Source organism: Hemicordylus capensis, chromosome 3, assembly GCF_027244095.1.
Source record: "Hemicordylus capensis ecotype Gifberg chromosome 3, rHemCap1.1.pri, whole genome shotgun sequence".
Lineage (NCBI taxonomy): Eukaryota > Metazoa > Chordata > Lepidosauria > Squamata > Cordylidae > Hemicordylus > Hemicordylus capensis.
Genome location: NC_069659.1, coordinates 129,364,225 through 130,362,566, shown reverse-complemented (window position 1 = coordinate 130,362,566; position 998,342 = coordinate 129,364,225). Strand labels below are relative to the sequence as shown.

Sequence of the window (998,342 nt, the reverse complement as noted above, 5' to 3'; positions counted from 1 at the left end):
ATAATAATAATAATAATAATAATAATAATAATAATAATAATAATAATACTTTATTTGCTAGCCACCCCATAACAAATTGTTCTCTGGGTAGCTCACAACAGAGGATTAATACATACAATAAAAACACATAACATATGAAATCAGAATAGACAAAAAAGGTGAAAATAAAATACAAAATACAATTTGTTTGTTTGTTTGTTTGTTTGTTTAACATATTTGTATACTGGCCAAAACGTAAATCTCAGTACAAAGCAGCATTAAAAACTCAATTTAGAATTAGTTAAAAATCAGATAAAATCTGAAAAGACGAATTCAAAAACCAAAATTTAAAAGGCTTGGGTGAACAAAAAGTACTTTATTTGGTGTCTAAAATAAAAAAAGTGATGAAGCCAGGCAAACCTCATGGGGGAGGGTATTCTATAAAAGGGGTGCAACCACCAAAAAGGCCCTCTCCCTGGTAGCCACCCACCTCACCTTGTTTGGTAGGAGCACCCGGAGGAAGGCCTCCAAAGAAGATCTTAAGGTATGGAGAGGGACACATGAGGCAAGGCACTCAGCTGCTACATAAGAACAGCCCTGCTGGATCAGGCTGAAGCCCATCCAGTCCAGCATTCTGTCTCACACAATGTCCCACCAGATGCCCCTGAGAAGCGCACAGGCAAGAGGTAAGGGCAAGCCCTCTCTCCTGCGGTTGCTCCCCTGCAACTGGTATTCAGAGGCATCTTGCCTTTGAGGCTGGAGGTGGCCTATAGCCACCAGACTAGTAGCCATTGATAGACTTGTCCTCCATGAATTTATCTAAACCCATCATAAAGCCATCCATGCAGCTGGCCATCACCGCATCTCATGGCAGAAAATTCTATAGATTAATTATATGCTGTGTGAAAAAGTACTTCCTTTTGTTGGTCCTAAATTTCCCAACCTTCAGTTTCATGAGATGACCCCTGGTTCTATTGTCATGAAAGAGGGAGAACCACCACCCCGCTCTGGCCACTCTCTCCCCTCCATACAAATTTCTACACTTCAAAACTGCCTCAGCTGCATAAAGGAATAATCTTGATAATGTCCATCAAAGTATTAGAGAGATATGGTCACGACATCTCTATTTCAGTAGACTTCAGCACAAGCAGGATTTAGGCTTGTGATAAAACCCAGAGTTGTATAGTTGTCACTGTCTTGTGGCTGCTCCATACAATTCCTGGTAAGGTCCATGTGATGTAGGTTCACATGGTTTCACATTATATATAGGATACTAGCAATATACCCTGTAATGATGTGGATACCACCCACATTTTATGGAACCAAGCAATCCTTCCTAACCATATAGGCAGATCTTACAAGGCCATGATGAATAAAGATCTGTTCCATGGTTCTGGCATTTCAGTTAAGACACATAATTGCCTATGATTCCAGCTGTCTGGATTTTTGTGTGCTTCCCAGCAAGTCTTTAGTGAATACTACCTTTTAAACTTGGAGTCAGCAGCTGGAAGTTCCTGGGCCAAATCTAGAACCCTTAGATCCTGAGAGCTGGCCTTGAGTCGTCAATCTATATGCTAAAATAATGTAGAGAAAGTAGCATCTGTTCTAACAGAATTGCTGGCAAGTCACTTTAGAAGCTGGCAGTTGAGGTGCTGGTCCACTATCTCTAATGCTATATCCAAGTGGTTCTCCAGGAAAGACCAGGCTTTGCTTAATTATCAGATACATTTTTAGGCCTTTTCATTTTCACCTGTTTCTGATATATTGTGGTAATTTGATCCTTGTTGATAAACACTGAGGTGAGTCTCACGATTGGTGAGACTCGTCAAAATGAGGTTTGCAGGGAGAGCGGGCTCAGCTCTCCCCAGCGCTGCAATACACAACCACAAAACCTGGGATAGCAGAGCATTGAATGCCAGCATTCGCTCTGCTAACCTGGGCTAAGGGGAGGGGTAGGTAAATGAGTAACCCAGTTTGGAGAAACCGGGCTCTCCTGTGAGCCCGGTGGTTCCCATGATCCGTGGACAGTGGGCTAAGCTCCCTGAACTCGCTTTCCACTGATCGTGAGAATCACCTCACTGCATTGCTTTTTGAGTCTCAGAAATAAATCAGTAGCATAGTCATATACTGTGACCATAAATGTGAAATTTTCCACTGCAGACTTATCTTCTAGATCATATGGTAAGACAGGTGTCTGTGTCCTAACTATTACATAGAGTATTAATTTGAAGGTAAAGCTGAACTATGCTTATGCATGCTCTTTATGGACAAATAAAGAACATGCCTAATCAGAACATACCTGAAACTTTTGTAACCCCTTTGTGCTTTTTAAAAATATCTTAGGACATTGTCACTGATAAGGCAATATGTTATAGACATCATCTTGATATTGTGCCAAATGACAATCAGTCACAGAGACAAATTCTCAGGACAAGAACTGAGAATGGGAGCCTCCTAGTAGTGGGTGATTTGGTCATTAGGGGTATAGAAAGATGGATCTGTGATCTGTGTGTAGACTGCATGGTGACTTGCCTGCCTGTTGTGAAGGTTGAGGATGTCACATGACATCTAGATAGACTGTTAGGAAGTGCTGGGGAGGAATCAGCTGTCATGATGCATGTCGACACCAATGATGTTGGGAAATGCAGTCGGGAGGTTGTTAATGCAAGCATTTCCTAGTTCGGGCAAATGTGGGGAATTTAGCTCAAAAGGGAAGGCAGTTCCAATCAGGCTTAATTTGTGCAAGCATATGAACTCAAGAACATCTGCTTGAGAGAGAGGTTTTAATTAAATCAAAAAGGAGTTTATTTAAAGCAAAAACAATAAGACTAAATAAAGTAGAAGCAATGCAGATATGTTTAAAAATAGACTATTGTAAAGCACATTTAGTTTAAAGTTCCAAATTATGTGTAAATTCCCAGGTGGGCTAGAGAGGTACTTTAAGACAGAGGGGTCAGAAATAAGATAAAGGGATAGTTTCAGCCCTGGAGAAGCAGGGCAAGAGGCTATATAACCTGTCCTGGAGAGGAACACCACGGTGGTCTGCTGGAGTCTCTTGTTGCAGTCTGCTGGGTTCCAGAGTGAGAGGCACAAGAGAACACTGAGGTGTTTCAGAGTGGGAGTCCCACTAATACACAAGGAAGCACACTGGGTCATGGAGTTAGGGGTACTTATAACCCCCAAACATGCCTTGAGGACACATGTCTTTTGTCCTGCTCTGCTGAATAGGAGAGCCCAGACAACCTTTTTTGGGGAATGCATTGTGTCTTAATCCTTCCTGGGTAGGAATGTGTGTGAGTTGCCTATGGAATTCAAGGCTGAAGACAATTGAGTTTTGCAGGTGCATTTAAAGAATATCCTGTGCTGGGAAGGGCTTCCCAGTAATTCTATCCAGAGTTTCGATGAACACCTCTTCAAAGTTACATCACTGACTCTTCCCAATTGTAATGGAGTCTGTTGTCTTATCTTCCTGGTCTGAGTGCTTCATTAACAACAGGTGTTCTCTCTCTTGCAAGAGGAAGAGGGGAGTTTAGATTTCATTCCAAGGCTGAAATGATCTTGAATGCCAGACACTTGCAGTAGCTAGTCCTGGAGTCTGCTTAGTCAGGCTCCCTCACAGAAAGAGGGAATGTGGATCCAATCCCCTTTCCAATTTTGAGGGCCTGTAGCCAAATCTAGGGGCAACCAGTCCATGCCAACAAAGTGACTTGTCCCCATGTATAACATAAACTGGGAGCTCACATTGTGGTGCAGCTCCTGAGCATAGCAAAAGTGCAATCTCCAAGCCTGGAGATGCAGTTGCAACCAGGGAGGCTTCTGGAAGTGGGCAGAATAAGCTCAGCTGGTAAATAGGTCCTAGAAGCTAAATTTAGGTTGTTAGGTAGCATATTGAAGTCCAGGGCCCCCAAGATAACATTCTCAGAAATGCTACCTCTTCCAAGCTCAGGACCTGCAAGACAAGTGGAACTGAGGGGTCTCAATGCATGGATGAGATGGTGCTGCTGGGAGGAGGGGTTTAGATTTATTAGGCACTGGGATACAGTTTGGGAGAAGATGAACTTGTACAATAGAAACAGGCTCCCTTGAACCAAGATGGAACCAGACTGCTATTTCTTAAAATAAAAAAGGTCACAGAGCAGCATTTAAAATGATGCCTGGGGGATAGCCGACAGGAGCTGGGCAGTATCTGGTTTAGCAAATGCCATCCCTTAAGATGTGAGGGTGTAAATGATTCAGATAAAACCGAAGGCAGCTGAGTAGAACCACATAAAGAGCAAACAAAGTTGCGCTAGCTGGTCAAAGAAATCAAATGGCCAAAAGAAAGATAGCGCACACCGAGGCTATTCACACGATGAGAGAAAATCGGGCTAGCAGAGGCTAGCCTGATTTTCTCCCATCCTGAGAACCACCGGGCTTGGCTGGAAGCCTGGTGGTTCCTAAGCGGGTCACCGGCTTGAGTAGCCCGGTACTAAAACCAGGTTTGCGGAGCAAGCGCTCCGCAAACCCGGTTTTTCTGATCATGAGTTGCCACGGTGTGGCTCTGTGCCGTGGCAACTCACAAGGAGGCCCCCGGAGGGGAGGCGAAAAGCTACCTCCCGGCTCGGGGGTCTCTCCAGCATGCCCTGCATGCACACAGGGCATGCTGGAGCTTCTGGGTGCTGATCAGCCCCTGCTCCCCCCAGCACCCGCCAGCTCCGTAACAGAGCCGACAATGATGTGGGTGGCCGGTTTGGCAGCCTGGAGCAGACTGCTCGGCCATCTGCAGGGAGAGTGGGCTAAGCCCACTCCAGGCAGCTCCCACAGATCATGGGAACCTCCTCACCAGGTAAAAGATACAGAAGCTATTCTGACAATCACCAGAAAGCGAGCTAAGGGAGCCTAGCCTGCTTTCTGGTGATCGTCGGAACCACCAGGCTAGCCAAGTGGTTCCAAGGTAGCTAGCCCGCCTAATTCCTCCTCCCTTTAAACAAGGTTAACAGAGTGAGTGTTATTTAGGGTAGTGAAATCTAAAACAGATTGTGAGGAGTGACATTTTGAGTGACGTATTGCGGCCCACTTCCCCAGCAAAATGGGCCTCAAAATGGGGTTTGAATCAATTCAGGTTCAAGTGGGGGTGATTCTCCTCAACCCTGAATTGGGCCTTCTATTTTGAGGGTGATTTGATTGGAGGTCAAATTTGAAAATTGCCCCCAATTTGACCCGCATCTATTCTAGGGTGAATTGAATTGCACTCCTCTACTTTCCAGTACACATACTTTGAGAAAAGAGGGAAGGGATTCTGATCTCAAGAGAGGAAATGGAGAGGATTTGCTTTGCTCTTGTCTCCACTTTTGACCTCACCAGTGAGGCTGATGAAAGTGATGGCCAATCCTCTGTACCAGGGGGGAAAAAATCACTAACAGCTCCTGTTCCAGAGGAGCCAAGAATTAGGAGAAGTGTGCATATCAGGAGACTACCTAAAAGACTTCAAGACTTTGTCACTGAATTTTAAATTAATTCAATTCTTGCTGTTATTAAGGGGAGGGATTCTGAGGATCTCCAAAAGGATCTCTCCAAACTGGAGGAGTGGGCAACAAAACAGCAAATGCAGTTCAATCTTAGCAAGTGTAAACTGATGCATATTGGGGCAAAAAACACCCCCCCCAAACTTCAGATATATGCTGAGGAGATCTGAGCTGACAGTAACTGACCAGGAGAGAGATCTTGGGGTTGTGGTGGACAGCTCATTGAAAGTGTCGACTCAGTGTTCTGATGCTGTGGAATAGGCCAATTTCATGCTTGAAGTAATTAGGAAGGGGTTTGAAAATAAAACTGCTAATATTATAATGCCCTTTTAACAAAACTATGGTGCAGCCACATTTGGATTGCCACATACAGTTCTGGTCACCATATCCTAAGAAGGACATTGTGGAACTGGAAAAGGTGCAGAAGAGGGCAACCAAGATGATCAGACTAGTAGCCATTGACAGACTTGTCTTGGTTGCCCTAAAGCACCTTCTTCATGAGGCAAGGTTGCAACACCTGGGGCTTTTTAGTTTAGAAAAAAGACTATTGAGAAGAGACATGATAGAGATCTATAAAATCATACATGGTGTGGAGAAAGTTGACAGAGAGAACCTTTTCTCCCTCTCACATAACACTAGAAACAGGGGTCATCCCATGAAACTGATTGCCAAGAAATTTAGGGCCGACAAGTGCTTTTTCATACAATGCATAATTAATCTATGGAGTTCTGTGCCACAAGATGGGTGACAGTAAACAGCCTGGATGGCTTTAAGAGGAGTTTAGATAAATTCATGGAAGACAAGCCTATCAATAGCTACTAGTCTAAGGGCTATAGGCCACCTCCAGCCTCAGAGGCAAGATTTATTTATTTATTTATTCGATTTCGATACCTCCCTTCCAAAAATGGCTCAGGGCGGTTTACACAGAGAAATAATACATAAATAAGATGGACCTCTAAATAAATAAATAAATAAATAAATGAGATGCCTCTAAATACCAGTTGCAGGGGAGTAACAGCAGGAGAGAGGACATGTCCTCACCTCTTGCCTGTGGGCTTCTTGGAGGCATCTGGTGAGCCACTATGTGAAATAAGATGCTGGACTGGATGGACTTTCGGCCGGATCCAGCAGGACTGTTCATACATTCTTATGACAGTTTCAGTTTCTCTGAATAGTCATGTGCTTTGATTTAAAAAACAAACAAAAACCATGCATCGTGTTCATGTTCCGTGGGCCAAACTAAATACAATATGCAGTTGAATGTATTTCTCCCAATGTTAATTTTTTTTAAAGCTGAAAGCAGGCTTGAAGTCTGAGCAGAGGAGCAGCTACGGGGGACCCGAGGAGGAAATGGGCTACATAATTCTTTCCCATCTGCAAGTTTTCTGCTCAGAATTACAACTCTCAAGCACCTTTTCCACCCAGTTCTTTACCCCTGAGAGGAGAATAGCAGCTTGGAAGGAAATACATTGAGCAGAATACAGCTGGAGGAAAAGGGGTTAAGCAGCTCCTCCTCCCACTCAGACATGCAGTAGTCTAAGTGGAGTAGTTTCTCCGCTTAGACATGCCAGTAGTAGTCTTCCAATGTTGCTTTTAGTTAAAAAAAAAAAAATTAAAATGGTGGGAGTAAATACATGCCAGTGGGTGTTCCATGTACTTTGTCCCTTTGACTTTCTGTTTTTCTTATGCAAGCATGAAAAACATAAGTGGGAAACACTATATGCCTTTTGTAAAATTCGAGACACAAGTATCCGAAAGTATCTGGAATTATAAATATGACTGAAGGATGAAATGGATTCCTCTCCAGTTACTGAAGAATTTCAAACTCTACATCAAGGATCTTTGCACATTTTATTGCCCTATTAAAATACACCTTAGAGGATTTAGGTTGCTATTATTTCGCTTATTATTTCATATTCACTTAAGCACCTATCCATCCCAGTTAGGAATTTAACCTCTTTATTCTTGTCAGAATATCAGCACAAAAGAGAAGCACAATAATACAGAGTCACTAATGCTTAAGCTCATAACACTGACGAGCTTAAGTGCATTTAATTCTGTGAAAGATGGTGGTCATAGTCTGATGTGTAGCCAAACTATCAGTTCCTTCCTTTTCTTACTCATAGCAAGCATGTCTAGTGGTAGATAGAAGTATAAGTAACATGTGTGTTGTTTAATATTTGCTGTTGTATATGTGAAATAGTATATGTGGAGTAGTATATGTTTAGGCATGTTTATCATATTCTAAAAGCCTTTAACAAAGTCTAAGGATGAGCACTGCAACTGGTAAACAATTTTATTAGACTCACCTTGTATCGTAAATTGCATACAGTTTTTTGTTCTCTTCAACAGCATTCCTAAAAATGAGAGAGAAAGCGTTTATATTTTTAGCCCATGTTATTTATTTTATCATTTTATTATTTATTTATTTATTTAACACATTTGTATACTGCCCAAAACAAAGTCTCTGGGCGGTTTACAACAAAACAATAAAAACAACAAGTAAAAAGGTTAAAACATTACAACAATTTAAATCTTAAAACATTAAAACTATTAAAAACACAATTAAAACGATATCTAATTAAAAGCCTGGGTGAACAAATGTGTCTTGACTGCCTTTTAAAAAGTTGTAAGTGATGGGGAGGCTCTTATTTCAGCAGGAAGTGTGTTCCAAAGCCTTGGGACAGCAATGGAGAAGACCCATCCCTGAGTAGCCACCAGATGAGCTGGTGACAACTGCTTACCAACCTCTCCAGATGATCTCAATGGGCGGTGTAGTTCATAGCAATGAAGGCATTTTCTTAAATACCCAGGGCCCAAGCTGTTTAGGGCTTTATAGGTTATAACCAAAACCTTGTATTTTGCCCAGAAACTTATTGGTAATCAGTGTTATCGGCAACCATTATGTTAGTCATGTATTTTTTTAAAAATCTGATTATTTCATGGACTGTTCTTTTATTATGAACTCTAAGGTAGTATGAACAATGTAGATTTATCTTGCAAGTACACATATAGTTCCCTGACCTTCCCACTTGGGTCACCTTTCCCCCCCCCCCCCATTTTCTGACTTGCATCCTACACAGATCTCCTTTTTGAAGACTTGGATTTGCTGACCAAAAGACATTCATACTGCCATTCATCCAAAAACCTCATCTGGCAACATCAACAAAAACGTTTGGAAAGAAGTTAATCTACCCAAGAGTATTTGATTAACTAGCTTGAATTTCTAGATTTTATATCATTGAATTCCTTGTGTATTCAAATTATAAAGAGCCAGCGTCTCCGTTTTTATTTTTTTTAATCAGATTTGTCTTTATATTTCTTATCTCAATGTTTTAATGTGTCCTTTTTATAATCTTGTTTTAAAATTTTATTGTGAGCCACCTTTGGATTTTCTTAATGAAAGGCAGGGTAGAAATTTAACAATAAATAAATAATTTTTGTTCCATTATGTACACATTTATTATTGCTGTTATTAATATTATTAAGTGGCAGCAGTGAGTGAGCTGTACTGAAGATGAACACAAAAATGATTATATCTTTGCCCCAGAGGCTTAAAATGTATATCTTCTATATGAACCTGCCACAATATTTATCTATGTTTAATATTCTAAACTTTTTAATAGTGGTACCCAAAGAAGTGTACAGACACCTAGATAAAAATACATTTTAAGACACTGAAAACGATGCATAGGTTGTCACTTCAATCAACACTCCAAGCTAGCCTAAACTCCTTCCCAATTGTGTTGACAGCACAATATACAGCAGCAGAAACAGTTACTTCTACCTATGCTACTGAAGTTAGTCCCCTGCTTTTGAAGATACTCTACATCTCCTTCACTACCACATATAAATGGTGATATAGATTTGCAGTCAGGGGAAATGTCCCACACTGAGGGGCTGAACCTTGGTAGAGTGATTCATAGGGCTGGGTCATAAGGTTGCACTATATGATTTTTTATCTTTTTGCTGTTGACTAAAATCACTGGCTGATGTCCAGACTAAATTGCTCCTGAGTAGTCCTATTGAAATTAAGTAGTCCTTTAGAATATCTCCTGAGTAGTAATATTGAGTAACTTAGTCTGGATGCAAGCCACTGTTCTGAAATTTGAATCTACATTGAGAGTTTTAAGGTACTAGTAAAAGTATCTGTTAATATCTTTAAAAGAAATACAGTAAACGGTAACTGATGAAGTAAGTTATGACATTCAACATAGTCATCTTGGACACATTACAACATAACTGAAATGGACAGATTAGAGTTGGGTTTTTAAAAGGATGCAACATCAAAGGTAAACTAGGAAAGCAGTATAACAAAGGTGACCACTGTGATATCCACACAAAAATCAAATAAGGAAAACTGTAAGGGTTTACATTCTATTTTTAAATTTTCCCCCTTGCTAAGGAATTGAAGACTCTCCTTGAAGTCAAAACTACAGTATTCTGTCCCACACACTGGACAATCCTTGTGGCTTTTTTCAAAGAAAAAGCAGCACAGCCATGAAGCAGAGAATGTATAAACCATGATAATCTTGATTCCTATTAAAAATTCTTCACATCCACATCCACTAGCTAATAACAGACACACACTTATTATGAGACAATATTATTAAGCAGAGAACTACTGTGGGCAGCCAGGCAGTTGCTGCTGATGGTAAATCAAATGGAGAACATATGGTTTTGCTGTTGCTACCATCAGTGGTGCTGTGTTGCTGAGAAAGCTAATGTGTTATGTTTGGGCTTATGACTCAGCTACAGATTCCACTTTACAGAGCAAAATGAAACACCACTAACATGATACAAAGAACTGCACTATGTTTATACTATACTGTGTTTAACCTGTATTGAGCACCCAGAAGGATGGGAACAGTATCAAACTAGGCTTTTAGGATGCTGTCCAAGAAATACATGATGTACTTTGGCTATATTAGCTCTGATCCTCAGATGAACTAATAATGCCAATGCAGCTCTCTCAGCTTTGGAAACAACCGTTAATAGGGCAGGATCCAAGAATATGGATGATCCCCTGATAACTTGGCAAAGAGGCACCTTTTAATGGGGTGATTCTCTTTATTTAGCAGAGGGAGAGTAACTGGTCCTATCAGGGGCGTAGCTAGGAGAGAGGGGGCCCATGTTCATCGCTCTCTGTGGCGGCCCCCCAAAGTGAGGGAGATAATGAAAAAAATAGGGAGGGGTGGACCTGGAGGGCCCTCAGGAGCTGGGGGCCCGTGTTCTTTGAACCCTTTCGCTCAATTATAGCTACGCCCCTGGGTCCTATCCATTCCCAGCACAGTACCTCCAGTGACTGTTGCTGGTGTCTATCTTGTGTTTCTTTTTAGATTGTGAGCCCTTTGGGGACAGGGATCCATCTTATTTGTTTGTTATTTCTCTGTGTAAACCACCCTGAGCCATTTTTGGAAGGGCGGTATAGAAATTGAATGAATGAATACATAAATAAATGAATATCTTATGCTAGTTCAGTACAACCTCCTATTGTGGAGAGACAATCTCCCCCTTGATCATCTTATTTTGCTGGAAAAGGACATAGGTAGCTCTCTCTGAACTTTGTAATCACTTGGGGGCCTTGGACCCAAGAGGGAGAATCTAAAAGGGGTTGTCTATGAGCCAAAGTGTACCTGTAGTTTAGTTTGTCAACCAAGTGTTCTGTCATCATCTGCTGGTGGGTCTAGATTGTACAGGGAGGGGCCAATGCTGGGTAGGACACTCTGAGTGGCTTCAAATGTCATGGAAAATGATGAAGTGCTGATTCCCAGACCATGCCAGTGAGCTTGGCATCTTGTGTTGGGATGACTATGTCAACATTGCGCACGTCATCCAAATCCATCAATGTCTGGCATATTCCCTTCTACTCGCACTTCCAAACCCAACATCTATAACCAAGATTTGAAGACGTTGAGTTCATAACTGCAAGTAGGGCAGCAGGCATGGAGGGAGGCCAGCAGCGGCCTGGGTTCAGCCCGCTGCCACAGCCCCCCTAGCCCCGCCCCCTGCATCAGACATCAGATGCAGGAAGCGAAAGTTAGCCACCCCCCCCTGCATCTGACGTCAGATGCAGGGGGAGCAGTTTAGCTCGCAAACGGGGCCATGTGGCCCCATTTGGAAGCAAAATCGGCCAGGTCCACATTTGCAGTATGGCTCTTTAAAAGGCAGGGAGAGCCACTTCTGGCCACGCTGCTAAACTACGCCCCTGCATCTGATGTCAGATGCAGGGGCGTGGCAAGGGCATGAGGCACGGCCCCTGAAAGGTGGCAGTCCGGGTTCTTTGAACCCGTTCGTGCAATGGTGGTTCTGCCCCTGTAGGGCAGAATGTTTTGACATTGTTGTGTTTGGATGACATACCCAATATTGGCACAGCTGACCTGACAACAGAAGTCAGGTTCGCAGGCATGCTTTGGGAATCAGCAGTTCACAGTTCCCATTTTGTGTGAAACTCTTCTTATACCTTCCAACTGTGCTGGTCAAATGGGACCAAAGAATGCCATTTTGTGGGACAGCAACTATTGCTGATAGATTTCACTGTTGCCATGATTTCCATCTACAACCTATCTTTTCCCACTTCATCATAGTGTCCCACTATTTGCTGAGACTGACTGATGCCACATTTGTGGCAAATATGGTAGCGGAACTACTTAATTGTTTGGGTCTCTTGTTTTGTTTTGTTCTATGTGGATTTAAATTTCTCTTATTGATGAACTGAATACAGATCAAAATGCATTTAACTTCTTAAGATTACCTCTTTTAAGAAAACTGTCTTTCTACATAGGGTCCCCCCCCCCTTCATAATGGTTGGGTGCAACCCTCCCTTAAAACTAGAATAACAATGTCAGATGATTTCTTTGGGTCAGCAAGGGTTATTTGGATCAGCATATTAAATGAAAGGGTTAATTCCTCTTCTCTCCTTATTTTTGGCATTCCACTCAGTTTTCAGTGATTAATCACATGGCTATCACAGCTGGCTGTGTGCATGTATTTCAACTGCATTTGAAGTGCATGGATTAAGAGGAGGAAATGAAAACATTGTATTTCTGGGTGGTTTCTGGAAATTCACAATTAGCTACTAATCATCAAGCAAGAAGAAGTACAGCCATGGGTTCTCTGGATATGCACCAAGACAATGCAGCAAGCAGAGGACTCAAAGAAAACTACAACACGCGCCCCCAAAGGAAATCTGGCTGATGTATAATATATTGAGGAATGGGTGAAGTCGATACAAAGGAGAGAAATAAATGCAGTAGAAGAAAATCTGATATATTTTTATGTGGTGCAATCTTGTGAAATAGGCAAACATGAAAAATGTTGTTGCTAAAATGCTTAATACAATTCTTTCTCAATCTAGTGTCTTTGGTATTTGATTCGTAGATTGCATGCAGTTGCATGAATATTGCCCATGGGTACTATAGGGGTAAAAGGGAAATATGGCAACTATTACTCAAAAGTCTGTGTTTTACTTTTTTTTAAAAGTATGTAAGAAAATAGGCAGAAGATGCAACTGTAACTAAAAAAGCAGTTGTACCCAAATCTTCAATCCATGTTTGGTCAACCTGCTTCTGGGAGATTTGCCAAAGACATGCCTGTTATTATATATTGACCTCTTTGTCACATATTGCTTAGGCATAGCCAAGATTTATTGATTTACTACTACTACTACTACTAATAATAATAATAATAATAATAATACAGCAAACACTCAGCAACTCAGGATAATAGTGTCTATTGGTTGTGGTAGAGTTCACCCTATCAATTTCATAACCACAACAGGCTGCTTAAAACTCTCTGTTTTGGGGGTCCTTATCTGTGAAGAACTGTGAAAAGTTTTAGTATAGTTTTAACTTAACTTTTCAAGAATTCTGATGCCCATAGGCTTCTTTCATATGAACAAGATGGCCCGCTTTCCCCTGAAACAGGAACATGTTAATAAGACACATGTTGTGGGGAGCAATGCCCAATTCCTATTTTGACCATTTTATAAAGCACAAAACAAAATTTACTCCAGTTAATCCTCTCTGGTACTGTCATCACTTAAGTGAATTAGTAAATACAACAGGCTAAAACCATTTTGCCTCAGCCCGTGACTCAATAATGCCAAAGAGTATCCTAAATGTGGCCACAATCCAAAAGAGATTAAAATGTACTTAATCGTACTAAAATCAATTCCACCTCACTTACGTTCAGAATGGAAGATGCTTGACACTTGTACAAAATCATCATCATTGTGTATTCATTCAACGCTGTTAGCATCTAACAGGATCAACTCAGGCTAAATGATTACAGTTTTTCACACAAATACTTCAGTTCTTTTATAACTGATAGAAGCTGATTAGTTGTGTAGCCTAGAGACCTATCAAGGAGAATCAACCCTTGCAATAACCAAAGCAAAATATTCAAGCTATGTGTAAGACTTTCAGTATATTAAAATATACTGGCTCTGGCTGAATTATTACTGAAAGTTGCTGAAATCACAGTAAGGAGCGGGTGGTGGAAGTTTTGCTTTAAATACAAATTCACAACACACTCTCTCTCTCGCTCTCTCTCTCCCATGCATAAAGTACATGAGTGTCTATCAGGTTTTTTCAAATGTTTATGTAGAAGGGCTTATAGTTTTGGTGGTTCTGTCTGCAGAACGTTTTATGTAGTACACCGCTCCGGGCTCTTTGGAAGAAGAGCGGGATATCAAATGTAAAAAAAATTAAAATAAAAATATGATGCTATATAAGCATCCAGTGTGCTTTTAAGCCATTCTGATGCCTATGTTAACATGTGATTATAATAATATTAAAATGTTCATGGATGTTTTATTGCTTCCCTGACTCTCCCTCCCTATATTTCTAGTCTCATAAGGGCTGCAGTAAACATAGCCTGACACACTATCACAAGTATGACATATTTGGGAGAAAACTTTCAAAATTAAAAAGAAGTTCCTTGAAAAAGGATAGTCGGCATTTCTCACTGCAGGAATGAAACTGCAAAGGATTATATTATAACTGCCCAACATCTTTATTTGGATTATGAATGCTGATTCATGCAACAAGAAACAGATTGGTAAATCTAGATCAGTTCAGTCTGTGTTTTTTGTTTGTTTTTGTTTGATTAATTTGTTTTATGCAAGTGCATAGAACAATGATATGATGTGGCAATAGGCGGGCCAAATGTCTTAAATATATTGGACTTTAAGAAGAAAGAATGACTTATTCTAGCCCAATAGTAGGCTATATAGACCATTTCAGTAGCAGCCCGGGGGGGTGACAGAAGAGGGGGGCAACGAGAGGCACCTTTAAGCATAAATTAGAAGGTGCTAACCTCTGCTCCGGAAGCACCTGCAAGCTCCTCTGAGCTACAGCATGCTTCTCAGCACTCCCTGCAGTGGGGAATCGACTCCACCACTCACCTGGATGCTGGTGGGGGACCAGCTCTATGGAAGCCAGCTGAGTGGTAGAGCTGATTCCCACCACAGGGAGTGCTGGGCAGCACGCTGCAGATCAGAGCGGCTTGCAGTTACTGCCATAGTGGAGGTAAGCACCTTCTAATTTAGAGGTAAATTAGTGGAGGTAAGCACCTGAGACCATGGGTTGGGGCAGTATAAAAATGCGTTAAATAAATAAATAAATAAATAAATAAATATTTTGTGCATAACGGTGCCTCTCACCGCCCCCCACCCTGAGGCACCCGCACCGGCCACTACTGGACCATTTTCATCTTCAAATATTTATTTGACTCTGTTAAACTAGTTACATGAGTTTGTTAGACCAGTTTTAAGAGAGCCACGAGCAGATGATGACACCACATTTGGCTGTCAAACTCCACCCTTCTGAAACACAAGGTTAAAAGCCCATAACTTCACTTTTGGTGTTTGAACAATGTGCAATACAAAAGAAACCCAATGGGAAAGAAAGCCCTGATTCTTCTAATTCCACAATATCACTTAGCAGCAAATGCCCTTCTGGTTTGGGGAACGCACACACTGTCTCAAATGGCAGTCATGAAATTGCCTCATGCAGGTTCTTATTTCTCAGTCCAAGTTTAAACCTGTTCTCACTATCTGATACTGTAATTGCCCTGGTAACATTGGAACATGGTTTGTAAGTGTGGTTCTCGTTGGCTGGCATAATATGGGTGAGCTGCTGTATTCTACCTAGTAATATTTTATTTTATCCAGTTCATGGCTGCAGTTTTTGTGAAAAAAGGTCTTCCTAAAGAGCTAGTGAATGACTATGAAACACAGCTTACTTCCTTTGAAATGGAGCAATACCTGCATAATCATGTGATAAAACACAAGACTCTTTCCTTGTACCATGCTCGAGGGAATGGCTTAGTGCAGTGATTCTCAAACTTGGGTCCTCAGGTGTTATTGGACTTCAACTCCCATAATCCCCAACCAAAGGCCACTGAGGCTGGGGATTATGGGAGTTGAAGTCCAATAACACCTGAGGACCCAAGTTTGAGAATCCCTGGCTTAGTGGAAAGAATGAACAGATTCATGAAAGAAAGTTTAGAACTGGCTACTATGCAACAACAACCCTGAAAAGAGACAATCTGTGAAACTCTATTTGCTTATCAGACTACTCATTCTGCTACAGGAAAATCACCTTTTGAACTGCTGACTCAAAGCTGCCACCACACTTACCCTATGGCAGCAACTGACAGGGCTTTCCATGCCATCTCACCCTGAGGATGCAGATATGTGTGATCAGGTAAGAGAGAAGCAACAAAAATATGAATTGTATATGGATCAGAAATGGGGTGTGAAACAGCAAACATTTTGGGTGCGGGACTTTGTTCAAGAATGTCTGCGTTATAAAGTGAGAAAGGGATGTTTTCAATATTCCAGACCAAAACAAATTATACAAATCCAAGGAGATTCTGTCATATTGGATGATGGGGGGAAATGGAACAATTTCAGACTTTCCAGTAGGGGTGTGCACAAATCAATTTTTGCGATTTGATATGAGCTTGAATCAAATAATTAAAAACTTGAATTGATTCATCGAGAACAGCTGACTTGGCCCTCTACCTCAACAAATCAACCTTGAATCACTTGAATTGATTCGAGTGATTCAACTGTCAGAAAAACAGAAGACCTGGACTCCCAATTGTGGTCAGTGGCTAGACCAGCCCTCTGCGCCAGACTTCGCACATCTGCCTACCTTGGAGGACTGGTCTAAGTCCAGAGCAGAAGGCTGGTCTACCCACCGATCCCAATTGGTAGTCCAGCTCTCCCTGGAAAAAAGTGACATTTTGAGGCCCGATTTTTCAGCAAAATGGGCTTCAAAATGGTGTTTGAATCAATTCAGGTTGGATTGGGAGTGATTCTTCTCAACCTTGAATCAAGCCCTCTATTTTGAGGGTGATTTGATTGGAGGTCAAATTTGAAATTTGACTCCTCTACTTTCCAGCATGCATACTCTGAGAAAAGAGGGAAGGGAGTCTGATCTCAAGAGAGGAACTGGACAGGATTTGATCTTGCCTCTGGTTTTGACCTCACAGATGAGGCTGATGAAAGTGATGGATAATCCTCTGTACCAGGAAAACAAAAAACAAAAAAACACCACCACAGCTCCTGTTTCAGAGGAGCCAAGAATTAGGAGAAGTGTGCATATCAGGAGACCACCTAAAAGACTTCAAGACTTTGTCACTGATTTTTAAATTAATTCAATTCTTGCTGTTATAAAGGGGAGGGAGGTATTCTAACTAGTATTAATTTATGTTTTGTTGTTTACAAGTCTGTCCCAGTGGGATTATGTAGATGGGGTGGGGTGGAATCAGAAAGGAAAAGGGAGGGAAAGGAGAAGGAGAAAATGGAGTTGTTTCTGAATAAACCTTTACTTACTGTACATCTATATAAGATGGTGTTTATGAGGGAAGCAGCTATAAAATATTAGCTTCTCCCTCTATTGCTTCCACCCTCATCTTCCTTCTTCACCAACTGTTCACTTCCCTCCTGAGAGACCATTATTTTACTCTCTCTGGGAAACCTTGTCAGGGGACAGTAAGCATTAGCAGAAGCCCAGCTGCATCCAAAGCAGCTGGCACAGTTGAAAGGTTCAGACCGACCATCTGGTTCCTCAGAGTTCAACCTGATACATGAAAAGTCCATTCACCATATTCAACTTAAGCATGAGGATTCATTTGGGCATACTTTATGTTGCGGTATTTGCATTAATTTAGAGAAGCTTCCGAATGTGCTAGTAAAGGTAGTTTGTTCATAAGCATCACAAATAGCTCAGTATATTTATTAATACATCCTTTGCAGAGGAGGGAGGGAGGGAGGGAGGGGGAGAAGAAGAAGAAGAAGAAGAAGAAGAAGACATTACCATAGCCTTATATTGCTTTTGAAGGCCAGATTTTTCATGGGTTTAGTAGGAACAACAGGTTCACATAGCTGACTTATAGAACAAACTATGGATCATTTCCAGCTTGTATGAAATTTTAACTTCTATCGACTCCACTTGTTGCTTGCCTAGCTTGCAAGCCTAGCTTGCTTCTAGCTTGCCTACAAGTCAGTGCTGCACTTCACATTCAGACTCATGCAATCTCTGCTAAGCCAACTTCCTCCACCTTCCCTGGTCTATCACTGACATAAATCACAGCTTACTCATATGAAGACAGATTTATAGTTTTGTATTTTGTACATTTTCCACATTTGCCTGCTCACCAGAGTTGAAACTAGTGATTTTTGTATTATGGTGCATGGATTTTATCTTCGTTGGAGGCCTTCAGGAGAGCCTTAAAAACTCATCTTTTTAGCCAAGCTTTTAACAATAATTCAGCATCTTGACTCAGCAAAACTGTCAGCAATTAGCCAATCCTTTTACAGTACCAATGTCAACCAATCCTGTTACAAAACCCCCCAGTGTCTCATGATAAGGGGAGGGAGAGTGAAAATACACTTCCTCACTCAATAGCCAATGAATTTCATCGCTTCCCTAATTTCTTCTTTTATGTTTATAGTAGGACACAGCTGATCTATGTACATACCTTCCCATAGCTTCCGTTTTATTACATCTGCCTCCACAGCCAAAATGAATATCTTAGGAATTCACTGCTTTACCTTGATGTCAGTTGTGGCCTAGGTCACTTATATTGGACCAGAACTCATAGCCCAGTGGGCCAGGCTGAGGCCTGTGTCTCTGCCAGGTTCTCCATTGAGAGATTCCCTGTTGTGGGGAATCACTGAACTCTGAGTGAAATGATTAACTCATAAAATTGTCTGGACTTTGCTCCTAGGTAATGGCTTTGGAAAAGCTGGAGGCTAATCCGATTCTTCCTCTGACAGAACGTTAACCATGTTGATGTCACCTTATTGTTTCAAATGCATTGCTTAACTAGTCTCCAACACTAGGTAGATGTACAGAAGAAGTGGTTTGATTGGGATTATGTTGCGGCTAGCATGGTCAAAGTTAGTGGACTGGACCCAGAATTTGGTTCAGAACTCAGGCCTATTTCCAATAGCAATGTTCAGCTCAGAGAGGCACTGATGCAAAGTCTCACTCAACTCTGAATGAACTGATCAGTACATGGCATCCTGGCCTCATGACTTGCTTTCGTGACAACTAGTGATTGCTTTGTGAAGGTAGAGGTAATCCAGCATTTTCTATGGAAAGATGTTTCACAATATTTGTGCAGCCTGCAATCAAGAAATACAGTGGCCAGTCTTGTTTTCCTGTCTCACATATATTCAATTGCTGTCACTGTGGAATGCCTTTACAGATGCATGTTAGGTAGGTTTACACAAACAAGTATCTGTAATTTAATTTCTATCTCACATAGATAGAGTTTAAATCTTTTCCTCCTCATACCTTTCTGACTTCTAACACTCTTTGGAGCAAGAGGTTTCAGGGGTCTGCCTCTTAAGCAAAGACAAACCAACAGCTTGTGTTTGGAGAACACAAGAATACAATGTTTTCTTGTAGTAGCCAAAAGCAAATGGAACCCAGATCCTGTTTACCCTGGACTGAACTAATATCCTGAACTGATTGATAATTGTCAGGAAACAGGATCTTGAGGATAACAGCAGTTTATACTTTTGAAATTCATGCCAGATCAAAAAGATGAGCTTGTATAAAGGGGGCCACCTCTTACGTGGCAAATCAGCAAGCTTTGCCTATCCAGCAGACCTTTGCTCAAGAGCAATCCTCAGAGTGAGCGGCTCAAGCCATGGGGCTAAAGCAGGAATTCTATCCACGGATAGGGGCTGTCTGTGACTTCTGCTGTGTAGAAGTCACCTCTTTATACCGTGGTGATTCTCTTTATTTAGCAGGGGGAGAGTAACTGGCCCTATCCACCCCCAGCACAGTACCTCCAGTGACTGTTGCTGGTGTGTGTCCCATGTTGCTTTCTAGAATGTGAGCCCTTTGGGGACAGGGAGCCATCTTATTTGTTTGTTATCTCTCTTTGTAAACTGCCCTGAGCCATTTTTGGAAGGGCGGTATAGAAATCAAAATAATAATAATAATAATAATAATAATAATAATAATAATAATAGTGTAAAATCAAGACTACCTAACCATGGTGCGCTCTCTCTGTGTGCCTTGCTCTAAGTATCTACCATTAGCTTGCTTGACTGCCTGAAGCCTCATCGTCCTCCCCAAGCCTTGTGCCCAAGCTGCGCACACTTGCTGTTCCATGCCAGATCCTAGTAAATATGCTGCTTCTACAGCCTTGGTCTCCACTTCCCTTCCTCTTTCTCCTCCCTCTACTAACTCCTGATTCCCAGCCATCCCATTTCTGAGTTACCACCACCACCCCTGCCTCTTTCCATCTATCTCTGATGTGTTTTAGGTTTTAGGAAGATTTGATACTGACTTTACATGCATCCACACACATGTGATAGTTAGGAACACTGCATTGATGTTATTACTAGGTATAATTGAGATATTACTAGTAGCTATGATTGATTGTTCTGTTTTCTACTCAGTTAGATAATTGCTGTTGCTCTGATAATCTTTTATATTCAATAAAGCCCATTGAATTATTTGAGAGTGTTTTGGTCTTCTTTCTACCTTCGTGCCCAGACCGTATAAAGAATTGGTCGCTTTGTGACACTGGTGAAACAAGCCTAATTTCATATGCTAGCACCAGAGCATATCTAGTATACAAATCAGGCTTGGCTCACAACATAGCAAGGCACCTTTAAGCATAAATTAGAAGGTGCTTACCCCCACTCTGGTGGCACCTGAAAGCTGCTCTGAGCTGAAGCATGCCACCCAGCACTCCCTGTGGTGGGGGATCAGCTCTGCCACTCACCTGAGCCGATCACCCACTGGTGGCCTGGTAAGCAGCAGAGCCAATCCCCCACCGCAGGGAGTGCTGGGTAGTGCGCTGCAGCTTGGAGCAGCTTGCAGGTGCTGCCGAAGCGGAGGTAAGCACCTTCTAGTTTATGCTTAAAGGTGCCTCTTATTGTGCTTCTCTCCCCCCCCCCCGCCCCCAGTGGCACTGCTTCAGCATCTTCCTATATCGCTGCTGCCTGATATAGTGCCAGTGGGGATTTGAACTAGCAACCTTCTGCTTGTTAGTCAAGCATTTCCCACTGCGTCACTTAAGGTGGCTAGTACCCTTCTCTAAATTTAATAATACTATACTCCTTTATTGGAAATTCATAACCATTCATTTTCACTATTTCCTCTGGCTCTGTTTCCTCCTGGATGATTCTACATTCCACCTTTATGATATCCCCATAGCTCTCTGATTCATACTTTTCACTGTCTCTACTTTAATCCCCTGGAGGTGGCTGACCTACTGTTCATTATTATTATGATGTGTATGTGTGTTTTAAAATTTTAATGTAAACCATCCTGAGTCACTTTAGGAAGAGTGGTATATAAACTGATGGATGGATGGATGGATGGATGAAATGAATGAATGAACAGATTTCAGAAGTCTTGGGTCTAAATTACTGGCTCTATAAATCCATTAGGCTACAGTAAGACGGCAGCAGGAGAGGGGAGCAGTGTTCCCTCTAACAGGGATTCCCAGATGTTGTTGACTTGGAATGTTCTTGGAAGGAATGTTCTGGGTGTCTGGTGGGCATGTCTGCCTGGTTGGTGATAATGCTTTGTGCACAGAATGAACAGGAGACGTGTCTCTATATCTTCTTGCTCATTTTGTATACTGTTTGCTGTGGATTTTGCTTTTTTTGTTTTTGTTCATGCTTTCCATTATGCTGTATTTTATTTTTATTGCTCTAATGGAATTATTGTTAGCTGCTTTGAGCACTCTATAATTGAGATGGGTATAACTTTTTGTAACATAAATGGAGTGAATAAAAATTGCCCCTGTTAACAATTGCCCCAAGTTGCAAACTATGCCATTTCTACATCAAGCTGAGCATTCAACACCTTAAATGCTTTTGAGAATTTAAAGCAGAAGGAAATCAGAACTATATATGTAACTGTCAGTCCCTGCTCTCTGGCCATGCAGAAGCAGTCATTAGAGAATATGGTGATAGGGAGACAGAAAGGAAGATACTAATAAGCTGCCAGAGCACCCTGCCTTGTTCCCCTAGCTGCTCCTTGGGATTAAGCCACTTGGGGACTCATCTTAATGCTGCTTCCTGTCACAGGCACCCCCTGCTAAGCTTCTGCTAGTGACTCACCCTGCTGGTGAGTCTCAGGCCTCAGGCCTCACCTACACTCCCTTTCATAGTGTAGCAGAAGTTGACAGCACCCAAATGGAAGGGGGCTTTAAATCTGTGCAAGTCTTCTGCATGTATATATGGTGGAGACAGCACATTGACCAGCATGGAATACTCAGTACTAGCTGGGCTGGGCGCAGAGCAGCTGCGCCTCTAGTTCACCCACTGGACTTTCTCCCCTCCCCTCCCCTGCTGCTGCCTTTTTGACCACCTGCTGTCCATCTTCTCCTCTCTGCGCCCTGAAGGGGCGACACCAAAGGGGGTTGCCCCTTTGGGGGAGCAACTTTGGGGGACAGTGAGGGTGAGGGCCAGGTCTCTTGGCCTATGTATTTGTATATGGGGGGCATTTAATAGTGGAGCTTGTGTTTTAATTTGCCCTGGGTGAGACAATCTTAGAATGTGTCTGGGCTTAACTGGAGATAGGGAGACAGGGGGCGTGTCCACTGTCTTGGGGCGGCCATCCTGGTTGTGGTGGGGAACAGAAGAAGTAACGTTGGCAGGTCAGTGGGCCATTACAGGTGAAGGCGACTTGGAAATCTAATAGCTGTTTCCCCTTCTGGCTGTCCTGCCAGCTCTTTGACCTTGGGGAGCAGTGCCGATCATCCTTGGAACCTCACCTTGCTCCTCTGTAATGCCAGGTTGGTCCAGAACAAATCAGAAATCATCCATGATTTGATTCTGGATGAAGGTGCCGTCCTGGTATGTATTACAGAGACCTGGCTGGGGGAGGATGGGGGCTCAGTGTGGTCCCAGCTCCTTCCTCCAGGCTACTCTGTTGAGGAGTGGGTGAGGGACCGTGGGCGGGGAGGTGGAGTGGCTGTGGTCTATAAGAATAACCTTTCCCTTACCAGGATCCCTGTTAGATTGTGTATACTTAAGTCTGGGGACCAGGGATAGACTGGGACTTCTGTTGGTGTACCGATCGCCCCGCTGCTCAACGGAGTGCCTAACCGAGCTGACGGACTTGGTCTCGGATTTGGTGTTGGAGTCCCCCAGCCTTGTGGTGCTGGGGGACTTCAATGTTCACTTTGGGACCAATTTGTCTGGGGCGGCTCAGGAGTTCATAGTGGCCGTGATGACTATGGGCCTATCCCAAGTGGTCTTGTGGCTGACGCACATTGCTGGTCACACACTTGATTTTGTCTTTCACTCTGATCAGGGTGGTGTTCCGTGGGTGGGGAATCCTGTCTTTTCCCCATTGTCATGGACGGACCACCATCTGGTTAGGGTTGGACTCACAATCACTTCCCACCTTCACAGGGGCAAGGGTCCTATTAGGATGATCTGCCCAAGAAGGTTATTGGATCCAATAGGATTTCAAGAAGCCCTGGAGGGATTTAGTGTTGGCTCTGCTGGTGATCCTGTTGATGCCCTGGTGAAGAATTGGAACAGCAAACTCACTGGGGCAGTAGATGTGATTGCTCCTAAGCGTCCTCTCCGACCTGCTTCAAAACTGGCCCCTTGGTATATGGAAGAACTACAGGGGCTGAATCGGCGAGGTAGATGACTGGAGCGCAGGTGGAGAAAGACTCAGCTTGAATCCGACAGATTGCAACAAAGAGCTCATTTGAAGACCTATGCTCAGGCCATACGTGCGGAAAAGAAGCAATTCTTTTCTGCCCGTATTGCATCCTCAAGTTCATGTCTGGAGGAGTTGTTCAGGCTTGTGAGAGGGCTACTGAGTGCCCCTCCTCCCTTGAATCAGAATCTGGAACCATCGATTACCCGCTGTGATGTGTTTAATGAATTCTTTGTGGGGGAAATCTCTCTTATTCGGGCCGACTTAGACTCAGTCTCCACAATTACCTCAGTGTCTGATGTGGAGGTGTCCAGCGACTCCTCTTGTGTGATTCGATTGGATCAGTTCCAGTCTGTGACTCCTGAGGATGTGGACAAGCTGATTGAAATGGTGCGGCCTACCACCTGTTCTCTTGACCCTTGTCCGACATGGCTTATATTATCTGGCAGGGGGGTTGTTATAGAAGGCCTGGTAGAGATTATAAATGCGTCTCTGAGGGAAGGTAGGATGCCTCCTTGTCTTAAGGAGGCAATTATTAGACCTCTTCTGAAGAAGCCTACCCTGGCTCCCTCGAACTTGAACAGCTACAGGCCTGTCTCCAACCTTCAGTGGCTGGGCAAGGTAATTGAGAGGGTGGTGGCCTCCCAGCTTCAGACAGTCTTGGATGAAACTGATTATCTTGACCCATTTCAAACTGGCTTTAGGGCTGGCTATGGGGTGGAGACTGCTTTGGTCGGACTGATGGATGATCTCCAATTGGCAATTGACAGAGGAAGTGTGACTCTGTTGGTCCTTCTGGACCTCTCCGAGGCTTTCAATACTATCGACCATAGTATCCTTCTGGAGCGTCTGAAGGGGTTGGAAGTTAGAGGCACTGCCTTGCAGTGGTTCTGCTCCTACCTCTCAGGCAGGTTCCAGATGGTGTCCCTTGGAAACTGCTGTTCTTCAAAATCTGAACTTTTGTATGGTGTTCCCCAGGGCTTCATATTGTCTCCAGTGTTGTTTAATATCTACATGAAACCGCTGGGAGAGATCATCAGGAGATTTGGTGCAGGGTGCTATCAGTATGCTGATGACACCCAAATCTATTTCTCCATGTCAGCATCATTGGGAGAGGGCATAACCTCCCTAAATACCTGCCTGGAGTTGGTGATGGGCTGGATGAGGGATAACAAACTGAGACTGAATCCAGATAAGACAGAGGTACTCATTGTGTGGGGTTGGAACTCAAGAGATGATATTGATCTGCCTGTTCTGGATGGGGTCACACTTCCCCAGAAGGAACAGGTACACAGTCTAGGGGTGCTTCTGGATCTGAGCCTCTCCCTGGTGTCCCAGGTTGAGGCGGTGGCCAGAAGTGCCTTCTATCAGCTTCGGCTGATACACTAGCTGCGTCCGTTTCTTGAGGTGAATGACCTCAAAACAGTGGTACATCTGCTGGTAACCTCCAGACTGGATTACTGTAATGCACTTTATGTGGGGCTGCCCTTGTATGTAGTCCGGAAACTGCAGCTGGTCCAGAATGCGGCAGCCAGGCTGGTCTCTGGGTCATCTCAGAGAGACCATATAACTCCTGTATTGAAGGAGCTACACTGGCTGCCAATATGTTTCCGGGCAAAATACAAGGTGCTGGTTATAACCTATAAAGCCCTAAACAGTTTGGGCCCTGGGTACTTAAGGGAACGCCTTCTTTGTTATGAACCCCTCCGCTCACTGAGATCTGCTGGAGAGGTCCGTCTGCAGCTGCCACCGGCTCGTTTGGTGGCCACTCAGGGATGGGCCTTCTCCGCTGCTGCCCCGAGGCTTTGGAATGCGCTCTCTAGTGAAATAAGAGCCTCCCCATCTCTGACAGCTTTTTAAAAGTCTTTAAAAACACATCTCTTCACCCAGGCTTTTAATTAATGTTTTAATGGTTTAATGCTGTTGTAAAATATTATTTTAAAATTGTAAAATTGTAATGTGTGTGTGTCCCCCGCCCCATTTTTGTCTTAACGAATGTTTTACTTTGTTTTTATTCTGTTGTAAACCGCCCAGAGATGTAAGTTTTGGGTGGTATAAACATGTTTTAATAAAATAAATAAAAAATAAATAAGGTATTCCAGAAAGGGACAGGTATGCTTTCCCCTGCCTTGGATATTTCCCACACCTACAGTTTAGCAGAAGTGCTGAACTGAGTGCCTGAGAACCTGCCCCGTAGATGGGCCCTGCTATTCACTTGCATTATTAGGAGGACTGGCTGTGTATTCAAAGAGCATATGAATGAATGAATGAATTTATTATTACAGTCAGTGACCAGCAATCAGATGATTCAAATAATAGTTGCCATATGCTCTTCTTCATCATGCAGTTCAGCTGTTCAGAATTTGTTTCCTTTAGGAACTCAAAGAGTTTCAGATCATAGCTGCAGGGTACATGCTTTTGTATCTGTAACACTTATTTAAACATCAGAAAGTTTTGATCTAGAGAGTCTCCAGCTCAGCACTGTGTCAATAACATTATTTATCTTCTCATTCCCTCTACTTAACATCAAGGATTGAAGTGGTAAGAAATTGTAGAGCAAAGCTAAGTGCTTCTGGCACTGTGTGGACAAGTGAGGAAACACTTTGTTGGAAGAGTGACTCAGAAGAACTAACATCATTTATATTTTACAGGTTTTTTAAAATATAAAACATGTATATGAATCCATTATTGAGTGAGGAACATTTAAATAGGCTTGAATATAATGCAGCATCTTTGATTCAATGGGCAAATGTGAACCCCCCTGCCCCCCTTTATTTATCCATTTACTGAATGCTGAAGATCTTCGGTTCAGTCAAGTGGACAACTTTTCTTCTCTTTTGGCCTGAACCATTATTTAAAAACTGAAGAAGAATATACCAGTTTGGATGAGCATACTCTTAAAGAAACAATGTTGCCTCTTTCCCTCTCCCTGAGCAATATGAAATTCCTACAACTGTGATTTTAGGAGACTTATGGTACCTTTGTGGAAGTCTGTAGATTTACAGTATGTTTCTTTACAGGCTCACAAGGAGTGAAAGGAAAAGAGCAGCCAATACACATAGTGCTGGTTCCAAGGCTGAGCTGTCTGCTGGTCTGTGAAGAAGACACATCCTTAGCTTCTAGTATCTTAGAATTGATCTACATGTTCAGAATAATTGCATGGCACAGCTGCGTTAGGACTGTGTCTCATCAAACTGCTGCTGGGATATCCTAGATTTCATTTTCTAACATGTAAGATTTTAATGTGCATTTAACCATGCAGTTCCCCTCATGTCAACTCTAAAGTGATACTGTCCTAGCCCAGGCTGTGCCACATGAGTATTCCAAAAGGTAGCTTGGTTCTAACACATTTGACAAAGAGCTTCCCCCCCACCCCCAACCTAATTCTTATCTGCATCTCTGACTATGCATATGATCTCAGTTGTTGGCTAGCCAAAAAGAGTGGCATATCCCTAATGACAGCTTAACAGCAACTTGTGACCCTGATGCTCCCATGAACTCATTGGCCTAATAATTCCCATAAAGAGCTCCAAGTAGAAGATTGTGTTCCTCCACTATGGATGACAGAACAAATCTAGCCAGCCCATTGCATGCTAATTTAATTATCAGCAAGATCCTTGGGATTCTACATCTCAAGGCCTATTTATAGAAATCAGCAAATATCATTAGTTTAAGAAAGTGTACATCATTAGTTGCAAAAAGTCAAATTGCAAAAAAGCTAATGAGCTGAATATAGCATGATTTCAGCAAACAAAAGCTTACTTCATCAGATGCATGGAAGAGACAAAAAATTTAGTTGCTATACATATATCTGCCTGGTACAGATAGAAACAGTCATTACTCATCACTGTATGTCAGTACTAGCTATCTCTGTAACTGTATCCTTTATTAAAGTAGTAACATAATGAAATAAACATTGATATAAACATTTTCAATAATGATTTTTGTAGAACATCTGCAACCGCTAATGTTGCAGTACTTTTCCAGTATTGTATTGATATGTACCTTTACTGTACAAACAGCTTTGCGCAAAAAATAGATTTCTTAATGCATTACAGGAATAGAATAGTATCCATTAGGAGAACTGTATTTATAAGAACCTGATCCACATTCCGTTTAGCCTGAACAGAACTTCGAAATTTTCTATTACAAATGTATTCACAATGTGTTCCTTTTGGATGTGAACCCTTCTTTCATAAATGACTAGCTACCAATCCACTGTAATTAATCTTGCATACAAAGAATAAACAAGAGTTGACAGTGTACATATTTTGCTTGAAAGATACTGGGGTCTTTTCAAGTTCTTCCTTTGAAAGTTTGTCTCACTGGCTTTTGCTGCATATAACCTTTCATGTTTCAATTTTTAAAGGTTGGTTTTCTTATGATTGTTTTATTGAATTGTTGTATATTGTCTTGATCTTTTGGGGAAACTGTCTAATAAATCTTGCACATATATAACACTATTTCAAACTACATATTTATGTCTCCCTTTATGCGCTTCCAACAACCCCTGTGTGTATAATTCATTTATTAATATAAATCATTTATACTGCACTTCTAATACTTAAAGCATTTTTATAGTCACTGGGTTTGGCACAGAAATGTCCACATCCAAAAGGGTGCCACATCGTCAGTGTAAATGGATGGGGATGCCTATCTGCATCTGGACCCAAGAGGTGTGAAGCTCCTCATGCCTGACACAAACCAAATCAGCTGTTACCTACACAGGGGTGTAGTGACATTAAAGTGGGCCCTGGGACAAAAAGTGAAGATAGGCCCCTGCTCCTCCACCTCATGGACCCAATGTTTTCCACACAGGAAGAGACAGGAGTGGGGTAGCAAAGAAAAAGCTGGTGGAGGCCCTCTCCCTTCGGGGCCAGAATCATTTGTCCTTCCTTGTTCAATTATAGCTTTGCCCTGTACCTACACCAACAGTCCACACCAAAGCTTCACAAGAGGCATGGGACAAGAAACACACAAAAAGACAGCAACTCATGAAAATGACTGCAATTAACCTAATCCACCCCCTTCCACGTAATATAGCTGCAAAAATCTAATTCTCAGTGAAGGGGACAGGCTCCCCTCACCCTCAGGGTTGTCGCCCCTCATGCTACAAATCAGCAGACTTTGCCCCAGCTCAAATTTTGTTTGTCCCCTCTGACTCCTCAGCTTCTTCAATATACTATCAAATATTCCCTCCCCACCCGATTCATAATTCCACTAACTTGAAGAGCCATAATTATGTTTCCAAGGCCCATCTTTTTAAAGAGATGCAAAGAAGATCTGAACTATGTTCTGGTAAATGTACATGTCGCTCCTCTCCTTTCCCAAATTCAGGGGGGGAAAGGCTATTTTAAAAAGTGGTGCAAACTATGAACATGCAAGGGGGGAAACCAACAACCCAATGAGTATCCACAGTAGTGCTGAGCCAAAAATTCTTGTTGAATAATTTTCAGCCTGAATCTGGGGTGGTGACCAAAATTTGGTGAGGCTGAAATTGGTGCAATTTTGAAAGAGGTTCAGAGAAATTGTTAGAAACTTTGTGGCAGCTTGGTTGCTGGCAGATAATTCTCCCCACACCCACCACTGTATGTTTGGTGGCGGCGGTGGTAACAGCCATGGTGTGGAATGATTCTTGGCAGCTGGCTCTCACTAGATGCTATGAATGTCCTCTCAGAATGCCCTGTGATCAACATTGTTATGAAGTAATGTTCTTCTGAGGAGACTTCTGGGGGAAAGATGGAAGCTGCCAGTGGGCTGAAAGATTTCACAGAATTTCCTAACCTTTCCTCCAAAAAATGTCAAAATTGCTCTTCCCCATATTTACTGGCTGAGAATGTGGCTGATAAATGGGGAGGCGTTTTGGATCAGCCATAGTCTATGGAACTGCATGTGAAATTTTAAAATGTAATTAAACCCATTCCAGCCTACGTTTATGTCAGATTCTAGTGTGCTAGAAACAGAAAGCAAGAAGTACCAGTGTACACCAATGTCAAAGGTGCATGAAGAACAGGAAAATTATTAGCATATACTTAGATGACATCCAGGAAGCAAACTTATCTTTCAATGGAAGGAAAAAATGTTACTACTATGAAGTAGTGTGGTAGAAGGATGAGGAAAGTCCTTGAGATTCACTTTAAACTCTGAAATCGGCAAAAAGAGTAACAGTGATTAGTACTGACATCCACATTACTATGGAGCTGTTTTTGGAATTGATGGTAATTTAATATGTTGAAAGCCAAAAGGCAGCCTGGCTAAAAGTGAAAAGTGTTCTTAAGTTAGTCTGATTACTTATTCTAAAAGCCCTTAAGAAGGCTCTGTGAATTTGGTCATGTACCATTTTAACTGAAGGCATCTTAGGCCATGCAATTTCTTTTTAAAAAGGTATACTATATGTTCCTCTTATAAATAATTTTTTGGCAAATCAAAAAAGAGGGTTGATTTCCTTCTTCCTGACCCCAAGTGACTTCTAGGCTGCAATCACTGACAGGGTTGGATCTAGCACCTTCTTTATTACCTCAGTAGCTCAGTGAGAATGAGCCAGATATGAATCTGTCTTATTGCAAGGAGTCTATGGAAAGCAAGGGTAGAAATAGGAGTGACTCTGGTTTGTGCCCTATAGAAGATCTGCAACATTGTGAGATGTTCTTGTATAACACAAGTGGCAGTAACTATATTAATTAATATTGGAGTGAAACGGCAAACCACACCCTTTGATGCAAAATAGAGGTGATGGTGTCAGTTCCATGTGTTTAAACATAGATGTGACCCAACCATGAAGAAAGAAGGAATGGGGACCTGTTTTTAAAAGCAAAAGATGGGCATAGGTCCTTCCCCTTCCATGGCTAGCCTCCCCACAGCCCCTCTCCCAAGTGCCTTTCTTTTAGCCAGGGTCACCTTTGGAATCAGAATCCTTTCTGGGAGAGGGAACATACTTGTAGAGTATGCAGGGTAAAAATGCAGGGTAAACTATGAGCAGGGGAAAGAGTTTGCTCTCTTAACCCATGGATCCCTTTTGCTTTTAAAATTTGATACCCAGTCCCCTCCATGAATGGGGAAATTTCATGATTAAGTTGCTTTCAACACATCTCATTTAGCCCATAAACCACAGAATTTGGGTGATCCAGTTCAGAAACTTGGACTTGAGACCTGGAATGCAATTCATTCCTATCACATCTATTGATTTGCACATCACCATGGATGAGTCAGTGGCTAACATTCTGACTAAGGAAACACTAGCATTTACAGTGAAGTGTTGGTGCTGCATGGATGCTTCTTCTGTATTCTGCACTAATGATGCAGACGGTGTCCCTGATTTTCACCTATCTCTCTTGCCCTGGAAGCACTCTGTGTGATGGTTGACCTACCCTGTTGAAAAGGGTTGAACCAACAGGTTTTTCACTCTCAGGCCTAGTCCTGGAGGTCATAATATAAAAACAAACAAACCAGAAGTTGGCTAAATAGGCTACCACTTTAATATGATTGCTGTTATCACTTTGCCATATATATAAGCTCCAGGTACATGAAGATACCTGGTTAACACAGAAAGGCTGGAATATCTAGAACTGGCATACAGTTATTGATCCATTTCTTTATTTGGTACAAAGCTTTCTAACTCCACACACAAACTTCCTAAAAATCATTATCTAGGTAACAGAGACACCTAGAGGCAATGTGAGCAGAGGCTAGAGCTTTTGTCTGATTAAAGGCAAAACTCAATATTATTAAACAAAGAGAAGTTTATTTAGAGAAAATAATAAAGGCTGTGAAATATAGCACCTCAAGTGGAAAGACTTGGGGCCTTTACCAATCAGCTTATTCATATTCTTGAGTTGCTGATGAAATTTTCCCATGACAGACTCAGAGAAGAACTGTGGGGCTTCATAAAAATGCACCTCAAATAAACTGTGAGCTTTTAAAGCCTCCAAATTCTCCAGCTCATCTCAAAATCTAAGCTGAAGGGAAATTCCCAGCCTTCCCTCCATTCCGTCCCATTAGCCTCTGCTATGTCCAAAACCTCTCCCTGACCCTCAAACACCCAGCCCTCTTTTCCTTTACTTACCTGTCATGAAGTGGGAAGCAGAAGTTGCAGTAGCCCATGGAGTAACTACTTTTCCTATGGTTCCTGCAGCTTTGTGCAATGGTACTCTACTACCCAGCACATCAGGCCAGTGACGTCTGGTAAAATAAACCCTTCCCCCTCTTCTCTCCTTGCATTTCACTGTGCTGCTCCTGCTGCCACCATTTGACAGGTAATAAAGGTTGGAAGGCGGAGGGCATTTTGGTGCTTGTGGGGTGGCAAGAAGGGCTGGCAGGGATAAGGGAAGATTATTTTTTCATGTCTTTAATTAGTTCCAAAAAAATCATCTGAGTTATTTCAGTTTTATTTTTATTTTTTACGAACCTTGATCAATTCCAGGTTAATCTGAGATGAGCTTAGGAAAGCTTGCCATCTCTAAAATTGTTAAATTATATCCACAACAGATAGAAAATTTAAATGCAGTGTGCATATACAGTATACCAAGACATTTTGATTACTAGAAAAGTCTGAACATGGGGCTTGTCTCTCTTTTGTTACTTGGGATATGAATATGGCAAATATTTATATACCACTTTTCAACAAGAGTTCCCAAAGCAGTTTACATAGATAGAAACATAAGATAGATACCAGTACTGGGGGTGGATAGAGCCAGTTGCTCTCCCCCAATAAATAAAGAGAAGCACCACTTTTAAAAGGTGCCTCTTTGCTCGTGTAGCAGGGGTTCTCTTTCTCATAACAGAGAGCAGCACTCCAGCAGAGAACAAACCAAGCCATACTGTAACAGAATGGAGGGAATTTGGGAGCTCCCGCCATATATATGTGAACCTGCCACAGATTGGAGGATTTGCAGTGGAGTCTGGGACAAATCAATTCTTATGGAAGGCAATGGGTATGTATTAGTAATAAAATAATTGCAAACCATAATGCTAGCTAATGACTATCCCATCTTAAGTTATAAGGGATATAGAATGGAAGACAAAGCTTATAGTTACTGAGAGCATTTTGTCCATTTCAGGCAGGTAAGTAATCTCTGTGTTAGATAGAAAATAGGTCTCTGTGTCACAGCACGAATCCTTGAATGGAAGACTGCAACCAACAAGAGCCAGTGACACAACTTTTAATGTGAAAACTACTCCATATGAATTTGGGCTTCCTGCCATCATGAACCCATTTGTTCAGAGTCAATAAACAAGTGTTACATTTCAAAGATTATACAAAAGGTTCAGGTTTGAATCATGTACACAGCAGGAGGGGAAGTTAATCCACAGGGTTATTTGTACTTGTTTGGATGTCTCAACAGGGGTGGTGGGGATAATATTTGAAAACTTGTCTGACAGGATAGAACAGAAAGGTTGCAAGACTTGTTAAGTGGTTTATATATACATATCAAACTGATATAATCTTCTGGGCCTAAAGAAATGTAGCAGGAAGTTAAACTCAAATCCAAAATGAAAGCAGTCAAGTCAATAAAATGCAAATCACATTTCTATATCAAATATAACATTTATATGTATCTATATCATGATTTGCATTCCTGATTCTGCTACAAGAAAATTCAAATTCAAGAACCAGACTACACCATATAAAGGAAATGTATGCAAAATGTGCTTATTTTTCAAAATGCTAGACAAATACATTTCATTGCCTGGTGGAATTGATTGAATGCTGAAGTGCTGTTGCTTAGTGTATGGAAACCAGTCAGATAGGATCTGGTAGACTGGGTAGCTGCCCACACTTAGCCACCCCAGCGTGATTGTTTAGTGCACATACACCATCAACATGGGATTGCACTATAAGAATGTGCTGCTCTTTTGCCGAGAGAGGGAGGGAGGGAGAGTAAGAAAAGGACTTTATTGTGGGATGGATTTATGGCTGGAGATGGTTGATGAAGAGACACAAGATAACAGTTCCCCCACCCCTGCACCCAGAGCATGACATTCTGATCCTACAAGCCTTTCCTTCTCAGGAATTCTGATGCCATTGATTGATGGATTGTTGAATTGATATACTGCCTTCCATTTTAAAAAAAAATCTCAAGGCAGATTACATTAAAATATGTAATGTAATATGTAAAAATATGACAAAAATATGTAAAATATGACAAAATCTATAACAATAAAACCACAATAGAACCATAAAATACAGATCACAAAAGCAGCACCAGTAGCAGAAACAGCACCTTTTAAAGTACATAGGCTTGATTAAATAGCTGTTTACCTGCCTTTCAAAAGTAGCACAGGAAATTGAGGAACAGATGTTCATTGGGAGACATTCCAAAGCCTGGGTGCAATGACTAAGAAGGCCCTGTTCTGCATACATGACAAATAAGCCTCTCTCATTATTGACAGAATGTGGCCATTGTCATATTCTGCAAAAATAAATGAAATTCACTGATTCAATTTGCAGCAATGTTGGGTCCTGAACACAACCAGAGTATTGCCTACTTCATTTATTTCCCCCTACATCAAGTATGATCAAGCAGCTATATTTAGGAGGAAGCTGCTGGATCTTCCATTGAAATTAACGACTCCAGCAACTGCAAATTTTTGCGCATTATTATTGCCTCTAAAATGGTGCTCCTTTGTCCTTTCTGTATGAAATTGGATGAGTCTTATCCTTTAAAGGTATAGTAGAAGATCTAAAAATGTCATTCCAATAAGATATAAAACTGAAGAAAAGAGCTGTAGGGTACCCCACTGAAAGCAATGGGAAGCTTATAGTATGTGCACCATGTATTTATTTAACAATTTTCTATACTGCCCAAAACTCAAGATTCTGGGCTGTTTACATCTGAGCTGGGCCAGTCTCTCTGAAATCAAAATAGTAGTAGAATGCGGTTTCAATGGAAAAGACCAAAAGTATAGGCATCAGAAGACTTGCTGACGAAACTGAATGAGCTGAGCAACAAAATGAAACACTTTCAAACAAGTAATGAAGCAAATGTCTAAATGAAAATAAAATAAATATTTTTCCTTGTTCATCCCTACCCACTATGAGTCCTGATTTAAACACTTTCATGAGGTTAAGACATAACACAGAACTGTGCGTCCAATGGACCCACAGTTCTGCATCTCCTCTCTCCCCACTTTCCTGCCCGCTTTCAGACACTGGGGAGAGCTGCCTCTCTGCAGTCAGCAGGACTGGCTTTTGGGGCTTCCTTCTTGGCTTCTGCACCACCAATCAGGCTGGAGTGAGAGAGGAGCTTCCTCCCTCAACTCCAGCTCTATGAGGCCCAAACTGGAGTGCCAGCATTCATCATTCAGATGTACCACTGACAGCACAGAAATTGAGTTTGCAGCAGCAAACTGAAGGTTCAGAGTGGAGTTTGCCTGCAGGTCGTTTCTCCCCGTAAACTCAATTTTCCCGAATTTGGACATTCAGGTTGGGAAACCGGAGGTGAAGTGACCTCCAGTTTCCTGTTATGTCTGAACTGGGCCATAGCTACTGGCTCTGCTGATCATTTAGAGCAACCTTTGATAATCCAGATGTTGCTGAGCTACAATTCCCATCAACCCCAGGCACAATACATTGTAGCTGGGCATGATGGGAGCTGTAGTTCAGCAACATATGGGCTACTATTTATTATTATTTATTTTATTTTTATTTTATTTATTCAATTTTTTATACCGCCCTTCCAAAATAGCTCAGGGTGGTTTACAATTAAAACAAATCCATTAACTTCCATTAACAATTAAAGCAGAAATTATAAAACAGCATAATAAAACAACAACAATTAGCAGTTAAAACATTATAAAACAGCAATTAAACAATCATAACAATTTAAAAACCCTAAAAACCAGGTTACAACATTAAAACCAATTACAACTATTTAAGGTTGGGAATCTCTGATCTAGAGGCTCACATGCTCTTTGATGTGCATATGGAACACCTGCCTGTGGAATATTCCAGATCATCCAGAGAGGTCCATCTGCAGCTGCCACCAGTTCATCTGCTGGCTATGCGGGGGTTGGCCTTCTCTGTTGTTGCCCTGAGGTTCTGGAATGCACTCCCTTTCAAGATGAGTTCCTCCCCATCTCTGACAACCTTTTAAAAATCATTAAAGATCTACCTTATCACCCAAGCTTTTAAATATAATTGTGGTTTTAAATTGCTGTAAGATTTTTATTTCTGTGTTATATTTTTTTAATGTTGTGAGCTGCCCAGAGACAGAAGTTTGGTGTGGCATACAAATTTGATAGATAGATAGATAGATATTTAAAAAATAATTTCCAGGGCAGATTCTCTCTTCTAATGACATAATAAGAAGAGACTTGCATGCATGAAATTTGCATGTGCACACCAAGACTCCTGTGTGTGCAAGAAGCTGTTGGATTCCATTGATTTCTAAGGGAACATATAGAACTCGGCATAGGTTGTTATTATTATGCCTTATTGTACTGTTTCAGCACTCCCATAATTTTACTGATACTCTGAACTTGATAAATAAGGGTGACATATTTTTTAGGTACTCACTAATGTTTTATCAGTGCTCTATACTTATCAGTCCTTGTCTGTTTTCAACTCTGTGTTTCAGTGAAGTACATAGTACCTTCTCCATTTGGATTAGAATGCAGTGCAGAAGACAAGAAATATTACTATTATTTGTTTTTCAATAATGAGGTCAAAAAAAATTGTGTTTGAGGAAACTGGGTGGAATGGGGTAACAGGGGAAACAACCCCAAATGTTAATTTGGGAAAAACAACCGCAAATGTTAATGCAAAGTATAAGTTACTTCACTCATGAAGGTGAAACCAATAATATAGTTCTTGATTTGTATAGATTTAACTCTGTATAGATTTACAGAAGTACCACAATCCTATGGTGCATAGTGTACTACAATGTACCATAGGAATAGCTGACTACTTCCTAACACAAATTAGATAACAGTTCTCTTTTAATTAATCCCTCTAGCAAGCTTGGGTGGTTAAATCTCTATCAGTTTGAAAAAGAAACTGGGCCACTCAAAATGAAAGCAGTAGCTTTTTGTATTCAGGTGTTGCGGAGAAATTACTTATCTTTTATAAATAATTGTACAGGAAGCCAACTTTCACTGAGAAACAAGAATTTGATATTTATTACTAACAAAAAACATAAGCTAAGAAAACAAACCGGCTAACAGTCTCTTATGCAGAGAGAGGGAAGACCTCTCAGTTTTAAATTCAAGACAGGGAGTGAACAGAGCAAACACTCTGTGACTCCACCCCCAAGCCAATTAGGGATGGGCACGGAACTGCCTAGGTGGGGGCAGTTTGATGGCACTGCTGGTGTAAGAGTGGGGGAGGGTGCACTGACTCCTCCCTCCACTCTTCCCCCACCGGCACTCCTTTATTCCGGAGTTAATTGGGGCGGCAGAGCACCTCCCTGCCTCCCCATTGCCCCCGTTGTCCAGATACAACCAGAAGTATCTCCTGCGCCTGCGCACACTGGCACGGGCGCGCACCCATGCTGGCGTGTGCAGACTCAGCAGATATTTCTGGTTATATCCGGACAACGGGGGCAATGGGGCGGCAGGGAGGTACTCTGCCACTCTGATTAACTTCAGAATAAAGGAGCACCAGTGGGGGAAGAGCAGAGGGAGGGGAAGTGCACCCTCCCCTGCTCTTAAAGCAGCACCCCTGGCGCCATTGAACCAGAGGAACCAGCCACCTTTCGAACCAGTTTGGAGGCCCATAAAAGGCCTCTGAACCGGTTCCGTGCACATCCCTAAAGCCAATACATCGCTACATTCAAATATAGACAAGCATGCCCTATATAAAGAACTGTTTGTGGAAAAATCCCCACACAGGGCACACCGTAGGTATGCAGAAGCATGTGCATTTATAAATTAAAAGAAATTTAAATTTTATTTTTATTTATTTTTAAACAGCCCTGTAAACTTCCAGGGCCTCAACAGAATGTTGAGGGCATAAAGGAAAGGAAACAGAGTATCTCGTCTCATTATCTGGAGATGGAACTTTCAGCTTCTGTTTTTGCTGCTACCTATTGTTGGTGCTGCTACCCAAACTAAAATCCAGACTTGCCCCATTCTTTTCTGTGGATAGCATTAACTCTTACCCAGGGAAAGAAAAGAGGGGCCTAAAGGAACTCAGTGAGGCAGAAAGTGTGAGTAGTCATTAGAGCTCGTCTCATGATCCGTGAGAAGAGCTTGTGTGCAGTCTGCAGGGGAGGACGGTTATATGTACCTTCCCCGCAGACGATCTCCTGTAAGTCCCTGGGTGGGTGGATTGCGCACCCAGACGAGCAGCAGCTCCTGCTGCAGCTACCAGGGTCAGGGTGCCAGGACATGCCACCATGCATCGCCCTGCCACCCAGAGCCCCAATAATGCACTTGCATGGTGCATGACTGGGATCCCCCCTCCCCGCCCTGAGTTTGCCAGCTGTGGTGGCAACAAGCACACTGCTGACACACGATTTTAAAAAAATGAGGGTAAGGGACCACTCCCTCCCTTAACCTTATTTAACCGGGTGGCTAATTAGGTAGGTTTGCTGCTGTGTAGCCACTGGGATTGAGCCAGATCCTGGTGGTTCACACTAGCGTGAAAAACTGGGATGGGCTCCTTTAGCCCAGTTTTGCACGCTCGTGTGCATAGCCTCAGTAAGTCTTCGTCAGTCACAGAAGGTCTCAGTTGATAAGGAGGGGGAGGGGGGGGAATGAAAGGAGAGAGAAGGAATTTGCTTGCTTGAATCCCTAACAGTTAATAGTACCACGGAGGTAAGCATTAGTGTCAAGGGGATGTTAGGACCCTGTTCCAGGGTAGCTAGAGAGCCCTGAGCTCCTCTTAGGGGCTGAGGATCCATTGCAACATTTTGTTGCACAGATTTAACTCTCAAATCTGGGATTCCACCTTCACCATGATCACAGCAGCAGAATTATCTGGAAGCTTTCACAGCTGAATGGAGCAGTACATGCAAAAATGAAGCTAATACAACTAATCTAGTTCAGCAGCTACTTGTCACTAGAAGACTTAAAACAATGCCGCATGTTTTAATTTTAAATCCTCTTAGAGTCATGTTAGATTAAATGAAAATGGCTGCAATGACGCAGTGGCTGTTTAGTGCCATGAACCTGCTAGTTTGGCTTTTAGTTCCACTTTCACATAAGGCCTTAATGATGCAGCATTCTTATAGAATCAGTCCACCCTATTGCTCAAGCAATGGTGCCTGTCATAAATAAATGGTCATTATTTCCATTTTTCTTCTCAAACGCCCACCCATGTGTCAGGCTTAAGGGTTTTTACTACTCACTGAGGTGGTAGATCCATCTAGGCTGTACACTTCAGACTGCAGATGGGGGAATCACATGACTGAATGTTTCTCTATACAGTTAAATTCCCTGCACACAGAGAAGACTAGCAAGTGGTGGAGAAGGTTAGGACAAGCCCCTTTCCCCTTCCACCTAGTACTTTGTATAGAAATTGTTTTTAATGCAGTCTGAAATGTACAGCCCAGCCAACAGATTTACCACCTCAGTGTGTACTTGGTCAGAATATCTTGATTTGTGGTGTGTTCTAATGAAATATCCTGTAATATGATGCTTTCACCTAGTAACTGACAATATATATTTTCATCAGGTAACTATTAGCTTTGTAGGAAAACTGCTTTGAGTTTGTCCACATCATCAGACCATGAGGCTCTTCACACGATTAGTGTGAAGAGCCTCTAGGGGGTTTGTGGAGAGAGACGGCCGGGGCTAGGGAGTCTCAAGAGATACCTGAAAACCCATTGCTTTAGGGAGGGGCTTTAGCTTTTCTTTTTCTTTTTTAAAATCTAGTGGGTTTTTCCTTTTGTAAATCTGATTTTAGCTGGGTCCTGTTTGTAACTGAATTTTGTAAGTAGAATTTTCAGTAATTTGTTTTATTGTTTTACTACTCTGTGAGCTGCTCCAAGTAGTATGGTGGAGGGATGCAATATAAATACTTTAAATAAATAAGATAAATACAATCCAAACCAGCGCAGAATTTATCCAATAAGGATGGAAACAAAAAGAAGCAAGCAAGGGGAACAATACAAAATATTATGCATTTGGGACAAGTCTCTACACATGTCAATGAAGAAGCCGAGCATTCAGACCTGTCTACAGTTCTAGTTCAATAGTATCCCAATAGGGCTGGGATACAGTTGGAGGCCTCAGTTTCTTCTCACTCCTGGTGCTGACACTGCTGCTGGATGCGTCCTGTGTGAGGGGAAAAGACTGATGCTGTCTCCTCCATTGCTGCCTTGTGATGGTCAGTCTCCACCTCTTCAGTCTCTTTCCCTTCTCAACATCTCCATTTCTCTCCAGGATCTCTCTCACAAAATTGCTTCAGAATCTCCGCTAAGGCAGCTCCCCTGAACCAAAATGTATTGCAGCTGAAGTATCCAACAGGGGACAAGATTCCATAGAGGTAGATACTGTAAGCACTTTAAATATAAGAATACTTGAACAATGTTGTGGTCCAGTGAACGAATGTTGTCCATAGGTCTGGGAGACCTGAATTCCTAGAATCATAGAATTTCAGAGTTGAAAGGGACCTTGGAGGTTTTCTCATCCAACCCCCTGGTCGGTGCATGAATTTGCTCCAGCAACCCTGACAGAGGGCATCCAGCTTCTACTTGACAACTTCCAGTGAAGGAAAGCCCAGCCCTTCATGAGGCAGACTGTTCCACTGTTGAACAGCTCTTACGTTTAAGATGTTTTCCCTAATGCCTAGCCTTCTGGCTGCCCTGTCAGCTCTCCGGCTGCCCTGTCAGCTCTCATTTTGCACTCCCCACTGAACCTAACCATGTTCCTTTATAATGCCAGGGTGGTTCAAAATAAGCTCAAAATCATACATGAATTGATCTTGGATGAAGTCGGTGACCTGGCTTGTATAACCGGTAGGGAAGGCTAGTGGTCCTGTGTGGGCCCAACCTCTTCCCCCAGGGTATTCTGGTGATAAGCAGGTTAGGAGAAGTGGAGGGCGGGGGGTGGAGTGGCTGTGGTCCATAAGAATAACATCTCCCATACCAGGATCCCTGTGAGAGAATTGACTTATAGTGAGTGTTTGTATTTTAGGCTGGGGACTCAGGATAGATTGGGGATTCTATTAGTATACTGCCCACCCCACTCCCTAACAAACTCCCTAATTGAGCTGATGGAGCTGGTAGCTGACTTGGTCTTGGAATGGTCCAGGCATTTGGTGTTGGGTGATTTCAATGTCCACTTTGGGACTGGCTTGTCTGGTGCTGCTCAGGAGTTCATAGCGGCCATGATAACTATGGGCCTATCCAAACCAGTCCTGGGACCTACCCATATTTCTGGTCACACGCTGGATCTGGTCTTTTCCTCTGATCAGGGGGGTGTTCCATAGGTGGGGTTTCTTGTAGTTTCCCCATTGTCATGGATGGCTCACTCCCTGGTTAAGTTGGTTTCACGGTCACGTCTGACCCTGGCAGGGGTGGTGGATCTATTAGAATGGTCCACCTGAGAAGGCTGTTGGATCCAGTAGGATTCCAAAAGGCCTTGGAGGGTTAGAGTTCTGCCGGTTATTATGTTGATGCCCTGGTGGATACTTGGAACAGGGAACTTTTCAGGGCAGTAAATACGATTGTCCCTAAGCATCCTCTCTGACCCGCTTCAAAATTAGCTCCATAATATATAGAAGAGCTACGAGAGCTGAAGTGGCAAGGTAGTCAACTAGAGCACAAATGGAGAAGGACACATCTTGAATTTGATAAGACACAGCATAGAACCCATCTAAAGGCATACACTGTGGCAATACATGCAGCAAGGAAGCGATTTTATTCTGTGCATATTGTGTCTGCAAGTTTTCGTCCAGTAGAGCTTTTCTGGATTGTTAGGGGTTTAACTCCAACTCCTTCTGTTTCAAATTTGCTTCTGGAAACAATACCTCATTGTGACATATTTTGAAGATGCTCTTCAAAACAGGAGCTATACTATGGAGTTTTCCAAGACTCCATTTTGTCACCAGTGTTTTTTAACATCTACATGAAACCACTGGGTGAGGTCATCAGGGGATTTAGTGCTGGGTGTTATCAATATAATGATGACACCAAAATCTATTTCTCCTTGTTGTCATCATCAGGAAATGATGTTAGCCCCTTGAATTTTGTCTACAGGCAGGATGGGAGAGGATGAGAGATAATAAACTGAAGCTAAATCCAAGCAAGATGGAGGTGCTTATTGTTGGGGGTCATGATTTGCAAGGCAGGATAGAACTTCCTGTTCTGGGCGAGGAAGAAGATAAATCCTGAAGAATGACAACTCTAGAAACTCACTCTAACAAAATCTTAACAAGTCATTCCCAGCAAGCAAAAATAGGGAGAAAATAGAAAAAGTGATTTAGCAAGGAGAGGTAACAACAAAAAAGGACCCATCCCTGGTAAACAAGGACAGTTGGAGCAGATATGGTGAGGTTACATAATCTCCCCCAAACTAGCAGTGAAATTAATGCAAAAGTTAATGATTTTTTTTTAAAGGAAAAACTATGAAATGGCAACAAACTAGATGGAAAGAGAAAATTGATATTGTCTAGTTAGAGCATCCTGTGAAAGATATGAACACACGAGGAGGGACTTATGAAAAATTGTATTGCGCCCTACTTTTTGTTTCTTATATTTCACTTATTATTATTACAGACATTTTATTTTTACTATAAACACATTCATGTCATTCCATTTTCCTCATTCAAGTGCCTACATTTTATTTTCTGACTGTTGTTAGTTCCTAGAATCTTACTTTTGACACCTTAGCTATGGGTTTGTGACTGCCAATGGATTATTTTCTTCCTTTCCCTCCTGCTTAGATGTTTCCATCTGCATTTTTGTTCCGTTTCCCCCCTCCATCTCTTAAATCTCTCTTTGATTTTTTTTTTTTTTGTTCTTCCTTGTTGACTTTTGTCTATCTCATATAGCTGTGGTAGATTTTCATCTTTTTCTCTTCTCAGTCTCAGAAATTGGTCTCTTATTCTGTCTGCCTTTTCTGCCACACAATCTACAGTAGCTATGAGTGGCTACCTGCAGTTCTTCAAATATATATACCTGTCAAATGAACAGTCATTAGCCCAATGTTCTAATCTTTCCCAACTGCCTTGCTATCATTTTCCTATGCGCACATGCCTGTTCAAAGTTCTCACTGCTGTAAACTTCATTTATCCTTTTGCACATTTTCAGAAATGTGGACATGCAGACTTCCAATTTTCTCTGTTTTCTTTTTTCTCTATTTATTTCAACCAGCAATGTCTAAACCATTGAAACCCCGATTTGCATGGCTTGCATTTTGGGGGTTGGCTTAGAGCAAAGCTTGCTGTGCTTGCTTTCTCTTTAGCCTACCTGCTTCTACCACCTGCTCTTGAGGGGAAAACTCGCTGTGCTGGCTTTCCATTCAGCCAAACCCATTTCACCATCTGCTTTGTTCCTTTTCCTTGTGTCTGTGAACTGCCCTCAACTGTCATCCCTCATCCCTCAGAATCCTCAAATTACTCATGTGTAGCTAAGGATTTTCTGGTTTGGGTTTTCTTGTGCATGTGAGGGAGATGTGGGACTTTAAAAAACAAACAGTATTTTCCTGAAACTGAAAGGGTTCCCCCATTGCTTAGCCATTATAGTAATATATGGAACGACATCTTCCTTTTGAGACCTTGCAGTCATGTTTGTGAGAAGTATGTGGGCAGTACCTGGGATAAGGTACCATATATCTGCTTTAGAAGTCTGACATTCTGGATGTTGTTCTTGTCTAACAAAAATGTTCAAGGGAAAATAAGGGACAACAAAGTGTGTGGTGTGTTCATCAGAGAAAATCCATTATTTCTATCACAGTTTTAAAATAGTTTCATAATTTTGTTTTTAAAAAATCTCTGTTGTCCATGCTACAAGCCTTTGAAACGCCATCACCCTCATTTTTACAAAAGGAGAACTAAGGCACAAAGCCAGAGACAGCCTCAAATCTCTGAAGAAGTTCATTGCTAAGCTGTTCAGACCTTACTTGGAATACTTGCTGATGTCCTGACTAAATTACTTAATGGAAGTCCCACTGAAATTAACTTGGCCCTCCAGCTGTGGTTGAACTACAACTCCCCTCAATCCCAGCCACAATGAATGGGTCTAGATCCTTGAACTTTTGCTGCCCTTCACTGGGGAAGCCTACTACTGCCTATGCTTAATAGGGATGTGCACAGAACCGGTTCAGAGGCCCTATGGGCCTCCAGACCAGTTTGAAAGACTGGCAGTTCAGCTGGTTCGAAGGTGGGGGGGGGATAACTTTAAGTACTGGGAGGGTGTCTTTCCCCTCCATTCTGCCACATTTCCTCCACTGGCTCTTTTCTCAAAAATGGTCCTGCTGGGGCAGCAGCGTACCTCCTTGCCACCCTGGTACATTGCAGACTGGAAGCAGCTGTAAGTGGCTGTTGCGTGTGCGCACATCACAACATGTGCATGTGTAGCAGCCACTTCCAGCCACTTCCGGCCACTTCCAGTCCACGACGTACCGGAGTAGCAAGGAGGTCAGACTTGATATATGGCAGCATCCTATGTTCCTATAAATGGAAAAACTACAAGGATCTCAGACTTGGTGATGAGTTTCCTGAACAAAAATAACATACAATCTCATGGTAGGAAACAATAATGTTAGAGCTATCTAATTAGAGCATCAATGCAATATTTTATTAATTTATTTGTTTTACCAGTATTTTAATCCCATCTTTCTTTTCCAACAGAAAAACCTGAGGCAGCTAAATAAAGAAATACACATAGGTTAAAATAGGCCAATAGATGGTTCTTCATCCAGTGTGGCTGGCTGCTGCTAGAGTCCGAGAGGGGTGGGGCTAGAACACCATTGGGTCAAGTAGGCCGATGGAATTTTATTCTCTTCCCCCTTTCTCTGTTTTGGTGTGATCTTCTTCACCTCCCCTGTTGTTCTTAGTAACACAGCTTGCTAAAGTTAGCTGCAAAATGCAATGTGGCTTTGAAGCAAGAATTAACGTTACAGCTAGCTAATACGTTTCAAAAATAATACATGAGAAGGTAGAAGAATAATGTTTATGCACACTGATAAGGCTAGTGTTGATGGGTGCATATAGGTCAGCAGCCCTGGGTATAATCTGAGTCCCCACCAGAGTGCAAAATGAGGACAGGAAATAATAGTGTTAGCACAAACAAAAATAGCAGATTTTCATTTTTTTTATTTATTTGAAGCAAATAATATATGACACATACACATGCTCAAAAGTGTCATTCTGGGAAAGCTGAGGATGTGAAGACTGAAATTGTGAAGCCATATTTTGTAAAAAGAGCAGCAGTCTTTAAGATCTTTCTTATATCACATGATAAATAAGACGTATAAGATTCCTTGACACCAGTAAGCATTCATCTCTATAATCTGCTGGTCATGCTCAAGATGTATGTTTTATTAATACTTAGGAATGCCTGTATTTTATGTAAGAAATGCCTGCCATCCTGCCTATCACCAATGAGCATCTCCTCTCCACAGCTGTTGCCTGTCCTCCTGTGATATGGAATCTTCACAAATATTCTATAGATACTGGGGCTATTCTTACGAACACAAAAATTGGGCTAGGAAAATCCGAGCCTGATTTTTGTGATCGTAAGAACCACCAGGCTTGCAGCCGAGCCCGGTGGTTCTGGAGCGGCTAACCCGCTCCTGTAGCCCACCACTTAGCCCGGGTTTGCGGAGCTAGCACTCCGCAAACCCAGGCTATCTGCTCGTGAGTAGCCGCGCCGTGGCTCCGCGCCGTGGCTCTGCTCCGTGGCTCTGTGCCGTGGCTATTTGTGAGTAGACCCCCAGCCGGGAGGCTTAAAAGCAGCCTTCCAGCTTGGGGGTCTCCCCAGTATGCCCTGCGTGCTTGCGCAGGGCATACTGCGGCTTCCGGGGGCCGCATGGCCCCCAAGCTCCCCCGCCCCCGCCGGCTCCATATCGGAGCTGGCCATCATGTGGGTGGCCGATCCAGCTGCCCAGGGCTCCCTGCCCGCTCGTGAGCGGGGAGAGAGGGCTTAGCCCACTCTTCCTACTCAGCGCCCTAAACCGGGTCTCACTGATCATAAGACCCAGTCCACTATTGAATAAGGTGGGTGGGACAAAGGTCCTTGGCCCTTGAGGGAGGGGACTTGCTGGCTGGACAACAGTTCACTCTTTGCTCTGATGTGTGGGAAATGTGAGGTATTTGTTTAGGAGCAAGAGAAAAAGTCTGCAGCGAATTATTCATTTTTCACCAGTTCTTCTGCAGCAAAGACATGGGGAGAGGAGGAGAAGGCAGAAGGCTTGGGAGGGGGACAGGGGGCCATCTTGTCCCAGAGCCCACTCCAACCTTGTCGTGCCCCTGATCTTTGGGGGATCCCTGGAGGTATGATGTGGGGAAATGTGTCAGTCATGGAACATTTGGCAATAAGCACAGCTGCTATCAGAGAAGCAGAAAGTTAGACTGGAGACAGGATTTTGCATGGGGAGTTAGAACAGAAAAGAACAGCCTTGCTGGTTCAGGCCCATCCAGTCTAGCATCCTGTTTCACACAGTGACCCACCAGATGCCTCTAAGAGGTAAGAGGTGAGGGCCTGCCCCCTCTCCTGCTGTTGCTCCCCTGCAACTGGTATTTAGAGGCTTCTTGCCTCTGCTGGAAGTGGTCTATAGCCGTTAGACTAGTAGCCATTGATAGACCTGTCCTCCATGAATTTGTCTAAGCCCCTTTTAAAGCCATCCAAGTTAGTAGCAGAGAATTCCATAGATTAATTATACGCGGTGTGAAAAAGTGCTTCCTTTCATTGGTCCTGAATTTCCCGGCCTTCAGTTTCATGATGTTGTAGAAAAGTGGTTCTAAAATATGCTATTGCCCATCTGTATTTAACTACCCTCAGCAACATTATCACAATTGCATATAAAATATACAATAATATTATTAGCCATAATATCTGATACCAAAATTAGTAGTAATGAAGATAATGGGCCATAATAGTTCTATAGGTAGGATGAGACTATATACCACTTGACTATTTTGCTACAGAAATAAACAAAAATACCCTCCTGTCCAACACAGTCATTGGATTAAATCATGCCAATCTATTTTGTATATTGCAGATTAATATATTTATCTGCATTTATATCTCACTTTTCCTCCAAGGAGCCCGGATCTGTGTACATGGTTATATTTATCCTCACAACAACCCTGTGAGGTGGGTTAGGCTGAGAGAGAAGTGACTGGCTTAGAGTAACTCAGTGAGTTTCATGGTGGGATACATATTTGAACTTGAGTCTCTCGATCCTAGTCCAACACTCTAACCATTTCAGAAGCTGATCGACACGATAGCTCTATATAACTTTCTGCCAGGGCATGAGATGAAACCCTGAGAATGTCATTTTTTTATTAAAAGAAACTGCTGGGATACCAATTTTCTATGTCCTGGAAGACAGGCATTGCAATTTGACAAGTATCTCCATGACCTATTTCCTCTTGTTATCACTGGTGGAAAGAGATCTGTCATCTCTTATCAGAGCTGCCAACTTTAAATTTAGTAGGGCTTCTCCTATGAATTTAGGGCAGTGTTTCCCAAACTTCTGATTGTTATTTTAAAATGTTACTTTTTCTGAATTAAAATAAGAGGACTTGCCACAGATGAAAATTGATCACTTTGGAGGTGGGAGCTGGGCCTTCCACCCTAACTTTTATCTTAAAGTGGCCTTCCAGGGAATATAGTTATTGATTAAGGATTTAAGCACATAGGATTTGAATCCCTGAATGTTTCGTTAAAATTAATATCACAGTTTATGATGTTGGGTAATAGAGTTTTTCTTCACGTTAAGAAGTAATAGCTAAATGTGTCATTATTATTCATTTCAATAATATACACTCATATCCACATGTGATTTTCATCCACAACAAAGGCTTCTGTCAAATAAACAACTAGTCCAAAATGTTGCACTGCTTTAAGCTATAGCTAGTAAAGTCTGAAGGGGGGAAATCCAATTTCAATACACATAATTATAGATTGATCAGTTTGAAAACTCTTTCCCCTTAAAACTACATTAATTATAGCAGTCAGATTTGTACAGCCTCAGTGGAATTTGGAACTGCAGAGTGCATTTATTTCAGTGTAACATATGCCAATAAATGCAGAAGGAAAGCACTATATTGGAGACTTCAAAATAAATGTCTCTGCAGCTTTTCAAAGGTTCTTTGTTATATTTTTCCAGTGCAGCTGCAGGCAGGATGACAGGTCAACATGAAAGCTAATACAGAATATTCTATTTGTAGAAATAATTTTGGTCACCAATCATTATTAGCTTGCAGTGCTGATCAGCAGCAGAAGTAAGAAGCCCTTACCTTGTATTCAGCCTACAGTTTAGCTAGCAACATAGGGCAATAGAATAAACATCAAAAACAAAATGAGAAGATTCATTGAGGCCTCTTGGCTGACAAAATATTGAAGCAACAGAACTAGTCAAACTAAAGGCTTCAGGAATCACAGAGTAGATAGTGGACTTAACTATTAGAGATGTGGACAAAAACTTCTCTTGAGCATTGGGCTAATTTTAATCTTATCTACACTATTTTCAACTTCCTGCAGAATCCCTTCAGGTTTTGTTTTTGTGGGGTTGAACAAGACCTCCTCAGATTCACCACAGATATTGCTTTAGGCAAAATTTGGTCACTCTTATTCCTGCAGTTGCAATCTCCAACTTCTGAATCTCCATTTCTTGGATACATGTAGGGCAGTACAATCCCAAACTTATATAATCAAAAATAAGCCCCATTGTGTACAATAGGGCTTACTGCCAGGAAAGTGTGAACAGCATTGCAACATAATATAAGCAGAAACCATTTTGTAGTACACCAGGGGCATAGCTAGGGAAGAGGGGGCCTGTGTTTGCTCCTCTCCCCGGCAGCCCCTTGGAGTGAGGGAGATAATGAAGAAAATGGGGAGGGGTGGAGCTGGGGGGCCTCAGGAGCTGGGAGCCCCAGGTTCTTTGAACCCATCCACTCAATTATAGCTACACCCCTGTAGTAAACATTCCAGGCATCTCTCTTGAGAAGGACCTCAAGGAGCTGTGCTGGGAGTGCCTTTGCCAGAGTAGACAATACTTGGGTACAAGGACTTGGCTCTGGATTTTTGCGTGCAAACATTGCTCACTATCATTCCCAGCCACCCTATAGTGGAGTGAAATTATATTGCCTGTGTTCTGGAGGGAGAGATGAAAAATGTTCCCTTTAGCCTAAGAGTTCAAGAACTGGTATATATGTGACAGAATTTCATCATCTACTGATTTCTGCCCCATTCCTTAGAACCTGATCCTCCCTAAAGACTTGGCTGTAAGAAACTGACTGATCTCCACCATTGTAACTGGGAAGGCTCAGTCAGTAAACCAATACAACTAGCTACTACCAACTTACTAGAATGTCCTTTCCATGCTAGACAGAATATATTGTTTCTGTCCAAACTAGAATGCAGTAATAAAAGAAGGAATAATAAAGGAAGGATTTCATTACTCAACTTAGCTAGCAGTTTCCTCCATTTCTAACAGGAAGATTCTGTTCAGATCCTTACTAAGGATGGGAGCACCCAAGCAGAGAGATTAGAAAAAAGGTGATGGCACAAGACTCTTAAGTGCAGATATTAGTAATAAAAGGATAGATGTTCCAGTTTAGAAAAGACTTTCACAGGTTTGAAGGCAAGATTCTTGAAGACAATGAGTTGTTTGGGTTGGGTTGTCCCCCTGATTCATTTATCAGTTACACAACAAACAGAAATTCAACTGGTGTAGAATGCAGAATAAATAATGGCAAATGTTTCACTTACTGAAATTTGTTCCTGCCATACAGCTGTTAACAGCACAGAGTCTCTGCCAGGAATAAAGATAGCAAGATGTCTGTCTTATAGTGAACAGGTTGATAGAAGCAGACTAGATCCTGAACAAATTTACTTTTCAATAAATCTAATCTATTGCATCTAAATATCCATAGTGCAACCTCTTATTATTTGGATTTTTTCTAGCTCTGGATGGTTAGGTTTACATAGGTTGGCTGGTGGTGACTTTTCTCATCACAGTGCTGTAATGATGGGTACACTGGTATACAGAAAATTAGCAAAAACATAACCAAACCTTCTATTTCTGTGATCTGGGGTTATCACCTTTACCGCCTGCTTCTGCTCCTGAGCCTTTAACCACAACTGCTGCAAAATTTCCCAGCATAATGATAGGAAAAGTGTCACCTGCTAAGGCACAATAGCAGAGCCATAACCCGCCCCCCCCCAATCTGATATTTTTGTTGTCTGAGATATTTGGAAATGCCCCAGTAACTCAGAAATATAAGGCTCTATTGTATTTCACCAGTACATGCAGAATAGTACCATACCATCTGGGAGGAACTATATTTGAAACTCATAAATCAAACTGCTGAAAAGTCAAATGAATCATTTTGCTTGGTTTCTAAGAAGGTTGCATAGCAAGGCTGGTCTAGTATCACAACGATCACAATAAAGTTCACAGTTCTGGGTTAAAAAGTGGTGAGGGTAGAATGACTGGATGTGAAGGAGGACAGGGCTTCTGTAGCTTTCATAGTTGTGCAAAAGAGGGAACTTCAGAAGGGGCAGCTTTTCTCACTTTTGCAGCAGGGGTGGCGAAAGCTGCAGTCTGAAGCGAACTCCTGTCGGTCTTCAAAGGAGGACCTTCCTTTGCCTGGAGTGAATTTATTTTGAATAAAATGTTTGTAACACAATTATATCATTCCAAAATAGCTGTCAGAAGCTACTTTATAATGTAAGTACTGAAAACATAATGGAAATATAAAACATACTGCTTAGAACCAATAGGCCAACCCATCCAGGCATGGTAATCTCTCATTTGAGCGCATGTGCTTAATGTATAAGCCCCCGCCCCCATCTCAGCCATACATTTCCCCCTGAGCAATCAATAACAAGCCATAAATGCCTAAATAAAAACCAGAATATTTATTTTATCTCTGGTATTGGAGCAATAATTGGATGACATCCAATGAAATGTATGTAGTATTTTGTCATTGATAAATTGCCTTTTGTGTCTTGCTTGTTTATTGTCACAATTACAATAGTGTGATACAATATTGAGATACGCATGTATGCCCAGATCCGAAATGTCCCCAGAACAGATTGCCAACACTAGAGGCAGGGTAAGTGCTCCACTCTCAGGTCAAATGGCCTCATTTCACATAGAGGTTCCTGGCTTCAGTGGCAGGCCTGCCAGGGAGAAAGCTCTGTGTTCTGTCTAACACTGGGTTCTATGGAACTATGGTACCCTCTAATGGTCCAGTTACCAACTGCATATATTTATGTGTCACGCTTCCTCCTAAATAACAGGAGGAAAATGCTGACAGAACAGATGGGGTTTAGCAATGTGTGCCTGTAAGCTGATATTTCTCATGGCAAGCACAATCTCCTAAAATTAAATTGATATTTATCAAATGTTCCCTTTTGCAGTGGAATGCACTTTTCACTTTTCTTCAGGAAGCTAACAGTATACATGTGCCTTGGCATTAGGCCGTTATCCAGTTTCCAGAATCATTCTTGGTAACTATTTCTCTCTCGATTTTGTTGAATGAATATTCATCTAAATTATATGCTCTGAGGAAAAGATCTGACACATTAAGAGAAATGGAAGTTGGACTAGATTAATGCTGAAACTGGAGCAGGAAACAAGACAATGGGGCTCTCTTCTGATTTAAAAACAAAAATTTTAGGCCAGCATCCTTATTTGCAAGTTTTATTTAATTAAGGAACATTTTTGCTATCTCATCTTGATGCCTAGTTAACCTACATTAGAAATCTAGGGTAAAATAAAAGCTCTGATTTAAGTCTATAAAAAGAAGGAAATTCTCATTAAAGTATGAAACGATATTCTCATCTCAGCTTAATTTGGTCAGGTGCTTCAGAACATAGGAAGCTTGCTGTAATTAATAAATACCACAATGATTTCCTTGTTGGTGTCAAAGAAGGAAATACATGATCTAGCATGGTTCAGATGGCTCCTTTGTTTTATTCCTATCTCTTTCCTGAAGAAGGGTTCTGTAAAACTTAAAGTTCTGACACCTTACCAATGTAATTGGCTAAACAGAAGTATCAAAGAACCAGCTTTGATCCTATGCAAATTACATGCACCCACAACCAGTGTTCTCTCTAATTTTTTGCATCTGTGTGTGGAATGAATTTTGTTCTGAGCGGCAGTATCAAGGTAGTATGTGTGCACGTGCATTCAGAATGGGCCTTCCTGATTCAACCTGAGCAGGATCTAAAATTAACTGAGCGGACATAAAAAAAACTTGTGAGCATGCACACATGCGCATGCCTTAGAGGGAGCACTGCCCACAACTTCTGATCAATGGGAATGTCTATGACAGCAGTTTCTAAAAGTTGGTAAATAATACAGGCCACACCAACTGTGCATTCACAGATAGGCTACAATCCAGCATAGAGTTAGTTGACTTTTTCTGTTGATATTTCTGGGTTTGTGCCTACCTGCATTGAGTTGTGGTGATTACGTTTTTCACTTGGTAATTATAACAGCCATCACTTCATTACACGGATGTGTGAAACTGCTATCACAGATCAGTTTTATCATGGATCATTCTCTGTTATCACTTCAGGCAATTATGTAACTGGGAGCAACCTGGAAGAGTTACAAGTGGTGAAACTGTGCTACTTATGAACTAGTTGTATTAAATCATCATTTTAACTACCGCTCTGACCTTTTCTACAGTGTGAGATTTTCGTGAGTAAAGAACTGGGATGCAGTGATGTCGCTGCAAATTCAGAAGGGCAGGCGCTCTCCATGACAGCCCCTATGGCCATGCCTATCCCAACAGCCAGAGAAGCCGAGAAGTACCAGCGCATCCCCCCACCACTACATGACTCCTGGGATGTAAATTGTGATTGCTAGGTGGCTTTTCATTCAGGCTATATTGGCCCTAGTTGGGTGCAGATTCTCCCTAAGTAGTTTAAGAGTCCCCCTCCCCTCTTATTTTGTTGAATTTCCCCCCAAACCTAATGACTTATATCTGCCTCCAAAAGTGTGTTTCCTCCTGGGCAAAATAAAAACAAAAACTAAGTGAGGAGTTGCTCCTCAAGCTGTCTCTCTGCCTGCCCTCCTGGGCTAGTTTCCATCTTCAATTACAGCTCTGAAATTACCATTGACATTATCAGAGGTCCATCTTATGTGTCTCTTTATTAACATCCTTCTTTTTCTTTACAAATACATTATTGCTCCATTGTCCAAAACTATTTTCAACTGGTCAGTTTTCTTACTATATCCTTACACTTTGGGATTTGAGTTCAACATGGTATCTTTAAAGTAATATCAGTATATAAATCTGCCTCTTTTTAAATTTGTATATTTTTTAGCTCATATGAAGGACATGGACAATGTGTAATAATCAGGCTCCCCTCCCCTTTTAATAATAACATAGATTCACAACAGTCTTGTAGAATATCTATAGGGTGGCTTCTGAATAGGGATGTGAGAGCCAGCTTGCTTTGAGCTGGGCCCGACATCAAGCTGGCCAGATTTGAACCAGACCAAGCCCTGGTTCTAAGAACCAGTTCACAGACTGACTTAGGTATACTTGTAAAGGGCAACCCTTGAGGATTTCCCTTTACAAGTAAAGGGGGCATCCTTAATCCTAATGGCAAAGGTGGTGGGTCAGGGAGGGTAGTGAAAGAAAGTGGCCTCCATATCATTAGGGGAGGAGGCAGGAGCTCCTCCAAACCCCCTGCTGGCCTCCCAAATGAAAGCCTGGGCTAGCTGTGGCCTGGTTCAGGCCTCTGTGCATGCACAGAGGTCATTTGTGTCACCATGCCATTACCACAAGCTGTCAGGGCTCCCTATCAGGGAGCCCCCATCTCCATCACCACCTGCAACTTCCGCTCCCTCCTCTCGCTACCCACCCGCCGCCACCAGCTGCCTTCACCATTAGGATTAGGTATGCCCCCTTTACTTCTAAAAGGGAATCTTCTAGGATTCCCTTTTAGGGATGTGCACGGAACCGGCTGGCCCAGTTCGGTTCGAGCCAGGACTGGACTCGAACCTGACCGGGCCAGTTCAGTCCGGCATCCCTCTCAACCCCCCGCCCCCTGTTCAGTTCAGTCCAGGGGCGGGGGGGTCATGGACCTTGAAAAATAATTATGTCACTTACCCTTTCCGGGGGAGTTGTTGGAGGCGAGGGGGGGGTCCCATGAGGGTTGCCCCTTCTCCACTGGCCTCAATGCAGCCCGAACTGGCTCGTTCAGGCCTTCCCCCTCGGTGAGGCGGTTATTTTGGAAGCTGTCATGCCTGCCCAATTGGCCTCTGAGAGGCCTGGCATGACCCAGGCCTCTCAGAGGCCAATTGCACAGGCGTGGAGGCCTCCAAAATGGCTGCTGCGCAGAGGGGGAAGGTCCAAACAGGCCGAAGAGCTGTCCGAACGTGCCAGTTCAGACTGCATTGAGGTGGGGGGGGGACCTCAGCGGACCCCTCCCCCCGCTGCCTCCAACAACTCTCCCAGAGGGGGTAAGTAACATTAAAAAAATTTCCCCAGAAAAATAAAATGAAATAAAAATAATAAAAAAGGTCCGCAAACCCCAGAACAGTCAGGGGGTGTTTGGTCTGGGGTCAGAGTGAACAGGGGCTGTTTCGGTTCAACCCCTGTCTGTTGAACTGAACCGGCTTGACGTCGAACCTGTTCGACATCAAGGCAGTTTGCACATCCCTATTCCCTTTAACAAGTATACCTGATGACCCAAACGAGCCTGGTTCAGCCAAGCCCGAAGCTGAGCTGGGCCAGCTTCCTCCCAGCCCATCGCCAGCCTCCAAAAGGACAGCCCGGGCCTGCTGCAACCTGGTTTGGACTTCTGTGCACATGAAGAAGCCATTTTCATGACCTCTGCACATGTGCAGAGGCCCAAACTAGGGGAGGGGCTTGGAGGATTCCCCATTGCTACCTCTTCTAATAGCACAGAAGCTACTTTCCTTTGCTACCCACCCCCAACCTGCCACCTTTACCATTAGGATTAGGGACGCCCCATTTACTTGTAAAGAGGAATCCTTGAGGATTTCAAACCAGGCCTGGTTCAAGCTGGACCAGGTCAGTTTGAATCTGGTCCGGATTTGAACCAGCTGGCCCACACACCCCTACTTCTCAATATATCACAAACAAGATATTTGAAACTGCTGTATATTTACTTTTATGAGCTTTACATGTATTTTCTTGTATGAACTTTTAAAAGAATTTTTTCACCCATAGACTGTGGTACAGTTATCCACAGTATTTTATTTTAAATAATGTAATTGAAATCTTAGCAGGTTGTAGGTACTAATGATAGCTGATGGAACGAATAGCAGAATGTATTAGTGTTGCTTTTTCATCTGTTAGCAGGGGGGGGGAACAGTAAATGAGAGCTGCAAGATAAGAAGGCACCAAAGTCAAGCCCATTTACTCCCACGAGGAAACTTGCATTGCCTGAATCTTGTAGCTAGTGCAGAAGGGATAATATTTACCCATCAACTTTCTTGGAGCGTATGGACAAACTGTCATAGAGAGATGACCTTGGCTGTCTTATATCGTTATGAAGAAGTGGTCATGGTGTGTGTATTCTAGAAAGAAAACAGTTTTTTAATTTAAAAAATCATTTCATCTTCGTTTACTATGAACAAAGTGTTCACACCTATTAAGCCACCATTACTCAAGTGACGTGTAGTGGGAAAAAGGAGGCTCCTGTGTGTTTAATAGCTGTATAGGTTTTAGCAGGTATAATTTGTCATATAAGGGGTGAGAAAAATTTGCACTTGCTGGACTTCCCTCCTGTTTATATGGTCTAAGAGGCCTGATCTCTTTGCCTCTGAGCATCTTTCTATAACATACACTTAAACATTCACACACCACTGCCCCCTTAGAAAGCTGAGTACCTTTATTCTCCCAAGGACTGGTATTTTAGCCACTGGTTTCAGCAGAAGGAGGGTTGTTTTCTTTTCACCTGAACCATAACTAGTATTTGAAGCTTGCTAAGAGTTGACCTCTTGTCAGTACTTACACCCTCAAATGAAAGGCTAGTTTTGGCATAAACCATGATTTCCTGTGAGTGGAACTCCCCACCCCACAAACAAGAAGCCTTTCATGAGGGGTACCATCTCATCTTGCAAACGTTTGGCCTACCTTATACATTCTTGGGCAGCTCTTCACATGGATTGGGCCTAGTAATATGTGGGAAATCTCCATGCTGGCATGGCCTCCTTAGCTACTAACACTGGCATGGAGATCTTCTACACAATGGAGGCCCATCCAGAGATGAATTGCTTAGATATGCTACAGGGGTTGTATGGAGACCATGTAACACAAAAACAGTTTAAAGCATGACCCGGCCATACAGGGTCTGACTGCGCAGGTGGGGCAATCTCTAAAATGGTCACCGCGCCGGGGAATAGGCCTAGGAAAGGGCCGAAGAAGCCCAAAATGAGTGATTTTATTAAAAAACAGAAGGCTGGTGTGGGGGGAGAGGGAACCTCCATGGACCCCCCACCACCTTGGAGAAGCCCCTGGAGTGGATACATTTTTTAAAAAGACAAAATTTAGTATTTTTACAAAAAGGCTCAATGAACTGCCCCCCCCCCCCCCAAACTGAGCCAAACCAGGGGCATGGTTTGAAGGTGGCAAAAACAAACTGGCCCAGTCTGGTTTGAATTTGAATCAAACTGGGCCAGGTGGTTTTTTATTTGATGCTAGGGCCTTCTGCATAGAAAACATGTTCTCTAGCATGGCGGTATCATCCTTGCCTCCAGGATTATGGAGGTCATTGGTTAATAAGAATTCTGCAACATCAGGCTAATTCCTACCTAGAGAATTCATCTTCTAATTCCAGATCTATGCTGGTCTATGACCATAATAAAGATTGACTGATTTTTATTATTTATTTATTTTACATTTTTATATCCCACTCTTCCTCCAAGGAGCCCAGAGCGGTGTACTACATACTTAGGTTTCTCCTCACAACAACCCTGTGAAGTAGTTTAGGCTGAGCGAGAAGTGACTGGCCCAGAGTCACCCAGCTAGTCTCATGGCTGAATGGGGATTTGAACTTGGGTCTCCCCGCTCCTAGTCCAGCACTCTAACCACTACACGAGGGCAGGCTATGGCTGAAGAAAGGTAATGCACTCTATACACACATAGAAGCACTCCTTATTTTTATTTTAAATGTTTCAAGGCTTCAGATTTGAAGGCAGTCATTTCCCTTGCACCTCCACCAATGCTGAAAACAATCTCCATAGCACAAAACTGGAGAAGCCTAGATGAAGTTAAGTCCTGGTGTGGTGGAGGAAAAGGCAGCAGTAGAAAAGATGATGATCATGGCTTTGGATACAGTGCAATCCTGCAATTGCCAATTGTCTTACATTTAATATCAGACACAACTTCTAGCATTCTCAGAATTGTGCCTTTCTTTTTTTAAAAAACAAATGCCCTTACCTGCAAAAGCAATCTGGGGAAAAGGAGGGCAATGCTAAGTGATAAATGAAAAGCAGGGGATAGTGGCAAGGCTGAGCAACATTTCCAGTGCTCTGGAGGTGGGGCTCACTCACTGTCTGAATAGTGTTGCATCATAAGAAGGCATGTGCACATTTGCTTAAACTCAATTCTGCACGATTCCAGATATGAGTGGTGCAGAATTCTGATTCCTTTTTAAAAATTCAGATGTGATTGGCAGCCTAATCCTCTTTTTAAAAAAATGTTACTCAGAAATAAACCCACTAAGTTCTAGGAGATGACTTCCTAGTAAGCATGTTTGGGGTTTCAGCTTCAGGATTAGGAACTCCCCCCCCCCACCTCATCCTTTTCTAATTTGCCATTAGGATAGTTCCCCCCCAGTCTTGGATTCCTTTCTGTTCCTGCAGTAGCCATTGTGTTGCTGTGGTATTCCTGCACCTCTCTCCCTTCCTGAAATGATAAGCCTTTATTATACTGCTTTTGCCCACAGAGGAGGAGTTATGTAAGCAAACTATAGGAAGTACCATGGCAATAGAATATACGGATAAAGAAGCACCTGAGAAGGAGAGTTTGAGGGTACTACCACCTGGTTGGAGAAATCATCTGGCAGACCTACAACACAATCTGTTGAAGATAATGGGAAAACTCTCATTTATTTCAAGAGATCTGGGTGGTATGTTTGGTTACTAGTGCCACTTAAATCTCCTATATTATCCTGTGATTTAAACCTCAAGGCCGCTACATACACTGCTTTGTGTTTTATGTACACATGTGATATAGGTAGTGTACTGTATGCATGTGGCAAGGATGCATTTGCAGTATGCATTATATGGGTGCCCATGTCAAGAGAGGGGGGATTGAACACAGTCCCGACTGCATGTGCAGTCACAAACATGATTACTCAGAAGCATAGTCCCGCTGCATTCAATGGGAATGGATCTATTGCAGCCTAAGTGAGAGCAAAGGAGTACATCTAGGTATATATAGGTTTGTAGCCCCAGTGGTAAGATGTATTTGCCACGGTATGATTTTTGAAAACAATCTGACTCCCACCACCGTAAAGCATTTTGCACACTGAGAACTGCTGCTAAAAATAAATTCAAATCACAGGTGTATCTACATCCACACTGTGCAGTCAAGTTTAGCCAAATTTCTGAACATCTTACATCCAAATACGTGGGAAGGTCCTCCCCATTCGAAAGACAATAACACAAGCCATCCACTGCCTTCGGAATCCCCCTTCCTAGAAATAATACACAATTTAGGAAGCGCTTGCCTTAGCAGTCTAGCGCTCTCCTGTGTAAAGAAAGGGACGCAGTGATTAATATGGGCTGTTTCTGCCATGCGTGCAGCGGCCTCTACTGGCCGACATCTGCTTGGCAGCCATTCTGCTACAAGCCTAGAAGAAGCCATGTGGAGGATACAGGGGGAAGACTAGGGGTGACGGGAAAGACCAGGGGTGATTTGGGGAAAAAGAAGGAGAAGGAGAAAGAGAAGGAGCGAAAGGAGCGAGAAAACGCCGTGCAGCCTTGGAAAGAGGGTTGCTGCTTGGATCGTAGCAATTAACGTCCTCCGGTCAGGCTTTTTTGGCGTCGGGGTCGAAGATGTGTTAATAACAGGCGCCTGGATTTCATCGGCAAAGCCCAGGGAAAAAAGAAAAGCGGGGAGAGAGAGAGAGGAAATTCACACGGAGGTGCTCCATCCCTGGACCCCAGCAGTTGGTAAGCCGTGAGGTTTTATGAGTTCTGTTTCAACTCGCAGTAGGATTTGCGCAATTCCACCAGGGGATGGCTACCAAATGGAGAGCCAAGAGCGGCAAGAGAGTGACCCGCGCAAGAACAGGAGAAGGGAACCTAGCGATCTTGGAGGCAAGTCACACGGTGATCTTTCCCCGACCGGCGGCGAAAACCAGGCCAGCAGGTCGTCAGAAGCAAACTTCCTTGGCCGACCTGCGCACATTCGCGCAGGGCTTTGCGCTCCCTGGTGATCCGAGATGAGTATGAGGTGCGGGGGGGCGGGCGGAGGTGGCAGTGAGGCCGGCTTGTTCCCTTCCCTTTCGCTAGCGCGATCCGATGCACGTTTCCTCGGAAGTAAATGGCACTGAGTTCAATGGGACTGATTCCCAGGCAAGTGTGCGTGTGCTTTGGATTGCAGCCTCAGCTCAAGGGGAGGCCGGGCAGCTTGGCTAGCCAGGGCGGCGGAGAGCAGGGGACACTTCGGATCTTCTGCAGGAGTTTGCAGGAGTTGTGTGCATGCATGGCAGGGCCAGAGAGCGTCGGGAGAGAGCGAGGCGCTCGACCGGCTTCATTGCAGCGCGCGGCGCTCAGTGCAGTAGCAGCAGCAGCAGTGACAGAAGCAGCAGCAATTGCAAGACACCTCGAAGGCGCCGGCTGGGGCTGCATGCGAGGATCTTGCTGCGGGTATAGCGATCTCTTTGGGACCGGCGGGGCGGGGGGGTGGGGGTGGCAGGGGCATGCATGCACCCTCGGCGGGGAGCTGTGGAGTGGGGTACGGCGGGGAGGATCTGTGTTCGGAGTGGTTGCGTGTTAATTCCAGGGTAAGAGAGCGATGGAAGCAGCTGCTGGAGGAAGGCTGGAGGTAATAGAATGCTGCGGCTCTGCAGTGCCCTCTTTCTCTGGCCAAGGGAGGGAGGTGAAGGGGCCGGGGGAAGATCCGACAGTGGTGGGCTGGGACGGACCTCCTTACACCAATCCCCCTTCTATCCAAGGCGGGAGCAGCTTTTCCAGCTCTGAGAGGCAGGAGGGGGCCGAAGACCAGCTAAAAAGGAGGGGAGGCAAGGGAGCCCCCGCAACCAGTAGGGTTTTCTTCCATCTGTACTTCCGTTCCAACTGAATTTAAAACAAAGCTTCATCCATTGATCCTGCATTTTGTAGTCACCTGAATATATCCAGGGATAGATGGCCACCACACCACTTTGAAAAGAAGAAGAACTGCACAGCCCCGCTCTTGTTGTGTGGCGAGAGTGCATTGCATTCTTAGATTTAGTTGCACCGAATGCGAAGTCCCAGGTAGAAGAAAACCGGCTAAGAGTTAGCTGCCTTGAAAGGTGTCCTTCCTTCATTACAATTTAATAATGATGATGATCACCATCAGGGACAAAACTAAGGAAAGGTGAGATCGTTCTCTCAAATATAGTCACCCATGATCTGCTGTTTGAATCACGCAGGCAGGCAGGCATCCAAGGAGTGCCACTCAGTCTTGCAAGCAGGTATTGTTGCCATGCCTCCCCTCACCCCCAGTGTGTCGTTAAGGTGCTTTGCAGGAAATAAGGCCTTTGTTTTATTGATAAGCATTCTTTGTATTGGCACCCTGAATTTCAAAATGTATTATCAGCTAGCTTTTAAGGAAATAGTCACAACACAGTAATTCCATAGATCTCAATCCCTATCTATCTATCTATCTATCGTGTTCATCCTTACACAATATTAAAGGTTGTTTTTAAGAAAGGAAACATTGCGTACATTTTCCGCCCTTTTTACGTGTTGGTTTTGCAATGGATGTTCCTTCCCATCTGAATGCTGTGAATGTCTTACTTTCTATCTTGACTGCTCGGTGAATCCGAGATCAGATATACCATTTATATCAATGCATCTCTGGAAATTCATTTGATGATAGGTAATTAGTTGCAACAGCAACAAAGATCCCCAATACAGTGCACTAGAGTCTTCATTATCCAAGCAGCTGAGGATATCTTAGTTTGTGTCCTTCAGGTAGAGAAATGCTCACAACAACCTTATGTAAATTCAGCTTCCCATCAATCTGAAGTTTAGGTTATCTGAATGTTTCACTATCCCCTTAGTGAGTTGGACAAATGATATCTTGCATGATAGCTGGCCTGTCTGATATCTTAATACTTAGTGCATTTCTACCTCTCTTGCCCAATGCAGCTTCAGAACAAAGGTGGCAAAAGTACACCCCTGCAAAGTCAGCTGCTCCTAATAATAACTTCACTGGGGATGGACAATGGGATGTTCTCTGGTTTTATCATGATCAAAAACTGCTTCCTGTTCGGCATTTCCATGAGTTTAGCCAGTCATTTTGGGTAAGTTGCCACTTGGTGGTTTTGTTTAAAGAAAAACACCTTTACATGTTTTCTTAAGTTACATGTTTAGTTAAGTTTTTTTTTTAAAAAAAATAATGATAATCAGAAAGTGTTCAGAAAGGAGTCAAGAGGAAACATCCTAATGCACATTTGATACAAAGGAAATCAGTGGTAGAATACTGGTTTTTGAAAAATCAGGATTGAACCCTTACCCTGAGCAAACTTTCAGTCTCATTTTTCCCTTCTGTGAGATAGAAGCAACATGAGCCTAGCATATGGAGAGCTTCTGAGCACAAGTAAGACACAAATTCTAGAGCACATGGCACATTGATAAACAGTGGTGTTGTTGTTATTCCTTCCCCACCTGTCCAGCTGTAAAACAGAAAAGGATGTGAGAGCCATAAAGGATTCTGGCCCTTGGGATACAGTGTGGCTTTGAATAGTATAATTAAGCAATAGTAGATGGTGAGTGATTTGCTCATCTGTCACTCCTGTACCATCTAGAAGGGAAGCTCACGTATTAGCAAGATCCATGTGTTCTTTGTGCATCAGACTGCATGGCTGCAAGGCAGATGCGCCTCCTTCACACATTGTCTGGAAGAGGAAGTCACCAGCCCAGAGCAAATGTCCAAGGCGCATGTGCTTTGATGTTATATATTACTGGTTCTTCTTGAAATGATTGTAACATTAAACTCAGGCATTGTTTCATTCTTGAGAAATTGCTCTTTTAAAACGTGTGTCAGTGACTGAGTTTATTACTAAAATAACATTAAAAAGAGTCAGGTTTGTGTTCTGCTAGTATTTTCCTGGGCTGGGGTCGTAATGATTGTCATCACTATATAGAATGCACCTGAGAGTGAGAGTGCTGATGGATTTTGAGTCCTAGGTTAGCTTAAAAAAAATGGAGATGCTGTTATGACAGTGGGTAATAAAAGTAACAGATTTTTAAAATGGTTTCTCTTCTCCCTAGCAAGTGTTTACAAATTCAGAAAAAGATAGGATTTGTTTATCTGCTACATTTTTATCTGGCTTACATGAAGGAGCTCTAGATGGCTACAGGGTCCATTTTATCCTTACAACAGCCCTGTGAGGTAGGTTAGACTGGGAGATAGTGAGTGGCCCAGGGTCACCATGTGATGCAGGAGATGGCAGAGGGAGGGGGAAATCCTCTAACAGATGGTGCTTCTGACCTATTTCAGTTGATTCTCCCTGTAGACTCTCAATCCCACCACTTCCTTCTGATTGGTACCCCGACCTTCGGATAAGCTTTTTGGAGGCACAGAGGACTGGTGTCATGATGGGAGGGGGAAGTTCCCCTGTCTGAAATTCCTTCCGCTTGCATAAGATTTGGATGCAAACCATAATCTTTTGTTTTGATGATAAAACCTTCCATTTAACTCTTCTGTTCAACTTCCACCACAACCATGTTCTCATAAGGTGGGATTTGCTGCCTTGTCCACCTTGGTCCGTTATCTAAAATATAGGGAATACTTGTCCACATTATAGGGCTGTGTGAGGGTTACTGAGAAAATGTATACAAAACCTTGAGGCACTCTAGTGTTATAAACTGTAGTGGTCATAGTAGTATGATATTTGTCTGAATCCTGCAATTCTATTTGGGAAATAGGCAATTTCCCCCCAGCTCTCCTCTAGTTTTGACACTTTTTTTTACTAGGGATATCTTACTTGTGTGATATAAAGAAAAGCATATTTTAAAGCTACTTTCTTAGTGTGGGGCAGGGGTTCGGAGCTCTGGCAGTGTTGCAATTAATGATGCAGCCCCAGATGACTTTAGTGGGAATTTTAATTTAAAGAAGACATCTATTTTACTTTCTGAATGCACCATCGCAATTTTCTCAGAGCTTGGTAAACTTCTTATTTTTACTAATACAGTGTTACAACATTTAGAGGCTGTTTAGGGAGATGCCCCAGGCAAGATTAGGCTGTTCGTAAGAAAGAGCGGGATCCTTGCGGATCCCTCCATTCCCTGCCTGCCTGACTCTCTTAATGAACCTAGCTTTTGGCCGAGGTCTCACACCTTTAAACTGGCTACTGGGTATTGTGTGACTCCTTGGGCTGCATGCCTGATGGGTGCATAGAGCACTCGTGGGTGGAGGGTGGGTGGGAATCCCCAATGCAACGCACGTGCCACGTGTTACAATGAGGGATGCCTGGAGGCAGGTCAACAAGTTCCTGCCCTGCTCCATGCTTCACGGAGCTGCATGGAGCAGGGCTGCCCATGTGGGCATGTGGAAGGCGTGCCAAAGTGGACCTGCTTGGTCATCTAGGGGGAAGGTCAGGTGAAAGCAGCCTTCCCCCCACACCATCTCTACCTGGGGAAATCGGGTGAATCACCCCCCTGATAGGGATGTGCACGGAACCATTTGGCACTCCCTTCCTGGAGCACCAAACCAGTTCCGTCCACCGGCGTTTAAACTGGTTCGGAGGGCAGGGGGTTTGCTTTAAATGACAGGGAAGGCACTGCCTACCTGTCAGCCCCAGCCCCGCCACTTCCCTCCTGTTGCACTCTCCAAAAAATCAGGCGTGCTGGGCTGCAGCGTTCCTGCTTGCAGCCCCAGAAGCGTTGCCACACTCATGGCACATTGCCTGCATGCCGGCCATGAGCGTGGCAACGCTGCTGGGGCTGCAAGCAGGAGCACTCCAGTGCGCCTGCTTTTCTGGAAAGCGCCGGCAGGGGGAAAGCAGTGGGGTGGGGGCTGACAGGTAGGCAGCACCTTCCCTGTCATTAAAAGCAACCCACCCACCCCCACACACCCTCCTAGGAGTGCACAGACCGGTTCTACACCCCTACCCCCACCCCTGGTCAAACTCTGCATTCCCAGTAACAACCAAGCCAGATATTACAGACATTTGGAACACTGGTGGACCTCAGTGTCTCAGCTGTCAAAAAGACTTTTGTATTGTATCTGACAATACAGGTAGCCCTTGTTATCTGCGGTCTCAGCACTTAACGGTTTCGTATATCTGTGGTTCATGGGGCGAAAATAGGATTATTTTTGCTCATCTGTGTTTCTTGAGTGGCAGGAAATGATTTCTGACATCATTTCCTGCTGCCATGTTGTAGTGCTGAATCATTTTGTGGCTCTTTTATGCAAAACAAACAAACAAATAAAAAACAACCCAAAAAAACCCAAATCCCCAAACCACCAAAGATTTAAAAAAAAAGAAGGATTTGGAAGTTTGGGGGCATTGCTGAAGAGTTGGAGAGCAAGATACTGTGCTTATTTCTGCTCTCTCCCCACCACCACCCTGGGCTTTTTCTTGTGATTTTCAGTTCACTTCAGTGTGCTTAGGAACCTAACCCCCCATTCCCCATAGGTTAAATTCTCTTTATTCGCGGTTTCATTATCCATGGAAATAGGTGGGAATGGAACCTTGTGAATAAAGAGGGCCTCCTGTATTGTATCTGACACATCCACCCCAGTTCTTCAGCTGATGAAATCCCAAAACAAACTGAAATAGAAGCCAAATGCCTGGAGGCTTTATTGCAAAACTCCCAGGAGACCTTAACAGAAAGAGAATATCCGTGGTAGCTGGCTTTGTGGGTTTTCATAAAACCGTGCCGTCCACTCCGTGCTCCCCAAAAGACCGACCTTGTCATAGTAGTCTGGGACAGTACACCAGTTACAGGATGTGCAGTGTTGGGAGAGCAAGTGGCCCAGAGGAGAGGAAGACACACAAGGATTCCCAGCCACATTCTCATGTGGCTGGGAGAAGCTAGGATGAGTCGGGCTGGGGCAGAAGAGGAAGGGCAAGTGCTGGGTTGGCCAGGCAACCAGGATGTGCTTCAGTACAATCATTGGTTCTCTCTGGAAGGGACATGTTGATCTGACTGGCAGAGTGACGCTTGATGGTGTTCTTGCGAGACCAGAAGTATCAATGGCAGTTCACAGTCTTGGGAGGGGACAGGTGTGGTATGAGCAGGGTGCTCTGGCTCTGGGAAGCACAGTCGCTCAGAGGGAAGAATAGGAGAAGGAATGAGGAGAAGGCCAACCTTGACCCCGTAGCTAGGGGGCCAGAGTGGGCTCATCTCCCCTAAACGTTTCTCTGCTTGTTTGTGTGTTTTGTTTTTACACATTTTATATCCCGCTCTTCCTCCAAGGAGCCCAGAGCAGTGTACTACATACTTAGGTTTCTCCCCACAACAACCCTGTGAAGCAGGTTAGGCTGAGAGAGAAGCGACTGGTCCAGAGCCACCCAGCAAGTATCATGGCTGAATGGGGATTTGAACTCGGATCTCCCCGCTCCTAGTCCAGCACTCTAACCACTATACTATGCTGCACTCCCCATTTCCCCCCAAACAAATTTAAAATAACTGAAAGTTGCTTGAATTTGTTTTTAAAAGCCAGATAAGCTGCCTTCCTACTTCTTTTTTGTCCCCCCGCCCCATCACAGTCTTTAGATTAGCTATGAGCCCTGGCCAACAACCTTCCCTTTTGGCTGAAGCATTGTCAGGGAGTACAGATGGGCTTGGCCCTGACAAGGAGATAAATAGTAGTCCACTATTTACTGTTATGTGTTCCTGGGCAAATTTGAACCACAGATATAAACTGGTTTAATAGTTATATTATCTCCTCAGGAAACCTTGGGAGTTGTAGTTCTGTGTACTAGACTTGGCTCTTTAGGGGGGATTTTTCAGCAACATCACCACACTACAATTCCCAGGATTCTTTGGAGATAAGTGGCTAAACTGGTATTAAATTGATCTAAGTTGTAGTATGGTCTCTACACCAGTTCAGTGATCTTATGCAAAACAGTAGTCACAAAGCACCATATACTCTACATGGATGGTGCTATATAAACCAGAATTATTATGTTCTGCTGCTTCCTCTGCTCCACAATCTAACTCCCAGTCCAAATATTGCTTTGTGTGTACATTATTATATTGAAGAGGATATTAAGCAAATCCTAATGGGCATGTTTACTCTAGATGAATGAAATTAAAGGAGATGAGCTTTCCAAATTTTAAGAAGTATCTCAGAAAGAAGAGGAACAATAAATGTGTACCCCAGATTTGGGGCATTTAGTCAAGAAAATGGAAGCTGTTGGTTTAAAGCTGCAGGGAAGTGGATGTAATTAAATGTATGGAAGAACTTCCTAGCCTTAAGAGTAGCTTGGGGTATGACAATAATGCTGGGGTGGTGGGTAGGTGTCAGATGTCAGGCACTCTGAGCCAAGGACAGGCAAGAAATTGGGTGTGTGGGCCTCAAGTGACATGTTTCCATGACTGAGGGAATGCAGCTGAGCTGGGAGCTTTATAGAAGGCATTGGTATGGGATTGGTGCTCTGGGATCAGCTGATTTCCAGGACCAGTAGGATTCTGGGCTGTGGTTCTTGGGCACCGGCTTAAACTGCCTGTAGTTCTAGCTCTTGCCAGCAGCTCCATTGGTGAAGGCATTGGGGAAACAAGACCTGATCTGCAGAACTCTAGTCTGAGCCCAGTAGCACTATCCTATTTTAAAGCAAGAAAGAGACTGAATGATCCACATGACTTCTTTCCACTGTTATGATTCTTAGTGCAAGCCGTCATTTCCTTGATGATATTACACTTCGGTGTGTGTGTGTAATGCAGCACTGTGAAAATGAAGTGGGAATTTGTGGCTGTTCACAACGGATGATGCAGTAGAACCATTCCAGTCCTCTGCTTCTATTGAATTCCTAAACGCAGTGGCCAGACCTAGGGACATTAGCCCTTTTGTATGATTTATACTAGCTCAACAGAGCTTGGCAATCATTCTGCATTGTGCCATTTGTCCGAAAGGTTTTAGCAAAACATGTTAAATCTGATAAAACTTGCTGAACAAATCCCTTGTAATCAACTGCAGGGTAAAGTTCTCAGTTCACTGCAATGTTGGCTGTAGACTGTTCTGATGCTCAACTCTCGGCAATGCAGGGATGTGTTAAAAGTGTGAATAATATCAGCGGCGGGGGGGGGGAGCTGTCTTTATAGCTGTGGTTTAGTAACTAGCTTGTGAAATGTTTGGGGATTCCTCAGCCATGTCGTATAGAGTAAATCTTTGCAAGGTATAGGCACTCAGTATAGCCACTTGACACATATACTTGCCATTTGTCACTACCAGGCACTTCTGTAATATTTTTTTGTTTTGTTTTATGGTGTATTTTGTAAAAGTATAAACAGAGATTAAAATATACCATAAGAGACCGAAACATAATTTTCTGGGTCATTGTAGAATCTGGAGAGACCCTTTTATTTTAAAATAATACTGCACAGCTGAATTTTTTGCAAACAACTAGGATGGCCTTATTGGCCGAGGAGCAAAATAACACCCAGGAAATAAATAAATAAATAAATAATGTGCTTAGAGAGAGCTCATTGTCAATTTGGCAATGTTTCAAATTACTAATTTTGGAATGTAGATTTCAAAATAAATTGACAATGTTCCTGCCAGATTAATTTCCCCTTTAGATTTAATATTGTAGTGTTCTCACAGCAAAATTGCTAATGTATCTCTATTTCCTTATCAGAAATCAAGTCTCAAAGTAATATGCATATATTATTCTTGGGAAGACTTGATTCTGAAGAGCAGGAGAACTTGCTATGGGCCTGTGTTTGAAATTCACAGCTAATTACCTAGATTTGAGCATGCATTCTCCCCACATTCATCTATACACTAAAAGCAAAGTCCACCTAGAATCTATACTGGGGGTTTTGTTTTTTAAAAGAGGTGGATATCCACATGCAAGTGCAATTTGGATGAGAACTTTGACAATTTAAGAGAGAAGAAAACTCCTCACAAAATGAATTTCTTCTCTGCTCAAAAGGTTTGGGTGAATCAGAGACCCAAGTCAGGTGTGTGTGTGTGTGTGTGTGTGTGTGTGTGTGTGTGTGTGTGTGTGCTCCAGTGAGATCCTGTGCTCAGGTTACCCCATTAACTTTTTTTGCAGAAAATGGACTTGCCCATGCATAGTATTGTACACTTAGACATTCTTTCTTCATTGAAATGAAAGGGGGCACATTTTGTAAGTGGGGAAGCTTCATGTCTGTGTTGAAATTGCTGCATCCATAAGCAGCAAACAATATTGTGGAACCATAAAGTCTAACAGATTTATTGCAGAAGACACTTGTTAGTCTTTGACATGCCATAAGACTCTTTGTTGCTTTTGTGGCAACAGACTAGCATGGTTGCTTCTCTGAAATTTACATCCATAAGGAATCAGTGGATCAGGATGAAAATGTACCAGCTTTTGGGAAGCATAATTAGGTGACCCAATCCAGCAATCCTCTTATACATGCTACTGGGACATTGCATACATAAGCCAGATGTTCTGTGGGTGTAATCCTCATGAAATCTTGCTGCACACAGAAAATGAGCAGATCCATGATTTTGTCTTCAGAAGCCCATGCGGCTGCTGTGCACGGGAAAGAATGGAATCCTATGACTCTGGGATCTGTTTCTGTATCCACGAGGTATTGGCATACAAAAAAGATTGCAATGATGATGCAGTGCAAATATTCTTTCCTCCTAAACAGACTTCCCACATTTTTCATGCAGATGCAAATGCATAGCAGAATCAATATTTCACATGCCTTTTGTTGTTTTTATGTGCTAAATGCTCTACATCAGGGTTTCTTAACCTTGGGCCTCCAGATATTGTTGGACTACAACTCCCATCATCCCCAGACATGGCCTTTGTGGCTGAGGATGATGGGAGTTGTAGACCAACAACATCTGGGGGCTCAAGGTTAAGAAACCCTTCTCTACATCATGGCCAGGAAAACACCATAAGAAATTGGAAAACAAAATTAAAATTCAGAAACGCAAATCAAAGGCGAAGAGTGTAGGCTAACTTAGCAGAGATCCAGGGGTGTAGCAAAGCTGTATTGGGCCCTGGGACAAAAAAGTGAAGATGGGCCTCCTCGGTCCCCTGCCTTCTTCTCCTGCTCCCCTATTTCTTTACTATGAAGAGTGAGCTATCATCTAGCTAGAGGCCTCCTTTCCCTCAGGGGCCCAGGGACATTTCCTCCCCCTTCTCAATTATAGCTTCACTCCTGCAGAGACCTACATAAATCTTTCCATAGGCATCAAAGTTTACTTTGTCATTCCATATTTATCAAGTAGGCTTGAGTTTGGATTCAGGAGGACTTCTTCTCGCAATATATTTGTTGTACTTGTGTTTGGATTCTAGAGTATGAGATATATAACTTGCCCGTTAAATATGATGACTGGGTGCATGTGTAGCAGGGCTGGGGAAGACCTCTGTCTGAGAGCCTGGAGATCTGCTGACAATCAAAGAAGGCAAAACTGGGTGTAAGGGGCCAATGGTGGCAGTTTGGATATAATATTTAATTTGCACGACCCAAGCCAGGTATAAAACCTAAACTAGTAGTCAAATACCAGCACTGGACATAAACATGGAGTAGTAGCTGGCAAAGTGCAGGCCAGAAGGCAGTTTTTAACCTTGCCAAGTCAAATAGCATGAATAAGCCTGGATACAGAAACACACTTGACACACGACAACTCCTACAGCAGTTAACTAGCCACTGTTGTGTTGTTCTGGACACATCGGGAGACTTTTGCTCTTTGGTCAAAAGCTGAGCTCTGAGGCCAAAGGCCATTCAGAAAACATCTAGTAGAACTCTTGTTGCCATAGCAGTACTGAGATTATCCCTTAATGGGCCAGTTCAGACAATACATTTGCTGGCCCCCTCAGAATCCTATGGGGGAGAAGCATGTATGCACTAATCTCCCCCTTCTTGGTGTGCTGCTGTTCCACTGTAATAACACATGAGGGGTAATTCATTCGAATCATCCTCATTGCATGATTTGAACTCTACTTTAAAGTAGTACATATCCCATGTGTGCTTGCTCCATTGCATAATCATGTGGGAGCAATTAATCGTGCACTGAGAGACAATTAGGAGCAATGCCCTCCCCTATGATTAGGCAAATATCTCAACAATACTGAGTGAGATCTTTTTACACATTCTCACATAATTCTGAGGGGTTCAGCAGATGTATCAGCCGAATAGGCCCATTGACACGGCTGCTGTATACACAGATTTCTCAGTTTCAGATTTACTTTTACACTCAGATTTAAGGAGAAAAAGTTCAGTTTCACAGCAGTAGGACCCGCAGTTTTATGTATCTCATCTCAGCCACTGAATCTTATATATGCCCTAGGCTAGGTGGCCAGATTTCATGAAAGATAGGGCTCCTGTGCCTTTAACAACTGCGTAGAAGAGAGAATTTTAGCAGGTGTTTTTAATTTCTTTCTTTCAATCTGCACTGCTAAAATTTGCTTCACTATATGAGTATTTAAAGTACAGGACCCTTGTCCATCATTATATCTGTTCACCCTAGACTCTCTCTCTCTGTGTATGTGCATCTGTCTGTCTATCTGTGTTGTGAAATGAGCTAGTTTCTCTTCTTATTTGGAGGCTTCTGTGTGGTTCTGATGTCTCAACACAAAGAAATGAATTAAATGCTTGGGAGCCTATTTCATTCTAAGTCATGCAAAACTATATCCAAAATGTTTCACATATATTATCTCATTGTCCATCCCTACCTCACTTACACTTTTGCTCCATTGTCGTTCATTCGCTGGAGCTGGACTCTAGTTCCATAAGGGCTGCTGTTTATAGTATGTATACATATATCCCACTTTTGCTTCTGGTGAGCAAGTTTGACAGGTTTTAGTATTGTTCAAAACCTGTTTGACCAGGGGCAATCATGGGACAAAGTGTATACCATATGTGTACACCATAGGAAGCAATGTTTCTCTGGAACTGTTTTCAACTTCCTTTAAAAAATGCTTGTTTGTCTCATGCCATTTCCTTCCTTTTAAGAAGACATTTTCAAATATTATCTCTCTCTCTCCCTTTTTTAGCTTTGCTTTAGTTCAGTGAGTAAGAAGCAGATTTTCTCTGTGGATGAATAATAAATAATTTCCAGAGTTTTGATAATATCTCTCTGTTAGTGAGACACACTCTCCATCATTGTAGACTTCTGCACTATATGAGATCCTTCTTTGCAGAAATACAATATATCCATCTCAAAACAATCAGCAATAAGGAGAAACAAGAATGGACCCACAACAAAATGTTGCAATATGTCCCCAGTGTGCAAGTGTTAATATGTGGTTGAGCATGGTGAAGAAGAAAAAAGACAGCAACAAAGACAGGAGTGCATGCTCTGACTTGGGTCTTACTTCATATGCAACTTTTATTCTTTCTGTTTTCTGGGTGTTTTTGTGGCAATGAGATGGGACTTGTGAGCAGTCCCAGCTCCTTTTCAAAGTTCTTCCCCCTCAGAAACACAAAGCACAAATGGCTGAGAGTTTTACACATCTTTCCCGCTCAGAAGCAGAAGTGCTTGTCTTGAGGGAATGTTCTTTAAGCTAATAAATTTCCCAGCATTTTTGTTCAAGCCATTCTCCCATCTCCTGCCACAGATTTCCATTGCTTCTACCCACCTGCTTGTCCATTAATGGTATGAGCTCATTAACATTCCATCCCATTGGCTAAAATGGGACAGTTTTTTGCAGGGGTTGGCCCCCTTAGTTTCCCCCCCTCCAAATTTTTGAACATCAGCATGCCTGCAACCAACCCTGAGTCTGCCAGTACTTTTTTACTTGCCCACAGGCACTCTGGGTCTCCATCTATAAGAGTCCCAACTTTCAGCTCTTTCTGAAAAAGTACATAGAAGATCTATATTTGAATTGATGTCAACATCAGTCAATCAGTTTTAAACACAGAAATAGAAAAGGCCCATTAAGTGAATCCCTCGCTGACATAAGATTCTTCTCTCTAGAACATTTACTAGCATTTTAAAATGTTTCAAATCAAAGGTTTCACACTCCATAACCTAGTTGCTCCAAAGGTCCTGAGACTTTTGTTCTGTCCTGAGCAGACTGCCTTTTCCCTGTTCACAAAGCTCAAGCCCTTCAGTAACTGTACAATTCTCTCCTACATCAATGTTGCTAAATTCATGGAAGAATTAAAGGAGTTCAGGAATTAGAACAATTTGGTTCAATTGGTAGATAGTTGATTCAGTCTCTAGCTAACCATGGAGCTCGCAGGATAATCTTGGCAAGTCACTGGGGCTATTCTTATGATCACAAAAATCAGGCTAGGAAAATCCTAGCCCGATTTTTGTGATTGTTAGAACCACTGGGCTCGCAGCCGAGCCCGGTGGTTCCGGAGCGGCTAACCCGCTCCTGTAGCCCACCTCTTAGCCCGGGTTTGCGGCGCGAGTGCTCCGCAAACCCGGGCTAACTGTTTGTGAGTAGGCGTGGCACGGCTCCACACCGCGGCTACTCGCGAGTAGACTCCCAGTGGGGAGGCTTAAAAGCAGCCTCCCAGCTCGGGGGTCTCCCCAGTATGCCCTACGCGCTCGTGCAGGGCATACTGGGGCTTCCGGGGGCTACGCAGCCCCCGAGCTCCCCCGCCAGCTCGTGTTTGACACCATGGTTTCATGCTGAATTTATGTTTAGAGAGTCTGTAGCAGGGAAGCCATCACTTAGGGTCAGATTGATGGCTGTTGCTTTGCCTTGAAATACACGTTTCTTTTCATGTGATAAGTGCATAATTTGAACAGCATGCAAATTACCTGGGCCATGATCATGAAGTTCTCTTATACAGTTTTCTGCAGTTCTGTCTTAGACTGACAAAACTATTATTAAATATACTTATGTGCTGCTTTTCAGGAAAAAAAGAGTTTTCAATGAAGTTTACATAGCAAAAGGAAGCAGAGTATGGTTCCCCCACAATCTAAAAATAAATAAAAAGTTCCAGCAACAGCCATGGGGAGGGATGAATAAAGTCAGGGTTCCGTTCCAGCAGAACCTCATCACTGGCAAATTTGCGGTTGATGAGGCATTAAAGTCTATGGGAAACGGGGTTAGGGAAACCAGGGCTGCAAAAAGACCTAAAAATAAAGGGAAAAATAGGGGGAAATGCTAAAAATCACCAAAAGTCCTGTAATATTGTCAAGAGTCACCAAGAAGAAGGAGCAGATCAGACCTCTGGAAATTTTTTGAAACCCGCCCCCCCCCCCCGCCAAATCACTCAAAGGCAATTTAAATTGGCAAGGGACAGCAAGGTCAGCAAGGGTCACCAAGAGGAATGAGCAGATCGAACCGCTGAACCCCCCCCCAAATCACGGAACCCCCCCGATAACTAACAAGTCATTCTAGTAGGAACTAATCAGCCTACTTTCCTTTCAGTGTCTCTACATCTGGACTAAATTTGATGAATTGATGTCCACAAGCTAGATCTCTTGCAACTCAAATGTTCATGTGTCCACCATCTTGGATCGGGGTGGATGTCATCATTACAAACTGCACCATTGAGGTGTCCCTGTGTGTCACTCTCTACAGCTGTTTCAAATGTGGTTCAAATTGGTTAGACAGTCCTCAAGTTAGTGCATTTTCACCTCAAATGTTTATGCATCGGGCATCTTGGATCGGAGTGGGTGACATCATCACAAACTACACCATTGGGGCATCCCTATGTGTCCATTCAGCTGCAGCAAATTTGGTTCAAATTGGTTAGACTGTCCACAAGTTAGTGTATTTGCACCTCAAAAGCTTACGTGTCCACCATCTTGAATTGGGGTGGATGACATTGTCACAGTCTTCACTGTTGAGGTGTCCCTATGTGTCCCTATGTGTCCCCACAGCTGTAGCAAATTTGGTTCAAATTGGTTAGGTGGTTCACAAGTTAGCCCACTTGTGCCTCAAAAGTGTGTGCATCCACCAACTTGAATCGGTGTGGATGACATCACAAACTATGCCATTGAGGTTTCCTTGTGTGTCACTCACTACAACTGTACCTAATTTTGTTGAAATGGGTTAGGCAGTCCAGAAATTAGCCCGTTTGCACCTCAGATGTTCACATGGCTACCATCTTGAACTGGAGTCAATGACATCATCATACACCAAGCCATTTGGGCATCTCTATGTGTCCCTACAGCTGTAGCAAATTTGGTTCAAATCAGTTAGGCGGTTCACAAGTTAGCCCACTTGTGCCTCAAAAGTTTGTGCATCTACCATCTTGGACTGGCATGTATGACATCATCAGAAACTATGCTGTTGAGGTCTCCCTATGTGTCCTTACAACTGTACTTGCTTTGGTTCATATTGGTCCAGGTGTTGTGAAGTTGAGGAGCAGGGGGGACACCTGGATGGACACACAGACACACACACAGAATGCCGTGTGTTCTCATAAGCTGACTGGAAAGTAGGCTAAAAAAACCTTACCCACCGCTGATACTTGGGTCACGGTTGGCAAACCTGTTACAATTTCCCATTCACATATACTCAAAACCATGATTTTAGAACTGCAGCTGGCAAGGAATGACTGTATACCCTTTGGCGTGAATAGGCCATTGCACCCACACCCCAAGGAGACATGAGACACAAGCTTATGGTGAAAAGGTCCACAATTTTATTTAAACACAATTAACTGAAACTTTAATGGACTGAACTGGGATTTGTGTTCCATCCCCACAGTGCAGTTCTAAAAGGCCGGCCTGCATTGGGCCACCTTAGCCTAGATGACACGGGCGATAAGACCTTGGCTCCGAGCAGCCCCATGGCTCTAGAACAGAGGCTGCCCATCTCTGCTGACCTAAGACCAGGTTTCTGTTGTTGGCAACACCCCTCTCCCTCGAGGCCGCCTAGCCTTTCAGAAGGATGTCACCTGACAGAGTTGAGCGGCTAAGTCAGCATCCTTGATCCACCAAGCCTCAAGGGATCTGACCACCCTCCTTGTAGCCCAGCGCTTAGCTAAGGTGCTCACCAAGGCTTCATTGTTATTTCCCAACGCACTGCACCTGCCAAAATTGTGACCAGGAGTTAAAACTTAACTATCTAACTGCAGGTATAGTACGAAGGAGGCGAAAAAGGAAGCATACCCCTAGGCCAATCAGGTATGCACCCCAAAAATTCCTGCCCAGCCCCGACTGGCAACCAGGAAGCCTATATATCCTTCCCTATATTCAAGAGAAGGGAGGAAGGGTGCCTGTGAGAAGCGGGCTGATGAGGAGAACGCCGACGCAGCCGTTGCCACTCAAGCCCCACCCCCACCTCACAAAGGAGCCAATCAGAGGAGCTCCCAGCCTCGTGATCCTTGATGGAAAAGGGGGGCTGGGGCAAACAAGCCGTGCCACCCGTTCAGGCGGTGAGCAGCTAGATTTTCAATCCCTGCTCAATATATTAGAACGACCACTTAAAAGGTGCCTCTTGACCACTGCAAGGGATTTTGAAGACAGCCAGCGTGGTGTAGTGGTTAGAGTGCTAGACTAGGACCGGGGAGACCCGAGTTCAAATCGCCATTCAGCCATAAGACTTGCTGGGTGACTCTGGGCCAGTCACTTCTCTCTCAGCCTAACCTACTTCACAGGGTTGTTGTGAGGAGAAACTCAAGTATGTAGTACACCGCTCTGGGCTCCTTGGAGGAAGAGCGGGATATAAATGTAAAAATAAATAAATAAATAAAAGAGGTCTTGTGTGGGTGGGGTAGCTTGCAAGCTACACATAGATCATCTGGGGTGCTAATTGCATGCATCTGTGTTAGCCTGTGTGTAACTGGTCATAATGTTCTAGTATGTGTACACCACATATATACACAGTGGGAAACGGGGTATACATGTGCACAAGTGCTATTATTGTGCATATACACATGACTGTATATTTAAACTACACATGTGTAGTTTAAAGATGTATACTGGTCCCTTTGATCAAATTCTTACAAGCTCTCTCCTTACAAGAACTTAAAAGTACAAGTACTACTTAGTGGCTTTTGTACTTCTGCACAGTTACAAAGCCCCCCTCTCTTCTGCAGTCTCAGGGCAAATGTCAGCTGGAGCATGCTCTTTCTGACAGTGACCACAGGGACGTACACCCAATCACTCTGTTATTGAGCTTAGAACCAGATTCTAAATATGCTGACTTCAGATGCTGAGCATTTTTTCTGACATTGTGGACTCTCAAAGAATTAAAAAAGCAAACTGTACAGATCTCACACACACCAACATATGCTGAATCAAGCAAATGCACCTCTTGCCAAAACAATTTAAAAGGGCAATCAGTTCTGCTTCACTGAGACCATAAAGCAAAAAACAAACAACAAACAAAAACAACAGCTGAAATGCCCAGCAAAATAAAATCTGTTGTCAAGGTGGGAAGGGCAGGGGGAGGGTGCGGTCATTCGCATGGGAACCATTCACCTTCTTAAGCATCGTTGTCTCTATTACAATTCAGTTCAGAGCCTCACAGGTTATACTCTCAACAGGGTTTTTGTTGGTGGTGAAGTGACAAGACAATGATATACTGCGAGTTATTTGATGGCAAGCCTGGCACACAAAGCTAAACTAGGCACTGGAAATTACTGGAAATTATTTCAGTCCTCCTTCCATTTTTTTCTAGTGTTTTTTTTTTTAAACAAGCAGCTTTAAATAGAATTGAAACTGCACCAAAACTCTGAAAACATGAATAGTTTGTGTAGCAGAGGAGAATTCACTGGCATACTTCCACAAAGTGTCAGCTGGCCAGGTACCAAACAATGTATTTCTAAATAGCTCCTTGGACTCCTTATTTTTGATGGTTTTATAACATAGCAGTCCATAACATAACATACTATATTATGTTACGTAACACAGGATGTAATATATCTTCCATAGAATGTGGCAAGTGGGGAGGATATTGGGAAAGACTAGAATCCATGAACCTTTACTGGTCTTCATGTTCCCCTAAAGAAAAGGACAATTTCATTTTTCCATTCATTGAGGACATATGCTGTTCTTTTACTGAAGAAAAATGGAGTAAAGGTTTTCAGACACTTCTCATATTTCAGCATGCCTAATGAAATAGTAAGTACATTAGTTGCTTTTCTCACTTGTCTGCATTCACTGGTGTGCTGTTGTTTCTAACTTTCTGAATAAGATTTTAGAAACTCATATATATATATATATATATATATATATATATATATATATATATATATACACACATACACACACACACACACACACACACACACATTTCCACAATATATTTTCCAGACTCTTTTCATTATATTAGAACCCACGATCACTATATGACCCTTTCTTCTGGGTAAGAGCCAAGATTATGAATTTTAATTTCCAGGCATGCTTTTAACAATGATGGTTAAGTTTCCTTTAGGGGCGAGTGATTAGAGAAAAACTAACCAAGTGGAGAAATATGCTCACATCATATTTGGCTCCAGACAGGTCTTTTTCACCTTAAAAATGGAATTGCATACTGGCAATTCCAGCAGGTTCATCTCTTTAATTTTATTAAACTCATATTTGTAGCCATTTTAGCTGCCCTTCTCTAGTGTATGCAGATTTGTAGCACCTTCCCAGCTGAGAACTGGGCAGCAGTATCAGAAGCAATATCTATAGCTACAAGCATGGAGGCAGGAAAAGCCGCAGCTATTGGAATTGCTAATAGAACTGTAATCTATAAGCTTTAAACTGTAAGGTTTAAGGGGTTTTGTGGCAGTGCTGAAACCTCGGGCAGTGATTTGTTGAGCTGCCCTGTTGTCACAGAGAGGTGGGGTAGCAGAAGGGTCATTCTGGCTATCATTGGTTAAGCTGCTCTGACCCTAAATGGTCTCTAGCTTCCATTGGTTGTTCAGCTAAGAAACAGAGGATGGCAAGACAGACATAAGTTCCTAGGAAAAGAGCAGTAGAAGGCCTGGGAATGGAGGTGGCAGGGGCCTCAGAAGGCAACCGGTCAAGGGAAGTGAGATTTGATCTGAGGAAAGAGGGCTAGAAAAGGCCTGAAGGAAAGGTCTGGAACTGGAAGGAAGTGCAGACAAGAGAGGTACATGGTCAGAAGCTATGAAAGTAAGGAAGGCTCAAGTTCACATATTTGAAAATAAAAACGGGGAGTACCTTGAGTTACTACAAGGATGCCATATTAAGTGTACCATGTAGTGTGACTGGAAATTGAGGTTCCGGTCTGAATTTGTAATTAAGAGTATAATAATGATGGTGGTGATGTACTTGGTGAAGCCCCCGCCCTTTTTTTTTGGCAAGTCTTAATTCTTTTATACCCTCAATGCAACGTTTGTCATATATACTATGGCTATGGAACTGGGCATCAGGAGACCTAGTTTGTGTTGTAGTGTTACAAGCATTATGCATCATTATTATTGCCATCCTTGCCAGTAATAACAGTACTGTAGGATTAAAATTTTGCTGAAGACTTTGTGTGTAGCAGATGGCAAAATGTGATCCTCCAGGTGCAACTTAATTAAATTGGTTTGGTGGTGGTGATGATTATGATTACAGTAAAATTGAGACAGAACCTCTTTGATCCACTGGCTATAATCTGCAATTTTGTGCAACAATGCTTACTGTTTATATGCCTCAAATTCTGGTGATTGTCCAGCTGGGAGCATATCAGTACAGGAAGGCATGGAGTATAGAAAACTGTGATGCAACTTGGTTGGAGATATACTGTTAAACCGGAACAGAAATTGTTTTTAATCATCATGAAAAACAGACTTCGACACTTGCAGAGACTAAAAAGAGACAGTGTCTGCCAGCAGGGTTAGAATCCAAGGCTTAAGTCTTGCAAATAGCTGATGAGGTAAATCTGTCTCTGGACTGTCCTAATTAAAACTACATGTAAGGGAGGGTCATGTGACTGAATGCTTCTCCATTTTTTAAAAATCCCCTGTACATAGACAATCAGTATGAAAAAGAGAAGAATTCTGGCTTAGTTTTATTCCTTGCATGCTAGTTTTCTATGTGTTGGGGTTTTTTAAAAGAAGAAGAAGAAGAAGAAGAAGAAGAAGAAGAAGAAGAAGAAGAAGAAGAAGAAGAAGAAGAAGAAGAAGAAGAAGAAGAATTCAACATGTGAGCTTCTTCCCTTGGTCCAAAATGATACAGTCCACAAACAGGAACACCATGTTATCTGGCCCTTATGAGAATTTGGTTTAAGGGGATAGGAAATGGAAGGGGTCACATAAGCAAATCCTATGGGAAAATTCTGAACATAGTGGGGCTATTCCCACGATCAGGCAAAATCAGGCTAGGGGAGCCTAGCCCGATTTTGCCTGATTGTGGGAGTCGCAGGCGAGCCCTGTGGCTCCTAGGCAGTTAACCCACCTAAGTACCCCTCCCCTAAAACCGGGTACCCGTTTTTTTTTAATCGTGAGTAGGCACGGCTCCATGCCACAGCTACTCACGAGTAGACCCCCAGAGGGGAGGCGAAAAGCCGCCTCCCGGCTCCGGGGGTCTCGCCAGTATGCCCTGCGTCTCGCTTCCAGGGGCCAATTGGCCCCTGCTCCCCCCAGCCCCTGCCGGCTCCGTCACAGAGCCGGCAATCATGTGGGTGGCCGATCCGGCCGCCTAGGGCTCCTGCCCTGCTCGTGTGTGGAGAGAGCAGGCTTAGCCCGCTCTCCCCACTTACTCTCCAAAACCGGGTCTCACTGATTGTGAGACCCGGCTCAGTGAATCTTTAAAGGATTCTTGAGTGATGGTAGCTGGAGTGATATAGGTGCCAGTGGTGGCAGGATGGGGAAAATGTTCCAGCTAAAAATGTGCAGCTAAGAAAAAATATACACAGATAGGCAGGATATCGTGTATGTACACCTTAAATGTTGTTTCTTCTGTAGTCTTTCCTCAGAAGCTTTTAATTATTTAATTCTAGATGCTTTTGACATCAAGACCACTTTTAATCCGATCTCTGTCTCCCCCTCCATTTTTATTTATATTATATTCCCCTCCTCTATATTTTAACAGCTTCTCACAAATGCCAACAGCTTCAGGGAAAGATGATAACATCACCATATTCACCAGGATTCTGGATGGCCTCCTGGATGGATATGATAACAGGCTTCGTCCAGGCCTGGGAGGTATGGTAAATGTTCCTGCAAATGAGTACTGTAGTCATTTTAGTGATGAATGTTGGAAACAGCCTGCCATTGTTGTCTTCCAGAAAGAAAATTAGTGTGGTGATTCCCAAAGGGTGTGCAAAGAACAGTAGAAGGATGCCCCCAAATACCTCCCAGTCCTTTCATTTCCTTTCTTTTTGTATTTTAAGCATTATCGTATTTCAAGTCAGATTTAAGAATATTCCCTGTATGCAACACTCGCCATTATCACACTGTGCTCAGAACAGCCCTTGGACATGATTTACATGCCTGTCTCTGTGCGTCCATTGGCAAGGCCAATAGACAGGGAAGTGCAATAGATAGCTATGGGAAGCTGTGGCCTCCTTGTGGTGAGAGACTGTCTGAAAACCAACTGCAGTCATCACAGCCAAAGTTGTGATATTATCCATTTATATTGTACTTTTCAGTACACTTTCAAGACAGTCTTACAATATATATGAAGAAACAATGCATCATAGAAACAATCATAATACAGTAGAGAACAGTTATATACACTGGTTTGCTAATTAAAGGCCATTTGGATACCCTGGGGGAAAAATGTTTTCAACTGGAGCTTAATGGTCGTTTAAGTAGGTCCTAGTTGAATAGGCACAGGAGGGAAATTTCACAGACTTCTGAAATGCTTTGGGTAATCCTATGAGAATAAATTAACAGAGGTCTCTCAGCTCAGGCACCCTGCGGAAGTGCTTCCTGTCCTCTTTTTGGTTTGGTTGGGTGCCTTCCTCCCTTTGTCCCTCATGATCAGCCAGCTCATCTCCAACAGTAGGGCCTGGAGAGAATTGAGATTTTAACAGGCGGGTTTGTATAGGAGGAGACAACCCTGTACACACTCTGGTCCTACACTTAATTGAAATATTAAATATATTGCACACTTTTTTCAGTGTCAGGGTGATTTGTGCTTCTAATTTTAATCCAGAAAGCATGGTTTAGGAAATGTATCCACGTACTAATCTGTGCAATAGTTCATCCTTTTAGTACTAGGATGGAGGCAACCTAGAAAGTCTATCAACCATGTTTTTAATTAATGAATTAATTAATCTGCAGCTATCTTTTGAATACTACTTTCCCAAATTGTATAGACGGCAATTCAAATGTTTAAGCAATTATTGTATTACACAGTGACATAAAAAGCTGAGAATTGTAATTACCTCCTTTCAAATGAAGAATACAGCCAGGATGTTTCAAAACTACGGGCTGTGTCATACATTCCACTTTTATTTATGTATTACATTTCCATGCCTGCACACACAACTGTCCCATGGCAGTTTACAAAAAATAAAACAATAAAACAACAGTTAACAACCAAGCATTAAAACTGGAGCTGAGGGTAAAAAATTTTTAGGTAATGTGTAAAATATAATGTGTGAATACAATAAATAGGTCATATATAAATGCATGTAGCATACAGATACATTGGACATATGAACCTGCCTTGCACTAAGTCAGAACATTGTTCAATTTGGGTCAGTATGTTCTATTCTGGTTGCCAGGGGCTCTTTCCCAGGGGTCTTTCCCAGCCCTACCTGTAGATGCCAGAGATTGAACCTTGGACCTTCTGCATGCAAAGCAGATGCTCTACTACTAAGCTATGACCTCTTCCCATGCAGGCATCAGGGAGGTGGGACTAAGGGTACACTCAGTAATAAGAACAAGAGGAAGAGCGGGATACAAAATGAAATAAAATGAAATAAATAAATAAATAAATAAATAAATAAATAAATAAATAAATAAATAAGAAGCCCAGATTTGCCACTCTGAAATAGCCCTGAGAAAGAAGTTTGAGACTCCTCTTCCAAGGGGAAATACACAAGAATATCGTAGCACAGCCACTAAAGCTCCTCAAGCTTGTCAAAGAGAATACATTGGACAGGAATTAACTGAATTCTTTATACTAGAAATACAGCACCAAGTTATAATGCACATTGTTTCATACTCTTATTGGCTGTATAGGTTTGTGACATACTAATCCCTGAAATGGCCTCCACAGATATGTGGAGGCCAACTGAGCAGCTTGGACAGGGCATAGGACCATAGGAAGCTGCCATATACTGAGTCAGACCATTGGTCTATCTAGCTCAGTATTGTCTTCACAGACTGGCAGCGGCTTCTCCAAGGTTCTCCAAGGTCCTCAGCCCTATCTTGGAAATGGCAAGGAGGGAACTTGGAAGTTTCTGATGCTCTTCCCAAAGCGGCTCCATCCCCTCAGGGGAACATCTTACAGTACTCACACTCCCTGTGGCCCATGGCCACTGCTGCGTAGAGCATACTAGGTAGTGGTGGTACAAATATGAAGGTCGGTGGTAGCTAAGGTCATAACTATTTAAAGTTGTATTCCCCCGCCTTCACTGCCTCCCCTTGAGCGGTGCTCACCAGACGCTACTGCTTATTTTTACAGGTGATATAATGTCATATTTGTGGAGAATCTCTGCTGCTCACTGCCTTGTATTATACTAAGCCAGTACACTGAAACATCAGACATGCTGAGTGATCCTCAGGCAACCATACAGTATGTGGAGGTTCACCACATGTTCATTGGTACTAGCAGCAACTTTGATTTGAATAGATGAAACAGGATGCTGGGCTAGATAGGACTTGGGCCTGATCCAGCAGGGCTGTTCTTATGTTATTATTACCTCAGCTCCAGTCTCAGACAAGAAATTCAACTATCCATTTATTTAATTTTGTTCTGTTTATATCCTGGCTGCTTTCAGATGCTTCGGGTGGCTTACATAGGGCTCCCAGTGATCTTGTATCCAATAAGCATGTGCACCAAAAAGAGTTTGATTTTGTTTCAAGCACAAAACAAATAGCAAGATCCTCAGATAGATTTGTCAAAACTGTGGCCAAGGCCGGCTGTTTCAGTGAATCAACCCTAAAACACTCAAAATGTTTCAAGTGTTTCAAGCATTTTGAGGCCTGTTTTTCTGGTGATAGCTGGTCTACCAATTGGGGTCAGCAGGTAGACCAGTCCTTCAAGGCGGGTTGATGTGTCAGGTCCGGGGTGGAGGCCTGGTCTACCCACCTCACGCAGTGGGTAGACTCACCTCTTAGCACGTTGGCCCACCTTGGAGGACTGGTCTACTAGGTAGACTAGTCTTCTGAGTCAGGCCGACACGCTAAGTCAAGAGCGCAGGGTTACTCTACTCGCTGACCCCAGTTGGTAGACCAGCTCTCCCTGGAAAAACAGGACTGTTTTTCCAGGGAGCGCTGGTCTACCATTTGGGGTCCATGGGTAGACCAGCCCACCACTCTAGATTTAGTGTGTCAGCCCGCCTCAGAGGACTGGTCTCCCTGTTACCCCCACTTGGTAGACAAGCTCTCCCCAGAAAAACAGGCCTCAAAATGGCGTTCAAAACACTAGAAAAGTCTTGGGTCAAAACAGGGCTGTTTTGTTTTGAGCTTGAAACAATCTCTTTATTTTAAGGGTGTTTTGTTTTGAGCTTGAAACACTTGAAACAGCCCATTTCTAGCTTGAATTGATTTTCAAATCTCTAGTATCCAGGCACAGACCATACCAAAATCTTCTCAGTTTCACTGTTTCTATGGGATTAGGTGCTTCCAGATCAGTCATGATAGTTGCCTGTTGATGTAGTAGCCAGATGTACTGTTGATGTGTATCTATCTATCTATCTATCTATCTATCTATCTATCTATCTATCTATCTATCTATCTATCTATCTGTTGTTGTTTTAGAGAGAATAACTGAAGTGAAAACGGACATCTATGTCACCAGTTTTGGTCCTGTGTCAGACACCGAAATGGTAGGTTGTAATATACAGATCCTATATAAAATCTCCTGTTTTCATTGCTAGAATAACTTGGAAGATTGTTCAGTTCTTGTGAGCTACACTGCTTACATGATTGTCTCCATTTTCTGCCAGGAATATACTATTGATGTGTTTTTCCGACAAAGCTGGAAAGATGAAAGGCTTCGGTTTAAGGGCCCAATGCAGCGCCTCCCACTGAACAATCTCCTTGCCAGTAAGATCTGGACACCAGACACTTTTTTCCACAATGGCAAAAAATCCATTGCCCACAACATGACCACCCCCAACAAGCTTCTGCGCCTTGAAGATGATGGGACTCTTTTATATACAATGAGGTGAGGATGTTGCTTGCAGATTTCTTTTGATTTTAATTCTGAAATAGGTCCCTGTTTGTAGTGGTGCTGTTCTTCATAGCATAGTCAAGGAAGATGCCTCTTACTCATATTTATGAGAATATCAAAAGAAAGTGGAGAGCATAATTACACTTTACAACTAGCAATTAATGTACAGCTTCTGAACAATGCCGATTTTTTTAATGTTCTCTGAAGAACAGATGATTCAGAGGTGTTTTTCTCCTGAAACAGATTGGTACTTTCCATTCTAAGTATTTGTAGCTGATCTGCTGATTTGATCTAAGCCAGAAAGTTGAATTTGTCACTAGTTTGGTGCATCCTGAATGATCAAAACCTAGGGTTCTTTGCAATCCTAATTTAATGAAAGGGTGCATGTGGTTAAAACTGTATCTGGTGTAAGAGGCATTATTTTAACAGGTGTCCTTTTCAAATCAAGATAGTGCTTTATTTCAGTCTTTGTGAATTAGATCAGTATCAGAACCTTTCAAAGCTTTGGTTCTTTTCTGAACTAATGGAATTAGAAAGACTTACGGTTGCATTGCAGATATTTTGTACTGCTGGTAGCAGAGTATAAACTCCTTCACGGTAGGATTGTTGCTGTTGTTGTTATTGCAAACAAATATTTTGCAATAAGGTGGAATAAAAACCTCATTGAGAATGTGATCATGAGCACAAATTTTAAAAGATAGTTGAAAAAGAAGTGATTTTTAAATGAACTTGCAAGTTCACTTCTCCTCCTGAACTCTTTACAAGCTACAAATTTCAGATCTGGCTCATAATGAACCCACCAGCTTAATCAGATCCCTACTAAAGTAGCTGGTCTTTACACTTTCCCAGAAACGTTTACCTGGTGGGCAGCTGCAGAACTCTCTCTCTCTCTCTCTCTTTATTCTAATTTTAACTGGGCTTTTTGGAATTGGGCATGTTGAAAAAAAAGTACAATTTTTATCTTTTTAAAATCAGTTATGTTTTTTAAAAGTTATTTTTATTTCCCCCTTTAAAAAAATCCCATAGGAGCACAGAAACTGGTAGGTTTGGGTTTTTTGTTTGTTTTGTTTTTGGCTTCTATAATTATTATTACAAGGATATATGTACATAATCTGCAAACAGGTTTCTGTTCTGCCAGAATGCAAGCAGAACAGAACCGACAGCATATTGGAATAACAAAGCAGAATGGAGGGAATCTGCTTATCCCTGCTTAGCACTTTGGTGAGACTTTGGAAGTTTTTAGGGAGACTTGAGGCTGGGAGGAACTGCAGCTGAGGATTCTTGCAAAAATGGATATAAATAGGAAAGATTTTGACAATACAGAACAAGAGGCAAAAAGGTGACTCAGTTATGAATGTATGTACTTTTGTAGTACTTTTTGCAGTACTTTTGGTTTTGTTGGTTGATCTACATCCACTGAGCAAGGAGCATTTAGTTTGCCAGCTGACATAGAGGGGGAAAAGATTTATTCCATGTCCATGCTCTGTGATAAAAAAGTTATATTGAGAGATAAGAAGAAAGTGGGATGTTTTGATAGTACTTGTATATTTAAAAGAATCTTTGATAGAATACAAATACGATGGATATTTATATACAGCTTTTCAACAGAAGTTCCCAAAGCAGTTTACATACAGACAAACAAACAAACAAACAAATAAAAATGGCACCCTGTCCCCAAAGAGTTTGCAATCTAAAAAGAAACGCAAGGCAGATACCAGCAACAGCCACTGGAGGGATGCTGTGCTGGGGGTAGATAGGGTCAGTTGCTCTCCCCCTGCTAAATAAAGAGAATCACCACTTTGCCTCTTTGCTCAGTTAGCAGGGTACAGAAGAAGGGTTTAGACCAGTTATATCTGGCAGACACTGGGCATGCTCAGAAACGTTTAACTGGGCATTTGGACAGAATGCCTGTGGTCAATAGGAGGGGCATGGAACCAACAGTTAGGATGTGGGAAGAGGACACATTAGGGGTAGAACATCCTGTCATGAGACAGGGAGTTTGATTAAATTAGCCATTGAGCTCCTCCAGTGCTGTGAATCTCTGTTAAATGCACGTAGAGAATTAAAGTTGTCTTTCCTGGACTAAATTTAATGTTAGTCCATTAATGTCTAGACTAACATTAATTTCTGGACTAACATTAATGCAGAAATCAATTAAACCAACCAGTCAGCAAACCGAAAGCAAACAAGCTTTAAAACCAACTGAGTGGAAAAGGTAACAGCTGAGATAAGAGTTGGGAAGTGGTGAGGCTTTTTGAAGACCTAAACCTTTGACCAAAGTTTGTCAAAAATAGCTGGGGATTCCTCCCTTTAATGGCAGCTTTTGTTTTGTTTTGTTTGCAACACAACGGTAAGAATGTGATTCTGTGGTGAAGAAAAATGCAGCACGTTGTGGAGCTTCAGTGTTCACAGGGATTTTACAAGGGTGGAGACTGTCCTGTTCACTTCAAAATTTATTTCTTGCATCTGTATACAGATCTTCCTCCAAAGAACTCGGGGCAATGTAGATGGGGTTGCCCCCAACCCGTTCTCACAATGCATCTTGTGAGGCAGGGTAGCCAGAGACATTTGGAATGTGGCAAACAGCCATTACAGATGGTGAAATTAATGGGGCAAACCCTTTCATATGTATCAGTCAAAGCTACCACACACAAAAAAGGGCTAGATGAAAATCTAAGAGTTGTCTGTTATCCTCTCTGATACCAGGCTGGGAAATCCTTTAGTAATGCGTAATCATATCAAAATGCCTCGGCGGAGCTGTGCCACATTCAGAAGAGCATTTCTTTCATCATGGGTGCTCCTGTGATATTTATCACTGACAAAAAATAATAAAAACTAGTTTGCCCGCTGAGAGCTGTAAAATGTCAGCTTCTTATGTGTGAAAGGGAGAATGTGGGTCAGCAAATACCTTTTCCTCACATTCATAAACCATTGTACAAATTGACAAAGACCTTGTTCTGCTAGAGAATAAATACGCCTCACATCAAAAGGCATGAAAAATGTTTCCCTAATTCAAAAGCCAGCTAAAGCTGCCATTACAAATTTAGGCTGAATTTGTTCAGTGATGGAGCTCAGTGCAAAGCCCTGTCTTAGGCTACACCATGCTCCATAATTAGCCACGGAGTAGACCTGAAGGTATTCTGTGAACTGGGCTATGCACACATGTTGTGATGGAATCTGAGTGTGGCACACCTCTGCTAGCCATGTGGAAGGCTGGTCTAGGAGTGCTCTGAATATAGACAGGCGGACAAAAGGGCTGGAAAGACTACCATGTATGCTTGCTCTCCAAGCCCCAATTACAGTGTGAATGGTGATTCTAGGGAACTCTGGAAAAGCTGTTTTTAGAGCTTATTGGTTTAGGTTTGCTATCTGGAATGAGTTTTGTATACATAAACAAGTAATTCATGCATATGTTCACCACACACTCATCTTGCTCTTTATCTTGGGTCATTCTTGAGTCGCTGGCTGACATCCTGACTCATGAAGCATGCACACTTCAAGGGACCAAAGGGATGTGAGGAGAGCCCTTGCATAACTTCTCCTTTCTCTCTGCATGCACACTGTTGTGCGAGAGCCATTGGATTTCCAAGCACCGTTCCCCCTCTTGAAGCACATTGCTGAGGGCCAGTGGTGTGTTTCCAATCATGCCGAGCCCTTCCAGAGTGTGAGCAGTGCTCAGAAGTCTAACTCTTACACAACAGTGCAGGCGGGCAGAAAGAGGGAGTTGCACAAGGGCTCCCCTCCTGCCCCACAGTCCTTTGCAGTGAGCATGTTTTATTAGACAGGAAGTCAGCCACTGTTTTACAGTGAATTTTATTTATTTTTCTCACATGTATATCCTGCTCTTCTTCCAAGGAGCTCAGCATTGTACATGGTTATTTTCATCCTCACAACAACCCTGCGAGGTAGGTTAGGCTGAGAGAGACGTGACTAGCCCAGAGTCACCCATTGAGTTTCATGGTTGAATGGGGATTCAAACTTGGGTCTTCCTGGTCCTAGTCCAACACTCTAATCACTACACTGTGCTGGCTTTTATTCCTGCCCCACCTCTGCATGTCAGTGACCATGCTGTTATTTACTCCCAGTTAGCCCAAATGCAATTCAGCATAAACTGAGATCCCCTGATTATTCAGGAAAACTATGCTGTCTTTTATCCTGCCCCCTTCAGTTATTTTCAGCTATATATATTAGGGCCTGGATGTCAGCGTCTGAAACCGGCTTTATCAGTTGTTAATAACTGACTCATAGTAAACCATACAATCCTTGGGCAGCATCGGGACTGTTAGTCATGACTAAGTCCCACTGAAATCCATGGCTGACATGCTGCACGAAGAATGTAATGTGATCAGTTCTGAACTGCCCATGTGGTTGCAGTACAGGGCTCATCTGCTACTACTTAAAATTGCACTATCACACTTCTGCAGCCGTTGGCAATAACCGTGGAGGTGTGATTCTAGATTTAAGTTTAAGTAAGCCCTTTCCTGCAATACATGTGTTGGAGATGGAATTCCAGTTCATCGACCTTTTGCACCAACTATCCTAATGACTACTAGGGGCATTGGGAGTAGAGGTAATTAGTGAGGGTCTCCTTTCCTGTCCCTTCTTACCTCTAGTCTATGTCCCCTGCTTTGACTCCTCAGGTACTTCCTGTGGTGAGTCAGTCCTTTTCCTTTCCTTCTAGAGAGAAGATGGAAACATTCTCTCTCTCTCTCCCTCCTTATCATTATTTAGCTGACGGATAGGATTAAGTCTTTCCTATCCTAATGTATTTCACCAATAAATTAGTTGTGTAACTTAGACTCTACACAGTGATCTCCATGCATGAATGAGTCATGACTAACGTAAGACTACATCAATCATCTACATGAAACCGCTGGGAAAGACCATCAGGAGATTTGGTGCAGGGTGCTATCAGTATGCTGATGACACCCAAATCTATTTCTCCATGTCAGCATCATTGGGAGAGGGCATAACCTCCCTAAATGCCTGCCTGGAGTCAGTGATGGGCTGGATGAGGGATAACAAACTGAGACTGAATCCAGCTAAGATGGAGGTACTCGTTGTGTGGGGTCGGAACTCGAGAGATGATATTGATCTGCCTGTTCTGGATGGGGTCACACTTCCCCAGAAGGAACAGGTACACAGTCTAGGGGTGCTTCTGGATCCGAGCCTCTCTCTGGTGTCCCAGGTTGAGGTGGTGGCCAGAAGTGCCTTCTATCAGCTTCGGCTGATACGCCAGCTGCGTCCGTTTCTTGAGGTGAATGACCTCAAAACAGTGGTACATCTGCTGGTAACCTCCAGACTGGATTACTGTAATGAGTACTAATGAGGCTGCCCTTGTATGTAGTCCGGAAACTACAGCTGGTCCAGAATGCGGCAGCCAGGCTGGTCTCTGGGTCATCTCGGAGAGACCATATAACTCCTGTATTGCAGGAGCTACACTGGCTGCCGATATGTTTCCGGGCAAAATACAAGGTACTGGTTATAACCTATAAAGCCCTAAACAGTTTGGGCCCTGGGCATTTAAGGGAACGCCTTCTTCTGCATGAACCCCACCGCCCACTGAGATCTGCTGGAGAGGTCCGTCTGCAGCTGCCACCGGCTCGTCTGGTGGCCACTCAGGGATGGGCCTTCTCCGCTGCTGCCCCGGGGCTTTGGAATGCGCTCCCTAGTGAAATAAGAGCCTCCCCATCTCTGACAGCTTTTTAAAAGTCTTTAAAAACACATCTCTTCACCCAGGCTTTTAATTAATGTTTTAATGGTTTTAATGCTGTTTTAAAATATTATTTAAAAAAATTTAAATTGTTGTAATGTCTGTGTTTCCCCTTTTTTGTCTTAAGGAATGTTTTACTTTGTTTTTATTCTGTTGTAAACCGCCCAGAGACGTAAGTTTTGGGTGGTATAAAAATGTTTAAATAAATAAATAAATTGAATGAGTGAATGACCCTCTGGCTGAGATGCTCTGCAATGCAACACAGTCATTTCTGAACTGTCTATGCCCCTGTGGGCATCTAAAGCAACATCCACATTGTTGGGGTTTGTGATTATTTAGCAAAGTGCCACTTTGACTCATTCATTTCAGTGGTGCTTAGTTGTGACAAACTAAACTGGATGCTGCCCCATGTCTTTTAATTTTCAGTTTACAGTATTGATCTCAGGAGGGAAACATTGTGTGAGTAGTTATTGATTCAGAGTTGTCCCATGGTAAGTTTGACCCAATAAGAGAAGTTGACTACCCAGTGATAGCTTTCAGAAAGCTAACCAGAACAATTATGAGGATAGTAAAAGTATAGGTGACAGGAAGAAAAGACGGGGCATTTTCAAATGCTGTTCATTATGTAAGAAGTAATATTGCATGCAACAATAATTTGAAGAACTGCTGCTGAGTGAAAACAGTACACATCCCTACAAACGGAGCATTTATTTATTTACACAGTTATTCCACACTTTGTCCTAGGACTCCAGGACAGTGTAAAAGTGTTTTGTTTTTTTTTAAAGTGACATACTACACATCATCATCATCATCATCATTATTATTATTTTATTATTTTTACATTTATATCCTGCTCTTCCTCCAAGAAGCCCAGAGCGGTGTACTACATACTTGAGTTTCTCCTCACAACAACCCTGTGAAGTAGGTTAGGCTGAGAGAGAAGTGACTGGCCCAGAGTCACCCAGCTAGTTTCACAGCTGAATGGGGATTTGAACTCTGGTCTCCCTGGTCCTAGTCCAGCACTCTAGCCACTACACCACTCTGTGGTAGCAAGCATGACTTGTCCCCTTAGCTAAGCAGGGTCTGCCCTGGTTGCATTTGAATGGGAGACTTGATGTGTGAGCACTGTAAGATATTCCCCTCAGGGGATGAAGCTGCTCTGGGAAGAGCAGAAGGTTTCAAGTTCCCTCCCTGGCTTCTCCAAGATACGGCTGAGAGAGATTCCTGCCTGCACCTGGAGAAGTCGCTGCCAGTCTGTGAAGACAATACTGAGCTAGATAGACCAATGGTCTGACTCAGTATATGGCAGTTTCCTATGTTCCTAAGATGCACCTTGATGTAATGTATTATGGTTTAATATACCAGTCTGATGAAGATAATGAAATTACATGTTACTAATTAGATGTCCATCAAATGCTAGAAATGTATATAGCAATAGCAATAGCAATAGCACTTACATTTATATACCGCTCTATAGCTGGAAGCTCTCTAAGCGGTTTACAATGATTTAGCATATTGCCCCCAACATTCTGGGTACTCATTTTACCGACCTCGGAAGGATGGAAGGCTGAGTCAACCTTGAGCCCCTGGTCAGGATCGAACTTGTAACCTTCTGGTTACAGGGCGGCAGTTTTACCACTGCGCCACCAGGGGCTCATATGGAAGTGAGTCCATAAGGATAGACTGTAGCTGAGTTGGCCGGCAAGTGCTAGCCTGCTGTCCCTTCCCAGGATGGCTTTTCCTTCCTGAGACTCTCACCTCTTCCTGCTGCTTCAACTGCAACATTGGCTGTCATCCAGACTAATTTGTACACAGGGAGTAGTCTTAAGCACTACTTAATTTCAACTGGAGTACTCAGGAGTAACTTAGGCTGGATCTCGGCCATTATCTCAAATCCCTGCCCCCTTCAGTTACATTAGCTACAGCCCCTCCATGTTAATTAGGGGTTTACAAATAGTTGGGAATATGTATAGAATTGGGGCCAAGGGATGCATGAATCCTTACACGATGGAGCAATTTGTATCATACTATCTACTCGGCTCAAATCAACAAGCCCCCATTACCGCAACAGAACCAATAATTTTATTGTTGTTTTTGTTTGTCCCAAACCTTTGAGAACCTGTTCTTGATTTCTAAAACCTGCACTAGCATTCAGTTATTTTCTCCATAGAGTTGCTGTACTGTATGTTGCTCACCTCTGTATATTCAAAGTCACTTGTCCACCTTGGCTTCCAGGCCTGTTATGCACTGCACATCCAGGCCTGGATTTTCCTTATTGCAAAGTTGGTTGCAAGTAGGCCTGTTGGAGCCTGATAATTCGTATCATCTTCTGCGAACCGTGTGGAGGTGACAAGTCACAGAGTACCCGTCTCTGTGCAGTCCTGCACGCTTCTGGTGCAGGGGCCCTCCTTTACAGGAATCAGAGCCCCACACTACCCCAGCCATGGGACATAGCAGGAGGTTGTGTGGGAAATACTGGTTCTTTCAAATGGATTCCCTGCGTTTCCCATGGACACACCTCCTGTCATGCCATCATTGAGGGAGTACAGGGCTCTGATTCCCGTAAAGGAGCCCCGCCCCACTGGATGCACAAAGAGAGGAGAGCTGGTCTTGTGGTAGCAAGCATGACTTGTCCCCATAGCTAAGCTGGGTCTGCCCTGGTTGCATATGAATGGGAGACTTGATGTGTGAGCACTACAAGACATTCCCCTCAGGGGATGAAGCCGCTCTGGGAAGAGCAGAAGGTTTCAAGTTCCCTCCCTGGCTTCTCCAAGATAGGGCTGAGAGAGATTCCTGCCTGCAACCTTGGAGAAGCCACTGCCAGTCTGTGAAGACAATATTGAGCTAGATAGACCAATGGTCTGACTCAGTATATGGCAGTTTCCTATATTCCTATGTTCCTAAAGCAGAGACTGTCATGCTATGAGTGCCTCCACTCACTGCATTCCCAGGAGACTTTGCAGATTTCTTTGAGTTTGTGCTGAAGCATAGCACATGCCTAGTTGCTAGGTGTGCAAATAGGTCTGAGGTGAGAGTGGGGACCAGAGCAATAGTTGCTGATATCATGAAGTTGTTATTATTTTCCTAGACCAAGGGAAGCAGTGCTTTTCCTTAATGTATTTCCTAAGGGGGTGGGTCATATGGAGGCTTTTCCCCAGGTGAAAGATTCCTGTTCGCCTAACATAAGTTACTGCTTTCCCCTCCCTCTCAGCTTTCAGGCAGTGCCTCTCCTGCCTGTGCTGGCAAAAGCAATTTGGAGAAGGCCCAACTGACAGACTGACAGGTACAGATTCACACTGTGGGATCTTATTATAGAAGATTATGGTAAATATACATAGTGCTGCTCCTTGGCACTTGTGACAGATTGCATCTGGTCAGACTCATGACAGATATCCCTTAGCATGAGTTCCGGAAGGAGGTTTCAAATATAACTCCATTGAAAAGCACTGTGTTTTGAGGTGGCGAGAGAGTTTGGCTAATAATGATTGAGTTATGATGCCTCATTCACACATGAATGTTTGATGTGTGATGGATGTTTATCACTTGATGACTGTGTCCATGTCTGAATGAACCCATAGTGGAGAGCTGGTTTAGCACAGCGGCTAAGAGACTGAGCTATGAATTGGGAAGACTCTGGTTCAGATCTTCCCTCAGGTTTGAACTCACTGGGTCTGTATTATGGGAAGAATAATGCTCACTTTCCTTATGGGGTTGGTGTAAGGATTACAAGGTAATACAGATGAAGCACTTGGAACACTCAATAGTACTATGTAAATTCTAATTATTATTATTAGGTCTATTTAATAAGAATAAGACCAAGTAAACCATTAAGTATGACATTATTTAAGTAATCCTAAATACTTACTAGGAGGAAGTAAATAACAAGTTTGGGATCATACTGTTGGATAATTGACCTAGTATTTTATGGAGAGTAAAAATTATAAGCTAATGATTAGGAGTATGACAGTCTTATTCTGTAGCTTGATTGCCAACGAGGACAATACAAAAGGTGCAGCTATGGCATGAATTTAAGGTTGTAAGTTTCTTCTCTTCCCCTAGAGGGGAGCATTGTCTGTATCTAAATGTAGAATTAGCTGCTTCAGAAATAACAAAATCTCCAATGTTTACAAAACAAAAGGGACATCTCCAGTATTTGCAGTCTATAAAGTTGTCCTGTAAGTTTGCATATGAAAAAATAATAATGATGAGATTTGTTAACATTTCTGTCTAATATAGTAGAATGGAATACTGTACAACAAATGCAATTGAGAAACTGGGGGCTAAGAAAAGATCTTTACCAATTTGTTACATAAGGCTAAGAGGACACTGATTAAGCTGGTCTCTTTTCTTGCAAAGGAAATTACTATCATTCACTGAATTATAAACTGAGGCAGTAAAGTAATGCTTTGTTGAGTTTAAAAGTTCCCTGTATGGGCATTTGTTTGCTATTGAATAAGATCTAAATAAAGCTATATTTTAAATAATGACCTTAGCATTAACTAAGTATTCCATGCCATTGCAAAGAAGAGTATCTTACTTGCCTTAATTACCTTTTTGTGAATACTCTGCCAAATTCTATTTTTAAAAATGCAGGAAAGTAAGTGTAATATAATACTACCCACTTGATGGCAGCACAGCCTCATCTTTGATCACGCAGACAGAGCCCAACAGCTGTGCTTATTAATAGAGAAGAAACACTTCATATTCCATTAGGCTTTGCTCAGTTTGTGTCATTTATGTATATACGTATAATGTCCAGAATCAGGTGCACTTCCGTTTAAATTCCTATAAAGCATTTTATCAGAAAATGAATTAGTGTGGAATTAAGGGGCTATTTTTAGAGCCGCTGTAGTACAGTCAGGATTTTTCTCCCCTTTTGAAAACTTCTCTTAATTTTAAATCTGGTTGGTTCTCTGGAGAGACAAACTAGCATGCCAGATGTTTTCCCTGCACAGCTGTGTAATCCCTTGTAGGATACAAGGGTGACTAGCCCAGCTGCACTTCAATAAGCACAGCCATTGTTCCCCTCAATAGCTGCTCCAAGGAAGCCCTTTATATTTAATCAGCCCTCCCCCCACCTGCACACACACCCTGCCCTGCGTTTGCTTCAACTTGTTATTAGTCTTTGGATAACACCTGATGTAATTGTGGAAAATGAGGAGGCTGAACTAAAATGAAAGATGTTGACATGAATATGTTGTGCTCTAAAGTGGCTCTCAGTGACCATGTTTGGGGCTTGAGAAGAGAACAAAGCTAGCCTGATCCTAGCAGAAATTAGGCAATGGGGTGGAAGGAAGTTGTTAGTCACCTGTGCTCAAAAATGTGATTTTCATATCATGGTGGTTCACACTGAACATCCACAGCAGCGGAAGATCAAGAGGTTCTGTGAAAATACCCCAGAGTGTGGCTTTCTCTCTCTTTCTCAACCATGCTGTAAACAGAGTGGTAAAAAAAGCCAAACAGGCTTAGAATGTAATGGCCCTTTGCTAACACATCTACATGTTGGCTGGTCTACTGTGTTCAATGTGTCTGCTGAGGATTTTACTGGAAGGCCTGGTCTCTTTGCAGCTGCCTGTGCTTTAGTTTGTCACTGGAGTGTACCATCAGAAGTAGCTGGGAGGATAGGTACCTTTTCTTCTGGGGTGATCCTGTGCGCAGGTGAATAACCAGCTATAAATCCCTCACCCTACACTTGAAATTGGACTCGTATGCAATAAGACTGGAAGCCTTCTTCCTATATGTGGATCCCATAGGAGCTTGGAGGCATTCTATGATGACAAGTTAAGGAAAAGGAGGAGGTAAGAATAACCCCATCACAATTTCAGTGGCTAAATTTGCGTTTATTTTATATGTCACAGGGCTAGTGGTGAGCATCTTTTGCCCATTATAAAAAGAGGATTTGTGCAGGAAAGCTTTAGTTGTTAACATCTAGGTACTAGTTACTGTTTATGGGATATCTGCACTGCTGCTATCCTGTATAAGGAGAGTATAGGGTGAGCAGTTTGTTTTTACAGTCATTTATAGCTGTGTAGCAATAATCAATTCACAGGTTTGACCTGGTTTAGGGCTGTTCCTAGCACCTAAGGACTTCTCAATAGTTATTGAGATTGGTGGGATTTTGTCATGACAAAAAAAATCCAAACATCACACCAAGTGAGTTCAGATCCAGATCCAAGAATTCAGAAGGGAAATTTCACATATCTGGGCACATTAAATTTTATTTATTTATTTTTATTTTTACATTTATATTTCACCCTTCCTCCAAGGAGCTCAGAGCGATGTACATAGTTAGGTTTCTTCTCACAACACCCCTGTGAGGTAAGTTAGGCTGAAAGAGAATTGACTGGCCCAGAGTCATCCAGCAAGTATCATGGCTGAATGGGGATTTAAACTCAGGTCTCCCTGGTCCTAGTCTAGCACTCTAACCACTACACCATGACATAACCCCTGCTAACTTGGCAAAGAGGCACCTTTAAACATGGTGATTCTCTTTATTTAGCGGGGGAGAGTAACTGGCCCTGTCCACCCCCAGCACACTACCTCCAGTGACTGTTGCTGGTGTGTATCTTGTGGTTTTTTTTTAGAATGTGAGCCCTTTGGGGGCAGGGATCCATCTTATATATTTATTATTTATCTGTGTAAACTGCCATGAGCCATTTTTGGAAAGGTGCTATAGAAATTGAATGACTGAATAAATAATAAATAATAATTTGGCAATGAGGATCAGCCGGGAGGAGGTTTGTGGGGAGAGTGGGCTTAGCCTGCTCTCCCTGCAGAAGATCAAGCCATCAGCCCTAGGTGGCCAGATCAGCCATCCACACGACTGCCGGCTCTGCCACGGAACCGCAGGGGGCTGTGGGGATCAGGGGCCACATGGCCCCTGGAAGTTCTAGGATGCCGAGCGTGAGCACGTGGGGCATTCTGGAGAGACCCCCAAGCCTGGGAGGCTGCTTGCAGCCTCCCAGTCAAAGGTCTACTCATGTGTTGCCATGTGCAGTGGCAGCACATGAGCAAAAAGAGGAGGTTAATGGAGTGCTTGCTCCGTTAACCTCCTCTTAGGGGAGGGGTATTTAGGGCGGTTAGCTGCTGGGAGCTGCGTGGCTCCCGTTGCAGCACACGATTGCCCCAAAGCAGGCTAGGCTCCCTTAGCCCCCTTTTGGGTGAACGTGAGAATCGCCTCATTGTCTGTTTGATTTAGGAGGACCAAAGGAGGCTAGGGCTCATGTGCCTTTCATAGTGCCATACTGGAGGGATTTAATCAGATGCAGCGTGCTACGCAAGCATTTCCTGACCCCTGTCAGCGGCACCCCTTGATGTGGAGAAGGAGGTGGGAAAACACACTGTGCGATGACATCAGGTCATGGGGTCAGTTCTGCACCAGTGGGCGGGGATACTTCATTATGGAGCTGCCATTCCTGTGCAGCCTGACCCTGTATGGGTTCCCTTCTTTCTTCTGATATGGGGTCTTAAGCCAGTGGTAGTGGGGTTTGTGTCTATGGGGCTTGGTAGGGCTCGTGTTCCCTTTTCTGCCTTGATAAGATAAAGGATTTGGCTCAGTAGTGCAAGGTCCTCTGTAATAACAATGCTAAATCACCCACTGTGCTGAAGGAGGCACCTGCTAACAATAATGAGAACAATACTTTGCACTTGTGCAGCTCCTGCCATTAAAGATTTTGAAAGCTCTTCAGAAAAACATACAAATAGTAATTAAGCCTCATCACAGCTCTGCAGTAGCAAAGTAGTAATGATCACGTTTTTTCTAAGGATCACGTTTTTTCACACACTTTGTGGCTGCAAGCAGGAAATTAACAGAAGATCCCGATTCTGAATTCGGGGATTGCATTGCATTGCTGAATTCAGATTGCTGAATTCGGGGACTGCATATTGTACATATGCCCAATAACCGGAGGGTGCAGCACATCAAGGAATTGCCGAGTACAGGCTGCTGAGCGCTAGAAGAGAGACAGAGTAAACACCGTCCAATGGATGAAATTCACCATCCTACAGAAGTGGTGACCCTTTGGGAGTTGTTTTCCAGCCTACTAGACGGCCATAACAGGGCTTGCACTGCTTAAAAGGGACTTAACCCTGCCAAAAGGAAAGCAGGGAAGATTTGATCAAATTAAAGAAAAGTGGATCACTTCAGGTATGCATATTCCAAACAGTAGACAGAATATAAAAACAATTTTTTTGGGCTAAATTCTATCACCTCATCTTTTGTGTTGCTTTCATAACTATTTGCTCTACAAGCACGAAAATAATATACGGATGATTCATATAAGAAATATGGATATTCATATAAGGAATCTTATAAAAGTAGGTAGTGATGAATTCTTGTAATTCCTATGTGAAAATGTGTGTGAAATGTTTTGTAAGCATCCTAGTAGACACGTATGGTGTGGATACGTGGTTCAGACTTGATGTGTGATCCAGCCACAACGAAGCAGTTGTGAATCCTACTTATTTCCGCTGGAGAAAGTTAAACTGGATACACATTTAATATTCTGTTCGCTAACATAAGTTTTTGTTTGATGAAACTTTTATATAATTTTTAAAGAATGCTCTCTGCTATTATATTTAGGTAGCCAGATGTCTTTGTTAAAATATAGGCTCAGGCCTCACAGGAACATGGAGGTGGGCTCCATTGTCCATAACCTGTTTGCCAAATGCTGACTTTTGGATTGTTTTCTCTTTGATATAGCTGTTGTTACCTCATGTCCTATCCACACCATACACATGCAAGGTGTAGATGATAAGCTTTGACCTTGAGAAAGAGCATTAAGTAGTTTTCAAGAATTATGCACCATTGAGTGTAGTAGTGTCTTTCATTTCTTTTATAGATGCAATTTTTCTGGGTTGTACCCAGATCAATAGGACTTCACTGTGCCTAACCTACTTTGCATCCTTAATTATTTGAATACCATTTTACTTGGCTATATGAGTTTCCTAAGGGCCAGACACCCTTCATTCTTCCATTTACTATTTAGAATTAATTAGTTACTGAAAGGCTGCAATTCATATTTTACTGAAACCATTTCCCTGTGATTGATTCTGATGAGGTACCGGTCATGTTTGGATGAAGGAGTCATGTGAGATAGCAGGACCACATGGGAAATACTTGTGCTATCACTGCATCTCCCTGGAGACCAGCAGCCATCCAGAAAATTTAGCCCCATCGTGTTCAGGAAGAGAGTCCCCCCCCCCGCCCCACACCTTTGACTCTTTCCTTGTGGAACTCCCTCCTCTAAAGGAGCTCACCCGGACGTTTTTCACACGGGGCTTTTAGGAACATAGGAAGCTGCCTTATAATGAGTCAGACCATTCAGGGCTGTCCTTAGAGAGCCCTGGCAGGGTGCGGGGCCCGGGGGAAATCAGCCAGTGCAGGGCCCTCTTCCAGTTAATTCTAATGGAGGTTAAAAGAGCAGGGCCCAGGGCGGTCGCCCTGCTTGCCATGCCCTAAGGACAGCCCTGAGACCATTGGTCCATCTAGCTCAGTATCGTCTACACAGATTGGCAGCAGCTTCTCCAAGGTTGCAGGCAGGTGTCTCTCTCAGCCCTATCTTGAAGATACCAGGGAGGGAGCTTGGAACCTGTATGCATGCGGATGCTCTTCCCAGAGTGGCCCCATCTCCTAAGAGGAATATCTGACAGTGCTCATACATGTAGTCACCCATTCAAATGCACACCAGGGTGAACCCTGCTTAGCAAAGGGGACAATTCATGCTTGCTAGCACAAGACCAGTTCTCCTCTTTTAAAGCCCTTTAACTTGCATCACCTCTGGAATAGAGGGGGTGCATTCACATATTGGCCAGATTTACCCCGAAGTCCCTGCGAGTTATTGGGGAGTAGTTCACACACCATTCGGGTTTGTCACTGCACGTTAGTGTGTAGCCCGATTTATATCTGGAGTTTAAAAAAAAATCCATGATTTGCGTCGGTTTTGGGGGACAACTTAGAGTTCACAGTAAAGCCTCCTATTAAACTCATGGTAAAGCCTACTGTGTGTAAAAGTCCCTGGTGCCTTTGTTGCTTTCTTTCAGGCACCTCGGCCTTTCCCAGATGGCAACTTAACTTGTTTCCACCACAGGGAGGGTGGGTGTGTATTCACATATCGGCCAGATTTACATTGAAGTTTGTTTGAGATATTGGAGAGCACTCCATACACTATTCGAGTTTTTCCCTGCACACTGGAGCTCAGCCTACATTATGTCTGTGGTAACAAAAATCCACTATTTAAATCATTTTTTCAGGCTAATTTGAAATATCTGATATATCCTGAGATTTCTTCCAAGATGTATGGAGGGGCCATACTGATAAACCACCTTTTCTTAAAGCCTCTCTTTAAAAACATTTTTAAATAAAACATTTGCTCGGTGACCTTGTGGAATTTCAACTGCCAGAAGAGGGAGCAATTCAACAGCTCATCTTGTCGAGTTTCCACAAGACTCACTGCCTGAAGGGCAGAGAGAGAGAGAGAGAGAGAGAGAGAGAGATTTCTTTGGGGGTGGGTCTTGCAGAAGTTGCAATTTTTAAAAAAAAAATTAGCAGTCCTTCACACAGAAGGAAGGGGAAGCAGCCGGGCTGCAGCTGGGAGTTTTGGTGATAGCAACCACTACCTGGGCTACCCAACTGGTAAGTGTCAGTGAGAAGCAAAGCCCAATGCCAGGAGCACGTGCCTGTCCCGTCTCCTGATAAGGATGCAGCACCCACAGCAGACCCTGCAGGGAAAGGAGGTAGAAAGATGGGTGGGCACTCAGCAGGAATGTTGGGAGAATCCCTCCTGGAGTGGTGGCAGGAGGAAGATGGGTTGCCCCAGTGGCCAAGATGGGAAAGCTTTCCCTCCAATCTGTGCATGTTGACTTGAGAGCAAGCAGTATGAATGGTGCCCAGAAAAAATTCAGAAGGAACTGAGAGGAAGAGCATCAAAGCAGCCCTGTGCAAATGGCTCCAAGGTTTCTTCAAATTAATTTTATTGTGATTATATGCGGTTAATAGATAACCTCATAACTCACTCTAGAATACCCGTCTGAATCCCACAGTTAAGTTTGCTGTCTGGGAAAGGCCCAAGCCAAGTCTGTCATCTTCTCTGAGGCCTCTTCGTGTCCTTAAGGCTTTTATCTGCTAATTGGTGTTAGCTCTGTGAATGGTTTAGATCTTTTCAATGTGCTGTTTTAATTGCTGCTGCTGTGTTGTTGTGGTTTTACTACTGCTTTTATAATGCTGGCATCCTTGGATGAAGAGCAGTGCAGAAATTTGTGAAATAAAATAATGTAAAATATTCAAGACAATGAAATCCCAGAACCCAAACACACACAAAAATTCACCAACCACCACCACCACAACCATGCACTTAAGAAACCATTTTAATGGGCTGTTGGCTGCCACTTAATATTGAGTCACAATAGTGAATGAGAATAGCAGGAAACCAAATGTACACTGGGAATATGGTTCAGTAGTTTAGGAACCTGAATGAGGTTTAAAAAAAAAAAATTGCACTGCTCAACATCCTGAGTAAAACTGAGTTTGCGCAACTAAACAAAGTTGTGATAGTTCAAGAAGATTGCACAGGTGTGCTAAAATCACGGGGATTTTCAGAATTGTGCTATTGTGCAAAAGTTCCCTGAAAAACATATTAGGCACAGTGTTCCCTCTAAGGTATGCACATGTTAGCGCGCTCACAAGTTTTTTGATGTCTGCTCAGTAAATATTTGATCCCGCTCAAGTTGAATCAGGAAGGCCCCACTCTGAATGCATGTGCGCGCACACTGCCTTGATACTGCCGCCCAGAACAAAACTTATTCCACACACAGATGAAAGAAATTAGCGAGAACACTGATTAGGCATGCCACAGGTTGTGCACCATGTTGTGGAAGTGTAAACATGTTTGCACTAGTGCAACACTAGTCTGGAATGATGCAAGCTGGAGGTTGTACTCCCCTTGAAAGAGCAAGTGTACAGCTTGGGGGTGCTACTGGACCCAGCTTTGCTTTTTTTTGGAAGCTCAGGTGGAGGTGGTAGCCAGGGGTGCCTTTGCAAGCTTCCGCTAGTACTCCAGCGGTGTCCCTTTCTCGAAGATCTGGCCACAGTTAACAATGCCTTAGTCATGTTGCAGCTGGATTACTGCATTGTGCTCTATGAGGGGTTTCCCTTGAAGATTATTCGGAAACTTCTGTTGGTGCAGAATGCGGCTGCCAGGGTTCTCTCTTGAACTGCTCATTTGGAGCATATTACACCTATTCTGAAAGAGCTGCACTGGTTGCCAATTTGTTTTTGGATCCAATTCAAGGTGCTGGTTCTTACCTTTAAAGCCCTTAATGGTTTGGGCCCTGGATGCATGAGGGACCGCCTGTTTCCAAGAATTTCTGCCTGCCCAGCAAGAGTGTCAGAGGGGCCTTTGCTCTGTGTGCTGACATTGAGAGAGGCTAAGTTGCCGTGTACACAGGACAGGGCCTTCTCTGTTGTTGCCCCTAGGCTCTGGAATGCTCTCCCAGTGAATGTTTGCTTTCTGATGTCTGTCGTTGCTTTTAAAAAAACAACTCAAGACTCTTTTATTTACTCAGGCTTTTACCTCTTAGAAGCTGCCAGGTTTTCTCAGCTTTCATGCTTTTGTTTGTTTTTAAATTGTTTTTTGGGTGTGTTCATGGTTTCTAATGTTGAATTTAAGATTTTAAATGTAACCTTTATGGAATTTTATTGTATTTTATATTTTGTAAACTGCCTTGCAATACATTATGAAAACTGAAAAACAAAAAAACAAAAAAAATCCTCCAGATTTAGTGCAACAGCCTTGCGCTAGGACAGGATTAATCCAGATGTTGGCTGTTGTTTTTACCCTTTTGGATTATTTTTGATAATTTTATACTCATCTATCATTATTAGCCTTAACCCACAGCATTATTCGATTTTTTAAAAAAGAGAAACAAGAATAGATTTGACCAAGAAATACAGCATTCTTCTCTGGGATTTCTCTCTTTTTAAAGTTTCAGTAATGCCACATATCTTTGTGCATGAAGCTCAGGGGAAGACTGTTCCTTTCTGCAGAGTAATGCTGCTTCCCAAGGCTGTGTGTTTTTATTACCTTCTGGAATAAATATTACATGGTTCTTAGTGTTGTACTGAGCAGTTCAAGGGTACGGTTACCAATTCACTTTGGATAAATGGATCGGGGAAGCAGAGATGGGGAAGATATATAGACGGATGGCTCAGTGAATGAGGGGGAAAGTGGGGTAGAACCAAGGACTAAAGCAGGGGTACACCGTTTAAATGCCCTGGTGGGCTGAAACCAACTGTGACTTGGTGTGGCGGTGCTGAGGTCAACTTTAAAGTTAAAGACTAATTAAAATTAGTAAGGTAATTAATTAAAATAGTTAATTCTATCTAATTTTTAATAGCTAGGGGAGGGTGGACCTGACTTTACAGCCCCAACTGCCTTACCATGGGCAGCTCTTGTAAGCCACCACCCAGGCAGTTTCCATGAATGGTGGGATTACCACAGGGCTCTATAGACTCTCCAGTAGGGATGTGTGGACTGGTCCGGCGGTTTGGTCCGGGGCTTCGGGATCAAACATCCCTAGTCAATACATATGACTAAATATCATGAGGAAATAACAAAAACGATTAAGTTGGATGTATTGGAGGTGGAGCGTTGCTTAATACAAAGAAAGATTAGAGAGAAAATTAGATTAGAGAAATGTTTGTTTTAAAAATGCTTTTAACAACACTTTTAACAACGTTTTACAAGGTATTATCTGTTTTTACATAATAAATTTGAAGGTCTTAAAGGAGTACTTATGACAGCACTGTTAACATGATACAGAGGCAATTCTGTGTAAATCAAAAGAAAGACTTGAGTTGTTTCTCTTTTTTTGTTCTGGCAGATTGACCATCTCTGCTGAATGCCCCATGCAGCTTGAAGACTTTCCCATGGATGCCCATGCTTGTCCATTAAAATTTGGAAGCTGTAAGTATTCCCTTAATACATTTCTTGGGCTTACAGATTCAGTCAAGGCAGTTTAACTAAAAATGAAGAATTTGATGCTGTCCTTTATTTCCTGCTCTTGGTCGTAATATCCCATCTTGGGGATATTAGGAGAAGTGAGGACCTTCTCTGGCATACTCCTTAGAGTGCTAGAATGATGTTAACTTGTTTTTATATAATCCCAAGTTTTAATTACTTGGTTTTATATAATATATTATATAGTTTTATATAATTTTATATAATTACTTGTTTTTATATAATCCCAAGTTTAATTACGGAGCCAGCGTGGCGTAGTGGTTAGAGTGCTGGACTAGGACTGGGGAGACCCGAGTTCAAATCCCCATTCAGCCATGATACTAGCTGGGTGACTCTGGGCCAGTTACTTCTCTCTCAGTCTAACCTACTTCACAGGGTTGTTGTGAGGAGAAACTCAAGTATGTAGTACACTGCTCTGGGATCCTTGGAGGAAGAGCGGGATATAAATGTAAAAATAAATAAATAAATAATCCATCCATCCAGTGGCAAGTTATGCTAACTTTGTATAATGGAATGACTTTGTGGCAGCTAGGGGAATGAATCTGTCATCTCATGAAGAGTGTAATGAGCTGTAGTTGAGTTGTGAACTACATATGGAGATATCTGAGAGTCATGTTGCCCGTGGTTTGGAATGTGTTGTGGGGGTCACCGAGAGGGGGTTAATAGACTGCCTTTGGCACATACACTGTACATTGCCATGATTTCTTCACTTCTTCTTCCATCTCCATGCACATGATCAATGTGAGAAGGTGTATTGAGATACGTTTCATTTCCTAATTACAGCTATGTGGCACACTTATTCATCAGGCACTACAAAAAGAGCAGCCAGCTGATGTGTTGATGGTGCCTGGAGGTTTTGTATTTATGTGAGAATTGTGAAAAAAGTAATTCCATTAAGTCTCAAAGAGTACTGGTACAGTATTTATATGTGTGCTTTTATGTAATGCTATGCAACATGCAGAACTTTTCAGTAGAGACATAGACACTCATAGAGTTACTTCTCTAAAGAACTGTAACATGCACCTTTCTCAGGAAATTTTTATAGTGTCCATATTCATATGCATAGGGCCAGATTTATAGGTTAGATTATAGGGATTGGAATGAAGAGACTGAGAGGGGGCTATGCTGCACTATATTTCAAGGCCTCACATTTTGGACACATAAATTAATCTCTCTCATTTGCCAGTATTTCACAAAGATGAACACAGACAAATTTAAAAGCCAGAGTGTGAGAGAGAATAACTTCACGGTTAAAAAAAAGATGATACAGCCAAAGGTTCTTCTACTCTGCTCTGTCGCTGCTCACTTCCCAACCACGGTGTGGCAAAACAAGAATTCTGCTTGCTGCAACAGACAGGAAGATTGGTATCGTGAAGGGACTAAGGAGGGATTTGGGTAGGAAAAACCACAGCTGCATTGACTTTCAGTGCTGCAAAGTAAGCCCTGCTAACTCGGCAAAGAAACACCTTTCAAAGTGGTTCTCTTGCATTTATCAGGAGGAGAGCAACTTGCCCTGTTCAGCCCCAGCACAGCATCCCTCCAGTTGTTGCTGGTGTCTGCCTTGTGTCTCTTTTTAGATTGTGACCCCGTTCTGGACAAAGAGTCATTTCTTTGTTTAACTGCTTGTGCTATATACTACTACCACTACTACTACTATTATGAATATTCATATATCACTCTTCAACTAAAGATCTCAAGCTGCTTACATAGAAAAATGAATAATACATATATAAGGCAGACACTAGCGACAGCCACTGGAGGGATGCTGTGCTGGGGCTGAATAGGGCAAGTTGCTCTCCTCCTGATAAATGCAAGAGAACCACTTTGAAAGGTGCCTCTTTGCCGAGTTAGCAGGGCTTACTTTGCAGCACTGAAAGTCAATGCAGCTGTGGTTTTTCCTACCCAAATCCCTCCTTAGTCCCTTCACGATACCAATCTTCCTGTCTGTTGCAGCAAGCAGAATTCTTGTTTTGCCACACCGTGGTTGGAGCAGAGCAGGTTGGAGTGAGCAGCGACAGAGCAGAGTAGAAGAACATTTTGGCTGTATCATCACTAAATATACAAGAAGCGCCACTTTAAAATGTGTATCTTTGCTCAGTTATCAGAGATGCTTCAAATAACTTGATTTGGACTGCTTTAATAACTTGATAGTATGTTGTATTTAATATATAGTATTATTATTAATCGGGGTGGGTGGGTGTGCACTTGAAGAATGGGATAGATCTGCCTGTTCTGAATTGGGATATTCCCATCTCACCCAAGGAAGAACAGGTATGCAGTTTGGGAGTGCTCTTGGACCCTGGTCTCTCTCTGCTGTCTCAGGTTGATGCTATGTCAGACAGTCAGTCTTTGTCCAATTTCAAAACATCTAAAATAAATGTAAAATCTAAGCATGGCCCTATTGATAACATATCTGTACACTGGATCTAACCATTAGTGAGCAGAGCGCATCGAACTTGTATTGCCGAACAACAGAATTGCGCAACTGTGTGTGTGATAGACAGAGTCGCATCTGTTAAATATTTGACATAGAATTTGTCCGATCATCCTGGCATGTTATGGAAAACAGGGTCAAATAACCTTCGCCTAAGACCTATATAAAAGACACATTACAGGAGCACATGTGCAACTGTGCTCCATCTCCTCAGAGTTACAGGGGCAGTATCTCTGCTCAGTTGGAATTATGCGATATCTGCCAGTCAGTAGTTCTGAGGGGAGGGCATTCATACGGGCCCTTGAGAAGGGCCATCTATGTTTAGGGACAGGTTGAGGCTATGGCCAAGAGTGCTTTTCATCAGCTTTAGCAGATATGACAACTGTTCTCTGGAACGTTCTCAGTTGTTCTCTGACAACTGTTCTCTGTATAGTAGCCCTACAAAAAGAGTTTCCCACCAGCAAACCCACCCAATCCCATACTTGCACTTTCCTTGACATCTTCTGCAGTCCAGAGCACAGTTGTGCTTTTCAGTGCACCAGGCAATAGGGCACATGTTTTCCCCTGACATCATTAAATAACAGCCACTGTGTTTTGATTTGTACAAAGGAGTCCTTGATTAGGACAGGCACTTTGGAGAACTGCAGAAAACCCACACCACAGATAGGGCCTAGTTTGACCGGGGTCTTATTTCTAGAAGACTTGGCATGACGGTTAATCCAGCATTGTAGGCAACACACTTACGCACGCATGCATATACACACTCGTTTGTCTCCTTATTTGTATGCTGAAGTGATTTCTTTTTCTTGTTGTGAAATAACAGCCACCATGTTTTGACTTCTCAGTAATCCACCCTAATACCACTTTGCCATCAGTTTCCTTTAAAAATAACCTGGGAGGGGGATTGTAGAACTATATTTAAATACAAAGCCCTTAATTAAAGTACAGACTAGGCTACTGGAATAGTCTTCTTTTATTTCAGCAATGAAAGTCTCAGAAGGCTTTGGAAGCCACCAGTCAGCATGGTTAGTGACTTCAGAAAGCAAGTGAATGGTTGCATTGCTCTGACTCTTTTATCCCACCCCCTCACCCCCCAGGGTACCAATTTAGATGTAGTAATCACACCAAGATAAAACTTGGTTTTTGGCTACTCTCTGCTAGTTTGATATATATCATGCACAATTCTATGATCACATTGATAGATGTGTACATGTTTTTTTTAATGTTTGCTTAGTTAATTTTAGGTTCCACTCAGGTTGAATCAGGAAGGCCCCGTTCTGAATGCAGGTGTGCACACACTCCCTTGATACTGCCGCCCAGAACAAAACTCATTCTGCACATGGTGGGGTTGCAGTTCAGTGGTAGAAAATATTTTATGCATGCAAAAGACCCCAATTTCAATCTCTGGGATTATGCCTCTATTTCCAAAGTTACTGATTATAAGAACAGTGTCTCTACAGATTCATTCATACTTGTTTGGGAACCTTTAATATTCGACAAGGTCAGCATTTGTTCCTGAGCTCTGGATTTGATATGTAGTGCTTTTGTAACCACGCCTGCATCTAGGCCAGCAAATGTTGTAAACTTCTTTTTTTTCTTGATCTCCGACTTGCTTTGTAGCTCCCACTTTCTTTTGTGTTTCAAGAGTTGTAACTGTGTTCTGTTCTCTCACTATTTTAATTAATAAAAATCTCTTTTAAAAAAATCTCTGGCATCTTTAGGTAAGACTGGAAAATATCTTCGTCTGAAAGCCTAGTGTGGCCGGTCAGTGTAGATTCTACTGACTTTGAGTATACCACCATCATCAGTCTGTCTAGTAAAGCCTCATAAACCAGTAATAATATAACCTGATGAACTGTCTGTGAGATTTGCATCTCAAAAAGCACATTTTGAGGACTTTGTGTTGTCAATAGTGGTTTTGTGAGAGCAAAAGATTAAAGGAAATAGAGTTATAAGTTGAAATTTAATTTACCCACGGCAGAGAAAGAAGCAAAGGCCAAATGAGAAGAGTTCAGTTGTCTTTTGCCCCACTTGATATAAATATATTCAAAGAAGATCTATTTCCTGCAACTATTCATTCATTTGTATAGGTTTGGAAATGTGGCTTGCAATGTAATATCTAAAATATGTATCCTACTTCCATCAGAACTAAGGGCAGCATACATGGACATGCCCCAAAAGGTCTGCATCACCAGTTTCTCATTGCAGTTTGGTCATCTGCCTCTATAAGTGCAGGGTTAGCATGCTGGTGACGTGTGCACCCAGCTCGCCTATGTGTAGGAGCCGATGACCTGATTTGAATAAGACACAGCTGCATAGAACCCTGAAAGGATAAGAGGTCTGGTTTGGTTTTGTCCAAGTTCTCTCACATCCTTGGTCACTGGATGTGGATGGCAGAAGGATGTTCGGTGGGCATTTTTGTAGCAACCAAGGAGCCATGCTTTTAAAAACAGAGGATCCTTGTCCAGATTGCAGCGTAGCAGCCCTGCTTCATAAAATGGATTATGAAGCACTAAAGTTATTCAGGAAACCAGTATAGATTCCAAACACCAGTTCTTAAAACTGATTTCGAGTCAGAGCTATGTTGTGAAAGCACCAAGTAATGTAGGTTAGACTTATAAGAAGCTTTCCATTTGTAAAAACAAACAAACAAACAAACAAACAAAAACAAAGATGGTGTTAAAATTACTCATGTGCTCAATGGTCTTTAAGATCTAAGTAACCAATGCATCCCTTATACCCAATAATTTGTTTTCCTTTCAGCCACCACTAGTTATCTTGCACATACTCCAAAGTATCGAGACTCTGAGCCACTTTGCATGTAGGGTTGTTTGGTAATCCTGAGCTCTAGAAGATCAAGTTAAAAAAACACCCTTCCTTTTGCTTTATGAATTCCTTTGCTGTTGATAAAATATCAAATACATCAGCATAAATGTGATCCCTGCATGCTAAAGAAAGTGACAGCCAACTGCTTGGCTTTTGCTTTATTAATCAAAGTAGCCTTGTTCAAAAAACCCAAATGTTTTTCCCCAACCATAACATATTGGATTTGTATTAAATAAGTCCCTTTACATGGGTCATACTCCAATGGAAAAGTCTATATGGCTTTTCTGCTGAGTTTGCTACAGACTGCTTCTGCCTCCCCTGCTCCACTTTCCCCCCTTTAAATAATTTTTCCTAGTGAAATTCTTCTTTTCTCCCCCCACCCCTTTTTCTTTTTGAAAAATGTGGGATGACATGGGGATTTTGTGGAAGTCACTCTTAAAATCAAACTGTAGAGTCGTTTGTAAAGAGGCAGAGAAGAAGCCATCCGTGGATAAGCAAGCAGCAGGATGGCCCAAGTTAAAAGAGTACAGAAGGAAAACTCAATGGAAATGGAAGGATGGTGTACCAGACTGGACCAGTCTGGACCAGTAACCAGAAGCAAAAGTACACTACACTCTTTGAAAAGTGTAACAAAAATAACCATCACCATTCCCTTTCATATTAGAATGTCCTGCTTAGTGATAGCAATAATTTCTTTGCAGTGAGTATGTGTCCCTTTGAAGTTATGTAACCTCCTGGGCAGAGATTGAGAAGATAAGCAGTTGTATTGGTGTCAGGGAACAGACATTGCAAAAGAAAAAAGGGAGACTTTTATTGCTTTAACTTCTGTTTGTGCAACAGTTATAATCTTTGCCCTCTGGCTACCAAAGATGTAACTGTCTTTCCGTCCCTTCTGATGAAAGGTCTCTCTATACAGTAATAAAAGTGCAGAACACTCAAAGATTTTGTGCAAGTTCAAAAGGGCCCTTTTACTCCCCATAGACACTCTTCTGCAGGCTTCCATGCAACTTCTGAGTGTGATCTCTCTTGTTTACACACACTGAGCAGGGAACCTCCATGATTTCTAGAGTGCCACCTGCTGGCCAGCTCTTGCATTCTGAGAAGAGCTTGCTCTTTTTCTTTGCCACGTCTGTAGCAACTGGGGAAAATGATGGGTTATTCTCAGAATGCAAGAACTGGCCAGCAGGTGGAGCTGCAAAAATCATACATAGACCCGGCTCAGCATGTGTACAGAGGGAAAGATCACACTAGGAAGTAGCATGGAAACCTGTGACAGCATGTGCACAGAGGAACAAGAGAGTGCTTGGAATTTGTGCAAAGGCTTTGAATATCCTGCACTTTATTTCCATAAGGAAGTGGCCTAAGAATTCTGTATTCTGTGTAACTTGAAAGTTTGCATACACCTTCATCAGCATAAATTGGGGCTAGTAAAATGTAATTGTCTTATCTCTTTTGGTGTTAAGAGATAATTTTAAGTTATGCAGTATACATACAATATTTGGTCGTGTTTGGTTCTTTTTGGTCCAGTCTGATGAATTCCAACAAAATACCTTTTCTTCTGCCTCATCAGAGTCTTTGGCTCCCTCACTGGTCTGATAGGTACTCTGCAGCTTTTGTGTTAGACTTCCCAGCAGTCCAACTCAAGCAGCTAAATATGACTGTGATTTTGTATAAACAATCTGGAGCAGAAGGAGGTTAATTGACTTTTCTTCAAGGTTATACCAACAGAGCAATGTCAGAATGAGGATTTCACCCCACTTCTTTGGTCTACTGAGCAAATGTCTAATCCAGACGAAAGAGCCCCTGCTGCCCAGACAACCGACTTAGCTCCTAAATCTGATTTTGCACATGGTGTTAATGATATTGTGTTCATCCCACTCAAAGATGAATTTGCTAATGCTTGCCATTGTTTTGACCATGTGATATCAAGTGTACAGAAGTCCTGTTATGGATGAAGCTTTACAGTCTTCTGTACTACTGACTGAAGACCGTCATAAATACCCAGCAAGACAAGCGTATTGTAATGTTCTTTAAAATGGCACAATGTAGACACATTTTCTGGACCAACAAAAGGTCTAGGAATGTGGATAGCAGTCGCTGTGTTTTCCTCATAATAATACGTAATACAATATGTAATATCAGGCCTGCTCAGCTTAGGCCCCCCAGATGTTTTTGGACTACAACTCCCATAATCCCCAGCCACAGTAGCCAATAGCCAAGGATTATGGGAGTTGTAGGCCAACATCTGCAGGAGGGCCGAAGTTGAGCAGGCCTGTGTAATATCCTCATAATAATACGGAATACGGACTACAAAAATTAGGGCCAAAATAAAATATAAACCAGCCACAGTTTGTAGTTCAACAAGAGGTGGAGGGCCAAGTTTGCCCACCCCTGCTGTAAGAGGTACTCGGAGCCCTCCCAATTCACTGATCAGTTATTAGGATGCACCTCCATGACTTCATGATCAGATAACTTGCCTCGCTCCAAGTCAACTCCAGAAGGGGAGAGGGGAGGATTGTTAAGCAGTATCCCTTCCTCCTTGTCTGCTTGCTGTTGAAATTAGTGGGGAAAGCATACTTGTCCTATTAATTTAAATGGGAGTATTCATGAGACTGAGCCACCTAATAGCACAGCAGGGAAGTAACTTGCCTAGGGAGCAAGAGATTGCTGGTTCGAATCCCCACTGGTATGTTTCCCAGACTATATTGGGCAGCAGCTATATAGGAAGATGATGAAAGGCATCATCTCATACTGCGCAGGAGATGGCAATGGGAGACCCCCCTGTATTCTACCAAAGACAACGACGGGGCTCTGTGGTCACCAGGAGTCGACACCAACTTGACAGCACAACTTTACCTTACTCATGAGACTGCTGATATGTTTCTGGGCAAAATGCAAGGTGCTGGTTATAACCTATAAATCCCTAAATGGTTTAGGCCCTGGGTCTTCCTTGCCGTGACCTCCACTGCCCTATGAGGTCATCTGGAGAGGTTCTTTTACACTTGCCACTGGCTCATCTGGTGGCTACTCAGGGAGGGGCCTTCTCTGTCATTTCCCCGAGGCTTTGAAATGCACTCCCTGTGGAAATAAGAGCCTCCCTATCTCTGACAGGTTGTTTTTTTTTAAGGGAGTTAAAATAGATTTGTTCACTCGGGCTTTTAATTAGATTTTCAGTTTTTAAGAGTTTTTAACAGGTTTAACATTGTGATAAATTGTAAATTGTTTTAATTCTGTTTTAATTTGTACTGTTTTTATTTGTTTTGAGATAGAAAGGGTGCACATGTTTAAAAATGGTTGGAAACACCTAGGTTCGGTGATTACTTGACACTAATTTTTCAGCACTGTATGATGCTACTCCATTTTGGATCAGCTCTAAAAATGATAGAGTGTTATCTTTTATTGACCCAACTTATGTTGATGTAGGATGACATAAATTTTGACGACTTCTGAATACACCTGAGATTTTTGGTAAGGCTCAGAAACTTTCATCCTCCTTCATGCTGCCAATTCTGCCATCTGGCATTACTTAAAACATCATTTTGGTCTAACTTCAATATTTTGTAGATCAATCAATCCTCTTGGTTGCAGAGCTACAGTAAGCAGTCTTAAGTGTGGTGATAGTAGGTGATTAACCTACCTTTCCTGTTCTGATATTGATCCCTGTACAGGCAGGCAGCTTAGGACATGAAGCTGGAGAAGCAAATCAGAGAGGTGTCAAAGAGAAACAGAACTGTAATAAGAGGTGGCTTCAATTACTTTCATATAGCCTGGGCAAATTCACGTGTGGGTATTGACAGAGAGGCCAGATTTCTAGACATTCTAAATGACTGTGCCTTAGAACAGTTGATTGCGGAATTAAACAGAGAAAAGGCAATCTTGGACTTAATCCTGAGTGGTGCCCAGGAGCTGGTGCAAGATGTTAAGGGTGTAGAACCATTGGGGAGTAGTGATCATAGAGTGTGATCCAATTCAGCTTATATGCAAGTGGAACATTGCCAAGGAAGTCCAACGAAGATACATTGGACTTATGAAGAGGAAACTGGAAAGGGAAAGTCAGGAGGGTCAAATCACTCCAGAAAGCATGGGATTTATTTAAAACCACAATAATAGAAACTCTATTAGATACTTGGATAATAGAATAATAATAGAAACTCTAATAGATACTTGGAATGTATACCAAGAAAGAGGAAAGGTACCACCGAGTTCTGGAAGATGCCAGCGTGGCTAACAAGTAGAGTCACGGAAGCTATAAAAAGGAAGACTTCCTTCAGAAAATGGAAGTCCTGCCCAAATGAAGAGAACAGAAGGGAACAAAAACTCTGGCAAAAGAAATGCAAGGAAACAATAAGGGATGCAAAAAGAGCGTTTGAGGGGCATATAGCTAGAAGTATCAAGAGGGGGAATAACAAAAACTTCTTGAAATATATCAGAAGCAGAAAACCTTCCAGGGAGGCAGTTGGACCCTTAGATGATGAGGGTGTAAAAGGGATTATTAAGAAGATTGCAGAGAAGCTGAATGAGTTCCCTGCATATGCCTTCATGGCAGAGGATACTAACCATATACCCAGCTCTGAAACTGAGTTTCTCAGGCTTGGAGGCTGAAGAACTGAGCCAATTTGAGGTGACAAGAGAGGATGTTCTAAACTGTCTTGAGAAACTAAAAATTAACAAATTGCCAGGGCCAGATGGCATCCACTCAAGAGTTCCAAAGGAACTCAAATGTGCAATTGCTGATCTCTTAGCAAAAATATGTAACTTTTCCCTACAATCAGATGCTGTACTGGAGGACTGGAAAGTAGCTAATGTAACCCTGATTTTCAAAAAGGGATCAAGGGGGGATTCGGAGAACTACAGGCCAGTTAACTTAACTTGGGAGCTGGGTATATTGATGGAAAGCATACTTAAGGTCAAAATTGTTTCAAAAACATGGAGAAGAACTGAAGGAGAACCAGCATGGCTTCTGCAAGGGCAAGTCTTGCCTCACTAACCTTTTGAGAGTGTCAACAGGCATGTGGATAAAGGTGATCTGGTTGACATAGTATACTTGGACTTCCAAAAAACTATTGGCAAAGTTCCCCAGGAAAGGCTCTTGAGTAAACTTAGCAGTCATGGGATAAGGCGACAGGTTCATGTGTGGATCAGTAACAGGTTGAAAGACAAGAAACAGAGAGTAAGAATAAATGGACAGTTTTCACAATGGAGGTAGGTAGGAAGTGAGGTCCCCCAGGGATTGGTACTGGGACTAGTGCTCTTTAACTTGTTAATATTCTAGAAGCTGGGGTACCCAGAGAAGTGGCCAGATTTGTAGATGACACTAAACTATTTAGCGTAGTGAAATCTAAAATGGATTATGAGTAGTTCCAAAAGGATCTCTCCAAACTGGGTGAGTGGGTGACAAAATGGCAAAATCAGTTCAGTGTAAGCAATTGTAAAGTAATGCATATTGAGGTCAAAAAACCCAACTTCACACATATACACTGATGGGGTCTGAGCTGTCAGTGACTGACCAGGAGAGAGATCTTGGGGTTGTGGTGGGCAGTTCATTGAAAGTGGCAACTCAGAGTTTGCAGCAGGCCAATTCCATGCTAGGAATCATTAGGAATGGGGTTGAAAATAAAAATGCCAATATTATAATGCCATTATTATTATTATTATTATTATTATTATTATTATTATTATTATATTCAATTTCTATACCGCCCTTCCAAAAATGGCTCAGAGAAATAATAAATAAATAAATAAGATGGCTCCCTGTCCCCAAAGGGCTCACAATCTAAAAACAAAAAACAAGATAGACACCAGCAACAGTCACTGGAGGTACTGTGCTGGGGGTGGATAGGGCCAGTTATTCTCCCCCTGCTAAATAAAGAGAATCACCATGGTAAAAGGTGCCTCTTTGCCCAGTTAGCAGGGGCAAATTATACAAATATACAAATCTGTGGTGCAGCCACATTTGGAGTACTTCATTGTAATGGCTTACTTGCCTTGCAGTTTAAATATTCCCTTCAAAGAGGCCCTCTTTATACTAATGTTGGGTCAGTAGTAGTTGCCTAATTACAAAATGGGAGATTCGGACCCATGCACCCTAGTACAGAAATAACAAGCTTTTTACTATCAGAGCCACAGCTCCTTTAAATAAGCTTAGGCCATGCTGATCTGTCTCTGCTCCATTCCTCCAAAGTTATATTCCAACAGCAACAAATGGGTGTGTGAATGAGATGATTTTTTTCTAGGCCTGAAAGGCTTTCCACGAGGACATTCCCAGAGCAAAGATTTTTGGGAAACTTTCCAGAAATCCTAGCAAACGACAACTCCAAGAGGTCTTTGCACTGGAAATTTCCTCTTGGTAAGGTTTCCAAGCCCAGTAAAGCCCATAAAAGCAGGGCTCCCTTTTGTGCCTTCTAACGCGATGCTAGAAGGTCTTCTGGGGAAAGGGGGGAGAGCAGTAGTCTTACAAGTCTTGTAGGAGTGGCAGGAGGAAAACTAGCTGCAGGGAAAGCTGAGGCCATGGGGGATAGGCAGGGAAGTATTTAATGGACTGTTTTTCTTCGGATTTTTTAAAGCTTTTCCTGAGAAATCAAATAGAAGGATGGGTTGAGTTCAACCATCTCTAGTCAGAAGTAGACAAAACTATTATTTCCCATAGTTCCATACAAAGCACACACACATTTCATCCTATTGTTACCAAGTCATGGAAGAGACAAAGTGCTGCTATAAAGAAAAGGGTGGTGGTGGGGTTAGGGTAAATCGTATGTATATATTAGGGATGTGCAAAAATTTCGGGCACAGAACGATCTGTGCCCGAAACGAACAATTTTGGGTGAATCGGGGCTGAACCAAATCACCCCCGATGTCCCCCGATATTTTTCGGGCACGAGCCGAATCACCCGAATTTCGGGCACGAAAAATTCGGGTGATTGGGTTCACGGTTGATTTTTGGCGATTTTTTAAAGTGTTAGTGACTTTGGGGCAGTTTGGGGGCATAGCATGGGATCTGGGCAAAAGTAGTGGGGTGGGGTGGTAGTGCCTAATGGGTGCAGGCTACCACCCCAATTTCAGGGGGATTGGGCAAAGGGCTGATTTTTGGTAAATTTCTGAAAATTTCATGTCTTTGGGGCAGATTGGGGCATATTGGGGCAGAAAGTGGGGCCTGGGGCAGAATAGTGGGGTGGGGTGGTAGTGCCTAATGGGTGGAGGCTACCACCCCAATTTCAGGGGGATTGGGCAGAGGGCTGATTTTTTGAGAATTTTTGAAGTTTGGGTGTCTTTGGGGCAGATTGGGGGCAGAAAGTGGATCTGCCCCAAAGGAGTGGGCTGGGCTGGTAGATAGTGCCTAATGGGTGGAGGCTACCACCCATCCCCAATTTAAGAGTGATTGGGCAGAGGGGTGAATTATGGTGAATTTATTTGTATGAGGTTTGTCTTCATAAGGTGAAGTGTGCTAAATTGATTACTTCCTCATATTATTCATAGTAAAGGAAAGTGTGAAAAAGTGAATGTGGGGTCATGAGAGTTGTTTAATTGGAAAAAAAATCTCATTTGCTATGATAGAATGAGAATTCACACCTCAGAAAAAACTTCTGAGGTGTGAATTCTCATTCTATTATAGCAAATGAGATTTTTTTCAATTAAACAACTCTCATGACCCCACTTTCACTTTTTCACACTTTCCTTTACTATGAATAATATGAGGAAGTAATCAATTTAGCACACTTCACCTTATGAAGACAAACCTCATAAAAATAAATTCACCAAAATTCACCCCTCTGCCCAATCACTCTTAAATTGGGGATGGGTGGTAGCCTCCACCCATTAGGCACTATCTACCAGCCCACCCCACTCCTTTGGGGCAGATCCACTTTCTGCCCCCAATCTGCCCCAAAGACACCCAAACTTCAAAAATTCTCAAAAAATCAGCCCTCTCCCCAATCCCCCTGAAATTGGGGTGGTAGCCTCCACCCATTAGGCACTACCACCCCACCCCACTATTTTGGGGCAGATCCACTTTCTGCCCCCAAACTGCCCCAAAGTCACTAAAACTTCAAAAATTCTCAAAAAATCACCCCTTTGTCCAAACCCCCTGAAATTGGGGTGGTAGCCTCCACCCATCAGGCACTACCACCCCACCCCACTATTCTGCCCCAGGCCCCACTTTCTGCCCCAATATGCCCCAATCTGCCCCAAAGACATGAAATTTTCAGAAATTTACCAAAAATCAGCCCTTTGCCCAATCCCCCTGAAATTGGGGTGGTAGCCTGCACCCATTAGGCACTACCACCCCACCCCACTACTTTTGCCCAGATCCCATGCTATGCCCCCGAACTGCCCCAAAGTCACTAAAACTTTAAAAATTCACCAAAAATCAGGATTTTGCCCAATCCCCCTGAAATTGGGGTGGTAGACTCTACCCATTGAGCACTACCACCCCACCCCAAAATTTTGCCCCTGGGCCCCCTTTTACCCCCCCGAATCGATTCGGATTCGGATTAAATCCGAATCCGAACCGAATCAAGGGTGATTCGGGTGACCCAGATTCGGGCACAAAACAGAACAGGGGTGATTCGGTTCGGGTCCGAGCCGAATCACCCGAAATCCTGAATTGCACACCCCTAGTATGTATGTATGTATGTATTTATTTATTTCATTTAAAAACTGCCCCATCCAGAGGTTCTGGGTGGTGTACAACAACTTTTTGAAAAGACATAAAATCCACAATTCAAACACAATGCTAAAAACAATATAAAAACTATTCAAAATGATTAAAACCATTTAAAACCAATTAAAATATTTTAAAAAACAACAACACTTTACAATCCTTGGAAGGCCAGGCCAAACAAATAGGTTTTTAGTGCTCTCTTAAAGGGCAACAGTGAGCCTAAACTGCGGATATCTGCCAGAGTGCATTCCAAAGGCCAGGAGCAGCAACAGAAAAGGCCTGGTTCCGAGTCGCCACCAGACATACCGGTGGTAACTGGAGATGGACCTCTCCAGATGACCTCAATGAGTGATGGAGATCATACTGAAGAAGGTGCTCTCTAAGGTAACTTGGACCCAAGCCATTCAGAGCTTTAAAGGTAATAACCAGCACTTTGTATTTTGCCCGGAAACATGTCAGCAGCCAGTGCAGCTGTTTTAGGACAGGCATAATATGGTCTCTTCGAGTTGCCCCAGAGACCAATCTGGCTGCCACATTTTGAACTAACTGAAGTTTCCGAACTATGTACAAAGGCATCCCCAGGTAGAGCGCATTGCAGTAGTCGAGCCTGGAGGTTGCCAGCTGATGCACCACTGTTTTGAGATCATTCTCTTCAAGGAATGGACACAGCTGTTGAATCAGCCGAAGCCAGAAAGCGCTCCTGGCCATAGCCTCCACCTGAGATGCCGTGGTGAGGCCTGGATCCAAGAGCACTCTCAAGCTGCGTACCTGATCCTTCTGGGGGATGTAATCCCATCCAGCACAGGAAGATCTAACTCATCCCTTAAATTCCGATCTCCCACAATGAGCACCTCCATCTTACTTGGATTCAGCTTCAATTTGTTATTCCTCATCCAGCCCATTACTGCGTGTAGGCAGGCATTTAGGGAGTGAGCGCCATTTCCTGATGATGATGATGATGATGATAACATGAAGAAATAGATTTGGGTGTCATCAGCATACTGATAACACCCTGCACCAAATCTCCTGATGACCTCACCCAGTGGTTTCATGTAAATATTAAAAAGCATTGGTGACAGAATGGAGCCCTGAGGGACTCCATATAATAGCTCTCATTTTAAAGAGGAACTGTCATCAAGCTCCACCATCTGGAATCTGCCTGAGAGATAGGAGGAGCAGAACCACTGCAAAGCAGTGCCTCCTATCCCCAATTCCCCCAGGTGATCCAGATGAATACCATGTCGATGGTATCAAATGCTGCCAAGAGATTCAAAATAACCAACAGATTTACATTCCCTCTGTCGATTCTCCAGTAAAGGTCATCCATCTGGCCAACTAAGGCAGACTCAACCCCATATCCCGCTCTAAAGTCAGTTTGAAATTGGTCTAGATAATCGGTTTCTTCCAAAACTGCCTGGAGCTGGTTAGCCACCACTTCCTCAATCACCTTGCCCAACCATTGGAGATTGGAGACCGGCCTATAATTGTCCATCACTGAGGGACCTAGAGAAAGCTTCTTAAGAAGTGGTCTAATCATTGCCTCCTTCAAACAAGGAGGCATCCTACCCTCCCTCAGCGATAAGTTAATGATATTAACTAAGCCATCCCCATCAATCTTCCTGCTAGATAAAAGCAGCCAAGTTGGGCAAGGATCCAGAGAGCAAGTGGTAGGCTGCACCGCTCCAAGCAGCTTGTCCACACCATCAGGCATCACAGATTGAAACTGATCCAATCTAATACTGCAAGAGGGATTTCTAGACACCACCTTAATAGACTCTGCAGAAACAGAGGAGTCCAAGTTGGCCTGAATACAGGAGATTTTGTCCGCAAAGAACCCATTAAAAGCATCACAGCAGAACAAAGTCCCCGGGGATTGGTTTGAATTGGAAGGCGCCTGACTCAAACTCCTCACAACCTGGGATAGCTCTGCTGTCTCATACACTTTGCTCCACATTTCCAGGAGATGAGAGACTATGCTAGATATATTATTTCAGAGTTCCACTCCTCTGATTAAAAAATGCCTTCTGAGATATACTCTGAATGTATTAATATCCACTTGTTTTTGTACCTGTGTTCTCCCTTAAACCAAATAACTTCCATGATGAGCTTCTGGACACAATAGTGCCACCTCTTACTCTCCTTTTTGTTTGACTAAACAGCCTCATTTTAACAAAATAATCTTTAATCTCATACCCTTTAAAATTTTGGCTGTTGAAATTCACGCTCCTTAAAAGTGGACTTGTCGATTAATCAAACATCCAGAATCAGAGTTGAGAGATATCTATAGCCCGAATCACTACCATTGGCATTATATTTTGCTACTGAGAGCAACAGATCTATGCTACTGCTTTATCAAGACACACAGTATTATTAAATGTTTTGATAATATAAGCTTGAAACAGCATTTGTAGAAGATAGGCAGCAACATAGATCACAGTAAGCTCTAAACTGCAGTAAGACTCTGGAAAACAAATATTGGTACTCTTTTAAAGCTCCAGTCTAAAAGTGTTATTCAAAGCCAGGCCTACATGACATAATGTAGCATTGCAATGGTTCCACTCCTCTCTCTCAGGTAGATTCCAGATGGTGGAGCTTAGTGATGGTTGCTCTTCAAAATGGGAGCTATTGAGCCCTTCTCACAAGCAGTGAGAAGGGCTTGAGGGAAGCTGTGGGGAAGGCAGGTTAAACCTACATTCCTGCAGATTATTGCTCTGCCATTGTTGGGTACATTCAACACGTGCCCCCATGATTCCCCACTGGCCGAGGCAGCGGGGAGGGTCAGGGGCTGGAATGTGTCATCCAGCCCCCAGAAATCCCATAATGCACTGCACGAGCAGCCCCCTCCAAGCTCTCCACAAGCAGCCGCAGTTGACAGACGATTGGAAAAATGAGGTTAGGAGAGTGCTCACTCTCCTAACCTCGTTTTAGAGGGAGGCTCGATAAGTGGGTTTGCTGCTGTGGTGATGCCAGAAGCGCTTTCCACCAGCTACGGCTGATTCAACAGCTGTGTTCATTCCTTGAAGAGAATGATCTCAAAACAGTGGCGCATCACTGTTTAACTACTTGAATACACTCTATGTGGGGCTGTCTTTGTACATAGTTCAGAAACTTCAGTTAGTTAAAAATGTGGCAGCCAGATTAGTTTCTGGGGTAACCCAGAGAGACCATATTATTCCTGTCCTTAAACAGTTGCACTGGCTGCCGATATGTTTCTGGGCAAAATACAAAGTGCTGGTTATTACCTTTAAAGCCCTGAATGGCTTAGGTCTGCATTACTTTAGAGAGTGCCTTCTTCTGTATGATCCCAACCGCACTTGAGGCCATCTGGAGAGATCCTTCTCTGGTTACCACTGGTACATTTGGTGGCGACTCAGAACTGGGCCTTCTCTGTTGCTACTCCTGGGCTGTGGAATGCATTCCTGGCAGAAATTTATAGTTTAGGCTCATTATCAGCCATCAATAGAGCCCTAAAAACTTATTTATTTGGTCTGGACTTGCAAGGTTTTTAAGTTGTTCTTAAGTGTTTTAAACTGGTTTTGAATTGTTTTAATTGCCCTTATGTTAGCTCTATATGTGCATAACTGAATAGGGCTCCTATTACAGCAGCTCTCTTCTTCTGAAACATAAAGTACTGATTTATGAACACATGTGATGGATTTTGAAGGATAGATCTTTGAACAGAGTGCCCAGTAATCTAGTATCTTGTTCTTGAACCTTCCTTGCAAAATCTATGGATGTTTCATTCCAATGCAAGCATTCTCACTTGAATGGAAGAAAAGATTGCATTGAAATCAATATGTCCCTTCATTGGTGTTTCCAGAAATAAAACCGTTTGTCCTTAGGTTTGGGAGGACAGTAGGACAAGTTTTAGGAACCTGAGATATCAATATCATCCTCATCCTTATCTCATCTTCTAATTTATTTATTTTTAAGTTGTATTCATTGACGGCTCCAAAATAAATGAGCCAGAATCCAATCCTTTCCAGTGAATGAAAGGAAAATACTTCTGCATGGATGTGCATTGTAGAAAGTGGGGGAAATATCTCCTTCTGGTAGCAGTCCCTCACACTTCATGGGATGCTGTTCCCAAGGGCCCCTCCAGTGCAAGAGTTGCCAATGGAAGGAGGAGCTGAGAAGTGCCCGTGTGCAAGCATAGATCAGTTCAAACTCATCAGTGTTTACACACTTGTTTAAGTCAAGCTTAAGGAAAGCATTAAGTGTGTGTGTGTGTTTAATTGATGATCAAAACTTGAATGAAGCTAAATGTTTTGAGTAGGTATATACATTGCTTTCAGTTTAACTATGTGTTTTTATACCACTTCACATTCCTCACTCTCCTTTTTCAACAGCATCGTTACATCACAAATATTATATTTGCATTATTAACCACAAAGAGTTGAAATGTGTGAACTCAAAACATTGCATTAGAAGGGTGTTCATGAAAAAACCATAGCCCTCTGGTTCAAAAGAGCAATTATATAATACTACAATAAATCTATGTAATCCATACTGTGATAAAAGTAATCCCTGTGTGTTGCATTCAGACCCTTGAAATAATTTCCTCCCCGTATGTATGGAAAAGCTGCTGAGTTACTGGTTACTAGTACCCCCTCGCTAAAGAGCAGTTTTCACTTCCATTCAGATAGACATTCAGGCTATTTAATACCTCTTCTTTGCCTCAGTGCCTTTTTGTTATTAAGCAGAACAATAGTCAAATGAGGGGGAAGCCACTGACCCTCAGCTTTAGGGCAAAAATAAAGCTTTTAAATCAGATCAAGTGGGCTCCCAAGATGACATTGCACAGCATCTGCCAATTCCAAAGCCCACAAATTTGGACCTCCTGCTGTAGCAGGAGAAGCATCTGAGGAGTGGAAGCAGAAGTCCAATCTTGTTGCAAGGGCAACAGGGAAACCTCAACTACTAGCAAGTCCTGCCTGACCAGGGACAGCTTATGCTGAAACTGGCCAATACAATTAGGGGTGTGCCAAATTTTTGCCCACAAATATTTTGAGGTGAAGTGGGGGCTCGGGGAGGTGCAAAATATTCTACTCTAAATCCCTTAATTTACTGTTGTTGTTTTTAGAGATTTACCCCTCCTCTTTTGCCTTAAAGACACCTTTTTCTTTTTGTTCTTAGTGCTCACAGCCAATCAGGGCTCATGTAGGGAATGTGATGACAACATGGCAACACAAGAACATAAAAAGAGGCCTGCTGCTGGATCAGACCAAAGCTCCATCATTCCCAACATCCTGTTTCCCACAGTGACCAACCAACCAATCAGATAACATAATGCTTTCGCCAAGAACAAATTAAATCGATGCTTTGCCCTCAATACCAACTGGTGTGGGATGGGAGAGGGGGAAGTAGGTTGCCAAAGTAGCCATGGTATACTAGCAAGACAGCATGAGCCCAGTTTGCTCAGCAGTGGAGTGCCCTCGAAACATTTTCACATGCTTTTGAGCTATAGAATCTCAATTAGGCTCATTTCTCTGCACAAGTACTAGTGTTACACTAGTACTTCCCACAGCAAATATGTAAAGTATGGATGACATAGCTGCATGTTTAAACACATATGTTCTGAGGAGTCTGAGTCAAGCAAAGATTCTCAGGCACTTGTACAGGGATGTTTAAAGATACAGAAATGTAGTCCACATGTGATTCATTTGCTGTGAGAAGTACTGGCATACGAGCAGTATAATTGCATTATGTCTGCAGCATAACATGTGGATTCGCACTTGCAAGAACTAGGATGCATGCTTTTGAATAAAATGTTTACTCCAGGAGTAGAGCCACCATTGCACGAACTTGTTTAGAGAACCTGGGCTGCATGCTCAAGGGCCATGGCTCGCGCCCCGGCCATGCCCCCTGTGTCTAACATCAGATGCAGGGGGCGTGGTTGGGGGGTGGGCTCTGGCAGTGAGCTGAATTGGGGCTGCCACCGGCTTCCCTACGCTCCTGGTTTACTCTATACTTCCAGTCATATTTCCTTTAGAAAACTATGATGCTACTCTCATGTCTGTTTGGGCAGGCAGGGGAAAAGGCAGGGTCTAACCCACCCCCCACGATGATCTAGGGAATGCTGCTGGGAGTGCAGCTCATGCTCCCAGATGATCCACACTGCTCCAAGCAGAACAGATCTCTGGAGGCCAGAATGATGCGTCCTGGCCTCCAGATATCCCACAATGCACTGTGTGATGAGCACCGTGCATTGGAGAATGCCCCCATGAGACGGGTGCTCAAGGCGCCAATCTCTGTGTATGCTTTAGCTGCATGCAGGCAGAGCATACTCACAACCCCAGCATGGGTTAAGGGTGCACCCGTGCCCTTAGCCCTGGCTAAAGAACGGGGTTGAAAATAGGGCTACCTATGAGGGCAGCGTTGGGATTGCCGTTGATTCCGGCGGTGTACATGGGCAGCCTAACCCAGGCTGGGCTGCCCTAGTCTGGGTTAGGCTGCTCATATGCATAGCCCTAATATTTTCCTTTAGAAAATAATTCTATCAGTTATTCCCATATAGTTAACTCTAATTCTATAAAAGTGTGATGCTTGCTTTTAGATTTTTCAACAACTCTCTACCTATTAGGCAGGGGCAGAGCCACCATTGGGCCAAAGGGTTCAAAGAACTTGGGCCGCACCCAATCAGGGGCTGCGCGTTGCGGCCCTGACACACACACCCCCAGTCTGACATCTGACAAGGGGGTGCTGGTTTAGCTCCCGAACGGGGGCTGCTGCGTTTGTGGTGCGGCCACGAGCGGCTCTTCCCTGCAGGCTGCGCAACGAATGCAGCACCAGCAGAAGTTTAACTCCCGAAGGGGCCATGCGACCCCTTTGGGAGTTAAATGGCTGGCGCTGCATTTGCGGCCCAGAGCGGCTCTTCCCTGCAGGGAAGAGCCACTCTGGGCCATGCTGCGAATGTAGCGCCAGCCCGAGTCTAGCTCCCGAAGGGGCCGTGCGGCTAGGGGTGTGCACGGAACCGCGGAGCTGCGGTCCGGCACTGGGGTGGGGGGTTCCATTAAGGGCGGGGGGGGCTTTACTTACCCCTCCCGCGCTTTCCACACACTGCCGCCGTAATTATTGAAAAAATTGCTCCTCCGATGGCTGTTCCGATTTTAAAAAATGGCTGCCCCCTTGAAGCCCTGGCCCCCTGCTGCTGCCTTGAAGCCCCCTCCCACCCCCTTAAATCTCGCCCCAGGCCCTTAAATCATGCCCGATAACATTAAGACGCGGGCGCGCAAAAGCCTTCCTAAAGTCTTTTGCAGCCTAGCAGGGAAGGGGGCGGGAGGACATCTCCCCGCCGCCCGCCCGCCCGCGTCTTAATGTTATCGGGCATGATTTAAGGGCCTGGGGCGAGATTTAAGGGGGTGGGAGGGGGCTTCAAGGCAGCAGCAGGGGGCCAGGGCTTCAAGGGGGCAGCCATTTTTTAAAATCGGAACAGCCATCGGAGGAGCAATTTTTTCAATAATTACGGCGGCAGTGTGTGGAAAGCACGGGAGGGGTAAGTAAAGCCCCCCCCCCCGCCCTTAATGGAAGCCCCCAAACTCCCCACCCGAACCAAAACCACCCCGTGACCGGACCGGTCTGGAGGCCTTTAGAATGGCCTCCGAACCGGTCTGTGCACATTCCTACGTGCGGCCCCTTTGGTAGGTAAACAGCCAGCCCTGCACCGGTCTGACTCACTCATGCCCGAATGGAGCTGCAGGGCTCTGTTAGGGAGCCAGGCCACACACCCCACATCGACGTCAGATGCGGGGGTGTGGCTAGCCCCCGCATCTGACGTCAGACGCAGGGGGTGGGGTGAGCGGGGCCGCTGCTGTGGCCACACACAGGGCACTGGTGGTCAGGCTCCGCCACTGACATTAGGTATACACACACATATTGTAACAGCTGCTGGGTGGACATCAGTTTTTCCTCTAAGATGTTAGCGTGTGCATGCACTCACACGGTTTTTGATATATGCTCTGTTAGTTTTAGATCCCACTGATCTAATTGATCTAACTGAGGTTGAATCGGGAAGGCCTCTCTCTGGATGCACGTGCACACACACTGCCTTGATAATGCCACCCAGAACAAAACTCATTTCGCACCCAGATGGAAAAAAATTAGAGGGAAAACTGTTGGCCATCCTTATTTAGATATTTGATTGCTATGTGGATGGTCTGGGAGTCTAGAACTGCACAGCCCTGTGAAGGGACAACTGCCCATAAAATCTCCTGGACAGCCACCTGGGGATGGTTTTTAACTCTGGAGTTCCTACACTGAGCAAGAGTTTGAGCTAGATGGCCTGTAAGGGTCCCTCTGATTCTGTTCGTCTACCTGATACTTCAGCTTTGCTAAAGCTAAACAGGTATGGGTCTGATTAGTTTCTTGGATGGAAGATCTCTGGGAGCCCCATTTGAACGTGGGATATAAATAAATACTGTATTAATAGCTGATGAGGCAGTTCACATGATCTCCAATAGGACAGGACAGATTTCCTGCCCCAGTTTGAGAGCTGGGCATGCTCCCAATGTTTGATCAGCTGTGAAAGAAATACAAGGTAGGAAGAGGAGGAGGTGACTGTACACTGGGAATGAGGGCTTTCCCTCCTACCTCATTCAGCAAGTGAGTTCAGCTGCTGGGTAGGAGGAGCCTTTGTACCCAGAGTGAGCCGCGCATACAATCACTTCCATCCCCTCCTACTTTCCCTTCCCTTTGCAGATGACCTAAGATTGGGAGCACACACAGTTCCTAAACTTGGGTAGACACTTGCCGTACCTTATTGAGGATCATCTGATTTTTTTTGCTAATGGTTGGTCAGGGATGGTGGGCTGATATTTCCTCACTGGGTGCAAGTGACTGGGATAGTTTCCTTAATGTCAGATTACTTTCAAGGTGGAGACTGAGATCATTATTCAGCAAGCAGGGTGGAGGTAAGAAGAAAAGGAGGCAATTTGAATTTGGATGCAGACAGAGAATTGTTTGTTTTTAAAACCAGAGTTAGCTCAAATCTGGAGCACAGCCTGTGAGCTCCTATACTCTTCGGGAATTTGTTGCATGATTAGCAGTTGTGCGCAGCTTTGGCACTGCCTGCTTCCACAATGCTCTGCTTATATATTTGTAAACAATCAGCTATTATAGAGGCACCAGAAGTCTCCAGTGTGCTCTCATTCAAAGGAAACAAACACTTGTAGTGCTTCCCTTGAACTTCTTGCAGCTCAGGGAAGTGGGGAGGATGCATCTCTCGATAATGGTATTGAGGCAGAGAGATATACAGATATATAATCTGTATATAATCTCCTGGAACGTTGAGTTGTTTTTATGAGATTTTGTGGCATCAGGGTCTGAGGATAGAAGAGAGCAAAGAACTGGAAGCTTGCCCCAGGCATACAACTTAGTTGCAGCACTGAAAACAATTGTACAGGAAGCAAGAGGGTAATCAGTGTCTTCATTCTGCACACATTAAATGGATGCCCTAAGCATCAGAGGGCATCTTGGTGAACAGCACTGAAATGGTTATCTTCTGCGAATGTGTCTCTTCCTCCTCCTCTGAATCCAAGTATAGCACCACCCCGAACTATTTCCCGGAGAATTGAGTTCCATGGGTCATTATTAGTGCACAGTTGCAAACAAGTGCTTATGGGTGGGTGCTGGTGTCATTTAGCACCCGCCTGTCCTTCCGTGCTATACTTGGGTACTGTAAAAAGGACTCATCAAAATGTATGCTTCTAGAAGTGACTTCTATCATTCCCCTTGCTAGGTCACCAAGGTGACTGATTACCTGCTACTGGTGGTGAACTCCCTCCATTAATTGGGGGAATGAATCTTTTTCCCCTTCAGGAGCTGCACCTGCCCGGAAGCACTCTCCAGCATTTTGATAAACAAGGGCACAGGAGCAGGGTTATGCACATTTCCAAGCAGCAGTAGGGACATGTGCATAACCTTCAGTGCTTGCCTGATAAGTTGCGTGAGCTGTTGTCTCTAAGCAGAGTCTTTCTGTGTTTGATCTCACCTTTTAGCTTGCATCTAAGGCAGGAAGGAGTGAAGCCACAACAAGCAGAATAACAATTGACTATTTGTTAATCAATGAGGCTATTCTCATGGTCATACAAAATCAGGCTAAGGGAGCCTAGCCAGATTTCGTATGCTCCCGAGGACCACCGGGCTTGCAGCTGAGCCTGGTCTCACAAAAGCGGGTCACCTGCTAAAACAACCCTCCCCTAAGCCCAGGTTAGCGGAGCGAGTGCTCCGCTAACCCGGGCTTTTTGATTGTGAGTTGCCATGGCGCAGCTCCGCGGTGCAGCAACTCACGAGTAGACCCCTGACCAGGAGGCTGAAAAACAGCCTCGAGGGGGGGTCTCTCCAGCATGCCCTGCCCACTTGCAGGTGGAGCTTGCAGAAGGTGGAGCTTCAAGGGGCCGCACGGCCTCTGATTCTCCCAGCCCCCGCCGGCTCTGTAACGGAGCCGGCAGTCATGTGGGCGGCTGGTTTGGCCGCCCGGAGCAGACTGACTACTCGTCTGTGGGAAGAGCGGGCTTAGCCCGCTCTCCCCGCAAACCCCATCCAGGCTCTTCTCACCGATCGTGAGAAGAGCCTCACAGTTTCATTTTTTTTTACATAGAGGATTAGCTCAGAAGGTGGAGTAGAAATCTGTTTGAAATAGGAAATAGCAATTTATTTAAACATGCTTCCGTTCTCAAAGTAGCCAGATCTCTGGAAGGAAGCAGGGAATGAGAGAAATCACATCAAGCATGACTATTTCTTCCCCTTCTTGTTAGCCGAGAATGAGGTCATTCACACAGTCAACAAGTGTGTTCTACCAATGTTTGGGAGCTGTGTGTGCTCCCAATTTTCAGTTGTTTGGAAGCAAGGTAAAAGGAAAACTTGGGTAGCAGGGGCGTAACAAGGCTGGAGTGGGCCCAGAGACAAAATTTTAAAATGGGCCCCTCGCTGATACACACACACACACACACACACACACACACACACACACATCACAATATATAGTCATGTGACTTGCCTCTGGGGGGCCCCTCGAGGCGTGGGGGCCCCCAAGCAGCCGCCTCCCCTTGCCTAATAGTAGTTACGGCCCTGCTGGGTAGAAGTTATTGAGGCTCTACACATGATGAGTGTGTAGAGCTGGGAGGGGTTTGGTGGGAAGAGCGGGTCAAGCCCGCTCTCCACACACATGAGCACTCGTTGAGCCCTGGGTGGCCGGATTGGCCACCCACACGATTACTGGCTCCGTCATGGAGCCGGTAGGAGTGGTAGGGATTGGGACGCCTGGCCAGCAGAAGTCCCAGAACAACCCATGCAAGTGCGCGGGGCATTCTGGGGAGACCCACAAGGCCGGGAGGCTTGTTGTAGCCTTTCGGTTGGGGGTCTCCTCATGAGTCACTGTGGCATGGAGCTGCGCTGCAGCGACTCACAATCATGGCAATGGGGTTAGTGGAGTGCTTGCTCCGCTAACCTCATTTAAGGGGAGGGCTCCTTTGGTGGGCTAGCCACTGTTGAACCACTAGGCTTGCCCTCGAGCCCAGTGGTTCTCACAATGGAGGGAAACTGGGCTTTATAATCGTGAGCCGTGCTGCAACTCATGAGTAGACCCCCAACTGGGAGGCTCAAATGCAGCCTCCTGGCTCGGGGGTATCTCCAGCATGCCCTGATCGCTCGCTCAGGGCATGCTGGAGCTTCCGGGGGCCACGCAGCCCCCAAACTCCCCAGCACCCACCAGCTCCGTGATGGAGCCTGCAGTCATGTGGGTGGCCGCTGCGGCCACCCAGAGCAGACTGCTGCTTGTCTGTGGGGAGAACAGGCTAAGCCCGCTCTCCCCGCAAACATCCTACACTTCAACAGTTCACCAAAAATCAGCCCTTTCCCCAGTCCCTCTGCAATTTGGGTGGTAGCCTCCACCCATTAGGCACTACCACCCCACCCCACTATTTTGGCCCTGGGACCTGTTTTCTTGATCTGAATCGATTTGGATTTGGTTTAATTCGGATCTGAATCGAATCTGGCTTGATTCGGATGGGTCAGATTCGGACCCAAAAACAAACTGGGGGTGTTCCAATTTGGATATGAATTGAAACACCATAATTCCGAATTGCACACCCCTAACAAATACGTGGGGTAGCCCCAAGCGAGTGGTGGTGTAGTGCACATAGGGTGCCAACCACCCCCATGGGTTTCTAGGGTTCTGTTGTTTCCTAGGTGTTCTGAGTGTGGATTCTCTGATAGCAGATGAGAATGGATTCATGGTTTGTATTGAAAATCTCATTTGCTATCAGAGAATCTACACTCAGAACACCTCAGAAACAACAGAACCCTGTGGCACCCTATGTGCACTACATCACCACTCGCTCTGGGCCACCCCAGCACCCCCCAAGTACAGTTATGGGGCTGCTGAAACCTCCATTATATCTTATGAGGGAAAACCTTAAAGATGCGTAAACTTCAACAAATCACCAAAAATCAGCCTTCTGCCCAAATCCTTCGGAAAAAATTCTGGTAGCTTCCTTGCCCTCCCTTGGGTACTACCACCAACCCCACACTGCTCTAGGCCACCCCTCCCCCCCAAAGTGAAGTGATACACCTCCATTATACCTTATGGGGAAAAACCTTAAAGTCAAGTAAACTTCAACAATTCACCAAAAATCAACCCTTTGCCCAATCCCTCTGAAATTTGGGTGATAGCCTCCACCCATTAGGAACTACTACCCCACCCTACTCTTCCACCCCAGATCCCACTTTATGCCCCAAAGACACTAAAACTTCATCAATTCACCAAAAATCAGCCCTTTGCCCAATCCTTTTGAAATCTGGGTGGTAGCCTCCACCCATTAGGCACTACCATTACGCCATTAATGGTAGTGCCTAATTAGTAGTGCTCCACCCATTAGGCACTCTGACCCGCTTCAAAAATGGCTCCTTGGTATACGGAAGATCTACGGGAGGTGAAGTGGCAAGGTAGACGACTGGAGTGCAAGTGGAGGAAGACTCGACTCGAATCTGACAGATTGCGACATAGAGCACATTTAAAGATCTATGCTCTGGCTATACATGCAGCAAAGAAGTGTTTCTTTTCTGCCTATATTGCTTCTGCAGGCTCCCGTCCAGTGGAGCTATTCAGGGTTGGGAGGGGGCTAGTAGGGCCCCCTGCTCCCCTGAATCCGAATTTGGAAACATCAGTTGCCTGCTGTGACGCTTTTAATTAGTTTTTTGTGGACAAAGTCTCTCGTATTCGAGTCGATCTAGATTTAGACTCCACAGTTATTATCGCAGTGTCAGAGGCAGAGGTATCCAGCAACTCCTCTTGTGTGGTTAAACTGGATCAATTTCAGTTTGTGACTCCTGTGGATGTGGACAAGCTGCTCGGAACGGTGCGTCCTACCACCTGTCTGCTTGATCCTTGCCCAACGTGGCTTATACTATCTGGCAAGGGGGTTGTTGTGGAGAGCCTGGTGGCAATTATAAATACCTCTCTGAGGGAGGGCAGGATGCCTCCTTGTTTAAAGGAGGCAATTATTAGACCTATTCTTAAGAAGCCTGCCTTGGACCCCTCGGAGTTCAATAGCTAAAGGCCTGTCTGCACCCTCCCATGGTTGGGCAAGGGGATTGAGAGGGTGGTGGCCTCCCAGCTCCAGGCGGTCTTGGAGGAAACTATCTAGACCCATTTCAAACTGGTTTTCGGGAAGGCTATGGGGTGGAGACTGCCTTGGTCGGCCTGATGGATGATCTCCAATTGGGAATGGACAGAGGAAGTGTGACTCTGTTGGTCCTTTTGGATCTCTCAGCGGCTTTCGATACTATCGACCATAGTATCCTTCTGGAATGTCCAAGAGTGTTGGGGGTGGGAGGCACTGCTTTGCAGTGGTTCCACTCCTACCTTTCTGGCAGATTCCAGATGGTGTCACTTGGAGACTGTTGCGCTTCAAAATCTGAGGTTTTATATGGGGTCCCTCAGGGCTCCATACTGTCTCCGATGCTTTTTAATATCTACATGATACCGTTAGGAGAGATCATCCGGAAATTTGGTGCTGGTTGTTATCAGTATGCTGATGACACCCAAATCTATTTCTCCATGTCAACATAATCAGGAGAAGGCATATCCTCCCTGAATGCCTGCTTGCAAGCAGTAATTGGCTGGATGAGGGATAACAAACTGAGACTGAATCCAGACATGATGGAGGTACTTATCGTGCATGGTTGTCATTTGGGAAGTGATATTGATCTACCTGTTCTAGATGGGGTCACACTTCCTCAGAAGGAACAGGTACATAGTCTGGGAGTGCTTCTGGATCCACACCTTTCCCTGGTTCCCCAGGTTGAGGCAGTGGCCAGAAGCGCTTTCTATCAGCTTCGGCTGATATGCCAGCTTTGTCCGTTTCTTGAGGTTCATGATCTCAGAACAGTAGTACACTTGCTGGTAACCTCCAGACTTGAATACTGCAATGCTCTCTATGTGGGGCTGCCTTTGTACGTAGTCCAGAAGCTACAATTAGTACAAAATGTGGCAGCCAGGTTGACCAACCTGGAAGAGACCATATTGCTCCTATATTATAGGAGTTGCACTGGCTGCCGATAAGTTTCCGGGCAAAATACAAAGTGCTGGTTATAACCTTCTCTGTTGTCGCCTTGAGACTTTGGAACACGCTTCCCGTGGGAATAAGAGTTTCACCATCTCTAGCGGCTTTAAAAAAGTGTCTAAAGACTTATCTTTTTACCCAGGCCTTTTAGCTTTTTAACTTTTTAGCTTTAACTTTTAAACTTTTGATTGTTTATTATTTGTTTTAAATTGTTTTTAGTATTTGTTTGTTCTGAAATGCCCTGAGACCTTGGGTTAGGGTGGTATAAAAATGTGCCAAATAAATAAATAAATAAATAAATAAATAAATAAAACCACACCACACCACCTTTTTGGCCCTGGGACCCGAAATTCAAGTAGACAATTCCGGGTCTCAGGGCCAAAAAGGTGGGGTGGGGTGGTATTATTTATTTATTATTATTTATTATTATGCAAAAAGGCAGGAAATTCAAAGAGACGTCATTGCTCAAAATGGAGGGGGAAGAAGAAGCACTTTATTGGCCACAAAATGGAGGGCCAAAACAACAGGTAATTCGGAGCTGAAACAAGGGTGATTTGTTTCGGCTCCAAAACATTTCGAATGGCTAGGAGGGTGATTCATTTCAGGAATGAATCACCCGAAATCGGCTGTTTCGGGTACAGATCATTCTGTACCCAAAACATTTCGCACATCCCTACTCATTGTGTGGAAACGAGGTAGGAGGAAAAGCTACTCAGGTTTTCCTACCTTGCCTCCACACAATCGCTTCTACCCAGGTTTCCCTCCTACCTTGTTTCCACACAACCAAAAATTGTGTGCACAGACAGCTCCCAAACCCGTGTAGAACACAGTTTTTGATTGTGTGAATGATCTCAATATCTGTTGTGGAAAGACACTGAGGCCAAGAGAAGAGGGCAGGTTCTGACGGCAGCTCCTCTCTTTCTATGGCACAGGGTTTCAAAAAACGCTTTTTAAAAAAAGTTGCTCAGAACAGAGGTTTGGAGAAGATTGGATGGAGGTGCAGAAAGGCTGCTGCTTTCTCAGACTCTTACAGTGAAAACCTATCTGTCTTTTCTCAGAAGTATGTTCCACTGTGCTCTGGTTGGGATACTTCCTAGCAAGCATGCTTAGAATTTCAGTCTTTCTTCGGCTAAGAAACCATGCACTTTATATGAAGCAAGCATAAATTTCAATATTTTAAACATTTGCTTGAGGAAGTAAAAGATTGGTTTACTCTCCAGACAAAAGGGAAACTATCTATCCAGCCACTAGGGTTTCTTTTTTAAGCAGTAGTATTTATTTTTTAAGCACTAGATACAACTAGTAAGTTGGGCTGTGATCCTAAGCAACCTTACTTAGGAGTTTGGCCCACTGAAATTCTGATATGACCAGAGCTGGCTACTAAAAGTCTCAGCATGGCATACTTTGTAGAAATTATAGGCAAACCCTGGCTCTTTTGCTTGTTTAACCTTATACTTTACTGGCATTTGCATTTAACACCACAACAATATAAAATGATCTTGCATTCTTGGCTCCATCAAATTGAGCTGCCACCCTTTTGCCAGGCTTTTAAAGCCAGCATTCTGTTGTCTTTCCTACAAGGGCCTCAGTCTCTCCTGACACCCCGCCCTAGATAGTTGCAATTTCTAGAGCTGTTTCCTCAAAATAGTCCTGTTGCAACTCTCAACACTGGTCTTTTTCAAAACAAGATTTATAGTGATAATAAGTCAACAAGGGTAGCAAGAAAAACAATGGCAGCTGAAATAACTGATTCCAGCTGCTTCCCTTGGAGAGATAATTATGCAGTCGCCATCAAAGCACAGTGCAAAATCAATTTTCAGATTCATTTCAGATCAAACATTGCATCCAAAAATATTCTGTTATAAATAATGACATCAGTGAGCAGTAGGAAGAAAGGAGGAGCCTACTGCAGATCAATAAGAGCTCAGAACCAGGACAGTTCTCTTGCAGGCCAGTCCTGTGTTTATAAAACGTTGTATTGGAAGGGTTAATAATAAGTAGCATTGCAATGGTCATGGAATCTAGAACAAAATATTTGGTTCTATCAGATTGGAATATTGTTCTGAAATAGTAGGCAATGTTGCCAATTTCTGAGATGTTTCTGCTTCACTTCATGTTCATCCAGTAAATCATGGGTGTAGCGTCTATTGGACAATGGGGGACAAATTTGCCCAGGCCTGGAGGGTCAGGGGGCCACAAGGCTTGGGCACCTTGTGTGCACCCTGCTGCCACCCTTTCTGTGCTGGGCACTGGTGCCCTGCATGATGGGAAGAAGTGCGCTAGGGCTTCCTCCCTCCATCACCTGTGCTTCCTCCTCCCAGGAGACCACGCCTTGCTGCTGATCCACCCCCTGGCCACCATTCAGGAGCCACTAGAGGAGGGGCTGTCTGGTCCCAATCCGCCATCACTCCAGTGGAGGATGGTGGCCTCCAGTGGCCCTGCACCCAGACTGGCTCCATGGCGTTGAGTCGGTGCTGCTGCTGGCCACAGTGGCGGCCACCCTCCCACTCCTCACCAGCTCACGGAATGGTGAGTTCAAGAAATGGGAAGGGGAAGGCTTGGGTGGGTTAGGTTGCCCTTCCCCCCTTGTGTCTGATGTCAGATGCAGGGGGTGTGGCTTGGGGCACTGGGGTGATAGAGGTCCCCGGCTGAACGTTCTCCCCTTGCCGCCGGGAACCTCGCTATTCCCCTGCAGTAAATGCTTAATGAGATCACTGCCACAGCAGTACAAACGGGGTAGTCGTGCAATATCTGTTTTCCTATGATGGTTTTAACCTTTCATTCCCCTCACCTTCACCAGTTTTCTCCACATATCCTCATTCAAATAAAAATTGGTGGACAAATTGGCAGATTTTTTATTTAGTATTAAACCATCAAGTATAATCTCTTGTTGACTAGAAGAGAACACAGCAGTTTGACTGCCCCGTGGTACAGTATAATCGTGAGCAGAAGCTGCACAAAGGAGAATCTCTAATAGAGCAATCCTATGCATGTCACTTGAAAGTCTGTCCCACTGTAGTCAATGGAGCTTACTTCTAGGTAAGTGATCAGAAGATTGCAGCCTTAATCTTTGTTAAGGTTGGAACTAGGGGTGTGCACGGAACTGGCTGTCCCGGTTCGGGTCTGGGACAGGCAGGCCAGTTTGGTCCGGCCAGTTCGGTCCGGGGAGGTTCACGGGGTTTCTTTTGGCTGCCACACCGGAGGGGGAAGGCCCGAATGGCCAAAGAGCCAGCCAAACGGCAAGGAGGAAGCCAATGAGGGGAGGGGGAACCTGCGCAGATCCCCCAGCCACCTAGAGCAAGTCCCCCAGAGGGGGTAAATTCTAAAAAAAAAAATTAAATTAAATTAAAAAAAAAAAACCACAAACTCCCTGAATGGCCAGAGGGGTGGGATTAAGTCCGGGATCATACTAAACAGGGTGGTTTGGTTCGACCCCAAACAGTTGAACTGAAACGGTTCAACATCAACCGGTTTGATGTTGAACCTGTTTGCACGTCACTAGTTAGAACTATATGTCCATGATCCAGGACATCTGTGCATTTATAACTTTTAGTGTGTGCCCTTAATGTGAGAATAACACACAATTTTGGGCCTCACGCTATCCATGAAAACCTTCTCAATTGCCACAACAAAAGCAATATCTTTCCCCCACCATTATGGTAAATGTGATTATTTGACTCAAAGGCATCACATACTCTGAAATTGTTCAGTTCCCTATTACACTTAATCACCTTTTACACTTAAAACAAATGTCTCTATTTATATTCACTTCCCATGATCTGAGATACAATTATTGTCATAACTAACAAGTGAATTCAGTATGCATGGACAAAGGAAATCCAGTGTTCAGATTCTTGGTGGATCTCACAGTTTAGGAAGAAGAAGATAGGAAGATAGGCAGCTGCCATATACCGAGTCAGACCATTGATCTGTCTAGCTTAGAATTGTCTTCACGGACTGGCAGCGGCTTCTCCAAGGTTGCAGTCAGGAATCTCTCTCAGCCCTATCTTGGAGTTGCCAGGGAGGGAACTTGAAACCTTTTGCTCTTCCCAGAGTGGCTCCATCCCCTGAGGGGAATACCTTCCAGTGCTCACACTTTTAGTCTCCCTTTCATATGCAACCAGGGTGGACCCTGCTTAGTTAAAGGGACTAGTCATGCTTGCTACTACAAGACCAGCTCTCCTCTCCTGTTAGTTTGGATATGCATATATTGAGGGGGCAGCAAAGAAGGATGTGAGTCCAACCCTGCTCTGATCTCACTTTGTGAAGAGGGGAAGCAATGATCTTCCTAATGGTCTGCTGTGAAAATCTGCAAAGTGTGTGTTGAGTTTAGAAAAGCATTTATCTACCTGCTGAATAATTGTTCCCATCCCACTTCTCTGAAGTGTGTCCATTGCTTGCTAATTTTCAGTTCACTAATTCTGTGCTATACATTTGTGTTTTCTTCTAGTTCTCTGCTTTTTGGCAATTTATGGAGAGGACAAGTTTTCCCCCCAGTTTTTACCCATTTCCTGCTTAGCAGTTATTTCTGGGAAAGTACGTTTCATTCTGACTGCAGATCATCATTAGATGACCTCATGTAAATGGAAAGTTCCATGTTCAGAGCTGTGCTAAGGACCATTTCAGACATTAAGTAGAAGCAAACCCATGTTTGCCATCAGGTGTAGACTCAACAGGGATGAATAATAATATTGCCCTACTTTTAAGGTTTATTGTAAGGATTACTGAGATAATGCTTGAGAAGTGCTTTAAACACTTGATATGGACTATATAAATGCTAAGCTTTGTTGTTTCTATCTATCTGTCTATCTATCTATCTATCTATTTATTTGCTAGTGTGCTTAGAAAGTAACCCTTTTGGCATTAGTGGTGAAATTATCAGGTTACCTTAAAGAGCACCTTCTTCTGTATGATCCCCACTGCAATTTTAGGACATTTGAGGAGGTCCGTCTCCAGTTACCACCGGTACGCCTGGTGGCAAATCAGAGGCGGGCCTTCTCTGTAGCCACTCCTGGACTGTGGAATGCACTCCTAGCAGAAATAGTTTGAGTTCATTGTTGGCTTTCAGGAGAGCCTTTAAATCCTATCTGTTTGACCTGGCCTTCCAGGGTTTTTAAATTGTTGTCAAGGGTTTTAATGTAGCTGGTTTTTCAGGGTTTTAAAACTTTTTTTATTGTTTAACTGTTGTTTTATGTTATTTTAACATCTCTGTTTTAATTGTTGATTTATTTTAAATGTTTTTGTTTTCTCTGTAAACTGCCCTGAGCCATTTTGGAAGGGCAGTATAGAAACTGAATAAATAAATAAATACTGGCACTTGCAAGTATGTGTGTTTAGAACTGTGATGCAAGCTGCTGATAAATTATATATTTGAATAAAAGATTTTTCCGCAAGAGAATAACCTCAAGAACAGAAGCATGATGGAAAGGAACTAAATAGTTCCAGTGCTCTTAAGGCATTAACTGAAGAGCATGTAAGTTCAGGCTAGCTAGATAAATCTTATCCTACACAGATGTCCACCAAAGAAACATACTGCTGACATTTTCATTTCCTCATGAACAGCATTTCCCTAGGTTTGCAGCAGTTTGTACCTCCCTTTTTCAGTGGACAAGAGCAGAGACAGGAAGATTTATTTAAACAAACTAATAATTTCTGTTCTTTTTTTCCTTTCTGGATTGAAACTTTCTGACAACTGAGTGTGATCTGAGATCTTTGGTTTGGGGGAAAAAACCTCTTCTGAATCAAATGCCCCTAAAGGATTATATTTGCTACTCTGCTGTTCCAGCCTTTTACAAACCATCCCACACATCTGTTACATCAGAAGGCTTCAGCCTAATACTTTTTTAAAAAGCTAGACATATGGGAACATTGTTATATCATCCTTGTTTTGCTTCATAGTCCAATAGTTAGGAAGTTGGAAGAGGCATGGGTTCATATCTTTTGGATTGCTTCATGCATTACCAAATGCTGTTGGAATGAACAGGCAATGAAGCAAAAGAGTAAAGGAAAGAAGAAAAATGTAGTTCATTCACTTTAAGGTATGTTGTATGTATTTATCATTGGGGGGAAATAGCATCAATGCAGAAACAAGAATAGTCTTTATTTGCTTTGACTACAACACTGCTTTATTTTCTGTATCGTTGAAAATAAAGGACTGGTGGTGGAAGTCAGCCCAGCTCTTCAGCAGGTTTTATGGGTAGAGGGGAGGCCACTGCAAGTCTCTTGCCTGAGGCCCACAAAAATCTGGACTTATCCCTGGTCAGAAGTTGTGCAGGCCTCAGACATTTCTCTTTGCTTCCTTCAACGCTATATAGGTACCGTATTTTACGGACTATAAGACGCTACGGACTATAAGACGCACCTTAATTTTAATCCAGTTTTTCAGAGTTTTAACATATTAAACTGTTAAAACATATAAGACGCTCCTGAATTTTGGTGGATATTTTTCAAGGAAAAAAGTGAGTCTTATAGTCCATAAAATACAGTACTAATATGTTTACTGAGTCTCCATAGTGATTGTAGTGTTGCTTTTACTCTGAAAAAACACAATAAATGGGTTCCCCCCCCAATGACTATGGATCATCATGTGTGATGCACACTTGTATGGCTCCATGTAGAGCCAGGGTGCACACACTGGGAAATCACAGGTGTGTACATGGAGAGGAAAACACACATGCCATTCCACACATCAGTTGCACAGTAATCCTTAAATGGAAGTGCTTTCTGTGTAGGAATTTGATAATGTTTAGAGTATTGTATTTTATTTATACCATATAGAAAGGAGGACAGGCCTCCTTTACCTTTAATAGATGCACAAAAGAGTCAATTTCAGCAGGTTTTCTTCCCTCTGCATGACAAACTGAAATTGCTGAAATTGCCTCTATTAAACGATATCTATAACAACAGCAACAACATTGACAATAAAATTCTGGCATCCCAGGTCCTTGGGAAGGACTCGATGTCTGGATAAAACAAACCAGTCAAAAACACCTGTCTGACTGTGTAAAAATAAATAAATAAATAAATAAATACAACAACAACAACAACAACAATAAATGAGAAGAAGAAGAATTGAAAGGTTATGGCAGAAGAAGACCAGAATAATCCCAGTAGTAATCGGCGCACTAGCTGCAATTCCAAAACACCTTGAAGAGCAGCTCAACACCATAGGGGCAACAGAAATCCCCACCAGCCAATTACAAAAAGCAAATTTACTGGGAACAGCCTATATTCTGCGACAATATCTATAATAATAACAGCAACAACATTAATAAAATTAAGCCATCCCAGGTCCTTGGGAAAGACTCAATGTCTGGATAAAACAAACTGACTGTGTAAACAATAACAATAATAATAAAAAAATAAAACCTCAAGGCAGCTCAGAAGAATAAAGTCACAATCATAATCAATTACAATAAAGTCCTGTAATATAGTAAAATAAAGTAAAAACAAAATGAATGTATAAAGGCAGTAGATAAACGAAAAGAAGTAGTTGAGAACCAGCAATGAAATGATGGACTCAAAAATCACTGATCAAAGACCTGCTTCAATAGCCGGGTCTGGAGTAGATAATGAAAGGCTGGCAGACTGGGAGCTCTTAGCCATCAGCTGACTGAATTGATTAAGTGTTGTCAAGTCGGTGTTGACTCTTAGTGACCACATCGCTGACTGAATAACTCTGTGGAATTCACTATTTCTCAGCCTCGGTTTCCTATCTATAAAATAGCATGGTTGCCTACCTCACAGGTGAAAGAAAAAATGGAATTTGGAAAACACACATTTTAGTTGAGATGTATGAACTACATTCTATCATTGTAAGTGCTGAATATTCTATTGGTCATAACATCCAAACCATCTGTTCAATTTGCCTGAAATTTGACACAGAGCAACTAGGTGACAAGTGCTATCACTGGTACAAAGTTCATGCACATCTAGTGAGAAAAGACTGAGCTCATGTTAAGAGAACACAGTCCTGTGCACGGTTAACAAGAAAATATAGGCGAAGTGGCTTAAACATCCAGATGTGTTCTAAAATTATAGAGCAAAACAATTCTTTCTCACACACTTTCTCTTACTCTCAGAGAGGGAGGGAGAGAAAGAGATCTAACATAATTTAGTGGTGTTCCTTCACAAAACCCAAGGAAGTTAAAATATTAAAATCCATCAGTTTAAGATGAGTATTAGGGTGCTTACCTTTTTCATTCATGCACCAAAAAGCGTGGAAATTGCAAGAAGATGCTCACCTTAACTTACATGCCATGATTGTTTTAATGTTTTATGTAGCTTTTATTGTGTATTGCTTAGGGTATTCTTTATTTAAAAATGGGTTTAAACATTAAATATAAGCAGTAAAGACTTAATACAGTCTTGTATGTTCTGGCTTTACACACTAAACTCCATGCACCCACACTTTGCCTTGATCTTTCAGCTCAACATTGGGCTGGGGAGGGATGTGGCTAGGCAGACATTCAACAGGGACAGCTTCCTCAGTCACTTGCTAGAGATACATCTGGATAATTTCAGCCTAGTGATTATGACATTAAACACAGTGAGACTCTTCTCACAATCACTGAGAAGAGCCTCTAGGGGGTTTGCGGGGAGAGCAGGCTTAGCTCGCTCGCCCCGCAGACGAGAAGCAGTCTGCTCTGGGCAGCTGCAGTGGCCACCCACACAACTGCTGGTTCTGTCATGGAGCCGGTTGGGGCTGGGGAGTTTGGGGGCTGCACGGCCCACGGAAGCTCTAGCATGCCCTGTGTGAGTGCGTAGGGCATGCTGGAGATACCCCCGACTTTTCAGCCTCTCATTCAGGGGTCTACTCGTGAGTAGCTGTGCCACAGAGCCACACCATGGCAACTCACAAGCAAAAAAAACAGGGGTGTGGAGCGCTCGCTCCGCAAACCTGGTTTAAGGGGAGGGTTACTTTGGCGGGTTAACTGCCTGGAGGTTCACATGGTCAGGCGAAATCAGGCTAGGCTCTCCTAGCCCGATTTCGCCTGATCTTCGGAATAGCCTCAGTATCTCACAAATGGCTCTTGAGGGAATGTGAATGTGACCTCAGCACTGTTCTGAGGATGTATTTTCTCACAGTGCCTGGTTATGGTCCTCAGGGAAGCTACATTGGATTCTGGAGATAGTTTTAGCCCTGGAATGTTGTAGAGGTTGACCCCAATTGCTTGAACCTCATCCAAAAGTGGTATCAGCAGCTGGAGGTATTTCAGAAAGCTGGATGAAGTCCTAGATTCCTCCCAAGCATGTAATTGTGCATTTTTAGCATGTCTGCAAATGGGGTTTTAAGTGGTAAATTGATATTCTGATTATGGATTCTGATGGCCCAACATGTATTAATAAAAAATGTATTAAACATGCATATATATATCTGTCCTGTGCTAATCAGTGTTCAATTTCTAAAGGGAAGAGGGTCTGGATTCAATCCTAAAGGCTTTTCTCCTTATTCTCAGGAACATAGGTGCTTCTTTTGGTCACTCAGTATTAAAGGGAATTCATTCTGCACATCCTCATTCTCACATGCCTCAGGGCTATATCTTGATATTGTTAAGAGATTCTGAACCTTGGCACAAATTAAGCTCTGATGATGATGTAAAATTCCAATATATGAATATTAATCTTTAGACTTCATTTGTCACATTCTCTCTTTCTATCAGATGCTTATCCCAATTCTGAAGTTATTTATGTATGGACTCACAGCCCGGCTTCATCTGTGGTAGTCGCAGAAGATGGTTCAAGGCTTAACCAGTATCACTTGATGGGACAAAGTGTAGATTCTGAAAACATCAGCACCAGTACAGGTGAGGAGAGATACTGTCTTTCACATTCAAACAACCCACAAGAAAAGTTTAAGCTTCATTGCTAGGAATTTCAGATGTATTCAGCACATTTTCATGACTTTCCCCCCCTGCTTTATTATACTTTAGAACAGTTCTCCCTTTTTTTTAACTCAAAGTAAGGGTACTATCAATCAATCAATTCCTTTATTATGGTCACAGACCAGCACAGTTTACAAACAGAAGCCCAACCAAAAAAACCCTACATAACCTACAGGTTTATGATGTAGTAGTTAAGCATATAGCTAACGATACAGATCAATTAACAATGATTCTTAATGAACTCCTGGTGAATTTTACTGGCTGTTAAACAGAACTTAGCCACGTTATAAGATCTCAAGTCATTCTGATCAGTTAAAAGATAATCAAGATAAAAAGAATCAGTACAACCTGGATGGCAGCTAATAAAAAGGGTTATATATTTACACTGTGTATTTCGGTAAAATTGACAATAAAGGAGCACACGAGTCGTCGTTTCAATATCTCCCAATTTGCAGAGACAAGTACATTCTTTGTAGGGGATTTTTTGATATCTCCCTACCAAGACTGCTGTTTGCAAGGCATTGCATCATGCCTCTGTCAGAGCTCTGCTGTATTTTGGCATGGTTATCTGGTTCAGGTATCTGGCAGGGTTGAAACTCAGAACTTGGTTGCCCAAATGGACACCGACAGAAATAGTGCCATGGTAAATGTGATGCTCCATGTCATATATTCTTTGTCTGAGTTTGACCCTGGTATTTTCATACCCTAGCATTATCAGTGCAAAAGGGGAGAAGCCATAATGATGCAGCCTTTCCTTGAGCTCTCTTTTCCACCTGGAGTGATAGATATCTTTTAGCTCAAGTGGAGCTAGAACTGCAGGGTGAAAAATCAGCTTCAGCCAGAAACTGAAGATATGAATCCATGCTCTGGGCTCTACTTTAAGCAATCCTGCTTTCAGACAAAGGATATGACTGGGCACACTGGGAAATGAGGGTGCTATAGCCTTATTAAAGAGTGTGTGTGTGTGTGTGTGTGTGTGTGTGTGTGTGTGTGTGTATAGCCAAGAGTAAGAATATATATTTCTCTATACTATTCATAGATGTGTGGGTGTGTTAGGAGATTCTAATAGTACTACTTAGTATGTTTTAATTTATATTCATAAAAATACTCATACTCCACTCAAATAAGACCCTCAGAGCAGTTGCAAAAACATCATAGAAGCAAGAAAATAAAAAACAGAACAATAAAATAGCAACAATCCAACAGCAGTAACACACAAACAAATCAGAAGCTGAAATCATCATCGAGCCATGCCATGAAAAGCACACAGAATTGTTTTTACTTGTTGGTTTTTATCTGTATATGCTTAGAGAGATGGATAGTTGGTTCCACCTAGGCAATGAATTCCACAGTCTGGGCACTGCTGTTGAAAATGACGACACATCCCAGCCGTCAACACCTCACCAGGCAGAGGGATGCACCTAATCCCAAGCCATTAGGGCCTTAACAGTGCCTTGTATAGGACTGGAAATAAATTTAATGGAAGCCAGTGCAGCTGATATAACACTAGGTGATACGATCAGATACTCTAACTCCTGTCAACACCCTCATTGAGGCATTATTCATGTGTATCACTTGATTACTCAACATTTGATGAGCTGCAGCTGGCTGTGTGACTCCATTGGAAAGTACGGTGATATGGAAAGGTGATATGGAAAGGTGATATGGAAGTTATTTCAAGTTATCTGAGCTCTGCGGGCATCACTGGATCACTGGATGCTGCAGTGCTCAAATGAGGAACATGCATGTCTCCATTATACCCTGCGTTTTGCTTCTGAATGTGGAAACAAATAGTGGTAGGCCTCCTGGTTCATGCACATGTAGGGATGCTGAAGCAATATGTGTGGTGGAAGTGTGCATGCATGTTCTTTCTCTCTACCATATAACTAAAAGAACATGAGATACCTGAAGGCTCATATGCAGAATGGCCCGATTTGTGAGATTTTCCCTGCTCAATGAATAAAACAAGGAAAGAGGAGATGAATTGGGCCATCACACCTATAGGTTTCTGCATGGAGTTCCCACATCCCAGCTTCCTTTGGTATGTGTTGGAAGCATACATACCCAGTGTTCCACTTGAGTAGGGCCATAGTGGTTCCAGTTTAATAGCGCACACTGAAGTGGTATGAGTTTGGGTATGTATCCATAGCAACCACCTAATGGCACAGAGGGGAAATGATTTGACTAGCAAGCCAGAGGTTGCCGGTTCGGATCCCCGCTGGTATGTTTCCCAGACTATGGGAAACATCTATATCGGGCAGCAGCAATATAGGAAGATGCTGAAAGGCATCATCTCATTCTGTGTGGTAGATCGCAATAGTAAACCCCTCCTGTATTCTACCAAAAACAACCACAGGGCTCTGTGGTCACCAGGAGTTGACACTGACTCAATGGCAAACTTTACGTACTGATAGGCAGCAATAGCTATTATGATGATCTGAAATAAAGGCCATCTGTTATGCTGAGCCTAGGAATGAGGAAAACTCCCTAAAAGCAACCCTTAGCAACTTTTTCCCAGGTACTGAAGAAGTTAAATGCAGTCTAGAGCAGTGTAAGAGGACAATCCTCAAATACTCTTTAAACTTGCCACCTTTTTCCCCTGACAGACTTTTTTGTTGTTGTTTTTAACTGCTGGATGAGTAGCAGAAATTCAACAGGTGCTATGTTCTTTTTGCAAAGAAAATCTCTATGCCAGGGGAACTGCACCAGTTGAACCTACGCCTGTTTACAGCTGTCCAAGGTGCTGACCTATTGCCAGACCTTTTTTTTTTTTTAAGGGCAGTACTTTTGCTATGTCTGCTGGAGAGAGGCACTGGGAAAAGAACAGCCACTTGCCCAGGCTCTTGAGAGGAACTGGGGATAACTCCTGCTGACTTATTTCCCTGCAGGAGGCAAACAACCGCCTACACATTTGATCTAGCCGTCCCTGAGCTTTAAAATGATTTGTTTGAGAAGAGCGCTGGGGACTGGGGGGGGGGGATGGGAGGAGAGAAGGTGGCAGCTGTTGCCTGGCTTTGCAGTGTGCATGAGACCCACGTGGCTGGAAAGGAGGTGCTAACCCTAAGGATTCCCATTTCCTCCGTAACTGGAAGTGGAGGCGCCAGATGTGGCAGCATTAGGGAACCAAAGAAGCTTTAATCCCAGCCCAGCCACCCACGTGAGCCCCCCTTCTCGTTCAGGCTTCTGTGTCAGGGACACTTGGTGCTGCAATTGGTGAGGGGGCAGTGGGAGAGGAGGGGGTGGAGGGAAGTGGGACTGGACCAGGCCTGAGAGTCACGTGGGGCTGCAGACAGAGGCTTCAACAGGTTACATAATACACTTGCCCTGCTTCTGGTAATGAAGTAAGAGTGGAGGTCTGCAGTAATTAAAAACTAAAGCATCTCGCCTGGGAACAAAAGGTAGCTTCCCGCTGTGCCTTTCTCTGTAGCAGCATCTGAGCACTGATGTGAAGAAAGCAGCCCCAAAAATCACGGCTGATTTGCAGTTGGTGGCACAGACGCCCAGCTAAAAGCAGCAGGGTCCCAGGCTAATTTGAGGCTATGTAGGGGGAAAGGTGTAAGTTGCCTGTCATTCTATTGAGATCAGGGCTCTTTCAGTGATTTTAATAGACATAGATGTGCACACACACACACAAGCACAAACACAGTTTGAAAAGAGTGAGGCGTGACAGTGCTTAAAGTCATCTCTGTTTAATCAATAAAGGAACAAACAACACTTCTAAAGGCATGACCCACTGAGAGCTCAGCTGCCTCTTTTTTAAAGTACAAACCATCTCAAAAGTGCAAAAATGGGGAGGGGGGGAAGGCAACTCTTCAGTACACAGTACAAACCACACAATTGTCTTAGAGCACGAGAGCTAAGATCACGCCCCCCCCACCTTCCCTCCATGTACCTGTTCAGTGATTTCCAACAAAATGATCCCACTCAAATTCAGAAGTCAAAAGCTATAGTTGGGGCTGGGCGGGGGGAAGGTGGGGGAGTTGGGTGCTGCAACAGCAGAGCCAGAATAAGAAAAGAACTTTGGTCAGAAAAGAAAGAGAGAATAGAGTTCCTTACCAGTTCACCATCATAGCCGCATTGTTTTCTGCAATGAACGGCAACTCCCCCTTCACCTTCAAGACCACCAAGAGAAAGATCCAGACCCTGTGCTGAGACATCTCCTCGAATGGTGCCCCTCTCCTCCGAGCAAGGCAACAGTGCAAAGCAAGCACAGGGGTACTGCTCCAGGGTGCCAGCCTTTAGGCACACATCCGGTTCTCCACAATGCCTGCAAAAGCTGCTTGCTCGCTCAGCCCCTGGGAGCAGGAGGTTCGTAGAAGGAATTCAAAGTTTGTGTCCAGGAACCACCTCCCCTACAATTTCCTAAGATCTATGCTAATAAATGACTGGTTTTCAGCGTCAAAAAGGGGTGTCCCCCGCTACTTTTTCTTCTTCCTCTTCTTCTTTTTGCTAATGTCCCAGGTTACATCTGGGCAGGCTGGATTCTGATTGCAGGGTGGATCACAAAGAGCAGGACACAGATTGTAACCAGGGATTAGCAAAATACAAAAATCCGATTTTACACAGGGAAAGCATCAGTCAGCTATGGATTTCCTGGACTTCATCAAGCTTGCAGGAGGCCTGTAATCAGGGTTACTTGTGAATGGATTTCTAATATGTTCTTTACTTCTAGAGAGCTGTGGAATATGAAAATAACAAATGTAGACCCATGAAAGAAAATCCACAGTATGTGTAGTTTGCTCCTACAGTTGTTGTTGTTTTTTGGTTACCTCCTCTCTCTTTTTAAAACTATACATTTAACACAACATTATTTCGATTTTAACCTGTGGGGGGAAATTGTGGAGAGGAAAAAAGAGGGACAGGGCTAAGAGGAAGAGATTTGTTTGATTTCTTTCTCCAGCCCACTCCTCCAAGCCTCCTAGCCTTGATCCAGCTAAGAAGATCTGTGTCCAGAAGCAACCTTACGCATGTATTTAATCTGCTGCATCAGGAGTCTGGGTGTGGGAATTACTCATCCAAATGTTCATCCAACTGCATTGCTCTCAGTGTGCATCTGCAGAAAGGCTGCTTCCATGTACAGCCACTGCAGTCCAAGTTGCAAAGCACCGGCTCAAGTGGAAGGAGTACAATGGGTCTCCTATGGAGGGATTGGGCTGATGGGGTGGGGAATACGTAACCTTTGGCCCCTACCAATTCTGAAGAGTTTGGAAGGAAGCTGTCTCTCTCTCTCTCTCTCTCTCTCTCTCTCTCTCTCTCTCTCTCTCTCTCTCTGTGTGTGTGTGTGTATTCACTTCAGTAAGCAGGAACCTGCTTATCTCCCAGCTCTATTGTGGCACCCTGCTCATCCATACATGAGGCACCCATTTACTAAACAAATAAACTGGGCTACAGCATTGAGCCAGCTTATTGGGCTTTTCACATTCCCCCCTGTACAATAAATGTGCAGTTTGTATTTGCATAGAATCGAGACATCTTGCCTCAAGGTAGTGCTCCTGTTACAGAGTTATTGCATTTTCTGAGCCATTATTTAAAAGGTAGGATTCTCTCCACATGATGAATCCATTGCAATTGCTGTGTGGAATGTGCTTGTCTCAGTCTTACAGGCCTGCTGATCATATAATTTTTAGAGTTGGAAAGGACCTTGGAGGTCTTCTAGAACAACCCCCTGTCCAGTGTAGGAATTATGTCCTGTTACACTAATGGTAGTGAGCAACAGTTCCTGTCACCTCTCCATGTCTGTGCCATCTTACGAATTTTTTTGCACGTTTAACTTATGCATTGTAGCACTGTCAACGTTGAGTTATTTATGTTTGTACCACTCTAGCCCAGGAGTATGCTTCTTGGATTAAAAGCCCCCGCCCAGTGGTGAACACCACTAAAAATATTGCTTCCATTTGCTATGTACTTTTTTGTGCTTCACCTTCTCTCTCTCTCTCTCTCTCTCTCTCTCTCTCTCTCTCTCTCTCTCTCTCTCTCTCAATGAACTCCAGGTAGCATAAATGAAATTATTCCTACTTTATCCTCACAACTATCCTATGAAGTAGGCCTCAACAATCCAAGTCCAACATAATTTCTACACTCCACTCCACTGGCTATCAGTGTACTATTCTATTATCCATTTTTAAACATTATTTAATTCCCGAAATTTAAGAAAAGGTTCTGCTATGCTTGGTCTTTTCTATCTTCTGTACTAAAAGTGTCTTGCATGATCCATACCATACATTTGTAACCAGACTTTCTGGAACTCCTTGGTGTGTGGTGGAAATTGCCTTTGATTTGTCTTGAAACAATATTTGTATAATTGTATGCAAAAGACAGTGGTATTCTGTCCAGTATATAAATCATACCATCTCCTTGCTGATGATGCATTTAGAAAAATATTATGGATTAATGAAATGATGGATATTTATATACCGCTTTTCAACAAGAGTTTCCAAAGCAGTTTATGTAGATATAAATAAATAAAATGGCTCCCTGTCCCAGTGGGCTCACAATCTAAAAACTAAACATAGGACAGACACCAGCAACAGCCACTGGAGGGATGCTGTGCTGAAGATGCATGGGGCCAGTTGTCCTCCCACTGCTAAATAAAGAGAATCACTGCTTTAAAAAGGTGCCTCTTTGCTCAGTTAGCAGAGGATTAGTAAGATCAAATGAAAAATCTCAAGTGAATGAATTTGATCATTACCGGTCTTTCAAGCCTCATATAAGCCTGGTTCAACCCAACACAGGTATATCTGGGACAAACTTGATGTGTATCATAATTTAATTTACAGTGCAACCCAGTGGGGCTCTGCACAGGATTGGTATGTAGAGCCAGGAGGGGTTTGGTGGGGACAGCGGGTCAAGCCCACTCTCCCCAGAGATGATCAGTCGTCAAGCCCTCGGTGACTGAACAGGCCACCCACATGACTACCGGCTCCGTCAAAAAGCCGGTAAGGGCGGCGGGGATCGGGGCTGCCTGGCCCCCAGAAGTCATGTAGGGCATTCTGGGGAGGCCTCTGTGGCTGGGAGGCTTGTTGTAGCCTCCCGGTCGGGGGTCTCCTTGTGAGTCGCCGTGGCACAGAGCCACAGCAACTCATGATAAAAAAGGTGGTTAGCAGAGCAAAGTAGTCCTCCCACTAACCTCGTTTAAGGGGAGGGCTACTTTGGCGGGCTAGCCACCGTTGAAACACCAGGCTTGCCCGTGAGCCCGGTAGTTCTCACGATGGAGGAAAACCAGGCTGGGCTCCCTTAACCCGCTCTTCCTCCATCGTTCGTGTGAATAGCTTGTGTGTGTCTTTACTCAGAAGTAAGGCCCTCTGCATTCAGTGGCACTTATTCCCTAGTAAGTAAGCAAAGTATTGCTGCCTTGCTCACTAGAGACCCAATGTGGTAATGATGATATGCCTACAACTCCACACTGGTTACGGTGCTATAAGGGTGGGGGGATATCCTTGGAAATGATAGGAACTTCCCCCCTTGAGACATCATGGCCCTCAAATGTAGAACCATGGCAGTGACTCTACAGGGAACCATAATATACTGTGCCGCTTATCGCATAGGTCCTTGGCATCGTATGGAAAAATTCCAGGCCACTGTGAGCTGCTTCTAAGAATGTGCAACATGGCATGGAGACTCTCCATGCAATCTACAGTTTTCCATGGTAAATACTCCAGCTCCCGTGTACAGGAGATCTTATGTGAAAGCATTTTTCTGCAGCTTCCATATGGGGGCTATATCCTGTGGATGGGCTGTGGCCCTGGGAGATGGCTGTGAATTCAACACAACAAATGTCACACACACACCTCAGCAACTGTGCAGCCAGTCAGGCAGGGTGCCAGTACAGACTGAAACTTCTGGTATTTATGGTCTCTGAGGCTTAAATACAAGACCAGCAAGCATCTGAGCCCCGGGAATAGGTTTCAAGCGGATGGATGGGCCCTGGGTTTCAATAGGTGAAAGTGGCTGTGGGTTATTATATGTCGTCATCTTCACTCACTAGCTGGTCACTAGTGCACTACTTGTTCACAAACAGATATGTCATCAGCCCAGTTCTTTGTTGGACCAGTCCAGGATTGCTTAAGTGCTGTGTGAAAGAACACAGAACGCTGCTAGACTGGTAGAGTTCTGACTTGTATTCATTTAATGTATCTATCTTCTCCCGCCCCAGGTGAATACACCGTAATGAAAGCACACTTTCACCTGAAAAGAAAGATTGGTTATTTCGTCATCCAGACTTACCTCCCATGCATTATGACAGTGATCTTATCCCAGGTATCATTTTGGTTAAACAGAGAATCCGTCCCTGCTAGAACAGTCTTTGGTGAGTATTTTGTTCTCTTTTCAAAAAGGTATGTTTTACTCTACAAGTCTACCAAATTTCATCTTACTCTAATGATGCTAAGGAGGGAGTGGCTGAAACTTGCAGGGGAGAATCATGGGTGGGAGAGGATGTAGAACTCTTCCCCTCCCAAGGCAGTTTCTTGATCCCTCCCCATCCCCAGCCAGGACTGAAACCAGAAATGTGCCTGGCTGTGGGGAAATTAACCTGGGGAGATTGCATTTGCAGGAAATAATCAGCAGGAACTAGAAGGGATAGGTAGCTCACCTGCTCCTGTAAGCATCCCTTGTGTGCTCACATTCCTGTTATCTTGGGACCAAATGACACATTACATTAAGCCTTACATTATTACGGCTGATGCACTTACATGTTTCCCATGTATAAATAGCACACATGGTGGGGTGGGAGTCCCCAATCAGGACTACAATGTGGGATTGTTAAACCTTTGCTCCACCCAGTTGCAATCTGGATTGGGCCCCCTGTGGATGCTATTTATCCTTGAAAGAAAACTCCCATTTGTGCCAACGGGAGCTTTCCTTCTAGGACAAATAGTGGCTGGGAGGTGGCAGAATGGGGAGTTGATCCAGATAAAGCCCGCCACTCCACATGCCATTAGTAAGAGAGGAGAGCTGGTCTTGTGGTAGCAAGCATGACTTGTCCCCATAGCTAAGCAGGGTCTGCCCTGGTTGCATATGAATGGGAGACTTGATGTGTGAGCACTGCAAGATATTCCCCTCAGGTGATGAAGCCGCTCTGGGAAGAGCGGAAGGTTCAAAGTTGCCTCCCTGGCTTCTCCAAGATAGGGCTGAGAGAGAGTCCTGCCTGCAACCTTGGAGAAGCCGCTGCCAGTCTGTGAAGACAATACTGAGCTAGATTGACCAATGGTCTGACTCAGTATATGGCAGTTTCCTATGTTCCTAAGTAAAAAAACCCAGCTAATTTAATGTATCATTTGGTCCTCAGCAAGTGTTGATTGGGGACAATGATTTATAAAGATAATGAGGCCAGCCACAGATCTCAGAATCATAGATTCCTGGGCAGAAAGGGGTTAATCCAGGAATCCATGACTATCTGGTGAGCTGGGAGGCCTCCCGACCCAGCAGCTCCAAACCTGGGCAGCCCAGATCTGCTACCCAGGTTGGAGGAAAATGTAGCCCCTCATACCTTCTTTTAGGTAAAATGCGGTGCCACACAGTTTTAAACTGCTCCTGGGAAGCCAGTGGCCATGTTTACTAAGGATGTGCATGAACCGGTTCGGCGCTCCTTTTATGAGGTGCTGAACTGGTTCAAAAGTCTGGCATTCAAGCCGGTTTGAAGGCTGGGTGGGTTCCTTTAAGGGGCAGGGAAGGTGCTCTTTCCTGGCCTGCCACTTTCCCCCCACCAGCGCTCTCCCCAAAAACTGCAGTGTACCTCCTTGCTGCACCAGGGCTGCAGTGTTCCTCCTTGCAGCCCCGGTCAGCATCGTACGGAAATGGCCGATGCGAGTGCAACTGCCCCTTAAAGGAAACCGACCCCCACCTCCTGGGACTGCAAAAAACAGTTCGTGCACATCCCTAATGTGCACCATACAGTCCTGTGGTTTGCGGGGCTAGTGAGAGGAGATCTGCTGCAGTACCAAGGGCTGCCACTCTGCTGCTCCCACAATGCATTGTGCTATATGTGGAGGCCCCAGCTCCTGTTTCTAGCAATGGAGAAAGCTGCTGCTGCGTTCATGTGGGTGTGCGAGCTGCAGAGTCCAAAGGAGGCTCTGGTTGTCTGGAAAGCACAAAGTAGGAGTGTGCCTTCCCTCCAGCCCACCCCCATATGGTTGTGAGAATGAGCCCATTGTCTAGTTCAGTCCTTAGTGCTCTTGATTAAAAAGTGGTCATTATCCATGGATATCTTCCTTGACGGATACAAGATTTTTTGGACAACAAATGGCCGTATATTTAAAAACAGTTTTCTGTTGCTGGTTTCACTAGGGCTAGGGAAATATCTTTGTAGATCATGTGTTTTATACATTTCTTTCTGATAGTAAGTGTCCTGTAACTGTGGGCTAGTTAAAATGTTTATTTTTTAGTGACATTTTCAAAAGGATATGGGAAACATGCAAAGATCTTGTGATGTCCTACTGATCAGGTAGATATAAGACACATATCCTGTATAGCTTTCTGGGCCCCCTATACCCTCATATATTTTCTGAACAATTCCCATATTATAAATAAACAGTAGCTGAACCCACACAGAGCATCTGTGTGGCAGTACACTCCTTCCACCTTCTGCCCACCTCCCCTGCCCCCTTCTGCCCCAGTCTCCTCTCCCCCCACCTCCTTCTGCCCCAGTCTCCTCTCCCCCTTCTGCCCCATTGTCCTCTCCCCCCGCCCCCTTCTGCCCCAGTCTCCTCTCCCCTCTGCTCCTTCTGACCCAGTCTCCGCCCCACCCCTCGCCCTGCCCAGAGCATCCTGCACAGAGCAAACAGGCCAGTTTGAAGGCAGAAAGCAGCAAACTTCGCGGTGGAGCCGCTTGTCGTTTCGCGGTCCCTCAGTCATTGTTACCGGCCTCAGCCATCCCCACGCAAGTGCTTGACCAACTGCCAAATTTCCTCCCTCTCCTTGAGGGTTCTCCTTGGATTCGTTACCTCACAGGGATCCTGTGTCCTTATTTTGTCCCAGCCGCCCCCTCCCTGTTGTCTTCCACTGCTGCTTTTCCGCCTGCTCCTTGACAGCAGGTGTCCGTTTTCTCACCACCCTCTCTGTGGCCCAGTTTCCTCCTTTCTCCTGCCTGCCTCCCTTGCGGCCATTCCCTCCCAAGACAATGGTTGGAACTCTCTCAGGACCTCGCGAGTGTTCCACCAGGCATCCAGACGCATCCCCCACATCCCCACACAGTTTCCTACGCAGTCGGCGGTAAGAGAATTAAATATATAGATGCGCACCTGAGGCCATTTTCTGGCCACTAGCCCTTTTGACCACAGAAGCAGGGAAACATAGAAGCTATTCACATGCGCACCAAAAACCAGGCTAACAAAGCCTAGCCTGATTTTCAGTACACATATGTACTGCCAGGAACCATGTGGCTCCCAGTGCTAGAGTAGCGACAAGCCTGCTTAGCAAGCCCACTGCTTAGCCTGGATTTGGGGCACGAGGGCACCCCAAAAGCGGGCTAAATGCTTGTGTGTCTGTGCTGCGTGTCTTCACATGGCGCCTACACACAGCCTCCTGATGAGTATCAGGAGGCTCCCCATAATGCACCACACACTCGCATGGCCCTAACCCTAACCCTGTTCTGGCCCCCTAACCCCCATGCTCCCTTCCTGTTACCAGCAGAAACCAGCAATTGTCTGGGCAGCCAATCTGGCCACCCATGGACGGAATTGCTGGGGAGGGAAGCTTTTCTCAGCTTCCTCCCCTCGCCTCATCTGAGCCCATTCTCCAATCATGAGAATGGACTCATAAGATCAGAGCAGTTTCATCTGATACAGGATACTGCATGCTAAATTGCTAGCAGATTTGAGTCACCTTTGGCCTGATTCATGGCAAGGTGGGTTTTGCTGAAAAGTCAAACCCCATGTGTACTGGACATCAAGTACGCTGCATGATTGAAGCAGTAACATTTACTGCATATGAATGTCAACTACCAGGGCCCACCACCTGGAAAATTCCCAGCTGAAAAATTGTCTATAACTATGTTCCACATCCTAGCTTTCACTTTAATTAATACTGCACATTTTAAACTTTGAAATCTTATTTGGGAAGCTCCTAGTATGTTGGGCTTAATTATTCCAAAGAGGCTGTTCAGCGTGTAATAGTAAGAGTTTGTTTTAAAAATCGCCAGTTGCAAACCACATATATTTTATAGATAAATGCTAAATGCTGCTTACTTTTCTTCTCTTGTTAAAGGCGTCACTACGGTCCTTACAATGACTACTCTAAGTATCAGCGCCCGCAACTCGCTACCAAAAGTGGCATATGCAACTGCAATGGACTGGTTCATCGCTGTGTGCTATGCCTTTGTATTTTCTGCACTGATTGAATTTGCCACAGTCAACTATTTTACAAAGAGAAGCTGGGCCTGGGATGGCAAGAAAGCTTTAGAGGCTGCAAAAAAGAAGGTGACTATTCTACTAATATCTTTGAAAAACTGGAATACTTGGCCAGAGTCCAGACGGGGTGGGAAAGGATAGGACTGTGTTAGTTCTGATCTACTGGCATGTTCTCCAGTGCAAGGATGCTTGAAATGCAATTACTGTGATTTCCCACTGGATTCCACATTGCCCCCATAGTGTTGAATAATCATATATAGTTAGTTTGATTTATTTATATACTGCTTTCCCACATATATGTTGCTTTTCCACATGCTCATAGAGAACATCCCTTTGGACATCACATCAAACGCTTTCCCCACAGCAGACCATGCTCCCAGTGAATATCAAAACAGTATAAATCTTGGCATATAGCTTTGCATATAGAAGCATTTCTAAATTTCCAAAATGTAAGTTTTGGGTGGTAAAAAAATATGTTAAATAAATAAATAAATTTCAGCTCATAACACAGTTTGCCAACATGTCCCAATAAAAAGGAATCAACAATTCATAACAATTCAGCTCTCAGCTCACTCACAGCAGTCAAGGGGGAAATGCTATGGGATGTGAACAGGGGTGTGAGCCTTTCCTCTGGCCTCCCAGGTGTTCTCACTGCTAGGACTGTTCTTCCTTCTCTCCAGGGGGTCACCACAGCCCATTTATTTATTTGCTTATGTATTTATTATATATCCCGCCTGATGTATGCATCTCTATTTTTAAAATCATATTTCTATACTGCCTGATATAGACATATCTAGTCACCTTAAGTGGCACAGCAGAGAAATGCTTGACTAACAAACAGAAGGTTGCTGGTGCAAATCCCTGCTGGTATTATATTGGGCAGCAGCAATATAGGAAGATGCTGAAAGGCATCCTCTCATACTGTGTGGGAGGAGGCAATGGTAAACCCCTCCTGTATTCTACCAAAGGGAACCACAGGGCTCTGTGGGTGCCAGGAGTCAAAATCAACTTGACGGCACACTTTACTTTACCTAGGCAGTATACAAATTATCTTTAGGCAGTGTACACAATGTAAAATACAACAAATATAAAACAAAGTAAAAACCATTTAAACAATTTCACATTTCACAGCATTAAAACAATTTAAAATTAATTTCAATTAAAACTTGAGAAAACAGGTGTGCCTTAAGGGTTTTTTTTTTTTTTTAAAGCAATCAGATATGGAGATGCTCTTATTTTGACAGGAACCATATTCCAAAGTCCTGGGGCAGCTACAGAGAAGGCTCAGTCCTGAGTCACCACCAGACGAGCCGGTGACAACTGTAACTGGACTTCCCCGTATGATCTTAATAGGTGGCAGGGTTCATGACAAAGCTGGCACTCTCTTAAGTACCCTGGACCCAAGCCATTGAGGGCTTTATAGATAATAACCAGTACTCTGTATTTTGCTCAGAAACATATTGACAGCCAGTGCAGTTTTTTTGAAATTGGTGTTATGTGGTCCCTTCGGGTTGTCCCCGAGATCAGTCTAGCTGCCACATTCTGTTCCAATTGTAGTTTTTGGACTACATACAAAGGCAGCACCTTGTAGACTGTATTACAGCAGTCAAGCCTGGAGGTTACCAGCATATGTACCACTGTTTTAAGGTCATTTACCTCCAGAAATGGGCATAGCTGACGTATCAGCTGAAGATGATTAAAAGTATTCTTGGCCATTTCCTCAGCCTGAAAAACCAGAGAGAGTTTGAATCCAGGAGTACTCCCAAGCTCTTTTGGGGGGAGTGTAATGCCATCCAAAACAGGCAGATCTAATCCATCTCTTGGGTCCTCACCCCGCCACCCTGGCACATCAGTATTGATTGATTGATTGATTTGATTTGATTTATTTCTAGACTACCCTTACAGAATAGCTCAGGGCGGTTTCATCTTATTTGGATTCAGCTTAAATTTGTTAGCTCTCATCCAGTCCATTACCACCTCCAGGCAGGCATTTAAGTAAATTATGCCATTTCCTGATGAGGGCAATATGGAAAAATAGATGTAGGTGTCATCAGCAAATTGATAAGAACCTGCACCAAACCTCCTGATGATCTCTGCCAGTGATCATGTAGATGTTGAAAGAGCATTCGAGACAGTATGGAGCCTTGTGAAATTCCATACATTAGTTCTTGCTTTGCAGAGCAACAGTCTCCAAGCGACACCATGTGGAATCTACCCAACAGGTAGGAATGGAACCACTGTAAAACAGTGCCACCAAATCCCACCTCCTTCAGGTGACCCCGAAGGGTACTAGGGTTGATGGTATCAAAAGCTTCCAAGACATCCAAAAGGACCAACCGAGTCACACTTCCTCTGTCAATGCCTAGTTGGAGATCATCCCTCAGGCTGACCAAGGCAGTCTCAACCCCATAACACACTCAAAATCCAGTTTGAAATGGGTTTAGATAATTGGTATCATCCAAAACTGCCTGGAGTGAGAGGCCACTACCCTTTCAAGCACCTTTCCCAACCATGGGAGACTGGAAAAAGGTCAGTAATTAGCTAACTTTGAGGGATCCAATGCAGGTGTTTTCAGGTAAGGCCTAATAATAGCCTCCTTAAGACAAGTAGACATTTTGCCCTCAAATACGATTTGAAACCTTGGGCTCAGGTTCTTCTCACCAGGCAGAATGGATTCACAAGTGGCTCCCTCAGCATTCCTCCTAGGAGGCATTCCTCCTAGGAGCCAAAGGGGAATTGCTGAGGAGGAAAGGAGTGGCAATGGTGGCGTTAAACCTTTCTCCCCAGGCTATCAAGAGTTCTGGCTACTCATGCTATTACATAATCCAGTAATCCAAAAACCTTCAGTTTAAAATGAGAGTTAAGCTGCTTTACATTTTCACTCGTGCTTTAAAAAGAATAGAAATTGCATGTTAAGGTGTCCATCTTAACTTCCATGCCATATAAGCTATAAAGACTTTGTACAGTCTGATATTTGATGGTGGCTTTAGAAATGAGGATCCATGCACCCACCCTTTGTTTTTATCAGAGATGCATCAGGCAGAAATTCATCAGGGGCAGATTTAGGAATTGATTGCACCTGTTAAATGTCTGCCTGGATGCATCCCTCCCCAGCCCAATGTCCAACTGAAAAACCCTTTTAGAGCATGAGTGAAAATGTAAAGCAGCTTAACTCTCATTTTAAACTGAAGGTCTTTGGATTACTGAATTTCCAGGCATTTTAAAAAGGAAAATGGGGACAATATGAGGAAAAGCTTACCCAAACCGCAAGGTAGAACTTCCTGATGTTGAACACCAAAACTTTGCAAAAAAAAATTTTTTTTAATGAAGTCACATTATCCCCCACATGAAAAAACACAAGTAAATGAAAGTGGATTCAGTAAAAGTGGAAGTGTGATCCCACCTCGTGATTATTCAGCAGTGCATAAGGATACAAGAAGATAGAAGTAATTTGTGTTAACTTTAAATCTGTACTTCATTTTTTCCTTTTTCTTAAACACACACCCCAATGATAATTAAAAATAAGTTCTTTAACAACTGTGTCCAAAACTACAGATTATCTTTCCAGAAATTTCCCATAAACCTCACAGTACTCCTGCTTGATTTAATTTCCCTCAGGATGGTGTTATCAGCAAAACAGTGTAAAAGTTGTACACAAGTGATGTAGACATTTGCACACACAGATATACAGGCACAGACACAGGCACACACAGGCAGGCATATGCGCGCGTGCACACACACACAACCTTACCTGCTCTGGCGTGCTCCTCACCCTGGCTACCAGCCCCAACAAGCCGGAGTTCCCTGCCAGCTGTCCCACCCACGGGGCTCAGATGGCCTCTGCACACATGCGCAGAGTCCGCACATGCATGGAAGCCATCTGAACCCTGGGGGGACGTTGGGGCAGCTGGCAGGGAATGCCAGCTTGCCGAGGGCTGGGGCAGGACATGCACTGGAGCAGGTGAGAGGTGTGCACCAGAAGGGAGTGGTTGGCAGAAGTGGCAGCCGCCAGAGAGCCAACTGCTGTTTGCATATGGGGTGCCATCTGAGCACCAGGAGCTGGAGGGGCAGAGCGAAGGAGGCCACAACTACACTGGGCCAGCAATGGAGCATGGCGCTGAAGCCCTGAAGGACTGAGTGGCCATTGGGCCAGAGGAGCAGGGTTGAGGCATCTGGAGGGGCAGAGTGGTGAGTCAGCAGCCGCCATGTTTATTGTGGGCAGCACTCTGGGCACTATAATCTCAAGCTTGCTACTACACAGACTCTGTAAACACTAAAAATGTATTTTTAAATGCATCGTTATTTTAAAATAACTATCAGATTGGGTCCTGGGGGATACCAAAAGGCACTTTTCTGTCTAAAGGCTGAAACTATGGAAATGGACTACAAAATCACCTACATAGCACTACCTCAGTCCGAAAAAATGTCATCAACCCTTTAAACCCCTGTTCAAAAGATAAAAATCTTCAAACTGCTCTGTTTAAGCCATTTCCCAACAGATCTTCATCAAATTTGCAGGGAAGGTGTCTCTTGTTACCAAGTGAATGTGTGTCGATGGCCAGACAGATTGGACACATGGCGGCGGGTCTCACCCGCTTTGTAAGGGTGAGCGGGGAGTCTGCTCTGGGCGGCCGACTGCTGCCCATGACTGCCACCACACGACTGCCGGCTTCATAACGGTGCTGGGGGAGTGGGGGCCGATTGGCCTCCAGAAGCTCCAGCATGCCCTGCACGAGTGCACAGGGCATGCTGGAGAGACCCCTAGAGCCAGGAGGTGGCTTTTCACCATCTCTGTAGACTCTGGGGGTTTACTCGTGAGTAGCCGTGGCATGGAGCTGTGCCGCAGCAACTCACGATCGGGAAGCCCGGGTTAGCGGAGCGCTCGATCCGCTAACCCGGGCTTAGGGGAGGGCTACATAAGCGGATGACCTACTTTGACTCAACCGGGCTCGACTGCGAGCCCGGTGAGTAGGGGGGTGCAATTTGGATTTTCGGTGATTCAGTTCGGGACCCGAACCGAATCACCCCTGTTCTGTTTTGTGCCCGAATATGGGCCACCCGAATCACCCTTGATTCGGTTCGGATTCGGATTTAATCCGAATCCGAATCGATTCTGGGGGAAAGGGGCCCAGGGGCAAAATATTGGGGTGGGGTGGTAGTGCCCAATGGGTGGAAGCTACCACCCCAATTTCAGGGGGATTGGGCAAAGAGCTGATTTTTGGGGAATTTTTGAAGTTTTAGTTACTTTGGGGCAGTTCGGGGGCATAGCATGGGATCTGGGCAAAAAGAGTAGGGTGGGGTGGTAGTGCCTAATGGGTGCAGGCTACCACCCCAATTTCAGGGGGATTGGGCAAAGGGCTGATTTTTGGGGAATTTCTGAAGTTTCCGTGTCTTTGGGGCAGTTTGGGGGCAGAAAGTGGATCTGCCCCAAAAGAGTGGGTTGGGGTGGTAGTGCCTATTGGGTGGAGGCTACCACCCCAATTTCAGGGGGATTGGGCAGAGGGCTGATTTTTTGGGAATTTTTGAAGTTTTGGTGTCTTTGGGGCAGATTGGGGGCAGAAAGTGGATCTGCCCCAAAAGAGTGGGGTGGGCTGGTAGATAGTGCCTAATGGGTGGAGGCTACCACCCGTCCCCAATTTCACCCGTCCCCTCAGAAGTTTTTCTGAAGGGATGTTATTCCCTTATTTTCTGAGGTGTGAATTCTCATTCTATGATAACAAATGAGATTTTTTTCAATTAAACAACTCTCATGACCCCACTTTCACTTTTTCACACTCTCATTTACTAAGAATATGATGAATGGATCAATCTAGCACACTGCACCTTATGAAGAAAAACCTCAGAAATTCCCCAAAAATCAGCCCTTTGTCCAATCCCCCTGAAATTGGGGTGGTAGCCTCCACCCATTAGGCACTACCACCCCACCCCACCCTTCTGCCCCGGTCCCCACTTTCTGCCCCAATCTGCCCCAAAGACACGAAAACTTCAGAAATTCTGCAAAAATCAGCCCTTTGCCCAATCCCCCTGAAATTGGGGTGGTAGCCTGAACCCATTAGGCACTACCACCCCACCCACTCTTTTTGCCCAGAGCCCATGCTATGCCCCCGAACTGCCCCAAAGTCACTAAAACTTCAAAAATTCCCCAAAAATCGGTCATGAGCCGAATCACCCGAATTTTTATCAGGGGGCATCGGGGGTGATTCGGTTCGGCCCCGAATCACCCGAAATTGCTCATTTCAGGCACAGATTGATCTGTGCCCGAAATGTTTTGCACATCCCTACTGGTGAGTCTCACAATTGGTGGAAAGCGGGCTAAGCACCCTTAGCCCGCTTTCCATTGATCGTCAGAATAGCTCCATGGTTCTGGTTTTATAAGCAATAGCATGTTCAGGGCTTATAATGGTGGGACATTGAAAACCGCTCCAGCTTAACTATACCGGCACAATAGTGCGGCTATAATATGCCTTTTCATTGAATGAACAATCCTGAGGCAATATGTCCCTAGTTATTTACGTAACTTGAGGTAAAGACTTTTGGTTCATGTCACTCTTTTGCTGTAAACTGATCTGGCCCAAAAGAGCTGTGGCGGTGGGGGGGAGAGCTCTTTTACAGGAAGCTAATCAACAATTATACCCTGTGAAAACGGAATAGAAAGTGAAAAGAACAAAATGGGACCCTTATGACAATGTTTCCTTTTGCCCATAATGGAATGTTACTGATTTGGCCGGTTTCCCAGAACATGGAACATTCCAAGTTGCTAAGCTTTCTTTAGGAGGATTTTTAAAGCCCTCCCTACACGTTCGAGGTGAGGACTAGATTGATCAAGGCTTGCAGTAATTTGCATGCTAATCTGGGTCCCAGTCCTGTAGTCCTTAGTTACTGATGTCAATAGATGGTCCCCCCTCCACAATTTTCAGTAACAGATAATAAATATTGCAAACTCTTCTGAGAGCTGAATTAAGAAGCATTCTGATGATGATGATAGATCATTATTATCAGAGACATATGCAGTACCATCAGAATACACAGAATGAGTTTCCTATCTAAATGTCAACTTTTGGGGCAGGGGAAAGGAAGATAATAGAGCAACGTGAGGGAGAGGTAAAGGTAGCAAGACTGTACAGGTGCTGAATTACCAGCCTGATAATAATCCCAATCCTGGTCATTCTTGCATCATATTGACAATGCAGCGGGGGTGGCCAGGATCACATCGAGCTGATAATTGGTATTGGCTTGATGCATCAGCTTACCTATTAACTAAGAGCCAGCTTCTATGAAGTAATTGGCTTCCTTGCGGTTAGCTGCAGCAGTAGCTTTTGAAATCGCTGCCTTTCCCTTCCTGGTCTCACCTTAAAATGCAAGAGGGAAGGAAGCAACATCATGAAGTTGAACCCTTTTCCTGGAGCATTACTGGGGGGGGTGGGAATGGCTGCGCCTTGTAACTATAATATTTGATACAATACTATACAATTCAGTATTGTATCAAATTGTTCACCAGGATTGGAGATATTTTTAATCAGAAATAGGGCTTGCATCACCTCGGACATGATTATGAGTTCATATGAAAATCATGTTCATATGATAAACAGTTCATATGATGTGCAGCCCTAGTAATAGAGGATTCCCACCCCACTCCACCCACGGTTCTCTCTGCTTTGGAAGGAACATGTTAGTTTTTATTAAGCATTGAGCACTGGATTGATTAACTTCCACATTTTAGATTTCCAACACATAGGGGTATAGCCATTGTTTACTTCTGTGTCACACCAGCCATTGGCATGTATTGAAACCATCTCATACTTTTCAAAAACTGATCCAAGTCTGCACAAAGCCTTCTAAACTCTCATCTTTAAATCCTACAAACTGCAGATTGTTGGGGCATCTTCAGTGCCTAGACTGATGAAGAGTTTTGTAGAACTTGAAAGCTCATTGTTTAATGCTTTGTGGCTCTTGGGCCTAATGAAAGTATTATCCGGCTATTGATTGTGGATTCAAAAAGTAAACAAAATACTAGACATAGTAACACCACCCAGCATGGACAAAAGAGTAGCTGTAGGGAATCAGCAGCTGTAAGAGAGGTGATGTGAGAGGAGGAAGAAACAATGGACCATTGGGAAAGAGATCAAATCATAAAATTCCATCATCATATAGGAGGCAGATGGTGCCATCAGAACTGCCATAGTCTGATGGTTACATAATAGAAGCAGCAGCCAGTCATTTACGATACCTTTAATGTAGTGTGTGGTTTGTCCCTCAGTGAGGACACCCCACAATAAGAATGAAAAATCTAAATCCATTTAAGTACATGGATACATTAGCATCTTTAATCATGCTACATGGGACAAAGCACAGTGTAAGTCATCTGAGATGTTTAATGTCCCAAGCAATTTTTTTTCACTACTGTTTTGGTTTTCTATTGTTTTCCAGAAAAAAGAGCGTGAAATGTTGGCAAACAAAGCCGTTAATGCTTATGCCGCTGGAAGGATGACCCCCACATTAAACATCCCAAAGGACTCCTCCCCTTCAGTTATCTCCAACTCTGCTTCTCTTCCAGTAAAACCTGTTGAGAAACCTACTGAAAACAAAAAAACCTATAACAGCATCAGTAAGATTGACAAGATGTCCCGAATAGTTTTCCCGGTCTTGTTTGGAACTTTTAACTTAGTCTATTGGGCCACGTATTTGAACAGGGAACCTGTGATTAAAGGTGCTGCTTCTCCAAAATAAACGGAAGGACTTTCAAATCAAGTGTTAGCCATACTTGCAAAAACAAATGCTACCAAGGAGAATCTGAAGTTCCAAATGACTTTCTACCTTTGGGCAATATTCTTCAGGAAGTTTTTGCATGTTTAACAATATGTACAAATATTATTGCCTTGATTGTTTCTACATGTAACCTCAGATGTTTCTGACAATTACATTAACAGCAGCACACACGACTCTTTATAGGACAACAGAAGACATGGAACATGGCTTCTATGCTGCTGAGTATCTTGCATTGATAGTTTACAAATGAAATAGGATCTATTTTTTAACTGTTTGGGCATATTGCATATCTGTGGTTTTTTATACTTTGAATGTACAGTCAAGGTGGAGACTGTGGACTCTGCAGTAGCAGACGTGTTCACGCAAGTTATTCCTGAGTGTATCAGTGCTGGGATATTCTGGCTAGCATCCAAAACTGCAGGCCCAGCACCTGGTGGTGTGCATGCAAGTGGATGTGCAACAACTCCCAAACATGCAGGCCCAGTAGGATTCGATCTTCATGGCAGTCCCCACATGTACACTGATTCCGTGAGAAGTTGGCTGTGTGAAACAGGTGTCACAGATCAAACACTACCAGGACAGTTTTCATTTTGCCTCCGATCATTTCATAATACAGTATTTTCCAATGAAGTCAGTTCACACATGCAGCTGTTAATCTCTGAGAGCTTTACAGGTTCCAGATGCCAAGGGGGCTGACATCCCTGGGGCAGGTTTTCCACTCTTGAGTCGTAATATTTAGCACTACGCACTCTGTAAAACTGACTATGTGATTAAACCGCAGTTCACAAAGTGAAGCTATTCTCACCACCACTGAAAAGCAGGCTAAGGGAACTTAGCCCGCTTTCCAGGGATCATGGGAACCACCGGGCTTGCAGGCAAGCCCAGTGTTCCCAAGGCAGCTAGCCCGCCTAATTACCCCTCCCCTTAGACGAGGTTAACGGAGCGAGCACTCGTGTGTTGCTGCAGAGTGTGGCAACACACAAGAAGAACCCCAACTGGGAGGCTGCAAGCAGCCTCCCGGGCTTAGGGGCCTCTCCAGGATGCCCCGCACACTCGCACTGTGCGAGCCCCGGAGCCCCCACTGGCACTGTGACGGAGCCGGCAGTCGTGTGGGCGGCTGCCTCTTGATCATCTGCTGCAGAACCCCCTCCAGCGCTTCACACCAGTCGTATGAAGCAACTCAGTGAGTACGAAATATTATGGGTGTTGATGGAAAACATACCACAGAAATCCCAATCCCTCGGATTGCTATAATGTGTCGTCCACTCTGATGTCAACTGGTCATAAGATACTGAGCAATGTATATGCATGTTTGAACTGGCACTTGTTCCCCTCACATAGTGCATTTGTGTAGGTTTTAGAAATCCAGATGTGGTTGCCTGTTTCCATACATTGACCATATTCTCTTGATTGTACCATATCATGTCTTTACATTTGTACTGTTTTGGAGAATCAGGCCATACTCCATACCCAGGGTCTGCCTCCTTTGCTGCCTCTCAGCCTCTGAAGGCTCAGGCAGCTTCAGTGGGGGTAGCCCTAATACATCATTGCACCTGAAGATAAGAATAGAAATGATGACCACATGCCATTCTCCACTTAAGGCAGTAAACTGGTGCCCTCACATGGAATGCACAATTCAAAGCAGGCTGCTTCACATCATTTCCATAGTAAGGTCAGCCCTGCTAGTAAGTTCTTAACTTCCCCAAAGTGTCTGATGTCTCCTTCAGTTTGTAGAGTTTTAAGGTTCCCCTTTTCTTTGCTCCCACAGGGTCTTTATAAATGTGCTACAGCTTCCCTTTCAAGACCTTCCCTTTCAAGACCCTTGACAGTATTTTCTGTTTTATTTTTAGGGATGTGCCAAACATTTTGATGTTGAAACGTTTCAGCTCAAAATGGGATGTTTCAAACTTGGAACAAAACAACTCCGTTTTAATTGAAACTATTGATTGATTGATTGATTGATTGATTGATTGCCATTTCAAGCACCAGTTTGGAGGCCTGTTTTTCCTTTACTGATTGGTTTTCTGGCTTCCGATTGCTTGAGATCTCCTTGCTTCTTGGTTGGCTTATTATCATACAATCAAGTGTTGTCATGGCTTGGTTGGCTTGACCCCTATTGGCTGCAGGAGAGAGAAGGGAACACAAAAGGAGGGAGTTTCAAAATGTATTCAATGGGACTGGGAGGCAGGGAGAGCCCTTATAGTGTGCCTCTCTTGAAGAGGATGCATCAGGAGGAGGGGAGGAAGGAGTCAAGGAAGATTTGATGTTGTGGTTTTCTCAGCACCAAAAATAGCAATGCTGAATCTCAGATGGACAAAGGCAGAACTTGGGTGCCTGCCTTCCTTGAGTTATGGTTTGTTTTGTTTGTGAGATAGTAGCGACATAGGAAGCTGCCATATACTGAATCAGACTATTGGTCCATCTAGCTCAGTATTGTCTACACAGACTGGCAGCAGCTTCTCCAAGTCTGCATGCAGGAATCTCTCTCAGCCCTATATTGGAGATGCCAGGGAGGGAACTTGGAACCTAGATGCTCTTCCCAGAGTGGCAGCTCCATCCCCTAAGGGAAATATCTTACAGTGCTCACACTTCTAGTCTTTCTTTCATATGCAACCAGGGTGGACCCTGTTAGCTAAGGGGACAAATTATGCTTGCTACTACAAGACCAGCTCTCTTCCCTATTTCTCACCAGTATTGCGGTGAGAAATGAACAATGGTAGCTCTGTGTGTGTGTGTGTGTGTGTGTGTGTGTGTGTGTGTAATATTTTTTTGTGATTGCTGTGATGAACTCCATGTCTGTCCTTGAGACTAACTTGTGCATCACTCACTGCTCTTATCTGCTCTGCAATCTGCATTGCAAGGTGTACATTGCAAAATGTGGTTGGTTGCTCAAGTTGAGCTTATGGCTATGCTTGCTGTTAAGGGTGCTGCTATGGTAGCTGTTGCAATGCTAGGAAGTAAGGATTCATAATTGTGTGAGAGAGCAACTTGTGCCAATGTGTTATTGCAGTGCAGGCCCTGTGGCTGGCAGTGGATTCTGGGTCAGTGATTCTTTTTTGGCCATTTTCAGACTCTGTTTGAAATGTGTACTCTTTGTTGAGAGGGACAGAGATTCCCTTTTCCTGTGAACTTCTGCAGTGTTTTTCAAGGCAGGGTTGCAAAATGCACTACAAATTGCAATGCAAAACTTGTGTGCACACTCCGGGAGTGCAGCTTGTTCCAGCCACAGGGAGCAATGGGGAAACTCGAAACACCCCATTATTCCCCATGGGTAGCTCCTAGGGACACCAAAGTGCGTTGGGTGTAGGGCATGATGGGAGCTACATACCACCCAACCCACAAAAGAAATGGGCAAGTGGGTGATTTAAAGCAAAATTTTAACCTTTACCCCAATCCTGCATAGGATCCTACAAGGGTTTGGGGGAAAGGTTAAAAAATTGTTTGGAATACCCTGCATGCCCATTTCTTTTGTTGGTTGAGTGGTAGGTAGCACCCATCATGCCCTACCACCCAACCCACTTTGCTGTCCCTAGGAGCTACCCATGGGGGAAAATGGTTGTTTCAAGTTTCCCCATTGCTCCCTATGGCTGGAACCCTCAAAACATTTTGAGTTTGTTTTGTCAAAATGTTTTGGCCATCTGCGTTTTGTTTCAATCTCAAAACAAAAATGCAAAATCCATTTTGTGCACATCCCTAGGAATTTTCTGTCAAGGAAGTCCCAATTCTACTGCAAGGTCAAGCAGTTTCCATAACGAGAGATGCGCCTAGACCAGTTCAGTTCAAAGGGTGGTTTGAGCACGTTTTCCTCATGCCGCTCCTAAAACATGCTCGAACCTCAGTTTGGGCATATCCCTATCCATAACCAGGAAGTCAAGCACAACTAATGTATCCAGTTAGCTAGTTTGTATTTTCGTTTGACTTTTGCTCCCAGCACTGCCAGGCAAGTCACAATATATTTATTTTCAGTGGCTGGCATCCTGATAATGTTTCCATGCTTCAAGCATCTGCAGAGATGCACTGAGAGCCCATGTGCTGCTCTGTTGCCTTCTGAATTATGAGTGCAATTACACAAGAGTACTAATATTTCAGAGCCTTCAGAGTTCAGTAGCACTCTGTAGTAGAAGCAACACATTTTAAGGGATGTGTTTCCACTTCTCCAAAGCATTTCCGGCGCGCAGAAGAGTACTCAGTGTGGTATAGTGGTTAGAGTGCTGGACTAGGACCGGGGAGACCCGAGTTCAAATCCCCCTTCAGCCATGATACTAGCTGGGTGACTCTGGGCCAGTCACTTCTCTCTCAGCCTAACCTACTTCACAGGGTTGTTGTGAAAGAGAAACTTAAGTATGTAGTACACTGCTCTGGGCTCCTTGGAGGAAGAGCGGGATATAAATGTAGTAATAATAATAAAAATAATAATAATAAAGCGTTAAGTTTCTTGCACAATTGTGCTCATAATTAAGAATGCAGTGGAGCAGTGCGCAGACTCTCACGGCATCCCTGCAGCTGTTTGAAGTGTGGGTGCTTCATTAGTCAGGATGTCAGCCACTACCCCACCACAAAATGAAATCAAATGGAGATGCTCCCAAAACAAACACTGTAATCAATATATAAAATTTAAATTTAAAAATTGGTATAAAACTGCCAACCAATTCAATAGCAATAAAACACTACTATCATCACTGAATGATAATAACAGCACATCAGCATAAATATAAAAGATCACTAACTAGAACCAGCAACCCAACGACCTCCCAAGGCTTGGCAGAAAATGTCAGGTTTTTCAAGTTTCTAAAAGCAATTTGCCTTACACACAATCTCACAAAATCGCAAACACAATACAAACTTGACACTCTTCCCCCATCCACAACATCCTCAGTTTCCAAGACCTTTGTTTTCCTAATTGAAGAGTCAGGATTCACTTGCACAAGCTAAACCTTCAAATAAACCACTGCAGAACTGACACATCCCTGCACGTAGGCAGGTCTACATGCTCTGCGAAAAATGTTCCATCCTTGCCTCCTGATGGTTTATTATAAACAAATCATGTACAGAGTTAGATCCCAACACTTTTGTTTGCACTAGACACTAGTCACCAGGAACATCTTGACACAAATCCCATATCAAACAATGGGAGGTGTGCAAAAGCTGATCACTTGTTTTGTTTCCTGTCCCATTTCAACAGAGTTTATATCAAAAAACGTTCCTGCAGGAAAGTCTCTTATGGCATAAATTATGCCATTGGCCCAGATTCTCAATCATTGTGAATAGGCATTGTGATAGTCATGGAGCTGTTTTAATATGCACTTGCTGAGAACCCGCTTCACCGATTACTTGAATAACAAAGACCACTACCTACATACTCCATTAGGAATGACAGGAATTTTGCCTTTCAGGGAAATAAATAGTTTTGGTCCAATTCAAGCTGCATTCCCCCCCCCCCCATTTAATCGTCATTCTTAAAATATTGAGACATGTATTGCATGAGATTACTTTTTAAAGTAGAATAGAGCCAAATATGCCAGAGAAAACAGTGGCTGTTCATTTTCATTAGGGTAACATGAGCAGATTTAGAATAGAGAGGAAAAAGTTGCCTCTTAAAAAATAATTTCACATTCCCAGTACATAAGATGACATAACTAAAACGGAAAGAGAAGTTCTGCTTTATCAAAGCCAACTGTTTCCAGAGATTATATCAATGTTTCATTTGGTACCATACCTTTTGGAAACTTGTATCGCTTCCAATGTGCTTTGCTTCACTGATGAATGACTAAGGCTGAATTCGTAAACACACTTGCTAGGGAGTAAGCCCCATTTGGAAAAAAATGGAACTTATTCCAAGTATACATGCATAGGATTGAGCAGTGTGGCTGCAGTCCTGTGCACACCTCCTTGGGAGTGAGCCTCATTGAATTCAGTAGGATTTACTTTTGAGTAACCATGCCTAGGATCAGACTGCACATGTAATTTGAGTTATTTTAAGTGGTTTTTCTCCCCTGCATAGATTCATTGCTTCAGTAGCTTTTGTAATTTTATCTTAATGTTTAAAGAATACATTTGATAGTCAGTTGCAAACTATTGTCTTTTTCAAGCTTATTCTTTTTCAAAGAGAATGAATTTTCTTTTAAACAAACCAACCAAATGCTTGAATTATCATTCCTGCCAGTGGGAATAGATACATGCACGAAGACAGAAATATATTTTAAGGAACTTAATTTACTAATGAGATTGGGTTCTGTTCCTTATTGGTGAGCACTTGGGATTCAGCCCAGTTGGTCACTTACAGGACATGGGTCATTAGGCATGCCCAGCTGTCCTGTGAGGTCTCTGCTCAGGAAGAGGAAGGAGCTACTTGCCCATGTGGAGCGACACATGCAGCTGGGAGTGGAGAGGATGCAAAGGGCGACTCTGCAGTGTCTTTGCCATACACTTAATGACAGCAGATTATGACCTTCTAAGAGAGAAATGAGGGGAAAACCAACACACGGTTGTAGCTGTCTTAATTATTCCATCTCACCCTAAGAGCATACTAAGGGTGTCTTATGGCTGCTGCTTGATGGCTCAGGGTCAGAAACATTCACCTTTCTAGGTTTTAGACCATGTTTGCATCAGGAAGGCTGAGTGGAAGGTCCCAAGAAGCTCTCCATATGACAGCACCTTCCCCTTGTAGCTCAAGTCCTCATTCTCGCTTTCAATGTAGTTATAGGCTTCCCTCTGTAAAGAGCAAATTGTGCAGCTTCTGAAAAGCTTTTCAGGGTCCTCTGCTTTACATTCCTCTAATCTCTTCCATTATATTATATAAAAAATTCACCTCCCATGTTCTGGAACTCTAGTTCTGGGAAGTCTTGAGCCATTATTAGTGACACCTTTACAAAGGCTAGAATGAAAAGCCAGTGGTTACTACAGATGGAATCCTAGTATGGTGCAATGGATAGTGTGTTGCATTGGACTAGGGAGCTGGGATTCAGATTCCCCACTCATCCTGATACAAGTGGGGTCAATGGCTGAGCCAGGGTTCCAGGAGGGACATAGACATTGGACGGCTCCAAGGGAAGCACAGCAGGTAAAGGGGCAAAACCTTAGATGGCTTTGAGCAAGACAGCTGGGCACAACAAGGTAAGGTGGATGTTGCTCCAGTGGGTGGTTGCAGATGGCTGCTGGTTCATATGGCTGCTGCCCAGGTAGAATGATTGTCCCTACTCCTTTCCTGGAGGGGGCTCTGTGGTTTATAGGGGCCTTACCTGGTTTTGCAAGCACTGGCTCTGGCAATGCTGGGGACATGTGCTTGGACTGGCAGTCCCCAAGGGATTCTTCCAAGTCAGAGGATGAAGGAAAGGCTATGTCCTTGGGTTATGGTGGGGGTGCTGGCTCCAGTTCCCCTGGTTCCCCTAGTATGGGGGAACTCAGAAGCACATGGTCATCTGGGTCATAGGATATTCCAACCCTGCCTTATCTGCTGAACTGTCCACCTCTTCCCCCCACCCTATTGAGTGGGGTGCAGGTCCTGCATCCAATGTTATGACAACCGGCTATGCCCTTCAATGCAGAAGGAAAAGCTGGAGTGTTTGGGCTGGAAAAAGAGCAGCCACAGATTAGTGACATAGATGAGGGAAAATACTTCTAGACTTTGTTGCCCTATATGTACTCCATAAAGGCTTGAGCAGGCCAGCTACAGCTGATGTACTTCAGAGGTAGACCTCAGTAGTGGGAGTAAGCCAGAGGTCTGTGAGCTATGGGGCAAAAGAGACTGGGAGATATATCCATCTTGATCTGAGATACTCCCTGGTAAAGACTTGTGACAGCATCCAGATCAACACAAGCAATTCAAGCCACCAGCTGGATTGCCCTGGGAACCAGTTCCAGAGCAGTGAGAGAAGTAAACAAGGTCTCTTTCCACCATTTGAGAGACAGTGGCTGGAACTTCTATTTGTTCTTCATGGAGCCTTGAATTTTTTTTGCCCAGTGGCTGGGATCACTACAGATCTGCAATTTCACTCAACCCCAGGATGAAAGCCCTCTTCAGATGCTGGGGGGAAAGGAACACTTGTACTGGTTTGCAGTGCTGCTCACATCTGCAGACTATGCCCCTAATTCCCACCCCCAGCACTGACACACTGAGAAGGCTCATCCGTCCCATGCTCTTCTTGCTTATGGCATTTATCTAAATAGGCTAATGCCATAAGTATGATGGTAGGTGCTTTTGTGGGTAACCCAGGCTGCCAGTCATGGAAATGCCCATCATCATGCTTACAGCTTTTGCAGTTTACTTCTTTAGACAAGTGCCATTAAGTGGGAAGAGCATGGAAAGGATGAACTTTCTCAGCATATCAGTGCTGGATGTGGGACTTCTGGGGGTGCTCTGGAATGCTGCACATGAGTACAGTGTTTCTTCCTCCGACCCCAGCCACGCCTCAACATCTGAAGAGGTTGCACGTCACTGAAGAAAATGCATGTTTGGGGGCTGGGGAGATGCTTTGAAACCTTGATTTCAATTAATTGTTTTGATAACTTCTCTATGGTACAGGGTTCAATGCTTAGGATCACTGGGAAAATATGGTGTTAAAAATGGGATTGTAGTTCTACGCATATTTGGGATGGCAAGAAAAACTGGTTGGCTGATTTCTGTGTGTTTGGGTCAAAAGGTAGGGGAACCATTTAGCCTCAACTATATCAGTATAACTGTTAGAAACCTGGTGGACTGGGACAGATGACAAAGGATGAGGACATTCTAACTTCTGTCTTCTGAGCACTAGGAAGAAGCTAAGAAATCTGAGGGCTTCTGGTGCATATATGAATCGGGCCTTTTGTGTTGCTAAAATTTTATAGTCTGAAGATAAAATGAGGGGCAGGGGAACAGTTTAACAGTGTGTACTGCATACTATTAATGGGTAGTGGGGAATGATTTTGTCACCAACGTTTAGCTAACACTGCACACTTCTAATTTTTAATTGTTTTTTTTTTTTGTTAACGTGTTCATTCATTTTCTCTTACAAGAGTAGCTGTTAGTCCTTTTAAAAATGGTCTAGAGGCAGACACCTTCCTTCTGAGAAGCGGGTGCTGCAAGGTGCTTGTTGTTCTGAATGGGCCTGGCACTAGGATTCTGCTCCAACAAAAGAGCTAATTTTTTAATTCAGGATGCTTCCTTAAGACTTTCCTGGAAAGTGGAGGTCATAAAAGATGATTCATACTTCTCCATTCCCCCAGCCAAGTCTACATGACTGTGTGTTTTAAGGAAGAGAGCCTCCAGTGAGCTCTCCTCCAAAGGAGGCCAGAAACCATGTGGTACAGCTCTGGGAACCACTAATAATATACATGCAAAAATATTGTATACAGGAAAATGATGAAAATGCCCTCAACTTCTGCTGCTCTGCTTCACAGCCCCATGTTCCATCCAGTGTCTCTGACTCGGCCATTATATTTTTATGTTCCAACTTTCATCTAAGACTTTAAAGTTCTACTTTAGTATTCCACCATTGGTTTCATGTCACTAAAAATCAAACAGGAGGAATGAATTCACCAGACAGTTCACAAAGCAGCACTATGACTCTAATGTGAATCCTCTGTGCATATTCAGAGCCTTCAGGATTGCTCCTTTGTGTCCTGATGAGGGTGATTGTACAGAAGCAGGCAACAGGAACATGCTAAAGTCCCTTTAAAATTGAACTCTCTGGGTATCAGAATCCATCTGTGATCAGGACCTGAAGCTAGTGACTCCCAGGCAGAAGAGGCTAGTAGAGGATGAAGACCCAAATGGGGAACCTCTAATACTCAACCCACAAATTTCAGAACAAGGAGCTCCTACAGAGCCTCTGCTCTTGAAATGCCCAAGGGAACCCACTTCACCCATGGACCCTGGGTTCCTTGGAGGTCCTGCACCTGCACTGGACCAATGTATCTCACCAGAAATCTCAGACCTACCAGAGCCCTCCACCTTCATGATCCCAGGAGTAACCCTTGGTGATGAGACCCCTATTGTGACACCCCAGGAGGCTACCCATCCAAAGTGGCAACATAACAATCAACAGAAGGATTCCTCATGAGCAAGCCATTCCTAACCCAGGTAGGGAAGGGCATGGCTCCTATCAAACATAAAAGCTGCTTCTGGAGTTTTTTTTAGCCTTGCTGGTAACAATAGTTCACCTTGAGTGTTCTGAGTATCTCTAGAGTGTTCTCCAGCCCCTCCCAAGTACCTTGCTCTGATCTCCTTAGTTTTTGCATCAGTGGCATCTGAGAATCTGTTCCTGCCATCCCTGAAGACTGCTGTAACGCCTCCTGAACAAATTCTCCAGCTCTTTCCAATGTGTTGCCCCAGTGTCCAGCACCTCTTTGCCGTGCTGTCTGTCCTGGTGGTAAGTGCCTGCATGGATTCCAAAGCTCCATGAGCAAGCCATTCCTAACCCAAGCAGGAAAGGGCATGGCTCTTGACTGATTGATTGATTGATTAAGTGTCATCAAGTCGGTGTCGACTCTTAGCAACCACGGAGATAGATTCTCTCCAAGATTATCTGTCTTCAACTTGGCCTTTAAGGTCTCTCAGTGGTGCATTCATTGCTGTCATAATAGAGTCCATCCACCTTGCTGCTGGTCGTCCTCTTCTTTCCTTTCCTTCAACTTCCCCCAGCATTATAGACTTCCCAAGGGAGCTGGGTCTTTGCATAATCTGTCTGAAGTATGATAGTTTGAGCTTGGTCATTTGTGCCTAGAGTGAAAATTCTGGACTGATTTGTTCTATGATCCATTTGTTTGTTTTCCTGGCTGTCCATGATATCCTCAAAAGTCTTCTCCAGCACCAAAGTTCAAAAGCTTCAATGCTTTTTCTAGCTTGCTTCTTCAAAGTCCAGTTTTTGTATCCATAGAGTGTCACAGGGAAAACAATTTATTTTATTTTACATTTTATATCCCGCTCTTCCTCCAAGGAGCCCAGAGCGGTGTACTACATACTTAAGTTCCTCCTCACAACAACCCTGTGAATTAGGTTAGGCCGAGAGAGAAGTGACTGGCCCAGAGTCACCCAGCAAGTCTCATGGCTGAATGGGGATTTGAACTGGTCTCCCCGGTCCTAGTCCAGCACTCTAACCACTATACCACACTGACTTTTCTGAACAATTCTAATCTTTGTAGGTATAGACACATCACGGCATCTAAATATCCTTTCCAAGGCCTTCATTGCAACCCTACCAAGTGCTACTCTGCGGTGTATTTCTTGACTACTGGATCCTTTATTGTTGACGGTGGATCCTAAAAGGCGGAAGCTATCCACTACTTCATTGTCTTCATTATCAATTCTGAGGCTGGTTGCTGTACCCATTGTCATTAGTTTAGTCTTCTTGACATTTAATTGTAGTCCCATTTTCACTGTGCTCCTTGACTTTCATTATTAGAGCTTGCAGATCATCCTCATTCTCAGCTATCAGAGTGGTGTCATCAGCATAGCACAGGTTATTGATGTTTCTTCCTCCAAATTTAAAACCACGCTCATCTTCCAATCCAGCTTCTCTCAGTATATGTTCAGCATATAAATTGGATAAATAAGGAAAAAGTATACAGCCTTGTCTTACTCCTTTGCCAATCTGGAACCAGTCTGTTTCACCATGTTTTGTCTGGACTGTGGCTTCCTGTCCTGTGTATAGGTTTCTCATGAGAACAATGAGATGTTCTGGGATGCCCATATTCCTAACAATATTCCACAACTTGATATGGTCAACACAATTAAAGGCTTTTCTGTAGTCAATAAAGCACATATTGAGGCTATTCTCATGGTCGTGCAAAATCCGGCTAAGGGAGCCTAGCACGATTTTGCATGTGTCTGAGAACCACCAGGCTCACAGCCAAGCCTGGTCTCACAAAAGTGGGTCACCTGCTTAAACAACCCTCCCTTAAGCCCAGGTTAGCGGAGCGAGTGCTCTGCTAACCCGGGCTTTCTGATCATGAGTTGCTGCGCTGCAGAAACTCATGAGTAGACCCCCGACTGGGAAGCTGAAAAGCAGCCTCCTGGCTCGGGGGTCTCTCCAGCACGTGCTGCGCGCTCACGCGACCCCCGATCCTCCCAGCCCCCGCTGGCTCCGTAACAGAGCTGGCAGTTGTGTGGGCAGCTGGTTTGGCTGCACGGAGCAGACTGCCTGCTCATGTGCGGGGAGAGTGGGCTAAGCCCACTCTCCAGGCTCCTCTCACTGATTGTGAGAAGAGCCTCGTTGACTTCTTTCTGGTATTATTTGGCTTTCTCAATTATCCCACGTGCATCAGCAATGATGTCTCTTGTTTCTCCGCCTTTTCTGAAACCAGCTTGAACATCTGGCATTTCCCTTTCCACGTAGGACTCTAATCTGTTTTGGATGATCCTGAGCATTATTTTGCTAGAATGTGAAATTAAGAATATTGTGCGATGGTTTGCGCAATTTGTTAAGTCTCCTTTCTTTGTTATGGGTATGTAGACTGACTTCTTCCACTCTGTTGGCCACTGTGGTGTTCTCCAAATTTGCTGGCATGGTTTGGTTAGAAGCTTGACTGATTCTTCTTCTGTTGCCTGCCATATTTCTGTAGCTATCCCATCTATTCCTGTAGCCTTCTGACTTGGTAACAACCAGAGTGCTGATCTAACTTCTAGAGGTTCTTGCAAGTAGGGAATATCTTGTAGAGTATGTTGGATGTTGACGTCCCTGATGTACAGATTTTCAGTATACTCCTTCCATCTCTGAATCAGTTACTATGTGTCCTTTGGCATCTCTTAACATACCAATTTGAGGTTGGAACCTCCCTCTGAATTCAGAGATCTTTTGGAAAACTTGCCTTGTTTTTCCATGTCTATTTCCATTGTCAAGTTCTTTACAGATGTCATTGTAGTATTGCTCCTTGTCTCTTTGAACAACTTTCTGAAATTCCCTATTAAGTTCCTTCCTGAGGTCTTTATCTTTCTTAACTTTGGCTTCTCTCCTCTTCTGGGCAATTTCCTCCTGACACCCATTTTGCTTTCTTCTGTTTCTTGGTCTTTGGCAGTCTCTTTTCACATTCATCCTTAACAACTGCTTTGATTTCATTCCACAGTTCCTCTGGTTCCCTATCAATGAGGTTCAGAATTTCAAAGTGGTTCCTGATGTTCTCCTTGAAAATGGTGGGAACATTCTCAAGATCATATAGTGGAAGCTGGATAGCTTGGTTTTTCCACTTTAGCTGGACATGGAATTTGCACATGAGCAGTTCGTGTTCCACAGTTGGCCCCCGACCATGTCTTTGCTGTTATAACTGAGCTCTTCCACCTCATTGCACCAATAATGTAATCAATTTGATTTCTGTGAACTCCATCTGGTGATGTCCATGTGTATAGGTGCTGCTTTGGTTGTTTGAAGAATGTGTTAACAATGAAGAGATCATTGGCTTGGCAGAAACTAAGAAGTCATTCTCCTGCTTCATTTCTGTTTTCTAGGCCATAGAGGCTGACTGTGTTTTCCTCCTTACCTTTTCCAACTTTGGCATTCCAGTCTCCAATCATCAGGATCACATCTTGCTTGCACGTTCTGTCAATTTCAGACTCCATTTAAGCATAAAACTTATCGACTTCCTCTTCTTCTGCATCAGTCGTTGGGGCATAGACTTGAAGAACTGTCATGTTAAAGGGTTTTCCATGAAATCTAATTGATATTAGTCGGTCACTGACTGCATTGTACCCAAGTACTGTCACTGCTATATCCTTCCTGACTATGAAAGCAACACCGTTCCTCCTTTAGTTTTCGTTTCCTGAGTACTAATCGGTATGATTTCCTGACTGAAAGTGTCCCATTCCAGTCCATTTTAATTCACTGATGCCCAAGATGTCAAACTGTAGTCGATTCATTTCATCTTTCACTGTGTGGAGCATTCCCATATTCATGCTTCTTACGTTCCACATTCCCATTGTAATTCTGTCTTTGCAGCTTTGGATTTTCTTTTCCCACATGACAACATCAGCTGCTAGACATCCAAAAGGCTTTACTCTAACTGCATCATAAACACCATTGGTACTCTGAGAGATCCTCAGCTCTTCCTCAGTAGCATGTTGAGTGCCATCCAGCCTGAGGGGCCCATCATCTAGCACTACATCAACAATCATTCCATTTTGTCTATCCATGTGATTTTCTTGGGAAAATACAGGAGTAGTTTACCATTGCCTTCTCCTGCACAATATGAAATGATGCCTTTGTCATTGTCACCGATGTGATTGTCCACCTCCAGCACCTTCTTATATCACTGCTGCCCAATATAGGTGCCTGCTTGCTTTAGCTGGCCAGCTGAGATGACCTTCACACTTTGGGTGACCCTATTGGGAATATACCTCCCAGCGTACTTCACTCATACCTCCCAGGAACACCCCACCACCACCATGATGAGGCAGCATAGCAGGACTTGGGGGGGTGGCATGGCTCTTACCAAACATAAAAGTTGCTTCCTGAGCTTTGGGCCTTACTGGTAACAATATGTGGGCATGATCCACCCAGCTCTGCTCCTGTTGAGTTGGGGTATGGGGTAGTGTTGTTCACTGAGTTCCAATGATTTATTGAAAGGCCCTGAACTATTGCTATGAATATCTATATACTACTTTTCAACAGAAGTTTCAAAGTAGTTTACTTAGAAATAGAATAATAAGGTCCAAAAGGGCTCACACATTTGACATCAGCAACAACCACTGGAGAGATGCTGAGCCGGGGCTGAATAAGAATAGTTGCTCTCCCCTTCCTAAATATAAGGCAGCCACCATATTAAAGCAAAGGTGGCTGGCCAATAAGGGCAGGGATGGCTGTTCCCCCTTCCCTCCCCCAAACAAACACAAACACAGGATCCAGCAGAATATCAGATTTACCAGCAGCCAGAGAACTCTCTTACGCAAGGAGATTTTTCCAGCCCCAGCTCCCCATGCCTATAACTTCCGGACTGGAGAGCTGTTAATCAAGCTGCAGCAGCTTCTGATTCCTAGTGGTGGCTCCTGGCATCGCCCACTCAAGGAAGTAGAAAATCAGGTTGAAAAAACAGCCCCTGAAGCCAAAAGGAACTGTGTTTTCCCCATCAATTTTTACTGCCTTTGGGGGAAGGCCAGACTGGAGCCCCCTAGCAATCAGACTGGCTGGAGCAGTTTGATGAGCAAGCTGTTCCAGCTTGTAAGAGCAAAATAGGAAGTTGGGGGAGGAGGAGTTTGAGGAAGTTTGCTGCTCAGGATAATTCACTGGCTGTTGTAAGTCTGATCTTCCTGTGTTGGTTTTTGTTTGGTGGGGAGGGAGGGGGTGAGAGAGAAAGAGAAAGAAAAGGTGGGGTTGGGTGGCAAGGCTTGGAGCGAGCGAGAGAGAGAAAGGCTTGGTGGGGTGCTTGGTGAGAGAGAGAGAAAAGAGAGGCTTGGTAAGAGGGAGAGAACTTGGTGAAAGAGAAAAGAGGCTTGGTGAGGGAAGCTTGATGAGAGAGAGAAATGAGGTGTGGCAAGAGTCTGTGAGGGGGGGCTGGGTGAGAAAGGGGAGTTTGGTATGTCTGTGTGGCTGGCAGGCTTGGCGAGAGAGGGGGGGACCACAATTGGCTCCTAGGGATGTGCATGGAAACAGTTCAGAGGCCCTTTATGGGCCTCCATACCGGGTCGAACGACCAGCGGTTCTGCTGGTTCGAAGGGGGTGGATTGACTTTAAGGGTGGGGGAAGGTGCACTTACCCCTCCCTCCGCTTTTCCTCCATTGGCGCTCCATTTGCAAAGGGACCATCAGGGCGGCAGCGTACCTCGCTGCTGCCCTGTTGCCTCCTTGGTCCCTACGTCACCGGAAGTACCCAACACACCTCTACGCATCGACACATGCATGCACACATCACACACGCATCCCAGTGGGTGCGCTTGTGAGCGCAGTGTGTATGCACACATGCTGATGCTCTCAGGCATGCCAGGTGGTTCCAGTGACCAGGGACTAAGGAGGCAACGGGGTGGCAGGGAGGTATGCTGCTTCCCCAACAGTCCCTTTGCAAACAGAGCAAAGGCAGGGGGAAGTGGAGGGAGGGGTAATTGCACCCTCCCCCACCCTTAATGTCAACCCCTCCACCTTCAAACTTCCCCCGCCCGGCTCCATGCACATCCCTATTGGCTCCACTTTACACTATCCCTGCCCCTCCTCCCCATCTCAGAAGCCACCAGCTGCCATTGTACTAAAGGTACCTCAAAAGTAAAGAACACCTTGCTGAAGTGAAGTGTGGGACAGAATGGAGTATGCAATATTTTTCTATGCTCTTCTCAGACTTTTTGCTAGAAGGAACACTCACGGAAATGGGACTTACGCAGGGGAAAGCAGGATTGTGGCCTTTGTGGATGTGCTTTTCTGATCTGTATTCTTCTCAGGTTTATCAGTGGTGCTTGAAATATTATCCACCTTTGGTTCTCAAGCCCTAGTTCAAGGTAGACTCGTGAATAATTTGCAGTGACTTCCATGAGAATTCTAAGTGTGCATAGGATCAGCATGTCTGATGATTTAACAGCCTTTGTAGTATTTTACATGAGATTTCAAAAATTAAACATGAACTGATATGAGGAATTAAATACTTTGGCCACGACAGAGACATCTTAAATATTTAAGTAGCCCTTAAATTAACTGGAGTGGTGTTTTTGTGATTAGGTTTTATATTATTACAAAGGGCCAATTTGTTTGAATTATCCTCTAGAAACTCTTAACCCAGTTCTTTAAGATTTTTTTTTAAATTTTTTTATTTTGAGAGGATACTTGATCTTAATTAACACTGGAAAATATAGCTGAAATGTTGGAAAACCAACAAATTGTTTCATATTTTAAACTAAAACTTTATTGTGAAAATAATGAAGCCCTTAACTCTTGCCTGTGGACTTCTTAGAGGCATGTGGTGGGCCACTGTGTGAAACAGGATGCTGGACTAGATAGGCCTTGGGCCTGATCCACCAGGGCTGTTCTTATGTTAGAATAATCTATTAACAGACAGATTATGAATCTCTCAGTCAAGTGATACTGGAAATGCTGCTCCTTCCCTGATGCTGAGCATGGTGTTGGTCTGGGTTGCATCTTGGCTCTGTTAGAACATAAGAACAGCCCTGCTGGATCAGGCCCAAGGCCCATCTAGTCCAGCATCCTGTTTTACACAGTGGCCCACCAGATGGTTCTGGGAATCCCACAGGCAGGAGTTGAGGCATGCCCTCTTGTGTTGAAATGGGACAGATCCTCTCCATCATCACAGCAATCGGGTCTTGGCAGTGGCTTTATAAATCAGCCTTGCACCCTTCTTGGGCCTCTTTATCATTTAGCTTGTCACCCCCCTGATTCTCAGTGTGGGATTAACTGGTTGCCTATCTGGGGCCAAGTAGGACTTTTCTTTATCTTCACGATGATGTTTCTAAGAAATCCATTCCTAGATCAAGGCCAGCTTTTGAATGGTGCTTTAGGTCAGTTACAACTTAGTCCAGTCCTAGACTGGGGGTGGAACATAGGAAACTGCCATATACTGAGTCAGACCACTGGTCTATCTAGCTCAGTATTGTCTTCACAGACTGGCAGCGGCTTCTCCAAGGTTGCAGGCAGGAATCTCTCTCAGCCCTATCTTGGAGAAGCCAGGGAGGGAACTTGGAACCTTCTGCTCTTCCCAGAGCGGCTTCATTCCCTGAGGGGAATATCTTGCAGTGCTCATTCATCAAGTCTCCCATTCATATGCAGCCAGGGTAGACCCTGCTTAGCTATGGAGACAAGTCATGCTTGCTACCACAAGACCAGCTCTCCTCTCCTGGAGCAGACAGAGAACAATCAGGACAGGAAAGAAAGCTGGACTGTGCTGTGCAAAACAACTAAAAGGCATTCTTTATTAAATTCTTAGTGGTGTTGATCATTTTACTCCTCTGCCTTGTCCTTGTATATTACAACAGGTCTTTCTCTGGACTCACTATGACTGGCCTTCTGAGTGCGATTCCACACAAACCTCGCCCCCACTTTGGACTGATTCCTCTTTGGGGCACTCTTTATCCTTCAAGGTGGAAGCCTTTAACTAGTGTAGTCCCTGGTCACACTGGCAAATGACTGTGAGTGTGGGGCAGGGACAGCTTTTCTCCTTTCTTGGTGTTCAACCAGAGAACTATTAGAGTGAAGGGGGGTTTCCGTGGAACAGCTGCTTTGGGTCTGCAGCTGTCTTGGGAACTGAACCCAGTGGTGGCAGCTGGTCACTGGAGGAGGGGGCAGAGGGCAAGAGAGAAGAGATACTCATCACAATCTTTATTATACAATAGTTGCTGGATCTCTTTTATGCTATTCTTGCTTTTTATTGTTTTGTGTACCTTACTTTGCTATTATCATTTCTTATTGTTATGAAAGAATATACTAAAAATTAACACATTTCTTTCTATTGGGGGCCAGGCATGCCACATGGTATTCATGGTTCCCAGTACTTTGAGTGAACCTTGAGTGAGCATCCACTGTTTTCAGTGGGCATTCTTGTAATTAATTTTAGTACATCCCAGTTACAAATCCCCCCCCCGACACTTTCAGGGATCATAAAGCATCCCATTCAGCACCAGGGCAATACTTTGCCACAGCAGGCTGACCTGTGCAACAAACTCCCTGGAGCTGGGCAAGGTGGCTAAAGAGTCTGAGTGTTTTCTTACAGCAAGCACATAGTAACATCTCCACACAGAAATACTACCAGCTGGGCAAAAGAAGGGAAAGGGGTGGGTGGGTGGCACGGGGGGGAGAAAGAAGGGGGGGAGAAAACCCCACTGAGCAAGAGAAGAGAAAAGGGGTATTGGGGCATACAAGAGAAAAGAAAATCTCACTAGGCAACAGAAGGGGAAAGGGGTAGCTGGAGTGGGAGCGGGGTGCAAAGAAAAAGAAAGCCCACTGGCCAGGGTCAGTCAGTCAGTCAAAGCAAGAGAAGAGCAACCAAGCAAACAAATACACTTACTAAGAAGGAGAACCTGCAGCTTAATCAGAAGAACCACAAGCAGGCATTTTATCTGAGAGGAAGAGACCCTCCTTCTTCCTGTCTTCCATGATAGGCCAGAAAAGTTGCCCGTCACGTTATCCTTTCTTCTGATTGTTTGGGGGCTACCCTAAGCATTAGGGGTGTGCATGAAATGGGTTTTCTGTTTTGTTCTGATTGGGGTCAGCAGGTAGACCTGTCCTCCAAGGCAGGCTGACACACTAAATCTGGAGCAGAGCTCTGGTCTACCTGCCATGTGAGGTGGATAGACCAGGTCCTAGCGTGTCAACTCGCCTTGGAGGACTGGTCTACCCACCAACCCCAATCAGCAGACCAGCTCTCCCCAGACGAACAGCACTCCAAAAGGGTGCTTGAAACACCTGAAACGTTTTGAGTTTGTTTCGTCGAAGCAGCCAGCTTGGCTGCTCTCTTGACTAAGTGTTTCAAGCATTTTGTGTTTTGTTTCAAGCTTGAAGCAAAACGCAAAATCAATTTCGTGCACACCCTTATTGCCAGCACCCCTTCCTTCTCTCAAGTAATTGCTGCAACAGTTTTTGCTGCAATTATTATAGGCTTGAAACATATGAAGCTATAATATATACAGTATAATATATACTATATAATATATATACAGACATATACTGAGTAATATACTGAGTCTGTTGGTAATTTAGATCAGGATTGTCTATACAGACTGACAGTGGCTCTCCAAGAGTTGAGAGAAGGTCTTTCTTGGCCCTATCTGGAGATGTGAAAAGGACTGAACCACTGAGATATGGCCCCTCCAGTAGTCAACTCCCTTGACTAGGGTTGCTTAGCTCTTCAGTTAAGAAGAGCTAGTGCAGCACTATTTATCAGCCAACATGACTAAGACCATCACTCAGATTAACTTGGGCCCTTTGGACTAGAAGAAACTGTGTAAATACCTAGAAAGCAGAATATCTGTGTGACTTAGATGATGTATATGCATATTTGTATATCATGAGAGGATCTCAAGTAGCAGAAGAACAGTGATCCCTACTTGAATAAACAGAATGGGAATTTACTATCCTCAGGTCAGTAAAATTTAAACCTCAGAGCCTTATTTGATTCGCATATTTTATTTAAATATTATCAACAGTATCTGAATGAACATTTCATGCACTGGGACAAATGCAATTGGATGAGAGATTTCTGTAGGATTTATGGTATTTCCTGAATATAAAAGAGAATTTGTAACCTTAACATATGGACTAAGGAGGAAACTCCATTGAGCACAGTGGGACTTACTTCTGAGTAAACATGTTTAAGATCATGCTTTGGAGATTAGTCATCTGTTAAGATCTATTCATACCCTTCAGGTATTGCCAATAAAAATGCTTCACATTTTAAAAGGTAAAAATGTTACCTAAAAGATAAGCTTAGGGAGTGGGGACATGGCAAAGCAGATATCTTGTGTACAAAAGGTTCCAGATTTGGTTCCCAGGTCTTCTTATTCCTGCAGAGACCCGGTTCCCAAGTCTTCTTGTTCCTCAGTCAAAGCCACCAACAGTGGGCTAGGTGAACCATTGGTTTCACTCAGTTCAAGGTAGCTGCTTCTGTTCATTTCTAGGAACAAGTCTCAAGTAAACTGACAGTTTGATCTTATGCCTGGCCCACTGAGTTCAAAGGGGCTTACCTCAAATAAGCTGTGTGCAGGATTGCAGGCTTAATTACTTTTTCTCATGCTATTCCCAAAGCTTTTGCTGCAAGCCTGACATGCTGTAGAGAAATAATGTTGAAGGAAACAGGATTCCTCAGAAGCAACCTGTTTCTTGATAGTGGCTTCTGTGCAGTGTGCTGCTATTGTTATTTCCTTTCAACTGTATTCCCTCAGGATTATTTTTCTTTCTTTCTTTGCCCTTTTTGCCAAGAGCTTGCAGTCACTTAAAGTCATTGAAAGGCAAGTGGAAAGCATCTCAAAGTTTCAGTGGGGTGATCCAGCAATTTTTGCATGCCATTATTTTAAAAAGGTCACTAGATATCTTATGAAATCACAAGTCAATTACATCAAGCTGTGACATTTTGCTCCCCAAAGTGTTGGTTTTGTTAAAACACCACAGGAGAAGTGTTTAAATGTTAGGTGAACACTTTTTGTAGCTCCATGTTGCATGCTTAATCAAACTTCCTACTTCAGGTTTAAGACTAATTATTGCTTGCTGTAAAAAAATGCTTGCCTTCATAACTTCTATATTAAGGTTATTTGATTATTTGGTCAGTTGATTTATTGCAAATATCCCATAGCATGAGCTCTAAAGAGGTCCAAAGTGTTTCCAGCCTGAGCTCTTTTTCAGGGGAAGAAAATGGAGGAGTAAACAAAAGTGCACTCACTCTGAGGGGGTTAGATCACTTCCCAACCTTTGTAGTAAATAATCTTTGTGGCTCTTCAAGCTTTTGTATTTCTAGAGTGATAGATGATGTTTTTCTTCTGTAAGATTTAAGGCTGGGAGACGGAAAGAAAGATTCTTTAACACAATGCCTTCCTTCATCTATGCTAGGCTTAAAAAAAAAAGCAGCACCAAAAACTGTGAGCTCTGTAAAACTAAACACAGCAGCCCTTTCATATGGCTGTTTGCTTCCCTAAATGCAATTAACTTTGGCCCTGAGATGAACATATCTTGGTTTGAAAATGTTGAGTGCTCCAAGAAACCGAGATCTTCTCTGATCTATTTTGCATGTGGTATTGCTTCCAGAACTTCTCTAGAAACATGTTTGATTATGTCCTAGATAACTTTGAATTCTGCAAGCACACTTATGCAAGTTTATCTTTCAAACAAATGAGTTAATTATTACAGGGCCTTTTATTTTGTTTGTTTAGGTTACAATGCTATGCATACTTACATTAGAGGTTTTCATAGCACATCTGGTTTATAATTTGGGTTGGGATTGCTTGTTAGCCAACCCCGATACAGACAATGGGAAATATAGGCTCTATTCTATCAGTTTTTGTGTCTGAGTGAAGCATGGCTTCAAGATCATTTGGCACAAAGGAATTTATACCACTAAAGTAAGTGAAGTTCACAATCTCTTTTTCTTTTTTTAATTGCCTTTAACAGCTCTCTGGAGAACAATCTGTATCCAAATATACCAAATGGAAAAGAGCTTCTAGATAAGCTTATCCAAAAGAGCTTCTAGATAAGCTTAGGGTTTTTCAAGGCTGCTCTCAGATAAAACTTTAAATTGATATGATTCCTGCCTCCTTCTGGTCCTGGCATTCAACACATTCAACTGATTAGTGCATGCTAATAGCCAACCTTCATGTTTGAACCTCCATTGCTTTGTAAACTCTTGCATCAATAACCTGCTGTGCAGTTCTGAAGCTACAACTTCAGCTACTCTGTTGCATTTCTATTGGTAAACAACCTACAGCTAGCACAGCCAGGTCCAACTCAAAGTGCTGTTTTAAAAAAACAAAACCCTGTCCCTATATGGCTTTAGTCCTACCTGATCTCCTCATAGACATCTGTACCAAGGGTTCTGCTTAGGGTCTTTAGATTAGATCAGTGGGGACCCAGGGCTGAAGTTTTGTGGTTGTGACCCCAGTATTCTAGAATGCATTACCTAAGAAAACCTACCTCAGCCCATCCCTGCAAAACTTTATAAAGAGATACAACAATTTGCATTGACTTTAAATAAGGAATGTAATTATAACATCTTTGGATCCCCAACATCTTTGGTTTCCCATTAATATTATTTCTTTAGGGCAATAGTGAATTTTTTTATTATTGAAATATGTAAATTGTAACAGACAATGGATAAGTTCTCCCATCAAATTAAATTTACATGTGTAAAACAGCAATCACAGATCCCATATCTCAGGCAGCTTTTATGTCATTGGGTGTCACTTCAAACACAACAATTTTCAATGGAGCTTGGCCCGTGTTCAGCTGCCAGTGGTGGGGGTGCTGAATAATCAAATTATGAGACCCTGTGTAAGTATATGTCAGCATCAATTTAACTGCGTGTTTGTATGACTTAGTAGCATAGGTTTCAAACTTCTCTTCACAGCATCAAATAACACAAAAGGATCGTTTTTAAACTTACCTGATGGGCATTTAAGAATTTCTGTTAAAGCACAATGATCCAAAGAGCAGCTTGAAGCAATAGCTGTTGCCTTAAGATTGATGGCAAGTCTCCCATAAGCAGTGTTTCCTGTGGCTTGCTCCTAGCTGAATCTAGTGGGAGGGGAGAAATGGGCTCAGCTGGAGACAAGGCCGTGATAAAGACTTTCTGGGAAATATTTATTGGATTAGCCACAAAAGGATCCTGCAGCCAAAGGAAGAATTGTGGAGGCAGTAGCTCCTTGTTGGCATCAGAAGACTGAAACACAGTATCCTGTCTGCTTTAAGAGTAGGAAGACTATTCCTTGATAGTGTGAAAAGTTAGCAGCTTCTGGGAAGACTCTTACCCCCACCCCTAAATAGTACTATTTGGAGAAGTAGGCAAGTTACAAATCTTCCTTGCCCTCCCCAACTTTGTGCTCATGGAGGGAATAAATTATATAATACATTGCAAATTTTCTGAAAGAGATCAATCACACAACTGCTATATAAGCTATCAGACATGGTATTGGCTCTTTGGAGCTGTCCAGCCTTCAGGTGCTGAAAGATGGATGGTTGCTAGAGTTTGACAAATAGCCCCCACCCTTTTTTTCATTTGTGGAGTATCAGCCTATCAGCATTTTACAAAAGCTTTCCCTATTAATAGTAATAGTGTGTTATACAAAGATCCCGGACTCTAAAAATCAACTGAAATTACTTCTTATGAGTTGAAGAGGCTTACTGCTCCTTGCTGAACTATCATTTTAAGCTTGAGAGAAGTGGTGACTTCAGCTTTTAGCACCTCCATAATAACTTTGGCTCAAAATAATCAGTTACTTCAAGATAAGAGCTGGGATGTACACTTGAAAAAGGAAAACAGATCAGAGAACCTAATCTCCAATCCAATCATAAACCGGCATGATAGGGGAAAATCACTTTGCAAATTGAAGATGTTATCTGAGTTTTCTTTGGGAGAAAACTTGGAGATGAACTTTAAAAATAAATAAAAATACATAGTAAATATGTTCCAGAGAAGCACCCATTACAATCTCTTGGAGGATTTCTATTAAATGTGTGAAGTAAGTGTTTTTATTATCTATGGGCTGAAAAGAAATTGAATTGAAAAAATGTGAAGTGTAATGATGGAAACTTGCAGGAGTGCGCACGCACACATGCACACACACACATTCCACTATTTCTAACAGTATCTTACTTACAAGTTGGGGGTACTTCCCGAAGGAGAATTTTTCAGATGCATGATGAGGTTACTTGACTGCCCCCATGCATGATTCTCCATGCTGATGACTTCTAGACTAATTGGCAGGATAATTGCAGAACAGCTGTCCTTCACCAACGTTAGTGTATGCGACTGAAGCACCTTCCCCTCCATTTCCAGTGCTAAAGGTGCTTCCAGGTGGAAGAAGTCCGAATCTCGGGCACACTGAATCACTATATTAGAGTCCAGCAAGTCAGTGCTATTCCTCATGCTTATTGGGGCTAGTTACTGGAGCTGGGATTGGCACAAGTGATAATCCAACATGGACTGTGCACAGAACTCTCACTCCAGCTGGTTCTTTTTCTTTGGGGTGTCTTTCCATTCACTTCTGGTTGAGCACCCCCACACTAACTCAGACAAGGAGGAATTTCCCATTTGGATGCTAAGCTTTTGAATGCTTTCCTTCTACAGTAGATTTGTGAATCATCCAGTTTACTCGGCCTCTCACACCTGACATATATTCATTAATACAAAACACGGCAACTGTGTCCAGCCTGCTTATCTAGCCCATGCAGAAGTCCATGCTTCATTTAAATAAACAAAGTAGCAAATTAGCATGAAACGTATTGATCAGATCACTTGAAATAAGCAAGAATATGAATCTTCAAACTGTAGGGACTTTGGAGTTTGATCTGGATTCCCCTTCTGGCAATCGGAGTCAAATGCAGCTTTTACAACAGGTAATTATTAATTTGTATGAACTGTAGTGCGGTAATGTAACCATGGGGATAGCGTTCTACATGGAAGCAAAGGTTTTAAGGACTCTACTGCAACATAAGCTAGAGGCAATGGCACTGTTTTTCCAAAGCTGAGTTATTCCTTTTAAATATGAGGGAAATATGACTGAAATATGACTGAAGAGCATTATATCAGGATGAGAAATAATGCCCATAAGATTGACTTTCACAAGAAGTTCAAGTTAAAGGACTGTTCATTTTAAACTCATTTTCACAGAGATGCATGTGAGATGCATGTTTCCCCTTTACCTAAACAGATTGGGACTAATTCTCTGGCTGTAGAATCCACCTAGTTCAGTAGTAGACCATCTGCTTTGCATGCAGAAGGTCCCAGGTTCCATTCCTGGCATCTCTAGGTAGAGCTTGGAAAGACTTCTGGCTGAAATCTTGGAAAAGCCAATGCTAGTCAGTGTAGACAATTCTGAGCTAGATTAACCCATTCTCGATTCAATGTTAAACAGATGCATGGTCTGATTCAGTATAAAACAGTCACCTATATTCTAATAAAGGCATGATCCAGCAAACTTGAGTACATTTATGTTCCATTGATCTAATGTGTTTCTTCTCCTGAAATGAATGGAGCTTAGGATGTATCATATGGATACTAACTTGGAAGTGGTCCCATTGAACTTGGTGGGTCTTACTTCTGCATAAGCATTCAGAGGTTGATTTGCAAAACGTATTTACCTAAATTGTGCCCTAAACATTTATTCTTACATTATAGTGGTCTATGCCAAAGTCCCATTCAGTGCTACTAATATTTTGCAGTTTTGTTTAAGAACTACTTCCTTGGGGGGGGGGGATGCAAGCAGCTGCACTGGTTCTTGGAGTGGGGTGGGATCTGATCAGGAAAAACACCCTACCATTATAAGGATCAGTGAGCTAGCTATTGAACTGCACAAAACACTCCCTCAAGTCCAGTCTTAAACAACAACAAAAATGTGAATGGAAGATAAAACGTGGTTCTAGAGGGCGTGGTAGAAGTCATATCTGCATGATTATGATATTACAATCTTATTATTCAGGGTCCTCTTTGCAGATCAATTAGGCTAGTATGTGCCCAGTGCAAAAGGCTGAACCCAAGCACAGATCTAATAAGCAAACATTTTGGTGTAATTTTCTTCTCTCACCCCCACCCCCATGACATTTTGCCTATGCATTATGGAACCTGAGGACGAATTCTATGCAACTCTAAACCAGCTTACTGATCTATGATTTTTAAGTTGGTCCCAACAAAGCTTTCTTCTTGCTTGTTCTTTCCACATGGCTTTATTTCCCACCTAACCAAGACTTATTCTGACATACGCCCCAATTTTATTTTAAAGTGTACCATTTTTCTTTCCACCTATCTGTGGTAGTTTACGTGAAGAGTAAGTAAGCAAAAACATGAAACAGTTATACAGATTGCTCTGTTACTTGTGCCATTCAAAGTGCTAAAACTGTTGTAGTCCTGCCTTGCTTCAATGCCATCCAAGGCACGACTAACTTAAGCCTCTTTGGTTGCAAGGGACCTAACCATGATTGTCTTTAGTGGTATTGGGGCCCTTGTGTCATTGACAGCACAATTCTCTGCATGCTTACTTAAAATTAAATCTCACTGTGTTCAAGGGGCCTTATTCTGAAGCAAGTGTGCACAGGTTTGCGACCATGCTCTGAACATAAGCTTACCACAGATCAGAAGGAGAACTGTTTAGGGCAAAGGGGTGTACGTGTAGGCACGCCAGAGGGAATTTTGGTGTAGTTGACACTGATTCGGAGTCAATTGGCTGTGGGTGGGTAACTGAAGCTGAGGTCTCATGATTTGCCCAAAGCGACACCAGGCTGCTTAGGGCTGGACTGGTTCTCACAACGCACCAACTTCTAAGCAGAAATAAACGCCTAAGCGACTGCACTGCATTCTTCTTCGCGTATATTGTAAGTCTGGGGGCGAAACTCAGTTGTCTGGGGAAGGACAGAAGATCAGCATTGCAGAGCAACCGTCACTTCCCTAGTGCGTCTAGATGTGTTACGTTTTGTTTCAGCAGGCGCAAGAGGACCCACTCTCTTTAGAAGAATCCACTTTCATAGGGACTAGAATCCCGAACCTGGCCGAGTCCCTAAAGACAGCTGCACAGTCACAGGAGGATTGAGTATCCTCATTAGACTCGTAAGCCCATTTTCATGAAGTACTGGGGGAGAACCAAGGCATTCATGTTTACTCTCTCAAAAACAGCATTTCTTTTTTGCCTAGAGCCTCATTCAGGTCCTCCTCCTCCTCCACCCCACACTGCCAAATCTTTCCCAAGGCTGCCGTGTAGGGGATCTGGCCGCCTTTCCATCGCCGCTCGCCTTGCCGTTTTCGCCGTCGGCAGGGACTTCCCTGTGCATGCAGGCAAGGACATGCAAGGCAATGTTGATAAGGCGGAGGTTGGCTCGCTCCTCAATAACTGTCAGCGCGGGTCGCCTCGCGAGCAGTCAGCCAAACGAAGCAGGCTCCCTGCGAGGCGCAGGCGGCGCTGACTTCGGGAGCTGCTGCTGTTGCTACCGCCGCCGCCAAGAAGCCAAGTGAAGCCGGGCAGAGATTCGCCCTCATGCCCTTCCTCCTCCAGTTGCACTGAGGCTTCACCCGCCCCCCGCCCCTTCTGGAGTGCCTTGCTCCTCAGGGGGGAGGCGGCTGGGGGGGACGCGATCTTGGCTACTCGGTCCAGCGCCTTGAGAACCAGCCGGGGACCTGTTGGCCAGCCACAAGGCGCCTCTCCGATGGTGACAGACCCTACGCAGCCCTCCTCCTCCCTGGGAGACCCAGTGCCTGGCGAGCGGCGCGAGGTGGTCCGGGGACGGTGTCCCTCCCGGGCGCGTGGGGCTCTCCTGCTGCCCAGCGCCTGATGTGCCTTCTGCAGGTGCCGCCTCCTCCTCGGACGTCCCCACCACTCCGGGTGCCGGGCACGGGAAGCTGCTGGATGGTCGCAGACGATTGATTGTCCCTGGAAGAGAGAGGGGGGAGGGAGTGGTGGAGGGCTGCCTGCCTGGAGCCTCTTGGGCCACCTGTCAGACCCGCGGAGCCTGGTTGCCACTTGGATCTGGAAGGAGCGCCCGGGGGTCCTTTTGGAGACGGATCAGAAAGGGGAGACTTGCCGCGTATGCAACTGGGAGTACGACCACTACACACAGAGGGAAAGAGGACAGAAGGCTTGGGGCACCCCCCCCTCCCCGTTCATCCCCCCCTCCCTTGCGTGAATTCCCCACCACCTTTCTCCAGGGTCTGCTGCTGCACTTTCTTCCCTGCTTCTATCTGCTGCTCAGATCATGTCAGCTAAGCTTCTGGTGGGTTTCTTCCTTCTGTCCGTCTTCCAAGCCTGGTAAGTCCACCTGGTGCGTCTCTCTCACCTCCTTTCTCCCCTGCCTATTGGAACTGTATGACAAAGAGACGCTTCGGGCTGCCAAAGGCACCGAGCGCTTCATCATAACGTGTTTGTTTTGTCTCCACTGCCTTATTATTTTGTCTCCTGCGTGTAAGTAGTCCAGTGAAATTGACTAGCTGCTAACACTGCTAGCAACCGCACCATCGCTCTATAGTTAACCGTCGACTCAGTCTGCCCCCTTCCCCCACTGCCTGCCACTTCCAGTTTCCCAGTTTAAGGGTCGAGACGTGATCGGTGGTCTTTCGATCTGCTCTGGCGTTGCTTTCCAAGCCCTTCTCTGCCCAGCCCTCTGGATCGTCCTGCGGCTTTGCAGAAAGTTTGTTCCTGAGTTCTCTTGCTGGGGAATCCAGCCAGCTGGCTTCTCTCACCCGCCTCGCCTGTTAAAAGCGGGTAGCGGGGCGAGAGTTACCCAACGGTTGGTGTCTCTACAGCAGTACCCATCTGCTCTTCGGAGTGCCACTGCGCTGGAGCCCAGAGTGACGTTAACTCGACGATCGTCGGGGTTTGGGGCAGGCGAGTAGGGAAAAGCAGGGCGCGTTGGTCTGTAGACTTGCAAGTTGCAAATAAGGGTCTCGTTTAGCCGCACAGACGGAAACTGGTCAAGCCGAGAAGCCGCTCTCAGAGCAGACGCCACGAAGGCACTCGGTTCCCTTAACCCGCGAGGGTACCTCTGCAGACGGCTTGGAATGTCTTGAGACGCTCGTTTCATTCGGAGGATCAAAGCGATTGTATGGTCGCCTAAATACCTTGCAGCCAGGAGATGCTCCACCGCGAAGGTTGCCTTTGAAAATCAGATTACAGGGTTACGATAATGCCTTAATAATTATGTCACACAATCCGTTTTGGAAACGTTACCATGTAAATGCCATCCTGGGTAATTCAGATGCTAATCTCTTTGCGACTCTGCTGTTACTCCGCTTTCTTAGGCCTCCGTTCCCAACACGTCCCCACCCTACTACTCACAAAAATAATTTCATAACTCACTAGTAAATGCAATTAACAAATCTGGAGCGGATCAAAGTTAGTACCTCATTTTTGAGATCACCTCTTTTTTCAGTAACTTTACCATGAAGAACTACTTCATTTTTATAGCAGTCACATATAAAACGAAACTACTATGATTTTGCTACTCCCGTGTTCCTCCTGAATTGAATCCAGTTCACAGCTGATTATAGGATGTTGTTCATATTCCCATTTCTAACGCATCTCACCACTTGGACTTCCCATGATCACCACTTTGGTATTTAATGGTGGTGTTGCCCATACCCCTCATTAGCTGTTGGAGAGGGGGAAGGAAGGATCTGGTGTGTTTGAAAAGGACATTCTCATTCAACAGTCAGTGTTCAAGGGAACGGAAGTCTCTTTATTCAGTCCTTTTCATGTGGTTTCTCCAGAGATAGTCAGAAGGATGGTGAGATCTCAAGGCTGGCAACATTCAAATTAACCAGCAACTGGTGAATTACAAACCCTATGGTGGCAACTGCATTTCCAGTGGATGTCCCGCCAATGATGGAGTAGTGGTGTGAATCAGAGTAAGTCAGTGCTACTGTGTGGTGGCACTGAGTTGCTTATGTGACACAGGTCCCCACAGTGATCACAACTTTCAGCCGCCTGTGGTGACAGAGTAATTTGTACAAAGGCATTTGTATAGTCTTTTCAAAGCACTTCATGTGCTTTGAGGGTAGTTGGTCCTGTGGTGGCAGGCATAAATTGTCCCCTTTCCTAAGCAGAGTCTGCCCTGGTTTGCATTTGAATGGGAGACATGTAAGATATTCCCCTTAGGGGATGGGGCCGCTCTGGGAAGAGCATCTGTATTCTTACAACAACCACTGTGGAAAGTAAATATGTATTATTTTCTGCATAGTGTAATACTTGGTGGATGTTGCCTAATCCGGAACAAATGGCTCATCATACAGTTGCTAAAGGGGATAATTGTGTATAGTGCCATTCATGCACATATAAAACATCCTTATCCTGAGTGAGACTATTAGCCTCTTGAGCCCAGTTTGGTCTGCTCTGACCGGCGGCAGTTTTCCGGACTCAGGTAGTGGCTTTCCTGGCCTTGCCAAGATCTTTTGAACTGGAAATGCCAGGGAGCTCACTGAGGACCACATATCTACAAAGCATGTGGTCCCCACTCAATTGAAAAATGTTATACACAAAATGTAAATTCCTACCAGAATGAGATTATAAATACAAATTAAGCTGAGCAAGATTTTTGTAACGGTAACTTTTGTCTGATCAGTGTTTCTCCAGTATATTTTTTCCACTGTTATGCACTATTAAACATGGAACTCAGCTAGATCTGACATGGGAGATCTGTGATTAGGATCTCCTGCTTTTCTGTTTGTCCCTTCAAAGCAGCTGTGTCTGTGTAGGGCTGTTCATATAACTGGGGTAATGGTGCTGGGGGAAGGGGTGTTTCACTGTTCCTAGAAAAACAGATAGGGGGCAAGTTTGCATCATAACTTTATCCCACATGAACTAACCAAACCATTCTGTGGTATTCATCTGTGTCTGTGGACAAATGTAATGTGTGAACCAGGCAATCATAGATCTAATCAGCAGCATTTCTCATGAACATAGCAGTCTTTTTCTTTCTAGCAGAAATTCCTCTTCCCCTCCTTAGTAGTGATGTGTGCCTTCACACACACATGATCTCAGTCAGTCTTACAAAATGCTAGGCAGGCAGGCATCGTTATCCTCTTAATGCTGATGTAGGGACTAGATTTCAAGATCTGGGGCCAGTTTCCGCACTTGCCCTAACTGGCACTCCATATGTGTCACGCAAGAGTGCTCACATACCTGTGCCTTGCCCAATGTAACATGTGGTATGGGCTGTACAAGTACATGATTCACGCAGTCCTTCCCCCTCAGAAAGGGGGAGAATGTGTTCAAATGTCTGCATGTATATCCAGCATCATACTGTGTTGTGTGCATGACAAGTCGTATGCAACTTTTGCATACAAAGGGAAAGGCCAATATTTGTGGTTGGAGATGCAGCTCTAGCAACCCTATTGACCACTGGGGGCACTAAGGGTAAGAACATAAGAACAGCCCTGCTGGATCAGGCCCAAAGCCTATCTGGTCCAGCATCCTGTTTCAGACAGTGGCCCACCAGATGCCTCTGGGAAGCCCTCAAGCAAGAAGGTAAGGGCATGTCCTCTCTCCTGCTGTTGCTCTCCTGCAACTGGTATTTAGAGGCATCTTGTCTCTGAGACTGGAGGTGGCCTATAACCACCAGTAGAGGTGTGCATGGAACCGGCTGGTCTGGTTCCTTCTGGAGGTGTCCTTCAAGGCGGCAGCGAGATCCACAGAGGTTCCCCCTCCCTCTGCTGGCCTGTTCAAAACTGACCCGTTTGGCCATTCTTCAGCCAGTTCGAGCCTTTCCTCCTGGCACGGTGGCCATATTTGAGGCCGCCGCACCTGTGCAATGGGCCTCTGCATGGCCTGGCATGATCCAGGTTTTGAATAGAAGGGAGGTCAGTGAGGGGAAGGGGGAACCTCCACAGATCCCCCTCTCCCTTCTGCCTTGGAGAATACCCCCAGAGGGGATAAGTTTAATTAAAAAACAAACAAACTTGCCGAGTAGCCCGGGGTGTGTGTATTCAGTCCAGGTTTGGACCAAACAGGTAGTGGTTCAGTTCAATCTCGAACCGTCGAACCAAACTGGTTCAACGTCAAACATGTTCGATGTCAAACCTGTTTGCACATCCCTAGCCACCAGGCTAGTAGCCATTGATAGACCTGTCCTCCATGAATTTGTCTAAGCCCTTTCTAAAGCCATTGAAACTAGTGGCTATCACGACATCCCATGGTAGAGAATTCCACAGATTAATTATGCACTGTGTGAAAAAACTACTTCCTTTTGTCAGTCTTAAATTTCCTGACCTTCAATTTCATGGGTTGACCCCTGGTTCTAATGTGGTGGGAGAGGAAAAAAATTCTCTCTGTCCACTCTGTCTACTCCATGCATGATTTTATACACCTCTATCATGTCTCCCCATAGTCACCTTTTTTCCAAACTAAAGAGCTCCAGATGCTGTAGCCTTGCCTCATAAGGAAGGTGTTCCAGCCCCCTGATCTTCTTGGTTGCCCTCTTCTGCACTTTTTCCAGTTCTACAGGAGATAGTGAGCAAGGGAATTCCCTCTCTGACTACACTTTCTCTGCTCTACTTCCCTTTTTGTTAGATTGATAGACTCAGGTTTCATTCTCTCACCTTGAGAGAGAGACTTCCTTCTTCTCCCTTCTGACTTCCTGTATGTAGCTAGCAACAAGGCATGTAGGCCTTATCTATCTCCCTGATGAATTTCCTAAACAAACTACTTCATTTAGAACTTTAATTCAATGTCTCCAGACAATATTAATTAGCAGTGCTCTCCTTACCTTTGCACTTCTGCTGCAATTGCAGTAGATAATGAAATCTCCCCTCCAAACTCTCTAACAGGGTTATGGGCCTAGTGAACTCAGAGGACCCAGAGAAATCACCCAAAGGCAAACAAAGCCCAGGGGAAGCAGACAAAAAGGCACAGTAAGTAAGTTGAAACCTGCTTGATTGGGGGAAAAAAGGCAGAGAGCTTTTTCACCATGGAGACTACAGCACAGGGCCAGCACAGCAATCCTGAGACTGGGTGGAATTAATTTTGAAATGTGGTCATTCAGGATGGAGTCCTTTCTAATGGATCAGAGACTGAAAAGTGTTTTGTAAGAGGACATACCTGAAGCAGTTAGAGAGCAAGCCATGTGGGATGCTAAAAATAGAAAAGTCTATGGACTCATCTACTTGCACCTGAGTGACCCAATCATTGTGCATTTGAGAGAGACCAGGATATCTCAGGAAGCTTGGGACACCTGTATGCTAGACAGACAACTAGTATTAGCGTTGATCTGATTGTCAAACCGTGTAATATTAAACTCTGAGGACAGAGTTTAACTGAACGTGTTAATCAAATCCTGGACATTTCAAGAAGGTGTGAAAGGGGAAATATAAGACTCCCAGAGAAAGCAATTGTTGGGTTTATTTTGAATAGTCTGCTGAGAGATTTCAAGTAATACATTTTGTTTTGGAATCAAAAGAGGAAATTGATTTGGAATTTGTGATTTCTAGACTTCAGGATTTTGATACGAGATCAGATGCAATCCCTAGTGAGCTCTCTGACCAAACGAGTCAGGTTACAGCATTTCAAACCAAACAAAAGAGCAAAGTCTGGCTGTGTAGGAAGCCAGGTCATTTGCAAGTGACTTGTCCTCAAAACAATGGCCCTGGCCAGAGTCTCCCTGCCAAAAGAAATCCCAAGAGTGATTACTTATCACCCAGAATCTCTCCAGACCAAAAAAAACAGGGCTAATGGGGATTCAAAGAAAATAGAAGAAAAGGGGTATGGAATAAACTCAGAAATTTTTTAAATACTTGAACCTTCTGAAAGTGATGTTGAAAGTAATTGCAAAACTGACTGTGGGAATCTAGTTGTTGATAGTGGCACAACTGCAAATCTGATTAAAGACAAGGTACCATTTAATGAGTGGGACTTGAATGATGAAACCCCAGTAAGCATGGCAGTTGGCAAAAAGATAATTGCAGAGGGCAGAGGGAAAGCAAAAATCAGACTCAAGCTGCCAAAAGGAAGAAGCATAACCTTGAGAACTGAGGAGGTTCTTTATGTTCCTGCATGTGAAAGCAGTTTAATTTCAGTTAAATATGTCACACGCAAAGGCTATGAAGTAAAATTCAAGGATGATCACTGCTACATCAGAGGCAAACAGGAGTAGTTAATGAGAGGTTCTTTAAGAGAAAGTGGCTTGTCTGAGATTGATTTCATTAATGAGAAAGCCAATGTTGCAAAATAACATTTGCATAAATAATGTTAAAAATTGTGGCACCCAAGATTTGCACATAGAGAATTTACAGTAATTTCTCAATTTGAGAAGGGAGTTTTAGCAAGAGGCTTTTCAGCCCTGAAAAAGCAATGATTCACCATGAAGCCTTTCTCATGATCAATGAGAAGAGCTTTTGGCAGATCTGAGATCTTGCCTGCCACCCACACAACTACCGGCTCCATCACGGAGCTGGTGGGGGCTGCAGGGATTGGAGACCACATGGCCCCCAGAAGTTCCAGGATGCCCCACACAAGCACATGGGGCATTCTGGAGAGACTACCAAGTTTGGGAGGCAAGCTGCAGCCTCCCAGTCATGAGCAAAAACATGAGGTTAACGGAGCACTCGCTTCATTAACTTCATTTAAGGGGAGGAGGAATTAGGCGAGCTAGGTGCCTTGGAACCACCGGGCTCGTCTGCAAGCCCAGTGGTTCTTACAATCAGTAGAAAGCAGACTAGGCTCCCTTAGCCCACTTTCTACTGATTGTGAGAATAGATTCCATGTGTTTGCTGTTTGACAAGCAAAGGGATCAGTAAAAGCTTTCATCAGAAAACAGAGAGAGTCACAGCACCCCTAGAGTTGATTCACAGTGATGTCTGTAGACCAATGAAAGTTGAATAATCAGGAGGATGATTCATCACTCATTGATATCTACTCCAGATATACTTTTACTTATATGCTAAAAGAGAAATGCCAAGTTCATCAAGGAGGAAATGCCAAGGAGTATGTTGCAATAGTGAACAACAAGTTTGGCAGAAAACCCCAGATACTAAGAACTGATAATGGGGGTGAGTTTATATCAAAGGAAATGGCCAATCATCTAAAGGAACAAGGCACTGGACATGAATGAACAGTGACTTACACCCCACAACAGAATGGCATAGCAGAAAGAAAGAAAAATGTTCCCTATTGGAGATTACAAAATGCATGTTTCAGGATGCAGGATTGGCAAGCAAATTTTTGGGGAGAAGCAGTCATGACTGCCCATTACCTTCAGAACAGACTGCCAAACAAAGCAACAGATTTTGAATTATGGCATGGGAACAAACACAACTTTTGGACATATGAGACTGTTTGGATCAAAGGTAGAGACATATTCCTAAAGAGAAAAGAAATAAACTGAACCTCAGATGTGAAAAAGGAATACTCTTGATATATTCTATTAAGAAGAGGATAAAGAAACCTTGATGTGGCTACTGAACTATGAGAATATGCAATGTAGTATACTTTGATGAAAGACAAAAAACAATTGCATGTGAAGTGCCAGAAATTAGACCAGAGACCTAGATGGAAAAAGAAGGTAGAGAAGAAAAAATTCCCATAAGCCTGGAGCTAACCAGTAAGCCAGAACCAGACAGGGAAACAGGCTGAGCCAGAAGTAAGACACAAAGACCCAACATCGGGTCCCACCCAGGAGACTCTCCTACATAGCCAGAAAGGAAGAGACCCAGGAACCCTGTACATGGGAAGACATTGAAAGACTGACAACATGTAAAGCTGAAGGTTGGAGAAAAGTTGCAAAAGAAGAGATAGAATCTCTACACAAAAATAAAACTTGGACACCTGTGGAACTACCTGCTGGAAGAAAGTCTGCAAAATGCAAATGGGTCTTCAAAACCAAATACAAAGCAAAAGGAGACATCGAGCACTACAAAGCCAGATTGCTAGCGAAGTGATACTCTCAAAAGTATGGTGAAGACTATGATGAGACATTTGCACTTGTCGTGAAGCATACTTCAGTGAGAGCAATTCTCAGCATAGCAGCAGCAAGAAAGATGCAAGTTGACCACAAAGATGTGAAAACTACATTTTTGCATGGAGAAACAGAGGAAGACATCTATATGGAACAACCACTAGGATTTTAAAAACCTTGAAAAAAGACGCTTGCATGCAAGCTCCAGCAAAGTATCTATGGCTTGAAGCAAGCTGCTAGAACAAGGGATGAGAAGCTGAACTAGATGTTACTCAATGAGGTTCATGCATGGAAAGGCTGGCCCCTGCCTATGTTCAAGATTCAAAAATGACAGATGGACTTACATATTTACTTATTTTGAGGACTTGATTATTTACTATGAAAAGAAGCAAGACAATCATGAGATTGTGAAGCACCTGAACAAAGAATGAGGCGATGCATGAAATGGTGAGAATGGGTACTGGAGATGCAGCTCCTGATGGCATCGACTCTTAGCATCAGCAACCCCATTGAATGATTCCTGTGTGCAGCCTTGGAGAAGCCACTGCCAGTCTGTGTAGGCAATATTGAGCTGGATGGAAGGGATGTGCACAAACCGGGGTTTGATCACAGTTTGGAAGGCACGGGCACTAATGCGCAGGCACCATTTGCATAGTCAGCATGGTGTTGCTGACCACGCAAATAGTGCCTGCCATGCACAGATGCCATGTACGTGCTGGCACCACACAGGGATTCTTGGGACACAGGCTGTCCCAGCAGGAAGCTGCATGGGGCAGCGGAGAGCAGGTAAGGACCTGCTCTCCTTTTTCTTAAAGCTCCCAGTCCCTGCTTCCGAACTGTGCTCGAACCACGGTTTGTGTACCTCCCTACTAGGTGGGCAGCTTCCTTTGCTCCTAAACAAACCACTTTATTTATAACTTTAGTTCCCTGTCTTTAGCTCTATATACTTCTCCAATAGACACTGCTGTATTAGGAGACGTGCCTGGCCATTAACCCTCATACATCTTTCCTTCCTTCCTTCCTTCCTTCCTTCCTTCCTTCCTTCCTTCCTTCCTTCCTTCCACCCAAAACTTGTGTCTCTGGGTGGTTTATACCATGCTCTCCCTTGACAGAATTTAATTTGAGCCCGTGCAAATTCTCATGGTTCTCCTCCATAAGAGGGGAATGGCTGTGAGCTTTGTGGAATGTCATTTCTTCATCTGTCATGTTCTGCCTGATCTGAGGCTCTGCCCATTGTGGCCACTTGCTACATTGCAGCAGCAAGCCTCGCCCTGTGGGATTCCCCTTTAGCTCCCTTTGTGGCAGATGAGATGTTTCCTGTCCCAGGCAAGTCTTACCTTAGTACAGGGCTGCACAACTTAGGCTCTCCACCTGTTGTTAGACTGCAACTCCCATCATCCCAAGCTGTCATGGCCAGTAGTCAGGGATCATGGGAGTTTTAGTCCAACAACAGTGGGCAGGCTGAAATTATGCAGCCCTGCCTTAGTATCAAGGTCTCCTTGTTTCCTCGAACTGGCTGCTTGGCTTGACTGCTAGCTTGTTCCTGATGTTTGGCTACTGGGGGGTGGACTGGGGGCCTCCATGGATCAGGACTTTAGCAGGAGAAAGGGCAGATGAGATGCCTGACTCCTCACACCCCAGTCTCCCTGGGCCCCACCAGGGCTAATATTTGGCTAATATAAACATTTTGGCTAATATGAACATGGCTAAGGAAACACATTTCCATTGGTGTCAGTAGAGAGTCCCCGCTACCTTGACAAATGGTGTGGAGGAGATAAATCCAGATAGAAACTATGGGGAGTAGGGCTCCCACAACAGCCTTGATCTGTAGGGCAATCCAGCTGCTAGTTTGCATTAAAAAACAACAACAGCACACACCAAGTAACATGCAGTTTGACTCTCAGAGGAACCATGTGAGTCCTTTCATTCTCTGAAAATAGTAGCACCATGTAAAAATGTTGGGAGGGGAGAAGATAGAAACTAGAAACCCTCCTCTCATTGCAAGGCCAGCATGCAGTCTGCATCAATCCTTCTGATTTAAAACCAAGCACTAGTCCTTTAATTTGCCTCTTTGTAATTTCCTTAAAGCCCATGAATTATTATGTGTAGATGAAATCCACAGAAGGTTCTCCTTTTTGTGTATGTGTGTGCGTGCGCACACACACACACACACACACACACACACACACACTGAAGGTTTTGGTGTGCATGTTTTTAAAAAGAAAAGTTTAAAAAAGAAAAGAAAAGTCAATAACCTATATTCATTTAGAGTTCATTTTTTTCATCTCATCCACCCACATGTAACCTGGTGATGGTTCTTAGACATTTTTCAAAAAACTTGAAATGTTTATGCTTCATTTTCTTTCCCCTTCTAAGCCTTGTTTGGTTGCAATTATTTGCATTACCAGTTTCTGATTAGTTTCTTAGAACTCATCCTCTTTATCTATGTGTTCCCCTACACAATGCACAATACCATGGTGTGTGATTATTTTAGAATCTTGCTCAAATTGTAGAAACACTGAAAAGGTCCTCCCATAACAGTATCTCCTATACGCTCTCTCTCTCTCTCTTTCTTTCTCTCTCTGATTATTGCTTTTTAAAAAAAGTTAATTTACCTGTTTATTTCATCAGAAAATGAAAAAGCCAATTTTACACAGAAGAATCTCATAGGAATCCCATTCATTTCTGAGTGTGCAAGATAGGAGAGCATATTGGGAAGCTGATTGCCAGACAACTGCCAAGTGCCTTGTCTCTTCTTTCTGGATGAAAACAGCTGGGAGGCTTAAAACCCAATGAATTCCAGAGCTGTGGCTGGGACAGCTTGGGACTCAGAGTTTTTTATGTGGGCTCACGGTAGTTCCTGTGGAGAAATCTGCTACCAACTGGGCAGGAGGGAGTCTGTTGAGTGTGCTGATCTAACAGGGGCTGCTCTACAGGCAAGCCTACTTATTTCAGTGGAGTTGCACTGACTGCATTTAAACACTGATGGACTGTGCCTTGTGCCTTTTAATTACTCATCCCCAAAACAAAATAGTGTTGATGTAACTTGACAAATCATGGGTGACAGCATTTTAAAAAAAGGACAAAAGGAAAAGCAAGTTAAATAGCATTCTACCGCATTCTGCTTCAGGTGCAGACCAGACTCAAGCAAGATCTCAATATTCCCAGAAAAATAAGTGCCATGAGCAGCAAAACAGAGCTTCCACATAAAAACAAACAAAAAGTTGAGATATCCCAGATGTACAAAAATTGAATTTATAATGTAGGCAGCACTCACACCAATTGTTAGTTGGTACAATATAAATGAAATGGTACTGCAGCAAACTCCCAAACTCCCATAATGAGCAAATGAAGAAATATGGAAATCTAGCATGTCACAACTACCCAGGAAAAAATGACTGCTCATAGATGGGAAAACTAGCTGAGAAAAAATACACAGGAAAAAGTAAGCTCAAGAAGATTCTGTGGCACTGTACACACAGATAATTTGTCTCTGTTGTGGCAGCTGATAGGAACATGGGGAGTTCCCCGGTATACCGAGTCAGACCCTTGGTCCATCTAGTTCAGTATTGTCTACACAGACAGGAAGTGGCTTCTCCAAGATTGCAGGCAGGAGTCTCTCCCAGCCCTATCTTGGCGATGCCAGGGAGAGAAGTTGGAACTATTAATGAAACTGCCCCCAGGTGATTGGTGAACACGCCTAAATTTGCGTTTGGGCTTACATGGGGAAATGAGCTCAAAAAAGACAGTTTCACATCAGAATTAAATTTGCACAAAGTTGTGGAGCCAGGAAATGACTGGACTGAGGCAAGATTTAAGTTTCATTGATGATGAATAAAATTGATGAAGATTTAAGTTTCAAAATCAAAAGGCAGTATTTATTGTAGGGAGGGGTACAGCAGAAAGAAATGTGTGGTTAAAGCAATATTACTACTAAAAAATATGTTTAACTGCAATTAGGCATTTTAGCTTAAAGTCCTAATTATATACATTCCCAGGCGGACAGGAGAATGAGGCTTTTAGAGAAGGAGGCGGTTGGATTTAGGAAAGGCTAATAGAGATAGAATTGGGCCCAGCAAGGAGCAAACGTTCATATCACCTGATCTGGACAAACAGACCTCTGGGCTCCTGGAATAAACAAAGGACCTCATTCCTCAGGGACAGCTTGGTCCCCGGAAGGGGCAAGAAAGTCTGAGGGGTTAGTTGATAGAGGTGAATCCACAAGGGTGCTTCCTCCGTGGAACAAGCTTCTTATGTTTGTGAGGAAGACTGGGCAGATCAGGCTAGGCAAGAAAGCCGATCTGGAGAGTGGTGCGAAGAACTAAATGTAGCCTTGCGTGGTGGCCTGTGGACAGTATATCGCCCCAAAAGCTGCTGGTAACTCCAAGGGAGCTGGTACACAAAGATCACACTGGATCATGGAATTGGGGCTTGTAATACCCCAAAACATGCCCTGGGGGAGCATTCCAATTGACCTTTTTTGTTGAATAGGTGTGTTGGGTGAAACCAGCAAGCATTCCATTGTTGTTAATCGTTCTTCCTGAGTGTAACAATGTCAGAATTAGATGGTATTAGAATGTCAGAATTAGACAGAATTAGACAATGTCAGAATTGCCGAGGCATGCCAAGGCTTTTTGTCATGAAAAGAGAGTGCATAGACGTGAGAAGTGGAAATCTGCATGAACAGAGAGTCCAATAGTCCAATCAGTACTTTTAATGGGTGCATCTTGAGGTCCTTGTCACTGACTCAACCTCTTTTGTGAAGGGGGAGAAAGCATCTCCGCAAGCCTTATCTGCGTTCTTCCTACTGAGTTAATTTAATTTAATTTAATTTAATTTAATTTAATTTATTTATTTATTTATTTATTTATTTGATTGATTGATTGATTGATTGATTTATATACCGCCCTTCCAAAATGGCTCAGGTCAGTTTAAAGTTAAAACAAACCACTAAAACAGTAAAGGGCTAAAACAAATTAAAAACAATATAACAACTAACAATTTAAAAACATTTTAAAACAACAATCAAACCATTACAGTAATTAAAACCCCCAAATCAGATTTTAAATTTTAAAATAAACCAGATTTAAAAACCCTCCAAATTTAGGATGCTGAGTAAGCTTGGGTGAAGAGATGGGTTTTCAGGTGTTTTTTTGAAAATTGCCAGAGATGGGGAGGATCATATCTCAGCAGGGAGCACATTCCACAATCTTGGGGCAGTGACTGAGAAGGCCCGTCTCTGTGTAGCCACCAAATGGGTCGGCGGTAACTGGAGACAGATCTCCTCAGATGACCTCAATGGGCGGTGGGGCTTGTAATGAAGAAGACGCTCTCTTAGATACCCAGGGCCTAAGCCATTTAGGGCTTTGTAAGTTATAACTAGCACTTTGTATTTTGTCCGGAAACCTATTGACAGCCAGTGCAACTCCCTCAGTAAAGGAGTAACATGGTCTCTACGAGATGACCCAGAGACCAGCCTGGCTGCCGCATTCTGAACCAACTGAAGTTTCTGGACTACATACAAAGGCAGCCTCACGTAGACCGCATTACAAAAGTCCAGTCTGGAGGTTTCCAACAGATGTACCACAGTTTTGAGGTCATTGATCTTGAGAAACGGGCGCAGCTGGCATATCAGCCGGAGCTGATAGAAAGCACCCCTGGCCACCGCCTCAACCTAAGAAACCAGGGAGAGGTGTGAATCCAGAAGTACTCCCAGACTGCAAACCTGTTCCTTTTGGGGAAGTGTGACCCCATCCAGAACAGGTAGATCAAAATAGTCTCTGGAGTTCTGACCCCACACAATAAGTATCTCCGTCTTATCTGGATTCAGCTTCAGTTTATTTTTCCTCATCCAGCCCATTACTGCTTCCAGGCAGGCATTTAGAGAGGATATGCCAGCTCCTGAAGAAGTTGACATGGAGAAGTAGATCTGGGTGTCATCAGCGTACTGGTAACACCCAGCTCCAAATCCCCCGATGAGCTCTCCCAGCGGTTTCATGTAGATGTTAAAAAGCATTGCAGAAAGTACGGAGCCTTGATGGATGCCATACTTAAGCTCAGATCTCCAAGAGCAACAGTCTCCAAACGACACCATCTGGAATTTATCCGAGTGGTAGGAGTGGAACCACTGTAAAACAGTGCCTCCCACCCCCAACACTCTCAGACATTCCAGAAGGATACTATGGTCAATAGTATCGAAAGCTACCGAGAGATCCAAAAGGACCAACAGATTCACACTTCCTCTGTCAATTCCCAATTGGAGATCATCCAAAACGCCGACCAAGGCAGTCTCCACCCCGTAGCCCGCCCGAAAACCAGTTTGAAATGGGTCTAGATAATCAATTTCCTCCAAGACCGCTTGGAGCTGAGAGGCCACCACCCTCTCAATTACCTTGCCCAGCCATGGGAGGTTGGAAACAGGCTTATAATTGCTCAACTCTGAGGGATCTAATGCAGGCTTCTTTAGAAGAGGTCTAATAATTACCTCCTTAAGACAAGGAGGCATCCTGCCCTCCCTCAGAGAAGCATTTATGATTTCTACCAGGCTGTCTACAACAGCCTCCCTGCTAGATCGAACAAGCCATGTTGGACAAGGGTCAAGAGAACAAGTGGTAGGCCTCACCGCCCCAAGCAGCTTGTCCACATCCTCAGGAGTCACAAACTGAAACCGATCCAGTCGAATTGCATAAGAGGAGTTGCTGGACACCTCCAGTTCAGGCATCAAATTCACTGTGGAGTCTCCATCTAGATTGGCCCGAATCCGAGAGATTTTATCTGCAAAAAACTCTTTAAACACATCACAGGGGGTAACTGATGACTCCAAATTCTGGTTCAAGGGAGGGCACATTAGCTTGCTCTTATCCTTTGAGAAAGGAGGGGATGGTGAGGTGGTTCACTCTGAGTGCAGAGTGACTTGAGTTAACCTGCTTTTAGTTGACTTCTGGGGTCTACTTAGGGTATCCCAGCATAGGGAGGATGTGCATCTGCTCCCCTTTCCAATTTGCTTGTTAGGAGCCAAATCTAGGAGCAACTGGCCCACTGCCAACTAAGTGACCTGTCCCCATGTGCCATATATTGAGAGCTCACGATGCTGTGAGGATCCTGAGCATGTCAAGAGTGAGATCTCCAAGCATGGAGACTCAAACACAGATGGGGTGGGGGGCTCCTGCTAGCTGGCAGAAAAGCATTGCTAGTAACAGAACCTTCTGCATGCAAGCATGCCGGTGCTCTTCCAAGAGTGTCCCCATCCCCTAAGGGGAATATCTTACAGTGTTCATATGTAGTCTCCCATTCAGATACAAGCCTGGGTGGACCCTGCTTAGCAAAGGGGACAATTCATGCTTGCTACCACAAGACCAGCTCTCATACCATGATGCTGCTGCATAGTGCAAACTCATTTATATACAAAGCCTATATACGAAGCTTTTCTGCCCTGAGGATACATCTGCACTACTCATATAAGCCAGTTTGATAACATTTTAAATTTATTTCTCTTAAATACGTTGTCTGTGTTTAGGGAGGAGGAATGCTCCAATTAACCTTCCTACCCTCCCACATTAAATTACAGGCACGGGCATTACCTCAGAGTTGGGGGAGGAGGGAGATATATTCACTCCACTCCTTCACCTATCAGCAGGGACAAAGGTCTGAGCTCCCCTCCGGGAGTCTACTGGACCAACAAACCCCATCCCTGCTGATCATCACATCTTCAGCAGCCCCTGCCTTAAATAAAGCCCTACATTTAGGACACTCCTCCCCACTTTCAGCTTGCTCCTTCTTCCCTGGCCAGGAAATTGGATGGGCCACCCAATCCCTGGCTTCCCAAGGGGCCTTGTTCTTCAACTCCACCTCCTTCACTAGCATTTCCACACAAGGCTGCAGCTGTGGAGCTGATACCTTCATATTCCATCTCCACCATTCTACTGTTTCTTGGGCTGGACCCGCCCATCCCCCAGCAGCTGTCGCCCGCCTCTCTGAGCCCTTCCTGGCTTCTGTAAGGGAATTGCTGGGGTTGTCCTGGCAACCGGAGCCCTCTGCCTCTCTCAATATACCACCATTTGACTGGGTAAACAACCCTCTCTCACGGAGGAGGGTAGGGAAGCCCGACACATGTATAATCTGCCTACTGCTCAAATAGAAATCAGATTAGCTGTCATGATTTCCCCAAGGCTGATTCCTTAAGTGATGAAGCACAAGTGCTACTTGTAGAGCAGCAGTACTGCTGATGGGTTTGACCAATGCACCACCACCAGTGTGTGTGCATAAAAGGGGGTGAATTTTGATGAACTCCCTTTCCCTGGTGGTGCCCTGACCCATGCAAAAGATTGTCCCTGAAAGTCACATAGCCTTTGGAGACATATTTTTGGATGGCACAAAGGGCTGCCAAGGGAAGGGGAGGTCATCAAAATCCACCTCCCCACAGTTTCCAGTGCTGCATTAATCTAGTACTCAGAAGCAACAACAATGCTTCTCCTGTAGCGCTCACACTTGATTAATCGGGATGTCAGCCCATGTCATTTTATACGAGTTCTGAGAACTCATTTTTAGAGCTTGGCCTTCACATGGTCAAAGATTCGTTAGAAGGGGGATACCATTTTTTGATGCTCCCCTACAGAAAAGCAGCTCTGCAAGTCGAAAATGAGCACAGCAAGGAGACAACATTTAGCCCAGCCCCTCCACCCCCGCTCTGCTGGTTCTCTATTTGTAGGGAGGCTTCTTCATCTTCAACATGGTAATTACACACCTCTAGTCTAAGCAGTGTTTTCCATTCTACCACCTCTTCCTTCTGCATGTGTATTTACAGCCTTAGTTAGGAATCATGGCAGTTTGAAACTGGTCTACATTTGAAGAAAAGAAATCATGAATAATCTAGCTGCTCTTAGATTACAAATGGCTGCAGCCAATGTAATTCTGAATGCTAACAAGGTTTGCATGGTGGATCCTTGTACCTTAGGTAGCCAGCTAAGTTTATGAAAGTGAGGTTTAGAGGAAGTAGTGACTTACAAATTAAATGGTGGGTCTGTGTCCAAACATGTTATTGAAAGGATCGGATTTGGGTTCTCAAACTGATCTCTCTGTGTGAGTGCAGTGCTTCATTTTTTAATTCAAGAAGCAGGTTCTGAATCCTTATTTTCTTATTCCTGTACTACATTCTGAAGTACTACATATTCCGAAGCACTGAGAATATAATATTTTTTTTATGGAGTGAAATGATCAGGACATATTAAAAAATCTGAATTTTTAATCTTCTTGCTGAGCAAGAGGTGAATCAGTATGTGTTAGATCAGCTGCATTTGGAGTTCTACAGAGTGTTCTTTTCACCATGGGCTGCTGTTACTGAAGAGAGAAACTACATAAAATAAGGCATCAAGTTGATATAGAAGAAAAGTGGCATTTATCCCCAGATTCATGATCTAGTGAGAAGTAATGATGTGAGACTATGCAATTATTTTCCATTAGAGTGCCCTACTTAGACTTTCATCTGTGTCAGTAAGTGTAGCCTTTGAGAAAATATTTTTTAAATGGGAAAAGCAGAGAACTCTGAAGCTTCCTGATGTACCTACTGAATTCCAGAGAAACTGAAGGTATACTTGGCTTATTCTTCAATGTAACACTGCTATATGATTTTTTTCTTTTTACTGTAGTTCAAGAAAGGTTGACGAGGATGATTTTGAAGATTCTACGACAAATCAAAAATGGGTAATGTCTCCAAAAGCACACGACACTGATGTGACACTGTTGTTAAACAAGTTGCTGAGCGAATATGATAAAAAGCTGCGGCCAGACATTGGAAGTGAGTTCTTTCTCTTTTGGTTTTATATTTTGGAGACAAAAAATACATATATATCTTAGTTATTCTGATGTTTCTTTTAGCGACCAATGCACATGATCTGAGGTTTACACCTACTCCGAGGTTTGGTTTAGGCTGACTACCATTTAAACTATGCATCAGACAGCAACTATTACCAAAAAAAGGATCCTAATTATATAAGGCAGCATCCAAATTTTCACATAAGCAGAATCTTCGACTCATTAATGGGGAGAGGGATGATGTTTCTCAATCTCCTGTTCTGTGTGTAGCCTGCTCTGCTTAAAATATGTCCTTGAGAATTTCCCAGCCTCAATTTTCCTGAACTCTTAGGGACCTATTTTTGGCAGGCACAAGGGGCTGTAGGGGGAAGGGGTGGGGATCAGTGGAAATCACCCTCTCCTTGTGCAAGAGGAGAAGCATTTTGCTCATACAAGTCCTGGTTTAAATACTACTCAAAATGTTATTGTGATACTTACTGTTTTATGAATTCAAATGTATGGAATGACCACACTGAGTGTGCAGCAGGCAAGAACACTGGGCAGATCTCAGGCTGGTGAGATCCACTTTGCTTTTTACCGACTGGAGCAAAAGTCAAAATGGTCACTCAAGGGTGGGGGGAGCTAGAGCCTATGACACCCCATGACCATATACTGGGATGACGTGCACATATAAGTTAAATCTGCGCCTGAATGACTACAGATCGCAGCAGGGATTCTAATAGCCTAATTTGGGGCAGGAGTGGGGAAGACTTCTTGTTGTTGCTTTTAAACAATTGCGAACCCTTGCCACTCTATTGCAAGTCAACTGCTGTGATCTATTAGCAGATCCTAGCCTTTTCTTCTGCTCACTCCTGGGGTGCAGTTCTAATCACCTTGTTTCATTAAAGATGTTGTAAAGCTGAAGATATAGAAAAGGGCAATTCACGTGATCAAGGAGCGAGAGCATCTTTCCTAAAATGTAACCTAAATTTGGTAGTTTAGGAAAGAAAACTATACTAAAGACACACAGTTACAAACGTTGAGGGGGGAACTTTTATTTATTCCTTTTTCATAATCCTAGAACTTGGGTCATCTAATGAATTTAAGTGGTGGTAGTTTTAGGACAGGACAAAAGGAACAATTAGTACAACCATGTGTAATTAATTAATGTATGAAATTCACAGAAGCGAAGATGGGCACCAACTGAGAAGGTTTTAAAAAAACACCTGCTCTCTACTTTTGGATACTGTGTTCTCGACTGAATGAGCTAGTGGTAGTTTTCCTCCCTCTCAGAGAAACAAAATTGAGGTTGATTATTTTTTTATTACTGTAGGAGTTTTAACTTGCAGTTCCATACCAAAAAGCATGGTCAAGGCATCTTACCTAATTAATCAATAATTAGAGCACTCATTTTAAAAAAAGGGAAAACAAAGTAAAAACCACTCAGAAATAACAGAGAGTCACTGAGGCTTGTTTTGTTGACTTAACCCTGGCTGAAATAGCAAAGTTTTCAATGAGTGGTGGAAAGTAGTCGGGGGGGGGGGAGATTAATCTCTTGGACCAGAGGGTTTTACATTTGGGGTGCCACTGCAGAGATGGCCCTCTCATGCATCCCTAGCGGAACATAGGAAGCTGCCTGTCAGACCATTGGTCCATCTTGCTCAGTATTGTCTACACAGACAGGCAGCGGCTTCTCCAAGGTAACAGTCACAGACCTGCCTTGGAAATGCCAGGGAGGGAACTTGGAATCATTTTCATGAAAGCATGAAGATGCTCTTCCTAGAGCAGCCCCATCCCCTAAGGGGAATATCTTACAGTGCTCATATGTAGTCTCCCATTCAAATGTAAACCATGCACACCCTGCTTAGCAAAGGTATCAATTCATGCTTGCTACCGCAAGACCCCTCTAACTTGGCAGAGAGGCACTTTTTAACGTGGTGATTCTCTTTATTTAGCAGGGGGAGAGTAACTGGCCCTATCCACCCCAGCACAGTACCTCCAGTGACTGTTGCTGGTGTCTATCTTATGTTTCTTTTTAGGTTGTGAGCCCTTTGGGGACAGGGTTCCATCTTAATTATTTGTTATTTCTCTGTGTAAACCACCCTGAGCCATTTTGGAAGGGTGGTATAGAAATCAAATAAATAAATAAATAAATACCAGCTCTATTTCCATCAGTTGCACCTCTGAGGGTGGCAGGATACATATAAGATCCTCTCCAGCCAATTTTATAGGGCGGACTGATATCAGGGAAGGCAATCCTGGCAGGACTTGACTACTGCAATGCACTCTATGTGGGGCTGCCTTTGTACATAGTCCAGAACTTGCAGTTGGTACAGAATGCGGCAGCCAGGTTGGTCTCTGGGTCATCTCGAAGAGACGATATTACTCCTATATTAAAAGAACTGCACTGTCAAATAAGTTTCTGGGTGAAATACAAGGTGCTGGTTATAATCTATAAAGCCTTAAACAGCTTAGGTCCAGGGTATTTACAGTAAGAGAACGTCTGCTTCGCTATGAGCCCCATTGCCCACTGAGATCATCCAGAGATGTTCATCTGCAGTTGCCACCAGCTCATCTGGTGGCTACACAGGGACGGGACTTCTCTGTTGCCGCCTAGAGACTCTGGAATGTGCTCCCTGCTGAAATAAGAGCCTCCCCATCTCTGACAACTTTTAAAAAGTCTTTAGAGATACATTTATTCACTCAAAATTTTAACTAGACTTGTGTTTTTAAAAATTGTTTCAAGGTTTTAATTCCTGTTTTAATTTGTTTTGTTGATGTAAGCCACCCAGAATTGGAAGTCTGGGGCAGCGTACAAATAAAATCAATTAAATAAATATAGGTAATCTGAGCGCAAGACATTTAGGGCTTTACAAGTAATACCAGCACTTTGAAATGGGTTAGGAAATGGCCCCAAAGCCAGTGTAAATGATCTAATAATGGGGTAACACAATTCAAGGGATTAGCTCTGGTCAAAATTTTATCAGTAGTAGTATCCCCCCCCCAATCTTGCCCCAGGGCTGCCTCCAACCGTTCTATGCCCCCACTCCTCCATACTGGAAGCCAGCAGAAGGCTTTCAGTACTTTTAGGGCAGGGAGAATATCTTAATGCCAGAAAACATGCTTTGCCTGCATAAAGTCCCAGGTACAGATTACAATCTTTGGCATTGCCTTGTGACAGCAAGACTGGGATGGTCAATGGCCGGACACCGTAGAGACCCAATGCTGCTCAGAGTGCACAGAACAGGGCTTCATATGCAGTTGCCTTAAGGAGAAATGGAGCTCGATGGTGATTATTCCCAACACCTGGTAGTCAAAGTTTCATTATCTGGAAACTGAAATTGCACTTTTGGTTATTCTAAGCAGTAGCCATTGCTGCACAGGTTCAATTGTTTGTCCAATCACTTTGCCAAGCCATTGATGCCGTCACAACTTCCTGCAGCAATTAGTTTCAGAGGTTAACCATGTTCATTGTATGAAGACATGTGACCTTTCTTCAAACATAAATGAGAGAAGGAAGGGGTAGTAGCATAGCTGAAGTAGGAGGCAGAACAGCAATCAGTGTATTTCCCTTTTCTGCTGCCTTCTCCACAAATCTGTTCCGAGGCCTAAACAATCAACGGTTTATAAACTATTAGCAGCTACCACCTTGTCCCATATGCCCTGATAGTTTGTGCTTAGCTTCATATCAAGAGCCACAGGCTGTTTTCATGACCTCTTCCTACTGGGTTGTTACACAGACACACTTCTGTTAGACAGACAGAAATCAACAGACAAAAGTCCAGCTCATGGTGACAGTAAATTCTAGAATTCTAGCAAGAGCCACATGGCAGTCTAGCCAGATGCAATTTCCCAATCCAATGGGGAAAGGCATCTGTATAACTTTAGCATACAGATGTTCACAACATAGTGAAGTCTTTCTTAGCTGGTTGGATCACTTTAAGCAGAGGCGTATCTAGGGAAAATAGCGCCTAGGGCAAGCACTAAAATTGCGCCCCCTGTCCAAACTTCTGACACCCATCTTTCAGATAACTTTACCATAATATCAGCTGAAAAATACAAGTCAAGCTCGTTAATCTTTTAATATTTCAAAAACTATTTAGCAGTGGACATAGCTAGACTAAAAAATGCTGGAAAACTACAAATTTCAGTATGCTGGGGCTCATGAAATACCCAAATACTATGTGGAGGTGTACTTGGAAAACTAATGTCTAATTCTCTACTATGCATTGTAGCATCACTATTACATAAGTTTTAAAAATAAATGGAGAATTTGGCTTTTCCCAGATACTCTGAAAATAATTAAAGGATATGTAGAGTAAACTGTGTCACTGCTTGGAATATATTCTAGTATTTCAGAAAGACAGTTAAAATGAAAGAAAGAGAGCAAGAAACTCCAAGTAGGCCTTAATACTAAGGATTTCACACTGATTCAAAGACAAACTCACCATTAATAGCCATATTATTAAGACATCACATCTAACTCACTTATCACAAGAAGCAAAGTAAGAGCAAATGAATACAATCCTAGCTCATAAGCTTCAGCTCAGTATTCAAAACCCTGATTCTCTGTACATAGTGCCAAACTGAATATGTGTACAGTGACTTATATTAAATTTTTAAAAATACCTGTAGCTTCGGGGGCTTCCTAAAGGCTGTGGAGTGGGTCTGCAAAGGTTCCCCCTCCCCTCGCTGGCCTCTAGGGCTTTGCAGGGACCATCTGAACATGTGCGGTGGCTATTTTATATATATATATATATATATATATATATATATATATATAAAAATGGCCACTGAAAACAAAATTGCTTCTGTGCATGCTCAAACGGCCTCTGTGAGGCCTGGCATGGCCTAAGGCCTCAGAGAGGCCATTTGAGCATGCAGAGTGGCCATTTTGTTTTCAGTGGTCATTTAAAAATTTTTTTAAATTTTTTAAAATGGCGCCCCCTTCAAGTGGCACCCGGGGCACATGCCTTGCCTGCCCTACCCTAGATACACCCCTGACTATAAGGCTTGACAGTGTGGCTTGAGCTGTGGAACTCAGGACTTGTTGGGAGACATGGCTAGACAAAACTGGAACAAATCAAATGAGGTGGAAAGGACTAAAAGATCATCAGGTGCAGACGGAGGGAAAGCTTGGAGGGAAACTCGAAACCTTTTTTTTTGGTGGGGTGAAGAGGAAAAACACCAGGGGGTTTGGGGGGTTTTTTTGGGGGGGGGGAGTTAAGTAAAATGAGGGAGGAGTCTCCTCAAATGCTTAGTGGTGAGAGCAGAGGATATATACCCCTGACTTCAACCTCTTGTCTGAAAAGCAGGATCAATCCAAGCCTCAAAATAAATCTAGGCTTACAAGGTTTTTGACTTAGCAAACTATGGGCATCTTTAAGTTCACAGACCTCTGGTTTAAGTATTAGAGCTGGCATTCTATTTCAACTGTTTTATGTGAGGCATATGAAAGTGGGGTGAGATGTATTTTATTTTCCAACTGTTTTTATTACATGTTTGAGTTGTTTGATAATGAGGTGCTCAGTAAGTAGGATTAATTTGCATGGAATCAGCACACACCGATTAGATGCAGTTTAGGCTCAGACCATGATTTCTGTCTGAGCACATGTTTAGGCACACAGAGGTTAGGAACCTGCATGCTTTAATTCTCAGATGGTAGAAATATCAGATAATAAATTGGAGGGAACATCACTAGTAGCCTGGATGGTGGAGCAAGAGGCACCTCCATTGAGAAGCAGCAAGTCCAAGGCAGAAATTCCCAACCTTGGGTCCCCAGATGTTGTTGGACTACAACTCCCATTATCCTCAGCCACAATGCCCCAAAATTATTGGGGGGCCATGGGGATGATGGGAGTTGTAGTGCAACAACTTTGGGGGACCCAGAATTGGGAACCCTGGTCTAACATCAGTGACTAAATACCACTTGCTTTGGGTTGGGATTTTATTTTCCTGGTTGTATAATCTAGCCCCATCGCTGAAGAGATTATAATTAGTAATTCAATCCATTTTAGCTAAAAGCAAAAATTGCTTCATTTGATAAATATCTGTATTCTTAAAGCGGAACATCAGTGTCTATTGATATGCAATGCCAGATTTCTAAAGCTCTTTAACACCTAATGGACTGTTGCTCTTCAGGTCTTGACAATAACATGGTTCACAAGCAGGAGCAACATGTGCTACAAAATTCAGGAATGATATTTTATTTTTATCTTGTACACCCTGTCCTCAGATCGCTAACTTTGGAAATAAATCATCTCTCCCACACAGATCCTAAATAAGCTGGTTAAATTATGTTATCATTCCACAGAAAACAACCTAATCATAGAGACGAGTGAGTTTCCATAAGATTAACTCTAGTCGCACTTTCTCCCCACAATACCGAAAGACACCTGTTGGCAAAATAACAGTATGTATTCATAAATCTTGCCTTAGATCAAGGAGTCAAATTATTTGACACCTCATATATTCTACCAGATAGGAAAAAATGACCTTATGATTCTGGACTGCATTGAGGTCCTTTAATAACTCTAATAAACTGAAAACTGCAGTTGAGTTCTTGTGCGGTACATATCCTTGCACTGTGTGTGATTCCTCCTGAACACTATTTTTCACTGATCAAAGCCTGTTCTGCTCCCTGGTGTACCAGGAAAATAGAGCAATAAAGCAGCAGGCTGATAGCTGGATCACAGAAGGAAAACTCAGGAGGCATCTGACCAGACATGAGCTAGAGATCACTAATCAGGGGCGTAGCAATGGGAGAGGGAGCTTGTGTTCACCCCACTCCATGGCAGCCCCTTGGAGTGAGGGAGATAATGAAGAAAATGAAGGGGTGGAGCTGGGGGGCTCTCAGGAGCTGGGGGCCCATGTTCTTTGAACTCATCTGCTCAATTATAGCTACACCCCTGTCACTAATCTTTCTGCTATCATTCATGCTTTGGTAACTTCCAGGTTAGGTTACTATAATGTAACATAAAATGGAACACTACATATGTAATCTAACCTAACCTGGTTACACTACATGGAACTGTCATTCAAAAATGTTCAGAAGCAACACTTGCTTCAGAATGCAGTGGCCACCAGCTTATTAACTGGGAATTGCCAATCTGACTGACCACACTACTCCAGTGCTTAAAGGTCTTCATTGGCTTCCAGTCTGTTCCAAGTGGTAATGTTGACTCATAAAGCCTTTAATGAGATGGGACCAGGGTATTCAATGGACTGCCTTCTTCCATATCAATATAATATTTATCTGAATCCAAGACAAGGTTTCCCCCCAGTTTTTTAGATATTAGAAATCAGGAGGTCATCTTAAATTCAGAGTCCTATTCTTTTTGAGTAAATGCAGGTGTAACCTGTATAAAACTATTTTTTAAGGGGGCCATCTTAAATTCAGAGTCATCTTCAATTTGGGTAAATAATAGTATCCATATGCTATGACCATCAGTGGAGGCATTGCACCAGGTAGGCATGCCATCTGAAACTGGGCAGTAGTGACACCAAGGCTTTGGAACTCCATCTTTAGAGTGATTTGTATAGCATCGTTTTTTAAAAAAACTCTTTCTTGTGCCAAGAAAAAAAGGTACTATATTTTTTAGAGGGAGGGGGGATAATGAAGGCCCCCCTTTTGCTGCTGCAGTTTAAATGGCATTGCTGTTTTGAAATTTTAGTTTGCTATAACATATTTTATTATTTTAATTTATTGCATTAGCGACTTCAAATACTTGGGTAGAAAGGTGGAATAGAAATATTTTAAATGCATACATTTTGTATTAGCTGAGAAAGCAAGATGCTCGCAAAGGTGGAGACTATGGGGCAGTTGTTAAACCCAGGATCACCCAGCTGTCTGCCAACTTACCAAAGTCATAGCCATTAACAGATATCTTACACTTCTTTTCTAGAAGAGCACCCTATTCTTCTAGTTATTTTTTTTTAAAAACTTGATTTCGTTGGCTTCTAAATTAAACCAGCACATAGTAATTACAAAATATATGAACTGTGGTATTAAAAAATAAGGATGAGTAGAACATGATGCTTTGAATGTAGAAGGTCTCAGGTTCACTCCCTGGCATCTCCAAGTAGGAATGAGAGAGACGCCTGCCTGAAACCTTGGAGAGCTGCTGCCAGTTAGTGTACTGTAAACAATACTGAGCTAGATGAACCAATTGTCTGACTTAGTATAAGGCAGCTTCCTGTGTTTCCTATGTGTGTCTTTCTGTAGCTGTTTACTTGGGTTGAGATTTATAATGGCACCCTTCCTGGATTTGAATACATGAATTTCTTTTCATTGTTCTTTTTGGCCTGAAGCTAAAAGATGATTCAGGTTCAATGCAACCCACTGGATGCATGTGATCACACAGGAGTTAGCTTTTTGGGATCCCATCCTCGCTGTGCTATAGTAAAGTTTAGTTGCAGTGCTTGGTTGCACAGCTAATAGTACCACAATCTCTGCTGAGGAAAGGAACACCTTTTACAGTGAGGGCTCTGTTAGCAGGAGGATTGCAACTGTCACTGTCCAACCTAGCATAGTGTCCTTTGCAGTGACTGTTGATGGTGTCTCCTTTTCTGTTTCATTTTAGATTGTGAATCCTTTTAGGACAGAAAAGGTTGTGTAGTAAGAATATAACAATAGCAACAGCAGCAGCAGGCCACAAAGTACAAAGAGCTTGAAAAAGGTTGGCTTTTCATTCATTTTCTGTGGTACTAGGGATGCAGTCCTATGCACATTTATTGGGGAGTAAGCCCCACTGAACACAGTGGGTGGCACCTATCGTTTTGCTTATTCCATTTCTTGCAGTGAGGGAAGACTTTGAGGGAAGACTAAGAGTGTCCTGAGGAAACAGCTGGCTAAAAAGCTGGTGGGGAAATGGGAGGCCAAGATTCCTGTCTGTAAGTAATGAGATAGGGGCCACCTCAGTTAGACGTTTGAGGGAAGTTATATTCCTTTATTGTATTGCTTGAATCTGAGTGGCCAGGTTAATGAAAACTCTCTCTCTCTCTCTCTCTCTCACTCACACACACACACACACACACACACACACACACACACACAATCTGCTTTATGAAAACACAATTGTTCTTATTGCATACCCTTTTCTTTTAATCAAATAATTAACCCTTGTTGCTGAAGTGTGCTACTCTTCATTTGAGAACAATTCGGGTCTGCCTTAGTCACATGCCTGTGGAGGTCTAGGACAGCTCAGCCCTTCTAGGAAGGGTTTTGCCACTTTGACACCCTGCCCCCCCCCCCAGAATCTTATGTGGAAAGAGTGGCTTGTCTCACATTATAACAAAGTAGATGGTGGTAGCCTACTTGGAATCCCTTATAGTCAAGGATTCACCCCAGTGAACTTCCCCCTCCTCCTCTGGTTGGAGTAATGGCACTCATTCTAGTGTAAGAGAAACTATGGATGCCATCCAGTGAGACTTACTTCTCAGTAAACAATGCATAATATTCTTCTGTAAAGAAATCTCTATACTACTGTGTGACAAAACTATACAAGTTTAGTATAAACAAGCAGTGGTGGGACAATGCAGATGAATTGCTCTTTTAATTGTAAAAGGAAGATTCCCAAGTGTGGTGGTAGTAATTTTCAATCACCTGGGTTGTGGGAGTTTATTACAAAGTAGAACACAGGTGGAAGAAATTTTCAGTACTGAGTGAGAAGATTAAAATCTACCTATGGTAATAACTATTCCCTAAGTGTTTATGATTTGTTCTACATTTTTTGTTGTTGCCATTTTATGGTAACGAGCCATGCATTTCAAATAGGGGTTCAGATTTTCCTAAAAGAGTGCAAAAGAGGTGTGTGATTTTAATCTCATTTTGCTCTTAGTTGTGTCTCTTGAATACAACACTGTTGAACCGTACTTTATTTTTCCTAAATATATCCATTATATCTCAGCAGTGTCCTCAGTGCAGCTTGCAGTTGCTTTTCAGAATGGTCTAGAACAATTGAAAACAAGCATAAGAAAAAATTAAAACTATTTAAAACCTGGCCAGTCTGAGAGGTCCCAAATGCTTTTTTGTGGGGAGTGGGTGGGTGCAAGTTACTACAAATGGAAGCAGGGGCATAGCAAGGTTGGAGTGGGCCTGGGGACGAGATTTTAAAATGGGCCCCTCGCTGCGGGCTCGCTGCGCCCCTGCCTGCCACACTCTCACCCAGTGCTCACATGTAGTCTCCCATTCAAATGCAAACCAGGGAGGATCCTGCTTAGGAAAGGGGGCAATCCAGCTGTCCTCCCCTTCCATAGGTTCCAAAGGAAGGTTCCAAAGGAAGCTTCTGTTTCAAGCTTAACAATTTTTGTCAGGGCTGTAGCCAGTGTTCCCTCCAATTTCTTTTTTATCAGTGAGAGGAATGAGTTTTGTTCTGGGTGGCAGTATCAAGGCAGTGTGTGCACATGTGCATTATTATGTGCCACTATAGATATCTCTCTCTCTCTCTCTCTCTCTCTCTCTCTCACACACACACACCCCTTAAATATGGAAGGAAAGGAGTGTACTTTACAATTCTATTCATCTGTCTTATTTTAATAGCAATTGTATTTGCTGTTGGTGGTTAAAAGTGGCCTATAAAATAATTTTAAAAACTTATCTAAGTTTTGTTTATTTAAATATGAGTTCATCTTTGCTTTCTTGCTCTTAGCTGTAAAATGTTGATTGCCTGAGTATTAGTTGCCCCTACCATTGGATAGTTAGTCACAGTAGGCTTCCCATTTCCTTCCAAATATCCTGGAGATGGTGGCTAACACATGCCTTAGATTAACCAAACTACCTGCTTGCCAAAGTCAAAGTGTTAAATAAGGGCCTTAACTGTAGATTTATTAATTTGTACATTTTTGTTCCATCTTTTGGGGCTGATTCAATCCTAAAAGCAGGTAATAATATCAGAAATTTATAGATAAATAAACATAGAAACATAGGAAGCTGCTATATATTGAGTCAGATCAATGGTCCATTTAGCTCAGTATTGAGCCAGGTCTCACGATCAGTGAGACTCAGTTTGTACAGCAGAGTGGAGAGAGCGGGCTAAGCCCGCTCTCCCCATAGCCAATCAGGGAGGGAGCCTTGGGCATCCAGATCAGCCACCCACACAATTGCCGGCTCTGTGAATGGAACCGGTGGGGGCTGGGGGGAGCGGGGGCCAATCGACCCCCGGAAGCTCCAGCATGCCATTCTGGTGAGACCCCTGGAGCCGGGAGGCAGCTTTTCACCTCTCCTCCGGGGGTCTACTCATGAGTAGCCGTGGCGCAGAGCCACACCACAGCTACTCACTATTTTTAAAATCAGGTTTGTCAAGTGCTCCCTCCGCAAATCTGGTTTAAAGACAGGGGCAGTTAGGTGGGTTACTCACCTAGGAACCACCGGGCTCGTAGCTGAGCCCGGTGGTTCACACGATGGGATGAAATCGAGCTAGCCTCCACTAGCCCAATTTCGTCCCATCGTGTGAATAGCCTCATTATCTACACAGACTGTCAGCAGCTTCTCCAAGGTTGTAGGCAGGAACCTCTCTCAGCCCTATTTTGGAGATACCAAGGAGGGAAATTAGAACCTTCAGTGAGCAAGCATGCAGGATGGAATCCAGGGCTTTGGCCCACAGGGCCTGAGGTCCACAGCCTCCCCACATTTTCATAATTAAACCCTTTCATGCTCTCTAAAAAGTATCCAACACTCTCCTCCCTACAAGTTTGCTTCACAAGGCAGCAGAATGTCATATATGGAGTTACCCCAATTTTTTAGGATTTAAAAACAAGCAAGCATTTCAAGGGCTTTTAAAAGGAGTTTCCTGTGATGGAGCAAGTGTATACAAATAGACTTTTGGTGGGGGAGGGGAAAATGTTTAATGTTCATTTTAGTAATTTGTGAAGCCACTTTCAAGAGGTTGGGGGTATTTCAGTCAATTACAAGCTTATTAAAAAGACTGTGTAAGTTATTTATATAGTAACTTCTTTTACAAGCACAAAGCAAAATAAAATATTTATTATGAGGAGAAACATATTGCAAAAGAATCATTTCCTCAGATATTTTGCTATTTAAGCAATTTTGAGAACTTTGTTGCTAAAACGTAGCCAAGACACAAGGGGGAAACCCTACATATTTGAGCTATAAGCAGTTTGGTGTCTTCAGACTTTACTAAACAGCCAGCACATGGTAAAAATCTCTCTCTCTCTCTCTCTCTCTCTCTCTCACACACACACACGAATTCCAAACCAAGGAGGGAAGTGGGGGTGGGTGAAAAAACGCAAGGAGAGAGAGAGAGAGAGACCCTTTCCTTCCCACCTCCACACCTCCCTCTACAGTCTACACACACATATCTACAGTCTCTACACACACACGCCGTGTTTTGTCCCCTCTCCTCCTCAGAACTCCAGTGACCTCCACTTCTGGCTCCTCTAAAGTTTCATACTGGCGGCTTAAACAAGGCCGTGTACATGCTCTCTCTGGTTCTCTCTCCCAGTGCTGCTGCACTGGAGCTCCTGGCAGAGGTCCCTCCCCCAGATTTCCCATTGGACAAGGAAGCCTGGAGGGAGCTAGAAGGGGGTGAGAGGAGGGAGGTGGAAGGGAAGCTGCTTGCTCCCAGCTCACTACATCCATGGAACATGCATGGAAGCAGCTGCCTGGCAGTAGGAAGTGCTGCAGCAGGCTGCTTAGCTCTCTCAGCCAGTGAGCAGGAGGGCAAGCAGGAGAGAGGGTGAGCAGGGCAAGGGGGACTGGCCAAGGGGCCTTGGGGTCCCTAGACCCTGTGGGGCTGGGGCCAATTGTTCCTCCTTGTCCAGTGGCAGCTACGTCCCTGATTGGAAGGGGAATCTGAAAAGCCTTCATGAGCAAACAGAACTCCTCCCGTAGCTCTCTGGGTCCCAAACTTGTGAACATAATGTTTCAGGCATCCTAAGCACTCCATGAGTAACATAACTGTTTGTAGAAATGACATTAAATGAGACAATATGAAAGGGGAGGAAGTGACATGAAGTGTCATTTATCTGCTTAAATTCAAGTTAAATTCAAGTTATTGTGGAACGAGTATAGCTGTAACAATAGCACATTTAGAGACATACTTTTAAAAGAACAAGTATGTTCAAAAGATATAAGGAAATAATTTTTTAAAAGGAAATGTAAAAGACAAAGTCTAATTCATCAAATAATTTGTGAGATAAGACAATTAAAATGTAGGAAAAAATCTTTCTGCAAGTATAGTTCTGAATTGTGTATGATAGGGCGGGATAGAAATAATGTTTTCATCCTCTTAAAATAAAATAGTGTGGTCAACATCCTGAATAATGTTGCACTTGTGTAAGATTGTTGTGTGTTGCATGACATGTGCAAGTGCACCCAATACTTCTGGCCACTTTTGGCCAAGGAGGGGGAAGGGGCAGCAGGGAGCTATGCTGCCGCCCCGAAGGTTTTTACTGGCAAAGAGCGCCAGCGGGGGGAAAGTGGCTGGAGGGGTAGAGTGCACCCTCCCCCACCCTTAAAGCGGCACTCCCAGCTTCATTGAACTTCAAACTGGCCCCATGTTTGAACCTGTTCGGAGGCCTGTAAAAGGGCCTCCGAACAGGTTCATGCACATCCCTAGTTGCTGAGACCTCACTCAGAGACCTCCAGGGAACAAATGAACTCTAACACATCCTCCCCTACTTCTCTATAGACTGTTGTCCAGTAAATCCTGCCTCTCACTCTGTATTGGGCTATTGGGCTTTGATTCTCATGGGCTTTCTTCCTTATTTGGAGAGGCCCACCCACCAAACAGTTACTCTAATTGAGGCCTAGTCCTCGCTCAAGCCTAACTATAACGGCATGGGCTAATTTGGCATACAACCAAATATATGTTCAATATCAGTTCTCAACCTAATTCTTAAATTATTGCTTTTGCATATTCTAGTTAAGATAACTTTGTGATTGTAAGTAGTATCTAAATTAATAAGACTTTAAGATTGTTTCCCACTATTTTTATTCTTGGTATAGCCCCCCAAATTCAGCATTAAAGCTGTTTTATCACTGGCAGCCAGTCAAGGCTGTCCCTGGTGGGGTGCGGAGCTAGGGATGAATTGGCATGTGCGGGGCCTCTTTAATATTTCAATATAACATACATTATATGGATTGGATATGGAGTTCCAATGCATCGACCTTTTGCACCAACTATCCTAATGACCACTAGGGGCATTGGGAGTAGAGGCAGTTAGTGAGGGTCTCTGTAGCTGTCTCTGCTTGCCTCTATATGACCCCTGCCTTGACTCCTCAGGTACTTCCTGTGGTGAGTCAGTTCTCTTCCTTTTCTCTTAGAGAGAAGATGGAAACATCTCTCTCTCCCTACCTATTCATTATGTAGCTGATAGGATAGATCTTTCCTATCCCAAATGCATTTCCCAAATGCATTATAGAAATCAAATTATTATTATTATTATTATTATTATTATTTCACTAATAAAACTATTCAGTTTAGACTCTACAGTGATCTCCTTGTGTGTTACTTAAATAGCTGCAATGACTAAACTCTGCACTCTTTAACTGGAGTGGGAGTTTCCTTGGTGCTTTGCTGAATAATCACAAACCCCAAAAGGGATGCAGGCACAGCAGCCCAAAAGTCTGCAGCCGGTTTTTTTCCTTTTAAAGTGCAGCTGAGTGAGTTAGAAAGACAGCATGGATCCAGAGGTGAGCAATAATGCCTTCACCAAACTAAATGGAAGGAATTATGAACAATGGGTTATGAAAATGGAAGCTCTCCTGATGGCAAAAAGAATTAATGGAATACTCACAGAACCACGACTAAGAGATGGGGCAGCTGCCCAAAAAGAGTGGGATTCAAAGAACAACAGAGCATATGGCTTGATTCTTCTAAATGTGAGTGATGATTTACTAATGCATGTCAAACAGAATAACATTGCTTCAGGGGTGCTGAAAAATCTCAAAAAGCTGTATGGTAGAGTCTCCCCCAACGCTGCTGTCCTTTTAATTCAAAGGATTTGCAAAATGCAGCTGGAAGAAGAAGATTTTTCAACTCATATAAGTGGATGCAGGAGACTCACAGATTGCTTAAACAACTTGAATCTGCTTTGGATGATCAAGTTTTAATTGGTTTGATACTGAGATCTTTGCCAGAAAGTTATAATCATGTAAAAATGACACTGGAGGTTTCAAATAGTAAGCTGGAATTGGAAAATGTAATTGTATACTTGCAAGATTTCAACCTTAAACAGGAATCAACAGATTTTGAAAAGCATGGGTACAGTACTACAGCCTTTTTCGGGAAACAAAGGCTTTGCTTCAACTGCAATAAAGCTGGGCATTTTTATGCTAATTGCCCAGAACCTAAAGGCAGCAAATGCAGAAAGAATCATAGAGGAGGAAAACCTGGTTACCATAGCTACAGAGATGACTCACAGTCTGTTGACACAATTGAAAGGAAGATAAGTGTTTCTCACAGACAGAGAAGCCCAATTTAAAGAACAGGAGATAGAGACCACCAAAGAGCCAAATCTTTCAATGTAACAAGCCGGAATACAAGAAATGATTTTATTATTGAATCAGGTGCTACCGAAAATATTTTGAATTCCCCTGAATTTACACAAAAGCTACAAAGTCCCTATTCTTATTGCTGATGGAACCACACTTTTTTTTTATGGGGAGAGGATCAGCAACTGTATTGTAGGCTTTGATGGAAAAATTGAAAAGATTTTGATTCCAGATGCCCTCTTAGTCTCTGATATGGAGTGTAACTTGATCTCTGTGGGACATGGAGTCAATAAAGGTTGCAAAGTGACTTTTGAAGACAAAGTTTGCTACATCACCAAAGATAATGATTTAATTATGACAGCCTATATGTGTATAGATGGTCTTTTTCAATTGGACTGTGTAAGTGAACAGGCAAGGCTTGCAACTTCATGAAAACACAAGAATTGTTCTAACATATGGCATAAAAGACTAGTGAATAGGCAAATAAATGTGATTAATGAGATGGAGGAAATGGACTAATTAAGGACTTTAAAGTGGAATCATGCAAAGAAGTTGCCACTAAATGCCAATGTTGCTTACTTAATAAAGGGGTAAGACCCAGCTTTTCTGGTCAGACACAGAGTCACAGTGTCCTTTGGAGCTAATACGTTCTGATGTCTCTGGTACACTTGAAAATAGTATGGATAGTAATCACTACATACTCACATTATTGATGATTTTCCAAGATTTACTTATGTATATTCTTTGAGAGAAAAGTTAAGTGTTTGAAAGATTTAAAGAATATATTGCACTGGTCAATAATGAATTTGGAAGAAAGCCTCAGAGACTAAAGTCAGACAATGGAGGTGAATACATGTCAAATGACATGAAAAGATTCCTAAAAGAACATGGGATTTCACATGAAAATATTCTCACATACACACTTGAACTCAATGGTGTAGCAGAGAGGAAAAATTGCTCTCCTAGAAATGACCAAATACATGTTACATGATGCTGGCTTGGCAAATAAATTCTGGGTAGAAGCAGTGATGACTGCAAATTACTTGCAAAACAGATTGCCAACCAAAACAACAGACAATTCACTATTTGAACTGTGGCATGGGTGCAAACCCTTTCTAAACCATATCAGGGTGTTTGGATCAAAGGCTTATGCAAATGTCCCAAAGTCCAAGAGAACCAAATTCAACTGCCAAACTGGGAGTATTGGTTGGATATGCACCTGCCCAAAAGGAATACAGAATCCTTGATCCTGCAAGTGGAGAGGTCAGAATTCACAATGTAGTGTATTTTGATGAGATACAAGGGCCAACTAGAGAGAATGTACCACAATTTGAGAAACCATGTGAGTGGACCTATATGAAGCTAGAGCCAGACAGTGAACCCAACAAATCTGTGCCAGAACCAGAAGCAGGTTCAGAAGGGGCCACAGATTCAGAAGGGGCTGTACAGACTGATCTGGAACTAAGGAGCTCACAAAGGCCCAACAAAGGGTTTCCACCCAAAAGACTCTCACTCATGACGAAAGGAGGAGATATTCAAAAACCCACCACATGGCAAGATATGGAAAGGATGCCCATAGCTGAAGCATGCAAGGAAGTTGAGTGGATACACCAGCTACTATCAGACTTCAGGATTGAGGAACCAAAGCCCACAGCAAAGTTTGAGGATAATCAAAGTTGTATCTTGACCTCTCAAATGGAGAAGATGAAATCTCGTACTAAGCACATTCCCTTAAAGTATCACTATGTTTGAGACATGCAAGAAAACGGGGTAGTCCAGTTGAAGTACTGCCCAACAGAAGAGATAGTGACAGTTGGATTGACTAAGGCACTGCCCAGAGACAGATTCCAGATGCTTTGTGAGAAGAAAAGCATGTCAGGCAAGGGTCAAGAGAAAAGGTGGTAGGTCGCAGCATTCCAATTGGTTCGTCCACATCCTCACAAGTCACAAACTGGAACTGATCCAACTTAACCACACAAGAGGAGTCTCTGGACACCTCCACATCAGACACTGAAGTAATTGTGGAGATGAAGTCTAAGTCGGCCTGAATATAAGAGATTTTTTCCACAAAGAACTTATAAACACGTCACAGCAGGTAATCAGTGGTTCCAGATTCTGATTCAAGGGAGGAAGGGGACATACTAGCCCTCTCGCAACCCTGAATAACTCCACCAGATGTAAATTTGCAGATGCAATACCCCACATGGTAGCTCTGGCCGCTCAGTTCCCTCCTGCTGCTGCTGTGGAGCCTTCCTCACTCACTCTCATTCTCCCTTGTCACCTCGTGTGTCCCACGTGGCTTGATGCTGATGTTGCTGTCATGTGTGCATGTGCACACACAGTGTAGCGCTGCCAGTTGAGGAAAGAGAGCAGGGCAGGCTACTCAGCCAGTGTGAGGGGTGCAGGGCCTGCTTGAGCGTGAAGCTGGGGGCAATCGCCCTGGTCTCGCTGCCCTAAGGTCAACCAGGGTGACCAGTGCCCCTGGGCTGGGAGTTCGGAGATCAGAGCAGGGGGCTACAGCTGTTTCTCTCTCTCTCTCTCTCTCTCTCTCTCTCTCTCTCTCTCTCTCTCTCTCTCTCTCTCTCTCTCTCCTTGCCCCCTTGCCCTACCTGGCTTTAACTTGAACTGTGTGGGCTGGTCATTTGGCAGGTTGGAATTCCCTGTGAATGAACAGCCTGTAGTGTACAGTTTAAGTAATGTTGGGGTGGGGTGAGAAGAGACAGAGGCAGAAGCAGCTGGGGTGGGAAGAGAGAAAGAGAGATGTGGCTGCAGCCTGCCCTGCCCTCCCACGCCCGCCACACCAGCCCCAGTGGCACCAGCCAGCACTGATCACCAACAGCAATTATGTGCTAAGGTGTGTGTGTGTGTGTGTGTGTGTGTGTGTGTGTGTGTGTGTGTGTGAATGAGGCATTGACTATCACTTACATTATAGCTAAGAGATTTTCTTTAGCTGTACCAAAACATGTTACCAATTTTATTTGTTGGCATCTTTTTTTTTCAGAGTATAGTAATTCAAATGTTGATCCTGCTTAATTCTGATGAAAGAAAGAAATAACCTTCCATAAGGCCAAAATTGGCTCCATGTGAGAACACAATTTGTGTATCTTCTCTCAACATGTTTCAAATATTAATACATTAATAATACATTAATGAGCAGAAAGATAACAGATGAATTCAATGTAGGAAAGAATCCCAGAGAGGAAAAGTCTGGATGTGAGTATCAAATGATATAAAAGAATAAGAACAGAACCCTTGGTTTTTCCCCCAAGAGAGGATCATTAGCACTTGTAGGGTCCAGGAAAATACTAAAGCTAGAATGAAGATGGCCAAGAATGAGCAAGTGGTAAGAAAACTGAAGCAGATGGAATGCTGCTGCTGCTGCTGCTGCTACTACTACTACTACTAAACCCTAGTGAAGATGCCAGAAGTAAGTGACATGAGCAACTGAGTGGTAATTAACTGGAAATTATGCATCAAGATAACTGATGCATAATTACCATTGATAACTGAGCAAAGAGGCATCTTTTAAAATGGTGACTCTCTTATATTTAGCAGGAGGAGAGCAACTGTCCTGATCGAACCACTGCATAGTATCTCCCAGTAGTTACTGCTGGTGTCTACCTTGTGTTTATTTTTAGGTAGTGAGTGCTTTTGAGAAAGGGAACTGTCTTTATCTTTCTATGTAAACAGCTTTGGGAATTTCTTCACTGAAAAGCAGTATATAAATATTTGTATTATTAATAATTGAGGTCTCCTCCAGAAATAAGAGAAACTAGCTTAACATGTGCAGAGCATCTGTGTGCTAGTCCTTGATTGCTCCCTTCACCCCCTGCCACAGCCCCTTCACCTCAGAGTTCTCTCCACCCTCACCTGAGCTTTGCTCCTGCTCCTCCTTCTCCATCCCTCTCATCCCGTCACCCCTCTTAGTTGCTCCTCCATCCTATTGCTCCATCACCTTCACCCCTCTTGGTCACGGCTGCTGTGTTGCCGGTGCTGATTGGCCTAGCCACAGCCCCTTAACCCCAGAGATCTCTGCACCTGAGCCCTGCTCCTGCTCCTCCCTGCAAGAGTAGCAGCAGCAGTTGTCTGAGACCTTCCTCACTGCCGCCACCATGGCTGCTCATTCCCATCAGGATGCTAACAGGCTTGGCCCCGCCCCTCGCCTGCATGTCTTCCTCTGCCAATGGCCTCTGTAGCTCTGAGCAGCAGCGATGGTTGACTGGGCCCTGCCTCGCTACCGCCATGGCCACTCATTCCCCTTAGGCTACTGACAGGCCCAGGCCTGTCCCTCACCCTTCCTTTCTTTCTCCCTGCTTCTTTTTCTTTCTCCTTCACTTGCTCTTCCCCTCTGTCTTTCTTCCCCTTCCTCTCTCCCTTCCTGAGTTAAAAGATCTTGTTCATCTTGTTTCATCATCTAATTTACACAGTGGCAGCCTCCTTCTCCTGAAGGAGCTCTTTCCTCCCTCACAACCCCTCTCTTCGCATACCCCTGCCCACTGTCCTTTTATATATCCTTCTCTCCTCTACAATCTTCCCACCAGTAACAGCTTCATTCCAACTGACCTTAACCATCACAGGCTCCTCTTCCCTATCTGCATATGGAATTCCCACTGCCCAATCACCATGGGGCTCCTGCTCTATTATCTCGGATAGGTAAAGCACTGTGTGGGTGGGACTTGCCTTGTACCATTTGCCACAGACCACCTAAGCCTTTTATATATATAGATAGCATTTTAAAAGATGAAAGGAAAGTAAACATGGAGACCAACATGATGCACAATGCAATGCCAGAATTGCTCATCAGCCAATGCTGCAGTGCACACAACCGGCAATCCAGATGGCATTGCTCAAGTGGGCAGTTGCACAGCTACTTAAAACTACACGCCTGCAGTTGTGCAGCACTACTCCTACTGTTTCCAGTGGAAGTAGTGCTGAACAATTGTGGGTGCACATTTTTAAGCAGTTGTGCAACTACCCACTTTTGTAACAGCATAGGGGCTGCCTGTCACATGTGCATCAACGCTGGCTAATTGGTAATGCTTGTGTTGCGTTGCACATCCTGTTAGCTAGCAAGTTTAATTGACTGAGCAAAGTGAGTTATTTGGTTTAACATAGCTTCATGATGGGGAAAAAAGTTCACACCCTTTTTACAATTTTAGATGAAATCCCTAATTCAAAACCAAAAATAAATTCATGAGGCATCTTTCTTCCATCCCTTCTGGGCTTTCAATTAAACAGAACAGATATATCAGTTATAAGTCATCCTTATGTAATCTATTACATGCTGTATTAAAAACAATGTACATTGGAAAGTGTAATGCTGTCAAACCCTAGGAGGCTACTGCAGAGTTTTACTGGCATAAATGGAAGCAGAATGTATCCCCAAGATGTACTGCCACAGGATTTGGACTTAGAAATGTGAAGATGTATTTTGCCAGCATTCCAAATAACCGGTGTAACCTTTGTTCATGTTTTCATTACTGTCGTCAATACTGTCGCCTCTTTAATTAGCACCAAGATGTTTGTATATTACAATGTATGTGACAAACAACTAGATAGCTCTAAATATTTGTCATTTGGTGCTATCAGATGTCAGCCTGGCAGTGTAGAAATTTGGACACATTTGCCTTCCCCTCCTTTTATTTTATGGAAAATAACCACTCTGTGTTAAGAACAGTTTCAGAGAAGATGATTTGAAAAGGTTGATACATCCGTTGACAACCTTTAATCATGCTTCCACCTATGATATACATATAATTCTATGGTTGCTGACAGTACTTTCAAACTATTTTTGTCTGATTCCTCTGTCAAAGCAGAGCTGGAGAGCTGGGGATCCATTTGCAATCTGACTGTCAGATTTGAGTAAGCTCCTATGAACATTCTCCTTCCTGCCCAGGCAATATGACTGTGAGGAATGACTTTTGGTATGTGTCAGGAGGCTCCATCTGTTCCAGGCAAGGCTAAAAATGTGACTTGTTGAATGCTTGGTTGTGCTTCCCAACTGGAACACACTGGTTGAAATAATTGCCATGGATTTGTTTTCCTCTTTTCACTTCAGTTTTCAAGATTAGCATAAAGGGAGTTTTTAGGTTCACTATGTATAGCCAACTTGCCATCTTTTTAGCATTATATTCTGTGTTCAGCATAGGTTAAGTGATAGATGTACAAGCTCCTTTCATTAGAAATGGAGACCAGGTATCCAAAATCAACCTCTTTTTAGGATAACATCTCTGGAACTCTGCAGGGTTTTTTTTCCAATCTGCAAACAGCTACTTCTGTGGCAATATAGACAAGTCAAGGGTAGTTGGGTCTTTTTAATAACTTAACAACAAATGGAAATGTAGTAATCATTGTCCAAACAAGGTGTGATGCCTAACACTGTTAACTGAGAAAACAAATCTTATTGTTTTATCACCCCTTTATCTTAAGGGGACTGTGCTAACTGAGCAAAGAGGTACCTTTTTAAAGTGATGATTCTCTTATATTTAGCAAGAGGAGAGCAATTGGTCCTATCCAACTTCAGCACAGCATCTCTCCAACTGCATCTCTGCAGTGGCTAAGAACATAAGAAAAGCCCTACTGGATCAACCAGAAGCTTATCTAGTCCAGCATCCTGTTTCATACAGTGGCCCACCAGATGCTTCTGAGAACCCCACAGGCAAGAGATGAAGGCATGCCCTCTCTCCTACTGCTGCTCCCCTGCAACTGGTATTTAGAGGCATCTTGCTTCTGAGGCTGGAGGTGGCCTATCGCCTCAAGACTAGTAGCCATTGATAGACCAGTCCTCCATGAATTTGTCTAAGCCCCTGTTAAGGCCATCCAAGCTGGTGGCCATCACCACATCCTGTGGCAGAGAATTCCATAGATTAACTAAGCACTGTGTGAAAAAGTACTTCCTTTTGTCTGTCCTAAATTTCCCAACCTACAGTTTCATGGGATGACCCCTGGTTCTAGTGTGGAGAGAGAGGGAGGGGGAAAACACATCTCTGTCCACTCTCTCTACTCCATGCATAATTTTGTACACCTCTATCATGTCTCCCCTTAGTTGCCTCTTTTCCAAACTATAGAGCTGTAGATGCTGTAGTCTTGCCTCATAAGAAAGGTGTTCCACGTCCCTGATCATCTTGGTTGCCCTCTTCTTCACCTTTTCCAATTCTACAGTGTCCTTCTTAAGATATGGTGACCAAAACTGCACACAATACTCCAAATGTGGCCACACCATAGATTTGTATAAGGGCATTATAATATGAGCATTTTCAATCCCCTTCCTAATGATCCCTAGCATGGAATTTGCCTTTTTCACAGCTGCCACTGTTGCTAGTGTCTACCTTATGTTTCTTATAGACTGCAAGCCCTTTGGGGACACTGAACCATCTTGTTTATTTTTTATTAATATGTCTGTGTAAACTGCTTTGAGAACCTTGGCTGAAAAGTGGTATATACATATTTGTAACAGTAGTAGTAGTAAAGGGGTCTCTCTCTCATCTTTTCTGTACCATAGTAGATGATATACATTTTTGGCTGAGTACTTTCCACTGGCATAACATGATTTTTTGATTGTTATAACTAACCTTTAGTTGTGAATCAGGAGGCCTTCTCCTCAGTTCCATGTTGGAGTTAGTTTAGTTTAGTTATTAAATTTCTATACCGCCTGATATAGAAATCTCAAGGTAGTATACAAGTTAACACATAATATAAAAACAATATAAAACAGATAAAAGTCTCAATAAATAAAAACACATTAAAATTTCAATTTCAATTGAAAGCCTGGGAAAACAGGTATGTCTTTAGGGTCCTCCTAAAAACAAACAGAGAAAGAGATGCTCTTATTTCAGCAAGGAAGGCATTCCAAAGCCCTGGGGCAGCCACAGAGAAGGCCTGGTCCCGAGTCACCACCAAACAAGTTGGCGGCAACTGTAACTGGACCTCTCCAGATGATCTTAATAGGCGACAGCGTTCGTGACAGAGAAGGGGCTCTCTTAAGTACCCTGGACCCAAGCCATTGAGGGCTTGATAGGTAATAATCAGACTTTGTTTTTTGTTTGGAAACATATTATCAAGCAGTGCAGTTCTTTTCGAATTGGGTTTAGATAATCTGTGTCATCGAAAACTGCCTGGAGCTGAGAAGTCAAAAAACCGTGTAGAAAATTACATATATTATATACACATATATGCAATAGAGAACAGTGACAATGAAAAATTGACCACAAAGCTCAGAATAGAACAATGAATGACAAAGTCAGTCCACAATAAAGAATGATTATATCAGCTGTAAAACCATGACTTCGAGTGGAACATATTGGATACCTAACAATCCAGTCCTGGGGATGTCCCGAAAGATAGAAATGCAGAAATGAATGACTGAAGTCATAGCATGAATTCGCCCATGTGGGTCTCTCTCTCTCACTCAACAGGTGTCCTAGGCTGTGGACCTGTTTCCTCCTGGCATAGCAGGACTTCGTCAGGAGAAAAGGAACTGGACATCAAATAGAGCATATGTTAAATGCAATTCACAGAGTATATTACAGCAAATAAAGCATATAAACCATTACTTACATTTTCCAATATTGCAAAGTGACCCTCACAAAGCCAGTGGTCTGTAAATACAGAAATCCTACCGGAAGCCAATTGGTAAAGATAGTGTGGTACTGACCGTTACTTATATATCATGCAGCCCAACCAGGTGTTGTAACTGATTAGAGCACAGAGGAATGGTGCTGCATTACCTAATGAGTATCTAAATTGGCCAATTATAACGTGTAGCAACCTTAAAGAACATTTATCAAAATGATCCATTATGCAATGGTAACTGCACAAGATAAGACCAAACTACACAGCGATTCAGTGATACAAAAATAGACCAACTCAAAGTGCAACAACATGGTAATGTATAATACCAAAAAGTCAAAAAATGAACAAGGACAGACTGCTATGTATTTATAAATAACAAGAAAGGTCATTAGTCTGATTGAGACCCAAAGGTTCCAAGGTACACAGATGATGTATATAAAATGCTTCTTTTTGAGAAAGAACATTTTTAATATTATCATAAGAAAATTCTTTTTTAAAAAATTTATAAATCACAAAAAATTTAAAGTCACTGGGTGAGTGGCCCGCCTGCAGAAAGTGTTCTACCAAGGGACAATCAAGATTCCGATTTCTAATACGAGAGCGATGTTCTAAAATTCTTGCTCGAACAGTACGTGTGGACATGCCAACATAGCGTTTAGAACAAGGACATTGTATGATGTACACAATGTTCTTAGAAGAGCAATTGGCAAAAAAATTTAGTTGATACTTTTTGCCCTTAGAATCACTGTATTCAGAAGTTGGTAATGCCATGGGGCACGCGACACAATGTCCACACATGAAAAACCCTTTCGGTTCCATAGTCTCTCTGAACTATGAACTCCTGAGCAGCACCAGACAGGATGTTGAAATCACCCAGCACCAAAAGCCTGGGCGACTCCAACACCAGTTCAGTGACCAGCTCTATCAGCTCAGTTAGGGAGTCTGTTAGGCAGCGGGGTAGACGGTACACCAACAGAATCCCCAATCTATCCCAACCTAAGATACACTACACACTACACATGCTCAATATAAGTCAATTCTCTCACAGGGATCCTGGTAAAGGAGACGTTATTCTTAGGGACCACAGCCACTCCACCCACCCACCCACCGCGACTCCCTTCCCCTAACCTGCTAAGCAACAGAATAGGTTGGGCCCACACAAGACCACTAGCCTTCCCTACCGGTTATACAAGCCAGGTCAGCGCCTTCATCCAAGATCAATTCATGTATGATTTTGATCTTATTTTGAACCACCCTGGCATTACAAAGGAGCATGGTTAGCTTCAGTGGGGAGTAGGAATTACTCCCCAAAGCCTGAGACCTGACAGGGCAGCCAGAAGGGGAAACAGTAATTAAGTCACTGGACTCCCTGTGTAAATGGCATGCAGCCCTGCCAACACCCAACCCTATATTCCTCACCACTACTAAAATAGCCACCCCATTCTCATCAAACATGCCCTCTCCTCCATTCTTAACAAGAGAGCCTTTGGATGAGTGTTTTCCCACACTTTGCATGAGTGTTCCCTCATTTAGAAATAGGCAATATTTCCGGTCCTGTAGACCATATAGAAAACATGCTGCAAACTGGAGGCTGTTTGCATAATCTGGCCACACTGGGTTAGCGCAAATGATGTCAAGACTGTGCATCCCATTCTTCCCATAGGAATTAAGGAACAACGGGTTTTCCACATTGTCCTTTAGCAGAAGTACCATTTTTATTTTTTTATTTTTAAAAACCATTTTCTTCTTCCCAGCTATGGTGATCAATTCAGCAGGAAGCTCTTGATTTTCAAAGGAAGGGCTTTCCTTCTGCACAATCAAAGGAGAAGAGGTATAGTGTCTATCTGCAAGACTGAGTGAAGAATCCCATTGGCAAGTTCCCCCCACCCCACCCCTGGTGAAACTCCCGGGAGTTTGTCAGATTAGGATCTTAGTCGGTGGTCTGTGGTCCAGCCTGGGGTCTTGTTTTTCCTTTTTAATATCGGAAGATCCCAGAAACAAGTCTCAATACAGCAGGGGTAGTCAGCTTTGGCTCTCCAGTGCTTGCTGAACTGCAACTCCCAACATCCCCAGCAATAAATTGTGTCATTTAATGGTACTAGCGAAAGACATGCTGTTCTGGTAGCTCCAGGTCTTAACACTCACATCAGTTTTGGAGGATGAATACAACTGAAGGAAACCTGGGCAGGTGCACGGCTGGGGGAGTCAGTCATGTGAATTGACTCTGGGGGCCCCCCCAAGGCAGTGGGCCCCCAGACAACTGTCTCCCCTTGCCCTATTATAGTTACGCCCCTGTGATATACTTTATTTGGTATCTAATTTATTTTCAAAAACTCATATCCTACTTTTCTCCTGATGAAAGCAAAATAAATAAATAAATAAATAAAACACCAACACACTAAAATTAGGCAACCTTGGCCCTCCAGCCAAGGATTAACTGTATTAATTTAATAAAGTAATTAGACCTTCACATCCTGTTGTAAATTCTGCAGTGGTGTAGCAAGGTTGGAGCAAACCCTGGGATGAAAAGTGAAATTGGGCCCATCCACCCCCCACTTTTTAACTTTCTGTGCATTCCTAATAAATTCAAGCAAACAAAAGAATTTCCATCCATAGTGATGGGTGCGAAAGTTCACATTGTCCCTGCTCAAAAATAGACTTGAAGATGCATGTGCTCATAAATTGTGATGCGCTTGTGAAACAGTGTTTTGTGCTGCCCTGTACTTTTTTGGTCCATGTAATGTTTCTAAAAATTATACCCATTATAGATCTCTAGAGTTCCTTCAATTATTTCATTTTGCAACTTCTTTTCCTGAGAACAGCAGCAGCACGATTGCCATTTTGTGTGCAGTGGAGTACAATCAGGGTTACATTAATCAGCTGTATTTGTTCATCTGAGTTCAGATTCCTTTTTGATTGCTGAAGCCAGAGCTTCAATTCATTCAAGTCTATTCTTTAGGTTCCATTTGAATTTCTGATTTTAATTAACTCTCAAATTGTCACAGAGCAACTGTTCTTTAACTCTGTAGAACCATCTTCTAAATAGAGAACATAGAAATTCTGAATACTGGATTTTTCTTAATCTTTAGTTAGTTTTACTCATTATTTTGTATAATTTGACACAAATATCAAGCTTTAGAAATGCAATTACTGAAATTCCTTCATGTCTACTCTTTTATATTTAAATTGAATTTGATTTTTTTTAACCTCAGTTAACTGGCCAAAATGATTGAAAAGAAAGATTATGACATTCTGAGTATTTTAGTGTCTTAACTCTTTTTGCTTGGTTGTTATTTTTTGATCTGACCAGCAATATCAAGTTTTAGAAATGCATGTAAACTAATGCCACATAAGTCTGTGGACCACTGGCAGTGAATTAAGCACACATCTACAGTTGTGGTCCATTTATATTTCCCTTTCTGCTATGGCTTAGGGTGACATACAGAAGTTATCCATTTCTATGCTCAAAGCTACCCTCTTGGTAGGTTGAGAGATATCAACCTGCCGAACGCCGCCCATGGATCTTCGTGAATCAGCAGGGATTTGAACCCAGGTTTTCATGATCCAAGTTCAGAAGCTACAAGGGCATGAGAAGGGAGAAGGTGGCATGCAAGACAGCAGATCCCCCTTTTCATGCTGCTGAAGCTTCTGGTGTGCAGGAATGGCTGCGGTTATAACAGAAGGTGCAGTTAGCATGGGGAGTGGCAAGCAAGTGAGTCAATGAGTCCTTTCTTATGGTCAGTGAGAAGGGCTTGGCGGTGGGTGGCGGGGAAGGCTGCTCAAACCTACCTTCCCTGCAGATGATTCCCCCCTCCCTTCCTGGGCGTGCAGAACATGCACCCAGATGACTGCTGGCTGCCCCTGGCAGCATGGAGGCTTGGTGGTGGGGATGCATTGTCCCAAACCCCAGATCTCCCACAATGCACCACACAAATGCTTGGTGCATTGTGGGGATACCCGCTGAGATGGGCGGGTGCCCGTCCATTCATGCTGCAGCACTGGCTAAAAGCCGCTGGTGCTGCACATGGTCAGGGAAACGAGGCTAAGGGAGGGTTCGCTCCCCTAACCTCCTTTAAGAGGCTGGTTCCGCAGGTGGGTTTGTCACTGAAGCGCCACCAGGATTGCGCGCAATTCTGGTGGTTCTTACGAGCAGTCAAGACTGGGCTTGGCTTCCTTAGACTGGTCTTGGCGGCTCGTAAGAACAGCCTCAATGCCCACAGGTGGTGGGGCCGGGGCAGGCTGCCTGTACTTGCCATCCCATGGTATAGGCACCACCTGAGGCATTAACCACCCCTCACATCATTAGAGAGCTGCCCCTGAGAACAATATCCCAGGTTAAGCAAAATCTGTTCATGTGGATCAAGGTATTTCTTGGCACTCTCACCAGCAGCAGTAGATTGATAGACTATGAGATCATTCACACAATCAAAAACTGTGTTTTTCCCGGGTTTAGGAGCTTGTGTGTGCTCCTGATTCTTGGCTGTGTGGAAGCAAGGTAGGAGGAAAACCTGGGCAGAAGGAATTGTGTGGAAGCAAGGTAGGGGGGAAAGCTACCCAAGTTTTCTTCCTATCTTGCTTCCACACAAGTGGAAATTGGGGCGGGGGGGGCACACAGCTCCCAAACCTGGGTGGAACACAGTTTTTGATTGTGTGAAAGACCTCTATAATTGGCAGCATTGACTATATACAGGACTAACATTCTGGGCAAAAAAATCTTCTCCAGTTTGGATTTTAATCCAAGCTGGAAAACACCTTAAGTGTCCCAGATCTGTGCCATTCACATGCCTCCCTCCCAGCCCCTTCACTTACAGAATTTATCCAATTTTTTTTACTGCTTTTCATAAGGCAGCCCAAGGCGGTTTAGGAAAGTTCAGATACAACTTGCCTACCTTCCTTCCTGTTTCAGTGGGGATTCTGGGGAACCATTTCCTGGTGTTTCTGGCATCCATTATACTGCTATGGCAGAGTGGCAAAAGCCAGAGAGGTAAGGAGGGAGAGACATTCCTTCTTCTCTTCTCCTGCTGCTGAAGAAGGTTACAAAGGAGGGAGGGAGTTTGTAGGCTCATGGGGGTGCAGTTATGGGATGGATAAGACCCTGTGGCATACCCAATAACACTGGGGGCATGATGGGGTCCAAATTGAGGTTGGAAATGAAGTCAGGATAAAATGAGATGTTTTCCAGTCTGGGAAAATATTTTGGGTTTTTTAAAAGCCTGATTAGGGAGGTTCTCCCCATCGCGGGCTGTTTCCCATCTGTGTGGCAGTACATTATATTATAATACCATTTAAATAGTGATCTTTAAGTTTCCGTCCTCTATATTTTGTGGTTACCAGCTGTTGTTTGTAGAGCCAGGCAGTCAGCAATGACAGGAGGTTTATTGAGCTGCCTGTCATGGGGTGAAGAGCGAGAGAGCGCTTGAAGAGCAAATTTAGAGAGGAGAGATGCTTTTATGGAGAAGAAAATATGTTTTGGAGGAATGTAATAAAATGAGGGGGGAACTCCTCAAATGCTTGGGGGAGGATCTGCACCCCTGCTTTGTCAGGCTGCCATACTTGGTGCCATAGAGGGCTAGAGAACTGTGTTTGGCTTGGTGAGCCCAAACCTTTGCATCAGGTTGGTAGCTTCAGCATTATGCATGTGTTTGACCAACACATTTACCAGTGGTCATTTTTCACAGATGTTTCCCATGATCAACCAAGCCCAGGGGCAAGAAGAAATACAGACTCAAATGAGGCAGTGTATACATGGCACAAACTATTTCGGGAACTTAAAAGAATGAGGGTTTTTAAAGGGTTTTTAGTGGGGGCAAGTGGGGATTTATGCTGTGCTGTTGTTTCAAAGAGATTTAAGACTGGAATGTTGCAATTACAAAAATGTTTAACATGATGCCCTGTGTGATCTCCAGGGCAATATTAAATACTGCCTCTTGTTCTTCTTTCACAGTGAAGCCAACTGTCATTGACGTTGACATTTATGTTAATAGCATTGGCCCCGTGTCATCGATAAATATGGTAAGTGTCTTACAGTCAATGATTTTATTGGCGTGGGTGCTCTTAGCATCAGTACCTGATCTCTTAAACATGAGAAGAGGGGTAGTTGCTGAATGCTGTTCTATTTTCTGAAATTGTTCTTATTTCCTGACAATTATTTGTTCCTTACCTGGGGGGGGGGGAATAATGTTTAGCAGTATCATGCTGTGATGTGCCTGTCATACATTTCTTGCAAAATATGAATATTCAGTTTATGTTTAGAAGTACAGAACTGAAGCAATGCCATAGTGAAACAATACCAACTGCAGAAAAATATGGTAAAATACACTAAATTGTAAATGCTTCCACGTGTTTTATCATTGAAAAGCTGTATTTATTCAGTACATCTGCATTCATAAATATAGCTGTGACCACTAGGCAGTGTCCAGGTTTGGGGATCCTGGCTATTTATTAAAACACTTGCTTTCCTCCTACAGAAACCTTCCTAAATGCTTCGGTATTGATGAAGTCCTGTTTAGAGTACCAGAGTATACTGAAGCCTGGCTGAGGTTATAATGCCCGAATGGCCTTTTGTGGTGGCATCTTTGCTACAGATTCCCTTTGAGTGTTTTCAAGCTTGAATCCCTCTTGGTCTTCGGAGTTTGGTCAAGATCTTCTCATTCTGCTGAGCCTTGGAGGAGGCTAGCTAAGCAATCTCTTTAATTCTGAAACTTTGCAAGGCATTTAGTTAGGGTTTTAATGCTGTTTCATCATTTTGATTTTCACTGTGTTGCAGATTTGTTTTAATTTTAAAATGCAATACACTGATATGAGTCTCTGAGCTCATGCAGATGTTAAACCTAGCTCACAGCGTTTGGTCTTTTCAAGAAATGGTTGTGTTTGTTTATAAGTGATGATACCATGTGCAGGAGGTATGTTGAGTCTTCTGCTTTCCACCACAGGTGTCCATATCACAAAATTCGTCTTGATCTGGAGTTCTAGGGTTCTCTTGTGGTGGTGTGATCATTTGCATCATCATGTGAAATGCTGCTTTATTTAGCTACCAGAGTGGCTGATTTTGTGGAGGCTGTCTAGGATTTAAGCACTCTGTAGTCTCAAAGTACCAGTGTCTCATATCTGAGCAGTGTGTACAACAATGCCATTTTGGGGGAAAAGCAGAGACTAAGGAAGAGAACTTCCCCTAAGCAGCACACCGTGCATCACAGGATATCTTCAAAGCAGAGGCGGTGGGGGTGGGGGGACGACGACACTCGTAGAACCTCAGTTATGATGTATCTTTAAGGATGAAGAACACACATGGCAACAACCCACTTCAGTTACCACGTCTGCTCATATATCTGTGATAAATATAATGTTTGCATTACCTCTCCTTGAGGGCCTCTTTGCGAAAAGAAAACTGGCACCGATATTCACAAATAAATCAAGTACATAAATTTTAACTTCATAGCTCTTGTCAAGAAGGTAAAATACACTCATGCTTGTAAGATCATTTGTTTACACGAGTGAGCCTGGCAGTGTCCCAGTAGCTTGCCAAAGTTTTACTACAGAACAATGAAAATCTATCTGAATTATCTGTGGATCTTACAGGTACAATTAAACATGTTTAATTGTTTGGGGTGTGTACATGGGGACTTTAGTTGTAGAAGAATGCACAGTAAATTAATGTGAATGAATCTGCTTGAGAGAGCTAATTTAATTCAACTTCTAGCTAGGTTACTGTGATTCTTACCATAAAAGATTTTTGCAACTAAGTTTTTCAGATGCTACTTTTTGTTCTCTTATTTTGCTAATATTGAGATGTAATGATGGTACAATGAAATAATTAAGGTTTAACTGTATCTCAGGGGTAGGGTTGCTAACTAGGGACTTTTATAGAGGACATGCAACTATTTTGGGGTCCAAAAAACTTTTTTTTGCATGTGTTGTGTTGTCTGAAGTTCTGGGGAGCAGCTGGAACATTTTGTTCTTTCAGAACACTTTTCTCTCATGAGCAACTTTTCTTCCCCTGTCTCCTTCCCTTTCCTACTGACCATCCATCCAATGGGGAAGCTAGAGTGGAGGTTCTGCTTCAGTGGCAGGTTGCAGAATCATGTGATGCAGGAGCATGGATAGGTGGGCCCAGCAGGTACACCTTACTTTCTTCATGTGGTATGGTGGCGGCGGCAGTGAGAAGTTAGGAGTTAGCTGTCTTCACTCCATTAGCAGCTACCCCTGCTAACTGAGTAAAAATGCATCTTGTAAAGTGGCGAATCTCTTCTATTTATCATGGGGAGAGCAACTGGCCCTATCCAACCCCAGCACAGCATTCCTTCAGTGGCTGATGCTGGTGTTACCTTGAGTTTCTTTTTAGATTGTGAGCCCTTTGGGGACAGGGATGCATCTTATTATGTATTTTTCTTTGAAAACCACTGTGAAACCTTATGTTGAAAAGCGGTCTATAAATGTTTTTAGTTGCAGAGAACAGCAAGTGAGTGGGAGACCATGCATGCACTCTTTACAAGCATGCAAAGAGGCTGGCTCGGTAGCTAGCGGGCTGCCCTGGCTTGAGCTGAGAGGTGAAGTTCCTGGCCTGCCTGGGGAGAGCAGGCTGGGTGACCGAGTGGGGAGGAGGACAGAGGACTGTGTGGGTATTAAACCTAACCAGGAAGTGAATTTTTGGTTAAGAAACTGGGGCCTTGAGAACTCTTCAGCTAGACAGCAGACATACAGCTCACCTGGTCATCAGCTTCACAGTGGTGAGCTGTATTTATTCTCATATTATCCAGTTTTTATCAAAATATGAATATATAATACCAAAAAAAATAAGCAAATGTTATGAAAAGTGGAGACTTTTTGGTGAAAAGCATCCTCTGTTTCCACTTTTTTTGGTGATGAATATTGAATTTTTTTCACCATCTGGACCTGGCAACCCTATTGGCTTGGCTTTTGAACTATTTTAATCTTTATTGGAGATTGTACCAATTTCTTTTCTATCCCTCTCCTCCTCCACCACCACCTGGTATTTGGAGCTGTTTCTGTTCAAATAAAGGTCCACAACTTAGACCTCTTGCACCTCAAATGTTCATGTATCCGCCATCTTGGATCAGGGTGGATGACATCATTACAAACTACACCATTGAGGTTCCTTGTGTGTCACTCACTACAATTGTGCCAAATTTGGTTCAAATAAGTTAGACAGTCCTCAAGTTAGTGCACTTGTACCTCAAAAGTTCACACATCCACCATCTTGGATTGGTGTGGATGACATCATCACAAACTACACCATTGGGGCATTCCTATGTGTCCCTACAGCTGTAGCAAATTTGGTTCAAATTGCTTAAGTGATTCACAAGTTAGCCCACTTGTGCCTCAAAGGTTTACGCACCTGCCATCTTGGATCGGGGTAGATGACAACATCACAAACTATGCCATTGAGTGCCCCTATGTGTCCCTACAACTGTACTTGGTTTGGTTCATATTGGTTCAGGCGTTGCGAAGTTGATAGTGGGGGCACATGGACAGACACACACACACACAGAATGCCGGGTGATCTCATAAGCCTACTGGAAAGTAGGCTAAAAAGGCGGAGTCAAGGTGGTGTGGTAGTACTCTTCTGAACAAACTAAGGATGTCCAACAGGCCAAAACTAACAATAACAAAACTCTATAGAACCATGCCCCTAGAGGTCAGTCACATTGTGACACCTTTCAAGTTCTCTGTGTAGCTAAGCAGGGAATGCAGAGTATGTCATTCTACTACTCCTACTGTTTATATACTGCTTTTCAACAGAGGATCTCAAAGTGGTTTAAATAGAAAAATAAAGTAAATAAGATGGTCCCTGTCACGAGCTTGTTTGTCCACTGGCTGATCCAAGGTCTCTCTATCGGAGATGCCAGTAGCTCCACGTCTGCAAAGAAGCACAAGATAACTAATCACTGCTGAGTACCCAGCCCACACCGTCCCCCCAAGACCCAGGCCGCTCGCCAGATTCCAAACGTTCTGAGCCCAGAGTCCAAGGTGACACAGAAGGAGATGTAAAGGCTGTTGATGAGTCTCCAGGAAATCGGAATCTGATCATGAAGCTGGGGGGTTCCACGTAACCAAAGACTGGAGATTCAGCAAGCACAAACGACGCGTTGCTTCCAGTAACTTGTTCCTTGCCTGCCAGCTGATTTATAGTCCTTGACTAATTGTTCTCCTCCTCCGGACAGCTGTTAGAGATTCAGTGTTTATCTTGCCTGTTAAGGAGGCGCTGACTCCTTCTGAGTGTCTGCACCTGCTGTCGGCATTTTGTACGTCTCGCTTTTGTAGGGTTAATGGTTGATCGTCCTCTGGCTCAGAGTTTGGCTCCCCCCCCCCATCTCCCCTGCTCCCGACTGGCCTTCTTGTCCTGAACCTTCACTGTGGCCCGTCTCAGCTACATCCTGCGGCCCAACACCTGAGCTCTCCTGCTCAGCTTCTCCCGCTGCTGGAGGGTTGCCAGCCTCCAACTCCTCTTCGCTATCCATGAGTGAGGGAATGACAGTCTGTCCCCAAATGGCTCACATTCTAAAAAGAAACATAAGGTAGACACCAGCAACAGCCACTGGAAGGATGCTCTGCTTTGGTTGGATAGGATTAATGTCTTTCTGGAAGATCAAGGGTGGGGATACAATTGGGTGGATGTGTCCAAAGAACATGCACCGTCCTGCCTCCAGAGCCACCTCATTTATCTCAGGGGCTGCCTCACTGGCTTCTCACCTTCCCTCCTCCACTGGCCATCTTGCCAGCCACTCCTGCTGCTGCACTCCTCCCTGTGATGCAGTGCTCATCCCCAGTGGCCCATGGTGCTCCTCCAGCCCGCTGCTGCTTCCCAGCCACTTGGGGTTCTGGCCCTGAGGTGGGTGGGAATGAGGGTGTGCATGCACTCTTCATTCCCTGCTGCCTCAGAGTCAGAGCCAGCTGGAGTATGCGCAATATGAGCATGCCTCTACACCTCCTCCAACATTGCTGCTGGGGTAGGGACTGTGCCACCACTATGGGAGGTCTGCCTGTGAGAACATGGGCCACCCATGTGCTCCCTATGCCACTGTGGAAGAGGTTTGCTTCATGAAGTCTACCTGGGTTATTAACATTTTATCTATCCAACATTGGTTATAATGCCTGCTGTACTGAAATATTACAGATTGTGTGGCAATGGACTGGTTTGACTGATGTATCTCTTGGCCTGTCCTAAATGTGTGAGGGGAGAGTGTGGGCCCATCTTTCCTGCATTCTACCCAACAGTACAGGAGATAGTTCAACTGAGCTACCCTGAAACGCTTGCATTACATTCTCCATTAATGCAGTGTTTAATCTGCACATGTAGGGGTGCACTGGGTGAGGGAATCCAGTGCACTCAGTAAGGGGGCAGAGTTGGTCATGCCAGTGCTCCTCCTTCATGTGTTTAAGGCTGGCAGACATATCATCTGAACTGGCCCACAGAGCATTCAGGCTAGAAGACCTGGATTCAAAATTCCATACAATTATGAATTAACTGAATGATCTTGGACACGTCACTGTCTCTTAACCACCACATGCCTTACAGAAAAACTCAGAGGATAACATGTAATAAACATCATGTGTGCTCCCTGAGCTCCTTTCTGAAAGGGTGAGAGACAAATCAATTAACTAAATTTTACATAAGCTAAATACTAGTGTCTTGTACTGTATATTGATATGAGAATGGCATACCTGTCATTTCAAAATGAAAAATAGGAACGATAGAGTACAATTTTTTATCCCTCCCCCCATCCACCAGGCAGGTATTCTGTGCAAAGCTAGTAGATGGCAACAAGCCAAATCAACCATCTGATCTAAGAAGCTAAGGAGGGTCAGGCCTGACTATTACTTGGATGGGAAACCATCTGAGAATACCAGATGCTGTAGGCTTTTAGATTCCTTTACTGGCTAGGGGATTGAACTTGATGATCTTTGTGCTCCCTTCCAAACCATGAAATCCTATTCTAGCTTTAAAGGAGTAGTCTTCATACAGGTCCAACAAAACAAGACATCTAAAGAATGGGACTGAAGCAGTGTTTGTAACTGTACTAATAGTCATCTTATAAGTCCAAAAAAAAAAAAATCCAAATAATGAGTGACCGCTAATTGGGACTTAAGCAGAGCTTGTCACTGACCAGTCCAACTTAAGAAAGAGCTTCTTTCCTTGCCTGCAAGTTTTTATGTCTAGCAGATTTTGCTTTCTGGATTAGGTAAGTGGTTGGCAACCATTCAGTACAGTTGCAGTTCTTGAAAATATGATTTTGTCCGTTTGTTTGTTTGTTTGTTTATTTATTTATATCAGATTTGTACACCGCCCCAAACTTTCATCTCTGGGTAGTTAACAATAGCATAAAACAAGTTAAAAACATTAGGGATGTGCACGGACCGGTTCAGAGGCCATTCTAAAGGCCTCCAGACCGGTCCGGACACGGGTGGTTTGGGTTCGGGTGGGGGGTTCTAAAGGAGTACGGGGGGGTGTTACTCACCCCCTTAAGAATGGTGCCGTATTTTATAGAGTAAGCGGGCGGCATACCTCCCTGCCGCCCGCTTCATTCCCCCTCCTCTCGGCGCAGCTGCAGTCAGTCATTGCAAATAATCTTCCTCCTCCGTTTTGAACACGCAATCAGGCGGCAGGGTATCACCCAGTCCCTGTCGCCCGGCTCTTCAATTCTCCCGGCTCGGCTGGTGGCCGCCCCCCGCAGCCCGAAGACCCCTGCCGCCCCTTCCCTTCACATACTCAACGGGTCGGCAGGAGAACTCCCCTGCCGACCCGTCCCCTTCGCCTGCTGAGCTGCAAATGGCTTCTAGGAAGCCTTTTGCGCAGGCGCGCAAAAGGCTTCCTAGAAGCCATTTGCAGCTCAGCGGGCAAAGCGAGTGGACGGCAGGGAGTTCTCCTGCCGCCCGCTCTCCACTTTAGAGCAGAGAGTGGAGAGCGGGCGGCAGGAGAACTCCCTGCCATCCGCTCGCTTCGCCCGCTGAGCTGCAAATGGCTTCTAGGAAGCCTTTAAGGCTTCCTAGAAGCCATTTGCAGCTCAGCGGGCGAAGGGGACGGGTCGGCAGGGGAGTTCTCCTGCCGACCCGTTGAGTATGGGAAGGGAAGGGGCGGCAGGGGTCTTCGGGCTGCGGGGGGCGGCCGCCAGCCGAGCCGGGAGAATTGAAGAGCCAGGCGGCAGGGACTGGGTGATACCCTGCTGCTCGATTGCGTGTTCAAAACGGAGGAGGAAGATTATTTGCAATGACTGACTGCAGCCGCGCCGAGAGGAGGGGGAATGAAGCGGGCGGCAGGGAGGTATGCCGCCCGCTTACTCTATAAAATACGGTGCCATTCTTGAGGGGGTGAGTAACACTCCCCCATTCCCTATTGGAACCCCCCACCCAAGTGCCGGACCGCAGCTCCGCGGTTCCGTGCACACCCCTAAAAAACATATACAAAAACTTAAAACAATTTAACAATTTAAAAATAAAGCAGAGATTAAAACCTTAAAAAATTAGGAAGCTGAGAAAGCTTGGGTGAAAAGATGTGTTTTTTGAAAATTGCCAGAGATGGGGAGGATCGTATCTCAGCAGGGAGCGCATTCCACAATCTCAGGGCAGCGACCAAGAAGGCCCGTCTCTGTGTAGCCACCAAACGAGTTGGTGGTAACTGAAGATGGACCTCCTCAGATGACCTCAATGGGCGGTGGGGCTTGTAGTGAAGAAGACACTCTCTTAAGTACCCAGATGTCATCACTGCACAGAGACCGTTTCTGATACTGGTGTATTCTGCATACGCTGCGGTTGAAGCATGCCCTCCTGCTGGCTTTCTTAAGGCACTTCAAACCTCAGTTGTATTCTTCTTAAGCATGCTAAAAATGCCTTCACAGAAAGAAAAGCTGGTCTTGTAGTAGCAAGCATGAATTGTCCCCTGTGCTAAGCATGGTCCACCCTGGATTGCATTTGAATGGGAGACTACGTGTGAGTACTGTAAGATATTCACCTCAGGAGATGGGGCCAGTCTGGGAAGAGCACCAGCATGCTTGCATGAAGAAGGTTCCAAGTTCCCTCATTGGCATCTCCAAGATAGGGCTGAGAGAAACTCTTGCCTGTAACCTTGGAGAAGCCGCTGCCAGGCTGTGTGGACAATACTGAACTAGAGGGGCCAATGGTCGGACTCGGTATATGCTAGCTTTCTGTGTTCCTAGATTATTGTGTGGAATGAGTAACAGATACTGGGCAAATTGAAAGAGGACTTGAAACCATGGTTGAACAGTAGCTGGATCTTGTACTTTAGATAAATGATGGCAAAACTGATCCATTCTGACTTCCTCTGGAGCCATGGCAGGTATCTTTGTGAAACACTGGTACTGCATGAACTCCATACAAACAGCATTTTGTCTGCTCTGTGGCAATACATTAGGGAATTCTTCAGGAAGAATCTCTGTCAGTGAGGAGCTCAGATTTTCTCTCCCTATAGGATCAAACACAATTGCTGCCTGCAGTACTGGGTCATTGAATGGGAATGTTATACAGCAGCATGTTCTGCTAAAATCTCGTAGCCTTAGCACAGAACCTGGCAGTTTCAGGTGATCCATCACGATCCTTCTTTTTGATCAGCTATGATGCAGCAAAACCTATAAACTGACCTCTGAAAGTCTTTTGTGGTGATATCAAGAAACAATACATAATCTTTGTGCTCAGTTATGACCACTGGTTTATTGAAATATCCTAAAAGGCCTACATATAGTTTCATCATGGCAGGATATGTGTGGCTCATTGGTTCCTTACATTGAAGCAATGCACTGAAGTTCTCAAAGTGAGGTGTAATGGCATGCAGAAACAGAATGTACAGTTTGCAGATTGGACTCTTGAATATATTTGCTAGGGATGTGCACAAATCAATTTTTTCATTTCAATTAGCACCCAAATCAAAACATGCCTGATTTGTTTTGGGTTCAAATCTGACCCCCCCCCATCACCTCGATTCGATTTGTACCCGAATTTTCCAAATCCAAATAGATTCAGATTAAAAAGGGTCCCAGGGCCAAAAGAGTGGGGTTGGTGGTAGTGCCCAATGGGTGGGAGCTACCACTTAAGTTTCAAAGAAATTGGGCAAAGGGGTGATTTTAAAAGAATTTTTGAAGTTTACGCATCTTTAAGATTTTTCCCATAAGGAATAATGGGGATCCCAGCAACCTTATAGTTGCATGTGGGGGGAACCAGAGTGGCACAGAGTGGGGTGTGGTGGGTGGTAATGCCCAATGGGTGCAAGGAAGCTACCACCCACATTTCAAAGGAATTGGGCAAAGGGATGATTTTTAAATGATTTTTTAAGTTTATGTGTCTTTAAGCTTTTCCCCATAGAGAATAATGGGGATTTCAGCAGCCTTCATTATAACTCCCTGGCGGGGTGGTACCAGGGTTGCCCAGGGTGGGTTGTGGTGGGTGGTAGTGCCCAATGGGTGCAAGGAAGCTACCACCAAGATCTCAAAGAAATTTTGCAAAGGGCTGGTTTTTAAAGAATTTATGAATTTGGCATGTCTTTGGGGCAGATTCAGGGCAGAAAGGGGGTTTGGGGGGCAGAAGAGTCGGCCAGGCAGTAGTGCCCCAATGGATACCTGCTGCCATCCAGATTTCAAAGGAATTGGGCAAAGGGATGATTTTTTAAAGAATTTGTGAAGTTTGTGTGTCTAAGCTTTCCCCCCATAGGGAATAATGGGGATTTCAGAAGCCCCATAACTCCACTTGGGGGGCACTGGGGTGACCCAGAGCAAGTGGTGATATAGTGCACATAGGGTGCAAACCACCCCCATACCCACAAGCCCATGGAGTACTGGGTTTTGTTGTTTCTGAGGTATTCTGAGTGTAGATTCTCTGGTAGCAAATGAGAGTGGATTCATTTTCAATGACAAACCATGAATCCACTCTCACTTGCTACCAGAGAATCTACTCAGAACACCTCAAAAACAACAAAACCAAGTACCCCACGGGCTTGTGGGTGTCCCCTTTCCTATATTGCTTTTTGAATTCCCTGCCATCTGAAGAATATGATGAATTGAATATGGTTCCACAATGTTTTTGCTTTGATTTCTCTTTAGGCATACTGGTGTTTGGAGGGTCATCAAAATAAACTGAAAGAGTGTTTTTCCAAGCAATGTGGATAAAGCTCCTCAATAAAATACCTCCCCTATTGCAGGGATGTGGTAAAATTTAAACTGAAGGAGTTATGAACAAACTGGTGGATATTGCTCTTGAACATAGTATCTTTCTTTCTGCATGGATATTAGAAAACTAAACTGAAGGACTTGTGAACAAGCAAGGTAGATATGGCTCCTAAATGGAATATCTTCCTTTCTGCAGGGATATACAATATAAACGGAAGAATTTATTCTGAAAAGCAAAGTCAGTGTTCTCTCAAATGAATCTGCCCTTTTCTGCAGGGATATATAATTAATGGTCTGCATGGACCATGTGCAGCTCCAAATGCATGTACCAGTCCAAATTCAGACTGGTCAGTGGCACAGCAGTTTGAGGCAGTGCCCAAGGAGGGGGGCTGTGGCAATGAGTGGCACCTTTAATAGTAAATATAGAGGGCCTTACCGTCTGGACTGCAGCTCCAAGCAGCTTTGTGCTGCAGCAGTGCTCCCCCAGACAGACAGCGTGGCTCTGTCACTCACCTGGCCTCCATGCATTTGCATGGTCAGCATGGTGTTGCTGACAATGCAAATTACCACTGTGCATGTGCGGAGGCCAGGTGAGAGATGGAGACGCACTGGTGCCAAGTGCGGGCTGTCGCGGGGAGCAGCAAGAAGCTGCTTGGAGTGATGGTCCGGCTGGTAAGCCCCTCCATGTTTACTGTTAAAGGCCCCTCCATGTTTACTGTTAAACCCCCCTGGCACTGCCTTGAACCACTGGATAGGTTCGAAGTTTGGCTGAACTGGGCCAATTGGACTGGTCCAAATTCAGACTGGTACACAAACTACAGTCCATGCACACCCCTATATATATAATATAAACGGAAGAAATTATTCTGAAAAGCAAAGTCAGTGCTCTCTCAAATGAATCTGACCCTTTTCTGCAGGGATATGTAATATAAACAATTCTGAAGCAAGTGCGGGCTTTCTCTCCCTCTCTGAAGGAGAGACAGGGGAATAGACGCTTTCAGGCAGCAAATGCTGCCTGAAAAAGATTGGCAAGCGCTCGGGACTCCCGTTAGCCCAGGCAGGGGTGGGGGGCGTTCATTCAGGGCTCTTCCAGAGCCCAAACCACACATCCCCGGGGGCTTTTTAGCAGCTCCTACCATTGGCGGCCTGGGTTCTTTGAACTCTTTCGCAAAATGGTGGCTACACCCCTGGTTGCAGTAGTCAAGGTAAAAGATTACCAGGTTGTGAATTAGCGTTTTGGCTGAGGGGGCAGTGAGGAAGGACCATATTCTGGCAAGGAAAAAGGGAGAAGCAACATGATTTGGTGACAGACTCAATTCCAGTAATAAAGAAGATAGTGGAGTCAAACATAATGCCTCATCTTCACACCTGACCTTGTTTTTTGTGATCTTTGCACCTGGCATCCAATTTGAGATTCAGTTTCTCTAAATCTTATGCCAGCATTGCCAGAATAAAATTGCATTCCACCTACTACATCCACAGCTGCAGTTGCATGCTTTCGCTGCATCCTGATCCCTCCCCGGTACTGGTTGCACAAAGGATATACTGTATAGAGAGAGATGCAGTTCTTAATTTCTGCATGATCAACACACATCAGTTTTCTGCCTCTTTCAAAAAGGATAAATGCTTAATACACACATAAAGCAATATGAATCAGAAGGGTCCATGCTACATACACAGCTTGCCCAAGCCACCCCCGTTGATTTGTAGTTATGGGAGAAGATGATAATTAGCTATTTGTCAGTTCTAAGTCTGAAACAGATGGTTCTGTTGTTCAGCATTCTTTGTTTTACCTGAAGAAAAATGAATCAAATATTTCACTTTGACAAAACATGTTGCTGTCAGTTGCTCCAGTACTTTCTGCACATTCTTCTTCTGCTGCTTTTTTGTATTGGTTGTTTATTAAGATTTTTCATCATCTAGAATGACACATTCTGTCTTTGTCTGCCAAGATTTCTGTTCTCATTGACAGCTCAAATGTTTGGATAGGGATGTGTGAGCTGGATGTTAGCATGGTTCGGCTCAAATCTGGACTGGATTCGACCCACCTTGTCTGGCTTGGGCTCGATCGAGCTTGGTCAGTTCTGGTACGGCTCATGAGCTGGCCATGCTGGCTCATGGTCTGGCTTGTGGGCGGGGGGGGGCGTTACTTGTAAAAGGGACTCTAGCTAGAAATCTCCTAGCCTAAAAAGGCTTTCCTTCTAAAACTTTAAAGCGGGGGGGGGAGGTGAAATGCTCCCCCCCCTACACCTTTTAAATGAAGTTCTGCCGGGGGTGGGGGCAGTAGAGGTGGCCGCTGCAGCAGTGGATACTTGGCAGGCGGTGGCCAGGAACTTTTCCAACCACCCTCCTGGCAACCAAAATGGATAATTTTCATCCCTAAAGTCAAAAGTGTGTGCAGAGGCTCAAACTGGAGTTTCCAGCTGTCCTGCACTGTGTGGTATGTCCCTACATCCTGTGGGGAAATGCCTGTCCCATATGGGACACAATTTCTCCTGCTTTTTGACCTTTAAGAAAACCACTTCCTTTAAAAACTTTTAAAGCTGTCGCTGATTGGCGGTGGAGCGGGACGGCAGAGAGAACTCTTCTGCCACCCAAACTGAGAATGGGCCGTGGCTGCTCTGGGGCAGGGGCTCACTGGGGTGGATGCACTGGCAAGAGGAGCACTGCAGCTGAACTATAAGCACTCAAGCACTCACTGCCACTGACTCACTGCAGGAGGAAGGGACAGAGTGGGAGAAAAGGTGGCAAAAGCGTCCCTTCCCTACCCCACCTTCCTCCCAAATGAGGCAGCTGGCCTGCCAACCCACAAAGCCTCTCCAGCCCACAGAACCTCTCCAGAAGAATACTATAATTGATGGTACCAAGTCACTGAGAGGTCCAGAAGGATTAGGAGTCTTCCCTTGTCAGGGAAAGCAAGGCAGATTCTGTGCCAGAACCAGGTCTGAAAATGGATTGATCCAGATAATTAGTCATCTTTAAAACAGCATGCAGCTGGGCAAGCTTTGAGTACTTTTAATGGAACTGCTCCAGGGTGATTGGTGAACAGCCCTAAATGAGTTTGGGCTTTGCGTGGGGAATTAGCGAGCTGGGATGGAGCAGTCTCTCATCAGAATTATTTTTGTGCAAAGTTCTGGTCCTTAGGAGTGAACTGACAGAGAGGCTGAAGTTCAAAATAAAGTAAGGTTTTATTTAGGGTTCAGGGGTACAGCAGAATAAGAGAGTTGATTAAAGCAATATTACTACTAAAAATACATTAAAAAGATTAACCAGATACTTTAAGGAGGCAATTTAGCCTAGGATCCAAATTAAATGACTTCCAGGCTGGCTAGAGAAAAGAAGGCTTAGAGAAAAAGGTTTTTGAATCCATGAAAAGACTAGGGATAGGGAGAGCCCAGAGAGGTGCAATGATTATCATACAACCTCACCCTTCCTTTAGTGGTGATTCGACCCTCATGGGGTCAGCGTCGCAGGCGCGCCTCGCACTTGGGAAGCGACGCCTGGCCAGACGGCAGGCCTCAGCGTCGCTCTGCTCTCTGGCTATCCGCCGCCCCCCGCCACCGCGGCTGAATAGGATAGGGGGGCTACGGCCTTCATGCTCACCCCTGCGGCCCCAAGCCATCCTAGGGCACACGACTCCGTCCGGGTCCAGTCAGGTAGCATTGTCCAATGCATGTACAACTGCAGAACTGTATTCACACATTATGTTCAATATATGCACAGTAATGCACTTCCTATCTGTACTCTACATATGAGGGGGGTTGTACTCAGGTTCACTTTTAAAATGAATGTGTGTACAGACATGCACAGCGGGGGCATCATTAGGGGGCTTGGGTCCTCAGTATATGACTCAGCGCCCTGAATCTCATAAGCCAATTCCTTCTTGAATGGGAGTGGGCAGTGGTCACCTCTGCTGTAGCTGCTCCAACAGGAATGATTGCTTCTCATCTCTGTCTGCTCCCTAAAAGGTGCTCTCCTGGTGAAACAACATGCTTTTGTCCCCAATACACCACTTCTCTCCTCCAGTTTTCCTTTGGGGAGGAGTCATATTATTCTGGGGGATATGATTGAGTTTATCAAGAGGTAGCTGTGGGCCTACACCCCAGATCTTTTGAGTACCTAGCAATGCCCCTGATTCACACAAAAATATGTGCATTCTCAGACATTGTAATGTCTGAATAGGTCTCATAACTATTTCATATCCAAGAATGTGGTTTTTATAAGCATTATGAGCCGTCTGCTTTACCTTCTATAAACCCCTCAGGAACTTCTGATTAGGACTGTGCATATACAACATATCAGAATAGGGCTTTCGCCTGCTGAAGGAATCCACTACCCTTTTGTTTATTGGGCTACCAGGGAAGTTTCAGAATTGGACTATTGAAGATTTATTGGCCAGGAAGTAGAACACATGGCTCCTTGCATAGGGTCATGTTCTATACTGGATATGTGATTTGCTTAAGGAAGAATACCACATTGTCCCATGAAGGAGACTAAAGAGATGTTACCATGGAGATGATGACTCCTGCTGACTCAGCAAGGCCCCTTGTGTATGTGTAAAGGGGAGTCACAATAGGAAAAAGTGTGCTAAGCTCACTTAACCTGTAAAGAGGGCTCTCCAAGGAAAAGAGTTCCAGAAAGGTACCCATGCCCTTTCCATTTCTAAAAGAAGCAGAGGACCCTCTCCTGGAACTGATGGGCCAGGAACTATATTTGAGAATTATGTTTCATGACATCCAAATGAAGTTTGGGCTACTTTGTTTATCATTGGAAATATTTATACTTCACTTTCCCTCTTGCTCAAGGTAGTCCAGAATCCCATGCTTTAAAATTCCTTGCATTTTAACACTCTGTAGGACTGACAAGACCACTGAACCCATAACTGATTAGCTGCTTTTATTTTCAGTCCAGAATGTATTTTGCTAAAGATGAATGGATTTTGTGTGGACTGCAGCAGACTACAGTAGGGGAGAAGCTCACAGTTTCACATGAGCAATGAATAGCATGTGAAGACAAAGTGAATTGAGGCTGGAGGCTGAGCTGGATGGTGGTTTGGTTCCTTCCAACTCTACTCTGTAATTTGGGGTTAGGATTTCACTTGGCTTGTGATAAAGAGGTCATACACTGGTTCCTCTGTGGACCAGGTCTAGGCTTGAGGAGGCCATCTCTGGGGATCTGCATGAACTGAGGTTTGTGCACTGGTTTGGTGGCGAACTGGTTTGGACAATGTCCAAACAGGTTTGGTGCCCGGGGAGGGGAGTGGTGAATGGGATCTTTAAAAAAGAGGAGAGCAGGTCCTTACCTACTCTCCGCCACCACATGCAGCTTCCTGCTGCGATGGTGCTGGCCCCAAGAACCCATCCACAATGCTGGCATGCACATGCTGATCACACTGTGGTCAACACCATGCTGGCCACACAAATGGATACCATGTGCATGCCGGTGCCACACGTGGGTTCTTTGTACCAGTGCTGTTGCAGGTAGGGACCTGCTCTCCTCTTTTTAAAAGACCCAGCTTACTGCTCCCGTCCCCTCACCGCAGCGCCAAACCAGTGCATGAACATCATTTCATGCAGATCCCTAGTCATATCACATGCCCTGCCCACTAGGAGCAAGTGAACCAGACTTTGGTATTAGCGGAGAGTGCAAGGGATTAGGTAAAATTAGTAATGCTAAGCAATTGTCTCATATATCAACTGACAGAGTTGAAAGATTTTCCAGAAATGTTAAAAAGGTAGTGTGCTACAAAGTGAAAAGTGACCCTTTGAAAGCAGGAGCTGTTTGAAATGTAGATTTTCTAAACATTCTGACATCTGCGATGAAAAAACAAATTGCATTTGTGTCAAAAGAAATGTTAGCTGTCTGAGTTCTGCTGCATGTCATTTACTGTAGAGAGCCAAATTTGAACTTTCCATTTCTACATAATGTCCTTTTTAGCTTTGTTCTTTGTAAGAAGGGGAAAATAGAACACTACTACTTGCCATTTCTTGACAAAATACCATTAGGGACTCTTTTTTATTTTGAATTGTTGAATTGTGATTCATTCCTATCATGGGAATTTATTCAACCTTTTCCATTACTGAAAGCATTTTTTCTTTTTTGTCTTCACCAATAATGGAAATAGGGTTTCTCTGCTAGCAGGGGTCCTCCTAATCTCATTTTGCCTCCTTAAAATATCATTTCAGTTTTGTTCTAAAAGCTCCCCGCCATCATTTGATTTTTCAGAACCTCTTTTCAAAACCCGACATCACACATCCATTTAATCAGTGGCTGTATCTTATTTTTCAGGTAGCCATTGCAAACTAATACATAGGAGATAAACACATTTCAAGCCACTTAAACAAGAAGATCTGGAAGCATGAGATTCTGGGCAGCTTTCTAGATATTAATGGAGACATATGAATCCTTTCACAGTGTTCAAAAGAATCTGCAAGAGAGAAAGTGTAAACAACCCATGCTTCTTTTCCCCACATTTCCAGGTCCCCTCTGAACAGGAGAAATGCATGTTCTTCTGTATTAATACAGAACATATCTTTTGGCACATCACCTTTAAATTAGAGTTTAGAAAGAAAATGTTTTAATAACATATTTAATAACTAGTGATGCTGCCAGAACACATTGTTGGCTAACTCCTAACATGAATCTGTGGTGTTCATATTTCCTGTATCTGTAATGAGCTTTGATTCCAATGCACAGGAATTCTTCCTGTGTCTCTTGTTAAAATTAAATTAATTGCACCTCCCTGGTCTGTGGGGCTGAAATAAGCTGCAATAAACTCTGGCAGTCCTGCTCTATCAGCACATATTCAGATGTTGCTTATGTTAACCCCTTGGTTACACTATGAAATGGAAATGAACTTCTGGCATGCCAAGACTTAACAGTGAGTGCAATCCTGTGCATGTTCAATCTGAAGTAAATCCAAATGTGTTCAATGGAGCTTGCTCCCAAGTAAGTGTGTATAGCACTGCAGTCTTAATTATTTTAACATCCAAAAAATAAAGCAGTCTCCTCATGAGGAAGAAAACATTATTTTCTTTCTGTTGCCTCTTGCTTGCCCATGCTATTGTTTGGACATGCTTATGTTTATCACCCTTCTTTCAGAGTTCAGGGTGACATATGTGGTTCTCTCACTGCCTCCCCATTATTCCTTCACAACAATCCTGTGAAGTGGTTGCAGGCTCAGTGATGATGACTGGCCGAAAGTCATCCAGTAAGCTTCATGACTGAGGAGGGATTTGAACTCAGGTATCCCCAGCCTTAGATGTCATTCACACAACCAAAAACTGTATTATACCCGGGTTTGGGGGCTGTGTGTGCTCCCAATTTTCAGTTGTGTGGAAGCAAGGTAGGAGGAAAACCTGGGTAGAAGTGATTGTGTAGAAGGAAGGTAAGGGGGAAAAACTTCCCAGGTTTTCCTCCTACTTTGCTGCCACAAAACCGAAAATTGGGAGCACACACAGCTCCCAAACCCATGTAGAACACAATTTTTGAGGCTATTCACACGCACATGCAAAACCTGGCCAAAGAAGCCCAGCCCAGTTTTGCAGGCACATGTGAACCACTAGAATCAGGCCGATCCTGGTGGCAACATAGCAGCAAATCCGCCTGAATAGCCACCCTTGAAAGTGCTCCCTTAACCTCATTTTTCTGATTGTTTGGCAGCTGCGGCTGCTTGCAGCCGTGATTGCTAGACTGCAGGGTGCCTAGGAAGGGGAGGGGGGTACCCATAATGCACCACACACTTGTGCAGTGCATCACGGTACTTCTGCAGGCTGGGATGGCATATTCCAGCCCCTGACCCTCCCTGCTGCCTCAGCATGGGGGGAATTGTCTGGGTGTGTGGGGAGCGCACCCAGCAACGGTGCCTTGATCAGCTGAGTGAAAGGTAGGTTTAACCCACTTTCCCTGCAGTCCACTCTGGAGCCCTTCTCACGAATCGTGAGAAGAGGCTCTTAGATTGTGTGAATGACCTCTTAGTCTGGTACTCTAACAATCACACCATATTCACTTTCATTGTGTTCTCTGAGTCCTGGTGGCGGTAGGGGTTGGTGGCACCAGTTTGTTGATTTGCCTTGCTTATCTGCTTGCCCATGTGTGCATGAGTGTGTGTATATGTGTGTCCCCAATCTTGAGTCCCCAGATATTCTTGCACTGCAGCTTTCATCATTGCTAGCCTTGATAGCCAACTATTGTGACTGGGGGTGATGGGAGTTGTAGTAATCAATATCTGGTGAATTGAGATTGGAAACCTCTGCCTTAGGCAGCAGCTTCTCTACTGAGAAAGCTTGAGGCTGTTGGGAGCATACTGGCTAGCCCTGCACTGACGCCCTTTATGGGCCATGCCCCTGCATGTTTAGTGCTTGTCTGCAGAAGCAAACATGAATGTTGTCAAGGAGTATGTCAGCATGGGGGCAAAAACAACGACAACACACCATCCTATTATGGTTTGCACTGAACAGATACTTTCAAAGATATAGTATGAGGAAAAATAAAGGTTCATTCTGCTTCTTGATTTTGGATGAGAGTGAAGTTGACTGCCTTGGCAGGGGTGTAACTATAATAGGGCAAGGGGAGACAGCTGTCTGGGGCCCACTGCCTTGGGGGGGGGGGCAGAGGCAAGTCACATGACTGACTCCCCCAGCCGTGCACCCGCCCGGGCTTCCTTCAGTTGTAATCATCCTCCAAAATTGATGTGAGTGTTAAGACCTGGAGCTACCAGAACAGCATGTCTTTCTCTAGTACCATTAAATGACTTGCATCGTCCACAATTTACAAAACCTTTTAAAAAAATAATTTAGGATGATGTTCTATTGTGGCACATAGGGGTATGTGTGTGTTGTCTCTGGGCCCACTCCAAGCTTACTATGTCCCTGTGCCTTGGTGCATGTCCTCAGTCTCGGTTACCATCTCTGCAATCCCAGCACTGTTGGCATGGGGTCTCAAAACAACATCATGCCTGTAGTTTCTCCAGGAATGTCTTCCTGTGCTTATGATATGCAGGGCCTGCTTTATCAATAGGCAAACTACCCATTGGATGGGTGACTATCTAGAAACCTCTAGCATGGTGCTTTAAGTTTCATGATAGATGAATGAAATAAATACATAAAATAGGAGGGCATAGCCCACAACCAAGATGCAACCCCCTCCCCATGCATATTCATTCTACATGCATCTAACATCTAACAAAGGCTTATATGAAACCTAAAGAGCCTTATTGCTATATACAATCATTTATGGCTCGTCTGGTGGGTAACTGCTGATTCACTCATTCTTATGCAATGATTAAATATTATTCATGTGTCTTCTCTTTTGTGCTCCTTTATTGCCTTCTTCTTTTCTACCAATTTTTGATTTGACTCCCACATATATTTTAATGCATGCTCTATTTCCACCAGGCTCTTTTGTTCACAGCTCAGTGTTGCAGAATGAAGCCAGTCCTTTACACTTAGCAATATTCTGATCAGCTTCTTTCAACTTCAATTTCAGTGTCCACGCATACTCATTTTTCGTCTCTGCCAGACACACTAGGTACTTTGTGAAATCGGTGTCTGAAAATGAATGCTTTCCTCTTATAGATTATCCTGCTGTTGTAAAGAAATAGAATCTGCATTCTCTTTCTTTCTCCCTTTCTTTTTTGACTTATTTACATAACACCAAAATATATCACAGAAGCATCTGCAGCTGCAGAAACATCATCAGAGTAACGCTCTTGGACAAAACTAGTTTCTTATGAAATTGCTACTCTTCTTTGTTTCCCAATTATTGTTTGTACTATATATAACAACCTGTTTATATAAAGGCTTTTCTTACTGTGGAGAAACTGGCAATCTAGTTCTGGAATGGATGTGCAGAATGGTGGTCAATTTTGACTCTAAATTAGATCAGAGTAATTTGTGACCCACCAGCCAGCATGGCAGCCCATTTGAGCTTGATTAAGCCCCCACCCCACCCCTTTTTTGTTAATTCCCCCTGGGATTGCCAGAGTAGTGCCAGTTTGCAAGCAAATAGCTAGCCACAATATATGCCTGGTAGGTTGCACCAGAAGCCCACTCAAAAACCATGGAGTACCACCTCTGGCATTTCTCCCTCTTACTTTTGTCATGGTCTTTCAAGGAAAGCAAACTACAGTATATCCTTAATGGAATCATTGTAAGAAAGATGCTAGTAGTGATTTTTATTTCTGCAGGAAAAACAATACCCAAATGGCTGGGCTAGTATCAGGGCTTGACACCCTTGTTGCGGGACTCAGGGCTATCAGAGGGCCCATTACCGATTCCTGAGGTAACCACAAGCCACTGCTCTGTTGCTGTCTTTTCCCATCTTCTCCATTTATGAATGAGAAGGGTGCCTAGAGGAGAGAGTGTGGCAACTGATGAGGCACAACTCTTTTGTGCTCTGCTGTTGGAGGGTACATAGGAAGCTGCCTTGAAACTAGTCCAACTGTTGGTCCATCAATACAGTGTAGTATTGTCTCTACACTGAACAACTCTCCAAGGTTTCAGGCAGGAGTCTTTCCCTGCCCAACTGGATGTTTTTCACACAGCAGGCTTGACTGTAAGGCTTTACTGCAAGTTCAAAGTCCCCCCACCCCCACCCAGCAAAAAAAAAACAATGCAAGAAGTGGATTTTTTTTTTAACCCTGGGTATAAATTGGGCTATCCTCTAACATGCAATGAAAAACCTGAATCATGTGTGAAGTGCTCCCCAATAGTTTGCAGGGACTTTGGGGTAAATCTAGCCGATATGTGAACGCACACACAAACACACCCCATTCTGGAGGAGATGCGACTTAAAAGCCTTGTGTGAAAAATGCTCTGGAGTTGTCTGGAATTAAACCTGGGACCTTCTGCATGCAAAGCAGATGCTCTTCCTGAGTATCTACACAGCACGATCTCCATAGGGTGGGAGAGGAGAGAGAGGAACGGAAGGAGGGCATGACTCAGTAACTTTACTATTACTATGGCTGCCACCTATTGCAGTGGTAAATCTAACAACTTTAATACCAAGATAAGTAAGGGCTCATCTACTTAGGAGGGGCCCTCTTTGCTGAGGGTCCCCTCAGAGCTTGCTGGCCTTTGCCAAATGGTATGCCCTTTGTGGGGGGGGCAGAAGTGGGTCATAAGAAAGGGTGCATAGGTCATCAAGCTGTTTACAATCTCGGTTGGCTTTCAAATATTTCCCCTGATTTTGTAAACCTTAATCATCTCTGTATTCTAGCTTGATGAATGTCCCAGAAGCACCTATTGATAGTGACTAAATTATAACACTAGACATGAAATAGCTATGATAGCTATATTGCTGGGATCTAATGTAGTTTTTATTAATGATCACATACCCCCAAAGAGCCAGTGATATCACTATAGACCTCTGTCTTAATTCTCAGTGATTGTCTTTTCATAACCATAAAATGCTCATGCCATTTTAAAATCAGTTTTAAATTGAGTGGACAATGAACATACAGTGGCAAGCATATCGCTGATGAGACATATGTGATATAATCATGCTGCTGCTTACAAAAATACCAGTGCTAAACAAAAACATATGAGCATTGGCCAACTGTTATTAGCATTAAATCTGCAGGGGGAAAACTTTTGGGAGAGTCATACCTGTGAAATTTTAATGCATTTTTAAAAAAATCTATAGCAGAGTAGCAAATGGTTTAATACCCTGAAGTGAATTATGATGATTGATAAGGTAGTAAAGCCAGATTAACTGGTGGCTCCTGCCAGTTCATTGGCCAACAGGTATTCTTCCTAGCAGAAACCCTCTGGAATGAATGAGGCTCGCTGGTGCTTGACATGCCGTGTCCTAATAAGTGGTTGAGTGTATATCCGTGACGAGATGCAGGTACTTGAACTTGTGGCTCTTTGTCAGTATGTATTAATCTGCTCCATACTATGTCCATATATACTGAATCACAGAGTTAGATTGTTTGTTTGTTTATTTAACATATTGATATCCCATTCTCCCAGTGCAATGCTGCTCAGGGCAGCTCATAACAATACAACAGATAAAACAATCAAAACAGCATAAAGTTAAAAACAAAACAGATAAAACACTTACACTAGACAGTATAAAATGAGTAAATTGACGAAAACAGAGCCAATTAAAAGCCCATCGGCCTGCAATAAAAGACATTTAAAAGGCTCTCTGAATAAATGAGTTTTAAGTTCTTTTTTTTTAACCACCTCTAAGGGAGGTAGCGTGGCGAAGCTCTTCTGGGAGGGCAAATTGCAGAGTCTCATGTATAGAACAAGAGCTTTAAAAGTGCATTGCTAATAGCCAAGATTAAGGCTCCAACCCTCATTTCATCTGTTAGAGTAAATTTTCAGTTAGAGTAAATGCACTCCAACACATTTGGCCATAGATTTCTCAACGTGCCAGCTTGATTGGTTGTCCAGACCCTGGGAGGGTTACTGTCATTTAAAGAGCTAAAGAGGAGGTGCCAGCAACTCCTGACTGAATTTTCTTTCCTAGACCCTGGAGTTCAAGTTTAGGTGGCCCCTCTTCCCTCTTCCCTCCACTGCCACCCCAGAGCTACTGCGACCATCTTGTTCTGAGGGCAGGAGAGACAAATGCAGCCTATTAGATGGCCTGATTTAAGAGAACCGCATGGAAAGAGCTTCTTATTGTTTGTTGTATGGATTCTTATTGATGCTTATTGTTTTAATGTTGTTATGTCAGCTGCTTTGGGAGATTCACCTGAAAAGTGAACAAATGCCGAAGCCAGAAGAAACAACTAACAGCACAAGAACTTCCTCAATGGGGCTGTTCCCATGTGCAGGCAAAACCGGGTGAAAGAAGCCCAGCCCAGTTTTCCCAGCATGTATGAACCACTGGGAGCCATCCAACTCCCAGTGGCGTGACGGCAAACCTGCTTAGGAAGCCTGCCGCTTAGCCTGGGTTTGGGACATGGGGGTGCATTTAAACTGGGTTTAGTGTCTGTGTGTCGGTGCTGCATGGCTCCGTGCAGCACCTACACATGAGTAGCCTCCTGGCCAGTTCTGGGAGGATCCCTATCATGCACTGTGCTCTTGTGCAATGAATTATAGGAGTTCCAGGGGCTGGGAAGATGCATCCCAGCCCCCGAGCCTCCACGTGGCCAGCAGTAGCCAGCAATTGTCTGGGCGGGCGATCCGCCCACTGAGGAAGGAGTCCTAAATTGTCTGCCAGGGAGGTAAGCATTTTAAGGCTTCCTTCCCTGCAGACTGGAGCCCTTTCTCACTGACTGTGAGGAAGGGCTCGTTGTCTGGAGCCAGCAATCCTATATGTGAAACCTGTGTTCTTGGTAGTTGGGGTCATTGCTTCTGTTTCAGTAATGACAGCAGCAGAAAACAGGACTTGGCCCCGAGGAGAAGAAGAAGTTACTTTTCTTGTGGTCCTTTTAAAAGTTCATCATTTGTTTTACTTCGTAAAGTAAGTTAAAGTTTGGCCACAGGATGAACTGTTATGGTCTTGCAGTGTATCTGATGTGTGAATGTAGCCTATACTAGAAAGGTGTGATGTTAGGGTTGGTTTATGCTGGGTTTGAACAGGAGACAGGCTTATTCTTCACTTCTGCAAGAGGCATTTAAATTGTGCAAAACTGGCTGATCAAGTGGAGTGGGAGATATTCTTTCTGGATTAATCAAGAGTCCAGCCAAGGTTCTGAGAGTCAGTTGATAAGAGTTGGATGGGCTACAACTCTCTTAACTGCCAGAGGAGGAAGGTTATCTTCAGACGACTGATATGAAGAGGCCAGATAGAAGCAGAAAGAGCTAAACTACTAGACAGGAAACAAAAGAGGAAGCTACAGTGTTCCTCAAAGGGGTTTCCTGGGAGTTCAGTGCTGCCTGTCAGAAGCAGCAGGGACTTGTGGCTAGGGAGCTGGCAAGAAAATAAGGATAAGGACCAGAAAGCAAGACAGAAGCTCTTCAGGAGTTGTCAAGGGACAGTCTGTCCTAAAAGCTGTCAGCTTTGATAGTTTGCTAATAGATGCTAGAGTCTGCCTAGCAACAGCAGAACTGAAGATTCCAAAGCCATAGCTAGGGCAGGAACCTTTGTAGTGTCATCTGAGGCTTGAGTCCTTACAGTCACAGAACATTTATTGGCCTACCAGTTGTGAAGCAAGATTAGCAGGGTGACTGGCATATGCACTCGTTAGGGGGCTAACTAAGACTTAATAACTAAGTCTTATTTTACCACCATGGCCCTTAAAAATATACAGATATTGAGTATTAATGATGATAACATCTGAATAAAAAAGAAACTGTTATGTTTTTAATTACTAAATAATTTGTGTCAAACTGTTGTGGGCCAAGTGACCTTGTACTCTGTGTATGCCTTGGAGCTATGCCAGAATTAAGGGAATTGAGCACACTGACACTGCCCTCTACGGGCTCTCAAGTTCCTATGCAAGATACAGCAAGTTCTGGCAGAGAACACAAAAAGCAGACACAGATTGTATATTCAAAATGTTTACTTAAGCCAATAAACACACAATGAAAACTTGAGCTGGCCAGGGTGTGCATGCTGTGGCTAAGTAGCTACCAATATCTAACATTGGGAAGAAGAGAGGAGGGTGAGAGAGGAGGAGGAGAGGGAAGCAGGATCAGATGAGGATGAAAAGGCGGGGAGGAAATAGAGCAATCAGTCTGGAAGGAGGAGGTGCTTATATTACCAAGAAGATCTTCTCTCGATTGCATAAGAAGGCTACCCTCTTTTGCAGCGAGGAAGCCTGAAAGTACTTACCTCCCCACAGACGTTCACAACTAGGGATGTGCATGGTCCGGAGCAGTCCGGACCAGCACCGAAGGGGGGCCTTTCTTTTAGGGCGGGGAGGGCTTGCTTACCCCTCCCGCCTCTTTGCCCCCTCCAGTGCCCGTATTCTATTGTGTAATTGGGGCACTGGAAACCAGCCACCCCAGCCGCCCCCCCGCGAGCGGATTAGGGGCAAAAGAAAACTACTGCCGCCCTCCCGCCCCCCTCCCTCCCACCTGCTGCCCCCCCCGAGTGCTCACCACATTGTTTGCAAAAAAAAGAGAGGAGCTCGCGAACAGAGCTCCTCTCGCGCCAAAGTCTCAGGCCCAACTGGGGCCTTGGGCGCACGCGCACGCGCGATAGGACACCTGATCTAATGGAACTTCCGCCGGAGGCCCGGTCTACCCGCCGGGAAGAGGGAGGGCGGCAGTAGCTTTCTTTTGCCCCTAATCCGCTCGCGGGGGGGCGGCAGGGGCGGCTGGTTTCCAGCGCCCCAATTACACAATAGAATACGGGTGCTGGAGGGGGCAAAGAGGCGGGAGGGGTAAGCAAGCCCTCCCGCCCTCAAAGGAAGACCCCCCACCCGGACCCGGACCAGCCAAGTCCGAACCGGTCTGGACAGTTCGGAGGCCTTTAGAATGGCCTCCAGACCGGTTCGGACACACCCCTAATCACAGCCTGGGCTCTGGGCGGGTGGATTGGCAGCGCAGATGAGTGGCAGCTCTCCTGCTGTTTGCCCGCGCCTCACCCAGCAGCTCCAGGGGTTGGGTGAAGGGAAGTGCTGCCACGTGGCACCTCACCCCCCCAAACACCGGTAATGCACCTCTCCCCCTTCCCGTGTGTGTCTGCCATGACTGCCAGCAGCCACTGCAGACACACAATCTGTTAACCCATTTTGGGGGCGTGCTCGTGCCCCAAACCCAGGTTAAGCCATAGGCTCCATAAGCTGGCTTGCCACCAAGCTCCTGCCGGGAGTCATGTGGCTCCTGTTGGTGCCCATGAGCAGCAGAAACCAAGCTGGGCTCCCTTAGCCTTGATGTATAGTAAATTAGAAATGCATAGAATTGCACAGCCTGCATTAGTTTGAAATAATGGTTCTCTGCAAGAGATGTTTCTTTGCTTGTCAGTGCAAAGCACTGTCACAACTATGTTTCTCTAGTAATGTTCCATCCCCCATAGGTTACTGCGACCGGCTATGGAATGTAGTGAAGCCGATATGTGAAGGGGTTGATATGACTAGGAAGATGTTGGCAGTCTGCCTGCGTACGTGTTTAGAGTGTGTTTTCTGGCCTTGGTTAGGCACCTTGGCATCAATAGGCTGTCTCCTTGTGAGGATGACTTTTGCATTTGTCTTGTATAAAGGTATGGATGTTTGAGTATTCCTTTGTCTTGCTTTGAGCAAATAGCCAAAGTAACACCTCTGTTCTTAAGGCAGAATAAAACCTTTGATCTTAAAGTCCTCTCATTTGGGCTGATTATTGGGCTCCATCTGCCCAGGAACGAACCTCCTTATTGGGGACAAGGTTACCCTGATACATCAGCCTGGTTTCTGCTGCTCGTGAGAATAGCTTCCAGATCTGTCATGTGGCTTAATGAAGGCTGGCAGTAGCTTGTGCTCATAGCTGGAGTACAATGGAAGTGTAGAGCCGCAGGTTCAGATGGATCTCTAAGGCGTCAAAAAGGCAAGTTAGTCTTTACCTTGATTCCTCCCTGCAGTGGCAACCACCAGCAAAGGCCACAAGGCCCTCCACACGAGCAGTGTGGAAAGCCTAAGAAGGATCTGTGGGGAGAGCAGGCATGACTTAAGGAGGGCAATTAAGTGGGCTTGCCACTGGGAGCCATGTGGCTCCCGGCAGTTCACACGTGCAGTGGCTGGGTTCCTTTAGCCTAGTTTCCACCACACGTGAGAATAGCCTCTCTGTCTTGTTCTGGGATAATGTCAGCTGGGTAGCAGTCGGGGTGTGTGTGTGTGTGTGTGTGTGTCTGTGTCCCAGAACAAGCTCTAAAGCAAGCTAGTGAACTGCTCATGGCTGGTCTTCTGATACAGTTAAAATTATTTTATTTATAGCATATGTTCCTCATCAATGTCCTGAGCATTGCAAATGTGTCAATGCATCTGACCACAGAGTCATCAATCCCATATCAAACGTTTTCACATTCAGAGATGGCACATCCGAATGCTTTGTTAGTCAATTCTTATCAGCAGGAATGTTCCTGTTTGTTTTCACAAGTGTCTCTTTTGTTAAAAAGCAAATGTCCTTCAGATGAAAAAACACACCAGCTCAAACAGCTGTCTCTGTTCTTCTTCTACTCCAATGATAGTTGCCTCAGTAATTCAGGAGGGGGGAGGGAGAGGTGTGAAGGTAAAAGAAGAAGAGGATCAGCAACTATAGGTAATACAGTCAATCCACATACCTTACCAGCGCAAGACACTTGTTTACAGGATAAGCATAGGAAAGGCATACATTCTCAAAGAGATACAAGAAATAAAGCACTGTTGCAGAAGAACTACAAACAAATCTCATTCAGAGGTGCACCTAGGTATTTTGGAGCCTGGTCGGGAATGATCGGGAATGGAGTTTTCTCTCCCCACCAGATGTATGATAAGCCTGCAGGCCTCAGTTAAAGCTGGGGTGGGGCCAGAAGGCAGCCAAAGAGGGGCTGCTGGTACTAGAGTAGCTGTGCCTCATTTTCTGCTCCTCCACTTGTTAATATGGGCCTCTACTGCATCCAACTGAAATTATTTGATTCTATGGATAATTTCAGAGTGGTCTCTAAGGGAAAATCATCAAAGTCCCATAACAAAATAAACTTTTGTCTGTTTGACTCAATAATTTTGTTTTATTTTGCAGTGTTAGTCACAACTGTATTATAAAGGAACAAACATAGCTGTCTATTAAGTTCCTCTAAAACTGGAATGACCCAGAGGAATCTCTGATAAAATAATTATTTTGTCTGATCATGTGACTTCACTTTGAACCCTTTGGATTCCTCTCAGATATCACATTGGTTTAAGCTTTCTTTTGCATTGTCCTTCATAGAAGTCATTCTGATAATCAAAAAGTGTGTTCTACCCAAGTTTGAGAGCTGTGTATGCTCTCAGTTTTCAGTTGTGTGGAAGCAAGTTAGGAGGAAATCCTGGTTAGAAATAATTGTGTGGAACCAAGATAGGAGGAAAAATTATACAGGTTTTCCTCCTACCTTGCTTCCACACAACCAAAAATTGGGAGCACAAAGCTCCCAAACCAGGCAGAACACAGTTTTTGATTGTGTGAATGACCTCATTGTTTATCATCTCTTAGCAAGCTTGCTTTCCTTTGAGCTCCACCAGTACTCACAACCTCATTTCTCTACCTGTTAGATCTCCTCCTTGTAGCCTCCTATGAATACTTTGACCTTCAGGAACTCATCCTCAATGTCACTCACTCCTTAGCCTACAAAATCCACTGCCAGGGCTGCATAAATCATAACCTACTTTGACTTGTATTCACTAGAACTAAGATGCATCCCCTTCAGAAACCTACAAATACCATGTTGAATGTATGTTCTACCTTTCTAACAATATCATCTAACTTCGGATCTAACAAAAGTGAAAAGATGTTCCCTCCCACGCTTGCATATCAGAGTTTCTGACCTTTATATTGTACTTGTGAGTCAAGAAGCAATTGGAATAGTTTTGAAATTGTGACAACTGATGTCATTGCTCCCACTGCAAACAGAAAAAAAGATTTCTTTGCAGTAAGGGCTCGAGTCAAGTCCCATTTTTGTTTTGGGAAACAAAAATTTTTGTTGGAACAGGGTAGATGAAATCTGACCTCAGAAGAATATAAATGATCAGTTAAATGCAGGGGTTCCCAAGCTGTGTACTCCAGGTGTTGCTGTACAGCTCCCATCATCCCCAGCCACAATATCTTGTGACTGTGGGTGATGGGAGTTGTAGTTCAGCAATATCTGGAGTACCACAGCTTGGGAACCCCTGAGTTAAATGTATTTGTAATTTGGATAAGAAAAGAAAAGAACAGCCCTGCTAGATCAAACCCAAGGCCCATTCAGTCCAGCATCCTGTTTCACACTGTGGCCCACCAGATGCCTCTGAGAAGCTCAGAGGCAAAAGATAAGGGCATACCCTCTCACCTGCTGTTGCTCCCCTGCAACTGGTATTTAGAGGCATCTTGCCTCTGTGCCTGGAGGTGGCCTGTAGCCAAAAGACTAAGAGCTATTATCCTCCATGCAGGTGCTGCTCGTGAACGCGCCTCGGGTGGGGTGGGGGGGCTTCTTTAAGGTAAACGGAGCCAGTGCTCCGTGCCGCCTAGCAGCCCCCGTGGCGGGGAATCACCTCCACCACTCACCTGGCTCCCGTGGAAGCGAGCCCCCACCAGCAGCCAGGTGAGTGACGGAGGCGATTCACAAGCCGCACCTGCCTCAATGAGTTTGTCTAAGCCCTTTTTAAAGCCATCCAAGCTACTGGCCATCACCACATCCCATGGCAGAGAATTCCATAGATTAATTTTGCACTGCTTTTGGTGGCGATAAATTTCCTGGCCATCAGTTTCATGACCCCTGGTTCTGGTGTTGTGAGAGAGGGAGAAAGTTTACTCTACTTGATTTCATAAATTACTAAATAATTGGCACCAACCAACCAATTATTTTGATGAACAGAGACCTAAATGACAGTATTTGGAAAGATTTTGATGTAAAATGTTTACTTTATTTCTCATACTAATGCATTTTGTCAACATTTAACTAAGATCTATGTATGTATGTATATGTATGTATGTAATTAACATTTTAAAATATCACCCACAACTCACGTCTCTGGGTGGTTTACAACAAAGCAAACAAACAAAAACAAAAAGTTAAAGCATTAGTTAAAACAAATGACAACAGAAAAATTAAAACAATAGTTAAAACAAAATAAATGATACAGAAGAGGTTAAAACATTACAGCAATTTAAATTTTAAAACAACATTTCAAAACAATGTTAAAACTTGTAAAACTACATTTGATTAAAAGCCTGGGTGAATAGATGCACCTTTAAAGACTTTTAAAAAGTTGTCAGAGATGGGGAGGCTCTTATTTCAGCAGGAAGCATGTTCCAAAGCTTTGGGACAGCAGTGAAGGCCTGTCCCCGAGTAGCCACCAGATGACCCGGTGGCAACTTCTGATGGACCTCTCCAGATGATCTCAGTGGGTGGTGGGGTTCATGACGAAGAATACGTTCTCTTAAAAACCCAGGGCCCAAGCTGTTTAGGGCTTTATAGGTTATAAACAGCACCTTGTATTTTTCCTGGAAACTTATCGGCAGCCAGTGTAGATGTACAACATCTAAGCAAACAAAAATAAAAATATTTTTGCTTTTCTTAGTTGCATTAAACTAAGCAAACTCCAGAGGAATCCCCTTATGTTGTTTATATAAAAATGCCAACAATTGTACTAGAGCAGGTTTTTAAACAATGTCTCAAAATATATTGTGGGTTGTGAGACTTGGTATAGATTTCAAATTGTTAAGCAAAACCAGCATCCTTTACATCATGAATGGTCGGATTCAGTGTTGCTGTGGTAAGAAATGTGTGTATTTTCTATTTACTATTGTTATGCTAAGGAGTTTAATATACACTTTTTGTCCTGTATTGTTAAATAATCTGTATAATAACTTAACTTACAATGAAAACTGCATTGATACTACTCTTGATATATTTTTCAAATCATCACATTTTTATGCTGAAAATTTTACAGTAGATTTTGCCTCCACCGTATTATACTCGCGGTGCTAATAATAATCTGGAGGGTCTTACTCTTTTTGTTGTCCTGCAGGACTCCGATGTCTTTGTCCCAGTTCATGCATGTGTAGATCCTACACTGTTGTTCAAGTGAGGATACCACTGGGTTCATGGCTGGGATTTGTTTATGTGGAGAAACTGTTTGTAATCATCATTATCATCATCATCATCATCTTAATAATAATAATAATAATAATAATAATAATATAATGTGGGGCTTGCATGCTCTGGTAATTATTATTACATAATAATAATATGTGGGGCTTGCATGCTCTGAGGAAGGTGAGAGCTATGCCAGAGGTCCAACCATACTAGACAGGTCTCAACAGAGGAGCCAGACAAAGAGTGCCTCTCCCATCAACAATATGGTGAGATGTAACTTTAATAAATCTATACCCGGGTCAACAAGGACCGCGCCAGGTGCTGGAGTCCCTGGACATCTGGTGGCAAGTGGGCAACAGGACTCAGGATCTTCAGTTGAGCAACCAGGGCTGAAGACAGCAAAGTTACTGGAAGAAATGTCGCTTGACCGAAAACAATATACAAAAAATGCCAACAAGGAAATAATGATCTGCTATTACAAGTCTAGTCCAACTAGAAGAGGTTATTTAAAAAGAATGTACCAAATTTGGAAAGAGAAGCATCCAGATACAGAAATAACAGAACAAAGGCTAGCAGACCAGAGAAGATTCATAATAAGAAATAAAGTATTCACAGGAGTTGTGCTGGAAGAACTGGAAGAACTGCAAAGAGCAACACAGGCTCAAGATATGGAAGAAGAATTATCACCAACTGAAGCAGTTGCTCAGGCGCAGCTGGAGGAGGTGTTGGAAATAGAGGATGCCATTGTTGCTGAACTGTTTCAAAATAAAAACCAGGCAACCTCCCCTTTGCCTTTACAACAAAAACCCGAATGCCATTTAACAGAAAAGCAACAAGAACTAAAGCAAAAAATAACTGAGCACATGAACCAAACAACCACCAGGGTTCGACTTCCAGCTCTGAAAACAGTTGCCAAAAAACAACTTGCTCAGGTATTAAAAGATGTCAATGCTGCACTTGCAGAAATAACAACCACTAATTTGCAAGAAACAAACCAACTAATGTACAGTGCAGCAACAATAACAACAAAAGAACTCGGATATAAGATCAATGGACCTGTAAAAATAGAAAGCAGTACATCAGCTAAATGGAAGATTAGATTAGAAAATAAAATCTCCAGGCTTAGATCAGATGCTAGTAAATTGAAAGATATGAAAGACAAGAAGCTGAAGAATGAAAACACCAAACAGTATCTGATCCAAAAATACTACCTAGATTCAAGGAAAATTAGAGAAGTTCTGGAAGTAATAAAGCAGCAAATAATAATTAGAGAAGTTCTGGAAGTAATAAAACAGCAGTGTCAAAGAAGATTAGCAGATACGAATCCAGAACTACACAACACAGGCAGAATCTCCAATTCCAGTCGAATCAGAGACGTTTATACCAAAGCATAGAAGGAGAAACTGCAAGAAACCTAGAAACACCAAATAAAGAAGAAACAGTGCAATTCTGGGGGAAATTATGGGACAATCCAATAGATTATAATAAAAAAGCAGGCTGGATGAAAGAGGTCAAAAAATGTAACCAACAAATGCAAGATCTAATAATAACACCAGAATTAATAAGTGAAAGAGCAAAGAAAATTAAAAATTGGACTGCTCCAGGCGATGATGAACTGCATGGCTTTTGGCTTAAACACCTAACAAGCCTTCATAAACAACTATCAAAACAGCTCAATCACATTTTGCAAGGAGGTGATATTGAACAATGGCTAACAACTGGGAAAACTCATCTCATCTTGAAAGACCCAGCAAAAGGTGCAGTTCCAAGTAATTATAGATGGATAACCTGCCTGCCAACCATGTTCAAATTATTAACTGGAATAATAGCAGATGAAGTGATGCAATACTTATTAACTAACAAACAGCTTCCAGTTGAACAGAAAGGAAATTGCCCCAACACCAGAGGCACAAAAGACCAGCTGCTGATTGACAAAATGATTTTAGAAAATTGCAAGAGAAGAAAAACCAATCTAAGTGTTGCATGGATTGACTACAAGAAAGCCTTCGACTCATTGCCTCACACATGGATACTAAAATGTTTAGAAACAACTGGTGTCAGCAAAAACATTCAGATATTTATTAAAAAAGCAATGAGCATGTAGAGTACACAGTTAACAATCAATGGCGAGACACTTGGACAGGTTAGCATTAGAAGAGGCATTTTCCAAGGGGACTCACTATCCCCTCTGTTGTTTGTAATCGCCATGACCCGACTTTCACAAATACTCAACAAAACAGGCCTCGGATACCAAACATCTAAAACATCAAGTCAAATCAGCCATCTGCTGTACATGGACGATCTGAAGTTGTATGGAAAGTCCCAGTCAGAAATCGAATCACTGCTAAACACTGTCCGTATATTCAGTAGCGATATAGCAATGGAGTTTGGACTAGACAAGTGTGCTGCATTAATAATGAACAAAGGGAAAATAACAAAAACAGAAGGAATAGAACTGCCCAATGGAAGCAAGATCAAGAACTTGGAAGAGAAAGAACATTACAAATACATGGGCATTCTCCAGGCTGATAACATTGCACACACTGAAGTTAAAAGAAAAAATGGAAGTGAATACATCAGGAGAGTTAGAAAAATCCTCAAGTCCAAACTCAATGGCGGGAACACCATACAAGCCATAAACACCTGGGCTATACCTGTTATCAGATAGACTGCAGGAATAATAGACTGGACCCAGGCTGAGCTAGAGACGCTAGATCGTAAGACCAGGAAAATCATGACCATCAATCATGCTCTGCACCCCCGCAGTGATGTACATAGGCTATACCTCCCTCGCAGCTCAGGTGGAAGAGGAATGCTGCAAGTCCATCAAACAGTAGAGGAGGAGAAAAGAGGCCTTGAAGAATATATCAAGGACAGTGAAGAAGATGCACTTCAAATGGTCATTGACGAGAAACTATTCAACACCAATGAAACAAAGCAGGCCTACAAGAAAGAACAAGTCAAGAAGCAAGCAGAAAAATGGAAAAATAAGCCACTGCATGGTCAATATTTGCACAATATAAGTGGAAAATCAGACATCACCAAGACCTGGCAATGGCTTAAGAATGGCAACTTGAAGAAAGAAACTGAGGGTTTAATACTGGCTGCACAAGAACAGGCACTAAGAACAAATGCAATAAGAGCAAAAGTCGAAAAATCCACCACAAACAGCAAGTGCCGCCTTTGTAAAGAAGAAGATGAAACCGTGGACGACCTAATCAGCTGTTGTAAAAAGATCGCACAGACTGACTACAAACAAAGGCATGACAAAGTAGCAGGGATGATACACTGGAACATCTGCAAAAAATACAAGCTACCTGTAGCCAAAAATTGGTGGGACCATAAAATTGAAAAAGTTGAAGAAAATGATGATGTAAAAATATTATGGGACTTCTGACTACAAACAGACAAACATCTGCCACACAATACACCAGATATAACTGTAGTCGAGAAGAAAGAAAAACAAGTCAAAATAATCGACATAGCAATACCAGGGGATAGCAGAATAGAAGAAAAAGAAATAAAAAAAATCACCAACTACAAAGATCTACAAATTGAAATTGAAAGGCTGTGGCAGAAAAAGACCAAAATAATCCCAGTGGTAATTGACGCCCTGGGTGCAGTCCCAAAAGACCTTGAAGAGCACCTCAGCACCATAGGGGCCACAGAAATCACCATCAGCCAATTACAAAAAGCAGCTTTACTGGGAACAGCCTATATTCTGCGACGATATCTATAACAACAGCAACAACATTGACAATAAAATTCTGGCATCCCAGGTCCTTGGGAAGGACTCGATGTCTGGATAAAAGAAACCAGTCAATAACACCTGTCTGACTGTGTAAAATAATAATAATAATAATACAACTTTTTTTTTTTTTTGCTGTCCCATAAATTGTTCTCTGGGCCGCTCACAACACAACATTAAAACATCCAATTAAAACACATAAAACACACCAATCGCAACACACACACACACATCAAACCAAGACAATTTTAAAAAACTTTTAAAAAAAGAAATCGATTTTAAAACACCTGAGCAAACAGAAAGGTCTTCACCTTGCATTTAAAGAACAAAGTGATGGTGCCAGGTGAACCTCACTAAGGAGGCTATTACATAAACAGGTGCAACCACCAAAAAGGCCCTCTCCCTAGTAGTCACCCACTTTGGAGCAGGGCCCCCAAAGAAGATCTTAAGGTATGAGTCAGGACATAAGGGACAAGGAGCTCTTTCAGGTGACCCAGTCCAAAGCCATTTACGGCTTTAAAGATTAAAATCGGCACTTTGAATTGGGCCTGGAAATGGACTGGAAGCCGGTGCAGCTGACGAAGCACTGGCGAAATATTATCAAAGTGTCCAATCCCAGTTAATAATCGTGCAGCCCTATTTTGTACCAACTGCAGTTTCTGGACCATTTGCAAAGGCAGCACCACTAGGGACTTTTATAGAGGACATGTAACTTTTTGGGGGACAAAATAACTTTTTTTTTTTTTTTTTTTGCATTTGATGTGGTGTCTGAAGTTCTGGGGAGCACTCAGAATACTTTGCTCCCATGAGCAGCCTCTCTCATCCTTTGTCTCCTTCTCTACCAGCACCCTACCGACCATCCATCCAATGAGGCAGGTTGCAGTGGCAGGTTGCTGAGCCATGTGATGCAGGAGCTGAGGTGCAGCTTGTCTCCTTCATAGGAACACAGGAAGCTGCCATATACTGAGTCAGACGATTGGTCCATCTAGCTCAGTATTGTCTACTGGAGGCAGCTTCTCCGAAGTTGCAGGCAGGATTCTTTCTCAACCCTATCTTTGGTGACGACTCCACCAGTGAGCTTGCTGCCAGGGCAGCATGCTCTTTTATGCTGACAGCCCAGGAAATGATGCAAGGCCCAGCAGAAACTGCTGAGTCAGCACTCTGGGCCCTCCTGGAAGTTGAAGCTCTTCCACCAACAGAGGTCTGCAGCAATGTTGCTCCCAGAGAGAGAGAGCCTCAGAAAGACAGAGAGCAGCTGCTTATACTCATCACAAGCAATACTCACCATCTTCCAGGGCAGGGTGACACACAGTCCCGTATTATAGGGGAAGTTCCATATCTGAGGCAAACATCCCTTGACAGGAACAGCATTCTGTTTTTCATGTATTAATGGCAGAGCCTGTGGCTCTCTCTCATCCCTCAATGCATTTGCATTGAGCCCTTTGAAGTCTGGATGAAATCCATATTATAATGTAAAAGAAACAACAAAATTCACAAATGAAGCCCCAGTTGCTCTTCAGACTTGCACGAGCAATTGCCAGGTTTTATTTACATCTTGCAAGTTGCTAATTGTTTACTTATCAAATGTAAATAGACCTACAGACTCCTGCTAACCGGCTCACCACTTCTGGCAGATTAAAAAAAAGCCTTTCAGTGAGGCTTTCAGTGGGGAAGGGGTGTGTGTGTGTGTGTGTGTGTGTGTGTGTGTGTGTGTGTGTGTGTGTGTAAACCTGGGGGATTCTCTTAATTTTTCACCTGACACTTGCTCTATGTCTACGTGGGATGGTCTATGTAAACAAGAAGCTTTGTTTAATCATGGGGCTTGTTTTGTTGTTGTTGTTGTTACAAATGCATTGCTACTCAGGTTTCTAGGATGACCCCACCCACAGATGACCCCCCCACACACACACACACTTGTGTTCCATATTCAGGCAATGGAATGTTGGCAACCCTAGCTGACAACACAGGGTAGATAATAAGTTCCCTTCCTCCCTCTTCTTCCCTCTGCTAAAGCTGCTAAAGCTTTCATAACATTTGTATGAAATAGCAACTCTCAGGGGGATATCCACAGGACATCTGTGATGTTTACGATCTTGTCAATTCTCTTTTAAGCCACGTCCACTGCACTAATTGCATTGGCTTCATGGATAGCCACCATACTAAGCTTCCACTTCATAAAAATGGTAAAGTGGCTGCATAGTTTCCAGTTGCACTGTGATCCCAGATCTCTGTGATCTGGTAATTCTGTGTAGATCCAGCTAACTCATACTAGAGCTTGAGTGCACTACTGGTTTGCTCCTTCCTGTTCTTTATAATTATGCGTTTGTCTCGATAAACTCAGGCTCTCAATGCTTGTGTTCTGTCCTTGATATTCCTGAGCACCAGAAATACATACAACATGACTGCAGTGCTGCAAAACAGAGTGCGTAGATCCCATTAATGCCAAAGTGGGCTCAGAATTGCAAAAAATAAAGCTTTAAATCACTGTTGAGATAGATAACTTTAAACAGAGATCTGATATATTCATCATGGAAACACCAATTAGTCATGGTAATTCAATGGAAGAACCATAATGTTCTCAATCAATATGCCTCTGAATACCAGTATCTAATGGCAGATTGGGGAGACTTATCTCCTTCATGCTCTTGTAAGCTTTCCAGAAGTATTGGGCCATTGCTGGAAATAGGATGCTGGACTAGAACGTCCTTCATATAGGAATGTGTGAACCACCTTGATCTTGAGCCTGAACTGGCTTGATCTCAAGCCTGGACTAGCCCAGTTTGGTTTGAAGTTGAGCCAACACCCGCCCGTCCCCCGTCCCCCAGACAGTTTGGGTCCAGTTCAGGAGTGTCGGGTACCAATACATTTGGTTTTTAAAGAGATTGACTTACTACCACTGAGGGATTCTGTAGCCTCGGGGGGTGCTACTGAAGCCACAGGGGGTTTCTGGAGGCTCCCCCTCCCCCTTCCCCCATCTCCCCACGGGGTTTTTCAGCCAATTTGGGGGCCATTTTGACCCCGTTTGTGAGCACAGTGGCTTTTTTTTTTTTTTTGCCACTGCGCATACGTGCAGGCCAAAAATGGCTACATCATGTTCAAACAGGCCTGTAATAGCCCCAAAACAGGCTGAACCTGCCTGTGGGAAGATGAAGGGAGGCGAGCAGGGGGGAGCTTCTGGTGAACCCTCACGAGTGAACCCCCAGCAGCACTCCCTGAGGCAGCAGAAGCCCTCAGTGGCAGTAAGTCAACCTTCTTTAAAATACATTCATTGGCACCTAGCACCTCCGAACTGGGCCCAAACCAGTTCCGATTCAAACTGAACTGGTGGCTGGTTAGGATTTGAACCGAACAACGCAAATTAGTCTTGTGCACATTTGGAACTATGATCAAATCTCTTAATTTAGAAATCACTTTTGAAATTCAAGATGGAAAATGTGCCTATTATCAATTATAACATGTTCTCTCTTTCCTATTATTACAATATAATACAATATGTATTTCCTCAATAACCCTTTTGTTTTGGGTGTAGCCAACTGATTGTTTCTTCTGTGGTCTCTGTTCATTCAAGTCAACCTTGTGCAGGAGTAGAAAAGCATGGTCTAGATTCTTTTGTAATTATGGAATTAAAAGTGCCCAGCTCATGTCAGTTGATAAGAAAGGCTTCTCCATGTCTTTGCTGTTTCTCTCTAAATCTCTTCCTGCCTCTGAATTGAATTCCCACTTGACCACATGCTCACAAAACATCTCTCCATCTTAAAGGCAAAACAGCGTCAAGTGATCCAAATTGAGCTCAATGCATTATGCAAAGATTAGTTCATTAGAGGTTGAGATGAGCTATCAAGCTGTATTGTTGGCTAGAATGCTGTGAGCTTCTCCTCCTCTCCCCCCACTCCCCCCCCCCAGTGGTGACAGAATCTTCCTCTCTCCCCCCTCCAGCCCACTTTCCCAGTGATGACAAAATCAGAAGGGAGATTTATTCATTTACTTCCTCCCCTCTTGTGGTACAATGGGAGCATCACAATGAACTATTAAGTAGAATTTGTGGGGTGGAATGTATCTGTAGGTGATAGTTCAACACCATTTCCTGAGACAGCATTCTTCATAACCAGTCCTCTCCTCCTACTCCCTTGATGTGCCAAGAAATGCATGTAATAAAATTACACTCACGATACCAGGTCTTTGCAAATTTCATATAAATGCGATCACATCTTTACGCATTCTGTACTGATAATTCGCAAAGAATCATGTGCTGGAAGAATGGGAAAACCCATCATTTGATCACATTTTGATAATGGGAATGACAGAGTAGTTAAAGCATGTTAACCAACTTGTTTAATTTCAGCTTTAAGCATATGAACCAAAATGACACCCTAACCATAAAAAGGATCAGAGGTGCACCTAGGTAATTTTTGAGCCTGGACCTAAGGGCCTTTGGACAGGCCCACCCTTGCTGGAGCCCCCTCTCCCACCCGCACTGTTAAGCATCATCCCCCTACACACACACACACACACACACACACACACACACACAGTAACACACGTAGGACCGGGTCTCACGATCAGGGAGACCCGGTTTTTACGGGTGAGTGGGAAGAGCAGGCTAAGCCCGCTCTCCCTGCTCACAAGCGAGCAGGGAGCCCTGGGTGGCCTGATCAGCCGTCCACATGGTGGCTGGCTCCGAGACGGAGCCTGTGGGGCTTGGGGAGCTCGGGGACCGCGCAGCCCCCGGAAGCCCCAGTATGCCCTGCGTGAGTGCGCAGGGCATACTGGGGAGACCCCCGAGCCGGGAGGCTGTGCCGCGGCTATTCACAAGCAGATAGCCTGGGTTTGCAGAGCGTTCGCTCCGCAAACCCGGGCTAAGGGGCGGGCTACAGCAGCGGGTTAGCCGCTCCAGAACCACCGGACTCATCTGCGAGCCCGGTGGTTCTGACGATCACAAAAACCGGGCTAGGATTTTCCTAGCCCGATTTTTGTGATCGTAAGAATAGCCCCGTAGTATTTTTAACACATGGGTTCTTGAGGGCACAAACAGCAACTGAACTTACAAGTATGTAAGAATATAAAACAGGTATATTTATGCAAACATGCAGTAACAGAAACATTTCAACACACAACTTAACATATTCCCATCCCACATGTTTCTTTCCCCACTCCCCTCTCTATCTCTAAAACACCCGGCATAGGTCACAATCACACTCGGCTGCCCAGCGCAGTGTGGGCCAGCAGCAACCACACCACACAAGACAGACTAGAGAGGATTTGGGGGGCCCCAGGGGGTGTGGAGGCCCTGGATTTTGGCCTCAAAGTCCAGGGGTAAGAGCACCACTGATGAGGATGCATTAGGGTCAGCTTCACTGTGGACAAAACTACATGTTACATTAAATGCTTCATTTAGCAGGTCCTGTCCTGGGACAAATACTGTCAAGGAGAGACTTTTGTCAGGATTGCAATGCGGCCGGGGGCGGGGGGGGGGATAAAAATCCTGCCCTATTCCATGGTCCCGATCCTGATCTCCTTGACAGTTTTTTTTAAAAAAAGTTTAATGGGACACGTAGCCCTGTGTGACTGGTCACTACAGAGAATTGGACACCCACACACACACCCCACTACTTGGAGCTGCCACAGAACAGAGTGTGTTTATCAACAATTGCCACAGACCTCTGTGTCGTCTGAAAGCAGCCTTTGTTGTGTCCCTAGTCAGAAAGATCCTGAAAATGCGTGTCTCCCATTTTACATCATGATGAGATTCTTTGCTTCTATGACTGTTCTGAAGAGACTGCTATCTGGTGTCTGCTGGTGTGTTATAAAGGTGGGTGTATATAAAATTACTTTAATAAAATAGCTTTAATATTTCAGGATGGAATCAACCTGTGGTGATATTAATGGAGTTATAGAAGGGATAACTGTAAGAAAAGTTGAAATAATTGATGCTTACTAGGGAGAAGGACAACCATTATATATGTTAAAGTGCAGAGATAGAGACTGGTCAGAATTCTGTAGCTTCTTTTAAATACTATTTTATGCAAAACACTATTGCCAATAATTCCCAGAAGCTCCCTCTGTTAAACAATGCTTATTCCGTTTATTTATTTATATTTATTTAACATATTTTTATACCACCCAAAACTTACGTCTCTGCAATTAGTTTGCCTGCAAGCAACTAATTTTCTCTCCACTTCTTTCTCTCCAGTAACTTCCCCAGTCTTCTTTTTTCCATGAGGCTTCTGGCTTAGTCCTGTCATTTCCACTGAAAGACTCTAAAACCACGTATTAAATTTGCACTCATCCATATGTCATTTGGATGTCCATGTAGACAAGTCTTCTATGGTTTAATCGGAAAATGGACCTTCTGCATGGATCTCGGAATTATAATTCTTAGGGCTCTAAAGACCTCCTTAGCACTGAGCTGCCTAGTAAATGTAGGCTGCCCACGCAGGCTGTGAAAGCTAAGCCAATGAACTACCTGTAGGAACTTTGGCCTCTCTGTTTGCCTGCACAGTCCCAGCATGACATCCAAACAGACTAGCCAGACACCTACTGCCAGATGATAAGTCACAGACATTGATGTTGCGAACACGCTAGTGAAAAAATAAGCGATCTGAAAAAATATACTAACTTTTCAACAAGTAGCATGCAAAGAGCAGGGGCGTAGCAAGGTTGGAGTGGGCCCAGAGACAAGATTTTAAAATGGGCCCCCCCTCACTGAAGCTCAGCTAATGAAGTAAAGAAATCTTAAATTATTTTTTAAAAAGGTTTTGTAAATTGTGGATGATGCAAGTGATTTAATGGTGCTAGAGAAAGACATGCTGTTCTGGTAGCTCCAGGTCTTAACACTCCCATCAGTTTTGGAGGATGAATACAACTGAAGGAAGCCCAGGCAGGTGCATGGCTGGGGGAGTCAGTCATGTGACTTGCCTCTGGGGGCCCCCAAGGCAGTGGGCCCCCAGACAACTGTCTCCCCTTGCCCTATTATAGTTACGCCCCTGGCAAAGAGCATCATTATTTAAGGAAATATGCTCTCTCTCTCTCTCTCTCTCTCTCTCGTTTCTATTTGGCTCTCTGGCAATATTTTAATGTTATTAAATCCCCCCAAAACTACCCAGTATAAACATACAAATAATTTGAGCACTTCTGTGTAACCCAAAAGAGAGAATGGTCAAGGAGGAGGCAGGAAATCCTTTTGGTGGTTATATACTTGAGATCTGGGGCTTCCCCCAGATTTCCCTTGTTACTGTAGGTAGACGTGCAATTTAGTTTTTTACTTTTAGCTGCCATTAAATAGCATCTCACATTGTGTGTGTTTAAAAAATGGAATAGAATCCAGAGATTTGCCATTGGCTCTAGGCATATTTGTGTACCTCTGTAATGGGATACAGAAATGCCTGCGGCCTTCGTAATACTTGCCATCGCCTACAACTGAAAAGATTAACCACTGTGAAGCTCAATTTAGATAAGGATTAGAACCCAGCCTGTGCTGAAATGAAATGATATTTCCCCCATAACACAATCATTCATCAGCAGGCAAGCCAAAACTTGCTGCCTTATGAGAACATGTTTATAGGGAAATGTGCCCTTTAGGTGCACACTGATACTGTTACGCAGCCCCACTTTGCCGAGTGGTGAGAATTTGAAGTCCCAAGGGCAGTGTTACCTGGGTTTGTCTTCTTTTGCATGAGAGAGAGCACTGGAGGCTCATGGGGCTTCTTAATTTTAGTTTTTAATATGTGGTTCATTTATAAATACAAATACAAATAGAGGTCATTCACACAATCGAAAACTGTGTTCTACCTGGGTTTGGGAACTGTGTGTACACCCAATTTTTGATTGTGTGGAAGCAAGATTATAGGAAAACCTGGGTAGAAGTGATTGCGTGGAAGCAAGGTAAGAGGAAAACCTGGGTAGCTTTTTCTCCTACCTTGCTTCCACACAATCACTTCTACCCAGGTTTCCCTCTAACCTTGCTTCCACACAATCAAAAATTGGGAGTACACACAGTTCCCAATCCCAGGTAGAACACAGTTTTCGATTGTGTGAATGACCTCATAGAGTGCAGGTGGAGGCAAACAGTGCCTAGACTCCTACAAGGCTCTCTCCCTTCCCAGACTCTGATGGCTTCCCTCATTGCAAAGAGGTCTCTGTATCTAGTGAAAAGCCTAACAATTCACTTTCATGAAGAAACACCTACTGGCTTTTAAGCAACATTAACATACTTTAAGGAAGAACAATTGACTAGGCAATCTTCATAACTGTCAGACAGCAACATTTTGAACACCACCAGGAATTAATGAAATTAGCATTGCACGTGAAACTAATTGCTCTATTCCAGAGTTCTAGATGCCATCTAGAATCCATATGGAGCGTTCTTATCTTCAGTTCTGTTCACTTCAATCTTGTGGGGGGGGGTGTGGGGGAGAAGAGCAGCTCCTGGTATGAAAGCAGATGTGTGTTTCAGAGCTCCAGTGCTGCAGGAAATTGATTGATTTGGGTGACTGATATTGTGCTCTGTACTAATGGCCCATTTACTGTGGATGACAAAATTGAGCAAAGTTGGAGAGAAATAACAAAGCAAGGAAGCTGATCCCATGATCACCGGAAAGCAGACTAAGGGAGCCTAGCCCACTCTCTAGTGATCGTGGGAACCACCGGGCTTGTGGTGGTGACACATGAGTAGACCCCCGACCAGGAGGCTGCAGCCAGCCTCCCGGCCTTGGGTGTCTCTCCAGAATGCACTGCAGAGCATCCTGGGACAGATGGCACCCTATCCCTGCAGCCCCCACTGGCTCCGTGACGGAGCTGGTAGTTGTGTGCAGGGCTGCAGGCTTGATCGTCTTCAGAGAGATCTCGGTAAGGCACTTCACACTAATCGTGTGAAGAACCTCATAGAATATCTTATGTCTATAAATGTAATGATTGGAATTTGACAAAGAATTTGCTTCTCTGAGCATTGCATTTCAGCTTTAATTCTTTGAGAGTGAGACTCTGCTGTCCAGAAAACTCCAAGGTGGCTATCTTCATCCAGCCCCACTTCTTTATGTTCCCCATCCATTCTTTCTCTAGGCTAACTCCAGGCTTTGCCGTATTTCTCTTAATTCACAAAACTAAAGAAGTTAGTTAGAAATATCAATATTTGTGATTTTTTTATTTATAGAGTACTTTTAATCTGTAAAGAGGTCTATAATCCTTTGTACATGGGAGAGGGGAGGTCAGCCTTCCAACAGACAGACCATGACAAAGAGAAGAAATGAGCACAAGGCTCACAGATCTAACTTGAAGGTAGCTTAGATGTGATAGATCTGGATTCACATCCCATCTGTGATATTACTTTATTCTGGGTAATTTGTGCAAATACTAATAAATGAAACTTATCTGGCTGCCTCTGGAAATCCCTCCAAGTTTGATTCAGGTACACGAAGAGGGAGCAGAACTCCTTCAGTTCAATAGTCCATCCCATGTCTGATTTTGCTAGTTGTTATACACATCTTCTTTGTTATGAGGTAGATAGTTGTGTCCTGAGTTCTATCTGTGAGATGCAAAGTGCTGTCTTTTCCTCAGAAAAGAAAATCAGCATGTCTTGAGTCCTGTGTACTTGGGAGACGGAAAACTATCTTGCTGCAAGTACATTACTATGCAAAAATGCAGTATTTGTGGAACTCTCAGGATCATATGAAACTGCCTTATATAGAGTCCATCTAGATCAATACTGTCTGTTAGCCCTTGGGTCCATCTAGCAAGCTCAGTATTGTCTACATTGACTGGCAGTAACTCTTCAAGATTTCAGGCTGGAGTCTTCTTTCCAAGCTTGGAAGTGTTAGAGATTGAACCTGACACCTTTTGCATATAAAGCCCTAACACTGACCTATGGCCCCATCCACTTATTGTCATTTTTTTAGAGTGTGATGAACAATTGTCCAATTTGCAGACATTTCTACTGATCTAGGTGCCTTGGAATAGACGTACACCTAATTTCAGCTGTGGAAGAACCCTTATTTTATGGATAGTTCTTTGAGCCAGTGAGTGTCTCTCTCACACAGACACACTCACACACTCACTCACAAGTTACAAAGGTCATGATTATAAAAAATCCAAAGGATTGTCTATTTATTGCACTGATTGGATAAGGGCTGCCTCATATGTCTTCCATGTGATGGCTATGCCATGCTTTCACTAAGTGAGCCATCTGTTGCACTTCTGTTTGTATCACATGATTTATCTGCATGCCAGCACCAGGCACCTGTGACATCACAGAGATGGGGGAGGAATCACACAGAATGTTTTACATAGTAAAAGGTAAAGTTGTGCCCACGTGATAAAAGTAATATGTAAATTGTGCCTGAATATTACAAATTGTGGTGTGTGTTTTTCAGTACAGCATAATATTTGCCTTTATTGGGGTCCTCCAAAATTAGGCCCATAGAGCAAATTATTTGAGTGTTTTCTTTTTTCGATTTTCAGTCTCTTTCAATCTTTCCACAGGAGATTTGCAAGATTATCTTTTGAAAGCCTGTAGAAGAATTAAGGAAGTTCTTCTTCTTCTTCTTCTTCTTCTTCTTCTTCTTCTTCTTCTTCTTCTCCTTCTTCTTCTTCTTCTTCTTCTTCTTCTTCTTCTTGTGTTCTTATGATTTTCTTAAAGGAAAGAAATTGCCAGGCAGTCCTATTGATTGCAAGATGTTTTGTGAAGACACTGTCCTCTGCTTTAGACTATTGGGGCATTTCAGTTGACAGTAGAAGTCTCATTATGTGGCTTGTCAAATCTTTTTTTAACTGGCATCCAATATCCTTTTAGGCTGGTTTTATGGTAGCTGCATTTTTTTCATAGTTAAATTATTTAGTCCTCTTACAGCATATATAACAGTTTCTAAAATATAATTGAGTGCAACCTATATTCAAGTGAAGGAGACATTTATAAATAATGCATGTGAATCAGTAAACAGAATGAAACAGTCATCCTGGCCCCCTCCTAGGTGGGGGAAGACCTCTTTTTAAAAAATGTCATATCCATCTCCAGAATGATGGGTTTTGGACCCTAAGGTTCTTGCTCAAAGGATGGAAGCACAATCCCTTAGGCCGTTTTTGTCCTCTGGCCAGTGATGGGGACCAGGACAACTACAAGTACACTGACAACTGGAGTTAGTTCTGGGAGAGAAAGGCAGATAGCTGGGGCTATGCTGGTACCTTCCCTTTCCTGATGGAGTTGCTGATGACGGGCGAGTGGGTGGCATAAGCTCCAAGCAGCTGTTGGGTCCTCTGGTGACTAGTGACTCAGGCCAAGCTCTCCTCCTCTTCATTTCCGTAGCCAGAGACGGTTGTGATGGAGTTCTCTCTGGAAGGGAAAGTCCTTTGAGATTACCAGTTTGATAATCTGAAGCCAGTTCTACAAGTTTCATTGCTAAGTGTCCTGTGATGATTGCAGTAGGCTGCAACCGCCCACTTACTTCAGTAGTCACAAGGTACAAATAACACACAGCAAGAGATATGATAGCTTTATTAGCTCAACTACTGTTAAAAATCACAAAAGCAAGCTTCTGAGTTACACAGTATCCCCCCTCCCCCCGCTACCAGAAACAGATGTCCAAAGCAAATATGACAGAGGCACTGTATGTCAAGGCTGAATCCAGCAAAATCTAATGTCCTTTTAGGACAGCAAGTGCGAAATGTTTGAGCAAAGGTCAATTGGATTGTACTTAGTCTGCTCTTGCTAAAGGGATCAGGTCATATGAAGCCCCAGAAACAAGGTAGCAAAAAAGATTCAGCAATGAATCTTTTAAAGATTCATTAAAGATATTAAAATATATTAAATCTTTTAATATCTTTTAAAGATATTAGATGGGAAGACATATTTCCATCACTAGGATTTGTTGGGCCTCACAGCAAGGTAGCCAAGAAACAGTATAAAATTATATTATCTCACATTATCAATTACAATTCTTGAGAGGGTATTGGAAGATCATATTTCAGTCAATTCTGGTCAAATTTTAAAGGGCGCATCTGAGGGTTTGGTTAGATCTTTGAGAACAAAGTCTGGTACCTTAAAGTTGTATGGGTTCTGACAATCAGATACTTTCTTAGTCTGCCAAAGAACATAACAGCCCTCCTGGATGTCTGAATGTGGTGTCTTTTTCCAGAATAGTTTGCAGTCTTTGCTCATGTCTACACCATAGACACTGGTTTAACAGTTATTCCCTCTATTCAGGGAACTCTGGGAATTGTAGTTTTGTAAAAAGGGCTAGAGGGAGTTCTCTGCTACTTGATCAAATTATAATTTTCTAGATTTGGGTGTGGGAAACCTGATAGTTAATCTGGAACCAAACCAATACAGGTTTGTAGTGTAGTCAAACTCTTAAAAGGGATATAGATCACACAGAACAAGATAACAAGTGACACATCACACAAAAAGGAACTGCTGTTAAATGAAATATTATTGCCTCTGTTCATAAAGATGACAAAGTAGGCACAAAGTGTAAGTACTAAGTACTAAATGGAATCTCACATGTACATTACTTTAACTAACACATATTGTCTGGCCGTTTATTTTAAACTTACATGGAGAAGGAGATATTGTATATTTTCCCTTTACCTGTAGAACACAGCTGGTGATTCAGCAGTGTGAACATAAGAACAGCCCTCCTGGATCAGGCCCGAGGCCTATCTAGTCCAGCATCCTGTTTCACACAGTGGCCCACCAGATGCCTCTGGGAAGTCAACATGTAAGAGCTGAGGGCATGATCTCTCTCCCACTGTTGTTTCTTGCAACTGGTATTGAGAGGCATCATGCCTCTGAGGCTGGAGGTGGCCCACAGCCACCAGACGAGTAGCCATTGATAGACCTGTCCTCCATGAATTTGTCCAAGCCCCTTTTAAAGCCATCCAAGCTGGTGGCCATCATCGCATCCCATGCCAAAGAATTCCATAGATTAATTATATGCTGTATGGAAAAAGTACATCCTCTTGTTGGTCCTAAATTTCCCATTTTTCGGTTTCATGGGGTGACCCCTGGTTCTAGTGTTGTGAGAGAGGGAGAGAAAAAATGCTCTCTGTCCACTCTCTCCACTTTTATGCATAATTTTATAAACCTTGATCATGTCTCCCCTTAGTTGCCTCTCTTCCACGGTAAAGAGCCCCAGATGCTGTAGCCCAGCCTCATAAGGAAGGTGCTCCAAGCCCCTGATCATCTTGGTTGCCCTCTTCTTCACCTTTTCCAGTTCTACAATATCCTTCTTAAGATATGGTGACCAAAGCTGTACACAGTACTCCAGATGTGGCCACACCATGGATATGCATAAGGGCATTATAATATTAGCATTTTTATTTTCAACCCCTTCCTAATGATTCCTAGCACGGAATTAGCCTTTTTCACAGCTGCCATGCACTGAGTTGACCCTTCCAGTGAGCTGTCCACCACGACCCCAAGATCTCTCTCCTGGTCAGTCACCGACAGCTCAGATCCCATCAGTGTATATGTGAATTGGGGTTTTTTGCCCCAGTATGCATAACTTTACACTAGCTTGTATTGAACCACATTTGCCATTTTGTCACCCACTCGCCCAGTTTGGAGAAAGATTTTTGCAGCTCCTCACAATCTTTTGTGGATTTCAATACTCTATATAGTTTAGTATCATCTGCAAATTTGGCCACTTTGTTGCTTACCCCAACTTCTAGATAATTTATGAACATGTTAAGGAGCATTGGTCCCAGTAACTATCCCTGTGGGACTCCATTTCTTACTTCCCTCTATTTTGAAAACTCTCCATTTATACCTACCCTCTGTTTCCTGTCCTTCAACCAGTTACCGATCCACACAAGAACCTGTCCCCTTATCCTATGACTGCTAAGTTTACTCAAGAGCCTTTGGTGGGGAACTTTGTCAAAAGTTTTTTGGAAGTCCAAGTATACTATGTCAACCGGATCACTTTTATCCACATACTTGTTGACAGTCTCAAAGAACTCCAAAAGGTTAGTGAGGCAACACTTTCCCTTGCAGCAGCCATGCTGCTTCTCCTGCAGCAAGGCCTATTTTTATATATGTTCAACAATTTTGTCCTTAAGTATGCTTTCCATCAATTTACCTGGCACGGAAGTTAAACTGACTGGCCTGTAATTTCCCAGATCCCCCCGGATCCCTTTTTGAAAACTGGAGTTACATTAGCTACTTTCCAGTCCTCTGGTACAGAGTCTGATGGTAGAGACAAGTTATATATATTTGCTAGGAGATCAGCAATTTCATATTTTAATCTTTCAGAACTCTTGCGTGGATAACATCTGGCCCTGGCAATTTGTTAATTTTTAGTTTTTCGAGACAGTTTCGCACATCTTCTCTTGTCCCCCTCAAACTGGTTCAGTTCTTCAGCTGCTAAACCTGAGAAACTCAGTTCTGGAACTGGGTATATGGTCAGTATCCTCCACCGTGAAGACAGATGCAAAGAACTCATTCAGCTTCTCTGCAATTTCCTTATCCTCCTTGATAATCCCATTCACACCCTCATCATCTAAGGGGCCAACCACCTCCCAGGCAGGTTTTCTACTTCTGATATATTTAAAGACATTTTTTGTTATTCCCCTTGACACTCCTGGCTATATGCTCCTCAAACTCTCTTTTTACATTCCTTATTGTCTCTTTGCATTTCTTTTGCCAGAGTTCCTTTCCTTTGTTCCTTTCTGTTCTCTTCATTTGGGCAGGACTTCCATTTTCCGAAGGAAGTTTTCTTCCCTTTTATAGCTTCCCTGACTCTACTTATTAACAATTCTGGTGTCCTCCTGAGCCTTTCCTTCTTCTTGGTATGCATTCCAACTGTGCTTGTAGTACTGTGATTTTAAATAAGTTCCATGCTTTCTGAGGCACCTAGTAAACGAATCAGTGTTTTAATGCAGGGATCCTCAATGTTGGGCCCCCAGATGTTGTTTGACTTCAACTCCCATAATCCCTAGCCCCAGTGGCCTTTCGTTGGGGATTATGGGAGTTGGTCCAATAACATCTGGCGGCCCAATGTTGAGGATCCCTGTTTTAATGGGTACATTTCTGAGTTTCTATTGTCCAGTTCAGCCTTCTTTTGATAAGGAGGGAATTTGCACTGCGGAGCATTATCTGACTACCATACTGTATTTTAGCTCCTGTGAGGCATCTATGGAGGTAAACCAAAGGAGGATCAATTGTGCAGAGAGACCTTGAAAGGAGAGTTAACTTTTGTGAGTTAACTTTGGGAGTCTACTTAGGTATCCCAGCATGGGGAAGGCACAAGGCTAGTTCCCTTTCCATATGCTTTGGCAGCTGCTAAATCAGTCCCACCGACTGCTAAGTGACTGATCCCCAATATGCCAACAAAAAGAGGGCTCAGGATGCAGTGAGGCTCCTGAGCACATCAAAAGTAAGACCCATGTACCTGCAGTCTCAAATATAAGCAGAGAGGCTTCTGGGAGCCTGCAGAAAAGCAGTGCTAGCAACAAATGCAAGGGTCAAACTAATCAGACAGGAGCAATCCTGAGACAACTGTGCCCAAAGGCAAAGGTAGCTTCAGACAGGAAGCCTCTTATACTTTTTCCTTTCTGGAAGGGAACATAAGAACATAAGAACATAAGAACTGCCCTGCTGGATCAGGCCCAAGGCCCATCTAGTCCAGAAACCTGTTTTGTACAGTGGCCCACCAGATGCCGCCGGAAGCCAGAAGCAGGAGTTGGGAGCATGCCCTCTCTCCTGCTGTTACTCCCCTGCAACTGGTACTCAGAGGCATCCTGCATTTGAGGCTGGAGGTGGCCCACAGCCCTCCGACTAGTAGCCGTTGATAGACTTCTCCTCCATGAAGTTATCCAAACCCTTCCTAAAGCCATCCAGGTTGCTGGCTGTCACCACATCTTGTGGCAGAGAATTATGCATTGTGTGAAAAAGTACTTCTGTTTGTTGGTCCTAGATTTCCTGGCAATCAGTTTCATGGGATGACCCCTGGTTCTAGTGTTATGGGAGAGGGAGAAGAATTTCTTTCTCTCCACTTTGTCCACACCGTGCATGATTTTATAGAGCTCTTTCATGTCTCCCCACAGTCACATTTTTGCTAAACTAAATAGCCCCAGGTGTTGTAGTCTTGCCTCATAAGAAAGGTGCTCTAGGCCCCTGATCATCTTGGTTGCCCTCCTCTGCACCTTTTCATAGTTCTACAATGTCCTTTTTTAGATGTGGTGACCAGAATTGTACACAGTACTCCAGGTGTGGCCGCACCATCATTTTGTATAAAGGCATTATAATATTAGCCGTTTTATTTTCAATCCCCTTCCTAATGATCCCTAGCATGGAATTGGCCTTTTTCACAGGAACCAATAACAGGTCTCTTAGGGTGGGGCCAGCAGAAAGATTGAAGCTCAAAAGCTTTTGCAGTGCAGCAAGTTACCATAAGGGGTAGTATGGAGCAGAATTCTGACAACCAGCAAATAGCTAATCATAATGCTAAACATTTTTAGCACTCACTTAGGGCCTCCAAATTCTGTGTCCCAAAACCTACCCATCAATGTAGCTCTCTTAGGGAAACCAGGTATTTGCATTCTTTTTCTGACTGCCTCCTCCCCCAACTCATAGCTGACCAGAAAAACTCATGTGCCCAGATGGCTTAAAAATCCCTCTCCTCTTGCAATGGGTTTTACAAAGCCCACCCTCAGTTGTCCTAAAATTAACTGCAGAGAACATTTCTTTAATTACATGTAATTGCCTGCAGTTAGAATGTTTGTAAACATTCCATGACATCATTGCAGTTCAATGACACGAGGAACTCACAAGTAAAATATTTCATCCAGTATTCAGCCTATTTATTTATACATTTATCTCTCTGAGATGTTAATGTGCTGACAGCATGAGCAAGAAGGTTATTTCCCCCTTTCTGTTTACAGATACAGTTCTAAAGAAAATAAAACAGTTAATTAATTCTGACTCATCCCTCATATAAAACTAGCCTTATCTTGGCTGCAGTCTCTTTTGGGGAGCAATCTTCCTGCAAGCCAGGGACAACTGAAGAATTAGGATTGGTCAGGTAATAGGTACATTTTTAAAAACAGCACAATATCTATTCAGCAAGGAGGGTGGTGGCTGTCACCATCAAACTGGTTTTGTCTTCCCTCCAGCAGCCAAGGACTCCATCATCCTCTTTCAAAGTAATGAGTGCACAAGCAATTTAAATTCATTCCTCGGTTACAAAATCACTTGTGTTCATGATAATATTCTTTACTAATCTATGCAGCAGAACTGTAAATGAAGTATAAAAGGAACTGAACTCATACCTTGGAAGCAGATGAACCTTTAAAAAAATCCATTACACAGAAGAGCTTTACATTTAATTGCAGCTGTCAAGTTCACATGTTGTAGCCATTATTAGAAAAACAGAAAATTGCCTCGGGCAATTGTCAGGAATATATGCCAGTATATGGTGTTTCAGCTACGGGGGGTCCTGAATGGTACATGTTTTCTAGACCCTTTTCAAATCTGGCTTCTGCCCTGGATTTGGTACTAAAACTGCTATGCTTGCCCTAGTGGATGTGTTACACTGGGAACCAGACACAGAGAGTGCATCTCTGTTATTTCTGGTGAACCTCTCAGTGGCATTCAGTACCATCAGCAGTGGTATTCTCCTGGACTGCATTTCAGAGATGGTGATCAGAGGATAGGTCCTGGACTGGTTCCAGTCTTATCCTGAGTGGAGGTTTCAAAAGGTGGTGCTGGGTGACTACTGCTTGGCCCCTTGGCCAATTGCTTATGGTTCTGCAGAGTGCAATTTGTCTCCCACACAATTCAACATCTACATGAAACCACTGGGAGTGTCCAGAGATTTGGACTGAAGTGCCACCATCAGTATACTGATGACATGCTGATCTATTTCCCTTTGTCATCTGATCTCAGGGAATTGATGGAGGTTCTGAACTGAGGTATGGAGGCCGTTATGGAGGCTGGATGTGAACTAACAAGCTAAGAATGAATCCATACCATACAGTATGATAGTAGAAAAGCTGATCTGGGATTGGGTTATCAACCTGTTTTGGATGGAAATGCACTCCCTTCAAAAGAACAGGGTCACTGTTTGAGGTTCTCCTGGACCCAGTGTTGCTCCTGGATGCTCAGGATGCAGCTGCAGCTGGGAGTGCCTTTGCATAGCTTCAGCTGATGCCCATTACTGGAGAGGGCAGATCTGGCTACAGTTATGCATGCCTTAGTCACATCGTATTTGGACTGCTACAGTGCACTCTACATGGGTCTGCCCTTGAAGAGTATCCAGAAACTTCGACTAGAACAAAAAGCAGCTGCTAAAATTCTCACTAGGACTATGGAAGGGAGCATATTACTTCCATCTGGCTGCACTGGCTGTCTGTGTGTTTCTGGGCACAGTTTAAGGTACTGCTGATTACCTTTCAGACCGTTAACAGCTTAGGCCCCAAGTATTTGAAAGGCCAACGTCTTCCTCAAGTGATTACCCATTATACAAGATCCATGGAGGGGGCTCTGCTCAGCATGACAGCTCCAAGTGGAGCTTTGTTGACATGGATGTGGGACAGGTTCTTCTCTGTCATTGTCCACAGATTACTGAATGCTCTTCCTGTGGTTGTTCGCTCCGTCCAAACTTTATCTGCCTTTCAAAAGCAGAGAAGGGCAATATTGCTCTTTTGCACCTTGTTAAGAGTATAGCCTGTTTGGAGACTTTTCATTATCAACCTTTGGTCTCCGAGTGCTATGCTGGTTTGATTTCGGGGTTGTTATTATTTACTACTACTATTTATTTATTTATTTACACAGTCAGACAGGTGCTATTGACTGGTTTGTTTTATCCAGACATCGGGTCCTTCCCAAGGACCTGGGATGGCTGAATTTTATAATCAGTGTTGTTGCTGTTATTATTATAGATATCGTCGCAGAATATAGGCTGTTCCCAGTAAAGCTGCTTTTTGTAATTGGCTGATGGTGATTTCTGTGGCCCCGGTGGTGTTGAGGTGCTCTTCAAGGTCTTTTGGAACTGCACCCAGGGCGCCATGGCTTATTATTATTATTTCTTGTTTACACAGTCAGACAGGTGTTATTGACTGGTTTGTTTTATCCAGACATCGAGTCCTTCCCAAGGACCTGGGATGGCAGAATTTTATTGTCAATATTGTTGCTGCTCTAATAGATATCGTTGCAGAATATAGGCTGTTCCCAGTAAAGTTGCCTTTTGTAATTGGCTGATGGTGATTTCTGTGACCCCTATGGTGTTGAGGTGCTCTTCAAGCTGTTTTGGAATTGCACTTAGGGCGCCAATTACCACTGGGATTATTTTGGTCTTCTTTTGCCACAGCCTTTCAATTTCAATTTGTAGATCTTTGTAGTTGGTGATTTTTTTTATTTCTTTTTCTTCTATTCTGCTATCCCCTGGTATTGCTATGTCGATTATTTTGACTTGTTTTTCTTCCTTCTCGACTACAGTTATATCTGGTGTATTGTGTGGCAGATGTTTGTCTGTTTGTAGTCGGAAGTCCCATAATATTTTTACATCTTCATTTTCTACCACTTTTTCAATTTTCTGGTCCCACCAATGTTTGGCTACAGGTAGCTTGTATTTTTTGCAGATGTTCCAGTGTATCATCCCTGCTACTTTGTCATGCCTTTGTTTGTAGTCAGTCTGTGCAATCTTTTTACAACAGCTGATGAGGTCCACGGTTTCATCTTCTTCTTTACAAAGGTGGCACTTGCTGTTTGTGTTGGATTTTTCGACTTTTGCTCTTATTGCATTTGTTCTTAGTGCCTGTTCTTGTGCAGCCAGTATTAAACCCTCAGTTTCTTTCTTCAAGTTGCCATTCTTAAGCCATTGCCAGGTCTTGGTGATATCTGATTTTCCACTTATATTGTGCAAATATTGACCATGCAGTGGCTTATTTTTCCATTTTTCTGCTCGGTTCTTGACTTGTTCTTTCTTGTAGGCCTGCTTGATTTCATTGGTGTTGAATAGTTTCTCGTCAATGACCATTTGAAGTGCATCTTCTTCACTGTCCTTGATATATTCTTCAAGGCCTCTTTTCTCCTCCTCTACTGTTTGATGGACTTGCAGCATTCCTCTTCCACCTGAGCTGCGAGGGAGGTATAGCCTATCTACATCACTGCGGGGGTGTAGAGCATGATTGATGGTCATGATTTTCCTGGTCTTACGATCCAGCGTCTCTAGCTCAGCCTGGGTCCAGTCTATTATTCCTGCAGTGTATCTGATAACAGGTATAGCCCAGGTGTTTATGGCTTGTATGGTGTTCCCGCCATTGAGTTTGGACTTGAGGATTTTTCTAACTCTCCTGATGTATTCACTTCCAATTTTTCTTTTAACTTCAGTGTGTGCGATGTTATCAGCCTGGAGAATGCCCATGTATTTCTAAGGTTCTTTCTCTTCCAGGTTCTTGATCTTGCTTCCATTGGGCAGTTCTATTCCTTCTGTTTTTGTTATTTTCCCTCTGTTCATTATTAATGCAGCATACTTGTCTAGTCCAAACTCCATTGCTGCTATTTATTATTATTATTATTATTATTATTAATTCAATATCTATACCGCCCTTCTAAAAATGGCTCAGGGCGGTTTGCGCAGAGAAATAACAAACAAATAAGATGGAACCCTGTCCCCAAAGGGCTCACATTCTAAAAAGAAACATAAGATAGACACGACCAGCAACAGTCACTGGAGGTACTGTGCTGGGGGTGGATAGGGCCAGTTACTCTCCCCCTGCTAAATAAAGAGAATGATCCCTCTCTTACCATATAAAAGGTCTAGACCTCAGTCATGTAGGTCTTCCTGTTGTTGTGAGAGCTTCCCCATATCTAACAGGTTTGAAAGGAGCACACAAGATGCATTTGTTCCACAAAGCCTTTGATTAGCTGTAAGTTGGTTTTTATTCTGCTGTTTTAAATTTTTAAAACATTTTTATAACTCTTTTGACTTGGTTTTAATTTTGGTTTTATCATTTGCTTTGTAAACCATCACGAGATGTTGGTAGGTGGTGTTTGAGAAATGTAATAAATAAATACATGTGTATGGAAGGTTCTGGAGAGCATATTTGCTGATATTGTCGTGAGAGTTGGATGGCCCAAGCTGCCTGCTATTGCCTCAGAAGCCTACTCATCTGAGTACCTACTGTTTGTTCAAACTTTCCCCCTTCTACAGTGAATCACTGGGCTGCTGTGCACCAGGTTGGCACACTGGACTGTGGCTCCTGCTGTGGGGCAGGCATGGGGTGGCAGTAGGAGCGCCCCCCAATACAGGAGGGCCTTGTGGTGGGGAGAGCCTCATGGTGGGGGACCTCGTAGCAAGGCCAGTCCAGGTACCAGTTTTGCCTAGGTGCGCCCCTGCATAGATCTTCCCTGAAGCCAGGTAGGTCTGTCTTTGAAGCCAGTATCCTTGGGTCCCTCTCTGAATGAGCTTGCGATGGGACGATCCCTGTGCCATCTCTTGGCTCCCAAGCAAACTCTAGAGAAACACTGAGGCTGGATCATTCCCTAGGTGGGCTTGCCACGGACTAACCCCTGCACATGTGCTCCCCTTTCTTAACTGTGGACACACATAGTACCACAGACCTCACTGCCCCTCTTTGCCCTCAGTTTGGCAAAATCTTTTAGAGAGACCCCAAATCTTCTGTTAGGAAGTCCTCCTCTTTTGCCATTATGCACAAAAAAGCAGCTCCAGACAGGTAATAAGCTGCTCTTTATCCTCCATTGCTACCTCCCCCTCCATTCCTCCATCTGTCCATGTTCCAGTGCCCGCCCTCCACTAAGCTATTACAGCCTACACTTATTCACACACACACCCCACTCTTTTTCCAGCCCCTTGGAGCTGTCTTCACTCCCTGAGCAACTGCAACTGTATCAAGGTTGCCAAAAGCTACCGCTTGTATTATGTTTCCCCTTTATCAATACACTTTATTTTTTGAAAAACAGCCAAAAAAAACCCCTTGCCTCTGAATCTGTTGCTCCAAATGTATCCTAACATTGGCATTTGCATGTGTCCAGACTGAGATCCATTTGCTATGCACACTTACAAATGTGATTTTGAGTTAAATTTCCTCAAATCCATCTAAGAGCCATGGGTGGAGGGAGACTAGCGATGGCCCAGGTTCAGCCTGCCACCATGGCCCCCTAGCCCCATCCCGGCATCCGACTCAAGCTTCTGACATCAGACACAGGGCATGTCATTAAGCCACTCCCCCTGCATCTCAGAAACAGGGGGCATAGCTTAGCTCGCAAATGGGGCCGCATGACCCCATTTGCAAGCTAAGTCTGGCCAGAGCCGCATTCACAGCATGGCCAGAGCAGCTCTCCCTGCCTTTTAAAGGCGGGGAGAGTCACTCCCGGCCATGCTGCAAATGTGGCACTGGCTTCACTCACAAACAGGACTGCGTGGCCCTGTTTACGAGCAAATTCCAGCCTGTGCCACATTTGAAGCGTAGCTGGGAGAGACTCTCCCTGCATTAAAAGGCAGAGAGAGCTGCTCCAGCCGTGCTGCAAATGTGGTATGGGCAGGGTTTTGCTCATAAATGGGGCCATGCAGCCGCTTTTGTGAGCAAAATAATGCCCCTGTGTCTGACGTCAGACACAGGGGTGTGGCTAAGATGCGAGGTGTGGCCCCTGAACCGCAGTGGCCTGGGTTCTTCAAACCTGTTCACACAATGGTGGCTCCACCCATGATGCATACACATGTGTGAGCTAATGTGGTAACAATGCTGCATTGCTGAAAGCTGGTTTGTTGGTTTTTAAAAAGCTTTAATTTATATCGGATTCCTAGCGGCATTTTATTCAGGCTTTAGCAAAAGTGAGCTATTTTTGTTAGGAAAGGTGAATGTAGTGTTCGGTTCTTTATCGTCAAGATAAAATGTAAATTCAAACATGGAGGTAATGGTACAGTTTGCCACCAACTCGAGTTTTTAAAAAAGTCCTTTCAAGTTCTCCTGTTGTTGACTTACCATCAATTAGGTAAATTGGAAGATGTTGCTTCTCTAGCTCTGTGTACAGCATCCATTCTATTTTTAAACACTTGGGTCATTCCGTGTCCTTGGCAACCAACAGAAGCTAAGAATAATTCCAACTGTTTCAAAACTGGTCCTGCGGATGTGGGAGACATTTGAGGAAGGGCCGTACCTTAGTGGCAGGGCACATGTCTTGCATGCAGAAGGTCTCAGGTTCAATCTTTGGCAAATCCAGTTAAAAGGAATTCAGATAGTAGGATGGGAGGGACCTCTCCCTGAGACCCTGGAGAGCTTCTGTAAGCAGTTCTGGGCTCAGCTTGTCCAATAATTTGACTTGGTACAAGGCGGCTTCATCTGGATTCTGAAACCAAGAGCAGTACAATCCCTCTGTGCAGTCTGTAGAAGTGTGGATACCAGCAGTTCTTCTGTGTGAGACTAAAGGTGCCAACAGCTGCTGTGGGTTCTAAGTGCTGTGGAGTTCTATTAACAGGAGCTCTTTTTTTTTAATTGTTTCTCCCATTTCTTCTGAAAAACACTTTCATTTCTGAGACTCGTCTTATTTCTTTAGGCTGTATTAATTATACAGTCATCCGAGCTTTCACAACAACAACCTCTTTGTTGTCATTATATTTGAGCAAACCGATAATGTGTATGCATGTGTTTTTCCTAATTAGGCAATTCAGTTTTTTCATGCCTAATGCTAACTGCAGTTTATGAAAATCAAGTGAGTTGTCAGCACAGGATCCCAGAGACTGATTTGGTATCAATAAAATAAGGTCAATGTATGCTTGGAACTTCATGGCAATTTCATATTTTAAAAGGACACTGCTGTCACCTGCTGAAGAAGCATGTGATTATTTACCTATGATGAAGTGTGATATTATTCTGCTTACTTAATTGATATACCCCAGCCAAAGAGAGGCCAGGTTCAGATGATTATCTAACTATAGGCCAAAGATGGAGACAGAAGGGTTCAGGGAGCAGGTTTTGCAGATTATTATTGCAGGTGCTATAAAGGGTAGCTTGCTTCTTCCACAAGAACCTGTTTGTCTGTCATTCTCATTATCAGAGGCCCTTCTCTGGGTGTTTCTAGCTTTGGAAGTTAGGTGGATCGCAACTGGGGGAAAGGATTGCTCTATGCTGGTACCTGTAGGGGCCTTCTCCCCCAGGGGCATAGTTCCATGTCAAAGGATCCTGGCGCATAGCCAGGTATAATTAGGCAACAAAAGAGACAGCAGACTGGCAACACCAGGTCTATTGACTCTCAACTGGGGTCTGTTGACTCACCACAATCAGTGGTGGTTAATAGCACCACTTTTGTACAGTTGTCCCTTTTGTCAGGTTCCCTTCTTGTCTTCTGTCAGGATTTAGGGGCCACATTACTTCACAACTCCCCTATCTCCAGTCTAACCTGATGTCTTTCAGTAGTTACAGTGATATCTTACGGTGGTTACTTCTGCCACCTCCTTCCTCTGGCCACAATGACCTTATGCCTCCTTGCAGTCGCTGAGCAGTTTCCACCTGTAGCCCATTCCCATGGTCTTTCTGCTCAATTCTGTCTCTGTCCTTCTCTGGGCTTCTGCTTTCCTTAATTGCTGCAGGGGAAAAGGCAGGTCTTGGTGCTCCGGAATTTGCAAGCTGTGGCCGATTCAAGGCGAATTGACCCCGCTAACTACATTCAGCCGCCCTTGCTGCCCATTCATTAGAGTTCAGCCCCGGGGTGCACAGATGTTGGGCTAACAGGTCCCCATAGGATTCCTCTCCCGCTTTGGAGCTGAGCCCAGCTCAAGACCCCAAAGTATGGTCACACACCCCAGCACTGGAATTCATTCCCCAGTGGTGCTTTCTATAAGTGTTAAGTGCCTCTTTAACGTCTTTGTATTTGCCAAGGTAGTATAATGATTAATAATTGTGATATTCTGTTCACAGAAGATGTATCCACCTGATTTTGGTGGATCCCATCTCATGCTTTTATTGGAGGACCCCAGAGTCTTTTATTGGAGGACCCCATAGAAAATTTTGTATTAAAAGGAAGGAGATATATATATACATATACATACATACATACATATACATATACATATACACATATACATATATATATATATATATATATATATATATATATATATATATATATATATAAATTGAGGAATAAATAGCACAATAGAGCCATCATTGCCAATGGTATGCATGCATGTCCTATTATAATCTCTGTTCATCAGTTTTGAGGGTGAGTTTTTGGTTTTTTTTAGTGCTTCCATGGCTACAACCCTGCATTCATTTCCTTGAAGGAACAGAGAGATGCAAATGTAACAAATATCTGTAAGCCTCATGGAAGTCATTGTAATTGGGACTTTTCCAGGCATAAATGGTTGAGAGGACTGTACCCTTTGTGGTTTGAGGGTTTTGAATTTTCTGGCACAGCGGGGAAATGACTTGATTAGCAAGCCAGGGGTTGTCAGTTCGAATCCCCACTGGTATGTTTCCCAGACTATGGGAAATACCTATATCGGGCAGCAGCGATATAGGAAGATGCTGAAAAGCATCATCTCAGTCTGCGTGGGAGATGGCAATGATACCCCCGCCCCCCCCCCCCCCCGTATTCTACCAAAGACAACCACAGGGCTCTGTGGTTGCCAGAAGTTGACGGCACACTTTACCTTTACAGGTTTTTTACTTGTATGCATTCATATTGTAATTAACACATAATGAAAGATTACCTCCCAGCAGGATCTTTCTCCTTAACTTAGAAGTTTCTGTGCAAAGTAATTTAGTAGTGGGGCATTGTGTTGAAATTTTAAAAACCCATACATATACCTTTTAAAACAAATAAGTTTATTGTGGTTTTTAAGAGTGCTGGGCCAGATGCTTTGGTCTTATATGCCTGTGTGGAGATAGGCTTGCACTCAGTAAGTATTTGAGGCCCTTTAGTTAAAGGCTAACAGGTAGGTACAGACCTATAACCACCAAATGGCAGAGATTATCCGGTGATGTCTATTACTTCAGTTTTTATAATGGGGTTTACAGTTTTGTAAAATAAGCTAACCTTTTGTTTATAGGGGACACATGATCTATTCACCACAAGCTCAGTGCGCCTGAAAAATGCCGGCTACTGCACAACACCTGGTAGCCTTTATTTAATTTTTGTCTTGTTTTTAAAAAGTAAATAAAACCAATAAAAATAAATAAGATCAAGTCTTGATGCAAATTGGGTAGAGCCTTTCAGAAAGCATAATGAAGGTTGCAGTCTGTGTTAGGGATTTACTGAGAACTTCAAAAAGTAAATGAAACAAAACAAAATTGACAGAAATGTAAAATTTAGGTGCTCCAATCCAACAATTGCTTATGGACTGTGAAGTACATTCTCCCACAAGAGATGACCTATTCATCTGAATGGAAGGAGCCAAGTTGCACACAAGCTACAAAAGAAGGCATGGCTCCCTCCATTCAAGTGAACAGGCAGTCCATACTAGGGGAATCCATGAAACTGGTATGCCTGGTTTGGTTCAAATACAAACTGGATTCGAATGGAACCGGGCATGTTTGGTTCCCCCCCCCCAACATACCCCCAGTTCAGCTTGAATTCAAGCCAGTCTGGGTGTTGTAACAACAAAATTTTTTTTAACAACTCACCGCCTCCAGGGGGTGCTGCTGTGGCCACAAGCGGGGCTGGTGTGTGTCCTCTGGTGATTTCCCACTCGCCGCCCCACCAGCCTCCCCCTGGTCTCGAATCATCCCGGGTTTGGCTGTTTTAGTCCTTTTCTGGCCTGTTCTGGGCTCCTTTGTGCTGGCAGTGGCAATTTTGGAGGATGCCATGCATATGCCGGGTCAGGCCACGCAAATGGCCAGTGCACATGCGCAGCATCCTCCAAAATGGCTGCTGCCAGCACAAAGAGGCCCAGAATGGGCCACAGAGGCAGAGGCGTATCTAGGGAAAATAGCGCCTAGGGCAAGCACTGAAATTGCGCCCCCTGTCCAAACATCTGACACCCATCTTTCAGATAACTTTACCATAATATCAGCTCAAAAATACAAGTCAAGCTCGTTAATCTTTTAATATTCCAAAAACTATTTAGCAGTGGACGTAGCCGGACCAAAAAATGCTGGAAAACTGCAAATTTCAGTATGCTAGGGCTCATGAAATACCCAAATACTATGTGGAAGTGTACTTGGAAAACTAAACAGAAGTGCCTGTCTAATTCTCTACTATGCATTGTAGTGTAACTATTACATAAGTTTTAAAAATCAATGGAGAATTTGACTTTTCCCAGATACTCTGTAAATAATTAAAGGATATGCAGAGTAAACTGTGTCACTGATTGGAATATATTCTAGTATTTCAGAAAGACAGTTAAAATGAGAGAAAGAGAGCAAGAAACTCCCAGTGGGCCTTAATACTAAGGATTTCACTGTGATTAAAAGACAAAGTCACCATTAATAGCCATATTATTAAGACATCACATTTAACTCACTTATCACAAGAAGCAAAGTAAGAGCAAATGAATACAACCCTAGCTCATAAGCTTCAGCTCAGTATTCAAAACCCTGATTCTCTATACATAGTGCCAATCTGAATATGTGTACAGTGACATATTGATTTTTTTAAAAATTACCCATAGCCCCTTTGGGGGACTTCCTAAAGGTGGGGGGGTCTGCAAAGGTTCCCCCTCCCCCCGCTGGCCTCTAGGGCCTCGCAGGGACCATTTCAGCATGTGTGGTGGCCATTTTAAAAAATATTTTTTTAAAAAAATGGCCGCTGAAAACAAAATGGCCTCCACGCATGCTCAGATGGCCTCTGCGAGGCCAGGCATGGCCTAAGGCCTCACAGAGGCAATTTGAGCATGCACGGTGGCCATTTTGTTTTCGGCGGCCATTAAAAAAAATAATTTTAAAAAATGGAGCCCCCCTTCAAGTGGTGCCCGGGGTACATACCCTACCTGCCCCACCCTAGATACGCCCCTGCACAGAGGGACTAAAATGGCCTGAACCAGGTGAATTGGAGACTGAGGGGAGGCTAGCAGGAGGAGGGGGGATCACCAGATACCCCTTCCCCATTGTTGCGGCAGCGTCCCCTGGAGGTGGTGAGTTCTTAAAAAAAATTGTTAGAACCCTGGACTGACCAGTGGTGGGGCGGGGTTCAGCTTGAGTTCGAGCTGAACTGGGTCTGGTTTGCCTAACTCAGTCGATGTTGAACTGGCTTGAACTTGAGCTGGTTTGCACATCCCCACTCTTCCCAGGAGTTTAGAGTGTACCTAAAGCACATCTGGACTGTGGCTCAGAATGCTTTATAAAGTTCTCATTTTAGAGATTGTTAGGGTCTCCAGAACAAAATGTTCATTGCGGTGGGCTTGAAACGAGCAATATTCTAGAAAATAGTCCTTGCTCATGGTTAAATTTTAGGACTACCACCTGCTCTCAAAGTCACCATTTCAGTGTTTCCTTATATCACATCGCCATGGCTTCACATCCATAATGCTGTCATGGTGATCTGCTGAATTCCTATTTAGAAAGTTAATGGCCAGCATGATGCACAGCAGTAAGCTACCAATATGTTTAAACTTAGGCCCAGGATATTTAAGAGAATACCTTCTCTGTTATGAGTCCCACTGACTATTGAGATCATCTGGGGAGGTCCGTCTGCAATTACCACAAGCTCGTCTGGTGCCTTCTTAGGGATGGTCCTTCTCCATTGCTGCTCCAAGGCTTTGGAATGTGCTCCCTGCCAAAATAAGAGCCTCCCCATTTCCTTTAAAAGGACTGTTATGCATCCATCCATCCAGGCTTTTAATTAGACTTATAGAATGCATCGTGGTTTTAAATTGTTTTAATGTTTTAATTTTTGTTTTGACCTGTGTTGTTTTATTGTAAGCAGCCCAGAGATATGAGTTTTGGGCAGTATATAAATATGCTAAATAAATAAACACATAAATTAAGCTGACATAAGAAGGGATGCAGGTCCACAGGGAGCCTCCAGCATCTCTGCAGTGATGGAGTGTTGTGTAGCTGAGAAGTCATGGAGGGTGATGGGGCAGCAATTTTTGGTTCTCTCCCCTCCCTCCAAAAGCTGTTTCCATTTACAGGAATATGTTACGCAGGGATGCATGGTCCTCAGGAACATATTCCTGCAAGTGGAAATGGCTTTTGGAGGCAGGGGAGGGTGGAATAGTAAAAAAATGTTCTCTTCTCCCCCTCCACACCTGCTCAGCTGCACACCACGCTGTCACTGCAGGGATGCTGGGGGCTTCATGCAGATCCACAGCCCTTTTTACACTGACTTCCTGCGGTGCATCATGTCGGCCAATGTATTTAGTCTGTTAAAAACACATTGTTGTACAATAGTTCTCTGAATAGCAATTTTTATTTCTACTAAAAACCTCTGTGGAAAGCAGTTAGAAATAACCCCTACCAGCCTATTAGCATTCACTGATTTTCTTGATTGCTGTTCTCCAGTAAACTGGGCTCCCTGCTGTCAAGTAACCAGTGCATACTTGTAGTATCACAGTCTTGGAAAGGTCATGACAGGTGTGAACAAATTAAGAGCTAGTCCATGGTGCTTAATTGCTCCATGCTGCTGCTTTTTCATCACTTACTTTAATTCCATTAGGAAAGCACTTTTTTTCAACACAGCCATGGGATCTTCTCCTGACTCTGCAGTATTATGCCCTTATTTAAAAAAAAAAAGAAATTGTGACTACCTGGCTGTTTAACTCACTGTGTTATACTCGATGGTGCATAAAACGGGTGAGAGTCACAGAATGGTGGCACTCGTGTGTCTTTTGTAACATCTAGTTTCACCTTAAAAGTAAAGGGGTCCTTGAGGATATCTCCAAGTTCCTTCACCAGTGGAAGGTGACAGTAGGGCTGTTCACGTGATCCTAAACAGGGCCAGAGGAATACCCAGCCAGTGTAGGACATCCTTGCACACTCCTCACTGGCAGTCGTGTGTTTGAAGGGAGAGTGATTGTGTGGGAGCCAGGAGCTGGGTAGGATGTGTGTGGCCAACCCACATTCTATCCCCAGATTTTATTGAGAGTGGCAAAAAGCCGGTGGACCCAGCCCATCTTACCCCGATGGGAAGGTCGATGCACACAAAATCCTGAGCATTCAGCTGAAGATTTGCTCACAGGCTCAACTGCCTAATTATGCATGCTGGACTCAAACACTCTTGAGGATTCTCCCACAGAGAACCGCAGTGAATATTATGCAGCAGATTCAAGAAATCCCCAAAATTGTTCAGTTGTGGCTTCAGCTAAAGGCAGAAGAGCAGGAGATGCCTTACTCATAAGTGTTGTCAGGAAAACATACTATCTGCGTGCAAAATTCAAAGCTAAATTCACAACCATCATTTCTTGACTCAAGAATGGTTGTGAATTTAGCTTGAATTTTGCACACAGATAGTCATGGTATGATTTGCTGTTGTCACCAGCTCCGAGCAGTGCAAGAGGCCCCAAGTAGCAGAAGCAAGGGCTTAATCAGAAGGCAGGAACTAGTAGGGAAGCAAAATGGATTCACCAAGCTGGTTGAGAAACTCCCTCACTGATCAGTTGCACCAGCACTACGAGCAACCAGAGACTGACAGTTTTATAGTGGGCCTGATAGTCTACACCTTCCTGGATCCTCTCAGGTTCCCAGTCCAAAGCACACATGGGGATTGCCAGCTTCCTCATTTTGAGTTTGCCTTGGGTTGTCAAATGGACATTGTGTCACCAAAAGTGATCTTCAGCATGTCATTGCCACTGCTCCTGAGTTCTCATAGATTGGGGGTGGGGTGGATTCCAGCTAGAGCTGTAGTCCTGTCAAGAGGCATAAAGTTCCCCACATGAAGCCCCCTCAGGCAGGGTGTCACCCTCCCCATAATCTCTCCTCAAAAAAAAAAAAAAAAAAAAAAAGTCTCACCATCATTTGCCCTGTTTTTTCAGGGATAGTTCCATTACCTCCCTTCTTATTAATGGTAGAACTCATTCCAGAGTAAACTTGCAAAATACTGTAATGTTGGGCTCAGCAAACCAGCAGCCTCTGCTCTGAATGACTAGCATGTTAAATCTTGGCTTTTTATCCAGGCTTTTATATGATTGTCTCTGCTGCTGCTCTTTGTACTTTGTATTGTTTTTATACTTGTGTTTTAAATTTTTTAATCAGATTTGTCTTATATTTTTAGCTTTATATTTTAACTGTGTCATTTTTATAATCTTGTTTTTAAATTTTGCTGTCATCCACCTTGGGATTGTTTTAATGAAAGGCAGTATATAAATTTAACAACAAAATAAAAATAAATGACTATCCATATAGCTAAGCTTGTTATAGGGGCTCAACTGGTCTACTTTGCTCAGTATAAGAGAGATGGCAGCCATCTTTACTGAGGGAAAACGTTCCTGCAGGGAAAAAATCAGTCAGGCCATTTGACATGTGTTTGGATGTGGCCAAGACTTAATAACCCTGCTATAATGTGAACTTCAGAGGCTAATAATTCAAGAAACACTCAACAGATTCCCCCCCCCGCCCCCCCCAAAAAACAGACTCCTCTATGGACCTGAAATTTTGGATACATTTAAAAGGAAGAAAATGTTTTTTAAAGTGGGATGGATGGAAACGCATGTTACTCTTGGCTGAATATAGGTCACTTGCATTTTACAACAACTTCTTAGTGGTTTCAAAGTGCTGAATCTTGGTCATTTCTCAGTGGATCTGAACCAGATATGGAAGCCTTCAATGATGCTTTGGCTGGGCAAAGGAGATAATTTGTGTGGAGAAATAGCCTGTTCTATATGATGAATACTGTTCATTAATTTATTTGGGTTTCCTTTCAAGGCTCAGGTCAAGAAACAACATATTTAAAAGAAATATAAAATATATAAAAAGGAATATAAAATCAAATGTACAGATCAAAATCCCAATTTACTCTTTCACTTCACCCCCTGGAATGGTAGCAGAATACTGACCCTCTGAGATGTGGAGACAGATTGGTGAGCATATATCAGAGTATTTTACAAATCTAATTAAGATAACTTGCTTCACCACAGCGATTCCTCATATAACCTTTTCCTTTTCCAGGAAAGGAAAAGGAGGAAAGGCACACTTGTTCCATCATATCATTAAAAATAACAAAGCTGGTGGTCTTGATGGATCTTGTAATGGCAGGAGAGGCTAATGAGCTTTTTCTTATTAAAAGAAGTAATTCACAGGAGCATGATCAACCTGCATTTGTAGAAATGCCTGCATTAAATACTTGGCTCAAATTGATACTTAGCTAACATAATGTATACTTATAAGGAATACTTATAATGATGGGTTGTTTTTGTAATCTAAGGGGGAGGGGGTGGTACAGCTTAAGACCAGCACAATCAAACAAGCTGCACTTACTTTCTCTACATTTGTGGTTCATATACTTGCATGTGGACCAGCTGCTTACAAATGAAATTAGAGCCTGCAGTCAGTTAATTACATTTTTAAAAGATTTGTGTATTAGCAAAATTTTGTCTACTCACTTGCCACCATTATTTGAAGCCTCTCAGAGAAACTAGGAGGTTTAGAAAATGTAAGCTTAGCTCACAGGCCTCGCCTCCCCATTCAAAAGCAATTCAAGCTTGTGACTCTCCCAGAGGTGTAACTAGGGGAAATGCCGCCTAGGGCAAGCACTGAAATTGCGCCCCCCGCCCCCGCTCTCCCTGTCCAGACATCTGACACGCATCTTTCAGAAAACTTGCCTTTTACCATAATATTAGCTCAAAAATGCAAAATACAAAATTACAAAAATACAAAGCTGCTATTTAGTAAACAAAAGCTAAGGGCATCAGAATCAAGGATGCACTTAACATAATGTGTAGTTACTTGGGGACCTCAAGAAGCACAGATGAAGTGCAACAATTCTGGTAATGAAAGAAATCACTTGGACTACAAGCTGTAATATTTCCCAGCAGGGAAGAAAATCATATAAAACAAACAAATCAAATCGAACAAATAAATAATAAATAAATATAGAGAAAAGAAGTTCATTGTGCCTTGCTGTGTCTCGTTTTAAAGTTCATGCTGAGCTAGTTAGAGCCAGCATGGTGTAGTGGTTAGAGTGCTGGACTAGGACTGGGGAGACCCGAGTTCAAATCCCCATTCAGCCATGATACTAGCTGGGTGACTCTGGGCCAGTCATTTCTCTCTCAGCCTAACCTACTTCACAGGGTTGTTGTGAAAGAGAAACTCAAGTATGTAGTACACCGCTCTGGGCTCCTTGGAGGAAGAGCGGGATAGAAACGTTAAATAAATAGATAGATAGATAGATAGACTCACTGGCCTGCTGAATATGCATTTATACAGTAGGGCAACAACAATTTCCCTTCATGTGTGTAACCTGCTCTTCCTGGCTCAACAACCCGCTCCTTATCCAAACCTCTAACTCTGTGACGACTTGAGGCTTATAGACCAATGGTCTGACTCAGTATATGGCAGCTTCCTATGTTCCTAACTATAATGTAGTCAGGAATCAGTAAGTATATTTTTAGGTGCAATACTAAACACCTATAGACAAGATCACCTGATTATGTTGGACTACAACTCCCATCATCCCCAACCAGTGGCATTTGGCCATTTCTGGGGATGATGGGAGTTGTAGTCCAATGTCATCTGAGGACCCAAGTTTGTTACATATAATATAGATGGAATCCATATAAAACACCAGTTGAAGACTATGCAGTTATTAGGAGAAACACTGTTTCAATAAACTTTGAAGACTAAACAAAATATCATTTTTTAATTTCCCTCACTATTGCACTTCCTTGCGCTTAGGATTCTTACCCTTTCTTCACTTTTCATATACCTTTTAAGAACTGCGTGGCAGGTAAAAAACTAATTGATGCATGAGTATGCAGTGATAGGGAAATCCAACTTGAACTACCTATTGGGAAGTCACAGGAAGAGCCTACCCATCCCAAGGCAAAACAGTATGAAAATAACTCCAAATGCTTTCAAGATCTGTGGACTGCATACGAGAAGTCCAACCTAATACCCCAAAGAGGACTGAGCCGTGATTTGTTTATTTTCCCCCAGCAGGTATTTATTAAACCTAAATGATTTATTTTGAAGGAAGTGATTGGACTGAACACAACTAATACACACGTTTTAAGAAGAACTCACTTCCCAGGAGGAAACAGCCTCTCCCTCTCTCAGCGAAGCTCCCAAGATAACAAGGCTGCACGTCGTCAGGAGGAGACCAAAAGCGGTCACTCCCCACTCTTAGCCACATGCCCCTCCCTTTTCGAATGCTCGAGGAATCAGCCTCCCGTTCCTTAGCCACAGAAACAAATGCATTGGTTGGAGCAACGCTGCCTGGAGGGGAAAAAAAATCCCCCTCTCCGCCCACCCCTCTTTGGCGTTCTCCTTTTTATTTTATTTCCTCAGGATATAGCCTGAGAGAGACCACAGTCAGTGAAATCAGGCAGTTCAACACACGGGGTGGGGGGGGGAGAGGAGAAACTGCGAGGGGGGAGTTTTAAAAGAAACTTTTCCCTTCCCTCCCTTTGCTAATGAAATTGCTGCCGGGATAAGCAGCAACTCAGCGCGTGTGCTGCCTGATGGTGCCTGCTCTGCTCGTCAGAAGGGGAAGGCTCCTTGTGAGTGCCCGATTCTCGGTGTCTCTCTCACTCTCTGTGACTGCCTTGCCTTGCCCACTCAAGGTGGGGTGTTTTTTTTTTAATGGTGGGTTTACAAATAGGCACAGAGAGAGGGAGAGCAGCAAGGCAATGTTGGGCTCATCAGCAGGGTGCGGCAGCAGATCCAAGCGCCGGTCGATGCCCCAAGGATAGGAAAGGGGAAAGACTCTCCAGTCTCTCTGCCGCCCACTTGCTTTTTTGTTCTTTGATTACTACAAGCTTAGCCCAGCCCGCATTACCTTTAAGGAATCCACATTAAGGGCCTTCTGAGTCTGCACAGAGTAAGCCCCGTGAACACAGGGACTTTACTTCTAAGTAAACTTGCATACGACTGAGCTATAAGAGAGGACCTCCCCCCACTGACTTCAAAAGAAAACCCGCTTCAGAGTAGATGCTGCCTCTTTCCTTTCCTCCTCATTCACTTGTTTTCTAATCCATTCTAATTCACTGGAGAGCAGTTTACTTACTTTTTGTTGGTTCTTGGGGGAAGTAAGATTCAAGAGAATGCTGGGCAGGCAATAAAATTATTGCCCTTTTGGCTCAAGGGCAAAAACAGAAACAGTCGGGAACAACAATGAAAACAGCAGCACACGTGCCCCAGCAGTTGCTGCTAGTCGCTCACTCTCTCTCCGTCCCCTGCCTCAAACCACATGGTCAGGTTGTGGGCATGCTCGCCGGCCCTCCGCCCCACCCAGACTCGGAGTTCTCGCGTGTGCGCTGCTGCTGCGCCTGTGCGAGTGGAGGGGGTGCCGCTGGAGCCGGAGAGGAGATGCCATGCCAGCCACGGGTGGCAGCGGTGAGCAGCGGGCTGCCCGGCGGTGCCCGAGGGGAATATTTTTTTTTAAAAATTGGGGGGTCGTGTGGGGCATGGAATTGAGCCCCCCTTCAAGTGGCGCCCAGGGCACGTGCCCTGCCTGCCCCCCCCCATGGCTACGCCTTTGGACTCTCCTTAATAGGCCTTGCTTTACTTGGCTATCAATGTATTCAGATTTCCATACACAAGAGATAGCAATCCTAAGTAATCCTAAATACTTACTAAGGAGTAAGCCTCATTGAACACAGTGAGAATTCTGAGAAAACATGCCTAGGATTACACTGCCAAATGTAGCACCGAAAAGACAGTAGCTCACATGTTCCACCATCAGGGGTGTAGCCAGCCCGCCGGCGGCCTGTGTGCGGCCGCAGCAGGTGCCTCGATAGCCCCGCCCCCTGCGTCTGACATCAGACGCAGGGGATAGCCACGCCGCCGTGTCTGACATCAGATGCGGGGGGGGCGTGGTCTGGCTCCCGAACTGAGCCTTGAGGCTCCGTTTGGGAGTTCAGAAGCAGCTTAACTGCTGAAGGGGCCGCGCAGCCCCTTTGGCAGTTAGATGAACGCTGGTGCTGCATTCGCAGCACAGCCCAGGAGCGGCTCTTCCCTGCAGGGAAGAGCCGCTCCTGGGCTGCATTGCGAACACAGCGCCAGTCTTAGCTCCTGAAGGGGCCACGTGGCCCCTTCAGGAGCTAGTTAGGAGCTTTGCAGGGAAGAGCCGCTCCTGGCTGGTGCTGTGAATGCAGCGCCAGACTTTGTTTCACTCCCAAAGGGGGCCACGTGGCCCCCACTCAGGAGCTAAACTACCACTCCCGCGCCTGACATCAGATGTGGGGGGCGTGTCGGGGCCACTCTCGCGGCCCCTGATTGGCCACCGGCCTGGGTTCTTTGAACCTATTGACCCAATGGTGGCTCCGCCCCATCCACCATGTTCGACGGGCAGAATAGTAGCTGTGTGTTCACTGTAGTTGTAGGAGTCTGATGGCAAGAGCTGCCTGCTACTGCTGTAGAGCCTGCCCAGTGGAGTACCCACTGGGTACCTTTCCCATTAAGCTGAATCATTGGGATGCTAAACTCTAAGCTGGAACACTGAATCACTGAGCGGAGTTATCCTTGAGTGTTCTTAGTGTGGTCCTGTTTCGGGGAGACTGCTGGGTTGCTCTGGACACTCTTGGAACCCAGAATCTCTTGGAGTCCCTCTCTGTGTGCCTGCCATCCCTGTGCCTGAATGCCTGAGTTCTAGACTTCTGAGTGAAATCCTAGAGCCTGCTTCACCTTGCCCTCGACTTTGGCAGAACCTTTGAGGCTGGAACTCCCCTAGAGGAAGTAATCCCTTTTGGTGCCATGTACAAATAAGCACATATGGAAAGACATTAAATTGCTCATAATTCTCTCTCTTTTCTCTGTCCCTTTAATAATAATAAAAAATAATAAACTTTATTTGTTAGCCACCCCATAACAACTTGTTCTCTGAGTAGCTTACAACACAACATTAAAACATAAGAAAAACAAACACAGCACATTAAATCATAACAGACCAAAAAAGGTGGGGGTTGGAAATACAAAATACAATACAGAACAATTTAAAAAGACATTGTTAAAATCAATTAAAATAAGATCAAAACAATTTAAAATGTAAAAGGCCTGAGTGAACAAAAAGATCTTCAAAAAGGCCTTTTAGTGCCTTTCTCTGTCACATGCCTATCGCCCTTCTGCTGTGCTGTCCACATTTCAGCCACTAGGCTGTTAGAGGTTCCATTCCCTTATTCTCCATCCTTCTGTATCTAGCCCTTGAGAGCTGCCTCCACTCCCTGAGCAACTGGAACGGTATCAAGTTTGCCGCATGCTGCTGCTTACATTGTCCCTCTCTTTTATAAATATACTTTATTTTTTGCTTCAGAAGCTTTGGCTCTGAGTCTGTTGCTCCTGTGGGGTTCCCTAACATTGGTGTCTGCTCAGACTGTGGTCTGTTTGTTATTCACACTTGCAAATTCAGTTTTGAGCTCAAATTCCCCAAGTCATTCCAAAGGTATAAATACGTATGTGTGAGCAAATGTGTTAATATTACATACATTGTAGTTTATTACTATCCACAGGGTATTCTGATACTAATGTATACTGTTCTGTATAATGTTCTATAACTACTGTATAACCAATAGTAGGATTGTGCATTGAACTAGGAAATTCCTGGGGTGTCTTAACAATTCTGTGGAAATGCTTTCTATTTCCAACAGCTCTGGAAAAATGTAACTGGTTTCTCCATTCTCTGTTCAGTTGAGTATTGTTTCTTCTAGGCACAGAAAATCTAATTGGTTCCAACGTTTTTTCCCTTGCAAAATACCCAGAGGAGAACTGCTCACACTAAGAGCTAATTGCTACTCACTGTGGTCTTGTAAAATAGCATTTCCCCCTCCAGTGTCACAAATATCAAAACTACTTAATACACTTGCTTGTAGCACAAGTAAGGCAGTTTTCCAAGCCATACTTTTTTTGCATTGCTTCTGAACTGGCAGCCCACAATCTGTGTTAGCATATAATTAAGCTTGACTGCTAAAAGATACATAGATATTAAAATATGTATCTGGTGGGTGTAGGTTTATTTCAGAAGCAGGAAGAATCCTTTTTCACACCCTTTAGTGTCTTGTCTATAGATTAGCTAGTTAATTATATTGTTTCATCACAGGCCATAATGAAACTAAAAGAACAGATAAATAAAATATAATGCAAATACTTAAGATCCTATCAGAGCTAAGTCACCATATAACAAAACTCAGCTTAAAACCAGCAATTAACTTTTAAACCATCAATCACATGCTTTTCTATGTAAAATTGTCTCAGTTTTTCTACAATGAATGCAAGAGGCCGTTTTGTTTTGTTTTTTAGTAACTGATCTGTCTTTATTCACAAGCAGAAAACATTTTTCTGGAGCATGCCAGAATGAAACCAAAACTGATTGCTGGGGGGTGGGGGGAGGGACTTATCTTGTTTGCTTCTCTTCATTTGACTGAAAGTGCTCCATCAGGCAACTGGGGCCCAAGTTGTATAAGGCTTGGTAGGTTAGTACCAGCACGTGAAATTGTGCCTGGAAATAGGATGGCAACTGGTGGTGTTGCCTTTGGAGTCTCAACACAATGTTCAATTTTAGGCTCAACAGACTCCAGATTGGAAGCATGTGTGTCTCCAGATTTCACCCCATATAACAACTGAGAACAAAATAGCAAGTCCATGTTTTCCTCACTTACTTGTTCGTAGATGGATACAGGAGGCTTGCAGAGTTGGATGGTTGTTTTCTTTTCTAGACGATTAGCTGCTCAGTGCTAAAGGGTTCCATACAGGGAGCAATACATAAGATATTTTCACCTGTCTGGAACTATTGTTTAAATGATAAATGACCAGCTATAAATGATTTCTGACATCTCATGTGTAGTGTTCATTTGTAAGAAACGCTATGTGTTCTGCTTACTGTCCCTATTCCTGCTAACTGAGCAAAGATACATCTTTAAAAAGTGGTGATTATCTTATATTTAGCATGGGAAGAGCAACTGGCCCTATCCAACACCAGCACAATATTCCTCCGGTGGCTGCTGCTGGTGGCTGCCTTATGTTTCTTTTTCTATTGTGAGCCCTTTGGGGACAGGGCACCATCTTATTTATGTATTATTTATTTTTCTATGTAAACCGCTTTGAGAATTTTGTTAAAGAGCGGTATATAAATATTCAAAGTAGTAGTAGTAGTAAAACAAAGTTTAACCCTAACATTTCTTGAGGCACACTCTCTAATCACAATAATGCATAGTGACACTGTGGACACACTGCATTGACATGGGTGATCCATCTATATGATGAGACTGGATTTTTAGGTCACTGAAAAACAACTTTATTGCGGGGGAGGGAGATTCACATTTGTGGGACTACCACTCAGACTGCATACCTAAATATTCTTGATATTCTGTCTTGGCACAGATCTGTAAAAATTTATAGGAAATGGTATAGCAGTTTCTCAATAATGAATGAGAAAAATTAGGTGGGCTCTCCAGTCTGTTTACTTTTAATGTCTCTTTGGTTTATTTGGGTTGGATCCAAAAAAACTGTGGATCCAAAAAACAGCCACTAGTGCTGTTTCACAAATGTTTGGTAGGTAGCATATTCTATAGCAATTCTCATAAACATATATAGCTAGTATAATAGCCTGGTTCACACAATCATCAAAATTAGAGTAGAAACTGGGCTACCAAGATTTGAATGATCATGTAGAAACTGGGCTACCAAGATTTGAATGATCAGGTGAACCCACAAAACCCCCTCCAGCTCAGGTTTCTCAAAGCAGGGAAACCCAGCTTTTCTACCCTGCTCTTAATTGAGGTAGGAGGAGAGGAGAGCTCTCCTACCTTGATTCTCTGGTCATATGAACCCACTCGCCTCTTCTACCCAGCCACTGGGATCCAGCAGGCCCTTCCTCACATGGAAACAATGGAGAGTTGTGGCTACAAGGGAGGCCATCCATGGATAGTCACTCTGCAAAGTATACTCTATGGTCCTGAAACTGGAGCTGCTTCAGCAGGTAGGGGCAGATCCAGGGTGTGTGTGCAAGAGTGTTCCTGCACTCCCTGTGAATAGTAGCATCATGTGTTTGTTCCCCCCAGCAGCAGCACCCATCAAAATGGGGGCATGCCTCTATTTGCTGGTGCCACCATTAGCAGTAGCAGAGTCAAAAAAGAGTAAAATTCCCTTCCTGCTGCTCGTACTGCCTTCCCCCAGCAGGAGCAGCAGCTGCCTGATTGGTTTGCCTGCAGTCTTGTGCTCCTCCCACACTCAACATTTGAATGTAATTGCAGAGCGAGGAAGCCACGAGAAGGAGCTGAATGGGAGGTGGAAGCTGGCTGTTGGGCTTGTCTCCCTCAAGGAAAGGAAAACATAAAATACCCAAGCCTTACCTGTTTGTTTTGTTTGCGTGTGATTTGTTCGCCTTGCTTAAGCCATCATGTTTATCTTTCCTCTGCTGTATGAACCGTGTGCATGTGCACATGTGAGAGAAGTCCCACCCCACTTGGAAACCTATATTTGTGTAGTTGTGAACCTCGTTAATCATGGATCCTCATTATTTATTTATTTGTTTAGTTTGTTTATTTGATTTATAATTTATTTATTTTGATTCATTAAACATGGCATCTGCGGTGTCGCATGTTGGCAGTCAGGTAATTGCAACCTAATCTCAGTATAGGTGACAAAATTAGGCATTTAAGGGGTTAAGACTTAGATAGCCGTGGGTCGGGGATAGGCAGAAATAATCTCCAAGGTCATTTCCGCCCACCATTTTGAGGACAGGAGCCATTTTGTGGCTCCTTTTGGTTAAAAAAATTTTTTTTTTTTTAAGGAGAAAGAAAGCAATTGTTTGCAAAAACAAAACAAAACAAAATATGACTTTTTAAACATTTGTGGGCATTGCTGGTCATCTGGGAACACACACAGCATGGTAGGGCACTCCCCGCCCCCTCTCCCCCATTTTCAGTCTGTTTTTCATCCTGTTTTCACCAGTCCCTTTGCACCGTTTCACCAGCTCTTTTGAATAAGGATACGATAAAACCAAAGTTCCCAAAGTGGTTTACATTGATAGAAATGAAATGAAATGGCTCCCTGTCCCCAAAGGGCTCACAATCTAAAAAAGAAACATAAGGCAGATACCAGCAACAGCCACTGGAGGGATGCTGTGCTGGGGATGGATAGGGCCCATTGCTTTCCCCTTGCTAAATAAAGAGAATCACCACTTTTTAAAGGTGCCTCTCTGCTCAATGAGCAGGGGACTGTTTTCACCAGCACCATTGCACCATTTTTGCCCTTTTGTCCTGCTGCCTCAGGAACCTAACCCCCCAATTCTCATTGTCCTAATGCCCCATGAGCCACAGTTTCACTATCCACATACATACCCCGGTGTGGAACTGAAGCCCCGTGGATATCAGGGTTCTCCTGTATGTGTTTCTTCCCTCCCAACTTGAAAATTTGTATGTACCTGTGTGTATCTGGTAACCAGTTTGCTTGTGTTTATTCCTCATCTCCTTCCCTCCCCAGTTTGGAATTGAGCGTGTGTGATAGAGGGAGAGATCCCTGCCACACATACATACTCAAAACCTCTGTTTGTGTGCATACGTGTGTGTGTGTGTGTGTGTGTGTGAGAGAGAGAGAGAGAGAGAGAGAGTTAAAATTTATTTGAAAATCATTCTCAAAGTAATACAGCAAGGAGCCCAGTATAAGTCGAAACTGTTCTAGTACAGACTTGTAAGAAAAACCATTCCCATCCCAGCAATATACCTTCTTGTGAGGAAATTGGTTAGGACAAAAGTATTACAATCTTTAAAAAGAATGAAAGATGAAAAAAATGCTCTAACAAAATTGATCTGTTTTTGTTCCTGTCTTTTGGTTTACCATGTGCTGGCTGCTGGATCTGAAGATACTAAATTGCTTATTGCTCTAATCTGGTGTGTGTGTGTGTGTGTTTTGTTGTTGTTTTCCTTATTAAAAGTATTTATATACTGCTTTTTAAAGCAACAAAGTTGTCAAAATGGCTTAAATAGCCATTTATAAATATTTTTATATATGAAAAAAAAATCTTTTATGAGGGAAAAATTCCTGTGGCACTCCCTGTAATATCCTACTGGATGCACACCTGACAACAGGGCTGAGTCCACCTCCTGCTTCTTTGTGGCCAATCAGAGGGCAGTGGCTGATGTGAAGCTTTCTAGTCTTCTGGCAGTGTAAAGTATGCTGGGAAGACATGCAAGGCCTTGGAGGACCTTCCATGTTTGCAGCTCCTGGTTTCAACCCTGGTTTAATTGTGTGATTCCTGGCCCAAACAGAAGTTCTGGTTGTGTGCTGCATAGCATAGGAGCCCTCCAACCCACCCTCAAATGGCTCTGAGTCTGTTAACCACCTTATTGAGTCACATCAGTGGTCTATCTAGCTCAATATTGTCTATGCTGATGGGCGGCAGCCTTCCAGTATTTCAGACAGAGGTCTTTGCCAACCCTACCTGGATACCAGTAATTGAATCTGGGACCTCTGCATGCAAAGCATGTGCTCTACCACTGAGCTATGGCCCTCCCCCAACCCTTCCAATAAGTTGCACAGGCAGGAGAACATCTTTGAATTTAGCTTTATTTGGGGGGGGGGGGCAGCACTCTTAGTGTGAAATATAAAATGGAATAAGAAACCTTCTGCTTGTGGAAGGGCATCTTTGGAGCCAACCCACTGGATCCAACAGTCTTTCTGTGACTGAGCGATCTCACACTCGTATGCCATTGTCTGTACATATGATGTAAGTTCATTGAAGTGAGTCAAATTTACTTTCGTGTAAATATGCATAGGATTGTGCTGCAGTGATGTTCATCCATGTGTGAACCAGATCTTAGTTTCTAGCTTTGTTAAATTGGGCTTATTAATCTTGTTTCCATCTCCATATTCAATGCATCCCCAATTTGTTAGAATATATCCCCATAAAACAGTGAAGCCATCTTAAATAGTGAGCCATACTTCATACAATTAAAGTAGCTGAAATGGAACACCATTATGATATTTGAAAAGAATACGCTGCCTTCAAATCATGCTTTATTGGTGTGGCAGCTTGAGAAAAGCTGCACCAGAACCCAATCTGATACGGCTGCTTATGAAGCAAGCTGAGTTGCATGGCTGAAACATTTCAAACTGATATTTTTGATTAGAACAACAGTCTAGGGATCTCGCTTCCTAATGAAACATACCAACAAAGTAATAAGTTTAGTTCCGTTCCCTGTATCACTATCTTGAATGTGAGCTATTTTTTGTGAGTGTATATTTTAATGACCCATCTGAGTGAAGAACATATTTTTATTGAAGATATATTTCATAGCACACTGAAAGGAATGATCACTTTTGTGGGGGAAAGACAGAGAGAAGAAATTAAAATTAGTGAATTGTAGCACTTTCAGGAATAAGTGATAAGAATTTCCAACTTCACAAGATTCATCAGAATCAATTGTAGTTACTTTCCACAGTCTTGATCCTTGCTTCTGGCATTTTCATCTTCCTTACAATAATTATTAAAGCATCAAAATTAGATTTCTTGTTTAGTTCTTAATTGAAGCAAACTTGTTAACAGCATTAGAGCTGTAGTGTTCATATTGCTGGAAGTCACACTGGGATTATTAAACTACCCAACAGGTCTCTCCAGGGATGAAGTTAGTGCTGTTAGCAGTTGAGTGCAAATGACAGAACACTTTTCAGTAGTATTATGTGGATGCATCTGAGGCTTAATTGGGTAGAACTGTGACTGTCATTTCATCTAAATTTGGAGGATCTTCCCTGGAAAAACATCTCAGACATTTTGAACAAAGTCAACAAGAATTTTGAGAAGACTAGCAAATTTATCTGAGACATTTTGCACATTTCTAAGTGAGGTGTGGCTTAGAACTGGAACTACTTTGCAATTTGAGATTCTCATTCATTACATAAAGGAATACCTTGAGCCTCTTCTGCTGCTACCAGTTCAGAAAAGATTTTCCTCCTCTAATACTTAGCACGCACTTATTATTTGTGAACTGTCAGTTTCTTATATTATGCCCACCAGTGCATTATGCCAACTAAACTCTTGCCGCATTCTGATGCAGATGCATTTTATTTACCAATCAGGCTGGCATCAGAGGTCAGCTTCCTCAGGGTCTCAAGCCATCAGGAGCAGCAAGCCATCATCCCAACCTCCAAATATCCTGCAATGCACCACACAAAGAGCACAATGCATCGAGGGATGCCCCTGTGGGTTGGATGGTCTAGGTATCCAGGTCTGTGTATGCTTGGGCTGTGTGCAGCCTGAGCCTTCACATAACTCTGTACCTGGGTAAAAGGGTGTGCTGATGCCCTTTAACCCAGGTAAAAGCCCAGGGTAAATTACCGGGCTACCTGGAGAGGCAGCGCCAGGATCAGTCTCAATCCTGATGCTTCACACGAGCAGCCCTACCTGGGTAGGGCTGCCCAAGCCTGGGTCAGGCTGCTCATGTGAACAGCCTCTCCAAGCAGTGGCTCTTGCCTGTCTTGTATTTGGGGATCTCTCTCAGCCAAGAATTAAACAGCTCACACTCTATAAGAATATTAGGCTAACAGCTGTTAACAGACATTTGGCTTATGGATTAATGAAATGGGGAAAATTCCAAGATTAACTTAATAACATAAATGAGACCAGCTAATTCCAAGATGAAGGTAGAATCATTAGGAGCACTGTCATCAAAATTAGTTAACTAAAATTGTGCATGCCAACTTGGGTAAAGCCTAAATCTGGCCAGTTTCAGGTCTTGGATCCAAACACACTTCGAAGCGTTTTCAGAGCTGCTCTCTGCAAGTTTCTCTATCCAGCCCCCGCACAGCATCCCACCAGTGACTATTGCATACTAACCGTATGTTTCTTCTTCAATAGTGAGACCTTTGGGGATGGAGAACTATCTTATTTATTTAATATTTTTCTATGTAAACTGTGTTGAGAACTTTTGTTGAAAAGTGGAATATAAATATCTGTAGTAATTGTATATCTCTGAATGCCAATTGTTGCTGACAGCAGGAAAGGACTATTGTCTTTAGGGCTTCTTGTGGATCCATCAGAAACATTTGACAGGCCAGTGTGGGACAAATAATGCTAGAGTAGATGGACTTTAGGTTTATGTTCTTATTTATTCCAGGCACTGTGATGGGATATATATATAGGAACTGGTGAATGAGTGTGTGAGTGAGTGTGGGTTACCCTAGTAACCAGGTACTGAAAGTTCAGAGGGGGCAGGATTTAAAATAAAGGCAGTGGAGACAGACAGGGAGAGAAGAATGTTGGAGTTACCCTGTTTCCCCAAAAGTAAGACCTACCCCGAAAGTAAGACCTAGCAGTAATTTCTGATGTACCGCTAATTGCCCTAGTGCATTTTTGGGGGCTAAAATTAATATAAGACACTGTCTTATTTTCGGGGAAACACGGTAGTTGCAGGGGAGTAGGAGGTGTGTTGGGCTGAGGGTTGAGAGATTGGTTGGTGTGTTCTGAACAGGAAAGATTGTTCGGGGGGTGGGGTGTTGTGTAGAACTTGAAGGGTGAATGTGTGGAGGCTGGAGGACCAGCAGTGTACTGGGCAGTTCCTAGTAACAGACAAGAAGGTCTGGAAGAATTCACTAAGTTTACAAACCCAGTTTTAATTACCTCTGTCCCAGTTATCGCACCCCCCGCCCCAATATGTTACATTCTATCCAAAGGAAAAGAAACACTCAGAAAGTTGAACAGCAGATGTACCTAGTAACTTGGAAGAGAAGCTTGTGTGCCCTGCTTTGCAGAGATCTTTATTCTAATCAGTAAATAATAAACTTATTCTTGTTTTCATTTTATACCTCACGTTTTGTTTCATTTATTTCCTGAACATACACCTATCCTGCGTTCATGAGGTTATGTAGACAAAAGTGGTTGAGTATTGAGAGCAGGGTAACAAGAATTTATATGGTGGCAGTGAGCGGAAGTAGACAAAAAACAAAAACAAATCACCTCCCTGGAAAGGAGGCGGGCATCAGGGAGGGACCCTGACAGGCACATTAAAAACAGTGCCTGGTAACTGACACTTGAACTCCAGAGTAAAAGGCCATGGTTTCCAGACAGTAATTTAGTCTGCTTAGAAATCAAAGTTTGAACTTAGGGCCAAATTGTGCATTTTATGGAGGCCCATGTTAACCTGAAGAATGATATATAATTGTTGAAAATAAGTATACTTCATTTTGCTTTATTTTTTAAATAAAATACAGCTCCAGGAGCTGCAGTCAAGAATGGGCGAAAGATATGCTCATCTTCATATTTCCTCTCTCAAAATCTCACAGGTAGCCTTTTTTTCTCCCGCAGGGGTAAAGAGATAAGTTCCTGTATTTTTGGCAGGGCAAGGGGTAAATGCTCCCTTCCCTCCTGCCCTTTCCTTGCTCTTCATAGCAAATGACACCGATTTTCATTTTTAAAAATCAGAGAAAACATTTGTCCTTTAGAAATTCATGTAGATTTTTTTCAATAATACGATCAATACTGAAAATGCTTTCAGTATTTGGACAGAATACTAGAGCAAACATTACTTTTAGTCCCACAATATTTCCTTAAGTATTTATGTAAGTGCTGCAGGTGTGGGGCTTAAATTTGCTTTAAATCCATCATATCAGCTTAAATGGGTCACAGCCAAATTATATAGTGCTTCATTTTTAATATGGTTGCATGCCACAAAAACTGGAGAAACACATACCATTTTTCGTTCACACCTTCATGCCACTAGTTCAACAGAAACAGGTACTAGGCATTTTCCATCGAGAGTAAAAAAACCTAAATATATTCGGCAACCAGAAAAGATTGCTCAAGTGTGGCAACAAGAACACCTGGATGCAATTTCCCATGAACCTTTGAGATGCTGGAAGAAGACAGTGAGTATGGATAGCATTGATTCCCCCCCCTTCTCCCACTCTCCCTCCCACTCTCCCTCCCCCTTTCCAATATAAAAGTCAATTTTCACACTGTGCGTGAATTTCTCTGATTTCATTTCAAGGTTATCTTCAAGCACAACCATCTGTGTAATGAAAGACTCCTGTTTGAACACTACATTTCCATATAAACTTTCTTTAGCCAAGACAGAATGTTCAAAAGCTGAAAATTCTACGGTTAGGTGAAAATAAGGCCACCCTCCCCAATGGAACAATGTGTTCATGTACGCATTCAGAGTACATTTTGTTTGTGTATTATTAAAGTTCAGGAACAGTAATTTGGGATTACTGTGCAAATCTTAGAAATACATATCGTTATTGTATGCAATGTAAGCTATTTCAAATCAAGTTCTTCCTACCATTGTCAGATTTAATCCTTAGATATAATTTCAAAATATTCCCACACTAGGAAGGCAAAGGAAATGACATCATTACAAAACAAGTTTGGAAAATTGAATGGGAATTACCTGGAAGGTAATTTAGACCAACTATGATATTTTCTAAAGCAATCAACATGGCAAAAGGTCCAAAAGTATCAAACACCTTCATTCCAACAGTGCTTGATAAAGTTTCACTTTGCATCAACATCCTTACATTCATGGTATTGCAGTCTGTAGGACAATGGAAGCAGTGAAAGGGGACTGGCAAGCTATTTCAGTATTCATGCATGGGTGCTTAGTAGGAAAGAAACCTATGAGAAATCTTTAGAAGAAAATCTGCTGACACAATGTGACAAAATAGGAATTTTTTTTACATCAGTTTCATGTCTCCCAGACTGTTGGTGGTGGGGGACTTCAGTGTTTACTATGGGGCCTGGGTTGTCAGGAGTGGCTCAGGAGTTCATAGAAAACATGACAACTATGGGCCTCGCCTATCCCAAGTGTTCTCTGGACTGATACATTTTCTGGTCACACACTCAATTTGGTCTTTATTCTGATCGAGGTGGTGTTCCTTGGGTGGGGACTCCTGTTATTTCCCTGTTGTCATGGATGGACCAAACTGGATTCTACAATTAGGGCAGAATCTGTTATGGAGGTATCTAGCTACTCTCCTTATGTGGTCAGACTGGATCACTTTCAGTTTGTGACTACTGAGGGTGCAGACAAGCTGTTTCAGACTGTGCATCCTACCACCAGCTCTCTTGATCCTTGCCCAACTTGGCTTATTTTATCTAAGTCAGAGTATCAGAGAGGGTCTGGTAAACATCATAAATGCTTCTCTGAGGGAGGGTAGGTAGGTCTTGAGGGAGCTATCATTAGATCATACTTGAAAAAACCTACATTGGACTCCTCAGCGTTAGGCAACTATAAATCTGTCTCTAATCTCCCATGGTTGGGCAAGTTAATTGAGAGGGTGGTGGCCACTCAGCTCCAGATAGTCTTGGAGGAAACTGATTATCTAGACCCATTTCAGACTGGCTTTCAAACAGGTTATGGTGCTGAGCCTGCCTTGGTTGGCCTGATGGAATATCTCCAATTAGGTATTGACAGAGGGAGTGTGACTCTGCTGATCCTTTTGGATCTCTTGGCAGCTTTCGATACCATTGACCATGGTATCCTTCTGGGTCACCTGAGGGAGGTGGGAATGGGTGGCACTGTTTTACAGTGGTTCTGTACCTGCCTCTCTGGTAGATTCCAGATGGTGTCAATTGGAGACTGCTGTTCTGTAAGACAAGAACTAAAGTATGGAGTTTCACAAGGCTCCATACTGTCTTCAGTGCTCTTTAACATCTTTATGAAACTGCTGGGAGAGATCATCAGGAGGTTTGGTTCAGGGTGTTATCAATATGCTGATGACACCCAAATCTATTTCTCCATATCAACTTCATCAGGAAATGGCATAACTTTTCTAAATGTCTACCTGGAGGTCAAAATGGGCTGGATGAGGGATAACAAACTGAAGTTGAATCCAAATAAGATGGAAGAACTGACTGGGGGGGTGGGACCCAAGAGATGGTTTAGATCTGCCTGTTCTGTATGCAATTTCACTCCCTCTGAAAGTTCAGGTATGTAGCTTGGGAGTGCTCCTGGATCCAAAACTCTCACTGGTTTCTCAAAGTTTGTTATCCTTCATCCAGCCCATTACCACCCCAGACAGGCATTTAGGGAAGTTATGCCATTTCCTGATGATGTTGACATGGAGAAATAGATTAGGGTATCATCAGCATATTGATAACACCTTGTACCAAACCTCTTGATGATCTCTCCGAGCGGTTTCATGTAGATGTTAAAGAGCACAGGAGACAGTATGGAGCCTTGTGAAACTCCATTCTTTAGTTCTCAGATTGAAGAAACATCAGGTTTCTTAGGCTGAGGCAGTGGCCAGGAGCGCTTTTTATCAGCTTCAGTCAATACATCAGCTACGCCCATTTAGAGGGAAATGGAGGTAAATGACCTTAAAACAGTGGTGCAAATGCTGGTAACCTCCAGGCTTGACTACTGTAATGCTATCTACTTGGGGCTACCTTTGTACATAGTCCATAAACTGCAATTGGTACAGAATGTGGCAGCCAGACTGGTCTCTGGAACAGCCTAAAGGGACCACATAACATCGATTTTTAGAAGAACTGCACTGGCTGCCGATACATTTCCAAGCGAAATACAAAGTGCTGGTTATTACCTATAAAGCCCTCAACAGATTGGATCCAGGGTACTTAAGAGAGTGCCTTCTTTGTCATTAACAAAGCCACCTATTGAGATCGTCTGGGGAGGTCTGGTTACTGTTGACATTGGCTTGTTTGGTGGCAACTTGGGAGTGGGCTTTTTTTGTGGCTGCCCCAGGGTTTTGGAATATGCTCCCTGTCAAAATAAGAGCATCTCCATCTCTGATTGCTTTTAGGAAAACTCTCAAGACACACATGTTTTTGCAGGCTTTTAAATGGAATTAATTTGAGACAGTAATTGTTTTTATCCCGTGAAATTGTTTTAACTTTTTTTATTCTGTGAAATTGTTTTAATTGCTTGTACTCTGTTCTATACTGGTTGTTTTTTAGATTGTATACATCGCCTAGAGATACACATATCAGACAGTGCATGCGTGTGTGTGATTTAAATGAATGAATGAATGAATGAATGAATGAATAAATAAATAAATAAATAAAGTAAGTCACATTTTCTTGGCAACCTCTTCCTTTACTGCACAAAATGTTCAAAATGCTCCTAGTGGATGAGTGCCTATCCCTGTCAGCTACTCAGAGTGCAGCTACATTGGTTATAATTGCTATTTATCTCAGTAATGAATACCTGTACATCTTCAACTGCTGCATTTGAAAAATGAGATTAATTACAGAGTGTCTTAAGAAAAACCCATCACATGTAGATTCAAAGGTCTATTTCCACAATCGAGAGGTATAAATTCAGCTGAACTAACCAGTGCTGAAACTTAACACTAAATGGAAAGCCCAGTAGCATTTAGCATTTCCCTGTATTTCCCAGCATCACTCCAGTCAGCTGTGTTGATTCACTTCAAAACTGGTTCAAGGAATGAGCAAAGCAAGTCAGTTTTACCTATATTTACACTAGAGCCAGACTGTCCTTTAGGCAGACATATGCAGTTGACTAGGACACCAATTCTTAGTGCTGGGGTGACCTTTCAAATGGCTGGGCAGTGGTGTGGGGCAGCAGTTGTAAGAATTTTAAAAGGTATGATCTCCTTCTTCACTGCCCTCCTGCCTCAGCCAGCAGCAGCTGCCAAGTATGACTTTGGCACCCCCAACATTCAGTAAAAATTATATTATTTACATTACAGAATGTAATTTAAACTAAGGTGGGGTGGGGGGCAAATTCATGCTTCACTTAAGGTGCCAAAAACCCTAGGGCCAGCCGTGATTTGACTGTATAAGGTGTGGAGGTGCCCTAATGAAGAACATTATGAAAGCTTGATTCTGCTAGAGTTGCCTCAAATTTAGGTCTAAGATAAACCAAACTTGAGTAGAAGTTTTTATCAGAATAGTTACATTTCTCAGGGGTGCTTCATGCATCCTTAGCTTCTGCTTTGATTTATTAGTTAGTGTTTTCCATCCAACTCACAGCTGAGGTGAAATTCCTGGATTTAATCCCCCTTGAATACTTTAACTTCAGTGAAAAGGCCTATCTTCAGTGCTTCTCGTCTAGACTAACTCCTGTGGATCTTGCAGACTTTCATCCTAGTCATGTGAGTTATTGTGCTGAGAAATAAGATATAGGTTTATTGAATAGGACTCTTGGCACAAACACACAGGCTCTGCTAGTATTCTTCTGCCAGCTTTGGGGTCCAACATCAACTGTATAGTGGGCACAGAAGCATTTAGTCATTCTCCTCCAAGTGCTTGCCTTGGCCTTGCTACATTATAGAGCTGGTAAAGATGTTCAGTTTTAAAATATTGTCCTTTTTTCGTATTTCAAACAACATAAAAAGTAGGGATTAAAAAAATAGCCAAGTGAAGTTCTATCCTCTGTGTGTTTCCACTTCAGAGAGTACACTGCTCACACAAATTGACTACTCACACTTCTAATCGGCAATGCAAATTGAACTTGCAAAGAGATCTAGGAAGCAGTCTTTTGAGACCAAAAAAAAAAAAAAAAAATGAGATAGCTTTGGGAGCTCAGTGCAGTTGCAGTGCACACTGAATTGCCAAGGGACATGGCAGACAGTCTTTTGGGGACTTAAAAAACAAACAAACCTCAGCATCTTCTAAGGAGTACAGCACTATAGGCTTGGACTGCCTATGGAGCTTTAAATCCAATTCTTGCTTTAAAAAATACAGCTAATATCCTCACTAATGAAACATTAGAGCAACAGGAGAGGTACTGGTGCCTCTGAAAAGTTCAACTAACGCAGCTCCACGGCTGGATCAGCAGTCAGGCCAAATGTCTACAAGTCCCCTTCCTAGAAAACATGGTACCACCCCAAAATATGTCCATGAGGGTCATACAACCCTCATAGACATATTTTCAGATAACAGAGAGAGCTTCTGCAAGAAGAGAAGATCATTAAAATCCTGTCTCCCACTGGCACCAGAGAAGCGTTCGTCTGGCACAGTTCAGAAGCACTGATGCAACACTGATGTCAGCCACTGAGTTGTCTTGAGTTACAATTTTTCTCCCCAAATTCTCAGATTACACACCGTTCTTTCTAAAGTTTTGCTAAGGTTAAGGAAGCACCTCTGATTTTATACAGATGTTCCTAAAACCTTAAAAATCTGTTTGTTTTTCACATTTTTGAAGCCTACAAATTTGTTGGAGGTGAGTTTTGGGTTTTTTGTGTGAGATTGAAGTAGAATTGAATGTATAGTTTCAGGCTGGAAAGGGCGAAAGTTAATTTAGAATTTTTCAATTGATTTGTTAAAGGTCCAATCTTTCCCTGATGATTTGGGGGAAGAGATCAGATCATTTCTCAGCCAATTCAAGGTTGACTAAACAAAGGCAGTAAGTAACTTAAGTACAGCAGCATTGACTGATAGTTGTGTCACACAAGTCCATTGCACTACTTGGGGAATGTTGACTTCTTACACAGCATTCTGTCAACTTTCTAGTTTGTTAAAGCCATAGAGTCTAGTGTGAAAGAGTTAAGATGGAAGGTAAGAGGGTTGTGAAAAGCTGAGTGAGCTCTGCAGCACCGGCCAAAATTAGGTTTGGATTTGGAATTCAAGTGTAATGTGCACACAAAATATAGAACTGCATGCTATGATTATTCCACTGTTAAATGGACAAAAGAATAACCTTCACAAATACTTTAGCACAATGATCTGTGGGAGAAGGAATGAAGAGTAACCCAGAATATGTCATTTTTACAATATTACAGGTTTTTAATTTTTTAAAAGTGGAGCATTGTTTTTAAAGCTTCTGACTGAAAATATGGTAGTAAGAATCATGTAAATTGTTCTGAGATGTCATCCACACTAGACAATATTAATTGTATTCCTGCATCTGGCATAGGATGCGTATATACTCTGCTTCTGTTACTTCTCAGTGAAATGGCATGCTGATTTATTGTATTGCTGTTTCTTATGGGGGAAAGGCAGGAGAAATTTCACAAAGCTTCAATGTACTATAATCCAAAAATATGTTAATGCATGCTAACATTTGCTTGTCCTGTCTGCTTTGTATCAGGAACTGCATTTGTTTCTCTGTGGTTGTACAGTTTTCATTTTGTTTGCCTTCACTCATCAGCTGCTTGACCTTGGCCAAGTCATTCATAATAGATTTCAAAATAATTGGACTAATAATCTGTAATAATTAGGGAGCCATGAGGTCTAACTCATTATTTTTACATTGTTTTAGACTTTGCATAAGAAGTTTACTCATCAGCTGTAAGAATTGTGCTATGTTAATGTATTTACATGCTGAGAGAGAGACTAGCTGACATACAGACTAAGGAAACACCAGTGATATGGGAGAAGTACTGGTATAGCATGAGTGCTTCTGAAGAGTTCCAGACTAAAACTGCTTTGGTGCTTGCATGGGAAGGTGCAAATTTCAGTGATGTCCCCTTCCCTGAGAAATGCTCTATGCCACCCAAAACCATTTCCCTGGGGGTTTTGCAACATATTTGTGAGTGACAAAGGGGGAAGGAGAGGTCATTGAAATTTGCCCCCTCTCTGCTGTGGAGCTCATAAAGAGGCATCTTTCAGAAGCACCAGTGCTTTCCCCGTAGCACCAATGCTTTGTTAATCTGTATATAAGTCACCAAACAGCCACTGGAATGCATCCATTCCTTCAGGATGCCACAGGGTTCTTCTGAGTCTTCTGAAGGAACATAGAAATGCAGTGTCCACCAAGATGTGTACGAGTAAGGTTGATTCTTCAATATACTAAATATATGTATTTAGGGAGTGTCCCCAAATAGCAACGGTTGTCACCCATTCTGTTGCCATATTAACACACTGTCTTTCCAAACAGCTATAGATGTGTGTTTTCGACACCAGAATCTCAAAAATAATTGGTAAAACATTGCAGAATCCTTCCCATGGCTATAGGGACATGTGACTTCTCTAAGTGACCAATGATGCCAAGTGCTTAGTTGGTGGTTAACATGAGCAACCAGGAGACTGCTTTTCTGCTGAGATGAAAAGTATCTTCCTTTTCTCCAGGGTGTCTTTTACACTAGGCTTTTAGCTTGCATCTCCTCCAGAAGGGAGGGGGTGTGTTCACATATCGGCCAGATTTACCCTGAAGTCCCCACGAGCTATCGGGGAGCACTTCACAAACAATTTGGGATTTTCATTGTGCATTAGAGTGTAGCCTGCTTTATATCTAGGGTTAAAAAAAAATAGACTTTTTGCATCAGTATTTTTGGACAACTTCGAACTTGCAGTAAAACCTCGCAGTAAACTTGCGATAAAGCCTGCTGTGTGAAAAACACCTAGGATACTTCTTGTGTTCTTCTAGAGTTCTCTTCCAAAACTGTGGGAAGGTATTGTCTGGTCACGTCCTCGTTTGGGGAGCCACTATGGTTTCCACAAGCAGTAAAGATTAGGGATTATAAACAGCATAGTAAATCCAATCTAGAAATAATAAGTTCAGACTGGAAATACACCTAACAATCAGGTACACTTGAGAGCCATGCTGGCATTTTCATTTGAAGTGAAAAATCAAAATGATACCCCTTCTCTGCTCATCTTTAAAAAATCAAATAAGATTTGATAGGACAATTGTGCCTCATTTGGAACTTTCCACCCAAAACTACTGCTTCACTTGCTTCCTACTAAGGCCAATCCTGCTTGAGAGGTTTATCATCATGCTACAATTCTGCTTTTCCTAGGTCTTGTGAAATTGCTATATTAGCTCAGAAAGGAATATTCCATAGATTAATTTAATTAATTAATTAATTTGTTTGTTTGTTTGTTTGAATATACACCCATTCAAACCAGAAATGCATTCATTTCACACTAGAAATACCTAAGAGATGGGTAGTCATTCAGTACTTGAATGGCTCACTCTCTGATAATACTCGATTATACATGTGATAATACACACACATTGTATGTGATCATACAGATCACATGTATGATCTGACATGGCTCCTACCATGAGTAGCGGCTGAGTGTGACTCTAGGAAGGCAGGAACAGCAATGAATCCAATTCTGAGCCCTGACACTGCCAGAGCCCCCAGAGTTGAAGCCCCCTGAAACTACACCCTCAGAGCCTGAACCTCTCAAAGTAGCACTCTTGGAATCCAAGCTCCCCAAGGAGCTGGCCCCTCCCATGCCATTGCTCTCCCTGATATCGGCATGCCAAAACTGGCAACAGGCTAGGCAGCATCAGGCAGTGAGAAGGAGGCAGAATGCCAGAGCTCTGGGCTATAAGGCTGCTTCTCTAAAGCTTCCTCTGGCCAGGCAGGGAGGCAGAGCTCAGGAGCGAGAGCCTGAATTCAGAGCTACTTAAGAGCTCAGTCTGCCTCTGACTACTGTCAAAGCAACTTTTTGCCATGGAGCTTTCCATAGTTCTGCAATCTGCCTCGCCTCACCTTGCCTTGCCTTAGCTGGCTACGTTCCAGACCTCACGGGCTCTTGGACACGACAGGACAGGACATAACCTAGGCCAGGAGTTCCCAACCTTTAAAAATAAGTGTACCACTTCTGTCACAAAACTTTAGCTCGGGTACCTCATAGAGATTGAAGCTATTCTTACAGAAGCGAAGGAAGCCCAGCCTGGCTTTGCACATGTGTGTGTACCGCGGGGATGGGGCTCGATTCCTACCTCTCACTCTCCAAACCTTGTTTTGCAGAATGCCTGCGAGCCGTGGCTGATGGCAGCCATGACCGGTAGACTGAGACTGAGAGGAGGGGGGGTTCCCACAATGCACTGTGCATTCATGTGAAGCATTATTGGTGTTCCAGGGAGGGTGTGGTGATGTAGGGATGCATCCCGGCAACCCGGCCCTCAGAACTACCGGAAGTAGCCAGTAGTCTCTGTACGGGTGATCCACCCACCAAAGAGAAGCCTAATGCTTGTCTGTGGGGAGGTAAGCTCCTTAGGGCTTCGTCCCCGCTAACCCTCTTGCCCTTTCTCAGCGCTTGTGAGAAAAGGATCGTTGTGTGTGTGTGTGTGTGTGTGTGTGTGTGTGCATCCACACAAACAATTTTAAATGTTACAATTATGACAGGCTTCTCCAGTCAGTGGTGTACATCCAAACTAAGTTACTCATGAGTACACCCACTGAAATTAACTTTTTGAAGTTTCTGCCATTTGAAGTAAACCTATCCTTTTAATTTTAAAAAGTCTGCTTATGAGCAGTGCAGGGAGGCAGAAGGGCTCTGAATATTTCCCGGGAGCCCTTCAAGTTCACTATGGGTACTAATTCCTCCTGTTGGGAACCCTTGTCTTAGACAAAGAAGAAAAACTATGTCTTTGACTTGGGGAATATGTTCAAAGAACATCGGGTAGCAAAACTAAAGTCGCATCAAATAATTCATGAACCTGTGGTTTGGAAATAAATCTGCATCAAATGTTCATTGAGCATTTGCAAATACATTTGTAACCACCATCTATAAAGACACACTTCATTATCCGCAGATTCAATATCCGCAGATTCGCTTATACATGGGTAAAAGACACCTGTGGGGTGGGGGGACATGTTGACCTCGCATATCTGCAGGTTGGAAGTGGTCGGACGTGGCCAGAAGTGACCATGGAGGTCATTTCTGGATGCCATTTTGGTTTTTGGAGCCACAAAATGGCTCCGGTTTTTAAAATTAAAACAAAAAAATGGCGATTTTTGGCTGATTTGGGGGCATTTTGGAGTCACAACCACGGAATGGAACCCCCGCAAATATCAAGGTCCTCCTGTACACTGAATATTCATGAGTGAATAACTTATCTGTTTATTTGTGGTGTGCTTTTTTAAAAAATGTGAATAGTTTGCCATCTTTAATTTTGTTCTAACATTTTGGAGAAGACAAAGAAAGGGGCATTATGGGCAATTTGCTGAAATAAATAATAGGAATATTGATAACAGTATTAAGGAAGCCAATCCATTCAAACTCAAGTTGAGCTACAGCAGCTGGTGCAGTAATGTAATTTGCATAAGCCAAGAAATATAATTTTTAATTTGCTTGTCCAGTCAACTGAGACAATGATCACCCCATTTTTATTACAGTCCGAATTAGAAAATAACTGTAATCAATCTTGCAGTATTCTTGTCTGCCACATGTTTAAAAATCAACTGGATGTTTTACTTTTCTCATTAATTGTGAATGCTTAATGGGAGATAAGAAGCCAATCCAGGTAGCATGGAGGTTCTGTCTCCATTTTCTGTACTGGCAAACACATTAGAACATATGGAGATGCACAAGATGCACAATGCTTTATATCTGCAGAGATGCAACCTGCATTACTTTTGCTGTTGCAGCAGCAGCAGCAGCCTCCCACATCTCAACTTGTATCATTCAGCCCTGCCAAATTTGCCCAGCACGCTCCTTTACAAGGAAAAGGCATGTAATGTTCTCTTCAGTGGGCCTGAAAGCCCATTAGGATGTTGTGCAGAAGAGCCTGATGTAGCATGTACTCTTTCTGTGCCTGGGCACTGTTTTGGAACTTAGAGTCACACTAGTCTGGAACATCTAAATACAGCAAAATGTTTCTGTTTATAAAACACAGAGTGACAGGCAAGCAAGAAAGGGAATAGACAATCCATGAAGATAAGTGAATACTTCTGACTTCCTATAAGCTTGAGTGGTGGCAATGTGCTCAGCTACCATAGTTCTAACATTTCAAAGTTATTAAATGTGAACTCAGATACTTGCATCTTCAGATGGATAGCAGTTTTCCTGGAATGAGTGGGAACTAACAGTTTTCAAAGGGATTCTAAATAAGGAGGGGAATAAATTTTGGGGTGTTGGCCCAATCAGTTTATATAGACTGGACTAATAATAATAATAATAATAATAATAATAATAATAAACACTGTCCGTATTTTCCAAGGGGACTCACTATAACCTCTGTTGTTTGTAATCGCCATGACTCCACTTTCACAAATACTAAACAAAACAGGCCTCGGATACCAAACATCTAAAACATCCAGTAAAATAAACCATCTGCTGTCCATGGATGATCTGAAGTTGTATGGAAAGTCCCAGTCAGAAATTGAATTACTGATAAAAAATTTCTGTACATTCAGTGGTGATATAGCAACGGAGTTTGGACTAGACAGGTGTGCTGCATTAATAATGCACAGAGGAAAAATAACAAAAACAGAAGGAATAGAACTGCCCAATGGAAGCAACATCAAGAACCTGGAAGAGAAAGAACATTACAAATACTTGGGCATTCTCCAGGCTGATAACGTTGCACACACTGCAGTTAAAAGAAAAAATGGAAGGGAATACAGGAGAGTTAGAAAAATCCTCAGGTCCAAACTCAATGGCGGGAACACCATACAAGCCATAAACACCTGGGCTATACCTGTTATCAGATACACTGCAGGAATACTAGACTGGAACCAGGCAGAGCAAGAGATGCTAGATCGTAAGACCAGGAAAATAATGACTATCAATCATGCTCTGCACCCCCGCAGTGATGTAGATAGGCTATTCCTCCCTCGCAGCTCAGGTGGAAGAGAAATGCTGCAAGTCCATCAAACAGTAGAGGAGGAGAAAAGAGGCCTTGAGGAATATATCAAGGACAGTGAAGAAGATGCACTTCAAATGGTCATTGATGAGAAACTATTCAACACCAATGAAACAAAGCAGGCCTACAAGAAAGAACAAGTCAAGAACCGAGCAGAAAAATGGAAAAATAAGCCACTGCATTGTCAATATTTGCACAATATAACTGGAAAATCAGACATCACCGAGACCTGGCAATGGCTTAAGAATGGCAACTTGATGAAAAAAACTGAGGGTTTAATACTGGCTGCACAAGAACAGGCACTAAGAACAAATGCAATAAGAGCAAAAGTCAAAAAATCAACAACAAACAGCAAGTGCCGCCTTTGTAAAGAAGCAGATGAAACCGTGGACCACCTAATCAGCTGTTGCAAAAAGATCGCACAGAGTGACTACAAACAAAGGCATGACAAGGTAGCTGGGATGATACACTGGAACATCTGCAAAAAATATAAGCTACCTATAGCCAAAGATTGGTGGAACCATAAAATGGAAAAAGTTGTAGAAAATGAAGATGCAAAAATATGGGACTTCCGACTACAGACAGACAAACATCTGCCACACAATACACCCAGATATAAGTGTAGTCGAGAAGAAAGAAAAACAAGTCAAAATAATCGACATAGCAATACCAGGGGATAGCAGAATAGAAGACAAAGAAATAGAAAAAATAACAAAATACAAAGATCTACAAACTGAAATTGAAAGGCTGTGGCAGAAGAAGACCAAAATAATCCCAGTGGTAATTGGCACCATAGGTGCAATTCCAAAACAACTTGAAGAGCACCTCAACACCATAGGGGCCACAGAAATCACCACCAGCCAATTACAAAAAGCAACATTACTGGGAACAGCTTATATTCTGTGACAATATCTATAATAACAACAAGAACAATATTGATAACAATATTCTGACATCCCAGGTCCTTAGAAAGGACTCGATGTCTGGATAAAACATACCAGTCAATAACACCTGCCTGACTGTGTAAACAGGAAATAATAAAAAATTATGTAAATATATTAATGACTGTTATGGCCTGCTGGATTGGCAATACTTCTGAAGCTAGGGCCTTAATAAGAGAAAAGGATTCTACAACTGTGATTCCTTATAATATCAAAGGGTCTATATAACCTCAAAAATCATATGTGGCCATATTGGTGCAAGGGCAGAGGGCGGGAATCAAAGCTAATAACTTGGGTGGGGGGCAACTATAATATCACAAACTAGGCAGAAAACATTCAAGTTTCTCTAGGTCAATTTTGTAGGCTGGATATTAAAACAAAAAGAGACAAAATTGGGCATAATGGAAGATCCCCAACATCTGTGTTTTGTAACAGTCTAAAAACAGAGTGCAGAATGTTTTGTTCAGATGTAATCGGCAAGACAGATTTCAGTTTGCAGTGAGGGTTGCTAGGGATGAAGAAACTATAAATCTGTATCACACACCAACAAAGAGATGACTGGCTCCCTCAGATGTGATGGCTCTGCTGATCATTTATTACGAGGCCGAAGAACATTGCAACTGATTTGAGGCACATCATTTTTGCATTTCCCCAACAGAGAACGAAAATGGTTTGGTGTGAAAATATATGGTTAGATTAACATCCTGTTAAAACCAGTGAGGACTTATACACATATAACTGGGCAGCTATGACCACACTTTTTTTTCAATAGTGATTTTTTAAAAAGGTGAACAGCTTGTTCCTTTAGAAGTTATTTTTAGCTCTTAAGTTTTTTGAGGGGTGGGTTGGTTCACTCTGGTTGGTTTGGAAGGGATTAATCCACTCAATGCAAGTCTAATGGGGAAAACTAATAAGCAATCAAGGTATAATTCTTTTAAAAAGTAAAGGATCAGAAACCATTAGGATGGGCTCAGTAACTTTCTAGACCCACCCTGAATATGTGAAGAGAGATGGGGATGAGGAGAAAGATATCTACTGAAAAAGCAGCTGACGCTGAGAAAGGTGTTTTATTCATAGATAGGAAATTAAGTGTTCTTGTAATCCAGTTCTTTTCAGTGATTGACACTGCAGCCTTTAGCAGATCGCTCAGTCTCTCTGATCTTTTAAGTGGAACTAAAACTGAAGGTTTGAATCCCCGCAGATGGGTTTTCTAGAATATAGGATAGAGTATGGGATATGGTATAGGAAACACCTATATTGGGCAGCAGCAATAGAGGAAGATCCTGAAAGGCATCATTTCATACTGCGCAAGAGATGGCAATGGTAAACCCCTCCTGTATTCTACCAAAGAAAACCACATGGCGCCAGGAGTCAACACGGACTTGACAGCACAACTTTACCTTTACCTTACTGACTGTGGGGGGTCGGGACCCAAGAGATGGTTTAGATCTGCCTGTTCTGGATGAGGTTACACTCCCCCTGAAAGATCAGGTACATAGCTTGGGAGTGCTCCTAGACCCAAAGCTCTCCCTGGCTTCTCAGGTAGAGGCAGTGGCCGGGAGTGCTTTTTATCAGCTTCGGCTGATACGTCAGCTACGTCCATTTCTAGAGGTGAATGACCTTAAAACAGTGGTGCATATGATGGTAACCTCCAGGCTTGACTACTGTAATGCATTCTACGTGGGCTGCCTTTGTACATAGTCTGGAAACTACAATTGGTACAGAAAGTGGCAGAAAGATTGGTCTCGGGGACAACATGAAGGGACCACATAACATTGGTCTTAAAAGAATTGCACTAGCTGCCGATATGCTTCCAGGTGAAATACAAAGTGCTGGTTATTACCTATAAAGCCCTTAATGGCATGGGTCCAGGCTATTCAAGAGAGCACCTCCTTTGTCATAAATCCTGCTGCCTGTTACGATATTCTGGAGAGGTCCAGTTACAGTTGCCACCAGCTCGTTTGGTGGTGACCCAGGACCAGGCTTTCTCTGTGGCTGCTCCAGGGCTTTGGAATATGCTCCCTGCTGAAATAAGAGCTTCTTCTACTTCGCTTGTTTTCAGAAAGACCCTCAAGACTTTCCTGTTCTCACAAACCATTAATTAGAATTAATTTTAATAATTGTAATTCTTTCAATAACTGTTCCATACTATTGTTTTTATTGTGTCTCATGTATTTTAATCTGTGTTGACTTTTAAATATTATTTATATTTTGTACACCATCTAAATAAATAAATATTTAAAAACAGACCTTGAGGCTATTTACACGATGGGAGAAAATCGGGCTAGCAGAGGCTAGCCCAATTTTCTCCTATCATGAGAACCACCAGGCTCGGCTGCGGGCCTGGTGGTTCTTCAGCGGGTAACCCGCTAAACTTTTTTTAATTGTGTGTTGCCGCAGCATGACTCTGTGCTGTGGCAACTCATGAGTAGACCCCCAACTGGGAGGCTTAAAAGCAGCCTCCCAGCTCGGGGGTCTCTCCAGCATGCCCTGTGCACTCACTTTCAGGGCCGCACGGCCCCCGATCCTCCCAGCCCCCTCCTGCTCTGTAACTGAGCCGGCAGTTATGTGGGCAGCTGCTTCGGCTGCCTGGAGCAGACTGCCTGCTCGTGTGCGGAGAGAGCGGGCTAAGCCCACTCTCCCCGCTAACCCTCCCCAGGCGGCTCCCACTGATAGGGGGAACTGCCTCAATATGTAAGTGATTTATGTATGAGCTCTTATAATAAGCATTATTGTCTTGTAAACCACCCAGAGAACTTGCATTTTGAGTGGTATAAAAATGTGTTAGTTTAAATAAATAAAATAAAATAAAATAAAATAAGCACAAAATTAAAAAGCCACTAACTCTTGTGAGGAGAGCCGTATTGGTGTAGAGAAAGATTTTCTCATATTTTTTGCTATATAAACTACTTTGGGACTTTTTTGTTTAAAATTGGTGTGTGTGTGTGTGTGTGTACATATATAGACTAATAGTCCAATCAGGCCAGTTTAAAACCAGCAAACATAGTTAAAAACTAGCAAACAATTAATCCGGGATGTTCCACTCCTCCCCCTTCCCTTGCACACATCTATGATCCATTCTGGGTGCAGGGAACCATTTTCTTCAATGTTTTGCTACATATACAATATAATACAATTTTGAAAACTTTAGGGGGCTTCTTATAATAACGGGGGGGGGGAACCCACCACAGCCCAGATTAAAATCAGCAAACAATTGAACTGGCATTTGAGCAACTCACAAACCCTCACACCACATGGTGAACCAAAAGGCAAAAACAAAAGGGGATAATCTCCCCAACTCATGAGGAGCCCAGCTCCTGCCTTCCATCTTGCTTTCTCCAACTCCATTCAAGTTCTGAGTGGAAGGATCACATGGCCTCAAACAGAGGAGGAAAGCCAATCGCCTTGTTAACTCTTTCTCTTCCTTGGGACAAACAGATGGGAGAAGGAAAGGGAGAGGATGAGAGGATATGGAAGCAATCTCACAGGAAGTTTACAGTAAATAAAGGAAGGAGGAGGAACAGAAAAGGTGGGTGAAGACTTTACCCCCACTTCTCCTTTCTTCATATCTTCGAAGCTAACTTTATTTGAACCATGCCTCCTTTCCCTCTTTTGATCACTCCTCTCTCCTATTGGTTGAGCAGCTGCTCTATGCATCCTGGCTGAATCCTGGGGCGGGGGCGGGGCACTGTCCCAGCCCAACCTGGCAGTCCTAAATACCTAGGTGTTGTCACTTCTTAAACCAGGAGTGCACACTACAGTTTTCCTGGATAAGCATTTCTCCTTGGTGATTGGCCCAGACTATGAAAAGGCTGAGGTGATCATAGCTGCTCTGCCATGATCACCTGAGACTAGGAAGCCTTCAAATGCTCCAAAGGTTCTCTTTCTTAAAAGAATGTAGCCCCTTATAGATTACAATTGGGACATCACACTTGCTTTTGGTGCAGGGGTCTAATATTTAACTTTTTCCATGGTTTGGCTTCTTCTCAGGTAGTTAATTATTATGAATGGTTTTCTTGTCTGGCATTTCATACCTGCCAACATGTCCCTATTTCCCCATTCACTTGAATGGGAAAATAGAGAAATGTTCACAGGTATGGCATTTTAGCAGTGGGAGAGTTGGGTCTTCCTTCCTTCTTTGTGCCCCTTTGACTGGTCTATTCAACCTGCTTTGCCCACAGAGCCATTTACTCTGTTGAAAGAAGCTCTGGCAGAAAAACAGAGCACTCAAATCCCCTAATCTTTGCAGGGCTAAAGATTCTCCATTCAGCTGTAAGTAATGCCACTGTGTATGCAGATCCCACCTGCTACTATTAATTTGTAACCTATGTCTTGGCATCACTTGGCGTTAACTTCTGGCATCACGCCATTGCCTTATCTAAGAGCAAATGGTCACAACAGGGATATAATAATAACTACTAGCTTAATCTGCACAGAGCATCTGTGCGCTAGTACTTGATTGCTTCCCTCACCCCCTTCCACAGCCCTGCTCACCTCAGGGATCTCTCGACCCTCACTTGAGCTGCACTCCTGCTCCTCCTCCTCCTCCATCCCTCTCACCCCTCTTGGTCACAGCTGCAGCGTTGCTGGCACCTATTGGCCAAGCTTCAGCCCCCTATCCCCAGAGACCTCACCACCCTCACCTGAGCCCCGCTTCTGCTCCTTCCCACAGGAGCAGCAGCAGTTGACCAGGCCCTTCCTCGCTGCCGCCACCTCCGTGGCTGCTTGTTCCCCTCAGGCCGCTGACAGGCCCGGGCCTGTCCCTTGTCTGCCTGCCTCCCTCTGCTAATGGCCTCGGTAGCCCCAAACAGCTGCAGTGGTTGACTGGGCCCTTCCTTGCTGCCAATAGGCACCGCCAAGGCCACTCGTTCACCTCAGGCTTGGGCCCATCCCTCACCCTATACTTTTATGTATATAGATTAGTCCTCTACAATCAAGAACATCTTCCAACCACACTAGTTACATTCCAACTGACCTTAACCATCACAGGCTCTCTTCCCTGTCTGCATATGGAATACTCACTGCCCAATCACCATGGTGCTTCTGCTCTCACAGGCTCCTCCTCGCTATCTGCATATGGAATCTCCACTGCCCAGTCACCACAGGGCTTCTGCTCGTGAACTCTCGTGAGATCTGCCACACACGGGATTAGCCACGGGTATGCCTTAGAGAATTTTATATATATATATATATGTATATATATATATATCCAACACTGAGCTCTGTTTGCATTTTAGCAATGGAATCAGCTAGGGTAGGAGAAACAAAAGGGAAGGTTGAGGAGTGCAAATCTCCTGGTTGTTTTGTTAAACAGTTTGACATACCTTGCTGTGAAAATGTTACAAAAGACAAATAATACTGAGGTAAATGTGGGTGGCACATAATTGTAAATCAACCAGAAAATATTTCCACAATCCACCCTCCAGAACGATAACCATTGCCCACCAGAGTATGATTCTATTAACAGTGGCTGACATCCAGAGCAGCCTACTAGCAGCATGCCATGAGGCTGTATTCATGCAATGGAGAGTTCCCCACCACCACAGTATCAGGAGCACAGCCAGGGGAAAGCAAATTCTGAAAGCTTGCTCTAGCTTTCTAAGTGCCCTGGGTCACCCTGAGGTTCCCCCCTGCTGCTTGTGCGCCCCCAGGGCAACTAGGAAAGCTCTTTGCTGCGCCCCCAGGGCAACTAGGAAAGCTCTTTGCTGTGTGGGCGTGTCTTCCTGTCACATGATCAGTAGGCTGTGCTCTGGATGTCAGTCAGTGTTTGTAAGGCCTGAATAGACAGTTGTGAGAGTCACACCACAGTAACTGCTTCCAGGAGTATTATGGGGATGTGTGGGAAAGCAAGCAATCATGTAGGTAGAGCCAGTAAAATTTATTTATTTTATTTATTTATTTAACTTGTATACCGCCCACTCTTTCGTCTCTGGGCGGTTAACAACAATTAAAAACAATTAAAACAAATATAAAAGGTTAAAACCTTTTCCATACTTTTTCCTTTCCATACTTGTTGGTCTAGTATGTGACTGCTTCCCTTCCATTGTTATCATATAAAGGCATACACCCTGCTGCAGATCCATATTCAGACTTGGAAAAGAATATTTGCCAAATTCTGGGTAGAATAATTCTCTAAAATATTATCTTCAATAATAATTAATGCATTGGTGAATATTCTTTTCCAGATGAGGCTCCCTAGACAAATATCACCTCACATAGTAAAACAGTTCCTGAACTGCAAGACAGGGATTATGTGACTGAATATTCCTCATTTAAAAATTTTCTGAGTATAGAAAACTAGATGCAAGGTTTAAGCATTTTTGTCTTTTCCAGGCATGCTTGTTCCCAATATATGTGTATGCATTATTTGTTTTCCTGAAGGAGCAATCAATTGTGCAATCCCCTACATTCAATATGAAGTGGTATAGTCCAGGAACTGTTTTATCTCATAAGCAGTCATTCATCTTAACAGTTTTGATGGAAGGTGGTATTCTCTGGGCTTAGCCTATGTTAACTACTGCACAGCTAAACTGGCAACAGGATGCATTCCTAATTCAGTACAACCTTTCAGGACAGGTGGTTCAGCTTTAAAGGTAAAGTTGTGTCCTCACAACATAGCCCCAAATTCTTGAAAGTGATTTCACTCTTTGCAAAGGGGTAGACAGTGCAAAAATGAAAATTAAAAATTTCTGCCACATGCACATCAGAAATACATAACTTTGTAGTAGTCAGTCCTCTCTCTCTCTCTCTCTCCTTGCATCAAAATAAGAATTGGCTTCCCTAAGCTGTGCTTAAAATGACAGCACAAGGGAACTGAGGGCCTGGCCAAAGGGGAGGGTGCAGCACTTTCCCATCTGCCTACAGCAGAGCACTTGATCTAAAGGCCATGCACTTGGGTGCGCACAGACATGCAACTGCCATATTCCTTGGATACAGTCTTCATATGCTCAGTGTGAATAGACAGAATTATCCCTTTCTGCAACTTGGCTGTGAGTTCTCTGCTGTGAGATGTGGCAATGTGGCTGCTTGCTTAAACGGTTATTTTAAAGGATTGTGGAAATTCATGGAGGAAGGGGAGGCTGTCATGGCTATTAGTCACAATCACTGATAGCAAAATGGAACCCACATATCCAGAGGCAGTCTAGCACTGAGTTCCAGTTACTGGGAGGGGGAGAGACACATAACAAGGAGGGGCTGCTGCCTTCACACTTTGCTTGTGGATTCCCACTGAGGCACCTCTGTCCATGGATGGGAGGTGGGCGGAGATGTTGGAGTAGACTGACAGTTTTGCTCTGATCCACCAAGGCTGTTCTTATGTTCTTTTCCCCCCCGCTTTTAAATTTTTTATTAGTTTTTACAATATCTTAACAATCTCATTACATCCAATTAAACAAATGTTGACTTCCCGCTCACCAATCTGTGCGAATCACTAATTATACAATTCAACCATTGCTATAGTAATTCAAAACATATATCCTATACCTTACAAACTCGATTTTACTCTACTCAACCTGCTATTATTACTAAATTTCAAACCCTGCTGAATAATCGATATTAGAAAAATAGTTCTTTAAGTATAGTAAGAATGGTTTCCAATCTTCTTTAAAACATTCCAGGTTTTCATCCCTTATCAGTACTGTAAGTTTTGCCATCTCAGCATATTCTGAAGTTTTTATCAGCCAATCTTCTTTTGAGGGCATTTCATTGTTCTTCCATTTCTGCGCATATACTATTCTAGCCGCCATGGTTGCATACATAAAGATTGTTAAATTCCTTCTGGAAAACTCTCCTTGCATTATTCCCAGCAGGAAGGATTCTGGTTTCTTAGGAAATGTCATTTTAAAAATTTAAGGCTGTTCTTATGTTCTGTTGTACCTGAGACGGATAATTGAGCAGCTGAGGTGCAGAAGGGGTGGGGGCTCTCTGCCACAGCTTCTGTTTCTGTTTACACTGTGAGGGTAGTTACTGGGGTTCAAGATCACCTTGGCCTATGCCTTGGCTCTCATGAGGCACCATCAAAACTCCAGACCTTACTACATTTCAGAGGTTTTGAAACAGAGGCTGGTCAGTCATCTGTCAGAGATGCTGTAGCAGTTTCTTGCACTGGGCAGGGGTTGGACTAGAAGGCCTCCAAGGTGGCTTCCAACTCTAAAACTATGTGATTCTGAGTGGGTTTCATTGGTCTGAGTGGAGAATGTGCAAGTTACTCTTAGAGGCTATTCCCACGAGCACCCAAAAGCGGGCTAAGGGAGCCCAGCCTGCTTTTGGGTGATCATGTGCTGCAATGGGAGACACGTGGCTCCTGGCAGCTAACCCCCATAAACCACCCTCCCCTTAAATGAGGTTAATGGAGCTATCACTCCGTTAAACTTGTTTTTGTGCTTGTGTGTCGCCGTGGCATGCAGCGACACACAAGTAGACCCCAGGGGTCTACTCCTGGGTTTGCGGGTCTCTCCAGGATGCCCCACACACTTGTGAGGCAACCTGGACCTTCCACGGGGTGTCCTGGAACTTCTGGGGGCCACGTGGCCCCCGATCCCCACAGCTCCCACCGGCTCCATGATGGAGCTGGCAACCATGTGGGCAGCCGATCTGGCTGCCCAGCTACAAGCAGCTGTTTCTCTGCAGGGAGAGCAGGCTAAGCCCACTCTCCCCGCAGAACCCCATCAGGCACTTCACACGGGTCGTGTGAAGCACCTCTTAGACTGAGAGCTAGTATAGTGATTAAATGTTCAAGGTGGATAGTCCAGATTCAGCTCTCAGTTCAGCCATGGGTAGCCATAGAAAAGCCATATCTCTAAGCACAAATTCTGACTTTGCTTTTGTCACTATGTTTATGGTGAATGCTACACATACATGGCCAAGTAGCCACTTCTCCTTTTTGAGAAGGTAAGTAACCACACGAATCCTTTCTGTAGGATGAGAAAACTATCCTTGACTCCTTGTAACAGAAACTGCCAAATTACTGCATCTGCCTTAAGGTGGGGGCGTGACCATGGAGGCATAGCTGAGAGATGGCCGTGGCAATGGGACATGGCTGCCGGGGTGGGCGTGGCTATGTTGGCTGTCATGGAGAGTGTCTGCACTTCTAAATTTGCAACTACACCATTAGCAACACCACACTGATATATTTATTTAGAGGCACACCCACATGTTTTGGATAGAAGCTATGCACAGTGATGACATTAACTGACAATTGAAATTAGATTCTCACTGCGTCTAAACTTGAGCCAGACAAGCGATTTAAAATGCATACAGGATGACAACCACTCCTGTTGCTTTCTCCAACAGCTCAGATGGAAGGAAGGATCACAAACAAAGATAAATAGAGTGGGTAGGAGGCCAACTAACCTAACACAAAATTAATGGAGTGTTGGCTTTCATGGGAGAATTGTGTGAAATGTTGCTACCATACTTTCAATTTCCATATCAGAAGTGCTACTTTATTAATCTTCCTGTAATTGTTTTTTTCTAGAGATATTTCAGCCTGGGGGAGGGGGAAGAATAAGAGACTTGTAATATTATGGGCATAATTGATTTGTGGTCTAAAGAGCTCAGACAGACTCAGTTTGTCTATTCTAATCTCTTTGTGAGGCAAGTGAATCCCAAATACATAAATAGCAGCTTGCAATGCAGTTGCAATATGCCATCCTAAACACTAGCTTGTGGCTTTGAAGGAGATCTGCCATGGAAGAATTTGGCCCAAGTTGGTAGGCCTATGAATGCCAATAGTGAGAGATGATCTTTAAGTTCAGGTAGGAGGTTCAAGCCAGATCAATGGGTCTTTGAGGGATGTGAACAGGAAGAGTGTGAAGAACTCTTAGCAGAAAGATATACAGCTGTGATGTGTAGAAAATAGGATTGCCAGTCTACAGCAGAACAGATGAAGCTCACACAGGGGACACTACGACCTCAAAAGCCTGGCTGAAGGGAGTTGTTAACTTTCCCCAGCTGGAGGAGGGAGTGGAATCGCAGCACCAGCAGGAGCGGGGAGTGAGCAGGAGAGGACGGACAAGGCTGACAGCTTGAACCAGCATTTGATTCACTGGTATGCTTATCTATCAGATCAGTGGCAAAGCTGGGAAGAAGATACAATTAGTGCCCTTTTCATTTTAAGTCAGTCTTTTATTAACCTCAGCTGAATGGACTTTCACAAGTAAAGTTTCCGTTTGTAAAATGTTGCTTCATTCTATAGGTCCTTGATTTGAACAATCAAAGGATCATACAATGGTTTTCTACCAGAAGTTGCCACTGCTGCATTTTATTTGTGTCAAAAGTGCTGACAGAGTGGAGTTTAACTCCTGAAAGCTAGCAGAAATAATTTGGCCTTTCAACACAGGCATCACTTTTAAATATCCTTCCCTTTCTGTAGTTGACGTCTTCTTTTTTCTTAAATTCTTCCTTTTTTATTTTATTGGTATTTCAGTTCTATGAGAAACTTCATAAGCCCTTAAACATCCAACACAGCCACGTCAGCTACATAAAAAAAGATGCTTCCTGCTTGCCCTTTATTGAAAGGGAAAGTAGAAAATAGATATTTTAAGTTCAAATGTGTTGAGGGGGAGGGGGTTTGATGTGGGTAAGAGATTTTGACATCAATCTAATCTTTTAATTTGATAAGTGTATGGAAGGTCAAATGCTTGTGCACACAGATGTGTGCACACAGATGTGCGTGCACACACACACACACACACTTAGGCTGTTCTCACGACTAGCCTAAACCAGCCTGGGGCAGCCCAGCCCAGAATCCTATTGTGTTGGATTCTTTTCAGTTGGTGCAGCCTGAGGATATGGACAAGATCCTAGGAAGTGTGTGGGCGACATTGTGCGCTCTTGACCCTTGCCCTTCATGGCTAATAAAAGCTGCCAGGGAGGGTACAGGCAAGATGGTTGGATGTGATTATTAATGCTTCATTAAGGGAGGGCAGGATGTCATCATGCCTCAAGGGGGCAATGGTAAGACCATTATTTAAAAAGCCCTCCCTTGATCCCTCAAACCCGGACAACTATAGACCTGTCTTTAACTATCCCTTTTTGGGCAAGGTGATAGAGCATGTGGAGGTGTTCTGGCTGCAGAGGGTCTTGGATGATTTGGCTTCTGGATATGGGACTGAGACTGCCTTGGTCGCTCTAGTGGATGACCTATGCTGGGAACTAGACAGGGGGAGTGTGTCCCTGTTGGTTCTGCTGGACCTCTCAGTGGCATTCAATACCATCAACCATGGTATCCTTCTGGACTGCCTCTGAAGTATGAGAATCAGAGGTACTGCTTTGGAGTGGCTTCGGTCCTTTCTTGAGAAGAGGGTCCAGAAGGTGGTACTGGGGAATTATTGCTCGGCTTCATGGCCATTGGCCTATGGGGTCCTGCAGAGTTCAGTTTTGTCCCCCATGCTGTTTAACATCTACATGAAACTGCTGGGAGAGGTCATCCGGGGACTTGGACTGAGTTGTCAGCAATATACAGATGATACTCATCTCTCTCACTCCTTGTCACCTGATCCTAGGGAGGCGGTGGATGTCCTGAATCGGGGGCTGGAGGCTGTGATGGATTGGATGTGGGATAATAAACTGAAATTGTATCCGGACAAGACAGAGGTACTGTTGGTTAGTAGGAGAGCCAATCAGGATGAGGAGATTCTACCAGTTCTGGATGGGGTTGCATTCCCTTTGAAGGAGCAAGTACGCAGCTTGCTGGACCTGGCTCTGCTTTTGGAAGCTCAGGTGGAGGCGGTGGCCAGGAGTGCCTTTGCACAGCTCTGCAAACAGCCTCTGTGATTCCTATCTTGGTATGGGTTCACACAATCATGCTAATATTGATGTGGTGAGCTGCTTCCCCTGAGCCCCATGGTGCCTGGAGTTTGCTGCTCATCCAATTATCCTTACCTCTGATCTAAACCCCACCAACCTGTTCTCCCCTCCCAACTATTGTTACTATAATAATCATAATAATATTTTTGAAAAGACAGGGGGCAGGGAATGAAACAGAAGGAAATGTTGGATGACCTCACATTTTCACTTCATTCCCCACCCGCTGCCTTGTAGGGAGTGGATGAGTGGGAGGAGGTAGAGTGATGTGGTGGTGGATAGGGGATGCTACCTGTGGCACTAGTGGATTGGTTGATGAGGCAGGCAGCAAGAAGTGATGGTCTGGCAAAGGCAGGGGAAAAAGCCACCTGAGGTGGCCAGGCCACTTCACCATACCTCATTAGCAGACCAGTCATGGTTTCAAGGGAACCATGCATTGTGATAAAGTTCCCAGGTGTTCACATGCTGCTACTCAGACTGATGGAGCTGGCTGCAGAGGGCCGGATTAAGCTAGTGCAGGGCCTGTAGCATATGTTATAAAGGGGCCCTAAATTTTAAAAATGCACATATATATTAAAACATAGTAAAGTAATTCACTGAGTTGTGAATCCCCAGAGTAAATCTTGCTCTGATATTAACAGCAGATAGTTTTTCCTTGGATTGGCTTTTTAAAAAGCTACTATTTTAATATGCAAACAGTGGATAAGGCTATTAGCACCTTTCAGGGTACCGGGTGAGGGGGCAGTGGGACATGGGCATCACCATCTCATCCAGCATCGTAAGGAAAGCGAGCGTGACAAGAAATTTCCAAGAGCTGGGGCGGATCCAGCAGGAAATTACAGGGGGTGCAACAATAATTCCCCCCCATAAAAGATCACCCCCCCATATAAAAATATTGGGGCTTGGATTTTATCTCTCTCTTGCAAATGCACTATGCCAGGGGGTGTGGGCCAGATTAGATTCTGATGCACCTCTGGGGAGCCACACATAGCCTTGCATCCACCTCACGCCACCATCTGTCTTCCTTCTCCTCTCTGCTCTTTCTCTCACTCCTTTTCTTCCACACACACACTCACACCCCTAGCCCTGCCACTTAAATTAGCTGAATTCACTACTTTTTACACTAAAATACACTCAGGGAAAGATTGGTTTATTGGGGGGGGGCATTTTTAGAAGAAATTCTGAACATACCTGCCAATACCTGATTTTGCATGGACAATCCTGCCACCCTTCCCTCTTCTCTCCCTTACAGAGGTGTTGCGAGGTACTTAAAAGATCCAGGGCTTGGGTCCACAGCCTCCCCACATTTTGATAATTAAACCCTTCCATGCTCCCTTAAAGATATCCAACACTCTCCTCCCCACTAGTTTGCTTCACCCTAAAAATTAATCTCCTTTTTCTCCTGCCATCAGATTTTTCCTGTAATCAATATGCACATGGTTGAGAGTGTTAAGACTACGAGTGGGGGACTTGGGTTCCCCATTTGGTCATGAAACTCACTGTGAGACTTTAGCTAAGACTCTCTCTCTCTTGCCTCCAAACCTGCCTCACAGGATTGTTGTGAGGATAAAAATGGGGAAGAAGATCATGTACACTACCTCTTTGGAGGAAGAACAGGATGTGTGTCGATACATAGATAGATTTTTAGCCGTATGCACTCCAATCCTAAGCATGTAACTTAGAAGCAAATTCAAATAGCTTTTTTTACACCTATCACAGCAGCAAGCAATCCAGTTTTATCTCTTCTATTGACTACATTTCATTTAAGCAAAAGTCATATGCAGCTATAGTGTTTGTCTATATACTACAGAATATATACAGTGTATAATGTGTATCTATACAGTACAGAAAGAAAAGCCACCAATTTGATTTCAAATAGGAAAGCAGAATGTCACATATGGAGTTACCCCAATTTCTTAGACTTTAAGGACAACCAATCATTTTCATGGGCAAGGGAGTTTTTAAAATGAGTTTCTTGTGATCTGATTTGCAAAGTCTTTTTTTTTTTTTTTTGAAGCAAGTATACAAAAATAGACTTTTGGTGGGGGAGCATGTTACAAACACACACCAAAACAAAACAGCAATGATTCAAAGGGGAAACATGTTGAGAGAGAACCATTTTCTCATATATTTCTATTTAAGCCATTTTGAGAACTCTGTTGCTAAAAAAGCAGCATATAAATATTTTTAATAAGGTGGGGTAGGGGGGAAAAAGAAACACACAGAGACCAGATTAGAGCTATAAACAGCCATTTTGTCAGAGCATCTCTCCCCCCCCCCCCGTGATTATTTTTAAAGCTTTTAATACTTTTGTACTGACTAATTTCCTCACAAGAAGGTATACTGTTGGGATGGAGAGGGTTTTTCTTACAAATTTGTACTAGAACAGTTTTGGCACACTTTGAAAATGATTTAGAAGAAGAAGAAGAAGAAGAAGCTTAAAACGTACTTTCTCTCACACACACGGGGGGGACTTCTCACATGTGTATACACAGATGATGGGGGGGGAGAGAAACACTTGACCAAGGGGAACAAATCACACACAAACAGAACAAAAAAGGGTTGATTTAAACAAAATGTTTTACTTTCCTTCTTCGAGCAAGACCAGCAGTGTCCTGGGCTCTGCAGTTACATACCAATTCCAAGCGGGGAGGAGCACAAGACTCCAGCAGAACTGATAAGTCTGGGAGAGGGCAGGACAGAATGAATGAAGCTACAAGGGCTGGGTAACTGGTGAGCACTAAGACCACAATGGCTCTTTTCCCACCTAGGGTGGATTGCTGAAGCAGAGAGGAGGGGAGATCTCCAGAATCCAGACATGAGAGGAGATTATAGGAATAGGAGAAAAGCTTGCAATGCCAACATTTAGTGTTGGGCCCTTGAAAGTGCGGGGCCCATAGCAAATGCTACCTTTGCTAATAGGTTAATCTGGCATAGCTGCTGCAACAAGAGGATGGCTAACTTCCACAGGTGAGTTCCCTTGCACAGCTGCCTTGGGTTTCAGCCAGTGAAATAGCTGGGGAATGTTTGTAGACAGCAGCCTTCTTCATACGATAGTCTGAATCTAAGTTTAATGTGGGTTACCAACATTGAAGTGATTGTGGGAACCCATGCCAAAGTAGGAATCTTAGGCCATAAACCACTTTGGCATGGGTTCAAATATTCACTTCAATGTTGGTAACGCACATTAAACTTAGATTCAAACATTGTGTGAACAAGCCTAACATCTCACTCTCCCCCCGTTTCTTTAATCAAGTATAAAAACTGCTTCATTTTCACAGCTTTCACTTTACCTGCCATTGAAATGTCTACATACAAACTGAACTCCTCTTCCAGTATCCTATTCTTAGGCTAAGTTCTGGACTTGCAGATTTAATGTCCCTAGTGGCTTCAGGGCCTCCATAGATCATCCTCCTTTGTTTTGCTGCATTGCTTCCCTGCCCTGCTAGTTGTCTGCTATCTCACAGTTTGTTCTCGTGCTGCTGTTTAGAATTCAGTTACCGTTACCACCATGTTTCAAGTTGGTTATCTTGCTCAAACTATGAAACAGACTCTCTGCTTTTTTAACAAACTGTATAATTTGTTTAATGTAATTGGTTTACAGACCTTTCTCAGTCTGCAGCCTTCCTCCTCTCAAGCCAAGAAAGAAGTGAAAGTTGCCCTTAGCTTGTTTCAGCTGTATTTAGTGGTTCTTTTTATATTGCTATAGAGAACTGCAGTAAACCTTACTTTGTTAGAAGGTCTCCATGCACTAAGGCAGTGGTGGCAGCAGCACCAATGTCGCCACTTGTACAGAGGGGGATGCCTAGAGCAGCCCAAGGGATATTCCTGGATCATGGTAAAGCTTGCCATGACTGCTCTGAGTCTTCCAGCATTCCAAGAGAGCTTCAATATTTGTGCTCATCAGCATGCAGGAGACCTCCAGATATGGAAGATGGGCATAGTGTGGCCAGGCCATGCTTCATCCACCTTTCCTGTAATTCTGGAATGGGCTTGGAACAATTTCCCCTGCCTTTTATTTATTTATTTGGTTGATTTCTATACCGCCCTTCCAAAAACGGCACAGGAAAGTTTACACAGAGAAAAAGCAAACAAATATGATGGCTCCCTGTCCCCAAAGGGCTCACACTCTAGAAAGAAACATAAGATAGACACCAGCAACAGTCACTGGAGGTACTGTGCTGGGGGTGGATAGGGCCAGTTACTCTCCCCCTGCTCAATAAAGAGAATCACCATGTTAAGAGGTGCCTCTTTGCCAAGTTAGCAGGGGTTGCAGGGTTTTAAAATTTCTTCCTAGTGTGTTTGGTTTTGCGGGCTGTGTGGTAGATCTAGGGATACCCTTTATTTTCTTTTTTAGCTCTGTTTTTGCTCTCATGGCAGTTTTTGATGGTGGTTGGATTTGATATAATACTGCCCTGGTTTGGCTTTTAAAATTCTGGATGAAACATTCTTGCTCTTATTGTGAAAGCTGCCTTGAGCTTTCCTCGGAAGTGGAAAGGTGGGATATAAATATTCATAAATAAATCATTAATAACCTGCTGGAAAAGGCAGGCCCTGTGCCTATTGTGGAAATACCAATTTCCCAAGCCAAAGTTGCGGTTCCAGCCTGGGTTTTGTTTGAGATAGAAATCCAATCCATCTCTTGACTTGAGCACATGAGAATGGCTTAAAATATCAGCTAGTGCTCAAGAGATGTGAAGTATCTTGACTTGGAATCTGTGGGAGCTTATTAGAGCTGCTCTGGAGGGGGGGCACAAATAATGATATAGAGAATTAGCAACATTATTTTTCAACCCCCAAAAAAGGTTCTCAAAGCTGTTTACATAGCAAATAAAATCAAAAGAGAGTTCTCTGTCCCAAAGGAGTCCCAGTCTAAAAAGAGACTAAAAAGAGAAGGGAGTCACTAGCAAACAGCTACTGGCGACACACTGTGCCGGATTCAATAGGGACAGTTGCTTTCTCCCTGCACAGTATAAGAGAACCATCACTTTGACAGGTGCCTCTTTGCCCAGACAGCAGGGTACAAAAAGGTCTGCATAACAACCAATCCTTGGAACTATTGCAATGATCCAGGTCCTTGCATATCTCATATGATCTGCAGATGCAAAACTTTTTAAAAACTTCAACAGTATTTCCATATTTCAGCCTTTTGGTTGTATTACATATGCGCATACATCTAGCAGTGCAAATGTAGTAGCATGTCAAGTTGGCATGTCTGAGTAAAAATAAAAATGTAGATTGAGGGCATACCAATTGCAAGTTAGGAGACCGTGTTTGTAAAGTGAAATCTATTTATGCAGTAGTGTGTAACAAATTTTCAACTGGGAAGGCCAAATCAGTATTTTTCAATCCAACTATGCGTTCTATGTCCCAAACCGCCCAGAAACGAAAGTTTGGGGCAGTGTACAAATTTGATAAATAAATAAATAAGTGGATGGATGGATGGATAGATAGATAGATAGATAGATAGATAGATAAAAAAATGGAGAAGGGGTTGGGGGTGGGGCAAATGTGCTGTCTCCTAGACAAGAGAAAACCTTGGATGTTCATTTCAAGCTGAACAGCGATTTGTGTGCATTTTCTAGAGTGTTAAGAGGCAAGTGCAGTATGAAAATGCTTAAAACTATTAGAGACAATAAAAAAGCCACTGATGTGGAAAGCGGCAGCAGCAGAAAATTGAATATGTCATGGATTGTAATGAAATGAAGTTCAAACAGTCACTTTGGGTAATAGAATGCCAGAAATATATGTAAGACCCAGAAAACATACTGCCAGAAAACATAACATACTGATTATGTATGGGTATACGAGGGCGGCAGTGGGGTAAGGTTTGAAGGGGGGGGGAGTGACCAAAAGATTGATTTCAGGTCGATACTTTCCAAACTAGAGAGTTTTATATGATTAATTCAAGGATTATCATCTGGAATTCAGAAATGTTTTAGTATAGAATGCCACAAATAAAATATTGTACAATTGTAATGCCGAATACTCTTGCATAGAAATAAATCTTCACTGAAATCAGTGAGGCTTGCTTCAAAGCAAACAGATGCAGAATTGGGACATAAGAAGAAGCACTTTAATTCCCTGGTCTGTTGTTCTTCTCGCTTTCTTTTACTTTTCCGATTGCTTACAAGTCACCAGTTAGGATGACTGTCACCCTACCATTTTGTAGACTGGTGAGCAATGCTCCAAAAACACAACAATGAGGGAAGTGGATAGGTTGGAAGGTGAGTGAGAGGAAGGGAGGGAGGAAAGAGAGAATTTTTCTCTGGTTCTGATTTTTATATCTCCCTTTCTCCTACCAGCATAACCACTTAGCTGGCTGTTGCTCTGCCTGCAGCAACGACAGTGAAAAGAAGGAGAAGAATATTTATGCCACTTTTTGCATACACTACTAAAGAGTTTTTAAAGCAGTTATTGTGAAAGCTGAAACAGGAGAAGGAATGAGAAGATAACAACAACAAATATTTATATTTATCTTATTATATAAGATGGTTTCCCCCCTGTGCTGGAGCTCATCAGTAGTGGGATTAGGCACTGAGCATGCTTGAGACAGGCTGGAAATTAATGAGGCTAGTTCCTGCCACCGGAAGGCGCCAATCCCCATTTCCGGTCCTGTCTGCTCGAGGCTTGCAGGGCTGTGAAAGAGCTCTCCTCAGAGATTGATTATTTCCAGGGTAGTTTCTTCTTTCTGTTTGCTTTGTCTCACTTGCCTACCCGACCGACCTTAGATTGTGCAAGGGTGGGAAGGGATCTGCCTTAGCCTTATGATTTTGGTTTTTTAAAAGAATTCTAAACTACTTTTTTTTGTTATCAATTCAACTGATTGGCTCTTGATTTCCTTTTTATTCTTTGGTTGATTTACTGCATCCTTACAGCTCCTAATGGACCATGCCCACATGGAAGAGCTTTTATGGGGATCCCTCTCAGAGGGTCCCCAGCAGCCGCAAACTATGGAGCAGGCTCAGAGTGCCCCTCCATGGGCCAGATTAGAGTCTCCCGTGCAGTTCATTGCCTTTCCCGCTCCAGCAGTGGCAACCTTGGCAGAGGCTGCCTTGCTCCCTCAAAAAGCTTCTAAGAAAATGAGGCACTGTAATGAGCAGCCCGACCTAAAGCCGAAGAAGCGGAAAAAGTCTTCAGCTTCAGTGCACCTCAGTGAGCACCTATTGATTAAGGCAGTCTGTAAAAAGACCAAGCCATGGGAGAAGGATGTGGTGAAGGAGTGGAGGTGTTGGCTGCATGCATGGGCACTTGGGCTCTGGAAGTAAAGACTCTGAGGAGGAAGAATGGTTAGCCCATTTTCTATATCTAGTCTTGAGTCTCCTGGGCACAAAATGTCCTCTCTCATGTAGAGGAATTGCATGTCTCCCTGGACTAGAGATACATCAGAAATTCTACAGGGGTGCCGGTCACTATCAATGGAGACAACACTATAGTCTCCTCTAGATCGCAAGGCTCCAGAGCATTTAACTCCACTATCAAGCAAAATAAAAGACAATTGCTCCATTCTCATAAGGGGCAGGCTCCTTGAGTTCTCTCTCACCTGGATATCCACCACCCAGGATTGGTGGCTTCCAGGTGGTTAAAATGAGGAGTTAGATCTTGGGGCTATGCTCAGGTAAAGAATCTTCCCCTTTAAGTAGCATGACTTCAGGAGTTTGTTAGGCAATGTAGTACAGATGTGATGTTATCCAAGGGTATACATTTGCAGGAAGATAGAGAAATGTGACAGGCTCATATTAGTAAGATAACAGCAAGTGCTCTGTTGACTTTGGTAGTCCAAGATGTAAGTAGTGGCATGTTTTTCAATATTATTTTTGGCCAAGTACTGTGTTTGTAAAACTGAGCTTCTACTTTAAATTTTATAGATTGTTTCCTGTTTTTGAAGAAAGGTTTTTTTAACAGGATTACATTGGATAAGATATAAGTGGACAAGGATTACAGTTTTCACAACAGGTTGTTTTAATATTATTGTGCTTTAAGACTTGTATGTTATGATGGTATATTTTAACACTTCTCATGTTATGTGTCCTAGTTTGCCCTTGAAGAAGTCTTTGGCCAAAATGCATTGGGCTCAAATAAGTAGTTTACATCACGGTGGGACTTTTGTCTCTTCATTTGCAACTGTATTTGGTGCTTCTCATTTTTCTTCACCTGTTTATATACCAATACCAGAAGCCTCCAAGCCAAGATGGAATGCTTGGTTGCTAGTGAAAACATAGATATAGTGGGCATAACAGAAACCTGGGGGAATGGTGTGAACCAGTGGGACACTATTATTCCTGGATACAAACTCTACAGAAAGGGCAGGGAGGGGCAGATTGGGGGTGGAGTAGCACTGTATATTAAAGAAGGGGTCGAATCTAACAAGCTAGAAAACCTAGGAGGACAAGAGTCAGAGAGAGCGGGAGAGAGAGAGAGAGAGAGAGAGAGAGAGAGAGAGAGAGAGAGAGAGAGAGAGAGTCGTCAAGTCAGTGTCAACTCTTAGTGATCACATATATAGAGTCTCTTCAGAATGATCTGTCTTCAACTTGGCCTTTAAGGTCTCTCAGGGGTGCATTCATTGTTGTCGTAATTGAGTCTATCCACCTTGCTGCTGGTCATCCTGTTCTCTTTCCTTCAACTTTTCCAAGCATTATGGACTTCTCAAGGGAGGTGGATCTTTGCATAATATGTCCAAAGTATGTTAGTTTGAGCCTATGTCTTGAGTGAAAGTTCTGGATTGATTTGTTCTATGAACCATTTGTTTGTTTTCCTGGCTGTCCACGGTATCCTCAAAAGTCTTCCTCAGCACCAAAGTTCAAAAGTGTCAATGCTTTTTCTGTCTTGCTTCTTCAAAGTCCAGCTTTCACATCCATAGAGTGTCATTGGAAAAACCATTTTCCAAATGAATCTTATCTTTGTATGTATAAACACGTCACAGCATCTAAATATCCTTTCCAAGGCCATTGCAACCCTACCAAGCGCTAGTCTGCAGCATATTTCTTGACTGCTGGATCCTTTACTGTTGGCGGTTGATCCTAAAAGGCAAAAGCTATCCACCACTTCAGTGTCTTCATTATCGATTCTGAGGCTGGTTTGTCATTGTCATTAGTTTAGTCTTCTTGACATTTAGTTGTAGTCCAATTTTTTTCACTGTGCTCCTTGACTTTCATTACTAGAGCTTGCAGATCATCCGCATTCCCAGCTATCAGAGTGGTGTCATCAGCGTAGCGCAAGTTATTGATGTTTCTTCCTCCAACTTTAAAACCATGCTCATCTTCTTTCAATCCAGCTTCTCTCAGTATATGTTTGCAATATAAATTGAATAAAGAAGGAGAAAGTATACAGCCTTGTCTTACTCCTTTGCCAATATGGAACCAGTCTGTTTCGCCATGTTCCGTCTGGACTGTGGCTTCTTGTCCTGTGTATAGGTTTCTCATGAGAAAAATGAGATGTTCTGGGATGCCCATTTTCCTAAGGATATTTCACAAATTGACATGGTCAATGCAATCAAAGTCTTTTCTGTAGTAAATAAGCACATATTGACCTCTTTTTGGTATTCTTTGGATTTCTCAATTAACCAGAGTGAATCAGCAATTGTGTATCTTGCTCCTTAGAGGTGTGCATGGAACCAGATGGTTCAGTTCGAGTGCAAACTGCACTCAAACCTGATTGGACCAGTTCTGTTCAGCCCCACTTTGAACCACCACCACCCCCAGTCTGGTTCAGTCCGAGATGGGGGTTGTGAATATATATATGTGTGTACATATATATATATGTGTGTGTGTGTGTGTGTGTGTGTATATATATATATATATATATATATATATATATATATATATATATATATACATATACATATACACACACACCAAAACAATTTATTTACCTCTAGCCCCTTTGGGAGGCTTTCTAAAGGCTGGGGGGTGGGTTGTCTGTGAAGATTCCCCCTCCCCCCACCAGCCTTGGTAATCACCGCCGTGGCCCGTTCTACCATACTTGCTGGCCAGTTTGGGTCTCCATAAGTAGGCGTGGTGGCCATTTTGCCTGCCACTGCACATGTGCAAATGGCCTCTGTGAGGCCTGGCATGGCCCAGGGCCGCACAGAGGCCATCTGCACATGCACAGTGGCCACTTTTTTAAAATTTAAAAATGGCTTCCGTGCATGCGCAAATAGCCTCTGCAAGGCCCTGGGCCATGCCAGGCCTCACAGAGGCCATTTGCAGATGAGCGGCAGCAGGCAAAATGCCCAGCATGCCTACTTATGGAAGCCTGAATGGGCCAGAAAGTACGGTAAAATGGGCCGCGGCAGTGATTACTGAGGCCAGTGGGGGAAGGGAGAACCTTCATGGACACCCCACCCCATGGCCTTTAGGAAGCCCCTCAAAGGGGCTAGAGGTAAATAATTTTTTTTAATTTTTTTTTTTAATCTGCGCTTGCGGGGGGGGGGGGGTCGGTTTGACCCTGAACCATCAAACCCCCAAACCAAACCCCTAAACCAGTCTGCACATCCTATTGTTCCTCGGTCTTTTCTGAAACCACCTTGAACATCCAGCATTTCCCTTTCCACATAGGGCTCTAATCTGCACTGGATGATCCTGAGCATTATTTTGCTAGCATGTGAAATTAAGGATATTGTGAAATGGTTTGTGCAATCTGTTAAGTCTCCTTTCTTTGGTATGGGTATGTAGACTGACCTCTTCCCATCTGTTGGCCACTGTGTTGTTCTCTAAATTTGCTGGCATAGTTTGGTTAGAGCCTTGACTGATTCTTCTTCTTTTGCTTGCCATATTTCTGTAGCTATGCCATCAATTCCTGTAGCCTTCTGACTTGGTAATGACCAGAATGCTGATCTAACTTCATCTTCCTGTACTAGAGGTTCTTGCAAGTAGGGAATATCTTCTAGAGTATCTTGGATGTTGACATCCCTGCTGTACAGATTTTCAGTATACTCCTTCCATTTCTGTTTGATCTTCTCTGAATCAGTTACTATGTGTCCTTTGGCATCCCTTAACATACCAGTTAGAGGTTGGCACCTCCATCAGTGTTCAGAGATTTTTTTGAAAACTTGCCTTGTTTTTCCGTGTCTATTTCCATCTTCAAGGTCTTTACAGATGTCACTGTAGTACTGCTCCTTGTCTCTTCTAACAGCTTTCTGAAATTCCCTATTAAATTCCTTCCTGAGGTCTTTATCTTTCTTGACTTTGGTCTCTCTCCTCTTCTGGGGAATTTCCAAAGTCTGTTCTGACATCCATTTTGCTTTCTTCTGCTTTGGCAGTCTGTCTGTTTGCTTTTCTTCTGTCTTTGGCAGTCTCTTTTCACATTCGTCTTTAACAACTGCTTTGGTTTCATTCCACAGTTCTTCTGGTTTCCTATCAATGAGGTTCAGAACTTCAAAGCAGTTCCTGATGTTCTCCTTGGAAATCAAGATCATATTGTGGAAGCTGGATAGCTTTATTTTTCCGCTCTAACTTGACTTGGAACTTGCATATGAGCAGTTCATGATTTGTTCCACAATTGGCCCCCAGCTGCTTCACCTGCCACCCACCCTCCTTCTCAGGGAAGCAATGGTTGCCGGTGCTCTCGGGATGCGTGGCTGGAACTCTTGCATGTGTTTTCCCCTCTGTCAGCCTATTGCCTCCTTTCTGCCACATCCCCCCACATTATCCATCCTCCTTCTCAGGCTGGTGGGGCTTCACCCACCAGCCCTCCTCCTCCCGCCACCCATCCTCCTCGTCAGGGCAGTGGAGCTTTGCCTGCGGCCCGTCATCCTTCTCAGGGCGGTGGGGCTTCACCTGCTGGTCATCCTCCTCCCACTGCCCATCCTCCTTCTCAGGCCAGCAGGTCTTTGCCTGCTGGCTGTCCTCCTCCCACCGCCCGTCTTCCTCCTCAGGGCGGTGGGGCTTCCCCTGCCGCCCACCCTCCTTCTCAGGGCAGCAATGGCCAGTGCTCTCGGGATGCATGGCTGGAACTCTTGCATGTGTTTCCCCCTCTGTCAGCCTATTGCCTCCTTTCTGCCACATCCCCACACATCACGTCTATGAGAATTAATTATATAGATATTAGTCAGTCACTGACCACATTGTACCCAAGTACTGTCATTGCTATATCCTTCCTGACTATGAAAGCAGCACGGTTCCTTCTTTGTTTCTTGTGTCCTGAGTAGGAAAACAATATGATTTAGAGTTATTATGGGTGACAATATGAGGACTGAAAGGAAATATGTTACTAGTGACATGCTACGCCCTCTGGATCAAAATGCTGAGAATGACCTGGAGTTAAAATAAAATAAAAGAGAGACAGAGCCGTAATAATGGGTGACTTCAATTACATTGACGGGTCAAATTCATGTGCAGATATTGATAGAGAGGCCACATTTCTAGACATGCTAGTTGGTTGCAGAACCAACTAGAGATAAGATGACCTTGGACTTAATTCTGAGTAGTGTCCAGGACCTGGTGTGAGATGTCAGAGTTGTAGAACCATTGGGGAACAGCAACCATATAGTGTGATCCAATTCAGCTTATATATGAGTGGAACATTGCCAAGGAAGTCCAACAGTGTTGGACTTCAGAAGAGGAAACTACTAAAAAACGAGAAGAAAAAAGGAAGCTGAAAGGGAAAGTCATGAAGGTCAAAACTCTCCAGAAAGCATGGAACCTGTTTAAAATCACAATAATAGAGGCTCAGTTGGCATGTATAGCAAGAAGGAGAAAAGGTACTACCAAGTTCAGGAGCATGGCTAACAAATTGTCAAGAAAGCTAAAATAAGGGAAGACTATTTCCTTCAGAAAATGGAAATTCTGCCCAAATGAAGAGAACATAAAGGAACAAAAACTCTGGCAAAAGAAATGCAAGGACACAATAAGAGATGAAAAAAGAGAGTTTGAGGAGCATATCGCTAGAAGTGTCAAAGGGATTAACAAAAACTTATTTAAATATATCAGAAGCAGAAAACCTGCCAATGAACAGTTGAACCCTTAGTTGATGAGGGTGTGAAAGGGATTATTAAGAAAGATAAGAAGATTGCAGAAAAGCTGAATTAGTTCTTTGCATCTGTCTTCACGTTCACAGCTGAGGATACTGACCATATACCCAGTTCCGGAACTGAGTTTCTCAGGCTTGGAGGCTGAAGAACTGGGCCAGTTTGAGGTGACGAGAGGATTTTTAGTTTTTCAACTGTCTTGAAATACTAAAAATTAACAAATCACCAGGGCCAGATGGCATCCACCCAAGAGTTCTGAAGGAACTCAAATGTGAAATTGTTGATCTCCTAGCAAAAATATGTAACTTGTCTCTACATTTAGATTCTTTATGAGAGTACTGGAAAGTAGCTAATGTAATCCCGATTTTCAAAAAGGGATCAAGTGGGAATTCGGGAAACTACAGGCCGGTCAGTTTAACTTCTGTGCCGGGTAAATTGATGGAAAGCATACTTAAGGACAACATTGTTAAACAAAACAGGCCTTGTTGAAGGAGAACCAGCATGGCTTCTGCAAGGGGAAGTCTTGCCTCACTAACCTTTTGCAGTTCTTTGAGAATATCAACAAGCATGTGGATAAAGGGGATCCGGTTGACATAGTATGCTTGGACTTCCAAAAAGGCTTCTGACAAAGTTCCCCACCAAAGGCTCTTGAGTAAACTTAGTCATGAGATAAGGGGGGAGGCTCAATTGTGGATTGCTAACTGGCTGAAAGACAGGAAACTTAGGGTAGGAATAAATGGACAGTTTTCACAATGCAGGTGTCCTGCTTTGCCTACCAATGCCCTCATGAGAGTGCTGCAAAGCCTGCTGAATGATTCCCTTCTGGGACTGGCTGTGCCTCAGAAGTGGTGGGAAGGGGATTAACTTTCACCCTTGTTGTCCTCCTCCACCTGTCAATGGGAAAGGCAGTCTTGCTCCTCCCTGGGAGCCTTTTAGACCTGACAGCCTCTGTCCTAATTGACCTCTTCCTCCTGGGCTGCCTGACCCTTAAATAAAGCCCTGCAATCAGGGCAGTCATGTTTTCTTCCCCCTGGCTCCTCCCTCTTTGGCCAGGCTGTCATCCTGGGTACCCTATCCCTGGTCTCTGGGAGGGCCTTCCTCTTAAACCCCTCTCCATTGCTGACATTATTACAGGGGGCCATGGCAAGGGGGCTGGGACTCCTCTTTCTTTGTCACCACCAGGCAACAGCCTGCTGGGCACCTTCTGCTTTTCTTTGCTCTCCCTGCGGCTGGGGAAAGATCCAAACTGGCTGCTGTCAAGGCTGGAGATTGCTAGGCACCCTCTTTCCTGTGGTCAGCTCACTCCGCTGGGCAACAGCAGGGGAACCCGACAGTAGGGAAATAAGAAGTTGGGTCCCCTATGGATCTGTACTAGGGCCTGTGCTCTTTAACATGTTCATAAATGATCTAGAAGTTGGGGTAACCAGCCAATTGGCCAGAATTGCAGATGACACTAAACTATTTGGGGTAGTAAAATTAACAACAGATTGTGAGGAGCTCCAAAAGGATCTCTCCAAACTGGGTTAGTGGGCTACAAAATGGCAAGTGCAGTTCAATGTAAGCAAGTGTAAAGTGAAGCATATCGGGGAGGGCGGACTCCAGTTTCACCCATATACACTGATGGGGTCTGAGCTGTCCATGACTGACCAGAAGAGAGATGTTTGGATCATGGTGGAGAGCATATTGAACATGTCAACTCAGTGCGCAGCAGCTGTGAAAAAAGCAAATTCCATGCTAGGGATTATTAGGAAGGGAATTGAAAATAAAAATGCTAATATTATAATGACCTTATACAAATCAGTGGTGTGGCCACATTTGGAGTACTGCGTTCAGTTCTGGTCACCATATTTTAAGAAGGACATTGTAGAACTGGAAAAGGTGCAGAAGAGGGCAACCAAGATGATCAGGGGCCTGGAACACCTTCCATATGAGGCAAGGCTACAGTATCTGGGGCTTTTTACTTGGGAAAAGAGACATGATAGAGCTTTATAAAACTATGCATGGAGTAGACACTAGAACCAGGGGTATCTCTCACAACACTAGAACCAGGGGTCATTCCATGAAACTGATGGCCAGGAAAGTTAAAACTGACAAAAGGAAGTACTTTTCACACCATGCATAATTAATCTATGGAATTCTCTGCCACAGGATGTGGTGATGGCCACTAGCTTGGATGGCTTTAAAGAGGGTTTAGACAAATTCATGGAGAACAGGTCTATCTATGGTTACTAGTCTGGTGGCTATAGGCCATCTCCAGCTTCAGAGGCAAGATGCCTCTAAATGCCAGTTGCAGGGGAGCAACTGCAAGAGAGAGGGCATGCCCCCAGCTCTTGCCTGTGGGCTTCCCTGAGGCATCTGGTGGGCCACGGTGTGAAACAGGATGCTGGACTAGATAGGCCTTGTGCCTGGTCCAACAGGGCTATTCTTACACTTGCTGCAGGCCTCATAAATTCTCTGGATTTTACTTGAAAACCTATTGGCAGCAAGTGTAGTTCTTTTAACACAGGAGTAATATGGTCTCTTCTACTTACCCTAGAGACCAACCTGGCAGCTGCATTTTGCACCAATTGTAGCTTCGGACTATGTACAAAGGGAGCTCAATATATAGCACATAGCAGTTGTCAACCCTAGATGTATTCCTTTTGCAGGGGGAGGGAGAGGAGAGAGAAAATAAAAAACGTGGGGCTGTGATAGTTGTCTTATTTTCATTGTATTATGACTTGCTAAGATTTGTACTTCAAGCTATGGCATTGCAACATTCAACAACATCTCTAAAGAAGCAGTTCTGAGCTATTTAAGACAAGGCTTGAAACTGTAGGCAGGCTATCCATTTGGTTTGTGGCATACCAAGTGCTGACCACTGCACCACAGCCTCTTCAAAATTACTTTTTTGAATTTTACAGTGGGGAAAAATATATTTAAAAACAATAAGCAACTCTGCAGTCAATGCTCAATTTCTGGATTTATTTTTCAAGTGATGGCTATTAAATTAGCAGTTTGGTCCTTAAGGTAATACACACTTTTACCTTAAAACTTAATTTGGTTCCTTACTACAATGAAATCAATTTTTGCAAGGCACATCTCAATGCCGAGATTAATTTGATTCCTGGTCTAATTGTGCCTAAGGGAAAAGCAATATATTGCTGTGCTGATTGTAACCATTGCAGAGACAGAATGATATATCATCTTCATAAACATTGTGCACCAAGTTAGTTCTGTTTCACCAACTGATTCCATTGAAAATTTCCCAAAAAATAACTGAACTAATGCACTTCAGCTGTATCTATCTAGATAAACCTGAATTTTACCAGTTATTGATGGAGTACTAGTAAAGATTAGTAATCAACATGTGAGCTTTTTAAAACATTAGTTCATTAATACATTAAAAAATACTTGTACATAACTCAATTTTCTCTTACTTTTTCGCATCTTAAGTCAATTCTCACTGGGTATAATATAGCCAGAATTAACCACATTTAAGTGCTTCTTATTTCAGTGGGGGAAAGTTAAGCATGTTGTAATAGTGGTGAAAAGTGCTCAACTTGGGTGGGATTTCCCCCAGTTTTCCATAAGTTAACATCAGCACAAATCAAGTGTTTCAGAGTTATTACCAAGTTGTTGATAGAGTTGTGCAGAACCCCCCTGAGAAACTTCACTTGTCTTCTAGAAACTCACTTGGCTTTTCCTGAAAATCCTTAGATATTTTGCTGTGAGAAAGAACCCTGAACTTTTGCTTAGAAACTGCATGTTTTAAAAGGTTGATGCCAACCCCAGTTCTTGACCCAGTCTGATGCATTATTCAAAACCTATCCAGCTCTAGGCCCGCCACTTTCCTATTAAATCCACTTTTAAATTCTTTTTCAAAAATTAGCAAATAGAATTTCAGAAATCTATTGCAGCACTCACAAGATAAACACACTGGCTGAAATCCTAACAAAGTGCTTGCAGAAGCCAGTTCTTCTACGTTGGGTGCTTCCAGTCCAGTCCAGCATAATGCTTCCACAACTGCCCTAGCTGAAGCTTGGTGCCAGTACAACCAAGACACATAACCCATGCTGTAGCTGAAGTGCACAAGCTGTGCTTGCACCATTTTATTTGTACAGCTACATGGCCTCCTTGCAGTTGTTGGACATTATTAGTTATGCAAGTGCTTCGTTAGGTTGTCTGCCACTGTGACTAAATTCACTGAACGTATACACTGGATTTGACAAGTTTTAAGCATGGATGTGAATGATCCCTACAATGAATGGGGATTTTGCATTGTCAAAACAAATGTTTCAAGTTGGTGGAAGACAAACATTTTCTGTGCATAAAACACCAGGTGCATTGAACTCAGTGATAGTTTCCTTGACTTAAGAGGGAGCTAATATGGTTTAGTGGATGGATTTGCAGTGGGGGAGACTTGGATTCTCCTTAGCACTGATACTCATTGGTTGTCCTGCTTGGGTATGTTGCTATCTCTCAGTCTAACTTACTTCAAACGAGGTGAGGTGGGTGGCTACTAGGGAGAGGGCCTTTTTGATGGTTGCACCGTGTATATGGAATCACCACCCCCGTGAGGTTTGGCTGGCTTCATCACTTTGTTCTTTTAGATGACATGTAAATACCTTTCTGTTCACTCAGGACTTTTCAATTTTAAATTTTGATCTGTTTTGTTTTAAAAAAAGTCTTTTAAATATTGTTTTGTATTGCATTTTGTATTCTCGCCTCCCTCCCTTTTGGTCTGTTATGATTTAATGTGTTGTGTGTTTTTATCTCATGTTCTAATGTGTGCTGTAAGCCGCCCAGAGAACAATTTGTTATGGGGCAGCTAACAAATAAAGAGTATTATTATTATTTTATTTATTATTCCCAGGATGTTGTGAGGATAGAAAGAGATAATGCTAGTAATGTCTACCTGAGCTTTTCAGATGAAGCATGGATAGGAAAGTGATAGATAAATAGGATTCTCTGTTCTGCAGCACAGGTTGGGGTGTAGAAAAAAGGTTCAGCTGCAAGAAGCAATGGGCAATGCAGCGGCTTTCCCCATTCTCCTTCTGTGGCAGGAGCAGTTGTTTACTGTGTTATGCCCTTTTGGAACTAAAATCTTTCCTGATCTTCTCAGCTCTTTGTACCCTCAAGGTCTGATACAAATTTACTCATTTTTGAATTGTATTTAGTTCTAATGGACTACACTCTTCCTGATTCAGGAAGCGAATCTGCAAGTTTAAAGTGCAGTCATAAGGGCTTGTGGTAGACATTTTTTACTTTTAAAAAAAGATCTCCAGCACAAAACAGCTTATCCAGCCAGATCAGCTAGTTCATTCACTACAAGTAATGAAGTATCAACACAGAGAATCCAGAAATGGTTCATAATAACTGAGTGAAGGGATTCTTCTTCAGAGAGCCTTGATCTTTTCCCTCCTCTCAAGCACCTTGCCTTCCTCATCTTTCCTGGTCTCTTCTTCCACTGTGTCTCAGTCTGGAGGGGAGGGACATTAATCACCCTTGGGCTCCTCTTCTGAACAAGCTGCCCCAAGAACATTGCTCCCAAGAGTACTCATTGTAGGCACTCCCTGCCCTTCCCGTAAACAATTCTATGTACCATATGCACTCTCTCAGGCCCCTTCTAGTCTCTTGCAAGACTGCCCTTTGGTCCCACACGAATTGTTGTTCCCTCTGCCTTTCCCCATCCGCCCCATGCTCTCTGCTCTGCTGCCCAAGTGGACTGTCACTGGGAAGTGGCGGAAGTTCCACTTCCTCTCTTTTACCTTGCCATACATTTGCCATCGGCAACTTGCCAGTGGTGAGTGGCTTGGACGCACAGTAATATAAAGAGGTGCTAGTGTAGTGCATGAAGTAGCACAGAACAAAAGCTCTAATTTTTAATTAATCCATTTAAATTGGGAAGCCTGTCAGTCTCCATAAAGGCTATAATATAGTTTAAATAGGGTTTTAAAGATATCATATGCAGATTAGATTAAGCATGTACAGCTCTTGAATTGCCCTAGGAAATGTTAGAGTGTCCCCAAAGATGAATGAGGTTTAAACTCTTACAGTGTAATAATGTGTATGTATGTATGTATTTATATATCGCTTTTCAACCAAAAAAGTTCTCCAAGCGGTTTAAATGGAAAAAGAATAAGAATAATAAGGAGAAGTTGGTTTCCTGCCCCCAAAGGGCTCACAGTCTAAAAAGAAATACATGGTAGACACCAGCAACAGCGACTAGAGGGATACTGTGCTGGGGTTGGACAAGGCAAGTTGCTGTCCTCTTGCTAAATATAGAGAATCATTACTTTGAGAAGTGTCTTGCCAGTTAACTGGGTGGTGGTGGGAACAGGGTATTTGTCAAGTTTATCTCTGCAAGTAAATAATAAAATGAGGATTCAAAGGTGCTCAGTGGCTTTGGGATTTACTCGCAGCCTTCTAAATGTTAAGAATTGGTGGGAGATGCCTGTTGGGAATTCTCTCTCTGGTAAGAGAAACCCTTTTTCATTATAGCAGAGTGCACAGAGGCACAACACAGCGGAATTTGGTTTGGTTAGTCATGCGTGTATGCTGAGAGTAAAATAACCTGGAGCCAGTTCATAAGTTTCAAATCAATATAAGGAGTATTTATTATAGAAATCCATTCTAGATAGTAAAGTGAAGAGACAGAATCTCTAATCTATCTAGCTAGCTGGATGCAGATGGATTCTGCATCTCTGCACACATGATGCAGGGGAGTGGAGTTTGCATGTTGCAAGGTAGAAGGAAGGGAAGGAGAAGGAAAAATGAAGTAGGAAGTGGCTGGAAGGAAGGAAGGAAGTCCCTGAGATTAGCAATCTACATATCAAAGGGATAGTGTCAGAGCAGTAGAGAAGAGATGACCAGTGTCTTGACCTCTCTAGCCCTCTGACTCACTAGTCTGTCCTCTGTCACTGAGACATGAGACAGCGCAAAGTCCTTCACTTCCAACAATGCCAACATTCACATTCACTGACTGATGCCCAGACTAGTGTTTTACTAGCACAAGAGAAGCTGCACACTCTTAAGAAGTTTGCAGAGCTGTGCAAAGTTGTGGTGCTCCATGATGTGCAGCTGCTAGTGAAGATCTTCTCTGGAACATAACAAGGAGGCTATTCACACAGCTTTAGCTGCCTGGGGTCAGCTAGTTAGGCACCTAGTGTCATCTGGACTGCTGGGAGCCCTTGACTCCCAGCTGCTCCAGAACATTTTAGCCCCACTTCTTAACCTGGCATTTAGCTGAGGATAAATGAACCGGTGGTTCATTTAACCTCAGCAGGTGATTGTGTGGACAATCAGTGCCAGATTAAAAGGCTTCCCCCTGGCCCGCCACCACTTCTGGAACAGAGCCAGAGTGAAGGAGTGCCCATGCTGAGCACGGCTGCTACTCTAATGAGAGCAGCTGCCACACTTGTGCCACGTGGCAATCTAGGATACGAGAGGAGGAAGTCCTCCTGATCCTGCTGTCGCTTCACCACTACTCCTGTGGAGGGGAGGCTGGCTGCTGTGGAGGGGAGGCTGGCTGCTGCTCAACCACTGGGGAAGGCAGCTGAGCTCCTGACTTCCCCACAGCCCATAGCAGTAGCCACCGGAAATCATATGCACAACCTCAAGGTTGTGCAACACATTGTGAAACCTGTTTTACACCTTCTTGTCAACCTTTTCTGCTAATGGAAGGATCGTCTGAAACATATCTTCCTTTACACCCAGGAGGAGTCATTTTGCGGCTCATTTATTTAAAAAAAATTAAAAGGAGTTTTTCCTTGTGACTCCCCCCCCCCGTGATTTTTCTCAATTTTTTGGTGGGGGCATTTTGTCCTTTTAGGGGCATTACTGGTCACGGGGTGTGTGTGTGTGGATTCTTGGACATATGGAGATACCACGGAGAATGCCAAAGTAATGTTTTTCTCCATTGTTTAGCCATTTCCCGCCATTTCCCCTCTAGCCTGGAACCTAACCTCCCTTTCCCCATAGGAATAATGCCTCATTACTCGCTGCTCCATTACTTGCGGTAGTAGGTGAGGAACAGAACCCCTGCGAGTAATGATGTTTTCCTGTGTGTGTGTGTGTGTGTGTGTGTGTGTGTGTGTGTGTGTGTACTCTCTGTATAATGCAGAAAACAAGGAAAAGAGAGAAGTGCAGTTGACAACCATTGAAGTAACACTGGCTAAAATTAATGACATTTAGAAGAACTGCAAGATGTGCTCCTTCCTTAAACATTTTTAGGACATCTGGCTCTGTGTGAAAGGAGAAATCCAGCATGCATGTTCTTGTATTTATAACTGAAGGTTATAGTGGCAGTCAGTGTGAATAAGAAGTGTATTATACAAAAATCAAGGAAACCCATTATTATTTGAATATTTTGATCTGGAAAACTATTAAAGTTGGAAAGGGGGAGGAAATCTACTTATCCTTGAAAATTGCACTGTACTAGAATGAAACATTAACTGTAGATGAGCAGCATTTTCACTTAAAGGTCTTCATAAAAAGATCAAAGATATGGGAGGAAGCAACAGGAAATGTTGATGATAGCACGTGATAAGGAGCAATGTGATTTACCATTTATCACAGTATTGAAATGTCAGGTAAATGGCATTTGTGACAAGTCTGTGCTTCACATACTCTATCACCTATCTTTCTTAAATAATCACCATACAACCAAAGTATTGTGCAGGCAATTATTTATTTTATCCTAGATAAATATTCCTGGGGGATAAGGGTGGAGATAAATGCCTTACTAAAGATAATCACTGTAGACTAGGACCTTGCATAGCTTGTGATTTACCAAGGCAAACACAGCCCGGAATCCATGTGCCATGGCCTGCCATATGCTTGACAATCCATCTGTTTTTGCAGTACAAAAACGTATCCAGTGCATGGTGGCTGCCATATATGACAGCTGGGGTTGTGTTCAGCTTGTGGGGTTGCAAATTGTGCAGGCTTGTCATATTTATTTTATTTACTGTTCATTTGTTATATCACCTTTCATAAGGCAGGCATCCCAAGGAGGTTTACAAAAACTAAAGTACAATAAAATTCCATTAAAATATCATTTAAAACCGTATCAGTTAAACAATAAAAACCACAAAACACTTTTTAAAAAAACCCTTTAAAAAGGCAAACAGAAGCAGGAAAGCTGAGAGACCTGGCAGCCCCTAAGGGGTAAAAGCCTGAACAAATAAAAAGGTATTCTGTTGGTTTTTTAAAGCCAGTCACAGATGTCAAACAGCAGACATGAACTAGGAGAGTCTTCCAGAGCCTGAGCATCCAAAAGCAGACTTGGGCCCAGCAACATCCCCAAGCTGTGCACTTGTTCTTTCAAGGGGAATACAAACCCCATCCAGAACTGGTTGAATCACCCTATCCTGACTGGCTTTCCTACTGACTAGCAGGACCTCCGTCTTTTCTGGATTTAACCTCAGTTTGCTAGCTGATATCCAGCCCATCACCGCCTCCAGCCCCCGGTTCAGTACATCCACTGCTTCCCTAGGATTTGATGTCAAATAAAAGTAGACCTGAGTGTCATCTGCATATTGATGACACTTCAGTCCAAATCTCCTGATGACCTCTCCTAGTGGGCCAAGGAGTTGAGCTCCACCTTCTGGAAGCTCCTCGCAAGAAAGGACCAGAACCTATTCAATGCACCACCCCCAATCCCTATATCTGAGAGGTGGTCCAGAAGGATACCATTGTCAATGGTACTGAACACCGCTGGGAGGTCCAGCAGAACTCCCTCTGTCCAGTAGACTTTGCATTATGATTCATTGGAAAACATATCATATGCTGATGCTGAGAAAGAGTTTTAGATAGTGAACGCCTGTCTGTCTGACATACCTAACACCTTTGTTCCTATTTGTCAGATTTGGACCTTTCTAAGGGGGGGGGGGGACATCTGCCAAGAATAAAAGAACTGCAGTGCTAGGTCTGTCCAAGGATCAGTTTAGTTCAGCAGAGATGGTGGTCAGCCAGAATACTTTGGGAAGCTCACAAGCAGATAAGATGGTGAGAAAAGAAGCTCAGGAAGAGGAAGCATTCCCATGTAATGTTCTTGGTGCATGAACGCTTATTAATTTCTTAATCTTGCAAACAATAATGTAAGTGAGTAGAGGATATGGACTATGTTTATCTCTATTCAGCTTGATTTCAAAGAATGCAAAGTATGGTGTTAAGAGTTAGTTTGTTTGGATTTTTTTATTGTTGAAAAACATTATGTACTGATTGACAAGAAAATTAACAAAATCCAATGGTATGATGATAGAAATTGTTGTTCTGCAGCAATTAAGATACTTTTTGAAAAAGGAAGGTATTCTAAGTAAACAGATATTCTAGGTAAAGTGTGAAATAAATAATTCCGTATAGATGCTCCTTTTTTCACTTTATGCTGTAAATCCCCAAGAGACATAACAAGTTCCACTGTGCTAAAGCTGCTGAAATTGGATTCTGAAGTGGGCTGCAATTTAAAGAGAAAAGGGATGCCAAATCTGCTGTCTATTTACTACTTTGAAACATTTACCACTTTAAATTTAAAGACCTCTTTTAAAGATTTGTGTAATACTTTTCAGGGAGGAAGATAAACACAAGATGCTTGCTAATCTATGAAATACAGTGAGACCTTTCATTTATACACTCATTCCCTCAGGTGACAGCATCTTGAACCTTTTCCCCCAAGAATAATGTGTTAGCGTGTATTAAGTGTGGTTTGGTGCTATTGATGACACCTGGATTGCTTTCAAGTGATCTACATATTATACAGAATGAGATAGTAGATGAAAGTTGTAGTATTCTGGGCTGTATCACTTCACTGTAGGTAAGGCTATAGTTCTGAATGCTTCCCCATTAAAACAACAAGAATAACAAACAAAAAATCCTTTTGTCCTGCAGTAAACTTGCATACCACAGGAGACAAACCTTCTGCTAGGGTTATGGGTGAGCTTCTCCAAGCTTGGACTTGAAGAACTTTGGTGGGAGGCTTATAAATTCATCACACTGGCTCTTCCTGATTTTCAGGAGAAAGAAATTGCACCATTTCCATGTTATTCAAAGGTGAGTAGGGGAAAGCTCACTAATCACTATTTTCTACAAGCAGGAAAGGTCTCTTTCATATATTTCTTGTTTTACATGCAGGAGCATTCAAGAATTGATCTTCTCTTTGCCATCTGAAACAAGCGCTCCGCAAACCTGGTTTTAAAGATCGTGGGTAGCCATGGCGCAGCTCTGCGCTGTGGTTACTCATGAGTAGACCCCCGGACGGGAGGTGAAAAGCCGCCTCCCGGCTCTGGGGGTCTCCCCAGTGTGCCCTGCGCACTTGCGCAGGGCATACTGTAACTTCCTGGAACCGCGCCACCCCCAAGCTCCCCAGCCTCCGCCGGCTCCTTCATGGAGCCAGCAATCATGTGGGTGGCTGATCCGGCCGCCCAGGGCTCCCTCCCTGCTTGTGTGCAGGGAGAGCGGGCTTAGCCCACTTTCCCCACACACCCTCCAAAACCAGGTCTCACTGATCGTGAGACCCGGCTCAGAAAATTTGAAGTTCAAAAATAGAATTAGGTTTATTTAAGGGTTTTGGAAATCTTGAATAGCAAGCAACACAATATTAACTAACAAAATCAAGGCTAATAAATCAATAGGACTAAATTGAAGCTCTCGGAGAGGCATTTTGGCTTGAGATCCAAATTAAATCCACTCAAAGCTGACCAGAGAAATGGTCTTAGAGAACAGTTTTGGATTCAAGGAGAGCAAAAGAAGAGGGGAGCCAGAGGCTTGAGAGCAGAGGTTAGTATACCTAAGTCTGTTTGGTGTGGTGTGTGGACTTTTGTAGCTCAATTGATGTTGAGGAACCTCTTTCCTCCAGGACAGGCAGCAGGAAGGCAGGAGGCAGGAGCAGGAACCCAAGTGCCACATGAGGGTCCAAGAACCAGGCAAAATCCAAAGAAGGTCTTATCTCAGGGGACCAGTGTCTGGAGGCAGCCACACACGCTGTACAGATTGGGCTTGGAAGCAGGGCTGATCTGGAAGTGACAAGTGGGATGGGCATGAGAGTCCAGGCAAAGCAAGTTGGTGTAACTAATGCCCAAATGGACACACAAGTGGTGAATCCAAGAAAGCAGGGCCACCCTTAGAGAACCCTGGCAGTGGCCTGAGACAAATCAGTCAGTGTGGGGGCTCCCTCCAGTTAATTCTAATGGGGGTTAAAAGAGTGGGGCCTGGGGTGGTCGCCCTGCTTACCATGCCCTAAGGACAGCGCTGCAAGGATGAGACACATGGTTTAGTGTCCCCAGGGCTTGAATGGGCAGCATCTTGCTCTGAGGCAGAATGCTGACCACACCTTTCTGTTGGAAAGGGTGACAGTGGTGATGAACAAAAGCAAAGATTGTGTCCAATTCAAACTTTGCTGGGTGTCCTTCTACCAACAAAATGAGGTGAATAGGTTAAGGGACCTGTTTAGTGTGGAATGAAATAGGCGCATCAAAGCATATTTTGAAGTCAGAAAGGACCTTGGGTGTGTATAGGAATGTTTTAATAAGTTTTCTTCATGCACCCATAGCCAGCCATTAACACTTGTGTTAGAGAAGGAGATGTGCCTGTTACTACTTATCTTATTCCTTTCCGTGAAGGTGATAAGCTTGAACTGATACGATGTGCTAACATTTGGCTAGTTTTTAAAAACTTAATTGACTTATGTCTATTCTCTCTCCCTCACCTGAATTGGAATCAGGGAGGCAAGCAGAAGGAGAGTCCTCCTGCAGTTGTGGGTTAAACTTGACTTATAGCCACCTTTCCCAAACTATGTGCCAAGTGACATATCCCATGAGTTAACTAATGTGAACTGAATGGTGAACTCACAATCCCATGGGCTCAGATAGACAAAAAATGGTAGCTTGTAGCTCCAAATCAGGTGTAGGGAGCCCCCAAACAGGTTAGCTAGGTAACAATACATAGCTTGGTGATCTCATAAGCTTACATTCCTTTAGGAAAGTAGTCTAAAGGGGGGAAGACCTGTCCTCCACAAGACTTCATTTATAGCGCTCTCTCTCTTTTTTTATAGACAACTTTTACGATGAGTTTGAACTTTTGTGATCCCCTTGACCTACCAAAAACTGGATTCTGCCCTCACCCAGTGTCGGCCATAGAGCTCACATTAGGTTCCATCCCCCTGACTTGTCAAAACCTGGCGGGTTCCTCTTCCCCTTTCAAGTGGGTTCTGCTCCCCAAGATGTTCCCTCCCTCAGTTCCACTGCCCTCCCAATTCTGCCCCAAACCCTGGGTTCCAAAACCACACACACACCCTGCCAAGGATGCTGGGTTCTGCCCCCCGACTCTGTCCCTGCTCTGTGATCCCCTCCCCCCCACCCCCCACAACTCTTCCCCTAGGCCATGTTCAGCTACCAGAATGTTTGGTTTAAAGATCTGATAACCACCTTGGGATGTCCTGTGAAAGGCGGTATACAAATTGAACAAATACATAAATAACCCTACTAAACAGTATACGTCCATATGAGTCCTACTGATCATGCAATGGAATGTGTAACACACAGTGTACACATGTACAACAGTACATGGTTTAGATTTCAATCCTTCTACCTTTTTTTTAGGTGGAAGAATTGTGGGAATTAGTATACCTTACATCCCACAGCAAAAGTTATAACATGGACATGTGTGATGCCCATCATACATACAGAATTGCTAGTGCTCAAATGTATAAACTGGTAATTTTATACTTTAACCTTGCAAAAATCTTGACCACTGATCTCCATGGAGGTATTAGAAGAGATTATATCTCATAACTTCTAAAACAGTTTAATGTGCAGGATGGTGGATTTGTGATGCAATTTCAGACTCAGCAAAACTATTGTCTGCAGGATGTTTTGTAAGCAATGCTACTAACACAAATGCATCTCCAGCTTACTAATGAAAGTTCTTTTCTTTTAACACTTTTATCTATTACACTTTAAAGGTGTAGCACAGTGATAGAAACAAAACCTCATTGTTGTGGTAGTGGGGCAACCAGATAGGTGATAAACCTATTTAGAAAGCCAGGGTCCACTTGAATTGACTCTCTGTGGTGGCTCACAGTGAAGAGAGAACAAGCAGGGAGGACTGGTTGTCTCAATCCACACAGACTCAAAAACATATGTCAGGATCCAAAGATCTATAGAACTAGTTCTGTGTGTCCAAGGGGACTTTAGATGTAGAAAGCACTGCAAACTATTTCTGTAACTGAAGGGAATTTCAAAAGCATTATTAATATAGAGTGAGGTGAGTAGGGATGTGCATGGAACCAGCTGGCCTGGTTTGGTTCAAGACTCGAACCTGACCAGACTCAAACCTGACAGGGCTAGTTTGGTCCGGCACCCCCTCGAACCCACCCCCCGAGTCGGTTCGGTCCAGGAGGGCTTGTGGACCATTTATTTTTAATGCTAAATAATAATAATAATAATAATAATAATAATAATAATAATAATAATGTCACTCACCCCCTCCGGGGGAGTTGTCGGAGGTGGCAGGGGGGAGGGGTCCCCCCTCCCTGCACCAGCCTCAATGCAGCCCAAGCTGGCCCGTTCAGCTCGCTTTTCAGCCCATTTGGACCTTCTCCCTTGGCGCGGTGGACATTTTGGAGGCCACTGTGCCTGCGCAATTGGCCTCTGAGAGGTCTGGCATGACTTAGGCCTCTCAGAGGCCAATTGCACAGGCACAGCATCATCCAAAATGGCCACTGCTCCAAGGGGGAAGGCCCAAATTGGCCAAAGAGTCAGCTGAATGGGCTGGTTCAGGCTGCATTGAGGCCGGTAGGGGGAGGGGGAACCTCTGCAGCCTCCCCCGCTGCCTCCAACAACTACCCCGGGTGGGGTAAGTGACATTTTTTTAAAAGCCCGTGAACCCCTGAACAGTCAGGCGGTGTTTGGTCCAGAGTTGTACCGAACAGGGTGTGGTTCGGTTCAACCACGGATGGTCGGACCGAACCAGCTTGACATCGAACCTGTTTAACATCGAGCCAGTTTGCACATCCCTAGAGGTAAGGTGGGGGTTCAGCGGTCCAAATGAAAAAATAGGGGGGTCCCCCTTCCACTAGCGTAGTTCAATCATCTTCAATATGGAAGGGTGACTGGAAGACATCTGTGAGGGTAAGGAGTTCTTATCTGGCTTCTACGCTCCACTCTCCTCTGGGTGGGGAAGGGTCTGGCCAAGGCTGAACTCACTCTAATTGGGGCTGAACTCACTCTAATTGTGTTCAGATATACTCTGCACCTGGCCAAACTGCCTGATTGGTGTGGGTGTGAGGCATACCCATTGGGCTTCTGAGATCTTGACCTTTATTAGAGTGGGCTGCAGCCAGAGGTGCAGCTGCTGGTGCAGGCTGCCTGTAGGCGTCCAGCAAAGGGGGCTGGCCTTTGGAAGAGGCCTTCAGAGATGGGACTGAGGGCTGGGGCCGACATACTAACTTCAATGGATCAAGAAGATTCTTGCTCACTTCACTGTTGGTGAGATTGGGTCAAAGTAGTTGTAATGTGTTTGGGTTCATCTAGAGATGGGGAGACAGGCGGGCACCTTGGTTGAATGTGGGGCAGCTATTCTGGTGAGGGGGGGAATAGAAGAAGTAACATTGGCGGGTCAGCAGGCCGTTCCATGAAAGGGTAGTCAGAAATTTAATAGCTGTTTCCCCTTCTGGCTGTCCTGCCAGCTCTATGACCTCAGGGTACACTGCCAACAACCCACATAGCCTTACCTTGCTCCTCTGCAATCCCAGGTCAGTCCAAAATAAACCAGAGCTCATCCATGATTTGATTATGGATGAAGGGGCTGACCTGGTGTGTATCACTGAGACTTGGTTGGGGGAAGCTGGTGACCCAGTCTGGCCCCAGCTTCTTCCTCCAGGGTATTCTGTGGAGGAGCAGGTGAGTGGATGTGGGTGAGGAAGTGGAGTGGCTGTTGTCTGTAAGGATAACATCTTCCTTACCAGGGTCCCTGTCGAGGTATCTGACCACATTGAATGTGTGTACCTAAGTTTGGGGACCAGGGATAGATTGGGATTCCTGTTGTTGTACCGATTGCCCCGCTGCCCAATGGAATCCCTTATTGAGCTCACGGACTTGGTTGCGGAACTTCTGTTGGAGTCTCCCAGACTTTTGGTGCTGGGTGACTTCAATGATCGTTTCAGGACCAATTTGTCCAGGGCAGCTCAGGAGTTCATAGCAGTCATGACAACTATGGGCCTGTCCCAAGTGGTCTCCAGACTGATGCACACTGCAGGTCACACACTTGATTTGGTTTTTTGATCAGGGTGGTGTTCCATAGGTGGGGACTCCTGTGATTTCCCCATTGTCATGGACGGACCACCATCTGGCTAAGGTTAGGCTTACAACCACTTTCCATCTCTGCAGGGGCGAGGGGCCTATTAGAATGGTCCACCTGAAGAGGTTATTGGATCCAATAGGATTCCAAGAAGCTTTGGAGGGATTTACTGTTGGCTCTGCCATGGATCCTGTTGATGCCCTGGTGCAAAACTGGAATAACATGCTCACCAGGGCAGTAGACATGATTGCTCCTAAGCACCTCCTCCAACCCGTTCAAAACATGCCCCTTAGTATACGAAAGATCTATGGAGGCAGAAGTGGCAAGGTAGGCTTCTGGAGCGCAAGTGGAGAAAGACACGACTCGAATCCAACAGATTACAACATAGAGCACATTTAAAGATCTACGCTCAGGCAATACGTGCGGCAAAGAGGCGGTTCTTTTCTGCCCATATTGCATCAGCGAGTTCACGTCCTGTGGAGTTGTTCAGGGTTGTGAGGGGGCTAGTGTGTGCCCCCCTTCCTTGAATCAGAATTTGGAGTCATCAGTTACCCGCTGTGATGTGTTTAAAGAATTTTTTGCGATAAAATCTCTCGGATTCTGACTGACTTAGATGGAGACTCCACAATTAATTGCAACTCCTCTTATGCAATTTGACTGGATCGATTTCAGTTTGTGGCTCTTGAGGACATGGACAAGCTGCTCGGAACAGTGAGACCTACCACTTGTTCTCTTGACCCTTGTCCAACATGGCTTGTTCTGTATAGCAGGGAGGCTGTTGTAAGAGGTCTGGTAAAAATAATAAATGCTTCTCTGAGGGAGGGCAGGATGCCTCCTTGTCTTAGGGGGCAATTATTAGACCTTTTCTAAAGAAGCCTGCATTAGATCCCTCAGAGTTGAGCAACTATAGGCCTGTTTCCAACCTCCCATGGCTGGGCAAGGTAATTGAGAAAGTGGTGGCCTCACAGCTCCAGACGGTCTTGGAGGAAACTGATTATCTAGACCCATTTCTACCTGGTTTTGGGGTGGGCTGTGGGGTGGAGACTGCCTTGGTCAGCCAGATGGATGATCTCCAATTGGGAATTGATAGAGGAAGTGTGACTCTGTTGGTCCTTTTGGATCTCTTGGCAGCTTTTGATACTATTGACCATAGCGTCCTTTTGGAACATCTGAGGGTGTTGCGGGGGGGGGGGCACTATTTTACAGTAGTTCTGCTTCTATCTCTCAGGCAGGTTCCAGATGGTGTCAATTGGAGAATTTTGCTCTTCAAAATCTGAGCTTAAGTATGGTGTCCCTCAAGGCTCCATACTTTCTCCAGTGCTCTTTAACATCTACATAAAACCACTAGGAGAGATCATCAGAGGATTTGGAGCGGGGTGTTATCAATATGCTGATTATACCCAAATCTACTTCTCCATGTCAACTTCTTCAGGAGATGGCATAACTTCCCTAAATGCTTGCCTGGAAGCAGTAATGGGCTGGACGAGGAAGAATAAACTGAAACTGAATCCAGATAAGATGGAGGTACTGATTGTGCAGGGTCAGAACTCCAGACACTATTTCGATCTCCCTGTTCTGGATGGGGTCACACTTCCCCAAAAGGAACAGGTTCGCAGTCTGGGAGTACTTCTGGATCCACCCCTCTCCCTGGTATCTCAAGTTGAGCTGGTAGCCAGAGGGGCTTTCTATCAGCTTTGGCTGATACGCCAGCTGTGTCTGTTTCTTGAGATGAACGACCTCAAAACAGTGGTACATTTGTTGGTAACCTCAAGATTTGACTTCTGCAATGCAGTCTATGTGGGACTGCCTTCAGTTGGTACAGAATGTGGTGGCCAGGTTGGTCTCTGGGTCATCTTGGAGAGACCACATCACTCCTTTGTTGATGGAGTTACACTGGCTGCCAATAGGTTTCCGGGCCAAATACAAAGTGCTATTCATAACTTATAAAGCCCTAAATGGCTTAGGCCCTGGGTATCTAAGAGAACGTCTGCTTCATTATGAGCCCCACCACCCATTGAGGTCGTCCAGAGAGATCCGTCTCCAGTTGCCGCCAGCTTGTCTGGTGGCCACACGGGGATGGGCTTTCTCGGTTGCTGCCCCAAGACTGTGGAATGCGCTCCTTCCCCATCTCTGACAATTTTTAGAAAGCATTTGAAAACCCACCTCTTCACCCAAGCATTTTCCATTCTTTAAAATTTTAAGGTTTTAATTTGTGGATGATTTTTAAATTGTTAAATTGTTTTAAGTTTTTGTATATATTTTAACTTGTTTTATATATTGTTATGTTGCTCTATTGTTAACCTCCCAGAAATGAAAGTTTGGGGCGGTGTACAGATGTAATAAATAAAAATAATAAATAATAATTAGATCTTCAGAACCCAGCTATAAGCTTCCCCTCCTTCATTAATGGATGGGGAAAAGGGGGTCCTCTAGTAGATGAATTTCTGTGTGCTTGCCATAATGCAGTAAGAGCATCAAGTTCAATACAGACCCATTTTGACAATGAGTGGCAGAATGCTGGCACTAGGGACAAAGAGTTGAAAACAGACTTTGATTTAAAAGAAATGTTCTCAGGAGAAGCATTATTTTTCTGGCTAGAACATATATAGACTTGGTGAAGTTGTGCCGCCGAGTCAGTGTTGACTCCTGGCGACCATAGAGCCCTGTGGTTTTCTTTGGTAGAATACAGGAGGGGTTTATCATTGCCATCTCCCGTGCAGTATGAGATGGTGAATTTCGGCATCTTCCTATATTGCTGCTGCCCGATATAGGTGTTTCCTATAGTCTGGGAAACATACCAGCAGGGATTCGAACCAGCAACCTAAGAACATAACATAAGAACAGCCCTTCTGGATCAGGCCCAAGACCCATCTAGTCCAGCATCCTGTTTTACACAGTGGCCCACCAGATGCCACTGGAAGCCTACAGGCAGGAGTTGAGGGCATGCCCTCTCTCCTGAAACTGGTAGGCATCCTGCCTTTGAGGCTGGAGGTGGCCTATAGCCCCCCGACTAGTATCCATTGATAGACCTCTCCTCCATGAAGTTATCCAAACCCCAATTAAAGCCGTCCAGGTTGTTGGCTGTCACCACATCTTGTGGTAGAGAACTCCACAAGTTGATTATGCATTGTGTGAAAAAATACTTCCGTTTTCCAGTTCTACAATGTTCTTTTTTAGATGTGACCAGAATTGCACACAGTACTCCAGGTGTGGCCACACCATAGTTTAGTATAAGGGCATTAGAATATTAGTAGTTTTATTTCCAATACCCTTCCTAATGATCCCTAGCATGGAATTGGCCTTTTTCACAGCTGCCACACATTGAGTTGACACTTTCAACGAGCTGTTCACGATGACCCCAAGATCCCTCTCCTGGTCAGTAACTGACAGCTCAGATCCCATCAGTGTATACTTGAAGTTAGGGTTTTTCATCCCAGTGTGCATCACTTTACACTTGCCAACACTGAACTGCATTTGCCATTTTGTTGCCTACTCACCCAATTTGGAGAGATCCTTTTGGAGCTCCTCACAATCCATTTTGGATTTCACTACCTGAAAGTACTTGGTATCAGCTGCAAATCTGGCCACCTCACTGCTTATCCCTACTTCTAGATCATTAAACATAAATTAAAAAGCACTGGTTCCTGGAGGACTCCACTTCTTTCTTCCCTCCATTTTGAAAACTCTACATTTATACCTACTCTCTGTTTCCTGTCCTTCAGCCCGTTAACCTCTTGCTCCCTAGGCAAGCTACTTCCCCACTGCGCCATTAGGTGGTGTGAGATTATTTCTGAGAGACAGTAATTCTTGCTCAAGCTAAATAACACTGACTGACATTCTCCACAGTGAGCCAATCCAAAAGGTGTGCAGACTTGCTGCTTCTGCACCAGCTAAGAGTATATTCCCAATTGCAGTAGCTTCTAAAGTTGTGTGTCATCACTCTGTGCTGCTACTGCCATTTTTCTCAATAAAAATATATATTTTAAAATAAACCAATTTTTTTTAAAATAAGCCAATTTTTTTATTCTTCGGTTTTTATCAATCCTTATGACAGCCATTGAAATATTCCTCTTTATGATGGGGTTCTTCTGAATGTGTTGGGTACTGCGTGCTAATATGTTATCATATGTATTTATCTATGTGTAACTATTGGTTAACATACCTGCATTTTGAGTTCACTTTAAATTATTAATAAAGTCATTCATTTTTTAAAAAAATTGTCTCTGTGTGAAGTCTATGCAAGGGCATTTTTCATCAGATGTGCTTTGAATATGCTGTGATCCTTAAAAATGTCTTGGCAGTTCTCCAGCAACTGAATCTATTTCCCTTTTACTAGCAGAGAGGAAACAACTAATTCACACTCTAAAGAAACTCCCTTCAGAAAACCTGGAAGAGCTTTTCATTTTCTTTTAAACTTATTTTTGTTTCCATTTTCATAACTATCAAACTGATAGGCATCCCTAAAAATTAACTCCATAAATTATAGGCCTTGGTTTACCAAAGTGTTGCAGTCCATCATTAACAAGAATATTCCAAAACCACTCTCTTGTTAATCTGTAAAGGAGTCAAAGTCCACAGGAAGCCATTGTTATGTTAAAGTGCTTCTAATCACTTTCCATCTTAACTGAATGGGGTTTCCTAATAAAAAGTGAATGAGAATAATCTTGTTGTCTAATGATCTTTTTTCCATCCAAATCCTATAAATCAGGAGTTCCCACAGGGGATACAAGTACCTCTAGGAGTAATTGAAGGGCCCCCGGGGGGGGGGGGTACTCAGAGGCCTCCTGCCTTCCCCATGAGATTTCTCAGACAGCAGGCTTTACTGTGGGTTTTTATGTGAGGCTTTACTGCATTCAAAGTTGCAACCCCCACCCCACAAAAAACCTATGCACAAATTGATTGTTTTTTACCCTGGATATAATTTGAGCTACACTCAAATGATTCATCTTCATATTGACTGAGCAGTAATTATACACTGTTGGCTATCGGGATACATCTTATATTACAAATTTATATGACAAACTGGGGTATGAAGGGGTAGTAGAATAAATATGCGTTGCCTAGGCTTTGATCACTCCAATGCTGGAAGGGGACAAGATGATGATGCTGGTGGTTCATCCTTCCTCATCCAATTGATGATCTATGAGAAGGTGGAATATGAAGTCAGTTTTTTTTCATGAAGGAGTTATTCTAAAACAGAAGCTAGTTCCTTTAAAAAGTACTTTCAGCTTAGTTAAGGACAGAAAAATATAATTCAAATTTGAATCCGTAAAAAACAAATATGACATGTTGTGAAGTCAAATCAAACTTTTGAAATGCTACCAGTTATATTGTCCACGGAAGTTTCACAACCAAAACCAAAGTTGATCAACATTCTAGGAATCCAGAAATTTACATTGCATGCTTTGATGGAATCATGGTATCATTCAGTGAATCAGACTCAGTCACTAGCACAGACCCAGATACCAACTTATAATTGAGGCCATAAAGAACTTGGTAGAGGATTCACTATGGAGGAGCAGACCAGGGAAGAAGTTGCATTATCAGATACAGACCTAGGGGGCAGCACAGAGGCACTCTTATCCCCAGACCTTGGGGCCCTGGTCCATGGCCTCCAAGGCCCAGGGGGGCCTCCTGCTGCCACTCCCCCCTGTGCCCGCCCCACCACTTCCCTGAAGCTCTGAACCATGGTGCCGAAAACATCACTAATTCTAGCTGCTGTGTGCATAACCAGGGTGTGTGTGGGTGGGGTGGGGTGGGGCGGTGAGCTGAACAGGCCTCCTCCACCCCTGTGGTGGTGGCAGCAGTGGTGGGCAGAGCGGGAATGGCTGCTGAGCCTGACTGTTCGGCCCAGCGGGCCTTGAGAATTGCAAGGTGCCCCGGTGCGCCTGCACAGTTAGAATGGAGTGTTGCAAGCCCACGATGTCACCAATGAATGCAGACCAGTGCAGACCAATGAATGAGAATACAATTCATCAAAAAGGAAATATGCTTTTCACACTTTTCACACAAATGAGCACAGGATGGCAGCTTTCATGGTAGACACTATCACTTGGTGGGAAATGACTCATTATGTACAGTCTCCTGTTGATGTTAAGGACCCACCGGGGCCTGCACTGCAGTTCCCATGATTAACTAAACACAGAGGGCAATGTGATGCACAGTTTCCCTTTGATGTGCCAGGATGTGCCAGGGCTGCTGCACAACGTCAAAGGTAGCCCTGACAAGATAGTGGGGTTGTTGTGCAATGCCTTTAAAGAGCTTTTGAGCAGCAGTGCAGCACTACTCCCCCTTGTTTCCAAAGGAAAGGAACACGGCACTGATGCCTGGAAGCGCTTAGCAGACACTGCTATGTCATTGGGGCTGCCTTTAAAGTTGCACAGCAGTTTTGGTGTATCCATAGCATCAATGGGAAACTGTACCTCATTTTTGCCCTGTGGTTTTAGATAATAATCTTGGACTTAAACAGAAGAACAGCCCTGCTGGATCATGCCCAAGGCCCATCTAGTCTAGCATCCTGTTTCACACAGTAGCCCACCAGAGGCCTCCGTTGAGAAGCCCACAGGCAAGCAGTGAAGGCATGCCCTCTCACTTGCTGTTGCTCCCCTGCATCTGGTATTTAGAGGCATCTTGCCTCCGAGGCTGGAAGTGGCCCGTAGCCCTCAGACTAGTAGCCATTGATAGACCTGTCTTCTATGACTTAAAGACACTTTAAACAGTATAAGGCCTGACAAACAGGGGCGTAACGATAGGGGGGGCAGGGGGGCACGTGCCCCAGGCGCCACCTCGTTTGGTCACGTGGGGGGCGCCAAAAAGTGCCCCGCCAATCCCCTGCCTTTGCAGAAATTTTTATTTTATTTTATTTTATTGTGATTTGTGTGTGTGTGTGTGCAGCAGTCTGCAAGGAGCAGTCCCCCTCCCCCGGTCCCAGCACGCCCCCCCCCCATTGCTTATCTCAATTCTCCGCTGGCACTGGGCAGTGCAGGGCGTCGGGGTGCACCCTGCATGCCAGCCAGCGAGAGGGGCTTGCTCCGCCTCCGCTGCTGCCGACGCCGCTGCTATTTTGCAATGCAATGCAATGCAAAGCCAGGGAAGGGCAAGGGCTGCATGCAAACTCCCGGCGCCGCCTGCTGCCTTTGCCTTTAGAACTCTGCCGCCCCTGTTGCAGACAGTTCACACGGCTTGAGTGAGCACGGAGGCCTTCCTGCTCCGGAAGAGAAGAGAGAGAGGAAGGAACAGGCTTGCAACTGCAGCAAAGCCTGATTAAAACAGTCCCCCCCCCCCCCCAAACCTGCTTTCCAGCCGTGAACTACAACTCCCAGGAGCCCTGGGAGTCCGGTGGTGCGGGCCAGGCTGGGGGCGGGGCTGGGCTGGGCGAGGCTCCTGCATTCCTCTGCCGGAGAGTGCTGCTGTTGCCTCAGAGTTTAGGTAAGTTGTGCTGTTTGGCTAAGGAACACGGAGCCCAGTGCTGCATACAGTATTGTGAAATTTAATGCAGATCTGGGGAGGGAGAGGATTGGGTGTAAATGCATCCATACATCTTGCCTGAAATGCATTTCTCTCTTCCTTTTTTTGGGGGGGGTTAATTAAGGGGGTATTTTTCAAAGGTGGGATTGAGTCTTTTCTTCCTCTCTCTTTCCAAGAGGAGTGGGAATCTGCTAAGGCAAGCACATATGACCAAATTACCCCTCCCCCCATTTCTCCATATAAGCACTGCACTCATAAGGATAGCAGTAGATTTCCTTATGGTTACAAACAGGTATTTCATGGGTGAAACTTTGGTTGTCACCAACTGAATGTTTGTGCCTTTCCAGCAGTGCTCCTGTAGTTTACAAAATCACAATTTGGATTCAGACCTTGGGTTGGTGAGGCAAGCTGTATTGTCATTAAAGAACAGGTTCTTTTGCTATCTTGATTGAGGTTTCTCTGTGTGTGCTTTTCCTTTGTCTTAGTGGTTTAATTGGTTGCAGCACCTACTGTCCTTTGCAGCTTCTGCACGGTGTGTGCATATAAATCTAAAGAGATGATTGCAAGGGAGTGATTGTGAGTGAACCAGCTATTTATCCCTATAGGGGGCAATGAAGGCAAAGAGCTTTCCTGCTTGCCTCCAGGGCCTCCCCAATGGCACCTTAAGCCTTGCCTCAATGATAGTGTAAGGGTGATATGGCTTAATCCAACCCAGGTTGTTCTGGTTCCCTGTAGCAAAAGGGGCTAGAGTATGAGATTTAAAGAGTTGAAGGAGTGGGAGAAACGGAACCCTTTCCTCTCCCATACTTCCCCCACTCCCAACTTCTCTCCAGTAGTTTTTCTCTTGGAAGGGATAACCTCATGGACTCCCAGTGGGAGAAAAGTAGCTGGAGAGAAACACTTTAGGTGAGAATACGGGTTGGGAAAGTGTTCATTTGCCTGCCTATGCTGTACTCTAAAATCTCTCCCCTGCCCCAAGCAGTGCACTGCTTTGCACCCCAGCTGTGCGAGACACAGGTTTGCCATCGTTGTATCTAGTGTGGCCCTCTGAAACAGATGAGCTGGGAAATTAATTCAAGTAGTGTTCAAACGAGAGCTTTCCAGAGTACAGAATGTGCACTGTCCTGCTGTCATTGCCATAGGTCCATTTTTTCTGTCTCGTGACTATGATGGTCTCTGCTCAAAATGGGTTCCACATAGTATGAAATGTTGCCTTTCAGCAGCTTCATATATCACTGCTGCCCGATATAGGTGTTTCCGTTCGAACCCGGAACCTTTTGCTCCCTAGGCAAGTTACTTCCCTGCTGTGCCATTAGGTGTGGCTTGTATTCCTTGTAAATCTAGGAGTAGGCAGTTGTGGTGTGTGTGTTTGTGTGTGTGTGTGTGTGTGTGTAGGATCTTGATTATGGAAGTTGGCTGAGTGTCAGGATGGGACAGGTGTCTTGTGTGTGTGCTGCAGTAGTATTTAGGAACATAGGAAGCTGCCATATACTGAGTCAGACCATTGGTCTATCTAGCTTAGTATTGTCTACCCAGTCTGGCAGCGGCTTCTCCAAGGTTGCAGGCAGGAGTTTCTTGCAGCCCTATCTTGGAGATGCTGCCATGGAGGGAACTTGGGACCTAGATGCTCTTCCCAGAGTGGCTCCATCTCCTGAGGGGAATATCTTCCAGTGCTCACACTTCTAGTCTCCCATTCAAATGCAAACCAGGGTGGACCCTGCTTAGCTAAGGGGTGGCGGGGGGGGCGCAATTTCAGTGCTTGCCCCGGGCGCCGTTTTCCCTAGTTACGCCTCTGCTGACGAACAAAGGACTCAGGGGTCCTATCAGGTTGCTTAGGGGTTTCCAGTGTGACTCACAATACTCTTACATTTGTATGTTTGTTTAATATTTAATTAATTACTGTTCTATCTGCATGTCTGGGTGTACGTCTGCTCACATATCTATTCTGATTTGCTGATAATTCTCCATTGAAATATTCACATTCTCCAGTGAAACATTCTCCAGTGCACATTCTCCAGTGAAAAATTGTGTGTTGCTCCCCTGGGTGCAGAATTAGGCTCTCCAAACCATTTGAGCTTTATATCCCTGCTGGGAAGGGATTTTTAGCAAGGCTACACACAGTTCATTTCAATGGGGATTCTGGAACAGTATTAACAATGTCATTTAAAGTAATGTTTGAAGAGCAGCCTTGTACTTAGACTGACAGTCTATCTAGCCCAGTAATGTCAACTGTGGCTGGTCCAGGTTTCACACACAGGCCTTTCAGAGCCATAGCATCTGCAATGCTTTTTGATGAAGGGTTATACATTAGAGCATCATGTATGCCAAGCATGCAGTCTGACTTGATTGATTTACCTTTCCATTCAAGAGGGTAGTGCTTTCCCCTAAGCTATGTTTACTCAGTCAACTTCATGAGAACAAACAGTATTTTTCTGTAAAATAAAGATCATTTGTACCTGTAGAAGAAGGGACCATATGCAATGAAGAATTAATTGGTCACTGTCAGGGGTTGTAGAAGGCATTTAATCAGCTTAATGATCCAACTAATACTTGAACATTGATGAATAGTTCTAGGATCTCTGAAACTGTCACATCTCCCATCTAGAATTGTAGGGACACCTTTAGGAAATGTAAAAGGGTATTCATATCAATACCACTTATACAAAGATATAGATTTCATATTAATGATTGGACTAATTTAGAGCATTGGCTCTGCTTAGTGAGGCCTCAGTTTCTTCTCCTTGCTGCTGCTGCTGCTGCTACCACCACTCTATTTCCTCTGGCAGCAGCAAGGAAGAGAAGCACCCACAGAAGGAAAAGGGCGGCAATGGATAGGAGGGAGGAGCAGTGGCAGCAGTAATGGTCAGAGATGAGGAGTCAGAGAGGTTGTGGGAAAGAAAGATAAGGATCCCTTTATTCCCTTCTTTTCTGGCTTGTACAACTATGTTTGTGCATGTTGTAACATGTGCACAAGATGAAAGAAAAAGGTGCCAATATTTCCTAATGAGCCCCTAGCATCATGTGGGACCCCAACAATGCCTGGCCATGCCCACCAATGACATTAGCTCTGCACAGCGCAAACTCCACCCTGGACAACTCCTAAATAGTTATGCCATAATAATGCTCCTGATCAAGTTATGCAGCCTGTACAAATATTCCCTGTGCTTCCATATACCAGATGGGAAGATGACTAAATTTTCAGTAATATCACAATGAAAAGAAATAATCAGAAGATGAACATAAGTAATTAATGTTGATATTTAGACAATATCAGTCCAACAGATAATGTCGGCCCCTGTTTCTTGTTGTAGCAATAGTAAATAGTTAATATTATTAGTAAACTAGTAAATAGTAACTGTGAATATGTTTGGGGCAATGTCACTATAGAGAAGAATACTTATTTCATTCACTAAAATAGATTTGTCAGTGGCAGATTGTTATTTGTTACAAGCCGAGTGATAAAACTGTGATAAGTCATTTTTCTGTTCAGTCTGCATTTGACCTTTAAGATTTCTTTCCTCATCATAAGGGTATAATGACCTAATACAAGCGAATTGCATTTACTATGTAGTGACTCAGTGATCCACTTCTTGTGATTGTGCACACAGTGAATATTGGTTCTTGAGATCAGTGATGACCTACATAGGAATAATAGTACTTTTTACATTGCTTATTAGGGTTACCGTCTTCGGTGTGAGAAAATGTTGGCACTGAAAGCCGAATGTCTCTGAGTATGTGCAGAATGCCCCTCCAAGAATGAGAACGCTTTCCTAAAAAGGAGCAAATTGTTTTTGTGTGTAAATCTCTCCCTTCAACAGAGAAAAAAGTGTTTGAATAAATCAAGGACCAAGAGTCTCTGAACCCATGCAGAGTGCCCCACCAAAAAGGCGTTGTCTTTTGTTTCTATATACAATCTCATTGAAATTAAAGAAACAAGAAAAAAACATATTAGATGCACATATTTCTTCTGCTGTCATATACTTCTTTTCTGGCTATTAAAATTCAGACTGGCTGGTAACCCTGACTGACATTCTCGGCAGCCCTATGAAGGCAGAGCAAGAGCTCCGCCCTTGCAGGGAGCTGGGACATGACCTGCACTGTAGGCTTGCCTCACCGCGCAGCATGCACAGAAAGGGCCACAATACAGGAAGAGGGACTCTGCCCTCCCCACAAAAACTGTGTTGGCTGTCAGAAATATGTCCCTGAGGGCTGCTCAGCAAACCAAGGTGCAGCGAGGGGAAAGAAGCAGAAATTACATCTCCCTCCCTCTCCTTGCACTCTGCACTGCAAGGCAAGCCCGCAGTGCAGATAGTGTCCCAGCTCCCTGTGAGCTCTGCCCTTATAAGGCTGTGGAGAATGTCAGCCTCTATTTCTTACTAAACCATCAGCTATTTGCCTTATTTAGGCAGAGAACAAACAGCCATAGCCATAATGCATTAAATTGGGGAGAAAGCTGCATTGGTCCCAACTGATTTCTCCAATCCCCCCCCCGCCCCCGCCACACACACAAATCACAGTCGTCTTGCCTGTTTTGGACTGTGATTCACCAATACCCTAACATATATTAAGGAAGTAGTGTGAGTGAGCCTGGAGTTTTAGTTGTCAGGCAGTCCCATCCACTCAGCCAACTACCAACACTGAACCATAAACCTATCTAAGTAAGGGGAATGTAAAATGTAGTTTGACAAGCTGGGATGGGCAGAGTTATTGCCCCAGAAAGACAAAAATCAGCCCAGTCCCCTCAGTGGCAAATGTAGACTAGCTACACCTTGCTAGTCTCTCCTCCCCACCACAGAGCCTGGATCTGATGCTGCCCAGCTTCACCTTCACCTTCTGGCCCAGCCCAGGCACACCACACAGGCTCTTCTGGGGCTGTAAAGCAGACAGCATATGTTGAGAGGGGCTGGTGGATCTGGGTGATGCATGCTGCTTGCCTAATTCAGCAAGCAGCAGTTATGCTGACCCCAGGAGAGTGAGCAGAGCTCCCAGAAGATGAGGGGGAAGCTGGGCTGTATCAGACCTGGCTTCTGAAAGCCCTATCTTGGAGATCAGGGCCCATCATCCCCTTTACCTCCCGGGTGCCATATGCATTCTCCTGGGGCTGGTATGAGGGGGACACATATACACACGCACACATAAAATTAACTACAGAGGTGGCAAGGGAGGCGGGAGTGGCAAGAGGCTGGTGAGTGATGCCTGGGGTGCTGGGATGGCATGCCCACACAATATACATGGCAGGATCAGGATCCCACTAGTCTATGCGATGGTTTGGCCCATTTTGGGGCCATTTCGGCCCTCTCTGTGGTTGCAGTGGCCATTTTGGAGGCCACCATGCATGCACCCTGGCCATTTGTGTGGCCAAGTAATGATGGAAAATGGGCCGAACTGGCCCATAGAAAACCGGGGACTGGAGAGAAAGGGGGAACCTCCAGAGATCTCCCTCCCCACAGCCGCGGCAGCACCCACCAGAGATTGTCTGACCCGCTGGTAAGCAAATAAATAAATAAATTTACATTTAGAACCCTAAACCAGCTTGAACTCAAACTGAGCTGGGCTTGAGTTTGGGGGCACAAAACTGAGCATGCCCAGTCCAGTTGAAGTCCAATTTGGACTCGAACCGAACTGGGCAAACTGGTTTTGTGCATACCCCTAGCTCATATGCAGCTATGCTTATTTTGTTTTAAATATCTACAGCAGTGTGGGCAGCGAAGAAATTGCCCACATGCCATTGCATTACACAGAGTTAAACTGAACCAGTTTATTGAAATTTCCATATTTATTTTAAATTTCAATAAACTGGTTCAGTTTAACTCTGTGTTGAATTGTGTCCATAGTATGTGGTTTGGCTCATTTGTTAGAACCCATATGCAGTGTATCTGTTCTCTGTTGACGGCATATTTTCTTACTTCTATACATTTCCCATGATGGCCAAGATATCCCTCTCTATACTAAATTATATTTTAAAGGTTTCATAATTTCCCTTGGAACTAACTTCTAAAATTGTCTAACAAGGGTTTTCAGTAATTTGTATTTCTGTAGGGTTCACTCAAGATCTCTGCAGCCATTTTGCTCCACTCTTAGCAACAAAAAAACTATTGTTTTATGGTAACATCAAGAAGTAAACTGAGTTAAGGCCAACTGTGTTGTGTTATAGCAGAAAATTATATGTGTTGGAGCTAGCTAGGTTAATAGCAGTAATTATCTGTTGCAAACATTCCACTCATTCTAAAGTGCTCTCCTGCTTGACAGGTTAATACTCCCGTGAAAGCATTTTTCATCATTTATTGATTGAAGTTAAATTTTATTTGTACAAATATTCATAGAAAATTTAAACCTGAATCTCCTTTGATCATGTTTACATATTACATTAAAAAGTACCTTTGAGCCTCTGTCACATTTGTGCCCCATGGGAACATCTGTGATGTGGGTTGGAAAATGGAAGAGAGCCATATAATAGGGAGAAAAACCATTTAAGCCTCATGTATGTAAATAAAGAAAGAAATACATGTCTTTTGTGTTGTGTGAAGCAGACCTTGGAAACTGTAGTGGGTAATTCAGACTGAGGTGATCTTTTTGTAGTGCTGGCACCTTGTTTCACTTGATCTGTGCCCTTAAAAGTCATCTGGCGTACAAGCTGCATAGGTAAATTATCCTGCCACTTTTATCTTAGCACAATCCAAAGCTTGACATGCTTGCTTAATTTCTATGTGTTCAGCTGCTGATAAAGGAACAGGAGCTGGGCTAGTCAAAAAGACAGCAACTTTCTCCTAAGTATGTTGTAAGCAAGCTATTCAAGGCTTATAGGGCATGACAAGAATCTTGAAATATGTCTGGCATCTTGAAATAAGTCTGGAAGTCTCTTATATATGGTCTGTGTGGAAAGGGGTTCAGCATGTTTTGCTCAGTTCCCCGGGGCCTGGAAGAAGTTTCATTATAAGCCCAGCTCATTGCTGGAACTAAATATAATTTTAACACTGCTGACATTGATTTGTAGGGGCTAGCTGCACATCATATGCACATGTACATATTACAGCTCCAGCACTTCATTGTACAAGTGTTGTTTCCGCAAATGAGAGCTGAGAAGCAGCAGGGGGAAATAATGCTTAACCTGCCCACTAGTTCCCTGCTCCAAACCATTCCTAGAGTGGCTTTGGCCCTTTCAGGATTTCAAGTGATGTTTCAAATGGAAGGACAAACAGATTTTAAAGCCCCTTGAAAGAGAAAAAACAAATGGGGGAATAGCAGATATGGGTAGGGTTAAGTACACCTCTTTCCTTCCACTTTTCCATTTTGCGTTGCCCCTTCCTGAAGTGTTTTTCTCAAAACAAAAGTTGTGTTGAGCTCTTATATATATATATACATTTGTACCTAACATGTAGTTATTCCTCATGGAAATGAAGATAAGGTGAGCATTGCTGATGGGAATAGTACATGGTAACATTTCATTGCTTCAGGTCACCTCTTGAGGAAACAACGGATATGACTCCTTAGTTTAATTGTTTTTTTCATGGCACACATACACACACACAACCTGGTGTTGACCCTTAAGGCTGTCCTCTTTTTCTTCTTATTTTTCCTGTCAGATATTGTGCACCTTTAACAACTGCACAACAGAATTCTGTGTAACGCGTGTACGATTGCATGTTGCTCTGTAAGGCATGAACCGGGTTACCTGAGAGAGTACCTTCTCCCATATGTCCCAACCTGGTCCTTAAGATCTTCCTAAGGCCCTCCTCTGGGTGCCCCTGCCAAAAGAGGTGAGGCAGATGGCTACTAGGGCCTTTTCGGTGGTTGCAGCCCATGTATGGAATCGCCTCCCCAGTAAGGTTAACCTGCCTTCATTACTTTGTTCTTTTAGATACCAGGTAAAGACCTTTTTGTTCAGGTCTTTATACATTTAAATTTATTTATTTATTTATTTAAAAATTGATTGGATTATAACTGATTTTTAAAAAAAATGTTTTAAAATTGTTATTGTATTGTATTTTATATCCCCCCCACTTTTTGGTCTGTTATGGTTTAATGTGTGTTTTTATCTCATGCTTTAATGTTGTGATGTAAACTGCCCAGAGAAAAATTTGTTATGGGGTGGCTAACAAATAAGGTTGTTTTTATTATTTATTGTTGTTGTTGCTGCTGCTGCTGCTCTGTTTGCAGTAGAGTCTCTGTCAGGAAAAAGGTTGCAATGCTACTTGACTTTCTTTAAGATAAAAGAAAGAAATAATAGTGGCCACCAGGAAATGTACTATGACACCATCTATTTAAAGTGTAAAGGTAAAGTGTGCCGTCAAGTCAGTTTCAACCCCTGGCGCCCATAGAGAGAGCCCTGTGGTTTTCTTTTGGTAGAGTACAGGAGGAGTTTACCATTGCCTCCTCCTGAACCATACGAGATGATGCCTTTCAGTATCTTCCTGTATCGCTGCTGCCCGATATAGTACCAGCGGGGGATTCAAACTGGCAACCTTCTGCTTGTTAGTCAAGCATTTCCCCGCTGCCCCATTTAAGGTGACATTTAAAGTGTAGAAAAAGAAAAAGAAAAAAAGTCCACTCCTCCTGCCTTGTTACAAGGTTAGCCTACCTTAACAAAAACAAATAGAGTGGCAAACTAAGTACATGGGTACATGTAAATGAGAGGGACTCTGGGTCCAGTAAATGCTCTTTTGAATGCCAAGCCAGCATTTTTACTTCTTTCTGATGAACTTTTTGCACAACGGCTGGTGCTGCTTTTCTCTCTTGGAAGGTTATTGCTGCAGTGCACATTTACCACTCTGATAAATGAACCTGACCTCCTTGATTGATAACAATTGATTAGCTTCTAGTTCCAGTATCTCACTTCTTATAGGATGGAGAAAAGCAGACGAGGCTATTACGACAAGCAGCCTAAGCCAGGCTAGGGCAGCCCAGCCTGGGTTGGGCTGCTCGTGTGGAGTGCCAGGATTGCTCCCAATCCTGGAGCTCCTGCCCTGCCTAACTCTACTTCTTATCCCGGCGTTTAGCAAGGCACAGCCTTAACCCTAGCACTGGGTTCTTGTGTATGCTCAGGCTGTACGCAGCCCGAGCATACACTGAGCTGGGTGGCAAGAGTGCCCAGGTGAAGGAGGATCTCTCAGTGCACCATGCTCCTGGTGTGGAGTATTGAGGAATGCCAGAGGACTTCCTCCTCCAGCTCCCTGCTCTGCCACTTGGCTTGGCACCTACTGTCTGTTGGGTAAGCAGCAGAGACTGGAAGGGGATGGAGAGCACAACCTGGAATACCTTTTAGAAAGGTACCATTCTGCTTCATTATATCTAGACATGCGGTGCATTTTAAAAATTGCATATCAGGCAAAAGCCGATAACTCTTTCCTATTGCTGCACCTCCATGAAGGAAAAAGCTTCATCCCTTGATTTCTGCTGTTATGCAATATTTAAAAGTGTAGGGGCTCTGTATCAGTGGAAAAAATACAGAATATTGGTGATGGTGGCGAGAAATCCAAACTGAAGATGAAAATCATAGGTTTAATGTTTCTTGACAGACAATCATGTCATTATATATTTGTTTCTACCTTGCTCACTCTACCAGATCTAAGAAAATTTACCATGATATCAAATAGTAAATAGATTCTCTTGCATGTATTGGTGAAAAAAAAATCTCCTATAACATCTACCTTATGTTTTATTTTGATTTCCTTCCTGTGTTTTCTTCTCTGGACAAAATGTTGTCATTCTTTCCTATGGCTGTTGGCTTGAACGGCATATTGTTGAGATGTGCATGGAAAAAAAGTTTGATTATTTCACTTGTTCTCATGATTAAACCCCCCATTTGTTTTGTTATTCCTTTGCTCATCTCTTATTTGTCTCATCATTCATTCATATATTTGTTTTGATGTGAATGAGAGAATTCCCTTTCATTTTCACTATGGGGGGTTCTTATTTGTAGCGGGGCGGTAGCATCAGGCTTTTAATTTTTTTTTTAAAGTTTCCCATACTTTAAGCAGGGGTGATGGTGGCAAGGCACCTTTCTTTGTGGCTGCCATTTTTCTTCACAATGGCCTGGGCTTGGACATAGTGCCACTGTAAGAGAAAAATAGTGGTTGTTATAAAAACATGGCAGGCTGATCTAGCAACCCACATGTCCCTGCATGCTACTCTAGAATGATACTACATGTGGGCAATTGTGGAAGTGGGGAAATAGTGGCCACCAGGAAGTGTGCAATGCCACCATCTGTTTAAAAAGTAGAAAAAGAAAAAAGCCTACCCCCTGTTGTCTTGTGGCAGGCTTTTTTTTTAATTTAAAAAAACAACAAAAATGTTTCCCATACTTTAAACAGGGGTGTTGGTGGCAGGGCACCTTCACAAAAACAAATGGAGTTGCAAACTAAACAAATGGCATAGGAAAAAACAAAAGAGGAAACTAAGTCCTCTTTATAGTATATTTATAGGAAGCTGCCTTATAGCAGTCGGACTATTGGTCCATCTAGCTCAATATTGTCTTCACAACAGACTGGCAGCAGCTTCTCCAAGGTCACAGATAGGAGTCTCTCTCAGCTCTAGCCTGGAGATGCTAGGGAGGGAACTTGGAACATTCTGCATGCAAGCATGCAGTTGCTCTTCCCAGAGCAGCCCCATCCCCTTACAGTGCTCACACATGTAGTCTCCCATTCCAGTGCAAACCAGGGCAGACACTGCTTAACAAAGGGAACGACTCATGCTTGCTACCACAAGTCCAGCTCTCCTCCTTCGCTTTTGTCGTGTCTATTTGTTAAGGTGGGACTGCAGTCTACAAATATTGTTTATCACCCAGACTAAGTTTAAAGTCGAGGGCAGTGTTAGTTTGGATCACTACCAATTGGGACTTAGTCATGACAATGTAGTCTGGATGCTAGCCAGTATAAATAGCAACCTTATTAGGCTGTTCTCACAAGCAGCCTAGCTCAGGCTAAGGCAGCCTTGACTGGCCTAGGCTGCTCATGTGGAGCGCTGGGATCCATGCAGATCCCAGCACTCCCAGCCAGCCTAATCCCACTCCTTAGCCTGGCTCTTAGCTGAGGTTAAGGGAGTGGGTGCACTCCTCAGGCTGCATGCAGGATCATTTCTCCCCTCCGACTGCATGCAGCCTGAAGAGACACGGAGATGGGTACCTAGAGCGCCAGTCTGGCGGGAGAATCCCTCAAGGCACTCTGCTTGCCTCACGATGCCTTATGGGATATCAGGAGGCTGGAAAAAATGAGTCCTGGTCTCTGTTGATCCACCCTGAGGTAAGCTAGGAATGTTCACAAACTGTGGTTTGAGCACAGTTCAGCGGTGGGGCCTGGGAGCTTTAAGAAAGAGGAAAGCAGGTGCTTACCTCCCCTCCACTGCTCCATGCAGCTTCCTGCTGGGGCAGCACACATCCCAAGAATCCCAGTGCGGCACCAGTATGCACATGGCATCTGCACATGCAGGGGTGCCATTTGCATGGTCAGGACCATGTTGACTATGCATATGGCACACACGCAGGCACTATGCGGGGATTCTTGGGACGTGCGCTGGCCCCGCAGGAAGCTACATGGGGTGGCACAGAAAAGGACGTGCTTTCCTTTTTTAAGGCTTCTGGGCCCAGCTCCCTAATTGTGCTCGAACCGCAGTACGTGCACATCCCTACCAGGGGTAGTGTAGATCATGTGGTCAGCTAGCAGGCTGAAGACAAAAACATTGACCCTGCCTGCCCTCCCCACCTTCCCCACCCTGGTATTGGTCATGTGAATGACCTCTATGTATTACTTAGGACAAGCATAGGTTCACAAATTCAGGATCTCCTCCTCTCCTCCTCCTCCTTTTCCCTGTTATATATGAGCTGTGTTCCAAAGCTCCACAGGGTTCCAGTAGGCATGAATTTCCCCTCTTCTGATCCTATATTGCTAAGATTCATTCCAGAGTTGGAGCTTCATCTTTCCCTCACTCTACGTTATCAATGCACACATGTTCGTTCATTCATTCATTCATTCATTCATTCAATTTCTATACCGCCCTTCCAAAAATGGCTCAGGGTGGTTTACACAGAGAAATAACAAACAAATAAGTTGGAACCCTGTCCCCAAAGGGCTCACAATCTAAAAAGAAACATGATAGACACCAGCAACAGTCACTGGAGCTACTGTGCTGGGGGTGGCCAGGGCCAGTTACTCTCCCCCTGCTAAATAAAGAGAATCACCACGTTAAAAGGTGCCTCTTTGCCAAGTTAATAGGAGATTTTGACAAAACACTGAGGAAAACCAATGCTGATATGCATGATTACATTGAAATTATTTTTGTACAATGTTATAAAATAATATGGCTAATATGAATTTGACTAATATTTATATATTTATATTTATAAAATAGTACACAAAAAGAATCTTGATACAGTACACTCATACAGTGCACATGTATATTTGTAAAGAAGTGTACAAAAATAATTTTAATGCAGTTATTTTTGTGACTTCATTTATTATATTATTATTTATTTAGCACATGTATATACTGCCCAAAACAAGCATCTCATGGAAGTTTACAATTGGTTAAAATCAATTAATCAATTGATCATATCAAGACTGCTTTAGAGAGCGCTGGCAGTTCAGAGGGGAGAAAAGGGCATGAAGAATGAAGAAAATGGAAGTTATGCCAAACCGTGCATGCACTGGAAATTAAAAAGCTGGAAATAGAAAATGAAACTGTTTGACAATTTTCAATGCATTGATTTCACTTTGGATACAAGATGAGGTAATTTTGAACCCCAAACCAGGGGAGAAATTTGGATATGAAGAATTTTTGAACTGGACCTTTCCAATATGCTGTCCCCTTTTTCTAATGATAGGGAAATAGCCTAAGTATACATTGACTGTATGAGAATTTGCTTCATCTTTAAGAAGAAGGAGCCATTCCCTACCAGTATCAGCGGGTGTGCACACCTTCACACCCTCAAGGAAGCAACCATAGGAACATAGGAAGCTGCCTTCTATAAGTCAGACCATTGATCCATCTAATTCAGTATTGTCTAAACAGACTGGCAGCAGCTTCTCCAAGGTTGCAAGAGGGAGTCTGCCAGCCCTATCTTGGAGATGCCAGGACCTTCTGCATGCAAGCATGCTGATGCTCTTCCCGTTCCCAGAGTGGCCCCATCCCTGAAGGGGAATATCTTACAGTGCTCGCACATGTAGTCTCCCATTGAAATGCAAACCAGAGTGGCCCCTGCTTAGCAAAGGGGATAATTCATGCTTGCTACCACAAGACCAGCTCTCCTCCCATGGTCAGTGGGGGAGTGCCGCACAAGAGAAATGATAAAATAATGAAAAATAAAAATAAAATAAGGGCTAGATTGGTGTTGGAGGAATATTACCGAAGGGTCATGACACCAGTCCAAGGAAGTGGGTTTTTATCAGATATCCAGAGGAGAGCTGGTCTTGTTGTAGCAAGCATGACTTGTCCCCATAGCTAAGCAGGGTCTGCCCTGGTTGCATATGAATGGGAGACTTGATGTGTGAGCACTGCAAGATATTCCCCTCAGGGGATGAAGCCGCTCTGGGAAGAGCAGAAGGTTTCAAGTTCCCTCCCTGGCTTCTCCAAGATAGGGCTGAGAGAGATTCCTGCCTGCAACCTTGGAGAAGCCGCTGCCAGTCTGTGAAGACAATACTGAGCTAGGTAGACCAATTGGTCTGACTCAGTATATGGCAGTTTCCTAGGTTCCTAGGTTCTTTGGACACCACACTAACAGAGAACTGAACAAGTCTATGGATATGCAGCATCCAGAAATTATTTTGAAACTAAAAAGACAACCATATCACAGTGACAGCACTCTTTTCACTTTCTCTAAATAGAATTCAACAAGTATTCATTCAATTGCTGCTTCAAGACGCAGGCAGACAGCTTGGTGGGTCACAAGTGCTTCACAAGTTCTAGAAGTAAGGAAAATATGTGTTAGAAGAATCCATTGATTCTTGGAGGTCAATCATAGGGAATAAGAGGTGTGTGTTAGGTAGTTCTTGGCTCTTGCTCTATTATTTAAATTGCTGAAAGTTAAATCTATGTTTATTTATAGAATCACCTTGAAAGTCAAGAATTTGGCAGTATGCTTGATACTGTGGTGGGGATGGAGACTACCATGAAATAAAAAGAAAAAGAAAAATGCCTGCTCCCTCTTGCATTTATTAAAAAAAAACACAACAACCACCACTGAACAAATAATTGAAAGGGCTGGAAAATATGTGTTAAAGCAGACAATATTAATTGCTAGTTACTGCACTTTGGAAACTGGATGGCTCCTTTTATTTGTCTAGCAATTGTGAATCGTATATTAATTGGTTTTTATACAGGGAGGTAAGGAAAGCAATTTCAGTAAACTAAGGAGTGTCTTACAAACAATTAAGAAGCATTAATGAATAGAACAGTAGTTTATTACAAATGTGCGTGTACACAAATAAGAATTTTTGAAATGTACAGTTCAGTTTTCAAACATTTCATAATTTAAAATGCGATACACAAGAGTTATTACACAAAGAAATCATGGTAACATAACCATACAAGTTTCAATCAATTTAGCTTATTGTATTAAAGTATCTATTATATTGTATTAAAGTATCTATTATATTTCTATCTCATCCTTTCTCCAAAGTGTAGAGGGTGGCATTTAAGATTCCCTCCCTCCCTCCCTCCCTCCAGTTTTAATATTCTTGCAAACGGGTGTAGCAAGGTTGGAGAGGAGCCCTAGGACAAAATGTTGTAGTCCCTGCTCTAGGGATGTACAAACAGGTTTGATGGTTTCGGGTCGAACCGAACACCACCACCCCCAACTGTTTGTGGGGAGGGTGTCCCACAGACTTTAAAATCATAATCATAATCATAATCATAATCATAATATTTTTTTACTTACCCTTTTCGGGGGAGTTGTTGGAGGTGCTGGTGGGGGTCTGTGGAGGTTCCCCCATCCCCTGCCGGCCTTCCTTACAGCCCAAACCTCCAACTCCCCCAAGGGGGTACGTTAAAAAAATATTATTATTATTTTAAAAAATGTCAGTGAACCCCCCCAGACCGAACCGGGGGTGCTTCAAGGGGGTGCTGGACCAAACTGGCCTGGTCCAGTTCGGTTTGGACTCAAACCGAACCACACCAGCCAGTTCCGTGCACACCCCTACCCTGCTCCCCCACCTCTCCACCGTCTTCTTTGGAGAGGCAGGAGCAGGAGAGCAGCGAGTAAGCTCTTGCTCAGCTGGTGGGCCACTGGGCTCCCTCTCCATCAGGGGCCCATGGACATTTGTTCCCTCTTGTTTAATTAGAGCTATGTCCCTTCTCACAATAAACTTGTGAGGTCAGTTGATCTGAGAGATAGTGAAACCAAGTTCAGCCGGAGAACTGCACGACTGAGTGAGAAATTGGTCCCAATTCTTCCTGGTCTTATTCTGACCCTCAGACTACTGTATAACACTGGCTATTTGATGTATTGATTATAGCACCATATATATAAATAAAACAATAGTTCTGAAGCAAAATGCATTCTTTGTTTAGATTATGCATGCATGTGTTACAATAGACACCATTTTCAAAGGCGATTCCTTTCTGTGGGTGAGAGAAGGAGAGGGCCTCTTCTTCTGTGGGTGAGAGAAGGAGAGAGCCAGCGTGGGGTAGTGATTAGAGTGCTGGACTAGGACCAGGGAGATCCGAGTTCAAATCCCCATTCAGCCATGAAACTAGCTGGGTGACTCTGGGCCAGTCACTTCTCTCTCAGCTTAACCTACTTCATAGGGTTGTTGTGAAAGAGAAACTCAAGTATGTAGTACACCACTCTGGGCTCCTTGGAGGAAGAGCAGGATATAAATGTAAAATCATCATCATCATCATCATCATCATCATCATCACACAGACTGACTACAAACAAAGGCATGACAAGGTAGCAGGGATGATACACTGGAACATCTGAAAAAAATACAAGCTACCTGTAGCCAAGAATTGGTGGGACCATAAAATTGAAAAAGTTGAAGAAAATGAAGATGTAAAAATATTATGGGACTTCCGACTACAAACAGACAAACATCTGCCACACAATACACCAGATACAAGTGTAGTCGAGAAGAAAGAAAAACAAGTCAAAATAATCAACATAGCAATACCAGGGGATAGCAGAATAGAAGAAAAAGAAATAGAAAAAATCACCAAATACAAAGATCTACAAATTGAAATTGAAAGGCTGTGGCAGAAAAAGACCCAAATAATCCCAGTGGTGATTGGTGCCCTGGGTGCAGTTCCAAAAGACCTTGAAGAGCACCTCAACACCATAGGGGCCACAGAAATCACCATCAGCCAATTACAAAAAGCAGCTTTACTGGGAACAGCCTATATTCTGCGACAATATCTATAACAGCAGCAACAACATTGACAATAAAATTCAGCCATCCTAGGTCCTTGGGAAGGACTCGATGTCTGGATAAAACAAACCAGTCAATAACACCTGTCTGACTGTGTAAATAAATAATATACCAATATAATAATATAATAAATAGTGCCTGCTATAGTTTTTGTAAGATCTGTAGCTATAATAATTTTTAAAAATCTGCAGCCAATTAATTGTAGGCACCTTTTCACCTGATACAAAAAGTTTTAAATAGATTTGTTTTAACAGAATAATTGACTAAACCCTGTCAGTATAGGGACAGATTTAGATTAAAAGGCAAAAATGCATATTCCCCACAAACTCTAATCATGTGCAGAAGTTCTAAGAGTGTTTAGGCAGTATCCATGGGATAGGAGCTGGATTGTATTGTAGCTGGACCTGCCATTTCACCAGGCTCAGCTTCCAAATTTTTGAGAGCCTTTTTGCACAGGAATCAAAATGCTCTTAGGCTCTGTATATACTATCTGTGTTTTCTGTTTTTCTAGAGTACAGAGAGCATATTTGGATCCTATGAAAGTTGGGGTATATGAGCATAAGCCTCTGCATAAACAGGACTTTAAACACATTAAGGACAGGTGTGGTGAGGGAGTGAGATCAGTGGGCATTATTCTTACACTTCATCACCATGCACATATCCTACACATCAAGACATTTACACAGGACTTGAGTTCAACCTGCAAAAATGCCAGCAATGAAAGCACTATGTCCATGAACCTGTTATGGAAACCCTGATTCAGAATGGGAAATAGTAATACTTTTGCGGTGCCTGCCATGAAACACCAACAAACGGATACTTATTACAACAGATGCACCATGCTTCCAAATGATCCTCATACATAATATACATTTCTAATAAGGTATCAATAAACAGAAACACACTGCAGTACTGACATTTCCTGCCAAATAACTAAGGGATGCCCAAATAGTTCTTCAGTAATGTCAAATGCCCACTTATACTGTATATGAAAGCTTTTTATAGTCAAGCCTTGTCCATCTCGAGGTGTAGATATGAGATGTGGGCTGAACTGAAGTATTATAGGATTTTCTTATTTTGCTAAAGAAAGACAAGGGACTCAGCAAGATAATACTTGTGAAATCATCTTGCAGAAGAATTTGCATTCTCTAACACAACGCAGCAGGAACTCTGGCTCTCCTGGCGCCTGGAAATAGGACTAATTTATATGCATGACTTTTCTGCTAATTATGTTGTGATAAATTACCATGCCTTTAATATAATAATAGTGATTTGGTTGTACAGTAAATGTTAAATGCAAATCTTCCAGTGCTAATGTTTTGAAACTGTTACATCAAGGACTTTAATGAATTAAAGCCATCAAACAATTCATACTGGTTTGTGAAGTTCACTGGGAGCACACTCAGAAACACATTCGTACATTACCAGCACCTACAATAAGTGCCTCGAAATGTGTTGTTTGCAGACTAAGACAAACCATCTCTGTAAAAGGAGGGAATAGTATAATTCTGCAGCTTCACTTAAGTTCATCTCCTTACTCTGAAATATAGTGGTGATCTTGGTCAAGATACATCATTTGCTCTTTGCTTCATGCCACCATACTCACAATTATATGATGTACATTGTGATAATAAATAAAGTTTTACAAATAAGAATTATGCCCATGATTTTGACTCATGGATAAATTACATAATTCTGTTAACTTTATTTTAACCTTTGGTTGAAATCAGGGTTAATTTTATCCCATTTGAGAAGGGAAAAAAAGATTAAAACTTGAAAGCACCTCTCTCTATATAATTATCTAAGGCGTACCCATGGCTAATCCCATGCGTGGCAGCTCTTGTGAGAGTTTGCAAGCAGAAGCACCTGACTGCGCAGTGGAGATTCCATATGCAGATAGGGAGGAGGAGCCTGTGAGAGCAGAAACAGCATGGTGATTGGGCAGTGGAGATTCCATATGCAGATAGGGAGGAGGAGCCTGTGGCACCATGGTGATTGAGCAGTGGGGATTCCATTTGCAGATAGGGAGGAGGAGCCTGTGATGGTTAAAGTCAGTTGGAATGCAACTGTTACTAGTCAGAAGATGTTCTTGATTGTAGAGGAATCTATTTATATAAAAGAATAGTGGGCATGGGTCTGCGAAGAGAGGAGTCGTGAGGGAGGAAAGAGCCCCTTCAGGAGAAGGAGGCTGCTGTTGTGTGAATTAGATTAGGAAACAAGATGAACAATATCTGTTAACTCAGGAAGGGAGAGCGAGAGGAAGAGAAAGAAAAAAAGAAGGGGGGGAAGAAAGACAGAGGGGAAGAGTGAGATGGAACAGAGAGAAAGATAGAGAAAAGGAAGGGCGAGGGATGGGCCTGAGCCTGTCAGAGGCCTGAGGGGAATGAGCGGTCATGGCGGTGGCTGGAGCAAAGAAGGGCCCAGTCAACCACTGCTGCTGTTTGGGGCTACCGAGGCCATTGGTGGAGGAAGGCAGACAGGCAGGCAGGCAAGGGACAGGCCTGGATCTGTCAGCGGCCTTAAGGGAATGAGTAGCCATGGTGGTGGCAGCAGTCAACCACTGCTGCTGCTGTTCCTGTGGGGAGGAGCAGGAGTGGGGCTCAGATGAGGTTGGTGCGGTCTCTGGGAATAGGGGGCTGCAGCTTGGCCAATAGGCACCAGCAACGCTGCAGCCACGATGAAGAGGGGTGAGGGGATGGAGTAAAGTGTTGGAGGAGTGACCAAGAGGGGTGAGGGTGATGGAAGCAACCAGATGGAGGAGGAGGAGCAGGAGTATGGCTCAGGTGAGAGTGGAGAGATCTCTGGGGTGAGGAGGGATGTGGCAGGGGGTAAGCGGAGCAATCAAGTACTAGCATGCATGCAGATGCTCTGCATGGGTTAAGCTAGTTTATTATTATTTTCCTTATCAGATGTGGTATGATGCACCCCGATTTTGACTGAAGGTTGTTGGAGAATTGTCATGAACCTCATCTGCCTATAGAGATAGTATGCAGCTAGTGTCCCTCTGCTCCAGTACTGTGCTTCACTGACTATTTTGTGTATTTATAAGACTAGCATATTGAGTATAGCAACTCTTCATGGGTGATGAGAAGCTGAAATGTGAAAGAGAATGAAGTGATATGTGAACCTAGAAGAACTGTGACTGATCTGAGCATATTCTTTAGCTCTACTGATTCTTTAGCTCTACTACTATTACCAAATGTTCTGTTTCTTAGTCTGGTTGATAATTTGAAGGGTTGTTGTTGTTGTCATTGTTATTATTATTGTTATTATTAAGCCTACATCCTCATAAAACTTCTGAACATTTAAGACACATAGTTTCAGACCCAAAATCTGTAACTATGATTTGAAGTTAGTTTCATATATTTGATTCTGAACTGTTTATGTTATTTTGCTGGTTCAAGACCGAAATAAAGTATTGGATCTGATCAAGAATCATTTCCAGAACCTCAAGTTGGACAGAATATGCTGACATTGGTGGGGTTGGATAACATCACCAATATCAGCATATTGCCCCACCATCACTGTAAATCAGGCTCACCATTGAGCTCCTAGAACTGGCAGTTTGACTTTTGGCATGTTGTGTGAAGTTGCCCAGACTGCCAGAAGTCTCCTCTTTTGTTTGAAATGAGAGTGTGGGGATGACAAGATTGTACACTTCTGATATTGCATGTTAACCAGCCAGCCAACATTTATCATGTTGATATTATAGTCTTTCAGTCTTTCCCCCTTCCTCCAAAGCTTGTCTGTAAGGTATTTATAGCAATCAACAAATAATATATTTGATGCAAAAAGCCCTTACAACACTACTTCACTTTTCCCTACTCATTTCTGGCGTATGATTTTTGCACTGCACACCCTGGATATTTTTGTTACAGATATGAACACCTTAACTTGATAGATTTTGATGGGGAAAGTAGATATAAATTTTTAATCGAAATATGGAAAAGTGCATAAGATATTTGCACAAGGTGTAGTAATTATGGACCACTGAGTTATATTCTAGATAGTCTGTACTATATATTTATCACCAGAAGACATCTTCAGTTTCTACAGCACTGCTTTAATACTAGGGACTATTCAGTCAACAGAATAACAAATATCTACTTATTAGCATTTTGAGGATTTTTTTGTACATGCAAACAATCATTGTGTAGATTCTGTCCCCTCCTTTCTATTGAATAACCACTGAACAAAAATTAAAATGGTTTGTTTTACTATCACAAGTTTCATTTTTTAATTTCTCGACATATGAAAATGTCTTTACAGAATTCTAATATTCAGCTTTTCAATTTTAATAGATTAACACAAGTGATTTGGCACAACTTCCAGAGAACTGGATCAGTACCATTCAAATCTTCCAGGCAAAAAGACAGGAATAATGATAAAACCATTTATTAAGAAACAGCCCTTATAATACTACTTCACTTTTCCCTCCTCCTTTATGGAGGGAAAGGAAAATAAAATAAAATGAAAATAAACAGAAAATGAGTACTAATTTCTCATTTGTTAATTTACCCTATTTTTATTTATGTTTATTTATTTATTTATTTATTTATTTTTACATTTATATCCCACTCTTCCTCCAGGGAGCCCAGAGCGGTGTACTACATACTTGAGTTTCTCCTCACAACAACCCTGTGAAGTAGGTTAGGCTGAGAGAGAAGTGACTGGCCCAGAGTCACCCAGCTAGTTTCATGGCTGAATGGGGATTTGAACTCGGGTCTCCCCGGTCCTAGTCCAGCACTCTAACACTACACCACGCTGGCTATTTTTAACCAATGGTTTAAGTTAGCACTGTTGCCCTTTTTTTTTTGTTGGCCATATTTAGACTATTACAATCATAATATGAATTAGAACTTTAGAATCTTTGGGGTCTTTTATTTAAGCTAGTGGAGTATTTTAGCACATTTTTAATGCTGAAATAACAATGAAAAGCAAGGGCATTTATAAGAGCCTCTTGGTGTCAAAAAGTAACCATCTATTAACTCAATTGAAAAGGTTGCTACTTCATGATGCTTTGCTGTTTAGAAAGGAGGAAGTGAAATATTCTGGTCATATGTGCACTGCTGGTCTAGTTATTAAAGATATCTGATGACCTAAACATTTTTTAGCACTAGAGTACACAAATACTGTAAATGTGTCCATTCAGAAGTTTTGAAAACATTGATGGGAGACTGTGTCCTAAGAGCTCATTTTAGATGGATATGTGTGAATATAAAGTAATTAGCCTTTAAATATTGTGGCACATAGATAGCCACCATGTTGTGCCATCAAGTCGGTGTCGACTCCTAGTGACCACAGAGCCATGTGGTTTTCATTGGTAGAATTCAGGAGGGGTTTGCCATTGCCATCTCCCGCGCAGTATGCGATGTTGCCTTTCATCATCTTCCTATATCGCTGCAGCCACCACTTACTGTAGCTGTGAATTAGTGATTCTATGGTAGCTGCCAGTTAGCTGCTGTAGTATAGGATACTTATTATTTCTATTATGTCCTATGGTATAGGAAGTTCAGCACTGAAATTTTTGAAAAAAACTAAAATCCAAAATTCAGATAAAAATATCTTCAAAGGAAAACAAACAAGGTTCTGTAAAAACAAGTGAGATTTCCCAGGAGTTTCTGCACATCACTTAGTACTGCATAACTGGAAGCATAGAAGGTACTACAGGGAAAGGTAGATCATTTTTTACCTTGGGACACCCTCACAGATAGCTGTGGGCTGGCCATGCAGACTGCACAACCTGGGCAGTTTGCACAATTCTTCCTGTCAGATGCATGAACAAGCTGGCAAGATGCAACAAGGTGTACATAAATATTGTGATATATTATTTATGAATTAAATGGCATTCATATGTGCTCTTAACCAGGAAGCCAAAACTGAAAATGTTTTATCTTTGTAGTTATAAAATCACAAATGGTAATTTTAAAACCATGAAGAATAATTTACAGGCAGTATAATGTATCATTTATAGGTAATGGCATATGACTGTGAGTACGAAAGTACGATTTTCTCAAGAAACACTCAGTGTTTCAGTGAATACACTTTCATTTGGAAGGCAACGGAATGACTGTTATGTGCTTAAATGTCAAGGAATGTGTTAATAAAGTGCATCATTTCAAATCAATATTTCATTTTTTTGCCTTGCTAAAATATGAATTCTTCCTCTTGCTAATATCCTGTGCAAATTTAAACCAAGTAGAAACATCTGTTGTTACATCTTGTAAATTACAATACGTAATCATTAATTCACAGCTACAGGGTGGATATCTATAAGTGCCAAAACCTTTACAGGGTAATTACTTTATGTTCACACATATCTATCTAAAATTAGCTAAGGTAGTAGGACAATTGAACAAATTTTTTCTTCAAAATGTGTATCAGAACAGTATTAATAAGTCTAACATCTTCTGTCACTTGTTCATTTGTGTTTGTTGTAACTGAATTTTATTTTTGTCCATTGTATCAACTGAGCTAGCTATTCTGCCCCACAAAATCTCCGGCATTACCCAACCTCATTACAAGTTCCCATTTAAAATAATGTCAAGTTGAATGAGGTAAAATTGCTTCCAAAAGTTAGGCTGCTGAATGTGAAAGTTCAGGCTATGCAATGGAGGCATGGACTACTGTTCCCTTGTTATAATTAAGCATTCTAGTAGTGTAAAGCATATTTTCTGATAGAAGCCCAGCTGGATGTAACCAAGCATCCCTTGAATATGAACTGTTTAGGCTCTATATATCTGCATTTAATCTCTGAAAAAAGCTCTGCAACTGTAGTTCTATTCAGATATTATATTGTATGTGCATACAGGCATCTCTACTCATGTACATCATTTTTGGGTGAATGAATCAGTGTACAGGCAACCTGAAAAGCAAGGCACATATAGGAAGTGTACTACTGAACATAATATGTGAATAACTGTGGGCCAATTCAGGTGATACTTTTTTGGTCTGCACAATTAAAAGGAAAGCACACCAAAGGTGTGTTCATTGTGACATCTCTTTAAGATGGTCTGATGCTGTTCTGATGTATTCCTTTATCATGTGCAGGGGGGGGGGGGAGATAGTCTGAACCATCCTCTTACCACCCAAATCTCCTTCCTTCCCCCATAGCGTTCCGGTGGCTCAGAGGAGATGGCGCACTGGCCCTTTAAGGAAGCATGCTTGGCTATCTTCGGCTGCTTTTGACTGAGCAACAGACTAGAGTGGAAAGAGAGAGAGAACTCCCAGAGAGAAAAGTCTTAGTGGAATGTTGAAAATAGCTAAATGTTAGGGATGTGCAGTAAACAGATTTTGTGTTTTGTTTTGAGCTTGAAACAAATGCAGATGGCTGAAATGTTTTGTCGAAACAGCGATAGACTTGATTCTTTCAGCGGAACAGAACTCGAAATGTTTTGAGGGTTTTGGCCATAGAGAACAACTTTCCCCTCAACCCCCACAGGATTGTAAGCCAATCAGAAGCCAGTGCCAGAAAACCAATCAGCAAGGAAAAAACAGGCCTCCTAAATGGCACTCAAAATGTCTAAATGCTTAGAATCAAAATGGGGTCATTTTGTTCCAAGATCAAAACATGCCCCTTATTTAAAGGGCACTTTTTTTCGAGATCAAGACACTCAAAACGACCCATTTTGAGTAGAAATATTTCAAAGTCAAAAGATTTTGCACTGTGTGCTCCATTCTAGCAGTCCAGCACACTGGCTCCTCCAGTCCAGCAGGGGTGGTGGTGGAAGTGGTGGAGATATGTGTGTGTGTGTGTGTGTGTGTGTGTGTGAGAGAGAGAGAGAGAGTGAGTGAGTGAGTAAGCGCACCTCACGTACTTCCAAAACAAGTCTCAGAAGTACAGATTTTCTTTTTCTCTCTCTCCCCTCTCTTTCTTTCTGCCTCCCTCTTCCCACCTCTCTCTCTCCCCTTCCCTTTTTCCTTCAACCTTTTTCTTTTTCTCTTCCCTTCTTTCCTTTTTTCCTCCTTCTCTCTCACCTTCCACTTCTCTTTCTCCCCTCCATCCCTCCTCTTTCTTTTATTTTATCCCCACCTTTCTTTCACCTGTCCGTATCCCCCTCTCCTTCCTTATGTATATACACATGGCAGAAAAGTTGCCCTAGAATAATTTTGGTGCTCTGCAGATAACTGCTGCTGCTGCTTCACCACCACCACCACCACCACTGATTGCGCCACCCAGCACAACACTAGTCTGGAATGCAAGATCCTGACTTAGCTGAACTAGTTAGAGCCACATCCTTGTGCTAGCACATCATGTTTGCACAAATGCAGTATTAGTTTGGATGCTAAGCACTTAGGAGTTGGCTGTATATGTGTATGTGATTGTTAAAATTTGCTACTGTGAACCTTACTAAAAACACAGTGCAGAACTATGGAAAGAAACTACTGAAAATAAAAATAAAATGGCTTCAAGATTTGGATGAAATGCTTGGTATAGGGAGGAAGGATAATTAAGAAACTGCCTAAATAAGTGCTGGAAAAATGACAAGAACAATGACTTCTCTGTAGATAATATTTCCTGTGAAAATATATTTCCAAACAGCCTATAACCAGAAGCTAAGAAGGATGGTTAAAAGAGATGTAAACAAAATTCTTCAAAAACTGTTAACCGAAACTTTCAAAGTATCTTCCATTTAAAAAAGAAAAGAAAAGAAGCAAAGCAAAAGAAATGAAATCCCAGATGAGTACTATATGCCACAGTTGGCTTGGTTTTGTTTATTTGTTTTAATTCTCTTTTCACTGGAGCAAGGACTTTTATACCACAGCTCTAACGCAATGTTAATTAGAAAGGGACTGCTCTTGATGCCACACTCTGCTTTGTTTATCAGAGGCAAATAGTAGAAGCATGACATTTGTCACTTGTGTGTATTTTGACAGAACTGGTGGATCCCATTTTGTTGTTGGGATTTGTGATGTTGTTAGATAAAGGAAGGGAAAAGTCAGGGTCCAACTTTACGTGATATGCCTTTTGAAAACAACAGTGTAATCCTGCAATGGAATAACAGCAGTTTGCTGCAAAATATAATTTTTTTAAAAAATTGACAAGAGGATTTCATTTGCCAGCTATTGGGGGATATTTGAAGCTCTCCTAAGGAACTAAGACACTCATATTGAAAATTTTTTGCTACCCTTGCAATTTTTTAGATCTTTTGTTCAGGTGGGAACCCCAAAACTCCCTCAAAATTTCACTTTAGTTAAAATGAGGTTTGTGAATTAGAACTGCGTGAACCTTCGAGGACCTATTCAGGTTTGGCTGGTTTCAACCCCTTTCGGCCCAAAGTGAAGCATCTGTTAGAGGCCAAAGTGGGGTCAAAGCAAATCAAACCAGGCCTAAATCTTTGCACCCTCTCTTAAAACTATTTACTGGGAGCAGTCGGGATAGGAGACACACCTCTATTCCATCTCTAAACTTCCTGCTGTGAAGGAGCAAGTGGCAGCCTTCTATGGCTTTGCTTTCAAAGGAATGTTTGTTCAATTCCTTTCTCATGGAGTCCAGGGAAAGCCAAGGCTACTGCCTCAGAAAATCCTACAAATCCCTAAAGCACCTGCACTATTTCCTGGACTCCATCTGGGGTGGGTGGGGGGAAAGGCCTTTTAAATGTCGAGTTGTGGCTATCAGCTGCTTGGCCTTTTGCAGCAGAGAGAAAAGAAGTAGAAAAAGGGATGTGTCTTCTGTCCCTGCTCGTCTTGGTAAGCAGGTTGTGGCGGAGCTGATGGGTGAAAGCTGAAGTAAAGCTTCAGGGGACTGAAGGGTTTGGCCCAAAGCAAAGCTGACTCCCTCAAAGCGGGCCCAAAAAAGGCCAAGTCAAATAGGCTGCACAAGAAGCTCTGATGTGTTCCCTGAAGTGAAGCCTCATGCAGTCCTAGTGGCAACTCTACCACCATCCAGGTTTCCTTTGGTGCATTACATTAGGCCCATTCACATGTTATGTTTAACATCCGTACAAGTGTACAGTGTGCCTAGGTACAGATCTGTACACAGGTATAATAATTCACACGGTATGCTGAACGCAGGTAAGGAAATGCACTTCCTATCTTTACCATGCATTTGAAGGACCTGTATCCAGGTTCACTTTTAAAATGAACAAAGAAACATTCATTTACACAAACATATGTATGAGTGTACAGACATCTGTACACTTCTACAACATAATGTCTGAATCGGGCATTGTTTCACAGTCTTCCCTACCTAGTGCAGCACTGACTTGAGATGGGCAACACACAAGACCATAGCACAACCGTTGTATGGTTTTGTAGGCATGTGCGCAGATGTTTAGAAAACTCTTCTAGAAGTCCTCCACATTGGGCAGGCAGGAGGACCATACCGCTTGCTGCTTTATTCTGGATATTTTTAAAATTTGGAAATAATTCTACATCAGTGTACCTGTGGCCAGATCATGAGTTGACATTTGCCCTATTCACACATTATGTTACACGCATATACAGTAGTATTTATTTATTTATTTACAACTTTTTTATACCACCTTTCTGCCTTGACAAAGGCACCCAAAGCAGTTTACAATATTAAAAGCTGCAAATTACAGAAGATTTCAAAAGGTTGCCTCAGGCTGTTGGTCTTTCCAGGAGCTGAGGACAAGAGCTCCCTGGCCTGGGCACCTCCTTTCTTGCCTCCCTCTCAGGGCACACTGGTCTTTCCATGCTGCTGGGAAGGGGGGGCGGGGGCTGCCCCGACAGTCCTCACAGGCCAGAGCTGGTCTCTAGGAGGGCCGATGTTATACTTTCCCCTGGCCTCGGTGCCTCCTTTCTTGCCTCCTTCTCAGGGCACACTGGTCTTTCCACACTCCTTATTACACTTCTCACATGTACCAATGTCTACTTTTAAAATAAAAAATGTATATAAAATATATATCCATATATAGTCGTTCCTATAAACTGTATTCATGTGTACAGACACCTGTAGAGTTACAACTCAAAAGTGCCTTTATAGTTACCTAATTGAGAGAGGATATTGCACAGTACAACTTCTCAGTATATGAGTGCTGCCTTAATACGGACTTGGTTGCTATTGTTATTTCATTCCTTGAGCTCTTTCCCTTTCAATGAAAACCAAAACATCTTGCTTGACTTTACTTCCTCTTCTGTGACTTTGGGACAGTTCAGATGAAATCTAAGCATGGGAAGGTGATACAATTTGTGTGCAATGGGCGAAAAGGATCTCATCTACCTACACTAACTAATGAGTCAGGGCCAACCTTAGAATAATCAGCACCTTGGATGAGAATTGCCTCTCTCTCTCTCTCTCTCTCTCTCACACACACACACACACACACACACACACACGTTTATTAGTGTTGCTACTTGTTTTCTCTCTAGCTCACTGCAGACACTCAATAAACAGTAATCTACCAAAAACAGTTCAGCACCCCTTTCAGGTAGATTTCCTGAGCGACAACCCATCTTAGCCACATCTAAGACCTGACCTTTAGATCTGCTAGTTGTCTACATGTTGGATATAATCTCTGCATAGTGCTGTCACAGCTCCTAACAGAGCCAGAGAAGGAGTGGGGAGTTCACTGGGGTGAATCCTTGTCTGTACGGGATTCACAGATGGCTACCACCAACAACTTATTATTATTATTTTATTTTATTTTATTTATTATTATTATTTATTCGATTTCTATACCACCCTTCCAAAAATGGCTCAGGGTAGTTTACACAGAGAAATAACAAATAAATAAGATTTTCCCATTTTGATATGGAAAAAACCATTCTCCATATAAGATCCCTGGAGGGGTAAAGTGGCAAAACCCTCCCTAAAAAGGCTGAGCAGTCCTAGGCCTTCAAAGGCATGTGACTAAGGCAGAAACAAAATAAAAAGTAGCACACTTCACCAACAAGAGTTTATTATTACAAGAAAAACAAGAGTATGCAATAAGAACTAGGGATGTGCACAAACCAAAGTTTGTGCACAGGTTCAATGCTGAACTGGTTTGGGTAAGGGCCTATCCTTTTCAGTGCTCTGAGACACCACTGGGTGTGTCTGTGTCTGATCTTTAAAAGGGAATACAGCAGGTCCTTACTCCCGCCAAGCCACCCCATGCAGCTTCCTGCTGCTCCTCAACAACTCGTGTGCGGCGCCAGCACACACATGGCCGCTGTGCATGCCTCGGAGAACCAAACTGGTTCGGCCCCAAACTTGTATGTGAACCTTCGTTTGTGCACATACCTAATAAGAACAACTGTCTCTTCATAAAGCAGATTGTAACAGAGAGAGTTTCATTAACCAGGCAACTCAGATGCAAGCAATATCATAAAGGAAAATAACTTCCCTCATGCATCTAACTGAACTGGTCCCTATCTTATTACTCACTGTCTCCAGGCTCCCAATTCCCCAGCAGCTTCTCAGCTCACTGCTTTCTTAGGGCATTCTTGGGACAGACTAACAAAGAACAAAGCTTTCTCTTCTGCCAGTGGCTGAATGTATTGTCTCCGCCCAGTCCTCTGGACCGGTCCTTTTGTTTTGATTTTCCCAGGCTCTTTTCTTTATTAGAAAAGCCCCACCCAGCCAGCAGTTGTTCAAAGGGAGTTCTAGTCCTCCCCTAAAGCCTTACTATCACAAAGTGCCTATGCATTTTAATTTCTGAAGTGCCTAAATCCAAACAGCTCAGTAATTAAATCACATACAATCTGGGAAAGTCCAATGCAATTTGTTTCTAGTTTAGCCAATATAGAAGCAGTATGAACCTGCCAAAGCTCTTAGATTGGTGTGCTTGGCTTGGGTCTGCCTCTGAAAAATATTCCTTTTGCAGGCACAAGAGATAGGACCTTGTCGATGGCAGTACTGAAGCTCTAGAATGCTTCCCCTAGAGAGAAATTTGTCATCCCTCTTCCTTGCCTGCTTTTCAGCAGACGCTAATGGCATTTTTGTTCCACAAGGCTTTTCATGAAATACTGTTTTAATCAATTGGATGATGTATTGGTTTGAAAGGTGCTGTTCTGAATTATTTTTAATGTTTTTAGTTTGATAGTGTAATTTTTGTATTGTATTTTGTTGTTATATCCCTTGGATGGTTTTTAAAGAAAAGTGGGCTATACATTCTGATAATCAATAAAATAAATATACTGGGTTGGATCCTAAGTATTTTTTTCAGCAAACAGAAGACACTTCCGTTTTTGCAAGGAGAAGTGATTTTCATTGGGCTTCCCTTTCCTCTGCAGCCACTGAAAATCTGCTCTTGAGTGTCTGGGGGTCCTTTGGAACAGGATGATGTGCAACTTGTGGGGTTGCAACAGGAAGGGGGATTGATGAAAATTGCCCCTCCTCCATGCATGAACATGAGTGTGTTCTGTTTCTAGAAGAAATACTCAGATGAAATACTGATGTCTTAATTATTGAGTGTCTCAATTATTGATGGTTTAAGTTCTTGTATAGGCTCAGATTCTTTATGCTTTGTGTCCTCATATGACCTCAGCTAGGGCCCTTGTTGGTTTCTGTTTCATGAGAACTTACAAATGATGTTCTATTACCTGGAAGCCCACGTATAGCAGTCCTAGGACTCATCTTGGGCATGAAAATAGGTTTCAGGGCTAAACCAACAGCCCTCAAGTTTGAGTGTACAATGGCTCAAACTAATGCAGGGCATCAAGAAGAAGGGAAGATTTTCTTTCCCTAACCTGCCATTTCAGTGCTCAGTTATTAGTAATTTTACTTCTCCCACAGATCCCACAAATGGTCTTTTGTTTTCTATCATTAGGAAAGTAATAATGTGAAACAGAAATAGCGTGGCTCAAAGGCCTTCACTGCTTGTCTTCTTTCACCAGCTGTGTCCTGTCAAATTCCTGCTACTCTACCAGGTAGAAGGAAACTGCAGGACTGGTACTGCAGAAAACTGATGCTCTGTTTGTCCAGAGAGGGCTTTGTAGGAGAAAGAAGATGGAGGGGACAAAAAGCTCACCATGCACCAATTATTGTGCAGCTCCAAAATGGTCTGCAGATAAACATAGCAGAGGATATTTCCCATTCTCATTCAAAATGCAGAACTGCTGATCATAAATTCCCATTGTGCCCTGGAAACATCTTATAATGGGAGAAGAAATGGCATTGTACACAAATAATCAAAATTGTATGTCGATCCTGTTTTTCTTTCAGAAGTACTTGTGCCTTTGTCATAAATATTTTACTATGCTGGCGCTAAGTCTGCAAATGACTTCCCAAAAACTATAAGGTGTTTGCAAGTTGTAGTTGTAGGTTGTCAGTAGTTCTGATCACAAAGCATGCGTGATGTATATTCACTCCTACTCCATTAAAACAAGTTTTTACTGCTCTTGGTGAAACCTAATTTGCGCGCGCACACACACACACACACACACACACACACACAGCTTCAAATGTATAAGTTGCAAATAAAAGGGCTTTGTGTTGGATTTGTCAACTAGAAACAGTTGCTCATTTAGTGCATGGAATAGGGGTGTGTACGGAACTGCAGAGCTGCGGTCCGGCACTGTGGGGTGGGTTCCTTTAAGGGCAGGGAGGGTTTACTTACCCCTCCCGCCGCTTTCCCCCCTCCAGAGCTCGTATTTATTGTAGTAATTGGGGCGGCAGGATACCTCCCTGCCGCCCCTTGTCCCTCTGCAATGCAGCCTCCAGGACGGGGTGGGCGCGCGGGGGGTTCTGCGAAGGGAAGATCCTGTTGCCGAGGGACTCATGTTTTAAAAGGTAACTGCTGATGCCAATGGTAAACCCGAACGAGAAGCCGGCACAGCACCGAGCCGGCCTCCGGCGCCTCTCCGCCCGGCAGCTCCCCCATCCTGAGCCGCCGTCAGCAGCCACTGAGAGGAGCTCCGCCAGGGAGGACGCGCCGACGCGCCCAGCCCACCCTCACTTCCGGCTCCCAGGCGACTTCCCCCCACATACAGCGTGGCTGTAGGAGAAGGAAGGCCGGGCGGAGAGGCGCCGGAGGCCGGCTCGGTGCTGTGCCGGCTTCTCGTTCGGGTTTACCATTGGCATCAGCAGTTACCTTTTAAAACGTGAGTCCCTCGGCAACAGGATCTTCCCTTCGCAGAGCCGCGTGCGCGCCCACCCCGTCCTGGAGGCTGCATTGCAGAGGGACAAGGGGCGCCACTGACAGGATTGGGGCCCGTCCCTTGCCCTTCCTTCTTTCTCTTTTCCCCTCCCTTCTTTTTCTCTTTTTCTTTCTCCTCCATGTACTCTTTCCCTCCCTTCTCCCTCCTCTCCCCCCTCCTGAGTTAACAGATCTTGTTCATCTTGTTTCCTGATCTAATTCACACAATGGTAGCCTCCTTCTCCTGAAGGGGCTCTTTCTTCCCTCATGACCCCCTCTCTTCGCAGACCCCTGCCCACTATCCTTTTATATATATATAGATAGATTCATGTCCTCTAAAATCAACAACATCTTCCGACCAGTAACTGTTGCATTCCAACTGGCCTTAACCATCACAGGCTCCTCCTCCCTATCTGCAAATGGAATCCCCACTGCCCAGTCACCACGGTGCCAAAGGCTCCTCCTCCCTATCTGCATATGAAATCTCCAGTGCCCAATCAGGTGCTTCTGCTTATGAACTCTTGTGAGAGCTGCTACACATGGGGTTATCCACGGGTACACCTTAGATAATTTTAGATAGATAGATAGATAGATAGATAGATAGATAAGGGTTTATGGAAGCTGAAACAATGTTGCCTGTTAAACTGTTTTCAAATGCCATATTTAGAAGACACTGAGGGGAGGGAGGAGGTTTGTTGTCACAGAGCAAGCTGACTACTAGCTGTTGATCATATCAGTGGTTTGGTATGTTGTAAATTGTTGTTCAATTTACAGCTCCTTGTGCGGAGGTTCATATCTTCCTTTATTTCCCCTGATCAACTGCTGTTCTCCGCACTTTTATTAGTACTTTGTATGGAGAACACTAGATAGGTTTCTGTGGAGAGAAAGAGGAGTTTTTCCTTTTGTCTTCATCTGGTTTTTTCTTAGTGGTCTGTAACATTCTGCCATAAAGCAACTATGCTACATTTAAAAACTGTTTTTTTTAAAAAATTAAAAACAGTGGGCCATTCTCCGTCAAAATTCATGTATTTAGTGCTATCACCATGTGCTACCACTGTGAGACGTTTGAGAGCTTTATGCAAAGATAACCCAGAGCTATAACATGGGATGCAAAAAGGGGGGAGTTCATTTAATGGCAAGAAGTGATTTTCTCCAAACTGGGCATGCTTAGAGTGGAGGCTTGAATTCCTGTGCATTTTGTAACTTTCTGCTATAGAATCAAGTGGCTATAACACTTTGAAATACTTTTCCCCCTTAAAAAGTAGTTTAAAAAACCAGTGGACAAATCCATACATTTAATGCTATCATCATGTGCTACCACCATGAGAAGTTTGAGAACATTCTGCCAAGTCATTCCAGAGGTGCCTCCCCCACCCCACCCCCACTATTGATCCCTATGGGAAATCCAATTTATATCAGGTATTTCTGACTAGAAATCTGACACAGTCTGATAACCTGATATTCTGGGGTCCATTTTTTCCATCTCATGGATCAGATCGTGTTGGATCAGGTCTGACATTTTCTTCAGTGAACAGGCCAAGTGGAGGCCCATTTAAAGTGGCCATTCATTATGTAGGCATCCTAAATTTGAAAGTCAATTCAACAGTCAATTCAGCTCCAGTTCATATTTGTTTGAGACTGTGCACTGCATCCCTTCTCACAAGCATCCAGTTGCACAAAGAGACTGCTTACATGATTTGCATCCCCCATTTTTTGGTTGTGTGTGTGTGTGTGTGTGAGAGAGAGAGAGAGAGAGAGAGAGAGAGCGCACAATAATGTGAATGAGGTGTAAGCATGATAAGCATCATGGTGTCAGTCTGGCATATTACCATGCTTCTGTGTTGTATCATCCACTTGGTTGGAGGTGGGCGGGTGTGACATCTCCTTCTTGCCAGACAGTATGTTAGTTTCATTTGAAATTTTGAAGCATGACCCTGCTGGAAATGTGTCCTCCATGCACAAGGACCTTTCCCTGACTAATTGAGGCAGCTTACTGAGGATTCTTTCCCATCTGATTTTATTTGCCCTTTCACTTCCAAAGTCATTTCAAGATTCATACTGATTTGCTTAATAAGGTTCTGCGGGAAGCCGTATTATATGGAGATAGGGGTTATGAACAAATGTTCCTATTCTAAATGGTCTCCCTGGCATTTGTAGCATGTTCCTTTCTGGGCAACATCACAACTCCTTTTTCACTTTTATAATTCTGAAACACACCCTTCTTTTTAATTTCTTCCCCCATGTACACCCTAAGGACTGATCTACAACAGTTGATTCAAACCTATCCTTTCATGCACAGTGGATTCTTGCTGTTCATATCATCTGTGTTTGGGCATACACTTACCTAGCCTTGCAAATGATAACGAGGCTGTTCTCACACACTAGGGAAAGCTGGCAGTTCCCCCTGCATGTGAGAACCACCCGGAGCCACTTGACTCCTGGCGACACTGCAGTGACAAGCCCGCTTCTGGGGCCTGCCTCCAAAATGAGGTTAAGGGAGCAAGCCACCCCATTTTTAGGATCATCTGCCAGCCCTGGCTACAGGGCTCCCAGCTAGCATCGGCGGAATCCCCATAATCCACTGCGCACTCGCCTGGTGAATAATGGGAGTTACAGGGGTGAGGTGATGCACCCTGGCTTCCAACCGCCGCCTCCGCCATGTTGCCTGAGGGGGCAGCTGGCTGCACATCTGGGCGTACAATCTCCATGCCCAGACCAGCAGCTCAGATTGTCTGCAGGGTGATAAGCCTTTCAAGGCTTCCTCGCCGCTCAACCTGTAGTGCTTTCTCACCAATCGTGAGAAAGGGCTCAACATGTTTTAAAACAAAGCAACAGATGGGTAGCAGTTCTCTGCTTCTTAAATATTATTCTGCTTCACATAACAAAAAGTGTGTCATTTGGAAGCTGATCTTAGTGTAATGCAAGTGCATGGAACGACAGCATTTTTATCAGCTCAGCACCTGGTTTTTGTGTGGCACTCTGATGATGTTCGAACTTGCATAAGATGAGTACTCCAACTCCACTCTCATTTCAGAATGTCAAGAAGTGGCTTTCAGTGGAAATTAGGTGCCTTCATGCTGTTTTGTTGTTTGCAAACCTGCCCATCGTTGCCATTAGAAGTCAGCAGGAATATACCTCCTATTTGCAACCACTTGGGAAACGGTCCATTTGAAAAGGTTCCCTTCTGTTCATTAGAACCCAAATTTTGATTGAATGTGATTATATACTTTGGACTGTGCTCACATTTGGAATTAAGAACTAGTATCATCCAGGCTGTACAGGCAGTAAAATGTATCTGTTCAAAAGTACTAAATAGGACATCCTGAAATGACTGGAGCAGTTTGTGCTAGAACTGTAAGTATGATTTTTAAAAAATCACAGGATTGTAAGAACGAGAAAAATGTACAGGAAATGGATATATAGATCAATTTTTGTATGGGAAAATGCATACATAGAGTAAATCCAAGAGAAGAGGTTCATTCAATTACAGGGAGGAACTATACATATCAAGTACGGAAGAGTCCGCTAAAAATTTCATTGTGTCATCTCTCCTTCCTCCGTGTTTTCCCACTCGCATTATGTATCATTAGCAATTGCAGATGGGTTTGGGGGAATGCACAACATGATGATGTCAGGATATGGAGTAGTTTTTACCTTATATTCAGAGGGGGAGAACCTCACATAAACTGTGCTAATTAAAACATGTAGTACTGCTTTATAAGCATTAGTTTTGCCCCTCAAATTCCATGCAATTGTTCACTATTAATATTCTTCACCTAGCTTCTCCAGTCTCCCCAGCACTTCTATATGTGTAGCCTAGTAGTTTGTTAAAGTGTAAGTTACTTACATTTGCATTGAATGCAGCATCCCTTTAATAACAATATTAATGCCATAACAATGCAAACAGCCTAGTTCCACTGTAAGAAGTCAACCTTTTGTTTCCAGCTGATTTTCTGCTCCATTTTTCATATACATTTTTAATTTTAATTGTTCTATGTATTTTTAAAAGAGTATTAGTCATTTGTTAAAAAAAAAAAAGACTGCTATCTTTAATTTGGTCTTGGAAATGAATCTACAAGTAAGGTGCACAGCCAATTACCTGTGGAAGCTGGTTATCCTTAAGTGGAAATATCTTTTTCAGAGTAGGCTGGAAACTGGAAGTAAGTAATTGCTTTGAAAATTGTATTGCACATGAGAAGAAATGTGTGCTGCATTGTGAGAGATGGGCCAATGTATCTCATTTAAAGCTTTGAAAGTAAAATCATGTGCAACAGAAAGCAGCTTCTCTTCCTTCTTTCCCTTTACATCCTATTTTTTCTGTAACCCAAGGAAACCAATAAGGCCATCCTAGCTGATTATCAAATGAATATGCTATTCTGCTAAGTCAGCATATGTATATCAGGATGTTATTATCTTGTCCTGCAGTTACAGTCACCTGGCTCTCTTTCAAAGGTGTATCTATTTTAGATGTGTAAGTAGGGATGATCTTCTCATTCTTTTGTGCATTTTTAAAAGAATGACTAATGTGTTGCTATTACTTTTCCTCCTTCCTCTTGCCATGATCCAATTTGTTGAATTTATGTTCTGGATTGTGCCCCACCTTATAATTTAAACAGTTTTGAGGAATTTTACACAGTTTAAGATTAAAACAGCATACAAATCACAAAATTTAAAAAGGTCATTTTTACAACACACACAAATAGTAAGTAAGCAAATAAACTAAATCCAGTGCACTGAACTTTAAAATCCTGGCCAACTAAAACAAGTCTGGTGTCCAAAACTCATTAAACTGGATGCTAGGTGAGGAGCACTAAGAGAGTATTCCAAAGTCAGGGTGTAGCCACAGAAAGGGTCCTTTCTCTGATTACCACTCATCTAACTTTGGATGGCGGGAGCATACAGATAACGACTCCAATGATGATCTTGTTTTAAATTAAATTAAAAGACAATGCAGACATAATATAAAATAAGCAAAAACACAATGACACAAAATAATGTTTCCTCTGCCTCCTAGGATGTCATCTTTCAGATTCCAGCTATTGCGGGGGGGGGGACCCTAAACACTGAATAAAATAGTAAAATAGTAGCTGGCCCAGGCACTGAGCAACTGCACCTCTAGTTCTCCCCCTCTCTCAGCCCCCCCCCCAGGCTGCCACCACCACTTTCTCTCCCGTCGCTGCTGCCATTTTCTCCCTCCACCGCTGCTGTCTTCTCCCCCGCCACCACTGTTTTATTTCCCACTGGCTGCCATCGTTTTCTTTCCCCCGCTGCTGTTTTCTTTCCCCCCTCTGCCCACACACCTGTCCACAGCTGCTTTCCTCTGCCCCTCCCGGAAGCTCGCTTGTGAACTCTCGCGACAGCTGCCACACATCAGATTAGTGATGGGTATGTCTTAGAGAATTATATAGATAGATACTGTCATCAGTAAATGAACAGATGACCCCTGCTAACTGGGCAAAGAGACACCTTTTAAAGTTCTGGTTCTCTTATATTTAGCAGAAGAATAGCAACTGTTCCCATTCAACCCAACAAAGCATCCCTTCCAGTTCTGGCTGCTGCTAGTGTCCTTCTTTTCTCTTGTTCTAGATTGTGAGCCTCTCTGGGACAGGGAACCATCTTCTCATTTCTTTTGCTATATAAATTGCTTTGAAAATGTTTTGTTAAAAAGTGTTATATGAATATTCTAAATCATAGTGTATTCCTAAAATGACATTAGCCAACTTCCAGACTAATGAATTGGGGGTCCTTCCAGTGCTACACTGGTGCTATAGGGGAGGGATGACTTTCAATGATCTCTCCTTCCCTGTGAAGCCTCCTGTGACTCCTGAAATTATGTCTCTGAGGTCTGTGAGACATATTTTTGGAAGCCACAGTCAGCTAAAGAGGGAAGGGGAGATCAACAAAATTCACTTCTCCCCTGTAGTACCTCTGCATCATTGCTGCACAAGCACTCCATTAGTCTGGATGTTGCCCATTAGCTTATTTAAAAGAAAGTGTTTATAAGCTGATAATGTGTTGGTATTTAAACCTACATAGGTTAAATTATATTTATTAGGGGTGTGCAATTTGGATTTTCGGTGTTTCAATTCAGATATGAATTGAAACACCCCCAATTCATTTTGGATCCGAATCTGTCCCTTCCAAAACACCCTCGATTCAATTCAGATCTGAATTAATCCAAATCCGGATCTGAATTGATTTGGATTTTAAAAAGGGTCCTGGGGCCAAAAGAGTGAGGTGGGGTAGTAGTGCCTAATTGGTGGAAGCTACCACCCAAATTGCAGGGGGATTGGCCAAAGGGATGATTTTTTGGTGAATTTTTGAAGTTTTAGTGTCTTTGGGGCAGATTGGGGGCATAACGTGGAATCTGGGCCAAAAGAGTGGGATGGGGTGGTATTGCCTAATGGGTGGAGGCTACCACCCCAATTGCAGAGTGATTGGGCAAAGGGCTGATTTTTGGTGAATTGTTGAAGTTTACACGTCTTTAAGGTTTCCCCCCATTAGGTATAATGATAGTATATTCTATGATAGTATATGAGAGTGGATTCATGGTGTCTCATTGAAAATCTCATTTGCTATCATAGAATCCACACTCAGAACACCTCAGAAACAACAGAACCCTGTACGCCATGGGTTAGCAACCCATGGGGGTGGTTGGCACCCTATGTGCAATACACCACCACTCGCTCTGGGCCACCCCAGCACCCTCCAAGTGCAGTTATGGGGCTGCTGAAACCTCCATTACACCTTATGAGGAAAAACCTTAAAGACACGTAAATTTCAACAATTCCCCAAATATTGGCCCTTTGCCCAATCCCTCTGCAATTGGGGTGGTAGACTCCACCCATTAGGAGCTACCACCCACCCCACTATTTTTCCCTTGGGACCCAAAATTCGAGTAGACGTCACATCAGACCTTTTTGCATTGAAGTCAATGGGAGGCAAAAAGGTGGGAAATTCAAATAGACGTCATTGCTCAAAATGGAGGGGGAAGAAGAAGGCATTTATTGGCCACAAAATGGAGGGCTGAAACAACAGATATTTCGGAGCCCAAATGGGGGTGATTCGTTTCGGCTCCGAAAAATTTCGGAGGGCTAGAAGGGTGATTTCTGTACCCGAAATGTTTCGCACATCCCTAATATTTATCCAACATGCCAGGGTGCTTTCCTGACTATCTGCTCATCAGCAGCAAAGTGCCTCCGTTCAGGCAAGTCGCATTTGAAACATAAACAGCAAGGGGAACAGTCTCGCAGCAACTAACAACCTGAAAAAACAGCAACTTTTTTACGCTGGATATACAATATCCTAGCTCTATGTCACAGTGATTAAATTCAGAACAAGTCATTGGAAATGTGAACGGTACCCTGCTGTCCACATAGGGACTGGGGTGTCACAATGCAGGAAGTGTGAAAGCACACTTCCAAGATACATCCTGACCCCATTGTAAGGTCTAGTCTGGAAAGCGCCCAGGTGCATTGCTGATGGTGCAGGAGGGTAGGCACAACTTAATTTATGTCTTTTAATCCTTTCCAGTAATAAGTTCCTTATTAGAGCAAATAATCTGTAGCAGTATTCAGAGGCGTAACTAGGGAAAACGGCACCTGGGGCAAGCACTGAAATGGCACCCCCCACCGCGCCCCCCGCCCCCCCAACATACGACATTATACTTAGGTTTTTCCTCACAAGTGCCCGCCGCCGCCAAGCCAGGCCACTGACTGGCCGCCAGGTGCCAGCAAAGCAATGGGGGGGGGCCGCAGGTGGCGCGGAAGGGACCGCTCGTGGGGAAGGGGGCACCGACGCGCTCCCTTGACTGCTGCAGCGCTGCTGCACTGAGCAGGAAACATTTGTATTAACAAAAAATTAAAAAAAATTTAAAAAATTGGTCATGGTGGCGCCCCCCACGTGACCAGAAAAGATGGCGCCCGGGGCACGTGCCCCCCCTGCCCCCCCCTATAGTTACGCCTCTGGCAGTATTCCCTCTAAGAGGGATGCCCAGATGTTGTTGACTACAATTCCCATAATCCCCAGCTGCAATGGCTTCTGCTTGGGGGTTAGGGAAGTTGTAGTCAACAACATCTGGGAATCCCTCTTAGAGCAAACACTGGTCTGCAGTATAAATAGCCAGATACCATTTGTCTTTAGATCCATTGACAGTCCTTTTCTTTGCAGTATCAGCTTAATAATGTTAATTAATAAAACATTTACTGGTGGCAGCAAGATTAGTTCTTACTAAAAATTGGAAGAATCCTAATACCCCAACTTGGCAAGACTGGATAAATAATGCATGGGATTTGGTATGTGTTTAGTAGACAAACTAAGGTAAGGGAGGGAACGCGGCAGCCAGAAGATAACTTTATTCACAATTGAAGCCTTTTAATTTATTATTGGAATAATAAAATACAGAACATTGTACAGCCTTTTGACAGGGTGGGGCAATTTAAAATGGAATTAATTGTAAGATTTATGTTTCTTTTTATCAACATATTAGTCCTATCCTACATTTAAGAAGTCCTATACCTAGATTCATTTTTAAAATAAACACATGTACATTTATACATTCACACAATGTACACATTGTACAGACACATGTATATATATGCAATGTAATGTCTGAATGCAGTTATAAGCATGCCAAAAGAGCCAGCATGGTGTAGTGGTTAGAGTGTTGGACTAGGACCAGGGAGACCCGAGTTCAAATCCCCATTCAGCCATGAAACTAGCTGGGTGACTCTGGGCCAGTCACTTCTCTCTCAGCCTAACCTACTTCACAGGGTTGTTGTGAAAGAGAAACTCAAGTATGTAGTACACCGCTCTGGGCTCCTTGGAGGAAGAGCGGGATATAAATGTAGTAGTAGTAGTAGTAGTAGTAGTAATAATAATAATAATAATAATACCCAGGTCCTTGGGAAGGACTCAATGTCTGGATAAAACAAACCAAGTCAATAACACCTGTCTGACTGTGTAAACAAGAAATAATAATTTAGAAGTGTGGTTTAAATACTAAACATTTTGTTGTACCATTGCATTATATGTCACTACCAGTTTTGTTATGTTTATGACTTGAATAAAGAAAAACATCTTTAACAGATTACTGTTAATCTGCTTTAATAGATTACTCATAATAGATTATGAGTAGTCCCATTGAAATTAATGGGACAAGCTAGTTATTTACTTATTTATCTGTCATGATTAACATGTCCCATTAATTTCAGAGTATTTTAGTCTCGATGTCAGCTACTCTCATTCACTATAGCAATTTCTAAAAACCAATAATGAATCAATAATGCCCAAATCCCAAGCTATATAGGGCTTTAAAATTTAAAATTAGCACTTTGATTGGAAAAAAGCGAATTAAGCTGTTTTAAAACGAGTAGGCAGTTTTCTGATTGACTATTCTCAGTCAGTAGGCTAGCTGTAGTCCTCAACCAGTGAGTACTTACATGAGTACTAGTATGTTCTGAATAGTCTTCAGTGTCAGCCCCACGGCTACATATAATATATTGCAGCAGTCTAACCTATAGGCTTGGGTATGCTGGGCTACATCCATGGTTTTTTGGGCACCTGGCAAGATGTTCCTAATTCCCTCCCTTATGCCTACACAGAAATATGCTAGTAGTAGCTGTTTCAGCTGCTTCTCCTTTTTACCACTGCCACTGACTGAACAGTTATTGCCTGCTGGTGTGTGGCAATAAATAAATAGGACACCAAGCAGTATATTGAACAAAAAGAAGCTGCCGAATAAAAAGTAACTGGGGCACTTGATCAACAACAGCAGTGTTTTCATGACCAGAACAATTGTGGCTAAAGGGTTAACCAGGGATTATCTCTCCCGGTTAACCACAGTGATTTAACAAGGATTGCCCAGATCCGGGTTCTCATGACACAGGAGCATGTGGAATTCATTGATCACAGTTAGCTCTTTAATGGAAATCAGAGGCTTAAGAAATTTAGCAGCCTTTAAAAGAGCTCTAAAAACATATCCTTTTAGCCTGGCCTTTAGTGAGTCCTGAAATGATTTTAAATGCATTTCAATTTTGTTTTAATGAGTCATTTTATTTGTTTTTCTATTTGTGAACCGCCTAGAACCATCTGGGTGAGGCAGTATGAAATCTAATAAATAAATAAATAAATAAATAAAATTTTGGTAGTTCTTGTTGTGAGAATGCTTGCTATCATACAAATCAAATTGATTTCTATGATAGCAAACACACTAAGAAGCAAAGAGATCACAAGCCAATCAGAAGCCAGTGTCAAAACCAGTCAGCAAGGGGAAAACACACCTCCAAAATGGCACTCAGAACACTCAAAACGTTCCGACGTGGAATGGGGTTGTTCTGTTTTGAGCTCAAACAGGCCTGTCATTTGAAGGGTGTTTTGTTTCAAGCTCAAATAATTAGAAAAGGCCTGTTTCAAGTTGGAATGTTTTGAGCTCAAAATACGATACGATAAATCTTTCTTGTCATTGTCCTGTACAGAACAACGAGATTGAGAGAATCTACAACAACCTCTACAGGACCAACAAGAAATAACTAAATATATCCCAATATAACCCCCCCCCCCCATATACCCATTGCTCTAAAAAAAACCCTCTAAAAAACTGAAAACAAAAACCCCATCAGAAACTGTATTTTGCTGCATTCAGAGCTAACACCGCTTTTGGATAGAAACTATTTCTCAAGTGGCTGGTCCTGGCTTTTATGACCCTGTACCTCCTTCTCGAAGGCAGAAGCTGAAAGAGATCATTTCCAGGGTGCGTGGGATCCTGCACTATCTCTACCGCTTTGTTAAAACTCCTGGTGTCATAAATTTGGTCTAAAGTGGGAAGAGTACACTCAGTTATTCTCTCCGCAGTCTTAACAACCTTGGACAGCAATGCTCTTTCCCTGACTGTGCAACTCCCAAACCACACACAGATTCCATGGGTTAACACACTCTCTATGGTACAGCGGTAGAACATCAGCAGTAGATTATTTGAAAGACTATTCTTCCTGAGAATCCTCAAGAAGTATAATCTCCGCTGTGCTCTCTTCACCAAATCTTTGGTGTTTGTTCCCCATGTCAGATCATCTCTCAACTCCATTCCCAGAAATCTAAACACCGAAACCCGTTCCACACAAATCCCTTCAATAATGAGTGGCTGAATGTCCGAATTGCATTTCCTAAAATCCACAATGATCTCCTTTGGTTTTTTTAAATTGAGGAATAAGTTATTCTCCCCACACCACTCTGTCAGCCGCTCCACTTCCTTCCTGTAGGCCGACTCCCCTTCTCCAGCAGTAATCAGACCAATCACAGTTGTGTCGTCTGCAAACTTAATGATCTTATTGCTGGGGTAGTTGGGAACACAGTCATATGTGTAAAGCGTGTACAAAAGTGGGCTCAACACGCACCCCTGCGGCATCCCCGTATTTATACTGAGATCCGCCGAGACATGGGAACCCATCCTAACCCGTTGAAAACGATCTAATAAAAAGTCTAATATCCACCTACATAAGCACATAATATATTCTACACATCCCTAATTTCCTCCTGTTTCTCTGCTACCCTGTACAGTCTTGATTAATGTGAAAAATAAAAGAGTGACCAAACTTGGGAAATGTACTTCTTTTTAAAATCTTTTTAAAATCTCCCACATTTCCATTATTTTCTGCTTTGTGACACTATGTAGTGTAGACATTAATAAGGAGCAAGGCCTTCTAATATGTCTCTCTAGACTTCTTAACTTTGACTATCATGTCACTGAAAGTTGTTACCTCAGTTAAGAGAAACCTCAAATTTTCAAAGCAGGAAAATTCCTTTTCACTTTTTTGAGGCATGTGTCTTTTGGGGATATTAGCATGAGAAGTCAAATAAATTAAATAATATATAAGAAATCAATTGCCGCAAAGTTAGTACTGATGTGTATCTGATGTTACATGCACCCCCACCCTCCAGATTTCTAGATGTTTCAGGTGCTCTCATGATCTTCACAGCCTCCAAAGGCTAGGTGCAGGACTTAGGTCACTTTGACATTCCTGGCTATTTATTGACCATCATATCCTCCCTAGATATTAGATGCAGGGAAGCTTCTCATAGGATAGCTATTTTTCTGTTTCATGTGAAAGTGATGGAGTGATATTGATTTTATTGGCTTAAGCATTTTTGAAATGAAGGTCAAGTTGATTAAATCTGGCACTAAATGAGTCTGAATTTGTCCTGATAGTCTCTGTATGTAGAAAGGAAGTCCCTCCCCTGCCCGAGGTTTGCCAACCTGTCATTCATTTAATATGATGGCTAAGCATTGCTGTGTCTTTCTGGAATTCCTTCCTTCAAAAAGCATTTAAAAATGGCAAGGAAAGAGTGGATGTTGATTATAAAGTTAGTTTCAATGTTTCAGTTACTGAAATGGATCTGGCTTTCAATCAGCCTCCATTCATTCAAAAAACTATTCTGAGAAACATTTATGCATCATTTTAGTTGTGACAGTGTCTGGATATCCCATTTAGGAAAAGAGCCTAACATGGTCTGTATTTCCCCCTCAGTATCAGTGAAGATTTTCATAGGATAGTTATATTTTCTCAAAGAGTTAGAGTCTTCACTTGTCTCATTGTTATGTACCATGTCAAGGATTCCTAGCAAAACCCTATAGGGATGATAAAATACAAACTTTATTAATGGTCTGGTTCACACACCGCAGACTGTGACTGCTGAAATATAAAGTACAATTTTTCCCCACAGGATATTTTTCTACTATATTGAACTTTTGTGATGCCTTGAACACAAAACCGGATTAGATGATTTTCATGCATATATGTATTACAAATGAAACAGCATAACACTGTACTACAATGTGGCTGTAGACTATAAGCCTTCTTTCTACTTTCTTTCAGAGATAAACATTTTAAAATTAGTTACTTTGAGCAGAAGGTGCTTTCAGTTTTAGGAAAAAAGAAAATCTCCCTGTAGATTAATATTTAGCTATACTGAACGCCAAATTTTGATAGGAAAAAATAAATTCAAAAGGAACAACTTCTCCAGATCCTCTCTAAGATTTGTATTCTTTCAAGATGAACATGTGCAATATTCTCAAAAAGGTTTGACAACAATTACAGGTTTCCCAAATTTGGGGTGTATCCTCAACATACTTCAAGATTTATATTCACTAGTCTACATCCAGACTAGTTAGTCATGACTAAGTCCCTCTGAAATTAATGGGATTTAGTCATGTCTCACTTGTCTCATTGATTGCAATAGTGCTTAGTCCAGCTGGTCTGGATGTAGGCCAGTAAGTTTGAAAAACTCTTGTATCCTGATCCAGCAAGGGCAATCCTCACACGAAGCAGGCCTCTTTTCATGGGATAACCTCTGAACTGTGTCCTGCATGATCTAAAGGGAGCTGGGTGTGGGAAAAGACACCACTGCATCCAACAATGAGGGGTTTATGATGGTCAGTGTAGCCAGCATGGAAGCAGGATGTAGTAAGGTTTCTGGTGGCCCTGGAACAGGTTGCCAAGACTGCCACTGAGCATGCTACCACAAATTGGCCATGTCCCTTCTCCCTGCATCAGCATGGGCCGTGGCTAGCACTGGGCATGGACATGCAGCCTCTTGCCCTCTCCAGTTGGCAAAGCACTTTCTTTGTCAGGTCCTTCCTTTTTCTGCCTTACTCATAAGGGAGAAAAAGGGAGCATCCTGCCAGCAAATAAAGTGTTCACCAGCTGAAGGGTGTGAGAGACCATCTGTTCATGCCCAGCACTTCCCATTCCCCTTGTGTCGGCATGCTGATGCAGGGAGAAAAGATGTGGCTAATGTTGGTAACATGCTCAGTCTTGGCAGAGTGGGGAAGCATGGTGGAGGAGGAGTAATGGAGCAGGGATGAGGGGGTAACATGGTGGCAAGGAACATTTGTCCACCTCCGCTTCATTATCACTACATGTTCGCTTTGAAGCATTATTGGGTGCACCTCCGCTTCATTATCACTACATGTTCGCTTTGAAGCATTATTGGGTGGGGTATACGTGTGCATGGATAGTATCCATGCTATATGTGTGCATGGATAAGAAATTCTTCTCCCTCTCACATAACACTAGAACCTGGGATCATCCCATGAAATTGACTGCCAGGAAATTTAGGATTGACAAACGGAAGTACTTTTTCACACAACACATAATCAACTTGTGGAGTTTTCTGCCACAAGATGTGGTGACAGCCAACAACCTGGATGGCTTTAAGAGGGGTTTGGATAACTTCATGGAGGAGAGGTCTATCAATGGCTACTAGTTGGAGCAGGGGCGTAACTAGGTTGGAGTGGGCCCTGAGACAAGATTCTTAAATGCCCCCCCCCCATTAAATGACTTCACAAGGAAGATCGGGTAGGCACTGGGTGGGGGAGAGCCTCTGAGGGCCCCCCCCAAGGGTGGACTCACAACAAAGAGACAAACAACAAACAGAGACAAACAACAAAGAAATAGCGGGCGGCGCCAGAACAAGAAGGAGAAAAAAAATTTTAAATGACTTCACAAGGAAGATCGGGTAGGTGCTGGGTGGGGGAGAGCCTCTGAGGGTCACCCCCCAAGGCAGGGGCCCCTGAGACAACGGCCTCCCCCTGCCTAATTGTAGTTACGCCCCTGAGTTGGAGGGCTATAGGCCACTTCCAGCCTCAAAGGCAGAATGCCTCTGAGTACCGGTTGCAGGGGAGTAACAGCAGGAGAGAGGGCACGCCCTCAACAACTGCCTGTAGGCTTCCAGTGGCATCTGGTGGGCCACTGTGTGAAACAGGATGCTGGACTAGATGGGCCTTGGACCTGGTCCAGCAGGGACCCAGCTTCCCTCTGCCCATGATCAATCCTTCTCAGATGATCTGTTGCACTGAAAAAACTATAATGTCAGATTATTGTGTAGAAGTTGTGCCTATGTAGACCCATCATGTGTACCCCTGTATTGAGTCTGTAATGCAAAGTTTGGTGAAAATCCATTTAAGAATAATTGCATTCCAAACTTATGTGGATTTTGTCTTCACATGGCAAGAAACATGAGCATGATGCTCTTACTTAAAGTTATCATTGTGGCCTGATAATCAGGCTGGCATCCTGACTGGTGAAGCATGCACATTTTGAGGGACTGCAAGGATGCAACAAGAACTCTCATGCAACTGCCCCGGTTCCTCTGTTTGCACACTGTTGTGCAAGAGTCTGGAGGCTGGGCAGTGCTGGGTATTGCTCTGCAATTTAGGGAACATGTTGCTGAGCCTCAGTGAAGTGCTTCAGACCCTGCAGACCCTTTCTGGCATGTGGAGCATGCTCTGGAGTCTAAGGGCTGTTGCTTAACAGTACACATGCAGTGGGGGCAGGGAAAGCTGCATGAAGGCTCCTGTCACACAGTTCCACAAAGCATGAATGCTTCATTAGTCAGGATGTCAGCCACTGACTGATTGGAGGCCGGCTGCCTGGTACATTCAGTTGGAAGTCATTCCCTTTGATTTTTGTGTGACTTGCTTCTGAGTAAACATGCATACATAGATTAGTAGATTACATCTCTCTCTCTCTCTTCTAAGGGAACAAAGAACTATTAAGATATATAAACAATAACCACATGAAGCTAATACTGTGCTGATTCAAGATTTTGATCAAGTAAATAATCTGATTTGTATTTCTGTATCGGTTTGGAAAACAGACATGAAGGGGAAAGTCATCTAACGGTTTCCCCCTCTACTGTATATCATAGGATGAGGAAATCAAAGCAAACTGCTTCAAAGGAAGAATGAGAATGAGGGAACTCTGTTATCAATAGTTTCTATAGAGACAGAATCCTCACAGATTACTAGGTTGCAGCTATAAATAGCTTGAGCGTATAGTACAAAAATGGAGTTCAGCTGCAGCTTCCACTTCGGCACAACACAGATTGTATGCTTGAGGAATGAGGGACCAAATGGTATGCTATGTTTCCCCCCACTTGTTGTCTCTGATACAATAGAAGATCATTGTTACATAGGACATGTTGTTGCGGGGAAAAGATCCCTCTAGAATCTAGCCTTCCTGTTTGATTCAGCCACTTGCGTTCATCCTTCTATCACTTGGATAGAGAATGGGGCGTCTTGCCAGAACCAAAGAGGATTAGACTCAATTCTCGCCAATATACTTGTTGTCTTAACTGAATGAAGTCAAACAACAAGGGTACGTGCTCAAAGAAAGCGCTTTATTTCATGTCATGAAAGGCACGAGTATCATCAGAGCGCATCTGGATGATACTGCGCGCCGAGTTATACAGCAGGTAAATTTTTATAGGTTTCAAACATACATGCATATCAATAAAGCGATTAATACACGTCATTAGTTATCAAACTTACATATTCCAGAGGTGTCATCTAGAGCCTGAGAAGATGATTAACTACCTGGCTTCTGACAACTTTTATCCCTATGGTATCTTTTCATACCAGCCAGACCCTCTTTCAGCTGGCGAAGGAATTCAACTAATGGCCTGTGCTCGACCACTCCTGGTACCTGTTGCCTCGGTGGGCCCCTCAACCCACATTCTTGGGAGGGGGCCTCTTGCTCTTACCTCTGGCCTTCAGTTAGCTTCATATTCCATTAGGGATGTGAACCAAACTTTTGAGTTACACTTTAATACATACTTTTATATATTTTTATATACTTATTTGTAGGCCTGAATTAAACATTTCATTATCAATGTGATTGAAAAGTTCTATAAAGACTTGAATTGTGAATACAGAGAGCGGTCAGAAATGCATTGATTCCTGTAGCTGCTCCTACTACTTTTATCAGTTTTCCTTCATATATGCAGTGGCATTCTTCTGAATGGAGACTTGTATATATAGCTGATAGTGCTTATAGTCATAATCACACTGAAACCTGATAAAATACTTTCATCTAACATCATACGACATAATTTAATGATGTTACTCAAGTACCATTTTAATTTAGGATGTTGATGTAGATATAAAATGTACTAGCTGACCCCGCACAGAGCATCTGTGCGGCAGTACACTCTCCCCACCTTCAGGCCCAGTTTGTTCTCCCCCCAACCTTCTGCCTCAGTTAGTCCCCCCCCCCACTCTAAAGGCCCAGTTAGTTCTCAACCTTCTGCCCCAGTCTCTTCCGCTGCCCCCACCTTCTGCCCCAGTCTCCTTCCCCACCCCGCACCTTCTGCCCCAGTCTCCTCCGCCGCCCCGCCATCTGCCCAGTTTCCTTCCCCACCCCCCACATTCTGCCCCAGTCTCCTCCGCTGCCCCCACCTTCTGCCCCAGTCTCCTTCCCCACCCCCCGCCTTCTGCCCCAGTCTCCTTCCCCATCCCCCACCTTCTGCCCCAGTCTGCTTCCCCACCCCCACCTTCTGCCCCAGTCTCCTTCCCCACCCCCCACCTTCTGCCCCAGTCTCCTTCCCCACCCCCCACCTTCTGCCCCAGTCTCCTTCCCCACCCCCCGCCTTCTGCCCCAGTCTCCTTCCCCACCCCCGCCTTCTGCCCCAGTCTCCTTCCCCACCCCCCACCTTCTGCCCCAGTCTCCTTCCCCACCCCCACCTTCTGCCTCAGTCTCCTTCCCCACCCCCCACCTTCTGCCCCAGTCTCCTTCCCCACCCCCACCTTCTGACCCAGTCTCCTTCCCCACCCCCACCTTCTGCCCCAGTCTCCTTCCCCACCCCCCAAATTCTGCCCCAGTCTCCTCCGCCGCCCCGCCATCTGCCCAGTCTCCTTCCCCATCCCCCATCTTCTGTCCCAGTCTCCTTCCCCATCCCCCACCATCTGTCCCAGTCTCCTTCCCCACCCCCCCACCTTCTGCCCCAGTCTCTTCCGCTACCCCCACCTTCTGCTCCAGTCTCCTTCCCCACCCTCACCTTCTGCCCCAGTCTCTTCCGCTACCCCCACCTTCTGCCCCAGTTTCCTTCCCCACCCCCACCTTCTGCCCCAGTCTCTTCCGCTACCCCCACCTTCTGCCCCAGTCTCCTTCCCCACCCCCACCTTCTGACCCAGTCTCCTTCCCCACCCCCCCACCTTCTGCCCCAGTCTCCTTCCCCACCCCCCAAATTCTGCCCCAGTCTCCTCCGCCGCCCCGCCATCTGCCCAGTCTCCTTCCCCATCCCCCATCTTCTGTCCCAGTCTCCTTCCCCATCCCCCACCATCTGTCCCAGTCTCCTTCCCCACCCCCCCACCTTCTGCCCCAGTCTCTTCCGCTACCCCCACCTTCTGCTCCAGTCTCCTTCCCCACCCCCACCTTCTGCCCCAGTCTCTTCCGCTACCCCCACCTTCTGCCCCAGTTTCCTTCCCCACCCCCACCTTCTGCCCCAGTCTCTTCCGCTACCCCCCACCTTCTGCCCCAGTTTCCTTCCCCACCCCCACCTTCTGCCCCAGTCTCCTTCCCCACCCCCACCTTCTGCCCCAGTCTCCTTCCCCACCCCCACCTTCTGCCCCAGTCTCCTCCACTGCCCCACCATCTGCCCAGTTTCCTTCCCCACCCCCACCTTCTGCCCCAGTCTCCTCCGCTGCCCCCACCTTCTGCCCCAGTCTCCTCCACCGCCCCCACCTTCTGCCTAGTTTCCTTCCCCACCCCCACCTTCTGCCCCAGTCTCCTCCGCTGCCCCCACCTTCTGTCCCAGTCTCCTTCCCCACCCCCCCACCTTCTGTCCCAGTCTCCTTCCCCACCCCCCACGCCGGGCCGGGTGCTCAGAATGTGTGGCTCTCTCCACCCGCCCACCCCGTCTCCGGCGGGGCCTGAGTGCAGCCGCCAGCCGCCGCCAGCGGGGCCCGAGTGCGGCCGCTGCCAGCGAGGCAGAGTGCGGCCGCCAGCCACCGCCTGCGGGGCCCGAGTGCGCCCGCAAGCCTCCAGCCTCCGCCTCACCTCCGCGGTCGGGCCTGCCTGGCTCCTCGGCCATGGCCGCCACTGCCGTTCTCCTGGGTGCGCCAGCTAATCAGGCGCCCCACAGCCCAGCCAATCAGCTGGGCTGCCGGGACGCATTTTTCCTGGGCACACCCAGGAGAATTATATATAGATAGATAGCAAATACAACTTGCTTGATCTTCTGTATGACTGTCTGCATTTTTTCCAGATTGAAAGTTAGACAGCTATAATGAACATTTCTAGGTATTGGCTTAGGAGCAGGCAAGGTTAAGAAAATGCCATCAGTTTACTTTGGTGTAAAGCAAACAATAACACTGATTGAATACTAGGAGCTCCAACATATTACTAGGAGAATATTAAGAGCTCCAGAATCTGAGATTCTAGAAATCTCAGATGAGCAAACAATTCTTCATAGTACTCAATTCACAACATTTACAGTTTATTCATTATACAACCTGTTCTCTATCTTTTTAATTATAATTTTATTGAATTGGCATGTTAATATTTCAAATTAATTAAATACATATCAGAAATATAAGAAATGTACCACTTGATTACTATAAATAATATGTACTAATAAAAACCAGAGCCAAGTAAATACATACATAGAAACATAAATGAATCCATATAGTAGTATATAAATCATAATAATTTGAATAAAATCATTTGAATAAATGATTAAGATCATTGGAACAGTCAATGGAGACAGGCAGCAGCAGCAGATGTCTTCCCTAAGAACAGGTGCTTCAGAGGTTGGCTGGATGTTCCTCTCATGAGCATGGGCCCTTGGACCCATGCCTGACCCCAATCCTTCCCCTGTACAGAAAGAAAAAATGGTTCATTCAAGTTATTTGCCAAAAATGAAGCAGATATTAAGGTCATTCACACGACCACTCCTGGTAGGGTGCGGAGAGCAGGGGTGGGGTGGGGGAGCCAGGACACAACCTACCTCCCCCCCCCAATTCTCACCACTGTGAGAGCTCACATGACCGAGAGCCCACGATTCACGAGTGGCAAGGGGGTGGGGGGGGCAGGCTATGGCCTCCCATGTCCCAAAATGCACCAAATGAGGATCATGGTGCATTGGGGGATTTTCCTGCTGCCAGTCATTCTTGCCACCTGTATGTTGATATGACCAGAAAGTGGGATAGAAGGGCACACTTGCCCCTTCTAATTCACTATAAGCCCAGGTCCAAAACCCTGGCTACCCTGGTGAAGAGCACACAGATCGGGACCAATTTTGGTGCTCCACAGGAGCAGCCCTACCCAGGTAGGGCTGTGAAAGCCTGGGTAGGGCTGCCTGTGTGAACGACATTATAGTGTTTTAGTATATTTTAGATTGATATGAAGGGGAACTGAAATACAAAACTGAGGAACAAATGGAGCAAAAATGAATTCTGGATCATAGGATTACAGCCCAATATTGTGCATGTTTATTCAGAAACAAGTCCTGTTGTGTTCCAGAGGGTTTTCTCTCAGGCAAGTGTGCATAAGGCTGTAGCCTTAGATTACACATACAGGCATGTAGCAAATATCCAAAGGTCACTTGAAATAAGCAAGAACCACTTACGGAGGATGTGATTTTGAATGGAGAAGCAGCAGGCAGGGAAAGGGTTAAGTGGCCCTTCCCTCCATAACTTCTCTTCACGGAATCTCTTCCTCTCCAAAGCTTTCTTTGTTTAGCAACTGTGGCTGCCATGGACTCATTATGCAGGTGAGAACTGTAAAGACCTGTCCCTGACTACTGGAAGAGGCAATGTGTGGCTGTCAAGAGATCTCCTCTAAGGAAAAACCCCTGTTCATGTCAGCAGGTAAGGGCTCCCTTTGCTTACAGCAGCTCTGCCAAGGTCTGGGTACTCAGACAGATCCATCCAGCACCTTTCTGGTGCAATGCTAATCCCAGCACATTTCTGGGACAATGCACTGAAGCAGATGCATTTTTCTGACCATGTGTATCTGATTGCCAGGAATACCAGGCAGGCTTTGATAGGAAGTGAAACAAGGAAGCTATTGTGAGGCCCGGAGCATGGCAAGATGTTACAAGAGCCAAGAATTGGGTGGGGTAGCAGAAGGAAACCAAAGAGGAGATCAGAAGTGGCAGACAACTGGCCTCCTAGGAAAGGATAAAGCCCTCACAGCAGCAGAAGAACACCCCCCCCCCAATACTCCTGTGGTACTAGCTTAGAGTAGTGGTTCTGACATTTTAAAAGAACCCAGCCAGGAAGAAAAAGCCCTGTGTGAGCCTCACTGGTATGAGCTGAAGAACACCTCTGTACAAATTCTTGTGAATAGGACTTGCACACAGGGGCATAGGGAACTTGCTTGTGGTCAAAGTCCTACCGGCAGCTCCTCTGCTCCATCTGGCATTTGATTGTGTATGCTTTGTGTGTGTCCCAAGCCATGCCCCCTGCATCTGATGTCGGATGCAGGGGGTGTGGCCAATACCAGAGACGGGACTTGTCAGCCCCTGCAGTTTCTCCAGGCAGTGGTTCGTGGAATCCCTGACTGGGAGCTCCTTGCCCTGTCTCCTCTTCTGAACGGACCCTCTCCCATCCTCTGCATTCAGCATTTCATTGAAATTTCTGGCTGGCTGGGTGGGTTCCCCCACCCCCAGCCCAGCCCAGCCAGCACTGGGGTGAAACATCAGCTGGGGAGGAGAGGGGTGTCCCTTGCACTCCCAGCTGGTGAGTGCTTCATTGACCAGCTGGGTAAGGAAGAGAGCAAGAGGGTGCTCTGGTCGAGGGTGGGGGATACCTTGGTGCTCACCCCAGGCCCTGGTGGCCAAGGGATAGTTGTCCCACTTGCTCTATTGTCCCCACACCCCTGCTTGCATGGGGAACATTTTTTAATGCATTAAACCCTAAATATTTTCCAAATCTTTATTGGTTGGATGGCTGGCAAACAGCCGTGAGAATTATAATGGATGGGAGTACTAAAAAGATTCTGAACAGTTCTGCCCAAACTGCTTTATAGACTCATTTACAAAAGTGTGCATATTAAAATGCACAAAGTTAGATGCACACATTGTAGGTGACAAAACTGCATTCTGGTCTCCTAAATTATTTTACCAGTTCTCCAAAGAAATTTGAATACTTCTGAAATTTCTAATGATTTCAGTTACCATGCCAAGTGCTTCCCACCCCCCACCCCCACTCCAGCATAGAAAATGATGAGGCTCATTTGATGTGTGCTTTCATGATCATAATGTAAACACCTATGTTTGAAAACTTCACTGCAGAAAGTAGATGAATGCTTAAAAAACAAAACAGTATCCGCATCCCCACACATTTGTTTCTTATTACAGACAAATAGCTACATAAATGGAATGTGAAGGGTGCGTGAATAAACAACCAAGTAAGAAAATTACAAAGTTAAGACTGGGCACACACCATTAAGTGCCGTCCCTTGAGCATATCAGCTGCTGCACTACATCTTGAGTCCTAATTCTGAAATAATATATCAAATAATACAATATATCAAAACTGTTCTCCAACTGATGCCAAAACAGATGCCAAAGTATCCTATTGTAATTGCCCCCATCTCTAGTAATATGCACTGCTTCAATTATCTCAATACTGCTGACATTAAGGAGTTTAGTAGAGTATAACTGTTCACTTTAATAATACATTGTGATAACAGTACCTACATCTTTTTCTTTCCAAGGACATTTTTGGAGTGGTTGAGCCAGCTTTATGTACAAATTAGATGATGAATCTAAAAATCCTGACATCAACACCCACAACAGACAAAAATATCACAGCTTGCAATCCAAACCTGCAAGTACTTGATAAAGGATGTGAACAACCAACACAATTCTGATAAACAGAAGTGATACAATCAGACAATTTTGTCTGTAATGGAAATTTTGCAGTCAAACTGATTAGGAATCGTTATCATACGATGGATACTTATAAATAAACCCAATCAAATATCAGGAGGAGACACAATCAAGGGGTGGCAGAAAAGAAACATTAAATTGTATTTTGAAGCAGGAGCCTGGCTTTTTGTAATTCCAGAGATAAACATGGTTTTTCAAGTATGTATCAGGATTTCTAATAAGTTCTGAAGTCAAGGCCATTAATGAATGCAACTTTGCTATTTCTTTTTAATGTTTTAATAACTCAAAATATCTTTGTAGATCTGAATTTCATTTTGAGAGAAAGATATACATCAAAATGCTTGAAACATTTTATTTAGATTTCTAGCCCATTGCACCCACCTCTTTTAGGAGCTCAGAACAGGTAGCAATATCATTAAAGCAAAAACATCAATCAAATATTGATTAGAACCCGGTGCACCTGTCTTCCCACTGTAAGTAAAGGGGTCTGGGGAGACCTGGCAAAGTAGGCTGAAGCAGCCTGAAGAGAAGTGGGCCTGAATTGGCACAATCGGACCCAAATAGGCCAGCATTGATTCAGGTCAAATTGGGTCGAATCCAGCTGGCCTGCTTCCCTTCAGTTTCAAATAACATCCCAAGGCTCCACACATATCTACCCAGTCCTAAACATTAGCACTGGCCTCCTTCTCACTGAGGTGATAACCCTGTACCACTTCAGACTGTAATGGTAGCTCACATAATTGAATTTTCAGCTTTACAAAAAGATTCCCACACACAGACAATCTTGTCAGGGAGAAGGCTTCTAGCCTAGCCTTCTCTCAAAAATTGTCACCTCTGCCTGTGTTATTCCTATAGAGTGGCTGACATCCAGAATAATAAAGCACCAGTGCTGTGGGAGAAGCAGCAAGCTTCTGAAGAGTTCAGCTAACTCATTTCTACCACTCCATGTGTGTATGGGGGGGGGGGCAGGGGAAAATTTTGACAACTTCCTCCAAGTTGTTGATCATGGAAACACCCGCCATCATGCTTATGGTAGCCACTTCTTTAGACGACTGCTGTAACCACAACCAGTGTGGGATGATTGATGCATTGCGGGTGGGATTCCATACTGGTTTTAAAGAGCTGTATACAAGCACAGCTTTGTGTGTAGATAGATAGATAGATAGATAGATAGATAGATAGATAGATAGAGTGTGTGTGTATAAAACAAAAGTATATATGGGTTAAATGCATAAAATGCAGGGCCCCAACTTTCTTAACTTGAGCAAACACTGCATAACAAAACAGGCTTTGTGTATGTAGCTGGATAATACATGCATTGGCTGTAGACCCAACTAGGGGAAACTGGCTGGAAGCTTCTAGGGATGTGCACAGAACTGGCTGGCCAGGTTCAGTTTGAATCTGGACTGGACTTGAACCGGACCAGGCCAGTTTGGTCCGGCACCCCCTCAAACCCTACCCCCCCAGTTCGGTCTGGTCTGGGGGGGGGTTCACAGACCTTTCTTTAATTTTTATTAATTACCTTACCCCCTTCGGGGGAGTTGTTGGAGGCAGTGGGGGGCAGTCTGTGGAGGTTCCCCCTCCCCCCAGCCTTCCTTGCAGGCCAAATCAGCCCATTCTGCCAGCTTTTCAGCCCGTTCAGGCCTTCCCCCTCTGGTGCAGTAGCCATTTTGGAGGCCACCGTGCCTGCAATAGGCCTCTGAATGACCCAGGCCATGCAGGGGCCAATTGCACAGCTGCGGTGGCCTCCAAAATGGCCACCGCACCGGAGGGGGAAGGCCTGAACAGGCCAAAAAGCTGGCCAAACTGGCCAATTTGGCCTGCAAGGAAGGCCAGTGGGGGAGGGGGAACCTCCATGGACCCCCCACCACCACCACCAACTCCCCCGAAGGGGATAAGGGAGGGGAAAGAGGTCCGTGAACCCCCAAACACCTCGGGGGGTGTTCGGTCCAGGGTCGGACCAAACGGGATGGTTCAGTTTGACCCTGAACCATCAAACTAAACAGTTGCAACGTCGAACCTGTTTGCACATCTCTAGAAGCTTCATGCCACAAATTGTTCCCAGTGTTCTGACTTGGCTAAGGCTACAGGACTCTTTGCCTGAGAACTCCAAGAGCAGCAGAGTGCCACAAACCAGGATAAACTCAGCTGTCCAACAGCAGTTTGCCCAAACCTCCTCACCAGATGGTTCTCTGCTTAGAAGTAAAATGGCTGCTGCATATACTACTCTTCTTCTTCTTCTCCTCCTCCTCCTCCTTCCTCCTCCTCCTTCTCTCTCATGATGAATCCATTGTGTGAGAGAGGACCTAGACACATACTATATTTAAGGTGTGCACAAAACCAGACCTGGCTGTTCAGTTCAAGTTCAGACCAGACTTAAACTGGGGCCCCCAGTTCAAGTACCAGTTCTGTCAAACCAGCCACTGGTCCGGTTTGAATTGGAACTGGGATTGAACCAGTTTGAATTGGTTCTGCCATAGGGAATAATGAGAATTCCAACCAGCCCATATTCCCTATGGGTAGTGCCCAGGGATACCAAACTAAGTTGGATGGTAGGTCATGATGGGTGCTACCTACCACCTAACCTACAAAGCAATTGGGCAATTGGGCAATTTTTAATGAATTTTTGAATTTTTCAGGATCATTTTTCAGGGTCAATCCTAAATTAGAGTTGACCTACAGACCCTGGGGGAAAAAATCAAAATTCATTAAAAATCCCCTGGTTGCTCCCACCAAGGGATAAAGAGCTTCTTCTCTGACAGGGCTTACCCCTACTATCTCCACATCAGAAGCCATAGGTGGCTGCACTGCAGGAGCAGGCATCACTGGAAATGTGAACCTGCATGAAAAGACCTATCATTGCCTTTTCCCCAAACCAGCATCACCCTTCCCTATACCTGCAATCATGCTCCTGGCTCTGCCCTGCACCTTCCTGGACACCCTTCTCCCAAACTAGGCCCTGTTTAAAAAGAAGCCAACTAAACACCAAAGCACCACCAAAAGCACAAAATATCAACAAAGACTAAACCTAAAACTACACAAAGCACAAAAAACAACAAAAATGGAACCAAAACTACACCCACCTAAAACTAAACCTTAAACCAGTTTACAACTCTAAAAAAAACCCCACCAGTTAATAGAACTCCAAATCTAACCACACACACACACACACACACCCCATACCAAATGCTAAACCTAAAAGAACCAAACTAAAAAACTAACCAACCAATCAGGGGAAAAATACAAAATTGTGGGGGTTCAGGGAGGCCCCTCACCAATCTGATGCAGCAACAAGGCAGGGAATCCAGAGGAAGGGTAATTTTTGTTAAAAAGCAGTTGGTAACCCAACATGGTAGGGTAATCCAAAGAAAAAGAAAAAGGCAGGTAATCCACAGGTCCGCAGGGGTCATCAGCAGGCAGAGGTCAGCAGGCAGGGGTCACCTGGCAGCAGTCAGCAGGAGCAGGCAGGGTCAGCAGGTTGCAGGTCCAGAAAAGCAGGGGTCAGGAGGGCAGGGGGTCTACAGCAGCAAGAGCAACAGCAGCAGCAACAAACGCCAGCAGCAGCACAGCCAGAGCTCTTCCTTGGAAGCCAGAGGAAGAAGAAATACATTTAATGCATATACATTAAATACATTTTGAAACCCCCTCCTTTTTGCTTCCACTTCCTTGTCCCTCCCCCCTCTGGCCAATGGGGGCAGAGTTGCCCTGACAACAGAAGGATTTGAATGACAACAAGCCAACCAGATAAAGGCGATTGCTCGCCAATCAGAAGGCAGAGGCCGAAAACCAATCAGAAAGGCAGAAAAATGGCCAACAAAGCTCTGTATTGTCAGCTACCATATTCAAACCATCGAACCAGTTTGATTCAAACCGGGTTCAACTTAATTTGACCTCGGACTGGCCCCATCTTTTGTAGGGCTGGGCTGGTTTGAACTCAAACCGGCCGAACAGGACTGGTTCAAGTCAAACCCAGTTGGAAATGAACTGGTTCTGCACACCTCTGGCCACAGTTAACTCCAAAATATTCATCCACCAAGCTGAGTATCTGCTATTGTCCACACTGCAGAGCACTGCCTCCCAGCAACTGCCAGCCAGCGTGGTGTCGTGGTTAGAGTGCAGGACTAGGACCAGGGAAACCTGAGTTCAAATCCCCATTCAGCCATGAGACTTGCTGGGTGACTCTGGGACAGTCACTTCTCTCTCAGCCTAACCTACTTCACAGGGTTGTTGTGAGGAGAAACCTAAGTATGTAGTACACCGCTATGGGCTCCTTGGAGGAAGAGCGGGATATAAAATGCAAACAAACAAACAAACAAACAAATAAATGAAGCAGACAGCAGGCAGTAAATAACCTTCAGCAAGAGTGGTGAGGAGCCATAGCTTAATGGCAAAGCATCTGCTCTGCATGCAGAAGGTCCCATGTTCCATCCCTGGCATTCCTAGGTAGGGCTGAGAAACATCCTTGACTGTAACCTTCGAGAGTCACTGCCAATAAGTGTAGGCAATACTGAGCTAGATGGTCATTGGGCTGTCTTGGTATAAGGCAGCTTCCTATGTTCCTGGGGATGAGAATGGTCTCAGGCAATTATCTTTGCTAGGAGAGTTGGAATGGTTATAACTACACACTGTTTCTGTTTTCATTTGTAAAATGTTGGAAGGTATGGGTTTTGAAGCTTGAGAATTTCAGAACCCACTGGTTTTGAATGTTATCTAAAACAGCTGTAAAGAACTCAAAGGGCAAAGACAAGGTGAGTTCATCACATCAGTAAGATGAGGCAACCAGCTGGAAAACAGTAAGATGTAATGTGAATCAAACGGTAGTTTCAGACTTCTTTGCTTATAGAATGAAGCCTGCATGAAATGGATTACCTATGAAGCCATAGTGAGTGCAATTGAGAGTGAATTTTAAAGGAGCTGAAATAATATCTTCAAGAGTTCAAATTACTGCTTGTGACTATCATCTGTGAGAGCTGACAAAAGAAGGTATGAAGGCAAGTCATTTAGATGAGAGAAAGTTTACTGCAGCCAGCTATTTGCAAGATTGATGTGAAACCATACCAATTATTCTCAGGCATTCTTGCCGATAAAGTATGAATTGGAAAATACATTGCACTTGTATTGGATGGATACAATGACCATTTTACCACATACTCTATCACACACTTTACCACACATTGGCATTTGATATGTGGTAGAAATTGGATGTATAGTCAGCATTTGATGTGTGGTAAAATACATTTCACTTGTTTTAGCTTGAGTTGGATAGAAACAGCTGACAATTTTACCACACAATCTACTACACTCTTTACCACATGTCAGCTTTGCTGTGTGGTAAAAAAATCTGATGTGTGGTAAAATAATTGTGCTTGTATTGGATGAATACAGTTGACCACTTTACCACACATTCCACTATACATTTAACCACACATTGGCATTTGATGTGTGGTAAAATCCTTCTTTGAGAGTGTTGCTCCTGTTGGAGATGGAGTTCCAGTGCATCAACCTTTTGCACCAACTATCTTAATGACCACTAGGGGCATTGGGAGTAGAGACAGTGAGTCAGGGTCTCTCTATCTGTCCCTACTCTATGACCCCTGAACTGACTCTGCAGCACTTCCTGTGATGAGTCACAATCCTTCCTTTCCTCTTAGAAAGCAGATGAAGACATATATTTCTCTCTCCTTAACTCTTCATTATGTAGTCCTTAAGATTAGGATTACGTCTTTCCTATCCAAGTGTACTTAACCAATAAAAAATCAGTATTTAGTTCTACAAGAATCTCCATGTTTATTCTCTAAATAGCTGCAACAACTAAACTCTGTGCTACCTACTCTGCAACTGAAGTGTGTGCTCATCCCTAGTACTCTGCTGTTAATTTTACTGGGTTGTTAATTTTACTGGGGGTAAAATTAACAACCCCCAACAGCTTTACCACCATTTCACTAAGGCTATGGGTACAGAGGTGATCTTGGGGACCATCAGTGGGTCCTTCTAAGAGCCTCATGGCCTTCAGCAAATGGCTACCAATGTCAACCCTTATAGTGGCGCAGATCAAAAGGGACTGAAATGTTATATGATCTTGTACAGCTTTGCTCGATCTCTGTATTATCAGATATATCTATCCAGCATTGCTCCAAGATCTCTCCCCCACCCACTCTCTCTCTGGAAGAAGATACTCAGCTAGAGCAATGGTTCATCTGATTCAGTAATGCTTCAATGTTCTGCTTCAGTGTTCTGAAGTGCAAATCTGCCTGAATCCACTCCAGAAGTATATTTAATGGATTAAAAAGGCGGGGGGGGGGGGGGGACAACATTACTAGGACTCATTTGAATAGTTTAGGGACTCAAAGGACAAATACTTGGCTGTAGAACTAAGCTTCTTTAGCTGATAACAGGCTAAAGGCGCATTTGAAATGTAATTATCCCATTCCGTTAGAGCTACATTTGGTCCTCTGTTGTTCATAATCATTTGGATTTCTGGTAGGTTTTCAAAAATCACATTCTTACATTTTCTTTCGATTCTTAGCATTTCCTTCTCTGTTGTGATGGATCACAATAATCTGTATGGATTTTATCAAAAGATTGTTGTTAGGAGGTGTTGCCTGTTCATAATTAGATGCTTTAATATTCAGGTCCTTGAAGTGAAGGGAAAAAATGCTATTCTGATATATTACTATATTTCTAACATAGCTCTCATTCAAGTCAACAGGGGCTCTGCTTTAATCACTGACTTTAATTTGATTGGAATTCATCTTGATAATTTTGGTTGGCTTGTAGTGTTGCCAGCTAGGACATGTGACTATTTTGAGGACCAACTGCAACCTTTTTGTTTGTTTGTTGTGTTAGAAGGAATGGAGACTATTTTGGGGAGTGAACAATTTTTTATTTTTGCATTTGTTGTGGTGTCCAAAGTTCTGGGGAGCAGCTGGAACATTTACCACACAGTGGGAATGCCAGAGGGAGGTTTTGCTTCAGTGGCAGGTTGTAGAGCCATATGATACAGGAGCACAGGTAAGTGGGCCTGGCAGGTGCAGCTTCCTTCCTTCATGTGGTGGCGGTAGTGAGACGTTAGCAATTAGCTAACTAACTTGACTCAGTTAGCAGTTACCCCTGCTAACTGAGTAAAAAGGCACCTTTTTATCATGGGGAGAGCAACTGGCCCTATCCAACCCCAGCACAGCATTCCTTCAGTGGCTGATGCTGGTGTTACCTGGCATTTCTTTCTAGATTGTGAACCCTTTTGTGGACAGGGGAGCATCTTATTATTTATTTTTCTTTGAAAACCACTGTGAAACCTTGTGTTGAAAAGCGGTCTATAAATGTTTGTAGTTGCAGAGAACAGCAGGCGAGTGGGAGACCATGCATGCAACCTCTGCACAAGCATGCAAAGAGGCTGGCTCGGTAGCTAGCTGGCTGCTCTGCCTCAAGCCAAGAGGTGAAGTTGCTGACCTGGCTGGGGAGAGCAGGCTGGGTGACCTGTGGGGGAGGACAGAGTGTGTATTAAACCTAAAAGGAAATGAATTTACATTTAAGAAAAGGGGGCCTTGAGTGCTCTACACCTAGACAGTAACCTGAGCAGACATACAGCTCACTTGGTCATCAGCTTCACAGTGGCGAGCTGTATTTATTCTCATATTATCCAATTTTTATCAAAACATGCATATATATAATACCAATAAACATATGCAAATTTTATGCAAAGTGGATACTTTTTGGAGATTCTTTTGGTGAAAAGCATCCTCTATTTCCACTTTTTTTGGTGATGAATGTTGAATTTTTTCACCATCTGGACCTGGTAACCCTATTGGCTTGGCATGCTAAATATTTTAATCTTTATTGGAGATTGTATCCATCTCTTTTCTATCCCTCTGCACCACCACCTGGTATTTGGAGCTGTTTCTGTTTGAACTGTAAATTGTCACTATGTGTTTATTGCCAAATCAAAGATATCAGTGGACTAACAGCTTTTTTATTTTAATATGATAAGAGAAAAATATTCCCCAAATAATTAGGTTGATGAACAGCCTACTGGACCAGTTCCAATGGTTGCTCAACAGGCAAATACATCCTCATATGGAGAAGGCTGTGTGCTGTACCAGTGCATGACCCAAACAGGTGAGAAGTTTCTAGGCAAACAAGAATAGAATTCTTGTACCTGTAATAGCTGTACAGAAAATTGACAGTAATACTGTAGCTGATCATGAAGGGATGAGAAAAGCTACCTCAACTTCCTTCCTCAGAGCTTTGCCCTCCTTTGCATCTGGTCTCCTTACAAAGTTCCTTTAAGGTTTGCTTGGATATTTCAGTCTCATATTTAAATATCATTCCTTTGAACAGTGAACTCAGGTGGTTGCATGCCTATCAATCTGGAAGAGAAATCAGGCTACCAAAATATAAGACAGTGGTTTCCATATGCTTGGTGGACTTCTTAATTGTGCAGACAAATATGGTTTTATAAATTAAAGAAAAAGAAATTTAATTTCTCCCACTGCCCTCCCTGAATGATACAGGGATGTTTTGTAAGGAAGGAAAGGTAAAATGCTACCATTTCCCCTTTTCACTGAGAACTGGCTCACCATCTTGCACCTGAAGTGGCCCATCTCATCCTGGTTCTTGGTAGGCCCAGAGCCCCTGACCTAAATATCGTAGGCATGTACAACTCTTAAATCCTCTTGTCTGCTTCATGTTCTGCCATCTTCTGCTGCATTGCAGGGATTCCCTGATGAGAAACAGGCCGTCCCGGGGGATCAGGAAAGCTCCCAGGAGCAGATTTCCCCGGGATGGATGACATCTGACTATCTTGGCTCCGCAAGAGAAGATTCTGATGACTCCTCCAGCTGGGGAGCATCCGACTGGTCCTGGCAGGGAGTAAGGAAGACACTGCTTGACTGTGGCATAATCTTGTGAGGCTGGAGGCAGCTCTCATGAGATTTCGAGTCGAGATCTCATACAATGGAGAGATCTCTCAAGAGTTTCCCAAATCTCAGGGGGTATATAAATCGGGAGTGGCCAATGATGAGGGGCCAGTCCAGGAGCAGGGCTAAGGTAGGAAGGAGGTCCATTACTCCAAAGGAGGCCTGGAGGCAGCAACGCTCAAAGAAAGCTTGTGAAGGCAACAAGAGACTTAAATGAGCAGAATAACAATCCCCACGGGCCAGAAACTCTGAGGCTGTCCGGGTCCCACAGCCAGCTGAGGAGGGCAAAGACTGAGAAGCATGTAAATAATCTGCTCTGTTTCAAACTACAACTTTCAGTTAGACCTACAACAGCAGCAATACAGGTGAAACTCGGAAAATTAGAATATCGTGCAAAAGTCCATTAATTTCAGTAATGCAAATTAAAAGGTGAAACTGATATATGAGACAGACGCATTACATGCAAAGCGAGATAAGTCAAGCCTTAATTTGTTATAATTGTTATGATCATGGTGTACAGCTCATGAAAACCCCAAATCCACAATCTCAGAAAATTAGAATATTACATGGAACCAAGAAGACAAGAATAGAACAATATCGGACCTCTGAAAAGTATACAGTGTACTGTGCTTGATTGGCCAGCAAACTCGCCTGACCTGACCCCATAGAGAATCTATGGGGCATTGCCAAGAGAAGGATGAGAGACATGAGACCAAACAATGCAGAAGAGCTGAAGGCCGCTAATGAAGCATCCTGGTCTTCCATAACACCTCATCAGTGCCACAGGCTGATAGCATCCATGCCACACCACACTGAGGCAGTAATTGCTGCAAAAGGGGCCCAAACCAAGTACTGAATACATATGCATGCTTATACTTTTCGGAGGTCCGATATTATTCTATTCTACAATCCTTGTCTTCTTGGTTCCATTTATTTATTTTATGGATGCCTGCCTATTACTACTTTGAAGTCTACTTTTGTGCTTGCAGACTACTTAAACGCCAGTTCTTTATTTATTTTCCAAGACAACAGTGTTCAAAATTACTTCATTTGTTGCAAATTATATTTGCCTCTCCACCATAACCTTTAGACAGAGTTTATAGCAAAAGAGGATTAAAGAGGGACATAGAATGTAGTTTAGAGACAAGCAGAAAATTTGCATAAAAGAAAAGAGTGCCCATATCTTCTGATAAATATAGAGGGCTTTAAGGTGTCTGTGTTTTTAGAGGGCTCCAACTGATTACCATACTGTCAGCAGATAACTACATGCTGAATGGGTGATATGTTATGTATACAGATCATTATCAGTAGCAAGGGCCAGATTGTACAAAATGGAGACAGAACAGTAGCAATAGCAATAGCAATAGCACTTACATTTATATACCGCTTTATAGCCGGAGCTCTCTAAGCGGTTTACAATGATTTAGCATATTGCCCCCAACATTCTGGGTACTCATTTTACCGACCTCAGAAGGATGGAAGGCTGAGTCAACCTTGAGCCCCTGGTCAGGATCAAACTTGTAACCTTCTGGTTACAGGGCGGCAGTTTTACCACTGCGCCACCAGGGGCTCAGTAGCCACATTGTAAAGAGAAATCTGTTGTAATATGTTACTATAGCAACTAGGAGAACTGTTGCTGTGCAAGAAAAGAGGGGGAAGAGTTACTATAGTAACAGATGGCAACTTTTGTAATTTGGTTTAAGTTAGGGGAAACACTGTTATTACCTCTAATTTCAGCCAGGTAATTAGTGAAGTAGAAAGGCATCTCTGTAATGCCTAGGTTGCCATACCAGGTTTTAGTAATAAAGAAATGATGTATTTAAGTTGCACATTTTTTCACGAATCATATTCCTGACATTCCTTTAGAGAGGCGTGTATGTTTTTATATTAATGTATTCCATTTGTAAGTTTCACTTTGGAGTGACCTTTCCTTTCACGAAGGACGTCCCGGAATATTTAGTTTTAAAATTGGTAGTGGTTAGAAAGTACTTGCCATCATCTGAATGCTTCCTGGTATATAGGTTAGGCTGTGTACATCAGTGAAGGGAAAATCTTGACAGTGAATGAAAATGTTTCAAAATATTTTATGCTACATAACAGTCTTTCTTGAAGCGATTACATCAAATGGATGAGATGTAAGGTTACATTTTGCATAAGCAGATGCTCAGCTTGTTATAAAAATCTGATAAACAATCCAACCTGCTAGTCTTCATCCCCAAAGCCCAAATTAAACTTGGTAGATTGCAGCCTGGGTCATAGCTATAATGGAGACAGGGGACGAGGGTGCCCAAAGACCACCAGTCACCGCCCTTGCCCCTTGCACTGGGCACTCACACCCAACTTGTTCTGGCCATTCTCTCTGGCAGCCACTCTGGTGCCCCAGTGCCCGTGAGAACAGGCAGTCGGTCTTTTCTTGTGGCCAGCCCTGCGTCTCTAAGCCAGTGTGGAGTCATCAGGCTGTGTAAGCAAAGGCAGCAGGGGCAGTGGAGGCAGCCTATGACAGTGGCAGTGGGGACTACTGCGGTAGCAATGAAGGCAGGCACCAGCAGCGGCAGGGTGGTGTGAAGACAGGTGGGGGAGGAGGCCCATCCTCAAATCTTGCCCTAGGGTTGTCTCCAACCTTGCTACAACCTTGTGCAACACTATCTTCTAGTGGCAACTTGGTCCTGCACATAGCAACAAATGTAGCTTCTATTTTGCATTATATTTTGTATGAACCAACTATCAAAGTTCCTTTGGGGTTACAGTTACAGTGGTATTATCTTTATTTAAAAAATAAGAGATGGCAGCCATTGGGGGGGGGGATCCCAACTTCTTCTTCTTCTTCTTCTTCTTCTTCTTCTTCTTCTTCTTCTTATTATTATTATTATTATTATTATTATTAAAACTTATATACCGCCCAAACTGTCTCTGGGTGGTTAACATAAAACAATTAAAACACATATAAAAATTAAAACAAATCAAAAGTTTAAAATTAACCATAAAATTATAACAGACAGTTTTAAAAAGCTGAAAAGGCTTGGGTGAAAAGATGGGTTTTCAGATGTTTTTAAAAAATTGAAGGTAAATGTTTCTGGAGAGTGATAAATTTTATATACTAATACTGTTCATTGGTTCAACTGAAAGAAAAACTTTCACTTGGAATAAATAACAAAAAAGGGGGGGGCAACACTCATATATTTTCAGAATGCTTGAAATATACAGTTCACTTTGTTGCCTCTGAGGGAAAAGAAAGGCTGGCAATTAGAGGGGAAAGTACAGGGTACCCCTAAGAGTCAACTCAGCAATCGTATAATAACAACACGTAGTGAGGCTGTTCTCACGACCAGCCTTACCCTGCCTCGGCTGCCCCAAGAAGGGTTAGGCTGGTCGTGAAAAGTGGTGGGATCCTCACAGATCCCTCTGCTCCCCACCTGCCTGACCCCCTTAACAAACCCAGCTTTTAGCCAAGGTAAGGGTGCTCTCGCACCCTTACCCTGGCTACCGGGTATCATGTGATTCCATGGGCTATGTGCAGCCAGAGGAATCACAGAGTTGGGCACATAGAACAACCATCTGATGGAATCCCCAATGTGTGTGTGCCATGTGTTGCATTGAGGGATGCCTGGAGGCTGGGACAACAAGTTCCACCCCCAGATTCCTCCGCCCTACTCCATGCTTCACAGAGCTGCAAGGAGCAGGGCTGTCTGTGTGGGTGTATGAGAGATGAACCGAAGCCAACTTGCTTGGTCATCTGGGGGGAAGTTAAATGGAAAGCATCCCTCCCCACGCCTGCCCTCTCCGCCTGTCCACGGTGATCATGAGAATTGCCCCAATGTCTAGCATTCTAGCTTTATGATTATAGTGCAAGATAACATGGGGAAAGGCCAACTGAACCAGCATTCCAGTTTCACAGCCTCTTTTCTTAACTAACTGTGGTTTGTACAAACTATATATTTCCATATTCTGAAGAAGTGGGGAATTGGTTTGTTACATACCATGAACAGAAATTTCCCATCTCCTCCACTCACACAAAAAGAAAGGAGAGAGGGAAGATCATAAACTTGTGGTTTGCATCTTCTCGTGTACATAATGACAAATCATGGGTTGTCATTAAGTCTGAACCAGGCCAATGTATATCAATTTTCTCAACCAATCAAAGGATAATAGAATTTATGTTATGAAGAAGTTCCTCCTAATCAGATCACAGAAAGTTACCAGAAGTATTCTCTTCAAATTTATATTAGAAATGAAGTCTATTCAAAACAAAGGAACAAATAATATTATCCTCTCTCCCTTATAATGGTGGTCATACCTACAGATTTAAAAGTTGAAATAAAAGTATATTTTATTGAATACAAAGTAAGATGGTTGACTTGCAAGATTTACATGTGCATGTCTGGGCTAAACGTTTTACCGCTGCTATGACTGACATATTTATTACTGAGGTGAGTGGGGGAAGGGAAGCAATACTGGGTGGTCTGTGTAGCTGGAGAATTCAATCAATGGATCCAGGAAAAATCAGGAAAAGTAAGAGGGTCAGGCAAAGAAATTTCAGGAGGCTGGAGGCAGAGAAGAAAAAGTCCAAAGGCATTTGGGTAAGAAGAGAAGACAGGCCAGGAGAAACAGCCAGAGACTGTTTCTTTCCAGAGGGAGAGCTTGGGGAGTTCAGAGATAGGAGGGCAGAGCTGGTCAGGAGAACCAGCCAGAGAGAGAGAGAGAGAGAGGAACCCAAACAAGTACAGGTAGAGAGAGAAGGAGGAGCCTGTCTGGAGAACCAGCAAATGACTGGGAGAGCTGAGAGAGTTCAGGGAGAGAAGAAAGTCAGGTGAACCAACCGGGCGCCGAGAAGAAATGCCGCCTATCTGAGTTTGAGCAGAAAGGGAAGGACAGATCAGAGAAAATCCTGGCAAAGGCAAGGAGAAACAGCTTCTTTCCTATGAAAGGAGATCTGGCTGCTGGCTCCCTAGCAAGGAGGCAGACCTATGGGCCAAGCTATGCAAATGTTGGAAGTGCTGCTGGGAACCAGAAAGTGAAAATTAAGAATGGAGCGGTTCCCTGTGCCACTGGGGATTGCTTATGGGGAAATGGTGAATGGTTTAGAAATGGCAGAGGTTCTATTAAGTGATGGAGAGGGGAGAAACAGGAGGTGTGTGGACTAGGTCACCTGAAATGAAAGGGATACCTGCTGGATTCCCCTGGCTGAAAAAATTGGCTAGACGCCATCTTCCTTGTGCTTTGCCCATCTGCTCTCATGCTCTCTGTCCTGACATGGGTGAACTATGTTTGAGTACAGCTTCCATCTGAAAGAAGCTTGTAGTCTGTTGGGGTGGACCCTACAGGATTGGTGGTCCCTATGGGGCTACCTTCTTAAATCGAGGGGGAAGTTGACCATTCTCCCTGCTTTTACTGGTGAAAGACAGGTCTAAATGGGAAAAACCACCTAGTTTAGTACAGTGAAATCAAAAGCACCCATGCATGTTCTCGTACCCAGGGAAGGGAGAGGGAAATAGAGGAAAGAACAGGAAACTCCCAGAAAAATAGGAAGGAAGGGTTCTCCTTGTACTGTCTGTAAGATGTGCGGGGAGGGGAAGCTGGATTATCTGCAGAGAAAATGGGTTGTGAAGATGAAGGAACAGAGGGTCACAAACTTCAGAATAGATCCCAGAGACTGTGCCGTTTGGGGGGATATGGGCTGGGCATTTTTATAAGGGGAAAAGGTGCTTTGTGTATGTGTAAAAGAGGGGCTCTCTGATTACTTGTTACTTGTGGTGGGGCTCCTGGTGGAAAACAATGGGTTCTGGGGTAACGAGACATTACCTAGAGGTTTTAAGTTCCTGAGAAGAATTGGAATGTTGACATGAAATTGTTTTAAAATATTTTTGATTGTTTAATGGTTTGAAACTGTTTATTTGGTTTTGTATTGATTGTTCTTAAATGATCGGGTTGTGGGCTTGGTTTTGTCCGTATGCACCACCCAGAGCCTTTTGGATGGGGCAGCATAAAAATGTAAAAAATAAATAAGGGATTTGAATTCTTCCTGAAGGAGATGCAAATTGTTGATTCTGGGGATTTAGGATTGTCCGAGGAACATGATCTGCCATCAGACCAGAGATCATGAGTTTGAATATGTGAGTGAAGAGAAGGAGAATCATGGTTTCCATGACTGGGGGGGCGGCTTTGGTGCATAGAGCCTCTGTGCGGGAAACTCTTTGGGGGTGTCAGGATGCCCCATTCATGTTTCCGTGAGGCAGGGGACTGCAGCTGTATTCTCCCCTTGGTTCTCTCCCTAGGCTGCTCCCAATTACAGTGATGAACCCTGTTTTACTCCTAAGCTGTCCTGTGGGCAAGCAGGTCCAGACTGTTCACCTCTTTAAAGGCGCAGGAGCAGTTGTACCTGAACTTAATTCTGTACCTCCTAATCGTGGTCATATAAAACTCAAACAGGCAGAGTAAAGATTTTATTGTGCAGGCGCATCTAGGCTGTATTGTGCCATACTCCCAGGTGGCCGTTCAAGCAGCCACCTCTAAATTTCCACTCAGATTGTGCTTAGAACTTTCTTTTTGCAGGAGCCAGGTCTCATCCATTCTCATGGTCTTTCATATAAAAGGTCCTTGTGTATGTGTCTTTAAAAACTTATTTAAAAGGTTTTAAATGGTGCAGAACTCATATTATATAATGAAGTAATTTGAACTGCCTTATAATACAGTAACAACACACAGTCACTATGCACATGCCCCGAAGTTTTAATAAGATGAACGAAATAATAACCACCACATATTGGATTTTTAAAGACAATTTCTAAACAGTTCCAAAAAGTGGATTAAAATATTCAGAGGGAACATCATCTAATTATGAACACTGTTCAGCTCAACATTGTCATAGCAATATTCCAAGTGAGTCTAAAAAATGACCCGGTAAATAGCCCGTTATTCTAATAAGCAATGCAAAACCAGAAAAGATTCAAATTTTGAGAGAAAGATAGTGGACTCCACTATTGCCTGTATTTGCACACATTTTTATGGGAGAGGGAAGATCACATACGCAATAAAAAAGGATAAGGGGAAAATCAAGTATAACAAACAAGTCACTAATGAATAACAAACAAGTCACTAATGAATTCTCTTCACTATAAAATGAAAAGCTGTAATATCAAAATAGAACAATAAGTAACCCTGCTTATATCCCATCTCAATGGTTGACAGATAGATCAATTAGTTAGTACTTACTGAGTTCACTTAGAGCCATTTCCTAAAGACAAAGCAGTTTTAAAACTCCTTTAAAAATGTGCATATGCTACAAAAATTATAAGTAGCATTTTGGATCCATTAGGAAAACAAGTATATTAGTATGACTTTATCAGTCATTTTAAATGTTTTATCAGGCCTCCGGTAAATGTTATGAAATATTGGCTTTTACAAATCTTAATGCCAGTCAAGGCGCTCCTGAAAAATGACCTGATTTCATCCTTATAATTACCAATTTTTGTGTGTGATAAAAATGAACTAAGGAAACCAAAATGAAAGATGACCTGCAGCAATAGTGCAGACATACCCTACATCATTCCTGACTCCAAGGAGCTGATGAAATATATTCTCTTCTTTGCAGGAAAGATGAGATTGGAATGTAAAATACTAAAAAATATATTGTAAACATCATTTGTTGAGTTTCCAATGGTAGCGTATTATTGCAAGCTGGAAGGAATTTTCCTCTCCTTCCTGTCTCAGCTTAACTCACTGACCAGTCTGAGTCAGCTCTGCAGCACGAAGAAAGACTCTAGTGCTGAGTCATCCCTTTCCTCTGCTTGAGAAGCAGACTGGCTGGCTTAAAAATCTTACTTTCCAAACCCAGAAATCCAAGAAAAATACTCTGGTAGAGTAAATCTTGCTGCCACCAAGTCACCGCCTTAGGAAGTCTTTCCCAACAGGGTTTGGGGTGATTAGCAATCCCCGTTTCTCTTTGCTCCCCCTTCCCAGCAGGCTAGAATAAATCTTCTCTCCATGCATCTGCCTGCATGTAGAGTTAATTGTTAATTTTAGAGATGTGCATGAACTGATTTTTTAAATTCAATTTGTACCTGAATCAAATCACCCCTATTTGTTTTGGGTCCAAATTGCCCACCCACCCTGAATCACCCCTGATTCAATTTGGATCTGAATCAATCTGAATCCAAACCAATTCAAGCCAAAAAGAGGGTTCAGGGGGCAAAAGAATGGGATGTGTGGTGGTGCCCAAATGGGTGGAAGCGACCACCCACATTTTAAAGAAATTGGGCAAAGGGGTGGATTTCAAAAAATTTCTGTGGTTTGTGTGTCTAAGCTTTTTCCTATAGGGAGTGATAGGGATTTCAGCAGCCCCATAACTCCACATGGTGGCACCAGGGTGGCCCAGAGTGGGTTGTGGTGTAGTGCACATGGGGTGCCAACCACCCCCCAAACCACAAGCCCATGGGGTACTGGGTTTTGTTGTTACAAAATCCACTATTTTTGGTGTAAAATCCACTACTTTACACCAAAAAATCCACTCTCAGAACACCTCAAAAACTGAAAAAATCAACAAAACCCATCATAGATCTTTAGGAAATGCAAAGCACATACACAAAGAAATATAAGTTTCTAATGCAAAGTCTGACTAAAATAATTTCCCCCTAGATTAAACTTCCCAAAGCCAAAGCCCAGGCTCCTATCTTTGGACTCACCAAATTCCTGATGAGAATCAAGCCCCTGCAGTTCTGTCTTCCAAGAAGCTTCAGTCATCCTGTTGCAGCAAACTCCATTGTCACATATTCTCCAGCTCCTCCAGCAGAGAACTCCCTTTCTTGTTCCCAGAATTCCTAGCAGCAGCTCTCTTGGTCCCACCCACCTGTTGGACTGATTGGTTGAGCTCTGGAGTTCACTTGCCTGTCAGTCAAGACAAGTGTTCACTTCCTGTTAACTCTAGAGGTAGGGAAGACTGGTCACTACACCAATATATAAATATAATCTATAAGTGCATGTATCAATAATACAATTCATCACAATACGTAACTTTACGTTGTGAATTGTATTTATGGATGAATGGACAGAGAAAAGAACAAACAGACCTATTGTGTGTAATCTATTTATTTATTTAAAATATTTCTATACCGCCCAAAACTTGAATCTCTGTATCTAAGTTGCTGTATAACTGGAGAAAAGATCAGGTGACTGGGATCCAAGGACCACTGTAGGTGTTTCCAAAGGCCTACATGCACAACAATGTTTTTCACTTTTTTCTTCCTAAATGTATATCTCTAACATACTGTAGAGATGTTATGAAATTTCTCTGAATTTTATGGGCAGCTTGTTAGGCTGCAAGTTGTGAAATATATACAGTGGGCTTCAGTCAGAAGGGAGGGACTTGCAAATTTCACCAGCTGAAAAGAGCCAAGTGCATTACAGCTTCTAGAAAAAGTACCAGAGTCTAGAACTGAGCTGAAAAAGTCTTTTTAGTTTTGTTCTTACTTTCAGTATTGTTGAAAAGCACTTCCATTTTTCAGTGAGTTTTTGACTGCCCTTCAAAATTTCATTGTGTGTGTGTGTGTGTGTGTGCGTGCGTGTGTGTGTGTCCTGTACAGAGCTGTAGAAAATCCCCAAAGCTTGATTTTTAAGGCTCCGGGAACTCTATAGTCCCAGAGCTAGCCCCATAGGGCACAGCTCAGACAACCCAAACCCCGCATTCATGGGAGCAAGGAAGTTGTCCAATCTCTTTGGCCAAACTCAGGGGGTTTCTTTGGCCAAGTTCACGAAAGCTCTACACCACAAATGAGCAAAAGCTTAAGCTCAGTAAACTTTCCCTCCAGCCCATGGGACTGGAAAGACTTCTGCCTGAGCTCCACCTCAACTCTAACTACAGTTACCAACATTTGAGTTTTTTTGAAGTGTTTTGGTTTTTATTATTATTATTATTTGCATAGCTTTCATTAATGTTCAGATTTTGGATTAAAAAGCAGATGAACATTTTCATCTCTTGTGCATTCTGATTAGTTGCTCAGTAAAAGTTCTTCCTAAACAAGCATACAAATTTTAATATGAAAACTGAAACTCATGAAAAAATATATATCAGTAATAAAGGTAAAGTTGTGTCATCGAGTCGATGTCAATTCCTGGTGACCACAGAGCCATATGGCTTTCTTTGGTAGAATACAGGAGAGGTTTACCATTGCCATCTCCCGTGCAGTATGAGATGATGCCTTTCAGCATCTTCCTATATTGCTGCTGCCTGGTATAGGTGTTTCCTAGAATATGGGAAATGTACCAGTGCGGATTTGAACCAACAGCCTCCTGCTTTCTAGGCAGGTTGCTTCCCCAGTGTGCCATTAGGTGGCTTAGCACAACAACACTACATAGAAAATACACACATTTCTTACCACAGAAACACTGAATCTGACCATTCATGATGTAAAGGGTGCAGGTGCATTGCAAGGTTGGAGTGGTTCTGGCATAGAAAGAGAAGATGCCCTGCCCCCCTTGCTTCTTTAGAGAGGTGTGAGGGGGAGAGTAAAGATCAAGCAGTCACCCAGCTGGTGCACCCCCTCCCTCAACAGCCCAGGTCCCCACCCCCTTGTATGTGTGTATGAATTACTGAAGAAACTCAACAGGGAATAGCCCATACCACGTTGTTTCTATTTTAAGGATTTTAATTATCTGAAGCAAGACCGTTAACAAACTACACATAGTTCACCTATAGTCTTTCTTATCTTTTTCAAATTTGTATACATTTTCAGTTTTTCTCTAATTCTGCATGAAGCACTGATTTTCAGACGTTGCTCCTAAAATCTTTGCTTTTTGGCTCCTATGAAGTATGCACGTACATTTCAACTGTATCCTACCTAAAGCAGTGTGCTGGCTGGTGAGAGATAATAAGATTTAGCATTTGTGTAGTACATTTCAAACATGCAGGCACTTCACATACTTTATCTCCATAATCCTGAAAACACCCTGTAAGTCAGGCCAATGTCATAATTCAATAAAACAACAACATAAGGGATGACAAACAGCTTTTAAGATACCCCAGAAAACACACAGAAAAACAGCTGCAAGGAAGGATGAATAAATTCCCGATGTATTTTAATAATAACTTTATCAAGGGAAAATAGTCATGTTACACCTTTATGAAAACTACTCAACAAAAAGCTGCATACTGCAATAACCCCAAGAAGACTTCTTTTCGTTGGAAAAACACTTTAGGACCTTACTGGTCCTTCCAGCTGTCATTTCTGTGTGTGGCTCTGTGATATTATTCACCTGATTTCACAGATGGGAGACTGATGTGGAAAGAACAAAAGGCCATCTAAGTACATTCATGACCAGGGCTGGACTGGGGGCACTGAGAGGGTGGTGGAATGTATGTGGGGAGGGTGCCGGGTTTTGACCAGAATGGCTAGTTAAGGGTGGGAGTCGGGGCAGAGGGGAACCCCGCAGGTGCGGCACACCGGGAATATGCCCTGCTGCCTTGTGGGCCATTCTGAGCCTGTTCATGACTGAGGTGAGAGCTGAAATCAAGAACTTCCTAGTTCACTGATCAGTCTTAGCCTTAGCTTAACTTTCATACAACATATATTAGAGTTTTGTCAAAGAAGGAGAAACTGTTCTTATTCTGAAGTGAATTTGGTTCTTTAAGGAAACAAAATGTAAATTGTGTGGGCCAAAATCTGGCTCTTCACAGAGGTAAATATTTGATTCTCATCTTCTTTGATTGCAGGAGTACCAAATTGATATATTTTTTGCTCAGACATGGACTGATAGCCGCCTTCGTTTTAACAGCACCATGAAAAAAAGTCTTACCCTCAACAGCAATATGGTTGGGTTAATTTGGATCCCAGATACGATCTTCAGGAATTCTAAAACTGCAGAAGCTCATTGGATTACTACACCCAATCAGCTCCTAAGAATATGGAATGATGGGAAAATCTTGTATACTTTAAGGTAGGAAGTAAACATTTGGGCCTGTCTTTGGAACAGACATCTTAAAAGTGTTTTTCTTTTACTACAGTTTATTTCCACATCACTTCAGTTTTATAAATTAATGTTTACAGACAGGCAAACCTTGATTTAAAATGAGCACTGTTCAGAAATCCTGACCCTGTTCTGGAAGGAGTTGGGTTGTCTGGCTACCCTGATTGATTAGATATGCGTTACTTTGATAGTCCACAGTGGGAACAGTGCTGATGTTTACTAGTATCCTATGTTGGCAAATAGTGCAAGTTTGACCATCCTACTTATAAATCACAACTCATTGCCTATTCAGAAAAACCTCAGTATTCAAGGGGGTGGGGGTGGGGTGGAGGTGGGGTTGTTTTCAGCCACTGCCCACAAATACCAAAACCCCGAATAATGAGGCATTGGGGCAATGCAAAACCAGGGGTTAGGTTCCAAAGGGGCAAATATTGGCCAAAAAACAACCAAAAAAACCACAAAGCCAGTCAAAGTCTCTACCATGCTTCATGAGTCCAGCAATGCCCACCAAGAGACTGAATTCCAGTGTGCTTTGCTTTAAAATGGTGGCATTTTTTCTTTTTCCTTGGGAAAGAAGTCACGAAATGGCTTCCAAGCACAACATGGTGGCTGGAAATGACCTCATAGATCATTTCCAGCTGCCCCCAATCCTCGGATATACAGATTTAACCCCTTTTAACCCATGTCCCCCTTGCGTAAACTGAAGTCTGGTGCCATTCACCTGACCAGAGATACACGAAAGCACAGATGCTGGATCAATGAGTAACGAGGTCCTCGTCTATATATGTATGTATACACATGCTCTGACTTACTAATTGCAACATGTGTGAGTTCCATTGTTCACACAGAACTCTCTTGTTCTTCAAGACTTCTCCAGTTATTTCATTGCATGGGGCACTTCCACTCATGTAGAGAGACATGTGGAAATATATGCACACCCCTACATATCAGCAACAGAGCTGTGCCAAAATGAGCACAGAACAAACTGTAGAAATGACTTTATGATGCCACGTAAGTGATTTTTCTAAGCCATACAGTGTCTGGCTCCACCGTTTCCTTATTGGGATGTGGCACGAAGACACAGTTCATAGTACGGATGTGCTGATTCAGCTATTGATTCGGCTATTTAAGCCACTGGAACCTCCCTTTAAATTTGAGGGCTTACACAGCCCCTTTAAAGCAGAGGATAGCAGGTCTGTACCTGGTCCTTCTCTGCTTGTAGCTATTGTCGCCATCCTGGCACTCTCCCTAGCTATGCCCATGAACCGGCGGGCTGTCTCCCAGCTGTTCCTGCACTGTGCCAGGGTGCACTTGGCCTCTTTGTATGCACAGAGGCCATTTGCAAGGCCAGCAACTATGCTGGCCATGGAGGGGCAGCTGGGAGATGCCCCGCTGACACACAGGCATAGCTGACGAGAGCGGTGGGATGTTCCCTATGGCAGCGAGTGGAGGAGGACCAGGTATGGACCTGCTTTCCTCCACTTTAAAGGGGCTGTGTAAGTCCTCAGATTTAAAGGGAAGTGCCAGAGATTCTGATATCTGAGCATGTTTTGGCACATCCCTAGTTCATAGCAGGAGCTATCAGTGGCCCAGTGAAGACATAATGCTTCATCATTAACCTAAGTATGGTTGGCTGATAGGAATGTGCATGGAACTGATTCGGAGGCCCTTTATTGGACTCCGAACCGGTTCAAAGGCCCTTTATTGGCTTCCAAACTGGTTCAAAGAACCGGTGGTTTCGCCAGTTCGAAGGTGGTGGGGGTCTCCCTTTAAGAGTGGGAGGAGGGTGCATTTACCCCTCCCGCCGCTTTCCCCCCTCCAGTGTCAGTTTTTTTAAAAGCCCATCGGGGCGACAGCGTACCTCCCTGCCGCCCTTGTCTTCTGGATATGACCGAAAGTCGCTGACGTGCCTGTGCACCCTGGCACGGGTGCAAGCATGTTGTGCACGCATGCACGCCCATGCCAGTGCACGCAGGTGCATCGACAACTTCCGGTCATATCCGGAAGGTGAAGGCAATGGGGTGGCAGGGAGGTACGCTCATCTAGGACCGGCGCTGGCATGCAAAAGCCCGCGTGGGACTGCTTTCTTTTTCCCAGTAGCCTGTGTGCAGCGTTGGCATGCACAAGGCCATCATGCATGTGCAAGCTATGCCCCATGAGCAGTGCGGTGGAGGAGGAGCAGGTAAGTACCGACATTTCTCCTTTTTAAAAGGAACTGATCCACACCCTGCCCACGGCTGCCAAACCAGCTTGTGTATATCCCTAGCACAGGAGCACCAGCCAATATTGCTGTGCTTGCATGATGTCTGGTCCAGAGGCGTATCTAGGGAAAATAGCGCCTAGGGCAAACACTGAAATTGCGCCCCCTGTCCAAGCATCTGACACCCATCTTTCAGATAACTTTACCATAATATCAGCTGAAAAATACAAGTTAAGCTCGTTAATCTTTTAATATTTCAAAAACTATTTTAGCAGTGGACTTAGCCAGACCAAAAAATGCTGGAAAACTACAAATTTCAGTATGCTGGGGCTCATGAAATACCCAAATACTATTTGGAGGTGTACTTGGAAAACTAAACAGAAGTGCCTGTCTAATTCTCTACTATGCATTGTAGCATCACCATTACATAAGTTTTAAAAATAAATGGAGAATTTGACTTTTCCCAGATACTCTGTAAAGAATTAAAGGATATGCAGAGTAAACTGTGTCACTGCTTGGAATATATTCTAGTATTTCAGGAAGACAGTTAAAATGAGAGAAAGAGAGCAAGAAACTCCCAGTGGGCCTTAATACTAAGGATTTCACACTGATTCAAAGACAAATTCACCATTAATAGCCATATTAGCAAGACATCACATTTAACTCACTTATCACAAGAAGCAAAGTAAGAGCAAATGAATACAATCCTAGCTCGTAAGCATCAGCTCAGTATTCACAAGCCCTGATCCTCAGTACATAGTGCCAATCTGAATATGTGTACAGTGACTTATATTATATATTATTATTATTTTAACCTGTAGCCCCTTCGGGGGGCTTCCTAAAGGCTGGGGGGTTTGCAAAGGTTCCTCCTCCCCCCACTGGCCTCTAGGGCCTCGCAGGGACCATTTGAGCATGTGCAGTGGCCATTTTTAAAAATCTTTTTTTTAAATGGCCACTGAAAACAAAATGGCCACCGCGCATGCTCAAATGACCTCTGCAAGGCCTGGCATGACCTAGGGCCTCACAGAGGCCATTTGAGCATGCACAGTGGCCATTTTGTTTTTGGCAGCCATTTTTTTTAAAAAAAAATTAATTTTACAAAATGGCACCCCCCTTCAAGTGGCGCCCAGGGCACGTGCCCTGCCTGCCCTACCCCTAGATATGCCCCTGGTCTGGTCACAATGTTTTGTTGGTTCAGGAGTTCATAGGATTCTTCTGTTAGGAACTTCCTATCAAACATTCTTGAATCAATCCATTATTTTTTCACACTACATGCACACCATCTTTCTAGATCTTGCTAAGCTCAGTCATACATTTTCCTATTGCAGAATGTCAATAGTTTTGCTTAGATTGTTTCAACAAATTTAAATATGTAGTGTTTTTATTATAGAATGTGATATTGATTTATATTTAATTATTTATAAGCTGCCTTGAGTGCTGTATGGCAGAAATGGCCATATGGCCTAGAAATTCTAAAATTAGCCAAACACAGTAAGCCACGCGAAGCTTTACTTTTCCTACTGAGCTCATCCATTTGTGTTTTGGGTGTAAATATGTGTAATGTAAAACTTACCATGTCATTTAAAATGTTACTTTCTGTTCTCTCCCAATATAAGTTTTCAGAGTCCTATCAATTTCATAGCTTAGTTAATAAACTCAAAGTGAAATTGCAAAACAGTTTCCAATAGTGTTGACATTATAGGTGACATATGCTAATAAATAAACAGTGTCCCAGTTCATATGTTACCAGTGGCAGCTGAGGCACTCATGTGGTGGGAAAGTGGCCAGGCCCCCCTCCCCTCCCCTCCGCACTTCACAGAACAGTGAGCCAGACATGCTCCAATGACACCACTCACATAGAGGTCCAGCTCACACATTTTATCTCCCTCTTTGCTAAGCAGGGTCAACCCTGGTTTGCATTTGGATGGGAGACTAAGATATTCCCTTTAGGGGATGGGGCCACTTTGGTCAGAACATCTGCATGCTCGCATGGAAAAGGTTCCAAGTTCACTCCCTGCATCTCCAAGACAGGGCTGAGAGACACTCCTGCCTGGAACCTTGAAGAAGCCACTGCTGGTCTGTGTAGACAATACTGAGCTAGATGGATCAATGGTCTGACTCAGTATAAGGCAGCGTTCTATGTTCCTATGTACATATATCAGCAAATGCATTGCATCTGAAACTACATTAAAACAAACCTTGAAATACATTTTTAATTATTTTTCAATTGAGCCTTGGAAATAAATGTTACCAGACATCCTTCATTTTTAACTTTTCATTATATGTAGACAGTAACAGCTACCTGGTTTTTTCATAGGCTCACCATCAATGCTGAATGCCAGCTGCTGCTACATAATTTCCCAATGGATAAGCATTCATGCCCGCTGATATTCTCCAGCTGTAAGTAATAGCCTTGGTGCAAATCTAGTATCTCCAAAGCTCTGCATAAAAGACATGTGTTTGCTTCTAATTTTGACAGGTGATTCAGATTTGTTGCCATGTCCTTGCATTAAGGTGTTCTTTGGTGTTTGCTAGATGTGTATCTTTCCCCATTTGCATTTGTGGCAGGAGGTTTTCCACTTGCAACTTACGAGAAAATAGAAATATATTAACTTGTAGGCTCAGTTATAATTGAACCAGAAATTGCTGCTTAGGATGTTTAATAAAGCTTAAGAACAGCCTTCTCTCACTCCATGTGAGATGTTGTGGTGTGTACAGTTTGTCCTGTCAATAAGGGTCCGTTCCACCACCGATGTGTTAAGGGTATATGGCAAATAGCACAGAAGTTAATCCAGTTCATAAATCAAAATTATATAGTATTATTAGGCAAAGGATTGTTTCCTTTCATTGTTCATTTGATGGTCGGCTCCAATTGGATGGAATTGTTTGTGGTGTGTGTGTGTGTGTGTGTGTGTGTGTGTGTGTGTGTGTGTGAATAAATCTTGTCATTGTTGAGGGAGTCTGATGGTAACCCTGCTGCCAAAAGGAACACACTCGAGACCCAGGTTGGCATATCTTAATTAACAGGTTTCAGAATGCAAATACAAGTAGGATCCAAATGTGATTAGTAATGTTTCAAATGCCGATGTGACACCTTGTTTACTGTATCTATTTTTCATGTGGCAGGTTTTTGCCCTGAAAGATCATTTCAGAGGGAATATTCAAAATGTGGCAGTAATCATTGTCTAAAGGTGTGATCTGCTGTGCGGTATTCTTTCACAATTTCCACTCATTTCAGCATGCTCTATGGAAGAACTTGGCTTGGCTTAGAGGTCCATGAGCCCCGCCCCACAGAATTCCCATAATGTACCACCTGAGTGCATGGTGCATTGTGGAGATCCCCCCACCAACACTTGCCAGGAGCCCTGTAGTCTCCCAGCCCCAACTGCAAGCAGCTGGGGCCGGCAGATGATCAAGAAAACGGGGCTAAGAGAGCACTAGCTCTCTTAACCCCATTTAAGAGGGTGGCCTCTTTGCGGGGTTTGCCACTGCACTGCCGCCAGGAGCCATGTGGCTCCTAGTGGTTCTTACAGTCAGCAAAGACCGAGCTTGGCTTTCCCAGTTCTGTTTAGGCTGGTCGTCAGAACAGCCTCCATGTGTGATTAAATTGTGGGTTCAGCATATCATGCTGCAGTATGCATAGACAAGATGGCTCAGGCCACTTTGGTCTTCCGTTGATCCACAGGGCTGCCAGGGATTAATGTGGGACCGCAGTGGGCAATACAGCAGGCATCACTGGGTATGTGTCTATCTTAGGATGCTTTTCCAGGGACTTTTCCATGGACACTTCCTGTACTCCCAGTTGTGTACCATGGTTCCAAACCATGGCAACAGTTCATTGGGAAATTCTCCCACACCAGCCTCTTCATGCTCTTATGCCTCTCCCACTCATGTTGATAAGACTTGCATAGAAGAACTCCATAGAGGTTTTGCCCTATATGTGTAAGGAGTGGCATATAGATCCACAGTTGCAGTGCTATAATAACCTCAAGCATTCACAATTTTATTGCTTTCTACATTCAAGTCAAGTGCTATAAGCATATGGTTAAAATATGTGTTTTGAAGATACATCTGCGGAGGGCCTACCATACTAGTGCACCATGGAACCTGAAAAACACAAATCCTTTGGGAGTATAAGCAGAAATGGTCAGGGCCCTGATTGCAGCTGTTTTTGTTTCATGCTAAAGGGTTCCTCTCCTGGCCACCCAAAAGAATATCAGCATTCAAATTTCCCTGTGTTCAGTGCTCTTGTGCAACTGTTGTGCAGCATGAAGCGCCAAGGCTTATTTGTAACTGAGAAACTGACCTAAGCAAAGCTTATATTATTGAGCTAAATAATGCCCAACTGAAGGTTTTTCAATGCAGTATTTAATTATAATATTGGCCTTCAAGCATAGTTTTAAACTAAGCAGAAGAAAAAGAAAGGTTAATGTGAGTATTTAATGCCCCCTCCAAAGAGACTGCATGTTCTTAATAAAAGAACATTGAAGTGCAAGGAAAGGTACTTCTGTATTATAAAAGCAGCACTATTTGAAACATAGTGAAAGAACCTTCCAAATGACAATTTTCTGCCAGAGGAGGGCTCTTCAGTTGGTTCTTCAGATTTCCAGGGGTTATTGCAGTTATATTAAGCTGGTTTAGAAAAGAATCAAATAGGTGCAAGTATGATAGTCTGCAGCCCTCACTGGCTCAACCTGTGCCCCTTTTAACCACTGCTTCCTTTGACCAAGAACATTGAATATTCCATTGACAAAAATGGTAATTGAAAAATGCTGGAAACATCAATTTTTTAAAAATACAAAAATTGTACTTTTGATTGGAAACTGCTCAGTAAAGAATAGGAAGTGATGGCAGCCACTGGTGGCCCAAGGTTGAGGCATGGGAAGAGGGAGTTGAAGGGCAATTAGAAAGTGATGGGCCAAGTATCCCCATGTTGGTCTCCTTAGGGGTCTTGAAAGCCAAGGAGATAATTAGGCAGAGAATTTGGGACCTTGTGACTCAGGAAGACAGGGCCTGAGCCAGACATTTACCTTTCTTAGGTAATGCAACTCACCCTCATAGACCAGCTAAATATTTACATGAGCTTGTTCTTGCCAAATCAAGAAGGGCATTTGCCTTGGCACCAGGGTTGTAGCTATAATTGAGCAGATGGTTTCAGAGGGGCCCCCTAGCTCCACTCCTCCCTATCTTCTTCATTATCTCCCTCACTCCAAGGGGCCACCGGACAGCCCCCTCTCCCCTAGCTACGCCCCTGCTTGGCACACTTGAATGCGCTGCCCTCAGAGGGTCACTATCTCGGTATTCCTTTTTGCTCAAAGGTTATGCCTGTGTCAGTCAGGAGCGGTTGAGACAATTGACCATATGTTGCTTTACTGTTTATTTTATAGAAATATTCGGCTAGCACTTTTGTCACCTATTTTGAATCAATTCCCAGGTAGGCCATCGGCCTTTTATGTGTCTCTCCTTTTGTCTGACAGTGATATTAATGTTTCCACCAAGGTGGCAAAATTTTGCCACATTGCAAGCTGTGTAAGGAAGCAATTGGTAAAATCATGAGTGTCGACTGTGCTCTATATTGTTATATTGTAAATGGAGTTTTGTAAGAAAGTACTGGCAGAATCATGATTGCTAGAGGTTGGTACTTATCTATTGTGTTGTATTTTTGTCTGGTCAATGACAAAAATAAAGATTCCATTCCATTCCAAGGTTCAGGCAAATGCCACCTTGCTTCACCCTCTTTTACCAGTCCTGCAGTGATTAAAGGAGGCACAGATTGTTGTGCTTGATCTGCACCTTGCACAGGCTTGCAAGGGTTGGATTGGGACCTTCTAAGTCTTTGCAAGAGTGCAGGGAAAGAAAGATGGGCTGCTGACAACCCCATTCCTTTCCCCAAGCCAGCATATTTATTATTGTTGTTATATATTGATTTGTATAAACAAAATACAGCATCTTGAATTTGTCTAAACATGTGGCTCTTTGCTTTTCCATGCTCTGGCTTCTTGGTTCTTGCTTTGTGAAAGGTTGGCTGCCCCTCTTCTATATAACGTATTTCCTCACCAGGCACCTGTGGGTTGTCCAGATTTTTGCAAATGGAAAGTGGGGGGGGGGAGTGCAAAGAGAAAGAGGTGAGGGCTTTCAAACACATTTCCCTGGGGAAAAATTGGATAATTTTTAGAGAATCCCTGGATCACACAGACATGAGGAGGCAGCTGAAATGCTCCCTTCCCTCCATAGTAAACTGCAGCCCTCTCACCAGTTTTCTTCTCGGCAAGCAGCAAGTGTGTGTTGTCACTAGCATAGGAATGTGCGGGGGAGCAGCTGGGTACAGGCTTTCTAATTGACTTATAACAGGTTAGCTACTCACTGCAGGCTCTAGGTAGGTGCGGGCTCCTGCCATGGAAGGGTACTATGTGCAAAAATAGAGTAATGATCCAGTTCCTGTAGTGTGGAGCTAAAAGGATGGATTGCCCTTGGTTTACTTTTGAGGGAACTGAAAATCCTCTTCATCAGAAACCAGGAAAAATTAGTCCTCCAATATTCATACCTGATCCTAGAATTCAGTCTTTGAATTTGGTTAATGAGAGTCTTGTCTCAGTATTCTCTGCAGAAACAAAGCAGAACAAAATGATTTTCTTTTTCTCTTTCAGTACAGGAGGAAGTATTAGTAAGATTATTCTTATTTCAATCCGATTACATCATCAACCTCCTTTGAATGTGAATATGATAGAATAAGTTTCTTTTGTCTTCTAGAAGATGCATTTACAATACACAACAAACACACCATAAAATCAATAAGAATGATTTGTGTAACACTACGAAAGAGCTTTGCTTGCATTCATTTTTACATGTGAGTCTTTTGTGAATGAAAAGAATAATGGGGTGGGGAGGCGGGGAGAACTAGAGGGTACTTCTCAAAATACTCTTCAGTGGAGATTATTCTTCATCTGTAACTGAGTGACTTTCATTTAGATGAGCATGATTTTAGAGCTGCTGCCATCATTTTGCATGGAGTTCATTCCTGCTCTATAATTAACTTTAAGTTTTGTTATTTTTTCAGCTTTATGTATCATAATACAGATATAGACTGCCCAGAGATGAAAGTTTGGGCGGTATAGATGTTTAAGTGAATGATTCAGAAAATGGCCACACCATTGCCAGCTGTGTCAAATTCCTGAACTATATTCATATTACATATGTGTTCCTTGTTGGGTTATTTTTCAATGAAATAGAAATTGACTAAAACTTTCTTCTGAATGAGCTTATTTGTTTTAACTGGATCTAGCACAACAAATTTAAACTTGCTGCTATTTTTTTTTTTAGATCACATATTGCAGTTCTACAGTTCACATATATATTTTTAAATCACATATTGCAGTTCTACAGTTCACTTTTTTTTAAAAAAAATCACATATTGCAGTTCAAAGCTATATCTGAACATTTTGGCACCTGTTCCATAAATCTGCCATGCTATGTAACACCTACAGAAGCTTTAGGTGCAGGCTGCAGCTTTATAGTAAAAGTGAATGGTACCCAAGCTCTAGAAAAGCTAGTTCTGTAGGTGTAACACAGGTTTTCAAGACCATTTGTTCTGTCAGTATGAAATTTTACATGGAGAATCTACCTGGTGAGGGATACAATCTGACCAAATTTCAGAAAATTCTGTGAAAGAATGGCTGAATTAGTGCAATTTAGAAAGTGTGCTTGCATTAATCTTTACACAGTTATTTTAACTTATTGTTTCTGTGCTTTGGGGTACATGAGGAAATTTATAAGTGCCCTAAATTTTATCTTAAACTGAAGGTTTCTTGATGCAATATCTGCATTCATGCAATGTTTTGGTCTTGGCCCTCATACCTAATGGAGTACTTCACTGACAGAGGGAGGCCAGCCCCGGCCCCCCTTGCCCTGCCCCAGCACCTGACATCAGACATGGGTGGTTCGCCAAGTCAGGGCTTAGATAGAGACCAGTGCTGTGTTCACAGTGTGGCCAGGAGTGGCTCTCCCGGCCTAAAGGAATGCAGTGCTGGCCATCTAACTCCCGAATGGGGCTCCACATGGCTCCATTCAGGAGCTAATCCATGCCCCCCTCGCATCTGATGTCAGACAGGGGAGCGTGTCAGGGCTGTGAGGCATGGCCCCTGAGGGTCAGCGACCCGGGTTCTTTGAACCTGGTCATCCAATGGTGGCTACGTCCCTGGAGTACTTTCTCCTATATGTTCACTACAGGAAAAAAAGTCCTCCTCCTCTTGCTCTCCCCACCCCCCTCACCAGCCTCATCTCATTAAATAACAGAATGCAAAGTAGGCCCTCTTCTGATGATCTGAGTGTACTGGAAGATGCTTAAATCATCAGAAGAGGCTCTGCTTTGCATCATATCCTTATCTGAGGTGAGGCTGGTGAGGAGGCAGGGAAAGATATTTCTCTGTGGTGCCATCCATATTGTGGAATTCATTTCTACAGAAGATCCACCTGGCTGCTTCTTTGATGATTTTCTGCCAGCAACTAAAAACATATTTGCTTTTTAAATGTGTTGTATCTTGCTGAAGCAGAGTTTGAGACACTGGAGAGCTGCTGCCAGTAAGTGTAGACAATACTAGAAGGATAATAATAAGGTGCAGTGTAAAATAGCTGCATTTTTTGTGAACAGCCGAACTTGTGTGGAAATCCTATCCTATCCTTGCTTGAGAGTAACTATTTTTGAATGCAATAGGTCTGATTTATTGTTGAATGCAATAGGTCTGATTTAGTTTATTCCAACTAAATGTTGTCAGGACTGAGCTGTCAGAATCAGTTCTTCCTAAATCTTCCTTCCTAAATCCTATTAGTTAGTGATTGACTTATGCCCTGAACTACTGGAGCTTAATTCTTTTTTTTTAAAAAAAAAGTTACAGGGAATTTCCTTATTCATATTGATGTCTAATCCTTTAGAAATATTGTTGCATTGCAAACCTCTGTACTTCAATTATATATTATACCAATGAGTTCAACAGATTAAGTATGCACTGAATCACAATTTTTTTTTCTTTTTTGAGTGTGATGCTTTTTATTCTCATCAGATATTCCCTTAGTCTTCCTTTTGGTAATGGGTGAAGTCCATCATGCCTATTATGCCATGATTACCCATAACATTATCATTGCTCCTTTCTCTATTTGTGTTCTTTTGAGTACTTTTGCATGTGTCACAACCAGAGATTCAACTAGGTAATTTTGGAGCCTGGACGTAAAGGCTTTTGGAGCCCCCGCCCCCAACAAACCAACACACACAGTATTTTAAACACATTTTTAACGTGACCACAGCACCCGGGACAGATTAAAAAGGGTTTGGGGGCCCCCAGGGGGTGTGGAGGCCCTGGACTTCAGCCTGAAAGTCCAGGGGTAAGAGCGCTTCTGGTCACAACAAAGAGTGGGGAGAGGAAGTGCAAGTGGACTATGCTTCCTCTTACAATGCTTCTCTTACTAATGCTTCCTCTTACAATGATGTAATGTAGGAGAAAGAGAAAGGGCAAGATGTCAAATCCTTTGTTTGAAGTCCTTTTCATTTGTTACTCTGGAAGTGCAACTATGGCACTTCCTCTCTTACTGCTTCTTCCTCCGTGAGAAGTTTCTGGAATCCAGATCTGTATGAACGATCGGATTCATTAGAAGAAGATTGGAAGACAGGCACATGAATCATTCATCGTTCTTTCCCTCCTGCTTCTATGTAATGTGTCATGGGCTGGGAGCCAAACTGCATATTATGTTGAGTGAGTTAAATGATGGACAACACTGGCTGATATCCAGACGAAGGCTGCGCTAGTGCAATAAGAGAAGTTGCACACAAGCAAGAAGTTTGCAGAGGTGTACAAACTTGTGGTGCTTTGAGGTGTTGTGCAGTGTTGTGCAATCACTAGTGGAAGACCCTGTTCAGGACATATACAAGGTTGTGCAACCTTCCACAACAAGGTTGTGGAACATAGTGTGCAACTTGCTGACATCTTCCATTAATGCAAGAACTAGTCTAGAACAGGCATTCCTTTCTTTGAGCAACACCCTTGAGCTGGTGCATCAGCCTTGAGCAACATTCTTGAGCCCAGTGCAACACTAGTCTGGAACACAAGGTCCTGTCTTAATAGAACTAGCTTTTAAAACGTCCTTGCGCTAGGACAACGTGTTGTTCCTGTTGGAAATTCTCTGTGGTGAGAGAATACCTTTCTTATTATAGCAGAGTGCACAGAGGCACAACACAGAGGAATTTAGTTAGGCATGCGTGTATGCTGAGAGTAAAGTAACTTGGAGCCAGTTCATAGTTTCAAATCAATAAATAAGGCATTTATTAAGGAACTCCATTCTAGATAGGAAAGTGAGGAGTTAGGATCTCTAATCTAGCTAGCTAGCTGGAAGCAGATGGATTCTGCATCTTCTCTGCACACATGGTGCAGGGAGAGGACCTTGCCATGTTGCAAGGCAGAAGGACAAGTAGGGAAGAGAGAGAGGAAGGAAGTTAATCCCTAAGAGCAGCAATCTACATATCCAAAGGGATAGTGTCAGAGCAGTAGAGAAGGGATGACCAATGTCTTGACCCTCTAGTCCTCTGACTTACTAGTCTGTCCTCCACTGTCTGAGACAAGAGACAGTGCAAAGTCCTTTAACTTCCAACAGTTCCTGCTGCAGCATTTATCTGAATATCAGTCACTGGAAGTAAGCTGCAAGTGCCCCTTTGCTGAAAACAGGTGCTTTGTGGGCAAGTAACCATTTTGGGGCTCCTGGGCTGTCTCCCTTTCCCCCCTCCCACCTACTTGCTATGGACATGAGTTGAATTGTCCACCTGCATGGCTGCTTTTTTACAACAAAGAGGCACTCGTGGCTTACTTCTTATGTTAAGTCTTTCAGTTAATGATGGACTCTGTAGTATGTAGTACCTGGATGGTACTGGATGGATGGCTTTAAGAGGGGTTTGGATAACTTCATGGAGGAGAGGTCTATCATCGACTACTAGTTGGAGGGCTATAGGCCACCCCCAGCCGCAAAGGCAGGATGCCTCTGAGTACCAGTTGCAGGGGAGTAACAGCAGGAGGGAGGGCATACCCTCAACTCCTGCCTGTGGCTTCCAGCAACATCTGGTAGGCCACTGTGTGAAACAGGATGCTGGATTAGATGGGCCTTGGGCCTGAACCAGCAGGGCTGTTCTTATGTTTAGGGATGTGCACGGATTGCGGAGGCACGGTCCGATGCCGGGGGGTGGGGTATCTTGTTTTAAGGGCGAGGGGTTGTACTTACCCCTCCTGCTGCTCCCCCCCCCCCAGCACTCCGTTTTGCAGAGAAGTTTTCGGCACGGCAGCATTCTTCCCTGCCGCACCTGCCCCGTTGTTGACTGGAAAAACCAGAAGTAGCTTCCACAGATGCGCCTTCTGCCACGCAGCGTGTGCACACAACTTGCGACATGCGCTGCGGGCGTGTGTGGTGGTGGGCGCATGTGCAGAAGCTACTTCCGCTTTTTTCGGTCAACCACGGGGGCAGAGGTGGCAGGGAGGAACGCTGCTGCCCCGAATACTTCTCTGCAAAATGGAGCACTGGAGGGGGAAAAGCGGCGGAAGGGGTAAGTACAACCGCCCCTCGCCCTTAAAGAGGGACCCTCCCCCAGCGTCAGACCGCCGGACCAGGCCACTTGCGAACCAGTTCGTAGGCCTCTAACATGGCCTGCGGACCGGTTCATGCACATCACTACTTATGTTCTTACGTTCTTATGTACAAATCAAGTGTATAGAAATATGATAAATAAATAAATAGATGGATAGATAGATAGATAGATAGATAGATAGATAGATAAATAAATAAATAATGTTAGCAGAAGATTGTTGGGGGAAGGTGCTCGTGCTCCTGCCCCCACCCCCAGTCCTCTCTACCTCATCATCCTGGGTTGTGAGAATGACCTTATTGGCTCATATCCAGAGCAAGAAACCACATGCAGAACAAGCACTGTTGTCCTAGCAGTAGAGGATGGCTTAATAGCACTAAAAAATGGGGATTTGTAGCACTACGCTACAGCACTTTGTTCAAAAGTTCCCATTAAAACAAAGAGGCATGCTGCAGTTGCATAACTGTTGTACAAGGGCAAGCAGGCTTGTCTTTGTGCAACACTCGTCTGGAATGCAAGCTCCAGACTTCACACAACTAACATAACAGCTTTTTGCTAGCCCAACATCCTCCCATTGCAGTTCCTGGCTCTGGCTGTCAGGGCTGCTCTTATGTAGTTTTGCCCTCAGTCTCTGCCACTGAGGTCTTTTTCACAAGCAGTGAGAAAGGGCTACCCATTTTGTGGGGAGGAAGCCCAGAAGCACTTACCTCCCGACAGACAATCGTTCTGCCGTCCCTGGGTGGGTGGATCGCCCACCCAGATGAGCACCAGCTTCTGCCGGTAGCTCTGAGGGTTGGGGTGCTGGGACACCCTGCCCCAGGTCACCCCACTGTGTGGAGCTCCAGTGAAGCACCTCACAAGTGTGTGGTGCATTTTGGGGATCCCCCTCCCCTCCCCAAATCACACAAACTACGAAACAGGATTAGGAGAGGACTTGCTTTCTGAACTATATTTTGAAGGGTGGCTGTGAAGACGGGTTTATCGCTGTGGGGCCTCTGAGACTGGGCCCGATCCTGCAGGTTCACACACGTGAGCAAAACTGGGCTGGGCTCCCTTAGTCCAGTTTTGCACGTTTGTGTGTGAATAGCTTCGTCCCCCCTCTGGGTTTTTTCTTCAAATACATGAGATCTTGTCCCATGATCAATGCAGCATGTGAACTAGAAATTGCTGAGCCAGTGGCAGCAAAGTCTATGGTCAAGGAAATGGCAAAATATCACAGAATCACATCTGGTCAACAAGTGAGTTCTCAGTGTTTCTACTGCTTGCATGAAAGGCAAAAGATAACATTAGCAACAGTCAATTGTTTGTGAATCAGACTAAATGGTATTTGGGCTACTTCTGAGAGGTTCTGAATGAGCTCTTAGAGGTAGGCCTAAAATAATTAAAAAGGCTTTTCTGCTTACCTTTGCCAAGTAAAGTCACTGTTCTAAAAGATCAATGATGCTTAAGATGATACTGTATGTGATTATTGACAGATGCTCATCCTTTTGCTTAACAATAAAACTAAATGACATTCAAAGTTTTAAATAAGGGAGGTATTTGCTGCTGGTGAGTCACTATTTGCCATAGATGTCAACCAGTAACCACATCTGCCAAACCTAATGCCAGCATGATTCATCCCAGCATAGGGTATGAGCTAATTTTGTTTGTTTGATCTCAGGAGGGGAAAATTAATTAACAAGCATACGGAAACAAGTTATTTTATTGCTTATCTGCATTGTGATATTCTCTTAAGATTCATATAAAGACATTCTCTTGATGCACACAAGTTAACTAGATTAAGAGTAAGATTGCACTAGGAGTTTACCTGAAAAAATATTTGGGGCAGATATTATGCTTTCAAGGGGGGCAAAATAGTGCCACGCAGACTTGGTCAGCTGAGGATTGGATGGTTTAGTAACTGGCCCTATCCACCCCCAGCACAGTGGCTGTTGCTGGTGTCTATCTTATGTTTCTTTTTAGATTGTGAGCCCTTTGGGGACAGGGATCCATCTAATTTATTTATTATTTCTCTGTGTGAACTGCCCTGAGCCATTTTTGGAAGGGCGGTATAGAAATTGAATGAATAATAATAATTTCAGGAACATTTCAGATAAACTGTACACAGTTTACAGTTACCTCAATGCAAGGTCTCTCTTTATAATGAAACTGAGGCATATTCAAAGCAAAGGTTATTCAGTAGATATCATCATGAAGTCATCTCCCATCATCTGGGGCTATCTGCTGACTGCGAAAGGCAAGTGAAGCAGATGAAAGCTGAAGTTTCCTCAAAGAAATGAGAAAAAGTGTTAAAAGCACCCCCCCGCAAAAAAAGGCCAAAAGAACCTTGAAAAAAGCAGCACAAGTGCCAGTGAGACCAGCTGCACAGTCACTAAGGCTTGTACAACATTAGAAAAGTGTTATCCATATCTGTTGCTATTAATGTCATCAAGATGTGGGCTTATGCTGGCTGAATCCCAATTTCCAAAAGGCAATGTTAAAATGTAATGTTAAAAAAGCAGGGTAGTGTAGAGGGCTTAACTCTATATTTTTTGTTTTGTAGAGGGAAGATGACTCCATCTGCACCCCCACCCCTGCCATCATGTAGACCAGTGATCTTCATTATTTTTCAAGTGGGGGACACTTTGGCAAGAAATGTTCACTGTGAAAGCCATTTCCCACTGTGCTGACCTCCACACAATACTATGCTTTTCTCAGTGCTGGGAGGTCCATTTAAGAGAGACAGGGTCCTCTCTAAAGAGCTCTAGGAAGAAAACACGGGAAGAGTGATACACCCCAGCAATTAGGGGTGTGCACGGAACCGCACAGCTGCAGTCCGGCACTGTAGGGTGGGTTCCTTTAAGGGCGGGGAGGGTTTACTTACCCCTCCCGCTACTTGTCCCCCTCCAGTGCTCGTATTTATTGTAAGAATTGGGGCGGCAGGATACCTCCCTGCCTCCCCTTGCCCCTCCACAATGCGAAAGGCTCTGGCAAGCCTTTTGCGCACACGTACGTCGCGCACGAGCTTCACGTCTCCCCGACGCCGGAGGCCCGTTCTACCCGGCCTCGTCCCGGCGGGTAGACCGGACCTCCGGCCGCTGGAGGCCCGTTCTACCCGCCGGCAGGGGCCAAGGCCGGGTAGACCGAGCCTCCGGCGTCGGGGAGACATGAAGCTCGCACGCGACGTGCGTGTGTGCAAAAGGCTTGCCGGAGCCTTTTGCATTGCAGAGGGGCAAGGGGCGGCAGGGAGGTATCCTGCCACCCCAATTCTTACAATAAATACGAGCGCTGGAGGGGGACAAGTGGCGGGAGGGGTAAGTAAACCCTCCCTGCCCTTAAAGGAACCCCCTCCATCCGGACCGAACTGGCCAGGTCCGAACCGGTCCGGACGGTCCGGAGGCCTTTACAATGGCCTCCGGTCCGAACCCATCCCTACCAGCAATATGTGTCCACCTCAAGAGGGCTAAATTTTCCTTAAAGGAGTCCCCTCCCCTGCGCACAACGTCAGGCAAAGCGCAGCACTGCATGGCAAGAATGGTTGTCTCCACATCATGCCAGGGGGACTGTTCAGCTTTGGCTGAAGCTTTGCACAGGCCCAAAAAACAATTAGTCAGGGAGCTGCACTTAGGATTGATGATGGCCATCACTGACCCCTCTGGTAAGAGGACTGATGTAGACAGTTTTGCTGCTTCCACACAGTTCCTATGGAAACTGTGATATTTAGTCACAGGGATCCTTAAGGATCCCTTATGGGAAAAGGAATCCTTGTGATGTTTAAATGGGTCCATTTGGTAGCCCTCACGATGCTGAAAGGATAATGGCATACATGACCATTGCAGGGATACATATTGTATTCCAAGGCTTATTAGAGCAGTTCAAGGGTGTGTGATGTAGGGGCCATAGCTCAGAGATAGAATGCATGTTTTGTAATGCAGGAAACCCCATGTTCAGTCCACGGCTTCTCTAGTTAGGACTGGAATGACCCCTGCCTGAAGCCCTGAAGAGCCACCACAGGTTAATGTATACAATACTGGATAGGTACCAAAGCTAGATAGGTCAGTGCTCTGATTCACAATAAGGCAACTGTATATGTTTGTGGAGAAATCTGCTTATCTCACTGTTTTGCTAACACTTGTCATGGACCAGACTAAACCAGCCCCATGATTTCAACGCTTAACCGCTGCCACCAAGTAGCCTGTTTTTTTCTTGGGCTGTGTCTGCTGTAACAGCTTTTCAGCCTTTGAGGTAAAACAAAAACCCAGTAGAGTGGAAAGGCTTTAGGCCTGGGGTGGAGAAAATCAGATAGAAGTTTCTAATCTTTAAATACAACAAGAATTTTTACTTTGGAAAAATTTAGAACAGTAGCTTTGGATTTTGTGTACAGCATAACAACTAGGGATGTGCAAAACGTTCCGGGTACAAAACATTTTGTACTCGAAACAGGCTATTTTAGGTGTTTTGTAGACAAAACAAAACACCCATTTTCCAAATCCAAAAGTTTTGTACACAAAACAAAACGTCCCTGTTTTGGCTACAAAACGTTTTGTTGTTTCGGACCTCCATTTTGTGGCAATCTCTGAGTCAGTCTCCATTTTGTGTTTGACATCTCTTTGAATTTCCCACTCTTCCAGTCTTCCGATCGGTGACCTAAAGCATGGGCTGGCCTGCTGACAATTCCCTCCTTGTTCTCCATTGGCTCTTTTGCCTCTTGCCACTCTTTACTGACCCCACACTGGTCAGGGGAAGGGTCGAAGAAGGGGCAAGGGTTGGGGGGGAGTTCAAGGAGAGGTTTTCAATTCATTCAACAAATTAGTTACTCATTCAGCATTCTGCCTTTCTGCCTCATTGAAAAGAGAGAGAGAGAACTAGTTTGCATTGCATGGCATGCCTCAAGTTGCCATGATGATGCCATGCCATTGCCTATGCCTGCCTGCCTTGTTGCCAGCCTCAGCCCAGCCTGCCAGCCTGCTATGGCTACTGCATGCCAGCCTAGGAATGGATTTATCTGCTGCATTGCTTTTTTTATTCCAGAAGTTTTTTTTCCACCCCCCCTGAGAGATGCCATGCCATTGCCTATGCCTCCCTTGTTGCCAGCGTGAGCCCAGCCTGTAGATTCTCTGGTAGCATATGAGATTTTCAACGAGAAGCCATGAATCCACTCTCATATGCTAACAGAAAATCTACACTCAAAACATCTCAGAAACAACAGAACCCAGTACCCCACGCGTTAGCACCCTATGTGTTCTACACCACCACTCACTCTGGACCACCCTGGTGCCCCCCAAGTGTAGTTATGGGGCTGATGAAACCTCCATTATTCCCTATGGGGAAGAACCTTAAAGACGCATAAACTCTATTAAATCTTTAAAAATCAGCCCTCTGCCCAATTCCTTTGAAATAATTCTGGCAGCTTCCTTGCCCCCACTGAGCACTACCACCCACCCTACTCTGCTCTAGGCCACCCCCTTTCCCCTGGCGTGAAGCTATACTTTTGCCGAAACCTCCATTAATCCCTATGGGAAAAATCCCAAACTTCAAAAATTAACCAAAAATCAGCCCTTTGCCCAATTCTTCTGAAATCCAGGTGGTAGCTTCCACCCATTGGTCACTACCAGCCTACCCACTAGTTTTGCCCTGGGGCCATTTTTTAAAATCCAAAGCATTTCGGATTTGGATTTTGCAGTTTCGGACAAAGAACAAAAATGGAATGTTTTGGATTTGGGCCAAAAATGAAACAGAAAAAAACAAAACACACAACCCTAACAACAACAACAACAACAACAACAACAACAACAACAACACAGTTAGCATAAAAGCATAAGGACAGAAATAAAATGGTTAGAAAAATCCATCCAACTGACCTAGCTAATACTGGTCCCTAACTCAGAGTCCTCTGTAGTTATCTCAGCTTTTGCTGATAAAAATGGCTTGTCCCTTGAGCAGACTCAGATTCTGTTCTCCATAGTCCTAGGGGGTTCAACCCATACTGGTTCTTTTCACTGCTGAGTGTTTCAGCTCTCCAGAGAGATTTCACTCTCTGCCAGTGATTTTTTAAAGCTCTTTTTAGCCCTAGTACTGATTCTCTAAGTCTGTGCTAGCAGTCCCTGCACTTGGATTCTTCAGCTCTGCACTCCTTGAGGTACTTGAGGTTCACTGCACTCCTCTGGCTCTGCACACTCCAGACCAACCAAGAACAACTCTCCCAATTCTGCTGAAAGCAGTCTCCTTATATATTTTAAACACACCCACACACACTTTTAAAATGAACTAATTAACACAACTTAAGTTCCTTCCATTTTTCATAACATAACCCATGAAATCAAACCTCCCTTTCCTTCCAAAATCAATCCAGAACATTGAATTACCGTCAACAAGTTGTTCTAGTAAGAACTAATCTACCTACTTTCCTTTCACTGTCTCTACAACTGGACTAAATTTGGTTCAAATTGAGTTCCACAAGTTAGATCTCTTGTACCTCAAATGTTCACGCATCTTCCATATTGGATTGGGGTGGATAACATCGTCATAAACGACACCTTTGGGGAATCCTTATGTGTCCATATAGCTGAAGCAAATTTGGTTCAGTTAAGCAGTTCATAAGTTAGCCCACTTGTGCCTCAAAAGTTTACATGTACACCTTCTTGAATTGGGATGGATGACATCATCACAAACTATGCCATTGAAGTGTCCCTGTGTGACACTCACAACAACTGTACCTCATTTGGCTAGACAGTCCTCGAGTTAGTGCACTTGTGGCTTAAATGTTCACGCATCTACCATCTTTGATTGGGGTGGGTGCATCACAAACTACACCACTGGGGAATCCCTATGTGTCCCTACAGCTGTAGCAAATTTGATTCAAGTTGGTCAAGTGGTTCACACGTTAGCCCACTTGCACCTCAAAGGTTTATGCACATGCCATCTTGAATCAGGGTGGGTAACATTATCAAACAATACCATTGAGGTGTCCCTGTGTGTCACTCACTACAACTGTACCTCATTTTGTTCAAATTGGTTAGACAGTCCACAAGTTAGCCCACTTGCGCCTCAAACATTCTCGCATATGCCATCTTGAATGGAGGTGAATGACATCATCACAAGCTATGCCATGGAGGTTTTCCCATGTGCCCCTACAGCTGTAGCAAATTTGGTTCAAATCGGTTAGGTGGTTCACAAGTTAGCCCATTTGTGCCTCAAAGGTTTACGCATCCACCAACTTGAATCGGGGTGGATCACATCATCACAAACTATGCCATTGAGGTGTCCCTGTGTGTTACTACAACTGTACCTGATTTGGTTCATATTGGTCCAGGCACTGTGAAGTTGATTGGGGTGGGGTGGGGAGGGGAGACACGGACACATGGAATGCTGGGTGATCGCATAAGCCTATTGGAAAGTAGGTGAAAAATGAAACTGTTGAAAAGGAGCTGTGAACTTTTGACCCCCTGTACAGCAAGACAATGGCAACATAGAACTTATGTATGACAGAAGAGGTTTGCAAGAGCCGTGAACTTGTTACCTTCTTAACATGGTTTTATTGTGTCATGTGTTTTAATATTTTGACTTTTATTTTAATTTTTGTACACTGCCTAGAGATGTACATATCAGGTGGTATAAAAATGATAGAAATAAACAAACAAACAAACAGACAAACATAGGGAGCAAAGTATTTAGAAAATGGAACCTTATGTACAAGAAGAAGAGGTTTGGGCCTCGTTCCTTCTTGATGTTTTTATATGGAAATATCTGCTCACCATTGCTTGTGATTACAAGGGCTCATGTTGGCTGATGTCACTGGTTTATAGCAACTTCTATGACTAGAGCTTGAATGGCTTGAGTCCAAGGTATTTAAGAGTATGCCATCTTCTTCTTCTTCTTCATGAATCCCTGCCACCTATTAAGATAATCTGTGGAGGTCCGGTAGCAGTTGCCAGTGGCTCAGTCGATGATTACTCGAAACTGGGCCTTTTCTAGGGTTGCTTGGGACTTTGGAATGTGCTTCCTAACGAAATTAGAGCCTCCCTTTCTCTAGATGATTTTAAGGACCTGAAAACATACCTGTTTAGTCAGGTTTTTAATTTATAGTTTTAAAGTTTTAAGTTTTAGAGTTTTTATCTGTAATTCAAACTGTTTTAATTGTGTTAATGTTTTAATTGTTGTGTTCTTTTAGATTGTAAACGACCCAGGGACTTGCATAGGGGGTGGTATAAAACTGTAATTAATTAATTAATAATAACAACAATTATTAATAAATATGCACATGGACGTATGCTGAATGATAAAACATTAGATAAAGCTGAGCCCTCTAATTAATTAATTAGAGGGCTCTGCTTTATCTAATGTTTTATCATTCAGCATACATCCATGTGCATATTTATTATTAATTATTGTTATTATTAACAACAATAATTAATATATTGTTATATCATACCACTTTTTAGTGAAGAAGATCTCAAAATGGTTTACCTAGAACAAGAAAAAGAAGAATAAAATGGTTATCAGGAGGCTCACAATCAAAAAACAAACCCAAGGGATATCTATTAATTATTCATATATTCGATTTCTATACCGCCCTTCCAAAAATAGCTCAGGGCGGTTTACAAAGAGGAATAATAAATAAGTAAGATGGATCCCGGTCCCCAAAGGGCTCACAATCTAAAAAGAAACTTAAGACAGACACCAGCAACAGTCACTGGAGGTACTGTGCTGGGGTTGGATAAGGCCAGTTACTCTCCCCCTGCTGAATAAGAGAATCACCACGTTAAAAGGTGCCTCTTTGCCAAGTCAGCAGGGGATACATCAGGAACAGCCACTGGAGGGACACTGTCTTGGGGTGCAATAGAAACAGTTGCTCACCCCCTGCTAAATATACGACACACTTTGAAAGATGTGTCTGACCAGTTAATAGGGCATAACATGGGACCTGCCCAGTTGTGTGCTTATTCAGCTATTACCCCATGGGGATCCACCTTGGTGGCTCTTGCAAAAGAGCTCATAAGTCATATTACTCCTAATGGCTATTTTGCAATAAGATTTTTTCTTTACAAGACTATATGGATTACGAGCAGCAGATCAACCGTTTATAAATAGTTCAGCAAATCGCTCCTGCAGGTTCAAAGAAAGACATTTTTCACCTTTAAAAGGGTTTGCTTTGGCCAGAGCGCACTGGTGGATTTTCTTTTTGTTCCAAATTGAGGCTTACTTCAAATTCTCTTAAACCTTTTCTTGTCTGCCCCATGAGAGACATTGACGTAAACGTTATTAGCTTGTGTTCCCATCAATCTGGGAACCTCAGGCTTAACTTGAGGATTTGCAGTGAGGGTTTGTATTGATTTACAAACAAAACCAAGCAGTTGTTTCTGGTGAGGTTTCATAGAAATTGCAGCTAGATGACATTGTCCAATGGCCAGGTCAGATTCATAAACTGAGCAGGTAAGCCCTAGTCAGTGCTCCTACCAGATATTTACAAGCAGAGCCCTGGAGCACTGGTGCTAATTCTCACTCTTTGTTCATTGACCAACTCTGTTCATTTCCACATCAAAAGAATATGCCATAATGTGCAAATCATACTATAATCTTGGTACTAATATTCAGTTATGGAATTGGAGGCTTTGTCTGGCATACAACCTCACTCATGCAGCTGGTCTTTCGATAGATATGCAAACAAGGCAGCATCTTTTCATAATTCCAAGAACGTTGTTAAACAGTGCAGCAGGCAGCCCATCAAGCAAAGGCTGGCAGCGGTCCTCCTTCTTCCTGAGAGCTGTCTGAAGCTCTCACCTAACTTCTTACTGTGTGTGCTTTTCATATATTGGCTAATAGCAGGGATTGTTGTGTTGTTTAGGTTGTATTAAATATTACTAAGCACCATGGAAATAAATGAGACAAGTTAATTATGAATCTGAGTTAGATCATGAGTAGTCAGGACTACTTTTCTTTGGATACAACATGTCCATTGGCTGGCCACATAACTGTGGAATCTGGCACAAAATAACAGATCTTGTGGAAACCCAATGTGGAGTTGTTTCTGACCAATGTGGTCAGAACAACTCCAATGTGGAGTTGTTTCTGACCAAGGTTTTTGGCAGTGAGGGCTATGTCTTCAGTACCCTGTGTATCCTGAAAGGTTTCTATTCCCTGCTTGAGCTAATTACATAACCCTAAATATATGTCCTTTTGAAAATATGTGAAGCTTCTTTTAAAATATGGTTCTTGGAAATGGAATAAATAATACAAAGTCTGTACCTACAGATTAACATGGCCCTCCAAATGACACTGATGCAGCCTTCATCTTTGATAGAGAGATCCTCTGCTCATGATACTAGAGTGATCAATCTTGTGAAGATCTTTAGATGGTGTCAGCTCAAGTGCCTTACCACCCCAATTGTAAATATAGTAACCTGGAAGTAAGTGCTATTGATTTCAAGAGTTTCCATCAGTCCTGGTTTATAGTACTGAGGGGGGGAAAGCTATAAACACTTCTAAAGATGACTTAAAACAGTTTCCTTTCTAAGTGTAAAAATGTCCTTCCTTCAAGCACTTCCATTTGTTACAGAAAGCTCTCATTTTCAGTTCTGTCAAGCAGCGAGAAAAGTAGGCCTTAAAGTGAAGTAATTAATGGCACTGGCATAGAACAGAATGTCTGTGCCACACCACTGTGATATCGATATATGTATGTGAATATGAATAATTAAATAAGTGATTGCTAAAACTTAGATTATTATAACATTATTTAGTATTCCATCATCAATGGAAACACAAAGCTGTTCAGTTTCAAAGCAGGCACTAGGAGTCAAGGTGACATTTCTTAGAAATTAAGAGATACAGAGAATTTTTTAAAAAAGTGATATCTGCCACGGAAAGGGTACATTAATTCAGGAAAGATTTAAAATTGTTTGGTGAGGTTTATCTTGAGGAGATAATTTGTTTTAAGACTGTGAGCCTTATGGGGACAGGGAACCATTTTATTTATTTAGATCTATTTATCTATGTAAACCTCTTTGGGAACTTTTGTTGAAAAGCAGTATATAAATATTGGTTGTATTCATATTCATGACCCACTGCCATCTGAGCCTAGGCAGCTGGGTACACAGATCTGGGCCTTCTTGGTAGTGGTGCCCTAGCTCTGGATCTCCCTCTCCTGAGAGGCTTGTCTTGCCCTCCCATCTGCACTTTTAGAAAACAAGTGAAGACTGTATTGGTGGGCTTTGATAGGGAATGATAGCTTACCTAAATCTGATTGCTTTACTTTTGATGCTATCTGCTTTCTTTAGTGTTATTGCTGCATTGTATTGAATTATTGTTTTAATTGGTTTTGTATTTTATTATTTATTTATTTATTTATTTATTTATTTATTTATTTATTTATTATTAAAACTTTTATACCGCCCTTCCAAAAGGCTCAGGGCGGTTTACATTAAAACACCTTAAAATCAGTTAATAATTAAAATAAAAATTTTACCAGATTGAAAGCCACTTTGAGGGCCTCATACACTTTAATAATAAATAAATAAAACTGAATTAAAAGCAATTCTAATCATTAATGTATTATGACCCTCCAAGTTGAGGTTATGGAGTATTAGAATTTCCTTCCTGTATACCTAGAAGTTTTCTCTTGTTTCTGATGTCTCAGGATTGATGGGTTCACATTTGAAATGTTGTACTTCTTTGGATGTGTCTGGCAACAGACTGCTCAAGGCTTTTGGTTGTGAGCATGGGCTTACAGTTTCTGAAATAGGGGAGACATTTTAATGTGTTGCCAAACTGAAGAGAGTTTCAAAAGCAATTGTGTGGTATAGGGGTACAAATTTTCAATTGGGTTGGCTGCAACCTCAGGTGAGTCTAAGCTGCTCTCGGATTCTGGCTTACATTTACTAAAGCTAAGAAGGAATAAAAATCTCACATGTCTATGCATATATTTCCTTTGCTTTTTTACTGCTGTGGACAAAAAAGCAGAGAATCCTTTAAAAACATTACTTTCAGATTATACACAAGATGGTTGTTCTTCGTTTCAAAATGCAGCAGTTGCAAAAGTCTGACAACGGTCCATAACTTGTTTGTTTGTGACTATTTACATGAGATATGGGGAGGGGAAATGCTTTCTGTCTGAATAAACCAGAAAATGCACTTTCCCATCTGCACTGAGTGATGCTTGTGCAAGGATGCTGGAGATTGCATTGCACCAGTTGTATATGGTCCATGCAATGCACCTGTGACTCTGTGGACACACCACTGCATTTCGCATGTTTTCATCAGTGTACATTAACAGAACCTATTTCCTTTACTGTCAGGGCTCATCCATGGGCAACAGCCACAGTGGAGCCAGAAGACAAACCAGAAGTCAGGACCCAGAGCTGACTCCTAACCAGGAAGTTCTTATAGCTTGTCTTGCCTTCCTGGATGGCCATCCTGGATGTGTGGGTCAGTCCAGAGTTTGAGAGTCCTTTGATGCTTAGGAAGACATTTCAACCCACAGTTCTGGTGTAGGGCAGCTACTGATGACTACACATATGAAAGATGGATCTCTGAATATGCCCTTTTTGCCTGTGGAGAGCAGCGTCCTGTGTGGGTTTGCAAGCATGAAACAGTTGTTTGATGTGTACAAGACCTTACTACATAAGCAAGCTGATTGCTGGACTGAGTGCTTTGGGGAGTTGCAAATGTTTTAGGTGTTGCATAATGTGAGCTGTCTGTGTGGTTTTCAGAACAAACACCAGTGAAGTTTTAAGACAACTTTACTTGTGAGACAAATGCTTAGAGGTCAGTATAGAACTTGCTGACTCACACACAGCAACAGGAACAAAAAGGAAAAGGAAGTGAAAATAGAAACTCCTAGCTAGCCCAACCAGTACTGAGGAAGCTACAGTGCCCCCTCTGGCTTCACAGCAGATTACATGTAAAACTATACACAGTAGTTAGGCTGCAGCTGTTACACATCCCAACACCCCCTTCTTAACAGCTGAAGCATTAGCCCACTAAGTTCATTATGTTTGACAGCCTACAATGCCACTCTTTGACCAAAGGCTTTGTAAGAATGTATGCCATCATGTTCTATGTATCCTCATTCCTACAAGCCTTTCAGGAAGTGATACTTCACATTTTTATGCTTGGTTCTAGGGTTGACCCTCTCAGTTTGTGCAAGTGCAATACACCCTCGATTATCTTCCAAGATTTGTGTGGGTTCTCTCAGACATTGACCCAAGTCCGTCAGTTGTTGTAGCCAGATTACTTCTTGACTAGCTTGTGCAGCGGCCATGTATTCCGCTTCTGTAGAAGAAAGAATTACTGAAGCTTGTTTTCTGCTAGCCCAGTTAAGTCCCCCTCCAAGCAAAAACACAGAACCTCTGGTAGATTTTCTATCAGAACTGTCTCCAGCCCAGTCTGTGTCCACACATCCAGTTAGGTTGCATCCAGACGTTGCTGGAAATCATAGCTTAAGCTGTAAAATTCCTTTTAGGTAACGTATAACCTTTTTCGCTGCATTCCAGTCCTGACTTAGTGCTGAGACTTTCCTGCATAAGATCCCAATTGCTGCTGCAATGTTGGGTTGTGTGACTGTGGCGATGTATAACAGTTTCCCAATTACTTCTCTATATGGTTGGTTGGTTGGCAACAATGTACTCTGTTCTTTGCTCTCCTTTAAGTAACTGTTTTCCATGGGAGTACTTACTGCCTTTGCGTCTTTCATTCCAAAGTCCTCTATTATTTCTTCTATTTTGCAGCTTTGACTAAGGGGTAGCTTCCATCATCTTCGATCTCTATCTGTATTCCCAAGTAGTGTGTTACGTTTCCCAGATCTTTTGTTTCAATTTTTTGATTTAATGCTTTCATTATTCCACTGTCATCCCCTTCTTGTTCAATACATATCAGTAGGTCATCCACGAAACCCAGAAGATCGATCCAATTGTCCACTTTCTTCTAATATAGGTAAGGATCTGCTTTACTTCTGGTGAAGTTTTCATTTATGAGTACTTCATTTATTTTTGCATTCCAGGCCCTTGTGGCTGTTTAAGTCCATATATGCTCTTGTGCAGCCAGTCAGGTTTTTCTGTATTTTTGAAGCCTGGAGGCTGTTCTATATAGATTTCTTCTTTATGTTCGCCATGCAAAAAGGCTGTTTTTACATCGATGTTTGACATGCATTCCTCTTCCAGCTGCAACACCTAGTAATGTCCTAATTACAACTGGGGTGAACATTTCATCATATTCCTCTCCAAACTTTTGTGAGTAGCCTTTTGCAACAAGCCAAGCCTTGTACCGCTCAATTTTCCCTTCTTCATTATATTTAATCTTGAATGTCCACTTACAGCCTATGGGCTTTCTATCTGGTGATAACAGAGTAAGTGTCCAGATATTATTACTGTGCTGGGACTTCGTTTCCTCTTCTGCTACTTTAGTCCATTTGTTGGCTTCCCCTTCTGGCATTTGCTGGATCTCTTCCCAGGATTATGGTTCAGGTAGCTTATTGGGACTAGCTTTATATGACAGGCAGAGAGGTGTTTTACCTTTGTTTGTCCTGGATGATTGTCTTAGCTCAACATCTGTTGATTCTGATTGCCTCTGCACCTCAGCTGGTTGTATATTAATTTCAACCATTTGTTCTGAAAGTTCTTCTGTGTCTTTGGGTGGTAGTTTTCCTGATTCCTGTAAAGTCATGATATCAGCAAAGCTTTCCTCAAATGTCATGCTGTTACTAATAGTCACTTCTATAGTCACCTAAATCTGTGTTTGGGTCTAGAATTCTGTAGTCTTTGGAGCATTCGCTGTAGCCAACTAGAATTCCTTCCACTGCCTTGTTTTGCAGCTTGGTACATTTGTCTTTTGGGATGCATACGTATGCTTTGCACTGAAACAATTTTAATATGTCCCACACTGGATTTCTCTCCATACCACAGTCCATATGGGGTTTTCTTCACTGTTATGGAAAAGGATCAGTTTTGCAAATATGTTTGTTTGATTGTTGCTTCTCCCCAGAATTTTCCAGGTAGACCTGAATCTGTTAGCATTCATCTAATCATATCTGTTAGGGTCCTATTTTTGCATTCTGCCACTCCATTCCGATAGGGCGTGTATGGAACAGTCTTGTGATGCTCCACTCCATGAGCTCTTAAGAAGTCCTCAATTTTCTTTCCTGTGAACTCGCCTCCATTGTCGGTCCGAAGTATAAGTGGCTTGCACTGAAATCTGTTACTTGCCATGGATATATAGTCTTGTAGCTTTCCTAACACTTCACCCTTGTGCTTCATGAGATAGGTGACTGTATATCTTGAGAAGTCATCTATAAAGGTATTTGTTGCCTCCAGGTGTTGGTACTTGCGTCAGCCTGCATACATCACTGTGTATGAGATCAAGTGGTTTTGAAGCTCTGGTTTGGCTTGCTTTGGGTAGTGTTGCTCTTTTAGCCTTAGCTCTGATACAGCAGTTGCACTTCATAGTCACTGGACAGGCTGACATCACAAGGTCTTTTGTCAGGTGCTGTTTTGCCATTTCCTTTACACTTTCAGGGTGCCTATGGACGAGATGCTGGCACCATAGCTGAATGTAGTTGTGTTGATTATGTGTGGCGACCTTCACCTGCTCCATTGCTATGCTTAAGCAACACAAATATTCGTCTGCAATTGCTCTGGCCAGGGTTTTTGTCCCCTCTTGGATTGTGCACTCATTGCCCTGGAACTTAATGGTGAGTCCTTTGGTTGCCATCTGCTTAACCAATGAGACCACCTTCCAGGTCAGGAACATATAGCACATCTTTTACTGGAATAGCAAGGAGGTCCCTGTCTGTCTTGGTGCAATTTAGAAATCCTTGTTCAATTTCATCTGCAGTTATACTGCTTCTATCTGCAAAATAAATCTTTTCCTTGTTGCTTAAGTCCAATTCTGTGAAAAAGTCTCTATCGCTGGTCATGTGATGATTAATTGCACTAGAATCAATGCATCAGCCCTGGGATGAGTTACGCTGTGCTGTTTTGAAGCATCAGCTCCATTGTTCTGTGCCACTAGTTGTAGCAGTGCCTTTTGCTTAGGTGCTTGTGGAGACTTTATTTGTATTTTCTATTGTTCTGCCTTCTGTATGGAGCAGTCTTTCTTTAAATGTCCCTCTTTCTTGCACCAGAAACATGCTCTTGTTTCCTTCTTTTGAAACTTGTCACCTGCAGTTTTCAGTGCAGCTTCTCCATTCTGACTGATACTGTCCTCCATGACTTCCTTTCTGCACTGGAATTCATCCAGAAGTCTGCCTCTCACAAATTCCAGTGTCAGGTCTTCCTCAGGCCTTGTCTCAAGGGTGTTAATGAGGGCACCATAGGAGTTAGGCAGGCTACATAGTAATAGGGCTGGTATGTGACTGTCTTATTTCTTCCCCAATTCCACACAATTGTGCCACCACTTTCAGCATGGCATTTATGTGATCTTGCATTTCTGTTCCCTTCCCAAGTCTCGTTTTGTACAGCTTCCTCAAAAGGAACAGTCTACTGATCAAACCAGTTCTTTCATGCAAATTTCTCAATGCATTCCACATGCCCTTTGCTGTAGCCCGATTCCTTATGTGAATCAATTGGTTATCTTCCAATAGTAGACTGATGGTTACTCATGCCTGCCTATATGTTCTATCCCATTCTTGGGGATTTGCTGCCGGTCTGTCTTTGTTAGTAACCTCCCACAAGTCATCCAGAAGCATTTCTATTTTAAACTTCCATAGCTGATAATTTCCATTATTCAACTTTCCCACAGAGAGCTTAAATTCAGAGCTGCAAGCCATTTTTCCTTTGAAAAATCCTAGCTTTCCTTACTTGCATTCAGCAGGCTTCCTCTCAGAGGATCTCCTTGTGGCTTCTGCTCCTTTCAGGCTGCTTCAAGGTCGTTTGCCCTTCAAGGTGGTTCTGGGCTGTATACGGGTTGCTCTGAAGAAGTCTGGGCATCATAATCTGTTGCAGAATGCGAGCTGTCCGTGTGGTTTTCAGAACAAACACCAGTGAAAGTTTCATGACTTTACTAGTGAGACAAACGCTTAGAACTTAGTACAGAACTTGCTGACACAGGAACAAGGACAAACAGGAAGGAGAATAGCAACTCCTAGCTAGCCCAACCAGTACTGAGCAAACTACAGTGCCCCCTCTACATAATAAATTAGGCTGTAGCTGTTGCATATCCCAACATTAGGAACATTGAGAGTGATCTTTAAATTTTGGGTAAAGGAGGGAAAAGATAATACAATTCGGGCCTAAATGAACCTGACATGTTTCTCTTGATCATGGTTGGTTTTATATTCAAAACTCTGAATAAAAATACTCAAATTAGGTCTTATGCATATTGATCATTTTGTGTCTGCCATATGTCATGGATTAGTTTAGCCTTTAGGAATATTATATTCTGAACAGAGCAGATGTGTGACTTTCAGAAGTGTTTTTTCCCCCCTGGAGGGAAGCATAAGGGGGAAAGCAGCAATACCTCGGGGAGGAAAAGAGAAAAGCGAAAAAGAGAAACCAGTGGCAGTTGGATGGTGCCTGTAGCTGTATGCTGCATGATGAAATAATTTAACAGGAGGAGCTGTAAAGGGGTTTGCAAAATATTGCTGGATCCATAATCAAATGCTAGCCTTTTGCCTATGGGTTTTCACAATAAAAACAGAACAAATGTGTACTGCCTGGATCAAACTCTGATGCTATCAAATGTGGGTAGAATAACTTTTAAGCTGCAGCCCTCAAATTGCCTGTTTTGTCTGAGGATTGTAAACTTTGGTCAATGGCTGTGCTTGATCCGTTTGCACCGTGCAGTGCTGCAGACACACATATTTCAAATTTCCTTCACTATAAAGGTAATTTGTCCAAGGCAGACTGTATTCTTCAAGCCTGGAAAGCGATAAATAATGTTTATGCTTTTTGGAGTGTGCCTGCTCTCTCTATTCAAAATAATAGACAGACGAGGGGAAGAGGGAACTAATTTAAAAACATGGAATGCCTCCCAATGGACAATACTTGAGAGAAGTTTATATTTACCACAATAGAGGCGTTTCTGCCCTCATCTCCAGCATGAGGACACAAGTCACAAAAATGTCCCAAACTCTGGATCACAACTTTATAAATGTACATGTCTGATCTGCAGTATTCTTTACCACTTAAAGTCAACCTCCCCAAACTTCATGCAGTTACTGTATATTTGGTATCAAGGGTGACACTTAGGAACTGCCACTTGAAACCTGTCACCTGGGATGAGCAACAACAGCCTGCCTTCAAGTATCAGATCAGCCACATGACTGGTCTTTGCTCTTCGTTGCTCACAGAGAGGGTGTAAAAAGGAAGTCCTGTCAGTAGCAGCAGCACAAGCAGCAGCCTCTCAACTGGTAAGCTTGCATAGGTCCATGAGGCTGTCAATTGAGACTTAGCACTGTAAGGTAGAGATGTGCACGGAGCCGGCTCAGAGGCCCTTTATGGGCCTTCAAGCTGGTTTGAAAAACGGGTGGTCCCACCAGTTTGATGGCAGCGGGGGTCTGTTTTTAAGAGTGGGGGAGGTTGCACTTACCCATCCCGCTGCTTTCCCCCTGCCGGCGTCCATTTTTGTAACAGCTCATCGGGGTGACAGCATACCTCCCAGCCGCCCCATTGCCCCCACTGGCCAGATATGGCCGTAAGTTCCACACACCTGTGTGTGCCACCCCAATTAACTACCACAAAGCTATGCAAGCCTCTCTGTGTTCCTCAAAGGGGCACATAGCCATTGAAAAAAGGTGCAGGCCATCATTATTTTAAATTGTGGCTCTGAGAGCTTAACATGCAAAGACTGAGTACTCTCCCTTTGGATTGCTACTTGTGTGGATGACTCTGATCATTAGAGTTCCCAACCCACCTCCAGGATTGACCTGGAGCCTTCAGAAATTGGCATTGATCTCTAAGTGACTATTGAAAGCAATCCTGCAGATTTTAATGGCTTAGTACTATGAAAAATACTGTGTGTGTGTGTGGAGGCAGGATGGATCTCCAGGAATAGTTTCAGCCAGAGTTCCACCCTTCCATAACCCCTATTTGCTTCTAACCAACAGCAACTGCCCCTTGGGCCACTGGCTGACATGCCACACAGGGTAATGTGGGTAGGGATGTGCACGAACCTGTTCGAAGGCCCTTTTACAGGCCTCTGAACAGGTTCGAAGATTCATTCATTCATCCATCCATCCATCCATTCATTCATTCATTCATTCGATTTCTATACTGCCCTTCCAGAAATAGCTCATGGCGGTTTACACAGAGAAATAATAAATAAATAAGATGGAACCCTGTCCCCAAAGGGCTCACAATCTAAAAAGAAACATAAAACAGACACCAGCAACAGTCACTGGAAGTACTGTGCTGGGGCTGGATAGGGCCAGTTACTCTCCCCCTGCTCAATAAAGAGAATCACCACATTAAAAGGTGCCTCTTTGCCAAATTAGCAGGGGTCGGTTTGATGGTGCCGGTTTGAAATTCTATTCCGGCGGGGGTGCCGCTTTAAGGGCAGAGGAGAGTGCACTTACCCCTCCCGCCGCTTTCCCCCCACCGGCGCTCATTGCCAGTAAAAACCTTTGAGTGACAGCGTACCTCCCTGCCACCCCTTCCCCCTCCTCGGCCAGAAGTGGTCAAACATACCAGGTGTGCGTGAGCATGTCGCATGTGCATGCGTGCCCATCTGACGTGCATGTGCACACACGCGATGTGCACACGTGCACCTGGTACTTCTAGCCACTTCTGGCCGATGAGGGGGAAAGGGCAGCAGGGAGGTACATTGTCACCCCAAAGATTTTTACGAGCAACGAGTGCCAGTGGGGGGAAAGCGGCGGGAGGGGTAAGTGCACTCCCCCCCACCTTTGAAGCGGCATCCCCGCCTGCATCGAACTGCCCTGCCATGGTTCCATGCACATCCCTAGATGTGGGCAGTTGCAACAGTGCCCTGTATATGTGTAAATATTGCCAACAGCAATGTAAAATTGCACAAACAGAGTTGTACCAAATGACATCCATTATATCCAATGGGGTTGCACACCATCAGTAGTAGTCTCACGCACACAGTGCTGTGGAGGTGTGTGTATGAACCAAGCTTCGAGCACCAGTGCGGCACCGCAAGGAAGGGAGCGGGAGCTTTGAGAAAGATGAGAGCAGAGCCTGCTCTCCTCTACCCCATGCAGCTTCCTGCTGGGGTGGCGCTTGGCCCAAGTACCCTGCACTAGGGATGTGTATGGAACCGCAGTGGGGCAGTTAGACACCAGCAAGCATGCTGCTTTAAGGGTGGGGGAGGGTACACTTACCCCTCCCACAACTTTCCCCTGCCTGCGCTCGTTGCCGGTAAAATCCTTTGGGTGGCAGCGTACCTCCCTGCCGCCCCTTCCCCCTGGCTGGAAGTGGCCAGAAGTACTGTGTGCACGTTCACACATTGCGTGCGGGCGGATGTCAGATGGGTATGCGAGCGATGTGCTCAGCATGCATGGACGCCATGTGTGTGCTGGACTGCATGTTCTTTCGCAGCTTGTTCCTGCTTCCTGTTCCCTCTCTTTCTTCTGTTGTCTCTTCTGTGGTAGAGGCCCATGCTAGCAAGCAGGAGAGGTGGGAAATGAGCCACTCTCTCTCTGTCTTCCATTGGAGCCTTGCAGACTGATCTTTGTCAGTAAAGTTAAAGGTAAAGTTGTGCCATCAAGTTGGTGTCGACTCCCGGCGACCAGAGAGCCCTGTGGTTTTCTTTGGCAGAATACAGGAGGGGTTTACCATTGCCATCTCCCACGCAGTATGAGATGATGCCTTTCAGCATCTTTCTATATCACTGCTGTCCAATATAGGTGTTTCGGATTCGAACCAGCAACCTCTTGCTCCCTAAGCAACTTACTTCCCTGCTACGCCATTAGGTAGGGGAGGGAAATCTCCTGCTGGATAAGTGACCAAGCTACACAGCTCCATTACAGCTGGGGTGGAGCCTGAAGGTAGTGAGAGAATAGCTTGCAGTACCAAAGCAGCTGGGGCTTGTTTTCTGCCCTTCAAGCTTGTCGGTATAGGCCACTACTGCTCCCATGTTTATTTCTGGATTGTGAGCCTTTTGGGACAGGGACCTATCTTCTTACTCTTTGCGAAGCAGCACCATGCACAATGGTGCTATATAAATAAAACTCTGTACTGTCATGATGTAGTGACTAGGTGTGTACCTACACTTGAGCATTAATGGGGAGGGGACTGGAGAGTGATTGATTGATTGATTGATTAAGTGCCGTCAAGTCACTTTTCGTGCACACAGGACAGGGCCTTCTTTGTTGCTGCCCCCAGACTCTGGAATGCTCTCCCTCGGGCTCCATTACAGTTTCGCACCTCGGGCTCCATTACAGTTTTTAGAAAGCGTGTTAAATCTTGGCTTTTTACCCAGGCTTTTATATGATTGTCTCTAGTGCTGCTTCTTTGTATTTTGTACAGTTTTTATGCTTGTGTTTTAAATCTTTTTAATCAGATTTGTTTTATATTTTAGCTTAATATTTTAATTCTGTCATTTTTTATAGTCTTGTTTTTAATTTTTGTGTAAACTGCCTTAAGATTGTTTTAATAAAAGGCGGTATATAAATTTAACAATAAATAAAAAATTAAAAAGTCAACTCTTAGCGACTGGTACTGGCTTCCAATTGGATTGCAATCTCCTTGCTTCTTGGTTGGCTTGTTATTGTACAAATCAAGTGTTGTCATGGCAACTGTGCCCCCATTGGTTGGGGGGAAGGGAGGGAGGAGGTGGGGAAACAAAAGGAGGGAATTTCAAAATGTATTCAAAGGGTCTGGGAGGCAGAGAGAGGCCTTACTGTACCATCAGGAGAAGAAGAGGGAGGAATCAAGGAAGGTTTGATTTTGTGTTTTCTTCTCTCAGTACTGAGTATAATATGATCTGCTACTGGTGGTATAGCTGTCTGGTTTTGCTGGATCTCAGACTGACAAAGGCAGAACTTGGGTGCCTTTTTCCCTCGAGGTATGGTTTGTTTTGTTTGTGAGAATAGTGTTGTGGTGAGAAATGGATAGTGGCAGCTCTCTCTCTCACTCTCTCTCATATTTCTTGGTGATTGCTGTGATGAGCTCCATGTCTGGCTTTGAGATTAACTTATGCTTCACTCTGTGTTTTGGTCTGTTCGGTAGTCTGCATTGCAAGGTGTACCCGGTCAAAATGTGACTGAAATGGTTCTATCTGATCTTATAGCTATGCTTGCTGCTAAGAGTGCTGTTGTGGCAGCTGTTGCAATGCTAGGAAGTAAGGAATCATAATTGTGTATGAGGGCAACTTGTGCCAATGATGTTACTGCAGCGCAGGTACTGTGGCTGGCAGTGGATTCTGGGTCAGTGATTATTTTATTATTATTATTATTATTATTATTATTATTATTATTATTATGCCATATTTGGACTGTGTTTGAGATTTATGATTTATACCCTGCCCAAACTTATGTCTCTGGGCAGCTAACAACAATTAAAACACATATAAAAGTTAAAACAAAAAAAATAATTTAACAACCATAAAATTAAACAAACAGTATTTTTTAAAAAGCCTGAGAAAGCTTGGGTAAAAAAATGGGTTTTCAAATGTTTTTTTAAAAATTGTCAGAGATGGGGAGGATCGTAACTCAGCAGGGAGCGCATTCCACAATCTCGAGGCAGCAACCGAGAAGGCCCGTCTCTGTGTGACCACCAGACGGGTTGGCGGTAACTGGAGACGGACCTTCTCAGATTACCTCAATGGATGGTGGGGTTCATAGCGAAGAAGACACTCTCTTAAATACCCAGGACCTAAGCCGTTTAGGGCTTTATAAGTTATAACTAGCACTTTGTATTTTGCCTGGAAACCTATCAGCAGCCAGTGTAGTAGTGGAGTAATGTGGTCATCAGTAAAGGAGTAATGTGGTCTCTCCAAGATGACCCAGAGACCAACCTGGCTGCCGCATTCTGAACCAGCTGAAGTTTCTGGACTACGTACAAAGGCAGCCTCAGTAGAGCTCATTACAAAAGTCAAGTCTGGAGGTCACCAACAAATGTACCACTGTTTTGAAGTCATTGATCTCAAGAAACGGGCGCAGCTGGCGTATCAGCCAAAGCTGATAGAAAGCACCCCTGGCCACCGCCTCAACCTGATAAACCAAGGAGAGGTGTGGATCCAGGAGTATTCCCAGACTGAAAACCTTTTCCTTTTCTGGAAGTGTGACCCCATCCAGAACAGGTAGATCAAAATTGTCTCTGGAGTTCTGACCCCACACAATAAGTACCTCCGGCTTGTCTGGATTCAGCTTCAGTTTATTCTCCCTCATCCAGCCCATTACTGCTTCCAGGCAGGCATTTAGGGAGGATATGCCATATCCTGAAGAAGTTGACATGGAGAAGTAGATCTGGGTGTCATCAGCATACTGGGAACACCAAGCTCCAAATCCCCTGATGAGCTCTCCCCGCGGTTTCATGTAGACGTTAAAAAGCAATGGAGAGAGTATGGAGCTTTGAGGGACACCATACTTAAGCTCAGATTTTGAAGAGCAACAATCTCCAATTGACACCATCTGGAAACTGTCCAAGAGGTAGCAGTGGAACCACTGTAAAACAGTGCCTCCCACCCCCAACCCCCTCAGACGTTCCAGAAGGATACTATGGCCGATAGTATCGAAAGCTGCCGAGAGGTCCAAAAGGACCAACAGAGTCACACTTCCTATGTCAATCCCAATTGGAGATCATCCATCAGGCCGACCAAAGCAGTCTCCACCCCATAGCCTGCCCGAAAACCAGTTTGAAATGGGTCTAGATAATCAGTTTCCTCCAAAAACCATCTGGAGCTGAGAGGCCACCACCCTCTCAATTACCTTGCCCAGCCATGGGAGGTTGGAAACAGGCCTATCGTTGCTCAGCTCTGAGGGATCTAATGCAGGCTTCTTTAGAAGAGGTCTAATAATTGCCTCCTTAAGACAAGGAGGCATCCTGCCCTCCCTCAGAGAAGCGTTTATGATTACCACCAGGCCACCTACAACAGCCTCCCTGCTAGATAGAACAAGCCATGTTGGACAAGGGACAAGAGAACAAGTGGTAGGCCTCACCAATCCAAGCAGCTTGTCCACATCCTCAGAAGTCACAAACTGAAATTGATCCAGTCGAATCACATAAGAGGAGTTGTTGCATACCTCCAGTTCAGACATCAGATTAATTGTGGAGTCTCCCTATAGGTCGGCCCGAATCCGAGATATTTTGTCTGCAAAAAATTCATTAAACACATCACAGCAGGTGACTGATGCTTCCAGATTCTGGTTCAAGGGAGGGGGGACAGATACTAGCCCCCTCACAACCCTGGGCAACTCCTCCGGACGTGAACTCGCAGAAGAAATATGGGCAGAAAAGAATTGCTTCTTTGCTGCATGTATCACCTGTGCATAGATCTTTAAATGTGCTTTATGTTGTAATCTGTCGGATTTGGGTAGTCTTTCTCCACTTGTGCTCCAGTCGCCTACCTTGCTCCTTCAGTCCCCGTAACTCTTCCATATACAAAGGGGCCAATTTTGAAGCAGGTCGGAGGGGATGCTTAGGAGCAATCATGTCTACTGCCCTGGTGAGCAAGTTGTTCCAATTCTCAACCAGGGCATCAACAGGATCGCTGGCAAAACCAACATTAAATCCTTCCAAGGCTTCTTGGAATCCTACTGGATCCAATAACCTCTTCAGGTGGACCATTCTAATAGGCCCCTCGCCCCTGCGGAGATGGAAAGTGGTTGTAATCTCAACCTTAACCAAATGGTGGTCTGTCCATGACAATGGGGGAAATCACAGGAATCCCCACCCACAGAATACCATCCTGATCAGAGTAAAGACCAAACCAAGTGTGTGACCTGCAGTGTGCGTCGGTCTAGAGACTGCTTGGGATAGGCCCATAGTAGTCATGGCTGCTATGAACTCCTGAGCTGCCCCGGACAAATTGGTCCCAAAATGAACATTGAAGTCCCCCAGCACCAAAAATCTGTGAGACTCCAATGCAAGTTCTGCGACCAAGTCCATGAGCTCAGTAAGGGACATAGTTGGGCAGCAGGGTGATTGGTACACCAACAAAAGTCCCAATCTATCCCTGGTCCCCAAACTTAAGTACACACATTCAATATGGTCCAATACCCTAACAGGGACCCTGGTAAGGGAGATGTCATCCTTGTAGACCACAGCCACTCCAACTCCCCACCCACAACCCCTCACCTGCTCCTCTACAGAATATCCTGGAGGGAAAAGCTGGAACCAAACTGGACCACTAGCTTCCCGCAACAAAGTCTCAATAATGCACACCAGGTCGGCCCCTTCATCCATAATCAAATCTCGGATGAGCTCTGGTTTATTTTGGACTGACCTGGGATTGCAGAGGAGCAAGGTAAGGCTATGTGGGTTGTTGGCAGTGCACCCTGAGGTCATAGAGCTGGCAGGACAGCCAGAAGGGGAGACAGCTATTAAATTTCTGACTACCCTTTTATGGAATGGCCTGCTGACCTGTCAACGTTACTTCTTCTATTCCCCGCTTCACCGGAATAGCTGCCCCACGTTCAACCAAGGCACCCCCTGTCTCCCCATCTCCAGGCAGACCCAAACACATTACACAATCTCAGTAACAAAGCTGGCACACTTAGTGCTGCAACTCCTCAAACAGCCAAGCTGTATGACGATGAAGTAGTCTAGTGTCCATTTCCATGACCAAACTGGTTCTTTTAAAAACCATTGGACTTACACAAATCACTGCCAATTTGCTGTAACTGTATCCCCAGACATTATGTTTAGTGTTGAACAAAACTGCCAAATTTCCCACCCTATTTGTAGTTCATAGGGATGTGTGAGCTGGCTCGAGCCGAACCCCTCAGGCCGGCCTGGAGCCACTTTGGGTTTGTTTTTTTTTAAAATAATAATAATGAAAAAATAGCAGGCTTACCGCCATTGTGGGGCCTCAGGGGTTGCAGCAGCAGCAGGGGAGAGGGTTCCTGATGTTTCCCCTCCCCCTGCTGGTCTCCCCCTCCCCCGGTCTCAAACAACCAATTTCTGGCCATTTGGGGCACATTCTGGGACTTTCTGTGCTGGTGGCAGCCATTTTGGAGGCTGCCGAACATGCACACTGGCTATCTGCAAGGACGAGTCATGACTCAGACACACAATGGCTAGGGCACATACATGGTGGCCTCCAAAATGGCTGCCGCCAGCACAGAGAGGCGCAGAACGGGCCGAAAATGACCAGAAATGGGTTGTTTGAGACTGAAGGGAGACATGTGGGGGGAAGGGTAACCTCAGGAGACTTCCCTGTGGCCACAGCAGCAACCTCTGAGGCCCTGCAATGGTGGTAAGTCTGTCATTTTTACATTTTTAAAAAATTTGTTCCCCCTTCTCCCTGAACTGGTTCAGACTCGAGCCAAACCAGACCCAGCTCTAGTGTGCACAAAACTGGACCCAGTTCAGTTTGAGTCTGGTTCTAGTGATGTGCCCGGATTGGTCCAGAGGCCATTCTACAGGCCTCTGGACCGGTCCAGACATGGGCGGTTCGGATTCGGGTGGTTCGGGGTGGGGGGTCCCCTTAAGGGCGGGGGAGGGTATAATTACCCCTCCCGCTGCTTCCCCCCCAGCACCCGTATTTCCTTGAGTAATTGGGGCGGCAGGATACCTCCCTGCCGCCCCTTCTCCCGGCACTCTGCTGCAGCCCGCCCCTTCTCCCAGCACTCTGATGCAGCAATTCCTTTAGTAATGGGGAGGCAGGATACCTCCCTGCTGCCCCTTCCCCACTTGGCGGCAGTGCAAAAGGCTTTAAGAAGCCTTTTGTGTGTGTGCGCACGCGTGTACGTATTTTCTTGTGTAAACGGGGTGGCAGGATACCTCCCTGCCGCCCCTTCTTCCGCTTTGCTGCAAATTGCCAGCAGTCGTTAAGGAAAACAATGTCAGTCTTTCATATACAATAAGTGTAGCCCTTCTTAAGGGATTTCCCCCCTAATTAAGGGGGTGCTGAGGTGTGTTTTTTTCCTGGGGGAGAAATAATTCTTCTAGGCCCTGCCTGTTTACAATTTTCCCTGGTTTCTATAAAATAAAATAAATACAAACAATACCATAAATAATAATTAGATTTACTAATCAAATTGTTATATCAGAGAAATGATGCAAGGCATTCGTAAGAGGAAATAAGGGAATGGTGAGGAAAATATTCATTAAAACCACCAAGTTTTCCCCACAGTTAGTTTGAAATATTTGACTTGGGACATATAACTTTCATATAACTTGCTGATGTGAAAAAGCTGTCACCAATAAAAGACAAGGATACGGTGAAATGATAGGGAAAATCTTTACTTCTCTTTAATGAGTAAAGTACAATATTCAGCATCTGAAATAAGACAGGTGTGTTCCTTTAATCTCTGCCTGCTTCATTTGGCAGGGCATAACATTGCAATAAGTATTTTTGCATCCAGTATCAGTTTGCAGTGATTAATTAAGGAAATGGGGCTGAAAGAATGAGGATGCTTCTTAAGTATATAAAGAAAGGGAATCCAGAAGGCAGCTTAAACAAAGGGTAACCTTCTAGAATGCTTCCTAAATGCTCTTTTTTCCTTGTCTGACAGCTTGCATTTGTACTGATTTTTATGTCTTATCAGTTGCTGGTGTCGTGTGTTCCAGATCAAGGGCTTTGCACATTGGAATCAGACTCTGCAGAAATTTCAACTTTTTTGCTTCAGGCCACGGCTATGCTCGATACTTAGCTCAGGACTGAAAGTCATGTTGATGCCTGAAGGTGACAAGGGATTGAACAGGGGTTTGAAGCTAGACTCTCCTTCACACTTCTGTGCCTTCACACTTGTGCCCTATGGGCTCTTGTGTCGCACTGTCGAGCCAGCTGTGAATAAGGTTGAAAGGTTTCAAAATACTTTTTAATTCTCACCTTTTTCGTTCCAAGACTTTTAACTAGATTTCTTTGCATCTTTATTAGGTACTTTTTCTTTAAAAAAAAATTGACGACCTGATAAAAAGATGATGGCACTTCAGCTCTGAGTCTCAACTCCCAGTACAGTTAGCTAATTCTGAATCTCCCTTCCGCCTAGCTGGTTTTTGCAATACTGTGGATTTTTTTAAAGGAAAGCTCTGCTGCAGATTATTCCATGCTAACATAACAAGAAGCAAAAGAGAGAGAAGAAAGCAGGCATGTTTTAAGTAAGATTCCAGAGACAAATGATGTTCTTTAGCCAGTAAAACTCCTCTGCAATTAATAAGCAAATATGAGTAAACCATTGTACATCTAAACCCCCAGTTATATTTTGCTTTTACTGATACTCGCCATACTCAATTCGCTGTTCTTAACATTGCATTAGGACAGGACAACATCTAGGTGTTCTATGAATTAAATGTAGAATGTTCCAGTAATACCATGGAAATTAACAGGGCAAGCATCACCAAGAGCTACGTTCACAATAGCAATTTCTTTAAACTACTTCTTCCTATTTCCTGTTGTGCATATTGGGCAATATCAGTTAATAGGAGGGTAGATACCAGGGTTTGTACCATCAGAGATTTTTGAGAGCAATCCTGACTGCTAGCTTGAGAGGATCACTCCTAAATCCCCTTATACCAGCAGACCACAATACTACACCAGTGGGTGGGAGGGGACTGTTCTGGCATAACAATACCCTTGCATTGACAGAACCACAAATAGCAGGTGCAAAAACGAGGGTGGAGCAGGAATAAGATGAAGGAGAAATGGCTCTTAGGAAGAAATGCTTGGCTCATTTCTACTCCTTGCAATAGAATAATATTGTGCTTGCAGAAATGGTGGCATGGGTTTAAACACCTACTAGACAGTCCTCAAGGGCTGCCCTGCTTGCCTCTCTAAATATCTCTGTTTCAGCTATTGGATTTCAACAGATGATAGGATTCCAGCCAACTGCAGCAAATCAAGTCAAGAAACTCCATTCTCACCAAGACATGCAATTTAGGGCTGCTCTCTTCTTATGTCCGTAGACCTTAGAGCACACAAATTATGATGGTGATGAGAACACTGGTGAAACTGCACTTTGTACAAGCAACCAATGCTCATAAGAAATGATATATTGCTAACACCTATCACTTCATAACTCTTATAGGGTTTGTGTGTCAGGGGTGGACTCTAGGTACAAACACTATAGAGGAACTCCAGCTCTACTGTTGAAACTGTGGCTGCAAGAACAAGGCATCCTAGCCAGGTAAGTCAGGTGACTGATTGATTGATTAAGTGCACTCAAGTCTGTGTCAGCTCTTAGTGACCACATAGATAGATTCTCTCCAGGATGGTCTGTCTTCAACTTGGCCTTTAAGGTCTCTCAGTGGTGCATTCATTGCTGTCATAACCTAGTCCATCCACCTTGCTGCTGGTCGTCCTCTTCTTCTCTTTCCTTCAACTTTCCCCAGAATTATAGACTTCTTAAGGGAGCTGGGTCTTCACATAATGTGTCCAAAGTATGATAGTTTGAACCAGGTCATTTGTGCCTCGAGTGAAAATTCTGGATTGATTTGTTCTATGATCCATTTGTTTGTTTTCCTGGCTGCCCATGGTATTCTCAGAAGTCTTCTCCAGCACCAAAGTTCAAAAGCTTCATTGCTTTTTCTATCTTGCTTCTTCATGGTTCAGCTTTTGCATCCATAGAATGTCATGGGGAAAACCATTGTCCTATCTATTCTAATCTTTGTAGGTGTAGACACGTCACAGCATCTAAATATCCTTTCCAAGGTCTTCATTGCAACCCTACCAAGTGCTAGTCTGCAGTGTATTTCTTGACTACTGGATCCTTTACTGTTGGTAGTTGATCCTAAAAGGCAGAAGCTATCCATCACTTCAATGTCTTCATTGTCAATTCTATGGCTGGTTACTGTACCAGTTGTCATTAGTTTATTCTTCTTTACATTTAACTGTAGTCCCATTTTTTCACTGTGCTCCTTGACCTTCATTACTAGAGCTTTCAGATCATCCCCATTCTCAGCTATCAGAGTGGTGTCATCAGCGTAGCATGAGAACAATGAGATGTTCTGGGATGCCCATTTTCCTAAGGATGTCACAACTTGACATGGTCAATACAATCGAAGGCTTTTCTGTAGTCAATAAAGCACATATTGACTTCTTTCTGGTATTCTTTGGCTTTCTCAGTTATCCAGCATGCATCAGCAATGATGTCTCTTGTTCCTCAGCCTTTTCTGAAACCATTTTGAACATCCAGCATTTCCCTTTCCATGAAGGGATCTAATCTGTGTTGGATGATCCTGAGCATTATTTTGCTAGCATGTGAAATTAAGGACATTGTGTGATGGTTTGTGCAATCTGTTAAGTCTCCTTTCTTTGGTATGGGTATGTAGATGGACCTCTTCCAATCTGTGGGCCACTATGTTGTTCTCCATATTTGCTGGCATAGTTTGGTTAGAGCCTTGACTGATTTTTCTTCTGTTGCCTGCCATATTTCTGTAGCTATTCCATCAGTTCCTGTAACCTTCCGACCTGGTAATGACCGGAGTGCTGATCTAACTTCATCTTCCAGTTCTTGCAAGTAGGGAATTTCTTCTAGAGTATCTTGGATGTTGATGTCCCTGCTGTACAGATTTTCAGTATACTCCTTCCATCTCTGTTTTATCTTCTCTGAATCTGTCCTTTGGCATCCCTTAACATACCGATTTGAGATTGGAACCTCCCTTTGAGTTCAGAGATATTTTGGAAAACTTGCCTTGTTTTTCCATGTCTATTTCCATCTTCAAGGTCCTTACAGATGTCATTGTAGTATTGCTCCTTGTCTCTTCTAACAGCTTTTTGAAATTCCCTATTAAGTTCCTTCCTGAGGTCTTTACCTTTCTTGACTTTGGCGAAAAGTCAGGTAGGAGGAACCTATATCACAAAGTTAAAGTCAGAAAAACCTTATTTCAATTACTCCCACCTCAAGGTGGGAGTCTTGTTGAGAATCCAGGAGCAACTTCATAATATGTTCTCAAAAAAAGGCATGAGCATTCATCCCTTTTACATAATGTTTTTAGAAGCAAGAGTGAGATCACTCCTATATAGCACAGGGTCATGAACCAAAAATGTGGAGTTGGCCTCGAGTTTAATGTATCCTTCTTGAATACAGGCTTACATTTAATTTAAAAGATGTCTACCTTGCCCTTCTCCAAAGATCAGAGCAGAGCATCAATCGATAAAACAATAAATATCAAACCCAGATATCAATCTAATCAGTTTTCAACAAACTTGGAGACAGCAAGAGAATTATATCAGAGAATTGCTGATTTAATTCATAAAAGGCTATCTAATTTCCAAAGACTTTTAAAATTAGCCAGTTAGATAAAGCTAGCCTTAGATTTTCCCACCTATAAAAGGAGTTTCTCACTCATTGAGATGGAAAGGCCAAAGACATGTGAGTATGGTATCTGCTACCTCACTTTGCTGAATCACAAATAATTAAGGACTGATTTCACATGAATGTATATTTTTCACCACTTGCTGAATTGCAGCGAATGTGTGAACTGACTTCACAAAAACACTGCTTCTGAGGTGTGAAGTGGTCTGAAAGTTTTACTTGTGGCATGTGAACTGTGCTGACTCAGTATCAAGTGATAAACCTTTCATGTGTTCTGGTCTAAAGGTCAAATTATTCTAGATGTACAATGGTTTCAAGAATGAACTTGGTTTTGAACTATGTTAAATTAGCTGACTACAAATCACATGCTTATTGTGATATATTCCAGTTATTTCAATTACTCAGTTTTCTTCATCTCTTAGAGGATGTCCACCATGACCCATAGTTCTTTCTCTGTTCCTCCCCGCTCTTCCATAATGATCTCCAGTCTACCAGAGATTCATTGTGTGTAGATCTTCAAAAGGAATATAAGAGTCATCCAGAAAGCTATATTTTCCTTTCGGTTATGATTTAAGTATGCAAAGCATTTCTCTTCATCCAATAGTCCAAAGAGCAACTTAATTTTTAAGTCTAAATAGAAAAGTAAGTAAAAAGAAAACCTTGCAAAGTACCCCTTTAGTCTGCATCACATATGTGTTCCTTATAGAGACCGTCTAATGAAGCAATTTTCAAATTCCTGACATAACTAGGCCACAATTCTGTATCAGGATTTTTTTTTAGTCAGGTCACAGTGAGCTATGTACTTGTAATAACTGACAAAGCTTTGCTAGACATAACTGTGATATTTTCCCACTTGGTACTAAGTAGATATGAGGGGAGGAAGAAAATGTCATTTTTCTTGCAATATAGAGGAGCCCAAAGTGCCTCATTTGCTTTAATTTTCACTAGAAATCTATTTCTACAATTGGTTTAGGCTACAGTTTGTCAAATATCTTCCTCTTTGTGTCAGAAATACATTGCATAAATTGTTTTCCAGAATGAAAAAGAATAAAAAAAAGAGAGAGAAAACCCAAAATAGTATGAGGGCAGCTATATAAAATAATGGTCTAAATAGCTTTTGAAAATATTTTAGCACTTTTTCTCAAGCATGGGGGTTTTATCATTAAGGACTTTGTAGCATCAAAGTGTTGCCTTTCTTGGCATGCATTATCCGGAGTTCTAGGAATATTTTGGGTGGCTTCTCACGATTCTAAGTAGGTACAAAATAAGAATAATAGAGAACTGGAAGTTCCTGAGATGCACATGTCCCTGTTGGGCATATTGTCTGAAGCTGCCTAAACACTTGATTACTAACCTCCACCCAAGATTCTACCAAGAATTTCCACCCAGTGTCAACTCTCGATTTGAAGTTGGGCGGAGATTCTTTGTAAAATCTTGGACAGAGGTCAGTAACTGGGTAGGTCAGTGGCTTCAGATAGCACACCTGATGGGAGCACATGCACCATGAAAACCTCCAGTTCTCTTCTGCTTGCTCTGTACCTGTTATGGGTGATCATAACAGGTACAGATCTAAACAGATCTCTTTTTAGCTTGTGAGCCCTTTGGAGTCAAGGATCCATCTTATTTATTTATTATTTCTCTGTGTAAACCACCCTGAGCCATTTTTTGGAAGGGCGGTATAGAAATTGAATGAATGAATGAATAAATAAATCATGAGAAGCTGTCCTATGTTAGGCCATTTGGTTTTATTAATTAAACATGTGAGCAGTCTTGCACTTCAAAAGTAGAGAGAATATACTAAAGATTTCACTGGTGACCTTAGGTCAGTCAGTATCTCTTAGGGTCAAATAACATGTTAACCATGTGGATTCCCCCCTGTGGCTGCTTTTGGTGCCCCCTCTTTGGGAGCCGTACTCTCAGGAGTAGCAGCAGCTCTGGGTGGGGAGACTAGATCAGGGTCATAGTGGGCACAGAGGGTTAACCCCCCCCTTCCCCCATGATCGGCTCTTATGGCTTTCTCTTAGAGTAAGAAAGCATGTTGACACTAATGATGTATGTAACATAAACTGTACTATGACTCTCAGCTTCATAGGATGGTTGTAAAGATAAAGGGAGGGTGAGGAGCATATATTCAGCCTTGAGCCACTTGAAGGAGGGGGTGATAAAAAATGCAGCTGTAGTGGTCATAGTGATATTTTCACTCATTTGAGGCAGATTTTCAGAAATTGAGAAGATGGGCTGGCAGGAAATAACCACTGATAGTTGTGTGTACTTGTCAAATAATTTGTAGAGGGGATAGATGGGCAAAGTATGAGAGCCACTGATAGTTGGCAGCAATATTGCAAAGATGCTAAATTAATATTTTATATTGTAACAAAATGAATACTAGATTTATACACACACTTTATTTATTTAAACTATTTATACCCCACCCCTCTAGTACACCACTGATTGGGGCTAAAATCACAATTAAAATTACAATTTTCAAAAAATAGTTTCAAATTAAAATTCATTTAAAAGGCTAAAAACTGCAAACTACTTTGAATAACATCCACAATTTGAAATGATCAGTTGTGATGACTGAAATCTAAAGGAGGAACTAGGAAGCACAGAGATGAGAAAAGTGAAACCTGAATGTCCTAGATGCAGGATGTGAGAGCCTGAGGGGAAAGAAACACAGAATGCATAATGGGTTTCCATTAGCAAAGGTTTAGGGTCCCTGCCACAAAGGTGTAGCCAAATAGGACGGTAAAGAGGAGCCGTAAGCTGCTGGCAGAGCATCAAATTCTAAGATCTATGGCACTCTGTGTGCGCAGAGCTAGCAAAGGGGAACACATGTTTCTGAGGCACTCGGGCACAGGGGCAGCCCTACAGGAAGCCCACAGAATGGCCCAGCCTCAAGAATTTCCCCTTGGAGTCCAGGGACTCTCAAGCAGTCAAGCACAAGGATTAACCTGTGGCAGGCCCACACAGAGAACAACCCAAAGACTCTAGGCTCCAAAAGTGAGCCAGAACAGGAGCCAGCGTGGTGTAGTGGCTAGAGTGCTGGACTAGGACCGGGGAGACCCGAGTTCAAATGCCCATTCAGCCATGAAACTAGCTGGGTGACTCTGGGCCAGTCACTTCTCTCTCTGCCTAACCTACTTCACAGGGTTGTTGTGAGGATAAACCTAAGTATGTAGTACACTGCTCTGGGCTCCTTGGAGGAAGAGTGGGATATAAAAATGTAAAAAAATATAAATAAATAAAAGTGTCCAGGGCAGTCCAGTGCAAGCCTCCTCACAACAGGCACACACAAGCCTGCACTCAAACATAGTGATTCCAGCTTAAGGTTTGGGGTCCTGTGTTCCAATGTTTGAGCTTAGGAACTCAATAGTCCGTGATTCGACTTAGGGAAAGGGTGTAAGCACAAAAGCAGATGATCTGTTAGGTAGGCTCCATGGAGTAGAAAGCAGTGTGTGCCACCAAACTCCCATAATCAAAAACCTTCACTGAGATTGAACTTCACATTTGAGTTTGAGAGCAGAGACTTTTATAGAGTTTTGCCTTCTGTTAAGGCAGAGAAAAAGATGAAGATTCAAACTACAAGGGAGGTAAATGAGGATTTCTAGGTACTGGACTTGGAGAGGGTGTAGCTGCAGTGGTGGCTATTCAGAGAAAGCACAGAACAAAAGGATGTCAATTTCCCCCCACTCAAAAAAAAACCCCTGACTGATTAGGGACATGACCTTGATAGCATTCTAGGGTGTGTTTTCCTTGTTTCTCAGGATTAGGTGTATGCAAGCCAGTTCGGTTTGAGCCAGGCTCAACTGGTTTGAAGGTGGTTCAGAACTCTAATGATAAAGGGGAACCCAGTTTAAACTCGAACTGGTTCTGGTTCAACCAGGGGCAAAACCGAATCAGGCCAGATCGAGCTGAACTGGCAAAACTGGTTTTGTGCACACCCCTGCTCAGGGTAGCTATTACTCTTACATAGTTTTTTGTTTCTTTTATGTCAGGAACTTTAGCTTCATTAAAAATGCACTGAATTCAGGGAGGATGGTACCTCACCTTTTGCTAGGTAGTTTGTGAATTGGATCAATTATTTGCATGCCAAACATGCTCGATCCAAACAGAGATCAGGTTTTCCTTCCTGACACCAAATGCCTGTTAGTGCTTTTAGAGGAAGCTGGAGTCTCATAAAAAGGAGAAAGTCTGACTGGTAAAAGCTAATGGATGCTTTAACTTGCTGTATATAGGATCGAACCAGCCAGCAAACAACAGATTTTGGGAGTTTTATTTTGCTGCTTGAAAAATAATTAGAAAACTGAATCCACCGGAGGTTGTTAGCAGATTTAAAGGAGAGATACAGATGGACTTCACTTGTTGATAGAAGAAAATCTCAGGTGGCAGTGGATTAGGCTTTATCAGTTTTCATTCATCTGTTTGTGAAAAGTGGATAATGCTTATATCTTTGGGAGGCACTTGAAAAGAATCCAAACAGCTGGACTGAGATGCTTGATTAAATTTTACTTAGCTTTTTGGATTTAATATATGATAGAATTAAAGCAATATACCAATTGGATACTACTTTGGGGGATGGAAATCTAATACACACATGGACTTTAAAGAGATTCTTCCCAGCCGTAATATCATCTCATTAACATATTAGATATATCCATGTGGGGTTTTTTGCTCTGAATTTCTCTTATCTATGTATTTATATTTATTTATCTATCTATGTCCCTCTTCTGGTTTATGGAGTCCAGGGATAGAATATCATGTTAAGATGTTGTTGATTTGCCAGACATTTGAATTGATTTAATTTCCCCCATTGGATGTTATGCTTGCTGTTTCCTCAGTTTCTGTTTTAATGTATCAGTTATTGAGATTTTTAATTGTTGAATTGTTTAGTTTTTATGTTATATTGAGGTTTTTAGGTTTTTGTGAGCCACCTTGGGGAAAGTGGATGTGTATCAAAAGGCAGGACACAAATCTATAAATAAATAGAACCTTACTGAGAAACTTTGACTCTCAAAAGATATACTTCTCTCATTCACTTTAAATGATCTATCAATTCCTGGCTTGTGGTTCACACAATCATTCAAATTTGGGTTTGATGTGGGTTACCAACATTAGCGAGGATGTGTGAACCCACACCAAGGCAGGAATCGTGGATTCATTTTGGGCCATAAACCACGTTTGCCCTTCTGTACAAGAGCAAGGTATAAAACTTGCATATAGATTGTCACATATGCATTTCACAGTGGCCGCATTCATGTATAATATGAAACCGGAGGTTGACAAACCCACAGTTTCAGTTTGAAAGTGTGAATCACGTCGCAGGCCTTCGGCCAAATGCAGTCCAGCAACCTCTGAGTTCAGGAGAGGGGAGCCCCTCCCTGCTCCTCAGCCATTGATCCCAATCCCAGCAAGCTCCATGGCCAGATTGTGGACAAAGCATCAGCACATCAGCAAAGTGGCTGTGATTGGCCATGATCTTGAAGAGGGCATGCCAAGTATGATTGTACATTTTCGGAAAAGTCTGCCTGCCCTCGGCATTGAAAGAGCGTTTAAATCCCTTTAAATGCCAGGCTATGCCAACGCTTCTTCTGACAGTGATGGCACCACCACCCCTCAAAGAGCCCTGCACCAAAATAGTCCCACATAAGCATGAATTTGGGGGGTCAGGGTGGGGGTGTTGGAGGTACTCAAAGAAAGGGAAGGGAGCATGATGACTTCCTAGGAGGGGGTATGTATATGAGGGAGAGAAAAAGATCGGGGGGAGGTGTCTGTCCTGCCGTGACCAAGGATGCTCTTGCAAGAGCTCAGCCTGGCAAAGCAGTCCATGCATACCAACTCATGCTCCTTCTCTACTGGCAGTTTCCTTTCAGTGTGCTCATGAGAGGGCCAGTCTACTGGGGAGGACCATAGGAGTAAACAGTCATGGTCTTCTATCAGACTGCGCACTGAGGTAACCAACAAAGGGGGCCCTGCTTCTGTGGGACCCCCACTCTCCATGGTAAAAGGTAGAACTTTTGTACTGCAATCCCCTCCTCCCCTGGGAAGCCTTGCACACACTCAGAGGAGATGTAATGCTGCCTAGGGAGGGGGGAGGGGATATGGACGGGGGAACAGACCTGTACTCCCATTCAAAATTCCTACGTTTGGGCTGGTGTTGCACCATACGCAGATCTCCCGCAATGGGGGATCGCAGAAGAGGGGGGTTCAATTTCCGGGGAGCCCCATGTTCCAGTGACGTGAAGAGAGTGGGGTCATCATTCCGAGACATAAGCAGGGGTGCACATGTCCACATGAGTGGACAGGCTATCAAGGGGCACACTTTGAGAACTATTTGGCAGCAGTTGTCAAGAGAGGGAGAGCTGTTGCCAGGGTATCCATCCCCCCGGCTGTCCTACATAGAGCAACCTGTCTCGAGATAAAGCCCCTTTGGCCTGACGCTCTTGAGGGATAGCAGTCCATGGGAGAAGGTTCATCGCACATTATTAGTTATTCTTCCCAGCAACCTGTCCCTACAGACGGTTCTTCTCATGAGTTGTGAGGGGGGTGTCCCCATGGCCTGACACTCTTGTGAGACAGCTGTCTGTGGGAGAAGGGGCTGTTTTGTCATCATCAAACGTTATTAGAGATTGTGGCTGACACCTCTGTCTTGTCCTTGCAGATGGTTCTTCTCATGAGTTGTGTAGGAGTATGCACAAACCCAAAAACACGGTTCGGTTTGAATTTAAACCGATCCACATTTCCCCGCACTGGTTCAGTCGAACCGACCATCTGGTCCTTTCAATCAAACTTGGCGACATTTAGGGATGTCCCATCTTTTTGATCAGATAGTAAAAGATTTACATAAAATATCTGAGTGGCCAGGGAAATTGGTTAAAGACAGGGAAATATGGTGATGGCAGGCAAAGGTATAAAGCTTCCCTTCTCACTTTTATCATTATCCCAGTTAGAGAAGTGCCTTTCCTCCCCCATGATTGCTATTGAGAACAAAAATAATGAAGATAATTTGTACATTTTATTCACATGCAGAATAACTAGAGAATATTGGGAAGAACAATACTTATTTGCTTATTTTTTCCTGCTGGTAGTTGGTTTACGTATTTACCAAGGTTGTATGTACTATTTCTTCTTCAAGAATTTGTCAAAGCAGCAGCAGCCCAGCTGTTCATTAGTCTCCCTGTAGCCACCACCCACGTAAATTGCCCAGAAAATTCCCTGAAAAGTTGTAGAGTGAATCAATAACTTCCATTTTAATTAAACATCAAGTTAATGAGAAACTAAAGTTGGATACTGGGTCATGAAAAAATAAAGTTACATACTGTATCATAGTCTCTCTCATTAAAAAAACTTTAATGTAACTGGAAACCATGTACAAATCTTACAGCATTATAGCTCAGTCCTGTTCCAAGTGATTGAAAAGGCCTTTGAGACAGAATTGGAATGTTGTGTCAAAACTTTGGGGAGAGTCTTCCTTCTTCTAATTATGTATGTTACTACATATTTAGAAGTATGTTTTACTTCTGTATGTTTTACTCTATGTTTTACTGTATGTTTTACTCTCGACAGTACAGAGAAAGATATAACTGTCCTTTTAGTCTAGTGTGAATGAAGGTTCAATGCTAGCATCACTGATGTCTCCTGGAGGTGGCTGGGGTAACAGATTGCCCATGGGTATATATCTGGAGATGGAGAAGGTTGTCATGGTGCCCTCTTGCCACCTTAACTATCTGCTGTTCTCCTGCTTGATTATGATTAGCCTTCTTAATTGGTAGTCTCTCTTCAATGCAAGTTGCATGGACCTCTGCAGAAGGCTCTTTCCAGTCTGAACAGTTCCTTGGAAGTTTGATCTTCCTGCACATTTCTTTGGCCACTCCTCTCTGTCTTGGGGAGCTCTGGTTAATGTAATTTATCCACAAAAAGCTGCTGCATGAATGGGGCTTTCTGCTCAGCTTGTTGGAGAGGATGTTTGTGATGGGTGAGCATCACAAAACAGAGCAAAGACCCACCTTTTCAAAGTGGTGATTCTCTTTGTTTAGCAGGGGGAGAGCAACTGGCCCTATCCAACCCAGCACAGCAACCCTCCAGTGGCTGTTGCTGGGGTCTATCTTGTGTTTCTTTTTTAAATTGTAAGCCATTTTATTTATTTATTTATCTCTATGTAAACTGCTTTGGGAACTTTTGTTGAAACATGGTATATCCATCATTTTCGTATTAGTGAGGGGAAGGATTTTGATGAACCTGGGTTGATGTGGGTTTGTTCTTGAGTTAGTTTGAGATGAAAAGCAGGAACAGGGGATGTTTAAGGGTGAGACCATTATATGGTATGTCATGAAGAATGAAGATGAGGCCTCAAATGCACCTGGCCCTCCCTCCCTTGAACTTGTGTGATTCTTTCCCTTGGGCTTTGCTGGATGCTCTTTATGGGGGGCATGAGGGAATTTTTACCTCCACTCTGGCTTTGAGTGGGGGGATTTTTACCCTCATTAGGTACTGAGGTGTGTGAATTTGGTTTAATTTGTATTATCTTGTCACAACTTGGCAGGCTACTAGATTGACATAACTAGATTTGGGATGTTAGGCTGTGGGTGGGGCCGGGGAGTTTTGGAAGGAACAGCACCTCAGTACATCCACTGAGTTGTAGATTGTGCTTGGTTGGGGTTTGGGGCATCCTTCAGCAATTTACTCATCCAGTGAGAGGACTTTAGGCAAACTGCAGGCATCATGGCTAGGTTTCCCTGTATTTCTCTCATATAGCTGTCCCTTGAAGGAGTTCCTGGTCTGGGAGTCCTGGAACCTAGGCCCAGATAAGAAATGGGAAACCATTCTGGCCAGTTCCCAATGGGTTAAAATGAATATAGATTTTGCACTGCTAGCTGGTTGAAGCCATTAATTTGTTCATGTTTTGTTAATGTTCAATAGTGGCCATGTGTATTATGCATTTTTTCATACCTTAATGGAAAAAGGCCCTATCCCAGGCTACCACCATCCACACTACTGCTAGAGGTAGAACCAACCCAGAGCAGAGTATTTTCAGTTGAAAAATGATAGGGTTGGATGTTATAGAATAAAGGATCTGAGAATGAAGGAGCAAAATTAGGTCATTTCTCCTGATATCTCACATTAATATCTACATGAAGAGACTAAGTTATCTTTATGAAATGTGACTCTATGTCCTGAACTGTACATGCATTTATGCATAGTTATCACATTTAGACAAACAAAAAAATGACTGCACAATAATCTATTAGATTAGAAAGAGAGCTGGTCTTGTGGTAGCAAGCATGACTTGTCCCCTTAGCTAAGCAGGGTTCACCCTGGTTGCATTTGAATGGGAGACTACATGTGAGGACGGTAAGATATTCCCCTTAAGGGATGGAGCCGCTCTGCAAAGAGCATCTAGGTTTCATGTTCCCTCCCTGGCATCTCCAAGTTAGAACTGAGAGAGACTTCTGCCTGCTACCTTGGAGAAGGCGCTGCCAGTCTGTGTAGACACTACTGAGCTAGATGGACCAATGGTCTGACTCAGTATATGGCAGCTTCCTGTTCCTATATGCTAATTAATGTAAATGTATGCATTTAAAATCAAATACTGCCAATGTTGAGACTAGAGATGGGCCGAACATTCCATCAATAGAACATTCCAACTCGGAACAGGTGGTTCCGAGTGTTCCGGGACTGGAACAGAATGCAATTTTAATAAATGGCCTGTTCCAGGCCCAGACCAAAATGAACCTGTTCTGAGCCAGAATGTCCCGAGTGTTCCAGCACTCCCTAATAATTTAGATTATTATTAGTTAATAAAAATGTCTAGAGAGAGCGAGGAGTGGCAGGAGGTACATTTAAAAGTAATATCCTCTTTAGCGAACAAGCAGCGGCGCCTCATCTGCTGGCCTACATTACATTACAGCCCTATCTGTGGGGTGTGTGTGTGTGTGTGTGTGTAGCAGCCATTTGCATGGTCAGCATAGTGGTGCCGACCATTCAGATGGCTGCCACGCATGTGTAGCAGCCAGTCATGGCTGCCGCAGACGTATAAAAGCCAGTGCTGTAATGTAGCATAGAGTAGGCCAGCAGGCAAGGCGCCATTGCTCATTCACAAAGGAGGAAATTACTTTTAATGATACCTCCTGCCACCCCTCGAGCTGAACCATGGGCTGCTAACCAGTTTGGTCTAGCCAACCAGCCAGTCTGGTCCATTTGACCAAATCGGTTTGGCAGTTCAGGATTCCCCTTTACAAGTAAAAGGGTGTAGAGGTCCGGGCCATGGTAAGGGGCAGTCGGGTGGGGGCAGAGAGAAAGGTAGAAAGGTTCTTACCCAGCCAGCACCACCACTTGCCCCCCCGGCGCGTCGCCAAGTGCATGCGAAGCTTTATTTCTGAAGCCACCCACATGGTGGCAGTGTGGTTCTGGTCTCTGCAGATGCACGGAAGCCAGAAACACACCGCTGTCACCTGGGCAGCTTCAGAAAGAGAGCTGCGCATGCACTTGGGGCTGTGCCTGGTGAGCAGCGGTGGCGGCAGCTGTTGAGGCCAGATAAGGCTCATTCTACCTCTTTCGCTGCCCCCACCCGACTGCCCCATCACTGCCAAACCAGTTCAACCAAACTGTGCTTGGTCAGCTCCAATCATGGACCGAACCACCCCCGGTTCTGTATGCGTTCTCACCACCAAACTGGCCCAATGCAAGGTAAACAATTTCGTCGGTGAACAGCTTGTAAAGTAAAGTTGTGCCGTTGAGTCACTGTCAACTCCCTGTCAATCGCCCTGAGCTATTTTTGGAAGGGCAGTATAGAAACTGAAATAATAATAATAATAATAATAATAATAATAATAATAATAATAATAAAAAAAATAACTCCTGGTGACCACAGAGCCCTGTGGTTTTCTTTGGTAGAATACAGGAGGGGTTTACCATTGCCATCTCCCACGCAGTATGAGATGATGCCTTTCAGCATCTTCCTATATCGCTGCTGTCCAATATAGGTGTTTCCCATAGTCTGGGAAACATACCAGTGGGGATTTGAACCAGCAATCTCTTGCTCCCTAGGCAAGTTACTTCCCCGCTGTGCCATTAGGTGGCTCATGCACACCTCTATATAGAGCTGATTGTGCTGCTGTCAAATTATTTTTGCCTTCTGCACTAGTCATTCATACCTTGAGTACAAGGTGGAGAATTATTTCTGAAATCTTGGCTGTCAGTTTTGCTGCATATCACTGTGAGATAGTTAAAGTGACTCATGACATTCAGAAACATCTGCTCTTTTGTGTGTTTGGCGATTTATTAAAAGTGTTTTAATGAAAACCTTTTACCATTTATACTTGTTGCCACCTTTTAGTAGATAGTTAATGGCCCCACAGCTCCACATAGAGAGTAATGGATGGCCCATCAAAAATAGCTCTAGTGTTCCAAAGAGAACCATTGTATTTGTTTTGACATAGAATTAGCTACTGTGGGGCATGTGTGCATAGCAAATGACAGATGGTAGAACAAGCATAATATAATTATAGAGCCTCCAAAGCTGTCCAGATGGCTATATAAGTTTGACTTGTTGGACAAAAGCCTGAAGTTAAAATATATATTCATCACACTTTTTATTTTAGTCCATAATGGGAAGTCTGGATTTGCTTCCCCCCCAGATTGTTGAATATTTACCATATGGTCTGACAATCTATCTCTAGCTCCTTTTTCTATTGTAATGGAAGTGTCTGAGATACGGTATCGTATTGTTAACGAACAGATTTCAGTGTAATTGCATGAAAACTTAGGACATGCATACTACAGTGCTCTCATTGTATAATCTCAATGGACAATGCAAGTTGGAGGATGCTGCAGTTTCATAATGAGTTTATTTCAAACAGTAGCACAAACAGAACTGATCACATTCATAGCTTTGGATGGGATTTTGTACTTCATAATGTTAAAACAACTTGGAAAAATATCTTCTACACATGCAGTTTAGAGCCTTTCAGAATATTCTAATGAAGTTTCTGTCTGACATCTTATTGATTCATTTCAATTTGAATTGTGTTTTTAGATAGATAAACATGCTAGGAAACATTTGAACTTGTACATGTTTTTCTAGTGTATGGCCTCCAGCCTTGAGGAATGTTCACTTAAGGGGTGCTCAAACATATGAGTTTGATTCTCCTTATAGTAATCGATTAATGAAGCAGGAATGCTGATCAAAATACTTTGAAACTCTTAATCAAACAAGATCCCAGGACCAATGGGAGAAATGTTGGCTCTTGGATATGCACTGAAGGTGTTTTTTTGCTCTGTAGTATGTTTATACAACAGAGCAAAAACATGTTTGTTTTTACAACAGATCGTGTTTTATATTGTGAGCCCTTTGGGGACAGGGATCCATCACATTTATTTATTATTTCTCTATGTAAACCGCTTTGGAAACTTTTGTTGAAAAGCGGTATATAAATTGTTGTTATACAAGAGAGTCAAGTGTAGTGGTGGTTGAGCTGTGAATCAGGATTTCCCTAGTTAAAATCTTGCCTCTGCCATGAATTCACCAAGTGGCCTTAGGCAAGCCATTCCCTCTCAACCTCACCTGCACTCTGGGGATAATAAATTTACTACTTACCCTGTTTTAAGGATGACATCAAGATAATACAAGTGCTCTGCACACCAGTGCTACACAAATGCAAAGTAGTTATTATTGTATGTTTACCATAGGAATATAGAAAGCTGCCTTATATCAAGTCAGACCATTAGTCCGGCCTTGTGGTAGCAAGCATGACTTGTCCCCTTAGCTAAGCAGGGTCCACCCTGGTTGCATATGAATGGGAGACTAGAAGTGTGAGCACTGCAAGATATTCCCCTCGGGATGGAGCCGCTCTGGGAAGAGCAGAAGGTTCCAAGTTCCCTCCCTGGCAGCATCTACAAGATAGGGCTGAGAGAGATTCCTGCCTGCAACCTTGGAGAAGCTGCTGCCAGTCTGTGAAGACAATACAGAGCTAGATAGACCAATGGTCTGACTCAGTATATGTCAGCTTCCTTTGTTCCTAGCTCAGTATGGTTGTAAGAATTTGGGTTATCAAGATTCCCTCTTCCCCACAGGGGAAAAGAGTATGCAGAAGTCTAGATACTTTGTCTTTTGCTTGGCTGATTTTATCCCTCTAGAACTCAAGAAAACACATAGATGATAAAAATTGAAAAATTGTTTGTTCTCACCCAAATCTCGGCAGCTCTTAGAGGTCAGCAATGCAGTTCAATTTCAGGTTTCAGGCAGCACGTTCTAATCATCAATCAGAGATCTAGATGTTTTTTCGAAAGCTACCTGTCTGCCCCCCTCCCCCATACCTTCTTTTCTTCCTGTCTCCTCTGTGGTTGCCCTTGGTTGTCTCTCTATGTTGCTACCCCTCTCTTATATCCTGTTTTGGAGTCACCCACTCAATTCTGTCCCGTTGTTTGTCCTAATATTGCTTGGCCAGAAGAATTCGGACCACTCTTTAACCTATATTCCAATTTATCACCCATCTTTGGTCTATAAGTCAATTGGTCAGTCATGATTGATCTTTGGTTTTACGTAGAATTGAGTAATTGATACCTGCAAAATTGCACCTAGGTGTTTTCAATGAAACTACCTATTTCAAAAGAATGCATCAGATGGGAAATTCTGTGGTTTGTGCTCATCCTGTCAAAAATGTCATATTATTTCAATTCCTTTGATGTAGAACCTAACCCAAACTGGGAAAGTTGCCAAGATGCACTTTTGGTGTGCCCTGGAAACTGCTTGAAAAACAGATCATATTAGACTCAGCACAGAAGGTATTTTCTTGCCATCACAGGCCCAAAAGCCTAGTTTTTACTAAAATTCTTGTCAAGCAGACTGACCAACCTGGCCATAGAAAGTGCCCTTCCTGTAGTCTTACATGGTCTACATAGACTGGCAGCAGCTTCTCCAAAGTAGCAGGCAGGAGTCTCTCTCAGCCCTATCTTGAAGATGCCAGGGAGGGAACTTGGAACCTTCTGCATGGAAACACACAGATGTTCTTCCCTGAGTGGTCCCATCCACTAAGGGGAATATCTTAGTGTTCGCACATGCAGTCTCCCATTCAAATGCAAACAGGGCAGACCCTGCTTAGCAAATGGGACAATTCATGCTTGCTTCCACAAAACCAGCTCTCTTCTCTCTGCATAGAATAGTGATTCTTATTTGTAATGGCGATCACAGAATGAAAGGATAGTAGCTATTCCAAATTCACAGCTCAAAGCCATGTGATTTTTGTGAAATACACTATAAAACACCTGAGCAGGAGAACAACATTTGGGTTGTAATGCTCCAAGTGGACCAAATCTAAGAATGAGTCAGTGACATTTCTGCTCAGCACATCAACACACTGAGGCTCTTCTCATGATGTGATTAGTGAGAAGAGCCTGGATGGGGTTTGCAGGGAGAATGGGCTAAGTCCGCTCTCCCCACAGACAAGCAGTCAGTCTGCTCTGGGCGGCCGAACTGGCCATCCACATGACTGCCGGCTCCGTTATGGAGCCGGCGGGGGCTGGGGGGATCGGGGGCCACGCAGCCCCCGGAAGCTCCAGCATGCCCTGTGTGAACACGCAGGGCATGCTGGAGAGACCCCCGAGCCAAGAGGCTGCTTTTCAGCCTCCCGTTGGGGGTCTACTCATGAGTTGCCATGGCGCAGAGCCGCGCCGCAGCAACTCACGATTGGAAAGCCCAGGTTAGCGGAGCACTAGCTCCACTAACCTGGGCTTAGGGCAGGGGTACTTTAGCAGGTGACCCGCTTAAGGACCACAGGGCTCACAGCCAAGCCTGGTGGTTCTCCCATCGTGTGAATAGCCTCACTGTCTCACTCGCCTTCCCCACTGAGACACATATTCCTGTTTCTCACATATCCTTACCCTATATTTCCCCCACCCCTCTCTCTCTCTCACACACCCACACCCCATACCAACAATCCATCTTCCAATATCTTACCAGTGGGAGTTTGATGTTGCCAGGTCAGAGGGTAAGTGACACCATACTGTCTTACTGTGACATCAGAGCATATCAGTCAGACACTGCTGGATGCCAGTCTGTGAGCTGTGCACATTCTCAATAGGAATCCAGTTTGCACATCTCTAGGCAGGTGACTGATCCCAAAAAGAAGTTTTCATCTGGATTATTTTGCTTTGCAACTTCTCTCAGCCCTCGAGTGTGACAATAATGATCCATCCTCCCAAATGTGTGGCATACTGCAATCTTTGCTGGGCAGTCTGTTTCCTGTGCATGTGCTTTACTGTGCAATTAGGAACTTTCCTCTGTTGGGGGGCAGTTTGATTTTGTCTTTGAGGTTAGCTTGCCTGGACTGGCTGTTTTTCTTTCTTTCCCTCACAGGAGTGTTTTAAACTCCAGGGCCACTTAGCAATTTCTGAATCCCCAATAAAGCTCCCTGATCCTGAACTTGACCAGTTCTGAATTCCTTATAATCTGCACTGCTCCTTCTAGGGTTAGGTTGCTTTCCATCCGCAGCTTCTGAGAGAAGTCTTTATCCAAAATACCCTCAACTAGTCTATGCCTAAAAGTTTCATTTTTGCTGTTCCAAAACTCACAGATATCACTTATTTCTTGTAGCCATCTTATGTAGGCCTCAGTTTATTCCCCAGGCCTCTGAGTCCTCTGATGGAAGCAGGCCATCTACTACTACTACCATGGATATTTATATACTCTCATGAATAAGGTTCCTCTATGGCACAAAATATCACTCATATTTCCCCAGGACTATGAGTTAGTCATCCCTATCCCCAGCTATAGTGAGGAAAAGGACTTAAAAATCTGCCCTGCTAGTGGGCCTATTGCATAAATGGGAGCACAGAGCTGGATTTCTTCTTCTTCAGCATGCAGCTTTGTAGCAGTCCTGCAACGAGAGGACCTCAGGTACAGTCAGGCCATCCTAAAATCAAAGCCCTCTGATGGAGAGCATTTTGCCGTGCTAGGCCTCAGTTCAGCAGAAGGGGTCTCGGTTTGTTTTCTTTTTTGCTTCTTTTCTGTCACTCCAGAGACACTAGAAAGTGGCCCCAAGTTCTGACACCACGTTCTTGATAGGAATAATAACCACTAGTTGACCTGGAGCAGAGCATCTGCGCCCCTAGTCCTCCCTATCTTGCCTCTCTCCCTTCAGCCCCAGTCCATCCTCCCCCTCGCAGTCTGCTTTCCCTCCCCTCCCCACCTGCTGGCCTGGCCAGCGCCTGGCACTTTTCTTCCCCACCCGCAGGACGGGCTGGCACTTCCCCTTGCTGCCCGGCAGCAGCATACCCGTGGCAATCTGGCAGCTGCTCGTGAACTCTCGCAAGAGCTGCCACACATGGGATTAGCCATGGGCATGCCTTAGAGAATTAAATATATAGAAGATGATGTGAGGACTCAGTAGAAACAGGAACAGCTTCTTTATTGTTTTAACTTTGCTCCAGCTGCAGAAGCTCTCCATTGCATGCAATGGAACTTACTTCCAAGTATAAACATAATCTGATAGCACTATAAATCTCATTTCAGTTCTTGAGTTATATACAGATCCTAAATATGGAATTTTCTAAGGTCATTCACACAATCAAGAAATGTATTCTACCCAGGCTTGGGAGCTGTTTGTGCTCCCAATTCTCAGTTGTATGGAAGCAAAGTAGGAGGAAAACCTGGGTAGCTTTTCCTCCTACCTTGCTTCCACACAATCATTTCTACCCAAGTTTTCCTCTTACCTTACCACACAACTGAAAATTGGGAGCACACACAGCTCCCAGACCTGATAGAACACAGGTTTTGATTGTGAGAATAACCGCTCCATGAAAATATGGTTAGGAAAATATCCTTAAACTTCCCTCTCCATGACAACAGAAGGAACATAAAACATGGCCCCATTAACAACTATATATGATAGTCAAGAAAAACATGGTAATAATTAAAGCAGATATTTCTGAATAAGTTTGATGTATCTGTCAAGTTCTTCTGATTAACTGCAAATCTACGAACCCCAGATTATTATAACGAGTGACTGGTGAGTCTTGCAACCCCACATAAGCTTGTGAAGAACTTAATATTGAAGATTACATAAATTCAGGATTCAGCTGTCACATTCCTGTCAAAACGCCCATTCAGTACTTACAGAGTGAAAGATGGCATCTGAAAAAACTGACTTCGCAGTATCTAGATATAAATAAAAAAGCAGGCAAGCTACTTTCACTTTAACCCTTTACACTCCATGCTGGAAAGAAGGAAAGAACTCCAGTTTCCTAGCCTCTTGACTTTGCTTTTCTGCTCTTTCTTCCCCCTACCCCACACACCTTGAATGACAAAGTGAAGGTGTTCAAAATAAAACTGTGGGCTCAGCCACAATCCCCAAAGGGACAGTTCATAAGAGAATAATGCTATAAAATATGTGACAGATGTTAAGGATCTTGCTCAGTAAGATCAGGAAGCAGTTTCAGAGATGAAAAATCAGAAAATAAATGAAGAATCCTGAAATGTAAAAGGTCAAACACTGAGACATATCTATCTGTCTTTCTTTTTTTTAAAGGAGCTAAGATTTACGGTGCCTTTAGCTGACACAGAATTTTGTTCAGTCTTGGGTGATGACTAAGTAGACACACAATGACATTTTGTGGCTTCCTTGTTCCTTTAGGCTAAGAGGTTGCATTTATAGGCAGAAGTATGAAATCAGCCAGCCAGTTTTGTATAACCTTGCAGTTGCATTTTTAACCTCAAGGTAGATGTAGACAATTTTAATTTTGCATATGTTTAAATGAATTGTCAAATTAGCAACTGTCCCATTTCTATCCTTTGCCGGTAACAATTCCCTTAGCCTATACATAGAGATTTTTATAGATTGTGTGCCAAAATGTCACTGAAATGTTGAGGCATAATGATGGGAAGCCAATTTACAGAACCAACAAGAGGCTATAATGAGGTTGAGGGCTTGTCGACTAGAAAACCTAGTTCTGTATTATCTTATTTTTCTCTTTGTAACTCTTTCCTAACAAAGAAATACACCTCCTCATTGGCTAGATCAGGGCTGCTCAACTCTGGCCCTCCTGCAGATGTTGGCCTACAACTCCCATAATCCCTGGCTATTGGCCACAGTGTCTGGGGATTATGGGAGCTGTAGTCCAAAAACAGCTGGGGGGCCTAAGTTGAGCAGGCCTGGGCTAGATGTACTGTACAGATTTACTTTACAGTCTCAGAAATATTAAGGCACTAAAGTGTGTTATATACCTCACAGGGTCAATAAGGGGCTGAAGTCTGCTCTTTGATCTTCCAGAAGCTCAAAATATCTTTGAGGCAATTTCCTCTCATCTCTGCTTTCTTAATTGTGGAGCTTATTTACAATGAGGTTGCAATGAAGGTAGCTGCAAGGGCAATATTTTGATTCAGTAATCCAAAAGCCTTGGGTTTAAAGTTACAGTTAAGTTGCTTTATGTTTTCACTTGTGCCAAAAAAGAATGGAAATTGCAAGTTAAGGTGCTCATCTTAACTTTCTCGCAATATAAGCTGTAAAGACTTTGTACAGTCTGGTAGTTAGTTCTTTTATTGCAGCCATAGGCCAAACAAAAACAAAGGTGACAATAACACAGCTGTTCAGAATTACAATAAGTAGAATAAATATAACAATACATACAGGTAAGACTAAAACTACCATAAGATCAAACTTATAAAAGACTGTGGCAGGATGTCTGTCTCATCGCCCCGTAAATAAATTTGGCTACCACTTTGGTGACTTCATCATTGGTATCAGCCAAACAATCCTCTCTAATAAAAGCCTTGGTGTCCGGACACCAAGGCGTGCGTTCGTGCCTCCCTGGGCTGTTCTGGGCATGCGCGAAGCGCATGCCCAGAACAAGGCAAGGGAGACACGACTGCCAGCACCCGGCGGCCATCTTGGGCGGCCAGAAGCGGCCGCCCCAAAGAAGCCGGGTATGCGGCGGAGGGGAGCACTGGCCGAGGCGGCCGAGACGAGGCCGAGGCACCCAGAAGCGGCCGCCCAGAAGAAGCCGGGAAGAGGCGGCGAGGGAAACAGCGGGGCCAGAAGCGGCCGTCCCGAAGACAGGAAAGAGGCAGCGGGGGGAGTTCTTTGTCTTTTTTCCCTGTAGAGGCCTCTCTTTCTGGATTATTCTCTGCTATTTTATTATTTTATATTTTTTATTCTACTCTTTATCACCTGGGAGATTATTTTTAGCCCTCCAGGATGGGCAGAAGGAATTGCACAGGAGCTGGTCTCCCTGCCTCAGTCCCAGCGTCAAAGAGACACACCAAGCAGCTGAAGTTGGACTCTTTTTTGCCTTCGGTGAGTGCCTCGACTCCTATTTCACTACAAAACAGATTTGCCCCATTAGAGGATATTTGTGCCTTCACAGAAGCTGTTGCTGGGGATGATTTTGTCGACCCCCCTCTGAATGGCTCTTCACAGGAGACGCAGCGTAGCATTGATCAAAACGTTCTTCTATCTCAATTCTGCAATTTAACTGCAGATACGCTGCAATATATTCTACAAACATTAAAGAGACTGGAATCTAAAACAAGTGAGATCATGAAGCTTGTTTTAACCCAAAGCCAGTCTTGCTCCTGTTTCCATCGTGAAGGCAATACTAAAACAAAGATAGCCTCACCGGTTAATGGGCTATCGGTTAATGGGCTATTAAATCGTATATCGTTCCCTGCACCTGACAACAAAGCTAACCTCAGACTTCAACCTAATTGTGTTATGCTCTCTGTTCCACGTCAGTCATGCAACCGTTATAATTGGATCCACAAATCTGCTATTCTTCGCTCATTAAGCTCCTTAACTGCCCGTTCTATCTCAAGCTATGACCTTATTAAATATGAACATTTACCAGATGTGAATCATAATCAGAGAATTCTACTCACATTCAGGAATTCCAGTTTCCCAGAGTTACTTCTTCGATCAAGAGAGTATCTGGCCAGATTCAATATTTCAACCCAGAGATGTTTTGTAAATGCAACTGTTAAACCTCTAGCTATGAGGGAGATAAAGCCGACACTCTCTGCGCCTTGCCCTCGGCCTCGCAGCCTTGAGAGAACTAAGCTAAGCAGTAAAACATCCAGGCCCAAGACAACATTGCATTCCATACCTCAAGGTCAGCATTCCTGTGTACTTTCAATTAAGACTCCCTCCCAAGAGAAAGGAGCTGAGGCAGAAACTTTAAACACTTATGCTGCTCCAAAGCTTACTTCTGCATTACAGGACTATGCTGATATACTTCCCCTACCGGATACGATAAAGTCCTTGCTTGAGGTAGCCGACGATTTGGCTGAACTGAGTAAACAAAGTCAAGCTGCTTCTCTCTGCATAGCTGGGAATTCCTCTCCTGTTGACCATCTATCTGCTGACGTTCCAGTGGATGTGGATACGTTGAAATTGGTACACATGGCATTACAAGAAAATGGCCAAATTGAGGAAGACCATTGGGCGGGCTTGGCAAACGACCCCCATTTCTGTTCAATTTTTTCCTTGCTAGATTCTAAACAGCACTCTTCTCCTGCTAAAGTTTTAAAAAAGACTGGTGCTAGGCCTCTCCCGGATGACAACGATAATGGTCCCTCATTTCCAACTTACAAGGATGCTACCGCTAACGCTGTTGATACTGCAAGTGCCTCACCTTCCCCTTCTTCTGCTACTCCAAGAATTACAGAAGACCCTATTGTTCTCTCCTCTGATGATGACACAAGCCTGATTTGCATTTCAACTACTCCGTCTCCTCAAGATGATCCTACCTCTACTTCCAGATTATCTGCACCAACCAATATCCCCAACTGCTCTTTGTTGCCAGAACCCCTGGCCACTGATGCCACTCTATGTGAACCTGAAACTAACTCTACTCCTGCGGCTACCCAGATTCCAACTGATTGACTTTTGGCTGGGCCAGAACAGATATCGATCTTAGCCTGGAATGTCGGCGGTTGGAACAGCAAACGTCGTGACCCGGACTTTTCAACTTTTGTTTCCCACTTTGACATTTTGATGATCCAAGAAACTTGGCTAACAGGAGACCTTTTTCTCCCTGGTTATACACCTTTTCTACTAGCTGCCAAGGCTGAGGGGGGCAGGGGTAGACCGAAGGGTGGTCTTGCGGTCCTTGTATCTACATCTCTGCAATGCAAATTGACTTACCTTGGCTCCCTTGACCCTTATGCATTAGCTGTTCTACTTACTTCTGGGGTTTTCAATTTAGTGCTGATAAACATCTATATCCCACCTTTAGGTTCACACTCTTGTGTTAGGGGGATATGGCTAAATTTAGAAGCATTTATTACTGATATCCAGATCTCACAGCATAATTCACATTATGTACTGGCGGGAGACTTCAATGCTCGTACTGGTTTGGATGATCGAGCTCTTTATTCCAAATTTCACTGTTACCCTCCAACTGTAGAACCTCCATTCCCTTTAATTGTTAGACGCTCTAAAGACTCTAGAGCTAATGCTTCCGGTTTAACCTTACTTCAGTCATTTAATAAGTTGGATTTGCACTGTCTTAATGGAGCGGTTCACACTGATTTTCCCGCAGAGTTTACTCACTGGGCGGGTGCTAGACCTTCCTTAATTGACTATGTGGCTATTTCTCGTGGTTTGGCCTCAGCTGTTAGGAACTTTCAAGTTGTTAATCGACCAGAGAGCGATCATTTCCCCCTGCTTCTGAATATTGGCTGGAAAGGCCTTGTTAGGTTAGACTGCAGACAAGATCTCTGCAGGAATGATGGACCTATACACCAGCGAGTGAGATGGTCTCCTTTCTTGCTTAACCAAGTAAGCTTGTTCCTAAATTCTCAGGATGCCATCTCTCTGCGAGATGCCCTAGTTGGGAAAGGATTACAGATTTCCTCTCCAGCTATCTTAGATCTTTATGCTAGCCTAATTAGTCTCCTTTCACCCATGCTCACCAACTCCTGCCCACCAGCTAGTCAGCGCCATAAAACCCCCTCCCGTCCATGGTTTGATTCTGAGTGTCGCACTGCCAAGAGGGCCCTCATTCAGGCCTTTAAATCCCATGCTGAAGGTACCTCTGTATTCAGTTCGCAGGATTTACTTAATCTGAGGCATCAATATAAGAAATTGTTGAAATCTAAAAAATTTCAATTTACTAAAGAAAAATGGTCTGAACTAATTGATGCGGCTAAATCAAAGAATCAAACAAGGTTTTGGCGACTGATCTCTTCTGCTCACGTGAGAGCTCCCTCCTCGCCGACCTTTATTGTTCCTGCAGAATCATGGGAGCGTCATTTCCACAAACTCTACAGTCAAACTGATCCTACAGAAGCTAAGCTAGAATTAAATACCTCTGACCTTTCCTATTGGAACCCAGTTACATGCTCAGAAATTGAGGCCCTTGTCAAACAAACTAAACCCGGTAAAGCTCCCGGGATCGACCGCATCTTTATTGAGATTATACGCACTAACTTAGAATGGTGGGCCCCTGTTCTTGCGTCATTATTCTCATTTATCGATAAGACTGCGAAAATTCCTCAGGATTGGGGGGTTGCTTTAATTATCCCTATTTATAAAAAAGGAAGCAGACAAGATCCCGCAAATTACCGCCCAATTAGCCTCTTGAGCATTATCTCTAAATTATATGCAAAACATCTCCTGATAAAACTGGCTGACTGGATTGATGCCTATAACATCCTGGCTCCTGAACAAGCCGGATTTCGTGAAGGCCGATCGACCATTGAGCAGGCCTTTATACTCCAACATCTGGCTGAGAAATATACTTGTAAACCTGGCTCTGCCCTCTATGCGGCATTTATTGACTTAAAATCTGCCTTTGATTCCATCTCTAGGGGCCGCCTTTGGGCTAAGTTGAGGGATTTATCCATAGATAAGCATCTCCTTTTACTAATTTTTAAGCTACATGAAAATACATCCTTAAGAGTTCGTTGTAGTGCACGGGGTCACTTATCTGCTGAAATCCCCACACATAGAGGAGTCAGACAAGGGTGTATTTTAGCCCCTTTTTTGTTTAACATCTATATTAACTCCATAGTAACGCATATGAATGCTCCTTCTATTCATCCGCCCAAACTGGCTCATAAACATATATCAATTCTGCTGTATGCCGATGACATGGTTCTCCTGTCACTGACTCCAGTCAGCCTAAGGCGGGCACTTGCATCACTTAGCTCTTTTTGTGCAGAGGAGGCCATTGAGGTAAACTACCAGAAAACTAAAGTTCTGGTATTTGCCAAACGCCCCAAGCCTCATGTATGGAAAATAAATGGCCAATTAATTGAACAAGTTAAAATATTTAAATACCTTGGCATAGTCTTCCATGCTTCGGGAGGCCGTCAGGCCCACCTGAACTATACCATACAGAAAGCCCAGCTTTCGGCCAACTTAATTAGATCTTTTTATTTCACGAAGGGCGCTGCATATATACCTGCTGCTATTAAACTCTTTGCAGCTAAAGTACACCCACAGCTTACATATGGTGCACAATTGGGCCCTTTCTGTAATTTCTCACCTCTGGAGGCCATACAGACAAAATTTCTTAGATCCATCTTCCAGGTCCCAAATAGTGTCTCAAATGCCGCTATTAGACGGGAGGCAGGCCTTCATACTTTGGAATCGGTTTATTGGAAATGTATTTTCCTATTCTGGTTAAAATTGAAGTTCTCACAAGTGGGATTAGTCCCTCTTATTATGACCGACTCCTTTGATTCGAGATGGAAACGGTCGCTTAAAATAAAATCTCAACTTTATGGGATCCCACTTGAAGAACTTGTTAGGATGGGATCTATTACAGCTACGAAGGTTATTAAACAGCGAATAATTGATACTGACCTACAGGTTGAAGCCTCCAAAATATCTAGAGGTTTGTATAGAGGTAACCAGCTCTACAATCTTAAGCCTGCTGATTACCTAAGTAACATAACTTTTCCTAAATTTAGGCGTGCCTTGACCCTTGCACGTCTTAATGTTCTTCCAACATCTGTGCTTAAGGGAAGGTTCAAGGGGATTCCGTATGTTTTGCGCCTCTGCCCTTGTGGCTCAGGTGCTATTGAGTCGACTGCACATTTTATTCTTTACTGTGACCTCTACAGGGATGCCCTTTTATCTCACCCTTGTTGAAGTCTTTTCCTGCCCGCTCAGATGACTTTTATCTTGATTTATTACTGACTAAATTTGATAGTATGAGTACTAACTCTGTGGCCAAGTTTTGTTACGTTGCATGTAAGTTGCGTACTACTATTTTATGATGTTTTATTCTCTTTTTCCTTTTTGCTTGTGTTTGTTCTGGTCATTGATCGAAATAAAGCTTGTACTAAGGCAGCGGGGGAAACGGCGGGGCCAGAAGTGCCCGCCGCGAACACAGGAAAGAGGCGGCGGGGGAAGCTGGCCGAGGTGGCGGCGGAGCACACACACACACACACACACACACACACCCCATCCCCCACCCATTCCGGCACTCCTTGGTGCTCTCCTCATCCCAGCCGGCGTTCCCTGCCAGCTGCCCACCCCCAGGGCTCAGACGGCCTCCATGCATGTGCTCAGGCCATCTAAGCCCTGTGAGTGGAGGCCAGAGTAGCTGGCAGGGATTGCCGGCTTACTGGGTCCTCGGGTGAGGCACCTGCCTAAATGGGTGACAGGCGCATGTCGGGGTTGCGGGCGGAAGCATTCCCTGCTGGCTGCCACACCACCAGGGCTCAGATGGCCTCCGTGCACACATGCGCAGAGGCCATCTGAGCCCTGGAGGCCAGGGCAGCTGGTAGGGAGCACCAGCTTGCCAGGGCAAGCAGCAGGTGAAAGCACAGAAGTGGACAGCAGGATTGGTGCAGTGGTGGGTTGCAGCAGCAGGTAGGAGTGACAGGCAGAGCAGCAGGTGGGAGCAGCCATGTTTACTGGGGGCAGCGCTGCATGTTTGTTGTAGTCAGTGCCCTGTAACTTCAAACTTGCTGCTGCACAGACTCTATTAAGCACTAAAAATGCATTTTTCTGCCTTTAAAAACCCAACTTTGAGGATCAATTGCAAAATAACAATCAATTGGATCCCAGGGGGATATACAAAAGGCACTTTTCTGCAGGCAGAAACTATGGAAATTTACTACCAAATCGTTTAAATAGCACTTTTGTAGTCTGAAAATATGTTGCCAACCCTTTAAACCCCTGTTCAAAAGAGAAAAAAGTTAAACTGCTCTATCTAAACCATTTACCAACGGATCTTCACCAAATTTGCAGGGGAGGTGTCTCTTGTCATCTAGTGACTGTGTGTTGATGACCAGGCAGATTGGACAAATAGCTTTGATTTTATAAGCAATAGAAAGGCAATATGATTTTATAAGCAATAGAATGTTCAGGGCTTGTAATGATTGAACATTGAAAACACTCTCCAGCTTAATTGTCCTGGCACTATTGTGCCAATATAATTTCCATTTTTAAAATGGAAAATAAAGTTTTGTTTTCATAAAAATCTTTTGTTTGCATATCTTTCCCTCTTCAAAACAAGCCAAACCTTGGAAAATATTAAATTATTCATTTGGAATGGAAACTGTATGTCTCCCTCACTATCCACCACACTTCAGGTGGTTATATTTTATGTTCTAATTACAACTGGTCCCTGTCAGAATGTGTGGGTTGAAATGTGTGGGTTGAAATGTGTATTAGAATGTGTGGGCTGAGAGGTACATCAAAGCTCCTCTATAATCTGAGGCTTTTATTTATCCACCTCTGGGCCTATACCAGGTTTATTGTGTAGTTTCTGCAGTGGCCCTGACCCAGAAAACATAGTATGAAAGATTTAGCTGCACACTGCAGTATATTTATTATATGCTTTTCAGGTTTAAATGTAGGAATATCTTGACACTGAACTTTCCACTTTTACTATGAAATTCTTTTCTCCTGATAGTGTAAAGTAATTAACCATGTTGTGGAATATCCTTAGGAAAGTGGGCATCCCAGAACATTTCATTGTTTTCATGAGAAATCTATACACAAGAGAGGAAGCCACAGTCCATATCGGACATGCTGAAACAGACTGGTTCCAGATCAGCAAAACAGTAAGACAAGGCTGTATACTTTTCCCTTATTTATTCAACTTATATTCTGAACATATACTGAGACAAGCTGGATAGGAAGAAGGTAAGCATGGTTTTAAAGTTGGAGGAAGAAACATCAATAACCTGCGCTGCGCTGATGACACCACTCTGACAGCTGAGAATCCGGATGATCTGCAAGCTCTAGTAATGAAAGTCAAGGAGCACAGTGAAAAAATGGGACTACGACTAAATGTCAAGAAGACTAAACTAATGACAATGGGTACAGCGACCAGCCTCAGAATTAATAATGAAGACACTGATGTGGTGGATAGCTTCTGCCTTTTAGGATTGACCATCAACAATAAAGGATCCAGGTGTCAAGAAATATGGCACAGACTAGCACTTGGCAGGGTTGCAATGAAGGCTTTGGAAAGGATATATAGATGCTATGATGTGTCTATACCTACAAAGATTAGAATGGTTTGGACAATGGTTTTTCCTGTGATACTCTGCGGATGCGAAAGCTGGACTTTGAAGAAGCAGGATAGAAAAAGTATTGATGCTTTTGAACTTTGGTGCTGGAGAAGACTTTTGAGATACCATGGACAGCCAGGAAAACAAACAAATGGATTATAGAACAAATCAATCCAGAATTTTCACTCGAGGCACAAATGACCAGGCTCAAACTATTATACTTCGGATACATTATGCGAAAACCCAGCTCCCTTGAGAGTCCATAATATTGGGAGAAGTTGAAGGAAAGAGAAGAGGAAGCAGCAAGGTAGATGGACTAAATTACAACAGCAATGAATGCACCACTAGAGACCTTAAAGGCCAAGCTGAAGATAGATGAAATATCTGTGTGGTTGCTAAGAGTCAACACTGACTTGATGGCACTCACTCAATCAATCAATCATTAGTATGTTCTAAATTAGAATATTTACTATCACATACTTTCATCTGCCATTTTGTTCACTAATTACAAACAGAAGTTAATAATTTTTGATAGTATACCTTGATATGTTGCTTAGAAGTTAACCCATTAAAGATTAAAGATGAAGAGAAGTACTGTAGTTTGAAACTGAGGTATAGGTGATGTTGTGACCCAGGTCCGGCTGAGATGGAAAAATATAAGTATCTTGCAGTGAAGGTCCAATAACATCTTTCAAGTTTCTTGGATGCTTTCAAATCTTGCAATAAGTCTTTTGCTTAGGTGAAAGATCATGCAGCATTAAAAATAAATATAGACAGAAAGTAATTTCCTGGCTATGATGGTTGAACAAAGCACATTTCAACTTAAAACCCTTAAACTAGTTCTGGCCTGTGTCATGTTCTCAGTTTCTGTGATAACATTTGTGACTTTCTGTTTCCTAAAATCCTCCGATCACCATATGAAAAATGGCAGCTATCACTTTATTGCTTCATGTAAGATGTTATCATGGATTTCCCCCCTTATCATTAGGCTGTTTGCTTCTACTTCTCCTGTAGGCTGATGATTTTATTTTTTAAAACAAGACCTCTGTGTGAAAGAGACTGCTTGCCCCCTGCTTTAGGCTTCACACTGCAAGGAAACAAATACCAGCTACAGTTGAATATTGTCCAGAGCTCCGCACTATAGCCTTCTTCAGACGTTAGTGACCATATTGTACACTGTGGCAGTTACAATGGTAACAAGAACATGTTGACAAGAGCTGCCCCATGTTCATGTGCTCTGTAGCTCCATCCCCTGGTCTTGACAATTGCAGCAATTGTTTGCAGCTGGCACACTCTCTTCAATGCTGTACCAGCCAGAGTATGGCATCTACAATTGGGATCACACCTGAATAGGGCTTTGAGTTTTAGTGAGTCTCAGGGAAACATAATTCCAATTCAAGTACTAAGAGATAACTAAGAATGTGGAGAGGGAAAATTTAGGCCAGCCTTAATCATGATTGCAATTAAATCTTAAACAAAGGATCTTTACAAGGGGAAATGACACCTATTGTAAGATTAAAACATGTGGTCCAAGCCTTTTCTCACACTGTGAGGCTCTCTACACACAATTGCTCTGTTAACCTTGTTTAAGGGGAGGGGTATTTAGGTGGGCACCATTGGGGAGGGGTATTTAGGTGGGCACCATTGGGCCACCGAGCTCACCCATGAGCCCGGTGGTTCTCACAATAGATGGAAACCAGTAAGTATAGAACTTAGCGCTGCTGTACCAGTGTAATGCTAGTCTGAATGTTGGCCAATATAATATAATAAATGAAAACTATGATTAAGGATAGTGCAGTAATAACATTTTTCTGAAAAATTCAAAGCAGTTGAACTTTAGCAACATAATATTGTTGAAATTATATAATATTAATGTAATATAATATTAATGGAACAATATAACATTAATGGAACATCAATAACAAAATAATAACAAAATAAAAATAATCACAGTTGTATTGTATCATAGTTCAATTGCATTTTCTACATCAAACCAAGACTGGAGTTCCATTATCAGTTATTTTGGGGTACTAAACAGGGATGTCACTTCTGTTATTTGTCACCTCTGTTATTTAACTTAGCATTATAAATTTTAGCAATTGCACTGCAAACTAATAATCATATCAAAGGATTTAAACTACAAAATAATATACACTTATTAAATTTATTTGCTGATGATATGGTATTAACCCTTGCAGAACCTGGTCAGTCTATTGAATATTTTTTTTAAAAGAATGATATGAATTCATGGAGGTATCAGGGCTAGCTTTAATAAATCCCAAATGATGTTTTTTAATACATCCCCTAATATACAAAAGAAAGTCTCTAGTGATCTGGGGATCCTAATAATGTATAAATTGATTAAATACCCAGGTATTAATACAACTAAAAATATTAATAGATTATTTAATAGAAACGTTAATTTTCCAGTCTGGAAAATTTTTAATATGAAGCATTGGAAAAGATTAAATCTTAACATATTGGGAAGAATAGCAGTAATAAAAATAAAAGTTCTTTCTAAACTTAATTTTTTATTCTAATCTCTTCCTGCAAAAATCCCTGATAAAACGTTCAGGTTCTGGCAAAATAAAATGGAGAGGTTTTGCTTTAATTAAAAAAAACCTGAGATTAAATAGAAAGATAATATATAGACCTCAAAAAAAGCTGGATGGGACTTCCAGATTTAAAACTGTACTATCAAGCTGCCCAGTTAAGTCATTTGGTTGCATTTATAATGGTGGATGTATCAAAACAGTTGATACAAATAGAAGAGACACAGAAACCAGAAGGAGTCTTGAGACAAGTAATTTTTCATCCAAGTAAATTCAAGGAGGTTAAGAAAATTTATAATATATTTACTATAAATATGATCCAGATATGGAAAGAAAATTTTACAATATTGAAGGGAGATACTTCTTCCCTAACACCTTTACTAACTTATCTGGATACTGGGGTAGATAAATATGGATTGGCTTGTTTGAAGATGTTGAAGGAAAATAATTTTTATAGAATAAGAGACATGTAACATGTAATCATGTTACATGACTCTGCCCTCTCCATCGTGCTGCTCTATTTTTGGCCGGGCCCTATCTTCCCCTTTTGATTACCACTTTTGCACGTTATCACTGATGCATTCAGTTATGTGAGAAGGCTTTTGGTATACCATTTATTATTGACTGGTTTTCATTATGCATTATTAGTGTAAAGTTACTCAATTTAGTTTCATAACGCTTGTTCATTCATGTTATTGGTTATTTATCACTGGTTTGTGATTTTTGTATATGTGTATTGGTCATTTATCATTGACCTTTCCTTTTGAATATACGTTTTTCATGTTGAGTTACATCTTTCATGTTTGATTTCTCATTACATACATTTTTATAGTCACGGAAGGAATTTTTTTCCTGCTTCTTTGCTGGCAATAATATTTTCTGCATCAAGTGCAAGTTGCTTTTACTTCCCAACTGTGGCCAAATTCTCCTGTATGCCAGTTACATGGACATCTATGTTTCCTCCAGTGGTTACTTCTCTGACAGCTCTCTCTTGTAAAGCTAGTGAACACACCTCCTAAAAAGCTCTTCAGTTTAAAGAGTGATTTGCAGTTTGATCAAGAAACTAGTGATGCGCATTATCCACCCATTTCTTCTTGGAATACCCAGAAGAAGTTCTGCCTTCTCAAAAAGAGAAGTTCTAGTAGAAGGTCCTCCACAGTCACCAACTCTCTCAAACACTAATTTCTCTCCCTCACATTCCGAAATGGCAGAGGAGGGAAGGGGAAATGGCAGCGTAAGATATCTCCCTAAGTTTCTAGCTCTCTACAACGATGGCTTCCAAGCATGCTCAAGTCTTCTTTTGTTGGTAAGAATGCTGGCAAAGAATGCTCCTGTCCCTCTGGACGAGACCTTCAGGGACATAGTAGAGGTTTCCCACTCCAGGGCTGATAGCTCCTCTGCTATCAGGAAGAATGAAGGTCTCAGGTAAGGAGGACATCATCCGAGGAAGAAAGAAATGCTCCTTTAGAAGGGACTCCTTCCGTGGAAGATGAGCCCATATCCTCTCACACAGAGGATACTCCTCCAGGAGGTGGGGGCCTCCTTGTAGTGGGAGATTTGATCATTAGAGGTATAGAGAGATGGGATTGTGACCCGCATGTTGACCGCACTGTGACTTGCCTGCCTGGTGCGAAGGTTGCAGACATCACACAGTGTTTAGATAGACTGTTAGGCAGTGCTGGGGAGGAGACAGCTGTTGTGGTGCACAAATGTCATGGTGTGTGGGGAAATGTAGTCGGGAGGTCCTGGAAGCCAAATTTAGATGGATAGGTAGCATATTGAAATCCAGGACCCCCAAGGTAGCATTCTCATAAATGGTTCCTGTTCCACACACAGGTACAGTGAGACAAGTAGAGCTAAGGGGTTTCAATGCATGGATGAGACGTTGGTGCCGGGTTTAGATTTGTAAGGCACTGAGATACATTTTGGGGCAAGCAAGGCCTGTACAAAAGGGACTGGCTGCACTTGAACCAAGATGGAACCAGACTGCTGGTGCTTAAAATCAAAAAGGTTGCAGAGCAGCTTTTAAAATGACACCTGAGAATAGCCGAGAGGAGCTGGACAGTACGTGGTTTGGCAAATGCCATCCTTTAAAGTGCGAGGGTGCAAAGGATTCAGATAAAACAGAAGGTGACAGAGCAGAACCAGATAAAGAGCAGACAGAAGGCTGTGCCAGGTGGTCAAAGAGTCCAAAGAAAGATATCATAAACCAGGTAAGCGATTCAGCGTATAGGTGCTTATATGCCAATGCCAGAAGCCTCTGAGCCAAGATAGGTGAGCTGGAGTGCTTGGTTGCCAACATAAAAATAAATATAGTGGGCATAACAGAAACATGGTGGAACAGCAAGAACCAGTGGGACACAGTTATCCCTGGATATAAACTCTATAGAAAGGACAGGGAGGTGAGCCTTGGAGGTGGAGTAGCACTGTATGTAACAGAAGGGATAGAATCTAACAAGGTAGAAAACCTAAGAGGACCGGAGTCCTTCACAGAAACCCTGTGGGTGACAATACAAGGCCTGAAAGGAAATGTGCTACTGGGGATGTCCTATCACCCTCGTGATCAAAATGCTGACAGTGACTGGGAGTTGCAGCAGGAAATCAGGGAGGCATCAAGGAGAGAGAGGGCAGTAATAATGGGTGACTTCAATTACCCACATATAGACTGAGTAAATTCACAGTCAGGTAATGACAAAGAGGTCAGATTTCTAGATACGCAGAATGACTATGCTCTAGAACAGTTGGTCTTGGAACCAACCAGAGAGAAGGCAAACTTGGACTTAATCCTGAGTGGCATCCTGGACCTGGTGCGTGATGTCGGTGTCATTGACCCTTTAGGGAACAGTGACCATAGTGCAATCAAATTCAGCATACAGGCGGGGAGAGAATCACCAAGGAAGTCTAACACAGACACTTTGAATTTCAGAAGAGGAAACTTCTCCAAAATGAGTATGGTGAAAAGAAAGCTGAAAGGGAAAATCAGGAGAGTCACTTCGCTCCAGCATGCATGGAGTTTACTCAAAACCACAATACTAGAAGCCCAGTTAGATTGTATACCCAAAAGTAGGAAAGGTAGCATTAAGTCCAAGGAGATGCCAGCATGGCTAACAGGTAATGTCAAAGAAGCCATAAAAGGGAAGAAGACTTCCTTCCGAAATCGGAAGGCCTGTCCAAATGAAGAGAACAGAAAGGATTGGAATACAAACCCTGGCAAAAGAAATGCAAGGTGTGACAATAAGGGGGGCGAAAAGAGAGTTTGAGGAACATTTAGCTAAAAGCATCAAGGGGAATAACAAAATATTCTTTAAATACATCAGATGCAGGAAACCTGGCAGGCAGGCAGTTGGATCATTAGACAATGAGGCAGTGAAAGAGATTATTAAGGAGGATATGGAAGTTTCAGAAAAGCTAAATGAGTTCTTTGCGTCCGTTTTCATGGCAGAGGATACGGAGCATATTCCTGTTCTTGAACCAGGCTTTTCAGGGATAGAGGCTAAAGAACTGAGTCAGATAGAAGTGACAAGAGATGATGTTCTAAACTGTCAGGAAAAACTGGAAACTAGCAAATCGCCAGGGCCAGATGGCTTCCATCCAAGAGTCCTCAAAGAACTCAAATGTGAAATTGCTGACCTCCTTGCTAAAATATATAACTTATCCCTGAAATCAGGCTCTGAACTGGAGGACTGGAGAGTAGCAAATGTAACACTGATTTTCAAAAAGGGAACAAGGGGCGATCTGGGAAATTGCAGGCCGATTAACTTAACGTTAGTTCCAGGCAAATTGATGGAAAGCATCCTCAAGGATAAAATTGTAAAGCACATAGAAGAACAGGCCCTGCTGAGAGAGAACCAGCATGGCTTTTGCAAAGGGAAATCTTGCCTCACAAACCTTTTGGAGTTCTTTGAGAGTGTCAACAAGTGTGTAGATTAAGGTGATCCAGTTGACATAGTATATACCTGGACTTCCAAAAAGCTTTCGACGAAGTTCCTCATCAAAGTCTCCTGAGAAAACTTAGCAGTCATTGGATAAGGGACAAGCATGTGTATATTGCTAACTGGTAGAAGGACAGGAAACAGAGGGTAGGTATAAATGGAGAGTTTTCACAATGGAGGGAAGGAAGAAGTGGGGTTCCCCAAGGATCTGTACTGGGACTGGTGCTTTTAAATTTATTCATAAATGATCAAGAAGTTGGGGTAAGCAGCGAGGTGGGCAAATTTGCAGATGATACCAAACTCTTTCAGGTAGTGAAATCCAAAATGGATTGTGAGGAGCTCCAAAAGATTCTCTCCAAACTACGAGTGGGCAAAAAAATGGCAAATGCGGTTCAGTGATGGCAAGTGTAAAGTGATGAACATTGGGGCAAAAAACCCCAACTTCAAGTATATGCTGATGGGATCTGAGCTGTTGGTGACTGACCAGGAGAGGGATCTTGGGGTCGTGGTGGACAGCTCGTTAAAAGTGTCGACTCAATGTGCGGCAGCTGTGAAAAAGGCCAATTCCATGCTAGGGATCATTAGAAAGGGGATTGAAAATAAAACTGCTAATATTATAATGCCCTTATACAAAATGATGGTTCGGCCACACCTGGAGTACTGCGTACAATTCTGGTCAGCACATCTAAAAAAGGACATTGTTGAACTGGAGAAGGTACAGAAGAGGGCAACCAAGATGATCAGGGGCCAAGAGTACCATCCTTATGAAGCAAGGCTACAACACCTGGGGCTATTTAGTTTAGAAAAAAGATGGCTGTTGGGAGACATGATAGAGGTCTATAAAATCATGCATGGTGTAGTGAATGTGGATAGAGAGAAATTCTTCTCCCTCTCGCAAACCAGGAGTCATCCCATGAAATTGATTGCCAGGAAATTAGGACCAACAATCAGTGGTACTTTTTCACACAATGCATAATCAACTTGTGGAATTCTCTGCCACAGGATGTGGTGACAGCCAACAACCTGGATGGCTTTAAGAGGGGTTTGGATAACTTCATGGAGGAGAGGTCCATCAACAGCTACTAGATGGAGGGCTATAGGCTACCTCCAGCCTCAAAGGCAGGATGCCTCTGAGTACCAGTTGCAGAGGAGTAACAGCAGGAGAGAGGGCATGCCCTCAACTCTTGCTGTAGGCTTCCAGTGGCATCTGGTGGGCTACTGTGTGAAACAGGAAGCTGGACTAGATGGGCCTTGGGCCTGATCCAGCAGTGCTATTCTTATGTTGAACTGCAGTTTTTAAAAAAATCTTTCAGGTGAATTAGTCAGGAGACATGTCTTTAAAACCCTATGTTTCTGACAATTCAGAGCTGTTCTCATGAGCAGCCAAGACTGGTCTAGGGCAGCTAAGCCCAGGCTTGACTGCCTGTGGGAACCACCAGGAACCACTTGGGGCTCCTAGCGGCGCCTTGGCAGCAAACCCGGCTAATCAGCCAGGCTCTTAAATAAGGTTAAGGGAGAGAGCACTTCCTTAACTCCATTCAATTGACTATGTGTCAGCACTGGCTGCTTTCAGCTGGTGCTGAAACACAGATGGGTGTCTGCCCATTGCTACAGGGATCCCCACAATTCACCACACACTTGTGCGGTGCATTGTAGGATTTCGAGGGGCTGGGACAATGTACCCAAACCCCTGCACCTCCGAGTTACCCATGGCAGCCGCAGACTGTCTGGGTGCTCAATATGTGCACCAGCAACTCCACATTGCTCATCTGTAGGGAAGCTGAGCTTCTGCGACCTTCCCCACCACTCACCTTCAGGCCCTCTCACTCAGTCATGAGAATGGGCTCTTTATCTCAGCAAGACAATTTAAAGGCAGCCCTTGGCTTTAGCCTTGACTGTTGTTTTCTCGCCTGCCTCACCCCACAGCTTGTGATTTTTTATTTATTTTTTAAGTGTGGAAAAGGAGGGAAACTGGTAGATGACAGGATTGGTGTCAAGCCATAACAAGCCAGCCTCTCCCAGTTCAGAGGGTGGAGTTGTTCTTCACTTATAGCGGCTTGAGGATTTGTGAACTGGGGGAGTTCACTGCTGAATGCCTTTATTTCTGAACTTCTCCACTCTTTACGAAACCAAACCCAAAATCATTCAAAAATCAAAACCATAAATCTAAACAATTTAAACAATTTAAAAATCCTGGAAGGCCAGACCAAACACATAAGTCTTAAGAGCTCTCTAAAGGGCCAGCAATGTATTTAAACCATGAATTTCTGTGGGAGGTGCATTCCACAACCCAGGAGCAGCTACAGAGAAAGCCTAGCCAAGTTGTCACCAGACGCACTAGTGGCAGTTGGATTCGAAACTCTCCAGATGACCTCAACATCCGGTGCAGATCTTACAGAAGAAGGCATTTTCTAAGGTAACCCAGACCTAAGCTATTCAGGGCTTTAAAGGTAATAACCAGCACTTTGTATTTTGCCCGGATATGTAATGGCAGGCAGTGCAGCTGTTGGAGTACAGGCATAATATGGTCTCTCCAGGTTACCAGCTGCTGCATCACTGTTTTGAGATTGTTCTCTTCAAGGAATGGACACAGCTGACAAATTAGCCAAAGCTGGAAAAAGGCGCTCCTAGCCATAGCCTCCACCTGAGATACAAGGGTGAGCCCTGGATCTAATAGCACCCCAAACTGTGTACCTGTTCCTTCTGAGAGAGTGTAACCCCACCCAGAACAGGAAGATCTACCCCATCCCTCAAATTCCAATCCCCCACAATGACCATCTTCTTCTTACTTGGATTCAGCTTCAATTTGTTTCCCCTCATCCAGCCCTTTTCTGCCTGTAGGCAGATATTTAGGGAATAAGTACCATTTCCTGATGATGATGATGAGAAGAAGAAGAAGAAGAAGAAATAGATTTTAGTGTCATCAGCATACTGATAATTATACCATTAAAAATAAAACCAGAAAGCTTGTTAAAGGCCAGACTAAAACAAACTCAGTATAGACTCATTTAAGATCAAAGAGACATCAAAATTATTAAAAGTGCTTCATATGCTTTCCTCAGTGGGAATGTCTTACATGTCCTCTACTGACATCGAGCTGGGCCTTTTAGGAAGCATATGCAAATAAGCCAACAGCAAAGAGCTGTGTCTTCAATTTCTGATGGGATTTAAAATATACCCTGTGAAAAATCCATTGCCATCACTTATAATCTTTATAATTTACCATGAGTTGATGACTTTATCTCCCATTAAACCAGTGTTTCTCTCTCTCCCATGCCCCCAACTTCCTCCCTTTCTAAATTTACTGTTTTCTGGCGCGGTGGGGGGGGGGGGGGGGCAATCCAGCACCAATACGCTTTTCCACAAGTGAGGACACAGAGATCCTTGCTTGCAGTTATGTGCATGCTGCAGACTATTGCTGCATATGAGAACCTTTGGGCTGGAAAGCTAACCCAAACATTGGCATTAGAAGAGGATTACTTAAAAGACATCTACAACACCTCCTAAAAACAATGCACAGGGAAGCATGGCAGAAACAAAGCAGCAGCCCTTTATGAGCTGTCTTTCCAAAACTTGTTGTTGGGTCAGTGAGGATGTATTTTCTCTCTGAGTGAGTGAGAGGGAAGATCAGTGGGAGTTCTCTTTCAGGAGTATTTTGTTTACCTTGCTTTAGACTCATGGGGGAAGAAGGAACCACCTACTTGTGGATCCAATCCTTCCCTACAACTTGCACACATACTCAACCGGCCCATGCCTCCCAAGGGGAGTCCACTCCACAGTTTAATTACCATTGATTTACACTAAATTAGATATAGTTCTTTCTACTTCAACATAAACAAAATTACCGTATTTTATGGACTATAAGACTCACTTTTTCCCTCAAAAAATATCCACCAAAATTCAGGTGTGTCTTATATGTTTTAACAGTTTAATATGTTAAAACTCTGAAAAACTGGATTAAAATTAAGGTGCGTCTTATATTCTGTAGCGTCTTATAGTCCGTAAAATACGGTAAATAAGACTTGTAATATGGGAGACTTTCCCCTTTGTTTCTAGTCACTGGGTTTCCAGCAAGTTATAGATGATACAATCAGCTGGTTAGAAAGAAACCATGATTTCCAATTTCAGTTGTCATGAAACAGCTTTCACAACTGAAGAATTCTAATGCACTTCTGTAAAAAACAAAAAAAAAGGCTATTGCACTTACTGTTCTCTAAGTTCACAACTACCGAGGCATGCTATTTTGATTGCTTCCTTGGCTTGTCAAAGCTTCTATTGCAAACTCTTTGAATGAGTTTGCCTCGATGGTCCTTAACTTGTTTATGAGTTTCTTGTATTCACAACACATAGTGCAGTTCTATAAAAACACCTATACACCATGCACATCTTAACATGACTAACATGTTCTACAATGTTTGTATCTCCCAATGATCTTTAAGGGTGGTTTAATGTTGTTAATAGCAACAATACAGGACTGAGACTGCCTTGGTCGCTCTAGTGGATGACCTTCACCGGGAACTAGACGGGGGAGTCCGTCCCTGTTGGTTCTGCTGGACCTCTCGGCAGCTTTCGATACCATCGACCATGGTATCCTTCTAGGCCACCTCTCGAGTATGGGAATTGGAGGTACTGCATTGCAGTGGTTCTAGTCCTTTCTTGGGGAGAGGGTCCAGAAGGTGGTGCTGGGGGACTACTGCTCGGCTCCATGGCCATTGGCAGGTGGGGTCCTGCAGGGTTCGGTATTGTCCCCCATGCTGTTTAACATCTACATGAAACCACTGGGAGAGGTCATCTGGGGACTTGGACTGAGTTGTCAGCAATATGCAGATGACACTCAGTTCTATATCTCCTTGTCACCTGATCCTAGGGAGGCGGTGGATGTCCTGAATCGGGGGCTGGAGGCCATGATGGGTTGGATGTGAGCTAATACACTGAAATTGAATCCAGACAAGATGGAGGTACTGTTGGTCAGTAGGAAAGCCAATCGGGATGAGGAGATTTTACTGATTCTGGATGGGGTTGCACTCCCCTTGAAGGAGCAAGTACGCAGCTTGGGGATACTACTGGACCTGGCTCTGCTTCTGGAAGCTCTGCTTCTGGAGGCGGTTGCCAGGTGTGCCTTTGCACTGCTTTGGCTAGTACACCAGCTGCATCCCTTTCTCGAGAAGGCAGATCTGGCCACAGTTACCCATGCCTTAGTCACGTCATGGCTAGATTACTGTAACGCGCTCTATGTGGGGCTGCCCTTGAAGAATATCTAGAACGACAGCTAGTGCAAAACGTGGCAGCTAGGGTTTTATCTGGAGTCGCCCAGTGGGAGCACATCACACCCATTCTGAAAGAGTTGCACTGGTTGCCAGTTCGTTTCCGGGTCCAATTCAAGGTGCTGGTTTTGACCTTTAAAGCCCTTAACCGTTTGGACCCGGGATACCTGAGGGACCGCCTTCTCACAAGGTTTGCTGCCCGCTTGACGAGGTAATCTGAGGGGGCTCTGTTCCTGGTGCTGACTATGAGGGAGGCTACGTTGTCGTGCACTCGGGACAGGGCCTTCTCTGTTGCTGCCCCCAGACTCTGGAATGCTCTCCCAGTGCGTATCTGCTCCTCAGTCTCTATCACAGTTTTTAGAAAGCATGTCAATTTGTGGCTTTTTACCCAGGCTTTTATATGATCGTCTCCACTGCTGCTTCTTGTATTTGTACTGTTTTTATGCTTGTGTTTAAAAATTATTTTTTTAAAAAAAAATCAGATTTGTCTTTATATTTCTTAGCTCAGTGTTTTAATGTGTCTTTTTAATAATCTTGTCTTTAAATTTTATTGTGAGCTGCCTTGGGATTTTCTTAATGAAAGGCGGGGTATAAATTTAACAATAAAATAAATAATAAATAAATACGCTGTGCATCAAAACTCTGTGCTCTGTTGGTAATATATATATTTCTAAATAGCTACACAAGGCATCTATCTAGCTACACAAGGAGGCTGTTCTTACAATCAGTCAAAACTGGGCTAAGGAAGCCAAGCCTGGTCTTGGCTGATCATAAGAAGGGACGGGTTCATGCCTGATCCTGGTGTGCTTTGGCGCCAAATCTGCCAAAGAGACTAGCCTCTTAAATGGGATTTTAAGCCCAGTTTTTTAAATCGTCTGTCAGTGCCAGCTGCTTTAAGTCAGGGGCTCCTGACTGGCGATGGGGAAATCCTCACAATGCACCAGACACTCATGGAGTGCATTGTGGGATTTCCAGGGGCAAAATAACATGTCCTGGCCCCCGGCCCTACACACTGCCAGGGGCAGCCAGCAATCATCTGGGTGGGCGATCTGTCCACCCAGCAAGCACTAGACAATTGCATGAGAGGAAGGTAAGTTTCTGAAGCTTTCCTTGCCTCCCACTGCCAAACCTTTCTCACAGATTGTGAGAAAATTCTCAAAGAATCATAACAGTCAATCCTCGGAAGCTATTATTTATTATTTTTTTACATTTATATCCCACTCTTCCTCCGAGGAGCTCAGATAAAAAGTACATGCTTATTTTTATCCTCACAACAACTTTGTGATGTAGGTTAAGCTGAGAGATACATGACTGGCCTAGAGTCACTACTAGGACTGTGTCCAGCTGTGTCCATGCTGGAGAGGACTGCTAGGCTGTGTCCAGCTTATGAAAGTAGAAATTGTCTTTATGTCAATTAAGAGGCTGATGAAGCTTTGGTGAGCGAAACGGCTTTTATCCGGAAGAGTCGTCAACGTTGATTTATGAACGACTTCGATTGATCTAGTCCGCATTTCTTCGCATACGTTGATTTATGAACAACATCAATTCATCCAGTTTGTTTCTCCTCGCAAGGGCATGCAGAGGGTGGTACGGTACAATTGGTGCTGAACATTTTGCCATTGTGGACACTCTCATCTCCTCCTGGGACTACATTTGACTCAGCGCATTTGTTATTCACAACCCATCATGTTACATGACTCTGCCCTCTCCATCGTGCTGCGCTATTTTTGGCCGGGCCCTATCTTCCCCTTTTGATTACCACTTTTGCACATGTCATCACTGATGCATTCAGTTATGTGAGAAGGCTTTTGGTATACCATTTATTATTGACTGGTTTTCATTATGCATTATTAGCGTCAAGTCACTCAATTTAGTTTCATAACGCTTGTTCATTCATGTTATTGGTTATTTATCACTGGTTTGTGATTTTTGTATATGTGTATTGGTCATTTATCATTGACCTTTCCTTTTGAATATACGTTTTTCATGTTGAGTTACATCTTTGATGTTTGATTTCTCATTACATACATTTGTATAGTCACGGAAGGAATTATTCCCCTGCTTCTTTGCTGGTTTCACTTCGTGACTGCTCCTGTTCTTTGCTGTGAAAATATTATTGCTGCATTACAGCAACATAGCACATTTCTAAAATGACAAATGATACATTAGGGTTTCTTGCAGCAAACATATAATGTGTGGACAGCATACATGTATCTTTTAACATTCATGTATTCATGTTTGGGAAGCTTGATTGGACTAGGAGGAAAAAATGGCTGTTGGCAGGAGCTGGTCTTGGGGAAGAGCAGCAGCACTTGAAGTGCTGTCTGACACCACTGCAACGTTTTCAGGTTTGAAAACTAAGGAGGCTATTCACATGACTGTAGAAAATCGGGCTAGCCCCCGCTAGCCCAATTTTCTACAACCGTGTGAACCACTGGGCTCGGCTGCGAGCCCGGTGGTTCCTGAGCAGGTAACCTGCTCAAGTAACCCTCCCCTTAAACCGGGTTTGCGGAGCAAGCATTCTGCAAACCCGGGTTTTTTTTTTTGCTCGTGAGTTGCTGCAGCTACTCATGAGTAGACCCCCAGCCGGGAGACTTAAAAGCAGCCTCCCGGCTTGGAGGTCTCTCCAGTATGCCCTGCGCACTCATGCCGGGCATACTGGAGCTCCAGGGCACAGGGGGACAGGGATTCATCTTGTTTATTTATTATTTCTCTGTGTAAACCACCCTAAGCCATTTTTGGAAGGGCGGTATAGAAACTGAATAAATAACTATAATCATCATCATCATCGACATAGCAATACCAGGGGATAGCAGAATAGAAGAAAAAGAAATAGAAAAAATCACCAAATACAAAGATCTACAAATTGAAATTGAAAGGCTGTGGCAGAAAGAGACCAAAATAATCCCAGTGGTAATTGGCACCATAGGTGCAATTCCAAAACAACTTGAAGAGCACCTCAACACCATAGGGGCCACAGAAATCACCATCAGCCAATTACAAAAAGCAGCTTTACTGGGAACAGCCTATATTCTGCGACGATATCTATAACAACAGCAACAACATTGATAATAAAATTCAGCCATCCCCGGTCCTTGGGAAGGACTCGATGTCTGGATAAAACAAACCAGTCAATAACACCTGTCTGACTGTGTAAACAAAAAATAATAAATAAATATGAAAGGGTTTGGAGAAATGCAGTAGGGGAGGGTATTCAGCCCACATTAAGGACACGTATTGTTCACTTTGTGTGTGTTTACTCAGGAAAATACTGGTGTAAAATCAGTGTATAGGCAGTAATCATGTTTGCTTCACAAAGTATAGAGCTGCCTTCAGTCACATCAGCTGTATTGTCATGTGTTGTATTTGGCATCAAAGTACTTCTAATAAAGTCTGGGTGCTTGTAAATCCCACTTGCATAGCTTGCTGTGAGCAACAAGTGGAAAACTTGATTACTTGCTTTGTATGTTTAATAGGATAGTAAATTATGAATGCAGAAATAATAACTGCCTATCAGAAGAACCATTAGAAGACAGCTTAATATTTTAGCATTTTCGAAGATGATTTGAAATTAACAACATGAATCTAAAAAGAGAAATAATATAATTATTCAGATGATGCAACGGAAGTTAATTTCATGAAGTAAAACTCATATGAGTGGTCTGCTAGTGTGAGCACGAAATCATTGTATCTGTGAAACCACATGGGATCCCGAACCTCCTGTTGTGGAAACAAAAATAGCGGCTTGTGAATCAGCCCCCAGTGTTTGACCCCACGCATAGTAATTAATAGGCAAGATTGTTATCAGACAAAATAAAGGACCACCGCTTTATTAAATGAAGCAAAACTTCTGCAACAATTAACTAAACAAATTAACAAGCCTCATACCAGTGTGAGCAAACCAAGCCAAACCCTCCTGCCCCTCAAAGCCTAACTTTGGCCCAACCTCAGAAAAGAGTATAAATTCCAGGACCACTCATGCCATTTCCCAATACTCCATGGGGAAAAGTAAGAAAAAGTAAGAAAACTCCATGGGGAAAAGTAAGAAAAGGAAATTGCTTGATGGTGTGGCAAGGAGGAGTTAAGATGGTGACGATGCAGCAGCTCTGGAGTATATCTGCTGATTTATTGTTTTATCTCTTATTTATTTATTTATTTATTTGAACTAGATTATCCATTGTTGTTGCCTTTTATGCATTGGATTTTAGTCTAGCTGAGATATGGGTCTGAAGAAAAGACTGCATTCACCGACTCAACTGCCAGACACCCAGGCAGGAAAACAGTTGAGATTAGATCACTTTTGGGTGAATGAGGACCTGGATGATATTACAATTTCTCTTCCCATAAATAACAAATTTTCAGTTTTGGTTATGCTTGACGGAGAAGAACAAATGCTACCGCCAGATTTGACTCCCCGCCCGCCCCCCGCACAAGGTAAATCACAGCAATCTGTTGAACAATTAGATAAAAGTATATTTGCGGCGCTTTCCAAACAGGCATTTACCATGGTAGAAATTGGATTAAATGTCTTCAAAAAACATCATAAGATGGAGGATAAGCTTGAAACCTTGTGTAACACAATTGGTTTATTAAGGGGAGATATGAAGGGAGAGAACCAACACTCAGAGTCTCATACTAGCTCAAATGATTTTATACCTGCTTCTTGGGTGAAGCACTCTGTGGATCATTCACGTAATAAAGATATTGTTTCTGGCAGCACTAAAATATCTTGTGTTTTGCAAAGGAATCAAATTGTATTGTGCGTTCCTCATGGGGATTTGCACTGGAAATGCTGGGACTCATATCAGCAAGTTGCTCAATCTTTGTGCCTTTTGCTAAACTGTAATGCCCCACAATTAGCCATGCGTTTTCTTTTGGGGCTGCCAAGAGACATTTATTGCAAGAGAATAGTTATTATATTCAAAGATTCTAAGACTCCCAATGATTTACTTCAATGCCGTGGGCACCTCAAGAAATGTGGTATTGTGCCTGAACAATTTTTTAAGGATATTACAGCCCTCCCTTTGTTCCAACAGAACTATAGTCTGCCTGCTGGGGCTGCCACAAAATATCACTCTGACCTTGGGAAAGAGAAATCTCACTTTCATTGGCAGCACTCCCGACATAACATGAGAACTCAGCCAGGAGCTCCTGGCAGATGGCCCAGTCAGGTGGTCAGCAGCTCTAGTGAAACACTGCCCAGATATTTACCCAGGAGAGAAGAGCCTCCATGTATTAGGACTGCCAAAATCTTTCAGAAATTGTTCAGGCTTACAGGGATATCCCTTTACAGTCTATTAAGAATAATAATGACTTGTCTGTGAGGGAGGGCATGCAGACTAGACGTACAGAACTTGTGGCAACTAATTTTAACTCTTGAGCTTTGAATATGCATGCTTCATCTGATCTAGCCAAATGTTCACCCATGGGTGTCAGTCCTTCTTGCTCTGAATCTACATCACTTCCTAAGCACTCTTTCTTGAACAGCCACCTAGATGTGCAAGCTACAGCAAACAATTATGGCACTGAGGATCTTTCCCCAAATGTTTTCTGTACCCCTAAATTGATGGATAAACCATTACAGAATCAGATATCTTCATGCCCTCATAGCCCAACTGTGAGAATGCCTCTGAGGGAGGCTTCATTTCTACCGTTGGATACTGCCAGTGATCGTCCTATTCCATCAATCGACCAGATGGAGTTATCAGTGGTGACTGATAAAGGGGTCTCATTGAATTCTGCCTCGGGAACACCCCTGAGGGCCCATTCATCACAGGATATGGCCTCTACAGAGGTCTGGGAGCTGAATTCAAGAGTCCATCTCAGCATTTCAGATGACCCACAGAATTTTACACCTGCCAGGTCATTAACCCAGGAGCTACATGATGCTCAATTGACTGATGTTGCTAGCCACTCCTTTTTGGGAACCCAGCAGGAGGTTGAGCCTTCTGATTCTTCTGAACATCCTACACATATCTATTGTGCAGCCCCTCCTGTTGAGAAGGAATCTGAGGCATACCTATTTCATTTAATTGTTAATAAAGCAGCCAAGGCAGATGGTGCTCTGTCCTATGAGCTTGATGCATGATGCCATAATAATGATTTTGTCACTCTTTTGTCATGGAATATCCTGAGGTGTGTGGCAAAAAATAAAAATAAAATAACACCTTTATTGCATATTTATCTGGGTTTGATATTCTATTGATCTAGGAGACATGGATGTTAACTGTTATTGACCTGGAAGGGTATGTTTATTACGGGCTGAAAGCTGGGTAGGGCCAAAGGAGTGTTGGGTGTGCTCATTTCTATGAAATTGTGGGGGGGAAGTGCTGGAACTTGAACCTTATGCTTCCTTTTCTAAGGCCATTATTATCAAATTTGTTAGTTTCAGTTTGTTGTTCATCAATGATACTCCCCCCCACCAAAAAAAAAAATTTGCATTCTGAAATTAGAGCTGTATGGAGAGGTTTTGAGGTTTATGTGTATAACCTTCTTATGAAGTGCCCAAATTTCTATGTTATAACTGGTGATTTTAATGCTAGAGTGGGCCCAAATGACATCACTTTATATACAGCCCGTCAGACATACCCCCCCCCCCACACACACACAGAGGGATGGCCCCCTTCTGCTTCAAACACGCCAGTCCAAAGATCAGGTTAGTAATCTTGTAGGCCTTTGCTTGGCTAATCTAATGAATTCTCTGGACTTCTTTGTAATGAATGGGGCTATGGAAAACTCGCGAGAGGGGGCGTTTACTTGGTGGGCTGGAATGAGAGCAAGTGTTTTAGATTATACTAGCTGGCCCAGGCGCAGAGCATTTGCACATCTAGTTGTCCCTCATTCTCAGTCCCCCTCCTGCTTTCTCTCCCCGCTGGCCAGCCTGGCCACCACTTTCTCTCCCTGCCAGACGGCCTGGCCATTCACCTTATCTTCTCTGCTGTTGCTTTCCTCTCCCTCTCCCCTTGCTCGCGAACTCTCGCGAGAGCTGCCACACATGGGATTAGTGACAGGTATGTCTAAGAGAATTGTGTGTGTATATATAGATTCTTATATCACATAACTTACTGAGTTTGCTGGATCAATTTAAGATAGACAAACGCATAGATAGTGACCATCTCCCTTTGGTCCTATCTCTGAAACCCCTTGCAGAGGGTCTATATTTAGAGCATATTTTCCAGACTGCCTTCAGTGATGGTGACAAGTTCACTAGAGTGAAATGGTCTACCCGACTAGACAGACATGTTAAGGAGCTGTTGCTCTCAGATAATTTATTACAGTGTTGGGCCATTTTGCTAACTGAGCACTCTGGTGATAGGATACTTGATCAGTTCCAGACTCATATTCAGTTTATAGCAGTGTGCATGGAACCGGCTGGCCCGGTTTGGTTCGAATCCAGACTGGACTCGAACCTGACCGGACCAGTTCAGTCCGCCCCCATCAACACCCCCCCCCCGGGTTCAGTCTGTGAATTTTTTTAAATTTTAGTCTCTAAATTTCTAGTCTCTTTTGGGGGCTTCCTAATGGCCATGGGAGGCCCTGTAAAATGGTATTTTTTGGCCCATTAGGCCTCTGTAATTGCATACGGTGGCTATTTTGCTTGCTGCCACGCATGCACAAATAGCCTCTGTGAGGCCTGGCATGGCCCAGGGCCTTGCAGAGGTCATTTGCACATGCACAGTGGCCATCCCACCACACCAAATGAAAGCAACAGCAGAGAAGATAAGGTGAATGGCCATGTGAAAGATTGTGTGGTAAAATGGATGCAGAACTTTAACAGAACAATAGAGTTGCAACAGTGGGAATTTCAGTGGAAGGTGAATATAAAAGTTACAGTGAATAGTACTATAAGGGGAAATTGGTATAAATTGTACCTGAGTTTGGTATATTACTCCAGCAATGATTTCAAAGATGGGCAATAACTACCCTGGAGATTGTTGGAAATGTATGGAGCAGACAGGTACCTTCTATCACATGTGGTGGACATATACAAAAAAGCTCACAAATTTTGGAAAACAATACATTCTAAGATACAGCAAAATTTGTATATAGACTTTCTTTGTTCCTGGAAATTTTCATGTTAAATTTTACTAAACCGCATATTCCTGCAAAACATACTGAATTTTCTTTATATATGATAACAGTGGCAAGAATCTTTTATGCTTCCTGCTGGAAAACAAATTTGATTCCGACTTTAGATTATTGGCATCTCAAACTTTGGGAATATGCATCAATTGCCAAAATAACTGCATATATTAAAAATAAATCTGAAGATTTTTTCTTTCGAACGTGGGGACCATCTATTCAATATAACATATCACAGGGTTTGGTACCTCATCCGAGATTCGGCTTTTCCTTGTGGAGGAAATTAATGCAGATAGTAAGAATATCTTGTTTGTTATCTTTCAGTTCTGCAATCAAGCATTTGTAGAGTGGGGGGAGACACACGTTGGTTGAAGGAATTCAGGTTGATGTATATAGACTGTATTGAGAATCTTTGTACTTGCTGGGTTTGATTATCTTGTTGTTGTTTTTAACCCCTCCCCCCATTTCATATGTTTCTTGTTTTTTTCTGGTTCTTATGTTTCTCTGTTTATATCTTTGTTAAAACAATAAATATAATTTTAATAAGAAAGAAAGAAAAAGAAAGGCCAATGCTCTGACCCTTCTAATTATTGACCAATCGGTCTGTTGAGCATTATTAGTAAACTATATTCAAGACACTTATATGTTAAACTCATGGATTTGTTGGAACAGGAGAACATACTAAGGGAGGGACAGGAAGGGTTTAGGATTGGTTGGTCGACTCTTGATCAGGCCCTAGTACTACAACATCTGGCTGAAAAGTATTCACCATTGTATGCAGCCTTTATTGACTTTAAGGCAGGGTTTGATTCCATCTCTAGGGAGTGCTTGTGGAGTAAACTTACCAGTTCCTCCATTGATCATCGGTTGCTTCTCCTTATCCGAATGTGGCATGAGAACACCTCACTGAGGGTGAGATGAAGTGTCAAAGGACATCTGATCCAATCTGTACCCACACAGAAGGGAGTAAAACAGGGATGCATTTTGGCCCCACTTCTTTTCACTCTTTATATAAACTCTCTTATTGAATGCATGGATAACCCAGATTTCCACCCTCCTAAACTAGCCAGTAAATCTATCGCAGTCCTGCTTCATGCTGATGATATGATTATTCTATCTAGAACATCAGTTGGCATGAGAAGAGCTTTACGTAGGTTAGCTCAATACTGTGAAGAGGAGTATTTATCTCCTCATAGGCCTACATTTAAGAGTATTTATAAGATCATGGTTTTTGCTTAAAAAAAAAAAAGCCAACCAAACCACGCCCCCCCCCGAAGAATGTCTGATGGATTAAGGGGGGGAAATTGGTCAAGTAAGGACATAAAGGGAGTAGTCTTCAATGAAGTGGGAGTCGTCTTCAATGAAAATGGCTCTTGGGGGGGGCACTGTGAGCATGTTGCAATTAACGCCCAGAAGAGTACCTCTGCTATTTTAAAGTGTTTCTTTCACAGAGGTTGCACTGTATACCAGTTGCAATTAAGGTCTATGAGGCTAAAGTGATCTCACAATTGATGTATGGTGCTGCTATTTGTGCCCTGCATTCCTTTAAAACAAGGAAGGTGGTCCAATAAAAATTCTTGCATGTTCTGTTCACAGCCATTAAATGTGTGCCCAATGTCATTCTATGGCTGGAGGCCAGCCTAACGAGCGGAGGCCAAGGTTTGGATGCATGTATTTAACCTTTGGATTAAAATCATTTTCTGTCCCAAAGGACTAGCCCCTCTTGTTTTGGAAGATGACTTTCAATCTAGCTGGCGTAAACGACTCTGTGATATGTTGGGCAAGCATGGATTCTCCCCTCAATTTCTAATGCCTCTGGGCCTTGATGCTGCTAAAGGGCTTATAAAACAAGGTATAGCAGACATTGAAAAGCAGAGCGACCTGGCATGAATCTCTGCAAGAAACGTTCTTGGTAGTTTCACAAATTACCCTAAACCAGGCCACTATTTAATGACTTTAACCACCTTGTCCCAGAGAAGGGCCTTCTCCCTTGCACAATTTAATGCACTCCCATCTGCTGTACTGGAGGGTAGTTACCATAAAATCCCTATTACCAGTTGAATCTATCCATGTGGGCAGGGCATCAAAATTGGGACATATTTTTCTATACTGCTCATTTTACAGAGATATTCATATTTCTCTTATCTCCCCCCTTTTATCAAACATTCCTGTTAGAATATATGCTGGATATATAACTTTTTAATTAGCTGATTGCTGTGTATCTACAACACTGTGGCCAAATTTTGTGCAGCTGCATGTAAGATCAGGTCTGAGCTGATTTGAGTATTCATGTTTTGCATTACCTGTACTATTTTTGTGTTTTGTTTGTTTCTGTGATGTTGGGTGAATGACTGTAATAGAGCATTCATCATCAAGTAGCTGATTGATCTCTCACGGTAGGGAGCAAAGAGAAAGACTAGTGTCTTTTCTCCTCACCTCTTCCAGCCCTGGTAAGTAGTTTAAGAAATGGAAGGTGAGGTTGGAGCGTGAGAGAGGCTGAAACGTCATCTTGAGCCATCGAAGGGTTCAGCTAGGCCTGTCAAAGCAGGGCTGAAGGCAGGCAAGGCAAATAAGGGACCTTTTGGAAACTCTGAAATGGTCCCCAAAGTGAAGTGGTGCCACTTCACATAGGCCTACATATTCCTACTCGGGCCCTTAATAGGCTTTTATTGATTGATTGATTGATTGTTGAATTTCTATACCGCCTTTCATTAAAAACAACCGCAAGGTGGTTAACAAAAGTTAAAAACATACAATAAAAATGACAATTAAAATATCAAGCTAAAAATATAAAACAAATCTAATTGAAAAACTATAAAATACAAGCATAAAAACTATAAATGAGGAAATACACATAGAAGCAGCACTAGAAACAGTCATGTAAAAGCCTGAGTAAAAAGCCGAGATTTAAGAAGCTTTCTAAAAACTGTGATGGAGTCTGAGGAGCGAATGGACACTGGGAGAGCATTCCAAAGTCTGGGGGCAGCAACAGAGAAGGCCCTGTCCCGAGTGCGTGACAGACGAGCCTCCTTCATTGTAGGCACCCGGAGCAGAGCCCCCTCAGATGACCTTGTCAAGCGGGCAGCAACCCTTGGAAGCAGGCGGTCCCTCAGATACCCCAGGCCAAAACCGTTAAGGGCTTTAAAGGTCAAAACCAGCACCTTGAATTGGACCCAGAAATGAACTGGCAGCCAGTGCAGCTCTTTCAGGATGGGTGTGATGTGCTCCCACCGGGCAGCTCTGGACAAAACCCTAGCTGCCACGTTGTGCACTAGCTGCAGTTTCCGGATATTCTTCAAGGGAAGCCCCACATAGAGCACATTACAGTAATCCAGCCATGACATGACTAAGGCATGGGTAACTGTGTCCAGATCTGCCTTCTTGAGAAAGGGATGCAGCTGGCACACTAGCTGAAGCCATGCAAAGGCACCCCTGGCCACTGCCTCCACCTGAGCTTCCAAAAGCAGAGCCGGGTCCAGTAGTACCCCCAAGCTGCGTACTTGCTCCTTCAAGGGGAGTGCAACCCCATCCAGAACCTGTATAATCTCCTCATCCCGATTGGCTCTCCTACTGACCAACAGTACCTCCATCTTGTCCGGATTCAATTTCAGTTTATTAGCCCACATCTTGTGCATTTTGATTCGGGTACAAAATGTTTTGTGCCCGAAAATGGCAATTTCTGAGGTTTTGTAGCCAAAACAAAATCAAGAATAAAAAACCAGAGATTTTTGTTTCCAAATAGAAATGACTGTGTTTCGGGCAGAATGCTTTGTTCTTCGGAAAAGCATTGCAATTCAAATTGACTTCTCTGACTCTCTCCACTCCAGCTGAGGCACTGAGTGATTAGCTGAAGATAAGATATGCAAAAACTGTTGAGCATGAATAGTTTAGTTAAGTGTTGTATTCAGTGTGATTGAAATGCAAACTGACCCTGCAAAGGGATTTGGAAGACAGCATTTTGAGACAGAAATACCCAAATATCTTTGGGAGCTCAATGCAATTCCAAAGCTCTTGCTAAAAGCCATGGTATAAATTGTGTGGAGAAGCTTTTCGAGAAGCTGGTTAGGAAAGTTTGGAAATTACACAGGTTTTTCTTTCTAAAGATTTAGAAAGAATCTCTTGACTTGTTCAGGGCTCTTTTGAAGAGCCATTTTGTTTTTCTTCTGATTTTTCTGAGTTATAGTGGTTTCTAAGTTTTGATGCCCAAGTTGAGCAGTCTAATGTAATTTAGGCCACAATGTAATTTGGTGGGACATGATATCTAAGCCAGGGGTTCACAACTTTTGCCATTGCAGGGACAGGTCATCCACATGGGACTACAGGAGACAAAAGGAGGGGGGTGGGGAATACACCTATCAATCTATTGGCATCCCCAGGAATCTTAGTTGCTTCTCTCTTTCTTGTAACCATGATCTATGGTTTTGCACTTTCTTAAATGCAATGATGATAAATCTCAACAATTCTGAACAGTAGGCTGATTTGTTTGGGCTACGGCTCACTCCACTTCAGTTAAATGGACATTTGAAGCTGTTCCATAGTACCAAGGCAGTTTTATTTTATTTTTTTACATTTTATATCCCACTCTTCCTCCAAGGAGCCCAGAGCAGTGTGCTAGGTTTCTCCTCACAACAACCCTGTGAAGTAGGTTACGCTGAGAGAAGTGACTGGCCCAGAGTCACCCAGCTAGTTTCATGGCTGAATGGGGATTTGAACTCTGGTCTCCCCGGTCCTAGTCCAGCACTCTAACCACTACCCCACGCTGGCTCATTGGTCTGTCTTGCTATCTCAAATGACCTGTGGTCACTGTTCCATGGGGAGGGAGTGTTTTTATTGAAAGATTGCTTGAATCCACAAATGGGTTGTGCTGCTGTGCTAGTGCCACAGGGACAGGCTCACACCCACTGCAAAATTCTCAAATAACTGTGCCAAAAAATTAAGTGTTGTTGTTGTTCATCATTCTCTTCACTCTTTCAACTTGTTTATGTGGGGCTTAAGGGGCAAAACAGTGTGTTGGGTGGCAGTGCCCCAAGGGTGGTGCACCCAGATTCCAAATAGGGCAAAGGGCTGATTTCTTAGGAATTTATGAGGTTTACGCATCTTTAAGATTTCCCCCCATAGGGAATAATGGAGGTTTCAGCAGCCCCATAACTCCACCTCGGGGGTACTGGGATGGCCCAAAGCGAGTGGTGGTGTAGTGCACAGAGGGTGCCAACCAACCCCCTGGATTGCTAACCCATTGGGGTACTGCGCTTTGTTGTTTCTGAGGTGTTGAGTTTAGATTCTCTGGTAGCAAATGATATTTTTAATGAAAAACCATGAATCCACTCTCATATGCTACTAGAGAATCTACTCTCAGAACACCTCTAGAACAACAAAACCCTGTACTTCATGGGTTGGCAACCCATGTGGGTGGTTAGCCAGTGTGGCCAGAACCTAAGGGGTATACTTGTGAGTCAAATGGGCTGTAACCCAAAATTTGGTTTTTAAAAAGCCAAATCTGGCAACAGAGGCTGGCACCCTATGTGCACTACACTGCCACTTGCTCTGGGCTACCCCAATGCCCCTCAAATGGAGTTATGGGACTGCAGAAACCTCCATTATACCCTATGAGGAAAATCTGAAAGATGCATAACTTCATTAATTCTTTAAAAATCAGCCCTTTGCCAAATTCCTCTGAAAAAATTGTGGTAGCTTCCTTACACCAACTGGGCACTACCACCAACCACACTCCACTCTTGGCCACCCTTTCCCCCACTCCACATGAAGCTATACTTTTCCTGAAACCTCCATCATACCCTATGGAGAAAACCTGAAAGATGCGCAAACTTCAAAAATTAACCAAAAACCAGCAGTTTGCCCAATTCCTTTGAAATTTTTGTGGTAGCTTCCACTCATTGGGCACTATAATGCCCACCCACTCTTTTGACCACATGACCCATTTTTTAATCTGAATTAATTTGGATTCAGATTCGGATTAATTCGGATACAAAACAAAACTGGGGTGATTCGGAAGGCTTAATTTCAGACAAAATACAAAATGGGGTTGATTCAGATTTGGTACAAATCACAACAGAAAAAATACAAAATGCACAACCCTACCCCTTAATGGCAAGCAACACAGCCTGCATTGTTTCCTGGGATGGTACATGGATGTCAACCAAAAGCCAACTGAACTGAGGAGGAAGATTCTTGGGCTTCAAACTTCCTGGTGTTTCCTCTCATTGGCCTGTGGGTACATGCACAACATATGATAGGGGAGGTCATTTGTCCGCAGCTCTGGTCATTTGACAGGGCTTGAGATCCCTGAGAACCTTGGCTGCTCCCCTATCCTGGCTACCGATTCACCCGATCACCCATTTCAGTCAGGCCAAAGCAGTGAGGACAATCCTATATAGCTATTATGTGGATGAAGGCAAAACATGTGCATAGCCAGAGATATTAAGAAATGTTTTACTGCAGCTGATCACACAGTGGAATGAGTAGGCCACATTTTCATTTAAAACTGGCTTGTTTGTTCATCCAGGTGTCAGCTGCTGTAAAGATGTTCAAAACACTTCTGGCTGTGTGAGCATTTTCCCTGACTGCACATATGACTAGCTTGGATTGCAACCAGTAGTTTCACATGGGCTTCAAGAGACAGATTGCTATAACTACTGAATAAGCCCCTGAAGCAAGCAAGTAAACTGTTGAGTTCCATTTCTCTGAAAGTTTTGTAAACAATAGTTGGTGGAAAGGTAATTTAATTTAATTTAATGGGGAAAAGCCATAGTGAGGATGAACCTGAAAACACGATAGAGTGGACACTAAAATGTAAAACAATTACTTGAGCAGTTATGCTATTAGATTGCTTGAAATACTGCCATTATTTGTCATGAAGTGAAGCAGGATGCCATGAGGAGATGGTAGCCTTCACCTGTTCTTTATTCAGATTGGGACTATTGTAAAATGAAGCTTTGCACCTTAGAGAGGGAAAAACATATGCAAGTGAAAATGTCACTTTATCTCTCTAGCACAATATATTAAATTCAAAGCAATTCACTCCCAGAATAGAATGGCAAACTCCCCAGTCATAGAAAACCACCACCACCACCCTATATATGTTTAACAATTTTGACCTTAAGGATGCTTTCCATCAGCTTGTCCGGCCCAGATGTTAAGCTAACCTGCCTGTTGTTTCCTGGATCCCCCCTGGATTATCCCTTTTTGAAAATCGGAGTTACATTAACTAATTTCTAGTCTCCTGGTAAAGAGCCTGATTGAAGGCATTATAGACCTATGGGGTGGAGACTGAGAAGAAGAGAAGGAGAAGGAAATGGTTATAAGTGCAGAGAGGCCTGTAGAGGGTGAGTTAACAAAGAGAGGCCGAGAGAGAGGCTCAAGCATCTTGCAGTGATGCAGAGAGAGCATGTTGTGGGGAACAGAGAGAAAAAGAGGGTTAACAGAAGCCCTATTCAGACTATGGGGCTATTCCCATAACCAGCTGAAATCGGGCTAGGGGAGCCTAGCCCAATTTCGCATGATTGTGGGAGCCACCGGGCTCGCAGCCAAGCCCGGTTGCCTCCCAGCAGTTAACCCACCTAAGTAACCCTCCCATGAGCGCTCTGCAAACCCGGTTTTTCTGATTGTGAGTAGCTGCAGCTACTCACGAGTAGACCCCAGGAGGGGAGGCAAAAAGACGCCTCCCAGCTCCAGGGGTGTCTCCAGTATGCCCTGCACGCTCACACAGGGCATACAGGAGCTTCCGGGGGAACGTGCAGCCCCCGAACTCCCCAGCCCCCGCTGGCTCCATCACAGAGCCAGCAATCATGTGGGTGGCCAATCCGGCCACCCAGGGCTCCCGCCCTACTCATGTGTGGGAAGAGTGGGCTTAGTCCGCTCTCCCTGATTCCCTTCCCAAACCAGGTCTCACTGATCGTGAGACCCAGCTCTATGATGCTGTTTGCACGGGCTAAGGAATTCCAGCCCGGTTTCCCTTACACATGAGACCTGCTGGGAGCCATTTGGCTCCCAGTGGCACCGCAGCAGCAAGCCTGCCTCTGGAGCCCACATTCAAATGAGGTTAAGGGAGCAAGTGCTCCCTTAACCTTGTTTTTTGGATCACCTGCTAGCCCTGGCTGCTTGGCAGGGTCACCTGCCAACCCTGGAGACTGCAGGGCTGGTGTCAGGGGGATTCCCATAATGCATGGCACACTCACAGAGTGCATTATGGGAGTTCTGGGTCCGGGGTGACACGCCCCTGCTTGCTCTCTGGCTCTCAACCCTCTGCGCTGCCCCAGGGGGCAGCTGCGTGTCTGGGTGCATAGTCTCCACACTCAGATCAGCAGCCTGGATCATCTGTGGGGAGGTAAGCATTTCAAGCCTTCCTTCCCGATCGCCCTGTACCCCTTTCTCACCAATTATGAGAAAGGGCTCATTATGTTGTACATGCATACAGTGCCTGTACACTTGTACATATGTTTGTGTGAATGACTGTACGTGTATTCATTTTAAAATTGAATCTACATGTAAGGTACAAGTAGGAAGTGTACTGCTACACATTGAACATAATATGTGAATCACAGTATGTAGAGATCTGTATGTGTATACACTGTATACAGATTGTACATGCTTTGTACATAATGAGGCGATTCTTATGATCAGCAAAAAGGGGGCTAAGGGAGCCTAGCCGGCTTTTTGTTGATCGTCTGCTGCCACGGCAGCTGCACGGCTCCTGGCAGCATACTCTTCTAATTCCCCCTTCCCTTAGCTAAGGTTAGCAGAGCGAGCACTCCGCTAACCCCGTCTTCTTAATCATGTGTTGCAGTGCCGCGCCGCGCCACAGCACTGCTGAAACTCATGAGGAGACCCCTGACCAGGAGGCTAAAAAGCAGCCTCCTGGCTCAGGGGCCTCTCCAGCATGCCCTGCACACTCGTGCAGGGCGTGCTGGAACTACCGGGGGCCATGTGGCCCCCGATTCCCGCCGCCCCTGCCTGTGATGGTGCTGGCAGTTGTGTGGGCAGCCGCTGCAGCCACCGAGGGAGGGCTGACCGATCGTCTGCAGGGGGAGCAGGCTTAGCCTGCTCTCCCCGCAAACCCCCTCACGGCTCTTCTCACTGATCGTGAGAAGAGCCTCAATGTGTGAAAAAGGTTAATGAATGGTTTAAAAGAAAATACTGAGCAAAACTCATAATGGAAATGCTTTCTCCATGGTTAACATGCAGCCCTGCTTAAGTAGTTAAAAATATAAATGTGGCCCTCTGAGTGATCTAAGTTGTGTATTTTATGGATCCCAGTCAACAATTAACTTCAGCAGTGCTGGAAACCAGCATGAGTAGAGAACATCTTGAGAGCTTCTTGTGGTGACAGGACAAAAGCTATAGGTGTGAAAGCACCAATGGAAGCCATGAACAGATGGTGTTTAAAAAGAGAATATAACAGAGAAGTTGTCACTGTGTGCAGACATTCATAATATGCTTGAAGGGCTATACTAGACAGTTGGGGTTCGTTAAACACATATTTGCCCCCTTTTGCTTATAAAGTAGAGGTGGGATGCTAAAAGGAGCTCATGGGGGAGAGGAAAGAAACCTGCCCTCCTTCTCTGCCTTGCTCCACTGCATCCCACTGCAATGTTTTCCTAGCCCAGCTCACTTCCAGTCTGGAAATCAGACTGGGGGAAACTGTTTAAAAGCACAGTGAGATAAGGCAGAGAGAGGAGTGCAGGTAAAGTTGGCATGGCTTCCCTGCCAGAAGACGCATCACTGGGCTGCTGCAGGCCCTCAAACTCTATCGCAGCAAGCAAAGCTGGCTAGCAGGACAGCCCCTGACCCTTCTGCCAGCCAACTTCTTTTCTCTTGCTACATTGGTAGTTCAGAGGCCTATAGCAGCCGTCACTGGCACCTCCCACCTCCTCTGCTTGCCCACCTCTCTGCTCATCCACCTCCTCGCCACCTCCCGCCTCCTCTGCTCACCCACCTCCTCCTCACCGCCGACTTTTTTTTTTTTGCCGGCGGAACTCTTGCGCGCTCTCACAAGAGTTCCAACTCATTGTTTATGGACAATTCCAAAATCTGGAAAATTCCAAAATCCGGAGCTTATCCGGTCCCAAGCAGTCCAGATACGTGATACTACTCAAACTGTATAGGCAATGTCCTGCTCTGGAGGGCCCCTGGGGAGGACTGAGACCAGCCACCAATGGCACTAACTGCAGCTGCTGTTGATGGCTGGAAAAAAACACTATTGCTTCTGCAAGAAACACTTCTCACTGCCAAAGTAAGCCACCTTACCCACAGGGGCCCCCACAGGAGATAAGTGAATGGATTCAATTGGCATTTGAGGGAGCAGTAGGGTTAAACTAGACCTGAGGTATCAGTGTGGTATTGCATAGTTGTTGTTCAGCCCTTGGGGTGCCTCTTCTGCATGGGTCTTGCTTCAGGGAGCAGAAGCATTGTGTGGAGAAAGGAGCTTTATGCTTATGCTGCATAGTAGTATGAGCAAAGTGCAGCTATACATTCAGTACCCAAACATTTTAGTTTCAGTTCAGATCAGGAAATCATTCCTGTTTGCAGCTATACCTTTGATCATTATTCTGTTCAACTCAGTATTTCTTATCACCAAGAATCTGGCAAAATATTGTGGATTCAACCTGTTTTTCCATTTTCTGGCTGCCAGCTGAGATCAATCAATTTACATGTTTAATAATGTCAGGGGTGTAGCTAGGGGAAAGGGGGCCCATGTTCACCCCTCTCCCAGCAGTCCCTCAGTGAGGGAGATAATGAAGAGAATAGGGAGGGGTGGAGCGGCGGGCCCCTCAAGAGCTGGGGGGCAGGTTCTTTGAACCCATTGGCTCAATTATAGCTACACTACTGAATAATGCCTACAGTTAGCTCTGCCTATTGTTTCCCCTGGCTCCACTTACCATTAGCTGCCCTGCCCTGCCCTCTGCCCTACCAGCCCCAGTGGGCACCAGTCACCACGGCATGCAGCTGAAATATTAATTTGGTCCATAAATGAAATAATTGGTTGTATTTGGTGCAGGGTCTTCAAAATCTACATCTGCAAGTTTGTTATCTTTCACTCCCGACAGGAGTAATCGCAGAGACTTCTCAAGATGTTTCTGAAAAAATAGTCTTTATTGTTACTGTTTTATGTAAGCATTCTAATTAGCATACGGTAAATGAAGTGAAACATCTTGATTTGTCAAACTTGACTTCACAAAGCAGACTGTATCCATATTCAGCCTTGCTGTCCATTTGACAGAAAAGCTTCAAGCCATTTTGGCATAAAGTCAACGTTCCATTATCACCCTTTAATAGGGAGAAGTGAACTTTCCTGTATCAGAAATGCTGTGACTTCAAAGTTTCCACTGTGAATGTACTTTATATATTATAGTGACTTTGACTGCTCTGTGTCAGTACTTCTAGTTTCCAGGGAATTCTTCACATTATAAACATTATGGTGCAAAATTTTGCATTTAGATTGCAAAATTTTGCATTTATTTTTGTTCAGTGGAGAAATCAAGTCTATTGAGCTGGAACTCTTGTTCAAAATGCTTTAAGGGCCATAATTAGCAATACTTGAATCCATAACATCTTTTTTTTTTAAATTGATAGTTGGGGAAAGGTATTGTCTTGTGGAATCTCTGAAACATAAGAAATTCTTCAGAATAATACTGTTCCCACAGCACCTTTCTAGAAATTATTAAAGCAGCAACATGACTGAGTGGAGAGGAGATTGTTTCTGCATGATGCTTTTCAAATCACCTTTTGTAACCTTCTTTGCAACTGGCATTTTACATGGCTTTGTTTATGTTGGTGAGATTTCTTGGAAATGGGTGGCCTACACTAAAGGTCAGGGTGTTCAGAGGTTATTAGAGCACTGTGAGATGTCAGTTAGCCCCTTATCTGCAAACAGTAACAAAATAAAGTGATATTACTGTAGCTTGCTGGCAGGCCTCTTGAATGAGAGCAGAGGTTGAGGTGCTGTCTTCTATCTCCTCCCATTGCTTTTTTGGAAGTGTCCTTCCAAAAGCCTAGTTGCTGGCTGGCAGCCTATAGCCCTATGCAGACATTACATTGTACATGTACACAGGTGTTTGTACTTAGGCACATGTGTTTGTGTGAATGAATGTACGTGTTGATTTTTAAAGTGAATTGAGGTACGGCCCCCCCCTCCCCGGCTAAAATGCAGGGCACATATAGAAAGTGTACTCTTGTGCATGCATTGAACATAATATGTGAGTAACTATACATGAGTACACTGTACACAGATTATATATGCGTGTGAATAGAACTTCTATCCTGTACTGTTCTCATTTTAAGGAAAGAGCTGGGACATGTGTATGGAGACCCATTTGAAGAATCAAACAGACAAAACATCCAGATAAGAACAGAATGGAAAGTGAAAAGTAGGAAGTCTGTCTGTGGTGGAATAAAGGTCTGGAGCAGAGATGACAGGGGTACAGAACCCCTCTAAGCATTTCAAGTGTTCTCCCATCTAATTTTCCTGAACTCCCTGCAAAACCTATTTTTCTCCCCCACCACCACCACCAAAAAAACCCTCTTTCCTCATCTCCACTCCAAAAAGGCTAACTGAGGAGTTGTTCCTCCAGCTTTTCACCTGTCTGCCCCCTTGAGAACAGGGATGATGCAGAAGCACGAATGAGTGAATTTAAGGGAACTCAGAAGAGAGCAGAAGGCAGCTGCTTTCCTCCAGGGAAATCGTGGTGAAGCAGAAATCAAGGCTGCAGGAAACACAGTTGAGACTAAGAATAAACAGCAGATGGTAGCTTTTGAATAGGAAAAATACTAGAGAAAATGCTTAAAATGAGTGGAGTGCTCATTCACAGAACAGGACATATTTGGTCCACTTGGAGCTACCAACTGTGTGCAAGGAAACCTCTCTAGAAAAGCATAATATAGCAAGGCAGGGCTCAGCTTTTGCTTCTTCTGGATAGCTCCTTATGGAGGACAACTTGACTGAAAACTAGAGATGTGCAGAATGTTTCAGCATCGAAACATTTCAACTAGAAATGGGCTGTTTCGAGTGTTTCAAGCTCAAAACAGACACCTTTTAAATAAAGGGCCTGTTTCAAGCTTGGAACAAAACCCCATTTTGATCAAACTGTTTCGATGTTTTGAGCGCCATTTTGGAGGCCCGTTTTTCCCTTGCTGATTAGTTTTCTGGCACTGGCTTCCGATTGGGTTGCGATCTCCATGCTTCTTGGTTGGCTTGTTGTCATACAAAACAAGTGTTGTCATGGGCAGCTGTGCCCCCATTGGCTGAGGGAAGGGAGGAGGCAGGGGGAACACAAGAAGGAAATTTTAAAATGTTTTCAAAGGGACTGGAAGGCAGAGAGAGCCCTTATATACTGTGCCTCTCTTGAAGGGGATTATACATCAGAAGAGGAGGAATGGCTGTTTGATTTTGTGGTTTTCTTTTCTCAGTACTGCATATAATATGCTGTGCTGTTGGTGCTATAACTATCTGGTTTTGCTGAATCTCAGACTGACAAAGGCAGAACTTGGATGCCTGCCTTCCTTAAGTTGTGGTTTGGTTTATTTGCATTGAGGTTGGGGTTTTTTGTAGTATTTGGTGAGATATGGACAGTGGCAGCTCTGTGTGTTTGTGTGTAATATTTCTTGGTGATTGCTGTGATGAGCTTCATGTCCGGCCTTAAGATTAACTTGTGTTTCACTCAGTGCTCTGGTCTGCTCTGCAATATGCATTGCAAGGTGTACTCTTCAAAATGTGGCTGATGTTGCTCTAGATAAGCTTATGGCTGTACTTGCTGCTAAGTAAGGGTGCTGCTATGGCAGTTGTTACAATGCTAGGAAGTAATGTAAGGAGTCATAATTGTGTGAGAGAGAGCAACTTGTGCCAACGATGTTACTGCAGTGCACGCCCTGTGGCTGGCAGTGGGTTCTGGGCCAGTGATTCCTTTTGGACTGTGTTTGAAATGTGTGTTCCGTGTTTGGAGGGACAAATTCCCTTTTCATGTGTGCTTCTGCAGTGTTTTCCAAGGCAGGGTTTAAAATGCATTGCAAATTACAACGAAAAACTTGTGTGCATGCACTTTGTGAGTGCAGCATGTTCTGACCATAGGGGACAATGGGGAAAATCAAAACATTCCATTGTTGCCCATGGGTAGCTCCCAGGGACACCAAAGTAGGTTGTGTGGTAGGGTACTACCTACCACCCAACCCACAAAAGAAATGGGCAAGTGGGTGATTTTGTTAAAAATCACCCGCTTGCCCATTTCTTTTGTGGGTTGGTTAACCGCCCAGAAACGAAAGTTTGGGCGGTATATAAATGTGATTGATAACTAAATAAATAAATAAATGTCTGTCTATCTATCTGTCTATCTATCTATCTACCTATCTATCTATTACATTTATAAACCGCTCCATCCAGAGGCTCTGGGCGATGTACAACTAAGTTTTAAAAAACATAAAACAAACATCATTTAAAACGTACTCCTTAAAACAATATAAAAACAATTTTAACACAGTTTAAAACCAATTAAAATACTTTAAAACAATTTAAAAACCTTGGAAGGCCAGGCCAAACAAGTACGTCTTTAGAGATCTCTTAAAGGCCAACAGCAAGCCTAAACTGTGGATATCTTTAACATTAAATTAATCGAAGCTCTTTCCAGTGTTACCGCCGGCACTGCAAGCCACCGCTGTGGCATTCTGGCCGCCATCCCATGTGGCGGCGGAGTATCTCCAGAGCTCACCTTGCCTCCTCACATATGTGAAGGCCAAGGGGAGCTCTGAAGATGTCCCACTGTCACGTGGGATGGTTGCCAGAGAACCTTGGGGGCTTGCAGTGCCGACAGTACAGCTGGCAAGAGCTTTTTTAAATTTAATGTTAAAGGTATGTCCCACCGCCGCCTCACTATCATAACTAATTTTTTTTTAAAAAGCCAGAACACTCAGAACATTCTGGACAGAATGGGCTTGTTTTGTTCTGAGCTTGGAACAGAACTGTCTTTTTAGGGGTGTTCTGTTCCGAGCTCAAGACACTTGAAATGGCCCATTCCAAGCTAGAACATTCTGAGCTCGGAATGTTCTGCACATCCCTAGTAGGTAGCACCTATCATGCCCTACTGCACAAGATATTTTGGTGTCCTAGAAACTACCTGTGGGGAACAATGGGGTGTTTCAAGCTTATCCATTGTTCCCTATGGCTGAAACACTTGAAAGGTTTCAAGTTTGTTCATCGAAACAACTGGTTTGAACATTTGTTTTGACAAAACATTTTGGCTATTTGAATTTCATTTTGAGCTCAAAACTAGTAGTGTGCATGGTTTTGGTTCGGCGCAATGGAAAAGCCCTCCGGACTGGTCCGGAATTCCGGCAGTCTGGAGGTTTCGATGGGTGGGGGACTGTCACTTTAAGTGGGGGGTGGTAGTACTTACCCCCCCCCCCCCCGCCGCTGTTCCCCCTCCAGCGCTGGCGATTTTAAAAATCTTTTGGGGGCAGCAGAGTTCCTCCCTGCCGCCCCTGTGCCCGTCGTTGTCCTGCTAAGCTTGGAACGAAGAAGAGCTATCGGTGCGCATGCGCCCTTCGCGGCGCGTGCACTCGTCTCTGCCACTGGCGCGCACGTGCCGCGTGACATATGTATATTCATATATATATTCAATGCTTGTTATGATCATTTATTCATTATTAGAGGTAAAATATTTGGGTATATGCATGTGTAGAATTATTTGTTAGATTACTGGTACTTGTTCTAATTTTTCAGGTTATGGATTGGCATGGTTTCATCATAATATAGCATCCTGTATCTGTTTTACGGACATATGTGTCTTGCCTTCTTTCCTCTACACAGATTTTTGGCTAATCTAGCAGTGGTTCCGCTACCAATATATTTTCATGGTCCCTGAGTATTTGCCTTTGCACGGTGTCTTTCCGTCTCTTTTCTCCCATTTGGCGTGCATCCCGCTTTTTTTGCACACACGCCAGCGGCAAAGACGAGCGCGCGCGCCGCAAAGGGCGCATGCGCGCCGATAGCTCTTCTTTGTTCCAAGCTTAGCAGGACAACGACGGGGGCAGGGGCGGCAGGGAGGAACTCTGCCGCCCCAAGAAGATTTTTTAAATCACCAGCGCTGGAGGGGGAAGAGCGGCGCGGGCGGGGGTAAGTACTACCACCCACCCACCCCGCTTAAAGTGACAGTCCCCTCAGTGCCGGACCACGCTTCTGTGGTTCTGTGCACATCTCTACTCAAAACAGAATGCAATATCCATTTCGTACATTGAAAACTGGTTGATATGAGTGTGATTCTTGGCTGATGCCCTCAACACATTGCTTTGCGGATGGCCTATGTCTGAGTTTGGCTGAACAAAGCTTGAATGTTTCCCTCTCTGGTTAGGATCAAGGCATTGCCATTTATTTTAATAAGCAACCAATTCTACTGTGCTCTTTAGTTGCCATAACATACACTCCAGAGTGGAGGTGCTGCAGCAGCTCAGTGGTAGAACACATGTTTTGCATGCCGAAGGTCCCAGGTTCAAGTCCTGACAACTCCTGGTAGGGCTAGAAATGGCTCATAAGAGAGCCACTCCCAGTCAGTGTAAATGATACTAAGCTGGATGGACCAATGGTCTGGTTCAGTATAAGGCAGTTTTATATGTTTAGAGCTTCATGTGCAACACATGCACATTGTTGATGTCACATCAACATAGATTGTGTCCAGTGTTGGGCAGCAGGTGTGAACATTTCCATATGTAGAGGATTTCTGGTTGGAGTGAGTATGTGAAATGCCCCCATGTTTCTACAAGAAACAGACATAAATATCTTATTTACCCAGTCAATGCAAACCCATTATTTGCCTAAAAAGCACTATATTAAATGCTAAATCAGTAAAAGTGAAAGCACTGCAATGTCTAGTACAGATGATGGGGACAATACACACAATTATTGAAGGGAAAATGGTAATAGAATTGTAATTAAGTAGCTTTCAATGTCATTAGATGTTTTTAAAGCTATCAGGCCATTTTCCCAGCTCATTAACTTTATTTAGACATGATTAAATGTTTCAAAATCTCTGCTTCCATATGGCAGGCCCATGGCACTATTAGCTACAATGCAGTTGACAGATGACATATCATTGTTTGTCTGCATCCTGGGTTGTTCATGTGGCCTCAGGCATCACTACACAAGTTGTTTGATGCTCTTGTTTGTCTTTTTTTCCCCTCCCCCCCTTTTTTTCTTCATTTTTCTAGGAGGCTCTTTGCATTTCTGAAGTCTAAATTGGTTTTAATTCCCACACATTATCCCATCTCATTCCATCATAACTATGAAAATCTAAACCTCATTTCTTAACTGACACTATACTAATTGAACAGGATGACATATTCTATGCAAATATTCCCAAGTGTCAGCATCTCTTCCTAATTAGTTTTTTTTGGGATTGTTGCAGGTGAATGAATATTAATTAGTATACACAACATAGAAGTAAAAAAAAAGTATGCCATGTCCAGTATGGACCATGCAGAAGAGCTGGTAAAACTGGACACTCAAATTATAAAACCCGCCCACCAATTTCTTACATTGAAGATAGATTCCACTGATTGGCAGATACATGGTAAAGAGCAATGGTACTTAGGCTCTGGAATTCACTCCTCCAGGAGGAGCATTGGCCCTCGCTCTTTTTAAATTTCTAGTGGAACATTTAAAAAGTTTTATTCTATTTGGCTTTTCATGTTGAGTCAATTTCCCCCCACCCGCAGATGGTTGTATTATGCTGACATCTATTGCTGCTATACTATTTGAATTTTTTTTAATTACAACACTAAACAATATTGATCCACACATAAAGCTAATACAACAAACCACAATTCATCAATCCATCCACACTCTAATATTGTCTGTGGTAGGAAAACAACCATTATGTTCCCAATTGGTGTAAACAATAAAATCTGACCAAACTACATAAAAAGAATTATTTGTAGTCTAGTTTCCATGGGACTGAATAATAAGGGTTAGCTTTTCTGAGATTTTCTGAGATCGCAATATGCCATAGGTTCTTATGCCAGATGTCCATTGACCAGGTTTGATTTCCCCCCCAGGTTAGACTGTAGCTAACCTGGCAGCAGTTACCACAAACACCATTCATTTTTTGGATGTCACGTCTCTATTGACCCCAGAAAATCCATAATCCTATTTTCTGGTTCATAATCCTGCGCATCTCCATGAATACCTTTGTCCAAAAGAATAAGTCCCTAGGACAGGTCCACCAGAGATGAAAATAAGTTCCCTCAACCACTCCAGCAAAGCAGAGAGCAGTCTTTTGGGATGTATGTTATTTTTACTAGGGTCAGGAGCCATCAATGGAAAATTTTGAGAAGATTCTCCTGAATTTGGGCTGAAGAGGAAGTGACTGACTTCCATTTCCATACGTTCATCCGCTCCTGATCTTTGATTTCCTGTTGGAAGTCTTTCCCCCAAAGATTTTAAAGCTAGGCAGTGGGCTAAATGTGTGGTTTATAATCAAATTATATAATTTTGAAACCACACCTTTGAGGGTGTCCAGAGGTGCCGAAACCAGTACTTCAATTTGTTTTAGTTGTCTGTTAGTTTGTGCTGTTATTTCTGGGGTGGATATAAAGAATCTGCACTGTAAAAGATGTATCCAGGTACAGTGCAAACGACCCAAAATTTCCCCTATAGCCTCTGTCAATAGGATTTCCCCCCTGGTATAAGTTACTTAATCTGGCAGCTTCCAGATCAGCAGCTTCCATTAGTTGAGGAAATGTAAACTATCCATCAAATTTAGGTGGCAGAAAATTGGAGTGAGAGGGGAATATGGGTGCACTAAACTCTTGTGCCATTTTACCCAACTCTTGAAAGTGGCATTCAGAAAAGTATTGTCTGCTTAGAGGCAAGCTTTTAACTCCTATAAGAATATTGATCAGAAACTTCCATCTTAATCCAAGAATTAATTTCAACATTGATCAGCATCCATAGGATGTTTCTGAGGTGAAAAGTCTCATAATAAATAGGTAGGCATGGAATTCCTATTCCACCATTAGCTGTTTTTATGTAAAGAACACTATATCTAAGTCTCAATTTTTTGTTAGTGTGAATGAAAGATAAAAATTCTTTACCATCTCTGCAAGGTGTTAGCAGATATAGTAATTGGTAAGACTTGAAACAAAAACAATAATTTGGGTAGTAGATACATTTTAGGTGCTGCTGCTCCCCCCAGCCAGGAGAGGCTAATCCCTTTCCACTTATTTATTTATTTATTTATTTTTAAAAAATATTTATTCAATTTCTATATCGGAAATTTCAGTTAGTTCAAAATGCGGCAGCCAGATTTGTCTCTAGGGCAAACTGGAGAGACCATATTTTGCCTGTCTTGAAAAAGTTACACTGGCTGCCAGTATGTTTCCAGGCAAAATACAAAGTGCTGGTTATTACCTTTAAAGCCCTGAATGTCTTAGGTCTGAGTTATCTTAGAGAGCGCCTTCTTCTGCATGATACCTACTGCATGTTAAGGTCATCGGAGGAGGTCCGTTTCTAGTTATAACCGGTTCATCTGGTGGCGAATCAGAGGCGGGCCTTCTCTGTAGCTGCTCCTGGGCTGTGGAATGCATTCCCAGCAGAAATCCATAATTTGAGTTCATCACTCTCTTTCAGGAGAGCCCTTGAAACCTATCTGTTTGGCCTGGCCTTCCAGGGTTTTTAAACTACTGTAAACTGTTTTAAATTGTTTTAAATGGTTGCCCTGGTTTTTCAGGGTTTTTAGCTGTTCGAATATTTAATTGATTTTATTCTGTTTTTATAGTTTTGGTTTTAATTGTCAACTGTTTTTATCCTGTTGTAAACCACCCTGAGCCATTTTGGAAGGGATATATATATGAAGCCTCATTGCAATATCGGGTTTGTCCAGAATTACAGGGCTTAACCGCCAAATTGGAGAGAGGTTTTGAGCCTTAATGAGCTTGAAAGATACCAGGGCATTATCTGATAGTCCTATAGATCCAATATCAGCAGAGATCGTAGATAATTTTGAGATATCAGTAATTAAGATATAATCAATTCTCGTATACCATTTGAATTGTGTGATTTTCAATATATTATATTTTAATTCTTTGGAAGCCATTTTGGGGCCTTTGGGGCCCCCAAGTAGCATATAAAATGATAAATGAATGTCTATGGACATTTTACTTAAGCAGGACTATTCATTTTTAACTCCATTCACTTCAGGCAAAGTTCAGTTCTAATTCTCCTTACTAGTTCATTTGTTGTCTTGAGTTGTTTCAGGAGCCCTGTTTTCACTTTCAGTTCCACATTGACTGAATTCAGGGAGGGGGACATGGGACTGTGCCCTTAGGGCCAACCTACACACAGGCAGTAGAAAATGAGATTGGGGCTCTGTGTGTACAACTTTACATGCATAGGATCTCCAATTTTGACCAGGAATCCTCATGATCACAAATACAGAGCCTGTTTGCATGCAGTTGTGCAGATGTAGAGGCTGATTCTCACCATCTGCTGAATACCTGGAGATTGGGAGCAGTGTCAGCAGATGTGATCCCACTTCCAACTCAACATAATTCAGTCAATGCAAATCTAAAGATAAAAATAGGAGTTTTGACATTGCTGGTAGAAATCACTGTGGCTACTCAACTTAATTTGGGGCGGGGGGGGCAGGCAATGCAGGGATCACGTCCCGACCCTCCCAGTTTTATCCAGATCATGGTCCCATTGCAGCTTTCTAAAATGAGTAACTAATGAGGCCATCAGAAAAGGTAAGGCGGCAGGCTTTTCAAAAAATATGATAGGGTGAATATTTATATAACACGTTTCAACAGAAGTTCCCAAAATGGTTTACATAGATATAAACAATCCAACAAACAAATAAATAAAATGGATCTCTGTCCCCAAAGAGCTCACAATCTAAAAAAGAAACATAAGATAAACACCAGCAACAGCCACTGGAGGGATGCTGTGCTGGGGATCTACATTCCCTCTAACAGGCATTCCAGGATATTATTGACTACAACTCCCATAATCCCCAAGCAAAAGCCATTTCAGCTGGGGATTCTAGGTATTGTAGTTAACAACATTTGGAAATCCCTGTTAGAGGGAACAGTGCTGGGGATGGATAGGACCAATTGCTCTCCTCCTGCTTAATAAAGATAACCACTTTTAAAAGGTGCCTCTTTGCGCAGTTATCAGGGGATAGTTATGCCCATTAAAAAGTGACTGTCACTTTTACATTCTACATTACATTCTAAATACGAATAGGAATACAACGAATATTTATATACCACTTTTCAACAGACACATACCCCACCATTTAAGCACTGCATAATTTGTGCCAAGTAAATCAGCGTGTTAATTTAAAAATCAGCAGCCCCTAATATCTTCCAGGCTGGCAAAAGCGGAATAACAGCAGAGAAGGTGCTTTTGTGAAAAGCTCTCTCATCTGGTGAAATGAGAGAGTTTTACACTCATCTCATCAAGGAGGAGAGCTGGTCTTGTGGTAGCAAGTATGAATTGTCCCCTTTGCAAGCAGGGTCCAGCCTGGTTTGCATTTGAATGGGAGACTACATATGAGCACTGTAAGATTTTCCCCTTAGGGGACAGGGCTGCTCTGGGAAAAGCTCCTACATGCTTGCCTGCAGAAGGTTCCAAGTTCCCTCCCTGGCATCTCCAAGTCAGGGCTGAGAGAGACTCCTGCCTGCAACCTTGGAGAAGCCCCTGCCAGGCTGTGAAGACAATATTGAGCTAGATGGACCAATGGTCTGACTTGGTATAAGGCAGCTTCCTTTGTTCCTGTGTTCCTATGTTGATTAAATAATTGCTTATAGAAAGCAATGGTCTTTTCCATTCAAACTGAAACTTTGAGTCCTATTGAGAACTGTTGGTAAAACAAGGAAAACATACTTTCTAGATGCTGAGCAAATCTGTATCAAATTTCTTTCATAGCAAGTGGTATTTCTCCAAGACGTTCTCAACTTAAGAGCTTTCTTTGGTGTTCAGGAAGGTGGATGAACATAACATAAGAGCAGCCCTGCTGGATCCAGCCCAAGGCCCATCTAGTCCAGCATCCTGTTTCACACAGTGGCCTACCAGATGCTTCTAGAGAGCCCACAGGCAAGAGTTACATGCATGCCCTCACTCCTACTGTTGCTCCCCTGCAACTGATATTGAGAGGCATCGTGCCTCTGAGGCTGGAGGTGTCCCACAGCCACCAGACCTAGTAGCCATAGATAGACCTGTCCTCCATGACTTGGTCTAAGCCCCTTTTAAAGCCATAACCAAATCCCATGGCAAGGAATTCCATAGATTAATTATGCACTGTCTGAAAAAGTACTTTCTCTTGTTGGTCCTAAATTTCCCGACCTTCAGTTTCATGGGATGACCCCAGTTTCTAGTGTTGTGAGAGAGGGAGAAAAATTTCTCTCTCTCCACTCCATGCATAATTTTATACACCTCTTTCAGGTCTCCCCTTAGTTGCATCTTTTCCAAAGTAAAGAGCCCCAGATGCTGTAGTCTTGCCTCATAAGGAAGGTGCTCCAGTCCCCTGATCGTCGTGGTTGTCCTCTTCTATGCCTTTTCCAGTTCTACAATATCCTTCTTAAGCTACGGTAACCAAAACTATATGCAGTACTCCAGATGTGACTGCACCATAGGTTTGTTCAAGGTCATGATAATATAAGCATTTTTATTTTCACTCCCCTTTCTAATGATCCCTAGCATGCAATTGGCCTTTTTCACAGCTTCTGTGCACTAAATCAACAGTTTCAATGAGCTATCCACCACAACCCCAAGATCTCTCTCCTAGTCAGCTCAGATCCCATCAGAGTATATGAGAAGTTGGGGTTCTTTGCCACAATATGCATCACTTTACACTTACTTATATTGAATCACATTTGCCGTTTTGTTTCCCACTCCCCCAGTTTCAAGAGAGATCTTTTGGGAGCTCCTCACAATCTTTTATGGATTTTACTACCCTAAATAGTTTTATGTCATCTGCAAATTTGGCCACTTTGCTGCTTTTACCAACTTCTAGATCATTTATGAACAAGTTCATAAATGTTCACTGGTCCCAGTACCGATCCCTGGGGGACCCCTCATCCCACCACTGTGAAAACTGTCCATTTATTCTACCTTCTGTTTCCTCTCCTTCAGCCAATTCCTGATCCACACATGAACCTTATCCCATGACTGCTAAGTTTACTTCAGAGCCTTTGGTGGGGAACTTTGTCAAAAGCTTTTTCCAAGTCCAAGTATACTGTTTCAACCAGATCCCCTTTATCCACATGCTTTTTTACACTCTCAAAGAATCCCAAAAGGTTAGTGATGCAAGACTTGCCCTTGCAGAAGCCATGCTAGTTCTCCTTCAGCAAGGCCTTTTCTTCTATATGTTTATCAGTTTTGTCCTTGAGTTCCTTCAGAACTCTTGGGTGGATGCTATCTTGCAATTTGTTAATTTTTAGTTTCTTAAGACAGTTTAGATCCTCTCTAGTCACTTCAAATTGCCCCAGTTCTTCAGTCTCTAAACCTGAGAAGCTCAATTCCAGAGATGGTATATTGTCATTATCTTCCACCGTGAAGACAGATGCAAAGAGCTCATTCAACTTCTCTGCAATCTCCGTATCCTCCTTAATATTCCCCTTCACACCCTCATCATCTAAGGGGCCAACTGCCTCCCTGGCAGGTTTTCTAGTTCTGATACATTTAAAGACGTTTTTGTTATTCCCTTTGACACGCATAGCTATATGCTCCTCAACCTCTATTTACATCCTTTATTGTTTCCTTGCACTTCTTTTGCCAGAGTTTATGTTCCTTTTTGTCTCTTCATTTGGGCAGGATTTCCATTTTCTGAAAGAAGTATTCTTCCCTTTTATAGCTTCCCTGACTGTACTTGTTAATGCTGGCATCCTTCTGAACTTGGTAGTACCTTTCCTCCTTCTTGGTATACATTCCAACCGTGCTTCTAGTATTGTGCTTTTAAATAAATTCCATGCTTTTTGGAGTGTTTTGACCTCGCTGACATTCCCTTTCAACTTCCTTCTTACCAGTCCCCTCATTTTTGAGAAGTTTCCTCTTCTGAAGTTTCCTCTTCGGAAGTCTGTGTTGGACTTCCTTGACAATTCTACACTCACATATATGCTGAATCACTGCTACCCAATAGTTCTGCAACTCTGATATCACGCACCAGGACCTGGGCACCACTCAAGAGTAAATCCCCAAAGGGCTCACAATCTAAGAAGAAACATGGTAGACACCAGCAACAGTCACTGGAGGTACTGTGCTGGGAGTGGATAGGGCCAGTTACTCTCCCCCTGCTAAATAAAAGAGAAGCACCATGTTTAAAAGGTGCCTCTTTGCCCAGTTGGCAGGGGCACTTGGCCACCACACAGTGCCCTGTAAGAGGTTGTTGATTTTTACCCACAATAGGTAAAACAGCAGAGCACTAAGGAATGAGCACACACTCCAGTTACAGAGGAGGTAGCAGAGGATGGTTTGGATATTGCAGCTATTTAGAGAAAACACATGGAGATCTTTGTATGACTACACACTAAATATTTATTGGTTAAATACACTTAGACAGGAAAGACCTATATCTAATCTAAAGGACTACATAGTAGATAGGTAAGGAGAGAGAGAGATATGTTTCCATCTGCTCTCTAGGAAGAAAGGAAGGATTGTGACTCAGTACAGGAAGTGCTGCAGAGTCAGTTCAGGGGTCATAGAGTAGGGACAGATAGGGAGACCCTGACTCACTGTCTCTACTCCCAATGCCCCTAGTGGTCATTAGGACAGTTGGTGCAAAAGGTCGATGCACTGGAAGTTCATCTCCAACATGCCCCACCCCCCTGGAGACCCACTAATGCACTACATGAGTGTGTGGTGCATTACTGAGACCCACCCCTCCGAGTGTACCTGCCGCAGCTGCAAGCAGCTGCGACAGACACACAATCACATAGCCCAGTATTCGGGTGCACTCGCATCGAAAACCTGGGTTAAATGGCAGGGTACTTAAGAGGGCTGACCATCACGCTGCCGGGAGCCACGCAGTTCTTGTGTGCAGCAAAAACCAGGCTCGGCTTCTCTAGTCCAATTTCCACTGCTCATGGGATTAACTTCTTTAAATGAGTCATTGTCTAGGCTGGGGTTTATTTTAAAGCCAAGGTAGCAACAAAATAGAGGCTGCATGGGAGACCCAGTTTGGACTCAGACAGTTAATCCTTTACTTCCATGTCACTTTCCCCCTAAAATTCCCTTTAAAGCTATTATGGGCACTTGAAGGTCCCAGTACGGATTTTCAGTGGGAAAAATGGCACCGCCGTGAAGGGTTAAATGAGCCTCACCTCTAGGCCAGAGTTCTTATCTGCATCAGGCAGTTCTCTTTAAATTTGGAATTAGAAGATAAAGCATTTAATGTAACATTTAGTTTGACCCTCTGTTTATTTAGAAAGTCTTTTTTTTTTTTTTTTTTGGTTCCAGGATATGTGTATAAGATGGTCTCTAGAGATAAGAACCCATTCACAGGCTATTTCCCTCCCTCCCAGTCTCAAGCACACTAGAGGCTATAGACCAATAATGGTGACACTGTAACTGCTGAAGTGAACATGATCAAGTTTTATAAGCCCCAGTTTACACACTATGTTTGTACAAGTGAACCCCACATTAAGGGATTATTGAAGGAGCTGTTTGGGTGAAAAATGTGTTATGTTCTAAGTGTGTACCAGTTCTAAGTATGTGATTGATTGATTGATTGACTGAGTGCCATCAAGTCAGTGTCGACTCTTAGCAACCACATATAGATAGATTCTCTCCAGGATGATCTGTCTTCCACTTGGCCTTTAAGGTCTCTCAGTTGTGCATTCATTGCTGTCATAATGGAGTCCATCGACCTTGCTGCTGGTCGTCCTCTTCTTCTCTTGCCTTCCACTTTTCCCAGCGTTACGGACTTCTCAAGGAAGCTGGGTCTTTGCATAATGTGTCCAAAGTATGATAGTTTGAGCCTGGTCATTTGTGCCTCGAGTGAAAGTTTTGGATTTATCTGTTCTATGATCAATTTGTTTGTTTTTTCCTGGCTGTCCATGATATCCTCAAAAGTCTTCTCCAGCACCAGCGTTCAAAAGCATCAATAGTTTTTCTATCTTGCTTCTTAAGGTATGTACACTAGCATTATTTGTGAGTGTGCATATAAGTACTTCCACAACAGGTACAAAGCTAAAATTTGGTACATTGTCCACAGCACCTTGAAATGTCTTACAATGGGATATTTCTGTGACTGAGGGTGTAACCCCCCCAAAAAAACAAATCAAAACAGAGGGTATCACCACCCAGGCTCTGGGATCTCTCTGACCAAGGGATGAGGTGGACAACGCCAGATACAAGTCCAGCAGGGAAACTTTTAAATTAGTGGGCCTCCCCACCAAGAGAATCAGACCCAGTCCCCATGCCACAGTTGGAAGCTAACCCCCCCCCTCCTCTGATTCAGAGGAATCCTTGGAGGACTAGCTACTACAGCAAAGGCCCCACAGCACTGTTGGAGCCAGTGATTACAACCCGTCTCTTTAAGCCTGATGGGTCCAGCCAGAATGGAGGCTGGAGCCAAATCCAGCAACCAGCAGTCAAGCCTACTTAAAGATTCAAGCAGCTGCAGGCCTGAAGCAGCATCTCCTCTACTTGTGGTAGTTGTCTTGCACAAAGCCCTGCAGTGCTCTGTCCCTGTCCTGAACCCTGCCCTGGATGTTACCCAGGGTCCTGATTTCCTGCCTAGCTGTAGACCATATGCCCTTGGCTGGACCCTGACCCATGGAGGTGGCAGTCACCAGCCTGGAACAAGATAATGGGATGCATCAAGAATGTACTGCTGATGCACTGTGAACTGATGCAAGATACCTTGCATCCCCAACCCCTCTTCTCTTCTGAAGCTTGCTGAGCACCCCTCCTCAGTTACTAAGGGTCAGGGGACCTTTGGCAACATGGGATACAAACTGAATTTACTAGTAAGATTTGAAGGTATATATGAGGCTGTTGACACAACCAGCCCTACCCAGGTTTGCACAGTCCTACCAGGGCAGGAGTGGTCATGTAGAGTGCCAGGATTGGGACCGACCCCATCGCTCCCTTGCTGGGTAGCACAGGTTTTCTACTCAGGCTAAAAGTGAGGTAGGGTGCATACATGTGTGCCCTCCTATCTCACCGCCCGATCATGTGGCAGCATGGACTGCCGGCAGCCCCATTTGAGAGCCCAGCAACCCATGCTAGTATAGAAGCTGGGGGAAAGAGTGTTCCAACTTCTAGAATGGCCACAATGCACCATGCTGCTCATGTGAAGGCCAGGATGCAGTTTCCACCAGCCTCTGCATCAGTGTGCTGCTTGTTGTGTGGGTGTGTGAGCGGCAGAGCCAAGGAAGGCGTGCCAGTTGTGTGTGGGGAAGGTGAGGAGCCTGCCTTCCCTCTGCCCTCCCCAGCCACTGCCCAAACAGTCATGTGAATGACCTTATAATCTCAAATACAGGACAATCTCGTAGGAAGGGAACACCATAAAGGAATGGAGCAGGAAGCAGCAAGGCTGAATGAAGTTTGCTAAATAAAATTATGTTTGTACTTACAGTAGCTGACAGTGCGTGTGAAGATGCTCACATACAATATCAAGCCCTCTGAAGCGATAACTAGATGTACTGCATTTGGATTATATGCTAGGCTTTGGTCACTCAAGTTAATAAGTTCCTATGGGGTTTTAAAATGGGCAAAGTGGAAGCATGAACATACAATACTGTCTTTTATGTATTTGATTTAAGTATTGTGCAGTTTATTGCTTCAGGCTTAGAGATGAGTACACCACTGTGAAAGCTGATTTACCCGTTGAAGAAGGCTGTACAGCTCTTTTCATGAGTCAGGTATAGTTACGGTTAAACAGAAAAGGCTTCTGAGTTTAAATTATATTTTTTATTCGCAGTAGTATATCCTGCTTCTTAGCACTCATGGGGCACTTAAAGCAACTCTTTGATCCCTCAGTTTGTGATGCTAGAGTGCTTGTAAGACAAGAGGCAATTTAATGGGTGATATTTTGCCAATGAACATGTTACTTAAATCACATGTAATATCTAATAGGAGTCCCATTCTAGTCAGTAGAACTACTCCAAGGTGTGTGGTTTGAATATTGTGGTCAATGTATTCTACTGAAATGATCTGAGAATTGCTCTAGCAAAATTGGTACTGCATCTGTATTCTGAGAATCCTGTAAGCATAGCTGACACCCTTAGAGGATATTTGTGGGATAGGTGGAGAGAGAGGATGGAGGAATTTCTAATAGGGATGTGCACAAATCTATTTTTTTGATTCAATTTGTGCCCAAATTGAATCACTCCTGATTTGTTTTGTGTCTGAATCTGTCCCCCCAAATCAACCATGATTTGATTTGGATTTGATTCCAATTTGGATAGATTTGGACAACTTATAAATGTCCTAGGGGCATCAAATTGGGTGCTGGGTAGGTCCCCATTGGCGCCACTTACCACCCAAATTTCAAGGCAGTGGAGCACTTGGTTGATTTGTAATGATTTTTTTTAAAGTTTTTTTTAACTGATTTTGTATATTTCTGCCACAGGAAATAATGGGGATTCAAAGTCACTCTAATATGGATCCCCAGCTTTCTTTCTTTCTTTCTTTCTTTCTTTCTTTCTTTCTTTCTTTCTTTCTTTCTTTCTTTCTTTCTTTCTTTCTTTCTTTCTTTTAAAGGCTAAGCTCTAGCCCTTGTACAAGTGGAGTTATGGAGCACAATGTGTTTGGTCACTATTTTTCAAGTGTTTGGATTCTTTGGTGCATAATTTTTCCTCACTGAGTCCCTATGAGGATTCATTGCACACCTTCGTTTCTTCTGTTCATTTTGACTGTCATTGGACAGTGCCAACTGTCATGTACCAACTACACCCCACACACACACACACACACCTGCAAGGCAGTGGGGTACTCATTTTATTTTTTAGGAATATCTAAGTATTTAGATTCTTTGGTGTCTAATAACTTTTCCTTATAATGAATCTCTATGATGATTCATTATACACCTTCATTTCTTCTTTTCATTTAGACTGTCATTCGACAGTGCCATCTGTCAACTGCCTTGTGTCAACTACATCCCCACCCCCATCCCCACTGGTGTAATCCATTTATTTTTTGGGAATTTTGAAGTGTTTAGATTCTTCGGTGTCTTCATTACACACATTCATTTCTCCTGTTCATTTTGCCTCACTGCTTTGCAGGTGGGGGTGGGGAATGATTGATTGATTGATTTCTATAACACCCTTCAAAAATGGCTCAGGGGAGTTTACGCAGAGGAATAACAAACAAACAAACAAACAAATAAGGTGGATCTCTGTCCCCAATGTGTGATCACTGCAAGATATTCCCCTCAGGGGATGAAGCTGCTCTGGGAAGAGCAGAAGGTTTCAAGTTCCCTCCCTGGCTTCTCCAAGATAGGGCTGAGAGAGATTCCTGCCTACAACCTTGGAGAAGTTGCTGCCAGTCTGTGAAGACAATACTGAGCTAGATAGACCAATGGTTTGACTCAGTATATAGCAGTTTCCTATGTTCCTATGTAAACATAAGATAGACACCAGTAACAGTCACTGGAGGTACTGTGCTGGGGGTGATAGGGCCAGTTACTCTCCCTCTGCTAAATAAAGAGAATCACCACATTAAAAAGTGCCTCTTTGCCAAGTTAGCAGGGGTTAACCCATGTGGCAACTACCCCCCAATCCGCAAGGCACTGGGTATTAAGTTTATATTTTAAACGTAAAATAATATTTTAAACTTAAACTTTCCCTTTTTCCAGAAGGGCGGTATAAAAATTGAAATAAATAAATAAATATTTTAGGAGTTTTTGAGGTGTTTAGACTCTTTGGTGTGTAATGAATCCTTATATGGATATGAATCCTTATATGGATTCATTATGAGGAAAGGTTATTAGACACCAAAAAGTCTAAACACTTGAAAAAATTCCCAGAACATAAACTGAGTAGTACCCCACTGCCTTGCAGGATGGGGTAGTGTAGTTGGCACATGGCAGTAGACAGTTGGCATTGTCCAAAGACAGTCAAAATGAATAAAAGAAATGAAGGTGTGTAATGCATCCTCATAGGAATTCACTGAAGAAATGTTATTATACACCAAATAATCCAAACACTTGGGAAAATAGTGATCACACATTTTGCTCCATAACTTCACTTCTACAAGGGCTAGAGATTCGCTTTTTTGTTGTTGATTTTTTAAATGAAAGCTGGAAATCTGGGGAAATTGATAGGAAGAATCCAAATCTTGAATCAATTCGAATTGAATCAGGCACAATTTGATTTAGACCTAAATCTAGCCAATGGACCACAGGAGCAATTTGTTCTGTCTCCAAATCACTCAAATCAGCTATATTCGGGTACAAATCAATTTATACCCAAATCAATTTGCATATCCCTAACTTCTAACTATAATAAATTATGATGGCTTTGAGTGTATAGTCATAGAACAGACAAGATGAATTAACCCTGGAGTAATATAACCAGGATTTTGTATGTATTCTAAGGGTCACTGAAGTGTTCAAAAACAGCAATCATGGTGCTATCAAGTACAATATATATGTAACTGAAAATTTGCCCAAAAAGTTCAACATGGTCATGTTTAAGTTTAATAGTGTTGGGCAAACTCAAAACAAGCTCAGGCTTGAACAGAATGAAACCCCAATTCATTTTATATAAACCCACTCTGAATTAACTCAGGGAAGTTCACCTATTCCTAGTAATGATAGTGTTACACCAAAAACCATGCAGATGATATTTGCAGGCAGATTTACCTAGCCCATCACATGGAGTAGAAGCAGGGTGCACTTGTCCTCCCCACACTTGGGAATCAATTGCATGACTAATGCCTATGCAATCTGGATATTGCATGCAGTAACTGCAGATGATCAGGGATAGTGAAGGCAGGGAGAATAGACACATTCTCACCCTGCTGTATGTAACTGACTAGACTGAACCAAAAAAATCTTCCAAACTAGATACAAGAATGGAATCTAGGGTAGAATGATATAGATCAGGGATCCTCAACGTTGGGCCCTCAGATATTCTTGGACTTCAACTCCCATAATCAGAGGCGTATCTAGGGAAAATAGCGCCTAGGGCAAACACTGAAATTGCGGCCCCTGTCCAAGCATCTGACATCCATCTTTCAGATAACTTTTCCATAATATCAGCTGAAAAATACAAGTCAAGCTCGTTAATCTTTTAATATTTCAAAAACTATTTAGCAGTGGACTTAGCCAGACCAAAAAATGCTGGAAAACTACAAATTTCAGTATGTGGGGGCTCATGAAATACCCAAATAATATGTGGAGATGTACTTGGAAAACTAAACAGAAGTGCCTGTCTAATTCTCTACTATGCATTGTAGCATCACCATTATATAAGTTTTAAAAATCAGTGGAGAATTTGACTTTTCCCAGATACTCTGAAAATAATTAAAGGATATGCAGAGTAAACTGTGTCACTGCTTGGAATATATTCTAGTCTTTCAGAAAGACAGTTAAAATGAGAGAAAGAGAGCAAGAAACTCCCAGTGGGCCTTAATATTAAGGGTTTCACACTGATTCAAAGACAAACTCACCATTAATAGCCATATTAGCAAGACATCACATTTAACTCACTTATCACAAGAAGCAAAGTAAGAGCAAATGAATACAATCCTAGCTCTTAAGCGTCAGCTCAGTATTCACAAGCCCTGATTCTCTGTACATAGTGCCAATCTGAATATGTGTACAGTGTCTTATATTATATTATTATTATTATTATTTTTACCCGTAGCCCCTTTGGGGGGCTTCCTAAAGGCTGGGTTGTGGTGTTTTTTTTGCAAAGATTCCCCCTCACCCCGCTGGCCTCTAGGGCCTCGCAGGGACCATTTGAGCATGTGCAGTGGCTGTTTTTTAAAACAATCTTTTTTTTTTTTAAAGGCCAATGAAAACAAAATGGCCACCGCTCATGCTCAAATGGCCTCTGCAAAGCCTGGCATGACCTAGAGCCTCACAGAGGGCATTTGAGCATGCACAGTGGCCATTTTGTTTTTGGCAGCCATTTTTTTAAAAAAATCAATTTTACGAAATGGCGCCCCCCTTAAAGTGGCGCCCAGGGCACGTGCCCTGCCTGCCCTACCCCTAGATACACCCCTGCCCATAATCCCCAGGCCCAGTGGCCTCTGGCTGGGGATTATGGGAATTGAAGTCCAAGAACATCTGGGGGCCCAACGCTGAGGATCCCTGATATAGTTGGTGGGGTGGGGCTATCAAGATATGGGCTGTTTCTGTCTTCAGTGACTCCCATTGAGTTCCATGTGACAGTTGGCCATTATGGCTGGGGATGGAGAGAGTTGTAGTCCAACAGCATCTCTAGACCTAAGCTCAGAACCCCTGCAGTAAAGGAAAAACTCAACCCAGAAAATCTGATAATAGGTGGCTTGCCCTTCATCAACAGGGACCCTATGGTGTGACAATGTGTCTCTGTGCATAGATAATACAAAGACCTATTCCACACTTGACTTCCAATATTTAACAGGTCATCCCTCTGTCCATACCCTGCCCAGAAGATACTTTTATTGTGGGCATTTCACCTGTTCATCATTGTAATATGTGGCTTGATTCATGAACAGTAATTTTTGACACTTTATGGAATTCCATACATATGTACTTCTGTGTAGGAAATTGAGGGTAGCCCATATCAGTACTGATTAATGATATTTCAGAGCAACCCTTGACAAATTGCTGGGGGGTGGGGGAGGGTTTGACACTGCCATAAATGATCCTGAAAGGGACCTCTGCTTTCAGCTCGTGATAACCCCAGTGTTGAAGTTCTGCTGCCTGATGAGCAGCTAATTGCAGAAAGATCAATCTCAATTTCTATAGATTTGGGGGGAAATGTAGTTTAGCAATATAGCCTGAAACACTAGAAAAGAATTAAAAGTGCAGATATTCATTCACCTTTGGGCAAATGCAGTTACATGGGAAAAATTAATTTTCACTTGACTCATTTTTCCTGAAAATCAGCAACATGTCACCATGAATCATGCTTTTCAATGTTGTTTTGAGAGTATAAAAGTTAAATGTTTCACAGTGCTACTGGAAAACAAGATTCAGATTGAATAGTTGATATTTCTATATGTTTAACAAGTACTGTAGAAGGATAGTCTCTGATTTTATTTTTTTTTGGTAGTGTATTGATTTTTAAAAGATACATAATAACATGAACATATATGAATGTCAGCTTTCCCCTTCCTCTTTTTAGATCTTTGCCATTCCTTCCCCCAAGGCTTGGGGGGAAACCCACAAAAAATATGCAGCAGGGAATTTATTGTAGAATTGAATGGTTTTTGTAGAGAGGAATGTTGATGAAGCTTATTAGTTGTCAGAAGTATTAGAGGAATCAAGACGGACAGAATCCTCTTTTAAAGTTGTTGAAGGATTATCCTGTACAAGAGGCTGAAGTTAATAATTAAAATATTTTCTCTTTCTTTTTAATTAAAATAATTTCAATTAATGTGAAGCTTAAATCGCAGTGCCAAAAAAGGAAGATTAGGCATAAGCTTAAGAAAGAAAAAGCAGATTTGAGTCTCTTACAAGAAACTCATTTGAAAAAGAAAGCTGAAGAAAAATGAACCAAATGCATTTGAGTGAGATTTTTTTTCTATCTCAGGTATAACATGGAAAAGGTGTGGTAGCTAATATTAAATGACTGATTGTGGACAGAATACTAAAAAATGAAAAAAGGTGTATATGCACTTATGAACAGGTCATTGTAGAAATGTTCACTTTAGGTTACATATATGAATGAAATCAACCAATAACCTTATTTCCAAGAAGTAAATCATGTGCTAGAAATTTTTGCTAAGAATGAAGTTTTGGATGGCGAAGTGTAGATGGTCTAGATAGTGTAATGAATAATGAAACAGGTCAATTAGAAGACGTATTCTAAGATCCTTCCAAAAATAGGATTTCAGAAAAATATCAGTTTATTGATGTACACACATTTTAAATGCATCAAATGCATTCATTTTATTCCATCCCCCATGTATCTGATTCTTGATTACTTGTTTGCTGCATCTTTTCTAGTTAACATAACAATGGCTGTAAATACAGCTCTACAACCTTTTGCTGACCTTACTTAAATAACTTTATTTGGATCCTCTATTCACAATTACTTGAATAGGAAACAATTGTATGTATGTTACAACAATTGTAAAAAAGTTAATATTATAATGCCCTTATACAAATCTATGGTGCAACCACATTTGGGGTACTGTGTTCAATACTGGTCACTATATCTTAAGGAGGACAATGTAGAACTGGAAAGGGTGCAAGAAGAGGGCAACCAAGATGCTCAGGGACATAGAGCACCTTCCTTATGAGGCAAGGCTACAGCATCTGGGGCATTTTAGTTTGGAAAAGATGCAACTACAGGTGGACATGATAAAAGTTTTCCTATGGGATTCTCAGAGGCATCTGGTGGGCCACTGTGTGAAACAGGATGCTGGACTAGATAGGTCTTGGGTCTGACCCAGCAGGGCTATTATTATGTTCTTATGAAGAATGGATGTTTTTTTAAAAAATGCAAAGGGTAATTCCTGCACTGAGCAAGGACTGAAGTATCAGATCTCCAAGTCTCCATCTCTAAAATTCTGCACTGTGACCAGTTCTTATAGCAAACTGAATTAATTTTTTTCCAAATTTTATTCCAGTTTATACCTTTGATTATATTTGTCAGTAGCATGGGTGTCAAATTATTACACTACATCATATCTGGAAAAAGAGAAGGTAGCAAAAATCTGAACAGTTAATACCAGACTTAAAAGTTAGAGGTTGAGCATAAAAGAATAGTTCTTTAAAAACATATGGGCATTTATAACTATCATGAAAGCAATCAGATTTCAAAGATTGCTTAGAAATTTAGAGATTTTTACATTCACTTTAACTTTGTTCCTGTTTTCTCCAACTCATTATTATCTAAGATGTACATATCAGGTGGTATAGAAATATGATAAATAAACTCCACCCTTTGTTCCTTGTTGCCCCTTATGCCTGGAGCCTTCTCCCAGAACATCTATATGATGCTTCTTTTCTTACTTCCTCCAGCTTTATGTATTTAAAATATTTATATTCCACCCCTCCAAACAATATTGCTCGGGGCATATTACATAATAATATACAACATCATAAATCACAAATAGAATAAAATAAAAATAAAGCAGCTAAGAAGTATAAAAAATAGGGCTAAAACTGTCTAAAATCTAAATTGCTCCTCAAAACCTGTCTTTCCTGTCTAGGATTTGGCATAGGCCCCTAGTCAGTATAACTTACTGCAAGGGAGCCTAAATACTTTACTTAAAATTATTGCATATTTTTCTCCAGTTTACCCTGCCTCCACTCTCCTCCTCCTCTTTCTATTATCTGTCTTGTGTTTCTTTCTAGATTGTAAGCCTGTTGTGGCATTCCTTGTTCTCTCAGTAGTTGTAAAGTGCCATATACATTAGAGTTGCCATGCCCCCTGAAATTCCGGGTTTCACCCAGATTTTCAGCATCTCACTCAGATTGCTTACCCCACCCAGATTCTCCCCGATTTCAGCTTTCATTAAAAATGGGGTGGGGGAGTGGGAGCTAAGCACTAGCCTTTGTAGAAGCGGAGTTATGGGGCAAAACGTGCAGTCCCTATTCTGCTCAAAAATTATTTTCAAGCCAATTTACATAATATGCAAATTAGGTGCCTGGATTTGGAAAGCCAGAATATGGCAACCCTAATATACATAGATGGTGCTATATAAATTTTTTAAAAATCATTTTTAAAATACAAAATTGAAATAGAACAGGTTGCATTTTGTTCAACAACAACAACAAACTTTTAAAAAGTGAATTATTATGCAACATCTCCCAAAATTACAAAGAATTAATTTTTCAGTTTTTATGTATAGTTCTATCTCTCTAGGTCTCAATAAGATTAAAGATAGGTCTGGATAAAAGATTGTCCATTCCAAAACTGTCTGCAGAGGATGTAGAGATGCTGGAACTTCCTTTTTAAATAGAAGAGATAAAGAGACTATAAATCATCTTAAGAACAGTGAAGCCCACAGCAGTAGAGCTAGACTCACAGCAGAGTATTGTAAGACCTTTGCAAATAAGCTTATTCATGTATTGATAAACAGTATAAATGAAAGTCTTAGTTTGAATAAGATCCTCCATTCTTGGTGGAGGTAAGGATTATCTTAATCCTTAAACTACATAAAGAGCTTAGTTCTGTAGAATCATATCATTCCACATCTCATCTTCTATTGCCATGTATCCAGAACTGCAGCTGCTGTCATCTGGTATAATGACAATAAGAATATAACCTTGGGACCTTGGTTTGAATCTGGTGGTAGTACACAATGATAGGATTAAGTGTGTGGAGTGTGGATTGTTCCACTGGTTTGATTTTTGTTTTTCATAGGCAATACAATGTATGTATTTATTATTTTTACATTTATTTATTTATTGGCATTATGTGGCTTACAAACATTCCCCCCAGACATTTTCCTTTTCACTGATTGTGGGAGGCAGGAAGTGAGAAAAGAAAAGGAGATATGGAGGGAAAGAAAAAGAGGGAGAAGGAAAGCAGAAGGAGAGAGAGGAGAGGAGACAGAATTCACACTTTTGCAACAATAAAAAACCTCATTTTAATTTCTGTCAGAATAGAGACTATTTCCATCATTCTGATAGAGGGTCCCTGCTGTTCTATCTGATTAGATCCAACATAATCTGACATAATCTGCTCTTAACCCTTGCCCTCCATGGCTAATAAAAGATGCCAGGGAGGGTACAGGCAGATGATTGGAGGTGATCATAACTGCTTCATTAAGGGAGGGCAGGATGCCACTGTGCCTCAAGGAGGTGGTGGTAAAACCATTATTTAAAAAGTCCTCCCTTGATCCCTCCAACCCAGGCAACTATAGACATGTATCTAACCTTCCCTTTTGGGACAAGGTGATAGAGCGAGTGGTGGCGTCCCAGCTGCAGAGGGTCTTGGATGATAGGATTATTTGGACCCTTTTCAATCTGGCTTCCGCGCCGGATATGGGACTGAAACTGCCTTGGTCATTCTAGTGGATGACCTTTGCCAGGAACTAGACAGGGGGAGTGAGTCCCTGTTGGTTCCGCTGGACCTCTTGGAGACATTCGATACCATCAAACATGGTATCCTTCTGGACCACCTCTTGAGTATGGGAATTGGAGGTACTGTGTTGGAGTGGCTCCGTTCCTTTCTTGGGGGGAGGGTCCAGAAGGTGGTGCTGGGGGACTACTGCTCGGCCCCATGGACATTGGCCTGTAGGGTCCTGCAGGGCTTAGTTTTGTCTCCCATGCTGTTTGACATCTACATGAATCCGGGGACTTGGACTGAGATGTCAGCAATATGCAGATGACACGCAGCTCTATCTCTCCTTGTCTCCTGATCCTAGGGAGGCAATGGATGTCCTGAATCAGGGATTGGAGGTCGTGATGGGTTGGATGTGGGATAATAAACTGAGACTGAATCAGGACAAGGTGGAGGTAATGTTGGTCAGTAGGAAAGCCAGTCGGGATGAGGTGATTCTACCTGTTCTAGATGGGGTTGCACTCCCCTTGAAGGAGCAAGTACTCAGCTTGCGGGTATTACTGGATCCAGCTCTGCTTTTGGAAGCTCAGGTGGAGGCGGTGGCCAGGGATGCCTTTACACGGCTTCGGCTAGTGCGCCAGCTGTGTCCCTTTCTCGAGAAGGTACATCTGGCCACAGTTGCCCATGCCTTAGTCACGTCACGGCTGGATTACTGTAACACGCTCTACGTGGGGCTGCTCTTGAAGGATATCTGGAAACTGCAGCATGTGCAAAATGTGGCAGCTAGGGTTCTATCTGGAGCTGCCCGGTGTGATCATATCACACCTATTTTGAAAAAGCTGCACTGGTTACCAGTGTTTCCGGATCCAATTCGAGGTGCTGGTTTTGATATTTAAAGCCCTTAATGGTTTGGGCCCTGGATACCTGAGGGACTGCCTGCTCCCAAGGGTTGCTGCCCGCTTGACGAGATCATCTGAGGGTACTCTGCTCTGAGTACCGACAATGAGGGAGGCTCATTTGTTGTGCACTCGGGACAGGGCCTTCTATATTGCTGCCCCCAGACTTTGGAATGCTCTCCCATTGGTCATTCGCCCCTTGGACTCCATCACAGTTTTTAGAAAGCTTGGTAAATCTTGGCTTTTTATCCAGGCCTTTACATGATTGTTTTATTGCTGCTTCTGTGTGTTTTTAATCCGTGTACAGTTTTTATGTTTGTATTTTATATATTTTAAATCATATTTGTTTCACATTTTTAGCGTAATACTTTTAACTGTCATTTTTATTATATGTTTTTTAACTTTTGTAAACCACCTTGGGATTGTTTTTAATGAAAGGCGGTATATAAATTTAACAATAAATAAAATAAATAAATAACATCTATTGCATCTGACAGCTCTGTTGAATCCAATTTAATGCACAGCCCTAGTATTTATGCTGATTCTTATTGTCTATTTGTTTATTGTGATAGTTTATTTAATTATGTTTAATATATGTTTATGTTGAATGTGGTAGTTTATTAAAAAAACAATTTGTAAGGTTTTGATTCACAAGGTTTCCTGTAAAGCTTATGGTGGAAAACTGGGATAAAAGGCATAAAAGATAGGTTAGGAAAGTATATAATCTTTTGTTGGACACTGTGATATTTGATTAATCATAATTTTTGTAATCAATGGGTTTAAGATATAATCTTCCTAATGAAGACTGGACTGGGATATGCTACCCCTTACCCCTGCTAACTTGGCAAAGAGGCACCTTTTAACGTGGTGATTCTCTTTATTTAGCAGGGGGAGAGTAACTAGCCCTATCCACCCCAAGCACAGTACCTCCAGTGACTGTTGCTGGTATCATGTTTCTTTTAGATTGTGAGCCCTTTGGGGACAGGGATCCATCTTATTTATTTATTATTTGTCTGTGTAAACTGCCCTGAGCCATTTTTGGAAAGGCAGTATAGAAATCGAATTATTATTATTATTATTATTATTATTGGACAATGTCTCAACAACTATCAAATACAATCTGAAGGACATTATTTTAAAACATTAAATCTGTGCACATAGATAGTTCTTTATTACAGTATTTGATCAGAAACAGTTCACAGCTATTACAGTTCATAGCAAGCATACAGTCAATCTTTCATCTATTCACATTTAGATAACCAACAGTTCACCTAATATGGTTAACACGATTGCTTACAATTCAAATAAGATGTATAGAATTTCAGGTGGAATGTGATGGAGATGTAATTCAATAAAGCAAGGATAGGCAACCTCGACGCTCTAGCTGTTGTTGAACTACAAGTCCTATCACTCCCAGCCACAATTTATAGGAGAGCCAACATTGCCTACCTCTGCAGTAAAGGGAGAGTCCTTGTATAGATTTTGGACATGCTGGTATTAGCAGTGTATATTAGAAAATGACCTTGCAAAAGATAAGGCCCATGTCCATTTTCCCAACTTCCGTAACCAAGATATGAAGTCAGCCAGAGAATCTTAAGAGAATGTCAGGTGGAGGGTTTGGAAACTGGACTTGGATAAGTTCAGACATCATGCCCGCTAGAAGCACATGCAGCTGGTTCCCAAAATTTCCCTGACATTTCCCCATCTTCCATATTTGTGGGTCCTTACCAGTGGGTTGTGGGAACCCTCCCTTAGTAGTTGGAGAGTATATGAAGAGCTCAGCAGAACAAATAGACTTGGAAGTAATTGTATCTTATCTTGCTAAAAAATATGTATTACAGACTGGGGTGTTTGGCCAAAATGGTGACAAGCTAGCAGCACAATCCACAAGCTCCTGCCTTAAAATTTGACTTCTTCCTATTGGGGCTGAAATCCCCAAGCAGAACTTAAACAAACCTCAACTATGACAAACCAGAGGAAGAAAAGAAACAGGAATAGTCCAAGTGGTCACTCTTTAGCCAAGGAGAAGCGGATGAGAATTGACTTCTTCCTCCTCACCAACAAAGCGAATGGAGCCATGAGTACATCTTTTGCAATCCTTACGAAGAATAGATTTACGGCCCTGGGCACAAAGAACCTTCCCTCACCCTCTACGGAGCCTGCTGACAGGGACACTGCAGTTCACCAGGCATCTCCCTTGCCATCTAAGAACCCCAGCACAGAAAACCTCCTGGAGCAGAGAATCAGGAGAACCAAGAGAGCCAGATTTGTCTCCTGACACCTCCATGAACACCTTTCAAAATATGTGGGCTCAGCCTGCCTTTTAACTGCAGAAACTGTCATTCAAATTTTGGAGCGCCTAAATATTTCAGCAAAGGTAGATAAGCTCAGGCATTCCTTTGATTTGTTTTTAACACATATAACAGCTCCAGGCAGCATCCAGGCAGCTTGTTCTTCAGCTCCTGATGGTATCTATGCCAAGACTTCGCACAAGATACATGAAGGATTGCCAAATACAACTTACATATCTAATTCATCACATGTACTCCAAACATCAATAAATTGCATTCATGTTCAGAGATGGTATTACTCAAAATAATAATAAATTCCCTACTTCTAAACTGTCACCCCAGACTTAGAGACCTGGACTAGTTTCAGTTCTCCTGCTAACTGAGCAAAGAGGCACCCTTTAAAAGTAGTGATTTTCTTAGCAGGGGAGAGTAACTGGCACTATCCGTCCCCAGCACAACATCTCTCCAGTGGCTGTTGCTAGTGTCTATCTTTCTTTTTTAGATTGTGAGCCCTTTGGGGACAGGGGAGCTGTGTGTGTGTGTGTGTGTGTGTGTGTGTGTGTGTGTTTGTGTGTGTGTGTGTGTGTGTGTGTGTGTGAGAGCGAGAGAGAGAGAGAGAGAGAGAGAGAGAGAGAGAGAGAGAGAGAGAGAGAGAACTGCTTTGGGAACTTTTGTTGAAAAGTGGTATATAAATATTCAATGTATTTGTATTCATATTCAATTCCTGCCTAGCTTTTAAGAGACAAAGATAATTCTGCTCACCTTTAGCCAATCCACTATTCCATTTAAACTGATTTGGGATATTTTTCATAAATACAATATAAGAACCACCAGAGTGTTTAAGGACTACATCATACTGACTCTAATTGCAGGGAAAGTTAGGAGCAAAACTGTTCCCTCAGAAAATGACCTTGTAGATAACATCTCCAAGGTAGATAACATCTCCAAGATGTAGATAACATCTCCAAGGAAACAAGATCACACCTTATCAAACAACTCACAAATGGCCTTGCTGAATCCTACCAGTCACAGCAGATTAACTCCTTATGGCCTGGAGAGGGTGAAGTTTACAGGTCTATAAAACAGGCCTTGCTGAACTTAAAAAACTACTTGCAGCTGCTCAAAACCAAACCCAGCCATTGACAACGCTTCTCCTCTCTTCTCTGAACTGTTAGAGAGTGATATGGAAGCTTTTCCAGAAGGACTAAACAATGCTACCGCTGAGACCCTCACCAAGTCATGCTCCAAGGCTACCATCATACCCAGAACAAAGAGGAAACTATCTGTTCACCCCTCAGAATTTAATTCTGACTCTAGCTCTGTGTCAGAAGCCAGTGACAGTGAAACATATACCACTGAGCCCCACACCTCCTGCAGTGGTAGCCTATCAGAGGAGTGGGGTAACCTCTGATTTTGCCTAATCCCAGTTTATGATACCTCCATGTGCACTCTCTGTGCACCAGTAACAAAAAGCCCCAGGCAGATTACATAGATACAGCCATTCTAAAGAAAGGGCCACCTACATCACTGCAGTCGCTGCATGACCCTGGGGTATCAAGTGATGGGGATGCATGCCCACAATTTTTCCCACTGCTACAAAACACAGTTACAGCAACTCCAAAGGAAGGGGAGCCCACACCATCCACACAATCCCAAGATGCAATCCTGGGGAGCCCACTAGAGTTGTGTGCATCAGAAACACCCCATAATTACCAATTAATGGGGCTGCATGCCCATAATCACCCTCACTGCCACCAGAGCTGCAGCTGCCCAACATGCCCTTTGGAGCACTGGAGGAGCCACAAGAACAGCATCTGACCAACACACCCTATGGAGTACCATCCGAGCCAACCACATCAGAAACTACCCACTCTGATTCTGTGGCCCTCTGCACCCAACATATCACTCCTCAGGTTCCCACTCTGGGAACCTCTACACTGGCACACACTAAAACCATAGACTGACACTCCAAAGACCAGCATAAGGTTTCCCTTCTGACCTAGAATGTAGCAGGTCGGCACTCCAATTGCAGGGAGGTATCCTTCATAGACTTCATCTCCAAACATGACATCATAATGGTTTAGGAAACCTGGACATCTGAAGACTTCTCATTCAATGGCTTCAGTGCACACTCACTGGGAGCAGAAACCGACATGGGAAGAGGCAGACCTAAAGGTAGACAGGGAGTGCTATTTTCTACCACCCTACATCAGTAAGACTCTCCTCATTAAATCAACACATCATTTAAACAACATGCCAGAATGCATTTCAGGCACTGTCTCCTGCTAGTAATCAACATCTACCTAACTTTGCCAAAGCGGAAATTCCAGGTCAAGAAACTGTGCTCTGAACTGGAAAGCTATTTGACTGACTTCTCTCTACCTTTCCCAGTGCTTATGCAGTGTTAGGTGGTGATCTTAATGACAAATTAGGCCCTGGCAATGATACTCTGTACGCATGCTCAGTGCTGCCTGCCTAACCGTGAAGTGGATGCTCTTCCCCTCACATGCTACTTGAGTGATAAGAAGTGGAACTATGTTTAGCAAATGGTTAACAGACCTATCCTCTGCATCCTTAATGGCTGCCTTGAAAACAATTACCATGCCAAATTCACCTTCTGGGCTGGGACCAAAATGAGTGTCATTGCCTAAGTAGTTGTTTCTAGAAACCTGCTCCAATTTGCAAACTGCTTTGAGGTCATCCCACAATTTGACAGCGATCCATTCCCAGTCCCCCCTGAACCTAAAACCCTTTGTTCAGCAGCCCCATGCTGAGCCACTATATCAACCACAAATTCTACCAGCGGGAAGAGCCTGCTGCATTAAATGGTTCCCCACCTCTGAACACTTTCAATGCATCCACCTTTCCCTGCTTTCTGCAGAGACCACCACCTCAATCCTAGAAGGCTACAGCAACCTAGTGCTACAAAAGCACCTAACTCATGAAAACTGTGCTTGCTCCAAATGACACCTGCACCACTCCAAACCATGGTTTGACCTAGAATGTGTTGAAGCAAAAAAAAATAAAATAAAATAGCTCATTGCCAATTACAATGCCTATAAAGCCAATATAGAACCGAATGCACAGGGCCTTCTTAAGGTAAAGAAGCAATACAAACTACTCAGCACTCAGGACTACTCAGGACTCCTGGTCACGTCTCATCCAAGCAGTCAGAATCAATTATTTGGCCCTATTCTGGTGCATTACTTTGGAGCACCTAGACTATGGGCTGACATACCTGGACAGCTATATTCCACCAGAGGTCTGGGAAAGGCACTTTTGTGAACGGTACAGGCACAAAATAGGGGACCTTGGATGTCCCCAGCAAGGCATAGAGGACCTGCCTGCCTGGACTCTGGTAACATTAGCAGAGACCTCGGAAGTCCCTTTGAATTTGAAGGCCCCTTGAAGGGAGACTTCGGATCCCCCCTGAGCTAATAAAAAAACCAACTCTGCATGGTGAGCTCCCATTCTGGCCTTACTGTTTACTTTCGTTGACAAGCACAGTCGTATCCCTAGGGACTGGGGGTTAACAGTCATTGTGCCAATCTTCAAAAAAGGTAGGAGGGATAATCCAGCAAACTATAGACCCATCAGCCTGCTCAGCATTATAAGCAAGCTCTGTGCCAGACACCTATATTAGAAACGCAGAAACTGGCTGGAACAAGAAAACCTCCTAGCGGAGGAGCAGGCTAATTTCAAGGAGGGACGATCCACTATTGACCACTGCCTAGTTCTTCAGCACCTAATTGAGAAATACTCCACTCACAACACAGTATCCTTGCATGCAGCCTTCATAGCCTTTGTACCCTCCAGGATGGCACATCCCTGAAAGTCAGATGCAACCCCCAAGTTCATCTGACAAGCACTGTACCCACCTGTCTCAAACAAGGCTGCATACTTGCTGCCTTTGTATTTAACAAGGCTGCATATCCTCTCCTATTCAACTTCTAGATAAACACCATGGTGGGTCACTTAAGTAATCTGGACTTTCACACACACATACACACCAAACTGGCTGAGAAACAGATCTCCATTCTGCTTTATACAGATGATGCAACAATTCTCTCCAGGACCCACATAGGACTTAGAAGAGCTCTGGAGGCCCTTGCATGTTACTATAAGGAGGACCACCTGGAAATAAACTACCACAGAATGAAAATTATGGCCTCTGCCAGGAGACCAAAGACACAATCCTGGCACATACATGGGAACATAATCAAGCAAGTCTCATGCTTTAAATAGCTGTAGGTGGTCTTTCATGCATCCGGCACTAGGAAGGCCCATGGCAGCTCCAGAGGAATGCTGCAGCCATCCTATCAAAAGGAGGCTACTACATACCTGCAGCCCTTGAACTATTTGAGGCCAAGTCACTAGTGCCACTTCTCTACAGAGCCCAGCTGGTCCCCTTCTCCAACATTGCCCCCTGGAGCTCGACCAATGCAAATTCAAGGCCAGTATTCAAAGTACCCAATGTGTCTCCAGTGCCAGTCTGTGACTAGAGGCAGGCCTGGCGAAAGTGGAGGCCAGAGTATGGCTGTCCATAATTTCTGGCTAAGACTATCCTCCTTCCCAAAAGGCCTAGCCCCGCTAATGCTAGAGGATGAATACCAATCCACATGGAAGTGAACTCTGTTGGCAAAACTTTCATAACTTTATTTAATTGTTGTTTTATGATGTTTTTAATGGTTAATCATTGTTTTATGCTTTATAATTTTTGTTTTAATTATTAACTGATTTTAAAGGTGTTTTAATGTAAACCGCCCTGAGCCTTTTGGAATGGCGGTATAAAAATAATACATAATAAATAAATAAATAACTCAGGCTCTCCCCACCCCACCTACTTTCCCTGGGATATGAGTCGGCCAGGACGCTTCTTAAACAGTTCATAATGGACACAGGGTGCCAAACTGACAGGAAAGGGCTCCAAACATCCCCATCACTGAAAGCCTAAGGTACATAGTGTCACCACCTGCTGCATATCTTATGCAGCTGGAGGTCCCTAACCACAGAAGAGCTTTCTCCCTGGCCCGTTGCAGCACCCTCCTTTCAGCTGTTTTTGATGGGAAATATAGGAAGATCCCTTTCCTGGAACACTTGTGCCCTTGAGACACGAGACAAGTTGAACTACCGAGCGCGTCCCCATTCACAGCCTTTTTTATAGAGCCAGCCACAATACTTTCATTCTCCCATTACTTATAAGGTTGCAAGGCTGCACAGGCCAGTCTATGTATTGTTGCTACTCTCTGAGTGTAATAATGTATCATTACTATTACTACTACATATCATTATGTAGTAATGACTACATAATGACTACATGCTTGGACTGATGCCTCTAATCTCCTGCTCCCCCATCCTACAGTTTCTATCTTAATTTTAACTTAAAATTTAATCCTACTCTTAACTAATTGTATAGTTTTTTAAATAGATCTTAGTTTATAGCAATACTCTGACTTTTTATGATATCACCTTCAAACTGTCTTCATAGATATGGGCTCTTTTTAACCAATTTCATAGTTTTATAGCAATATGATTTTAGTATGCTATAGCAATAGCAATAGCAATAGCACTTACATTTATATACCGCTCTATAGCCGGAGCTCTCTAAGCAGTTTACAATGATTTAGCATATTGCCCCCAACATTCTGGGTACTCATTTTACCGACCTCAGAAGGATGGAAGGCTGAGTCAACCTTGAGCCCCTGGTCAGGATCGAACTTGTAATCTTCTGGTTACAGGGCAGCAGTTTTACCACTGCGCCACCAGGGGCTCTTAGTCACTTGCTTCACAGTTCTCATAGCTTTTGACTGTTTTTAAACCATAACTTTATAGTTTTAAACTTTTGCTTCTGATGGCAGTTTTGTGTATTATGTTTGCCTTATGCTGGTCAAAAACTGATTGATTGATATTGAGTGATATTGATTATTATATATCACTGAAAAGAAATAAACCAAACAGTCCATTGACAAATATTCTAGAATTTACTATTTGTTAACAACTATATGCTATGTCTATTTTTATGGTCAGGGCGATGCTTTATGTTCACCATGAAGTATGGATGTCTTAGATTATGAAAAGGTTGAGGGGAGAAAGGAGTACTTTCCATACATAAGGGCAAATGCTTAATTTAGGACAAATTTTCTTCTCTTGGAGGTTTCATCAATGAATCATTTCTTATCCTCTTGTATACAGGTCTTTCTACCAAATTGTTCTGGAAATTTGTCTTAACAAATGTGGTTGACATTCCACAGGGGGAAGAAACTACTTGGGGGTGATTTGGAGCAGGGAAAAGATATGTGGGAAAGGGTTAAGTACCTCCTCCCCCCACTACTTCTCTGCTCCCAATTGCTCTCCTCCAGAAACAGCTTTTTCTGTGCAAAAAGGGACATCAAGGTACTATTAAATGTGTTGTGTGTAACGTATTGTTTGGCCGATAGTCCCTAAGAATCTCAGACTTCAGTATACTTCCTTTGCGGGGGGGGGGTGTCAGTGGTGCGTGCTGCTTGCTTGCTTCTTGCTTTCTCAGAAAGGATCACAGCTATGTTTCAAAATAATGTTACAAAACAAGTAACTCCTCTCTTAGTGTTCCATTTTAATTGCTGAAAGCCATCACAAGCAGATGGAACACTCCTGAACACCGTCCAGGATATTGCATTTTGGTGACTTTCCAAAGGGAGTAGACGTTGTGGGGGGCACTTTCACGAGCACTATATTTTATAGCCTTGTTATTACCTGGACTTCCCACAAATATTATATCATTCCAAGAGCATTCTCACTCAATGTATCTCTCTAAGATTGCAATAGAAAATAGAGGAGGGATGTCTGGGTCATAGGAAGCTGCCATTTACTGAGTCAGACCATAGGTCAATCTAGCTCAGTATTGTCTATGCAGACTGGCAGTGGCTTTTCCAAGGTTGCAGGCGGGAATCTCTCTCACCCCTATCTTGGAGATGCCAGGGAGGGAACTTGGAACCTTCAGATGCTCTTCCCAGAGCATCTCCATCCCCAAAGGGGAATATCTTACAATGCTCATGCATGTAATCTCCCATTCATTTGCAACCAGGGCACAGCCTGCTTAGCAAAGGAGACAAACCATGCTTGCTGTCACAAGACCAGCTCTCCTCACTAGACCTGTATGTAAGCCATTCAGGACTTTATAGGTCACAATTAGTGCCCTAAATCCTGTTTTTAAAGGCAATAGGAGCCAGTACAGATATTGCAACTATGATGTGATATGCTCCTAGTGATTCAACAGCACTGGGAGAAAGGCTGCTGCTGCTTTAACCAGTTTTTCCCCCTATTGTTAATAATAGTAGGTTCTATCGTATGGCATGCCCATGTCCTTTTAAAGTGTACTTGGGTTAATATGTGTTTTTACTGTACCAAATGCTTGCAGTTCTTATTTCATGCATCCTCAGACAAGTTCTGTCAGAATGAGAGAGAGAGAGAGAGAGTAATTGTGTTAAGACAACCCAATGAACTTGAAGTCTGACTGAGGTTTATCCACTACACCAGATTTGTCCAAATGTTCAAATTATTTTCCTTTGATTAATATTATAACTGTTACTATTATTTTTAAGAAAGTGTCTTCCAATCTATGTACTGTACAATAAGGTTAAAAAGAGGAGGAAAACAATTTCTGCCCACAAGATAAAGTAGGGCTCCATTTAAAAATCTCCTGATAGTTTTGCCTATTTGAAATAACTGATTTCCTCCACTGGCATCAAGAAGAATTTTGTGGTATTTCTGTATATGTGTTTGTAGGATGAATTGGTTTATGTGGAAGAAATTTTGTCATAGTCTGTCACTCACATTATTTTAATAAACCATCAGAGCTACTGTTGCAATTTTTTCTTTCTGTATTTGCCAGCTCCTGGTATATCAGACTGATGATGGTTCTTAAATTGCTTGCTTTTTTCTTCAGCCTGTTTTCAGTCACTTTTTCTCAGCATGTAAGAATTATAGTTTAATTTATTTTAACCAGGAATGTTGTTTCTTCATCTATTTCCTGTTGCTTCTTCAAAGGATGTTTCTTTAGCATTTTATTTTCAGCTAGAGATGCCTCTTACCTCTTTGCATCACTTATTAGCTTGAGATGGCTCTTGCAGATTCAGGAAGGAGTTTGTCATGGGAGACCAATATGCTGTCCTCCCTAGGACATTAAGAATTTAAAGTAGCTCTTAACAGTGGGGAGCACAGGAGGGAGGGAGGGATTCTCACCCTTCTGAATAAACCAGGGCCAAGGATCATTGGCTACAGAAAGTTTCCCCTTTCCCCAAGTGCGAGAAATGTTTCATAGTGGAAAAAAACCCCTTGAAATCTTGATGTCATCGTAATTTTAAAGCTGAAAGGGGTTCAGTCCAGTTGCAATGTCTGATTAAAAATAGGAAGCCTCACAATTATGGTAAGTTTATAGAAAAGTTGTCTATAAATTTCCCAATAAACAAAACATAAAATAAATTTACAAGCAGGCATTTCATTCAGTCCTACAGGGAGAAGAGCTGGTCTTGTGGTAGCAAGCATGAATCGCCCCCTTTTCTAAGCAGGTTCCACCCTGGTTTGCATTTGAGTGGGGGACTACATGTATAAGCACTGCAAGATATTCCTCTTAGGGGATGGGGCCGTACTGGGAAGAGCATCTGCATGCATGCATGCAGAAGAAGGTGGTTATTGTTATTATTTAAAATATTTATATCCCGCCCCTCCAGTACACTACTGCTTGGGGTGACTCATAACATTAATAAAATAGATACAATGTAAAGTAAAAGATTAATAAAAATTAAACAAGTTAAAAGACCAAGCTAACTACAAATTTTAAGTTTCAAATTAAAAGTGATTAGTGAAAATCTAAGAACTAGAAAGCTAAAAAGGTTCCAAGTTCCTCCCTGGTATCTCCAAGATATAGGGCTAAGAGAGACTCCTGCCTGCAACCTTGGAGAAGCCACTGCCAGTCTGTGTAGACAATACTAAGCTAGATGGACCAACGGTCTGGCTCTGTAGAAGGCAGCTTCCTATGTACTACACTAATGAGAACCAAACTAGATGTTATGTGGGAGTTCTGTGCTCGGTTCCTATTTTGCCTCAATCTTCTTCCAAAAGGGGAACTCACAAAAGCAGTCTGAATGATGAGGTGTCGGGATTGCTGTTCAAGATTGATAAAGAGTTAGTCAAGAACCACCTATCTTCCTTCAGGGCTGGATGAATTGCATCATAGGATACTCAAAGAACTTTCTGGTGTAATATTGGAACCTCTGACTATTGTCTTTGATTAACCCTGGAGAATGGGTGGGGTGCTACTAAACTGGAGATGGGCAAATGGCCTAATCTTCAAAAAGAGGGGAAAGGAGTATCAAAAACACTACTGACTGGTTAGTCTGTCTTCAATACCAGGGAAGATAGTAGGAACAGATTATAAAGTAGTCTGTTTGTAAGGTTCTTGATAGAAGTGCAGTAATTAGTAGAAGCCAGCATGAATTTGACAAGAATAAATGCTGCAGGTTGATCTGAAATCTTTTTCTGATTGAGTTACTAGCTTAATGAATTGTGGGAGTGCTGTGGGCATAATTTATCTTGATTTCAGCAAAGTGTTTGACAAAGTTCACAATAATATATTTTGCTTAGCAAACTGCTCAAATGTGGACTATCCCATAATGCTATCAGATGGGTTCACACTTGGTTGGAAAACGATACTTGGCGCACTCATTAAAGGTTCCTTGTCAAACAAGAGGAAGATTTTGAGTGGGATGCTGCCAGGCTGTGCCCCAAGCCAGGTATTCTTCAACATTATTTTTATCAATGACTTACATGAAGGAGTAGAGGGAATCCTCATCAAATGTGCGAATGGCACAAAACTGATAGGAATAGCAAAAGCCTCAGAAACCCCTCTGGGAAATACGTCTGATGATGAAAGGTTGAAGAACGTGCACTGAGGGACCTGGTAGTACTCTTCAGATACCTAAGGGCTGTCACTCAGAAGAGGGCAAGGACTGGTTCTCTAATGCCCCAGTGGGCAGGACTAGATCTAATGGGCTAGAGGGTAGATTTTAGCTTACTTACTAAACTTCCATTGTAATTCACAATGGAACCAATTACTGGGAGTCGGTAGGTGGGTGGATGGGCTCTCCCTTGCTACAGATCTTCAAGCAAAGGCTGAAAGCCATTTGTTGGAGATGCTTTTGTCCTTGATTTTCTGCATCACGCAGGGGGCTGGACTAGATGGTCTATAAGACCCTCCAGCTCTATGATTCTGTGTTCCAAACACAGCATTATGTCTAGTTTGAAAATGCTGGGAATCTGTATGGAAATGCATCACAAGAACAGATGAGTCTCTGCATAAAGAATGGATTAGGTACTCTTTTTTAGCCTACTTTCCAGGAGGCTTATGAGAACACTCGGCATTCTGTGTGTGTCTGTGTGTCTCCCGCTATCAACTTCGCAATGCCTGGACCAATATAAACCAAATCGGGTACAGTTGTAGGGACACATAGGGGCATCTCAACGGCATAGTTTTTGATGATGTCATCCATCCTGATCCAAGATGGCAGATGCGTAAACTTTTGAGGTGCAAGTGGGCTAACTTGTGAACTGCTTAACATGGCATGGTGTGTGATGATGTCATCCACTCCAATTCAAGGTGGCAGCCACATGAACATCCGAGATGCAAGCAGGCTAATTTGTGGACTGTCTAACTGATTTAAACCAAATTGCATACAGTTGCAGTGAGTGACACATAGGGACACCTCAATGGCATAGATTGTGATGATGTCATCCATCCTGATTCAAGGTGGTGGATGCATAAACTTTGGAGGTGCAAGTGGGCTAACTTGTGAAACACTTAATTGATTTGAACCAAATTTGCTACAGCTGTGAGGGCAACAGCAGGGGTGGCAGCAACTCCCTCCACCCTCACAGGCCTCCCCCAGAGTAGGCAGGGCTGGTGGTGGCATCACGGATCAGGCCTTCTTTGGCCTGGTTTGGGTCTCTGCACATGTGTGGAGGCCATTTTAGTGGCCTCTGCACATACACAGCCATCACTAAAATGGCCTCCATGCATGCTCAGATATAATTATTCCAGTATTGCAGCTGAGGTAGAGAGGGAGTGGTTTGCCTAAGGCCACTGAGTGAGTTATAGCACAGGTGAGGAATCAAAAATAGGGAATTCCTGATCTGCAGCTCATTCTGTTACCTAGTTTCTGGAGAGCTCTGACGCTGGCCCGGTGTAGTGCCTTAGAAAGAGCTGTCCAGGAGGGGAGATACTGTAAGATCCCCTATAAAGAGCGTGTCTGCCCTTGTGGTTCTGGGGAAGTGGAGTCAACGGCCCATATTATCTTGAATTGTCAGTTTTATCGAACTTTGCGGGAGAGATATACAAGTCCTTTTTTAACAGCATACCCCAGTTGTTCTGAGCAGTTCTATCTGGAATTACTTTTGACAGACCATTGGGATGTAGTATCTTATAACGTGGTGAAGTATTGTTTTCTAGCTAATAAGACTAGGATAAGAAATGTTGAGAAGCGAGATATGGGGTTGGATTGAATTACATTTTAGATTATTATAATGCATGGAGCCCTCAGTTTTATATAATGGATGAACTCAGGTGTTATGGTTCTGTTTTATGTTTTAACAGTTTATTACTTTATTTGACCAAGTTCGCTTTTATGTAAAGCTTTTGTACTTTGTGTTTTGCGGGTCGAATGACCGTAACAATAAAGATTTGGTTACCTATTAACTACATCATCTCTCAAATAATGTAATATTGTGGCTACTTATCTGGGTCATCTGGATTAGGCGGCCTTCAGATTTTGATAGGCTGAATATTAGGGCTGTGTGAAGCATCCCCTATTCATTTCAGAAACTGTCTCAGTGCTCCAGAGGTGGCTCCAATTAGAACTGGAGCTTTGGGTGGCCAGGACAATTTGATTTGGTCTGATTCAAAGAGGTCACATTGAGCCAAAGCATCAGCCACCACAAGTCCCCTACTCTGACCCTTATTTGCTTCATGAGCTTCTTTTTAACTTCATTTTAACTCCAGGCAGTAAGGGAGTTGTGCCTGCAGCAGCTTTACTTTGAAAAAAGATCTTTCTAAAGAGGTTGGGTTTCTTAACTCTGCAGTCCTGGGAACAGTGTAGAATGTTTTAGGAATCATGGTCTTTTCTGGGGGCCCTATCCAGCCTCAGAAAAGATTACAGTTTCCAGCAAACCCTGCAACGTTCCCCTGACTACAGGATTTTTTTAAAAAATAGCCCTCTTCCAGAACCTCCCCCCACCCCACCCAAAAAGAGAAGCTATGGCTGCCACTGCTCCTTCACCACAGGGAGTGAAAATGAAGTTAAAGAGAGGCTTACCTGGTAATACAAGGGTCATGGGGGCTTGAGAGACCTATTCAGTCCTGAATATATTTGACCCTGAATCAGGCCCATTGCAGCACAGTTCATAGCATGGTTTGATTCAGGTCAGATAGGGCTGAATGGGCATCCAAAACTGTACATCCCTGCTGGATCTATAGAGACTTGCCATTCCTGTTATACATGTTATGCATTGCCCTCTCATCTGCCTGTTGTCCAGAGCTCTTCAAAACATTTCAAGAATTCTCTCTGATGTGATGGCCATTTAGTTGCTAGTATTGATGTTGATGGGTGTTATCCAAGTTCAGTTTGGAAGCCAGATCTGGCAGTTTTATAATGCTCTCCTCTAATGTAAGAAAAGCATGACAATATTAAACATTCTTTCCTGACTCCAATTTTAATCAGAGTATGGAGGAACAGAAGACCTGCTTGCCAGCCTCCCTCCCACCCACTCTCTTCTTCCAAGGCCCCCTTCCTCTACTTACCTTTATTTTGGTTCCAGCAATAGTAGCAGGAGAATGAAGAGATGCATAGACAAACTTAGCACATGTGGAATATGATATAGAATGTGGTTTGGAGCCATAGTGAAGTATCACACTGATAAATTAAGAAAAAAGTAATTCTATTTTTCCCCTTTTTGTAATTAAGAGTAATATTCCAGATTAGGATATAGGAATCATTTGTTTTGTTTGGGTTAGTAATAATCTTGAGCATATGTGGTTATGATAATTAACTTTTTAAAAAAGGAAATAATGAATTTGGTCTTCCTGATGGTCAACCTTTACCAGGGAATCAAAAGAGAGTGTGACTCTGTTGGTTCTTTTAGATCTCTCGGTGGCGTTCGATACCATCTACCATGGTATCCTTCTGGATTGCCTGGGGGAGTTGGGGATAGGAGGCACTGCTTTGCAGTGGTTCTGCTCCTATCCCTCAGGCAGATTCCAGATGGTGGAGCTTGGTGACAGTTGCTCTTTGAAATCAGAGCTATTATATGGAGTCCCTCAGGATTCTGTCACCAATGCTTTTTAACATCTATATGAAACTGCTGGTCTCTGGGGTAACCCAGAGAGACCATATTATGCTTGTTTTAAAAACCGTTGCACTGGCTGCCAATATGTTTCCGGGCAAAATACAAAGTGCTGGTTATTACCTTTAAAGCCTTGAACAGCTTGGGTCCAGGCTACCTTAGAGAGTGCCTTCTTCTGTATGATCCCCATCACACATTGAGGTCTTCTGGAGAGGTCTGTCTCCAGTTACCACTGGTATGTCTGGTGGTGACTCGGAACCAGGCCTTCTCTGTAGCTGCTGCTGACCTATGGATTGCACTCCCAGCAGATATCTGCAGTTTAGGCTTACTGTTGGCCTTTAAGAGAGCCCTAAAAACATACTTGCTTGGCCTGGCCTTCCAAGGTTTTTAAATTGTTTTAATGTATTTTAATGGGCTTTAAATGGATCTGAATTGTTTTTAAATTGTTTTTACATTGTTTTAAGCAGCATGTTTTAAATGGTGTTTAAATGGTGAATACTCCTACAAGCAGACTTCCCAAATGTCATAGTTGGTAACTTTTCTCACCACAAGACCCCAGGAACCACTTTTAGTCAAGTTTTCCTATGCAGTGGAATTTTTAGATTACTTGCTCTGCAGTTCCATTTAGCAATTAGTAATCTATAAAAATGTAAAATATTTGTTAAGTGTGAAACAAATGGCATATTTGTCAGCGACCTAGAAAAGTGTACAGGTGAAACTCGGAAAATTAGAATATCGTGCAAAAGTCCATTAATTTCAGTAATGCAAATTAAAAGGTGAAACTGATATATGAGACAGACGCATTATATGCAAAGTGAGATAAGTCAAGCCTTAATTTGTTATAATTGTGATGATCATGGCATACAGCTCATGAAAACCCCAAATCCACAATCTCAGAAAATTAGAATATTACATGGAACCAAGAAGACAAGGATTGAAGAATAGAACAATATCAGACCTCTGAAAAGTATACAGTGTACTGTGCTTGACTGGCCAGCAAACTCGCCTGACCTGACCCCATAGAGAATCTATGGGGCATTGCCAAGAGAAGGATGAGAGACATGAGACCAAACAATGCAGAATTGCTGAAGGCCGCTAATGAAGCATCCTGGTCTTCTATAATACCTCATCAGTGCCACAGGCTGATAGCATCCATGCCACGCCGCATTGAGGCAGTAATTGCTGCAAAAGGGGCCCAAACCAAGTACTGAATACATATGCATGCTTATACTTTTCAGAGGTCCGATATTGTTCTATTCTTCAATCCTTGTCTTCTTGGTTCCATGTAATATTCTAATTTTCTGGGATTGTGGATTTGGGGTTTTCATGAGCTGTACGCCATGATCATCACAATTATAACAAATTAAGGCTTGACTTATCTCGCTTTGCATGTAATGCGTCTGTCTCATATATCAGTTTCACCTTTTAATTGGCATTACTGAAATTAATGGACTTTTGCACGATATTCTAATTTTCCGAGTTTCACCTGTATTTCTGAGTATCAGCTCCTTCCTGAACATAATGTCAATTTTCTGAGTGAATTCTCTTAGTGAAAGTCATGTCTCATGTTTTACACAGAGAATAGAGTAGTTAAAGAATTCCAAATTGGGAGCGTGGTCCAAACACCAGACTGGAGACCCACATATTCATGGGCCTAGTTTGATAACAGGTAGCTGCATTGGGAGGGACCAAGCTGCATTGATTCTGGGACAAGCCCATTACAGGATAGAACTTTGGAGAGCATTGAGTTTTGATTCATAGTGGACTTGAGGCTTCTGAACAGGAGGAAGTTTGTTTTTAACACATACACACACTGAATAATTCTAAACAGTACCATTGCTTGTTTTCTAAAATCAGTTTTGTACTGATCTATGTGGTAATTCTAGATATTCATTTCAGTGATGACTATCTGGTTCTTCATTGCATATTAAATTACCTATTAGTTATGCTTTCCAATCTGTCTATATCTAAATTTGCAGTTGATTAATATATCTTAACATTTATTTATTGGTTTATTTATATATATGGGACTTTTATTTTAGCCCAATGAGAGAGAGAAATGGAAGAGTACTCCTTTCACATCTTGTTTTACTTAAGGCCATTTCTGCCTTTGCTATTACTGTCAAAGAAGCTTTATTAGAACAATTTCATTAAACAGTATTGATAGCTTTCTGTGTCTCCCTGAGGATTTTCCTTGTTAATGACCACACATTGCTTGCCATCATAGAAAATGAAGGGATAAGTTCTGAATGGGACCATCAATAAGCATTAGGGGTGTGCATTTTGGAATTTTTTCGTTTCAATTTGTATCCGAATCGAAACACCCCCGTTTTGTTTTGTACCCAAATTTTCTGAATCCAAATCCAAATCAATTTGGATTTTTAAAAAGGGTCCCAGGGCAAAAAGAGTGGGTGGTGGTGGTGGTATCCAATGGATGGAAGCTACCACCCAAATTTCAAAGGAATTGGGCAAAGGGCTGATTTTGTGTGTGTGTGTGTGTGAATTTTTTAAGTATACATAACTTTAAGAATTTTCCCATAGGGAATAATGGGGATTCCAGCAAATGCATCGCTTGACATTGAGGGGAAAGGGGTGGCCCAGAGCGGAGTGTGGTGGGTGGTAGTGCCCAATGGCGGCAAGGAAGCTACTATAATTATTTCAAATGAATTTGGCAAAGGGCTGATTTTTTGTGATTTGTTGAAGTTTACGTGTCTTTAAGATTTCTCCCATAGGGAATAATGGAGGTTTCAGCAGCCCCATAATTCCACTTGGGGGGCTCTGGGGTTGCTCAGAGCAAGTGGTTGTGTAGTGCACATAGGGTGCCAACCACCCCGCATACCCACAAGCCCGTGGGGTACTGGGTTTTGTTGTTTCTGAGGTGTTCAGTGTAGATTCTCTGGTAGCATATGAGATTTTCAGTGGAAAACAAGAATCCACTCTCATATGCTACCAGAGAATCTACACTCAGAACACCACAGAAACAACAGAACTCAGCACCCAATGGGTTAGCAACCCATGGGGGTGGCTGGCACCCTATGTGTACTACACCACCACTTGCTCTGGGCCACCCCGGTGCCACCCAAGTGGAGTTATGGGGCTGCTGAAACCTCCATTATTCCCTATGAGGAAAAATCTTAAAGATGCATAAATTTTAACAAATCACAAATAATCAGCCCTTTGCCCAATTCCTTTGGAATCTGGGTGGTGGCAGACTGGCAGGCACCCATTGGGGCACTACCACCCAACCCACTCTTCTGCCCCTGAATCCATTCCAAGGCTGACATGCAGTAGCCATAGCAGGCTGGGCTCAGGCTGGTAACAAGGCAGGCATAGGCAATGGCATGGAATCATGGCAACTTGAGGAATGCAATGCTGCACACTAGTTCTCTCTCTCTCTCTCTCTCTCTCTCTCTCTCTCTCTCTCTCTCTCTCTCTCTCTCTCCAATGAGGCAGAATGGCAACTACTAACTTGCTGAATATATTGAAAACCTCTCCTTGAACTCTCCCCACCCTTGCCCCTTCTTCGACCCTTCCCCTGGCCAATGTGGGGTCAGTAAAGAGTGGCAAGAGGCAAAAGAGCCAATGGGGAACAAGGAGGGAATTGTCAGCAGGTCAGCCCATGCTTTAGGTCACTGATCGGAAGGCTGGAAGGGCGAGAAATTCAAAGAGATCTCAAAAACAAAATGGAGACTGACTCAAAGATCGCCACAAAATGGAGGTCCGAAACAACAAAACGCTTTGTAGCCAAAACAGGGACGTTTTGTTTTGTATACAAAACTTGTGGATCTGGAAAAAGGGTGTTTTGTTTTGTCTACAAAACACCCAAAACGGGCTGTTTTGGGTACAAAACATTTTATATCCGAAACGTTTCACACATCCCTATAAGCATGATTTGAAAAGATGGAAAAACTCCACCCATTTGTAACACTTTAACCAATCTTACTGTATGATTTATTTAGTTAGTTAGTTATTCGATCTGACCTTCCAAAAATGGCTCAGGGCGCTTTACACAGAGAAACAACAAATAAATAAGATGGATCCCTGTCCCCAAAGGGCTCACAGTCTAAAAGGAAACACAAGACAGACACCAGCAACAGTCACTGGAAGTACTGTGCTGGGGATGGATAGGGCCAGTTACTCTCCCCCTGCTAAATAAAGAGAATCACCACGTTAAAAGGTGCCTCTTTGCCAAGTTAGCAAGGGTTATGTGTTATACTATATTTTATGTGAGAAGTACCAAGAGGGTAAGACTGTGTTAAAAACCAGCCTTGCAACCCTATCCTAACCAGTTGCTTTGAAACCAAGTTCCAGTGGCTTCAAAGCAGTCTGCTTCCAAATGTATGCCTAGGATAGCAGGGCCCAATCCATGAAAATGGATCACGGCATGGCCCTGCAAGACGCTGTGCGGAACTCCAGTATCTTCCATTCTGGCAATGAGACCTGGGTTCCAGAGAATGTGTAGCCCCACTACTATGAACCTCTCAGCAACACTGCTGTTGACATGAAGAACAATGGCAACACCGCTTGCCATTACAAATCTGCAGTCATCCCTGGGCCTGGCCAAGGTTATAACTGGTCAAGGTTTAGATGTGAGGGGCCCAAGGGAGCCATGTGGCATAATACTGCTCTGTATCATGCCTTTAGTGGTTTTCTTAAAGTGTATGCTGAACCAATTTACAAGAGATTTCGCAATGTGGTTAAAGCAAAGTTTCTTTTTGGATTTATGGATAGCATTAGAAAAAGGCTTAAGTGCACTCTTGGTGAAAGCTGCTAACAAAGTGTTATCATTAGGTTAGAGAGCTATGATCAATCTCTTCCCCACTATCTTCAACTTCCTAACTCTTGAATACTGTCTAGACACTGCCTCCTTGGATATTTAATCTTTAATTATTAATTGGATAGATGGGAACAGCTTGATTATTCCTTGTTGTGAGAACCTTGCACTGCACTGTGAAATTAGAAAGTATTGAAAAATGCCTAATGTGCCTCCTGTGAAAGGTGAGCCAGAATAAGCAATATGTTCTTGCAATCCCATCCAGCTATTATATTGAATAATTCAGTCTATAATTTATCCATTTACCTTTGCTTTTGAGTGCTATGATAATCCATAATATCCAGCTGGAAGAAAGAGAAAAGGATTTTGAGCCTTAATCTAATGTACTCCTGCTCATTGGCAGATACTGGGAGAGTCGGCATCAAGCTCTAAGTGTCCAGCCAGCCATGATATATCATAGCTATGCTGTGTAGCAAGGAACTTTTGGGTGGCAAGGCTCATGGACATGGAAGTGGAGCAGCACTGCCACTGCCCCTTGTACCTCAGGAGGGGGGGGTCCTATTTGGCATCATAATTTCCCCTTTTATAAACTATTCATCACATTCACTTTACTCGTGCATTTTGTCTAACTTTGATCACATTTGGCTGATCTTGGTTATGAGGGAAACAATCATAAATTCAGGCTGGGACTGAAAGTGTCATTGCAAACCATTCGAAACTTAACTTAAGTAATGGCACACTCAGCCGTGAACAGAGTTTGAGAATCCTCACACAACTGCTCCATGCCTAGGTTTTGCAAGATGTATGTCTCATTGATGACTTATCCAACATTCCCTAAGTACCTCTTTGCTCATGGGTTCAAAATGCAAGTAGGGAAATGTTGCAAGGGAATTGTCAACGAGCAATGTATTTACGGTTGATGCGTGGCACTGAACACTTTTGTGTGGTGTGGAAACATGTATCCGGGAAACAAGGGTTCTAATCCCTACCCAGCTAGCCAATGTGTGGTGACATGGAAGTCACAGTCACCACATGGGAGTAATAGCTGGCCATGTAAAATTAGGTCTGTGTCTCAACGGGTACCTTTAAATCAAGCCTTTGAACTGGAATTAGTGCAGATGCCTTATTTCCTAATATAGATAGTTGGGTGGTGGGGGATGGAAAGCCACATAACTTTGGGAGCTCTCTTGTAAGAAGGAAAAGCTCTGGAAGGATTAAACCCTAATATTTTACATAGGCTAAACCAGAGCATGAGTCTGTAACACAGAAAAACAGAAAAACGCCATGAAATCCACTCATGCAGATTTCTCAGATCCCTAAATTATATATAAGTACCTATCATGCTCAAGAAATGAAAACTACTCACTACAGCAAGGACCTTTCTTTGTACTTAGTGGAGAAAACATTGCAAAGGTGCATTATGGGCCTGTGGGACTCCTGTTATGCTTTACTCCATTTGTAGCAGCAGATGGAGATTGTCTCCTAGGGCTTCATTCTTCTCCAAGGCATTAGCTCCTAGTCTTCATTTTCCCTTTACTGCACTGCACTCAAGGGCTTCAGGCAACTGAACCATCTACATCCAATGAAGTTCTTTCCATAATTCATTTGAATAAAGAAGAAGCAAATGGTGAAAGCTGGTTGTTCCACACTGACATAAAAATAGGAAAATGCTGCCCCAAACAAGCAAAAAACACCTCTCCTGAACTGTTTCCAGCCAAATTAACCAAACCACTTGCTCTCTTTTATGGAAATCTGTATTTAAAAAAGCTTCTCCAAATGAAAACTACACCTAATCTTTGAGCAGCAAGCAGTATCTATTACCCTCCCTGGATACAAAATATCAACTAATACAGTGATTGTCACTATTTTTCGAACAGCGGCCACTTTGTCAAAAAGATCTTTCAGTATGAGAGCCATTTTCCACTGAATTAATCTTTTCAAGTGCTGTGCTTTACCCAGCACTGGGGGAGGTGATGGTGGTGGTGGTGGTGATACGGCTTTAAGAAAAACGGAGCCCTATAAACCACCATCTTAGAAGGTGCACATGGACTGCAGGGAAGTGTAGTCCGTCTCAGCGCTTCCCCCACAGAGCTCAAGATTGCTCTGTCTTGTTTCAAGGAGCCACACCAGTGCTGGGGAAAGCACAGTATTGCATAGCTGGTATGGTCACTTCTGCATGATGCCAGAAGAGCTGTGCAGACAATTTGGTATTGGCTGAAGCTTTGCATAGGCCTATTAAACAATTAGCCAGGGACCTACACTTAGGGTCAATGGGGAACATGACAAACTCCTAGGATTGTAATGAAGAACACTGAACTAATAGATTAGAAAATGCATTCACTCAATGATTAAATTTATAACGTGCCACCCTCAACATGGTTGGAAAGGCAGGGTACAAATATCTTAAATCAATAGGTCCAAATAGAAGATCCATCTAGTTCAGGCCAAAGTGGGGCTGAAGTGAAGCAAACCAGACCACACCCTTCAGCCCTGGAAAGCTTTGTTTTGGCTTCTCCCATGCCTATGCCTAAACATACTCACAGGACTGGGCAGGGCGACAGGTCACTTTCTTATATCTTCACTCACAGCAGTGAGGGAGCAAGCAGCATCTTTGGCAGTTTGAATTTAAAATGCCTCCCTCCCCCCGCTTGAATTCCCCTAGTGCCAGGAATGGCATGGGTACTGCTAGGAATCATAGTCTTTTCTGAAGCTGTCACAATGGCCAAAGTCTTAGAAAAGACTACAATTTTCAGAAGCACCTGCACCATTACCAGGACCCCAGGAGAATTAAATAAATTCAAGCCATGGAAGATGCTGCTTCCTCCCTCACCACCAGAAGTGAAGATACAGGAAAACAGACTGCCTCCTGTCCAGGCCTAGAAGTCCTTTTAGGAGTGGGGTTGGAGGGACTGAATCACCAAAGTCAAACTTCAAAGGGTTGAAGGGTTCAGCCCAAGGTAAAGCAGGACCTCCCCGTGGATCTGATTCAAATGGGGGACCCCTCTGAAGTACTGAGGCATTGATATGTGGCTGCTTCACACAGCCCTACTTACTAGCCTTACTACATTAATTTGTTGGTAAAAGTCTAATCCTGATTCATAATTGTTAGGCATTCTACTAGGAATGGATGGCATTTAGATGTATAGCTGTACATACTGAATAAAAGAAGATAAAAGTGGCCAACATCCAGAACACCCGTCCACAAGCACTTCTAACATTTGTACCCATGCAGCACTAGCTCGTTCGCTGAAGTCCGGGCACTTTTGCACAAGAGTGCAAATACGTTTTGGAGCTTGCCTCTGCTCTGGAAGTTCTAATGGCCCTTAGTAGATGTTTTGGGAGTGGGAAATGCAGCTTTAGGGTATGCCCTACTATTCAGTAGTGATACTAAAATATTATTCTAGCACCAGTTGCTGGACAATTGTATTATTTCTCAACAAAGTTTTACAGGGCTAATTTTTTTAGTTGTGTCTCCTAGACAAATAATTAGTGCATATAATTAAGAGCTTGAAGCGCATTTAATTCTTCAGCTTTTGCAAATTACCTGTAATAATCTTGTCTGCTTATCAGAGAATCTAAGGCATTTTCTTGAGGGATATTCATGTTAGTCTGTTGAATAAAAACAATGAATATTTTTCAAGCACCAAAACAAATTGATTACAAGATCAGCTTTCATAGGCCAGAGTCCACTTCATCAGAAGCACGAACTCTTATCTTCAGTTGGCAGATATATAAATAATATACATACATAAGGTTGAAGAAAAAGGTTGTGGAAGATGGGATCAAAGGTCTATGGAATGGAAGAAGTACAGTCATGACCATGATTATGTAAAATTGAAAACTAGGAGAAAAGTACAGTGACCATTTATAACAGCAGTAATAGTAGATAAAACAGTCTTCCTGTCTATGTTAGCTTAATTTACTAAAGTACTAGTATAGGAACAATGTTGTCCTAGTAGAGCCTGAACAGGCAGGTCCAGACCTGTGAATGATGCGACCAAGTGGCTATGGAATGTGAGAAATACTGTGGAAATACACATTTATCATCATTCTTATATGATGATACATGCATGAGATAAGTGCAATGTTCATTTAATTAATATGAGCTACAGTCTTGGATAACTTGTTTATGGACTGCAACTCCCATCATCCCCAGCCACAACGGTGGAAGGCCAAAGATGATGGGAGTTGTCGTCCAAAACCAAAATGTATCCCAAGACCGATGAGCAATAAAAAGTAATAATGAGCCCCTGGTGGCGCAGTGGTAAAACTGCCGCCCTGTAACCAGAAGGTTACAAGTTTGATCCTGACCAGGGGCTCAAGGTTGACTCAGCCTTCCATCCTTCCGAGGTTGGTAAAATGAGTACTCAGAATGTTGGGGGCAATGTGCTAAATCATTGTAAACCGCTTAGAGAGCTTCGGCTATAGAGCGGTATATAAATGTAAGTGCTATTGCTATTGCTATAATGGAGTATTTCTGCCTGAACTAAGTCAACATATATAGTGAGATAAGATACCCTCATTGTTGTTCAAATCAAAACAGATAGAATCAAATCTACTGCTAAATTCTAGTTCAACAATTTCACACTGGAGTCTCCCTTTGCAGGCCCTTTGTTGTAAAATTGTGGCTTTCAGGTCAGTAGTAGAGTGTCCTGGGAGACTGAGATGTTACTATCATAGAGCCAAAAGGTTGGACCATCTAATCCAAAAAGTAGTCAGTTTAGGAATCCTAGAGCTAAATACATTCCCAACAGATGGCTGTTGCACTCAGGTGTCCAGAAAGTAAACCTATTGTTTTGACTGTTCCAGGCTCAAATGAAGGGGAAAGATTGACAAGGCCAGACTAATACCGTGGAATAATCTGCTGCAGGACAGAAAGAGGAATAACTCACTGCAGGACATAAGAGAAAGTGACAGAACATTTAATGCACCCAATGAAGTGGGCTCTGGTTCACAAAAACAAATTTGTTCATCTGCAAGGTGCTATGAAACTCATGTTTTAACAAAGGCCAGTTATTAGTGTCCAGCAAATTGTAAATAGAGTATTTAATCTTATCTCATATTTGTAAAAAAAAATGCATCTTGCACTAATTTATAGCAGGGGCCCCTGGAGTTGATAACTGAGAGATTTAAAAGGAACATTTTTACTTTTTACTTTTTTTTACCTTTTACTGTGGCGATTCTCTTCATTTAGCAGGGGGAGAGTAACTGGCCCTATCCACCCCCAGCACAGTACTTCCAGTGACTGTTGCTGGTGTGTGTCTTAAGTTTCTTTTTAGAATGTGAGCCCTTTGGGGACAGGGAGCCATCTTATTTGTTTGTTATTTCTCTTTGTAAACCGCCCTGAGCCATTTTTGGAAGGGCGGTATAGCAATCAAATTATTATTATTATTTATATTAACATTGGCAAACTGATGTTGGTTGTATGGTTCTGATAGAGAACTTAAGACTTTACTTTCTGTCAAATCGCAACCTTCCGTACTGTGTACTGATTTTATGCACCAAAACATTATCCCCAGGTATCCCCATCCTGCTCTAACTGGTGGCTGATTTTCTATTATTCAGTCATTCATAAAATAATACCCTGTGTGGCCTATTTTGTTTGCTTTCAGGGCACAAATGGGATATACAACTAACAAGGAAAGCTAATAAATGCTTTGCTGAGGGGAGGTGTGCAATAAATATGCTCCATAATTTTCTTGAAAGGTGTATGCAGTTCAAGGAAACAATGCCATTTCCACTTTGTTAATAATAATACTTGTGCCATTCATTTTAAAAAATGCTCACTTTGAAAGAACAGACTGAATAACTTGGAGTTCTTTTCTTCTAAGCAATTACTCATTTTTTAATCATTTCTCTTGCTATCCTTTGCAACAAAACCTACCACAAAATTAAAATGATTTCAAAGTATATCTCCTTTCAGATATGCTGTAATAGTCAGTTAGACATCAATCAGTAAATAATAGCCATCAATTAATTTTTCTATATGCACAGTGTAATCTGGCAGAGATCCTCTTAACCTAATAATGATTGCTCAGATGCTTCTCGGCTACCATTCACCTGTCTCTCATAGAGTCTCCCCTCACTCTAATCTGCTTGTACATTCACTTCAGATAATTGACTTCTGCCTAAAACAGTCTTCATTGCCTTTCCATTTGCATTGTGTGGTGTGTATCTGTGTGCACGTGTATGCATGTGCATGTGCACATGTGCGTGCATTCGTGTTTTGAGAAGTCTTACTCACTAGAGTCAGCATAGCGTAGTGGTTAGAGTGTTGGACTAGGACTGGGAAGACCTGAGTTCAAATCCCCATTCAGCCATGAAGCTCACTGGGTGACTCTAGGCCAGTCAAGTATTTCTCAGCCTAGCCTACCTCACAGGGTTGGGAGGATAAAAATAACCATGTACGCTGCTCTGGGCTCTGTGGAGGAAGAGCAGGATGTAAACGTAAGTGAATTAATGAATAAATAAATTCTACTACTATATAACATTTATTTAAGGTATGCTCAACTCAAGTAGAATTAACATTCAATACTAACTGTCCTGGAAGGGAGAAGAAGCAGAGAGGGGGAGAAAGGTAAAGACATTGGCTACTTGCTCTTGCTGGACTGTCCATTCTCCCTGCTCTGTGTGGCCATCTAATATCAACTGTCTTCCAAAGGAGCTGGTTTTGTTGTTCTCTTTCCTTTTGTTGAAGTAGACATTAAGGCTCTGCACATGATCAACATGTGGAGCCTAACCAGGCTCGGTGGGGAGAGCAAGCTTAGCCGCACACGAGCAGAGAGCCGTCCCTGGGTGGCCGGATTGGCCCCCACATGATTACCGTCTCCATCATGGAGACAGTAGGGGTGGCAGGGATGGGCTGCCCAGCCCCAAGAAGCCCCAACTGCATGGGGACTTCTGGGGAGACCCCCGAGGCTGGGAGACTTGTTGTAGCCTCCCCATCGGGGGTCTACTCGTATGTTGCTGTGGTGCAGAGCCGCGGCAGCACATGATCAGTAAAACAGGGTTAGCGGAGTGACTCCGCTAACCTCAGTTTAGGGGAGGAGTTCTTAGGTGGGCTAGCCGCCGTTGAGCCCAGTAGTTCTCACGATGGAGAGAAACTGGGCTGGGCTTTCTTAGCCCGGTTTCTCTCCATCATGAGAATAGCCTCGCTGAACGTATGTATTGCTTTTTTAATCAATTTTGTAAGGTGCTTCTGGGACCCAGGTCAAAAAGCAAGCTAGAAATACACAAAAGAATATATACATATAGATAAAGTGTAAGTATACAGACTGTTCTCTAAATGTTAATACCCTGTCCCCAAAGAGCTCACACCATGGTATGGGGAATAAAAGAGACCAAATGAAAACAAAATGACATTGTAAACATAAAATTCGTTTTAAAAAAAAAGAAGTGGAGGAAAGCTCATCCCAAGTACGGTGGTGGTTGTTGAGCCAACACAGATGTTAGCTCAAGTCCTGGAATTCAGCTTCTGCTCCAGCTGCAGCACTAATTGCCAATGGCAACCATTGGGAAAGGTGCTGCTGAGTAGGCTGGGATGAGTGTGGGCTGCGTCATAGGTGTGATGGAGTCCCTGCGGCTCCGGTCAGGAGAGAGGTAGCTGAATACCCCCTCTTCTGCAGCTTTGTTGACATGTTGAGAATGATTAATCAAGTTTTAGTAAAACAAACAGGATAGTGTGGACCAGGGAGAGCTCTTCCATGAGGCAGGGTGAGGTGGTTGTCTCAGGCTTGGGTGTGTGGAGGGATGCAGGGGGCAGTAGTTATCACGGGCACACTAGCTCACAGATGGGAAGTGTCATACTGTCCTCTGCCTCAGGCAGCAAAATGTCTTGAACAGCTTCTAGTGATCATGCAGATAAAGAGGGCTTTTAGCCTGATGCTTACTAACAATGCTTACTAACTTAATAAGTGTGGCAGGGGTCAGCACTGGCAGGCATAAGCATTGCTGAGCATGTGCCAAAGGTCCAAGGCCCTCAAAAAGCCCACCTCTAATCCCAAAGACCATGTCTATGCTGATTGTCTGGTGCTGGTGAAATGACTGTCAAGAGAGTTGCTCTGTTATTGCTTCCTCTCTCTCATTTCATCTGACAAGATAAGTCCCACCATGTAACTTAGGAGGGGGCATGGAGCGCCATTTGTTGAGGACCCTCTAAAACCTGGAGCTAGCCTTGAGGTATGCTTAGGATTACAACCATAGGGGAGGTTCAGACAATCATCTAAATCGTGAGTATAACTATAGCCAAGCCAGGCCAGGCGTCTCTGCACATATGCTCCAGGGCCTCCAGCAAGCTGAGTGGGGAAATTATATTGTTGCACCCATAATGTGCACAGCAGACAAGGAGAGACCTACTTCAGTGTGCTGAAAACCTCAGAACAGGTGAAAGGAAGCCTAAAAGGACCAAAGGAACATCCCCCAGGCAATACTAAAACTCACCCTGTCTGTTGTGAGGCTTCCTGTGCACTGAGGATTCAAAAATAGAAACTTCAGCACCCCTTATTGCATAGGGGCTTCCAGATTATACATGACTTCTGGGTTATGTTGCACCCCCTCATGTATTACTGAGATTTGCTCAAAACCAAAGAAAGTGGTTTCTTGGCTTGCTCTGGAAATTAATTCCTACTAGGAGCCATGATTCCCAATCAGGTTGTTGTAATCATTTCTCATAAGAGCAAATCATAAGGGAACTACTAGCATCTTAAGAATGTTTCATTAATCCAAGTACTCTTTTTAAAGGCAGTAACATATATTGAGGCTGTTCTCACAAGCAGCCTGGTCCAGGCTAGGGCAGCCAAGCCTGGGCTAGGCTGCATGTGGAGCACCGGGTTCTGTGCATATCCCGGTGCTCCTGCCCAGCCTAACCCTGCCCCTAAGACCAGCTCTTAGTCGAGGTTCAGGGAATGAGTGCTCCTTTAACCCGGCTGCTGGGTTCATGTGTCTCCTCGGGCTGTGCACACTGAGACGGACGCCTAGAGTGCCTATCTGACAGGGGACCCTGCAAATGCACTTTGCTCATGGAATGGTGCATTGTGGGATATCCAGAGGCCAGGATGCATCGTCCAGGCCTCCAGAACGCTATGCTGCGTGGCACATTCCTATAATCAATACTCTAACCTGTTTCAAGCAATGGCAAAAGGACATAACTAAATTTGTATGGCAAAGGGAAAGACCAAGAATTAAATTAAAAAATTTAACAGATGCTAAAGAAAGAGGTGGTCTTACCCTGCCTGATTTAAGGCTGTATTTTGATGCTATTTGTTTGACCTGTTTAAAGGAATGGATAACATTAAGAAATCCCTGAATACTTTATCTGGAAGGATTTGATAGAAGGTTTGGCTGGCACTGATATTTGTGGTATGATAAAAGCAAAGTGCATAAAGACTTTTTTAATCATTATGTAAGAAGGAGTCTGATAGGAGTGTGGGCAAAATAGAAAAAATGGTTGGAGTGTAAAACACCATTATGGGTATCCTTAACCGAGGCTTTGGCACGTAAAGAGAAAAATATGCATTCTGGACAGGGTACCTATAGGGATGTGTTATGTTTTCAAGAGAAGGGCTGTAAATTAAAAATTTAAATGAAGTGCAAAATTTGGTTAGTAATTGGTTTCAGTTTCATTAACTAAATGAAATTTATAAAAAGGATCTTAAAGTTGGATTCGTGGATCAAATGTTGAGATTCAAGAAGGAGTTGTGTGAAAATGACGAAAGATTAGTCTCGAGGATGTACAAGTTGTTGCTTTTGGAGGAGACAAGAGATGAAGTGGTTAAAATGGCTATGATAAAATGGGCTCAAGATGTGGGTCATAATATAGATATGGCTGCTTGGGAAAATTATGGAAAACTGATTTAAAGTTTACCACATGTTATACTTTAAAAGAAAATTATTATAAGATGATGTATAAGTGGTATCTGACACCAAAAAAAATAGCATTAATGTATAAAAATGTTTCAAACAAATGTTGGAAACGTGCACAATGTGAAGGAACTTTTTTCCATATGTGGTAGTCATGCAGGAAGGCAAAGGCTTTTGGGGGTATGATATATAATGAGTTGAAGAAAATTTTCAAAATGACATTTCCTAAGAGACCAGAATCCTTCCTGCTGGAATAACCCAAGGAGAGTTTTCCAGAAGAAATTTAACATTTTTTATATATGCAACCACGGCTGCTAGGATAGTATATGCACAGAAATGGAAAGACACTAAAATGCCCTCAAAAGAAGACTGGTTGATAAAAATTTTGGAATATGCTGAAATGGCAAAGCTTACAGCACTTATAAGAGATGAAAATTTGGAATCCTTCAAAGAAGATTGGGAACCATTTTTATTTTACTTAAAGAACTATTTTTCTAATATGGACTTTTCAGCAGGGTTTGAAATATAGTAATAACAGCAGGTTGGGTTGGGTAAAATCGAATAGTAATGTAGAGTATCTATGTTTTGAATTATAACAATGGTTTATATGTATAGTGAACCGCGCAGATAGGTAAGTGGGAAGTCAATATTTACTTAATTAAACGAATGACAAGCACGCCGGCAGCCCTGAGCGCTCGCTCCGTTAACCTCAGGTGCGTAACAATGATAGGGCAAGGGGAGACAGTTGTCTGGGGGCCCCACTGCCTGGAGGGGCACCCCAGAGGCACCTCATGTGACTCCCCATTGCCCCCTGCCCAGCCCCATAGCCTCTCAGCCACTTGCCCTCTTCGCCGTCTCTCCTGCTTGTTCTGCTGGCCCGCAATCGAAGCAGCAGGCAAGCTGCAAAGAGCTCCTTTTCTCCCGCCTCTCAGCTGATCGGTGGGTGGGCGGGGCTTCCACGGAGGCCTCCGTGTAGGCCGCAGTGAAGCCTGAACTCGAGTAGGGCCCAAGCAAGCCAGAAAGGAGGAGGCAGCCAGAGTGTTCTCTGCAGCAGAAGACCCCTTGCTGCCCTGCTTAACCCAGACCAGCATTTGCCAGGTAGAGTGTGAACTCCTTTTTGTGGTTACCTTTCCCGCCCCCCCCCCCCCATATATAGGGATCTGCTTGCCATAGGGCTTAGATATGGGGGGGGGAGGGACCGAGAAGTCTCTGAATATTTATTTTGAAACAGCTTGGAAAATTTGCTGACTTAAAAAAAAACTATCTAAAAAGTCCTATAAGTGGCTTGTTTCATGGCAGAAAATTGCAAAAACTTCTGGAACAGTATTTTATTAATTTTATTTATTCATTTATTCATTTATAAATGCACTTATGTTCAAGTTGTTTTGCAACCCAGAAGGTCTGAGTGAGAACTGTGAAGCATGTGTGGTGCTTTTATTTTATTTTTCTTGTGTGTGAACTGCTCCCCAATAACTTGCAGGGACTTCAGGGTAAATCTGGCCAACATGTGAATGCAGCACCTCCATTTCAGAGGAGATGTGTCTTAAAGGGCTTTAAAAGCCTCCTGTGAAAAACCTCCTGCAATCAAACTTGACTGAATTTGTTCAGAATTCTGAGAAAACAAACATAGGCTCACCCTGCATGGTTGAAAGTCTCCTTTGCTAATCTGCAGCGAGGGGCCCATTTTAATAATTCATCTTTCTAGTGTGTTCTAGGCATTAAAAGTAATACAAATGTATAGTACTCAATGTATATCACTATATATTGTGACGTGTGTGTGTGTGTGTGTATTCAGTGAAACGTATTTGCAGGCAGCATACTTATTTTGGAATATCAGACTTAAATCCTTGGGGGCCTGGGGTGTGCGGAGGCCCTGGACTTTGGGGGGGGGGCATTTTAAAATCTTGTCTCTGGGCCCACTCCAACCTTGCTACGCCCCTGGTTAACCTTGTCTAAGGGGAAAGCTACCTAAGCGGGTTACCCTCTTTGTGCGAGCCCGGTGGTTCTCACGCTCGCCCCAAAGCAGGCTAGGCTCCCTTAGCCTGCTTTTGGCCAATCGTGAGAATCTCCTCCTTCTCTATCAAAAGGAATTGATTAATCATCTCAGATAAGTGGACTGATGTTACCTTGCTTTCTGATTATTTTCATATCAGAAATGAGCACACCTCTTTCATCTGTTTAAAGATGTGATGCAATTCAAGGTGCCCCAAAGTTGTAATTAGTTCTTGTGGCAAAATTAATTGAGGGTCATTCACACAATAAAATTGTGTTATACATGGGTTTGGGAAGTTTGGGAGCTGTGTATGCTCCCAATTTTCGGTTGTGTGGAAGGAAGAAAGGAAGAAAAGTTAACCAGATTTTCCTCCTACCTTGCTTCCACACCATCACTTCTACCCAGGTTTTCTTCTTACATTGCTTCCACAAAACTGAAAATTAGGAGCACGGCTCTGAAGCTTGGGTAGAACACAGTTTTAATGGAGTGAATGACCTCATACACTCCAAGACCATGAGGTTGCGCACATGACCTCGCTGGGGAGAGTGGATGGGCTGCAAGGAAGGCAGGATCTTGCCTGCCTTCCCTAACAAAGCAGTTGCCGTCCAACACACCACATGCCCACACGAGCGGCCGACGGAGATGCTGGGAGCAGAAGGACTTCCTCTCACATCCCATAGTACCCCAGGGCATGAGCACGGCGGCTTCTCCCATTAGAGGAACTGCCACACTTGGCACAGCTGCTCCTTCCCCCCAGCTTACTACCATCAATGGCGGTGGGCCGGGGGAAAGTTGTTTAACCTGGCAGTGGTTGCCCAGACAATTGTCAGCCAAGGTTAAGCAAACCTGTGGTTTGAATGTTGAGTTTGAAAGTGGGGCTTGGTGAGGGTGCAGTGTCAGGAGTGACCTAGGTCCCAGCGCTTCATGTGCGCAGCCTAACCCAGGCTGAGTTAGGCTGCATGTGTGAATACCCTTCATATGTAGAAATGAGTGCCATAGGAATGTTTTCAAAACATTATATTAAGTTTGATTCAACAAGCTCAGTAGCTCTTTAAATTTTGAGAAATTTATCTGTTCTGCAGCACTGAAACGGTATTCCTACTACCTTGTGTAGAAATGTTTATAGGTTCTGAAGACTAGTTCTTAAATATCTGTCCAGACTGAGGGAGAGATGTACATGGAACTGGCTGGCCAGGTTTGGTTCGAGTCCAGACCGGACTAGAAGCAAACTGGGCCAGTTTGCTCTGGCACCACCTCAAACACCCTCCCCCCATTCAGTTTGGTCGGGGGGGGGGGGGTTCACGGACCTTTTTTAGTTTTTTAAAAAATTACCTTTACTCTTCTCTGGGGAGTTCCTGGAGGAAGAGGCGGGGTCCACGGATGTTCCCCCTCCCCCCATCGGCTCTCTATATAGCCTCCTCTGGTCAGTTCGGACACTCTTTAGCCGGTTTTCGGCCTTCACCCAGTGGCCCAGCAGCCCTTTTGGAGGCTGCGCACCTGCGCACTGAGCCTCTGTGTGGCCCGGGCAAAGGCCTTACTAGGCTCTCCTTACTAGGCTTGAGCCAAGCCTTCACCAAATCAGTCTGTGAGGGAACCCAGAACAGGACCTCAGGTGTTGAATGGATTGCACAGAGAAGGGGGATATACAGGAGAAGACAGTCCCTAGGGTACTCAGGACCTAAACCATTTATGGCTTTAAATGTAGGAATCAATACCTTGAATTGTAGGAATCAAAGCCAGTTTGAAGCCTACTCCAGGAAGAGCAGAAGCAGCTTCAGGAGGTGAGCAAGCTTTTCTAAACAGAACAACATCTAGCCTTCCCCCCCCCCTTCAAACTAACTAACAGTAGGAGGGGAGATTTTGAGGGGCTGGTTTCTCTTTATGGGATAAGTCCTAGTCTCTCCCTCCCCCCCCCCACTCTCTCTCTCTCTCTCTCTCTCTCTCTCTCTCTCTCTCTCTCTGTGTGATTTGCCAGGGCTAGCATTTGCCAGGGCTAGCAAACTCCATTGTTCTGTTTCTCCCTGCCTGGAGGGGGTGGAAAAAGCTAGGGCTGTGGGAGGCCCCACATTCTTTTGACCAACATCCTGTGTCTCAGTTTGAAACCTACTACCTACATAAGGTGGAGGTGGAGTGGCTGTGGTCTATAAGGATAACATCTCCCTTACCAGGGTCCCTGTTAGGATATCAGGCCATATTGAATGTGTGTACTTAGGTTTGGGGACCAGGGATAGATTGGGACTTCTGTTGGTGTAGCGATCACCCCACTACCCCACGGAATCCCTTACTGAACTCACGGACTTGGTCGCGGAACTTGTATTGGAGTCTCACAGACTTCAGGTACTGGGGGACTTCAATGTTCATTTTGGGACCAACTTGTCCGGGGCAGCTCAGGAATTCAAAGCGGCCATGACAACTATCGGCCTATCTCAAGAGGTCTCTGGATCGATGCATATTGCAGGTCACACACTTGATTTAGTCTTTTATTCTGATCAGGGTGGTGTTCCGTGGGTGGAGACTCCTATGATATCTCCATTGTCATGGACGGATCACCATCTGGTTAAGGTTGGACTTACAACTACTTCCCTCCTCCGCAGGGGCGAGGGGCCTATTAGAATGGTGCGCCCAAAGAGGTTATTGGATCTGGTAGGATTCCAAGAAGCCTTGGAGGGATTCATTGTTGGCTCTGCTGGTGATCCTGTTGATGCCCTGGTTGAGAATTGGAACAACTTGCTCACCAGGGCAGTAGACATTATTGCTCCTAAGCGTCCCCTCCGACCTGCTTCAATAGTGGCCCCTTGGTATGTGGAAGACCTACGGTGGCTGAAGCAGCAAGGTAGGTGACTGGAGCGCAATTGGAGAAAAACTCGACTAGAATCTGACAGATTACGACATGGAGCACATCTAAAATCTATGCTCAGGCCATATGTGTGGCAAAGAAGTGGTTCTTTTCTGCCCATATTGCCTCTGCAAGTTCATGTCCGGCGGAGTGGTTCAGGGTTGTGAGGGGACTAGTATCTGTCCCCCCTCCCTTGAACCAGAATTTGGAATCATCAATTACCTGCTGTGATGTGTTTAAAGAATTTCTCGCAGATAAAATTTCTCAGATTTGGGCCGACTTAGATGGAGACTCCACAATTAATTTGATGTCTGAACTGGAGGTGTCCAACTATCCCTCTTATGTGATTCGACTGGATCAGTTTCAGTTTGTGACTCCTGAGGATGTGGACAAGCTGCTTGGGGCAGTGAGGCCTACCACTTGTTCTCTTGACCCTTGTCCAACATGGCTTGTTCTGTCTAGCAGGGAAGCTGTTGTAGGAGGCCTGGTGGAAATCATAAATGCTTCTCTGAGGGAGGGCAGGATGCCTCCTTGTCTTAAGGAGGCAATTATTAGACCTCTTCTAAAGAAGCCTGCATTAGATCCCTCAGAGTTGAGCAATTATAGGCCTGTTTCCAACCTCCCATGGCTGGGCAAGGTAATTGAGAGGGTGGTGGCCTCTCAGCTCCAGGCGGTCTGGAGGAAACTGATTATCTAGACACATTTCAAACTGGTTTTCAGGCAGGCTATGTGGTGGAGACTGCCTTGGTCGGCCTGATGGATGATCTCCAATTGGGAATTGACATAGGAAGTGTGACTCTGTTGGTCCTTTTGGATCTCTCGGCAGCTTTCGATACTATCGACCATAGTATCCTTCTGGAAAGTCTAAGAGTGTTGCGGGTGGGAGGCACTGTTTTACAGTGGTTTTGCTCCTACCTCTCAGACAGATTCCAGATGGTGTCGATTGGAGATTGTTGCTCTTCAAAATTTGAGCTTAAGTATGGTGTCCCTCAAGGCTCCGTACTTTCTCCAATGCTTTTTAACATCTACATGAAACCGCTGGGAGAGATCAACAGGGGATTTGGAGCTGGATGTTACCAGTACGCTGATGACACCCAGATCTACTTCTCCATGTCAACCTCTTCAGGAGCTGGCATATCCTCCCTAAATGCCTGCCTGGAAGCAGTAATGGGCTGGATGAGGGAAAATAAACTGAAGCTGAATCCAGATAAGATGGAGGTACTTATTGTGCGGGGTCAGAACTCTAGTGACGATCTTGATCTCCCTGTTCTAGATGGGATCACACTTCCCCAAAAGGAACAAGTTCACAGTCTGGGAGTACTTCTGGATCCACACCTCTCCCTGGTTTCTCAGGCTGAGGCGGTGGCCAGGGGTGCTTTCTATCAGCTTTGGCTGATATGCCAGCTGCGCCCGTTTCTCGAGATCAATGACCTCAAAACAATGGTACATTTGTTGGTGACCTCCAGATTTGACTTCTGTAATGCACTCTACATGGGGCTGCCTTTGTACATAGTCCAGAAACTTCAGCTGGTTCAGAATGCGGCAGCCAGGTTGGTCTCTGGGTCATCTCGGAGAGACCACGTTACTCCTCTGTTGATGGAGCTACATTGGCTGCCAATAGGTTTTCAGGCGAAATACAATGTGCTAGTTATAACTTACAAAGCCCTAAATGGCTTAGGCCCTGGGTATTTAAGAGAACATCTTCTTCGCTATGTGCCCCACCACCCATTGAGGTCATTTGAGGAGGTCCATATCCAGCAGCTTCCAACTTGTTTGGTGGCTACACAGAGACAGGCCTTCTCAGCTACTGCCCCAAGATTGTGGAATGCACTCCCTACTAAGATACAAGCCTCCCCATCTCTGGTAATTTTTAAGAAACTTCTGAAAACACATCTCTTCAACCAAGCTTTCTCAGCTCTTTAAAACTTGTTTTTTAATTGTAATGGCTATTTAATTGATGTTTTATGATGTTTTAATTGTTAATTATTTCATGTAGTTTTATAATTTTTGTTTTAATTGTTAATTGATTTTAATGGTGTTTTAATGTAAACCACCCTGAGCCTTTTGGAAGGGCGGTATAAATTTTTAAATAATAAACAAACAAACAAACAAACAAACAAATAAGAAAGAGGTGAAGGCCCGAGAGTGTAGCGAATAGGATAGGGCATTTTCTTTTTCAATGGTCAAGTTGACCAGTGTGCTTGCCATCGGTTTAAGGAGAGTCATGCTTTTGGGGCCTGAGATGACAGGTGTGCTGTGTCCAAGCATGTTTCCAGGATGTCATGAGGTGCTTTTTCGGATTGAAATGTCAAACGATGGTATTTCGAGTGACATGACAGAACACTTCCCCAATTTAGTCTTGATCTTACTTCATAGACATTAGGACAGGACATGCCCAAACCACAACGTTTGCATGAGTTTCGATCAAAACACCTATGAGGCAGTTTCATTTACACACATTCAAGAATTGACCAATGGGTCGATATGCCAAAAGGGGTGACAAATTGGGTCATAGGTTATCTGTGGTGTGGATTCTTCTCACCAATCATTGTTAGGAAGAGCGGGGAAGCAGGGTTGCAGGGGTGACTCCACAATCGAGCATAAGAAAGGGGCTGTTGGATGATTTTGGAGGAAGAAGGGGAAGGAGCACAAGAGGGAAGAGTGAAAGGTAAGAGATTCGGACAGAGAAGCAACCACAACGTGTAACTACGAGAAACAGGTATTATAAAAATAACAAACCATTAACTTTCTATTTCTAACTATAAGAAAAAAACCTTGTTAAATGATTGAGGCATACTGATTGAATTTAGAATTGTTTCTTGCTTTTATTTACAGAATACTGTCAGGATTTGAGTGAGAATAAATACTGATAAATTTTCATTTCTTGTCTGTGTGCTTTTGAGTCTTAGAGGAACAAAGCAAGCTAAGGATAAGGCAAAGAACCTAGACTTCTGAGTTTTCCATTCCCCACATGAAGGGAGAATTCCGAAGTATCCAATTTTTTTACATAGCCAACAGGGATAGCAAACTGGCATTGGAGTTTTGCAGGAGTTTAGCAGGAAATGTGCGGGGGAGCCTGGAACAAGCCCCTGTGATCACAAGGAGCCCGGTGGAGAAGAGAAGGTAAGTACAAATCCCTTCCTCATATAATTACTGATCTTTCCCTCATATTCTTGAGAAAGTCTGTTTAGACAGTTAAATAGCTGACCATTACAGCTCAGACCTTTCCTTCTAATAAACTATCTCTAAATACTGTAAACAGCCAACAAAACCACTAAGAAGACAGAAAGTCAGTAAGCGAGGGGCACTTCCCAGTATATTGCACAGAGTGCCACATGTATGACTGTTTGCTCCATGGGCCGAAGTCATGGGTGTGTGCTCAGTGCAAGGAGCTCCTGGCTCTCAGGGAACAAGTTCGTTCCCTTGAGACCAAGGTGGAGGATCTGGAGAAGCTCAGAGAGACAGAGAGGCATGTGGACGAGACCTTCAGGGATGTGGTAGAGGCATCCCACTCCAGAGCTGATGGCTCCTCCGCTGTCAAGGAGAATCAAGGTCTCAGGGAAGGACAACATCAGTCTTAGGAAGAGGGAAATGCTCCTTTAGAAAGCACCCCTTCTGTGGAAGATGAGCCCATATCCTCTCACACAGGAGATACTCCTCCAGGGGGTGGGGGCCTCCTTGTAGTGGGTGATTTGATCATTAGAGGTATAGAGAGATGGGTTTGTGACCCGCATGTTGACCGCACTGTGACTTGCCTGCCTGTTGTGAAGGTTGCGGACATCACACAGCTTCTAGATAGGTACTTAGGCAGTGCTGGGGAGAAGACAACTGTCGTGGTGCACATCGGCACCAACTATGTGGAGAAATGTCATCAGGAGGTCCTGGAAGCCACATTTAGGCGGAGAGGTAGTGTATTGAAGTCCAGGACCTCCAAGGTAGCATTCTCAGAAATGCTACCTGTTCCACGCGCAGGTACAGTGAGACAGGCAGAGCAGAGGGGTTTCAATTTGTGGATGAGACGTTGGTGCCAGGACAAGGGGTTTAGATTTGTTAGGCACTGGGATACATTTTGGGGTAAGCAAGGCCTGTACAAAAGAGATTGGCTGCACTTGAACCACGATGGAACCAGACTGCTGGTGCTTAAAATCAAAAAGGTTGCAGAGCAGCTTTCAAAATGTCGCCTGGGGGATAGCTGACAGAAGCAGGACAGTATCCAGTTCGGCAAATGCCGTCCTTTAAAGTGTGAGGCTGCAAAGGATTCAGATAAAAAAGAAGGGGACAGAGCAGAACCAGATAAAGAGCAGACAGAAGGCTGTGCCAGCTGGTCAAAGAATCCAAAGAAAGACAGTATACACCAGGTAAGAGATTCAGCATAGAGATGCTTATATGCCAATGCCAGAAGCCTCCGAGCCAAGATGGGTGAGCTGGAGTGCTTGGTTGCTAACACAGAAATAGATATAGTGGGCATAACAGAAACATGGTGGAACAGTGAGAACCAGTGGGACATTGTTGTCCCTGGATATAAACTCTATAGAAAGGACAGGGAGGTGAGCCTTGGAGGTGGAGTAGCACTGTGTGTTAAAGAAGTGATAGAATCTAACAAAGTAGAAAACCTAAGTGGACTTGAGTCTTCCACAGAAACCCTGTGGGTGACAATACAAGGCCTGAAAGGAAATGTGCCACTGGGGACATGCTATCGAACTCCAGATCAAAACTCCATATCAAAACTCTGACAGTGACTGGGAGTTGTGGGAGGAAATCAGGGAGGTATCAAGGAGAGGCAGGGCTGTAATAATGGGTGACTTAATTACCCACACATAGACTGGGTAAATTCACTGTTTAGGGAACAGTGACCATAATGCAATCAAATTCAACAAGCATACATGTTGAGAGAGAATCACCAAGGAAGTCTAACACAGACACTCTGAATTTCAGAAGAGGAAACTTCTCCAAAATGAGGAGTATGGTGAAAAGAAAGCTAAAAGGAAAAATAAAGAGAGTCACTTCGCTCCAAAATGCATGGAGTTTACTCAAAACCACAATACTAGAAGCCCAGTTAGATTGTATAGCCAAAAGGAGGAATGGTACCACTAAGTCAAGGAGGATGTCAGCATGGCTAACAGGTAACGTCAAGGAGGCCATAAAAGGGAAGAAAACTTCCTTCCGAAAATGGAAGGCCTGTCCAAATGAAGAGAACAGAAAGGAACACAAACTCTAGCAAAAGAAATGCAAGGTGACAATAAATAAATAAAAGTGTGTTATCAAGTCGATTTCAACTCCTGGCGCACACAGATCCCTGTGGTTTTCTTTGGTAGAATACAGGAGGGGTTTACCATTGCCTCCTCCTGCGGAGTATAAAAGGATGCCTTTCAGCATCTTCCTATATCGCTGCTGCCCGATATAGTCCCAGTGAGGATTCGAACCGGCAACCTTCTGCTTGTTAGTCAAGAATTTCCCCGCTGCACCATTAGGTGGCCCACAAGGTGATAATAAGGAAGGCAAAAAGAGAGTTTGAGGAACATTTAGCTAAAAGCGTCCAGGGGAATAACTTCTTTAAATACATCAGAAGAAGGAAACCTGGCAGGGAGGCAGTTGGACCATTAGACAATGGAGTGAAAGGGATTATTAAGGAGGATATGGAGGTTGCAGAGAAGCTAAATGTTCTTTGTGTCCCTATTCACGGCAGAGGATACTGAGCATATATACCTGTTCCTGAACCAGGCTTTTCGGGGATGGAGGCTGAAGAACTGAGTCAGATAGAAGTGACAAGAGATGATGTTCTAAACTGTCTGGAAAAACTGAAAACTAGCAAACTGCCAACCTCCTTGCTAAAATATCTAACTTATCCCTGCAATCAGGCTCTGTTCCAGAGGACTGGAAAGTAGCAAATGTAATGCCGATTTTCAAAAAGGGATCCAGGGGCGATCTGGGAAATTAGAAGCCGGTTAGCTTAACGTGCATTCTAGGCAAATTGAGGGAAAGCATCTTCAAGGATAAAATTGTAAAGCACATAGAAGAACAGGTCCTGCTGGGAGAAAACCAGCATGGCTTCTGCAAAGGTAAATCTTGCTTCACAAACCTTTTGGAGTTTATTGAGAGTGTCAACAATGTGTTCATAAATGATCTAGAAGTAGGGGTAAGCAGCAAGGTGGCCAAATTTGCAGATACCAATCTCCTTCAGGTAGTCAAATCCAAAACTGATTGTGAGAAGCTCCAAGAGAATCTCTCCAAACTGGGTGAGTGGGCAGCAAAATGGCAAATGCGGTTCAACGTTGGCAAGTGTAAAGTGATGCACATTGGGACAAAAAACCCCAACTTCAAGTATATGCTGATGGGATCTGAACTGTCGGTGACTGAGCAGGAGAGGGATCTTGAGGTCATGGTTTACATCTCGCTGAAAGTGTCGACTCAATGCGTGGCAGCTGTGAAAAAGGCCAATTCCATGCTAGGGATCATTAGGAAGGGGGTTGAAAATAAAACTGCTAACATTATAATGCCCTTATACAAAATGATGGTGTGGCCACACCTGAAGTACTGCATACAATTCTGGTCAGCACATCTAAAAAAGGACATTGTAGAACTGGAAAAGCTGCAGAAGAGGACAACCAAGATGATCAGGGGCCTAGAGCACCTTCCTTATTAACAAGGCTACAACACCTGGGGCTATTTAGTTTAGAAAAAAGACGACTGTGGAGAGACATGATAGAAGTCTATAAAATCATGCATGGTGTGGAGAAAGTGGATAGAAATTCTTCTTCCTCTCACATAACGCTAGAACCAGGGGTCGTCCCATGAAATTGATTGCCGGGAAATTTAGGACCGACAAACGGAAGTACTTTTTCATACAACACATAATCAACTTGTGGAAGTCTCTGCTACAAGATGTGGTGACAGCCAACAACCTGGATGGCTTTAAGAGGGGTTTGGATAACTTCATGGAGGTTACTATCATCGGCTACTAGACCTCTACTACTAGAGGTCTATCATGAGCTACAACTGGATGGTAGGGTTGTGCATTTTGAGTTTTTTCCTGTTTTGTTTTTGGCCTGAATCTGAAACACCCCCATTTTGTTCTTTGTTCAAAATCAGCCAATCCAAAACACCCCAAATTTGTTCTTTGTTTGAAATTGCAAAATCTGAATCTGAAACATTTTGGATTTTGGATTTTTAAAAACAGCTCTGGGCCAATGGGTGGGGATGGTAGTGCCCAATGGGTGGAAGCTACCACCCAGATTTCAGAAGAATTGGGCAAAGGGCTGATTTTTGATGAATTTTTGTAGTTTAAGATTTTTCCCATAGGGAATAAGGGAGGTTCAGCAAAAGTATAGCTTCACATCGGGGGGTGGAAAGGGAGTGGCCCATATCAGAGTAGGGTGGGTGGTAGTGCCTAGTGGAGGCAAGGAAGCTCCCAGAATTATTTCAAAGGAATTGGGCAGAGGGCTGATTTTTTAAAGTTCTAATGGAATTTACACGTCTTTAAGGTTCTTCCCCATAGGGAATGATGGAGGTTTCAGCAGCCCCATAACTGCACTTGGGAGGCACCGGGGTGGCCCAGAGCAAGTGGTGGTGTAGAGCATATAGGGTGCCAACCACCCCCATGGGTTGCTAACCCATAGGGTACTGGGTTCTGTTGTTTCTGAGATGTTTTGAGTGTAGATTCTCTGGTAGCCTATGAGAGTGGATTCATAGTTTGTCGTTGAAAATCTCATAGGCTACCAGAGAATCTACAGGCTGGACTCAGGCTGGCAACAAAAAAAAGCCTCCAGACTGGTCTGGACCGGTCCGGATCTGGGCGGTCCGGTTCGGGTGGCGGGTACCTTTAAGAGTGGCGGGAAGGGTTTACCCCTTCCCTGACGTTGCTTGAAAAAACTCCCAGGAGTCCTTTGCCCGCGCGTGCACACGTCACAGAGACAAGCGTGACGTGCGTGCGCGCGCAAAGGACTCCTGGGAGTTTCTTCAAGCAATGTCGGGGAAGGGGCGGCAAGGAGGTGTCCTGCCGCCCCAATTACTCTTAGGATTACGGCGACAGAGTGGGAAAGCGGCGGGAGGGGTAAGTAAACCCTCCCGCCGCTCTTAAAGGTACGCCCCCACCCCAGTGCCAGACCACAGTTGGCGGTTCTGTGCACACCCCTGCTGGCAGGCTGGGCTCTAGCTGGCAACAAGGCAGGCAGGCATAAGCAATGGCATGGCATCATCATGGCAACTTGAGGCATGCCATGCAATGCAAACTAGTTCTCTCTCTCTCTCTCTCTCTCTCTCTCTCTTCAGTGAGGCTGAAAGACAGAATGGCACATGAGTAACTAACTTGTTGGATGAATTGAAAACCCCTCTTTGAACTCCCCCACCCCCTCGTCCATTCTTTGACCCTTCCCCAGGCCAATCTGGGATCAGTAAAGAGTGGCAAGAGGAAAAAAGAGCCAATGAGGAACAAGGAGGGAATCGTCAGCAGGTCAGCCCATGCTTTAGGTCAACGATTGGAAGACTGGAAGGGCAGGAAATTCAAAAAGATGTCAAACACAAAATGGAGACTGACTCAGAGATCGCCACAAAATGGAGATCCGAAACAACAAAACGTTTTGTAGCTGTAACGGGGACATTTTGTTTTGTGTACAAAATTTTCGGATTTGGAAAATGGGTGTTTTGTCTTGTCTACAAGACACCTGAAACAGTCCTTTTTGAGTACAAAACATTTTGTATCCGAAATGTTTCACACATCCTTATTGGATGGTCCAAAGCATCCAGATTGACCAAATGTTTAGGACTGTGTGTCATGTCAGATCCAACAGAGCTGTTGGATCCAACAGTGCCTATGTCAACCTATAATGGATCTAATTAAGCGTGACAGCAGGGTGCCTCTATTGTGTTGGAACTTTCAGTATTCATCTCTATTGTGTTAGATTTTCTGTCAAGATTGTCAAATTTCTAAGTGTTCTTTAAGGACTTTCAGAAGCTCAAACAATGTTGCCTAAGTGAAATCACTGTTTGCAATGCCATATTTGGAAGATGCTGAGATGGGGGAAGGGGGGAGATGTTTGAAGTGATAGATCAAGCTGACCATTAGGAATGGATTATGCCAATTTTTTTAATCTGTTGCCTTTAAGTCACAGTGCTTGACACAGATTCCTTTATCATCCCTGCTCAACTGCTGTTCTTCACATTTCTGCTTGTGTGGAGAATGCTGAAAGGGATTCTGTGGAAAGAGAGTGGGAGTGACGGGGGTGGAGAGTTCTTGCTTGTGTGTCTGTCGAAGTCTCTCTTGTTTGTGCTTAGCTTTCTACCATAAAAAAGCAATTATGGTACTTACAAAAACTTAACTTTTAAAAAAAGATTATTTTTTAAAAAAACAGTAGCCAACAAAGATATTACCATATACTATGATCATGAAAGATATAAAGAACTTTTCTGCCCTGCTATTCAGAAATTATAGCACAGGGTGCCAAAAAGCAGGGGAGTTACTCATTCCATATGGACACAAGAAACAGTTTCCTCTCACCTGGGCATGTGTTATAGACAGAGTGGAGGCTTATATTCTGTTATGTTATGTAACGATTTTTGGGGAAAAACCACCATTGGACCAATCTCTTTCAAGCACCACATACTTAATGCTATCAGCATGTACTATCACCATGAGAAATTTGAGAACTTTCTGCCTATCCATTCAGGAGTTGTTATATACTTTCCCCCATTTATTCCTATGGGAAATCTGACTTAAGTCAGATATTCCCAACTAAAATCTGACCCAGTCCAATGACCTGACAGTCCAAGGAGGGCTAGTCATGCAGAATTTGATAATTTTAATGTCAGATCAGATCACGTTGGATAGGATCCATCTTTTTCTCTTACCACCACCAGAAAATAATTCAAGGGTTCCATTGCACCCCAGGAAATAATATAAACAAGAAATAGAGCTGAGTATCAATATATTGATGACATTTCAATCCGAATTTTCAGAAGTCTTCATCTGAATGTTTCATGTATATGTTGGTGAGCATGAGAAACAAAATGGTATCTTGTGGAATATCATAAACCAGAAGTCATGGGGTAGAGCAATAGTCCTCCAATATCGCATGAGTTCTAAGGAAGACTGGAGGCATCTAAGCATGATGACTTCCCAACCCTACTGCTCTAAGGCAGGGCTGCTCAACGTCAGCCTTCCAGCTGTTCCTGAATAATCATCAGATGAGCTGGTGGCAACTGTAGACAAACCTCTCCAGATTATCTCAATGGGCGGTGGGGCTCATGGCAAAGAAGACAATGAGGCGCTTCACACGATTAGCGTGAAGTGCCTTACTGGGCTCTGTGGGGAGAGTGGGCTTAGCCTGCAGCCCTGGGCAGCCAGATTGGCAGCCCACATGACTACTGTCTCCATCATGGAGACAGTGGGGGCTGCAGGGATCGGGGGCCATCCAGTCCCTGGAAGTCCCAGGGTACCCCACATGAGTGTGCGGGGCATTCTGGAGAGACCCCCAAGGCCGGCTGGTTGGCTGCAACCTCCTAGCTGGGGATCTACTCATGTGTCGCTGAGTGCCGAGGTGGCACACAAGCAAAAAACCAAGCTTAATGGAGTGCTTGCTCTGTTAACCACATTTAAGGGGAGGGGGAATTAGGCAAGTTAGCCGCCTTGGAACCACCAGGCTCGCCCGCAAGCCCAGTGGTTCCCATGATCACTAGAGAGCGGGCTAGAATCCTTTAGCCCGCTTTCTAGTGATCGTGGGAATAGCTTCATTCTCTTAAATACATTTAATACAAAAATCATTTATGTAATGAATACAGTTGCTCTCTTGGCTACATTGTTCCACACATTGCTTTCTGTATTGACATCCTTCCTTACACAATAAATAAAGATTCTGGATTTTTTAAAGAACTACTTTGGGAAGAGAGGACAGGATTATCCCATAAAATGAGGGTGCTGATTAGCAATTAAATTGATAATGAGTAATGTAGCATATCAAGTTTAAGCTTCCATACTGTTGTTGTAGAAACCTAGAGTAAGAAATAACCACCTTTCTTGGTAAATCAAACAACTACAAGTCTGGATGAGCAGTGAGAGAAGAGTACCTTTCTTATTTAACCAGGTGCCTTTCAGCATTGCGATGTATTACTGAAGCAAAGTCGTCTTCTCACTTTCAGTAAGTGCCTTCTGTGTCGCTGTAAAAGGAGATGACACATTTCATGTTTGCCAAGGCACTGATCTACCAACAGCTGAAGTTCATTCATGTGAGGGCACTTTGCATCCTTTCTGTTACATCAGTGAACATGGTTACTTCAAAAAGCATCTCCCTTTTAGATTCCAGCATTGACCCAGTTCCAAAGCTCACTGAGCTCAGCAGTTGGTGGAAGTGGCTGTAAAGATTTGCTTTTCCCTTTGATTACACTTTCTGTCTAAAGTGGGTAAGTTCTCTGAAAATAGCAAGCATTCCTTTCAACTCACATGTGCTATCAAGAAACACTAGTATAGCAACAGTATAATCCAGTGTCAGGTAAGAAGATTTTTCTGTGAATATCTGGATGGATATCCCCTTCTACCAATCATTTGCAAGCAATAGCTCATGGTTTCTGACACTGGTCTTCCTATTAGGTCACTCTGTTTGAGCACTGGCAACATAACTTCGTAGGAAGCAGCACCTTCGTTGCAGCAATAGAGGGGATGGATGGATTCCCCCTTCCCAATATTGCCTTAATGTGCATGCTTCTTTTGGGCAAGGAATGGACAAGTTGAAGGGAAGACAAGTTGAAGCCAAGAAGCAAGGAAGTATCAGATAATCGTAAAGGAATTTCAGCAAGTGAGAAGGGTAGTGTGAACCAGAGCATCCTAAAGCTAGGCACCTCCGGGGTGTTTGAAAAGGAGAGGGGGAAACCCGGAACATAGGGTATAGTGGCCACTGGGCTTAAAAGTTTCAGGATTCGGTTATCTGGAGTAGGGGATGCAAAATTGCTTTGCACACAGAGATTGGGAGCTGTGCGCAATAGTCAAGGTTTCCCATGCAGTGCCTGTAACTGCATGGGAAGGGAAGCATCTCTAGCCCCAGAATGCACAGTTCAGGCCAGCATTGCTCCCTACAGCTACTTGGAAATCTGGAAAGTAGGTTCCATGCCAGAGACAAGCACATGTAACTCCCAGTCATATGAAAAGGGGAGGCCCTTCCATGAAGTGAGGTGAGACGGTCACCTCAGGCAGCAGATTATTGGAACACCAGCAAGGAGACAAGATGTTTTCCTGCCTCCTGCTTTAAGGGTGGGGGAGGGGAGGAGGGTGTACAGCAGGGGACAGCGTTTGGCACCCTTCCTCAGACTTACAGAGGTGAGCCACCACTGCATATTAATCCACCCTGGTTTTGATGGTGATGAGTATTGATTCTATGAAGAATGGAATGAGTTCATTGAAGCAAATCTCTGTTATTTACTTTACATTATAAAAAGTCATTTATAAAACAAAAGAAATCCATCTCCAGGCCAGCCCAATGAAGGGCCATTGCGAGGTTGAATATTGTGTCAATGCAAGGTGCCAGTGAAATGATATGTAGGCAACTGAACTCTCCACAAAAATCCTGAGTCAACTGTAGTACCCACTCACAATCCTGTGCTTCCTCAGAGCTGATTTGAGCTAATACCCAATGAAAGGACTTTCCTAGCATTTGAGATTGTCTGGTGTGTGGATAGTAGCAGCCAACCGAATTTAGAGACATGAAGAATCATCTGAAAAATCTCTGAAATATCTCCTTGGTAAGAGCTGTGGAATCCAAAGAGAACTTTTATAATGGTTTTATCTCATCAAGGTTTGTGGGGCTGGACTGAGAAAGAAACTTGTTCATACACTTTCTACAAGGGGTGTTTTAGTCATGACCCAATGGATATAATGAATATAGTGGGAAGGCTGCATTTTCAAAAGCCTGTATTAAACTTTCTGTTCTCCAGGTAATAATATACAATCATGGCCTAAAGTTTAAATACACACCAAACTTTGATAGTTGCATAACTTGATTCATACAGGAACAATTCATAGATCAAAAAATATCATGATTTAAAGTCAAAAATTAAGCAGTGGAATTTAACTGTAATTATATTTGACTTGTACGTGCTTAATTTCTCTTTGTTGTTTTTGTATTGAATGCTTTTCTGACAATACATTTCCTTGGTTTTTTGTCTGGCTTTGTCTTTAAACATTAAAAGAAGAAATAATTACCAATATAATCTGGAATTGGATTACATGTATCTGAAGCATGACTAAAAAATAAACTAAGGAAGGGATTAAAAAGCTTCAATTTGTTCTTCAACCATTCCTGAAAATGTAAACATTAGTTCTGTTAAATGTAGATGTGATGCTAGTATTAAGGCCTAAAATTCTATTTCACTGTAACCTGGTTCATGCTAGGTATGTGCGAACAGGTTTGATTGCAAACATGTTCAACATTGAACTGGTTTGGTTCAGTGGTTCAATATCAGACTCACACACACACACACACACACACACACACACACACACACACTGCCCGATTTGGTTCAATATCAAACCAAATCCCCTGGCCTATTTGGGGGGTTCTAAGTAAAAATATTTTTTTTTAATTTTAATTTACTCACCCCCTCCGGGGGGGCGCTGCAGCAGATGTGGGGGAGTGTCTCCAGGTACCCCCTCCCCCCACCAGCCTCTGTTTATGCCTCAAATTGCCCAGTTGGGTGGTCTTTGGCCACCCCACGCAGGGCATGCATGGTGGCCTCCAAAATGGCCACTGCAACAGAGGGCAGGCCCAGAATGGGCCGAAGACCACCCAGACTGGGCAGTTTGGGCATAAATCGAGGCTGGTGGGGGGAGGGGGTACCTCCAGAGATCTTCCTGTGGTTGTGCCAGTGCTCCCCGGAGAAGATGAGTAATTTTTTTTAAAAAAATCCAAAATGCACCCCCTCCCCACCAAACCAAACTTGGTGGGATTTGGGGGTGCCAAAAGCAAACATGCCTGGTTTGGTTCAAGTCCGGGCTGGACTCGAACTGAACTGGGCAACCCGGTTTTGTGCGCAGTCCTAATTCATGCTTACCAAAGTAGGCATAGTGAGGTGCCACCAGTGAGTGAGTGAGGTGCCACCAGTATGCTGATGACGCTCAGCTCTATCTCTCTATTCCATCTCAATCAGTGTGGTGCTTGACCATTGCCTGTAGGCGGTAGTGAGCTGGATGTGGACCAATAAATTGAAACTGAACCCAGAAAAGTTGGAGGTGCCGTGTGTCAGGGGCTCTTGAGTCCATGAAGTGAAGAAATATCCTGTTCTTGAGGGGGTGGTAGTACCCCGGAAGGAACAGGTGTGTAGCTTGGGGGAACTCCTGGATTTGTTGCTGTCACTGGAGGCCCAGGCAGCAGCGGTGGCCAGGAGTGCCTATTTTCATAGGAACATAGGAAGCTGCCATATATTGAGTGAGACCATTGGTCTATATAGATCAGTATTATCTACACACTCTGTCCTTTCTGGACAGAGATAGCCTGGCCATAGTGATCCATGCTCTGGTAACTTCCAGACTGGACTGTTGTAATGTGCTTTATGTGCAGCTGCCCCTGAAGACAGTTTAGAGGCTGCAACTAGTGCAGAATGCAGCAGCAAGACTTCTGATGGGCACTGTTCTAGCCAGATGCACATCAAGCATCTTAAAGGAACTGCACTGGTTGCCAATTTGCCACCAAGCCTTATTCAAGGTTTTAACACTAACTTATAAAGCCCTGAACAACCTGGGCCCCAAATACATGAAGGAACGCCTTCTCCCATATAGACATACCCGGCAGTTAAGGTCAGTAGGAGAGGCCCTCTTGGTGGTGCCACCATTGTCTGCAGTTAAAGGGGTAGGGGCACGTGAGATGGCTTTCTCTGTGGTCACCCCTAGTTTGTGGAATGCCCTCCCCTCTGTGGTGTACCAAGCTCCAACACTGTGTACATTCAGGAGATGGTGAAGATGCACCTCTTTACCCCGGCCTTTGACTAGAGAGGTCACTAGGGTTCTTCCCCTCTCAGGCACTGTATTGTTTACTGTAGTTTTGATTTTATGATGCTGAGCTTTAATTATGTTTTATATTGGTTTTATTGTAACCTTTGGTTATAGGGCAGTCTAGAATTGCAAATAAATAAATATGGAGGAAGCGGGTGAGATCACAACAGCAGATGCTGACCACACACACACACACACACACACACACACACACACACCATCATTTATCAGTTCTTCAAACAGCAGGGTCCCTGGTTGCATGGGCAGAGCCTACATGCCTACAGCTTTAAATGTGTAGGCTCTCTGCAGAAGAGCCAATCAGCCTCTGGACATCAAGGGCAAGGCCTGCCACTGTGACATCCCTCCCCTCCATCCGCACATTCAGTATACCCATATTGGTCAGTATTAGAACAGCACTGATAGGAATAAAAACCCAAGTATCGGCCTCGTCAAGTGCCCTGAGCAATTTTTGCATTATTATTACTGCATTAAAATAATAACCAAATTACCTTCTCCAGACAGGTGTTATCAGCTATTGCTGTAAAAGGTTTCCTTTTATGTCCCAGAAAAGTTTATTTTTCCATATTATTAAGGAGCCATTTAATGTAATCAGTTTTCATATGTTTGATTAGCGCCCACCCCACCCCCTGGCACTGTGCAGTACTTTAAAGAAAAGTAATTTTTAACATACAGAGCTTCATTATTGTTACAATTTCCTGACTTTCTTGAGAAGCATAGCATGGGGAAATGTTCATTTATACAGACAGTTGTACATTTTAGGATCCAATGGAGGGCAATTTTCTATTTGCAATTTACCTTCAAGAGAAAGTGAATGTAAACTTTATTTATTTAGCTAATTATGCAAACATTTGGCTCAAACCAGTTTACACACTATTTGACAACAATACCAAAAAAACCCACTTGCCATTGTTCTTTTGACTGGTGGCAGAGACCAGATCATCTTTCTCCTCACTTCTCTGGTCCCAGGGGGCAACTGGTAGTTAGACCAGAGTTCTTGTAGGCGGGGCAGAAAGAACCGGCTCCCTGCAGCTGCTCATTGTCTGGCCAATTACTGGAGCTAGGCTGATCTTCTTCTTGTCATGGTGTTCTTCCTGGGACAAAGGGATGTAACCTCTCAGTGGACCTAGATCTTCTGGGACTGGCAGAGGTCAGAACATCCTTCCTTTTTGTTGTCTGTACTCTACCAAGCAGTCTTTAATTTCCAAGGAAAGAGGTGCCAGAACTCAGGCATTTCTGGTAGCATTGGGGCTATTCTCATGATTGCAGAAAATTGGGCTAGCCTCTGCTAGCCGGATTTTCTGCAATCGTGAGAACCCCTGGGCTCGGCTTCAAGCCCGGTGGTTCTAGAGCGGGTAACCCACTCAAGTACCCCTGCCCTAAAACCAGGTTTGCGGAGCAAGTGCTCAGCAAACCTGGTTTTCAAGATTGTGAGTAGCCGCAGCGTGCCTCCACACTGCACCTACTCATGAGGAGACCCCCCCGCGGAGAGGAGGCGAAAAGCTGCCTCCCAGCTCTGGAGGTCTCTCCATTATGCCCTGCTCACTCACGCAGGGCATACTGGAGCTTCCAGGGGCCTCATGGCCCCAGAGCTCCCCAGCCCCCGCCGGCTCTGTCACGGAGCTGGCAATTGTGTGGGCAGCCGATCCGGCCGCCCAACGCTCCCTCCCTGCTTGTGTGTGGGAAGAGCGGGCTTAGCCCGCTCTCTCTGCACACTCTCAAGAACCGGGTCTCACTGATCATGAGACCCAGCTCATTGTCTCTCAGTGCAAGCCTTTTCATAGGTGTGTGTGTCCTGATTTAGTTGAGGAAAAACACATTCATAGATTCAAGTGACAAAGCTGGTGAATAGGGGTGTGCACGGAACCGCGGAGCTGCGGTCCGGCACTGGGGTGGGGGGTTCCACTAAGGGCGGGGGGCTTTACTTACCCCTCCCGCCCTTTCCACTTTTTGCGCCGTAAATATTCCAAAAAATCCGGGCAGCAGGATTCCTCGCCGCCCGCTTCTATCCACTACGATGGCTCCACTGGCGCCGCTCCTCTGTGTGTAAACAATCGGGCGGCAGGGTACTTCCCTGCCGCCCCCTTGAAGCCCCCTGCTGCTGCTGCTGAAGCCCCCTTAAATCTCGCCCGGACTGGCCGCGCTCTCTATAAGGGCGCGGGCGACAGCGAGACGTACTCCCGCCCGCCCCCTTCCCTGCCATCTGTGAAAGTGAAGCCTTCTGCGTGCGCACACTCCTACTGGTGAAGCCAGGTTCAAATCAAGTCTTTCCACTCAGCTCTGCTCCTATGCAACCCCAGTACATTTGCATAAGCTTTCTCCGGAAACCTATCTGGTAGGTTCTTTCGTTTTTATAATTCTAAGTTCTTGGCTTTTAAAATAATTTTTAATTTGAAACTTTAAAAATTGTAATTCTGATTGTGGCTTTAACTTGGATTTTTAACTTGTTTAACTTAATTTTGTTAGTTTCATAAGTCTTATTTTATATTGTATCTATTTTATAAATGTTGTGAGCTGCCCCGAGCAGTAGTGTACTGGAGGGGCGGAGTATAAATATTTTAGATAAATAAATAATAGAATATGTTTTCAACTCTAATTGTCAGAACATAACATCATACAAATCCTTAGGGGAATCCAGGTCTTGCAAGTTCAGGTTCAAAACTCTAGCTGCGGGATCATAAAACCAAACTGGCATTTTCTTTCAAACCCTTCCTAAGGCATTTATATTGCTGAATACATATAATGCATATAATTTATATTGTTGAATACAGTTTTAAAAATGAGAGCATGCATTTATGAAGCAACAGGAAACTTCAGGATCAGATCTTTCTGTATGAATTAACTCTTTATCTGACTGCTCCACTTGAATTAGTATGAACTCGAATGTAATTCTGATGGAAAGCTACTTAGGTGATGTCAGTATTTGTGCTAATGATTCATAACTGCCCACATTTCCCCTCTGCAACAGGTATCATCATTTTAAAAAGGTATCTTCAAGCAGTAAATGAAAGAATGGAATATTCTGGGAGTTGTAGTCTTTCAAGCAGAGCTCTGCAAGTACATACCTGTATTGGAACACTACAGCTCCAGGAAATTCCTAGTGTCACTGGCTGTGAAACCAACTTCATCGTGACTAGAGTAGAGGGCAAGGTGATGACAACCAGGACAGTAAATCATGAACACATCTGAGTGTTGGAGTAAGTGAGGATTGGATTGTATAGTTTGTGAGCCAAATGTACCTTGCACAATGGGAACAAAGCAAAGTTTAAATTTTCTTCCCCTGGCTCTTTAGCCACTTGGTTGGATGTCTTTAGCTCAAGCAAGGCAGAGTGAACTTTTAAAAATGTGCATGCATTTGAATGAATTAACATATGCAAATGAGCAATGACTGGTTTCCTTTATTTGAGTAAAGTGGCAATTATAGGAGAAAATGCTAAATAATGTACATGGAGTTTTTACAGTAGGCCCTTGTGTCTATACAAATATGTTGTTCTAGTGTTCCAACCCAAAGTTATTTGTATTTCTTCACAACATGCAGAAGAACGTTTCCCTTTTTAGTAACAGCAAGTTCATTCTTTAAATATTGGAACTTATGAATGTCTGTTTAATATACATGCATAGAGCAACTGGGTTTGGAAGTGTTTAGAAATATATTGTGCAAAATAAATGAATCTTGTGAGTCAGGGAAACAGAACTGAAAAGCTGCAATTACTTTGGCATTCTGGCAGGGTCATACCAAGGTTGAAGTGGGCCCGGAGACGAGATTTCAAAATGGGCCCCTTGCTCCTTTCCTCTCCTTCTCCTGGCCCCATGTCTCTGCTGCAGAAGAACATTAAGGGCACATGTAATATAGTGTAGCAGATTAACACTAGGAGACTACAGTTACAAGATGTAAACAACAGCAGAACAAAATAATACAACCGTATCTCAACCAATTTCCTTAATAAATATTTCTTAAAATAGCCTCCCAGTCATACATGTGCAGTATAGTGTAAAAATAACATTGGATTTAAACTATTAGATACTTTCACAGAACTACATCTGAAATGAAGAATACTGTTCACACTTTATTCTATAGGAATGTAATGATTTTAGTTATTATATATATTTCTTTTTGAATTATTATTGCATGTGTAATGCTAGAACATCAATATTACCTTGACACACTAGGCACCCTAGTAACAAACACATTCATGCATAATTAAAATTCCAAAAGGATATTTGATTTAATACACAGATAGGTTAAAGGGAATTTAAAGATTCCTTTCCACTTGCTCCGCCTCCACAGCTATTGCTCCCCGACCAAAGTTCATGTGGCAGTGGTGACTGCAGCAAACAGGCGATGGGACTTGGAGCAGAGGCTGGAGCCAATTCCCTCAATCTTGCCATGCAAGAGCCCAAGCAGCAATGATGTCCTCATTCATATTCTCTTCCCCCCCCCCCCCCCGGTTTAATGTGTGTAGAGTCATGCTTTCAAAAATAATAGCTTTCCAAGAGACATAGGCACTGACACACACTTACACACCCATACTTGACATATAGATTAAAACAGATTAGGAAATGAGAAGGGGCTTGGAAAAGTGAGTGAGTCATTTAGTAAACATGGTCACCAGAAAGCACCAGATTGCCAGGGGTAATCTGCCTTCCCAACCTGCCCTTCCCCAAGACTAGTATCTTCTTTTTGCACAAACCTGTATTAAGGAGGGGGAGGAAACAAGACCCGAGCCTGAGCCATCTCCTCCCCACAACTGCTTGGTCCAAAGAGATGTAGGGCAGCAGAGAGAGCAAAGGGAAAGGAGGGATAGAGGAAGGCAAGGGGATACCAGAGGACAACTGACCATGCCTGTTTTGCAACCCATGGACCACAATGAGAACCAACAATCTTACGTGAGCAAGCCTTCCAGGCTGCTTGTTTTCGGGTGGCGATTTCATCTTTATTTTATGGTGCTGCTGCTTAATGTCATCCACCTCCACTCATGACCACCCTGCCCCCACGCTCCTAGCTTCCCAGGACCTGTATCAGCATCTCTTCCCAAAAAAAGATTTCAATTTCAATCATGGGAGGTGGGGGAAGAGGCAAGGCAAGACAAGAAGGTCCGTCTTTCTGCTGCAACATGATGTTCCGCTTGCAGAGAGACAAGCTTTTGTAGAGCCCAGCATAGCCACACCTGCTTCCCAATCTCAACCCCCGGGGCCCTGCCAACTGCATCGCGTCACCCGCTGCATGTCCCTGCAGAGGGGAAGTTCACTTCTGCCACAATGCTGCAGCACCACCACCGTCATCCGGCCCCTACCACACAGCTCCCCATTTCAATCTCCACCACACAATGCCTAACACCACGGCCAGAAATGCATCAGGGGAAAGGTGAAGGTGGAGCGCAAGATCAAGGGAATCAGCTCCACCTGTTTGCTCCCACTGCCACTGCCATGTGGGCTCTGAAAGGCAAAGGTGGAGAGGGGAGAGCAGAGCAATGAAAGTGGAGAGTGGGAATACTACAGGCAATGGGGAAAGGCAGTGTGGGCAGGAGCAGCAGCTGTGGAGCAAGTGGCAAGGATTAGGGGTCTCGGGGTAGGAGCAGCAGCCACAGTGGCAGCAAGAGGATGAGTGAGCAGCTCAGTGAGCGACTCTTTGGGATCACTGCATGGCAGGGTTGAAGGCTCTGTGCATGTAACCGCGTGGTTTAGAGGAAACGGTGGCAAGGAATGGCCTTGGGGCCCCCCAGAGGCTGTGGGCCAGGAGACATTTGTCTCCCTTTGTCTAATTAATGGTACACCCCTGCATTCTGGGAAGAAAGGTAAGGCAAAGCCAGTAGTCTTTGTAAGCAAATGTTCCTTCCACCCCTTTGCAGTCACCTGTGGCTGCCACAGAATTGTATTAGTCCTTGCATCTCTGATTCAGCCAAAAGGACTATAGGATGCTGAATAGAAGAGTCATAAGAGGCTCTGAGTGAATCTCTGCATGCCCTCATTCTGCACCAGCATCACAGCTCAAGTGCTCTTCTGCAGAAGAAAAGGGGTTGCTATAAGAGTGCCAATAAGAGCTGCTTATGCAGCAGCCTTAGAACTAGATTTGAGCCCAAACACCCCTGATTTTTACCAGTCAGGACCCTAGAGCCAAATTCCTAGAAGCCCTCAGAATACCTTTGTATGGCAATGAATCCCTTGATTACCCCAGAGAAGGTCCAGGTGTGTGCCATTCAATTTGAATATTCAAATGCTTTGTTGTTGTTGTTGTTGTTGATGATGATGATAGATAAACAAACAAACTTTATCTGTTAGCTGCCCCATAACTAATTGTTCGCTGGGTGGTTCATAACACAGCATTAAAACATCAAGTAAAAACACATAAAGGACATGAAATCACGACAAACCACTGGATGATGAGAATATACTGAAGTTCACTCTATAAAAATATATTGTCTGGCACAATCTTCCTGTCTGTGTGCTGCTCAAATGCTTACCCAGTGTGTGTACTCAACCTGTTCAATGCTCATCTGGAGCTGCATTTTACCACATGGAAACGTCCAAAATAAAATGGGTCAAGGAGTAGTGCTTTGATCAGTACCAGTCTCAAACCAACACTTAAAGCGTTCCTTTGGCAGAACTGTATTGGCTCATTTGCGTGGGTGTAGATAAACATGTATATTAGGCAATGTCAAGCATTGCATTTGACAGTCTTTGCCCTACATATAGTATACAATAAATAAGTTCTATAAATGTACCTCCTACATGACATAAATAAAAACTGTATTTATAATTAATGCTCTGTTGAACAAAGAAATGTCAACTAGTAAGTTTGACTGAAATATGGAGATTTCAAGAAAACGATAAGATTAACTGAAACGAGCCCAAACAAAACGGCACAAGCTTCCAAATATGAAACACTAGAAAAAGTGCCTGACATTCTGAATTAGGAAGCTCTGAGAGGATCAGAATACACTTCCAGATTAACTGCACGGGCACACCATAGAAAGGGTGATTTTTGATGCTGTGGACTGTTTTCAGGTGGGACATATCTTCAGATGACACAGAAGGCTTCCTGAGGAAGGGGAGGTCATCAAAATTCTCTCCCTCCCTGTTGTGCTGGTACAGTTAGTCTGGAAGTACTGTTATTCAGATGCTCTTGTTGCACCAGTACTTCCTTAGTCAGGATGTCAGCCAGTATTTTGAGGCTATGCTGCTGATTATATCATATATTTCATTTGCAAATTCAAGGATGGAAAAGGCAAATTGGAATCTGGGTGTCCTTGGATACAATCAGCTTTTCCCATCATGCATAAGTGAATGCATGGAAGAGTAATTTACTGGCTTGGACAAAGATACCCTGTACTGGGAAGTGCATCTACCTTGACCATAGAACACTATGTGGATAGATCCAGTTGCACATCAAGATTATTGTTGTTGTTTTTGGTGATTGAACCTTGGGACTGCAGCATTTATTGAGGAAAGAGGAAGACCTTACTAGTTGTAATGATAGCTTAAAGACTATATGAATGACACAATATCACCTGGGTTTTGATTTGCACTTTATTTCAGCTTTGGCTGATACGCCAGCTGCATCGGTTTCTTGAGATAAATAACCTCAAAAAAGAAGTACATATGATTGTAACCTCCAGACTTGACTCCTGCAATGCACTCTATGTGGAGCTGCCTTTGTACATAGTCCAGAAACTACAGTATAGAATGCGGCAGCCAGGTTGGTCTCTAGGTAATCTCAAAGAGACCATATTATTCCTATATTAAAAGAACGACACTGGCTACCGATACATTTCTGGGCAAAATCTAAGATTTTTGGTTATAACCTATAAAGCCCTAAACACCTTAGGCCCCAGGGTATTTAAGAGAACATCTTCTTCACTATGAGCCCTATCGCCCATTGAGATCATCCAGAGAGATTCACCTGCCGTTGCCACCGGTTCATCTCATGGCTACTCAGGGATGGGCCTTCTTTGTTGCTGTCCTGAGACTTTGGAATGTGATGTTGTATACTACCCAGAGTTTGGAGTGGTGTACAAATACAACAAATACCTACCTACCTACCTACCTACCTAAAAATAGCCTTGGTGGAAAACAGGACATGAGCAAAAACAAGAACACAAAAAAACACCACACACTTTATTTTGTAAATGCAACTGTCAATCACATATCTGCATATCTGGAAGATCAGACGTTATGAATGTCGGTTATTACCATGGAATAAGACCACACAGAAGTGATTCCAACAGTACAAGAAACATGTACAAATTGGGCCAAAGGTTTCTGGACCCCAAAATCTTGAAACAAACAACATGTGGACAGGCTCTAAGTCAGGGCTGCACATCTTTACTCTCCAGTTGTTGTTAGGCTGCAAGTCCCATCTTCCCTGACTATTTGGCCACTGTGGCTGGGGAAGATGGAAGGCTGAAGTTGTGCAGCCATGCTCTAAGCAGAAGTGTTGTTTCCAGTCTGCTCTTCAAATGTACTTTTAAAAATCTTGCATTGATACTACGTGGAAGAACTATTGGCTTGAGATTCTAAATATCCTAAACAAAGCTTCCACAAGACGTTTTTAAACACATTCCTCAGTATTATATGGAAGCATTTGGGAGCAAATCCGATGGTTTTGAAGATTAATTTGCATATTAAATATTTGTGGCTTCAATAATGTGATTAAGTACCCAAGCCATTGCTTTTAATAAATCATTGTTCACTAAGACAAATTCATTAATTGTATACTGTAAGAAGCGGACAATTATTGATTGTAACTCTAGTGGACCACAAAATAAGATTTTCCCTGTTACTTAGAGATGTTTGTGTTATTATAAGGAATTAAAAAACTCTCATTGCCTAAACTTCACTGTTGATTGCATGTATCTTGGACAAAATTATAGATGAAATATTAAGCTAATATGGTGCATAGGCATTACAAGTAAATGGATAACTCTTTGGAGAATTGTTTTTGTTTGTTTTTAAAAGCATCCATCAGTTATGTTTGTAACTGATGGCCCAATTTCCAAGTGAGCTGAGCGGGATTCACATATCAATGGCATTCAGTGGTGAAGTCCAGGACCAGTTTTAGATGTTTGGTGGGCAAGGAAGTGTAGCTAGAAGCTCAGTGCCTCAGATTTCTTGTCACCTGCCATGTTTACAAATGGCTATTGGACTCAAGGCACATAATGTGGCAGCTGACCTTGGAGACAGGTGCATGCTTCCTGTGAATGCTAAACATGCAGTGGTTTCAGCAACATACTGAGGTGAGTCTCATGATCGGTGAGACTCACCGAGAGCAGGTTAGCAGGGAGAGGGGGCTTAGCCCGCTCATCCCGCAGACGATCAGGCAGGAAGCCCTGGGCGGCCAGATCAGCCACCCACACAACTGCCAGATCGGCTGCCCACGCGACTGCTGGCTCCGTCACAGAGTCGGTGGGGCTATGGGATCGGGGGCCGCGTGGCCCCCGGAAGTTCTGGGATGCCCCGCGCGAGTGCGTGGGGCATCCTGGAGAGACCCCCCAGGGCGGGGAGGCTTGTTTCAGCCTCCAGGTGGGGGTCTCCTCGTGTGTTGCTGTGGCACAGAGCCATGGCATGGCAATTCACGATCAAATAGCTTACTCCGCTAACCTCATCTAAGGGGATGGCATGGCTCCGTAAGCAGGTTACCCGCTTTGAGGACACCGGGCCTTGACACCATTTTGCTAAACGGAGCCATTTTGTGGCTATTGTAAAAAATAATCCTGCAATTTTCCATGCCCTCTATTGCCTCTGCGGTAATCTACCTACGCATATAGTGAAATATTTTCTTACAGTGTAGTAGTAATTTTGTACTGCAAGACAAAATGAAAAAGTTCTGGCTATAAAAATTATCAAGAGCTTTGCAAGTTGTTGTTTTTGCAAAGAATTTTGTAACAAATGCTTGCTAAAGCCAATCGTTTTCTGTCCTTTGCATGCTAAGTTTTTAAAAAGAAGCCCTTTCCTTTGCTTGAGAAGTGGGGATGGGGGAAGCCAATGGGAAGGAGCCCAATTTGTCTTTAAATGAGGATCCAGAGACAGGGTCATAACTGGGGAAGGAGAACCTGAGCCAGACCCTTGGGCCCCCAGAGGTCCCTCCACTCCCTTCCCTTATCCAGTACCCCTAGGAGGGCCCAAGCACCCACCATTACCCAAGGAGCCTCTGCCAACGGACAGAAGCCTTGCTGCCATGTCAGACCACACTTCTGAGGAACTTCCTCCTCCTGAAACCTCACAGGCAATAAACTCCCAAGAACCAGATCTGCCCCCCACCCCTGGTTTCCCAGAGAGCCCTTCCACACTCTTCTGCAGTAAAGTGTAGCTGGACCCAAGAGATCTTCTAAGCCAGGCATAAGAGTGCAAGATTGGCATCAAGACAGCTAAGCCCTAAGGGGTCTACTCGGGAGGAGGACTGATGTCTCTACTCAAGAGTAGCCTCCATTTGGTAAAGACAGGGCATGGCCCAATAGTGAGCCTATGTAAGCTTCTCTCTTCCCAAGAGACCTTGTTGGTAGCAACAGCTCACTACAGGGAAGCTTCTCCCTGCTGCTGCTTTTGACCAGCTCCTTAGATCCTGTATCCAGCACTCCAGAGACTAAGCCTGGGAATCTTAGCCCTTGCTTTACTCCTCAAGCTCTCACCTGTCTTGTAACCTTCTGCCAGCCTTGGAGACTCAACTTGCTTCCTGCCAGAGTGTCTTCACCTCTTTCCTGTGCTTTGTGGTCAGTGTGTCACCTACACCTGGTGAGGCCCTCAGCTCAGCCCTGTGGCAAGCATGACAGTAAGCCTGCCTAACTGATGGAGTGGCTCTCACACTCACCCCAACCCACTTCAACCTAAAAGGAAGCACCCTTTGGTTGTGCCCCTTCTACCTCCCAGCCATCCCATCCACCAATAAAAACAATATAACTCCCTTTACCAAGCAGCTCAAAACTACAGTGAAAAAGCATCCTTCTTCTAACCTTGGTCTGGAAAAGCACCCTGTATATCACAGACCCAGCTTATAGGAGGGGGTGATATCTCCCCATTCCTGAGGACCAAAAAACTTGACCTTTGTTCTTCTTAAGTGTCAACATAAGAGCCAGCATAGTGTAGTGGTTAGAGTGCTGGCCTAGGACCGGGAAGACTCGAGTTCCAATCCCCATTCAACCATGCAACTCACTGGGTGACTCCGGGCCAGTCATGTATCTCTCAGCCTAACCTACCTCACAGGGGTGTTGCGAGGATCAAAATAACCATGTACACCGCTCTGAGCTCCTCGGAGGAAGAGAAGGATATGAATGTAATAAATTAACAAACAAACAAACAAACAAACTCTAAAGGTCAATCCCCAAAGATGGTGCCTTCAGAGCCTGCCTCAGCAAAGTAAGTCCAGTACCAGAGACTGCATTGCTGACAATTGTCCCCAGCAGGCAGTGATGTTAGTTCTTGTGTGGAGAGTCTCAAGTTAGGAGTCAAGAACAGGCTCCAGGCTCAATATTAGAAGGAATAGGGAGAAGGAAACAGTAAAACAGGGTCTGCGGGGAGAGCGGGCTTGATCCATTCTCTCTGCAGACGATCAGGCAGCCCTCCCTGGGTGGCTGCCCAGACAATTGCCAATTCTTTCAGTGGGGTTCAGGGGCCTCCTGGTCCCTGGAAGCTCCATAAGACACAACACGGGTGCCTTGTGGGGAGCCTCCTGATGCCCGGATGGGAGGCTACTCATGAGTAAGCAGGCTTACCACCGAGCTGCCACCAGGAACCGTGCGGTTCCCATTGCTGTACACAAGCAGCCAGAACTCCCTCAGCCCAGTTCCTGCTGCTTGTGAGAATAGCCTCACAATATAATAGAACTACTTACCCCTTCTTCTGTTTCTGTCACTTTGTTACTTCACAAATGATGTTCATAACAGACCTTGAGTCTTTAGACTGTGCATTGTATGTGCTTTTTGGTATTTTGCAAAATTTAAATGTAATAGAGGAGGAGGCCGTTTGACCCAAAAGTTTCAATTTCCATTGATTTCAACAGGAGAGGTTTAAGCATGTGCCTCCCTTTCCCATTGAAATCAATGGGACTAAATATGTATAAACTGCTTTATCCTTAGTTTGTTCTCTCCCCGCCCCCCGCCCCACACCCTTTTTCACAAATTGTGAATGAAGGGAGAAAACAGGATATGCAGTTTGAAAAATAAAGGTTAACATGTTTTGAAGATCAGTTGGAAGAATGAGTCTGTCACTCAGCTACCTTTAAAAAAAGTGCAAAAGGGCATAATCCATAGGTGTACCTAGCAGGCCTACTTTCCTATTCACATGCTGTCAAAAATGAAGGTCTCCCAATTCAGTAAATCAAGTTCTATACAATATAGCAATTGCCAGGTCAGGCCAGGCAAGTTAAGTGCCCTATTTCAAGCATTGTTCAGAACCATATAATTCCCAGGGAGGCTGTTCATTTAATATCTGTGCACAGGGGAAATGTCTTCCTACAAATTCTACAGATCCATTGTGAATTGAATTGTGTGCCATCTATCACTAATGATAAAGTTTTTCTATTATTCCTATCATTCTTATCTAATCCCTAATATTTACAAAATTGCTATATGCCTACAAGTAATGCAAACTGCTGGACCCCATGCAAGCAGCTTGCTTTTTGCTCTCAGCCCTGTCATTCAGTGCTTTTTTCACCTCTCATGGTAAAATGCACCTAATTTTATCTAGCAAACTATGGAGGACAAGTTATGGTTCTGCACCATGAAGCCTGTGCTCTGCCCCTTGGTTGGGAAAAGATTAATTTCAGGAAGAGGAAACTTCATTATTAGAGGATTAGGAAATGTCTTGACATTTTAGAGATGTAGAGCTATTTTCTGGTTTTGTAATGGAGAATATTTTGAAAAGTTTCAAGATGAATTTTAATATATCTTGTTCTACGTTGTCTACAAATATACATAATGTAGTCTATTAATATGAACTAGCTGGCCCTGCGCAGAACATCTGCACCCTAGTTCTCTGTCTCTCACCCCGCCCTGGACTATCCAGCTCCCTGTCCTGCCTTGCCATGCTCCCCCCTCCTTAAGCTGCCTCCTGCCATCTGGCAGTGGAGATGGCAAAACCTTCCCCACTCTCCCCTCCCCCGACAACTCTCTCCCTCCCCCGACAACTCTCTCCCTCCCCCGACAACCTGCTCACTCTCTCATTCTCCCCCAACTCTCTCACTCTCCCCCCACAACTCTCTCTTGCTCTCCCCATCCTTCAGCCTCCCTCCTCCCCTTCCCTTCCTAGGGAGAGCAGCATCACAGCGGCCTAGGTCAGCTCCTACAGCTGGTCTCCATCGCATTGCCCTGCTGAGTCTACTCATGAGGAGGATGGCCAATTTCGGCAGGAGAGCGCACCAAGGGCTAGTCTCCGTCGCCCTGCTGAGTCTCTTTGTGAGAAGAATGCCTGAGCCAGGGCTTCCCTTCTGGCCTGCACGGACAGCCCTCTGTGCGCTCTTTCACCCTGGCCATCCTCCTTGCAAGGAGACTCTCCAAACTGGGGGAGTGGGCGACAAAGTTGCAAATGTGTGTCAATGTTGGCAAGTGTAAAGTGATGCACACTGGGACGAAAAACCCCAACTTCAATTATACGTTGATGGGATCTGAGCTGTCAGTGACTGACCAGGAGAGGGATCTTGGGGTTGTGGTGGACAGCTCGTTGAAAGTGCCCACTCAGTGTGCGGCAGCTGTGAAAAAGGCCAATTCCATGCTAGGGATCATTAGGAAGGGGATTGAAAATAAAACTGCTAATATTATAATGCCCTTATACAAAATGATGGTGCAGCCACACCTGGAGTACTGTGTACAATTCTGGTCAGCACATCTAAAAAAGGACATTGTAGAATTGGAAAAGGTGCAGAAGAGGGCAACCAAGATGATCAGGAGCCAAGAATACCTTTCTTATGAAGCATGGGGCATTTTAGTTTAGAAAAAAGACGACGCAGGGAGACATGATAGAGAGCTATAAAATCATGCATGGTGTGGAGAAAGTGGAGAGAGAGAAATTCTTCTCCCTCTCACATAACACTAGAACCAGGGGTCATCCCATGAAATTGATTGCCGGGAAATTTAGGACCAACAAACGGAAGTATTTTTTTCACACAACACATAATCAACTTTTGGAATTCTCTGCCACAAGATGTGGTGACAGCCAACAAGCTGGATGGCTTTAAGAGGGGTTTGGAAAACTTCATGGAGGAGAGGTCTATCAACGGCTACTAGTTGGAGGGCCACCTCCAGCCTCAAAGGTAGGATACCTCTGAGTACCAGTTGCAGGGGATTAACAGCAGGAGGGAGGGCATGCCCTCAACTCCTGCCTGCAGGCTTCCAGTGGCATCTGGTGGGCCACTGTGAAACAGGATACTGGACTAGATGGATCTTGGGCCCCATCCAGCAGGGCTGTTTTTATTTTCTTATGACTTGGCAGGGGGACGTATGCTGTTGCTCAATGTCTCTTCTTCTTTGTTGCTTCAGCGTGGCTGCCTCCTCTGCCCTCCCTCCTGCTACTCCTCCTTAGCAGCTGCCCCTCCACCCACCACTCCATGCCTTCTCTCTCCTCTGGACAACTCTCACAAAATGTGCCACATTAAATGGGATGTGCCTAACAATGTGCCTTAGGATGTGCCTAATGGGATGTGTCCTAAGGCTTTTAAATATATAGATTTTAGGGATTCTAGAAAAATGCCACCCGTACCACCAAGTCATGTGTGTAAATATCTACACATGCAGTTTTACATGTGGATAAGCAACTCATGTGGAAAATATTACAGCTAGCTTGGGTCTTTGCTGCAGCACTTCAAAAACTGCATGAGGCTATTCACACAAGCATGCAAAACTGGGCGAAGGGAGCCCAGCCCAGTTTTTTACGCTCGTGTGAACCGCTGGGATCAGGCCTACAGACCTCCATAGAGATCTTCTCTCTGTTCGTGAGAATTGCTCCCATGTATGAGAAAGAGCAAGTGTTCCTGCTGCTTCTTGCTAGAGAGATAGAGATAGAGATAGATATAACGCCTGCTTGTAACTATAAAAAGAATTGGAAAATCCTCTCTCCCTCCCTCCCTGAACACCAGTCCTAAAACACAATGACTGCAGTCGAGATCTTTAATATAAGACAGCTTGTATGTTCTCCAGTGCTTTCCCTCTTCTTTCCCTTTCCAGCAGCTGATTCCTTCTATCACTCTTTGTGAGTGTGGGAGAAGATGATGATGCTTGGATTCAGCAACCCCATTCCCCACAAAAGATTATCAGTGATGTCCGAGCTGAGAGCACTTATCACCTGTTTGTACTCTGTCTACTCCCTCTGGGTGTTGCGCACACAAGATTTGCTCCTCTACAGCAGCATGCGCCATTTTGCATGTGTGTATTCAATCAACAGAGGCCAGGGTAAGGTCTGAAGACATATGATGCAAGAGCCTTGTTGCAGCTAGGCAGGGCCTGGATGAGAGTTTGAGTTCCATGATGGAAGAAAAGAGGCTATAAATAAAAATTAAAAGATCCAGACTGTTTTCCTGTACTGGTAGACCTTGGTGGATGGGGTAATTTTTGGAATCCACTAATACCATTTCAACTGGAACCCATTAAATACCATCAAAAATCATGTACATTCTAGATAAAGGCCATCTGTGCTCTGTGGCAATACAGGTCGACCTCATTATTCATGGGGGTTCCGTTCCAGCCTACAACCATGTATAACGAAACAGTGAATAATAAAACCTTGAATCAATGGGAATTGGGGGGTTAGGTTCTGCAGTCCCAGAAAGTGACCAAAAAATCATTGAAAAGATGTGGGGAGGAGCAGAAATCAGAATGGAGCACAGCACTGTACCTTGTCTACCTCAGCTCTCCCACTGTCCCACTCTCTAGGTGCTCCAGCAGTGGCCCCCAGCTCCTCCAGTAATGCGTAATTGTGAAGTTTCCCCACCCACAATTGTAGTCCAACACTTAGCAGCACCAAACCCTGACCTGACTGGTTGGTAGGTTGGCTGAAGAGGCAGCACAGAATTTAATCCATTTCAAGTAAACACACACAGGAGGCTATTCACACTTGGCTTCAAGTTTCGGGGTAAATGTTGAGCCAAGTCACTTCGAAGTACACTCGTGGCATTGAGGGAAGCAGACCCTCCCCTCTGCTCTCGGCTTTCGTTTTCGCAAGTACACATGGCAGGCATCGTGTTTTCCTTCCTAGCCAAGGAGGTGGGGGAGAGAGAGTTCTCTGCAGAGAAAGATCTGCATTTCTGAAGAAAGCATGCCTCTTATCATGCTAATGATTCTATGTCAGCGCCTCTCCCTGTTTGCTCCGGCATTTTCAGAAAAAATAGCTTAAAATCAGCATTTAAAAAATCCGGAAATACCTTGAAATAAGCTAGAATTCACATAACAAAGCCCGACTTGTGTGTGGAGTGGGACCAAGGATCTCGGGAGTTCGGGGAAAGTTTGGCTGGTGTGTGAATGTACACACTCTCTCCCGAAGGAGATGCAGGGCAGAAGCCCCGTGTGTAAAGCCTCCAAGGGAGCTTATTCGCCTCCAAAGTTGAAATCCAACTCTTAGCAGCACAGAACCTTGGCCTGATTGGCTGGTAGGTTTAAAAGGCAGCACAGAATTGGTTACAGTTCAAGTGAACACACACAGGAGAGTTTCCCAACATCACAGTTGAAGTCCAACACTTAGCAGCACCTACCCATGGCCTGATTGGTTGGTAGACTGACCAAACACAGGGGAGTTTCTTCACTTCACCACTCCACTGCTGGAGTTTGCAGCACTCCATCTCTTTCCAATCTGTCTTGCGGCAGCAAAAACTACCCTGAGCCATTTTTGGAAGGGCAGTATATAAATCAAATCAATAGATAGATAGATAGATAGATAGATAGATAGATAGATAATTTTTAAAAACAGAGGAGTTCACTCCATCGCTGGAGTTTGTAACACTCCAGCTCCAGTCTTCTGCTTGGAACACAGATCAGGCAGCAGAAGCAGACCCTGCTGGCATTGAAGCCAGGGAAAGTAGAGGTATCACTTCCCAGTGATGACTCTGCAGCTGTGGTGGTGGGTATATCTACCTTTTCAAAGTAGCTGGTGATGGAACTTTCCCTCCCCTTACTTTGCAGAGCCCAGTAGGTGTTCTTATAGGGTTGGAAAGCAGCCTGCTGCTACCTTTTGAATTTGATGCTGTACTCTATGAGGGGCTTAAGTTCAAAGACTTTGTTGGCCAAGGTAGTCCCCATCTACACAATCTCAGACAACCCCTTTGTGGTGAAGGGCTTGGGAAGCATCTCTTCCTTTTTCTCCTCTTCTTCCTCACTCTCAGGAGCTGCCTGGATGATGTCCTCTAATTCTTCCTATCTCAATTCCTCTGGATGGGATTGGAAGAGTTCCTCCACCTCATGTGGCTCAATGTCTTCCATGCCTTTCCCACCAAAAGTGTGCTGTACCGAGCTAACAAGATTGGGTTTAAAGCCACATTTGTGCTCTACAGAAATTCACATGGGAGTAACCCAGTGGGACTTACTTTCATGCATATTAGAAGGCTGTTAGAAAGCTTAGGCTGGCTATGAGATTCTTTTTGTCTAGCTTAAAAAGAGGAATAAAAATTACATCTGTATCCGGCTATATAGGACATTTTCCCCAAACCAGCTTTCACTTCCATGTATTGTATAGGTCACATTTAGGGCGAGCTTCTTATGCATTTATGTGGAAGATGTAATAGTGCTTTCCTTGCATAGTGGTTTAAAAAAATAATAAAGAGCATGATACTTTTAATTAGACAAACTCCTATTGCAAGTCAAAAGCTTAGCCACCTTTTAAAAAAATCCCAAGCCTTCCTATCAACTACGGAAGCGGTAGCACAGCAGCATTAGTCTCTTTTATCAGATAGTGTCAGAAGCAATCGGAGCCTTCTCATTTCTAAAACTTTCAGCTTTTCAGATTACATCTCAACTAGTCTCATTATCTTCATAAAGCCAAAGCAAGCACTGTGTGTGGAGAAACTGTGGTATGTGCAAATATAGCCTTTCCTGTATATAAGATTAAACAAGACAAGGGCATACAAAATAACAGCCTTAAAAAAAACAAAAATCATGTCACCTCATATTGAAACCATGTTAATCTCAATTTTTATTTAAAATGTGAAGACCAAAAGTGCAAACTGCTTTTAATAATGGGCATGATGCAGCCAGTTGAAAGCATCTAAGCTCAATTTATTTCAGTGAGAAAGTTATGCATAGCTTAACTTGCAGACATTAATAGCAACAGGACTTTAGAGTAATCAGCTTTGTCTGCATCCTATCCTTGCCTTTTGTAATGGTTTATTCCTAAACTGATCTCACTGGCTGACATTCAGACTAGCAATCTGGAGAAGCAGCAGAGCAAAGTGGCTGTTCTTAACTCAGCCCGAGTCTTTCCAAGCAGCAGAGGGCATTTGCAAGGGGATGGGGAGCGGTTTGCATTGCTCTCCCTTGCCTCTATGAGTGCTCTTTGCCTTCCAAAAATATGTTTGAGGGCTGCGCAACTCTCATGGACATATTTTTGGAAAGCAAAGAGCACTCACAAAGTCAGACACCCCATGCATGCACATTCTCTGCTACTCAGGAAGACTCTGGACTACTTGAGAGCAGCCTCTCTGCTGCCCTTAATGTCAGCCACCATGAAAATGAGTGACTAATGTAATTTCCATCCTGTTGGTCACTGCATCTTGCTAGAGAATTCAGCTGTTGAGAAAGGACATGCATGCCAACAAGAGACTGAAGTTCACCCTGTTCGTGGAAATGACATACATTATATTTACATTAGTGTTCATTGTGCCCTCCAGCTTATAATATATTTCCATAGTAGCTTTTAATGCAAACTTGCCCTAGAACATTGAATTTCAGGATCATTTCCAGCAGGTTGTTTCAGTGCAGCTTTCTGATGGCTGTGGCAAAATCTTACTTCAGCTGCTGTCTTGACATACATAGTCCAAACCAACGCAGTCTCTAAATCAAGTCTGCTCAACTTTGCCCCCCCCCAGCTGTTTTTGGACTACAACTCCCATAATCACCAGCCACAGTGGCCAATAGCTAGGAATTATGGGAGTTGTAGGCTAACATCTGCAGGAGGGCCAAAGTTAAGCAGACCTGCTCTAAATGTACTGCAAGACCTTCAGAGAACTTTCTGTGCTTCCAGCCAGCCATGGCGCTAGCCAAAGGGCGGTCTAGGTCCGGCCCTGCTTGGCAGCCCCCTCCAGTTACACCCCATGAATGTGATGTCACACGCATGGGGGTGTGGCTCGGGCTCTAGAGGAGTCTAGAGTGAACTCTCCCCTCCCGCCCAGGCTGCCGAGAGCCCAAGCAAACTCTCTGTTGGTTATTTCAGGCAGCACTGACTGCCCAATAGGACGTTTTTCCCTTTCTGAAGAGAAAGAGGAAAACGTCTTATGGGGCAGCTGGCCTGAAATAACAACTGCCTGAAATAACAAACGGAGAGTTTGTCACTCGGGCTCTCGGTGGCCTGGTTGTGGGAGGGGAGAGTTCGCTCTGGGCTCCTCTGGAGCCCAAGCCACACACCACACCCCTGTGGGCTTCAATGGCCCTTTTCATTGGTGGCCTGGCTTCTTTGAACCCATTCACACAATGGTGGTTCTGCCCCTACTTCCAGCTCCTGATTTCCGCAATGGACACTTTGTCTGGCTTACTTGTGTGTTTCCTGGGTTTGCTGACCCAAACAGAGGTTCTGATCATGTGCTGCTACTAGGGGAGGAACTCTCTAATCCCCTCCCACAACCCACCCACATATGGTTGTGTGAAAGGCCCTTATATTGGCTTCCTCACCACTAGAAGCTATAAGATATAGGATAAGCCACCTAATGGCGCAGCAGGAAAATAACTTGCCTAGGGAGCAAGAGGTTGCTGGTCCGAATCCCTGCTGGTATGTTTAGGAGACTATGGGAAACACCTAAATTGGGCAGCAGTGATATAGGAAGATTTTATTTTATTTTATGTATGTATGTATGTATGTATGTATGTATTTATTTATTTAGTGTTAAATTTATATACCGCCTTTCATTAAAATAATCCCAAGATGCTGAAAGGCATCATCTCACACTGTGTGGGAGATGGCAATGGTAACCCCCTCCTGTATTCTACCAAAGAAAATCACATGGCTCTGTGATCACCAGGAGTTGACACCAACTTGATGGCAGAACTTTAAGCTTCAAGATATAGGAAAGCTGCCCATCTCCTGCCTGATACCTTTTAGTACTTTAAAGAGAAGGTGCATGAAGAAGGTGGGGCCAAAGCAAAGCTTCAGAGGGCTGAAGAGTTCAGCTTGGTGAAGCAGTACTCTCCCTGCAGTGAGTTTGAATCAAACACTCAAAAGTAGTCTCTGAATCAAAGCACAGCTGCTTTGCACTTGCACCTGTGCATTTAAGGTACAAAAGGAATAAACATTTAGGCATTTACTAGTTTATATGACTACGAATACGGGGGATATTTATATATCACTTTTCAACCACAGTTCCCAAAGTGGATTAACATAAGAAAATTAGAACAGCCCTGCTGGATCAGGCATAAGGCCCATCTAGTCCAGCATCCTGTTTCACACAGTGGCCCACCAGATGCCACTGGAAGCTTACAGCAGGAGTTGAGGGCATGCCCTCTCTCCTGCTGTTGCTCCCCTGCAACTGGTACTCAGAGGCATCGTGCCTCTGAGGCTGGAGGTGGCCCACGGCCACCCCACTAGTAGCCATTGATATACCTGTCCACCATGAATCTATCTAAACTTATTTTAAAGCCATCCAAGCTGGTGGCCATCACCACATCCCATGACAAAGAATTTGATAGATTAATTATGTGCTGAGTGAAAAAGTACCTCCTCTTTTCGGTCCTAAATTTCCCAACCTTCAGTTTCATGGGATGACCCCTGGTTCTAGTGTTGTGAGAGAGGGAGAAGTATTTCTCTTTGTCTACGCTCTCCACTCCATACATAATTTTATACATTTTGATCATGTCTCCCTTTAGTCAACTCTTTTCCAAGGTAAAGAGCCCCAGATGCTGTAGCCTAGCCTCATAAGGAAGTTGTTCCAGGCCCCTGATCATTTTGGTTGCCCTCTTCTACAATATCCTTCTTAAGAAATGGTGACCAAATCTGTACGCAGTACTCCAGATGTGGCCACACCATAGATTTGCATTATAATATTAGCATTTGCATTTTCAATCCCCTTCATAATAATTCCTAGCATGGAATTCGCTTTTTTCACAGCTGCTGCACACTGAGACGACACTTTCAAGGAGCTGTCCACCACGACCCCAAGATCTCTCTCCTGGTCAGTCACTGACAGCTCAGATCCCATCAGCGTATACTTGAAGTTGGTGGTTTTTGCCCCAATGTGCATCACTTTACACTTGCTTACATTGAACCACATTTGCCATTTTGTCACCCAGTCCCTCAGTTTGGAGAGATCTTTTTGGAGTTCCTCACAATCAGATTTCGCTACCCTAAATAGTTTAGTGTCATCTGCAAATTTGGCCACCTCACTGGTCACCTCAACTTCTAGATCATTGATGAAGAAGTTAAAGAGCACTGGTCCCTGGGGGACCCCACTTCCTACCTACCTCCATTGTGAAAACTGTCCATTTATTCTTAATCTCTGTTTCCTGTCCTTCAACCAGTTACCGATCCACACATGAACCTGTCCCCTTATTCCATGACTGCTAAGTTTACTCAGGAGCCTTTGGTGGGGAACTTTATCAAAAGCTCTTTGGAAGTCTAAGTATGCTAAGTCAACCGGATCACCTTTATCAACTTTATTTATTTATTTATGGAATTTTTATACTGTCCTACCAATTCAGCTCAGGGTGGTTCACAAACAAAACAAAAACAGTTAAAATCAATCACCAATAAAAACAAAAATTTTAAAAAGACCATAAAACAATCAGTTAAAAACAATTTTAAAACCTTAAATACAAAACCAAACCCCCAGTATATTAAAAAAAAACCCCAACCCCTACAATAATTTAAAAACCCTGGAAGACCAGGCCAAACAGATAAGTCTTAAGGGCTCTCTTGAAGGTCAATAAAGAGTTCAAATTATGAATTTCTGCAGGGAGTGCATTCCACAGCCCAGAAGCGACTACAGAGAAGGCCTGCCTCTGAGTCGCCACCAGACGTACCAGTGGTAACTGCACCTCCTCAGATGACCTTAACGTGCAGTGGGGATCATACAGAAGAAGGCACTCTCTGAGGTAACCTGGACCTAAGCCGTTTAGGGCTTTAAAGGTAATAACCAGCACTTTGTATTTTGCCCGGAAACATATCGGCAGCCAGTGCAATTGTTTCAAAACAGGCATAATATGGTCTCTCCAAGTTGCCCCAGAGACCAATCTGGCTGCCTCATTTTGAACTAACTGAAGTTTCCGAACTACGTACAAAGGTAGCCACACGTAGAGCGCATTGCAGTAGTCGAGCCTGGGGGGTTACCAGCTGGTGCACCACTGTTTTGAGGTCATCCTCTTCAAGGAATGGACGCAGCTGTTGAATCAGCCAAAGCTGATAGAAAGCACTCCTGGCCTTGGCCTCCACTTGAGACACCAGGGTGAGGCCAGGGTCCAGTATTTATTTATTTATTTATTGTTATATTTTAGTAGTACTCCCAAGCTGCAGATCTAACTTATCCCTCAGATTCTGAGCCTCTACAATGAGCAGCTCCGTCTTGCTTGGATTCAGCCTCAATTTGTTATCCCTCATCCAGCCCATTACTGCCTGTAGGCAGGCATTTAGGGAATGAACGCCATTTCCTGATGAAGCAGATAAAAGAGAGAAGTAGATTTGCATGTCATCTGCATACTGATAACACCCAGCACCAAATCTCCTGATGACCTCACCCAGTGGTTTCATGTAGATATTGAAAGGCATTGGTGACAGAATGGAGCCCTGAGGGATTCCATATAACAGCTCTTGTTTAGAAGAGCAACTGTCACCAAGCTCCACCATCTGTGATCTGCCCAAGAGATAGGAGCGGAACCACTGCAAAGCTCCCCCAGGCGACCCAGAAGAATACCATGGTCGATGGTATTGAATGCCGCCAAGAGATTCAAGAGAACCAACAGAGTCACACTCCCTCTGTCAATTCCCCGGTAAAGGTCATCCATCAGGCCAACCAAGGCTGTCTCAACCCCATAGCCCGTTCTAAAGCCAGTTTGAAATGGGTCTAGATAATCAGTTTCCTCCAAAACCAGCTGGAGCTGGTTGGCCACCACCCTCTTGATCACCTTGCCCAACCAAGAGAGACTGGAGATTGGCCTATAATTATCCATCGCTGAGGGATCCAGGGAAGGCTTCTTAAGAAGAGGTCTAACTATTGCCTCCTTCAAACATGGACGCACCCTACCCTCCCTCAGCGATGCATTTATTATGTTGACCAGGCCACCTCCAACAATCTCCCTGCTAGATCGAAGCAGCCAGGTTGGGCAAGGGTCCAGAAAACAAGTGGTAGGCCACACTGCCCCAAGCAGCTTGTCCACATAATTAGGAGTCACAGATTGAAACTGATCCAGCCTAACACAGCAAGAGGGATCGCTAGACAACTCCTTTATAGACCTTGCAGAAATAGTGGAGTCCAAGTCGGCCTGAATACAGGAGATTTTGTCTGCAAAGAACCCTGTCACATGCCTGTTGACACTCTCAAAGAACTCCAAAAGTTTAGTGAGGCAAGAAACCATGCTAGTTCTCATTCAACAAGGCCTGTTCTTCTATAGCTTAACAATTTTGTCCTTAAATATGCTTTCCACCAATTTACCCAGCACCGAAGTTAAGCTGACCAGCCTGTAATTTCCCGGACCCCCGCTGGATCCCTTCTTGAAAATTAGAGTTGCATTACAATTTCCAGGGTTTTCAGAACATCTTCCCTTGTCACCTCAAATTCACCCAGGTCCTCAGCCACTAAACCTGAAAAACTCAATTCTGGAGAGAGTATATTGTCAGTATCCTCCGCCGTGAAGACAGATGCAAAAAACTCATTAAGCTTTTCTTCAGTCTCCTTATCCTCCTTAATAATCTCGTTCACACCCTCATCTAAGTGTCCAACCACTTCCCTGGCACATTTTCTACTTCTGATATATTTAAAGAAGTTTTGTTATTCCCCTTGACAAATCTAACTATATGCTCCTCAAAGTGTCTCTTTGCTTCCCTTATTGTGTCCTTGCATTTCTTTTGCCAGAGTTTATGTTCCTTCCTGTCCTCTTCATTTGGGCAGGAATTCCATTTTCTGAAGGAAAATTTCCTTCAGAAATTTCTGATTTCCTTTTATAGCTTCCTTTTATAGCTTCCCTGCCTCTACTGATTAGCCATGCTGGCATCCTCCTGAACTTGGTGGTACCTTTCCTCCTCCTTGGTATACATTCCAACTGTGCTTCTAGTACTGTGGTTTTAAATAAGTTCCATGCTTTCTGGAGTGATTTGACCCTCCTGACTTTCCCTTTCAACTTCCTTCTTACCAACACATCTGTGTTGGACTTCCTTGACAATTCTCCACTCGCATATATGCTGAATTGGATCACACTTTGGTCACTGCTGCCCAATGGTTCTGCAACTCTGACATCGCACACCTGGTCCTGGGCACCACTCAAGATTAAATCCAAAGTCACCATCTCTCTGGTTGGTTCCGCGACTAACTGTTCTAAGGCACAGTCATGTAGCATGTCTAGAAATTTGGACTCTCTGTCATTACCTGAATGTGAATTTACCCAGTCTATGTGTGGGTAGTTGAAGTCACCCATTATTACTGCCCTGTCTCTCTTTGGCGCCTCTCTTATTTATATAGATATGAATGAAAAAATAAAGAATGAAAGAATAGAATGTCTCATTGTCCCCAAAGAGCTCACAATCTAGAAAAAAACATAAGATAGACACCAGCAACAGCCACTGGAGGGATGCTGTGCTGGGGTTGAATAGGGCCACTTGTTCTCCCCCTGCTCAGTAAAAAGAATCAACACCTTTAAAAGGTGCCTCTCTGCTCAGTTTTAAGGTTCAAAAGGAATAAACATTTAGTCATGTACTGTGTTTATGGCCAAAGTGTCTACAAATGGATTTATAGAACAATTGCTTGTTTAAAAATGGCTTATGGCGAAATAGATTTTGCTGCTTGCAAAATCTTTTTTGAAACTTTTTTTTTGCAAACAAAGCAAACTTTTTTTAGCACACAGTTTTTTTCTACATGCTAACATGGTGTTTATTTATTTATTTAAAATGGTTATAATCCACCTCTCTGTCCTATTAAAGGTACTATCAAGGTGGCTAACAGCATACAATGAAACAGTTCCACAAATAAAACAGCAGTTTTATTTAAACGATTTAAATTGTTTACCTCTGAAAATAGCCTCAGCATCGTCAGCGTAGTCAAGCAAGTACAGAAATATTAATAGTACTGATATCATTTCATTTTTGCCACAAGATCTAATTAAGATTTTTAGACACAAGGGTTCCTGTGAAAAAACACTGAACTCAGTGGTGCCATCTAGAATAGCGCTTGCTCAAGATGTCTGCTCTGCCCCTTCCCCGCTGCTGAAGTTCTCTGAGCCACTTGGAAAGCCACTATTGAGAGTCAGGAGACCCTTAGGCTTGGCATGGAATATGACATGGGGAGAGGAGATCTGGAGGGAAAGAAGGGAATACCTGGAAACCATGATCAAAGTTGAACTTTCGGAAAGATGATATGACATGCCATATCCTCTAACACAAACAGTGTTGACCTTCTATAGAGGAATTATTAGCTTGATATTTAAAATGCTATATACAACTAGGATATTCAAAATCAGAACAAATAAGTGAACCCCCCCTACCTTGTAGTCAAAAAGACCAGCACAGAAAGCCAGTGCATTTGACAGTAAGAATAGATACTTGAAGGTTGTTTGAGGTCATCAGTAGCATAAGCAGATGTAGGATCCAGAACAGAACTCAGTTTTGTTCGTTAATCTCATCACCAATAAGATTAATTCATCTCACCACCAGTTAGTAACCTTTTGCACCTTGCCCTCAGTAGACTTGTGCCCGAAACATTTCAGAGGCCATTATGAAGGCCTCTGAAACGTTTTGGCTCCGGGGGCTGTTTCGGCGCTTCGGCACCGGCGGGGGTAATCCTTTAAGGGCGGGGGAGGGCGCACTCATCCCTTCCGCCGCATCAAGGTTGACTCAGCCTTCCATCCTTCCGAGGTCGGTAAAATGAGAACCCAGAATGTTGGGGGCAATATGCTAAAATCATTGTAAACCGCTTAGAGAGCTCTGGCTATAGAGCGGTATATAAATGTAAGTGCTATTGCTATTGCTATTTCCCCCACCAGCGCTCCATTATTTTTAAGCCCCTCGGGGCAGCAGCATTCCTCCCTGCTGCCCCGTTGTCGCCATCAGCCAGAAGTGGCCGGAAGTAGCAAGCGCCCACTGCATGTGCACGCGCCCATCCACAATGTGCACACACACACACACGACGGTCGTACGCACACTTGTTACTTCTGGCCAATGATGACAACGGGGCGGCAGGGAGGAACGCTGCCGCCATGAGGGGCTTAAAAATAACAGAGCGCTGGTGGGCGAAATGTGGTGGGAGGGGTGAGTGCACCCTCCCCCACCCTTAAAGGACTACTCCCGCCGGTGCCAAAGCAACTTCGTGCACAAGCCTAGCCCTCAGCAAGGAGGACATACTAGGCAGAATTGCCATATCCTCTAACACAAACAGTGTTGACCTTCTATAGAGGAATTATTAACGGGCGTACGCACACTTGTTACTTCTGGCCGATGACGACAACGGGGCGGCAGGGAGGAACGCTGCTGCCCTGAGTGGCTTAAAAATAATGGAGTGCCGGTGGGGAAAATGCGGTGGGAGGGGTGAGTGCACACTCCCCCGCCCTTAAAGGACTACCCCCGCCGGTGCCAAAGCAACTTTGTGCACAAGCCTAGCCCTCAGCAAGGTGGACATACCAGGGTGAATTTAAATACACCCCACCCAACCCCACAGACACCACTGCCTACAAAAACCTAATTTATTATTAGGCTTGTTCACACGACCATTAACTGGATAGAACAAGCATTCTACCCTGCTTTGAGAGTTGTGCGTGCTTCTGATGTTCATTCATGTGTGAGTAAAAAGCAAGGTAGGGAGCAGGGAGCATGGTCCTCTGCTAAGCATCAGCTGGTTTCGATTGTTTTTCCTCCTTCCTCTTCCAAAAGCTGGGAACAAAATGTGGGTAGGGTGCACTCATCCTACCCAGCTGGCACTTAGCAACTGATCATGCTCTCCGCCTCCTACCTTGCTTTTTACTCTCACACGACTGAAAATTGGGAGCACACACAGATCCTGAAGCTGAGTGGATGCTTGTCCAACCCAGGGAATGGTCATGTGAACAAGCCTATTATGTCCTTCCAGGTCTGAGGGGGTCCTTGGCAAAGTGTCTTCTGTGGACCCCCTTACTACATGGGTGTTTCCCCAAGATTCATGGTGGGTCTCACCTTGCATTGTCCGTGTGTTTCCTACTCATATACAGTGGTAGCAGTAAAGCTCCTCCTCTGTGCCACCCTCCTAACCTCCTCCTCCTCTATGTTCTTTATGTTCATCTTCACTGGGTAATTACTCCAGTTCCAGGATCTATCCCCCTCCCACTTTGTGGATGAAGCAGACAGTTCCAGGGATGAGAAAGGATGGTAAGGACCTAGGACCCAGCCCACATAAGACCCCAGTCATTGGGACCTCCCACTGCAAGAAAAACAGGTGAACCTAAGCCACAACACAACCCAAGGACTCAACTTTGCCTTCATCAAAGGCAAAGGAGGGAAGCCCTTGGAGGGAAGCCCTTGAGGTCCCACCAGTCTTAGTAGAAGCCGTTCTGCAGTGCCAGAGCCAGCAGCTAAGAAATCAAGGACGGCCCCTTCAAGGCACAGAAGCTTCCCTAAGGAAGTGGTTGAATCAATACCTCCTGACTAAGTGACAACCACAAGAACCAGTAGTCTTCTTCAGGAAGGCACTGGAGCAAGGTTCTAATGGTGCTACATTATCCAGTTGCTGAGACCTTGCTTGGCTCTAGCCAAGGTGCAAAGACCCTACACTTGGAAATGTCCAAGGTTTGTGGTGCTCTGGCATTCTTTCCTTGGTGGCGACCCTGGCGTAGCCCAGAGCAAGATACAGTGGTAACCTTGTATCTGGTAAGCTTGTACTATCAAGCTGGGAAAGAAGCTTGAAAGAGCCCGTATGGTGTGGTTATTGGACTAGGGATCAGAGAGACCTGAGTTCAAATCCCTGTTCAACCATGAAACTCACTGAGTAACTCTGGGCCAATCACTTACTCCTCAGCCTAACCTACCTCACAGGGTTGTTGTGGGGATAAACATAACCATGACACTGCTCTGGACTCCTTGGGAGAAGAGCAAGATATTAATGTAAACATTAAAAAAATTAAATAGTCACTTCCCATTGCTGCTTTCTCTTATCTTTAATGAGAACTTCCCCCAGATACCCCTATGTCATTGCAGGTGCCTCTTGAGACTCCCTTATTTGTGGATGTGATAGCACCTGGAGGAGGTAGCTATGGAACTTGCTAGCCATAATGAATATCTAAAGTCACCTTCAGTTAAGAATTTACATTCAACAAATCCTTCAGGATCTTTTATTAAGATGGATTAACTTTGATACGGTCCTGTGTTAGGAGGGATACTGGCTTGTGTAAAATGTTTCTTCACAATAGTGTTTTTCACAAAATATATCACAACTTTGTCAACTAAGGCATCATTGATGCTGAGATTTACATTTGAACTTAAAATACTGCTGCATCCTTAACTTTTTTTGCAACATACTTCTTTGTTAATTAATTCCCCGCTGTCTAAATGGAGCTGTCTAAATGGATTTTTAGCAATAACAAGTCTGTCTTTTTAAAAAATTACTTCATCCATCAAGCTGTTTTTCTCCTCTCAGCAGGATTATTAGGATTATTAACATTCAGACTTTTAAACTTTATTAAGATGATTATAAAAGAAAAGAACTATAGCATGGAAAAAATGTACTGAGAATTTGCTGCCATCTGTCAGAGTCCCGTATGCATGGTAGTTGCACATTGAAGCTCAAGGTGAGAGTATCTATGCTGATTTCTGTCTCGAGAGGATTGCTCAAAGGTCCTTGGTGGAGAAGATGCTAAATCCACATGGATTTGCTTTACTGTATTTGTTGTGTTACAACATCTGACCTTGTCCTGATGGTTCTTTCTCATTCCTACCTTCCTTTCATGGGACGCAAACATGAATTGTTTTGTTAGCAGGGTATCAACAACTGATTATGGTGGTCTTCTTCGGGTCTATTTCTGCTGATGATGTTCTACTTCAGTGAACTGTGAAAGCCAGAAATTTCTCTCTCTCGTGAACTTGCACTTCATCTTGCAATCCTAATGAACCATTAACCTTACTTGGTGTGTGTGTGTGTGTGTGTGTGTGTGTGTGTGTGTGTGAAGGTCCAATCCCACCCACCCCCAAACCCCAGTGGCAAGACTAGGCCCAGTCCCTCCCATCTTTTGTAAAGTGTGTAACAGCTTGGAGGAGGAAGAAAAGCATGCAAGAGTATAAAAGAAAGCAAAACCCTCCCTCTTCAATTATAATTAATGCATTGGTGAATATTCTTTTCTAGGTTTTCCTCTCTCCTTCTTTCCCAGCTGTTTCTAACCTGAGAAGGCCAATAATGGGTGTAGCGGATTCGTGTAGGCTGGAAGAATTTTTTCCTTTTCTTCCTGCCTCCTCCAGGTTAATGGATAATCTCCCTGACCAGTCTAAACCAGTTCTGCAGCATGAGGGAGACTTTAGTGCTGAGTCATCCCTTTCCTGTGCTTGAGAAGCAGACTGGCTGGTTTAAAAATCTTTAACTTTCTAACCCAGAGACCTAAGAAAAAGTTTCTGGTGAACCCAGAAATCCTGGTAGTTTAAAACGCTACCACCAAGCCACCTCTATAAAAATTCTTTCCCAGTGGGGTTTGGGGTGACTAGCAATCCCCATTTCACTTTATTTCCCCTTGCCAGTAGGCAAGAATAAAACCTAATGGTTCTCTCACAAGCATCTAACAATGGAGTTAATTGTTAATTTGGCCAAGCTGTCTTTGAGACACATTTTGCACCAGAGAAAACTTCCCTCCTCCTGCTGGGTCAATAATCAACCCTCTGAGGCTTGTAAGAAGAACAGAGAGAAAAAAACTTTTATTCAGTTACTACAGACTGGTTCCATCTGAGGCTTTTGGCTTTTTAGAAACACTAAAAAATGAATGGTTAGAAGAATACTTCAACAGCACCCAGATCTTTCGTGGGCGGTATAAAATGGAACTTTGTTACTCAGTTGCAAAGAACAGATATTTAGGACAATGAAAAGTACACACACAAAAGCAAAATAAATTCCTGAAATACAGTCTGACTAAGCAAACTGCTCCCTAGACTAAATTCCAAAGCCAAAAGCCCAGGCTTCCTTTCAAACTCCTGATGCAAATCAAGCCTCCTGCAGTCCAGTCTTACAAGGATTTACAGTCATCCTGCTGCAGCAAACCTCCATTGGCACATGTCCTCTGCGCTCTTCCAGAACAGACTTCTGGCTAGTATGCACTGTCTGCCAAGACTTCCTTTCTTCCCAGAAATTCCAGCAACCACTCTCTAGGTCCCACCTACCTGGTGTACAGATTGGTTGAGCCCTGGAGTTCACAGCCTGTCAGTCAAGACAAGGCTTCACTTCCTGTTAACTCTTTAGAGGGTGGGGAGACTGGTCACTACACTGGGTCACAGAGTATGATTAGAATTCCCATCCCTCCATACTTCCTGCCTTTCCCAGTTGTCCCCTTTCCCAGGGAAGAGAGAGAGGTGCAAAATGGTGGAGAAAGCCAGGAAGTGACAGAGAAGAATTTTCTTCTTCAAGCACCCTTCTTTTCTTCTGATCATTTAGCTCATTTCCCCCCCTCATATCACTTTATCTGTTAAACAAGAGATTCAAGGAGACTATCCCTGTTGCAGTATATGTTGGAGGTATCTAAAATATCGCCCTTGTAGCATTAACTAAATAATGATCCTTTTCATCTCCATTTCATCAAGACTATATTTTCATTCCCTTCTGTTACAGCAAATTTGTCATATGCTGTTGCTGCCAGTTTACTATTAATTAGCTAACAATTGCTGGTGGAAATGAACAGAAGTCAAAGGGTGCCAAAACAGCTACATTAAACAATAGCTGCTGCTGTGTCCAAATGAGGAAATAAATTTCTTCAGCTTCTACAACTGTCTTGACATATTTTGCTGAGGTTTATGCAGGATCATCATGCAGGTGGTTGCTGTTGCTGTTGTTCATAAACTAGACAATGTACATAAACAAAGCAAAATATACAAATCCTGCTGTTATATTACTATTCAAGTTAGACCAGAGAAGGGGAAGTGGAGGGAAATGGTAAAGGTGTGAAATCCAATTAAATGAGAAGCCACTGAAGGGGCTACATTTTATGAGACATTTCAATATACCAGCAAAAGTAGTTAGAGAGATGCCAAAAGGTAAAATGTCCCAATGGCATAAAAGAAGAAAGGGTGCAGTCAGGGAATGGGGCTACCCAGGATTCCTATTATACCCTTCCTATCCTATTAGCCACCTAATGGCACAGTGGGGAAATGACTTGACTAGCAAGTGAGAGGTTGCCAGTTCAAATCCCTGCTAGTATGTTTCCCAGACTATGGGAAATACTTATATTGGGCAGTAGCAATATAGGAAGATGCTGAAAGGCATCATTTCATAGTGCATGGGAGATGGCAATGGTAAACCCCTCCTGTATTCTACCAAAGACAACCACAGGGCTCTGTGGTCGCCAGGATTTGACACCAACTCGATGACGCACTTTATCCTATTGTATTATTTTAGACTACAATCCAATAAGCTCTGTTGCATTGACATCCTCCATTTATTTCAATGGGGTTCTATAAGTTGCTATAATTATAAAAGGGAACCACCTTTCCATTATTTTCCAGAAATACCTGTAGATTTAAACTCCCAAGATACACATTTTTAACTTACACAGAAAAGGAAATTTATCTGTCATCATGGAATGGGTGGAAATTCTGAAGCACCTAACACTGGTAGCTAAGCTCCCATAATTAAATCACAGCATTTTCAGAATCTGCCTTCATTTGCATAGTTACACAAAGATACATAACCTTTCTAACAAAAGTTAGAGGTTGCTGATGCAGGCAACTGGGCATCTTTCTCCATAACATCTTTAGCAAATGTTCACACTGTCTGGAATATCAACTTCTAGTAAAGAGTAATATATAACCCAGCTACTTTCTTTAAAGCAGGACAGTGACAGAAACACCTGCACCATTGCCAACAAAAGGCCATAGCAAAGTGATCTGATTTTGGAAGCCTCCATTCACTGGCGAAGCGGGAACGCCGGCGGCCTGTGTGCGACTGCCGCGGCAGCCCTGCTGACCCCGCCCCCGCGTCTGATGTCAGACGTGGGGCTAGCCATGCATGGCCCCTTCAGAAGTTAAGTTAAGGCTGGCACTGCTTTCACAGCGCAGCCCCGGAGTGGCTCTTCCCTGCAGGGAAGAGTCGTTCCTGGGCTGCATTCTGCAAAAAGAGCGCCACCTTTTAACTCCTGAAGGGGCCATGCGGCTCCTTGAGGAGCTAGTGAGGCTGGCGCAGCATTTGCAGCATGCAGCCAGGAGACTCTTCCCTGCCTTTGCAGGGAAGAGCCGCTCCTGCTCCCGAAAGGGTCGTGTGGCCCCCGCTTGGGAGCTAAACTAGCATCCCCGTGTCTGATGTCAGATGCGGGGGGGGGGTTGTCGGGGCTGCAAGACACAGCCCCTGATTGGTCAGCGGCCCAGGTTCTTTGAACCCATTGGCCCAATGGTGGCTCCGCCCCTGCCTCCATCCATGCTTGTGCTTATACCAGTGAAGTTTTAAAGACAACCGGGGAGGGTATTTTATCCCCGCAGCCTTAAAACTTTTTCAGGTGAAATCATTGGCACAGTTACTGTATGGTGCCCAATTGGGTCCTTACCCAGATCTGTCCCCCTTAGAAGTGGTGCAGTCTAAGTTCTTGAGAGCAATATTTCAGACACCCAAGTGTACCTCTAATGCGAGGCTCAGATTGGAGGCGGGTCTTGTTAGAGTTGAGGCCAGATGTTGGCAAATGGTGCTGTTTTATTGGCTGAGAGTTTTTTCCTCGGACACAGGGCTGAGCCACTTAGTATTAGAGGATTCTTATCAGTTGACCTGGAAGTGTGCTCTGAACTAAAAGATGACCACCTTGGGCCTCGATCAGTCTGCCCTGCTTACGCAAAGTTTGGAGTCAGCTAGGAAGCTCATCAAACAGAGAACTGAGGATATTGAGAGACAAACAGATATAACAAGGGTACCTGACTTTCAGAGCCAGGAATCAGTCAGATATAGTTTGGCCCCAGCATCCTACCTCACTGTCTTGGAGGTGCCCCCACTTAGAAGAGTTTTTACCCTGGCAAGATGCAATGCCCTGCCTTCAGCCCTCTTAGAGGGCCGATATAGAGGGATTCCCTTTGGGGAGAGGCTCTGCCCATGTGGTGAGGGTCAAGTGGAAATAGTCACCCATGTGCTATTGGAATGTTTGTTCTATAGAGACCTGTGTCGGGATCTCATTTACCCTTTGATAGTTAAATGCCCAGGTCTTGATTCTCCTCAGATGACTGACAGGCTGTTGGAAGGAAGTAATTCCTACGCCACCAGACAGGTAGCTAAATTTTGTAGTGCAGCCCTCCGTTTGCGGAAGAGCTTAATAATGGGAAAATAGGCGATGGATTTAAGGCCAGAGCAACTTGTAGCCATAATGTGGCTAGCTGCAGTTGGGCACGCAGGTACTGGTATCACCTGTATATCAGCAGTAAATCTAATGACAATATTTTCCCAAGCTCCTGAATTGTTTCACCCCTCTCAGATTTAGGAGTCGAGAAGGCAACTGGTTGAGTTTTGATTTGTGTGTAATAGCCTCATACGTAGGAAATACTGCTGCCTCCTTTATCTCTAATTATTTTAGTAGTATTTTCAGTACCTTGATCTATGCTGAGGAGGACTTTTAAAAATGTATTTGGCGTTAGTGTTTGCAATAGAAGTTTGATTGTCTTCTCTTTTACATTTGTTTTAACCTCATGCTGGTCGCTGACCGAAATAAAGAGATTGATTATTATGATTAAAGACAACTAAACTGAAGCTCAGGGTGGGAGATTCACTTTAGTATTAGTTCAATGAAATAAAAGGACTAAGGGCAATTATACTTGGTAGTTTGCTTATGCCAGAGTCAGAGAACATAAGCACAACCACCCCTTTCTAATGACTCTCTTTGGGCAACAGGATCTTTGTTTCTCTTTCAAAGTATGCTTTCTACTCTCAGGTATACATGGTAATCTGCTTAAGCTCTCAGTCTCTGGCATAAGCATAAAACGAAGTATGCTTGTCTATTTTAGCAAGGCCAACAAGCAACTCTGTGGGGAGTCATTGTGTCACACAAATTGTGCAAGAAGGAGGCATTGCTGGCTTGACTGTGTGAGCAAACCAAATGTGAGCTGCTAGTTGATCTGATCAGGATCCCACTGAAATAAGTGGCTGACATCCTGACTGCCAAAGCATGCATGTAAACAGCACCTCTGCACAAGCAGCAGGGCCACCCCCACCATTGTCACTTCCTTTAAATAGGTGTTTTTGTGCAACAGAGTCAGAGGGCACTAAACCCTCTGTCCAGTGGCGGCACCAGAAAAAGAAATCGAGGGGGTCACAGGAGGGGTAAAGTGCATTTATGGATGCATGAGCTGTGTCCCACATATTAGATTTCTGAAACAGAAATGGCTGGGGGTGGGGACAAGCCATTTTGAGTGGGGGGGCTTGCTACCCCTGCCACCCTTCCGGGGTTGCGCTTGCCTCTTTCACAGCAGAAACATTCTGCTGTGTTTCTGCTGCAGCAGGGGGCCTTGGGAGTGCAGGAAAGTGCTCCTGGCGAAGTGCCCTCTGACTCTGTTTCAGAAACACACCGGCATAAGGGAACTGACAGTGCTGTGGGGATGGCCCTGCTGCATGCTCGGAGGTACTATTCTCACTTTACTAGTCCAGATGTCAGCCAGTTGAACTAATGTGAGTAATCTAATGTCCAAGTCACAAGGATTGCAATTACATTTAGTTGTGATTAAAATTCACCGGACTGAACCCAAGGAATAAAATCTGTGCTTATTTCAGTTTAGATATCTGTGTTACAAGTACTGACTTTTCACCATCTGTCCTGCTAGCCTCTGTGTGTGTGTGTGTGTGTGATAATCATTTGCTTTAATGTATCTTAATTTCTTCCATTGAAATAAGACAAGATACTATATATAAATACAAGCTGATATGGTTTCACAGATTTGCAAAACAATCATAGACACATTTGTATGGAAGTAAGTTTTTTTGTTTGGTGGGGCTTACTCCCAGCAAAAATGTGCATAGGATTGTGGCCTTATTGCCAAAAGCAGCCACTATTTCTGCATAAACGGTTTCGTTTCCTCAAAAATGTTTCAATGTGAAGGCAAAGAATCTAAAACTTCTTTAAAATACAAGTGATTGAAAAACATTGAAAGATTCTGAGGTAGGGATGGTGAGTACATGACCTCAATTTTTACTGTAATGAAAAGGAAGGGAAGTGGAGAAATAATAAATATGTATCTCCTTGAAAAGTGTGCAGCTGTTTGCAACAGGTTAGCCTCAGGGGAAATTGGTAAAAGGGTACAAAACTTTAAATTCATATTTAAGAATTGAAGGCTACCATGCGTGCACTTTGCAAATAATAAATGTTTGTACCTTTATTATATATTTATTATATAGTGACTTGTTTGCATATATTAATTTATGATAGTGAACCTCATTGACTGAGCAAAGGCTCTCTTGCTCTGTCTCTCTGCAACCAGACAAAACCCTGTTTTTGCTTTACTTTTTTGCACAATAAAGCATTTACAAAAAGACTGCAAACTAGTTTATCATGCAATCACACATATGTATAGGGAAATCTAAAATAGCTACTTCGGGATCAAATAGCCACTTCAGGAGAACAGTTTTTAGTGGGGAAGTCTTTCCTGGGGAAAGAATTTATTCCTGCTCCACATGCGCTGTTGTCCAGTGACCCTATGGCTGCTTTTTGATGTAAAAGTGACATATCCATGCCACTTTCCATCTTAACTTTACTTGTTAATGATGAGTTCAACATTACATGTAGTCTGGTCCTCAGCTACTACCGAGACATCTTAACAGTGCAGCATGATCAAAATGAGGAGTATGGTGAAAAGAAAGCTGAAAAGGAAAATCAGGTGAGCCACTTCACTCCAGAGTGCATGGAGATCACTCAGAACCACAATTCTAGAAGCCCAGTGAGATTGTATACCCAAAAGGAGGAAAGGTACCACTAAGTCTAGGAGGATGCCAGCATGGCTAACAGGTAAAGTCAAGGAAGCCATAAAAGGGAAGAAGACTTCCTTCCGGCCCAAATGAAGAGAGCAGAAAAGAACACAAACTATGGCAAAAGAAATGCAAGGGGACAATAAGGGCGGCAAAAAGAGAGTTTGAGGAACTTTTAGCTAAAAGTATCAAGGGGAATAACAAAAACTTCTTCAAATACATCAGAAGCAGGAAACCTGCCAGGGAGGCAGTTGGAGCATTAGACAATGAGGGAGTGAAAGGGATTATGAAGGAGGATATGGAGGTTACAGAGAAGCTAAATGAGTTCTTTGTGTCCGTCTTCACGGCAGAGGATATTGAGCATATACCTGTTCCGCAATCAGGCTTTTCAGGGATGGAGGCTAAAGAACTGAGTCAGATAGAAGTGACAAGAGATGGAGCCGGGTCTCACGATCAGTGAGACTTAGTTTGTGCAACTAAGTGGGGAGAGCGGGCTGGATCGGCCCCCCACATGATTGCTGGCTCTGTGACAGAGCTAGCGGGTGCTGCGGAGTTTGGGGGCCTCACGGCCGCCGGAAAGTACAGTATGCCCTGCGCAAGCGCGCAGGGCATACTGGGGAGACCTCCAAGCTGGGAGTCTGCTTTTCAGCCTCCTGCTGGGGGTCTACTCATAAGTAACCATGGCGTGGAGCTGCTCCACGGCTATTCATGATTTTAAAAACCGGGTTTGCAGAGCACTCGCTGCGCAAACCCGGTTTTAGGGGTGGGCTACTTGAGCGGGTTACCTGCTCAAGAACCACCGGGCACGCAGCCAAGCCCGATGGTTCTCACGATTGTACAAAATCGGGCTAGTGGAGGCTAGCCCGATTTTCTACAATTGTGTGAATAGCCTCGTGGTGTTCTAAACCGTGTGGAAAAATGGAAAACTAGCAAATCGCCAGGGCCAGATGGTAGCCATCCAAGAGTCCTCAAAGAACTCAAATGTGAAATTGCCGACCTCCTTGCTAAAATATATAACATCCCTGCAATCGGGCTCTGTTCTGTACCAGAGAACTGGAAAGTAGCAAATGTAACATCGATTTTCAAGAAGGGATCCAGGGGCGATCTGGGAAATTACAGGCCGGTTAGCTTAACATCCAGTCCAGGCAAATTGATGGAAGGCATCCCCAAGGAAAAAATTGTAAAGCACATAGAACAACAGGCTCTGCTGGGAGTGAACCAGCATGGCTTCTGCAAAGGTAAATCTTGCCTCGCAAACCTTTTGGAGTTTTTTTGAGAGTGTCAACAAGTGTGTGGATCAAGCTGATCCAGTTGACATAGTATACTTGGACTTCCAAAAAGCTTTTGACAAAGTTCTTCATCAAAGACTCCTGAGGAAACTTAGCAGTCATGGGATAAGGGGACAAGTACATGTGTGGACTGCTAACTGGTTGAAAGACAGGAAACAGAGAGTAGGTATAAATGGAGAATTTTCACAATGGAGGAAAGTAAGATGTGGGGTCCCCCAGGGATCTGTGCTGGGACTGGTGCTTTTTAATTTATTCATAAATGATCTTGAAGCAAGGGTAAGCAGCGAGCTGGCCAAATTTGCAGATGATACCAAACTCCTTCAGGTAGTGAAATCCAAACCTGATTGTGAGGAGCTCCAAGAGGATCTCTCCAAACTGGGGGAGTGGGCGACAAAGTGGCAAATGCAGTTCAATGTTGGCAAATGTAAAGTGATGCACATTGGGACGAAAAACCCCAACTTCAAGTATACGCTGATGGGATCTGAGCTGTCGGTGACTGACCAGGAGAGGGATCTTGGGGTCGTGGTGGACAGCTCGTTGAAACTGCCCACTCAATGTGTGGCAGCTGTGAAAAATTCCAATTCCATGTTGGGGATCATTAGGAAAGGGATCATCTATAATAATATGGTAGAGCGTGATCCCGTGCCTGTCTTCGGCCCGTGTCTTTCTCGGCCGTTCTGAGCATGCGCGGAGTGCATGCTCAGAACGACCGTGAAAGATACGGCCGTCCAGACACGGGCAGCCATGTTGTTCAGCGGCAGGGGGACCGAGAAAAGCAGAAGCAGCAGCGGGGGAACTGGGAGGGCTGAGGCGGCAGCGAGGGAACTGGGAGGGCTGTGCCAGCAGCGGAGGAACCGGGAGAGCAGCAGGGACCAAAAAAAAAAAAAAGCTGGGAGTGTTAACTGAAGCAGGGGGACCGGGAAAAACAGAAGCAGCAGCGGGGGAACTGGGAGGGCTGAGGCGGCAGCGGGGGAACCGGGAGAGCAACAGGGGCCAAAAAAAGAAAAGCCGGGAGTGTTAACTGAAGCAGGGGGACCGGGAAAAACAGAAGCAGCAGCGGGGGAACTGGGAGGGCTGAGGCAGCAGCGGGGGAACCAGGAGGGCTGTGACAGCAGCGGAGGAACCGGGAGAGCAGCAGGGACCAAAAAAAAAAAGCCGGGAGTGTTAACTGAAGCCGCGGGGAGATTAGAGGCGGCAGAAGTGACCGGCCTGAGCGCAAGGGGCGGTGACAGCGCACCCGGCTCGGCCGCAGGGAGGCAATGTTGAAAAGCCCAACCGCCAGGAGAGGAGCAACGGCAGCAGCGGATCCGGCTCCGCCACGGCGGGAGTCCGAACAAGGCGGCGGTGGCCACGGCGGGCCGGCTGGCTGCGCTGACGGCAGCCACTGCGGCGGGGCAACTGGCCCCGATGGTGGCGGCAGTGGCCTCAAGGAGACTGGGCCCGCTGGCGGCAGCTGCCACGGCGGGAGACTGGGCCCGCTGGTGGCGTTGGCCACGGTGGGAGGACTGGGCCCGCTGGCGGTGGTGGTCGCTGCGGGAAGCCCGGAGGCGGCAGCCGCGGAACCAGACCGGCCGTGGGAAGGGTAAGGGAGCCCTGAGGTGGCAGGGGGCCTGAGGTGGGAGGCCTGAGGTGGCAGGGGGCCTGGGCTGGCTGGGGAGGCCGGCGGCAGCCCCGGATGGCGCAGGCCCCAGCCGAAGGAGGCGGTGGGCCCGGGTGGGAGGAGGCGGCAGTTGAGGGCGCAGACTAGCGCCCTTTAAATTAATGGGCTGAAAAATACTTGTTGAAAATAAAACGGCTAATATTCTAATGCCCTTATACAAAATGATGGTGCGGCCACACCTGGAGTACTGCATACAATTCTGGTCACCATATCTAAAAAAGGACATTGTAGAACTGGAAAAGGTGCAGAAGAGGGCAACCAAGATGACCTAGAGCACCTTCCTTATGAGGCAAGGCTACAACACCTGGGGCATTTTAGTTTAGAAAAAAGACGACTGCAGGGAGACATGATAGAGGTCTATAAAATCATGCATGGTGTGGAGAAAGTGGAGAAAGAGAAATTATTCTCCCTTTCCTATAACACTAGATCCAGAGGTCATCCTGTGAAATTGATTGCCACGAAATCTAGGACCACCAAACAGAAGTACTTTTTCACATAACGAATAATCAACTTGTGGAATTCTCTGCCACGAGATGTGGTGACAGCCAACCACCTGGATGGCTTTAAGATGGGTTTGGATAACTTTATGGAGGAGAGGTCTATCATCAGTTACTAGTTGGAGGGCTGAAGACCACCTCCAGCCTCAGGGGCAGGATGCCTCTGAGTACCAGTTGCAGGGGAGTAATGGCAGGAGAGAGGACACGCCCTCAACTCCTGCCTGTGGCTCCAGCGGCATCCAGTGGGCCACGTGCGAAACAGGATGCTGAACTAGATGGGCCTTGGGCCTGATCCAGCAGGGCTGTTCTTATGTTCTTATTAGTTAAAGGGAAACAATCTCACATGTGGTAAATCTTTGCAATATATGCATGTGATGAAGAAGGCTCTTGCCAAAAATCCCCAAACTTGTTACTTTCTATTTTCAAGTATTTAAATTACAATAGGGCTCTTTGTTGTTCTAGACACATTTATTTATTAGATTTATAAACCACCTCAGGGTTTGAAATTTAGTAATATTAGCAGTTTGAGTGGATTAAAATCGAGTTTGTAAGGTTTAAGATATATGTTTTGAATTATTATTATAGCAAGGGTTAATTCTATAGTTGGGGATTCGCGAGGAGGTGTGAGCGGGAAGTCAACATTTGTGTAATGTGTTGTGAATGTTAAGATATTGTTAAAATCAATAAAAATTTAAAGTGGGGAAAAAAATTATAAACCACCTGATATAAAATATCTCCAGGTGATCTACATAACTTCAGAAATATAAAAACAGCCAACAATTAAAAGCAGTTTTAAAAAGTTAAAATAATATTTAAAAACAAATAACTGAAAGCCTGAAGAAAGATGTGTATCTTTTATACAGAAGATAAGAAGATTTTATATATACGAGATAAGAACTTTGAAGACTGCAAAGCTGGCAACCATCTTCTTTCTGTTTGTTTGGTTTTTTAAATAGAAATATGTTTATAAGCTTGCAAACCAAGGAATAACCAGCTTTTCTTTACCTTTCAGGTTCTAAACAAAGTCAAAAGGGCCAACATCAGTCAAAAATTATTGTCCTTGGTCAGGCATTCCTCTAATTCTTTATTACAAAATAAATATTGAATTAAGACAGTTGGTGTGTTGCTTTAGTGTAGTCCACTTCAGATGTGAAGAGCAAAGGACATTGTACTTGTATACACCACTCAATGTGGGAATGGAAGTCCTGCCTACCAGCACATCCGTCATTTGCCTCCCTCCCTCTGCTGCTCATGTCTACAGTGTTTGTCTGAAGAGGCGAATGCTTTAAGCGTGATGCCAAGTGCTTCTATGATTGGGAGGCTTGGGTGACAAGCCTCCAAATCATGCAAGTCCTCAGCATCACAGAGCATTGGCCTCTTCAGACAAATGCTGTAAGCATGAGCAGCACAGGATGAGGGGTGAGGGGACTGAATGATGTGCCGGCAGGGTAGGACTTCCCTTCCCACTTAGGACAATGTATGTGAGTACACTGTCCTTTTCTGAGTAAAGTCTAAATGAGAGTCAAGTTATTAAGAAATGGGAGCCATTAGAAAGACTCTGAGGCTCTTCACACAATTAGTGTGAAGAGCTGTAAGGGGGTTTGCGGGGAGAGTGAGCTTAGTCCGCTCTGTCTGCAGACGATCAAGAGGCAGCCCTGGGCGGCCAAATCGGCTGCCCATACAACTGTCGGCTCCATCACGGAGCCAGCGGGTGTTGTGGGGATTGGGGGCCACGCGGCTCCCGGAAGTTCCAGGATGCCCCATGCATGCACGCGGGGCATCCTGGAGAGACCCCAGAGCCTGGGAGACTGCTTGCAGCCTCCCGGTTGGGGGTCTACTCATGTGTCGCCATGTGCTGCGGCAGCACACGAGCAAAAAGATGAGGTTAACAGAGTGCTCGCTCTGTTAACCTCGTCTAAAGTGAGGGGTATTTATGGAGGCTAGCTGCCGGGAGCCATGTGGCTCCCGTTGCAGCACACGATCGCCCAAAAGCAGGCTAGGCTCCCTTGGCCCACCTTTGGTTGATTGTGAGAAAGAATAGCCTCATTGGCTGATATCCATGACCAAATTACCCATGAGAGGTCCCACTGAAATAAGACTACATTTGTGTATGCATGCATGCATGTGTGTATGTACATGTATGTATTTAACATATTTATGTACCACCATCAAAGTCTCTAGGTGGTTTACAACATGACAGGACTAATATGATATGGATATCAGCCACTAAGTTTGTAATAGGTTAGTAATGGGCAGGAATCATGGATGAAGGGGAAATGCTGCATGTTATTCAGCTGTTAAGTCACAGAGTTGCTGGCTCACATACCTTGCAGTGAGTTGCCTGTCTTAGCAACAGGTGAGTAACAACAACAACAACAACAACAACAATTAATAAATATATTATTAATAAGCTTTATTTGTAAGCTGCCCCATAACAAATTGTGGCACTTCTGTGACACTTAAACCCTGATGACATGGTCCGCGAAGGCAGGGAGGCTCCATGCCTACTAAGGAGTTGTCCTTGCTCTCCTACTGCTATGCCCATTATTCCCAGTGGGGGTTACTGCAGGAGTCCAGGACACACTCCTTAGTAGGCATGGAGCCTCCCTACCTTTTCAAACGGTGCTAACAGGGTTTAAGGTGTCATGGAAGCAGCAAGCTCGCCTATCGCTTAGACAGGCAGCAAATTGCATGGTATGGAAGCCATTGTCCATAAATAAAGACAGCAAGACACCTTATCTACAAATTAATTCATATGCACAGCCACTAAAACACATTAGAATCCCTACTTTACCAATAAAGATTCCTTGAAAGGATGAAAAAAAATGGATTGCAGCACTGGCATGGAGAAACTCTATATCCTTGGGCTATCAATGTGGTAAGTGGTTGTCAGACATTACAGCACCATGCAGAGTACTGCCATGAAAAATTGTTATTTCAGAAGCCTTCATGTGAGGATGGAACATCTGAATTGAATTCAACATGGCAGTAACCTAGAAGGATTTTATCCCATTAACATTTTGCCTGGCCACCCACCTAACAAACTACTTGTACTACTGTGGAATAGTTGATCCTCATGTCATTTGGCAGCAAGATATTAAAAAACCTATTGTGAATAAAGATATAAAATCCACAGGCAAGTTACATACACAGCAAGCCTTCAGTTGTTGGCAGGAGCCCATCAAGTCAGCTTTGACTGAAGCAGAAAAATTGCAAAGGGTTTGCTGCAAGTTACTGAAGCTGTATGCATGCACAACCTTTTCACGTGTTAAAGGATGGGAATTATAGTCAACATAATGCTTAATGTTAACCTTGTGGAAGTTGTCTCGCCCCCTTATATCTGGTGATCACACACATATGATGATTTGTTTTCTAGATTGCTTGGTGCTAAAGTATGGATATACCAAGGGTAATTATGCCAATAGTAAAAGTAGTTCTCAACAGGCAGGTTCCTGGCCAAAGAAAATGCTGGCCTGCACAATGTATGATAATTTAAACTGCAAGGTAACAACCAGGGAGAGAGAAGCATGCCAGCAGTTCAGATTACAGCCAATGCTTCTTTTTTAACAGTCATAATATGATACTTTTAGCAAGGTTCCTAAGTGGCAGCGTAAGATGTGTAGATGGCCTGTTTGGAGGACTGACACCTAGACCACTTGGTTTTTGTAAATAAGATCTTGTATTATAAATGAATTGTAAATTGTATTAATACACACAAAGCTCTTCATTATTGTAAATAGGATTTCTGTGTTAATTTCTGTGTTGCAAAGGTCCCTATGTTGCAAAGAGAGCTGGCAGGGTCAAAAGTTCATGGCTTCTGCTCAAGCAAGATTCAGTTAAAGATGATGCAATATACTGAGGCGATTCTCACGACCATCTGAAACCAGGCTAAGGTTGCCTAGCACAGTTTCAGCTGTTCATGTGCTGCAACGGGAGCTGTCCGGCTCCCGGAGGCAATCCCGCTTAAATGCCCCCCTTAAACGAGGTTAGCAGAGTGCACGCTCCACTAACCCTGGTTTTCTGATCTTGTGTCAGCAGCCACAGCGGACACACTTGGGGAGGCGGGAGGGGCACTCATGTGGTGCATTACTGGGGCTCCAGGGTCAGGGCGCCACACAGCGGCACTTCCCTTCCCCTGACCTCTGGAGCTGCCGGATGAACTGGGCTGGGTGCTGGAGCGCCAGAGCAAATCCGCTATTCATTTGGGCGGGTAACGGGCCAGTGATCATCTGCGGGGAGAGCAGGTCAAGCCTTTTCCCCCCGCAACCCCCATTTTGGCTCTACACACAGATTCTGAGTTCATTTTGGAGGGAAGGGGAACTTTGATGTAATTGGTTGCATTTTGTAAAATGGCGGGAATATAAGTTATACTGATTGGATTGTTTAAAAACTGTTAAGCGAAAGCTGTGTATAAAAGGGGGATGCTTTTAGCATAGTTCAGTGTAGTTTTGGAAGTCAGCAGTAAGAGTTCAGTTTGGAGATCAGAGTGTGCATGTCAGAGCTGAGAATCAGAAAACAAGCAGTACAGTCAAGAAACTACATTGGACAATCTTGTCGCTGAGTCCAGTTGAAGATTTGCTAGCACAGAATGAGAGAGAGAGTGCTGTGGCTATAGCAGGTATTGAAATCACTTACAGGGAGTGGAGACTCCTGATAAGGCCTGAAATCACAGAAGAACCAGGCTGGATTGAACCCCAAGTCTGTAAGTGTGACCAGGACCTAAGACTGTACTAGGAACAAGCCAAATGGCTGCAAAGGCTGAGGTAACAAAGCAGTGGGGAGGATTCTGCTAGGCGCCCATTTTAGATCGTTTAATTGGATGCATTTTCCACCCTTTTATTTCATCCTTTATGCTCAAATAGTAATTGTTTTGTTTTCTAAAAGATTCTGCTGTATAAAGAAACTAAAGCTAATGTTTTAACCTGACCAAATTTTTCCAAAAATAAATTATATTGTTGTATTTAAAGATTAGAAGTTTTTGTTTGATTGTCTCCACCCCATGCCTATAAGACTATCCACTCTATTGAGGTAGTTTTTGTTTCGTGATGGTGGTTTGTTATTCCAGCAAAGGTTGAAGGGCTATTTTAGCAGACACAGTCATAGCAAAGAAATGTGTATTTGGTGGCAGCAGTAAATAATTGCTATCACGGGACTGGTGAGATTGGTAAGGATCCTCCACACGTGGTATCACACAGTTGTGATAGACAGCTGTTCCTCCACAGCCTGCCATGGACATCTGCGGTGAATTGCAGTGATGCCAAACTGACAACTTTGCTAAACTGACAACTTTGCTGTAATCCAAAGTGAACTAGGTGAATTGGGTGATTCAACTGATTCCTCCCTTCTGCCAGATAATCTCTGGTTGTTCTAGAAGTGTAGTTCAAAGGAGTTTGGAATCTAACCCTTTTCTGGGATAAGGGTGTATGAGAGAGCCTGGGAAGTTTGGGAAGCTTTCCACAAGGAAGAGAAAGTAAAGGCCTGTCCCCTGTGTACTGGAGTCGCCCTGACTTTTCTTTTAGTGACTGGTTCTGGCCAATTACCCAGGGCTCATGGAAGGGTGGAGGCATGGCCCACTAGATATGTTTTTGCCAATACTGAGGGGGAACACAGCCCCCACAATTCCAAGGCCATAGATAAGGGCAGACTGAACCCTGGGGAGTCATCCAAGTCATAAGAGGTTGATGGGAGCATGTGGAAGTACCAATCATATGAAGAACCAGCATCCCCATGTGAGGGCTGTGCAACCCCTTGCCATTGGAAAGACCATGACTTCCCCCTCCCCCTTTTTGAGCAGTCACATTTGTATGAATGGTGGAGGTGATGAGTACAGCTACAATTGGTGTCTCCATCTGATTCCTACTCAGGTGTGAACCAACTGGTAGCCCCACACACTTCAACTGATGATCTCTTGGGGGCCAATAAAGTATGACCCAGGCCAAGGAGTCCCAATTACAGTGGCCTGCAGAAGGGATTATGAAGACAATTTTATGTTGATATTAGAACAAATCTCTTTTGCATGAGTTGGTAAAACAAAGAGATAAACATATACCCATTCCTTCAGAAGAGGCAATGGCTAACATCCGGACTAACACTGCATGCATGCAGCAAAGGAAGTGAGCGTGAAGGTGCTGTGCTCCTGAGTAAAGCAGGACAGGGACTCACACACTGGGGCAGAGGCACTCTGACCCCCAGACCTTGGGATCCTGGTCCATGGCCTCCAAGGTCCAGGGGGGCCTCCTGCCACCACCCCACCCCGCCACCATGGTGCCAAAAAGTTCAATAATTCTAGCTTGCATGTGTGCAGCTGAGGGTGTGGGGGGTGAGCCAAGCAGGCCTCCTGGACCCCCGTGGTGGTGACAGTGGGCAGAGTGGGAGCGGCTGCTGGGTCTGACCATTCGGCCCAGTGGCCCTTGATAACTGTGAGCCATTCCTGCGCGCCTGTGCAATTAGAATAGAATGTTGCAAGCTCATGAGGTCGGGGCATGCGACACTCTATTCCAACTGCTCCAAGGGCCACTGGGCCGAGCGGTCAGGTCCAGCAGCTGCTCCCACTCCACCCACTGCTGCCACCACCAGCACCGGGGGGGGGGGGAGCTCGGCTCACCACCACCCCCAGCCACGCAATTGGTGGCTAGAATTATTGAAGTTTTCGGCGCCGCGGTTTGGCACCGCAGGACAGCAGCAGCATGCTTCTGGAGAGGCCCTCCACAGGAGGCCTTAAAAAAAGGGGGGGAGTTTCCCTTTAAAAAAACTTTTTAAGAAACTTTACCTTTTTTTTAACTTGCCGCTGAGGGGGGCGAGGCCCTTCACTGGGCAGGGAGATTTTCACTGATCTCCCCATCCCTCTTAAACACTATTGGCCACAGTCCTCAGGGACATACTTCTGCATGCTTTGCTGCGCTCATGCATGGATATCAGCCACTAGGAGCAGGGTAGACTTTAAAGGACTGAAACTGAGACAAGACAACCTTTAACCAAATGATTATGGATATTAGCAAAGGAATTCTGTCAACAAACATATCACATTCTGGTTGTTGTCATCATGCATGTAATGATGAATTCTTATTTTGTAAAATGGAGCCTGGACCTAAATAGGGGCATGCCAGATAAGGAGGCTTTTCTCATGACTGCTGGAATGCAGGCTAAGGGAGCCCAGCCTGCTTTCCAGCAGTCATGGGAACCACCGGGCCGACAGGCGAGCCCAGTGGCTAGCCTGCTTAATCTCCCCCCTCCCTTAAATCGAGGTTATCAGAGAGAGCAGTCCGCCAACCCCATTTTCATGATCATGAGTCGCTACAGCATGGCTCTGCGCTGCAGCGACTGACGAACAGACCCCCGACCGGGAGGCTGCAGCAAGCCTCCTGGCCTCAGGGGTCTCCCTAGAATGCCCCATGCACTCAAGTGGGGCATCCTGGGACTTCCGGGGGCTAGGCTGCCCCCGATCCCCACCTCCCCTACTGGCTCCATAATGGAGCCGGTAATCATATGGGTGGCCAATCCAGCAGCCCATGGCAGGTTCCGTGCTCATCTGCGGGGAGAGCGGGTCAAGCCCATTCTCCCTGCAGAAGATTGTTCATTTGGAGAGCCTCATGCTATGGCATTGCATTTGGGGGAGTGGAATCAAAATTTCAGTGTGACATTGAGAACTATTCGACATTGAGAACTATTTTAAAATATTTGCTTGTTGGCATTTGACTCTTTGGTAATTGAGTCAAATCTGTCCCAATGACTTCAGCCTGTTAGCAATATGGATTTGGCAATGCAGATGCAATGCATATATCTGGCAGACATGTTCATACATTCAAAGTTTCTGAATTTGAATTCTGACAAGAATAGCAAAAATTCCTGGTGTGGTGATACCTCTGTGATATTTGGAGGAACTTAGCTTGAAAAATGAAATAAAGTTACTCTTTCATCTGATATGGCATCTCATACATTGACCAATTTTAGAAAAATGCACACATTCTATCAACAAGATAATGGAAAGAAAGATATTGAACACTACTGAAATGTTTAAAATTGATACATATTGCATTATAGAAAAGGGAGAGTGAAATTCTGAATAAATGAGATCCTTAGAGAGCGTCTTCCAATTTTGGGGAAGAAACCATGGTCTCGCGCATAAGAACTGTGTGAGAGACAGTTCATGTCTCATTAAAAAAATCATTAAAAGATTTTATGATACTTTGAGATAAATTCAATGTATTCATGCATTTCTAAACGTTTAAATGGTGTATTACCATTTAACTGGTTACATTTATTTTGACTGTGATACTTGCTTTTGATAAATGTGTGTATATTTTGATATCAACAAACAACAACAAAAGAAACCAGAGGAATTCCAATCTAGAATCACTGTCTGGCATCCTGATAAATGCTGCACTTTTGCAAGGATGTTGTGCTAGCTAGTTGTCTATGTCTGGAATTGGTGCTACAGACTAGTGTTGTACTAGCACAACCATGTTTGTGGTTGTTCAGCAAAATGTACACACCCTATGGCATGCCTCGTATGCTCTGCTGGGAACTTTTGCGCAAGGATACAATTCCAAAAATCCCCGTGATCTAACACAGCTACATGATCTTCGTGTACTAGCACATCTTATTCATTGTGCAAGCACAGTGTTAATCAGAATGTTGGCCACTCACGCTCAGAGGATGTATGGGTATGTTAAACATTCTTTTTTGCTTAACAGTGAATCCACTCCTATAATCTGTTTGACAGTACAGTCAATTATCTTCTTGGCCTTCTTGCCAGGCAGTAGACTATGAACTATAAATAGTTTTAATTCGCTTGAGAGGGAAATTTGTGATAACTGTAATTTTGTAACATTGACTGAAAATAAATGAACACTGCACTCCAAAGATACTTATAGATAATTTTAAGAAATCACAAATTAATGCGTTGTGCGTATTTCTGGTGCTGTAGAGTTACTTGGGGAACGTGACTTAAAGTAAAGTGACAGTTCAACAGTACTGTAATAAATAATCATATTTCAAAGAAGAGAAGTTTTTTTCCTGGGAAGCTGCTGGCACACAGCGCACTGTTAAAAGAAAAGGTATTGATTCCATCTATCCATACCTCAAGTTGGATTAAAGTTAGAGCAGGAGATTGTTCAACAACTTGAAGCATTTTATACTGAATTGTGTCCCTCTAGTGACCCTTCAAAAGAAGATGCAAGTAAATAAGAAAGCCCTTGGAACTGGAACTTAATATGCAGTTCAGTCACTGGGTGGGTTCAAGTCACTAAAAGTAGTGTTGGCCCAAAGTTACCCAACACCACCATTTTCACAGCAAAAATGAGGGACATTTCAATAGTTTCGTGGGGTCATAAAACACAAGGAGTCTCAGGCTGTGCTCTTTTTTTGTACAGAAAATACCACACCTTTGAGACCAGTGGTGGTGGCAGCACTTCCCAATGGGTGGCTCCTACTGACTGCCATTTCCCACCCTGGAATGCACCCAGAATGATGCGACATCATAACCACATCCTTCCCAGTGGCTGATATCCTGAATAACGCTGCGCTTGCACAAGGCTGTTATGCTAGCTACTTGCACTAAGTCTAGAGCTTGCACTCCAGACCAGTGTTGGGTTAGCACAAGCATGATTGCACATGCACAACAGGTATGCAAGCTGTGGCACGCCTCATATGTTTTAAAGGAAAATCTTGTCCTATATTGCAATTTTAGACAATCCCCATGCCTTTGCACAGCGCGCGAACTTCTTGTGCAAGTGCAACTTTGCTTATTGTGGAAGTGCAGCATTAGTCAGGATGTCCACCAGGAAAACAAGTGGTAATTAGCAAGAGTCAGCTGCTGTTGTTGCTACTGCCACCCCCCACAGAGGTGTCATATTCTCTTTATAGGAAAAAATAAAGATAACACACACATACCCCCAAAATGTACAGTAGATTCACAGGTCCCCACCCATGAAACTACCATGACTGGTCTCATTCCCAAACCCTCAGTTGTACCCAAAATACATCAGAAAGCATTTCAGTAAATTATTTGAATCACTGCTAAACAAAAAACAACACTCACTGTTTCAGTGCTAAAGAGGTTTCAGTGCTAACAGTCACAGAAAGAGTCGAGATCTTCAGTAAGGTAGACAGCAACTTTTGGCACATTTTCAAATTTCAATGGCATTGAGCTGCCTTAACCAATTTCCATGGCAGCTGAGATCTCATATGAAATTGAACCTCAGTTGGTTCTTCCTCATTAGAATAGACAAAAACTTTTAAAACTGCAGCATTGATTCTGTACAGCAATGCAGTACAGCAATACAGTAAAGTCATTCACACAGCCACAACTGCTGGGCCTGGGGAGGGCTGGGAGGAAGACAGGAACTTATCTGTCTTCTCCCCCCCCCCCAATGATCCTCACTGCTCCCAGCCCTGCCACGCTGTGCGCCCACACATCCAGCATACAAGCATAGTCCTGGAGGGGTATGGGGAAGACCCAGCTGCATGATATCCCACAAAGTACTGCATCAGGACTGTGGTGCATTGTGGGGAGTTATGTGCTGCCAGGCACTTTTCCCACCTGGCTCTTGGAAGCCTGCCAGCAGCCCAGGCTTCCACATGACCAGTCAGTAAGGCAGGAGAACACATGCATGCCCTTCTACCTCACTTTTAGTCCCGGTACAAAACCAAGACTGCCCAGTGGAGGAGTGCTAGGATTGGGACCAATCCTGCCAGTTCTCATGATTAGCCCTATCCGGGCTAGTGCTAGCCTACCTGTGTAGGGCTGGTCCTGAGAACGACCTCTGCATTGATTTTGCCAAATAAATTATTATTATTTTCACAGTCAGTGCTGAAGAGACATTAATCTCTTTTCCCAAACAATTAATTTTTCTTCCACTGAGGTACATTTTGAACTGTGAATTATAAAGAACATAAAAATTTAAACACGACAGAATGTTTGCCATGTATTTAATAAGGACTTTTAATTTACAGATGGCTATCCTAAAGAAGAAATGATTTACAGGTGGAGAAAAAACTCAGTAGAGGCTGCAGACCAGAAATCTTGGAGACTCTATCAGTTTGACTTCATGGGTCTCAGAAATAACTCTGATACTTTGAAAACATCAGCAGGTAGGTATGCCACAATAAAAGTAATAATCTGTTCTGTTGGAATTCAGTACTCCCATTGCTCTATCATTAAAACTTGTAAACATGGATCAGAATTATCACCTGTAATTCATGACACAGACGTCCACTGCTGTCTACACATACATTGCATGGGAGTGGCAAGGAAGAGACAAAGGCTGAAGTTTTGTACATACTTTCTTGAGAGTAAGGCTAGGGTTGCCACATGTCCACGATTGGCCTGGACAGTCCAAGAACTGGACGTCCTGTCTAGGATATTGGGAAAATGTCATCCTGGATATGAAATATCCAAGCATTTGAGTGGGAAGATTACTTTAACAATTTTTACCCATTTTTCTGGTGCTTATCTCCAGGTATTATGGCTACATGATGTCAGTGTTTAAAAGCCCCGTATTCTTACCCTTTCTTTGCTGCTGACTGGCTAGTTTGGTTCTCTGTATTTGGTTCAGCTACCGCCTTCCCTTTCTTTCCAGATCATCTCTATAGTTAACAAGGGTGGTAGTGGGCCTCTGGATTTAGCTGTGAAGTATATGGACAGAGAGAATCCTCTTTTCCCCTCGTTGCATTGGTGGGATCCCACTTCTCTCTAGAACAGTGATTCTCAAACTTGGGTCCTCAGGTGTTATTGGACTTCAACTCCCATAATCCCCAACCAAAGGCCACTGAGGCTGGGGATTATGGGAGCTGAAGTCCAATAACACCTGAGGACCCAAGTTTGAGAATCCCTGCTCTAGAACATTCATTGCCTTATGCAGCACCTGCAGTCTTGTGAGGGCCCCTCTTAACCAACAGGAAGTATCTATTGTGTGGGATAGCGGGGTGGGGAGGGGAATGCAAGGAGCAATAGGCCTTAGAATACCAGGCCTTGATTGTTAAAAGATGAAAGATGGAGCTCTACAGAAGCTTCATGCTCAGCTACTGCTCCCAAAACTGTTTATGAACTCCTAATTCTCCTCTGCTCAAAGAATGTTTAGGAGGAAATGCATAAAACAGGTCCACTATAGAGCACTCTTTCCAAACCTGATCAGAAAAGTAGGATTTTAACATTTGCACACACACATCCCTTTAACAGTCATGTCCAGGAATTATCTCTGATTGTCAAGGTCTGGCCCAAGGCCAGGGAAGTTCTCGGCTCGGCTGCACGCTGTCGGCTGAATGACGAACGTTGAATCTCAGCAATGAGTCGGAGTTTGGAGCTGTAATTTATGGAGCAAGCCGAGAGCTCCCAGCTGGTAGGAATTTATGGCTTGTCAGCCTTCAACAATAGCCGTTTGCTCCTCCTAACCGCTTCTAATTGTGTCCTGCGTTTAGAACACCTGCGTTGTTGCGGTGTCAGCGGTATCCCAATGTCTAGTTCACCCTCTGATTGGTTCCTCACGCTTTCTGTTGACTCAGGCTGCTGAGCCTGTTCTAAATCATCAGCTGGATTTACTGCAGCTGTCTTAGGAACGCTGACAGCCGGGCTCTGCCCTTCAGACATTCCTGACTCGGCTGGAAAGCCGACAGCTTCCCCTTCCTCCTCACTGTCGGAGCTCGAGGGCATGACACTGATTAATATGACAGCTCTAAGTAAGCCCCACTGCACTCAGTGGGACTTACTTCTGAATAAACCTAGGATTGGTAGACAGCTCAAGTGCAAGTGGAGAAAGACTCGGCTCAAAGCCAACAGACTACAACACAGAGCGCATTTGAAGGTCCATGCTCTGGCAATGCATGCAGAAATGAAGCAGTTCTTTTCTGCTCGCATTGCTTCTGCAAGCTCATGTCCAGTGGGGTTGTCTAGGGTTGTGAGGGGGCTAGTATATGCCCTCCTCCCCTGAATGAGTACTTAGATCCATCAGTTACATAATGTGACATTTTTATGAATTTTTTATAGATAAAATTTCTTTTATTTGAGCTGAACTAGACTACAGTTACTGCAGAGTCTGTTGTGGAGGTGTCCAGCAGCTCCTCTTGTGTGGGTAAATTGGATCAATTTCAGTTTGTTACTTCCAACGATGTGGACAAGATTCTTGGGACACTGCGCCTCACCACCTGTTTTCTCGACCTTTGCCCAACAAGGCTTATACGATATAGTAGTGAGGTTATTGGAGAGGGCATTGTTAAGATCATTAATGCTTCTCTGAGGGAGGGCAGGATAGGAGGCAATTATTAGACCACTCTTGAAGAGGCCTGCATTGGATCCCTCAGAACTGGGCAATTATAGGCCTGTCTCCAAACTCCCATGGTTGGGCAAGGTGATCGAGAGGGTGGTGGCGTTTTGGCTCCAGGCTGTTTTGGAGAAAGCAAATTATCTCGACACATTTCAGACTGGCTTTCAGGCAGGCTGTGGGGTTGAGATGGCCTTGGTTGGCCTGTTGGGTGATCTCTAATTAGGAATTGACAGGGGGAATGTGACTTTATTGATCCTTTTGGATCTCTTGGCTCATTTCGATACCATCAACCATGGTATCCTTCTGAGGCGCCTGAAGGGGTTGGGAGTGGGAGGCACTTCTCTGCAGTGGTTCTGCTCCTACCTCTTGGGTAGGTTCCAGATGCTGTCACTTGGAGACTGTTGCTCTTCAAAACAAGAGCTCTGATATGCTCAATGGGGCCATGGCTCAATGGTTGAGCATCTGTCATGCATGCAGAAGGCCCCAGGTTCAATATCAATTATCTGCAAATAGGGCTGGGAGAAACTCCTGCCTAAAAACCTTGGAGAGCCGCTATCAATCAGTGCAGATAATATTGAGCTAGATGGGCTGATGGTCTGACTTGTGGCAGCTTCCTATGTTTCAGAATCCCCCTTGGAATGATGCTACATCGTGACTAATGCTGCCACTGCTGCCCCCAAGGCATATCAAAAAATGTAACTTTAAAAAAAAATGCCTGCTGCTACCTCAAACAGTGGTCGCCTCTCAAAACTTTACAAGAAATATTACAATATTTTTTCCTTCCATAATTGCCAGGTTTCATCCCAAAATCTTTCAGCAACTTCAAATTTTGTGGAAACTGTCCTGTTTGGTCCATTTGATCCCCAAACTCTTCAGCACTTATATATTTCACTGAAACTGTTTCTAGGAGAATTTTCAGCTGAGCTCTAGCGTCCATCTTTGTACCCTGCATGATTTTGCTTCACTTTTACTGGAGGCACTAAAAATCAACCACTGGAGCCCTCATTTGGGGTGATACGTTGACCTTTAAAAGGCTTTCATTTCACATAGAACATGGACTCCAGTCTTGTGAATTTTACCGCTGGCCAAGTGCCAAAGACCAGGTCTGAAATTAATTGCCTGTCTTTTAGCCTTGCTGTCCTTTCCTTTCTTCTGCTTGTCTTCTCTTCCCCCTTCCTTATTGCTTAACTTCACCAGTACAGAAATAAATATTCATTTGCAGCTGCATTGAATGCTTTTATTAGTTAAAGCTGATGCAATTTTTCATTGGCTCAAGATGATATTAAATCATCCTTGCTTTAAGATGTATTAAAATTGCATTTTTTAAAAACAGCAAGCATCAAGATCATTGGTTGTTTATTCAAACAGCCCAGAGTGTATTAGCTGAACTAATGAAATAAGACATTTCCATGACCACCTAATATTTTATCCATGGTTTAGTGGGAAATTTTTTTCCAATGTTTTAAAGGCTTGGAAAGCCTTCCAGCTCATTAATGCTCTTTGCACTGCCCTTATTAATAGATTTTAATTTAAGCTTAATGGAACTCATTTTATTTCCAAATAAACCTATTGTCCTGTTCGCTAATAAGTACAGAATTCTGCCTAGGCTTCCTGTAATTGATCAGTGTTGAGCTCTGAATTCAATACTGGGGGACATATCTACTCTAACCAAAAGGCTTTGGGGACTTTAGTTGGAAAGAAACACACACCCCTCCATTGCTGTCCTTGAATTTTCTTACAGTAATTCAGAAGTCAGAGGGAGGCAATTATCACAATGTCCCAGACTGCCTCTGTCTCTGCCAAAGCAGGGCAGTGCTTCAGACAATGATGGTTGCCAGTGAGAGAGGGGGAAATGGCTCCCAGCAGGGGTGGCTCTTCCATGAGGCAAGGTGAGGCAGTCACTTCAGGCAGCAAGATATCCTCCTGCCCCCACTTTAAATAAAAAAGAGAGAAAGAGAGGAGAAGGGTGTATCCAAGGGGGTGGAATTTGGCACTCTGTCACAGGCACACGGAAGTCTTGAGCCACCTCCGGCTTTCAGAGACCAGAGTAGCTGTGCTCCTGTCCCTTGGCATGCTTTGTTCTTTCCTTAGTGCCAGAAATGAGGGCACTGCATCCTCTGGTCTTAATGTTCGTGCTCTTTCTCAGCAGATGTTGGCTCGGAAGGCTTACACCTGATTTTCAGGACCAAACTAGACATGATACATGGGGTTAACCTCCCTCCCCACTGACAGAGCTCCAGTCCAAATAACCTCCCTGATTTTTGAAAAAAGAAAAAGACATTCACATAATTCCTATGTCATGTCTAAGGACATAAGAACAGCCCTGCTGGATCAGACCCAAGGTCTATCTAGTCCAGCATGCTGTTTCACACAGTGATCCACCAGATGCCTCTGGGAAGCCCACAGGCAAGAGCTGAGGGCATGCTCTCTCTCCCCACTATTGCTCTCCTGCAACTGGTTTTTAGAGGCATATCTAAATTGCCTATCACAGGCTTATCTAATCCAGCATCCTGTTTCACACAGTGGCCCACCAGATGCCTCTGAGAAGTCCACAACAAGAGGTGAGGGCTTGCCCTCTCTACCACTGTTGCTCTCCTGCAGGTGGTGTTGATTGGCATCTTGCCTCTGAGGCTAGAGGTGGCTGCTGGAACACGGAGAAGTGAGAGAACACGGAGAACACGGAGAGATGGGAGCTGGAACACGGAGGCAAGCCTTATCTCCAGAGCTGGCATTTCCAGTTTTTGGCACAGGGCAGATCATCCTCTCCTTTCCTGATCCTTCATAGTTACAAGGTGTTTTCTCCATGTGAATGTGGGTATGATAGTTGCAAGGAGGAATATGGGCAGCAAAAATTGCCATGCGTAAACCACTCATATGAGTTGTGCTAATTAGTATCTCCAACAACACTGGAAAGTTATAAATGACTTTGAAGCAAACTAGATGGATCAATATGTCATGGCAAGTCCTACAACCATGCACTGTTACTAACAGTGCATTTTTAATATTAAGTGATTAATATTTTAAAAATGAAATTAAACAGATCAGTTTTATGTATTAGGACACAGTGTAGTGAAAGAACAAAACACAGAGCTGCAGATAAAAGATGTATGGTGCACCAGTTCACATCAATAATGCATCTTCGTGTTTAAAGACTATTTCCTCGCAAAAATGCAATTAACATTGTACTCAATCTTATGATTATATGGTTCAGTTGGTGATCATTAACAAGTCTTGCCTATAGAAATATTTGATGGGCAAATACACATTCCAGAATGAAAGGATATGTTTCTTACATGGAAGTTGGGCTAGGTTGATAATTAGCTCTATCTAGGTTGAAAGATCAGAATCAAGTACAGCATTTTAAAAGCATAGGTGCCATTAATGGGGCAGGAGGTATTGCCCCTTCCCTTTGTTTCAAGCCACAAGTGTTCATGCCTCAAGAGTGCTTATATTTCTGACTGACTCATAGGTTGACCTCACCATGGCAAGTAATCCCCTGGTGTAACATGAAGAAATACCTACCACACAAATCTCTGCTGTCATTGTGGGAACCGTGAATTCTGTTGTGAAATCAACCCCTCCTCTGCAACCCTCATTGACAAGGACTAAAATGGGAGATGGCTGATTACTGTTGGTTCATGTCAGTCTGGATGGTTGGAGACTGAAGAGGATGAAACCAGAGTGTTCAGTGTTCTGCAGATTTCTTTTTCCTGTCACTTTTCTCAGCTATTACCCTAGCTAAGGGCATCTACCTGGATAGCCACACTCCGGTCAAGATGACATGTCTGATGACATCATGGACCTGATGACATCACTAGGCAGGCTGCCCCAATAACAGCAAGAACAGGCCTGCTTTAAAGAGGCTGCCTGTTCTCACTGGGATTGGGGCAGCTCTGCCTCATTGGTAGCAAGCATGACTTGTCCCCTTAGCTAAGCAGGGTCTGCCCTGGTTGCATATGAATGGGAGACTAGAAGTGTGAGCACTGCAAGATATTCCCCTCAGGGGATGGAGCCGCTCTGGGAAGAGCAAAAGGTTTCAAGTTCCCTCCCTGGCTTCTCCAAGATAGGGCTGAGAGAGATTCTTGCCTGCAACCTTGGAGAAGCCGCTGCCAGTCTGTGAAGACAATCCTGAGCTAGATAGACCAATGGTCTGACATAATCAGTATATGGCAGCTTCCTATGTTCTATGTTCTAGTTAAGATCATAAGGAGAGGAGCGCTGGTCTTGTGGTAGCAAGCATGACTCGTCCCCTTAGCTAAGCAGGGCCCACCCTGGTTGCATATGAAAGGGAGACAAGAAGTGTGAGCATTGTAGGATATTCCCCTCGGGGGATGGAGCCGCTCTGGGAAGAGCAGAAGGTTTCAAATTCCTTCTCTGGCTTCTCCAAGATAGGGCTGAGAGAGACTCCTGCCTGCAACCTTGGAGATGCCACTGCCAGTCTGTGTAGATAATACTGAGCTAGATGGCCCAATGGTCTGACTCAGTATATGGCAACTTCCTATGTTCCAGACTACATGTTGCATGAAATGTGTCATAAGCCCCACCTTGGGGTTTTTTAAGGCTCTATAGTGGCCACATAGACCCCTTTCAGGATGGGACCACAGCACTCACAGAGAGGTATTTAACCCTTTTTGCTCAGACCACAATCACGGGGAAAACTGCTCTTCTGAACCTACTATTAGACCCAGAAGGGAAGCTTCCATTAGTACCAATGGAAAATTCTTTCCTGGGGCTGATATCAGGAGCAGGGTTGCAATCTTCATGGGGACTGTAGGATGAGGGAAATGTATTTAATATTCCCTCCATGTGTGCTGTGGTCCCAGGCCTGATCAGGCCCTCTTATGAGTGCTAAATTTCTTCTTCTTCTTTAGATTAAGAAACTATTTTAATCTTGACATAAAGATTTTGAGTGACTGTAACTTTATTTCTACTATCATCAGCAACAACAAATATTTATATACTGCTTTTCAATGAAAGTTTCCAAAGCAGTTTACATAGCGAAATAATAAATGAATGAATGAATGAATGAATGAATGAAATCGATCCCTGTCCCCAATGGGCTCACAATCTAAAAAGAAACATAAGGTAGACACCAGCAACAGTCACTGGAGGTCTCTGCTGGAGGTGGATAGGGCCAGTTACTCTCCCCCTGTTAAATAAAGAGAATCACCATGTTAAAAAGGTACCTCTTTGCCCAGTTAGCAGGGGTTATGCGTTATACTATATTTTATCTTTACAAATATTATCATAAATTTGGCTACAATCAAGTAGTTCAAATCTAGGGCGTGGACACATTTGGAGTACTTTGTACAGTTCTGGTCACCATACCTAAAAAAGGACATTATAGAACTGGAGAAGGTACAAAAGAAGGGAACCATGATGCTCAGGGGCTTAGAGCACCTTTCTTATGAGGTAAGACTACAACACCTTGGGCTTTTTAGTTCAGGAAAAAGATGTCTGAGGGGAGACATGATAGAGGTCTATAAAATTATGCATGGTGTGGAGAAGGTACACAGAGAGAAATTTTCCTCCCTCTCACATAACACTAGAACCAGGGTGATACTATAAAACTGATTGCCAAGAAATCTAGGACTGACAAAAGGATACAACACATAATTTTTCATATAATTAATCTATGGAATACTCTGCCACAAGATGTAGTGCCAGCCACCAGCCTGGATGACTTTAAGAAGGCTTTAGATAAATTCAAGGAGGACAAGTCTATCAATGGCTACTAGTCTGAGGGCTATAGACCACCTCCAGCCTCAGAGACACAATGCCTCTTAATACCGGTTGCAGGGGAGCAACAGCAAGAGAGAGGGCATGCCCTCAGTTCTTGCCTTTGGGTTTTCCAGAGGCATTTGGTGGTAGGGATGTGCACGGAACTGGTGGGGGCCGGTTTGACGGTGGGGGGGATGACTTTAAGGGCAGGGGAAGATGCACCCCCACACACACTGTGTTTCCCCCACCAGCGTACGATTCCCTAAAAGCCAGTCGGGGTGGCAGCATACCTCCCTACTGCCCCATCCCAACGTTGACAAGATATAACCAGAAGTATTAGCGGTGCATTCACGAGTTGCTTTTGTTTTCCGGTTATATCTGGTCAACGTTGGGATGGGGCAGCAGGGAGGTATGCTGCCGCCCCAACGGGCTTTTAGGGAATCGTGCTCTGGTGGGGGAAATGCAGAGGGGGGTTAAGTGCATCCTCTCCCACCCTTAAAGCCACCCCCCACCATCAAACCTTCAAGCCAGCCAGGGTTCGCACCAGTTTGGAGGCCTGTAAAAGGGCCTCCGAACCAGTTCGTGCACATCCCTGTTTGGTTGCCCGCTGTGTGAAACAGGATGCTTGACTAGATGGGCCTTGGGCATAGAATTCTTTCCAGTGCTTTCCCCATAGAGCTCTGGATTATTTCACTTTGGATATTCAGAACTGAAGGTTTGCACAGGCCTACAATCCAGCTGAATTTGTGACTAAGTCCCACAGAAAGTCACGGGACAAGTTATTCCTAGTTAACTTTTGGTGGTTTGATGCCACCATTATTTGCCTTTTTGTTATGTATTTTTGAAATAATTCAAAAATCAATGTCCTAGGATGAATAAGTAATAGAAAATACTGAAGTACCAAAGTTGTAAAGTACAGTATAAAAAAAGCAATAAGAAAATGGATTCTCATACTTCACAAGCTATGCAAAATGAATGAAGATATTTATTCTCATTCATGAATCTCTGAATGTTTTTCATGAATATAAAATGACTAGTTCTTTTCAGCTCTACAAAAGAGTTTATGTGCTAGCATTTTTATATGTAATTTATGAGGGTCATGCACAAATATAAGCATGCCTAGTTAGCTAAAAGAAAACAACAACGATGATAACTTGAATAATGCAAGTATAGAAATGATATCATTTGGGGCACACATGTTCCCAATTTTAATCTTATGAAATCTCCAAAAAGGCCTTTCCATGCAACCAGGGTATTTTTTATTACCATGATTGCCTGGTCAGTTTTTAAAGCAAAGAACACATGTCTTTACTGAAGGTGGCACTATTCTTCTGGAATAACCTATTGTGAGCTATCAGAATGCCTTATTTTGCACCATTATAAGCAATGCTTTTCCCAGATATGTATTCAATGCTGTTTTAGTGATAGTACAGAATGTGGTTGCATAAATATAATAGGCACCAATGGCATATAGTTGTGATGTAATTAGTGCCAAGTGACTTAACACTTGGCCTGCTCAATTATCCTCCGTTAGTTGTTCAAACATGCCATGGCTTCATAGAAAATTATGAATAGGAAATAAATGAAGGAAATGATGTGAGGACTACTGGTAATATCTAGAACATACCTTTAAAAATAATACTATACTAATGAACGTTTTCTAAACTGGCTTTCCTGTACATCTTTTGCAAATCCAGACTACGGTGGCAAATGAATTTGTTCCGTTTATCTTGGTGAGCCTCATGTGTTTAGAGACTGTCACTGACATTTTCCAAGCCTCAGTGGCTCCCACTGAGTCCTGATGGCACAATTAAAAGTGCCTGTCATCTGAATGCTCTCCAGAGGATAAACACTCTGGGTGCTGCAGGGCTTTTTAAAGTGCACAATTTGAATATATCTAGTACAGCATGCATCAGTAACATCTGGGAAGGTTGACATCTTCTAACAGGTCTATCTGATGAGTCCAAATCGGCACTCAAATACATTTATCTTCTCAAAGAGTCAATTTAGATGTAAAATTGAACTAATAGATTCTTTATCCATGAATCTAGCCCTAGTTTAAGCACTGTAAATTTGCATTGCAGGAGAAATCAAACAGGAAACTTCCATATAGTCTTACCCAATCTAGATAAGAGACTGTTCTCACAAGCAGCCAACACCGGGCTAGGGCAGCTAAGCCTGGGTCTGGCTGCCCATGGGAACTGCTGGGAGGTGTGCTGCTCCTCCCAGTGGTGCCTCAGCAGCAAACCCAGCTAAGAAGCCGGGCTCTCAAATTAGCGCCCCCTTAACCCTGTTTACTTGCCCATGTATCAGCACCAGCTGCTTTCAGTCGGCACTGAAACACTGGTGGGTGCTCTCCTGTCACTGGTGGGATTGTGTGGTGCATTGTGGGATTCTAGGAGGCTGGGACAACGAATCTTGGCCTCAGAGCAATCCACCCTGCTCTGCACTGCATGGAGCAGGGTTGATTGTGTGGGAGCACAGAGGCTTACAAGGATTGTCTGGGGGAGGCAAAGTTTGGGAAGTCTTCTCCCTGCCCACCTGCCTGCTATCCCCATCCTGGGATACAGTATTATGGAAACATAATGCTGCACATCATGTGGGCCACTGAAATTAATGGGACTTCAGTGAGCGATGACTAACTTATATCATTGACTTCAATTGTGCTTAAACATGATTAACATAGTCTGGATCCTGACCATAAACTGCAGCATGACTACCCTAGGAAATCAGTGGAGGATTGTCTTATTTATGGTTTTATAGAAATCTACCCAAATCTGCTCCATCTGGGAAGATATAAGGCTGATTGTTCAGTGACAATAGGGCTTATGGAACTAAAAACTTGTAGCCCTATAAGATTATGATTTATTTTTCTTTCCCAGCAAATATCTCACTTGCAACGATTGGATTCACAGCAGGATTCAAGAGATCTCATAGACTGGTTGTAATATCCTTTCTAAGAAATCAATTTGAACTTACAAACCCCTCCTCAATTTAAACTCTTGTGCTGAGGTTTTTCTCTTCCCAAGCAAAATTCAATTAAAAGTGAGAAATGGTCTCGTGGGTTTTCATCATTAATCAAAGGCTCTGACATTGGGGAGGAAAGCATTACCGACCGACCATACATGGCAGGTAGATCCTACCACAGAGAGTTTTAGCAGGATATGGTTCTTTTGTGGGCCAAGATTCTCTTGTCAAAATTATATACAAATGGGACCTGCAACAAACTGTTGCAAATCTTGTTCACAGATGCAAAATAGTTGCATAGTGAACTTGGGAGCTTGTGGAAAAGAACTGGTAATGTTTTGAATGTTGTCATTTTGCAGCACTTCCATGCTACATTTTTATATTGCCAACTCTTCCATTAATTTGCATTCTTATTACATTTGTAATTATGTATAATATTTCTTTTTCAGCTATATTTCTTATTCTCTGTATGTTCTAAATAAGAAGAATGTGTAATAAAAATGTAAATACGGGAGCACTGTAATCTATTCAGAAAACCTACAGCCTCTGAAAAATAATACTGAAAGTTTACACAATCATTTCATTATTGTGGCTGCTACATGTGTGTTTCTGTTTCAGACTTCCTGTAGTATAGAAGCAGCCAGTGATCAGAAGTTCAGCAGGACTTTCTTTCCACTACCATGATTACCCCCGCTCCCGAGCACTTCCCCTTTTAGAGGTTAAGAAATTGTGCTGATCAATATCTAACATATCTAGGCAGAAAAAAGTTTGGGGAAACAAATGCAAGTGGGCACAGGGTTTCAATTGGATCAGCAACCTTAAATATGAAATGAAAACTCAGAGCCTGAGACAAAATTCCCATGCTAGGATGATTGTATTGATTACCTGATAATCTCATCATCTCAACATCTTATTACATGTTTCTCCCTAATCCTGCTTGTTGACCATAATAAATTGAAATTGAATTGAATACGTTTCTCCCCATGAAAGCCTAAGCCTCGTACACTTGACCAAACAATAACTATAAAACACATAATGGGAGATCCTGGAGGCGGCACCACCTCTGACCCCTGAACAGGCGGGCACCACCCTGATGCACTGGCTCTTCTGTACAGACCAGTGGTCCCTCTAATTTTTTTCACCTATGTACATAGAATGAGTTTTGTTCTGGACAGCAGTATCAAGTAGGGATGTGCGGACCGATCCAGAGGTTCGAGGGTTCAGGATCGAACCGAAACACACACACACCCAGTTCCATCCGGACTGGAACCCAACCTCCGGACACGTTTGTGATTTTTTTAAAAAAACAACTTCTAGCCTCTTTGGGGGGCTTCCAGTAGGCCGCGGGGCAGGGGGGGTCCATGAAGGTTCCCCCCCCCCAGCCACTTAATTCACTGCCGTTGCCTGGAAAATACTTGTATTTGGCGCAACATTTTGGCCACCACTGAGCATGCATAAATGGCCCTTGCGACCCTTGGCATGACCCAGGGCCTAGCAGAGGTCATTTGCGCATATGCAGCAGCCATTTTTTTACACAAGACTGCTGCACATGCACAAGTTACGACTGCACATACACAAATGACCTCTGCGAAGCCCTGGGTCATGCCAGGGCTCACAGCGGCCATTTATGCATGTGTGGCAGTGGCCAAAACGGTCGCCATGCACACTTACAGAGACCTGAATGGGCCAAATACAAGCATTTTCAGGGCCGCGGCATTGAATTAAGAGGCCGGCGGGAGGAGGGGAACCTTCGCACACACACACACACACACCCCATGGCCTACAGGAAGCCCCCCAAAGGAGCTAGAGGTATTTTTATTTTATTGTTTTTAAAAAAAACAAATTAAATCACGAACTTGTCTGGACCGGACTGGGGTGTGTGGGTTCAATGGGGGCCAGACGGGACTTGGCCGATCAGGTTTTTTGCTTTTAAAATTTTTATTGATTTTTACAATATCTTAACAATCTCGTTACATCCAATTAAACAAATGTTGACTTCCCGCTCACCAATCCGCGCAAATCACTAACTATACAATTCAACCGTTGCTATAGTAATTCAAAACATATATCCTATACCTTACAAACTCGATTTTACTCTACTCAACCTGCTAATATTACTTAATTTCAAACACTGTTGAAAAATCAATATTAGAAAAATAGTTCTTTAGGTATAATAAGAATGGTTTCCAATCTTCTTTAAAACATTCCAAGTTTTGATCTCTTATCAGTACTGTACGTTTTGCCATCTCAGCATATTCCAAAATTTTTATCAACCAATCTTCTTTTGAGGGCAATTCATTATCCTTCCATTTCTGCGCATATACTATTCTGGCCGCCATGGTTGCATACATAAAGAATGTTAAATTTCTTGTGGAAAACTCTCCTTGCGTTATTTCCAACAGGAAGGATTCTGGTCTCTTAGGAAATGTCATTTAAAAAACATTTCTTTAACTCATTATATATCATGTCCCAAAAGGCCTTTGCCTTCCTACAGGACCACCGCATATGGAAAAAAGTTTCTTCACAGTGTCCACATTTCCAACATTTGTTTGAAACATTTTTATACATTAGTGCTAATTTTTTAGGTGTCATATACCACCTGTACATCATCTTATAATAATTTTCTTTTAAAGTGTAACATGCAGTGAACTTTAAATCCGTTTTCCATAATTTTCCCCAAGCTGCCATATCTATATTATGACCCACATCTTGAGCCCATTTTATCATAGTCGTTTTAACCACTTCATCTCTTGTCTCCTCCAAAAGCAACAGCCTAAACATCTTAGAAACTAATTTTTCATCATTTTCACACAGCTCCTTCTCAAATCTGGACATTTGATCCTCAAATCCAACTTTAAGATCCTTCTTATAAACTTCATTTAACTGATGATACTGAAACCAATTACTAACCAAATTTTGTACTTCAATTAGGTTTTTTAATTTACAGCCCTTTTCTTGGAAACATAACAAATCCCTATAGGTACCCCATTCTGGTTGCATATTTATCTCTTTACATGCTAAAGCTTCAATCGGGGATAGCCATAACGGAGTTTTAGGTTCCAACCATTTTTTATATTTTACCCACACTCTCAATAGACTTCTTCTTACATAGTGATTAAGGAAATCTTTATGTACTTTACTTTTATCATACCACAAATATGAATGCCATCCAAACCTTCTATCAAATCCTTCCAGATCAAGTATTCTAGGATTTCTTAATGTTATCCATTCTTTTAACCACGTCAAACAAACAGCATCAAAATACAACCTTAAGTCTGGCAGGGTAAGACCACCTCTTTCTTTAGCATCTGTTAAATTTTTAAAATTAATTCTTGGTCTTTTCCCTTGCCAAACAAATTTGGTTATGTCCTTTTGCCATTGCTTAAAACAAGTTGAAATATTAATTATAGGAATAGTCTGGAAAAGAAACAGCATTTTAGGTAAAACATTCATTTTCACAACTGAAATTCTTCCCATTAAAGATAAGTTCATTCTCGACCATCTTTGCAAGTCAGTTTTTACTGTATTCCATATTTTAATATAATTATTTAAAAACAACAAGGCGTTTTTGTTTGTCAATCAGACGCCCAAGTATTTAATTTTCTTCTCCACTTTCAGTTCACTTACAGTATTTTTAAAAAATCTATCCTTAGATTTCTGATCCATATTTTTTGTCAACACCTTCGTTTTAGTCTTATTTATATAAAACCCAGCCAGTTGGCCAAATTATTGTATTTTTTCCAAGAGTCTTCCGATCTTCTCTAATGGATTTTCTAGAAAAAACACTACATCATCCGCAAAGGTTCTTAGTTTATACTCCTGTTTCCCAATTTTTGGGCCTTGTATTTGATCATCTTCTCTAATATTTCTACAAAGCACTTCCAGTACTAATATAAAAAGTAATGGGGAAAGTGGACATCCTTGTCTAGTTCCTTTTTGTATTTTACAATTGTCTGATAGTTCCCCATTTATAATAATTTTAGCATTTTGCTCCAAATAGATTGTCTTGATAGCCCTAATGAAATTGTTACCAACTCCCATTACATCTAATAGCCTCCACATAAACTGCCAGGAGACATTATCAAAAGCTTTCTCTGCGTCCAGAAAAATCATAGCTATCTGTTTATCATTGTGTTTTTCGTAATACTCCAATACATTCAAAACTTTTCTCACATTATCTCTTAATTGCCGTTTTGGCAAAAAAACCTGCTTGATCTTCATGAATAAAAAGTCTTAATATAACCTTCATTCTCCTTGCCAAAATGGCGGCAAAAAGTTTGTAGTCATTGTTTAAGAGTGAGATTGGCCTGTAGTTCTTGACTTGCGTTAAATCTTGATCTGTTTTTGGAATTACTGCGATATTGGTGTACTTCCAAGACTCCGGCATAATTCCTCTTTGCAAAATATCATTCATCATCCATTGCAAAGGCTGTAATATTTGATCTTTAAATGATTTGTAGTACGAAGCTGGTAGCCCGTCGGGCCCTGGCGCCTTATTAGCCTTGCTTTGATTTATTACTTCTGTTATTTCCATTATTGATATCAGTGCATTCATAATTTCTATATGTTCCTTAGAAAGTTTTGGAATATTTTGTGTCTTAAGAAATTTGTCGATTTTTATATCTTCTACTTTGTTTCCTTTATATAATTCAGAATAGTATCTAAAGAATTCCTTTTTTATTTCCCTTTCATCATACTTATTCTTTTTCTCAGTTCTAATTTTCCAAGCCAACAACTTGCCTGGTTTGTTTGCAAATTCAAATGACTTTTGCTTCGCATATTTTAAGTTCTGTTCAACTTCATTTAATACTAACATAGATCCAGATGTTCTGCTAAATCAAAAAAAGCTTTAGGTAGCTTGCCTTGTAGGTTCCTTTCAGACATATCAGATTTTCTATCCAAGGATGTAGAGACAACTCCATTAAAATCTCCCAGTAAAACCAAATTAGCATTTGATAACTTAGCCATCTTCTGTTCTAGATAATTATAGAATTCTACTTTTTTTTCATTGGGTGCATAAATTCCAATTATCACCGTTTTGATTCCGGAAACTAAAATTTCCAAAGCTAGCATCCTGCCTTCTTCATCTTTAAAAATCAACTTGGGTTCAAGTTGTTGTTTCACATAAAACACTACCCCTATCAGAGGAAACAAATTCTTGTCCCAAGGCCTTATTAACCAAATATTTTCTATCTTGTTTTCTAATATGTGTCTCTTGTAAGCATACAATATCCAAATTTTGTTTATTAAGAAAATGAAAAACTTTAACCCTTTTGATTTTGCTATTTAACCCGTTAATGTTCCATGAAGCTATTTTGTAATCCATCTTGGCTAGTTAGAATTATGTGTTGAAGGCACTGGGTGCTCAGAGGTTAAAGTTTTTTTTTTTTAATTTCCGCCAAAATTCTTGCGCTTTGGGGAGCTCTATAAATCTGTTCCTCTTTCCCTTGTAGAAAAAGGAGACCCCTTCAGGTAGTTCCCATCTAAAACGTATTCCATTGGCATTCAAAACATCTGTCAAAAATTTGTAATCCTTCCGTTTCCTTAAAATCCTGGATGGTGTTTCTTTCAGAACTTTTACCTGTTGGGCTTCAATAGTAAGGGCTTTGGCAAAATGTGCTTGGAGTATCTGCTCTTTAATTGATTTAGTATTGAATTGACCCATGCAATCCCTAGCTAATTATTTTTTGTGGCAAATTCAGAATTCAGGCAAAAAGCTGCATCAATCTGCAGATCCATCTCTTCACTTGAAATTCCCAAGAGAGATGCAAGTTCCTCCCTAAGCACTTTTTAAATGTCTTGACCAGTTTTTTCTGGGATTCCTCTAAACCTCAAGAAACGCTCTTTTTGCCTCAATTCCAACAAAGCCATTTGATCTAATAATTTTTCCCTGTCATCTCTTAGTGATCCTACGTCTTGCTCCAAACTTTCCATCCTTGTTTTAAATTCTTTGTTATCTTGTGCCAATTTTTCCACTGTCTCCTCAATGTTTGATGTTCTCTCATTAAGTGTTTGTATGTCTTGACTTACATGTTGGAGGGTGCCTGTATTAGCTTCTAGTAACTGTTTCATAGCAACTAGTGTCTCATTTAACTCTGAAGACATTTTCCCTTCACCCAGGCCTGGGTTTGGAACAGAAAATCTCCTAGCTTGTGATTGGGTCTGTGTTTGGCTCTGTTGCTTTACCTTTTGCATTATTTACAACTCCTCCAGCATCACTGCTCTTACAGCAGGATTCAGCCTCCTTGGCTGATCAGGTTTGAGTCTGGTCTGGACTTGAACCAAACTGGGCAAGCCAGTTCCGTGCGCACCCTAGTATCAAGGCAATCTGTGCACACATGCATTCAGAAGGGGGCTTTGCTGATTCAACCTGAATGGGAACTAAAATTAACTGAGCAGACATTTAAAAACGTTTGTGTGAGCACACATGCACACACCTTGGAACACTGGTACAGAATAGGGATGTGTAGAAAACTGCTTTTGCTGGTTCAGCTCAAATCTGTAATAAAGTCAAGCCAATCCGGCCCTGCTCGGTTCTGTGCCCGTTTAAACTCGGTTCTGTGCCCGGTTAAAGTCAAGCCAATCCGGCCCTGCTCGGTTCTGTGCGGTTTGATCAAGATTCCCCATTACCAGTAAAGGGGCAGGGGGGCTTCCCTAAGAGTAGAGTGGGTGGAACATGAGTAAATAACTATGTACCAGTGCTGGTGGCTGAAGAGGGGCAGCAGTAGCTCCTCCCCACCCCGCTGGCCTCCCCCAGATTTGGCTGGGCTAGTTGTAGCCCAGCTCAGGCCTCTGTGCATGCACGGAGGCCATTTTTGTGACCTACATTCATGTGCAGAGGCCATTTGCATGACCACGCAATTTGCATGGTCATGCAAATGGCCCACACACATGCACAGATGTCACAAAAATAGCTTCCAAGCATGCTCAGAGGCCCCCAAAGGCCCAAACCAGGACACCACCAGCCCAGCCTACTCTAGGGGAGGCCAGTGGGGGGTAGCCACCACTGCCCCCCGCCACAGCTGCAGACAGCGGCGGCACTGGTACATAGTTATTTACTCCCCTTCCACCCACTTTACCCTTAGGGAAGCCCCCCTGCCCCCCCCCATTACTGGTAAAGGGGGATCCTCACCAGTTCAAACCGGACCCAGTTTGGTTTGAACTCAGACTAGCCGAGGTCAGGCTAGTCTGACCCCGGACCCACCGGCTCAACGTCAATCCCGGCTTGAACAGAATTAGCTGGCACACCCCTACTCCTCATTAGCAACTTGTAGGCTTTATGTAGGAGAGCCCATAAATGCATGGAGGTTGTGAGTGGGGCTTGGCACCATGATCCCACATCGCATCCCACACGTGTTCGGTATCCCTTGTTTGGTTATGTGAACAGGGCTCCATATATTATATGTAGGTGGCGGCAACACCAATCAAACCCTGAAAAGCTCACTTATACTATTTAGCATTGTGTGGCACTCTAAATTTGCAAACCGCTGTATACTGTCTATTGTATTCATGTGCAAGACAACTTTGTGTCACAGTTATTAAGGGAGGCTGAAAGAGTGTGACTTGCTCAGGGTTACCAGTGACTGAATCCATTGGAGGGGTTTGGGGTTGACCTTGACTTATAATAGTCTCTCACTGTGAGTCTAGCATGTCACTAAGTTGTTACTGAGTGAATTATCATTGCATTTAGGTATATAGTTTAAGCACTGAAGGATCCAAAGTTGCTGGAATCAATCGTGACATGGTGTTTCAAAGCAGAAATGTCTTTATGAGCAATAATTAAGAAACATCTACAACATTAAATACTGATTATTTTAATTTGAAAACTCCAAAATCCCTTTAAAAGTGAAGCTTGCTGACACATTAGCAATCCAGTGTAAAATCCTGAAGCTCAAAATAAAATATTCACCAACAGTTCAAAACAAAATATAATTCAGTGTTCTTCTAGGTCCACAAATCATTATTGCCTGAGAGACACTTCAAGGCAGTTTTCTAGGAGGTTCTGTTAAATCCTAGAAAATTAACTAGCATTTTGGAAGGCATTATTGCTTTTTGGTTTCCCTTTTTCTTTTCTCAAACAGATACATTTTTGAAGTAGTACATATGCTTGACGCCTTAAGTGGCGCAGAGGGGAAATGCTTGACTAACAAGGAGAAGGTTTCCGGTCGAATCCCCAGTAGTACTATATTGGGCAGCAGCAATATAGGAAGATGCTGAAAGGTATCATCCCATACTGCACAGGATGAGGCAATGGTAAACCCCTCCTGTATTCTACCAAAGAAAATCACAGGGCTCTGTGGGCTCCAAGACTCAAAATCAACTTGACAGCAGACTTTACCTTTACATATGCTTGAACAAACAGTACATGGGAAATATGTTGCATATTGCATTATAAAGTAGTGAGCCATTTTTAAAAACAAAAACAAAACTTGAGGCATGTTTCAAGAACAGTTTTTGATAACATGAGGTCTGTGGTTCAAAGAAGAAATATCAACAATCTCACTAGATATCCTTGCTTAAACTCAGGGCCATCCCCAGCGGGGGGGGGGCTGGAGGCAAATCAGCACGTGCGGGGGGCCCTTAACATTCTGTATGATCACAAAATCATACTGACTGATGACATACTGTGTCAATAGTGCCAGTGAGTAAGTGAGGGAGGTTTTTGGACATGTCCAACCAGCTTGGTCATATAGTTCATTTGTAAGGAGAAGATGTTAAAAAACACAACACATGCCCCTTGCTTCACAGTTCTCACTCAGACATTCTGGATTGCAAACCAACTTGAGCATAGTGCATGTACAAATAAAATAAATAGTTTATTTAGATGTTTACAGTTAGCCCTACTTTCACTAGTTGTACTTTATGCATAAAGAGAACTCTTTCTGGCAGCTTTACTGCAGTAGGAAAATTTATTAAAAATCATGAAACAAGCCACTTGTAGGACTTTTTAAAGATAGATAGATAGATAGATAGATAGATAGATAGATAGATAGATAGATAGATAGATAGGGGGGATCAAAAAATATTAAGAACAATTTGTCCAAACCATTTCAATTTTAATATTCAGAGCCCTCCCACCCTGTCCTATATCTATGCCCGATAACAAAGCCCTAATGCAAGTCATTCCAGGTGATCTAAAGGTTGGGTCAAAAAGTGGGGTGCTTTTACTCTTTTTATGAAGGCAAAGGGCAGATTCCTCCATATGGGGGTGGATTCCTCCATATGGGGTTGGAGGTCCAAGGGAGGGCTTCAGTTTCAGAAGTTTTTGTAATTTTCTGCCATGAAACAAGCCACTTGTAGGACTCGGACTCTCTCTCTCTCTCTCACTATATATCAAAAAAATTAAAAATAAGCAATTTGTCCAATCCATTTCAATTTCAATATTCAGAGCCCTGCCACCCTTCCCTATATCTGTGCCCAGTATCAAAGCCCTATAGGAAGCCATTCCACAAATATACAAGCGGGTGTGGAATTATGAACAAAGGGGAATCCCATACCTCTCATTGCTGGCTCTGAGCAGGAGAAAGAAGGCACAAGCTCTCTACACAGCCCAGGGCTGTAAGGCAGGGAGGACAGAGAGTGTGCACAGCACTCTGGTGGGCAGCCAGCACTGGCCACTCTGTCTCCTGGCTGGAGAGCTTCAGGTACTGGAGAGAGCTTCAGGAAACTGGGAGGTCTTCAGAGAGGCCTGCTCCAGCAGAGAAGCCCTTGGAAGCCCCGCCCACCAGCCAAACAGCTGAGAGGTGTTTGGGGGAAGGGAGCTGTAGCAGCATCTCAGCTTGTGCAGGGAGCCTTTGGGTAGTAGGCTAGCCTGTGCACTGCTCCTGAAGGCTACAGCTCTTCAGGTTGGTTGAGCTGGAAGAGGGGAGTTAGGTCATTTTTTTATTATTATTTTTTTTTGCAGGGCAGGCTGCTCCCCTTGGGGCCTGTCCCAGCGTGGGCCCTGGGGCCTGGGGCCAACGTCATTGTTGCCCCACCCTAAGGGCAGACCTGTTTAAACTAATTCCTCACATCCATCTGCTACGCCAAATTTCTCAAAGGAAATCTTAAGGTTACTTTTAAAGCACAGTTTTCTTTAGTAAACCCAAATTTGTTCAAATAGTTGCCAGACTTATTTTAACAGTGTATGCAAATTGTCAGCATATGGTTATTCTAGGATATGATTGAGTTTTTATCTTACCAGGAAGCTAATGATGATGATGATGTTATTAGATATTAATAAAGCATATTTTAAGTTGTATAAATATAGATCCCCCCCCCCCCAAGTCCTGCTGTGCTGCCTCATCGTCCTTCATTTAGTTGATGAAATGGATCAACTACAGATTGACACCTTGGGCATCAGTGAATTAAAGTGATATCAGTGACATCTTGGGCATCAGTGAATTAAAATGGACTGGAATGGGACACTTTTAATCAGGAAATCATACCGTTTACTACTCAGGACACGAGAAACAAAGGAGGAATGGTGTTGCTTTCATAGTCTGGAAGGATATAGCAATGACAGTACTTGGGTACAATGCAGTCAGTGACCAACTAATATCAATTAGATTTCATGGGTAACCCTTTAACATGACAGATCTTCAAGTCTATGCCCCAATGACTGATGCAAAAGAAGAGGAAGTTGATGAGTTTTAAGCTCAAGTTCAGTCTGAAATTGACAGAACATGAAAGCAAGATGTGCTGGTGATGGTTGAAGACTGGAATGCCAAAGTTGGAAAAGGTAAGGAAGAAAACACAGTTGGCCTATATGGCCTAGGAAACAGAAATGAAGCAGGAGAATGACTTCTTAGTTTCTGCCAAGCCAATGATCTCTTCATTGCTAACACATTCTTCAAACAACCAAACTGTGCCTATAAACATGGACATCACCAGATGGAGCACAGGATCATCCAATGCAGATTAGAGCCCTACATGAAAAGAGAAATGTCAGATGTTCAAGCTGGTTTCAGAAAAGGCCGAGGAACAAGGACATCATTGCTGATGCATGCTGGATAATTGAGAAAGCCAAAGAATACCAGAAGGAAGTTGTGCTTTATTGACTACAGAAAAGCCTTTGATTGTGTCGACCATGTCAAGTTGTGGAATATCCTTAGGAAAATGAGCATCCCAGAACATCTAATTATTCTCATGAGAAACCTATACACAGGACAGGAAGCCACAGTCCAGATGGAACATGATGAAACAGACTGGTTCCAGATCGGCAAAGAGGTAAGACAAGGCTGTATACTTTCTCCATATTTATTCATTTTATATGCTGAACATATACTGAAAGAAGCTGGATTGGAAGAAGATGAGTGTGGTTTTAAAGTTGGAGGAAGAAACATCAATAACCTGTGCTACGCTGATGACACCACTCTGATAGCTGGGAATGCGAATGATCTGCAAGCTCTAGTAATGAAAGTCAAGGAGCACAGTGAAAAAAATGGAACTACGACTAAATGTAAAGAAGACTAAACTAATGACAACTGGTACAGCAACCAGTCTCAGAACTGACAATGAAGACACTGAAGTGGTGGATTGCTTCTGCCTTTTAGGATCGACCATCAGCAGTAAAGGATTCAGCAGTCAAGAAATACACCGCAGACTAGCAATTGGTAGAGTTGTAGTGCAGATCTTGGAAAGGATATTTAGATGCCATGATGTGTCTACACCTACCAAGATTAGAATCATTCGGACAATGGTTTTCCCTGTGACACTCTATAGATTAGAAAGCTGGACTTTGAAGAAGCAAGCTAGAAAAAGCATTGCCATTTTTGAACTTTGGTGCTGGAGAAGACTTTTGAGGGTACCATGGACAGCCAGAAAAACAAACAAATGGATCATAGAACAAATCAATCCAGAATTTTCACTCGAGGCACCAGGCTCAAAGTATCATACTTCAGACACATTATGTGAAGACCCACATTATGCGAAGTCCATAATGCTAGGGAAAGTTGAAGGAAAGAGAAGAAGAGGATGACCAGCAGCAAGGTGGATGGACTTAATTACAACAGCAATGAATGCATCACTGAGAGACCTTAAAGGCCAAGTTGAAGACAGATCATCCTGGAGAGAATCTATCTATGTGGTAGCTAAGAGTCGACACTGACTTGATGGCATGTAATCAATCAATCAATCAATCAATCAAATATATATCTAATTATATTGTACCGATGCGTCAATTTTTATTATAAGCTGTTTTGGCAGCCAATCTTGGCTGAAAAGCTGAATGATGCTTGCTTTTACTCACCATTCATGCAAGAGGCGAAAGGAAATCAATGTACTGTTAATCAGTCTTTATTGCACAAAAAAGAAAAACAGAGCTCCCTAATCGCTCAGTCTGTACTGCTCACTCAAATGGGTAGATTGAGTGAATCAGTTCAGCTATGTTCCCTCAAGGAAAAAGAGACCACCAAACTGACAAGGTGAGAATGTGGACTGAGTGTGGGTTGTGGTTCATGAGAAAGAGGCCATGGAACAGTTTCACAGAGTACAGCTCACAACTTAACTCAAATTTATTTAATCATTACTCAGCCCATGTGTGGCAATGTGCTTGAAGCCAGAAAATGTGCTTCTGCTGAAGCAGCCTTTCCCGTTTTATATACTGACTCATTGGGAAATAGCTTCTAGGTAGCGTCCAATAACTAAAAGCATAGGTCAATTAATCCTCAGAAACGTGACATCCCTGAATCAGTGATCCCAATTAGTTACCCACAAAAGCCTGCTGAACAACAACAACAACAAGTTACAATTATTCCCCAAACTCTGCACAGTGACTGAGGTACATTGCTAAATTCCCACAGCCTCAGGGCTATTACTGTGAAGAACATGCACTGTCCTAGAGCACTTCTTATAACCTTTGAATGGCAGTATTTTCAGCAGTGCCACACCTCTAGATCTTAATGATGGGAGACTCATATGGAAAGAGCCAATCCAACTGCACAAGCAACCCAACTGGTTGCTGGAGACACCAATTTTTAAGGGTGCTATTGAAGTAGTATGTGCTTGGACAGGTACATCCCCAAATCACATACACTGTCACAATGAATGCTTGATGAACCCCTTTGCTTGTGTGGTGCTGCCATTTAAACCCATAACATCTCCTGGGTCATCCTATAATAAATAAAACATGGTATGAAATTTAATAAGAAAATAATGGTGGGAGAAGCAATGATGGTCTTCCTTCCTTCCACAGTGACTTCACTAATAACTAGACCTGGCTCAGCTCCTGGATACCCAGGCAGCAGCTAAGGACTTGACTTGAGTCAGGGCCACATGACTCCTCTTTTGCATTAGCTTCTGGTCCATTTCTGGGCCCAGTTTAAATATGTGGACATTACTTGTAAAACTGCAAATACCTAGGAAGAGAGGTGGACGTAATGTTCTAAGGTCAAAGGCAGAACTCGTGGCGCCATTATAGAGAACCGGAGGTACAGTAGTGCTACCAGCATAGTGCACTCACAGCCCACCCCACCCCACCCTTAGCCAGTGGCGTAACGATGGGGGGCAGGGGGGGCACGTGCCCCGGGCGCCACCCCGGCGGGTCACGTGGGGGGCGCCAAAAAGTGGCGCGCCTGCGCAGTTGGGAAGCGATGCCGGGCCAGAAGGCAGGCTCGGCTTCGCTCTGCTTGAACTCCTCCTCGGTGGGCGATCCTCCGCCGCTTGGGCCGCGCTACAGCCCATCACCGCAGCCAGCCACCGCCACACTCGGCGGGCGACCCGCCGCCGCCAAATCGCTGGGCGACCTGCTGCCGCCAAATTGCCGGGCGACCCGCCGCCGCCAAATCGCCGCCACCACAATATGTTGCCTGGGGGGCGCCGCCGCGCCCTCACAGGTATGTGGGGGCCGTGGGGGGCGCCATTTCAGGGCCGGCCAGAGCTTGCCCTGGGCGCCGTTTCCCCCTGATACGCCACTGCCCTTAGCAACAGTAGGAATGAATACAATAATGCTGGTTGTGCTACTGCTACTGCTTCTGGTTCTGCAGCAGCAGTGCTGCAATTTCGGAGACTTTAGAACTGCACATCACATCAGTGAAGATATCTAAAGGACCAAATCCTCTCATATGAACATGTCCATTGCTTGAGGACAGGCTGGTGAGAATTTCCTGCACCTCTCACTGATTTCTGAGCTTCGCCTGGCTGAGACACACGAGAGGACCTTTTCTGTAGCTGCCCCAAGGCTCTGTAACACCCTGGCACAATTTGTCTTGCCTCACTTCTGATGACTTTTTATCACCATGTGAAACAACAAGTATTCGATTGTTGATTCTCTATGTATGGGAATTTTTATTGTAATGTATCTGCTGCCTCTATTATTTATTTATTTATTTATTTATTTATTTATTTATTTATTTATTTATTTATTCCATTTATTCTATTTCTATACCGCCCTTCCAAAAATGGCTCAGAGCAGTTTACACAGAGAAATAATAAATGAATAAGAAGGATCCCTGTCCCCAAAGGGCTCAGAATCTAAAAAGAAACATAAGATAGACACCAGCAACAGTCACTGGAGGTACTGTGCTGAGCGTGGATAGGGCCAGTTACTCTCCCCTGCTAAATAAAGAGAATCACCTTGTTAAAAGGTGCCTCTTTGCCAAGTTAGCAAGGATCTCTAGTCTCTTAAAGTGCCTTAACATTTGTAAGCCACCTTGATTTTTTCCCTCAAGGAAAAATGGAGTATAAATATATCAATAACATCAATCAATGAATCACAACAAAGACTACCTATGCTCAGCCCACACTCCCAACACACCAGCAGAGCTACATGAATGGAATCTAAGTTAAGTTGAAAGTAGTGATGTTAAGTTCTATTAGGAAAAACAATCACTGAACATCTATCCAGCTTCGTTTAGAGTGCTGGAGAGGTTTGGGAATGGAATGAGCCCTTCCAGATTGAACAACATTTTTAAAAATACCTGGAGTTGGGGGAAACAAGTTACCAGCAGTGGGTGGGTTGTTGTTTCTTCTTCTTATCTTTCCCACCCACCCCCTCTTGCTTTATCTCCCCCCCCCTTTTTTCTTTTTTTCTTTTTCAGAAAACATCACACCTCTGTGGGCTTGCAGTACTCTATTTTCTAATAATTTATCTTAGGGCATTAGAGGTTCAAACTGTATTAATAACTATGTGCTTGCATCTTATGAAGAGCTGACAATGTCAGCCTTCTGGTAGCATACATTATGCTGAGTGTGATCACAAATGGTTTAAATGGATGCTTTGCCTTTCTGTTCAGAAATAAACATCCTTTTAAATCACACACTCTTAATGAGAATTTAAAGACTAATTACCTTGCACTGTGGAATGTTTGTTACTATATTTTAGTTAGCATTGGAATTAAAGATCGGAGTGCAGGTTTAAACGTTATTAGTTAGCAAAGTGGCTTAGCATTTAATGCTCCACTGACAGAAAACAAGGATGTGTCTGACATCCTGACTAACGGTGTGCTTGTGCAATCAACAAAGTTGTGTTTGCACAAGAAGATTCAGTGACTCCATGAAGTTACTGGGTCTTGACTTCAATGTCAGCCTTTAGGAAGGCCTTAAAAATGCACTTCTGGATGTTACATTCTGAAGTTTGTATGAAAAAATTTGTCTCAGCTTTCATTGAGGAAGGACTGTTTTTGTTTCGCTAATATTCCACCAAAATTTTGGACTACTCGCATGCTTACAGGAGCAGTAGAGCTTTATTCTAATATTGTCTTAACACACTATTATTGTGTATCACGGTCATTGTCACACACACGTCATACCTTTTGTGTGTCTGCATGCTTTGGCTTAATTCTCCAGCAGGGAAGGAGTGCATCCGACAGCGGGTTGCTCCTCATCACTCGCTCCTAGACAGGGCCAATAAGAAAGAAGGGACCTAGCAACCTCCTCCCTTGCAAGTAGGAAGAGCCATCCCTGGATTTGACTGGCAATTCCCAAAGCTGTGTTAAAACTAATAACAGTTTTTAATTAACATATTTGGCTGTGCCAGACAAATATTTCCTTTTCAGTTATTGACAGTTGTAAAAATGTTTGCTTATTCATTTGCATTACCCTCACTCTCAACTGTCCTAAGTGACATCATCATATAGCCACACTACGTGATGGCTACGTGGTGTTGTGGCATACTGCTGTTTATTGTGTAGGATTGTGTAGGATAGTTTATGTCTGAGAAGGAGGAAAAATACATGCTATGTAAACCACATTGAGAACTCTTTTTATTATAAAATGGTATATATTGTGTAGGCTATGGGGTTGAGACTGACTTGGTCGGCCCGATGGATGATCTCCAACTGGTTATTGACAGAGGGAGTGTGACTCTGCTGATCCTTTTGGATCTCTTTGTGGCTTTCGATACCTTCGACCATGGTATCCTTCTGGATGGCCTGAGGGAGGTGGGATTGGGTGGCACTGCTTTACAGTGGTTCCACTCCTACCTCTCTGGTAGATTCCAGATGGTGTTGCTTGGAGACTGTTGCTTGGAAAAGTGAGAACTGAAGTGTAGAGTTCTACAAGGCTCTATACTGTCTCAAATGCTCTTTAACATCTACATGAAACCACTGGGAGAGATCATCAGGAGGTTTGGTGCTGGGTGTTGATGACACCCAGATTTACTTCTCCATGTCGACTTCATCAGGAAATGGAATACCTTCCCTAAATGACTGACTGGAGGTGGCAATGGGCTGGATGAGGGACAACAAATTAAGGTTGAATCCAAATAAGATGGAGTAATGGCGCAGTGGGGAAATAACTTGCCTAGGGAGCAAGAAGTTGCTGGTTTGAATCCCTGCTGGAATGGGAGATAATCTCATACCACATGGGAGATGGCAGTGGTAAACCCCTCTTGTATTCTACCAAAGGAAACCACATGGCTGTGTGGTTGCGAGGAGTTGACACCGACTCAATGGCACAACTTTACTTGACTGACGGGTGTGTGTGTTGGGACCCGAGAGATGGTTTAGATATGCCTGATCTAGATGGGGTTACACTCCCCCGAAAGATCAGATATGTACCTTGGGAGTGCTCCTGGACCTAAAGCTCTCCCTGGTTTCTCAGGTAGAGGCAATGGCCAGGAGCGCTTTTTATCAACTTCAGCTGATACATCAGCTACGTCCATTTCAAGAGGTGCATGGCCTTAAAACAGTAATACTGTTTTTGTAATGCTGGTAACCTCCAGGCTTGACTACTGTAATGCATTCTACGTGGGGCTGCTTTTGTACATAGTCCAGAAACTACAGGTGAAACTCGGAAAATTAGAATATCGTGCAAAAGTCCATTAATTTCAGTAATGCAAATTAAAAGGTGAAACTGATATATGAGACAGACGCATTACATGCAAAGCGAGATAAGTCAAGTCTTAATTTGTTATAATTGTGATGATCATGGCGTACAGCTCATGAAAACCCCAAATCCACAATCCCAGAAAATTAGAATATTACATGGAACCAAGAAGACAAGGATTGAAGAATAGAACAATATCAGACCTCTGAAAAGTATAAGCATGCATATGTATTCAGTACTTGGTTTGGGCCCCTTTTGCAGCAATTACTGCCTCAATGCGGCGTGGCATGGATGCTATCAGCCTGTGGCACTGATGAGGTGTTATGGAAGACCAGGATGCTTCATTAGCGGCCTTCAGCTCTTCTGCATTGTTTGGTCTCATGTCTCTCATCCTTCTCTTGGCACTGCCCCATAGATTCTCTATGGGGTCAGGTCAGGCGAGTTTGCTGGCCAATCAAGCACAATACACTGTATACTTTTCAGAGGTCCGATATTGTCTCATATATCAGTTTCACCTTTTAATTTGTATTACTGAAATTAATGGACTTTTGCACGATATTCTAATTTTCCGAGTTTCACCTGTATAATTGGTACAGAATGCGGCAGCCAGATGGGTCTCTGGGACAACACAAAGGGACCATATAACACTGATTTTGAAAGAACTACACTGGCTGCCAATATGTTTCTGGGTGAAATACAAAGTGCTGGTTATTACCTATAAAGCCCTTAATGGCTTGAGTCCAGGCTATTTAAGAGAGCACCTCCTTTGTCATAAACCCTGCCGCCTTTTACAATCTTCTCGAGATGTCTGGTTATGGTTGCCACCAGCTTATCTGATGGTGACTCAGGACCGGGCTTTCTCTGTGGCTGCCCCAGGGCTTTGGAATATGTTCCCTGCTGAAATAAGAGCATCTCCTTCTCTGTTTATTTTCAAGAAGACCCTCAAGACTCTCCTGTTCTCGCAAGCTTTTAATTAGAATTAATTTTAATAATTTCAATAATTTGTTTTATATTGTTTTTATTGTGTGTTGTGTGTTTAATCTGTGATTATAAGATTTATATAAGATTATATAAATAACTTTAACAATAAAATAGAAGGCAGCAGCTGCTAGTGGGGGGGGGGTTATAAGTGAAATCACCAGGGAGTAAAGAGTTCCAAGTGGAACTGTAAAAGGGGAATATTTGCATTCAATGTTTTATATAAAAATCACCACCCCACCAAAATTGCTCTTTTTTGCCCAAAAATAAAAATGGGAGAATGTTCAATGCAGCATTACCATTTCCTTTTATAAGATGCTATTTGTGGGAAATACCTTGTAGAGATATTACCAAAATGCTCTTTTGCCCAAATTCACACACGTTTTTCATACCCCTTCTGCTCCCCCATGGATTGAATTTTATAAGATTCAGAGACGCCTATGGAGCGTATGCATTCTACATGTTTGTGTAAAAACATATCTAAATGAGTACTTGGCAACATAGCATGTTGTTCCTACGGCCAAAATCACTGGGGCTAGGGAGGGCTGGGGGTAAGACAGCAGCCTACCTGCCTGGCTGCCTCTCTGTCACGCCCTCGATCTCCGACAGCGAGGAGGAAGGGGAAGCTGTCAACTTTCCAGGCGATGCAGGAGTGTCTGAGGGGCAGAGCCTGGCTATCAGTGTTCATGAAACAGCTGTGGCTAATGATTCAGAGCAGGCACAACAACCTGAGGCAGCAGAAATCGTGAAGGACCAATCCGAAGAGGAGCTATGCAACCAACCCCCACTGACTCCACAACAGCGGCGTGTCACGAGACGCAGGGCTCAATAGGAGACTATTAGGAGAAGCAAACGCCACTTGCAGAGGTCTGATAAGCCTTGAATTCCTGCCAGCTGGGAGCTCTCGGCTTGCACTATAAATCACGTCACCAGCCTTCTACTCACTGCCGAAAAGCAACAACACGTGATCGCATGACTGAGTGGCAGAGCTTCAGGGCTCCGCCACTCATGCAGCCATACAATTGGTGCAGCGGTGGAGCCGGCCCGCCACCACCTCCTGCTCCCCGCTATTTCCTCCCCCATCCCGTCCCTTTCGCTATCCAGGCAGCTATTCGCAAACTCTCATGAGAGCTGCCACACATGGGATTAGCGACGGATACGTTTAAGAGAATTAAATATATAAATAAATATGTAGCGGGGAAATGTATTTTTCAGTGATGGAAAAACAGTCTGGAGATTTTTAGTGACAGAACCAGAATGGAAATAAAAAGAAACAGCATGAGGTTTGGACACAACAGAACATTCAATCTGTCCATTTCTAATACCTTCCTCTTTGTTTTTCCTTCTGTCTATATTTTTATATTACCCTAAGTTGACAAGGAGAACAGAGCTTTATTCTACCATTTAGTAACACTTGATATCCCACATATCAGTATATTCCAATTGACAACCTGTCCTTGATTTACAGTTGTGTAAACAATACAATTACCTGGGCTGTGGTCAAGCACTAAAATGGAAATTCAAAACTGCTTGTGGATCCTTAACTTTAGCCCTTGAATGAACCATGTTCATTACCTCTCTATATATTTTTCAAAAGCAGTCACAAATCTTTATGGAACATTACACAGAACAGGGGATGCTCATATTTCAGTAAGGAGATGTATCATAAGGTTCACAGTCTTACTTTATTTCACACTATTTGAACATTATGTTGAATACAAAAATTGCAAACCAGTGTCACAAAATCTAATCAACACAAGAAGCCAAGTTATTCCACAGGTTCCTTTTAATTCCCTTCTCAACCAGAACTGGGGGGGGGGATCACTCCTACCATCTTCTTCAGCATTATCGTTCATTTTTAGCAGAACTCTGTATGCCTTTATAAACACCTGGCAGAATTTATAAGAACCATTTTCCTCAATACATGGCCATGGAACTAATACAAATATTCATCCATCTAGAATGGAGTAATAAGAACTCCAAGCAGAAAGTGATGGCACAGGGTTATTTTGCCTGGCCATTGGTCTTCTCTTGTAATTGAGCTTTGCATACAATCCAGTGTTCTATTCTCTGTCAAGGCTCTTTCCCCTCTTTTGAGGAAACCAAAGAGCTGCTACATATAGTGGTGACCCATGACATTTGAAGCACAAAGTCAAAGTCATATCTGGACATATCTCCTCTCAGTGGTGTAACAAGGTTGGCTTGGGCCCAGAGACAAAGTTTTAAAATGCCCCCCCCCCCCCCCCCCCCGCGCCGCACGTCACCACCTTCCTCTCCTTCTCCTGGCCCAATGTAGACTCTGCTAACTATCCCAGCTAGTTAAAAGGTGTAAATAACAGCACAGCAGAACCAACTAGGTACACACACACACACACACACCCTCATGTCCAAGACAAACTCCTTCATCACAGCCGGGTTTTTTTTGCCACCAATACTGTCTTTACAGCAGGGAATTCCACAGGTTAAAGACAATATGAAGAACTGAGGCAGCATTTGGGAGAGCTGTAGTAATCAATAGCCCTAATTATAACTATATGGGCAAGATCCAGGGGCTAAGCCCTATTGACATTAGTGATTGATTAATTAATTACAACTGATTAATTTATTAATGAGCCACGATTCACATGTCTCATACACTTCCATGAGGCTTAGACTGGATGCTGCCCTCTCTCTTCCTGTGTCTTCCAAGCATCTCCTTCTCCTAACCAGGCTTGAGTGATCCCATTGCCAAGCGGCAGCCTACGCGGGTGGTGGTGGTGGGGAATTTAAGCTCCGGGCCATCATGCCCAGCCTGGCCAGCCATGGAGAAGCGGCATGCAGGCGCGCAGGGAGTTGGGGAGAAAAGCGGGCCTACAGCGCCATGCTCAGCTGAGTGGCGGCCTGCAGGCAGGCGGGGAGAAAAGCGGGCCCCCATGTGGATGGGGAGGGGGGAGATAAGCGGGGGGCATGCCCAGCCATGCAGGCGGTTGGGGAGGGTGAGAGAAGTGGGCCATGATCATGCAGCTCAGGCTGCTGCCCAATGCAATGTGCCCAGCCATGCAGGCGGGGCGGGGAGTGGGGAGAGAAGCCGCTATTGCGGCAAACACTCAGCTAACCTGGCTCCGAGTCCTCGGGCGAGTCCTGCTGCTGTAGCCCCATGTTGCCTGTATCCACAGTCATGTGACCTTCTGGCTCATGTGGGGGCTCTGCAGCCAATGGATGGGGGAGAGGGAGGAGCTGGAGCCCACATGACAAGGCAAAAGCGTGGAGATGGAGAAAGGAGGGAGGACTACGGCGTGCTCCCGTCCCAATTTCAGCAAGGATTAATAATAATAATAATAATAATAATAATAATAATAATAATAAATGATACACGGAGAAGCTGGGGCGGCAGGCACTGGGGGGGAGACACGTGACATGTCTCTGGGCCCCCCCCCAGAGGCGGGGCTCCCGAGACAACAGCCTCCCCTTGCCTAATTATAGTTACGCCCCTGTGTTCTCTGCTCATGTAGGTGGTGATGGTAAGCAGGAAAATGGTGACCCTTCTGGACTCTTGTACCCAAAGCAATTGCTTCATGATAGATCAGCACATCCTACACATTCGTTGGAGAATCCTCTCCATGACTCTAGGCACTAGCTGGCCTTCTTGTCACTTCCTTTGAGCCTTTCTAGGATCACTAGCAATTTTGTACACCCACTTATCACGCAGTATCTTGCTGCACACTTTTTGAGAGACTGCCAAAGAGAGACAAAATTAGATATGTCTGGTCCCAAAATGTGTGCTCATTATCAGCTGCTTGAAAGCACAATAAGAGGGCTCAGTGCTGAAATGCATCCACTTAGATTTCTCTCTTGTTCTTGCCATTTTATTGAGGGATTTTCATGACAACAAATAAATATAAATATGAAACATCTGGCAAAATTTTCCTCAAGCCTTTTCATATCATGACTGGTATCACTCAGCAAGATGGCCTTCAACTACAGTAATATAATCTGCATAGCCCCATAACCCCATTATCTCCTCAGAATAGGCTTTGTTAATACTTGCAGGAAGAAATAGATCATCAAGATGAGTGTGCTTTCAAATAGCATACAATACACAAAAGGAGAAGAAGAAAGATAAAGGGGGGGGTCACTTCATTTTAGTAATTGTCACTGCAAGATAATAAACCATGCATAAACCCTAATCAATAATCAGAGATTTATTGTGCTGGAAATGGCATGTACCATGTAAAACCATTGCCTTAGAGTTCAGAATAAAATTGAAGTAACACTTGAAATATAACTCTAAACTACATTGTATTTGTTTTTGAATTCTAAGCTAAAATACAATATGGATGACTTGTGCTGTACAAAACCACCCCCCATTTTAAAATAAATCTTTATTTTCGTTAACCCCTACTAACCTGGCAAAGAGGCACCTTTTAATAAGGTGATTCTCTTTATTTAGCAGGGGGAGAGTAACTGGCCCTATCCATCCCACCCCCCCAGCACAGTACCTCCAGTGACTGTTACTGGTGTCTATCTTATGTTTCTTTTAGATTGTGAGCCCTTTGGGGACAGGGATCCATCTTATTTATTTATGATTTCTCTGTGTAAACTGCCCTGAGCCATTTTTGGAAGGGTGGTATAGAAATCAAATCAAATCAAATCAAATCAAATCAAATCAATCAATCAATCAATCAATCAATAAAATAATAATGATTTTAATTTTCCAGATATGACTATGATCTGGTCTTAACAAGTTCTAACAGCAGGAGGATTGACTGGTTGACCTCTTAAGGTCACTTCAGTTTTGTATTCTAGGATATCCATTGTGTTTATTCATTATGGATGCATTCACACATAATGTGAAACTGGAGGCTTACAAACCTTCAGTTTCAATTTGAAACTGTGAATTGCATTGAAGGCATCCCTCAAACTGCAGATCAGCAGCCTCCAGTTTCAGGCCAGGGTGGCCCCTCCCTGCTCTAGGCCGCTGAGGCCGTATCCCAGGCTGCTGCATGCCGCTCGCATCGCCAGACTGAGGGCAGGGTATCAGCATGTCGTCCATTGGTCATGATTCGAAAGGACGTGTGCGGCTCCCTCTGGCTTTGCTGGCCAGTTTCCTCAGGCTGATGACAGTTTAACCCCTTCCTAAATGTGCTCCCAGCTATGTCATCTCAATAAAGCAGAACATGGGATCATGCACTGATTGCTTGGCACATCCTAATGGGGGGCACATTCTAATGGGGGGTGGGGGGCACCCTGGACCTAGGGACCCATGGGCCAACACACCTCCAGCTTGAATAAATGAAAGCTCTCTGTGAACCATGTACCCCAAGTGCTGTCCGCACGGTACACAGAGATTCTTCGGGTAGTGTGGGGGATCCCATGTTCTCCCCCATCCAACCCCCCAAACTGCTCATTGCCCTCCCCACCACTGGCCAGGTGCAAGGGGGGAGTTTTGCACTTGCATTTTGAAATAAACTCAACGGTTTGATTAAGAATGTTTTCATTTTATTTGACAGTAATATACTGGCAGCCTTTTCATTAGCAAGGTGGGTACAGGTTTTTGCAATATCTGATCCCAGTGCTGTTTCAGTTGCAGGAGGTGACCTCATGCTACTATCACTGGTTTAAAGGGTGGCACGCCGCTCCAACACCATGCACCTGCCCGCCTTGGCGGTGGGCTGGAGGGAGATGCTCCCAGGCATGTCTTGCAAAGGCAGATCTCACTGCCCACGCCTCCCTGCTGCTACCAGTGTTCCTCAGATTCTGGGCCATGGGGCCCACCAGCACAGCATCTACATGTCCTCCCAACACCCCTACACTGCTTCCCTCACTTTCTGGATGTGCGGGCAGGTCCACCAGCTCCTCCAGCAGGATGTCTCCCCTTGATTTGCATAAGTTGTGCAGGATGCAGCAGTCCACAATCATATAAGAACATAAGAAAAGCCCTCTGGATCAGGCCCAACCAGAGGTGCACCTAGGTAATTTTTGAGCCTGGAGCCTTCGGAGCCCCCCCCCAAAAAAATTAAGCTTAGTTATGCTCCACTAGGAGACCACACCACCCAGGACAGACTAAAGAGGATTTGGGGGGGCCCAGGGGCTGTGGACGCCCTGGACTTGGGCCCCGAAGTCCACGGGTAAGAGTGTCTCTGGGCCCAAGACCCATCTAGTCCAGCATCCTGTTTCACACATTAGCCTACCAAATGCCTCTTGGAAGCCCACAGGCAAGAGCTGAGGGCCTGCCCTCCCTCCTACTGTTACTCAACTTCGGCACAAGATCCTCCTCCACATCCAGCAAGGTGCAGAGGGTGCACCACCGTGCCTTCAGCATCCTGAATGCCTGCTCCACCATGATCCTCACACTGCTGTGCCTGAAGTTGAAGTTCCTCTCCGGGCATCTCTGGGTGCATCTCTTGTGCCCTGCCTGGGGCATGGTTTCAGACAGCTGCTGCTGGGACTGGCACATCTTCAGTCCCACCTAATGCCCATAACTGGGAATAGCCCCTTTTGCCCCCCTATCAGCACACCCTATTTGGGCTAGATGACTCAAACCCCTTTTCTTTCTGTCTGTGTTATGGCCCCTTCTCTTCTTGTTAACTTCTGAGAGAGAGTGAAACCAGCTTTTTGGATTTTAAACTATTGGGTGTGGGCATTGCTCTAGAAGCTATGTGTGTGCTTGAAAGCTTGTGGTTTCAGGGTTTGCAAACTAGTGTTGTGCTCTATATCTGCTGTTGAGTGCTTTCTAAACATAAGACAATGCAAGGCAGGGTACAGCTATGCCTGCTGTGTGGCAACTACCTGCTACGGGGAATGGAATCAGAGGTGGACTGGCAAGCCTACATGGTGAGAGAGGACTGGGTGGTGGTCTTCTTAGATTCCCCTCCACCCTGTTCTTGGGGAGCAGTGGCTTGTGTGAGGGCATCTTCTCCTGTCTCCCGTTTTTCCCTTCACCTCAGAGCTGCCCAAACATGAGTGTGAGTGCACCAGAACCCCTTGCACAGCGGCCTTCTTCTTGCAAGGGGAGGAGCAGGTGAGGGCGGCATATTTCTGGACATGTGCCAAGACCTTTTTGGCTACAAGGCTCCTGGTCTGGGGGTGATGTGTGGTGGAAGAAACTTTTCTTGATGGGGGCCTTGCATGGTGACTCCTACAGTTCTGCACCACAGGGCCCTTCTCCCATTTGCCTGGGACCCTGGGGTGTCAGGTGCAGGGGACCCTGTGCTGCTAGAGTGGCTTGGGAATGGCCCACAGGTGTGGCTAGGTAGGGCCCTGGCATCAGCAGCTGCAGTTGGTAGAGCAGCTCCTGAGGGGCAAAGGTTGGTGTCTGGTTGGTGAGCCACTCTATAGAACCAGCCATGCATTCAGGTTAGAAGGGAGGTGTTCAAACCGCTTCTCAAGTGCCTCATCAGACCACTCCAAGGCACTCACCACTTCCTTCATGGTTTCTTTGCAGGTATGCACTGTCCAAGCTGTGGCCTCCTCAAAAACCAGCCTGTCCTCCTCACACCTCTCCCCTATCTCTAGTCCATTCCATGCAGCACATCACAGGTGGCCTGTGAGCTCCCAGCGTGCTGTGTGATCAAGTACTTTGCAAGCTGGAGGTGGTCAATACGCCTCCTGTTGCACAGCCAGGCCACACGCTCACTGTTAGTCATCGCCCACGTGGGGTGGGATCTAGTTGGTCCATAGGTGCAGTGGGTACAGCTGTTATCACTGGTTCTACCAGCACAGTTTGTGGCAGGGTAGGATCTTCTCTCTCTGTCTCTCATGATGCTGCAGGGAGGGGGCATGGAGAGACGTAAAAAAATAGGTGTAATATATCCTGTGGCATTTCCTTGCTAGGTGAGCTTTGGGATCATGGAGTTGACCCTCCTCCCCCCCCCCAGGGGTGTACCTTATCACCAGTTCCACTCCATTACCATCCACATGCACTACCCCACCCTGCTCTCCACACCCCTAAGCACCACACGACCCATTGCAGGACACCTGTTCACTCAACTGCTTGATCCGGCAGCACAGATCTCTGTGCATGTGCTGCCGGGGACCTGCCGGGGACCTGCACCTTCAGCCACCATTTCATGGGCAAGCAGTCCCCAGGCACCTGTGCTGGCCATAGTGCCAGACACCACACCAAGTGGAGTATAGGCAAAAAGCTCCTCAGAAAGGTCTCCACCAAGGCCTTGGTCCTTGTGGCTGCCAAGTCCTGCCCTCTATAGGATCTCATGGTCCAGCAGGGAGGCCTGGCTGTCCTCCTTGAAATGGTGACTTGAGGACAGTGGGTGCAGGTATGGTATCTGGGTCTTGCTGTCATCATCAGCAGAATTGATGGCCCAGAGGCCAGATTGTAGGGGATGTCCAGCAGGATCAATTAACTGGACTAACACGGGTTCTCCTTGACCCCTGGCATCACTAGAGGTTTCCCCTGACCTTGGCACTCCTGTCTGCTATTGGGCAGCAGCAGGTGCATGTGATGGACCAGGGAAGACAGAGCATGCTGACACCTCAATCACCCTTGAGACTGTGGTGGGCATTGGGGGCGGCCAGGGCACCATGGTCATAGGCACTAAACCATGAGACTGAGCAGAGGAGGATGCAGTCCTGAAAGAGGGGGCGGTGCACTGTCACTCCTGAACCCAGGTGCAGCTATGGACCTCTGTGGCAAGAGAAGGAAAAGTAGTCATGGCTGCACAAAGCATCATGGATGTGCAGCCATGACCACTTTTTTCAAAGAGCCATTATAAACAGCAGCAATCTATTTCTACAGCTTTGACAAATGTCTAGTGTATCCTGCGTGTAGTATAATCTGGGACCATACTCACAGCTCCAAGCAGGACGAGATCTGTCCACTCAGGGACAGGGGCAATGGAGGTGGTGGATGTTAGTGTTGGGGCTGTGGTTGTGGTGGCCATTTGTTGAGTGGGCTTGTTTGCCCCCTGCATGGTAGTAAGGGCGGACATCTGGCTAGCCCTTGGCCTCCTCCCTGGCATTGGGTGATGAATCCTGGCCCTGGGGTGATATCCCTCCTTTCCAGAAGGACAGATGTCAGCATATTGTAGTGGGCCTTTGTCCTGCACTCCACTCTGGAGAGCTTATTGTGCATGGTCACTTCTTTGAATTAAATTAATTAATTAATTAATTAATTAATTAATTAATTAATTCTGAGGTGCTGCAGCCTCTCCTTGCACTGGCTGGCAGTGCGCTAGTAGCTGTGGAGAACCTTCTGGTTGTAGATCCAGACATAGGTGGCCTTGTTGTGGAACTTGTTCTGCAGTTGGGCCTCTACCCCCTTGCTTGTCCAAAGTCCCAGAAAGACCTGAGTCTCTGCATTTGTCCAGAGCTTCGTTCAGCCCTTCCTTGAAGTCCAAGCGAAGCATGGCCACTCCCCATGGTGCTGCCAGTGCCAGCAGTTGATGTTGTGGCAGCAGAAGATTTCTGGAACTGTATGAAGCAGCTTGCCATCTGTGTGAAACTAGAGGTAATGGGCTACCAAACTCCCATGGTGACGTGACTGGCAATCGGGGTGGGTGTATTCACTGTCTGGCCACTGTGTGCATGCTCATGCAGGACTGGACGTGTGTTGGTGTGGCCAGGCTGTACTTTGCTCAATGTGGAATAGGGCCAGGTGCAGGGATATTGCTCTCATGCCCTCAAGGACCCATCAAGAGTATTTACTGCAGACATTCCCTGATAGTGTAGTTGAGTGCATCAAAGGGGCAGCTGCAGGGCAGTAGATACCACCAAGGACAACGGGGGTGGGCACTGATAGCAATAGCAATAGCACTTACATTTATATACCGCTTTATAGCCGGAGCTCTCTAAGTGGTTTACAATGATTTAGCATATTGCCCCCAACATTCTGGGTACTCATTTTACCAACCTCGGAAGGATGGAAGGCTGAGTCAACCTTGAGCCCCTGGTCAGGATAGAACTTGCAACCTTCTGGTTACAGGGCGGCAGTTTTACCACTGCGCCACCAGGGGCTCTGACAGATTCGAGTGCTCATTGGGAGGAACAAGGCAGGGGTGCGAGCATGGATAATGGTGGGCTTGGAGGGCCCCTTGCTCAACATCTGTGCCCTCTTCCTGGAGCAGGAAAAGATTCCTATCATGCAACAAGCCTCTCATCCAAGCATCTCTGCTGGTTCTGAAGTTAATAAACAACCTTCTTAACAATTATGAGCCACATGCATGGGGAGGACAATGAGAGGTGCAGCAGCAAGGTGAAGGGAGCCTCCTCCCCCATCATGGTCTTAACACCCACGGCCAGATACACTCCAATGTAGAATGAACCTGGCCGGGAGGGGCAGTGCATTGGAAATAAACTGTGCACCCCCCACGGCAGCAACTTGTTGGAATTCTGCCATCCCACATTGGCAGGTAGCCCTTTGACAGCAGAGAACTAATTTGAAATGCTGCAGGGAGAGCATAGCAATGGCCACCTGTGCCCCCAGCTTTTAACAGCAGCAAAGTCTTTAGATTGGCATCGGAAGAGGAGTGCCTTTGCTGTGGGCACATTAGAACCCCATGCCCACCACTTTTCTTCTGCCCAGTACCCCAACAATTGGAATTGCTGTTGTTGCACACCTGTGGTAGAGCAGGTAACTCCTTTCCTATGCCAGGCTGCCTATGTTGGTTGCGGGTGGAACAACGGCATGGGTAGCCCTGCAAAGAGTATCATTGTGTTAGGGACAAAACCATGAATGAGTTTTTGTGGAATGCCATAATCCATTAGTGGGGGCCCTGCTGGGGTACAGTGCTGCACTGGGTTGTGCACATCCATGTTTCTGCATAGAGGGCTGCCGATTTGGCTGGAACAGGAAGACATGTGTAGCTACAGGCGGGGCTGCCAGCCCACGGTTCTCCGTCCCTGTATTTCTCTCCCCCCACCTGTATCTGTGGGTGGTGTGCCCAGTCCCCCTGGACAGTGGCATAAAGCTGGGACTACCCAAAAGGGTAGTGTCTCTTTAAATTGTCTGAACACGTCACTGTTGCCAGACAGAATGGGGAAGATAAAGGAGGATGGTGGGGGCGTGGCATTTTGACCAAGAAGTGGCCTGCTCCTTAAGAGAGCAGGGAGAGCATAGCAATGTGAGCTCTCCACAAACCCCATTTTGGGGATCATGAGTAGTGCGGTGTGGCTCCGTGCCGGGGGTCTACTCACGAGCAGACCCCCGGCAGGAGGCTGAAAAGCAGCCTCCCGGCTCAGGGGTCTCCCCAGTATGCCCTGCGCACTCACGCAGGGCATACTGGAGCTTCCGGGGGCCATGTGGCCCCCAAACTCCCCAGCCCCCGCCGGCGCCATCATGGAGCCGGCAGTCATGTGGGTGGCTGATCCGGCTGCCCTGGGTTCCCGCCCTGCTCGTCTGCCCGCTCTCCCCGCAATACTAGCAAAAGCAGGTTTCACTGATCATGAGACCCGCCACAAGGAATTAAGGTGATTGTGGTTTGCACAGTTTTGTTTGTTTGTTTGTTTGTTTGTTTTTGAAACTTCTTATATATCACCGCCTCCAAAGACTCTGGGTGGTGAACAACAGAAATACCATCAACAATCACTTTAAAAAAAATTAAAGGGCAAATGCCTGGCGAAACAGGTGTGTCTTAAGAAGGGCCTTAAAAGCAGCCAGGGAGGAGGCTGAATGAATCAGGGGGGGGGGGTGTTCCAAATAAGAGAGGTGGCCACAGAGAAGGTCCTGCTACGGGCCCAGGCATCACACACTTCACCAGGGCCCAGGAGGACACTAAAGAGGGCCAGATGAGAATACCTCATAGGATGGCACTTAACAATTGTTAGTTAACTCTAGATTGTATGATAGGAGATGTGATGTACAAGATTGTGAAACTTGTGAATTGGGGGAAGTAAACTGTGGAAAGAAAAGTACAATAAATAAAATCCAATGCTTAGTTTGCACTTCATTCTATATTGGGGAATCTGGCAGATCGCTGAAAGACAGATATAAAGAACGTATAGCAGATATGAGGCATTGTGCAAAGAGAACAAAACCCTGGTCATTGCATACGATGACTAAGCATGAAGGCCAAATGGTGCCCACTGAAGTATCTATTCTGGGGACTGTAAGGAGCCCACAAAGAGGGAAAATCAAGGAAGCATTATTTATAGAGAAATTGAGACCTGACATTAATGCTCGGGAGGCGCTGGCTGATGCCATGAAGTTTATTTATCCTCAGAGAAGAGTCAGCTGTTCCCCCTTCTCTCCGCCCACCCTCGCTCATTATCTCTCCGCCAGTCAGGGAACTGTGTGTTATTGCATGTAAGGAATTAAACAGCAGGGGAACCAGGATTTTCCTCTCTGCTCATTTGTTTTTACTTACTGTAACTGAGGATGGTGTGTCACACCGAAATGTCTTATGGTTTTATGTTTACCAACTTTTAATTTTTCTTTGTGCAATAAAAGGTCTTTTTGTTGAGAGTTTAACTGCTATAATTAAATATTTACTGTCTAATATCAAAACATGCCAGGACTTTGTTTAAAATGTTTTTTAAAAATACCTTTTAAAAAAACCTTTTCCAAGCGGCAATGGTTAGGGGTTTGTAGCAAAGCTCCACAAGAGTCAATGCCTTGTTTGACAGTGCTGAATGAATGTATACAGCTGACTTGTCCATCCTTGAAAACAAGGACATGCTGACACATTCTAACCTGAAATATGTAGCAAAGCTCCATTAAATTACAAAATCAAACAAAAAATAAGGGAGCACTGAAGAGAACTGTCACTTTCCATTTGACATGCATCAATATTGTTGTTCCCATTTTTGTAAATAAAACATCCTTAAATATTGATAGAAAAACCCTTCCTTCTACTGTATTACAAGTGCCTCTTCAGTCTCAGAGACCTGCAAATCCAAGCACTTAAGAAGCCAAACTCCCACATTTTTTCTTCATTTCATGTTATCTTCAAGTGTTAGGTGCTGATCCTAGCATCTCAGGAATAAGTTATATATTATGCAGAAACATGGTTTGCCTCTGAGGATGCTTTCAGCTATTATCGATGCAGCAACCAAACAAAGAGGAGCAGGAGTGGGCAGATTTAAGGCACATAGGAAGCCTTGCCTACTTGGTTTTTTACTAGAACTTCAAGGTTCACCAACCAGAACTCAAAACAGTGACTAGGGATAGGGCCGGATGCCTAATATATCCTTGGGGTGAAGCCAATTATCCCCATGAGCTAAACATCTGGATGACCTATATATATAAAAAAAACCTAAATTACATTTGAATAAAAATCAGGGTCTGACTCCGTATAAGGCAGTTTCCTATCTTCCTATCAATTCTTAGCAGAAAGCAGAACTGCACAAAGATCTGATCAAAGGAAACCAATCAAAACTCATATTTTACAGATGAGGAATACTGAGGCTGAGATATTAGCATAAAGCCACCCATGACACACAATTTTATTTGCTGCTGTGAAACTGTTCGAGCTAAGGAATTGCAGATCTACTGCAAATAGCTCAGGGATCTGCCAGTAGATCCTGATCTCCCTTCTGCCCCCCCCCCCTTGGAATAGAGGAAGAGGAATGCACTCCACAACGCTTTGTTCCTCAGCAACCTCCATTCAACCCAATGGGAGTGATGAGAAAGCATGTTGCCTGGGATGCCATTCCATGAGGCTATTCTGAAGATCACCAGAAAGCAGGCTAAGGGAGCCTCGCCCGCTTTCCAGTCCTCGTCAGAACTCACAGACAAGCTCGGTGGTTCCAAGGCGGTGAGCCCGCCTAACTACCCCTCAGCCTAAATGAGGTTAATGGAGTGAGAGCTCCGTTAACCTTGTTCATTTGATCATGTGTCAGCCACGGCTGCTTGCAGCCATGGCCGACACACTGGGGTGGTGGGGAGAGGGGAAGGGAGACCCCAGAAAGGTACTGCACACTCATGTAGTTCCTTCCTGGGGTTCGAGGAGCCAGGGCACTGCATGGCAGCACTCCCATGGAGTGGGACACCCAGGAGCACCGGACTGGAGCAGCTCCTTGTCTGGGTGGCCAATCTGGCCGCCCAGCAACAAGCAACTGCTTGTGTGTGGGGAGAGCGGGCTAAGCCTGTTTCCCCCGCACAAAACCCATCTGGTGCTTCACACCAATCGTGTGAAGCACCTCTACACCTTTTGGAAAAGATCAGTCAACCTAGGTCATGTTTTGAAACAATACTAGGTTATGTTTTGAAACACTGCAAGAAATGTATATATGGATCTGAATGTTGTTCAGATTGCGCTTTGTGTGTTCAGTGAACCTAAAATTAAGTTTACTACAGCCAGGATTGCAAGCTCTAGATATTAGCTAGAAGGTCATCGGTATACAGGGCTTCCATTTTCAGCTACAGAAAGTCAGTGGTCAACCTTTACACAGGGGTAGGTACATGCAGGACTTTGGCTTTCTATAACCAACCCAACAATGGGAAGTGTCAATGGCACTATTGCTCTTTTGGATTATGGCTACTGTGTACTGAAATTTGTAAGTTGTGTATGTGATGGGGGTGGGTGGGATATCCTGAATCTTCCATTGCTTAGATCTTCATTTAATGGAACATTGGACTTTAAGATATTCACATAAATAGTGTGAGATTCAAATGCAGTTGAAACATTTAAAATTGAAAATGCTCTAAGCGATCAAGGTGTGTGTGTGTGTGTGTGTGTGTGTGTGTGTGTGTGTGTGTGTGACCTCTGAGAACCATTATAACATTGAATAGTATTTCCCTTTGTAGTTTAAAAATGTTGCAGTATGCTACCATGATACAATTCCCTCTCCCCTCAGTTTATGTGAAAACAGCCATTTGTAATCAACTGAAATGAACTTTTATTGTGCATATTTTGCTATGGAGGTGCCAAGTATCAGTGCTTACTCATGACAAATTAATAGAATTGAATGACACCACTGGCTAAATATACTATAAAATTTTGTAAGGTGTTTGGCATTTATTTATTTATTTATTTATTTATTTATTTATTTATTTATTCATTCATTCATTCATTCATTTATTTATTTAACACATACAGGTGAAACTCGGAAAATTAGAATATCGTGCAAAAGTCCATTAATTTCAGTAATGCAAATTAAAAGGTGAAACTGATATATGAGACAGACGCATTACATGCAAAGCGAGATAAGTCGAGCCTTAATTTGTTATAATTGTGATGATCATGGCGTACAGCTCATGAAAACCCCAAATCCACAATCTCAGAAAATTAGAATATTACATGGAACCAAGAAGACAAGGATTGAAGAATAGAACAATATCGGACCTCTGAAAAGTATAAGCATGCATATGTATTCAGTACTTGGTTTGGGCCCCTTTTGCAGCAATTACTGCCTCAATGCGGCGTGGCATGGATGCTATCAGCCTGTGGCACTGATGAGGTATTATGGAAGACCAGGATGCTTCATTAGCGGCCTTCAGCAACTCTGCATTGTTTGGTCTCATGTCTCTCATCCTTCTCTTGGCAATGCCCCATAGATTCTCTATGGGGTCAGGTCAGGCGAGTTTGCTGGCCAATCAAGCACAGTACACTGTATACTTTTCAGAGGTCCGATATTGTTCTATTCTTCAATCCTTGTCTTCTTGGTTCCATGTAATATTCTAATTTTCTGAGATTGTGGATTTGGGGTTTTCATGAGCTGTACGCCATGATCATCACAATTATAACAAATTAAGGCTTGACTTATCTCGCTTTGCATGTAATGCATCTGTCTCATATATCAGTTTCACCTTTTAATTTGCATTACTGAAATTAATGGACTTTTGCACGATATTCTAATTTTCCGAGTTTCACCTGTATACTGCCTCAACCTGCATTCCAGGCAGTTTACATTAAAATATATATATAGCATCTAAGTTCAGAGAGAATGTTCAATGGCACATTTGGGGTCAGAATACTCTCCTACAAACCCCAATGGGTGACTAAGAAAGTACACACCAAAGTTCAGAATTCCCCCAAATCCCCCCTAACAATTTACAATGGAGAGTCATTTGGGAGATAGAGACTCAGGGCACATTGAAAGATATGACAACTGTAGTGCCATTCATCATAGTGTACTTAATCTGACTGCTACTATGTGGGTGGAGGTGATGCAAGTAGTAACAGAACAGCTGTTAAGAAGAATATCTTTACACAGGTTGTGAGTAAATTCAGGAAGATAGCTGTGGTTTCAGAAGAGGGAAGAGTTACCTTTTTTGTACAAGTGGGTAGAGAGTTGAGTGGATGACTGACTTTATACACCGTGAGATATAAAAATGGATAAATGCCCAGATAGGTTTGGCATGTATTTTGCTTGTATGACTCTTAACTCACCAAGTCAAATGCAGACTGCTAGTCATGGTGGTCCTCCTGGCACTCAATAGGCCCCCACTTATTTTCAGTGTGCCTGGAACTTCAAAAACCAAGGGTGTTATCAAGCATCTGGAAAGCCACAATACATGGCTGGGGAACTTCATTTGGCTTTGTGGATTATGCAGGCCTCGCTTAATTTATACTTCTAAATACAAGGCAACGTTGCCCAAGGCTGGCCTGGCCTGTCCATTAGGCACACGTAGGCAGTCGCCTGAGGTTCCAAGCTTGTGAGGGGGCACTGCTGTGCCTGCTGTACCAAGTGCCCTCTGCGTGGCCACCTTTGCCTCTGGCCTCACTGCCCACTCCTTGCCTACCCATCACATCCACTTTGTCTGACACTGCTGGCTTGGGTCTTTGATAGGCCTAAAAGTGCTGCAGTGCATTATAATATCATCACATTCAGCCAAGTGCTGCAGCATGTTATAATGACCCACCATGGTGATGTCATTATAATGCATCACAGCGCTTAAAGGCAGCAAAGGCACAAGCTGGCAGTGCTGGACAAAGTGAATATGGTGGGTAGGCAACTGAGTAAGCAGGCAGGCAGGAGGAAGCAGCAGGGACCACAGGCAGGCAAGTGTGTGGGCAGCGAGGCCAGAGGCAAACGTGGGCAGGCAATCAAGCTGGAGGGCAGGAGGTGGTGCTGGCAGCAGGAGCTGCGAGCAGCAAGCAAGATGGCATCTCCATGCCTTCTGCCTCCCCGGGGGGCAAGCATGGGGGTTGCTAAAGCCAGGCTTTGCCGGTGGCACCCCAAATCCTTGGGCTGGCCCTGACCCTTCCTTCAGCCAATAAGAAAATCTAATAAGGAATCTAATAAGAAAACTAATGATTTGAATAAGGTATTGGTTGCCTTTTTGAATCGAGAGTTAACAAATTTATCTGATAGTGCCATTGTAGCAGGACAGTGAAAGAAAGCTTCATTGCTGAAGCATATGTCTTGCCTGTCTTTTTTTGCTAAATATAGGATTTCATTTTTCTTTCCTATCAGCCATGCCCCTTTAGAAGCACTACTCTTACTGGAACATGGAGCTTGTAAACCTTGTACTTCCGTAACTTTCCCTTAATGGATTGTTACTTAATTGATCTTCTTGAGCAAATTAATTGTGTGCTGCATGTGTTTATGGAGTAAATATATGAATTTCCTTAAGGTGCAGTTTAAAAGCCTAGCAAAGAGAGTGGGAAGGCCAAGCCGTAGAAGGACATTTCCTTTAAGATATGAAGCTGCACTACACTGAATCCGATTATTAATCCATCTCTTTTTCACTCCTCCACTGACAGAGGGAGGGTTGAGGGTCGGAGACCTCTGCATCCCTGTGCTGAAGACGTCCTTGCACAGTGGGCCAGGTGCGGAATATGTTCCTGAGAAGGGGCCACATTTGTATAGAATACGTACTGATCACATATACAGCACAATTTCTATTTCCCCCCCTTTCAGATCAAGGGTCCATCAAGTTCTATTTCCCCCCCCTTTCAGATCAAGGGTCCATCAAGTTCAGCAACCAACCTGAAGCCTCTAGGAAGCCCTCATTTTGATGCAGATTCGCAGCCCCTATATAGTTCGGGGATAGGAAGTTTTCAATATCAAGGTTCACATTCCCTAGATGCTCATCCTCATCTGAAGGATATTTACTATAAGCACTTATGGTCCTCTCCCGCGACTCCATTTCTCTCCTTTTTAAATGAAATCATAAGCATTCTGTGGCTCAATGGCCCTAAACATTCTGTAGGTCATGAAGCTCACAGGCCCTTGTTGGGCTTTTGTCCCACTCACCCTGCCGTGTGTGTGTGTGTGTGTGTGGGTGTGTGTGTGTGTGTGTGTGTGTGTGTGTGTGTGTGTGTGTGTAAACGTATCCTGAGGATCTGCAATACAATGTGAGCTTCGCAGAGACACATGGCTGGTCATTGTGCGAAAGAGAATGCTGAACGTGATGGACCCTTGATCAGGGGCGTAGCAAGATTGAAATGGGCCCAGAGACAAGATTTTAAAATGGGCCCCCCTTCTCACTGAAGCTCAGCTCATGCAGTAAAGAAATCTTAAATGAGGCTGAATAGTGGTAACAAAAAGCATAGTAAAATATGTATGTGTGTATGTGTATACACACACACACCCCTGTGTGCCACAATAGAACATCATCCTAAATTATTTTTAAACAGGTTTTGTAAATTGTGGATAATGCAAGTCAATTAATGGTATTAAAGAAAGACATGCTGTTCTGGTAGCTCCAGGTCTTAACACTCACATCAGTTTCGGAGGATGAATACAACTGAAGGAAGCCGGGCAGGTGCACGGCTGGGGGAGTCAGTCATGTGACTTGCCTCTGGGGCCCCCCCAAGGCAGTGGGCCCCCAGACAACTGTCTCCCCTTGCCCTGTTATAGTTACGCCCCTGCCCTTGATCTAACCCAATAGAGCTTTGGATCAGAATTCTGAATTCTTCATGTATTCCCAGCCTCTAACACGAGTGTTCCAGTTCAGAGCTCCACTCAGCCTAAAGCAAGAGCCTTGTGGCTCTGTTTTTTGAGTTCATGGGGGAGACCTCCTCCCAGATATATACTAATAAAATGCACAGGCTTATGGTTGGCAGACAGCCCCAGATTTGCACCCTTCAATATATATAGCACAGTGAGAGAGCTTTCCAGAGAATGGACAGGGGAAATGTATCCTTTCCCTTCCATCCTCATATTGTTCAGGGATAGGATGTTTTTAATCTCGTGGTGCACATTCCCCAGATCCTAATTTTCATCTCCAGGATATTTACTATATGCTTTTATGGAGTTGAGCAAGCCAATTCCAAGAGAAGGAATTCCCTGTTCCAAGGGAAGGAAGAAGGGAACAGCTTGGGTGGGGCACTGACTGTGCTGTATTTGCCTCTGCCCCACCTTTCATCCAGGTGTGTTGGCTCTCCTCTGGGCTGCTGCTGCTGGGGCTCTGCTCCTATATAGGGCAGGCTGACCCAAGGGTGCAAGCCTCTTGGCACGAGCCGAAGGGCAAGGGCACAAGGGCTCCTGTCATTGTGGCTCTTCGGCTTGCGCCAAGAGGCTCTCGTGGCTCTCAGCCATGGGGCGAGCTGCCGGTGGCCCGGAAGACCTTCCTTCCTGCTACCAAGAAGTCAGCAAGAGTTTGAACAAGAGATGGCATAAGTCTGGATTTGGTTTTTTATCAAGCCAAGGAGCTGTGGTTGGTTAGGCTGAGGGGATGTGTCTGGGAGAGCAGAAAAGCGGGGATGGAGTGGGGCAGCAATATCCCAGGTAGCAGGCAGAGGGGGGTATGGCGGTGGGAGTTGGGCAGGCTGTTACAGGGGGAAATGGCCCAGGCAATTGAGGCCTGTTCCTTTTTCCAGCTCTACTCCCAACCCTCTGACCTCAGGGAGCTCTGAGAACACTCCCTCGAGGATTAGGGTGCTGCTGCTGAATGCCAGGTCAGTCAATGCAAAAACCTCTCTCATCCATGATTTGATTGTGGATGAGCATGCTGACCTGGTATGTGTGATGGAGACCTGGTTGGATGAGCTGGATGGGGTTGCTCTCTCTCTCTCAGCTCTGTCCTCCAGGTTTCCAGATCGTGCAACAGTCCTGCCTCGAGGGTCGGGGAGGGGGCGTTGCAGACATCTTTCGAGAGATCCTCCCTGTTTCCAGGTGCCTGGTCAAGCATTCTCAGAATTTTGAGTGTTTGTCCTTGAGAGTGGGCCTCTGAGATAGGCTGGGGATTCTGCTGGTATACCAACCACCCCGATGCACTTCAGTCTCCCTACCTGAGCTGGCAGGGATGGTCTCATAGGTGGCCTTGGGCTCCCCCAAATGTACTGTAGTGGGGGATTTCAATGTCCACGCTGAGGCCCCCCCCCAGTGGGTGCGACTCAGGATTTCATGGCCTCCATGGCAACCATGGGCCTGTCTCAGTTGGTATCGGGCCCTACCCACGTGGCAGGACATACTCTGGATCTGGTTTTTGCCGACCAGGAAATAAATGATCTGGAGGTGGGGGAATTTGAGACAACTTCCTTGTCATGGACAGATCATCATCTGGTGGGGTTTAGTTTGACTGCTCTGTCTGCCCTCTGCAGGGGTGGTGGGCCGATTAGGATGGTCCGCCCCTGGAGGCTTATGGATCCACTTCTGGCAGGCATGCCTTTGGTACCATCTGGTCCTGTTGTGTTGGATTCTTTTCACTTGGAGCATCCTGAAGATGTGGACAAGATCCTGTACAGTGTGAGGGCAACATCATGCGCTCTTGACCCTTGCCCTTCATGGCTAATAAAAGCTGCCAGGGAGAGGACAGGCAGATGGTTGGAGGTTATCATTAATGCTTTATTAAGCAAGGGCAGGATGCCATTGTGTCTCAAGGAGGCAGTGGTAAGACCACTATTAAAAAAGCCCTCCCTTGATCCTTCCAACCCGGACAACAATAGACCTGTGTCTAACCTGCCCTTTTTGGGCGAGGTGATAGAGCGTGTGGTGGCGTCCCAGCTGCAGAGGGTCTTGGATGATACGGATTATCTGGACCGTTTTCAATCTGGCTTCCACTCCAGATATGGGACTGAGACTGCCTTGGTCACTCTAGTGGATGACCTACGCCAGGAACTAGACATGGGGAGTGCGTCCCTGTTGGTTCTGCTGGACCTCTCGGTGGCGTTCGATACTATCAACCATGGTATCCTTCTGGGCTGCCTCTCGAGTATGGGAATCGGAGGTACTGTGTTGCAGTGGTTCCAGTCCTTTCTTGAGGGGAGGGTCCAGAAGGTGGTGCTGGGGGACTACTGCTCGGCCCCGTGGCCATTGGCCTGTGGGGTCCCGCAGGGTTTGGTCTTCTCTCCCATGCTGTTTAACATCTACATGAAGCCGCTGGGAGAAGTCATCCGGGAACTTGGACTGAGTTGTCAGCAAAGAGCCCCTGGTGGCGCAGTGGTAAAACTGCCGCCCTGTAACCAGAAGGTTACAAGTTCGATCCTGACCAGGGGCTCAAGGTTGACTCAGCCTTCCATCCTTCCGAGGTCGGTAAAATGAGTACCCAGAATGTTGGGGGCAATATGCTAAAATCATTGTAAACCGCTTAGAGAGCTCCGGCTATAGAGCGGTATATAAATATAAGTGCTATTGCTATTGCTATTGCTAATATGCAGATGACACTCAGCTCTATCTCTCCTTGTCACCTGATCCTAGGGAGGCAGTGGATGTCCTGAATCGGCGGCTGGAGGCCATGATGGGTTGGATGTGGGCTAATAAACTGAAATTTAATCCGGACAAGGCGGAGGTACTGTTGGTCAGTAGGAGAACCAATTGGGATGAGGAAATTTTATCGGTTCTGGATGGGGTTGCACTCCCCTTGAAGGAGCAAGTATGCAGCTTGGGGGTACTACTGGACCCGGCTCTGCTTTTGGAAGCTCAGGTGGAGGTGGTGGCCAGGGGTACCTTTGCACGGCTTTGGCTAGTGCGCCAGCTGCGTCCCTTTCTCGAGAAGGCGGATCTGGCCACAGTTACCCATGCCTTGGTCATGTCATGGCTGGATTACTGTAACGCACTCTTCGTGAGGCTGCCCTTGAAAAATATCCGGAAACTGCAGCTAGTGCAATACGCGGCAGCTAGGGTTTTATCCAGAGCTGTCCGATTGGAGCACATCACACCCATTCTGAAAGAGTTGCACTTTCTGGGTCCAATTCAAGGTGCTGGTTTTGACCTTTAAAGCCCTTAACGGTTTGGGCCCGGGATACCTGAGGGACCGCCTGCTCCCAAGGGTTGCTGCCCGCTTGACAAGGTCATCTGCGGGGGCTCTGCTCTGGGTGCCGACAATGAGGGAGTCTCGGCTGTCATGCACTCAGGACAGGGCCTTCTCTGTTGCTGCCCCCAGACTTTGGAATGCTCTCCCAGTGACCATTTGCTCCTCGGACTGCATCACAGTTTTTTGAAAGCTTGTTAAATCTTGGCTTTTTATCCAGGCTTTTACATGATTGGTTTTATTGCTGCTTCTATGTGTTTTTACCCGTGTATAGTTTTTATGCTTGTATTTTATAGATTTTAAATTTGGTTTGTTTTTATATTTTTAGCTTAATATTTTTATTGTCATTTTATTATATGTTTTTTAACTTTTGTAAACTGCCTTGAGATTGTTTTTAAGGAAAGGCAGTATATAAATTCAACAATAAGTAAATAAATAAATTAAATAAATATAACCCCCCCACACACAAAACTCCATTTTCCACCCCCACCCTCAACTATTAGCATCAACCTAGTGGTGAGAGTTTGTTAAAATTACGTTCAGCAGCCAACAAGCAGACTAAAAAAGCACCAGCTTATGAAAGTAACAGTACAAAACTACAGAGAATCTTTCAAGATGGAGGGAAAGTGGCTTGCCTTAAATGTTTTTTCTTTATTGTAACTGGGGGAAACCATGGCAGCTATTGCTTGCACTGCTGTAGCTTTTTCTTGTTAATTTAATAAATAAATAAATAAATAAATAAATAAATAAGGTAAGCCATCTTTTCCATGCCTCCTGAATCCACAATATTTGCCATGGTTCTGTAGAATCTCTGTGCTGAAACTACTGAGCGTCTCTGTCTCTCAAGAGTTAAGTGAAAATGGGGCAGGTGGGGGGAGGATATTCAGATGAACACTACTAGAATATAATTGCTGTCATAGAATTGACCAATTACTTTTAAAAGCCTGGTTGTTTTAATCAAGATCCATTCCTTGGATTTTTAGCCCATTTCTCAGTCAAAGCTCCCCAAAAGGCAAATAGAGCTTATCTGATAATTTCCCTGTATTTTCAACCACCATTTTGCAAGTCATTTTATATAGCAGCTTACATACCATGCAGCAAAATGCTGGTAGTTGGAGCACTGCTGATGGTGTTGTGGGGCTGTTCTGCTGTATCTTAAAGCTGCACAAATGTAATTGCACAAAGTGACATCCACTGGAAATAATGGGTGTCGCATCACACAACTGCTTCTGCAGCTTTAATATGGAGTGGAGCAACGCTATTGATGGTGCTTACACACACACAGCAGTGCAGGCACTGCTCCAACCACTCACAATTCATTTCATGGTATGTGAGCCAATCAGGCTATTCACATAACTGGGGGCGGGATGGAGGCAGGGATGAACCTACCTTCCCCCCATATGTGCTGCTGCACACCCACATGATCCATGCTGCTCCCAGCAGTGCAGATCAGTGGAGGTGGGGACTAATTTACCTGGCCTCCAGGAATCCCATAATGCAGTGGGTGTGGTGCATGTGGGATTGCCCCAGGAGCTGGGTGCTCTAGGTGCCTGACTCTATGTATGCTTGGGCTGCATGTTCTGCTAGAGCCTGGCTAGAAACCAGGGTAAAAAGTTGGGCTACCCGCGAGGGCAGCTCCGGGATCAGGCTCGATCCTGGGGGTGCACACAGGCAGCCAAACCCAGGGTTTGGCTCCTTGTATGCATAGCCTTAATATTCATCAATAAATACCTCCATATCAGGCGCGTAACAATGATAGGGCAAGGGGAGACAGTTGTCTGGGGGCCCCACTGCCTGGAGGGGCACCCCAGAGGCACCTCATGTGACTCCCCATTGCCCCTGCCCAGCCCCAAGGCCCCTCAGCCACTTGCCCTCTTCGCCGTCTCTCCTGCTTGTTCTGCTGGCCGGCAATCGAAGCAGCAGGCAAGCTGCAAAGAGCTCCTTTTCTCCCGCCTCTCAGCTGATCGGCGGGTGGGCGGGGCTTCCACGGAGGCCTCCGTGTAGGCCGCAGTGAAGCCTGAACTCGAGTAGGGCCCAAGCAAGCCAGGAAGGAGGAGGCAGCCAGTGTGTTCTCTGCAGCAGAAGACCTCTTGCTGCCCTGCTTAACCCAGACCAGCATTTGCCAGGTAGAGTGTGAACTCCTTTTTGTGGTTACCTTTCCCGCCCCGCCCCCCCATATATAGGGATCTGCTTGCCATAGGGCTTGGATATGTGGGGGGGGGGAGGGACTGAGAAGTCTCTGAATATTTATTTTGAAACAGCTTGGAAAATTTGCTGACTTTAAAAAAACTATCTAAAAAGTCCTATAAGTGGCTTGTTTCATGGCAGAAAATTGCAAAAACTTCTGGAACAGTATTTTATTAATTTCATTCATTCATTCATTCATTTATAAATGCACTTCTGTTCAAGTTGTTTTGCAACCCAGAAGGTCTGAGTGAGAACTGTGAAGCATGTGTGGTGCTTTTATTTTATTTTTCTTGTGTGTGAACTGCTCCCCAATAACTTGCAGGGACTTCAGGGTAAATCTGGCCAACATGTGAATGCAGCACCTCCATTCCAGAGGAGATGTGTCTTAAAGGGCTTTAAAAGCCTCCTGTGAAAAACCTCCTGCAATCAAACTTGACTGAATTTGTTCAGAATTCTGAGAAAACAAACATAGGTTCACCCTGCATGGTTGAAAGTCTCCTTTGCTAATCTGCAGCGAGGGGCCCATTTTAATAATTCATCTTTCTAGTGTGTTCTAGGCATTAAAAGTAATACAAATGTATAGTACTCAATGTATATCACTATATATTGTGATATGTGTGTGTGTATTCAGTGAAATGTATTTGCAGGCAGCATACTTATTTTGGAATATCAGACTTGGGGGCCTGGGGTGTGCAGAGGCCCTGGACTTTGGGGGGGGGGGGCCATTTTAAAATCTTGTCTCTGGGCCCACTCCAACCTTGCTACGCCCCTGCTCCATATGAAAGCTTCTGTCTTGTGAAAGACGTCTAATGCATTTTTTAGTTCTGAGAAGTGTTGTCTATCTCCTCTTGACAGTACTTTTAACTATTCAAAGGGACATCTTCACTATTTAAGTATAAATTTTTCAATAAGTAGGTATTACAGAGGCTATTGAGACCTTTAATGACATTTCAAAGAGCCCATTCACAACTTCAACACTACCCTTTAACGTAAAAGGTGAAACACATTTGACTATGTACTGAAAAACAGGCAGCAGCTTTCAAACAGGAGACAGTGTCATTCAAGAAAACACTGACATTTTACTTGAGTCTTTGGAAATGCTAGTGCCCTCCAAAGAGAAATGAAACTTTACTGCCCGAGGAAGAACAAATAGCTTCAAATGTAAATTACTTGATACTGACTCATACCATATAAACATCATATAGCTTCAAGTGAAACTACATTTCAAAATGTCATATTTTTCTTCCTAATATTATCATCCAGAGGGGGAAAGTAGTTCTAAAATAAGGACGTAAATGTTAAAAATTCAGAAATATGTCAACACTGGGTTATAATTTAGTCCATAACTCTGACCTCTTTGAAGGCACTCTAAATATTGCCTTAAATTTAAAGTCATTATAATAACATTGGTAACAAAGATCAGTCCCAGTTCATGTGAATTAAGTTTACTTATTCCAACCACTGGTCATAACAACAGACAAAATTACAATAAAATGTGACATTGTTATAAAACAATCAACCACAATTTTTTTGCACATTTGCAGTTGCAAATGCAAAGCAGCCACTTTCCCCAGTACATTTATCACCCTCTAGGCAATCAGAAATTTGATTTTCATTCAATGGACAATTGGATCTTTCCAGCAAGGGGTTATCCAGATATTTCAATCTTAATTGTTTGGGTACAAAGCACTGGAATGTGCAAACACCACTTCTTCATAGAGACTCAGAATCCTGCTAACCTTTGCTCTCCTTGCTTTGCAAGTAGTAGGGGCACATTTGCATGCAGCCACTAGGAGGAGATTTCTCAATAAACACCTTGAGATTATGGGTTAGTGAAATGGCATCACAAAGACTAGCCAATGGGAACTGGGTATCAGCCAGCTATTGCTGGTCAGATGTCCCATTTCTCCAGGGCCATTCTCTAATGCAGTCCTCAGCTCTTTTTCCTGATTGACGGTGATGTGGTATCGAATGGTTGCCTTCTGAAACCAAGAAGGTATTTTCTTCCATTTGAACCAGAACTGGAAAAAGCACTGGGTTGTTAGTTTTTGCCTACTTGCTGGTGTAGTGTGGTGACCAGGAATCAGGAATTCCCCAGTGTGAATCTCACCTCTGCCATAAACATACTAAATGCTCATGTGTCAGTGCCATGTGGCTCCGTGCAGCACCTACATGTGAGTAGCCTTCCAGCCAGTGCCAGGAGGATCCCTATAATGCTCTCACATGGTGCATTATAAGAGTTCCGGGGGCTGGGAAGATTCATCCAAGCCCCTGAGCCTCCACACTACCAGCAGTAGCCTGCAATCGTCTGGGCTGGGTGGGTGATCTGCCCATCCATGGAAGAAGCCCTCAGTCATCTGCTTGGGATTTGGGCATTTTAAGTCTTCCTCCCCTGCAGACCTCTTTGTTAATCAAGAGGTCAGCCGTTGATCTGATTAGGTAGAGATGAATAACACATGTTTACCTTTTGAATTGGAAGGATGAGCTTGCTTGCTTGCTCCTACTTTTTAAATCTGGGCTTTTATGTTTGGGACTGCCAATGTAATTCCAGGCCAGAGGCGTATCTAGGGAAAATAGTGCCTAGGGCAAGCACTGAAATTGTGCCCCCTGTTCAAACATCTGACACCCATCTTTCAGATAACTTTACCATAATATCAGATGAAAAATACAAGTCATGCTCATTAATCTCTTAATATTTCAAAAACTATTTAGCAGTGGATGTAGCCAGACCAAAAAATGCTGGAAAACTACCAATTTCAGTATGCTGGGGCTCATGAAATACCCAAATACTATGTGGAGGTGTACTTGGAAAACTAAACAGAAGTGCCTGTCTAATTCCCTACTATGCATTGTATCATCGCTATTACGTAAGTTTTAAAAATAAATGGGGAATATTTCCATTCCTTTTCCTTTTCCCATATACTCTGAAAATAATTGAAGGATATGCAGAGTAAACTGTGTCATTGTTTGGAATATATTCTAGTATTTCAGAAAGACAGTTAAAATGAGAGAAAGAGAACAAGAAACTCCCAGTGGGCCTTAATACTAAGGATTTCACACTGATTCAAAGACAAACTCACCATTAATAGACATATTATTAAGACATCACATTTAACTCACTTATCACAAGAAGCAAAGTAAGAGCAAATGAATACAATCCTAGCTCATAAGCTTCAGCTCAGTATCCACAAGCCCTGATTCTCTGTACATAGTGCCAATCTGAATATGTACAGTGACTTATATTATATTAATATTTTTTTAAAAAATTTTTTACCTGTAGCCCCTTTGAGGGGCTTCTTAAAGGCCATGGGGGGGGTCTGCAAAGGTTCCCCCTCCCCCACTGGCCTCTAGGGCCTCGCAGGGACCATTTGAGCATGTGCGGTAGACATTTTGTTTTCGGTGGCCATTTAAAAAAATTTAATTTATAAAAATGGTGCCCCCCTTCAAGTGGCACCCGGGGCACGTGCCCTGCCTGCCCTACCATAGATACACCCCTGTTCTAGGCTCCATGTTATTTTCAATAAGCATTTGCTCTTTATAGCAGCAACTCCTGAAAACTCTGATTCACACAAGCAGAAATCAAGCAAAGGGAGTCAGTATTTTCATATTCCCCCCCCCACACACACACACAATTCTTTGTAGTCCACTTGCACACTAATCCAAAATTCAGGAAGAGACATTGTCAAGAACTTAAAGCGAAGAGCTGTTTCTCTAGGGCATGGGGAAAGAGACAGGGAGTCAGGAGCTGGAAACCATCCAGCTTCTCCTCTGCTCACAAAGCCAAGGCCAGGCACAGGTAACAATGGCATGCCTTGGCCACTCCTAGACAAACTCTAGGGAGTCTCTCCTGAGAGGGAACTTTCCCCTGGCCCATCAGTCAAAGAAATGCCACTGCTGTGCCTGCCCTTGGCTTTGTGAGGAGGAGCCAAGTGGTTGTTGGCTTCTGGCTCTACCTCCCTCTCATTGCCCCGACAGTTTCCACACTTCTGAGATGTTGAGTAAGACCCCTGCCCTTCTGAAAGCTCCCTCCTGCTTCCCAACTCCCTTCTAAGTTGTTTGGGTCCCCTGGGGGTCCCAATCCCCAGTTTGAGAACCCCTGACACAATGTATATAAAAATTAAACCAGAGTGGACCTCTTAGTGGCCATAATATATTTTGCAGTCTGTTCTGCCTTTAAAAATGTAGCCCTTGCTCTTTTCTATTTATGAAATCAAAAGCAACTGTTATATTTGCATGCAGCCACAAAGGTTGCATATAAATAGTTATTCTTATAGAAGGAATATTTAACAAGATAATATGCAAGAAAGAAATGCACAGTGACGAATCCCATCTTTAAACCCAGCTTGCTCCACAAATACTATTTCCTTCTGCTCAGTCCTCAAGCTTCTAAAAGTGGGATTTATTAATACACTTTGGCTGTAATATCAATTAGATTGAGGGAACGAGGATTGCTGGATTGGGTTTTATCTTCTTTCTTTTAGAGGGGGACAATTATGCTTTTATTCCAATTCTGCAATATTTTTCTAATAATATGTACAATCAAACAGTGTTGCATTCACAGGGACTAATCAGTCTAGAATAGCATTTTCTCCTGGGGCCTTGTTTGTTAAGGATTCCAACAGTTTAAGAATCTTCTCCTCTCTCAAAGGCAGCTCAGGGTCACTTATGTCTACTATAGATCCTCACTGAAATCTTAGATCTAAAAACAAACAAACACCCATAGGAATATTAAACCTCTTATAAAAATAGTAAAAAACCCATGCCCAACTAGATACATACACAGTTAACAGATTCTTGTGTTCTCCACTACCATGATTGATTAGCTTCTAAAAAACTTTACAGTCCCTCAGTCTCATGGCATTTTCCATTTCTTTTCAGATATATATCTGGGAGAAGTATTGTGGCCTTCACAGTTTTTTATAATCTTTCTTCCAGGCTAGTGAAGCTTCTTCAGCTTCCTTTAAATCAGAAAATTTAATCTCCTTCCAACTTGTTTAACAGATCTTTTAGCATTCTTACCCTCCAAGATGAAGCGTTTTGCATCCTTTCCTATAGATTATAAATCGCTACCAGTAAGGGTAACCAGATTAACAATGTGTTGGAATAAAATGATATGATTTACAGAGGCATTAGGTGTTAAAAACAAAGGCCTTGGGTAGGTTAAGTAATTCTGCTGACTGAAGTTTGACTTGAACATCGGCAGTTAATTTGTCATTCTATCTTGACCTTTTCTGTGTATCTATGAATATATTTTGAACCAGAAAGGAGAGCAAAGATATGAAACTATTATTAAATGTAGATACAGTAAAATTAATGTAAATACATTGATTATTGCTACTTCTGAATGATGAAATCATTAAAACCCAAATAAAATGTCAAATATTAATCTGATACAATACAACCAACTATACTGCACCTTCAAAACAAATGGAAGTTTGTTTACCAACAAGCTTCAAACGTGAAAGATAAGATTGTGACCCCAAACCAGCTTTATTTTTCTCAGAAATAGGTCCTAAGCGCCTTCTCCTCAACTGCACAGAATGTCATTTGCCGCTAGAGCTCATGAGGAGAGATCCCATGGCCCGCAGCTGTTGTGGGCCCTCTGCTGCTTGTTAAACCTCCACTTTCTCCACATCAAGGATATTTTGGAGAAAGGGGAAAGGTAGCAAAGAAGGGGACAAGGCAGCTAAATCAGACTGAACGTTCCACCAAACACTTAAGAAATGTTTTTCAACTGACTATGTGAACAACGTGATTTAGTTTTAGGGATGAATGCACCTCGAAACAGAACACCCCTCTGTCTTTGTTCTGTCCAAATTTCACACAATTTTCTTTTATTTCCATTCTGCTGTGAAAAATCTTGGGTGTGTGTGTGTCAGGGTTCACATCATTAAGAACATCCATATTTAAATGAGTACTCTTCTGGGTCATTTCTCTGTGTTGCGGGGGGCACTGTATTATGGCAGCTCTTATCCTGCCTAAAGAATTGGTCTCAGAAATAGGTGTTAGGGGACATCTGTTCTACGTTTGTATGAGATACCACAAGGTAGAGATTTGCATGAATTGGATTTTGCAATTTGATTCAAGCTCAAATTGAACAGCAAAATCCCCAAATTGATTCAACAAAACAGTGGCCATTGCTGGCTGATTAAATGAATCAACTCGAATTGATTCGAGTGATTCGACTGATTTGGCCATCGGGAACAATGGGAAATTTGAATGAGCCCATTGTTCCCCATGGCTAGCAATCCCCGCCTTGCAAAACACTGCAGATCAGAAGCACAGTTAAAGGAATCTGTCCCTCCCAACACATAGCAACACACATTTTTTGCAAACAGTCCAAAAATGCCCCCAAAAGTATAACTGACCTAGAATCCACTGCCAGCCACAGTGCCTGTGCTGCAGTAACATCATTGGCACATGTTGCTCTCTCACACACAATTATGACTCCTTACTTCAGGATTGCAACAGCTGCCACAGCAGCACCCTTAGCAGCAAGCTATAAACCCAGCTAGAACACCTTCAGCAACATTTTGATTGAATATACCTTGCAGTGCAGAATGTAGATTGCAGAGCAGACCACAGCAGTGAGTGAAGCACAATTTAGTCTCAAGGCCAGACATTGAGGCTCATCTCACAGCAATCACCAAGAAAATGTGAGAGAGAGGGAGGGAGGGAGAGAGGGAGGGAGGGAGAGAATGTGCCGGTACACTGTCCCATTTCTCGCCACAATACCATCTTGCAAACAGACCAAACCACAACTAAGGATGTGCACAGAACCAGCTGGCCTGGTTCAGTTCGAGACTGGACCGGACTTGAACCTGACCAGACCGGTTCGGTCCGGCACCCCTTAGAACACCCCCCCCCCGCCTGGGGGGAGTGTACGTGAGTTTTTTAAAAATTAAAGGTTTTTTTAAACCTTTAGTCCCTTTGGGGGACTTCCTCTAGGTTGCGGGGGTGTGTGTGTCTGTGAAGGTTCCCCCTCCCCCCCACCGGCCTCAGTCACCACCGTGGCCCATTCAGGACTCCGTATTTTTGCACGGTGGCCATTTTGCCCACCACCGTGCATGCGCAAATGGCCTCTGCAAGGCCTGGCATGGACCAGGGCCATGCAGAGGCCATTTGCGCATGTGTGGCCATGGGCAAAATGGCCACCACACAAAAATACAGAGGCTCGAGTGGGCCGAATAAGGCGGCCGAACGGGCCGCAGAGGTGATGAACGAGGCTGGGGGGGAGTGGAAACCTTTGTGGACCACCGGCAGCCTAGAGGAAGCCCCCACAAAGAGGCTATAGGTTTTTAAAAATTAAAATTAAAAAAATTGAGAACTCTTAAACCGTCGGGGGAGTTCAGTCCGAGGTTGGACCGAAGGGTGGGGTGGGGTAGTCGAACCTATTTACACATCCCTAACCACAACTCAAGTAAGAAGTGCACCCAAGTCCTGCCTTTGTCAAGCTGAGATCCCGCAAAACCAGGTAGTTAGAGCAACAGTAGCACAGGATAGGAACATAGGAAACTGCCATATACTGAGTCAGACCATTGGTCTATCTAGCTCTGTATTGTCTTCACAGACAGGCAGTAGCTTCTCCAAGGTTGCAGGCAGGAATCTCTCTCAGCCCTATCTTGGAGAAGCCAGGGAGGGAACTTGAAACCTTCTGCTCTTCCCAGAGCGGCTCCATCCCCTGAGGGGAATATCTTGCAGTGCTCACACATCAATTCTCCCATTCATATGCAAGCAGGTCAGACCCTGTTTAGCTATGGGGACAAGTCATGCTTGCTACCACAAGACCAGCTCTTCTATCCTAAAGAACAATGTTGCTTGGGGGTACATAGGAACATAGGAACATAGGAAGCTGCCATATACTGAGTCAGACCATTGGTCCATCTAGCTCAGTACTATCTTCACAGACAGGCAGCGGCTTCTCCAAGGTTGCAGGCAGGAATCTCTCTCAGCCCTATCTTGGAGAAGCCAGGGAGGGAACTTGAAACCTTCTGCTCTTCCCGGAGTGGCTCCATCCCCTGAGGGGAATACCTTACAGTGCTCACACATCAGGTCTCCCATTCATATGCAACCAGGGTTGACCCTGCTTAGCTAAGGGGACAAGTCATGCTTGCTACCACAAGACCAGCTCTCCTTCCCTATTATTCCCTGATATTATACTCAGTGCTGACAAATGAAAATCACAGAATCTTCCTTGATTCCTCCATTCCTTAACTCCTGATGTATCCTTTTCAAGGGCACACTAAGGGCTCCCTCTGCTGCCTCTCCCCAGGTCTTTTGAAAACATTTTGCTATTTCCTCCTTTTTTATTCCCCCTCCCTCTCCACAGCCAATGGAGGCACAGTTGCCTATGACAGCAGTTGATCTGTATGATAACCAACCAACCAAGAAACAAGGAGATCTCAAGCCAGTCAGAAGCCAGTGCCAGAAAATCAATCAGCAAGGCGAAAAAACCCACCAGAATGGCACTTGAATCACTCGAATCAATTTGAGCTTGAATTGGGGTCATTTTGATTGAAACTTGAATCAGGCCCTTTATTTTAAGGGTGCTTCATTTTGAGTTCAAACCACACCAAACAGCCTAATTTGAGCTCAAATCAATTTGAACTCAGATCAGTTTGCACATCTCTACCACAAGGTTCTATACTGTCCCCATGATGGGGACATCTACATGAAACTGTTGCTGAAATATGCAGATTTAACACAACTCTAGTTATCCATTTGTCAGCTGAGTTTAGAGAGGCAATGGACACCCTGAACCAGGGTTTGGAAGTTATTCTGGTCTGGTACAAGTGATGATGTACATTGGATTGTGCATCAATCCAATGGTTGCACTTGCTCTGAAGGACCACTTTTGCAGTGGGAGTGCTTCTCATTATCTGTGGGTGTCAGCCAGTATATTATAAAATCCATTTCAGTGGGAAGTGGAGATAGTGATAGGGGTCTGCTGTGATAGTGGTAGGAGTCTGGAGCCATGTGTTCTGTCATGAATCTCATCAAGAGAACATCCCTATTGGTTTTCAGGGTAGGCTGCTGGAGTAAGGTACATTGTTAAGTTTGCATACGCAAGATGGTTCTTCAGTTGATGATTTATACTTTTATATGGTACATCATCATCCATTTCAAATTAGTGAAGATAATGGGGATTATCCCTCTCTTTAACCTTAGAGATTAAGATACCAAGAAAAGTAAAAACATTTCTAAAAATGATAAAATTCACTGTAGCCATATGATTTTTTATTACACCTCCTCTACACAATTCATGCATATGTTTAATTTTAAATAATGGGGCAGCAACTGCAAACATCTTTGGAGAACACTAAAACAAATAATTTTGGGTGTCATATTTTGTATCACTCTGCGTTAAATCTGCATTTTGTCCAAATCCTGAACATTAATTGCTGTTCAGGCAGAGTTTAGCAACCTTCCCCAAAAGCAGATTTGTAAGACTCCAGGTAATTCTGAGAAACCCCTTAGAAGCTACAGGGCCTTAGGACAAAGGACTTGTGCAAAACCTGGGGGAAAACACCCTGGGAAGTTTTGTCAGATAGATTTCCCCAACACAGGAATTCAGAGCCTACCCCTAAACATTAGAGGAGTTCCTCCTTCATTTTACTAAACACCTCATACCGAATCTAATAACCCATATCTTCCATCCCCCAAACTTATTTTCTCCCCCTCAAAAGAAAGGGGTCTTCCCTTCCCCCCTCCCCAATTCAAGTGAGAAATTGATCCTGAAGCTTTCTCTCTGTCTGCACCCTTGACCAAACGCAAGCAGCCATTGCTGTTATAAAGGCTTTTCATGCATTCCCCATTATTTATATACCTCTATAACAGGGTATATAGACCCTATCTCTAACCTATAATTTCTTTACCACCCAAGTGAACTCAAGTATATGGTGGTTTTCAAATTTCAACCCATATGGTAAATCAGTATTTAATGATAATTCTCCAGTTTTAGTGCTATGGGAGGCCTTTTTGCCCCCCAGATACATTTCTCCAGAATATGTGTTTATATCCTTTCACTGAATCCATAAAAAGATGAGATACCTGTCCCAAAGAGTCTGAATTTGAACTAAGTGGGAAGCAGCCACAAGCACAGAAGGTTGCAGGCATCAAAATTGCAGCTCATTGTATAAAGGGAATGAAATAAGCAGTTAGGTTAAGAGAGAGGCTGAACAGAAGGAGAATGTGCTTCTAAAAGGAAATGAGAGAAACAGGGAAAATAGCCTCCAGTACAATTGCCACTTCAGGCTTTTCTCTGTGTCTCGGTTTCGTGATTTGTTGGCAATGAACCATCACCCTAATTCACATCTCTTGATCATCCTCTCCCTATATCAGCCCACAGTAGTCAGTGCGCACAAAGCATGTTTCTTTTATGTACTTTATTTTATAGGCTGCCCTTCAGTCATGGCTGCTCCCAAGGGGTTTTGCAAGAAAAACATACAAGCAAAGAAAAGTGATTCACAGTTACAACAGATCTAAAACTAGCTAATCAATGAGTGAAATAGCTAACCAAACAGCAGCAACAGCAGGGCAATCCAAGCAGAGAGGCAAGTCTCATGATCGGTGAGACCTTCCTTAAGAGGGTTTGCGGGGAGAGTGGGCTTAGCCTGCTCTCCCCACAGATAATCCTCAGACAGACCTGGGTGGCCGGATTGGCCACCCACATGACTGTCTGCTCCATCATGGAGCCAGCAGGGGCTGTGGGGATCGGGGGCCGCATGGCCCCCGTAAGTTCCAGGATGCCCCACACAAGTGCGTGGAGCATCCTGGAGAGACCCCCAGGGCCGGGAGGCTTATTTCAGCCTCCCGGCGGGGGTCTCCTCATGTGTTGCCATGGCACAGAGCAGCACACAGTCCACCAAAAGCAGTCTAGCCTCCCTTAGCCTGCTTTTGGTGGATTGTGAAAATCCACCTCAGCATGTCACAATGAGCAAAACACCAGCAAAAATAACTTCCTTATATATATATTTATTTTCCTCACACACTCTCTGAAAAAAGGCAGGAGAGACTGCTGTGAAACATTCAGTGAGAGAGAGTGCTAAAGAACAAAGGCCACTGCAGACAATTCCCTGCTTATTGTTCAAGACAACCCAACACTTGATAGTTCTCAGAGCAGGGCTTGACTGACAGATATTAACACAAATGGCAGGGCTCACAGAGGAGAAGGCACTCTCTAAGATTCTAAGGATGCAGACAAGTTAGGGCTTTAAAGGCCAAATCTTTGAACTTGGCACAGAAATGGAATGGCAGCCAAAAGATGTTTCAAAACAGGTGACATGTTCTCCATGACTTAGATCCATCAGCAGGCTGTTGTGGGTGTGATGATCCCTATGATCCCCCCCGCCGCTGCCTCCACCGCCAAAGTTCAGCTGAAACACAGTATCCCCACCCATTCATAGCTGAAGCAAATTAATGTTTATTGATGTATTCCCTACCTTGTTATCAAGCAAACAGAGTATCTCAAGACTTACCAGTTCCTTAGAACAGCCTTGGGTCTGAAGCTCTAGGATGTCTAGGCTGACATCCTGATAAAGTAAGCGCTAGTGCTGTGTGAGTTAATGAGTTCCCAACCTGCACAACACCAGCATTTGCATAAGGGGTGTTTCAGTGATTTCCCTTTCCCCCAGAAGTCTCTCCCACACAAAACGGTGTTTCTGAGGGTTGTGTGACCCTCGGAGACATATTTTGTGTGGCATAGAGTGCTTCTGAGGGAAGGGGAGTTCATCAAAATTCCTCCCCTGTGTGATCAGGGCTACTGTTAGACAAAGTCATTGGGAGCAGAGGTGTAGCTATAATTGAGCAGATGGGTTCAAAGAATCCAGACCCAGGCCCTCTAGCTCCTGAAGGCCTCCTAGCCCCCTCTCCCCTAGCTATGCCCCTGATTGGGAGCACCACCATTTCTCATGTAGCACCACCAGTTTCTAAGTCTGAAAGTCAGCCTCTAATTCTAAGTGCAGTCTTTGTACTACTTTAATACCCAAAGCTAGCATATATTAGCTCTCAATGAAAAGTTGCTGGACATTTAGAGATGATAACATAAGGGGGGTGGTTCTCATTGAGAAATGCTATATGTAAGACTTATTTTATTAAGCAGTTTCCTAGAAAATGTGTTTCAAACGACACCTTATATTAGTTTGGCCTGTGGATGCTTACTGTTTGTTGTTAAAAATCAGTTGTTGAGGCTTTCATCTCAGCAACATAGTTGGGATGAAAGGAGGTGTTAACTATTTCCCTCTACTGGAGTCCCAGTTTAGATCAGAGTCTCTCGTGGCTGCTTTTCCCCTGCAAGAGCTTTTCCCCTGCTTTTCCCCTGCAAGAGCTTATTGACTATCAGGAGCAGCTCCACGTTGCAACATTGGGCTGATGCAATGCTGGCTGTGAAGAAAGATTTCTTTACCATCAACATGACTATCAAATAGGCCTTCAAATGGGCTCTTAGCTGTTCTCAGTTGGCTTCATCCTGTGTAGCCTGCCTGCCACCTGCACTCTAGCCTTCATCCCAGCTGCTTAATGGGTGTTACACAAACACTTGTGATCACACATGCATTCTTATGTCCCTAAATAGCAAAGCCAAGTGATTGAGCAGCAGTGCCAGGGAAGCTTTTGAAATTTGGCAGGGAACATGCCCCAGCGTACTTCCACATTTCCCCATTATTGCTGCATTCATGCCCCTTAATTTCTAAGACTAAGGTGAAATTCTTCTAGTATCCACCTACTCTTTTTCCAATTATATTATTCACTTCACTCTTTATTTGCCAAATATTTGTCTCTTCCCTGATCACATATACAGTCCATCCAAAGCTCTGCAAAATCTTCCATCCATGTAATTGCCATTTCTTTGAATAAGGTAATCTTATTAAGGGCTTGATTAACTTTATAAGGTTTTTCAAAGCTCTGAATAAATAACTTCAATAAAAAGTATACTTTTATCACAATGTCCTCTTGCTTTTCTATATTATATAGATATGTTCAATTAAGTTTTGAAAGATTATAATGAAGAAACGTTAAAACAACAACAACAAGGGAGCAATAAATTATTAAAACATAAACCTAAGCAAAAGGGGTTATTTTTCAGACTACTGTTGCATTTCCCTTTTTAATTCCATTATGCACTTTGTTATGTGAACTATTGTAGTTATGTTGTACATATGTTGGGTGAAGAGTTGATTAATCACATAACCAGCATTCTTCTGTTAAGCACAATGCAAAAACTATCCTGCCTTTCCTGTAACCATGGATAAAATGCATTTTGTCCCCACACCCCAGTCCCAAGGAATACACAGACACACATTTTTCAGAGAACTTTACCTACACATAATAGTGTTAAAGCTTATTGTTTAAAGCTGAAGTCTTTCAAAACATTTATTCCATCGCAGTTCCATAAAGTTACCACTTAATGCAATTAAAATGAACTCAGACTTCAAAATTTCTTATATGAAGCAAGCTTATCAAACATAAAACCCATAAAATCTGGCCCTTTAGAGGTTCTAATCTGGCCTGTGTTGCCCATACCACACTTGACTTAAATTATGGAACCATCTTCAGGGTTAACATATGTCTCAGATGTATGCACAAATATCTGTTGTGAGAGCTGGTTGGCTGGGGCAGAAACACTTGTTCCTGCTGAGAGAAATATACATTAAGACCAATTTGTGTATATGTACTACGTAGTATCTTTTTGTGATTAAATGCATATTATAAAAGTTCAAAGAAAGACAAGTTGTCAGTGTCACAGGAAAAAGAATCCATTTTAGATTCTGATTTGGGTGAAATTCAGATAGAGATTAGATATTCATGGTCATAAATGATCAATTTGGCCCCATTACATCTGCTAAGTGGAAAGCTGACTCACCAGTCCCTCTCAGTTTGATATCCCTGATATAAAACGATTGGCCCACAACATCCACAACACAATGCCAGCACTGCTGTACACATTGCAGGTTGCCCGGATCATGTTGTGCAAGAACATAGTTGCACAACTACTTAAAACAGCACACATTGGAAACAATGCCAAATTGTGCTGCACAACTGCAGGTGAACTAATCTAAGTAGTTCAGACAGCCCTGTAGTGCATGATCAACAACACGGCAGATGATTATGGAAACATCCCCTATTTTTTTCTTTAATAACCCTTATGCCCACTGAATTGTGAATGAGCTGATGCAAGCCAATTATCACTGACATGAACTTTTTATTGTTCCAGGTGATTATATAGTCATGACTATATACTTCGATTTAAGTAGGAGAATGGGATACTTCACTATTCAAACATACATTCCTTGTATATTGACAGTCGTCTTATCCTGGGTATCATTTTGGATTAAAAAAGATGCCACACCAGCAAGAACAGCCCTAGGTAAGCTCTCAGAAAATTTCTGTATGATGTATGTGAATCCTGCCTAGGTTATTGTGTAATATCAACATTCCTTCTAATTTGCAATGAACAATTTTTTTGATGATCAATTTCATGTGGATCATACAGCTGGTGTTCTGCAGTCATGGACACATTCCTGGTCAACGTCCAGCCACACACCCACACACACAAATGGAATTGAATTCTTTCCTGCACTTATTTCCCTGCTTTTTCAGGCCAGTAAGATTGCTGGGCTATTTGCTGCTTGTGGAAAGCTCCCATGCAGGCATGGCCAGCGAGGCTGATGTGGGGAAAACAGGGCAGGCAGGTGCAGAACCAGCCACTGCTGTGCCCCCACCCCGCTCTTCTCACCTTGCTGCAGTTGCCTCTTCCTCTCTCTTTTTGCACTGTGCAAGCTGGTCATTTGCCAGGCAGCCAGGTAATGGGAAAGGGGTTGGTTCACCCAATGAATGATCACCCTGCATGGCTCAATTTAAAGCCAGGTTGAGAAGAGAGTGAGGAAGAGGCAGACACAGTGGGCCAGGAAAAGAGAGAGAGAGAAAGAGAGAGATTCAGTTGCAGCTAGTTCTGCTCCTGCCTGCTCCACTCCCCGCTCCATCCCAAGCCTCACTGGCCACTCCTGCAAGTCTGTATATATCAAGCATCTCAAAAGTGATTTATGGAGCCACTTGGACATTCCCTACTCACCAATCATTCACTAAATTTCTGTGCAATCTTAATTAAAACCTTGCTCCAGGCAAATACCCTGTGAGATATGGCTTGGCCTGATCAAATGAGTTTGCTCCATCTTTTATCCCTTTTCTGGATGGGCTTCATCACAGGCCTCTTAACCTTTTCACCAGGATCCCGGCATAAATGGCACTTCACACTCAGATTGGCACTGAAATTTCAAAAAAGTGACATGTGAAATAAATGTCTGGGTTTCTCTCAAGGAGAAACATCTGAGAATTTTCAAAAGAAGCCAATTCTCAGGAAATGTCTCCCATCCCAGCCTTGGGCTTTACACATCTGGCATCCAATTACTTATAATATGGTATGTGGATTGTTTATGGCAATGCAGCTCAGCAATTGCCTTAAGTTCTGTCATTACTTCCCTGGAATCATTCCAAGTTACATAAACAACCAGAGAGGCAAATTCAATATAAAGATTTTTGGAATATGATGCTTAGGAACAGCTCAAATAGGTTACTAAAATATATTTCAAGGATAGGCCTCTCATGGGTTAGCACTGTTTCCAAACGCTATCTCTGAATATTAGCCCTTTCTGTGTGTAGTGTGCAGCTTTCTTTGAACACCATATGACACCGTCAAGATATGGATAATTCAGAGGTGGAAATATACACAGTAAGAGACAGATCCGACTTTGAGAGGGAGCAAGCCAAACAAAAAAAAAAGCACCTTTTATATAGAGAATTCGTTCAACCCCACCCCAAAACCCAAATACAACATGCCATCCATATTCAAGCTCACAAAAATAAAGGATGCTAGCCTGACTTGCATGAGTGGAAGGAAAATTTCACAAGCAGAATTCCCCATCCTCTTCCCTTCCCATCGGAGCCCCTTGCAATCCCTGAAAAGCCCCTCCCCCTTGGGTCAGGGGAAGGTAGTGGGAACATGTAGAACTGCAGGGGAAGGAAGGAATCAGTCACAATCAGGTGGAGGCACCTTCTATGGGTGGAGCTTCAGTCACAGCACGTTCTTGCATCAGATGTTCAGCTGTTCCTCCGAAACTTGGAACCCTCCATGCCACTTGCAAGCCTGTTCCTGAGGAAATAAATGCAATACACCACATAAAATTAATATGAACCAGAGAAGCAGCCCCAGGTAAAACAACATCCAGCAGAAGCCATAAAAACACAATTGCTTTCAAACATGCTGGAATGCCTAGGCAAATTTTAAAAATAGTCATTGACTGGTGCCAAAAATATATCAAAGTTGATGCCAGGCATGTTTCTCTTGCCTGGGGAGGAAATTCAATTTATGTGACACCATGACAAAGGAAGCCCTCTCCCACACAGCACCTTAGCTTATTATCATAGTACCGGTAGCTTATTATCAATGTGATCAGCAGAGAAAATGGACCCTCAGGCCTCAGTTTGAGAAAATAGGTCCGTAGTTTACCAACTCTGTTCTCTCCTGGACCAGTGGCCAGCTCCGAGAACCATGAAACTAGTAGACAGCTTACAGATGACTCCTCATCTGTAAGTCAGGTGGCCCACACAACTATCACAACATACCTTGGTCTCCACTGCAGAGCACCGAGGTTCTGTCTGCAAGGAGAGCTCCATCATTTGCTGAGGAAGCACTGAGATAAATAATTTTATTTGCTTGTTTGTTTGTTCATTCATTTATAATATAATAGATCATGATAGAACATTAAACTCTCACATAAACATTATTTCCACTCAGAAATAAGACTGGAGCCTAGCCCAGTTTTGAGCAATTGTGAGAACCACTGGGCTCATGGACAAGCCCAGTGGTTCTCTGGTGGCTAGCCCACCTAAAAACCCCTACCCCTAAACAAGGTTAATAGAGCGAGTGCTCCATTAACCTCATTCGTTTGATTGTGTGTTGGCTGCAACTGCCTACAGCCACAGCTGACACACTTGGGGTGGGGAGAGAGGGAGGGAAGAACCCCAGGAAAGCACCCTTCGGGGGGCTGGGGGGCTGTGCGGTGGCTCTCCCCATCCCCCTTAGCTCCAAACAGAGCTGTGGCCGGGCACAGGCGTGCCTGACTGAAGCAGCTGGTCATCTGGGCAGCTGATGCGGCCACCTATCAACGAGCAACTGCTCATGTGCAGGGGGAGCGGGCTAAGCCTGCTCTCCCCACACAAACCCCATCTGGCGCTTCACACTTATCATGTGAAGTGCCTCTCAGTCATAAATTACTGGTGTGATGAGGTTGTTGCTTCTGTGTCTCCTGTGTGAATTGGTAAATGAAACCTATGAAATTGCAACATTAGATAGAAGGAGCAGATTGCATGGATGCAGCCAAAGAGCATCAAACATGTCTAATGTATGACAAAGGGCCCCAAGACAAAAAAGTGGAATCTCAGGTCCCTGTTTTGGCCAGAGGGCATTGACTCAATACAATTGCAATGGAAAAACCAACACTTATGAATCTATCCACAACTGAAACAAGTAGTCTTATTCTGTGTGTCTAAAACAAGAGACACCTATTCTGTTCTACAGAAACATAAAGCATGAAAACCCAAATTATCTGGGCCTGTTAGGATCTTATTCTTCCCACCTTATCTATTGTACACATACCAAAGAGAAAAGACATTCTGTCTACACAGTCCAACAGTCCTGAGGGACCAGTTTTAAACCTATATCACTCCCATTACTTGTATTTTGAAAGGAGATGGTGATGAGGGGCTTATGGTAAATGAGAACCAGGTTCCTAAGCACTGCTAAATTGTTCCCCCTTCTTTTCAATCAGGTGTAGAGACAAGGAATGGCATAGAGACAAGAAACAAATCAGGTAGAGTCAAGGAATGATTAGGCATTGTGAATAGCTTTTCTCTATCAAAAGTGTGATGAAATGTCAAAGCAGGCTCTTGAATTCTATTTTCACAATGCTTGACTTTTATCAAGGAACAAAGAAGGTGTAAATGTCAAGTGGCTTTAAGCAGCCAGCAACAGCCTCTAGCTCTGGCTTTCCAGCAGCAGCTTGCTTATCACTGCACACCTCTGTTACCAATCTGATTATAGGAAGGCATAGGTTAGAACTTTAATCACAACATGATATTATCTTTTAAATGTTTGAATGCCCCTTTGGCCAAAGGGAAATTAGAAGGTTAAAAAAAGCCAAACATTCAGTTGCAGAGGTAGCAGATACACAAAGCAGCATTTCAGAAAGTTTTTGAGATACTTGAGGGAGATAAATGCCTAATGACCACTGAGATCCAGTAGATTTGAGGCAGGCCAAGGTCTCCCTTTTCAAAACCCCATCCCTGCACATCTTATTCATTAAATTGTCCGATGTGCCTTAATCTCAAGTGATGCCTCTTCTTGTCCCTCATCCCAGAACATCAGCATCAAATACCATCTGTTTGAAAGGGATTCCCCGCCCTGGGAAAAGACCAGGCGTGGGCCTTGGGCTCCTACATTTCCCTGCTGCTGCTGCTCCTCCTCCCCAGTCCTCTCACTGCAGGAAGTAGTGAATGACTGAACGGGAAGACTTGCCTCCAAATAACTTGGAGATTATCCATTTGATTGTTCATTTTCCCCCAAGATGAAGAGAGTGGGGAGGGACAGGAGGAGAGCAGGGAGTTCACATACTCCCTGTCCTGTTTTCCACACAGCAGAGGAACATGAACAACATAATGGGAAATCTCAACAACACTTTGGCATGGGAGTCTTCCATTGGGTTAATCACTTCTCCATGCAGGAGGGGACTTAAGAAGGGTGAGAGGATTGTCAGGTTGGAAAACCAAGAGCAATCACAAGGTGGAGCAACTGTCCTAACAGGCTGTTAATGTCCTAACAGGCCCAGAGAATTTGGGTTTCCGGGCTTTGTGCTTCTGTAGAACAGAATGAGGTCTCTCATTTTCGACAAAATATAAAAGAAAATGTTCCCTTCATTTGCAAACATTGTTCTGGCCATCTCAGACCTAAGAATAACCAGATATGAAAACATATCCTGGGAAATAAGCAACATGAGATGCAAGTAGGAATGTTACTGAATTCTTCTGTTGCCAAAATTTGTGGCTGAACACTTAGCTCTGGACCCCTCCAGCAATCAGATTTTATAAGCTAATGAGGTACCTAAGGATTCTTTTCATTCCATATATTTGCATAAAAACATGTATTTAGATGTGTACTTTGCAATGTATTATTGCACCATCTCGGGTAGGAAATGCACTTGTGGGAGTGTGCGTACTAGGAGGCTCTCTGGTAGGGCTGAGCATGAAATGGATTTTGTGTTTTGTTTTGAGCTTGAAACTAGGGGTGTGCAGAACCCATCTGGCCCAATTCAACTGGTTTGAACTCGAACTGAACCAGCCTAAAAAAAAAAAAAAAGACAGCCAGTCAAAGTTCGAACTAGACCAGACCCATCCTCCGGCAAGGATTCGCCTTTACAAGCAAAGGTGCCTCCTGCCTTTAATAGTCTTCTAAGGAGGTGGAGAGAGGGCACCTTACTGGCACTGGCACACACCCTCAGCAGAATGGCCCACACAGCATGGCCCACACAGCCTCACTGTGGTTCCAGCATCCACACATATGCAGAGGTCACACAAATGGCATCCACATATGCGTGGAGGCCAGAATCATGCTGCTACTGTGTGGGCCCTGCTGCTGGGGGGAGTGCCAGGGTTTAGAGGAGCTGCCGGTACGGGTAAGGTGCCCTCTTGCCCCCCACCCAGCCTTTTAAAGGCAAGATTCCCTTTTGTTTGTAATGAGGAATCCTCACCAGATTCCCCTTTACAAGCATATCCTGTTGAACTGGGTCAAACTGATTTGACCCGGTTTAATTGAACGGACAGAACCACCAGTCAGTTTGACTGAACTGGTTCACGGACCAGGGACACCAAAGTGGGTTGGGTGGCAGGGCATGATGGGTGCTATCTTCCACCCAATCCCTAAAAGAAATGGGCAAGCAGGTAATTTTAAACAAAATTTTAACCTTTCTCCCCAAACCCCTATAGAATTATAAACCAGTGCTGGCAAATCAATCATCAAGGGAAAAGCAGGCCTCCCAAATGGTGCTTGAAATGTTGAAATGTTTTGAATCAAAATGGAGTTGTTTTGTTCTGAGCTCGAAAAAGGCCATTTATTTAAAGGGTATTTTGTTTTGAGCAGGTTGGATTTGATTTAAATCGAATCGATTTAATTTAATTTTAAATCAAATTGATATTATCTCAGATGCAAAACCAAGCATCTGTGATAATATCTTCTAGATAGAAAAATTGCCCAAAGTAATCTTACAGAAACCTCTGGAAGAGCATGATATTGTGAATTGATTAATGGAATTTATTTACCAAAAAAATTTAACATTGCATATATACAGCCTCATGCTACATAATTAAAAACTAATCCTTATTTCATGATGAATAACCTTTGGACTATAATGTATCTTAAATAGAAAACTATCTTTAGATAGATTTTTCCCTCAAAAAGCATTTTATTTTTTAAAAATCTGATTTAAATAAAAATCTGATTTATATTATTAAAAAATCTATTTTTTTATTTTTTAAAAAATAATTTGTATCCACCCTGGTTTCGAGGTTGAAACACTCAAAATGGCCTGTTTCGTGGTGAAACATTTCAGCATAAAAACAATGTACACATCCCTACTCTCTGGGGATGTGCCAGGAGGCCTCATGTGACTCTGTCTATACTCCTACATGCATACTGTCGTGCCAGAGGACTAATACTTCTGAGCACTGCTCATGCTCTTGAAGCGCACTGTTCCTCAGAGATTGGTTTTCATCCAAAGGAACACTTTTCCAATCTTACAGAACACTTCCTGAGCATAGGCACTGCTGGAAGTAACATAGGGACATAAGAAGCTGCCATATACTGAGTCAGATCCTTGGTCCATCTAGCTCAGTATTGTCTTCACAGACTGGCAGCAGCTTCTCCAAGGTTGCAGGCAGGATTCTCTCTCAGCCCTGTCTTGGAGAAGCCAGGGAGGGAACTTGGAACCTAGATGCTCTTCCCAGAGCAGCTCCATCCCCTGAGGGGATTATCTTACAGTGCTCACACATGTAGTCTCCCATTCATATGCAACAAGGGCAGACCCTGCTTAGCTAAGGGGACAAGTCATGCTTGCTACCACAAGACCACCTCTCCTCTCCCTGGTATTAACCCCTGGCACAACTGTGCACACATTGGAGGATTGCAGGAAGCCCATTTGCAGTTGCTGGAATTGTGGTTGTTGCATGCGGGCTCCTCGCACATCCCCACAGAGCTTCCTAATGCCTGGGCTTCGGTATTCAGGATTTCAGTCACTAAGAAGTTTTGACAGAATGGAAACAGAAAGATCTGTCAATCTAGAGCTGAGAGGCCATGCGCGCCAATAGTGAGCATGCTGGACTTTGAACTGGGTGATGTATTTAAGTTCCATGTCTGCTATGGACTTTATGGGGTAGCTTGTGTGAGCATTGCTGTTATAGAAGCCATTTTCCTGCCTCTCCTCCTCCCTGCAGCCTCCTTAGCTCATCCTCTACACTGGTGTGGGCGGAGGCACAGGTGGCTACAGGAGGAGGGGAGATCCCCGAGAAGCGAAAGCGTCTCCACCTAGTTTCCTGGGATTCCCCCCTCCTCCCGCCACCACTTTTGCCACAGCCCACTCTGCTGCTGGGGGTCCCTCAGTCCTCGGGAATGGCTTTGAGAGGGGTCATGGCAGCTGCAGGGAGGAAGAGGAGGTGGGAGAAATGGTTTCTGTGAGCAAAGTTGTCTTTGCACAGTTAATCTGGATGCTAATGATAATATGTGGCCCTGGATAAATCACGATATCTCAGCCTTAGTTCTCTGTGTAAAATGCGAATAATGATGTCTTCACTTACCGGTTTATGAAAAAGCAAATGCACTAATTAGCACGGGTAATTACTGGCCTACAACATTTCTACATACACACTTCAAAATCAAATATGCAAGATGACTGAAAGGAACAAGTAGAGATGAATCACATTTTTAAAGGTCTTCTACTAAAGTACCATCCACTGCTCCCTTATGGCCAATTGTAGGCAAACCTTTTAAAGTAGACTAATCAATTCTGTAGTCTGACATTTATTTAAGCTAGACGTGGGCGGGGGGGACACCCATCCAAGCAGAAGTACTAAAGAGTGCTTTATTTCAAATATATTACCATGAGTCCAGGCAAGGAAAGATAGCAGTTTTCAACAGCACCACCACAGCTGCCCTGAAGGCAGCCTATTTCTTTGGAGAAGCTGACTCTTCAATAAAGCTAAGCCCCACTTCTCCCTCTGATCCTATTTGATACCATACTAATATGATGCGGTGTGGTATTAAATAGATTACTGACATCGGAGGCATTTTTCATCAGAATCATTTCTGGTAGAAAATGCTCTAATAGGGCTTGCCTCACCTCAGACCCAGTTATTGGTTCAATGAGAGGCACAGCCCTAGTGGGCAGTATTCAGATCTAGACTATACAGATTGGCCAGAAAGCCTTGATGATCCAAATCAGGACTGGCTCCAGGTTGGAAGGGACCCTCAGCAAAGTGACTTCCACAGGAGGCTTATTGTGTCTTTGTAATGCCTGGCTTATTTACAAATATACAGATTGAGCATTAGGTCCCATTGAAAGCAGTCCCCCTCTTCCAGTTTCCCTCTTCAGGAACAGGTTACATCAGATCCTTAGAGAGAAAACCCTGCACCCTAAAGTGCTTTAGTTTGCTCTTCAGCATCCTCATTCCATTCACTGTTTCTCTCGGTCTCACATCCATTGCTTTTCTATTGTTCATCCTTACACTCACACTTAGCCTAGCTCAGCTCCTCTTATTGGGTAGAGGTGGGTACCATGCCACTTTACCAGACTTTGATGGTTCCCCCCCACCCCCAGTTCACATCAGGGGCCACACTGTTCTTTCTAAATCATTAGGAAATATCCCTATTCCCGGGTCAAGTCAAAGGCAGGCATTGCCTTAAGGTAAAACCCTCCTCACAATGACCAGACCCAAATCCTTGAACAATAACTAGAAGGAAATGGAGCAGCTTTGAAGCCAAACAAAATATTTTCATAGTCAGTGCAATAATTTATGTAGTTAGCACAACCATAGCTATGATGATAGCATTTAACTTGCAATGTATCATTTAACTCTCTTTTCAGTGACTAAAAAGACTGTAAAAATTTAAATCTTGTTTCTGCAATGAGAGGAATCATAGTTCCAGTAGGCATAAAAACTTTCCCCCTCAGTAACAAGAAAATACATGTTTCTGCTACAGGTATCACCACAGTATTAACCATGACAACTCTCAGCACCATTGCAAGGAATTCCTTACCTCGTGTTTCCTATGTCACTGCCATGGATCTGTTTGTGACCGTGTGCTTTTTATTTGTCTTTGCTGCTCTGATGGAGTATGCAACCCTCAACTACTACTCAAGCTGCAGGAAGCCACACTGTGCAAAGAAAAAAAAGTCGGTAAGGCGGAGTGAAATTCAAAGCTGGAGACAAGGCTTTTGCGTTAAGCAGTGTCATAACATGTATTGCTGTGTGGTAGGAGGCCTTCTAAGGTTGATGGAAGGAATGGGCTAGTTCAAAATGATATGCTTGCCACAGAATTAGAAATCATCACAAGCACATCCCATTCCCCCTTCTGTGCACCTACCTTCTTCGTATCACATGTCAGAGGGGTAGCTCAGTAACGTCTCATACATACGAAATGGCAAGTTGGATTAATTCCCATGTGATTAAAATAAGGGAGGAGTACACTAGGAGGAGGGAGCGGACCGAAATGTGCTTCTTCATGTCCCTAAGTAGGTGGATGGGTTGGCTTGAGCATGCCGTCCAAACTGGCCCAATGTAAGAGGGACATAAATACAGGAAATGATACAGGTGGCAAAGTTGCATAGAACTGTGGCTACATTCTAGAGCACAACAAAGAGGCCTGTTTCATGATATATAAAATGAGTGTGCATAGCAAAGGAAGATGCTAAATGAAAGCCAGTGAAGCCATATGCAGAGGCGTTCTTACCCCTGGACTTACCCCGGGCCAAAGTCCAGGGCCTCCACAGGGCTCTTACCCCGGGCCAAAGTCCAGGGCCTCCACAGCCCCTGGGGCCCCCCAAATCCTCTTTAGTCTGTCCTGGGTGGTGTGGTCACCCAGCTGAACATGATGATACTTAATTAGCAGGGGAGGGGAGGCTTCCAAAGGCCTTTAGGCCCAGGCTCCAAAATTACCTAGGTGCACCTCTACATATCAGTGTCCATTAACTGATGAACACTGTACATCAGTTATTTGGACCCGGTTTTTGTTAACCTTGCATCAACTACCACCTCTGCTATTATTTCACTATGTTCCATCTCTGTTATGATTTTACTTTCTTGTTCTCCATGTAAGAAAATATACTTCTCAGTTTCCAGATTGTTGTCTTTGGTACTCCATACCCACATATGCACAGCATCAGTTGTATGGGAAACAAAGGGGCAGAACACACACACACACACACACACACACACACACACACACACACACACAGAGCCAGATTTGACTTTTAAAAAGCCAAATTCTGGCTTATGGCCCATTTGACCCATGAGTATACCCCTTAGGCTCTGGCAACTCTGAACACACACACCTCTCCCCTCCTACTATAGTTCCTCTTGCCACCAGGGTTTGCAATGGGGAGCAGGAGTCTCACTCATAAAAGGGTTTGTAGACTCTCCTCTTCATTTCTAATCCTATAATGAAAGTTTTAATTTTCCCCCCATTTAAATACTAAATGTTTAACTTCTGGCTCATATCCAGGACCTGAACAATTCTTTGAGATGCAAAATAAATGGATCTTAGCTGTCTTATATTTCCTTTACCTTTCAAAATAATGTTGAGACAGCCCTATTCAGATCTTTTTCTTAAAAAGAAGCTCCTAACACGCTTAACAGCGCTGAAAGTGACTCTGGAAGTCCCACTCTGGCACATCACTCACCCCTCACTGGTGCTGCTCTCAATTACAGTTGAATGCAACTGAAGAGGCAAACACCATAACTGTGATGGCAGGGCTTCCATGACTGGCAGCCTAGATCACCAGCACCAGCATCCACCAGCACCATAATCATGACCAGCACAGGTGAGGGGTGAGTGACATGCTGGGGTGGAACTTCCAGACCTGTGTTCCCTCTCAGACACGTGCATGTGCTCACACATTTCTTTGATGTCCACTGAGTTAATTATAGATCCCGCTCAGAATGGATCAGGAAGGTCTCACTCTGAATGCATGTGAGTGCACACTGCCTTGATACTGTTGCTCAGAACAAAACTCATTCTGTACACAGATGAAAAAAAATTAGAGGGAACTCTCTTCCGATCCCACTTTCAGTGCTGTAAGTGTGTAGAGATGTGCAAACAGGTTTGACGTCGAATGTGTTCGACGTCGAACCATTTCGGTTTGACCATTTGGGGTTGAACTGAACCATCCCCAGTTCAGTCCAACGCCGGACCGAACACCCCCCAACTGTTCGGGGGTTCACTGACTTTTTTGTTTTTTAAATTAACTTACCGCCTTTGGGGGAGTTGTTGGAGGCGGCGGGGTGGGGGTCCACAGAAGTTCCCCCTCCCTCACTGGCCTCCCTTCATGCCTATACCAGCCACGCCTGCACAACTGTGGCCTGGGTCACGCAGAGGCCAATTGCGCAGGCGTGGCAGCCTCCAAAATGGCCACCACACCAGAGAGGGAGGGCCTGAAAGGGCTGAAAAGCCAGCTGAATAGCTGGTATAGGCATCAAGGGAGGCCAGCTGGGGGAGAGGGAACCTCGGTGGACCCCCCTGCCACTTCCAACAACTCCCTCAAAGGGGGTAAGTTTTTTTAAATAAAATAAAATAAAAAACAATGTTCGTGAACCCCCCCCCCCCGGACTGGACTGAACCGCGGGAGTTCGAGGGGGTGCTGGACCAAACTGGCCTGGTCCAGTTTGGGTCCAGTCCAGACTCAAACCGAACTGGACCAGCTGGTTCCGTTCACACCTCTATAAATGTGTTCAGGGATTTTTTAAAACACTTGCATAGGGCTATTACCAAAAACATGGTAAACATGTACTGTATAGTGTAAAGTGTGTTTTCTTGTAAATGTCTGTGTATTTCCTCTTACTTTCTTATTTCCTTTGCTTGAGCTACCTGATGTCAGTTTTGGTCACATGATGGTGAGTATGGCTTTGTTGTTTTTTTAATTAAACCTCAATATAATATCATTTTTAAAATATGATTTTTAAATTCTGTTTTTATTGTTTATCTTAAACTCTTGATCACAGTCCTGAGCCTGAGGGATACAAAGGGAAATAAAAATGTTGAGGATAGTAATAATACTTCTGAGGATTAATATACATAACATGGAGGCGCGTCACACAAGCAGTGTGAAGCACCAGGAGGAGGTTTGCAGAGAGAGTGAGTTTGACTCGCTCTCCCCGCAGACAATCACTCACCAGTGGCTGAGCGGGCTGATCACGCGCCCAGACATGTGGCAGCTTGTTTCTGGCACTCCCGCACCTGGCTGTAGCCGGCTCCAGGGGTCAGGCTCAGGGAAGCACTGCTGTGTGGCATCCCACCCCCTGCTGCCCCAATAATGCACCGTGGGAGCGCACAGTGCATTACTGGGAGCTGCTCTCCCCCCGAGTGTGTCCGCCATGGCTGCAAGCAGCCGTGGCAGACACATGATCGAGTAACTCAGTGTTTGGATGTGCTCATGCTTAAAACCTGAGTTAAGCGGCAGGCTACCAAGGAGGGCTCGCTGCTGTGCCACCACCAGGAGTCACATGGCTTCCAGTGGTTCACACGGCAGCAGAAACCAGGCTGGGCTCCCTTAGCCCAGTTTCTGCTGCATGTGTGAATAGCCTCATGGTGTTTAATTCTGCAAGAAAAATGTGTCAGTTATGCGTAAGCCATGTAGGCCCTCTGCTGTATACAGGAAACCCAGCACTAGAGCATTCCCACAGATGGCTGTCCAGCCTTTACAAGAAGGCCTTCAGTGAGGGAGAGCTCACCCCCTACCCCTAGGTAACTTGTTCTATTGTCAAACTGCTCTCTTACCATTAAAAAGTTCTTCCTGATATTCAACGGAAATCTACTCTTCTGTAAGTTAAGCTCATTATATCTAGTTCTGCCCTCCGGGACAGTAGAGAGCAAATCTTTGCCCTCTTCTTTATGATAGCCCTTAGGACTAGATTTGAAGAGTGCTAGCATGTTCCCAAGTCTTCTCTTCTCCAAGCTAAAAATATCCATTTTCTTCTGTCTTTCCTCATCGCTAGTGTGAATGACCTCTATAAGTTCCAGTTCCAGAAAAACCACACCATGGGATTTCTCTAGATCAGCACGTGCATGCCAAAATTCTGATGTCATTGTGATAGCTTAGTTGCTTATATCCTTCCTTTTTTCATAGAATTATTCTGTATTGGAGATGAGACCTCCTCCTACAGTCATCACACTGAATAATGCCATGTACTGGCAAGAATTTGAAGACAATTGTATCTATGAATGCCTGGATGGGAAGGACTGTCAGAGCTTTTTCTGCTGCTATGAAGAATGTAAATCAGGCTCGTGGCGGAAAGGACGGATACACATAGACATCTTAGAACTAGACTCTTATTCAAGGGTCTTTTTCCCTACATCATTCCTGCTGTTTAATTTAGTGTACTGGGTTGGATACCTCTATCTCTAGAAACCATGAAGGAAACTGTGTTTTCATGCTCCATGGTGAACATGTGGAAGTACAGGACATGGCCAGTTTCGTCGTGAAGCCAAAAAGTCACTTTTTCTGATCAAAAAAGAGAAGATTTTTAGTTACTCCTTTGCCTGAAAAACAAAATATTCATTTCAAGTATCAGGTTTTGGTTTTTTTTCAAATACAGTATACCACACACTGTTGCTTATCAATTGTTTATTAACTGTTCCTTCATGTTGGAGCATTTGCTATTTTCTCTGGGTTACAGGTTGCTATGTAGCATTCAGGCAAGGAAGCTATGGCCAAGTATTCTGTTTTGGGTTTTCATTCATATATTCCTTTCAACGTTTAACATATTCTGGGGCTCCAACCAGTCCTTTTTAGTGCAGATTATCTGTGATGTCATGTGAGACCATCTATTTTTATTGAGTTGTGTTTGATCCAATGAAAAGCAACTGAAATTTACATCATGGGATTCATGATTTTTGTCGTCGGTTTTATTTGGAGGTGAGCATTATTATTTAGTAGCACAACAAAATTTGCTTTTTCCTACAGAATACAGGTGTTCCTTAAAATATCTTTATTTCATTAAACATTCCTTTAATTAAAAGATTCTTCTGACTGGTCAAATACTGCAGGAAATGAATTAATTTCTAGAAAATGTTCTTGAAACTTGACAAGGCTTAGCTCGTTTATGATAGTGTAGCAGATTGTAGCTGATAGGGCATATGGTTCACTATAAAATAGCACTAGGAGGATGTGATTAATCGCAGGTTGCAATTTAATTTCTCCCATACATTGTTAACGTTTCTTTTGCATTGATATTTTTAGAGTGAGAAATGTATAGATCCAGTGTGTTCTGTCAATGCAGAATAAAATTCACACATCTCAGTCAGAGTCCGGTACGGCTAAAATGTGCACGCGAAGGTCATGCACAGGTAGGGACCCCACTTCATTTCACTGAAGAAACTTAAACCATGTGTGCATTCCTCTGTTCATGGATTGGATCTCCCTATTTAAATGAATGGAGAACTATTCATGTGTGAGGGAATTCCATGCATGTTGGAGTACCTGCACTGGTAAGCAATGTTTGGATTGAGACAATAGAGCAGATCAATAGAAGCCTTAGGTGTGTATGGGATTTCTTGGAAAGAAAATGAAACATTAGAGGAAAAGGACCCAACAAAAGGAAGTACTTTTTCACACAGTGCATAATTAATCTATGGTATTCTCTGCCAAGGGATGTGGTGATGGCCTCTAGCTTGGATGGATTTAAAAGGGGCTTAGACAAAGGTTGATTAATGGCTACTAGTCTCCGGTGACTATAGGCCACCTCCAGCCTCAGAGGCAAGATGCCTCTAAATACCAGTTGTAGGAGAGCAACAGGAAGAGAAGGGGCATGCCCTCAGCTCTTGCCTGTGGACTTCTCAGAGGCATCTGGTTGGCCACTGTGTGAAACAAGATGCTGGACTAGATAGGCCTTGGGCCTGATCCAGCAGGGCTGTTCTTATGCTGGAGGTTCTGTTGTAAACAATAGATTTTGAAAAGTTCTTAGCTATGAAGAAGTACTAGGAATTTTTTTTAACTACTAATAGATTTTAAATTGGAAATGTGTTTTGTACTTTTGGAACATGTTCAGACATTAAATTACTGAAAAGTGTAAATTTTGTGTTGTAAACTATTTATTTTTGGCAAACCCTGCACTCATCCATTTCCAGAAACATTTGCCAGTACAAATGTGTCAACCAAATTATTACATCTTTACTTTAAAAAAGAGAGCGTTTTCAATTTTTATGTTAAATTTTTATTTAAACCACAATCTTTGACTGGCATTTTCAAAAGTGTACTATCAATACCATCAAATGCCTTTTTTTCTGTGAATTTAGAGTATTGATTATTTGATTATTCCAAACATATATCTTCAAATACTGTGCACAGTTCGTATCATTCTGTATGTGTTCATCAAATGGAAACAGAGACTCCCAAGTGCATGCTAAAACAAAAGAATTCAGAAAGTACAGGGAAAACATTAATTTAGTCAAACTGACTTTCAGTCATTGAATCACTTTGGGTTTTTTGTTTGTTTTCTTTTTTAAAAAAAAAAATCTTCCCAGAAATAGGTACTTGATCTTTAAAAAAATGTTTTTACAAAAAGTATGTACAGTTGTGAAGTGATTATAGAAAACAGGGAACATTACAAATTCATTTTTTGAGAGCAGAAGTATGCCACAGACAAGAATCCTGATACATATTGCTGGATCAAAATTCATGAAACCCAGTCCTAATATGTTAATCTCAGGCCAAATATGCTTCTTTTCCAAAACCGAGTCCATTATGGACGATGGCCTTTGGTCTTACATACAGATGTGAGGTGTGTGTTGTTGTTTTTAATTGAGTCCATATTAGTGTAAAAAATAGCAAAATGCAGAAAAGCCTACGCAAACATAGGTATCTGGTAAGAATCACAAGCAAATTATAAGTGAATTGATAATATAAGTAAGTATGAGAACTAAACTTCACATCTGTCTGGCAACAGATCCTGCAAACACTCTACCCAATAAAACTCAGTTCATTTCAGTGCAGCACATGAGTCATTAATAGAACTTGGCCTTCTTTAAGAAAATAAGGTTTAGTTGCCATTAAGCCAGCTTAGGGATCCTCATGCAACTGAAAGCTAAATTATAAGTTTTAATAAGATAAATTAATACAATAATAATGTAGAAACCTGTAGCCTTTCTCTGTTAAACAAGAAATTCAACAGGAGAGTATCCATTTATTTTTATAAAATAATTGCACTCTGAAGAAATTGCACACTTGATTCCTGGTTATATAAAACATGCAAACAGAACTATCCTTTTATGGAACAGTACTTTGTATTCTACTCTCAGTTATCTATTATGACCTAGTCACAACACTGTGCCTTATCTAGAAGATTAATTGTCTTTTTATTTTTAAAAAATCATCTTGTCTAACAATGTGGTGAAACCTTATTTGGACTTAAAACCTTCTTCTATTAAAATGTCACCTGTGAAGAGAGAATTGATATCCTGCTTAAGCCACCAATCTAGCCGAAGTCTTGGGCTATCTAAATGACAAAGATCTTTCTCCATTGCCACATTCAATTTCATACATTTTCACCCTGTCCTCTGAGACTGTGTTGTGAAACTGCACAGACAAAGGAACTGTACACCAACGTTTGTGGGATCTGAAATCCTTTAAAACCCCTTTTCTTCCTGTGAATGTTGGTTGCAGAGTCATTCTTTGCTCTAGAAATTCCTACTGTGAGTGGTTGAGTATTGTAAGCCTACATTGGAACTTTGCAAATATCCATAGCCCAAGGGTATAATGCTCCTGCTTAATATACTCCTGCTTAATATACTCCTGCTTAATATACTCCTGCTTAATACTTAATATGCATATTAATACTTAATATGCTCCTGCTTAATATACACAAACATAGATTATGTTCCTCATTCTGAAATTCAGTAAGTTTTCCAAATATTGGGTACAATCCAGCCAAATGCAAGCACTGTGAATTGACAGTTCTATCTACAGGACAGAGTTAAACATGCTTTGGCAACATCATAGGCATTGTTTCAAGAACACTGTAACTAATTCTGTGCCAACTGATCTGCCAATTGGCTTAATATGACCCCATTATTTATTTTAGCATATTTTATTTATTTAACATATTTTATACCGCCCAAAACATAAGTTCTCTGGGCGGTTTACAAAACAATAAAAATGACCAATAAAAAGATTGACACATTTCAACAATTAAAATTTAAAAAATTAAAACTATTAAAACACAATTAAAATGATATGTAATTAAAAACCTGGGTGAACAAATGCATCTTGACTGCCCTTTTAAAAGTTGTAAGAGATGGGGAGGCTCTTATTTCAGCAGGAAGTGTGTTCCAAAGCCTAGGCAGCAATGGAGAAGGCCCGTCCCTGAGTAGCCACTAGACGAGCCGGTGGCAACTGCAGACGGACCTCTCCAGATGATCTCAATGGGCGGTGTGGTTGATAGCGAAGAAGACATTCTCTTAAATACATAGGGCCCAAGCTGTTTAGGGCTTTATAGGTTATAACCCAAACCTTGTACTTGGCCCGGAATCATATCGGCAGCCAGTGTAGAACTTTTAAGATAGGAGTGATATGGTCTCTCCGATATGACCCAGAGACCAACCTGGCTGCCGCATTCTGGACTAACTGCAGTTTCCGGACCACATACAAAGGCAGCCCCACATAGAGCGCATTGCAGTAGTCAAGTCTGGTGGCGACTAGCAGATGTACTACTGTTCTGAGGTCATTTATCTCAAGAAATTGATGCAGCTGACATATCAGCTGAAGCTGATAAAAGGCTGCTCTGGCCACTGCTTCAACCTGGGATATAAAGGGGAAAGGGTGACAATTACTACTGCGACCACTGTTTAAAAGAAAATTATATATATATATATATATATATATATATATATATATATATATATATATTTCATTTCCCATCTTTCCACTTGAGTATATGTAGTATATGACCATTTGAGTATATGTAGAATTTGCTACTGGATCCTTTGCTTACCTTCTCAATTGCTGGCTGACATCCAGACAAAGAAAATGCTGCTGCTGCAGCAGTGAATGTGTGGCACAAGCATTGATGTAAGGGCTATTTTGGTTAACCTCTCCTGCCCTTTGAAGTCCACTGTGACTCCTGAAAATATGTCCTTGAGGGTGGCATGACCCTCAGAGACATATTTCTGAAACGCAAAGTGGGCTTCAGATGGAAAGGGATACACAAAATTCTCCCCCTCTGCCTCCTCACACAATGGCACAACATTAGTGTGGATGTCAGCACTATTGCACCAGTGCACTGCTAGCCAGGATGTCAGGCAATGAACCTAGAAAAACTAATTTCAAGTAGGCTATCTATTAGTTGTTTCACCAGAATAGAAGAACTAATATCAATATTGCCTATTTCCATCATGCATTCTGAATCACCATTGTCTGAAGAGTACAATAAACATAAGAAACCCGATGGAAATAACCATGAAATGGTTTCATTAATTTAGTTTGGATCTCTATGGAGCAAACAGTTTTGGCATTTGAGTTTATAATCATATGGTTATCATAGCCTGAAGACTCTGTTTGTTTGTTTTATTTACATTACTATATCTATCCTGCTTCTCTGTTCCTCAAAACAGAATGCTCTTGGAATTATTTGCCCCCAAAAGCTCACCTGGCACCTATGCTATTGTCCTTTAGGCACAAGGCAGCTATCATTTATTCTCCCACGCCCATTAGAAACACCTGCCTTTAGTGCAGTTTTAAATACTATGTGCTGTTTTAATCTGCTAATTATTCTATTTGTTATATTAAGTATCTTAATTATTTTATGGTGTTTCTCACATACCACTTTGCATATTTTTAGAATACAAAAGAGGTTTTGAACACTTTAAATAAATAAATAAATTCCCAAAGTCACTAAGAATTATAAAACAATACAAACAATTTGTAACAGAAAACCTCCAGAACACCATGTATAGCGGCTCAAGCTAACTACTATGACTACTGTTATTCCTACCGAAAAGAGCTTATGCTGATTATCACTGCTGGAGAGCAATGGAGCAAGCTTTGGATCCCCCCACCATCTTTCCCCCCTTTTTTTCTACATTATATCCCTTAGGCATCTGATCGGCAGCTTTGAATGTATATGGTCCTATGGAACACCTTTGTTTTTGATTTTTTTGGTCTTAGAATTAAGCAAGGGGCGAGCAGCATCTGTATGAGAAGAGAAGGGGGGCCGTAAATGAGCTGCAGGAGGTGTCATTTGTTCCTCTCCCCACCCTGGCTGCCTCATTTTGCCTCCCCCAGCCCTGGTGCCATGTTAAACCCAGGTGCACAGGCTGGCCATTCACCTTGTTCCCCAACTCCAGTGAATGACCAACCTGCACGCCTCGGGCTAACACAGAGGGAGGTGAGGCAGAATGAGACAGCTGAAGCAGGGAAAGGAGAGTGGGAATGAGCTGCACCTATGACTCATTCACTATCCCCTCCCCCAGATTCCACCTGTAGGGGTTGCTGCCAGCTGCAGGAAACAGGTTTGCTTGAACAGGAATCCTCCAAGGAGCCACGTTTGTGGCAATGACAACATTTCCAGAGCGGGCCCAAGACCAGCTGTTTCTCTGACAGGTTACAGAAATAGAAACAGGCCTCTCTTTTTGCCTCCTGTCTCTATCTGACGGGGCTTGGGTATATGAGGCGGCAGAGGCGCTCTAACCCCTGGACCTTGGGGACCCGACCCTTGGTCTCCAAGGTCCAGGGTCCTCCAATGGACAGGAGGCCTCCGGGGGGGGGGCCTCCTGCCACCACCCCACACCTGCCCCACTGTTGCCCTGCTATGCTGCCCCACAAAAGGTTACCTTCCTTTAGCCACCAATGTGCACAGCCTGGGGTGGGGGAGAGCCAAGCAGGTCTCCCCCTGCCCTGTGGCGGTGGCCGGAGCGGCTGCTGGGCCTGCCTGTCTGGCCCAGCAGTCCTTGCAAACTCTGAGGCCCAGGCGCACTGGAGCGCCTTGCAGGGCAGTGCGGCAAGGCAGCGGTGGGGTAGGCGTGGGGTGGCGGCAGGAGCCCCCCCCCCCAAAGGCCAGGTGTGCCACTGGGAGGCAGAGGTACCTCATATCCAGCAAAGGGAAGCTAATAAAAACAGACACTTGCTGGATCAAAGACGTTTGGATAGGAGGTAGTGTCTGGCACAGGCCTTGTCATATGCTATGCCTCCCTCGCATCTGGAAGTCTCCAGTGCTATAAAGTGGGTGCTCAATAGGAGCAAAGTGCAGAAACTATTCCAGTGTCTGTGATACATTACAGAATTTGAGCAGAGTGAGTGGACTAAAATTATTCTGTTCTCTGCAAGTCCTCAGTAAGATGAACCCTACAATTATGCCCATTCCTTCCCACAACCCCATGGGTATGGATGGAAAATAATAGGAGTCAGGTCTTTGTCTCATTCCTACCAAGGACTTGCTGGTGGCATTTTGATCTTGAGTTGAGTAGCCGACCTGCTATTATATAGTACAAACCAATTTTGCTATACATGTTGAAATAAGGGTTGAGTTGCTTGTCTCAACAAATAAAGCAAAATTGATTATATGTAATAAATTCTATGAAATCTCAACATATATAGCAAAAGGGATTTCTGTTGAAAAGGATGAACCGAAAGGAACAATTGTCTTGCATGTCTCTTATTTGCAGGCATTAGTGAAAGCGTTTGAATAGACCTTATATTTATTTTGCCACACAGAAGAGATTAAAGTTTAAAATTGGAACAGGCAAGTGGAATGCATTCAAATGTAGAATCAAAACTTAGCAGGGATTCTTGGCACTAAAAAGTCTGCTATATAAATAAAACCTGTACTAAAAGAAGCAGAAAAGATCTCCTGCACATTTCCATCATGTGCTAGACACACTTTGTCCTCATAGAGGTGAGCATTCACATACCATAGTTCCCTCCACTAGAGAAGCTTACATCAGCTGGCAACCAATGGCCATGTTTCCTCAAAGTATGAAAAGTAGCATTTGTCAAGCACTTAGAATCTTTTGCAAGCACTCTTGTAATTTCAGAACTCTCCTGTCTCAGTTACCTTATTTCAAAAGCAAATAAAAAATCCATTAAGGCTCACATTTAGACTGATGCAAGTATATTGCACACAGTGTAGTGTTCTGTGGATCTGACCTACTGGCTCTTCTAAATCACAAACCACTCATTCTTGAGCAGCACTGCAGGAGCCCCACTTATTTCGGTGAGAAAGGACCATACTAAGTGGTCCTTGTAATAGCGCAACGCGCTTATGAGCTAAGACGCTGCACTTCAATGTACAGTATGTCTAAATTAATTGGAATATTGATTTCTAATTTGTTTTCACTTTAGACTACTTTGAAGGCTTATTTGAAGCCAGGGAATGAAAGGGCACTGCAATTCTTTCAAAATTGTTTTTCACAGAATTGCAGAAAATATGCATCCAAAAAAGAGAAGCTAAAGAAAATAACATTGTGATAATTACTATCATATTTGTGGAGTACAGCATTTCAGGCAAATGCCATTGCTCTAAACCAGGGTTTCTCAACATGTAGGTCCCCAGATGTTATTGGACTCCAACTCCCATAATCCCCAGCCTCAGTGGCCTTTGGTTGGGAAATTATGGGAGTTGAAGTCCAATTACATCTGGGGACCCACACGTTGAGAATCCCTGCTCTAAACTAATGTGGACCAAAATGCTCCATATGGACAATTCTAGAAAGGTACAAGCTGTAACAATGCAATGTAGCTTAAGACGTGTCCTTGGCAAGTGGAACCAAGTTCAACAGAACCAAAGAAATTCATATCCTTACTCTTACATCTGACCACTTCACATTTGCACCAATTGTTTCACATTTATAATAGCCAGGGATATAAACACGTAGTACTGCTCAAAAGGCCTAGAAACGGACGTGTGCTCCTTCCTGGCCTCACTCTAGAACTGCCCACACCTTGGAATTGGCCTTTCGTGGCCTAGCTAAGTCACAGAAAGGGCAGGAACCAGATGAGTGTTTCAGCAATGGGATGGTGTCAGGTGCCAGCGAGCACAGGAGAACAGAAGAGTTATTGCTGTCACTTGCTTCAACTAGTGAGAAGCTTCCTCAGTGCTGTGACTCATAGACAACATTTTAAATCTACACTTTCAGAACAATCTCCATGTCTGAAACAATTAGGCGATGCAGAGGGTAAGCGGGAGTCGGAGCAGACACAGGACACTGGAGTTAAGGAAGCACTCACGCGCACCCTTAACCTCGGCTAAAGACCCGGGTAAAAAGTAGGGTTAGGCACCTGGAGCTGCACGCAAGCAGCCTAATCCAGGCTGGGCGGCCCTAGCCTGGGTTAGGCTGCTCGTGTGAATAGGCTTCATATCTACCAGGGGGCTACATCCAGAGTAGTGTTGCACTAGCATAATGCTGTTGCACTAGAGTAAGGACACAGCACAATGAAAGGAACCTCTGTTCCAGGATAGTTCACATTGTACACATGGCACAATACATCATGCAACCTGTAATGTCTAGAGATGGTCTTCTCCGAGGAGCTGTGCAACAATGTGGAGCAGTGCAAACTGCCTAGAGGTGCATTTCTTCTCCAGTTAGTAGTGAAACACTAGTCTAGCTGTAAGCCAGTGTTTTTTGAGTCATCCTATGCTACCTGACAATGAGGCTATTCACATGAGTGTGCAAAACTGGGCTAAAGGGGCTCGTGTGAGCCACCAGGATCACGGCCAATCCTGGTGGCTACATGGCGGCAAACCTACCTATGTAGTTTCCTAGTTAAATGAGGTTAAGGGAGCAAGCCGTCCCTTAACTGCATTTAATTGATTGTGTGTCTGCCACAGCTGCTTGCAGCCACGATGGGCACACTCAGAGGGGGAGGGGGGAGCCCAGTAAGCCCAGCACACTTGCCTCTCCATTATTTGGGGTCTCCATATTGGGGCTCCGGGATGCAGGGCACCGCACAGTGGGACTTCCCTGCACCTGACCCCGAGAGTGGACGGACGAGGCAGGGGAGAGCCACAGGCAAGCCGCTGCTTGTCTGGGCAGCCAATCCGCCCGACCAGCAGGCAAAACCCTGTTGACCTCAGAGGAGCTCTTCTCACCAATTGTGAGAAGAGCTTCAGAGTTGTGCAGGCCAACCAATATTCAGTGCCTAAGTAGCATCTAGAGCAGGGATTCTCAACGTGTGGATCCCCAGATGTAATTGGACTTCAACTCCCATAATTCCCAACCAAAGGTCATTGGGGCTGGGGATTATGGGAGTTGAAGTCCAATAACATCTGGGGACCTACACGTTGAGAAACCCTGGTTTAGAGCAATTTCCATCATGATTCTTTCATTTGTTACTAGTACTAAGAAGAAACTTTCAGGTTCTATTGTACATGCTGCCCACACAGCTTGCTTTGAGTATGTGACTCATGTAGCTTGATAAACTCACCTTTTCCAAACAGAGATGTCCTTATGGATTGTTGGAAGGGGAAACAGTCCAATTAGATCCAACCCAACAGGCCCCTTTCTTCTTCTTTTCAGACTGAGTTAGCCTCTCCTTTCCCACAAGAACTATACATATCCAAGAATGATCACAATGCCTCAAGGCCTTATCATTAACCTTATCACTGCTAAAGTCCCAGGTGAGGTAAAGATGAACTATCTAGTAGAGATGTATTTGCAAAGAGCGAGAAGAAGGTGGATGCCTGACCTTTCTAGTTTGGTTACAGAGTATCAGAGGCATAACTTCTTTTTTCATTCTATGTTAGCATGATTCACTAAAGCCAAAACAGCATGATAGAAAAGGTTCTTCTGAATGGCATCATCATCATCATCATCATCATCATCATCCTTTGATCTGCCAAAGCAGAAGCAGCAAGGGTTGCTGCTGGCCAGTTGCATAGGCTGAAAATAGATCCATCAACAACGATCAACCCCAATAGCTATATGAAACCTCCTTGTTCAGAAGCATGTTCAGAGGCAGTATAATGCTGAGGATCAGATGATGGGAATTAACAGGATGGCCATCCGCACTGTGCCCTGCATGTGAATTTCCAGGGGCACCTGGCTATGTTGGAAGCAGAATGTTGGACAGAAAGCTGAGTGAATCTTGCTTTCATCCAGCAAGCAATTCTTATGTTCCTGTCTGGAACATTGAGCAATGTGTCACGTCTCTCTTGTAATTCAATTGTCTGCTATGATTTCCCATGTATTTTCCAACAACTCTTTTGCTAGTTTCTTAACTCTTGTTCAGCTCTACAAGAATGGGAAAGATTGCTTAGCATTTATATTGTGCTTTCTGAGTATTCCATATAGTTGACATTCACTATCTTAGCAATCCTTGTAACACTTTACAAGGGTAGGCCTGCATAATTCATCCCATATTCCAGATATGGAGGAAGGGAAGGGACTGAGCCTGATAGTGGGTGGCCTGAGGACACCGAGCAAATTCATAGGTGAGATGAGATTTGAATTGGGGGCTTCCGAGTTCACTCTCTTTGTCATCCCACTTCATGAACTCTCCTATACAGAGATCTGGCACAAAATACTTTCTTTCCCTGCTTGCAGCACACCGCTATATAACCTCACACAAAGTAATTGATTAGAAATGTCCAGGGCTGTGTTTCTAGTGGGTTGGATCTATTCCATCTCATAAGACAGATTTCTTAGGTTTGCAAGCTTCTTCTTTCAGTTTATTTTATCTTTACTCTAGAAATGAAGGTGGTGTTGACAGGGCAATACAGATGATGAAATGAGAAAGAGAAAGGGAGAAGACAAAGGTGGAGAGAAGAAGTGAAGGGAATGGAGAGAGAGGGGGGAGGGGAGAGGGAGAGAGAGATTGCACAAATTATGTTGAATGCATGGGGGTGTGGTGGGCATACTGCCCCTGCCTCTAACCTCCATGCATTCTTAATGGGAGAAAATATTGTATGTGCATAGGGCTCTTTCCATGTGAACAGGGATACTGGAAATGCAGGGTTCCTGAACTTGCACGAAAAGTCCTATGCATGTACACTATATCACCAAGGGCAGGGCAAGAGGTTGGCCAGGTTGGCACAGACCAAGGCCCATGACCATTGGAGGGCCCACTCAGCTGACTCCTGAACCACCAGTACCCACCCCAGTATGCAGTGGTGGTGGTGACAAATTTGTTGTTTTGCCATTTGTTGTTTTGGACAAGGAAAGTAGACCCCAGAGGTCCTTCCATCATCACTCCCCAGAGGTCCCTCCATCCTGCCACAGGATGTGGTGACAGCCAACAACCTGGATGGCCTTAAGAGGGGTTTGGATGACTTCATGGAGGAGAGGTCTATCAACGGCTACTAGTCGGAGGGCTGTGGGCCACCTCCAGCCTCAAGGGCAGGGTGCCTCTGAGTACCAGTTGCAGGGGAGTAATGGCAGGAGAGAGGGCACGTCCTCAACTCCTGTCTGAGGCTTCCAGCGGCATCTGGTGGGCCACTGTGCGAAACAGGATGCTGGACTAGATGGGCCTTGGGCCTGATCCAGCAGGGCTGTTCTTATGTTCTTATGTTCTTATTATGGGACTTCTAGGGGACAATTCAATAAGCCAATGGGTAAGGCACGAGAAGGAGTTGCTTCCACACAAGGCATTTGGCCAAGAGGCTTGTGCAGCACTTCCTCCTTCTCCCACTCTCCCCAGTCCGTATTGGCCAGTAGGGGGAAATAGATGCAGCAGTAGTTCCTTTTACTACTAGGTCCTCTTACCCTACAAGGATGGGAGGGAAAGGCGCTGCCAGTTACAACAAAGTTGCTGTTAATTCCCCTCCCCATTCTTCAGTGAGCTGGGCAGGTAGAGACCATGAGAACCCAGTGCAGGGCTATACACCAGGGTCCACTGCAACCTGGGTGGTATGCATAGGATCTGTGCACATGTCAAGCTGATAAGGAGGTTGGGAGAAGAGATGATGTGCATGATCCTGATTCCCACCTTCACTTCACCTAACGTGTGAAATGTTCTATAGACAGAAATAAAATGAGAGAAGAAAATGGTGTTATAAGAGAAAGTTTAAAAGGTGACAGAGAAACATTGTGGGAGGCATGAAAAGGAGTTCCCTACTACTGGGTTTTGTTGTTGTTTTGCCTGCCATTTTGCCTGCATTCAGAGTATTTCTTACATACTCTTAATGCCTTCCAGTGAATGCATTCTAACCCCATTTCTCCTCTCACTGACTATCCTTCAGCTTTTAGGGTCCCTAGATTCATTGCAGAGCTTTTAATAGTCATGAAGACAAAAGACTTGCCAGCAAGTCCCATTTTAGTGCTGCAGTAGTGGAAAAAGATGAATCTATTTTTTAAAAACCTTTTACAAAGCTGATAATGGTACTGTAGTTCTGCATACCTGACTCTCATCATACTTCTGCAATGTTCACTCTATTGAGGGAGGGAGTTGACATACTAGGGATGTGCAGAAAGTTCCGTGGTCAGAATGTTCCACCTCAAAATGGACTGATTTGAATGTTCTAAGCTCAGAACAGAATGGCCCATTTTGAGTTGGAACATTCTAAGCATTCTGAGTGCCATTTTGGAATTTGAAACGGTGATCTTCTGGCCTCTGTGCATGTGTTGTGACCATCTGCATGGTCACCACCACCAAAACGGCCTCGAACAGGACCGAGCCAGTTTGGTTTTGCCCCCCTTGAACCTTGCGGTTCGGTTTGGCTTGGGGGCGTTCAAGATTTTTGTAAAAAAAGAATTGTACTTACTCCCTCTGGGGGCTGGGTTTTTCTGAGGCCACAAGGGGGGGTCCATGGAGGTTCTCCCCCCACCCGCTTGCCTTCCTAATGCCAACAATCGCCCGGTTTGGGTGTTCATTGACCCTTTCCGGGCCTTTCCCCAACTCAGTGGCCATTTTGGAGGCTGCCACAAAAGCTCAATGGGCCCCTGCATGGCTTGGGTCATGACCTGGCCATGCAGGGCCCATTGCACATACCCGGTGGCCTCCAATATGGCCACCATGATGGGGGAAAGGCCTGGAAAGGGCCGAAGAATGCCTGAACTTGGCAATTTTTGGCATTAGGAAAGCTGTTGGGGAGAGGGAGAACTTCTGCATTCAAACACACCCATGGCCTCAAATAAGCCCCCTGGAGGGGATAAGCACACAATTTAAAAAAATCATTAACTGCCCAAAACGGCGATCAGATGTCAAGACAAACGGGGGGTGGGGGTGCGGCTCAACATCAAGCTGTTGAACTGAACCAGTTTGACTTCAAACAGGTTTGGATTCAAACCTGTTTGCACATCCCTACCCATCATGCCCTACCACCCAACCATAGGACCTACCCATGGGGAACAATTAGGTGATTCATGTTCCTCATTGTTCACAATGGTTGAATCATTCAAATTTTTCCAAGTTGATTCATTAAAACAGCCTGCAGTGGCTGCGTATTTCGAGGAATGGATTTGAGTATTTGCAATTCGGTTTAAGCTTGAATCGAATCGCAAAAACTGATTTGTGCACATCTCTAGCCCAGACACAGCAGTAGCATCTCTGCTTCAGAAGCACAGGGGCCTGTGTGTGGGGATACAATTTTCACTGATTTCTCCTTTCCCTAGAAGTGCTCTGAGCAACCTATAAATATGTCCCCGAGAGCTGTGCAACTTAACTGGAAGAAACTACAGGGTTGAAAATGCTCTTGGGTGGAGAATTTGCACGATCAATTCCTCATTTTTGTACTTCCATTCATTACAAGATCTGATACTGTAATACAGTAAAGCTACAGCACTAGGTTGAGCTATTCAGCACCTTAGCCTAGTAATTGTTAAGTTTGCTCTGTACCTTATATTCTTTTTAATTTAGAAAATAAATGAATGATAACATGAAATTTACCAACCAAACAAATAAAAGTTACATAATCTATATTACTTTAACATTAGTTTTCCCTTCTTCATTATCAGTGCAGCTTGTGATGTTCTAGTGAAATGAAAGTAAAATTCTGTGCCTAATGTGCCTTGACTAATACAGGTAGCACTAGTGCCAGTATGTCATTCTAGCCTAGGTAGCAATTTTAAGTGATGTCCCATGACACATGCAGCCAATCCAATCCAATCAACCATCTCTTGATTTATTTATTTTTGCACAAGTCTTTCCAACAGAAAGTCCCCCCTAATAGATGCATTCATGCAATTTTGTGTTAAGAGGTAGGGTTGTTCATCTAGACCAATATTTATATTTGTATTTTGATGCTAACATTTGTATTTCTGAATACAAATAAAACTGCATATTACCAGAACGTGGTTATTGAGTCATCTGTCAAGTCAATAATCTCATTACCTTTGGCCTCCTGCAACTCTGACATCCTCCTCCTTCTTCTCCTCCTCCTCCTCTGTTTCTCACCCCAGATTAAATCTGCTCCCCTTAACAGCACCAAAATGATGATGATTGAGGTAACTACCTCTCCTTTCCCCATGGTAAGGCCACCTCTGATGATCTTAGATGAACTGTAAACACAAGTATATTGATACTGCAAATTCATTAGTACATGAGATAATGAGTTAGCAGGGAGCACTATAACCCAGACCATCAGGAAAAAATGATTCAGGAAGATCTTCCTTTCTTATCCAGCATTCAAACATCTGAGCATCTTTTTCTTATTTAATTCAAGTTTCCATTTAAACATTGTTCGCTACTGATGTAGCATGGAAAACAGATGAAACTACATTAACCAATGGCTGCAAAATCTTCATTCAATGCAGCTGAAAATGTATGGAAAGATGCATCATTCTTTCTGAGCTTCATCTTTTTCTGTGTCACATTCATACCACAATAAGAATGCCAGCCAATTTGAAACTGTCAGATTAATTGTCCACACCTTATACAACAGTGAAGCAACAACTGGTAGATAAAAGTCCTCAGAAATCTCACAAAACAGCTGAATGCAATTTTCTTTAAGCCATTTATAACTTATCAAATACCTACATGGATATCATCATTATACGGAGGAAACAAATACCCATTATATGGAGGAAACAAATACACAGCATTCACAAAGATGGTAAAGTGTGAAGTCGAATTATTAATATAATGTCACTTGCAAGTCAAATGTTTTGGTCCCAGAAAATAAAATATGCAAAACAGAAAAGGTTTTAACTTCTATTGGATTGGTACTGTTGGTATTAGTGATGTGCCTCTGAAAAACATGAGAAAAAGATTTTTGCCTCCCTTGAAAATTCTCAACTGTTTTACCTTAGGCTGAATCCTAGAATTCGCTTTGAATTTCAGCTCTCCCACCAAGAAAGAGTCCACCATGGCTCTGTGGTCACCAGGAGTCGACATCGACTTGATGGCATAAACTTTCCTTTTTAAAAAATGTTGATGGCAACCCTAGTTGGTAAAGATGATTGCCACAGCGCACAGCATCAGAGTAACAGTGGCATACGGTCCCCCCAGAAGTGGCCACCTCCCACAATTTAGGGCTGAAAACTGAACATACAATAAGAAATATTTGTTGAATGTGTTCACCTCCAGCTACATGGGAACCTCTCTTCTGTGAATCAATTCCATGTGGCCAGAAATCAACTCTGAATGAAGGGTTGATCGTGTTGGATTTTCCTATGGTAGTGGCATTCTGCTGCAGGGGATGTGTTAATTTTATGGGTTCAACCCATGAAATTGGCCCTTGCCCCCACATGCCTGCCATGTTCAGGTAAACTCCAGCCACATGGCATCAGCTCTTGGAAAAGCAGTTATCCTATGGGTGGAGTGAGATACGTCTAAAAGACACCAATATTGGTGGTTCTTGTGTTGCAGTTCAAGCCACATGTTCTAGTTCAAGTTTATATGTTATGTTGATTTGTTTGCATACTGCCCTTCATATGAGGGTGTATAACTGAAATTATTTGCCCTCCTATATAAGGGGTGCCATACAGCCCTTACATCCCAGGTGCCAGGGAACTAGCATGGCACCTGGACTAGGATATTCAGAGCTAATTTAATAACACCTTTATTTGACCCAGGCAATCCTGTTTCTCTTCTATGTTGCTTGTCAAGGGAATAAGGAGAAGCAATTTACATACACATCATTAAGTCTGGTAATTTTGTCAATTGTCCATTGTCTGGCTCCCAGGTTCTGGAGCTGACTCTTAGATCAAATGATCATTTGTCAGGTCTGGTGTATGGTGATGACCAGCATGTGATAATCTTATCAGCTTCTACTCATATATTTATCAGATGCGAAAAGACTCAGTGATTAAGGTGCGTGTGCTCATGATAACTGATGATGATAGTCCCATCATGCATGCAAATTTCCATATGCCAGCCAGAATTTTTAGTGAAAAACTGGACTCAATAACAGCCTAATCCTAAATTTACTTGAAAAGGTAAAGTGTGCCATCGAGTTGGTGTCGACTCCTGGAGACCATAGAGCCCTGTGGTTGTCTTTGGCAGAATACAGGAGGGGTTTACCACTGGAATCTCCTGCACAGTATGAGATGATGCCTTTCAGCACCTTCCTATATCACTGCCGCCCACTATAGGTGTTTCCCATAGTTTGGGAAACATAGTTTGGGAAACATACCAGCAGGGATTCGAACCAGCAACCTCTGGCTTGCTAGTCAAGTCATTTCCATGATGTGCCATTAGATGGACTGATTACTTGTAAGTATGCTTAAGTTTAATTTTTGCTTATTTCCTTAAGACATTTATAGCCCTCCCTTTCAGTAAAGCTTCTAAGGCTGTTAACAAAGATTTAAAAAACCCAGCTCAAAGCATTGCTTTTTGAGGGACCAATGTGATCAAAGTAATAAGAACATAAATACTAGTGCAACATTCATTTCAATCTGTTTTATACACAGGGGTGAAATCAGGACCGGATTAAGCTAGTGTGGGGCCTGTAACATATGTTATAAAGGGGCCCTAAACTCTAAAAAAATGCACATAAATATTAAAACACAAATTATTTACTTGCATAGTAAAGTAATTCAATTTTTTCATTTGTTGTATTTTGGAGTATGGGAGACCAAGCCACCAACTCACACTTACAGCGAACAGCGAACATTTATATACCGTTATTCAATCAAAATTCTCAAAGTGGTTTACATAGAAAAATAAAGAGTGGATAGATGATTCTCTGTCTCCAAAGGGCTCACACTCTAAAAAGAAAATGTGGTAGGCACCAGCAACAGCCACTGGACAGATGCTGTGCTAGGCCTTCTCTTAATAGGTACATTTAGCAGGAAAGGGATATTTATTGGAAGCCAGGCGTGTGGGGCCCTCAAAAACGTGGGGCCCGTAGCAAATGCTACATTTGCTACTACGTTAATCCGCCATAGGAAAAAATACAGTCTTGACTTTCACTACAACATACACTTTTCAAGTGAAAGATCTTACCCATTATGTATTGTGTTGTTCTTTGCCACAAGGTATTGGAGACAAATATATTGCGGATTCATTAATTAGTTTGTGCTAATTCATCAGTTGTACAGAAAATAGATTCTTTGTTGCTCAATAAGAATCCAAAGATAATGAAAAGAGTTGCCACTTTTTTGTTAGCACTAGCTAAATTTCATACCATGTATCTTAAGACCAATGTGACAGATAGTACTAATGCTGTTTGATTGTTCTAAGCTTTGTTTTTTATCTGTAAGTTATGATAATTTGTTGCAGCCAACGGCCAAAACAATGAAGCTGGACTGGACTGCACATACATTCACAGGCTTGTCCTTCAGAACTTATCACCTGGCTGGCACTGAATACACAGTAGTTTGGTTCAGACCCAGGTAAGCAGTTTAAAGTACCATTTATTTCAGTGGGAGAATGAAGCACATGTTTAAATATATTCCACTGAAACCAAAAGGAACTAAAAGTGCTTAACACTGGGTGGTGTTCATATTGACTAGTACATTTAAATACATCTCCAGGTCATTTCCAGGTCCAATTTACACTCTTATAGATGGAAAGTTTTATTGATGCAAATTGCTGCAGATCAAGTCACGCCTTATTTATTTATTTATTTAGAATATTTCTATACCGCCCAAAACTTGCATCTCTGGGCAGTTCACAATTAAAATCATTAGAGTGCTGGAATAGGACCGGGGAGAACTGAGTTCAAATCCCCATTCAGCCATGAAACTAGCTGGGTGACTCTGGGCCAGTCACTTCTCTCTCAGCCTAACCTACTTCACAGGGTTGTTGTGAAAGAGAAACTCAAGTATGTAGGAATTTGGAATTGTTGTTGTTTATTTACGATCTTAGATCAAACATCAATATATGCAGAATACACACAGTAAAAAGAAAATAATGGAAACAAAGTCTAAAATGTCATCAAATATATAAAATCAGGAATCTTTGACAGTAACCAATTGCTGTGCTCTAGCTTCTCTTAGTTTGGTCAATGTGTAACAAAATTTAGCAACCGCCAGGGATATTGTTGGGTCCCTGTCTTCTAATAAGCATATAACAATTGTCTCCACTGAGTGGCTTTGGAGATCTTTCAGATACGGAGATAAAAATAAATCTCTCTCATCTGTATAAAGTGGGCAGTGTAACAGTAAATGCGTCAGTGTTTCGGGAGCAGCTCCGCAAAGGCATAGTCTCTCCTCATAGGGTTTTCTCTCAAATTTCCCTACTAGCATCGCTGAGGGTAAAGCATTCAAGCGAGCTCTTGTAAACGCCCAGCGCAGCTTTGGTGAATAGATTGTATAGAAATAGGAGGCTGTGACGCAGTCTTTCTTAGTGCTTAGGAATTGTAGCGGCCTATTTACGGAGGCCCTTTCCTCCTGGAAATTTATGTCCCTAAGCCTTTGTTTGACTAGGGATCTTGCTGTTGACTCGCCCTGTTCTAACAATTGTACTGGGCAGAAGCCCATCTTCCGGAGTCTTTCCTCAAACATCATACACCAACGGGGTTGTGGGGTAGCGGCAAGGAGATGAGGTATAAGTCCTGCCGGGTAAAGATAAGTCTTAATCCAATACAGGATTATGAGCAGCCAGGCCCTGGTCTCCAAGTATGTAGTACACCGCTCTGGGCTCCTTGGAGGAAGAGCGGGATATAAATGTAATAATAATAATAATAATAATAATAATAATAATGGTAATTGGTGCCCTGGGTGCAGTTCCAAAAGACCTTGAAGAGCACGTCAACACCATAGGGGCCACAGAAATCACCATCAGCCAATTACAAAAAGCAACTTTACTGGGAACAGCCTATATTCTGTGACGATATCTATAACAGCAACAGCATTGACAATAAAATCCAGCCATCACAGGTCCTTGGGAAGGACTCGATGTATGGATAAAACAAACCAGTCAATAACACCTGTCTGACTGTGTAAATAAATAAATAATTTTAAAAACATAGCAGGGATGATACACTGGAACATCTGCAAAAAATACAAGCTACTGGTAGCCAAAAATTGGTGGGACCATAAAATTGAAAAAGTTGTAGAAAATGAAGATGCAAAAATATTATGGGATTTCCGAATACAAACAGACAAACATCTGCCACACAATACACCAGATATAACTGTAGTTGAGAAGAAAGAAAAACAAGTCAAAATAATCGACATAGCAATACCAGGCGATAGCAGAATAGAAGAAAAAGAAATAGAAAACATCACAAAATACAAAGATCTACAAATTGAAATTGAAAGGCTGTGGTAGAAAAAGACCAAAATAATCCCAGTGGTAACTGGCACCCTAGGTGCAATTCGAAAATGACTTGAAGAGCACCTCAACACCATAGGGGCCACAGAAATCACCATCAGCCAGTTACAAAAAGCAACTTTACTGGGAACAGCCTATAGTTTGCGACGATATCTATAATAACCAACAATATTGATGATAAAATTCAGCCATTCCAAGTCCTTGGGAAGGACTCAATTTCTGGATTTAAAAAAAACCGTCAATAACACCTGTCTGTGTAAACAAGTAATAATAAAACATTAAATCAATTAACAATTAAAATCATTTAAAAGATTAAAAGAGGGCAGGATGCCTCCTTGTCTTAAGGAGGCTATTATCCAACCATTTTTGAAGAAACCTGCTTTGGATCCCTCAGAGTTAGCTAAATACAGACCCGTCTCTAATCTCCCTTGGTTGGGCAACGTGATTGAGAGAGTGGTTGCTTTTCAGCTCCAGGCAGTTTTGGATGACACAGATTATTTAGATCCTTTCCAGACTAGCTTCTGGGTGGACTATGGGGTTGAGACTTCCTTGGTCGGCCTGATGGATGATCTCCAGTTGGCGATCGACAGAGGGAGTGTGACTCTGCTGATCTTTTTGGATCTCTCGGTGGCTTTCGATACCATTGACCATGGTATCCTGCTGGGTCGCTTGAAGGAGGTGGGCTTGGGTGGCACTGTTTTACAGTGGTTCTGCTCCTACCGCTCTGGCAGATTCCAGATGGTGTCGCTTGGAGACTATTGCTCTGAGAAGCAAGAGCTGAAGTGTGGGGTTCCACAAGGCTCCATGCTGTCTCCAGGGATGCTATCAATATGCTGATGACACTCAGGTCTATTTCTCTATACCAACTTCATCAGGAAATGGCATGACCCCCCTAAGTGTCTGCCTGGAGGCGATATTGGGCTGGATGAGGGATAACAGACTGAAGTTGAATCCAATCAAGACAAAGGTACTGTCTGTAGGGGGTCGGGATCTGAGATATGGTATAGATCTGCCTGTTCTGGATGGGGTTGCACTCCCGCTAAGAGATCAGGTTTGTAGTCTGGAAGTGTTCCTGGATCCCAAACTCTCCTTGGTTTCTCAGGTTGAGGCTGTGTCCAGGAGTGCTTCTTATCAGCTTCAGCTGATACGCCAGATACATCTGTTCTTGGAGAGTAGTGACCTTAAAGTAGTGACACAGTGGTACATGTGCTGGTAACCTCTAGGCTGACTACTGTAATGCACTCTATGTGGGGCTGCCTTTGTACATAGTTCGGAAACTACAGTTGGTACAGAATGTGGCAGCCAGACTGGTCTCTGGGTTTACCCGAAGGGACCATATAACACCGATTCTAAAAGAACTGCACTGGCTGCCGATAGGTTTCCGAAAAAAATACGAAGTGCTAGTTATTACCTATAAGGCCCTTAACGGCTTAGGTCCAGGGTATTTAAGAGAGAGCCTTCTCTGTCGTGAACCCTGTCGTCTATTAAGATAATCTGGACAGGTCCAAGTATGAATGCCACAAACTCGTTTGGTGGCAACTTGGGACCGGGCCTTTTCTGTGGCTGCCCCAGGGCTTTGGAACGTGCTCCCTGCTGAAATAAGCGGATCTCCTTCTCTGTTTGCTTTTAGGAGGACCCTGAAGATGTACTTGTTTTCCCAGGACTTCAACTGAGATTCGATTTTTAAATTTTAATGTGTTGATAACATGTTTTAATCTAACTTTTATCTTATGGCTTTTAAATGTGTTATATTTTATGTTTTAATTCTGTATACCACCCAGAGATTTTTATACTAGGAGGAATATTAAATACATACATACATACATACATACATACATACATACATACATACATACATACATTAAAAACCCAGTATTAACATTATTTAAAACTATAACCGCCTGTCATAAATCTGTTAGCTCGGCTAACCCAACAGGATTTACAACCCCCTTCAGCACTCCCCCTGTGAGTTAACAGAAAGTAGCAGCAAAGCTGCATGAAGGAAAACAAAAGGCTCACAAAGAAAATAGTAAATGAATCAAGTCCCCTGAACTGAACTAGGTACCCCCCTCTAACAATAACTGAGTAATAACTTAAAAGAAAACAACAGAGCAAGGAATGAAAAAGAACAACGTGCACCAGAGCAAGGAATTAACAACACAGAGCAGGAAAGAACAAAACAAGGGCAAACTGGAACTCGGAAAAGTTGAGAATATGGTCCACGGTCAGCGAAAGTTGCTAACAGCATCGGTGGAAATCACAAACTGCTTGATATATGGCTCAAGAGAACCAGCAGACAATCAGGCTTCCCTGAGTCAGCACTTCTGCTTCCTCTCTTGCGATCTTCTGCACCTGCATGTCTCCCACTGAGCTTTCCTCTTGAGACGTCTTCTCGTCTTCTCAAGACAGGTGAAATCCCAGCCTCCTCCTGATCAGCCTGCTCCTGATCAGGATTCATGTCTGACAGCTGTTACGATTCCTCAGCTCCAGAGTCTGGTCTCCCTGCCAAATCCTGTTGCTGTGCCTCTGAGCCTTCACTAGCAGGAAAATCCTCCCGTTCCTCCTCTGACTCTTCTGAGTCAGAAGTCTGAGCCATGACATGGCCCAACACTTGTGTCTCTGGGTGGTTCACAGTTAAAATCATTTAAAACATTAAATCAATTAACAATTAAAATCATTTAAAAGATTAAAAGAGGGCAGGATGCCTCCTTGTCTTAAGGAGGCTATTATCGGACCATTTTCGAAGAAACTTGCTTATCTGGATTCAGCCTCAGTATGTTATCCCTCATCCAGCCCTTTACTGCCTCCAGGCAGGCGTTTAGGGAGGTTATTGCTTCTCCTGATGATGTCGACATGGAGAAATAGATTTTGGGTGTCATCAGCATATTGATAACACCCTTCACCAAATCTGATGATCTCTCCCAGTGCTTTCATGTAGATATTAAACAACATTGGAGACAATATGGAGCCCTGAGGGACACCATACGAAAGTTCAGATTTTGAAGAACAGACTCCAAGAGACACCATCTGGAATCTGCCCATGAGGTAGGAGGGGAACCACTGCAAAGCAATGCCTCACACCCCCAATCCCTTCAGACGTTCCAGAAGGATACTATGGTCAATAGTATTGAAAGCCGCCAAGAGATCCAAAAGGACCAACAGAGTCACACTCCCTCTGTCTATTCCCAACTGGATATCATCCATCAGGCTGACCAAGGCAGTCTTCACCCCATAGACCGCCCGGAAACCAGTTTGAAATGGATCTAGATAATCAGTTTCCTCCAAGACCACCTGGAATTGGGAGGCCACCACCCTCTCAATCACCTTGACCAACCATGGAGGGTTGGAGACAGGCCTGTAGTTATTTAACTCTGAGGGATCCAAGGCAGGCTTCTTCAGAAGCGGTCTAATGATTGCCTCCTTAAGACTAGGAGGCATCTTGCCCTCCCTCAGAGAAGCATTTATAATCTCTACCAGGCCCTCTACAACAGCCTCACTGCCAGATATTATAAGCCATGTCGGACAAGGATCAAGAGGGCAGGTGGTAGGCCACAACATTCCAACTTGTCCACAACCTTAGGAGTCACTAACTGAAACTGATCCAGGGGTCATCACATAAAAGGGGCTGCTGGACACCTCGGCATCGGACTCTGCAACATTTGTGGAGTTTGAATCCAAGTCGGCCCGAATATGAGAGATTTTGTCCACAAAGAACTCATTAAAAACGTTACAGCGTGTTTCTATAAACATGCCTTCTATTAACAGCGCCTTCTCTATAAAACGTTTAATTACATCAGATCAAGAGCTATAAGGAGCGTTTCTATAAATGCGCCTTCTATAAACAGTGCCTTCTATAAAGTGATAGTGATGAAATTGTAAAGCATTTGAGCAAAGAAATAGAAGTAAAGCAACCGTCAAACATTTCCTATCATTTTGGAATACAAATAGAAAGAGAACAAGATGGAGGTTAACTTCTTAATCAGAAACAAAAGATAAAAGACCTTTTAGAAGGTCTTACAAATGCCAAGGAAGTCAGCACTCTAATGGAAGTTAACTTCTTCAAGCAAGATGCAAACAGCGAACTTCTTCCAGACAATGGGCAATATAGGAAAAAAGTTGGAAAACTTCTATACATTGCCACAGTAACAAGACCAGACATCATTGGGTGGGAATTTTAAGCAGGAAAGTGAGTAAATGCACACCAAAAATGATTGGATTGCAATTAAAAGGTTGGGCAAATACCTTAAAGGTACAGCTCATCTAAAACAGATTGCCAGCAAGTAGTAATCATAGACTAGTGGGTTATGTGGATGCAGACTGGGCAGAAGACAGAACATATCATAAATCCACAAGTGGATACCTGTTGTTTTATGGAAGTGGAGTGATTAATTGGTACAGTTGAAAGCAAAACACTGTTGCTCTTTCCTCTACGGAAGCTGAACATGTGTCAGCCACTCAAGCTTGCCAGGAAATGGTATGGATACACAAATTGTTTCAAAACTTTGGAGCTGATGAACCAAAACCAGCTCAAATGTTTGAGGACAATCAAATTTCTATTTTGCTTCCACCAATGGGGAAGACAAAGGCATATTGTGATAAAATATCATTATATATGAGATGTACAAGGAAAAGGTCTCATAGAATTGAAACGTTGTCCAATGGAGAATATATTAGCAGATGTACTCATAAAGCCATTGACAAGAGATCATTTTCTAGTATTATTGGGAGTTGTTGATGGGTGCTTGAGCAATGAGAAGAAGTGTTAGAAGTCTAAAGCATTGCACTTAACACTGCAGTAACCTCTCCTGGCCACTGGAGGCATAATAGGTCGGTCCTGGTCAATCAGAACAGAGACGTAAATTTGGGAGGGGTATAAATCTGATAAACAAACAAACAAACAAACAAACAAACTGTTCAGTTGTTGTTGAAGGCTAGTGCTTGTTTGGGTGTGGTATTCAATCTCTCTCTCTCTCTCTCTCTCTCTCTCTCTCTCTCTCTCTCTCTCTCTCTCAGTATGTGATATTTTAGTTTCTAATAAATCTTTGTTTTTTTTTAACTCAACCTAGTATCTCCATGTAATCTCTTGGGCTAAACTTCTTTACCACCAGAGCATATACTTCTGTGTGAGGACTTTAATGTTTCTCCTCCCACCCCTCAACAGCAAACACTTTCATTGTGTTTCAGTGTTCTTGGTACCATTTTTCTTTTTCTTCTTTGCCCTCACTGTCTTCCGCCTCGTTTGTCCCCAGTGCCATTTAATGCTTATGACTGTAGCAGCCCAAAGGATTGTCCTGATGGTATATCTGATGAGATGAAATCAAGAATACTCATCAACAAAATCACATGAGTTTTCTACAAACACTAGAATGGAAACAGTAATTTGATAAAGAAGGCAGAGGGCAGCAAGGGCAAAGGAGAAGAAAAAGAATGGTACTAACAAGAAACATCAGCAGCAGCCAATATAAGAAAAAGGCACGACAGCAGCACCCTGCTAATAAGGTGAGGTGACATACTTGTCTGGAGCAGTGGACTGGTGGAGGCGGTGAATTGGCTGATCTGCCAACCATCACTGCCTCACCCCACATATTTGTGTGGTGTGCCAACCTCCACCCACTGCCTTTCCTCCTCCTCCCTCTCTACCACAACTTGCAGGCAGTGCTCCAGATTCTCTGCCATATCTATCTTTCTATCTATCTATTTCTCTAAGGCGTACCCGTGTGTGGCAGCTCTTGTGAGAGTTAGCAAGCAAGCTGTCAGAAGGTGGAGAGGAAAGTGGCACCACCAGCAGAGGCAAGGCGGGAAACCAAACGGCGATGGGAAGAAGAAAACAGCAGTAGCAGAAGATGGGGAAGAAAATGGCGGTGGCTGGCAGGCAGGTGGGGAAAGAAAATGATGGCGGTGGGTGGGCAGGTAAGAACTAGAGGTGCAGATGTTCTGCACCTGGCTCAGCTAGTTCTTTTTAAACAGCCAGAGAGTGGAACAAAGCCAGGAAGAAGGGCAGGAGTGGCACCCAGGTGAGGGGAGCTCATTTTACCTGCAAGAGTCAAACTGGAAACTCCTGATCTGACCCTTGAAAAATATTTGCAAGAGCTCCACGCAAGGATAGGGGCAGCTAGCAACCCTCCCTCCTTCCATGGAGCCCTTGCAAGGCTCTAGAAGGATCAGATCAGGAGGAGCTTCCAACCCAGCCCTTGTATGAATTTGGTAAGGAGAAGAGATTGTAAACCACCCTGAGCCATTTTGGAAGGGCAGTATAAAAATCAAATAAATACATAAATACATAAACAAACAAACAAATAAATAAGAGGCTGCTTGCAAAAGGTGGCCAAGCCAGAAAGCAGCCACATTTCCTCAACCCCTACCCCCTTTAAAAATGCTTTGGAAGCAGGAGGACAAGGCGAGGCAGCATATTGTTACCTTACCTTAGGCACTCCATTATCTTGGGCCACTCCTTGCCATTGAACAGCACCAACATGTGCATACTTGGCTGCAGTGAGTAGTTTCAAGCTAATTTGTTAAGTTTCATGAAATTCTTTTGAAATGAGAATTTCGAAAACACATTGAAATAAGACATTTGTAAATTTTTGGTACAAGTTCCTTCCTGCCCAGTCAGGGAATGAATACAGATTTCAATTCTTGCTCATTTACTTCCATGACAATTATAAAATTAGAGATGCTAGCACAGAAATCTACATTCAGTCCTTTACTTAAAGCCTCTGCAAATTCCATTTTTATCACTGCCTTTGATCCTAGAGTGCAAGCTGTCTAGATCTTTGTGTTGTTTCTTTGTACAGTATCCCAGCACATCACTAATTAGGTAGTGCCACAGCACTGATAATAAACCCTTTGTGGAAAACTTCCAGTGTCAAAAGTCTGCAGTGGATTCAGGTTGTTCTGTGACCTAGCTTTGTAGCCTCAGTCTGCAGGCCATAATCACATTTGTATTTCAGCACTCTCCATAGCTGAATTCCATAGCCTTGTACTGTTCATTTCCCACAATAGACAGTTACAGTGACTGACCCCCATATGCTATTTCAATCATCTTTCTTATTTCTATAGAAATGATAAGAACTAAGAATACCACTGTGCCCTCAGTTAGTAAGGGGAAACTCTTATGTTCAGGTCATATAAAAGAAAAAGAAGAAACCCACACACATAGAAAGATACATATAATAAACTATTAGCAAAATAGGTGGTCTTCAAGCGCAGATATTTTTATGCTATATTTCTGCAAGCAGGCCCTGTACAATTAGTGATAGAGTCCATGTACCATATATAGATCACCAGGGAGAGGAGGCAAGACCACACAAAATAATTATCATGATATAAACAAGGCGGTACTAATAACATCGGGGAGGAACTACAATTGTGCAACCATGTGCAGTGAATACGGGCCACCCAGTGAGACTGGGGAGGAACACCCACTGGGGTTGGAGTGGGACACACACTAGGCCCAGGGTTGCCCACCTCCCTCCCTCATCGGTGCCAGCACACATGAGCTGGCACACATAGTAGGTATGTCCCAGAACTGGTTTAACTGGTTCAAGCTCAAACCGTACTCCCCCCCCCCAAAGGGGGACCAGTCTGAGTTCGAACTGAACCAGGCCTGGTTTAGATCAAACTGGTTCGGCCCAGTTCGACCATTTTGGATTCCTTGCAAAGGAGAATCTGGTAAGGCTTCCCCTTTACAAGCAAAGGGGGAACCCTATGGGGTTGGAAAAGAGTGGTCGGGAGGCAGGTGGGAGATCACATTATGCGCCATGGTGGTAGCGACTCCCCTAGGCCCTGCCATGCTCCTCCCAATCACCACAGGTGGGCGGAGGCCCAAACAAGCACTGCCAGGGCCTAGTGGAGCTGCCACCAGCCCACCTTTGATGATCTGTGCCGTGGCATACCCAGCCACACAGGGTCCCACTCCACATGTACAGTGGCCTCCAAAATGGCCCCTGCATGGGGAATAGGCCTGGAAAGGGCTGAAGACTGCCTGAAATGGGCAATATTTGCATGAAGGAGGGCAGGTGGGGAAGGAGGAACCTCTGCGGACCCCTCTGCCACTTTGAAGACTCTCCCAAAGGGAGTAAGTTAAAAAGAAGAAGGTTGAGCTGAACTAGGGGGTGGTTCAGCTCAACCCCGAATGTTCGAACCGAACCAGTTCAATATTGAACCGGTTCAGATTCAAATCTGTTTGCTCACCCCCAAGTGAGAGGTACCTTTAACATCAAATTAATCCATGCCAAGCTCTTACCAGTGTTACCACCGGCTGTGGGTGACAGCGAGAGGTACCTTTAACCTCAAATTATTCCAGGCTTTTTACCAGTGGTACTGCAGGCACTGTAAGGCATGGCAGCAGCACTCCAGCCTGCATGCCACATGGCAGCATCACATCTCTGGAGCTCAAATGGCCTCCATGCATGTCTGGAGGCCAGGTGAGCTCCAAAACATGCTGCCACTGCCACAAGAGATGCAGGCCAGAGTACCGTCACTGCAGCACCTTGAAGTGCCAGCGGTACCACTGGTAAAGAACCTGGTGCCGCCAGCCCAGCAGTACAGCTGGTATAAGCTTGGGATGGCTTAATTTGATGTTAAAGTTACCTCTCACTGCCCCCCAATGCCACCTTTTTTTTTTTTAAGCTGGAACACTGTTTGGAATGTTCCAAACAGAATGGGCTTGTTCCATTCCAAGACACTCGCTTTAAGGGATGTTCTGTCTCAAGCTCATAACACTCGAAATGGTCCGTTTTGAGTCAGAACCTTCCAAACTTGAAATGTTCTGCACATCCCAAGAAAGAAGTACATAATGATGATTAAGTACTTAAAATATTGCTAAGAGTCCATCCCAAACTGTCAAAATTGCAAAGCAAAGGGGGTTTAGTATAGCTCATTAATTTAGAAGATGGGAATTTCTCTGAATAGGCCCACGGGACATAATTCAATGGACTTATATAACAATTCTGTTCTATATAAAACCAAGGATCTTCATTAGAGCACATAGCCCATTTAAACATCATCTTAATTCTTATTGTATTATAATAAGCTTTTAGATTAGGCTATGAAACTCACCCATTCTCCCTTGACCTTTGCAGAACTGATAAAGCCACTCTGGGCTTCTTACCATTCCATATATAATTAGTTAATAATTGCTGTTATTGCTTTAATTTCATACAAGCAACAGTTATTTAAGGGGGGGTACCTTTTAGAAAATAAACATATATTTCAGCACAACTATAATTTTTATATATTATGTTCTTCCAAACCAAGATATAGTTGGTTTATCTTCTTAATTCTTCTTCTATGGTAACCCACAATATATCATAGTTATTAACCAAAAGAGCTTTCTGGTTATTACAAGCATTTATCACTTAGTATTTAATGGGTTTTACAAACCATCTGAAACCAAAATTATTCATTATTGCATTTTTAGTGTCATCATTACAACTGATACTTATTGACTCATTTTTTCCTTTATTCACTAAGTATCCAGAGACTGTCACCAAATTTACTAATTCTAATATCAGGAACAAATAAGAATTTGCTTTTGTTAAAGACAACACTACATCAGCTGCATATATCTTAAAGGTCTGGTGGCCAATTTTAACTATACTTATATTATAATTACTTTTAATTTGGATCGCTAATAACACTATTCCAAGTTATATTTCCCAGAAGGAAATGGACAGTTTTGCCTTGTGCCTCTAGTCATTTTTTTTCTTGTTTGACTAGAATGCTAGCAATTGGGTGAGTATATATTGATTTGATTAATTGATTGATTGAGTGATTAATTAAGTGCCATCAAGTCGGTGTTGACTCTTAGCGACCACATACATAGATTCTCTCCAGGATGATCTGTCTTCAACTTGGCCTTTAAGGTCTCTCAGTGGTGCACTCATTGCTGTCATAATCCAGCCCATCCACCTTGCTGCTGGTTGTCCTCTTCTCTTTCCTTCAACTTTCCCCAGCCTAATGGACTTCTCAAGGGAGTTGGATCTTCACATAATGTGTCCAAAGTATGATAGTTTGAGCCTGGTCATTTTATAGTATTCAAAAACAAATGAGCTCTAATGCAAATAAATATGGTCTATTTATTAAATCAAAAGATTGTTCTAGCAGCTAGAAAAATAATGTTATCTCAATATTATTTATCTTTCAACAATTAAAAGAACTCTTGCAGCTGCAACCAATAAAAATCTATCAAGTAGGAATTCTGTTTGATTTTTACCTTTGGCTCACATAATGTGCAAAGTTCCATGCACATTGTAATGGAATGTGTACAAAACCCACTACATAAAAAATATTCATTGTTCTGTCACTCTGTTTGCACCATTGTTCAGTTTGCACAACAGTGCTCTTGTAGGGATATGCACGGAAATGGTTTTTCCAGGTTGGCTTGAATCTGGATCATATTCGAGCTGACAGGCTCAGGCTCAGCCAAACCAGGTCCGGTCTGGTTCAGCCATCAAGCTGGGCCAAGCCAGCTTGCGGGCTGGCTTGGGGGGTATGTTTGTAAAGGGGAATCTGACGAAGATTTCCGTTTACAAGTAAAGAGAATTCCCCACACAAAATGGGGGCGGGGAGAGAGACAGTAGTATTTACCTTAATTATTAAGATGGTGGGGATGGCAGTAGTGGAGACATTGGAGGCGGAGGTGGGGGATCCTCCAACCCCCTGCCAGCCTCCCAAATGACAGTCCGAGCCACCTGTGGCCCAGTTCAGGCTTCTGCACATCATTGCATGGTGACGCAAATGGCCTCTGTGCATGCGCAGCCAGCCCAGACTGTCATTTGGGAGGCCAGTGGGGAGTTGGGAGGCCTCCAATGTCTCAATCGCGGCCACCTCCACCGTCACCTTAATTAAGGTAAATACTACTTTTGCTCCCCCCCCATTTTGAGTAGGGAATTCCCTTTACTTGTAAAGGAGAATCTGGTGAGGATTCCCCTTTACAAGTATACCCTCTGAATGGGTTCTTCAAACCAGGGTCTGTCCGGTTCTAACCCAGACCAGCATACCCCTTTCGGGGCTGGTCCAGTTCAAACTTGGACCGTTAAAACTGGGCCAGCTCAATGTTGAGCCCTGCTCAAAGCAAGCCGGCTTGCACATCCCTATGCTCTTACACTACTGTGCTCATGTTCCATTACAATGTGCACCAAACTGAACATGGTATGTGAGTCAATATGTTTAGATAACATCTGATTCAACTGATTTCAAAAGATAGCTGCATATATGTTATACACCTGATTAAATGTGATATAGGACTATATGAGCTTACTAAAGAACTATCCTTATTTGGAATAGGGATTAAAATAGCCTTAATTTTACTCCATAAACCTGGAACTAATTGATTGTGTAAACATTCATCCACTAAGGAAAGCAAACATTCTATCAGTTCATTAAAAAATGACTCAGGTCTCCAATGGTTGGGCAAGGTAATTGAGAAGGTGGTGGCCTCCCAGATCCATACAGTCTTGGAGGAAACTGATTATCTAGACCCATTTCAAACTGTTTTTTGGTTGGGCTATGGGGTGGAGACTGCCTTGGCTGGCCTGATGGATGATTTCCAATTGGGAATTGACAGAGGGAGTGTGACTCTGTTTGTCTTTTCGGATCTCTCAGCAACTTTTTATACGATGGATTGACCATAGAATCTTTCTGGAGCATCTGAGGGGGTTGGGAATGGGAGGCACTGCTTTGCAGTTATTCATCTCCTACATCTTGGGCAGATTCCAGATTGTGTCACTTGGAGACTGTTCTTCAAAACATGAACTTTTATATAGCACCCCCTAGGGCTCCATACTGTCTCGAGTGCTCTTTAGCATCTACATGAAACCACTGGAAGAGATCATCAGGAGATTTGGTGCAGGGTATTATCTAATGATACCCAAATCTATTTCTCCATGTCAACATAATCAGGTGAAGGCATAATCTCCCTAAATGCCTGCTTAGAGGCAGTGATGGGCTGGATGAGAGATCACAAAATAAGTCTTAATTTGAATGAGGTACTTGTGCGGGCTCGGAACTCAGGAGACCATTTTGATCTGCCAGTTCTGGATGGGGACACACTTCCCTAGAAGGAACAGGCATGCAGTCTGAGAGTATTTCTGGATCCAAATCACTACCTGGTGTCCCATGTTGAGGCAGTGGGAAGAGGTGCTTTCTATCAGCTTCAGCTGATATGCCAGCTGTGTCTGCTTCTTGAAATAAATGACCTCAGAAAATTGGTATATATGGGGGTAACCTCTGCAATGCCAATGTGCTCTATGTGGAGCTGCCTTTGTACATAGTCCGGAAACTGAAGTTGGTCCAGAATGCAGCAGCCTGGTTGGTCTCTGGGTCATCTCAAAGACACCATATTATTCCCCTATTTAAGGAACTACACTGGGTACCAATACATTTCTGAGCAAAATACAAGGTGCTATTATAACCTACTAGTATTTTTAAGCCCGTTAAAATAACGGGCGCTAGTTTCCTTTTGTTTTGTTTTTTTGGTCCTTTATTCCTTCTCCCTTTCTCTTGCCCTCCTTGGCTCTTCCCCCCCCCCCGCCCTTGGCTGGTGGTGGTGGGGGGTTTCAGCTCTGTTTCTTCCGCGGCTCCCGTCTCTTCCCTCCCCGTTCCCCTCTTCTCCTCCCGGTCCCGATGTGTGTGGCAATGGCAGGGCACCTTCCGCCGCTGCCGCCTCTTCCCTCCTGCTACTCCTCTGTTTGGCTTGGCCCCAACATGGCCGCCCGTCTCTGGGCAGCCGTATCTTTTTCGGCAGTTCTGAAAGTGCACTCTGCGCATGCTCAGAACTGCCGAAAAAGACACGGGCACACGGGATCACACTCAAGGCTTTTATTATATAGGATAAAGCCATCTGGTCCAGGAGCTGTATTTAAGTTTTATTTCTTAACAGTACTTATTATATCATTTCTTGTTATTATTGCATTTTAAAAAATGCTTTCCTCTTCAGTCATTGTAGAAAGCGAATTCTACTAAGATACTGTTGAAGATTTAAAGAGTTTATTCGTTGACCTTTATACAAATTATCATATTATTCTTTAAATTCACTTACCATTTCTTCATTAGTTGTAGTTAATGTTGCTGTGCCAGAGACATAATTCTTCTTAGCACTGTTTATGGTTCGGAAGTGCTATGTAAGATCAGAAACACATCACTGTGTTTCTGATCACAGTGATGTGCTTCTGATTTTACTGAGTGCTTCTGAAGTGCAAGCAGTACTCAGAGGTATTAACCCTCTGGCCCAGCCGTGTTCGCATACAAGGGTTGGGGAGTAGGTATGTGCAATTTGATTGGCTAGTGAATTGATTCGCCATGAATTGGGTGCAAATCACAGATTTGTTCATGAATCAAATCGCCCCTTAACTGAAGTAGCTGATTCACCCTTAAATTGAATCACCCCAAACATGTTGCAAATTGATCTGCATGATTCACTTAGCAGATGCCATTTTCTCTGTGTTTTTCTATTCCTGTTTAGTCTCCTGGCACTGGCTTCCGATTGACTTGAGATCCCCTTGCTTCTTGGTTGGCTTGTCTTTCAGATCATTGGCATGGGCATCTGTGCCCCCATTGTCTCGGGGAAGGGAGCAGGGAGTGGGAGGCCAAAGGAGAGATTTTCAAAATTTATATAAGGGGCTGCTTGGAGGCAGAGAGAGCCATTGCTTTTCAGAGACAAAGAGAGATTGCAAAAGCACTGAGAGAAGAGCAGGCAGACTGTTATCTGGGCCTGCCTGCCTGCCTGCCCGCCTGGCCCAGCAGTGAATGGAAAGACAAAGTTCCTGATCTGTGTCTCTAATTATTTTTTAAAGCCTTTTAATTGCAGTACCACAACAACTGTTTTGCTTTTATTTTCGGCTATATTTTTAAAATAGTACCAGCAGCACCATTGGCTTTAACTGGGTGCTGCCTGGAATTTTATTTTATTATTCCATCGCCAGCCCACTCCCAGTGGCTTTAATAACTGGGGTGCATTGTGTGCCCCCCCCCCGCCCACCACAATTATTTTAAAATAGTACCAGTAGATTCAGTGACTTAACTGGGTGGTGTTTGGCATTTTTTCCTTGTGTATGTTTTATCCACAAAAGCTGCTGCTGGACTGAATTTTCGTCAGGCTACTGTGCTGTGACTTCTGTCTGGTGCCCACTGTCTCTTTTTATTCCCCAGGCTCCTTTTTCGGGTTTTTTTGTTTTGAATGTTTGGGTGGGCGGGTGCCTGACTGGTTCCCACCTCCCCTCTCCCTAGCGGTTGAGTCCTGGTGCCTGCTCAGCCCAAGAGCACCTCTGAGAGGAACACCTGGCAGATTCCAGCTGAAGATACGGCTGGAAGACACCAGCAGACGACACCAGGAGGCAAGAGACCTCGTGCCTAGGTCAGGCTAAGTTCTTAAGTTTCAATAAGGCCTAGTTTGTAGATGGGAGGGATTAGGTGGCAGGACTGTAGGACAGGTGGGTGGGTTAGGGAGAGCCCACAGTCATCCCCTGCTCTTCTTTGCCTTCCCTTCCCCTAGACCTCCCCCATTTTTGCTTGCTCATGCTCAGGCCCCTTCAAAACCAGCCCCCTCCCAATAAATCCCACTTCTTTATTTGCAGGGGGGGCGTAATTTTTCAAGCCTCTCTGTGTGCACCACAGTGTTACAGATAGCGCTATGTGTGGCACACAGAGTATAAATAGACCACCCTGACCCCGCATTCCTTCAATGGTGTTTCTTCTCTACCCCACCTCCCCTGTCAAGTTTAGGGCTGGTTTTAAAACAAACAAACAAAAACAAGGATGTCCAGGAGGGTGCAAAACAGAGCTAGGAGTAGAGCGGCAGGCAGAGGGAGGGATGATGCTCATCATGGAGGGCTGCAGAGAGAGAGGCCTACTCCCCGGGTCGCTGCTGCTGCTGCTGCTGCTGCTGTAGTGCACAGGTTCTCCTATCTGGAGGAGCCTGGCCATGAAGCATAGCTTCCTGTGGCAGCTGAGGAAGAAGTAGAGGAAAGGAAGAAGCTCTTCCCATATCAATAGAGGAGGTATCATTGCTGCTAGTCTAGCCAAATCACACTCTTCATCGTCCCCAATCCCCATAGCAGTGTGACCCCCCACCCACCCACCCATTTAAGCCTGAGGAGGAGCAGGAGGAAGTCATTCTAGTGGTTCCTGGACCTTCTCAGCCCCAGATGGAAGGTGCTGGTGCTGGTGGTGGTGGTGGTGATAGTGGCCCTCAGAATGAACCAGCAGCCCCAGTACTAGCACCACCAAAACGGTCCTGGACCGAGAGCAGCATGGCGAGGGACCACTTTGAGCTTTACCATGGTGACCCACACCATGATGTCTGCATCCACTGCAGGACACAGGTCAGCAGGGGTAATGGCCCCAAGCATCTTGGGATGATAGGGATGCTGCAGCACCTGCAATGGCATCACCCAAGGTCCCTGTTCCTGCTGGCAGCCATAGGTATGGTGTGTCCTCGGCAAAGCACTTGTTCCTGATCCCAAGCAGGGGAAGTTGCCTGCACAGTGGGTGCAGTAGGTAGGGAAGTGGTTTGGTTGCCCAGAGTCAACCATTTGGGCCATTTGGGGAGATGATCACCTTACCAGGTGGTGGAGAATGCTGGCTTCTACTGGCTGCTCTGACTGCTTGCCCCCAACTACCAATCCCTTAACGCGTCAGCTTCAGCAGGGGGGTGGTGCCCTCCCTGTACCGGTCGTGCAAGCAGGTAATGTCGGGGCTGCTGCGCACAGCAGATCCTGACACTAGCGTGCACTTCACTGCAAATCTGTGAGACGGTCCCAGTGGGAGGCAAGCTTCTTTCCTGTCCTTCATGGCACACTTGTGGGGGCAGGAGAGCAAGGGAACATCTGCAGCTGGTGGCGTGTTCAGCCCCTCCCATGCAGCCAAGCACATGGTGGGATGTGCTGCATGTGGAGATGCTGGACACTGACCACATGGCAGGTGAACTGTCGGCAGCCATGGATTGCCAGGTATGGAAGTGGCTGCCCAGGCATCCAAACCTTGGCCGGAGGGCTCATGGCCACTGACAATGTTGCCAACATAACAAAGGTAGCTGAGCAGGATGTTACAGACCAGGCCTGATTTATATACTAAATATGCTCATTAGCCAGTATACAAAATAGGTCTGGATCAAGTTCTGGATCATGGTCTGGATCATGGTCACTATATATTAGTGACCATGTGTGATCTGGATGCAAGGAAGAAAGGAGATCAAACCAGTCCTCAAGATTCAATGGGCTTTATTGAGGCAGACATAGGCCTATATTTCACCATACTTCTGAGTTGGTACCTCTGGTTCTGATATCATAAAAAAGGATCAACTTTTGTCCATCCATTGTGTAGCGTACACTCTGAACCTGGTCATGCGGTATGTTCTTCGCCCTTTGGGGCTGCAGCCAAGCAAGAACCCCGCTGCATGTGCTGGGTGCCATCCTGCTGCTGCCACCATGACTGCTCTTGAGGAGAAGTGCCACAAGATAGTAGCTTACTTCCACCAAAGTGAAGAGAGTGGCATCTTGAGCTTGGCCTACCTGAACACTTGATCCCTCAGGATGTTCCGACTCAGTGGAACTCCACCTTTCTCTTGCTCCCGTGCCTGCAGGAGCAAGAGCTGGCCATCCACACCTTGGCAAGGAGGTGTGGTTTGGAAGTATGCAACCTGTCCAACAAGGAACAGGTGCTGCTTTCTGAGGTTATTTTGACATTCTTTGTTGAGATGAACAGTTTGTGTGCCAAGACAGCAACACTGAACCAGGCTTTGCCTGCTGCTCTTCTCCTAGAGAAGACAATGGGTAAGCTCCAGACCATTTGATGAATGAGGAAGGAATCACCTTGGCAGGTCAGCTGAGGAATAAAGTGGTGGTGCTCACGACACCCGCAGTGGGCCCGCTGCAGGGGGGGAGGCGAGCGGGCCCGCTGCGGGTATCGTGAGCATCACCACTCTATTCATCAGCTGACCTGCCAAGGCAATGCCTTCCTCATTCGTCAAATTCGGGCCTGCTGCGGGGGGGAGGCAGGCGAGGGGGCCCGCTGTGGGGGGGGAGGCAGGCGAGGGGGCCCGCTGTGGGGGGGAGGGGTTCTGCCACAGGCTCAGTGCACTACCTCACAGATGCTCTGTGTCTTATCAGCTAGTTCATGATATACTTACTGAAGCCTTATTTTTTGCCACTGATTTCTTAATCTTCTTTTTATTCTTCATTTTGTTTAATCTATTCTTTCCTCTTCCTAACTAAAATTTGTAAAAAATATCACTCTTATATATGCCTTCAAATGAATCTCAGATTATACCCAAATTAACTTCATTCGTAATATTTATAAGGAAAAAACCCTCTTATATTTGTCTTTTTATTTGTCTCATCTCCTCATCTTTCAAAAGTAAATTATTCATTCTCCACTTATACTTTATCTCATACTCCCAAAACCAGAAGACTACGGCATGATCTGATACAAACTCAGTTTCTGCAAAATTCTTAACTGTATTAGGGAATACCAAAATTAAATCTATATGGGGAAAATTTGCTGACTAGGGGAAAAGGTATAAATATAATCCTTTTTTTTTTTTTGCTTGTTAAAACAATGCCAAATATCTTTTAGTTGGAAATGTCCTACCAGTGTGTTAGAAATGTACCAACCAGTTGGAAATGTACATGGATTTTGTACATTCCTACAAAACCAATGTACTAGAAGCCATTGCTTTTGTACTGCTTCAGTCTGTTTGGGGTATCAATTAAAGTCTTCTGCTATTATCATATTACCTACAGTATATTTTCTTATATTTTACAAAATTTATAGAACATAGCTGCTGTTTTATTTGGGTATATTCACAAGTTATTTATCTACCATTTACCTTTAAGGATAAAGTATTTTCCGCCTGCATCCTTAATGATCTCATGGCATTCAAATGGATTCTAGGATCAATTAAAAAAAATTGTGTTGCACAAGCTGTGTACATTTCACCAAGTTTCATTGGGTTTTTTGTTTTGTTTTTTTAAATGTCCATATTTTTTCTTGCTATATGAGTCTCCTGGTAAAAGATAAAGTGTGCCTTTTCTTTCTTTAAATATCTGATATATAATTACTCCCTTTCTTTTAATGTTATTATTTAATCTATAAAATTTGAAACACTTCCATTTGGATGAATATAGTTTTTGATCTAACCAGGAAACTTTATTTCACATCAATAAAACTGTGAGATCGTTAGAAAGTTTATCAATATTTTGAGCTACGATATTGGCACTGGAGAAGAGCACTAACATTTGCATCTCACATGGGGAGTGGATGGGAAGGTGGGGCACGGCATCCGTCATTACTGCAAAAAACAAACTGAGAAAAATCTGAATCTTTTAGTTTGATTTCGATATTGCTTTTAGTAGGACATCAACACCAGCTTTGCAGAAGGGGCCGCAAAGGGACGTTCATAGCAGTGCACACCAGCAGCTTTTCTTCAGCTCTGGGGGCTCCAGGCTGGCCAGTATCACCTCATCAAATACATTTTGAACTACAAAATATTAAACCAAATATACTCCAGATAAATTAATTAATCTTTGTTCAGCTAGAGTTCTTTCTTAAATATTCCAACTAATGTACTATTTAGTACCACTTTACTAATCCAATCAGCAAATTCCAGCCTTGTCTGATCATATGAAGAACTGTGATTTTGAAAACCTTGTACTGGTGGTATGTCCTTAATATTAGCTTCGCTATTGAACTCAGCTACTTGAAAATCTCATCCTTCAAACACACAAAATACTGCTTCTTTTCTTGAAGAAGAAAAATTATCCATTAATTTTTATATATGACAGTTTCAACAGTATTTGCCATTTAAATTCTACGTTATAGTTTATTAAGTCATCAGTCAAAAACTTTAAACATTTTCTCTTTTGAAGAGTTACTGATGGTATATCATTTAGAAACAGTGTCTTGAGATCCTTATAGGGGAAGAATGGTAGTTCAGTCCCAAATAGCAGAACAAAACCGGTTTGATGAAAAAGAGGTCTAGTATTGAAAAACAACAAGGATTTATTTAAGAAGGTTACAAACAAATGGAAAGAGCCTGCAGAAAGCTGGCCTTTGAAGAAGCAAAATAGAAAAAGCATTGACGCTTTTGGACTATGGTGCTGGAGAAGACTTCTAAGGGTACCATGGACAGCCAGAAAAAACAAACAAATGGATCATAGAACAAATCAATCCAGAATTTTCACTTCAGGCACAAATGACCAGGCTCAAACTATCATACTTTGGGCACATTATGTGAAGACCCAGCTCCCTTGAGAAGTCCATAATGCTGGGGAAAGTTGAAGGAAAAATAAAAAGAGGATGACCAGCAGCAAGGCGGATGGACTCGATTACGATGGCAATGAATGCACCACCGAGAGAACTTAAAGGCCTAATTGAAGACAGATCATCCTAAAGAGAATCTATCTATGTGGTCCCTAAGAGTCGACACCGACTTGACAGCACTTAATCAATCAGTCAGTCATGGCTGAAGAGAGAGAGAGAGACTAAAACAAACAGCCATCTCTTGGAGAGACAAAATGGAGACTACAAACTCTACAAACCAAATGGATACTACAAAGAGAGGAGGAGTCCAGCGCTTTTCATCCATGACCCTAACCCACGCACCCCCAGTGGTCACTATGAGACATTGCAGCTGAGAGCAGATGCTACTTGGGTCCCAGTTCCAACCATCCTGACCCTCAGTGATGCGTTTCCAGTCTTAAAGAGTCCTTCCAGAGTGTGGACACTGTTCTGAACTCTAAGGCCTCTGGTGCAACAGTACGCATGCAGAGCGGTTGGGGGTTGCACAATGGCTTCCAGCCCATTACTGCAGGCTCAAAGCATGTGCACATCATTATTCTTACCATCAGCTGCTAACTCTTGGTTTTCAATTATATTTCTGGGTTTTGGCGTGTAGCTCTTCTAACCTGCCACCTCCAGCTGCAGAGGCAAGGTGCATCTGAATACCCGTTGCAGGGGATCAACAGCAAGAGAAAAGGCATGCCCTCGCAGCTTGCCTGTGGGCTTCTCGAGGCATTTGGTGGGCCACTGTTTGAAACAGGATGCTGGACTAGATAGGCCTTGGGGCTGATCCAGCAGAGCTGTTCTTATGTTCTTCTGCTTTTTAATGTAACTGTCCTGTAAAATTACCAGCTCATCTCTTGGCAGTTTCTTCACGATATGCCAGAATTTATTTTTTATTTATTTTTTATTTTTGTAAGCCCTTTCAGTGACTACGGTTTCATTAAAGCATGCTCCCAATATTGAAGTAAATACCTTTACAAAATTTGGTAAATTTTCTTTCTTGGCATTTTCTTTTAAGCCTCTAATTTGAATATGACATTTCCTACTCTTTAATGCCCCCTCTTCAAGTCAGTCTTCAAATTGCTGTAATTTACTATTTTGTTCTTCTTGAATACCTTGTTCTGACCTTAAATCTATTTCTGTATTCTCTAACATAGTGTTTATTTCTTTTCAACTATTTAAAATTGCCTCTACGTCATTTGCTTGCTGTGCCAAGGTGTTTTTGCTAACTGTGTGGAGGCACTGCATGCAAAATATCTCCACAGCATTTAGTAGTCCTGGTGCATATTAAGGCGGCGGGGTGGGGGGTGGGGATTTTCACTGATCTCTCCTTTCCATGTAAAAACTCTTTAACACCCATTATGTGAGGGTCACATAGTGGGACAAATTCATGGAGGAGAGGACTATCAGTGGCTACTAGTCTTGTTGGCTACAAACGACCTTCACATTAAGAGGCAGGATGCTTCTGAATACCATTCCAGGGGGACAAATGCTGGAGAGTGGGCATTTAATTTAATTTAATTTAATTATTTATTTTACATTTTATATCCCGCTGTTCCTCCAAGGAGCCCAGAGCGGTGTACTACATACTTAAGTTTCTCCCCACAACAACCCTGTGAAGTAGGTTTAGGCTGAGAGAGAAGTGACTGGCCCAGAGTCGCCCAGCTAGTCTCATGGCTGAATGGGGATTTGAACTTGGGTCTCCCGGTCCTAGTCCAGCACTCTAACCACTACACCACGCGGGGTGTAGGCATGCCTTCATAGCCTGCTTGCGAGCTTCCCAGCGGCATCTGGTGGGCCTCTGTGGGAAACAGGGTGCTGGACTAGATAGGCCTTGAGCCTGATCCAGCAAAGCTCTTATTATGTTCTTATGGGACTCTGGATTACTAAACACTACAGAGGCACTTTGCAGACAGTGCCTCCAGGCGGTTAGTGAGGATGTTTGCCTCAGAGGCATAACTATAGGGGGGCGGGGGGGCACGTGCCCCGGGAGCCATCTTTTCTGGTCACGTGGGGGGCGCCGCCATGACAAAAAATTTCTTTTAATTTTTTTAAAATTTTTTGTTAATACAAATGTTTCCTGCTCAGTGCAGCAGCGCTGCAGCAGTCAAGGGAGCGCGTCGGCACTCCCTCCCCCACGAGCGGTCCCTTCCGCGCCGCCCGCGGACCCCCCCCCCCACTGCTTTGCTGGCGCCTGGCAGCCAGTCAGTGGCCTGGCTTGGCGGTGGCGGCGGGCGCTTGTGAGGAAAAACCTAAGTATAATGTAGTATGTTGGGGGGGGCAGGGGCGCGGGGGGGCGCCATTTCAGTGCTTGCCCCGGGTGCCATTTTCCCTAGTTACGCCTCTGGTTTGCCTCTATTTCTTTTGTTTGTATTTCTAATCCCACAAATCTTTCATTTTTCCTGGGGGGTTTTCTTGATTAAATACGAGCTGGAGGGAATACCAGTCAGGATCTGGGCCGGTGCACAAGAAGAGGACATTTAACCCTTTCCCTTTGCACCATGACCTCAATGAAAGCACCTCCTGAACTTGCTATAAGTACCATGATGTAAACTTCCTTTGGCACCACTGGGAATGTACCGGGGGGCTTATATTAGGTCCCAAGGGATGTTTGCATTGGCATGAGGGACAAGATTTAAATGTCCTCTCTCCATATGCTAGAGTCCCAGTCCTGACTGGGCATCCTATGGCTACTATTTTAATCTAGAAAAAAATATGGATGCACCAATGGTGCATCTAGTATTGCAGAGTGATTCCTTGATTTATAAGGAATTAAACTAGAAGCTTAACTTTAGTTGCAGAAACATCTTGTTTATTATTTCTTAAGACTAGCTGACAAGGTAACAGTCACTTCTGTAAGGTGGGGGGGGGGGAGAGCAAAACCAGCTGAACTGATAAAACAACCAATCAACAGAATTGACTACTGACTCCACCCCAAGGGCTTAACATAGATATAGAGGTAAGTATGCCTTGGACAAGATGAGAAACAATGCTTAGTTACACAGTGAGCCCTTTCTCACAAGTTGAAAAGGGGCTCAGAAGCAGCGAGGGGAGGAAGCCTTGAAACGCATACCTCCCCCACAAACAATCCGCTCTCCCTTGCGATCCCTGGGTGGATCACTCTCCCTAGGCAGATCATTTGCCCAGATGACGGCCAGCTCTTGAAGGCAGCAGGGAGGTTTCTGGGGCCAGAAGCCCCCGGAACTTCCATAATGCACCGCACAAGTGTTTGGGGTGCGCTTGTGCCCTAAACCTTTGCTAACAGCTGGGGCACATAACAGGGTTTGTCACCATGCTGCCGCCAGGGGCCACACCTCTCCCGGCGGTTCACACACACTGGCAAAACTGGGCTAGGTTTTCCTAGCCCCGGTTTGCCTGTGCATGTGAATAGCCCCAGTAAATTCCAAAACTCCCCTTCTCATTGTCTTGTTCTTCAGTTCACAAGTCTCATTGCTTCCCACAAATACTGACATTGAACTTCAGTTAAAGATTCCATGAGTATGTCTGCTACCATCTCCTCTGATGCTCAGTATTTTAAATGGATCATTTTTCTCTCTCTTACAAAGTGGTACTTGGTGCTGATATGTTTGGTTCTTTGTGTACTCTTGTCTATTTGTGAGAGAAGGATGCTGCTCTGGTTATCCTCATATATTGTAATTGGTCTTAGTTAATCTACTTCAAAATCCAGAAGTAGTTTATGTAACCATACTACTTATTGGCAAGCCTGTGCTACAGATTATACTGATGCAATAGTGCCAGTATAGTTAAGATATAGAGCATTTTCAATGTTCCACCATTATAAGCTCTAAACATTCTGTTCCTTATAAAATCAAAACCGTTTGTCTGATCTGCCTGGCCATCAGCACACATTCACTAGGTGAAAAGAGACACCTCCCCTGCAAAATTAGTGAGAATATGGCTTAGATAGAACGGTTTAGTTTTTCTCTTTTTCCCTTTTGGGTTTAAAGGGTTGGTGGGGGGTTTTGGACTGAGGAAGTGGTATCTATCTATCTATCTATCTATCATTATCTATAATTATCTAAGGCATACCCATGGCTAATCCCGTGCATGGCAGCTCTCGTGAGAATTCGTGAGCAGAAGAACTGTAGTGATTGGGCAGTGGGGGTTCCATATGCAGATAGGTAGGAGAAGCCAGTGAGAGCAGAAGCACCATGGTGATTGGGCAGTAGGGATTCCATATGCAGATAGGGAGGAGAAGCCTTTGGTACCACGGTTATTGGGCAGTGGGGATTCCATATGCAGATGGGGAGGAGGAGCCTGTGATGGTTAAGGCCAGTTGGAACACAATTGTAACTGGTCGGAAGATGTTCTTTATTGTAGACGAGAAGAATCTATATATATAAAAGGATGGTGGGCAGGGGTCTGCGAAGAGAGGGGTCATGAGGGAGGAAAAAAGCCCCTTCAGGAGAAGGAGGCAGAGACATATCTAGGGGGGGAAGTGCCTAGGGCAAGCACTGAAATTGTGCCCCCTGTTCAAACATCTGACACCCATCTTTCAGATAACTTTACCATAATATCAGCTGAAAAATACAAGTCAAGCTCGTTAATCTTTTAATATTTCAAAAACTATTTAGCAGTGGACGTGGCCAGACCAAAAAATGCTGGAAAACTACAAATTTCAGTATGCTCGGGCTCATGAGGAGGTGTACTCGGGGAAACAGAAGTGCCTGTCTAATTCCCTACTATGCATTGTAGCATCACTATTACATAAATTTTTAAAATAAATGGAGAATTTGACTTTTCCCAGATACTCTGAAAATAATTAAGGATATGCAGCATAAACTGTGTCACTGCTTGGAATATATTCTAGTCTTTCAGAAAGACAGTTAAAATGAGAGAAAGAGAGCAAGAAACTCCCAGTGGGCCTTAATACTAAGGATTTCACACTGATTCAAAGACAAACTCACCATTAATAGCCCTATGATTAAGACATCACATTTAACTTACTTATCACAAGGAGCAAAGTAAGAGCAAATGAATACAATCCTAGCTCATAAGCTTCAGCTCAGTATTCACAAGCCCTGATTCTCTGAATATGTGTACAGTGACATATTAATTTTTAAAAAAATTCTTACCTGTAGCCCCTTCGAGGGGCTTCCTAAAGGCCATGGGGGGTCTTCAAAGGTTCCCCCTCTCCCCTCTGGCTTTTAGGGACTCTCAGGGACCATTTGAGCATGTGTGGTGGCTATTTTTTAAAATACATTTTCTTTTTTTAAAATTTCAGCTGAAAACAAAATGGCCACCGTGCATGCCCAAATGGCCTCTGCGAGGCCTGGCATGACCTAGGACCTCACAGAGGCCATTTGAGCATACACTGTGGCCATTTTGTTTTCAGTGGCCATTTTAAAAATAAAAATAAAAATGGCGTCCCCCTTCAAGTGGCGCCTGGGGCATGTGCCCTACCTGCCCTACCATAGATATGCCTTTGAAGCTGCCATTGTGTGAATTAGATGAGGAAACAAGATAAACAAGATCTGTTAACTCAGGAAGGGAGACGGGGGGGAGAGGACAGAAGACTGAGGGGAAGAGTGAGTGTAGGGGAGAGAGAGAGAGAGAGAGAGAGAGAGAGAGAGAGAGAGAGAGAGAGAAGGGATGAGATGAGATGAGATGAGATGAGATGAGATGAGATGAGGAAGGCCCAAGACTGTCAGCGACCTGAGGGGAATGAGCAGCCATGGCAGTGGTGGCAGCAAGGAAGGGCCCAGTCATTCACTGCTGCTGTTTGGGGCTACTGAGGCCATTGGCAGAGGGAGGCAGGCAGACAAGGGATGGGCCCAGGCCTATCAGGGGCCTGAGGGGAACACACGGCCATGATGGTGGCAACAGCGAGGAAGGGCCTGGTCAAACGCTGCTGCTGCTGCTCCTGTGGGGAGGAGCAGGAGTGGGGCTCAGGTGGGGAGGTTTCTGGGGATAGGGGGCTGCAGCTTGTTGAATAGATGCCAGCAATGCTGCAACTGCAACCAAGAGGGGTGAGGGGGATGGAGTAAAGGAATGGAGGAAAGGTGTGAGGGGGATGGAAGCAACGGGATGGAGCAGGAGGAGGAGGAATGCGGCTCAGGTGAAGGTGGAGAGATCTCTGAGGTGAGGGTGGTTGTGGCAGGATGTGAGGGGAGCAATCAAATACTAGCTTGCAGATGCTCTGTGTGGGTTAAGCTAGTTTAAATGATTTTTTAGTCCATTTGTACAGTTTCAGCCTTTAGCCTTCATACCAGAAAAGTGCCTTTTGTATATTCCTCTGGGACCCAATCAGTGGCACAATTGATTCTCAATGTTGCATTTTAAGAGGCAGAAAAATGCATCTTGCCCTCAGATGGCATCCACACATGTATGGACAGTGGCCAAATTTCCTTCCAGCCAGCCCCAGCCAGCAGGTGTTCTCTGCCGAATGATCCATTCCTAATGCTCAGATGTGATTTGTGCATGTGCATACTCAAATGGCCTCTGTGCATGTGCAGACTCCACACATGGTTGGAGGCCATCTGAGCCCTGGGGGCGGGGCAGCCGGCAGGGGATGCCGGCTGGCTGGGCTCCAGAGCGGGGAGCTCACCAGAGCATTTGAGGGTGTGTGTCTGTTTCTGTGTCTGGCAGCAGTGCATGTGTGTGTGAATGGCTGCAGTGTACATGTGCATGTGTGTATTTGTTTCTCTGTGTATGGCTTCAGTGTGTGTCAGTGTGTATGTCTGGTTGCAGTGTATGTATGTCTGTGTCTGTGGCTGCAGTGTGTGTGCATGGCTGCAGTGTGTGTGTGTGTGTGTGTGTGTGTGTGAATGGCAGTAGTGTTTCTGTGTTTGTATCTTTTTCTGCATATGGCTTCTGTGTCTGTGTCTATATAGGTGGACAGCTCTATAAGTGCTCAGATGGTGAAGAAGACTACAGCCATAACTCGGGGTAAATTTGCAGGGGTAAATTCACATGGGCAGACGCACACAGGAGGCCAAATATACAAAAGTGAGGAAGCTACAAAGTAGTAATGCCAGTTTTTGTACTGTTCAGGGGATCATGCTTATCGTCATGTGGTGAAAAACATCTCCTAATTTCTGCAGATCAAATGGCTGCTACAAACAAGAACAAGCCACACTAGTGGAGGAGATCTGATCTCGTGGTAGCAAGCATGAATTTTCCTCTTTGCTAAGCAGGGTCCACCCTGGTATACATTTGAATGTATATACATTTGAATGGGAGACAACATCTGAGCACTGTAAAATACCCTTTTAAAACACCTGGAAATTCAGTAATCCAAAAGTGTTCAGTTTAAGATGAGAGTTAAGATGCTTTACATTTTCATTCATGCTCTAAAAAGAATAGAAATTGCAAGTGTGGGTGCCAAAGGCCATTGCAGTTGGGGATGCTGGGTGTTGTAGTCAACAACATCTGGGGATCCCCATTAGAGGGAACATGGAGCCTCATTTCTAAAGCCGTCATCATATACCAGACTGTACAAAGAATTTACAGCTCATATGGCACAGAAGTTAATATGGGCACCTCAACTTCCATTTCCATTCTTTTTAGAGCACAAGTAAAAATGTAAAGCATCTTAACTATCATCTTCAACTGAAGGTTTTTGGATTATTGAATATATATTCCGCCTCAGCTGACAGACTGAGGCAATAGACTGTTTCTCACTCATCTATGAAATCACTCCTCCTGCATAAAATAATACATTCCCACTGGTTGATTTTCTATCTTCCTTGTCCTCAGCCCAGATGGCATCCATGTAACCTATCAACCTAGGTTCTTTACTAGTTGGTAGTAGTAATTGTAAATTTGCTGTACCTTTTAGATATAGTCCAATTCTCTTAATTGCAGTCCAGTCTTTTTTTGTTGGTGATTTCACTCTTCTACACAATATCCCAACTGCTGCTGCAATGTCTGGTCGTGAAACAATTTATATATATGATTGTTTTCCAATTTCCATTCTGTATTTGTCATTATTTTCTAGTGGTTCACTGTATTCTTTCTCCTTTAGAAAACCCACTTCTATTGGAGTGTTTACTTTATTTGCTTCTGTCAAGCCAAGACACTCTACTAAGTCCACATTTTTTGGTTTTTGATTCAAGGTAAAAGTTTCATCTTTTAATCTTTTAATTCCAATTCCAAAATAATAGGAGATCTCTCCCAGATCTTTAATTTCCTATTCTTTATTTAAACTCCTCACTAATTCATCATGCTCTCTCTTATCATGATGGCACATTATCAGGTCATCCACTTATGTGAGGATGAATATCCACCTTCCATCTCTGAACCTTGTATACAAGCAGGGATCAGCGTTTCCTTGCTTGGAACCTTCTATTATAAGTAGTTGGTGTAATTGTTCATTCCACACTCTGGCAGCTTGTTTTAACACATATATACTTTCCTGACATTTACAGATCAGTGCTTCATTTTCTGGTTCTTCATAGCCTGATGGTTGTTTCATATATACATCCTTTTTAATGTCACCAAATGCTGGCCACATTTGCACAGGATATAGAACTGTGGGTCCAATGGACCCATGGTTCTGCTACCTTCCCCCCACTCTCCTGTCCGAATCAGGAAGTCACGGAGAGCAATCTCTCTGCAGTCAGCGAGACTGCAGAGAGGAGAGGAAACTGGTTGTGTGGGGTTCCTTCTGGCATGAAGGACAGCCTGCACAGCCAATCACAGCAGAAGGAGAGAGGAGCTTCCTCCCTCAACTCCGGCTACAGCTAACACAGCCTGTGGTTCCAAATTCAGACAACACACAGGCTGTGTGGAACCTTGGGTTGGGGAGACGAAACTCACTACCACCCAAGGGTTCAAATTGGAGTTACAAAATTGAAACTGAGGGTGGGTTGCCGCACAGAACCGGAGTTGCAAGCATTTGGTCAGCACAGTGAGGAAACCTAAAACTGCACTTCCCCATTACATGCGAATGTGGCCAATGTCTTAACATCCAGATGCTGTAGTTCCATTCTTCTTGATGCAGCAAATGTAAGTAGCAGTCTAATAGCCGTTTATTTGACCCCAGGTGCAAGTGTTTTCTCATAATCCTCTCCATGTTTTTGTCCATATCCTTTGGCAACCAGTCCTGCTTTCTGTTGTTGGATATCTCCCTCTACATTCTGTTTGGTTGTTAAAACCCACTTGCATCCTATTGCTTTTCTACCTTCAGGTAGCTCTACAAGAGTTCATGTTCTGTTCTTATGGAGCAATCCAACCTCTTCCTTTGATGCTTGAAATCATTTATCTGTTTCTGAATCAGGTATTCCTTCAGTTTTATGCCAATTTGTAGGTTCCAATGTTTTTTCTTCTCCAGCTGCCAAAGATAAACTTTTAGGCGGGACCCCTTTATTATGTCTACTTGAGCGCCTCTCTTCTGATTCCATCTCAGTCTCTCCTTCTCAATTAGATCTCTCTAGTATATCATAGCTTATTATTATTTCCTCATTTTGTTGTGGTTGCTGGTTAGCCTCCTCACTTATCAGAAAGACTGAATCACAGTTAGATATTGCATTGGCATTTGGCCTTCCTCTCTCATCAAAATATGTAACACTATGCAGTTTAACAGTTTCTGAGATAGGGTCAAGTATTCTGTAGCTCTTGCGACCCAGTCCATGACTTATGAATATTCCTTCTTCACTTCTGAAATCTAATTTTCCTCTTTCTTCTTTAGGAACATAAGTATTCATATGCCTTGCATCCAAACACTCTAATATTTTTTAAGTTAGGTTTTGTCCCATTCGACAGCAAAAAAAAAAAGAAAGGTATTACTCTTTTAGTTTTAGTGGGTAGTCTATTCTGCAAATAAGTTCACTATTTTCTCTTTATTATATTACTAATAAGTGTGCTAAAAGGCCACAGTTTTATTAAAATTAACAAAGCAGAAGAGGATGCCTAAGCAAGTTGGTAGCTAGAGGCATGTCACCATAGGTGCAAGCAACGCCGGTAGGTGCGGCAGGGCCAGGGTGGGGGTGGCATGCACCTTTATCTGTAAATTACTAGGAGCGTACCTCTCTCCTCCCGCCACACTTGAACGCTGTTTTGAGCAGCGGCTTGCCATCCAGTACTAGGGATGTGCATGAAACCAGTTCTGTGCACTCCCAAGAAGGAGGAGTTTTACTTTTAGGGGCAGGGAGGGTGCATCTTACCTGCCCACCCTTGCCCCGCCACTTTCCCCCCACCAGTGCACTCCAAAAAGTGTGGGCACGAGGCTTCAGCATTGCTCCTTACAGCCTCATTCAGCATTGCCATGCAAATGGCCAACGTGCATGCCCATGCATGCCATGTGCACTGGCCATTTGCATGGCAACGCTGAATGGGGCTTTAAGGAGGGATGCAGCAGCCCCATGCCCACGCTTTTTGGGAGAGTGCCTGCAGGGGGAAAGTGGCAGGGAAAGGATGGGCAAGTAAGATGCACCCTCCCTGCCCCTAAGAGGGCCTCCACACATGTGCAGAGGCCAGCTGAGTGGAGGTGCACCACTGCTCAAAACAGTTTTCAGGTGCGGCAGGAGGAGGTATAAGCACCTAGTAATTTACAGTTAAAAGTGCCTCCCACTGCCCCCCCCCAGTGGTGTCCACACCAGCTGCCACTGGGTGCAAACCTCACCTAAAATGCCACAGGCAACACACCTTGGCTCCAGGTAGCCCCTTTGCCCTCTGGGCAGTTAGCATTTTGCCCGATGGGCAGCTAGATCTTCCCCTGCTAACTGAGCAAAGAGGCACATTTTAAAAGTGGTGATTCTCTTTATTTAGCAACTGGCACGATTCATTCCCAACACACATTCCGCCAGTGGCTGTTGCTGGTGTCTATCTTATGTTTCTTTTTATTTATGTATTTATATCTATGTAAACCACTCTGGGAACTTCTGTTGAAAAGCAGTATATAAATATTTGTCTTATTTGTCGTATGGCAGAAGCTGCCCATCTCAGCTGAACTCAGGGCAGGCCTCTGTCCACAGCCTCACCTTCCCAAAGCTGCAAAGCCTTTCAAAGATGTGATGCTTGACAGAGCAGAGTGAACCAAGTCAGAGCTCCCTGAGCTGCAAAGCCTCCTCTTTCGCCAAATGCGTGCCTGAAGCTGCTCACCAACTCTAGCCTATTAATGCAAACTGCACTTTACCTGTGATTGTGGCCAATAAAAACCTTACTAACTAACTAAGGGTACAGTATGGGGCAGGCAAAAAGAGATGTGTACCAATGGCCAATCGGCTGAATGCCCAAGAAATTTCTGCTCGTCCCCAAAAGGCAACCAGCAAAAGCCAAAACTGTGCCCAGGGCTGAGAGGGAAGGTTGCTTCCAAAAACTGAACTCAGGAGGGAGGATGTCGAAGGCTGCACCCCCTAAGCTCCACCCAACTCATCCCTGGGAGCCAATGGGCTCCCTGACAGTGCCTTGTGCTCCCTTTCAAGGGGGTCCAGGCAAACGGGCTGTGCTGTGTAAGTGCACTGCGAGTGGCCAGATTCTTCCAAACTTGTTGCCTATTCTACACACATATTCTTTAAGTTTTAGCAATACTTCATTTTCCTCTTTGAGCAGATAAGCGTAAACATAACGTGAAAAATCATCTATGAAAGTCAGAAAATAAAGATTACATTCTGGTGTTTTTATTGGGAAGGGTCCACAAACATCACTGTGAATTAAATCCAAGACCTCATTAGATTGCCTTTCTGTGATTGATGCATATGTGGCCTTTGTTGCATTTGCTTTAATATATTCAATGCACTTGACTTCAGATTTGCATGGTTAAACATTCAGGTTTGTCGTCAATTGTTCTTTTACTAATTTTGAAATGCATTCATTGCTTTTCATTGCACAGATGCCCGAATCTGTGGTGCCATAAACTCATGCAGTCTTTGTGTACATACTCATTTGCAACATTAGCTTGCTCCCTTTTGCAACCTATTTCATTCAGTTCACCATCCATCAGCACACCTTTCCTTAGAAGCTTTCCTCTTTTGAAAACCAAGCAAAGGTCCCTTCTGAAAAGAATTCTACATCCATGCCTCGTGGCTGTTTTCAGACTCGTTTTGTGAACTTGGCACATAGTAAGCCTCTGGAATACATCATTTATTTTATTTGCTCCAAAATTACACTTCAGGTAAACTGTGCCTTTTCCTTCCGCAAAAATATATTCTCCATTGGCAAAATATATTGGGATTTGATGATTCATGCTTATTTTAGAAAAATCTTGTATATTATTGAAAAATGTGAAGTGGCTCCACTATCCAAATATATTTTGTTTCTACTTTGATTTGCATCAATCCTGCAGATAATTCCTCTTGCAATGCATAATTTTCCATTACTCACAGCTTCCCTTTCCCTGCTTTCACTGTCACATAGATGAGACTGCTAGAAAATCATTTTTTTCTTGAATTTACTCTTGTTCCCTTCTCTTTGTTGGAAATAATTCCCTTCTCTTTATTAGGGCATGCATTTCTCACATGTGAAGCACTCCCACATATAAAGCATTGTCTGTCACCAGCTACTTTGTAGGCTTGATTTTAACTGATTCCTCCCTCTCAGTTTACTATTTCAAATTAAATTCTTGCACATAACTCAAAGTTACATTAGCAGAAAGTTAATGATCTTCTCAGATTCTCATGATATTCTTATATTCTTCAGGCAAACTATTTAGCAAAAGTCCAATTTTTGCTGGTTTGGGCATATTTATCTCTTGCAGCTCCAACTCTCTCAGTATTCCCCAAAATGAGCATATGTGCTCTTGTAGACTCTCACACTCTTTGAATCTTTTATTGCATAACTGCAGCATAAGATATACTTGGGTATTCATTGTTCTTTGTTTTTAGACCTCCTTTAATCTTTCCCACATTTCTTTTGCTGTAATTTTATTTTCTATATGATAAATTAACTGATCACTCACAGTCAGGGATATGTGCCTCATAGCTTGTTTATTTGCAGAATCCCATTCTTGTTGTTTCCTTTAGTTCTCTCTTGGTCTCTGTTCCTCCAGAATATAAGATAGTCCAACTATATTTAGCAACATCTTGACTCAGAACAACCATTTTCTGTAGCTTGTATTGTTCATCAGTTCCATAGTAGGATGCTTCCTTACAGATTCAAAATTAGTCATCTTGTTCTCTCTTGCTTCTGAGATTGTTCCTCATTGACTCTGTTGATAGCACTGTTTTTCCTGCAGGCTCCCAGAAGCCTCTCTGATTATCTTTGAGACTGCAAGTGAATGGGTCTCACTTTTGATATGCTCAGGGGCCTCACAGCACAGTGAGCTCTCTGTTGGTTGGCATATTGGGGAACAGTCACTCAGGAGGCAGTGGGACAGTTACCCCTAGATGTAGCAGCTGCCAGAGATCCAAATTGAAAGGGATCTCACCTCGCACCTTCCCCATGCTGGCATACCTGAATAAACTCCCAAAGTTAACTCCACAGCTGTTTACTCTCCATCCAAGGTCTCTGTGCATGACTAACCCTCTTTGGTTTACCTTCCCTCCACAGGTGCCTCAAATAAGCTAAAAGCCAATTATCCCAGCAGGGAAGTCAGAGAAAACTCCACGAAAGTGCGCATTCCCTCCTTATCAAAAAAAGGCTGGAGTGAGCAATCAGAACCCAGAAATGTACCCATTAAACCACTGATTAGTTTACTAGGTGGTTCTGACAAGAAGGAAATTCCTGTGTTTGAACCTTCAGCCACTCTATTTGCAACATCATTCACTCATTGTGTTGTAGTGCAGTACAGCAGACACAAACAATGGGATCTTTTGAGATTCCCCAGAATGGCCTTAGTCAAGAAAAAAGGTCAATTGGAATTTGCCCAGGGACATGCTGCCCAGAAGGCACCCCTGTAGATTCACCTCTATCATCTAACTCCTCCCATCTTCTCACCCCCTGCTTCTGACCAAGCTGTCCCTGAGGTCCCCTGGTTGTTGAGGTTTCTGCGCCAAATGAAGCTCAGGTAATATGAACATTTGTCCCTCGCTGGGCCCATCTCTATTCCTGCTCCTTTTTCTTAAATCCAGCCACCTCCTTCCCTAAAGTCTCTTTCTCTAGTCTGCCTGGGAATTTATACAATTAGGACTTTAAGCTAAAACACCTCTTTGCAGTTGAACATACCTTTAATAGGATTGGTTTAACTACACATTTCATTCTGCTGTACCCCTCTTTCACTAAACCCTTCTTTTTTATTTTTGAAACTTCAACCTTGCCTCGGTCCAGTTATTTCCTAAGTCCACAACTTTGTGTAAATTTAATCTGATGTGCAACTGTCCTACCCCGAGCTAATTTCCCCACAGAAAGCGCAAACACAATTTTGGGGGTGTTCACCAATCACTCTGGGGCAGTTCCATTAACACCTCTTAGATTGTCACTTCAAGTGTGTGTGGAGGAGGTGTGCGTGCACACACACACACACACACACACACACACACACACACCTGGGCCCATAACCCAGAGTTGCAGAGTGATTCCTTGATTTATAGGGAATTAAACTAGAAACTTAATTTTAGTTGCAGAAACAGCATCTTATTTATTATTTCTTAACACTAGCTAACCCCAGGTGGGCGCTGTGGGCTCCTTCTACTGTTACCTGCCTGCTCCTGTTTCCCCTGTGGAACTTCTGCCTGCTGCCTTTGTGTAACACCTGTGGGGAGTGTGTGCAGGATTGGGACCAGCTCCTGAGTGACTCAGCAGTTCCTCGAGTCACCTGCTCAGCTTTGGGCTTTATAGGGACGCTGCTTGTGGTGGTGGGGTTGCCACCAAAGGGGCGACACCAAAGAGGGTTTCCCCCTTGGGGGAGCCACCTCGGGAAATAACAAGGGTGAGGGCCAGGCTGTTTGGCTCAAGATCCCTTGTGATTGTGTAAAGGAGGGCAGTTATTATAATTGGGCTTCTCTTTGAAATCTTGGTTGAGTTTCAATGTGTCTGGGTCTGTCTGGAGATGGGGAGACAGGGAGACAGTGTGTATCCACTGATTATGGGGCAGCTATTCCAGTGGTGGTTGGGAATAGAAGAAGTAACATTGACAGGTCAGCAGGCTGTTTTAGAGGAAGAGAAATCAGAAACTTAATTGCTGTCTCCCCTTCTAGCTGTCCTGTCACCCACAGACCATTGTCTTGCTCCTTTGTAATGCCAGGTCGGTCAAGAATAAACCTGAAATTATCCATGATTTGATTGTGGATGAGGGGGCTGATCTGATATGTATTATGGAGACCTGGTTGGGGGAGGCTGGTGGCCCAATCTGGTCCTGGCTTCTTCCTCCATGGTACTCTGTTGAGGAGCAGGGCAGGGGAAGTGGGTGGGGAAGTGGCTGTAGTCTACAAGAACAATACTTGCCAGGATCCCTGTTGAAGTGTCTGACCATATTGAATGTGTGTACCTAAGTTTGGGAACCAGGGATAGACTGGGACTTCTGTTGGTGTACTGATCACCCCACTGCCCAGTGGAGTCCCTAACTGAGCTGACGGACTTTGTATCGGACTTGGTGTTGGAGTCTCCCAGGCTTGTGGTGCTGGGGGACTTCAATGTCAACTTTGGGACCAATTTGTCCGTGGTGGCTCAGGAGTTCATAGGGGCCATGACGACTATGGGCCTATCCCAGGTTGTCTTGGGACTGACGCATATTGTTGGTCACATGCTTGATCTGGTCTTTTCACTCTGAACAGGGTGGTTTCCCCTTGAATAGTACTTAGAACCAACAATTACTCGCTGTGACATTTTTAATGAGTTCTTTGTGGACAAAATCTCTCGTATTCAGGCTGACCTGGATTCAAACTCCACAATTGTTACAGAGTTTAATGCCACGGTGTCCAACAGCTCCTCTTATGTGATCACCCTGGATCAGTTTCAGTTAGTGACTCCTGAGGATGTGGACACATTGCTTGGAATGGTACAGCCTACCACCTGCCCTCTTGAACCTTGTCTGACATGGCTTATACTATCTGGCAGGGAGGCTGTTGTAGAGGGCCTGGCAGAGATTATAAATGCTTATCTGAGGCAGGGCAGGATGCCTCCTTGTCTTAAGGAGGCAATCAGCCTGTCTGTCTCCAACCTTCCATGGTTGGGCAAGGTGATTGAGAAGGTGGTGGCCTCCCAGCTCCAGGAGGTTTTGGAGGAAACTGATTATCTAGACCCATTTCAAACTGGCTTTCGGGCGGGCTATGGGGTGGAGACTGCCTTGGTCAGCCTGATGGATGATCTCCAATTGGGAATTGACAGAGGGAGTGTGACTCTGTTGGTCCTTTTGGATCTCTCAGCAGCTTTTGATACTATTGACCATAGTGTCCTTCTGGAATGTCTGAAGGGATTGGGGGTGTGAGGCACTGCTTTGCAGTTGTTCCACTCCTACTTCATGGGTAGATTCCAGATGGTGTCTCGTGGAGCCTGTTGTTCTTCAAAATCTGAACTTACTTATGGTGTCCCTCAGGGTTCTGTATTGTCTCAGATGTTGTTTAACATCTACATGAAACCTCTGGGAGAGATCATCAGGGGAATTGGTGCAGGGTGTTATCAATATGCTGATGACACCCAAATCTATTTCTCCATGTCAACATCATCAGGAGAAGCAATAACCTCCCTAAACGCCTGCCTGGAGGCAGTAATGGCTGGATGAGGGATGATAAACAGGCTGAATCCAGATAAGACGGAGGTACTTAGTGTGCAGGGTGGGGTCACACTTCCCTGGAAGGAACAGATGCACAATCTGGGGGTGCTTCTGGATCTAAACCTCTCCCTGGTATCCCAGGTTGAGGTGGTGACTAGAGGTGCTTTTTATCAGCTTAGGCTCATACACCAGCTGTGTCCGTTTCTTGAGATGAACTGTCAGGGTCTAGCCAACTGCCAGGGAAGATCACGGGACAAAACGGAGCTGCTGCAACTGGATACGGCTTGGAAAGTTCGTCTTGACCAGACTTGGCTGTACGATGTCGACACAGAGGTTGACAAATGTTGCTTTTCAGCAGTGAGTAGAAAGCTGGTGACGTGATTTATAGTGTAAGCCGAGAGCTCCCAGCTGGCAGGAATTCAAGGCTTATCAGCCCTCTGCAAGAGGCGTTTGCTCATCCTAATAGTCTCTAATTGAGTCCTGCGTCTCGTAATATGCCGCTGTTGTGGAATCAGTGGGGGTTGATTGCATATCTCCTCTTCGGATTGGTCCTTCACGATTTCTGCTGTCTCAGGTTGTTGTGCCTGCTCTAAATCATTAGCTAGATCTACCACAGCCGTTTCATGAACACTGACAGCCAGGCTCCGCCCCTCAGACACTCCTGAATCGGCTGGAAAGTTGACAGCTTCCCCTTCCTCCTCGCTGTCGGAGATCGAGGGCGTGACATGAACGACCTCAAAACAGTAGTACATCTGCTGGTAACCTCTAGGCTGGATTACTGCAATGCACTCTATGTGGGGCTGCCTTTGTATGTGGTCCAGCAACTGCAGTTGGTTCAGAACATGGCAGCCAGGTTGGTCTATGGGTCATCTATGAGAGACAGTATTACTCCTGTGTTGAAGGAATTGCACTGGCTACCAATACATTTCCAGGCAAAATACAAGGTGCTGGTCATTACCAATAAAGCCCTAAACAGCTTAGGCCCTGGAATGTCTACATTGTCATGAGCCCCACTGCCTGCTGAGATCATCTGGAGAGGTTTGCCTGGGGCTGCCACCATCTCATCTGGTGGCCACTTGGGAACGGGCCTTCTCCATTGCAGTCCCTGGACTTTGGAATGCACTCCCTGTTGAGATAAGAGCCTCCCCATCTCTTGCAACTTTTAAAAAGGCACTGAAGACACATTTATTCACCCAGGCTTTTAATTAGACTTCTTGTTTTAAATAATGTTAATATTGGGTTTTAAATGTTTTTAATCTTTTAAATGATTTTAATTGTTAATTGGTTTAATGTTTTAAATGATTTTAATTGTAAACTGCCCAGACACACAAGTTTTAGGCGGTATAGAAATATTTCAAATAAATATAAATATAAATATAAATATAAACAGTAACAGTCACTTCTATAAGAAGGGGAGAGCAAAACCAACTGAACAGATAAAACAACCAATCAACCAGACTGAAGACTGACTGCACTCCAAGGACTTAACATCACAGTGGCAGTCGGTGAGGGCAGTGCTGGGGGTGGGAGTGAGAAGCACCTTTAAAAATAAATTAGCAGGTGCTTACCAGCATTACCACAGCACCTGAAAGCAGCGGCGCTCTGCCTGGCATCCCACACAGGGCTGCGGCATGGCCCTGGCTGCTGTGCATGCACAGAGGCAATTTGTGTGGTCAACATGGTGTTGCTGACCATGCAAATGGCCTCCATGCACACGCAGAGGCCAGGGCCATGCCACTGCCCCACGCAGGGTGCTGGACGGAGTGCCACTGCCTGAGGCAGATTGCAGGGGCTGTGGTAACGTTGGTAAGCACTTGCTAATTTATTTGAAAAGTGTCTCTCACCTCCCCCTGGCATTGCCGTCACCGGCCATCACTGTAACATAGATACATACATGTAGAGGTAAGTATCCCTTGGACAAGATGAGAGACAATGCTTAGTTAAGTTCCAACATTTGGTTTGACCTTTACTATGCCTTAACAAATGTCACATCATTTCCCATCCTGTTGTCCTCATATTGCCCAGCACTCAGTTAGGGTGTTACTGCTACACAATGGAACTGATTACGGATGAGCATACAAAGGCTCCCTAAATTATTTCTTTTGCTGCCTTCTTTTAAATTGGATTTGTTTAAATCTTTTCTCCCTGTGGGTAGGAATGTCTCTGTTTTCTTTTGTTTTTTCACTTTACTTAAAGAAATCATAGCCATGCTGCAAACAACTAACCATATGTTCCCTTTGCCTTTTAAGCTCAAACTAAAGACATAAAAGAAAATGTACTAGAACTTCCAGCAAGATTGCTTTAAATGACTGAGAAATCAAAAGTAACAGTGAGTAGTGATGTTTTAAAAGAATGGACATAAACCTGCTGCTGCATATTCATATCACATAGTAAAATATCACAAAAAAATAACCCTGATGTATCATGTATGCTACAGACACATCGAGATTGCTTTGCTGCAGTGTTTGATCAATGCACACATGGGCATTGGTAAAGTAGAGGGACAAAAAGCACTGAAAGTTGTGGCAACTGTCCATGCATGCATAGCACTGTTTATAAAATTTGGAGATAACAGAACAATGGAGAATTTCTAGAGCACCAGTTTCCTATCAGAAACAAGACCAGTTATTTGGCACACAAACATCCAGAGGGGAAACATTTGGATGAGGAGAATTTTGGAAGCATCCCTGAGAAAGAAATATACAGTACATAGTCTCCATGTTCCAAGTTGGCAAATCTAGTCATGCAACCATATACCACACACAACACATTCTGAAGACAGTTTATGTGCAACAAGGGGCTCTCACTAAAGTTGGCACACACACCCTTCAGTGTTCCCTGTAAGAGGGATTCCAGGGATTCCCAGATGTTGTTGACTACAGCTCCCATAATCCCCAGCCAAAGGCCACTGCAACTGGGAATTGTAATCAACAACATCTGGGATTCCCTCTTGCAGGAGGCTCCCTGTCATTCTCCTCACCCCCATAACATTTATGTCTACTTATCTCATGTCATTATTTATGTTTCAAAAATATTATACCCTACTTTTTGATCAAATGATTTGCAAGATGGCTTACAATAGATTGCTACAACACAATACTGATTGTGCCCCAGGGGTTGAGTGGCCAGAATCAGTGCTGGGGGTGGGGGTGCTAAAGCTCCTCCCCAGCTACCCAGTGGTCCTTCCTCTGCTGCTACTGTCCTTAGTGTGTGCAATGAGCCCAGGAGATATATCTCCCCCCAGAAGTATGCAGCCAGGCAGCACTGGAGGTAACAGTCTCTCTAGGACATGGAGCTTTCCCCAAACAAGTTTGATGGATGCCGGGGTGGTGTCAGGTCCTGAAAAGCAGTGGTGGCCAGTGAATTCTGGAGCGGAGGGTGGGGTGAGGCAGGCAGAGTATGTCTTTAAAACTTGGTGAACATAATTTCCCCCAGCTGCTGCCTGGCATCTTGCGCACCCAGCTGGTAGCTGACCAAGCATCTCGCGTGGCTGCTCTGCCCTGTGCCCTGCTGCACATCCCACCCCTGCTGCTCAGCTGGGCAATGTACACGTGCATTGGCCATTTGAGGGGACAGCATGCCACTGCTGAAAAGATCAGTCCTGGCCCTACTGGCTCATTCAGGCTCAGCACCCTCCCCACAATTTTGATTATTAAACCTATTCATGCTCTCTAAAGGAATCCAATGTTCTCTTCCAGTTTTTGACACCATTAGTCATCAGTGCATACACCAACATTAGTCTGCACTGGACGAGGGCACTAAAGAATTGATCTGGGGCACATGCCCAAGTGGCCCAATGCTGTCAATGCCATTGATAGAATGTGACTCTCGACGTGTCTTTCAGTTGTTGGGGGGCTAAGAGATATGGTGGGGGGCATGATGTTAAAGATTCTCCCCAGTTCTCTCAACATGCTGTGATTTTTCCACCCATATCAGCGGCTGCTGTTAGCAGGGCAAGGAAATGATAAAACTATGTCACAGCCTAGAATAAATATCTTTTTAGCAGAGGCCACATGACATACATACCATGTATTTTCACCCTAATAATGAGCTGGTGGAGAAGAGATCACATTTTTCCAGTGATCAAATATTCTAGTCTGAATTGTAAATCCTTCACAACGGTAGAGCTCCCTTGTGGATACCATACAAGAATATCTGTGCAAACTTTGTGAGAGGGAGATCAGCTGACACTCCAAAGAAACACTAAAGCACCAAAGAAAGCCATTTTCAAAGACCCCAAATTTAGGTTGCTATTCAATCAAAATTAGGAGTTAAATATTTTAATGTCATTGGGGTTTTATTAGAAAAAAACAACTTACATTATTAAATCCTTGTGTAATTGAAATGGAAACCAATAGGAAAAACATTGGGATTAGAAAGGATTTTATGAAGAGCACAGAGAGAGGGAGAAGGAAAAATGATATGGCCATGATTTCAAGGCTTGTTTTGTTTTTCACCTTTTGGGGGTAATTTTGCAGGAAGCTTTGACAGGCAAATACCTCTTGGATTAGAGTAATACGAAGTGTTGCTGATTTGACAGCATGTCGCTTGAAGCTAATAAAAATATTTGAGCGGTTGTCAGTATTATATTGGGTTCTCTTCACTCTTCATCTCTCTCTCTCTCTCTCTCTCTCTCCGTCTCTCTCTCTCTCTCTCTCTCTCTCTCACACACACACACACACACAGAGCAAATGTCTCAAATCACAGATTCTTTATGCATGCTTTTAACAGGAGAAAATGCATAAAGTTTAAAAGACTTAAGTTTGTCTTATGGTACATGGACATCATCCTATCCGCCATTTTATCTACTGATTGTTTTTATGCTTGTTTTATTGTTATTTATTGCTGTTTTATTGTGGTTTTTCTTGTAAGCTGCCCCAAACAGCAGTGTGCTAGAGGGGTGGGATAGAAATATCTTAATAATATTTCTTTTAAAATATGTATTGGAAATAATACATGTTATGAACTTTTATTGCAATGACCCACACTGGAGCTCTGGAAAGCTATACTCAAATCTAGACCTGCAGGTGTGTTCTCCAACTCATTTCCTCTGAGACCAGTGGCTTTAACTAACCACTGAGGTTCAACAAGTGGAAGTGGCCACCTTTGCTGAACAGGCAAAGGTGGATGATAGGCTCCAGTCCAAAGACTTCATAGAACCTGCTATGTGTAGAGCCAAATGTTGCTTACTATTATCCCCTTCTGCCCCTGAGGAGGATTCTGAAGTCTCTTCCTGACATCCCAACCCCCAGAATGCAAACACAGAGCTGATGACCTGTTGATGGAAGTGGCATCAATCTGGATCTGCATATGTGCTGATAATCTGTTAGAGGGAGAGGAAGTGTTGGAACTTGATCCAGATATTCTCTGCCATTCCCTAACGGTTGTGATGATCTAGATCCATTTCAAATGGCTTTAGAGCAGGCTATGGGGTGGAGACGGCCTTGGTCAGCCTGATGGATGATCTCTACCATGGAAAGGATGGAGGGAGTGTGATTCTGTTGGCTCTTTTGGACCTTTCTGCAGCTTTTTATACTATCGACCATGGTATCCTTCTGGATCATCTGGGAGATTTGCGAATAGGTGGCATTGCTTTGCAGTGCTTCTGTTCCTATCTCTCCAGTAGATTCCAGATGGTGTCACTCGGAGATAGTTGCTCTCTGAAATGAGAACTATTGTATGGTGTCCCTCAGGGCTCCATCTATCTCTGATGCTATATGAAACTGCTGGGTGAGATCATCAGGAGGTTTGGAGCAGGGTGTCATTAATATGATAATGACACCCAAATCTATTTCTCCATGACATCATCATCAGGAGATGGCATAACCCCCTTAAATGCCTGCCTACAGACAGTAATGGATTGGATGAGGGATAATAAATTGAAGCTGAATCCAAGCAAGACAGAGGTACTCATAGTAAGAAATCATACTTCAAGGGGTGTGATAGATCTGGATAGGGTTGCACTCCCCCAGAAGGAGCAGGTACGAAGCTTGGGAGTGGTCCTGGACCCAGGCCTCACTCTGGTTTCTCAGGTTGAGGCTATGGCCAGGAACACATTCTATCAACTTCAGTTGATATGACAACGGTGTCCGTTCCTTGAAGATAGTTATCTCAGACCTGTGTTGCACAGTGCACTCTCTGGTAACCTCTAGGCTTGACTACTGCAATGCGCTCTACGTGGGTCTGCCTTTGTATGTAGTTTAGACATTTCAGTTGGTTCAAAATGCAGTAGATAGATTGGTGTGTCTCAGAGAGACCATATTATACCTGTTTTAATGTAATTGTATTGGCTACCAATAGGTTTCCGGACAAAATACAAAGTGCTGGTGATTATCTTTAAAGGCTTAAATGGCTTAGGACTGGGTTACCTAGGAGAGTGCCGCCTTCTGTATGATCTGCACTGCGCATCGAGATCATCGACAGAGGTCCATGTCCATATGACTCGGGAGCGGGCCTTCTCTGTAATTGCTCATGGGTTGTGGAATATGCTCCCTATAGACATTCATAGTTTAACATCTTTGCCAAACTTCAAGAGAACCCTTAAGACACATGTTTTTTAGCCAGGCTTTTAGTAATCTCTTAATGTTTTGAATTTTTAAATTGTTGTTTTTAACAGTTTGTTTTATTTTGCTTTTCTTGTGTTTATTTTTGGGAAATGCCTAGAGCCTTTGGAGTCAGGTGGTATATAAATCCAATAAATGAATAAATAACAGCAGCACTGCCTCTCGGAGCAGTGCCAACACTCTATCGAGACTCTACTGTGGAGAAGATACTGAGCTGTCTGGCATCTGTTCAGGTATCCTTTCCTTCCTTCGAGATGACACCAGATGCTTCTACAACAACCCAGCTCTCTTAGGGATGATTGACAAGCATTTACTTGTTCATTCAGCATGTCATGGCTTGCAGCCACGACTCCATTTAAAAGTGTTGAATTTGAAGATTGTTGGAATCTTCACGTTAGAACGTCTGTGGACCTCCACCAGGATGACATGAGGTGATATGAAAGTTCCATCTATGGTGTTTGGCCTGTGGTTTTTTACACCTACAAGTTGCCTCTTGCTGCAGTTGAAAATATTTGTCTAGAACTAGTTATTAGGTTGGACTAGAGGGTGTGGTTGGACTCATGGGTTCATGTAGTTTTTCATGGCTGGGAGCAGCAACGGCTGACCCAAGCACTGAAGATCATCCAGGATAAGAAATTAGTGGCCAAAGACAATCCTACACGAAAGGCATAAATGCTAGTGACTGACATGCAGCACAGCCTTACAAGGATGGAGCAAGAGCTAGCAAACTAGCTGTGTATGAGGCTTGGGGAAGCGATTTTCACTTCTCTCCTTTCCGCACAAAAGCTCTTTTCTCTGCCAAGAATATGTCCCTGAGGATTGTACAGCCTTTAGGGACATGTTCCTGACAGTGAAAAGGGCTTTTGTAGGAAGGAGAGAGAAGTGAAAATCACTTTCCTCTCCACATCCACTTAGCTACAAGCCAAGCCCCACACTCAACTAATTTATTGGCTGCTTGCAAGGACGGAACATTGCTGCATGTCAGCCAATGTGTATAGCATGGTCATGAAATATATGTGTCTTACTGTCTCCAAGATGGTGATCTGCAGGTTACAGTGCTGGTGTCCAGAGAAAAAGGGGGCAGTGGGAGAAGCTGGCGAAAAGGGTGGGAGCAGTAGACTATTAGGAGGGCAGCAAGTCAAAGCCAAAATGCAAATAATGCATTTTCCCCTCATATAGCCCCTGGTGGCGCAGTGGTAAAACTGCCGCCCTGTAACCAGAAGGTTACAAGTTCGATCCTGACCAGGGGCTCAAGGTTGACTCAGCCTTCCATCCTTCCGAGGTCGGTAAAATGAGTACCCAGAATGTTGGGGGCAATATGCTAAAATCATTGTAAACCGCTTAGAGAGCTCCGGCTATAAAGCGGTATATAAATGTAAGTGCTATTGCTATTGCTATATTACAGCCCAAGTCAATCCAGGATATTCAGGAGTAAGAGTAAGGGCTCAATTAAATGTGATGTGGGATCAGGCTATCCCATAGTTTTTTCTTCTACTTCAAAGCAAATCTCTTAAGAAGTCCATAATGCTGGAAAAAGTTGAAGGAAAGAGAAGAGGATGACCAGCAGCAAGGTGGATGGATTCGATTACGACAGCAATGAATGCAATGAAGTTGAAGACAGATCATCCTGGAGAGAATCTATCTATGTGGTCGCTAAGAGTCGACACTGACTTGACGGCACTTAATCAATCAATCTCATACTATCTCCGTAGTCTATATCACCCCAAGCTGCTTTTTACTCTGCAGAGAAAATGCAACGGGTTAAACACACATACATATACGAAGTGGTCTCCCACATTATGCTCTTACTTGGCACCAATGCAAATGATGTGTTCTGCCATTAAGGCAGCAATGACTGTATCATATTCTATTATGTTACTGCTTTCCTCCAGCGCTAAAATGGCAATAGATGTAATTCAGCCATTGCTGGAATCTTCAAAAGCATAGTTTATTTTTTTCACTAGGTATGCATTTTTTAAAAATGTATGGATTGTCACCCAGGGTTCAATAAAGTGACTAAAATTATTTTCTTTAGTGTACTTGTATTTGGGCGGAGGGGGGCAGCCTTGAGAAAAATGCAAAAAGTTTTTAAAAATCAGTACTTTTAGCTTGTGTTTCTTTAAATCTAAAGAGAGAGGTCTGATAGGATTGGTTTGAGAGAGAGAGAGAGAGAGAGAGGACTCCTGAGTGGCAGAGGGCAGTGGCCAACAAGGAGCATTTTATCAAATGGCCTCATGCTTCTCCTCCAAACACTGTGCTGTGGGGGAGGACACGGACCCTTTATAATCCTTGTACAACAAGGATAATAAATTATCTCTGTGTCCTTTGTTAGCCTATTCTGACTGTTTGTGAGCAGTTGTGTGTAGAGGATTGCCGTTGGCGGTAGTGCTAGTTTTTTGGCCTATTGTTTTTTGCTTACTTGTTGGTTGTTTCATTGGTAGTTTTCTTTCTTATCCTGTCTAGTAATTCTTTAGGGCCCTTGATTTCAGATTTTCTTCAGAGATTTTCCAAATGATTTCAAGGAATCTTTGAATGCTTCCATTGATTTCCTTGGGGAAAGAAGCCTGGATTCCTGCCATCAAGGACTATCTCTGTGCCCATTTTCAGAGTGCTGTGCTGAGCCGTTTCAGAAATATAAAAGATGGCATAATAAGAAAGTGATGTTACCCTTTTTAATGAAGACACATTTCAAAATACTCCAAATATGGATTGAATGAGGGTCCAAGATGGACTTCAATTCCAGAAGTTTTTGTAGTTCTCTGACTTCAAACAAGCCAGTTTTGGCAATTCTAGGATTTTTTTTTTAAAAAATGCAAAAAATCACAGGATCAGCCAACCTATTTCAAATTGCATTCATTGACTCCTGTCATCCATCCCCATATGTGTGCCCAATATCTAATCCCTAGGACCATCCCATGGTTTTTGGTGATTCTGCCCCCCCCCATTTTCCCATTGATTGCTACAGGGGGAAATCCCAATTTAAGAAGGATTCAGATTCTGAATCTCATCTGATATCCAACATAGCCAGAGCCCATGGAATCCAAATCCACCATTGTTGAAGTCATATCCAGATCTGAATCTTCTGAACACACACAGACCTAGTATAAAAGCTCTATGCTTTTAACAAACATATGTTGGAAAGAAAAGAAGCTTTTCCAAACATGGAGACACAATGATAGGGAAAACAGTGCCTGTTGATTGTCTGCCTGGGAGTTGTTCACACATGGCTTCATGCCACAGGGTATCTGAAGAGTGAATCTGCTTCGCAGAAGATTCGCAGATGTTTAATTCAGGGGATTAAATTGACTATTCACATAGGGTCAGCTCTCTGCAATCCCTGCAGATTGCAATCTGCAATCCAGATTGCAATCCCTGCAGATTGCAATCCCTGCAAATCTTTTTCCTGTGTGCTTTCCCATAGCTTGCTCCAGGTTTTTCTCCAGCCAATCACATCCCAGAAGAGGAGGCGAGAGACCTTTTTGTTGTTGTTAGTTTGACAGTTATGGAAGACCAGCAAAACAAGTTGCCAAGCAGCTGGATCAAACAACAGGATGCTTGACGACCTGCTGAATCTGACCCAAATCTTTGCTGATTTTTATAATGAATTTGCATTTGTGACTGCCTTCATCACATCATGTCTCCCCACCCCCCACCCCAGACCATTTAAGAGGCCATGGAAGTTTAAAGTAGAAATCATTGCTTTCTCTTTGTGATGAAGAAAAATGCAGCCTTAGGGAATCGGCTCAGACACAAAGGACTCAGGGTACATCAAACCTGTAGTCTCCATTCTGCTTATGTAAAGCCTGTGTTCCTATGGTGACCAGGATTCAATAAGATGAAGGGTAGGAAGATCCACAGCCACCTAATGGCACAGTGGGGAAATGACTTGATGACCTCTAGCCAGAGGCGTAACTAGGGAAAACGGTGCCCGGGGCAAGCACTGAAATTGCGCCCCCCCCCGCCGCGCCCCCACCCCACCCCTCAGCATACATCTGACTGACACACATGTTTCAGAAAACTTGTATTTTAAAAATTAAAAAAAATTAAAAATTACCAAAAATTTCAAAATGCGATAAATAACCAAAAATGCAATAAATAACCAAAAATGCCCAGAGTGGTGCACTACATACTTAGGTTTTTTCTCACAAACAACAACCCTGTGGAGTTGGCCTGTATCTCAAACAACAGAATTATGATGCAATGATGATACACACCACATTATACTTAGGTTTTTCCTCACAAGCAACAACCCTGTGGAGTTGGCCTGTATCTCAAACAACAGAATTATGATGCAATGATGATACACACTACATTATACTTAGGTTTTTCCTCATAAGCAACAACCCTGTGGAGTTGGCCTGTATCTCAAACAACAGAATTATGATGCAATGATGATACACACCACATTATACTCAGGTTTTTCCTCACAAGCAACAACCCTGTGGAGTTGGTTTGTATCTCAAACAACAGAATTATGATGCAATGATGATACACACCACATTATACTTAGGTTTTTCTCCACAAGCAAGAGACAATCTCCAAAGGTCCTGGCATATAACCCCCTCCCCCATTTTTCTTGCCAAACTTTGTGTCTTTAGCAGGATACCACAGGCACTTGTTAAAGCTAACACTGCAGGTTTTTCCTGAGATGGAGCTGTTATAGGAGCACTTCAGCGTAAACTGAGATCACAAGGCAAGCTTTCACAGTGCAAAAATGAGCATGCCAGCAAGCAGAACTCATGGTAAAACTCTCTTGAAACACCTTGTAACAATGCACAGGCAGCTATGTTACACTGCTTGAGTCAACTCACACTGCTGTACTACCCAGGCTGTGGGAATTGACTCTGTTCCATATACATGCATGCATTTAAGATTGAGTGCCAAAGAATCTTTATGATTGTTTTTCTTTCTTTTGGGGCGGAGAGAGGAGCGTATAATGCAAACATTAACACCTGTTAGGCACCTGAGACCATAGTTGGGCAGCTAAATAAAAGCCTGATTCTTTAATATGTTTTTTTTTTCACATGTGGCTTCTGTAGTTTTTGCAACTCATTCTCACCCTGACACTTGGTCTGCTGCTTCCACCTGCCCGCCGCCGAATCCTTTCTTCCATGCCGGGTGTCTGTGTGTGTCCTCGTCGTCCTGCCTGCGCCTGCTGCACTGCAGCCCCAGCCCCAGCAACGACGCTTTCCTCCGCGACGGCGACCGCGCCACCACGTGCAGGCAAACAGAGGAGGACGGATGCACTGCACGCATGCGCAGCGCAACTCGGCACGCCAGCTGAGTTGCGCGTGCGTCACTGACTAGAGACCCTCTGGCTGGCAAGCCACTAGAGGGCCTCTTTCTGGCTGTTCCAGACTAAGCGAGCGACAGAGCATGCGAGCCTCAGACAAGGGCAGGCGCAGTGAGCAGCATGAAAGGCGCCCGCCGCGGCGCCCGCCGCCTCCAAGCCAGGCCACTGACTGTCCGACAGCAAAGCAATGGGGGGGCGCGGGCGGCATGGAAGGGACCGCTTGTGGTGCAGGGGGCGCCGTTGCGCTCCCTTGACTGCTGCAGTGCTGCTGCACTGAGCAGGAGAAATGTGTATTAATTTAAAAAAAAAAAAAATTTGGTCATGGCAGCGCCCACCACGTGACCCAAAAAGATGGCGCCCGGGGCACGTGCCCCCCCTGCCCCCCCCCATAGTTACGCCTCTGCCTCTAGCAAGCCAGAGGTTGGCAGTTCGAATCCCCACTGGTATGTTTCCCAGACTTTGGGAAACACCTATGTCGAGCAGCAATGATATAGGAAGATGCTGAAAGGCATCATTTCCTACTGTGCAGGAGATGGCAATGGTAAACCCCTCCTGTGTTCTACCAAAGACAACCACAGGGCTCTGTGGTCACCAGGAGTCGACACCGACTTGAAGGCACACTTTACTTTAGGAAGACCCACATTTTGCATTCCCATTTGTGCTTGCATTTAACTCAGGAATTTCTCCCTCCCCTTCTGGACTCCCTCAACAGAATTTCACCAATCTGCCACAACCCCTCCCCACCCCCAGCTCTCTCAATTGCAAATCACACAGAGCAGACCATACCCAACTCAGCTGTCAAACTCCCCTTCGTTGAGTTTTGAAAAAAGCTGAATTACTGGCAATGGCCCCTACACACATCATTGGAGAAGCATGGGGCATACCAGAAAGCTTGGCTTTTCAAAAAAAAAAAAAAAAAAGCTGCCGCAAATATAGGATTTTATTTAATCCCGGACACAATTCGGGCCGAGCTAGAATGTACAGCAGTAATTCAGGGAAAAATCAGAGTCAGGTGTGTACTGGTCCCTGATAGCTCGCAGGGACTTCGGGGTAAATCCAGCTGATATTGCAGCTTCCATTCCAGAGAGGATGCTATCTAAAAGCCATATGTGTAAAAGCTCCTGGCCCTACAGCTGTTAAAGGCAGTGTCTCTGTTACTCTTCTGAGTACAAAATGCAGTGCAGGCGAAATGACCACAATCAGTAGCAGACTACATACAGCTCCCACAACTCAATATTGCATTCATTTTGTTTAAGCACCTCTAATCCAGTCTGCATTACCACCTACAGGGAACAGAATTGTGTGCTTGAAGGACCTGTAGAGGAATGGTTGTCCGGGTCCTTTGGAATCTCGCTGAAGAGCAGTTAAGTTGGGCTTGTGCAGTCATAGCATGTTTGATCATACCTTACTATTTACAGCCCACTTGCAAATCTCTAAAAAGGCCCTCCAAGCAGCACATCACAACCAATTAAGATAAGACTTAAGCATAGTTTTTGGTATTAGCACACTGCAAGTAGATTGCATCAGTTCTGAGGTGGCAATGAGTGTGATCAAGCCACAATACAGTGCAATGTTTGGTTGTTTGAATGTAGAGCCATGTCATGGGCATCATTAGATTGATAGCATTAATGATGTTGTTTTCAGATATGCAGACGATGGAATTCTTTATACAGCATTACTACTTTTCGGGCAAATGCTTTCTTACTACATCAAAGATATTTGTCGGTTGTAAATACATAGCTAACTTTATTATAGCACAGAAACGCTTGTCCTTTGATCTGGACCCCGTGTGTGTTCAGATGCATACATGCAGATCAATTTACTTCAATAGAGGGAGCAGTTTGACATATAGAGGTGTTTCACACAGAGCTCTCCCCTTTACTGATGTCAACGGGCAAGCCCTGGCAAGCAGAGGAGCTCTGTGTTAATCTCAGAGCCTCTGCACTCACAGCAAATCACTAGAATGGGCTACCTTAGGAGGCCCAGTGGTTTCAATTGGACTCACTCCTTATGAATGAATGGGAGTGCTCTTAGCCTGCAGTGTTCAGTGGGGCTTACTTTCTAGTTAGTGGCTTACACACAGTGCAGAGTGCTGCCCTGGGAGGGCAGGGCAGTGGCTCCATGTGAATCCAAACTACACCTTCGCTTCTATCGAGCTTGCAGAGCCTTTGTGGCTCTTAAGAACTGCATCAGAGTTGCAGCTGCTGCCACTGGTAATTCTCAGGAGCCATGGAGCCTGTGCAGACTCAATAGACGTGAGAATGCAGTTTGGACTCACACAGAGCCAGTACACATGCATCCCCCGCCCGCAGGCAGCACGCTGCACTGTATGTAAGCTTACAACTGCAGCCTAAAAGGCTTTTCTCTTGCCATAAACTTTTTATGTTTAGAGTAAGAAAAGGCATTTGGATCTACACTTTCTGCCGCATTTCAGCTGCAACGCTGAGCAACTGACGCAGAATGACATTCCTCAAAATATCTGAAACCTAATCACTTCCCAGCTGGCAATGCTTCATTAGTATTTTCACAGTAACAGGAAAAATAATTAGCTTCTAATATACTGTATAACAAAATTGCTGAAGTACAAAGGATCGATACAAGAGTCATTAGCAAGACCTCTCTCTGCCCCGCTTTATTATTGCTGCTTGAATAAGCTGGGCTACATTCAAACCAATTCAGAACAGTCATGCTCCTGCACCAATCAATTTGCTGCCATCTTGCAAATTTGACCCATGTTCAAATATCAGTGCAGGTCAGTTGGCAAAATCCACCTGCTGTCTAACACCATTAGGCAAAAATTAGTATGTATTGGCTGATCCAAAGCCCACTTCCTCTTTTTTTTGAAAAAAACCTACTAGGATTTGGGTTCCTAGCAAAACTGGTCAAACAGACAGTAACAGAGGAGATTATATAGTGTGTGTGTGTGTGTGTGTGTGTGTGTGTGCACGCGCACGTGACCAGCACCTTATTGGGAATGACAAACTAGGTGGCATATCTTAAACCTAATCTGAGCCATGTGCAATCAGCAGGCTTGCCAAATCTGGAATAGCTGCCTTCACATTTCATATCTCTTAGCATAATCGAGGTCAGATGTGATGGTGGTGTTTTCCTCCTACATTGATTAATGGTCCCTCTGGCCATGGATTTCAGCAAGAAAAATAACATCCTCTGGAGTTACATGAAATATTAATATGAAAGGTTCCACACAAGTTCTGACAAAACAGCAGGCCATGTTCTTTTGTTATGCTTGCTTCTAAAAAGTCTACAATTTATGTTTGCTTTTTAAACTATACTGCAGCTGCAGTGGTGTGAGAGACTCCAAGTGAATGAAGCATCAATCCTTAGTGTCTTCAGCATTTGGAAAAGTGGGGCGGGGGGAATAGTCTGAAATTCCTTGTGAGGCGAACCTCAATGAACCTCATTTGAAGCAGTTCCACTAACTTCATGTGGAGGCTGCTTTCCAGCATCTATATTTGAAGAAGAGTTCTTCGGTGTGACTCTAAAGCTCAATTACAGAATTTTCAACATTTGCTGTTTCTTGGGAGCAACACTCCTGTTTCAGATGAGTATATGTAATTCTCTTTAAACAAGAGCAGTTTTTCAAGCTTCAGAGGCTGGCCTTCTTTTGCTTTGTCTTGTGCCTCTCAGAGAACTGGAAGGAGCAGGAGCCACCGTAACACTCCCTCACCAACCCTAATCCTTTTCAACATCTGTGGCTTCCTCTTTAAAACAGCAATTCTCTGTTTATTCTGCTGCTTAGCTGCTGCTGGGAGAAGCAAAGAGCAGCGTCTTTGAAAAGATAGTCCCAGCTCCTCCCCCCCCCACCCCCGCTCGACAACCAGTGGCGGCACCAGAAAAAAATGAGTGAGGGGGCACAGAAGGGGTAAGATGCATTTATGGGTGGGCAAATTGTGTCCCACATATTAAACACTTCTGAAACAGAAATGGGGGGCAGGTGGTTGTTTGGTGGGCATCCCCCCCCCTTGCCCCACCCTTTGTCTACAACACAGAGCATGGTGATGGTGCCATATCCTTCCTGAAAAACTGAAAAGGACCTGGGCGGGGCAAGTATGCGAATGGACCCAGTATGCGAATGGACCCAACCAGGTATGTGAATGGACCCAAAAAGAACCCACCACCATATAATAGCCTAAAAAGTTTTGCTTTAAAAGTATGCGTGGACTTTGGAAAATTATCAAGCCTACATAACTAAATATAAATAAATACATAAATACATAAATACATAAATAAATATATCCTTTCCTGCCACTCACTCTACTATGAGTTGGTGGAAGGGTGCTCCCTATCTTCCTTAGAAATCCAAAATGGCAGAGGTGTTTAAAATGGCAACCCGTGAATGAAATGTTCGCCTTCAGTGAATCCACCTTACCTGCAAAGCCATCTATGGCTTTGCTCCTCTGCCACATGTATAGGGTTGCCACGTTGTCTCTGGACGGAGAGCATTCCTGGGCACAATCGTCAAAAGAGGAAGCACGGAATTTAAAAGTTTTCTGAGATTATTCAGAAATGAGCGGAAGGGGTTTATTAAACCATAGAGAGAGAGAGCCAGTTGGCAGAACTGGTGCCAGAGAAAGGGTAAGAAAATGGGGCTTTTAGTCATTGACACCAGGTAGCTACAATGGCTGAAAAGAAGCACCAGAAAAAATGTGTAAAATTCATTCAAGCAATTTTCCTGCACAAATTCCTGGAGATTTCATATCCAGGAAGACACTTTTTCCTATTATCCTTTGATTCCTAGACATGTGACAGTCCTACCCTACTGCCTGGAACTGCCTCTTCCCAGAACATGAGTGTGATACCACCTCTCTCACTGCTAACTGAGCAAAGAGGCACCTTTTAAAAGTGGAGGTTCTCTTTATTGAGCAGGGGGAGAGCTACTGGTCCTATCCAACCCCAACACATTGAAAGGGGATTAGCCTCGTGCCTTTCCCTATATTAGGGAATGTCTAAGCAGACCTGAGTTAGCTTTCACATTAACTCCACTTTCAAGGTCTTTCTGTCCGAAAATTGACCCTTTACTTCTCCCTCTTCTGCACTTGCCTCAAACAAACGAACACTAATCACCTCAGCAAGAAAGCCAGATAAAGCACTGTGGATTGAACTCCTTTAGCTAAGCAAGGTCTGCCCTGGTTGCATATTGATGGGAGATTTGATGTGTGAGCACTGTAAGATATTCCTCTTAGGGGATGGAGCTGCTCTGGGAATTGCATCTAGGTTCCAGGTTCCCTCCCTGGCATCTCCAAGATAGGGCTGAGAGAGATTCCTGCCTGCAACCTTGAAGGAGCCACTGCCAGTCTGTGTAGACAATACTGAGCTAGATGGACCTATGGTCTAACTCAGTATATGGCAGCTTCCTATGTTCCTAAATAACTCAGCTCCACTGCTGGCCCAATGGTGGGGGCAAATTTTGAAAACCTTCCCCAGGAAGTGCTCGGTGCCACCCACAAATATGTCCCTGAGGGTTTTGCAGCCCTTGAGGATATATATTTCTGGGTGACACAAAGGGCTTCATGGGGAAGGAGAGGGTGTAAAAAATTGCCACTTCCATGTTATACCAGTTCTATTAGTTGGGACATTATTAGGCTGCTCTCTTGTTGCTCTGGTGCATGTTTGCTCTTTATGTCAGCCACCATGTCTGAACAATGAGGTTCCATCACATCCAATAGCCACTGGTACTAATGATCCTATACTCCAAGAATGTCCCTAATCCTTTATAATAACAATCTAAGCTTCTGGCCATCACCATATCTTGTGTCAGTGAGTGCCACAGTTTAATTATAGTTGCAGTGACTCCAAGTCATTTAGACCACAGGCTACATATTATGATTTAAGCAATTACTGCATTATTCTGCTCATCTGTTGTGAACATATCCACACAAATATCCTTGTTTTCTGAAAATGAAGGAATATCCCATGCTCCCTCCACTACTATGCCAGTCAAGCTGCACAAGAAAAAAATGAGTATCATTACAATTTTGAAAGCAATCTGATTGTTAGGATGCAATGTTTGCCGACATATTTGTATCAGAACACCTTGTCCCAGTGACAGTAACACATTTGCAAAAATCCGCTTTTGTTATTGCTTTTGTCATAATAATTATCTCCCCCCAAAAACTAATCAGACTCCTTTCAGTAATAATCTTCTTCCTGTTATCATTTATTCCTTCCAAATATTATGACTACGTATGGCATAGAACATGACTGTCAGTAATTATACTGTTTATGGGCATCAGTAATAATCGCCAGGCAATTAGTACTTAATGATGCTAATTGAGTTCCCTGGATAATAACATTTCAGATACTTTGCCAGATCTCTGGGTGGAACCTGTCAATTTAAAAAAATCCAGGTTTTAGTCTGCATGAAATAGGAAGCATGTTACAGGACCAGAGGCGTAACTAGGGAAAATGGCGCCTAGGGCAAGCACTAAAATGGCACCTCTGTCCAAACAGGAATGATGGGACTTGTAGTCAACAATATCTGGAAATCCCTGTTAAAAGGAACACTGTACCATCTAGACATGGTTGTTGATCAAAACCTGAAAACATGAGCCATCTCTTTAAAAGACTTAGAACAACAGTCAGGAGTTATGCGAGGATTTCAAGTGTCATTTTCTCTGTCTCATCTCATTCTTTAAAAAACATGACTTTGTCCTAGAGGATCACCTGCCCAAATAGCCACTAGCAAAATAGGGGAAGAAGAAGGTGGTGGTGGTGTGTGTGTGTGTGTGTCTATAAACCAGTGAATGATTCCTGCCAGCCTTTGTCTTATGTTGACTGTTGGCTCATGATGGGGTATATGTGCATTCACCACACTAGTGCTTACTTTGACACCAAGAGGGAGGAGGATACATTAGTTTGCCACACTAGGAATTTGCAACAGGAGCAGACAGCTAAGTTCTGCCAGTTGCTAACCCATGGGGTACTGGGTTTTGTTGTTTCTGAAGTGTTCTGAGTGTAGATTCTTTGGTAGCATATAAGATTTTCAATGACAAACCATGAATCCACTCTCATCTGCTAACCTTAAAGACACATAAACTTCAAAAATCACTTAAAAATCAGCCCTTTGCCCAATTCCTTTCAAATAATTCTGACAGCTACCTGGCCCCCCTTGGGCACTACCACCCACCACACTCTGCTCTTGGACACCCCTTTCCCCCAGACGTGAAGCTAAACATTTGCTGACACCTCCATGCTTCTTTATGGAGAAAAACCTTACAGTCACATAAACTTCAAAAATCATTTAAAAATCAGCCCTTTGCCCCATTCCTTTCAAATAATTCTGATAGCTTCCTTGCCCACCTTGGGAACTACCACCCACCACACTCAACTCTAGGACACCCCTTTCTCCCCAACGTGAAGCTATACATTTGCTGCAATCCTCATTATTCTCTATGAGGAATTCCAAAATACTTTTTAAAATTCACCAATAATCAGAGGAGTGTCCGATTGCCTTGGAACTTTGTGGATAGTAGGCACCCCTGGTTGTCTACCACCCACCCCACTTTTGTCCCCCTAGGTGCTCCATAATAGGGGATATGGGCTGGTTCTGGTCCCATTATACACTATGAGAAAAATAATTAAAAATATTTAAAATATTCTTTAAAAATCATAGGGGTGTCCAATTGCTTCAGGGTTTGCATGGTTGTTGGCACCCATGGGTGCTCCTCAATAAGGAATAATGGGCTGGTTCGAGTCCCATTATACCCTATGAGAAAAAATAGAAATAATTTTCAAAAATTCATAAAAAATCATACGAGTGTCCGATTGCTTTGGGGTTTGGGTGGCAGGTACCCCTGGGTGCCAGCTACCATCCTACCAATTTTTGGATGTCCAAACCAGTTCTAACCAGGGGAAGGTCTGAACCAGGGGGAGGTTCGAGCAAAACCAAAACCGAACCACCCCCTCCTGGTTCGAACCTGATTCGAATTCGAACCAAACCGGGCAAACCGGTTTTGTGCACATTCCTAATGCTAACCTGTCCAAGTGTCTCACCATTGATTGTTAACTGTGTACTCCACATGCTCATTACTTTTTAATAAATATCTGGATGTTTTTGCTGACACCAGTTGTTTCTAAACATTTTAGTATCCATGCATGAGACAATGAGTCGAAGGCCTTCTTGTAGTCAATCCATGCAACACTTAGATTTGTTTTTCTTCTCTTGCAATTTTCTAAAACCATTCTGTCAATCAGCCCCTGGTCTTTTGTACATCTGGTGTTTGGGCAATTTCCTTTCTGTTCAACTGGAAGCTGCTTATTAGTTAATAAGTGTTGCATTACTTCATCTGCTAGTATTCCAGTTAATAATTTGAACATGGTTGGCAGGCAGGTTATCGGTCTATAATTCCTTGGAACTGCACCTTTTGCTGGGTCTTTCATGAGGAGATGAGTTTTCCCAGTTGTTAGCCATTGTTCAATATCACCTCCTTGCAAAATGTGATTGAACTGTTTTGATAGTTGTTTATAGAGGCTTGTTAGGTGTTTAAGCCAAAAGCTATGCAGTTCATCGTCGCCTGGTGCAGTCCAATTTTTAATTTTCTTTGCTCTTTCACTTATTAATAGTGGTGTTATTATTAGATCTTGCATTTGTTGGTCACCCAGCCTGCTTTTTTATTATAATCTATTGGATTGTCCCATAATTTCCACCAGAATTGCACTGTTTCTTCTTTATTTGGTGCTTCTACATTTCTTGCAGTTTCTCCTTCTATGCTTTGGTAGAAATGTCTCTGATTCGACTGGAATTGGAGATTCTGCCTGTGTTGTGTAATTCTGGCTTTGTATCTGCTAATCTTCTTTGACACTGCTGTTATTTGCTAGTGGTGTGCCCGAACCGGTCCGGCGGCCATTCCAAAGAATGGCCGAACTGCCGGACCGGTCCGGCCCTGCCTGGTCCGGGTCCGGGTGGGGGGTATGCCTTTAAGGGCGGGAGGGCTTGCTTAGCCCTCCCGCCTCCTTGCCCCCGCCAGCGCCCGTATTTTCTAGTATAGGGGCGCTGGAAACCAGCCGCCCCCCCCCCCACCGCCGCCGCGGCGAAAGAACTCCCCATGCCAGCCCTCCCTCCCTCCCAGCTAGCTGCCCGCCCGCCCGCTGCTCACCCGCTCACCGGATAGTAAACGAGAGGAGCTCCGGCACAGAGCTCCTCTCGTTTGGAAGGCCTCTGGCAGAATGGTGTTTTGCGCGCGCGCACATGCGCGCGCCGCAAAGCACACCATTCGCCGGAGGCCCGGTCTACCCGCCGGGAAAGGGCCGGGTAGACCGGACCTCCGATCGCTGGGTAGACCGGGCCTCCGATCGCTGGGTAGACCGGGCCTCCGGCGATCGGAGGCCCGGTCTACCCAGCGATCGGAGGCCCGGTCTACCCGGCCCTTTCCCGGCGGGTAGACCGGGCCTCCGGCGAACGGCGTGCTTTGTGGCGTGCGCATGCGCGCACGCGCAAAACACCATTCTGCCGGAGGCCTTCCAAACGAGAGGAGCTCTGTGCCGGAGCTCCTCTCGTTTACTATCCGGTGAGCGGGTGAGCAGCGGGCGGGCGGGCAGCTAGCTGGGAGGGAGGGAGGGCTGGCATGGGGAGTTCTTTCGCCGCCGCCGCCGCGGCGGGGGGGGCGGCTGGTTTCCAGCGCCCCTATACTAGAAAATACGGGCGCTGGCGGGGGCAAGGAGGCGGGAGGGCTAAGCAAGCCCTCCCCGCCCTAAAAACAAGGCCCCCCTTCGGTGCCGGTCCGGACTTCTCCGGACCGTGCACATCACTATTATTTGCTGCTTTATTATTTCCAGGACTTCTCTAATTTTCCTTGAATCGAGGTGGTATTTTTGGATCAGATACTGTTTGGTGTTTTCATTCTTCAGCTTCTTGTCCTTCATATCTTTCAATTTACTAGCATCCGATCTAAGCCTGGCGATTTTATTTTCTAATCTAACTTTTTTGACAGGTCCACTGATCTTATATCCGAGCTCTTGTGTTGTTATTGTTGCTGCACTGTACATTAGTTGGTTTGTTTCTTGCAAATTATTGGTTGTTATTTCTGCAAGTGCAGCATTGACATCTTTTAATGCCTGAGCAAGTTGTTTTTTGGCAACTGTTTTCAGAGCTGGAAGTCGAACCCTGGTGGTTGTTTGGTTCATGTGCTCAGTTATTTTTTGCTTTAGTTCTTGTTGCTTTTCTGTTAAACGGCGTTCAGGTTTTTGAGGTGAACGCAAAGGGGAGGTTGCCTGGTTTTGATTTTGAAACAGTTCAGCAACAGTGGCATTCTCTATTTCCAACACCTCCTCCACCTGCACCTGAGCAACTTCTTCAGTTGGTGGTAATTCTTCTTCCATATCTTGAGCCTGTGTTGCTCTTTGCAGTTCTTCCAGCTCAACTTCTGTGAATATTTTATTTCTTATTATGAATCTTCTCTGGTCTGCTAGCCTTTGTTCTGTTATTTCTGTATCTGGATGCTTCTCTTTCCAAATTTGGTACATTCTTTTTAAATAACCTCTTCTAGTTGGACTAGACTTGTAATAGCAGATCATTATTTCCTTGTTGGCATTTTTCATATATTTTTTCTGGTTAAGCGATGTTTCTTCCAGTAACCTTGCTGTCTCCAGCCCTGGTTGCTCAACTGAAGATCCTGAGTCCTGTTGCCCACTTGCCACCAGATGTCCAGGGACTCCAGCACCTGGCGCGGTCCTTGTTGACCCGGGCGACGACCGATCCGGTATAGATTTATTAAAGTTACATCTCACCATATTGTGGATGGGAGAGGCACTCTTTGTCTGGCTCCTCTGGTGAGACCTGTCCAGTATGGTTGGACCTCTGGCATAGCTCTCACCTTCCTCAGAGCATGCAAGCCCCACAACCACGCCAAGGTAGTGCCTCACTGGGGGGTATTATTATTATTATTATTATTATTATTATTATTATTATTATTATTATTATTATTATCCCTGCTGTTCCATTTTGAGTTTCTGTCTCTGATGCCAACATGTTTTTTCAAGGAGATGACCATTTGGTGAGAACACTAGCTGAGGAAACTGCTCCTTCCATTTTCTCCAAACTTCTGGCTTCCTTCCCTTTTGTATTTTTCAGAAAAGGAATAGCTAAAAACTTAACTAGACTGCACATTTCCTTGGCAGTCCTATGATCTATTTGTTAATCATTTGTTGCTGCCCAACATCTTGAACATAAATTCTGCGGCAAAAATTTGACATTGCTTCTGCTTAGAGATCTATGTGAAAATATTTGGTTCTCCAGCTAAAGAACAGCTAAAGTTTTGGGGGATTTTTAAAAAATTAATCTGCAAGTCATATTGTGTGATATTTGTGGAGGTCTCTACAGAATACTATACCTGAGGAAAAAGGCAGAAACCTCTTTCCTCCCTGAGAGGTTCACCTTCCCTCCAGCCTGTCATGATCTCTATCATTGACTCTAACAAACACAAGCTTCTTGAGATCTTACATAAGAAGCAAAAAGATAGTCTGCCCCTTCACACAGGCATAGATTAACACAGAGGCAGAGGAGGCGTCTCCCTACGGCGGCAAAACTTGAGGAGCGGCAGCAGTAGCTCCAGGGAGTGGGGGGTGAGGGGAAAGTTCCCCCTTTTACTTTAATTTGAAAAAAGCCATGGCGGCGCTGTGGGGAAGAGGAGTGACCGGGCGAGGAGCAAGTTCTCCCTTTTGCCCCTAAAGATTAGTGGTGGTGGGATGGCTGTTCAGTCACCTAGCATGAGGGGAGTGGGGAGGACTGGAGCTCACTGCTGCCACCCACACAGTGGGCTTAGAGGTTAAAAAAAGGGGGGGAGCACTGTGACTTTCCCCTCCTCACCCTCTCACCTTCCCTGCAGCTGCAGCCAGCCACCACCACTGCACCCCATCCCACTGTCAGGAATCTTTAGGGATAAAAGGGAGAACTTTCCCCTTGTCCGGTCCCCCCCCCCCCGCAGCTACTGCTGCCACTGTGGCTTTCCCCAAAAACATTCAGGTAAAAGAGGGAACTTTCCCCTTGCCCCCACATGAGCTTTTTGTTTTTTTTAAGGGCGGCAAAAAGGTTAATCAGCCCCTGCCACACAAGTTTCCTGTTGCTTCAGTAATGCACTTACATCATACTGCAATGCCATCTGAAAGGCAGTGAACCCTTACTGGTGCAGTGCCAGGGTGCTTGCTCAGTAGCACTACTTTGTGGTAGAATGTCTGAAGATTGCACAACTAAGGGGTGCTTCTTCCCTGAACTAGACCCCGCCGTGCAGAAACCTCCCACTGGCTGAAGCTACAGGCACATGGAGAGCCCTGTTCCACCCCTCCCACCATCACTGCTCCACTACTCATTATTTATATTTCTAGATCATCAATCTTCATCAATAATTGATCACATAGTTTTAAAAATTGAATATATATTTTTCCATAGTAGTAGTGGTGATGATCTAAATCTCAATCAAAGAAAGAGGACTCTGTAGGAGAACAGAGCAGATGTTCATGGGCAGAGCATCCATTGGACAAGGGGGGGATGAATGTCCCCCAGCCTGGAAGGTCAGGGAGTCAAAAGGGGCCCACCAGGTTTGTGGTGCATATGCTGGCACTGCTGCTGGCCAGGGTGGCAGTGGCCCCCCTCCTGCTCTTTACCGAATGGTGTCGGTGAGTTCAAGGAAACGTGAAGGGGAGGGGAAAGCTTGGGCAGGCTAGGTTGCCTCACTCCCTTGCACTGGATGTCAGACGCAGGGGATATGGCTTGGGGCGCACACTCTTTGCACGTGCAAATGAGGCCCCCTGGCTTAACTTTGTCCCCCGGCCGCCAGGAACCCCACTACACTCCTGCAGATGTTGTGTCCATGACAAAGACAAATGAGCACTTCTTTCTCTAAAGGAAGGCCTAGGGCAGCAGAACCCCACCTCACAAACCCCTCACACATTCCAGCCTTGGTGAACCAGTTTCTACCCCTCCCCCCTAACAACTGTTGGCTGGTGATTTGCATGTATTTATGGAAATAAACGCTTTGGATAACCATTGTATGCCAGCATCTGGGGCTTTTTAGTTTAGAAAAGAGGTGGCTATGGGGAGACAAGAGGTGTATAAATTTATGCATGAGTAGAGAGAATGGACAGAGATAAATTTTTCTCCCTCTCTCACAACACTAGAACCAGGGGTCATCCCATGAAATGGAAGACCAAGAATTTTAGGACCAACAAGAGGAAGTACTTTTTCACACATCGCATCATTAATCTATGGAATTCTCTGCCACAGGAAGTGGTGATGGCCACTAGCTTGGATGGCTTTAAAAGGGGATTAGACAAATTCACAGTGGTCAGGTCTATTGCTGGCTACTAGTCTGGTTGGTATAGGCCACCTGGTGAACTAAAAGAGCCCTTGTGAAAACATATATATTCTATATCTTTATATTAGTTTTAACCCAGAGTACAAATGTATTAACAATCTGTTTTCTCACTTTGTAAAAAATAGGTACCATGTGGGCATAAAAGTAACCTGTATAAAACCAGTGTCAATCCAAACAGAAAGACAATTAACAAAATATACTCTCCATAATGAAGATAAAAGCATTTCAACTGATGCTCAGTCCTCATCTGGGGCATTAACTGTGATGAATCACACTCCATGAAACTCTTCCCACGATCAAGTGGAAAGGGCTACCCAGTTTTGCAGGGAGGAAGCTCAAAAGTGCTTACCTCCCCACAGACAATCACGGACAGGGTTCCGAGTGGGCGGATCAGTGGCACATACCAGCAGCAGCTTCCCTCCGGCTTTCTAGCTCCTCGTTCGGCTGCTCCAGGGGTCGAGCAAAGGGCAGTGCCATCGCCTGGCGCCCCGCCCCCTGGAGCCCCAGTAATGTACCACGTGAGTGCATGGTGCATTCCTGAGATCCCCCCCCAAGTGTGCCCACCACAGCTGTAAGTAGCTGCAACAGACACAAGATTGTAAAAATGGGGTTAATGGAGCTTTATGAGGGTGGCTAAACATTTATGAGGATGGCTAAACAAGTGGGCTTGCCACCATGGAGCCACCGGGCTCACCCTCGAGTCCTCTGGTTCTCACAAGTGTGCAAAAACGAGCTGGTGTCCCTTAGCCTGGTTTTGCTCTCTTGTGAGAATAGCTGCCTTGTATTCTCATGAGGTTGTTTAAAAATCCAGCATGTAATCTATTTCAACATAGGCCAGTTGCTGTGTATATCCCCTCTCAGTGGTCCTCCCATCAAGCACACATCAGCCGAAATGCTTTTGGCTCAGGACATCAGATTGTAAAGTATCTCCTTGCACTGTAATACACCACAGGAGTACAAGCTACTTGTGGAACAGCTTACTCTATACACAGATACACAAATTTAACCCCTTTGAAGCTTAGGACTCCCGTTGAAGCATTCCCTTTAGGAATTGTCAATAGATATTTTAATAGATATTTTAAAGGAACCCCCAGGTTCATTTAAAAAAAACCCTTCAGTAGAGCTGCCACCAGTCTCCTATAAGACAAAACTAACATTAAAACCTTCCGTGTTCTATCCAGAACCAGGGTGAACTCAAAATATAGCCAAAATAAGTAGATCTAAATAGTAGGACAGTTTACAGGCAAACAACGCAAAATGCACAAGCAGGAAACCTTTATTCCTGCCTGGTGTTAGACAGGAGGCTCAGTAGCTCTTAGGTCTTAAATTGCAATTCAGAAAACAAAAGCTTGCATCATGCTGATGTCTGTGCACTCCCAGGATGGATCTATGCAGCCTGGTCTCAGCTAACAAAGCTAAACTAACACCAAAGTAACATGCTGAAAACAGCAGCCTCAAGAGTCCCTCCACTGAGGGACCCCACCTAACTCTCTCCTTTAGCTGGCTCACTAAAGGTTCCTTTATAGGGAAAGATTTAGCATCTGGTGAGGGAAAGAGGGAAAGCTAGCTAGAGATTATGATCTTCCTCCTGGAGATAGGCAAAACAATCAAAAGCTTAATGTTTCTCCCTGAAGAATCATTAAGGTTCCCAAACAATAGGAGCAAGATTCCTAACAGACTAGTGAGAGATAAGAAATCCACAAAGGAACAGCAAGCCCAGGCCAAAATTGGCTTTTGGAATTGAGGGAAGTTTTGATATGAAACTTGAATGTGTTTTAAAGCTGAACAAAGGCCCATTCCGTCACATCCTTCCCCCTGACTTGTTCCAGTGGGTAAAGTGTTCTGCTAGAAACTTCCAAAAATGGGACAACATGCAAAAGGTCAGGTGGCTTTAAACATCTCCAGTAAGTTTGGGGGAACATTAGACTCTACCTCATCATACAGACTACTAGGCCATTGGACTAGGAATCGCACAACAAAGTACAAAACATGCACAGGATCAGAACACACATGGTCCCCAAACACTTCCCGTAAAATTAACATGCAAAAAGCATTTCCTGCAATCTAGCATGGCAGATATAAGCATTTCCCTTATTCCTACAAAGTTTTGTGCAGTCATGCCTATAGGCCACCTCCAGCCTCAGAGGCACGTTGCCTCCATATACCAGAGGCATCTGGTGGGCCACTGTGTGAAATAGGATGCTGGACTGGATGGGCATTGGGCCTGATCCAGCAGAGCTGTTCTTATGTTCTTAATCAAAAAGTAGTACCACATATTTACAGTACTGTTATCATGGTTAATGAAATCATATCTTTGAAGTACTCTCAATACTCAAAAACACTATATAAATACTATTATTCACCATACCGAACATCAGTTGTATTTCCCCAAAGATAAAAGCCCTATTCAGACATTAATTTAAAGGTGTTCTACTTGTGTAGGGCTATAGTCTCTCCTACAGGCTAGACAAGGCATCAGCAACACAGCCCTCCCCCCCACCTTCCTTCAAGTGAAACCCCAAAACATGGGGGGAATTTGCATCCCAATGTGGGTGTTCACTGATCATTGAAAGACATTAGCCTGGCCATTTCAAACTGGTCAAGCCAGTTACCTCTAGCTTTTCTCCTTGTTATACTTCTAATTGAGAATCATAGAGCGAAAGGGCCTTGAGAGGGAGTGTGCCTCCTAAGAACGCTGAGTTGCTACAAAAACAACACAGGACTGACTGATGAACTTGACAGCATGAGAGCTTGCTGATGCTATCTGTCAACGGAGTGGGAGGGCATTGCCTCCCCCATGAAATCCAGGGGGAGCTTGAGCCCTGCTGCCCATACCTGGCAGCCCAGAGGGGGCAATGCCCTCCTCTAGGAAATCCTGGCGGAGCTTGAGCCCTGCTACCCCTACAAAGTTTACGCCCCTTGCTATGGCAGCACTGGTGAGAGGGTAACACATCAGCATTTCTAGTTGTTAATTGCCACCCAAAGGCTTCTGTTCTGTTCTGTGAACTGGCCCTGACTGTATTACTTCCAAACTAGTGGCTTGATCTGAGCCATCTAATGGTGCAGTGGGGAAATGCTTGACTAACAAGCAGAAGGTTGCCTGTTCAAATCCCCGCTGGTACTATATTGGGCAGTAGCAATATAGGAAGATCCTGAAAGGCATCATCTCATACTGCACGGAAGGAGGCAATGGTAAACCCCTCCTCTATTCCACCAAAGAAAACCACAGGGCTCTGTGGGCACCAGGAGTTGACACCGACTTGACGGCACACTTTACTTTAGTAGCTTGATCCAGCTAGGGAAATCTTTGTGCGGAGGTGGGCCTGACATGCCATTTTCTTGCTAGATCTGAAACTAACACCTAACTGAGGCATCCACCAACTGAAGCACAGGATACACCACATGAATGAACATGCATCTCCCAGCTCTGCTTACAAAGCAGATGGGGGATGCACACATCCACCCATTCTTTTGGGCCACTCATCATATGCAGCACCTTTTTGTGTATGAGCCACAGAGTCAAGTGCAAGCAGAGACAATTAGATACTTAATGTCTCTCCGTTGTTCTGTTCCATCAAACAGTGGGATGCAAGGGTTACGCTTTCTGCTTATAATCCTTGTGCAGTGATTACAATGGAATTGCCAGCAACCAGTTTCAAGACAAAATGCTACACTTTCCTTTGCAGTTGCCTCGCTCCAGTAAACTTGCTAATGGGCACTGATGAGTCTGATGGCCATTCAAACAGCAGTGCTTTGATCAGGCTGGCTCCATTTACCAGCAGCTGCCTGGTACCTAAGGCCTCTGGGTGCAACACTGTGCACAGCTGAGCATGTCTAAATCTCCCTGACAAAGTTTTAAAGGTTCACGCACTGCCTCCTCCAAATCTACCATGTAGAGGTCATTTGGAGTGGCGTTTCTCACACTGTTCATTATATAAGCCATTAATTTTGCTGCTATTAATTTGTAAATCTCAACGTCTTCTGCTGAATTTCAATGGTGTACTTGCAATAAATGCTCAAAGTCACCTTCTTTACAAGTTGCCATATCCTTCGTTCCCCCATCTAATCCCAGTGCAATTCTTTCTAAACAAAACAAAGACTGCCCATCTGGCTAGTCTGTCAAAACAGAATGCAATGGTTTCTACCATGTAACAGTCTGGTCAAATGAACTGAAAATAGTAATGCATGCAAATGAACAACTGAAGTATCTCAAGACTTATGGTTCTTCTGAGAGGGTGGAAGCCAATACAAGATTAATTTGGTCTGTGGCACACATTATACTTGTCGTGAGGTAGACCTCATGGCAAGCTATCCCCACCATGGCCATAATGATTAGATCTGTTCACTACCATGAGGAACTACTATAGTACTGCAAACTTCAGTGCCCTTTCCAGCATGCATCCGAAATGACATCACAGCCAAGACAGGAATCACTCTCTACAGGGAGACCATTTCCGGCCATCTCTGTGTGACAAGTGAAATGGTAACAGATGTGTTGCATCCCATACAAATAAGGTCCAACTCACACCAGGGGTACACACAAAGGAAAAACTCGAGGAACAACTCCTCACGAAAAATATGTTTTTGAGGGGAAATCCAGTAAAATGCAGAAGGGGGCAACTCCTCAAATGCTTGGAGGGGAATATGCACCCCTGATTCACACAACCCTGAAAATATGCTGAACTGTGGCTTGAGAAAATATATTACAAATGTTATTAGGTCCAAGTAGCTGTTCTGGGCCACCCTGATGCCCCCCTCACCCCTGGTGGGGCTATAAGGTTGCTGAAGTCCCCATTATTCACTGTGGGGAAAAGCTTAAAGACGCATAAACTTCAAAAAAAATTAAAAATCAGCCCTTTGACCAATTTCCTTGAAATTTGGGTGGTAGCTTCCACCCATTGGCCACTACCACCCAACACACTTTGACCATAAAATGGCAGTCTGAATCTTTGAATTTTTCAGATCTGAATCAGGGGTGATTTGTTTTGTTCCCGAATCTGGGCAATTGAGGACAGGGGTGATTTGTTTTGTCTACAAATCACCCAAATCGGCCAGATTCAGGTACAAATAATTTTGTACCCAAATTGTTTCGCACATCCCTACTAAAAATGCTAGATTTCTGTGTTATTTAACCCTCCCTCTTAATGGAGTTCCTCAGTATATATGTATTTTGTTGTGGTCACTATTTTTCAAGTGTTTGGATTCTTTGGTGTATAATAACTTTTCCTCATAATGAATACCAATGAGGATTCATGACACACCTCAATTTCTTCTGTTCATTTTGACTGTCTTTGGACAATGCCAACTGTCAACTGCCATGTACCAACTATACCCCCCTCCCACTCACAAGACAGTGGGGTACTACTCAGTTTATGTTCTAGGATTATTTTTTCAAGTATTTAGACTCTTTGGTGTCTAACCCCTGCTAACTGAGCAAAGAGGCATCTTGTTAAAGTGGTGATTCTCTTTATTTAGCAGGGGAGAGCAACTGGCCCTATCCAACCACAGCACAGCATCCCTCCAGTGGCTGTTGCAGGGGTCAACCTTATGTTTCTTTTTAGATTGTGAGCCCTTGGAGGACAAGGGGCCATCTTATTTATGTATTATTTTTCTATGTAAACCACTTTGAGAATTTTGGTTGAAGAGTGGTATATAAATATACGTAGTAGTAGTAGTAGTAGTAGTAGTAGTAGTACTCTTTCCTCATAATGAATCCCTATGAGGAGTCATTACACACCAAAGAGTCTAAGCACCTCAAAAATTCCTATAATATAAACTTGTGTGAAATGGTGTGAAATGAATCCTCATAGGGATTTAATAATAATAATAATAATAATAATAATAATAATAATAATAATAATAATTCAATTTCTATACCGCCCTTCAAAAAATGGCTCAGGGCGGTTTACAAAGAGAAATAACAAATAAGATGGCTCCCTGTCCCCAAAGGGCTCACATTCTAAAAAGAAGCATAAGACACACACCAGCAACAGTCACTGGAAGTACTGTGCTGGGGGTGGATAGGGCCAGTTACTCTCCCCCTGCTAAATAAAGAGAATCACCATGGTAAAAGGTGCCTCTTTGCCCAGTTAGCAGGGGTTACAACAACAACAACAACTACTACTACTACTACTATTATTGCAGGTTTAGTATTTTAGGTCATTTAGTGCTCTATAATTGTTTAATAATTTGAAGTTTGAAGTTGGAGTATTGTATAGGTAGAAACGCTGGTTCGGTCTCTCCCCCTGCAACACACACATATTTTAAAAATGCTGCTTACTTTCGAGCAAACAGATGAGGGGGGTGCATAATTTATTTGAATACCAACCCAAGAGTAAGGTGCAGATTGATGAATATTGTTGTTGTTGTGGGGCGGGGGGGGGGGAGAGCGGAGAGGGAAGCCTGATTTCAAAGGCTTGAATAGCTGTCAATCATGCTTCCAGTGCCAAGCAATATTCCACCCCTGCCCTCACCTGCACTCCCAACACACACTGCTGTTGCATTTCTGGAGAGTTTTCTCTTGCAACTTCGGAGCTTGCCTGCCTTAAATAGCTACTTGATTCAAGTCTGTGGGAGGGCAGTGGTGCAAATTTGGAGCATGGATCTAAAGGCCTTTGGAGCCCCCCCCCCCCGCACCTGCCTCCACCACCACCCCTGCTGGAGAGTTAAGCATCATCTCTCTCTCTCTCTCTCTCTCTCCGACACATACAGGGGCTATTCACACAATTAGCAAAAATTGGGCTAGGAGAGCCTAGCCCAATTTTTGCTAATCGTAAGAACTGAGCCCGATGGTTCTAGAGCGGGTAACCTGCTCAAGAACCCCTGCCCTAAAACCAGGTTTGCAGAGTGAGCGCTCCACAGCCTCGTTTTCAAAATCGTGAGTAGCCACAGCGTGGCTTCGTGCCGCACCTACTCATGAGTAGGCCCCTGGAGGGGAAGTGAAAAGCTGCCTCCCGACTCCAGGGGTCTCCCCAGTATGCCCTGCATGCTTGCACAGGGCATACTGTGGCTTCCGGGGGCTGCGCGGCGCCCGAGCTCCCCAGCCCCCACTGTCTCCATCTCCGAGCCGGCAATTGTGTGGGCAGCCGATCTGGCTGCCCAAGGCTCCCTGTCCGATCATCTGCAGGGAGAGCAGGCTTAGCTCTCCCCCGCAGTTTTGGTCAAAGCAGGTCTCAGGGATCGTGAGACCCGCCTCACAATATTTTTAACATGTGGGTTCTTGAGGGCACAAACAGGAACTGAACTCACCAGAAAGTAAGAATATACTGTAATATCTGAGCAGTAACTTATTCAATCTTCAAGTAAGTAATGCTAAGGATGGAGCAGGGTAGGAAGAGTACAAGAAGACAGGAATTCAGAGAAGTGATGAGAGTGATTGTGGAAGAAAGGAGGGCAACAAAGAGGGAGCGGACAACAGAGGAAAAGCAGAAGGGGCAACAGAAAAAGGGGGAAAGATCAAAGGAAGGGGGCAACAAAGAGGAAGAGGAAATGGACAAAGTAAGAGGGCAAGGAGGGGATTAACAGTGTGTGTGGAGGGGGGAAGCAGGTAATCTGATTTGTTTAAGAGTGGGGAGCAGCAGTCAGCAGATGGTTGTAGCTGTGTGCTCCGCAGTGTTTTGAGCTTTGTGTCCTGCCTGCTAAGAAGGGTGGAAAAAGAAGCGCAGCAGCTATGTATTAGGTAGGGGGTGGGAAGTCCCTCGATAAGGGGGAAGATGAAGAGTAAGGAAAGGATTCATTTCTACTTCAGTATCCTGGGTACCAGGAGGGAGGATTTAATTATTCCGACCTTCTCCATGCTCCTCTGACAGAATGATGGGAGGTACGAGGGAGACTGTGTGAGCCCTCAACCCAGATAGGTGGAATTGAACTGCTGCTGCTGCACTTCAGACAAGAATAAGAACTCTCTCTTTCTCTCTCTCTCTCCCCCAGCCAGCACAGCAGTTGGAGAGCAGCCCAGCCGAGGCTGTTGCTACTCTCTGTCCTGGAGCTGCTTCTTCTCAGTCACAATCCTTCTCACCACTCCTTGTCTCCTTCATGACTGAGAAGAAGCTCCAGGCCAGAGAGTGTGGGAATCCCACCACCACTCCTTCCTTGTCTCCTTCATTCAAGTTCTTTGCAGCAGCAATAATAGGAGAAGAGTGGCTGGCCCGCCGACAGCGAGCGGTGAGTCTCTACCCCAGCGGTCGTTGGGGAGCAGCTGAAGTAGCCGCTGTGGAGCCTATTCTTTTCGTCTCTGGTCTCCTCATTCTTCTCCAAGTTCTTCTGTCTACTCTCTCTCTCTCTTTTTAATGGTGATGAGGCAGGCACCAACGTCATCGCTGCTGCCGCCTTACTAAGCTTCCCTTCCCATTCCTGGCCGCACTTCAGCCTGCCTGCTACTCACAGCGGAGCAGACATGAGGCAAACAGGCGGCTTCTGACCACCCCTCCCCAGCCCAGACCAGAAGAGAGAGGGCAGGGCACACAGGCGCACCTGGTCAGTACTGGTCTTGTTGCAAGGGAAAGCCCCCGCCCCCTCGCCACACCAAAGCCAGCGGCTGCCAGCTGTTGTGTGGCCCGCCCATGTGGCTGGATGCAACTCGGGAAGGCGCCAGCTGCGGGGGGGGGGGTGGTGCATGCCCTGCCATGCTGCTCCATGAAGGGAGATTGGCCTCTTGTGGGGAGGGGCCTTTGAGGCCACCGGGCCAGGAGACAACTGTCTCCCCTTGCCTAATTTACCGTACAACCTCAGGACTTTACATCTCATTCTGCTGCATATGTAGATCGGACTTAGTCAAGGACAACCATTCCGGGATTTGAAACCTCAAGCTGGGTCCCAGTGAAGTCACTCCTGGACACTTGCAAAGGTAACAGAATCAGGCATGTTAGCACTGTTTCAATGACTGTAGCCATAAGCAAGTTTTCAAGCAGATATGATAGATACCCACTGGCAAGAGAACATATAAGGCCATATTCTTACAAAACCTTAAATATTACAGATAGTGCCTGAAACATGCAAAATATGTCAGTAATGGCAACAAACTCTTTTGACATTGTGTCTTGTTCCATTAGTGACATATTTTGCAATGTTTCAATCACTACCTATAATATTTAAGGGTTGTTTTTTTAAATGCCTTATATAGCAGGAGATATTATCTTGCCTGTGTGTGTGTGTGTGTGTGTGTGTGTGTGTGTGTAGATAGATAATATCAACTTGAAAGTTTGTTATGGCTGCAGTCATTGAAATAGTGCTAACATGCCTGTTTATGTTACCCTTGGAATTGCCCTCTTGCACTTATGTGAACAAGTGCATTTTTAAAAATAAAGGTGTATCTTTCACAATCAGTTTTCAGGAGCAAACAATAAAAGATTACTTTTAAATAACTGACCATGGCATTATTTTTAACAGACTTTGCTTGGCAAACTGTTTTGGAAAGGCTAGCAATGGAAATTGAATTATCTTCTGGCAGGTTGCAAGGTAAGCGTTGTGCTGCCTTTGTGTCTGCCCTACAGAAAGCCCCACTGTGTTTATTTAATAAAAGACTTCTCATGACAAACCTAGTTAAATTCTATACCTGGATTATTAACAACTGTCTGTAACAGCTAAAGAAATCAATGGAAAAATAATTGAAACTATCCTGAAAATCTGAAGTCATGGGTTTTCATTTCATTGATCCTGTCTGGCTTTATAGGAAGGATATCTTTGCCATTCTCTTTGGCAATGCTTCCCAGCTTTGCAAAATGATTCATGCCGCAGGTCATGTTATTTTCCCTCTCTAAGTCCTATTTATAAAATTAAATCAGCTGCAGGAGTTTAAAAATTAAATGTTATTTAATATAATATATGTCCTAGGCATTTACAGGATATTTTTCCTGGCTATTTTAATGCCTTCAGTAAGAAACCTGTGTGGCAGTGGCAAATGAGGACTGCATAAATGGGCATGGTTAATGGGCACAGTTGGGGTGCAAGGGAGGCAACCCAGAAGTGGCTGCAACATCCTGAGCAGACAGGAGGCAAGCATTCAAAAGCATCAGATTACTTCACTAGACGTTTTTTTAAAGGCATGTGGTAAGGCAGAAGAACAAGCCTAACCATTGTAGCAGCTGAGTGACCATGATGTAAATCTACAATAATCTGTCCCTTTTTATGGACAAAAAGACTGTACATTTTCCAGCTGCAGGATGACATCAACAGGTAAAGATTTCCCATCACTAAATCCCCCTGACCAGACTCAAAGAGAGGCAGGATTTCTGTGCCTTTCACAATTGTGCAGAAGAGGGAATTTCAGCAAGAGCAACTATCAAATGGAGTGAGAAGAACCGCTTAACCTGCTTAAATTTGCTCTTCTCCATGGATATAAAAGGTATTGGCTGAAACCCTGGCTGATGTCCTAACTAATGCAGCGTGGGTGGTCACAACATCAGTGCCCATGCTGTGCTAGCTCCCAGGCTAGCCCCAAAGTGCAGCCACTCTTGCATATGAGCTCAAATACCTTCAGAGCTTGCCCATGTTCTGGAAGTGCTCCATTAGATCAGCAACACGTCATCTGACCCTCTGCAGTGTGAGTTCACCCTAACACAGAGAGCACTCCAGAGCACAGGCAAGCTCTGAAGGTATTTGCACTTTGGGCAGCAACTTTGTACTTTGGGCAGCAACTCCCACTCTTCAGGACTAGCATGGGGGCTAGCACAGTGTGGGTGCTGATGTTAAGAGTGCCCACACTGCATTTAGTCAGGATGTCAGCCTCCATGTTCCTTTTCATCTGGACATCCAATCTGTATGGGGGAAAGCATCATTTTGGGACTCCAGCATGTAGGGATTATGAAGAGTAGTAGTAGTTGTTGTTTGTTTGTTTTAAAAGGTGACCTTCTTAGAGGCTTCCAATGGTCTGCTAAAATATAAGAAATTCTGTGTGGATCTAGCTGTACTTCTGAATATGACATTTGATCCGATGTATAAATTCCCAGTTTCCCAAGGTAACTGGAGTTGCCAGTTTTTCAACTGGCTACTGTAGCCGTGACAAACTGCAGACATTAGAAGGGGATGATGTATATCTCTGTGCTGTGAAAATCAGCTGTGAAAACATGCTGATTTCTGTGTGGCATGAACAGGTGTTAGTGAAACTGCTCTGGGGTGATTGGTGAACACCCCAAAACCTACCTTTTGGGCTCACATGGGGAAATGAGCTCAGGAAGGAACAGTTTCACAATTTGCACAAATTGCGGACTCAGAAAATGACTGGATTGAGACAAGATTTAAGTTTCAATCTAAAAAGAAGATATTTATTGTGGGGAGGGATACAAAGGAGAGAAATGTGTGGTCAATGCAATATTGCTATCAAAAATACATTTAACTAAAATGATGTGTTTTAGCTTAGAGTCCTAATTGTGTAAGTTTCCAGGTGGGCAAGATAAAGAGTATTTTAGAGATGGAGGAGATGGTATCTAAGGAAGCAGGGTAGAATTTGGACCCATATGAGCAAAGGCTCATATCACTTGGTCTGGACAAAGTGTTCCAGAGACCACTGATGAACTTTGTTCCTCAGGAACAGGTCGGGCCAAGGTGGGTGCAGGAAGGTTAGAGGGGTTAGTTGGTAGAGGTGAATCCATGAGGGTGCTTCCTCCATGGACCCAGCTTGCTATGTTAGCTAGGGAGACTGGGCAGATCAGGCTGGGCAAGAAAGCCAATCTGGAGAGTAGCACGAAATACTGAACACTCCCTTGCGTGGTGGCTGGTGGGCAGTAAATTGCCCCCAAAGCTGATGGTAACTCCAAGAGAGCTGGTGTGGAGAGAGCACGAAGATCACAAGGAGCACGTGATGGAGTCCCAAGTGAAGCGTACAAGGGAGCAGACTGGATCACGTAATTAGGGTTTCTTATACCCAAGTACATGTCCTAGGGGCAAATTCCCATTGACCATTGCTGTTTGATAGGTATGTTGGGAAGGACCGGCAGAGATCCCATTGTTGCTGATCTTTCTTCCTGAGTGTATCTGATCTTTCTTCCTGAGTGTTGCTGATCTTTCTTCCTGATCTTTCTTCCACTCTGTGGGCAGAGTGGCCTTGGCAGTTAACTTCTGCGGTCTACTTAGGGCAGTGCATCTGCTTCCCTTTACAATTTGCTTGTTAGGAGCCAAATCTAGGGGTGACTGGCCCATTGTAACTAAGTGCCCTGTCCCCATATGTATAAACGGAGAGCTCATGATGCTCTTGGTCTCCTGAGCATAAACAGAGTGAGATCTCCAAGCGTCAAGACTCAAACACAAACAAGGGAGTTCCTGGGAACCGGCAGAAAAGCTTTGCTAGTAACACAGGTGTGGCTGCTCCTCCCTCCCCTTGGTCAGTTGTCATCCCTAGCTGGGCAGCTGACTTTTCCCATCTAGTAGATCTACATTCTGTTTTGGTTTTTAATCCTCAGAACCGTGATTTTGAACAGGACACTTTGATTTGTATTATTAGATATAGCAAGGGTCAAGCCAGTGATACATTCCCTCCAGTTGCTGTGCCGACGGAGGAATAGACCAATGCAGGCATTTTGCTTTCTCCTGCTACAGCTGCTGTACCCCAAGTATCAGCAAAGAGAAGATCTTTTTCTTCTCCCCTCCTTCAAAGAGGGTGAGAGTGAATGGGGCAATCTGGCTTTCAGGATGTAAGGCTGTAATGTTGCTGCAGTGCCCACTGCAGTCTGTGGAAGAGGAGAGACTTGTTAATTTGGAGGCATGAATAATTCAGTCAATTGGAGGACTTCAGCTTACTTCCAGCTGCTGTTAGAGATAGTAGCTGCTTTCACAAAGGAGGCTTAAATGTGTTTTTTCAACTCCAAGTTTACATAATGGCATTATACTGACCTGCATTGTGCTCCTTCATGCTCTTAGTAGTACCACCTGTTTTGTGGAGTGCCTCCCCCAGTCCCCCCTCACTGAGTCTGGTTGCTATCACCCAGATTTTGCATGTAATCTTCTGGCTGAGTGGGAAAGCATAGAAGGGATTTGGTTAGCGTTCTCTTTGCTGCACTAATTCATTTTAAACGGGATGTACAGAGAAGGATAAAGGCCCCTGTCTTTCTCAAGTCTGATTCAAAGAATTTGTCAAGGCATAAAGCAGACATAATATTCATCACATCATTCACACATATGTCTACTTCCCAGTGGGGTCTTGGGGATCCTCTCCAGGGACCTCAGGATCTGAGCTGTCTAAACCAAAAACCACCAATCATCCTATGTGCACTAAACTGGTTTTTTGTATCGTAGGGAAAGAGGGAGTGCTGTTGTGATGCATACATGCTAGAGGGTGATAACAAGAGAAAGACTGCCTCCATTTCTGGTCTTCCCAATATGTGAAGCAACACAGGTAAGGAGAAACAGTCTGTGAAACAGTTATAGTTTTGTTGCCAGAATGTGTTAGAGTGTTGGTCTAAGACCAGGAAGATCTGAGTTCAAATTCAGTTCAGCCATAAAACTGACTCTGGGGACCAGAGGTGCTCTTATCCCTGGACTTTGGGGCCTAAGCCCCACAGCCCCTGGGGGCCCCCAAATCCACACTGGGTGGTGTGGTCATGCAGCAGAGCAAGATGGTACTTAATTTGCAGGGCAGGGAGGACCTCCAAAGGCCTGATGCTGGTTACTCTGGCCAGTCACTTATCTCTCAGAGTAAGCTGACTCACAGGGTTGTTATGAGGATAAATATAACCATGTACACCGCTCTCGGCTCCTCGGAAGATGAGCAGGATATAAATGTAAAAATAAATAATAAACAAAGAAAATATTTGTGTTAAATTCAAAGGCCTGAGGACTCACTTTCTTAACATTACACAGAGCATGGTAAGATTTTCAACAGGGAGCCTATTGTTGCTTCTTGGAGCACTGCATTGTAAACAATGCCAAACATGGAAAATATTCAAAGAATCATAGCTGTTGGATGGGCTATGCCAATATTGCAGATTGGTTGAGTGGGAAAGGAAGAGCTCAGGCCGAGAAAGTGATTTAGCCGAGGACATTTAATGAGTTCAGTTTAAAGTAGTGACTTCCTCATTTCCAGCTTCTGTTTTAAGGATAAGTATCTATTCAGATATTACATTGTGCATGCATACAGCTGGCTGTACACATGTACATGCTTTTGTGTGAGTGGATGTACATGCATTGATTTAAAAAGTGAACCTGGGTACAGGCATCCTCAAATGCAGGGTACTGCACTTTGGTATGTGCACTGAACAGAATGTATGGATAAGTGTACGTGTGTACAGAATTGAGTGTTGCGGAAATGACACTTTTGATAAGGAGATATATGTGCCTGCTGAGAACGTGTATTTTATCTCAACTTAGGCTTTCTCTCTCCCAGCAAAATGAATGCCTATGCTATTAGGCTATGCTAATCTAAAGTTTGTTCAGACAAATAAAAGAAAAGAAGTGGGATTTGTTTCTCCTTTAATGTCTCTTTATTTGTCTATTAACAAAGTAAACACACATTGGCATAAGGCCAAGGCACATTATGTAAAGAACAGTTGCAAAACTCAAGAACTGACATGATGTCAAGGTACAAAACTACATTAGAGGCTTTTGGTTTCAAAAAGCAGTAGCAGTAACAAGAACAAAAACAATTTTAAAAAATCAAAAGATGCTAAGGATGCAAGAAAAGAAGGCTAAAAATTACAAAGTTGCCACCACCACCACCCCCGCCTCTCTCTCTCTCTCTCTCCCCCCCAGAGGGGCTTCCTAAAGAAAAAGCTTGCAGAGTTGACTTCTCCATCCTAGATGGTTTCAAACTGCTTCACTCCAATGTTTTCCTTCTGTCCCCAACACTGTTGCAGGCCTTATTTAAAGGATCCATCCTTGCAATTCAAAACAACAATCAGGTGCAGATGATCTCATTGTTTTGACTAGGAGGGTACCAGTGAAGACCATGCACAAAGTGCAAAACAAGTGCTGCTGTCAGCTAAAATAGAGACTCCTATAAAGATGGTATAAATAGGCATCTCTCGGGCTCACTTTTAACCTCTTTAAGTCCTTTTGAAAGCAAATCACCACCAAATCTACCTCAAAAATTAATGTGACACTATGACAAGAGTGTATACGTTCATTCAATATAATCTGTGAATAAGATTATAATGACTGGCAGATTGAGCATGCAAAGCAAATTAACAAATGCCCAGGAAATAATTTACAATTAATAGCCAAAATCCTAGGGACTGTGACTTCAATTAGAAACAGCTGCTTTCTGCAGCATGTACCTCTTCCATGGTTCTCACCAGAAAAAGAGACTCCTTCATCATTACTGATATGGTTGTGTGAAGAAAGGTCACCTTGGTGTGTGCCTGAGTGTGGAGGGCAATAGATCTGGCAAGTGTACATGTATACTCTGTAGGAAAGAAAGCCGGGGAACATGAAAAGAAGCTATTTGTATTCTGCCATCTGCTAGGGGAAAGGAGGGTAAATATTTATTAATATTCATCATCATCATCATCATCATCATCATCATCATTTCTACCCTGCTTTTTTGTTAGCAAAAGTGGCTTAGATACGGTAAATCAGTGCATTAAGAAAACACAAATATATAATTATACATTCTCAATAAAAACTGTAAGACTGCTGCACTAAAAACATGACAATAAAAGACACTGCAATTTCTAAAAGTATCAGAACATCCAACATTAAAAACTTGTTAAAATTAAAATTTCCCCAGTAAATGCTTGAGAATACTCAATGAAGGAGCCTGGGCGCTTTCCAGATTACCTGCTCAACAGTGGTAAAATGCTTCGGCATTGGGCAGAGAGCGCTGAAACCGTAAATCAAGGCCGTTGCGCAAAGCCAATAGCTGGGGGAGCAGTCTTGCAAAACCCCACAATAGGGAAATACAGCTATTTATTTGCACTGCACATGCGACGTTATAAGACTGTAACGTGACAATAAAATCTGAAGTAAGGCATTGGAAATGTGAATGGCACCTTGCTGTCAGTGCAGGAATTGTGATGTCACAACACAGGAAGTACGGAAGCACACTTTGCAAATCCATAGTGACACAGTGGTAAGGGTTCATCTGGAAAGCACCTCAGTGGGAGAGCATTCCAAAGCCTTTCTCTAGAACCTTTGCTCCAGAGAAAGTTGCACAGTGTACGAGGAATGCTCCGTTGCACAGGAATGCTGTGAAGGTATTGGGGATGTCTGGACAAGAGGGGCTGAAAACTCACCATGAGTATTTCCTTCCTCCGAGACAGTACATTTCCTTGAAACCATTGACTTATTAAGCAAATCTCAGTCTGCAGACATAAGGCTGGATGACACATTTGGGCTCCTATAGTGATGATTCGAGAGCACCTTGAAATAGCTGGGGGAAGCTACAACCCTAACACAGTTAACTTTGGGCGAGCAGAATAGCACTTAAGTAGGTAAAAAGCTAGTACTGCTTCCTACAGAATGCAATGTTTCACAGCATCTTTGTGGCCTTCGGTCCACCTATTACAGAACAGTCCCATTGACATTCAGTTAGCTTTCTACTATAGAAAATGCTCAAGGCAGCTTACACCATTTGTAAAGATAAAAGCGGAATCAGGTTGCAACCTGGGAGTCTCCAGGGTTTAAAATGGATTTTCTGACCTGGTGGTTTTCTGACCTGGTGATTCCAGGGACTGACATTGGGACCTTCTGCATGCACACAGTTTTTGAATTATACTTTGCATTGACTCGTTCACTCTCTGCCATCACATAGTTCCACCTGGGTCTTTTATTCTGACTTCCTCTAAACAAGGAAACAGAGGGAACAAGAGGCCCTATTAAGAAGGCTCTTTTCTGCATCTTTCTTTTCACATTCATCATGAGCACTGGTTGTCAGCTGGTACTCCTGCTTGTCTATTCAAGCATTAAAAAAATAGTTAACCTCAAACAGCTATTTAATTATTTTCTACAAATACAATAATACTGAATAAAGCTACGTGAGATTGGATTGAAACATGGAATTTTCAAACTTTTCACTGTCTAATTCATATTGGATTGGCGCAGCTTCAGTTCCATCTTGAAGGGTTCCTTCCAAACCTCATTGGTTTGAGGTAAACGTTAATACTGGGAGATTATATTTGCAAATGCATACACACTCTTATGCATGGAGATGCACATGAACTAGGAAAGACGAATCTTAGTACATGTACAATTAATCATGCTCTCTCTTTATCTGACAGCTCTTGTGATTTGTGAGCAGCAGATATCCTAATGGACCAAGGACTTGTTCAGCCAGAATATAAACTTCTAACCCTCAGACTGAATACGTGCATCCAAGCCTATCTGGAATCATAAAACTGGGTTGCAGCATAGAATTCCCAAACTTTTCGTTGTCTAAAGGCAATGAAAATGTTTTCACTGCCTAGAGAACTCTGTACTTTGCAATTTGGAAGTGGTGTTAATTTCCCTGGTTTCAGTAACACTGGATAAGGAATCTTGTTAAAATGACTCATTAGGATCAGACATAGTAAGTAGATCAGCATGGTTCTCTCCCTGATCTTAAAACTAATTAAAATATTTTAAAATCCTTTAATTTAAGATGAGAGTTAAGGTGCTTACAACTTTCACTCCTGCTCTTTAAAAGTCAGGACATTTGTGCTCTTTAAAAGCCAAGGCGTTATGTTACCTTAACTTCCATGCACTAAGGACTTTGTCTGGTCTCATACGTTACATGTTAGGCTCTTGGCACCCACACTTTGGCTTGATCTTTCAGCTCAATATTGGACTGGAGAGGGATGTGTCCTTCAAAGACAAAGGCAAAGTGTGGGTGCAGAGAGTCTAATTCACAAAGGCAGCATACTAAACAAGATTACTATACAAAGCCTTTATTGCTTACATGGCACAGGTGACCCCTTTAATTTGCAATTTCCACAATTCTTAGATCACAAGTGAAGATTGTAAGCATTTTAACTCATCTTAAACCAAAGGGTTTTTTGAAAATATTTATTAATCATATAAGGCCTTGTATTGACCCTTCATGGTCAAATACAAAAGTGTTGCAGACACCTAAAGGATAAACTGATCTCCTCAAGAAGGTTTGTTACTAGTTTAAGAAACAATGATCAGATGGAAGCATATTTGAATATGAATATAGAACATGGGTAAGTTGGCTTGCTCCATGGGTCAGTTGACCATGCTCCCACTGAATTTCTGATGAACAAACTTCATGTTCATCAAATTTTATTAGAGCCAGTGTGATGTAGTGGTTAGAGTGCTGGACTAGGACTGGGGAAACCTGAGTTCAAATCCCCATTCAGCCATGATACTAGCTGGGTGACTCTGGGCCAGTCACTTCTCTCTCAGCCTAACCTACTTCACAGGGTTGTTGTGAGGAGAAAAAGCAAGTATGTAGTACACCACTCTGGGCACTTTAGAGGAAGAGCAGGATATAAATGTAAAATAATAATAATAATAAAAATAAAATAATCATATGCACTGTGCAAATTATTTATCACAAGACCACGTCCTATGTAAGCCAGCCAGCCCTCAGGGACATATTTTCATGATATGCAGTGGGCTTCAGAGGGAAGAGAAGATGGTTAAAAAAAATCATCCTTTCCTCCCACTTATGTGATGATGCAACAGTAATTGGGATCTGCTGAGTGAGCACAGTACTAGTCTGGATGTCAGCCACTGTACTTTTACTCGCTTCTGATTTCTATATATTTGTTCTTTAGCTTTATAATTATAACTGAAGATGTTTGTGCCTGAATCTATTTGTGCACCTCAACTTGGTGTCATTCTTTGTTCTCTGCTCAACATGGGTCCTTAAAGTTAACACAACTAACAAGGCTTCTGTTCCTAATAGGTTTGGCAATTGCCCTTTATAGAACCCAGAGATACAAGAAAAACACCAGGGTATATATCACATGCAGTTAATTTGACAACATTCCTTGTACTTCTGTGAAATAAATAGACCAAACATAGCAATGTATACAAGGAAAAATCAAACTCCACAAAGAAGGGTGGGTTTTCAAAGCGAAGCACTGGCAATGGATGTTATTTACCTTGTTAGGTTGTTTCTTTCATAGCCAATATGGGCATACCTCTTCATTACCATAATTAGTCAAACTTCAACCTTATTTGTGATCCACAAGCTACTGGGCAGCTGCCATTAATTCATGTATGGCATTGAACAGTTTACAAAGATCATTTGTTTCTGTTGCAAAAGCAGCAGTGTGAGAGAATTAATGCTGTTATACATGAAAACAAAACAACAAAAACAGAAGAAATCTGTTCAAGGCTGCTCCATAGAATTCAGTCAGTCTGACTCTTGGCTGCTTGCAGGTATGCACAAAAAGCACAGTGGAACGTTGGCGTTAGAGCCGTTGTGCAATTTGAAAGGCAGCCCCAACGGGGCAGCAGGATGGGGCAGCTGCAAAACAACTTCAAACAGCTTCCAAGCAGTTGCACAGCAGTGTCTCCATTGTTTCCAATGAACACAAGTGGTCAGTGGCTCCCCTAACGCCCATGTTCCACTGCACAGAAGTGCCAGCCATTGTTTCGACTTTACCACTGCAGCAGGAAAGAAATCTGAAGTACAAAGCAAGTTAGACTGTGGATAAAGTGAACAGAAGCAGAAACCAAGGGAATTCCCCTTTACAGACTTTCCCCCAACTTTCTAGAACCCCCCAGGATCACTACCACATTCGTTCAAGCATCAAATTCTTCCCAGTGAAGCCATTTGAAACTTTGCATTTCCTAAACCTACAGAATTTGGTTCAACAAAATGTATCACCTTATCTGTCATCTCCTGTGATATGGCAGCAGCTGTCTATAATGAACTGCAGTTGTGTACAATGTTGCATTCAAACTGGCTGTGCAAAACCAGCTTTGTTCTTGAGATGACAGGAACTGCAAGATATTGGTACAGTAAACCCTACCTCATTACACATTATTGCAGAGAGGTCACCATATATAGATTTTAAAAAAAAAAAAACAAAACCATGTAGTTTCTGGCCACTGTATTCAAATTTCTCTGGAGCCCTTAGGCTGACATTTCACTTTACAAGTAGGCTTGGTTTCTTGGAAATAGCATGAGAACATACAAACAGCCCTGCTGGCCCATCTATTCCAGCATCCTGTTTCACACAGTGGCCCACCAAATGCCTCTGGGGAGCCCACAGGCAAGAGGTGAGGGCATGCCCTCCCTCCTGCTGTTACTCCCCTGCAACTGGTATTGAGAAGCATCATGCCTCTGAGACTGGAGATGGCCCACAGCCACCAGACTAGTAGCCACTGATAGACCTGTCCACCATGAATCTGTCTAAGCCCATTTTAAAGTCCAAGTATACTATGTCAACCAGATCACCTTTATCCAATGCCTGTTGACACTCCCAAAGAACTCCAAAAGGTTAGTGAGGCAAGATTTTCCCTTGCAGAAGCCATGCTGGTTCTCCTTCAGCAAGGCCTTTTCTTCTATATGTTTAACAATTTTGTCCTTAAGTATGCTTTCCATCCATTTACCCAGCACAGACGTTAAGCTGACTGACCTATAATTTCCCAGATCCCCCTGGATCCCTTTTTGAAAATCGGAGTCACGTTGGCTGGTTTCCAGTCCTCTGGTACAGAGCCCTATTGTAGGGATATGTTCCATATTTTTACTAGGAGATCAGCAATTTCACATTTTATTTCTTCAGAGTACTTGTGTGGATGCCACCTGGTCCTGGCAATTGGTTAATTTTTAGTTTTTCAAGACAGTTCGGAACATCTTCCCTTGTCATCTCACATTGGCTCAGTTCTTCAGCCGCTAAAGCCTCTCAATTCTGGAGAGGGTATATTTAGTCAACATCCCCTGCTGTGAAGATAGATGCAAAGAATTCATTCAGCTTCTCTGCAACCTCCTTATCCTCCTTAATAATCCCTTTCACACCCTCATCATCTAAGGGTCCATTCACCTCCCTGGCAGGTTTTCCGTTTCTGATATATTTAAGGAAGTTTTTGTTACCCCCCTTGACACTCCTAGCTATATGCTCCTCAAACTCTCTCTTATTGAGGCTATTTCCACAATCCCTGGAAAGAGGGCTAAGGGAGCTTAGCCTGCTTTCCAGGGATCATGGGAACCACCAGGCTTGCAGGCAAGCCCAGTGATCCTAAGGCGGCTAGCCCACCTAATTCCCACTCCGCTTAAATGAGGTTAACTAAGCGAGTGCTCCATTAACCTAATTTTTTTGCTCGTTTGATGCTGCAGCGTGCACTGACACATGAGTAGACTCCCGACTGGGAAGCTGCATGCAGCCTCCTGGGCTCGGGGTCTCTCCAGGATGCCCTGCGCACTCGCAGCCCTTGCTGGCTCTATGGCGGAGCCAGCAATCGTGTGGGCAGCCGATCCAGCTGCCCAGGGCTGCCTTTTGATCGTCTGCGGGGAGAGCAGGCTAAGCCTCCACCATGGCTAAGCCTGAGGGCTAAGCCCGCTCTCCCCGCAGACCCGGAAGAAGCTCTTCTCACCGATAGTGAGAAGAGCTTCATTGTCTCCTTGCATTTCTTTTGCCAGAGTTTATGTTCCTTCCTGCTCTCTTCATTTGGGCAGGACTTCCATTTTCTGAAGGAAGTCTTCTTCCCTTTTATAGCTTCCCTGACTCTACTTGTTAGGCACACTGGTGTCCTCCTAAACTTGGTTGTACCTTTCCCCCTTTGGTATACATTCCAACTGTGCCTCTAGTTTTGTGGATTTAAATAGGTTCCATGGTTTCTGTAATGATTTGACCCTTCTGACTTTCCCTTTCAACTTCCTTACCAGGATGCAGTTAGAAAGAAAATATCAGACATCAACAACATCTGTATCTTTTCTAGTAGCCATTCTTCCACCCCTTTCTCACAGTGTGTGTGTGTGTGTGTGTGTGTGTGTGTGTGTGTGTTGAAACTATGATAATTCCCAGCTTGCTGAGAATATTAAGCTGACTGGTTAAATATCCTTATGATACAGCAGTTATAATGGCCAAAAACCTTTGGCACCCACATGGATTTTTCCCATCTACAAAGCCTCCTTTACCTTTTGGGTGGCACCGAGAGCTTCCTGGGGAAGGCGGGGGATAGCTACACCTGATCCCCATGTGGAAAGGAATGGGTGTAATGATTGTGGCCCTCCACTGACAATATTAAGAATAATATTAAGAATATTTATTTAACCAGTTTTCAAAAAGAGTTTTCAAAGCAGTTTACATAGCAAGAGAAGAGAGACAAAAAGAACATACATTTATGGGGTAGCTAGAATGTAAGCATATGAGTTCATTAGATCTCTGGATCAAGGTGCCTGCATGTAGATTCATGCAACAACAAGAAGAAAGTAAGTTCATTCTCTCATCTATAGTACTATACAAGGTCCTAGGGTTGGGATATGTGATCAGCTCCACCAACATTTATAGCAGTGAAGGAGCTGGGGTGTGTGACATGATCAGAGAAAAAGTGGTGGGAAGTGGGAGTATTCAATACTTTCTCCCAGCATAGGTTTCCTGATCTAAATCACCTCCCCATGCCGAGCACCACTGCTCTAATCAAAATCAAAGCCTCCCTATCCCATGACTGTTTAAAAGTGTTTAAAATAACACCTAGGAGATCCAGATGTTTTCTAGACGGCAGTAAAATATGCTAAGAACAGAACTTGCAAGCAAGCGCTTACAGACAAGCATTGTCCATAGTGTGTTTTACTGCTATCTAGAAAACCTCCCAGACATGGCTCTTTTCTGGCAGCTCTGTTTAATCATGAATCTCTTGTAGGAGGTCCAGTTTTTGTAAGAGCCTTTGAGCCAAAAAGAGACAGATGATAATACAAGAGATGCACACAAGAATATATGATTATATATTTGGAGATGAGCAGGATGAAAGCACCTATTAGCCTTCCTTCTTACCACATCTAAATGAAAATGTTTTTCCTGACATCCAGTAGCAAGATATGAATTCTCCTATTTTTTAAGTGAGATACAATCACAAAAGGCAGCAGGAGGAGAAGCATATTTCAACATAAGTTATGGAAGCCCATTGTTTAGTACCTTGAGACTTTGGGGGGTTGGGGGTTGGATATCACTAATAGATTTATTATCGTTGGAAACTGTGCTGCCCCAGCAAGCAAGATGAATTAAGTGTCAGATATAGTATTTTCCTTCTCCATATTTTTTTGTTACTGTTTTGTGTTCAGAGTCCAAGGGAAAAAGTTATGGTATGCAAGGACAAGGCAGTAGAGTGGGATCAGAAATATTAATAGTTTAATGAAATAGATAGTATGTACCTAGACTATGGGAATCACCTATATCAAGCAGCCGCGATATAGGAAGATGCTGAAAGGCATCATCTCATACTGTGTGAGAGGAAAGCAATGGCAAACCCCTCCCGTATTCTACCAAAGACAACCACAGGGCTCTGTGGTCGCCAGGAGTCGAAACTGACTCGACACACACTTTACCGTTATAAAGAGGCAAGTGCAGACTGCTTTTCCATACTCTTGCTGCTGGCTGTTTGTTAGCCCTGCCTCTACACCAGGACTAGAATACAAGCCCCATTCAAAAGCTGGCCTGGTTCAAGGAATAGATTAACCAAAAACACCATACTGGTCAATAAAGAAAAAATCATAGGTAACTCGAATGACAAATTAGGGTAGTCTAGGGTTCCTCTTAAGAAAAATTATTTATTATTATTATTTATTTACACAGTCAGACAGGTGTTATTGACTGGTTTGTTTTATTCAGACATCGAGTCCTTCCCAGGGACCTAGGATGGCTGAATTTTATTGTCAATGTTGTTGCTGTTGTTATAGATATTGTCGCAGAATATAGGCTGTTCCCAGTAAAGCTGCTTTTTGTAATTGGCTGATGGTGATTTCTGTGGCCCCTATGCTGTTGAGGTGCTCTTCAAGGTCTTGCACCCAGGGCGCCAATTACCACTGGGATTATTTTGGTCTTTTTCTGCCACAGCCTTTCAATTTCAATTTGTAGATCTTTGGTGATTTTTTCTATTTCTTTTTCTTCTATTCTGCTATCCCCTGGTATTGCTATGTCGATTATTTTAACTTGTTTTTCTTTCTTCTCGACTACAGTTATATCTGGTGTATTGTGTGGCAGATGTTTGTCTGTTTGTAGTCGGAAGTCCCATAATATTTTTACATCTTCATTTACTTCCACTTTTTCCATTTTATGGACCCACCAATTTTTGGCTACAGGTAGCTTGTATTTTTTGCAGATGTTCCAGTGTATCATCCCTGCTACCTTGTCATGCCTTTGTTTGTAGTCAGTCTGTGCGATCTTTTTACAACAGCTGATTAGGTGGTCCACTCTTTCATCTGCTTCTTTACAAAGGCGGCACTTGCTGTTTGTTGTGGATTTTTCGACTTTTGCTCTTATTGCATTTGTTCTTAGTGCCTGTTCTTGTGCAGCCAGTATTAAACCCTCTGTTTCTTTCTTCAAGTTGCCATTCTTAAGCCATTGCCAGGTCTTGGTGATGTCTGATTTTCCACTTACTGTATATTGTGCAAATATTGACCGTGCAGGGGCTTATTTCTCCATTTTTCTGCTCAGTTCTTGACTTGTTCTTTCTTGTAGGCCTGCTTGGTTTAATTGGTGTTGAATAGTTTCTCGTTCTTGACCATTTTAAGTGCAACTTCTTCACTGTCCCTTATATATTCTTCAAGGCCTCTTTTCTCCTCCTCTACTGTTTGATGGACTTGCAGCATTCCTTTTCCACCTGAGCTGCGAGGGAGGTATAGCCTATCTACATCACTGCGGGGGTGCAGAGCATGATTGATGGTCATGATTTTCCTGGTCTTACGATCCAGCGTCTCTAGCTCTGCCTGGATCCAGTCTATTATTCCTGCAGTGTATCTGATCACAGGTATAGCCCAGGTGTTTATGGCTTGTATGGTGTTCCCGCCATTGAGTTTGGACTTGAGGATTTTTCTAACTCTCCTGATGTATTCTCTTCCTATTTTTCTTTTAACTTCAGTGTGTGCGATGTTATCAGCCTGGAGAATGCCCAAGTATTTGTAGTGTTTTTTCTCTTCCAGGTTCTGGATGTTGCTTCCATTGGGCAGTTCTATTCCTTCTGTTTTTGATATTTTACCTCTGTTCATTATTAATGCAGCACACTTGTCTAGTCCAAACTCCATTGCTATATCGCTACTGAATATATGGACAGTTGTTGTTGTTATTATTATTATTATTTCTACCCCTCTCCTCCAGTACACTACTGCTCAAGGCAGCTCACAACAATAAAATAGATACAATATACAATAAAAGCAGTATTAAATTTCAAATTAAAACATTTTAAAGGTAACCAATGAAGCTGCTGCAGAATGAGTGTGATACTCATGAAGCGACTTTTGCCCACAAGCATCCTTGCAGCAGCCTTCTGGAGTAGGCTTGTGCATTTTAATTTGGGTACAAAATGTTTTGTGCCCCAAAATGGCAATTTCGGAGGTTTTGTAACCAAAACAACATCAAGAATTAAAAAACAGAGATTTTTGTTTCCAAATCGAAATGACTGTGTTTCAAGCAGAATGCTTTGTTCTTTGGAAAAGCATTGCAATTCAAATTGACTTCTCTGACTCTCTCCACTCCAGCTGAGGCACTGAGTGATTAGCAGAAGATAAGATATGAAAAAACTGTTGAACATGAATAGTTTAGTTACGTGTTGTATTCAGTGTGATTGAAATGCAAACTGACCTTGCAAAGGGATTTGGAAGGCAGCATTTTGAGACAGAAATACCCAAATATCTTTGGGAGCTCAATGCAATTTCAAAGCTCTTGCTAAAAGCCATGGTATAAATTATGTGGAGAAGCTTTTCGAGAAGCTGGTTAGGAAAGTTCGGAAATTACACAGGTGTTTCTTTCGAAAGGTTTAGAAAGAATCTCTTGACTTGTTCAGGGTTCTTTTGAAGATCTATTTTGTTTTTCTTCTGATTTTTATGAGTTATAGTGGTGTCTAAGTTTTGAATGCCCAAGTTGAGCAGTCTAATGTAATTTAGGCCACAATGTAATTTGGTGGGACATGATATCTAAGCCAGGGGTTCACAACTTTTGCCATTGCGGGGACAGGTCATCCACATGGGACTACAGGAGACAAAAGGAGGGGGGTGGGGAATACACCTATCAATCTATTGGCATTCCCAGGAATCTTAGTTGCTTCTCTCTTTCTTGTAACCATGATCCATGGTTTTGCACTTTCTTAAATGCAGTGATGCTAAATCTCAACAATTCTGAACAGTAGGCTGATTTGTTTGGGCTACAGCTCACTCCAGTTCAGTTAAATGAACATTTGAAGCTGTTCCATAGTACCAAGGCAGTTTTATTTTATTTTAGAGCGGTGTACTACATACTTAGGTTTCTCCTCACAACAATCCTGTGAAGTAGGTTAGGCTGAGAGAACTGACTGGCCCAGAGTCACCCAGCTAGTATCATGGCTTAATGGGGATTTGAACTCGGGTCTCCCCGGTCCTAGTCCAGCACTCTAACCACTACACCACGCTGGCTCATTGGTCTATCTTGCTATCTCAAATGACCCGTGGTTACTGTTCCATGGGGAGGGAGTGTTTTTATTGAAAGATTGCTAGAATCCACAAATGGGTTGTGCTGCTGTGCTAGTGCCACAGGGACAGTCTCACAACCGCTGCAAAATTCTCAAATAACTGTGCCAAAAAATTAAGTGCCACTGTTGTTCATCATTCTCTTCAGTCTTTCAAATTGTTTATGTGGGGCTTCAAGGGCAAAACAGTGGGTTGGGTGGCAGTGCCCCAAGGATGGTGCACCCAGATTCCAAATAGGGCAAAGGGCTGATTTCTTAGGAATTTTTGAGATTTACATGTCTTTAAGATTTTTCCCCATAGGGAGTAATGGAGGTTTCAGCAGCCCCATAACTCCACCTGGGGGGCACTGGGATGCCCTGAAGCGAGTGGTGGGGTAGTGCACAGTGTGTGCCAACCACCCCCCTGGATTGCTAACCCATTGGGGTACTGGGTTTTGTTGTTTCTGAGGTGTTGAGTTTAGATTCTCTGGTAGCAAATGAGATTTTTAATGAAACACCATGAATCCACTCTCATATGCTAACAGAGAATCTACTCTTAGAACACCTCTAGAACAACAAAACCCTGTACTTCATGCGTTGGCAACCCATGTGGGTGGTTAGCACCCTATGTGCACTACACCACCACTTGCTCTGGGCCACCCTAGTGCCCCTCAAGTGGAGTTATGGGACTGCAGAAACCTCCATTATACCCTACAAGGAAAATCTGAAAGACACATAATTTCATTAATTCTTTAAAAATCAGCCCTTTGCCAAATTCCACTGAAAAAATTGTAGTAGCTTCCTTGCACCAACTGGGCACAGCCACCAACCACACTCCACTCTGGGCCACCCTTTCCCCCCACCCCGTGTGAAGCTATACTTTTCCTGAAACCTCCATCATACCCTATGGAGAAAATCTGAAAGACGCGCAAACTTCGAAAATTAACCAAAAATCAACAGTTTGCCCAATTCCTTTGAAACTTTTGTGGTAGCTTCCACTATAACTCCCACCCTCTCTTTTGACCACATGACCAATTTTTTAATCTGAATTAATTCGGATTCAGATTTGGATTAATTCGGATACAAAACAAAACTGGGGTGATTTGGAAGGCTTAATTTCAGACAAAATACAAAATGGGGTTGATTCGGATTTGGTACAAATAGAAACAGAAAAAATACAAAACGCACAACCCTATTCTGGAGCAGCTAAAGCTTCTGAACAGTCTTCAAGGGCAGCCCCACATAGCATGCATTGCAGTAGTCTAATCTAGATGTTACCAATGCATGGGACTAGTCTAGACTCTCCTAAAGCTTCCAAGTATGTATCACTTGCTGGATAAGAAACTTCTGCTTCCCAATTCATAAATCAGATGTGCATTTAAAGGTGCATCACAATACATACTGTATCGACATATCATCTATTAGCACTACATTGATTTCTGTCTGTCAAACCATGCAGTGGCATCATGAACTGCACCAAGACAATAGCCACTTTTGCATGTAATGCGGAATATGCCTGCGGTTCCACAGATGTTACTTCCTAGTGCAGGGAACTGCTGTCAGGTATGATGAAAAAACCAAGGTTTTGGATTGGAACTCTAATCTGAACCCTTGGGTTGTAATGAGTTTCGGCACTGCAACCCAAGGTTTCAGGTAGCCTGTGATATGTCTAAATTTAGAACCACAGGCTGCTGGCCCTGGAACCGGAGTTGCGGGAGGAAGATCCTCCCTTAGCTCCAGCCTTATAGGCAGTGTGGGCTGTCATTCTGCAAAGAAGGAAGCCTGCACAGCCAGCTCCCCCGCCTCTCTGAAGTCTCGCTGACTGCAGAGAGCCAGCTCTCCTGAATGTCTGGATTTGGACAGGAGAGTGTGAGGAGGGGGTCACAGAACTGCGGGTCCATTGGACCCATGGTTCTGTGTTAAATGCAAAAACGGTCATAATCTCAGCACTAATTTACTCATATTAATATGCAGGCCCAGCGCAAGCCTATGGCACCTGAGGCAGTGGGTCAGGCTGATGCCCATCATATGCAATTCCCTCCCACAAGCCCCCCCCCTTGGTGTGCCAAGAAACCTTTCCTCCCCACCCCAAAACCCAATGACTTTCCCTTCCTTCTCCGGCCATCCCCCCTAGTGCACAAGGCTCTGAAGATCAACTTCTATCCCCTAATAATAATTATCATTGTTTATTTATTTAAAATATTTCCATGTCACCCAAAACTTGCATCTCTGGGTGGTTTACAATTAAAAACATTGAAAACATTAAATAAATTAACAATTAAAAGCATTTAAAACATTAAAAACATTTAAAGCCCAGTATTGAAAATATTAAAACTATAAATCTAATTAAAAGCCTGGCTGACTAAATGTGTCTTCAGTGCCTTTATAAAAGTTGCCAGAGATGGGGAGGCTCTTATTTCAACAGGGAGAGCATTTCAAAGTCCAGGGGCTGCAATGGAGAAGACCCGTTCCTGAGTAGCCACCAGCAGGGGTGTAACTATAATAGGGCAAGGGGAGACAGTTTTCTGGGGGCCCACTGCCTTGGGGGGGGGCAGAGGCAAGTCACATGACTGACTCCCCCAGCCGCACACTGCCTTGGCTTCCTTTAGTTGTATTCATCCTCCGAAATTGATGTGAGTGTTAAGACCTGGAGCTACCAGAACAGCATGTCTTTCTCTAGTACCATTAAATGATTTGAATCATCCACAATTTACAAAAGCTTTTAAAAAATAATTTAGGATGATGTTCTATTGTGGCACATAGGATGGATGGATAGATAGATAGATTAGATAGATTTTACTATGCTTTTTGTTACTACTATTCAGCCTCATTTAAGATTTATTTACTTCATGAGCTGAGCTTCAGTGATGGAGGGGCCCATTTTAAAATCTTGTCTCTGGGCCCACTCCAACCTTGCTACGTCCCTGGCCACCAGACAAGTTGGCGGCAACTGCAGACGAACCTCTCCAGATGATCTTAACAGGCGGTGGGGCTCATGGCGAAAAAGATGCCATGCCAATTCCAGTGCCTTTACCTTCCTCTTCCCATTTCCCCTTTCCTTTTTCCTCAGTATGCAAGGTACCAAGGAGCAACTTCTCCCCCTCATGCCAAACCCCAACCCCAACCCCTTCCTCCACCTGTCCCTCCTTTCACTTCTTGCAGCATGCAAGGAATCAAGGAAAAATGTATCTCCCTCACACCAATCGCCAACCTGAACCTCCCTACCATGGGCAGTGGTGACCCAGTGAGGCAGCGGTCAAAGTGGCAAGGGTGCTTCAGTGGCATGCCTACTGCCACTACCTCCAATCCACTGCCAGAGGTGACTGCCTCACCAGTGCTCTTGGAAGGGCCTTCCTTCCTAATGTGTCTACAGCTGCAACTGCCACATGCAGTAAATGGTCAGAGTGAGGGCAGGAAAGGCCCAGGGATTGTTGAACTACTCAGCATCCTGGAAGCATTCCAAACCACACTGAACCAGCTATGTCAGCACAAAATTGCAATTCAATGTCATCCTGAAAGCTTTTTAATGGAATTGCAACTGACAAGCAGCAAAACAGAACAGAATTGTCTCACCGTCCTTGCAGGTGTAGCTATGTTCATGAAAACCAATCTGTCACAAGAGCACATATTTATAAAATCAATGTGTCAATTTTCTTATTTCAAAGCTGCCAATTCTCAGAGTTATTGCTAGGAGTTATGATAGCACTTCTTCTGGAACAAGGCCTACACACCTCTGCCAGTTAATGGACAACTCCCTAGCACCTTTCTATACAGGTGAAACTCGGAAAATTAGAATATCGTGCAAAAGTCCATTAATTTCAGTAATGCAAATTAGAAGGTGAAACTGATATATGAGACAGACACATTACATGCAAAGCGAGATAAGTCAAGCCTTAATTTGTTATAATTGTGATGATCATGGCGTACAGCTCATGAAAACCCCAAATCCACAATCTCAGAAAATTAGAATATTACATGGAACCAATAAGACAAGGATTGAAGAATAGAACAATATCGGACCTCTGAAAAGTATACAGTGTACTGTGCTTGATTGGCCAGCAAACTCACCTGACCTGACCCCATAGAGAATCTATGGGGCATTGCCAAGAGAAGGATGAGAGACATGAGACCAAACAATGCAGAATTGCTGAAGGCCGCTAATGAAGCATCCTGGTCTTCCATAATATCTCATCAGTGCCACAGGCTGATAGCATCCATGCCACTCCGCATTGAGGCAGTAATTGCTGCAAAAGGGGCCCAAACCAAGTACTGAATACATATGCATGCTTATACTTTTCAGAGGTCCGATATTGTTCTATTCTTCAATCCCTGTCTTATTGGTTCCATGTAATATTCTAATTTTCTGGGATTGTGGATTTGGGGTTTTCATGAGCTGTACGCCATGATCATCACAATTATAACAAATTAAGGCTTGACTTATCTCGCTTTGCATGTAATGCATCTGTCTCATATATCAGTTTCACCTTTTAATTTGCATTACTGAAATTAATGGACTTTTGCACGATATTCTAATTTTCCGAGTTTCACCTGTACTTAAAGATGAGATTGCGTGTTTCATTACTTGCATGCACTGCAGGCTAGTTTTTCCTCAGCTGATAGCGTTCATTTTAGTTTCCATTTAGTGTATGTGTATGCATAGTCATCATTGCATTACCTTTGGAAGCAAAGGGGGATCCTCACCTGATTCCCCTTTACAGGCACTCAAACCGGCAAACTGGTTCAAGCCGGTTCAGTTGGACAGACCGTATCAGCTGGTCGGTTCAACCAAACCAGTTCTCAGACCGCTGTCCTGTACAAATTCAGACAGAACTGCTCGAATTGGTTCTGCGCACACCCCTACTATCAAGCAGTTTCACTGCACTTTATTTTTACAGCTGCCATCAGAAAGAAAAGCTAAAGACTGGAAATTGTTTTTCACAATTTTAAAAAATGGAATTTACAAGATCCCAATTATCTTTCCACTCTCATCCTGTGCCCTGGATAGGTGAAACTGGATGAAGACCATCATCACTTGCCACTAAAATCAATGGAATATGTTGGTGGCAACTAATGTAAGTGTGAAAAATTCTTTTTGGATTAGAAAAATTCAACTTAAAAATTTATAAAATCTTTTGTTGTAAAGTACAAACCTGCTGGCAGAGGGAAGAAGCTTCAATTGAACAAGGATGGGGGACAAATGTCCCTGGGCTCCTGAGGTAGGGGGGTCTCGCCAGCTGGATGACAGCTTGCTCTTTGTTCTTCTCCTTGCTCCTCTTCTCCTCAGAAGAAGGTGGGAAGACAGGGGTCTGTCTTTACTCTTTTGTCCCAAGGACAGCTCCTACTTTGTTACTCTCCTATGCTGGCTCATCTAGTTCAAAATTACTTAAGTAACCTGAAGAGATATTTGAACCTATTTAAGAAACTGCATACATGCCAGCAATTTGCCAGTAAAATCAGTCTCCACATTTTGCTTATATAACAGAGCAATATCATATCTGGAAAGACCACCAGAAGTTGCTGCTTGTGTGTTTGCTGCTTCTGGTTTCTACTGCTGTATATTTTTAACAGGACGTTGGAAGCATCAACCTTACATTGCCTGGTACAATTACAGTCATCCTTCACCAACCGCGAGGGTTCCGTTCCAGGGAAACCTCATGGCTGGCAAATTCGCAGTTGGTGAGCAATTGAAATACATTGGAAACAGGGGGTTAGGGGAACTGCGGTCATGAAAAGACCAAAGAAAAAAGAAAAAAAGACCCCCAAATCACCAAAAAACCCACCCAGAATCCCATTAAATCAGCAATAGTTAGGTTGTGCTTGGTGAGACCTGTCGCAATTTCCCAGTCGCGGATACTCAAATTGTGATTGGGAAAACCGCGGTTGGAGTGGGATGTCTGTATCTGCTGCCTGGCTGCTATTAACATCATCATATAAGCAATTTTAAATCCAAGAGCTTGCCTGTTTATCTGGTTGATGGATTAAGCTCATGATTCTAATACATATTTCTTCAGGTCCACAGATCATCAAGATGTATACAATAATAAACCTTAATCATACATAAGGCAAAACTTATGGCCAGCCAGGTCACATATCCATTGCTTGACAGTGTATTTCTGCATACTGAACCAATTTCTCTTTAATACTTCAGCATGCCTCCACCATCTCCTAAAAGTCCTGTAGAAGGCTGCATCACCCTCTGAGTGCTTTCCAACCCTTCATCAAGCCCTCCCTTGATCCCTCCAACTTGGACAACTATAGACCTCTAACCTGCCCTTTTTGGGCAAGGTGATAGAGCGTGTGGTGGCGTCCCATGTGCAGAGGGTCTTGGATGATACGGATTGTCTAGACCCTTTTCAATCTGGCTTCCACCCCAGATATGGGACTGAGACTGCCTTGGTCGCTCTAGTGGATGACCTACACCAGGAACTAGACAGGGGGAGTGCACTCCGTTGGTTTTGCTGGACCTCTTGGTGGCGTTCGATACCATGGACCATGGTGTCCTTCTGGGCCGCCTCTCAAGTATGGGAATCAGAGGTACTGGATTGCAGTGGTTCCAGTCCTTTCTTGGGGGGAGGGTCCAGAAGGTGGGGGGAGGACTACTGCTCAGCTCCGTGGCCATTGGCCTGCAGGATTCGGTCTTGTCCCCCATGCTGTTTAACATCTACATGAAACTGCTGGGAGAGGTCATCCGGGGACTTGGACTGAGTTGTCAGCAATATGCAGATGACACTCAGCTCTATCTCTCCTTGTCACCTGATCCTAGGGAGGCGGTGGATGTCCTGAATCGGGGGTGGAGGCCGTGATGGGCTGGATGTGAGCTAATAAACTGAAATTGAATCCAGACAGGACAGAGGTGATATTGGTCAGTAGGAGAGCCAATAGGGATGAGGAAATTTTACCGGTTCTGGATGGGGTTGCACTCCCCTTGAAGGAGCAAGTATGCAGCTTGGGGATATTACTGGACCTGGCTCTGCTTTTGGAAGCTCAGGTGGAGGCAGTGGCCAGGGGTGCCTTTGCATGGCTTCGGCTAGTGCGCCAGCTGCGTCCCTTTCTCGAGAAGTCAGACCTGGCCACAGTTACCCATGCCTTAGTTGCATCATGGCTGGATTACTGTAACACGCTCTACGTGAGGCTGCCCTTGAAGAATATCCAGAAACTGCAGCTAGTGCAAAATGCGGCAGCTAGGATTTTATCCGGAGCTGCCCGATGGGAGCACATCACACCATTCTGAAAGAGCTACACTGGCTGCCAGTTCGTTTCCGGGTCCAATTCAAGGTGCTGGTTTTGACCTTTAAAGCCCTTAATGGTTTGGGCCCGGGATACCTGAGGGACCGCCTGCTCCAAATGGTTGCTGCCCACTTGTCAAGGTCATCTGAGGGGGCTCTGCTCCAGGTGCTGACAATGAGGGAGGCTCGGTTGTTGTGCACACAGGACAGGGCCTTCTCTGTTGCTGCCCCCAGACTGTGGAATGCTCTCCCAGTGGCTATTCGCTCCTCAGTTTCCATCACAGCTTTTAGAAAGGATATTAAATCATGGCTTTTTACCCAGGCTTTTATATGATTGTCTCTGCTGCTGCTTTTATTGCTGCTGTATTGCTTTTATGCTTATGTTTTAAATTTGTAATCAGATTTGTTTTATATTTTTAGCTGAATATTTTAATTGTGTCTTTTTTACAATCTTGTATTTAAATTTTGCTGTAAACCACCTTGAGATTGTTTTAATGAAAGGCGGTATATAAATGTAACAATAAATAAATAAAAATAAAACAGTGTCACAATGTATCTGCTAAGTGTGCTACTGTACTTCCTGTGTTGTGACACCGTAGTCCATATGCTGTCAGCAGGGTGCCGTTCACATTTTGGATGCCTTGTTTCAGATTTTATCACTGCAATTTAGTGCTATAATGTTGTATGTCCATTGCAAAAAAGTAGCTGTATTTTCCCGTTGCAGCAAAAAATTCCTGTTGTCGATTCTGGGGATCGTTTTCAATTCAATCATGCCAAGCCAAAGCATTTTACCACAGTTGTAGGGGGTAATCTGGAATGTACCCTGGACAGACATTCACAAGACTTAGCTTAACATTTGCAGCTAATCTACAATGGAAGCCTACTCATGCTGATCTCACCAGCTCCCTTAGTATCCCAGTGTATTGCAACATCTGGACAAAATGATTCCTCATAACCTACATGTAATTGGCAATAATACAGAAACATTACAGGCCTAGCTGCTCAATACTGCACAGCAGTGCTTGGAGTATCAGCAGTACAGTGATGTTTCTCCTCTCTTTAAGGTTATTCCATCTATTTTTTGTAATGTTGGCAGAAGAGTCAGTAATAAATGATGAAGAAGAAAAGGAATGTGAGTATTTGGAATGTACTTCCTGAAGAAACTTCTGAATTCTGAACTCCATGGTTACCAGGGAGATTGCACCAGAACGATTTTGTTTCAGAAACAACAATGGGCCCTTTTAACTTTACAATAGTAATTAAGCCTCTACACTTTGTTTCCTTTAATTTCTTTCAGTATAGTAGGGATTAATCCAGAAAAGCAATCTTTTTTTCACCCATTGGCACAGGTACAAATTAGCATATGCAGCAGCAGCATTTAACAAATGTCTGTTTCCAGGCTAATGGCACAATTGTTCACTGTGTCATGCAGCTGACACAGCTGGAGCCACCATAGGTGACTTCTTTAAATTACACAGGAAATAAGATGTCAGTTTCTTGTTTGTTAAGCCTCTGAGAACCCAAGCCTGATCAGAAGAATTCTGTCAAACCTTCCTCCACCAAGGGGTGGGGGAATGTGACTTCTTCACATCAGCTTAACTACATTTCCTGAAGCAAAATGTAAGGTTATCAAGTGACTCAGCATGGAAGCCTCTGTTAGAAAAAGTCTAATGTGGAAAGAAAAACTATGCCAATGCATTCGGCATGAATACGTCATTGCATTTGATCTGGTGAAATACTTAATTCAACACATAATACAATTAATTCATCCGATGATGCTGTCTTTCTGAATACATCTGCAGACAAATGCTGAATCAATGGAATGCGGGGGGGGGGGATAGAAATACAGGTAGGTAGGTAGGTAGGTAGGTCTGTGGCTACATAATCTGATATATTTCAGAGACTATGGCTGCATAATCTTGAAAATCATATTTCAGTGATGATTTAGCCATACAAGCATTTGCATTGTTCTATATTCTGTCTGTACTCTACTCAGTTTAGTAAAAAGAGCTATCAAGGCAGAGGTATCATTGGTATTTCTTTGTCCTCTCTGAATATTTTCAGCTTTAAAAAAAGTATTATTTAATTTGCTGCTTAAAGATTTAGAAATAGTATACTGAGAGAGAAATCCCATGCATATTTACTCACACAAGTCCTACTGTGTTCACTGGGATGTTCTCACAGGTAAGTGTGCATTGAGATTGCAGACTAAAAGTCCTTTGCCTCTACTAACCTATTCAAAAGCTTCACCATCATGCAAGCAATAGATTTTCTCCTCCCAAACACATACACACACCCAGCTGGAAAAGTCTACATACCTTTAATCATGACTATGGCTGAGCAGTATCATTTAAAAAACGCCTGAGGCCCTCCTGCAGAGCAATATTGAAACAAATTGGTTCCTGTATGTGCAGCCTCTATTTACATGGGCTAAACCAGTGTAAAACCTGAGTGAGATATCCATCTGCAAAAAAGCACAGTGGGCAGCATCCAGACAAAATTCGCCATGATGACTAAGTCCTATTGAAACGAATGGGCCTTAAGTGAGTCCTAATCACTAACTTGCCTCATTGATTACAATGGGATTTAGTTATAACTAACTCATCTGGATACTGCCCAATATTTAGGAGAGGATGTCATCAACTTTATTTTAACTTTATTCTGGACATTATGTTTTTTTTTTTTTTTAAGTGAAATGAAAGTGGTGATCCTCTTATATTTAGCAGAGGGAGAGCAACCATATCTTTTCACCCACAGCACAGCATCCTTCTGGTGGTGGTTGCTAGCGTCCTGATATATCTTAGATTGTGAACCCCTTTGAGACAGTTTTCCCCACACAGTTTTTTCTACATAAACTGCTTTGAGTACTTTTGTTGAAAAGTGGTATATAAGTAGTAGTAGTAGTAGTAAATTACTTGCCTGCTAGAAAGGATTGAGTCTGCTGTGCACTGTCCAGAGGAAGAGCGCAGGTAAGCGAGTGAGCAAGATGAGTGAGCAAGAGTAAGCGAGTGAGCACGAGCAGTGGTTGCTCTTGCCTGTGCCTACCCACCCTCTCTCCTCAGGAGGCATGGGCAGGGAGCAGCACTGCAGCCATTGGCACTGCTCTGAGTGAGCAGTTCTTCACCCTTTCTCCATCTGGGAGGCACAACAGGGAGAACTGGGCTCCATAGTTCTGCTCAGGTATTCACACTGTGGTGGGGCTTTGCTGTACTGACATCTCATCACCTGTCTCACTAGACCTTCACAAGAGCATCCAACCATCTTCAGAGTCATGCTTATCAAACTAATGTAATTGCAAATAAGAGATGCATTTAAGAAGACTGTGCTCTATCTCCGGATTTCCCTTAAAAGTACAAGAAAAAAAAATGATTTTGCTCCCGGAATGGAAGAAGGAAAACCAGCAAAAGCAGTTCCATAGCCACCAATTGAACTGTTGGTTTCTGCTCATAGCTGGGTTTGAGATATGAACTATCTCTAAATAGAAATGGGACTTGCATGTTCTTCAGCCAAATTGAAGTTGACTTTTGCCCCCCTCAGCCATTGTTATTTAGGCAATAAATTAGCACAGCACTATCATGGTGAAGCTCAGGCTTCTGCTACAATATGACTTTATTTCGCAGATTTCAGCTGCCTAAAGTTGATCAAATTTATGTGCTGCTAGTTTGAGATATGAAAGGTCTCCGCACACTAATCACTTGAGCTGTCAGATGGAGATAGCATGATTAATTTTCCATGTACTAGGTCTCTTCTACAGCCCTGTGTGCATCTCCATGCAAAGGAGATTTAAAAGTTCGTTCTTGCAGCGGAGTTTTTAATCTCTCCTTCCTCTAAGTATTTTGCAACTACAATCAGCGTTGTTAAAACTTAATTCTCTTATACATGTGTAATGCATTTAAGACATTGTTTTGAAAAGTAATAATTACGAATGTGAAATGCAACCTACTCTTTTTGATCATTTTGTGACACGATCAAACCATTATTTCAGGCAGTGACATGAAATAATGGTTCAGTTAAAATTAAGAGGCACACTCGCTAGATAAAGGATAGCCCTCACCACTTTTGGGGAAAAAATATGATTGCTTTACAAGTAATTATGGATCTGGCAGTTCCTTGGCCAATCTTGTATTGGCCAGGTAGCCATGTAGTAACTCACATCCTTGGAAACATTATTCAAGACATGAGAGGAAGACTGATTTCATCCTTATGCTTCAAATATTCCTTTTGGAGGAGACCCCATCCTATGCACGGGCATGGAAGAATGATTTAGATGAGGTTCTTGAGCAAGACCACTGGCTAAATATTAGGGTTGTGCATTTTGTTTTTCTTCTGTTTTGTTTTTGGCCCAAATCCAAAACATCCCTTTTGTTCTTTGTCCGAAATCAGCCAATCTGAAACACCCCAATTTTGTTCTTTGTTTTAAATTGCAAAATCCGAATCTAAAACGTTTTGGATTTTAAAAAATGGCCCTGGGGCAAAAATAGTGTGTGGGGGTGGTAGGCCCAATGGGTGGAAGCTACAACCCTAATTTCAGAGGAATTAGGCAAAGGGCTGATTTTTGGTGAATTTTTGAAGTTTAAGATTTTTCCCATAGGGAATAATGGAGGTTTCAGCAAAAGTACAGATTCACGTTGGGGGGAAAGGGGTGGCCCAGAGCAGAGGTGGGTGGGTGGTAGTGCCCAGTGGGGGCAAGGAAGCTGCCAGAATTATTTCAAAGGAATTGGGCAGAGGACTGATTTTTAAAGATTTAATGGAGTTTACGCATCTTTAAGGTTCTTCACCTTAGGGAATGATGGAGGTTTCACCAGCCCCATAACTGCACCTGGGGGGCACCGAGGTGGCCCAGAGTGAGTGGTGGTGTAGAGCACATAGGGTGCCAACCACCCCCATGGGTTGCTAACCCATGGGGTACTGGGTTCTGTTGTTTCTGAGATGTTTTGCGTGTAGATTCTCTGTTAGCATATGAGAGTGGATTCATGGCTTCTCGTTGAAAATCTCATTTGCTACCAGATAATCTACACGCAGAACACCTCAGAAACAACAGAACCCAGCACCTCATGGGTTAGCAACCCATGAGGGTGGTTGGCACCCTATGTGCACTACTTCACCACTCGCTCTGGGCCACCCCGGTGCCCCCTAAGTGGAGTTATGGGGCTGCTGAAACCTCCATTATTCCCTACGGGGGGGAAATCTTAAAGACGCGTAAACTTCAACAAATCACAAATAATCAGACCTTTGCCCAATTCCTTTGGAATCTGGGTTGTGGCAGCCTGGCAGGCAACCACTGGGGCACTACCACCCAACCCACTCTTCTGCCCCTGGATCCATTCCCAGGCTGGCATGCAGTAGCCATGGCAGGCTGGGCTCAGGCTGGCAACAAGGCAGGCATAGGCAATGGCATGGCATCATGGCAATGTGAGGCATGCATTGCTGCAAAATAGTTCTCTCTCTTTTCAATGAGGCAGAAAGGCAGACTGATGACTACTAACTTGCTGAATGAATTGAAAATGCCTCCTTGAACTCCCTCCCACCCTTGCCCCTTCTTCGACCCTTCCCCTGGCCAATGTGAGGTCAGTAAAGAGTGGCAAGAGGCAAAAGAGCCAATGAGGAACAAGGAGGGAATCGTCAGCATGTCAGCCCATGCTTTAAGTCACCAATCGGAAGGCTGGAAGGGCAGGAAATTCAAAGAGATGTAAAACACAAAATGGAGACTGACTCAGAGATCGCCACAAAATGGAGGTCCGAAACAACAAAACGTTTTGTATCTGAAACAGGGACGCTTTGTTTTGTATACAAAACTTGTGGATCTGGAAAAAGGGTGTTTTGTTTTGTCTACAAAACACCTGAAATGTTTTGTCTACAAAACACCCGAAATATTAAGGTGGAGTATAACTCTGCTAATAAATAAATTCTGACCCAAATACCATTTGACCAGAGGACATTATCACTAATTATTCTTTACAACATTGTTGTTGTTGTTGTTATGGAAGGGAAGAGGCTGGTTTTCAGAGACACTGACTGACACCCTGACTAACAAAGCATCTGTACAATGAGGTGTTGTGCCAGTCCTTTTGAAGAGTTCCAGACTAACACTGCACCAGTGCTACTGCGGGGGAGGGGGGGCAGGTTCAACTTACCCTGCCTCTAGAAGCCCTAATCCCTGCTAACTGAGCAAAGAGATAGCTTTTAAAGTGGTGATTGTCTTATATTTAGCAGGGTGAGAGCAACTGGCCCTTCCTTCCAGTGGTTGTTGCTGGTATCTGCCTTATGTTTCTTTTAGATTGTGAGCCCTTTGGGGACAGTGGATCATTTTATTTATGTATTATTTATTTCTCTATGTAAATAACTTTGCGAACTTTGGTTGAAGAGCAGTATATAAATATCCGTAGCACTAATAGTATGTGTCACCTGAAAATTTGTCCCTGAGAGCTACGCAACCCTCAAGTACATATTTTGGGTTGCACAGAGTACTTCTTGAGGAAGGGTAAGTCATCAAAATTTGCCCTCACCACTGAGCCAACAGTGGAAGTCAGTTAATTTAACTTTTCAAAAGCACCAGAGCTTCTCCATTGCACCAATGCTATAATAGTCAGGATGTCAACCAATGTGATTTTCAGATGTGGACTTTGATGGGTGAGATGGTGCAGTGGAAGATGCTGCTGCTTCAGCCAGTGTCAATTTTTTTCCTAAGACAAGGGTCAGATTTATTCTGCGTGACAAAACAGTAGATTCATCCTCTTTCATGAGTCATTTTCTTATTTACTCTACTTGCATTTATGAATGTTCAAAATAATATTTGAACTGTCTTCCAATACTGAGGAAAAGCACCCACTTTCAGGAGAAAATATATTTCGAACAGTGTCTTTGAAATAATAGCAGAAATATGATCTCACCATTATGCTCAGAGTAATCTCCAATCAGTACTGTGGGGAGAGTCAAAGGCGTGCATGAATTCTTTTCCCTTTTGTAGAAAAATGTATTCTCCAAATCTAAACAGGAAAGTTCAGAGCAAATACACACTGAATGACATGATGTGATTTCAGTTTTGTAAGAGAACCTTTTGTTCACTGTCAGATACAGATGCAATGTACAACAACATTCAGGGGGAAAGTCATAAAACTTATGTTCTGCCTGCTGTTGATGTACTATTAGAAAAATCTATTGCCCTTTTCTGAATAGAAGAACATCCATTTGCTTGCACACAGTAAACTGGTGATGCATATTTACTCCTCTGCAAGAAACAAGAATATTTTAATAACATAAAGTGTAAGAGCTGCTATAACCCCAACAGTAATTAGCACAGCATTTCTTGATTAAATATACCATACATTTTGTGGACATTGCAATCAAACTGAAGGAGAGTATGCATTTCTTAGGTTTAAAATGTGATATATTTCTTATAATTGTTTAAAATTTGAAGAGTGTACAAAATGTATGAAATGCATATACAAGCTTTAAAAATGCATATTTGTGATCATCTGTTGAAATCATCTAGAGAGGTTTGCCTGCAGTTGCCACCAACTCATGTGGTGGCTACTCAGGAATGGGCCTTCTCTGTTGCTGCCCCTGGACTCTGGAATGCACTCCCAGTCAAAATAAGAGCCTCCCCATCTCTGGCAACTTTAAAAAAGGTATTGAAGACACATTTATTCACCCAGGCTTTTAATTAGATTTATGGTTTAAATTTTTAATGCTGGTTTTAAATTATTTTATGTTAATGTTTTTAATGTTTAAAGGATTTTAATTGTTTGATTAGTTTAGTTTTTATTTTAACTGTTAAATTGCTTTTAATTGTTTTTATTTGTTGGAGGGATGGTATAATAAATAAATAAATAAATAAATAAATAAATAAATAAATAAATAAATAATTATGGCACCTGACTTGTATTTTCATTTATTACATACATTGAGTAGCATTCACAGTTGTCCTTAGTCTGAAACAGGATACCTTCGACTGGAACAGAGAGGAGACTTTACTCCAGCGCTAATACTGCTGTTCCAGACTAAAGATGTACCAGACTTGCTATGACATGCACTAATGACAATCATATATGCACCCCTGTCCAGTAATCTCTTCCAGGCACAGAAGGTTCAGTGTACCATTGGAGCTCTTGTCACCACACCTGTTCAAACTCATGTATCCTGCATATGTGTGTACCAATGCCTTGAGACGAAAAAGTGGGAAATACGTAGAACCTAATTTTCAAGTGCGAATAATATAAGGACTGCAGTTTAGACATTGGAAGATATGTTAGAGTACTCCAAAGGAGCAGACTCAGAGTCAAGACTTAAGACAATAAGTCTGTTGTGTGAGCACGGTAAGATATTCCCCTAAGGGGATGGAGCCTCTCTGGGAAGAGCAGAAAGTTTCAAGTTCCCTCCCTGGCATCTCCAAGATAGGACAAGATTATTATTATTTTAATTTATAGGATGATTTTTTTATTGAACCAACAAACTACCAAAGCATACAGTATGTTGCCAAAGCACAATTATATACAAAGTAGTTGTTTGTACATCATATATCTACAAGATAGGGCTGAGAGAAATTCCTGCCTGCAACCTTGGAGAAGCTGCTGGCAGTCTGTGAAGACAAGACTGAGCTAGATAGACCAAATGGTCTGACTCAGTATATGGCAGCTTCCTAGGTGCCTATGTAGAGGTGTTGCCAGAGTGGGAGGCAAGGAAAGACAGCAGTGGTGGTGTGTCACCAGGCTACAAGGCTTAAGGCTCTTGCATACCAACAGTCAGTTGCGGGAGCACTGAAGTTTACATAGAGGGATTAGCTCTAGCAAGCCCACAAACGGAATAGCCCAGTCTTGGCAGTTGCATTGCAGTGATTCAACTTTAAGGTCCAGGGATGTCCAAGGTAGCCTTATGCAGGTTTCCCAATAAAACATCATACAAGAAGGGCATTCACATGAGCAGCCCTACCTGGGCTTGCACACTCCTGTCCAGGTAGGGCTGCTTGTGTGGAGTGCTGGGTAGCTCATACAGAGCTGCCCTGCTGAGTAGCACAGGTGCGTGTGTGTGTACTAAATGTGAGGGAGGAGGGCATGTGCACGCCCTTCTATCCCACCACCCAGTTGTGTGGCAGTACGGACTGCCTGCAGCCTCGTTCGGGCTGCCAGCAGCCTGTGCTACCACTGAGGCCAGGGCAAGGATCACCCTGGCCTCTAGAATGACTTCAATGCACCATATGGGCAGCACGGTGCATTGTGGGCTTTCTGGAAGCTGGGTGTCCTTCCCCCGGTCTCTCTGTTGTAGCAACACTCACTGCAGTGGCACTCATCTGGGAGCATAGCTTTGCAAGTGGGGCGGCAGCAGTGGCTGTTTGGGGGAAGGCAGGACCAATCCTGCCTCCCCCGTCCTCCCATCCTCTCCGGCCCCAGGAAATGAGGTCATGGTGAACGACCTCAAGGAATCACCCAAAGATAGTGATCTCAGCTCAGGATTTCAGTTCAGGACTGAGTCTCACCTGTCTAGTAATCCAGTTTAAGGGGATCTGAATGAAAAAAAAGGAGTTGACCAGGAGTTGAGCAGTAATGTGCAAACTGTACCACCAAATTCTGATGTAAAAAGTCACTCACATGTCTAAAAGTTGTTAATATTTATATATTAATTTTCAACAGAAGTTCATAGAATTTTTTTAAAAAACAACTCTCAAAACAACTGATTCCCTGTCCCAAAAGAGCTCACAATCTACAAAGAAGCACAACGTGGGCACCAATAGACACCAGCAGCAGCCCCTGGAAAGCTACTATACTGCAGCTAGATAGGAACAGTTGCTCCCCCCCTGCCAGCTAAATACACAAGAGTCACCTCTTTAAAAAGTGCCTCTTGCTCAGTTAGTAAGTAGAGTCTTTTCAAAGCTGCAATTCAGAATGTCTGTCTTTTAACACTCTCTAACTCAGCTAGCTTCTTATTTCAACAGGAATCCATTTGGGCGGGGATGCCCTTACACACTCAGCTTCGCTTCCTCTATTAAAATGAATGAATTAAGAGATATGTATGCACATGAGCACACATGGCTTTGTGGACTAAGTTGATTACCATTCTATACTACATGCAAGAGAGGGGATGGAGAGCATATTGTAAGTATTGTCGCTATTCAGAGCTGCTCATAAGGGTCTCCAGAATATAATTTCAATGAATGTGCACAAATCATTTCAGCTTCTTCTGCTGGTTTCCAATTACCTTGTCGATACTAATATCCCTTGGCTTAATAGATGATAATAGGGGGGAAATTCCCTGAACAAGCAAACAAAAATATATTCAAAATTATTCACCTTGATATGAAAGGGTATTGTGTGACAAGCCACCTTATGCTGACTCAGATTCCAAAGGGGCAGCCAATGCAGTCTGTTCCGGGGGGTGGTGAGAGACCAAGGCCACATTTGCACATAACAGCAAACTGTGGGCAGATGAACCTGAGGTTAATTACTGTAACCATGAATCGCATTGCGGACATTCATCCAACGTAGCCAGGGAACCTCTGGTTTCAGGGCAAGAGAGACATTCCCTCATCCCAGCAAGCTCTGTAATACTTGCATTGCCAGACTGTGGGCAAGACATCAGAGCGGCAGCCATTGGCCACAATCTTCACGTGTGGGTGCCAAGTGTGATTGCGCCTTTTCGGAATGAACTGCCTGCCCTTGGCAGGGAAAAGGCATTAAAATGTGCATAAATAAATAAATAAATAAATGCCTTTGAATGGCATTTAAGCCCTTCTCCTTACAGCAACTGCATTGCCACCCTTGTAAAAGCTGTGCAGCAAAACAGTCTCACACAAGCACAATTACTGGCACTGGCGGGATGCAGAGGGGCACTATTTTTCTGTTATTCCAGGAAGGGATCATGATCACTTCCTAGGAGGGAATATGTATATGGGGGGGGGGGGCAAAGGATCCTGGGGTCTGGCCCACTGTGACTAAGGATGCACTTGCAATGGCAGAATCTGGTAAAGCAGTCCAGAAACATCCAAGCACACTTCTGCCCCCGTGTCAACTTGCCGCCCAGGTGATCAGCCCTCTCATGAGAGGGCCAGTCCACTTGGTAGGACGTAGAGGCTCAGTGAGCTTCGGGCCTCCATCAGACTGCGCTCTCATGAGGTAGGCCATCCAAATCAAGGGGACCCCACTTTTGTGGGGCTCCTGTTCTCTCTGGTAAATAATAGAACTTGTACAATGTGACCTCCTCCTCTCCAGGCAACCCTTTCACACTCCCATATGTATGGGTGATACAGGGTGGGCAGACTAGGAAAACATAGGGGCTGGGGATAGAGCTTTAATCTTATTCAAATTTCCAGGGTTGGGACCGGCATCTATCTATCTATCTATCTATCTATCTATCTATCTATCTATCTATCTATCTATCATTTTTAATACCACCTGATATGTACATCTCTAGGCATTGTGGCGTATGCAAATTGGCCATCACAGGGAATTGTGGGAGAAGGAAGCCCTGATTATCAGAGATCCCAGAAAGTAGGTGATGTCTCCATGGCTTTTCACACTCATGAGAGAGTGGTCCGCTACAGAGAAACATCCATTATCATCACAGTTGTGCAGTTGAGTTGATGTCATCTCCTGGCGACCACAGAGCCATTTGGTTTTCTTGGTAGAAGACAGGAGTGGAGCAGAGCCATTTGAGAATTCTTGGGTGGAGGTGCCTTTTAAACTCAACCCCAGGTATTGCTGTGTGCCATATATCATCTTTGCAGTGATCTAACCAGTTTGCCTGGTTTATGGTGCTATCATGACTCCATGTGCTTGTGAACATACTTCACAACATTCATTTTTGGAGACCAAAACACATATTGCCCATCCTTCTATCCCACTCCCTTTCTCTTTCGGTTGCCGGGTGGTGGGGGACAAGAGACACTGTGGAAAGCGGGCATCTCCAAATATGACTTTTCCCTTTGACAGGCTTAAAAGCTTGGGATGGGACAACTCAAGATCCCTGTTGCTGGACAACGGCTTGAGGAGTGCAGAGACGGCAGGGGCATGGCAAGTGTTCAGAAAGGCAGCCAGCGAGAAGCATGGCAGACATGGAGGCACCACATTTCTGGATGGGTCTGGGCTGCCCTATCATTTTGGTTCCAGAAAAGCACAAAACCCTGGTTATGGTGGCATCTGCATTTGGACATAGCACTGCTGCCTTCAAACCTCAGGCTGGAGCAGTGAAACTCACTACAAACCGAAGATTCGAACTGGAGTTTGGCAAGCGAAACTGCAGGTCGCTTTTGCCGTGAAACTGCAATTTCATGCATTCAGATGTACATGAATTCCAACCTCTGCCCTGTTCAGCTCCAGTTTGGCATTACGTGTGAATGGGGCCCGAGAGTGGCACAGTGATGGTTTGTGTTTTGTATTGGTTGTTACATGTGCTATTTATATGTGTTTATTTATATGTTATATGTGTTTATTTATATGTGTTTACACATTGTAAACCTTCCTGAGCCATTTTGGAAGGGTGGTATATAAATCAAATAAATAAATAAATAAAAATGAATAAATAATACAATAAATCTATAGAATGGAGGGTAAAGTGTGATTGTAAGTCTGTGCAGGAGGTTGATTGGCAGTAGGAGTAGTGAGACCCTTGCAGGAAGGACAAGGAAAACTTGCAGGAGGAGGCAGTTAGAGTGTGAGAAAGGTGACAGCTAAAATCTCACTAATCCTAATCCGGATGTTATTCATATCGTGGCCAAATATTGTTATATAATATGCCAAATGCGTATAAATGTAGTCTGATTTTATATTATCATCTTATTATTGTTATTATCATTATTATTTTAATATTGTTGTATTGCTGGTCTACGACCGAAATAAAGTTTTACAATTTACAATATTAACATCTCTGTAAGCTATGACATCACTATGAAACCACTACACTTATGTACCTCTAGAACTTGTAACCACCATACTAAAAGAACTTTTGTTAAGACTAAATAACAGAATTTTATTTTTTAATAAGTATGTTTTATTTCTTTTCCCACATCACCTGAAGAGAGAGAGAGAGAGAGAGAGACCCCATGCTACTACATGAACAAAAGTGGGGGTAGAGGTGAGTTGGTCTCAGATCCTGCCTAATTAGATCTGAATGGTGCAGCAAAGGTGCCCTGAAATAGGGTGGACCCACCCACCCCCAACACACATTCACCTTAACAACTAACAAATATATTGTGGCATATAGTTTTGTGCATCAGAGCTTTGTTAGATGAGCGCCTCAGAGAATTTAATGCTGGTATATTACAGCAATCAATACAAAGTAATAAGAAGCTAACATGCTTAATTATATTCAGTTATCATGTTTTCAGATAGCAGTGATTTGAACAGCCTCACTAGTCCTTGGAAATGAAATTATGCCAGATTAAGGACATGCATCTTGTGTTTTTTTCCCTCTCTCTCTTTTAAACAACTCATACTAATGTTGGAAAGTCATTCTTGATAAAAGTTAATCCCTTTTATCTTGTCTAACAATCAGTTTTCCCTAGTTGTGCCTGGAAGACCCATATGAAAATAAAGGTTTAATCCAATTATGCCTTGTATGTGTTCTTAGTTATCAACAAAAGGCACATTTCACATTATTTTCGAAAGATACAAGTACTCCAGAACCAAGGTCTAGCAAGATAGTTTGTTGCGGAGCCGTTTCCAAATAAGGCTCCATGAATATTTTTATCTTATTTCTTTATCATATTTCTATACCATCTGATATGCACATCTCTAAGTAGTATAAAATTTTAATATTAAAAACCACAGTTTAAAATAGATAAAACACAATAAACACAATATAAAACAAATTATTAAAATTATTTTATTGTATTCTTCAATTGTATTCTTTTATTCTTGTACAATAAAATTGCATTAACAATCTATATATATAATCCTCCTGGGTGCGTCTTTAGAATGTGTGTCCGATTGGCTGGGTGGTGGAGGCACATGATAGGCTGAGGTGGAGGAAGCTCACGTGCAGCAAGAGGCCGTTGAGCTGCTGCCGGGGGAAATGAGGGCGGACACGGTGAGGCAGCGGCCCCAGCCACAGTGAGGCAGCAGCCTGCACGCCCACTGGGTTCAAGAGGCTGCTGGGCCACCAGGAAGAGGAAGCGGCGGCAGGAGAAACCACGAGCAGAGGGGGGAGAGAAGCAGGCTGGGCAGGCATCAGAGACGCCTGCCGGAAGACAGGGAGGAGGAGCTGAAGGGGGGGAAGAGTCGAACTTGGGGCGCAGACGCTACGCGCCCGGTCAGCGAGTTTTATTGTTAATTCTTGTATCTGAACCTGCTGTGTTGTGAAATAACCCACAGCATAACTAACTTTAGATCAATTTAATGTCCTTGAGACCTCAAGTGCATGAATACTACATGAAATATTTTACCTTGGAACAGAAAGCAAAGGTTTGTGGGGGCACTCAAAGACATTTTGCTGCCTGAGATGAAGGACAGCATGATGCCTCTCCTCATCTGGGGAGAGATGCTCAGGATTCCTAGGCCATGCTACTTCAGTGGCTATGGTAGCCACATTGTTACAGTCCAGGCCTGATTTATATATTAAATATGCTCATTGGCTAGTATACAAATTAGGTCTGGCTCATAGTGTCACCAAGTGACCAAGTTCTTTTATATTAGTGACCATGTACAGTATGATCTGGGCGCATAGAAGAAAGGAGATCAAACCAATCCTCAAAGATTCAATGGGCTTTATTGAGTATAAAAGAATAACAACATAATCTAGCAAAGCAGAAAGCAGAACATTCTATCAATATCAGCAACAGTATTTCCTAGCCAGCACCAATATTCAACCCGTGTGCCTAACTAACATATGTGTGTGCAATTAAATCTTCCTAGAGCCTAATACAATTCAGATACAGGCAGAAAAGAGGGGGGAAGGAAGGCTGAGGGCTGACATGGTTTGGGGAGATTAGTAGAGGAAAAGGGGGGGGGAAGGAGAAGGGAGCAGGAAAAGGGAGAGGGATGAGGGGATTCCAGGCTTGTAGGAGCAGCATATTTACCCAGGACCAGAGACTTGAGAGCGGTGAATCTCTTCAGCTGAAGGAGTGAGGCGCTTGGCTGGAGACAGGAGCTTTTGCAGTTGCTTCAGATCATGGCTGAGAGCCAGAGCACCATGGCTGGGGAGTCTTGACCTTCTCACTGCGCAGTAGAAGTCACAGACAGCCTCTGTCCATGGGCAGAGTTCCTGCTTGTTGCCTCGCGGTTTAGCAGCAAACTCTGGGAAGGTGTGTGAGCAGATTGCCCATAGGCACAGAACTGCTTGTAGGAGACAGTTCCTGTCCATGGGCAGAGTTCCTGCTTAGCCCCACGGCTTGGCAGCAAACTCTGGCATTGCTGTGAGCAAGATTGCCCGTACGCATAAGTCTGCTGACTCTCTGTCTAGTGGCCTCACTCTTTAGTGTATTTTCCTTTGATCTTTGAATAGAATCTATTCAAATCTCATCTTTTCCTGGGTCCCCCCAAAAGGTGACAACTCGCTGCTACCTTCTGGACAATGTCTTTTTTAAATTATTCAGGATATTGGCCAGTCCAGAGGGATCTCAATCTCATCTTCTGTAAACGGTGAGCTCAGAAGGGAGGGGGGACATTGTCAAAGACAAATCTGCATCTCAGAGCTGCAAATTGCATCTCGCCAGTCTGACCCCAAAAGGTGTTAAAAGTCAGGAGTTAGTGAGGAAATTTAGTTCTATTGGTGAGAGACAGCCATTACATTATTTCTTGTGTACCTCTATATAGTGTGTAATTATACATGTGTGAGACATTTGGCTAGCGCACAGTGAGGTAAGAATTAAAGTCTACAGGTGGATCTCTGTATGCATCTACCTATGTTGAATCTCTATAGAGAGCAATTGAGTTAATCGTTGGCCAGGATTTAGCATGGATCTCTTGTAACAGGAGAGGAACTCAGCCTCTGGCCTCTTTCACAGACCTCTGGTAGTCAGTTGCATTTTAGCATATGAGTAGCCCAGGCCTAGCTTTTGTGTTTTCTTGAGCACCTATTTTACAATACAATGCTAGATTGCCTCCTGCTCCACAGAGCAGTTTGAGATCTAGTATGCCAGTTCACCTTGAGTTCAGGAGTTAATTCATTTCTTAATATAAAATGAAATCAGACACAGGCCTATATTTCACATACTTCTGAGTTGGTACCTCTGGTTCAGATATGTTATAGACCGTCCATAACAACATGAGCACTCTCAGACTATGTTACCAAACTAGGCAGTGGTGGGAGGGTGTTCTAGCTTATGCAGGGATGTGTGTGTGTGGAAGGGAAAGAAGAGGCACACCTCAGCAGTGAGCAGAGATAAGTGAGCAGCACACAGCAATGAGGTGAGGAAGCATGGTGACATCAGGTTGAAGGGAGGCCCAGGGATTGGTGCTTGGTGGCAGAGGGCCTGAGCTTGCTGCCCCCTGCACCCCTTCTCATACCCAGACCTGAGGCAACCACCTTACTATATCCCTTCAAGGTCTGGGTGGGAAGTTCCCTGGATTGCAGCTACTGCTACTAACTGGGCAGGGAGACAGTTTTTGGTAAATCAATGGTGGCTCTCTTACATTTAGCAGAGGGGAGAGTAACTTTATCTGTTCAATCCAATATAGTGTCACTCCCAGCGCTGACTGCTTATGAGTGTGTGTGTGTGTGTGTGTATGTATAAATTGGGAACCCATTTAAATGGGGAGAACAATTTTATTTTGTTATGTAAGCTGCTTTGGGAACTTTTGTTTAAAAGTAGTAAATAAATAATGGCTGACACAATGAGGGAAATGACGTGAGTCAATGCCGGTCTTGTCCTAACTTAAGTGGGTCTACTTTGAGTCATTTTCCTCATCATGCCAGCTTATTATTATTAAGAATATTTACAAACCATTTTTCAATGAAAAAAAAGTTCTCAGAGAGGTTTACTTAGAGAAAGGATTAAGACTATTAATAATACAGCAATTTTCTTTATCTGTGATTGCTGCTTATTTTAGTTTTTTAGCCTTTCCCCCCTCCTTCCTACCCAGGACCCAACATAGACAACACAGCATAAGGCAAAACCATACCAAAAGTGAGCATGTGTCAAAAAGTGTTTGATTTATCTTGCAAACTTTTAAAACAAAGGAGCTACAAAATAACCAGAGAGTATGACTACATTTTTAAACCCTGAAGAGAGCTTATTTAAGTCAGCAATTATGCAGTGTGTATGTATTAATATGATTATTGGACTCTATATTAATGCTTCGTTTGGATGATTATTCAGTGAACTTTTGCCTATTAAAATTCATATATTATAATATTATGAATATTAATACATTGCATGTTTGTATATTGCATTTCTGGTCTTTCTTATTTTATAAAGTTTTTGTTCAGATCAGGCACACGTGTGTGTGTGTGTGTGTGTGTGTGTGTGTGTGTGTGTGTGTGTAACTTAAATGTTACAGTTATAAGACAGGCTATTCCAATCATTGGCTTACATACAAACAAAGTTACTTATGAGTACTCTCACTGAAATTAATGGGACAAGTAAACTTGTCCTGTTAATTCAGTAAGACCTCTTATGAGTAATCCAGTGACTGGAGTAGCCTGTCTTATAAACACAACTTTAAGTATTACAGTTAAGTAGACAGGCTACTACAGTCACTGGCTCAGATCTACACTAAATTACTCATAAGCAGTCCTATTGAAATTAATGAAACAATTGTATTTGGGCAGTGGGAGTACTCAGTGCTAATGTTTTGAAACCTGTCAGTCAGGCTGAGGGAAAGTGTACACTAAGCCAATCAGGAGCAGAAAAGGGGGTCTTCACCCTCCTTCCTCCCCTTCTGCAGCAGACACATAACTGAGGTCGTAACAGCTTCAAGTCAGCAATCGTCAGATGGGGAACAAGTAGTACAACTGCAGTGTCAGGAGGAAGAAAGGCTCTGAGTACCCTCTGTTGGGAACTTCTGTGCTAGTGTAACAAGATTTATACTAGAGCAAGTCTGGATGCTACCCAATGTCAAAAGAGAAGATACTGTACAATTTAACATCTATATTGTATCTTATTTTCAAAAAATTAATAAAAGTCCATGATCTTTCAAAATACTGTATTGTCTACCTTCTGTCATGTGCTCACATTCCATTAAGTATGTGCAAAAGAATAATAGATATATTATACATAATGAGTGAGGGGAAGATGAGGGCTGATTTTACAAGCAACTTTCAAAAGTAAACATCTTGTATGGCACAGCGCATAAATGCACGAAGAAAATACAGTGAATCAGTATACGTCTCCTTCCAAAGAATCAGCTGTGCATTATTCCATATTATTTTCTGAATAAAAGGTAATGACGACATTATTGCCTTTTCATCTCCATGAAAATGTCATATTCTGAAATCTTTGCCCTCTTATCAGATATCAGTTTTTGTGACTTTACTATCCATAGGACCAGGTACTTGAACCTATGCTGATCTTGTCCCATGGGTAACCCACTTAGCTGCACATATGTGCAGCTTTATGATTTTATTGATATAGAGCCAACTATTCAGCACAATCACAATCCAGTACAGAATTGCACACATAAGCCCCACTGATTTGAATTTGAGATGAATCAAATGCATAAACCTATGCACTGGATTGTTACCCTAGAATTTAATGCTAAGCATGTGAAGCAAGTCACACTCACATTAAGAGTTGGCCTTTTTACATTAGTAACTTGCTGTTTTATAAGTAACTAACATCAAGTAGTTGCCTTAGTCTCAGATTCCAGAGGAGATACAATTTTCCTACCTCCAACTTCCATTTCTGTGTTTTGCTGAGAGGTGACAGTGTTGTGGGCCAGGCCTGATTTATATACTAAATATGCTCATTAGCTAGCATACAAAAACTAGGCCTGTCTCATCAGTGTCACCAAGTGACCAGTTCTTTTAAATTGTGACCATGTAGGATCTGGGCGCAAGGAAGAAAGGAGATCAAACCAATCCTAAAGATTCAATGGGCTTTATTGAGTATAAAAGAATAACAACATCAATCTAACTGAGCAGAAAGCAGAACATTCTATCAGTATTGCTAACAATATTTCAACTCTAACCAGCAACAATATTAACCCAGTGTTCCTAACTAACATATGTGTGTGTATTAAATATAATTCAGATATAGACGGAAAATGGGGGGGGGAGGAAGGTTGAGGACTGGCATGGGTTGGGAAGATCAGGAGTTAGTAGAGGGAAAGGGGGGAAAGGAGAAGGGAGGAAGGATGGAGGGATCCAAGGCTTGTGGGGAGGCATATTACCAGGATCAGAGGCTTGAGAACGGTGGAGCTTTCAGCTGAAGGAGAGAAGCTTTTGTCTGGAGACAGGAGCTTTTAGATCAAGCATGCAGTTTGCTCAGAGCAAGGCAGAGAGTCAGAGCACCATGGTTGGGGAAGTCTTGACTTCTCACTGCGCAGCAGAAGTCATAGAGTTCCTGTCCATAGACAGAGTTCCTGCTTGTTGCCCTGTGGCTTAGTAGCAAACTCTGGGATGGCTCTTGAGCAAGTATGCTTGTTAGGCAAGATTGCTAGGGACTATCATGGCTGAGGAGTCTTGACTTCTCACTTCGCAGCAGAAGTCACAAACAGTCCCTTCTCCCATGGAAAGAGTTCCTGCCTCTAGCCCCGCGGCTTGGGCAGCAAATCCTTGGATTACTCATGAGCAGATCTTGCTTGTAGGCACAAGATTGCTAGCTCTCTGTCCAGTAAGCCTCATTCTTTACAGTTGTATTTTCCTTTGATCTCTCATAGAGTCTATTCCAAATATCCTCATCCTTCCTGTGTCCCAAAAGGTGACAACTTGCTGTTACCTTCTGGATATCGTCTTTTAATTATTCAGGCAGTCTAGAGAGATCTGAATCCCATCTTCTGTAAACTGTAAGCTTAGAAGGGGAGGAGGGCATTGCCCAAAGCAAATCTGCATCTCTGAGTTGCAAATGGGCCCCTTCTCTTGTCCCAGATTTGCCAGCCTGATTCCATGAGGTGTTAAGGTGTTAGTAAAGTAAGAATAAAAGTCTATAGGTGTTTTCTTTGTGTGCATTTACCTATGTTGAATTTCTATAGAGAGCAATTAAGTATAGCAGAGCAATCATTGACAAGGATTAACATGGACTTCTTGCAACAGGAAAGGGGAGATCAGCCTCTGGCCTCTTCCACAGACATTATCTGATAGTGAGTTAGATTTTAACATTTGGATTGTTCTGGCCTGGCTTTTGTGCTTCTTTGAGTACCCATTTCACAATACAATGCTGGATCGCCTCTTCCTTCACAGAACAGTTCATGAGGTCTGGGTGTCAGTTCACCCTGAGTTCAGGCATTAATTCCTGTCTTAATAAAATGGAACCAGACACAGGCCTGAATTCCACATACTTCTGGGTTGGTATCTCTGGGTCTAATGTTGGGGTACATGTGCCCCCAACAAAAGGGAATGGACTTGTGTGCCCCCAACATATCCCCCTCTTCTTATACATTTTTGCCCTAGGCAAGATTTATAAGACAGACAATACTTAGTCCAAACTCATAGTAATGCTTGTTTCCCCTAATTGCCTGTTCACAAGACAGCAGTGGACAGTCTCAATAGCTGTCCCTGCTTCTGAAAGTAGCTGACCCAATAGGGCTTTTCAAAAAAATTCCCAGCAGATGCAGTTGCATCTTTTAAAACCGGATTGTGTTAAGCAGGAGCGCAGTTGGAGTAATAGTTTAGAGATAAACATATCCTCAATATTGCTGTTGTGATCTAGAGTGTGGATCAGAAGGGCACACCCCTCTTGTCCAATATCTTTTGAGTACATCTCATAGTCACATTGGCTGTAGTCACACAAGCACATGTCTGAGAGAGCATTTTATTCATGGCCAGATAGTTTGCCAAGCATTTGCCTTCAAATGTGGCAGAGTTTACAACCTCACAGATCCCACAGCAACAGAAGTCTGTCAATTGCCCTTTGTCCTCGGCTTTCCCAGCTCACAGGGATCCACGCAGAGTGGAGTCCTGCAATCCAAGAGGCCAAGTGCTTAATACATTTGAATCTATATACCCTCCATCAAATATACACTCAATCAATTATACACTCCTATAAACCCAACATCTAGGACTCTAGCACATACATTAAACTCATAGGTACAACATAAGTAAGTCTGTGCAGACAGATAGATTTTGCAAAGGACTGAGTGTACAACATGAATGCATATGCACCAATACATTTAGCAAAGGACTTCAGTGTTCAGGTGGGAGAGGGAGTTCAATAAAAGGAGAATGGGGCAAGATATACAGTGACACAGAATGAGTGCCCAAACCAGGCACAATGCAGAAGAAAGCATGTTCATACTCTATTTCTGTCTGTCTCTCCCCCTCTTGGTTTCTTCTGTATCAGCAAGCATTGGCAAGCAATAGTTCCTGCTAACATCAATGTAGGTTGTGGAGGGGGTCAGGTTGCAGGAACTAGGGATCGTTGCAATTTGAGGGCGCAGTCTGGCTTGGTGTTCAGTCTGTAGCACAGGAGTAGCAGAGCAGGCGGGGTCTCTGAAAATCAGGGGGCTCATTTTTATCTTTTACTTCCAGTACAAAATGTCTTCCAGTACTGCTGAAAGTATTTGCATTAAAAAAAAAATACTGCATCAAGCCTTTTAAAAAAATTTTTTAAAAAATGCGGCATCAAGCCTTTGATTTGTCAGAATAAATGGTCATTACACTGCATAAAACCCAACATCTAACTAAAGATTTTCACCGCAAAGTTCTCCCCTTTTCCAGGGCAAATTTGCTCTACTGCCTGCTTTCAGTTCAAAATCTTTGTTCTTGGAAGGAACTGTAGTATATTCTGTTCTCAGTTCTCCCATTTGGCTCATCACCCTTGGCACCAATTGCAGTTGACAGGCTCAGGTTCTGAGTGGTGAGTGATTCCTGCTTTGGCTAAACCTCTGGGCTACTTATCACTGAGGCTGACAGTAGAACATTGCACAAGGGGAAGATGAATTATATTCATAGGTACAGGTCCACTTCTAGCATAAAGCCTCAAAATCCCCACAGAGGTTTGTGTGAGGTTTCCTAACAAAGGCCTGTGGTACCATAAGATGGTTGAGCAAAGTCTTTCTCTGACTCAGCAATAAACCATCTTTTCTTGTGGGGAGATTTATAGTTTTCTGAGCCTGAGACCTAGTTTAATCATGATGCTGGGTGTATAAAAATAACCCCACCAATGCAGAGGACCATGTGGTCACCATCATATTAAAAACAGATTGTCTATACCAATGTCTATGTGGGCAGCATTTGCGTTCCAGCACTTCAGATGATTATCACAGTAATAATCACTGGCTTACATACCAGACAATGTAATGCGGATTGGAGCACCACCTGCACTGCTCTGGCGGTGTAAACACCGTCAATGTTGTTGTACACCAGGGCGGCTCTGCTCTGTTGAAAAGTTGCGTAAATGCGGTTGAACAACATGACACCCACTGGAAATAATGGGCATCATGTCACTGCCCTAATGCCCTTGTCATTGCGTTGTATAGTAGGGATGTGCAAAATGTTTCAGATACAAAACGTATTGTACCCAAAACAGCCCATTTCGGGTGTTTTGTAGACAAAACAAAACACCCCTTTTCCAGATCCACAAGTTTTGTATACAAAACAAAATGTCCCTGTTTCAGATACAAAACGTTTTGTTGTTTCAGACCTCCATTTTGTGGCGATCTCTGAGTCAGTCTCCATTTTGTTTTTGAGATATCTTTGAATTTCCCGCCCTTCCAGCCTTCCGATCGGTGACCTAAAGCATGGGCTGACCCGCTGACGATTCCCTCCTTGCTCCCCATTGGCTCTTTTGCCTCTTGCCACTCTACTGACTCCACATTGGCCAGGGGAAGGGGCAAGGGTGGCGGGGGGAGTTCAAGGAGGCGTTTTCAATTCATTCAGCAAGTTAGTAGTCACCGTTCTGCCTTTCTGCCTCACTAAAAAGAGAGAGAACTATTTTGCAGCAATGCATGCCTCAAGTTGCCATGATTCCATGCCATTGACTATGCCTACCTTGTTACCAGCCTGAGCCCAGCCTACCATGGCTACTGCATGCCAGCCTGGGAATGGATTCAGGAGCAGAAGAGTGGGTTGGGTGGTAGTGCCCCAATGGTTGCCTGCCAGGCTGCCACAACCCAGATTCCAAAGGAATTGGGCAAAGGTCTGATTATTTGTGATTTGTTGAAGTTTAACTCCATATAACTCCACTTAGGGGGCACCAGGGTGGCCTAGAGCAAGTGGTGATGTAGTGCACATATGGTGCCAACCACCCTCACGAGTCTGTTGTTTCTGAGGTGTTCCGAGTCTAGATTCTCTGGTAGCAAATGAGATTTTCAATGAGAAGCCATGAATCCACTCTCATATGCTAAAATCTACACTCAAAACATCTCAGAAACAACAGAACACAGTACCCCATGGGTTAGCAACCCATGGGGGTGGTTGGCACCCTATGTGCTCTACATCACCACTCACTCTGGGCCACCCCGGTGCCCCCCAGGTGCAGTTATGGGGCTGGTGAAACCTCCATCATTCCCTAAGGTGAAGAACCTTAAAGATGAGTAAACTCCATTAAATCTTTAAAAATCAGTCCTCTGCCCAATACCTTTGAAATAATTCTGGCAGCTTCCTTGCCCCCACTGGGCACTACCACCCACCCACCTCTGCTCTGGGCCACCCCTTTCCCCCCAACGTGAATCTGTACTTTTGCTGAAACCTCCATTATTCCCTATGGGAAAATCTTAAACTTAAAATTCACCAAAAATCAGCCCTTTGCCTAATTCCTCTGAAATTGGGGTGGTAGCTTCCACCCACTGGGCACTACCACCCTCACCCACCAGTTTTGCCCCCTGGCCATTTTTTAAAATCCAAAATGTTTCTGATTTGGATTTCGAACAAAGTAAAAAATTGGGGTGTTTCGGATTGGCTGATTTCGAACAAAGAACAAAATGGGGGTGTTTTGGATTTGGGCCAAAAAGAAAAACAGGGGGAAAAATCAAAACATGCAACCCTATTGTATAGTTATTCACATGTTGATTTGTATCTATACATTCATTTGAGGGACCTGTACCCATGTTTACATCTAAACGCAGGGACAACATGATGTATGAATAGAACTACAGTTTTCAGACTTTCCCCTTATTGTTAATTAATCTGATTGGCTGCAACAACCAACATACTTTTGCACCTCTCATATGAACATGTCAGACACAGGGTTGTATCCAAAGTTTTTGCTCCATGGGGCTTTTGCTCATCCGTTAGTGGAAGCTCTTCCATTCACAGATCAAAACTCTGAATATATTCAGTTGCATTGTTACAGCAACAAGACATGTGGGTCACATATGTAAGATCTTAAGGCTATTCACACAATCCCTGCTGGGGTAGGGAGGGCAGCAGGGGAGGGGAGAGGAAGGGTTCTACCTACCTCCCCCCCAGACGATCCTTCATGTTCTCATGGGCATGATGTCGAGCACTCACACAATCTGCGCTGCTCCATGCAGCATGGATCACTGAAGGCTGGGACTTGTCCCGGCCTCCACGAATCCCACAATGCACCACATGATGAGTGCAGTGCATTGGGGGATTCCCCCAGGAGTTGGGCACTCTAGGTGCCTGATTCCCCCAGGAGTTGGGCACTCTAGGTGCCTGACTCTGAGTGTATGCTCAGGCTGTGTACTGTCCAAGCATACACATCACCATTCCACAGCATAACTGCTAACTAAATCAACAAGCAACCTTCCTGATTCATCAGCTGGAAATGATTCCATGTGATCCCCAGTGGATCTCTCAATTCCCCAGTGGATCTCTCAACCCACATCTGGTTAAGAACGTACTTTCGAAAGCAATACAAAAGATCAGGAAGAACTGCAATATGGTCCTAGGTTAATAATATATAACTAGAAAAGATAAGAATGTAAATGGATATTTTAATAATAAAGGTTAATAATGCTGCATAAAATTGCTTAAAACTTTTAAAAAGCCATAATATATATAAAAATCCTCATACATATGCTGGTTAGATAATTAATTCAAATATCATAGAAGTCCTCGGACATATGTTGACTAGATCATGAAGTCTTGTGATTCCAAGTGAGTTTGAGTCCTTATAGATCCTTATAAAGTCAGATGCGTTTCGACCCGTAGTCTTCCTCAGTGACTTTCCATGTATTGTTCTCACAAGGGCATAGCGTCTCCAGGCTCCTTTTGATCCAAATACATTTTCATAATATTTCCAGGGACCCCTTCTCACTCAGTGGTACATATTTTTTTCTATATAGTGTTGTGCTCTTATTATAAAAGTTAAAAAATCAAAAATCGAAAAATCTCTGTGTAAACTGCCCTGAGCCATTTTTGAAGGGCGGTATAGAAATTGAAATAATAATAATAATAATAATAATAATAATAATAATAATAATGCCACATATCCAAATACAGTGGCAGAGTTCTAACATTTTATATAGTTTATAGGGTGCCAAGGGTGCCAAGTCTCAACTCTTTGCTTCCCCACAACAGGTGACCACCTTAGCCAGGGTGCACAGCACCTTTTGGCAGCATGTCCATAAATGAGCACCAAAAAAGAAGTGGACCTACATGCCAAGAAGATGAAGAAGTCCAGTCACCAAATCGGGGGGCGGGGGGAGGAGTTCAAGAACATAATGAGATGTTCCTCTGAATGTTGCTTGCAGTTCTGTTTCCCCAGGCAACAGCCTGTTGCATGTGTGAACTGCATCTACTGTAGGTGGAAGCCTGATTTTGTGCATGTATCTCTTTTGCCAAGTCTGGGCAGCTGTACTCAGTTTATAATATATAAAGTATGATGTAGGACCACCTTGAGCCTTCAAGTTTTAATACTATTAAAAACTGTGTGAGTGATTACGATAACATTACTCAGCCTTTTTATTTATGGGCCTAGACTTGCAAACTATAAAAAGTACCCCAACACACTTTCATTAAATTAGAAGTAAACTCTGTTCTAAAAATAACAAGAGAAAATGTGATAGAGTATCTCTAATTTGTAGCGAACATGCCAGATTTTTAAAAGCTTTTGGCAAAATAGTGGAACGTTTGGCTTTTATGATAATATCCCATCAACATCAAACAAATAAGAATGTGGGCCAATTATGCAGCACGAGCAGCTAAGCAATCAAGTTTTCCAGCAGTAGCTTGCCAGTGTTTTGTACCTAGTATGTGAATTATTCAAGATGCTCACACACCAGAAGCATGGTCTTTTTTATTAGTATTTGCATTCCTCCTAAATGTATCACCATATATTCAAGACATATTTTGTCTTGCTCTTTCTAATCACTTATTTTCTTTTGTTTGTCCAATATGTCAAGGCTAATTTTCATTTGCACTTGTTACCCTTGTGTATAGCTCAAGGGCTATTTACTAGAAATTGGCAAGCTTCTCCCCCACCTCCAAGCCATGTGTGCACACATCAGATTGACTTGAAAAACAGGCCAAACTGTGGTGTTTTTTTTTTTTTTTAAAATCACAAATAGCTCCGTTTATTTTGTAAGCCAGTCCAGTGTTTGGAAATCATCCACCCATCCGGCCTCCCAATCCTCAAAAAGCTTTCCAATTCCCTTTCAATAAAATGTGCCCACCCAGGATAGCAGCACAAGCAGCAGTCCTGCAACCCTGGTAAGAGCAAAAGAGGGAGATCTGATCTTTTCTCTCTGATGTGCTCATTACAAGGAGAAGGAAGAAAAGGTCCAGTGGCCCCTAAGAAGTTATTTTTTCAAAGGGCTACTGAAAGCCAGAAAAGAAATGCAAGCCAACCTGAAGAAAAATTCAGGCACTCATAATGTTTGCCTTTTCTTTGAGGTAAGAGCTAAAAGCACCTGAAACTCATTTCTGGGTTCAAGCCTAAAACTTTTGCTTGTATCTGTACTATTTTCATACATCTTTGTTGATAGAGTTAAGAGTTAATTAATTACCTTTCTCTCTCACTCCTTGTTCATGCTAATAGACCTTTATTTGTTGAATTCACTGCATGTGGAATCACTTCAAACAGAACAAGAGAAGGGTGATACTGTGGCATAGTGTGTGCATTCAGAATGGAAAAGAATGGTATTCGGTGGATTGTCACTGAAACACTTTTATTACAGAACAAGAGGCGATGCTTTCTAGCTAGAAATGAATAAAGGAAAGCTAGATGAAAAGGACATGAAGAAATGAAGAAAATGGAAGAGCATCTATAGAAAGCGAATCCAGTTCACTCATGAATTTGATTGTCCAAAAGAGAAAATATGCCAGTGATGGGATGGGACTTCAGTAGATAGAGTCCTAGGTTAGATCCTTGAGGTAAGCTCTGAAGCAACTCTTCTAGATCTGGTCAGGAAGGACTCATCTCTTCATCAGCCCTTGGCAAAATGAAATGTCCTGTACAACATCAGCTGTGAGTCCTTTAAGAATGATCTGGGGTTCTTTCAGACTGACATGCCTTTGGAGAGAGATGTCCTTCCTCCTGGATCCTGTAAGCCATCCATGTGGCTACCTTATGGCTTGGCGTTGCTTTATTGCCTATTTCCCAGCCTCTGCCTTCCTGGGGCAGTGTGTCTTGAAACACTCCTCTCCTTTGCTTCCTCTTCTAGCTAGGTTTCTCCTACTGTAGAACAGCAATTGAGAATGCCTATGTTCTTAAATAAAGTAAATGTATGCCTTCAATCATTCTTTTTGGGGCACTATTAGTTTTAGGATGATCACTTAACACAGAAAAGGAGGAACCATCAAGAGATGAAGACTGCAAGCCAGGGGTGGGCAAACGGCCCTCCAGCCAAGTTATTGAACTACAATAAATTGTGGCAGGGAATGATGGGGGTTGTAATTCAACAACAGTTGGAAGACCAAGTTTACCCACCCCTGCCCAAGCCATTCAAGACTGCATAGTGGGCAAATGTGAAATCCACAGCTGGAATTCTGTTTTCAACACCCATTCCTTATTTTTAACAACCAATTTCCACCTATAATCCTCCAGTCTACTTGACCAATTCCAATTTGTGCTACCATTACTTCAATAAACACTTGCACCTAAACATCTGGTGTCCTTAAATGAAGGCAACTGCCCATTTAAATTAGCAACCCCACACACCTGGGGGGTTCATCAGCATCTGGTTGAGTCTGGTGGTTCTTTTGCAGAAACAATTCCTCTCTAACCACAATCCCAAAATCTGGGCTGGATTTTGAGTGGGGAAGATATTGACACCATCTCTAAACTTTCTATTGTTACTGCACATGCTTTTATTACGGATTTTGTAAAACTAGCCAGACTAGTATGATTATTATTTATTCTTGTTTTCCTATTTCAGTAAGGTGCAGGTAAAAAGTTTATGGAGTGATAAAGAAACACCATGAGCCATCATCACTTGCTTGCTTGGCATTTAAACATCATTTCACAAATTATACACATACTCTCACAGATATATTCATTAATTACAGGATTAAAAATGAATTTGCAATATTTTTGCCCTTCCATACATTTATCCATAAAGGTAGCATTAACAATTTCCATAGAAACAATGTTCTTGTGTATTACTGTAGAGTTGTAATTTGCCTGAAGAGAAGCTAATGAAACATTCTAAAAATAGTATCTACATTAAAGCTCCTTTCACAGAGAAGAATCAAATCCATTCATATACATGACTACTACAATAACGTTTCTATGTCAATAGAAAATGAGGTTTTTCAGATGCCCCGTTGACATGGCACCATGAGTACAGAAATTATCGTGTATTCAGAAGACACATCAGGGTGCTCACAAGGTGCATTTCACAACAAATATACTTCCACTAAGGAGGCTTCCCCCCGCTCATCTAAACAATAAACATTATAGTAATTAACTAGATTCTGATTACCTGATATCATGCTGGCTTTGCCTGGGTCTCACTCCCACGCCCAAGAGCTGAGGTTGGTTGAAGGTGCAGTGTTTGAAGCGCAAGGTATATGGTAAGACAGAGAAGAATCTTCCCCTTTGCAGGCAACCCATAAAACTGACCGTTACCTGACATGCAAAAATATCATTTTAAATTATGTTGTATATAAACCATCTACAACAGGGCCACACAACTTCGGCCCATCTGAGTTGTGCATCTGAGGTGCTTGCAGAAAGTGCACTATACTACTTAGCATGGGTGGTCTTCCTATTCTTCTCCATGGGGCTCCTACCATAATTAAGAGGCCTGGGAAGGAAAAGGAGAAGCTAGTGCTGCCTGAAGCAAGATTATTATTTGGGGAAGAAAGGCTGTCTGATCTGTGTGTATGGTTGTGCCTACACTTTTGTGTGGGATGTGTGCATGTTTTTGCCCTTTATCATACTTCAGATTTCCTGAAAAAAGGAATGTCCATTTTAGCCCCTATAATTCTGGGCACTGCAGAGTACATAAAAAGGGTAAACACCCTAATATACTCACCTTCATAATAGCCAAAAGAGGAAATTATAGTTCAATGTGGTTATCTGATGCTTCCACAGCAAAATGTAGCTAGAACAAATACATCAGAAGAAATAAATAAAAATAGAAAATACATAAACTCCAGGGTAAACCCTAAACATCTGTAAGAATAAAAATTCTCTGTCTTCAAAATCAGACAGTTTTAGTACCAGAAAAAGAAAGAAAGAAAGAAAGAAAGAAAGAAAGAAAGAAAGAAAGAAAGAAAGAAAGAAAGAAAGAAAGAAAGAAAGACCACCCCCAACAAAAGTACATGAACGTGTGGATATTAAGTGTTGAAGAACAAAATAAATCCAGATAGCCTGTGGAACTTGAACATAGCACAGCAGGAAAAGACAAATGGACTTTATTCTGTGCTCTGTTGTGAGATTAATCACAGTGAAGTACTATGGAGAACAGGGAATGTCTTAGTACTCATCATAACAGAAACAATTCTTTTGAAGACAATCAATAATGTACTGTACCCACGTCCATAAGTTACAACTTCATTCACTAAGAAGAGACAGTTGTTTTTCACTTTTCAGATACTTCACCAAGCTGATATCAACACAAGGGCTTCCAGAGTTTGTTATTAAACTGACATTTGCAAATGTCAAGCATTTGCTTCACGTATGGGCAACCAAATGCAGAGCTTATCCATTTTTTTTAGAGAATAAAGAATGGAAAGTAAGATATTTACAGACAATGGCTCATGAAATTTGATGCCAGATTGCCAGCAGTACGTCTTTTGGGTACTGCTGGATTAGCCCTTCCCCTGGCCTTGTGAGGGGCACAGTTCTAGGGCTGGGCACAGAAGGAAAATAATTGAGGGGTGTTTTTGGCTTATCAGAGCTATCAAGGCCAATGCAAATGTGCACAAGGTATTGTTAATAGGAAGGAAGTGGAGTTCCTGGCAATTGAGGCAAAATAGGAAAAGACTATTCTTCAGATATAATGATCTAATTAATATGTGCACTACTATGGTGTACCTGGAGAGAATCTATCTATGTGGTCGCCAAGAGTCAACACTGACTTGACGGCACTTAATCAATCAATCACTATGGTGTAAGCATATCAGTTGCAGGGGTGGTTAGAGTAATAGTGAGTGCTGACAGCCATGAATGTCACTGCATGACCTTCAGCCAAACACTCTCTCTCTCTCTCCGCCTAATCTACCTCATGGAGTTCTGAGGATAAAATGTGAGGAGGGGAATCAACCTTGAGCTCTTTGAAGGAAAAGCGGTTTGTTTGTTTTTTTAAAAAGGTTACTAATAAGATTGGACCAATCTGTAAGAATGTGGTGAATGCTGTTGCATTCTAGGACATTACAGTGAAGGGAAAGGAAGTGTTTTGAACCACCACCGCTGTAGCTGCCAGAAGGCAGGCACTTCTTTGCAGAAGCCGGCTCTTCACTTAAAGTAAGGCCCCCACCACCAGCCCAATGCATGAAGTAGGGATGTGCACGAACCTGTTCGGAGGCCCTTTTATGTGCTTCTGAACAGGTTCGAACACCGGGGGGGGGGTTCGAAGTTCAAGACCGTGGGGTGCCACTTTAAGGGCAGGGGAGGGTGCACTTACCCCTCCCCCCACTTTCCCCCCACCGGTGCTCATTACCCATAAAAGCCTCTGGGGTGGCAGCGTACCTCCCTGCCACCCCTTCCCCCTCTTCAGCTGGAAGTGGCTGGAAGTACCAGGTGTGCATGTGCACGTCATGCGTGCATATCAGATGAGCAGACGCGCAACACTTAAAACACTTAATATTTTAGGAGCTTCAAAGTTGCACTTACAGCTTACAACCATGACTTGTTGTATCTGTAAATAAAATATCAGAACAGAGCTCACTGACAATTGCCCACAATGTCACAAACTAAACCATTAACGTTATCATTGTTATGTTTTTACCAACAATGCTGCATAGTTTAAAACCTTAAAATGCTTTAGACACAAAGAACTATTTGAACAAAATCCACAGTGACGTCACAGAAATTACTATCATATTTTCACAACATGCAAATCTTATGCCCTATATTTAAGAATTCCTTTTCCTATTTTCCTTCACCAACCTCTCTCCTAAGACAACCCAGACCAGCAAACTGGGCAACATGGAACAATAGAAATCATACCAATCAGTTGCTTACATGGACACACATCCTTGATAAAAGTGCCTCTCAGATTTGTGCTACTGCAGCTGTGAATGTACTTAATCAAGCACAGCAGAATGTGACTTATTTAGGCTATAAAAATAAAGAACACCACACAAGAAGTGGAAGGGTGCACTTCCCCGCCAGTTAAAGATGGTGCGTACTTGCAATACTCCTATTTTCATGGTATTCATACTGTCATAGGAACATAGGAAACTGCCTTATACTGAGTCAGATCATTGGTCCATCTAGCTCAGTATTGTCTACACAGACTGGCAGTGGCTTCTCTGAGATTGCAGGCAGGAGACTCTCTCAGCCCTATCTTGGAGATGCCGGGGAGGGACTTGGAACTAGGGATGTGCACGAAACCGTAGCAGGGAGGCTCGAAGGCAGCGGGGGTCTATCTTTAAAAGCGGGGGAGGGTGCACTTACTCCTCCTGCGACTTTCCCCCTGCTGGCGTCCATGTTATTCAAAGCCCATCGGGGCAGCAGCGTACCTTCCTGCCGCGCCATTGCCCTTGTCTTCTGGATATGACTGGAAGCTGTCGATGCACAAGCGTGTCAGCGACTTCCGGTCATATCCGAAAGACGAAGGCAATGGGGTGGCAGGGAGGTACGCTGCCACCCTGATGGGCTTTGAATAACACGGATGCTCGTCGGGGGACAGTGGCAGGAGGGGTAAAAGCACCCTCCCCCGCTCTTAAAGATAGACCCCTGCCACCTTCGAACCGGTGGAACCGCTGGTCCTTTGAACCAATTCGGAGGCCCATAAAGGGCCGCCAAACTGGTTCTGTGCACATCCCTACTTGGAACCTTCTGCATGCAAGCGTGCAGATGCTCTTCTCAGAGAGGCCCCCATCCCCTAAGGGGAACAACTTACAGTGCTCACACATGTAGTTTCCCATTCAAATGCAAATCAGGATGGACCTTGCTTAGCAAAGGAGACAATTTATGTTTGCTACCACAAGATCAGCTCTCCCCCACAAATAAATGTCTCCTCCAGTAAATATCACTAGAGGGTCTTCTCTGTTTGCTATGTTATAGATACATATTCTGAAATAACCTGTCTTGCAGGTTTAAAAGCAATGGGTGTGGGGTTTTTTTTTAGTTAAATATATTTTGCCTGCAACGTGTGGTCAACGTGTGGTCAGCAGTTCCAAAAGAACACCATGAGCTGTGTCATGTAAAATGGCAAGCTGTATACACCACATGGTGCTTTAATGTTCATATGTATTTATATACATGTACATACACATGAATCAAGATATAATCCAACAACCACCACCAATTTATTCAATTCCTAGCAGGACCCAGGACTAGGTGTGGGAGCTGAAATTTCAGTCATGAAATATGCAGGGTGATCTTCCATTGACTGATCTAACAGCCTATCTTACTTCAGAGGGTTGTAAGAATAAAAAAAGAGATTAATCTCCTATGTATTCTAAAATGAGCTGCAAAATGCAAATATAATAAATAAATTAAAAAGAAAAGAATGGCAACTCTACTAACTAATCCCCCAAATCTCCCCAAAAGATATGATAAAGATAAAATAGGGACTTATACCAGAAAACTGGGCCCAACCTTAAAAAATAGGTGTTGGTTTTTATGATATCAGCAGCTATTTCAGGGTCTGGTAGCAAGTAGTTTATCAAATCATCTCTGTCACTGACTTAATGCTGAAACTATTCGACACTCCTTCCCTCCATTATAGCCATGCTGTACTCCTTGGGGCCACCTTTATTTTCACCGTATGGCTGTGAGGTGGGTTGCTTAGCAACACTATAGTTAGGAGCACTCTGGACTGAAGCACAGCTCTTCAGAGGCTCTTGTATATAAACACTCATTTATTACTAAGTAGGAGTATCAGATTCCCCCCCCCCCACACACACACACAATCATTTCATGGTGTGAGTGAGCATCCTTTTAAATGGAAGAACTAATTGGGTAAGCTTTGATCCCTAATTCGGATGTCGGTTTCCAAAACATTTATTCCAGAAACTACTAAAGGAAACAAAACAAGAAAGTTTCTAGTAAGTGCCCAAAGCATGGCTATTAACAGAAAGATCACAGCCCCTGAGACAACTTCAATAAAGAACTTGTGCTTACCTGCTATTAGTTCTGCACTTTAGTACTCCACCAGTACAGTTCTTTAAATAATTTACCTAAAGAAGAAAGCAAGCCTTCTATTTCTATCCAATAACAATCTCACCACTTGTAAGAATCTTTTGAGAAGTCAAGAAGATTTTGTGGAAACTTCACAAACATTTTCATGGCAATGTATTTAGAAATTTTTTTGAAGTGTATTAGACAGGTTGTGTGATGTGACCCTTTTGATTTTGCACCAAAGATTATTCAGAGGCTGAAGCCAGACCAGTACAGCAAGCAAATAAGAAGCTGTTTGGCAGAATGAGTTGCAATAGCAAATCTGAATAGACTACAACCAATCTTGAAAAATTATGATCCTCTTAATCAGATTCTAAGAGTGAGACCAACCCTGTCCTTGCTGCTATACTCCATAATTGGATGTAGCTGAAACAGCTGCTTAACAGTAGGAGCAGGCCATTAAATATATCCATGAAGGAACAAATCATTGTAGCAAACCCAGATGCCAGGATCTTATCAGGACAGACTAAATGGCAAAGATTGGCCTTTCTATCTCCTGCTGGAGAGGCAGCAAGTTGGAGCAGAGACAGGAAGATGGTGAACTCCCTCAACAATATTGCTCATGCTCAGAGAATATAGCGGAACTTGAGGCTTCATAGTAGGCAGCCAGTGGTGCAGTGAGCTTTGTGGGGGCCAGGGGACAAAGTCTGGGCAGTGGGTCCCTGTCCTGTTCTTTTTCCAAAGCATGTGCAAAGCGTGGCGATGCCCCAAGCTACACCCCCTGCATCTGACTTCAGATGCAAGGGCGGGGACAGGACCAGTGCCGAGAATAGGGCTTTTGCAGCCCCGGCAGTTTCCTTACCCCTGTCAGCAGTTGGTGGAATTGCTGAAAAGGAACTCTTTTCTTCTCCCTTTCAGCAATTCCACCAGCCACTGACAGGCAAAATGAAACTCTGCCGGAACTGCAAAAGCCCCATTCTCAGCACTGGTCCTGCTCCCCTTGAGTCTTATGTCAGATGCAGGGGAGGGGCCAATGCCCTCCCCAGCCAGCATTTCATTGAAATGCTGGCTGGAGAGGAGAGGGGTGTGCCTTGCAAGGAGGCACCCTAGCAGAGGGTGACAGGGAGCCTTGGGGACACCCAGACCCTTGGGGCCTGTAGAAAATTGTGCTCCCTTGCTCAATAGTCTCTGTGCTCCTGTAGGCAGCAGCATGTGATTGGCTCTCTGGGACCACCTAGATTCACTGGTTGCATCATTAACATCCCCACTTGAACTACTGCATCTGGAGTTTCCTAATCTGAGCAGGACTTTCATTGGTACAAAGGGTATGGAATCAGTGCCTGACCTGCAGGGTCCTGCTTGGTTTGCTCCCCATGACACATGACAGCTTGTTCCTATATCAGCTCTAGCAACACTATGTAAAAGGCTCATTTACCTCCACAACTCCAGATGTCACATGCCATTATCTTCCAGCAATGCCATTTATATATCAGATTACACTGGCTACATAAGACAATCCTTAAATATAGTTCTTGGGTTGACTCCATGACAATCGAAAAACAAATTAATTAAGCATATCTTCCATGAAGAAAGAAGTACATTTTTCTTCTAGCAATGTATAACTTTTTGCAATATATATGTACAAATTTTTAATGGACTTTATAAAAACAATATTGAACATTAAATAAATACATCTCTCCATGTGTTCCACTAAGTACCAAATTTCTATGTATATTTCCCAAACTTTGCTGTACTGCACACATCACTATTTCTAGAAAGCAAGTGAAAATACATAAAAGAAAATGCAGATGTAAGGAAGAGGGAACCCTCCCACGTGCAGCTGCCTCAGTAGCAGAAAGCAGCTGAAATCTTGGATGTGACTGATCATCCCCCCACCCCCATTATTGGGAAAGACATTGTAGGGGTGGTAGAGAACTTTGCATAAACTGTGATGCTTTTAAAATTCACAGTATAAATAACATTAATAATAATAAATGTTTGTGAACAATAAATGTTGGTGTGGTGTAACAGAATAGAACTGGTTAATATTATTAATATTAATATTAACTAGTATTGTGTTGTCAATTAATATGTTTATCATATTTGTAATAAAATTAAAATAAAATCTGTTCAGGACTTTCTAGGACAAATAACTACCAATACGGACCATCCTCTAATATGATAGGCAAATTCATTTTGCTTTGAGTTTCCTTATTTCATTAGTTTTGCATTCAAACATTGAATTACCACACACCCAACTTACCTATATGTTTAAATTCCCGATATGCTTCTCCAGCTTGGGCAGTATTATTGCAGACTTTCTATTCTTGCACACCCCTTCCTCCCAGTACAGCGGAGAAAATCACCCTGCAGCCTCTGTTAAATGGAAGCTTGGAATGTATGTTCTCTTTGGCTCTGAGAATCTCAAGCTAAAAAAATAACTTCTGCAAATTCAAAGGTATATTTTTAAAAGGGCTGTCAACTTATCAGAGACACGTTAGGTGATTAGTCACCTGCCTATTAACTGATTAATTCATGAATCAATATTTAAAGCAGCATTCATATTACCAAACCTTCAGTATAGTTGCCTTTTTAAGCTGTTGAAAAAAATTTGTGGTAACTAACAGTAGCTGATATCCAGATTAAATTACTCATGAGTAGTACCACTAAACCTAATGGGATAAATTAGTCCTGAGTAATTTCAGTGGGACTATTCATGAGTAATTGTAAATTACAGTTAGTTTTTAAATGAGTAAACCTTTACTCATTTGCTGAGTAAATGAGTAAAATGACTCAACTCCAGGTAGTTTTGTAAAATACTGATTATTTATCTGTGTAAACTGCCCTGAGCCATTTTTGGAAGGGTGGTATAGAAATCAATCAAACAAACAAACAAATAATCTAAATCCATTTCAAACTGGCTTTAGAGCAGGCTATGGGGTGGAGACTGCGTTGATTGGTCTGATGGATAATCTCTACCAAGGAATTGACAGAGGGAGGGTGACTCTGTTAGTTCTTTTGGATCTTTCTACGGCTTTTAATACCATCGACCATGATATCCTTCTGGATCATTTGGGGAAGGTGGTACTGCCTTGCAGTGGTTCCATTCCTATCTCTCAGGTAGATTTCAGATGGAGTCTATTGGGGATAGTTGCTCTGTGAAACAAGAGTTATTGTATGGTGTCCCTCAGGGTTCCATCCTATGTTCAATGCTCTTTAACATCTACATGAAACCGTGGGATGAAATCATCAGGATCATGATGAGTATCATTGGAGCAGGGTGTTAATGGCACCCAAATCTATTTCTCCATTACTTCATCATCGGGAAATGGCTTTCAGACAGTCTAATAAAAGTTACAACTCACTGTTAAGTGGAAAGGCCATTCTTAATATGTTCTTGTTTGTACTATTTTAGTAACACATCAGGACCAAATTAGCATTAAAATCAACAAATGTCTCATCCCTATCAATTAAAATTGGTCCCCACTGATTAATTAACTAAAACTTTATTTGATTACCAACTAAGCCAATTTAAACTTACAGCCCCCAAACAAACAATTCAATATTTTTTTTGCACATATTAGAGCTTTGTGCTGCTTTCCCCGCCAATGATCCTTTTGAATAGTACAGCTATGTGGTAGGGATGGCGGGGTGTGTGTGTGTGTGTGACTATTCTCACAAGACACAAAATGATTAATTTTCATTGATTGATTTTCAAGTGAAACATTTAGTTTTGAGTGGCCAAAATTAAAACATGAATTCAGTCCCAGTTATTCTTACCTCAAAGACAAGTAAGCAGGGTGGGGGTACAAATAAGAATTAAATCAAAAGAACTTTTTGCTGTATATTCAGATGGTCAAAGTGAGTGGATCCATAAAGGGAAAAATTCATAGTAATCTGATGCCTAATGATTAATTCAATGATTTAAAGAATCTGACTTGCAAACGATGCTTTGGGCTGCACTGTGATGATATTGTCCCAAAAGGTGATGAGTAATTAATCGTACTTCGTAAGACTGTATGTCATGTCGGTCCCAACATACCTTGTGTTAGGCACTATTGAAGGGACTTATGAAAGAACAGCAGGAAGCCTTCAACGGTTAGAAGCACCCCTGCTGTCACTGTGTAACTCTGTCGGAGATCCAACAGGTCTGTCATACTGCTCCTTCCCTGCCCTGTCTTCCTCCTCCTCCTCTTCCCTTCCTTCATCTGCAACCAGGTGGGCAAGGAGATAGGCTACCTCACATCCACTTCCCTATGGAGAGAGTGCTCAAACAGTAAACTTGCCAGCCACAGCTTCTGTTTAAAAGGTACTTCTTTTTCCTAAATTGCCTTTTCAGTCCTAAGTGGTGTGGGTGGTTCTGGGATTCATAGTTCTGAGCATCAGACAAAACTACAAATCCCAGAATCACCAATGCCACGCAAGAATCTAAAAGGAAGTTTGGAGGGGAAATGAATGTGAGGCAGCCTGCCTCCATCTGGTCCCAAATGAAGGAGGATGGAGGAACCTGACATTTCAGTCCAGGAGCTTAGCAAGGTTGGAATGGAAAGTGAAAGTGGGCCTTCTAACCCCTCGCCTTCTTTACCTTCCTCCCCCTGCTACAGACACAGGCAATATCTTTGCTGCAAAAGAACAGTAAGGACATGGTGAAAAACATAATGTTATTGGCACAACCTTTCTCTTGCTGCTGTGCAAATATGATACACTCATGCACATTGACACTTTGCTCACACACATCCCCCTGGCTCAAGTATACATTTAAACATATGTCCATAATACAATCACCTCATATAATCATACATCAATAGCAATGCTTCTATCTTTCTTATTCACCCAATCATGCTGTCTCTCTAGCTCTAGACAGACGCTATCTCAGAAAACAGGCATCCCAAAGTGCACTGGAAGTACCACCCTGGTGCATCACTCATCCCCCCACACCCATGCCACACTCTCAATGGTTAGGATGGCGTTCATCTGAAGAGGCAAATGTCCTAACTGTGGTGGCAGGACTTTCTGTGATTGGCAGACTTGGGTGAGCTTTCACCCAGCCAGTACCTTCCTTCCCTCAGGGCCCAGTGACATTTGCCTCTCCCACATTCAGTTTATAGCTAAATCCCCCTATTTCAGGCCATGCATAGGCCTAATATTTGGACAGTGTTTTATAGCTGCTTCCCTCACAAACACAATCTTCTATAGATTTAACTAAGAGTTTATTCATAAACAACTCTATTTTCTCCTCCTCCTTCCCCCCCATCACCCGCTTTCCCTTTCTTATTCCTCCCTCCACACTCTCTACAGGATCTCCACTGGGACAAACTTCTAAACAACATAACATAAAAGATACTGGATAGAATACAATAGATACCTGGAGAGTTGCATCATTCCCCAACCAGTTTAGAGCTTTCTCATGAATACAGCACTACCACATTTTCCTAAAGCCCATCTTCCTACCCATGTGCAGAATATGGATGATTACACTTAAGTATGGATTTGGTGGGAAGGCCACAAGCAGAAGGCTTACGAAATATGGAAACAGAAAGAACCTTTCTGCATACTGAAAGCAAACAATCCTAGAGTATAGTTTAAAAATTATATAGTTAATTTTCCTAATCAAACTGGCAAAATGAAATTCCAATTAAAACCAAGTTAGAAGTCTATGCAAAAGAACTTGTAACATGTTAACAGTGTGGGCACTTTACCCACAATGCAATCCCAGCTTTATAACTTTCCTTATAGACATACAAGACATAGCTACAATTTGAACAAGAGGGGGACAAATGTCTCTGGGCCCCTGAAGGAGGGGGCACCAGCTGGGTGACAGCTTGTTCTTTGCTCTCCCCTCCCTACTCTCTGAAGGAGAAGGTGGGAGGCAGGGGCTCATCTTCACTTTTTGTCCCAGGGCTCCCTCCAATCTTGCTACGCCCCTGCAGGCATACATATAGGTAAGTCAAACACTGGCCCAGCCATCAGTATAGACCTGCCACCCAGAGATGTAAGTTTTGTAAAATATGTTAAATAAATAAATAAATAAATAAATAAATAAATAAATAAATAAATAAATAAATAAATGCTTTAGGCAAACTAGCTCCCTTTAAAAAAGAATTTTAAAAGCATATATATGCTCATATGTGGATGTCTTAAGCCAGGTCTGCACAACTTCGTCCCTCCAGGTGTTAGACTACAACTCCTATCCTCCTCAGTCACAGGGGCCAATAGTCAGGGATGCTGGAAGTTGTAGTTCAACATCTGCAGGAGTGCCAAAATTGTGTAGCCCTGTATCCTCCATGTAGAGTGCTCCATATATTTCAGGCCGGAGTGCAGGTGATTTCATGAGCACTAGCCAATAGCTTCTACAGACAGCTTTTTCCAAGTTTATGCTAAACCAGAAAATATTTGTAATTTTCTGAAAATATAAAAAAATTGCTTTTACAGAGCTCACTTCCAGACAGAAGAGATGTGTTTGTATTGAACATGTTAGGGCACTTTAAGCTGAAGAAACTAATGTTTGTGTGTCTAAATATCTACACATATTTTTAAGACTGGGATGTAAAAATGTAACGCAATCTTCTTTTGTATTATTTAATGAGGTATCCTGTGGAACATTGTTCACTGGTTTCTAGTTGTCTCTAAAAACATTAGAAAAATCCAGATGCATTGCTGAGCATTTCTTTCACATCTGCAACAACACTGCAGAAATGTGTCAAGATGATGTATTATGGGTTCAAAAGTGGCATGAGACAAATAGTCTATCAATTCAATAATGTCCCTTTTATCCCCCCTGTCATCTTCAGAAATGACCAAGTATCAAGTCAAAATAATCTTGCAGTATGGTTAAAGAATGTCTTTGCCCTAGGTAGTTTATAGGTTCTCTTAGGTAACCTACAAAGATAAAAAGGAGTTCTTACCTCTTTCTTTCTTTTCTAGTCAGGTTTGCTATGTTGGAATGCTCCTAAATTATGCCCAATGTCTGTGGCTAATTATTCAGAATATACTGACATGCTGCAGTTTGTCAAATTCTATTATGAGATTAAATTTCTCTGAGGAAACGAATGCAAAGTTTTTTCTCCCCTTTGGGGTCTCACAGAGATGGATAAAAAGCTCAGTGCTGAACTACACATTACACTTGCCATGTGAGAAGCTGAGCTTGTCCTGTTGAAAATTCTGAAAGTTCCCCTGCTACCAGGCTGAGATAGCCAGAATAGATCTTATTCAAACATGCAAGGAAGGAGGTCCAGCTTACTTTGTGTTGTTGGTCTCTGCTTATCTTTCTCCTTCACTGCGAATTTCCCCAAGGAACTGGGAGTGGGGGAGCTGCCTGCTAGGGATAGAAATAAGTAAACATAAACAACAGATGGGTCATGTGTATCTCTGCTTATTGTTGTGAGAGCCTTCAGACTCTCTGTAGGGAGAGACAGATGTCTCTCACATGGTGACTTGGTGAGCACAGAGTGGAACCCAGCTTTCAAGCTGGTGGTGGTAACAGAGCTTAAAGAATGTGTTGGACCACTAAAGCAAACAAAACTAGAACTGTCTTCATCAGTCTGAAAGAAGACAAAGTGTTTATTGTTCTTCATTTTTGTGAATCTAGTTTTTGGTTTATGTTTTTTAAATGTAGCAATAACTGCCCCCCGCCCCCCCAAAAAAATCCCACCATAAATACTTTACAATGATATTTTAGATTTTTGATAAGAGCAATCCTAGTAAATTAGCTGCCTCTCTTAAAAATCAACAGTGGCAATAGAGAAATCAAAGCCAACTATCATCCATTTCCCACTGCTCATTATCATATATTTTACAACTTGTAATCACACTGTATTCAGAAGTGATCCGAAAATCTAACAGCAATAGAACCCATAATCCTAGACAGAAGGAGCCGGCATTCTAACTAGGCTCTAGGGACAAATGAGTCTTAATTTTTCCCCCTATATAAGATATTGGCAGGGAGGGACAGCAATTTATGGAGGGCAAGGAAAAGCAATTTATAGAGGTGCAATTATGTAGCTAGATTAGTTTCACTATTATTGCCAGGTTAGTCGTACAAAATAACAGACTTATGGCCTGACAAGAGCTGTGCCAGCAAATAAATGCTTAGGATGAGGCATACTAACTGCTGTACTAAACATAGCAAGGATATTACAACAGCTTTGTAATATGGTGCAAGAGATTTGGAACAGCATATTAGAATGAGTTAATGTCTTTTCTAGCCTCATAGTGCGAGCTTTTGGGGTCTTCAGGCAAAAATGAGCAGTGCATAGGAGAATGTTTATGACCAATCAAGTTGTTTTCTGATGGCTGGCAAATGTTCTGGTGGCAACCATGTCCACTTCCATTTACTAATTCTGCTAATTCCTCAGATGCCAGAGGGATCTACTCTATAAAAGCTAAACCTCCAAAAGTTAGTTACTCAAATGTGCTTTTGGATTCAAACTTTAAATAAATATAGCCTAAGCCTTATACCACTATCCTAATGTCACTTTTGTTCTTTTTCAGTTCATCTAGTCCAGAGCTGCATAACTTTGGCCCTCCAGCTATTTTTTAACTAAACCCCTCCCCCATCAACTTCAGTCACAGTAGCCAATAGTCAGGGATGATGGGAGTTGTAGTCCAACATCTGCAGGAAAGCTGAAGTTCTACAACCCTGATCTAGTCTTATATCATAGTGAGAGGGTTCTGCTTCTAAACATAGAGTGTCATGAACGCAAGATAAGCACATCAAACCATGAGGTTACAAAGAAACTGCAGATGGTACACTGTTTTAGAATCTGGGCATAGTGAGTCCCTATAGAATCCCCTGATTCTCTCAACAAGTATATCAGTTAACCTGATAACTACCTGAAACTGCCACATTCCGGGACAGTTGTTACCAAAACAGCCCCAGAATGATTGGCTAAGGCGCTCCAGCTATGCTTTTGGCTGAAGTGGGAAAATTAGCTCAGACTGGGGGAGCAGTTTTGACACAGTATCACCCCTGCTAACTGGGCAAAGAGGCACCTTTTACCGTGGTGATTCTCTTTATTTAGCAGGGGGAGAGTAACTGGCCCTATCCACCCCCAGCACAGTACCTCCAGTGACTGTTGCTGGTGTGTGTCTTATGTTTCTTTTTAGAATGTGAGCTCTTTGGGGACAGGGAGCCATCTTATTTGTTATTTCTCTTTGTAAACCGCCCTGAGCCATTTTTGGAAGGGCGGTATAGAAATCAAATTATTATTATTATTATTATTATTATTATTATTATTATTATTATTATTATTATTATTAATTTAGCAGTCATTGTATATTGAAAAGGATGAAGAGGTGTAAATATAGTTTCAAGGTATAAATTGGGTGTTACAGAAGGCAAATAGAGTTTAGTTAAGCAATTCAATAATTTGGCTAAGGTTCTAAATGATAGTCTTGGTTAGAGGCTTGTAGTAATTTGGCTGAAGTCCTGAATAAGAGCCTCCTTGCAGTCAAAAGTGCCTTGAGAGTGGGGAAGGATGCAGAAAGGGAAGCAAGTAAGAAGGTTTAGGGAGAGCAAAAAGTTAATATTACTGATCCTTCCTAGATGCATCAGTTGCACCATGGCTGGGCAAATGTGCTTCCTCTGTTGTAAAGCATAGGGTAGAAGTGGGGATGAAGAGCGAGGGGGCAGCAGCCACAGCTTGCCTGTGAGAATCTGTAGGCTGGGGCAATTTAGGCAGAGTCCCACCAGAGTCTAAGCACCCAAATGATAGTCCGGGCCAGCTGCAGCCTGATTTGGGCCTCTGAGACTGCCCAGAGGCCCTTAGTGCACTGTCTCTGCACATGCACAGAGGCAATTTGTGAAGTGATGCAAATGGCCTCTGCGCATGTGCAGAGACCTCTCTAAGTCATTTGGAAAGCCAGCGGGGTGGTTGGAGGAGCCCCCACTCCTGCCTCTGCCACTGCAGAGGCCACCTCCGCTGCTTCCACCGCCTCCACACCAGTGGAGCTTTGTTTAAAGGTAAAAGAAAGGCTCCCTCCACCCTCACACCCACTTTAAAGGCAAAGGAAAGCCTTTTCAGGTTTGGGAATGTCCTGTACTTTTAAAGAGGAATCATAGCCAGATTCCCTTTACAAGTATACCCACCTAGCCAGCCTGCAAGCCAGCTCACAGGCCAGACTGCAGCTGGCTGGGCTCAAATGAACCAGAGCTGGAGCCACCCAAGGCAGCTCAAACCCATTCAGGATTCAAGCCAAACCAGGATAACTAGTTCCATGCACATCCCTACTGTGTGTGTCATTCCTTCAGCTGTGCTAGAAGGCAGATCCCCTTCTCGGAATTCCTGGGCCCCTGTGATTCTGGGCAAGATGAAGCATGTCCTCCTCCACTGCCCATTCTAAAGATACATTTGTATCACTCTTATCCTTCCGCTATTACTCAAGTCCCCAGGTTGCTCAAGCCAATTCTACATCTCTCTCCTGCTCTCTGACTCTTACCCTGTCATTACACAAAGCGTGTCCCAAGTTTTGCATGGCAGCATGTAAAATTAATTGGATCCTGATAGACAGCAAGAACTCAGCAGGCCCGACACAACACATGTTCACACTGTTTAGTTTTAAACTCTATAGCATTTTATAGTTTTACTAGTATTGTTAAGCCCATTGAAATAACGGGCGCTAGTTTCCTTTGTTAGAGTTTGCTATTGGCTGGCCGGGGAGAGGGGGAGGGAATGGTGGCTGTGGACGCTCATTTGACACTTGGGGGGGGGGGGGACGTTGGACCTGGCCGCTGCTTGAAACTTTATTTGATTTGAGGGTGTGTGTGTGCTTGTGTGTTACTCCGAGTGCTCCCCCCCAGTATTAAGGGCAAGATCGGCCCATGGAAATGGTGCCGTTGCCGCCGGCTCCGCTGCCCTCCCGGCCGCCCTTCCTCCAAAGTGTGGAATCCTTAGCCCGGGCCAAATTGGCCCACGGAGCCACCACCGCTGCCTTCCCGCCCGCCCTCCATCACTGTCCCGGTCCCACCCGCGGCCATTTCGGACCAATCCCAGGTCCTCCTTGCACGGCCCCACGGGCGGCCATTTCCCACCCAACAGTGCCGTGGGCCGCCCGCCCGCCCGCCCGCCTACCCGCCCTCCCTCCCAACTGCCGAGCCCTCCTTACCCCGGCTATGTCCGTCGGGCGAAAAACTCCTAAAACTCAGAGAGAGAGAGGAGCTCGCAAGCAGAGCTGCTCTCTCTTGCAAAGCCTCTGCCCGTACTGTCAGTTTGGATGCAAAGGACGCCTATTGCGTCCTTTACGGCTATAGTGTCAGTTCGGGCAGAGCCGTTGCAAAGAGAGGAGCGCTGCTTGCGAGCTCCTCTCTCTCACTGAATTTTAGGAGTTTTTCGCCCGACGGACATAGCCGGGGTAAGGAGGGCTCGGCAGTTGGGAGGGAGGGAGGGAGGGCGGGTGGCCCACAGCAGTGTTGGGTGGGAAATGGCCGCCCGTGGGCCCGGAACGGTGGTGGAGGGCAGGCGGGCAACGGCAGGAGGTCGAGTGTTTGGTGGCTTTGGAACACTGGTGTCGGCGGTCCTGTCTCCCTTGGGCTGTTCTGGGCCTGTGCTTCGCGCAGGCCCAGAACAGCCCAGGGAGACAGGGACACAGACCCCCAACGTTCCAAGGCCACGGCCACTCACTTAGGGTTTTATTATATAGGATAGGTTTTAGTGATTGATCTTAAGATTTTAACCACTTAAAGCTTTTATATAGTCTTACCCATTTTACATTCATTTTACCCATCTTAAGATAGCTCACTGCAGCTTAACAGTAGCTGCATAACAGTGTACAGCTTTTAGCTTCTCTACTGTCTTCACAGTTCTGGACATAGCCTGTTTTAATGCTGCCTTAATGCTGTTTTAATGTAATCTACTTTATGCTGGTCAAATACCAATATAAAGATTAATTGCTTGAACTGGTTTTGAATTTCTAGGCTGCAGGGATATGCAAATAAATATTTAAGAGTCATTTTGATGCTTGGGAGCAAATAATATTTATAACAGTTCCTAGATAATGTAACACTGTTAAATTTTAGAAAATTTAGAAAATTAATTAAGGCAGTATACAACTTGATTCCTTCACGTTTTATATTCTTGTCTAGCATTTCCTCCCTGAAGTCTTCCCAAATTAATATGGAAATCTATTAAAGCTAATTCATTTGGATTGAAGATCTAAATTGCTATTTAACATCAGATATAAGGTAACCTATTTTAACATGCCAGCCAAATTTTAATCTACATTTTACATACAAAACAATGTTCAAGGATGTTTCTTACACTATTAAACAATAGCCCATATGTACAAAAGGACATATATTTGGAGAGCAAATTGGAGTCTTCAAATAACAACAATAACAACAATACTAATAATAGTGGAAGTATTTGTGAACATGTGCACAGTGACATGTGCAGAGTGTAGAGTGAATGTGTACAGACTGATTTGCCCAGTAAATAAGCATAGCCAATACCTTCTCCATGCCCATCACACATCTACATATTTCTTGATTCAGTGGGAAGGCTTCTTGATTGACACACATATCTAACACAATAGAAAGTTATTTGAAATGCAACTATAGAGAAGCTTTCCCACATGTGAAACAATTCCCCACATGATTCAGTCAATTTTAACCATGCCAACACAAACTCACCAAATTGCTTGAGGAACCATTTCACATGAACAGTTTGGCCATGTAAAATATTCCAAACACTTTACTACACCTCTGAGTGAACCTGTGAACTGGATCACAGTCAGAGGACATGACTTCCAGACAGACTTGAATTCTGGTAACTCACCTTGTACATATTAAATCTTAATATGTTGCTTGTGTCTGAAGACCAACAGATGTGCCTGCCATCATAGAAGAAAATAGATAAAACCTTCAAGGCCAGCCAAGCCAGTTGGACATCTGAGGCAAAAAATCTAGATATCACCCACCCTCCATAGAATAAAAGAGCCCTTTGCTAATAGAGACCCTTGCCTCATGTAAGACCTATTACAGCCATCTTCAAGTCTGAACTTATGACCACGCGCAGATGTGTGATCAAGAAGATTGCCCACTGGATAGGACAGCTGAACAAATTTCCAAATGGCTGCATGCACACAGTGGTAAGTGACCACAGAGTGAATGATTGTGTGTACCTGTAATATCCCCCATCCCTGCTCAAATAGAAATTTTCAATGTAAATTAAGCCCTAATATCCAGCAAAGCTGAAACCATTTTTCCAGCTATTCTCAATTTCCTTATCTAGTGTAAGCTGGAAAATACTTTTCAGTCTAACTAGACCAAGATGTCCCAGAACATATTGATGCTCAAACAGGATGAACTGGAAATCTTCAGGCTTTGTTATATGAAATCCATATATGGCATAATCCTTTCTGGCAGACAAAATCTGGCCACCTTTTGAAATGTGGCTTTCTGTCAACAGAAGAGCTCCACACAACTCACAGCACAAAGCCTTTCAGAAGTACTCTCTGTTGCCACGGCAATCTGTCCCAGTTAAAATAGCTCTGCCATCAAAAGACACCTGCTAATGTTTTTTGTTTGTTTGTTTTTTAATAGCCTGAGAACCTCTGCTATTGCACAGAGAATGGAAGAAAGTGTATTCTGTGGCCTTTCTGTCAGATGAAGCCTGGCAGAAAGCAGACCCTAAATATAAGATTTCTTTTCTTCTTTCCCTTTCTCACCAGCAGGACAAGAACAACCCTTAACTTGGATATTTAGAGCACTTACAAAAATTGTGGTTATGATGGAACTCCGCCATTCAGATGTTCAATATATCAGCTAGGGAACAACTTTCTAACTTTGCTAGTTAACTTTGCATGTATAGGCAGATGATGATGATGGGCCCATTCAAATGTGAAGTTCTGAAGAAATACAGGACCATTACTAAACATTTAAGCTGCATCTTAGTATTATAAGAACTTAAGAACAGACCTGCTGGATCAGGCCCAAGGTGTATCTAGTCCAGCATCCTGTTTCACACAGTGGCCCACCAGATGCCTCTGGGAAGCCCACAAGCAAGAGCTGAGGGCATGCCCTCTTTCCTGCTGTTACTCCACTGCAAGTGGTATTTAGAGGCATTTTGAGTCTGAGGCTGGAGGTGGCCTTTAGCCCTCGGACCAGTAGCCATTGTTAGACTTGTCCTCCATGAATTTATCTAAGCCCTTCTTAAAGCCATCTAGGCTGTCATGATGGAGATAACAAAAAGCCTGGACAGCATTTTGAGCTGAAACAGAAACTAACTTTAATCTTCCCTTTCCAAACCTCCCCTTTCTCCCCACACAGTGCCACCTAGTGGCCCTGAACTATATACAACTATTACAATATTCCCCTTTTTAAGGTGGGATAACATCCCAAAACTACTTTTTTCCCATTTAAATGAAAATAACAAAATACTATAAAGCAGTAGTAGCCAGTGTGGGTGCTGTTGCGGGGTGGGGGGCAGCAAGAGGCACCTTTAAGCATAAATTAGAAGGTGCTTACCTCTGTTCCAGCAGTACCTGAAAGCTGCTCCAAGCTGCAGCACGCTACCCAGAACTCCCTGCAGCAGGGGATCAGCTCTGCCACTCACTTGGCTGCTGACAAGGGGTCGGCTCCGTGGAAGCCAGGTGAGTGGTGGAACTGATCCCCCTGCCACAGGGAGTGCTGGGCGGCACACTGCAGCTCCGAGCAACTTTCAGGTGCTGCAGGAGGGGAGGTAAGTGATCTTGATGCATAAGCTATAGGTTTCCAGCAAACTGGAGATGGTTCCTGGAGGAGGACTCCCCCTAAGCCGTAAGAGGAGGCATCAGCTGAGAACTTTATGGCTTTATTTAGATTGTAGATGAGCAAAAATGGGGGCTTGCTGAGGGCATTTTTAATATTTTCAAAAGCTGTTTTTTGTGTCTCGCCCCAATACTGTGATTGTTTTGGGCTTAAGAGATCTTGCAGTGGCCAGTTGGAGACCAGGCACCATGCTGGAAAAGTGGTGGGGCTGGGAGAAGCAGGTAAGGAGCTCCTTATTGGCTCCTTAAGGGAAACGGCCCCCACCCTGTCGCACCAGGTCAAACGCCAGCGCCCAAGCCATTTCAGTGCTTTCCAGACAAGGCACCAAACTGGCTCATGCACATCCCTAATCTGAAGCATTTACATCCTCGCACCTTAAGGGATGGCATTTGCTGAACTGGATACCGCCCAGCTCCTGTTGGCTATCCATCAAGCATAATTTTAAAAGCTGCTCTGTGACCGGGATCGCCTCTCTCAGCCGGTTGTATCCCATCCTGTGAGGTCCTCTCAGCTGGCCCTCCTTAGTGTCCCAGGCCCTGGTGTAGTGCACAGTGCCACCACCTATAGGAAGGCCTTCTCTGTGGCTGTCCCTCTTCTTTGGAACACCCCCCCCCCCCAGATTGATTCACACACACACACCCGCTTAGCGGCTTTTAGGGTCCTTCTTATGCCCTTTAATTTTTTTAAAAAAAACATTGTTATTGTTGTTGTTCACTGCCTAGAGTCTTTGGAGGAGGTGGTATACAAGAAAATTTAATAAATAAACAAACAACAGAAGTTTGTCTTATGTCTTACAACAACATGAAAGCCAAAACACAAAAGTAAAAACCTTAAAACAATTAAAAACCACAATTACATTTAAAAGCTTGGGTGAAAAGGTAGCTCTTTAATGACTTTTAAAGATTTGTCAGACATGGGGAGGCTCTCATCGCAAAAGGGAGTGCATTCCAGAGTGCCAGGGCGGCAGCAGAGAAGGCCCATCTCTCTGTGATTCTTCATTCAAAGCAGAGCATCAATATTCAGCCAGCCTCATTAACTAATGACTAAATAACAATCAGAACACTTGGACTGAGCTGTCTGGCCATTTCAGCTGTGCTTTTCTTTACAAGTATCTACCAGTATGTCAGTATGCACTGGAAGTTCAGCTTGTATTAGCAAACACAAATACATATCCCCTACTGGAAATGCTCCCAAAGTGGTTCAAATGTATGTAATGGGGGAAATGGATGTCTGATGGTCCAACATTTTGTTCCATGTATGATGTGCATGCTCTGAGCTGAAATGCTGCCTGCTGTTAAAAAGCTATTAATCACATTTGTCTTATATACTCAGCATTACCTGAAGGGTGCTAAAGGGCAGGGCCGACATCAGGGGTTGGTGTTTGTGGTCAGCTGCCCAGGGCCCAGGTCTCCCAGAAGGGAGAAGAGACCTGCTTATCCCCAAGGTCAACTCCAAGCCATTTATGTAGATGTAATGATGAAACAACTCTCCCAGCCAGGAGAGTTGATCTAATATTGCCACTTCTCTTCCATTCCATTTGCTTTCTCCCAGCAGCCTTGGATATATTTCCAAGGGCCTAATGGATATATTTCCCATTTGTGGCTGGGGTGGAGCTGGGAGGAAACTGTAACAGAGCACCATGCTTGCTACCAAAAGACCAGCTCTCCTCCCATGACAATGCCAACTGTCAACTGCCATGTGCCAACTACACCCCACTCCCACCCGCAAGACTGTGGGGTACTACTCAGTTTATGTTCTAGGGGTTTTTCCCCAAAATGTTTAGGCTCTTTGGTGTCTAATAACCTTTCCTCATAATGAATCCCTATGAGGATTCATTACACACCAAAGCCTATATACCTCAAATGCTTTCCATCAATTTGCCTGGAACGGACATTAAGTTAACCGCCTGTAATTTCCCGGATCGCCCCTGGATCCCTTTTTGAAAATCAGTGCTACATTGTCTACTTTCCAGTCCTCCGGTACAGAGTGCGATTGCAGGGATAAGTTATATATTTTAGCAAGGAGGTTGGCAATTTCACATTTGAGTTCTTTGAGGACTCTTGGATGGATGCCAGCCAGCCCTGGAGATTTGCTAGTTTTCAGTTTTTCCAGACAGTTCAGAACATAATCTCTTGTCACTTCTATCTGACTCAGTTCTTTAGCCTCCATCCCCAAAAAGCCTGGTTCAGGAACAGGTAATATGCTCAGTATCCTCTGCTGTGAAGACGGATGCAAAGAACTCACTTAGCTTCTCTGCAACCTCCATATCCTCCTTCATAATACCTTCCACTCCCTCATTGTCTAATGGTCCAACTGCCTCCCTGGCAGGTTTCCTGTTTCTAATGTATTTAAAGACGTTTTTGTTATCCCCCTTGAAGCTTTTAACTAAATGTTCCTCAAACTCTCTTTTCACCTCCCTTATTGTCACCTTGCATTTCTTTTGCCAGAGTTTGTGCTCCTTTCTGTTCTCTTCATTTGGACAGGCCTTTCAATTTCGGAAGGAAGTCTTCCCTTTCATGGCTTCCTTGACTTTACCTGTTAGCCATGCGGGCAACCTCCTGGACTTAGTGGTACCTTTCCTCCTTTTGGGTATACAATCTAACTGGGCTTTTAAAAAAAAATATGATCTTCATATAAAATAAGGTGCTCTCTTAAATATCCTGGGTCCAAGCCATTCAGGACTTGGTAATAACCAACCTTTTGAATTTGGCTAGAAACCAACTGGCAGCCGATGTAGTTCTTGTAAACTAGGAGGAATGTCATTTTTCCATGTAGCCCTGGAGATCAGCCTGGCTGCTGCATTCTGCACTACTTACAGTTTCCAGACTGTGTACAAAGGCAGCCCTACATAAAGTGTGCATTGCAGTAGCTAAGCCTGAATGTTACCAGCATATGCACCACTGTTTTCAGGTCTGTCTCCAGAAATGGACGTAGCTGCTTTATCAGCCAAAGCTGATAAAAAGCACTGCTGGCCATTGCCTCCATGTAAGATATCAGGGGGAAATTTGGGTCCACAGGTTCTCTCAGACTATGTACCCTTTCTTTCAAGGGGAATGTAATTCTATCCTGAACAGGCAGATCTAAACCATTTCCTAAGTTCCGACTTCCTACAATGAGTGCTTCGATATCATTTGGATTCAGCTTCAGTTTGTTCTTCTTCATCCAGCCCATTACCAATTCCAGGCAGGACTTTAGGGAAGTCAGGGGCAGAGCGAGGATGCCAGTGGCCTCTGTTCAGCCTACCATGGGTCACAAACCCCACCCCATCTGGCATCAGACACAGGGGGCATGGCCATTTTAGCAAACAAGGCTGCACACCCCAATTGTGGGTAAACTTTGGCAGGCACCACATGGCCAGGAGCGCCTCTGCCTGCTTGCAAAAGCAGAGATACGTTTTCCAGCCAGACTGGGAACCCAGTGCTGGCTGAAGCTTTTAAAAAACGGAACCATGCAGGGAGAGGCACTCCCAGCCACGCTACAAACAGCCAAAGTTTCCTTCCAAATGGAGTACGTGGCCCCATTTCTTAATGTGGCCATACCCCCTGCATCTGACATCAGATGTAGGGATGTGGTTCAGGCCACATCCTCATCCTCCTCAGCTATTCCTCTGCCTTAGCCCAACCCCATCACAAACAGTCCTATTATTATATTATAGTCCAAGTTGTAAGAAACTTCTTTTCTGCTGTGTACCTGGCTACAGGAAAATGTGAGTGTGCCAGGGAACCCTCCCCCATCCCAGTGGTGGTCGGTGAGCCTTGGGACAGGTGGGGTGGTGGGAAAGGGAGCAGAAAATTTTGAAAATGAGGGACTCATCACCAGCATCAGCAGCACGGTGGGCCTGGCACCTGACCCAAGATTCCATACTCTCATCCAGACCCATGCTCCGCCCTCCAGCTGGCCAGTGGGCATGCATGGCCACACCCCTGGCTCTCCTTGAAGACAGAGACAAATGCTGAACCAAAGGAGAGCATCTGCCCATGATTTGGAATGCTGGCTGCCAGGTTTTCCAGACCATGGAAAGAAACTCCCCCAGGAGGTTTTACAGACAGGACTTTATGCTGTGGGGTATCCAAGGAGCGAATCTACTTTGCAGCAGATTTGAGAAAGTTTAATCCAGGGGATTAGGTGGAGAATTCACATAGCCCTTGGCTGCTCTCCTACACACATCAAAGACAAACTTTGGAGCTTAACAAAAACATCAAAGTTTTTTTCAAAAGCCACTGGAAATGGCTTATTATTTAATTGATTATTTTAATTCAGACATACCTTGGGCTAAGCCACAATTCGCAGCCTACCTTGGCGGGGGGGGGGCGGAGAACAGGACGGACAAAGCTCTGTCTGTCCCAGTCCCTGACAGCCCGCATGGAGGTCAGGTTAAATCCAGCGAATATGTGGAATGGCACAGTCCAATCAGGAGTGGATTTGGGGGGGGAAAGCTCTGTCTGTAAAACCTACAGGTACAGCAACGCATTTGCCTCTGAGACAAATACTGGACTTGGGAAGAGCTCACGATGGAGCAGGTTGGCATGGTGGGTGGGTGGGGTAGCTTGTGGATACCTGTACCCTTTGTACCTGGGCGCACGGTCTCTGTACAGTAATGACTGAACAGGGCTCATATCTTACACATGTACTCTGTTAAGTTACACTTTGGTCAAAGGCTATCTATATTAACCTTGTAGGAAATAAATCAGGAACAAATGAAGAATCTGCCACTTTTCATATTTTTAGAAACTGAATGTTTACCTTTTAGTGTTCATAGCTTGCAAGATTCCCCCTTTTAAGCCTACATTCCAGTAGGCTTATGTGCTTACCCAGCCATGTGTGTGTGTGTGTGTGTCCCTATCAACTTTGCAGTGCCTGGACCAATATAAAACAAATTGGGTACAGTTGTAGGGACACATAAGGACACCTCGCCAGCGTAGTTTCTGTTATCAACCACCCCAATTCAAGATGGTAGATGCGTAAACGTTTGAGGTGCAAGTGGGCTAACTTGTGAACTGCCCCAGGTGGTATGACAATATGATAAATAAATACAGTATTTTTTAATTTAGATTTTAAACTTGTGGTTCTCAATGCTTTGGGGAAACTGCCTGCTTTCTAAGCAAGCCTAACTGGGGTTTTTGTTTTTTTTCAAACTCTTTGTTCTCTTTCTGGCATCACCCTTTATGACATCACCTAACTGTCCTCTTAACTGTCAACTGCTCAGAAGTTTCTTGGGAGTCAGTTTCTGGGATCTGGGAGAGTAGCTGCTTCCTCTCTTCTCTGCTTTCCTCTGACAGGGTTAGCAGAACGTTTATTCTCCAGATGCAGTTAAAGGCTTCAAGGACCCCAACAGGCAACTCCTGGGCACTTTCAGCATCCTGCCAGGGGAGTCATAGACATCATGATGGAAGGGGCTTCTCTTCTGTGCTGTGGCCCATTTCATCAAGTGGTGAGTTTCAAGGGAGCCCTGCCCTCCCTCTGCTCTCTTTGGAGGAGACTAAGGGGGTTTCTATAAAGTTTGCTTTATCTGCTAATAATAAGACCCCTGTTAACCAGACCAAGAGGCACCATTTAACAATGAGACTCTTCCGTTGGCACATGGAGAGCAATTGTCCCTATTTAGTCCAACACAGTGCCCCTTTCAGGGTCTCCCTTGTGTCAAAATCAGCCTTGCTAAATGGGCAAAGAGGCACCTTTGTGGGTAGTTCTCATATTTAGTGGTGGGAGGGGAGCAACTGTCCCAATTCAGCACCTTGGCTGTTGCTGGTGTCGTGTGTGGGTGTGTGCATGCTTGTGAGTCATTTAAAGGTAAAGTGTACCATCAAGTGGGTGTCTTTGTGGTTGTCTTTGGTAGAATACAGGAGAGTTTTACCATTGCCATCTCCCACGCAGTATGAGATGATGCCATTCAGCATCTTCCTATATCGCTGCTGCCCAATCTAGGTGTTTCCCATAGTCTGGGAAACATATCAGTGGGGATTCGAACTGCCAACCCCTGGCTTGCTAGTCAAGTTATTTCCCCGCTGTGCCATTAGGTGGCTACTGTGAGTCCTTTGGGGACAAGGAAATCTCTTCAGGCCTTCTTGTGGCATACAGTTTGAACTTCACGCCTGCCCACTGAGCAAAGCACCACTTTGTGAAGTGGTGACTCTCTTCTATTTAGCAGGATGGGGAGCAACGGTCCCCTCATCAACCCAGCCTAGCATCCTTCTGGGGCTACTGCTGGTCTCCCTGCTGTGCCACTACATAGACTGTGTCCCAGTTCCCTTTGGGATCGGGAACTCTCTTCTCATTCCTTTGGCAATGTAAATAACGTTGAGAATCCTTTTTGGTTGAAAATAGCATATCAACATTTGTAATATTTGTGGATCATGAGTGTGGCTGAAAAGAGTTACAAAGTCACACAGTCCCTCCTCCCTGCTCTTCCAGGCTGCACACCACCCAGACCCGGGAACTGTGGGCTAACTGCTTACACAACTGGATGTATCTGTTTTTTTCCTTATATCTATAGAAAAAGAGGCTCCAAAACAGGACCATGACTGATTTTGGGGACAAGTGGTGTTTCCTTTGATCTATCTGGTGTAAGGACAAGATGTGTAAAGATAAAGCAAGATCCAGCAAGGAAACAGTGGACTTTGAAAGAAGGTGCAGTAGTCAAGAAGAGAAGAGGAGTATCCAGGAGGGGAAGGGGTACAAGAAAAAGAGAACCTCACTGGGCAACAGATGGAAAAGGCGTAGCTGGGTTGTGGGGTGGATGACAAGAGAAGAAAGGCCTACTGGACAGGAACAGTCAGTGAAGGCATGGGAGCAACCAAGCCAACACGGACACTTGCTAAGGAGGGATCCTTACAGCTTCCTCAGAAGACCTACAAGCAGTCATTTTCTCTGAGGAGAAGGGAGAACCCCTTCTTCCTCCTGCTGGAGCCTCCTGTCTTCCCTGATTGGCCAGAAAAGATGCCAGTCAAGATATTCTATCTTCTGATTGTTTGAGGGCTACCTGACTCGGCATCTTCTGGTTGAGTCTGTATGACCAGGAGCTCCAGGCGGCACTTGAGCCGAGCAGACACAGCTAGAGGGGAGGGTAGTTGGGCACCCATCCACCCAAAGACTAAAAGAAAAGGTTTGCAAAATAAATAAATCCAGGAGACACCTGGGGAAAAGAGGCAGCCTGGCAGGCTAGGCAGCCACAGCCTATAAAAACAAAATTACCCAGGCACACAGCAGCAGACAGCAAGGCGCAGTTTGGGGCTGCCAAAGGGGAAGTGGGGGGGAGGGATCTCAGCATCCCAGTTATCAAAGGCACCGAGGACTGTTGCAAGTCAGAAGGCGGGGGGAGCCACAAAGAAACCAAATTTAAAACCACAGCAGCACCCAGTTAAACCCACTACTACTAAGGCTGTTGGTACAATTTTAAAAATAATAGAAAAATAAGCAGTTGGCAAGGGGAAAAGGAGAGTAAGCCAGACACTGGCACAGTCTCTCTGCCACCACTCTCTGCTCTGCTGCAGTCTTCCCACTCTGATATCCTCTAAAAGAGTGTGGTTCACTCTGTTGAGCAGCCCCTTAAATACACTTTGAAACTGCCTCCTTTTGGCTCCCCCCTCCTCCCTCCCTCCCAGCCAGTGGGGGCACAGTGGCTCCTGACAACACTTGATTTTGTATGATGACAAGCCCACCAAGGGACAAGGACATCAAAATTCAATTGGAAGGCAATGCCAGAAAACCAATCAGCAAGAGGTAAACTCTATAACAGCCCTCCAAAATGGTGCCCACAATCACTGCTCGAAACAGCAAACCACTTTGCATAAAAACCGGTTGGTTCTAGGTTGATCTCGAAGACGACCCCTTTTTGTAGGGTGTTCTGTGGTGAGAGTGAACTGCTTGAAATGCCTCTTTTCACAGCAAACCTTTTCACGGGCAAGTCATTCTGTACATCCCTAGTTAAAACTGAAAGCCATTAAGAAAATAAGTCATTTAAGTAGCAGGCCCTTGAATGTAATGCTTTATTTTGGTATTTGGTTTTTGTTTTATTTGAGAAACTGCTTAGATTGTTTTCATGGATAGTACTTAGATGTAATCAAAAGCTTTCTCTGTTTTGTCATTTTCCTTCATGTATGCCAGAAGGACCAGGCTGGCCATATACTGCTTCCCTGCCCTGAGGGAAATCCAATTATCCACTTCAAAATGAAATATGGCACCATTGAATAGACTAGTTCAGAAATAAGAATGGTCCTTATACCAACTTTAGTAATTAAGGAGATAATGACATGCTGGCATTTTAGGAGGACCTCCCCTCTACTGCAGCCAGCCCCAAGACGGTCCCACACACACACACCCTTCTGCAGCCAGAACCAGGGCAATACCACACCCCTTCTGCAGCTGTACCCATTTCAGTCCTGACCACCCTTCTGCAGCCAACCCCGGGACTGTCCCACACCCCCCTTCTGCAGCCAGCCCCGGGACTGTCCCGCACCCCCCTTCTGCAGCCGGCCCCGGGACTGTCCCGCACCCCCCTTCTGCAGCCGGCCCCGGGACTGTCCCGCACCCCCCTTCTGCAGCCGGCCCCGGGACTGTCCCGCACCCCCCTTCTGCAGCCGGCCCCGGGACTGTCCCGCACCCCCCTTCTGCAGCCGGCCCCGGGACTGTCCCGCACCCCCCTTCTGCAGCCGGCCCCGGGACTGTCCCGTACCCCCCTTCTGCAGCCGGCCCCGGGACAGTCCCGCACCCCCCTTCTGCAGCCGGCCCCGGGACAGTCCCGCACCCCCCTTCTGCAGCCGGCCCCGGGACAGTCCCGTACCCCCCTTCTGCAGCCGGCCCCGGGACAGTCCCGCACCCCCCTTCTGCAGCCGGCCCCGGGACAGTCCCGCACCCCCCTTCTGCAGCCGGCCCCGGGACAGTCCCGCACCCCCCTTCTGCAGCCGGCCCCGGGACAGTCCCGCACCCCCCTTCTGCAGCCGGCCCCGGGACAGTCCCGTACCCCCCTTCTGCAGCCGGCCCCGGGACAGTCCCGCACCCCCCTTCTGCAGCCGGCCACGGGACAGTCCCGTACCCCCCTTCTGCAGCCGGCCCCGGGACAGTCCCGCACCCCCCTTCTGCAGCCGGCCCCGGGACAGACCCGCACCCCCTTCTGCAGCCGGCCCCGGGACAGTCTCTCCCCCCCCCCCCTCTGCAGCCGGCCATGGGACTGTCCCACACACCCCTTTTGCAACTGGCCCCAATTCAGTCCTGGCCCCTCTTCCACAGCTAGCCCCAGTTCAGTCCTGCCCTGCCCCCCTCCTGTGATTTCCCTCAGGGTAGGGATTATAAGGCTGGCCGAGAAATGAGGAGAACTCCTGCAGAAGTTACTACAGCCAGTAAATGCAAGGGAACTGCAGAATCCCAGGAGTATGGGGCAGCTCTAGATGGAGGATCTCCAGTCACTGACCCAGGAGTGGAAAATGATGTTGAGATTAACGCTCTCTTACCCAAGGACTTGCATCATGGCTGTACCAAGGTCAAAGTCAGTATCAGTTACTGTTTTTGTATTTCTGTTTTTAATTTGCTCAGTTCCTTTCCCCGTTTTTCCCAATTTGGGTGCAAAGACTTGACAAACCCAATTGGGGGATGGATCCTCAGAAGTCTTGGATGTGGTTGTGTCTGGGGAGCAAAGGGGCTATGCAGAAGGGATTGGCAAGAGAAGGAGGAAAGTGTCTTGTGGGCGGGGGGCAGGGTACGAGAAAATGAGACCCTCACTGGGCAACAGAAGGCAAAAGGCCCACTGGGCAGGAACAGTCAATAGAGGCGTGAGGGGAGCAACGAAGCCCACGCAGATACTTGCTAAGAAGGAGTCCGTACAGTTTCCTTAGAAGAACCACAGACATCCATTTTCTCTGAGAAGAAGGGAGCTTGCTTCAATTGCTCCTTCCTCCTGCTGCAGCCTCCTGGTGACACATACACCCCCGCGCCAAAACATCAAGCTATCCTCCTGTCTGATTTGGGAGCTATCCAAGCACTGCCCACCCCTACCCCCAGAGGGAAAAGGTAAAAGACAATAAGAATACACAGGCTGTGGCAATCAGCCTGGTAGTAGTTTCTCCTGGGGTGAGGGGGTGGGCAATGCTTAGGGGAGTACCGAAACAATCAGACAGGATAGCTTGACTGCCACTTATTCTGGCCAACCATGGAAAAGAAGCAGCTACCACAGCAGGGAGAAGGGGCTGAGCAAGTTCCTTTCTCTTCAGAGAAAATGGCACTTTTGCTCTCTTCTGCTTAAGTGCCCCTTCTTAACAAGAGCTTCATTTTGTTGGGGGAGGAGGGCACACAGCCTCCATGCCCTTACTCAGCAGCCCCCAGTAAGAACAGCAGACAGCCAAAGCCAGGAGAAAAGGCACAGAGGAACCCAAGGAGCTAGTCATGGACCACCTGAGGCTCTCCAGCTGTTGTTGGACTACAATTATCATCATCCATAGCTGCTGGTGGAGGAACTACAGCTCCCATCACCCCATCACAAGAAATGGTGGCCAGGGATGATAGAAGCTGTAGTCCAGTCATCCCTAGCCAACACGCATTGTGGCAGGGGGTTACTGGAACTGTAGTGCCTACAGCAGCAGCAGGGGGTGATGGGAGTTGTAGTCCAATGACAGCTAGAGAGCCTCAGGTTGGCCAGCCCTGCAATAATTAATATAGTCTGCCGGTGCAGAACCCCATGTGTTTATGAAGAAAACCCAACACATTTTGGGCAGCAGCTCTTTGGCAGGGGGCTGGATAAAGACATCAACATGAAACCAAGGTAGTTGAAACCAAGGGTCATTGAGAAAATGACATTTAAGTCATAGCAGGTCTGCCATTCTGAAGCTCACACTTGTTATCTTTTTCTTCTCTCTCCATCCTACCAGCAAAGAAGCGCTTCCTGGACTCCCTCTTGGCATTGTTATCGAGGCAAGTGCTGAGGGCAAACTCAGCCAGGTCAATACACATCAACACTGTGACAAATCTCCCCCTGTGGGTGAATGGAATTGTGGGCCCTAGACAAGGCAGGAAGAGGTTGAGGAGAGCAACCCTGCACCAGATTCCCAATCCCATTCTGGCTAGGTTCCCAAAAGCCTTAAGTCCATTCAAGGTGTTGGGAGAAGAACCCACCACCAAAGGATTCTTCTGTGTGGAAGGAAGGATAGTTCTCCTTACAGCGGATGTTTTCCTTCACCTCTGAGGCAAAAAATCGCCCCTTCTTAACAGGGAGGCATGGTTGCACCACAAAGCTTCACCCCGGGAGTGGAAGCCACACCTTAGTTTACGGAACTCCTTTCAAACTAGTTTCTAAAGTTGTGGCCTGTGTTTGCAACCCTTTCCTCTGCCCCATCTCTTGATACTGAGCATGGGTGCAAGACCTTCTCCTAGCACTGCATGCAGTGTAGGGTGCTGGTTTGCAATCCATTCCTGGCAGGGTATAAGAAACAAGTCTGGAAAACACAGTGGGCCATGCTGTGACTGCATCCTCGGTAGGGATGTTCCTGAATCGGCACACCTGACCTGGGTGAATCATTCGGTGCCTCTCTAATGAGGCGCCAAAATGATCTGAGCACATCCCTTATTCTCGGTCCGTAGGGCTATCCAGCGGGATGAGGGCATGCTAATAAAAGCAATCCCCAACCTCTGCTGGCTTTCTGCAGGAACACCTTGGCATCCGCTCATGCCCCCCGCCCCTGGCGACAGTGTGGGATTAGCTGGCCGCCTTTTGGGGCCGAGTAGGAATTTTCCCCATCCACCCAGATTGGCCTGGAGGTGGCTGGTTTTTTGCCTACTCTACACTGTTGCACTGGAAGGGGGTTTTAATCTGGCCAATGTTAGGAGCGTTGCCTTTAAATAGAGTAGCCCCTTGGTCACCATCATCATGATGTCAGGTCAGAGAAGGGGATACAGTGCTGCACCCTAGGGGTGGCAGCTGCACTGTGGCTTGGCTACACTGCAGCTCTTTGTTGAAACTAGGTTAATAAAGTTACTGCCCTAGTTTTAACCCATTTCCTGTGTTGTGTCATTTATTTGGGGGTATGGGTGCAAAAGAACTTCATGACAGAACTCTTGCAAGATGTTCTCAAGTAGCCCTGAGTAGGATCTTGAGAGCCACAAAGACAGGCTTTGCAAAGAGGCAGGATCCACTAATCAAAGAGAAGCAGGATTGCTCCTTCTGCCCTAGCAGCGCTCTGCAAGCCAGGCCTATCCTCCAAATCCTCCAGACGCAGTAATTCCGTTTGTTGGTCCTAGACCACCTGGCAATCAATTTCATGAAGTTAAATGGGCAAATATTATCAGATTTCAGTCTGTGAGCACTGCAGAAAGAAAGAATCTGGTGATTACTAGTAGGAGCCCTCATGAATGCGTCAAGAACAAGCCATGCCAGGCTAATCTCCCCTCCTTTTTCAACAGAGTTCCTAGTTTTGTAGAGTATGGAGATGCTGCAGCCATTGTTGTATGTCTTGATTTCCACAAAGTGTTTGACACAGCCCCTACAATCTTGTGGAGGATGTGGCCAAAACCTCCATTTTGTTGTACATGTGCTTGTTCTTCATTTTGATATGTATAAAATGGCTGCCTGTCCCCCATTTTGTGTTAAGAGTTCCTTATACAAAAGGTTAAGCAACCTTGGCCTTTTATCCATCTGAGGTTTGTTTTTTTCTGTCTGGAGGTCATTATGTTCCATCTGGTTTGTATATGCCACGATTGGCTAATCCAGAGGAGGTGGGCTAAATTTCGGGGATAAAAAAGGGGAAGTGGGAACAGCTACAGCTAAGGAGCAATAAGAGCAGATGAATCTCAAAAGCCCAATTCAGATGTTAGGCTGTATGAGTGTACAGATGTGTGGTACAGATGTGACTAGGTTCCTGGATATACTGAACCTGGATACAGGCCCTTGGTACAGAAAGGATGTAGGGCCATCATATAGGGCCAGCATAGAGGATAATCATGGCATGCACTTATTGCATTATCATTTTTCTCCTTGCTCTTATGGTTATTGTTCTTAAAACACTGAAAACGATACTGTTTGAAATGGTCCTCCTGCCCCCTGCCCCCACTTTCAAGTAAAAACTTAAGCTTTGGTAATAAATGGTGGCAATAAATTCAATTGGCAATAAATGGAAGTACTGTCATGAATGTGATTAAGCATATTGGGGTTATTCCTTTTGCACACGGTTAATATGCTCCTGTATTCAATGAAACGGTGAACTAGTTCTCTTATTGACCACTGATGCTATGCTCTGCGACTGGACTAAACTACCTCTCCTGATATTGTTTTTCCTAATGACGTCAGTATTACCATATTAGCCTTATAGCTTTCTTTTCCGGTGTGACTCCATTGAGAGTGCTCCCGATATGTTGTTAACAAATCAAGTTCTTATCTGAATTTTCTCTGAAATTAAACTCTCTCAAATGGTATAAAGGCCTCCACTCATTAAAGAGATACCTAGTGGATTTTCCCCACTTTAACACCCACATGGAAAGCTTCTGCAATTATTTGAAAAGCAGTTTCATATGCGCTAAAAGAATATATTCATATGCCCTAAAAGAGCTTTCTGGCTTCTTATGCCAGTTTCTTACCTAATTCGTCCAGTCTTACAGTTTGCTGTTCCTTCCAGTGTTTTATGGCATCTCATTTTGGGAATGGGCCATAATGCTGTGCATAGAGATCAGATCTGTATCTGATCTGATACCGATCAGATTAGGGAGAGAAGGGAAGGTTGCATTCCTCCCCTCCAAACAAACACAGAGAAGTCAGCAAAAGAGCAGACCAACAGCCAGCCAGCCTGCCTGCTCTCTTATCAACATGGTGATTGGATTTCTTCTGCGTAGTGTTTTATAGCTGCTTCCCTCATACACACAAGGACATTTTAAGTAGATTTAACTAAAGGTTTATTCAGCAACAATTCCATTTTCTCCTTCCCTTCCCCTCCCTTTTCCTCTTGACTCCTCCCCCACACTCTCTACAGGACCCACCTTGGGACAAATGTCCAAAAAAACAAACAAACCAACTGCAAAATATTACTGAATAGAATACAACTCTCCTTGCACTGTGCATTGGTATCCCCTCTGTGCCATCTGCTGGGATATCCAACTGAATGTGGACTCGTTCCTGAACTGATTCTGCAGTTGTGACTGGACACTTTCCATGAACACCCCTGCGGACTTTCTTGCCTCCATCCCCCGCCTGGCTGCTCTCGGTGATGGTACCAGTGGCGATGCCACTAGTAGATGGTGAGGCGGTGGTGGGAATGCATGGCTGGTGCCAACTTCCAGAGTGGGGGGCGTGGGTCAGTAACCTGTTCTCTTCACGTGAGTGAGAAGGGGGAGGGAAGGAGGTGTCTATCGCATGTGCAGAAGGCCACCACTGCGTGGGAGGGGTGTGTTCATCAACCTCACGTGGAGACCAGCCCTTAATGCTATTTAAAAAGTAACAACTTTGCTTTGCCCATTAAAGCCTTAATATAGGCATTGTTCGCACAAGCAGCTGCCAGCCAGGAGATAACACCAAGGACACTGGGTATGGACAGTGCTGAAAGATTCATGGATGGGGTTGTGGGGGATATGTCTGGCCATGCAAGCTGCACAGGAAAACCAAGGAGCCACGTGGGTGGGTCGTATCTGAACCTTTTGGGGTTACCTCGTTCTGTTTTGTTTTTTTTGGGGGGTAGCCCCTCCTACCCTTATTGACCAGCCACCACTGATTAAACAAGTAGAATCAATGCCTAGAAAGTGTGAGCCATAAAGCTAAAAGGTAATCACCTAAAAGTTGTAGAATGCTTTACATACAGCATAATGTTTTATGGAAAACATAATGTTTTATGTTTTTATTCCTCCGCCATCACCCCATACCATCCCACTTTCAGGTGTTCATAAATAAACTTGTGGCCAGTGGGAAGGCAATGTAAAGCCACGGTTCCTTGAAGGCTGCCACTGAAACAGAGTCCCACCCCTCCAACACCACTTGACCATCTTTTCCTCCCAACTCTCTCCTGGTAGATGGATTCACATTGGCCAGGAGCCACATTTGTTAAGTCTAGCAGACCAGAATCAAATAGCACATAATGCATAGCACAAGCGCTGTGGGAAGCGGGAGGGAGAAGCTCGCATTGAAATACACCAGCACGGATACCCCCGTCCTAATGAGGGGAGGACCGGGGGCAATGGAGACGTGAGTGCTAGGAAATGTGCCCTATGATTTATGCTAAAAGAGCTGCATGTCTTTTGATCTGCCAGTTCTGGATGGGGTCTCACTTCCTCAGAAGCAACAGGTATGCAGCTCCTGGACACAAACCTCTCCCTGGTGTCCCAGGTTGAGGCAGTGGCCAGAGGTGCCTTTTATCAGCTTCGGCTGATACACCAGCTGCGGCTTTCTTGAGGTAAATGACCTCAGATCAGCACTAGATCTGCTGATCACCTCCAGACTTTATTACCGCAATGCGCTCTACAGGTATGTGGGGCTGCCTTTGTACAGAGTCCAGAAACTGCAGTTGGTCCAGAATGCGGCAGCCAGGTTGGCCTCCGGGTCACCTCAGAGAGACCATATCACTCCAATCTTAAAAGATCTACACTGGTTGCCGATAGATTTCCGGGCAAAATACAAGGTTTTGGTTATAACCTATAAAGCCCTAAGCAGCTTGAGCCCTGATTTTGTTGTGCTTTGATGTCAAAAGATGAAATATTTTTCTCTCATGAAGCAACAAGTAAATGCTTCCCTGTTTCGCCTAACTCAGCAAAGAGGCACCTTTTAAAATGGTGATTCTCTTTATTGAGCAGGGGGCGGGGAGCAACAGCCCTATCCAGCCCCTGCATAGCATCCCTCCAGTGGCTGTTGCTGGTGTCTCTTACATTTCTTTTTTAGAATGTGAGCCCTTTGGAAACGGGGAGCCATTTTATTTATTTATTTTTATTTCTCTATGTAATAAATTTGGGAACTTTTGTTGAAAAGTGGTATATAAATATTTGTTGTATTCATATTCATATGTAGATTCCTAGGTTCTATGAAGAAAAACTCACTCTTCAAATATAGATCTGGCCCACAAAGTTTGATTCCCATTGCCAAAATCCAACTTTTCTTGATTGTACCCTGTTACCCATATGTGAATTCAAATTCTGTACTTTAGAATTTAAAGTGCCAACCTTCAGATTGATCTATTTTAATTTCTACATTAGAATCTTCTAACTCTTATTCCCCACAGCATTCAGTTCATTCCTTGAAAAGGAAAAGCTAGGCAAATAAAGTATCAAAAGGATTAGCTGGGGGAAAATGCAGGAGTTCAGATCTTCACAAACGATTCTCAACGGATGTCTGTTCATTGCCATCCATAGATAAAAAAATATTTAATGTTAATAGACTGAGTACTGCTTGTTACATACTATACAGAAAGGAAGAACAGAATGTCAGATCTACATAACAGAACATGTATTTCTCAATTATAGGCTTTCTGGGACTATTAATTTGGTGTAAATCAGTTTAAAGCTATGACTGATAATTTAACCCTAGATCCATTAAAATTTGTAGATTTACAGGCATCTTTAGTGTTTGGATTAGTTTTAAAGCATGCATAGGTTAATTAACAAACAAACCATAGCATGGAATGACACAACAACCATTTCTAATGCATCTCCCTGCTCTGTAGTACCAATTAAGAAGTGTTAGTTGCAATCTGCCACTGCCAGATGTACACAGGTTTGGATGCTGTTACTTAAGCTACAGGCACAGCCAGTGTTTGGATAATTCTGATGTTATCCAAAGAGGATTATGAGACAAACACAAGTGTAAAGCCTCTCTTCTCCAGCGCATAGTTGAAGATGATGTACATTTGTAGGGGGACCGGCTGTCACTGAACTAATTTGGCCTGTGTTTTTGTTTGAGCATATGTGACTTCTCAAAGGAAGTGCCTTGTCGTCCTAGATGAAAGCTATTCAGTGCCTATGATCTCTTGGGTCTTGTTTCCATAGGAGAGCTACCTTCAATGCCTGCTTTGCTTTCTTGTTTTGTATTTCCAGCTTTGATCTAGAAGTGCCTCCTGCAGCCCCCGGCTCCCTTCCACCCACTCCACCTCACAGACACTGTGCCATTCCTTCTCCCTCCCCCACTGAAACATCAGCATCCAAAATAACGGCCAGCTTCCTGCTTCCCCTTGAACCGCTCTTTGCTTTCCCTTCACCCCCTGCCACACACCAGCTGGCTCCCTTCTTCTCCCTTCATGACCCAGGCCCCAGGGTAAAGGGCGCGCTCATGCCATTAACCCTGGGTCAAGGTTGGGGTAAAAGGTCAGTTTGAGCAGGAGGGCAGTGCCGGGATCTGGCTCGATCCCGTGTTGCGCACGAGCAGCCCAACCCAGGCTGCGCTGCCCTAGCCTGACTTAGATTGCTCATGTGAATAGGCTCACACAGTCAAACCCCAAGATAACCATGTTTTATTTTTGCACCCTGGCAAAGGTTAGGCAACCTATTCTGTTTCTTAAGCACACGGTCCCTTTCAAGACAACCTGTTGGCTTGTTTTTTTCAAGGCAGCAAATGCAATTTTCCTGAGTTCTGCAAAAATAAGTGCCCATTTAATGATGAGAGTATCAGGGATGACGCCATTACAGAGAAAAACATCCTGTTTCTTGTGATTCTAAAAAAAGAGAGAGAAAAGTACCACCATGCTTTGGAATTGGATAGGAGGCATGTACAGAAAACCCCTGAGAAATCTCAGTTGTCTTACAGAAGCTCATTTAGCTTCCCTTGAAAGTTCTCAGATGTTTCTCCTTGGAAAGAACCCTGAAATTCTCTTTAAATTTCACTTTTGAAATTTCAGTGTCATCCCTACCAGCAGACAAAGCATGGGACTGCCCATCACTTCAAAGGAAAATATGATGCATTTTTACCAATCTAGGGGTTCTCTTGGGCGCAGGAGTGGGTTGGCAGAGCTGCCCTCACTTTGAACTGAACATGGAAATTCATTCACAGAAGGTTTGAGTGTGGACTGGAGCACACATGGAACACCAGATGAGGAAAAGTGGCTGACATCCAGATTAGTGCCACACTAAGAGAAGTTTCACACACTGATCTTGCAGCGCTCAGTGATGTTGCACAACCACAGCCATATGACTTCTCTGGGTTGTGCACTGCATTGTGCAATGTGTTGTTACACTAGTGCAAGAACTGATCTGGAATAGACTTCCTTCCTTTGAGCAACGTCACTGTGCTAGGTCCTTGCACTCGCCTAACAGCCTTATGCTGGGTTAGTCTGGATGTAGACAAATGGCTAACAGTAACAGTGACAACTGCACATTTCAGAGGCCAAATATAATTATTCACTCAGCAGTTTTACCTGACACATGTTTATTACCGTTATAACGATATCAATGCTGACAACAAATAGCTTGCATTATTTATGTACATTACGAAGATGGTATTTTGTCTTGGTCATGTCAGCTGACATGATGAAGAAAATTATTCAGCTAGTTCTTTTAATTTCAATGGGACAACCCCCATCCTGTCAGCCTACAGATGATAGCTTTGAGTTTGACCCACTTGAGTTTGAAGCCAGAGATGGTTCTTCTATTTATAAGTCTTTATTTCCCTATGTTTGGCTATGTCTCCTCTCTCTAGTCCCAATATTCCTCTTCTTGCTCTGCACATGCACACACACGTCATTCTCTCACTCACAAATTCCTGTCTTCTGCCTCACACAGATTACATTCATTCATTCATTCATTCATTCATTTATGGATTTTGCTGCCCTCTTTTCTAAGGTGTAGCAGTTTTATAGTATTATAATATGGCCTTATAGTATTATTTTTAAAGTAGTATAGTTTTCTGGTTCCATAACTTGATTTTATTATTATGAATCATGCCCTACTGTTCTGTCTTATGCTAGTCCTGGGCTGCAATAAAGACGATTGATTGATTGATTGATCGATCGATCGATCCAAAATACAACATATATCAAAGATAAAAACAACTAAAACAATTCCACAGAACAAAAACAATTAAAACAATTTCACAGAATAAGACAATTAAACAGTTTTAAATTAATTTTGAACTAAAGTCTGAGGAAACAAGTGTGTCTTAAGACTCTTTTTAAAAGCAAGCAGATTAATTTATTCATACATGATCTTGAAGTGGGAGTCAGCAGTGAGGTGGCCAAATTTGCAGATGACACTAAACTATTTAGGGTAGTGAAATCCAAAAGAGATTAAGAGGAGCTCCAAAAGGATCTCTACAAACTGTGGAAGTGGGCAACAAAAAGACAAATGCAATTAAATGTTAGCAAGTGTAAAATGGTGCATATTGGGGCAAAATAAAACCCAGCTTCGCATATATGCTGATGGGGTCTGAGCTGTCAGTGACTGACCGGGAGTGGGATCTTGAGATCATGGTGGACAGCTTGTTGAAGTGTTGACTCACTGTGTGGCAGCTGTGAAAAAGGGCAATTCCATGCTTGGAATCATTAGCAAGGGGGTTGAAAATTATGATGTCCTTATATAAAACTATGGTGCGGCTACATTTGCAGTACTACTGTACATGCAGTTCTGGTCACCATACCTTAAGAAGGACATCGTCGAACTGGAAAAGATGCAGAAGAGGACAACTGAGATTATATGGGGCCTAGAGAACCTTCCTCATGATGTAAGGCTACAACACCTGGGTATTGATTTGCACAAAACCCATTTGCCCAGTTCGGTACAAATCCAAACTGGACTCAAACCTGACTGGGCATGTTCAGTTTTGTGACCCTGAATGAGGGGCCTGGCCCAGCTTGAATTCGAGCTGGCTCAGGGGTTCTAGAGTTGGAAAAAAATATTTTTACTTATCACCGGGTTTGGTGGCCACCTCGGTCTCCAAAGGGCCTTTGGCCCATTTTTAGGCCATTTTAGCCCTTTCTGAGATGGTGGCAGCCATTTTGAATGCTGCCATACATGCGCCATGGCCATTTGTGTGCCTGCTCTTGCCTGGGGGCTTCCCAGGAGCATCTTGTGGCCCACTGTATGAAACAGGATGCTGGACTAGATGGGCCTTGAGCCTGATCTAGCAGGGCTGTTCTTATGGAGAAGCTCTTATTTGACAGGGAGTGTATTCCAAAGCCCTGGGGCAGCCACAGAGAAGGCCTGGTCCTGGGTCACCACCAGACAAGCTGGTGGCAACTGTGACTGGATCTCCCCAGATGATAACAATAGGTGGAAGGGTTCATGACAAAGGAGATGCTTTCTTAAGTAGCCTCAACCTAAGCCACTAAAGGCTTTATAGGTAATAACCAGCATTTTGTATTTCACTTGGAAACATATTGGCAGCCAGTGTAGTTTTGGGTTTTTTTTTTAAAAAAAATGGTGTTATAAGGTCCCTTCAGATTGTCCCAAAGAAACTGGTTGCCTCATTCTGTACCAATAGTAGTTTCCAGACTATGTATAAAGGGAGCCTGATGTACAGTAATTACAGTAGACAGGTCTGGAGGTACAAGAATATGTACCACTATTTTAATGTCATTAACCTCCAGAAATGGGCATAGCTGACATATCAGCGGAAGCTGATAAAAAGGGCTCTAGCCACTGCCTCAGCCTGAGAAACCAGAGAGTTTTGGATCCAGGAGCACTCCCAAGCTAGGTACTTGTTCTTTTTAGGGGAGTGTAACCCCATCCAGAACAGGTAGATCTATACTGTCTTGACCCCACCCCCCACCCCTGCCATTGGTATAATCAATACCTCAGTCTTATTTGGATTCAACTTCAATTTGTTATTCCTCTTTCAGCTTATTACTGCCTCCAGGCAGGCATTTAGGGAAGTTATGCCATTTCCTGAGGAACTTTGGGTATCATCAGCATGTTGATAACACCCTGCACCAAATCTCCTAATGACCTCCCCCAGCAGTTTCATGCAGATGCTAAAGAGCATTGGACACAATATGGAGCTTTGTGGAATTCTATACTGTAATTCTCGCTTTGCAGGGCAACAATCTCAAAGCAACAACATCTGCAATCTACCAGAGAGGTAGAACAGAACCTCTGTAAAACAGTGCCACCTAATTCCACTTCCTTCAGGTGACCCAGAAAGATACATGGTCAATGGTATCAAAAGCTGCCATGAAATCCAAAAGGATCAGCAGAGTCACACTCCATCTGTCAATAACCAGTTGGATATCATCCATCAGGTTGACCAAGGCAGTCTCAGTTCCATTGATTGATTGTTTGAAAAGTGCCATCAAGTCGGTGTCAACTCTTAGCAACCATATAGATAGATTCTCTCAGGATGATCTGTCTTCAACTTAGCTTTTAAGGTCTCTTACTGGTGCATTCATTGCTGTCGTAATCGAGTCCATCCACCTTGCTGCTGGTTGTCCTCTTCTCTTTCCTTCAACTTTCCCCAGCAATATGGACTTCTCAAGGGAGCTGGGTCTTCGCATAATGTGTCCGAAGTATGATAACTTGAGCCTGGTCATTTGAGCCTCAAGTGAAAATTCTGGATTGATTTGTTCTATGATCCATTTGTTTGTTTACCTGGCTGTCCGTGGTATCCTCAAAAGTCTTCTCCAGCACCAAAGTTCCAAAGCATCAATACCTTTTCTGTATTGCTTCTTCAAAGCCCAGCTTTTGTATCCATAGAGTGTCATGGGGAAAACCACTGGCTGAACGATTCTAGTCTTTGTAGGTCTAGACACATCACGGCATGTACATATCCTTTCCAAGACCTTCATTGCAACCCTACCAAGTGCTAGTCTGTAGGGTATTTCTTGACTGCTGGATCCTTTATTGTTATGGTTGATCCTAAAAGGCAGAAGCTATCTACCACTTCAGTGTCTTCATTATCCATTCTGATCCTGGTTATTGATGTTTCTTCCTCCAGCTTTAAAACCATGCTCATCTTTTTCCAATCCAGCTTCTCTCAGTATATGTTCAGCATATACATTGAATAAATAAGGAGAAAGTATACAGCCTTGTCTTACCTCTTTGCTGATCTGAAACCAGTCTACTGTATTTCACCATGTTCTGTCTGGACTGTGGCTTCATGTCCTGTGTATAGGTTTCTCATGAGAACAATGAGATGTTCTGGGATGCCCATTTTCCTAAGAATATTCCACAACTTGACATAGTCGATGCAATCAAAGGCCTTTCTGTAGTCAATAAAGCACATATTGCTAACTTGGCAAAAAGGAACCTTTTAACGTGATGATTCTCTTTATTTATTTATTTATTTATTTAGGGGGAGAGTAACTGAACAGTACCTCCAGTGACTGTTGCTGGTGTCTATCTTATGTTTCTTTTTAGATCATGAGCCCTTTGGGGACAGGGATCCATCTTATTTATTTATTGTTTCTCTATGTGAACAGCCCTGAGCCATTTTTGGAAGGGCGATATAGAAAGAAAGAAAGAAAGAAAGAAAGAAAGAAAGAAAGAAAGAAAGAAAGAAAGAAAGAAAATAAAAAAATTAATAAATAAATTTCTTTTGGTATTCTTTGGCTTTCTCAATTACCCAGTGTTATTCACTACATCGACAATCATTCTATTTTGTCTATCCATGTGGTTTTCTTGGTAAAATACAGGAGTAGTTTACCATTGCCTTCTCCCGCGCAATCTGAAATGATGCCTTTGTCTTTGTCACTGAAGTGATGGTCTGCCTCCAGCACCTTCCTATATTGCTGCTTCCCAATATAGGTGCCTGCTTGCTTTAGCTGGGCAGTTGGAATGACCTTCGTGTATTCGGTGACCCTGCTGGGAGTATATTTCCTGGCGTACTTTGCTCATCCCTTGCAGGAACACCCCCACACACACACACCATGATGAGGCAGCATAACAGGATGTGGGGGGGCTCAATTCCATAGCCTGCCCAAAAGCCAGTTTGAAATGGGTCTAGCACCTTGTACCAGTCATCAGACCACCTCCCCCCACACCCCAAAACTGACGTCAGGAAAGTTTTCCATGAATGAACATCTTTGGCATCATCTGCGACCAATTGTCCCCATCCTACCTGCTTCTTACTGCTCTTTTAGCAAGCTTCGTCCTCAGCCTTGTCAATGTGGCTCACACTGGGAGTCCTCTGCCAAGGAATTGTATCATTGCTATATTTGCTACAGTCTCTAACTCATAATTGACAATAAACTATACTGTCTGTGGTCATCAGGAGTCAGCACTGACTCAAAGGCACAATCTTTCCTTTTTTTAATGACAACAACAACAACAACAACAACAACAACAACAGTAGCAGTAGTAATTGTAAGAGACTATGCACAATGTATGTCATGAGTCAAGGAGACAAGTGGTAATATTGTGGCAAAGGAAGAGTTTATAATTGATTAAAATGGGGCAGAGTGTGACAAGGGGGTTAGGAGGGGTTTAAAATATCTTTAAAAGAGTAGCTTAGTTTATCCCCCACCAACATACACAAAAAAGCCACATAATAAAACACAGGTGAAGGGCAGACAGTCTTTATATCAGAATTATTTCCTAGGAAACAGATTTATTATGTAGGGGGAAAGCACAGTTCCTTTGCCAAGACAGCCTTTCAAATATAAAGTCTTGATACATACATTGTACTGACAAATTAAGTCATGGGAACTCACAGGCTGCAAGTATACAGGCTAGATGAGGTTACTGAAGGTCTCTTGTTTTTGCAGAAAGCAAAGGTCTCCATAAAGGAAACTGTACTGCCTTTGCTGGCTGCCAACCTCCCAATCAGAGAAGGCACATGAAGAGAAAGAGATTGTATATTCCATCTCGTTCTGCTATCAAAAACCACTTTTATATATTAGGATTTAAAATAGCAATGAGACGAGTACAAAAATGGGAAAACTTCCAACAATAGCTCAGGAATCTTTTTTTTTTTTTTAACTTTTAAAAATGATATTAAAATATACCATTTTTTTCCATTTTTGCTCTGAACAAACATGCAAATTGGGGAAATTTCTCATTTTTAAGTGGCTTTTTTCTACAACAACTCATGATAATTGTACTAAAGTTATATAGAGGAATGTGGTCCTCTTTCTCTGCCCTGCAGGAAAGGATGAATGAGACAGGCATTTCCAAATATTCAAAAATGTCAGGGGGAAGAGTTTGCATGTTTGCAGATGACCCTAACTTATTCCAGACAGTACAGCGCACACTGCAGAAAGTTCTAGACAGAACGCCTCAGAGTTTGTTGCTGGGTAACAAAAGGGTACATAAGGGGGCCTTGGGCCTGATCCAGGAGGGCTGTTCTTATGTTCATATGTTCTTATGATCAGTGACAATAAATCAGGGCTGAAGGTCATGTGGTAATTGATTCTGAATGGGGTGTAACTGCCCAGCAAAGAAATATTGGGGTCACAGAAGAAACTTCATTGAAAATGAACTCATTGAGGCTATTCTGACGATCAGCTGAAATCGGGCTAGGGGAGCCTAGCCCGATTTCGGCTGACCATGTGAACCACCAGGCTCGCAGGTGAGCCCAGTGGCTCTCAGGGGGTTAACCCACCTAAGTGGGTTAAGAGCCCCTGGTGGCGCAGTGGTAAAACTGCCGCCCTGTAACCAGAAGGTTACAAGTTCGATCCTGACCAGGGGCTCAAGGTTGACTCAGCCTTCCATCCTTCCGAGGTCGGTAAAATGAGTACCCAGAATGTTGGGGGCAATATGCTAAATCACTGTAAGCCGCTTAGAGAGCTCCAGCTATAGAGCGGTATATAAATGTAAGTGCTATTGCTATTGCTAAGTACCTCTCCCCTTAAACTGGGTTTTCAAAATCATTCTTAGTGCCTGTTCTTGTGCAGCCAGTATTAAAACCTCTGTTTCTTTCTTCAAGTTGCCATTCTTAAGCCATTGCCAGGTCTTGGTGATGTCTGATTTTCCACTTATATTGTGCAAATATTGACCATGCAGTGGCTTATTTTTCCATTTTTCTGCTTGGTTCTTGACTTGTTCTTTCTTGTAGGGCTGCTTGGTTTCATTGGTGTTGAATAGTTTCTCGTTATTGACCATTTGAAGTGCATCTTCTTTACTGTCCTTTATATATTTCTCAAGACCTCTTTTCTCCTCCTCTACTATTTGATGGACTTACAGCATCCCTCTTCCACCCGAGCTGCTGTTTATTATAGCCTATCGACATCACTGCGGGGGTGCAGAGCGTGATTGATGGTCATGATTTTCCTGGTCTTACGATCCAGCATCACTAGCTCTGCCTAGGTCCAGTCTATTATTCCTGCAGTGTATCTGATAACAGGTATAGCCCAGGTATTTATGGCTTGTATGGTGTTCCCACCATTGAGTTTGGACTTCAGGATTTTTCTAACTCTCCTGATGTATTCACTTCCAATTTTTCTTTTAACTTCAGTGTGTTCAATGTTATCAGCCTGGAGAATGCCCAAGTATTTGTAATGTTCTTTCTCTTCCAGGTTCTTGATGTTGCTTCTATTGGGCAGTTCTATTCTTTCTGTTTTTGTTATTTTCCCTCTGTTCATTATTAATGCAGCACACTTGTCTAGTCCAAACTCCATTGCTATATCGCTACTGAATATATGGACAGTGTTTAGCAGTGATTCGATTTCTGACTGGGACTTTCCATACAACTTGAGATCATCCATGTACAGCAGATGGTTTATTTGACTTGATGTTTTAGATGTTTGGTATCCGAGGCTTGTTTTGTTTAGTATTTGTGAAAGTGGAGTCACGACGATTACAAACAACACAGAAGATAGTGAGTCCCCTTGGAAAATACCTCTTCTAATGCTAACCTGTTCAAGTGTCTCGCCATTGATTGCTAACTGTGTACTCCACATGCTCATTACTTTTAAAATAAATATCTGAATGTTTTTGCTGACACCAGTTGTTTCTAAACATTTTAGTATCCATGTGTGAGGCAATGAGTCGAAGGCTTTCTTGTAGTCAATCCATGCAACACTTAGATTGGTTTTTCTTCTCTTGCAATTTTCTAAAATTATTTTTGTCAATCAGCAGCGGGTCTTTTGTGCCTCTGCTGTTTGGGCAGTTTCCTTTCTGTTCAACTGGAAGCTGTTTGTTAGTTAATAAGTGTCACATTCCTTCATCTGCTATTATTCCAGTAAATAATTTGAACATGGTTGGCAGGCAGGTTATCGGTCTATAATTACTTGGAACTGCACTTTTTGCTGGGTCTTTTATTATGAGATGAGTTTTCCCAATTGTTAGCCATTGTTCAATATCACCTCCCTGCAAAATGTGATTGAACTGTTTTGATAGTTGTTTATGAAAGCTTGTTAGTTGTTTAAGCCAAAAGCCATGCAGTTCATCGTCACCTAGTGTAGTCCAATTTTTAATTTTCTTTGCTCTTTCACTTATTAATTCTGGTGTTATTATTAGATCTTGCATTTGTTGGTTACATTTTTCGACCTCTTTCATCCAGCCTGCTTTTTTATTATAATCTATTGGATTGTCCCATAATTTCCCCCAGAATTGCACTGTTTCTTCTGTTATGTTTCTTCTTTATTTGGTGTTTCTATGTTTCTTGCAGTTTCTCCTTCTATGCTTTGGTAGAAACGTCTCTGATTCGACTGGAATTGGAGATTCTGCCTGTGTTGTGTAATTCTGGCTTTGTATCTGCTAATCTTCTTAGACACTGCTGTTATTTACTGCTTTATTATTTCCAGGACTTCTCTAATTTTCCTTGAATCTAGGTGGTATTTTTGGATCATATACTGTTTGGTGTTTTCATTCTTCAGCTTCTTGTCTTTCATATCTTTCAATTTACTAGCATCCGATCTAAGCCTCACGATTTTATTTTCTAATCTAATCTTCCATTTAGGTGATGTACTACTTTCTTTTTTTACAGGTCCACTGATCTTATATCCGAGCTCTTGTGTTGTTATTGTTGCTGCACTGTACATTAGTTGGTTTGCTTCTTGAAAATTATTGGTTGTATTTCTGCAAGTGCAGCACTGACATCTTTTAATGCCTGAACAAGTTGTTTTTTTGGCAACTGTTTTTAGAGCTAGAAGTCGAACCCTGGTAGTTGTTTGGTTCATGCGCTCAGTTATTTTTTGCTTTAGTTCTTGTTGCTTTTCTGTTAAACAGCATTTGGGTTTTTGAGGTGAAGGCAAAGGGGAGGTTGCCTGGTTTTGATTTTGAAACAGTTCAGCAACAGTGGCATCCTCTATTTCCAACACCTCCTCCACCTGCACCTGAGCAACTTCTTCAGCTGGTGGTAATTCTTTTTCCATATCATGAGCCTGTGTTTTTTCTTTGTAGTACTTCCAGCTCAACTTCTGTGAATACTTTATTTCTTATTATGAATCTTCTCTGGTCTGCTAGCCTTTGTTCTGTTATTTCTGTATCTGGATGCTTCTCTTTCCAAATTTGGCACATTCTTTTTAAATAACCTCTTCTAGTTGGACTAGACTTGTAATAGCAGATCATTATTTCCTTGTTGGCATTTTTCGTATATTTTTTCTGGTTAAGCGACATTTCTTCCAGTAACCTTGCAGTCTCCAGCCCTGGTTGCTCAACTGAAGATCCTGAGTCCTGTAGCCCACTTGCCACCAGATGTCCAGAGACTCCAGCACCTGCCGCGGTCCTTGTTGACCCGGGCGATGACCGATCCGGTATAGATTTATTAAAGTTACGTCTCACCATATTGTTGATGGGAGAGGCACTCTTTGTCTGGCTCCTCTGGTGAGACCTGTCCAGTATGGCTGGACCTCTGGCCTAGCTTTCACCTTCCTCAGAGCACGCAAGCCCCACAACCATGCCAAGGTAGTGCTTCACTGGGAGTATTATTTATTTATTTATTTATTTATTTATTTATTTATATTATTATTATTATTATTATTATTATTATTATTATTACAGATATTTATAACCATGTTTCAACAAAGAAAGTTCTCAAAGTAATTACACAGAAAAAGAAATAAAATGGTTCCCTGTCCCAAAAGGGCTCACAATCTTAAAAAAAAACCCAAAAGCCTAGTGTTCACTGCAGGGAGCTTCTAATAGGGAAGCACTCTGACCCCGCTGATGACTGGGCAAAGAGGAACCTTTTCAAGTGGTGGCTCTCTTATATTTATCAGGGAGAAAACAATTGTCCCTAACCAAGTCCAGCACAGCGACCTTCCCAGTGGTGTCTCACTTATATTTATTTTTAGACTATGAGCCTTTCGGGACAGGGAACCAACTTTTCTTTTCTTTTGCTTTGATAACTTTGTTGTTGAAAAGCAGTATATACATGTTATAAAAATAAAATAAAATAATAATAATTCTAAAAAAGCATGCCCTTATGAACTGCAAACAAATACTTCTAGGATATGTTCAGGATGAAAGACAGAGCCTGGGTAATAGACATGTCCACTGTCATACAAAAGGATGCATCACTTCTGTAGATATAGTTACTAAGCAGAGGATGGGGTGGTCAGTGAATTAAGTAGGTTTTTTAAGGTTATTCACCAAGGGTCATATATACCTGGGCCAGCAAGAGGCATTGCATAGTGGAGAAATGGTGCAGGTACTCCTCCACCCACCCTATATGCTCATGACATGACTTAGGTTATATTATTTGAAATGTGGTCAGGTAACAGTTTTGAATATTGCTTTTTAATGTTATGGTTACAATGATCGGTTACTACATACCATAGTCAACTGAAGAAGATTTGGTTGAATTTAATTCCATAATGAGGATAATATTTAGATTTAATTCTATAATGGGGATAAGATTATGTATGAGGGACAAAAGAAAACAAAATGTTCATCTCAAATTCACATCCACTCGATTATACCCCATATACGCCACATTAATCCTGAATAAGGACTATACACACAGAGAGAGAGACACCTGTCTGTACAATCAGGATCACTAATTTAGACTGGAATCCCCACATCACTTTAAACGTTAATTGACTTTTTAAGGGGGGGGGGACTCTTTTTGCCACTCTTCACCACCATGATAAGATTATGATTCATGTGAAGTGAATTTGTACGCTTCTTCTGAGGGTGCAGCCAGAACAGGTGCACAGACTTCTTAATTTTCTGGGGCCAAAGCTGTGAAAGGTGTAGGCCTATTAGTCTATACTACCCCTATTTATAGTCCTATATGAACTGCAGACTGAAGCAAAAAAACCTCACTCAATATAATCCAGAAATCCTTAATTACAAGGCTTTTAACAAGTTGTTCTAGTAAGAACTAAGATGCCTATTTTCCTTTCACTATCTCTACAACTTGACTAAATTTGGTTCAAACTGAGGTCCACAAGTTAGATCTCTTGTGCCACAAATGTTCAAACATCTGCCATCTTGGATCGGGGTGGATGACATCATTACAAACTACACCATTGAGGTGTCCCTGTGTTTCACTCACTACAACTGTACCAGATTGGTTCAAATCAGTTAGACAGTCAGCAAATTAGTGTACTTTCACCTCAAAAGTTTACACGTCTGCTATCTTTGATTGGGGTGGATGACATCATCACAGACTACACCATTGGGGCATCCATATGTGTCCATAGAAGCTGTAGCAAATTTGATTCAAATCAGTTAGGTGGTACACAAGTTAACCCACTTACACCTCAAAAGTTTATGTGCCCACCATCATGATTTGGGGTGGATGACATCATCACAAACTACACCAGTGAGGTGTCCCTGTGTGTCACTCACGACAATTGTATCTCATTTGGTTCAAATTGGTTAGACAGTCCAAAAATTAGTACATGTCCGCCTCAAATGTTCATATCTCTGCCATCTTGGATTGGAGTGGATGACATCATCATAAACGACACCATTGGGGCATCCCTATATGTCCCTACAGCTGTAGCAAATTTGGTTCAAATTGGTTAAGTGGTTCAGAAGTTATCCCCCTTGCACCTCAAAAGTTTAAATGTCCGCCGTCTTGAATCATGGTGAATGACATCATTACAAACTACACCATTGAGGTGTCCCTGTGTGTCACTCACTACAACTGTACCTAATTTGGTCCAAATCAGTTAGACAGTCCTCAAGTTAGTGCACTTTCACCTCAAATGTTCACACGTCTGCCATCTTGGATTGGGGTAGATGACTTCATAACAAACTATACCATTGGGGCATCCCCATGTGTCCCTACAGCTGTAGCAAATTTGGTTCAAATTGATTGGGCAGTTCACAAGTTACTTAGCCCACCTGTGCCTCAAATGTTTACACATCCGCTATCTTGAATCAGGGTGGATGACATCATCACAAACGACACCATTGAGGTGTCCCTGTGGGTCCCTACAACTACTACTACAACAAATATTTATATACCGCTCTTCAACCAAAGTTCTCAAAGCGGTTTACATAGAAATACATAAATAAATAAATAAATAAATAAATAAATAAATAAATAAATAAATAAATAAATAAGATGGCACCCTGTCCCCACAGGGCTCACAATCTAAAAAGAAACATAAAGGTAGACACCAGCAACAGCCACTGAAGGAATGCTGAGCAGGGGTTGGATAGGGCCAGTTGGATTTGGTTCATATTAGTCCAGACGTTGCGAGGTTGATGGGGGGGACACAGACACAGACACACGGACAGCCAGGTGATCTGCTAAGACTACTTGAAAGTAGACTAAAAAGGAAAATAGAGAACTGCGCCATGTATGTGAGTGTAACCCATGCACCTAGCATATGCCACTACAACATACCTGTCTATTCTGGTTATTAGAAATCTACCCTTCTGCTGTTCAGAAACCCTTTTCTCCAGAGAATCTCATAAGATCTGAAAACTGACAGATGCATAGATAAGGAAAATAAGTTTGTATATGCAACCTTAAGCATGATCTGGTATACTTTAGCATCAGATGGGCCCCCATGGTAATGAACTTGCTTACAGTATCAGTGTCTGGGGTTCTAGAAGTGCCCGGCCTATTCACTTTACTTTTGACAATGTTATCAGCTGCTGTTTACATCCACTAAACCAATACAACTTTTGCATATATTTTTGAACTACACAAATGTTCTTTTGGAACTGCACATTTTTTCCTAACACTGCATAATTTGCGTCTGGCTGCAATTTTTTTTTTTAAAGTTCAGCTTCATTACTTGAAATTAAAACAAATTTATTACATCTAACCAGAGAAAGCACCAAAAATATCTAAACAGAGATAGTACCAATGAGAACAAATGCATTCAGTATACACATTTAATAATTCTTCAACACTGCTGAATTAATTTCCTTTCATTGGTGCGGTCTGGATGAACTACACCCAACTTCACCAAGCAGAAAAGAACTACTCCTGTATACAGGGCAGGATTTTTGTGATCCTGGTTGCTGAATGGATTTCTCGGCAATACATTGACCAGCCCTGTCAGTCTCTGCTTCCTTCCCCCCAGCTCCTCCTGCTCTCCATTGTTTCTTCATAGACAATGATTGGCATCTGAAGATTCTCCTCTCTTTCTTATCTTTTACACACACACACCCCAGTAGAGTGCCCCCTTGCCATTCCATCCCCTGCAGTTTATACCTCTAAGCCAAATTAGCATTTTTCTCAAATCAAGTGGTGAGTGCATAATTTGTTTTTGAGAATAAAAACCATTATAGCTGGGGATGGTTTCCACTGTAAGTACAGACAGTAGGAACAACGATAATGTAATGTTTGCCCCAAGTACAGGGACAGAGGCCAGTGAAGTAGTCGTTATATAGGCAGCTTGTAAGAGAGAGACCAGAGTCTCTGGTGGGTTTGGATGTGGAAAATCCAGATTCGGATCCCCCACATCAAACTACACCTAATCGAATGCATCAGTATAGTTCCATCTCTCTGTCTTTTTTTAAGTTGTCAGCTACAAGAAGCGCAGTCTGGATGAGGCCGAATGGCAGCATCCCTCCAATAGCAGCTGCAAGGGCCCAATCTGGACTGGGACCAGAATGGCGGCAAAGGGTTAACATCCTTCCCTAAAAGTTACAATTCTGACCTCTCTCCCTGCCCCACTCTCAGAGCTGGTAAAAACCAAAGGCAAAACAGAGCTATACTGACTCATTTCACATTGTTATGCAGTTTGCCTCTTAGCTATGAAGAGCACTAGGTGGTCTTGGATGTTAGGGATGTGCGAATCAATTGTGTACAAATCGATTTGTACCCAAATCTAGCTGATTCAGATGATTTGGAGACAGAACAAATTGCCCCTGTGGTCCACTGGCTAATCAAAACACTTCAACATTCCTAAAAAATAAACTGAGTACCCCACTGCTTTGCAGGTGGGGGGATGTAGTTGGCACACGGCAGCCGACAGTTGGCATAGTCCAATGACAGTCAAAATGAACGGAAGAAATGAAGATGTGCAATGAATTATCATAGGGTTTCATTACGAGGAAAATAATTAAATACTGGTTTGATGAAATTTGGGAGCTACTAGTGCCTGCAGGACAAGCCCTCTTCCCAGCTAAAAGCTTCTGCTCATCCAAATTGTGTTTCTTTGGTAACCCTTTTAAAATTTATTGATGCCAAAAACCCTCATGTACAAGACCAGAAAGCTTGAAAGGGATTTTTATTCTATAACATTATTTACCAGTATTGTCAGTGAATTTAGTTACAACTAACCAAGTATCCAAAAAGATCCCTACACAATATTTGAGTTATTTAGGGGAAAGAAACCAGAACAGAGGGTAAGCAAGCACAGATTTGGTAAACGGAGGAACAAACGATGAATGGTTCATACATAGTAAATTGAACTTTTTGCTCTTTACCAACTTTCTAACTTAAATAGTTCTGCTCAGCTTCATTCACAACTCTCACCCCCCACCCCCCAAGTACGCAGTCTTCCTATTGCTGCTATTTGTTCACTACGTTTTGCCTCAAGGGTGCAGATCACAATCTATTAAATGCATCAGTACAAATTGTGCAAGTGTTGTTGGGATGCTGGGTCCAGTCGGCGCCTGTCTTCTGGTGGCCACATGCACCTCACAGACAGATAACTGGGCTGGCCACCTTCTACCGAGGTGCCTTCTCCTCAGGTCCCATCTGCCACTACTGTGTCTCCCTTCTGGGCTCCGTCTGCTGCAGGCTTAAGGGGACTGTAGTCTCCCTCCAGCAGAGCTTTCCCATTTGACTTTTGGGCTGGGTCTCAGAAAGCAGGGCCATCTCATGGTTCAGAAAGCTCCCCCTCACACATCACCCTTAATGGGATGGCTTCTCATCCCTCAGTATTTAGACTGGCCATGAGCTCCGGCAGGAAACTGAAGGGTGTGCAAAGCTCCAGTTTAGGAAATACACTTCTGGGTAGGTTCGTGAGGGTGCTGCATTGGCCAGTGAACATTTAATATTAAGAATACTTGAGGAAAGAAGTTTCTATCAAAATGCTAGTTTGCTTATACAGCTGTAACGATCAAAAAGTGGCGGCGGGGGGGGATACAAAATCCCCTCTCTAGCTGTGCAGAGTCCTGAGTAGGCTGCCACCATCTCTTTTTATAGGAGCAGATTCACCCAAGGGAATAGTCTGGGAGAGTAAAGTGGGGAAGCCCTCCCTAAAAGATAGGTTCGAGCCATCTTAGGCCTTCAGGAGCATGTGACTAGGACAGGACCCAATGAGGAGTAACACTATCACAACAAGGATTGATCAATAACTGGATTATAAGGAAAACTATACAGGCATAACAATCACTGCTTCCAATCAAGTAAAACACTTCCATAGGGTTTTACAAGAACCATGCAGATCCAAGCACTTGAACAAAATTAAATTACCTGATGTGTGTAGCTAAACTGGTCCCTATTCTTTCTACTTACTTCCAGGTAAGGAGCTCCCAGTTGATTCCCAGTCCAAGGCAGCTAGTCTCCCCTTTCCTCACAGTAGTTGCTGATCAGACCTCACTCCGAGGCCTCCAGGGAAGAACTGGACACTAATACCCCACTCCCCTGCTCTTCTATAAGCTGTGGTCCAGTAAACCCTGCCCCTCACTCTGGACTGGGCCGCAGGGATTTGATTCTCCCGGGCTTTCTTCCTTATTTGGAGAGGCCCACCTTTCAAGCAGTTACTCCAACTGAGGCCTAGTCCTCCCTCAAGCCTGACTATCACTACAACAGCATATATAGACTTAAAAATAGACAAAGCATAAAACTTTGATTGCAAAGGGCTTTACATGAAAATAACTTGAAGGAGCCCAGCTCAAGGAGCATAGTGCAACCTGCACGAATCAGCAAGTTGCTAACAGGCAACCCGATTCTGCATTAGGTCTGCCCTTTTAAAATCCTAAAATCTCTCATCATGCTACAGAAGCAGAACAGTGTCAGCATTCCAGACCTTCTCTTAATAGGAAACTTGTCACGTAGGACTCGTTGGCTGCTGCTTCTTTGATCTTGTGTTAGTCTAATGCAGATATTAACCTCTTTCATGTAGATATAAATTCCTTCTCTAATCCTTATGTTTGTGGAACATGCAGCACTAATTATTAGTTAACTTTATCCTTTAAAAATCTGGTCCCCAAAACTAACCCAATGAAAAAACACAGAGGCTGTCCACACAAGCCACCCTACACAGGGCTTGGGCAGCCCTACCTGAGTAGGGCTTCTCATATGAAGAGCAGGGATCCAGCCTGATCCTGGCACTGCCTCACTGGGAACCCCAGGTAAAAGGGCATGAGCGCCCCTTTTCCCAGGTCTGGGGTCATGTGTCTGCTCGGGCTGCAGGCCGCCCAAGCAGACACAGATCCGGATGCTGAGAGCACCCGGTTTGAGGGGAAATTCCTCAATCCACCACATTCCTCGTGTGGTGCATTAAGGGATATCTGGAGGCCAGGCTTCATTATCCCAGTCTCCAGAGATCCGCGCTGCTCTGAGCAGTGCGGATCGTGTGGGCGCATGAGCGTACCACACATCAGATCTGTGATCGTCCGGGGGGAGGTACTATGTTCAACCCTGCTTTCCCCCCTGCCCACCCTCCTTGCCCCAGAAATGGTCATGTGAATGACCTCATTGAGTTTCAAAGGTTATAGGTGAGCAGGTTGCCATTTCTTATGCCCCAGCTGAATCAAATGAAATATCTGCTAACATGGCAAAGAGGCACCTTTTAACATGGCGATTCTCTTTATTTAGCAGGGGGAGAGTTACTGGCCCTATCCAACCCCAGCACAGTACCCCCAGTGACTCTTGCTGATGTCTATCTTGTGTTTATTTTTAGATTGTGAGCCCTTTGGGGACAGGGATCCATCTTATTTATTTATTTATTATTTCTCTGTGTAAACCACCCTGAGCCATTTTTGGAAGGGTGGTATAGAAATTGAATAAATAAATAATAATAAATAATAAAAGGGAGATTTCATTTCAATATCCATGACACCCCTCTCTGTTTTTCTAACTGTCCTCTTTCTCTCACCAGCATCCTCCCTTGTCCCTGATACCCACCCAGCCTGAGCCAGCTGTTGCCCCATTTCGCTTCCACCCCCTCCCAACTGGCCACTCCCTATTAAAAAAAAATTCACTCTAAAGCCTTCTGCAAGTGAAATGTTTAGGGAGAGAATACACAGGCTAGACACAAACAAATGACAAATATTTATATACCACTTTTCAACCAAAGTCTCCAAAGTGGTTTACATAGAGAAATAATAAACAAACAAACAAACAAGATGGTGAACCCCAAAGGGTTCACAATCTAAAAGGAAACATAAGGCAGACACCAGCAACAGTCACTGGAGGTACTGTGCTGGGGGTGGATAGGACCATTAGACCGTGCAGATATTCTTGCTATAGCAATAAGGTATTATGGTCCCACATTGTCAAAAAAATGCTCAAAAGTTTAACAACAGGAAGCCATTCCCTTTCACTTCAGAAAACCCTATCCTGGGGGTCCTGGACTTCAGTATGCTACCTAGCAGCCTAAATTTAATCCCAATTGCATTTCCCAACATTGTTGGTGTCAAAGTGCACCACAACAGCTGATTCCTCCCTAGCACTGTCTAACAGCCTATCTAGGTGCTGCACCAACAGCCTTCGCACCAAGCAAGCAAGTCACCAAGCGCTCTACACACGGGCCACAAACCCATCTCTCTTTGCCCCTAACAATTAAATCACCCACTACTAGGAGGCCCCCATATGTTGCTGTCTCATAGAGATATTGGGCTAAAATGGGGCCCTGAGTTTGTTAGGAAAAGGATAGGATAACTAACAACTTTATTAGGATGGCTTCACAGCTGCAGGTAGCTGCAACTCCCTATATGCATTTTCTCTGATTTTGCCAATTCTTTTCAAACTAAATGGAGATGTTGTAACATTAAATTAATTAATTAATCAGCCTCAATTAAGTTATTTGAGGCTAAGTCTTAGGCCCAAATTCTGTATAGAGCCCAATTAGGTCTACCCCCTAATATTGCTACTTTAGAGAGGATTCAGTCAACATATCTGAGGGCTATTTTCCAGGTCCCATGCTGTGTTTCTCATGCAGCCTTACACTTAGCAGCCGGCTTGGTGAGTGTTTCAGCTACATTTTGGTAAGCTATGCTAACTCATTGGCTTAAGCTTTCCCTTTCCCCAGTTGGTCTTGCACCCCGATACTTGTTGATGACTTCCATTCTTCTTGGGAAAGTGCAATTCAATCAAAGCTCTCTTTACTAGGATTTTCGTCCACACAGCTTCTATCTATGGCGTTGGAGAGGGCTAAGTCATTGCTTAAATAGCATATACTTGACGTTGACGTCAAGTGGACTTAGCCACAGTTCCTTTGCTGCCTTTACATGAGCGTGTTAGATACCTAATAACCCCTGTGGCCTCTCTCTTCCATCTGCATCTCCCTCACCATAGTAGAGCATTTTCTTTGGCAAGATTTAACGCCCTGCCTTCTGCTCTAGTTGTGGGTAGATATAAAAAACTTGCATACTATCTTTGCCTCTGCTCCTGTCATGCTAATCAGGTAGAAATGTTAGAGCATGTGATTCTTTGCTGTGAACTATATAACAATGTTATAGCCACTTAATGGTGCAGCGAGGAAATGACTTGCTTAGCGAACAAGAGGTTGCTGGTTCAAATCCCAATGGTAAATTTCCCAAAATATGGGAACACCTATATCAGGTAGCAGCGATATAAGAAGGTGCTAAAATGTCTCATCTCACACTGTGAGGGAGGAGGCAATGGTAAACCCCTCCTGTATTCTACCAAAGAAAACCACAGGGCTCTGTGGTTGCCAGGAGTCGACACTGACTCAAAGGCACAACTTTACCTTTATATAACAATGTTAGGTCGACCTTTCTTACACATTTGTTGAGTGCACTTGGGGAGTCTGCTTCTTACCAAATGGTTGAATTGCTGTAATCTGATTTAAGTCCTTATATTACTCATCAGGTTGCTAAATTCTGTGCAGCAGCATTAAAAATAAGGCAGGCCACAGTCAAAATGTTTGCTAATTTCTAACTTCCAATAATTATCATTGTCTGTAAGTTTGCTTGCTTTTTTGAATTCTCTTTTACTACATGTATTGTACTGTAATGTATAAGTTAATGTTTTATGCTGGTTTAAGTCCGCAATAAAATATTTGCTTTGATTTGATAATTAATTACTCTATCATTTGTATACTGCCTGACATGTGCATCCCTAGGTGATGTACATAATTTGGAAGTCCCAATAAGGAAGGCTTTTTGATTCCCAAAAATGTCCCAACAGGGTAGAAGGGAGAAGCATGAAAACAGGATATATAAATCATTCCTAAATGTACAGGGTATCTGGGACATATATTTAATATGCACACTATCATTTTTATTATCCAAATTGTATTTTTTTAAAAATAAAGGAACTTGGTTAACCCCAACCCCTTTTCTTTTCTTTTCTTTTCTTTTTTCTTTTCCTTCAACAGTTTCATTTTGTAAGAATAAATTGCCTTTTTCTGTGTTTCTGGATGAAGATTAACACAATAATAAAAGAGTTTCACAACAATGCCTTTTAAAAATAAGTTTCATTAACACAGGGAGGATTTTAGAAAGTAATATGATGCAGCACAGCAACAATAGACACAAAACCAAAGGTCGGCGGGGGGAGGTAAAAATAAAGCTGATTTATTGCCTAATTAAATTAATCTGTGCTTCATAATTTCTTTTCTTACCATTCAAAATACATTATTTAATAACAAATTGCACCTCTGTCAGTTTCTGGCAGCATATAGGTTCTTAAAGATCTGAGAACTGGGAAGACCAAAATGCTATTGTAACAGCATCATCTCCAAGTAAAGTTCAAGTTGTGTGAGCTAGGACAGCGTCGACTTGTACATTTTCCCCTTACACTCTTGTGTCCATTCAGTTTAGAAATCAGCACAAAGAAACAAAACAAAGGTCATGCAGTCCGAAAGACTTTAGGAAAATGTATTGAATCCAATACAATTCTGCACATTCAAAGCAGTCAGGACTGGAGGACTAAATCCGTCCCTCCTCCTCTGGGGCAGCCGTTAAGGAGAAGGAACCACACGCACAGCACTCATTTACCTACAGGGATCATCATACATATAAGGCCATGTGTATGTATTTATTTGACACAAAGACAGTCAGCCTCCGTCTTTTACATTTGTAGATTGTGTGAAGCGCCGGGATCAAGGCTAATCCCAGCACTGCCTTCCTTGGTAGCCCAAGTTTTTTACCCATGCTTTTACTTGGATTAAAGGGTGCCAGCACACCCTTTACCCCAGGTCCAAGGTTGTGCAAATGCTTGGTCTGCAGGCAGCCCTAGCAGTCACAGAGCCAGGTCTCTAAAGCAGCCAATTCACAGGGGAATCCCCCAATGAAATGTGCTGCTCATGCAGTGCATTTTGGGATTCCTGGAGACCAGGACTCATTTTGCCAGCTGGAGGCGTATCTAGGGAAAATAGCACCTAGGGCAAGCACTGAAATTGCGCCCACTGTCCAAACATCTGACACCCATCTTTCAGATAACTTTACCATAATATCAGCTGAAAAATACAAATCAAGCTCGTTAATCTTTTAATATTTCAAGAACTATTTAGCAGTGGATGTAGCCAGACCAAAAAATGCTGGAAAACTACAAATTCAGTATGCTGGGGCTCATGAAATACCCAAATACTATGTGGAGGCATACTTGGAAAACTAAAAAGAAGTGCCTGTCTGTTCTCTACTATGCATTGTAGCATCATAATTACATAAGTTTTAAAAATAAATGGAGAATTTGACTTTTCCCAGATACTCTGAAAATAATTAAACGATGTTGTTATTATTATTACTATTAATTTGATTTCTATAACGCCCTTCCAAAAATGGCTCAGGGCGGTTTACAAAGAGAAATAACAAACAAATAGGATGGCTCCCTGTCCCCAAAGGGCTCACATTCTAAAAAGAAACATAAGACACACACCAGCAACAGCCACTGGAAGTACTGTGCTGGGGGTGGATAGGGCCAGTTACTCTCCCCCTGCTAAATAAAGAGAATCACCACAGTAAAAGGTGCCTTTTTGCCCAGATATGCAGAGTAAACTGTGTCACTGCTTGGAATATATTCTAGTATTTCAGAAAGACAGTTAAAATGAGAGAAAGAGAGCAAGAAACTCCCAGTGGGCCTTAATACTAAGGATTTCACACTGATTCAATGAGAAACTCACCATTAATAGCCATATGATTAAGACATCACATATAACTCACTTATCACAAGAAGCAAAGTAAGAGCAAATGAATACAATCCTAGCTCATAAGTTTCAGCTCAGTATTCACAAGCCCTAATTCTCTGTACATAGTGCCAATCTGAATATGTGTACAGTGACTTATATTATATTAATTTTAAAAAATACCTGAAGCCCCTTTGGGGGGGCTTCCTAAAGGCTGTGGAGGGGGAGTCTTCAAAGGTTCCACTTCCCCCTGCTGGCCTCTAGGGCCTCGCAGGGACCATTTGAGGATGTGCAGTGGATATATATAGGCTGCAGAAAACAAAATGGCTGCTGCGCATGCTCAAATGGCCTCTGTGAGGCCTGGCATGGCCTAGGGCCTCATAGAGGCCATTTGAGCATGTGTGGTGGCCATTTTGTTTTTGGTGGCATTTTTATTTTATTTTAAAAAGGGTGCCCCCTTCAAGTGGCGCCTGGGGCATGTGCCCTGCCTGCCCCACCCTAGATACACACCTGTGCAGCCTCCAGTGATCTTCACTGCTCAGAGTATTGCGGATCATGTGGGTATGCATTGGCACACCGAAGAGGAGATTGCTGTTCATCTGGGAGGGAAGTAGGTTCATCCCAGCCTTCCCCACCCCAGCTCACCCTTTCTGCCCCTCTCATGACCATGTGTACGCCTTTATGGTTTGATTTCTCTCTTTTCATAGAGGAAAATGCAAACATGTAAAGCTGCCATATGCCAAATCAAACTATTGGTCCATGTAGGTCAATATTGGCTGCACTGACTGACCAGCCTGCCAGGCATGGTGTGCTTCCCAACCTTTCTGGAAATATCAAGGGTTGAACCGGGGACCTTCTGCATGCAAAGCATATGTTCTACCACTGATCTATGGCCTTTCCTAAACTACTGTTGCTGTATACACACATTCATACATACCAGCATACATAAATGCGCACCCTACAGGTGCTGAGCCAGCCGAGTGGCGGCCTGCGTCCAGCCCCGCTTGGTGGCCCCCTCCAATATGCCTGTGCGCGTGACGTTACACACACAGGGGCATGGCTCAGGCTCCAGAGGAGCCCAGGGCGAACTCCCCCCTCCCACACCCGGGCCACCAAGAGCCTGAGCGAACTCTTTGCCAATTATTTCAGGCAGCTCTGACTGCCTGATAGAACGTTTCCCCTTTCCTCTCCCTCTCTGGAGGGAGAGAAAGGGGGAAATGTCCTATCCGACAGCCGACACTGCCTGAAATGAAGAGCTGAGAGGTCGTTCGGGCTCTTGGCAGCCCAGAGGGAGAGGAAGGGGGAAACGTTCTATCAGGCAGTCAGAGCTGCCTGAAATAATTGGCAAAGAGTTTGCCTGGGCTCTCAGCAGCCCGGGCGTGGGAGGGGGGAGTTTGCTCTGAGCTCCTACAGAGCCGGAGCCACAGGGCTCAGCAGCCTTTCCCCATTGGCAGCCTGGGTTCTTTGAACCCTTTCACCCAACGGTGGCTCTGCCCCTGGCACCGTATTGTTCACTGCAGGTACAACTATCCAATCCAATGCTCTTACCATTACAGTCCATTCTACCAAACTCTGTACAAATTGAATGGATAATATTTGACTTGAGTACCCCCAGTTTTAATCGGGAGGTCTTAAAAGATTCCCAGACCTCATAGAGGTGAGTATTAACCATGTCTAAAATTGTTTTTATGCCATGTTGCTTGGCAATTTGGTTTAGAAACAGGGTATTTCTGTGGACTGATGAGAGTAGTAAGAAACATGCTCCAGGCATTTTATGAGAAGAATGCAAGAGGGCATACACAGATTACCTATGTATTTCAGTCAATCTGCACACTCAAACCCCCAAATCATATTTTGTTACACTTTGGCCAGCTAAATCAAGATAACTGAAATGTGCTGTAAATCTTTAACCTGGATTTCAGCATCCTACAGTACAATGTGTGTCTCACGAAACAAAATGTCCTATTTTCTGTCTCCAAATTCTCATGTCTTCAGACTTAAATTAGGCTAGATCCTCACATTCATTTTTTGCCCAGTAAAAAACCACCCTGGGATCACTTTTACCCATCATTTTCATAGTGACAATTTATGTGATGTAATCTCGTTTTGTAGAACTCTTGAAAAATAAAAGTTCTGTAGATCAAGTTCAGATTGAAAACTCTCAGAGCACCTCACAAAAATAATGGCTAAAAGTAATTTCATGATCAAGGTAGCAAGAAGGAAAAGATGGCATCTGATCAATGGCAGCCATCCAGCCACACCCACATCAAGATGGGACCAGAAAGCAACAGGGAAATTTTAAAAGGAAGAGAGAAAGGAGACATGTGGCACCTAGAAGTACAAACTTGGGCACCACCCTTTAACTTACCTTAAAGGGTCAACCACAGTGTTCTCACCATTTATGTGAGTAGGATTAGATCAATAATTTCTTCTCTTCTGATCGTTTAATACCCCAGCTGATTCACACCAGGTTTCCAAACATGTGAGTCACTTTAACTTCTACATGTTGCAAGAAGACACACATCTCAACCATAGTAAGATCCATTTGTTTCATGGATCTGTGTAAGAGCCATATGTTTTTTGCTTTCAGATGACATTAGATATCAAAGGCATGAATCTTCCTTAAAATGTTTTGTTTTTGTCTTTTAACTTCTACACCAGACATCTATCACACAGGTAGCTTTTTTACTGGTCTTGTGGTAGCAAGCATGAATTGTCCCCATTGCTACGCAGGGTCCACATGTGAGCACTGTAAGATATTTCCCTAGGGGATGGGGCTGCTCTGGGAAGAGCACAAGCATACTTGCATGCAGAAGGTTCCAAGTTCCCTCCCTGGCATCTCCAAGATAGGACAAGATTTAAAAATATATATATATAGGACAAGATTTTTTTTATTGAACCAACAAACTACCAAAGCATACAGTACATTGCCAAAGCACAGTTATATACAAAGTGGTTGTTTGTACATGATATATCTACAAAGATTTACACACAATGATTTGGAAACCCACAAGTTTATGAAGTATATGCAGGTAGTACAGTAACTCGGGGGTGGGGGATTTCAAGGCATATCAGGTAATCGGGGGGGGGGTTACATCTGACGTCCAGTTCCACAGTTTGTCCCATTGCTGTTTAGAAGGGCTGAGAGAGACTCCTGCCTGCAACCTTGGAGAAGCCGCTGCCAGTCTGTGTAGACAATACTGAGTGAGATGGACCAATGGTCTGACTCAGTAGAAGGCAGCTTCCTATGTTCCTAAGTTTGTATTTTAATAGTAAAAGAGCTAACTGTCTTTAACATGGGATATTGTAAGTTTTAATGAGGAATACACCCTTGACATATTTAAGGAGTCTATGAATTATCATTAGAAGATAGTAGTAAATGGTAAATAATATTGCCTTTGTCTCACCAAAGAACTGCAGCTATGAACTCCTCAAGGAAATGTTCAAGGCTGTAAAAATCTGAAAGTATAATTTGTATCAGGGATCATTTGAATGCAGTGAGGCAATGGGGCAACTGCTCTAAAAGAGAATGTGCTGCAATTTTAAATCTCCAGGTAGAGCAAGCAAGTTTCCTGAGAGGCAGTGATTACTGTGAAGTAGCTACTCTGAGATGAATAGAGGTGACAAGGCAAACACGCCTCATCAGATCAGGAATATTCATCAATATCCAAATTCCATTTTGAGCACCATTTAGGAAAAATTAGTATGTAAATCAGTCTAATCCTGGAGTTGATTTCTATTTTATCTCAATTACTAAATATTTGTATACAACTGCTGTACCATGGAAACATGTTGAACATTTTAATAACCCAAATATCCGAATTCAAAGGATTGCCTTTAGATGTGGATGGGGGTTCAGTTCTCTGAACGATCTAATATACATTCTCTAGTGTATTCATTGGCAAATATGTTAAGAACACTTATGCCTAGCATAGTTGAATTAACCACTGAACAAAAACAGGTTCATATGACTGGGAGTGGGGACAGATTTGGCATTAATGATTTAGTGCTAATAATTTTTCTTTCTTACATTTTTATTTCAAGCTTAATGAAATTATAATCACACGCAAGCAATCCTAATATCCTTAATAAGGGTAACAAACTTTACAATAATTTTTCCATTTTTAGCCTACTTTCCAGTAGGCTTATGAGATCACCCGGCATTTTGTGTCCATGTGTGTGTGTGTGTGTGTCCCATCAACTTTGCAATGCCTGGACCAATATGAACCAACCGGGTACAGTTGTAGGGACACATAGTAACATCTCAACGGTGTAGTTTGTGATGATGTCATCCACCCTGATCCAAGATGGTGGATGCATGAACATTGGAGGTGCAAGTATGCTAACCTGTGGAGCGTCTAACCGATTTGAACCAAATTAGGTATAGTTGTAGTGAGTGACACACAGGGACACCTCAGTGGTGTAGTTTGTGATGATGTCATCCATCTCAATTCTAGATGGAGGACATGTAAACTTTTGAAGCTTAAGTGGCTAACTTGTGAACTGCCTAACCAATTTGAACCAAATTTGCCACAGCTGTAGGGACACATAGGGATGCCCCAACGGCGTAGTTTGTGATGATGTCATCCACCCCGATTCAAGATGGTGGACATGTAAACATTTGAGGTGCAAGTGGGTTAACTTGTGAACCACCTAACTGATTCAAACTAAATTTGCCACAGCTGTAGGGACATGTGGGGATGCCCCAATGGTGTAGTTAGTGATGATGTCATCCACCCCGATCCGAGATGGCAGACACGTGAACTATTGGGGCACAAGTACACTAACTTGTGGACTGTCTAACCAATTTGAACCAAATTTGGTAGAGTTGTAGTGAGTGACACACAGGGACACTCAATGGTCTAGTTTGTAATGACATCATTCTCCCCGATCCAAGATGGTGGACACATGAACACTTGAGGCTCAAGAGGTCTAATTTGTGGACCTCAATTTGAACCAAATTTCATCCACATAGGGATAGTGAAAGGAAAGCAGGCAGATTGGTTCTTACTAGAACAATATGTTAAGAATGGGGAAATACATGAATTGATAGACTTCCTTCTGAATTTATAAAACCTTCAGACTCAGCTGATTAGTCCACTGTTTGATATGGATAACTCAATAGCATGGAAAATAGCTCATGTAAAAGCCATATAAAGCCATCAAGAATAAAACCCTACCAACCAATCTTTCTGCTAAATCAAGATATAAAAAATATTCACCTCTGTCTGGAAAAATAGGTTCACAAGTTTTATAGAAAGCTGCATTCATCTAGATCAGGTTGTACTTTTCCCTAAGAGATACATAATAGACTGTGTAAAGAAATTAATATATTTGATTTTCCAAGCTAAACAGCAACGTATTACATCCCTGGTTCTGTATATTGACACAGACAAGTCCTTTGACATGGTGGAGTGGCCATTTTTGAAACACCATTGTTGGGCTTTGGACTCAAATTCTCTGGAGCCCTGTATCACTCTCAAAGCAGCAGAAGGAACAGACTAGAATTGAGCCAATCAGTACTGGAGAGAAGGAGCAAGGCCTGTGGCTGAGCAAGGGGAAAGGCAAAGATTTGCTACAGAAGCTGATTGAGAGTTGTGATTGAAAATTGAATTAGAATCCCCCCCCCCAATTAATAGGATGGAAGATGGAGATGGAGAGGAGAGCTGGTCTTGTGGTAGCGAGCATGACTTGTCCCCATAGCTAAGCAGAGTCTGCCCTGGTTGCATCTGAATGGGAGACTTGATGTGTGAGCACTGCAAGATATTCCCCTGAGGGGATGAAGCCGCTCTGGGAAGAGCAGAAGGTTTCAAGTTCCCTCCCTGGTTTCTCCAAGATAGGACAAGATTTTTTTTTAATTTATTTTATAGGACAAGATTTTTTTATTGAACCAACAAACTACCAAAGCATACAGTATGTTGCCAAAGCACAATTATATACAAAGTGGTTGTTTGTACATGATATATCTACAAAGATTTACACACAAGGATTCGGAAACACACAAGTTATGAAGTATATGCAAGTAGTACTGTAACTCGGGGGTGGGGGATTACAAGGCACATCAGGTAATCATCCCCTCAGGGGATGAAGCCGCTCTGGGAGGAGCAGAAGGTTTCAAGTTCCCTCAGAGGCGTAACTAGGGAAAATGGCGCCTAGGGCAAGCACTGAAATTGTGCCCCCCCCATGCTAATGTTGTCATCTGAGCTAGATACTGAGCTTTAATACTGAGCTAGATGTACCTATGGTCTGACCCAGTATATGGCAGTGTCCTATGTTCCTATGTGGGCCTACCAAGGCTGGGGGCAGAGCAGAGATACTCTTACCCCTGGACTTCAGGGCCAAAGTCTAGGACTTTCACACCTCCTGGGGATGCCCAAATTTTCTTTAGTGTGTCCTGAGTGGTGTGATTGCCACACCATGGCGCTGACCCATGATGTGCCGGGTGGCCAAGCACAATTGTGAACTGCGCTGGGTGATTTAGAGACAGAGGGAGGAGTGGGGAAATAAATATGTGGGACTAGGACTGATTCTCACAATCAGCTCCATAGAGCTCACTAATCCTGACTGACTATTTAACCAGGATCCTTACAGTTGTGAAGATGCAGCCAGAGTTACATTTTACTGGTATAGCAGATCATCATACAATTACGTTAGTTGAATATATGTTTAACCAAAAGAGCAAACACCCTCTTTGCTTTTAAATCAGTGGAAGGCTTTGATTTGAGGGATTTGAACTCGGGTCTCCCCGGTCCTAGTCCAGCACTCTAACCACTATACCACACTGGCTCTTTGTGAAATAGTGGAAGGTCTGCAGCATGGATTCTTAGTTGGCTAGGTCTGATTTTAACAACTGAAACCTCCAATATTCTCCCCCCATTTGTTCTGGTACATCATTGTTTTACTTCTGATTACAAGCATACATATATATTGTCATGATGCTTATTTTTTGTTTTGTTCATGTATTTATGCTTTGTTTTATGTTATGATTTCAAAGTTAGAAAAACTATAGAAGGGCCATTTTAGAGAAGATATGCACTGCCTAAGTTGCAAATCCTGCTTTTTTGAGATTCCCTGCAATTGAACAAAACTATAATATACACCTTTGCTATTTAAATTGGTTGGAGATTATTTATGTCAATAAAAAATGAAACGGCATTTCAGATGCAACATTGGTTGTCTAAGACCACTCAGATTTAACTAATCTTCATCACAATAAAATCACATTGACAAAGAGAACAATTAAAACTAAAATCCATGACTAAAAACAAACCACTTTGGTATTGTTTTTAATGAAAGGTGGTATATAAATTTAACAATAAAACAATAAACAATAAAAGTCACCATTTTGTAGGAAGTTACAAAGGGAATGGTATAATCATGGTCACCATTGTTCCTAAGGTGGACTACATCAGCTGCCTGATTTTTGTTTGCTTTAATCAAAACTTGATTCCTCAAAGACTGGACATTCAGTTATTTATCACTCCCTCTCTGCTACACACACACACACACTTTTAATCAGCTGCAAAGATTCCTTTATGATATTTAGAGGGCGTCAGAATATCAACAGAAAATGTAACATTCACTTGGCATTGAATCCCTGCAGTTTAATCTATTTGTTTGAAGCTATTAAAGCAGAGAGCCACCATGCCCTCGCTAGGCTTAAATGTGAAGACAACCTGAAACACCCACAAAGTTTGCTCATTGTGGGCAGATTTTGATGCAAGGAAATGGGAGCACATATTCTGCAGATCCAGCTTAAAACATTGTGTTTGTGTAACTGGCTCTAGGGAAAGCTCTGACTCTGCTGCCACGCCGCCGCCCCGCATCTTCCAGCTGTCGGGAATGGGGAAGGTCACCCGCCCCCACCACGATGCCTCCCCCCTCCCCCCAGCCGAGAAACACCTTGACTTGAGCGCCCAAGCCATTTTCTCAAGTCGACAACACACAGTAACACACCCCCTCCTCACCTCCTGCCAGCTTCTCCCCACCACACGACCCAAAGGCTCCCCGTCCCTTTGCCGAGGGAGGGGGCGCAAATATGCATGCCTGGGCTGCGAACTTCCTCCCTGAGCCCAGCAGCAGGCAAGCATTTGTGCCCCCTCCCTCGGCAGTCAGCTCGGCGACAGCCCAGCAGCAGCACAGACTTGTTGGGCAGCTAACTTAACAATGGGGGAGGGAGCTTCCTCCTCGCCGCTGCACGCCCCGGCCCAGAAATCTGCTGCCCTTCCCACTCAGAGAGCAAGGTCTCCGTATGAGTGCGTCCTCTCAGCCTAGCCAGGGGGCAGGCTTCGGCTCTTCTGGCATGGCGAGCCAAGAGAAAAAGAACCTCTCGCTCTCACCAGGGCAGCGCGCCCGCCCGCCAACCTGCGCTCAGGCTAGAGGGAAGAAAAGAAAGGCAGGCTCTCTGCCGCCGCCGCGCCGCTTTGCAACTTTACAACAATACAGAGTTAAGTGCAGAGAAGTGCAAAGGGTGCGTGCCAGGTAGATGGGGGGAGGGAATCATGTCCATCTGTGGGATTTGCGAGTGACCAAGGAAGGATATGCAATGTTAGGAGAGCAATTTGTGTACTGCTGAGGGCCGGCAAATATGCACAACACCAACCCGTTTTAAAAGGGAAAAAACAAACGCCAAACACTGTCATACAGTATTAAGCAAGTCCACATAAGACTCCCTCCACACCAAAAGTGATTACTCTTTACTCAGCTGCCTACCCGCCCGCTGGCCCCAGACCACTCAGCCCATCTCACTCTCAGGAATCATGGAAAACATCCATTTTGAGAGCAGTTGCGCGCTCGCCCTCCCGCAGCTTGGAGCGAGCACGTGGTGGGTAAAAAGGAAATTTAAAAAGAGAAGACACTCATGCTGCACACACACACCTTGGAATTGCTTCTTTAGGCTTGTCTTCTCTTGTGGGCGAGAAGCAACAGCAGGAGAAGCAAGGCTGGGCTCGCGCCGCCCGCTCCCTCGATCCTCCAGGCTCGATGATCCTCCCGACTTCCGCAGCTCAAAGCAGAGCAAAGCAGGCAGCACAGTAGCAGACCACCAGACACGCTCTCGCCATCAGCCTCCCCTCAAGAGTCTTGAGTTGAGACAGTGTGAAGCATACAGTGCACGCGGGGCACGTCACATGACATGACATTGCTCCGGCTGCGAAATCTTGCGCAAGCGCGACTGTGGCAGCGGGGGGAGATCCATTTGGCCAATGGCAGCAGAGCAGGGTGCAGGCAGCACGCCAGCGGCCGGGTAGGTGCCTGGTGGTCGGAGCAGAGGCGAAGCGCCACCCGAGGTCTACTGAAGCTAGGATTTTGTGGGGGAGGGGAGGGGCAGTGGCATTTTTGGCACCCTCCTTGAGTGGCGCCTAGGGCACGTGCCCTGCCTGCCCCCCCGTGGTTACGCGTCTGCTGAGCACATACCTGTTCCTGAACCAGGCTTTTCGGGGATGGCGGCTAAAGAACTGAGCCAGATAGAAGTGATGAGAGATGATGTTCTAAACTGTGTGGAAAAACTGAAAACTAACAAATCACCAGGGCCAGATGCCATCCATCCAAGAGTTCTCAAAGAACTCAAAGGTGAAATTGTTGACCTCCTTGCTAAAATATATAAATTATCCCTGCAATCAGGTTCTGTACCAGAGGACTGGAGTGTAGCAAATGTAACACTGATTTTCAAGAAGGGATCCAGGAGTGATCCGGGAAATTACAGGCCAGTTAGCCTAACGTCCATTCCAGGCAAATTGATGGAAAGCATCCTCAAGGAGAAAATTGTAAAGCACACAGAAGAACAGGCCCTGCTGGGTTCCGCAAAGGGTTCCGCAAAGGTAAATCTTGCCTCACCAACCTTTTGGAGTTCTTTGAGAGTGTCAACAAGTGTGTGGATCAAGGTGATCCAGTTGACATAGTATACCTGGACTTTCAAAAAGCTTTTGACAAAGTTCCTCATCAATGACTCCTGAGGAAACTTAGTGGTCATGGGATAAGGGGACAAGTACATGTGTGGTTTGCTAACTGGTTGAAAGACAGGAAACAGAGGGTAGGTATAAATGGAGAGTTTTCACTATGGAGGGAAGTAAGAAGTGGGGTCCCCCAGGGATCTGTACTGGAACCGGTGCTTTTTAATGTATTCATAAATGATCTAGAAGCAGGGTTAAGCAGCGAGGTGGCCAAATTTGCAGATGATACCAAACTCTTTCGGGTAGTGAAATCCATAACTGATTGTGAAGAGCTCCAAAAGGATCTCTCCAAACTGGGTGAGTGGGCAACAAAGTGGAAAATGCGGTTCAATGTTGGCAAGTGTAAAGTGATGCACATTGGGACGAAGAACCCCAACTTCAAGTATACGCTGATGGGATCTGAGCTGTCGGTGACTGACCAGGAGAGAGATCTTGGGGTTGTGGTGGACAGCTCGTTGAAAGTGTCGACGCAATGTGCGGCAGCTGTAAAAAGGGCCAATTCCATGCTAGGGATCATTAGGAAAGGGACTGAAAATAAAACTGCTAATATTGTAATGCCCTTTTACAAAACTGTGGTGCGGCCACACCTAGAATACCGCGTACAATTCTGGTCACCACATCTAAAAAAGGACATTGTAGAACTGGAAAAGGTGCAGAAGAGGGCAACCAAGATGATCAGGGGCCTAGAGCACCTTTCTTATGAGGCTAGGCTACAACACCTGGGGCTTTTTAGTTTAGAAAAAAGACGACTGCGGGGAGACATGATAGAGGTCTATCATGGTGTGGTAGAATTTGGATAGAGAGAAATTCTTCTCCATCTCCCATAACACTAGAACCAGGGGTCATCCCATGAAATTGATTGCCAGGAAATCTGGGACCAGTAAACGGAAGTACTTTTTCAAACAACGCATAATCAACTTGTGGAATTCTCTGCCATGAGATGTGGTGACAGCCAACAACCTGGATGGCTTTAAGAGGGGTTTTGATAACTTCATGGAGGAGAGGTCTATTGACAGCTACTAGTCGGAGGGCTGTAGGCCATCTCCAGCCTTGGGGGTGGGGTGCCTCTGGGTACCAGTTGTGGGGGAGTAACAGCAGGAGAGAGGGCATGCCCTCAACTCCTGCCTGAAGGCTTCCAATGGTATCTGGTGGGCCACTGTGTGAAACAGGGTGCTGGACTAGATAGGCCTTGGGCCTGATCCAGCAGGGCTGTTCTTATGTTCTTTAATAACCCTCTCCACCTTTATATCTATCCATTTGAACTGAAATAGATGCTGTAATTGTTTGATTTAATAAAGATATTGTCATTACTTCAAATTGTTCATAATTTATTATTCAATGCCTTGTAATACTTACAGAAAAAAAACTGTAAGTAAACTGAGGGTTCATCATAACTACATAAGTATACAGAGATATACGTCTCTATTCACTTTAATTCCTGTAATTTTGTTATCTCTGATACTGTAGCTTTCACCGATCATTTCAGTATCAAAGCAAGCAGGACTGTCCTTAGAGAGCCCTAGCGGGGTGTGTGGCCCAGGGCAAATCAGCTAGTGTGAGGGCGCTTCCAGTTAATTCTAAGGGGTGTGTGTGTTAAAAGAGTGGGACCTGGGGCAGTCACCCTGCTTGCCATGCCCTAAGGACAGCCCTGAAAGCAAGAAGAATAGGAAACAATGCTTCGTTTCATGCTGTCATGGCCCAGTCTCAACCTGTCTCATGATCAGGAGCGTAGCTAGGGGAGAAGGGGCCCGTGTTCACCCCTCTCTCCAGCAACTCCTTGGAGTGAGAGAGATAATGAAGAAAATAGGGAGGGGTGGAGCTGGGGGGCTCTCAGAAGCTGGGTGGGGGGGCTGGGTTCTTCGAACCCATCCACTCAATTATTGCCACACCCTGCTCATGATATTACTGCCGCCAAGTAGACTTTTCTATTTTATCTGGCTGTGACTATTAAAACAAACTTCCAAACCTCTTTCACATTCAAAGTTAGGTAGTGGGGTGGGGAAAACAGACAGAAGCTTAAAGATTTTTAAATTCAAAACAAGTGAAATTTGCTTTAAAACAGTTCAATTCGAAACAGTAGATTTTTATTTTTATTTTGAGAACTTAGTACAAAATACCCAGCAGCCATATGAGCATAAAGAAACAAATAAAATGGGAGAAAAACACATCCAATCTAACCTGTACCTAATATTGTGCCTTAATCCAGAGTCCTTACCAGAAGTTTTCTTACAATCACAACTCTTTTAACAAAAAAATGCCTGTTTGGCATCCATTAAATCTACTTGTTTTCGCAGCTCTTTCATGTTTTGCAAAATCTCTTCTTTAGGGTTTTGTTTATGTCTCAGTTCAAGCTGTTGTAATTCATTTATTAATGTTTCTTTCTGCTTCCACAATACTTTATTTCTGTTTAAAGCCAGTGAAATCAGGAGTCCTCTCATAAAGGCTTTACTTGTGTTCAGAACCGAAAATAACTAGATATAGGAACACAGGAACATAGGAAACTGCCATATACTGAGGCAGACCATTGGTCTATCTAGCTCAGTATTGTCTTCACAGACTGGCAGCAGCTTCTCCAAGGTTGCAGGCAGGAATCTCTCTCAGCCCTATCTTGGTGGCGCTTATACCATCAAGTACTACCACTTAATGCGGCTAAGCCATGGCTCCCAGAGGACCAGCAAGAGTGCCCTAAAATCATCTGCAAACAGAAAGCTAGTGAGCTAGGCAAAACATTCAGGGAAACCCACTCACATTTCTTAAAAAGAGTGTGTGGTAGCCAAAAGAGTGTGGCAGGGAGTAAGCGAGCTGTTAGAGTGGCCTGATTTGGAAAAACAGACTTGGGAAGAACTAACTTCGGGTTTGAGCGATAGAACCTCCTTTCGAGGTCCCAGAAAGAAACCTTCAAGGAAATAGGACGGAATGGGTGCCCCCATACTAGGGAATTGGAACGTTCCCCTTCTCGTAATCAGGTTAGTAAACTTGTATGTCATTTATGCAATGCTCGTGCATAGGAATAGGGAGGGAAGACATGACCAAGAGGTTCTCGCAGATGAGACAGTAAATCTCTTCTGGAAAAGTTTGTATGGTTATGTGCAAAAAGACAAGAAAATCTCTTCTAAACAGCAATGGGACAAATTGTGGAAATGGACGTCGGACGTAACCCCCCCGATTACCTGATGTGCCTTGTAATCCCCCACCCCCGAGTTACAGTACTACCTGCATATACTTCATAACTTGTCTGTTTCCAAATTCTTGTGTGTAAATCTTTGTAGATATATCATGTACAAACAACCACTTTGTATATAATTGTGCTTTGGCAACGTACTGTATGCTTTGGTAGTTTGTTGGTTCAATAAAAAAATCTTGTCCTATCAAAAAAATAAAAAATTGTCCTATCTTGGAGAAGCCAGAGAGCACTGCTTCTGCCCCAGTTCCCTAGAGCAACTATGCCAGTCACTACGAGGATTTTCCAACAAGTTTTAAAATCTAGGAATCAAACAATAGAGAGGTCCCATCCATTCGTGTTTTAATGGTAGTGAAATGCAGTCTAGTGTAGATGTCATAAGAGCAACCGGTAAATATCAGTTCAAAAATAGAAATGGCAGCACAGAAACCTCCCTGATATTTTATTTTATTTAGCATATTTGTATACTGCTCAGAACTCATGTCTCTGGATGGCTTACAATAAAATACAGATTTAAAACAAAGTTAAAAACATTAAAACAATGATGGGACGGGGGGGCGGGTGCTTTTTCTCCCTTGTTTTAGTCTCCTACTTATGAATGGGATCATTCCCAATACCTGTAAATTTTCTTCCCAAGGACTTTGTGTTAGTTTTGCATGTCTATTTCAATAAATCACTAACTATACTCAAAATTTATGCAAAGGTTACTTTTTGCATTGCCTGAATGAATTATGGCTTCAGCAGGATAGCGGAATATTAGGCACTTCTGTTTCTGTATGATACTAGTTCATACTGATGGATTGAATCTATAAGAATCATTTTATCTGATACTTGGGCAAGCTTCCTAAAAGAAGCCTGTAAAAAAGATGAAATCTCAGGAAGAAAATTTTTTAATGATACATCTGACTGTCTTTCACAAATGTCAAGACATAAGTAGTACCGTTACCACATTAGTCTCCATGCTGACATTCTGATAGCTTTGATTTGCAGTGTGAGATGATCTTTCTTCATGGTTTTCTGCACTTGATATAAATACCTGGAGCCATCATTTTAAAAGGAAGAGCTGGTATATGGTCACAGAGCCACCTGCAGAAATTCTGGGACATCCAGCAAGTTCTTAAATTGTTCCAACTGGAAATACTTCCATGCGAGCGGCAGCTTGTGCCACTTTCCCCTCTAAAATGTTGTACTGCAGCAATGGGATGCTTCCCTAGCATCCTTCATTCAGCATCGGCATATAAATGGCCATGATAGTGTTTTAGCTTTTATTCTGACATATGTACATGTGCTCCATGTTTGTAGCACTGGTGCTTAGCTGTAGTTAGCTTTAAGGCGGAAGAAGATTGCTAAATGTTATGTTTTTACTCAGAGATATGTATTGTTCCTCAGGAAAGAATAATTTCATTAAACTTTTGTGAATATGCCAAAATATAATGTATATAGTAATTAAGGGGTGGGACAATGTTGACAATATTTTTACATAATCTCACTCATTAATGCAATTGGCTTTTTATTTTTAGTAGAAAGCAATTTGCATTTTAAATGTTCTGTTGATTCCAATTCATCTGCTTTTCCAGTCTATACCCTTGTGCTCTTTTTGACCTGCAGGGCTTTCTCAGTAAAAACCATACAACTCCCCACCTTCCCCACCCCATGATGCAACTTCAGAATTGCTTTTTGCCAAATTTATACCTCTTCATGAAATAAACAGCAACTGACATGCTGAGGTAAATTACTCAGAGTAGTCCCATTGAAAATAAAAGGACAAATTGGGCATTGCCAATTTGTTTTCAAGATCCATTTAAAGTACTTGTACTGGCTGACATACAGTGCAAAATACAGCAGTACAGCAAAAGAACAGCCTAACAGAACTCCCCAACTTACTGCACTGGTGTGGCAGGGAAGTAGCAGTTTCTGACATCTTCCCCTAAGAAGCTTTCTGTACCACCTGAGAACATGTTCCTGAGGGCTTCGCAACCATTAGGGACTTATTTTGGGGTGACGCCAAGAACTTTGTGGAGAAAGGGAGGACATAAAAAATTGCTGGTTCCCCATGACAGTTAGCATGTGAGCTTATTTATTTATTGTTCAATTTATATACTGCTTTTCATTAAAATAATCTCAAAGTGGTTTGAGTTTACTGCACCCTTATTCTGTACATCAACCTGTAATAGGTGGAGTACAGGGGATATGAGATACAGGTGACACTGAGCTAGACAGCTTTGCCCTATTTGCCCCAAATCAGGCAACTATTTTATTTTTTTATTATTAAAAATTTTATACCGCCCTTCCGAAAGGCTCACGGCGGTTTACATTAAAACACCATTAAAATCAATTAACAGTTAAAACAGAAATTATAAAACTGCATAAAATAATTAACAATTGAAAGATCATAAAACACCAATGAAATAGCCAAAACAATTTTAAAACAAGTTTTTAAAAGCTGAGAAAGCTTGGATGAAGAGATGTGTTTTCAGAAGTTACTTTAAAATTGCCAGAGATGGGGAGGCTCGTATCTTAGTAGGGAGCACATTCCAGAATCTTGGGGCAGCAGCTGAGAAGGCCCGTCTCTGTGCAGCCACCAAATGAGTTGGTGGCAGCTGGAGACAGACCTCCTCAAGTGACCTCAATGGGCGGTGGAGCACATAGCAAAGAAGACATTCTCTTAAATACCCAGGACCTATGCCGTTTAGGGCTTTATAAGTTATAACTAGCACTTTGTATTTTGCTCAGAAACCTATTGGCAGCCAGTGTAGCTCCATCAACAGAGGAGTAACGTGGTCTCTCCGAGATGACCCAGAGACTAACCTGGGTCCCGCATTCTGAACCAACTGAAGTTTTCGGACTACGTACAAAGGCAGCCCCACGTAGAGTGCATTACAGAAGTCAAGTCTGGAGGTTACCAACAAATGTACCACTGTTTTAAGGTCACTGATCTCGAGAAATGGGCGCAGCTGGTGTATCAGCCGAAGTTGATAGAAAGCACCCCTGGCCACTGCCTCAACCTGAGAGACCAGGGAGAGGTGTGAATCTAGAAGTACTCCCAGACTGCGAACCTGTTCCTTTTGGGGAAGTGTGACCCCATCTAGAACAGGGAGATCAAGATCATCTCTAGAGTTCTGACCCTACACAATAAGTACCTCTGTCTTATCTGGATTCAGCTTCAGTTTATTCTCCCTCATCCAGCCCATTACTGCTTCCAGGCAGGCATTTAGGGAGGATATGCCAACTCCTGAAGAGGTTGACATGGAGAAGTAGATCTGGGTGTCATCAGCATACTGGTAACATCCAGCTCCAAATCCCCTGATGATCTCTCCTAGCGGTTTCATTTAGATGTTAAAAAGCACTGGAGAAAGTACGGAGCCTTTAGGGACACCATACTTAAGCTCAGATTTCGAAGAGCAACAATCTCCAATCGACACCATCTAGAATCTGTCCGAGAGGTAGGAGTGGAACTACTGTAAAACAGTGCCTCCCACCCCCAACACCCTCAGACGTCCCAGAAGGATACTATGGTTGATAGTATCGAAAGCCACCGAGAGGTCCAAAAGGACCAACAGAGTCACACTTTCTCTATCAATTGCCAATTGGAGATCATCCATCAGGCCGACCAAGGCAGTCTCCACCCCATAACCCGCCCCAAAACCAGTTTGAAATGGGTCTAGATAGTCAGTTTCCTCCAAGACCACCTGGAGCTGAGAGGCCACCACCCTCTCAATAACCTTGCCCAGCCATGGGTGGTTGGAAACAGGCCTATAATTGCTCAACTCTGAGGGATCTAATGCGAGGTTCTTTAGAAGAGGTCTAATAATTGCCTCCTTAAGACAAGGAGGCATCCTGCCCTCCCTCAGAGAAGCATTTATGATTTCCACCAGGCCACCTACAACAGCCTCCCTGCTAGACTGAACAAGCCATGTTGGAAAAGGGTCAAGAGCACAAGTGGTAGGCCTCACTGCTCCAAGCAGCTTGTCCACATCCTCAAGAGTCACAAACTGAAACCGATCCAGTCGAATCACATAAGAGGAATAGTTGGACACCTCCAGTTCAGACATCAAATTAATTGTGGAGTCTCCTTCTAAGTCAGCCTGAATCCAAAAGATTTTATCTGCAAAAAATTCTTTACAAACATCACAGTGGGGAACTGATGATTCCAAATTCTAGTTCAAGGGAGCGAGGGCAGATACTAGTCCCCTCACAACCCCAAACAACTCTGCTGGACGTGAACTCGCAGAGGCAATATGGGCAGAAAAGAATTGCTTCTTTGCCGCACGTATTGCCTGAGCATAGATCTTTAGATGTGCTCCATGTTGTAATTTATCAGATTCAAGTCGAGTCTTTCTCCACTTGCGCTCCAGTCGCCTGCCTTGCCACTTCAGCCCCTGTAGGTCTTCCATATACCAAGGGGCCAATTTTGAAGCGGGGCAGAGGGGACGCTTAGGAGCAATCGTGTCTACTGCCCTGGTGAGCAAGTTGTTCCAATTCTCAACCAGGGCATCAACAGGATCACCAGCAGAGCCAACATTGAATCCCTCCAAGGCTTCTTGGAATCCTACCGGATCCAATAACCTCTTCGGGCGGACCATTCTAACTGTAGAAACTCCAAGGCTGCCAGGAAAGATCCCTCAACAGGTTCTGAATCAACTCTTGCCAGACATGAGAACAGGAAGAACAGCAGCCAGATGAAAAGGAAGCATCTTAACAGCTATAGGCCAGACAGGTTGTATGCTATTCCTTGACACACACACACCCAAAAACCTTTCAGGTCAGGCTTGGCCACTGATCTGAGCAATAAGATTAATTTGCTGCTAGATTCCCTTTTGTTAGCCATACCACCTGCCCAGCTTGACAGGAACTGGGTCTGCCAAGTTCAAGAAGATGCTTACAACAGCTGAAACTGTGGAATAAAAGCAGGCTACATCCAAATAATTGGAATTTTGATTGCTTGAACTTGAAGTAGCTGATCTTTTTGGGGGGTCTTTTAAAGGTGTGTTTCACATGGAGTGAGGGAGAGAAATTTAACACCCAGCATTCTGATATCCAATCTAGCTCCTCTTTGAATGGAAAGCTATCAGCTCATTCATAATCATGTTTCTCCCTCTTTGTTTTCTTTCTTGGCAGAACTGGCATGCATTTCTGTGCCTGGGAAATGACAGTGATTATATCCACCTAATGTGCATGCACAACAAAAGATGCAGTCTCAATTGTGCACCGTGAGGTGAAGACATCGAGCCTGACATTGTGTTTGTCTTCATTCCCTGTAGTCACACTTTTCTCTGCTTCTTTGCAAGGGGATAGGACTGGCATGCATGCTACTAAAGAATATAATGCAGTCATTTTCTTGAGAAATTAGCAGTAGGTTTACTGCTCTGGGTGTGAAAACGGGCTAGACAACCAGAAGCAAACATGGAAAAGATTTCCTTCCCATTACAGATTCATCAGGTAAACAGCAGATTGAGAATTGGACAGCTAAATTGCTGCTGCCCATCACGGCCATAATAGCAACCTGTGGAATCATTATAATCAGCTTCAGACTTGCACAACACAAGTCTTGTTCCCTTTATGTCTCCAATATGAACTATGAGTAATTAATTGCCAAGCCCTTATTATTTTCCTCACTCTTTGAAAGGGGACAATCTTTTCTTTGCCCTCATTGTGGGGAGTGTTTCTCCCCTTTTGATAAATATCAGATATGTCCATTTAAAAGAGCCTTAGCCTATGCCTACACCTTCTGCTCATGCCATTCCAGTATGGCAGGAAATGAGGTAATTATACCTTGAAAACTGCAGTGGTGTGATATGATGAGAGGAACCCTTTCCTAATACCTTTCCTGGAGCTGTTCAACCTTTGGGGATTGATTGCAGCTCCTCCAGTTGCACACTGCAATATAGCACAGATCACAAGGGGCAGTTATGTGTCTGCATGATGTCACTACGCAACTGACTCAGGGAAAGGCTCCAATAGTAAGACTGCCTTAGTAAACAGTTTGGTTTCATTCAAGACAGTGAAGAAGACTGCAGTTGTATTGTGAGCTAACATTTTGTCTAAGAACCCTCCTATATTATAAGAATATGATGGAAGGAAATCTGGGTGGTGATGATTATAAGCAAACTTTGAGCAGTAGCCATTTTCAGTTGGATTAGACAATTTGAAAGATGTTTTGTTTGTTTTTTAAGTTCCATTGTCTTGTAATGGAACTTGTTTTTAGGATACTGGAGGGAGAAATGGTGTCATGATAATGTCTGCAGCTAGGCATTCCCTCTACTATAATGGATTATTTTTCATCTAAGCATTTAGAAATGTATACTGCTTGTAATAGATCGATTAAGAATCTGCTGTGGACTTTGGTGCTAATGTGTATTGGTTCAATATTCTTTGAATGACTGATGTGTTCATTTTTGTTTGGCACATTTTAGGAAATGAATACAATTATTTTTTTTAAGAATTCTGATTTCATACAAAACCGTGAAGCCTCCTCTTATACTGCCAGCTAATATTTTTCATTGTAAATTCATTTCAGAAAAATAATTTACTGCTTCAGTACTCACTTTATCATGAACTTCATCTCTTCATTTGATTATTTGAATACCAGTTGCTATCCATCCAATCCAGAATCTCCTGTTCATTTTTTAATGGAAGTACTTCCTTGGACAAACATAATCTTTAAACTGAAAATTGTGCAGTTGAGCTACTAGAAAGAAACAACCGCTAGCTTTGTATGTTGTTTATGTACAGTGTCAGAGAATATGCAGCCATACTTGCAGTAGTAAGCTGGCATGACTGTGGCAGCTGCAGCATTCAAGGTACTCTACAACTGTCCAATTGGTTTCAGTAGCTCAATACACAAGTTATAAATGTAAACAGAGCCCCCCATGCACATGGACTATGACTATGATTATGAACCATGTACTATGACTATATACACATAATGAGATCATCCACAATAGGACTGATCAAATCCCCCCTCCTGAAGCACCACTTGTGCTTCTATAAAAGAGGTTCATGAGTGGTCCACTCCCAGATCTCTCTTTCTGAATCAAAGCAAGGATCTTTATCCTATGGTATTTTATTTATCCTATTGAATGATGCTCGGATCTGTACTGGCCTAGTAGCAATACTGATTTATAGCCCAAAAGTCCCCCAGAACTACCAGTCCTGGAGATTCCAATGCCAACTCTACAACCAAGTCAGTCAGCTCAGTTAGGAACTCTGTTGGGCAGCTGGGTGAATGGTATGTTAACAGAAGTCCCAGTCTATCCCTGACAGGAACTCTGGTAAGGGGGGTATTATTCATATAGACCACAGCTATTTCTCTTTCCCATCCACATCTTCTCATCCGCTCTACAACATAGTATTCTGCTGGGAGAAGCTGGACCCAAACTGAACCACCAGCCTCCCCCATCCAGGTTTCTGTAATACATACCAGGACAGCTCCATCATCCACAATCAAATCATGGATAATTTCTGTTTTATTTTGAACTGTCCTGGTGTTACACAGAGGCAAGGTGACATTATGAGGGGGTTTGGAACTGCTCCCCAAGGTCAAAGAGCTGGCAGGGAAGCTGGAAGGGAGAACAGCTATTAAATTTCTGATCTCCCTTCCCCTATAATGGCCTGCTACCCTTCTAACACCACATCTTCCTCTATCCCCCCCTACCACTGGAATAATCCCAGGGACAGTGAACACACACCCCCCCACACACACACAACTCCAGGTACACCAAAACACATACCTGCATAAAATCTAACAAAAACAGAGACGTTTTTAAAGCAAAAGCATAGCTTGCCTCAGCCCTCTGTCCCACCCCCAAAGCCCACCCCCTTTGACATCTGGCTTCAGCGGCCGCCTACAGGCTGTCCGCCCAGTGGCCTGCTGTTGGCTGTGCCCTTGGCACAGCTCTCACCTTTATAGGTGCAATGGCTGCCAGCCCCTCCTTCTAGCAACAGACCTAGGTGAAATGTTTCTTACAATTAGCCAGAAGATAGGAGGCAGCCCACAGAGTAATGGGAAAAAACACAGCAAAAGCAACAGGCACAGCAGAATCCCTTTACCAGCAGATCTCACAAGTGTCCTTGGCTGTCCGCAGATTAGAAACCAAGATAAGAAGGGGGGAAAGTGGCTCTCGATACTGCTGCTTGTTACTAGTACTTAAATTGAGAGATTAAATAAAAACTTCATAGTCAATGCTAGAGAAGCCTCTGAAGCCAGAACAGAATCCACTTGCAGCTTTGAAAATGCTCACTCCATGATGAATTTGGGGTGTAGGAAATATGGCCGAAAATCCACATAGATATAGCTACCACCACATATTGTGCAAGGCAACATGGGTGGCTGGAGCACTGCCCATGCTCCAGTGTCCCTGTAACCACCACCAATGGTATAGCACCACCTAACAGTAAAGGGTCATCACAATTATAAAGCACATGCGTTTGTACAAAGCTAATAAACACAAAGAGAGAACCTTAAAAGTGTCTTTTTGTTACCAGTTCTAAGAAAAGTGAAAGAATGTTTTCAAATAATGCTGTGAGCAAACATTTCACCACACACCTTGATTAAAAAGCTTAAGACCATGAGAGGCCAGATAAAATTGCCGCAGGATTCCAGAACTGGATCTGAGCCACAGCTTTCCAGTTAGCTATCCTTGTTTCAGCCCATGAAGGATTGCTAAAACGTGAGACCAGCCATTGTCTTCTGTGGGGCTGCACCACAATAAATTTGTACATATGAAGACTGAGTGAACCATGCTCAGAGTTGCGAAGGAATGGCTCCCCAGTCACTTGTCGCAATGGAATGCTGGACTGAATTTTAGTGGGTTTGTTATAAGATTAATTTTTCCTCCCCCCCCCACCTTTTGGGGACATATTTTTACTGACATTAATTTTCAGGTTCACTTTCTATTGCCTATTCATGAAAAAATGGTGATTTGTATTAGTATGTTAATATAGCCTTTAGAAGGTGATGAGCACACATTATGGCAAGGAACATTGTAGACATGTTTATGACTCCATTTCATCTAATGGACGCTTTACTATCATAAATACAGTGGGATGCAATTGAATTTACTGCATTATCTCAAATTGTTCCGAAGTACATGACATTCCATCTTAATATCTGTGTATTGCAAGAAACAAGCAGAGCAGATAGGGAGGGAAGCAGGGAAACACATTTATCCATTTCGGCACTTCCTCCAGTTGCTGAACATCAGATTACAATTGGGGAGGAAATCCCTATGTAAACAAACAACTTTATCTTGTGCTTCAATTTATTTGACATCTCTGCTTCCAATAAGCCTGTTTCACAGCTCATATGAAACGGCAAGGATGCTTTCAGAAACATATCTGTTTATTTTCAAGAAAAATATTAGGTGGATAAATGAACTGAATTTATTTCCAAGAGTTTGCCTCTGAGTAGGGCATTCCTTCCGAATATTTCAGTCCTTGTGTGCTCAAAACATATTGCTGAAGAGGCAAAGCAGCTCTTCAAATGGCTAAGAGAATATCCCAATTAAGGGCAGAGAGTGATACCTACAGCCATTTTCATCCTGTAACAGATTTCAGCTTGTATATGCTTAGGTTATATAATAATATTCTTTTTTCAGCCAGATGCCTTTGGTTGCTCCAGAGGCGTAACTAGGGAAAACGGTGCCCGGGGCAAGCACTGAAATTGCGCCCCCACCCCACCGTGCCCCCACCCCACCCCCCAGCATACATCTGACTGACACACATGTTTCAGAAAACTTGTATTTTAAAAATTAAAAAAAAATAAAAAATTACCAAAAATTTCAAAATGCGATAAATAACCAAAAATGCAATAAATAACCAAAAATGCGAACTCTCCCTCCAAGTAGCCCAGAGTGGTGCACTACATACTTAGGTTTTTCCTCACAAGCAACAACCCTGTGGAGTTGGCCTGTATCTCAAACAACAGAATTATGATGCAATGATGATACACACTACATTATACTTAGGTTTTTCCTCACAAGCAACAACCCTGTGGAGTTGGCCTGTATCTCAAACAACAGAATTATGATGCAATGATGATACACACCACATTATACTCAGGTTTTTCCTCACAAGCAACAACCCTGTGGAGTTGGCCTGTATCTCAAACAACAGAATTATGATGCAATGATGATACACACCACATTATACTCAGGTTTTTCCTCACAAGCAACAACCCTGTGGAGTTGGCTTGTATCTCAAACAACAGAATTATGATGCAATGATGATACACACCACATTATACTTAGGTTTTTCTCCACAAGCAAGAGACAATCTCCAAAGGTCCTGGCATATAACCCCCTCCCCCATTTTTCTTGCCAAACTTTGTGTCTTTAGCAGGATACCACAGGCACTTGTTAAAGCTAACACTGCAGGTTTTTCCTGAGATGGAGCTGTTATAGGAGCACTTCAGCGTAAACTGAGATCACAAGGCAAGCTTTCACAGTGCAAAAATGAGCATGCCAGCAAGCAGAACTCATGGTAAAACTCTCTTGAAACACCTTGTAACAATGCACAGGCAGCTATATTACACTGCTTGAGTCAACTCACACTGCTGTACTACCCAGGCTGTGGGAATTGACTCTCAGTTCCATATACATGCATGCATTTAAGATTGAGTGCCAAAGAATCTTTATGATTGTTTTTCTTTCTTTTGGGGAGGAGAGAGGAGCGTATAATGCAAACATTAACACCTGTTAGGCACCTGAGACCATAGTTGGGCAGCTAAATAAAAGCCTGATTCTTTAATATGTTTTTTTCCCCACATATGGCTTCTGTAGTTTTTGCAACTCATTCTCACCCTGACACTTGGTCTGCTGCTTCCACCTGCCCGCTGCCGAATCCTTTCTTCCATGCCGGGTGTCTGTGTGTGTCCTTGTCGTCCTGCCTGCGCCTGCTGCACTACAGCCCCAGCCCCAGCAACAACGCTTTCCTCCACGACGGCGACCGCGCCACCACGTGCAGGCAAACAGAGGAGGACGGATGCACTGCACGCATGCGCAGCGCAACTCGGCACGCCAGCTGAGTCGCGCGTGCGTCACTGACTAGAGACCCTCTGGCTGGCAAGCCACTAGAGGGCCTCTTTCTGGCTGTTCCAGACTAAGCGAGCGACAGAGCATGCGAGCCTCAGACAAGGGCAGGCGCAGTGAGCAGCATGAAAGGCACCCGCCGCGGCGCCCGCCACCAAGCCAGGCCACTGACTGGCCGCAAGCAAAGCACTGGGGGGTGTGGGTGGGCAGGCGCAGTGAGCAGCATGAAAGGTGCCCGCCGCAGCGCCCGCCGCCGCCAAGCCAGGCCACTGACTGGCCGACAGCAAAGCAATGGGGGGCGCGGGCGGCATGGAAGGGACCGCTTGTGGTTCAGGGGGTGCCGTTGCGCTGCCTTGACTGCTGCAGCGCTGCTGCACTGAGCAGGAGAAATGTGTATTAATTTTTTTTTAAAAACATTTTGGTCATGGCAGCGCCCCCCACGTGACCCAAAAAGATGGCACCCGGGGCACGTGCCCCCCTGCCCCCCCTATAGTTACGCCTCTGGGTTGCTCACAAAGGCAGTAGCCATCCCTTGAGTTATATCACCTCTCACCATAGAGCTGTTGATAGACCAATCAGCATGTTGATAGACCTTGAATGTATCAGGCCCTGTCCTCATGATCTGATGATCATAGTTATTCAACTGAATGTTGGGTAACAGGAAGAGGAGATGCATGCACATGGTTCAGTCTTGGTTGCTCAGTGCAGGCAACCTACATCGGAGATCTTATATTTGAAGTAGAGTGGCCATTGTCAGTTGCCACACCAAGCAGCTGTGATTGAACCCTCACACACAATCACTTCCTGGTCATTTTCACTTCGCAGATGGCTGCAAATTTGGAGCATGTGCACCTCCCACCACCCAACATATGGCAGCATAACTGTTATCTCCAGATCATGAGAACCAGCCCATGGAATCTTTTTTTCAATGTCCTCTAAACTAGTGATCCTCACCATATTTAACAACAGGGTTCTTCATCAATTAATTATATGGTGTTTTGTGAAGGACAACTTTATTTGTTTGTCATGAAACTACTTAGTGAACTTCATCCTAGATTCTAGTATTATGAGAGGGGTTGAAAAATGCCTCTGAATCAGTAACCATTCTGCCCACACTCTTAATAGGATTTACAGCACAGTCACCTACTTAAGTTATTTGACATAAAATGTAGAAGTTACATCCACAGCAACAGTATTAGTGTAAAATCACTTGGTTACATTAAAGGGGGGCAGGTTGCAGGATTACTCTCTTGTGCTATAGCACTCTGTCTTGAGTAAAAGTTCCCATTAAAAGAAATTAGGCTTGCCATAGTTGAGCAGCTGTTCCATAAATGCAAGCTGCTTTCAGTAGCGCAACACTAGTCTGGAGTACAAGTTCCAGAATTAGTGCAGCCAGTTAGCACAACAGTTTGCAAGTGCTTCATTGCTCTTGATGTCAGCCAGTGTGCTATTGCATAGTCACTTTCAAAGCAAGAGGACATCCAGGGCTTTATTAATGGAAATTCTAAAAAGGAGTGAAATCAAAGTTTTTAAAAGTTATGCTTGGTAAATCCAGGAGAGTTGAATTCTTTCATCTGCGTTTACAATGAAGAAGAGGAGCCTTTTCCTGTTATCACGACTCACATTGTGATAACAGTGAGTTAAAACTCCCATCTCTTCAGAGGGAGCCAATTCCTGATATTTCTATGAACACATCTCAACATGAAAAAGGAAGTACTGACATGCATGGATGATGCCTCCCCCCCATTTTTTAAGAAGATGGTATAAGGAATATATTTTGGAATCCTAATTAGTAGATCATAATAATTCTCCCCTCACACACGGGTCCATTAAACTCAAGGTGAATAACTAGATTCTTATTCATGAGGACAATCTCATGCAAAATAGTTGCTTCAATTGAAGAAATATTTAGAAAACGTGATAACAATAGCCTTATTCAGACATTATGTTGCATCTGCATTCAAATGACTGTACATATGCACATGTGTTTGTGTGAATGACTGTACATACGTTCAGAGATGCACCTAGGTAATTTTGATGCCTGGACCTAAAGGCCTTGGAGCCACCGCTCCCCGCCCCTGCACCCTCCCCCCCGCCCCCTGCTGCAAGTTAAGCATCATCCCATGATGGTGGGATGATGATGGTGGGAAACAACAACTGAACTCCCAAGAACATAAAGCAGGCATATTTATGCAAATATGCATTAGCAGAAACATTTCAACATGGTGGCGCAGTGGTAAAACTGCCACCCTGTAACCAGAAGGTTACAAGTTCGATCCTGTCCAGGGGCTCAAGGTTGACTCAGCCTTCCATCCTTCCGAGGTCGGTAAAATGAGTACCCAGAATGTTGGGGGGCAATATGCTAAATCATTGTAAACCGCTTAGAGAGCTTCCAGCTATAGAGTGGTATATAAATGTAAGTGCTAAGTGCTTAACATTTTCCCATCCCACATATTTATTTCCCCACTCCCCACTCTGTTTCTAAAGTAGCAAGCAGAGGTCACAATCACATTCAGCTGCCTGGTGTGACAACCACACCACCCAGGACTGACTAAAGATTTGAGGGGCCAAGGGGTGTGGAGGCCCTGGACTTTGGCCCCAAAGTCCAGGGGTAAAGGCGCTTCTGCATAAGTTCATTAAAAAAGTGAACCTGTGTACAGATAGAAAGTGTACTACTCTGTAGGTGGGCTGAAATAACTACGTGTATTCAGAGCTGTACATGTGTACTGCACACTGCACACAAATTGTATACGTGTTGAACATGTGAATAGGGACAGTGTTTGCTCATTTTCTGCACAGGGCTGAGCCAAACTCCTTCCGTAGTTCTGTGTTTGCTTTTATGATGGTCAAAAAGACCTCCCATTTCTAGTAGCTTTTGATACTTGTTGACAACATGCTCTAATTGTTCAGCATCCCACCCACCCACAATTGCTTCTTCTCATCACCATTTCTCTTCTTCTTTGTTGTCACTGCCCTTGATCTCATTTCCTCTCTTTGAAATTTGATGACTGAACTATTTTGTCAATGGCATCATAACACTACATCTGATGTGATGACATCACATATTCCATACAAAAAAGCAGGTGCATCTGTGTGTACCCACTAAACAAATCAACCCTATTCCAACATAAAGTTGTACATTTGCACAGCTGTCTGTACAAATGAATCAAACTGGAACTATAATTGTATCTCATTTGATACAGCCCCTATCAGCAGCATTTTGCATCCTATAGTTTCGATGCAAAACCACTAATATTGGATCCTCCATTCAGGATCCTCCATTGGATCCTCCATTGCCTGCCTCCATTCAGGCAAGTCGCATCAAAAACATAAACAGCAGGGGGAGCAGTCTTGCAGCAAAAAATAACCCATGAAAAAGCAACTTCCTTACGCCAGATATATGACATCCTAGCTCTATATCACAGCGATTAAATTTGAGACAAGGCATTGGCAATGTGAACGGCACCCTGCTGTCTGTGTAGGGACTGCAGTGTCACAAAGCAGGAAGTGTGGAAGCACACTTCCAA

At 43.5% G+C, this 998,342-nt stretch overlaps 2 protein-coding genes and 6 long non-coding RNA genes across 33 annotated transcripts; 4 read left to right on the top strand and 4 right to left on the bottom strand.

Moving 5' to 3' along the window:
- Nucleotides 1–49,383: 49,383 nt before the first annotated feature.
- Nucleotides 49,384–53,919, bottom strand: LOC128352438 (uncharacterized). Its single transcript, XR_008320414.1, has 3 exons — nucleotides 53,838–53,919; nucleotides 52,165–52,315; nucleotides 49,384–50,353 (listed from the first exon to the last, which is right to left on the bottom strand). It is a non-coding gene; the product is annotated as an uncharacterized LOC128352438 (long non-coding RNA).
- Nucleotides 53,920–54,061: 142 nt separating this feature from the next.
- On the top strand, nucleotides 54,062–163,712 carry GABRA5 (gamma-aminobutyric acid type A receptor subunit alpha5). 5 transcript variants are annotated; one of them, XM_053312033.1, is made up of 10 exons: nucleotides 54,062–54,190; nucleotides 61,064–61,218; nucleotides 79,980–80,092; nucleotides 83,825–83,892; nucleotides 84,013–84,233; nucleotides 103,831–103,913; nucleotides 142,107–142,250; nucleotides 150,481–150,633; nucleotides 154,530–154,741; nucleotides 163,100–163,712. In XM_053312033.1, exons 2-10 carry the CDS (start codon nucleotides 61,133–61,135, stop codon nucleotides 163,397–163,399), a joined length of 1,380 nt encoding a protein of 459 aa, XP_053168008.1. In that variant the 5' UTR covers nucleotides 54,062–54,190; nucleotides 61,064–61,132; the 3' UTR covers nucleotides 163,400–163,712. The 5 variants fall into 5 exon arrangements, with proteins under 5 accessions (XP_053168008.1, XP_053168006.1, XP_053168007.1 ...); XM_053312031.1 differs by lacking the exon at nucleotides 54,062–54,190 and adding an exon at nucleotides 58,561–58,876; XM_053312032.1 differs by lacking the exon at nucleotides 54,062–54,190 and adding an exon at nucleotides 59,510–59,575.
- A 27,470-nt stretch (nucleotides 163,713–191,182) lies between these two features.
- Nucleotides 191,183–769,617, top strand: GABRG3 (gamma-aminobutyric acid type A receptor subunit gamma3). Of its 12 annotated transcripts, none has more exons than XM_053304388.1 (10): nucleotides 191,183–191,777; nucleotides 209,042–209,190; nucleotides 239,156–239,223; nucleotides 456,259–456,482; nucleotides 461,030–461,112; nucleotides 686,817–686,954; nucleotides 754,444–754,596; nucleotides 763,531–763,727; nucleotides 766,410–766,439; nucleotides 767,672–769,617. In XM_053304388.1, the coding sequence occupies exons 2-10, from the start codon at nucleotides 209,100–209,102 to the stop codon at nucleotides 767,948–767,950; spliced, it is 1,263 nt and encodes a 420-aa protein (XP_053160363.1). In that variant the 5' UTR covers nucleotides 191,183–191,777; nucleotides 209,042–209,099; the 3' UTR covers nucleotides 767,951–769,617. The 12 variants fall into 12 exon arrangements, with proteins under 12 accessions (XP_053160363.1, XP_053160361.1, XP_053160362.1 ...); XM_053304386.1 differs by having other exon boundaries at nucleotides 191,588–191,764; XM_053304389.1 differs by lacking the exon at nucleotides 191,183–191,777 and adding an exon at nucleotides 196,299–196,359.
- Nucleotides 268,767–280,116, bottom strand: LOC128348763 (uncharacterized). Its single transcript, XR_008318299.1, has 2 exons — nucleotides 279,843–280,116; nucleotides 268,767–269,406 (listed from the first exon to the last, which is right to left on the bottom strand). It is a non-coding gene; the product is annotated as an uncharacterized LOC128348763 (long non-coding RNA).
- Nucleotides 639,414–719,212, bottom strand: LOC128348767 (uncharacterized). The gene is made up of 3 exons (XR_008318313.1): nucleotides 719,128–719,212; nucleotides 713,539–713,622; nucleotides 639,414–639,845 (listed from the first exon to the last, which is right to left on the bottom strand). It is a non-coding gene; the product is annotated as an uncharacterized LOC128348767 (long non-coding RNA).
- Nucleotides 754,586–965,580, bottom strand: LOC128348764 (uncharacterized). Of its 11 annotated transcripts, none has more exons than XR_008318302.1 (9): nucleotides 964,858–965,580; nucleotides 923,727–923,804; nucleotides 918,750–918,930; nucleotides 916,490–916,545; nucleotides 914,030–914,054; nucleotides 912,228–912,296; nucleotides 911,673–911,818; nucleotides 763,588–763,705; nucleotides 754,586–756,378 (listed from the first exon to the last, which is right to left on the bottom strand). It is a non-coding gene; the product is annotated as an uncharacterized LOC128348764 (long non-coding RNA). The 11 variants fall into 11 exon arrangements; XR_008318306.1 differs by lacking the exons at nucleotides 754,586–756,378; nucleotides 763,588–763,705 and adding exons at nucleotides 909,901–910,426; nucleotides 961,783–961,863; XR_008318305.1 differs by lacking the exons at nucleotides 754,586–756,378; nucleotides 763,588–763,705 and adding exons at nucleotides 909,901–910,426; nucleotides 929,257–929,311.
- On the top strand, nucleotides 936,421–939,894 carry LOC128348765 (uncharacterized). Its single transcript, XR_008318311.1, has 3 exons — nucleotides 936,421–936,660; nucleotides 937,723–937,856; nucleotides 939,333–939,894. It is a non-coding gene; the product is annotated as an uncharacterized LOC128348765 (long non-coding RNA).
- Nucleotides 940,018–943,207, top strand: LOC128348766 (uncharacterized). The gene is made up of 2 exons (XR_008318312.1): nucleotides 940,018–940,710; nucleotides 942,086–943,207. It is a non-coding gene; the product is annotated as an uncharacterized LOC128348766 (long non-coding RNA).
- Nucleotides 965,581–998,342: the final 32,762 nt, after the last annotated feature.

Excerpts from the sequence above, each read along its gene's own strand:
- GABRA5 (XM_053312030.1), top strand. The coding sequence starts at position 59,724 with ATGGAAGCAGCTGCTGGAGGAAGGCTGGAG. Across the intron at positions 103,914-142,106 it reads TCCATTAAAATTTGGAAGCT|ATGCTTATCCCAATTCTGAA; the intron begins GTAAGTATTCCC and ends TCTTTCTATCAG. Across the intron at positions 150,634-154,529 it reads CCCTGCTAGAACAGTCTTTG|GCGTCACTACGGTCCTTACA; the intron begins GTGAGTATTTTG and ends CTCTTGTTAAAG.
- GABRG3 (XM_053304386.1), top strand. The coding sequence starts at position 191,712 with ATGTCAGCTAAGCTTCTGGTGGGTTTCTTCCTTCTGTCCGTCTTCCAA. Across the intron at positions 456,483-461,029 it reads AAAATCTTGTATACTTTAAG|GCTCACCATCAATGCTGAAT; the intron begins GTAGGAAGTAAA and ends GTTTTTTCATAG. Across the intron at positions 461,113-686,816 it reads CCCGCTGATATTCTCCAGCT|ATGGCTATCCTAAAGAAGAA; the intron begins GTAAGTAATAGC and ends TTTAATTTACAG.